The sequence below is a fragment of the Balaenoptera physalus genome, assembly GCF_965194825.1.
Source record: "Balaenoptera physalus genome assembly, chromosome: 21".
Classification (NCBI taxonomy): Eukaryota; Metazoa; Chordata; class Mammalia; order Artiodactyla; family Balaenopteridae; genus Balaenoptera; species Balaenoptera physalus.
In genome coordinates this window covers 40,878,264-42,016,051 of record NC_138902.1, presented here as the reverse complement: position 1 = coordinate 42,016,051, position 1,137,788 = coordinate 40,878,264, and the positions used below count along the sequence as shown (strand labels likewise).

The 1,137,788-nt window shown below is 35.5% G+C and overlaps 1 protein-coding gene and 3 long non-coding RNA genes across 6 annotated transcripts; 2 read left to right on the top strand and 2 right to left on the bottom strand.

Annotated features, from left to right (window-relative positions):
- The first annotated feature begins 280,603 nt into the window (after nt 1-280,603).
- On the top strand, nt 280,604-1,077,612 carry LOC309651390 (uncharacterized protein). 3 transcript variants are annotated; one of them, XM_082444127.1, is made up of 17 exons: nt 280,604-284,185; nt 521,552-521,675; nt 553,338-553,455; nt 588,510-588,621; nt 670,207-670,292; nt 679,050-679,146; nt 783,699-783,926; nt 791,584-791,705; nt 811,202-811,304; nt 811,514-811,629; nt 835,000-859,234; nt 867,636-867,787; nt 887,030-887,137; nt 1,031,285-1,031,435; nt 1,032,277-1,035,203; nt 1,046,562-1,047,287; nt 1,076,244-1,077,612. In XM_082444127.1, the coding sequence occupies exons 1-2, from the start codon at nt 283,879-283,881 to the stop codon at nt 521,620-521,622; spliced, it is 378 nt and encodes a 125-aa protein (XP_082300253.1). In that variant the 5' UTR covers nt 280,604-283,878; the 3' UTR covers nt 521,623-521,675; nt 553,338-553,455; nt 588,510-588,621; nt 670,207-670,292; nt 679,050-679,146; nt 783,699-783,926; nt 791,584-791,705; nt 811,202-811,304; nt 811,514-811,629; nt 835,000-859,234; nt 867,636-867,787; nt 887,030-887,137; nt 1,031,285-1,031,435; nt 1,032,277-1,035,203; nt 1,046,562-1,047,287; nt 1,076,244-1,077,612. The 3 variants fall into 3 exon arrangements, with proteins under 3 accessions (XP_082300253.1, XP_082300255.1, XP_082300254.1); XM_082444129.1 differs by lacking the exons at nt 670,207-670,292; nt 679,050-679,146; nt 783,699-783,926; ... (8 more) ...; nt 1,046,562-1,047,287; nt 1,076,244-1,077,612 and adding an exon at nt 615,131-617,041; XM_082444128.1 differs by lacking the exons at nt 670,207-670,292; nt 679,050-679,146; nt 783,699-783,926; ... (8 more) ...; nt 1,046,562-1,047,287; nt 1,076,244-1,077,612 and adding an exon at nt 600,774-617,041.
- Nucleotides 306,424-366,081, bottom strand: LOC309651422. Its single transcript, XR_014258117.1, has 2 exons — nt 340,276-366,081; nt 306,424-307,067 (listed from the first exon to the last, which is right to left on the bottom strand). It is a non-coding gene; the product is annotated as an uncharacterized lncRNA (long non-coding RNA).
- LOC309651410 lies at nt 717,188-725,321 on the top strand. Its single transcript, XR_014258105.1, has 2 exons — nt 717,188-723,194; nt 723,520-725,321. It is a non-coding gene; the product is annotated as an uncharacterized lncRNA (long non-coding RNA).
- LOC309651406 lies at nt 1,058,416-1,070,059 on the bottom strand. The gene is made up of 3 exons (XR_014258101.1): nt 1,064,009-1,070,059; nt 1,060,413-1,063,712; nt 1,058,416-1,060,377 (listed from the first exon to the last, which is right to left on the bottom strand). It is a non-coding gene; the product is annotated as an uncharacterized lncRNA (long non-coding RNA).
- Nucleotides 1,077,613-1,137,788: the final 60,176 nt, after the last annotated feature.

Below are 1,137,788 nucleotides of genomic sequence, written 5' to 3'. Positions count from 1 at the left end.
ATGTTATTTGGTATTTATCTGTCTGTGGGTCAGGAAGCTGTAAAATTTTCATATTAGTCCAGTCCACTCACTATAGGGACATCAAATCGTTGGACATATTTTTTTAGTCTGAGGTTTCTGAATGTTTATGATATGCTAAATCTTGATTAGGGCTCTCCAATATTGTTTGCATTAAGTAATTTCATTTCATCGCAGATCTTCATGGTTTTGGAGTATTTATTGACAGCTGCCAAAGTTATATTTATATATTTATTTAAGAAATGCTGATGCAGACCTTTTCTATACATAAGAATTTCCCAAAATTTTGCACAGCAGCATTCCAGTAGAACTTACCACAGAAGAGTTCATTGTCAAGTGTGTGTATATAACATATCTTCCTATAGAGATTCACGATGTACACCAGTATACTGAAGGCTAGAGGATGTCTTCCAGTAAAGAGACCTGTTTAATTTTGCTTAATCATTTACTGCTTCTCTGGCCAAGGATTTCTCCATTTATTTTGAGTAACTCTTTTAAAATATTATGTGGGAAATACTGTTATCTTTAAAATGTACTCAACGCACATGAGACTGGCTTACTTTAACTGTAGCTTCATCTATGAACGGATTTCCTTCTGCTCTTTTCCCAGTTTCATTAAAATATTATTTATTCAGAAATCTCAGATCATGTAACCATCCATGAGGAAATTACATGTAGTGAAAGTATGCATCACTTTTGTACTGCTAAGGGCCTATTTTAAGAGAGATTATTAACACACCATGCAGCCAAGACATGGAATATTAAAAATGCTGGTTTCCAGGTACGTACATACATAGTACAAGATGGTTGTTGATATTTTTGATGTATTTTATTATGCTTTACCTTTTCAACAGGAATAATGAGTCTTGTTGGAAGATACTTCCTTTTTACAGATTTTAGTTACTTTCTTTTGAGAAGATATTCTAAAACTTAGGGTAATATTATATAAAGACTATGAGAAGCCTTAAAAGATTTTGTTCTCAGTCTGGCATAAGTTAACTCTTAAATTCTTCAGTATGAAATAATCTCTAAATCTGGCACAGTAATTGCTTTTAGTGCTTAGATAAAATGGTGACTGATGAAAGTGTTCCCCACAGATAAATAATGCTGGAGGTACTGGTTCTGTATGCCACCTGAGGGGCTTGGTCCGAACAGCTGTGTGGAGACAGAACTTCCAGTTAGGGAAAAGCTACGTATGAGTAACTACACATCACATGTGCTGTTTCACCAGCATGAGTGCAGAACACGGCGAGCTTTCCCAGGTTGCTTCCTTATGCAGCTTTCCTTTCAAATGCTATTTTCCTTGACCTTGATCATCATTGCGGATGTCTACCACAATGTCGACAATCTTCATATTTTATTAGTAGCAAAATGTTGCTTATTAAAGTAGCTAAATAAACTCTTATTATATTTAAACCAATTTGTATCAGTGCCAGATCCACCCACTGGTCATAGAGTGAGAATACTTGGAGAGCTGCCCGGCTGTAAAGCAAACTTACGTGTATCATTGGTTCTCAGATGGACTGAAAATGTGCAGAATTTGCTTAGAACCAAGGGTTTGTCAAGAGAAATGGTGTCTTTGAGGAAAAGACTGCACAAATAGCCTCTTAGCAGCCAGAAGTATTACATACCCAGAGGAAACTGTAAGCTTTTTGTGCAGATGCTACATAAGCTTGCCAAGGAAACATATGCTGCCGCTGGAAGAATGTTTTCGCAATTTGGCATCTGGATTGTGGAATTACCATTCAATAGGGAAAATGAGAAGCATATGAAGAGGAGGAATAAGATAGTGTCCGCACTGCAGGAAAGTCCAGGTTGTGCAAAGGTGAATCTCAAATGTCATTTTAATGGAGATGAAATTTAATTAATTTCTATGACTATGGCTTACAAGTTTTAAGTGGTTACAGATATTCTGCCCTGTGGAAAAGAAGGAAGTACATTAGAGGTATTCATGTTATTAATAAACTTTTTTTTACTTAGGGGATTTTTGAATCTGAGAGAGCAAAGACTGCAAGACAGAGGAATTTAGTACAGTAGAGGATTTTTTTCCCTATTGACCTTACTGCTTTCCTTTAATTATTTCTGTACTCCATCCTATTATTTTAATACAAAATAAACCTAATGAAAAAACTAATTTTTCACTTGTTTTTTGTATCCAGGTTAACTGATATGAAATGTGGCCTATCAGGTCACTGTACTGACAAACTCTGATACCCATTTTAAAATGGCATTCAAGTAAATGTGAATCAAAAGGAATTGATTTGGACTGATAACGCTGGGCAGCAAAATGACATGTAAAGACTCCATCAGGATTTGAATGCGAGATCAATAGACACATTCAAACTGGCAGCAAAGAAACAACACATAAAAAATTGCACTGTGGATTTAATTTAGTCACATTATATTGGTATAAGTGGGTCCATTTGAAAGAGAATGCTTAAGTTTATGCGCTTTTGTAAGAGGAATCTGCAGATACTCTAGAATTTATTCCAATTTTCACCTTTTGACTATTGTACTCTGGTGGGTAATTAATAGCACTTAGAATTTTCTGTCATAGTTGTATTAGCTAGTCAGTCATAGTTCAGTGTATCTGCTGGAAACAGCTGAAAAATTTTCACGTTGAGAAATCTTGGGATAATGCATGGAGAGGGTCAGACATTTATTTGCCCTTTGCCTGACCTCTACTTTAGAAATAGATCCCATGTTTTTTAATTATGACAGAGGTTGTCACTACAATAATGAGTTCTCCATCTGCATTTGGTTTCAAATTCAGGTAGATAATGGAGGTTAGAGAAGGTTAAATTTTTCTCTGGCTGTGTTTACATGTTGCCAAAACACTCATCTTTTCAGTGAATTTATGGGTAAAAAATCAGCTAGGTAATTTATTTGTTGTTGGGTAGCAGCCAGTTGACAAATTTTCCACCTCTCATCGGTTTAATATTGTGAAAAACAAAATTACATTAGGTGGATTATTTCAGTTTACTCTCTCCCTTTCTTTCCATTGCTATTCTTCATCTGTGTTGTTCATATCTGCTTCTAAAAGCAGCTAATTAATTACAAAACACTCTGTAATTTTCATTTTGCCTTCACATATATCTTATCACGATGACTTTGTGTGGCAAGTCAGATCTTGGTGTCCCCATTTTTCAGATTAAAAATATTGACCCAGAGGGAAGGTAAATGACTTACACAAAATCATTTAACTAGAAGCAGAACATGGGTCATCTGATTTTTAGTCCAACACACACACACACACACACACACACACACACACACACTCTGCCTTACACACACTTTATCCTTTAAGTAATTTTATACAACTATTTCCATAGTGGAAAATTCAATCAGATTATCAGTTCACGTAAATGGTACTGAACACACATCTTGTTGATGTAGTCTTTTAAATTTAATTGACCAGTTTTTAAATTATATTAACCTAATATGCCTACTTGAAAAAGCCGTTGCTGTGTTAAGTGTGTGAAAATGCAGAATTTTTCCTGATAAAATACTTTTATAGAGTAGGTATTTTACAGTTCTGTGATGTTATTAGTTATGGGTGTTAGATGCTACAATTAAAGAGGCTCTAAATAGCTCTACATCTAGTCATTATTAAGGTTAAATGATTATTAATAGTTAATAACATTAAAACTTTGTTTAGTACTTACGTGAAGAGTAGGAATATAAGGATAGAAGGTTTAAAGAAAATGAGTTAAAAAAAAAAAGGATAAACAAAATCTACAGAAAATAAACACATCTGATTTCACCAAGCTAACGATCTATTCTTCCCACAAAGTCTTTAACTACAAGAACGAGGCAGTTAAATAATTTTTCTGCTATAAGTCTCCCATCTGATTCACGTTCTGGTTTACAGAAGTCACGTAGGTAACAGCACAAATTGGTGAATATTGCTCAGCTTTGACGTCTGCATCAGAAAGTAGATACCTGAGGGTTTTTTGTTATTATTATTGTTATCAGTTTTGTTATTTGAGATTCTCTTCATTCCCCAAACCAACCCCTAAGTAGTCAGTGTTTAGGTATTTTTCTAGGGGCAGGGTAGAAAACGCTTGTGTCCAAGGTCAGGGATCAGCCCACTAGTGAAACAAAGTCTCCAAGTTTCACTTTGTTTCTCTCTCAGTATTTCCACTTTGCAGCATACAGCAACCATGCAGTGTATCTCTGTTCTGTGCAGCGATGTTTGTGTCTTGTGCTCGAGGTTCCTTGACTTCTGTCGCCAGGAGCAAGTGTAAAGTTGTGCTCAGGGGTCTTTTACTCTGTTTTCCCTTTGTAGGCCTTCGCTGCACAAACATGTATTATTATATGTAAAGGATATATGTTGTGAGCAATACATGTTTCACGTATGTTGCCAAAGACTATTGCCAAAGAAGAATGTTTACTTAAAGCTCTGTAAAAATGTGAATGTGTGGTATATTACTGTTATCTGCCTAATAACTTTCTTAATTTCCTAGCTTCAAGGAAGAAGTTTGGTCATTTACAATAATACAACACATCTTTATTGTCAAAATTCAATTTTGGAAATCCATATAGATAAAAAGCAACAAAATAGAAACTCCAATTTATCCCCAATACTCTTATTATTTTCTTATTACATTACAATTAAATTCCCTGAAGAAAGGACATGACTCTTCACCTTGTGACAGTGTACTTGCATCTTCTCATCTGAACTGTGTCACCTTCCTTTGTTGTAGGCATTTGAGATGTGAAGTTTGCTGGGAGATTTGCCTGGCAAAGGCAGGCAACTCATGGTCCCTCCCTATAGCTATCCTTGAAAACCATTTTTTAGAAAAACGTTAAATGCACTAACCTTGTTCTGATTTTGGACACATCGCTGAAAAGCCATTCTCAGGCAGGGATAATTGAAAGGTGTGAATTTTTATATAGATTTAGCTGGTAAAGTATTTTTCCAGAGGCGAAGCCAGAGGCTAAATCTGGGCTCCATGATCAGCTACCGGAACTGTGGGCTAGCTCCCCTGCCTCAGTACAGCAACCCAGTGATGAATGAAGGGCTCCTGACCTAGTTCTTGGTATAATTTATATGTCTTTTTCTCCCCTTCATTTTTACCTATTTTGCACATGTTCCTGGTTATGAAAGTTGGGACTGCCTCTAAACTTCAGTTTTAAGCCAGGAATAAATAGAAAATGTTGTGGACTTGATCTTTTTCAGAATATTTCCTTTTATATATCAACACTGCAGTTTTGGGTTACTGGTAATACACAACATGGCAAAATACTGTTCGTATAGAATTAAATTTTACTCCTAACAGGTACTGTCAAGGGAACAAACATAGAATGGGACAACTGCATGTACTTTTCTACTTTAAATGAAAATGTGTACTCAGCAGAAGGATCGCAAATATTCCAAGGCAATTTGTTTGTGGTTTGATTGACTGGAAATGCCAGTGGACTTTACCTAAGAAGGCTATTACAGCCAGTGCCTATTGTGTTTCACTCACACGTGCAGGGGATGGAATGCCAAGGCAGGCTCCGGAGAGAGGAAGCCGCCGGTGCCTCGTGACTCTCAAAAGGGCAATGCCATCGATGGAACCCACAAGAGGTGTTCCAGTCTTTAATGACGTTTTGGTTCAGGAACCATTAATAAAGTTTTACTGATCATAACAACATCCTCATCTGAAATTTGGCTCCTTGAAAGCTCAGTCTCATCATATAAGAGGTATTTTTTTCTGGGGTAGATAGAGCCACTGCATTTCCTCTTTAAAAAAATCAAAAACAAAAAACAAAACAAAACGCCATCTTCTTGCCCATATTCTTTCTTAATATCCTGTGTGCTTTGTCAAAGGGTACATTTTCAAGAATGAAAAACTGGCTTGTGTGTGCAGCAACTCTAATAGTTACACTATACTTTAAAAAATAAGGACATGTGTTTTAAATATTGTTTTGAATAATCGTTAGCTACATGGCATAGACAGATATATAATCATCACTTTAAAATTAAAGTGACAAGCTGCTAAATAACTTTTTTTAAAAAAATTAATTAATTAATTAATTAATTTTTGGCTGTGTTGGGTCTTTGTTTCTGTGCGAGGGCTTTCTCTAGTTGCGGCGAGCAGGGGCCACTCTTCATCGCGGTGCGCGGGCCTCTCACTGTCGCGGCCTCTCTTGTTGCGGAGCACAGACTCCAGACGCGCAGGCTCAGTAGTTGTGGCTCACGGGCCCAGTTGCTCCGCGGCATGTGGGATCCTCCCAGACCAGGGCTCGAACCCGTGTCCCCTGCACTGGCAGGCAGATTCTCAACCACTGTGCCACGAGGGAAGCCCTAAATAACTTTTAAGTTGAAAAAATGTTCTCTAAGATTTTAGTAGTGCTACTGAAAACAAATCCATTGAAAAGGCGCTGAATTGCGAATTAGTAATAACCACCTTTTCGTAATGAAACCTGTGTTTCTGTTGCTTGTACTGAAGGATAAATTTAGGGTTCAGGTTTGGCATAATTTGTGTTGAGTATTTCTTGATGGAAAATGGGCTCTTGGGCTGGCTAATGCTTTCACATTCTCAAAACATTTTAGGAGTTATGTAAAAAGAGTTCTCACAGAGTAAACTCTAAATGTATTTTGAGAAGAAAGCAGAAGTTGTTGCTGCAAGTCCAAATTTTATATTTGACTAATAAGATGCAAATACCTTTAAAACTGAGAAGGCATTGTATTTTAGTGCCATTTGTATTTTGATTTATTGAAAGAAATCAAGTTGTAAGAAGAATAAAAATGTTATTTTAGTAAAAATTCCCATGTTTGGCTTGTACCTGCCTTTCTACACCTGGACTTCTCCTCTCTATGTGTGTCTGAGACTTGACTTGGCCTTCTTGTAAGAACACCTTCTTGTAAGGACACCGGGTGTTGAATTTAGGGCCCACCCTATCGTGTAACATCATCTTAACTAATTACGTATGCAAAGACAATTTCCACAATATTGAGAATCCAGGTAGACATGAATTTTGGGGGGACAATATTCAACCCAATACAATGGTCTGTATCCAATTACAAAACCATGTTGTCTTAAAGAGAAAAAGGTTCGTAAAAGAAAGAGATCACTGGTTATATATTTTTCCTTCCTTGGCTGGAACTTCCATCGTAAGGAGAGAAACCAACCAATCTAGGGATTTAGATTGGAGGTTTCTGCAGGGCTGATCACAGATTCTTCTGAACTCAATCTATGTCCGTGAGTTAACAGGTGCAGTGATTTTCAGTGGTCCACAAGAACTCTGAGGAATAATCCCTGACAGCACCACGATGGGCAGAATTACACCCTAGATTTTCTGTATCAGAAGAATTTAGGCCAACAAGGTGATTGAAAGGAGCTTGAGTTGGATAAGAAGTGTTGGTGCTTCACGGGGACATGCGTGCAGTTTTCTCTTCTAACATATCATCTGTGGTCAGTAGAGGGAAGTATCCTCACTGGGCAATATATGCTCGTTAACTGGTGATAAGTATCCAGTGGATATTTAGGATCCATCCTGATGGCCTCCTTACTGTGACAGCTAGATCACTTGTGCTCTGTGTTCAGAATGTAAGGGTAATGAACTTTAAAAACAATAACAGCAAAACTTACAAGCCGATCTATAACTGAAGAGTAACCAGGCATTGAGAATTGAGTCTAACAATGGAGGAGAAATGTTTTCTAAGTTGGAGGACCACCTGAATTTACTTGAAGTTCTGATGAGTATACTTTGTCCAGGTACATCTGCATTTCCAGAGATATAGGTTTGCGGGGGGCCGGGGGGCGGGGGGAGGTAGGAGAATCACTTGGATTCTCTTATATCAGCAAAGTAGCTGTTGATCAGGCATGTACTGACTGGTTTTTTTTTTTTTTTTTTTTTTTTATAAATTTATTTATTTATTTATTCATTTCTGGCTGTGTTGGGTCTTCGTTTCTGTGCGAGGGCTTTCTCCAGTTCTGGCAAGCGGGGGCCACTCTTCATCGCGGTGCGCGGGCCTCTCACTATCGCGGCCTCTCTTGTTGCAGAGCACAGGCTCCAGATGCACAGGCTCAGTAGTTGTGGCTCACGGGCCCAGTTGCTCCACGGCATGTGGGATCCTCCCAGACCAGGGCTCGAGCCCGTCTCCCCTGCATTGGCAGGCAGGCTCTCAACCACTGCGCCACCAGGGAAGCCCCTGACTGGTTTTTTGAAATACAGACTTGGACTAAAAAACAGACCAACAAATCATTAAATATTCACCTTATAAAATTATAAAATAAGGCACTCAATACAGAATACTACCTTTACTCATTAATTAGTTCTACCCAATTCTAATGTTTTGTCTCAGGAATAGAGTGTGTTCCAGGTTGATTCTTGGTTATTTATTTTAATTTGCCACCAGTCATTTTGTATCAAATCCTGACCCGAACTGATGGGACATTCGTTGTATTTTATGTTTCCACTTTAGTGGGAATATTCACACATTTCTCTGCAGAATCCTCATGAGGTTGATCACATGCTATTACCCCGGTCCACCGCTGGTGACTGACATAATAAATGGCACACGTTCTAAATTATTTTTAAATCTTTTAAACGCCCAATTCCAAGGATTTTGAAAATAAAAAGGATTGTGGACCAGTACCTCCGTTTCAGAGGCAAACATTGGAAGTGTATTAGTTTGCTAGGGCTTCTGTACCAAAATACCACATACTGGGTAATTTAAACAACAGAATTCAATTTTCTTACCATTCTGGAATCTAGAACTCTGAGATCAAGATATCGGCAGGCTTGGTTTCTTCTGAGTCCTCCTTCCTTTGCTTGCAGGTGGCTGCCGTCTGTTATCTTCCCTGTGTGTGTGTGTGTGTGTGTGTGTGTGTGTGTGTGTGTGTGTGTGTGTGTCCTAATCTCCTCTTCTTATAAGGGTACCAATCATACTGGAGTAGGGCCCACTTCAGGGATCCCATTTTAACGTAATCGTCTCTTTAAAGGCTGTGTCTCCAAATATGGTTCCACTTTAAGGTCCTGGGAGTTAGGACTTCAACGCATGGACTTTGTGGGGCATGTGCCTTCATTTCCACTCGAATGTCTTTTGATTTGTCTATTAGGAGTATTTTCCATGTGCTCACCACGATGTAGGAAACTATAATGATATGTTTCAGAAATTGTTTTTTTTAAGGTACTTAAATAGCTCAGGCCAATATGAGAAAAAGAAAGAATACTCATTTTTATTCTGCTTTTATTTTGCCAATGCAGATATCGTACAGCAGGAGGAGATGGGAAAAAGTCAAGTATGGATTTTTCCAGACAGTTGCAGAAATAAGTTTTGATGTCACATCAGAGCTTTCCCCAGGTAGCTGAAGTCGTGCCCACAGACCTTGCCTGCCGTGGTCACCGTGACGGAGAGCCAGTCAACGCAATGGTGAGTAGTGCTTGGGGGGCCCGGTTGTTAAGAAACGGCCAAAATGCACTGTACCATTTGTAACTGAACTTCTGCCTGTGTTGCCATTGGTGTTAGATCCACTGGTGAAATCTTGGTATTACCCGCATCTACCCTACGTATGTCCTACCTCTTCCCTCAGTCAGCTTAGAGCATGAGTGGAGTCTGCCCAGGTTTCTTTTATTTACCACCCAGGCAGGATCTTGCTTCATGAAAGGAAAGCGTCATTCAAGTCTGCTCTTTATTCATTTCAGTTGGTTCTGGGTTAAACAGCAAGAAGACATTCCTCTAAGTTTTTAAAATGCAGGTGCCATGCTTTTCAACTTTTCTGGTGTTGAAGCAGATTTTACTAAACAGCCATACATTCATTCATTAACCTAAACAGCAAACGTATAACGAGTCTATTATGTGTGGGGCACTATTAAGCGTTGGGGAGCTTGCTGTGAAGCACAGGATCTTTATATTGACAATATGCCCCCTCTTACTGAGCCATATAATTGGGATCACTTTAGGAGAAATAGAGCTTTGCTGTCATAATTTGTCTTGGGAAAAATTAGGGGGGAGAAGCGGGTATTTAAGGCCCTTTCTCAATCATGATCGTTCTCTGTGACTTTTTTTGCTGTATAATTGGAGCCTAAGGGTTGAGGGGAGGAGTTTAGCTGTTGTTGTTACTATTATTATTTATGAATTGCAGGCATTTTGTTGAATAATGATCCAAGCTGAATAGTGGGTAGAGTCAATAAAAAGAATCAAAATAATAATAACAAATGGCTTAAAATGGAATTACTTAGAGATTTAGTGAATGTTTGAGGAGTTGGGTGCTGTGTTTGTGATGAGGGATGGCTTGATGATGGTCTTACACCACCAGAAGTGTATATTTGTTCTATTTATTTGCCAAAAGATATCAAACTTGTTGGGGAGTGGGATAGCCCTCCCAGAGCAGGTCCTGACAAAGCACAATTTCATCCAGCTTCTTGCAACTGAAGTATGCACTGTGTTGGGGGGATGGCATCTTACTCAGGCTGGTACCCTGGAGTCATCTGGGTTGTTTGATGAAACCCAGACACTAACACGGCTCTTAACCATCTACCCACAAGGGGAGATTGTGGCTTTGCTGTGTTTTAGGACGTGATAGAGCAACACTTGTAAATTTATCTGAAAATAAATTATGTAAGTTTTATCTTTAATATAAAAAAATATGTACTTGGAACGGCATCCTGAGGAACTCTGCAAGATCACTCCTCAGTGAAACAACCATAACTGGTGGAAATTATAAAAACAAAAACCATCTGAAGTGTCTGGAGATTGTCCTGAGGGCATCCAGCGAGTGCAGAAGCATTTTTTAAAGAAAATCTAATAAATCTCAATAAAAACAGTGTGATTCTGGCACTTGAGACACAACATGTTGCCTTGCCCACCAACCCCCAGCTCAGACTGGTGGAAACTCCACTCTGGACACATGTGGCCAAGAAGATGGGGCTCCCTCTCTCCCCAGCTCATAGTCAGCAGCTATAGTATACTCCCTCTAGGGGCACGTACCCAGTAGTATTTGCAAGGAGCGCCAGATTTAATCAGACTGTGGAGTAATTTATACCACAAGGCATTGTTGAAAACAATAGAGTCGGTATTATTTATGGACACCCCAGTTGAAGTAGGAGCTTGGCATCAGGCTTAATATCTTGATATGAATAAAAGCTGAATCAGTGCTACTGTAGTACAGTTGGCTCTCCATATCCACGGTTTCCAAGTTTGTGGATACGCAGGGCCCTCTGTAAGGGACTTGAGCATCCAGGAATTTTGGTATCCACGGGGGTCCTGAAACCAATCTCCTGCAGATACAGAGGGAGGACTGTAATCTGTTCAATATTAAACAGGCTGAGGTACCTCTGTGACAGTTTTTAGAAATAAACAGTTGACTCAACACGAAAGACATAGGTTCTCTTACAACTTCATTTACAATTTAAAAAGAATTAGAAAACATAAAATGATGAGTGTTTCTTTTAGCATTTTGTGAATCTTTTTTGTTAACTTTCAGTTCATCATTGACATCTTTTGTTATCACTGAAATCTAACTGAAAATGTTCACTGTTGAGGGAATTTTGAAAATGAGAGCACATTAAGAAGACCATAGTGGGAAAAAAGATTATTCTGTAAAAATAATTGAAATGACAGTAGTATTAGCATACTTTGTGGGATATAAATAAGAATAGTGTAGCTACACCCATGAAAAAAGTGGCATTAAAGAGAACAGGGGAGTGATTATATTTCCTTAATCTCTAAATTAAGAAAAGCAAAAAAGATAGATCAACTGACTATATTTGGGAAAATAAATAGTATTACTTTAATCATAACAGTCTGTGGATTCCAGAGTCACTTATCATGTGTATATATTTTGTGTTTTATACCTTGACCTTGGATAAATTGCCTAAGCTTTTTTATCATAATGTCATCTTTAATAAAATTGTAATAACTTTTACCTCACAGAATTGCACTGAAAATTTTCCTTTGAATGTAAGTCTTTCCAGTCTGTTTACAACTAATACCAAAATAACAGATTGATTGGTTTAGTCATTGCAATAAAACACCTGTCAGTTCAATAAAATGATAAAAATTGCTATGTTAGCTTGTCACTATTGAAAGCTCATTGCTTTTACTTTCACCCTAACAAACTGTAATGCTAGATAGCACTTGGAGTGTGTATTTAGCGCATCCATACTCGACACTATATGTGTATTAAGTTTCTGTGTCTTTAAGTTCTTTGAGATTGAAACTAACTGGTGATTTTTGGTTTCATTCACATTTCAGTTTCTGTCTCAATTAATTCCTTACTAAAGACATTGAATGTGTTTTCTTGCTTCGGAGACAGAAGTGTCACAGTAGAGGGGCCAGAGTCACCAAATCATGCAGGAACATCATTTTGGACTAGACATAAAAGAGAAGGAAATCTTAATCCTATTAAGATGAAGAATTTGGCGTTTATCTTAACCAGTACGCACAGCAAAAAATTAGTAGATTTATGAGAGTTAAATGTGTAAAACAAGAAGGCTGGACTCACAAAGAACAATTAAAATTTCAATATTGCTTATAATATAATACGCTTGGTAAAAATTATTATAGATCTCCTAAATCAGAATAAAATTGTGTAATTAATTTAATCCGTAAGAAATGAACTTTAACTTTTCAATTATACCTATACAGACATGATCAGGTTTTACTGAGACTTTGTAAATACCGGTGATTTTAAATTACCTTGAAAAAAAATGATCACTAAATTCATGTATATTTGAAATAACTTTTGTAGGCCCTAATATTTGACATACATGTTTTCCCACCTATTTACATTACTAATGTCACTTGTCCCTACAAATGTACACTGCTTTTCAAAAAAATCTATTGTATGTGACTTGAATGAATCTATCTTACTGAAATATTTTATTCATTTAAATTTAAATAATACAAAACCAAGCTCATAGACACAGAGGACAGTTTGGTAGTTGCAAGAGGCAGGGTATGAAGAGATGGGAGAAATGGGTGAACTGTCTTTTTGTTTATTTTTAAAAAATGAACAAAAAGTTAAAAAAAAAAAACCATAATACAGCACTAGCTTAAAAAATCAGAGTATAGAATGCCCCATTTGGATAATCTAGGATTATCTTGCTCTCTCAAGATATTTATTTAATGACATCACAAAGTCCTTTTTGCCACGTACATGTTCCAGGAATTAGGACACGGCCGTCTTGGGGGGGCGGGCACCGTTCTACCATCCATAAATTCCTGGCAGGTTTTCTCCTGTGTATTGGGTTTGATTCCCAAATGTTGCAAGCCTTTTGGCTTCTTTTTTCTCATGTCCTATTCATACTTTTACAAACTCCATTTTGGTTTTGTGCCCCCCTTTCCACGGACCTATTCATCCTAAAATCCCTCATGACTTTCTTTTACTAGCTATAATTTACTAAAAGTGTCAGTGGCCATCCTACTTGACCTCTTATTAATTTTTAGCACAGTCAGCTACTCCCATCTTTTAAAAAATTTCTTCCACTATTTCCATAACACTAAAGCTTTGACTAGGTAGACAGCTTTTCAGTTTCCATTGCTAGGTCTTCCTCCTCTCCCAACACCAAAATATCTGTTCTCCTCAGAACTTGTTCTTGGGCCCTTTTCAGTTGTTATCACATACATACTCCCTGAGGAAATATTCTCTGACCCCTATATTTAAATGTCATTCTAGAAGTTAGGTTGGTGGCATACCTCACTGTCATTTTCCTTTCTCTCACTGTAAGAACCCTTTTTAAAAATTTAAATTTTAACATCTTTCATGAATGGATGGCCTCTTTCCCAGCCACAAGGTGCGTGGATCCCTATTAGCATGAAACAAACATGACAATTCCAGTCCCCTTGGCACCGGTTGGCTTAGTTATGAACACATAACAATTCTGGGCAATGCAAGATGAAGGGAAGTTGGATTGAAATTGTCATGGTAAGATTTCTGCTTTAAGACAGGGCATATGGAAGGAGGCACCCCTTTTTCTATGTGAGGAAGAGATGGGTAGAGTAACAACAAACATCTCAAGAACTGCTTCCTTGTGGATGGCATAGTAGACAGATAAAAGAACTTTGATTGAGTCTCTGATTTACATGCTCATGCTGCCCTACTTCCAGATGTCACATATGTGAGATTATTTCCTTTCTTGTTTAAATTTGGTATGTGTACCCAGAAGGATTATACCAGGACAAAAAATGGTCTTAGAATCCATGATTTTGTGTTAATATCATCAGATGCACAATATCTTCATAATAGAAGTTATGACTATATTGGCATGGTCATTTAGTGTATGTGTGTGTTTCTCAAACAAGAGGAGGATTTTTTTTAATCCATAGAAAAAATATTTCTTGGGAAGAAATAACCTTGAGCAGTGTATCTCAAAATATCTGTGATGGAGTACCAGTTGTTTTTGTTTTTTTTTTTCCAATTCTTTACATCCTATAATTTTGGTGATACAAGAAACCACATGCTTGGGTGTCACTGCAAGGTCAGATTGCTTTAAAAGTTTTTAAATGATTACTCTCCATTTCCATCCATATTTTGTAGTAGACCAGTGATAATTTCTGGACTACATTCTAAGAAGAGCTGTTCTAGTGGGAGTTCCATGTTCGAAGCAATTATTGTATGCTCGGGATTTAAACTCTTTTAAAATTTCTTCTGTAGTTTTGGGGTTTTGTTTTGTTTTTGATTTGCCCAATAAATAAATCATTTTCTCTAGAAACATGAATTTTTGATGTGAACAAATTTACATGAGAAATACAAATATTTTATTTTTTAATCTCCTTGAAAGCTGATGCTGATACAAAGAAGTATTACTTTTTATGGTTCATATATACAGTTGTGTTTTATGATTATTTATTTTTTCAGAAACATTTTACTGGGAGAGAGGTGTACCTCATTTACTCTGATTCCCAGCGTGAAACGATGTCACGGTTCTTGGGAATAGCCCTGATTTATAGTTTATATCTCTAAAGAAGCCAGTTTAAAAATGTTTATGCCGTAAGTGCACTAAATGGTCCCCCGTGTATCTTTTACCTTGCTTTGATAGTGCAGGTTAAGTTTTGCAGTTGGTCTAAGGGTCAGTTCACCCTTAGACAACTTGAGACATCTCAGTAAATGACCTTTGTTTTAGCTCAGCAGCTCCAGGTTGAGGAAAGCACTTGAACCTTGACTGTGTTAATGCGGGGCAGTTGATAAGGGAGTATTTGTGTATTGGTGCCTGAATGTTCTGTGTTGTCTGTCCCTCTGTAGTCACGTTCTAAATTTGTAAAATTAAGTTCATAAAATTCTTCCTGGTTCAGATGAGAACTAGCAACCCATATCCGAATTAGACTAAGTGCATAACTTTTCCAGCCAGATACGTAACAGGATGGATTTTAGGGGGCCAGTGGAGCTTTCTGAAGATCTGATATGACTCTTACCCATTCAGACTTAATCATCTGAATCTGTTCATTCCTGTGTGCCATCCTGTCTCCCAGAAGATATAGTGGTCTCCCTGCTGAAGCACTGACATTCCTCTGTATCTTTATTTGATTTACATAGATGATATTTCTTTCTGGTCCTTTTGAGGGGCTTTGCAATGCATACTTACTTATATTTATTCACATTTGAAAAAGCATGTATTGTGCTAATTAGAAAGTCAGGAAGATAAGTTAACTATATTTCCCATGTGATTTCCGTACAACTGAAGGCACAGAATATCAAGGAAGGATTCACTTGAAGAGCAGTTTCACGCAAGGTAGACTTCTGTCGGTAAAATAAAATATGACATTAACTATCTTGCTCATTCGGTCAGCTATTTACCAGCTTTATGCTGGGCAATGACTGCTGTGCAGTGTGGAGTAGGGAGGTCTATAGGACACCCTAGAATTTGTTCACAGGTCTGGAGAAGGGTGAGGCATGATCTCAGATCCTTAGGATGCGTGATATAGAAAGCATTTTTTAATTAAAAAATGAATTAAGATGATTTAACTTTTTTTCTCAATACTGTAAATGTTTGTTTTAAGGTAAACTAAGCCAATTACTTTAAATTCTCGAAGTATATATAAAAAAATAGTTGATTGGGAATATGATTGCTCTTTTCATTGTTTCATTTATGCCTGTTTTTAAATTTTTTTGGTAGGGCAAGTATTATTAAATAATGGAATGAGTTAATGAGTGGGAATTTATAATCCTGTCTTCGATCCCACCTGCCTTGAATGATAACACCACCACCCAACAATTACTGTTGAGTAATTTTCAGTAAAATTTTTCCTACTAATCCTCCAGGCCTACCTTAAATCTTGCTCATTTCAATAAATTATTATGACCATGGATAATGCTTTTTCCTCACATAATCTTAATTTCCATGACATTTCTTTTTGTGACACACTTTATCAATTAACTTTAGCTGCTATTTAATACCATGTCTTTTTTTTCTCCAATGAGTTTATGGATTCCTTGTATCAAGGGCCTAGATTTTATATTTTCCTACATCCCGTGCTTGCCAGAAGATGGAACACATAGTAAATGCTCAAAGTGTAGTTTCTGAATGCACAGAAGTAAGATCCTCTTGGCCAACTTTGAGTAATATCATCAATGGTTGAAAGCTACATGCTCTCTTGAGTGGCAGTGGTAGGAAATGAGAGCAACTGGAGGTTGATGAATCCACGTATGTCTATTTAGTTACATTCATGTATGATCAATTATTATGTATACGTAGGCATTTGTTATTTTTAAGATCTCAGAATTCAAATCTTTCATTATTGGTAATATTCAAGAAGATATATGTATTTTTGATATATAAATAAGCACAATACTTTGAATTATTGTGGGCTCTCCTGCAAAAGCCTGGGTATATCTTTAATCCAACTGGTCAAAAAACCAAAGCAACATCAAAACGGAAGAGTCCCTATTAAATGCAATATGTTAGTACATTTCTATTGGCTGACATTCTTATCCCATATTATACAGACCCAAGTCAGTTTTAAGCAAAATATTGAAAGCGATTTGACTTGGAGGGTTTTTCCTCCGAGGTTAACTGTGCGGTACGGCATGGGGGTGAACTGTGTGCTGGGCTTTTATTCTGATTCTGTTGCAAAATATCCCTGGAAATTTGCCACAGTGCTGTTACTGGGTAGGAGCGAGTGATTTCACTGAAAACTGTATGCCCATTTCAATGCATGACGGGTTTAAGCTGTAAAAATTGTAATCGGTGATCTTTCAATTAGTAGGCTTTTAAGAAGTGAGATAACACAAATATGTACATTTTATGAATCCAATGCTTAAAAAATAAGTTCACCCCTGACCTGAATTTTACCAGAAACAATTTGGTTAACATGTTTTGCTTACACACTCTTTTGGTCATTAGAGCTGATCCTTTGCAGTTGTCTCGTGCTTTCAAGTACTGTGCTTCCCAGATGGGTTATGACCTTGCCCCTCGGAATGGGGGCGCTGTTATGATGAGAGCAGTGGGTGGTGTTTGCTCTGCCTCCCTCTTCAACTGCTGCTGGGAGCCGTCCATTTACTTCTAAAATGGCAAGCGGCGAATGCAGAGACTCTTGTGAAGATGGGGCTACAGCATCTAACATTGCCATGGCTTCTTTCTAACCCACTTAATTGGTGGTTTTACCACCCTTCCGCTTCATTTTACTTATGTCTTTGTCCTACTTAGAGAAATAAAGATAATTCCCTTGTGCCTGCACCCACTCTTTCACGTAGGATAGTTACTTCTTCTGGATGCACTGCAGAGTGTATCAGCCACAACAGAGTTTGAAGGAGTCTTACTTTTTAGTTAGAAGCATTTACATCACTCTTCTAAAAAAAAATCCCTATGAAAATCTATCCTGTAGGAGATTCAAAGGTCCCTCCAAGTTTTCTTTCAGACTGATTGGTAAAACATACGTAGGCCAAATATTATCTCCTCCTTCTTCCACAGTTTTTGAAACGAGATCACCTACTACTTTTTTATTGTAATTTAAGTATTTTTCGGATGTTTTATATGAAAGCAATGATTTTTTTGTCACTCTACTCAAATGGAGTAATCTCTGGTAGAAAGTAAACTATATAAGTAAGTTCCAAAATCTGTGCACTAAGATCATCATTATAATTCTGTGCTTAGGCAGCAGGAACACCCATAGTAATAATGTCCATGTTAATTTGTTTGGGGACATATAGTACACATCACACTCCGCTCGATATATGGTAATATCTTTAATCAATTAATTCCTTTCTGTGTTTATGCTACATTCGAACATTCTGCCCAAATTGAAAACATAGGACTTTGTTTCTCCTTCCACCCCTTAACAGCTCAATCATACTGACAATTGATCCCAAATATTTATTGAATGGCTATCCTGTGTTAAGAGCTGTTTTAGATGCAGCAGGGGTTCTCCTAGATCCCCTTTCTCCAGGTACCGTGAGCATTGGCTGGCTGAGGCTCACTGCCCACCTTTTCTGGAGTATGTGCTTATTTAGCCTGGGAGGGTACGGACCTTGCTCTCTCCACCCCTCCTCAGCTGGGGGGGTCAGCCTATGAGGTACTGATAGGAGGAGGTTAAAAAAAAACCAGCCTGCACCCCCTTGCCCTAGGTGTGTGGATGCGCTAGGGGTGAGCACGTCTCACCTCAGGGGATGGTTTCTGCTCTTGATCTGCCTGTAGTTCAGGCTAAAGCTGCGTGTCACCTGGGACCACACCTTGGCTCTGTGTCCTCACCCAGCCCCCCTTCCTCCCTGGCTCACAGGTTTTTCCTGGAGTGTCCCGTCAGTAACCCACGTGCCCCTGACTCTGCTCCTAGGTGCCCCACCTGAGGAAGACACTGGCATGCAGGAGCCGGACTGTGTCCCTAACAGTTAGGCGGAGTAGCTGTAATCTCGTTTTATAGATGAAGGTGACTGTATGTATAGTGAAGCCAAATCAGTGGGCAGAGACTGTGCTTGATTCTGGACTCTGCCACTTACTAGGTGTATGACCTCCACATGTAACTTAACTCCACATGCCTCAGTTTCCTCAATTGTAGAACGGAGGTAAAAATCTTTACATATGTTAATTTATGTTCGTATTTTCTTAGAGTAGTACCTGGAACATAGGAAATGCTGTTTATTGCTTAACATTAGGATTATAATAATGAAGATTCAGAGGAGTAAAACAAATTGCCTCCAGTTATACAGATAGTAGCACGATTTTCTCCCAAATGATGGCATGCTTCTTTCCAGACTGTTCCCTTTTCATTCTTCACTATGTTTGTGAATTGAAGCTTCTGCAGATTTGCTCCTTTCTGTCTGTCTTGCTCATTCAAGTCTGCCTTCAGATCTCTTGAGTTAGTATCACACATGCCCCTGGAAGGAAACTCTTGCTAGTAAAGCTGTAGCTGAACTCCTGCTCGCTCCAGGCCTGACCTGATGGCAGCTGTAACAGACTTCATGAACTTACAAAGCTCAAGTTTCACAGTGTCTTGCAAGAGCCCTTCCTGGGATGGCCATGGACTTTCCTCTATTCATAATTTTTTACTATGATTCTTAAAGAATCTACTCCCCAATTTTATAAGCTTCAGGAGTCACAAGACCTAGATGCACACCTGAGTACTACTAAAGAACATTTTAGAGACCGGTTATTGTGATGTCTTCATTGACTTACTACTACTGACTACCTTCAACTCCTTGCAGGAAGGCCACCCAGTGTTTTGCCAGGTCTCCTCTGGTGGAGCTCTGCTGTCTTTGTTTGTCCTTCACTGATTTTTGAAAGCTCAAACCATTTAGTGGTGCCTTACTATGTAAGTGTCAAAGTGTGCTGGACATGAGGCGACACAAAAATGACAGTAAGTCATCTGGGAGTGTAGTGGAACACAAAGGACAGATGACAACGGTAAGATGTGTTCAATAATGAGGTTACTTTCAGGGAACAGTGAAAATGGGGGGAAGTGTGCTTAAAGGATCTTGGTGGGTACAGGAAAGGGTATGCTGAAGTAGGGGGAGCGCTGGAAAGAAGCTTGAGTTAGTGGAAAAATGGAATATTTTGTTCAAAGGAGAGAGCAGGTATAAATCATGAAGAGAGAGGGGGAAAATAAGGTGCAGCATTCCTGGCCTCTTTCACTTCGGTGTTCCTGGGACACGGAGCCAGGGTCCCTGTGTCCTATTGCCCAGGTAACTCTGCAGCGGCTGGAGAAAATGAGCATGTGTTTGGTGTAAACGCAGCCTGTTTCTGTCTGGGTGGGTGTGAAGGCCTGTAGAGGACGGGGGCCATGGGCTCCTGGCTGGAGAAAGGAGAGTAGGGCAGATGGGTCCCACCAACTGGAGTTCGTAACACTCTTTTGTTCTGACATATAAACTTCCATCTCCTGTTCAGAGGTGCCTTTATTGTGAAAATAACTGAAGTGAGGACCAGAAATGCCCTGTCAAATTTTTAAGCTTTTTTTTTTCTTAACTTATTTATCGACTATATTAAATTCTATTTTGAATTACTTTGATATATTATAATATGAATTCCTTCAGTAAAGAACTATCTACCGTTCTAATATTCTGTTAGAGGAGGTGAGTGCCTTCTTTTATTTTATCAACAGCGTAGGTAATGATAATCTGCCCAGCCTGGAACCTTTCACAAAGATAAAACCCACAATTAATTTTCCTTCTCAGCATTACTTTATAACACACTTAGCAAATAAGCACTAAGTTGCTCTAATAATTTAGCAAGCATCTGAGCTTACTCTAAAAGTAAAATATGATCATGTATGTGTACGTGTGTGTGTCTGTGTGGAGGGTGTGTGTGTGCATGTGTATTATGTATACACAGTTCTCTGCAGTAAAGGAAACTTCTGAGACTTGCTTGCTGAACATCTTCACAAGAAGATGTGCATCTTCGTCGTGGGTGGTACGGGAGACGTCATGTATGGACCTGAGGTGCGTGTTTCTCTTATTTGGAGAATAGAAACCTGTCTGACTCCCGGGGAAATGAGCAGCCCACACAGCCTTTTATCAGAGATTTGAACAGAATTAGTAGATTATGAAATGATCCCCAAAAACTGTTTAAAAAAAGTTTGACTGCGTGTATATGTGAATATGATATGTGTGTATATACCTCTATCATTTATCTATCCACATCTACCTGTCTAGACACGTTACATAATAACTAGGAGTCAGTCATTTTTCTCTCTTCCAAACTGCATATATTCGTTTTATCTTTTCATGAAATGCACAAAATGAGAGGATACTGTCACTTTCTATTTAAAAAGATCATAATTTTTCTTTGTATTTTACTCTGTTCTCTATTATTTTTGATATTTTACACCATGCTGTTAGTAACGTCTGTCTTTCTCCATGGCTTCACCAGTTGCAAATTCTTACATTATAGGTTACAAGACACATGCAATAGGAGGATAAATTAATGGAATTAAATGCCAAACAGTAGGAAATGTGTAGTCACATATATATTTTCTTCTACCACTACACGTTACCTGTATTTATGCTTATCATTGTGCTTCATCTGAGAATGCACTGAAGACTTTTTTTCCTTCCACTGAGGAATTAGAGTGAATTACATGAAAGCAAAGAACTGCATTTTGACCTATGAGAAGGCTTCAGGGAATGTGGAGAATTATGTCTTGGAGTTAGTTTAACAATACCCTTTTTGGTACCTAATCATACTTCATTCTTTCATATGTACATCACTTCACTGTGTAGAAGTAAAAATAAATAGATAAATAGAATACTCAGATTAAGGGTCATTGACCTTGAAAGGAGAAAGCTGAAGGAACGAAGCTGGGGAATTTATCATAAATTAAGCTTTGGTCCTCACATGGCTCCAGAAGGAAATACACTGTGCTCATTTGAAGTAAAGAAGAAGTATCAGGCTGATTGTTTCCATTGTTATAGTATTTATGTCCTGGGTAATCTCAGGCAATGGAAGAGTTTACAAAACGTAAGTGCAAGACAGAGTGATTAAATTCCCTCTTTATCCTTCTTTTGTTGTTCATGGGATGTTAACTGTAACTTCCTGAATGTGACATAAGCTGAGTAGGGAACTTCTCCTATATATCTGTGCTACGACACTTCACTAATTTTGACAAGTCAGTTTTTTAAAGGAGTTAAAAATATGTTTATAATAGACATCATATCTACTGAGTGAAACATTACCAAAACGAATCCTCTTTTAATATTATGCTTGGGATTACATTGTTTCCTTTGTATAAATCTGACATCCGAAAGAGGGAGTTGTACATCTGTTTTATTCCCCGTAATAAAGGTGATTTCTGGAAATTGTTTGCTGACTATCTCTATAAGAAGATGTATATCTCTTTTATGGATGATATGGGAGATGTCATGTATGGAGCTTAGGTACATCATTTTCTTATTTGGAAAATGTAAACCTGTTAGACTCCAGGAAAAAGAAAACAGACTTTCATCAGAGACTTAAATAGAATAGGTAGAAGATTATGAAATGATTCAAAAAACTATTTTTTAACAAAGGGTTGATTGTATCTGTACAAAGATAAACATTTAGGTCTTCTCAGCACAGAGACTAACTCCATTCGCTCTAATTAAGACACCAGAGCCCGAGTACCATTTGGTTAATGAACTCTTAAGACAAAAAAAAAAAAAAAAAGATTTGTCTACAAGTACCTCACTTGTTTTGTGGCCCATGCATTTTTTTTTTAACCTCCAGGACAAATTAGTAATCGAATGTATAATATAATCATATTGTACAGCTGTAGAACCTAAGAGTTAATGTTTAAAAATATTACATTTCATCAGGTTGCTACATGTCAAATTATGCAATTAGTTTAATTCATATTAACAAACTTGTTTTGAGTTCATATCTAAGTATAAGCATCATTTCCACAGTGTCCCATAAATTTAACTTTCACATAACAGATACTGAGTTCCTAGTTTTGAAGAACTTACATTAATATAAATTAACATGTGCTTGTATGCATTTGTTAACACTGTAAATTATACCATTAAGATATAAAGCACCCATCAATTAAAATCTGTTCCTACCTCCATGAACTTATTTAATGGTAGCAAATCCATATATATGAACCAAGAGAATGTCACATGATTTTTAAAAATTTACAATTTCTGACACCTATGTGGTACCAGGAGTACTGGCTATAAATAATTAGTTTAAAACACTATGCTTTAGGGCTAAATTACTATAGATGTTTAAAATGTCAATTATTAGAGGCGATAATAACTGCCGTATAAATGTAACCTTGTCAAGTGGGCCAGCTGAGAAAAAACTGTTAATTTGCTTCTGGCAAATGTATCAATAACCTTCATTTTAAAAATGCCAGGAGACTTTTAGTGTGTTCTCCCTCCCTGCTCCCTTCTCTCTCGTCCCTCTTTCATGAACATTCACAGGCACACACGTGTGTGAGAACACTTGCTTGTGCACGTAGATGTATGCACACAACTGTACCCAGAACAAAGCTCGAGGAATGGCTTTCAACAAATACTGCTGGAGCAATATGAAGACATTTGTCCAGAGAAATGTTCCCTCAATGCAGCTGATAGGTCCAGATGTTGTTTTTTCTTTACAGTTGCTCAGAGTTCACTGTTTTAAAGGACATGGAGATTAAATTATATATAAATTATAAATTATATATAAATTATATATTAAATTATATAAGAGATACCTGATTCACAGAGTCAATAAATTTTGGCTTTTCCCTGTACGTCAAGCCTTATGTTCACCAATTTAAAATTCTAGTGCTTTAGATTGTATTTGTGATAACAAAATGTAATTTCTTCATTTAATAAAATATTAAATTTAGAGATATAGTATTAAAAAGTTCAGTACAGCTAGGTATCAAAGCAATAGAAAACTTCCCACCATTTTCCAAATATTCCTAATAATATGGCCTATTTGTTCTTACATAATAATTGTCATTTGAGAAGAAAATTATCATATAATTTAATACATTATTTGATGAAACCAGATCCAGAAAAAACAAGTTAATGCATAACCTAATATTACAATAAAAGTGCCATGGCTAATGTTCTGTATTTTAAGAGAGTTTAACACTGTTATAAAATTTGGATGGAAGTGCCCATTTTAAATTAAATTTTGTAACCAAGATTCACAAAGGACCTCATAAATAATTCTTAGTAGCAAAGGTGCTATTGACACATTTGGGAACAGGTGTTTTATTTGATTACACACATTAGGTCAAAAATATTTCAAGTTTCTTTAGTAGTTTTGAGAGTTCACAATGTGCTAGATGCCAAAAAACTAAATCTGACTTTGAAGCCTCTGATCTGGGATAACTCTATATCCCAGGTCGAAGGCTCTCCTGCTCCCTCAGGTTCTGTTTAGAGTCTGTCTGTTTCTCCTCACCTCATCCAGTATCCGTCTGGGACATTCCTTGTCTTCTACAAGCTATAGCGGATGGTACTTTTTCCAACCTGTATGTTCTGTGTTATTAACCTAACATTGAAAAATTCAAGTGAATTTGATTGTCATAGTTAAACATTTTAGCAATGTGTAAAACATATGAAGTATTTGTGATATGGAATGGATGTTATTAAATAATTGTGTTAAAAAGTTATTTACTACTTTTAATGATGACACTGTATCATTAAGTATGACAGAATCTGGGCTTATTTTAAATCATGGTTTCTGACCGTAATAAAAATTTGATGTGTTCTTTTTCACTAGAGAATTTTAATTCAGCTTTCTATTTGTAGCTGGTTTTACTTTTAATGTGTCTTTCATCTACTTTCTACAATAATTTAAAATGCAGTTTTACTGGGCTTATGTCTCTGGAGGATGGTTGTCATCCGGCAGAAGAGCAGGGAACTAACATTTGTTGAAAGCCTATTATGTGCTAGGCATTTTGGTACACGATTTCATCATTAATGTCACTTTCAAAGACAAGTATCCCTATTACTCTTTACACATGAAAAAAATTGCAGCTCAACAATGTTGAGTAAATTAATCCATGTCATCAGTCATTCAAGAGATGAGGGTCATGGTTAGGGAAGGTAGGTGAATGATTTAAGAAAGTTACCACTAAAAAATGCATACCTAATTCATGGAAAGTCACAATTTATTTATTTGGATGGCTTTGCTGTTGTGATTCTAGAGCTAGAAAAAATGTAATTAAAAGCTTAGTTTCTTGAAAAATGCAGGATATGGTTTTTTTTAATAAATTGATTTATTTTTGGCTGCGTTGGGTCTCCGTTGATGCGTGTGGGCTTTCTCTAGTTGCAGCGAGCTGGGGCTACTCCTCGTTGTGGTGCGCGGGCTTCTCATTGCGGTGGCCTCTCTTGTTGCAGAGCACGGGCTCTAGGCACGCGGCCTTCAGTAGTTGTGGCTCGTGGGCTCTAGAGCGCAGGCTCAGTAGTTGTGGTGCATGGGCTTAGTTGCTCCGCGGCATGTGGGATCTTCCCGGACCAGGGCTCGAACCCGTGTCCCCTGCATTGGCAGGAGGATTCTTAACCACTGCGCCACCAGGGAAGTCCCCAGGATATGTTTTTTTATAAAAACTTGAGAAAATGAAAAATATTTGACAGAAAAAAGACTTTATGCCATAGACCTTTATAGCAAGCAAATAGAAAAATCTACCTAAGTCTCAAATCCCTCATGTATAAAATAAGCAGTCAAGTAAGCTATCAGTTTAAAAATAATGTCTGCATAGTACTTACTATGTGCCTATCAGTGTTCTAAATCCAATACAAACGATAACTCATGTAATCCTCAATAACTCCATTTTATGGATGACAAAACTGAAGTTAGGTCAGTAAGTTCACTAAAATCCCAGTATTCTGAACAACTGTTGAGATTTGACTAAGAAACTCTCACCACACAAACTCACCTCCATCTGGTTAGCACCAGAGCTAGGATTTGAACCCAAAAACTCAAGCCCAGGAGTCCAAGGCTTTAACAGGCACGTGGAGCTGCCACTCCTGGATCTGTGTGAACACCTGAGAGCATATGTCAGAGTTCCACACACTTAGTTTCTTCTCTGATCCTCCTGCAAAGAGTATTCAGGCTATGAATTTTGTTCACAGTATTACTTTATTTCTCTACTGATAGGCTGTAACTCATTTAAATGCAGTCTTCCTGTTTAATTGCTCATATGTAAATATAATTAATAGTGTTCATATTTAAATTCAAAAATAAGTTTGTGTCTTATATTCAAATACTCTCTGTGGTACACATTATTCAATAAGTACATAAAGTTTGAAGAAGATTCATAGAGCATTGATCCTAAATATATAAAGCAGAGTGTGATTTAAATTTTTCTATTGTAATAATACTGTATGATAAATTTTCTGAAAGCACTTATACCACAATATTGATTGTAGATACATCTGCCTTATGAGGTTTTGAGCAATTTTTATTGCTTTTCACATTTTCCTTTCTATCATACCGATTTTCAAAAATAAACATGCTATTTTTATAATGATATAAAAAGGTATAAAAATGCATTGTATTTGCAATTTTTCTTCGTTGTTTTTACACTAGAATATTCCAGGAAAAGAATGAATGTTGAAGAATTCATACAAAGACATTGCTCAAAATACGGGTACACTGCTGCAAATCTTGTTATAAATAATTTCAGACGTAGTATTCATCCAAAGAACACTGTCTTTCATTACCGATTAAATATTTAGAGGGGAACATAATAATGTAACCGAAAAATACCTTGATCTGGTACACTGAATTATTTTATATTTTGTATTTACTATTATCTACTGATTATTTTGCTTTCACTTATTTAAAGAAATATTAATTACTTCTTATAAATATTGAACTTTGTTTTCCTCCTAATGAACATATTTTGTCATATACTGTTCTTTTCTTACCTTCTCAAATCACAGTCTACACATATTTTAAACTTTTTGGAACCTTTTTGCAGTCTTTTTTTTAAAAGGCAAATACTTATAAACTATCATAACTCCTACCCCCCCACTCCTCCCCTAAGCACTCCCCCAGAAGTTTTAACAGGTGGTTAAGAGCACAGAGTACATTGGAGTAAGAATTACAACTTAAAAAATGACTCTATTCTTAAATCATGTTATTTTGCACAGAATATGCAGTTGCATTAATTTTTTTCAATCAATTATGGACTTTATAAAGATAAAGAAAAAGAATAATTCAGCTTTGACTGGTCCATAAAGCTCAGTAGTTTATGACCTTACATCTCTGCATCATTTTCCAGAAAGTGCTCCTAGAACACTTCAGTGGTGTTTCACTATCCAACTTCCCATTCTCAAATGAGACAAACATTTTCAGGTAATGGAGGTATCATCTCCTGGAAGGATAAAAACTAGTGTCTTAACATCATTTTTAAATGCAACTGTATCCTTTACTCTCAACTGCCATGAGTCTGAGATGAAGGATCTTGCAGACCATTAAGTTCCATGTATTTTCTCTGAATCAGCACAAACCCTTAAGCACAGGTGTTTCTGTAATTATGATACATTGGGAAAATTCTCTGTGTTCAATGGCCCTCAGACTCACACTTCCACCTCATCAGTCACATGTCAGTCTAACTCCACCCTGTGCCCTGAATCTCTGGTGTCATTAAGAAGCTGAAAACTTCAGAGAGCAGATTTGCAGCTGTGATGTATAATATAGAAAATTTCATGAAAAATGTATGAGTATGAGTTTTTTTCTAATATTTCCTCTGTAGCGATCTGCCAGAACCATGACCATCTAGACATGTTTATTATACAGATTTTTTTTTAAAGAGGCTTTCATTGCTCTTTGCGATGTGATGTTCCCTTGTTATTTCATAAACACTCTATTGATATTCTTTCTACAACAAAGTGCTCTAACCTCAGGAACACAGCTGCTGCTTCTTTCCAATGAAATCTGTGTTTTCAATCATAGAGAAGTCTTCACCTTGACATAACTGTAGTCTTTAGTACAGTATCTGACGTGCTAACCAAATTCCAGAAGCTTATATATATTTTAAGAGGACATTGATATCCTTTAGCAAATACTTGATGCTTGGACAATCAGACATGTTTTGAAAATTATATTAGTGAAGAATGCGGTAGTATTTTGAGTCACAGGACTCCATAATAAAATAAGAAATATATATGAAATATTCAGCATTCTTGGCTATTTTCTCTGAACTCCAATAGTATTTATAGCCTTTTCAGCTTTTGATGCTTGACTTATCTTGTTTAATATTTATTATTTCACACATACTTACAAACTTACTACTTGTATTCTCATCTCTTTGGGGGCACCAAATATGTCATTTACACTTCTTTTGTTTTGCAAATATTATAGTATATACTCAAATCTTCCTTCCTTCCTTCCTCCCTCCCTCCCTCCCTCCCTTCCTTCCTTCCCTCCCTCCCTCCCTCCCTCCCTTTCTCTTCTTTCCTTTTTTCCTTCTTTTCTTTCTCTTCTCTTTCATACATTTATTCATTAACTACTTCTTGACAACTGTAATGACCTGGGCACTTTGCACAGTTATTATACTAATAATATAGTTGTTGACAGAATTTTGGTACTTTTGTATTCATCATTGGCATTTGAGATTACAAGAGAGATCCAAACGCTTTGACAACCCCTGACAAGAGAAAAAAAGTGTACCTTGCAGAAAACTGGAATATAATAGTATCTCACCACTGATAACTGCTATCAAAGACTTATCCATTCAAGTGAAAAATTTGTATTCAATGAGAATTAAAAATTTCAAGATTTATACAATTAGCAATTATTTCCATGATAAATAGTAATACGCAAGGTTTATTTTTTGTTTGTTTCTTTATATTTGGCTTTTCATTTTTTTGCAAAGGAAACACAAAATCTAAGAGTAGCTTTGATAGTGAGAATCAGCAGTAAACAACACACAGAAAAATACAGATGCTATCTTTTAAGGCATATCCCAACCTGTTCTAATTCCCTTCCTGCAGCACACAGCGACATAATGTTCACCACAATTTTAAGAACTATCTCACTAGTTCTAAAGGGCAATCCTTAAGTGGTAAATGGAGCCATATTGCCATTGAATAGGAGCAAAATAAACAATTATTTCCAAGGAAAAGTAATATCTAGTGCTTTTTTTTGAAATACTGATTTTTTAGGTAAAAATATTGATGGAATTAGCAAAGAAATGTGACATTTCAGCATATGTAATGGAAATGCTAAAAGAAGTTTTAGGCACTGATTACGGCACATTGATTGATCAAGAAAGGGTCTTAAGGAGGACTACCTTTATAGGTACATTGCTTTATTACATTCAACCTTTGGATTGGAAAGTGCTAACACAGTGGTCTCTAGGTACTTAAATTCAATCAATATTGATTCATAGAAGAAAATCTTTTGCTGAATTTTACCATCAATTTAAATAACAATATAATATAAAAACAGTTGAGAATGCTGGAGTGTTTATTTTGATTTATGATCTTGTAACTACTTTTTCTTGGGCTCTTACTATGAACCAAGTCTTATGCTTAGTACTTTACATGCCTCACTGTGTTGGATCCTCTAAAGAAACCTGTGAGATGGAGTTTTTAATCCCAATTTTAAATATAACCAAACTGAAATTTAGAGCTGCTTATTGTACAATGCAATTCTTTATTGGCACACTTGTGAGAAATTATTGAATGGCTATAATATCAAGAATAGGTATATTTCTCCCAGGAATTCAGTATATTTTTTAGGAATTCAATAATGTATTTTACTTATTAGATTATTTGCATAGGAGGTTCAGTTTTCTTTTATATAGAGTTGCTAAAATAAATGAAGCCAGTGTTGTGGCTTATCTGGAAAACATATACGTATTATTTCAGAATATATATTTAGTTTCATCTCAGTGTCCATTTCAGCAGTTTCCCAAACTTAGTTGTCGCCATTATTTTTAATTTAAGCTACCTTAAAGTATAGCACTTAATGTAAACAAATAAATATTATTAAATTTCATAAGTAATTGTATGAATAGATTGACCTCAGTGGGCTTTTCTGCTGTCTGAGATTATCTTTCATTTTAAATCATCAACTAAGTATTGCAGTTTAAATTAGCAACCTAAATGTCCATCAACAGAAGGATCGATAAAGAAGATGTGGTGCATATATACAACGGAATATTACTCAGCCATAAAAAGGGACAAAATAGTGCCATTTGCAGAGACATGGATAGACCTAGAGACTGTCATACAGAGTGAAGTAAGTCAGAAAGAGAAAAATAAATATCATATAATATTGCTTATATGTGGAAATCTAGAAAAATGGTACTGATGAACTTATTTGCAAAGCAGAAATAGAGACATAGATGTAGAGACCAAACTTATGGATACCAAAGGGGGACTGGGGTGGGATGAATTGGGTGATTGGGATTGATATATATACACTACTATGTATAAAATAGATAACTAATGAGAACCTACTGTATAGCACAGGGAACTCTACTCAGTGCTCTGTGGTGACCTAAATGGGAAGGAAATCCAAAAAAGAGGGAATATATGTATACGTATAACTGATTCACTGTTCTGGACAACAGAAACTGACACAGTAGTGTAAAGCCATTTTACTCCAATGAAAATTTAAAATAAACAAACAAATAAATTAGCTTCATTTGATCTGGAGTGGGCTGAGCCAGTTTCTTCACTTCTTCAGAGGAGTTTGATCCCTCCCTGGATGGAGTGAGAGAAGCAAGTGTCTGGAAGACCTAGGAGTGTGGCAAACTATGACGTTTTGTGAACTAGCTACTTTTTATCTTGAATAGCTCCGAAGGTATTCACCAAAGACTTTACTTCCTATGCTGATAGAGTGCTTGCCATCAAAGATAAGACATGGTCTTTTTGCCCTCATGGCCCACATGAGATGAAAACCAGGCTTATGAAAAGTATGAGGTGGTGTACGTTTATCTTGGTCAACACCTTATTGCTACTCAACTTGAGGCGTTTTTAATTTTGACTCTGCTGCTTCTTAGTGTGACCGTGGCCAAGTTACGTAGCCCTCCTGTGCCTCAGACTTCTCATTGACCAGTGGGGATAATAGTAGCTAATCACAGAGTTACTGCGAGGATTAACGTGAGGTATCCCATAGAAAATACCTGGCAAGTAGAAAAGACTCACTACAAAGAAGTTTTTGTGCTTGTCATTAGTATTACTATGCTATAATTATTGAGTTTAGAGTCGTATTGTATTCTTAAAGGCATAGTGGTAAGTTTGTTCTCTTCTGGAGGGACATTAATTCTTCAGGAAGTGTGGGAGAGACACCAAGTATTACTAATCAAGGTTCTCTGAGGGTACTATTTTGTTTTTAAATATGAGTTATCATAAAATGCGATTTATAAGAGTGTTTGTGAAAGTTATGGAATCCGATATTCAGTAGGTACTGTTTGGCTGACTGCCTTGAATCTATTAGAATTCCACTAATTAATCCTTTCAACATGAAAATAAAATTGATGTAAAATGAGTATACACTTATTCAACAAATTATTTTTGAATTATTTGAATTCAAAATAATATATTATTAATAACACAAATCTGGGTTGATTGTTGATTTCCAGCTAAAGTTTTGCTATCTCAATATATGGAGTTATTGGTTTGTTTTAGTGACATTTTTCTTTGAGTGTAGATTTGGGGTAAGATTCTAATATGGCTCACTTGGCCTGCAGCACCTTATGTATTTGTCATTACTTTTTTTCCTTTCAGCTATAATCAACCATGTATACGTCTGAGTTCATTTTTATTTCTTTATTTTTGCCTTTAAATATGCAAAACTACACAAATTGTTGCAGTACTGAACGCTTCGTATGAATTGTGTTTTTATTTACATAATTTGATATTTTAAATTCAGTTTTGAAAGAAATGAACTTCTTACTTAAAAGAATAATTTTACAAAATAATTTTATAATACAGATATTCTACCACTAATTTATTACTTCATAAGTTTGAATTTTCACACATCCAGTTTTTTAATGTTAAATATTTCTGAACTGTAAGGTCTGTTATTTGAAAGAGAACTAAGAAAAAGAGGGCTCCAAGAAACAATACTAACACTGCAGAAATTTCATATTTAACATAATTGTTTTAAAGGCAATATATAGCAAATGAATAATTTTCTTCATTCATGAAGAATTGATTTTTTTAAAAGAAAGTTGATCTAGAGAATTTTACCAGGAAGAAATAGCATAACTTGCTTTTCTTGTTACTGGAAGTGTTACTTACGGAGTGAAATTAGTCATTTGCTATATAAAAGGTAAGCAGATCACACAACTTCTGTCATTTATATGTTCTGGTTGGGAAGTAAAGTTAGGCGTATTTAAAGGAACAAATTCAATAATACTTTATAAGAGAAACTTGCTAACTTTCCTAGAATACCAGAACTGATACAAGAGCTTTGATGTTCAAAAGACTATTAATAAGATCATGAGTTTAAAAAAACGTTATTATTATTATTATTTTTTAAAACGTTATTTATATGATACTATATATGCTTATTTTTTAAACTTAGCAGAGCAACTTTATTTATTGGTAAATGTCTAGTGAATATGTCCCACCATAACTTATTCATTATTGAACTGTTAGCAAGATGTTACAGGAGAAAATAAGGAAATAATTGTCAAGCTACCAAGTATTGCTTAATCTCAGGTATAAACTATTATTTGTGTTTTTGCTTACTACGTCAGTGGGAAGTGGAAACTACTTGAAATTATGTGACATAGAAATCCTAAGAAGTCAATCCTCGTAGGAACATTACATTTGTAGTATCAGTAGTATTGCTACTGTATTCAGCAATGACGTAAACAAAGTTGAGTAGATATCACTTATTATTACTGACTTTTAAAGTAAATTATTAAATTTACCTCAAGTCCATTGGCAGAGATATTATTTTACCAATATCATGGGTAGAAAAATTAAGTTTCAGGAAGATTGAGTAATTTGCCAAAGTAATAGAAATAAACACCTTTCAAAGCTGAGATTTGAACTCAGTTCATTCTGGCTTTGAAGTCTAGATATGTAATCAGTACAAACATTTCCTTTCATCGCTCTGCAAATCAGGTGTTTTAAAGGAAGCATTGCTATAGTATTAGTACACTGTAGAAGAAATGGAGAATATGGGAGTAGATTCATTAAATATAGCAAAGTCTCATAATATATGGGCTTGGTAATAAAATAAACCTTATTAAGGTGAATGAAATAATGGTTCATATAATATATTTTTGTTGTTTCTAAAGGGAAAATGGAAATTTCCTTAAATATTACAGAACCAAATTAGTATTGAGTGCCATTTTAAAAGTCAGTATTTTGTTTGTAAATTTAATGTTATACTAATCATGTCCTGCAGTTCAGTACATGTGGTTGATCACTGCCAGGTTCTTTTTAACGTATCTGTGAGTTTTTATAGCTTAAATTACCTGTTTTGAGTGAGCTCCAGGTGGGTCAAAATTAAAATTTTAATAAAAGTTATGTTCTTTATTTCAACTTTTATTTTGAATATGTTTTTAATCCATTCAGTATTCTTGAGGATAATAATAATTAGTACTATAATTAGGAAAAAATTGATTCACCACATAACTATGAAATTGTATTTCTAGGCATGTAGGTTTAGTGACATACCTTTGCACCTAAGATGCAATGACGATCTTCCAGGTTGAAGATTCGTATTTATAAACTAATATTTGACTGGCCTGGGGCAGCCATCTAACCTGAAACCTGAAAACATGATAAGGCGATTGCTCCTTACTCTTCTCTCACTCCAGTAGGTACGAGGTCACCTGCGGGGACTTGGTTTGACGTTATTAATTGTTCGTTATACCATAAATACTTATTAATTAAAATGGATGTCTCCTGTAAACACTAGCAATATGTAACATATCCTGTAACAAATTCTATAAACTTTAGAAAAACATAATATAGATAATTATATAAAAACAAACTACTAATAAATAAATAAATTTAAAAAATATATTAAAAAAACAAAACTACTTTAAATTTTTTTTTTTTTTAAACTTTGGGTTTATTTATTTATTTATGGCTGTGTTGGGCTTCATTTCTGTGCGAGGGCTTTCTCTAGTTGCGGCAAGTGGGGTCCATTCTTCATCGCGGTGCGCAGGCCTCTCATTATCGCGGCCTCTCTTGTTGCGGAGCACAGGCTCCAGACACGCAGGCTCAGTAATTGTGGCTCACGGGCCTAGTTGCTCCGCAGCATGTGGAATCTTCCCAGACCAGGGCTCGAACCCGTGTCCCCTGCATTGGCAGGCAGATTCTCAAGCACTGCGCCACCAGGGAAGCCCCAAACTACTTTAAAGAAAAAAATATTTGAATTCATGGTCTATTGCTGTTTGGAACAATGCTGACCTAAAGTACTGTGCTAGGAAGGCATAGGAGAACTTTCTTTTGTCACTACTGGAAGGACTCGTTATGTAACGGGCTCAGTCATTTGCTACCTACAGTCTTTCTATATGAGATACAGAGAGGTGCTGAACATGTGAACATTTCATAGTGCAAAAGCCCATTTGTCAGTTAGTTAATAATTCAGAATTTTTTTTTCCATTGAATTGAATTGTTTCGGCTCCTAGGACATTCCACAAAAGCCTATTGTGACAATGTAGCTGAAATGTTGTATTATGTACTGTGTTTTACATAGGCCAATGTTTGAGGTCAAGAAATGCTTGGTTCTAGTCTGGTACCAATCAAGCCAACAAGAGAAGAATCCCCTTAGTAGTTAATTATCATGAACAAAACAGGCATTTATCATTCACATGAGCGGGCAGAAGCGCAGCAGCTCTAACAAATACAGGCAGTTCACGCTCTACATGGATACTGCAAGAGCTCTAAAAACAACTGTGCAAAATAGAAACCACAGAAAGTGATCCTAGTCATGGGAAAATTTACATTCATTATTGACCTTTAAATGTTTTTGTCAAGGCATTAAAAACTCCCTTTTTCCAGATTACAAATGCATTGGAAAATGAAAAAAAAAAGTAAAACAAATATATAGCTCACTAATTTATAGCATTAGAAGCATTGAGAACTAAAGTTTTTTTCTTTGTAGAAATCTTATCAAGAGTAATTTGAATAATACTTGCCTTTTTCTTCTTGTTATAGAACTCAAAATGTGAGTGTGAATCATTTCTACACTTGACAAATTGTCATACCCCTTTCTAAGTATGGATCAGCTCAGAACATTTTATCCTTTGCAGTTTTCAGTGTTATGAAATATTTCTGAGAATTCCTTTAATGTGGAGGCTTTTGCCAGCGTCACTTCCTCTGGGACATCTTCATCCTTTCTGTTATACCACTTTTCTCATTTATGTTGATCTTTGCCTTGCTGAGTTCCTCTGGCTGCAAATCCACTGTCCCTTGAATGGCAGTGGCGCCAATATTCCAGGGTCAGCAATTTCTTTTATAACTCCATTTAAGTCCAATTAGAATTTTACTTCCAGCATTATTACTTGTCATTTCTTTGCTGCACTTTCAGCTTTGTGGGTCAAATTCCCTCTTTCGATTATCCGTTTCTGGAAAATATATGTGGGAGACAAGGAGACAATACAGTTACAATCTTTGCTGTTTGTGCGATTGAATGACAAATGCAAGGTGACTAATTACAGACGTATTTGGAAAGATGTGATGTCACTCTTCATTTATCGTGGTGCATATCTGTTGTGTATATAGTGATCTGAGGACTGAAGAGCTAGCAGTGATGTTTGCACTTTATGCAATTCTAATAGTTCATATATCATGGTAACTGGAATTTGAACCATGTTGCTGGGGGCACTAGTTTTACCTAACTAGACCGTGACAACTGAAATCCATGCGTATTGAAACTATTCAAAGCAAGGACTGTCTGTAATTATTGTGTGAATATATGGAAGCTACTGATTTTGTATGTCAGTTCTATATCCTGTTCCTTTATTGTTTGTTTAGTATAAGATTTCCTCCTAGGTAGCCTTGGGTTTCCCAGATAACTATTATATTATCTGCATATAGAGATGTTACTGATGTTAAGCATTTCAAAATGTTCTATTGTTCAACTATGCTGATTAAGTCCTTCAATAGAATATTAAACAGTGACAAAGAGTGGACATCTTGTGCTCATTTTTTCACCCTAGCAAGGATGCAAAGTTTTTTCCTCATTAAAAAAAGATGTTGGCATAGCATCTGCTAAGGAAGAATCCATCAGTTTAAGTATTATTATTGTTTTATTGGGAATGAGTGATGAATTTGTTAAGTACCATACCTTCAGTAACTAAGATGATCATATGGCTTCTGTCCTTAGATATTTTCACGATGTAAGTTATGGTAAAGCCTATTATCATATCAAACTATCCTTGTATTCCAGGAAAAAAAGAGCATTTGGTTGTGATACATTATTTTTTTCACATGCTATAAATTCTTTTTGCTAATATTTATTTCAAATTTTTATTTCAGTGTTTCTAAGAGGAAATATTCTATAGCTTACTTTCTGTGTATGTGTAGTATTATCAGATTTAGATGTCAATGTCATACTCATATCGTAAAATTTTTGGAAGATGTTTTTCTCTATGCTGTGCAAAGTTTAGTTAGCATTGGAATTATCTGTGCCTTAAAAAGTAGAATAATTCCCATTTGAAGGGAATTTCTGGGTCTAGGATAACTTTGCAAAGATTCTTTGACATTTTGGTCTATATTTTTTCGTCATTGGTTTGTTTAGACTTCCCATTACTCATAGGGTCATGTTTGGGGCATTATAATTTTTGAGACGGTTACACATGGCAACTATGGTTTCAGATTTATTTGCTTTGTAAAAAATAGGGTCATAAGCTTTGTCATATTTCATTTTCATTTTCTGTACTTCAGTAGTTTTCTCCCTTACTGTTTTTCATATCTTATTGGGTTTATCTGTCTTTTTGGTGCTTCACTTTTACTCTTTTTTTTTTTTTTTCACCTTTTGGTACTATTCTAATATGAAAGCCTATCCAAGTTACCTTTTTTCCCCATTTTTTTTAATTGTGGTAAAATACAGATAACGTAAAATTTTCTATCCTTACCATTTTTAGGTAGACAGTTCAGTGGTATTAAGTACAGTCACATCGTTGTGCAACTGTCACCACCACTCATCTTCAGAACTCTTTTTATATTGCAAAGCTGAAACTCTATACCCATTAAACAATAACTCCCCATTCCCTCATGCTCCCAGCCCCTGACAAGGACCATTCTACTTTCTGTCTCTATGATTTTGACTAATCTAAGTACTTTATATAAGTGGAATCATACCGTATTTCTCTTTTGTGATTGGCTTGTTTCACTTAGCATAATGTCCTCTAGGTTCATCCAACGTTGTAGCATATGTCAGAATTTCCTTGCTTTTTAAAAGCTGAGTAATATCCAACTGCATGTATGTTACATTTTCCAAAAATTCTGCTCCGTTAGAAGCCCCATCCCCATTCCTATCATTTGTTGATGTGAGAAGATTACACGTGTTTTTGTGTGTCCAAAAACATAAACTAGGGACTTCCCTGGTGGTCCCTGGTGCGGGTATGATTCTGCACTCCCAATGCAGGGGGCCTGGGTTCGATCCCTGGTCAGGGAACTAGATCCCGCACGCATGCCACAACTAAGAGTTCGCATGCCGCAACTAAGAAGTTTGTATGCCGCAACTAAGAAGCCCGCATGCTGCAACTAAAAAATGTTCCTGTATGCGGCAACTAAAGATCCCATGTGCTACAACTAAGACCTGGTGCAGCCTAAATAAATAAATAAATAAATAAAACAAAAACATAAACTAATAAAATTTTTAGTGCATTATTCTCTTAAATCTTGTAGCAAACAAAAAGTGGAGTCACATACCATTGTTATAATAACACTAGCTTTTATAATTGCCCATGTATTTAGTTTTACTGAGATCTTTATTTTTTCATATGGCTTTGAGTCACTGTCTAAGGTCTTTTCATTTCAACCTGCCAGACTGACTTTAGTATTTATTGCAGGATAGGTCTAGTTGTAGCAAATGCTCTAAGCTTGTGTTTATCTGAAAATGTCTTAATTTCTTCCTCACTTCTGAAGGACTGTTTGGCCAGATATAGCATTCTTGGTTGGCATATTCTTTCTTTTTAGTACTTTGAATATATCAGCCCACTGCCTTCTGACCTCTGAAATTTCTGAAGAGAAATCTGTCAGTAATTTTACTGAGGATCCCTTGTGTGTGAGGAGTAGCTTCTCTCTTGCTACTTTCAGAATTCTCTTTGTCTTTGTCTTTTGACAGTTAATTATAATGTGTATCACTGTGGGTCTCAGAGTTCATCCTATGTGGAGTGTGTTGAGCTTCCTGGATGATTATATTTATTACTTTCATCAAATTTATGGAGTCTCTGGTCATTATTTCTCTACGTATTCTCTGTGCCCCTTTCTTTTTCTCGTGTCCTTCTGGAACTCCCGCAGTCCTATGTTGGTCCGCTTGATAGTGTTCTCCGTATCTTTTAGGTTCTGTTTGCTTTTCTTCAATATTATTTTCCTCTTCCTCAGTTTAGATAATTTCCATTGGCCTATCTTCAAGTTTATGGATTCTTTTTTCTATCTGCTTCCATCTGCCTTTGAATCCCTCTAGTGAAATTTCATTTCAGGTTTTGTAATTTTCAGCTCCAGAATTCTCTTTTTTAAAATTTTCTATCTCCTTATTGATATTTCAGTAAATGACTCTTTCCATGTCTTCCTTTAGTTCTTCAAGTACCTTTAAGACATTGTTTTAAAGTCTTTGTTTAGTAGATCTGCCATCAGGTCTTTTTCAGAGACAGTTGTAGTTTATTTATTTTTTTCCTTTGAATGGGCTTTACTTTCCTGTTTCTCTGTATGCCTTGTAATTTTTTTTATTGAAAACTGGACGTTTGAATCTAATAGTGTGGTGACTCTGGGAAATCAGATTCTCCCCTTCCACAGAGTTTGTTGTTTCTTGTTTTTGTTCTTTTGATGGTTGTAGGTTGTCTCTGTGATGAGGATCAGACTGATGTGTAAACTTAAAGTCTTGTCAGGTCTTTTCTGAGCCTCTGCTCCTTCCTCTTGGCATGTGCAATGACTTGCTAATTTTTCTGGTGTACATAGTTGCCTTTCAGCGTCCTAGTCTTCCATGTCTGGCTCCCAGAAGGAGAAAAACAGAATAACGAAGGAGGGAGGGAATGGTTCTGGTCTTTTCAGTACCTTGGAGGTCACTTTGACCAAAGGAGGGGGGACTTGCAGCAATGGGGCGAAGTGCAATAACAATGGCCTTCTCTGATTAGAAGCAATACTCTTCTGTGTTGCTCTGTGACGAGAGCACAGATCCCTAGTATTTGGAGGACAGGGTCCTTTTTGCCCACCCTGGTGCTGTAAGCTGTGTGTAAACTGCTCCAGGAACAGTACACAGCTGTCTGACTGAGGGGTGGAGGACAACGCAGATCTGTGCAAGAGCTGCAGCTGACCAGACTTCATAGTAATTTACTCTCAGAGGCTTCTCCTGGAGGTTACAGGCCTTCAGGAGACTCCAGAGTTCCAAACTAGTTGCTTCAGACAGATTCTGTCCGCACAATTGCTGGTAGGTGCTTCCTACTCTGCCATCTGCCCAGAATCCTCTATCCAAAGTTATCTGTTAAATACAATGCAAAATATCAACTAGTATGTGTGTTTAATCGCATTCTTTGTATTATGAAACTTGGTAAAATGTCATGATGTTGAGAAATATTGTAGGTAGTTGACGCTTGGTTGTAAATGGGTTATTTGCACCTTTTTGAACAGTTATGTTATTATATAGTGTTAGGTTGGCATACTGTTGTCCTAGATAGTTCCAAATAAAATGTTGTGGGTGAGAATTGTTTTATTCCCTAATATCATTCTATGTTATCAACCAGGTGGGTTCTCCTGGGTTGTTTGGAGACTATTTTAAAAAGTAATTCTGTGTTGCTATTCATCCTGGGACCCTATAAAGAATTGTGTGTATTATAATTGCACAACATTGCAGATAAACACCTGCAGCTACTCAAAAGGAGGTGCCCCTGAGAATCCCCTGAAGTGAATTTCTTTAATGCTGTATACCTCATATATTAAATTAACTCAACCCAAACACATCCTTTAAATTTGGCAAAAATAAGCTAAGTTTTCATTTTATGTAGATAAAGTATTCCTGCCAGTATAGAAAGTATACTTACTGCAATGTGGAACTAAGGTGGCTCAGTATGTATGTAAAATATAAAAAAGAGTCATAGTCAATTATATGATTTTGTAAAGACATGAAATGAGGTTAATAGAACTTAGAGAAAGTTGATGTTAAAAACAGCATTGTATGCTCTAAAATTCTGTGTAAAATATTTGAAAACACCATCAACTGCCCGTTTATTGGATAGGCAACGATTACACATAAGATGGTTTCTTCTCTTGGGGGAAAAACATTTTCAGTAATTTGCCTAGCTTTTCTTTACTTCTTACTCTTTCCAGGTGTTATATATGTTAGGTGCTATGTAGGGTAATAAAATTACAATAGCATTCTACTATCTTACAAAATAATTTTTGCACGTATTTTATATGCTTATCCAAATAATTATTTCATAGATGATGATAATGATGATGATTAATTTTACAAATGAGGGAACTGTTGCTTGGCTGGCTTGTCGACTGTCTCAAGGTCATCCTTAATATATAAACATCACCAACCTGATTACGTAAACACTACTTTCTGTCCTCGGTAAAATTACAAACCTAGTACTTAGGGCATGAAGAGAAAATGTACAATTCTGAAGAACTAATGAGTCTATTAAAATTTAGTTTTGCCTGTGAGACAGAAGGCCAAACTTATGTGTCAGCAGTCTCTGCCACAATTCCTAAATGAATAGCAGCCATCAGCAACGTCGTCTTCGGGTGCAGATAACCACGCGGTGTGTTGGTGTTGTCAGATATTGCCCGAGTCACGGTCTGACCTCCCTGTGGATGTGTAAATATGTAGAAGTGTGAAGACAAACATCTCTCCCTGTGGGACTGACACATTTTGCAGATAACCAAGGCAGTTGTGCCCGGTGCTGTTAGGGTTTTTCCCCCTGTGAAATTCTGTCACTTTGCTTCAGTCTCCTATGGCTTTTTCTTAAGCTCACGTATCTCTGCTGCAAGTCAGCATAGCTTGTCCAGCAGCTGTCACTTTGCGGCAATCAGTGCCCATGTTTTATTGCTTTAGGTTGTATTTCCTTGCAACCATTATCTCTCAATTCAACCTTCAGAAGAATCTTTTAGGTCTCTTGACAGAACATTATCTTGTTGAAATTAACTGAGGAATAGCAAAATAAAATCCAAACCTGTCCATCTCAGGGCAATGTATGATTATATGGCAAAAGTGAATTAAAAGAGTCAATGAATAGATAAAGGAGGCAAGAATATACAGTGGAGAAAAGACAGCCTCTTCAATAAGTGGTGCTGGGAAAATTGGACAGGTACATGTAAAAGTATGAAATTAGAACACTCCCTGACACCATGCACAAAAATAAACTCAAAATGGATTAAAGACCTAAGTGTAAGGGCAGACACTATCAAACTCTTAGAGGAAAACATAGGCAGAACACTCTATGACATACGTCACAGCAAGATTCTTTTTGACCCAGCTCCCAGAGAAACGGAAATAAGAACACAAATAAACAAATGGGACCTAATGAAACTTAAAAGCTTTTGCACAGCAAAGGAAACCATAAACAAGACCAAAAGACAACCATCAGAATGGGAGAAAATATTTGCAAATGAAGCAACTGACAAAGGATTAATCTCCAAGATTTACAAGCAGCTCATGCAGCTCAATAACAAAAAAACGAACAACCCAATCCAAAAATGGGCAGAAGACCTAAATAGACATTTCTCCAAAGAAGATATACAGATGGCCTACAGACACATGAAAGAATGCTCAACATCATTAATCATTAGAGAAATGCAAATCAAAACTACAATGAGATATCATCTCACACCGGTCAGAATGGCCATCATCAAAAAATCTAGAAACAATAAATGCTGGAGAGGATGTGGAGGAAAGGGAACACTCTTGCACTGTTGGTGGGAATGTAAATTGATACAGCCACTATGGAGAACAGTATGGAGGTTCCTTAAAAAACTACAAATAGAACTACCATATGACCCAGCAATCCCAATACTGGGCATATACCCTGAGAAAACCATAGGTCAAAAAGAGTCATGTACCAAAATGTTCATTGCAGCTCTATTTACAATAGCCAGGACATGGAAGCAACCTAAATGTCCATCGACAGATGAATGGATAAAGAAGATGTGGCACATATATACAATGGAATATTACTCAGCCATAAAAAGAAATGAAATGGAGGTATTTGTAATGAGGTGGATGGAGTTAGAGTCTGTCATACAGAGTGAAGTAAGTCAGAAAGAGAAAAACAAATACAGTATGCTAACACATATATACGGAATCTAAGGGAAAAAAAAAAAAAGGCCATGAAGAACCTAGTGGCAAGACGGAATAAAGACACAGACCTACTAGAGAATGGACTTGAGGATATGGGGAGCGGGTGGGGTGAGATGTGACAGGGTAAGAGAGTGTCATGGACATATATACACTACCGAATGTAAAATAGATAACTGGTGGGGGGCAGCCACATAGCACAGGGAGATCAGCTCGGTGCTTTGTGACCACCTAGGGGGCTGGGATGGGGAGGGTGGGAGGGAGGGAGATGCAAGAGGGAAGAGAAATGGGAACATATTGTATATGTATAACTGATTCACTTTGTTATAAAGCAGAAGCTAACACACCATTGTAGGGCAATTATACTTCAATAAAGATGTTTAAAAAAAAAAAAAAGAGTCAATGAATAGCATTGGTAGATAAAAGACATATGGTATAATACACAGGGTTCATTTTGTCAATCAATTCATGAGAGCATACCGATTATGTAATATTTTTATCAAAATAATGTTCAATAGCAATTGGGGGCAGTCATTAAAATTATGGCTGATTATGTTCAACTGATTTGTTTTCTAAATAGCTTAATGCAAATAATATGCCAGAATTATATGGTTTTTAAACTTCTTTTGATGTTTATTTTTATTTTTTAATTAAAAAAGGATAGGCCAGTCATTTCTTAGAGGTGTTGGTTCCTCAAGTTGGAACTGCCAGGTATCTGCACTGTTGGTGAGTTCACTTGATGCGCCCAACTGTCAGGGTTCCAAGATCAAAAATTCAGTTTCATCTGTGACCTCGGAGTTAGTAAAGTGCTTAGGCACTAACAAAAGTCTGCACATATATCTGTATCTCTAGCTACATCCTCTCTACATCTCCATCTCTTTCTGTCTATATCATAACATCAAATTTAAATTTACAGCAGATGTCTAAATTTCATGGACCAAGGATGCCCACACCAACATATCAGCGGTCCTCCTACCCGGTAGCCGAGTGCCTGAATGGCCGAATCAGAAATCAGAAGACTATTTAGTAGGTATGGGGACAGTAATAGGAGTAACATAGGTTTCATAAACAATTGAGGCCATGAGAAGTGGAATAAATCATTCTGTCTGCTGAGTATGAAACCCCCTTCTGTTCTTCAGAGTATTCACACTTCCCTTATACAGTGCTATGTAAACACAGTAGGCAACAGACCCCACTTCCTAGATTCACAAAGAAATCCTGCTTTATAAACATTTTTTTTCTGCAGTCATTTTAATGTTAATGAATCGGCTATAGGTGTGGCTTTTTTTCACATAAATCAGCTATCAGATATGCCTCTCTAAGATGTGTATTCCATTCACATGTTTCTTAATTTCTTCCTGATTTCCTCTACTGCATGGCTTGATGTGTTCTAGTTCTGTATTCTAGGGTCTCTTTGTCTTTTCAGTTCCATGTTTCTAGTTAAGAAGTGTAAATTATACTAGATTAACCAGGCCGTATTTGGAATTCAGATGGCTTTAGAGATACCACGTTTGTGTTTATCAGGGTTTTACATGTTAGCTCTGGAATGAAAAGAGAAATAACGTAGGGTAAATTTAATTACAGTATGTTAGAAAGCCGTATCCATGACATATTTTCACAGATAGGTGAGGTGTTGGACTATGTGATGAAAGGTTTACAAAAATGGAGATTTTCCTCCATACGCCCTTTTGTAATATGTCCCCGGAGCTCTTCCTACAGTAGATGAAAACTATTTCCCACGCTCTTGACTTGGGCTCACCGAGTGACTTTCTTTGGCCAATTGTGCAAATTCTGAGCCTAGGCCTCCAAAAGCCTTTCACAATTTTGCTCTCCCTTTTGAAAACTTGCCCAGTCACCATGTAAAAAATTCTGGGCTAGTCTGTTGGATTATGAAAGATTTGCGGCCCAATTGTTCTCATTTTTCTAGCTGACAACCAGCCAGACCCCAAAGCAGAGCTGCATAGCTGACGGGCTGCTGGGTAGATGCATGAATGAGCTCATCTGAGGATGAAAGAACTGTCCAGCTGATCCCAGCCAATATTGCTGATTCGCAGAACCATGAGCCAGATCAACAGTTGCTGTTTTAAGCCACCAAGGTTTGCATGGTTTGTTATTGTCATGGGTTGAATTGTGGCCCCTTAAACCAATACATATGTTGAAGTCCTAACTCCTAGTGACTCAGTATGTGACCTTATTTAGATACAGAGTCATTGCTGATATAATTTGTTAAGGTTGGATGAGGTCATGCTAGAGTAGGATGGGCCCCAATCCAATAATCCAGTATGACTTGTGTCCTTACAAAAAGGGAAAATGTGGACACTGACATGTACATAGGGACAACACCACGTGAAGATTAAGGCAAAGATGGGGGTGATGCTTCTACAAGCCAAGGAGTGCCAAATGTTGGCAGCACATCACCAGAAGCCAGGGGAGAGGCACGGAACGTCTCTCTGGGAGTCCTCAGAAAGAATCAGACCTGCCAATACTTTCATCGTGAGCTTCTAGCTTTCAGAACTGAGGCATTTAACTTCTGTTGTTTAAGCCACTCAGCTACTGTTTTTTGTTTTGGCATCCTTAGCAAACTAATAGTTATGTAGCCAAGGATAACTAATCCAAGCCATGTACTTGTCTGTTAGGAAACATAGGATAAGGCCTTTGTTCTCAAGGCGATTGCATATATTTTGACATCAGATTCTATTCAGAAAATTAAAAATATCTTGAGCTATCTTGTATTGCTGGTGACGAATGAATGATAAGGGCCATGCATTTGCCATTATTTAGAGGAGGGGAGGATTGACTGGATGTGTCATGCAGGTCTTCATGGGAGGAAGATGCTTGCATGCTGGTACCTTAAGGAACAGACAGATCATGAAAAATGGACGGGGGTGGAAGCAATGGTAGAAATAGAGTCAGGAGCTCGAATGAAGGGATGTTGATGGAAAAAAATACAAAAGCCAAATCAGCTGAGTTTAGAAGTGGATCATTTTATGAATTTGTAAAAAATGAACATGCAGTGTGTAGGTAGACTAGAAAGGGTCAAGTTCCCATAAAGCCTAGTCACACCATTTGGACATAATTTATGAATACTCAACATTTATAAAACTTTTATGCATGGCAACTTCATACCAGAAATTTCAAGTTGTGGGTAAATGCATAGGAGTGGTAGAGATTAGAGGAAGAAAGACCACTTGGAAGCTTCTCACCATATTCTTGCTGATGAAATCCTGAGCAAAATGTCAGTAACTTACAAAAAGGAAAGGCTGACATAAATATTCATCGAGGGAAATTGTCACAAGGCTTAATATACTAAATGTGTTTTAATCCTGGACATGTGGTTGAATTTTACCAACATTGATTTTTTTTTTTTTTAAATGGGGCCATTTGGAGGGAGTTCTGGTTTTCTTGAAAGATTTTAAGTTTGGATTTTAATTATGCTGAAGTTAAAGTGTTTACAGAACATGTGAATGAAAATATTCAGCCTTTAGTAACATAGGCTAAAGAATGAAGTCATAATTGATTATGCATCTCTTATATCTTTAAATTTAACTATTTCTGTTTCCCCCAGGCAAAGTTTAGGTGGTTAAAGATAAAAATGCTACAGAAGAGTTCATATAGAAATTGGCCCTAGAATTTAGGTCGCCTCTGCTCACATGTGCATGTCCAAGCAAGATGGTACCCTGAGCAGCCAGGCATGTTCTCCTGTGTTATAAACTAGTGGACCCACTAGCATTGTTCATGAGAATTCTAAATATCTTAAAATAAATAGGTATTTATTGTCATAACCTGGAGAATGATGGATATAGTTGCCAATCAGAAAAGCAGGTTTATCATAAATCAGCATTTACCTTTTGTAATGCAGAAACTAGTGGAAACAGCCATTTATTTTGCATGTCTCTCGAAGTTGGAAGTCACTTGTATTTTCTATTTTACCTTGATTTTATCTACTCTGAAGTATGCCTTCCTTTTTAAAAAAAATACCTTCTGCGGCTTTCCAATGTTAATTTGAATATAGGATAAGTAATACGATCCTAAAGAATTCTTCCAAATTTAATTTCAAAAATCAGATAGTATATTCATATCATACAGTAACAAACATTCTGGCAGAGTCTTAATTTTACATCATCAGTGTAGTTCAAAAATGGTTTGGATTTTGCTGTACCTCCTTTCCTCAATAGTAATGAATGATGAACAAAAAGATACACAGCACAGCTGGAGAAACCAGTCATCTTGTTCAAATAAACTGACTTAAAAAAAAAAAGCATGAATATTATATAAAACTATATTCTGAGAATTCCAACTGGTGTAATTCTCTCAGAAATAAAAGCTGAAGTGCTAAGAAAGTAGAGATTTCCAGAGAAAGAGGAGAGAGCAGAAAACAGTACTGCAGGTAAATATAGGGTCAGAAAGGAGAAGTGTTAGCAAAGGAAAACATAAAATGATGTTTTAGAAACAAAATATGCTTCTAAATGTTATGGAAGGCAAATATGTAATTATTCATACTCTATAAATTTTAAGACAAAGAGGCTTATGTTATTAAAGTTTTCTAGATTCTAAATTCTCATACATTAGAACTTAGAAGAATACAGGTACATGCATCAATGTTCTGTCAAAAATGAATTTGTAGGAAATATATATATATATACACACACACACACACACATATATATATATATATACACACATATACACACAATAAAATAAAGCCATATCAGATATACATGTGATAATGTTAATCTTTTAGGATTCTTTTTTTAATTGAAAGCCCAAAAAGCAAACCTTTGAATTGAATCAGAAAATAAAGAACACATGTGTGTTTGTTATACATAATGGATGCTTTCTGTTTTTAACATTTGATATATAAAGATAAGTGTTAAAATGCTCCAGAATATTATCAACCCATGTCATTTGTTATCAATAGTGCTGAATTCTTTCTCATGATTCACACACACTGCGTGCTCTCAAAGAAAGGCATTTTACAGCGACCCATTTATCCTCTATTTTTGTGTATACCAGTCTCTAATGGAAGGCTAAATTTATGCTTAATAAGCTATGCATAAAGATTTTTAATTGTAACCATTACTATTCTGAATAAGGAGGAAATAAAAATTGAACTGTAGAAATCAAAACAACTATAGATTTTAGTTTAAATAGGATATATTCATCATAGTACCCTAAATAACACGAAAAATATTCTGATGGATATTCATGAACATGCTTTTAAAACAAGTGATTTTCTGTAGAATTTATGGGAGTTTATGGAAATACAATCAAATGTTTCATCTCTTTGTTGAAAGGCATGTGATCCTTACAGGTTTCTTTCACTGGCTTATAAAAACAAGAGTCTAAATGCAGCCTGTCTCTCATGATAAGTTAGGCAAGGATTGTGCCAATAGGGTACCAAAAAAGAAAAAAAAAAAAGTAAGTTGATGAGCAAGCGAACCTTGTAATGTTCGTATCAGGATCTAATTATGAGTATCTTTTACCTGTCATATTCCATCTCTGACATGTTTATTAGAAATTAAGAAATTATATCTGAATGCATAAAAATACAACAGAACTTGTGGTGTTACGTTTTTATTGATATGAAATAAAGAAAATTATGGTAATTATGTCTTGGAAGGATTCCTATGCCTATCCATAAGTTTAAATACCTAAGAAGTTTAATACTATAAGAGGGTCTGGAAAATAAGCAGTTCAATTTTAATTGAGTCAAGCCACTAATTATCAATCAGTTTTTTCTTTTTAATGAGTTTAATATCTGTTTCCACCTCCCCCCCCCCAAAAAAAAAAACAGGTTTTACAAATGTAGATGCAGATCAAGGCAGCAAGAACCTGCTGTTTAATAGTCATGTTATTTTTACATGATTGTTTTGTATCAACATCTCATTGCCAAAGTCATGCTGAGCACTACGGTCATTAAGCTTACAATTTACAAAATTAAAAAAAAAATCTGGAAAATAGCTTCAGTTTCCATGTGGCTTTGGCAAAAGAAACCTGGATAATTTGTGGTATTTTGTGCCAGTAACATTTTAGAGCTGGATTCACATCAAGACCATTAAACATCTTTCATAAAAATGAAGAAAAACTGATCCTGTACCCTTTCTTTCTCTACTGTAGCTTTCAGAGCTTGATGTTCAGAGGTGCCAACTTGGATGTCAGACATTCAGTTGAATGTTCCTCTGTTACAGGAGTCTCCAACATGTGTTGAAATTTGGCTGTATTAGAAGTATGCCTACAGTTAAACATCTTGAGTCCTTTTCATACCGAGTTCCTGGCATTTAATTGTGATTGCTCAGTCACATGCCAGTCTCTAGCCATGACTATAGGAATTTTCATTTGTCAATATTTTGTGGTTTGATTTTGTACACATTTTTATTCATTAGCTTACTGGTTGTTTCATCCTTTTCTCTAAGCCTGTAAATGCCAGAAAGACATATGGATAGTTCTGTGGGAAACAATCACCTTTTCTCTTATGACTAGATATGTTTGTTTTAGAATAGAAACAAACCCTAGCTGCTGGTTTGTAACTCATAATTATTATTTGTCCTTAGGGGTAACTTGCTGTGAAACACTATCATTTTGCCAAGGTTCAAACTTTAAAGTGAATCTTCTCCTATCCAATTACTATTCTTTTGCAAAAGGAGCGTCCTCAAGATGATAGTAACGGTTAAATTACCATAACATTTAAAATTCCAATAAAAACATTTATTAATGGAATTTAAACAGTTCATTCAGGAAAAATAAGGTAATTTAACAATTCATTTTGCCTTAAGTAACATTATATTATGTCATCTAATTTTTTCATATGTGTATGTCATCAGCTTTATTGTAAGTTCCCTGAGGACAATTATGAAATTTTAAAAAGTGTCAGATTCAACCTAGGAATCAGAAAAACTTGAGTTTAAATTATTACTTTTTTCCTATAGGAACTTTATAACTTGTTAAATAATTTACTATAATAAGTTACTCAAAAGTCTTTAAGCTTCTTTCATGCCTCTTATTCATTTTAAGGTATATAATTTAGAGATGTGAGTGATATAATAATTGGCAAAATGTACTTTGGGGGTCAATAAGGGTTTGTTCCCTTCCTTGAGTTAATCAGAGATCTATAAGAAATAGTTTGAAAAGCACAATAGCTCACTTTGTATTAAAAGATTATTTGAGGTGGGAGGAACCAAGATGGTGGAGTAGAAGGATGTGCTTTCACTCCCTTTTGCGAGAACACCAGAATCACAACTAGCTGCTGGACAGTCATCGACAGGAAGACACTGGAACTCACCAAAAAAGATACCCCACATCCAAAGACAAAGGAGAAGCCACAGTGAGATGGTAGGAGGGGCACAATCACAGTAAAATCAAATCCCATAACTGCTGGGTGGGTGACTCACAGACTGGAGAACACTTATACCACAGAAGTCCACCCACTGGAGTGAAGGTTCTGAGCCCTACATCAGGCTTCCAAAGCTGGGGGTTCAGCAACGGGAGGAGGAATTCCTAGAGAATCAGACTTTGAAGGCTAGAGGGATTTGATTGCAGGACTTTGACAGGACTGGGGGAAACAGAGACTCCACTCTTAGAGGGCACACACAAAGTGGTGTGCACATTGGGACCCAGGGGAACGAGCAGTGACCCCAAGGGAGACTGAACCAGACCTACCTGCTAGTGTTGGAGGGTCTCCTGCAGAGTGGGGGGGTGGCTGTGGCTCACCATGGGGACAAGGACACTGGCAGCAGAAGTTCTGGAAACTACTCCTTGGCGTGTGCCCTCCCAGAGTCTGCCATTAGCCCCACCAAAGGGCCTGTAGGCTCCAGTGTTGGGTCGCCTCAGGCTAAACAACCAACAGGGAGGGAACCCAGCCCCACCCATCAGCAGTCAAGTGGATTAAAGTTTTACAGAGCTCTGCCCACCAGAGCGACAGTCAGCTCTACCCACCACCAGTCCCTCCCATCAGGAAGCTTGCACAAGCCTCTTAGATAGCCTCATCCACCAGAGGGCAGACAGCAGAAGCAAGAAGGACTACAATCCTGCCACCTGTGGAACAAAAACCACATTCACAGAAAGACAAGATGAAAAGGCAGAGGGCTATGTACCAGATGAAGGAACAAGATAAAACCCCAGAAAAACAACTAAATGAAGTGGAGATAGGCAACCTTCCAGAAAAAGAATTCAGAATAATGATAGTGAAGATGATCCAGGACCTCGGAAAAAGAATGGAGGCAAAGATCGAGAAGATGCAAGAAATGTTTAACAAAGACCGAGAAGAATTAAAGAACAAACAAAGAGACATGAACAATACAATAACTGAAATGAAAACTACACTAGAAGGAATCAATAGGAGAATAACTGAGGCAGAAGAACGGATAAGTGACCTGGAAGAGAGAATGGTGGAATTCACTGCTGTGGAACAGAATAAAGAAAAAAGAATGAAAAGAAATGAAGACAGCCTAAGAGACCTCTGGGACAACATAAAACGCAACAACATTCGCATTATAGGGGTCCCAGAAGGAGAAGAGAGAGAGAGAAAGGACCAGAGGAAATTTTTGAAGAGATTATAGTCGAAAACGTCCCTAATATGGGAGAGGTAATAGCCACCCAAGTCGAGGAAGCGCAGGGAGTGCCATACAGGATAAACCCAAGGAGAAACACGACGAGACACAGAGTAATCAAATTGGAAAAGATCAAAGAGAAAGAAAAATTATTGAAAGCAGCAAGGGAAAAACGACAAATAACATACTAGGGAACTCCCATAAGGTTAACAGCTGATTTCTCAGCAGAAACTCTACAAGCCAGAAGGGAGTGACATGATATACTTAAAGTGATGAAAGGGAAGAACCTACATCCAAGGATATTCTACCCGGCAAGGATCTCATTCAGATTCAATGGAGAAATCAAAAGCTTTACAGACAAGCAAAAGCTAAGAGAATTCAGCACCACCAAACCAGCTCTACAACAAATGCTAAAGGAACTTCTCTAAGTGGGAAACACAAGAGAAGAAAAGGATCTACAAAAACAAACCCAAAACAATTAAGAAAATGGTCATAGGAATATACATATCGATAATTACCTTAAACGTGAATGGATTAAATGCTCCAACCAAAAGGCACAGGCTTGCTGAATGGATACAAAACAAGACCCATATATATGCTGTCTACAAGAGACCCACTTCAGATCAAGGGACACATACAGACTGAAAGGGAAGGGATGGAAAAAGATATTCCTTGCAAATGGAAATCAAAAGAAAGCTGGAGTAGCTATACTCATATCAGATAAAATAGACTTTAAAATAAAAAATGTTACAAGAGACAAGGGAGGACACTGCATAATGATCAAGGGATCAATCCAAGAAGAAGATCTAACAATTATAAATATATATGCACCCAACATAGGAGCACCTCAATATATAAGGCAACAACTAACAGCTATAAAACAAGAAATCGACAGTAACACAATCATAGTGGGGGACTTTAACACCTCACTTACACCAATGGACAGATCATCCAAAATGAAATTAAATAAGGAAACAGAAGCTTTAAATGACACAATAGACCAGACAGATTTAATTGATATTTATAGGACATTCCATCCAAAAACAGCAGATTACACTTCCTTCCCAAGTGTGCACGGAACATTCTCCAGGAGAGATCACATCTTGGATCACAAATCAAGCCTCAGTAAATTTAAGAAATTTGAAATCATATCAAGCATCTTTTCTGGTCACAACGCCATGAGATTAGAAATGACTTACAGGGAAAAAAAACGTAAAAAACACAAACATATGGAGGCTAAACAATACGTTACTAAACAACCAAGAGATCACTGAAGAAATCAAAGAGGAAATCAAAAGATACCTAGAGACAAATGGCAATGAAAACATGACAATCCAAAACCTATGGGATCAGCAAAAGCAGTTCTAAGAGGGAAGTTTATAGCTATACAAGCCTACCTCAAGAAACAAGAAAAATCTTAAGTAAACAATCTAACCTTACACCTAAAGGAACTAGAGAAAGAAGAACAAACAAAACCCAAGGTTACCAGAAGGAAAGAAATCATAAAGATCAGAGCAGAAATAAATGAAATAGAAACAAAGAAAAAAAGAGCAAAGATCAGTAAAACTAAAAGCTGATTCTTTGAGAAGATAAACAAAATTGATAAACCAGTAGCCAGACTCATCAAGAAAAAAAGGGAGAGTACTCAAATCAATAAAATTAGAAATGAAAAAGTAGAAGTTACAACAGACACTGCAGAAATACAAAGCATCCTAAGAGACTACTACAAGCAACTCTATGCCAATAAAATGGACAACCTGGAAGAAATGGACAAATTCTTAGAAAGGTATAAACTTTCAAGACTGAACCAGGAAGAAACAGAAAATATGAACAGACCAATCACAAGTAATGAAACTGAAACTGTGATTAAAAATCTTCCAACAAACAAAAGTCCAGGACCAGATGGCTTCACAGGTGAATTCTATCAAACATTTACAGAAGAGCTAACACCCATTCTTCTCAAACTCTTCCAAAAAATTGCAGAGGAAGGAACACTTCCAAACTCATTCTATGAGGCCACCATCACCCTGATACCAAAACCAGACAGAGATACTACAAGAAAAGAAAATTACAGACCAATATCAGTGATGAATATAGATGCAAAAATCCTCAACAAAATACTAGCAAACAGAATCCAACAAAACATTAAAAGGATCATACAGCAAAATCAAGTGGGATTTATCCCAGGGATGCAAGGATTCTTCAATATATGCAAATCAATCAATGTGATACACCATATTAACAAATTGAAGAATAAAAACCATGTGATCATCTCAATAGATGCAGAAAAAGCTTTTGACAAAATTCACCACCCATTTATGATAAAAACTCTCCAGAAAGTGGGCATAGAGGGAACCTACCTCAACATAATAAAGGCCATATATGACAAACCCACAGCAAACATCATTCTTAATGGTGAAAAACTGAAAGCATTTCCTCTAAGATCAGGAATGAGACAAGGATGTCCACTCTCACCACTATTATTCAACATAGTTTCGGAAGTCCTAGCCACGGCAGTCAGAGAAGAAAAAGAAATAAAAGGAATACAAATTGGAAAAGAAGAAGTAAAACTGTCACTGTTTGCAGATGACATGATACTATACATAGAGAATCTTAAAAATGCCACCAGAAAACTACTAGAGCAAATCAATGAATTTGGTAAAGTTGCAAGATACAAAATTAATGCACAGAAATCTCTTGCATTCCTATACACTAATGATGAAAAATCTGAAAGAGAAATTATGGAAACACTCCCATTTACCATTGCAACAAAAAGAATAAAATACCTAGGAATAAACCTACCTAGGGAGACAAAAGACCTGTATGCAGTAAACTATAAGACACTGATGAAAGAAATTAAAGATGATACCAACAGATGGAAAGATATACCATGTTCTTGGATTGGAAGAATCATTAATGTGAAAATGACTATACTACCCAAAGCAATCTACAGATTCAGTGCAATCCCTATCAAATTACCAATGGCATTTTTTACGGAGCTAGAACAAATCATCTTAAAATTTGTATGGAGACACAAAAGACCCCGAATAGCCAAAGCAGTCTTGAGGGAAAAAAACGGAGCTGGAGGAATCAGACTCCCTGACTTCAGACTATACTACAAAGCTACAGTCATCAAGACAATATGGTACTGGCACAAAAACAGAAACATAGATCAATGGAACAAGATAGAAAGCCCAGAGATAAACCCACGCACCTATGGTCAACTAATCTGTGACAAAGGAGACAAGGATATACAATGGAGAAAAGACAGTCTCTTCAATAAGTGGTGCTGGGAAAACTGGACAGCTACATGTAAAAGAATGAAATGAGAACACTCGCTAACACCATACACAAAAATAAACTCAAAATGGATTCGAGACCTAAATGTAAGACCGGACACTATAAAACTCTTAGAGGAAAACATAGGAAGAACACTCTTTGACCTAAATCACAGCAAGATCTTTTTTGATCCCCCTCCTAGAGTAATGGAAATAAAAACAAAAATAAAGAAATGGGACCTAATGAAACTTCACAGCTTTTGCACAGCAAAGGAAACCATAAACAAGACAAAAAGACTACCCTCAGAATGGGAGAAAATATTTGCAAACGAATCAATGGACAAAGGATTAATCTCCAAAATATATAAACAGCTCATGCAGCTCAATATTAAAGAAACAAACAACCCAATCCAAAAATGGGCAGAAGACCTAAATAGACATTTCTCCAAAGAAGACATACAGATGGCCAAGAAGCACATGAAAAGCTGCTCAACATCACTAATTATTACAGAAATGCAAATCAAAACTACAGTGAGGTATCACCTCACACCAGTTAGAATGGGCATCATCAGAAAATCTACAAACAACAAATGCTGGAGAGGGTGTGGAGAAAAGGGAACCTTCTTGCACTGTTGGTGGGAATGTAAATTGATACAACCACTATGGAGAACAGTATGGAGGTTCCTTAAGAAACTAAAAATAGAACTACCATAAGATCCAGCAATCCCACTACTGGGCATATACCCTGAGAAAACCATAATTCAAAAAGACACATGCGCCTCAATGTTCATTGCAGCGCTATTTACAATAGCCAGGTCATGGAAGCAACCTAAATGCCCATCGACAGACGAATGGATAAAGAAGATGTGGCACATATATACAATGGAATATTAGCCATAAAAAGGAATGAAATTGAGTCATTTGTTGAGATGTGGATGGACCTAGAGACTGTCATACAGAGTGAAGTAAGTCAGAAAGAGAAAAACAAATACTGTATATTAACGCATGTATGTGGAACCTAGAAAAATGGCACAGATGAACCGGTTTGCAGGGCAGAAGTTGAGACACAGATGTAGAGAACAAATGTATGGACACAAAGGGGGGAAAACCGCGGTGGGGTGGGGATGGTGGTGTGCTGAATTGGGCGATTGGGATTGACATGTATACACTGATGTGTATAAAATGGATGACTAATAAGAACCTGCAGTATAAGTAAACAAACAAAACAATTAATACTAAAGTTTCTTTGGGTTATTTGTATGGAAATATGTTAATATAAATGTTTCACACATTACATGAAATTTCTAAAAATCTTATATGTTCTGGTATAATGTTATAAGTCATAATTCTAGTTATTACTTTAAATTGTATATCTCAGAAATAACTAAATTTCCTTGTCAATTACATTATTATAAACTTTCATCAAATCTCTAACCGTGCTCATTTTTAAGTGTTTTGTCATTTACAGACAGTTCTGGGTTTACTCTGATGCTTTTGCAAAGATGTTCCTATAAAAGGGTTTCATCTTCAAGGAATTCATGGAAAAGACTCTGACAAGTACAGGTTTCTGGTAACTGACTGTACTGCTGAACTGAATGAATAAGCATCTTCAGAACTCTAATGGAAAACTGATGAATTCATAAAAGTGCTAACAAAAGATAAAGATGAAAAAAAATTAATTACAGGGGACTGAGTGAACTGATGAGGATGATTATAATTTTTGTGACTTTTTGTTTGAATAAAAAAAAAATCCCACAAGGACTCAGAGGCAAGGAGCTGTTACAGTGGAGGATTACTGGACTGAATGTCAATATTATGACATACTATGAGTGTGTTTCATGTTTGGTAATTGCAATCATTGTTGCTTTTGTTGTGGTCATCCATGTACAATGCTTGGTGTCAGTTTATTTATCTCTTGTAAAAATAAAATACAGTGTATGTGTGAGAAAAAATAAATAAATTTAAAAAATAAAATAAAATGGCCCCAAAAAGATAGTGCTGGGGAAAAAAAAAAAGAACAGAGCAGACATATGTCTGGAGAATTACGGTTACTCTTTTCCTGCTGACTTCTCCTTTAAAGTGCTCCCAAGAACAGAAATACCAACAACCAGCTAGAGGAGAAAATATGGTGTTAACTAAAGCACTTAGTATTAAGTAAGTATAGCACAGGGAACTATATTCAGTATCTTGTAATAACTTATAATGGAAAAGAATCTGAAAAATAATATATATGTGTGTGTGTGTGTGTATAGATATATATATGTGTGTGTGTGTATAATTGAGTCACTTTGCTGTACACCTGAAACATTTGTAAATCAACTATACTTCAATTAAAAAATAACAATTAAAAAAAAAGATTATTTGAAACAATACTATTATATTTGAGGCAGTAAAATATTATTGACATACTCACTTTATTTAAATGCCACACAGGAAATTCTTGGTAGCTAAGAATAATCAGTACTGACAAAAATGACTGCTTAAATAGTTCAACTTAAAACAAGGACCAAAGTTTTATAGGAGATGATATACAAGTGGCTTGTATGTTTTTCTCTAGAAGTAAAACTAAAAAGTATAAAGAAAAACTTTAATCTTTATTAACAATTATTTGTTTACACTGAAATGCTAACAACAAAAATCATTCAAGTGGAGATGATTCACATAATTTCAAGATGAAATTAAGATACAATTATTAATGGCATATTTTAATTCACGTTTTACTTTGAGTGTGATCATAAAGGTTGCCATTTTTGAAAAAAGATTTTGGAAGGTTTTATCAATTTTTCCAAGTTTAACTTAACTTTGATATGCATGTCATTGTTTTTTTATAGGCTTCATCTTTTTTTTTTCTGTCTAATTGTTAACTGGTCTCACTCTGCCAGATAGATATTCATTGTCAATGGCATTAAATGTAATCTATCAGTTCTTTAACATCTTCTTTGCCTTCAGGGTCCTAGATTAAAAAAAAAAAAATCAAATTCAAAATTTGTATTTTGTATTTGCAATATACTAATTATATTTTCCATTGCCATGACAGCATGGTAACTACATTAGTATCAAATGGTGTATGATTGGGGGGACCTACAAGATGGCAGAGGAGTAAGACGTGGAGATCACCTTCCTCCCCACAAATACATCAAAAATACATCTACATGTGGAACAACTCCTACAGAACACCCACTGAACTCTGGCAGAAGACCTCAGACTTCCCAAAGGCAAGAAACTCCCCATGTACCGGGTAGGGCAAAAGAAAAAAGAAAAGACAGAGACAAAGAATACGGACAGGGCCTGCCCCTCTGGGAGGGAGCTGTGAAGGAGGAAAGGTGTCCACACACTAGGAAGCCGCTTCGTGGGCGGAGACTGCGGGTGGCGGAGGGGGCAAGCTTCAGAGCCACGGAGGAGAGCGCAGCCACAAGGGTGCGGAGGGCAAAGTGGAGAGATTCCTGCACAGAGGATCGGTGCCGACCAGCACTCACCAGCCCGAGAGGCTTGTCTGCTCCCCCGCCGGGGCAGGCGGGGGCTGGGAGCTGAGGCTCGGGCTTCGGTCGGATCGCAGGGAGAGGACGGGGGTTGGCTGCGTGAACACAGCCTGAAGGGGCTAGTGCGCCACGTCTAGCTGGGAGGGAGTCAGGGAAAAATTCTGGACCTGCTCAAGAGGCAAGAGACCATTGTTTTGGGGTGCACGAGGCGAGGGCATTCAGAGCGCCACTTAAACGAGCTCCAGAGATGGGCGTGAGCCATGGCTATCAGCGCGGATCCCAGAGACGGGCATGAGACTCTAAGGCTGCTGGTGCCGCCACCAAGAAGCCTGTGTGCGAGCACAGGTCACTATCCACACCGCCCCTCCCGGGAACCTGTGCAGCCCGCCATCGCCAGGGTCCCGTGATCCGGGGACAACTTCCCCAGGAGAACACACAGAACACCTCAGGCTGTTGCAATGCCATGCTGGCCTCTGCCACCCCAGGCTTGCTCCGCATTTCAGTTATAACTTCTGTACCGCTCCCTCCCCCTGGCCTGAATGAGCAAGAGCCCCCTAATCAGCCACAGCTTTAACCCCGTCCTGTGTGAGCGAAGAACAGACGCCAGAGGGCGACCTACATGCAGAGGTGGGTCCAAATCCAAAGCTGAACCCCAGGAGCTGTGCGAACAGAGAAGAGAAAGGGGAATGTCTCCCAGCAGCCTCGGGAGCAGCGGATTAAATCTCCACCATCAACTTGATGTACCTGTATCTGTGGAATAACTGAATAGACAATGAATCCTCCCCAAATTGAGGCAGTGGACTTTGGGAGCAACTGTAGACTTGGGGTTTGCTGTTTGCGACTGATTTGTTTCTGATTTTTATGTTTATCTTAGTTTAGTGTTTAGCATTTATCATTGGTGGATTTGTTTATTTGTTTGGTTGCTCTCTTCCTTTTTTATTATTATTATTATTTTAATATTGTTTTTTTAAATTTTAATTTATTATTATTATTTTTCCTTTCTTTTTTTTCCCCCTTTTCTTCTGAGTTGTGTGGCTGACAGGGTCTTGGTGCTCCGGCCAGGTGTCAGGCCTGAGTCTCTGAGGTGGGAGAGCCAAGTTCAGGACATTGGACCACCAGAGACCTCCCAGCCCCACGTAATATCAATTGGCAATTGCTCCCCCAGAGATCTCCGTCTCAACGCTAAGGCCCAGCTCCACCCAACAGCCAACAAACTCCAGAGCTGGAGGCCCCATGCCAAACAACTAGCAAGACAGGAACACAACACCACCCATTAGCAGAGAGGCTGCCTAAAATCATACTAAGTTCGCAGACACCCAAAAACACACCACTAGATGCGACCCTGCCCACCAGAAAGACAAGACCCAGCCTCATCCACCAGGACACAGGCACCAGTCCCCTCCACCAGGGAGCCTACACAAGCCACTGAACCAAACTTACCCACTGGGGGCAGACCCCAAAAACAATGGGAACTACGAACCTGCAGCCTGTGAAAAGGAGACCCCAAACACAGTAAGTTAAGCAAAATGAGAAGACAAGAGAAATATGCAGCAGACGAAGGAGCAAGGTAAAAACCCACCAGACCAAACAAATGAAGAGGAAATAGGCAGTCTACCTGAAAAAGAATTCAGAGTAACGATAGTAAAGATGATCCAAAATCTTGGAAATAGAATGGAGAAAGTACAAGAAACGTTTAACAAAGACCTAGAAGAACTAAAGAGAAAACAAATAATGATGAACAACACAATAAATGAAATTAAAAATTCTCTAGAAGGAATCAATAGCAGCCTAACTGAGGACGGACAAGTGACCTGGAAGATAAAATAGTGGAAATAACTACCACAGAGCAGAATAAAGAAAAAAGAATGAAAAGAATTGAGGACAGTCTCAGAGACCTCTGGAACAACATTAAATGCACCAACATTTGAATTATAGGGGTCCCAGAAGAAGAAGAGAAAAAGAAAGGTTCTGAGGAAATATTTGAAGAGATTATAGTTGAAAACTTCCCTAACATGGGAAAGGAAATAGTCAAGTCCAGGAATTGCAGAGAGTCCCATAAATAAAACTCTTAGAGGAAAACATAGGCAGAACACTCTGTGACATAAGTCACATCAAGATCCTTTTTGACCCAGCTCCTAGAGAAATGGAAATAAAAACAAAAATAAACAAATGGGACCTCATGAAACTTAAAAGCTTTTGCACAGCAAAGGAAACCATAAACAAGACAAAAAGACAACTCTCAGAATAGGAGAAAATATTTGCAAATGAAGCAACTGACAAAGGATTAATCTCGAAAATATACAAGTAGCTCGTGTAGCTCAATGTCAAAAAAACAAACAACCCAAAAACAACCCAATCCAAAAATGGGCAGAAGACCTAAATAGACATTTCTCCAAAGAAGATATACAGATTGCCAACAAACACATGAAAGAATGCTCAACATCACTAATCATTAGAGAAATGCAAATCAAAACTGCAATGAGGTATCACCTCACGCTGGTCAGAATGGCCATCATCAAAAAATCTACAAACAATAAATGCTGGAGAGGGTGTGGAGAAAAGGGAACCCTCTTGCACTGTTGGTGGGAATGTAAATTGATACAGCCACTATGGAGAACAGTATGGAAGTTCCTTAAAAAAATAAAAATAGAACTACCATATGACCCAGCAATTCCACTACTGGGCAAATATCCTGAGAAAACCATACTTCAAAAAGAGTCATTCACCACAATGTTCATTGCAGCTCTATTTACAATAGCCTGGACATGGAAGCAACCTAAGTGTCCATAGACAGATGAATAGATAAAGAAGATGTGGCACATATATGCAGTGGAATATTACTCAGCCATAAAAAGAAATGAAATTGAGTTATTTGTAGTGAGGTGGATAGACCTAGAGTCTGTCATACAGAGTGAAGTAAGTCAGAAAGAGAAAAACGAATACCGTATGCTAACACATATATGTGGAACCTAAAAAAAAAAATTAAAATCGTTCTGATGAACCTAGGGGCAGGACAGGAATAAAGATGCAGACATAGAGAATGGACTTGAGGACACGGGGAGGGGGAAGGGTAAGCTGGGACGAAGTGAGAGAGTGGCATGGACATATATACACTACCAAATGTAAAATAGGTAGCTAGTGAGAAGCAGCTACATAGCACAAGGAGATCAGCTTGGTGCTTTGTTACCACCTAGAGGGATGGGATAGGGAGGGTGGGAGGGAGGTGCAAGAGGGAGGGGATATGGGGATATATGTATACATATTGCTGGTTCACTTTGTTATACAGCAAAAACTAACACAACATTGTAAAGCAGTTATACTCCAATAAAGATGTTAAAAAAAAATGCTGTATGATTATATTAGTCAGAATTCTCCAGGGAAACAGAACCAATAGAATTTCTTTCTTTCTTTCTATCTATCTATCTATCTATCCACCTATCTATCTATCTATCCAACTATCTAACTCTCTGGGGAGATTTATTGTACGAATTGCCTCACACAGTAATGGACGCCGAGAAGTCACACAATCTGCTGTCTTGAAGACGGAGAACAATAAAAGCCAGTGGTAATTCAGTCTGAGTCTAAAGGCCTGAGAACCAAGGGAGGCCAGTGGTTTTAAGTCTTGATATGAGTCTGAAGGGCAGGAAACCGGGAATGCTGATGTCAGAGGGCAGGGTACGATGGATGTCCTAGTTGAGAGAGAGCATATTCACCCTTCCTCTGCCTTTTTGTTCTATCCAGGCTCTCTACAGATGGGGTGATGTCCACTCACATTGGGGAGGGTCATTTGCCGTGCTCAGTCAGCAGTTTAAATGCTGATCTCCTCTGGAAACACCCTTGCAGACACACCCAGAGATAATGTTGTACCAGCTACCTGGGCAGCCTTCAAGTTGACACATGAAATTAGCCATCACAGTGATGTTTGAATAGTGACTAATTTTACTAACTTATGAGTGGAAATGATCTGGTTAAGGTAATTTTTCTTAATTGCATAAATTTTATAACTGGGGAGACTCAAATATTGTTTAACAAGGAACCTTCATACTATTCAGTTATAGCCAAGCCCTGAGTCATAACTACAGACGTGGAAGCACTGAGGAGTTTCAGCTTGATGTAACTGCTCTGGGAGCGCTGGAGAGCCGGAATTCACGAAATAATGATAAAAGTTCGGTCCTTGCCGACATGCACGTAATTTCACAATGGGATGCACATCTGTGGACTGAAATCTTAAACCTTACCATGTGTTGAACACAACAACAATATATTTTGCTTATTAAATAACTTTCAGCTCATTTAAAATTTTATTTTTACTTAAAGAAAATAAATAGGTGGCACTCTGATCGGTCAACAATAAATGTTTTCACAAAACAAGGATGGACATTGCTCTCACGGGTCATACAGAATCAGGAATGGAGAGCCTCCATTCCAGTGCCAGTTTGATGTCAGTTACTGCCTCTGCCCTAATCTTTTTATGGTTTCCCATCTGCCTACCAAGATGTGCCCCATCCCTACCCACACCCCACTGCTGTCTAAACTCCTGTCCGGTTATTTCCTCTCTGTTTTAGGACCCCCAGTTCATGGAGTTTTCTTGTTATTCCCAAATACACAGCCGTGCTCCTCCTGCAGGGATGGGATTCTAGCAGCTTCCTCTGCCTAAAATATTCTTCCCATACAATATGCAGATGTCTCACTCAGTCACCTTCAATTTCTACTAAAATAACACCTCACTGAGTGCTTGCCTGACCACCTTATTTAATATTGCAAAAACTACCCTTTTCCTTAATCCTTGTTTTATTTTTCTCCACAGCGCATATAACTTTTAACATGCTTTATGTTATACATCTCCTTTTTTCAGTAGTCTGTTTTCTCCAACTATATTACAAGCCCTATTAAGGCAACAATTTCAACTCTTTGTCAACTAATGCATCCACAGCACCTAGAATGGTACCTGGCACTTAATAGGTGCTCAGCAAAGAAAAGTAGACAGACTGACTGAATGAATCAAATACCCATTGTCAGAATCACTTTAATTTTGAGTGTTTAAATTAATAGACATCATCAGGAGTTTACAGAAATGAGAAAAATTGTGAGTTTTTTCTTATGTATTTGAAGTAAAAGAGAACTATAGATTTCATCTTAAATGAAGAAAATGGTTATTGTTCTGCTCTTTCAGGAGATAGCACCAGAGATTTGGTAACTGATGCCTAAAGGATCCTATCACATCAGAAGGGTGTGTTGTGAGCATACAGAAGAGAACATGATTAGAGAACACTTCCCCACATCAGACTTACTCCTCCATCTCCTTGTGATTTGCTGTTTCAGGTCCCGTTTCCCTCTCATGAACCAACCCAGGAAGCAGTGTTTATGTGCTCTGTGAACGTGCAGAGGTTTGTGTATATCAAATTAGTTGTTATTTGATTTAGAGGATGCTGTGGCTCAATACAGTGGCAGAGGCAGCCGGTAGCTGTTGTCTAGAGCACAGGGGAGCACAGGGACCATCAATACAGACTGAAGAAGCAGCATAGATCTGTTGCTTCCTGAAAAAGACAAGAGTAGACATAGATGTCTGGTATTGGCCCTAGGTATTTCTCTTTTTAAGGAATGTTTATCCCTAGTAATAGACGTGGGTTGAATACACACACACACACACACACACACACACATGCCCCTTTAGAATATTATGTGCATATACATATTATACACTATATAGGAAAATAAAACATGCATATAAAATAAATGAAAGTGAAAATACAAAATTATATGTGCTATAGAAGCATGGCCAAAGAGCAATGCCTTTGCCTACCCACTTAAACCTGATTACTGAATATTAGAAGAGACGAATGCCCATTATAATTAAGTGAATTAAAAAGCAATTTGCAAATGAGGGAAAACCTAAACAAGATATTTGCATAATTCTTTAAGGCTGATTGTACACAAAGTGGGCAGGAGAAATACTGGAAGGATACATTGAAATGTAATTTAAAGCGTGCAATTATAGCATAATTATCTGGGAAGCAGCAATAGCAGAGTGACAGCTTGTTTGAAAAATCTGAAGGGGGCACGTGGGGAAGACTGTTTGCCTCTGATCCAGGACACTCAGTTTATCTCCCTGGCTGTGCTGCCCATTAGCTGGGTTCCTCCTTCGATAGAGAATTTTAGTGTTACCTCTGTTGGTTTAGTAGCACAATCTATAAAATAAGAATAATTAAACCCATTGTCTATCTTAAAACTAAAGCAGCTCAAAGTATAATGTGCATATATTACTGCCCTGACTCTGGAATATCCTGGGTTTCAGTCCTTTCATTTATCACATGTGTGAGGTTAAACTGGATTGAAATCTGTATCCTAAAAATGCTACAGATAACTCATAAGGTTTAGTGAGAACTGAGGAAGATAAAAATCTTACTTATACACTTAAATATTTAGAAAGTACTTGGCACATTCTAAGTATTCAAATATGTTAAGTATTTTTTGAGTCTGCTGTATTTGAGCATTTATAGTTACATTTTATAGTCTCTTACCTATTCTGTTTCTTACACATGCATATACTGTATATGCTAATTTTATTGCATAGTAATGGACATATAACAATATTTTATTACTATTAACAATTTGATTTATAAAGATATTGATAGAGTAAATCCAGATGAGAGGATCTGTGCTAGTTTTCCTTCATTTGCTTCACCAGATCTCTTCTCCACCTTCGTTTGCTCTACTCTGTCCTCAGTTGGCCTCTGGGTGATTTGGTAATGGGAGAAATAGCAGACAATCAGAGGGTAGGAGCTTGTATTTATTCTACACTAGCTGAATATCTCTAAGACAGCACTGACTCTGGTTAGAGCCTCCTCAGGTTCTCATGTCTCACTGGGTTCTGGCAACACTAGTTCTTCCTTTTATCTCCTTATTCCTGGAGGTGCTAACGGCTTCATACAGTTGACAGTCATCTCTCGGAGCCACGCCTCAGCAACTCTTGTTCGATCCATTAATTCTTCCCAGAATTGTGTGTGCAGTCCCCTCGTTAATTTATCTTTATTTGACCCATATGGGGTCAATTCCGTTTCCTGGGGAACCCTGACGGACAATGCTCTGTTCTAGAACTCCCCTTCAAGGTCGCGTTTAGAGCTGGGTTGGGGAATACATAGATGGCACTGACTCCTTGGTAGGCTTTATTACCATAATTATTCAAGTTATCCTCATCATGAGGTAGAAGAGAAGGATTTTGGAGATTAAATGCCTGTTGTCCTGGATTGTAATTGAGATTATAAATACTGTGAGTTAGACTAGCTGCCTCTGACTGCCCTGGAGAGTTTTTCACACAATAACAGCAACAACAACAAAATGGCCCTTAAATTCCCAACTAAAGCGCTAAGTGGAACAGAAAACTTCTATAGTGATCTTGAAAATAATTCTTATTGTTTCTTATATGTTCAGGACAGACATTACTGAAGATCAGGTCTAAGATATAATTTGGTGATTGCAACATCACACGGCCAACTAGATACAGGACTTCACAAGTCTTATGTTAAAGTTAAGCCACTGGTGGGGAGAAAATGTAGCCTTGAGATTTGTAATAGGAATATTTGGATATTACAGACAAGACAAAGAATCTCAAATAACCTAATATCCCTGAACCTTCCTTGCCAAACATAGCTACCTATTCTTTCCTGTCTGATGATTGCATTAAGATCTTCAGTAAACCGCACAGGGGGCACGTACCACCCCCACTTCATGTACCAGATTTTCCCAGTCAAGGTTCATCAAGAGAATTAAACTTTACAGAAAGTTATTTTGGTAACTATTTTATAAGTTTCCCTAAGAATTGTACCTAGCTAGTGCCATTCTAGATGGATGGACAATTAGTTAAATCATTATGTACAACAAATTGCGTTGGTTATTGGAGCTTAGTTTTCTCATGGAGACCCCAGATGTGAAGGACTGGCTTTTGATCCTAATGAGTGTTAATGATAGCCCAGAGGAGAAAGGCAAGGTCTTTTCTGGTGGGAAATAGTGTGCACGCCAAAGGAATTGCAAGGCCGTACTTCTTTGTATCAGCAAGAACTGGAAGAACTGAGGAGCATTTGTAGCAATGAATTCAAAGTGTAGTAAACAAAAAGTTGCAACATAAGGTTGGATTGAACCAAATTTACTGATATGGTGCATTCACTCTGGATTTTCAGTGTAATTTTTCAGCTCTAACTTAGATATCTAACATTTGTTTTGAGATTTCCTTGAAGCTTAGACTTCACAGTCTACTTTCAGTAAGATCCAGATGCTAGAATTCTTTTGGAATAATGTAGAGTAAGGAATAAAAAGTTTAAGGAAATTGTAATGTTGGGATAAATTTAATGTGCAACTTTTTCACCCTTCCTACAAGATGCGATGTTTAAGAATAGCACTGAATGCTCTATTTATCATAGTATTCAATGTATCAATAGCCTTGAAAACTTTGATTTCAATGACTTAATAATCAAAGACCTGGTGGGTACAATTATTGCCATAGAGCACATGGATAGTGTAACAGTGAGAATGTTTTAACCCACGGGGACCTGTGGAGGTGGCAAACTGATCATGGCTTCTCTAGGAAAGAAATATATTAGCAGCCTACCATGGTACTCTCATCTACATAATTCTGTTTCATGGAAACCTACACCTGGTTCACGCTGGTGTAGTGGAATTTTTAGACTTCTATACATTTTATATACTTAAACCAGTTCTTAGACTTGAGTCCCCTTAGTGGGTCAGTTGGAGAAGAATCATACAAAGTGGACACAAGCATATACTGTGAACTTTGCTTTATGCCTTCACCAGAGGGAGCTATGCCTATTTTTAGACTTCTATACATTTTATATACTTTTGTATACTTAAACCAGTTCTTAGACTTGAGTCCCCTTAGCTGGGTCAGTTGGAGAAGAATCATACAAAGTGGACACAAGCATATACTGTGAACTTTGCTTTATGCCTTCACCAGAGGGAGCTATGCCTATTTTTCATGGTGACTCTGCACTTGGAAAAGATAATACTGAGATCTTTGAGGGACTATTAGATATTGCTACCGTGTTCCACTGGTCAGAATGGAGGTTTATGGAGGACAGGTGATAAATGAAAACCTAGCTTAAATTCCTCAGGGATCCCGGTATACCTCAAGCACAATTTATGGTTGTGTTCCTAGTTCTTGAATGTGTATTTGTAGTAGACACCCTTAGCAACTTGCAGAATATGCACTTTGGATTCTTTATGTGCTGAGTGAGGGCTGCTATAATAGCAAATGCTAAGTGGAATCCCATGGAATGGCCCCTCCCCCAACACACACACACACACACACACACACACACACACACACACACAGCACCAAATAGTGAACCATAGCAATATTGCACCACTGGAAAAATTGCAAAGATCAGTCCATTACCAAATCTTGAAAGATGAAGAAATGGTGATCCCTTTTGCATTCCCATTCTGCCTGGTAGTTTGTCCAGTGTAAAAGGACATGAATGGGGTGATAATACCAAAAGTGGCTGCCATTTCAGATGTAATGGAAGAGAAAGAAAGCAACACAGCCTCTGGTGCCTGGTATGCAACTCTTAAGTAGGCAAATGTGTCTTTCTAAATTCTAGTTTGTAAGAACAAAAAGAAGCCATTCACTGTAGCCTGGCAGGGAAATGGATATAGCTTCATTGCCTTGGCTCTGGACTATGTCAAGATCCCATGCTGATGGGATCTAGTGAGTAGGGCATATAAAGTACCCTAAATAGTTTATTAAAATATCTGTGTGTAGAGAGTGGAGAAAAGTTCCATTAAAAATAACCAGGTGCCTGCCATATTGTTTCTAGAGAACTAGCATTCTATGTCCTAATATGTTATCGGCTCTGAAGTTACAGGCAAAGGGTTGCACCTCACACTGCCCGCCACAATGAACAAGACCTTTTTGGTGGGTGTTTTGAGTGTGCCAAACTAACCCATCTGCTAGGTACTTGGAAGGCTCACAGTTCTGAGTAGAGTCCAGGGGAAGGGGAGAAATCTGCAGCAGACCTGGGGCCAATTACTCTGTTTTTTGACCCTGAAAATCCAATGGTAACTGAGGCCTGGTCATTTCTCCCTTACTTTCTCACTGAACTGTTATGGTTATGGCCGGCGCTGGGAACATCCAAGACTATAGTGGCTGAGGGGAAGTCCCTACGTGTGATGGTTAATTTCATGTGTCAATTTGGCTGGACCATGGTGCCCAGATATTTGGTCACACATTATTCTAGCTGTTTCTATGAGGTGTCTTTGGATGAGATTTACATTTAAATTGGTGAACTTTAAAGTAGATTACCCTCCATAATGCGGGTGAGATTCATCCAATTAGTTGAAGGCCTGGATAGAACAAAAAGCTAACCTCCCACAAGCAAGAGGCAATTCTGCCAGCAGAAAGCCTTTGGACGTGAACTGCAACTTTATCCTGAGTTTCTAGCCTGCCAAAATACCCCGTTAGGTTTCGGGCTCACCAGCCATCCGCAATCACATGGACTAACTCCTTAAAATAAATCATATATACATACGTATACATATATAATTATATTAAAATATATAGAATTGTATTAAATATATATAATATACATTATATGCATTATATTAATATAATTAATTATATTAAACACATTATATACATTATATTAATATAATTAATTATATGATATATTAAATGTGTGTGTGTGTGTGTATATATACACCCTACTGGTTTTGTTTTCTGACCCAAATACACTCCTCTGTTGTTCCTGTTCTCATTGGGTTCAGTCACACCATTTCCTTCTCTTGTCCCTTAAGCTACATAGTCATAATAGCTTCCTGCTCTGTGTGGTCTGGATGTCTCACTATTCCTTACTTGTTCCTTTAACCTTGCCCCAATATGTAAGCTGTCCCTTCACTAGCATCTCTTTTGAACTATCTGGGGCGAATTCATGTACACATGGAGACTCTGACTTACAAATACCTCATTTTTCTATTATTATTTTTTTTTAAGTTTCAAAGTGTTCTGTGTTGGGTTCCTAACACAATGATGCTTTGGGTCTTTTATAAATTTTTGGTGTAAAGAGTCATATCTTAAAATTAATCTCTTTGCAGAGATATAAAAATTCCTTTGTGAGCCAATTAAAATTCCTCTAGGTATCATGTGCCAACCATTATGTTCACTATCATAAAACTTGTGCAGTAAGAGCTGAATTAAGTTAATTTGTTAATTTTCCATTTGCAAATTGGACAATTGATTTGGCAGTTTCAGGTAGATGAGTAATAAATTCAGCAGTTAAAATTCATAATGCCATTTACAAATAATTAAAATGTTAAACTAAGCATGCTTAGGATATGAAATATGTGTATATATTTTGTTATAAACCTTTATTCTCCTCATTGAATAATAATTTTATTTAGAGAAAAAGAAACACATGACTTCAAATAGTGCTACTTGAAACTGTAAGATGACAAGAATACATAAAAACACACTGCAGAAGCATACCTTTTTAATTGCCGTATGTTTTAAAATAATTACAAGAACATAAAATACATCTGGGAACTTGTCTCAACTTGACGTCTTGCTCCTCAGGGAAAAATGATAATTTAGAAAGCAGGAGTTTCTTATAAACTGAAAAGATTTACATGATTTATTAATGTCCGTTACTTCACGAGTAAAGAAAATAGATCTTTAGGATCTCTAATTGAATGGGGACTGATAGATTTCCAGGACAAAAACAATAATCTTTTTAAAGAATTATGATCATGATCAGCTTTTAGTGATAAAATTTGATGATTAACTCTACCTGTAACATACCAAGAGTATACTGGAGTCTGGAATGTCCTTTTATCTCTGCTAAATCTGTGTGCCTTCCAGGTCAATCTTCAAATATCAAAAACAAATGTAATTTTTCTCTGTATGTACATACATATGTACGTACAAACTTGGCTTTATAACGCAAAGTAAGGATAGTCAATGTGATTGTTTATCATTTAGCGTAAAACATTAATCCAGTGTGCAAAATGGCCCTATAATTTTTATTTCTATAGGCCAAAATTATCTCTCCTTGAAGAGGTAAGAATTATTGGACAAGATAAAAGGTATCTAATGGCAACACTGAGTACTCCTGGCTCTCAGCCTTAGAGTCCAGCAATATTAAATGCAAAAAGGAGAAAAAAAAAAAAAGGAGTATCTTACAAACAACTTTAAGAACTCTTGTTTCCATCTAGTTTCCCAGATAGAAAACCACAAGTATACTTTCGATGTGGATGATTCTGAGCCATTTTGCTCACACACCCAGGTCCTGTGCGTTCTGTCTCCATCTGTCTTTATTACTCTTCGTTCTCATCATCTCTGAGTCCAGGCACCATCATTTCTGATTTGAACCATTTCAGTAATCTCATAACTGATATCTTTTGTCAAGTAAAGCTTCCATATAATCTACTTTCTGCTCTAGCAGAATATCTTTTCCAAAATTGTGAATAGTTCTGACTTTAAAAACTCTTTAATTCCCTCCTAGTATCCCTATGATTAAGAGTAAAATCTTCATAGACCCAAAATGCCCTATCCATTCAAACACTTTAACCTTTCCCGCACCAGTTACCCTTACTCTTCACCCTCAAGCACATGCACTTGTACCTCGCTTTAGAGTCTTTACACAAATTGTCCCCTTAGTCTGGAGAACTCTAACTTATTTTTCAGTCTTAGCTTAAGTGTCATTTCCTCTAGCAAGTTTCCCTGACCTTCAGCCTAGGATAAAATGTCTTGATATGCACTTATATAGCATCCCGAAAATTTTAAATGTCACTTTCTGGGTGCTTGTTTGATGTGAGTCTTCCTTCCTGCACTGTTCTGTGAGTACCAGGGCCCTTTGAGATTTCTCTATTACTGCATCCCTTGCCTCAGTTCCTTGCATGACGTATAGTAGGTATTAAATTTCTTTTTTAATCAACAAAGCTTTCACCAGTTCCTCTTAGAGCTGCATCACAGAACTCAGATATAATGAGTACTGAGCTTTTGATGAAAATTAATGTAAGAAATAAGCTTTTGAGGAATACCTTTTTACATCTGTGAAAGACTGATTTTGTATAAAATACCCAGTGAGGTTTTCCATGCCCTTCATATAAGATCTTCAAAATATTTAAAATATTGTATTATTTATTGTATGTCTAGGTTATTTTGCTCTCTTTGCTAGTCAGCTCAGATATGCTTATCATTCAGAAAAAATGGCTCTTCTTAGTCAAGATTTTTTAGCACAAATGTATTTCTCCTTTTTCTTTCCCTCTACCCATTTAATTATTACTCACTTATTTTAATGGGCCTTTGAATTTGTGTCTTGTACTAGCCTCAGCTCCTTTTTGGAATTAAGCACAATATAAATAATAAATTAAGAACAGTTGAAAACCTATTTCAGTATAAAACAATTCCTCCAGCAATCATCTCTCATATTTTATAGTCTTCTTTGGATGATCCTTTAACCTAACAATTGAAATAAAAGAATTTCTCAGGTTTTTCAATGTTATCAAAATTTACAAAAAATAATGGATTCAGGTATGTCTGCTCACCCCTATAAGATTTCTGTAAAATGGTACATACTACAGAGTTACACACTAACAATTCAAGGCTTAAGGCAAAGTAAAATAAAGTTAGAGCCTGTGTAACCAGACAATGAACAGAGACGATAGCATTGCTAACGGTAATGCTGGTGCTCTTCAGATGACAGGTAAAGTTCTGATAAATAAATGACTTCAACGATCATTACATGATTTAACTTTAGAAATCATATGAAAGTAATTTGATGAAAGAGGGGATAAGGAAGGGTTGAAGATACTGATTCTGAAAAAAAAGGAAAATTTACAAAGATCAGGGAGAACTCTCCAGTAAATTTTTCCCAAGACAAATCACTGGGCTTCACTGAGACAAAGGGAAAATTCAGAGTGAAATGGCATTCTATAGCACTCGGTCCCCATGCAGCTTGCTGAGTTTAGTACTCTTAGGATACATGGTGCTACTCTGCTGTACCAGTAACAAACGAGCAACTATGTGACAAAAATGTTAATGTTAAGGGGCTGGGAAAAATTGTGTTATTCAGCCAACTCCCATGTTAAACAGATATCATTTCCTTATTTACCAAACTCTCATTTTCATGAGTTTGAAGCCTTTATTTTCATTACCAAGCCATGTTTTGAGAGGCAGTACAGACTACGTTTGATCTTTAAAGGAAGTGATGAATATGAAAGTAGTTACAAGCAGTGCTTCTCAAACTATGACATTCATATGAATCACCTGGAGATCTTGTTAAAAAGCAAATTCAGATTCAAATTCAGTTTATCTGGGAAGGACTTAAGATTAGGCATCAAGATGATGAATATGCTATTAGTCCACAGAACAGAACTTGACTAGCAAGGGTCTAGAGCAGCCCTGCCCAATAGAAATGGGAGCCATGTATGTAATCTTCAACTTCTCAGTAGCCACATTAAAAATAAAAATAAGTAGGTAAAATTGGTTTTAGTAATATATTTTATTTAACCTAATATATCCAAAATAGTATGATTTCACCATGGAATCAATAGAAAAATTTTAATGAGGTATTTTGCATTCTCTTTTCATACATCTCTGTTTGAATGTTGCATTTTCATCAGAAATACCTGATGTTATTTAGACTTCATAAAATTTACATTTGAAATAGTAGATGCACATCTCCAGTTGTTCCAAACATACTTAAAACATTTCCAACTGACTTCGAGTATCAGATTTTAAAATTAAATTTAAATTAATTAAAATTAAAGTAAAGTAAAAATTTGGCATCTAAATTGTCACATTTCCATGCTAAGCTGCCACACATAGCTAGTGCCTACCACGGGGGGCAGCACAGATATATAGAATATTTTAACAGAACAGTTTATGGCAATTTTCAGAAAACAGCATGCAATTTCTCCTTCAGTAAATACTGCTTGGAGTTTTAATATGTGCCAAATATTTTGCTGAGTGTTTTAGCTAGATAAAGTAAAGGGAAACAACTTAATTTTAAGGATATAAAATGCCTTATAAAATACAAGAGCAGGAATTCACCTGGGTGTCCATGGTTGGAACTTGGAACTGTAAAACCAAGAAGAAATACATTTGCATTTGCTCTGTATCCCTTTGGAAAGAGCACATTTCTTCTCATTCCCCGCAGGACAACATCTGTCTCTTCTCTTCATCCATATACTGTGTGAAGGATGTTTACCCCCAAACTCCTCAGGTTACGTCCTGTGCTGGTTATTTACTTGCTGTTCTTCAGTGCCAAGCCTACCCTCTTTCTATTCTCTATGATACTGGAGCTGGGGCCTGTTACAGTCTGGGGCATGTTACAGTCATCAGACTCACCTGCTGGTGGCACTAGGTTTTGGTCTAGAATCTGGAGGGAGAGCGAAAGGCAGGCAGCTGGCGAAGGGGATTTTTATTGCCATATCCTGTCACTTCCACTTTGATAACAGAAGATAACTATGGCTCTGTCTATCCCGGGAATGTGTTAGCATCCTCAGCACCAGGTATGCTCTGAATAGATGCTAGTACCAGCTAGATGCTCCCTTCCTCCTTTGAGAATCGGAGATGTGGTGCCCTCCTCAAAGGTCTGAGGTTCTTTGAGCTCTTGGATTCTGGTAGCATTATCTCTTCACTTTGGTCTGTGGGTGGTGGCTTCAGGGTTAACTCAGTCCTACTGGTGGTGGTTCCTTCCTGGTTAGTAATATAAGAGCTAGCTCAGCTCCATGGGAGGTATGTTTTATTCAGTGGATAATATCTAAGTTACCTCAGGGTTTTGTTTTTTGCTCTTTTATTCTTTTAATATCTGAATAATCAATCTGTTCTATTAAATTTCCTCTTTTCAAAAAGCATTGCATGGTTTCTATTTTCCTGTCTCACACTGATAACACTTGGTACAGAGAGAAACTCACTGCAATCCTTCAATTTCAATTCCAAATGGTCTATATTGTATCTGGGGGGTGGGGGGAAGGGAGTTCATCCTTGATCTAATCAACTACAGAAAAGGGAACAGTTTCATGTATTTAAAAAAAAAAGTGGCTGCTGGAATCCTCCTGCATGATGTTGTGGCTTGAGAGAAATTGTTCCCAGAGAAAAGAAATAGCGAGATGTGCAGATATCTCAAAATATTTCTACCTAAAAGATAATCATAAAGTTAAAGCTCAATATACATGGCTGTATTAATTTGATAGCCTTGATTCACTTGACCATCCTTCCAATTAATTAAGTAAGTTTAGCAACTCTTACCTGTTGAAGTACTTTGCTCCAGAAGTTATTCCACTTTTCCCATGCATCATCGTCAATTAAAAAATCTCTACTGGATATTTTCTGAGAGCATAAAATCATGTTATTTTTATGTGAATAAAATACTATTTAGTTCACTTCCCTCTTCAGCTAATATTCCTTTTCTTTTTGTCTTTTTTTAAAGTCTTTACTGAATTTGTTACAATATTGCTTCTGTTTTATGATTTGTTTTTTTTGGCCGCAAGGCATGTGGGATCTTAGCTCCTCGCCCAGGAATCGAACCCTCACCCCCTGCATTGGAAGGCGAAGTCTTAACCACTGCACCGCCAGGGAAGCCCCTCTTTTTGTCTTTACATAAATATTCCTCAAAGGAGTTTCCAGTATGCATGATTTCTTACCCCTTTCTTTACATTTGCTATGGAAATCACTACTTTTAGGAATTCATCCCCATATTTATGCAGAAATTGCTCACGTCAAAGTCTAACAATGATGCGTCTGTTGTTAAACCCACAGCCCTGTCTCATCTTGTCTATCAGCAGCATGTACCCTTGATCACAACTTCCTATTGAATTACTCTCTTCACTTGACATATAGGCCATCACATTCTTCTGCTTTTTCCTTTCCCTTTGGGTACCCTCTTTGTCTCCCTGACATCTAAATACTGGAGTGTCCCAGAATTTAGTCCTTGGACTGTTTTTCTCCCTGCAGTCACTCGGTAACTTCATCAATTCTCTTGGCTTTAGATAAGCTGACAAGTCCAAAGTCTGTACCTTGGCTCTGAACTCTTCCCTGATTTCCAGACTCATATATCTAACCAGTCTTTGACACCTCCACTTGAATGTCTAACAGGAATCTCAAACTTTAAAAGTTGGAGAAAAAAATCTTGTAGAAAAGTTCAAACAGGCTTAAAAAATATCTCTCCTCCTCAATCCCAAACATGACCCTTCACCTCATTGCCTTCCCCGTTTTAAAATATGCCAACTTCTATTTCCAAATGCTTACCCTAAAACCTGTCATTCGACCTTCCCTCTTATTTGTCTTTCACACTTCACGTCTAAGCGAAAGGAATTCTTTTGGCTCTACCATCAAAATATATGCAGAAACGGATCACTTCTTTTCACCCCTTGTAGTTCTGTTGCCCTAGTTAAAAGCCAACATGATGACTCTAAAATAGCGTATTTTAGTAGCTTCCTCATCGATGTTTTGGGCTGATCCTTTGACCTTCACTTCCATTTTCAACACAGGAGACATATTGACTATTTTTTTAACACACAGTTGATACTCCTAACCCTGTGCTTTATAAAAATTAAATAATACTTATCATTATCATACTTCTATGAAGTAGATACAACTATCATCCCCAGTATACCCATGAGAAAGATGAGCCACAGTGAGGCTAAGCAAATCGACCAAAACCCCATAGTTGGTTAATGTCAGAGATAGTTCCCTAGGCTATTGGGTACCAGAATCCATTCTCTTAATCTCTGTGCCCTACTACAATTCGTACTTCAGCAAAAATCACATCATGTCACTCATCTACTCAAAACATTCAAATGAATTTGCACCTTTACTCAGATTACACGTCCAAGCTTTGAACATTGCTGAAAAGGCCTCGTGTAAGTTGGCCTCTGGTCACCTCTGATCTCACTTCCTGTCACTTCCTAACTCCAGGTACCTGACCTCCTTGAAGATCTTGGGACACATAAAACACACTTATGTTTCAGGGCCTTTGAACTTGCTACTCTCTCTGCCTGGATTCTTTCCCAAATGTCCATATGGCCTGTCTACTCACTTCTATCAGATCTGTATTTGAGTATCATTTTCTCTGTGGGTCCTTATTTATCAGCATATCTAAAATCTCCTATCCTCAACTCTGTCCTGCTTCACTTGTTTATTTTTATTTTGGGCACTTTTCTAAAACATCATATGTTTTAGTTATTTATTTTATTCTTTGTCTTTCCCCACTCCCTACTCATCAGAATGCATGTTTCATGAAGGAGAGAGTTTGCTCAGTTTTGTTAATTGTTATGTTCCCAGAGCCTGGCAAATAATTGCTCAATTTGCTGAATAAATAAGTGAACTTTTAAAAAGAAATTGGGATTTATTTAACTGGCAACTGTCATTTGAACATATCAAATCCAGGTTTGCATTTGGGTGTGACTTCTATCATTATGTTTTATGCTTTGACTTCTGATTAATTTATTGAAGAGAGGGCTTTGTAAGCACAAAAAGAGTTGTGCATTTGGACACAAAATACTGTTCAAAACAGTGGGGATGTAGGGAGGAAATAAGTGGGAGTGGAAGGGTTGGTTATATAGGCAGAGGCTAATATGCATATGGGCTAGTCTGGATTCCACACGAGATTGACTTAAATTGTCAAAGCAGTACATGGATAGGGGGTTATTATTACTACTGTAGTTTATTATTTTCCTTAAATGAGGAGATTCTGATAGGGGGACTATGTGTCTCCAGCAAGTATTTTAAAGCAAATATATAAAGGCTTGGATGATCCAAACATGGTCACGTCTCTATTACTAAATCTCTGTGGCTCTATACTATTACTCTGTGTCACTATTACTCTACCATGTAAGTAGTGGGTGATAAATCAATATTTTAAAATTCAATAACCAACAAAAAGGGGGGAAAAAACAAGAAAAAGAGGTAAGAAAACAGGGAAAGATAGAGAGAGGATGAGAAGAAAAGAGGACTCTATTTCTCTATTTGTGGAGTCCTGGAAAGAGACATCTTGGGGATTCGTGGGAGTTTATATAAACAAAAACAAGTAAACATAAATCTTTTTATTTTAATGATTAACTCAGTGGTTTTCCAGGTGAAAAAATTGCAGTGGAATTTGACTAAGTCCAAAATCCCCTATTTGTTTTCTAGTTCTAGAAAGTAATTTTGAGTACTTTTTACACAGCAAGTAAGTAGGACAAAAAATAATCTGAGCTATTCAGCTAAATGGAGTGCCCTTGCGATTAGGTCCCAGGCTTGTGCTGGCTTTCCTGGAGCAAGTTCTCCCATGGGTCTGTGTTCCCTTACGTGAAGAAAAAGGAATTTTAACTCATTTAGTACTTACAATGATCCCAGAATATATGTTTTTATTTTGTGGAAGCTAAAAAATTAAATATAAACACATTTAGAAAAAGAAAATTAAAACCATAATACACAGGAGTAATTACGACAGGAGAACACCATTATATTTCATTAACATATGGCAGTAGGTAATTAGTTAATAAGTGCATTTTCTGAATGTTGGCTAGTGTCCACATGTGGATGAAAATACATCAGACATCATAATATTTTTTTAAAAGTCACTTTGCTCCTCTGTCATTTCCTATTTAATAAGCCAATATAATTAAACTAGCTGGGATAAGTAAATTTGGTCGATGTTTTTGGAAGTTTACAGCAACAATTTAAAGGCCGGAATAACAGCACATTTATGGTTTCCTTTACAGATAACAGATGTGCAATCACGCCAGAGTTGTATATTTTTACTTTAAATAGTAGTAAATTTAATTCTTTCTCTTCCTTAAAACACAAAACAAAATACAGTCCTATACCAAATTCTCTGGCCGTTTCAAGAGTAATGTGCTGTATCTCCCATCAGTGTGTGTTTGCTGTCACTGTGGAGGAACTCAGAATAAAACAAAGGTGTGTAAATAGCTAGACAGATGTATATTTGACGCTTCTGAAAGCAAACAGGATTTGTTTGGCACACAGTTTCTATTTTCTCTAGGGATTTGAGAACAGTGGAAAAATTTAATTTTGTAGGCCAGAGTAAAAGTTTCTAAAATATGTTTTATACAATATATATAAGACAGTCATTGATTCACTGAAATAAGAAAACGGGATTCACAACCAAATTACCTATGAGGTGGTTGTCCATTTTCAGGCAGACTCTTAAGGCATCAAAGAATGTAAAAATACAACAATCTTCTATAAACTAACTGAGGACATTCTTCATTCTGTTGGGATGACATTTTTGACAGTTGTTGGAGCTACAAGATCTATGAAAGTATTGTCCACAAGTTCAAGAGCATAAAAAAATTGTACAGCAAAGAAGCTGCAAGAGAAAAATGCAATTCTTAACTTCAAGTGAAATAAAAAAGCCACTTTCTTCTGAACCGTGCCTTTTTAACTAAATTTTTAGTGAAAACTATGCGTGCCTAAATGTAGGAAAACCTTATGGCATATCAAAAGATTCATCATTTAAAAGTGATACTTGAAAGTTTAGTTGTTAAAGAAAGTAAACAATATTTTGGTGGAAATTTTTGTAATATTTCCTAACTACTTATACAGCATCATTATCTAATATTTTTTAAAGTTTATTTATTTAATTTTGGCTGCGTTGGGTCTTCATTGCTGCGCGCGGGCTTTCTCTAGTTGCGGCGAGTGGGGGCTACTCTTCGTTGTGGTGTGTGGACTTCTCATTGCGGTGGCTTCTCTTGTTGCGGAGCATGGGCGCTAGTTGCGTGGGCTCAGTAGCTGTGGCTCGCGGGCTCTAGAGCACAGGCTCAGTAATTGTGGTGCACGGGCTTAGCTGCTCCGTGGCATGTGGGGTCTTTCCGGACCAGGGCTCGAACCCGCGTCCCCTGCATAGGCAGGCGGATTCTTTTTTTTTTTTTTTTTTTTAATTGAAATTTATTTATTTATTTATTTATTTTTGGCTGTGTTGGGTTTTCATTTCTGTGCGAGGGCTTTCCCTAGTTGCAGCAAGCGGGGGCCACTCTTCATCGCGGTGCGCGGGCCTCTCACTATCGTGGCCTCTCTTGTTGCGGAGCACAGGCTCCAGACGCGCAGGCTCAGTAGTTGTGGCTCACGGGCCCAGTTGCTCCGCGGCATGTGGGATCTTCCCAGACCAGGGTTCGAACCCGTGTCCCCTGCATTGGCAGGCAGATTCTCAACCACTGCACCACCAGGGAAGCCCGGCAGGCGGATTCTTAATCACTGCGCCAACCGGGGAGGCCCTCATTATCTAATGTTGCTAATAGATTCTATTTTCCAGACACAGCTATTTATTTAGAAATCTTAAGCAAAACACTTCCAGCATTTCAAGAGTTGACAGATAACGGGCAAGGATCAGATGACAACATTTTCAAACTTTAAAATTCAGCTTTTAAAATGATATAATAAGTAATACCTAAAGGGGTGTCTCATATCTATCACATAGAGTTGGAAAACACTTTATATCAGATTCAATAATTCGGACAGTTGGTTTTTCATAAGGTAGGTTTTGCTTTAATACTTGGTAGTACCTCTGTGGCTATATAGGATTTTCTTCCCATTCCCTATTCCAACTGATGAAAGAAAGAGAGGGGGTTTGGGGTTAGGGAGAGGGAAAGAGGCTTTTACTAAAAATATCACTTGGACTTGCTCTGAATAGTGGTCACAACTGGAAAGATGATTTTTTTATAGATAAAGAGTCTGTAAAACTTTTAAGTATTTCTTTAATGCAGAGTAAGTACCTGCACCATCCTGCAAGATGATTTTATTTTTGGTAGCTGATTGTGGGCATAATTAGGGTTTCACTATATTTCAGCCTAGTAATTACCCTCTCATATGTAATGTTGAGGAGCAATATCCACTCTCAAATTCTTGCAATTGGCAATTAAACACTTTTTTTTGGTATAATTTGTCATAAGAAACAAGTGTTTCAGTCACCAAATACCTATGGATTTTAAGTAAGATGTCATGGTAAGATGTGTATTTTAAAGAACAGTTTTGACTCATAAGCAGGAAAACAAACTTGAAAATAATTTTTAAATAATTTTAAAAAGGCAAACTTGAAAACCTTTAGGAAAAGACAATAATATTGTCCTAATTTTGTTTATCTACTACATTACGTATATCATTTTTCTGTAAGCAAAACAAAGAAGACGTTTTAGGAATTGAATATATTATAGAATAATGTTTTACATAATGCATAAAGTATCTATATGCTTTAAAAATAAACAAAAAAACCCACTTAGCACTTCTGTTGTTTCTCTATTATGCTTGATAACCAAATATGTATATCATTTGGTTGAGAGAATTGTGTATTGTTTTTGTGTGTGTCTAATATAGGGCAAATGCATCACTAATAATGACAATAGGCCAAGAGAATTTCACTTTCAAAAAGGCAAAACCATTGACTTCACACACAAACAAGTCCATATATCTATGTCTGTCTGTTTTAGTGTTTATCTCTTCTCCAGAAGGATAGGAATGTCTAGAGAAAATCTATTTTGGTAAACCAAAGAGTAAAAATATATAAACCTAAATAATTAAACACTTAAAGTTGAAAATAATGTGGCTTCAACAAGGAGAGATACTCAACTTACAATATTGTGAGATCTACCTCACTTAGTACAAAAGACATATTAGTAATTTTAGTAATGGACTGGAAACAAGCGCCTCTAAATGTACCCAATTTTTACAAAACAGATTATCACCTTAAAATGTATAATTTTGAAAATATCCCAGAATTAAAATATTCTTTAAAACAGCAGTCCCCAACCTTTTTGGCACCAGGGACCGGTTTTGTGAAAGACAATTTTTCCATGGACCAGGGGGCGGGGGATGGTTTCAGGATGATTCAAGCTCATCACATTTATTGTGCACTTTATTTCTATTATTATTACATTGTATATATAATGAAATAATTATACAACTCACCATAATGCAGAATCAGTGGGAGCCCTGAGCTTGTTTTCCTGCAACTAGATGGTCCCATCTGGGGGTGATGGGAGACAGGGACACCTGAAGTGTGTTGCTTATGTCCATTTTACTCCATAAGATGCAGCTTAATTGTCACTTGCCACTCACTGATAGGGTTTTGATATGAGTCTGCAAGCAATTGATTTATTATGGTCTCTGTGCAGTCAAACCCTCTGCTGTTGATAATCTGTATTTGCAGCCACTCCACCTCAGCTCCACCTGAGATCATCAGGCATTAGATTCTCATAAGAAGCGTGCAACCTAGATCCCTTGCATGCGCAGTTCACAGTAGGGTTCGCCCTCTTATGAGAATCTGATGCCTCCACTGATCTGACAGGTGGTGGAGCTCAGGCAGTAATGTGAATGATGGGGAGCGGCTGTAAACACAGATGAAGCTTCGCTTGCTCGCCCACCGCTCGCCTCCTGCTGCGTGGCCCAGTTCCTAACAGTCCATGGACCAGTACTGGTCCGTGGCCCAGGGGTTGGGGACCGCTGCTTTAGAAGACCCACTGTGATAATATGATTATGTTTAGACAGTAGTTGTTTTTCATTTTTAATAGTTTTGACCCCACCTCAGAGTGTCCCAAAGATTATTATGTTATTAAAAGGAGACTTACTTTAACCATTATGGATTTCATTTCAAGGTTAGTATCTCATAATTAAAAGTGAAACAACTTGCTGACTTCAGTATATTTTTTCTTTGGAACATTTTGTTCATTTTGTCCATCAAGTAAAAATTATTAATGGTAGGACTCTAGAAATTGATTACAGGAAAACTGGAAAATACACAAATATGTGGAGATTAAAAAACATGTTCCTGAATAACCAGTGGGTCAAAGAAATCAAAAAAATATCTTGAGTCAAATGAAAATAGAAATACAACATACCAAAACTTATGCGATGCAGCAAAAGCATTTCTAATAAGTTTATGCTGATAAATACCTACATTAAGGAAAAAGAAAGATCTCAAATAAACAACCTAATATTACACCTCAAGGAACTAGAAAAAGAAGAACAAACTAAGTCTAAAATTAGTAAAAAGAAAACAATAATAAGGATCAGAGAAAAAAAATAAGAATGATCTTCCAAAAAAGGAGAAGAGGAAGGAACATATTTAAATTCATTTTATGAAGGTCAGGATTACCATGATACCAAAGCCAGACAAGGACACTAGAAAAAAAAAAAGTTACACACCAATATCCCTGATGAGCATAGATGCAAAAATCCTCTACAAAATATTAACAAACCAACAATACATTAAAAGGATCATACACCATGATCAAGTGGGATTTATTCCAGGGATGCAAAAATGCTTCAACACCCACAAACCAATCAGCATGATACACCACATTAGCAAAATGAAGTATAAAAATCATATGATCATCTCATTAGATGCAGAAGAAGCATTTGACAAAATTCAACATCTTTTCATAATAAAAATTCTCAACAAGCTCGTTACAGAGGGAAGGTACCTCAACATAATAAAGGCCATATATGACAAGCCCTCAGCTAAAATCATACTCAGTGGTGAAATGCTGAAGCTTTTCCCTCTAAGGTGAGGAATGAAACAAGGGTGTCCACTTTCACCACTTCTATTAAACATAGTAGTGGAAGTCTTAGCCAGAGCAATTATGCAGGAAAAAGAAATAAAAGACATCCAAATTGGAAAGGAAGAAGTAAAACTGTCTCTATTCTCAGATGGAATTATATTATATGTAGAAACTCTAAAGACTCCACCAAAAAACTCTCAGAACTAATAAACAAATTCAGTAGTGTTACAGGATACAAAATCAATATACAAAAATAAGTTGTGTTTCCATACACCAACAAACCATCAGAAAGAAAAATTAAGATAACAATTCCATTTATAATAGCATCAAAAACAATAAAATATTTAGAAATAAATTTAACCAAAGAGATAAAAGATCTCTACACTAAAAACTATATGAACCTGATGAAAGAAATTGAAGAAGACACAAATAAATGGAAAGATATTCCATGTTCCTAGATCAGAAGAATAATATTGTTAAAATAGCCATACTATCCAAACCCATTTACAGATGCAATGAAATCCCTATCAAAATTCCAATGGTATTTTTTACAGAAATAAAACAATCTTAAAATGTGTCTGGAACCACAAAACACCCCAAATAGCCAAAACAATCTCAAGAAAGAAGAACAAAGATGGATGTATAAAACTTCCTGATTTCAAACTATATTACAAAGCTATAGTAAACAGGAAAGTTTGGTATTCACAAAACCAACCAACAAACAAAAAAACAAAAAAACAGACGTAGATGAATGGTACGGAATAAAGAGCCCAGAACTAAACCTACACAGACATGGTCAATTTTGGCAAAGGAGCCAAGAATATATAATGGGGAAAGGACAATATCTTCAATAAGTGATGTTGAGAAACCTGGACAACTACATGGAACACAATGAAACCGGACCTCTGTCTTTTACCCTCCACAAAAATCAACTGAAAATGGATTAAAGATTTGAATATAAGATCTGAAACCATAAAACTCCTAGAGGAAAACATAGGGAGTAAGCTCCTTGACATTAGTCCTGGCAATGATTTTTTGGAGTTGACTCCAAAATCAAGGGCAACAAAAGCAAATTAAATGAGTAGGACTAAATCAAACTAAAATGTATCTGCTTAGTAAAGGAAAACATCAACAAAATGAAAAGACAACCTCTGGAATGGGAGAAAATATTTACAAACCACATGTTCAATATGGGTTAATATCTAAAGTGTACAAGGAACTCACACAACTCCATAGCAAAATAAATAAATAAATATATCCAATTAAAAAATGGTCAAAGCACCTGAATAGATATTTTTCCAAAGAACATATACAAATGGCCAACAGGTACATGAGAAAGTACTCAACATCACACATCATCAGGAAAATACAAATCAAAACCACAATGAGATCATCTCATACCTGTTAGGATGACTATTACCAAAAAGACAGGAGAAAACAAATGCTGGCCAGGATGTAGAGAAAAGAGAACTCTTGTGTGCTGCTCTTGGATATGTAAACTGTTCCAGTCACTATGGAAAACAGTATATAGGTTTCTCAAAAAATTAAAAATAGAACTACCATATGATCCAGCAACCCCTCCTTCTGGATATATACCCACAAGTATGAAAAAACCTAAGTGTCTATCAAGAAACATTTTACATAAATATGTAAAATATATATTATTACATATATAATTATATATATATAATTATATGTATACATAATTCAACCTTAAAAAAGGAAGGAAATCCTGCTGGAGGACGTTATACTAAGTGACATAAGCCAGACAGACAAATAATGCATGATATCACTTATATGTGGAATCTAAGAACAACAGAAAGTTGAACTCATACACATAGAGAGTAGAAAAGTGGTTGTAGATCTGGGGAATGGAGGTAGAAGGGTATGGGCTTTCAGTTATAGAATGGATGAATAAGGTTTGAGGATCTAATGTATAACATGGTGAATACAGTTGATAACACTGTATTGTATAATAAAATTGCTAAGAGAAGAGATCTCAAATGTTCCCCCAAAAAAGAAAAAAAAAGGAAATATGGCAAATATATAAGGTGATGGATGTATTAATTAAGGAGACGGGGGAATCCTTTCACTATATATACGTATATCAAATCATCATGTTGTACACTTTAAATATCTTACAATTTTATTTGTCAATTATACCTCAGTAAAACTGAAAAAAAGGTATTTTGAAGCTATCTTTGTGGTCACTAAAAATATATATATATTGTCAGTACATGGACAATAGTAAAACTATTACCCAGTAAGAATCAGCATAAATTACTTCCTTTAAAATTAGAGTCAAGAAATCCACTGATACAGCTTAGGGATATTGCATATAGGATTTTGGCTGCTAAGAACTATTTTGATGTTTTTATTAAAATATGGTATAAAATGTACACAAATATATGCCATTCCCCCAAGCCATTATTTTATAAAAATGCATTTTATACTTAGACCTCATTTATAAACCTATGGGAGTTAATATGTACAAATAATGCAAAATGAGTAAATTGCTTCACTTCCTGAATGTTTTTATTCATAGAAACTGTTGTCTATATGAAATAGGTATTTTGTTTGTATCACAAGGTGATATCGGGCCTCATTTACACATGATATTTTGTGAAAAAATTCTGTTACCTTATAGCAAATTGTTTTGATAAATAAAAGTGAAACTTCAAGGGTCATAACAAGTCTAATCTCACACTGTGCAACCCTCAAAACTTAAATTTGTATAATTGTCTGTATGATTACATATAGACATTATATTACCCATTTTCCGCAAAAATGGGTCTAAATCTCCTTAACCCACATGCTTAATGTGATGATTTACTGAGTAAGGTTTTTGAAAATTCTTAGTACTGTTACATCCACATACATAAATTTCAATACCTAGTTCTTTATTTTATCCCTTTTTTTCTAGCCATGTAAATTGAAAGAGGAATGATAGCATATATGGGTAAGTCAAGGAAAAATTTAAATGCCTTTATTCTATTGCTGACTCTATTTTGACCTAAGAACATGAATTAATTAATCTGTTATCAAGGGAAAAGAGACTTTTAAAAAATTATGACATTGTACATATCCAGTGGATCAAAAATAAATTAATGCCTAATCAACTTTTTCCTGATTTCTTGAAGACAGGGATTTAATAGGGTTCTGCAAACCAAGAATATACTTTCAATATCAAATTTATGTTGTCTTTACAGATATTTCAAAATTTACAGAGAAATAGAACATTTAGTGTTCTATTTTTTCATTCCATAATTGCTAAGGAGTATATGAAATCTGGCCTGTCACCGTGACTTTCTCTGCATGAGAGAAAAAGCCATACGTGCCACTGCAGAGGTACAGAGGTTGAGCGGTGTCTGCTTGCTCAGAGGAAGCAGTACTACCCTCTAAGTTGAATAATCATGGACAGCCTACTTTTCTATTTCCAGATATGGCATTTGAACTGAACCTTAGTGGATGTATTGCATAGACATGTGGAGGTGGGTTTTGAAGCACAGAAATTTAGATGTAAAAAGCAAAAACATAGGCAAAGGTAGATGCTAGCTTTGGACCAGCAAGTGGTACTGATGGTGAGCATAAAGTACATGGTGAGAAGCCCTGGAAAGTAAGGGTGGGAAGACTGGGTCAAAGAGGGAAAGGCCATGACTGCAATCTGAGAATTGTAGAAAATGGACAAGATGTGAGCTTATGAACGTATCATTAGTGTTAACGTTACAATATCTATATATCAGCACTGTGGGTGATGGTTCAGAGGAGAGAGAAGACTGGCCAGGAGAACCAGTTACGAGAGCATTGTTATTCAGACGGCCTAACTAGGCAAGTGGGTACAGTGAGACTGGGGAAGAACAGTTTGGAAGAGGGATTGCTTTTGAAGAACACTCATTAAAGTGAGAAGTCTAGATTTGGAGGGAAAGTGGTATGAGAGAAAACAAAGAATTTTCTGAGATTTTCAGCTTGTTTGGGTGAAATCCCATTAGTAGACAGAGGGCTTCCTAAGAGATCACAAAATGAGGTTAAGTTCTGTCACTATTCATCGTGAGGAACCAGCGGCAGAACATTTCAGAATTGATGCCCTTGTGGCTACTGAAAATGTATGGTTAGTCTCTCTCGTGAGAGAGGGAGAGTTTAAGATGAAAAGCCAGGATTAATCTTCAGGGAGTAAATCTAGGACGTGGCTTAGGTGTAGAAGATTTAGAGCGGCCAGGAAGTACCTAACGTATAGAAGTTAAAGAAGTAATTATATTTAGGGAACCACAAGAGAAAGGGATTCCAGTGAAAGAATGTTCGCGACATGTAATAAAGTAAGAAGATGTCAGAAGGAGAAAAAAGCCATGTTTATGATAAAAAGGGAGAGAAGAGGTTCAGGCAGAGGGCAGCAGTGCCTTAAAGAGAACAAGTTGAAAGAGGCATAGAAAAGCTACTGAGTTTACTGATTTGAAAGAGATCGGCTGGGGAGAGCAGCTCCAATGTACTGGGAAGGGTGGAGACAAGCCTGGAAAGGATGAAGTGTTGGCAACTGAGAAAGATACTGGCAACACTGAGAGTTTCTATTCTGCTTACGATTTTGCACCCTTGCAAATTTTTTCTAAGGGAAAAGCCTCCATTTTTTGAGTTATGCTTTGTTACAATAATTAATATTCACTGACTAATTTACAAAGTTGGATATTTTACAAAACAGAAGAAGCAAAAAAAATTTTAACAGAATCCCTTCTGTCCTTTTTACCTGCTGCAACTTCTGCGATTGTTCTTCTGATAAACCTTTTTACTGAAGCAAATCACCCTTAATCAGCTTCGTGATACCCTATCACATGATTAACTCCAGGTGGCTTTCTCTGGATTAGAATGCATTTAGGGAAATCTCTTACTATCAGATACTTTGAACTGTAAATTCTGGATTGTAGTTTCTGGTGGCAGATTTTTACAGACAATTCAGAAATAAGCACATCTGCAGGAATTAAAGGAAGTCTTTTTTGCTTCTTCAGATAGGAAGAAATGCCTCATCTTTAAAATAAAATTTATGATGTGGGAGGTTGAGAAACATGGCATCAGCGAAGTATCACGTGGTTAGGCTACTGCACTGGGCTTTTGTAAATAGAGGAATAATATCACCTGTCCCTGGATTCTTTGTGAGGAACCGCACCTAGGAGCAGCACATTAAATAATGCTTGTTAGAACAGTGGTTATATCTAACTTCCTATTTCCAGAGATTTTTATTGTTTACTGCGTTGTTTCTCTCATATCTCTGTGGTTGAACCACACAACTTCTCATGATCTGACTCTTTCTTATCTTTCGCACCTTTCCTCTCTTGCAATTTGCACTCTATCAAATCACATGTTCCATTTGTTTAGAAAACGTCTTCTGGCCCAGTCTGACATACTTCGATTAATCCCTCAAAACTCAGATCCAATAAAACTGTTATCATTAAGTTTGTCTCCTGAACCTGCCTCAGATACAATCAGTCGTTTCTGTATGCTGACTTTCTCTCTTGTGCAAATGTTTACCGTTTAGTGGTATTTTTTATATCTGTCTTCTCAAATAGACTGGAAGCATCTTGAGAAAAAGGCCCGTGATTTGTCATTTGTCTGTCTTCAATCCTAACCTGGCACCTGAAACAGAATAGGAGTTCAAGTATTTTGTTTTTCATTGATTGGAATCGAGTCAAATATTTGGCTCTAAAATAATATGAAAGGAAGTGTAATATACTACTATCTTTTCTGTCTGTGAAAACTTTCAATTTCCTCCTAATTGCTAATGTTCCATTAAAAAAATTGGTGCTATATCCTGGGGCTGGAAGACATGCTTATTTATTGTCAATGTATCAGAACAGCATTTAGCTTGTTGAAATAATTTGCATGCCTTTCCCATTTTAAAAGACATCACAGAAAGAAGATAATCTGCCGTAGTGGGTCAACTCTTTATGAATCTAATGATCCTGAAGTCAGAAGTTCCTTTTTTATGCTTGAATAAATGCCTTTTCATTTTAATGTGTGTAGGTGATGGGAAGCATTTTTAAAGCAGTCAATAACATATATTGAGTACTTACTTTACACAAAGAATTATTCAAATTAAACTGAACTAAGAAACTTTTTTGGCTAGCTGTTTACTTAAAATGTGAATAAACAAAAAGTGAAAACAATAATTTGCAAACATATTTTGAAACCAATTAACATAAAAATAAGCATCTTCATGATGCTTAAGCATTTTTTTCTTGAAAATGCATTGTGTTAAATCCTGTGGAAATGGAAGGAAGGAATGAAAGGGCTGATGGGAAAAAAATGAGATCTAGAACCAAAAATGACTAGATCCAAGAAAAACTACTGAAAGAAACAGAGTAGAAGTGAGGTGAGGGACAGAGATGATCACAGCAAGTTTGGTTAAGAATACACATAAAAATCTGACCTAGAGTGATTTACAAAGCCATGAGTTCTACAAGTTACAGGGAAAATCTGTGCTTTTAGAGACAAGGATACGTAACTAGTGTCGTGCTCTATGCTGTTTCTTCTTTCCTACTTTTACAACAATTATTATGGAAATAACCATTTATTGCTTACTTAGCGTGTGCCAAAAGGTATGTTATCACTTTACATGCATAATTATATTTAATATTCACAAAACTCTGACATGACTATAATCCCCACATTCTAGATAGGCAGTTTGAATCCTAGGTAAATAATTTGTCCAAGAGCACAGAGCTGGTAAGTGGTAGAGGCAAGATTCATATTCAGACAGCCTGATTCCTGAAAGCATAGATTTAAGCAAATTTTATATTATAATTTCAGATTAGTTATTTATTTATCCTTTTATTCAGGAAACGTTCACTAAATATCTATCTGTAGAAGGCATTAGAAAAAAGGGATAAAGAAATAGCTCTGTGAACAGCTCAGGAGTATTAGTCACTCAAATAAGATGTGACACCTACAAGTGCCAGTTGCTAAAGCAAGACCGAGCATCAAATCCAGAGAATGTGGGAAAGGGGGAGACACATGAGGAAACAAGATAGCATCAAGAAGTTCCGGAACTATCAAGGAATGCGTACAAAAGTCATTGTGCAAATACAATATTTAGACAGAATGTTTTGTCAACATAAGCCTTGGTATTATATGTTTTTTTAATCCTGCTCCAAATAAAACTTTTTATGTAAATAGTGCTTAACAGCACTTTCCAAGTTCTTTTTGATGTACTGAGTCCTCTCATTTACCTGTAAAGTTTGTGGTATGTCCCCCATTTTACAGAAGTGGAAATGTAAGTTTTAAGAGTTTAGGTGACATAGCTAGTAAATATCAAAGACAGAATTTGTTCTCAGTTCTTCCAGCACTAACTTTATTATTCTTCCAACTAAATCACTGCTTCTCTAACATTTCCTCTGAAGCTCTCCTTAAAGCAGGGGACACTGTATGTGCGTGTCCCTGGCAAGTCAGGGCGGAGAGCATGAAGCAGCCCTGAAAACACAAAATTCCTTTGAAGTCTTCTGTTTTATATAAAACATGAAACAGAATGATTCTGCTGTTTTTATATGCACACAAGTGGAAAAACTTTTAAAAGCGCACACATTGAAAACTTTTTCACCTTTAGTTAAATGTGGTTCTCAAGGCAGTATCGCTGAATTTCCCCTCTTTTGACTGGCCACCAGTAACTCACATATGGGATAGAAAAATTGCAGAATTATACTATGATAGAAATTTTTAATTTGCTGCTGGTGAATTATGCGGTTTATTACAATAATAGCTATTCTACTTTTTTTTTTTATATATAGCAGTTTAGAGTTTTGGATCTTTGTATCTCATTTATTTGAAAGATTTAGGGCTGGTATTGGAGTGGGCTTGGTGTTAGGGTTCACTGTGAGTTTATTTTCTTAAAAATATGCGGGGGAGCACTTTATTAGTCACTCCCAAATCTAAGCCATGAACGGGTCTCATTGGTTACAGATTGAGGACATTTCCAGTGAGAGGCCTCTGTGATTCTAGTGACTTCCCTATGATCAGTGCCTTGTATTCAGCACAGTTTTACTTTCTAGCTGAGGTTGGGATGCACCAAGCCTTAAGTGGAATGATCCTTAAATAGCAAGAGGGATGGGAAGCCAACAGGAACATGCAACAGACCCAAGGGCAGAGAAACAGCCACAAGTAGGAAGTCGCAAATAATTCATGAAAGAAAACATTGGAATGGTAAATAGAGTACAGTACAAGAAAGGATTGCATGCAACAGGGAGCCTTTTTGAAGGATACCTAGGCATGGTGTACAGCACTGTGATCCTCTAAACATCACAGAACGAGATGGCAAAGAGGGGAAAGACAGCTCAGCCTGGAAGCAGGACCGGCAGGAAGAAGCTCGGGGAGCAGATGAAACCAGCAGCGCTGGGCTCAACCAGGTGCTTGGGGGGCTGCTGCGTCCTCAGTGTGATTCAGGTGGCCAGCGTGTCACCGCAGCACTGGAAGACTATTTCTAGCGTAGCTTTAGAGCAGGACAAAATTAACTTGCGAAGTACTGTGTTGCTATCATTTCTGGTTCTAGGAGAAAAAAAAATTACCTGAATAATAACCTGATTGCGAATGTTTAGGGTAAGAAATGGACCATAATCACAGAGCTAGGAGGGACATAAAAATTCATGTAACACATGATACAGCTGAGTCACTGAAAGATCAAATGATCTGTCCAATAAAGTACAGAATCGTAGTGCTAGAACCAGGAAAAGAACGCAGCTTTTCTGGGTTCTTTGGGGCAAAGTTCCACGTGGAGAAAACATGAAAACTACTATAATATTTTAATTTAATATCAGATTGCATAGCATGTTCTATTTTTGGCTTTTCTCATTTTTAAAAATTATTTTTTGTTATTGTTCAAAGTAATTTAGGGTCTATGAGCACATAGAATATTGGATATACTATAGCCAGGAACATTGGCAGTGTTTTGTGAATTGCAGATTAAAGTTGGTAAGAAACCGAAATTGGTCATTGGAAATAAATACACAGGATTCCTTATTAGAATAATGAGGATGAAAATACTATTTTTCTGCAATTTAATAATTTAATTTGCTACTTTCTGCAACCTTTCCATTTTCATTGCAATCCCACTTACCTATTCTGAACTCAAGCACTTAACTATATACCTCCACTAATCCCCTCAATTTTTTTGGTTGCCAATGATTAGAATAAACTCTAAACCACTAATCTATGAAAATTTATTTCCTGACATAAAACATCATTCTGCACATTTTAAGTAATCAGTTTGTTAGAGTTATTCCTTTCTTCCAAGCCATTTTCTTTAGCATCTTCACTTTTATGAACTTTTTTTCAAAATATGTAAGGCTTGACAACTGAAGATAAATTATCAAACTCAGAAATCTAGAAAGAAGAAAGTAAAGTATACATCATAGCACCATCAAAGGATGGTAAAGTTTAACATCTCAACATAATTTATGCTTAACATATAACAAATACAGTAATATTGTATATAATTTTAAAATTTTTTACTTAACATTCATAATTTTTTCTTTCATCATTACAAATTCTTAATGAGCATTGTAAATATGTGCCTTCATTTTCTTTGACAGTCATTTACTTGACATTTAGATATGCTTAATTTTGTCTATTATAAACAGTGTTGTGATAAATATCTTTTGGCTTAAATATTTGCCATATGACATTTTCTGGAGATAGAGTTTCATACACCAAAAGCTTTAGAAAATGTAGCCTCTACTTATTTGTGTGTTAGAGACAAACAATTCTTCCACCACTGCCAATCTCCACTCACCCACACTTAATGCTAAGAGCTGGGCCTAGGGTAGAATTCCTTATAGTTGAGGCATTTTCCCACCATAGTTGATGTAAATTCCAGAGGAGTCTGTGATAAAGCTTACCTTAGTCCTTAACTGTGCAGCTCCCCCATCCCTGTTATCTGCTAAATACACGAATTTGCACCGGACAATCAAAGCAAACCTATTCTGAGCCCAAATATTTGAATTTTTCTAGCTCCACGACCTCTACCTTCACCCCTCAGATCTTGTCAGTTAAGAACATGGAGTTGTTTCTTTCCAGCAAATCTGTTGTTTCAGATGGGTATCACTGTTGTATTTCTTTCTAAGACCAGTTTGAAAAATGGGTGTCTATTTGTGTATTGTTTAACTGTCTAGGAATATGACATAAATAAATTTTTAAAAATCCAAAACAAATTAAAATTTTTTTCTTTTGTGTAGATCTCATTGGGTACCACAAAACTATTTTTACTTTGGGGGGGCTAGTTTTAAAAAAGGATACTACATTTTAGCTACTCAACATAGTAAATACAATATTTTATATAGGAAAATTTGCATAAAGAATCTAAAACCTGACTTGAGTCTTTCTGCTTCATCACCAAGTAAGATAAACAAGAATAAAAATTTTAAAATGACCCTAAATAAATGTTAGTATTTTTGCTCATTTTAATATTCCTAAGATAGTATATTAAAATGCAGTTTTTATTAGGCATTTTTAATTACCATTTTCTGATTACTGTACACTTATACTAACATTTTCATACATGTAGAATGTATGAGCATATATATAGTGTGTGTGTGTATAGTAGAGCATTTGTAAATAGAGAAAAGCATAAGAAACAAAAGCAAAATCACCCCAGAATAAGCAACTGGTAATACTTATGCACATATCCAATTTATTATTATGTTAAATATGTATACAGGTTTTAACTTTTCTTTAGTATGTATATATGTAGATATATTTAGTCTTCTTTTAGAATAGTTTTGATAATACACTGCAACACTGTTTTGGCATCTGCTTTTTTCTACATTGTTGTTAAAAATATTTTCTATTGTTTAATTGTTCTGTCAAAACATCATATTTCATGGTTACATAATATTTATTCAAAAGGGTATACCATGTTTTTAATTAATTCATTTTTCTTGAGTATTTAGGTTGATTTTAGTAGTTTACCACTCCCAATATTATATCCAAGATCAACATTGATCTTAGATCTCGTGGGATATTTCTGGTTATTTTATTAAAATAAAAGCCTAGAAGTGGAATTTCTATATATATAAACACGTTTCTTTCCAGAACATCCTCCAAGAACGGCTATGCCAATATATACTGATTTCAGCAATACTTATGGTGTGTGTTCTGCACTTCACAAGGCTGAGTGTTAGTACTAAATGATGAACATATAAAGTGCCATTTTGGTATGGAAAAAATGGTTTCTTAACCAAGATTCAAAGTTCATTTTTGAGATTATTAGTGATATTAAATGTTTGCCTATTTTATTGAACATTTGCAGTTTTAATAGTGAATAATTATTTGATTGTACCCTTTACACATTTTTTTTTTCCGATTGGTAAAAACTCTTTAAATCTCATGGTATATACTCTCTCATATGTGTTACACACATTTTTCCTGTATTTTAGTTTGTTGTTTAACTTTTGCTTTCAAAATAAATTTAGTAATTTCCTTTTTTCTTATCTTAAAGATAGGAATAGTTAATTTTAAAACTATGTGGATTTACTTAGATTTTGGATCTCAGGTACATAGGATTGCACTAATCATAGAACTATTATTGATTGATGGAAGGATTGATTTCTTTTTATCTTTATTCTCCAATCTTATTTCTCTCCGTACTCATTATGCAACTACTCTATTGTATTTTATATTTATTATATATATATATACATATATATCCTATTTCTTCTTCCATTTTTTGTTGTATTCACTTGAATTTGCATGCATTGTTTAGATTGTAAATTTCAGTCTGTTCCGTATATTTTTCACTCAGGGGTTTTAAGATCTAGCCATTGTTGCTGTGGTTATGTCCAAACATTGCACTGTCCAGTATTCTATAATGCGAATCCGTCCACTCTGTCAGTGATGAACACCAAGACTGCATCTATCTCTTCAACACAATTGCAGTATGCATCCTATTGGACAGCACCGATTCTGGATCTGTATGAGACGGTGGTGTGTGTGTGTTTGTGTACCTAAGCGAGGAATTCCTAGGTCATATGGTACTTACATTTAATTGAACAAATTACTGCCAGACTGCTCTCCAGAATGGGTGGAGTCTATGCTGTCAGCAGCCGAGCATAATGATTTCTGTGTTACCTACTCTCTTTATACATCTGTCTTTATAAACTTTAATGGTCTATGCAGTAAAATATATATTTGTTGTTTTAATTTTTATTATCCTGATCACTACTGAATTTGAATATCTTCCATTTGCTTTTTATTAATCTTTCTTAAATTGCTCGTTGATATTCTTCACCAATTTTTATTAGACTGTCTATTTTTGCTGATTTGCAGTAATTCCTACATATTTATCCATTCATTAATTTATATAACATATGCTCATAGGTTGCTTATTTTGTGCAAGGCATTGTTCTAGGCTCTAGGGATACAGTTGTGACCAAGAAAACCAATCAATCAATAAAATCATATTCTCCTGAAAGTTCCCATCTTGATTAGAAATATAGATATATCTTCCTACTCCTATCTTGATTAGGAATGTAATAAGTAAGATCTGTAAATCAAAAAACATAATGTTGCAGAGTAATATTATGAATATTAAGGAGAAAAATCTAATAAGGGTAGAAGAGAATGTTGAAATTTCAGCTGGAGGGAGCAGTAGTGCCACTGAAATTTTGCATAAAAAGGCCAGAGAAGGCATCCCACTGAAAAAGATGACTTTTTAATGAAAACATGAAATATGTGTATTCTGATATTACTTGGTTTGGGTATAGTTAACGTATTTTCCAATGTGTCAAGCTGTTACAGTACATGAAATCTTTTGTTAAACAAAATTTCTTAATTTGGATGTTACATGTTATTCAGTTTTTTGGCTTTTGGTTGGCGGTTGAAGGGTTTGGTTTAGAAAATGTTTACCTAGTCCAAGTCACAAATGTGTTCTCCATTTTTGTTGCTTACAAAGGTAACATGAATTCCAAGTGGGCCTTCTCACAAACTACTGCTTCCTCTTTCCACATCACTACCTCAAAACAAGAGGAGGTTCTAACGATATATAACCTCTGTGGCTCCCATAACGTTACACTTCTTTTTCAAAAGTAGAGTTGTAGAAATCCATTCTTTGGCGTCTTATTATTTTTTTCCCAATGCATTCATTATACATGGTAGAAATTCCTGAATGATTGCAGTACATCACCATTTTGGCATTATTAGAAAATAATTAAGGGAGAGACAAGTCAACTCATATATCCTAGACAACTTTATGTGGCAAACCAGAGCTACGTGCTTGCAATGACTCTGTTTCATTTAAGCCTTCCGGCACCATTTTGATACAGATATTATTATTCCAATTTTACCATTGGTTCTGACAGAAATTTTGAGCATGCCTAGTGTCATACAATCACTTTTGATATAGATTGATTCAAACTCAACTTCCTGACTCTAAAGTCTATCTTCTTTCCACTATCATAATCTTAAAGATAACACCTAATAGTTATTAAGTGATAAGTGCACTAAACATTTGCGTATTCTTAAATTGAATCTTCAAAGCAAAATGTAGAATTGAGGAAATTAAGGCATAACGAGGATAAGTAAGTTGCCAAAATCAAATACCTGTACTCCGTTGAGGATTTCAAATTTAGGCAGTCCCTTTTCAGGATTTATCGTCGTAATCTTTATAATCCCTCTTGCACTCTGGTGCTCCCTCTCCTCTCTATTCTTTTTGGAAATAAGATTTCTTGTTTTATTTAGTAACTTCCTCTACTATTTCAATTTTCCAAGACTGTATGTATAATAACTTTTCTGAGGATTCTTGTTTGATCCCTGGAAACAGTACGTTATTTATTCCTTCTAAGAAGCATCCCCAGATCCACTTTGTTAGAACTCCCTTTTCTATTGGGTAGCCTTTCCAGAAATCATATGTTAATTGATAAATTTCTGTTGTATTTTTTTTTCTACAGTGTCATTCTAGTGTTTAAAACTTGGTGCTTTCTTTTTAACCCCTTTTATTCAGGTGAAGATCTTTCCACTTATAGACCCTTGCTGGAATTGAAAGGCAGCCTTGTTCTACCTTTCTGAGAATTCCACTGTATTTGTTGGGAAGTGAAGAATGAGAGGAGTAAAGGACAGACATCTCCTAAACTAACTGGACACCATTCAAGTCCTCTCCCTAGTTAACTGCATAACGTTCATTTGAAATCCAATATCAACAATTCCCTGAAGCCAGTTTTCAGGACTCCAGCTTCTTTGTCCCTTAGGAAAATGAGATTTTGGAGGAAGGAGGGAAGGAATGTATATCCTTCTCTCCCTCTGTCCCTGAACCTGAACCCTTTTCCCCTTCAGTAAAAAGGCGAGTGTGAACTACACAAATAAATGTTCAAAGGATGTAGTAAATGCCAATTGTTGCTTTCTTATATGCTTTCCCCTTGCTTAAGTTTCTTTCTTTTGTTTTAAATTAAGTTTTTATTGGCGTATAGTTGATTTACAATGTTGTGTTAGTTTCTGCTGTACAGCAAAGTGAATTAGTTATACATATACATGTATCCACTCTTTTTTAGATTCTATTCCCATATAGATCTTTCTTAAAAGAAAGGAAAACATGTCTCCATGCATCACCAAGTTGGCCTCACTTTTTAAACATTGTGCTTCGTCAAGCAGACTTGCATTTATTTTCCTAATCTTCGTATATTGCCTGGATGATGAACATATGTGGATGGTAAACAGATTCACCTCTAACATTTGAAGGACAGGGCAAGAGGAGAAATGGTGGCCAACTTACTGTAGATCTTCATAGTTAAAAGTTATAAATCATGCAACAACAGTTAAATAATGTTTCCAACTTTGACCAATGCGCATTCTTAATGAAACGAAAAGTGAGGTTTGAAGGTAGAGCTCTCAGACTTCCTCAGTATTCCTCGGTAGAACTTGGTTCCCTGGAGAGTTGTCCCTGACAAGTCATTGGGCCTGACCTCCAGCACTCATTCTCTCCATTCTTTCCCCGCCCCATTTGTAGTTATAAGGTCAGTCCAGCCTGCATGTCTAAGCTTGGTTCAGCCTCCTTCTCCTTGGCCACTCTTCAGATATGCATACCAGCCACTCAGTCAACCTCAGGGAGATCAAACAGGAAAAGAGACATGTACAGGCCCAGAAAGCAGGCTTCAGGCCACTTGGTCAAGGAATTCTGGAGTCCAGGGAAACAGGAGAATAATCTAGAAAGGAGGAGGGAAGATGTTGTCTCAAACCCAAGGCTCTTTGTTCCATGGGGAAGTAGAGAGGATGGACAGTTCAGGGCCTGCTGAGGTGCAGGCCGATGGGCTGGCAGAGCTGGTTCTTTAGTAGGTAATTGTCAAGACTTGATCTTCTCAAAAGGAGAGGGAGAAGCAGGAGATGGTTGGCCCCAACTATATCTACTTCTCAAAACTTAACAGTGTGAGATACTGGACCTCCTTTTTCCTCAGTTGTAAGCTTGAGCTGTATTTTCAAGGAAAGCCAAGACAGTCTTAAAGAAATCCTGAAGTATAGATTTGTTTTTCCTTTTTAAGATGTCAAAAACTAGAAGTAATGGCCCATTTTGTCTTTCTTGTTGTTTTTTCTCTGTAGCTTTCTGTATTACATAATTATCTAGTAAAATTATACTAATGTAAATACATATTGAAAGCTAAGATATCTGATTCCTGGTTCCCCAAATTAGGTTTTTCATGTTCTCCTTCAGGAAATTGATTCAGTTGCTGTGATGTGAGCCTCCATTCACACAGTTATTTTGAAACTAGTGGCCCACTGACCACAAAAAGAAATAAAACCTAGACACACATACCACTTAGTTACTTTTAATACCTATCTTTCTGATTCTAATTCAACAATATTGGCCTCAAGCATTGTGGCACAACAGGAGATAAATATTTGGTCTTTGTCCCAGGCTCCTGGCACAGACCTCCTAAACCCTTGGACTCTCCATTGATAAGAGTGTCTTTTGTATACTAATGAAATGGCTGGTGACTAGGGTCGCCTAGAAGCTTCAGGATGGGGACTGGTCACCAGAGACACCAGGGCATGATTAGAAGTTTGGAACATCTGCGGGAGGGAAGAGTGGCTGGAGATCAAGTTAATCATTAATGGCCAATGATTTAACCAATAATTCCTACCTAATGAAATCTCCCTAAAACCCACTAAACACTGGGGCTTTGGAGAGCCTCAAGTTGGTGAACAGAGTGAGGTGCTGGGAGGGTGGTGCACCTGGAGAGAGCATGGAAGCTCTACTTCCCTTCCTCCGTAGCCTGCCCTGTGCATTTCTTTTATTTGACTGTTCCTGATTTGTATCTTATAATAAATTTGTAATAGTAAATAAAGTACTTTCCTGAGCTCTGCGAGTCATTCTAGCAAATTATCAAAACCCAAGGAGGGGTTTATGGGAGCCCTTTGAATTTGTAGCTGGAAGGCCAGAAGTACAGGTGACAGCCTGGGGCTGGTGACAGGCATCTTAAGTGAGGGAAGTCTTACGGGACTGTTCCCTTAACTTGTGGGATCTGATGCTAACTCCAGGTAGACCATGCCAGAATTGAATTGAGTTGTAGGATACCCAGCTGGTGGTGGAGAGTTGGAGAAGTCGTGTTGTAGAAGACACTACTCATCAGAAGTGCTGTGAGTAAAACCAGTTCCTTAGCAGCGTTTCATTTTTGAAAATGAAAGAAAAAAAATGGTGCATACATATACTTGCTATTGATGGTAAAATTATCCTTATATATTTTGAATACCTGTTCTATAGCTACATTATAGGTCTTGCCATTTATTATCACTGAAAAATTAAAACTTAAATTTTCAATTAAATTTTGAAAATTTTAAAGACGCTTCATCTGTGTCAAAGCACATTGCCATTTTTACAAAAGTGCCTGTATAAATTTTCTTCTTCCAGATTTTCCTTGGTATCAGTTAATTGGGTATTTTTTTTTTTTTTTTTTTACTCTGCATTTCTGCCTTCACCATGGCAGTCAGTACATAATTCAGTCTGTGTGCTGGCCTGTCTTGTCTGAATTACAATAAGATGTACAACAGCCAGAAAAAGAAATCTGAAAACCTTTTGTTCCTAAATCTCAAAAATATTGAATTCATAATTTGGTGGTTTCCATAAGGAGTAACGGAATTTCAGGGCTTGCCTTTCTCTTCTGCTTCATTCACTGGCTTTTTGCCAGACAACCAGCTAAGAGTGTTCATGCAGAGAAATGGAATGCTGAGAAAGATTTATTATTATTTTGGTATTTCACATAAAAACAACTTTGATTTACTGAACTTTGAAAAAAAGAAATGTCAAAACTGACATATTTAAGACAGAAAGCTTTCTTCATTAAAATTACATTTTAGTTCTTAACCAAATGCAGCAAGCAACAGCAACAAGAAGGTAAACACGTTGCTTAAGGAATAATGTGTCATCTTTCAGAATGGAAAGTGTGTTAAGTGTTTCCCTGTAAAGTACTTCTATTGATTTATCAAATACACAGAAGGATCCTAAATCCATTAAAAAGAACTGGGATGTCAGTGCTAAGTAATAGTGAGAAAAGTATGAATAATAAAAATAAGTGCTGTTTAAGGGAGAACTATGCTCTTGTGGCTTGGTTGTTACTACCACCTCTAAGTAATACTGCGGCTATTTCACAATGCAGTTATGTAAATAAGCAAAAAAAAAAAAAAAGCTTCACTTGCCTTTCCTTTTTGCTTATCTGCCGCATCATCCACAATGGACTCATTTTAAAACTAACAAATCTGGAAACAATATTCCTTACATTTCTTGGCATAAGTAGCTTTTGTTAGAAGGCAGCTAACATTAGGCCATTACCTGAGGCAAGGAAATTGTGTTTATTGGTGTTCATCTGGTATCTACATATTCAATCATATTATTTCATAAATATAATTAACCAAATATTAACTATCATTGTAATAGAAAAGACCAAATGAAAAGTCCATTCCAAGTGATGACATTACTTAGCCTACAATTCTGATTTTTTTTAAATGCCTTCTCATTAATGATAAATATTTGTTAGAATAGGTGAAATCTATCTATAGTGATTTCAGGGTCAGTACCTGAGAATGTTATTTGAGGTAGTAACTGAAACAAGACTTTTGCACTTAAAATATAAAATAAAATACATTTTATATTCTTTTGTTCATTGTTGATCATTATTTAAATACAATTAAAACAATTCAGTTAAAGCAAAACATTTATGCTTGCCAAATGAAATATGATTTGTGACTAAGGATGAAAGATGTTTTGCAGGACTGGTTTGTGACATGTCCATTTGTTTTTTACTGGTCTGGCATCTTTTTCCACCTTTTTCTGATTACATCACCCTGATTTTTCTCCCTCACTCTCCAACCATGCCTATTCTGCATCTAGTTCAGGGCCATGTGACCCAGGCTTGTCCAATCAGTGCTTCACTTGCTGCAAACTACCGTGATTGGTAGAAAAAAGATTACACGATCCAATCAGAGTTTATTCCAATATTTTTGCTAAAACATAGAGATGAAAAAGTATAAGCTGGAAGCCACTAGGGACCACCATGAAGGGAGAGCCTTCCTGTGAATGAAACAAATGGAGATGAAAGTAAAACTGAAAGATCAAGAGGGGTAATTTGATTCTGACGTTGTTTGAGCTTCTGGATCCAAGCATGCCTGAAATTAATGATACCCTCTGGACTTTCCCGTTACTTAAGACAATATATTCTCTCTCTTTTTTAAAACCTTTTTTTCTATAGTTTGTGACAAAAAGAATTGTAACTAATACCATTTACTCACATAATAGCCGTGGATAAATTTGAAAAATCTAATTCATTAACCTCTTAAGTGGTTTTCCCTGATGAAAACATGTGCTAATGCCAGGCAACTGTGCAACGAATTACTACAGAGATCATTACTTTCAAGGAGTTAAGTGCATTTTTAAAAAGTAAACCAGATAATTAAAACACCGTATAAATTTGGCTTTACCTTTAATTTTTAGCATCATTATATAGTTTTGTGATCTAGATATTTGAATATTAGCCATACTTAGAAGAACTTAGGTTACCTCTGAGAAGTTCAGTTTTCTTTTGCTTTCTGACATAGACTACACTGGCCATTGAAAACCGTACAAATGATTGCACTTAGAAAATAATTGAGAGTTGTTTCCTTTTACTTTATATGCCAACATTTAATACAAATTGATGTTCTCTAAGGAAGTGGCTACCTGGTAAGATTGTGTATGTGTGGGTGTCTCTCTTGATGTTTCTTTAATTGTACTTCTTTCTGGAATTTGACTGTGTTTGCTTCCACTCCTTGGAAGCTTTTCTCCAAATCTGTTTAATCCAAGAGGATGATTTTCACCATCCTACTAGTGGAAATCATATATTTTCTTGTTTGAAGTAGCAATCAGTTAGCCAAATATATCCCTTGGCCTTTTAAATGGAGCTGATTTATCCAAGCAACAATGACTAGAATCTTATAAAAGCCCAGTAATGGGAAATAGCTGTCTAGCTGCCTATTTCTAATGCTTATTCTCACTCACTCAAAACCCAATCTTTCATTGCAACCTGCAATTTTGCCTTTTTATTTTCTTTATTTTTCCTTTCTTTCCATCTCTTTCTTTTCTTTTTCTTTTTTCTTTCCTCTCTCTTTCTCTCTCTCTCTTTTTTTTTTTTTTAGCTACCATTCCTCCCTGATCTCTAACTCTGCAGCACTCAGGTTCTAGATGTGTAGTCAGGAGGAATTTTCCCTGATAATCAAAGGATTATTAGTGCCTAACTCTGTACTTTTTTCCTTGTTTCTATTTAGCATTCTGGGAACTTTGCAGTGACACTCCTTGTTTGAGCTCTGTCCTCATGGGAACCACACAGTTTGGGCCAATAATCCTCTGTTGATTCTTATGTGAAATTAGACATCGTTGATACCCTTTCTCAGTAACTATAGTTAAAGCTGGGATTGTATAGGAAAAATGGTTCCATCTGCTATCATTTGTGTCCAAGCGGACTCTAAACTGTTTCAAGATTAGGGAAGGTAAAAAGTGTCCTGTTTCTCCAGAGATATATTTTCTTGGCTGGCAATCAGAATAAAGCTTCTTCTCAATTTTTTTTTTTTCTTCTTTTGCTGAGAGCTCAGAGTTTAAACTATTACACAGCTGCCAAGGAATGAGTGTTTACTAGCTTTCTCCATGTGAATGTGAAAAGAAAAGCCTATCATTTAAGGAACATGTGTATGGGGGCATTGCAAGATGTTAGAAGTATGGAACTAAAGAATATTATTATTTATTCTTAGCTTGGAAAAGTAGTTCAGTCTAGACATTAGTGCCCACATAGTGAATAAACCTCATCTCTTTCTTCTCAAAACCATTGCCCAAGGCTCAACGTACTCTACCGTGACAATCTTTAAACATTAAGTGAAGACAGATTCTTCTCATTTCTTAGTTCGCTATATCCTGGCATTCTTAGAATCTGAGCCTCAAATAAAATATTTCATTTCTACTAGTTGTTCTACTGAAATAGTCTTCTTAAAAGTAATGATTTATATACAACTGTGTTTTGATTTACATGCTTAACCTTCCTTAGTGTTCTCAGTATCTGAATGATTTATTGATTAATAGTTTAAATCTCGCTATACAAAGTAGGTAATTTCCCCATAAATATTCAGTTGTTTAGATAATCCTGTTTCCTGTCAAAGTGTTTCTGATGTTTTATAAAAGCACAGAATTCTTTTCTCCCCATTTTCTATTTGGGTAATTTAAAATGCAACATTTATTGAAAAATTGGCTCATGCAGGCTTCCCTGATCTAATTGATCAGGTCAGATACAAATGAAAAATATATTTACCTGAGCCTTTCATCATTAAGATTCATATGTTATCTTCACAAGCATTTGCGAAGAACTGCTCATATGCAATCACTCATATTCACTTTTGACCAAACCATCTGGCTGAAGTACATTTATTATCTAATATTCATATTTGGAGTCAGTTATTTTCATGCAGTATCTCTGCTCTCACTTCAATAATGCTTTGCTTCTCTCAATTTAAAGTACAAATAGCAGTGTAGCTAGAGATTTATAATCCCAAGAAATTTAAAAAAATTTTTGATGGGTTAGGTAGGTATACAAAACTACAAAACTAATGATGTTAATACTGAAATTTTAAAGTTACTAATTTTTGAAGATTTTTCTAATTTCTCTTACCCCTAAGAATTTGGGAGACCTTAATATAACTTCAATATTGATGTCCTAAAAAATATATACATTACTCATCCATGATACTATTCAACTCAGCCTCCCTGCATTTGAATCCTGGCGCCGTGCTCTTCCCTGCATAAACTTGAGCTCTTTGTTTGCCCTGTATAAGTAGTAACTGAATCAATGATAAAATGTGGAAAGTCCTTCCCATGTCATAAATTTGTTTTCATGAATAAACAATGAAGTGAGTAAAAAAGTGCTTAGAATATTATCCTCCATGCTATAAGTATTCAATAACTTCAACTAATAGTTTCAACAGTTATAAGTTAGTAAGCGCTATTGTAGATGTGCCCCAAGTGCTGTGTTAGCGCAGAGGATGACTCTGACGGCACATAGGTTGACTATAGGCACAGAGAAGCTTCTCGTGAGACATGATGCTCGACTGAACATTAAAGGATTGGAGCTCCTTAGAGAAAAACAAATTGCACATTTTTGAGTATTCCCTTAGGGCCTATGTGAAAAATCATGGATTCAAAAGATATTGATCATACTTGAGGTTTTCCATGTGTTGCTAAATTTCCCTCCTGCCAGTTTTAATCAATATGCTCTCACATATAGTAAATTAGAAAAATTAAGTTTTTTTAATGTGTAAAGAAATATTATCATGTGTTGGTAGAAATGGACTTATTACAATTTGGGAGAAATTATTTTTATAATATACATCAAAAGCCATAAATATGTTAATACTTTTATTTGGTTTATTCTGCTTATGGGACTAAATCCTAAAATCAGAAAAATCAGAGTGGACAGGATGAATGCAGGATGAAGCTTCTTCAGTGAGTAAGAACACATAGAATCCGAGTTACAAATGGTGAGACTGCCCTAGATAAGAGCAAAGATACATTTTCCATTATATTTTAAAGTAAAGCAATAGATGGGTATAAATGCCAATAGGACGGTTGCTTTGGTAATAGGAATTTCTCTTCAGATTTAACCTAATTTTAATGTAAAGGATTAAAGAGAAATTATTAGGCAAGGATAGAGATCGTGTCTTCAGAAGGGAAAAGAGTTGTGCAATATTTATCTTAGTTGGGGGTGGAGAATGTATTAGACAAGTACAGAAGGGTGTTCTGACAGTGTGTAAAATCCATTTAAGATTCGTGGCCATATGTTTAGTGTGAGATCAGTCAAACCAGCTGTGCCATTTTCTTTAGCAAAATTGAGCTATTTGAGTACAGGAATGAGTGGATATTTAGCTTTACTAGAATTGCACTTTTGCCTACCCCAAAACAATGAGAGAAACTAGGACAAAAGAGTCTAGGGAGGTTGAAATACGGTGATTATAATATAGGAATGTGTGTCTAAGATGAATAAGGGAAGAAGCGAGGACATGACGGGGATGACAGAAAATGAAAAGGAGGTAGCACCACTGGATGGGAAGTTACTGTGAGGTTGAAGATGTGGAGTCGAATATGGGATTCAAACCCTGGCAAAACAGGAAATCTTGACGGGGATCAAGATTTCGGAAGGTTTGCCATTATTAGTGAGAGTGAGTCTGCTTGTATAGACTACAAGTACTTATTTACTTCTTACTATTTGTCAGACACTCTCCTAAGTCACTGAATACATCAGTAAATAAAAGTGCTTACACTATAAAGAAGGGAAATGTAGTTATTATAATAAATCTAGTACTAATATAAGTTAGTAAATTTTATGTTATGTTAGAAAGCTATACATACTCTAAGAAAAATAAAACAGAGAGATTTCCACTTGCAACCAAGATGGAATAGTGGGGACCAGATTTATCCTCCCAACTTAAATGGCCAATATAAACAGACAGTAAATGAAAGCAATGGTTTTCAGGACACTGGACCTCAAAAAAAATGAAGGAAAGTAATCCCCAAGATAGGAGAAATGAAGAGATGAGTACTAAAATCGCCCCCATTTACTTCTTTGAGAGAGTTTCCAGGTCACATGCAAGGGGAAGAAACATGAATGGAGTCCACCAGTTTCAGTGAGTTGATGACACAGACCTGAGAGTTTGGAGAGAACAAAGTGGCTAGAGTGCAGAGGACGGAGTATCAGAGAGGAAAGAGCTGCATGGAGCGAGACGTCCCAGGCTCTGTAGAGGATCCCCTCAAGTTTTCAGCTGAGTAGTGATCAGCACAGGCATGTCAGGAAATGAGATTGAAGAAGGAAATCTCCAAAAGGTTAGAGTTAGCAGTGCCTCTGAGACTGCCTGGGAACAGTGCCTATTCCCGGAAGCCAGACTGGAAAACTCTCAAGCTTCATGGAGCATTGGGTAGAGTACACAGAAAGGTCTTGCCTCAGCAGTGGAGAATAATTAACTCCAGACTGAACACTGCTCAGTTCCTACCTAACAAATTTTACAAGTAATATCTAAAGGATAAAACTATTTCCAGGTAAATTAACTGTGTCTCAGGAAAAAACTCAAGAATACTTATAGGAGTACAAAAATATCCAGCACCCAACAAGGTAAATTCACAATGTTGGGCAACCAATAAAAAATTTGCAGGCATGCAAAGAAGCAAGAAAATATGACCCAGAATGAGATTAATCAAAAAATTAGTGGAAACCAAACCAGAACTGACACAGATGTTTGAATTCTCAGATTGTGACAATAAAAGTTATTAAAATTATATTCTATACATTTTTTTAAAATTCAAAATTAAGAATAGACATTGAAATTATATAAAAGACTTAAAATCAAACTTCCAAAAATGAAAACTGGAATATATTTATTTCTCCTCTTTTTCTTCTCTTTCTCATTGATTATTGTATGATTTGGGAGATGTGTTTCCTTTTTTGGCTTATTTTAACTTTGTTTTATGATATTGCTGGTTATTTTAAGGTATGTGGTTTGTTAGCTACACCCCATTGCATTATATCAATATTCCATATTGGTTATTGTAATAATTAGAGTACATTTCCTCAAATTCTTTCTTAGTCTGTTAGATTGAATAGATACAGTAACACTGTGCAAAATATGAGGCTTACAATAGGTTTAGTGCTCTGCCTCCATGCTATTTATATCCCCTCTATATATGTGCATAATAAGTTACATAAATTATAAACCCACAATACAGTCTTGTAATTTTTGTTTTAAACAGTTATATGAATTTTAAAGATTATATCTTAGGAATAAGTATATATGTTCTAAAACTCATCTATCTAGTATTTTTTCCCTACAGTTTGATGAACTTCCTCCAGTTTCTCTTATATAGCTCAGTGGCTTTATCCACAAATTCTTTGTTTTCATTTGTCTGAAAATTTTACTTTGCCTTCCTTCTTAAATGATGTTTTCCTTTAATGTAGAATTTAGTTAACTTTTTTTTTTTTTTTTCCTTTTTGCACTTTAACAGTTCTGTCCCTCTGTCATCTGGCCTCCATTCATCCTAAGGAGAAGTCAGCTGCCATTCTGAATGTAATATGTCATATTCCTCTGGATGTTTTTAAGATTTTCCGTTATTGTTGTTTTCCAACATTTTAACTATACTTTACCTAATTGTGCTTTTCTTTGTATTTATCATTCGTGGGTTTTGATGAGCTTCTTGAGTTTATAAATTTATGTCTTTCAAAAATTTAAGAAATTTTCAGCCATTATTTATTTAAATATTTTTCCACCCCATCTCTCACTCCTCTTCTTCTGGGCCTATAATTACACATATGCTAGAACTTTGAATATTACCCCACAGTTTATAGTGGCCTTGTTAATTTCCTTCCTATGTTTTTTCTCTTTTCTTCATTTTGGATAATTTCTATTTCTTTATTTCGAGTTCACTGGCTGAATATTTTATAACAGATTTTCTATTATATATAATATGGAATTTCTAAGATTTTCTATCTGTTCATTCATAATAAGCATATTGAATTTACGTAGCTGATATAGTTAAAATAGCTGCTTTGTAATACTTAACCACTATGCTCAATCAGCATCCAGGCAATTTTGGTGTTGGTCTACATTGATTGTATTTTCTCTTAAGTGTTGATCATACCTTTGTGTTTCCTGTATCTACAATTTTGGATTCTGTCCTGGTTATTGTGTCACTGTGAATAATATTTTTCAGAGATACAACTTTGTTTTAATTATCTGAAGAATGATATTGGTTTGTTTGTTTTTGAGAAATTTTGCTTAATTCAAACTACAAAGACTATCTCCTCTCTTGTGGGAAGCAACTGAAATATCTTTTCAGTTTTTTAATATTTGGCTGTGTTAGTTAGAGTATACCTTGAGTATGTGTAGTTCAGGGGTCATCCAGAAATTTGAGCAAAATTTTGAATTCCCCTTCTGTGACTTTCTCCATTCTGAAACTTATCCTATCCCTTTCTAGCTGCTCTGGTAGCAACTAACCCTAGCTTCTGCTTCTTAAAACCAGGAAGACTGTGGTTTTCTATATAAATATTAGCTGTCTCTGCTAGAACTGGCTAGCTCATGCCTTCAGGCAAAAAGCTATAAAAATGGGAAAATCATCCAGTGCGTTTTCCTTTTTCCCGGGCATCTAATTTCTACCTGATTTTAATTGCTTTCAGAGGTCTACATGTAGTTTTACTGTGGTTGTTATTATTTCATTTTATTTTTCTGTTCAGAGTTCATGTGTTATCAGTGGGAAGGTCTGTCTGATATGAGTTATTCTATGAGTACTGAAAATAAGAACACAATTTTTGTACTTTGACATTTTTAATTCTAATGCTTAATATATAGATTTCTTAGGAATTTCTAAGTAAACAATTATTAATTTTCAATTCTTTCTTTCTTTCTTTAGTCTTTCAATTCTTTTTCTAGTTTTGTTTTATTTACTAGGCCCTTTAGAATAGGGGTTGACAAACTGTGACCCATAGGTCAAACGTGGCCTGCCATCTGTCTTTATAAACAAAGTTTTATTAGGACATATAAATACTGATTCATTTATGTATTGACTCTGTTTTGCACTACTAAAGGCCAAATTGAGTAGTGTGACAAAGACCCTATGCCCTACAATTGTTTACTATTTGACCTTTTCTACAAAAATTTGCTAACCTCTGTTTTAGTACCATGTGGAATACAGTTTGTATTAGTGGGCAACTATATCTAGATATCAGAGGTAAAACTTTAAAAAAGAAAAACCTCTTCTTATACGACTTTCCCTTAGTTTTCTGTATATACTTTAGACATACCCCTCTATTTCTTGTTTCCTAGGAGATAATATCAAAGAATGTGTGTTGAATTTGTTTCAACTGCACTTAAGAATCTGTTGAGAATATAATATATTTCTCCTTGTATTTGTTAATGTAATGTCACAAGACAGCTCCCATAGGATACCTATTCTGAGATATAGATTTGCCATTCAGAGTATTTGTAAAGAAGTGTTCTTAGGATCAAAACTGTAGACAAGTAAAGAAAGCAGGGATTGGGCTGTGGGGCAATTTGAGCTGCAATACAGTGAAAACAAAGGTTTTAGACATCCCATAGGAAGATGTGGAGCTGTAATGACCGTATAGAATTTTCCTGAATTGAGGCAAAAGTGACATAGGCTTTAAGAGGCTTCTAAAAGGGGTTTTGAATAAGGTGACTCTCTACATCCAAAGGCAGTTTCCATAGAGGAAGACAGCTAAGATCTGTCAGCCGTCAGTACCGCCAGCAGCTGGCTAAATGAGTGCTTTAGTTCGGTGGACAGATATACTTAGAGGACTCACTACAGTACACATTCTTATACTGACTGGTTTACAAATATTTAACCAACCTCACATAATGATATTAAAACTCGAAATGAATATGATATATTATTCTTTTTATACATAATTGGAATTATATTTTCTAATATTGTGGGTAGCATTATTGCCTCTGTATTTATGAAAGTAATTAGTATATAGTTTTCCTTTTTTGTTGTTGTTCACATTTTCATATCAAACATATATTTCCTCATAAAAAGAGTTGGAAAATGTGTTTTCTATTTTTGCTCTCCAAGAGGGCTTGTATATAATAGCATTGGTTTTATTTCTTCCTTAGAAAAGTTTGAGAGGAATATACTTATGAAACTCTCTGGGTCTGGAGTTTTCATAATGGGAATATTTTTTTAAGTTCAATAAAAATAAACTAGTTTAAGTTAACATAACAAATTAGTTAATTTACATATGTGTAAGCATAAGCATACTAATTCCTGGAGACCCAAGACATCATTGTCGACCAGTCAGAGTAGGGACTTACGAGGATCAGTTGATCAAGGAATTTTAGTTCAGATCAGTCTCGTATTGGACCCGGTTGGCTCCCAAACTCATCCTGTGATTACTTGCCCAGTTCCAGAATGCACATTTGGAGTAGACATATAAGCAACTGGCGGACTCCCCACACTGTTTTAATCACTTGTGCATTAAGGACTTATTATGATAGGAAAGGCCAATTAGAAATTAATACAGCTTCCTTTACCTACCAAAAAAAAAAAAAAAATAGTAAATCAGAAGCCATGGCACATTCCTGGAGAGGTTGCAGGGATGAGAAGCACCATGAAGAAACTGAAGGATGTGGGGTGGTGATTCTCAACATATTCCCATCTCAGTGATCTGTTTGGCCTGTGCGGAAAACAGGTAGACGTTGGAGAATGATAGTGGACTATTGTAAACTTTGTCAAGGGGTGTCTCCACTGTAGCTGCAATTCCAGATGTGGCTTTATTGCTTTAGCAAATTGACACATCCTCTGCTACCTGGCATGCAGCTAGTCATTTACCAGATCTTTTTTTTTTTTCTCTCTAGACCTTTAACTAAAGACTATCAGAGGCAGTTTGTTTTCAACTAACAAGGCCAGTAATACACCTTCATCAACCTGACGTGGGGTTATATCACCTCTTCTGCCCTTTTTATCATAAGTTAGTTCACAGGGACCTTGATTGACCTTCCCTTCCATGAGATGCCATGGTAGTCCATTACACGGATGATATTTTGCTGATTGGACCTGGAGGCAAGAAGTAGCAACTACTGTAGACGTGTCAGAGACAGGGAATAAAACCCAGAAGGCTCTGGGACGCTCCACATCAGTGAAAAGTCTAGGGATCCAGCGGTGTGAGGGCATGTTGACATTTACCTTTTAAGGTGAAGAATAAGTTATTGCATCTGCCTCCCAAGAAAGAGGCACAGCCCTTTTGGATTTTGGAAGCAGCATATTCCTCATTTTTTTGTGCTACTCCGCTCCATTTACCCAGTGACCCCCAAAGCCGCTAACTTTGATTGAGTCCCAGAACAGCAGAAGATGTGGCAACAGGTCCAAACTGCTGAATAAGATTCTCTGCCATGTGAGGCAGAAAATACAGCAGAACCAGTGGTACTTGAAGTGTCAGTGGCAGATAATGCTGTTTGCATCCTTAGTAGGTTCCTATAAGTGAATCACAGGGCACACAGTTAGGATTTTAGAGCAACACCCTACCATCCTCTACGATTATTATTCTCTTTTTGAGAAACAGCTCTTGGCCTGCTACTTGGCCTTTGTAGAGACTGAATGCTTAACCATAGGCCACCAAGTTATCATGAGATGTGAGCTGCCCATCATGAACAGGCTGTGGTCTGATACACCAACGCATAACGTTGGCACACACAGAACTCCGTTATCAAATGGCAGTTTTTTGTTTTTTTATTTTAAATTTAACCCTATTATTATTATTTTTTTAACATCTTTATTGGAGTATAATTGCTTTACATGGTGCGTTAGTTTCTGCTTTATAACATAGTGAATCAGCTATACATATACATATATCTCCATATCTCCTCCCTCTTGCGTCTCCCTCCCACCCTCCCTATCCCACCCCTCTAGGTGGTCACAAAGCACCGAGCTGATCTCCTTGTGCTATGCTTCCCACTAGCTATCTGTTTTACATTTGGTAGTATATATATGTCCATGCCACTCTCTCACTTCGTCCCAGCTTACCCTTCCCCCTCCCCGTGTCCTCAAGTCCATTCCGTATGTCTGGCAGTGGTTTTTATGATATTGGGTCTGAGCACGTCCTAAAGGCATAAGTAAGTTACATGAGGAAGTGGCCGAAATGCCCATGTCCCCACCATGGTTGTGGCGTATTTTCATAATACAGTGGTGGAATAGTGTAGGCATAGAGTAGTCAAGAAGTGAAAATTAAGCAGGTATGGTTTTACCAAGTACATGCCATCTCTCATATGATGGCATGAGAGAGAATGATAATAGAGAAAAAGAGAAACAGACAGACACACATAGAGAGACAAAGAGATAGAGACGGGGAGAGAGACAGGAGAGAGAAAGAGACAGAGAGAGATTGGAAGCAAAGTAATGATTAAAATAGTGGTTGGCAGAAGTATGGTTGAGAAAGATGTTTCTGTTTGGAATAAGAATGTCAATGAAGTGAGAGTCCGGGCATGTTAAGTTCATTAACGATCTTGAAAATAACAGTGGTGGAGAGCGTAAGTCACTTGTCAAAGCCATGAGTGAATGACGGATAGTAACCAGGAGATCTGTTGATACCCACAAGAATAAATTGTCATTGGTAAAGGCTGATGGTCCTTGTTTCAATGTAGTTGGGTTTTTGAAGGAGGAAGATGAAGATGTGTTTTGGAAATGGAAGGAAGATATCAACCGTACTCAAGCCTTTGAGAGGACTATGGCAATATGGGAAAACTTTTAATAATCCCTCTGTGATTTGGAAAATTTAGGTAAACGTCTTCTGAGATTAGCATGTGCATTGTGAATGAACTATTTGTATCTCTAGTTTAGGTAAACGTCTTCTGAGATTAGCCTGTGCATTGTGAATGAACTATTTGTATCTCTCCAAAATCAGCACTCTCCGTATGGACTTATGTTGGTTATCAAGCGTTTCCATTTGATTCTTCAGCTTCAGTTCTTTTATGAAGTTCAAGTATCTTATCTTTCTCTGCATTTCTTATTATGCCACTCAAATTTTTAATTTTCCTGTGGCACAGTACCTTGTAAATCTCATTGCATGATAAAATTATTATATTATTTACTTTTCATATTTTATTCATTCATTTAATATTTATTGAATGCTTACTCTGTGACAAGGATTAAAGTAGTCAGCGGAGTAATAAATACACACCCCTTCCCCTTACCTATATTGGTGTTAATCCAAATTATTAGTTGCAAGCAACAGAAACTACTGTGGTTGGTCTAAACTGAAAATAATTTATTAAAATTGTGTGGAATCACAAGTTTTATTGAGGCGTGGGTGCTACAGAGCTTGAAACAGCACCCACCTTCATGACAGACATCTACTACTATGAGACCATTAGTAGAAACTGCAGTTTGATCATCCATACTGGATCCCACTGGATGTTGTAGCAATCCATGCCGCTGCCGGAGATGACTCGCCGTTGTTCCTGTATTTTTACACACCAGGAGCGCATCTGAGTGGCAAAGCCTGTCGCCTAGCTGTCAGGGAGTCTGGGAATGTGAGCAGAGGAAACTGAAAGCTTCTTTAGTGGGAGGGGTCTCTTTCCCCAAATAAAGGCATACATTTTATAAGAAAAGCTATGTAAATAACTAATGGTCACGCAAATGCCAGATAATGTGTGACAGTGTTTATTCTTTTTTTTGACTAGGTTTTCTTCCCTTTCTGTTCTGACGATCTTAGCTTATTTTTTCCAACATGAACTCTTTTTTCAAAATAAATTATATTAATGGAGAATATGGAATTCATGGTTTTAGCAGTGAAGTACATACTATCCCATCATTTTTGCTGCATCCACTCACCACTTACATGTTGCTTAATTAATGTTTTATTTTAAAGTAACATATGTTTATTACTTATAAAGACATATAAGTAATATGTCTTTAAAATGGTTAAAGAAAACTGTGAATTGCTACTATAAATAAAAAACTAACGTATTGTGCTGTAAAGTTAACTCTGAAAACAAAACATTATCACATTTATTTCAACTAGCATTGCCCATGGAATGCTCTTGTCCAGTGGCTGTCTCTCTCCCTTTTCATATTCCTTAGTAGAATATTAATTATTTATTCCCTGTTCATTTCTGCCCCCTCCCCAAATATTATTGTAAAAGGCATTGTTTTACTTCAAGATGTATCCTCAGAACCTATATTAATGCCTGACAAGTAGCAGGTCCTCTATCAGTATTTGTTGATTAAGGTAATTCAAAAAATGGAAAATAATGTAAAAGGGAGGAACTTCCTCAGTGTGTAATTCACTTCTTTAGTGTTGGGGGTTTGGCACTATGTACTGTTATTGTCTACACATATTTTGAGAAAAACATATTCAAATTGTAGGAAACACTGTGAAGTATTTGGCATAATATGTACTTACTTAGTACCTTGTGCTAAGTGAAATATGAATTTCCACAGAAATCTTGATATTTAGGTTAAGTTCATATTTCTTTGACATTACAAGAATATAAAATCTGTTCATCTACTCCTTAATTTCCTAAGTAATTATGAAATACCTAATTAATTATGGATTATTTATGTATGACAATATTATGCATCCATATGAATATCTTACAACTTCAACTTATCATTCCATTATTTCTTCTTATAAGAAGAATAAAAATTAGTGGGTGTTGAAACCATGAACCAGATAAATACAAATGCAAGGCAACACTTGGATAAGGGCTGAAATATGTTGCCTTTCCTAGGGCAAGCATTAAATAAATATTTGCCAAATAAAAATAAAAATATGTTTTTCTAAAGGTAACAACTTTGAAAGGCAATGTTCATTGAATGTTTAGGTTTATGTTATTAAATTGCTGATCTTGACACCTTAAAGCATCATTTTACATGTTTTTTTGAGGTGTATTATGCTAGATTAACACTTTGCCTCTAAGTACTACTTATACTTACTACATTAGAACAAGTGAATTTGTTAGGATATCAGGAACAATTAGGACATTGAGTGTAAATTGTGTTTATAAAAGTCATTATATTTGTTCAGATTTAGAATATATATTGATGAGGTTTAACTGAGCTGAAACATTTACGTTAGGAAACACTAAGGATAGTATTTGCTTTATGAATTTAGAGCAAGTTGTCTATATATATAGAATTCCAGGATCATTTTTTCAGGGTACTTTAAGGAAAAAAAAGACTACAAGTTATGAATTTTTTCCCTCTGAATTGCTCTGCCAATCTCTTTAATCCTAGTGTATCTGAGACAATATAATAACTCCCACATAAAGAGTTGTTTGGATAACTTACTTGCGATGTGACAGGTCCCAATTAAATAACAGAAGGAAACCCGTGACAGCAGATGCCAGAGAGCATTCTTCATAATAAATGTCATGATTTCATAGAAGATGTATCATGGAGGCAAAGCACCTTTACATATTAGTGTGTTATAGTGCTTTAGTGAGATTGTCACCTGATTAAGTGACCTTGTCTACCTTCAGCAGATCTTTAAGTGAATTGCCTTTTTATCCTCAGATGTCTTTTCCTATTACCCTCTTACCCATTAGGCAGAATATTGAGATGGAAGTGGAGACGACTTGAAATTTGAGCTCAGCCACTTACTTATGGAATTACTTAGCCTCCCTTAGATTAGTATCCTAATCTGAGACTCGAAGGTAAAATTTGAACTTGTGAAATTATTTCATTTCTCATAGTCTCAGTTTCCGAGATTAAAAAAAATAGTTTCTTTATTGACGTATGGCAGATTTATAACACAAGTAAAATCTACAAAACCCCCAAACAAATGAGTGAATGTAACAAAACAGAAACAGACTCACAGATACAGAGAACAAACTAGTGGTTACCAGTGGGGAGAGGGAAGTGGGGAGGGGAGAGATAGGGGAAGGGGATTAAGAGGTACAAACTACTGGGAATACAATAAATAAGATACAGGGATGGAATGTACAGCCCAGGGAATATAACTGACATTTTATAATAACTTTCAGTGGAGTATAATCTATAGGGATAACAAACATTATTGATAGGTTTGTTCTGAGGATTAAATGAGATACAGCTTGAAAAGCATCTCCTCTGTGCCTGGCACATTATAATTTGACAAATCAGTATGGGCTACCAGCCTTTTATTTCTTAAGTCATAAGGAGAGACTGTTCTAGGTTAACCAACCAACCGACATATCCAACCAGGATAACTATAAGTGATATGGTTATTTACAACCGTGCATGTGCATCAAAATTACTTAGAGAGCTTTCAAAAAATTCAGAGGTCTAGATGTCACATCAAATCAACAGAGTTCTTGAGAAAATAGTAGCCACCAAACAAACAATGAAAACTTGCCTGTTGGTTTAATGTAGAGTTTACAACAACTATTATTTTTTTATTATTTACTATGTGCTGAGCACTACATTTGAACTATCTCAATGTATCTTCCCCCAAATTAAGAGGAAGGTGCTGCAGTTATTCCCATTTTTCACATAAGGAAACAGCATCTCAGAGAGGTTAAATGTCTTCCCCACATTCACACAGCTAGAAAGTAGTTGAGGCAAGCTGGGCTCCAGAGACTATAAGTTCTCCATTCTCAGAAATATGAAGAATTTGTCATGAATATGGGCCCAAAGGAACAGAACTGCCTAGCTGGACATTAGGTTCCTATTTTTCCTCAGCGGGAACTCTGTTAGCTAATATCACCGTTTTCTCCCTATTCATTCCCAAAGCACACACAAGCTATAAAAACTGCAGCAGCTTTGTCACGTTGGAGCATGTAACGGTTCCTTCTCTTCCTTCTGTCTTGTTTTACTCATATTGTATTCCAGCCCTCCATCTTCTATTTGCATATCTGATTTTTTTCCTCTTCACATAATTAGCCCCTTCAGACTGTCAGTGACTTTGGACAACTTGACTGAATTACTGACTTATTGTAGCCCCTATTTTCTGTCTTAAAGTCTCTTATTACCTCCATTCTTTATGGCTCAAAGACAGTAGGTCCGTAATTATTTGCAAAGTTATTACATCAGATTTCTAAATCCAATGAATTACTTTAAGTCTCATTTTACTTGGTTTTTCTGTGACACTGCTTGATGTTATTTTCTTTAAGCACTATCCTACACAGATTTCTTAAATACTTCTCCCTGCCACCTAAATCAGTATCTGAGGTTTTCAGACATCTGCAAACGATAGCCTACTGAATGCATCCTAGATGGCCTCCTAGGTCACTTCATGTCCAGTTTCATTATTATTCATCTTTACTCTATACTGTTCAACACATTGGCTGCCCATGCAGATGCTCAATTTACAAACCTTGAAGTCCTCCTCATCTCTCACGTACTAAACCCACCTCTGACTCTGGTTCCGTTTATCACACTTTTAATACCACTTTTTCTGATCCTCTTATTTTCAACTTTACCGATAGTGACTGGTTCTTGACACAGTTGCTTAGTATGTATTTATTTGAAAAATGACTAAGTAAATGAATAAATAATATATTACTGAGAGAATACTATTGCCTCGAATTTGGGTTTTAAAAAAAAAGTGTTATTGTTGCAAAGGAAGGAAAGTTAAGTAGGGACAATAGAATTTCTTAAATTCTCAGTAGTGGAAGTACAATAAGAGGGTGGATGAAACCTGTTATCTATATTATCACGGACAAACATAGTTTTAAGGAACATGATACTGAGTTTATTACTTAATGTATTGTTTCCAAATATTTGCCAAAATATTTACTTTTTCTGCCTATGCATCTGCTGAGCTTCTTGTGTGGCTGTAAGGTTTATTTACTAATGTTTGCTGCCAGCTTCCACTTAATATTTATTGAATCAGATACTTCTCAGTGCCTGTGTTCCCCCTGGAAATATAATAGGTCATTAATGAATTTTTCCTTATTAAAGGTATAAGTTAGTTCAATTCCACACAAATATATACCAGTAGTGACCTCCTCCTTTTTTTTTAATCTTCTCTCTTGCTTTCGCTCTCCCTCTCTCTTTCTCCCCGCACCCCTTCTTTCTCTCTATTTAATAACACATACATCATCTGATAGAAGAGAGTTTATTAAATATTTGATACTTGCTTGGAAATCCCTAACACAGATCTATTAATTTTTTAACATTCATTCTTCTAACACATGCTTGTGAATTCTTGATCATATAGAGAATTTTAAGAGTCTTTGAATATTACCTTTCTTCTTTCTTCAAATGATACAAATCAGTATTTTAGTCTCTTTTAAGCTCCAAGACAGTTTCTCATTTGAGAGACTCAAGATATAGATATCTCTGAACAACTGGGGTAAAAAGAAGATCTGATATATTATTTTTACATTATTAGAAAACCTTGTAAAAACCTTCCAGTCTAACTTGGATTGTTAGACTTCTTGTATGAATATGAGAAAATACATAAATAACTTCAAAAGGATCCTGCTTTTATATTTCAGGCACTCTTGATCATTTAATAGTACTTGCAAACTCTTTACTCTGAGCAAGTCACTGTGTTTATGGCTGGTACTCCATGGGGACCAATAAATGATATAATTCTTACCTACATGGAGCAAATTGTCTATTGGGGAAAGATGGGCATTGATTAGAGAATCATATGAGTAACTGTGGAATTAGAATTAAGATGAATGCAGTGCAGGAGAGGTGCGCAGTTTTGCGAGAGCGTAATCATTCATGAAGCATTTATTGTGTGTCTTGCGTGTGTCAGGCTCATCTGAACCCTGTGGCTACAGAAATGAACCCCAGATTACCCTCCCTTCTCAGATAGATCAGAAAAGGCCCTACTTGGGAAGGAGTAAGTGAGCTAAGATCTGAAAGAAGTGTCGGATATAACTAGGTGAAAGGGGTGGAGCTAGGAGAGAAAGTGTTATAAACAAAGATAATAATGCTTGAAAAATGGCACAGTGGAAGAAAGAAACCAAGTGCCTGGAGTGTAAAGGATAGTCAAAGTGCAGATGGAGAAATAGGTAAAGGGTAGACTATGCAGGGTCTTAAATAGCTCATTAAGGAGATCTGTCTCCATCCTGAAAGCATTGGGCAGCCAAGCCATTTTAAACATGATGAAAGTTGTTTTTCTTTTTAACTTATGACTGCCTTACAACGTAGCAAACAGACTCGAGAAGGATACAAGTGGCAGTGAAGAAACCCTCCCACATAATACAGTACTTGGTCAAGTGAGAAATGACAGTGGTTTGGACAAGGATGTTGGTATTGGAGTTGAGTGAGCTAAAGAGATTTTAATATATTTAGAAGATAATGACAGGATCTGGAATATACTGGATGTAGAGAAGAAAGAGATGGTGTCAAGAACAATTCTTAAGTTTCAGACTTGCCCTGCTAGATTAATGGGACTAAGGCTTCACTAAGAGATGGAACAGCAGAAAAGGACTGAATTTGGTGGGTGAGGGCAAGGAATTCGAATGTTATTTTTTGAGCAAGTTAAGTCTGAGAGTTCTTTTGCGTATTTAATTCAAGTTGTTATATAGATAGTTGGTTATCCAGGCTTGTGATTTGGAGCAGCTGTGTAAGCTAAAGATATAGGGAGCCAACCATGTACATGTGGCAATTGAAACCATAGGAGTAAATTAATGGAAGTGATTATCTAATAAGGGGAGAAGATAGATGATGATGCCTAACTGCAAAAATCCCACATGCAATGGCTAAACAGAAGAAGACAAGATGGCAAAGCACGAACCAAAGATAGAGGAGCAAAACAACAATAGTGTGAGCCATCTGAAACAAAGACATGGGAGCCATGATAACCAAGGGAATAGTGTTTAGAGGAAATGGGACTAGTTACGAGTGTTGAATGCTGTTGCATGATCAATAAAAACAGAGGGCTGAAGAATGTTGATGGGTTTGGAATGGAAGTCTATGGTTGAGCTAAGTCCTAAATAATGAAAAGAAGCTTTCAGGAGGAGGGCAGAGAGTGAACATGTCACAGAAGAAACACTATGTAATAAAATACAGGGATGAAAAATCTCATGGCATGTTGGTGAGTTACATGTGTGTTTAAGTGAGTGAAGCTCAGAATTATGGTATTTGACTGCAGAAAATGAAGAGGGGGGGACAAGCAAGTGACAGACTATAAAAACATTGAAAGACATGCTAAATACCTTCATGTATATAAACCAGTGTGTGTGTGCATGTGTGTGTGTATGTATGTATACATATATATATATATACATATACACATATTCATTTATATATTCATTATGTACTAGCTTGTTCTAAACAGAAATTAAGTGATAGATCATACTGAGAGATAGATATTATTAAAATAACATTAAAAGTTTGAGAAAACCAGGACAATAGCAAAAAATTAATTCATAAAGATACAAAGGAATAGTGATATCTGAACAACAAAAATGAAAATTCTCTCTAGGATGGCACACTTACTTGCCAGATGGTGACTAAAATGTTTGTTCAAGTGTTCTGGCAATCAGTATTAAAATAGATACACATCTATGTATGTGATTGAAGAGCATTTATAAGCTGTAAACAAGCTTTATTTTAGTTGTGGCATTGTAATCAACCTTAGGGGGACGGTTGGTGTTACCCTGTCATAGTCTCTGACTTTTCTTTCCTTTCACCCCTCATATCCCTTCCATCCAATAAATTCTGTCACATCTACCTCCAAAATATATCATAAAAACCACCAACTTCTCTCCATATCCTCTGCCACTATTTTAGTTGACAGTACAAACTCTGTAAGAGTTGTGGTAGACACAATTCTAAGATGGTTACCCAATGTTCCCAACACTTTGCATATAAGCCCTAGATGATGATATAGATGATAATATTGTAATTGAAATAACAGTATAAGATATTTTGTAGCTTGTAACATCCTTCCCTTGAGTGTGGACACAACACTTATATATGATGGCTCATCTTTACTATGATTAGGTTACATTATATAGCAAAGCTAAAAGAATTTTAAAGATATAATTAAAGACCCTGATCAGTTGATTATAATATAATCAAAAGAATGAAGATTACCCTGGGTGGGTCTGCCCTAATCAGATGATTCCTGTAAAAGGGTAACGAGGTAAGAAACAAGAACCAGTAAAGAAGCTTTCCGGACTTCCATGGTGGCACAGTGTTTAAGGATCTGCCTGCCAATGCAGGGGACACGGGTTCGAGCCCTGGTCTGGGAAGATCCCACATGCCGCGGAGCAAGTAAGCCCGTGCACCACAACTACTGAGCCTGCGCTCTAGAGCCCTCGAGCCACAACTACTGAAGCCCATGCACCTAGAGCCCGTGCTCCGCAACAAGAGAAGCCACCGCAGTGAGAAGCCCACGCACCACAACGAAGAGTAGCCCCTGCTCATCGCAACTGGAGAAAAGCCCGTGCGCAGCAACGACAATGCAGTGCAGCCAAAAATAAATAAATTAATTAAAAAAAAAAAAAAAGCAGCTCTCCTATTGGCCTTGAAGAAGCAAACTGCCATGCTGTGAAGAAGGCCATGTGGCAGAGATTGAAGGGCATCCTCTGGGGGCTGAGGGCCTCCGTCAGTCCTACAACCATAAGGATTTCTGCCACCAACCAGTGAGCTTGGGAGGGGACTCAAGTCCCAAGTGACATCACAGCCCTAGCTAACACCTTGACTACATTTTTATGACCATGAACAGAGAATACACTTAAGCGTTACCAGTGTCCTAACCCATGGATACTGTGATATAGTATATGTATATTGTTTTAGGCTTTCGAATCTGTGCCATTGTTTTACTCAGATTTTGGTACTTGGAAGTGGAGGCAACTGTAACAAATATCTAAAACGTTGGTGCAGTTGTGGAACTGGACAGCAGGTAGAGACAGGAAAAATCTTGAGGAGTGTGATACACAGAGTCTAAATCACTTTAGAGAAGGCCTATATCATCTTCATCAGACCTGTAGCCATAATCTGGACCTTTAAGGATGCTGCCAGTACAGGCTCAGAAGGAAGTGAGGAACATCTTCTGTTACTGGAAACCAGAAGAAGGGGGGTACTTGTTACATGGTGGCAGAAAGCTTAGAGAAATTGTGTCATGCAGTTATGTAGAAAGTAAAATTTGTAATACATCTGGATATATAGCTAAGGAGATTATCAAGTAAAACGTTAAAGGTACTGTTTCTTTTCTTTTTTTTGCTGTTTATAGTAAAATATGAGAGGAAAGAGACAAAGTCAAGGAAGAACTGTTAAACAAAAAGGAACCAGACTGGATAATTTTAAAACTTCTCTGCCTCTCCAGATGACAAAGATGCTAAACATCAGAGATGTCTGCACAAATTGTAATATAGACGGAAAAAAAGAGCAAGTGTAGTATAGAGAAAAGCCTACAAACTTTTGTTAAAACGTCAGATTGATCAAAAGATCAGAGTAGTCAGTCGCAGAGAGGATCTTTTCAAGAGATTAAGGACATGGCTTGTACCTTCTTACCCAAACCAGAGGGCCTCTCGAAGCTTAAGGGCATTGTCCTTCAGCCATTTTAGCAGAAGCCTAAGATAGAATCAGGATTATCTCAAAAAACATCTGTGAATATGACTTTTACCTAATGCAGTGAAACCCAGTGGAATATATTGATACACAAGACCCACAAGGATTTTGAGAAATTTTATTTCTGCAGAAACACTGCCAGCTTACACAAAAATAGATTGAGGGAGCACAAAATGAAAGAAGGTTTTTGGACCCACAAGAATTCTACTGGCAGGAAACAGGCTGTGAAAATTACTCACCTGCAAACATATTCTTCCTTTCATGAAAAAGAGAGGATGATTCAGAGTTCAGGACGATTGAGCCCAGCTGAGAGCCTAGAGGATTATACCCAAGCATTGAAACCTAATGGAGAGAAATACGACCCTTATCCACTGGATTTCAGAACTATTATGGATCAGTGACTCCTTCTTACTCTTTATTTACTCCCCTTTTGAAGTGGAATATGCACAACTGCTATCCAAGTCTTTCCCTTGGGAGTGTTAAGGGCATGTAAATTGACTTTTTAGTCTCATAGATGTACAGATAGAGAGGAGTCCTGCCCTAGGATCTGAACCTATACATTATCCTTATGAGCCTCATCCACACCTGATTTAGATGATGAGATTTTGGACGTTGAGTTGGTAAGATTTAGGTGAGATTTGGGACATTGACCTAGCTGATGCTATAACAGTATACAAGGCTCGGAATCTTGGGAGGGAGTGAACATACTTTGCATGTGGGAGAGAAGTGAGTTGTTGGGTGCCATAGGGTGGACTTTAGTTGCAAAATTCTCAGATGGCCCCCAGGTTTGAGCTCCCACGTGTACATGCCTTGTATAATCTCCTCCTCCTGGGTATGGAAGGAACCTGTGAATATGATAAGAAATCATTCTCATGATTAGGTTTTGTCCTGTGGAAAAGGCAAAGGGATTGTGCAAATTCAATAAATGTCCTTGTCAGTTGATTTTGAGTCAATCAAAAGGTGGTTATTTTGGGTAGACCTGACCTAATCAGTTGGGCCCTTAAAAAAGGGTCGAAAAGAGACTCTCATGCTGTCTTTGTAAAAGCAGACTGCTGTAACTTCTACAACTTCATGGAAATTAGTTCTGCTAATGAACATATGAAATTGGAAGAACACCCCAAGCCTCCGATGAAGTCCACCTTTATTTCTGCCTTGTTGAAACGGAGCAGGACCCTGTGGTCCTTGCCACCCAGGCCCTCAGCCTGCCTTTTTGTCTGTGGAAGAACTTTAGCCAAAGAATAAGTTTAATCAGAGAAGTGAGAAAATGTAGAAACAAAGGAAAATAGTCCAACAAGGCTAAATAATAATATTTAGCCATTAAGCATAGTCAAGGACCTTTAGTTCCTGTTTGAGGGCTGTACATCTATATCCCATCTATATTCTGAGCCGTGTCCTGTGAGCTCTTATAGGTACTAAACCCCACCAGATGGAAGAAGTTAACTACACGATGACCAGGCTGTAGCCATGACGTAAGCTGCCACAATTCCAAGAACTGGCCTCAAAGAAACGGGAACAAACCGACCCTGGAACTGAAGATGAACTGTACTTGAAACAATCAAGATGCTGCTGATTAAGACCACCGATGACCAATGTCAAGATGACGTCAGAGCTGACTGCTGTTTCTGCAGGTAGCCCCTCCCTCCGCCTATAAAAGCTCTTGCCCCCTGACTGTCAGTGGGGGGGAGTCAGCTTTTGGACAGGGGTCCGCCCTCCCCACCAAGGCTGCGGGCATCCAAAATAGAGCAAACTTTCCTTTCCACCAGCCTGGCCTCCGTATTGGCTTTGGAGCTGCGAGCAGCCGGACCCCGCTTTCCGTTACATTGTGAGACTCCGCCGAGGACCCGCTAAGGCACGCCCTGACTCAAGGGAACAGTGAGATCATGGTGTAATCTTCTTAATCTGTGGTCATCTGTTCTATGGCAAGAAAATAACAAGTAAACGGTGGACTATTATAATAACTTATTTACTGGTTTTCCCATGGCCAGTATCTATTTTTATCCAATCTATTCCTTATAGGGCAACGTATTTATGCTGTGAAAATAAAATGAACGTCATGTCACTTCCTGCTTAAAAGTCTTCAATGGCTTTACATTGAACTGCAAGTAAATCTTATCCATGAGAAAAACCGCAAAGGTCTAGCTTTCCAGCTTCTGCTGACCTGCCCAAATTTATATACAACTACTATTCTCTTCCTTCAATGCGTCAAATGCAGGTAACTTACATTCAGTTACCTGATGACAGTGAACTCTTTTCCAAAGAAGGACTTTCACACAAGTATACCCTTTGTCAGGAATGCATTTCTTAATTATTTGTTGAGATATTTCTGTTAACCTTCTAATACCTTTTCTCTGCTAAGTGTTACCTTTTGGAGAGCCTTCCCTATCTCCTGTATGTAACTAGATATGCACCAACAATCAAAGTCAGAAACTTCTCCTCTATCTTGTTCATTTCCTTCGAATCACAATCTAACAATGTGTTGTTATTAGTTGTTTCATTTACTTGCATATTGTCTGTCCCTCTACTACATTGTAATCATACACCCTGTCCTTTTTATTGGTAACTATATAGTAAAAAAATGTATTTCAATTGAATGAAATCAATTTTTCAAAACAAAAATTACTGAAACCAGAGAGAAATTTTGTCTGTGAACCTTAATAGAATGGAGAGTGTGCTGCAACGGACCATGTCCTCAAAAATATTCTTAGAGTGACTATAAAGTCACATGTTTCTTGTAATGTCATTTAACATAGGTTTATGTTATCATGGCAAATTTCAGTTCTGTAAAAGTGATTCCCTCACACCCTGAGGTGATAATTAATATGATTCTATGTAAGTGTCAAGCTTACTTATACTTAATCAAAGAGTGATTCCTGGTGAATCTCATTGAGCTGACAGAGTATATAGCCTTCATAAAATCTTTAATATTTTTCTTCTCATCTGAGATTTCGTAAGCATTGTGTGCCAGAGAAAAATAAAGTTCTTTTATATTGTTAGTTAAACGTAGAACACCTGATTTGTAAATTAATGATACTGTTGACATTTTTTTAAACATCTTTATTGGAGTATAATTGCTTTACAATGGTGTGTTAGTTTCTGCTTTATAACAAAGTGAATCAGCTATACGTGTACATATATCCCCATATCCCCTCCCTCTTGCGTCTCCCTCCCACCCTCCCTATCCCACCCCTCTAGGTGGTCACAAAGCACCGAGCTGATCTCCCTGTGCTATGTGGCTGCTTCCCACTAGCTGTCTGTTTTACATTTGGTAGTGTATATATGTCCATGCCACTCTCTCACTTCGTCCCAGCTTACCCTTCACCCCTCCCCATGTCCTCAAGTCCATTCTCTATGTCTGCGTTGACATTATTAAATTAAAATTTAAAAGAACTCATGCTTGATTCAGTTTCTGTAAGTGGGTCACAAGGTATTTATAATCAAAGTCAAAATTGTCTTAAAAAAGTAAAAGTTCGTTTAATCTAAGAAATCAAAGGAAGAGGGTTTCAGTGCCACAACATTAAAGCAGTGCTCTGCAAATATTTCTGAATAAGTACTAATATTAGTAAAACTTTGACCACAGACTCCCAATACAACTATATTATTTTTATTTTTAGATTAAATGTATCTATGGCTCTGCTAATATAAATTGAAGATGGTATGTATTTCATGAAGGATTAAAATCTTTAAATAATGTCATAAATATAAAATGAGACATTTAAATAAATGTTTAAATTAATTTAATTAATTTATTTACAAAACCCTTTCACTCTATTTTGTATTTGTGTTTTGGATACTTGGTTTTTAATGGGCATGCCTCATCATGATACCTCTGTCAACTTATGTATGTCAAGGAATGTTATGGGCCTTGACCAGGTTCATCTCTAACAATAAAATATTTAAATCTACATTTCAAATAGACTTTTAGAAATGTTTACCATATTGGCAGACTTCCTTTTCAGATCTAATTTTATTGTCATTATTTTTATTTTATAATATGGCAAGAAAAGAGATAATTTTAGGAAGAGAATAATTTTCATCTAACTGCACTCACATCATTAATATTATATTTTCAATTTGCCTTTTTTTGGTAAGATTATTAAGTCATTTGGCTACTTTGTTATGGGTAGTTTAGCTAAACTAGAAAATGCAGTCCACGCAGCCACTTCAACCTTGATAAATTAAAATATGCTAAAAAAAAATTACAGTCAGAGTGCCACTGTCACGTACTGTCCATGGCACATGGCCATCTGAAGTAGGCCAAGTGTACATCTCTGTTTTGATTACTGTTTTAAACATCAATAGATATTTTTATTGTCATTCTCTTTTAGGTAAAATATCAATATAGATTAAGCTTCTAATACTTTGTGTTTCCTACAAGGGAATGAAATAGAGTGTGAGAATCTGCAGGGCGTTCCACACTGTGGGGCTGCTCCCCTTAAGTGGGGTGCCAGTAACATTCCCTAGATACCAGTCTCTCGTGTGCAAACTTTCAAGTCAAAATTCAAGAGATCCCTCCCACGTTCTTCAATGGGGCCCTACTCTCTGCGTTGTTAGCATATGCTCTGGGTAATTATGATGGAATATCTCTCTCAACCACAATTTGAGAAGTATTGCTACAGTACCGTTGAGATAAGAAAAAAATGTCGATAAGAAGAATATTATCAGTTCTTATGCAGAGAATGGTTTGAAGGAGAGCACCATGGAAGCTTGAAACATCAATTAGGAGGTTATAATAACAGAATAGGATATGAGAAAGGATGAATCCCTGGACTAAGGAAGTTACTTTTGTGTGGCAAGAAGTATATCTGCAACATTTAGGAGGTAAAATAAACATGAACATAGGATTGATTAATTTTGAATGTCAGGGGAAAAAATGGTCAAGAATATCTCCCAGGTTTCAAGCTTGAGTTGAGGCACACCACACTGTCAAAACTGGAGATGAGGGAACTTGCCTATGTTAGGGAAAAAGAATGAGATTACAAAAGAAGAACGTGCAAAAGAGGAAAAGATCAAAACTGTAATCTTAAATTGCTCCAGTATTCCATTGGATGGGATGGAGGAAGATAGTGGGTAAGAGTGTGAGAAATAATTTTCAGGGTTCTGTGCAAAAACCACTAAATTTTAGATTTTAAAACAGTAAACATTATATCTTGGATGCCCACTAATTAGACTAAGAAATAGTGTTGTTGAGAGTTACACATTTAAGAATGGGATGCCATTAATATGATGGGATTGAAAGCTAGATTACTTTTGGTTGAGGGAAAGGGAAGTTGTGTAACGGAGGAGTCAACTTGCTGAATATAACCTCACCCTTTCAAGAATATTGACCGGAAGAAAAGATAGGAAACGAGATTTTGCTAAAGGGAACGATGCAGGTTATGAAGTAGTGGAGAGCATAGAGCATGTGTGCAGACTGAGAGGGGGGCAGTGGAGTGGAGAAGAGGTGGTTGGAAATATAAATGTATGACAGACATAAATTTGCTTAGGACTCCAAATTAGACCCGTTTCCTAGAGCTCTGAAGTTACTGCTTCTTCAGATTCTGAGAAATGACTGTAAGGAAGAAGGAGAATTGGTAGATAAGGCTGGGCTGTTTGGACACTTAGGTTGCTTCCATATCTTTGCTGTTGTAAATAATGCTGCTATGAGCACTGGGTTGCAAATATCGTTTTGAATTAGTGTTTTTGTTTCGTTCAAATAAATATCCAGGAGTGGAATTGATAGATCATAAGCTAGTTCTATTGTTTTCTTATCTCCTGTTACTATTGACAAGTTATATAACCTTCAGGAATTACTCTTTTATTGCCCATTGCTCTGCCCATTGCTTTATTGCTTTGGTTCAAAGTCAGATTTAAACAATATCCGTAACAGTACGTAAAACAATAATAAACTTTTCCTTTCTTTTTCTTTTCCCTTTTCCTACATTTTCCTTCCTTCTTGCCATCTTTTTCTTTCTGAATGAAAAGTTGTGTGATAAAGATGTCCAATGCAATTGAACTAAATTTCAATCCCTGCGGAATAGCAAAGATGACAAGTGATAGTGAAATGTTTTTTTCTGAGGCCTTGCTAAACCAGGTGTTAGAAGATTCTTTTTTTAAATGTTAAGAAAAAAACTTATTTCTTTATCTTGCAAACTTTTGTACAGTATAATCTAGATAAATACTTTATATTTATAAATACTGAGGTATTTGAAAGAAAAAACATTTTCATGGGTTAGGCAGCTGGAGTCAAGAGCCATAGTTTTTTTTTTAAATAAAAAAGCTAAAATTGTTATGGTGTTATAGCAGTATACAAGGTGATATTTTCAAAGATCGGGCTATTGACAGTTGTAGAAGCATCAGCCACAGACGGGATTTTCGACATTACTTCAAACTCGACATTTGATAAACTGTTAGGCACTGCTATGGTGAGGAAGTGCTGTCAGATGCCATGTGTTAAACATAAATAAACTGATTTTCATGGTGCCGTAGTGAAGTATGTCAGGCATAAAGGTGGAGAGATAATTGTGCACCAAAGTGGTTTAAGAGTCTTGCCCAACCAAGAGATTATAGGCTGCTGATGAGATCTTATCAGGTCACAGGTAATGTGAGCTGAACTTCACAGGAAACAAATACGTTAGAGGCAAGTTAAACCGTTTTCAGCCACGTGATGTGGCAGTGATTTGTAACCCATTAGTAGACAATGCAAATTAGAGTCTTTAGTCAGGGTAAAAATAAGTCTTCTTCAGAAGATCTGTATTTCTTGTCTCAAGGAATAAAAATGACAATGATTCTCTGTTGTGTTAGAGTATTTCATTCATTTCTCTGAGAAATATTTTGTAGATGTATCAAATGACATATGTGCAATACAATATGTTCATATTTCAACACCTGTTCTAGAGGAAAAGAAATAGCAATTTAATGAGAATTTCATCAACAAAGTGAAATAATATAGGTGGTGTGCATATATGAGGACATCAATTGACTTGCAGTCATCAAACTACTGACATAAAATGATTCTTTGTCCATAAAGCTCTACGTTCAAAGATATTTTTCTCTAAAGATAAATTACTGATTCTGGGATGCATTTTAGAGTATTGCAATAAGCCACCATTGTAATTTGAGGAGGGAAAAAAATCTAAATAGACTGTCTTATTAAACTTAAAAATAAATAGGTAAAGGGAAGATAAATTCAATCTTATCATGATAGGTATTTTTGAGTTCCATCTTAAATTGCAGAAAATCATCTTATCTAGTTTCTAGTATGTACATAAAATGAAAAAAATCTCCTGACAATTATTTAGTGCCATGAGGCTTTCTCTGTATATGAACTTGAATTCAGCTGCTCACAAATCACTAGTTAAACAAATAATCTAGTCTCTAAATCAAAACCACCTACAGATTTAAGAAATGTGGATGATATAATGACTGTCATATTTTGAAACAGTATTTTGACAAACAAGGATCACAACTGCTAGTATTTCAAATGAGCGTGAACTGGCATTACTGGAAGTTCAGCTTCTAGTGAGCAGTGTGAGGGGCTGTAAATTCTGGAGAGGAGTAAAAGGCTGTCGTAAAGGGTCATCCAGAGAAGTCAACCTTTAGAAGTAAAATATAAAAAATTTGCAAAAACTATCGAATATGATGTAGGTTTTCCAACATGTTTCTTTAGAAACACACACACATTATTTTCAAAATTGGATAATGGCGTACATGAGTCAAAGTCTTTAATATTAGAGTGTAAGATCAAAACAAATTCATAATAAACATGGTTCAGTTGGAAAATTTAAACATAAACAAAGCAATAAAGAGAAATTCAAGAATCATCAGTGAAAACAATAATGACAGCAAATAGCACTTAATTTCATAGACTGTGAATTTTATATGTGTGTTGAAGAGTTCACAGTTATTAATCTCGGTACAATATTCATCATGTTGTGATGAGTCACATTTTTTTCTTATTCTGATAAGAGAAATAGTACCATGCTTATTTTGTTTCAGTAAGATACTGGTCTGAATTCAACATTAAGGCATACTTGATGGTGACGTTAGTATTGTTCTATGACAAGCTTTCATGCTTTTTTTTAGATAGTTGCTACTTGTTTTGGAAGCAAAACTGAACCTTTAATGATTATAAGGAAAGCAATCTAAAACAGTATTATCAACCTTTGTTTTCGCTCTACACATTTTTATTGACTATTATATGCAGATTTGCTTATCACTATGGTGATCTTTCTAGTGCTATAATATAAACTATTAGACTCATTTCTCTTTATCTAACTACCCCATGTATATTTCATAGACGGCATTTGTACAATTATACAAGAATAAATCCTTTGTTGTTTATAGGATATTAAGTTTGGGTTGGGGAAAAGTTATTTAATATAACATAACTAAAAATTTTAAAAGACCAATGAGTTAGAAGAATCCAAGATATATGCCACTGATTTCAATAGCCACAGAATGTAGACAGGTTAAGTATTGCCAGAGAGACTCTCTGGGAAGCAGACACTGAGTTGGAGTTAAGAGTACAGAAGGTTTGTTGGGAGGACTACTTGGTGTTCAAAGTGTCAGGTAAAAGCCATAGGTTGTTCAGTTGGACCAGCGCTGTGCCCTTCAGGGGAGAGTGTCTTCTGTGTGGACCACATGCTCTGTGCTTGAATCACTTATAACTGTAGGCGTGGGGATTGCAAATTCGGTCACTGAGAGTGATAATAAGCGGGGCCACTCCTCCTTAACCCCATGTCCTCAAACCCATGCATTCTTCCTCTGACAAGACGATTCCGTACAAAGTCTCTGATTCAATATGCATACCATTTCCTAGAGGATAGCGACTCGTTCTCTCATGGCATTGCCTCTGAGCTTGCCTTCAGTCAGGCCTTTCCCACGCTTTATCCAGCTGGCAGCTTCTGGGTAGTGTGGTATGTGATAAGCATAGTAGATCCCAAGGTCATGGGCTAATACCCACAATCACATCAGGATAAAGCGCATTCCTACTCACAGCCTGGTATAAGTTATTTTTTGAGGGGGGGCTAAGTAAAGCATCTTTGCATCTGCCTCATTAAATAATCTGCTTATGATTTCTCTCCTTTCCAAAAGGGATCTGAGCCCAGTCATGACATATGAAAAAAAAAAAAAAAATTGGGATGCGAATTTAAAAATGACTTGGAAGGAAAGAAATAAGAAGTCATTTTGTTCACCATAAGGGCAAACATGTTGCTGTAATTGAGGATTAAATATGGCCCTGAGCTTCCTGACAGCCATATCAAAATTAGTGATGGCACACATTCCACAACTCTCCTTCAGAAAGAGGGCAAGCAGTCTCTCAAGGGTGATGGCATTTTGTTACACCACTGCATTTTAAAATTTATTTCTTATACGGTACCATTTAAAGAGGATATCTATTAATAGAAGGAAGAATATTCTTTCCTGTAAATATTTGACAATAAAAATGGCTGTAGTAAGAAAATTTTCACAGCCTCTGTTAAAAACTAGAAACAGAGTTGTTCTAAAACTACTAAGGAAAATGAATTAATAATTTTAAAACTTCTCTAGAAATAAATCTCCAATCCAAGTGTTTTCACTGGAGAATTCTACCAAATGTTTACAGAAGAATTAACATGCACTCCACTTAATCTCTTACAGAAGATAGAAGAGGAGTGGAAGTTTCCTAATTAATGAATGAAGCTAGTATTCCACTAATATCAAAACTAGATAATGACTACAAATACAAACTAACAGAACACTATTCCTGATGAACATAGACTTAAAATTCCTTAAGCAAATATTAGCAAAAAGAATTCATAAGCATAAAACTATAAAACTTTTAGGAATAAAGAAACACAGAAAATCTTTGGAATCTAGGGTTAGGTAAACAGATCTTAGACTGGACACTAAAATCACAAACCATGAAAGGAAAAATTGATAAATTAGACTTCATCAAAGTTTAAAACTTTATTCAGTGAAAGATCCAATTAAAAGGATGAGAACAAAAGCTACAGAGTAGGGGAAAATATGTTTAAACCGTATATCTACTGAAGGACTAGTGTCTAGAATGTATAAAGAACCATCAAAACTCAACAGTAAAATCAAGCCATTCAATTCAAAAAAGAGCAAAAGACATGAACAGACATTTACTGAACAGAATATACAGATGGCAAATAAGCACATGAAAAGATGTTCAATATCATTAGACACTAGGAAAATGCAAATTAAAACCACAACAAGGTTCCACGCCACAGATCAGAATGGCTAAACTAAAAATAGTGACAACGCTAAGTGCTGACAAGGATGCAGAGAACGTGGATCCCTCATATGTTGCTGGTGGGGATTCAAAATTGTGCGTCCACTCCAGAAAGATTTTGACAGCTTCTAAAAAATAAAATAAACATATAGCTACCATATGACAAGTATACAATCTTGAGAATTTACTCCAGAGAACCTAATACTTAAGATTATTAAAAAGCTTGTATACGAATGTTTATAGCAGCTTTATATATATTTTCAAAAGGAGGTAACAACCTAGAGGTCTTCAACTAGTGATTGGTTAAACCGCAGTGCATCCGCACTGTGGGCATTACACAGCAGCAGCACACAGGAACCCCTGTGAACCTGCTGAGAACACTGCTCATTGGAAAATCCTAAAGGTTATATACTGTACAATCCCAGATATATAACAGTTTCAAAATGACAACATTATGGAGACGGAGAACAGATTAATGGTTGCCAGGGTGAGGAGGAACGAGGGCAGGTGTGAAGAGGGGCTGTAAGAGGACAACAGGATATAAAAGGCTAATAGGCCTTGTGGTGATGGAAATGTTCTGTCTTGACTATATCAATTCCAATATGTCATATGTGCTATTGTACCTTAGTTTTGCAAGATGATACCACTGAGCAAAATTAGATAAAGAATATTACATACTTCAACTGCATATGAATCTACGATTACCTCAAAATAATGAAGTTTCATTTAAAAATATTTTTCTCAATATATCCTTTAAATTCTGGTGGTATTAAACCCAAAATACCGCATTAAAATATCTTGCAGTTTTCACACGTAATTTACTCTCTCTCTCTCTATATATATATATTCATACATATATGAATATATATTCATTTAAAGATAAAGTTATTTGTTTTGTGTAATTATTGAATAATTTCACATTCAGGTCCAAAATGTACCAAAGCTTGTTATGTCTTGGTTTATTTTAAGAGATGACAGTAAAACTTAGCTTTATTTATTTATCAGAAGTTTTTGGGTTTTTTTTTTTGATTTGTTCTAATATAAGACAATTATGTAATTGCTTCTTGTTACAATTTTTGCACTGTTGCCTGGGATATTAGGAAAATGGCAAACTACATGTAACTTTTTAATGGAAGGTACTCATCCATATAGATCAAGATTTTTATGAGATTTTTGAGCTTCTAAAGAAAACATAGTTCACAGTAATGACTTCCAAATAGAAAGCCTTCTTTGAAATATGTATATGAATAAAATGATTGGAAATGGTGAACCAGGTGGCCAAGATGAAGCTCTGCAAATAGCAGCAATTTTACCTGCAGGAAAAAGTAAGTTCAGATGCGCTCTTTATATAACCAGTTCTGTCACAATGCTAAATAAGACATCAAGATCAAAAGTCGTTACAGTTATGGAGCTGAGGAATGTATATTTATAAAAGTCATCTCTACACAGGCATTTCTGGGATTGGATTGCTATTATTTTCATTTCATATAATGCAAGTACAGTACGATTAATGTTTATTTAGGGATTTTTCTTGAAGTCTATTATTTGACTTTGCATTTCTGTGATGTGGCAGTATTATCAAGTATCTTATTACAGCATATGAAATATGCTCGTAGTCACATTGGAAAATGCATCTAATATGCTTTTAGAAATAATATATCATGCCCCAGCACAAAGAGTGGCCTCTTGTGATATTTTGTGCTAATCAGAAACCCTAAAACCTAGTCACCTGGAAGAATCCTAATCACTTCAGGTCACTAGGTGTTTGGTAATGGTTCATTCAGAATTGATACTCGGGTTATTGATTTTTTTATTGAGACCTTAAGTTCTATGAGATTATACACAATCTGTAGCTTGTCTTTTGTATTATCTGCTGCAAAGCACTTTTCTTCAGGCCATATGTGCCAGTGTAAATACTGGTTATCCCTTTTAAACTTCTCTATTCCTTCTTGGTATGTCTTACTCTCCAGATCTAAAAATGATTATTTCTCATTTACTCTTTTTATTGTTTTTAGATACAGAGATCTAGATAACTACAGTCATCTTGATTAAGATTAAACCAAGGCTAACCTTATCTTAGGCAGTCATTGTCTATATTTTATTGCTTGTTTCTCTTTTCATATCACCACACATCTTATTTACCTGAGTGTTGGTATCATTTATCTCTCTAAAATTTATTTGCATTTAACCATCATAGAAAGTCTCAGCTAGGACATTTTTTTGCTCCTCTATTCCATTTCTCCCCACAGTACACAAATAGATGATTGGATTGGGTTTGGACACATTTTCTTAGATCTGGAAATATATGTGATTTGTGACGTGGCTTATAAAAAATTCTGACCAGTCAAAATCTGAAATAGGAGCTGCAGAACTTCTGCAGTTGTGGCAACAAAAGCTAGGCTGGGGGTATAGTTTAGATTTTGAGGCCGGGGTGGCCATTCTGAGTCATGTGCAAGATAAATGACTAAAAACAACAACCGGAAACCAACGCTGCAGGGTAGAGAGAAAAGTTAGCAGGGTGAGTAGGAGGAGAAGGGCTTCACTGGAGTGAAGAAAGGAAGCTACAAATGTGAGCGTGCCCTGGGGCTGGCAGTTCCTGGCCTTTTTCTCACCTTTGCTTATGCAGTTTTGCCTGGATTCTCATGAGGCTGGTATCCTACAAAATGCCCCTTTAAAATTGAATGATTTGAGAGGATTTCCTTTCCAGGAATCCCCAACAGTCTGATTATAATCAGTATGGAATCTAAATAAAATGTGTGTAGAACAGTAATATCTTTGGTAATTTTTAAAAGGCAACAATGCCAACTGAATTGGAACAAGGACACAGGTGCAAAGCTAGAGTAGCGACTACTTGCTTTAACCAGCAACTCCTACTTCTGCCGTTTCCCATATAGCCTGTCCTACGTGTCCAGACATTCCAGGGGCTTTTACCTTCCCTGAAACATTAGTGAAGGCTGAACGAGACAGAGCTGAGTGGTGCATCCTTCTGTGTAAAAAACAACAGGGAAAGAACGGTTACTTATGGTGATAGGAGAAAAGAAAAAAGAAGTTTCCTTAAACACAAAAAAGTATCTTTATGTCCATAATTGTAGCGTATAATAAGGACAAGAGAGGAATGGAAAATCCAAAAACATGGCAACAAGATGTGGGTATTTAGAAGACTGTCTGATACAAACAAAAGAGCCAAAAAAATATTGCTATAACTATTACGTGAGTCTGAGTGGTATTAATATGGAAACTGTTACTTAATTTTCACTAACACTAAGTTATTGAGACATAGTGCCTAACTGTAAAATATCTATTTCACAAGAGATAAAAAGGACCTGGAAAAAAAATTCCAGAGACAATATATTTAAATGGCTAATGACATGGTAACCAGGAATTGGACATATAGTATAAAAAGAGATATAGTTGGTACCTGGGGCTGGGGATGGTAGATGGGGGTATTTATTTCCTAGACTTACCCTTAAAGTACATGAAGAGTTATTATGGGATATTGCTGTTCTATATTTCTTTTGACAATATTACAGGAGGAAATGGGATTAAACCCATGTGATTGATGTTAGGTGTCAGAAAAACAGAAGAGACGAGGAAAGGTAGTTAGATCATTTCCATTATTGGCAATCGTGGGCTGAGTACATTCTCTGTAATTATTATACATATGACAACATTCAGTGACAGGAGTCTGCATAAATGAAATTTCAGGTCCCCTTTTGTGGCTCTATAACCTAATTGTCGTGAGGGTGTCTCCTTATCAAATGTGTCTACTAAATTAGGTCATGTATAGTGAACTATCCTTCATGGTTCTAAACAGAAATTTCTGAATGAATCAAATATGTGGTGCCTCTTTTAAAGTCAGCCTATTTAGAGATGATAAATTGCATCTAAACCTGTTCCTGGATTAATCATTTCTAGTACCAACACTATCTCTTGTAGCCCTCCTGAAAAAAATAACTTTGGTTCAGATGTCAACACACATCATATCAAGAGGGTATGAAAAAGTGATTCACCTAAGGAGGTGGAGAATAGCATAGCAGGATTCCCCAGCTATTCTGAACACGGCTTCAGAGAGCCGGGAGACTGAATTTTGGGGGATTTTTTTCTGTGGAGCAGGGCTTTAGGGTATGAGATAGGGCTAGGATTCCCACTCCTGGGTAGGCAGGGGTATGCAGTGTTTGTTAGGAATGTCCCTCTCCAGGGTCCCCTGTAACTAGACCTGCCTTGTGCAATGCTGGGCTTGCACTTTTCTCAGAATACCCAGCCTGCTTATCCTTGCTCTTTCTTACGAGCGGTCATACAGTTCACTAAATATTTCCAAAGGTGTGCTTTCCACACTTAAAAGATCCTGTGAGAAACTACTGAGGAACCAACATTTTCATTTTTATTTAATTTTCAGTAATTTTTAAACTTGAATTTAAACAGCCAGATGTGGCTGGTGGCTATCTTACTGGAGATTGCAGCTCTAGGCTTCAGATGTTCCACCAATTCTGCGATGCCTGACAAGTGACTGCCTGCATGTTTGTAACCGCAGCACAGAGGTGCCTTGCTACAGGAAGTCTGAGTAAAGTAACTTACATTTGATACTAGGTATTGTTGCCAGAAGAAATATTGTCAAAGCCTTCCAGAAGCCCGCTATTCATTGGATTCTGTGTCAGCTTTGGAAATATCTGAATCCAAAATGTCTTAGTGGGATATTTTATGATGGTTGCATCCTAACTCATCATGAAAATATTGACTGAGATTTGTATGTTCAATTTCCTCTCAGATGCCTGGCTAATGAACCTTTTTTTTTTTTTTTGTCTGAAAATTGCCACTACTGGCTCTAGGAAATTGTAACGATGTTGATTCTTCACACTTTATTGACAAGCTGATATTGAAACTACTCATCTCAGATGTTTCTTGTAATGAATGTTGACTAGTCTCTTCCCATTGCTAGCTTATTTGAAAGAATTAGTGGCAAATTTACAGATATTGTACTTTGCTTATCACATTTAAGGAGAAGCAGATGGAGAAGAGGATAGTATTTGCATGTATCTTAATTACGGTGTAGGGAAATTGACTAGATATAGTTGTTTATTGCTGGCAAGTAATGCATTATGAGAAATAAATAAAATCTTTCCATTATCTAATGTGCTCTTTTTGATTTATCTAATACTGTATTTCTTTCCTTTTATGTTTCTTGTCACATGTAATTGAGTCATGATAGATTACATTTGACATTTTGCTTCTGCTTGCCATGTTTTGCTGCTTTGGGTATAGAATAAAAAGTAGCCACTAGTACTTTGTTGCATGAAACTGTGTAAAACACCATTCTACTGACAAGCTCATTAGTCACTGTGTGAGGGAAAAGCTATATTTCCATATTTGACATGCACAAGTAAATCAACGCTTTCCTAAGTGCCAGCCATGTTCCAGCTGTAAAAAGTAAGATACTGAAATCCATGCTGGAGACATTAGAATGTTCACAGATGTGTACATAGTCACACAGAAAGACACACACACACACACACACACCATTACACAAAAGCGCTAAGCTGGGAAAAAATGATCATTTGCTACTTAGTGTCTAAAACTTGTTTGAACTGTGAAAATATTGACACAATTTTTAGGATTGTTCTACTAATTTTGTTAATAAAACTCAGGAATCCTAGGTAAAAATATTTTATGTTGAAGTTTCCTAAATAATCAATGAAACAAACCCAATAAACCAGAAAAAAATGTCTGACGTATATTTCAAGTTTAAAGAATCTTTACCTGTTCATCTGTATTGTAATCATCAGATGGCATGCACGGTATTTCTAGGTACTGCTTGTTAAATTGAGGAAATGAGCCCTCTGTTTAGGTCTGAAAATCTGTCTGCGAGGATTCTGTGAGTGGCATGGAGCTCTTTCAACCCCCTCCAGTGTGGGGGGGAAGGCAAGAGACGCAGGCTGCAGGAGCACATTATTTTCTCAGTTGAAACAGTTCATGCAAATAATTTGCTTCTTTCGTCTATTTCTGGAACATCCTTTAGAAACGTACCTCATGGAGCGAAATATCCTTTTCCCCAAATCAAGGCAAGATCCAAACAAAACAAAACTATTTAAGGTTAAAGAACATAATAAGCTTGGTAACATGTCTGTCCCAGAATAATGACTCAATGAGATGTCGCAGTAGCCCAGACGGTAGCCTGTAGAAATAAGGATGGACCCCGATGGTAGTAAAGAATTCAAGATTCATCTCCCTGTATGAGATTTTTGGAAAGGAGAGTATTTTGTTTATGACTTATACATTCAAACAATTGCATGTTTTAGACATGTATATGTATATAATTAAAACGTCTATATATTTTAGGTTCTAGAATTGTCTATTATCAAAATTATTACAATTTTCTTTTTTTAAAGAGACTGTTCTGTCAGTGGTAATTAAATGTATACATAATGTACATTACATAAGGTATTGATTGTTTTAAAAGAAGGTAGATTTATTCCTTTTCGTCTGTCCTCTCATATCACACAAATACAAATTTGTTCCTTAAAATGTGTCTGAAATGATAGGTTATATTTTTATGGATTTAAAATATATTTACAATCATTACAAGTACATTAAATTTGAAATTTTAGTACTGCATAAAGTAGCTGCCTGGTGTATATCTTCCAAGGAGTGTAGGAGTTGGAGACTTGTTTTATGCTCCCGAAAAATGAACAAGGTTTTTGAAATCAGATAAAAATTTGAACATTATACCCTTCTTTAATTTGGTTTGTAAACTTCCTGAAGTAACCAAATCTCTCTGAAACTCAGCAGATTTATTCTTCAGATGGGGCTAATTATACCATCTCTCAAATGCTTTATGAAGATTAAATGACAACAAAATCCCTGACTCAAACTTGGTATGTTAATGCCAATTGCTTCATCCCCCCCCCCCAAATATTACAGATATAAAAGAAAAAACTGAATTAATTGATAATCATGCTCAACCATGCTTTCTTTCTTTCATCTTTTATTTTTATATCTTATTTATCTCCTTAATTCTTGTATTTCATCATTGCTGACTTAAATCATATGGAAACACTTTTAGACTGGTTAGAATATGAATGTACCCACGAAAGGACTCTATTGGTACAAACCAGGATAGACGAATAATACCATCTTGGGGGATGAGAGTGGGTGATGAGCAGAAATAGAGAAGAGAAGGTGGCCACACAAACTTCCATAAAGCAATGTGAGTTGCCAGCTACCTACTATATGTGCAAAAAGTAATAAATAATTAGGTATACAAGCATACCTTGTTTTATTGTGCTTTGCTTTACTGCACTTCACAGATACTGCATTTTTTACAAACTGAAGGTTTTTGGCAACCATGGGTTGAGCAGGTCTATTGGTGCCATTTTTCCAACAGCATTCGCTCACTTTGTGTCTCTGTGTCACATTTTGGTAATTCTTACAATATTTCAAATTTTTTCATTATTATTATATTTGTTATGGTGATCTGTGTTCAGTGATCTTTAATGTTACTGCTGTGACTCACCGAAGGCTCAGATGATGGTTAGCATGTTTGAGAAACAAAGTATTTTTTAATTAAGACATGTACATTGTTTTTTTTAGACATAATCCTGTTGCATACTTAATAGACTACCATATAGTGTAAACATAATTTTATATTCACTGGAAACCAAAAAAATTCATGTGACTTGCCTTATTGTGTTATTCACTTTATTGTGGTGATCTGGAATTGAACCCACAATATATCCAAGTCATTCCTGTAAATGACTGAATACCATATGCCATTAATGCGATTGCTGGCTCTTGATTCTGTGAGTAGAGACCTGCCTTTTTCAATAAAGGTGTTGCATTAAATGGTTATTAACTTGAAAACATCTCCTATGTAGGTAGACAAATTATATGGCTGCATGGTGCATCTGACTTTATAAAAAATATAGTTATCATGATGATAATATTAAAAGAAAGTCATTCCATTTGAATTTCAGTGATAAATGCTTAGCTTTGTGTTAATCTCTATTTCATAGATTATTTGTTTAGGTCTTATGAGATTAACTTTTGTTAATGTAGTGTAATGTCTCTGAGTCATCCAAACTCTTGGTATCATCTCTTCCTTAACGCCTTGGTTCCCATTTCACATAAACCCAACACCTTCTTAGAGATACCTGCCAGTACTCTTCTGGAGCTGCGAGTCCTTGTATTTTTCTAGGAGGCTCCGATAAAGTCTTGCTCTGAACCCAAACCCTAAGGATTCTTTTAATCATTATGGAATCCCATTATCATCAGTCCTTGATATTCACACTGCTTGTGATAATTCTGTCCCAAAACGTAAACATAATCCTTTCACCACGTAATTTAACAAAGAACCAATAATGAATGCAAAGCTATTGTATGTCACAGATATTTCCTAAATATTTGAGATTAATGGATGTTAATTATACCCTAAGAAAGAAAATAAATTTAAACCCTGATGGCAGTCATCACTGGTCCTAAGATCATTAGAATTTACCTATCATAGAGAATTTCTTACTGGCCATCTGTTTCCTTAAAATCCAGCCCACCACCATACACCCTCTCCTTTTAGAATTTTTTTTTTTTTTCATTTATTTTCCTTCAACTCAGAGGCCCAATTTCCTTCTCTAAAAATTCCTATTACTTTATCGGCAAAGAAATTTAGTTCTCTCTTATGTCAGTTTCTCCATTCAGTCTAAGTTGGGAAGGCATGCTTTTTTAAACAAAAAAAAGTCAATAAAGTTGTGTTCTTAAACAAATATGTAAATTTTCCACGAAGATAAGTTATAAAAATCCCAAATACTCACAAATGGAAAGTTTCCTTCTTGCTATCTGATCATTTTTTAAAGTTATCTAACATGTGAAAATTTTTATACTGACAGAGGGTTTTCATAAACATCAATCCAAATCCATGTGATCCTCATGGTAACCAAATGAGTCAGGCAGTGCATACATCGTGAACTCCTGTTTACAGAGGGAGAAACCGAGGATTCAGGAGGCTTAAGCAACTTTCCCCAAGCTACGCAATGCCAACTGGCTTCCTTCATTCCTCTCTAAGTCTTTTTTTTTTTTTTTTAACATCTTTATTGGAGTATAATTGCTTTACAATGGTGTGTTAGTTTCTGCTTTATAACAAAGTGAATCAGCTATACATATACATATATGTTTATGTCATTCCTGTCCAAGTCTTTTTATATTGCATCACTTAAGCACAAAAACGTTCATTCTTCTGATGGAATCTGTTAGGATTAGAGTCTGAGCTGCTTTTGGTTATGCCCCTTTTTATCTCATTAGAGATAACAGAGTGAACACATAAAGGTCAAGTTAAGGGGTGGTTTCGGTTGGAAAACCACCAATCTTAAATCCAGATTAGCTCTTGCCTTTCTCAAGTTTGGGAAAGTGAAACAAAGCTTCCTCCATTTTCGGCAAAGTTAATGTCATGTTAACCATGGATGCCTAAGAAATATGTGAGGATTTATTGTGGCAGTGCATTTTTGAAAGTGTCTAGCAATACCTGGCATATTGTTAACATTCAATGAATTACGTCTCTTCCTTTTTGAGATCATGTGGATTTTGTCTTTTATTCTGTTAATATAATGTATTATACTGATTGCTTTTTTTTTTTTTTTTTTTAATTAATTAATTAATTATTATGGCTGTGTTGGGTCTTCGTTTCTGTGCGAGGGCTTTCTGCAGTTGCGGCGAGCGGGGGCCACTCTTCATCGCGGTGCGCGGGCCTCTCACTATCGCGGCCTCTCTTGTTGCGGAGCACAGGCTCCAGACACGCAGGCTCAGTAGTTGTGGCTCACGGGCCCAGCCGCTCCGCGGCATGTGGGATCCTCCCAGGCCAGGGCTCGAACCCGTGTCCCCTGCATTGGCAAGCAGATTCTCAACCACTGCGCCACCAGGGAAGCCCCTGATTGCTTTTTGAGTGATCAACTATCCTTGAATTCTTTGGGTCAATCTCATTTTATCATGTATATAATACTTTTTATATATTGCTGGATATGGTTTGCTTATATTTTGGTGAAGATTTTTGTGTCTATCTTCACAGAGATATTCGTCCAGAGTTTTCTTGTGATGTGTTTGTCTGGTTTTGGAATCAGAGTAATACTGGCCTCATAGAATGAGTTGAGAAGTATTCCCTCTCTGCTATATTTTAGAAGAATTTGTGAATAGTTGTATTAATTTTTCTTTAACCATTTGGTGGAATATACCAGTAAAGCTACATAGGCCTAGGCTTTTCTTTTTGGTAGCTTTTTTGATTATTAATAAAAAAATTAATTTTTAAAAGTCTATTCAGATTTTCTATTTCTTCTTGAGTCAGTTTCTGTAGCTTATGTTTTTCTGAGAATTTATTCGTTAGTGATCTAATATGTGATCTAATATGTTCGAATACAATTGTTCATAGTATACTCGTAATGATTTTTATTTCTGTGAGGTTCATAGTAGTGTCCCCTCTTTCAGTCTTGATTTTAGTAATTTGAGTCTTCTCCCTTTTTTTCTTGGTCAGTATAGCTAAAGCTTTGTCAATTTTGCAGGTCTTTTCAAAGAAAACTTTTTGTTGTTGTTGATTTCTCTATTATTTTTCCATTCTCTATTTCATCTCCTTCCTCCAGCCTTTTTATTCTTTCCCTCTGTTAACTTTAGGTTTAGTTTGTCCTTGGAAGCTTACGTTACTGATTTGAGACCTTTCTTCTTTTTTAATATAGATGTTTATAGCTATAACATTTCCTCTAATTACTACTTCAGCTACATTCCATAAGTTTGGTATGTTGTCTTTTTGTTTTCATTCATCTCAGAGTATTTTCTCTTTCTCTTCTCATTTCCCTTTTACTCCCACTAGGATGAGAACTCTTAATTATAATGAAATGGAATAGTAGTAGTAGTAGTAGTAGTAGTAATTGTGGAAATAATATTGTCATTTATTAAGTGCCATATTTTGATTACTGTACTTTGTTCAAGATATAATGGATAAAAATATATAAGATAAACTTCAAATTCCATAGGCTAAATGTTCTGTTATGTACCTAATCTCATTGCCTCCGAAGCCCCAACTTCTGCCCTTACAATATCAAATTCCTTTAACCTCTCAGTATTTGTTCCTTTGTGTGTATCTTGTACACTGTGTGGAAAGCCTCCACTTAACAACCTATCCCCTGATTAATTTTTATTTTATTCTGTGTATCTTAATCACTACCTCCCAGAAGCAGTTCTTATATGGTTCCATGAAAAAAAAATATTTTTCTTATTTACTTAATTATTAGTAATACTTTTATTTGTTATAATTTTATAATGTATTAATTCATTATATATTTTATGTATCTACACACATACACATTTATAACTAATAATATATCAAAACACATACACAACCCTGCACAATAAAATTTTTGTACATTTTCGTATATCTTATCATACTGACTTAATATTGACTCTATCTTTCCCTAGATTTCATGTTTCCCTTTATCCCCAGTATAGTCCCTGGCCCTTAGAAGTCATTCAGTTAATGTCATGTATGAATGGATTAATGATAGAATAGCATCAATGAATGTTTAAATATTTCAACATTCTAGTAGATATGGATTAATTCTTTGATTCTTTGAAATGGAGGACTAGTATTAACTCTTCTTCAACTTCGCTGCCAGATAAAACTTTCCAAAGTAAAAATTCATGACCTCGTTATTTCTTTCCTACTCTCTGTGATTTTTATTCTTCACAATGATTTCTCTCAGGACTAGAAAGATTTAAACTGGATATGAATAACCAATCTCATTTCCTTATTGGGACCAGTGTTTGGGTTTTAACATTGCTATAGGATTGTGGAAGCGGAGAAGCGGGATTGAATTTTAAATCAGCTCACCTGTAAATTCAGTAGAACTTGCTGTTTCAGGGTCTTCCCTGTGTTATGCTCTTTCTTTGTCTCTTAAAAAACTTCTTACATTCAAACAAGCAAACATTACACTTGTTTTGTAATTGCAGATATTCTAAATAGTTTTATTTAGGTATGTTTAAAATTAGTTCTAAATGAATGGTGTGCTGTTTGTTTTTATAATGAAAATATATCATCCAGACTTTATCTGGCTTAGCCTTTTCCCTTCTTGAAAGTACTTTGTTATGAATGGATGCCTTTTGGATTAAGTTCAGGACTGAGCTCTTTTCAGAAAATTACCTCCATTTTGGCTGACATCCAGGGGTATTGTCATACTGTAATGACATTGTTGTACATGGGCTATTCATATTTTTTCATGATCAACAATTCTGGCATCAATTTAAATGTCTTCAACAACATCCTGTTACCCTTATCTTACAGAAAGAGCATTTTTAGAGTATCCAAAACTTACTGTGCTTCTTCCTGTGTTCTCCCACTGAAGATTTAATAGTCTTATATATAAACCATATTTTTTCTATTATCAACTCAAGGTAGTAGGTTTTTTTCCTATTTTGTTTTTCATGTTTACATAATTTGTTCTTTGTGGCTGTAGTTTTAATGGCGGACCTTATCTATCACTCTCCGCATATGTGCATGGTACTCGAAGCCTGAAGCCACAGTTGCCACTAGCAACCCCAGCCTCTTTTTAATACTTTCACTGAGGAACCCATAAAGCGCTCAGTGCCTTGATACCAATCATGTCCCCTATATTACACGATTCCATAAAGGACCCCTTCTCTAGTAGTTTACTGAAAATAGTTAGAAGAAAGAGAATATCACAGAAGGTCAAAGGCTTCCCAAATTTTAATTTACATAAAGGTTACCTGAGTGATTTTCTGGAAAAGTAGACACTGGGGGTCTGTCCCCAGAGATGTTTTTTTCTGAAATTCTGAGATGAGGAACAGTCATTTACATTTAAGTAGCTCACCAGATATTTCTGATAATGAGACGTGAGTTATTCCACTGTCTTATTCCAGTGACTTAAATTGCATTACATTTGTTGGCTCTCTGGTCTTGCCAGGGATCTTTCTTCCTGAACTCTCTGGTATCTTGCTTTTAAATCTGTATATACTCACCCATATAATTTGTTTTACGTTTTACTCATGAGCCAGTGTCACAGAACTATTTCAAAATTAGCTTTAAACCTTCCTTTTGTCACTTTTCTCCTGTCTGCTTGACTAACTGATGTCAAAGTTTATAGAGCTAGATTTGCCTACAACTCTAATGGGAGGGAAAATGGTTATAAATTGCAACAGCCAAGCCAGTCCCTGAAAAATGGCTATAAATTGCACCAGCCAGAGACAGTCCCTGAATATCATGTTGTGACTGCCATTCTTGAGCAACTCATTTCCATCACTGGAAGTTTAGCAGACATGTAGGATACAGCTTTGGTGCTTAAATCAATTTTTGCATATAAAAATAAAGTCTGCTACGGACATAAGACTGTTCTGGGTTAAAGTTGATAGGAGTGCCTTTCATCCTCAAAGAAAGTCTGAATGTTGAAATTTTCCCTATCCTTGTTCAGGTAGATGGCTCTCTACACTCAGATACTTAGGAAAGGCTCCCATTAAGAAATCCCACTGTGTAGTCATGCTCTCATTTCAGCTGAGAAAAAAAAAGGGGGAGTGGTCCTCCAACCTTCCTTCTTTGGTGGACGGATATGGATATAAACTAATTTTTATCTTGGAAAGCATAGAAGACGCTAAGAAAACAGAATGCAAAACAGAAGATAATAGCAAAGAAAGCAAGCTAGAGTCAAGCCAATAACAATGTAGCTGAGTGGAGTAGCGGTGAGAATATAAGCCAAAATGGTACAGGTCAGGCAGCCTGATATCCTGAAAAATGAGGGGCACAGTGTGTGTACTAATACCTGGGGAGCAGGTTCAGGATTGCATGGAATGTGCCTTCATCCCCAGGAGTGAGGTATGAAAGTTTTTCCAAAAGGTCAGGCAATGATTTTTGATCTACAGAGCACCACCTTCTCTCTCTCTGTTATTCGTGTCTTTAACTCTACCATTCTCCTTTTACCATATTTCAAATCAGTTAAAGCTCCTTCAATCTGAGGTAAACCTCACTTTCTTGGTCCTTAACTCTGTGTTGGTAGCAGTTAAAAGTGGAAATTCTTTCTTAAAAGCATTTAAGATAAAATGGCTAAAGATGGTAAAATTCTGAGGTCTATCAATTTCACTCCTGTCTCAATCCTGAATATAAGAATCCAATTAAAAATGAATTGTGGAAAAATTACTCAAGTGTAGATTAGAAAGAATAATTAATTTCTACTCACTATATGCTACTCAGAATACACCATATATTCACAATATAGGTGGTAATAAGCAGAAACTTTGTAAATTTAGTAACTATTCTGTAGTGTATAAAGAAAGATATATGAAAAAGACATTTACTTTAACCAAATGTATTAGCATGCAAACTCTACACTCTCTTTCATGGAATTTATTAATCAAACAATGTGATACACCATATTAACAAACTGAAGGAGAAAAACCATATGATCATCTCAAAAGATGCAGAAAAACCTTTTGACAAAATTCAACACCCATTTATGAAAAAAAGTCTCCAGAAGGTGGGCAGAGAGAGAACCTACTTCAACATAATCAAGGCCATATACGACAGACCCACAGCAAACATCATTCTCAATGGTGAAAAACTGAAAGCATTTCCTCTGAGATCAGGAAAAACACAAGGATGTCCACTCTCACCACTATTATTCAACATAGTTTTGGAAGTCCTAGCCATGCAATCAGAGAAGAAAAAGAAATAAAAGGAATACAAATTGGAAAAGAAGAAGTAAAACTGTCACTGTTTGCAGGCGACATGATACTATACATAGAGAATCCTAAAGATGCTACCAGAAAACTACTAGAGCTAATCAATGAATTTGGTAAAGTTGCAGGTTACAAAATTAATGCACAGAAATCTCTTGTATTCCTATACACTAATGATGAAAAATCTGGAAGAGAAATTAAGAAAACACTCCCATTTACCATTGCAACAAGAAGAATAAAATACCTAGGAATAAACCTACCTAGGGAGACAAAAGACCTGTATGCAGAAAACTATAAGACACTGTTGAAAGAAATTAAAGATGATACCAACAGATGGAGAGATATACCATGTTCTTGGATTAGAAGTATCAATATTGTGAAAATGACTATACTACCCAAAGCAATCCACAGATTCAATGCAATCCCTATCAAATTACCAATGGCGTTTTTTACGGAACTAGAACAAAAACTCTTAAAATTTGTATGGGGACACAAAAGACCCCGAATAGCCAAAGCAGTCTTGAGGGAAAAAAGTGGAGCTGGAGGAATCAGACTCCCTGACTTCAGACTATACTACAAAGCTACAGTAATCAAGACAATATGGTACTGGCACAAAAACAGAAACATAGATCAATGGAACAAGATAGAAAGCCCAGAGATAAACCCATGCACCTATGGTCAAGTAATCTATGACAAAGGAGGCAAGGATATACAATGGAGAAAAGACAGTCTCTTCAATAAGTGGTGCTGGGAAAACTGGGCAGCTACATGTAAAAGAATGAAATTAGAACACTCCCTAACACTATACACAAAAATAAGCTCAAGATGGATTAGAGATCTAAATATAAGACCGGACACTATAAAACTCTTAGTGGAAAACATAGGAAGAACACTATTTGACCTAAATCACAGCAACATCTTTTTTGATCCACCTCCTAGAGTAATGGAAATAAAAACAAAAATAAAGAAATGGGACCTAATGAAACTTCACAGCTTTTGCACAGCAAAGAAAACCATAAACAAGACGAAAAGACAATGCTCAGAATGGGGGAAAATATTTGCAAACAAATCAACGGACAAAGTATTAAAAAAAAACAAACCACCCAATCCAAAAATGGGCAGAAGACCTAAATAGACATTTCTCCAAGGAAGACATACAGATGGCCAAGAAGCACGTGAAAAGCTGCTCAACATCACTAATTATTAGAGAAATGCAAATGAAAACTACAATGAGGTATCACCTCACACCAGTTAGAATGAGCATCATCAGAAAATCTACAAACAACAAATGCTGGAGAGGGTGTGGAGAAAAGGGAACCCTCTTGCACTGTTGGTGGGAATGTAAATTGATACAGCCACTATGGAGAACGGTATGGAGGTTCCTTAAAAAACTAAAAATAGAATTACCATATGATCCAGCAATCCCACTGCTGGGCATATACCCAGAGAAAACCATAATTCAAAAAGACACATGCACCCCAATGTTCATTGCAGCTCTATTTACAATAGCCAGGTCATGGAAGCAACCTAAATGCCCATCGACAGACGAATGGATAAAGAAGTTGTGGTACATATATACAATGGGATATTACTCAGCCATGAAAAGGAACGAAATCGGGTGATTTGTAGAGATGTGGATGGATCTAGAGTCTGTCATACAGAGTGAAGTAAGTCAGAAGGAGAAAAACAAATATCGAATATTAACGCAGACATGTGGAACCTAGAAAAATGGTATAGATGAACCGGTTTGCAGGGCAGAAATTGAGACACAGATGTAGAGAACAAACGTATGGACACCAAGGGGGGAAAGCCGTGGGGTGGAGGTGGTGGTGGTGTGATGAATTGGGCGATTGGGATTGACATGTATACACTGATGTGTATGAGATTGATGACTAATGAGAACCTGCTGTATAAAAAAATTAATAAAATTCAAAAAAAACCCCTTAATTTAATGATTACCTATATAATTATTTTTTTAATCCCATCCCCTTCCCCCCAAATTCTTAGATACCTTAGAATCATGGTGGGGGCGTACGTGTGTGTATTTTGTTATGCTATTACTTTATTCCCAGCAACCAACTAGAAACTAACACATGAGTTCCTCAATGAATAGCTCTTAATTGAATGACTCACTGAATGAATAAAGAACATTTCTTATCTAATTTGTTATGGTATTTCCCATCTGAGTTAATGCATATGCTTGTACAGGACATTTCATTTAAAGCCATTAGTATTTCCACCTAGGACAATTTTAATCCTGCCACTTATCTTAAACTTCATCTTTTTAGGAAAAAATAAATAAACTTTATAAAGTTGAGACAAATTGAGTAAGTAAAGTTGAAGCTTGTAAAGGTATAAAATGGCGAGCCTGAGTGTTCTTTTACACAGGACTTTAAGTAGTATGACAAATCATGTTTAATTTCTTAGTGAATACGTTTAGCAAAGTAAGAAACAAATTTCATCTTGTAATCCAGAAGCTCAGTGTCCAAATGCTGCGGCTGCTAGAAATAAGAGGATCTAGGAGTGGAACAGAAACAAGATTTGAAATGTGTTGAGTCAGAAAGTAGTTTACAGAAAAATTTTCCAACTATTAGACATGGAAATTGTCAGCAGAGTTCATTCTCATTAAGTCCTAATAAAAATGGAGCTGATTCCAATCAGATAAGAAAAAACATAAAACTCAGGGAGAGGGTCTCCTACACTCGTCTCTGACAAACCGATTAATGAATATCACCTATTCAAACAGTAAGGAAGGTTAGACCCTATACAAGAAAACTTGAAATATCAGAAATCCTAACATAATTATGAAAAATTAAGGTTTTCTCTAATTTGAAAAATTCCAAACAATTATCTGAAACTTTTCCAGAAGGTTTTAAAAATATAAATTAACAGAAAGAAAAATTAAATTTATACAAACAATGCAAGAGGAGAAAATGAATTTCTTTTTCTCCTTACCAAAAATATTTTATGATGTTGTCATATGAAAGACTGGTAGAAAATTATGCAACCAAAAATAAAAGGGAAAAAGTGTTATAGAGTTGCATCATTCAGTTAACTAATGAAAATATATACTATTTTTTGGGATATTGTGGTATTTTGGAATTTGTCAGTTTTGTAAAATTTTTAATCTGTTGTAATTTTTCCTCATTCCAAAGAAATAGAATTTCATTAGAAATTTCCACACCTACTTTTTCCATATGTAATTTGAGTTATTATTCTTAAAGATTGCCTCTAAATTTTGTGAGCTTCAGGTCCCAAAATACCTATAGACATCTCAGGCTAGCAGGATTATAGACTTTCAATTGCACATACATGGAGATTAGTCACTAGCAGCTGAACATGTAGAATTTTAGTAGTCCCGTCAGACTAATACAGTTGGAACCATATCAGAAGAATAGTTGAAAAGTCAAAGAAAAAATTTTAGAGGACTGAATGTTTATATTCCCCCCAAATTTATATGTTGAAATTCTGACCCCAAAGGTGATAGAATTAGGAGGTGGGATCTTTGCAGGGTGATTAGGTCAGGAGAGTGGAGCTCTCATGAATGGGATTAATGACTTTATAAAAGAGACCCCAGAGTGTACCCTCACCCCTACTATGACGTGAGGTTTCAAAGAAAGCCATTTTGAGGAAGCTGGCCCTCCCCAAACGTCGAATCTGCTGGCACCTAATCTTGGGAGCGCCAGCCTTCTTTGTTGGTCGCTGTCCTGGTTTTCCTCCTGTGTAGACGTGTGTGTAGGTTCAACCTCCTCTAAACAGACACTACATGTTGGAGTTTCTGGAGGCTCTGAACCAGACCCTCCTGGCATGACTGTATCTCTCTGCCCATTCTCACAGCTGTGATTACCACCCAAGCGTGAAGGACTCCAATATTCATGTCTCTTGGAAAGAACTTTTCACTGTGCTGCACTTGCCTGCTTGACATTTTTTACAAAGTCAAACTCAGCTCCTAATCTTTACTAATATCTACCCAAATATAGCTTGTTCATTTCTAAGAATGTAATTAGCTTCAATCCAGAAAATTAACCGGTGAAATCTTTGTAAGTCAGAAATTCAAGTGTCTCTTTTGATGCCTCTCCTTTATAGTCTCATACCCAATCCATGAACAGGTTTTAGCCATACTTTTTCCTAAATATACCCTAATCCTGTCTATTTCTTTCCATATGTATTGTTACTTTTCAAGTCTAATCTTCAATCATCTCCATATTCACTACCCACCACCCTAACTTTTTTTTCTACGTTAGAGCTGGGGTGGGTATTTTGAAATATAAATCTAATTGAATTGCTTCTTTTTAACATTTTAAAGTTTTCCATTGCTCTTAGAATGAAAACCAAAATACTCAACCTATCCAGAAATGTCATGTAAAGTCTAATTTGTGCTTAAATCTGCAGTTAGCTCTTGTACCATACCCATCCCTAAATTGTGTGTTGAAGCCACACGACTTACATTCAGTGTCTCAGAATTACTTTGCTCCTGTCATGAGGCCTTACACATTGTTACTTCAGTCCAGAATGTTCTTCCTTCTTTGTTTAGTGAACTCCTACCGATGTGTCAGCTTTCAGCTCAAGCCTGATTTCATTAGTGACATCTTATTATATGATTATGATTTTATAGGTAAAGATATAGGTACATAGATATATAATTATCTAGTTGTTTATATGCATACAGTTTTATATCTTTATAGGAATAGATCACATTTAAATATAGACTTAGATTTATAGAAAAATAGAAATAGATTGATGGATACATGTATAGATATATTGTTTTATACCTTTACAAGAATAGGTAGGACTAAAATTATGATCACCGTCCTTAAGAAATCACCCATTCCAAAAATACAAAGTATTGAAACAGAGAATGAGCAGAATCTTCACATCATTTTTAGACAGATATAATAGCCTCTCCTCTGGCTGGGATGCTCAGCTCATGTGCCCTCCAGAGATTAAGTTGTCCAGTTATCACTGAGCAGGGGCCCAGGACCATTCAGTTGCTGAACTGTTTCAAGTAGATATTGTTTGGACATTGCATTTGATAGGGGATAATGCAATGCCTCTCATTTTTCTTTCTTTCTTTGTGGTGTCCTTAAAACTCGTGATACACTGTAATTGAAAGACCCCAAACTGGAAAAGTTGGAAGTTTATTCTCAAGTTTTCAGACCTACTAAAACAATTCAGACTATAATAATATTTATATTAAAAAATAGTGTGATCCAGCGTTAACAACACCAGTACGCTTGGCAACACATTCCCCACAAGCAGAATTTATTGGTTGAGACTATGGTTGTCTTTTCAGTCTTCCATGTAAATTGCAAAATTGCTTTCCAGAAAGGGTGTAGTAATGCACATTTATACCAGAAGTGAGTAGTAGTGTTGCTTCCAATACCCTTGCCAACGTCACTTATTATTCTTACCAATTGAAATTTGACATTTGGATTATTATGAATGTTATTATCAATTCCTTTGATCAATACTAAGTTAAATATTTTTTGCACCTGCTTATAAGCTATTTGTGTTAGTTCTATTTGTGAACTCCCTATTTAGGCTTTTTATCTATTGTTTTCTGTTGCTTACACACCTGGGTTCATTTTGTTAGAGAGAATGTGTTTATGTAATTGTCAAAGAGTCACATCTGTGCGAACCCTAGTAAGGACACCACCTTGACATGCACCTTGAAAGGAACACCTTAACCTGTCTCTTCCCTTTTTTTTCTGAACTCACATTTTGCCACTATCAACCTCAACCACTTTTCGCCAAGATACCAGCCTCATTTCCATTCCTCTTTCCGTTGATATTTATATAGGTGTGTTCTCACTGTCATTCGTATCACAACTTGCATAGCTCCTCCGTACAGATGTTTTTCCAAACCACCCAACTTAAAATAGCCACCCAGTCACACCTTGTCACATCACTTCCATCACTTCCTTAGCCTCTAATTTTTAAATGTGTTTTTCAGCATATTATCTGTTTCCTGCATTAATTTGTAAACCCCAAAATTCATAGGGCTTTTCTATCCTGACTGTGTACCCAATCTCTAGAGCACATGTGCTTAACAATACTTGCTTTATAAATGCATTAATAAATGTTCACAAGTTTTAGACCATCAGTGAAAAAGCAGGGTTTTTTTTTTTCCCCCATATATTTAAAGTCTTTTTGGAATGCCTACTGACTACATGGGTCTAGGTTTATTCACATAAAGTGAGCACATTTATGTTTATTTTTATTTCCTAAATTTTTATTGCTTTTCTGAATGTAATTTGTTTCATTTTGGGGGAAGGGGATGAGTATTTAATATGAGGATAGGGCAAAACTAGCCATTTGATCTTGAGTAAATGGTTTAATCATCTTAACCCTCAGTTTCCTCTCAACTTAGGAGTTTAATAATAATCCCCACCTCATGTTTTGTGCATGTATGAGAATTAGATAATATACATAATGTTCTTTGTCTGTTGTTGACTTTCTTTTCTATACATTCTATCCCTTTTGAGTGGATGAGACATATTTTGGGTGCAGCAGGAGATCAGCAGAATTTACCAAGCTTCTAGCAATCCAAGTCAAATCCCGTTAAGTCACTGCACCAAGAGAAGGACATCTGCTGTCTGCAAGTCCTCAATTTCTCTTCCGTAAAGCAACAGCCCCCCCACCACCACCCATGAAATAGGGAAGCCTGTGTGGATTTACATAAGATTAATTTATTTACACTGTTTCTTACCAACTTAAAGATGAACACAGTAATTCTGCAGCACCAGAGAATTTTCCAAGTTCTTTTTCACATTTACATTGCAGAGCTTCTGCTTATTTATGTTTTTCCTCACTGCACAAACCCCTCTTTAATTTCACCAGAGGGTTTAGCCATTCTTCTGGAAGGCACATATGGCATGCAAAACCTACACAAAAATCTCCATTATGGGGTAAAACTCAAAACACATCATCTATTAGTACTTGATAGCATTAGAAATATCAAGCCACTTCTATTTATTGCATATAAATAGAATCTAACATACTATGCACATCCTTGTATACACTTCTAAGACCTTCAGGCAACGTGAAATTTGATTTAATAGACTAAAAGGCAGAATAGGTCAGCAGAACTAGCCTGACCAATGAGAATACCAATTTTGTTAAACTATTCAAGAAACAGCTAAGTAAAGTAATATTTCATGGAAGGGGGCAGTTATACACATAAGCAGCATGAACAAGATGTTAGCATGTTGTTTTCAAATTTTCTAAATTTGACAAATGCTTCTTATAGTGAATTCATCATAAATCTATTCTTGTAAATTTAGCAGTTTATAAAAAGAATTTTTAATAAGCAAGAAATACCTTTAAGCTGTTGTTTATACTAATTGAGAAAATTGGCTGCAAGGCCACACATAAGACCTGTTTTTCATGTGATGCATGAAAAGATTTTACCTACATAGTTCATCTTTTTTTTTTGAATTTTTGAATTTTATTTTATTTATTTTTTATACAGTACATAGTTCATCTTTGAAAAATGAGTTTAGACATCTTCCTCTTCCCCCACAATTAGCATATTTAAAAATACAGACAAAATCTATTCCATGTATGACTAGTGCATTTCACAACCTAGCCATTCTGTTCCTTTGAACTTTGATTTACTGAATTAAGAATATATTTTTTTCTAAATATTTTTAGTTATTCATTTGATATCACGGAGAGTGGGTCAACTGATAGTCTTCCACGGGGTTTGCTTGTTGAAGCCAATGTAAACCTGTTCTGAGAGGAAAACTAATGGATAATATAACATTTAATTCAGAAGATTCCCTGACACTATGACATATTGATTTTTTTGTTCTAAAGTGTATTTAAATGCAACCAGAATTAGAATTATGTTCATTTTGGACTTCCCTGGCGGTCCAGTGGTTAAGAATCCACCTGCCAATGTAGGGGACACGGGTTCGAGCCCTGGTCCGGGAAGATCCCACATGCCGCGGAGCACCTAAGCCCATGTGCCACAACTACTGGGCCTGTGCTCTAGAGCCCTTGAGCCACAACTACTGAGCCCACGTGCCACAACTACTGAGCCCGCACGCCTAGAGCCCATGCTCTGCAACAAGAGAAACCACCGCAATGAGAAGCCCACGCGCAGCAACGCAGAGGAGCCCCTGCTCGCCGCAAGTAGAGAAAGCCCGCGCGCAGCAACGAAGACCCAATGCAGCCAAAAATAAATTAATTAAATAAAAAAAAAAGAATTATGTTCAGTTTGAAACGTGTACCTGATAAGCTTTGACAGAACTATATCAGTTTGCACCAACATTATTTTCTACATGAAAAAAAAGGGGAAATAAATATACTCCAAGATCGTTATTCTCTTTCTCCTATAACTTCATGCTATGAATGACTTCAATCTTACTCTGCTTCTCCGTATTTGCTCACTAGCAGTTAGGGATTCTTTGATCTTCAAGGCTGCTATTGTGTAATTGATCAAAGGTTTTGAACCTGAAGGTAGATAATAAGAGATTGGTTTCTGAAATATCAGTTCATCCACTCTAACTTTGACCAAATAAATTTCTGGGCAGATTATTAAGTTCATAAAAAAAAAAAAAAAACCCTTTTTTCTCAATTAAATATGTTTTGAAAACAAAAACGCAGTTTAATTGCCAATTACAAATGACAGGCACATATACTTGGATTTCTTAAAATGCATTATTTAATGGACTTTTCTGGCAATATTCAAATAATTAATTATGTTTCTTTTATTATTAAAATTAATAACAATGCCAAAAATGTCATAGTAACTCTCATCTACTGGTCTGAAAATTAAATCGTGCTTGTTGAATTTTAAAGAGTTTGGGCGTTATGAATAATGCATAATATTTCTTGCCAGAACAGTTCTAACACAGGTCATTCCAAAACCTTGGAAATTTAATGTTAGCCTTCACTCTGTGCAAGCAGACAGTGTAGCTATGAAAAAAAAAAGTGAACTTGCAAAGCAAATGTCATTCTAACCTCAAAATACTCTTAGTGTGTTTGAAGATCCAGCAGTGTAACTGACCAGTGGTAGAAATGATACATTGCTCATGCCACTACCAAGGAAACATTGATTTCATTGCCTCAACCAAGCTGAACTAAGCTGTAGTGAAAGCTGTTACTGAAGCCACTATACTGAAGTCTTAAAAACCTCATTGTCCTGGAGTTCGGTCTAATGGTAGCATTAAGGACAGAAACAGAATTTCCTTATGTTTCCCCTAATTCCTTCTGTTTCTCATTCATTTCCTTACATATCATACTTCCAACTGCTCTCTTACTTTTTCAGTACAATTTTGAAGATGAATTCAGTGTTGCTGAAGTGTGAAAACCTATCCATAAGCTTCAGCAGCATTTAGTACATTGGAGAAAGTCTCTCTGATTTTTCTATTTGTAGAGATATCAAAGTAACATGGAGTAAGTGCTACTATATTATGGGAAATACGTTGGTATAGAAACCACAAGAATTCTTCTCTAAAATAAAATTGAATTTTCTCAAAGTGTTATTGTTCCCAGTGAAGCTTCTCAAGATATTTTTTCTGTACATGTTCTAATAAACCAGTTTATTTTTAGAGTCACAGTGATCAAGACGAGAATAAACACCAAGTATGTTATGTTATCTTTCGAATGCAAAATGATAAAAGCTCATATTCCATCGAGGCTTTTAAAGCATAAATAAGTAGTAGAATGTAAGGTGGGGAGATCTTCGGCTCCATTTACTAGCAAAATTTTTGAATACACATTATTGAGCTCCTGTTTCCTCTGTGGTTCTCCCTCTGTTTTTTAAAGCAATTCATTCCATTATTTTCACTTTTCCATAACTTGTTTATTTTCCCGTGATAATAGATTTTAGTAATTTTACATAGCATGTCTTTTACCATAAAGAATGTATCTATGCAAGGTTAGAAGTATTGTCACAGTCCTAATAAAAAACTGAGTTATTATCTTGAATGCCATTTGATCCATTTGCAGGCGTTCAGAACAATTTAGACTTCACTCATTTAGTCTTCTCATGCAGGGCTGACACCATATTATTATCCAACATAGAGATCTTTTACAAATCCAAAAATAAGTCCTGACTTGGTGTATAACTGACTTGCACCACATATTTTCAAAAACTGTACAGTAATTACACTCAGATGGCTGACACACACTACGTAGTAGCTCTCTGAAAATGAATACCAGTTTAATGGACATTTTATTTATATGTTTTCAATTTTATTCTATTTCTTGCTATTAGTTCAGCATGGCTATAGTGCTAGAAAGAAAATCTCTTTCTCTTTCTCTTCTCTAAGTTTGGAAGGAAAATTAACCTTTCCAGTAGTGTATTTTCTAACTTTCTATAACTTCCCAACTTTAACAACAATTAATATAAATATTTATATTATAATGGTAACATTTTAATTTTGTTGTAATTTGCCTTTAGACAAAATGTGAACAGAATACAGAAGCCACAAAATACTGCTGAGGTAATAATACACATAAATGTACGCCCTCCCCCCAATACACATACACTGGCATAATATTACATGCCATGAAGTAAGAAAAATAGTATCTGAAAATGTTAAATATAGGGCTGAGTTTTATTGTACAGGTGGCATTCCTGATTTTTTTCAAAAGACATTTAAAAGCCATTCTTTAAAGATAAATACATCTTAATTATAAATTATAATATTTTTATCATAACCATGTGAAAGACTATTTATTTAAGGTTTTTTATTCTTATAACATCCATATGTCATTTAGAAATCCATTGATTAAAAAATAAGCACATATTACTTTTAAAATGGGAAAATTAATAGACATTTTTAAACAAGACAATAAATGAATGGATTCATCCTTCACAGGTTACGTATATCAACTGACAAAACTCTTAGAGCGCCATTATTCTTGATATGTGAGGTTGGTGCAGATTTGAGGTAAAGCACCACTCCTTCATCCTTTCTATTCAGCGCTTCTCTCCTTGGGAGTTTGGGAGAAGAAAGGGTCCGTTCTGGTCTGTTGTCTTTCACGTTTCAGTCTTACTTGAGGGAATGGTGTGTGTATATCTCTAATTTGCCTGCACAACACACTCTTACGTTAAATGCCTTGGATCTCTGTGTTCCCACAATCTCAGGACCATACCCTTTGTTTGTTTGTTTGTTTGTTTCAATGTGTGATGCTCAGACTAATCTCACACATGGGGCTGCACATTGAAAGGTGACTAAATTGTTCTGTTAAAGTCCTATTTCCCGAATATAAATTTTCATCCTTTTGGCCTATACTATCTGAGCATCCATTACTCATTCATTCACACAACAAACATTCTTTTTTTTTTTAAGTTTTTTTATTGTGGTAAAAGCCATGTAATATAAAATATACTATTTTAACTGTATTTAACTGTACGAAAAGACAACCCTCAGAATTCGAGAAAATATTTTCCAACGAAGCAATTGACAAGGGATTAGTCTCCAAAATATACAAATAGCTCATGCAGCTCAATATCAAAAAAACAAACAACCCAATCAAAAAAAAATGGGCGGAAGACCTAAATAGACTTTTCTCCAAAGAAGACATACAGGTGGCCAAGAGACACATGAAAAGATGCTCAACATGACTACATTAGAGAAACGCAAATCAAAACTACAGTGAGGTACCACCTCACACTGGTCAGAATGGCCATCATCAAAAAATCTACAAACAAGAAATGCTGGAGAGGGTGTGGAGAAAAGGGAACCCTCTTGCACTGTTGGTGGGAATGTAAATTGATACAGCCACTATGGAGAACAGTATGGAGGTTCCTTACAAAACTAAAAATAGAATTACCATATGACCCAGCAATCCCACTCCTGGGCATATAACTGGAGAAAACCATAATTCCAAAAGATATGTGCCACAATGTTCATTGCAACACTATTTACAATAGCCAGGTCATGGAAGCAACCTAAATGCTCATCAACAGAGGAATGGATAAAGAAGATGTGGCACATATATACAATGGAATATTACAACAAACATTCTTGAGCACAGTATGTGCCAGGCACGGAGGATACAAAGTCAAATAGAACATCGGACCTACCCTGGGAACTCACAGACTAATGTGAAATAAAAATAATAAATCAGTGGTTGCATTTCTGTGTGATAGGTGTTAGGCCATTATACTTGTGGTAACTGAGAGAAGGGGCATCTGGCTTCTTTTCCTTTTTGACATAGTTATTAAAGCTCCTTTGTAAAAATATCAAAGAACCCCGAGTACAGGTAGCATATTAAACTCCTGTCAACTCATAACAGTTATTCTCAAGTTTGTTTAACAGGTCCTCTGGGGACACCAGACAGAGGAGCGTTGATAGAGAACAGGAAGGTGAAAATGTTACGGGCCCTGGGTAAGGGGGCTGGGGAAGAATTGTCCAGGGAAAGGGTATATCAAAGATATCCTGAAAGATATCCTGAGCATAGGAAGACTGCAAAAGCATACTGGAAATATTTGGAAGTCCACTTGGTTACTTTGGCTCTTGCTCTCATGTAAAGCTTGCATGGGAGCGTTTACTATTGAAGAGCAAGGAGTACAAACCTTGCCTGTGCCCACAGCAGAAGCGCTGCTTACACACTGCAGTCAGATTTCTTGTCCGTGACCTTTCCTAGAAGTTTTATCAGGGACTTCTTTAGATCAGCGTGCAGCTAGTGGCTCATCAGTCTGTGGGGTGGGCTAAGGTGATATTAAAGCAGGTAGGTCACCTGCCATGTTCTATCAAAAGAAAGGAGCCCGTTGCATCATCAATATTTCTCATGCAATAAAGCAATTCTTGTAGCTGGTACCACTAGAGAGTCTAAAGCATCTAAAGAACCTGGATGCAGAAGCTGGGAGAAGGCTTTAAATATCTAAGCCTAGTGATATTAACAAAGAAAAGGGTTGATGCAAACATTGCATTGAGAATTCTCTTCAGTCCATAGTTGGAAGCACATAAATTACACGGCCTTCTGATGTGTGAATGGTAAATTCAGAGTGGGCACATTTCGTGATGTGCAACAACTGTAACTTTCAAGGCCATAAAGGAACCCTATGAACAGAATCTTGACAATTTTCTAGCACAGAGAAAGGACACATAAACAGCCACCAATAAAAGAAAACTGAAACTCTTTATTTAATAAGTAAATATACAACAGCCCTTCTGGTTTACCTTTAAAAGATAGACTTGGTTGGTTAATCAGGCCAAATATATTTTCTGAATGCGGCTAAAATGAGCTTTGGCAAAGCTCCAAAGAGACTTTATTTTCTATGGAAGTGGTGCCCAAAAAAGAAAGCTTTAGAAGCTAATTAAAGAGCCAAAAGGAGAGTCCTTCACATCGTCCACTCTGCAGATTCTCAGAAATTCTAATCCTTCAAGCAGGCCATGACCAGCATGGTCTCAGGCCATGAACAGCTTTAAGCACCAGAACAAAAAATGGACACAGAAGCACAATGGACCAGAAGTGTGTACCAAGGAGGAATTAGTGGTCGGTGTTTTTGGCAAAGACCTTCATCTACAAGTGTGCATTCCTTTCCTTGAGACTCATGTTTTTTCAGTAGTTTTTAAATCTAAATTTAAATGGTGCAGAAAAACAACCATGTAAAAGAAATGCATGGAAACTAATCCTAGTGTCTAAAGCTATTGCCAGCTTTTTGTTTGTTTGGTTGGTTGGCTGAACATTGATCTGATATATTTGACATTTGATTTTACTCAAAAATTCATTTGCACGTGAATTTTGCATGGTAGCCATAGTGATGATCAAGTCCGCTATTTATTGCTTGCCAAGCACGCACACAGCACTGTACAAAACATGTGATTACATTTCATTCTTCACAACATCCTACAAAGTGTTATTATCCTCATTTAACATTAGAGAAAACTGAGGTTATAGGAAGTTTTAAAATATACTACAGTTAGACTGCTGGCAAGGACAGAATCGCAAACAAGTCTGTCAAATTCTGAAGTCTAGACTCTTCAGACTGTATCATCCTGTCTTTGTGGCAGAGAATGTGCTTAATGTTTTTAATGCATGCAGTTGCCTTGAGTACTTGATAAACTCTGTGAAGTAGACACTAATATGTCCATGAAACAGAGGTAAATAGAAGTTTTGTAAAAGGCCACAACACACCCTGCTACTTAACAGCACAAATTGTATTGGAAGTCAAGTTGGTGTCATTCCAAAGTCCATACTCAATTTAATACCCTGTGTATCTCTCAAAAATAAATATTAAACTGAGATAAGCTATTCTTGTGAGTTTTTCAGACATGACAAACTTGAATTGAAGAATAATACATTATCTGGTTAGGTGTTCCTTTTCCTTTTTTTTTTTTACCTCTGGAAGACTTATCTGTGTATATTTCTGAAGAGAGAGAACAAGTATTTTATTCTGCCCATATTCCCCATCCCTGGTTTACTTGTACTTTGCATTTGGAAGTCTTCTCTCTGTGTAACAGCCGTATCATGTCACAATCCTGTCCCTCCAATTAGAGCACAGTGACTGATACTTCTGTAGACACCAGTCAGCCTCTTTCTCGAGCCACTTCTGTTATCACCCAATGGGCTCTTGAATAAAGTGGCCGTGGGAGCAGTGATTCACGTCACGCATGAGCTCAGCAACATGAGCTTCCACTCACCAAGGCTGACCTGACTAAGGCTGCTGGCTGCTGAGTGACAAATCTGCCAGCAGCAGAAGTCAACATTGAGTCCTTGATATGGCACCATTCCTTGTGGGCAATCACCAGCTTGCTGGTGGCAGGTTGATTACATTGGACCACTTCCGTTATGGGAGGGGCAGTGTTTTTGTTCTCTTTGAAATAAACACTTACTCTGGATATAGATTTGACTACCCTGTGCACAGTGCTTCTGCCAAACTAGCATCCATGGATTTAGAATGCCTTCTCCGTCACTGTGGTATTCACACAGCACTGACCCTGCTCAGGGAATTCACTTCACAGCAGATGAAGTGCAGCACTGGGCCGTGCTTATGGGATTTACTGGTCTTACCAGGTTCCTGGCCATCCTGAAGCAACTCCTTTGACGGAACAGTGGAATAGCCCTGTAAAGACCCAGCTATAGTGCCAGCTAGGTGGCAGTACCTTGCCGGGCTGGGCAAGGTTCTCCAGAAGACTGTGCACGTTCTAAATTAGCATCTAATATTTGGTACTCTCCCTCTCATAACCAGGATTCATGGAGCTGCGAATCAAGGAGTGGAAATGGGAGTGACACCACTTACTATGACTCTCTAGAGGTCATAGTTCCAACAAGAGGAATGGGTTCACCAGGAAAAAGGTAGAATATTTACAGGTGGATGGTAGCAGCTGTGCTTGCTAGTGAGGGGGGAAATATGTTTGTTTTGTTGATCCTTGAAATACAAATACTCTTTTCATAGGCAAATTAAGAAACTGAAGGCCAATATACCACCCGATACGCATCGTTTGCTTTGAATTTTCAACAAGAGATAATGAATTTGTATTAGTCAGAATTCTCCAGAAAAATTGAAATAGAATGTACTCATATATATGTGTGTGTGTGTGTGTGTGTGTGTGTGTGTATACACACATATACACCTACTATAACATCTATATAACATATATAACAGTTATATAATATATATAAAACACATGTACAATAAAAAGATATATAACATCTATATTTTTTATACACACACACACGCAGAGACAGAGAGACAGAGAGAGACCGAGATTAAAGAATTGGCTCACGTGATTATGTGGGCTGGCAAGTCTGAAATTTGCAGGGCAGGCTAACAGGCTAAAATTCCAGAAGGAGTGTTACAGTCTTGAGTCTGAAGGCAGTCTGGAGGCAGAGTTCTTTCCTCTTTGGGAAACTTCGGTCTTTGTTCTTTGGACTTTCAACTAACTGGATGAGACCTCCCCATATTATGGAAAATAATGTGCTTTACTCAAATTCTGTTGATTTAAATGTTAATCACAGCAACTTCTAGACTGGCATTTGACCAAAGAACTGGACACCAAAGCCCAACCAAGTTGACACATATCATTAACCATCACAGCACAATGTATTTTATATCCCTTTAAAAGATGTGAACACTGAGACTCAAATCAGTCAAATAGCTGTTCCAAAATCATATGATTTATAAATGAATCAGGATTCAAATCGCTTTCTGTCTGATTAAAATCCTATAATTCCACCCCAAATGGGCTATAGTTTCTTTATGTTGACTGCTCTTATATAAATATCTTAAATGATAAATTTGTCAACATTTTAATAACTATGGAGCACTTAACTCTGCTTTGTGTCATCACAGTATCAGGATCCTTACCTCCCTAGCAGACACCATTCATGTCTCACTGATGAAGGCTGATATTAATATCAAATGTCATAATGTATAGATGGATAATGAACGCGAACATACTTGATAAAGGGTTAATATCCAAAATATATAATGAGCTTCTACAACTCAAAAGCAAAAAATAACCGGGTTAAAAAATGGACAAAGGAACTGAATAGATATTTCTCCAAAGAAGAAATTGTTGGGAATGTAAACTACTTCAACCACTGTGGAAAACAGTTGGGTGGTTCCTCAAGAAATTAAAAATACAACTACCATATGATTCAGGATTCCTACTTTTGGGCACATATCTAAAAGAATTCCTATCACGATCGCAGAGAGATATCTGTACTCCCATGTTTATTGTTTGTTGTAGCATTATTCACAATAGCCAAAGTATGAAAAAAAAAAACTTTCTTTGTCAATGGATGAATGGATGAAGAAAATGTCGTGTGTGTGTGTGTATATATACATATAAAATGAACGCATCATATATGTACAGCTATCTGGATGTCATTCATACCTCAATAAAGTGGTTTACAAACAAACAAACAAAAATAGCTGTGGGTTGGGAGGTAGAGAGTGGATAAGTGAATGAGCTGTATGGGCCATAGTAGACTCAAGGAAGTTGGAAAATAAAAAGCGGTAGTGCTTTGGTTTAACATTTTTGAAAGGAAAATGTTCCTTTTATTCCCTGTGTCATTTTTTTTTCTATTTCAGCAGCACAAGATATTATACATGAAAATATTAAGAATTAGATGTTCAAAGATACGTTTAGTTATTTTTTAGAATCGTGCTACCACTTCAGAAAATATTTATATGTACACATATATCTTTCAAAACTTTTAAACTAGCTTATGGTTTTTCACAGTATCATACTTTTAGTATATTTATAACCTAGCTATTTTCTTAAAGGCAGTTTTTATTTTTCATGTAAATGTAAACTTTGTTTTGTTTGTTTATCTTCACACTTTGATATGTTGTCTGAGTTCCATGTGCTCTAAGACAACATTTATATATATATTGGATTGCACCCTTGGCTTTACTTTTGACTTATAAATTATTCACCAAAATTTCTTTTCTAGGTTGGTCTTTGAAGGTGCTATCCTGTGAATAAGTAAGTTGAAATTCTGTGGTAGAAGGAATGATTTTCTTTCTCAGGCATTTGATATAGAAAACTTTAAAGGTGCGGTTTTATCCTTTCAGAATGTGCTCTGACCCCATGATATGTGGCATAGAATTATGAAGGCACAAATGTTATGCTAACATCTCTCCTTAAAAGTTGCTCTACTTTGTTTTACTTTTTCACATTATATAGAATAAAAAGTCAGTAGTCTTTCAGATAAAATTAAAGTTTTGTAATCAAAAGAACAAATAGTTATTAGTTTTCAAATATCCTATTTACATATTTTTAGTCAACTTTCTTTTGAGTACAATTAATAAAAAATCAATCAATGCATATGTATGTGTGTGTGCACATGTGCAAAAAAGAATCACTATAAAGTTTAAGAATTAGGAGTATCACTAGCAAGCTAGATTTTCACATTGAATCTTTCTATTTTATTAATTTCTTCTTGCGATTATTTGTGGACTACCCATTATAGCTTCTGTGGCCCTAGGTTTCGTTTTTAAACTTGAGATATGCTCACATTGCCTGAGTACCACTAAAAAGTGCTTTAGACAGTATTTATTGAGTATGTAGTAGCTTATGAAAATACCTTTATGTTAAATATAGGCAGCATTAAAATATGAGTTATTAATGGGATAGAGATAGTACATAGTTCTTTCAAATTTACCTTTCTTCAGATAAATAGCAGGCTAGTTTAAATTCCTTATTTTAACAGGTTCGTGGGTTTCAGTGTACTTAATTACGTGGCAACAAATCATAATCATAACAAAAATCATAACAAAAATCACCTCTAAGCTTGTGTATATATACATCGTAAAATAGACTAGATTGGTTAACGGACTGTTTGCAGCAATGCTTTTGAGGATATGAATGAAATAATGTAGCTTTTGTTAAAGGGGTCAAAGCTTGACATCCGTTAGGCACAAATTATTGATAACTAGCAGGAGTGAATGAGTTATCAGAGGTGTACATCAGGAGATTATAGTGGTCAGCCAATCTTAAAATCAGTAGCACCCTTGAGATCCTGATTCCCCAGCACACAGGCATGACTATCTGTTAGTGTGACTTGACAGAACACAAAGATTCCAGAAAGAGTCACAAAGGACTTGAGTTTAACTTGAAGAAGTATGGACACCAAGGGAACTATTTCAGGAACCTGCAGGGTGTATGCTAAGTTTGTCTTTTGCCTCAGGTAGTCACCAATTATGTATGCTATAAATGCAAGCTCGTCTCTCTGCTAGGGGATGAGGTTAAAGCACTCCAGGAACATCTCTCTATGCACTGAGGTTTTTAAAAGGCTAAAAACCGAAACGGTATCAAGAAAGACTAAGAGAAATCATGCAAGAATAAAACCAGAAAGAAAAAAATGCCAAGAAATAGATAGTACCAATAAAAATAGTATGTGACAGAATGAAAATTTCACGAAAGAAAATAGGAAAAGAAAGTATGCATCTCTATTTACAAGCCATAAATAGTGAAATGTGAATATTATTATTATTATTAGAATTCCATGTTTCATATGCTAATAAGGATACTGGTGAAGACAAATGCACAGAATCTTTTTTGCTAACTAATATGTTCACCCATTCGTTCATTCAACCACTCATTTATTCTATTAATTCAAGTATCACCAAGTTTTATTGGTACCTCCTTGCTGAGGAACATGGAGCTTGATTTGTAGATATGACAAGATAAATGGCATGTTTTTTAATTGTAGAGAATACCTGAAACGTGAGAGAGACAGCCAGGACTCACTGAACTGCGGACTTTTAACACTTTCTCCTGATCCGAAGCATTTCTCTAGTGATTTTTATGATCCTGTGCAGCAAAATGCTGGAAGTCAGATACATTAAGTGCTTTACTCTCTTATTTTTAGTCTAAGTAATGATTTTAGAAGAGAAATAGGCTAGAGGAATTGAATATTTGTGGGGTTAAAAATGTTTGTACCATGAATTTTACTTAAAGAAAATTACTCTTGATAAAAAAAAGAAGAAAAGAAGAAAAGAAAAAGAAAGAAGCTTACTCTTGATAAGAAAAAAAAGAGAGAGAGAGAAAACGAGGTGGGCAGAAGAATCAAATGATAAACCATCATTTTAAGAAAAATTGGAAAGGAGGAAGAAATATATGAAAATACATTTCTGAAATTAGATATTATAGATGAAATCAGGTATACCAAATGGAATAGAAGAGATTCTGGTTTTATACAATGATTTTTGAAAAGTGTAATAGGAATAGTGCTAATAATAGTACTTGTGAACTTATGAATAGTTTGTACATGTACACATGTGATATTAATTTAAATAAGAAATGTGATGCATTCTCATATAACAAAGTGAAAATAATTTTATAGGTATAGGTCTGAAGATTAGTATAGAGCAATGGGGGGAAATAACTTGTTTAAAAGAATCTCATAGGGAAAAATATCCAAGGAGGTAGCAATTTATGTGTAGGGATTGTTGAACAAGGGATTAAAATCAAGTAGCTATTAGTTGCTTTAGTCAAAGTAAACAAGTAATTTTGTTATGGAAACAAAATCTTAGAGACCATTCAATTAAAAAAAATAGTTTTCTAACTTTGATTATAAAATGTGTGAATGTTATATTTGAAACACTTGTCTCCAGGCGCCTACAAAATGTCTCACCCCAATGAATGTTAGCATACAATAACTCATATAATTATATTTCTATGTGTATTGATGAAGCAATGCATAGAATTTAATCTGAATCACAAAGTTGGTGATTTGGACATAACGAGTAACTTGAGTTTCTGAGAGATCTCAGTACTGTTGGCCTTTTTTCACATACTGAATATTATACATAACAATATATGTTCCAAGAAGTATCATATTTGTTGGGAAATGATGGTTGAAAATATATGAGTAGTCTCTGGCAGCATGGAGTTGCAAACCAAGGAACTGCTAGGATAATCTCTATGACATGGAAAGAGTGAATTGTTATGTGAGCGCACGGCAGCTACAGCTTCCTAGGCAAACGGGGATCATAGAAGGTGTGGGGCGTGCAGGCTCTGGTCCAGCCGAGGGGTGGAACTGGGGCTGGAGCCTAGCTGCTGCTCCCTGGCTAACCCACTCGCCTTAGAAGGGGCAGTATCAGCTCAGAAGACGGGGTAGCTCTTGTCATTTCCTGCCCAAAGGGTGTGTTCTTCTGTTTTCAATCATACAAAAGCACTATGAATGCTAGATTTGGCCCCAAAATTATATATCTAAAATTTTTCTTTACCTACATCCGTAACTCTCCATTTTATAAAAATAAAAAAGATTGGCTTGCTTAAAGAAATTGTTAAAAATTTTCATGAGTATAAAAAATTGTATAAAGAAGGCAAAGTCCCAAGTGTGCTACACCTATTGAAAAACGCTAAGGCACTAAACACAAAAAGTACGTTCTCAAATATGCAATACTAAGCAGAAAAGGGAAACATGATATTTCGTGGTGTAGGAATAATATTTTTATGTTAACAGATGATAAAAAAGTAGAAATTCTCAACATCTCAATTTCTCCTTTTTTTATAGTAGTAGGCTTTGGAAACTACAGACTAACAGATTTAATGTTGATTCCAAGGAAAACCATAGAAATATGTGTAGCATTGGGCTAGAGAGTGGGACTCTGTAGTTAGACACATGTGGATTTGATCTCTGGCTTCATGATTTAATAGTTAATGTGTCTTTGTGAAAATTATCTATGTTTGCTAACCTTTGTTTACCTCATATGCAAAATGGGTAAAATAATCGTTTCTACCTAATGAGGTTGTTCAGAAGACAAAAAGAACTACTACCAGGATATTGCTTAAAATATAATTAGCACTCAAAATATGACTTTGTTAATAATAATATTAACACATAAAATATTTACAAATATATAGGGGAAAAAGGGAATCAGAAATTCCTAACAGTTAGTATGAGGTCACTAAAAATAAGTCATTCTAAATTGAACTTATTTTCTATCTTTGATAGGGTTGCTAAATTGATAGATTAAAATGAGGCCATACACATGGTACATCTTGGTTTCACAAAGACATTCGACAGGGCCTTGTATAGCACAGAAATTTAGGGAAAATAAAAGTGTGTTATTTATGTGGAAGTTAAGAGTATTTGTAGATGACAAAACAAAGTACAGTAAAGTTACTTTGATGACCAAAGTTAGCACAGAATAATTTTTTTTCTGTGCTGTGTTGAAAAGTACTTTCATCGTGTTCTAGGTAGTATTTTAAATGACCAACTTGAACTTAGAAAGAAATGCCATGCTAATCAAAACATAAAATGATTAAAGGTTAGAAACTATGGCTAATGCAACAGGAAAGAAATGAGATTTTAATGTAACTCAGAAATGAAAATAGAGCAAAACAAAATACAACTTGTTGTAGCTGTAAGTATGAAATTACTGTATTTAGATGAAAAAAAGAAACCGATTATACCAAAGTCCCTTTAAGAATGGCAATTTATACGGACAGAAAGTACTCTGGAGTTTTTGGTTTACTACACATTCAGTATGATTTAACAGTATGATGTGATTCTAAAATAACTTGTGTAATCAGAGATAACATGAATGAAATCATAACATTTTACAATATTTTATTATGTAAGACTCTATCCCAGTAACCCCCTTTGTTAACTGATAAAGCAAGTGGAACACTTGGTACAATGTCTGACATAGAGTAGGCACTTGATAAACATTAATTTCCTTCAATTAGTTTGTAGTTTGACAATGTAAAATGTCAAATGTTTGACAATGTAAAATGATCTCTAACTGTGATTCTTAAGGGAAGATGATTCAGTATTTCCCAGGGCATTTCAGCATTTTTGGAAGGGTGGGGAAATTGGAAAGGAGATTAGATCTCCCATGTTTGTATAATTATCAGGAGAAGATATGGATTAAAAATGTAAAGAATTGTGTTTTTAAGGAGCAGTACTGGGATCCTTTGCTAGCATTTGGAGGGGAGCACATTTTAATAATACACATGCATTTTTAACATGCCCTACTGTTAATGTATAATATGGTGCCATAAAAATAGGGAGTATCACGTACTTGAACATGCCCAGCTTCAAGGCTGGTTGGCCGGTTGTTGTGGTTTTCATGATAGAAATGATGTAATTAGTGGGCATGAGGTTGTCAAATTGTCATAAATGGCCTCCAATGGCCTTCCCATTTCAAACATATCTGGAGAAAAAAACCTTGCTAAAACAAATAGGTATTTGGAAGCCCTTTGTGTGTGATTTGTGAGTACAGTAATAATTATACCTAACCCCATACTCTACAAAAAATAAAAGGACTAATAGATGAGGATTATTGCACTCTATATTCAAATAAGGAATCTAAAGCACCATGAGAATGCTACCTACTGTAGCTAATACACCCAGAAATGAGGAAGCTGAGATAGTAGATCACTATGACTCAAAGCCTCTGAGATTTCCAGAGATCAGACAAATTCTCCCACCAACGTATCTATCATCGTTGTTAGCAGAACATAAGCTTTTTATTATAGTGCTTATAATTGATGCACCATTAGCCATGGACATCATTAAAAGCACTTATTTTTGTTCTCTCAACAGCAGAGTCCCAAAGGGTGCTGGAGAGTTCCCTTCATCCTCCCCTGCCTCTTAGGGACCTTAGGGTCATATTTGCAGTGCCTTTCTAGAAACTGAAAAAAACACATTTCATATTCTAAGTAAATTACCTGTTGTAGAACTTAATGTTTTTTATATTTAAATACTTCCCAAGGCAAAATAATTTCATGCTGTAAAGCCATTTAAAAGCTTAATTATAAGGATAGTTATGCTTTATTTTCCTGAAATTTCTTTTATTAAAATATATATATAATACTTCTTGCTAAGTGAGAATTACCAGTTATAAATATTCAAATTGGTCACAACTGAATAATGAAAATTAGAAAAAATTTACATAAGTAGAAAATGAGGCAGGAGTTGTAAATATATTAATTTACTATTGTCCTTATAGTGTTGTAAACAAAACATCATTGAAAAAATTAGAAAGACAGTGACTTTTGTTTCCTTCCACATGTGATATTAAGCCAGCATGAACTGTGCTCCTGCCCAAACAAACAGGAATGTGAGGTGAAAGTTGTATAATAAAAAATAAAATGATATTGGACCGCCTCAATAACTGTTGATTTTTATTGTCTTTTCTTTTCTTTTATGATTTTTTTTCTTTGTGATCTAACTTCCAGGAGGTATCCTCAACTTTATTTTCTAACTCTTAAAAAAAATATGATATGAATTATATAATATAAACATTAAATATAATAAGTATGATTAACAATATAAAATATATAATATAATAGCTGGGCTCAAACAAAAGGAATTAAATAGGTGGTGAGATAAACTACAAACTCCCTCTTTCATAATGCCAGGTCCCTAAAAGAGCTGCTTCTCAGGAAAAGAATTACTAACAGTAAATTTATCTACTGACTTACAGGGGTTACAAGTAAGCTCATTTCTCTACCTGGAACTCTCAGTTGAGAAAAGAAAATGTTATTTGTGAGAAAGAAAAACCCCAAGACTTTATATCACACGGATATGGAGTCCAGTTTATAATATCCAAGTGAGGCATGAGTCTTCAAGTTCACAAATTAATGTAAATTTTTCCCCCAAAATAGAAAAAGAGCTATATGGGGAAGGAAAAATACACTTGCTGTGTGGGACTATGTCTACAGCTCAGTAAGCAAAGTTATCCTAAGAAAAGAGGCACTGAGATATTAAGTAGAATGCATTTCAAAGTAATAAAGATGTCAACATGTAAGAAAAAGAACAAGAAACAATAGAATAAGAATATTTTCTGAATTTCAGAAGGGGAGAATAAAAGAATGAAAGAATGAAAGAATAAAGAAAAGAATAAAAGAATTTTATTTTGATATTCAAAATAATGTGGTTGATAATTTTCCAGGATAGATAAAAATTTGAACCCTCTGAATAGATAAACTCAACAAGCTAAAGACTATGAAATTATATCTTCAAAATACTGAGAAAGTATAACTGAGATCCTAGAATACTATACCCAGCTAAATCATCATTCAAGAGGGAGACTGGAAAATAATACTGTGTATGTGAAGGTCGAGGGACAAAGACTGAGGATGTACATTTTATTGAAGCCCATTTGAAGGAAACAAACAACAATTATATACTCTCAGTCTTTGCTTTTGTTTTTCCCATAATATATCTTGAGTAAGAAGGAAACTGGAAACCTGAATTCAAAAGGAAACATTGAGATTTAAGAAGCAATTTTGAGCAAATGCTGGTATGCATGTTGATTAAGCTAAATAAACATTGACTGAGAATTAATGACTAATAGAATGTCTAAATTGGAGAAGAGGATAAAAATACAGTAAAACTAGAACATTGGGTAGTAAAATCATAAACCATAAATCGTACAGAAATATATAGTTATAGTAATACCTAATTTTTTGTACACTTCTTAAGGAGGGCAATTTTTAAAAATTAAACTTAAAATTTGTTAACTTGATGTATGTTTTACAATTTAAAATTAACTTAAAATATCTACAAGAAATTAAACTTAGCAGAAGAAGAAATACAATTTTAAAATATATGCTAGAAAAAAAAGACAGAATAAAAGCAAGGGCAATATGAAAATTAAGAAAACACAAAACTGCATCAGTAATCATAAGAGATACAAATTGGTTTACTTACTTTGAAAGACTGAGATTTTAGTAGTATAAAATTAAAAACAAAATCTACTTATATATTCTTTTTTTTTTTAAACATCTTTATTGGAGTATAATTGCTTTACAATGGTGTGTTAGTTTCTGCTGTATAACAAAGTGAATCAGCTATACGTATACATATATTCCCATTTCTCTGCCCTCTTGCGTCTCCCTCCCACCCTCCCTATCCCACCCCTCTAGGTGGTCACAAAGCACCAAGCTGATCTCCCTGTGCTATGCGGCTGCTTCCCACTACCTAGCTATTTTACATGTGGTGCTGTATATATGTCCATGCCACTATCTCACTTCGTCCCAGCTTACCCTTCCCCTTCCCCGCGTCCTCAAGTCCATTCTCTACTTCTGCGTCTTTATTCCTGTCCTGCCCCTAGGTTCTTCAGAACCTTTTTTTTTTTTTTTTTTTTAGATTCCATATATATGTGTTAGCATACGGTGTTTGTTTTTCTCTTTCTGACTTACTTCACTCTGTATGACAGACTCTAGGTCCATCCACCTCACTACAAATAACTCAGTTTCATTTCTTTTTATGGCTGAGTAATATTCCATTGTATATATGTGCCACATCTTTTTATCCATTCATCTGTTGATGGACACTTAGGTTGCTTCCATGTCCTGGCTATTGTAAATAGTGCTGCAGTGAACACTGTGGTACATGACTCTTTTTGAATTATGGTTTTCTCAGGGTATATGCCCAGTAGTTGGATTGCTGGGTCATATGGTAGTTCTATTTTTAGTTAAGGAACCTCCATACTGTTCTCCATAGTGGCTGCATCAATTTACATTCCCACCAACAGTGCAAGAGGGTTCCCTTTTCTTTTATAGCAAATATACATTTATCGTTGTAACTCAGAAAAGCTGAACTTAAAAGGACAGAAAAATTAGTCCGTGAAAACACTATTCTAAGTAAAAATACTATATTAATATCAGAGAAGAGAAAATTTAATGCAAAACATATTATTATAGAGTTATATTCTCCAATTATAAAAGCAAACATTGGCAGAATTTTTTAAATGGACAGATCCCTCCAGTGGGATAGTTTAACACAAATAGATCAAATAGAACAAGCATAATTTAAAATTTGAAAATACAGCAAATAAGCTTTATTTGGTAAACTTATATAAATCCCTATAGCTCAAAAGAGACAATAAGCCTTCATTCTAAGTATCCATGAGAAGTGAAATCGAATTGGTCCTGTATATGTCACAAAGCCAAACCTGAAAAAATGCGAATGAATCAATACCTTACTGACCAGATATTGAGCCCAAACAAGTATAATTAGTACTCAATAACAAAAACAAGCTTCATTTAAAAATACAAACCTTAGAAACTTAAAAATACAGTTGACCTTTATTATTCCTAGAGTCCATGTTTGCAAATTAGCCTGCCTGCTGAAATGTATTTGCAACCACCAAATCAATACTTGCCATGCTGCCTACCTGGTGTGTGTGTTGCTATCTGAGATCAAGCAAGGTTAACGCCGCTTTCCTGTTTTAGCTCTTAAATTGGCAAGAAGTGTCCTTTTCATGGTCTATTTAGTGCCACATTTTTTTGCATTGTTTTTTTTGTTGTTGGTGGTGGTGGTCTCACTGATTAAAATGCTCCCCAAGCATGGTTCTCACGTGCTATCTAACATTCCTATGCACAAGACAGCTGTGATGTGCCTTATAGAGGAAATATGTGTGTTAGGTAAACTTCTTTCAGGCATGATTAAGAGTGGTGTTAGCTACGAGTTCGACATTAATGAGTTAATATATACACATATGTATGTATGTAATATGTGTGTGTGTGTCTATATGTGAATAATAAGGTGTCTTTAAATAAAACACACGTAAAACAAGGTTATGATGATCAGGTCATAAAAATGTGAACAGAGGCTCATAGGAATCCAATTTTGTATTTCCCCTAAGGGCAATAATTTAGTATTTCCTAATTCAGTGTTCATAGCAAAGTTATAGAACATAACTTTTGCAAATAAAGAGAATCAACTGTACGTTTTCAAATAATTAGAAGCCCAAAGAAATAATTTTATTTGGAATCATAGAATATTTTAGACTGTTTGGAAACAATGAAAACATCGAGAGCCATGCTTTTATTTCTATACACAGTCATATTTTTCCTGAAGTAATTTAGTCTTGTAACTCAGTGGACTTAATTGTTTTCCTAAAATAAAAGTATGTCCTCGCTATTACACAGTTCATAAAATCATTAATTTGGTTAACGTCTTCCCAACACCAGAAATTTAGGATGCAAATTTATTTTTGCATTACTTTCGTCACAATTCCTCTTGAATTTTCCTGGTAGTTGTCCTATTAGACAGTTTCCGTTTAAGCACTAAAAATAGATTATATTAAAAGCTAAGTAAGAGTGATAACAGTGAAAATTTAGTAGATCTGTTTCCCATTGATAGTCAGAATCGATCACTCCAACCATCACAAGAACTCCCTTCCTTGCCGATTGAGTCAGAGGCATGAGGAATCCAAAGTGGCCAGGCAACAGCCTTAACTTCCACTTCAGTGGAATTATTGTTACGACTCCTGGTAGAAGCATTCCTTCCTTTGGACCTAAGACCTTAAGGCCAGCAAAGCATAATAAGGTCATGGGAACAGGGAGTAAAAATTTTACTAGTGGGTCACTAGGGGTAATAGTGAGTAGCGTCACTCCCATTTCAATGGCTGGATTCCTAGACCCATGAATCCTGGCTATGGGAACAAGAGCATCATATGTGGGAGGCTGATTCCAAGCATATGCAGCCTTCTGTAAAATCTTGCCCCGGTCCTGCACGGTGTTGCCACCCAGCTGGCACTGTCACCGAGTCTTCAAAAGGCCGTTCCAACCTTCTGTCAAGTCAGCTGCTTCAGGATGCTGGGGAACATGGTAAGACCAGTGAATTCCACTAGCACAGGCCCACTGATACACTTCTTTTGCTGTGAGGCGAGCTCCTTGATCAGAAGCAATGCTGTGTGGGATGGCGTGATGGTTAGAAAGGCAGTCTGTAAGTTCACAGGTGGTAGTTGTGGCAGAAGCGTTGCCTTCAGGGAAGGCAAATTTGTAATTCAATGATGTCTATTCCATTAAGAACAAAACACTGCCTCTTCCACAATGGAAGTGGTCCAGAGTAGTCAGCTTACTACCAGAGAGCTGGCTGATCACCTTGGGGAATGGTGCCGTATTAAGGACTCCCTGTTCTTCCCACTGGGAAGATTTCTCGTCACCACAGTCCTTCAGGGTTGTGGTAGAAAGGATCTGTAGTGCTGAAGCTGCACTTTCAGGTGGCACCTGTCTATTACTCAGAACCATGTGTAAATCAAAGCTAAATCATCTCATCCTCTGTCAGCTGATTATAGTGAACTCCCCATGAGGTCATAGGTACAGACTGGGAGAGAGAAGGAAGTGGGGCAGGTAGGACAGTGAAATTGTATTGCTGGTCTTGCCAGCTGAAAGTAAACTGCTTCTGGGGGTCTTTACTAATAGGTATCGAGAAAAAATATATTTGCCAGATCAGTAGCTTCATATCAGGTACCAGAGAACGTTTGAATTTTCTCAAGCAATGGAACGACATTTGATGCAGCTGCCACAACTGGGGTCACCATCTGGTTAAGATTATGATAATCCCATGTCATTCTCCAAGATCCATCTGGTTTCTGAGTAGTCCCAATAAGAAAGTTAAATGGGGATGTGGTGGCAATCACCACACCTGCATCCTTCAAGGCCTTGCTGGTGGCACTAATTTCTGCAATCCCTTCAGGAATGCACTGTTTCTTTTTGTTCACTATTTCCTAGGTGGTGACAGTTCTAATAAATTCCACTTGGACTTTCCTTCCCACCATAATAGCCCCCGTTCTACAAGTCAGGGAATTAATGTAGGATTCTGTCAGGTGCAGAGTATATTCATTCTAATTATGCATTTCAGACCTGGGAAAATAACCACAGGATGGGTTCATGGAGCAGCTGATTCCACTGTGAGATGGATTGAGCTAAACCTCCATCCGTCACTTGACCTCCATAAGCCCCTGCTCTGATGGAGCACAGTGTGGTCTGAGTCTCTTGGAATCAGTATCCATTCAGAGCCAGTGTCCGGCAGTCCCCACGTGGTCTGGTTACTTCTTTTTCCTCAGTGCACAGTTACTCTGGTAAAAGGTCATGGGTCCCTTTGGGGAAGGCTGATAGATGAACAGTGTACACTTTGGGCAGTGTGCAGGAGTCTTCTCCTAAAGGTACCCGGCCTTCCCTTCATCCGAGGGCTCTGGGTCTATAAACCGGCTCAGTTCTGGATACGGATTGAGGGGCTGTGGCCCACTGCTTTTATGATTCAAATTCGACTTTTTTGTTCACGTGATTTCGAACTTTTTTTCTAAATTCTTTTAAGAGTTTAGTAGGCTTCTTATCATTTCACCTCTAGGAACACTGTAATCAACTAGCCAATGCCAGAGGTCTGCGTGAGTCAGACCATTCTGATGGCTGCTTTGACTCTGCTGTCCATTATGGTAACCACGCCCACCTTGCCTTTGGCTGTTGTGTGCTGCCACTTGACTCCTGCCACCCCAGGTTCCAATTTCTCCTGTTGCATTTAGGTTTCCCAATTCAGTGACTGCAGTTCCCACTCTAAGGTCTGAATTACAGAGAAGAGCAATCACAGCACTCTTCAAGGATCCTGGGGTTCCCATCACAAATTCATTTCTCACAATACTGGTGAGAGGTATGTCTTCTGCATCTCCCTGATGTATATGTGAGTGTATCTTAAGTGACAAATACACGCTAAAATTTTCTAAAATCCCTAAGCCTTTGAATCTCTTCCTCTACATTAAACCAAGGCAGGTCCAACATTTCCAGCACATTCACTGTGGGCCACTTATTGGTCCATGTTTCAGCCAACCAAACCGTTAGAGCCCTCTGTAACTCCCCAAGCTATGATATGAAATGCAGAATCTCTGCTTAGCAAGACCATATCAGAAGCTGCAGCATGATCCAACTTTACGTCCCTTGGACCATTAACCTCTACCCTAAGTATCCATTTCCACATATATTCCTCAGATTTCTGTCTGTATAAATTAGAAAAATCAAATAGTTTTCTGGAGTGTAGTGTACTCCCGCCCCCAGTGAGTCACCTGGTACCTCCCCTTCAGGGGCTTGCTAGAATTTGAGTCTAGTTATAGGTCTACAGGCAAAGAGAGGTAGTGAGGATGGGTCCTGAAGGCAACCAGCCTTGTCTTGCATGACAGCTGCCTCAGGGGAGGCCTTCTTCATCTCCGCAGGCCATGCAAGGCAGTCCTCTCAGACGGGTGGAGAGGCTTCTGCTACTGAGGGTGAGGAGGGCACTTCTTCCAGGGCTGCAGAGGCTGCTTGCACTGGGCGTGGGGAGGCCTCTTTCACCGGCAAATATGACGCATTAGAATCTAGGGTCTCCATATTCCCAGCTTCACCACATCCCTATTCCAACTTACAGGATCCTGCTCTTTCCCAATCAGTGCCCTCACTTTAACAGCCATCATCCTACAAGGCTGAGAGTTCAACCTGCATTGTAATTCAGCCAGGATAAAATTCTGAATTTGATTTTCAGCAGTCTCAGCCCTGAGGCTACAGGAGATCAAGGTCTCCTGCAGCACAAACACAGAAGCTTTCAGCACTTGCGCTGGGAATTTGAATCCCTGAGCTCATCCTTCTCTGTTACCATTTTGTCCAGCAACAGTAGTAGCAACCAGACAACCTGATGATATTCATTACATTTCCAAAAATGTTCCAAAGTATATAGACAGTCACCCAGCTCCAATGGGCAGGCGTAGTTTTGTTGGCACAGAGCATTAACATACACCTTATTAACAGGGAGGTTATAACTGTAAATAAAGTCTATCTATCTATCTATCTATCTATCTATCTATCTATCTATCTATCTATCTATATGTATATAAGTAGTTGATTAGGGGTATGCCATGGGGGTGTTGTACATATCTCTACTGCAGGGTCATGTACTATCAGTGCTCTCTTTACCACTGGAAATAGAGTCATTAGCATCTTTAAATCTAATCAGATTAGAGAGACAACTCAGAAAACTCACCCCTAAAATTCTGTTTCTCCAGAACTATTTGTGGTACCAAAATTTATCTGTATTAGTCTGGGTTTTCCAGAGAACAGAACCAGAAAGAAAGAGAGACAGAGAGAGAGAGAGACAGAGAGAGAGAGAGATTTACTGTAAAGAATTGGCACATGCAACCATGGAGTCTGATAAGTCTAAGATCTGTAGTTAGTTAGCAAGCAGGAGACCCAGGAGAGACTATTGTGTAGTTCCACTGAGTCCAAAGGTCTGAGAACCAGGAAAGCCTGTGATGTAAGTTCCAGGCAGAGTCTAAGTCAGAAGACAGGAGAAGACCAATGCCCCAACTTGAAGACAGTCAGATGGATGTTAGCATCCCAACTTGAATAAGACAGTCTTTCTTATTCAGCCTTTTATTCTATTCAGGCCTAAAACAGATTGGATGAAGCCCACCTACGTTGGGGAGGACAACATGCTTTGCTCAGTCTACTGATAAAATGTTAATCTCATACAGAAAACCTCACACAGACACATCCAGAAATAGTGTTTAGCCAAACATGTGGCATCCTGTGGTCCAGTCATGTTGACACATAAAATTAACCTTCATGACATGCAGTAATCAAATTATCAAAAGCCAAAGCCAAAGAGAAATTTTCAAAAGCAGCAAGAGTACAGTGATTCATAACTTACATCTTTAGAGTCCAGGGAGGCCAGAGTCAGAGACATATCATAAGCAATGTATGAAAGAAATTAAAAGTCATCCAAGAATTCTATACCTGGCAAAACTACCACATTCCTGAATGAAGAAGAACCGAGAGAATTCATTGCAAGCAGAGCTGCTCCACAAGAAGCTCTGAAGGGAGTACTACTGGAGAAGGACCCTGGCTGGTAACTCAGATCTTCGTGGAAAAAAAGGAGCACTAATTAAAACAACTACATAGGGCTTCCCTGGTGGCGCGGTGGTTGAGAGTCTGCCTGCCAATGCAGGGGACGCGGGTTCGAGCGCTGGTCTGGGAAGATCCCACATGCCGCGGAGCGACTGGGCCCGTGAACCACAACTACTGAGCCTGCGCGTCTGGAGCCTGTGCTCCGCAACAAGAGAGGCCGCAATAGTGAGAGGCCTGCGCACCGCGATGAAGAGTGTCCCCCGCTCGCCACAACTAGAGAAAGCCCTCGCACAGAAACGAAGACCTAACACAGCAAAAAAATAAATTAATTAATTAATTTAAAAAAACAAAAACAAAAAAAAACTACATAGGTAAATATAAGACACTATAAATGATTTGGTAAATCTCTTTTAAACTCGTGATTTAAAAGACAAATTCATAAAGCAACACTTATATATCTGTATTGGTGGGCATATAATGTATAAAGATCTAATTTGTGTGGGGAAAAAAAAACAACATACAAAAAACCGCAATGGAGAGGGAATAGAACCAAGATACATAGAAACAAATTTTCTTGTATACCATTGAAATTAAGTTGGTATTAACTGAAGTGTTGATAGATTGCTATAAGTTAAGATGTTAATTTTGATCTCCAGGGCAACCACAGGTAATATTTATTTTCCTTCTTTCATGAGTTATTCCTTTCATATACAATAATAATAAAAGAAAGCACACACACACACACACACACACACACACACACATAGAGAATGTAAAAATGTGCCAAATAAGCTTTATATTTATATATTTGCTGTATACTATTTTTATATGTGTTAATCTAAAATTAGTTGTAGAGTAACTGAAGAATTTAAAGAGTCCAGGATTGCATAAGCATACAGGTACTACTGAAATATTCGGATTTTCATGCAGAAATGACTGAATTACACTTTTATGTTACATATCTAAAATTAATTTATCTCACTTTAAGTACTTTAAGTGAATTTTCTCATGCCTCATTATTTTACTGATTTTAGTAAAAATCCATTATGGTTGAATATAGGAGGGTGATTATAATTTTAGTAAAATAAATCGTGGGATGTAGTAGAGGTTTCTCAATATGAAGACACATGGAACATTGTCCTTTCCTCTGAATGTTTACATAGTTGTATGCATAACATTGTCCTCTGAAATTTCATTGTGACTATATATTGAGGAAAATAGCATACAAAATACACAAACAATCCTAATCCCCAATCCTACTACTATCTGTGGTCATAAAAAAACAGTCTATTCAGTAAGCCTAGTTAGGTGTGTGGGATTGTGCGTATAACCTTGAGGTCTTCATACTCACTTATTTTCCTTGCTCTTCTCAGCATCTGAAACAGAAGATAACAAAATAAGCTCAGTAGTCAATAATTATTCATTTAATAAATTAAGGTGATCAAAATGTGTATTTAACATTTCATAAATGTACTCAATTTTATTTTCAATATTTTGAAATTATATTCTCTTAAAATATTTTAAATATCATTTTCTTAAAATAGTACATAAACTTTTTTTAGTGAATACTTAGCCAAAAGCTATAAAGGACAAGTACGGTCATCTGTCTTACATTTTTAAGGTTGATTTTATTTCTTTATTTGTTCATTTTCATTTTTAGTGAATTGAGCATGGGAAAGAAAGAACATACTCCTAAATCTCCTGAGATATATTTTGAATATATTCTGGAAGGACCATGGTATCTTTTTATTAATAGAAAATATTCCATCTTCAAATCTATTCAGTATGCTTCTTAAGAAATAGAAAAAAAAATACAAATGATTAAATGTGAGCCAAAATAGAATAAACATTAAAAATTGTTTGTCTTAATCTGATATTAATTAAAATTTTGTGTCCACAAATCTGTTATATTACATATTGTTGTAATTTTGTTAGTCATTTTAACAATTTTCCTTGTATGCTGTATTTTTTTCTAACATTTTTTTTGTTTGTGTAGTATTAATTTTAGTCAAAATTAAACTTTAAGTTTTCATTATCTTTTTGATAGAGAATTCATAATACAAGGTTTGAAATACAGACAGGACTGATGCAAATACTTTGGCTCGTCACAGTAAACTTAGATGAATGTTAAGCAGCTCGTCCATACATACATGAGGGAGATTTAGCACAATGCTGAAAGGCAAGGTCTTTGACAATTTGCAGTCGCCTGGTTGATACCAGTCATATGCCACAAATCAAGATCCAAAAAGGAAAATGGATGTTAAGGGATCAACTCAGGGATTATTAGTCTTCTGAATCATTTTTTGGGAGCTTGGAGGGATTTAGTTAGTAAAAAGCAATCAACTCTCTCTGAGGCACATCATGGAATGACTTTTTTTGGAGTACCTCCTTTTTTTAATTATTTTTTTCTGTGATCACAGTTTATTTAAATGAGTTCTCTCTTCCTACAATGCTGATAAAAGATTGCTCATGTACTTCGACAGAGCATTAAAAAAAAATCCACCTATGTATTTAGTTAAATAAGATCTATCACGTACCTACAGAGAGAAGGAGAAAGAAGCCTGGATTCTTGAGTAACACACATTTTTCAGTGCACACAGTATCATCATAATTAGCAATAAGAAAATTGCAGTTTAAGAGAATGATTTGTGATTATAGTTTGTAGCATTTGTATTAGAATTTAATGAATAAAATTTTTATAGGGTATTGTAAAAGTGAAGACATTTATAACCAAGAAGCTACACGAGAAGATGTACGGAAGTAGGATATTTTAAAGGATGTGTAAGAAAAAAGTGCAGATTATTCTGACTATAACATAGGGCAGAAGTAGATTGGAGTGAGCTACAGAGAGCTTTGACTGTCTGCCTATGGAAACTCACAGGAGATGCAGACTTCCTGAAATAGACAGGAAAGTATCCCAGGGACACTCATAAATTGAATGTTTAAAAAAATAGCTTAGCATAAAAAATATGCTAAGTAAGTAGCATAAGTTTTTAAATAGGTACGTTTTAGGTGATGACGATCAATGTCCTAGAGAATATAGGAAACAAGACCGGGGCCAACACTTTCTTATGGAATGAGGGGAAAGATGCTAGGAAGGTGGTGGTAATAATGTTTAGGTGAGGAAATTAAATGAGCATTTCAAGGACAGAGTTTGAGGATCACACACATAGTGAGTGGAAGACCAGAAGCTCATCCCATATGTCTCTGCTTCCAGCAATAAGGCTCCTTTCCTTGGTGACAGAGAAAAGGAACTTGTGGGTGACCCAGCCTGAGTGGGTTCTGAATGTGAAAGTGATTATTTTCTATGTTGAACCAGTAATACACATTTTATAATACATTTAAAAAATTTTATGTAACTATTTGAAGTGGATCACCGAGGTTAAGACTATGTAGTTACTGGACAAATAGATTTGTAATGTATTTTTCTTGTGTCTTTTGAGAGAAAAAAAAATTTCTGAAGATGGTAGTAATGCCCCCCCATGTTTTTTTCTTTGTTGTTATTCATAACAATATTATAATTATCTCTTTATACTTCACCCCTTCTTCCTTTCCATAATGATATTAGTGACCCAATCGATATTAATACTACATTCAATTCATTAGTATTCAGCTTCATATTTCAGTAATTATTGTAAAAAGTAATTTCTAGAAATTTGCCAGCTACTCGATAATCATGATTAAGCCACTTTTCAAAACTTATTTTCAGGTACTTCCCTGGTGGTCCAGTGGTTAAGACTCCGTGCTTCCACTGCAGGGGCACGATTTCTAGCCCTGGTCAGGGAACTAAGATCTCGCATGCTGCATGGCCAAAAAAAAGCAAAAAAAAAAATTGTTTTCAGTGTTAAAATAAATGTAGTATTCATAATGCCTCATTAAAAACGACTCCTAGGAAAGTGGTTTTTATGCTATAGTTGGAAGCAGCATCACCTGGAAGGAATGCTAGGTGTGCCCTCTAGGGTTTTTTGATTCAGTCTTGCCTGGTTAGGGCTCAAGAATTTGCATTTCTAACAAGTTTTCAAGTTAATGCTAATATTGAAGATCCACATTGAAGATTACTGTCTTAAAGGACCACTGTTCATATATTTGGAGTCAGTACATTCAAAAACCAATTTAAGAACTTATCCTTTTTAACCTGGGGTCCATTTTCAGCTTCTCGACTGGGACTCAATAAACAGTGTTGGTGCTTACACGAGGTCTTTCAGCTGTTAACAGAACCACTGTAATGTATTTGGATGGCTTTGTGACAGCTAACAATTTGATTGAACTGTTTGAGTAGACCTTTGGGTTAAGTGGACAGCCTGCTTAACAGATCAAGGGCACAACCTTTTCTGGTGAGAGCCTCCTTTCCAACAAGATTCAAATACAACCAGCAGCCAAAATTCTCATTTCTTTGTAAAACTTCACTAGGCAATCTTTATTGCAGGGAAAAGCTTTTAGTTCCAAATTGCAATTTTCAAGCTGTCAAAGGAGAAGTAAACTTTACTGGCATTTGGGGATTGTAGTAAAATAGACTGTGCTGTTTGCTGCTTGTTTGCTGCATTAACAACACCCTGGTTTTTGTGTTTGTAAAATGGTGGTATAAATAACTGGCCCAAGGGGGAAAAAACAGTCAAAACACATTTCACATCTACTAAAGGTCAGGATATATGAGAGCCACTGGGGGTACATGATATGATCAGGATCTTCTCAGAGTTTATCACTTACGCCATAGCGTTACCTCTTTAATTTATATTCAAGATTACCATCTATGCTGATAGCACAGCTTGGACATAACAGTTTTCATTCTCTTTTGGGAATACATATCAAAATTCCAGAAACCTTAAAATCTGATGGACTTACAACCTCAAAACCTCAAATGTTTAATCCTACAAGACTCTGTCATTCTTTGTTTTCATTGATATCATATTAAAAGGTAAGCAGAAAGAAAAAAAAAACAAAACATTTTTTAGTGCTGCAACTATTTAATATAGTCCCTATACTGGTTTTATCTGACTTGAAGATGGAGTAAATAGCTTCATTTAAGCTTAAAGAAGGCATTTAGCTTGGTTTCATAAATTTGGAGTTCATAACAACAGGTTCAGTTAGAGGTCTGTAAGTCTTCCATGACGAATGACCATTGCATGTATGAATAAACTAAGACACAACACTGCAGCGAGCCTGTCTGGTGTTTTACTACACCATCACTCCCCTGATTGGTTGTTAGTTTTAGGACAGTAAGGTCAACTAGGTGAATAGTAGAGTTGTCCTGATATTGGCTGTGTCTCAAGATCTGGTTTTCCTTGGATGAGCTCTCCTTTCAAAAGGCTTCCTCAAGCTTTCTGGATGCTTGCTCAAGAACAAAAGAGTTGCTGCTTTCCTGGATCCGGGGATCATGAAGAATAACAGCTGGAAACTTTCCTGCTCAGTGTTTACACAAGCCTAGAGGTAGCAGCGCAAGAGGCTTAGGAGGGAGCCTGCACAGTCATGGCACCCCTGCCAGGCCTTCTGCTGCATAATTAGGAGTGAAGAACACTCCCACCCCTGCACCGCCAACATGTATGCCCTCCCACTATCCTTCTAGAATCCTCTCTGTGTAATTTTTTCCAGTTTATCTCAAGCACAACAGGTACCCCACACTCTCAGGTCACCCCTCATGACCTGGCAACCACAGAAAGAGAACAGTGACCAATTAAAAATTTTAAAAGGCAATAAAACTAATAGGTTTTAGGAGAAAGATGGGAAGGTCACTTTTGGACCTGTTATTAAGGATCAGAGTGGAGATTTACAGGAAGCAGTTGTGTACATGTGATTGGAATGTGAGAGAGAAGTCCCAGGTGGAAATAAGAATTTGGAAATTGACAATATATAGATGGTATTTTATGCCGTGGGATAGGATGAAGGCACTAAGTGGGTGAGAGTAGAAGGAGAAGGGAAGAGCAAAGTTTGAGCCCAGGACACTTCAATATTAAGAAATCAGGAAGAAGAGAAGGAACCAGCAAGAGAACTTGAGAGGGAGGCTAGAAGGCTAGGATACAGGTGTCTCTGTATCTGCACTTGACTGTTACAGTCTATTCTCAACAGAATCACAGGGATCCTTGTAAAAGGTAGCCCCGATCCAGGTCCTTCTGTGCTCCCACACAAATAATTCTAGCCATGTGGGAACCCTTTCTTTAATCCTCTTTCCTTGACTAATTTTGTAGAAATATCACATTTCGTAAACACATGTTGACTCCTTCTTCAATTCAATATGGTAGATCCACTATGTTCCCTATTGACAACTCTCTGATGTCTAGTGTAACAACTGTCAAAAAAATAAATAAGATTTGTGGGTCTGATCTTGCTCGGAGCAAACCTTTACTGGTTTCTCTGGCTCTCTGCTTTATTTTCATGATATTCAAAAGAAATATCCTTTCTTTCTAATTTATGCAAGATTGCAAAGGCATTTTGTTTAACATTTTGTAAATTTCATCTTCTTCCCCTTTTAGAAAACCAAAACTCTATCGATGCTTTAAAATGCAATGTAAAACATTTCCTAACCCATATACCTGTGTAGTGTCACCTGGGTGCATAAACTGAAAAGGCATTAAGCTGTAAACTTGTGACTAGTTTACTATTAGGTATGTATGGTATACTTCAACAGTTAACTATTCTTAATATTAATCAAAAAGTCCCATTAATAATGAATGTTTCAAGTGACTAATTGTTTATTATTTATTTAAAAGGTGCTAATTTCCTGATAGCAGTGTTGCAAATCTGAAATAGTTTGTCAGGCTTACATCATAGCTGAAAGCCTCTTCTGTTATTTAAAAAGGGAGGTAGCTATTAATGCTTCTCTTAAAGACAGTTTAGTCTTAAATTATGGCATATATTAGTACCATTCTCCATTTACAATTTAACATCAAACCTAAAATTACGTAAATAATAGTTCTGATAGAGCATTTAAAGTACAGTAGACAGTAGGCATGTATGTATATATTTATGCATATAAAACAGCAAGTTACTTGCTGCTTTGACATTAGAAATATTGTTAGGCAGACATCAGTTAAAAATGAAACAAAATAAAACTCATTTGCTAGTTGCCTTCACATGGGTTGCAACATGCTGAAAATGTACTGACTTCATTCTGTGTACATTCTTTGTCTATGCTTTTTATTTCCAATTTTCTTACTCCTCTTGACCTAGTTGACAAATACCTTCTTTTCACTTCAGAATAAGCTATTAGCTGATTTAAAAAAAATAACTTTTCTGTATTACAGGGTTAGGCAAAATTTTATGCAAGATTAATTATAGTTATTATCATCAAATATCGCATCTAACAAGTCCCAGAGCTGGCTCTCTGAATTTCCTGAGAAGAGGGTTTCAGCCTTTTATTGTGATTCATCATGTATTCCATTTCTTTTTAAAAATATGATACCATCCTTATTGTTTTACTGTGTCTGGGTTTGGTAGGGTGGAGAATTTATTTTTGAAGTTAAAAGTTGTAATGATAGAAATCGAGAATGTTTTCTACCTAAAACGAACGTCTCCAAAGGTAACTACGATATAACTGTGTATATGCGATATAATGTTCTGTCCCAAACGAGCAACGTGAAGGCACTTCTCTACAGGAGGCATTTTTCTAGGCAGAACCTTGCATGTCAGTGGAAATCAGGTCAAGTTCCCACCACAGTAGCAATTAACCTGCAGGAACCTCGCAGGCGCAAGGACGTTGCAGGCCAGTCCAGCGTGTGCGCATGTGTGCGCTGCCTTTCTGTATATTACCTCAAGTGGAGGGAAAACTGTTTCCTCTTCCACACCTCTGTAAGTCCGTGAATCAGCTGGGTTCTAGCAGCAATGACGAAAACATTTTTTGTTTTTTCTTCAGAGTGAACGTAAGTCTTTTTTTAAAATATTTTCTTGAGGTAATTGTAAGTAATATCCTGGAAGATTCATTATAAGTCTACTTTCAACACATACTGTTCTGTCATTTTTTCTTTAGAATTTTTCTTAGACAACACTGTAAATATTCATGTCATAAATACATAGCAGTACAGTACAAAGACTGTAGTTACAGGGTTTTCTATGTTTGTAGAAGGAGAGATTATTATTAGAGGATGGGTCATGGGAAAAATGAGGGTAAAACAAACAAAAGTCCCCTATTGGATGTTTGTTGGGTCATTCATCGCCTTAGCACAAGGACACACAAATGTGCTTAGTGCATCTGGATAAGTCAAAACATGTTTATTAATTTTCTATTGCTGCTGTAACATATTACCCCAAACTTAGTGACTTAGCACAGCTTTATCATCTTACATTTCGGGAGGTCAGCAATGCAAAGTGGGTTTCACTGGGCTAAAATCAAGATGTCAGCTGGGCTGCGTTCCATCTGGAGGCTCTAGAGAAGAATTTATTTCCTTGCCTTTTCCAGATTCTAGAGGCTGGCCTCATTCCTTGCCTTGTGGATCCTTTCCATCTTCAAAGGAAGCAATGGCCAGTCATCTCTTTCTCACACCACAGTACTCTTAATCTCACTCTTCCTCCTCCAACTTCCACATTTAAAGGGACCTTATGATTACATTAGGTCCACTCAGATGATCCAGAGTAATTTCCACCTCTTAAGGTCAACTTATTCATAAATTTATTCCATCTGCAAACTTAATCCCCCTTTGCCACATAAAAGAACGTATTCACAGGTTGCTGGAATTAGGACATGGACATCTTTCGGGAGCCATTATTCTACCTATTCTATCATTTCAGTAAAATTAGTGTCCTCTAGAATAGTCCTATCTATATATTAATTTCTGTGGTACCCATTTTAAATTTAATAGTGTCAAGATTTTGGCTTAGACTGAGCCAGGCTGTGTGTGGATACATGTTTCATCGTCTTATCCTCCAGAACCAAAAATTCTCTTTGTGCTTTGGGAAAACAAAACTCCTCTAAGTAAACACTGGAAACTCACCAACAGACAACAAATGCTTGGGAGACTCTTCAATGTTCTAGTTACATTTTCCGAGAAGCCATCAGGAGTCTCACGTCAATGAGCTTGGACATTAATCCCCTTTCTCCAGCTTGTGTTTCATCACGCCTTCCCATTGAAATCACCATTATTAAATGTCAGTTTGATCAAGCTATGTCTCATCCTAGTGTTTACCCTAGAATTTGCATAGATAACACAACTTTCAAACTTTCTGCCACACCCCTAAATTCCAGTCTACTATGCTATCTGTATTTCTTGAACATGTCATGTTTTTTGAAGTTTTCTTTGATTTTGCAATTTTTAGGCCTGTTTCAGAGCTTATTGTTTTCCTATGAAGCACACTGGTGGTGCTTAATAAAAGAATAAAATTTTGAAAGAACCACTTTACTCATTTATTTTTATAAAAGAGGAAGTCAAATCTTTATGACTTTTACAAGTGTATTTAAACCCACTTTAATAATCAATAAAAACATGAAAATATGAGCATCTTGGATGATATTGGTCATTAACATGGTCAGAGAGCAAATCTTTGAAAAAAAGGTAACCCAAAATGTGCCTGCTACATGCTTCTTCCAGAATAAATATGATTTTCACTAGATTTTTACATTTACAGGTATGCAGATATACTATATACTACTGTATTTCACACTAAAATTCTTATTAAAGGCTATAGACCCCTAAAAAATGTTTTCAAATGAAAACCCTTCTTGGTTGTATTTCCCCTCTTTATCCTATAATGGCAGTGGTCAATCACCATTCTGAGATAGCATTGTTCAGATTGCTACTTAATAGAGAGCACTGAAATACATGATTGCAGAAATTATTCTTTACATAATTTCACTGGGTCTTTTTTCTGAACAGTCTTTTGATTTAGAACTTTTACTCTTACAATGATTCTGTGTATTTGCCTCAAGTTGTATTAAAAAAGTAGTCACATCAGACCATTTGGAGAGCTTAAATAATATATATATATATATAGTCTCTTCTAACTTATGCTTTAAGTTTGACTTTTATGAACAACAGAACTTAACAATTTACTTGTTTTGCCATAAAAGAAAAAAAAAGGCAACTGGAAAACAAACTTACCCATACATTGGCTGAAATCATTATATCCTCTGAATCATTACTAAGCACCAATGGAATGGTGAAAGAGTCACAATTTGTTTATTGGGTTAAATGTTTGGCTTCATTTAATATATTTGATATTGACACTCTTGGTATTAGTGTCAATTTGGGGTCTATGTAGCTTAATTTTTATGTTTCTTATTAAGGGATCTCCTACGAATTGTGTATTTGGGACCAAATCTTTTTACTGACTAACAGAAGGATACCAAGGCATGATTAGTGATACATACCTTCTCCAGAGATTTTCTCTAGATCACAGCTCCTTTGGCCAGTTGTGTTTGATTTCCTGCCCAAAGTTGGATTGTGGAATTAGCATTTTGAAAACAAACTTGTCTTTCTCAGGTAGGGTACTAACAAAATTGCCGGATGTGAGGTAGCCTTATTGATATCTGTCCACACCAAGTGCTATATTGGGACTGTTTATTTCCTTCCTTCGGCTCTGAGTGAGAGTTGAGGTTACAGAAGAAATGCACACTCATGATCACCATGTAAAAAAGGAATTTTCCCCCAGAAGCTGTTAAGAATCTGCTTTTCAGTTTATATGTGTCATCATGACAATTACAATGTAAACCGTTTCCTTTCCTGGCTGCAGGACTCAAGGGATAGACATGTCAGAAATCAATATAGAATGGAGAGTTATTGTCATCAATAATCCCCGTGGAGAAATATCTTTAAGAGCCACACCAGCCTGGCTCCCTCTTTGCGCAGAGCGTCCCCTGTGTGCCTGTGACTTTTCCTTCTAGGATTTTATTACTGCTTTCGTCTTTCTCACAATATTACTCACAAATCTTTATTCCTCTAACCTGAAGCTCTTCTCCTTTATACAATTTACACCAGTAGAGTGGTTTTATAATCATTTTTAGAACAATTTGTGTTATTAATTTCATTAGGAGATATAAAGATGATACTTAAATTAACAACCAACTCTTGATTTTAGTAGTTTTTAAAGCAAAAGTGAAAAATTTCTTGAAAATTCAGTTATTGTGTGTGACAAAGCAAATGAATATTTGGCATTAATTTTCATAGGGTATAGATAGGTTCAAACATTCAAAAACTTATTTTATGAAAATATATTCAAATTAAACTGGAATAGTATCACACGTAACTGGATATCATAAAATTGTGAGATAAACTAGGAAAATGTACTCTTGTAGGTAGTTGGGGTGGAGAGATATACTAATACTACACCATACTCCTTCAGTATGTTCTTTTTCTGTTTTTTGAAAGTTAAAATAAAACTATATTTAGAAAGGCTGAAATGATCGTATGCTAATTTGAACAGGTAAGTTTTCCAAGTAATGACTTGAAAATTCTCTTTTTGACATCGTCTAAGAGTTGGATTCCATTATATGTGCCTTGTTCTTTCTCCAGACCTGGACAAGAATACATAACTGATTTTTCACAAAGTGATTATTTCTTCCTTTCCTGTGTTTGGAGGTCCTTGCGCTCTCTCAGACAGTTCCTCTGAAACAAACTTGCCTCCCCTCCTCCAGCCAGCCCCAGTGGGTTCACCCAGGCTCTGGGACTAGGATGGGAGGTAAGATGTGTGACTGTTTCTTCACTGGGTTTTAAAATACGTTCTTAACATTTAGTTATAAGCTAGTATATGTTACTATGCACATGCGTATATATGTACACACATACATGTATATGCACATTAAAGTCATTTTAATAAAGAGTTAATTTTCAGTAAAAAAATAAGTTAATTGAATTGTTACTATACTTCACATTTGTCACTGATGTAACCCACATGGTTTCTTCATCAAGAATCTGAAACAGCACAGTATAATATCTGGTGATAGCTACTGGGATTTCAACCATAAGCCTTGGAAGAAACTAATTCCATTACAATCCAGTCTTATGTGAACTCCGGCAAATATAACAGAAGCCTATAATAATCACAACTGATTTACCCAATTGCAAAAATAAAATCTCTACCAATATACTATGTACAGAACATGATTTCACATCTTTATCTTCACATTAAATGTATCCACAAAGACTTGAAGCATGTGGAGCTATATTTGAGTTGGAGCATTTACTTTTGTTTTTCTCTTGATAAATAATGTATATTTTAATTAATGCCTCTCAATATTCCTTATTTTCAAAAACCTAAACGTTTTTATAACTCTTTCTCAGGTTTCCCCAACTAAACAGACTAGATGTTTCTCACCCACATATTTATAACAACATACACACCCACATACACACATATACACTCACAATTCAAAATACTGGAGGTGTGGAGTATAGCACATATTTGTATTTTCTGGATTCTCTATATTTATTTCCTCCTGTTAATTCAGCATTAAAACTTAATCATCATTTCAATGTAAATACTTGTTTATGAAAGTGAATCCTCATATAAGATTGTTAGAAGTATATCACATTTATTTACTCCCTACTCTAAGGAGAAAACTCAACTCATTTACTCATACTTGACTGAATTGATTTGATCTCTAGTGAAATCATTTCACTTGACCACCATGAAGCATTATGACATCAAAATAAAGCATGTCATATGCATGACTCCTAACTGCTCTCTTAAAATGGTGATCCACTAGGCATACATATCAAGTGTTCTTCAAATGTTCCATTAAAATATATACAAAGATGCACAATATTGCATAACTAGTGTCAGCTAATAATAGCTAAGATTAATTGACTGTTAAGTACTCTACTAAGTACTTACATGATTTTCTAGTATAAAAATTCATAGTTCAATGAGAGTGACAGTGAATAAACTAAAGATCATCAAGGTCAGATATTGACCCAAATTCATATAGAAAATATATTCAGAACCAAGTCTAGACTCCAAGTCTCCTTGATTCTAAATTTTGTGTCCTTTCCTATACCACAGTGCCTTTCTGAAGAGGTTAGCAAAGCCTATAGATTATATTTCTTTTGAATTGATAAAAAGGGAGTGAGGCGCACATTCTTGAATTAAACACCCATGTTCCTAAATTTTCTGCTTTATTAATTCCCATCTTCTAAACTTAATTTTAAGAAAAATTCACTTTATTGACAAGAAAAATCCTACTATCATCCACATATAATGCTGAGTGAACAAAGTCTTAATTGTAGATAAGAAACATAGAAAAAAATATTTCTGTTTCTTTCAACGCCTGAAATTTTATTTTCAGTGCCTGAAATTCAAGCAAGGGAACAGCACACAAGAAACGTAGTTGGGAAATAAGTATTTTGGGATGTGTGTGTGGTTTTTAACACTGATGTGTAATGTATTGAAAGAAAAACTCTTAACTCCCTAGTTAAGTAAAATAAGCCGACAGAGCAGGAAAATACAAAAATTCATCCAGAGCACCTATGTAACACAGAAGTCTGTTTGTTAAGTGTCAGATTTAAAGTAAGGTGTAGTCCCATCCAAATGACTTTGAGGTTTTGTTCTAAGAAGGAGGAAGTAGCTGGCTTCGCAACAAGGGCTTTCAGCCACCTTAAATATGCACCAAATGCTGGTACTGGATAGAGTCAAAAAGCAGAACTTTTAAAATGACCTTCTAATAGAATCAGAAAAACATACAATAATATCTGCCTGGTTTCTTAAGAAAAAGATGCAAATAGGAGTGGTTTCTATGAAATAATAGCTGAGAGCCAAAATAAAAGGGTGACATAGAGGCAAATATTAACTTAGAGATGACAGGAAACATAAACTGAATTAGAAAAAATTGCATTTACTTAGGGGTCATAGAGAACTATTATTGGATGGAGAAAAACAAATTTTTCTTTGGTTTCTTATAAAGAACCAATATCAGAAATTCAAAATATGGAGGAAATACATAGAGAAATCAGAGAGAGGAAGGATAGAGGTGATGGGGATGGGATAAAGGACAGAAAAGAGAGAGAGAAGAAAGAGAGGTAAGAAAGAAAATGGAGAACAAAGATGTAGTTAATCAAAAGTGTTCACCAAATTTTAGGCAGAATTAATGAAAAACACCATAATTATATATAGCAGACTATATGTAATGACCAAGGTTCAAAAAGTAAGTTGGTAGCCTATAATTATTCTGTCATTACTAAAATAATTTTCACTCCTATTATGTTTTCTGGGGTGGAAAAGAATAGAAAGCATAGTTAGTTCTTTGGTTTTTTTCTGTAGGGGATTTTATCAATGAGACAGGTTTTAGCAATGGGACAAACATTAGTCTTTAAGAAATTAATCAATACCCAGGACTCAAGAAGGGAATTTCATAGTAATAAAGGAGCAAAGTATAATGCCTGATGTGATTATGATTTAAAAATAAAATACAGAAGGTAAACTATCATTTTGGGAAAGTGAGTAATATTAAATTTTTAAATATTAAATTAATTCCATAAAACTGGATTACATTTATAAGAGTATAATGGGGAAGGCTGAAGATTATTGATGGGCTAAGATTGAACACTTTTCTTGCTTCAAATAAAGGATAAAAGTAATCAGAACTTGTTTATTCCTTGGCACTGTTAGACTTTATTTAAGTAAGAATTTTATTGAACTAAAGCGAGAATGAATAGCATACAAGAACCCCAAACAGCCACAATAGAGAAAAAAGACATAGAACATTAAAGAAATAAACAATAGAAAATGATAGCAAGGAAGTTAAAATATCAATTATAATAGTGAATTTAAATGGGCTAACTTCTCCAGTTAGAAGACACAGATTCTAAAACTAGGTAAGGAAATCTAGCTGTCAGTGAGAAACAGAACAACAACAAAAAAACAGTAAATGACATTAGAATTTGTGTGGTGAAACAGCCAATAAATAAAATAATAAAGAGAGCAGATACAGATATATTTTTAGATTAAATAGAATTCAACTTGAAAGCATTTAATAGAGGAAAGGATTATACAGGCAAACTTATTTGACAAAGATAATAAAATGATTTCTTTATCTAAGTACACAGGCATGTATAATTTACAATAATCTCTTAGGTAGTCAAAGAAAATGTTAAGAAATAAATTCCACTAGGAGATTTTCATATGTGAGGCTATATTTTTTATAACCTGTAATTATCAATTTATATATAGAAAAGATTAAAGTGGATACACAGATCAATCAAAATCAAACTGCTGTGAAAATTTGTAAGACATTAAAATCATTAATCATCTTTCAAAAACTCATAGGACACTAAAGAGTAAAATATAAAATAAAGCCTTATTTCCTCTGTCTACCATCCCTTAAACCAAAAATACCCACTACACATAGTAAATATATGCAGCTCATTCTATTCATATTAAAATTCTATCATTTATTTATGTATGTGTGGATTTATTTATTTATGTTAACCTATTTTGTTTAATTATTTTTAACATCTTTAGTTGAGAATAATTGCTTTACAATTTTCTGTTAGTTTCTGCTGTATAACAGAGTGAAACAGCTATATGTATACATATATCCCCATATCCCCTCCCTCCTGCGTCTCCCACCCACCTCCCTATCCCACCCCTCTAGGTGGTCACAAAGCACCGAGCTGATCTCCCTGTGCTATGCGGCTGCTTCCCACTAGCTATCTGTTTTACATTTGGTAGTGTATATATGTCAATGCCACTCTCTCACTTCGTCCCAACTTATGCTTTCCCCTCCCCATGTCCTCAAGTCCATTCTCTATGTCTGCATCATTATTCCTGTCCTGCCCCAAGATTCTTCAGAACCATTTTTTCTTTTTTTAGATTCCACATATATGCGTTAGCATATGGTATTTGTTTTTCTCTTTCTGACTTACTTCACTCTGTATGACAGATTCTAGGTTCATCCACCTCACTACGAATAACTCAATTTCGTTTCTTTTGTTGGCTGAGTAATATTCCATTGCATATATGTGCCACAACTTCTTTATCCATTCATCTGTTAATGGACACTTAGGTTGCTTCCATGTCCTGGCTATTGTAAGTAGTGCTGCAATGAACATTGTGGTACATGACTTTTTGGGTTATGGTTTTCTCAGGGTATTTGCCCAGTAATGGGATTGCTGGGTCGTATGGTAGTTCTATTTTTAGTTTCTTAAGGAACCTCCATACTGTTCTCCATAGTGGCTGTATCAATTTACATTCCCACCAACAGTGCAAGAGGGTTCCCTTTTCTCCACACCCTGTCCAGCATTTATTGTTTGTAGATTTTTGATGATGGCCATTCTGACTGGTGATACCTCATTGTAGTCTTGATTTGCACTTCTCTAATGATTAGTGATGTTGAGCATCCTTTCATCATTGTGTTTGTTGGCAATCTGTATATGTTCTTTGGAGAAATGTCTATTTAGGTCTTCTGCCCATTTTTGGATTGGGTTGTTTGTTTTTTTGATATTGAGCTGCATGAGCTGCTTGTAAATTTTGGAGATGAATCCTTTGTCAGTTGTTTCGTTTGCAAATATTTTCTCCCATTCTGAGGGTTGTTTTTTTGTCTAGTTTAGTTTTCCTTTGCTGTGCAAAACATTTTAAGTTTCATTAGGTCTCATTTGTTTTTTAGAATTAATTTCCATTTCTCTAGGAGGTGGGTCAAAAAGTATCTTGCTGTGATTTATGTCATAGAGAGTTCTGCCTATGTTTTCCTCTAAGAGTTTTAGAGTGTCTGGCCTTACATTTAGGTCGTTAATCCATTTTGAGTTTATTTTTGTGCATGGTGTTAGGGAGTGTTCTAATTTCATTCTTTTACATGTACCTGTCCAGTTTTCCCAGCACCACTTATCGAAGAGGCTGTCTTTTCACCATTGTATATTCTTGCCTCCTTTATCAAAGATAAGGTGACCGTAAGTGCATGGGTTTATCTCTGGACTTTCTATCCTGTTCCATTGATCTATATTTCTGTTTTTCTGCCAGTACCATAGTGTCTTGTTTACTGTAGCTTTGTAGTATGGTCTGAAGTCTGGGAGCCTGATTCCTCCAGCTCCATTTTTCTTTCTCAAGATTGCTTTGGCTATTCGGGGTCTTTTGTGTTTCCATATAAATTGTGAAATTTTTTGTTCTAGTTCTGTGAAAAATGCCATTGGTAGTTTGATAGAGATTGCATTGAATTTCTAGATTGCTTTGGGTAGTATAGTCATTTTCACAATATTGATTCGTCCAATCCAAAAACATGGTATATCTCTCCATCTGTTTGTACCATCTTTAATTTCTTTCATCAGTGTCATACTTTTCTGCATACAGGTCTTTTGTCTCCTTAGGTAGGTTTATTCTTAGGTATTTTATTCTTTTTGTTGCAGTGGTATATGGAAGTGTTTCCTTAATTTCTCTTTCAGATCTTTCATCGTTAGTGTATAGGAATGCAAGGCATTTCTGTGCATTAATTTTGTATTCTGCTACTTTACCAAATTTATTGATTAGCTCTAGTAATTTTCTGGTAGCATCTTTAGGATTCTCTATGTAGAGTATCATGTCATCTGCAAACAGTGACAGCTTTACTTCTTCTTTTCCAATTTGGATTCCTTTTATTTCTCTTTCTTCTCTGATTGCTGTGGCTTAAACTACCAAAACTATGTTGAATAATAGTGATGAGAGTGGGCAACCTTGTCTTGTTCCTGATCTTAGTGGAAATGGTTTCAGTTTTTCACCATTGAGAATGATTTTGGCTGTGGGTTTGTCACATATGGCCTTTATTATGTTGAGGTAAGTTCCCTCTATGCCTACTTTCAGGAGAGTTTTTATCATAAATGGGTGTTGAATTTTGTCAAAAGCTTTTTCTGCATCTATTGAGATTGTCATATGGTTTTTATCCTTCAGTTTGTTAATATGGTGTATCATATTGATTGATTTGCGTAAATTGAAGAATCCTTGCATTCCTGGGATAAACTGCACTTGATCATGGTGTATGAACCTTTTAATGTGCTGTTGGATTCTGTTTGCAAGTATTTTGTGGATGATTTTTGCATCTATGTTCATCAGTGATATTGGCCTGTAGTTTTCTTTCTTTGTGACATCTTTGTCTGCTTTTGGTATCAGGGTGATGGTGGCCTCGTAGAATGAGTTTGGGAGTGTTCCTCCCTCTGCAATATTTTGGAAGAGTTTGAGAAGGATAGGTGTTAGCTCTTCTTTAAATGTTTGATAGAATTCGCCTGTGAAACCATCTGGTCCTGGGCTTTTGTTTGTTTGTTGGAAGATTTTATTTATTTTTTTAATTTTTGGTTGCGTTGAGTCTTTGTTTCTGTGTGAGGGCTTTCTCTAGTTGCGGCAAGTGGGGGCCACTCTTCATCGCGGTGTGCGGGCCTCTCGCTATCGCGGCCTCTCTTGTTGCGGAGCACAGGCTCCAGACACGCAGGCTCAGTAATTGTGGCTCACGGGCCTAGTTGCTCCGCGGCATGTGGGATCTTCCCAAACCAGGGCTTGAACCCATGTCCCCTGCGTTGGCAGGCAGATTCTCAACCACTGCGCCACCAGAGAAGCCCTGTTGGAAGATTTTGAATCACAGTTTCAATTTCAGTGCTTGTGATTTGTCTGTTTATATTTTCTATTTCTTCCTATTTCAGTCTCAGAAGGTTGTGCTTTTCTAAGAATTTGTCCATTTCTTCCAGGTTGTCCATTTTATTGGCATATAGTTGCTTGTAGTAATCTCTCATAATCCTTTGTATTTCTGTAGTGTCAATTGTTACTTCTCCTTTTTCATTTCTAATTCTACTGATTTGAGTCTTCTCCCTTTTTTTCTCAATGAGTCTGGCTAATGGTTTATCAATTTTGTTTATTTTCTCAAAGAACCAGCTTTAAGTTTTATTGATCTTTGCTATCGTTTCCTTCATTCCTGTTTCATTTATTTTGGATCTGATCTTTATGATTTCTTTCCGTCTGCTAACTTTGCAGTTTTTTGTTCTTCTTTCTCTAATTGCTTTAGGTGTAAGGTTAGGTTGTTTTTGTGAGGTCTTTCTTGTTTCTTGAGGTAGGATTGTATTGCTGTAAACTTCCCTCTTAGAACTGCTTTTGCTGCAACCGATAGGTTTTGGGTCATCGTGTTTTCATTGTCATTTGTTTCCAGGTATTTTTTGATTTCCTCTTTGATTTCTGCGGGGGTCTCTTGGTTATTTAGTACTGTATTGTTTAACCTCCATGTGTTTATATTTTTTACAGTTTTTTTTCCTGTAATTGATATCTAGTCTCATAGTGCTGTGGTCGGAAAAGATATTTGATATGATTTCAATTTTCTTAAATTTACCAAGGCTTGATTTGTGACCCAAGATATGATCTATCCTGGATAATGTTTCATGAACACTTGAGAAGAAAGTGTTGTCTGTTGTTTTTGGAAGGAATGACCTATAATTATCAATTAAATCCATCTTGTTTAATGTGTCATTTAACGCTTGTGTTTCCTTATTTATTTTCAGTTTGGTTGATCTGTCCATTGGTGAAAGTTGGGTGTTAAAGTCCCCTCCTATGATTGTGTTACTGTCAATTTCCCCTTCTATGGCTGTTAGCATTTGCCTTATGTATTGAGGTGTTCCTATGTTGGGTGCATAAATATTTACAACTGTTATATCTTCTTCGTGGCTTGATCCCTTGATCATTACTTAGTGTCCTTCTTTGTGTCTTCTAGTAGTCTTTATTTTAAAGTCTATTTTGTCTGATATGAGAATTGCTACTCCAGCTTTCTTTTGATTTCTGTTTGCATGGAATATCTTTTTCCATCCCCTCGCTTTCAGTCTGTATGTGTCCCTAGGTCTGAAGTGGGTCTCTTGTAGACAACATATATATGGGTCTTGTTTTTGTATCCATTCAGCCAGTCTGTGTCTTTTGGTTGGAGCATTTAAACCATTTACATTTAAGGTAATTATCTATATGTATGTTCCTATTACCATATTCTTAATTGTTTTGGGTTTGTTTTTGTAGGTCTTTTCCTTCTCTTGTGTTTCCTGCCTAGAGAATTTCCTTTAGCATTTGTTGTAAAGCCGGTTTGGTGGTGTTGAATTCTCTTAGCTTTTGCTTGTCCGTAAAGGTTTTAATTTCTTTGTCGAATCTGAATGAGATCCTTGCTGGGTAGAGTAATCTTGGTTGTAGGTTTTTCCCTTTCATCACTTTAAATATATCCTACTACTCCCTTCTGGCTTGCAGAGTTTCTGCTGAAAGATCAGCTGTTAACCTTATGGGGATTCCCTTGTATGTTATTGGTTGCTTTTCCCTTGCTGCTTTTAGTATTTTTTCTTTGTATTTAATTTTTGATAGTTTGATTAATATGTGTCTCAGCATGTTTCTCCTTGGATTTATCCTGTATGGGACTTTCTCTGCTTCTTAGACTTGATTGACTATTTCCTTTCCCATGTTAGGGAAGTTTTCAACTCTAATCTCTTCAAATATTTTATAAGTCACTTTCTTTTCCTCTTCTTCTTCTGGGACCCCTATAATTCAAATGTTGGTGCATTTCATGTTGTCCCAGAGGTCTCTGAGACTGTCCTCAAATCTTTTCATTCTTTTTTCTTTACTCTGCTCTGCAGTAGTTATTTCCACTATTTTATCTTCCAGGTCTCTTGTCCGTTCTTCTGCCTCAGTTATTCTGCTATTGATTACTTCTAGAGAATTTTTAATTTCATTTATTGTGTTGTTCATCATTGTTTGTTTGCTCTTTAGTTCTTCTAGATGCTTGTTAAACTTTTCTTGTATTTTCTCCATTCTATTTCCAAGATTTTGGAGTATCTTTACTATCATTATTCTGAATTCTTTTTCAGGTAGACTGCCTATTTCCTCTTCATTTGTTTGTTCTGTTGGGTTTTTACCCTGCTCCTTCATCTGCTGCATATTTCTCTGTCTTCTCATTTTGCTTAACTTACCTTGTTTGGGGTCTCCTTTTCACAGGCTGCAGGTTTGTAGTTCCCATTGTTTTTGGTGTCTGCCCCCTGTGGGTAAGGTTGGTTCAGTGGTTTGTGTAGGCTTCCTGGTGGAGGGGACTGGTGCCTGTGTTCTGGTGGATGAGGTTGGATCTTGTCTTTCTGGTGGGCAGGACTGCGTCTGGTGGTGTGTTTTGGGCTGTGTGTGAAGTTAGTATGATTTTAGGCAGCCTCTCTGCTAATGGGTGGAGTTGTTTTCCCATCTTGCTAGTTGTTTGGCGTGGGGTGTCCAGCACTGCAGCCTGCTGGTCCTTGAGGGGAGCTGGGTCTTAGCGTTGAGACGGAGATCTCTGGGAGAGCTTTCGTCGATTGGTTTTACGTGGGGATGGGAGGTCTCTGGTGGTCCAATGTCCTGAACTCGGCTCTCCCACCTCAGAGGCTCAGGCCTGACAGCCGGCTGGAGCACCAAGACCCTGTCAGCTACATGGCTCAGACAAAAAAGGAGAACAAAAAAAGAAAGAAAAAATAAAATAAAGTTATTAAAATAAAAAACTAAAAAATATTATTTAAAAAAAGTAATAGAAAAAGAGAAGAGAGCAACTAAACCAATAAACAAATCCACAAATAATAACAAGCACTAAAAACTAAACTATGATAAACATAAAAATTAGAAGCTTGTCAGTCGCATACAGCAAACCCCAAGTCTACAGTTGCTCCCAAAGTCCCCCTCCTCAATTTGGGATGATCCATTGTCTATCAGGTATTCCACAGATGCAGGTACATCAGGTTGACTGTGGAGATTTAATCCGCTGCTCCTGAGGCTGCTGGGAGAGATTTCCCTTTCTCTTCTTTGTTCACACAGCTCCCGGGGTTCATCTTTGGATTTGGACCCGCCTCTGCGTGTAGGTCGCCTGAGGTCGTCTGTTCTTCGCTCACACAGGACGGGGTTAAAGGAGCAGCTGCTTCGGGGGCTCTGGCTCACTCAGGACGGTGGGAGGGAGTGGTACAGAGGAGGCGGGGCGAGCCTGCGGCGGCAGAGGCGTCGTGACGTTGCACCAGCCCGAGGTGCGCCGTGCATTCTCCCGGGGAAGTTGTCCCCGGATCACAGGACCCTGGCAGTGGCGGGCTGCACCGGCTCCCGGGAGGGCGGTGTGGAGAGTGACCTGTGCTGAGCGCACACAGGCTTCTTGGTGGCGGCAGCAGCAGCCTTAGCGTCTCATGCCCGTCTCTGGGGTCCGCGCTGATCGCCGCGGCTCGCACCCGTCTCTGGAGCTCGTTTAGGCAGTGCTCTGAATCCCCTCTCCTTGCGCGCCACGAATCAAAGAGGTAAGAAAAAGTCTCTTGCCTCTTCGGCAGCTGCAGACCTTTTCCCGGACTCCCTCCTGGCCAGCTGTGGCACACTAGCCCCTTCAGGCTGTGTTCACGCTGCCAACCCCAGTCCTCTCCCTGCGATCCGACCGAAGCCCGAGCCTCAGCTCCCAGCCCCGCCCGCCCCGGCGGGGGAGCAGACGAGCCTCTCGGGCTGGTGAGTGCTGGTCGGCGCCGAGCCTCTGTGCGGGAATCTCTCCGCTTTGCCCTCCGCACCCCTGTGGCTGCGCTCTCCTCCATGGCTCCAAAGCTTCCCCCCTCTGCTACCCACAGTCTCCACCCATGAAGGTGCTCCTAGTGTGTGGACACCTTTCCTCTTTCACGGCTCCCTCCCCCTGGTGCAGGTCCCGTCCCTATTCGTCTCTGTTTTTTCTTTTTTCTTTTACCCTACCCAGGTACGTGGGGAGTTTCTTGCCTTTTGGGAGGTCTGAGGTCTTCTGCCAGAGTTCACTGGGTGTTTTGAAGGCGTTGTTCCACATGTAGATGTATTTTTAATGTATTTGTGGGGAGGAAGGTGATCTCTGCGTCTAACTCCTCTGCCATCTTGAAGATCCTCTCTAACCTTTTTAAATGGTAGATTTCATAAGAGCAGGGTATTATCTTAAAATGTTGTTTTTCCAGGTCTATTAATTAAATTTTTATAATTAAACCTTTTAAATAACTAGATTATAATTTTTAAAATTAGGTAAATACTGTAAAATGTCCATCCTTCCTAGAAGGCTCATTCTCAGTTCTCTCTCTTTAGTTATTTTTATTCTCACCAAGTAGCACAACTTCCTTCCACAGGTTCATGATGGGACTTTTAAAAGTTTATTTACTTATTTTATTTATGGCTGTGTTGGGTCTTCGTTTCTGTGCCAGGGCTTTCTCCAGCTGTGGAAAGCGGGGGCCACTCTTCATCGCGGTGCTCGGGCCTCTCACTATCGCGGCCTCTCTCGTTGCGGAGCACAGGCTCCAGACACGCAGGCTCAGTAATTGTGGCTCACGGGCCCAGTTGCTCCGCGGCATGTGGGATCTTCCCAGACCAGGGCTCGAACCCGTGTCCCCTGCATTGGCAGGCAGATTCTCAACCACTGCGCCACCAGGGAAGCCCGATGAAGGGACTTTTAAATCTCCTCTTGGATCCATGTTTCCTACTCTGCAGGAATGATCCCTGTGTGTCCTTGATTGCAGAGAACACCTGGCTCTGTTTTGTATTCATTTGTTTTACACTAAATATGTTTTGTTCTTCCAACCTCATCATTTCCAGAGGGAAGCAAAAAGTTCAGTTCGGGAAATCCTATGGCATGTGTCATTATGTCAGTCTAAAGATTATGCTGCAAACAAGCAAACACACTAACAGGAAGACTTAGTACGCAACAGGACATTGAAATTCTCCTTCACAGCACAGCAGCCAGTGATACAAATTGAGTTTCACCCCATGGAACTGAAAAGTAGCTACTCGCAGAAAGTTGAATTTCAGCATTAAAAGATAGGGGTTGTCATGGTAGTTACAATAGGGGACCCTCTTAGCACTTTGCTCTTGTATCATGAGGCTTTGAGACTTCATTCGTCTGGATTCTATTTCAAATACTTTAAGAAGTCACATAATTATATGCAGCTAAATATACATCTGAGATTTATTGAAAGTACAAGAGAAGATGATAGTTAGTTCTCTAGGAAACATTAAGCTCTCCGAAGAAATCTTTGTAATTAGAGATGGATCTGATAATATGATGATTTTTTAATTTCATTGACAGGGTATATTACTCTAGTTTCTTTGCTCTGTCACAGACTTGGTTAGTTTATTTCTCTAGTGCTGAATATGAAAATATATCCTGAAAGAAATATTTTCTCTTTGGAAGAATAGCTATTAATTCAAATCAAAACATCTGGATAAATGTAGAATAGCAAAAATACAAGATAAACAAAAAATGTGAAAAGGGAAGATTAGCCTAAGACAATAGTGGAAGCCATTGGAGGAGGGATTTTAATAAATACCTTGCACAAGCAAAATGTTGAAAAATGATTTCTGATCTCTTACCCTTTGTTGACAGAAAATAAACAGACTATAGAGAACCAATTAATTTCTTTTTATGTTTTCCCTAATAAGACAGACCTGCTTGGAAAATAGAGCATGATGATTGGGAAAGCATGTGAAAATTCTTGTTACCTTTAAATGAATTCTAACTGTACACATGCCAGATTCTGGTTTAGCAATCTAAAAACAGATTAGCCCTATAATGTCCATTAAAGGTAAAATTCCAATATAATGAAAACAGGGCATGTCTAAAACAGAGGTACTCATATTTCCTTGGTCCATGGTGCCCTCTTAATGTTTTAGTAATTTTTCAAAGCATCCCTAAGCCAAAATAAATGCTTAACAATTCTCATTACTAGGTACTTAAGTACAAAAACTTAGCAGTAGTTGTTTGTGGGTATCCAAAGATGTCATCATTTCCCTCAACAATTAAAAATAATGCATAGTTTTCCTTGAATACAGTGTAGCACACCAGGGTCCCAGTATGAGAATCATTAAAGTAATTTTGTTCATGAATCTTTATTTAAAATGTGTTTGAAAATAAATTAGATTTTAAAATTTGTTATATCAACTTTATAATTATATTTGTAGAGTAGTTCTTAAAAGTCAGTTTTCTTTACTTCTCAGCAGCAGGGCCAAAAGATAGAGGTAATTTTCACCTCCCTTCACTTCTTTCAGGTATTACCATTCATTTAAATGTACGTTATCTAGTAATTCATGCACGCCTCAAATAATAATATTCCATTCCCACAGAGCATAGCCTTAGTTGGTGCCTTAGTTGCTAAGCACGTAATCTAACAACATATACTTTACCTTTAACCTCAGCACAACTTCACCACCAATATTTCATTCGTTTTAAAAATTCGGATGTAGCTGAGATCTATGCCAATGTCAACATCATAAACTGCAGCCTGTGGAGGTAGATTGTACAATAACTAATGTCATCACTGCCAAAGTAGTATTAATGTTTGTGTCCTTACATCCTGCATGTATTTACCACGATATTCAAATGTGAAAATGCTGGAGAGGATTGTGGATAAATACAGATATGCTCACATAGTGCCAAGGATATTGTTGACAGTTACTGAACTTTCATTGTTTAAAATAAGACATGAGTGAAATGTTGGTAGAGATACTGAGATAAATTAGACAACTAGACAAATATATATATATAGATAAATAGATTGTGGTAGAGCATATTATACTTTTCATAGCAAAATATATGAAGAAATGTATAGGTAATGACATATGAGAGTGATTTGTCAAATCCTAACCCTGCCTGTTACTAGCTAGGTGATTTTGAGCAACTTAACCTACCTGCTTCAATATATCCTTCTGTGTAAAGTGGAGCTAGTAATATACTTAACTTTTAAGATTATTACAAAGATTAAATCAGTAAATACACATAAATAATGTAACTTAGTGCCTGGCAGCTAGTAAGTGATATAGAAGAATTAGTTATCACCATCATTATTTTAACTGTTTTTTAAAAATTATTTAAAAATGTAAATTATCATGTACAGATACCAAAAATGTATAATAGAAGAAGTGCACTTAACCCTAATTTTAGAAAATAAATCAAATAATAGGTGTAATCATTTATATTTAGTGTATATAAAATTTTAAAGATGTCTCATATTTTATTTTGCATCTTGACAGTTTGAGTAAGATTTGTGTACCATTGAGTGATGTTTGACTACAGTGATGGTTTTGCCCTAAATAGGCAAATGTTCAGTGACAGACCTTAGCATTTAATTCATTCAAAATCTGTTGTAAATTTAGTTCATTCGAAATCTATTGTAAATTAGACTTAAATCCCATTCCCAAAAATGTGTACCTGCTTTTCAAAATAACAACTGTAAGAGATGATGGAAGATTAGCAGAATATGAATAAATGTTTTAACTAATTATATAAGCAACAAAATTTCATAAACCCAATAATCAAAAAATAAATATTCTAGAATTAGTGATATTTACTGACCTTTCTGAGCATCTACTTTGTGTCAGAAACTCTTTTAAGTTATGTGTATCAACTTAGTCTTCAGAAAAACCACCTAAGTACTGTCATTGCACCAATTACAGGTAAGGAAACAGATATTTAGATTTAGTGGCAGGTCTGAGATTTGTATCAGGACTGTCCAGAGATTTTTTTTTTTTCCCCTTAATACGAAGGTGAACAACAAGAAGCCTCTCTCTTTCCTGCAGTGTATATGATATATTGAACCTGACTTTGTCCTAGTAATGGCTAAGAATTTGCACCGAAAAGTTTGCTTTCTTTTCATTTATGTTTTTAAAAATAAATGTAGAAAAAACATGGTTATCTTTTCTGTATTCTAACAAAGGTAATTGAATGTGTGAATTTTAGAATATTCTTCACTTTGTTCTGTTTTTGATATGTATTACAATAATTTTGAAGCGTATAAAAAGTTTTAAAAACAGTTTATTTAGAAACAGTTGGCTTACAACATACTGCGCATATTTCAGGTCACAAATTTGATGTTTTGGCAAATGTATATATCCTTGAAACCATCACACCAATCAGGATAATGAAAATATGCATCACTTCCTCCCCAACTCTCCTGTTCTTATACAAACATTAATATGCTTTCTCTGACTAAAAATTAGATGGCATTTTCTAGACTTTATGGCTAAGACTGTGGTCTGTCTTAGTATATTGTTCCATGTGAGCTTGAGAAGAATGTGTGTTCTGCTTCTGTTGGATGAAATCTGTAGACATTGATTATATCCGGTTGATGGATGAGTTTTTGAAATCGATTATGTCCTTACTGATTTTCTGCTGGCTGGATCTGTTCATTTCTGATAGGGTGTTGTTGAAGTTTCCAACACTGATAGTGAATTCATCTATTTCTCCTTGCAGTTGTATTAGTTTTGCTTCATGAAGTTTGATGCTCTGTTGTTAAGCACATACGTGTTAAGCATTGCTTTGTCTTTTGGAGAATTGAATCCTTTATCATGATATAATTTCCTTCTTTATCCCTGATAACTTTCCTTTCTTTGAAGTCTGTGCTGCCTGAAATTAACATGGCCACTCTTACTTTCTTTTGATTAGTGTTGAGATGGTGTATTTTTCTCCTTCCACTTACTGTTAATCTATATGTGTCTTTATATTTAAGAAGGGTTTCTTGTAGACCTCATACAGTTGGGTCATGGTTTTTTATCCATTCTGACAATCTGTCTTTTAATTGGAGCATTTAGACCATTGATGTTCAAAGGGATTATTTATGTAGTTGGTCTAATATCTACCATATACACCACTGCTTTCTATATGTCGCCCTTGTTCTTTGTGCTCATCTTTGTCTTCCTCTCTTTCTGTCTTTCGTGCTTTCAGTTGAGCATTTTATAGGATTAAATTTTCCATCCTTTCTTAGCATATTGATTATACTTCTTTCTTAAACTTAGCTTAGGGTTGCCCTAGAGTTTGCAGTATACAGTTGACTCTTAAACAACACAGATTTGAACTGCATGGATCCACTATATGTGGATTTTTTTCAGTGAATACTCACTACAGTACTACACCATCCATGGTTGTTTGAATTCACCAGCGAGAAGCCCTGAATATAGAGAGCCAATTGTAAAGTTATGTGGGGGTTTTTGAGTACATGGAGAGTTGGTGCACCTAACTCCCAAGTTGTTTAAAGATCAACTGTGTATTTGAAACTAATCCAAGTCGACTTTCAAATAACACTATACCACTTCTCAGGTTGTGTATCTTACAATAACAAAATAATCCTGATTCCTCCCTCCTAGTCAATATATCATTGCTGTCATTCATTTCACTTCAGTATAAGTATAGATGGTCATATATGCATATACATAAGATATATGCATATATACATATGTATAAATATGTATACATATACAAATACATGGTTAGCATTATTATTTTGAACAAATTGATGTCTGTTAAATCAATTAAGAATAAGAAAACTAAAAGTTCTTACTTTACTTTTGTTTATCCCTTCTTTGAGGCTCTTCCTTTCTTTATGTAGGGCTGAGATTCTGACTTGTATCATTTTCCTTATCACTTAACTTTTAACACTTCTTGCAAAGAAATTTAGCTGGCAACAAATTCCCTCAATTTTCATGTATATAACAGTCTTTATTTCTCCTTAACTTTTAAAAGATAGTTTTGCAGAGTATAGAATTCTAGTAGGGCTTCTTTTTTTTTTTTTCTTCTTCTTCTTAATACTTTAAATATTTCACTCCACTCTCTTCTTGCTTACATGGTTTCTGAGGAGAAGTCAGATTTAATTCTTATCTTTGTTCCTCTGTAGATAAGGTATTTTTTCTCCTCTGGCTTCTTTCAGGATTTATTCTTTATCTTTGATTTTGTGCAATTTGAAAATCACATGGCTAGGTGTGGTTTTCCTTGGCATTTATCCTGCTTGGTGTTTGCTGAGCTTCCTGGATCTTTGGTTTGGTGTCTGATATTAATTTGGGGGAAATTTTCAGTCATTTTTTTCAAATATTTCTTCCATTACTTTTTCTCTTTCTTCTCCTTCTGATATTCTCATTACTTGTATGTTACACCTTTTATAGTTGTCCCAGAGTATTGGATATTCTGTTTTGGGTTTTTTTGTTTTTTTGTTTGTTTTTGTTTTTTTAGTCTTTGTTCCCATGCTTTTCAGTTTTCCAAGTTTCTATTAATATATCCTCAAGCTCAGAGATTCTTTCCTCATCTGTGTCCATCTACTAGTAAGCCTTCAAAGACGGTCTTATTTCTTTTGCAGTGTTTTTGATTTTTAGCATTTGTTTTTGATTCTTTCTTAAGATTTCCAGCTCTCTGCTTACGTTGCCCATATATTCTTCCATGTTGTCTACTTTATCCAATAGAGCCCATACCATATTAATGACAGTTGTTTTAAATTCTCAGTCTGATCATTGCAACATGTTTCTGATGCTTGCTCTCTCTCTTCATATTGTTTTGTTTGTTTTGCCTTTTAGTATGCCTTGCAATGTTTTCTTGATAGCTGGACATGATTTACTGGATAAAGGGAACAGCTGTAAATAGGCCTTTAGTAATATGGTGGTGAGGCGTGGGAGGAGGGGAAGCATTCTTATAGTGCTGTGATTAGGTCCCAATCACTTACTGAGCCTATGTCTCTGGACTGTGAACTTCACAAGAGCATCTAAGTTTTTTCTACCTCCTTAATTGTGACAGGATGCTCCAGGGTGGGCTGGAGTTGCTTATTTCCCTTCTCCCATGTGGAAGGCTGAAACTGACTTGGGTTGGATATCTCCCTTTCTTCAGGTCACTTAGGCTCTGATAATACCCCAGCAGGTTAGGCTCTGGTTAAACAGTTTGTCCTCAGGGCACGTCTTGTTAAGAAAAGAGTGCTCTGGTGTACTTCAAAATGACTCCTTTCCCCCTTCCCCTGCCAGAAGCATGAGGGGATTTTTTTTTTTCCTCTGACATTTACTGTGGAAACTTGGTTGAACTCCTGGAGATTAAATTCACCATATTGTGGGCCCTACCATGAATGCATTCCACTTGAACTTTTAACTCTTATATTTGTCCATACTGAGCCTCCAGCAATTTGCCATTTACAGTTCAGATTTTTCTAGCCTGGCCCTAGTTGCTATGGTGGTTTCCACTCATGAGTCTCTGTTCTGGTAAGCCTTGACACCCTACATCTGCTTGTCTCTCCAGCCATGGGGGCATTGGTTTGTCCTGTGTCCTCCCATCTCTCATCAATCCAAGAAGAGTTGATTTTTCAGTCTGTTCAGCTTTTTACCTGTTGTTAGGACAGAATGACAACTTCCAAGCTCCTTACACGTGGAACTAGAAGTCAGAAGTCACTTTCTCTGAATTTATATAAATGAAATCGTACATTATGTGTTCTTGGTTGTATTCTTTCACTGCAGCATAGCTATTTTGATATTCATTCATGTTGTTGGTATATGATTCCTTTGTTTTATTTCTGAATAGTATCCCATTGTATAGATACACGACTTTTGTTTATGAATTCTCCTGTTTGGCATTTGCTGTTTCCAGGTTATGAATATTCACAGAAAGCACTTTGTATACATGTCCTTTCATTTATTTGGGGAAAATACCTGAAATGTTAATGACTGCATCTCATGGGAAGTGTATTTTTAACCTTTTTATAAACTACCAAACTGTTTTCCAAAGTACTTTTACCATTTTACATATGTCCGAATTCTATGAAAGTTCCAATTCCTCCATATCCTCCCCAATAGTTATTATTACTAATCTGTTTAATTTTAGTAATTCAAATAAGTAGGTAGTGATTCCTCATTTTTTTAAATTAGTATTTCTCTTATGAGTAATGATGTCGAACATCATTTTATGTACTTATCTGTCATATGTATATATTCTTTGTGGAAGGGTCTTTTCAAATCTTTTGTCCATTTTTTTTTTCAATTCATTGGTCCAAATTTTTATTGGGATGCTTCTTTTCAGTTTTGAGACGTCATTTACAGATTATGTCTTCAAGTCTTTTATTAGACACCACTTTTGCAAATACTTCTCCCAAGTATGTGGCTAATCTTTTCTTTCTCTTAACAATGGTTTTGCAAAGAACAAAAGTTTTTAATTTTGATGAAATTTAATTTATTAATTTGCTTTTTCCTGAATCATGATTTTGGTGTTATATATAGGAAATATTTATAAAACCAAGATTACAAAGGCTTTATCTTATGTTTTGTCATAGAATTTCAGAATTTTAGGCCTTAACTTTTGTTCTGCCATACATTTTTGGCCTTATCTTTTGTTCTACAATACAATATAACATGAGGCATGGATCAACATGATTTTATCTTTTTGCCTATGAATATTCAATTGTTCCAGTAACATTTGTTGAAAACAATGTCCTGTCTTTACTGAAGTGTCTTTTCACTTTTGTCAAAAACTTCTATCTATATACTATCTATTCTCCTCCATTAACATGTTTGTATATATTTTTGCCAATAACTCAGTATTTTGCTCACTATAGATTTAGCCCTACAACGTTTTTTTTCAAAATTATTTTGGCTATTCTAGGAAATTTCCATTTCCATATGAATTTTAGAAGCAACTTGTCAATTTCTAAAAAAATAAACTATTGGTATTTTGACTGAGATTTTGTTGAATCTGTACATCAACTTGAGGATAACTTTGCATCTATATTCATGAGGAATGTTGGTCTGTAGTTTCCTTTTATGTTTTCACTTACTTTTGCTCCATGGTATCCCTGACCGCAAAGAATGAATTGAAAAGTATTCCCTCCTCTTCACTTTACGGGAAAGTTTGAGAAGTTATTTTTTTCTTAAATATTTGGAAGAATTCACCTTTTTTTTTCTTTATCCATTTTATACACATCAGTGTATACATGTCAATCCCAATCTCCCAATTCATCCCAGCACCCTGCCGCCGCTCTCCCCCTTGGTGTCCACACGTTTGTTCTCTACATTTCTGTCTCTGTTTCTGCCCTGCAAACCAGTTCATCTGTACCATTTTTCTAGGTTCCACATATATGCGCTAATATACGATATTTGTTTTTCTCTTTCTGACTTACTTCACTCTGTATGACAGTCTCTAGATCCATCCACGTCTCTACAAATGACCCAATTTCATTCCTATTTATGGCTGAGTAATATTCCATTGTATATATGCACCACATCTTCTTTATCCATTCGTCTGGCTGTGGGCATTTAGGTTGCTTTGATGACCTGGCTATTGTAAATAGAGCTGCAGTGAACATTGGGGTGCATGTGTCTTTTTGAATTATGGTTTTCTCTGGGTATATGCCCAGTAGTGGAATTGCTGGGTTATATGGTAGTTCTATTTCTAGTACTTTAAGGAACCTCCATACTGTTCTCCATAGTGGCTGTATCAAATTACATTACCACCAACAGTGCAAGAGGGTTCCCTTTTCTCCATGCCCTCTCCAGCATTTGTTGTTCGTAGATTTTCTGATGATGCCCATTCTAACTGGTGTGAGGTGATACCTAATTGTAGTTTTGATTTGCATTTCTCTAATGATTAGTGATGATGAGCAGCTTTTCATGTGCTTCTTGGCCATCTGTATGTCTTCTTTGGAGAAATGTCTATTTAGGTCTTCTGCCCATTTTTGGATTGGGGTGTTTGTTTCTTTAATATTGAGCTGCATGACCTGTTTATATATTTTGGAGATTAATCCTTTGTCTGATGATTCATTTGCAAATATTTTCTCCCATTCTGAGAGTTGTCTTTTCGTCTTGTTTATGGTTTCCTAAGCTGTGCAAAAGCTTTTAAGTTTCATTAGGTCCCATTTGTTTGTTTTTGTTTTTATTTCCATTACTCTAGGAGGTGGATCAGAAAAGATCTTGCTGTGATTTATGTCAAAGAGTGTTCTTCCTATGTTTTCCTCTAAGAGTTTTATAGTGTCTGGTCTTACATTTAGGTCTCTAATCCATTTTGAGATTATTTTTGTGTTAGGGAGTGCTCTAATTTCATTCTTTTACATGTAGCTGTCCAGGTTTCCCAGCACCACTTATTGAAGAGACTGTCTCTTCTCCATTGTATACCCTTGCCTCCTTTGTCATAGATTAGTTGACCATAGGTGCGTGGGTTTGTCTCTGGGCTTTCTATCCTGTTCCATTGATGTGTATTTCTGTTTTTGTGACAGTACCGTATTGTCTTGATGACTGTAGCTTTGTAGTATAGTCTGAAGTCAGGGAGTCTGATTCCTCCAGCTCCATTTTTTTTCCCTCAAGACTGCTTTGGCTATTCAGGGTCTTTTGTGTCGCCATACAAATTTTAAGACTTTTTGTTCTAGTTCTGTAAAAAATGCCATTGGTAATTTGATAGGGATTGCATTGACTCTATAAATTGCTTTGGATGATCTGTCCATTGGTGTAAGTGAGGTGTTCAAGTCCCCCACTATTATTGTGTTACTGTCAATTTCCTCTTTTATAGCTGTTAGCAGTTGCCTTATGTATTGAGGTGCTCCTATGTTGGGTGCATATATATTTATAATTGTTAGATCTTCTTCTTGGATTGATCCCTTGATCATTATGTAGTGTCCTTCCTTGTCTCTTGTAACATTCTTTATTTTAAAGTCTATTTTATCTGATATGAGTATAGCTACTCCAGCTTTCTTTTGATTTCCATTTGCTTGGAATATCTTTTTCCATCCCCTCACTTTCAGTCTGTATGTGTCCCTAGGTCTAAAATGGGTCTCTTGTAGACAGCATATATATGGGTCTTGTTTTTGTATCCATTCAGGCAGTCTATGTCTTTTGGTTGGGGCATTTAATCCATTCACGTTTAAGGTAATTATCGATATGTATGTTCCTATGACCATTTTCTTAATTGTTTTGGGTTTGTTTTTGTAGGTCCTTTTCTTCTCTTGTGTTTCCCACTTAGAGAAGTTCCTTTAGCATTTGTTGTAGAGCTGGTTTGGTGGTGCTGAATTCTCTTAGCTTTTGCTTGTCTGTAAAGCTTTTGATTTCTGAATGAAATCCTTGCCGGGTAGAGTAATCTTGGTTGTAGGTTCTTCCCTTTCATCACTTTAAGTATATCATGCCACTCCCTTCTGGCTTGTAGAGTTTCTGCTGAGAAATCAGCTGTTAACCTTATGGGAGTTCCCTTGTATGTTATTTGTCATTTTTCCCTTGCTGCTTTCAATAATTTTTCTTTGTCTTTGATTTTTGCCAATTTGATTACTATGTGTCTCGGCGTGTTTCTCCTTGGGTTTATCGTGTATGGGACTCTCTCTGCTTCCTGGACTTGGGTGGCTATTTCCTTTCCCATGTTAGGGAAATTTTCATCTATATTGTCTTCAAATATTTTTTCGGGTCCTTTCTCTCTCTCTTCTCTTTCTGGGACCCCTGTAATGCGAATGTTGTTGCTTTTAATGTTGTCCCAGCAGTCTCTTAGGCTGTCTTCATTTCTTTTCATTCTTTTTTCTTTATTCTGTTTGCAGCAGTGAATTCCACCATTCTGTCTTCCAGGTCACTTATCTGTTCTTCTGCCTCAGTTATTCTCCTATTGATTCCTTCTAGTGTAGTTTTCATTTCAGTTATTGTATTGTTCATCTCTGTTTGTTTATTCTTTAATTCTTCTAGATCTTTGTTAAACATTTCTTGCATCTTCTCGATCTTTGACTGCATTCATTTTCCGAGGTCCTGGATCATCTTCACCATCATTATTCTGAATTCTTTTTCTGGAAGGTTGCCTATCTCCATTTCATTTAGTTGTTTTTCTGGGGTTTTATCTTGTTCCTTCATCTGGTACATAGCTCTCTGAGTGTTCATGTTGTCTGTCTTTTTGTGAATGTGGTTTTTGTTCCACAGGCTGCAGGATTTTAGTTCTTCTTGCTTCTGCTGTCTGCCCTCTGGTGGATGAGGCTATCTAAGAGGCTTGTGGAAGTTTCCTGATGGGAGGGACTGGTGGTGGGTAGAGCTGACTGTTGCTCTGTGACAGGGCTCATTAAAACTTTAATCTGCTTGTGCTGATGGGTGGGGCTGGGTTCCCTCCCTCTTCGTTGTTTGGCCTGAGGCGACCCAATACTGGAGCCTACCTGTGCTCTTTGGTGGGGCTAATTGCAGACTCTGGGAGGACCAACGCCAAGGAGTACTTCCCAGAACTTCTGCTGCCAGTGTCCTTGTCCCTAGGTGAGCCACAGCTGTCCCCCGCCTCTGCAGGAGACCCTCCAACACTAGCAGGTAGTTCTGGTTTAGTCTCCTTTGGGGTCACTGCTCCTTCCCCTGGGTTCCGACATGCACAGTACTTTGTGTGTGCCCTCCAAGAGTGGAGTCTCTGCTTTCCCCAGTCCTGCTGAAGTCCTGCAAGCAAATCCCATTAGCCTTGATAGTCTTATTCTCTAGGAATTCCTCCTCCCTTTGCCAGACCCCCAGGTTGAGAAGCCTGACGTGTGACTCAGTACCTTCACTCCAGTGGGTGGACTTCTGTGGTATAAGTGTTTTCCAGTTTGTGAGTCACCCACCAGCAGTTATGGGATTTGATTTTATTGTGATAGCACCCCTCCTACCATCTCATTGTGGCTTCTCCTTTGTCTTTGCATGTGGGGTATCTTTTTTGGTGAGTTCCAGTGACTTCCTGTCGATGATTGTTCAGCAGTTAGTTGTGATTCCTGTGTTCTCGAAAGAGGGAGTGAGAGCATGTCCTTCTACTCCGCCATCTTGAACCAATCCTCCAGAATTCACCTTGGAAACCATCTGCCACTGGAATTTTCTTTGTGAAGAGGTTTCTAACTATAGATTCAATACCTTTAATAGACAGAGGGCTATTCGGGTTATCTATTCTTTTAAGTGGAATTTGGTGTATTTGTCTTTTCAGTGAATTTGTTTATATCTTTGAAGTTGTCAAATTTAAATGAGTAAGTTATCTATACTACTATTTTATCATCCTTTTTAATATCTGTATTGTTGTGCTTTGTATCTCATTTCTGATATTGGTGATTTCTGACTATTCTAATTTTTCACTATCAGCGTAGAGTTTTATTCATTTTATTGATTTTCCTTAAAAGCATGTAAATTGAGATCATTGACTGTGCCCCTTTCTTTCTATTCTTTCTATTATAGATGGTTAGTACCATAATTTTTTTCAGTACTGCTTTAGTTGCATCCCACAATTTCCAACATTTTGGTTTTCATTTTCATTAAATTCTGACTTTCTAATTTCCCTGTTTACTTCTTTTCCTATTTATATCTATTTAGTTTCCATGCATTTGGGAGTTTTCCAGATCTCTTTCTGTTAATTGATTTTCAATTTAATCCCATGAGGTCAAAGAACATACTTTGCATGACAAATCAATGTAAATATATAGAAATTTAGTTTGTCACCCACAGTATGGTTTCTCTTGGTAATAGCTCTGTGTGCACTTGTAAAGAACCTGTAATCTACTCTTGTTAATTTGAGTGTTCTACAACTGTTAATTAGGTCAAATTAAGTAGTGCTGTTCGAGTCTGTCATAACAGTGATGATCTTCTATTTGCTCCACCAATTTTATAGAAAGTTAAGTTAAAATCTCCAACTGTAATTGTGAATTTATCTTTTCCCCCTTGCAATTTTAGCAGATTTTGCTTCCTGTGTTTTGATGCTCTGTTATTAGGTGCATAGATGTTTAGCACAGTCATGTCCTCTTGAAGAATTGACCAGTTTATCATTATAGAATGAGATTCTATATTCCTGTTAATATTCTTGGTCCTGAAACGTATATGTCTGTATTGATAAATCAGTATTATTGCAATAAGAGACAAAGCAGAATATTCCTCCACTTCTGTAACAACCTTTTTTTTTTTTTATTCTTTTCTTTCTCACAAACAAAGTTTGGAGGCATTAGGACATTGGAAAAAAAGACTAATTGCAACCCTCACAGATGTAATAAGAAATTGTATGAGATTTTTTGCCATGTGTGAGGCTGAGACATGGAATTAGACCTTGTGATGACTAGAGGGCTGAAATGAAAGTCACTGCAACACTGGAATTAGTTATAATACAAAAATGTGGATGCAGTAAAATATTCAACAACAACAACAAAATCCTCTCTGCATGTTTCATTAATGTAAAAAAGAAATTAAATACTTGCTGCTCACATATTCCATATTCATGTGCATATATGTATTTATTTAAAAATTAACCTTAGATTTTCCAAAGGTTGTTTTTTAAAAACGTCTTTTGCTTTACCATGATAGAGTCAATGCAAGTAAGGACATCTATTTTTCTTATTTCCTTGAAATCTGAAAACTATTTGATTCTGTGTTTAATGACAATACCTGCCTAATGTTAGCTTTAATATGAGGAAGAACCCTGGTCTGGGGATCAGAATACTTTCATTGTAATTTTGGTTACACTGTTAACTAGACCCCTACTGTGTGATTGTGAAAGGTCACTCAACCCCTCCAGGTATGATTTTTCTATAGATAAAATTAAGTTATGAGCTAGGTGATTTTTAGGGTCTCTTCTCATTTAAGCTTTTTATAATTACCTGGTTGTTTGACCCAAAGCATCATTTTTTTTTTTTTTTTTTTTTTTTACTTAATGGTGTGTCTCTAAAAATTGAGGAATGTACTAAATGCAAGGTAGAATTGAAATGTTTGATTTATTTATGACTCTACAAGGAAAAATATACTACCATGTAAAAGACATTCTCTTCATATAAAAAGCTAAGTTTAATCAATGCTTGACAATATACTTCAGTGTCTATAACTGGATTGTTGACTGAATATAACTAATTTTTCTCTATTCAATCTATACTCCAGGATGAAGGGAAGTAAGTGTAGGTATAATATTGATGGGTAATGTAAAATTTTTTATCTGGAAAATTCTCCCTCAGATGTTTCACTGTATCAATATCTGAAGCAGGAAGACTTGGAATGCTTAACCATGGAAACCTCATGTGTAAATGTCTAAATCACTAGTCCACAAAAATGTACAATGTGTGTGTCCTATTTACATTTATAACAAATTTGTATGTTAGCATATAAACTTAGGACATGATGCTCTTACTAATATTCTTAAAGTAAAATAGCAACATGGTTTGTTTGTTTGGGGGGAAAGTGTTTATTTTTCTTTTATTATAGTGGTTTAAAAAAGCATATCATTAAATTTACCATCTTAATCATTTTTAAGTATACAATTCAGTGGTGTTAAGTATATTCACATGGTTGTGCAACAGATTTATTGAACTTCAACATGGTTCTTTTATCAACAAATAGATAACTAATTGTACGCTTTTTTTAAAAAAGCAAAACTTTCCAGACAGATTACATATATAGTCCCCGTATAATATTTCATGTTAGAACACATAAATACATTTCAAAATCAACTTTGTAGAGCTTAGCTCATGTGTCTGTGTAGTTTCATTCTATCTATTTCAGGCAGATAGAGAAAATGTTATTAGGGCAGATACTACAGCCACATGTGCTGAAGTGGGTGGAGGTCACAGCCAAAGGTGTGGAAGGAGCAGGTCTGCTTCAGAAACATTGTAGGTAGAAAGGGTTGGCCAAAGACTCTTTAGAAATGTAGTAAATAGAAGGAGGAGCAAGATATGTGTGTGTGTGTGTTATGTATATATATATATATATATATATATACATATATATATATATATATATTTTTTTTTCCTTTGTGTTGAATGAAAGATTTTTTTTCTGGTAGTCAAATTAACGGAGTCATTCCTACCTACAAATGAAACATTCTGACCTTAGGGAGCATCATCTATTTCCTACTTGATGCTGCAAAAGTAAAAGTGAATTAGAGTCAGGTGACCTGCTAGTGAATAATAAGTTTACCACTATCTCTGTGATTCTTGATAATTCACTTAATCATAATTTGCTTCAGTTTCTTTAATGGAAAAAAAAAATTAGTTCCTTTTAAGAGATTTGTAGTTATATTAAACGAATTGAAGCATAAGTACTATATACTAATATACACCTGTTTCCTCTTGCTTTCTGTCTTCTTACTTGTCTCTGAGCATTCAGTATCTGTCTGTGATCTATACCCTTACATTTGACTGAATCTTACTGGGAATATGTGCTCACTCTGAATAAAGTGTGATGAAGTCAGGAGGAAGAAGAAGAACCCAAATCTCATGGGAGATGACACATCCCGCCTTAGGGTTAGTGTCATTCTCTGTGACACCTTCCATCTTTGTGTTGGGCTAAAAATTCACAACACTGGGATACTGACATTTTATCTTATTTAAAATGCATAGAGACATTCAGAAAGTTTCAGTTCTGAAAATTTATTCCTATACAAGTCCTTTCCTAAAACACTAAATCTTTTGCCAAGTGCATGACACTTCAACCAAGAAAAAAATTCTCTACATAAAAGTCTTTTCTTTTGAGATTGATTTTGAAATTCATAACGAGTGAACATTCATAGTTCAGTTTTGAAATAATATTTTATAGTTATAAATGACACAACTCTTTTCCCCTAGGACTTCAAAACCTGTTTTTAAGAGTTGCCCGTGAATCTTTGGAAAAATTTTGTCTTGTAAGAAGCAAATATTATTATATTTATTTTCTCCCTGTGTAGAAGCAAAGGTTAAAGAGGATTGTCTGAGGGCATTTCATAGACGATAGAAATTGGGAATAAAATTCTTGACTTCTGATGTACTGTTCCAATGTACTATGCCATCTTTACGAATGACCCACAAGTTTAATACCACTAAAAAATATTTCAAAACTTTGTGAAACTTTAGATTCATTGTCTTATTAATTGTTCTTTAGACAAATTTCCCTGCTGTTTATAAAGCTTTTGGGAACACATTTTTAAAATCATTTCAGAAATACACATAAACATTGTACCTTCTTTCAGGGGATTCTTGAATAGAGTGATGAATTTGCACTGAGGACACAAAACGATTTCTTTATGTTAGCTTAATGATTTTCTATTTTTGCTGAAGTTGTTAGCTTCACATTTTTTTTTACACTCACTCGAAGTAGATAAAAAAGGTTAACTATATTTTTTATCTCTTAGTAATGAAATGTAATCATGTTTATAATGTGCTAAATTTAAAAAATGCCTATTGAGCATTTTCCCATCAACCTGCAGAATACTAATTACTGAATAAACTTCGTTATTTATTACTGCTTAATTCTGAATTTACCCTTTAAAACTAATTTTGTTTTATTTTGAAAACTTTTAAAGAAATGATTAGATACCTATGGATAAAATTGTTTTATATTAATTTCCAGTTTTATATATGAAGTATATTTTTATGTTTGTTTCATTGCCTACTATCATGTAAATTGTCTCTTTCAAATAATTTGTTATGCTATGTATGAACTTTGTTCAGTGAACAAATAACCGCTTGAAATAGGAATTTTAACAGAATATCATAGATTTGCCGTGAGACAGTCAGTAATATATTAGATCTCAGTGACCACTTAAGATATTTTATTTAATGGTTATAAATGCTAAAGGTATTAAAACATGCAGTCATTTTCATTTTTTAAGTACATCGTATTTCTGTCATGCATTTCTGTGTTACTTCTGTACACCAATTAAGAAGATACTACAGATCTTTTCATATCAGAGTTCAAAGGGCATCAAAATGCAGTCAGTTGCAGCTTTGAATTAATTATTGCTATTTTTGTAATGCATAAAAAACCTGTGTCAAATTCTGTAACCTTGATCTTAGAATCAGTGCCATATCATCTTGCATTAAAGTACCAGATGTTGTCAATTTGCAGTTTACACATTTAAATAATATACTAATCTAAAATAGGCCTTCATTAGAATTATAAAGAAAATGTGATTTCTTAGCTTACCACTACTGAATGATAAAAAGGGACAAGGGATGGACAAGTTATCACAAATGTTATTATAGCATTTTTAAAATAAATTGGTTATTAACATATTCCTAGATTTCATGGCTAAAATATTTGAGGACCATCATTTAAATTTATACTAATTTTCCTATAAGAGAGCTCCCCAAATACGGAAATGACAAAAATGAAGCTTCTTATAAGAAAAATAAAATATTTCCCAAGTTGTCAAACTAAAAGCAAAGGGACAACACCTTGCATACTCAGTAACATCCTAACAACATTTTAACGTCTGCCCAAGTGCGTTCTTCCTGTGATAGATCTCTCTGTGTTCACTAAGACCAAAATGAAGAGCAAACCGGTAAGCAACCTACATTTGCAATCAAAAGGTAGAAGTAAGGTACCTTGGGGAAAGAATTGGGTTTATTGAACTTAAAAAATGCCCTTCTGAGCCAGGATGTGTCACTTTCAAATTTCAGCATGGATTTTAATTATTAATATTGGTAACCTTTATTTTCATGTTAATTTCAGGCTGAGTCATTTTTGAAAATAAAATACAGGAAGTCCACCATGTCTGTTTCCATGCCAGTCTTTCCCAACCATGCACACGCAATTATGGTTCTCCCAAACCCAACACACACACACACACACACACAGAGTCATGTGTATATACCTATACCTATACTTCTCCCTATACCTTTGTCTATATCTATATCATCTATATCTATATCTGTCTGTGTATATAAATTTCTATGCCAGCACACAGACTACTATTTGGCTATTCAAATCTCAAAAGGAGTGGAGCTTATTTGACACATTTTGTTGACCTGCTATCTTTTCCTGTGTCAAAGCAACACAAGTCTCAATGGTGTGAGGCCAAGTGGTTTGCAGAAGAAATTTGGTATTCTTTAGTTCACGGGAATTATATTGTACAAATTTCTGTTATTGGATTGGTTTTCTGCGGAGGGCTGGGGCCCTGTGGTTGTCATAAACTTCTTGGGCTGTGGCATCTAACCAGAAGGAGACCTGCTTTGGAAACAGCTTCTTTTAGTTGGCTGCACTGCAGAACTGTGTCAACTTGCCAACCATTCCTCTGCAGATTGCCCAAGCACCTTACACTGGCCTGAAAGGTATTTATTGTCCATACCTTGAAAGCGTGGTGAGTGAGAAATCTGGAGTAGCTGCATGTCATTGCTAACAAAGAGTAAAGTTTCCAATGATAGCAGAAGGATTTCAGTGACCTTCTTAGCACTGTTTCCTATTTTGTTGTGAGGACACTGTACAGTGTAAAGTCCTGTTAGGATGGATGCAATGGTCTGACAGTGTTCCATTTCCCCAAGAATTTAGGCCCATAAAGTTCAAGTGAGTGACAAACCTACTCAGTTTTATTAAACAGTAATTTCACAAAATGTACCCCCTGCCTTTCTTTTGAAGAGACCCAGGATTCAAGCCCTATTCTTTTTTTATTTTCATTCTAAAATGGTCCTAGGTATGAAATTCTAAAATGCCATCCACTTTTTAGTGTCTGGATTTGCTAATCTGTAGAAGGAAGTAACTAATATGCTGCTAGGTTGTCTGCAGAGTTTCTTCCTAAATATTTGGAGCCCTAAATGATTGCTTTGGGGAGATTCAGGAATGTCAGGGTTATTACCATCTAGAAAAGAAAAAAAATGCTGACTGGCTATGATACTGAATAACTGGATTGCTGGAAAGCTGGTGTTACTTTACCTGTAACAACTGGAGAAAAGAGTTCATCTGTCTGAGAAAAATAGTTGTGCAGGTTATGGAATAAAGAGGTATCTTTTCAAACTTTAATTTTGAAATTTGGAATTCAAATTAATTATTTTTTAATGTATGGCAATTTCAATCCTTTTCTTCCGTAACTCTCTAAAAATATTCTGGCTTTACTGTGTTATTGCTCTAACTTTGTTTTTACCTATTTGTTTAGAAATCTGGTTTGCTTATTAATTTGTAAAAAAAAAAAAAACAAACCTATTGCTCTGAATTAAATGGAAATCTGTTCATTCAAGAGGTATAGAATAACATGTACACAGCTATTGGAAAATACATTTAAGAGTAAGTATTACTGTACATAAAGAGCCTTTTTTCTAAAATAAGAAAAATGAGGCTAAATCCAAAGACTAAAAACAATAAGATATGCTGAGCATTTTCTTTGAATATGATCCTAAAAGAACGCTCTTAATATGAGTACAGAAAAGTATACACAAATTAAATCTGTGACAAATCTCAAACTAAGCTTACTAATTAAAGTAGACCTGATCTCATAAAAATATTTTCAAAAATTTGGATCAAAAATAGAGAAAATAGGAAGGATAAAGTAATAATGAAAAAGTACAGAGCTGGCCAAGATGTGAAGCTGAAATTTACAGTAATTTTCTTTGTTTATTTGGTTATTACTGTTCTGTCTCTATTTAAGCTGCCTCCTTCTCACATTTTTAGAATGAACATTCATTTCTAATGGATCTACATCTACTGCTAGATTCAAATCCAACTGTTAAGGCTCAGTGCTTCTGAGACTTCATATTTTTATTGATACCTAATTAATTCACATTTATCAGCACTAACACAGCTTTGCAATGCAGTTGTTTTATTGCTTGCTTGCATGAGAGAAAGAAAGAGCAATGGTTCAGAGCATATAGGCCTTGGAGTCCTTCCCCTCTAGACTACTACCAAAATATATTCATATCCTGTTGACTTGGTATTTAAAATTCCACTTCTTTCCCTTTTAATTAACTCTTAGTGTTTATTAAGCATATAATATGTGTAAGTACTTTTCCACAGCACAGATTAGCACATTTTGCAGGAAATAAATTCCTTCCTCCATTAGAAGAGCTAGAGCTGACAGTGCTATTTTTGGTGGGAAGAGAGAAGAACTAGGCTTGAGGAGTTAACTCTTACTTGTCATATATTATGCTGGTGTCCTGGGTGACTGACACATACCATGGTATTGTATAATCATGTACAAATAAAAAGTGATCAATTGTATTGGTCAAATTAGATATGGATTTTTCCACCCAAAGAACATTACATACTTGAGGCTTAAGTAGCATCTCCTCATGCACCAAAACACACACAGAGGCACAGCACAAAAAATGGTGAGTAACGTTTTTCTTTGCCTTGAGTACATCGATAATTCATAAGATTTACAGGCTTCATTAAACTCTTTTAGCACTTTAGGAAAGTACTTGTACTCTTTTGGATGGTGATAAAAGAAATTTGCATAGGTGAAACAAACAAGCAAACAAACAAAAAAACCTAAGGTATTATTACAACCTAAGTGTAATCTCATCCCCTTCTCTGCTTTGTATTGCTTCAGTGACTCTATGTCCAGCTGACATACTATATAGTTTATTTTTGCTTTTTTGTTTGTTTGTTTTTGTCTCTCTTTTCAAAGTAGAATGTGAGCTCCAAGAAGGCAGGGGATTCTTTCTGTTTTGTTCATTACAATATCTCCAGTGCCTATGACAGTTACTAGCACAGAATAGAGGCTTAATACAAACTTATTGGGTGTATGAATAAGCAAATGCTTCCTGTACAGTTTTTACTTGTATTTGGATACTGTAGGTAATGCCATGAACTACTATCAATTAATGATATATGGTAGTTAGTGCCATCAGAATTTAATTGTGTAAAACCATCAGCTGTTGTTTGTGATGTAAAGATATGTAAACAGAAGTCCCTTTCACAAGGAACTATCACAGCTTATCAAGATAACACAATTATATGACAGGAAATGACTTTGGTGAAATATGGATTGTAAAGAATAAATGAGAAATTAGAATTCAGAAGGGATGGGCAGGCTTGTAAGATCTAGAACACCAATTCTAATTCCTACTAACTTGTTTCTTTTTCTTTTTTGAGATTTTATTTTTATTATTTTTTGTCTTCAAATGAATATTGCTTGTTTGTTTATAGGACTTTACATTACCCATGGGAGGATATTTAACACAGAAGCAAATCCCATATGTTTCTTCTACTGATTCATTCTTTTTTTTTTTTTTTTTTAATAAAGTCTCTTTATTTTTTTTTTTAATTAATTAATTAATTAATTTATGGTTGTGTTGGGTCTTCGTTTCTCTGCGAGGGCTTCCTCTAGTTGTGGCAAGTGGGGTCCACTCTTCATCGCGGTGCACGGGCCTCTCACTATCGCGGCCTCTCTTGTTGGGGAGCACAGGCTCCAGACGCGCAGGCTCAGCAATTGTGGCTCATGGGCCTAGTCGCTCCACGGCATGTGGGATCTTCCCAGACCAGGGCTCGAACCCGTGTCCCCTGCATTGGCAGGCAGATTCTCAACCACTGCGCCACCAGGGAAGCCCTCTACTGATTCATTCTTGCAAGAAATGATGCTGTGAGAACATCATTTCTAGCTCAGTCAACCCTCTTTCACGCTCCCTCTTGCTTTGTGAACCATAGCTTCCTGTCCCAATCCCCTGCTACTTTTGCACCAAGTAATAGTGGATTTGTGTATGATTCCTATATTGTTTTTTGGAAACAGTCTGCATGTACAAATTGCTAGAAAATCTCCATTTCCTTTTGGGGAATTTGCTTCTAACTTGGAATCCTTTCATTGTATTTAGCTGCTGGTGGATGAAGCAATAGATAAAATTAAGAGGTGATCACAGCATTATCAAGATGTAATTAAAAATGGGACACATGCGATCCCAGCTTTGGGGTCTGATGGTGAGGCATTGTAGTGTGTTGGGAACACTAAAAATGGGATAACCTAATAGAATTGGAGTTACACTGGGCATCAGGTCTCAGTAAGCTAATAGACAATTCCATCTTGTCAGCATTGTTCTTTGTTTCCATTTGTTAATATCTTACAAGGGTTAGGAGTAGCTGGGTGCTATTACGCATTTTCTTTGTTCTTAGAAATTTTTAAAATGTATATAATGTGGAAAAGTGCTGAGTTTCAAGTTTTAGTTTAAATACTACCCAATTTTTTTTCCTCCTTACTAACTAAATCAACTCATTCAAACAATTTTCAAGCAACTACAGCAGGCCAGGCACTAATTAGGTACTAAATTCTATCTAGATGGCATGAAATAGAGAAAATAAAATAAAATATAGTATATGTGCTCATATGAAAATGACACAGGATGATGCTAGCAGAATTCCTGCGGTACTACTCTAGGTTTGGAGATCGTGTAAGAAAAAGCCCTTTTGCGGGTAGGAGGGGGGCATATATGGCAAGACCTGGATGACAAGGATGAGCCAGATTTCTGAAGCCTTCTAGACAGAGTATCCTAAGGAAGGAATGCGCTCATACACATTGGACAATGGAAGGAAAGCAGATACGGTTATAGAATGGTGAGGATGGCGGTCAGAAGTGAGAGCAGAAGATTGTTTGGAGGGAGAAGCAAGGTCTGGGTTGTATAGAGCCTTGTGGTCTCTTTTTTTTTAAGTTCAAGCCTGGAGAATTTTACAGCCCCTTCTTGCTATAAGTCTAAGACGGCATGACCACAGTCGAAATCCTTAGGATTTATCTAGTCTTAATGTGCTCTATTTTAGTTAAGGGAATTGTTCTAAATAATTTTCTCTGATAGCAAGATCCATAGTGACCCCAAATCAGAAAGAGACTTTAAATTTCTGACATATGAGTGCTCATGAGATCACAGAATCAAGCACCAAAAACAAAAACAAAAACCCTCCTCCTAGAGAATTAAGGAAACTATCACAAATTCAGGTAGGTTCCACTGGTCTTGTCTGATAATACTCCAAAAGATATTTTGCAATGAGGAGAGAAGCTTAGGGGAGAGATAGGTGATAGATAGATAGATAGATAGATAGTAGATACACAGGTGGATGTATTTGATACATTAGTTGAGTTCTTTGAGCTGGGAATTGAGACATAAGATATATACAAGACTGGTCTCTCTCTTGGCTGTATTACCTTGGATATTCTAGGAAGGCCAAAACTATTGGAGGGCTTAGAGAATTTTATGCTCATTAGGCCAATGTACCTGATCTCTAAAATAATGGGTGAGATAGATATATCAGTCTTAATTGAATATATTGCCTAGTTGAATTAAAAGAAAAAAAAGACGCTTCTATATAATAGAATGCAGTCATTTCCCTACAACTGAATCAGAGGTTTCATAACCTGGATGTGTAACTTTTCAATTCTGTAACTTTTCAATTCTTTCTTAAAATGTTAATTTCTCGTTTTGTACATTGTCCTGACTGAAAGTCTTTCACTGTGCTCCTAACACGTCAGTTGGTTTCTGAAAATTCTCCTAAAATTCTCAGTGTTCTGATAGTAATAATCTACATCCAATCTACCATTTTGAAAACAAACAAAATGTTAAATAAAATAAATCTGAAAAGTTTCAGGACACTTCAGCTCAACAAGGTAAAAGAACAATAGGAGTAGGTAAAGAAAGATGGATGACAAATGAAGTCTGCCATATTGATCCAGATAGTTCACTTTCGACTCAACGCCGAATTTTAGATGGGAATAAAATTAAATGATCCCTGTAAAAAATACTAGCATGGCAACGAGCGTATAGTAAGGTATCCAAAACTGATATTTATTGGGTTTTCAGCATTCAGACCTTTATCATGCCTTGAGTGTAACATGTATAAACATTGTAATGTGAACTTCACTTAATAAATTATGTAAAAGGAGATTACAAAATATTTATGCTTAACCATTTCCACACTGTTCGCTGTTATCTAGAACACATTGTTACAAGAATCTAAAGTCCTATTTCAAGTATTTTGGGGTTTTTTTGAGATATAGATATCATTCTGTATAAATTTATATTTTAAGTTCATATTAAGCCTTTCCTGTTTTTGTTTACAAATGTATGTTACTTTAGGTGTACATTTACATATAAATAGAAACAAAAATAAAACTACTCTGAAAGAGACATCTCCAGCTATAATTTAATGTTTATCTCCTTGTATTGTATTTAAGCCTAGACAAATTGAAATGGACAATTCTTTCTTAATAGGATGTTATAAAACCTCTTAAAAGGATTCATGACAAAAGCTTAGCTAATTCATTTGTATTTGACCAAATGAAACATACTTGGAATATATTTCTGCTCTGTTCTTTTTAAATTATGAGTTTCAACCTCGTAGTATAAAGTGTATTTTAAGATATATATTATATTTTGTGATATACATATGGTGATTTTAGCTATCCTTTAAACACAACATCTAGAAAAACAGAATAATTTATGTGGGAGAGGAACTTCAAGGTGGCAGAAGAGTAAGACGCGGAGATCACCTTCCTCCCCACAAATACATCAGAAATACATCTACATGTGGAACAACTCCTACAGAACACCTACTGAACGCTGGCAGAAGACCTCAGACCTCCCAAAAGGCAAGAAAGTCCCCACATACCTGGGGAGGGCACAAGAAAAAAGAAACAACAGAGACAAAAGAATAGGGACGGGACCCGCGCCAGTGGGAGGGAGCCGTGAAGGAGGAAAGGTGTCCACACACTAGGAGCCCCTTCACGGGCGGAGACGGCGGGTGGCGGAGGGGGGAAGCTTCGGAGCCACGGAGGAGAGCGCAGCCACAGGGGTGCGGAGGGCAAAGCGGAGAGATTCCCGCACGGAGGCTCGGCGCCGACCAGCACTCACCAGCCCGAGAGGCTTGTCTGCTCCCCCGCCGGGGCGGGCGGGGCTGGGAGCTGAGGCTCGGGCTGCGGTCGGATCGCAGGGAGAGGACTGAGGCTGGCAGCGTGAACACAGCCTGAAGGGATTAGTGCGCCACGGCGAGCCGGGAGGGAGTCCGGGAAAAGGTCTGCAGCTGCCGAAGAGGCAAGAGACGTTTTCTTGCCTCTTTGTTTCCTGGTGCGCGAGGAGAGGGGATTCAGAACGCCGCCTAAACGAGCTCCAGAGACGGGCGCGAGCCTCGGGCTGGTGCAGTGTCACAACACCTCTGCCGCCGCAGGCTCGCCCCGCCTCCTCCGTACCGCTCCCTCCCCGCGGCCTGAGTGAGCCAGAGCCCCCGAAGCAGCTGCTCCTTTAACCCCGTCCTGTGTGAGCGAAGAACAGACGACCTCAGGCGACATACCCGCAGAGGTGGGGCCACATCCAAAGCTGAACCCCTGGAGCTGTGCGAACAAAGAAGAGAAAGGGAAATCTCTCCCAGCAGCCTCAGGAGCAGCGGATTAAATCTCCACAAACAACTTGATGTACCTGCATCTGTGGAATACCTGATAGACAACGAATCATCCCAAATTGAGGAGGGGGACTTTGGGAGCAACGATATATATATTGTTTTCCCTTTTTCTCTTTTTGTGAGTGTGTATATGTATGCTTTTGTGTGTGGCTTTGTCTGTATAGCTTTGCTTTTAATATTTGTCCTAGGGTTCTGTCTGTCTGGGTTGTTTTGTTTTTGTTTTCTTTATTACTTTTTAAAAATTTGTTCTTAATAATTATTTTTTATTTTGAATAACTTTTTATTTTATTTTATTTTATTTTATCTTCTTTCTTTCTTTCTATTTTTTCTCCCTTTTATTCTGAGCCATGTGGATGAAAGGCTCTTGGTGCTCCAGCCAGGCATCAGGGCTGTGCCTCTGAGGTGGGAGAGCCAAGTTCAGGACACTGGTCCACAAGAGACCTCCCAGCTCCACATAATATCAAACAGTGAAAATCTCCCAGAGATCTCCATCTCACCACCAAGACCCAGCTTCACTCAACGACCAGCAAGCTGCAATGCTGGACACCCTATGCCAAGCAACTAGCAAGACAGGAACACAACCCCATGCATTAGCAGAGAGGCTGCCTAAGATCATAATAAGGCCACAGACACCACAAAACACACCACCAGACGTGGACCTGCCCACCAGAAAGACAAGATCCAGCCTCAACCACCAGAACACAGGCACTAGTCCCCTCCACCAGGAAGCCTACACAGCCCACTGAACCAAACTTAGCCACTGGGGGCAGACACCAAAAACAACGGGAACTACGAACCTGCAGCCTGTGAAAAGGCGACCCCAAACGCAGTAAGTTAAGCAAAATGAGAAGAAAGAGAAACACACAGCAGATGAAGGAGCAAGGTAAAAACCCACCAGACCTAACAAATGAGGAGGAAATAGGCAGTCTACCTGAAAAAGAATTCAGAGTAATGATAGTAAAGATGATCCAAAATCTTGGCAATAGAATGGGGAAAATACAAGAAACTTTTAAAAAGGACCTAGAAGATCTAAAGAGCTAACAAACAGTGATGAACAACACAATAAATGAAATTAAAAATTCTCTAGAAGGGATCAATAGCAGAATAACTGAGGCAGGAGAACGGATAAGTGACCTGGAAGATAAAATAGTGGAAATAACTACTGCAGAGCAGAGTAAAGAAAAAAGAATGAAAAGAATTGAGGACAGTCTCAGAGACCTCTGGGACAACATTAAATGCACCAACATTCGAATTATAGGGGTCCCAGAAGAAGAAGAGGAAAAGAAAGGGACTGAGAAAATATTTGAAGAGATTATAGTTGAAAACTTCCCTAATACGCGAAATGAAATAGTTAATCAAGTCCAGGAAGCACAGAGAGTCACATACAGGATAAATCCAAGGAGAAACACACCAAGACACATACTAATCAAATTATCAAAAATTAAATACAAAGAAAAAATTTTAAAAGCAACAAGGGAAAAACAAGAAAAAACATACAAGGGAATCCCCATAAGGTTAACAGCTGATCTTTCAGCAGAAACTCTGCAAGCCAGAAGGGTTTGGCAGGACATATTTAAAGTGATGAAGGAGAAAAACCTACAACCAAGATTACTCTACCCAGTAAGGATCTCATTGAGATTTGATGGAGAAATTAAAACCTTTACAGACAAGGAAAAGCTAAGAGAATTGACCACCACCAAACCAGCTTTACAACAAATGCTAAAGGAACTTCTCTGGGCAGGAAACACAAGAAAAGGAAAAGTCCTACAATAACAAACCCAAAACAATTAAGAAAATGGTAATAGGAACATACATATTGATAATTACCTTAAATGTAAATGGATTAAATGCTCCCACCAAAAGACACAGACTGGCTGAATGGATACAAAAACAAGACCCATATATATATGCTGTCTGCAAGAGACTCACTTCAGACCTAGGGACACATACAGACTGAAAGTGAGGGGATGGAAAAAGATATTCCATGCAAATGGAAATCAAAACAAAGCTGGAGTAACAATTCTCATATCAGACAAAATAGACTTTAAAACAAAGACTATTAGAAGACACAAAGAAGGACACTAAGTAATGATCAAGGGATCAAGCCACGAAGAAGATATAACAGTTGTAAATATTTATGCACCCAACATAGGAGCACCTCAATACATAAGGCAAATACTAACAGCCATAAAAGGGGAAATCGACAGTAACACAATCATAGGAGGGGACTTGAACACCCCACTTTCACCAATGGACAGATCATCCAAAATGAAAATAAATAAGGAAACACAAGCTTTAAATGATACATTTAACAAGATGAACTTAATTGATATTTATAGGACATTCCATCCAAAAACAACAGAATACACATTATTCTCAAGTGCTCATGGAACATTCTCCAGGATAGATCATATCTTGGGTCACAAATCCAGCCTTGGTAAATTTAAGAAAATTGAAATGGTATCAAGTATCTTTTCCAACCACAACGCTATGAGACTAGATATCAATTACAGGAAAAAACCTGTAAGAAGTACAAACACATGGAGGCTAAACAATACACTACTTAATAACCAACAGATCACTGAAGAAATCAAAGAGGAAATCAAAAATTACCTAAAAAAAAATGACAATGAAAACACGACGACCCAAAACCTATGGGATGGAGCAAACACAATTCTAAGAGGGAAGCTAATAGCAATACAATCCTACCTTAAAAAAGAAGAAACATCTCAAATAAACAACCTAACCTTACACCTAAAGCAATTAGAGAAAGAAGAACAAAAAAACCCCAAAGTTAGCAGAAGGAAAGAAATCATAAAGATAAGGTCCGAAATAAATGAAAAAGAAATAAAGGAAATGATAGCAAAGATCAATAAATCTAAAAGCTGGTTCTTTGTGGAGATAAACAAAATTGATAAACCATTAGCCAGACTCATCAAGAAAAAAAGGGAGAAGACTCGAATCAATAGAATTCAAAATGAAAAAGGGGAAGTAACAACTGACACTGCAGAAATACAAAGGATCATGAGAGATTACTACAAGCAACTATATGCAAATAAAATGGACAACCTGCAAGAAATGGACAAATTCTTAGAAATGCACAACCTTCCGAGACTGAACCTGGAAGAAATAGAAAATGTGAACAGACCAATCACAAGCACTGAAATTGAAACTGTGATTAAAAACCTTCCAACAAACAAAAGCCCAGGACCAGATGGCTTCACAGGTGAATTCTATCAAACATTTAGAGAAGAGCTAACACCTATCCTTCTCAAACTCTTCCAAAATATTGCAGAGGGAGGATCACTCCCAAACTCATTCTATGAGGCCACCATCACCCTGATACCAAAACCAGACAAGATGTCACAAAGAAAGAAAACTACAGGCCAATATCACTGATGAACATAGATGCAAAATTCCTCAACAAAATGCTTGCAATCAGAATCCAACAGCACATTTAAAGGATCATACACCATGATCAAGTGGGGTTTATCCCAGGAATGCAAGGATTCTTCAATATATGCAAATCAATCAATGTGATACACCATATTAACTAACTGAAGGAGAAAAACCATATGATCATCTCAATAGATGCAGAGAAAGCTTTCATCAAAATTCAACACCAATTTATGATAAAAACCCTCCAGAAAGTAGGCATAGAGGGAACTTTCCTCAACATAATAAAGGCCATATATGACAAACCCACAGCCAACATCGTCCTCAATGGTCAAAAACTGAAACCATTTCCACTAAGATCAGGAACAAGACAAGGTTGCCCACTCTCACCACTATTATTCAACATAGTGTTGGAAGTTTTAGCCACAGCAATCAGAGAAGAAAAAGAAATATGAGGAATCGAAATTGGAAAAGAAGAAGTAAAGCTGTCACTGTTTGCAGATGACATGATACTATACATAGAGAATCCTAAAGATGCTACCAGAACACTACTAGAGCTAATCGATGAATTTGGTAAAGTTGCAGGATACAAAATTAATGCACAGAAATTTCTAGGATTACTATACACTAATGATGAAAAATCTGAAAGTGAAATTAAGAAAACACTCCCATTTACCACTGCAACAAAAAGAATAAAATATCTAGGAATAAACCTACCTAAGGAGACAAAAGACCTGTATGCAGAAAATTATAAGACACTGATGAAAGAAATTAAAGATGACACAAATAGATGGAGAGCTATACCATGTTCTTGGATTGGAAGAATCAACATTGTGAAAGTGACTCTACTACCCAAAGCAATCTATAGATTCAATGCAATCCCCATCAAACTACCACTGGCATTTTTCACAGAACTAGAACAAAAAATTTCACAATTTGTATGGAAACACAAAAGATCCCGAATAGCCAAAGCAATCTTGAAAATGAAAAATGGAGCTGGAGGAATCAGGCTCCCTGACTTCAGACTATACTACAAAGCTACAGTAATCAATACAGTATGGTACTGGCACAGAAACAGAAATATAGATCAGTGGAACAGGATAGAAAGCCCAGGATAAACCCATGCCCATATAGTCACCTTATCTTTGATAAAGGAGGCAAGAATATACAGTGGAGAAAAGACAGTCTCTTCAATAAGTGGTGCTGGGAAAGCTGGACAGGTACATGTAAAAGTATGAAATTAGAACACTCCCTAACACCATACACAAAAATAAACTCTAAACGGATTAAAGACCTAAATATAAGGCCAGACACTCTCAAACTCTTAGAGGAAAACATAGGCAGAACACTCTATGATATAAATCATAGCAAGATCCTTTTTGATCCACCTCCTAGAGAAATGGAAATAAAAACAAAAATAAACGGGACCTAATGAAACTTAAAAGCTTTTTCACAGCAAAGGAAACCATAAAGATGATGAAAAGACAACCCTCAGAATGGAAGAAAATATTTGCAAATGAAGCAACTGACAAAGGATTAATCTCCAAAATTTACAAGCAGCTCATGCAGCTCCATGTCAAAAAAAACAAACAACCCAATCCAAAAATGGGCAGAAGACCTAAGTAGACATTTCTCCAAAGAAGATATACAGATTGCCAACAAACACATGAAAGAATGCTCAACATCATTAATCATTAGAGAATTGCAAATCAAAACTACAATGAGATATCATCTCACACCAGTCAGAATGGCCATCATCAAAAAATCTAGAAACAGGGCTTCCCTGGTGGTGCAGTGGTTGAGAATCCGCCTGCCAATGCAGAGGACACAGGTTCGAGCCCTGGTCTGGGAAGATCCCACATGCCACGGAGCAACTGGGCCCGTGAGCCACAACTACTGAGCCTGCGCGTCTGGAGCCTGTGCTCCGCAACAAGAGAGGCCGCGATAGTGAGAGGCCCGCGCACCGCGATGAAGAGTGGCCCCCACTTGCCGCAACTAGAGAAAGCCCTCGCACAGAAACGAAGACCCAACACAGCCATAAATAAATAAATTAAAAAAAAAATCTAGAAACAATAAATGCTGGAGAGGGTGTGGAGAAAAGGGAACCGTCTTGCACTGTTGGTGGGAATGTAAATTGATACAGCCACTGTGGAGAATAGTATGGAGGTTACTTTAAAAACTAAAAATAGAACTACCATATGACCCAGCAATCCCACTACTGGGCCTATACCCTTTGAAAACCATAATTCAAAATGAGTCATGTACCAAAATATTCATTGCAGCTCTATTTACAATAGCCAGGACATGGAAACAACCTAAGTGTCCATCAACAGATGAATGGACAAAGAAGATGTGGCACATATATACAATGGAATATTACTCAGCCATAAAAAGAAACGAAATTGAGTTATTTGTAGTGAGGTGAATGGACCTAGAGTCTGTCATACAGAGTGAAGCAAGTCAGAAAGAGAAAAACAAATACTGTTAGCTAACACATATATATGGAATCTAAGGGGAAAAAAAAATGGTCATGAAGAACCTCAGGGCAAGTTGGGAATAAAGACACAGACCTACTATAGAGTGGACTTGAGGATATGGGGAGGGAGAAGGGTAAGCTGTGGCAAAGTGAGAGAGTGGCATGGACATACATACACTACCAAATGTAAAATAGATAGCTAGTGGGAAGCAACCGCATAGCACAGGGAGACCAGCTCTGTGCTTTGTGACCACCTAGAGGGGTGGGATGGGGAGGGTGGGAGGGAGGGAGACGCAAGAAGGAAGAGATATGGGAACATATGTATATGTATAACTGATGCACTTTGTTATAAAGCAGAAACTAACACACCATTGTAAAGCAATTATACTCCAATAAAGATGTTAAAAAAAATAATTTATGTGGATTATTGTTCTTATGTTAATAAAAAGTCTTATATGCCAGTATAGGTATATTTAATTTTTTATAATTATTCTCTTGTATAAGTGAAGACATTTTCACTATAGGAGACAAATATATTTCAAACTGAAAAGCATACAAGCCCAGGCCTCTTTTTTGCCGTATTGGTATAATAATTTAACAGAAACTGGGAAAAGAAAAGAAAACTAGTAGGAGAGATGAGAATAAGGATCCCTGAGATATTCCTGCATGCTTTTACACCGAGATTCCTTCTGCACCAATAAATAGTAACTAAGATTCCACTTTTGTTATGTCATATCCTTCTGCCTATGTTAGATGTGTTCCAGCCCCAATTAACAATGCTTCAGTTTCTACCTCTAGGTATAGTTGAAAGAAAAACATTTGGTTGCCAGAATGAACTGGGTGTAGTTTCTGACGTTTGAACCTTTGACTCGTGTGATTTGGTCTAAATCACGTATTCCTTTTCAGCCTACTTTCCTTATGAGTAAATTTATAGGTGATAAGATTGCCACATAGATGAGAAACTGAAGGACTGTCTGGCACATGTCCATGTGCAATCAATCTTGCATTCTTTTTGGTCCTTTTTCTTCCTTCTCTACTTAGTTATTCCCAAGGCTATTTTCTACCCTTGGAGCCCAACACTGGAATAACAATGCACCCACACATTAATGTTTTCCTTCTCATGCCTGATCATATTCTCATATTCCCAGTTTTGAAATGTAGCACCACCATCCAGCCAGCCTAAGTAAGGACTAAGAGTCCTCCTTGATGCGATTTGACTCCACCCACAGCTCTCCATTTTTCATGAGGTCACTACATTCTGTCAATTCGACATTTTGAATATCTTTCAAATCTCTCTTACCATCTAGACCACCCCCAGACAGGTTTAGAATCTCAGTATTTTTTTGTCTTACTTCAACATATTTGGCCTCCATGCACTCTACTGGACCATCTCACTTTGAATTGCTCTTCTGTCAGCAAAGTTATTTTTTAAAGTACAATGTTGACTATCAAGTTAAAATTATCAGTTTCCCTCATGCTACATTTAAAAATCCAAGCTACTTAGCATGATATGAAAAGCCCTTTTTTTGCATTAAGCATAACATCATATCCATATTACCTCATACTATTTATTCATTTTTAAATGATTAAAAGCAGTTCCCCAGTGTCACAATAATCTCTCCCATATCTGCTACCTTTAGGGACATGATGCTCTATTTCACCTGAGATGCAACTCCTTGACGTGCTGCAACCCTGCCAACTGCTCCTTCTGGCTCAGTTGCTTCAGTCCCATGAGATTTATTTCAGGTAACAGTCATCCCAGGACTTGACTGAATCCCTCCCCTTCCCTTCAGCCATCTACCTCTGGATGAGATGCCATTTGCATGTGTGTATCATTGCAATGATAGACTTTGCTGTACTTGTTTGTAAACCAGCCTATTTTCATATCAATATACTTTTTGATAATAAGTATGTTGAATTCATTTTTGTATTATTAGAGCCTGTAAGATTTTAAAAATAGTGATTCTCAGTAGGTCTCAAGTTCTTAGTTTGGGATGAGTGGTGATATGCTGTTACTGATGTTGGCAGTTTTATACTCATGCCACCATTTACACTAAGACTCTTAATAGTGTTTGGTTAGATGGCAGGAAATTAAAGATGCATGTTTGCTATAGAAATAACACTGCAGTTGTCACCCTACTTTTGTTGAATGATAGTAGAATTGGCCAATCCTGCTCTAACTTGCAAATAGCCTTTGTGCTATATCACTCCTGAGAATGTGCTCAAAAAAAGGTTTGGGGCATCCCTTATAAGACATGGTAGTTAAGCTAGACATGAAGAAAACCTCCAGTTAGTATGACGTGTCAAACACAGGAGCCAACTGTAAAGTAGGATCACATTTTGTGATTTGGAGGAGATCTTAGCGATTATCCACTTCAATACCCATGTTTTGTGGATTAGAACCTTGAAGTTCAGAGAAGACAAGGTCTCTGTTTTAGGAGACATAGAGTTTCAGCCACAGCCTACACAAAGACACAGTCTTTGGCTCCTTGTCGTTGCTGCTTTCCTGTTGATAGTTTCCATATACAGGGATAAGAAATAATATTAGAACAAAAGTTTTTTATAGAAAAAAATCTCAACTGATAGCTATTTTTCAATGAATAGAAGATGAAATGCTGGAAAATTTTCGTAACTCCCCTAAATATTACCATGGCCACTTCTATTCTTACAGAACAGCTGAAGAGGAAGTAGACAGAGAATACCTGTATTAAAAGAGGAAGTTATGTAGAAAAATTGGAAACAGGATTTTTTCTTCTAAGAAAGATTGTAGCAATATTTCTTCTTCTCCTCTATGTTCTAAGTAAAAGCAAGGACTGATTACTATTCAAAGAGAGGTAAATCTGCAGATAATGTTTATTTTAGCTTAAACACTCTTTGAGAACATCAAAGACATATCTAACGCCCCTAGAATTTATCTAACTATAAATTAGAGCAAAAAAAAAATAGTTGAGATCATGTTTTCTCACGCTTTTATGGGGAAAAGTTTTACTGGTTGTTTTTATTATTATCTTAATTGAATGATTCTCGAGGATTCCTTCATATCCCAATAAAGGAAATAATCACTGAAATTAATCTATTTTTCGTCTAGAAAAATATATCAAATGGAAGAAAAGCCATAGGTATTGCTATTTGGAGGGTTCATAGATTCAGGCAGTTTGTTACTTCTAGCACAATGATAACAAAATAACATTAATTTCTTGAACTCACTCTCTTCATATACCTCTCCTTGTGTCAGGTATAGAGGAGAAAAAAGTGCTACTTAATTAATAAAGACCTCATGAATGGTTCTTTTCAGTATTGTGTCTTCTCATAATTACAAATCTTAAATATTTATCTCATATTTATTCGTGTGCACACAGAATATTGTAAAACTAATAACATTTAATATTTGAAAAGATAAATAATGTAAAATTTATTTTATTCAGTTTACATTAATTATGACATGTTCTTAATGCAGTAATTATATGTAAACTTATTTTGGCCTGTTGGGCTAAAGCACAAAGTAATATATTTATTCTCAGAAGAATAAAGTGAAGAATTATCAAAATACATAGGCAGAAATTGCAAAAATAACATTTGTGCCACAAGAATACTAATCTGACCTTTCTGTTGAATAAAGACTAGCAGAAGATGGATGAAAGAAAGAGAAAAAGACAGAGACAGAGAGACCAAAAAAATAAATTAAAATGTCTTTATTTTTAGGCAATTTGTGTTACAAGCTATTGGAGTTACTAAAAGTAGTAGTAAGCAGGTAGTTGAAAATGGGTATGTGGAGATAGAACCACTAGTTGGGTGTTAGGAATACAGAGTTAAGAGCCACATAGCCATCTGCAGGAGAGAAATAGAGAAATAATGAGGAAGAAAATAATCACAGCAGTTTAATATTTGGAGGGAGAAAAGAACAAGAATAAAATGTTAAGACATTATAATGGAAGGGAAAAGGGAAGGAAGAAATGCCACCAAAGGAGATGAGAGCAGAGCAATCAGGGACTAAAAAGAGTCTGAGGACAGTACAATAATATGAAGATCAAAGGAGTCAGAGTTCATCAGTCTTCATATCTTGTTAAAGGATGTGCATATTCAATAAAAGTTTCCAGATTATTTTTTTTACATACATGTGTTACTTTGATCTCTTTAAATTATTTACAATTCCAAAAGGTACTGGAGGACTATAAGCAAATTTGAGATTTTAACTGTTTACCAGGATGGTTTTCAAGTCATGTAAAGTTGCAAATACTAGAAACAAAATCAAACTAGTTTATATTGTAAGTACTAAAATCCAAATCAACTTGTCAAATCATATCACATTTAAATCAATGGTGGGTGCCCTTAGGTCAGCAAGGTTTCTGTAATGTTCACATAATCTCCTTTTAACAACTCCAGCATAAAGACATCTTCTTGCTTTTAACATTCACATATGAAATCTACTGTAACAACTACCGCAAACATTGTAACTCTAAAGAAGATATTTATTTTATCTTACAATTTGTAGGGCATACATTTTGGCAAGGATTGCCTGGGCAAATCGTCTATTCCAACGGGTTTTAACAGAGGTTGTTTGATAGCATTCAGCAGACTGCTCACCTAGTCTGGATAATCCAGAATGGCTTCTGCTCTTTGTGGGGTTGGGTAGAAGGCTTGGCTTAGGTGGGGCGCTGTCAGCTGGGGTGCTTACATGTGGACAAGCTATGTATTTGGGGTTTCCTCACAGAAAGGTGGCCTTAGGGTATTTAACTTTCTTATATTTTCACTCACAGCTTCTGAAGGGAAATGAATAAGCTGTTAGTCCTCTTAAAACCTAGACCTGAAATTGGCCAAGCATCACCTCTGCCATTTTCTATTGGTCAAGCAAGTCATTAAGGCTAGAATTGAATAGAAGAAAAATTAAATTCTACTTCTCAGTGGGGGAGTGGCAAAGTATTTGCAACTTCTTTAATCTACTATACTTGGAAAACATCCTGATTGACTCTGTTTCTGCTTCTGTTATAGCCTCACATATATAGGAAACAGATGATTCACCAACAGGTCTAAAAGAAAGGGGAAGGAAAAAAATGCCATGTAGAAAAAATAATAATTAATAAGCATCCTCCAAAAATAGACAGCCTAAGATCACTACCTAACAATCAATCCTCTCCCTAAAGAAATTAGTAAATACATAGTAAGTTATTTGTTTATGGACTTTCTGAAAATATTAATATAGTAACTTCTTTTGCTTTTCTACTTCTACATATAATTATATGGTCTAAAATTGAACAAAAAAAATGAAATAAAGATTTTCACATCTACTTTAACTGAAAAGACCAATGTGATTAATTTTAGGTATGCATTTGTCTGTTGTTTTGAGAAAGAAACAAAATGTTCACTGACTTTTTGCAATAATGCTTTTAAATTAAAGGCAATAGCGACATATTTGATTAGAAGTTCGTGGATATACATGACTGACCAACCAATGAAAACTATTTCATAAGGACTAAGAATTAATGAGAAAGAAATGGAAATACAATAGTTATGAAGAAAGTGGCACTGTGGATTTGACATTTATAATGGATTAGCTGTTAATTTTTCCTCTTCTATATGTTGCTCTAATAAGATTTGTCAGACTACTGTACAATCTATCTTTCTGCACATTTCTCTTACAAATGATGGATCACTGCATATTATAAGCCAAATTTTCAAATAAAATGAAGAAGAGACTTGCTCCCAGCAATAGATGCATATGAAATAATGGCATTTGTATGATTATAACCATGACACCTATGCCCTACTTTTCCTTTTTTCAAAAATATTTATATAATCATGGATAGATTACCAGTTAAATTATATTAGATTTTTTTTTTCTGGTAGTTCATGTGTAAAGCAGATACTGTTTCTACTTCTTTCTCTAATTTTCTCACCTTCTCTTTTCTCTGCTTTTCTGCGTCTTTATCACTCACTGACATGCCTCTCTCTTCCTCTCCCTCCCCTCATTCTTTCTTTCTGCCTCACCTATGTCTCTGTGCCCCTTTCCTTCTCTCTTTCTGTATCACCCTCTCTGACTCTGTTTCTCTGTTTCTCCCATTTACGTTGACAAAAGAGATCCTAACACATTTTATAAATAGAAGATACTCAGTCGATTCAATAGATTTTTATTGTCAATGTCCATGTAGAATACAGTCCAAGAAGGACAAGCTTCGGTGGGTCTGCAATTTATGAAGCTAAAGTCAAGTGGACCAGAGATACTGTAGGCTTTAACTTTCAGTACTTCAAGACCAATATATCTTTGGGAAGAGGTATCAATCCCCTATTATCTCATTCTTTCTTTACCTCCCCAAATAAACATGCAATCCTGACTACGTATTACAAAACATCACAATCTCTCTACTCACGAAATAACCCTTGTCTACTACTTTGTAACAAACATATGGGCAAAAAGGTAAATTTTTCAACTAGTGTAAACACATTAAGTCTAAGTTTCTATAAAAACTACTTGGACTTTAAATATTAACTCAAACTTGCTTTTTAGATCTGGACCTGGAACCCCAAAAGAACTGTTTGTGCTTTGCTGTGGAAATTCACCAGGAAAAGTCCTAAATTATAAAAACAAATATAAAAAATTTAATGTTATTGACTATGTATCTAAGATGTTAACACAGTGCACTTTAAATAATATATGTATATAAAATATTATCCATTTTCTTATCATATACATAATATTTAAGGACACATATGAATAATATAAGATGCATTTGTATGGATTCACATAAATTAAAATGAAAAAGAAGTTTTATATCAACCTTTAAATTTAGTCCTACTATAAACTGAAATTATGGTTCTGTTTTACAAAATTAAAATCAGTTCTCATGATTTATAAAGTTTATCATTGATAAATATGGCTACACATTAAATGACTCACTTAGAATAATCTTTTCTTAAAAAAGCTCATACTCACCAAATATATAACATTTAAAGAACTAAAGAAATAAAGAACATTTACAGAACACAGAAAGAACAGAAAAGTTTTGAGGTGCATTACCCTGAGATAAAATAAAATGGACAATGCATAGGTGATGACGTCAAGAAGAAGGACAAAGGAGTATAGGACTAAGTAAAGTTTTTCCAACATATTTATTTGCTATTTGTGGATTTTGCAAAAGGAAAAAAAAAATTTCTTCACAGTGTTCATGTGGAAAACACACCTAAAGTTTAAAAGAAAGTTATCTATTCTTGGTCCTAAAACCAAAAATTGCATTGAGGTATTTTCAAAAAACACCATTAACTTTTTAAGGAGATTAAGTTCATGGTGCTACTTATTACACGATCCCTGATATAGACGTCAATAAAATCAGCATTTAGAAGACACAATTCACACAGCACATCGATTTTGTACATTCACAATTTGTGGCGCTCTCTTTGTCTGACTCTACGTGTAGCGATAGTGAATTTAGAGTATTTTCTTTACATTTTGAAAGACAAAACTTTATCTTTTTCCCAGGAAAATGCACAAACGTCAACCTCAAGATATTTTGCAAACACGTTTAGGATGTTTTGGTTCCCTGAAGCCCAGTTTGAACACTCACGGTTAAGAGCAGTGGGTACCCAATGAGTTTGATTACGAAAATCTACTGGGAGCATTTTTTAAAATACAGATTCATTGTCTGTCATCCAAGAAATACAAAATCAGAATTGGGGAGGTTGGGGGTGAAGAGGGAGGCTGATAATTTCTATTTTTAGAAAGTGCCCGGGTAAATATCATGGTCAGTGAGAATCTGGAACTACCAAGGAAGAAAGAGACGGCATTCTCTATGCTATCTTCCATATATAAAATAGATTAGACCTAGACCAAAAGATTAAAAACTAGAAAACAAAAGGTAATGCATGGAATCATTAATAAAGAAAATAGCAGATCACTTTTATTTGTTTGTCTCTTAATATGTGCTGCATAATATGTCAATAATTTCTCAACTAGATGTATAGGACAGGTACTATTATTGCCATCATCCCCCAACGATTACATATGGGAGAACGACAGTTTAAAGGCACTTGCTCAAGATCTCAGGGCAAGTAAGGCACAGAGTGTGATTCAACCCCAGGTAGTCTGACTCTAGAGCCTCCATGCTTAACCACTGAGCTGGACAATGATATCCATGAAAGATTTCATTACAATTTGGAAGTAAATTACATTTTTGCGGTGGACCACACTTCTTTGGAATGAGGATCATTATTGGAGCAAGGGTGCCCTTGCTATACTAAGATGAACCTGCATGTATTAGGTGATGGCAAGATTACTGGTAAAGCCAATTACATCGAAAAGTAAGTTTGAAGGTATTTTGGGGGGGAAACAGATAGACAGCTGGTTATCTTTGGATCTGTATGTGCATTTATTAGCCTGATTTCCAGAATCCTTCCAAACGAAGCCTGTGATATGCCCAGTTCTTTGCAAAAGCTCACTTAGCGTGTAAGACTTCTTTTATTAGAAAATGAAAACTATGATTATATTTTATCAACAGTCAACTATGCTGTCAGGTTTTTTTTTAATCTTGATTCTCTACCAGATAAAGAAATTTACATCTACATTTATAGTGTTCTTAAGGTCACCAGACAGAAGAAGATCAGCAGAAAATGAAGTGACAAAGATATCTTTACGTATGTTTTTACAAAGGTCGCTTAAAACAGAAATTTGTCAATTAATTTTCTTCAGGTACTCCATTTCTATTTCTTCCTGAAAAATAGTTAATATAGAATTTACATCCCCAATCATAGTGGGTAATATTGTCACACGGCAGCTTTTTGGAACCAGCAAACTACTCTGATTGTCAGGGTAATGGAGAAGGTCTATACATAAATTATTCAAAGGCTTGTATAATCAGTACAGCATTCAATTTAAACCCCAGAATGTGCAAATTAGGCAATTATTCATAAAAAATTATTAACATTTTAATTTTTCAGAGCTCAGTGTGACATTTTGCATAGCTTTGCTTAAATATAGCATGGAACACTGTAATTAGAGCCATAGTTCCAGTTCCATACTTAAGCATTATATATTTGGATGAATATTTATAAGTCTATAAGTAATATTATGGAAATAAAAAATAGTAATAAAGTTATTGATGATTCTGCAAATGTGAACATGTGTCTGATTAGTTGAACTTATCAGTTATAATCAAAGAGATTCTTGACACCTGAACTTAATCACCTGTGAGGTTGTCCATTATGGGCTCAATTTTTTTCCCGTGGAGGGTAGCGTCCACAACAAGATATTATCCTACCTGCCACACACACTATAGACATACATCCTTGTATACAGTATATGCAGACATTCAGTTCTAAAAAGAATAACTTTATTCACTTTAAAACATCAATATATACTATTTTTCAGTAGTTTAGCAGAGAAATAATGAGGGGCTGAATTAGGTCAGTAATAGTGAAAATGGTGAGGTGGAGTTGTATTCGGGTGCTAGAAATAATTGATCGACTGATTTTTCTGCGAGAAGGATATATTAAGCATAGTAGCAGATTGTCTGCCTTATTGAACTAGGTAGAGTATAATACAACTGAACAACTTCTTAGGGAATTTAAGAAATGAGTGATTTGGGTTGTGAAAGTGTGATTCTTGCAGGAGATCAATGAACTTGATTTTGGACAAAGTACGTTCAAGGTATCTATGGGAATTTCCTGTAGACACTATTCCCTGCAGGCTGTTGGCACTGCCTTTGGAGTGCTATTGCATTAGTAGGCACAGGCATCCAGTAATTTTAGCAGAGTGCTTGTGTGGCAGTGGATGGGATAGCGCATATAGAAAGTAGCACAATAAGAAAACAAGTCATTACGGAAATCCTCACAGAGACTCTGTGAATAAGGGTGAACACAGAAGAGCCTGTGTTGTAGAAGAAAGGCAGTTTTTGAAGCAGGGAGAGAACCAGGAACAGGTATTATTATAAGGGAAGAATGTGTGTATTAGTTTTCTGTTTTTTTTCTGTAACAAATTACCACAAACTTGGTGGCTCCAAACAACACAAATTTATTACCTTACAATTCCATAGGTTAGAATTCCAAAATATGTCTCAAGGGCTAAAATCAAAGTGTCAGCAGGGCTGTATTCCTTCCCAAAAGCTCTGGGGGAAGATCTGTGCCCTTGCCTCTTCCAGCTTCTAGAAGCCACCTTCATTCCTTGGCTTGTGCCTCCCTTCCAGCCCGGCAATGTTTCATCTCTCTAACCATTCTCCTCTAGTCTCATCTCCCTTGATCCACAATTTGGAAGGATTCCTGACTTTTGAAGCCCTTGTGATTAGATTGGGTCCGCCCAGATAATCCAGGATGATCTCCTTATCTCAAGGTTTTTAACTTAACCACTTCTGCAAAGAACCTTTTTGCCACAAAAGTGCATTCACAGGCTCTGGGTATTAGGATGTCTTTGGGAGGATGCTATTCTGTCTACTACAAGCTTCAAGAAGTGGGTTCGGATGTGCAAGTTTAAGAGAGAGAGGTATTATGGGCAAGAGTAACAAATGTTGTGGAGAAGTCAAATATTGGAACTTTTCTGCTATTTTCCCATGTTTCACAGATGCCATATTAATCCATTCTCCATCTCTTCCAACTATGAAGACAATTTAGTTAAGTACAGGGTTCAGGATATGTGAGTGAAGACAGGGGGCCATGAGCATAGGAAGAGATAAAAACTAGAAGAGGGGCTTCCCTGGTGGCGCAGTGGTTGAGAATCTGCCTGCCAATGCAGAGGACATGGGTTCGAGCCCTGGTCTGGGAAAATCCCACATGCTGCGGAGCAACTAGGCCCGTGAGCCACAACTACTGAGCCTGCACGTCTGGAGCCTGTGCTCCGCAACAAGAGAGGCCGCGATAGTGAGAGGCCCGCGCACCGCGATGAAGAGTGGCCCCCACTTGCTGCAACTAGAGAAAGCCCTCGCACAGAAACGAAGACCCAACACAGCCATAAATAAATAAATTAAAAATTAAAAATTAAAAAAAAAAAAAAAAAAACTAGAAGAGGTTTCCCCCAAAATAGACGCTGCCAAGGTTTTTAAGGATATCTTTAAACACCAATCATAGCAAAACAAAACAAAACAAATGTTTAAAAAGTTTAAAAATTAAGCGATGTTTTAAATTCATTCTGAAGTTCTAGAATCTGACCAGCTACTGGTCAGGCTGCCCTTAAATATCTGTGGGAACTCAGCTCAGTTGCTGTTTCAGCAGTAGAGCTTTGCCTGGGGAAACGGGCACAGCCTTTATTGATGAAATGGGCTAAACATTCTTGAGGATTGGTGTTCCCAAATCCCAACAAGTTGCTCATAATGCAAACTCTAATACTGAACGACATATGCACAGACACAATTTGATGGAAAGAGAATAATTATTCTTTCAAGAATTGACATGATAAATAGGTAAAGTTAAATGTTGAGTAACCAAACCCTGAAAATAATCTTCTTCAATCATGCTTTGAAAACTGTACATTATATTAACCATTCATTATTCTTTCACAGTTTATTTTTATTTCTTTTAATAAATACTACTGGGAGGAAAAACATATGAGATCCTTTAAGCTTAAAGTAAGTACATTTCTTTCTTAAACCCAGTTCTGACTAAAGAGACCATGAAAAATGCACTAAAAAAGATGGAAAATGCCACAATTTTGGAAATAAAGTTCAACTTTGACAATTTCCTGATTTTTCCTGGAATCATAAGATCGAGGAAGATGGTTAACTTCTGAGACAAACGAGCCCAGAAATGAATCTCTGATCACCTATGATTGTGCTGTTTGATCTTAGCTAAGATAGTTACTACATTTTAGTCTCTATTATTCGTATATAAATGGCTATAATAATATCAGTTTTGAAATAGTGATAAGAAATTAGAGAAAATACATGAAAGCACGCATGACCGTGTCTGCTGCAGAGTAGGCATTCAGAGACAGGAAGCAGTAATAGCAAGTACTTACCTCCCAGAGTCTGCAAGGTACCCTTGGGCTTATACTTAATTACTGGTTGATGAAATATGTTCATTTTTATGTATATTATTTCTTTTTCACCTAAACATTGAAACAAAATGAAAAGGCAAGCTATGGGAGAAATGGGAGAATATATCATCAAACCACATATCTGACAAAGAGTTAATATCCAAACTATATAAGGAACTCATACAATTCAATAGCCAAAACCAAACCAAACCAAAACAAACAAACAAAAAAATCAGATGATCCAGTTGAAAAATGGGCAAAGGACCTGAACAGACATTTCTCCAAGGAAGACATACAAATGGACCACTGGTACATAAAAAGGTGCTCCACATCATTCATCGTCAGGGGAGTTCAAATCAAATCCATGATGAGCTACCATGTGACACCTGTTAGAATGGCTGTTACAGAAAAGATGAGATGAGATAACAAGTCTGGAGAGCATGCGGAGAAAAGGAAACCCTTGCGCACTGTTGGTGGGAACGTGAACTGGTACCGCTATTATGGAAAACAGTATGGAGGTTACTCAAAAAATTGAAAATAGAACTACCATATGATCCATTGATACTACTACTGGATATATAACTGAAGGAAATGAAATCACTGTCTTGAAGAGAGCTGCATTTTTATGTTCACTGCAGCATTATTTACAATAGCCAAGATACAGAAACAACCTAAGTGTCTGTCAATGGATGAATGGATAAAGAAAATGTGGCATAAATATACAATGGAATAATAGTCAGTCATTAAAAAAAAAAAAGAAGAAGGAAATCCTGCCATTTGTGACAACATGGGTAGACCTTGAGGGCATTATGCTAAGTGAGCTGAGCTAGACAAGAGAAAGACAAACGCTGTATTATCTCCCTTATATGTGTAATCTAAAAAGCTGGACTCATAGAAACAGAGATTAGAATGGTGGCTGCCAGGGTTGGGGGCTTGAGTGTGGGGGGAATGGGGGAAGGTGGTCAAGGGGTACAACCTTCCAGCTCTAGGATGAGTAAGTTCTAGGGATATGGTGTCTAGCATGGTGGCTCTGTTAAAAACAGCATCAACTGTGTAATTGGAAGTCACTAAAAGAGGAGATTTTAAAAGTTCTCACCACAAACACAAAAAAAGAAATTGAATTTCTTCTGTATGAGGTGGGAAACTTGAATCAAGGTGGGAGTAAAATAAAACCCTTTTAGTTTATAAATCTCATATATTAATTTACACATTTTTTCTGGGATACCTACCATATATAAGCATACAACATGTTTCAGTTGTACCTGTATACTCCCAGGAAAATGTTTAAAACAATCTTTTATCTCAAATTAAGACATTGAATGGGTTAACTTCTTGAAAGAATTTACATTGTAAGTGTTGATGATATCATTAATTTTCATGTAATATAAAAAGATAATTATATTTCATTTACTTCTGAAGATTTATCTTGTCAGTGGAGAAGATTTCCACGCTGAAGTGTGAAATTAAAATAATTAAAACAGCCCATAAAACCTAACGATTTTTAAAAGGTCTATTTTTAAAAGTATCTCATTTAATCTAAAATTTTCTTTTAAAAGTCATTGCCATCATATCTAATTTGAATTGTCTGTTAACATCTAACAGTGGGCAGGGCCTGCTTCAGAAAAGCAAAAAATGTAAGTAAAACAAAATTACATTTCAAATGCAACTAAAATATGCAGTATCCATAAATGACTACACGTTTTTTAATTTGTTGATGTGTAAATAAATATGCCCTCTACTGCAATTCTCTCCTACCCAGAAGGTTCATATTACAATCTGAAAACAGCTTAACACATACAAGATGTGATGCCAAAGAAATGCTGAATGTTTTATAATTGAGAAGACAGATTTAAATATAACCTCTTTTTTTTTTAATTAATTAATTGATTTATTTATTTTTTGGCTGTGTTGGGTCTTCGTTTCTGTGTGAGGACTTTCTCTAGTTGCGGCAAGCGGGGGCCACTCTTCATCGCGGTGCGCGGGCCTCTCACTGTCGAGGCCTCTCTTGTTGCGGAGCACAGGCTCCAGACGCGCAGGCTCAGTAGTTGTGGCTCACGGGCCCAGCTGCTCCGCGGCATGTGGGATCTTCCCAGACCGGGGCTCGAACCGGTGTCCCCTGCATTGGCAGGCAGATGCTCAACCACGGCGCCACGAGGGAAGCCCCTAACCTCTTTTTTTAAACATCTTTATTGGAGTATAATTGCTTTACAGTGGTGTGTTAGTTTCTGCTTTAAAGCAAAGTGAATCAGCTATACATATACATATATCCCCGTTTGAGCAGCATAGTGTAGAAGAAATGGCTGGGCTTGGAATGGAAAGCAATGAAGAGCAGTCATCAGCAGATCCTCACTTCTGCGAGACCTAGAGAAAGGTAGTTTGTCTCAATTTCCTCATCAGTAAAATTGATACCACAAAAACACCTAACATTTCTGTGAGCTAATTTTGTGAAAGTAATTTTTAGATATTGTCGTTGTACAAATGCAAGATATCATATAATTTCTGATTATTCCTTTATTGTTATGTTCAAGGGAGAAGGAAAGAAACATTGCATGAATTTTTTTTAGAACAATGCAACCAGACAGTCCTGATGTTCATCTATGATGTGCCACTTACTACACGAGAGACCTTGAGTAAGTCTTGTAAATTCTTAGAATCTTACTTGTTTCTCGTAGGATGAGTGTAATCCTATGTGCTTCAAAAGGTTTTGTGAGAAGTTAATGAAATACTTTTACATGAGTTAGGAAATATAACGCCTTATATGGTATAGGCACCTCACAAATCTTAGGTTCAGTCCCTCACTCTATCCAGTTTATGAAAGTAATGAAGAAGATGGGAATGGTGCCCGAGGGAAGATTCTTATTTCCTTTTGTTTTTTTCCAGAAGTAATCCAATGTGAAGTACAGGGAGAAAAGAGAAGTTATGTTGTTTAATAAAGGCAGTTTTAACTATTTTAATGATTTGAATTAATGGCTGTTCATGTACACAATTCCTTTGGAATAATGTGCCACCCAATAGAAAACCCCTTTCAAAGTCAAATACAACTCAAACACAGAAATATACACACAGTATCAGTATGCAACCAGTTAAATATAGACTTCATAATAATCCACAGTAACATCATGTCTTCTAAATAAATAACTTTGCTAAATTCTCTCTGACCAGCTTAAGAGTCTCTTGTTCTTTGTTAAGGAGAAGACTATCAAGTTCTCTTCATTTATTTATTATTTACTTGGATTCCATATATATGTGTTAGCATACTGTATTTGCTTTTCTCTTTCTGACTTAATTCACTCTGTATGACAGACTCAAGGTCCATCCACCTCACTGCAAATAACTCAATTTCGTTTCTTTTTATTCCATTGTATACATGTGCCACATCTTCTTTATCCATTCATCTGTTGATGGACACTTAGGTTGCTTCCATGATGAGGTCATGGGGAGGGGGAAGGGTAAGCTGGGACGAAGTGAGAGAGTGGCATGGACATATATACACTACCAAATGTAAAATAGATAGCTAGTGGGAAGCAGCCGCATAGCACAGGGAGATCAGCTTGGTGCTTTGTGACCACCTAGAGGGGTGGGATAGGGAGGGTGGGAGGGAGACAGAAGAGGGAAGAGATATGGGGATATATGTTTATGTATAGCTGATTCACTTTGTTATAAAGCAGAAACTAACAAAAAAAGACTTCTCTTTATTTTAATATAATGAGTGCTGCTAATCCCAGCCTACTTCTAACTACCCAGCCAGATCATGAGACGCTTTCTTGTCAATAAACAGGTTAAAAATGCTTAATATAGAACGGTAAATAACACACTTAAGTGTACTTTAAAAAATTCTGTATTCATAGTGAAACATGGCCCAGATATAAGTGTATAAAAAAAGAACTCCTAACGGACCATTTATAAAATTTCATGAAGCAAGTTTGATGAAATAACTCAATATTTCATATTAATCACAAGTTAACTTGTGACAGAAAACCATCTGAAAGCCTGCTCAATCAGTGCACTTGGGTGCCCTAAGAATAGCTTGTCTTCTCTGAAGGTGTGATAAACTAGGTCAGTTGGGAGGGGTCACTTACAGAGACACTTGAGGACACCACTGAGTTAGGTTTGCTGTCAGGCAGTGACATCTGTGGCTCTCTCTGAAAGCACTAGGAGAGGCAGTACAGTTTTCTTACAAAACAGTAAAATGAGAAGTCACTGCAACTCTAGGACGATGTCTTATTTTATAAAGACAGAAGCCCCAACTCCCCTAACGTTTTGATCACATCTGAAGTTTGAGTCATTCACATTTGCCTAGAGAAATTGACAAAAAAGTTGTATACCTGAAACTAATATAGTATTGTAAATCAACTATACATCAATTTTTTTGATAAGTTGGGTACATTTATTTATTTTTAATTTTTTATGTCGGAGTATAGTTGATTAACATGTTGTGTTAGTTTCAGGTGTACAGCAAAGTGATTCAGTTATACATATACATGTATGTATTCTTTTTCAAATTCTTTTCCCATTTAGGTTATTATGGAATATTGAGCAGAGTTCCCTGTGCCATACAGTAGGTCCTTGTTGTTTATTTATTTTAAATATAGTAGTAGTACATGTCAATCCCCAAATAAATAAATAAAAGAATGCTCAAGAAATGAAAAATAAAAAGGAGGAAAGAGAACAATTCTGGGTAATTTTTAAAGATCTAGATAGGCCTAAGGTATCCTGGGTATTAATAATAAAAAGGTCATATATGATTTTCCTGGGAGGAATTTTTAATAGGGTGTTAAATGTTGAAAAGACCTTGCGGAAAGTTAGAGTGAGTTTGAGCTGAAAAAGTAGAGATGATAAAAACAAACATCTTAAAGAATGTGACTATGAGGTGTGTGTTCCAGGTGGGATTCCCCAGGAAGCATTCATTGAGGAAGAGCTTATCAGGAATTTCATTAGGGAGTGTCCTTGGTATTAACACCTGTGGTAAGAAGGGTGAGGGAAGCAGAAGTAGGAGAAGTGGAGCTATGATGCAGTACTGACTACATTTTCAGCCAAATCCAGGAAGTTCTGGAGCTAAAATGGCCCATCGTCGGGCTAACATGGCTGGATTTTTATAATCATCCTTCGTCGAGTCATTAGTGGTAGGCTGTCTCAGAAAAAGGGTAAACTTTGGAACAGGTGTCTAGCGAACATCTGACAATAGGCCCCTGACCTCCTTTACTTAGAGCTTTTACTGGAAAGTTCTGAAAAATGTGCATCTTTTCTCTGCCCTGTCTCTACCAGAACCCAATACAATTTCAGGGGATATTTTCAAAAGGTATGTAATTCTCCCTTGCAGATGACATAAACTTGCTCCAGATCACTAGGGGGGGGGTGGGTCTGTGTTCCCTCTTGGGACTTGCCATAAATTCCACACTCGATCTTTTCCCACCTCTGCTCCTTTTAATTGCGAAGTGCCTGCTGGGCCAAAAGGCACAAGCGTTAGGTCAGCTTGCACTTCAGCCTGGGTCCTCAGGAACTTGTGACGGGCCCCACCGCAAAAGTTGGTCACCTTCTGTGTCTGGTACAGGGATCGAATAGAGTACTGCTAGGTGTGGGATATAGGGACTCCATAGCCTGATGAAACATACCAGGTATTATACTTCCTTCTTTATGTTAAGAAACACAAGATGCGATACAGCCCTTGTCCTTTACTTTGAGTGGCATGTTCCTTTTCCCGACCGCTGGACTCCTGAAATACCTGCTGGCGTGAAGGCCTCTGAAACTCCTGAAATACCTGCTGGCGTGAAGGCCTCTGAAACTCTTGAAGTACCTGCTGGCGTGAAGGCCTCTGAAACTCCTGAAGTACCTGCTGGCGTGAAGGCCTCTGAAACTCCTGAAGTACCTGCTGGCGTGAAGGCCTCTGAAACTCCTGAAGTACCTGCTGGCGTGAAGGCCTCTGAAACTCCTGAAGTACCTGCTGGCGTGAAGGCCTCTGAAACTCCTGAAGTACCTGCTGGTGTGAAGGCCTCTGAAACTCCTGAAGTACCTGCTGGCGTGAAGGCTTCTGAAACCTCTTGAGGCTCATCTTCCAGCCTCTGGAGTGCGTGTTCTCAGCGGTTCATTAAATGTGATAGATACTTCTTGATCATCTGATCCAGTTAGCGTGATGTCTTTGATGTCTACCGTGCATTAATGTCATGTTGTTCAGGATGTCCAGATGGTCCATATCGCTTTGGACTATATTATGACAGAGAACAAGAGAATTAACACATCCTGAGCCAAGAACTATACATGTGTACGGTTATTCATGCTTGGTGAATGTGAACTCTTTCTGATTCTCTTTCCTGGTCAGAATATAAAAGAACACATTTTGCTAAAGATGTAATACTTTACCATGTACCTGAGTCTGGTGTAATTAGCTCTAACAAAGTACCACATCTGACAAGGCAGCTGCAGTGGTCGGCTATCATACTTGGGGGTCTATGTAATTTCTCAAGATGCCATTCAATGAATTAAATATAGATTTGATGGGACCACAGTCTTTTTCATTTTTAGAACTTAACTGTGGCACTAATCTGTTCCCCATCCCAGAATGGAATATTTCTACTGGTTTAGCATCCTGTCTGGTGGAGGGGTGTAGCTTCAGAGGCTTCCGCTTGGTCGTCCTCACTATGATATACCTTGCTCTTGAGGCTGAGGACCCCATTTAGGGGTTGCACCAGATACCAAGTATGTCTATGCCAATTATATATCCAAGGACCAGCAGACTGTAGAGATGGAGGGGCTAGAGAAACTAAAGAGAGGAGATAGTTCAGACAAAGACGATACTTGAAGGACAGGGAGAATATTTAGAGTAGAAGAAGGTGGCATGAAAGGCAGTATTTCCTTTGTAAAAGATCCATGTGTGTAGTAATCATACTTTTGGAAATCCATGGAGCTCTCAACTGATGACGCCTTTGCTCTAAGAAGAGGAGGCAGGATTGCCATTAAAGAGGGAGGATTCAGAGTTTAGAGGAGAGTGGGGGATGATTTGGAACAGACCCTGGGGAGACGTGGAAACTAAAAGTAGAAGAAACAACATCAAGGGCTCAGTTGAGGCTGGCAAACATAAATTCACAGTGGTACCAATTGCCTGGTGTGTAATTATTTCCAACAGCGCTTGCATCTGGGAATAAGCATTGAGAATTCTGGTGAGATTGAGAGTACACTGAGGTAAGACAGCTGAGGATACTGCTAGGGGAATAATTAACTACTTAATAGTGAATAGGTATATGTAATAATTATTTGAATTATTGGAATTTAAAATGGTTAGATTTACTTTACATTTTTAAAGAAAAGTCTCAGATCATCTAAGGTATGAAATCTGCATTATTTTAGAACTAATTTCGGTTTACATAATTCAAGGTAAAATAGGTATGGTAATAGTACTGAAGTGAGGCAGATGTCCTGTTTTTATTCGTATGAACTGCCAAAAGCCTGATTACTGTTTGTTCCTGCATGCAGCAATGTAAATGTTGAAAGGAAAATCAGTGAACACTTACTGAGTGTCTTTAGTATGTGGAGTGTGCATTACTTTTATATATTGGACAAAGTTAAATTTTTCTTCTAATTTTTTATGCTTATTATGAAATGGTAGTCTAATGATTATAGAATATAGAATAAATAAAAACTATCTAGCCCATCCCACATTATAGTTAGTTACATAGTTAAATCACTAGATGGTTTGTTTGTTTTCTTTTTTTTTTGGCTGAGTTGGGTCCTCGTTGCTGTGCGCAGGCTTTCTCTAGTTGCCCCGAGCTGGGGCTGCTCTTCGTTGCATTGTGCGGGCTTCTCACTGTGGTGGCTTCTCTTGTTGCGGAGCACGGGCTCTAGGCGCGTGGGCTTCAGTAGTTGCAGCACGTGGGCTCAGTAGTTGTGGCTTGCGGGCTCTAGAGTGCAGGCTCAGTAGTTGTGGCGCACGGGCTTAGTTGCTCCGTGGCAAGTGGGAACTTCCCGGACCAGGGATCGAACCGGTGTCCCCTGCAGTGGCAGGCAGATTCTTTAACCACTGCGCCACCCAGGGAAGTCCTGGTTGGTTTGTTTTCTTTTTGGCTACTTTCAGATTTACTGATAGGGATAAAAGTCAATTCAAAACCTCTTGATTAGTTCTTAAAACTTGAAAAATCTGCCTTTTCAAAGTAAATTTTCCTTCACTTTTAGGTAATGAAAACTATATATACATTGTGTTGGCAAGAGAAGCACATTTTAGGATAGATTTTTGCCTAAGTGGAGATGAAATCAAATTTATATTGAAAAAGTAAATACAGTAAGTGGCTGACATCACTAAATATGGACAAATCTGTTGATATTTTTATTTATTTATAAACCATAATCACGAGAAATAAGTTTGAAATTTAAAGTATGTGTCTTATAACTGTGTAACTGAAATTAAAATAAAAACATTGTTACAATTATTTTTTATTAAATTCAAATAATTCTGTGCAATAAAAATTAAATTTGAAATGACAGTAAGCCAGGAGATGCAACATAAATCTGTTGGTGATGTGCTTAGGTAATGGTTTGCAAAAACGTCATTAAGAAGCATATCATTATTGGAAAAGATGAATTATTATAAATATTATAAATATTTTAAATGCATATGAAAATGTAGACCCAGGTTTTTTCATTTTTAAGTTTTGATTTACATTATTTTTTGTTTGCTTGTTTTCTTCTATTTCTTTTATTTTCTACCTATATGAGATGCTGGGTTGATGGATGTTCCTATCTGCTCGTTTTTAACTTTGTTTTTTCATATTTTAAATACCTGCCTTGTAACTTCTAGTTTCATTGCCTCTAATAGAAGAAATATATTATTCATCAACTAAAAATGATATAACACAAACTCCCCGTTTTTGCAAAGCAATCACTACCTGGTTAAAAAATATGCAGTTGGTGTCAGCTGCTTATTTAGGCCATTTGAGTAGTAAAATAATTCTACATAGAAAAAAAATAGCTTTATTTGAAACAATCTCCATTATACTGTTGAATAAAGGAAACAAGAGTGGTGTTCTGAAATTACTAAATTGTCTTCTCAGAGCTACTACTGGTGCTTTGGGTGACACTGGCATGTACTTTCACCTCTTTCCCTGACTGGATTATAAATTCTATGAGAGCAGGATAAGTATCTGGTTATTCTTCCTAATGCATCATCCGTGTCTAGTAATATACACAACACATAGTTGGTGCCTAATCGTTTTTGAATGAAATAATAAACGGACAGAAAGTTACACTGTTGGGAGTAATAGAAAGGAAGCAAGGGCTTGCCTGGTGGTGCAGTGGTTAGGAATCCGCCTGCCAGTGCAGGGGACACGGGTTTGAGCCCTGCTCCGGGAAGATCCCACATGCCGTGGAGCAGCTGAGCCTGCGAGCCACAACTACTGAGCCCGCGCACTGCAACCACTGAAGCCCGCGCGCCTAGAGCCCGTGCTCCGCAACAAGAGAAGCCACCGCAGTGAGAAGCCCGCGCACCACAACGAAGAGTAGCCCCGCTCACCGCAACTAGAGAAAGCCCGTGCGCAGCAACGAAGACCCAACACAGCCAAAAATAAACAAATAAAATAAATAAATTCATATATATATTAAAAAAACCCAAGCTCAATTGCTTTAAAAAAAAAAAAAAGGAAGCAAGACTTGCAGCAGGAAGGTTTGCTTGGAAGTAAGATGCTTGAGATGTGTATTGAGACGATAAAGGACTATCTTGACAAGAAGCTAATGGATTCTATTAAAGGAAAAATGGGCAATTAACTTCATTCATTCATTTAGCCTTGGAAGACTTTGAAGTTTAGAGAAATTAAACATTTTGCCTAAGGTCAAACAATGACTAAGTGGCAAGGATTATCAGAGCTGTCAGACAAAAGATTCTCAGTTCTTAACTAAATGGGCCAGTTGAGAGATCACTAAGATGCCAATCAGGAAACCTGGTGGCTCTGCCCAGTTCTTTCACTAATTATCTGTGGCCTCGGGCAGAGTGGTCCTTACATTTTGCCTCTGCTTCCTCATCTCTCACATGAAGTTAAAAGAGTACTACCCTGCGTCTCTCTCAGGAGTAGATGAGACCCAAGAATCACCAAAAAAGTTAGAAGGACTATATTACACATGTTGATATCAGGGTTATCACTGCTAGTCTTAGTGAGGAAACCATTCCCTAACTATAGATAACTGGGATCTTAAGTACCTTGAGAGTATTAGGACTCCTCAAGACCTACTTAATTCCATCTGGAGAACAAATAAAGGCACATATATTTTAATATTTAAAAGTAACATGGACAAAAATCAACTCACCAGATTTGCAGGCTACCTGCATTCCTTTCTAGCTGGAACCCTACCCTTAAATTTGACCACTGAGGGGCAGATTGTGAGCCTAGATCATCAGTCCTGTCTTCCTCCACCTTTACATTAAATTCTGTTTTGTAGCAAATTAGCATACCTTCTTATGAGTTGGGCAATTTTAATCCATCTAGAAGATTATAATGCAGTTAAATTTTCAAATGGAAAATTTTTTTTTTCTTTTCTTCCCAAAAGACCCCTTGTCCCATATGTAAGTTTATCCATCCGTTCCCCAGGAAAAGACTATCATTCCAAGCAATGTAAAGAACCGTATTCAGGGATTCTCTTGTGGTCCAATGGTAGAGAATCTGCCTTACAATGCAGGGGATGTGGGTTCGATCCCTGGTCAGGGAACTAATACCCCACGTGCCACGGGGCAACTAAGCCTGCGCGCCACAACTACTGAGCTCACGTGCCCCAACAAGAGAGCCTGTGTGCTGCAAGCTACAGAGCTCACGCGCCACACGCCACAACTAGAGAGAAGCCCATGCGCCACAAGGAAGAGTCCGTGCGCCACAACGAAAGACCCACACACCTCAGTGAAGATCCTGCGTGCTGCACCTAAGACCCGACACAGCCAAAAATAAATAAATCTTAAAAAAAAAAAAGAACCACATTCATTCTTAAGGCACAACCTCTCCCATGTACAATTTACTGTCAATGATCGTCTACTAGTTACTCAAGGTAAATAGTTGTTAGTTACCTAGAACACATAGGAGGGAATTCCAAAGTGATTTTCTATTTCGCCTACCCAGAAAAGATGCTGACATATTTAAATGTGAGTTTTTCTCACTAATGACACATCATAACACATTTAGGTACTACAATAATGGAAATATTTCATTTCTGATTTGAATTGCTTCCTTTCCCAGTATCCAACCCTCTTTTTTTCTGGTTCTGACACCCCAATTTTCCTATGAAGAAAAGCATTCTTGTATCATTTAGTGTTCTATGCAAGAGAATGAAACCCCTGGAGTTATTTTAATGAGAAGGGTGGTTTATATAGGAAAATAGTGCTTGTAAAATCGCTGGAAGAGCTAGAGGAGCTGGAGTCTGGAGAACCCTACTAAGACAACTGCATACATACCAAGCATACGCACCACGGTTGTGAGCCAGGGAGCAGGATGTCACATCAACCACAGTCTCTGTCAACTTCAACAAAGCTGGTGACTAAACCATGAGTGTTTAATAAAACCACCACAGTTGCCTTTTGAGGTTGAGGATTTCATGCCCTCTCTTTCAGAAAGCAAAACAAAACAAAAACAAAGCAAAAATATGTCGTCCACTTCACATTCATTCTCCAAAACTCACTCTAGTGCATTGCATATAAGTGGCAGAATCTTATTTGCACTTTGAAATCTAGCTACAAGGGAGTCTAGTAATATAGTTTTTAGCTTTTCTGACACTTCTGAACCCAAAAGTTCAATTAAGGATGTGAAATGAATGCAAACTCCCCATCAAATTTATCTACACTATTCTCTGGGGGCTCTTGGTAATTCAACATCCACACACACATCCATTCATCTACACATTTAAATAATAAAAAAACATAAAATGAAAACAACAGCAGAATATATTTCTACCTTATACAACTTTGTGCCCGAAAGAGGAGCCTCAAAAATAACCATTATTGTATACATCTTTGGGTAATATTTCTTCTTTTTCTCTTATAGTCTAAATCTCAGGTCAATTTGCTGTAATCCAAAGATTAAATTATAGGGACAATTATGACCAACATGCCTTATATAGAATATAAGGAAGAAAAGAAATAAAAATACCTACAAGCATCACAAAGCTCGAAAGAAAATTTGGATAGCAACCCTTTCTTTGTGTGTATGTCTGAACTAGACACTAGACCGTGGTTAGTGGTCATAGATTTCTTCCTCCACTGTCTATTCCATTTTTCCTTTTGATCTTAGCCAGTAACTGAATTGCTTGGGAGTCTGAAACTGGTGCAGTGACCCAAACTTTCATTCCTGCTGACTCTTAAACCATAGCTGAGCTTTCCCATACAGGACTTCAGGTTGGTCTATTTTACTCCTCTCTGTATCCATTTTGCAGAAATAACCCAATTCCCCTTGATAATAAAGGTCAGCAACTACAAAAGTACCTATCGTTTGGAGTGTCACTTCAGGAGCATGAAGAGTATAAAATAATCAAGTGGCATTTTTAACTTCCAGTTCAGTTGAACCATTATTACATCTCCTGTTGGAAGCATTTATTCCTTGGATACTAAGAACTCCCAACTAGTAAAATCCCAAGTTATAGGGGATGGCAGACAATAATTTTGTGAGAGTGTAATTAGCTGTACTAGAGAGACGTGGCCCTCACACTTCCAAACCTTGGTTACCAGTAAAATGGAGCCATGAGAGACACAGAAATATATTTGGTTCAGAGTATAATCTGCACCCTGTGAAACAGGACCCAAGGACTGCAAGGTGGTATCTTCCAAGAGATGCCACAATTGTGCCTTCAATAGTCTGTTCCATTATTCTTTTAGACCAGTTATTTCAGGGTGATGGGTTATAATGAGACACTAGTTGGCCACTGCCTCAGTCCTTTTAACATAGCATGGCCCCCTTACTCATAAATAATAGTACGTGGGATATTGTAGAAGTGCATGCACAATTTTATTAGTCCTTGGATTATATTTCTGGAAAGAGCATGTACACAAGAGAGGCAAATCTGTATCCAGAACAAATGACTATTTTAGGACAAATCGCTGTCCCCTACATAATGAAAGTGGTTTAATGTAATAAAACTGGCAATAGATCATTGATAAATATCCCTATAAAAAATGGTGTTGTGTTGGGAATCAGCCTCAGCTCTGTTGTTGACAGATTGGGTATAGAATTGAAAGAGATTAGATAAACCTTGGATTGGAAAGTCCAAATTTTTGCATAATGTCTAACCTTCATCCCTTTCACAGTGCCTACTTAGTTTATGAACTTACTGACCAGAACCAGGGTGACTGAGGGAGCATGACTGACACTCACAAAACAGGTCATTTTTATCAGCTTGATTATTGAGTCCTCTCTATAATAGGTGCTGTTGGTTCAGAATTCACATGTAACATAAATATTCTCAGACTCTGGCCCATTTGAAAAGTAAATCCACACATAGTTTACCCATGCCTCCTGTTACCATCCCTTTATGATCATTTCATCAAACTGTTAGTTATTACCAATGAATCAGTGTACTTCCATAGCTCTGAAAATTTCTGTGTGCAGGTAAAGTGAGCCACAAAATATTCTGTCACTTGGGAAGATTTTTCTTCCAGACAGAATCTATCCCATTTGGAGTTGTAATGTTAGCCATTAGATTTCCTCTGTTGTCTCTCTATTTCTTGAAATCACTTGTAAATCAGGTTCACATTCTAGCTTCCTTATTCTTTTCCACATGGAGAACTCCCCATGAGGTTACTGGTTTGGCTTTAAGGAGTTTAAAGAGACAAGTGAGTGCATCAGGAAAGTGCTTTGGGAGTGTAAGGCATGTACCTATGTAACTCACTTATGCCTTTAGGGGTATCTCAAACTCAGTCTTACATATCCCACTTCTACTTCATCATGTAGTGCTTCAGTGCACAGCAATTTTATGGCTTTCTGTGTCAGTTGTCACCTATACAATGATGGGCAAAATCATTCGGTGTCCCACTCCAACATTCAGTTTCTTCCAGGATCTAGTAGGAAGGAAAAAACTGTTTCTCATGAAGAAAATAGTTATTTGTCAAAGATGGCGTGACTTTGCTCTAAATCTCTGGGGATCTGTGTTCTGATCATCTTATAAGACCTTAATACATTTGCAGCATGGATTCTACCTCTGTTGCATCTGTCAGGAAATAAGAAACATAGGTGTGAACTAAGAATGCAGAGGAACCTCCTCTTGCTTTGAGCTCCACTAAAATTCTGGAAGACATGTCGCACTTGGTAATGGGACTGAGAAGAACAATTACATGCAGAATATCTTGCCTCTAAAATCAAAAGAGTTTTCCCTTCTGGAGTTAGGCTTTGTACTTGTCTTACTGAAGTATGCTGGGATCTCACCTCTGTCCTAGTGGTAGAATGTCGAAGGTGCATCACTTAGATTTTCAATTTGGTGGGGAAATCATACACACAACTTGACCCCCCAGATTTCACCAAAATTGCAAGACCTTGTAATGTTATGATATATCTCCTACCTTCTAGAATATATTTCTCTCAGCACGTATCTTAGATCCATTTTGTTTCCTTGCCTGTAACGACTAATTCTTGGTTGCAAAATACATCAGCATGCTGGAATCTATGAAGTAGCCCAATATGAGGTCAGGATCCCAGCAGAAGAAATTATTTCAAGAGCTAGAGAGTTCACAGAGTCCAGAAATAAAAGACACTGAACGTGTCCTGCTTTCCCTGCCAAGAAAAGCTGTTTTTATCGGTGTGTGTGTGTGTGTGTGTGTGTGTGTGTGAGAGAGAGAGAGAGAGAGAGAGAGAGAGAAATAAAAGCTCCCCCCCAAAGCAATTGCTTTATATCAAGTGCAAGAATTTATGTTAAACTGCTCCAGGATTTGGAAATCCAATTGCATTTTGAGTCATAGTTTTTAAAAGTATTTATCAAGTTTGGCATGATGTGCCATCTTCTACTAAGTCCTAAATGATCTTTGCATAGGCCAATCAGTTCTGAAAATGGGAATGAGATAAAAATTACCACCCCTGCGTCTTTTTATTGTTTAGGATCTCCTCTATAATTCTTTCAGGGATCTAGTGTTGCTTTTGGTCTACTGATTTGGTAAGAGTTTCATTCGCCGAGGTTTACGCTTGATTCTTGACACTATAATAGACGAAGAAAAATCAGTAAACGTATGGACTGTGCAAGTTGCCAAGAACGTTTAACATAAATATGTATATTCAAGAATTGGGGAAATGCCCACAAAGTGTATTCTTACCACAACTTCTGGGAGACAAAATTATTTCAGAACACAACTTATCACCTGTGATTTCATATTCTCGACATTGAATACAGTCACGTTTTGGGTCCCATGGTTAATATTAGTTCATAGATTAATTACATGTCCAGTAATCTCTGAAATGTCTGCTTATCTTTTATCCTCGGAATATAGTTTCTGTGATAAATTGCTGCAGATCCGTTTATTGAAAGTCAGGAGGAAAATTTATAGTAATTCTACTTGTGGCAACATCTAAGGGCATTCCTCATTTGTTTACAGACTTCCTTTATTGAAATGTCCTAGATGTGTAAATTTGCAAAGTTGACAACTGAGTAAAAAAGTGACTCTCCATCTCTCCATTATAGTGACTAAAGTCAGATTTCTCTTCTTCAGACCTAGACCCTTTTTTTTAACTTCTTTTATTTCCATTTTATATGTATTACAGGCTTCTGAGGATGCACATCAAACAATCACTGCCTAAGGCCTCTGTGAATCAGAGCACAGTGGTTAGAATTCTGGCCCAAATTGTCCTGGGTAGGTAGGTACCAACATCTGACCGTTACCACTTCGGGATCGCATTTCAATGAAAATATATGTAATATGAAATATATATACATAATATAAGAGTTAATATGGATATAAATAAAATTATTTCTTTTTTCATTTTTCCTTCTCTGTTTATTAGTCAGGCTTTTATCAATCGTGTCCTCGACTCAAGCAGTAAGCTCACATTGTCCCATTTTTGCCCTCCCCACCTTTTGTTGTTGTTTTCAGGATAAAGAGCAATTTCCAGAGCAGAACAGTATTTTTTAAAAAATGAAGGCATGAGCAACTATCACCCTCATATTCTTAATTTATCTAAAAGATATGTTTGTTTAACATAATAATATTGACAATTTATGTGATGTTTATAACATATGGATAAATGAAATAAATGACAGCTTCGTCAAAAGGGCCTAGAGTAGAAACTGGAATTACTCTGTTTTAAGGCTCCTGCACAGCACATCCTATGTTGCAAATTATAAGAGAGCCATTACAAAATTTAAAGAATTATAATTAATGTGCTGAGAGGAGTTAGAATGGAATCAGGTAAAATGTTCAGTTAAAAGAGGTCAGTAAAAAGAGGAAAAAAGCAAACAAGTCCAATGAATACAAACACAGTTAAAAACACTGTGTATATTAATCCCACTATATAAATAATTATTTTAAATGTGAATGCTACAAGTTTAACACCTCAATTTTTTATTAAAAATTTGATTTTTCTGGAACTTGTGGACACGTGGGTACAGACACTAGCATAACAGTGTCTGGCATCTGTAGCAGTTGTATCATAGGATAGGCAGACTTTCTTCCAACTACATATTTAACAGAGTAGTGTAGACCTGGTGGTACTAATTCTGATTAGGGGGTACATTTCATTCTACAGACAATTTATTCTCATCTGTGATTCTAATATATAAAATAGAAATATTTGGGAGATTTGGAAATCATTATATAACTTCAGTAGCTAATTATTTCCTATTGGTTAAACACAATTTTCAGGATAATTCAATATACAACCAGTTGTGGCATCAGAAGAGAATATATTTTATGCTTGCATAACAAAAATGTGACCCCATTATTAGGGCTTCAGTAGACTGTGTGAAACAATAACCTGAAGTGTTTTTATTTAATGATAATGAAAGTGAGTGAAATGTGGAGAAAAAAAGTCCAACTTTATTTCGGACCGGAATTAAGTTCTAGAAGCAAGTAGAATATAGAAAGAATTTACAAATAAAAACAATGCCATAGTTCAAATGTCCAATAATTCTTTAACTGAGAAATAATTATGTATGTAACTACATTAGGAAAAAAATGTGGAGGGATAGGACTCTTTCCAGGTATTTGATAACTGCTGAAAAAATTAGCTACGGATCAATAACAGTAATAATTATTATTAGTTAATGGTCTAGTCAGGATAAATGAATCGCATGTTAACTCATTTTTGATGGAATGTAGCTATTGTAAGATAACTAATTGGTAGAGAAAAGTAGAAAAAAATATATGAGACACTTTAATCAAAACAGTACTTATCCCAGTTAGTCTTTTATCAGATTTCTCACTATCCCATTTAAATAACCTAAAACATCTGTAGATTCATAATAAATCTATTCCACTGAATGATACTAATAAGCACTTACTCCAAAAGAGATAGATAACAAACAAGTTTTACATGTATGAGGAAATGTAAATAGTATTCAACTAATAAAATACTGTTTTCTTTCTGTTCACAAAATCATTGCATTCAGTTCTTAAATTCCAGGCTGTCTTCCTTTGTGGCTTTTTCCCCAAAGCCAAATCCATTATTTTAGGGACAAGCTATAATAATTCTTCCTCCTATTATACAAAGAGAAAGGGAGTTCTGCCACTTTAGTGTAACACCTGAAGTGCTGATTATGACAGCGAGACTCCACAGATGAAGAAATAGATGACCTACCGGAGGAAACCTCTGCAGTTAGCAAATCTGCTGAGATCAATTAAGGCCTGATTATAAATGGAAAAAGATACTCTCTTTTTCCTGCCCAGAATTGAACTTTGGAGAGATTAGGTAGGAACCAATGACAGTAAAAATGTGCCTGAGGCTAAAACTGCCTTGACTGGTCACCATCATCTTCTGAGCAGTAACCTCTCTTAGGTTTAGACGTCTCCACCTACACTCCCCGCGCTGAGAACCATACTGGCCGCACACCTGAGACATTGTAGGAAAATGATTCAGTAAATTAAAAGTTAAACTAGTGACTTCACAGAAAGGAAGGGAGGGAGGGAGGAAGGAAGGAAGGAAGGAAGGAAGGAAGGAAGGAAGGAAGGAAGGAAGGAAGGAAGGAAGGAAGGAAGGAAGGAAAGAAAGAACTTAGGGCACATATAGAAAAAGAATTGACATAATGGTGTTTTAACTTTGTTAATGTACAGGAAATGGGTTGGATCATTCTAAATTAATATAGTAATTTCTCAAAGCTACAGAACTTCTCCCTCTCCCCCTTTTTTTCCTTTTATTTAAAAAAGTAAGATGTATTAAAGACAGTCTACCTGCTAACATTTAAAAATCATTGGTTAGGGGCTTCCTTGGTGGTCCAGTGGTTGGGCCTTTACCTTCCAATGCAGGGGGTGCGGGTTTGATCCCTGGTCGGGGAGCTGGGATCCCACATGCCTCGCGGCCAAAAAACCCAAAAAACCATGTTGTAGCAAATTCAATAAAGACTTTTAAAAAATGGTCGACATAAAAAAAAATCTTTAAAAAAATAAATAAATAAAAATCATTGGTTAGTGTATCAGGTTAGAACATAGCTCTGTAACTGCTGAACAATGAATGCTGTAACCCTATGTGAATTATTTACATACAGAAAATATCAAGTCCTGGGAGAATTTAATTCGTAATTATGGAAAGTTCTTTCACAAAGCCTGTTGTATCATTTTATTGTTTTCTTTTCCCTTCCTGTTTATTCCAAATTTACATCATTTTAGTATATTTTTCTTGCCTGACAAATAAAGAAGTTCAATGGGATCTTGAATATCTTTCCTAAAAAAGGAATGTTCTGGCTCTTGTATTTTTCAGATAATAACATTTCTTCAGATATATTATTTTCTAGAACCATATAAAATGATAAACTACGCCCCGTTTATAATTTTACTGTAAATGTTTATTTTAAGAGAGCTGTTTTTTTCTACAATTCCAAAAAATATGTGCGATTTTTTTCTATACATAGTAACTGACAGAGATTTCCATGATTTCAGAAATAGTAGGGTAGAAACTGTCCTGCTCCACAGTTAAAAAGGAAGACACTTTTCGTGAACTGTGCTTTGTAAACTCACTTCATTCATATGTATACGAAGAAGCAGATTCCCCTATATTTGAAGCACAGTGGTGATAATTCAGTTAATAGATTACTTTACCTTAGAGCATCAGAATATGCAAATTTCTGTTGGATCGTCCATGCAATGTTTGCATTATCCATTCACCTTAAAACTTTGCCTGGGTTGACTTAAATTCTCCTCTGCTGTATAGATTTGTAACTTCCAATGTGTCTAAATAATACTTTATTATTTTTGAAAAAAGAAAACAGCAGCAATATTTTTCTATAGCAACTATATATCCTTAGGGTTTCAGCTTATCATGTAAACCAAATTATCTCGCTAGCAAGAGAGGTAAATAGATATAGTGCCGCACACTACATCAACTGAAAGTGAGCAACTGACCCTCCGGGTACAAACCAAAGTAGACTCTAGTCACTTCTGGGATTTAATAAAATATCTTTTCCCTTATGATGGCTCAAACAACTGATAAATACACTGTAATATCTTTAAACGTGTGTGAGCATATCTTAAATGCCGTCATATATCTCTTTAGTCTTGTCTCTCTCTCCCCGATTAATGGTATTTACTAGTATAAACACCATTAGCTGCTACAAATACCATCATTTTTTTGACACAATAAATTTTAAAATAAATCTCAGTTTATAATTTTATGCTTTTTTAGTAGCTCTGATATTTATATATCATGGCTATATATATATATATATATAGCCAGCATTTGAAGTAAGAAAGGAAACAAAACAAAATTATTAGCTATATTTATTTTGTGCTTATTTTTTCAGAAGTTTTCTTAAATGAACTGTATTTGTTTTCCCTGATTTGTGAAATCAAATTTCCCTGAATTTTGAAATGTAAAATGTAAGATGAAATGATATTTAAACTTTTTCTTAAGAAAACAAAATGGTCCACTTAGTATGCTTTATATGGCCAATGATCATGAAAGACACATTCGAATGAGGTGGAAAAGCAAACACAGAAGGCAAAAGACCAAACGTATTTTATATCAACAGTAGTGGTCTTTAAAGAGCCCTACTCGATCAGATCTAGAATCACTCTCTTTATTTCTCTATCTATCACTGTCTGTGATATGTTTGCAGTGATGAACATTTTTGGCACACATTTTGGCAGTTTATTGTTTGGAAGAAGAAAGTTGAAGAACTAGTTTCACCCTAGGGAAGGAAATAGCCATTTATTGAGTACCTACTATATACCAGCACTGTATACATTTTATATGTGATATTTGATATGATCTTATTAAGAGGACATTTAGTGCACCATATTTCAGGGAAGAGAACAATTACACAAGTTAATTCACGTAAGTGCTTACAGCTAGTCAGTGCAAACTAAGGTCTATCTGACGCCAAATAAGTTTTACGGAGTGCTTCCTGTGGTCTAGGCACTGTTCTTGTGCTTTTATATGCATTGGTTTATTTAATCTGCACAAAAAAGTTATGAAATAATTCACTGAAGCTACATTTTCATATGACAATATGCTGTCCTCAGAGCAGAATTCCTAGATATTACTGAGCTGTGCCGGGTCTGTGCTGGACGCCTGCTATACCAGAGCCGTGGCATCCCCCAGAATATGATGCTTGTGGAAGAGATAATGTTTCAACTAGCTGTCCTCCTCCACCAGCCACATGGTAGCTGGTATCCCAAACGTGTATAGAAGTAGGTAAGCACTGGAAGTAGAGGCAGAAATCCCTTAAGCAAAGGGATAGACCCTGGGCAAAGGGGGCAGCTAGTGAATTGGGGTGAAGATGTGTGATTGGCTCCAATGCAGCAGTCAGAAAGACTATACATATTATAATTAAAAACAAATGTTGACTACAAAAGGAAAAAATGTAAGGTGGTATTAACACACATTATGTTTATATATACATATAAATATTTTATGCTGAGTAACTCACTTCACTTGGATAAAAAAATTCATAAGGAAATAGGATTTTTGATATATGTTACTGGAAAGAGAATTAGTGATATGGAAGATAGGCCAGAGGAAAATATCCAGAAAGAAATACAGAATGGATAATAATCCAGAAAGAAGATCTCATGCACATACACACAAAATATATACGACATGGTGAGAGGGTCTGAGATTCAATAAGAAAAAGAAAAAAATGGGGCAGAAGCCATATTTGAAGAGTTAATGGTGAGAATTTTGATTTTTCTACTAGGAGGGACCATTGTTGAAAGACACAGGCTCATGGTGTGCTCTCTCTTCTCTCTTCTATTAAGTTCTTGAGTACATTACCTAGTATCTAACTCTTGGAACAGGAGCAAATCTTGTGTCTCTCCTTGTCTTTTCTTAATTATGCTTATAACCTAAGCACTGGTTATTGTACTAAATTCCTAAACAGAGCAGAGGTGATAAGCATTTACATTTGGAGGAAGAAGGAAGTCCCATTTATGTCTTAAATGTTAAATTGATTTCCTACAGCTTTATCATCACTGTTTCCCTTAAGGTACTTATCACTCATATTACTACTAATAAAGTGTTAGCTTTTTCCCAATAGTAAAGCCCTGTAAGGAGGAAGATGGGGACTAGGCAATATTCAGGCATTCCTGAATATATAAGCATAATATCATTAAATACACTAAATCCCCACTTTAACTCTGTCTAGGCAAGGGAGTCATTAAAATGATGCATCTGAGAATATAGTGAATAATAAAGGAAATTTGAGGTCTGGAAGGGTTGGAAAAGAGGGAAGACATTTTACAGCCAAATGTAAATTAACATGAGGTTGGAAAGAATAAATCATGTAAGCTCATGAGATATTTGGAAGCATAGGATGTTATTGTATATTACTAGACATTTTTAGCGCTGGATTTTAACAGTACATAGTGTGGCCAATGGGTGGATGGCTGAAATATAGTAGGTATCAGATCTAGAATTGATCAGATCAGGAAACTATAATATTAAGGATCATCTATAAAAATACTGAAGTTCCTCAGTTTAAAACCTGAAATCGGGATGGAGTGAAAAAGGTGTCAGATTCACAAGTGTCTGGTGGGCTTTTAATTAATAAAATATGAAAATAGATGACAAACCTTTTGATAGTGGCTCTGTGGATTTAGTAGAGAGCACAGCTGGTGGTATATAGAGTATGACAGAAGGAGTGGTCTTCATTCAAGAAGCTTGCAGAGGTAGTAAGATTCCTGGAGAGAATGGTTTCAGAAAAGTTAAAGATTTGGAATGTGGGTTCTGCAAAGGGATTGATAGTGTATGGTAATGTGTTTTCAAAGGATAATCGGTTCTTTTTTAAAAAATCAATTAATAATTTATTTTTGGCTTTGTCAGGTCTCCATTGCTGCGCACGGGCTTCTCTAGTTGCGGCGAGCGGGGGCCCCTCTTTGTTGCGGAGCGCGGGCTTCTCATTGCGGTGGCTTCTCTTGTTGTGGAGCACGGGCTGTAGGCACGCGGGCTCAGTAGTTGTGGCACGTGGGCTCAGTAGTTGTGGCTCGTAGGCTCAGTAGTTGTGGTTCATGGGCTCTAGAGCGCAGGCTCAGTAGTTGTGGCACGCAGGCTTAGTTGCTCCGTGGCATGTGGGATCTTCCCCGACCAGGGCTCGAACCCGTGTATCCTGCATTGTCAGGCAGATTCTTAACCACTGTGCCACCAGGGAAGTCCAGGATAATTGGTTCTCAAGGGCCTAAGTGTGAAGGGTGGTAAGTAACTTGATGATGAAAAATAAATTAAGAATTTAATTTGAATGACTTCCTGCAGAGTTAAGTTAGCTAGTTAAAATGTAAAAATTATCTTCAGTGATGACCTACTAAACATAAATTTCATATAATTCATTTGAAATCACATCTTAGAATCTTATCCAGCATACCTAGCAAGCACCGAAATCTATATTTTACATTAATTTCTTCTATTTTTTTAGAAAGCCAATTTATATGTTTATATGTAATCTTTTGGAGCTAGTTCTGTTCTCCACTATTCATCAACATTCCCTGATAGAGCTCATCAATAGCATTTGCAAGTTCCCTTATTACCCTGTGATGTTCTCATTTAATGAGGGAATTTGAACTCATTAAGAGCATCTGGTGTTCTTTCATAATCTCTTTACTTATCTTAGGCTTCAATTATCTCTTATACAGGTTTATTCTCATCTTTCTCGTTCACCGATCAGTCTTGTTAAGGATGGAAAGCAAATTAAGTGTTGGTTGCTCATTTCTCTGTGCATTGTGCATTATAACCCAAGCAGATTTTAAAAAAGATTTTTATTGAAATTTTGAAAAATCTCTGACCCTTTTCTGGGTCTGTTACAATAGTATTAAGCTATGCATGTTCTATTATGTTCATCCTTGATTATACTTCAGTACGTTTGCCTTCTCTGGAATTTTCTGGAGCCTTAAAATTTTGGGTTGGTCAAGGTTTCCTATACTACATTTCCTCCTACTTTTTAGCTTATTTGCTAGTCAGGATCATTTATAAATACAGCATAAGACCTAGTTATTGCAAAAGATTCAGACAATAGACTTATGTCTCTTTGTATCTCTGTTTCCTAAAATTTGAAATCTTCTTTCCTAAAAGGTATGTTGATCAATACGTTGCTCTATACTAGGAGGCATTTTATGTGGTATTTAAGAGTGAAGATGTTGGGAGTCAGACAGGTCTGAAATTGAACTCTGGAGTTTTGTTTACTGAACATGAACTTAGTAATTCTCAGTAAGCTCCAGAAAATTTTCTTACTGATAAAATGTAGACAACAGTATATACCTCACTGGGTTGCTGGGACAATTTTATGAATTAAGGATACAGAACAATTAGCTGTATGTCTGTCACCTCACAAGCATTTAATGAATCTTTGTTGTTATTGCTATTATTAAATATATTTTTCTCTTTTTAAAAATTCACGTTCAATGTTTTCTTACTCTAATTACAATTTATTTGAGTTCAGGAATTTGTATTTTAAAAAATATCTCACAGCAATATATATGGAATTTTGAAACCTTATTTATTTTTTTAGAACCAACATATTAGAACTTGTTTGGAGTTGCTTTTCTCTTTATCTGTTTCTTAGTTTATTCTCTATTGTTTTTTATTTATTTATTTTTCTCTTTATCTCTGTTGATGTTCAGTGTTCTTATTTTTCTCATCACTTTGGCTTTTCTTTATTAGCATTAGGGTTGGCTTTTTTTTCACCTTTTCACATAATTCCACAAGAAGTTCCATTATATATCTTTTATTTTATTATCATTATCATTCATTTTTTCATTTTCATGACCATTCTATTGGTTTTGAGGTTTTATGACATGTGGGGAAAATCTCCTACATTATTATGCCTGGAGGACAAATTTCAATTGTATCATGTTAGTAATGTTTTAATTGCATTATACATGGCAGAGGTCAGGACCACATAGGCTCTTCACAGGACTGTCCAGGGATCCTCAGAGATCCCTTTGTGAAAAATGATTTTATAGTTAGTGTAGAGAAATGTCATTTGGGGGCTAAACTGTGTTTGTGCTATTTTTTCCAAGCATTTAAAAAAGTTCTTTATGCTGTTTTACTTCATTTATGCTGACTAAAATGTTAATAATTAGTATTTTGTAGAAATAAGTAACATTTTAATTTAAATAAACAAAATGTAACCCTTATTAAAATCAGAGAGAGTGAGAAATACAAATAATTCTAGGCTATGCTATTGTATAACAAACATTTCCGGAAATCTAGCAGACCGATTTCACTGTAGGTCTGCAGGGTCCTTCTCCATTTTGTGAGTTTTTGCCTCTTGTAGCAAAACTTCAGTGTTTGCTTCTATGAAGGGATGAGGCCTGGAGGATCACATTCCAATTGGTAAATGCTTGTGTTTACAGGCTTTTGGCCAGAAGTCGTCAAATGGCTCAGTCAACCTTACTCTAGGAGGCTGGGGAATGTGTGGGATCACGTGGATATCTAATGACTATGTACTATCTCAGCCACAGTGATCTTTATTAGATTTTTATAAAGCTTTCTTCTACTATAGGTTGGTATCGGATTTTTCAAGGTAGTTGCTCAATTGTATCATTTGCTTTCTCTGTATCTATTAAAATGTTCAAGTGAAATGTTTTCTCCTTTTTTTCTATTTGTGTAATGAATTAAATCAATTGATTTTATAGTGCTAAATCCTCCTTTTACTCCTTGACCATGTCATATTGTTATTTTAATGTATCAGTGGGTCGGGTTGCTAATATTTTGTTGAGAACTTTTCTATCTTTGTTCATAAGATAGGTTAATCTGTAATTTTATATCCATGTAATGCCCTGTCAAATTTTAATATCAAAATTATGTTGGCTCACTGTAAGAGCTGCAATGTTTCCTCTTTTTTATTCTCTGGAAGAGTTTATATAAGATTGGTGTGATGTCTTTTTTAAAATAAGAAATAAGGAAATAAGCCATCTGTGAACAGAGCTTCTTTGTTTACTGTAAAATTCAATTTTTAGAAATATATAACATTTCATTCACATGAAATGTCCAGAACAGGGAAATCTAGAGAGATGGAAAATAAATGAGTGGTTGCCTTGGGCTGAGGGGGAGGGGAGAAATGTAGGGAATGAAAGCAAAATTGTACTTACTTTTTTTTTAAGTGACAAAAATGTTCTAAAATTCACTGTGTTGATGGTTGCACATATCTGCGAATATACTAAGAAACAGTGAATTGTACACTTAAATGGGTGAATTGTGTGGTATGTGAACTATACCTCAGTAAAGCTGTTTAAAAAGCACATTATTTGACAACTGGGTTATATGTGAACATGTAGTCAAAATCAAAGTTGTAATGGAACAAAGACAGTAAGTTCTACAGTTTTACAGATGCTCAATATACAACTCATGCTCCATACACACGCTTTGTGTCACATGGCACATGGCAATTCATCTGAAATTCTTTGTAGGATATCCTGTTGATGGTGAAAACGGCAGCCGTGATTTATTCTGTTATTTATTCATTTCCTCAGGACTGTGAGGTTCCTGACACGTCCCCACAGATGTCAGTGGTGTGATATCTGGGGATCTGCATGGCCACTGTTCCAAAGGTAAGCCAGCATCTCAACAGAAAGTTCCCCTCAGTTCCCTTGAACACGGTCATTACATAAGTTCTGGACCGCACGATAGAAGAGGAGCCTTATCCTGCTAGACATTGATGTTTTCAAAGACTTCCTGAAGCTGTGGGGAAAACCCTCAGTGTATGCTGATTAATAACCCCGGTCATTATGTCCTTTACACCCATACGCACACGAACACACACACACACACAATGGCCCAAAGGTACTTAGGTACGATATAGCATAAAAGACATTAACTACTGGGAAATTTCTTACGTATTGAATCACCACATGTTGGTATTTAGTGTCCCATATATGGATGCAATGGAGATAAACATTTTTGGTTAAATGAATGTGGCCTTATCACTGAGTTTGAGACAACCCGCAAAATCAGCTTCATCTTCTACGTGAGTCTGAAAAAGGCAGCTGAAGTTCTATCACTTTACTTTATCTGCCTCAATCAGGGCCTGCAGAGGGCACAAGATTTTACCTTCCACTATTTATGGAGAATTTACCAGATCATGGGCTGAGGAACACAGAGGTCTGGTCAGCCTTCCGCGATGTTGGACTGGGCTGAGTGGTGATTCAGAATCATCAAAGACGATTCACAGCTTTTTAGGAATGTCAGATATAAGAGCAGTTACAAGTTGGTGCCTAATATGTGTTTACTAGTCACTGAGTAATTCATTTTTGAACATGTTCAATTCTTTTTGAATGATCTGGTATGTAATACACAAAAACTACAAGTGTTCACTAGTGATTGAGAGGGAATTTTACTAATTTTACTAATCACCAGAGCATCTAATTACACTGTGATATAGACACATACATGTGCCACACCACAATACAGTGTCAATTTATTAGGTGGCATGCCTTTTATAAACTTACCTTGGTTGATCCTCAGAACAATCCTGCAAGATAGGTATCAAGATCCCTATTTTACAGACAAGGAAACTGAGGCTCAGAGAACCAAGTCACTTGATCAAATTCTTGCAAAAGCCAGAACGTAGAACTGGGATTTCATCTCAATGGTTAAGTCCAGGACTCTAGGGTTAATGTTTGAAAGTATGCAACCAATATCATATTAATATTTGGTCTCTTCAGAGCTTTTCAACTAAAATGAGTCAAAATTTATATTGTTATTTTACTAGAAATGTTTGCTTTTTCTATATAATCAGAATAATTAACATAGTGCTGTATATGTATTTTCTTAATCTCCTACTTACCTAGGTTTATAGGTCTACATCCTTCCTCATTATTATAAAGCTTCGTTCAAATTTCTGTCTGTTTGTTTTCTCTTCTTTTTGGTAATTTAAGATTAATGGTTGGTAATTTTAGTTAGAAATATTTTAAAGAAAGATATTTAACAATTGATTTATTTATTATACTTTTTGTCTTATACATTATTAGTTTTCAGTTGTCTCTATCATAAAATGTTTTAAATAGTTATTTTTTCCTAAATTTTAGGGAAAGTTTACACAATTCATTTTCATTCTTTCTGGTTTAACAAGCTTTAGCAAAATTCCGTAAGTCAATGAATGTATAGTTTTATTTTTTTGCCGTTATTTTTCATTTAGAGGCAAAGTCAGTTCCCATCTGACAAATGTCAACAAACATGGTTGGTGATTACACTTGGTTATATGCTTTGTCTGACTGTTCAGTAGTTGAATCCTATTTTCAGACCTGAGCTAGAGAAGGGAATTTATTTCAACCTCCAGTTACCATTAAGATTATACAAATTATATTTCTTCTGTGGAAAGGTGGCATATTTTCTTCTTACTTCAAATTCTAATTTCTCTTTTATTCCTATGAAATGGGTAAATACCAAACCTTCTTGGATGGAATAATACTAGAGATCACCTGTCTCCATTTACATTTAAAGCATTTCATATATCCCACAATATACAATAAATTTATGAGTTCTATTTCCTCATTAATTATTTTCAGAAACTTAAACAAATTAAATTGCTGTATTAAAAAAAAACCTGTGGAAAAAGGCATATTGATGCAGTGCTGGAGATTGTGTTGTTGTCACAGTATCTTCAAAGATATTTGGCAGAAAGCAACAAGAACTATATGGAAAATTAGAGGCCATTTGAACTGATAAACTTCCATTTAGAAATATGGTCCAAAGAAATCATTAAAGATATTCAGAAAGCTATAAGACTGTACATGTACACTTAGCGTTATTCATTATCAGTAAGATATTAGATTGAAATTATGTATATAAAACAAAGACATTTTAAAATGACTATGGGACAGATGAAACAATTATGTTTGAGATTATAAGTAGTTCCTGAAAATCTTGTTATAAATGAGATTCTTTTACATGGAAAGATACTCAAAAGTTAATGTTAAATGAAATAAGAGGTTAAAAGATTAAAACACGGAATTGACATCTACATTACAAAAAAATAGGTAGAAGACAGGTAGCATTTTGAGGTAGAGTGATATTTTTCTCTTTATATTTTCAAGGTTTTCCATGATTTCTAATGCAGACTTTAAAAACTGTTGATAACATATCATAGTGGTGGCTTTTCATGTGTGTTTATATTATTTTAAAATAAAAGAGCTAACGAGGAATATTAAGTTTTAAAAAACTATTCATCGTTTACTGTAAAGTTATATTGTTATACAGATGTCATATTTATTTTTATTTTCTGTACTCTCACAGTGCAAAATAGCACATCTGCTATCTAAATATTTTCATTGAAGTGATGCAGAACTTGAAATCATTTTTACTCATGGACACTAAAACATCACCTGCTTCTGGTTAGTTAATTGAACTAGTGATTATTCTTGAACATGTGGGTTGGTTGTTTTCTGCCTGAAATAATTACCCAATGAAGCTTACGCTAGGGCTATCAGCAGCAAGCTAACAATCAGGGTGTTGGTGAGAAGAATGTACGTAACAATTCTGTGTCTGCTGCCAGATGGAGAAGCAGATGGGTGTGCAATACATGCAAAACTAACTACATGACCTAAAATCTTCTCAATATCCATTATCAACAAGGTCAAGTTTTTTGAAAACCAATTTTTTCAATCAATGGATCACTAAAAATGAGCGAATAATAGGTTTCTGTATATAAGACTATATTTTTACCTACAAATCATTTTTGAACCAAATAGTACATTTGTTGCCCACTACTAAAATAAGTGGTAATACTAATTTTTATTAATTTACATGACTAAGTAATCAGGTAGTTACTGAAAAAGACACTACTTCTTAGTGTCATTTTACATCTTTCTCAGACTAAAGATTTAAATCATTACTTTTAGTACAATTATTCCTCTAAACTGTGGTAAAAAGGGATTTTTAACTTGAAGACCATTTGTTCTGTGTGTGTGTCAATTTATCTATCTATATAAATATATGACTTATTACAATTATTGTCCTATGCTGCCCTAGACATAGAAGCTCAAATTTTCCCAACATGTTTAAATTACCTGTTGAGATTTTAATCTTTATTATAGGAATTTTCTATGAAATCATTCTTTAGTGCCAGTGTTAAAACAAGGTACACTTATTTCTGATCATTTCTAGTTATCCATCAGTTTTCCTCAGGTGTTTTGACATTACAATGGAAAATAAAAAATCTATAGGAGAATATGTTCATGTCAGTAATCTGAAAAGGGAAGTTAATCATAATACTCAGAATATACATTGACATCCACAGTATGCTAACATATTTTCCCACAATTGTTATGCTGTTGTTTACATTTGTTAAACATAACTGTTGCATTGTATTTTTTGTCTCAAACACATAAAGGATTTAATTGTTCAAAGCTTGATTTACTAAATTGGAAAATGATAGTAGTAATAACATACAACAATTGAGATTAAAGCCATACATTCATATAATGAACATGTATAAATAGTAGATGTATTTATACTTGCTAGAAAATTAATATGCAAAGTCCATTTTATGTAATTACACATAAAAATTTCAAATAGGTCAATAAGATCTTTAAAAATTAAGGGTTATTTAGCCCTAGTCCCTAAGAGAAAGCAATACTATAAAGAGGCTTGATAAATATCCACTGTTATTGACATATATAGTCAAAAAATTGGAAGTTTTCTGTCAGTATTTGTCAATCAAATCACACTGCTGCATAATGACACTAGATGTAAAACAACATTATTACTTGGCGATACAAGCGGATACTTTATTTTTCATGTGGACAAAAACTGACAGAAAATAATCAGCTTCTGGCATGTGTTGTGTATAGACAAGGGATACATGCTAATGGCTTTTTATTCTCTTTATCACTGAAAGTCCAAATCTCAGGACTTGATTTCAGTTCCGATGTGTAAAGAGCTTGGAAGTTGTCACACCCATCCTTGCGACAAGAAAAATCTGGACAAACTGAGTGTTAATGACTTTTCTTGGGCCCATTGGAGAAATGAGCTTACAGGGACAAGCACAACCTTGAGGTCTGAAGGGTTGCAGGAAAATCCAGAGAATTACAACCGAGATCTGCTTACTTGTAGTAGTGGTTGCTAGAGCCACAGTCTACTAGGAACAGTTAGATAGTAATTTGGCTAAGTGCTGAAGACCGTGTGTGATCTAACAAGAGTGAGCAATCGCGGGGGATGCAGTCCTGCACGTCCCCACATGTTCATGGGCTTTACCTTCAGGTGTCCCGCCAGTTTCTCATGGTGAAGATCTGAGCAAGATCTCCTCCTAGCTCTGCAGAATGAAAGGAGAGAGTAATTCTTGTGGATACTCCCAGAGCCTTCTCCATTACCGAAGACCTGCTCCCCAGGGGAAGAAACTTTACCAGGGTCTTGTATGAGCTGGGTGAAGGGTATTCCTCCAACTCCAGCCCCTTTAGTCTTCTTGTCTCATCTCAGGGGGAGATGATTCTTTTCTATGAGAAATATCTATTCAAATTATTTGCCCATTTTTAATTGGGTTATATTTATTTGTCTTTTTATTGAGTAGTACCTGTTCCTTATATGTTCTAGATATTAAGCAGTTATCAGATATACGATTTGCAAATATGTTCTCCTATTCTGTGAGCCATCTTTTCACGTTTACATGCTTTTCTATTAATTTTGGCTTAAAATACCTTTGATGTATTTCCATGCTAATTTATTTGTTTTCCTCATTCTTTTTAGTAATGGCATGTTTTCAATATTTTAAATTGTTTTGTCAAATTTATGGACAAAAATGCCTCTCATTGTATAATTTTGCATTTTTTTTAAAAGAGAGGTAATTTCTAAATTGTTATTGGTCTGCTGTTTCTTTCCACTGTATTAACCTGCTTATCCTTCCACATGGAATTTATCATCACCTGGCAAGCTGGCATGTTATATATTTATTGTTAATTGATTTTGTATTTTATTTTTTTGCCATTCACTAGAATGAGGGTATGCTATTTGTTTTGTTCATTTGCTCTAGCAGTGATTTTCTTGAATGACATAATATTTTTCCACTTGTTTATCTTAGAGCATTTGATTGTGGCATTGAACATTTTCTAATTGACATAGAGAAGTATAGCATAGCTTTGTTTTTCAAGCATGTACTGAGGAAGGTCCACGTTTTTACTGTTTTCTTAATTTAATTTACTAGAAGGAAAAAATACCATTAAACTTGGAAATCCTTATTAATGGCAAATACCATGGCCTATATCTTTTATATAATTCTAAGTCACTGTTAGATAGTATGTACTGGGAGCAGCTATCAGAGGTAATAGAACAAATCCTTATGGCAGATGGGAGAGGAATGATTTAACATAAATTGTGACTCTTTACTCTAAATGTCCTTAAAATTTCCATTCCCAATGGAAGAAAAGGAAGTATTAAGACGTAAGACCAGACATGTATTTCTGAATTAGAGAAGCCAAGGAGACATTTAGTCGTTCTATCTATATTCGGGCCAAATGTTTTTGGTTTAGATAGCTTAAGAGAACATTGTTGATATAAACTCAATTACTGTTTAACTTAATTTATGATATTGACTTTCTGTAACATTCTCTAGTTTGCAATATTTGTTAAACTAAAGAATGGGAGTTTAATAATTTATAAAATATCATGTCATATCTAATTTTTGAGTACTATTATTTCTGAATAACTCATACATCAAATAATTTAATAAGGCAATAGATATATGTGTGTTTATTTCCCAAGGTTTTAAACTAGATTTTATCTACTTGAAAAATGCTAAGATTTTCATTAAGACAACTTATGAAAATGATCTGGGAAATGTCATTAGTTAATAGTTGTTAAACAACACAGTATTCTATCAATTTATCAACTGCACGTGTTTTCACATAACTAACATCTGTGAAATTAAGTTGAGTCTTACAATGGCTAGTATGTCATAATCTAATTGGCAAGATTTTTCTTTCTTGGTGGTATATGTAAAATGATATGTACAAAAAAATGAAGGAAATAATAGCATTTTGATTATTAGATTTTGCTTTATACTTGTGTGTTAAAGTCTACTCATTTTTCCAATGTAGTTAAAGGAAAATATAAGCACAAATAATATTAAAATACAGTAATTAGTGCAGTCTGAGGTGTTCTATTTTTGACATCCTTAAAGAGGTTGTGCTTTTTTATGATATTTAGGTTTTTTTAAAAAACATGATATCCCCAGGGAAGAAACCTAGAATGATGCTTGGAAGTAAGTTGTTATCAAAATACACATTCTGAGTAACCTGAAAGTATCTTAAAAATATTTATGGAAATATTTGCATATATATTTGTTATTTAAACGGCATTTACTGGCACAAGGCACATAACACATCATTGTTGCCACTTCTACTTCCAAATGAATGCATAACCATAAAATCCAGTATTACGTAGATTCTACTTTCATCAGTCGTACTGCTGAGTCAGGTCTAAAAGAGAGGCACATGCAACAAAGAATGTAGACAAAAGCCAAGTAGCACCTTGTTGTTTTGTTTTGTTTTGTTTTTTACTGTGATATGAGCAGAGATTTTTAAGAAACAATTATGGTATGTGGGCTACATTTCTTAAATAGTCAGAACCAAAAAGCTTCAAACTAATACAGTCTGCAAGGCTTTTGTTTTCCATGAAATCCCTGGGATGTCTAAATGTGAGTCTCAGAATGTATCACACTGCAAGAGTAGTCCCACCCAATACATTCATGCCAGTACCATGAAATCTCGATAGAGAAGACACATTTGGTTCAAAGAAATGAGAGAGGGTAGATACATGTGTTAGCTGTTTCCAGAATCTGTAAAATAAATAAATTAATTAGTAATTAACTTATAAAATATGCCTATCTTAGAATTGTTAATCTCTTTCTAAATTACTCCCTTGAATATATTGCCCAGTCAAATAAATTTGATCTTTAAGACCAAGTAATATCTCCCCTCTGGAAATGAGATGAAAAAAGACTAGATCTTTGATCTCAATGGAGCGGTAATGGGCAAAGAGATGATTTTGCCATCCATTATTGATAGGCCAACATAAGTCTACATAAGGAAAACTTTTTATCCCAGTTATGTTTCTATTTTCCTTAAAAAATAAATGCACATAAAATTTAGAAAATTTAGAACATAGATAAAATCTAAAATATGATTAACCTTATATTGATAAGGCAGAGAAGAGTCTTATTAGGATTTTAAAAATAACTAAAATGTTTTATTAATTTGGAAGCTTTCACTGAGGCACTGAGATACAACAGGTAAGAAAGTCCAGACCAAGATGCAAATCTTCAAAGGACCTTTCTGCAAATCAATTTTACATCTCTAAATAACTGCTCATTTACACTGAGAATGAAAAAGGCCCTCATTATGGTGCATGCAATCAAATGTTCCCAGCCAAGAGAACACAAAGTCAGTGTAATTCTTGCTCTGTTTAACTCATCTCTTTTCAAGACTAAAGAGATGAAAAAATATGCTCACCAGAATGGGGAGGAGGAGAGAGGGAGAAAAAAGAAACCAACAATAAGAGAGGAAATATCTTACCTACCTTCCATCACTGACAATCCCTGCCTGGAGTAAACTCCATTGGCAGAAGGAAAGTCGAAGTTTTTAAGGAAGTTGGATATCGGAAGCTTAATTGTTAAACAATACCTGATTTTCAAAACACTGAATTAAAAATTTTTTGCAACTTAGTGATATTAGAATCTTTATATTTTTATCATATATTCTACACAATTTAAAAAATTAGCATTTCAGTGAGGATTTTTCCTATTTTCTATTGCTTCAAATATCACATATTTATAAAAGTAAATTGTATTTTGTATATATTTGAATATATGTTAAGTTATTAAATGAAAGTTTCTTATGGTGTTTTTTACCAAACATGTCTTTTGATATTGTATTTACTCTGAGATGCATGCAGAAATAGACGGCACCACTCTGCTTTCTCCCAGGAATAAGAAGTGGTTTTTCTAACGCTGAGCTTTGTTTCGAGGACCGGGATAGCTCTGTTTTACTAAATAGTAGATACTATAGTGGCACACGCTCTTCTCAGATTATTTGTGTATGTGCTGTGCTGCTCAGCTCTTTAGCAGCCTGCTTGTGTGGAGCGTGGGACTCGTGGTTCCCGCTCCTGTATGGCCATTTATTTCTGGACTGCATATGCTCTATAAAGGACCTAACATGATCCCATGCCTTTTAGACACCAGGCAGTGCTTTAAGCACGTAAAAGTTGTTTATTTAACCCTCTCAACAACTGTAAATGGAAAGTATTGTAGTTATACCCCTTTTAATTCTGAGGAGACCAATACCCAGAGAGGCTAAGGAACTTGTCCAAGGCCACATAGTTACTAAGCAGCAGAGCTGGAATTTGGCCTCAGGCCCTCTGGCTCTGGTGGCTGCCATGGTTCCCACTGAAAGGACTGAAGAGAAGTTGTTTCCGAAAACCAGAAGCAGGGAGTGTGCTTTGATCATTGTATGAAGCTCAGAAGGCAGCTGGTGGAGCATGAGTGGGAGGGTTTGTTGCCCATAGAAAGGAGAGCTGATGACGGGCGGGTATCCAGGCAGGAAGAAATGAAGAGCTCAGCGAAGACGGTGGCAGTGCCAGTGAGAGAAAGTGATGGAGACGGAAGGTAAGAGGTGACAGAACTTGGACGGAGGTGAGTGGGAGGAACAGGTCTGGAATTTCATCGGTTTTCTGGCTTTGAAAAAAAAATCTCTTTGTCTCTTGTTTACATCTAATTGATACTTTCCACTCTGTAGAGAGAATATTTTAGGAAGTTTATAAATTCTCCAATATATCAATATATTACTATATCAGTTTGGAATGATGATGTAAATATAGCTCCAAATCTGAAATTCAGGAAGAAAGAAGTGAGGAAACTTTTACGTGTTATAAAGCCTGTACCGAAACAGGTACTTTGTTCCCAAGGACACACATTTATAAGCTGGGATCTACAAACTTGGTTTGTGGATGGGCTCCAAGGGATGTGAGCAACTTGAAGTTGCAGGCAAATTGTGCTTGCCTTTGCATCTGTGCACTTCTCTGGGGAGGGGACCACAGCTTGCATTTGAGTCTCAGAGGGTTTTGTGACCAAACAAATCATATAAACCACAGTCCTAGACCCTCTGTATAAGTACCGTACTTACTCTTTCATGTACCACAGTGTGGTGCTTAGGGTTACGGTCTGCAGAATGACTACCTCAGTTTAAAGCACAGATCTGACATCTGCTTTTTTATGACCTTGAGCAAGTTTCTTACTATTTCGGTGCCTCAGTTTCCTCATCTGAGAAACAGGGAGTCGATTATAGTAGTTTTGAAGGTTAATTTAGTTAACACAGATAAACTCATTAGGGCAGTGCCTGGCACCCAAAATAAGCTCTGATAGCTATTATTATTGGTTTCCTTGAACCGAGTGAACCAACAATGTTTTTTCTCCACACAGGACCGTGTCTTGCAACCAAAACTACCGTAGAATTATACTGAGAGGTTACAGTAAGGTCACATCATGTAAAGTCGTTAACTTAGTAACTGTTGCACAGAACCAAGAAGCACCCTCAGATAGGGAGGGCCAAAGCTCATCATCAAATCTCAAACAAGAATAAAATGCACAAGAATCATCGAGTGCATACTTGACGTATCCTAACCTAGAAATAGTCTCATTACGTAGATCTGTGTTGAGGTCAAGATTTTGCATTTCTGATAAAGGGCCCCAGGTATGAATGATTCAGGTGGTCCACGGACCACCGTGAAGAGCCTTGCCTTCAATGCCATTACTTTCTGCCTTTTTTGTTGCTGCAGCCCTCCTAGTTATCTTTGTCAGTTGTGAGGTGATCTCTAAAACCAATGGATCATACACAAATCACCTAACTGCAGACAGAGGTAGACTAGATAAACAAATGCCCTTTTGTACAAGAAAACTAGCTTCTTTTCTCTCCCCTGAAAAAAAGTTACCCATCACTTTTCTACTCCCAAGCTAGCTCAGGTTATTTACGTTTTTTCTTGTTAAAACCACTTCTGTTACGATTAGGAGGTCCTCAGTTTTCCACCTAGCTATAGCTTCATCCTCTGCCATAGCAATGCCTTTGCCACACAACATCCAGGAGATAACTAGGTCAAAGTCATGTATTACAACATTTTTTGTTTTCCAAAAGCATGCCTAAGAAGCAAAAATTTAAAAAAACCCAACACACACACACACACACACACACACACACACACACACACACACTCTCTCTCTCTCTCTCTCTCTCTCTCTCATACAGGCCTTATAGTTTATAATCTGATTTTGCTACAATTATAATAAAACTTGTATCTTGCACCATGACACTGATGATATTCTGATTTTTCAATATAACGTAGATTCTTGAAAAATTAATTCCTCATCTTCTGTGTAGCTAAATATTTTGAAACTATGTAATTTTTCCATCACAAAAAAGGAATTTAAAACATATTTCTTGACATATCATTCCAATGGGAATTTCATGCAAAAGTAATATTTTAACAGCAGGCTGGAAGGAAGACTCATTGCCTTGTCAAGTGCCAGTTACAAAATTAGACACAGTCTTAAAGGGAATAAATGGGGGATTAAAATGTTTTTGAAGCCACTCATTTGTCTAAACTTTATTAAAATTTCCATGAAAGGGTAATGATATTGATTGATATATTGTCATATATACAGAACAAAAACAACGTGAACAGAAGAATGATTATTTCCTCTTAAAAATTAACATTACTGATGGCCAGTGCTATCTGAACAGTATTTAGATGAATTAAGCAGATGTTACACTTCTTTTTCTAAAGAAAGAAATTTAATTCAAACAAAAAAACATAGGAAGGCAAATCTCAGAAAAAAATGTGAAGGTTTAAAACAGTCCTAGCTCTGCCAGTTGAGATGTCATTAGCAAACTACTATTTCACCTGAAATAAAATTTATAGTATCATACTTGCTATCAATATACGATGTTTATATGAATTTACATAAGTGACTAATTTAGGTTATAAATCATGAATTATTATATCATTTTGCTTCTTTTAATATCTGTGTCCTTTCTGGTTTCAAAGTGATCCATTCTAGGTTCTTCTATAGTCCTTTGAGCTAGTATCTTTATACAGCCAGACTGATGGAGCTACCTTTGATGTAGGCTGGGACTTGGACCCGGGACCCTTTACTGAAGTGCTTGCACCTGGACAAAAGTCTCCTGGAGCAAGAGAATACAAAGGAACTGTTCAGGACTAAAAATAACTGCATGCATGTGCAGTTGGGGCAAATTACGAACAATACAGTACAAAAAGGCCAAAAACCAACTGCCACGTCTAGATGCCAGGAGCAAAAGCAGGGTCCTGTACTTGCTCCCTTCACCACGCACCACCAAGGGGGTGGGCAGACGACCTGAGCCACCCCTGTGGCCTGACCCACCCATCTGCCCCTAACCTTCACCCCAGTTAAGGAACTAGCCTGCCCTCCTCAGAGTGAGCACGGGCACCTGTGTCTTGTTTTTGCTCCCTCGTGTTGCCGCAGGAGTCCCAGTAAAGTCCTGCTTGAATTTCTTGTCTGACCTTTTACCAATTTCTACTGATTGAAGAATCCAAGGCCCCAGGTTGGTAACACCTTTACTCTCGATGGATTCCACTTTGCAAATAGATTGATGCCTACTTCTCATTTCTCTTTACAAATCATGTTTTCTACTCTGAATATTTTTTTTCCTGTGTGTGAATCTATCATTATTCCCAAGAGTAGATGACCGGATGGTGCATACAGCAGACGTGCTGTATGTAGCAGTATTTAGTTGAAAACCTCATGGACAGAAGAATAGTAGGTGGCTGTGCAGATTCTCAGGTGGCCTTTCATTTGGGGTCCCCGAAGCATTGTCTGGGGGGTCTTAAAGCAACATGCTGTTTGTTTGGGGTTTTTTTTTGTTTTTTTGTAAACTGAAAGGAAACTTTATTTAGTTTTCTTTTTAAAGCAGTATAGTTTAAAAACCAGTTGAGGTTAAGAGACAAGAATATGAAACCTAACAGAGGGAGTCAGACAGACAGACGGGAGGACTGGGCAGGGGCTTAAAGGTCAGATCTTCTCCATCTTGGAATCAAGCTCATTACAGATTCCGGTCAGTCCTTGTTTTCTTCAGTCCTCTGCAGAGGCTGGATGCATCTTCTCCTCGCTCAGGCTCACCTGGAGGGCCGGAGGCTTCCCTCCCTGCCTCCTGTTTCTCAAACCACTTGAAGGGGTCAGAGAGATTCTTCCCCGGAGTCCAGTTCTGCAGTAGTGCATCTTTTCCGCTCGGAACCTTCTGGAATTTGGCTCTGCCCAGCTCCTTCTCTTTCTGAGCCTCCTCTATCGCCTGGCACACTGTCCCCGCAAAGCCGCCCACGACCTTCCCCACCTTCAGGTGCTCCACGTGGAGCTTCTCACACCTGCCCTTGGGCAACAGGGCTTCCCTCTGCGTGGCTTCCGCCGATGCATCCAGGCCCCTCGGGCCGCTCTGCAGCTGGTCCGCCGCCGGCCGCCTGCACGCCCCGCCCCGCCGCCAGGGGGCGCCTGCGCACCACGGGCAGGACGGGTCTCGGGGCCCCGGGCGCCGGTCTCGGAGCGCCGTCGCTGAGGCGCGGGGCCGGCCTGCGGTGGAAGGGCCGCTCCCTCCGCGCCGGCTGCTTAAACGAGGAAGCCGCAGCGGCTCCGGGTCCCGTTGGGGCTGGTGCCAGAGCCTCGGGGGGCCGGGAAGCGCCCCGGAGGGTGACCTCCGCGCAGGAGCGGTACCTCCCAGGTGAGTCCTGCGCGGCCGCGACCCGCGGGCTGCCCCGGCGAGGCGGGTCCGAGGGCCGGGCCTCCCGCCGTCGCGTCCTCGGCTCGGCCTGCTCCGGCCTGGAGGGCCCCGCGGAGGAGGAGCGGGGCCTCGCCTCGGGTCTCGCGCTCCTCGAGGGGGGCCGGAGGCCTGGCCCAGCCCCCCGCGGGCCCTCGGCCTTCTCGCGCCGACGACTGGCGGGCGCTGTTCTCCGGGCCTCGGCCTCCTCGGGGCGGGCGCCGGCGGGGGGCGGCCGCGGGCCCGGGGCGCCGGGCTCTGTCTCGGGCGCCCGCGCGGGCCGGAGTCTCGGCCTCGCCCTCGCTAGGCGGAGCGCGGGGCGGCGCCGCTTCAGGGGCGGCGGGCTGGTGGCGAGGCCGCGCGCGTCCGCGTTCCCGGTCGCGGCCCCCGACGCCACCGGCCCTCGGTTGCGGCCGCGCCGCCCTTGCCGTCTCGGCCTTGGTCGGTTTTCGGGGGCTTTGCGGGGTGCAGGCTCCTTACCGAGAGACCGGCCCGCAGGGTCAGCCTTTGAGTAACGTGCGTCCCACCTGATGAAAAGGGTTTGCGGCGGCCTGTGAACAGCGGGCTGACCGGGGAGCCGCGGCGGCCCTGCCGTCTCGAAGTGCGTGCTGTTTCCAGCGCGGTGACTTGGCTGTAGTTTAATATGAGCAGCTGTGAAATTAAATGAAAATGTATCCTGCGTAAATGTTTGTTGTGCATATGAAAAGTAGAACAGAAAGCTCAGAAATTATTAAAAATATGACTGGCAGTGCAGTTTAATTATAAAAATCGGCGTGTCAACAAATAAACTTCCGCAATGAAAAACTGTCGGCAGAGCTGCACTCTGGCTTTCATGGAAGTGCTGTTAATACCGTGTTCCCGTGATAAAAGAGAAGGCTGTAACCATACAAAAAGAGATTACTATATAGATTGTAACGTGCTTCGTTCCTAATTGCCAAGCGACAGCCTGTTCTCTAGAACTCACCGCTCCATAAAATATACGGCTTTATTTAATTCGCTTATTATCCGCCTAATTACAACTGAAACGCAATATAGCAATTTGCGATTTCGTATCCTGCTCTCCATTCTCGGAGGCGGTAAACACAGGGATGCCGCCTCTGGAGGCAGGCGTCGGTCTTGGGAGAGACGCTTGAATTTCTGTGCCTGTATTCTTTAATTTTAAAGCAGAACAATAGCAGTATATCTCTCCTAAGTGTGTTGTGAAGATTCATGAAGTTAATATGCATAAAGTTCAGAACTGTGCATAATACAGATTCACATGACATTTTTGTTAGTCATGTGAGCAAACTGAGAGGTGTAAATCACATACCCAATTAACCGCCGTCTTGTATCTTCAACTTCCTTTCCCCAATTTGTGTGAACTTACGTAGTTCACGGTTGTTCTCTCAGTTAACCTTTACAGCTCAAAATAGGATATCAGTCTGTTTTTCGATCCATCCGATTTAGATGTGTTTATTGATTGCCCATATTCATTGCTTCCTTATTTTCACATGTAAGGAAAGTAGCAAAGCTGTGCTTCCCTTCCCGCTCTGATTCATTTCTGCTCTACCGTCGTTAAAGTTTCTCACAGTGGTAGTCTGTACTTTATCTATAATCGTGTACCTTGCTTTGTCTAAAGGTGAACTCTGTGTGTTGGAAAACATTGAACGGTAGCAGGAGCTAACAGTTACGGTTTGTTTTGTGCTGGGCACTGTGCTAAGTACTAAGTACAGGAGATAAATTATCTAAATTTATGATCAAACCGGTCCTGGGAGAATGGTCCTAATTTTAGAACCCTACTTTATAAATGGGGTTCTGTGCTTAACACTGTTTTATAAATGAGAGCCCTGATGTGTAGCGAGGTTTTAGAAAATTCCTAAGACTTAACACCTAATAAACGAAGGAAGTTCACGTGTAGCAGATCTGCTACCAGCGCTTTTCAAAAGATAGGTTATGATGCCCCTCAAATGTATTTACAAATCAGTATCATGGCTGTGTTAATATTATAAATGACATAAGTGCAGTGATGGACTCTTACGTAAGAAAATGTAAATCTTTTTGTCTAAGCTACTTGATGGAGAATGTTCAGACCATCAGGTTCAGTACGTTCTCTTTCTTACAGTCTTTATCGATTTCTCAAACCTATGTCATATGTTAGATTGCTTTACAACCCTACGGTAACTATTTGTCCAGTGTTGTGGTCTTCCTGGACTCTCTAGTTAATATTCTTTTGTATATAGACGAGTCATTGCAATTCCTGTAATAACATACATTTTGCTGACAGGGAACTACTTTTTTGTTGACCAAGACATCTTTATGTTCTAACTTTTAATAATTTAAATGTAATTAGATTATCTATTTTGCTAATGAGACATTCTTCATGGAGCCTCCTTGGGCTTCCGTATTTTTTTGATTCTTGTTTTCATTTTCCTGGAATCTGTTCTTTTGTTAGTTTGAATATTGGAGTTGACTGAATCGGAATGACTCTCAAATAATAGTGACTTAAAAAAAGATAGGTTACTCCTCACGGAAGTGTAAGGTGGTCCTTGACTGGGAAAGCAGCTGCATGTGTTTCAGACTTCTATGTCATTTCTCTGTCATCTTTATCACTTGACTTCATTCTCATGGTCCAATATGTCCACCTCAGGCTTCCTCTATCATATCACTATGCACGAGCAAGGAAGAAATGGGAAAGGCAGTGATGTAGGGGGAGGTTCTCTTTCTGTTAAGGGAAGAACCCAGAGGACTCTTAAACATTTACATCGCAATGGTCAGAACCTAGGCGGAGAGCCACACCTAGCAGCAGAAAGGTTGGGAAAGCTTTTCTTTAGCTGGGTGACCATTGCCGAACTGAACGCTCTTGCATTGTAAGAAGAGATATTCGAGGGTTGCCAACGTCTCTGTACCCTTTTTGAGATCTACAGAACATTCGCAGCTAAATTTTTGTTGATGCATTTTGGGATAGAAATGTCACAGGCTTCTGTAGGCTAAGGTGTAGTCTCTTTAACAATACGTTTTCAGAAAGGAAAAAAAAAAAATGTAGGTTTCCAGTGTTTCTGCTTTTTGTCAATTTCCTGTGCGAGTTACCCCAGACAGAGAGCCCATCTGGACATAGAGATTAAACCTGAACACTTTCACTTTCTTTGTACTGGTCTTTGTGGTTTGTCCTTCAAGATCTCTCTCTGACCACAGGAAACTAAAATTGGGCCAGTTGTTGAATATTTACCAGTTAGCACCGATTTTAGCAAGTTATATTGTCGAGTTTGATGGTGGTTTAATTTTTATTCCTCTGTGGATAACCTGTATTTTCATCATAGGAATCTTTTAAAATTATGTATTTTTCATTGGAATTTTCAACACTCTTGTCTCTCTGTTTAGGTCAGTGAACTCAATGTGTCTTTCAATTAAAAGATTGAATGGTATATTTGACAGTCATTTTATTAATTGCCTTCGATGTTTTCTGTCTTCCTGATCTTTGTCAATGTATCTATATTCCCATAACCAATGCTATCACAAGTGTGTTACGTTTTTTACATATTCATCATAATTTTGATTGGATTTTGAGGGGAAATGAAATTTAAAATGTGTTCTCAATCCACCCCCATTTAAAACCTCAGAAATGTACACAAATGTTAATAAAGACTAGGGCTTTAAAAATGAGAATATTTACCAGGATTATTTCCAGCTCACCAACTATTCAGGAAGACAGAGGTATTTTGATAATATAAATATACTTTCTTTTCATCTGTAATGAGAATAAAAGTAACTAAGTTATCAATTCATTAATTTTTCTTTTATTTTTGCCATTTTTCAAATGTTTAATAATAAAATAATCAATGTATTTTCTATTCTAAAGTTAGACAATGCTAGATTCTCTGAGTAGTTTGAAAAAAAGAGCAAAGTTAAAATGACTGACTATATCACAATCTTTTCCACGCCTGTAACAGTGTGAAAAGCAGGGTGTTTTTTACATGTAAATAAATGTGGTTTGGACCCATGTTTTTCATTCTCAAATAATACTAGAACCTGATTGATGGCTTTATGTTAATAAATCTCTGGACATTGAAAGACTACTTTTAGTTTGTTGGAAACCACAATGCACCTGAGCAGTGGAGCAGCTGAGAGGAGTGTATGTGTACGCTGTAAATGTGGTTATGTGTTTATATTTAAAATGTTATTTGTTGCACGTTTTTAATGCATTGACCACATATGAAACTTTACTGATCAGCGTTTAGAACTGTTTCTTGTATATCTCTGTATACACATACACATATGCATCATCTATCTGGGTATGATTTAATTAATTGATTCGTGTTACTGCTTAGCTGTTTTTCATAATGTGCCCACAATTTTTTCTCCAAAGACCCTAAGAAACAATGTACAATAAGTAAATAAATAACCAGAAGTTATTATTCTTTGTTGTGATATTTGACATAAATCAAATAATTTGTTTCCCTATAGTTCTAGCCATATGTGATGAATGAGGCAGATTATTCCAGTGTCAAAATTTCTTGCTTGTGTGTACTCGTCCGTCAGACTTTGAACCTACTTATTATATCATTACCAGTTCATCAGTTTTTTTAAAAGAAGGTGTTGTGAAATACTCCTTGGCTAACTTTGTGCTTGAGAATTATATTTTAGTGGATCTGTGGGAACAAGCCAAAATTTGAGTGAATTCAATAGAAACGAGAAGATATTTTGCAAAGGGGAGAAAATAACTTGTGTAGGGGCTGTTTGGGAGAAACGGTGTCCCGCAAGTTTGTGTCGTTGTTCATTTCACTTTGTTTTGTTTCTCAGTATGTAAAAAGAAACAGTGTATTTTTATGCTCCTGAGAAGAAAGCAGCACAAAATGTAATATCAGTAAGCGAGAACAGAAAACTGCTAGAGCAATATACGCAAGTGGCCAGATGATTGGGTCTAGAAAATAAAGGGAGGGATTGACTTGGCATGATGACTTTGGCAGTTTATTAAGATAACAGTTGGAAAGGCAGAGCACGGGGTGCAGATCCTGATAGGTGGGCACGTGGTAGTGGGAGTCTGCAGAGCGTCTTTTCTAATGTTGCAGTTACACCAGCAAAGGGTAAATCAGGACATTCCCTGAAACTAAGGAGAAGGGAGGAGAGTTGGAAATGTAAGAAGAGAAAAGATGTAAAGGAGCCGTGTAGGAGAGTGGTCGATGGAAGGCCTGGAGAAGTATGACTGTCGGAGAGCCTAAAGGTCACTTAAGGTTTGTGCCGTCATCATAAGGGAGGCTGATGAGACGCATGCATGCAGAAATAGAGGTGGACCGCTGGGTTTACCCCAAAAAGGTGCTTTTGCCAAGTGAGTTTAAACAGTGAGAAAAAAGACAGGAGGGTCAGGGAATTACGTGAAAGAATCATTATTCTGATTGACCATAGTATTTAAGCTGGCTGAGGACAAGAGGGCACCAAATGGGTGAGGGGCAGTGAAAATGCAATGCGATTTGAAGTTCCTATGGGTAGAAGGATTGTTGGGGCCTGGGTCTTGCAGGAAGTGATCTCAGATGCCAGTCGGCAGTGGTTACAGTGGGATGCGTGAAATTGAGATCATGAAGGGTATGCAGATTATTTGAAATGACAAAATCTGTGGTTAATTGCTTATGTAGGGTGAAGAATAAGAGCAATGAGGGAGGGGGCTCCAGGATGTGAGTAGTTAGGGTGTTGGAAGCATTATCTACAAACATACTGAAATCAAGACTCATTAGGACAGGTGACTTGTAAGGAGGATGACAGTGAATTAGGAACTGAAGTGATCAGTAAACAAGGGTGAATTACCCAGGTCTTGGTGAGTGACGTCAGTGAGTTTCAGAATTGGTAACATAAAGTAATGATAAGAGTTTTAAGGTTGGGCATTTTTAGGGAAGTGTGAGGGAAAATGGTTTCAAGGGTCTGATGAAGAGCAGGAAGGATACCTACCCTACATCCAGAGCCAGTGGTTCAGGACCTGTTCAGGGGTGTGGAGAGCAGTCGCCACTTGAGAAGACGGTGTGGAAACATCGACCTCTCTGGCAGAGTCCGGTTTAGTCACTGTTTTAACTTTTCTCTGTATATTTAAAAAATATGAGCGACACTTTCCTCCTTTTCAGCGTTCTTGCCCCTTCCTTCTGCTTCATGCCTTCTATACCCTTGTAGGCTTTTCTTCTATAACGATTAGCTCCTCTTTCGCAGTTTCTCTCTGTGTAACGATTGCCTTTTCCCCTGGGAAAATTATCCCATTTCATTTGCCTGCTCATTAAATGTCTCTTCTCATTCTTCTCTCTGCGGTTCAGCTCATTATTAAGGTTTTAAATTTTTTCCCCACAAAAAAAAATGTTCATTTAAAAAATCTCTGCTATATTGTCTTATGGATGAACTGCCCAATCATTTCCTGTTGGCTTGTTTTATGAGTACTATGTAAACTTCCCTGCCTGCGGTGATGATGTGTGATCAGTGACACATGTTGCCAGAGGGTATGACCATGATTCGTCTTCCGGACTTGGAAACTTTTCATTCATCTCAGTGTCTCCTGTATAAGGTTTATCCCTGTTTTCCGTCCAAAGGGCCCACATTCTCTGCTCTTCCTCTAGCCAGATGTTTCTCTTGCCTGCTGTTTGGTGGAAGTAAGTGAGGGGGTCAAGAATCTAACTAAGCCCGGCTGCCCTTCCAAACAAACCTCGCGGGGCTTTTCCCTTTTCCCAAGATTTGCCACATTTTAGTTCAGAGCAACTCTCACAGCAAACAGTGTTGCTACAAAAATCTAAGAGTATGTCCAGAGTTTAGTACCAGTCTTCTTGTTGAATATATGCCAAGCATTCTGCTAAGCAGTTTGTATGGAGTTAACCATTTCATCCCCACATCAGATCTTTGAAATAAATCCTGTTATTATTCCCAGTTTGTAGAAGAGGATAGTGTTGGAGTCCAAATAATTTTACCAAGGTCACAATATAAAATAACTGACCCAGTCCCAGACAGTTTGGCCATAGGGTCCATGCCTTATCCACCATGACTTACTACCAAGATTCAATGAGAGACTATTCTGTACTTCTCCTTTTCTGTAATCTGAGTTAGACGTTTGTCCCCTTTGGGTCTCCCATTTCAGAAATGATTCCTCTTTTCTCCACCTGTCTTTCCTTGGTGATTTTCTAGTGTCTTTGGCCTTTTCTGTGGGGTGATCTTCTTCTGTATTTTTAGAAGAGGGATAACTATTATGGGTAAAGTGTTTTTTAGCAGTTATCTACATTAATCATGCAAGTCTAGCTGCAACACTGATGTTAACGTTTTCAGCACTGCTAATTATGGCTGTTTCCATTGTTTTAATTTTTGTCCCTTCTGGTTGAATGTGAAAAGAATCCAGGGTAAATCTGAATTCTCTCAAATTATAAGCAACATTGTGTTTATGTCTACATTGGTATTTTAATTTTTTTCCCGTAGTAAAGCTCCAAAGATTTCATTAGACCTTAGACTTGTAAACCGCAAAAGACATTATATAGGGAAAACATGTCCCTACATACACATATAGTACCATACTTCATTTTGTAAACAAAATGGGAAACTGAAACTTGTATACAGACCTAGCTACATGAAATGAAAAATATTTTCCATTGGATTTACCATTGGGAATGAGAGTAAAAAGAGATCAGTAAAAGCAGAAAAATGCTAAATCCTAAATCTTGCAAATATATAGGAGAAAAACAATGAACATTTCTCATAAATATAATGTTATTTACAAACCACATAAAGCACATAAAATAGCTCTAATGGTAATAAATATGTATTATCATTCTAAATCAAGCCATAACTAATGGATACCCAGGAAAGGGTTTAGTTTATACTGAGGCTAGGTGTCTTGCAAATGAAAAGCTATTTAAGTGCTAAAATCAATTGACTATATCATACCATGTTTTCTAATGGGAATAGTGCACAAAAGATGCCTGGAAGTTGTTTGTTACAATGGCTAAATGAGATTGTACCTCTGGTTATTATCAACCCATACATTCATCATTATAAACCACTTCATTTTTATTTTATTATATTGATTTACCTTAGCACCCAAGACAGTCTGTACTCCTACAAAATTCAGAAAACATTGATTTACTTAAATTATTCAATACTTTACTCTACGGCTATTATGTCATTTAACATTTTAGACAAATCAATACAACATTTTTAATTGCCTGTCACATACCTAAGGTGTCACAAATGTGTTTTGCTGGAATCATTAATTTGCACTATGTTGATGACAGTTTTATAAATCAACTAGTTTAAAACAATAAAGTAGCATATGTGGGGAAAAAGTACTAGGATATGAAATGAATAATTTAAACTAGTTGGAATATATAACACTGCCGAATATTTTATTAAGGTTATAATAATTCCATTTCTCAAATAGCTGAAAGGTATACTGCTGTCTTCTGTGGACATTGTATATGAATTTTTTTTTTTCTTTAAAACACTGCATAAGTATAATGGATGAGATGGTAAGTAAATTCAATGCAGTGTTTTCTATTTTGAGAAATTTGCTGTAGAGAATTTTGCCTGCATGGCAGAGGAATCACTGTAATTGGCAAGAAAGATATACTTCAAATGATAGTTTGCTGTTTTTGTACATTAGAAGAGAGCAAAAAAGCTGATATTTAAAATGGTGAAATGAACTTACACAGCGAGATGATTATCTAAAAGTGTTATGTGGACCTGCCTGTCTTCTTTCTGATCACTTTGGAAAGAGTTATTGTGAGTGTCAGGCTCATTTTGCTACCTAGAAAATAAGCCATATATGGGCAAGGATATATGCCTGTTTTACTTATTTGCTATATCTGTAGTATAGAGTAATATACCTGTCACATTCCTGACATATAATAGGTAATCAGTAAATATTTGTTGAATAAGCAGTGGATCAAAAAGCATAACTTCCGTTCTGTCATTTATTTAATTGGCGTACTTGCACAAACCACTTGAGGAACCTATACTTGTATTTTCCTAATATCTTAAATAATACTGAGTTAAATGAAATATGTGCAACATAAAGATAAATGTCAAGTTTAAGTGGACACAGTGACCATATTACATTGAACTCAGAGTAACTATTGCTGAAATATCACCCCATGTATTATAGAATGAGAAATATATATATATATATATATATAGCAGAGCCCTAAGAAGGAAGTAAGTCACCCAAAGTCATAGCAACCAGAAGTTAACAAGGTAAACACCATTGGTATTTTGGAGAATCATTTTGCATATGCATGTGAGTTACTATGTTCCAGTGACTTTCCTGTCAGCTCTGTCTAATACTATCAAGTATTAGAATATGTTTATTATTACCTAGTTTAAGAACAGGAATATTGTACGCTTGAAGGGTTTATATTGTATGAATGAGTGTGCTGTTATAATTACCATAATTATTTACTTACTGATCTTTATACTGTGTATAAGGCATCTATCATGATCCAGAAACAGTTGTAGATAATTTCTTGAAATTGAAGAACTTCGCATCTGGGAAAGAAAATTACAAATGAACTTTAAAACAAAAGTGTGTTGAAAGTGATAAACTACAGGAAGAAAGTGGTGTAGGAATATAAACTGTGTTAATGCTTCTAAAACCATAATGTGGTAAAGGACTGTTTTCCCTCAATGTGTCATAAGCAAATACTTTTGGGGAAATCCAATAAAAAAGTGAAATTCTAGAAAAATGAAAATAAAACATATAAAATGTCACAAATTATAATGATTAGATTTAGCAGAGACAAAAGTGTATTTCAATAAATACATCAAAACAAGTGTGGCATAAAGGAGAAAATATTCACAAAATATGTACCTCTTGATGGTTGAAATAAGCATATTGAAGATAAGAGAATCACTATTGCATTTGTAACATTGTGTTATCACACAGCAAGGGTAATCAGAAATTTGTGAATGAAATAGCAATTCACTGTATAGAATATCTTTAGGCCCGTTTTAAACAGGTGTCTCATTATTTAAAGTCCTTAATGTGACAGTGTGCTTGCTGTTTAATGGTTAGTTTATCTAATCTAGAGTGGGTTTGCAACCTCACCACTTGCAAGAGGTAATACATATTTAAACTCTAAAACTCTTAAAGTCTTTGAAAAACACTCATGTTAGAGAAGGCAGTGGCAGAGATGCATGTTGACAAAAGTGGGCGAACAGGTTATAAAGCAAGTTCAGCATGTTCATTTATAATTTTTATCCAAATGTATTTAGAAAGTTATGCTCTATTTTTGAAATTAACTTACCTTAAATTTTACAGTGTAAATCTGTTAAATAAGATTTTTGATTAAATTTTTAAAAAATGGATTCAAATTTATGAATCTCTTATTGATGGATCTACTTAATAGAAAATAAAATTCAAAACTTTATATTAAGTTCATAACATGATTGGTGATGACTTTCAACTAAGATGATGACCTATTTCACTGATAATTGTCGTTAAATTATGAAATATGTCATAACAGTTCCTAGGAATGTTTTTCTTCCAAACTTCTAACTTTCCTTTGTCCTTGGATCTTATCTGCCATTGAAAAAAGCAAGTGCATTCCTTCTTTGTATGGAAGGATTAAAATCGTTAAACAATACCAAAGGTATGAGGCAGATTAGCAACTTTGACTGTCCAGTTCACATCTTTAAAGATTTGGGAACAAACTGGTCTTGCAGAAACACTAGGAGTTTGTTCTGTACTTCAAAATTCACAACTGAACTTTTGCCTTGAAAAACATCCTACTTTAGCATGAATTAACATTTGTTTATACTCAGTTTTTATATTATTACCTAGTAGAAGAAAAATTGAATTTAATACATGTGACTAAACATATTTAGTTTATGTGACTCATTTTTCTCATGCCGCCAAAGAAAGTAGTGTTTGATTTACATGTTGGTGTGACAGTCTTAATCTGGTACAAGCTACTGCCATTAAAACATATTCCTAACATGACTTAAAGTCCAGCTCACATCTTACATCTTAGTTATATAACTCACAGCTAGTTGTGTTTGTTGGCAATGGATTAAAAAAAAAGATTTCTTACTTCATATCACCATTACGTTAAAATAATGCTTACCAATACCTATATTCACAATATCAGTACGTTTAAGTTACAATTAAGATTTTTTGGCTTTATTTGCTCAAAGTTGGTCTTTCATATCTTTGGCCAACTCCTGACTGTGTCCAGGTGTAGTGCCATTGGAAAGCATCCTGTGACCTTCCTTCTTACAGCAGATTCACCTGACATTTATAATCATCATCTTCAGTAGTGTCTTTCACTAAATGTCGGGGCAAAGGTATATGTTTATATATTAGTTCGTTGGTCTTAGAAAATCAAAGTGCTGCTTTATAAGAAAAGCTGCAAAACACTAATATTTGTATGTGAAATTTATAACTGCTTCTGTCAGCTTTTTTATTCAAGTCTTTCAAATAATCCTCTTATTTTTAATTTATTTTGTTTAATAGTTTGGGTGTAAGTGCTGATTCAGTTTTGATGATCTCATTGCTTCACTAGCCAGTAAATCTCTGCAAATAAAACACTAGATTTCATGCTGCAACAAGTTTTAGGTACAAAACTGAACTCAGTACTAATGAAACCAGAACAGATAATTTGGGACTGTACTTTTTTCAGAGTCCTTTCCAACATTATTATTTGGTTTAATAATACTGTTATTTGGTTTAATAATATTTCACAGAAGAGTTATGTCTTTTTTTCAGGAAAAAAATTCTAGTGACGCTTGTTTCACCATCTCCAGATTGGGGTTAAAATACACATTTCAGTTTCCTAATTTAATAATGTTAAATAATAAATTTAAAAAATATATTTTATTAAAACTTTAACTTGTAAAACTAGTATTTCTTGCAAAACACGATTAGCAGAATATCATTATTCTTTTGTCTGTAATCTAGAAATATATCAGAAAGTGGAGAAATTTCAAGGTAAATCTACTCATCATATTGCATTTGAGTTGTGCTATAATTGTCATTCTGTGGGGAAAGCAAAGATGTATTTGCTAATGATATCTATTCAAAATATTGTCTTCCTGACTTTTAAGGTGTCCTGGCCAGAATGATATCCTGTAGGCATACTCCTTAGGTAATATTTTATACATTGTTTAATTAAATTGTTAAGATATTGGATATACACTAGAAATATTATTATATATTTACAATTTTGCCTAACACAGTTTTTTTCCATTACATGTCATATATTCTGTTACACTTGTTCCCACTGCACACCTTTTGTTCATGCTTCTACCCAGAGCTCTCCACAACTCTGCTGTGGTAATCACTGTTTATATTTTACATATTAGGTTAAATATTTCCTTGGTGAGGCATAATTAAAATTAAGTGAATTCCATTTTCATTCCCCAGACACCCTATCCTGTATCTTTGTAGCACTTATTCCAATTTCAAATTATATACCTATTGTGTATTATTTATAGTCATCAGTAAAGTTAGGGATCATGTCTCATTCATCATTATGTATACGGTTTTTGACATGCTGGCTATACATTGGAGGTCTCTAATGATTACATGTTTAATGAGTAATTGGATATTATTACCAGTGATTACATAGGTCAAATATATAACTAAATGCTTTTTGGACTTTTCCATGGAGTCCACCCTTCTCAGACTCTCAACTGGATGATTTAAGTAGCTTTGTTACTGTGTTTCTGTTTGCGTTTGATCCACTAGAATCAATTTTATGTCCAATAAAGTTGTCTTTTTAAAAAGAAAGCCAAATTAAGTCGCTTTCCTCTGAGAATTTTCTTACTGAATGTAATTGAAATGATTGACAAGGCCATTCATAAGTTGATCACTGTCTAATTCTCAGAAATAATTTATTGCCACCTTTCTTCAGGCTCACTATTTCATGCACACTGGTTTTCTAATATTTTTTTATACACACTAATGGTTATTCCTCCATAGAACAAGTAACAGGTAGTTCAGGCCAAACTTACAGAATAAATAGAACAAAATATTCAGTGATTCACATCAAATAGAAATTAATTTCTCTCTCATGTAACACATTGGAGTAGGCAAAGGATCCTTCCAGCTTGCTGATCTGATAGCTTCCTGGAGACTTGTCTTTGTGTTGCTTAAGCCTGCCATCAGGACAATATACGAGTTCCAGCCCTCAGGAAGAAGAAAGCAGAAACCACATCCTTACAGGGCATGATCTGTCAGTTAAACATATTTTCACTCATAGCCCATTGGTTGCTCATTTCGCAGGGCCACCCCTAACAGTCTGGGGAATGTGGGTATGTGTCCTGCTTAAACTCGGAGGAAGAGGTTTTATTTATTAAAAGGAGAAAAAGAATACTAGGGAAAACTAGCTGTCTTGGTTACAAGGTCTTGGCATTTGTTACTTCCTTTGCCTGAAATGGTTGGACTGCAGATTTTAAAATGCTTAGTTCCTAGTTACCATTCAAGTTTCAAGTAAAATTAATCTCCTTAGGTAGGTTTAACAACCAATTGCACGTGGTCTCCATCATTACTGTTAATTAAATTTTTTTTTCATAGCACTCATCACTACCTGAAAATATCTTGTCCAATTATTGATTTACTTTTCTATTTGTATGTTTAAATGTCCTGTCCTCTTTCTGCTTCTCCATCAAAATGAATGCAAGTAAGCCCCTTGAGAACAGGAATTTTGTCTGCGTATTGCTCTATGTCTGTGCTTTCTGCATCTAGAAAAATACCTGTCGCATAACTCTCAAAAAATTATGGAATGAGTGAATAGAATGACAATTTTATGACATATGAAGAAAATATTCACTTTTCTCTTTCCTTTCAAGCTTGCATGAGACAGAGATGTGTGTAACAGTAGCTAAATATGTAAAATAGTATACTGATGTAACACAGAATCAGAAGCAATTCAGTCTATATTTTAAAGATATTTTTATTTTTATGTACATACAAGACGTAATCAGTTCTTTAGTAAAGAGCTATGATTCATAGCAATATATTCTCTTAACATTATATCTCAACTTATTTTTGTACAATGCGACTAATTATCTAAGGAACGTCTACCTAAATATTTCTCCCAGAAGGTCACATGCTTCCTGTATGACATGCATTTCCATTACCAATAGCACAGCTACTGTGATAAACAAATGCAGTCACATCTAGTGCCGTTAACATAGAGGGATTGATGGCTGTCATAAGAACAACTAAAACTAAGGCTAAGGATACTATATAGAAGGTGTGACCTTTTAGTAATTTTGAAGGAGAAACAAATTGTATGTACGAGAAGAGCACTTTAGGAAATAGAATAGTACTTGTAATTTCTAGAAGTAAGAATGACCTGCCTTATGTAGCCTGAGATGATCAAGGAGAATCAGTCATTGTTGGGCTTGAAAACATTTTTCTTTCAAATGCCTTTTTCAAAAGCACAGCTACTTTTGTTCTATTAACTTCCCAATTTGCAGAGTCTAGACTTTGATCCTAAAATATGATATTTCATCACTAGTATCGCTCTATGTTTCTGGTTAACTCTTTTAATTTTTTTTGTTTGTCAAGGGCAAGCTGAACATTAATTAATTTCATTTGCAGTTAACATTATCTCTAAATAATTGGATTTGGTGTGATCCCATTACCAGATTCCCTTACATAAGACAATCTCATTAACAGGGCCCCCCCTGCCCTGAGATGTCACTTTAGATCCATTTGGTAACAGAGATACAGACATAAACTCATTACATGATGCACTCTCCATTCTTAAACTGACGAGGTTTGCTTTTGTTGTTTGAAAGCAATATGCCTGAAATCTAGTATTTCTGCAGAGGATAAAGAAAATTATTTTCAAAGAGAAAAAGTTTATAAACTGAAGGAAAGAGAAAAGAAGGAAGGAAGAAAGCAAAAAAGAAAAAAGCAAAGGCATAAATTATTCCTAATCACATTACACAATACTATTTATTAAAAGTTATAGAAACATTTGTGCAGGCTTTGGTTAACCTCATAGAGCTATTTGTTATCATTCAAGGCAATTAAATTTTTTGAAAATAGAAAAATATAAATACTTTGTCATTTATTGTCATTTCTATTGAAACTAGTCTTATCCCTCCAAAAAATTAATATGAAATGTGCATCTCTTATTTGGATTTCTGGTAAGAAATTAGCAATACACTAAGTCTGCTGAATGTATTTGGTTAGTAAATCTAAGATGCTGCCTCACTCCAGTGTCCTCTTCGTACTGAGCTATAAGGATATAAGTGGTGATTGGGTAGGAGTCAATTGGGGGCGGCCAGTACTCGGGCAACCAGAGAACAAAGCTTCTTTATTTGCCCTGTACTAGCCTGGCATTGATCCAAACTGAAGTGCTGTGGGCCAGTTACAAGTGATATTACAGGCAGTTTTCCTGGCATGCTCTTCTGTTACCAAGCCCATAGAGAATCTGCATTTCTTTGCCTTGGGAACTTTTATGGGGGCAGAAGGCAAGAAGTGTAGGAAGATGAGGTTTTTTAATCCATTGTTTAGTATATAAGTTTTGTTTATAAAAGCAGTCGTATTGTACTGGAGAACAGCAGTTTCTGCCTCGTCCCTTCATATCTATGATTTTCACTCCCCAGAGGCAGTCCTATGCAACTCATTCATTGATTTCTTCTTGCATATTTCATTGTATTTCTGGATACTGTTATAGCTTATATTACCATTTCTAGATTTCTCCATTGATAAACCAATTGACTGCCAACCGTGAAAGATGAGAATATAATCTCCTTATTCAACGTCCTCTTACCCATTTCCCTTGCCATATACTCTTCCCAATACTCTTGTATCTCAATTTCTGGTTCAGTATTTAGTGATTACATTTTGTGGTTATAAATGGTTATAAATGTTATTTAAACTGACTCCTATCATTTCCTGTGGTTACATTTCCCATTTAGGACAACTTTATCAGGTAAACTACCAATTCCATTCTTCTTTTCTTGGACTCATTGTTCCTTAAAACACTCTTGTCTTCATCTTGCAGTTTGAATTGGTTGTTTTCTAGACCTGCAAAACAGCTGTTGTAATGGAACTTCTTTTTACTATACTCGTGGGAAGTCTTATACCTTTTTACTATATTCAGTACTTGTTTCCTGGTTCCCACATTTTTTCTTTTCATGGTTAACTTTTATAGTTTTTATGAAAGATACTCTCCAGTAGCTTCTTGAAAAAAACAACAGATAAAGGTAAACATTTTGAGGCCTTGCTGTCCTTAAATGGTCTTTATATTCTTTGCTATTTTGGTTAACATTGATATAGATATTTTGGTTAGAATATTGAATTCATTGATATTTTGGTCAAAACAGCAGTTATTTAGTATTAGCTTTGTGAACAGTCACTTCGACTTACTCCCAGTATTCATTTGCCTCATTTCCCCCTCGACCCTTTTTTTCCTTTGTGTTATCAGTGTGCTTATCAAACAAAAAAATCAATTACGTACCCATTATCAGATTTGGTTACTATAGAAAGACTTTGAATAACAGCGGCTTAAATCAAAGAGAAATATTTCTCTCTTCAGAAACTGTCTGAATATTGTCATTTGAGGGCTGACATGATAGCTCTACAGCATTAGGCGTTTAGTCTATCCACTCTTATTCCTCTAGCCTCTTCCTCACGTGGCTCCTATTTTATTATCTGTCATGGCTGGTGCAGCTACCTGGGCGCGTGCCACCCAGCCCGAAGAGGAGAAGGGGAAGCGGAGGATTCCTTCCCTTGAACAGCAGTCACAAGAAGTCACACATCCCAGTAACCTCATGGGCCAGAATATATGGTTCTTTTTGTTTTCTGAATGCCCCTTTTGCATAGCATCGTGGTATTTTTTTCAAGAATGCATTTTCCTTTACTATGTTTTAAGATTTACTTGAAATTTTCACCCAAAAGCTCTGCTAGTTTCTTCTGAGTTCTTTTTTGCTCTTGGTATGGGCACGTATATGGTGATCTCTGGATAACTATTTATAATTAAAAGTGAGGCACTCAGGTGGCAATTGGAGGCATTTTGTGGATGGGTCTCACTTATAAAGAGTTTTACCATAGGTTAATTAGTAAGAGAGTCTGTTACTCCACTGGGAAATCCTGAAGTGTCATTATTTTTTCACATTTGGTCTGTCCACTGCCCAGAAAAAATCCTGGTAAATACGTTGAGGAAGAGAGCAGAGGGGTATCACCATGCACTGTGCAGACAGGCATTAATCGTTGTTTTTTTTTTTTTTTAACATCTTTATTGGAGTATAATTGCTTTACAATGGTGTGTTAGTTTCTGCTCTATAACAAAATGAATCAGTTATACATATACATATGTTCCCATATCTCTTCCCTCTTGTGTCTCCCTCCCTCCCACCCTCCCTATCCCACCCCTCTAGGTGGTCACAAAGCACCGAGCTGATCTCCCTGTGCTATGCGGTTGCTTCCCACTAGCTGTCTATTTTACGTTTGGTAGTGTATGTATGTCCATGCGACTCTCTCACTTTGTCACAGCTTACCCTTCCCCCTCCCCATATCCTCAAGTCCGTTCTCTAGTAGGTCTGTGTCTTTATTCCCGTCTCATGCATTAATCTTTAGTTTCACCCCACTGCTATGTGTAGTTCTTTGAGTCCAGAGCTTTACTGATCCAGCCTTCTCAGAGAGTATATTTCCTCTATTCTGCTGGAGTGGGAAAGGTACGTTTTCTTGGCAGTAAAGCCTTGGGGGAAGAAAATCTGGGGGGCCCAATCATAGTGTTTTCAGTCTCAACCCTCATACTCCAGCCTTCAGAAGTAGTTGTTGCCTCCAGACTTCTAGGTCTTCTGGTTTTCTGTGGGATAAATCAGCTAGTTTATAATTGGCTCCATGCCCTTAAGGATTATCTTTCTCTCTCTGCTAAGTAAGTTGCCACTCATCTGTCCATTTTCTATATGTAAAGATTTGTTGACTTTTCTTATCTTGTACTTGTCGCCTTTTCAGTCCTTTCTGTCCCTGTTGGAATACAATTTAAAATTTTTTTTTCTTTATTGTTGTAATAGTGAAATTTGAGGAGGGACCAGAGAGAAAAATGTGATCATTGCTATATATGTGAATGGCAGTTCCCTAAGCTTACTTGTAGAGTACCTTTGAAGGTAATAAAGTAACAATTTCTACTGTAAATAACAAAAGAGAGGAGTAGAGATTTTTTGTTCCCAAAGAAGACTCATGCCCAACTCCTTGTCTGCTTTCCAGTGAGCGGGCACACTGTTGAGATGGCATCTATTTGAGATACGTGCCCAACTCCTTGTCTGCCTTCCAGTGAGCGGGCACACTGTTGAGATGGCATCTATTTGAGATGCCTTGAGGCTGAATCTTAGGTGCCTGAACTCACAGTCGCAGCAAGAGGGACAGAACACAAGGCAGGGAGGCCAGGAGAGACTGCAACAGTGAGGACCTGAGCAGCGACCACGATGGCCAGGTACACGAGGTCGTTCTCTACTTCAGCCGTCCAGGGAGAGGAAGGGTGCTTCTGAGACACACTGCCTCCGTCAGAGCTGTTAAGCTAGATGCCACCTAGAAACACAGATCTTTGATGAAGTACTGTCCTTTGTCATTACTGCTAAAGATCTTGGCCCTAATTTGTCACAGGACTCATAACACTTCCTTTTCTGTGTGTGTTTTGCCAAATTTCTCGTACTAAGACTTTACTTTCTACTTCACTAGAAGCAGGATTAATCTGAATTACTGATTATTTAGAAGTGTGATAGTGAATTCTGAGAATTTGGTCACTCTTTCTGAAATGCTTTAATAATATTTTTTTCTTAATTTACCTCAATTTAAAATGATAAGGTAACCAGTTCTTTTTTTATGATACAGCCATAATTATGGAAAAAAAGCACTAAACATATTGCCCTGAATGCGGCTGGTTACATTAGAATGTACTTGGTGTATTAGTTACTTATTTCTGCTGTAATAAATCACTACAAGTTAGTGGCTTAAAACAACAGAAATTTATTATGTTATTATTCTGCAGATCAGAAATCTAAAAGCAGTCTGCAGGGCTGCATTCCTTTTGAATGCCCTAGGTGGGAAGGGAGGGTAGAGGAACTTCATCTGTTCCTTTGCCTTTCCCAGCTTCCAGAGACCATCATCATTCCTTGCCTCAGGGTCCCATCCTTACATCATCCAGACCTCTGCTTCAGTCATCACATCTCCTTCTCTGACTCTGACTTCCTGACTTTTTTCTTCCATGAGAACTCTTTTGATTACATTGGGCTCACCCAGATAATCCAGGATAATCTTCTCATCTCCAGGGTTCTTAATTTAATAACTGCAAAGTCCATTTGCCATGTTAGGTAACATAATCACAGGACATTAACATCTTTGAAGGACCATTATTCTGTCTACCACACTTGGAATCATGAAATTACCTCAATTATTAGATCTAATTACAATACTTAGTGTATTCTAATACACACACCCACACACACACACAGCATTCCAAAGACTGAACTCTGTCCTATTTTCCAGTAGACATACATTTTTCTTTCAATCTATTGAAGTATTTCATCCCAGAGAACAATGACTATCATTTAAAAAAATTCATTCACAGAGGTGTTTTAAGGTGTGTGTGTGTGTGTGTATTAGTAGAAATGACAGATCTTGGAGAAATCTTGTATTTCCTTTTGGATACAATACCAAACATGCTGTTTCTTTTTTTTTTTTTTTTTTTTTTTGCAATTACCAAACATGAAACACACTCATACTATGTCATAATATTGACATTCAGTCCAGTAATCCTCCACTGTAACAGCTCCTTTACTTTGCAGTGAAAATTGATTTGTATATTCTTTGCCTCTGAGTCCTTGTGGGATTTTTTTTTTTTAATTCAGACAGAAAGTCACAAAAATTATACTCATCCTCATCAGTTCACTCAGTCCCATGTAATTAATTGTTTTTTTTTCATCTTGATCTTTTGTTAGCACTTTTATGAGTTCATCAGTTTTTCATCAGAGTTCTGAAAATGCTTATTCATTCAGTTCAGCAGTACAGTCAGTTACCAGAAACCTGTACTTGTCAGAGTCTTTTCCATGAATTTCTTGAAGATGAAACCCTTTTATAGGAACATATTTGCAAAATCATCAGAGTACACCCAGAACTGTCTGTAAATGACAAAAGACTTAAAAATGACCACGGTAAAAGATTTGATGAAAGTTCATAATAATGCAGTTGACAAGAAAATTAGTTATTTCTGAGATATACATTTTAAAGTAATAACTAGGATTATTACTTATAACATTATACCAGAACATATAAGATTTTTAGAAATTTCATGTAATGTCTGAAACATTTATATTAACATATTTCCATACATATTTCCATACAAATACAAATATAAGATTTTTAGAAATTTCATGTAATGTCTGAAACATTTATATTAACATATTTCCATACATATTTCCATACAAATACAAATATAAGATTTTTAGGAATTTCATGTAATGTCTGAAACATTTATATTAACATATTTCCATACAAATAACCCAATGAAAGTTTAGTATTAGTTGTTTTGTTTGTTTTTTTATACTGCAGGTTCTTATTAGGCATCAACTTTATACATATCAGTGTATACATGTCAATCCCAATCGCCCAATTCAGCACACCACCATCCCCACCTCACCGCAGTTTTCCCCCCTTGGTGTCCATATGTCCATTCTCTACATCTGTGTCTCAACTTCTGCCCTGCAAACTGGCTCATCTGTACCATTTTTCTAGGTTCCACATACATGCATTAATATATGATATTTGTTTTTCTCTTTCTGACCCACTTCACTCCGTATGACAGTCTCCAGATCCATCCACGTCTCAACAAATGACTCAATTTCGTTCCTTTTTATGGCTGAGTAATATTCCATTGTATATATGTACCACATCTTCTTTATCCATTCGTCTGTTGATGGGCATTTAGGTTGCTTCCATGACCTGGCTATTGTAAATAGTGCTGCAATGAACATTCGGGTGCATGTGTCTTTTTGAATTACGGTTTTCTCTGGGTATATGCCCAGTAGTGGGATTGCTGGGTCATATGGTAATTCTATTTTTAGTTTTTTAAGGAACCTCCATATTGTTCTCCAGAGTGGCTGTATCAATTTACATTCCCACCAACAGTGCAAGAGGGTTCCCTTTTCTCCACACCCTCTCCAGCATTTGTTGTTTGTAGATTTTCTGATGATCCCCATTCTAACAGGAGTGAGGTGATACCTCATTGTAGTTTTGATTTGCATTTCTCTAATAATTAGTGATGTTGAGCATCTTTTCATGTGCTTCGTGGCCGTCTGTATGTCTTCTTTGGAGAAATGTCTATTTAGGTCTTCTGCCCATTTTTGGATTGGGGTGTTTGTTTCTTTGATATTGAGCTGAATGAGCTGTTTATATATTTTGGAGATTAATCCTTTGTCCGTTGATTCATTTGCAAATATTTTCTCCCATTCTGAGGGTTGTCTTTTCGTCTTGTTTATGGTTTCCTTTGCTGTGCAAAAGCTTTGAAGTTTCATTAGGTCCCACTTGTTTATTTTTGTTTTTATTTCCATTACTCTAGGAGGTGGATCAAAAAAGATCTTGCTGTGATTTATGTCAAAGAGTGTTCTTCCTATGTTTTCCTCTAAGAGTTTTATAGTGTCCAGTCTTATATTTAGGTCTCTAATCCATTTTGAGTTTATTTTTGTGTATGGTGTTAGGGAGTATTCTAATTTCATTCTTTTACATGTAGCTGTCCAGTTTTCCCAGCACCACTTATTGAAGAGACTGTCTTTTCTCCATTGTATATCTTTGCCTCCTTTGTCATAGATTAGTTGACCATAGGTGCGTGGGTTAATCTCTGGGCTTTCTATCTTGTTCCATTGATCTATGTTTCTGTTTTTGTGCCAGTACCATATTGTCTTGATTACTGTAGCTTTGTAGTATAGTCTGAAGTCAGAGAGTCTGATTCCTCCAGCTCCATTTTTTTGCCTCAAGACTGCTTTGGCTATTCGGGGTCTTTTGTGTCTCCATACAAATTTTAAGATGATTTGTTCTAGCTCCGTAAAAAATGCCATTGGTAATTTGATAGGGATTGCATTGAATCTGTAGATTGCTTTGGGTAGTATACTCATTTTCACAATGTTGATTCTTCCAATCCAAGAACATGGTATATCTCTCCATCTGTTGGTATCATCTTTAATTTCTTTCATCAGTGTCTTATAGTTTTCTGCATACAGGTCTTTTGTCTCCCTAGGTAGGTTTATTCCTAGGTATTTTATTCTTTTTGTTGCAATGGTAAATGGGAGTGTTTCCATAATTTCTCTTTCAGATTTTTCATCATTAGTGTATAGGAATGCAAGAGATTTCTGTGCATTAATTTTGTATCCTGCAACTTTACCATATTCATTAATTAGCTCTAGCAGTTTTCTGGTGGCAGTTTTAGGATTCTCTATGTATAGTATCATGTCATCCGCAAACAGTGACAGTTTTACTTCTTCTTTTCCAATTTGTATTCCTTTTATTTCTTTTTCTTCTCTGATTGCCGTGGCTAGGACTTCCAGAACTATGTTGAATAATAGTGGTGAGAGTGGACATCCTTGTCTCGTTCCTGATCTTAGAGGAAATGCTTTCAGTTTTTCACCATTGAGAATGATGTTTGCTGTGGGTTTGTCATATATGGCCTTTATTATGTTGAGGTAGGTTCCCTCTATGCCCACTTTCTGGAGAGTTTTTATCATAAATGGGTGTTGAATTTTGTCAAAAGCTTTTTCTGCATCTATTGAGATGATCATATGGTTTTTCTTCTTCAATTTGTTAATATGGTGTATCACATTGATTGATTTGCGTATATTGAAGAATCCTTGCATCCCTGGGATAAATCCCACTTGATCGTGGTGTATGATCCTTTTAATGTGTTGTTGGATTCTGTTTGCTAGTATTTTGTTGAGGATTTTTGCATCTATATTCATCAGTGATATTGGTCTGTAATTTTCTTTTTTTGTAGTGTCTTTGTCTGGTTTTGGTATCAGGGTGATGGTGGCCTCATAGAATGAGTTTGGAAGTGTTCCTTCCTCTGCAATTTTTTGGAAGAGTTTGAGAAGAATGGGTGTTAGCTCTTCTCTAAATGTTTGATAGAATTCACCTGTGAAGCCATCTGGTCCTGGACTTTTGTTTGTTGGAAGATTTTTAATCACATTTTCAATTTCATTACTTGTGATTGGTCTGTTCATATTTTCTGTTTCTTCCTGATTCAGTCTTGGAAGGTTATACCTTTCTAAGAATTTGTCCATTTCTTCCAGGTTGTCCATTTTATTGGCATAAAGTTGCTTATAGTAGTCTCTTAGGATGTTTTGTATTTCTGCAGTGTCTGTTGTAACTTCTCCTTTTTCATTTCTGATTTTATTGATTTGAGTCCTCTCCCTCTTTTTCTTGATGAGTCTGGCTAATGGCTTATCAATTTTGTTTATCTTCTCAAAGAACCAACTTTTAGTTTTATTGATCTTTGCTATTGTTTTCTTTGTTTCTATCTCATTTATTTCTGCTCTGATCTTTATGATTTCTTTCCTTCTGCTAACTTTGGGTTTTGTTTGTTCTTCTTTCTCTAGTTTCTTTAGGTGTAAGGTTAGATTGTTTACTTGAGATTTTTCTTGTTTCTTTAGGTAGGCTTGTATAGCTATAAACTTCCCTCTTAGAACCGCTTTTGCTGCATCCCATAGGTTTTGGGTCGTCGTGTTTTCATTGTCATTTGTCTCTAGGTATTTTTTTATTTCCTCTTTGATTTCTTCAGTGATCTTTTGGTTATTTAGTAACGTATTGTTTAGCTTCCATGTGTTTGTCTTTTTTACGTTTTTTTCCCTGTAATTCATTTCTCATCTCATAGCGTTGTGGTCAGAAAAGATGCTTGGTATGATTTCAATTTTCTTAAATTTACTGAGGCTTGATTTGTGACCCAAGATGTGATCTATCCTGGAGAATGTTCCGTGCGCACTTGAGAAGAACGTGTAATCTGCTGTTTTTGGATGGAATGTCCTATATATATCAATTAAATCTATCTGGTCTATTGTGTCATTTAAAGCTTCTGTTTCCTTATTTATTTTCATTTTGGATGATCTGTCCATTGGTGTAAGTGAAGTGTTAAAGTCCCCCACTATTATTGTGTTACTGTCGATTTCCTCTTTTATAGCTGTTAGCAGTTGCCTTATGTATTGAGGTGCTCCTATGTTGGGTGCATATATATTTATAATTGTTATATCTTCTTCTTGGATTGATCCCTGGATCATTATGTAGTGTCCTTCCTTGTCTCTTGTAACATTCTTTATTTTAAAGTCTATTTTATCTGATATGAGTATAGCTACTCCAGCTTTCTTTTGATTTCCATTTGCATGGAATATCTTTTTCCATCCCCTAACTTTCAGTCTGTATGTGTCCCTAGGTCTAAAGTGGGTCTCTTGTAGACAGCATATATATGGGTCCTGTTTTTGTATCCATTCAGCCAGTCTATGTCTTTTGGTTGGGGCGTTTAATCCATTCACGTTTAAGGTAATTATCGATATGTATGTTCCTATGACCATTTTCTTAATTGTTTTGGGTTTGTTTTTGTAGGTCCTTTTCTTCTCTTGTGTTTCCCACTTAGAGAAGTTCCTTTAGCATTTGTTGTAGAGCTGGTTTGGTGGTGCTGAATTCTCTTAGCTTTTGCTTGTCTGTAAAGCTTTTGATTTCTCCATCAAATCTAAATGAGATCCTTGCCGGGTAGAGTAATCTTGGTTGTAGGTTCTTCCCTTTCATCACTTTAAGTATATCATGCCACTCCCTTCTGGCTTGCAGAGTTTCTGCTGAGAAATCAGCTGTTAACCTTATGGGAATTCCCTTGTATGTTATTTGTCGTTTTTCCCTTGCTGCTTTCAATAATTTTTCTTTGTCTTTAATTTTTGCCACTTTGATTACTATGTGTCTCGGCGTATTTCTCCTTGGGTTTATTCTGTATGGGACTCTCTGCGCTTCCTGGACTTGGGTGGCTATCTCCTTTCCCATGTTAGGGAAGTTTTCGACTATAATCTCTTCAAATATTTTCTCTGGTCCTTTCTCTCTCTCTTCTCCTTCTGGGACCCCTATAATGCGAATGTTGTTGCGTTTAATGTTGTCCCAGAGGTCTCTTAGGCTGTCTTCATTTCTTTTCATTCTTTTTTCTTTAGTCTGGTCCGCAGCAGTGAATTCCACCATTCTGTCTTCCAGGTCACTTATCCGTTCTTCTGCCTCAGTTATTCTGCTATTGATTCCTTCTAGTGTAGTTTTCATTTCAGTTATTGTATTGGTCATCTCTGTTTGTTTGTTCTTTAATTCTTCTAGGTCTTTGTTAATCATTTCTTGCATCTTCTCAATCTTTGCCTCCATTCTTATTCCGAGGTCCTGGATCATCTTCACTATCATTATTCTGAATTCTTTCTCTGGAAGGTTGCCTATCTCCACTTCATTTAGTTGTTTTTCTGGGTTTTTTTCTTGTTCCTTCATCTGGTATATAGCCCTCTGCCTTTTCATCTTCTCTATCTTTCTGTAACTGTGGTTTTTGGTCCGCAGGCTGCAGGATTGTAGTTTTTCTTGCTTCTGCTCCAAACATGCTGTTTCTATACTCTGTCTTAAAATCTTTTATGAGTTGATAATTAATTGGCATGTTAAGTGTATCTTTTCTACTAAGAAACTTGTTTGGGTTTATTCAGCTGATTTTTTGAGTCTTTTGCCAATCAATTACAAATAAATTTAACATATAGTTATTTGGTTAAAATGACTATTGAAAAATTAGATATTTGTGCAATTTCAGCTGCTAAGATGACAGAAAAATGATAGTAAATTGAACGTGTATCTGTTAATTATACTAAGTCTGACAGTTTAAATTCTAAACTCAGTGAGCTTTCTATGTTAATTGAATATGCCAGCGAGGTATTTAGCCCTTCTTGGAGTGTTGTAATTTCAGATATTTGGTCACCTTTTCAGACCATTTCGTTTTGGAACATACATCCAGAATGCAGTTAAGACGTACTTTGAGGGACTGTTAGGCATATACCACGAGAAATTTTAGAACATACAGAAAATTCCAGAGCCACTTACTTTTGTGTTCTTAAACAAGCAAGGACTTATGTTGTATAAGAAAAAAAAAAATCCACATAGGCCTTTGTGAACCCTCAGCTCAAGTGCTTTGTTAGTTTTTAAAAACTTTTTGAAAATGGGATTCCCAATTTACTTGATTCTTTTCTCTGGCATTCTTTAAACTCATCCTCTCTCCTGGATCACCTCAAAACAAACACCTGCATCCTTCTTGTCCTTGGCCTTCTTAGTTTCTGTCCCATTTCTGCCTCATCTCTGCCCGATTTCTTGAAAGAGCAATCTGCTGTTGAAATATCAATTCATACACTAGTCTACTGTCTTCAGATTTCTAACTCTACTTTTCCTATGAATTTTCTGTCCAAAGTGAATTCGTTTTTCCAAACAAATAAGCATTTTAAGTCCCTATATTGACCACCAATTGTTTTCTTAAGATACCTGTGTTATCTTTTTTTCTTTTTCTTCTGTACTTCTTTTTCTTTTACTTATTTCAAGATCTTAGGTTCCACCTCATGGTATGCAGAATTCCAAGATAGCCTCCCAAAGCTGTGTCACCCTAAACCTGGGAATAAGATTTGATATCACTCCTGTGATATCATATCATGTTATATGGCGCAGTTGACCTTAAGGTAGGGAAATTATCTGGGGGGACCTAAATTAATCCCATGAACCACTTCAAAGGCAGAGTTTTTCCTCTCACTTTGGTAGAGGGAAAGATTTGAAGCAGAAGAATTTGGTGCACTGTGTTTGGCTTGAAGTTAGAGGGGATTATTTGGCATGGAATGTAGGTGGCCTCTAGAAGCTGAGAACAGCTCCCAATTACCAGCCATTGACAAAATGCAGACTTCAGTCCTGCAACTTTTTGGAACTAAATTTTTCCAAGAACCCAAGTGAACTTGTAAGAGAACCCTGACTTCCAGATGAGAACAAAGCTGGTCGACATTTTGATTTCAACCTGAGCAGAGAATCCAGCCAACCATGCTGCACTTCTGACCTACAGAACTGTGAGGTAATAAGCAGGTGTTGTTTCAAGTCACTTGGTTTGTGGTAACTTATTACACGGTAATAGAAAACTACCTAATACATACCCCTTAAAACTAGATGTTCCTTTGACTATTGATATTTTTTTGTATACAGTGCATTTCATGGACAATGTCATCCTTTCTTATTGTTTAAAAACCACTTTAATATTCATAATCACCAAATATATATCTTGTAGATTCTGAACTTTAGATTTTATATTGATTGCATGTTATATGTCTATACTTGGTTATTGTAGAGATGACTCATACTCAGTTGTTCTCAAACTGACTGTGTAAACTCAGCACCTTCAACAACTACTTTAACTTTTTATATTTAAACAAGAGTTTTTAAGGAGCCATTTTACAAGTAGTCAAAGCTTTAAACATGAATTTTAGCCCTGAAATTTCTGTTGATTTTTAGCAAAATTGCATAGATAATGCACTCATCCTTTCTTTCACACTTGTTAATCTGTATCTCTGAAGGACTGCTTTCAACTTAGCTGTAGAAACAAAAATTATTAAAGCTCACTAGACTAAAATAATACTTCCTAAGATAAATTTTATTTTTGTCTTTTTATATCACAAAAGAACATGTGAATAGTGTTACCCAAGGGTTCTGGTTTGAGTTCACTGATAATACCTCTTTATAACACAGTGCCAACAAATAAACATAAAAAAAAAACAAAGGAAAGTAATATGAAAGCCACAATAAAAAATTCACCAACCAAAAATTCTTTATGTTTATATATTGAGGTTTTCACCACACAATCAGGGTGTCAAAAGGAAATTTCTTTCTTAGTTTAAATTATTGAAACAATAGGATGCCAGAATAGTTTAAATAAATCAAATACAAAACTGTAAGAGTGCATCGAAAAATTTAATATTTTACTGACTGCTCAGTCATAGGTAAGCAGCTAAGTTTTCTCTATACTTTTATTTGTACTAAATTTATTGAGCCAAAAACAAAAAAAGAAAAAAAAAAAAGAGGAAAGGAAGGAAAAAAGGAAATCAATATCCTGAGCTATATATGATGCAAGTTTGAGATATTGAGTTCATGGCTTATCAATTCCTGACTAGTAGAAGTTTCTTACTTCATTTTTTGTCAATGGTTTTATAACTAAATGTGAACATAGATGAACCTAGCATCCCAACAGGTTAATTGCTCAGCAGAATTAAAGCATTCAGACATTTATGACTGCAACTAAATTACTTGACTTTGAAAAAGATAAAATTCAGTTAGATTTGGGTAAAGATTAAAGCATATGTGGTTCCCTTGCCTTTCTTTTTCATCCTCTAGGAGAGCTCAACCTGGGTTGATGGGCTTGGAGATACTCTAGTCAGAAATTTCTGGGTCTTCCCATTCTTAGGTTTTTATTTCCTAGCAACCCAAGAAGCGACATCATTAACTTTCTAGCTCCAAAATAAGGTTTATTCAGGAGGCAGACCAAACTGTGGCCTGCCATTGTAAATGTGGCTTGCCAAAATGCACACTCATTTCAGTCTCCCTCTGTCAAACTTTTTCATATATGAATAATTAGGTGGAAATAAATGTTAAGTGGTATAATTTTTTCTCCATGCCCATATGGCATTAAAAAAAAAAAACTTTGGACTGACTTCATTAAGATAACCGAATCTGAGGAGAACAAATTAAAAAAATGAAAAAAGAGTAAAGAAAGCCTATGTGAACTATGGGATAACATTAAGAGAAGCAGTCTGTGAATTATTGGAGTCCCAGAAGGAGAAGAAAGGGAGAAGGGAGCAGGAAGTTTATTTAAGCAATAATGACTGAGAACTTCCCAAATCTGTGAAGAGATTTGGCTATCCAAATTCATGAAGCTTATAGAACTTCAGACAAATACCACTTAAAAAGATCGTTTCTCAGACACATTGTAACAAAACTGTCAAAAATCAAAGACAAAGAGAATTTCTTAAAAGCAACAAGAGAAATGAAGCTCATAACGTACAGGGGAAATCCCCCTTATAAGACTATCAGTTGATTTCTCAACAGAAATCTTACAGGACAGTAAAGGATGGGATAATACATTCAGAATGCTCAAAAAAAAATTTTTTTCAACCAAGAATTCTTTACCCAGAAAAGTTATCCTTCAGAAATTAAGGAAATAAAAAGACATTCCCAGACACACAAAAGATGAAGGAGTTCATCACCACTAAACTTATGTGACAGGAAATGCTGAAAGGACTTTTTTCAAGCTGAAATAAAAGGATGCTAATGAGTAACACGAAAATATGCGACATGTTGGCAAAGATAAGTATGTAGTCAAATTCAGAATACTATAATACTGTAATACGGTAGTGTGTTAACAACTTAACTCTACAAAAAGGTTAAAAGACAAAAGTATTAAAAATAACTAGAGCTATACTAGTTGGTTAATGAACGTAAAATATAAAAATATAAATTATGACATTACAAGTATAAAAGGGAGAGTAAAAGGGTAGAGTTTTTGTATGCGATCCAAGTTAAATTGCAATTGGTGTAAAACAGACTGCTGTATCTGTAGTACATTCTGTAAAGCCTCATGGTAGCCGCAAAACAATACATACAGTAGATACACAAAATGTAAAGAGAAGGGAATCAAAGCATACCACTAGGGAAAATCATTAACTCACAAAGGAAGGCAGCAGGAGAAGAAGAAAGAAACAACAGAAATACAAAACAGCCAGAAAACAATAAGATAGCATGAGTAAGTCTTACCTCTCAGTAATGAATCTCAAAGTAATTGGATTAAACTAGCCAATCAGAAGGCATAGGATGTCTGAAAGGATAAAAATAAGACCCAACTATATGTTGTCTACAAGAGATTCAGTCAGTTTGAAGGACACAACAAAAAGGCTCAAAATGAAGGGATGGAAAAAAATATTCTATACAAGTTGAACCCGAAAGAGACCAGGACTCTCTGTACTTCTTTCAGACAAGACAGACTTTGAACCAAAGACAGTAACACGAACACCTACATTAAGAAAAAATATATCTCAAACAAACAACTAGTTTTACACTTTGAAGAATGAGAAAGAGAAGAAGAAACTGAGCAGAAGGTTAGCAGAATTAGGGAAATAGCAAGGATCAGAGCGGAAATAAATGCAATAGAGACCAGAAAATCAGTAGGAACAAAATCAGTGAAACCAAGAGCTCATTTTTTGAAAAGATAAAAAAATATGGACAAACTCTAGCTAGGTTAGAAAAAAAAGAAGACTCAAATGAGAAGCGAAAGAGGAGGCATTACAACAAATATCACACAAATACATAGGATCCTAACAGAGTACTATGAAAAATTATATGCCAACAAATTGGATATCCTAGAAGAAATGGACAAATGTGTATAAAGATACAAAGTACCTACACTCAATTAGGAAGAAATAGAAAATCTGAACATATCAATAATTACTAAGGAGATTGAATCAGTAATCAGAAAGCTCCCAACAAAAGCCCAGGACTGAATATTTCTCTGGTGAATTCTATCAAACATTAAAAGAAGAATTAATACTAATTTAATCTTAAACTCTTCCAAAAATGTAAAGAAGAGGGAACTCTCCCAAACTCATTTTACAAGGCCAGCATTACTCTGCTATAGGATAAGGACACTATGAGAAAAGGGAAATAAAGGCTAATAAAGGCTGATGAATACAGATGCAAAAATTCTCAAAAAAATAAACTGAAATCAACATGACATTTAAAGTTCATACACCATGATCAAGTGGGATTTATCCCTAGCATGCAAGAATAGTTCATCATACTTAATTCAACTGATATACCGCATGAATAGAATGAAGGATAAAAATCATATGATCATTTCAGTAGATGCATAAAAAGCATTTGACAAAATTCAACATCCATTCATACTAAAAACTCTCAATAAATTGAGTGTAGAAAGGACATGCTTCAACATAATGAAGGCCATATATGACAAGCCCACAGCTAACATTGTGCACAATGGTGACAGGATGAAAGTTTTTTTTTGCTAAGATCGGTAACAAGACAAGAATGCCCACTCTCATAACTCTTTGTTAACATAGTTCTGGACAGCCTAGACTGAGCAATTAGGCAAGAAAAAGAAATAAAAGGCACTCAATCAGTAAAGAAGTAAAATTTTCTCTATTTTCAGGTGATATGCTCTTATATATTTGGAAAATCCTAAAGATTCCATTAAAAAAATCTGTTCAAATTAATCAACATTCATTAAAGTTACAAGATACAAAATCAACATACAAAAATCAGTTGTGTTACTATACACTAACCACAAAATATCTGAAAAGGAAAGAAAGGAAATCTCATTTACCATAGTGTCCAAAATAATGAAAAAAAATTTAAAAAGAATGAAATACTTAGGAACAAATTTAATCAAAGAGATGAAACACCTGTACACTGAAAACTATAAGACTTTGATGAAAGAAATGGAGACACAAATAAATGGAAAGATATCCCATGTTCATGCATCTGAAGAATTAATATTAAAATATCCATACTACATAAAGCCATCTATAGATTCAATGCAGTACCTTTCAAAATTCCAATGACATTTTTCAGAGAAAAAAATTCCTAAAATTCATATAGAGCCACCTATGATCCTCAATAGCCAAAGTAATTTTGAGAAAGAAGAACAAAGCTGAAGGCATCATACATACTTCCTTATTTTAAACTATATTACAAGGCTGTAATAATCAAGAGTATGGTGCTGGCATAAAAGCAGACATTTGGGCCAGTGGAAAAGAATTGAGGGTCTAGAAGTAAGCCCTTGACAGTGGTGCCAAGAATACTCAGTGGGGAAAGAAAATTCTCTTCAGTAAATGGTGCTGGGAAAATTAGATAACTACATGCAGAAGAATTAAACTCCTATCTTATACTGCTCACAAAAACTAACTCAAAATGGATTAAAAAATTAAAATGTAAAACTCCCAGTAAAAAACATAGGGGGAATCTTCTTGACATTGGTCTTGGTGATGATTTTTTGATATGACACCAAAAGCACAAACAATTAAAGCAAAAATAAATAAGTGGGGGTGTATCAAGCTAAGAAGCTTTTGCTAAAGCAACAATAAACAAAATGAGAAGACAGCCTGTAGGTGGGAGAAAAATATGTGTAAACTATCTGAGTGAGGATTAATATTCAAAATATAAAGTATCTCAACATACAACTTAACAGCAAAACAAAAAAAATATTATTTAAGGAATGGACAGAATAGCTGAATAGACTTTTTTCCCCAAAGATGGCATATAAGTGGCCATCAGATACATGAAAAGATGTTCAATATTACTAATATTACTAATCATCGGGGAAATGCATCTGTTAGAATGGCTACCATCAAAAAGACAAGAGGTGAGTGCTGGCAAAGATATGGAGAAAAGGGAACCTGTGTGCACTGTTGATGGGAATGTAAATTGGTACAACCACTATAGAAGTTCCTCAAAACACTTAAAAATAGAACTGCCGTATGATCCAGCAATCCCACTTCTGGGCATATATCTAAAGGGAATGAAATAGAATCTCTAAGTGATATCTGCACCCCCATCTTCATTGTAGCATTATCCACAGTAGTCTAGCCTTGGAAGCAACCTAAATGTCCATCAGCAGGTGAATGGATAAAACAGTTGTGGTATATAAGTAAATGGAGTATTATTCAGTCATGAGAAAGAAGGAAATTCTGCCATTTGGAATAACATGGATGGACCTTGAGCACTCTCAAGGCAATCACTTATGGTAAGTGAAGTTAAGTCAGACAGAGAAAGGCAAATACTGTATGATATCATTTATGTGTGGAATCTAAAAATCTGAAATCATGGAATCAGAGTAGAATGGTGCTGGCCAAGGGCTGAAATGTGGAAATGGGAAGATGACAGTCAAATGCTACAAACTTCCATTTAGACGATGCAAAAGTTTTGGAGATATCGTGTAAGCATAATGACTGTAGTTAACAATGCTGTATGATATACATGAAAGTTTCTAAGAGAGTATATCTTAAATGTTCTCAACACACACACACACAAAAGGTAATTATGCGAGGTGAAGGCACTTTTAACTAACCCTATTGTGGTAATCATTTCACAATACAAAAATGTATCAAATCATGATCTGTACACCTTAAACTTCCACAATGTTGTATGTTAATTTATCTCAATAAAGTTGCAAAAAGTAAAATAACTTTATTTGTTACGACATTTTGAATTCCAAAAATATGGGGAAGATATGGATAGTACAGTTTCCACATACTTGAGACCCACTTTCCTCTATGGTTATCATCTTACATCTTAGTGTAGTATATTTACTATGATTAATGAACCAATATTGTCCATTATTACTAACCTAGATATCTTTAAGTTATTCTGCCTCAAGATCCCATACCATGTTACATTGGTTTTTACATCTTTAGGTTCCTCTTAACTGTCACAGTTTCTCAGACATTCCTTGTTTTTGATGACCTTACTGGTTTTTAAAACTTCTGGTCAGGTATCCTGTAGAATGTCTGTCTATTGGGATTTGTGTGATGTTTCCTCATGAGTAAACTGAGGTGATGGGTCTGGAGAGGGAGACCATAGAGGTAAAGTGTCATTCCTGTCACGTCATGTCAAGTGTACATACTATCAACATGACTTACCACTGTTGACATTGACCTTGATCACCGGGCAGAAGTGGTGTTTGTCAAATTTCTCCTCTATAAAGTTATTCTTTCTTCCTCATTTCCATATCGTACTTTGGAAAAAAGTCACTATCCACAGTGCAACAAAATAAAGTAGTATTGAATTATGACACAAAGTATTAAGTAAATAACCCACGAGTACATACTGATATAAATAAATGACCAAATGAATTAATAAACAGGGAAGACATAAATCTCTGATGCAGAAGAATTCCAAATAATTTATGCAGATATCCTCACTCAAGCAGGTGGAACATAACGTTTCACTCCTTCAGTGACTTTTCTTTTGACTTCTCTCAATGGAGGTATGTCTAAGCAGATTCCTAGGAGGTAACAGAATAGGGATAGACAAAATTAAGCATATGATGACTGATATTTTCCAAAATTAAATAAAGCCACGTAGGTTCCTAGTCCAGCAGTCTAATGAATCCTAAACACTACATGAACCTATGACATGCAGAGCAGTTAAAACAAAGAAAAACTTGAACATGTTTGGAGAAAAAAGATTATTTATAAAAGAATGACATGTATTTCCATAAGCATATGAAACTCTTAAGGACAGAAACAAAAAGATAGGAAACTTACAGAAACACTGAGTGCTAGAGTTGATGGCATATTTACTAAAGTTTTTGGAAAGAATTTCCAGGAGGGAGGAAAAAAAAGTCTCATTAGTGAAGTGATAGATTTGAAGCCTTCTAATAAGCAGCTCCTGGATTTATTCTGTATCTTGGCAAGAATATACTTCTAAATACACACACCTATACATACAGGCATACACACCATCCACAAATTTGAGTTTGTGAATGCTTCTGTCTCCGTGAGTGTATGTGTATATATGTGTGTGTATGTGAATGTCTGTTTATATCTAAGAATAGAGTCACTATCACCATATTTTTATAAGAGTCAAACAGTTTGCTAAGTTGCTTGATTTATTCCTTGGGAGCTTTTATATGCTGGAAAAAAGTGTCTTAAGTGGGAAATTACAAAATCTGTAATGCTTTAGAAGCTTATTAAATTACCCTATTTATATATAGTATTAACAATCATCTATTCTCTCATGCCTATATATTGATATATTTTCTTTAATTTATGTGAGTTAAGTAATATTCACCATGATTTAAATAAAAGATCTGGTAAAATTTGATCATTTTAGGAAAATAATTTATAATGTACACAGAATATCTTAGTGCCAACCAGTAGTTGAAATGGTTATATTTAAATTTAAGTATTTCTCTGATTATTTAGAAGAGCATGTTAATTTCATCTTACATTTAAAATTATGTAAAATGTAGTCAATTATTTATGAAATCTTAGTTTGGCAAATTTCAGCCATTTTGAATATCACTGAGGTGAAAATTGTTATAAAGATACAAATGTGCCTGTCACCTACATGTTTAACAGCAAACACAACTTTTAAAGTCACAAAGCTGCATTGTCAAAAACTAAAGATAAATTTTGACACTGGCGGAAATGTGGTTCACTTAAAGGAAATAAAAAAACACTCAGGCTTATGTGTAAATTACCTTCAGTTCTCTTCACTTGGCAGGGTATTGAGGGATAAAAAAAGTAGTGGTCTCCTAGGCACGTAATATTTATAAGTTCAGGATTTTGTGTACTCAGATTTTTTCCTAAATGACATAACCTTGCTCAAGCATCACCCAGAAACCCATTCGCTCTCACAAGAGACTTTCTAAGTAACAGTCACATCTGTGCTATTACACTGTATTTTTGCAAAGCTAGCAACAACTGAAGCCATATTATTAAATTATGAAAAAAATGCATAAATCTCAATAGACTTGTTTGTTGTTTCAAGAGCCAGAAGTAGTGATCCCTATGCCTCTGGAGTGATCCCTATGCCTTGAATTGCTTAAATTTTTGTAATGATATTATTAAATATGTAATAGTATGATATTTTGAGTAATTTCAAATATAAATGATATTAAAAATTAACCTGTTTAAACTATGTAAGGTTACCTGAATAAATTTGATTAGAAATCTGTTTTAAATCTATTTAAAGTAGCAGTGATGCTAGAAGTTGCAATTTTCCAGGAAACCAATAAATCAGTAGTTTAATATGTAAATGAAATATGTACTAAATTAAATAATTAAAGTATAAAATCACTTTGTAGGGTTGGGGGCTGCTTAAAAACATTGAGGTAAATTGTTATTTCTGCATTATCCTCATATAACTTTTCTGTATACAAAATCTTTATTTAAAAAATAACCACTGGAAAAAATAAAATAAAATAACCACTGGCCTGATTATATGTAGCTTTAGTTAGTACTGTAAGATCATATGTCTGCTGTATCTTTCCTTATTCTTCAGTTTTCCCATTCATTCTTTTTATCTTATATTATTATCTAATCATTCACTGGAAATGTTGACAGGAAATTTTGCAAGGCATTTTTTTATCTTTAAATTAGAATTCACACTCCAGCTCATGAATTCATATCTGGTGTTTGATAATAAAATACTATTGAAATAAGAGAAACATAAAATCTGTATTCAGTAAATTATTCTGTTTTAAAATCTTTGTTAAGTTAATAGCTATATTCTGCATTTAAAAAGTATAGTATTTCAGAACTATAATGAGGTACATACTGAACATATTAATACTAGCTCTCATACAGAAAAACATAATTGTACACAGTGGAAAAGCACTTATTATATCAAATATTTCAGATCATTTCATGGAAAATTGTTGAAGGTTTACTTAACTTTGAATCATATGCGAATCCAAGAATTAATTACAATTGATTTTATGGAACAGTAAAGCAGGACTTTTAAAATTCTGTTGTTTTTCAGAAAGTTTTGAATAATACAATTTAATTTTCCTTGATATTACTGGAGGCCAGGGAAAGCTGATTTAATTTGTTAATGATAAGTCTTGCCTTCTTTTAAATGGAGTCTTTAAAACATGTCAGCTAACTCTGATTATTTAATGATTTATAGGGAAGATTCAGTACAGCATATAATAACATTGTTCCTTTCCAAAAAAAAAGGAAAAGGGACCATGGACTGTGGTTCTACAGTTTGGAAAGGCGAATATATGGAAGTTTGAAGTTTTTAATGAAAGGCATGATATTTATAATTGGTAATTGTTTAATGCAATAGATACAAAGAAATTTACATTTATAATAAGAGTATAAGTACATGAATTTAGATTGTGATTCCTTCTTTTCTTTTTTGTGAAATACTTCTTTTAAATTACCCTTTCTATTTATGCATTTATTATGTAAACCTACACAATGTTTTATTATGTCTAGACATAAATTTTCATTGGGGTGAATTATGCAACATCATGTCTCTCTTCTTGAAGAATTGCAAATGTTCATATACACCATGTAATTGAGATTGAGACTATTAAATACATCTCATCTTAAAATGAAACAGACATCAGAGTGACCCAAGGCAGAAAAAAATGGGATTGGCCTTAGATTTAACACAAACAAAAAAAGCAAAACACAAACAAGAAACAGAAAACAAAGTATGTACATCTTACCCTGAGGTAGAGAAATAAGACAAGTTGTTTTCAGATGCAGTTAATGTTACAGGTAGTTAAGTATCCCTGATGACTTGAGGAAGTATGAGAGACTGAGAAAAACAAAGCAAACAATAAATATTGTACAGAGCTGACTAGGAAACTGGAAAATTGCAGAAAGATCACCGATGTTAAGAGTCCCTGAATCTTTAGCAGTGCCCATTGGCAGAGCCATGTGATTTGCCAGGAGAGGGTTCGCATCCTGGGTTAAAGAAATGGGTGTGACTATTGAAGGATTAATACGCTGAGGGACAGTTTATCCTGGGGAAAAGGGAATTTTATAACCAAGAATGTGACCTGTATTGTTTAGATTGGCCAGGAAAAAAAAAAAGTCCAACAAGAAATGAGATTGTTAGATTAGGAGAAAATGGTTATTTCAAAGAGCTGGATATAATAATAGGGCTGATAAGCACAAGTGGTGGAAGGAAAAACCTGAGTGAAATAGTGTGATAAAAAGTGGAGAAGTGGAGAATAAGACTATGACATTAGAGAGTCAGGGACGATGAAGGCAGTGCGAGTTTACTTATATTTCTCATGGAGACAAACTCTCTAAACCTCATTTTTTCAGTATGACAGAAAGTAAAATAATGTGACTTATTGAAGTGTTGTGAGAAATAATAACAAGTGGTTGATCCAGCATTGGGCACATTGTTATGAAATATTTTCCATATATGAATGCAGTTTTAAAATTCATTTATTAATTCACTTTTTTCCTCTTCCCTCATTAACAAAGAGGACTCCCACATAATTAGTGATCATTTTAGTTTCATTTGCCAGATTTTTGTTTTTCAAATTAAATATTGTCTCTGTCTGGAAGCCACTTTCCCCTGGATTTCTACATGTCTTGCTGAATTAGTTTTGACCATCCTTTTACAAATGCAAATCAGTATCAAATCTGCCTTCCCTTTCATGTCAGTGCCTTGGCCACTAGCTAAGTCATAAAGTCTATTCGATTTTCTGAAAGTTGTTTTTTGGCCTCTGGGTATCTGGCCCACTGTGGTTTCTTTAATGATTTGGCATGTGAAGAACACCTTCTCTAGGCATTGCAGATTGCCTCTTTACATGCCCCACATTACTGATCTCACTTCTTGAGTTACTAGCAAGCCTGTAAGGAAATGCTTCTCTAAATTGCTCTGCAAACTATTCTGCCCTCATTGTGAGCTATCTATCACAAAAAGAAAGAGTAAAGTTAAAAGAGTTTCTCTTATCTGCATCAGTAGTTTCACATCTAACAGTGAAGTTTTTATTTTCATGTAGCTTGCTCAAGTGTTCCTTTTATTCCTATTACATTTTTCATTAAAACGATTTCTGTTTCTCAGTATGGAGTCAAACTAGAAGTAATTATTGACTGATTTCTCCACCATTAAGTTTGAGAGTCTCTTGCTTGTTGCTCAGTCATTTGGTTGTAGATTATATTAATTACAGAATCTGTTTCACATATGTTTTCTGGTATTTGTTTTAACATCTCTGTGTTTTCCTGAAAAACTTAGGACCTATATGTGGAAAAATTATCAGCCAGACATATAACACCCCTTCTGTGAAAGTAAGGCAGTATGGAAAATTCATGATTAAATTATGGATGTCCTTTGCTCTGTTCTTCTGTTTATCACTCCTGCTATAGGGCTTTTAATGTCAAACTCTGTTCTCAGTTTTGTTCCAAAACAGAGATTTTCAGGGCAGCATAAAGCTTCATTAACTCCTTCAGCTCACTGGGATTCCATTCAAGGTAGTGCTTTAATGTTTGAGAACTAAGGAATAAGAAATAGTATGCATTTTTGATGGCACTTTGATAGTAATCACATTTCTATTCCTGGGTGTGCTCAGTGTTGTAATTAAGTTGCTCTTAAGTGTGCTAAACAGTACCCTGTGGGTATAAAAGCGGTGTCTTCTGAAGGTGCCAGATTGGTGACCAGAGAGTAACTAGGACCCCGTGAAAATCAGATCATTATATTGACCCCTGCTTTACCAATTTTTTCTCTCACTGATCTTCTGTTATATAACTACACTTAGTATTAAACAGAGTATATAAATACATACTGGCTTTTTAATGCTGCTAGTTGAATAGTAATAAACATATTAGATCTTCCTGTGGTAATTTCTTTGGCTCAACAGGCAGCCAGTTAGCACTGTAGGACATAGAAATATAACATCACAAACAAGCTACTTGCGTGTTTCAGTATTAAATTAGTTTTCTTTTAATTCGATGAAAGTAATGCTAATGATAAGATCTAATGAGTGAACATGCATTCTCAAGCATTTTCTTTTATCTCTAATTCATTTTATTTTTTTTATCAGTTTGATTTAACATTGAAAGGGACTCATTAGGGAAAACACAAAGATATTAATGTAAAGATTTAAGTGATGTAAAGAGAGCTTTGTCCAAGGTGCAGGTGCATATCAAATCATTTTAATTAAAATAATGGAACTAGGGAGGGGTTTTAGAAGATGGTAATCTCTAACCTTGATAAACTGGAAGAACCGTCTGCATATAGCCAAGTATTATCTTTTCTCAGCACATATATGATGAAGAAAATGAAATATATTTAATTTACTATTGTACTAAGACATGTTTTTTGTCCAGCTAAATTTTTATTTTAACATTGAGATTGTTCTTTAAGTTACGCTTTTTAGTAATTCTTTCTAATGACACAAAACATTCATTCAGTTCCATTCACTAAGGCATTCCATTCCCTAAGGAATAGGTACTAATTCTGATTTATAGAAATACTGTTTCCCTTATTCAGATAAATGAATCAGCAGTTATGAAAGCAATTCCGTAATTTAAATTCAGTTAGTCGTGGGGCCATTTGGTGTGGTTGTTTGGTTGAACTCTCTAGATACCTAGGCGGAATGAAGGGTTACTACAGAGTCCCTGGAAAAGGTGCTTTCACAGGAATAGCTGAAGCACTGAGATCTTGCTCTGTAAATAGTGCAGTGCAATTTGTGAGTTAAAATATGTGATGGCCAGATGAAGGAACTATTGACACAATAAAAAGAGGGAAGGAATGAATGTAAAAGTATGACTCACAAGTTTATATGAGGAGTTTAAAATGCTACTGCCAGCATTTTATCAACAACTCGGTAACCATATAATATACTTCTTATAAGTCAGTTTGATTTTCAAGCATTCTACCTTACAGTGCAACCCTTTGACCTGGCCAAGAAGAGCTTAGTGCTTGGTGGGTTCTTCAAGTTCAGTGTTGTTAAGAACATCATAAATGAATGACCTTGTTTCATGACTTACGTGTGCATACGTGCAACACACCATTCACATTTTAAGATTTCTTAAATTAGAATGTGTTCTGCAATCATAGTTGATCTCTCTCCCCACGATCACTTTTCTTAATAGAGCTCCTAAAATTATTAGAGGCAAGGAAAAGTGTACAAATGATCAAATACAATTTTACTGCCGTATATGTGATTAACCAATTCACTAATGCATAGCTATGGAGAAACTGGATAGGAATGTTGATCTTGGGCCATAATAAGGTCCAGAAAGCACAACTTACCTATAAAGCTCCAAAGAACTCATGGATTTTTAACCATTTACTACTACTGCCCCAGCAGTTATTGCAGAATAAACAGTGTGATAGATTATATCACTCTGATTATTACATTCTCAATTACAGAGACTCTTAGAAAAAGGCAAAGGGACGTTGCAGTTTTTCCACGAGCCCATCATGAACTTTGCAAAGATATCTTCTAATACTTTCAACCTCACCCTTATCCTTCTCAAGACCAGATGATGACTTGGCTTCCTATAACACAGAGGTTTTCAGGCGTGTAGCCTCCTTGATTTACTGACTCGTATATCAATTTATCTCTTAGTGTGAGTACATCCTGATTGCTTCATTCTTCCTTTTCCAAAAAGATAAACTTCTTATGCAAAGCAAATTGATGTCTCTGTACCATGGAGATTTACTCTTCCTGTCATTTTTGCAAAAGAAGTGCATCAATTTTCTAGTTCTTCCACTGTGTATCTTTTCCTTTTCAGTTGGCTTCTCTCCCTGAGCACCTAAGTGTCTTTAAGTTTTTAACTCCTTAAAAAGAATCCTGCCATGATCCCATGACTTTTCTTTTTATAGCTAAGCTTTAAAAAGAGAAACGCTTCATCCCAGTCTACATTTTTACCTCCTATTCACTACTCATCCCATTTTAATCTGACTCCTGTACTCAACTTTCCACTGAAACTTTTCTCACTAAGATTATCAATGATTTTTATCACCAAGTCCATTGAGCACTCTTCAGTCCTTATTTAAACTGTTTTGTGTTACTTAACATTCTTGATGATTCTTTTTTCCTTGAAATTCTCCATGGTCTTTACTAAGATCTTTATGTTGGCTCAGGCCGGCATCAGTTTATACCTGCATTAAAAAATACTCAAGGTAAAACCAATTCAGCCCTGCTATATGAAACAGAACTTTGTGAGCTCATTCTCAAGTCAACTGTGCAGTAAAGTAAATTCAAAACCATTATCCGAGGTTAATTTTGACTGCCCTGCCTGAAAGTGTTCAAAAGGCTTATCTTTGAACATAGGTTGGATGTACTTCAATTCACATGCTTTCATTTTTGGGCTGTTCAGCTTTCATGGAAGGGTATTAATCCTCTTCCGCTGAATATGTGTTCAATGAGTGCCTCTCAATAGTTTTCAATCAAGTGTTTGCCAGGGAGTATATGTTTAACCGCTCTGAAGATTTATCAAAATCTCAGTTTGGAGAAATCATAATGAGGAAATATTAATTAAAAAATATTCAGACTATCCTGGCTTTTAGAAATGCTAAAGTACCACACACTAACTCTTCTGATACAAGAGACAACATGTGTATAACACATTATGTTGATCTCACATAAAATTGCTAATGTGGAGGAGGCAATATAATATAGTGATTAAGAACTTGTACTTTGGAGTGAGACAGCTCTGGGTTTGAATCCGGTTCAATAAATTCTCAATTAAGCAATCGTGTAAAGTGCCATTTCATTTCACCACACCTGAAAGAAATCATAATAAAATCCCCTGTATATGTTAGCCCTCAATTTCAGGAAACAACCACTCTAATAATATTCATTACACTGTCATTCTGCTCTGGCTAATAGTACTCCTAATATTACCACTAATATTAAAGTTCTCAGAAATCAGACGTTTCTTTCATACATTTACACACTTGGGAATCTATCATGAGACTACGAGACCTAGACTCTCTTTATCAATCAGCAAACTATGTGTACTACTTTCTTTCCTATCTCAGGACTCCTTTTTCTCTTTTTCTTCTGTGCAACAATCATAGTTTACATATTGTACATGGTTTATTTTAGTAGTAGTTCACTCCATGTTTTCTAAAAGGCTGTGTGTGTGTGTTTGTGTGCATGCATGCGTCTGCAGAGCATCTCTCTTCCTCACTGACTCAAGATGCAAAATTTTGAGGCGGTGTAAGTTTTCTTTTTTCTTTTTAAGTCTTGTGTTTTATTAAATTTTTAGATTTTTAGGAGCATTAGTTTATATAATAACTGGTCATTAGGAAAAATTGCAAAACCATTGTTGGTTGTATGTGTAAAATAAGTAAATGATGAAACACAGTATGTAATGGCTTTATTTGGAGTTCTGTCTTACTTCAGTTTTATCAAGATTTTTTCAATAATATGAATAAATCTATCGAAAAATATCAAATTTGCAGGTGACATTTACAGAAAAACACAACTATGATATCTAATACAAATTTACATTAAAATCTTTGGTTGGAATAATGAGCTGATTCTGAAAGGAGCAATTTCAATAAGGATATATGTGAATTTCTCAAATATGGTTCAAAACCTCACTGTACAAGTACAGAATGAAAAAACTATAGCTCAGTAGCAACACAAGTAAAAATGACTAGGTTTTTTTATGCTTAAACAGACTTTACAGGACTTCTACTTCCAGGAAGATGTGGTAGACATATTTTCCCTATTCCTCCTGCTAAATACAAATATCGATAAAAACCATTGAAATTATACATATAGCAATCATGAGGAGACTCTGAAAGTTGGGGAGAAGATGGAAGATCAGATAGGGACCTTGGGACCCAGGGAATCATATGGTAGTGATATCCCTGTTTTTGTTTTTGCTTTGACGCATATATCCCAGACTTAGAGCTGAATAAACAAGCACCTGGAAATATGAAAGTGTTTGGGTGAAAAAAAAAAACACGTTGAACTGAATGAAAAGGAAACCACATCATATTAAAATATGTTGGATACAGCTAAAGAAATGGAGAGAGCTAAATTTATAGTGTGAAATGCATATACAAGAACAGAGGGAATATCTCAAATCAGTAATCTAGGCTTCCACTTTGTATCAGTTAGTTCCAGCTACCATAACAGTATACCACAGGCTGGGTAGCTTAAAAAAAAACAAAATTTTTATGCTCACAGTTCTGGAGACTGGAAGTCCAGGACCAGGGTGCCAGCACGGTCAGTGATTGATGATAGCTCTCTCCTTGGGTTATAGATGGTTACCTTCTTGTGTCCTCACGTGATGGAGACAGAGGACAAGCTCTCTGGTGGCTCTTCTTAGAAGGACACAAATTCCACTTGATCTGGGCTCCACCCTTAGGACCTCACTTAACCTTAATTACTTTCTCATCTTCAGTTACATGGGGGTTTAGAGCTTTAACATAGGAAGTTTGGGGGGAAATAAACATTTAGTTCATAACATACCTCAAGAACCTTGAAAAGCAGAGCAAAATGAAGTCAAAGCGAGCAGAAGGAAGTTATGAAGATAAGAGCAAAATAAATACAATTATATACAAAAAAGCAATAGAGAAAATCAATGAAATAAAGAACTAATTCTTTGTAAAGATCAGTATATTTGACAGACTTCTTGCAAGGTTGACAATGAAGAGAGAAGACACAAATTACTAATATAAAAATGAAACAGGGACTATAAATACAGACCCTGCAAAAATCAAAAGGATAATAAGAGAATACTATGAACAACTCTGCATACATACATTTGACATGTTATATGAAATGGGTCAATCCCTTGAAAAGCACACACTACCATAAGCCATTCAGTATAAGATAGACTATTTGATTCATTATATAACTGTTAAGGAAATTGAACTTGTAATTAAAAGCAACCAAACAAGAAAACTCTATACGCAAATGGTTTTCTTGGATAGTGCTCCCAAATGTTTAAAGAAGAACCAATTCTACACAGTCTTTTCCAGGAACTAGAAGAGGAGGAAACACTTCCCAATTCTTTTTATAAAGTTGTAATTATCCTGATACCAAAACAAGAAAAAGGCAGTCAAAAAAAAAAAAAAAGGCAGACAGAAATACTAATATCTATCATAAATAAAGATGAAAAGTTCATAACAAGACAAACAAAATTTACCAAGATATAATAATAATTTATACAGCATGACCAAGTTGAGTTTATGTCAAATTTGAAGCTGGTTTGATACTAGAAATCATTCAACATAATCTACCATATTAGGAGGTTAAAGAAGAAAAATCACATGATCATATCAATTTATGCAAAAAAGTTATTTGACAAAATTTAACACCCATTCACTATAAAAACTCTCAGAAAAATAGGAACAGAGGGTCATTTTCTCATCTTGATAAATAGCTTCTGCAAAGGCCTTGAGCTAACATTATACTTAAAGTTGAACTACTAAATACTTTCTAAGATTCCTAATGAGACGACAGTGTCTGCTCTCACCATTATTATGTAACAGAGTACTGAAAGTTCTAGTTAGTACAGAAAGGCAAGGAAAGGAAATAACCTACAGATAAGAAGGGAAGAATTAAACTGTCTCTTTTTGTAGACAACATCATCATCTTTGTATAAAAGCCCTAGGAGTCTACAATTTTTTAACTAGTTAATTTTATTTTAAAATTTTAGAGAGATAATTGATATATAACATTAGTTTCAGGTGTATAAAGTAATGATTCAATATATTTATATATTGTAAAATGGTCACCACAATAAGTCTAGTTAACATCCGTCACCAAACATTGTTACATATTTTTTTCTTGTGATGACAACTTTTAAGATTGCTCTCTTACCAACTTTTAACTCTACAATACAGTTCTATTAACTACAGTCACCATGTTGTTTATTACATCTCTGTTCAGCCATTAAAAAAGTAAATAAAAGAAGGAAATCCTGCCATTTGTGATAGTATGAATAGGCCTTGAGTGTATTATGCTGAGTGAAATAGTGAGTCAGAGAAAAATGGTCTCACTTATACGTGGAATCTAAAAAAAAAAGTATGTATAGGTTTTTTATACTGAAAAAATTTAAAATAATCATGAAATTAATCAAAGCAGATCTAAATAATTAGAGACATATCTTTTTCATGGTATGGAAGATTCAGCGTAGTACGGTTGCCAATTCTCCCCAAATTGAAGAGGTTTAACATAATCTCTATCCAAATCCCAGCAAGGCGTTTTTGTAAATATAGACAAGATAATTCTAAAATGTATATGGAAAGGCAAAGGAAATAGAATAATTAAAACAGTTTTGGAAAGGAAGAAAGGAAGGAGGATGATTCTATCCAATTTCAGGACTTATTGTAGCCAAGACTCTATGGTACTGACATAGAGATAGACACATAGATCAGTGGAATAGAATAGGGAATTCAGAAATAGACCCACATGACTATGCCTAGACTATGATTTAATGCACAAAGTACAAATGCAATTCAGTGGCAGAAAGGTAGCCTTTGCAATAAGTGGTGCTGGAGCAATTGGAAATCTATGAGCAAAAATATTTCTTCAGGATCTAGGGCTAGACAAAGCATTCTTTGATTTTGATACGAAAAGCATGACCTATAAAAAGACAACTTGATCAATTGATTTCTTCAAAATTAAACACTTGCTGTGTAAGGCCATGTAAAGAGGATAAAAATTCAAGATATAGGCTAGGAGAAAATAATTGCAATTCACATATACAACAGAAAACTAGAATTTAGGCTATATTAAGGATTCATAAAACTCAACATTGGAAAAACAGTCCAGTTTAAAAAAAATATGCAAAAGATATGAACAGATATTTTATTGATGAGGATATAGAGGTGGCAAATAATTATGTTAAAGATGTTCAGTGTAATTAGATATTAGGGAACTCATTATTGAAACTACAAAGAGATATTACTACATGTTTCTTAAAATTGCTAAAAAAATAATTTAAAAAATGACACCAGGAAACACCGTCAAAGATGTGGAGTAACTGTATAACTCATATATTGGTGGTGGGAATGTAAAATGGTATAGCCATCCTATAAAACATTTGACAGTTTCTTAAAAAAAAATAAACATGTGACTGTTCTGTGAACCAATGTTTGGACTCCTGATTATTTATATTAGAGAAATAATTGCATGTTGACACAAAAACCTAAACATGATCGTTTATCCATATCATGGAGTACAACTCAGCAATAAAAGAAGAATGAGAAGGGAGAAAAAGCCAGTCCCCAAGGTTAGCATACAGTATGATTCCATCTATATAACGTTCTTGAAAGGATAAAATATTAGAAGTTGAAAACAGATTAGTGGTTGCCAGAGGTTAATGAGGGTGTGGGTTTGGGGGGGCGGGGGAAGTGGGTGTATTTATATAACACAAAATGAGGGCTCCTTGTGGTGATGGAAATGTTTTGTATCTGGATGGTATCAATGTCAATATCCTGGTTGTGATATTGTAGTATAGGTTTGCAAAGCATTGCCACTGGGGGTACCTTGATAACGGATCTATGAGATCTCTCTGTATTATTTTTGCAACTGTGTGTTAACTTCAGTTATCATGAAACAAAAAGTTCAACTGAAAAAAAAAGGTGTTACTTCGTGTGTCTGTTACAAAATTTATGTATGATCATAATACCCTTAATATCTAGAAAAATGGAAATGCTATTAACAATTTATATACATTGCCAAAAATCAAGCCAGGATGACTGGGTTTAAATCTTGGTAGATGCCTTGAGTGTTTTAGACTAATTGGGATTTATTCATAAATAAAAAACTAAGGTGAGGGATAACTTGAAACAGTATGGTATGCTAAGTTAGCAATTATCTTCAAATCTGTATAGATATATTCTCTTTTGTCCTTAGAGTAGAACTAGAAGTAATGATAGACGTTTCAGGGAAACGTTTCATTCTTGAATGAGGGAGTGTTATTTATAATATTTAACACTTATTGATTGATTTTTGCCTGGTGATATTGTAAACACTTAACATATATAATTCATTTAGTCCTGAAAACAGTATGATGTTGTCACTACTAATGCGATTCAAATTTTACAAATGAGGACTATAAAGGTTAAATATTTTCCTAAGTTTACCTACACACCAGGTAGCAGGGCCAGCTTTTAAAGCCTAACAGTTTGACTACAAAGCTTTTGCTGATAACCATTGTGCTGTAGTATTTTTAGTATATATGTTCTCCAACCACAATGTAATGAAACTAGAATGTATAACTGAAAGGAATTTGGGTATTCATAAATATGTAGGAATTAAACAACAGTCCTAAATTACCTGTGGCCCAAGGAAGAAATCAGAGTTTAAATTAGAAAATGATGAGTGAAAATATAAAAGGAACAAACCAAAAGTTCTGGAGAGGAAGCTAGTGTAGTACATAGAGGGAAATTTGTTGCTGTAAATGTCTATATTACAAAGAAGGAAAATCACAAATCAATAACCTAACTTTCCAATGTAAGTAACCAGAATAAAGATGAAACCAAACTCAAAGCAAGCAGGAGGAAGGAAATAATAAAGATTATAGTGAAATAAAATGAAATGGAGAGTAGAAAGATAGTAGAGAAAATCAATGAAATCAAGAGTTCTTTCTTTGAAAAGAACAACAATTTGACAAACCTTTCACTAGACTAATAAAAAAGGAAAAAGAAGACATTATTAAAAGGAAAGATTGAGGGAAAATTATTTCCTACTTTACCAAAATAAATGGATTTATAAGGGAATAATATTAACAGTTGTATGGCAAAAAATTAGATACCCTAGAATAAATGGATAAATTCCTGGAAAGACAAAACAACCCAAACTGTCTTAAGAAGAAATAGAAAATCTGAATAGACCTCTAACAATGAAGGATATTCATTTAGTAATCAGACATACTCCTATAATGCAGAGCCAAGCCCAGTCTCACTGTTAAATTGTACCAAACATTTAAAGAAGAATTAAAACGCCAATCCTTCACAAACTGCAAAAGAAAACGAAGAGGAGGGACCATTTTCCAACTCATTATATGAGGCCTTTATCATCCTGATAAAAAAAAACAAAGACAACACAAAGAGCACAAACTACAGACCAATATGTCTTATGAATATGAATGCAAAAATCCTTTAAAATACTAGCAAGCAGAATCTAGCAACATGTAAAAATAATGATTTGCTATGACCAGTTATCCCTTAATGAAAAGGTGGTTCTACATATGAATATCAATCAACGTAATACATCAGAGTAATAGAATAAATAAAAAAACCACAGGGTCATCTCAGTAGATATAGGGAAAGCACTTAACAAAATCCAAAACCATTTCATGATTTAAAAAAAAAACCAACACAACAAAGTTGGACAGAAGTTATTTAATCTAATAAATGTTATTTATGGGAAAAACAAAAAACAGAAACACAGGTAACATCATACTTATTGGTGAAATGACTAAACCTTCCCTCCTAAGATCAGGAACAAAACAAGTATCTCTCTCCTCTTGGCACTTCTATTCAGCATTGAACTGGAACTTCTTCTAGCCAGGGCAAGAAAGCAAGAAAAATTTTTAAATCATCCACATTGGAAACTAAGAAGTAAAACAATTTCTGTTTAACAATGACATGATATTATATAGAAGTCATAAATAATCCTCAAAAGGAATTTTAGACCTATTAAGTTCAGCAAAGTGTATAGTAAAGATCAATATAAAAATAGTTGTATTTCTATAAACTAACAATGACCAAGAAAAATGAAATTAAGAAAATAATTTCATTTATAATAGAATAAAAAAACAAAACAGGGATAAATTAAACACAAAAGTGCAACACCTACATGAAAAGAAAACTGCAAACCATTGTTGAAAAAAAGTAGACCTAATAGAGATATATTTCATGTTGATTTATTGGAAGACTTAATATTGTTAAGATGACAAAAGATACATGCACCCCAATGTTTATTTTATTTTGTTTTTCAAACAAGAAGTTTTAGAATCATTAAAGTTTGAGGTGCAAACGGAGGCATGCATTACAGATTAGACTAGAGAAATAAAGGTAAGTAGATCATAGATGCTCTACTTAAATGTTTCACAAAAGGAAAAACCTATGGTTTAATTGTGATTTGGCTTGATTACTCTCCCAGTAATCGATGTGAAAGAGGTGAAATACGTTGACCAGAGAGACTGCTTAAAAAGTATTTGCAGTAGTCTCTCGAGATTCAGGACAAGGACCTGCCTAAAGTAAGAAATCAACTGTAGGGATGGGTAGGTGAAAAGAAATTTGAGAGATATTCAAGATCTAACTTAATAGGATTCAGTTAAACTGTTGGCTAAGCTTATTGATAGCAAAAGTGGAGACCTGGACCATCCCTTAAATTTGAGTTTTCACGATTGGGTGGAAATTGGTGCCCTTAGGTGAAGTTAGCAAAAGCAGGGGTGAAGGTGTGAGCTAGGGAGTAGGTTAAGGATCAAGGAAGGAGAAATTAACTCACTTTTCTTCATGTTGAGTTTTTGCTATTAGCACATCCAACAGATGTGCCACAAATATTTTGTTCAGAAGCTCAAAACTAAAGATCTGAACGTGCGGTTAGCTGCATATCTATCGTCTCCACATGTTTCTAAGCTCGCTGAGGAAAACGAATATATCTTATTAACCTTTGAAACCCCAGATGACTGAAATATCACATTATAAATAGGTCCTCATGATTTCTTTCTTAATCAAATGAAGAAGTTACAGTGAACTCAGGTTTCCTGAACTTTTGCAGTATTCTTACATTTTTCATGTTGTAGAGTTTGGGAAAAATTAAATTTTTAAATTTGCACAGAATGTTTACATTTATGTTAATATCTTTGACTGAAGTATTCATGATTCTCCAGTTATAATAATAAAAGTAAACTCAATGGAAAGAATAAAAACACTCTGATTTTTAGTCCGTGGCAGCAGATTGATATGTTACTATTCAGTTGGATGGAGGAATTTCCCCATTTCTTCATAATTAAAACTAATGTACTACTTATATGATATGGTGGAAACTAAACTTTCAAGATTTTGATTCAAATTCAACTGGAAGAAGACATCAAATCAATATATTAAAATTATTGTAGCAACCATCTTTTCTGACTGGGATACATTGTTTTAGAAAAGGTTAGTTTCGTTTTTCATTCATTTTGATTAACTAACAATATTACCGGAAATGGAATGCCATGGCTAATGCATCACTATACTCAACTAAAATGTTCAATATAATTCTTAATATAAATAGGTTATAATATCTAATAAAATCACTTTTTTGACATGAACTAAAATATCTAATGAAGGGGTGACAAAAGCACTAAAATGAAAGCCATCATTATATTGAGTTAGAAAGAGATTTATTTAACTGGTTAGGTTTCTGACTGAAATAACTGCATTCAATTTGTTAATAGGTCTGTGAGGTTTTTTTTTTGTTTTTGTTTTTTATAGGCTGAAATTTTGTTAATTGTCCCACTGACAGTTCAGCATTCACAAGACTAGCTCTAGAAATGCCATCCAGTCACTACGTGAATTTCAGATTTACATTTGGCAAACAACAGGAGATTACTTTACCTACAGTGCTTATTCTGAAATATAATTTAGGATATGGTGTTTATTCTTCTGTTTTTTAATAGCATCTACTGAGAAATCACTTTTATTGGGAATCCAAACAACTGGAATTTATTTCATGCTTTATAATTTTATGAGAAGCAAGTGATAATAAACAGTCTGATACCATGACTATATTCATAAAACCAGCTTAGAGACTATGGTTAGTACAAATCCTATATTAGTAATCCTACTCTCCGCGATAAGATATTGGACGTATATGGAACAAAGCTATGCATATTAAAGATGACAATTATTGATTGAATTATCCGAAGAAGAAGAAAACTTATTTTCTGAGAATTCAGGCTCTGGAGTCTAGCTGTCTGGATTGAATCATTTTTTTTCACGATAATTGTAGTGTCAGATGCAGATTATGTTACTCTAGGTATAAAAAAATTGGAACCTTTGCATATGTATGTATTTTTGCCCAGTTAGTTAGAAATATTTATTCATTTTCATAACAAACTTACTAAAAAGCTGATAATGAGGAAACCGGCACAACCACAGTTGAGAAACATGCCCAGATTTACCAGCCAGTATGTGTAGAAAGCATGTTAGCAGACTAGCCAAACCATCATAGATGCCTAGGATATTTATATTCTATTATGAATGCTGTTCTAAATCTATCACTGTAGAATAGAAAAGAGGGTAATCTAGAGATCTCACAGGACTCACTAAAAGAAGTGTACAGTATCTAACTTTTAAGGTAACATAATCCTAGTTGAAAATTACAAATATCATTGCTTTGCTCAAAAGATACCACCAAAATAAAAATTAGGGTTTTAGTTGATTATAAATTGAATGCAGAGTTATTTTAGATGCTATGTACTAGAAAATATCATATAATCCTAGATGGTTATTGTCATTATTATTCTTTGGGTATACCTAACTCTGCTGTTTCAAAAAAAAGGTAATTTTACATTTTTTAACCTTTTCTTATTGGAATTAATAAATCACAGTTACAGCTTCACTGCATTTATGTAGTCCCTTCCCCTTACCATTTGTCAAAACTCTTATGTATATTTTACTATTTCCACATGCAAATGTAGATTTCAGTGGCCAGCAGACCCATGGAATATACATCCAGCCCATACTTTCTTGATAGTTGTTCAGAAAGTCTTAATACATCTGGTTTTGTTTACTCATTTGTTTGTTTTAATTCTCTACAGATGTTTTGAATAGTGTACTGATGTTTCATTCTCATATTGGGGAATAGAAATGTTATAGTAAGATATATATATATTTATTACTTTGCTATAATAGCAGTTCTAGACTTTCAGAAGTTGATTTTGTCAACTTTTCTTATTCTGGCTTAACCTCATTTCTGTATTCATTGTTCTTTGATATCTATTATCTATCATGGTGATGAGTGAATTCTTTAATTTACATAAAGAAGTGATATTTACATATATGCACATAGAAAATAAGGAAGCAAAGCACAGGATACCTCTCAGTATATTTAAAATCTTGAAGCTTCAGACTCAGGGCCAAGGAAAGTTTAACCAAAAACAGATGTAATAAAAATAGTATGCCGTAAGACTGTCAGTGGTGATGTTAGAACAGGCAGATAGGTATACATGAGCAGAGAAATGGGCACAGGCCAAATAGCAGGAAACCAAGCATCTTGTAAACAATATGGGGGTCCTTGGGCAGACAAAGAAAAGCAGGAACCTCCAGACTAACAGGAAACCACATATTTTGGGGTGTCAAGTGTCCTGGAGGCAGACAAAGAAGATGGAGAAAGACGGGAATCTCTGCTTCAAAGGCAACCTTTTGCTCATTATTCTCTCATTACAATAAAACTAGTCTCACAGATAAGAAGTTCCCGTCATGTACCAACGCCATGAGACTTCCCATCAAGACTAAATAAGGACGAGATCCCTCCTCCCCTTGGGAAGGTGGAACTGGGATGAAAATCAGGGAATACAGCCCTAATCCTCTGCCTCCCCAATGAATAGTCCACCTCTTCATTTCTACACCCCACATATCCAGCTTGCCAAAGAAACTCAGGGCAGCTACTCACCTGAGTCTGCCCGCTCTCCCCTTGAGAGCATACTATCACTTAATATATCCAGACTTTCCTTTCTTGACCTCTGCGTCTCATCTCTGAATTCTTTCTGCAATGAGACAAGAACCTACTCTCTGGTAACAGTGATATATTCAGGAATATTTACCAACGAATTTCTAAGTCCCAATGTGAATGCTTATAATCAAAGATGACTGAGACATCTATATTTGGAATACATGGAATTTAGATCAGTATTTGTAACCTTATTAAAGAGATGTTTTCATGATATGAAAGGTTTTCTCATGAAGAGGCAGGAATGAAGGCTATGAATCAACTCTGAAAACAAGAATGACTTAATCTAATAAATACAGGCTACTGCATTTGAACACTGCAGCAGAAGGTTGTTCATAAAGGCAGTGATGTGGGTGTGATGTGATGTGAAAGGAACTGGCAACATGCTTCAATGGAATTAAAATGTGCACCATCTTTACTGTTGTGGACTGCTGATTATTGAGCAATTATTGGGGATTGCTGACTCAGAGCTCAGGTTTTATTGTTGTTATTGTTCATTTGCTTGTTTTGCAGGATGGAATACTTTCATTTCCTAGTGCTTTGGCTCGGTAAATAATCCTTGATAGTGTGACACATTTTCCTTTATATTTGTAAACATTACATTGAAGTATCATAAACCATACAGAGAAGCACACAAATTATAAATGTACTTTTGAATGAATTTTCACCAAGTGAACATATCCATGTAACTAGTACTTAGGTTAAGAAACAAAACAGATTGAACCACAAAACCTTGTTTTGTCTCTTTGAGCCACTGAACTCTCCAAGGATAACCACTATTTTGACTTCTAGTACTATAGATAAATTTTGCCAGTTATTGGACTTTATAACTCTTTTGTTTCTGCTTCTTTTATTCAACATTGTAATTTTGAGATTCATCCAAATTATTTTATATATAGTTTTAAATCATTAATTCTCAGTGTTCACAGGGCTGTCCAATAGAACTTTCTGTAGTATGGGAACAGTTCCATATATGCACTATAATATGCTGTAAAGTAAAGTAGTCATCCATGATCCACATATAGTTACTGAGCACTTAGAGTATGACTGGTGTAACTGATAAATTAAATATTTTTAATTAAATAAAATTTAACCAGTTTCATGTGGCTAGTGGTTACCATATTGGACAACACATGCATTTGTGTGACTGTGCTACAATTTAATCATCCATTTTTCTGTAGAAAAACATTTGGGTAGTTACAGGTTCATACTATTATGAATGATGTTCTTATGCAATATCTTTTATATGTCTTTGAGGGAAAGAGCATATACATTTCCATTGAATACAGTCCCATTATGTAGGAGTTGTATTATAACTTTCAACTTTAATAGAAGATGTCAAATAATTTTGTAAATTGGTTGCACCATATTACCCTCTTATCAGCAATCTATGCATGTTCCATTTACTTCACAATCTCATCAATGATATTGTCTATCTCTTTTTTACCAATTTGATAGGTGTACAATATAGCAATTATGGTTTCAACTTCCATTTTTAAAAATTATTAAAGAAAGGGAGCATCGTTTCAAATATAATGACAATGACACTCTACCAATGTGGTCTTCCTTCCAAATACTCATAATCTCTGTATAACCATAAGGAAAATATCAGAAAAATCCCAATTGAAACATTCTACAAATACCTGAGCCAGTACTTCTCAAAACTGTGAAGGATATGAAAAGCAAAAAAAGTCTGTCACAGCCAAAGGCGCGTAAGCAACATGACCACTAAATGAAATGTGCTCTGCTGGATGGGATCTTAAAACAAAAAAAGTACATTAGGTAAAAACTAAGGAATTCTGAATGAAGCATGCATTTTAGTTAACATGGTAATTGGTTATTGGTTCATTAATTGTAACAAACAGACTACACTAATACAAGATGCCAATAATAGACGAATCTCTGTGTACAGTATATGGGATTCTCTGTAGTTTCTTCACAATTTTTTCTCTGTCATCAATTGTCCTAAAACAAAAAAGTTCATTCAATAAAAGAGTCCTAGAATACATTTTGTTTTTTACTTCATTTCCACTCTCCTGAGTCTCCCATTCTGAAACCTTTGAAAATATTAGAAATTCTTCTAATAAATATATTGATCTATCTGAGGTAAAGTATAAAGTGAAGTTTTTGTATCTAACCATGCTTAAGGAATAAAATAAAATTTTCCCAAAATGCAGTGTAAAAGGTCACTAAATACTCAAAGGTGCTATTTAGAGACTCTGAAAGAGAGATGAAAAGGAACATAGATTGGTAAACTGCCTCACTGCACTGATACTCCATGATTGACTTATTGTGACAAATAGCAAATAAGATTTTTTTCAAAGACCACAGTGCCACAATGACTAGTTTTTCTTCCCCAAACATTCACAGGTAACACAAGCCAAACTATGTCTTTTTTTTTTTTTTTGAGAAAGAAACATCACTTTTATTTTATTAAGACAAGAGATTAATTTCAGCACAGGGGATCTCCATGAATATATTTCCCTTCAAACATTGCCAGGGTCAATGGAATTTTGACTTGTCTGGTGCATTTGTACTGGATACACAGCTTAAGCCTTCCTAAAGCAAACATAATTTACAATCTATAGTTTGCTCTTTAAAGTCCAAGTTGAATATTTCTATTTCTTGTTTAGCCTTTACATGCTATATTTTTTTTCTCCTTGCCATATTCCTTGGTTTTTTTTTATGTACCTAAAACTTCAGATTATATCGATTAAGATTTTTTAGTAAGCATTAAAATGAGAAACAAAGATGACTGGATTAAGGCAGTAACTATGTCTGTGCACTGAGCTGCCAAGCATAAGCTCAGGTTGATGTTTATTTTAATTAGAGTTATACTGTAATGAAGAAAGTAGTTTTCTGTGTGTATGTGTGGAAAATGGGTAGTTTGGTGGCCTTTGTAGAATGTGTGATTTATGTGACTTATCTGTTTGTATTTTTTTTTTAACATCTTTATTGAAGTATAATTGCTTTACAATGGTGTGTTAGTTTCTGCTTTAAAACAAAGTGAATCAGTTATACATATACATATGTTCCCATATCTCTTCCCTCTTGCATCTCCCTCCCTCCCACCCTCCCTATCCCACCCCTCTAGGTGGTCACAAAGCACCGAGCTGATCTCCCTGTGCTATGCGGCTGCTTCCCACTAGCTTGTTCGTATTTTTAAATGGATAGCTTCAAGCAGTATAAAAAGTAGAAATGAAATATGATCATGTGCACAGCTGAAAAATAGAAATATTGAACTTATATATTTTACATTATTTGGCTTCAAACCAAATTTGTAAGCACTAGACATTTATCTTCACATACTCAATCCATTTGAATATACCTTTAAGTGATTTATGATTTGTCTCAATGAAGGGCTCCATTGAAGCTGTTGCTTGCTCCAAATTTCCTGATTCTCATACACCCAGCTAAATAAAAACAGTACTGCATTTTAACATGTAAGAGCCCTGTTGTGTATTTCAAGAGTAAAATAACATTGAGGCCATTTGTGCGGGTGTATGAGTAAACACATATTACTTTATTTTGAGTATTGCATTTATTTTTAAAATTCTCCTCTGCTTCAGTACAGAGACTTCTTTCTTGATGTACAATACAAACATTTCACAGTGTTTCTGTGGAGATGATGATCTGCAGTAACATAAATGTGAGATTTTAAAAATGGGAATTTAAGAGATTGAAGGAGAAAATAATGTTATAGAGGCTAATCACAGGGATAATTTGGCTATCTTATCGTTTCTTTCAACATGTGTTGCTCTTCTCCTTTACTTAGGTAACAGAATCCTTCAGTTACTTTGGGAAATTGCTCCTCCCTTACGTGATGTGGTCTACAAATGAGGCCTTCAACGTAAGAAACACAGTAGTAGAATTTTAAGGCAGGTCAGTGTGTACCGTTCCTTTGGGCATGAGTTTTAGTTGATAAAAGGACACTTTACCAAAACTGAGACAGTCAGATTTATTCTAATGAGTTGAAAGGGGTACAGAAAAAGGTGACATCTTCATTTATTTATTGATCGATTGATTTATTGGCCGCGCTGTGCATCATGCGGGATTTTAGTTCCCCGACCAGGGATCGAACCTGTGCCCTCTGCACTGGGAGCATGGAATCTTAACCGCTGGACCGCCAGGGAAGTCCCGACATCTTCTTTTAAAGATTATTGACAGTAAGATATCTTTAAGCCTAGATTTTCTGTTGTTCATTTGTGCCATCGTGTAGCGATGTCTCAAGAGAATGATTACATAGCCAAAAGACAGACAGAAATATTCCTGAAGAACATTGTTTTCTTCAGGAAATTTTTGGGTGTCTCTATCTAGCCTTGCCTGAAGCTGTTACAGCCTGCTCTTTGCGGTTAGGTTTTGATTTTGATTCCTGTCAGTTTCATTGAAAACTGACTCATGCCTGATAGCACGCATGCAGGTACTTCTTTGACCTGTAGTCCGTTTTTGTTTTTGACTAGCATCGCAAATAACAGCTTATGACAATTAGCATACATAAATTAGGAAAAAGGGCCTAAAATGCTTTTGAGTAAAATGACAATATATAAAACATCTCACTAAATAGACAACCCACCTTAACTTTTTTGTAAGTCACAGCTATTAGAATAGTCATTTCTAGGATATAGTTCAGTAAGATGATGCCACTTTGTAACAACAGAAACTTTGAAAAAGCAGAATAGTTTCAGGAAAAAGCACCCTCAAAAGTGTGCAGATGGTCTCCTTTCAATGCTTTTGTATTGGAAAAACACTAATGAGCCTTTGTGAGAATACAATTAAGGAATTAAAATGTATATATTCCAAATCAGTACACTCTAAATGGGTTGAAGGATTTTGCCATTATTCTGCATTTAACCCTCTGTCATTCAGTAGAATTATGACCCAGTTATTTTGATGTCAAGTTTTAATGTTGTATTTTTATGGCAGGGACTCTATTTCCTTTCACCTGGTACACCTCTGAGTTTCACAATTAGAGAAGAGTATTTACTAAGTTATGATCAAGTTTCCTTAATATGTACGAATTTTTTCCCTCTTATTAATGGAAGAAAACATTGGAATTAGTTTTAGCAGATAGCATGCCAATCTAATACAGAAATCAGACTCACAGTTTTGAAATTTTGGCAGATTTTGTTTTGTGGAATATTCCAGTGAGTCAAATAATTTCTTGTGGTATATAGACTTAATGGTGTTGGAAACTGCAATGCCCTGGTTTGTTTTAAATCAGAATTAAAGATGTGCCAACCTGTCACAACTCCTATGCACAAAGTACACTACAGTTCTTCACACCCCTTTGAATTCATATCAATCATTTGAAAATAACATTTTTCCCTCAGAATGAGCTGTCACTATCAATTTGAATAGTGGCTGTTGAACTGGAATTCATCCACATTTTCTGCAAGCCATTTGGTTCGTTATATCACAAACCAAATGACTTGCAAAACTATTTTTTTCACACTGTTTAAAGCAAATGCAATACTATCTCTTCAAAGATTGTAATAATAATTTGATATCTTTATTCAAATATCTATTTAGATTTCTCTTTTTTCCTGCTTTATTGGCATTTCTAATTCACGTCTCAATAATCAGCTCAAAGTCTTTTTTTCTTAGTATCTACTGTGTTTGATTCATTGGTACTTTAGCTCTGGTTATGTGTAACCACCAAATGACAAACAGATCTTTGTGCTGCCCTGTTTCTGTTCCTCTTATGAAAGTGTAAATCGCTAGATGCTGTACGATAATGATGGTGTTCAGAGTAAAATAGTATTTGTGAATACATTGGAATAAAAATGTTTTTTCTCATTTTAACACATCCACCATACCTGACATTTCATAAAATACCTATGATTTAGGATTGTTTATGTATTGTTTTCTGTCACTAAGTGACACAGTATGTTGCATGGGATTGAAAATTGTAAAATCAGCTGCAGTTTTCCTAGAGGAAAACATCTGTTGCTCCCTTCTGCTGGGATTTTGTTTCCATTTTATTCCAGAATTAATACATAAGTTTTTTTTTTTTAACATCATTATTGGAGTATAATTGCTTTACAATTGTGTGTTAGTTTCTGCTTTATAGCAAAGTGAATCAGTTATACATATACATATATCCCCATATCTCCTCCCTCTTGCATCTCCCTCCCTCCCACCCTCCCTATCCCACCTCTCTAGGTGGTCACAAAGCACCAAGCTGATCTCCCTGTGCTATGCGGCTGCTTCCCACTAGCTATTTTACATTTGATAGTGTATATATGTCCATGCCACTCTCTCACTTCGTCCCAGCTTACCCTTCCCCCTCCCTGTGTCCTCAAGTCCGTTCTCTACGTCTGCGTCTTTATTCCAGTCCTGCCCCTAGGTTCTTCAGACCCATTTTTTTTTTAATATTCCATATATATGTATTAGCATTCGGTATTTGTTTTTCTCTTTCTAACTTACTTCACTCTGAATGACAGTCTCTATGTCCATCCACCTCACTACAAATAACTCAATTTTGTTTCTGTTTATGGCTGAGTAATATTCCATTGTATATATGTGCCACATCTTCTTTATCCATTCATCTGTCAATGGACACTTAGGTTGCTTTCATATCCTCGCTATTGTAAATAGTGCTGGAATGAACATTGTGGTACATGTCTCTTTTTGAATTATGGTTCTTGCAGGGTATATGCCCAGGAGCGGGATTGCTGGGTCATATGGTAATTCTATTTTTAGTTTTTTAAGGAACGTCCATACTGTTCTCCATAGTGGCTGTATCAATTTACATTCCCACCAACAGTGCAAGAGGGTTCCCTTTTCTGCACACCCTCTCCAGCATTTGTTGTTCGTAGATTTTTTGATGATGACCATTGTGACCGGTGTGAGGTGATACCTCATGGTAGTTTTGATTTGCATTTCTCTAATGATTAGTGATGTTGATCATCCTTTCTTGTGTTTGTTGGCAATCTGTATATCTTATTTGGAGAAATGTCTATTTAGGTCTTCTGCCCATTTTTGGATTGGGTTGTTTGTTTTTTTTGATATGTAGCTGCATGAGCTGCTTGTAAATTTTGGAGATTAATCCAGTTGTCAGTTGCTTCGTATGCAAATATTTTCTCCCATTCTGAGGGTTGTCTTTTCATCTTGTTTATGGTTTCCTTTGTTGTGCAAAACCTTTTAAGTTTCATTAGGTCCCATTTGTTTATTTTTGTTTTTATTTCCATTTCTCTAGGAGGTGGATCAAAAAGGATCTTGCTGTGATTTATGTCATAGAGTGTTGTGCCTATGTTTTCCTCAAAGAGTTTTAGAGTGTCTGTTCTTACATTTAGGTCTTTAATCCATTTGGAGTTTATTTTTGTGTATGGTGTTAAGGAGTGTTCTAATTTCATTCTTTTACATGTAGCTATCCAGTTTTACCGGCACCACTTATTGAAGAGGCTATCTTTTCTCCATTGTATATTCTTGCCTCCATTATCAAAAATAAGGTGACCATATGTGCATGGGTTTATCTCTGGGCTTTCTATCCTGTTCCATTTATCTATCTTTCTGTTTTTGTGCCAGTACCATACTGTCTTGATTACTGTAGCTTTCTAGTATAGACTGAAATCAGGGAGCCTGATTCCTCCAGCTCCATTTTTCTTTCTTAAGATTCCTTTGGCTATTTGGGGTCTTTTGTGTTTCCATACAAATTGTGAAATTTTTTGTTCTAATTCTGTGAAAAATGTCATTGGTAGTTTGATAGGGATTGCATTGAATCAGTAGATTGCTTTAGGTAGTAGAGTCATTTTCACAATGTTGATTCTTCCAATCCACGAACATGGTATATCTCTCCATCTGTTTGTATCATCTTTAATTTCTTTCATCAGTGTCTTATAGTTTTCTGCATACAGGTCTTTTGTCTCCTTAGGTAGGTTTATTCCTAGGTATTTTATTCTTTTTGTTGCAGTGGTAATTGGGAGTGTTTCCTTAATTTCTCCTTCAGATTTTTCATCATTAGTGTATAGGAATGCAAGAGATTTCTGTGCATTAATTTGGTATCCTGCTGCTTTACCAAATGCATTGACTACCTCTGGTAGTTTCCTGGTTGCATCTTTAGGATTCTCTATGTATAGTATCATGTCATCTGCAAAAAGTAACAGTTTTACTTCTTCTTTTCCGATTTGGATTCCTTTTATTTCTTTTTCTTCTCTGACTGCTGTGGCTAAAACTTCAAAAACTGTGTTGAATACTAGTGGTGAGAGTGGGCAACCTTGTCTTGTTCCTGATCTTAGTGGAAATGGTTTCAGTTTTTCACCATTGAGAATGATGTTGCCTGTGGGTTTGTCATATATGGCCTTTATTATGTTGAGATAAGTTCCCTCTGTGCCTAGTTTCTGGAGAGTTTTTATCATAAATGGGTGTTAAATTTTGTCAAAAGCTTTTTCTGCATCTATTGAAATAATCATATGGTGTTTATCCTTCAACTTGCTAATATGGTGTATCACATTGATTGATTTGCATATACTGAAGAAGCCTTGCATTCCTGGGATAAGGCCCACTTGATCATGGTGTATGATCTGTTTAGTGTGCCATTGGATTCTGTTTGCAGTATTTTGTTGAGGATTTTTGCATCTGTGTTCATCACTGATATTGGTCTGTAGTTTTCTTTTTTTGTGACATCTTTGTCTGGTTGTGGTACCAGGGTGATGGTGGCCTCGTAGAATGAGTTTGGGAGTGTTCCTCCCTCTGCTATATTTTGGAAGAGTTTGTGAAGGATAGGTGTTAGCTGTTCTCTAAATGTTTGATAGAATTCGCCTCTGAAGCCATTTGGTCCTGGGCTTTTGTTTGTTGGAAGATTTTTAATCACAGTTTCAATTTCAGTGCTTGTGATTGGTCTGTTTATATCTTCTATTCCTTCCTGGTTCAGTCATGGAAGGTTGTGCTTTTCTAAGAATTTGTCCATTTCTTCCAGTTTGTCCATTTTATTGGCATATAGTTCCTTCTAGTAATCTCTCATGATCCTTTGTATTTCTGCAGTGTCAGTTGTGACTTCTCCTTTTTCACTTCTAATTCTGTTGATTTGAGTCTTCTCCCTTTTTTTCTTGATGAGTCTTTCTAATGGTTTATCAATTTTGTTTATCTTCTGAAAGAACCAGCTCTTAGTTTTATTGATCTTTGCTATCGTTTCCTTCATTTCTTTTTCATTTATTTCTGATCTGATCTTTATGATTTCTTTCCTTCTGCTAACTTTGGGGTTTTCTGTTCTTCTTTCTCTAATTGCTTTAGGTGTAAGGTTAGGTTGTTTATTTGAGATTTTTCTTGTTTCTTGAGGTAGGATTGTATTGCTATAATCTTCCCTCTTAGAACTGCTTTTGCTGCATCCCATAGGTTTTGGATCGACGTGTTTTCATTGACATTTGTTTCCAGGTATTTTTTGATTTCCTCTTTGATTTCTACAGGGATCTCTTGGTCATTTAGTAGTTTATTGTTTAACCTCCATGTGTTTATATGTTTTACAGTTTTTTTTTTCCTATAATTGATATCTAGTCTCATAGTGCTGTGGTCGGAAAAGATATTTGATACAATTTCAGTTTTCTTAAATTTACCAAGGCTTGATTTGTGGTCCAAGATATGATCTATCCTGGAGAATGTTCCATGAGCACTTGAGAAGAAAGTGTATTCTGTTTTTTTTGGATGGAATGTCCTATAAATATCAATTAAGTCCATCTTGTTTAATGTGTCATTTAAAGCTTGTGTTTCCTTATTTATTTTCATTTTGGATGATCTGTCCATTGGTGAAAGTAGATTGTTACAGTCCCCTCTTATGATCGTGTTACTGTCGATTTCCCCTTTTATGGCTTTTAGCATTTGCCTTATGTATTCAGGTGCTCCTACGTTGGGTGCATAAATACCTACAATTGTTATATCTTCTTCTTGGATTGATCCCTTCATCATTATGTAGTGTCCTTCTTTGTCTCTTCTTATAGTCTTTATTTTAAACTCTATTTTGTCTGATATGAGTGTTGCTACTCCAGCTTTGTTTTGATTTCCATTTGCATGAGTACCTTTTTCCATCCCCTCACTTTCAGTCTGTATGTATCCCTAGGTCTGATATGGGTCTCTTGTAGACTGTATATATACGGGTCTTGTTTTTGTATCCATTCAGCGAGCCTGTGTCTTTTGGTTGGAGCATTTAATCCAATTACATTTATGGTAATTATCGATATGTATGTTCCTATTACCAGTTTCTTAATTGTTTTGGGTTTATTACTGTAGGTCTTTTCCTTCTCTTGTGTTTCCTGCCTAGAGAAGTTCCTTTAGCATTTGTTGTAAAGCTGGTTGGGTGGTGCTGAATTCTCTTAGCTTTTGCTTGTCTGAAAAGGTTTTAATTTCTCCATCGAACCTGAATGAGATCCTTGCTGGGTAGAGTAATCTTGGGTGTAGGTTTTTCCCTTTCATCACTTTAAATATGTCCTGCCACTGCCTTCTGGCCTGTAGAGTTTGTGCTGAACGATCAGCTGTTAACCTTATGGGGATTCCCATGTATGTTATTGGTTGCTTTACTCTTGCTGTTTTTAATATTTTTTCTTTGTATTTAATTTTTGATGATTTGATTAATATTTGTCGTGGCGTGTTTCTCCTTGGATTTATCCTGTATGGGACTGTCTGCATTTCCTGGACTTGATTGATCATTATTTTCCCATATTAGGGAATTTTTCAACTATAATCTCTTCAGATATTTTCTCAGACCCTTTCTCTTTCTTTTCTGCTTTTGGGACCCCTATATTTCGAATGTTGGTGCATTTAATGTTGTCCCAGAGGTCTCTGAGACTGTCCTCAATTCTTTTCATTCTTTATTCTTCTCTGTGGTAGTTATTTCCACTATTTTATCTTCTAGGTCACTTTTCCTTTCTTCTGCCTCAGTTATTCTGCTATTAATTCCCTCTAGAGAATTTTTAATTGCATTTATTGTGTTGTTCATCATTGTTTCTTTGCTCTTTAGGTCTTCTAGCTCCTTCTTAAACATTTCTTGTATTTTCTTCATTGTATTTTCAAGATTTTGGATCATCTTTACTGTCATTACTCTGAATTCTTTTCAGGTAGACTGGCTATTTCCTCTTCATTTGTTTGGTCTGGTGGGTTTTTACCTTGCTCCTTCATCTGCTGTGTATTTATGTCTTCTCATTTTGTTTACTTACTGTGTTCATGGTCTCCTTTTCGCAGACTGCAGGTTCGTAGTTCCTGTTGTTTTTGGTGTCTGCCAGTGGGTAAGGTTGGTTCAGTGGTTTGTGTAGGCTTCCTGGTGCAGGGGACTGGTGCCTGTGTTCTGTGGGTGGGGCTGGATCTTGTCTTTCTTGTGGGCAGGGCTGTGTCTGGTGGTGTGTTTTGGGGTGTCTGTGAACTTATTATGATTTTAGGCAGCTTCTCTGCTAATGGGTGGGGTTGTGTTCCTCTCTTGCTAGTTGTTTGGCATGGGGTGTCCAACACTGCAGCTTGCTGGTCATTGAGTGTAACTGGGTCTTAGCGTTGAGACAGAGATCTCTGGGAGAGCTCTCTCCAACTAATATTACGTGGGGCTATGAGGTCTCTGGTGGTCCAGTGTCCTGAAGTCAGCTCTCCCACCTCAGAGTCTCAGGCCTGACACCAGGTCGGAGCACCAAGGCCCTGTCAGCCCCACGGCTCAGAAGAAAAGGGAGAAAAGGAAAGAAGGAAAAAATAGATAAATAAAGTTATTAAAATAAAAAATTAAAAGAATATTATTAAAATTAAAAAAATAAACCAAAAAAATTATAAAACAAAAAGAAGAGAGCAACCAAACCAATAAACAAATCCACCAATGATAACAAGCACTAAAAACTAAACTAAGGTAACCATATAAATCACAAACTAGTCAGTTGCATACAGCAAACCCCAAGTCTACAGTTGCTCCCAAAGTCTACCTCCTCAATTTTGGGATGATTCGTTGTCTATTCAGGTATTCCACAGATGCAGGTACATCAAGTTGACAGTGGAGATTTAATCTGCTGCTCCTAAGGCTGCTGGGAGAGATTTCCCTTCTGTTCTTTGTTCGCACAGCCCCTTGGGTTCAGCTTTGGATTTGGACCCGCCTCTGCATGTAGGTTGTCCTCTAGTGTCTTTTGGGAAGTCTGAGGTCTTCTGCCAGTGCTCAGTCGGTGTTCTGTAGGAGTTGTTCCACATTTAGATGTATTTTTGATGTATTTGTGGGGAGGAAGGTGATCTCCACATCTTACTCCTCTGCCATCCTGAAGGTCCATCCAATAGATAAGTTTTTATTTTTCAGGAGGAGAATAGTTTATTTTACCAACCACAGAGATTTCAATTTGTATAACCTATCAATTTCAATTAAGTTTTTTAAATAAAATTTAATTCAAATAAACTCTAATAACTCCTGTGTAAGGCATATTTGTAGAAGATTATTAGAAAAGAAATCAAAGAAACATGACAAAATACATTTCACAATTTGTGGTGAAGATTAATATCTAACACCTGGAACATATTGTTGATGTGGAATGTAGTCCTGATTGGGACATTCAATTTTACGTCCTAGATCTCAGTCTGAACACAAGTTATTATCTCTCTAGGCATCAGCTACTTTACCCAGCAAATGGGACTAAAACATCAAACTGCCTTTATCACTGGGATGCTCCAAAGGCAAAACAATAACAAATGCAAAAGAGTTTGAGGTATTAGAAGTGTCACAATTCAGGAAGAGTAGATAAATCACCTGTTATAGTGATGCTGGAAAATCCAGTTTAATTTTACCTACATTTTCTCATGTCTGAAATCATCTCAAGGTACACTTCCTTCTCTATTTTGACATAATCTGAAACTTAAATAATTCATGTTTCCCTAGCCCATCAATAAATTTTTTGTAGCATCTCTTCTACTTCTTCTATTTTGCCCCAGGAAATCTGCATTTTCACATGAACAAAATTTTCACACTCTTGAACATTTACAGTTATTTAATAGTTTCCCTGTTGTTCCTTGGTGATAACTTCCCTTTCAGTCAGGGACAGTGTACATCCCACTCCCATAACTAATTATAGAAATGGCGTTATGGGTTATCATATTACTACCACCTCACTTTTATTTGCAAATTATTTATCTGCCACTACCATTAAAGTTGCTAAATCGGAAGTTCATGCATGCCTCTGTAATCTCATTGCCATTACTTATTTATGCCCAGGAAGTCTTTAGCAGTTTGGGACCTTGCTCAGTTTCTTTGTATGTAGATATGTTTTGTCATATATCTTAGCAACTTCTGATTTCTTATTGATGACTTATTTCTCTTCTAAATTTTGCTAAATATATTTTGTAAATCTTCAAACTCCAGTGAATTTCATCTTTATTAGGTTTCAGTCACCTGCAAGAACAATTAAGACTTTGATCACATCACCTGGAGCTATGCTTTGATTCTAAGATTTTAAACTCTAACATTCACTGTCATACCAGACAGTCTGGTTATTGTAAGCTCCATATCCAAAATCTGCATAAAATGATCTTTCTCCTTCATTCTTAGCTTAAGTGTGTAAACCACCAACCTATTTTATCAAGTCTTATGTAGCATAATAGTTGTTTTATCCTTCTTTGACTCTATGGTAGACCATTTAAAAGTACACTATATTCTGGTTTTTAAATGTTTTATTCATTTTTTTAGTTTTATATTTTTACTTTTTATTTTAGCTTTGTTGAAGTATAATTGACATAAACAATTTCAAGATATTTAAAGTGTGTGTCATGATGATTTGATACACGTATACATTGTGAAAGGATTTCACCATAAAATTAACACATCTATCACCTCACATTGTATGTTTTCTTTTTTGGTGAGGACATTGCTTCTCTCTAATGTCTTAGCAATTTCAAGCACACAATACAGTGTTATAAACTATAGTCATCAGGTTTTACATTAGTTCGTCAAACTTACTCATCTGATAGCTGAAAGTTTGTACCCTTTTACCAACATCTCCTATTTCTCCCACCTTTCAATCCCAGGCCATCACTTTTCCATTCTCTGTTTCTATGAGTTTGAGTTCTGTTTTCTTTTGTTTTTTAGATTCCACATATAAGTGAATAGTACAATATTTGTCTTTCTCTGTCTCACTTATTTCACTCAGAATAATGCCCTCAAGTTTCAAACTTGTGCTTACCCAAGGGGAAAGGGAAGGGGGTTGGGACAGATTAGGGGGATGGGATTAAAAGATACAGACTATTATATTTAAAGTAGATAAGCAACAAGGATTTACTGTATAGAACACGGAATTATACCCATTATCTTGTAATAACCTGTAATGGAACAGAATCTGCAAAAATACTGAAGCACTACGGTATACACCTGAAACTAACACAATATTGTAAATCAGCTATACTGCAATAAAAAAAAAAACGCTATTTTACACATTGGCACATAGTAGGCACACAGTAAATATTTGTTAAATGTCTATTGCTGTGTAGCGCTCCACCAAGCAGAAACCATAAGGCCCAGTAGGTGAAATACATGCTCTGATGCAAACTATACTTGATTTTTAAAAATATGAATTAAAATTGGAAAGAACAGATTCCATTCAAATGATTTGGGAATCTGCAGTAATAATTACCAATTAAATGAGGGAGGCCAGCATATTCATTCATTTGTTCATTCAGTCAGTCAACAAATATTTGTTGAGAGCTTGCTCTTGCCACACATAGCACTTCCCCTGCTGCTTTATTATTTTTTAAAAAACATATTTAACTAGGAGGTTTAGCAGGATTTGAAACCCTTATATATCAAGAAATAGGTTTTCTGCAATTCGAGTTTCTTGAAACAACTTTGCATTAATCCATAAAACCAATCCATTATTTCAAGACTATTTTATTTGGATGCCAATAAGACATATCCCAGGTGAAGAATATTGGCCATGGGGGGTAAACTGTGAGGAATTAAAGTGATCATACAAATGTAGCCAAAGGACATGGCAAAAGGGTTATTTTAGTGCTTTAATTACCATTTAGATGACTCAACTCAAATTAGACTGGTCAGGATTGTTCAGAATCCACAGATGATTTCTAGCCAGTTCTTAGAGAATGCGGAATGTAGACCTAAGATAAATTAACTGGATTAATAAGCATTTCCTGGAGATGGGCTCACAGGTAAATCAGCAGAGGCCATTTAGTAGACTGTTACTGAGGTGCTGAGTTAAGAATGGGCTAGTAAAGAACATATCTATGTAAATATTTCACTTCATTTTGTAGTCATGGGATATATTTTATTATGAAAAATATCTAATATGTTGAAATGTGTTTGATATTCAATTTTAGTGTATTTCCAAAATTTAACATCTATTAATGTATGCAAAATTTTTTGTGAATGCACTATTTTTGTACTGTTGCTATTTGAACTCTAGTATTCTGGAGGTCTCATTTCATCTTATCAAGATGTTCCAATTGTGGAAATCTGAAGAATTAAGAATGATTTTTTGATTAGTTTGCTTGTTCTTTATATGTAATGTATTCCACTAAAACGTAATACTTGGGCTCGAAAATATCAATCAAATAAAATGTACAGTCAGACTATAGCAAGAATAATAAAAAGCAATACTTTTTAGCCAGTCTGTACTATCAGAAAAAGCAGAAAGTTAAAGCTAGAAAAATTCAGTGTGCATACAGCTGACCATACGCTGAACTGAGGAAGACCCACATGATCACGACCCTGTCAGGTAATCACCTCCGCCCGTGTCTCCCACCCCACATCCAAGCAGAAGATATGGGCTTTACTCTGAGAGATAAGGTCCAGTTAAAAATTCACGTTATACCCCAATGCCTGTTATTGTGAGACGGGATAGTACTATCATGGGGATTACTGTATTTTTAAGTTGTTTCTAACACCCATAAAGAGAAGTCTGATTTAATGTCACAGAAAAAAAGCGTTTGCTTTACCATTTCTTTGTTTATTTCTTTACTGTCAAATGCATATTTTATCAAGCATTTGGTTTCGACCTTTGATAACTTTTGGATTATAGTAGTGAATTTGTGTATTGTCTATTTAATTTTAGTTGAAAATTTAAAATTATATCAGTAATCATAGGCCCTGTATAGATTTAATATCTCTGCTTTGTACTTCATCTTGATAATTTATTTGTTATTTTAACTCAAAGAGATTAGGATAAATGCAGTGTGTTCGGTTGTTCTCACAGATTTTATTTTCTGAGGGGAAGAATTATGTAAACCTCAAAAGGTTCTTCTTGAACAGCAGAATCCTGTGGGTTTTGCAGGAGTGTCAAAGATGGGACCTGAAATGTATTTTCCAAAGTATTGTGGATTTACATTAAATATTTTAAATTACTCCATATAAAAATACACTTCTTTGTATTTCTGTCTTCCATAAGATGCATTTATTTATTGCTTTCAGAATGACTCTTTTGACTTCTCACATATTGCTATACTGCCAAATATATATATTACTTAATAAGGGAAGAAAATAAAAGTAAGATTTAAACTGCCCTGTGTTTTTCAAAGACTACATTTTTATGGCCATTTAGAGTTCTTTAACTTCTTGTTTTTTGCTGTCCTTGCCAAATTTTTTCCCAAGCCACAGATGTCAGTTCCTACTCATCTGCTGCTCTGTTTCTTCCTGACGCCCTGCAGATTACCTGGGTTGCTGTCCAGCTCAGATTGGATCATCTGAGTGAGAAAGGAACTTTAAAATCTGGTGCCATTTTCTTTAGCTTCTTTTTACCTCCTTCCCACACAATTTTATTCCTTAGTAAATAGTCATTTTTTTATTTCAAGTTTTAATGTTGGACTGTTCAAATATGTGTAGGCCTTGGTTTGGCTTTTGAAAATTCTCAAAAATACAAGCAATTCTATTTTCAACAATAATTTAAAATAGGGAATTGTACATGTCAAAGACTTAAAAATGCCAGTAAATTATGTAGATATTTAAAGCAATAGACACAATTTTATAAAAATAACAAAAGAGTAATTTATTAAAATGTATTTGAATAACATTTTGATTGTATTCATCAAATTAATATTAATTTTCAATTATTTAAGTATAGTTTAAGCTAAACACTGTATTTTTTGGTAAAGGAAAATCTAAAAAATATATTCTCAACATTTTTAGAGTACTTTAGACAGTTGATCTTTTGCAATTATGAATATTTAATTTTGACAAAAAGCTGATGATTTTGAAACCATCCTCATTCGGTCAATGACATCTCTCGGTGGCATTTTAAAGTATGCAAGAATCTATTACCACTTTCCCATGTCTTCTGAATACACTATCTTCCATCTTCAGTAGCATCATAGCTCAACAAGTTGAGGGATCCAGTATCTTCATGCTTACCCCAAGTCTTATTTTTAGAAAAATACATATAATTAATGAGAGCCAAGGTTTGAAATTTTACTGTATATATATGTCACTTCAGAGCTTGTTTAATATCCACTTTCAGTCTCTACCAGTAGAAATAAGACATATGTCTAGAAATGTTTAAATAATTAGCACACATGGAAATTCTTATTCTAGAAATCCTTTGACCACATTTTAGGAACTTTATACAAAAGAATAGGTGATTCATTACAGCATTAAGTATTTCTCCACCCATAAGCATTTTCATTTTGCTGTATTATGAGTAAAGGGAATTAGTCATTTATTAATGGATTGAGAATAAAAATAATGAGAAGGAGAAAAGGGATTATTTTTTTCTGGGAAATCCTTAAATTATATCATATTAATACTCTTACACTGTTGCTACATACTATGCTAGTGTTCTCTGAAAAAAAATTTAGATAAAAAAATAGTATCTTGGCTTACTGGTCTATGAAACAAAACAATGCAGAAGCAAGTTTGCAAAACAACATAATCATTATAGGCACAGGTTTTGGAGCCACTACCTAGGGTCAAGTCTCAGCTCTTCAGTGTACTCAGTGACTTAAGCTATCTGTGCCCTAGTTAACAAATCCATAAAATTCTTTTAAAAAAGTCAGTGCTTCATAAAGTTACTATGAAGATGAAATGGGTTAAACATCTAAAACATTCAGAAGAGTGCATCGTAGATCATGTTTGCTTATTAGATGACTTATTACCTGTTGTTTTGGTGATTAAGTCAGTTGTTACTTAGTATATTTTCTTTATTTTCACTAAGGTGGCAATGAAATATGTTGATATTATGTGCTATTTAACACAATAAAGGTTTATAGAAAAATTTCCTTCCTTTTAAGCATTTTAACAGAGATGTTCTTTGATGTTTGTAAGAAAATCCATCTATATTATTTTTGCAAATCCCAAGGTATATATAGAAATAGAACAATAATGTACTGTTGGAATATAAACAGTCTGAAAGTTCCCAACACACACCCAGGTACCCAACACTCACACAAAACTTCTAAGAAATTAATCACACAATAGATGTACACAAAATTAGATATCCCATTAAATTCCTGCTATGCTTTAATGGCTTTAAAAGTTTAAAGATGTTGTATGTAATTGGGGAATTATAATGTATTATGGCTTAATTCCATGCAATTATTTTACCTTAAAGCTTTGTCAAATCATATTATGTTCATTGTATATTTACCTATAATAATGACTTCTTAACTTGATTCATATAAAGCTTATAAATATGTATATATATATGTATATATATATATGTACCTATATGTATATATTATTTGAGCATCTGTCTTTAGCAATATCATTTAAATCTTGATATTCTATATTCTTTGGTTACAGATGGCTGAAAAGCTGAATTGTCCACATGGACCATTTCAGTTTCTTGGTCATTGTTCTATCATGTACCATCCTTGGGGCTCCTATGCCTCCTTTATTTTGTTTCTGACAGTCTTGTGTAAATTGGAGTGTTCCTATTCTCATCTGCTCATTCCTTTACTGTCATAACTGTCCCATTTTGTATTGGAAATTGGTCTTCTTTGAGGCTTAAATATTGTTTTATGTTGTTTATGGTTTCTATATTCTATATGAAAACTAAGATTTATGATGCCCTGTACAGACCACTTGGTTTCAGTCCTTCAAAGAAAAATGTTACATTAAAGTCAGTTTTGGTAACCCTGCAGTGTATCAGAACACTTTATGAAATATTAACTATGCCAGAAAGAGAGATAACAGCATGCTTAGTTATGGAGCTGAAAAGTATTGTATGTGATATTATGATTATTCACAACATTTCTTAATTTTTTTTTTCTAAGACACTGTTCAATGCTAGACCTTCCCTAGAACTAACTCCCTCCCTCACATCAGTTCTTGAAGTATTCTTGTGTATTAGTACATAGAAAGTGCTGAATTACCTCAAGGGAATTCATCTGTTGTCTTGTAGAAGAAGGATCTTTTAGGATAAATGTGAAGCATTAGTAAATTCCACAGGATGCTATATAAATTGCACTTCCATTCAAAGCAAAAATAACCATTATTTCTAAGGTTTCTCTTCAATGGATTATTTTTATGTTATTTTCCTGAACTCCAACTAGAGTAGCTCATGCAAAGCCCATACTAAGTTGATCTATTTAAGGTCAACATGTGAATGTTGTCATTTTAATCACTATATGTAATTCAATCTCCATTTCCTTTTTTTTTCTTCTTCTTTTAATACTTAAAACATGATGTTAAGGGCAAGCAGGATCAGCCTTGGACAATATCATTTTATAAGAAGTGTTGTTTTTGAGAATTATAACCGTTCTTTCCAAGCCTGCATGACCTCACTACTCCACGTGTATTTTTTTTGCAAAATTTGTTAATGATCTTCATGTTGATAATGCAATTTTTTCATTTCTCACTTTATCTCAGAACCATTGTATTTAGTTAATTGGATTCTCCCTCTTCAAACTGTTGCTTCCTTAACTTCTGTGACACCACTTTCCTGCTGTTGGTTGCCTATCAAAAGCAATATCTTTTTTTTTTCTTTTGGCTAGCAAAGCTTCAAATTTATGAAAATGATTACCATTCCCATTCTACTTACTTAGGGAAAATATTTGCCACCCTATGCCAACATAAAGACTTTTGGATCATCTAACAGACCACTGTGGTCTCATTCTCCTTGCTAACAGGATGTACGTGTGTGCCAGTTATGCCCTCTGGAACCTGAGAGAAGGTATGCTTATTGGCTTCTGGGAAAGGTTTTCCTTACCAATACAAATACTTGCTTGCTTAGAGGGAAACACCCCTTTTCTTTGCAGAGTGTCATTCTGTCTTCATGCAATGCTTAGAATTACTGAAGCCATCTCATGACCATGAGGGAAGGTAATAGCAATAACTGGAGATGCCAGAATAGAAGGAACCCAGTTCTTTTATGACACTGCTGAGTAACTGAATCAAGAAACCTTGAAATCTTCCTATTTGCTTATTTGCTCATTATTTAACCCACATATACTTCTGGTATTTCAGTGGAAAGCATTCTAAATCATACATCTGGGTTTGGGGTACATTTTTTATATGGACAATCAGAGAATGAATTACTTGGGGACATGAGATGTCTGGGCAGTTCTAAAGCCCCATTTGAGGTGTGACACTCTCATTGCCTGTCAACAGCTTAACAGCAGTCGCAGAGAACACCAACAGTTGGCTTCATCTAAGATTGTATATTTTTTTCCTGATATATGTTGTAAAGTATTTTATAAATGATTTGTAGTGTAATTTCAGAGCAGTGGAGATTCAAAACATAGAGAGTCAGCAGATTGCAAGTAACATTGCTGTCAAGTATGAGACCGTAGAAATAATTGAGGGTGAAAGATGAATAGGGCATTGTATTCAGCGTGCTGAATGGCTGACATTTTGGTGGTATCAATGTCCATAGCATGATGATGATATTGTATGACTGAAGTAGATTGGGAAAGAAAATTACTGAATAGTAGTTTGAGAAGCGGAGAGACGAACTTGCTGGATGGGTATTCTACAGTGATTTTTAAGCTATCAAAGTATATTACACGACATATTGTATAGAGAAAGTAAGTAAGCCAAGTGCCAAAGTCACAATTTCTAAAGAAAAGTATCCAGAAGTTTTTAAAAGTTCATTTATTTAAAAACTTTTATTGAGCATCTACTATGTGCTAAGTGCTGTTCTCGGTACTTGCACTAACAAAAAAGAAAAAAAAACATATGTACTCATGAGGTTCCTATTCTAACAAGAGGATACAGAGATTAATTGAAAAATTATACAGTACTGAGGTAAAGAAACACATTTTGGTAAAAGTATAAAATAAAAGAATACGAGATGATCACGGGGGTCAAGGAGATTTCTCTAAGGAAGAAATATTTGATCTGAGAACTGAAGATGAGGAATTAAATAAAAGATTTTAAAAAAGGCAAGAGTTGGAGTTTGGCAGGAGAGTCCTCAGCAGAAACAAAATCATCAAAAAAACATATGTGTAAGACTGTAATATGACATAATTCATGAACAAAGATAATAATGTTATATTTGAAACATAGAGAGGTGAAGGGAGAGCAAGAAAGAATGTACTAAACCTACAGAGTTGAAAAGCCAGGCAGTGTTTGCTCATACAGTATGAAGAAACTCATATAAAAGATATGACATCAATCATAATATTGCAAAAGAAAATGCAAGTTATTGAAATGCTTAAAAAAAGAAGTGACATAATAGTTTTAAAATATTAAATAATTACTACAGTAATAACTATTGTTGGAAGTTTTGTCTGAATAATATTAGTTTCAGTGTGGAAGAGGCATTTACAATGGAATTAACATTGGGAAGTATATCAATTGTTAGCATGTTCAGCTGGTAGTCATATAAAGAACACAATAAATATAGCTTGAAATGATAGAAGGTTATTTCTCTCTTATATAAACAGTAAGTTCAGGACGCCCGTTTTCAGGACTAAGTGCCTTTTATGTTACTGTCTAGACCTTTCATCATTCTGTATCATTCTCCAAATGGCTGCACCAGCACAAACGCCAACCAGCAGTCTAACCAGTTGGAAAGAGAGAAGGAAAGTAGGAGAATATGCCATTTTCTTTAACACCTTCTTAAAAGGTACACACACCCCTTCGTTTTGCATCTCATTGGCTGGAATTTAGTCACATAGCTAAAATTATATTCAAGGGAGCCTATAAATACAGACTTTATCTTTTGCCCAATAAACTGAGGAAAATGGGAAGAATGAATATTATGGTCAACTACCTGTTTTGACTTAGGATATGAGGTTGACATTAATCTAATTTCCAGCCCTGAGGTTCATTGACTGTGGGAAAATAAGCAGTCTTAACATATTTACAGGCTGTTATCACAGCTCTCCTGATGTTCAACACATATTATACTCTACTAACCAAAACAATAGTTGCATCATATCATTTTATAAGTGTAAATTGAATTTGACATAAGGAAGAAAATGAATATATCTTTATGTATCTGAAAGGATAATGTCTTGTCCTTAGTTTAGTGGCTGATTTAGTCAGGCATCTGCAGGAATCATGTAACTGTATGTATCCACAGTCATCTCTGTAAGATTACTTTTGAAAAATAAGGGCTGTGTTCAAGAATAATCCACTGGCTCAAGAAATAATGAGCTAGTCTTTGTGAATTAGACTGTCAATATTTGAGGTTATTAAATTATAGTTTTCTATGTTAGCAAGCATGATTTAGAAATGTGGTTTGGAACTCTCATATTTTTATTTTAAAAACTACAAAGAGATACATTCAAGCACACTATAATTAAATATATAAAGAATCAGAAAAATGCTTAAGTAACCCACATGAAGACAACTAGAAAGAAACGGACAACAAGCAGAGGAAACAAATTAAAAGAATAAAATGGCAGAGTTCTAACATCTCAATAATTAATGTAAGTGGTCTAGTTACAGTAGTCAAAAAATACAGACGGGTAGAGTGGATTAAAAAACATGACCCAACTATGTGTTGTTTATAAGAAACTTACATCAAATTCAGATTCATTGACATAGGTATAATATGTTGAAAGTAAAAAACAAACAAACCAAAAAACCCTGCTAGACAGAACATCAGCAAATATTTAGAAGATTTGGACAACACAATCACCCAATAGAATCTAAGTGACTTATCTACAGAGCGCTTCTCCAAACAAAAGGTAGACATTTTTTTACACACTATGGAATATTCATCAATATAGACTATAGCTTGGGCCATAAAATAAACTTCTACAAATGTCAAAGAATTGAAATCATATAGAGGATATTCTTTGACCTTAATGTAATCAAACTTGAAGTGAGTAACAAAAAACAGGAATATTTCTAAATAAGAGGAAATTAAAACAATACAAGCAATACACTTCTAAATTATCCATGGGTCTAAGAGGAGGTCTAAAGGTTAAAAAAAAAAAAAAAAATATATATATATATATATATATATATATACACACACACACACACACACACACACATACAATATATATGTATTTTGAATGCATATATTATATATATATAGTATGTTGAATGTATATATTGAATGTGTGTGTATGTATTTTATATATAATTCAACATATCATGAGGTAATTAAAGCAATATTTAGAGGGAAATTCATAGTCTTAAATGCTTACATAAGAAATGAAAAGGCTCAAATCAATAATTTAAACTCTCAGTTACTTTGGGAAAGAAGAGCACAATAAGCCCAAACCAAGCACAAAGAAGAAATAATGACAACTGGAGCAGCAGTCAATTAAATTGAAACAGGAAATGATAGAGAAAATGAAACAAAAATCTAGTTCTTCAAAAAAGTTGATAAAATTGATGAATCTCTAGGAAGACTGGCAAAGGTAAAAATAGAGAAGACACTAATTACTAATATCAGAAATGAAAAAGGGAATGTCTTTCATATCCTGCAGCTATTAAAACAACAATAAAGGAGTATTATTGCCATTTGAGTTCCCACTTTGGATAAATTTTAATTGAAGGCACAGTTTTAATGCACTCACACAAAGGAAGTAGAATCCCAAGGTTTATTACTTACAGATCCCAGAATTGGGGGGTGGGGGACACATGAGTCAGAGGAAAGGCAGTCCTGTTCCAGGTCACGAGTGAGCAGGAGATAGAGGGCAGGGTAGCAAGCACCTATTGTAAGGTGATTGGGGCAGAGGTCACTAACTTTTCTTGGGCTTAACTCTAAGTGGTTATTTTCAATGATGCCCTCTGCCGTCAGGAATTTATGGCCGGATGAAGTCCTTATTAAATGTCCAAACTCTGGGTGTAAGCAGGGTTATCACACTGTAGGATGTCTAGGCAGCAACTCAGAAAAATAAAAGTTGTCTTTCTCTTCACAATACAAAAACCTAAACACAAATGTACGTAGCTGCTTTAATCATAATAGCCCACACTGGAAACAAACCAGGTATCTTTTAATGGATAAATGTTTAATTGGTACATCTGTACTGTGGAATAACTACCCAGGTAAAATGGAATAAACTACTGACAGAGTCAACAACTTAGATTAATCTCAAAGAAAAAAAATTACAAAATTTTGGATATGGAGAACAGATTAGTGATTACCATGGGTTAGGGCATGGTGGTAGTGATGAGAATTTAAGAAGGTTGGGTGTGATTATAAAAGGGCAAAATGAGGAAGCCTTGTGGTGATGTAACAGTTCTGTATCTTGACTGATGAAATTCAGTGATAGGGAACTCTAAATCTGGAACTTAATGGCATCATTAAAAAATCTACCTTATTTTCTCTCCATTTACCACATTTGTTATATGAGTTTTTATGTCAGCCTAATTTCCCTGATGGTAACAAGAGATATGTAGCATTACAGTATATTACACCTAAAAACAAAAATGTCCAGAGGAGATAGAGATTATCATATTCTTGTAGATCTTTCTTTGGAGTGAGGACATTTTTCCTAGGAACTTACTTATGCCTACTTCTAGCCCACCCCATTATCAGCTGGCTTCCTTTAATTCTTCATTGTCATTTTTTTTTTTTTTAACTGCTCAAGTCTCAAACAATTACTGGTAATGGAAATTAAATCATCAGAATTGCTGAGATAAATTTAGACTAATCCCAAGCTCTTCTCTCTCCACGTTGTGAAGGCACTGGGGTCAAACTCCCTGAGGAGTAGGATGCACTTTTCTGAGTCTTCTAGGCTGCGTCCTGTGCATCAAGGCTAATGAGTACAGCATGTCATCACTGTAATGGACATGCATGCTGTCCAGGGGCAAGACAGAGTTTTACATAAAATTCCAGGTGTGGAAATATTTACCTGGACCATTTTATTTATGCATGTAGAAATACTTGATCCATCACCAAAGTTCCAAATGTTATGTTTTCCTTTTTTTTTTTAAAGAATGGTATACTTGGTTGGGTGACTCCAGACACTTTGTAGGTGTTCTTTCTTACTGGGGATGTGGGAAAGAGGCCTTTGCTTCCTCACTGCATGGATGTAAATGAACCATTTAAGCAAAATTTAGGCCACAGCAAAGCCTTGTCTCCAAGTAACTTGATTGCTTATTTGGTCGCTTACATTTTCAAGTTTCAGCATTTAAGACCCTGATTAACATTAAACATTTTGTTATTTTGAAACTTTTGAAGGCAAAAATCTCTATCTCTTTTCTATTCAGACAATCCAAATTAGGCATTCACTTTCAATTTAGAAAAATACTTCTAAAAGCTGGAATACTTTTGTTCAGATATTAAATAGACCCATGGACTGATGATTTCTAGTCTACATGACATTTCTCTTACTCTCCTGCTCTCTTCTCCGGTGGCTGCAGAGACTGTGGGTTACCTCTCAAAAGTCATTCCTTTGCCTTATTCCGTTAATAGAGACTGCGAGTTCTGTTGTCATCTCTCAGACTCCATTCCAGTTGAGATTGGTCATGTGACCAGGCTCTGCTAATAAGATGTAGACAGAAATTGTGACGCTCTCAGCCAAGCTGATGACAGGTACAGGCTTTGTGGGTTCATGAGCACCCTGACGGTCATCTGTATGTCTTCTTTAAACTGTCTATTCAGTTCCTCTGACCGTGTTTAAGCAGTTTGTATTTTTTTCCTATTTAGTTGTATGAGTTCTTTATATATTTTGGACACTAATCTCTTATCAGATATATGATTAGCAAATATTTTGTTCCATTCCATAAGCTGACTTTTCATTTTGTTGATGGTTTATTTTGCTGTGCAGTAACTTTTCAGTTTGATGTAGTTGTTTGCTTATTTTTGCTTTTGTTGCCTTTGCTTTTGGTGTCAGATCCGAAAATGAATTTCTTTTATTTTGACTAAGTTGTTTCCTATTACTTATTGTACTCTCTTGATAGTAATAAATTCCATAATACTTTCTACATTTCAAATCAGCTATTGCTGTATCTGGATGCAATACAGAATCAATTATGGATGATATGCCAGTTAGACAGAATAGCTAGAATGCTGTTTTGCTTCCAGGGGTCACATATAATAATTACTGTGATGTGTATTAGAAAGAATAACAAAATACTATAATTTCAGCAACAAATTTGCATGTATTTTTGAAAACATATGCATAAATGCAAAAAACTACAAACCTGCAAGAGTAGATAAGGAAAGATTGTTATACATATGAAGGGTTTGTTCTTTGAAAATCTGCTTAATTAAGATACTGCAGTATAGTCTCTATATTCCTCCCCCATGAGATTCTCTTTCATACATTACACTGGAGTGGATTATAATACTGACACAACGCTAAGAAACACAGTGTCTGTGTCTTTTACTACAGCAACAGTATTCTCCACTTGGCTTGGTTTTCATTTTGCTTTCCTGTTAATCTTTCCTTCTTTATTCGTTTTTAAAGACTTAGGAAGAGGGTACATTATCAATGTATACAATAAACATTACAATTTTGAAAAAATATACTGAATTAGAATTATAAACCCTGGGATGTCACATGAGAGCAATGTAACATACTGCTCTAGTTTATTATATTATGGGGTATAGCACTTAACTCTTATTTTATCACTGGGTGTCAAGTACTTACCTGAGTCTATTTGCGAGTTTTTAATTTAGGAACTCTTTAAAATATTGTTTATTTTAACAAAACTGCTATTTAAAACTGTGTTGGAGTTTTATTAATATTAGAATCACCTCAAAATTTGAATGTCTCAGATAATTATTGATTTTAATGACTTCATGAAAAGAGAATCTCTGAAATTATCTGACTAGTCATGGTCATACTTCATGCAGGTATTTGTCATGTTATAATATCTAGTATGTACATCTGTAGCTTTATAAGTCTCTCTCTGTATATATCTGTATACACATATATTGCTGTTATTGTTTTTTTTTTAAGTATATTAAACTTAAAATGAAAATTCACTTCAAATTTAACTTTTTAAAGGCTTGTTTGTATATATTATATTTTACCTGTGTCTCATGTCTCCAGAAAGTCATTCTATTGCTGCTTCTTTTAATGTATGAAAAATAGGGCCAGAGTAAAATTATGAGAAATAAGAGAAAAGAAGTGGAAGTACTTTCATATTATTTCACAAATATTTTTCCTTTAATTGCAGATCATCAGATAAGATTGTTGTCTTGATTTCTGGTCTTATGAAAGTTCACAAATCTCAGGTCATAATCTTTTACAGGTTAATTTATCATAGTTCCCAGACAAGCTGAAGATGAGAACAGAGCTGGCGTAAGTTAAATTTAGACCATTAACATGTTTTTACAGAATTTAAGTTAAACATTTAGTTGCTAAGAATAATGATATTTTAGGATTTCTATACGATAGAAAAGTAAGATACAGATAAAATAACATGTGAAGATTAATGTTAGGAATGAGATACACAGGGAAGCATAAGGAAGTAAGGGAGAGAAAATTTTGGAAAAGGTAAAGTTAAAATAGTGATAGACAGACCCTGATATAGTCTTTCTTAACAGGAGTCTGAATTTAATGCCGAGTGATTCTGAACTATTAAATTACTGAGATGGACTCCCTTAAACCCATATCACTCATCTTCTTAATATAGTAAATATAGTATGTAGTATAGGGATCTTAATATAGTATAGGGATCTTAATATAGTAAAGTGAATTAATACCACCTTATACATCATGCTTTGCTCATCTCAGCTAGCAGTAAAATTCTTCACCAAAAATGCTTCTATATACCTCTTACAAATATCACTGCTACTCTTACTTTCTTTTGCCTATCTTTGACAATGATACTTCTGATATACTTCGTTCCTGCCCTATACGTTTTGGAATAACAGTAGATGTAGAGTTTCTTTTAATGTCAGTTTTTGAAAAATGAGTACAGAGTATAAATTTTTCTTATTCTCACTATGGATTTTAAGACTTAAAAAAAATCATGCTTGTTCTAAGAATGAGAAAATTGAATAGGAAATGAGTAGTTTTTTCTTTTCTGTTTATTTCAATTCTAAACAATTGGTTATTCTAGCAATAATTTAATTTTTTCTACCATCCAGTCAACTTTTCCCTCCATCCATGGAGTCAAGACAGGGTTAGCACACTCACAGCTAGTTCACGACTCTCCCAGAGCCAAGAGTAAACCTGTTCTCAGGTGGAGACCACAATTCCTAGGATGTCTGCCTACATCAAAGGGGGTCAGGAAGAGACTCAAAAAAGGGAGTTAGACAGTATTTTTCTTACTCTCTTCTTTCCCTTCATTAAGGGGAAAAAAGTCTCAATATCAGAATAACATCGTGATTTCCTGGAGGTTCTCAATCTCATCAACCAGGGTGAAGAGGGAACTTATGAACTTGGAGAAAACTAGCCCCTCCCTAACAGAGTAGAAGAGTCAACACTCATCTTAGGTGGAAATGCTTGTCTCCTCTAGGCCATTTACCATCCTCATCATAGATCAAGGAATAAGAACCTGCATCCACAGGCCTACTTGTTTCTATGTACAGGGATCAGGAGAGACCCTAGTGCATATTGCTTACCAATGATCGTTATTTTAGGAAAATTTTAAAATGGATTGAACTTGAAAGGTTGCTTATATCTATATCCTGGTAGATGTCTGGCAATGTCAGGTGAAAAGGTGGAGGAAAAATATTTGAGTTGGCATTGTGTTTAACTGAGACTCTGTTGTTTGTGAAATTACTCATCTATGTTTTTATTAAGTTAATTTTTAAAAATAAAAATTCTAACCTAAGGAGATGCTATACAAATAAGAGTAGCAAATTCTGTAGGTTATTTCTCCACTTAGAAATTCCTTTATTAATATGCTATACATAGTGCTTTGTGGAACCTGGTTTGGGGAAGGGTGGCTTCACTGCTAAATATGAAAAACAACCAATAAGGAAAAATACTTAAATGCAAATGAATCTTTAACTAATTATAGAAAAATATGTATTGACCAACCATGTGAAAATGGCTAGAACAAAGGGAAGGGTTTTATGTGCAATGTTCTTATTTCTGAAAATAAATGCCTGCTAAAGGCTTTTTGTTCTTTGATTTATTTAGTCAGTATTATTAGCCAGAATAGGCTAGGCTTATGCAGTTATAAATAAATCTTGAGATCTTAGTGCTTAAGACAAGAAAAATTGTGAGTGTGTATTTCTTAGTTTGATGATTTGAAAACAAATTGTATGTGTAGATATTGAGAGATACAGCTAGTAGATAGAAGAGGGCTGAGTGACTCTCCTGTGTGGCGTGATGCTCCCTTAATTCAGGCTTCTTGCATGTTCTAACTCCGCCATCTCTTAGCTGTTCAGATAGGAGAATTTTGAAAAAGCATATATTTATCTATCAGTAAACCATATGTTTACTTTGGTTCAGAAGTAGCAAATATGTTGGCTAATTGGCATTAATTATATGACCGTGCCTAAATTGAATAGGGAAATGCATATAGATTTTTGGTAAGGCTAACACTCTCCTGCCTAAATACTATTTTCTTTCTATAAGTTTTGTAATAGTACTGGGGAAAGAATCTAATTAGATTACATGGTGGTTATGAAATCAATAAATCATTTCATCACAAGTTTGAACATTGAAAAGTACTTCCTCATCCTATAGTACTAAATTTTATTGATCAGATTTTCACATTTATAAAAGATTCTCTATAAGATATAAAAGAAATTGTAAAGGGAGAGTCAGGAGTGGATGAAAATGACAACTGACATGCAAAAATGCAAAGTACGGCATATTGAAATTCTGTAACTATAGATTGGAAAAATCTCATTATTTCCTGGAATATCTTTTAGGTTGCAAATACACACAGCATAATTTCATACTACATAATAGAATATAAAGAAAGTTTGAAACTTATTTGAGGTTGATAATGGCTACATCCTATTTATTTATATTATTGAAATTTAAATCTGCAAGTATTTTTTGAGCACCTGCTCTATTCAGAGCACTGTAGTAAGCATTAGGAATTTAAAACGTTAATCTGACATATTCTCCAAAAATAGAAATTCACATTCTACTGAGGGAAACAAACACATATGACCACTGCAAAACAAAGCAGACAAATGACTGTTGTAATAAATGTTTGTTTTTCAATGAGAAAATAGGAGATAGAGATTACTTCTGATTCAAGGAATTGAGAATTTGTTCTGGAAAGAGGTTCTCATTGAGTAATGTCAGAACATGGTTAAGCAGACAAGTAAATTAAGATGATATCTAGTAACAATATCCATGGGTAAAATATACAAGGAGAGGATTTTTCAGATGTTCTGGGAAAAACTGTATGCTTTATTCAGCTGGAGCATATGATAGGATAAAATAATAATGATAATGTCAATATTATTAGTAGTAGATAATCTATTTAATGCTTGCTCTGTGCCAAAACTATGAACATTTCCTATATACTAATTCTTACACAACTGTGTAAAATAGGTTATCTCATTCTTCTCCTTTTACGGAAGACAAAATTGAGAGCTTTAGTAACTTTAACAGGTTTATACATCTAATGAGTTATAGATCTGAGATTCAAACCGAATGGGGAGGAAAGTAACAATTGAGCAAGGTAAATAACACAATAAGACCCTGAGGGTATTCACTATTTGGGACAAACAAATTCATATTGATGTCTTTGGTTTGAGGGGTACAAAAATCAAAGCCCAGGCCAAGGCCACCCAGGGTGAGAAGCCTATTAGAACACCTGCCAGAAGGCTACACCCTCAGGGTGAGGATTGTGATCCATGACCCCACAGCCTAAGAAGGTTCTGGGAGGTTTTAGGACTTATAACTTCAGTCGTGGACTCAAGTAACCAGGCTATGCAGTAGGTTATGCAAATTCCAGTAAAGGAACTGAGATGGGAGAGTCTAGGGTAAACATGAGGAATGGAAAGCCGGCTAAATACAAAGTATGTAAACCAAAAGAAGTAAAATACGTTACTTTTTATACAATGGTTAAACACCCTTTAAAAAGTATGTTTATTAGAGGTTAATTTCATTTTCAGAATATTTTCATAGAGAGGCTTATTTTACAAAAGTTGATAACTAGATATGGCACAGTTCGATCTTATGCCCGACAGTATTTGAGCTGACAAAACTAGATAATATTTGAGCTGAAAGACAAAGCAATATATTTTTCTCCAAGTTCATCAATCCTTCAATGAAACATATAATCCTGGAAGAAAATAAATCTTCATTTGATTTGTAATAATTACCATGCTTATAATTGCTAAATCTCTCTTCTTCATATTCTCTCTCCCTATATATACATGCATATGTATGTGTATGTAGTATAAAATTATAAATTCATATATACTCTATTATATAATTATGTATAGTATATACTATATATAAATTGTTTTATATATAGTATACCTATTGTGTAATTTGTATATATAAAATTTCATATATATTTATGTAACTTATTATAGAATCTATAAAATTACAGTAAACTTAGGAGGGAGTTTTTGGTTTTGTCGGAATAGACATAAAATAAAGGCTAAGAAACCTTAACAGTTACTCTCACTGTTGTAGATTAGCAAGTTAATTCAAGCAACATAAGATAAATATTTAGCAAGAAAACAGATTGTTTGCTAAGGTAAAATACTCAACATATTGCATTGGAACCTAAAACAGAGTTCATGTAAGATGCACTATTCTTTCCCACCTGTTCAGTTCTTACTTTGAAATATCAATGGCTCTTACTCCTGGATATGAAAACTTAAAAGCTCTCTTGGTAGAAGCTGAGTCAACCATCAAGCTTGGGAATTCCCTGGCCTTCCAGTGGTTTGGACTCCGCGCTTCCACTGCAGGGGCATGGGTTCGATCCCTGGTTGGGGAACTAAGATCCTGCATGCTGCGTGGCTGGCCAAAAGAAAAAAAAAAATCAAACTTCTGTTTACGCTGCCATCCCTCTTATATAAGAGAAACCCAAAGTTATGACTAATGGGTGTGGTTGCATTATTTGTCAAAGTAAAATAGTTAGCTTACCTTGACCCTTAAAAAGATAGCAGGGATGAAAGCAAAATGACTTAGGGAAGTTTGGATTTGGGAATAATATTTTTCAAAAGATGGGAGCTGTGACACAGATTTGTGGCTTTTTAGGCAGAGCTTTAGTTAAAAATCCTACCTTACCTATTTTTTAAATAAGAAATTCCATCCTTATTAGTTTTCTCACTATTTCCGCCCTATGATTAGATATATAATAATCCATTTGGTGTGAATAATATCCATAATCAAAGTTTCCACATAATTTAAGTAATTCCTGTAACAAACTATTTGATAAGAAAAACATAATTGTTGAAGGCAAGTGTGTTGTTGATATTATCTTAGCTACATTAATTTAAATGTGCTCAATATTACATGGGAAAGAAAAAAGTTAGATATGTGTTACTATATTTTTATACTTTCCTTAAAATTTTTCTCTAAACGTAAAGCAGTTTTATCAGTCTTACATATAAAAATAGCATTAACTTTTGTAATAACGTCTTTAAATGTGAAGGGCAATGATGCGTTTTACATAAAAGCTTGTCATGGTTGTAACGTTTTAAAATGCAGAATGGAAACCGTTATGAGAAGATGAATTACTTTCCCAAATAGCCCAATAAATGGAATCCAAAAGTTGTTAAGAATGGCATTGGTAAAATAGTGTATTGGGGATTTTATTATACAATTTTAATTTTAAAAGAGTGGTACAATTTTGTCTGGTTTCAAATAAGACAATTCAACCGTGAAAATAAGTGCTGACATTGTATACAGAAACTAATTAGGGTGTGGCTAAAGGAAATAAGTCAGCAGTATTAATAAGAGTCATTCAGATAAAAATTTCAATGTGCTTTTGCTTATTCTTCTATTTTTAGGTTAGGTTTCATGACAATCACTGTAAGTCAGAAAAGCAGAACATAATTCATATAGGCATGTGTTACTATGTCATTCACAACTGCTACTTGTGTCAAATTAACACACTATGTCATGAATTGTAATTATTTCAGACCGAGTAACTTTCCTCCTCACTTCTACTGTGACCTTCACTCCAGTTCAAACCTGTCTGCAGTATTCTATATCGGTCTCTTCTCTACCTTCAGTTTACAATTTCCTTACTTGGTGTATTTTTCACATTTCTTTGCTTGAATCCATGCCTTTAGTCAAAAGCCAATTGCAATTTTTTGTTTGCTTGTTTATTTTCTGTAGAATATACAAAGGAGATCTAGGTAACTGGCCAGTTTCTTCCCTGCAGCTAACTGCCTAGCCGGAGCATGACAGAACAAGCAGAAAACAAGAGAAGGGAGATATGTAGGAAAATACAAAGGAAACTCGCTTTGAATATTTAGTGGGGAAGATGAACTGTAAGCTTCTGGACACAGAAAATAGGAGCAATTTCAAGTGAACAAGGAGGGTCTTCAAAAGAAGGAGGTGGGACAAAAGGAGACATATTTCACCTTGGCCAAAAAAAAAAAAAAAAAGAGAGAAATGAGAAGACTAAAGAGTAGGAGGAAACGTGTGCAAAAACTTAATGACAATCAGAGAGATCATTCTTCCACCTGTGAAACAAGCAATAAAGGCTAAACCGGTCTCAGACCAAGCGCTCTGGCTGTGGCTGATTGGCAAATGGTCAAGTCAGGGTTTAGGGCTGAAGGAGAAGAGAGACAATCACAGGGGGATTAGCATCTCAAAAAGAAGCCCAGAGGAAAAGGAAAAGCAAAGTCTGAAAGAGCGAGGAAGTTTAGAGAAGGATTATGCAAGGGAAAAAGAAAAAAAAATCCAGTAAGAAAGGAGGAAAAGAAAATACAATATAAATGAAACTAAATTAGATGGACATTGGGAACAAAAATGTGTAAGAGGCAAAAATGGTATTTTATGATTAATGACTATGAAAAATGCAGATAAGAAAGTTATGGGAAAAAATCAGCCACTATTAATATACATGAGATTAAAAAACAGATATTTCGTTATATAATTAGGTTTACAGAGGCACTGCCTATGTGAAAGTAAAAACTGTTCTGATAGCTACAGAAAGTTCCATTAACATCAATTTGCTGGGGCAGGAGGAAGGACCAAAACAGGTTACTGGTTGACAGTTGAGGTCATTTTCTGTCTGCTAGTAAGAGAAGTAAGTAATATGTGAATGATGCCATATACATACATAACAGAAAAAGCTAGTCAAGACAGTTGACATTATAAAACCAAAAATTTTTGGAAAGGCAATTGGTTTGTTCATGTCTTAAAACTAACGCCAACTCATAGTGAAAGGCGAAGCAAAAGACAGTGAAAAGACCTTGAGCCCTACATATGAAGACGCCAAATAAAAGAAAAACGTTTTAGAAACTTCAAAAACTTTTATTTCTTTTATTGAAGCTCATTCAAGATAGAGAAAACATGATAGGCAAGGATATGAATTGAAACTATGTGTACAAAAGTATCTGTCCATTTATGTGTGCTTGTGTATGTTTTAATCAAAATAAATGCAGACAAAAATAATCTATCAGAATATAGAAGGTGTAACATAGCACTTAAACTGTCCAGAAACTTGTGTGTTCATTAATTAAATTATGAGTATAAATAAATACAGAGAAAGCGTTGTACACATGAGCATACATACACTCATAATACACAGAGAAAGGAGAAATGACAAAGTCTGTGATATCTGAACCCACTATCTTTTATGTACTTAACATAAGAAGGGGCATATCAGAAATATGCCACTTTCTAAAGATATTGACTTCATGCTATTAAAATGATTGTTTTATTGCAAAGATTAATCAACATATATTTAAACTTGTCTGTTTGGTGAGTATAACTATGTCAGTCACCCAAACAGGTACCGATTTGGTAAAGGAAACATTTTGTAAAGGTTGTTAATGGCATTCTGATCCTTCTAGGAAGAGAATCGTCGATGTAACAGACTCAGTCTTTACATTAATGTGTCTTTACATTATTTAATCTTTATGTATAGACTCAGTACAAAATCAATCTGTAATAATTAACTTAACCTTAAGATAACATAAACATAGCAAAATAGATTTTTCAGTAAGTATACAATAAGAATCTTCTGTGTGCTAGATTCTACCATTGAAAATAGAGAACAAATTGAGGAAATGAAGAAAAGGTAAATCCATGCTCTTTAATGAGAACTAGATAAAATGTGATATGAGTTACCTTGAGCATAATTATTATACGAAGCACTATAAATGATTTCCGGTAAAGTTCTGAAGTTAATTTTAATTTTTTCCACATTAAAGATCTAGGGAAACTCTTGGTCCATTGTGGCTCAAATCATTTTCTCTGTTGTTTACATCTAGTTCTCTGTTTGTCCTTTGGTTGTTAAGGTTGAGTTAACTTTAAATGTTTTAAATTTATTTTTAAATTTACCTACAGCCAAATTCATTCTGTGTGGTATATAGTTCAATGAGTCGTGACAAATACATAGAGTCCTTTGTCCACCGTCACAATGTTGATATGGACTAGTTTCCACAATCAAAAATATTCTCTCCCGTGTAGCCCTAGTCCAGTATCTGGAATCCACTGATCTGTTTTTGTTTTTTGTTTTCTTGTCCCTGTATTAGTGTCCTTTTTAGAATGTCATATAAATGGACTCATACCTTATATAGCCTTTTGAGTTTTCCATCTCTCACTTAGCAAAATGAATTTGAGATATGTCTGTGTTATTGAGAGTATCGATAGTTTTTATTTTTATTGCTGAGTAGTATTCTCTTGTATGGATATAACACAGCTTGTTTATCTATTAACCAGTTGAAGGACAGTTGATAGTTTCCAATGTGGGTCTATTATGAATGAAGGCTATAAATATTCATGTGCAGGTTTTAGAATGAAGATAATTACTTAATTCCCTATAAGAAACACACTTCAAATGTAAACGTATAGTTAGGTTAAAAATAAAAGAATCAAGCAATTTGTACCATGGAAACATGAAAGCAAATAAACCTGGTATAGCCATAATGATTTTAGACAAAACAAATTCCAGAGCAGGGGTTCTTTTCAGGGATAAGAAGGAATGTAAATAATAAAAAAGAGGTCAGCTCTCCAAGTAGGCATATCAATATAAATGTGTATGAATCTACAAATAGGACTTCAGAAGTCCTTGGCAGTCTTCTCTCCTTCGGAGCTGTAAGCAACAAAAGGTTCTACCTTTAATCTATCAGAAGGTCATTGTGTCACGTTTTGTCATCAAAAGAATCTTTAAATCTTATAAAACACTTACTTCTAATGAAAAGAATATGGAAAGGAACTTTACATTGTCAAAAACTGGGAGACACTCAAGGACTGAGGTTAACATCTTGTTGATGTTAATAAACCACGTCAGTATTACGTGCCTCCTGATAAAATGCGATGAGAAGGATACTTCATCTTGTGATTTTTCCGCCCCAAATTCTAACTCTAGTCCAATTATGAGAAAATATCAGATAATTCAAAATAAGGGACATTCTAAAAAAATACTTGACCAGAACTATTCAAAGCTCTTAAGTTCATGAAAAATAAGGAAAGGCTGAAAAACTGTCATAGATTGGAAGAGACAGCAGAGTCATAACTAAATGCAACATGGTGTCTTGGCTTAGATCTTAGAACATTAAAAGAAAGTGAAAAAACTGATGAATTTAATTAATAATATTGTATCAATGCAATTTTTTGTTGTGATTAAGGTATCATATAATATAAGATGTTAATTTTAGGTGAACCTGGGAAACGTGTATCCAGGAACTCTCTGTCCTATCTCTGCAACACTTCTGTAAATATAAAATCATTTCAAAATAAAATATGAAATAAATATACAAAACACCAATTGACCATATCTTTACAGGTTTATTTCAGGACTATTTTGTTTCATTGATTAATATATATATATATTTTTGCTAATATTTATTGTCTTGATTACTCTAGCTTTATAATAAGTATTGAAACCAGGTTCTTTGGATTCTCTGACTTTGGTTCTTCTTTCCAGACTTGTTTTGCTATTCTTGTTCCTTTATTTTTCCATATTTCTGTCTGCCTCCTTTTGGATTAATTGAGAATTTTTTATAATTCCATTTTATTTCCTCTATTAATTTATTATTTATACTTCTTCTTACTTTTTAAAATAGTTTCCCTAGATTTTATGTCATTCACCATGAGTTAGAGTCTACTTTTAAGGACTATTACACTACTTTCACATGTAGCTTAAGGACTTTACAGCATGATAGTCCCAATTTCTCTCTGTAATTTTTTATGTTATTCTGATACATTTTAGTTTTACAAATGCTATTGAAACAATATAACATATGGAAATTATTTTTAGACAGATAATTATCTTTTATGACAATATATAAAATCAAAAATCAATTTTATTTTGTCTTCATTTATTTCATTTCTGGGTTTCTTTATTTCTTTTTATAGATTCGTGTTTCTGCTTGGGCCATATTTCTTTGGCTAGTGAAGTTTTAACATTTCTTGAAGTGTGGGGTCTGATGGTAATTAATTATATCATTAATTTTGTCTGCAAAAGTCTTATGTCTTCTTCATTTTTTAAAATTAATAAACTTTATTTTTAGAGCAGTTTTAGGTTCACAGCGAAACTGAGCAGAAAGCAGAGTTTCCATAAACCCCTGCCCCGTCCCCCCCGTCCCCTCACAACACACAGCCTCCTCTCTGTCAGCATCCTTCACCAGAGCGGTACACGTGTTACAATCTGTGAACCTCTACTGGCACGTCATTATCAGCCCAAATCCAAAGTTTACCTTAGGGTTCACTCTTTGTATTCTTTGTATTGTGCATCCTACTGGTTTCAACTAATGTATAATGACATGTACCTACCACTGTCGTATCATACAGAAAAATCTCGCTGCCCTAAAAGTTCTGTGTTCTATTCATTCCTCCTTCCCCTATAACCCTGGCCACAACTAATATTTTTTTACTGTCTCCATAGTTTGCCTTTTTCAGAATGTTATATAGTTGGAATCATACAGTATGTAACCTTTTCACGTTAGCGCCTTTCGCTTAATAATATGCATTTAAGTTTCCTCCATGTCTTTCCATGATTTGATAGCTCACTTCTTTCTGGTGCTGAATAATATTCACATTCTGAGTGTGCCACAGCTTATTTATCCTTTCCCCTATAGAGGGACATCTTGGTTGCCTCCAAGTTTTGGCAGTTATAAAAAAGCTGCAGTAAATATCTGTGTGCAGGTTTTGTGTGGACTTAAGTTTCAGTTCATTTGGGTAAATACCAGAGAGCTCAATTGCTGGATCATATGATATAAGTATGTTTAGTTTTGTAAGAAACTACCAAACCATCTTCTAAAATGGCTTACCATTTTGCATTCCCATCAGCAATGAATGAAAGGTCCTATTACTCCACAGACATGCTAGCATTTGGTGGTGTCAGTGTTCTTGTTTTTTAGCCATTCTGATTGGTGTGTAGTGGTATCTCATTTTACTTTGTAATTCCTTAATGACATAGGATATGGAGCATGTTTTCCTATGCTAACTTGCCACCTATATATATTCTCTAGTGAAGTGTCTGTTTAGAATTTTGCCCCATTTTTTCTTACTGTTGAGTTTTAAGAGTTCTTTGTATATTTTGGATAATAGTCCTTTATCAAATGTGTCTTTTGAAAATATTTTCTCCTATTCTGTGGCTTTCCTTCTGATTCTCTTGACAGTGTCTTTTGCAGAGCAGAAGTTTTTAATTTTAATGAAGTCCAGTTTATCAATTATTTATTTAATGGATTGTGCCTTCGGTGTATCTGAAGTCATTGCCATACCGACTGTCACCTAGATTTTCTCCTGTGTTATCTTCTAGGAGTTTTGTAGTTTTACATTTCACATTTAGATCTGCAGTTTGTTTGGAGTTAATTTTTGTAGGGGATCCAGATTCTTTTTTTTTTTTTTTTTTTTATGAGGATGTGTAGTTGTTCCCAAAACAACTATCTTTTGTGGAAGAAAACTATCTTGTCTCCATTGTATTACCTTTGCTCCTTTGTCAAATATCAGTCAAATAACTTCATGTGGATTGATCTCTGGGCTTTCTATTCTGTTCCATTGATCTATTTGTCTATTCTTTTACCAATATCACACTGACTTGAATTACTGTAACTTTATGTTAAGTTGTGAAGTCAAGTATTTTCAGTCCTCCAAATCATTCTTTCCTTCAATATTGAGTAGGCTATTCGGCATCTTTTGCCTCTACATATAAACTTTAGAATCATATGTTGATACCCCAAAATAACTTGCTGGGATGTTGATGAGATTGCATTGAATCATATCCCAGAAAATCTAGAGCTCGTTGAGAGTGTCAGAATAGGTCTTGTAGAAGAAATTATCATAAATTGAGACCTGAAGGAAGAGCAAGAGCTAGACGGGTGAAACAGGAGGGGCAGCATGTGTGTTTCAGGCTGAGTGTGCTGTGTGAGCCAGGCATTTTTGCATTATTATGGCAGATAAAGATCATTCTCACTTTTAATAAATTTATTCTGTACCATGTGAAATAAGATGTGAGAATATACAGAAAATAATATAGGGTAAAATATGTGAAAACAAAGCTCTACAGTCTAGGACAGTGATATCTAGGCTTACCTTGCTTTATTGTGCTTTGCTTTATTGCACTTTGCAGATAATTGTGTTTTTTATATTGAAGGTTTGTGGCAACCCTGTGTCAAGCAAGTCTGTGGGCAAAATTTTTCCAACAGCAGTGGCTCACTGCATACCTCTCTGTTACATTTTGGTAATTCTCACAATATTTGAAAGTTTTTATTATTATTGAATTTGTTATGGTGATCTGTGATCAGTGATGTTACTGTTGTAATTGATCTGGGGCACCACAAACCACACCCACATAAGGTGGAGAACTTAATAAACGTAGTGCATGTTCTGACTACTTCGACAACCTGCCTTTCTTGCGCCTCTCTCCCTCGCCTCGGGCCTCCCTATTCCCTGAGACACAACAATGTTAAAATTACACCAAATAATAATCATACAGTGGCCTTCTAAGTGTTCAAGTGAAAGGAAGACTCCCACATCTCTCACTTTAAATAAAAAAATAGTAATGATTAAGCCTAGTGAGGAAGGCATGTCAAAAGCTGAGACAGGCTGAAAGCTAGGCCTCTTGTGCCAGTTAGCCAAGTTATGAATACAAAGGAGAAGTTCTTGGAGGAAATCAAAAGTGCTCCTCCAGTGAACACGCATATAATAAGACAGAAAACAGCCTTATTGCTGATGCAGAGAAGGTTTTAGTGATGATCTGGATAGAAAATCAATCCAGCCACGAAACTCCCTCAAGCCAAAGCCTAACCCAGAGCAAGGCCCCAAGTCTCTTTAATTCCATGAGGCTGAGAGAGGTGCAGAAGAAGAGTCTGAAGCCAGCAGAGCTTGGTTCTCGAGGTTGGAAGAGAGAGGCTGTCTCTATAACATCAAAGTACAAGGTTCAGCACCAAGTGCTGATGTAGAAGCTGCAGCAAGTCATCCAGAAGATCTCACTAAGATAATTAACGAAGGTGGCTACATTAAATGACAGATTTTCAGTGTAGATGAAACAGCCTTCTATTGGAAGAAAATGCCATCTAGGACTTTAATAGCTAGAAAGGAAATGTCAGTGCTTGGCTTCAAAGCTTCAAAGGATAGGCTGACTCTCTTGCTAGGGGCTAATGTTGCTGGTGACTTTCAGTTGAAGCCAGTGCTTATTTGCCATTCTGAAAATCCTAAGGCCCTTAATAATTATGCTAAATCTACTCTGCCTTTGCTCTCTAAATGAAACAACAAAACCTGGATGGTAGCACATCTGTTTATAACATGGTTTACTGAATATTTTCGTCCACTGTTGAGACTTACTGCTCAAAAGAAAAGGTTCCTTTCAAAGTATTACTGCTCGGTGACAATGCAGCTAGTTACCCAAGAGCTCTGATGGCGGCGCACGATGAGATGAATGTTGTTGTCATGCCTGCTGACACAGCACCCATCCTGCAGCCCGTGGATCGAGGAGTGATTTCGACTTTCAAGTCTTCTTATTGAAGAAATACATTTCATAAGGCTATAGCTGCCATGGATAGTAATTCGTCTGATGGTTCTGGGCGAAGGAAATTGAAAACCTTCTGAAAAGGATTCATCATTCTAGATGCCATTCAAAATATTAGTGATTCATGGGAAGAGGACAAAATATTAACATTAACAGGAGTTTGGTGAAAGTTGATTTCAACCCTCATGGATGACTTTGAGGGGTTCAAGCCTTCAGTGGAGGAAGTAACTACAGATGTGGTGGAAATAGCAAGAGACCTAGAATTAGAAGTGGAGTCTGAAAATGTGACTGAATTGCTGCCATCTCAGGACAAAACTTGAATGGATGAGGAGTTGCATTTTATGGATGAGCAGAGAAAGTGGTTCATGAGATGGAATCTGCTCCTGGTGAAAATGCTGTGAAGATTATTGAAATGACAACAAAGGATTTAGAATATTCTATAAACTTAGTTGATAAAGGAGCTTAAGGGTTTGAAAGGCTTGACTCCAATTTTGACAGAAGTTCTACTTTGGGTAAAAAACTGTCAAATAGCATCGCAGGCTACAGAGAAATCATTCCTGAAAGGAAGAGTCAGTCAAAGTGGCAAACTTCATTGTTGTCTTATTTTAAGAAGTTGCCACAGCTACTCCAGCCTTCAGCAAACACCATCTGGTCAGTCAGCAGCCATCAACATCGAGGCAAGACCCTCCCCAAGGAAAAAGATTACAACTCCCTGAAGGTTAAAATGATGGTTAGCATTTTTTAGCAATAAAATATTTTAGAATTAAGGTATGTGCCTTTTTTCATAGACATAACGCTATTGCACAGTTAATAGAATACAGTATAGTGTAAACATAACTTTTATATGCACTGGGAAACAAAAATTCATGTGACTTGCCTTTGAGGTATTAATTTTATTGCTGTGGTCTGGAACTGAAAGTGTAATATCTCTGAGGTATGCCTGTAACAGTAATACTTCTAAGAAAATGCCTTAAGTCAGGGCATGGTGATTGGGAATAGTTGAGCTCTTTGGTTGGTCTCTGGCAGCCTAAATGTATACACAGATGATTATATCAAGACAAACAGTATATTGAGAATAAGCCTATTTCAAAAACAGTATAATGAGAATATTTGCAAGAATAAAAATTATATTTTTTAAATAGGATTTATTTTCTCAAACAGTGTACTAGCTCAGGACACATTTATCCAACTGCATTTAAGGTACGTAGTAAATAATTTCAATTACTGGAAATAATTAGTAATAAAGATAGGATAGAAATGAATAAACAAAAACCTGGATATGAGTAGAGGTGAAAAGTTTTGTGAAGAAAAAAATGTAACGCTTTAAAAAATTATTATTTAAACAAAAACTGACAACAAAAGAATTAATTTTTAAGATTCCTTTTCTATACCTGAAATTGATGGGAAAGATTAGAATCATTCCCAAGGTGAGGGATCAGAACATGGAAAGGGGGGAGGGACAGCAAAAAAAAAAAAAAAAAAAAGAGGAAAAGATGAATGTAAGATGAATGTTAGCTTTGATAGAGGTCTGAGGAAAACACTGTAATAGGAAACACATGTTGGAATATTCTGGAGGAAGTACTTCAAAAGCATGAAGAGAGTAAAAATGAAGTGCAAAGAATGGGCATATTTTAGACTGGTAGAGGAGAGAAGCACACTGTGTTTCAGGGTTACATTGATAAATATTTAGGCAAAGAGTGAAGAGGTTGAAGAGAAGAAAATTAAAAAAAAAACAAAACAAAGACATAGCATGAAAACAGTTACTTTTTTATTACTAACAGTTCTGCCATGGGATGTGTTTATATTTAAAAATATTGATTAAAAATTGGTCATTCTGTCCAATAATGTGGAAAAAAATGATTTTCAAAGGTAACAAAATTTATTGCTTTAAAACGAATTGAGAAAGGATATACAAAACCCTTTCAGTAAGAATGTTGTGAGAATAAATGAGATGTCACTCTAGCAGTTTTTTAATAGAAAAATCTGTGAGAATAAATGAGATTACATACTGAAAGTACTATGAGCATCTTACACAAAAAACACTATATAAATTCACTGTATTCCTTTTATTATAGGTTTTCCCTTACCATTAATTATTGAATCTTTAGTGTGCATAATATATATATATTTTTAAACATCTTTACTGAAGTATAACTGCTTCACAATGGTGTGCTAGTCTCCGCTCTACAACAAAGCGAATCAGCTACAGACATACACACGCCCCCACATCTCCTCCCTCCCGCATCTCCCTCCCTCCCACCCTCCCCATCCCACCCCCCCAGGCGGTCACAAAGCACCGTGCTGATCTCCCTGTGCTATGTGGCTGCTTCCCACTAGCTATCTATTTTACATTTGGTAGTGTATATATGTCCATGACACTCTCTCATCCTGTCACATCTCACCCCACCCCCTCCCCATATCCTCAAGTCCATTCTCTAGTAGGTCTGTGTCTTTATTCCCATCTTGCCACTAGGTTCTTCATGGCCTTTTTTTTTTTTTCCCTTCAATTCCATATATATGTGTTAGCATACTGTATTTGTTTTTCTCTTTCTGACTTACTTCACTCTGTATGACAGACTCTAACTCCATCCACCTCATTACAAATACCTCCATTTCATTTCTTTTTATGGCTGAGTAATATTCCATTGTACATATGTGCCACATCTTCTTTATCCATTCATCCGATGATGGACACTTAGGTTGCTTCCATGTCCTGGCTATTGTAAATAGAGCTGCAATGAATATTTTGGTACGTGACTCTTTTTGAATTATGGTTTTCTCAGGGTATATGCCCAGTAGTGGGATTGCTGGGTCATATGGTAGTTCTATTTTTAGTTTTTTAAGGAACCTCCATACTGTTCTCCATAGTGGCTGTATCAATTTACATTCCCACCAACAGTGCAAGAGTGTTCCCTTTTCTCCACACCCTCTCCAGCATTTATTGTTTGTAGATTTTTTGATGATGGCCATTCTGACCAGTGTGAGATGATACCTCATTGTAGTTTTGATTTGCATTTCTCTAATGATTAATGATGTTGAGCATTCTTTCATGTGTCTGTTGGCCATCTGTATATCTTCTTTGGAGAAATGTCTATTTAGGTCTTCTGCCCATTTTTGGATTGGGTTGTTTGTTTTTTTGTTATTGAGCTGCATGAGCTGCTTGTAAATCTTGGAGATTAATCCTTTGTCAGTTGCTTCATTTGCAAATATTTTCTCCCATTCTGAGGGTTGTCTTTTGGTCTTGTTTATGGTTTCCTTTGCTGTGCAAAAGCTTTTAAGTTTCATGAGGTCCCATTTGTTTATTTGTGTTCTTATTTCCATTTCTCTAGGAGCTGGGTCAAAAAGGATCTTGCTGTGATGTATGTCATAGAGTGTTCTGCCTATGTTTTCCTCTAAGAGTTTTATAGTGTCTGTTCTTACACTTAGGTCTTTAATCCATTTTGAGTTTATTTTTGTGTATGGTGTCAGGGAGTGTTCTAATTTCATACTTTTACATGTACCTGTCCAATTTTCCCAGCACCACTTATTAAAGAGGCTGTCTTTTCTCCACTGTATATGCTTGCCTCCTTTATCAAAGATAAGGTGACCATATGTGTGTGGGTTTATCTCTGGGCTTTCTATCCTGTTCCATTGATCTATATTTCTGTTTTTGTGCCACTACCAAACTGTCTTGATTACTGTAGCTTTGTAATATAGTCTGAAGTCAGGGAGCCTGATTCCTCCAGCTCCATTTTTCGTTCTCAAGATTGCTTTGGCTATTCAGGGTCTTTTGTGTTTCCATACAAATTCTGAAATTTTTTGTTCTAGTTCTATGAAAAATGCCATTGGTAGTTTGATAGGGATTCCATTGAATCTCTAGATTGCTTTGGGTAGTAGAGTCATTTTCACAATGTTGATTCTTCCAATCCAAGAACATGGTATATCTCTCCATCTATTTGTATCATCTTTAATTTCTTTCATCAGTGTCCTATAATTTTCTGCATACAGGTCTTTTGTCTCCTTAGGTAGGTTTATTCCTAGATATTTTATTCTTTTTGTTGCAATGGTAAACGGGAGTGTTCTTAATTTCTAGTGTGCATAATATTGAAAGAGAAGAAACCATTGTAGAAGATGGATGCAAAGTTTTTTTGTATAATAATATTTTAAAGTTATATATATGTATATTTAATATGAATTGTTTAACATAATATTACATTTTAATGTCTTTTAATTGTTTATCAGAAGTGAAACATGCTTTATTGGCTTAATGCTGAAATATTTTACAAAGTGCGTGCTACAAATTCACAATGGCAGGCCTACAAGCTATTATTAAGTATTCATACTCATCCAACGTTGAAAGCATGTTGCTATAGAGATAAATAAAGATCAAGATGGAATAGGTAGAGATAAAATTTGATGAAGTCATTTGCTCCTTTTATGAATGTAGACATAAAATGAAATGTGGTCAATAAATATCATTGTCAGTGCTATTTAAATTTGAGACAAAAATATTATCCTTGTTCAACAATCACAACACACACAAGGAAGCACTAATAATGTAAGAAACAAATTCATCAGTCCGAGTTGCTGTTATTTACTATATTTAATCAGAGTCACTTAATTTGACTTATCTCATTTTTTAAATGTAGAATTACAGATATCATGACATTTTTCATCGGTAATGAAGGTTATCTTCATTCTTGTAACTGTGACACATTTCTGGCAGTTAAGTCCCTAAACTGCAGTTTTGTTGCTGATTTGTGAATTGTCTTTGCCTTTACTAATGAAATGATTTACCAAAGGATTTAAAAAACAACACCAGCTTTTCAAATGTAGTTTCAGCTTCTTCTCATTGGAAGTAAATTAGATCCTCTTTGGACTGGAGCAGTATTGCAATAATTTGACAAATAGCACCTTTGTGACCTGATAGTGTTAAGTAAAGCTTTTAGCATTGCATTAAACCTAAATTTAAGTAGTATTTTATGCTGAATCCAATGGTCACTAACAACTATCTTGTGATAATTGCTAGAATGTAGCGGTGACATGTGTAAGAGACAATCCCAACATTCATTTTCCCTCTTTTCCCAAGAAAACATCTAATATTCCAGGTATGTTTACCTATCTGAGATGTGACAATAAAGAAACCTCCTATGACCTGTGTCTTGAGAAGCAGTGCAGCAGAGCAGGGTTGAGTGTGGGCTTGGGAACTTGACTACCTGCTGGGATTTGAACCCTAGCTACATGGCCCTAGGCAAGTTGCTTAAGGTCTTTGTGCTTTGATTTCATGATTCTGTATGTGGATAATCCTAGGGTTGTTGTGAGCAGCCGTAGGTAGGTTCTGGACTCCACGTCCTTCTGTCCTGCAAGAGCCAAGTTCGTTTCACTCTCTTAGAGGTACCAGCAGCCACTGAGCAGTGCTCCCTGCCCCGGAAGTCTGATTACTTTGAGGCTCCCGACAGAGCTCCTGCTTACCAGGCACCCAGAGGCAAGAAGCAGATGTGACTGGGGCCTAATGAGTAGTGGAAAGATCAGAACAGTCGACCCCTTCAGCTCAACTCAAAGCAACTTTAAAGATCTTCCTTGTTCCTGTCTGTCTTTCTCATGTTGTTATTGCCGTGTGAATGACCATTTTCCTTACTCTACACAAATCCATGTTCATAATTAGGTTAGAGATTTGCCTCCTTTAAGAAACGTATTTTGATGAGTTTGTTAATTGTATATATAATTATAACGTAGGTTCCTGTTAATATGCTAGCTGGTTCTCATTTACTATTACTTTTCTTAAATATATTGTTAAATAAAGAAGTTGGCTTCTTTAATAGGATTTTAAATCCTCTGAGGACAAAATCTGTGCTTTTTCTCTCCCTTTCTTTCCAAGCTTGGGATAGTATATTGTACAGAATGTGAAGAAAAAGTCAAGGGTTCATTAAATGATGCTATATAAATTTTACCATTAACTACTAAAAAGGAGATATTCTATTTTTATTCCATTACCCCTTCCTTGCTTGCATTCTTCCTAGGACTTTGCATTAATGTAGAGTTTCCCTAAGAGAATTTTGTCTGCGCGTTCTGAAGGCAGTGAACACCTGATTCCCTTCAACTGCTTATATTTCCTCAGGAAAATATAATTGGTACTGATACTGTATTAGCTTATTTTTAGCATGGGAAAGAATTATGCTGAAGAGCAGAACTTCAGCCTAAGATATTTTACCTGACATCAACATGTGTCTATGAAAGAAGGACTTTTAAAAATTAAGTATTATTCATCACGTTATTTATCCAAGGAATTTTACAGAAACATTTTCATAGTAAGACCTGACAATAGGTGGATTTCACTGATTCTTAATATAGACTATGTGAAATCTTTTGTCCATATACTCAGTTGTCAGTTCATGCAGCTATATTTAACTGAAAATTTGTGCTTGGAAGGAGGCTTAGTACCATCCAGAATTGTTGTTCTACAGCTGTTATAAGCCCTCAGCTGTTTGCACTTTCCAGTTTCTTTCTATCCAGAGAAAGAGAATGAGCCATTCTGGGGTCTGAGAGAGCGCATCTCTATTTTACACTTCATTATGTAGGCTATTTTTTAGCAGAGGAGTTAAATGCTAGCTGCCTGACTTTGCTGCACTGGACTGACCAAGATAATTATTGGTATTCTGCAGCTGTTTGAAGAACATTTTTGTAGGCAGAGTATGAAGAGCTGTATTTTTGTTATTTTGTCAACAATCCATGATCAAATAAGATCGTGTTCATAAGAATTTAAAACACAAGAAATGGAACCACAGAATTTTGTTTCCTAGCAGTATTGAAATATCAAGAATGAGAGGCAAAAAACATAGTTCCTTATTCATTGAGCATACCATGAATCTTTGGGCTGTTTTGCTGTAAATCTAATATTATAAAGGAGACATATCCTTATCTATCCTTTAACTGGTTGATTCTTCCAGTTTATTTAAAATATGACACAAAATTCTGAAGATCACCTTTCCTCATTAAAATAAATATATTTTAAAAAATACAAACTCTTGAAACTAAGAATATTCTTTTAAAAATAAGAATAATTTTTGAAATGTTCAAAGCATACTTAGCTTTTAGAAATATGTAAAAGTTCAGACTATCATAGTAGTGGGATCGAAGGTTAAAAAATAGTGCTGGGCCAGATTTTGAGGGTCCCCAAATGCAAGCTACCGTATTTGGACTTTAGAGTCTGTGATCTACAGGGATGCTTGGAAGGCTCTATTACAGAAGGGTAGCTGGGGGAATAAAAGGCAAAATGTTAGGAAAATCATTCTGAAAATGTGCAAGAGAATCAGAAGAATTGAAGAGAAATACTCAAGACTAAAAAGGTATTAGGAAATAAATGCAACAATTAACAAGTCACAATATTTCCTTTCAGAAATAGCTCTCCTCTCTTGGCTTTTATGACACTGAGATTTTCTGATTCCAAATCTGCCCTGTCTATGTTTTCTTCTCTGTGTGACTTTTTTCTCCTCTGCACGTGGAGGTTCCACATTGGTTATCTGCTCTTCTCCCCTCTCCTTTCCTCCCCTCCCTGCGTGTCTCCTCCCCTCTCTCCTCTCTTTGCTTCACCTCCTGTCCTCTCCCCTCCGCTTAACCTTCTCTCCCTTTTCCTTCCATTGCAGTTATTCTTTCTCTCTCCTTTCTTTCTATTCCCTCCTTCCCTCCCTCCCTCTCCTCTTTCTCCCATCCCATTTTCTCCTCTTTTAGTATATCTATATCCGTATCTCTACCTGTATCTATGTCTACATCTGTATTATCTATTTCCTTCAGAAATATTTATCTTTCAAGTATCATCTGTATGTGAATGATGACTCAGTATATAGCTCTAGGCCTTAGAAATGCAATCTTGTAGTCTCTCAAATTATACATTACAATTCCCCCCATCAAAATATAGAACTGCAGTGATAAATTAGTTCTCTTGCAAAGGTAGAAACTCCCAGTGATATTTGTCTGACTTTCTGTGTAACCTTAGGAAAGTTAATAGACCTCTATGAATCTTAGATCTCTCATCTATAAAATGAAGAGATAATAACGCCTATTTCTGAGGGTCTGTTATAATAATTGAATTAGATTATTAATATAAAGCGCATAGGCCTGTCTCTTGTATAAAGTAAACTCTCAATAAAAAGTTTGCTCTTTCATTATTTTATAGTTTTGCAGGTAAAATCGAGGACGATTTAGAGCTTCTTTGGTATTTACTCCCTGTCTTAAGGATTATGGCTGGTTCTCAGTGATCGGTTTTAATCACAAATTACAAGGATACTGTTACTTCCTAATTATAAATACTGTAGAATGAGGATGCAAATTAACACCAGGTAAGGCATTTACATGATTTGAGCCTACTGATATTTTTCCTCTAAAATGAAATGAGGAAGATAATTACTAGCTTCATTAAGCCTTGTTTTGAGTGTCAAAGAAATGGTATATTTGGAGACATATATATACTTAATTTCAACAAATTATAAGGTATTACTTAGACTAATGATATATAGAGGGATTGAGATAGACTACATTGTGACTTAAATAAATTTCCCCTGATCAAAATATTCTTGTGTTTAAAGTTTATTCCTAGATACCAACTTTGAAAGACATATAAACCAACAATATTTTTTCTGTTTTTCAATGTTGAGGGACTAGTATTTTAAAAACTCTTATTCTTTCATTGACTAATTATTAACTAAATTTTATCAGGTACTTATATTGAACCCAAAGGAATCATGAGTGATGTGGAATTTAAAAATTGCAAGCTTTAGTTCAGTACCAAATAAATATAAATAATTCACAAAAATTTTATATGTAACATGACTATGGTTAAGACCTCATGCTTTGTCTCAGTCTCAATGTTCGAGCTATACTGTATCTTAGAGATCAGTTAGTTCAACACTCTCACTTTACCCTCGGAGAAATAAAAACTAGAGATCCAAAAATGGTGAATATCTTGGCCTAAGGTATTTAGTGGCAGAAATCGGAAATGGACATCAGGTCTCTTTGCCTCAGTTTGAGGCATTTTTTGTAATAGAACTCCAGGAGAAGATTTATACATTTCAGAGGTGTCGTGGTGTCCCGATTTCCATGAGGAACTCCGGTCTGAAGCACTGGGTTTGAGGCTGCTGCACACAGCATCCTGTGAGCAAGTGAAACTAGACTAAGCACAAAGGGAAAAAAAAGTTGGGGAAGTCTGTGTCCTGGAATAGTGAAGTGATTTATCAGAGAGGAAGTAAGACTGTCTCCATGTGGTGTCAGTGGCTCCTGGAAGCTGCAGAATTAACTGGTCCTCAAATAATATGATCTCACAGAAAGAGAGAAAACCATCTCTTCTTCAGCAGCCTTACCCATCCCTGAGAAGGATTCGAATTGGCTTTGTTGAGGTAGACTGAAGCTCAAGGGCTCACCTCAAGCATCGGGTGCAAGTCTGCTCTGTGTATCTTCTCCTTCTCCTGGGAGGACCAGCTTCCCCAGAATAAGGAGAAGTAAATTGTAGATGCAGCAATAAGAAGACCATGGGCTCCAACTCTGTACCCTGAGATGGGGAAATAGAGGACATAATTTGCCCAGGTCCTCTCAAGTGGCAAAGCGGTAGAGACGGGTTTTGAACCCAAGTCTTTAGCCTCCAGAACCTGTGCTTCTAGCTACAGTGCAACTCTGCCTTAGGAAAAGCACATCAATCTTTGATTAGATAATAACAACCGTGTGGCTGACAGGGTCTTGGTGCTCCGGCCGGGTGTCAGGCCCGAGCCTCTGAGGTGGGAGAGCCGAGTTCAGGACATGAGTCCACCAAAGACATCCCGGCCCCATGTAATATCAATAGGCGAGAGCTCTCCCAGAGATCTCTGTCTCAACACTAAGACCCAGCTCCACCTGATGGCCAGCAAGCTCCAGTGCTGGACGCCCCATGCCAAACAACTAGCAAGACAGGAACACAGCCCCACCCATTAGCAGAGAGGCTGCAAAAAATCATACTAAGTTCACAGACACCCCAAAACACACCACCGGGTGCGGTCCTGCCCACAAGAAAGGCAAGATCCAGCCCCAGCCACCAGAACACAGGCACCAGTCCCGTCCACCAGGAAGCCTACACAACCCACTGAACCAACCTCACCCACTGGGAGGCAGACACCAAAAACAACAGGAACTACGAATCTGCAGCCTGCAAAAAGGAGACCTCAAGCACAGTAAGTCAAACAAAATGAGAATACAGGGAAATACGCAGCAGATGAAGGAGCAAGGTAAAAACCCAACAGAACAAACAAATGAAGAGGAAATAGGCAGCCTACCTGAAAAAGAATTCAGAGTAATGATAGTAAAGTAAAATCTTGGAAATAGAATGGAGAAAATACAAGAAACGTTTAACAAAGAACTAGAAGAACTAAAGAGCAAACAAACAATGATGAACAACACAATAAATAAAATTAAAAATTCTCTAGAAGGAATCAATAGCAGAATAACTGAGGCAGAAGACTGGATAAGTGACCTGGAAGATAAAATAGTGGAAATAACTGCCACAGGGCAGAATAAAGAAAAAAGAATGAAAAGACTTGAGGACAGTCTCAGAGACATCTGGGACAACATGATACACACCAACATTTGAATTATAGGGCTCTCAGAAGAAGAAGAGAAAAAGAAAGGGTCTGAGAAAATATTTGAAGAGATTATAGTTGAAAAATCCCCTAACATGGGAAAAGAAATAATCAAGTCCAGGAAGCACAGAGAGTCCCATACAGAATAAATCCAAGGAGAAACATGCCAAGACATATTAATCAAACTATCAAAAATTAAATACAAAGAGAAATATTAAAAGCAGCAAGGGAAAAGCAACCAGTAACATATAAGGGAATCCCCATAAGGTTAACAGCTGATCTTTCAGCAGAAACTCTGCAAGCCAGAAGGGAGTGGCAGGACATATTTAAAGTGATGAAAGGGAAAAACTGACAACCAAGATTACTATACCCAGCAAGGATCTCATTCAGATTCGACAGAGAAATTAAAACCTTTACAGACACGCAAAAGATAAGAGAATTCAGCACCACCAAACCAGCTTTACAACAAATGCTAAAGGAACTTCTGTAGGCATGAAACACAAGAAAAGGGAAAAGACCTACAAAAACAAACCCAAAACAATTAAGAAAATGGTAATAGGAACATACATATCGATAATTACTTTAAATGTAAATGGATTAAATGCTCCAACCAAAAGACATAGACTGGCTGAATGGATACAAAAACAAGACCCACATACATGCTGTCTACAAGAGACCCACTTCGGACCTAGGACACATACTGACTGAAAGTGAGGGGATGGAAAAAGATATTCCATGCAAATGGAAATCAAAAGAAAGCTGGAGTAGCAACACTCATATCAGACAAAATAGAGGTTAAAATAAAGACTATTAGAAGAGACAAAGAAGGACACTACATAACGATCAAGGGATCAAACCAAGAACAAGATATAACAATTGTAAATATTTATGCACCCAACGTAGAAGTACCTCAATACATAAAGCAAATGCTAACAGCCATAAAAGGGGAAATCGAGAGAAACACAACAATAGTAGGGGATTTTAACACCCCACTTTCACCAATGGACAGATCATCCAAAATGAAAATAAATAAGGAAACACAAGCTTTAACTGACACATTAAAAAAAATGGACAAAAATCATATCTATAGGACATTCCATTCAAAAACAGCAGAATACACTTTCTTCTAAAGTGCACCTGGAACATTCTCCAAGATAGATCATATCTTGGGTCACAAATCAAGCCTTGGTAAATTTAGGAAAATTAAAATCAAGTATCTTTTCTGACCACAATGCTATGAGACTAGATATCAATTACAGGAAAAACACTGGAAAAAATACAAACACATGGAGCCTAAGCAATACACTACTAAATAACCAAGAGATTACTGAAGAAATCAAAGGGGAAATCAAAAAATACCTAGAAACAAATGACAATGAAAACAGGATGACCCCAAACCTATGGGATGCAGCAAAAGCAGTTCTAAGGGGGAAGTTTATACCAATACAATCCTACCTCAGGAAACAAGAAAAGTCTGAAATAAGTAACCTAACCTTACACCTAAAGCAATTAGAGAAAGAAGAAGAACAACAAAAAAACCCCAAAGTTAGCAGAACAAAAGAAATCATAAAGATCAGATCACAAATAAATGAAAAAGAAATGAAGGAAACAATAGCAAAGATCAATAAAACCCAAAGCTGCTTCTTTGAGAAGATAAACAAAATTGATAAACCATTAGCCAGACTCATCAAGAAAAAAAGAGAGAAGACTCAAATCAACAGAATTAGAAATGCAAAAGGAGAAGTAACAATTGACACTGCAGAAATACAAAGGACCATGAGAGATTATTACAAGCAACTATATGCCAAAAAAATGGACAACCTGGAAGAAATGGACAAATTCTTAGAAAAGCACAACCTTCCAATACTGCAACAGGAAGAAATAGAGAATTTAACCAGACCAATCAGAAATACTGATATTGAAACTGTGATTAAAAATCTTCCAACAAACAAAAGCCCGGGACCAGATGGCCTCACAGGTGAGTTCTATCATTTAGAGGAGAGCTAACACCTATGCTTCTCTAACTCTTCCAAAATATAGCAGAGGGAGGAACACTCCCAAACTCATTCAGCGAGGCCACCATCACCCTGATACCAAAACCAGACAAAAATGTCATTAAAAAAAGAAAACTACAGGCCAATATTACTGATGAACAAAGATGCAAATATCCTCAACAAAATACTAGCAAACAGAATCCAGTGGCTCATTAAACGGATCATACACCATGATCAAGTGGGGCTTATCCCAGGAATGCAAGGATTCTTCAATATATGCAAATCAATCAATGTGATACACCATATTAACAAGTTGAAGGATAAAAACCATATGATCATCTCAGTAGATGCAGAAAAAGCTTCTGACAAAATTCAACACCCATTTATGATAAAAACTCTCCAGAAAGTAAGCATAGAGGGAACTTACCTCAACATAATAAAGGCCATATATGACAAACCTACAGCCAACATCATTCTTAATGGTGAAAAACTGAAAGCATTTCCTCTAAGATCAGGAACAAGAAAAGGTTACCCACTCTCACCACTGTTATTCAACATAGTTTTGTAAGTTTTAGCCACAGCAAACATAGAAGAAAAAGAAATGAAAGGTATCCAAATCAGAAAAGAAGAAGTAAAACTGTCAGTGTTTGCAGGTGACATGATACTATACGTAGAGAATACTAAAGATGCTACCAGAAAATGACCAGAGGTAATCAATGAATTTGGTAAAGTAGCAGGATACAAAATTAATGCACAGAAATCTCTTGCATTCCTATACATTAATGATGCAAAATCTTAAAGAGAAATTAAGGAAACACTCCCAATTACCACTGCAACAAAAAGAATAAAATACATAGGAATAAACCTACCTAAGGAGACAAAAGACCTGTATGCAAAAAACTATAAGACACTTATGAAAGTAATTAAAGATGATACAAACAGATGGAGAGATATATCATGTTCTTGGATTGGGAGAATCAACATTGTGAAAATGACTCTACTACCCAAAGCAATCTACAGATTCAATGCAATCCCTATCATACTACCAATGGCATTTTTCACAGAACTAGAGCAAAAAATTTCACAATTTGTATGGAAACACAAAAGACCCCAAGTAGCCAAAGGAATCTTAAGAAAGAAAAACGGAGCTGGAGGAATCAGGCTGACTTCAGACTATACTACAAAGATACAGTAATCAAGACAGTATGGTACTGGCACAAAAACAGCAAGATAGATAAATGGAACAGGATAGAAGGCCCAGAGATGAACCCATGCACATATGGTCACCTTATTTTTGATAAAGGAGGCAAGAATACACAATGGAGAAAAGACAGGCTCTTCAATAAGTGGTGCTGGGAAAACTGGACAGCTACATGTACAAGCATAAAATTAGAACATTCCCTAACACCATACACAGAAATAAACTCCAAATGGATTAAAGACCTAAATGTGAGGCCAGACACTCTAAAACTCTTAGAGGAAAACATAGGCAGAACACTCCCCTATGACATAAATCACAGCAAGATCCTTTTTGACCCACCTCCTAGAGAACTGGAAATAAAAACAAAAATAAACAAATGGGACCTAATGAAACTTAAAAGCTTTTGCACAACAAAGGAAACCATAAACAAGACGAAAAGACAACCCTCAGAATGGGAGAAAATATTTGCAAATGAAGCAACTGACAAAGGATTAATCTCAAAATTTACAAGCAACTCATACAACTCAATAGCAGAAAACCAAAAACCCAATCAAAAAATGGGCAGAAGACCTAAATAGACATTTCTCCAAAGAAGATATACAGATTGCAACGAAGACATGAAAGGATGTTCAACATCACTAATCATTAGAGAAATGCAAATCAAAACTACCATGAGGTATCACCTCACAGCAGTTAGAATGGCCATCACCAAAAAATTTACAAACAATAAATGCTGGAGAGGGTGTGGAGAAAAGGGAACCCTCTTGCACTGTTGGTGGGAATGTAAATTGATGCAGCCACATGGAGAACAGTATGGTGGTTCCTTAAAAAACTAAAAATAGTATTACCATATGACCCAGCAATCCCACTCCTGGGCATATACCCTGAACAAACCATAATTCAAAAAGAGTCATGTACCACAGTGTTCATTGTAGCACTATTTACTATAGACAGGACATGAAGGCAACCTAAGTCTCCATCAACAGATGAATGGTTAAAGAAGATGTGGCACATATATACAATGGAATATTACTCAGCCATGAAAATAAACAAAATTGAACTATTTGTAGTGAGGTGGATGGACCTAAAGTCTGTCATGCAGAGTGAATTAAGTCAGAAAGAGAAAAACAAATACCCTATGCTAACACGTATATATGGAATCTAAAAAAAAAAATGAAAAAAAAGGTTCTGATGAACCTAGGGGCAGGGCAGGAATAAAGATGCAGATGTAAAGAATGGACTTGAAGACATGGGGAGGGGGAAGGGTAAGCTGGGACGAAGTGAGAGAGTTGCATTGAGATATATACACTACCAAATGTAAAATAGATAGCTAATGGGAAGCAGCTGCATATCATAGGGAGATCAGCTCGGTGCTTTGTGACCACCTAGAGGGGTGGAATATGGAGCGCGGGAGGGAGACGCAAGAGGGAGGGGGTATGGGGATATATGTATACATATAGTTGATTCACTTTGTTATACAGTAGAAACTAACTCAACATTGTAAAGCAATTATACTCCACTAAAGATGTTAAAAAAAAAAAAGATATATAGTTTTCAAACATTAACTGAGTTATTTTTTTAAAGTTTTGTTGATCCCTGAAGTTAGATAAGTAAAGTATTCTTGAGAAATCCTCTTATGTTAATTGTTTAACCAAATCCTCATGTAGGCTTAGGCTGAGGCCTAGTCATGCGGTGTCCTAACAGAGCTTTATTCCTGATAGTTTCAATTTATTTATACTCTGACATGATTTAAATAATGTTATGAAAATTATTTAAGGGCATCGTCTCTTTATGTAATGCAAATATTAAACCACTTTCATAGTCACTGATTTATTACAATAATTTTTTATCCAGAAATTACTGTCACCCCTCCTGCCTTAAAATACTTACTGTTTTTAATAGTAAGTAGCTTAAACTTATGTCAATTTGTATATTTCTATTTGTATATACAATCTCTGAAATATGGGAACTCAAATATGGGATGTTGATATTTTAAGAGATCGTTATTAAAACTGCCTTATGAATTTAATTATATTGCTTAGATAAGAGCTTTCTTTTTTAGCATAGAAAATGTTTCATTTGAAATGCAAATCAAAACTACAATGAGGTATCACCTCACACTGGTTAGAATGGGCATCATCAGAAAATCTACAAACAACAAATTCTAGAGAGGGTGTGGAGAAAAGAGAACCCTCTTGCACTGTTGGTGGGAATGTAAATTGATACAGTCACTATAGAGATCAGTATGGAGGTTCCTTAAAAAACTAAAAATAGAATTACCATATGGCCCAGCAATCCCACTCCTGGGCATATACCCAGAGAAAACCACAATTCAAAAAGACACATGCACACCAGTGTTCATTGCAGCACTATTTACAATAACCAGGTCCTGGAAGCGACCTAAATGCCCGACAGACGAATGGAATAAGAAAATGTGGCACATATATACAATGGAATATTACTCAGCCATAAAAAGGAACGAAATTAGGTCATTTGTAGAGATGTGGATGGATCTAGAGACTGTCTTACAGAGTGAAGTAAGTCAGAAAGAGAAAAACAAATATCGTATATTACCGCATGTATGTGGAATCTAGAAAAATGGTACAGAAGAACCGGTTTGCAAGGCAGAAATAGAGACACAGATATGTAGAGAACAAACGTATGGACACCAAGTGGGGAAAGCCGCGGTGAGTTGGTGGTGGTGGGATGAACTGGGAGATTGGGATTGACATATATACACTAATATGTATAAAATCTATAACTAATAAGAACCTGCTGTATAAAAAATGAAATAAAATTCAAAAAAATGTCTCATTTGAATGAATGCTAAAATAAAGTATTTAAGAAAATCACATCAAAGTATTACCTAATTATTTTTTGTTTTTATTTTTCTTTTTGAGTTACTAAGTTTAATAACAGACTAATGAGAGCTAGTCTACTTACTACCTTACTCTCAAAGTAATCACTGTGATAGTTTTTCTTTGCTAAATTTTTTAGTGACAATACACCTCATTTGTTTGAAATCATCAAGGAGGAAGTTGTTAGGCAATGAAGTGTAGTTCCTTCAAATTTAAACATTAAATTATATCTGCTCGTGAAATTTAGTCTTGAAATTATTTTCCTCTTCCTTACCACAATGTTAAAAACATTGAGGATTATATACACATGTATATAATCTTAGAATTATCATTCATAACATGAAACATTACAGTATTACATTTGGGTTTTCATACACTGATATTTTAAGAGCTATTATGGTACAAAGTGTTGTTCAGCCCAAGGTTGTGTTATTTATTTGTATTTTAATTTGGGCTTGTAAATTTGATCCAGTGTTATTTTAGATGTCCAAAAGTTTGCTGTAATCTCTCTCATTTCATTTTCATATTGCTGCTCCCAATGTTAAAAGGTTTCAGAAATAAGCAGCTTATGAGGTTGTAAGTAAATTAAGAATTAATAAATTATTAACTCAGAGTAGTGGCTTTAGACACTAAACACTTTCCAAAGATTTAAAATGTACTAATTCGATTTTATGAATTTCTGGTTTCTTCTTTAGAATTATTTTACTTAATTTTAGAAAAATGCTTTCTTTAGAGTTACGATAGGTACTATCAGTTTTCTTGTTGAAAGCCAGGCAGCTCCTTCCTTCTTACGTGCAGTAGCTCTGGTTTGTCTGGTGATTTGCCATTTGCAGATCCGTGTCCCCAGGAAAATCTTCTCCCCCCAAGGGTGTGGTCATTAATGGTCAAGATCACATGCACATGTTACCCAAACATATTCAGTGGGAATCAGGAGAAGTCAGCTGGAGGGCATCTGGGAAAGGATTTGTCATCGATAAATAGGTACCCACGGAAGAAAATGTAGTTGTCTTTGTTGGACATTGCAGTTTTTGCCTGTGACACCTAGAATCGCATTAGCCATCTAGCAACGGAAAAACAAACAAAAAACAAACATAAAATGACCAGCACGCTGAGAATGGCAGGGCAGACGGTTGCAGATAAGCTCGATTTGTGATGTGGTGTCAGGATTGAGCTGAAGTTTGTGTATAGTTACCTGTAGCGGTGAACATCCTCTTCAATACTAAGGGCGAGATTGTATCTGAGACAGTTGCAACTACTACATAAGTGGATTCTTGACAAACCATGTGCTGCTGGATTTGGTACTAATATTCAAGGGTAAATAGAGAGGATGCATCCTTCAAATGCAATTCTTCATTCCCACATGCCGTTTTTCTCTTCTCTCTCCTGGCTACATTTCTAAGTATTGAGTAATGAGAAAAAATATATACAACATGCAACAGACTCATGGACTGCAGTGCTGGTGTGGAATGTTCTAATCCTTTAACTTTGTGACTCCTTTAGGAATGCTATGTCATTAGTATTTAAATCACTTCATAAATATTTCACTTTAAATACCATTGTAATATCTTGTGTATGCCTTAATTTGTGTCTAACATAATGGTTTTGTATAGTGAGACAATTTCATCAGGGCACTTATACTATTAAAAAGAGATTTAATGGAACACTTTATCGTTACTTTGAGTTGACCATGGAACAGAAAGCAAGAGACTATTTATTTCTTGCAGAAATAGCTTCTTATATTTAGATGCTTTGTTTTTTTAAAGAAAAATCAACATATACATGCCACCCAATACACATTCAGGAAAATTGTAGACACTACAGCTTTGGTGGAAGAGGTAAGCAGAGAGAAGCAGGGAATAAAACCCTCGAAGTCCTGAGATAACCTTGTATGAGGAGATTGAGGGACGGGGTAGCAAAAGAATGGGGGGGCACAGATGAAGGTTAAAATGGGGGGGATTTAATTAATTAATTTATCTATCTATTTATTTATTTATTTACATCTTTATTGGAGTATAATTGCTTTACAATGGTGTGTTAGTTCCTGCTGTATAACAAAGTGAATCAGCTATACGTATACATATATCCCCATATCTTCTCCCTCTTGCGTCTCCCTCCCACCCTCCCTATCCCACCCCTCTAGGTGGTCACAAAGCACCGAGCTGGTCTCCCTGTGCTATGCGGCTGCTTCCCACTAGCTATCCATTTTACATTTGGTAGTGTATGTATGTCCATGCCACTCTCTCACTTTGTCACAGCTTACCCTTCCCCCTCCCCATGTCCTCATGTCCATTCTCTATGTCTCCGTCTTTATTCCTGTCCTGCCCCTAGGTTCTACAGAACCATTTTTTAAAAATTTATTTGTTTTAATTTTTTGGCTTTGTTGGATCTTCCTTGCAGTGCATGGGCCTCCCACTGTGGAGCACAGGCTCCAGGTGCACAGGCTTCAGTAGTTGTGGCACGCGGGCTCAGTAGTTGTGGCTCGCAGGCTCTAGAGCGCAGGCTCAGTAGTTGTGGCACACGGGCTTAGTTGCTCCGCGGCATGTGGGATCTTCCTGGACCAGGGCTCGAACCTCGTCCCCTGCAGTGGCAGGCGGACTCTCAACCACTGTGCCACCAGGGAAGCCCCCAAATGTGGGGAATTACTTAAGCTTATGAAAGCTTTACTTTCCTTGACCTTCTTTTCATTGTTCTTCCATTAGAGTGTCATTATAGAATATTCAAGAAATTGAGGGCCATATGGACACATTCTACAGGAAAAACATGTGAAAGGATAATATCCCCAGCATTTCCCTATTCACATGATGGAAAAATTGAGGGTTTTTTTCTTCCTCCTCTCTTAAAGGTGTATCTGATGAAGACTCAAGAGGCACATTTCTTTCCCAGAGCATCCCATTCTTTATATAGTTAGTTCTTATTTTCATTGAAAGTCCTCTTGAACTCACTAAAGAGAGGATTATATCTTGTGCTTTGCATCTTCTGTAGTATCCAGGTAGCTAAGCAATAATTGCTGAATCATTAAAAATGTACTTTTGAAGATTTGTCTCATTATCATGACAGTGTGCTGTCATGTGTTCTTGCTTGTCCTCAATCATTATATTCTTAATCATGAAGTAAAGATTTTGAGGTATTTTAAAATTCCATTCATATTTGGGAAAAGAAAATTTGGAGGAAATATGACTCCAAATTACACACAAGAGCAAAAGTGACATTTAACTTGCAAAAATCCTTTAATAAAATTAAACCATTCAGGCTGTATGCTAGTGTCTATATATTGACCCTTTTAACTGTGTATTATAAGATGTTGACCCTGAAAACAAAGGGACACTATAATAGAGAGCTGAGTCATTGTTTTCAGGGAAAAGCATGCTGATGTCTTGTGAAGAAAGTTACAAAGTGCAGCGGCATTGAGGAGAATCGCAGCTCACTCTAAATTTTAAGGGTAATTAGTGCCAGTAAGTGTATATTAAAATAACGACTGACTTATCTCCAGAAAGCAGAAATAGGTTCTCCTTGAATGTTATCTATTTTTTCCTACAAACTGACTTCCCAGGGTTAGAGCCAATGGAAGAAAATAACACCAAGCTTGTATTTTTATAAACTTTGCTTAAAGGAAAATCCAAGGGATAGGAAATATGAAAGAAAATTTAGGGGACATGAAGGCTAAATTAGAATGTCCAAAGAATATTTAGAAAGTATCGCAGAAGGATAGAATAAGAGAGAATTAGGGGAGACAATATTGAAAGAAAACAGTGACTGAGAATTTTTCAGAGTTGATGAAACACATAAGCCTCATATTGTTGAAGCCTAAGAAGTCCTGAAGAGTATTTTTATTTTTAATCCATATCCCAGTAAAATGCAGAGAAGAAAGAAAAAGAGAAACTTACAAAAAGTGAGTTATCTTACAATGATCAGGCTTAATAGATTACCAGTAGATTTTTCAAAGGCAACAGTAGATGTCAGAAGATGAGGGAACACAACTGGGTCATATTTCACTTGTGTAAAGTTCAGCAAGTTCAAAACAACCACGTTCACCTGCAGGTGTAGACAGATCATGGCTTATTAAGTACCCCAGAACATACGCTAGTCTTCAAATGCTTTGCATTGTGAACTGAGTTGAATCTCCATAGCACTTTCAATACCAGAATAAAATCAAAGTTGTTACTTCTTTTAAAGCATAGCCATATACCATTTGAATGAACATCATATGAATTTTGACTACATTGTAGTCCAGGATATGTGTCTTCTCTGCCTCTGTGCTGTTAATTTGTCACTAAACACTTTCACACTTGATCTGGGATGAGTTAGAGCAAGCAGATAGAGGACTGATCTTATCTATACTGTTCTCTGATGTCAAGGAAGGCATGGCAAATAGAAAAATAATAACTGTGTCACTATTTGAGACAATTGAATACAATCAAGTTGGAGAAATCAGGTGGCTGTGAAGTAAACTTCATTCAAATTGGAACATGCTCAAAAACACATAAATATAGTGAAATAGAGGGATGTAACACACAGTATTGAGTATGCTTATATTAAATTTGCATATGGCACAAACACATTCTAACGTCTTCAAGTTTCTGGGAGTAGAAAAAATAGTATGAATAAGTCCATTGAAAGCATGACTTGACAAGAAAGGATGAAATTAAAAGTCACTTTAGAAAAAGATAAGGGAATTTACTTCTAATAGGACAAACTGGAAAATAGTAATAAAGGATTTGAAAAGAAAAGGATTTTTCCTAAAAGAAAATTTTGAGAAGAAATACTGATGATCAAATAAGTTGATACTGTGTGGCAGAAATAACAATAATGACTAATTTGACAAATGAAAAAATGAGGTGGAATTTAATGCTGAAAAATGCAGCATGTACCATGGGGGCTGGTAAACAGAATTAAGGGAGTCTAAGGTCCATTTTTTCAATGTCAATATTTTCCAGGAGAATCATGGTAAAATTAACTTTTTAAAGTTAAAGTTTAAAATTAACAATTTAAAGGTAGTCAATGAGGAATAGAAATATAACATCAAATGTCTAAATCAATAGTAGAAAGGTGAGGGGGGGCCTGAAAACTAATCAATTCTAAGGAAGGTCAAATTAATAAGAAAGAGGACAAATTAATAAGAGAATAAGCAGGGTTAAAGGAAAGAATGAAAAATGGATAGTAGCAAATACAAATATATCAATAATGATGACAAATCACCAGTTAAAAAGGAGATTGTAAGTTTTTTTTCCTTCAAATCCAGCTATATACCGCTTATAAGAAAACAGATTGAAACTTAAAAATTAGAGGATAAAGTTAGTGTTGGTGTATTGACACAGAAAATGAAAGTACTTCCCATCAAAAATCATTAATCGGGGCTTCCCTGGCGGCGCAGTGGTTGAGAATCTGCCTGCTAATGCAGGGGACACGGGTTCGAGCCCTGGTCTGGGAAGATCCCACATGCCGCGGAGCAACTAGGCCCGTGAGCCACAACTACTGAGCCTGCGCGTCTGGAGCCTGTGCTCCGCAACAAGAGAGGCCGTGACAGTGAGAGGCCCGCGCACCGCGATGAAGAGTGGCCCCTGCTCGCCGCAACTGGAGAAAGCCCTCACACAGAAACGAAGACCCAACACAGCCAAAAATAAATAAATAAATAAATAAATTAATTAAAAAAAAAACAATTAAACAAACAAAAAAAAAATCATTAATCGGCCTAATGATTAACGATGGTCACTGCAAGATGACAATGAAAAATTCTCCAAGAACCTTCTACACTTTAAAATTGGAGTATACATTACAACATATGGAATTTGGCAGAATCACAAGTAGAATCTGAAAAATTCAAATCAGAGGAGAAAACATTACAGTTTTACTATTTTCTGCATAATATAGGATAGCTTTATGGGGTAAAAATTCTTCATTGGACTTGAAGAAATATAGGGCCAAATAAAAGCTTTATCCTTAACTTTTGAACAATCCACTTGACATTTCTGAGCTTCAGGTGTCTCAATTGTAAAATGATTTACTTGCCGTACATGTTTTTATGAGTTCAAGCATTCTCATACAAATAATGCTATTTATGATAATACTTTTAAAACCATGTGCACAACTTCTTCCAGGAAGATGGAGTAGACATACTTTTCCCTGTTCCTTCAATTAAGTATAATTTAACCCCTGGGCATTATATATAAACCATTATATTTTAGCAGACTCTGAGGCAACCCAGAAATGCCCATGGGTGCAGACAGTATAGACCCCGACAAAAGCCTGCTGTCTCTAGCTAGATGACCAGGAGGGAGGGTGACAACCATACAGAAAACATTTGGCCAATACTGCTCTAGTCCAGCCACAAACCCCAGGAAAAAAACGTAGCCCCATCTATAGTCGCAAAAGCAAAGGTCCAGTGGGGAGCCTGGACTTCTGTACTTTCCAGGTTGTAAGGAGGTGACTGAGGTATTCCCATTGCCCTGCCGGAGTGGTATCAGAGAAGGCTGAGTAGGGAATCGGGATTTTCATTCCTTCCAGGAGTTAACTAGGAGCCTCTTTTCAACAGTGCCAATGGAGACCACGTGGAGGGTGTGATGATAAATCAGCCACTTTGAGTTGCTGCCTAGGCAACTTTACATTATAGCAACCCTGCTCACACCCAGGATCTGGACATTGAGGTAGGGAGTTTAGGATTCCCTCCTCAAGTTGCCGCCCTGCTTTTCCTGGGCACCTTTAAAATTGACCACTCAGACTTGAGCCCTTGAAAAATTAGTGACCTCTTCCCCAACCACCTTCTAAGTGATAGGTGCTTGCTACCCTGCTGTCTTTTCCGGTTCGCTTGTGACCTGCGTGGAAGGACTGGTCTTCTCCTGCCTCACTGTGCTCCCTTTCTGGGGTCTATAAGTGATAAAGCCCATGGCTCTGTTTCCTTTGTGTGAGTGTACTGAAACCGCACCTTCAGTCAGACTGCCGCAGGATGTTAACTTCCACGAAGCGGGAGCCCAGTGTCTAGGGAGCGACCTGATGACCCTGTGTGGGGGGCTCGTGCTCCTCAATCGGCAGGTCCTCTTCTGCATGTTCTTAAGACACAGGCTCTGGGTTTTCCAACAGTGAGGGCCAGGACTTCAACCCCCAACCTGGCAGAAATGGTGTGTCTCACACCTTCCCCAAGAGGGTGGTGACAAAGGAGGCCTGGTGGCGAGTAGGGACTTTGACCAGTGACCAGTGATAACAAGGCAGCCCCTGTCTCCCCCAGTGCCAGTGCAGGCCACGTGGAAAACTGTAGCAAGACCCCCCTGCCCTGGCCGGTAGCGTGGTGTTAGCAGAGGCCTAGGAGAAAACCAGCATTCCCACCCCTACCCAGCGGTAGCGAGGAGTCCCCGCTCCACCTTGTCTGTCAATGGCCTCTTCATTTTCGCAGCCCCCTCGCTCCTTTTGTCGGCTGAGCCTGATGACTGTAAATGAGAGTAGCAGCATCATACTTAATTAATTATTGTAAAGACGTTTTTAAGTTAAGGACTTTTCTTGGTCTGGGCCTCTTGTTCGATAGGCAATACGCTTTCCTTAAAACTGAGTTTGCTCTAATCTCGTAGAGGTTTTACTAACCAGTCTTAAAGTTTGTTCTTAGACCTTCAAATATCCTTGATCTCATTGCTTTCTTGCTCCAATGCCTCTGTCTTCAGACCATACCGTGGTAGGTCTTGATCACTGTGTTCAATGAGAAGTCTTAACTGTCCTGTGCTGTTCATAGGATTTTAAAATTTAATTTTCAACAGTTTGAGGTATTAGGTGCTTATGATTTTCTAACATTGAAAGGTCATGAATTTATAGAAACTTTATTCTTTCTTTTCTACTTATAAATCATACGATTCCCTTCCTGAACTCAGCTCTTTCTTGTCATGCTTTGCCAAAAATAGTTAATATCAACCAACACATACAACCATGACATTATTTTCCTGCCTTGCAGCAGAGAGGCATATAATCATGGTATTAAAGTTGAAAATTTTATAAAACATTTTGCTGATACAAAATATATATTTTCCAATAATCTGTATAAAAATTCCTTATCACTCACCATCTGAATACTGGGCCAGTGACACATAAAGATGTGTTGCCACAGCACCTCAATTCCACATACAAATTTCTGGGGTTTTTTTAGGGTAGGTTAAGCTATTCCATAGGAACAAAGAAACCTCAATACCTCAGTTATTTTAGTACAACAAAGTTTTATTTCCTGCTCAAACAAGTGGAGATGTTTTTGTTTGTATAGGTCTTCTGAATAATTCTCTGTTATGTAGTGGCTCAGAGACCAGACTCTTCCCATCAGTATTTTCACTTTTCCTCAGTCTTGGGGGCCCACCCCAGATTCTTGGTGTCTAATTGGGCGATGAGCAGAAGAGGGAGGGCATGTTCATGAGCATTTCCATGGCTGGGCCAGGAATTGATACATCTTCATCCCAGTGGCCCATCCCACCCAGCTGTAAGGGGGGCTTGCTAATACAGCTTTTATGTGTGCCCAGGAAGAAGAAGAAAACTGCGTATTGGTCAGCACAAAGGCCTCACTAACTTGGAGCCTGGAGAATTTGGTTGCTGGGTGGACAGCCCACTTAAAATATTCTTACAAAAAATCAGAAAAGTGGATTTTGTTGTCTAAGTAGCAATCTCCATCCCAAATATAAGCTTAAATTTCTAAGAAGTCTTAGGACATAGGGCAGTTAGGATCACTATAAATGAAAAATGTTTTTGAAATCCCCATTTTACTTAAAAGTTCAGATATTGCAATTTACTACATAATATATCAATGTTAATTTAACATAAAAAGAAAACTCTTTTGCAACTACACACATTTTGGTAAAATGGGTCCCCTTCCAAATATGAAATACTTCAATCTGTGCTTACCAAATATGTATTCAGTGCCTATTCAATGACAGACATCCAGTCGGGGAATGGGAGGTGGCAGTGAACGGTCTGGCATGGCTACGACCTTCATGGAGTTTGGAGTTGAACTGATGTGACATTTCTCTAGCCACGCCCCTAAGTGCCCCATTTGGTAAATGTGCCCCAACTTGAGAAATTGTCTTAAACACTGCTGAGAGGGATGCAGGTTTAATTATTTAAAGGATTCTCATATTTAAGCTGGTTTCAATGATTATTTCAGGTTTTATAGCTATTGAGTCATTCAAACAGGATCAAATCTCAGCTCTGGAATATTTTACCTCCCTATCAATGCTGATATGAAAAACAAGGGGATTCAGTAATATTACGCAGTGTCAGAAGTGAGATGAGATTTAGATAGAAATAATATCTGGAACTCTAGGGGTGTTTAAAATATTAGAAAGAGATCAAGTTGTTTTTGTTTATTTGTTTTGTGTTAGGTTAATGTGTGATCCAACATTTTTGATCAAGTATTTAAGGATTTTTTCATTAGATGATGATTAATCAAAACTATATTTTATAGTCTTTAATAAACAATTACATTATAAAATAAATTATTTCTCCAAAATGTGTTAAATAATATAGTAGTACACTTTCCCCAAACATGTAAAGATCCACTTAACAACATACAGGAATTTAGAGCATTTGCCACTATGTTAATTAAAGGTAAATAGACTGATCTGAATTACATTTGTACTGGTTAATATCTCAGAAGGCCGTCGAAAATTTCCCTTTTAGAGTTAATGACAGACACTGAAAAGTCCACTGGATTTAAAGGTGGTACTTTTCAAGAACTTCAAAGAGAGGAAATAATCAGTAGGTGCAGTGCCTATAATTATGATTGTCTCTTATTTTCATCAGAGACACTTTGGCATTCTTATCCTATGTCCCGAATGTCAAAAGCAAACCCATAATTATTCCAAAATCATTTGCCCTTATAAGGTTAGTAGTAGGACTTTACACACACAAGACATGCACTGAAATAATACCAGTGTTAAATACTAATTGTTTCATAATGTATCAAAAGAGTTTACACTTACTACTTTTTAAAGCCACATGTGGAAAAAAATGAAGGAAAAAAACGCTTTATATTTCATTCTAAAGATTCTTGTCCTGTTCTATCAAACAGTGTTGGTTTCTACCACCATTTTATGTACAAGGCAGCATGAGGTTTGTTAGCTTGACTTAACGTTTCAAAAGCAGGAATCTTTTCTGTTTAAGCTCAATGCCAGTTCTGTGCGGACTGCCTGCTGCTTCCCAACTATGTATCTAGAATTTTGTAGTTTAATTGCCACTTGCACAGTGGTATTGTACATAAACACAGCAGCTGCTACTGTATGTTGGAAGTGGCTCAGAAAAATCTATGGACACTGTTCAGCTTTGACTAAAAAGCCAAAAAATTTAGACGCAGCTGCATTACTCTAACAGCTTGGCAATATAACGCCTTAACGGAAAGAATGCAACTCATTGGAAGTCTACTTACAATATGTTTGCAACCACACTAGAGAAAATTGCATGGAGCCATGGGGTCTAGTGGTAAAACTTCCCAGAAATGAAGATCATCTTTCCCTTTTTTCTAGTCACACAGGTCCTTATCTTTTGTTCGTTAGTATTCTGTATTGCTAGGGATAGCCACTAGAGATACGAAAGCTAATATGAAACTTGGATATCTTCCTGTTACCAGGTAGAGATCATGTTCTTTTTTGGTTAAACCAATTAAAAGTGTGAAACCAAAGGAGAAATGCACAGAAACCTTGACAGAAGACCTCTGTTGCAACAGTTTGCTGACTTTAATGAACACTCTGTTATGTGGAAGAGGTTGACTGATGTCACATTTAAATGTAGTCATGAAAAAACACTTCTCAGTTTGTACTTGTGTCTCTACATATATATTTTTTTGAAGCAGAAAAATTAGAAAGCCTTTTCTTCTTTTTTTCACAGACAAAGAAAATGCAGGGCATTGCAGTAAAAGAAGAGATCAAGACAACTTCATTTGTTTTACTTCCTTGATGTTTATCACCCTGTCGCCTTATGCAGAGTTTTCCATATTTCAGTATTTAGCAGTCCAAGTAGCATTCTTAGAAGAATAAAACTTCCCCTTGGGATTAGAAGCTACACATTATAGGTTCACTATGGTATATTACTGTTACCTTACTGTTATTCTTTGTCTTTCTGATGAATTTTAGAATGTCCAAGTTTATCTAGCAAGATCTTAAGCTCAACTCCGTCCAAAATATTATTTTTTTTTAATCTTTGTGTGAACGGGGGTTATCTAAGTGCAGTTCCATATGCTAGTAATTGGTTCCATCGATTTTGGTGTTTTAAATATGTGAAAGAGAAAATATTAGGGTGTGTGAACTAAGGGATTCTTTTACAGTACAGTAAATCCAAATCCAGTGTCTAGTTCCTAGTATTTGAAAAATAGTTAGGACTATTTACTTTCTCAGCATTATAAATATTGAGACAGCTATGTCTACTATGAGCTAGGTCTACCCTTGTTCACAGTCACATTAAGGAATTCTTCTGAGGTAAATATTCTGCAATAACAACATAGCTGTAAAGGGTTTTCAAAGCTTTTATTAACTCAACAGAAGTATCTCTTAGTTTTTAACTAGTTAAATCAAATGACTCCAGTTCAAAATTATAAGAAATGGCTAAATAAGTTATCAACGTAGAAATTTGAAATGCAATAGAAGTATATTTAATATCATTAGGAAATCATTTCACTGCATATTTTTAAATGTATCATGTTGAATATTATCCCAGTTTTTTGGAGGAAGGGTTGATCTCAATATGTTCAGCAGACAGTGGAATTATAAGCACCTTTAAATTTTTTGTTTGCCTTATTTATCTTTTGCTCATTTTCTACAGTTACTCAGTAAATAAAATTTAAATTTTATACATGATTTTCTATTAAACTTTTGACTATGCCAAGATAGCAGTGTAGTACCCTGTAAACTCAAGGTTTCTTACTGACTTAATTTATGTAGTAAGAAAATTTGGTCACATTAATATCTAGGGTAAGGGATAAAGGGAGAAGAAATGAACACACGCAATATAAAAGATATATCTGAAACTTGATCACAGTGTAGATAATTGCTACAACAACAGCAGAGTACATTAATGAAACTAATGGAAAAGCAAAGATATAGAACTATACTCCAAGTCTATAAATTCTATACGTATATATGTGCTACATCTTCTTTATCCATTCATCTGTTGATGGACATTTAGGCTGCTTCCATGCTTGTAAACAGCACTGCAATGAACATGAGAGTATATGACTCTTTTCAAATTATGGTTTTCTCCAGATACATGCCCAGGAGTGGGATTGCAGGATCATATGGTAGCTCTATTTTTAGTTTTTTAAGGAACCTCCATACTCTCCAGAGTTGCTGTACCAATTTACATTCCCACCAACAGTGTAGGAGGGTTCCCTTTTCTCCACACCCTCTCCAGCATTTATTATTTGTAGACTTTTTGATGATGGCCGTTCTGACTGGTGTGAGGTGATACCTCGTTGAAGTTTTGATTTGCATTTCTCTGACAGTTAGTGATGCTGAGCCTCTTTTTATGTGCCTTTTGGCCGTCTGCGTGTCTTCTTTGGAGAAATGTCTAGTTAATTCTTCTGCCCATTTTTGATTGGGTTGTTTGTTGTTTAGATATTGAGTTATATGAGCTGTTCTTATATTTTGGAGATTAATCTCTTCTCAATCACATCATTTCCAAATATTTTCTCCCATTCTGTATGTTGTCTTTTTCAAATCTTAATTTCTACCAGGTAAAAAATAGTGATCTTTTAGTACATAATGCTATTTGACATTGAAAATAATAATAATCTACCAAAACAAATTCTGTGGATGGTTTCCATGAATTCACATTTATGGATTTGGTATTGAAGAATAAGATAATAATTGTGAAATATATTTTATTGTGATAAAGAAATCAAATGAAGCAAATATATAACTGCAAAGCAACTTTGCCTCTTATTCTTTTTTAGTAATGTTAGCAAATAACAATGGTTTTATACAACATTTATGTATACCTGCAGGCAATATTGAGACAGTTCTTCAATTAGCTTAATAGATGTATTCTAGAAAAGAAAAAGTGAGTTTTTTTTCTTTTTTAAAATTAAGCAGGTAGAAAAGCCACAGCAGAATTGGGAAAAGAAAAAATTGATGGTGGGCTACAGATGTTATTTCAAGGACAATCTTGGAGTGGTTATTTCAAAGGGCATCATCCTGTTAAGAGCTGAACTCTTGAGTTTTTCTACTTTTCTAAGATCACTTTAAAATGGAAATGATAAGAACCTTTAATGTCTTGCCCAAATAGTAAGGTGTGCAGAAATCAGATGGCAAGAGATAAGAGGCATTGCAAATAAAACTGGGATGAGCAAGTATAGCATGCATAGTCCCAGTAGAATAATGAGAAGATAGAATGGCCAGGGATTTCAAATGGAGATATCAAGGTAGTTAGAGATACCCTTCTTTATGTGTTATCTTCTAGTAGTGGCTGCATAAATTTTTATTCTATCTGGATCAAAATTTATATATACATTGCTATTTTGCTCTAGAAATATCCCCAAAGATTTTCTACTTGATATTGTTTCCTCTATTAACCAAAGTATAAATTATTTTAATATTATACAGCATTGGTTAAACTATATATTATAACAATTCCTGTATGAAAAAGTAAGGTGAAAACTGTTGAAGGCTACACTTAGATTTTATGTTAATTGTAAAGTACCAGAAAGAAAAAAGAAATAAAGGAAACAATATATTTAAAGGTATGCTCAGGAATATCGCACAGATAGAGCAAATTGAGGTATGGTATTGAGTATATCATCCTGAACTCATTCTGTACAAACACTGAAACTCCAGAAAGGCTTGATCTATTTTTTTTAGATTCTGTTTACCAGAGAGCTTGTACAGGGGACTTCCTACAATATTGATACTTATCTTTTTTTGTTATCTGGAGAGAGCAATTTAAAAAAGTAAATGGAGTAGCCACTGAGTATCGATGAGGAAACTGATAGCTCAACATTGGACAGCTGAGACTGACAGGGGGCTTCTGCTGAATACAGATTCATCAGTTTTCCTTTTTTCCAGAAGTACTCTACTCCATTTACTCTGTCAAAATTCTTGTTTCCAGGCCACGTAGCTGCATGCTGCGTGTGAAGAAAAGTCACACTGCTATTATATGCGTGTCTGTGATTGTTCCTTACTCAGACAAGAGTTTCAGAAGACAGATAATCTAGTCTTCACTTAGATTACAAAAATAAGTAAATAAACCGAAAAGCAAATAGAAAAATTAAGTTTATATAAGTTTGTAAAAATAAGTTACTTAATCTATATCAACTTTCTTCTATGTGTAAGCTTTTCCTCTCCAACATATAAGCACATATTTATTAACTGGCCATTTCTTGCAAAATGTAAACGATCTTTTAAAAAAAATTCCAACTGAGAGAATGCTGATTTTTTAATATCTGCCATTTAACAACATCTTTAAAATAATTAACTTATAACTCTGTTTTAACTTATTAAAAGCAGCTTATTGAAAGTAAGATGAGTTTGCAAACTGAAGCTTATTCGTTCATTTGTCAGGATTCTATTAGACTTTAAAAAAACACTACAATTTCTAGTTTTCAACAGTATAAACTTGAACATGAACAAAATGCCCATAATAAACTTATTTAAACTTCATATTAAAAAATAATTATGTTTATTACATAACTCTAATTCTATGTTGTATTATTTCTAAGTCATTGTGTTCATTCCAATTGGATTTTAGGGCACGTGATCAAAATATATATTTTAAAACTTCAGCTATAATTATTTCTCTCATATGTAAACTATCTTCAGATAATTAAATTTTAAAACATTTTGAATATAAATGATATCAGTTTTCTGAATCTTACCAATGATCAGATACAAGTCCTAAGAGCATAAAATTAAGAATGTTGGACTGATTGATAATGTAGGCACTTACTTAATGTGAATAGAATTTAATGTGAGGAAATGTGAAGCAAAGGTTTCAGAAAAGATCACAGATGAAGATAGCAATTAATTTGTTGCAAATACTGCTAGTTTTTTTTTTTTTTTAAATAACGTGGGCAATGGTTTTCCCTAACTTTACCAATTATTGTGACAAATAACCTTCTTTGTCATGATCTTACCCAATTCAACCTTGGTTTATAAATAAAACTATTTTTATCTCTGCATGGCAAAGCTCAATTAGACTGAAATTTCATCGGGGTGTAAAGCAGCATGTCATCTTTATTTAAATGACACCTTCTGGGTACATTTCTTTTAAAATGAAGCAGTGATATCGAGTTAAGAAATCATAAAATGTTTAGAAAGGCTTGATAAAATCGTTAGGTAGTTATCATATTGATATATCAGTAACTCACAAATTACAGATTTGTGATTATAAATAAGGAGGATCTGATACAAATGGTTAGAAATGGACCTTTGAAATCATGAAGAAAACTTATGATAGCTATATTTATATTTACACACCTTATACATTATCAATTTAGTATGATTGGTGGTTAAAAATCAAAACTCACTATTCTTCAGATCAATGAAACATGTAATTCAGTAGTCTACCTAGTAGGTAACAATATAAATGAAATAAATATTTACTATTTTATAGTAGCATACTTTGTTAATTATTTTTGGTATATGCCCATGAAAATAATTGTTTCCAGGCCTTCAAATCTATAGCACTCTGTACATTTTATCTAAATCTTTATTCCTCTAAAGTTGTATGTGAAGTATTTAGGAAATTTAGTTAAATCTTTTGGCTGTTTAGATATAGTAAGTTGAGTTATTACTACAAGAAAGATGTTGAGGACCTGGAAAATACAGTCTTTTTCAAAGACTCAGACTTGCAGGAAACTTTCTTACTGTTCATTGTGAGAAAGTGACAATTTATCCTGATAGTCGTTTTCTATTCTTAAGGAGGAAGGCCGTTTGATTAACATACATATGGCTGAATGGTTACAAGAACAAATTAAGTCACATTTTCCTTAGACAGCTTTGTAAATTATTCTGTACTATGAGGTAATAGGATCATAGTTTCTTGGGGATTTAATCTTGACAGAATAAAAGCAACTGCTCATTTTTATTAAAAATTCAAGGAACTGTGGCTACCCTTAGAAAATATCATTCAAATACTCCATTCACTTCCCTCCAACGTAACTCAGGTGTTCTTCTGCATCTTCTGTGGCAACTCTTCTCAAACTTTAACAAGAGAACACATCACCTGGGGGTTCTATTAAAACGCAAATCTGATTTGGTGGGATTAGGTTAGAAGCCCAGACTGCATTTCTAGCCAACTCCCAGGTAGCGCTTTATGAGGAAAGAGAGAGAGCGAGAGAGAGCGAGCACATATATGTGTTGGGAATAATAACAGAAAGTGTGGTGAGTTTGTGTGTGTGTGTGTGTGTGTGTGTGTGTATGTATGTGTAAAGTGTGGGTAAGACCAAGAAAGGTAGGGAGATAAAGAGACAAACAGAAGAGAGCAAAAAGAAGATAATCATCAGAATTATTCTGAATTATTCACTTAAGCAGCTAATGTCAGGAATTAGTATTCGCCCCGTCTTGTCCTCGGGGACCACAAACCATTGTGCCTCTGCTGCTTGCGTTTTCTAATTGGATGGAAACCTGATTTGCACTGCCTTTGCCTTTGCCCTAAATGACATGGAGCAACTGTGTAATAGTGGACTTTTATTTTTTCCCTGGAAGCCGGGGTGTGGGCCAAGGAGATGGTTTTGGTGTTGTCTTCATCAGTTTTGTCAGATTCCACCCAAGTCAAGTTCTTAGTGTCTATTATAGATTTTTTGTGTTTCTTTTTTAAAGAGAGTCATCAGCATTCCTGTTTAGATAAAAGAATACGTTTTAAAATTATCACATATTATTAGTATGATTCTCAGTTTTTTCCTATCAGACTCCCAGTATACAATGCCACAAAGCAAGATATACTACTACATGTTTTATTAATCCTGAGAAAATATGCATTACTTGATTCATGCCTGAAGTCTATTATTTCACTTGTTAAAATAATCAGCAATAGAGAATAATCCTCCAAACTAGCTTGATTTACAATGATATGGGGTGATTTTGTTGAAAGATGATTGGACTAGTTGTACCTACAAGATGATCTAAACCTGAGACTGTGTTTTTTGGGTTGGTTCCCAGACCATCTCTATGTGGCAAACAAAATTTTATCTAGGGTGTTGTTAATATATTTTCCACTTTAGTCATTTATAGAAAATTCTTCTTTGTAATTTTGGGATCTTTTCCTATGAATGATTTTTTTCATATAAGTGTATTCCGCTTAAGATCCAATTTTGTAACTCCCTTATTCAAGACCAATAGGAATGAAGATGGGAAGCCTTAGCTCTTGTCCTCATAACAACATCCCCTCCTGGTTTCCATGCTGCTATTAGGAAAGGGAGGAGTCACAGCATTCTCCCTGCTCCTGGAAATTTTCCTCTTTCGTATCAACATATTCTAATGCTAAAATTTTAACAAAATACTTTCAAGAGACCAGGACTAATCTCACCATCCTTTTTTGCATGTTTATATCAATAACCGCAAAAAAGCCCCAGACACCACGCTTTTTCTCAAATCGCAGCTTTTCATGTCCTTACAGATGCCATTCCCATATAGCACTAACACATACCCACATTCTATTAATATTTCACTCCCAGTATGGAAACCTTTCCACTGAACTTTCTGGAATTCACCATTAGTAAATCTCTTTTATTATTATTCCTTCCATGTTCTTGCCCTAACTGAAACTTGACTCTTACTTTCAGAATGTTGCTTCTGGACCTGTAGTTATCTCAAGTTGTAGTAGTTTCTCTCCTGTTCTCTACAAATCACTGAGTATGGAGATGGGTAGGTGTGTACTCCTTGTTCTTCATTACAAATTACACAGCATTTTCTCTCTGTCCTACTTAAAATCCTCCAGATTTCAAGCCCATGTTATCAGATGGTACAACCCACTTTAACTCCTCAGATCAAGAATCCATAGATCCTGGTGCCATGTCTTAATGTACCTTGAATATATTAGCTCTGGGTTATGGTCACTTTCTTTTACACTAGTCCTGTCTTGAAAGTTCTGGATTTCTGATGGTTCAAAATAATGTCATTGAAGAGAGGAAGAAAATGGCTTGTTTGTATCTAGGAAACTTAAAGATCTCCATCATGTCAATATGAAAAAGACAGATTAATGGAAACAGAAGGAATCTAAATGGTCAAGGAAAAAAATATGTATGCTGGTTCTCACTTCATTTAGTAATCAAGGGATTGCAAAAAGCCACAAAGACTACATACCCAAAATGCACAAACATTTTTGTCAAAAAGATGAACAAATCTAGTATGTTTGGTAATACCAAATGATGGTGAGAATGTAGAGCAAAGGGACCTTTAATATCCTGCTGGTGGCATTGTATTTCAAAAGCATTTGTATTTTCTAACAAATATGAACATCATGCAGCCTATTACTCATATATTGTGTTTCTTAGTATTTAACCTGCAGAAATATATAACCACTTTGCTTGTAATTGCAGTAACCAGGAAGTAAATGAAAGCTCATCACCATGTTATTGTGGCATATTTAGGCAGTGGAATCTCATTTCAATGAAGATTTATTGTTTTCTACATACAAGAACATAAGTATATTTTAACAGTTGTTAAGTGTAGTAAGTCAGACACCAAATATGTATTCTGATGCCTCCATTTATATAATGTTCAAACAGAGCAATCTAAACTATATTTTAAAGTATATATTTTTAGATCAGAAAGTGTAATGGAAAATACTGAATCAATTATTGTGAGCGTCAGAGTAGTGATTCCCTCTAAGAGAGAGTAATGGCATTTTGATTGGCAAGGAGTAAACAGAAGCTTTAAGGGACTGGGAATTTTTCATGTCTGAAACATGTGGTTCAAAATTACACAGACATTTGCTTTAAAATATTTTCTATTAAAGTGGCATGTATGTTACTAAATATGCAGTTCATTTCAAAATATAAAAGGTTTGTATAAAATTTCCTTGAACCCTGCAGTAGTTTTCCATTGCTGCTGTAACAAATTGCCGCAAATACAGAGGCTTAAAACAATACAAATTTATTATCTACCTATTATTTGTAGTTCTGAACATCAGAGGCCTGAAATCAGTTGAGCTTCCTGCATTCCTTTTTTTTTGTCTGCACCATGTGGCAGGCGGGATCTTAGTTCCCTGACTAGGGATCAAACCTGTATCTCTGCATTGGGAGCATGGAGTCTTAACAATTGGACCGCCAGAGAAGTCCCTGCATTCCCTATCTGACCCTGGTCTTCCTCCTGTAAGGACCTTGTGATTGCATTAGGCCCACCTGGATAATCCAGGGTAATCTCCCCTTGTCAATCTCCTTATTTTAATCGCACCTGCAAAGTCCCTTTGCCCTGTAAGGTAACATAATCTCCTAGGTTTTGGGGATTAGAATGCTCGTATCTTTTAGGGGCAGTTATTCAGCCTCTAACATCTCAAAATTTCCTTTTAGCTACTGACCCGTTTCTATTCTCACTGGTACAGCAAAACCTGTCAAAATATGTTAGGATCAAGATCTCCAAATCTCCTTTCCCATTTATTCCAATTCATTCGTGCTTTTCTTTCCAATATTCTACCAAAAAAAAAAAAAAAAAAAAAAAAACCACAAAAAACACCCAAAACAAAAAACCCTCTTGTTAATCATTTTGATACCCAATCCTTTGATTAGTTCCCTTTCTTCATTATAATCAGTAGCCGGACATGTTCAGCCTCTATATTTCTTGAAACACTGTTTTTGTTTGCTTATTTCTAATACGGTGCAGTCCTGCTTATCTTCCTACAATTGACTACTTCATTTCAGTCTCCTCTGATGATTCCTACTCTGTGTGTTACAGTGGTCTAGAGGCAAGTCCTCAGATGACTTCTCTTTGTTTTTTTTAGCATTTTTATTTGGGTATAATTGCTTTGTAATGGTGTGTTAGTTTCTGCTTTATAACAAAGTGAATCAGCTATACATATACATATGTATATGTCCCCATATCTCTTCCCTCTTGCGTCTCCCTCCCACCCTCCCTATCCCACCCTTCTAGCTGGTCACAGAGCACCAAGCTGATCTCCCTGTGCTATGCGGCTGCTTCCCACTAGCTATCTATTTTACGTTTGGTAGTGTGTATATGTCCATGCCACTCTCTCACTTCGTCCCAGCTTACCCTTCCCCCTCCCCGTGTCCTCAAGTCCATTCTCTATGTCTGCGTCTTTATCCTGTCCTGCCCCTAGGTTCTTCAGAACCATTTTTTTTTTTAGATTACATATATACACTACCACCCTCTCACTTTGTCCCAGCTTACTCTTCCCCCTCCCTGTGTCCTCAGGTCCATTCTCTAGTAGGTCTGCGTCTTTATTCCCAACTTGCCCCTAGGTTCTTCATGACCATTTTTTTTTCTTTTTTTAGATTCCATATATATGTGTTAGCATACGGTATTTGTTTTTCTTTTTCTGACTTACTTCAGTCTGTATGACAGTCTCTAGGTCCATCCACCTCACTGTAAATAACTAAATTTCGTTTCCTTTTATGGTGGAGTAATATTCCATTGTATATATGTGCCACATCTTCTTTATCCATTCATCTGTTTATGGACACTTACATTGCTTCCATGTCCTGGCTATTGTAAATAGAGCTGCATTGAACATTGTGGTACATGACTCTATTTGAATTAAGGTTTTCTCAGGGTATACTCCCAGTAGTGGGATTGCTGGGTCATATGGTAGTTCTATTTTTCGTTTATTAAAGAAGCTCCATGCTGTTCTCCATAGTGGCTGTATCAATTTACGTTCCCACCGACAGTGCAACAGAGTTCCCTTTTCTCCACACCCTCTCCAGCATTTATTGTTTGTAGATTTTTTGATGATGGCCGTTCTGACCAGTGTGAGATGATATCGCACTGTAGTTTTGATTTGCATTTCTCTAATGATTAATGATGTTGAGCATTCTTTCATGTGTTTGTTGGCAATCTGTATATCTTCTTTGGAGAACTGTCTATTTAGGTCTTCTGCCCATTTTTGGATTAGGTTGTTTGTTATTTTCATATTGAGCTGCATGAGGTGCTTGTAAATTTTGGAGACTAATCCTTTGTCAGTTGCTTCGTATGCAAATATTTTCTCCCATTCTGAGGGTTGTCTTTTCGTCTTGTTTATGGTTTCCTTTGCTGTGCAAAAGCTTTTAAGTTTCATTAGGTCCCATTTGTTTATTTTTGTTTTTATTACCATTTCTCTAGGAGCTGGGTCAAAAAGGATCTTGCTGTGATTTATGTCATAGAGTGTCCTGCCTATGTTTTCCTCTAAGAGTTTGATAGTGTCTGGCCTTACATTTAAGTCTTTAATCCATTTTGAGTTTATTTTTGTGTATGGTGTTAGGGAGTGTTCTAATTTCATTCTTTTACATGTAGCTGTCCAGTTTTCCCAGCACCACTTATTGAAGAGGCTGTCTTTTCTCCATTGTATATTCTTGCCTCCTTTATCAAAGATAAGGTGACCATATGTGCGTGGGTTTATCTCTGGGCTTTGTATCCTGTTCCATTGATCTATATTTCTGTTTTTGTGCCAGTACCATACTGTATTGATTACTGTAGCTTTGTAGTATAGTCTGAAGTCAGGGAGCCTGATTCCTCCAGCTCCATTTTTCATTTTCAAGATTGCTTTGGCTATTCGGGATCTTTTGTGTTTCCATACAAATTGTGAAATTTTTTGTTCTAGTTCTGTGAAAAATGCCAGTGGTAGTTTCATAGGGATTGCATTGAATCTGTAGATTGCTTTGGGTAGTAGAGTCATTTTCACAATGTTGATTCTTCCAATCCATGAACAGGGTATATCTCTCTGTCTGTTTGTATCATCTTTAATTTCTTTCATCAGTGTCTTCTAGTTTTCGGCATACAGGTCTTTTGTTTCCTTGGGTAGGTTTATTTCTAGATATTTTATTCTTTTTGTTGCAGTGGTAAATGGGAGTGTTTTCTTAATTGAACTTTCAGATTTTTCATCATTAGTGTATAGGAATGCAAGAGATTTCTTTGCATTAATTTTGTATGCTGCTACTTTACCAAATTCATTGATTAGCTCTAGTAGTTTTCTGGTAGCATCTTTAGGATTCTCTATGTATAGTATCATGTCATCTACAAACCGTGACAGCTTTACTTCTTCTTTTCCAATTTGGATTCCTTTGATTTTTTTCTCTTCTCTGATTGCTGTGGCTAAAACTTCCAAAACTATGTTGAATAATAGTGGTGAGAATGGGCAACCTTATCTTGTTCCTGATCTTAGTGGAAATGGTTTCAGTTTTTCACCATTGAGGATGAAGCCGGCTGTGGGTTTGTCATATATGGCCCTTATTATGTTGAGGAAAGTTCCCTCCATGCCTACTTTCTGGAGGGTTTTTATCATAAATGGGTGTTGAATTTTGTCGAAAGCTTTCTCTGCATCGATTGAGATGATCATACGGTTTTTCTCCTTCAATTTGTTAATATGGTTTATCACATTGATTGATTTGCGTATATTGAAGAATCCTTCCATTCCTGGGATAAACCCCATTTGATCATGGTGTATGATCCTTTTAATGTGCTGTTGGATTCTGTTTGCTAGTATTTTGTTGAGGAATTTTGTATCTATGTTCATCAGTGATATTGGCCTGTAGTTTTCTTTCTTTGTGACATCTTTGTCTGGTTTTGGTATCAGGGTGATGGTGGCCTCGTAGAATGAGTTGGGGAGTGTTCCTCCCTTTGCTATGTTTTGGAAGAGTTTGAGACGGATGGGTGTTAGCTCTTCTCTAAATGTTTGATAGAGTTCGCCTGTGAAGCCCTCTGGTCCTGGGCTCTTGTTTGTTGGAAGATTTTTAATCACAGTTTCAATTTCAGTGCTTGTGATTGGTCTGTTCATACTTTCTATTTCTTCCTGGTTCGGTCTCGGAAGGGTGTGTATTTCTAAGAATTTGTCCATTTCTTCCTGGTTGTCCATTTTATTGGCATAGAGTTACTTGTAGTAATCTCTCATGATCCTTTGTAGTTCTGCAGTGTCAGTTGTTACTCCTCCTTTTTCATTTCTAGTTCTATTGATTTGAGTCTTCTCCCTTTTTTTCTTGATGAGTCTGGCTAATGGTTTATCAATTATGTTTATCTGCTCAAAGAACCAGCTTTTAGTTTTATTGATCTTTGCTATCATTTCCTTCATTTCTCTTTCATTTATTTCTGATCTGATCTGATCTTTATGATTTCTTTCCTTCTGCTAACTTTGGGGTTTTTTGTTCTTCCTTCTCTAATTGCTTTAGGTGTAAGGTTAGGTTGTTTATTTGAGATGTTTCCTGTTTCTTAAGGTAGGATTGTATTGCTATAAACTTTGCTCTTAGAACTGCTTTTGCTGCATCCCATAGGTTTTGGGTCGTCGTGTTTTCATTGTCATTTGTTTCTAGGTATTTTTTGATTTCCTCTTTGATTTCTTCAGTGACCTCTTGGTTATTAAGAAGTGTATTGTTTAGCCTCCATGTGTTTGTATTTTTTACAGATTCTTTTTCCTGTAATTGATATCTAGTCTCATAGCGTTGTGGTCAGGAAAGATACTTGATATGATTTCAATTTTCTTAAATTTATCAAGGCTTGATTTGTGACCCAAGATGTGATCTATCCTGGAGAATGTTCCATGAGCACTTGAGAAGAAAGTGTATTCTGTTGTTTTTGGATGGAATGTCCTATAAATATCAATTAAGTCCTTCTTGTTTAATGTATCATTTAAAGCTTGTGTTTCCTTATTTATTTTCAGTTTGGATGATCTGTCCATTGGTTAAAGTGGGGTGTTAAAGTCCCCTACTATGATTGTGTTACTGTCGATTTCCCCTTTGATGGCGGTTAGTATTTGCCTTATGTATTGAGGTGCTCCTATGTTGGGTGCATAAATATTTACAATTGTTATATCTTGTTCTTGGGTTGATCCCTTGATCATTATGTAGTGTCCTTCTTTGTCTCTTGTAATAGTCTCTGTTTTAAACTCTATTTTGTTTGATATGAGAATTGCTACTCCAGCTTTGTTTTGATTTCCATTTGCATGGAATATCTTTTTCCATCCCCTCACTTTCAGTCTGTATGTGTCCGTAGTTCTGAAGTAGGTCTCTTGTAGACAGCATCTATGGGTCTTGTTTTTGTATCCATTCAGCCACTCTATGTCTTTTGGTTGGACCTTTTAATCCAATAATATTATTAAATAATTATTAAAAACAAATTTTTAAAGTAATTAAAAAGAAAGAACAAAAGAAAGAAGAGAAGCACCAAACCAAAAAACAAATGCACCAATGATAAGAAGCTCTGAAAACTATACTAAAAAAAAAAAACAAGAAAAATAAAAAGCGGACAGATAGAACCCTAGGACAAATGGTCAAAGCAAAGCTATACAGACAAAATCACACACAGAAGCCTACACATACACACTCAAAAAAAGAGAAAAAGGGGAAAAAATGTATATATCGTTGCTCCCAAATTCCCCCTCCTCAATTTGGGATGATTCGTTGTCTATTGAGGTATTCCACAGATGCAGGTACATCAGGTTGATTGTGGAGATTTAATCCGCTGCTCCTGAGGCTGCTGGGAGAGATTTCCCTTTCTCTTCTTTGTTCGTACAGCTCCCGGGGTTCAGCTTTGGATGTGGCCCAGTCTCTGCATGTAGGTCGCCTGAGGGCGTCTGTTCCCCACCCAGACAGGACGGGGTTAAAGGAGCAGCTGCTTCGGGGGCTCTGGCTCACTCAGGCCGGGGGGAGGGAGCGGTACGGAGGAGGCAGGGCGAGCCTGCGGCGGCGGAGGCGTCGTGACGTTGCAGCAGCCCGAGGTGCGCCGTGCGTTCTCCCAGGGAGTTTGTCCCCGGATCACGGGGCCCTGGCCATGGCGGGCTGCACAGGCTCCCAGGAGGGCCGGTGTGGAGAGTGACCTGGGCTCGCACACAGGCTTCTTGGTGGCGGCAGCAGCAGCCTTAGCGTCTCAGGCCCGTCTCTGGGGCCCACGCTGATAATCGCGGCTCGCGCCCATCTCTGGAGCTCGTTTGGGCGGCGCTCTGAATCCCCTCTCCTCACGCACCAGGAAGCAAAGAGGTAAGAAAAAGTCTCTTGCCTGTTCGGCAGCTGCAGACCTTTTCCCGGACTCCCTCCCGGCTAGCTGTGGCCCACTAGCCCCTTCAGGCTGTGTTCACGCCGCCAGCCCCAGTCCTCTCCCTGCGATCCGACTGCAGCCCGAGCCTCAGCTCCCAGCCCCAGCCTCAGCTCCCAGCCCCGCCCGCCCCGGCGTGGGAGCAGGCAAGCCTCTCAGGCTGGTGAGTGCTGGTCGGCACCGATCCTCCGTGCGGGAATCTCTCCGCTTTGCCCTCCGCACCCCTGTGGCTGTGCTCTCCTCCATGGCTCCGAAGCTTCCCCCCTCCGCCACCCGCAGTCTCCGCCCGCGAAGGGGCTCCTAGTGTGTGGACACCTTTCCTCCTTCACAGCTCCCTCCCACTGGTGCAGGTCCCGTCCCTATTCGTCTCTGTTTTTTCTTTTGTCCTACCCAGGTACGTGGGGAGTTTCTTGCCTTTTGGGAGGTCTGAGGTCTTCTGCCAGCATTCAGTAGGTTTTTCTGTAGGAGTTGTTCCACATGTAGACGTATTTCTGATGTATTTGTGGGGAGGAAGGTGATCTCCGCATCTTACTCCTCTGCCATCCTGAAGGTCCTCCTCTGACTTCTCTTTTCTATTTAAATGAAGTCCCTAGTTTATTTCTTCCAGTCTCATTTCTAGACTGATGATTCCAAACTGTTTATCTCCTTTCCAGATTTCTCCTCTAAACCTAGCTGATTCATATTCAGCTGCCTACTGGGTTTTTTCGTACAAAACAAAGAGGTATTTGAACTAGACCTAACATGTCCAAATTGAATTCTCAATTTTGCCTACCCTCTGCAAACTTGTTCTGAGCCATTCTTTAAATGACAACTCTATTCTTCAGTATTTCAACCCAGAAACCTTGTAATTACCTTTGACACCTCCTTTCACTCACACCTGACATCTATTCCTTATCAAATTTGTTTGCACTTCCTTTAATATATATCCAGCATCTGATTCGTTTTCAGTGCCTTAATTACTGATCCCCATTCACATTTCCAGGTTAGAGACTACTACATTCATTCAGGCAGGAAGTGAGTATGCTTTTTTTGTTTGTTTTCTCGTTTGCTTTTTCATTTACCTTCCTATGGTCTGTTGGGAACACAGTATCCAGAATCATCCTTTCAAAAGCTTGAGTCATATATTCTTACTCTTCCTTTCACAGCTGTCCAGTGCCTTTCTCTGGCTCTCCTGGTCACAGTCACACCCTTCATAACAGACAGCAACACCCTGCGTGGTCTGACCCTTTCTACCTCTTCAGTTTCCTTTCCTTCTACTTCCTCCACTTTCCTCCTTACATTACTATTCTCACACTGGCTGCCTTACTGCTGTTCACAGTCAAGCATGTTCCTCCCTCAAGATACTTGTTTGTAGTTTTCCCTATTGGAAAGCTCATTCCCCACCATCTGCAGGGTACTCCCCAGCTATTTTCTGATCTTTGCTTAAGTGCCACCCAATTAGTGAGGCATTCCTTGAATACTACTGCTACTACTGATGATGATAAATAGTTTACCTGCTCAGTCCCCATTAATTTTGTTTTCTTTTCAGAGCATTTTTATCATCTAACATGATATTTCTTTATTGACTTATTTAAATGTGTTATCTGTTTACGCTGATAAGGCTCTATTACTGATCAGTGCAGGACCTTTGTTTTGTTCACTGTTGTATCTCCAGTGCCTAAAACATTGTAGATGCTCAATAACTACTTGTGGAGTACACAAGTAATTGACTAAATAAACATTAACTCTATATACTTTATGCCAAATAGATTGTTTCCCCAAAATTATCAATGGTTAAGATAACAGAAGTACCTGGACTTGTCTAACACCATTTAGTGACCGCACCTGTTTCCTTGTATCACAAAAGACCAAGAGCATACTGGAAAATAAGATCTCTGGTAGTGGAGGTAAATATCGAAGTATCAACTGGTCTTTTACCACGTTCCGTGGCAGTGCGTTGCTGGTGTTTTTGGTGTGGGAGATTTTATGGTGATATTGTACTTGGAATACAAGGTGTTACTTAAACAGAAATCTAGAAAATATTGCAGTTGGAAGTAGAGATTCTGTGACTGTATATCATCAAATAACGTGCACCTCTAAGGCACCCTGAGGCATTTTGGTGGCCTGCAGCCACATTGCTGTTTGGATTTACAAGAAGAATTAAGGCACCAAAATTTACTACAAAGAGTGTTTACACATCCTTATTAATCCTATTCTCACATCAGTCAAAAAGGCCTTCTGACATATAAACAGTTAAAATGAACTCTGCCAACCTGGAAGTGACCCACAATATACAACCAATTTATATTTTCACATAAAATAAAGAGACTCTGTCTCCTACTACTGGCAGTGACCTTTGATGACTTGCTGGTTCAATGAGTAAAGTCCAGCATCCCCAGTGTCGGAATATATAAGGAATTAATCTTCTGCCTATTATCTAACTGTATGCTCCTCTTTCTTGCTTGATTCTCCTGGACCCATCGCCTTGCCTGCTTGACAAACACACTGTTCCTTGGCCTTATCCTGCACTGTGCAGTACTGTGAACTGGACCCTTAATTACTGACATTTGGTTAGGGCCAAATGTATCTTATTTAGCAAAAAAGTATATAGGCTTTAACCTTATGAAAACCATAGTTTTTTTATTTTTAAAAGTTTTCTCATTTGTCATCTAAACACATTTTACTAAAGTCAACATAGAAAAATAAGGAAATATATAAGTAATGTATAACTTACGGACAAGCTAATAATGCATCTGCAATCAATAACAAAAACATTCCAGAGGAGTTCTTGAAACTTACATATAGGTGTATCCCCTATCAATAACTGGGCATCCATAATAGAAGGTAGAATATTGAATATGTATATATTCATAGTTTATTGAGAGAAAGTAGATATTGATTCTAAAACACATATTCATGCTTGGCTTTTTTAAAAATTTAAAAAATAGAAATAAACATGTACAGATGCAGATCTAGTAAGCCAATTTATTTAGGCTTTGGTTCAGCTAAGAATGTATTCTTATTTGAGCAACAGGAAATCCAACTTGCAATAGCTTAAACACCAGTTATTGTTTTTTCTCGCATAACACAGAGTCTGGAAGTAAATGTAGTTTGCCTCAGTTCAGCAGGTCAAAGATGCCAGCCTTTGTCTCTCACTATATTCTCCCCCATACAAAGTGTGACGACTTTATTCCCCATGCCTGGTACATTTTGTTCACAAGATGACTGCTTCTGCTCCAGAAAAACGCATTCATTTTGAAGACAGAAAGGCAGAGAAAAGAGGGCAATACCATCTATGTCTGCCTTCTTTATGGGGAAAAATAAAAGGAAAAAAGAAGCACCTCCTAAAAAGCTTCCACTAAAAAGTATGTCTGTCTCAATGGTCAGAGTGAGTCACATGGCCACTGGACTCCTGAATACTGAAGTGGCCAGTGGCCACAATCATCACAGTAGAGATCAGTGTTCAGTGAAAATGTTGATTTCACTAACTTCAGTTTCTAAAACAAGTTTATTTCAGTGTAAAATACAGTGAAGCATAAAACAAAGAGCTCTAATTCAAAGAAATTACTTTTTGACATATTAAGCAATTTGCACTAATATGCAAATATCACTGGTGTTTAACCTTGAATGATAGAAATCAGACTGATTCTTAGTCCTGATATCTTGCCCAACACTTTCCTATAAGGAATATCTAGGTAATACCACATTGCTGGAAAAATAGCAGATGCTAGTCCACAAGGACAATCTTACTGAAAGACAAGAGGTGTTCAAATAAAGGTCTGACCTCTTTGGCAAAGGGGAAAAATTGAGAATCCATTTCTGGCATATTATTAGGTTCAAGGAGAAAATGGTATCATGGAACACCAAGTCCCCATGAGACAGAGAACCCATTAGTATATTAAGTTTAGAATGTGACTGAAGTTCACCAAAGCAGAGTGGCTGATAAGGTTGAATAAGAAACAACGAGAACGCGTTGGATATCTGTCTCTGAGTGTGTGAAATGAAAATTTTTTTGCCATTAAAAACAAAACAATGTTACAACAATATCATTAGTCATCCTATAACCTTATCTACACTAGTTATATATTATTTGCAAGACATTAAATCAATGTTTTCATGTAGCTAGGAAGTAAGTACAGCATTTCTACTTTAATTACGTTGAGAAAAAGTATATATGCAAAAGGGTAAATGCCATGAAATGAGATAACACTTTGAAAATATTTGGGAAAGATTTTTTTTTTCTTAAATATCCATTGACTGCAAACCCTTTTTTTTCCCCCCCAAAAAATTAAAATTTCAACCGGATTTCTTAAAGGAAGCATCATAATTCTGGCATAAATATTGGCCAGAAAAATAATTTTAAAATGAAAAAAGTATATATTGTTAAATTAACTTCAATACTTTCGGGAAAATTCTGCCATAGCATACAAACCTTCTACCCCCCCAAAAAGGCAAAAGTAAAAATCTGTGCATTTACAACAAAATACGTATTAAGTTTGGAAGTCCTATGGTTTTGATTCATCTCTTTAAAAAGTTAGGTGGGTAAAGACATGAGTTTTCCTAAAGTCTGTATGGAATTTTTATGTCAGCCATAGAAATATTTCTTATAAGTGGAATTTCTTAAGGTTTCCTTGAAACTCCCAGTTGTGAGTATGAGGGAATCAATTTCTACTTCAGTACATGCAGTATAATAACATTGAGTCTTAGAATAAAGGAAGAATGAAGATTTCAGTAAAGGAATAAAACAGGTGATGGATGAAAGAAAATGGCCTCTTGGTTTGCAATAGAAGAAAAAAAGTATTTTACAAGTGAGCTATGCTAAATCTTGTCTGAGATTGAGAATTATCCCCCAAAAATAGTAAAGAGAAAGGAATATTTTCCAATAAGATTGGTAACTAAACTATATAAAATTATTGGCAATTTAAGTATGCATTTTAATGTATGTCATACTTTATAAAGTTTCAGAAATTTCTCAGGAGATGTCTCAAGACATATTAGAGTCTTTTTGAAATCATTCTTTCTTGAATTATACTCCATTTGGAATTATCTGCAGATTTATTTGCATAGCATAAACAAATTATGAAAATTAATAAATCTAATCCTGGTGGTTATCTTAATTCCTTTCCTAAAGGACATTTAATAAGAATGCAAAGCTCTGTATATTCTGGACTCAAGCCCTTTGTCAGACATATGCTTTGCAAATATTTTCTCCCAATGGGAAGCTTGTCTCTTCATCTCTTAATACTGTCTTTCAGAGAACAAACTTTTTTTTCTTCTTATTATTTTGATGGAGTCAATTTATCTTTTGCTTTAAAAAAAAAATTGTTCTTTTGATGTCAAGTCTAAGAACTCTTCAACCTAATCTTAGTTTATAAATATTTTCTCTGATTTTGTTTTCCTCTAACAGTTTGATAATTTTACTTTCAACATTTATATCTTTATTTTGAGTTAATATATAGATACGGTATGATGCTTATGTTGATGTCCTTGTATCTGTGCGAGTGTGTGTGTGTGGCCAGTTGCTGCAATACCATTTCTGAAAAACACTATCCTTCCACCATTAAATTCCTTTGGTATTTTTATTAACCAAATGCCGTATTTATGTGGACCTTTTTATAGACTCTGTATTCTGTTCCATTGATTTTTGTGTCTTTTCCCCATTACCACAATGTCTTGATTGTTGTTGCTTTAAGTCTTAATATACAACTTCATTCTTTTTTCGCAAAATTGTTTTCACTGTCTACTCCTTGCACCTCCATATATGCTTTGCAATAAACTTATCTAAAAAACAAAAGAAAGTAAAAATGCTTGGCATGAATCCAAATTTTATATTGTCTTAAATTTTTTGATCCATTGGGAGAGAACTAACATCTCTACATTGATGTCTCCCAATGCAAGAAACATAGTATGTCTCTCAACTTATTTAGATCTTTTATTTCCTTTATCAGCATTTTGTAGTTTTCAGTATATAGATGTTACAATCATATGCTAGATTTATACTTAATTATTTAATTTTTGCTGGGTCGAATAAATGGTATTTTTTAAACTTTATATTCCCAATTGTACATTGCTAATGTATAGAAATAAAATTGATTTTTGTGTGTTGACTGTGTATCTTGAAACCTTGCTAAACTCGTTTATTAGTTCTGAGAACTTTTATGTGGATTCTTTAGGATTTTCTACATAGACAATCATATTGTCTATAATACAGGCTGTTTTATTTCTTTGTTCACCATCTGAATGCTTTTTATTTCTTTTTATTGCCTTATTGCATATGCTAGGATTTTCATCACTATGTTGAATAGGAGTGGTAAGAGAGGATATCCTTGTTGTTTTTTTGTTTTTAATGAAAAATTATTATCTCCCCATTAAATTTGATGTTAGATGTACATACAACTGTGCTTTTTTTTTCTCTTCTTTAATCCATTACTATGGTGGGTTACACTGATTAATTTTTCAAATATTGAGCAAGCTGTGTGTTCCTAAAATGTGTCCCACTTAGTTATGATATGCTGGTCCTTTTAGATATTTTTGAATTTAATTTTTTTAACATTTGTTGAGGATTTCTGTGTGTGTCTAAATTCATGAGGGACATTGGTATGTAGTTTTTATTTTTGTTCCACCTTTGAGTTTAGTATTAAATTAGTCAGGGGGTATTCTTTTCCCTTCTGCTTTCTAAGCAGAGATTGTGTAGAATTGGATTTATTTCTTCTTAAAACAGGTAATGAGTTTATAATCTAAATATTGTCCAGATATTTTTCTGCATATTTTTTACCTAGAAATTTGGTTTACCCAATAGTTGTATTCAGATTGTCTGTTTCATCTCTCGGGGTGAATTTTAATAGTACATATTTTTTATAGCAGTACATTTGCATTAGTGTCAAATAACTGCAGGGTCTCTAATGATAACATCTTTTTCATTCCTGATTATTGTAATTTGTGTCACTTTCTTCCTTTTTGCTTTATCAGTCTTGCTAACAAGTTTATAAATTTTTGATCTTTTCAAAGAAACATTTTGAGCTCATTGATTTTTTTGATTGTTTATTTTCAATTTCATTGATTTTCGCTTTATCTTTTTCTTTTACTTGAAGTGTGGTTGATTTACAACATCATATTAGTTTCAGTGTACAGTATTGTGACTCAACATTTTTATAGCTTATACTCCATGTAAAATCACCACAAAATAATGGCTATGTTTCCCTGTGCTGGACGGTACATCCCCATAGCCTATCTACTTTATACACAGTAGTTTGTACCTCTCAAACCCCTAACCCCATGCCACTTCTCCCCACCTCCTTCTCCCTCTGGTAACCACCAGTCTGTTCTCTATACCCGGTGAGTCTATTTCTCTTTTGCTATATTTATTCATTTATTTTATTTTTTAGATTCCACATGTAAGTGATAACAGACAGTATTTGTCTTTGTCTAACGTTTCAGTAAGCATAATACCCTCCAAGTCCATCCATGTTGTTGCAAATGGCAGAATTTCATTCTTTTCTGTGACTAATATTCCATTTATAAAACAAATCTTTATCCGTTCATTTGTTGATGGACACTTAGATTGTTTCTATATCTTAGCTATTGTAAATAATACTGCTATGAATGTTGGGGTGCATATATCTTTTCGAATTAATGTTTTCATTTTCTTTGGATATATGCCCCAGCATGGGATTGCTGGATCATATGGTATTTCTATTTTTAGGTTTTTTGAGGAACCTGCATACTTTTTTCCTCAGTGGCTACGCCAATTTCTGTTCCCATCAACAGTGGACTAGGACTCCCTTTTCTCCACACGCTTGCCGATATTTGTTACTTAGTCTTTTTGATTATTTTTTAAATTAAAGTATAGTTGGTTTACAGTGCTGTGTTAGTTTCAGTTGCACAACAAGTGATTCAGTTATATCTATATCTCTCTATATATACATATATATACACGCACATATATATATTCTTTTTCAGATTCTTTTCCATTATACGTTATCACAAGATATTGAATATCGGTCCCTGTGCTATACAGTAGGTCCTTGTTGTATATCCATTATATATATATTAGTGTGCATCCCAAACTCTTAAATTATCCCTCCCTCGCCCCACTTTCCTCTTTGGTAACCACTTGTTTGTTTTCTATGTCTGTGAGTCTATTTCTGTTTTGTAAATAAATTCATTTCTATCATTTTTTTAGAATCCACATACAAGTGATATCATATATTTGTCTTTTCCTCTCTGACTTACTTCACTTAGTGTGATAATATCTAGGTCCATCCATGTTGATGCAAATGGCATTATGTCAGTCCTTTTTATGGCTGATCAGTATTCCATTGTATATATGTCCCACATTTTCTTTATCCATTCATCTCTTTTTTTTTTTTTTTTTTAAATTTGTTATATATTTTATTTTATTTATTTATTTATGGCTGTGTTGGGTCTTCGTTGCTGTGCATGGGCTTTCTCTAGTTGCGGCAAGCGGGGGCCACTCCTCATCGCGGTGCGCGGGCCTCTCACTATCGCGGCCTCCCTTCTTGCGGAGCACAGGCTCCAGACGCGCAGGCTCAGTAGTTGTGGCTCACGGGCCTAATTACTCCGCGGCATGCGGGATCCTCCCAGACCAGGGCTCGAACCCGTGTGCCCTGCATTGGCAGGCAGATTCTCAACCACTGCGCCACCAGGGAAGCCCTATCCATTCATCTCTTGATGGACGTTTAGGTTGCTACTGTGCCTTGACTATTATAAATAGTGCTGCAGTGAACATTGGAGTGCATATATATCTTCTCAAATTGGAGTATTTGTTTTTTTCTGGATATATGCCCAGGAGTGGGATTGCTGATTCATATGGTAACTCTATTTTTAGTTTGTCTTTTTTTTAAGGAACACCCATACTGTTCTCCATAGTGGCTGCACCAATTTATATTCCCACCAACAGTGCAAGAGGGTTCCCTTTTCTCCACGCCCTCTCCAGCATTTATTCTTTGTGGACTTTTTGATGATGCCCATTCTGACTGGTGTGAGGTGATTGTAGTTTTTTTTTTTTTTTAACATCTTTATTGGAGTATAATTGCTTTATATTGTTGTGTTAGTTGCTGCTGTATAACAAAGTGAATCAGCTATACGTATACATATATCCCCATATCCCCTCCCTTTTGCGTCTCCCTCCCACCCTCCCTATCCCACCCCTCTAGGTGGACACAAAGCACTGAGCTGATCTCCCTGTGCTATGCGGCTGCTTCCCACTAGCTGTCTATTTTACATTTGGTAGTGTATATATGTCCATGCCACTCTCTCATTTCGACTCAGCTTACCCTTCCCCCTCCCCATGTCCTCAAGTCCGTTCTTTACGTCTGAGTCTTTATTCTTTTCCTTCCACTAGTTTCTTCAGAACCATTTTTTTTTATATTCCATATATATGTGTTAGCATATGGTATTTGTTTTCTCTTTCTGACTTACTTCACTCTGTATGACAGACTCTAGGTCCATCCACTTCACTACAAATAACTCAATTTTGTTTCTTTTTATGGCTGAGTAATATTCCATTGTATATATGTGCCATATCTTCTTTATCCACTCATCTGTCAATGGACACTTAGGTTGCTTCCATGTCCTGGCTATTGTAAATAGAGCTGCAATGAACATTGTGGTACCTGACTCTTTTTGAATTATGATTTTTCTCAGGGTATATGCCCAGTAGTGGGATTGCTGGGTCATGTGGTAGTTCTATATTTAGTTTTTTAAGGTAACTCCATACTGTTCTCCATAGTGACTGTATCAATTTACATTCCCACCAACAGTGAAAGAGGGTACGCTTTCCTCCACACCCTCTCCAGCATTTATTGTTTGTAGATTTTTTTGATGATGGCCATTCTGACCAGTGTGAGGTGATACCTCATTGTAATTTTGATTTGCATTTCTCTAATGAGTAGTGATGTTGATCATCCTTTCATGTGTTTGTTGGCAATCTGTATATCTTCTTTGGAGAAATGTCTGTTTCAGTCTTCTGCCCATTTTTGAATTGGATTGTTTGTTTTTTTGATATGGAGCTGCATGAGCTGCTTATATATTTTGGAGATTAATCCTTTGTCAGTTGCTTCGTTTGCAAATATTTTCTCCCATTCTGAGGGTTGTCTTTTCGTCTTGTTTCCGGTTTTCTTTGTTGTGCAAAAACTTTTAAGTTTCATTAGATCCCATTTTTTAATTTTTGTTTTTATTTCCATATCTCTAGGAGGTGGGTCAAAAAGGATCTTGCTGTGATTTATGTCATAGAGGAGTTCTGCCTGTGTTTTCCTCTAAGAGTTCTAGAGTGTCTGGCCTTACAATTAAGTCTTTAATGCATTTGGAGTTTATTTTTGTGTATGGTGTTAGGGAGTGTATTAATTACATTCTTTTACATGTAGCTGTCCAGTTTTCTCAGCACCATTTATTGAAGAGACTGCCTTTTCTCCATTGTATATTCTTGCCTCTTTTATCAAAGATAATGTGACCATATGTGTGTGGGATTATCTCTGGGCTTTCTATCCTGTTCCTTTGATCTATATTCCTGTTTTTGTGCCAGTACCAGACTCTCGTGATTACAGTCGCTTTGTAGTATAGTCTGAAGCAAGGGAGCCTGATTCCTCCAGCTCCGTTTTTGTTTCTTAAGATTGCTTTGGCTATTTGGGGTCTTTTGTGTTTCCATACAAATTGTGAAATTGTTTTTTCTAGTTCTGTGAAAAATTTCGTTAGTAGTTTTATAGGGATTCCATTGAATGTGTAGTTTGCTTCGGGTAGTATAGTCATTTTCACAATGTTGATTCTTCCAATCCAAGAACATGGTATATCTCTCCATCTGTTTGTATCATCTTTAATTACTTTCATCAGTGTCTTATAGTTTTCTGCATACAGGTTTTTTGTCTCCTTAGGTTTATTCCTAGGTATTTTATTCTTTTTGTTGTAATGGTAAATGGGAGTGTTTCCTTAAATTCTCTTTCCGATTTTTCATCATTAGTGTATTGGAATGCAAGAGGTTTCTGTGCATTAATTTTGTATCCTGCTACTCTACCAAATTCATTGATTAGCTCTAGTATTTTTCTGGTAGCATCTTTAGGATTCTCTGTGTATAGTCTCATGTCATCTGCAAACACTGATAGTTTTACTTCTTCTTTTCCAATCTGGATTCCTTTTATTTCTTTTTCTTCTCTGATTGCTGTGGCTAAAACTTCCAAAACTATGTTGAATAATAGGGGTGAGAGTGGGCAACCTTGTCTTGTTCCTGATCTTAGTGGAAATGGTTTCAGTTCTTCACCATTGAGAACGATGTTGGCTGTGGGTTTGTCATATATGGCCTTTAGTATGTTGAGGTAAGTTCCCTCTATACCTACTTTCTGGAGAGTTTTTATCATAAATGCATGTTGAATTTTGTCAAAAGCTTTTACTGCATCTATTGAGATTATCATTTGGTTTTAATCTTTCAATTTGTTAATATGCTGTATCACATTGTTTGATTTGCATATATTGAGGAATCCTTGCATTCCCGGGATAAACCCCACTTGATCATGGTGTATGATCCTTTTAATGTGCTGTTGGTTTCTGTTTGCTAGTATTTTGTTGAGGATTTTTGCATCTATGTTCATCAGTGATATTGGCCTGTAGTTTTTTTTTTCGTGACATCTTCGTCTGGTTTTGGTATCGGGGTGATGGTGGCCTCGTAGAATGAGTTGGGGACTGTTCCTCCCTCTGCTCTATTTTGGAAGAGTTTGAGAAGGATAGCTGTTAGCCCTTTTCTAAATGTTTGATAGAATTCGCCTGTGAAGCCCTCTGGTCCTGGGCTCTTGTTTGTTGGAAGATTTTTAATCACAGTTTCAATTTCAGTGCTTGTGATTCGTCTCTTTAAATTTTCTATTTCTTCCTGGTTCAGTCTTGGAAGGTTGTGCTCTTTTAAGAATTGTTCCATTTCTTCCAGGTTGTCCATTTTATTGGCATATAGCTGCTTGTAGTAATCTCTCATGATCCTTTGTATTTCTGCAGTGTCAGTTGTTACTTCTCCTTTTTCATTTCTAATTCTGTTGATTTGAGTCTTCTCCCTTTTTTTCTTTTTGAGTCTGGCTAATGGTTCATCAATTTTGTTTATCTTCTCAAAGAACCAGCTTTGGGTTTTATTGATCTTTGCAATTGTTCCCTTCATTTATTTTTCATTTATTTTTGATCTGATCTTTATGATTTCCCTCCTTCTGTTAACTTTGGGTTTTTTTTGTTGTTCTTCTTCTTTCTCTAATTGTTTTAAGTGTAGGTTTAAGTTATTTATTTCAGATTTTTCTTGTTTCTTGAGGTAGGATTTTATTGGTGTAAACTTCTCTCTTAGAACTGCTTTTGCTCCATCACATAGCTTTTGGGTCGTTGTGTTTTCATCGTCATTTGTTTCTAGGTATTTCTTGATTTCCTCTTTAATTTCTTAGTGATCTCTTGGTTATTTAGTAGTGTATTGTTTAGCCTCCATGTGTTTGTATTTTTTTACAGATTTTTTTTCCTGTAATTGATATCTAGTCTCATTGTGTTGTGGTCAGAAAGCATACTTAATATAATTTCAATTTTCTTAAATTTACCAAAGCTTGATTTGTGACCCAAGATATGATCTATCCTGGAGAATGTTTCATGAGCAATAATTCTGTTGTTTTTAGGTGGAATGTCCTATAAATTAAGTCCATCTTGTTTAATGTATCATTTAAAGCTTGTGTTTCCTTATTTATTTTCATTTTGGATGATCTGTCCATTGGTGAGAGTGGGGTGTTAAAGTCCCCTACTATGATTGTGTTACTGTCGATTTCCCCTTTTATGGTTGTTAACATTTGCCTTAGGTATCGAGGTGCTCCTATGTTGGGTGCATATATATTTACAATTGTTATATCTTCTTCTTGGATTGATCCCTTGATCCTTACATAGTGTCCTTCCTTATCTTTTCTAACAGTCTTTATTTTAAAGTCTATTTTACCTGATTTGAGTATTCTTAGTCGAATTTTCTTGTGATTTCCATTTGCATGGAGTATCTTTTTCCCATCCCCTCACTTTCAGTCTGTATGTGTCCCTAGGTCTGAAGTGGCTCTCTTGTAGACAGTATACATATGGGTCTTTTTTTTCTATCCATTCAGCCGGTCTATGTCTTTTGGTTGGAGCATTTAATCTATTTACATTTAAAGTAGTTATCCATATGTAACTTCTTATTACCATTTTATTAATTGTTTTGGGTTTATTAGTATAGGTCTTTTCCTTCTCTTGTATTTCCTGCCTAGAGAAGTTCCTTTAGTAGTTGCTGTAAAGCTAGTTTGGTGGTGCTGAATTCTCTTAAATTTTGCTTGTCTGTAAAGGTTTTAATTCTCTGTTGAATCTGAATGAGATCCTTGCTGGGTATAGTAATCTTGGTTGTCCGTTTTTCTCTTTCATCACTTTAAATATGTCCTGCCCCTCCCTTCTGGCTTGCAGAGTTTCTGCTGAAAGATCAGCTGTTAACCTTATGGGGATTCCCTTGTATGTTATTTGTCGCTTTTCCCTTGTTGCTTTTAATATATTTTCTTTGTATTTAATTTTTGATAGTTTGATTAGTATGTGTCTTGGCGTGTTTCTCCTTGGATTTATCCTGTATGGGACGCTCTGTGCTTCCTGGACTTGATTGATTATTTCCTTTCCAGTATTAGGGAAGTTTTCAACTATAATCGCTTCAAATATTTTCTCAGACCCTTTCTTTTTCTCTTCTTCTTCTGGGACCCCTACAATTTGAATGTTGGTGTGCCATGGTGTCCCAGATGTCTCTGAGACTGTCCTCAATTCGTTTCATTCTTTTTTCTTTATTCTGCTCTGCAGTAGTTATTTCTACTCTTTTATCTTCCAGGTCACTTATCTGTTCTTCTGCCTCAGTTATTCTGCTATTGATTCCTTTTAGAGAATTCTTAATTTCATTTATTGTGTTGTTCATCATTGTTTGCTCTTTAGTTCTCCTAAGTCCTCGTTAAATGTTTCTTGTATATTCTCCATTGTATTTCCAAGATTTTCAGTCATTTTTTCTCTCATACTCTGAATTCTTTTTTAAGTAGATTGCCTATTTCCTCTTCAATTGTTTGGTCTGGTGGGTTTTTCCTTGCTCCTTCATCTGCTATGTATTTCTCTGTGTTCTCATTTTGCTTAACTTACTTGTTTGGGGGTCTCCTTTTCGCAGGCTGCAGGTTTGTAATTCCCATTGTTTTTGGTTTCTGCCCCAGTGGGTAAGGTTGGTTCAGTGGGTTGTGTAGGCTTCCTGGTGGAGGGGACTGGTGCCTGTGTTCTGGTGGGTGAGGCTGGAGCTTGTCTTTCTGGTGGCCAGGGCCATGTCCTGTGGTGTTTTTTGGGGTGTCTGTGAACTTATGATTTTTTTCAGCCTCTCTGCTAATGGGTGGGGTTGTTTTCCTGTCTTGCTAGTTGTTTGGCATAGTGTGTCCAGCACTGTAGCTTGCTGGTCGTTGAATGAAGCTGGGTCTTAGTGTTGAGATGGAAATCTCTGGAAGAGCTTTCGCGTTTGATATTATGTAGGCTGGGAGGTCTCTGGTGGACCAGTGTGTTGAACTGTGCTCTCCCACCTCAGAGGTTCAGGCCTGACACCTGGCTGGATCACCAAGACCCTTTCAGCCATATGGCTTAGAAGAAAAGGGAGAAAACAAAGAAAGAGAGAGAGAGACAGCGAGAGAGAGAAAGAAAGGAAAGGAAGGAAGGAAATTGTTTTAAAATAAAAAATAATTATTAAAAATGAAAAAAATAATAAAAAAGAAAGAAAGAAAGAAGAGAGCAACCAAACCAAAAAACAAATGCACAAATGATAACAAATGCTAAAAACTATACTTAAAAAAATAAATAAATAAAAAAAGAAATGGACAGACAGAACTCTAGAGACAGAACCCCAGCACAAATGGTAAAAGCAAAGCTATACAGACAAAATCACACAAAGAAGCATACACATACACAGTTACTAAAAGAGTAAAAGAAAAAAAAAATGTATGTATATAAGAAAAAAAAAAAAAGAAGAGAGCAACCAAATCAATAAACAAATATACCAATGGGTAGAAGCTCTAAGTACTAAACTGAGATAAACATAAAAGTCGAAACAAATTAGATGCAGAAAGCAAACACCAAGTCTACAGTTGCTCCCAATGTCCACTGCCTCAATTTGGGAAGATTCGTTGTCTATTCAGGTATTCCACAGATGCAGGTACATCAAGTTGATTGTGGAGATTTAATCCGCTGCTCCTGAAACTGCTGGGAGAGATTTCCCTTTCTCTTCTTTGTTTGCACAGCTCCCGGGGTTCAGCTATGGATTTGGCTCCGACTCTGCATGTGGGTTTCCTGAGGGCGTCTGTTCCCCCCCAGACAGGCTAGGGTTAAAGTAGCAGCTGTTTCAGGGCGTCTGGCTCACTCAGGCCGGGCGGAGGGAGGGGTACGGAGGAGGCGGGGCAAGCCTGCGGCGGCAGAGGCGTCGTGACGTTGCACCAGCCCGAGGCGCGCTGTGCGTTCTCCCAGGGAAGTTGTCCCTGGATCACGGGACCCTGGCCGTGGCGGGCTGCACAGGCTCCCAGGAGGGGCGGTGTGGAGAGTGACCTGGGCTCGCACACAGGCTTCTTGGTGGCGGCGGCAGCAGCCTTAGCATCTCATGCCCATCTCTGGGGTCCGCGCTGATGGCTGCGGCTCGCGCCTGTCTCTGGAGCTCGTTTAGGCGGCGCTCTGAATCCCTCTCCTCGCGCACTGGGAAACAAAGAGGGAAGAAAAAGTCTCTTGTCTCTTTGGCAGCTGCAGACCTTTTCCCGGACTCCCTCCCGGCTAGCTGTGGTGCGCTAACCCCTTCAGACTGTGTTCACGCAGCCAACCCCAGTCCTCTCCCTGCGATCCAACCGAAGCCGAGCCTCAGCTCCCAGCCCCGCCCACCCCGGCGGCTGAGCAGAGGAGCCTGTCGGGCTGGTGAGTGCTGGTCGGCACCGATCCTCCGTGCGGGAATCTCTCCGCTTTGCCCTCAGCACCCCTGTGGCTGTGCTCTCCTCCATGGCTCCGAAGCTTCCACCTCTGCCACCCGCAGTCTCCGCCCGCGAAGGGGCTTCCTAGTGCGTGGAAACCTTTCCTCCTTCATGGCTCCCTCCCACTGGTGCAGGTCCCGTCCCTATTCTTTTGTCTCTGTTGTTTCTTTTTTCTTGTGCCCTACCCAGGTATGTGGGGAGTTTCTTGCCTTTTGGGAGGTCTGAGGTCTTCTGCCAGCATTCAGTGGGTGTTCTGTAGGAGTTGTTCCACATGTAGATGTACTTCTGATGTATTTGTGGGGAGGAAGGTGATCTCTGCATCTTACTCCTCTGCCGTCCTGAAGGTCTCGATCCCTCATTGTAGTTTTGATTTGCATTTCTCTGATGATTGCCTGTGTTGAGCATCTTTTCATGTGCCTATTGGCCATCTGTGTATCTTCTCTGGAAAAATGTCTATTTAGGTCTCCTGCCCATTTTTTGATTGGATTGTTTTTTTGGTATTGTATTGTATGAGTTTTGTATGTATTTTGATATTAACCCCTTATCAGTCATATAATTTGCAAATATTCATTGCCATTCAGTAGGTTGTCTTTTCCTTTTGTCAGTGGTTTCCTTTACTGTGTAAGAGCGTTCTAAGTTTAATTATGTCCCTTTGGTTTATTTTTGCTTTTCTTTCTTTTGCCTTAGGAGACAGATCCAAAAAAAATTGCTATGGTTTATGACAGTGTATGCCTACGTTTTCTTCTAGGAGATTTATGGTTTCAGGTTTAAATGATTTTACCTTTATTAAAGTATTTGGCAGTAATTGGGTTTGTCTTGCTCTTTTTTCTAGTTTATTAAGGGGGAAGTATATTATAATTTTGAGACCTTTATTTCTTTTTTCATAAGAGTATAAACTATGAATATCCTTCTAAAAACTCCACTTAGCTATATTCCACAATATTTATGTGCTATATTTTGATTGTTGTTCAATTCAAGGTATTTCTTAATTTCCTGTAGAATTTTTCTTTGACACACAGATTACTTAGAGGTATACTGTTTAATTTCATGTTTTTGGTAATTTTCCTCTTTTTTATTGATTTTTTTAGTTTATATATGGTCCGAAACATTTTGCATGGTTTTCACTTTACAAATTTATTTATGTTTTGATGTAAGACCTGGGATATGGTTATCTTAGTAACTATTCCATGTGCACTTGAAAAAATTACTTACTGTTAAATGGAGAATTTTATAAATGCCAGTTAGATCCACTTTGTTGATGGTACTCCATCCTTCTATATATTTGCTTCTTGTCTATCTACTAATCCTGTTACTGAGACACTGTTGAAATATCTATCAATAAATTTAGATTTTTGTGTATTTACTTTTAGTTCTAACAGTATTTTCTTCATGTATTTGAGGCTATGTAGTTTAGTGCCTCAAAATGTCTATGTCCCCTTGGTGAGTTGCTCACTTTATCAATATATAACGTTTATGCACCTGGTAATTTACTTTTCTCTGAAATCTGTTTTATCTGATATTGGCATAAATACTTCACCTCTCTCTTGATTGAAGTTTGCATGATAAAAAGTTCTCCTATTTTTACTTTTAAGTTCATGAGGGATATTTTTTCGTAGTTTTCTTTCTGTTTCATTTTACTTAACATGAATCTGTGTAGACAGCATATAATTGGGTCTTTTTTTAATGCATTCTGTCAGTTTCTGTCCTTTATATGGATGTGCTTAGACCATTACTATTTTAAAAAAATATATTATGAGATCTAATCTGTATGTTTAAATATTGTCATTCAATATCACTTTTTAAACTACAATATAATAAATTTCCTGATCCTATGTAATGAATCTTGACACTACTATACTCTTGTGAAAGAAAATATTTTATATGGCAAGTACAAAATAAACAAGAGTCTCGCTTTAGTCACAAACTTTACATTTCTCTCAGAAACTTTACAGTTCTTCTCAACTTTAGTTCCTCATTGCTATACTTCTTATTGCAGTAGATGAACTAAATAAATACGAGATAAAATTCCACTGACTCTAAATTCTTTTTGTTTTTTACCTTGCTCCTGAGGTATCTTTATTTTCTTCCACATGTTTATCCCTTCCAGAGAATATTTCTTACTATTTATCTTCCTAATCTTTTGATTCCTTCCTTAATGCTTTATCATTGGACTTCAAGTAATTTTTTCTTACCAGTCCAACACCTTCCTCATTACCCATATATGTTTAAGTTATCTATTACATCCATCTATTTATCTAGATCTAGATCTAGATCTACACAAAGACGTATCTTCCTTAATCTTTGTATCTCTGTTGTTTCAGTTGGATAATACTTTAGGCAGAAAATCCTTATGTAGCCTTCATTTATTCAACCATCTCAGCTGCCACCTGCCTGCCTAATCTTTATCTTCAGCCTTCAGTTTCTATGTAATTAACATCAAGTTTAATTTTAGCCTCTCTTCAGTTAAAGATTTTTGAATTTTATTGTTTTTCTTTTATTTGATTTTATGTTTTGTTGTATTCTTTTACTTCTTGAAGAGATCCTTCCCAAACCACAAGTTTTATATCAGTAATCTGACAAATTTAATTTTCAAAGGAAGACAGACTCTTCTCTCTTGGTGTTTAATTTAATATTATATATGTTTCATGTTATTGCTCTTTTACCACTTATGGGTAAATTTTTCTTAAAATATTAATCTTGTATCTTTACCAGTTTATCATCCATATTTTAAAACTTTCTATATGAACACAGTTATATAGAGAGCTGTGATAGAACACTTTTTCTAACTACAGAAGTAAAAGCAAGTATCCTCCTCTCATGAGTGTAAATTTTAAAGGAGATAATTTCTTCCCTTTCCTTAGTTCAAAAGAAATCTGTATTTTATAGCACACCTGAGTCCCTCTTATATTACTAATCATGCAGCGTAGCCTAGCTATATAGCTTATTGCTTTGTTATATAGATGAGGTTTCATTTAAAATATTCTTATAACATGTTGAATACATCACTACTTTACATTCTAATTTTTAACTGTATTTTTTATAACCAGTTATAATATTAGATTTTCTGTATCATACACAGAAAGTAGTTTAATGAGCAATAAGTGGTTAAGTTGTAACATGCATTGTTGAAAATTATATGCTCCTATTTTTAAGTTCAGTAGTATTTGTAAATAATGTGAACAAGAATGGTCTTATAAGTATATAAATACAAATGTATATATTCTTATGTCAAACATATTTGGAAAATGTGTATCTTCTTGAAGGAAATACAGAGTCTCTGACAAATGGTTTCTGTATATTTTGCTGTTGCAGATTTTTTTTATCAAGAATTATTTAAGCTTACTAATACTTTTATAAGAAAAAAAGTATTGCTCTTTTCTTGAAATTTATCTCTTTAAACTATATGAGATAAAAACTGCAGTATTTGCATTTTTGCAAATCTGGTTAGGATCAGCACATTAATTTTGCTAGTTTTTGCTTGCTGTGCATAATTTTTGCACTACTATTAATTTTTGTAGGTATATGCAATGAGATTGTTTTTTTCGTTCTTAGTTTTAAAAACTATGTTTATTCGATATATATTTTTAAAAGATGTGAGGTGAAAGATGATATACTTGAAGGGAAGCAAATATAAGTTAAAATTAAACTACTAGGAACTTATGTATGAAGACCTTAGCTTAATATTGAGACTATTAACAGTATTATAATACCAGACAATAAAGGTATGCACCAAAGAACTAAGTATTAAAAACTTCTTAGGAAAAATATAAATATAGAAAGGCTTATCTTGTTTATTTCTATAAGCTCTGTACCTAAGACAATATCTAGTACAGTGTAAGTAGTCAATAAATATTTGTTTAGTGAAAGAAGGAATAAGTGAATGTTGTTTATGAAAATAATATATTTCCTAAATGTAACAGTAAAAATAAAAGTTAGGGCCTAAAAGGTGTCAGGATATTCATACATACTTAGAAAATTAACACAGTGAATATTATTTAATCACAGAATAACTAAAAGTGAAAACGGTTTGAGTTTAGAATATCTTTCATAATTTAAAGTAAAACTATTTGCCTTTTTCAGTTCTAGAAATAATTCAATTTTAGCTTTCAGAACTTAGTCTTAGGAATTAAACATAGTAAAGTAAGTAACTACAGATCTCAGCCTTCATTACAGGTGAGTGCCCAGAATAATCAGTTCTGATGTTTGCAAAGATACATTGTGTTCGACAGACAAGAGCAGAAAATATTGAATCTTTAAATAGTAGACTTGGCTGGCAAGTGAAATCAGTTCTTCAGACTGTATTGAAATCAACATATTTAGGAATGTGTTCAGGAGAAATTGTAAAATATTTTAAAACTGTGCACAGTATAAACTATTTCTATATAATCTATGAACATAATTAATGTTAAAAATTAGTGAGCCACTGAAGACTCTAAAGAGTATTTACAGAATTGAAACAAGAAAAATAATTAAAATCTCAAAAGAGCAAGTGATTGGGAGAACACATAAATTTATTAATAAAGTTGAATTTATTGTTAGAGAAAGATGAGAGATTTGATTGACAAGACAGGAAGCAAAGCCCTATATTAATCCCTAGAATTCATAGAGTGATGGAGAGTCATCCACGTTGACTTGTCAAAATCAACACTGACAAGGGTAATAGTATTTCTTAGCTTTTTTCTACTACTGGTCCTTATAGAAATCACCTAAATAATGCAGGTTAACAGCACAATTATAATTTTTCATTCTCAGTACCTTGTAATATAAATAAGATGACAAACTTCTTAATATTTTGGATATATGGTTTAATGTCTTACTTGAAAATTACTTTTCTTCCTTTCATCTTAACAGATAGAAAAAATTTTTTAAACAGACATTACTTTTGTTCCTTCAGAGACTTATGAGCAGAATTTTTCAGTTTCTTTTCAAACAATTTCTGATTGCTTATTGCCTGATGAATTTTTGGAAGTAAATTGGCATTGTAAGACTTACACAACTTATGGCCATGTATATTATAAATAGTAGTTAGATATCTTATCATCATGATATATATAATCAATGGTTCAGTCTCAGTACATGGAAAACAAACCAAATAGAGTATTATATGTACCCGGAATTAAATTTGCTGATTTACTCAATACACTTTGGAATATAAATTGTGGCAGTATTTGAAGGGATGCCTGAACTAAATGGAATACCTTAACTCTCATATTTTACATTATGTTTAACGAAATTGTAATAAATCTTAAAAGTAATCTGTCTTTCAAATGCTATGCTCCTTGAAGTGTTCTTTTCCAAAATCTAAAAAATTCCTCATCAACATTTTCACTGATCACATTTTTAATCTAAACATAATTTTAGGTGTCTCACTACAGATTAAAAAGTATTATTATGGATTCATTTCCCTTCATAGTAAATCAGTGTTATCCTTTGTGTGTTTTCTTACTCTAATTCTCTCTCATTAGGTAATGTGCTAAAGCTGCACTATGGTAGCTCTACTTTCCATTGTTTTAAATGATAATTTAGTTAATAGATCAACTTACTAAACTTCATTTATCATCCAGCTAGAAAAGAAGTCCAGTTATACTCAGATGAAATTTGACCATTACTTCAATGTCTAGAATTATATATACATATATATTTTTTGACATAGGGTCTTTCTAAGTGGAATTCTAAATGGGTGAATAGCTATATGCTTATCAGTATATATTATTTACCAAAATAGTATGTCAGATCCTATCAATTATATACAAAGAATGATAGCAAATTCGTGCTCCCATACCTTTACTTTTTTTTTTAATTGAAGTATAGTTTTTTGCAATGTTGTGTTAGTTTCTATTGTACAGTGAAGTGGAGTTCCCTGTGCTCTACAGCAGGTTCTCATTCGTTACCTGTTTTATACAGATTAGTGTATATATGTCAATCCCAACCTCCCAGTTCATCCCACCGGCCCTGTCCTCCCTTGGTGTCCATACATTTATTCTCTATGTCTGTGTCTCTATTTCTGCCTTGCAAACCGGTTTATCTGTACCATTTTTCTAGATTCCACATATATGCCTTAATATACAATATTTGTTTTTCTCGTTCTGACTTACATCACTCTGTATGACAGTCTCTAGGTCCATCCATGTCTCTACAAATGACCCAATTTCATTCCTTTTTACCACTGAGTAATATTTCATTGTATATATTTACCACATCTTCTTTATCCATTCATCCATACCTTTACTTTTAGTTTTGCCCCAGAGGCTCATGATTAATTCTAAGCCTTTGCACAAAGCAGGAAAATCTACTTCTCATGTCCACTTAAACAATAGTGTAGACCACTTATTTCTCACTCAAGCAGCATTTTGTCTCATTGCACTATGTTATCTCTGTTTAAAATTTATTTAGTTCAGCTAACTGCATAATATCATTATAATATCTATCCTTAGCACAACTACATCTCCATATATATATATATCATATACATCCTCTTATATTTTCTTTGTACACAATATCACTATTACCCTGTGTGATCAGACAGCATGGTATAATGGTTCATTGAGGCCTTGAGCAGGTTACATAGTCATGATTATCAACTTCCTGGAATGGTAATACAAAACTCTCTGGATGATTTTAAATACTAGTTTGTATAATGAGAACAAATCATTCAGTATAGCACCCAGGATATAGTTATTCAACAAATGTCAACTTCATTCCTTTTCAGTGTAGTTAATGGGTGATCTATCCCTTATGAATTAAGGAGTGTAGAATAAATTCAGACAATTTTAACTGCCACTGTAATGAAAACTTAACAAAACTAAAGACTGACAGTATGCAGAAAAGAATATATGCATTTAATTTTCTACACATAATTTATTATCTTTTTTTTTCTGTCAACAGGCTTTAGCTGCAGTGAGTTATAAGCAAAATAATTAAATTACTGAGCTCTGTGTAAATCAAATGAGAAATAATTGAAAAGTTCTATGTACATGATGCATAGATTACTCATAGTCAAAGAATGGGAACTTAATAATGTATATTAAAACTGTTCTGATTATATTTTCTCTGTGTTTATAAATAAATATTAAGTTGTTATAGTACATCCTTATGATTGGTAGAACATTAAGTTTCAATTGAAAATATTGCAGTGCCGAAGTATTGGTAGATGAAAATATTTTAATAATATTTCAGGTAATCAATATTATTACTCAAGGAAGTTAAGATTGAAAATTAAAATGTATCTTAACATAAACTCTAAAACATGAATCTTTAAATATAAAATTGTCAAATAATATAATATGTCAAGTATAAAAATTATAAATTAAAAAATTGGAAACTATTATGTCATTGTATGTCATATTTAAATACATTATTTTTAAAAAACATAATTATGACCTGATTTCACCAGATATAGTTATCATAGAGAACATTTTGTTTCAGATATAATTTATTTTTAATTGTTATATAATGTAATATATCCAATAGTCAGAAAATGAGTATGTGCCAGTATATTCAACATAAAGAATTGGTGCTTAGTAGGCAGATAATATTTTAATTAAGATTTTGCATTTTTCTTGTGACATTCATGTGTAACTAGTATAATAATGGGAAATAATAAATGGAAAGAAACCTTTCCATTATCCATTTTCTTTATTCATTTAAAATGCCAAGCTTAGTATATTAAAATGAATTAGAAGTAGTATAATTTCTGCAAATATTTAAATGTTCTTTCTATTGTTTCTTACAAGTAGTCTTTATATTACAGTGTTAATCAGTGATGGATAATTCCCCATTTCATAGGTATTACAACTACCTGTCAATTTTAAGTTGTTACTTGAACAGCTATATCCTATAAAAGAATTTCCAGCATGATGATAAGAATTTAAAATAATAATTTTCGGGAATTCCCTGGTGGTCCAGTGGTTAGCACTTAATGCTGTCACTGCCAAAGGCCTGGGTTCAATCCCTGGTTGAGGAACTAAGATCCCACAAGCTGTGTGGCGCAGTCAAAAAAAAAATAATAATAATAAATAAAATAAATAAAATAAGTTTCTTAGTAGAACAAAAGCTGAAGTTCAACAAAATAAGTTGCTTTTGAAAATATGTATGAGAACCTATGTTGTCTTGAAAAATAATGAATTGGAATATTTTCTTATAGCAATATTAATGATGATTACGCCATTTAAAATAAAAATGAAATCCTGTAACTACAGGACTAAAAATCTAGAATATCAGATGGAGGATACAGGTGTCTTGATAGCTCTGAAAATTAATAAAACAAATTTCAAAAAGAAACAAGAAATTGGACGTTTATGGAAGATGGAAGAATAGGAAGACCCTGAGCTCACCTCCTCTCACAGGCACACTGAAATTACACAACCACTACTGATGAGAAAGTCCAGAATATACCAGAAAGGATCTTCTACAGCTAAAGATATAAAGAAGGTACCACATCGAGATGGATAGTAGGGGCAGAGTTGTGATTTAGTCAAGACCCATACTCCTAGATGGGTAACCCAACAATGGGAGAATAATTATAATTGCAGAGGTTCTCCCTAAGGACTGAGGAGTCTGAGCCCCACATTGGGCTCCCCAGCCTGGGGGTCTTGCACCAAGAAGAAGAGCCTCCAGCATATTTGGCTTTGAAGGCCAGCAGGGCTTACTTTCAGGAGACCCAGAGGGCTGTGGGAAATGGAGACTCCACCCTTCAGTGGTGCTCACGAAATCTACACCCTCTGGGACCCGGGGAAGAAGCAGTAAATTGAAAGGAGCCTGGGTCAGACCCACTTACTGATCTTGAAGAGTCTCCCAGAGAGGCAGGAAGCAACTGGAGCTCACGTTGGGGACATAGACACTGGCAGCAGCCATTTTGGGGAGTTACTTCTACCATCATGGACACAGTTGGCTTGCAAGCACCATTTTAGAATCCTCTTTCCAGCTTATTAGCTTCAGGACCCAGCCCTGCCCCTGCCCAGCAGCCTGTAGTCACCAGCACTGGGAGGCCTCAGGCCAAGCAGCTATCCACACGGGGGCACAGCCCCGCCCACCAGCAGGCAGGCTGCCTTAGGAGACCCCGAGCCCCAGCCGTCTCTGGACATGGCACCACAGACCAGTGCACAGGCACTAGACCTGAGGCCGGGCACGGTCCTGTAGCCAGAGACCCCGGGACCTGGCTCTGCCCACCAGTGGCTGGCTGCCAGCCACAGAACACCCTGGGCCTAGTCCCATCCACCAGTGAGCTGGCTCTAGCCTTGCGACAGGCCTCGCCCACAAGTGGGCAAGCACTAGCCCCATGACACCCTGGGCCCCGGCCCTACCCACTTAGTAGGCAGACCCCAGCCCCAGGACTGCTGCAGGCCTGCAACCTGCCATGGCAGGAACCAGCCTACCCACTAGCAGGCCAACATCAGCTCTGAGACACCCTCGGCTCCTCAGACAGCCGCCCTGGGATCCGGTCCCACTCACCAGTGGGCTGATACAAGCTCAGGACACCGTGGACCCTGCCGCCAGCTGTGTCAGCAACTGGCACCATCCATCAGCAGTTCAACACCAGCTCTGGGACCCCTAGTCCCTGCAGCCAGAAACCCCAGGAGCTGGCTCTGCTGCCTGTGGGTTGGCACTAGCCCGAGGACCTGGATTCACCCACTGGTAGCTGGGCACCAGCCGTGGGATCTCCTGGACCGTGACTTTACACACCAGTGGGCAGGCACTGGACCCAGGACCACCACAGCACCACAGCCTACCTTGTGAGGTCCTAGCCAACACATCAGCAGGCTGGCACCAGATCCGAGATGGCTTGGACTCCTCATCCAACAGCCCCAAGATCCAGCAGGCCATCATTGGCTTTGGGACAGCCTGGGACCTGTAGAGAATTTTGTCAAGAACACTCCCACCCACCAGCAGACCGACACTAAGATCTGGAAACCACAGCCCTGCAACCACCACCCCCTAACTCCAGTACATAGCTCTGTCTGCCAGTGAGCCAGACTAGCAACAGGGCCCCCCAAATGCTGCAGCCAGTTTCTTCACGACACAGCCCTGCCGACTAGCAGCCAGTAGCCTCACAAAGGCAGGGCGTGGTAACCAACCGGACGACGGGCCAGCCACACCTGCCAGACAGTCCATAGTAGTCAGCTCACCACAACAGAAGGACACAAGCAGCCCACAGAGGAGGCACCCCTAGAGTATATAGCTCTGGTGACCAGAGGTGAGTGCACTGCTGGGACTCATAGGACATCTCCTATAAAAGGCCACTTCTCCAAAGTCGGGAAATGTCGCCAACTTATCAGATACATGGAAGTAAAAAGGAACATACCAAATGATAGGACAAGGTAAACCACAGAAGAACTAAGTCAAGTGGAGGTAGGCAATCTACCCAATAAAGAGTTCAAGGAAGTGATCATAAAGATGATCAAAGAACTTTGGAAGAAGAGTGGATGAATGAAATGAGAATTTTAACAGAGTTATCAGACATAAAGAAGAACCAAACAGAATTTAAGACTACAGTAGCTGAAATAAAATTTACAATAGAAGGAATCAACAGTAGATTGGATGATACAGAGGAATGGATCAGTGAAGTGAAATAGTGGTAATCACTGAAGATGAACATAAAAAAAGAATAAAAAATAAGAAGAAAGGAGGTCAGTTTAAGAGATTTCTTGGAAAACATCAAGTGTACTGACATTTGCATTATAGGGATCTCAGAATGAGAAGAGAGAGAAAGAAAGGGGCAAAGAACATATTTGAATACACAATAGCTGAAAACTTCACTAACCTGGGAAAGGAAACACACATTCGTGTACAGGAAGCACAGAGAGTCCCAAATAGGATCGACCCAAAGAGGACCACACCAAGACACGTCATAATTAAAATGGCAAAAATTGAAGACAAGGAAACTTCTATAAGACTATCGGCTGACTTTTCAGCGGAAACTCTGCAGACCAGAAGGGAGTGGCATGATATATTTAAAGTGATGAAAGGAAAAAAACTACCACCAAGAATATTTAACCTGGCAAGGCTCTCATTCAGATTTGATGGAGAGATCAAAAGTTTTACAGACAAACAAAAGATAAGAGTTCAGCACCACCAAACCAGCTTTACAAGAAATATTAAAGGAACTTTGCTAAGCAAAAAAGAAAAGGCCACAACTAGAAACATGCAAATTATGAAAGGAAAAATCTCATTGGTAAAAGTAGTAAATCAATGACATACAAAGCTAGTAGGGAGGTTAAAAGATGAAAGTAGTAAAATCGTCTGTGCTCACAATAAGTAATTAATTCATACAGAAAACAAAAAGCTGTAAAATATGGCACAAACAGTAATTGTAGGAGGAGGGGAGTAAAATGGAGAATTGTTAAAATGCATTTGAAATTAAGAAATCAGCAATTTAAAATAATTCCATCTATTATGTCTATAGATATGTAGACTTATCTATATATCTGTAGGATAAGTATAGTTAGATTGCTATATATAAACCACATGGTAAACACAACCCAAAAAGTTGTGATAGATACACATGCAAAAAAGAGAAAGAAATCCATACATAACACTAAGGATGATTATCAAATCACAAGGGTAGAAAACAAAAGAAGAAGAAGAAAAAAAGAACTACAAAACAACTCCCAAACAATTAATAAAATGATAGTAAGTACATACCTATCAATAATTACTTTACATGGACTAAATGCTCTGATCAGAAGACATGGAGTGTTAGAATGGTTACAAAAACAAGACCAACATATGCTGCCTACAAGAGACTCACTTCAGATCTACAGACACACACAGACTGAATGTTAGGGGATGCAAAAAGGTATTTCATGCAACTGGAAATCAAATGAAAGCTGGGGTAGCAATACTTACATCAGACAAAATAGACTTTAAAGACTGTTATAGGAGACAAAGGACGTTACATAATGATGAAGGAATCAATTCAAGAATATATAATAATTGTAAATATATATGCAGCCAACATAGGAGCGCCTAAATACGTAAAGCAAATGTTAACTGACGTAAAAGGAGAAATTTACAGTAACATAATAATAGTAGGGGATTTTAATACCTCACTTACATCAATGGACAGATCATTCAGACAGAAAATCAATAAGGAAACACTGGCATTAAATGACACATTAGACCAAATGTGCTTTATAGAGATATAATGAGAGCATTCCATACAAAAGCAACAGAATACACATTCTTCTCAAGTGCACGTGGAACATTCTCCAGGATGTATCACATGCTGGACCACAAAACAAGTCTTGGTAATTTTAAGAAAACTGAAATCATAAGAAGCATTTTTTCCAACTGCAACACCATGAGACTAGAAATCAACTACAAGAAAATACTGCAAAAAACATGAAAATGAGGCTAAATAATATGCTACTGATGAATGGATCACTGAAGAAAATGAAGAAGAAATCAGAAAATACCTGGAGGTAAATGAAAATGAAAACATAATGATCCAAAATCTATGGGATGCAGCAAGAGCAGTTCTAAAAGGGATGTTTATAGTGATATAAGTCTACCTGAAGAAACAAGAAAAATCTCAAATAAACAACCTAATCTTACACCTAAAGGAACTAGGAAAAGAACAAACAAAGCCCAAAGTTAGTAGAATGAAAGAAATCATAAAGATCAAATCAGAAATAAATGAAATAGAGATGAAAGAAAACAATAGAAAAGATCAATGACACTAAGAGGTGGTTCTTTAAAAAGATAAACAAGCTTGATAAGTCTTTAGCCTGACTCGTCAAGAAAAAAAGAGAGTGGGCCCAAACGGATAAAATCAGAAATGAAAAAGAAGTTACAATCTACACCACAGAAATACAGTGGATTATAAAATATTACTAAGAGCAGCTATGTGCCAATAAAATGATCAATCTAGGAGAAAAGGACAAATTCCTAAAAATGTACACTCTCTCAAGACTGAACCAGGAAGAAATAGAAAATATGTACAGACCAATTACCAGTAATGAAATTGAATCAGTAATAAAACAAACAAACAAAAACTCCCAACAACAAAAGTCCAGGACCAGAAGTTTTCACAGGTGAATTCTATCAAATATTTAGATAACAGTTAACACCTATCCTTCTAAAACTATTCCAAAAAGAATTGCAGAGGAAGGAATGCTTCTGAACTCATTTTGTGAGGCCAGCCTCATGCTGATACCAAAACCAGGCAAAGATATTAAGAGAAAAAGAAAATTACAGGCCAGTATCACCGGTGAACATAGATGCGAAAATCCATAATAAAATATTAGCAAACCCAATCCAATGATACATTAAAAAGATTGTACATCATGATCAAGTGGGGTTTGTCCCACGGATGCAAGGATTTTCATATCTACAAATAAATCAATGTGATATATCACATTAACAAATTGATGAATAAAAATCATAAGATTATATGATAATCCCGCAGCTAACATCATACTTAATGGTGAAAAGCTGGAAGCATTTGCTCTAAGGTCAGGAGCAAGACAAGAATGCCCACTCTTGCCACTGTTATTCAAAATGGTATTGGATGTCCTAGACACAGCAGTCAGACAAGATAAAGAAATAAAAGGAATCCAAATTGGAAAGGGAGAAGTAAAACTGTTACTGTTTGCAGATGACTTGGTAGTATATATCGAAAAATCCTAAAGATGCACCAAAAAATGTCTAGAGCTCATCAGTGAATATGGTCAAGTTGCAGGGTACAAAATTGTTATAAAGAAATCTGTTGTATTCCTATATCCTAGCAATGAACTATCAGAAAAAGAAATTAATAAAATAATCCCATTTACAGTCACATGAAAAAGAATAAAATACCTAGAAATAAATCTAGCTAAGGACGTAAAAGACCTATACTTGGAAAACTATAAAACACTGATAGAAGAAATTGAAGGCTACACAAACAAATGGAAAACTATACTGTGTTCATGGATTGGAAGAATTAATATTGTTAAAATGATCATACTACTCAAGGGAGTCTAGAGATTCAATGAAATCCTATCAAAGTACCAATGGTATTTTTCACAGAACTACAACAAATAGTTTAAAAATTTGCATGGAAACACAAAATACCCCTAATAGCCAAAACAATCCTGAGAAAGAAGAACAGAGCTGAAAGTATCACACTTCCTGACTTCAGACTATGCTACAAAGGTACAGTAATCAAAAGAGTATGATAATGGTACAAAAATAGACTCATTGATCAATGGAAGGGAATAGAGAGCCCAGAAATAAACCCACATGCTTATGGTTAATTAATCTACAACAAATTAGGCATGGATATACAATTGGGAAAAGACAGTTTCTTCAATAAGTGGTGCTGAGAAAACTAGACAACCACATGTAAAAGAATGAAATTAGAACATTTTCTCACACCAGATAAAAAAATATAAACTCAAAATGGATAAAAGATCTAAATGAACGACTGGAAAACATAAATCTCCTAGGAGAAAACATAAGTAGAACACTCTTTGACATAAATAGTAGCAGTATATTTTTGGATCTGTCACCTAAGGCAAAGGAAGCAAAAGCAAAAATAAACCAATTGGACCTAATTAAACTTTAAAGCTTTTACACAGCAATGGAAACCACTGACTAAATGAAAAGACAACCTATTGAATCGGAGAAAATATTTGCAAATGATATGACTGATAAGGGGTTAATATCCAAAATATATAAAATCTTGTACTACTCAATATATTAAAAGAAAGAACAACTCAGTTGAAAAATGAGCAGAAGACCTGAATAGACATTTTTCCAAAGAAGTTATACAGATGACCAACAGGCACATGAAAAGATGGTCAACATAATTAATCATTAGAGAAATGCAAATCAAAACCACAGTGAGCTATCACCTCACACCTGTCAGAATGGCCACCACAAATAGCAATTGATGGTGAGGATGTGGAGAAAAGGGGACCTTCATACACTGTTGGTGGGAACGTAAATTGGTGTAACCACTGTGGAAAACAGTGTGGAGGTTCCTGAAAAACTAAAAATAGAACTGCCAAATGATCCAGTAATTCATTCCTGGGTATATATTCAAAGCAAATGAAAACACTATATTTGAAAATATACATGCACCCCAATGTTCATAGCAATATTATTTACAATAGCAAAGGTATGGAAATAATCTAAGTGTCCATCAACAGATGAGTGGATAAAGAAGATGTGGTATAAATATACAATGGAAAAGTATTCAACCGTAAAGAATAATGAAATTTGGCCATTTGTAGTAACATGGATGGACCTGGTGGGTAGTATGCTTAGTGAAATAAGTCAGACAGGGAAAGACAAACACTGTATGTTATCATTTATATGTGGAACCTAAAATATAAAAGAAAGAAATGAATATTACTAAACAAAAACAGACTCACAGATGTACAGAACAAACTAGTGATTCCCAGTGGGGAGAGGGAATGGGGGAGGAGCAGCCTAGGGGTAGGGGATTAGGAGGCACAAACTACCATGTACAAAGCTACGAGGATATATTGTACAGGACAGGGAGTGTAGTTTATATTTTATAATAATTTTAATTGAAATATGATGTATAAAAATTTTGAGTCACTCTGTTGTACACCTGAAACTAATGTAATATTATGTCACTATACCTCAACAATAACAAAAAAGCAATAAAACACTGGGAAGATTCTCACCAATCACACACACGCCCCCACACACACACACACATACACACACACACCAAGGTCTCTCATATGAGTGTGTCTGCACAATGGGTATCAACTTGAACCCTGTGCAGAAAAAAACTTAAAAATTCAAATTCCATGTGTGTAGGCTATACTCAGTAAACTAGTTAGTGTTGAGTTATCTAAGAATTATTAGTTTTTAAACTTCACACATATCAACTTCCATATGCTTTTACTTTAGATAAATTTTAATTTAGATAAATTTTTCATGAAAATACATTATTTTTAATGACTAGAAATATGTCCACAAAGTGTATCATAACTTTTTCATAACTTTTTATTATGAAGCATGAGGCTTTCTTTATTTTGTAGCACCATGTATTTATTTATATATTCATGTACATGTGCACTGTTCTGAGTGTATATTATACATATATATAAAGGTATTATATATAAAAAGCCTAAAGTATATGGAGTTTAAAGTCTGTCATTATTTAGGATTGTAGAACATATCAATAGATTTGACATAGTTGTGCACATTTTGATGATTTTGTTTATAGAATTGTGTGTAACTAGCGAGAAGACCCGTGTCTCTTTTTTTTTTTACATTAACTCTAGTGGTTAATATCATGTAACTATAAAAATTCCCCACATACTTCCTTTTAATACATCTTAGATTTTTTTTTTTAGCACAACTCATGTATCTTAAAGGCTATGATTAATCCGTGTACAATTTAGCAGTCTGCAAATCCTTCATAATTTAATACAGAGATCCTTTGATGTTAATCTAGTATATGTTTCTTTATTGTATTAGTAACATATTAGTTATTTGCAATTCAGACAAGTGGAAAATTGCTTTCCATAGTATCTTTTGTAAATATATTTTCAGCTTTCTTCTTACAGTTGCTAAGCTAGCAGTGAAACACATTTTCTTTTTGATGCAATGCACTAATTTTCATGTCGACATAATACACTTGTTCTAAAGTATAATTTCTTAAAATGATTGTGTTTTTTATTAAAAGTTAAGGTAAATGGTAATTTCTCATACTGCTTTATTTCCCAGGAGATGTAAATGTTTTGTGATTGTAGTTTCAATAAGAAGTGTTAAACTATGGCAGTTCCTTATACTTACAAATTCAAGAATAGAACAGAGACTCCAATTATCAGGTGTGGACTATAAGGTGACTGCTCTTACCTATTCTTGCCTAACGTGAAAGTCACAGTGCAGAATAAAGAAGAGTATGTTTACTGTTTCCGTTTGCTCTTCTTCGATAATGTACGATGTCTTATATAAACAGCATTCATACCAAATTATAAACAATAATTAAAGTTTTCCAAGTCAGGTGTTCTTCTTATGTTGATTAAAATATCAACAAAATTCTTCTCATACAGTTGAATTGACAGACTTCAGTTTTTAAAAGAAAGAAACCTAATCCAAAATGTATAGGTATATTTGGGCAATCCTAAACTAAATTGAGCTTCACTAAATGAAGTTCTGGAAATGATCAGTTCTTATGAGAAACAGAAAGGCCCCATATACAGAGAAAATCAATTTGCTGTGCGTATTACTTCATTCGAAGCCCATGATACTGCCTTTAAGTTTCCTAGAAAATTGATGGGGCCAAATGTTTTAGCAGTTTCGTTGATACTGCTGTTTTTTAGCTATCCCAAAGAATTTACTGATTGGCAAAGACATATGGAAATGTTGTATCAGTTGATATATCCCAGAATTAATTTTTATCATAGCTTTTCAGTTTTTCAAATATTAATTTTAAAGAATAATGGCTTGTTTAATTTTTCTAGAAACCCAAATGTCTATTTTTCACTTTAATGTGTTTATTGAAACTTTGGTGTTAAAAGAAAAAAGCATCTGAGGAGAATTAAGTCGGTATTGTTTTTGTGGGTGAATAGAAGAAAATTGTGTAAGATTTTATGTGGGCCAGTTAATGAAGGGCTGGGGTTCTTAGTTACAATTCTCAAATGACATAGGTGTGCCTATGCATAAAGTTTTGTAAAAATTTAACTTAGTAGCTTCTATTTGTGCAACATGATAGAAGTTCAGGAGATGGTTGGTGCCGACAGTTGCACTACAGTGGGCATATACTTAATGCAGTGAACTGGTGTGCTTAGAAATATCTAAAATAGGAATTTTAAGTTATGTATATATATTTTCACTGTTAAAAAATAAACCTTAGTATTTGAAAAGTAAGCTCTTATTGAATAGTGCTATTCACATGGCATATTGCAGATGCCTGTCTATGATAAATTTGCCTTGTTTATCATCTAGCATGTAAATACTTTATCACTTTATGTATATCATTCTAAAAAAGTTAAATTAGCTGGTAAAATTATTTCAAATTTTGTAAGGAAATAACTTATGAATCTATTTGTACTATTTAAATGTGTTTTCATTTGGATCTTCAAATATAACATCTCTCGTTATCATCTTTTGAAATTCCAGTTGCATCATTTTTCTTTTCCTTTGGCTTTCTTATTTTCTTTATTCACATCAGGTACTAATTTCTCTGTCTTTCCTATTCTCTCTATTCTACAGAGGCACTCAGCTCTTTCCTCTGTCCCCAGGCTTCTCTCTTCTTTTCTTTGCCTTATGTTCTGCCTGTTTATCTCCCAGGACACCATTTCCCTCTGGCAGTTAAGCACTTCAACTGTTAGAGTTTGGATTTTCCTTGTCCTAGTTTGCTTTAACTCTATCCATCCCATTCCTGCTAAAATGTGATATTGTTCTTGGTCATTGTTTTCATTGTTAGAAGTGATTTTCTTCTCTGATAGTCTTTGTTTTTTCATTTGATGGGAAAATCAGACCAGCTCAGAGTGTATTTTTGAACTCAAAGAAAGATAACAGGTAGTAAACTTCTTTTTGGACTCATCTCCCTACTTCTCTTTGATTTTATTGGATCTGTTGATTTTTTGGTGATGGCCCACCTTGATTGGCCTATACTGACTGTACCCTTGGGGGACACATTCCCTTCTCCCCTTTCCTCTCCTTTTAATACTTAATGAAGTCTTTTTTATCCCTCTTTAGCAGAAAAACCGTGTTAATTAAGATAGGCAACAGACTCAGTCCCCTTGGGGTCAAATTCTGGTTCTAATATATTCTGATTAAGTGAACTTGAAGAAATTCATCTCTCAGTGTCTCAGTTCTTAGTTCAATTCTCCATTAAATGGTCATAATAATGTTCAGATCAGTATTTTAAGGATTAAATCACATACTCAGCTAGAATCCTTAGAACTGGGCCTTGTTTTAGTCTGTTCTGGCTTCTGTAAAAATACCATAGACTGGGTGGCTTTAAAGAAGAGATACTTATTTCTCACAGTTATGGAGGCTGGAAGTCCAAGACTAAGCCACTGGTAGATTTGGAGTCTAGTGAGAGCTTACTTCCTGGCTTACGGTTGGTCATCTTCTTGTAGTGTATTCACACGGCAGAGGACCATGTGAGGGAGCTCTCTTGGGTCTCATTTATAAGGTCACCAATCCCATTCAAGTAGGCTTCCTCCTCACCATCTAATCACCTCTCAAAGGCCCCACCTCCAGATACCATCACACTGGAGTTTAGGTTTCAACATGGGAATTTTTGGAAGACACAAACATTCCATCTATAGCAGACCTGAAAGAATAAATAATCAATAAGCATTTATTTTTATCATTCTTATTGTTATTATTGGTTATTATTTTATGCTGAAGCAGAATTTCTAAAAAGGCAACTTACAATAAAAATATAGGTGATTCAAGCATTTTAAATAGGATATTTTATTTGTTACATTTGTTCATTGCATATAAGACCCCATAAGTTTTAAATAATCTAAATTTTTTTAAAGTATATATTTTAATTATATCCATAATTTTAAAACAAAGTTATATACTTTGGCCATGAAAAATATTTAAAATGTATCAAAAGCTAAAAATTACTTCAAAAATAGTTACAATATTTGTTTTTAGTAAAAGCTAAAATTTTAACTCCAGGTTCTAGAGTATTTGTCACTGTTTGCTAGAAATACAACTTTTTAGATGTAATAACATTGAGTATATGTAAAATAATTAACCAGTGTCTGTTGATGAACCGTTAAAGGTGTGAGCATCTTGTGTTTTTCAACCGCATGTTTACCGTTTATTCTTGATAACATTATTACCATCCCAAACATCTTTGGAGAACTGATTTACCATGCACCAGTTAGAATATTCTGTTTGTGCTCCTAATCATATTAACCCTGCATCTCTCACTGGGAAATTGGAATTGGAAATGGAATTGCTCCAAATTTGAGCAACTCATCAGATTCTCTTTCCTAGATTTTCAAACCTGAGCTGAAGCACACCTGAGATGCCACAGAGCTGGAGTTTAATGCAGTGAACATAATGAAAATTTATGAGCTCCATATGCTGATAAACATAGTTACCTTTTATTTTAAATAAACTTTTATTATGGGAAAGTACACAAATTATAATTTTGCAGATGTATGTATTTCATGATATGAACACACCTATGTCATTCACATCAAGAAATAAAACTTCTTACTGTGGGATCACCTACTCTTCCCAGTTTGCTCCAAACTGTCCTCCATGTTCCAATGAAGGTCCCACTGATAGATTAAATAATTTGCCCACATTCACTAAATCAGAGCATATTAGAATCAGGATTTGGCCCCAATGGGGCCTGACTCTGATGCTATTTCTGCTAAGTAATATGGGTGCTGCCTCACCATTAGTTAGTGAGAAAAACCAACAGTTTTTCAGTTAAATCTCTGACATTAAAATAAGATCTTTATTTCTGAATTTGTTTTATTTAGATTAAGGTGTTGATCATCTATGGCAAATGCTACAGATCTGTTTTTAAACACTTTAGTTAAGAATATTAGAACAGTATTTTAAAGGGAATAAGCGAGAGTTAAGTATAAATAGGAAAGGTATGAGAAGGAAGAACATGGTTCCAGTGGTACAGCCAGTGTGGGCAAGTCGAGGGAGGACATCACAGTGAAATAGGTCCAATAAAGCTCAGGATGTAATGGCAGAAGATGTGTATCTTCAGCTTCACTAAACACTGTCGAAGAGTTTTCCAAATTTACACTCCCATCAGCCGTGTCTAAGAATTTAAGTTACTTCATGTCCTCACCTAAAATTGGTGTTTCATGTCCTAAATTTTTTTTTAAATTTCCCCATTTAGGTATGTTTGTTAATTGTTTTCCTTCACATTTTACTGGTGACTAGGGTGTGCATCTTCATATGTCTTGGGATTTACAAAGTCTTTTATGTGAAGTACTTTTTCCAGTGTCTCCCCATACTTTTTGTACCACATTTGTCTACTTATTAGTTATTTGAGGTTTACATACTCTGGATACAAGTCTCTTGCTAGTTATATGTATTATAAAAAATTCTGTTTCTTTGTGGATTGTTTTTGATGAAAACAATTTTCTAATTTTAACATAGTTGAATTTATCAATCTTTTGTTTAGTGTCCTTCGTGTCCAGTTGTTTACCTTTGCAAAGGCATGAACAAATGTTTCTATATTTCAAAACCTTTATGTATATTTACCATTTACAGTGATATCTGTGATCAAAGTTATTTTGGGAAATACATGAACATAGGCTTCACATTTAGTTTCATTATGTTTTGTTTTCCCAATATGTCTGATCAGTTGACTCAGCAATAATTATTGAAACGTCTGATCTTTCCCATGTGTCCTGTGGTACTATCTTCATTATAAATCAATAATCCATGCATGTGTGGTTCTATTTGGGGGCTCTCTATTCAATTCCAGTGGTTTATTTGTTTACCCTTACACTATTGTCACACAATCATAATTAGTGATCTTTCTTATAAGTTTAGATTTCTGGAAGTCAGAGTTCTCCATATTGGTCTTTCAAGATACTTTTAGCTCTTCTTAACACTTTTCGTAAATAATCTTGTTATTTTCCATATAAACAAATGTGCTGAGATGTTCATCAGGATTTCATAGTATCCAAAGAACAACATGGATAAAATTGTGTCCTTTGCAATATTGGTTCTTTAAACAATGAACGTGGTATGGCCTTCCATTTACTTGAGTATTCTTTAATTTTATTCTGTTATTTTTATTATTTTCAGTATAGAGGTTTTGTAAGGCTTTTATCTGAGTTATTCCTATTACGTGGTGGTTTTTATGCTATTAAAAATACTAGTTATATTTTTCTTTATTAACTTGTTGGTATTTAGAAATAAAATTGATTTTTGTACATTTACTTGTATCCAGTAAGTTAGCTAAATTTATTTATAAATTCTAATAGTTTACCTGTATGTTAAAAAAAAATCTGTATTTTACATTTATATCTGTTATAAAGAATACCATTTTATTTATTTCTATTTAATATTTATTTTTACTTATTACACTGGCTGAGGCCTTCATTATAATGTTAAATATAAGAATACACACGGTAATAGTAGACATAAATGTGTCATTTCTGATTTCAGAAAGAAAGTTTTCAAATTTTGTCATTTAATCTGATGTTTATTCTAGGATTTTTGGTGTTCCCTTTAATAGAGAAGTTTTCTTTTGTTGGGTGGGTAAGAAATTTTATGAAATAACATGTTGGATTTTATGAAATGGGTTTTTTATGCCTCTATTTTTATACTCATTTTCTCTGTTGGTCTTTGCTTCTATTTTGCTGTTTTTTTACTTCTGTTAATATGGCATATTACAAATTGGTGTATGACTATGAATCCATTATGAATTTTTGGAGTAATCCCATCTTGGTTATGATATCATTGTTTTTGTCACTGCTTTGATGTTTTATATTGGGAGTCATCCTATTATTTGTTTAGAATTTTTTTACGTCTCTCCCATTTCAGCCATTTTTCGGTATACACGTATTCATATCATTCTCATCCTTTTGAAGACTATAAATTTACAGTAATGCTCTGTTTTTTCAATCCTGGCATTGGTAAATTATTTGTTCTGTACTTCTTTCTTTGGGAGAAGATGTGGTGTTTGTTTGTTTTGGATTTTATTGATCTGTACTTTCAGTGTTTTATGCTTATTAGTCTTTTCAAAAGCTAACTTTTGATTTAGTTATTATCTCTAGTATATACTTTTCTATTATTTATCTATTATTTTCTTTAAAATTATCTCTTTTATTTTAACTTTGAGCAAAACACTTAGATCATTTTCAGCCATTCATCTTTTTAATATAAACACTAATGTCTATAAATTTTCTTCTACACAAAGCTTTAAGTGAATTTCACGACTTTATACTTTTTATGTTTCAGTTCAATACATGTCATAACTTCCTTGTGATTTCTTCTTTGAGACATGTATTATGTTTAAATTAATTGCTAATTATCAAATGTTTAGGGGATTTTTTTAGTTATTTTTTTTGTACTTAATTTCTGGCTTAATTTTACAATGGTAAAATAACATTTATTATTATTTCAATTCAGTGTTATCAAAACTTGCTTTATGTCCTGCTGTACAGCATAAAATTCTGTTTTTATAGAATTAACTGGTACTAGTGCTTTTATTTATATTTATATGGATTTTGTTTGTTTTCAGATGAGCACTGGCAATTTTTTTTCATTTTTTATTCAAATCTGTCTGTTTAGATCATTCTTCTCTTCTGGGACAAATTTGGTTTCTTCGTTTCCAAATATTTTGCAAATATATTTGTAAGACTTTTCTTATATTTGTTATAACCTACTGATATATTCTATCCAGTATGTATTAATTATCCATTTACTTATCATTTTTCCCCAAAAACAAAACTTTGGTTTTATTTTATAGTTTGATATTTTTCTGTATTCTTATTAATATATTCTTTTTTTTCATTTTCCTTATATCTTATTTCAGTTTTTCTTTTTCTCACATTATCTTGAGTCAGATACATGCATAATCTTTTATTATGCTTCACTTTATTACACTCCGCAGGTATTGTATATTTTACAAATTAAACGTTTGTGGCAACTCTGCATTGAGAAATCTATCAGCACCATTTTTCCAATTGCATTTGCTCATTTGTCTCTCTATTTCACATTTTAGTAATTCTCACAATATTTCAAACTTTTTTATTATTGTTGTATTTGTTATGGTGATCTGGGCTCAGTGATTTTTGATGTTACTATTGTAATTGTTTTGGGGTGCCACTAACCATGCCCATGTAAGATTGCAAACTTAACTGATAAAAGTTGTGAGTGTCCCACTGCTCCACCGACTGGCCATTCCTCCATCTGTCGCCATTTTCTCAGCCCTCCCTATTTCCTGAGATACAACAATATTGAAATCAGGCAAAAAAGAATCCTACAATGGCCTCTAAGTTGAGGCCTTTGCTCATTTGTCATTTTGAGAATTCTAGGGCCCTTAAGAATTATGCTAAATCTACTCTGCCTGTGCTCTAGAAATGGAACCACAAATCCTGGATAACAGCATATCTGCTTACAACATAGCTTACTGAATATTTTAAACCCATTGTTGAGACCTGCTGCTCAGAAAAACTAGATTCCTTTAAAAGTACCAGTGCCCATTGACAATGCACCTTGTCACCTAAGAGCTCTGATGGAGCTGTACAATGAGCTGAATGTTGTCATGCCTGCTGACATAGCACCCATTCTGCAGCTCATGGATCAAGGAGTCATTTTGACTTTCACGTCTTATTATTTAAGAAATACATTTCCTAAAGCTATAGCTGACATAGGTTCCTCTGAGGGAATCTGGGCAGTCACTTGAAAACCTTTTGGAAATGATGGACCATTCTAGATGCCATTAAAATCAATTGTGATTCATGGGAAGAGGTCAAAATATCTACATTAACAGGAGTTTGGAAGAAGTTGATTCCAATCCTCATGAAGGAGTTTGAGGGGTTCAAGCCTTCAGTGGAGAAGTAACTGTAGATGTGGTGGAAATAGAAAGAGAACTAGAATTAGAATAGAATATTTTAATATTCACTGCCTCTTCTTTTAGTGGAAGAGAATTTAGAACATCTATCTTCACTGAATATCTTCTATTAGCATTCTATTTTGTTATAGCAATAAATGGGCTTGGGAATATATATCACAGAAAAAGAATATTTCTCTTGTTTATTCAATACATTCTAATAAAATCATTATATTAAAATGTTTTTGAAAACAAGATTAAACAGGCAAGTAGAAATTTGTAGGTTCTAAGAATGTTTTCATTAATCTTGACTTTTTATCCGAGGTGTTGAGTGTTAAACTTCAAAATAAATTCTAATAAGTATGAAAAGATTTGAGGTTGAGAAATCCCCCTCCACCACAAACTTATAATTCTTCATATCTTTCCTTTAATTTTCATTTAAAATTGCACAGTTCAAGTGAATAGAATTTACAGGTGTAAATAGCAAAAGAAAAAAAAGCTCTCAGAACTTTGAACAAAAGGAAAAAATTGTGTCTTTGTTGAGAAAAAAATCAATAGAACTATGATGAGGAATAAAGCAGTTCTTTCACTAAAATGACAAATTGTTAAACCATTCATATTTAAGTTTTTCAAATGAAACACAATAACATCCGTTAAAAATTACACCTTTGAAGATTTTTTTAAGCTGCTGTTTTTTTTTTAATTCCCTTAAGTGATTGATTAATTATTAATCCTCTTAATAATTACAAATTGAATTTTCTTTTTCATTTACATAATAGTCCAAAGGACTTAGAAATTATCCTGAGTGGAAAGGAAATGCCCGTTTTTCTCTTTTGTTTTTGCATAAAGAACTAAGTGGAAGTCACATTTTTATTTTCTTTCATCACAGTCCACTGTTAGATATTTGACCTTTATAAAGCTTACTTGAAAAGTCCTTTAGCAATAACTGCCCCAAGCATTTTCTCCTGCTGCAGACACCGGCCGTTGTCCAGCTTCCTTACCTCTCCGTTTCAGGATTGGCTCTGATACATTTACATGTTTCACTTAGCAATCTTAAAGCATAATTGAGTATCACTTAAGTATACATGTAAGTGATTATTGCTTGTTATTACCCTTCTTCATATCTGGTACTGCATTAATTGAAGTCAAAACCTTAGGTGGGGAAAGGGGGAGAAAGCCCTAATATTAGCCTTTCTGATACAACCTTAGGAAAAAATTAGGAAAAAATTCCTTTAGGGGGATTAGTCCTCCTCAGTGCCCCTAATATAAGCTTCTCCACATAGCCACAGTCTACTTATTTTGGTAAAATAGAAATCATATTAGAATATGAAGTTAAATTACTTACTTTAACTATTACGTGTTTCAGATGGACATCAAAGGCAGAAATTATATTTATTGTCTGCACTGTCGAATTCCCATAGCCATAGGTCTGATACATAGAAGGCACTCAATAGTAATTTATTAAATGAATGAATAAATATAAACCCCTGTTTCTTTAAAAGCTATTGTAATTTTCAATTGTGTAGAGGATAAAAATCAAATACCATGATATGCTGGGGATCTGGAGTTCTCCAGTACCATCCTTAGGCTCAGCGAGGACTCAGAAAAGCTATTTACCCATAATTATGATTTATTACAGTGAAAGGACACAGATTAAGATCAGCAAAGGGGGAAGGTAAAGGGGGCGAAGTCCAAAATAAACCATAGGGACATACTTAATTTTCCCAGCTATCATGTGTGACGACACATGAGAAACATTGCCAGCCGGGGAAGTTCACCAGAGCCTTGTTCTCCTGAGTTTTATTGGCATCAGTGACATAAGTATGAAGGGGACTCAGCTACTCAGATAACCCGTCACCTCCCAGCAAAAGTAAGCATTCACCTTAAATCACAGAGTTAAGATGCATTTATCTGATCAACCTGGTAGATCCCTGTATCCCAAGGCCTCAGAATCAAAAATACAGAATAAAAAATCACACAGAATATTCCAAATTCCCAGAGATCATCTGACAGGAGCTGGCCAGGGAAAAAAATTTGTCCTTTCACTTCAAGTGTAGAACTTTAGAGTTTAGCATCCCAGGGCTGCTGAGTTAACCTCTCCCTGCTCACAGGGCATGGCATATAGATCCTTTTCATAATATTTTACTAAATTCCTTTTCTAGAACCTTCATCTACCACTTCTGCTACTCCATCTCATATCTTCCCATAATCTGACTATATTGAATTACTTTTTTTCCCAGGACACACATGTTATTTGATGTTTCCATGTTCTCAACCCTCTGTCAGATTAAGCATCATGACCCTTTATGACCCACTTTATTCAAATGTTTCAGTGACTGCTAGGTGAATTGTCTGAGATGACATTCTCTAAGTGGCTGCATGGCATATAAAGAAACAATCAAGACTTAAAGCTGGGAGTCCTGGATTCAAGTTTATTTTTCACCATTTAGTAACTAGGTAATTTTAAGTTTGTCAGGTAATTAAGGTTACGAAGGGATGATTTTAATGCTTATCTAATGGGATATTATGAGACTAAACTGATTTACTGACACTGAAAAACATAAGTAAAGATTTGATGGATGGGTTATTTATGCATTTGTGTGTATTTTCTGATATATTGTCAACAAATTAGTTTGACATAGGATTTTAATATATACAGATATATTAAATCCTTGATTTTAATATATAACACCTTAAATATAAAAATATTATATATGTATATTAAAACCCTTTGTTTAAATCTAATTATCTGTTCATGTAAACTGCCACAATAGAAGAATTGGCTCTTATTATTTTTAATTGTATATTATGATTAGGAACAATCTGTCTCTGAATCTTTTTACAGTGCTTTTATGATAAGGCAAAGGGTCACTAGGTCGTGGTATTCATATATATGGCTCTTATTGTATTAAGACCACATAACTTTGAAATGAAACTAAATTGAGAACCATAGTGTGTCTGTAATAGTTTTCCTTTCTTCATCTCTGTGATTGATGCCAAAGCTGAAAACAAAACAAAAATCCTGTTATCTTCCCCTGTTAAGCTGTCTACAGGACACAAGCTTAGTTTGCCCTAGTTCCCTTTATTTTTCTGTCCCTGTCCATCAGTCTCTTGAATGAGAGGAAGAATGACATCAAGTGATGGGTGCTTATGAAGGTGGCAAAGCTTTTTGGCCACACTTATAATCACTTAATAGAATCACTATAGTTAAGCATTTCATTGCCCATGCTGTAGCAACAGGTTTCAAAATAGGGATAGGCTATTTCTAAGAGACATTACTTTGCTTGACATAAAATTTATGTTTCATAGCTCAAGATAGTTACATATCTATCAAAACAAGAGTAATAATGGAAAGTTAACAGAATGATAGCAGTCATCAGCTTTCTATGTTTAAAGCTACTGTCAGTGCATTTTATCACAGAAAGTGTCTTCCAACAAGACCTAGTTATAGCTTTGTTTGCTGCATGGCCACTCCCTTCTTTACTAAGGTGATGTATATTTATAGCCTTTTATAAGTATTTTGGGCAGAAAAATAAATCACTTGGTGACAGAGATAGAATGCATGGTATATTCCCTCAACCTGTCTTTCACCTGAAGCTTATCTTTTATAAAATTATTAAAAACATTATTACCATTGACCCCTTTAGTGTCCAAAGTGAGTTTTGTGTAAAACTTTCTTTCAGGTTTCTCTTTCATTGCTTCACATAGTTGAAGAAAATATTGAGATTTAGGTCTGTAAATGCTGCTCCCTCTTTAGCTTCTATCATAAATATCAAATTGTACATTTGGCTTTACACTTAGTGACACAAAACAGTATTCATTCTGTGTCTTGTGACTTCCACTTGTCCACTCCCTATTTCATATTCTCTTTCACATATGAGATGTTTTGAACTCTGCCCACTGTGCTTCAGGTTTCTTGATAGATAGATGGTATTTTAATGAGGATGAACACCGAAGATGACATTGCTATATTCTCATTAGTTCAAGACCTATATTATACTTTGTTCAAAATATCTAGCATATCGTGTGTCGCATAAATGTTGGTCTAACTCTTGAGAGAATGTAAGAAGCTGAATTATTTTCATTTCATGGTAAAGTGTTTTTATTTTATTATGCTCATAATTTTGGAAGAAGATATTTCCTCGCTCCAGGGAAGAATTTAAATATTTTCAGCTCAATTAATGTGAGTGCCCATTTCAGAGAACAATAGGTTCATTAAGGGAAAGTTCTCAGGTTGTTTTTAAAAAAGGTATTGTTAAAATACCTTCAGAATAATATGAACTGAACAAAACTGCTATATCCTAAGAGGTTTGGGACTCTGGGTGCTGTCATTTTTTATTGAAGCAAATAGCATTCAATTTTTTATTTATTAATTAATTTATTTACTTACTCTTACACCGACATTGCTGTCCTTACTAGTTGCCATATTTAATCCCTGGGGATAAAAACGTTATTAACGTAATAGAAATGCAACCAACAAAATGGTCTGTTTCACTCAGAGTGTAATGCTCATTTCCTAAATATGCCTCAAAAGGGAAACAACAATAAACGGAAATTTTAACTTGCCACATTGCTAGATGGATGGACACATTCTGTCATGGGATTTCTGAAGCTTTCAATAGTGAAATGTTTATAATAAACCCAAATTCATTTAATTGGTTAAATTACTGGCAAAATATCAGGTAGTATAATTCTTCAGGCACATTAAAATATATCTTGGGGATTAGACTCATATTTACTATTAATGCAAGATTTGGGGAATAAAAAGAAAAGCCCAGTTTAAAATATAAAGAAGTGCTGCCTTCAGACTATATCTATATGTACATATGTACACACATGTATTATCACATATATATTTTGGCATACACTTGTATACATATTTTAAGAAAATAATTAGCAAGCAGAAAATTGTTTGTAATATATACATCTACAATGTTTATAATTCTAAATTTGAATTCTGAATTAGATGATTTTGATATGAAAAAATTGTATCTGGAATTTTGTTGCTTAGTATTTACACATAGTTACGTCTTTTAATGTTCAAATGATCAGTATAATTTCGTTTTAACACAGTCACAATATAGTTTTCTGAAATCTCCCCGTGAATATTATAAATAAACTTTTATATATTTGTGTTACAGATATAATATCAAAATTATTTTTGAAAACAGGATCACAAAACAGCAGGCTATTCATCTTAAAATTACTGAAGTGCAGATATATGTTTCATGAGGAAAGGGGTGATCATTCCAAAGTTTTAAATGAATTATGATTGTTTATTAAAACAATATATATTTCAGAATTTAAGCTTTATCATACCAAAGTTAGATACTTTTAAATAAGTTCATCAAAGGAAGTCATAAATTTAATTTTATTACATGATTTGACAGTTTATCAATGAAAGGTTAGTGAACATACTCAATATGGAATAACAAAGAACAAATTTATTCTCTTACATGAAACAACCAAAAGCTGGAAAAAAATATATAAAACAGTGTTTTCTTTCAAGACACTGGACATCTGTAAATGAAGGACAGTGGTTCCTGAGAGACAACAACAACAACAAAAATAAAGTGACATCCTGTGTTTGCCCAGCTTATTGCCTTGAGAGAGTTTTCAGGTGAGGAAGGGGAACCCTGCTGGAGCCCGATGGGTAGCTCCCTGCTGGAGTAGAGTAGCTAGAGTTGAGAGAGTCCAGGGAGATCACGAAGGCTTGAGTTTCTAAGACAGAGCACCAGGGGGCTGAGAACTACACAGAATGGGAACATCATAGTTCTGCAGGGGGTCTCCATTAAGAATTGAGCCGTTGAGTGATCAGGATATGCCTGTGAGGAGACTATCCAAAGGGGTAAAAATACATTTAAATTGGATCAGAGGTAACAGTGCCTACAAACTATGTTTGGAATAGTTTCCTTTTCCCCCAACCAGACTGGAAAACATCATGATGCACAGAACATTGGCTCAATAATGGGGAATAATTAGCTCTAGACTAAATGGTGTTCTATTAACCTATAACAAATTTAAAAAGTACTAGGGAAAGGATCAAGTGGTCTTGAACTAAATGAATCCAACATAAAGTGCAAGAGAAACTGTAGGAATACAAAACCAACCAGTGCCCCAAAAGATAAAATGATAATCCCTAAAATTCAATTAAAAAATTATCAGGCATGGCAAGAAACAGCAAAAATTGTCCCAAGATAAGGAGAAAATTCAATCAATCAAAATAAAGCCAGCCAATATTGAAACAGATGTTAGAATTAGAAGAAAAAGATGTTAAAACAATTATTTTTACTGCATTGTATATTGCATCAAATATTGTATATTTAAAAAATTGAAACTAGAAAGTGAAAACTATGAAATGTTGAGTGAAGACATGGAAGATATAGAGAAGATCCAAATTAAAATTCTAAAAATGAAGACTACAAAGTGAGGTGTAACATTCACTGAATGCAGTTAATTATCCATTAGACTTTGCAAAAAATATCATAGTGAAATTAAAAACGCAATAATAGAAAATATTCAAAGTAATAGAAACTATTCAAAAAGAGAAAATATAAAGATATGAAAAGAGTATATATGCAAGCTGTGAGACAACCTCAAACAAAATGTACATGTAATTGTAGTTCCCAAAGGAGAGGAGCATAGACAGGAAAAATATATATATTTGTAAGAAATAATGAGGGAGAGTTTCTTAATTCGATGAGTTCTACTTGGAAAGAAAATGGTCATAGACATTACTTTTCCATGTAGTTCTAATTTTGTTTTTAAGACTTGTATTTTCAAGGATACCATTAATTAGGTCCCCCTTTATAACTCTTAGGTTATTTTGGGTCCAACACATCCCTAGCCCCTTTTATCGGACTAAATTAAGCAATTCCAATTATGTCAATTTAACCTCATCCTCCAAGGAGCAACTGAAATCTGCTTTCAGATAACATCGAAGTTAGTTAAATAATTAAATATTATTTAAATTTACCATTAAATTATCATAAAATTGATCATTTGACTTGGAGCTGTGAATTTTTTAATCAAGGCACACATATACATATGTCAATATTTTAGTTTAACCAATATTTATTGAAAGAATGGTATGAAAGACTTTCAAGGAAAAATTTTTCTTAAATAGGTTAAAGAATTTGGGTGAAATTGATGAGGGGTTGGGTGGATATCCCATCTTTGATAATAATAATGTTTCTGTAATTGTGTTAGTTGCTGATGTAGTGTATGATTGTCTTCTGCCATTCACCACATACGCAGCATTTCATTTAATCCTTCTATTAGAGGAGTGGCAGTGTGGAGATTTAATCCAGGCCTATATTTTTCTGTAGATAAGTTCTGAACAATGTCACCATTTTACTTTGCTTTAGTAAAAGTATCAGTAAAATCTCAGTAGCATTTTGACAGATAAAGAGTTTACCATTGCTTTTAAACCTTTCTCTTATTTTCTGTTTTCTTGCAGTCTCTTAGCCTACGTTCTCTAAGAAAAATCACACTAATTCTTTAAATTATAAAGAAATATAATTGTTAATGCATATTATGGTTCATTATAAATAATTTTCAGAATATATGTTAACAGCCTTCTTTAATAAGACTCTATGAAGGTTTATTAGATAGAAACCACTGAGATGTACGAAGTCACCTTCTGATTGATAATAATGTGAGTGTAGCTTCTTGTAACTTATGAATTCCTTTTCCTTAGTAACGTTTTTTCAGCAGCATGTAACATCATGTGACTCTACTTATTTTCATTTTCTAAATCATGCAAATGTAGTTCCTCTACATGTTGAACATAAAACACAATGTCTGTGTGAAATCTATCATACCTAGGACTTATTTTTACCATATTCTTCTTCAAAGTATTTTTATGCTATTAGAATTTCTAAATAATCATAAACTAATACACTTGCCAGTGTTTGGAGGAAAGCAATTTTACGACGTGACAGGTTCAGCCTCTTGTTTGAATTGTTACAGCTATTTTTCTTTAATAACTCTAATTAAGTTGACAAAATCAACTGTAAAAAAAAAAGAATGACGATACTTCAATGAAGAAGGTGGTGGTCATATTTAGTTCATTTTTATTGGATAAATTCATAGAACTTACAACATTAATGTCTATCAAGGGTATCAATTCTTAACTGCAGCGTTATTGGTTTGTCTGTTTAATGAGAAAAGTTTCAAGTAATCTGTTACTTACATAGAAAAGTACATTCACTATATTTCCCATAATAATTTATTATTATTGAATAATATTTTATTATTATTACTCATAAATATGGCAGTAGGTTTCCATTCATGAGAGTAGGAGTGAGATTACAAAATATAAATAATAAACTTTTAAATTTGTTGGTTAGTGATGATTAAAGTTATATTTATGCCTTAAACGTAACTGTCTTTGTACCTGTGAGTTAGTCATTCTCATTTTTGTAACTCACAGTTGTGATTGTGCATTACTAAGTAAGAAAACGATAGCTGAAGAAAACAGCAAAAATATACATGTATGGCAAATTAGCAGGAGGCATGTATATGTATTTTTTTTAATAACATTAAAAAGCCACTATAAACAAATTAAATGCAAACCATATTGCATGTGAAAATTCCCCAAATAGGATATATGTCACAGTCTATGAATCTTTTAGTAATATTTACTATAGTATTATACGTTATTTGCCTGTGTGGTTATTCTTTAATAATCAACTTACTTCATTGGGCAACATAAATATAACCTTTGGAGTAGTTCTAGAAAGCATACATGAAAATTAGTGTATGTGTTTTGTTTTTTTTTCTTATACACTGGTACTGTTAAGAATTTAAGGAGATTTACTAAAGTTACAGTGAAATCTGTATAACACTCTCCATCTGTTAAGAAAAGTTGACTGTGATGATTTTAACCTTCTTTCTTCATATGTTTTGTTGGGGCTTCTTGTCAGATGTGTGTATGTCTTTGGAAGTTTCTTGCGATTGGGATTATCTTTGAAAGGCATCCTTACCAGTAGAGGATAGGAGCCAGAGGCTATAAGGCACAGATAGATGAGTGAAAACAGAAGCAGTTGAATTATAAGCAGTAGGTAAGATTCAATCAATGATGCCTATTTATACAATGTCACTGCAAAATCACAGTGCTCCTCTGGTATATTTATATCAATGTAAATACCTATTACACCATAGGAATTTTGATTTTTCTATGCTTTGCTTTTCTCAGCCAACAAGTGGGGATGATAATTGTACCTATCCAGTAAGATTGTTGAGGGGATTAAGTGGGTTAGGCAATGTAAAGCAGCTAGAACAGTGCCTGACTCATGATAGGCATCCAGTAATTGTTCGCTTTCATAGAACTTATTTCCATTGCAGTTAATAATATTTTCCAAAGCAGTTTACCTTACATTATTTAACATAATAACTTTGACATAGGTACAGATATTATTATGTAACATTTTGACAAATATGCTAGTACAGTTTTATTGAGTGTAAAATACCATACTAATACTAGTGTCTCCTAAAAAATTGGTAATCCAGAAGAGAAGGCAATGTGAAGCCCAGGAATCTTATGCAGAGGAGAAAGGAATACATGGTATATTGGAGGTAAAAATCAAACTCTCATAGGGAGCAGAGAAGAGAGTTGTTAATCCTTATATGGCTTGCAAAAAGTACAAATTGTGCTTTTGGAATGGATTATCAAATTATTTTTTCTACTGTTTTAGAAGAAGCCTCTTGAAAGAACAATTTATAAGGGCCTCCAGTAGTTCTGTTACAAGCCTAGACAATCTCAAGGGGTACTTAATTACAGGTATATATTTTGTATCTCTCCCAGCCTAAAAAGAAAATATCCACTACCCCTACCCTTCTAATCAGTGGGCTTTCATGTTTCACAGTGACACTGCTGGTAGCTTCTCCAAATCAGACTTCTGACCCTGCACCTCCAATTTCTGGCTGCTGAATTCCTTTTTCTCAGGAAGAGAATTTTCCATCCGCTCAGTTACTTTTTTCCTCTGGTACAAATCTAGAACTTCATCTTGTCAATTTTTTAAACTTTTTATCTTTCCTTACTGTCTGTCTCAGAATTTCATATTCTGCCTCTGATACTTGCAACGCCCTGCTTTTGAAGACTTCAGACTGGCTTCTTCCTGGATCTCAGGGTTTCCCTGAAATTGCCTAGAATTGCCGACCTGGAAATGTGTGGTGTTTGACTCTTCTCTTAGGCTCCTGCTTCCATCTAAATTCTTTTTTTTCTCTTTGACTGGTCCTTCTTTTCAACTTGTGCTGCCACATCTCTCTCTCCATTTTTCACTTCAGAAGCCAAGTAACAGATTATGCTAAATCTCATTTGAAAATCCACATTAAGATTGCAAACTTGAAGACATATTCAGTTCTCAGTTGCAGTAGCTGTGTAACCTTTGAGGGGCCAGTTGACTTCTCTAAATGTCAAGCATTATTTGAATGCTTTATGTCATCCTTTTCGGGTCTAGAGTATAATGACTTTATAAATCTAACTCAATTATTTGAAATAATGTATAGACTTAACATCCAAGTGTACAAGTGCATTACTGTTATATTTTGCTGCCATATAATTTTATAATGATATATATAGTTTTTAAGCTGTACCTTTGGAAATGATTTTAATACATGGAATATCCTTTGCTTAAAGGAGTGAACCAGGATTAGGAAGGAGACCAGTCAGATATGTTTCAATGCTATGCTTTTGTGAAATATTATGCCAAATTATGTGAAATATTTAATGATTTCTGGTCTATAAAATGGCTATTTTACATAACTCAACCTAATAAAATTTGAATATAAAATTTCCCTTTTTGAAATATAGAAAACTTTGAATTATAGTAGTACACATATTACACAAGAGATCATCTTGCTCCGTCCTCATATAAATATTAGGAGGTATTTATCTTTGATCTATTTTTAAGATCATATAAAGTCCCATATTAATTTTTATACAGATTTTACTTTATTTTGATAATTTATCACATTTTAATAACTTATATTTATCTTTTATGAACTTTGAACTGCTCATTATTTCCATTTTATTGTAATTATAAATATTTAAATATTTAAAATTTTATTGCCATAGCATATATTAAATTCATATTTGTATAGAAAGTTCTCAAGGGAAATATAAAACACTCATAGAAAATAGTTATTTAGTATAATATAAATTAAATGGCTATTTCATGTAATGCAAATGACACTATATTACTTACAAAATTTTTATTGTTTGGGATTTATTAATATTTAAGATCAGTGACATGAGAATGAATATACTTGATACATTACTTTAGAGCACAAAGGATTGCAACCAAAAATGGTACACAGAGCAAAGCCACTACTTGTATGTTCTCTAAACGTTTTCTATTTTGAGACTCAGACCTATGGAAGAAAAAGGAAAGTAAATTTTATACCCATTTGAGAAAAATACTTTTTCTAGAATACAAATAGAATTAAAAACTAAGAGAATGAAAAACAAACACAACCCGAGTAATAATTTCTAAGACATATTTTTCCCCTGTCTTAGGGTGGAAGGAAAATTCACTGAGCTAAGCTTAGTATTTATGACAAGTTTTCACATTGTCATTTTACTAATCCATGAATATAAGGATTAATCACTTCTTCCTGTGGCACAATATGTTCCTGTCAAGTCGAATTCTTTTTAAAAGAAAATCCACTAGCCTGAACATTTCAGATAACAAAAATCAACCTAAATTTATTAAACTTTCCAATGCTTACAAGGAAATATGTCTTATTTATACATGTTTAAAAATGATATAATCCTGATGAAAAAAACTGAATCACATTGTAACCCAAAATGGCATGTGGCCTATAATATTAATAACTAACTTTCAATATTTTCTAATCTATTTGAGCCCTTTAAATGAGTGTATTACCATTATGTGCTACAGGTGCTACAAATTTACATAGTATGTTACTATGAATGACACCATAATTAAATGCACTAGACTGATGATGCAGAAAATATTTTATCTTTCAATACATGATTATAAAATACCCACCATGAAAAATACTCTTCATATCAAAAGCTTGCCCACTCCCACCTGCCAGTGATGGAAAATAAATTTATTACTAGTAGTTAAGCAGAGATTATTAATTCTCAAATCACATTTCCAATATTTGTAGGTAAAGTAAGTCAAATAAAAATGATTTGCCCCGTGTTGACAAGAATTATATAATTATGAGCACTGTGCCCTATGGGACTGGCCTACTTCAACTTTACTAATTTCAGTTTAAAGTGAAATAAGTGCATATTGAATATTTCTTATTTTTTTAATTTTTATTTTATTGCAAACAATAGACTAAATGTCAGAGAAATAAGGTGTCACTGTATTTTACCAGTATAAGTTAGGTTAGTTCAATTCAACAACCACTTTTTGAGCATAAACTAGGTGCTGGTCACTCACTGTCCCCGGGGGCACAAAATAAACTAGATGTGGGAGCAGTCTTTGAAAAAATTACAATCATGTAAATTCCCAGACAGCCATGATCCACTGGAAAAATCCAGTGGCAGAATCAGGCAATGATAATTATGAGAAAAAAGCTAATATTGTGCAGATGTTTTTCTTTACTTGTGCTTTTTTGCCAGCAATGTGTATGTAAAACTTCTGAATTATGTTTACTCAAGTATTAACGAATTGGATTAAATCCTTATCTATTAAGCAGAGTCAAAACCTTGTATTTGCCTTGTCAAATACATTATATTCCACTCAGGAAAACTATCAGACAATCTTTTTTTGAACCTGGATGGGTCATATTATACAAGTGAACTATTAATTATTTCTCAGAAGAAATAAAACTTTCAAGCATTTGTTAACTTATTGGAACTTGTAAATGTGTCACAGGAAACGAAAGATTTGTAGACTCATTTTCTACTTTGGGGTATCGATGTGATTTCTTGGACTATAGGAATATAAAATGAAAAGTGAGATAGACCGTTCCTTTCCACTGCACATTATTATTTCTCTATTTAAAAGTAGCATGAATAGGAAGAAAGGGGGTAAAAAAGAAAAAGAAAGGTAATTTTTTTTTGCTTCCCTTTAAAAATATCTTTTAACAAGACCACTGTAATCAAAATATGGTTTTGTCTACCAAGTTTTAGGTTAGATATAGTCCCTTTAATGCAATAAAGCACAATAAGTGTAATTTTTTCCCTTGCAGTGAATATTTCCTGTTTTCATGTTCCTATTTAATGTCTTTTACATTGAAGTCTTAGAGCCTGTAAATCACATATTCAGAATTCTTCTTAACCTATGACAGTGACATATTTAACATTTAGAGTTATCTTTTATAGTATAATTTATTTTCCTTTTCAATGCAGTGTTCAGTATTTAATAATAATTAGTTGGAAATTTTATTTGTAAGTACAATTAAAATATTTGAAATTAGTTTGGCATGAGGGAAAATATAATATGAACTGAGTTAATTCATAAATTAAAAGTGTATGTGTTTGCTGTAATGTAAGTTTATCACTGCATGCATATGGTAAAGCTATATGAACTGTATGTCTTCATTTTCAGGATAACATATGGCAAGTGTTTAAAATAAGTACATTGTAAAAATAGGACAGGTTTGTTAAAGGGTACTTTTCTAGTAAATAAACAATACTCCATGGGAGTGAAACATGAACAATGGATAATAATACATTTCAGCTAGAAATCTTAGGTCATGCAAACTGACAGTTCAAGTACTTAAAGAGGATTACTGCACTAAGGTCATCATTATTGTTTGTTAACATAACCTTTATTGTGTAAGTGTATGTGTGCACGTGTGTGTGTGTTTGCATGTGACATGGTGAGACAGTTATGATGATTCTAATCACATTAAGCAATGGTAAAAAACCCCTTCTAATAATAATTGAATAGTGCTCATACCTCTTCACGAGTTGGAATATCAAAGGGACTGTCAACATGGTTTCCAAAAATATACTTACATATCTAAATTGTAACATTTCAGTAAAGGTATCAAGGAATATCAAGATCTAGATTTGTTTATATTCAAAGATGCAAACAGCACAATAATGGTCACATTCTTTTTTTTAAACTTAATTTTACTTCTTTATTTCTTTATTGCATGAAAAATTATTTAAATCTGTAGTGCTTTACAATTTTCAAAAGTTCCATACAGATTATTTCATATAATCCCTAAATAACCCTTTTTCCCCACCCCTATAATACCCCCCCTTCCCTCTCCCCACTGGTAACCACTAGGTTGTTCTCTGTATCTGTGAGTGTACTTTTTTTGTTTGTTTTATTAACTAGTTTGTTGTATTTTTTAGATTCTACAGATAAGTGATATCATACAGTATTTGTCTTTCTCTTTCTGACTTATTTCACTTAGCATAATGCCCTCTAAGTCCATCCAAGTGGCTGCAAATGGCAAAATTTCATTCTTTTTTATGGATGAGTAGAATTTCATTGTGTATATATATATATATACACAATGTGTGTGTGTGTGTGTGTGTGTGTATATATCTCACATCTTTATCCATTTATCTGTTGATGGACACTTAGGTTGCTTCCATACCTTGGCAATTGTAAATAATGCTACTGTGAACATTGTGGTGCATATATCTTTTTGAATTAGTGTTTTAGGTTTTTTTTCGGATACATACCCAGGAGTGGAATTGCTGGGTCATAATTATAGACCAATTTCACTGATTACCATAGATGCAAAAATCCTCAGCAAAATATTAGGAAACCAAATCCAACAATACATTAAAAGGATCATACACCCCAGGCTTCCCTGGTGGTGCAGTGGTTAAGAATCCACCTGCCAATGCAGGGGACACGGGTTCAAGCCCTGGTCTGGGAAGATCCCACATGCCGCAGAGCAACTAAGCCCATGCACCGCAACTACTGAGCCTGCGCTCTAGAGCCTGCGAGCCACAACTACTGAGCCCACATGCTATAACTACTGAAGCCCACGTGCCTAGAGCCCGTGCTCTGCAACAAGAGAAGCCATCGCAATGAGAAGCCCTCACTCGTCACAACTAGAGAAAGCCCACGCACCACAGTGAAGACCCAACACAGCCAAAAATAAATAAATAAAATGAATTTATTAAAAAAAAAACAAAAAATGGATCATACACCTCCATCAAGTGGGATTTATCCGAGGGATGCAAGGATTTGTCAATATCTGCAAATCAATCAATGTGATACACCGCATTAAAAAATTGAATGTAAATTGATACAGCCACTATGGAGAACAGTATGGAGGTTCCTCAAAAAACTAAAAATAGAACTACCATACGACCCAGAAATCCCACTACTGGGCATGTACCCTGAGAAAACCATAATTCAAAAAGAGTCATGTACCACAATGTTCATTGCAGCTCTATTTACAATAGCCAGGACATGGAAGCAACCTAAGTGTCCATCAACAGATGAATGGATTAAGAAGATGTGGCACATATATACAATGGAATATTACTCAGCCATTAAAAAGAAATGAAATTGAGTTACTTGTAGTGAGGTGGATGGACCTAGAGACTGTCATACAGAGTGAAGTCAGAAAGAGAAAAACAAATACCGTATGCTAACACATATATATGGAATCTAAAAAAAAAAAAAGCTTCTGAAGAACCTAGGGGCAGGACAGGAATAAAGATGCAGATGTAGAGAATGGACTTGAGGACATGGGGAGGGGGAAGGGTAAACTGCTACGAAGTGAGAGAGTGGCATGGACATATATACACTACCAAATGTAAAATAGATAGGTAGGGAGATCAGCTTGGTGCTTTGTGTCCACCTAGAGGGGTGGTTTAGGGAGGGTGGGAGGGAGATGCAAGTGGGAGGAGATATGGGGATGTATGTATATGTATAGCTGATTCACTTTGTTATACAGCAGAAACCAACACACCATTGTAAAACAATTATACTCCAATAAAGTTTTTTTTTAATGTATATTGCAAAGAAACAGAAAAAAAAATGGAAGAATCAAAATCATATGATCATCTCAATAGATGCAGAAAAAGCTTTTGATAAAGTTCAACATCCATTTATGATAGAAACTCTCCAGAAAGTGGGCATAGAGGGAACATATCTCAATATAATAAAACCTATATATGACAGATCAACAGCTAACATCATAGTCATTGGTGGAAAGCTGAAAGCATTTCCTTTAAGATGAAGAATAAAACAAGGATGCCCACTCTTGCTACTTTTATTCAACATAGTTTTGGGAGTCCTAGCCACAGCAATCAGAGAAGAAAATGAAATACAAGGAATCCAAATTGGAAAGGAAGAAATAAAACTGTCACTATTTGCAGATGACATGATACTAGGCATAGAAAATTCTAAAGAAAATCCTAAAGGGTCTCCCTGGTGGTGCAGTCGTTAAGAAACTGCTTGCCAATGCAGGGGACACAGGTTTGATCCCTGGTCCGGGAAGATCCCACAGGCCGTGGAGCAACTAAGCCCATGCGCCACAACTACTGAGCCTGCGCTCTAGAGCCCGTGAGCCGCAACTACTGAAGCGCGTGTGCCTAGAGCCCGTGCTCCACAACAAGAGAAGCCACCGCAGTGAGAAGTCCACACACCGCATCAAAGAGTAGCCCCCGCTCACTGCAACTAGAGAAAGCCGACGCACAGCAACAAAGACCCAATGCAGCCATTAATTAATTAATTAATTAATTTTAAAAAAGAGAACATCCTAAAGACACCACCAGAAAACTACTAGAGCTCATCAATGAATTCGGTAAAGTTATAGGATACAAAATTAATGTTCATAAAACTGTTGCAGTTCTATACACTAACAGCAAACCATCAAAAAGAGAAATTAAGGAAACAATCCCACTTACCATCATATCACAAAGAATAAAATACCTAGGAATAAACCTACCTAAGGAGGTAAAAGACCTGTACTCAGAAAAGTATAAGACACTAATGAAAGAAATTGAATACAACAGAAACAGATGGTAAGGTATACCGTGTTCTTGGATTGAAATAATTAATATTGTTAAAATGGCCACGCGGCCCAAAGCAATCTACACACTCAGTGAAATCCCTATCAAAATACCAATGGCATTTTTCAAAGGACTAGAACAAATAATTTCAAAATTTGTATGGAAACAAAAAAGTATAGTTCAAGTTCACTGTTTCCTTATTGATATTCTGTCTGAATGATCTATTCATTGTTGAAAGGGGTGTTGAAGTCCCCTATTATGATTGTATAATCAATCATTTGTATTGTATTGAACTATTATTTACATATCACTCTGACGGAACTGTAGAATTTTATTCACTAAGGTTTAACTTAAAATTTTTCGTTCTTTTTTGTAGGTGCGATTCTCTGATTATATTATATTTTAGTAGAATTTTATGGAAGTATATCATCGATATAGACAAGGACACAAATTGAAGTTGCAATAACTGAAATGAATTATCACACAGTTAACATGTGCATATTGTGACCCCTCAGATCAAGACTTAGAAATTTACTGGAACTCCAGAAGCACCCCACAAAGCCCCTCTCTCTGTGTCCCTCTCCAAAGATACGTATAATCTGACTTTAGATAACAACAATTATATTTACCTGTTTTTGAAATTTACACACATGGGGTCACAAAGTGTTACTGTTAGTACTGCTATTTTAATGATGTTTCATCATTAATATTACAACATAATTTTGGAGCTTGAGGATGTTCTCGTAGTCAAACGCAATTTTCCATTTATAACCTCTTTCAAATTAGAAGAGTCAGTTTATATTCATTATATCAAAATATTTTCTCATATTCTCCATACTTAATTTAGTTTTACTTAATTTGGCATAGGCTGACAAAGGATAGCTAAAGATTCTCATTTCTGATGTGTTTTCATTAACTCTTTTGTCCTTTCTCTCCCATGCATGCATTATGAGTTAAACGCTGTGCTCTTTGGTTAATAAATATTTATATTGCTTTCTCATTGTGGATTGCAAATGTCATCTTACTAAAATTACCTTTGTTACCTCTTTAATGCCATTTGTCTAATTTTGGAAACAATATTGATATTTAATTTTCTTTGTACTTTTTTATTTTCAAAATATTCTCATTATTATAATTAAAATCAATTTTTTATAATAAAAAATCAGTCATTTTCTCTTATATTAGCCACTTACTGTTTAGGATATGGGGATAATTTCAGTACACATACATCTGTATTGTAAATGATGGACCAAAGTAGTTAGATGAACTGGATAACTTGCCAGGTGTTTCCTTTCTTTACAGCTTTCTCAAGGATGATTGTATTATATATTTGGAAGCCCTTCTGTTTTATCAAAAGTATATAAGGTACTAATACTTTTCTACTAAAAGTACCAGTTAAATTTTGATGACGTCTTTGTAGTAGTAAGTAGCAAGTCTTTGGTAGACCCTGTATAAAAATATGAAATGTAAAATAATTGTCTTAGCAGGTACAATTTGTCAACTTCAAAACTGTATTTCATTAGCACACATAAAATTGTAAAGTCTGAAATCCACAAATAAAATTACTTATGCAAAAGTTATTTGTACATTCGAACACTTTGGAAAATTAACATCAAAGTCACCTTTCCTAAATAAAAATGACCTATATAATTTTTGTATTATTTTAAAATTAGTATAAAATATTTTGGTATGGCTCTGGAAATATTTTATTAAATACTATGTAAATATAAAACAAGCTTTTAAATTTTGTCACACAAAAACCTATTTTTTCTCAACTTGCTCATAATTTGCTTACACTTTCATAAAGGTGCTTAAAATAAATAATTAGAAACACATAAGTGACTTGGGGAGAGCTTGATTATCTAAATGCTGTTATGTATTTGTTCAAATGTTATATTTTAAAATATAATGACACAAATCATCACAACGCTTGATGACTTCATTATAGGACAGCTGCAAATTTATTATTATAAATATTCTCCTCAAGATACAGTAAGATTCATGAAATAAACATTAAATTGCCATTTAAAAAAAAAAATGGGGCCGTAGTTTTATGTGTACCATTTATGACTTAAGTAGCTAACTCAAATTTAGTTTCCTGTTCTGTGAAATAAGATTAATAATCTTTGCCCGATATCCTTGTGGATTTCTCAGGAAAATAAAGTTGAAAAAAATATTTGAAATTATAAAGCACCACTCAAATATTAGGTGGCATTATATAGGCTTAGTGACAAAACTCCAATTGAATTCATTTAATTACTATGATCTGTATATTTAATCTATATTTTAAAAAAAGTATTGTTTCAATTTTCATAAAATTACATATGTTAAAATTGACTATACATTTCTATTCAATCATATTTCTGGCTACTATGCAAGAAATGAGAGAAATTATATTAAAACAAAATTTTATAGCTTATTTTTCTAGATTGTACTTCATTTAAATTGAGTTGCTCCTTTCTTATGTTAATTTAAAACACTATTATTATTATCTTATTCAATATATCAGAAAGTCTGTTGAACATTATCAAAATAAATGATCACATTTTATTCTGTCATGTCAATACTTATAATAAATAATATAAAAAATGAAATTCCTGTTTAGATATTAATATTTAAATATAGATGTTATTTGTATATGCACACGTGGTTTTAAAATGCTTATTAATCAGAAGATTAAAAATGTATAGCATCAGGATTTCAATAAATATTTTTCTTTAGTAGCAACCTTAATCCTAATTCCAAAAACATTTGTTTGGTACATATTGATAGAAATTAGCTTGACATTTAGACATTTCCCATTAGCTTTAGTAGAATCTGATGAAATCGTTATTTCTGTGTACTGTTGTAGGCAAGTTGGGAATGAATCTTTACTCATCCTCGATGTATATTTTCAGTTGTAAGGTCTATTTACATTTTGGTTTAGTGATAATCACAGGCTCATGGCTGTAGTTGCAATAGGAAATCTGGAAGAATTTTAATAGATTAGAAAAAAGTAGAAAGAAGATTGTTGAGTTTCCCTCTAGAAATTTGTGACATCTACAAACTAAAAAGACTGGTTCTTTTATAACATATGGATAAAATTGTTCTGTTATACACATTAGTCAACCGTTGTATTGTATTCTGAGAAACCAAGATAATGGCTTTTGGGGAGCTTCACAAGAAAGAAAATTCTCACCATGAGTACAAAGACAACAAACCATTTAACATTATATTAAGGCACATTTCTTTTTAGTGAAAATAACTTATTTTTACTTTTCAAAAAGATAAACAAATGGAGGTACATTAAAATTTTGAAGCATTTGAGCAAAACATTGATTTTAATTGGAGAGTGCCAAACCAAAAATGGTTGGGAGCTCTCCATCATTGGTGCTAGGGAAAGGTTTTTATAGAAAAGATGTGGAAGCAAAGCAAAAAAAATTATTTGATTGACTGTAGCTTAAGTGGTTGCTTTATTCGGGAAAGAGTAGTTGACTTTTTATTATTAGCTCTTTTTAAGTTTTGTATACTTGGATTTGGGTGCATTGTCTCTGATTTAGGTTTCAGTTTGCTTACATAGGCCACCAAAGCATTAGAGCCACCTCAGGCTAATGGCCTTCATGTTTAACACTTGCCCTCTTTTGGTCATCCTCTCCTACATGAGATAGTGAGCAAAATTTGGTATTAGCACCACTCTCAATGACCATCAAGGTTCAGTTGTTCTTGTCTAAGTGTGAAGCTCATAGGTGTGATTTCAAGTCTGTGGAAGAATTGGTTTTGCTGTTCATCTCATTGTTCAACTTGTTTCTGTTGCTCCAAGTTCAGTGAGACCATTTCTTGTAATGCTGATGCTGCTAACATATATTTAAGATCATGGAGAGAAGACAATGTACCTGGGAGTCTACAGTGCTGATTTCAGGAGGGTAATGCCAAGAGACTGGCATCTGCTCCTTAGCGAGTATCCCCATGAACCTAACAAATTGGTATCAAATAAATCAAAGAATGTATCTGAATAGGCATCAATCTCATTTAGCCAAAAAACTTGTTAATGTGTTGTTTCTGAGTTTCTATAATACCAGATGTGTTGATCCAGGTACAGTAGGAGACATTTGCTTTGGTACAGGTTCCTCTTTCTTTAGCCAATGAGTAATCTAAAGCAATGCTCTTACCTAAAACTACCTTATCAACTCAAAATAATCCTATGTGAAAGAGTCATATTTTGCAGTGGCTACTATTCATTCCCTGCCTTTGAAAATTCCCCAAGAAGTTTCACAGTTTAGAAGTTCAGTTGGTAGATTGTTCCGTCTCATTTAACCAGTCTCTTCGTCCTGTGAATAGGTCAATTCAGTTAAACAATTACTTCATTTCAAGAGGTAATATTGCAGGTGGGCTCCCAAAGTTAGGTCTGTGTGTTGAAAGCAATCAGGAATTTAATAAGAGGCACTTTTCTGGAGACAAAAGAAAAACAAAGGCTAATTTATGGAGCAGATTATAAATCAGTTTCTGAGTCCAGAGGGCAGCCAGTTGATATTCCCAGGTGGCAGGTTCCTAGACATTGGGCTCAAAGCATCTTCTGTAGTCTGAATGTCTCTGGCGATGTCATCAGATGTTCTAGTGAACTTTTTGAGTGACCCACACAACAACAGATGAAAAGGTTGTCCATACATGAGCTGTTGTCTTGATTTCTCTGAAATTTATATCAAGTCATCTAGCTTCAGTTTATAGGGCTTCAAGAAAAGGGAAGTTTTCATATTTATAATTCCAAGTCAGAAAGATGGAAGAAAATTGGAAAGGCTAGTTTGGAGAGTTGTAGCCAGATATTGGAGGAAACTAGAAAAATTCAGGATCCAGTCCAAGAATAGTGACTTATGTATATTCTAAAATATTATGATTCCAGGTACAGCTTTGATGATATCTAATGGCCTTTAAGTTCTGAAACCAGAATTTTTAAAAGATAAACTGAGGTACATTAAGAGTTTATTTGAGCAAACATTGATTCTAAACCGGCAGCTGCCAAACTGAAAATGGTTAAGAGCACTCCATTGACAGGAGCTAAGGAGAGGCTTTTATAGAAAAGGTGGGAAGCAAAGCAAACAAATTAGATTTGATTGGCTATAGCTTAATGGATCACCTTGTGTGGGGAAGGCTGATTAACTGTTTGTGATTAGGTGTTCTTAAATTTAATTTTCTCAGATTTGAGTACATTAACTCTGGCTCAGGTTTCAGTTTGCTTGCACAGTCCACTGAGGCATTACAGCTTCCTTAGTCTAATGACCTCCTGTTTAATTACTTTAACAAATGTATTATTTTCAAGTACAGTGATACTTTCAAGTTATTAGTCACTCTGAATTACATTAAATTGGCTGTTACTACTATATGCAAGAGCAGTTAGAATGATACATAATGCTGGAAAATTTGGGAGAAATCATGAATATATTTAACTGAATCCTCAAAATAAAATTTCATTAAAATGTTAGTTTTTGTTTGAATCCATAGCAACATATTCTTCTAGTTTGTCCATCTGACAAAGGCATGACGATAAATTTGAACAATATTTAGTACTTAGAAATTTGTTTTTTAATAACCTGAACTTTGAAAATTAACACGTATGTCCATTACCTTCTGGGCATTTGCCCTTTGATCTTGCTTTCTGCTTTAACATTATATGACATTATATAACATTTCACAGTTTCTTTAAAAGCAGCTGTGAAATAAGTTTGGTCTAGTTTTATCATACTTGACCTCAAGAAGCTATTAGAAGAAATAACTTGTAAAAGGATAATTACTTTATAATTTTAGTGCTGTAAAATATGGTGTGCAAGGTACAGTAGGAGAACAGAGAACACGTGCATCCAAACACAGATGTTGGGTTAGGGAAGGTTTCCTGGAGGTGATGCATTATATAGTAGTTAATTAGGTGTAAATTGGGGAAAGGACAGGAGGAATGGTTTTAATTACTTTAAAGAAAGACAAGGAAACAAACCTATTACCTCAAATATGGCCCTCCAAGCCAAGCTCTTCTCCATGTCCTCAGTTAAATAGTCAGTGATTGTGCCGTCAGAAGTCATAGTTCTCCCTCCCCAGGGTTTCAAACTAGCATTACTAATTTGTTGTTAAAGGCTGTTATTTAACTTTCAGAAAATTGTCATAACGTATCTAGTGGCCAAGAATTCTGTGACCTATTAGGAGAAATAACTTATGGATAAAGTCTCTCTATATATCTAATGATGAAACTGCAATTTTGATGTCCTCTTCATGATAAAATTCAGTAAATGAGCATAATATTCTAGAATATGTTTATCCAAGTTCTTTTCTCAGGAACTAACAAAAATAGTCAATCCTTTTCTACACTAACTTTAAGGAATTGTATCTTTCTATAGTGTCTACATACTCCTTTTTTGTTCTATTCTTTCTTGACAAAAGGTTATCAAAATTCTACACAATATAAAACATTGTATTTGATCCCTTTTCTACTCTCTTCTTCTCTATACCTCCTTCTCCCCACCATCAAATTCTTTATTTGATTAATTCCTACTAAACATTAAGTTTCTACTTTAATGAACTATCATTAGAAGAGATATCAATGAGCCATAAATCTAATTCAGGCTCCACATATTTTATAATCTCAACTATCTTTTACTTTCATTCATAAAATGTTTTTCTTTTATATGTTTTTCTTTTATATTTGCTTAAGGTATTTTTCTCCTGTGACTAGATCATAAGCTCTCAGAGGGTAGCAATCTTGCTTCTCTTAAATCACTTTCGTTTCTCTCTATCTAGCACTTAAGAAAGCCTCAAAACATATTTGTGAACAGAATGAATTGCTGGGCAAATGGATGAGAGATCAAACACTGTATATTTTAATATTATAATTCTGTAAGTCAAGAAGAAATTATTTTTGGCTGCCTAATCATTTTATATAGACTTGCACAGAACTGAAAGCCAGATTTTAAAAGTTTATTATTAAACTCAATGGCTCCATCTCATACTTAATGCTGAATTTTTTGCGACTGTCAAACTATACTGGTTCCCATTGACTCCAACCTTAGTAGAGCCTAGAGTATAGGTTCTGGCTTCAAATTAGTCTTCATTTTAATTTTTGTTTCAGTCTTACTATGTTGTAACCTAGAGCACATTACTTAACATAAGTTGCAGTTTCCTCATCTATAAAATTAGTAACATAAAACCTACCATATTAGAACCAATAGAAAGGGTATTTGTATATAGACAGAGATTTATTGTAAGGAATTGGCTCGTAATTATGGAGATTGGCAAGTCCAAAATCTGAAGCATCGGCCAGCAGGCCGTAGACCTAGGAGAGCTGATGTTGCAGATGAAGTCTGAAGGACATCTTCTGGAGAATTTTTCTCTTGCTCAGGGAAAGCTGGTCTTTTGTTCTATTCAGGTTCAATTGGTTGGATGAGGCCCATTCACATTATGGAGGACAATCTGATATACACAATAATCACTGACTTAAATGTTAATTTCATCTACAAAGCCTCACAGAAACACCCAGAAGAATGTTTGATTATCCATCTTGGGCACCCCGTGGCACAGCCAAGTTGGCACAAAATGAACTATCACACATACCAAAAAGGGCCTGTATAAGACATCAAGAAATCATGCATAATAGACTGTCTGATGCATATTAACTTCTTAGAAGATGTTATCATGTTTGTTATTGTGTAAAAAAGTAGTAATGATTATCAGTCTTTTTATGTCTAATTATTTTGTGTGATTTATTATCTATGTATGCCATCAATTCCAGTATGCCTCATAGTCAGGACATCAACATCCTTTCTTACACCTGTATTCTGCCAGTTTTGAAACTCTCCTGTTAGTTTCCTTAAGTGTGTTTCTACAAAAATAGGTATAGATTGATAGGTAAGTAAATAGGTAGGTAGATAGATAGATAGATAGATAGATAGATAGATAGATAGATAGATAGATAGGCAGGCAGGTAGATAGATAGGTAGATAGATAGATAGATAGATAGATAGATAGATAGATAGATAGATAGATAGATAGATAATCTTAAGATCAAACTGGTAGATTTTTCTGTGTGTCCTTCACTGAGACTGGCACCATTTTCTGCAGATGATTGTTGAATCTGATCTTCTGTGATGTTATTATCTTTATCATCTGACACAAAAGAGGTTCTAATTTATAGTTCTTAATTGAAAACATAAAATATTAAATGGAAGTGCTATGTATTAATGGGGCAAGTGTCTGACCTTACTTTAATGCTATAAATTTATTTTAAACTTAAAATTTAAGTGATATTGAAATAAAGGAATCTAAAAAAAATGAATATCTTATATTACATATAATCATATACATTTGTATATAATAACTGTTAGTATTGCACTATTGCATTTAGAAATGTCTTTATCCCGTTTCAGTTCTTACATCTATCTCTTCTTTCCTCTCATCCTCCCTTTTATATCTCAATTCTGCTTTTCACATTCAAAACCATTTCTCTATTATTTGCATGCTGTTTTTTGCAATATTTGTAGTTCAGAGTTAATTTTGATGAATGTAATATTTGCATTGATGTCCTCCAACTATAACATCCTATGAGATTTCCCTCTTGCTATGGAATATTCTCTATTTATTCTAGACAGCAATTCACCCCTAAAAATGGAGATGAAATTTGCTTTAATCAATAGATTTCTTGCCAGGTACATATGCAAAGCTTCTTTTATCTCAAGTTCAAATGTTTGTTTTCTTCTAGCAATTGCTTGTGCTTTGCTGGTATTTATTCAGTGGCCCACAGCTTATATTATTTATAGTAAGAAGAAAAATTTCTGTGATTTCAATTTAACTTTGTTTTAGTCTCAAATATTCATTTATTTTGTGAAATGTGAGCACATAAAGTTTCTTATATCACACAACTGCAAATTTTTAATATAAGTAACTTTGAACATCATACTTGATAATTGATTACATTTCTAATAGCCAAAATAGGCATATTAACTTTCTAGTAGTCATTGAAATTATTTTACTTCAATCTAATGTTAATAATATCCTTTATCATTCTCTACTTATGGAAAATCAAAGTTTAATGGAGTAGAGTGGCCTTGGTTAGCCACTACTCTGGAGATTTGGATAACTGCCTGGGAGTTCTAGATGTGTATGAATTAATATAGGCTATACTTTGCAATTTAAGTATTTAAAAAATTGTGTCATTACCCCTCACAATAATGTTGTTTGCTTATTTCTATAGCTTTTATCAATACAAAATTTAAAATTAATATTTTATAGTTAACCTTGTGAAATAAGATCTATTGATACATTTGCCCCCTAAAATGTAAACAATATAAGTGATAATTGGCAATTCAATAAACTTCTTGATATTTACCCAAAGGTTTTGAAAACTTATGTCCATACAACAACCTACACATGAATATTTATAACACCTTTATTTATAATTGCTAAAACTTGGAAGCAACCAAAAGGATCCTCAGTAGGTGAATGGAATAATAAACTGTCATACCTCTAGACAGTGGAGTATTATTCAGCACTGAAACTGAATGAGTTATTAATCCATGAAAAAACATGGAGGAAACTTAATTGCATATAACTAAGTAAAAGAAGCTAATTTGAGAAGGCTACATACTGTACGATTCCAACTATATGATATTATGGAAAAGACAAAACTATGCAGACAGTAAAAAGATCAGTGGTTGCCAGTGGTAAGGAGGGAGCAAGAGATGAACAGGAAGGGCACAGAGATTTTTCAGGGAAGTGAAACTATTCTTTATGATAATACAATGGTGAGTTGGTGTCATTATACATTTATTAAAACACACGGAATGTAAAACACCAAAAATTAACCCTAATGTAAACTGTGGACTTTGGGTGATAAGGATATGTCAGTGTAGGTTCATCGGTTGTAATAAATGTACCACTCTGGTGCAGGATGTTGATAGTGGGTGAGGGTGTTCATGTGTGGTGACAGGAGATACAGGATGAATCTCTGTACTTTCTGATCAGTTTTGCTGTGAACCTAAAACTGCCCTAAAATATGAAGTCCATTTTTAAAAAAGTAGCACTTAGTGGAAAAAATCAGAAATACGTATCTTATAAAGACTTTATCCTTGGGAATTCTCTGGCAGTACAGTTGTTAGGACTCTACACTTTCACTGCCAAGGGTGTGGGTTCGATCCCTGGTCAGGGAACTAAGATCTCGCAAACTGCACAGCATGGCCAAAAACTAAAAAAAAAAAAAGAATTTATCCTTTCTGAAACTTATAGTTTAATTCAGGTTGTACAATTAGACCATAGAATATTCACCCTACTCCTTTATTAACCAGTATTAGAAATATTTATAAGAAAAAATATGTTGGACCTGGAAGATGTCGTGATGAATGAGGAATATTTTCTGCCCTTAAGAAGTCTACCACCAAATATTATCTGGGGAAAATCACATTTTAAGTTATTAAAAACTGAAGGGAAAATATAATATTAGATATACAAAAAGTACTTTGGAACCAAGAAGAGAAAGAACAATCTCTGTTGTTGTACGTTGGGGAATTTGAACCTATAGATATTTTAATTGAGTGGAAATAATTGCATGGCCAGTTAATCTTTTGTAAGGACTTCATGCATGTCTTTATTTTCACAGAAAGATCTCTTATGTAGACCATGGTATTTTCAATTATGAGTGACCCTTTACCATGTACCACAGGGAAGACAGTCAAGGGTTTATTAGGAAATTTCCTTAAAAATGGGATAGGTTGATAGTAGAGGGAAATTAGACAACAAGAAAGCAATAACTAATTCTTACTATTCATGTTCAAGAATATTCACGTTCTTCTTTAAATATCTTTCAATTTTTTTTTTCCATTTGTAGGCATGGAAGCAGTATTTAAAACTTATGACTGTCATGGACAATAAATATCTCCTTTCTGATTAGTTCATATTTTCAAACTTTTCTAGAGTAATGAATAAAGACCAGTATCAATCTCTAGCAAGAGTTCTTGATGCAATTTTGTCCTGAGTCTAGAGGCTTTAGAACCAGTGATACATATAATAAATTTTTTATATTAAGTTGATGAGTCCAAAAAGGTATGTCCTTTTAAATGCAGGTTCCCATAAAGTCTTTAGTTAAACAATGAGTGGTAATAGGTTAAAATTGATGATAAAATGCATATGGTTATTTTCACGCTTATTATAGCCTTCACTTGTAATTAAATATATATTGTGTTCAGTGTTAAACACTAATGCTAACCACTTAAGTTATATTTTCATAAAAGTTATCAGACAAGTCTTTTTCTTCAATTAATCATGATGCATTCACTAAGATATCAGTGTTCACCTTGCAAAACTATGCCATAATTGCAGAAACTTTATCTAGATAGAAATTTACCATAGCTTGGCACAGAGGAAGCACAAAATAAATGCAATCTATTTTGTTTTGTTTTGAAAAACATAATGCATGTTCTTCCCGTTTTCCACTGGAGCTGTTACAATGTTAATTATAGTTATTTAAGCTCCCCTGCTTGTTGATATCAACACTTACGTCATCTATATATTTTTTTCTCGGTAGGTTCTTCTAAGGATCGATCATGCCTTTGGTATAATATCTAAGTAATTTTTGCCGAACCCCATGTCTCAAATACTTTCTATTTTATTGTAAAAGTTTCATAGTTTTCAGTCATATATTCAGGTGTTTTGCCTATCTTGAGTTAAATTTTATATATGTTGTAGAAATATGTAGAAAGTCTACTTTTTTTGCATATGAATATCCAATTTTTCTAGCACTATTTCTTGAAATTAATATTCTTTCTCCACTGAGTTGTGTTTCCACCTTTGTCAAAAGTCAGTTGACTTTGTGAGTCTGTTTCTGGTGTCTCTAATCTGTTCAGTGATCTATATTCCTAGCATATAACAAATACATTTTACATTGCCACCAGCAATGATTGAGAGATTCTTTTGCTTCAGATCCTCATCAGTGTTTGGAGTTTAGACATTCCAATAGGTGTGTGTTGTTTTCACATTGCTGTTTTATCTTTAAATTCTTAGTGACATATGATGTTGAGAACCGTTACATATGCTTATTTGCCATAAGTGTATCTTCTTTGGTGAGATATTTGGTAAGAACTTTGGTCATTTTTAAATTGGGTTGTTTATTTTCTTATTATTTGTATATTTTGGGTACCAATCATTTATCAGATATGTCAAAAATATATCACCTCTGTTGAAAGTCAGATGATTATATTCATGAGTATTTCTGGGCACTCTGTTCTGCTCCATTGTGTTTGTTAGTCTCTTTCTGGGTTCTCTATTCTATTCTCTAATTTTTTTTGGCAGTATTACCCTGTCTTGATTAATGTAACTTTATAGTAAATCTTAAATTCAGATAGTGTCAGACCTCAACTTTGTTCTTCTTTTAAATATTGTGTTGGCTATTCTGGGTTTTGCATTGTTGCATAAACTTCACAGTTAGTTTATTGATATCCAGAAAGTAACTTGCTGGGATTTTGACTGGGATCACACTGAATCCATACATCAGTTTGGGAAAAATGGCATCTTAACAATATGGAATATTCCTATCCATGAATATGGAATATGTCTCCATTTATTTAGATCTTTTTAAATTTTTCTTTTATCAGAGTTTTGTAGTTTTTCTCATGTTGATATTGTACATACTTTGTTGAATTTATACCTAAGTATTTCTCTGTTTTTTTTTTGTTTTTTTTTTTAATGGCTGTGTTGGGTCTTCGTTTTTTTTTTTTTTGTGCGAGGGCTTTCTCTAGTTGTGGCAAGCAGGGGCCACTCTTCATCGCGGTGCGTGGGCCTCTCACTATTGCGGCCTCTCTTGTTGCGGAGCACAGGCTCCAGATGCTCAGGCTCAGTAGTTGTGGCTCACGGGCCCAGTTGCTCCGCGGCATGTGGGATCTTCCCAGACCAGGGCTCGAACCCGTGTCCCCTGCATTGGCAGGCAGATTCTCAACCACTGTGCCACCAGGGAAGCCCTATTTCTCTGTTGTTGATGCTAATGTAAATGGTATTGTGTTTTAAATTTCAAGTACCAATTTTTTTTGCTGGTGTATAGGAAAGCAATGCTTTGTGTACATTAATCTTGTATCCTGCAAATGTGCTATGTATACCTGTTAGTTCTATGAGTTTTTTGTTGACTCTTTGGTATTTTCTACATAGGTAAATCATGTCATCTGTAAAAAAGAGAGTTTTATTTCTTCCTTTCCAATCTGTATACTGTTTATTTTATTTTCTTGCCTTATTGCATTAAGAAGGACTTGTAGTACTATGTTAAATAAGATTGGTAAGAGTGGACATCTTGCCTTGTTCCTGATCTTAGCAGGAAAACATCTAATTTCTCACCACCTAAGTGTGATGTTAGCTGTAGGGTTTTTTGGTAGATGTTCTTTATCAAATTGAGGAAGTATTGCTCTTTGTTGAAATTTTTTATTGTGAATTGATATCGGGTTTTCTCAAATGCTTTACCTGTATCTATGGATATGATCATATGATTTTTTTGTTTCCTTTGACCAGTTGATGTGATGGATTATATTAATTGATTTTCAAAAGTTGAACCAGACTTGCATATGTGGAATAAATTCCATGTAGTCATGGTAGACAATTATTTTTACATGTTCTTGAATTTGATTTGCTAATTTTTTGTTGAGGACTTTTGCATTTATGTTCATAGGATATATCAATGTGTGTATTTTTAATTTCTTCTAATATATTTGGTTTTAGGGTAATGCCAGCCTCATAGAATGAGTTAGGAAATACTTCCTCTGCTTATCTATTCTGGAAGAGATTGTAGAGAATTGGTGTTTTTACTTCCTTAAATACTTGGTAGAATTCACCAGTGAAACATTCTTGGTGTAGTGAACATTTTGGTGTAGTGCTTTCTGTTGTGGAAAGTTATGAACTATTGATTCAATTTCTTTAATAGCTATAGATATATTCAGATTATATATTTTTCTTATGTGAGTTTTGGTAGATTATTTCTCTCAAGGAATTTTTAAATTTCTTCTAAGTTATCCAATATGTAGGCATAGAGTTGTTCATAACATTTCTTTATTATCCACTTAATGTCCATGGGATCAGTAGTGATGACTCCTCTTTCATTTCTTATATTAATAATTTGTGTCTTCTGTCTTTTTTTCTTGGTTAGCCAGGCTACATATTTAGCAATTTTATTCATCTTTGCAAAGAACCAGCTATGGTTTCATTGATTTTCTTTATTGATGTCCTATTTTCAATTACATTGATTTCTGCTCTAGTTTTTATTATTTCTTTTAATCTGTTTATTTATATTTAACTTTCTCTTCTTATTCTAGTTTCCTAAGTTGGAAATTTATAGTACTGATTTTAGGTCTTTCTTCTTGTCTAATATATGCATTCAGTGCCATAAAATTCCCTCTAAGTAATGTTCAGTGCATCTCACAAATTTTCATAAGTTGCAATTTCATTTTCATTTTTAAATAGATTTTTAAAATTTCAGATAGATTGGAAGTCAACCAAGCACTTGATACTAGATTAACAAGTTATCTCTTGCTTCATAACAAGTCACCTAGAATTTAGCAGATTAAATATTAACGTTAATTACCATACAGTTTTTCAGGGTCAGGAATCTGAGAGCAGCTCAGCTGCATAATTCTGTCTCAGGATCTCTCAAAATATTTCAGTCTGGCTGTTAGTCTGAGATGCATTCATCTCAAGGCTCAATTTAAGTTAGAGAGTCTTCTTCCAAGTTTACTCATATGGTTAAGTAAGCTTTAGTTTCTTAATGGACGTTGGTCTAAGGCTTAAGTTCCTTGCTATGTGAACATCTCCATAAGTATTCTCACAAAGTGACAGATTGATTTCCTCCTAGCAAATCAAAAAATAGAGTTAATGAGCTAAGGAGCGAACTCCGGGGATGGAAACCTCAGTTTCTTATACCTTAATCTCTGAAGCAACATACCATTATATTTATTTGTCATTTGCTGTTAGTCGCAGAGACCAGTCCTGGTATCACGTGAAAGGGTGTGGATACTAGATGTGGAGATCACTGAGGGCCATCTTGGAGACTGGCTAGCTTTGGTATCTTGGTTGTTTGTGGCCACTTTGGCGAAAATGAAAATATCTGATAAGGAATTAGAGGCTACCAGGTCTGCCAAACTGTGGCAGATGATGATGTCTATAAAAAGGAAGTGATGCTAAAAGTGAATTGAGTGGGTATTTCCTTCAATGGGAAAACAACCCCATCTGCCTGATAACACAGTAGAGACCATGCAATTCGTAAAGGAAAGGACCAAGTGATAGTCAAAAGACAGGGATAATGAGTCAAAGAGTTAAGTCATTTTGTGGACTGACATTAACACCTACCTGGTGAGCCACTGCTGAAATGTATTTTATACATTTATGCAAAAGTATTTATATATTGGTGACTACAGTGAACTGAATGTTTGCTTCCCCAAAGTTCATACTTTGAAATCTATGATGGCATAGGGAGGTGAAGACTTTGGGAGATAATTGGTTCATGAAGGTGGAGCCTTCAAGAATGGGAGTAGGGCCTTATAAAAGGGACCCCAGAGCACTTTCTCTCACCCTTTTTCCACCATGTGAGGATACAATGAGAAGTCAGATGTCTGCAGCCTGGAAGAGGGCTTTCACTACAACCCAACCATGCTGGCACCCTGCTGTCAGATTTCCAGCCTCCAGAACTATGGGAAATCAATTTCTATAGTTTATAACCCACCCAATTTATGGTACTTTGTTATAGCAGCCTGAATTGACTAAGATGCCAAGAAGTAGGGGTGCTGCTGTAACAAATACCTAAAAATACGTAAGAGGCATTAGAAGTGGGTAATGGGGAGAGGGCGAAAGAATTTTGAGGTGCATGTTATTAAAGGCCTAGATTGCTCTGAATTTTATTTATTTATTTATTTATTTATATATTTTTAATTTTTATTTAAAAAAATCTTTGTTGCTGCATGCGGGCTTTCTCTAGTTGAGGCGAGCGGGGGCTACTCTTCGTTGTAGTGCACAGGCTTCTCACTGCGATGGCTTCTCTTGTTGTGGAGCACAGGCTCTAGGTGTGTGGGCTTCAGTAGTTGTGGCTCACGGGCTCAGTAGTTGTGGCTCGCGGGCTCTAGAACGCAGGCTCAGTAGTTGTGGCGCACAGGCTTAGCTGCTCCGTGGCACGTGGGATATTCCTGGACCAGGGCTCGAACCCCTGTCCCCTGCATTGGCAGGCGGATTCTTATCCACTGAGCCACCGGGTAAGTTCCTGCTCTGAATTTTTAAGGCAATTCTGGTGAGGGCTCAGAAAGAAAAGAAAAGAAGAGAGCTGTAGAGAAAGCTTACATTTTCTTAGAGAATATCTAAGTAATCATGAACAGAATGTTGGTGGAAATATGGACAATAAGGCCATTCTGGTGAGATTCCAGAAGGAAATGAGGAACATGTTATTGGACGATTGAGAAAAGGTGATCCTTGTTATAAAGTAGCAAAGAACTTGGTTGAATTGAGCTCATGTTCTAGTGTTCAGTAGAAGATTGAACTTGTGAATGATGAAGTTGGATATTTAGCTGAGAAGATTTCTAAGCAAAGTGTTGGAAGAGCGCCTTGTTTCTCCTGAGTGTTTATTAAAAAAAATGTGAGAAGAGAGAAATGACTTGAAGACAGAATTATTAAGGAAAAAGAAACTGGAACTGAAAGATTTGGAAAATTCTTAGCCTTCTTGTATTGCAAAAAATGAGAAAGTGTGTTTGGTAGAGAACATTAAGGATGTGTTCAGTGAGTCTTTGATAAAGAGATTGGTATGTTTATGAATCACGGACTTAAAGGCTATCTCAGCAGAAGCCAAGAGCTATTCTTTAACACACAAAGCTTGGGAATAAGGACCACACAGAAGGCTATTCAGAGCTGTCAGGGCTGCCACTCCCACCACAGGCCCAGTGTCCAAAGCCCAGGGGGTGGAGCAGTTTCAAAGGGTGAGGCTACCTCACTAGTGCGGGCAGGCCAGGATGCTTCCTCCCAGTGCCTCAGGTGTGGAGCTCCCCCAGAGAGCTGGAGCACGGGCTGTTTCCAGTGGAGCCTAAGAGCAGGGCCACCAGGATCACAGCCTAAGTCTGGGAGAGCCATGGAGGGGAGATGGTGTCCCTGTGGTTTTGGAGGGTGGAGTGTTGAGCTGAAGAGGATTAGTCTCCGGGCTTAAGGTTTACTGTGTACCCTGTTAGGCTTTGGACTTACTTGAGAGTCATTATCCCTCTCTTCTTGTCTGTTTTCCCCTTTTGGATGGAAATGCCCATCCTCTGCCTGTCCCACCACTGTATTTTGGAAGCACACAACTTGTTTGGTTTCACAGATTCACAGTTGGAGAGGAATTTTGCCTCAGGATGAACTGTACCTTGAGTCCACCCTTATCTGATTTAGATGATATTTAGATGAGAGTTTGTTTTGGACTTCTGCTTTGGAGTTGATGCTGGAATGAGTTAAGACTTTTGGGGCTGTTGAGGTGGAATCAATGTGTTTTGCATATGAGAAGGACATGAATTTTGTGGCTCCAGGGGCCAAAAGCAATGGCCTGAATATTTGTGCCCTGCCCAAATTCATATTTAAATCCTAACCCCTAAAATTTATTAAGAAGGGGGGCCTTTGGTAAGTAATTAGTTCATGAGGTTAGGGCTCTCAAGAACGGGATTTGTGCCCTTATAAAAGGGTCATTAGAGAGCTCTCTTGCTTTCTTTATGCCGTGTGAGAATATAAGAAGAAGTCTGCAGTCTGCAGCCTGAAAGAGGGTCCTCACCAAAATCTGACCATGGTAGTACCTTGATCTCAGACTTCCAGCCCTCATAACTGTGAGAATACATTTCTATTATTTATAAGGCATCTAGCCTATTTAAAGAAATCTTTGAAAATGCAGGAGAGGAATCTATAGATCCTCTGTAAGTACCAGTTAATATCACATGAAGTAGAAGGTGAATTATGATTCTGAGTAAGAGACTCTAAGAAAGGGACTTGAGACTCTTAGTGCTAATGGGTAAAATGCCCTTAGTGTGGTGAAGGAATTTTATTGGGATTATTGGACACTGGTACACAATGTAGTACCATACACAAACCTGTTGACTGAAAGGTAAAGACAGCATAATTAAGTTAGGAGGGTATGGTGATGTAACTAGAAGACATAAAAGTAAAAAGATGGCTCAGAGTAGGAGTTGAGTGAAATTATAATGGGTTTTTATATAACCCATGCATGAATGTATTACTACAATAAATGCAATGTCTGAATGTGGTATGATAGGAATGGGTTTGCATGAAAGTCTGCTGTTTGTCACATTTTAATTGGGCATTCTTGGTGGAATCTTTAGAATTACCCTAAAATATTTCTTTGTTTATTTTAAAACAATGTAAAATACCTAGAGGTCATCAAGAACTTTTGCCTTAAATTTAAAATCATGTTAAATGAAATTATATTAATATCCACAAATCCCTTTTTTGGTGGCCTGTAAGAAAATATGGGCTGTGAGAAATCATATGGATCTTGAGGTTTAGTTAGAGCCTACAGAGGATTAAATACATTTGTACCTCCAGATGTATCAGATGTGTTCAATATGGTATTAACAATTCAAGTTGGGCAATAAGTTAAGGGACATTGGTATTCTGTGATTGATTGGACTAACACTTTCTTAATTTCTGTCTTGCAAGAAAATCAAAACCAGTTTGAATTCATGTGTGATGGACTCCAATACTTGTTTACCGCACTTTCTCAGGGATATTTAAGTTTACCTGCTTATGTCCACAGCCTGGTGAGATGAGACTTAGATTTGGTTCAATTGAAAAATAAAGTTATTGTTGTATTTATTATATACTGCTGATATTGCAACCGGAATATTAAGCTAAAACTGAATTTTGAATAGTAGTTAAAGGTACAACCACAAGGGAGTGGATATTGAGCTAAGATACAGGTCCCAAAATAAATGTTAAAATTATGAGGAATAACATAGGCCAGAGCATTAGAGATACTCTTCAAACAATCAAAAATAGGTTATTACCTCAGCCAGTTCTGAAATCAAAACAAGAGGCATAAGATTTGAATGAGTTGTTTGATTTGTGGAGACGTCATCTGTCACATCTGGAAACTTTAATAGCCCCTATTCACAAATATGATGAAAAACTAGTAGACATATGTGGTGCTCTACACAACTGCATGCTCTCTTGGAGCTTCAAAGAGCTATTACCCAGTTGATTCCTTCGGGTTCACACTACTCCAGCGTTCAAGTGACATTGAAAGTGTCAGCAATTTACACACAGACGGGAGCCTTTGGCAAAAGCTCGTGATTGCCAGCCAGTGGTGACTGAGGATTTTGGATTAGACAACTCCCTGAGCTGGCCTCAGGATACAGTCCCTTTGAGAGGCAATTGCTAGTCTATTATTGAACTTCAATTGAAATTGTTTCTGTTACAGACGGAATTCAAAATATTTTAAGACCTGAAAACCGGATCATGTCTTGGGTTATGTAAGAGCAACATTCTAAAAGTGAGGGGGATGCATTCTCTAAATAGAAGGGGTTTATTCAGTAATACATATAACGGCATCACTGGGGGTACCCATCATAATTAAATAGGAAGCTCTTATGACTTCAAGCCTTACGTTAGACCCCTCTGGTAACTTAATTGATTCACAGCTAAATGAATAATTTTCTGTTTTTACCAGAAGAGAGTAAACAAGTGATATGGTTTACAGATAGTAGGTAGCTCAAGGGTAGAGGGCTAAAATTCTAACTAGAAGGCAACTGTATTGCAATGTATTGTAACGCGGCTGTACATTGATTGAAGAAGGAAAAGAAAATCTTCTCACTGGGTAGGATAAAAATTGGTAATCCTCACAGCATTTTGGGAAATGGACAATGGCAATCACTACATTAGGAGATGTCAGTAGGGCAAAGCCTGCAGAAGTCATCCTCCATTGTTTGTAGCTGAAGGTCCAGATGGGTCTGGGCAGATTTAAGGAGTATTCAATTTAGAGTAATCTATGTCTGTGATGTATCTTGATGCAGCTGCATGAACATTTGCAATAATTCTAAGGTTTTAACTGTCTTTTGGTTTCCATTTGACAGATTTATCTATTACAGAGGGCACATTCTTAGGTAATAATGAGAACTGCTGCCTCCTAAATACACACAAAGGACTTTGTCAACAACAGAGATATGGAAATGTGTAACTTCTAAACTAATGATCTTTTAAGAAAGATATCCACATATAATAGTTATAAGTATCTCCTGCTTTCCCAACTTGTTATAATATCATGTGACCTAATGCTTATAGGTTATGTTTTGTAGATGGAGGGCAATGATCAAGGCAAAGCATATGCGGTAAACTGAAAGCAGTGTCATTTGGAGATGATTTGGAGCCCTGTGAGTCCTTTCCACTATCCAACACTGTGTGATTGCTGCAAATACCATCTCTCTAGCGGTCCCCAGCTTCAAATTGCATCAAGTCTCTTCCTGAAGTATGTGAACTCATATTAATACGTATCTCTACAGGGGAAGGCAATCTATAGACATTTTTGTTTTAGTTTTTTAAATTGAGGTGAAATTCATATAACATAGTATTAACCATTTTACAGTAAACCATCCATCGCCATTCAATACATTTACCATGGTGTGCAGCCACTACCACTGTTTAATTCCAAAGCACTTGCATCAACCCACAGAAAAAACCCACACCATTAGGCGATTACTCTCTATTGCCTCCTCTACCGCCACCCCAGCTCCTGGCAACCACCAATATGTTTTCTGTCCCTACTGATTTACCTGTTGGATATTTCATATAAATGTAATCATGCAGCGTGTGACCTTTTGTGTCTAGCTTCTTTTACTTACTATAATGTTTCTGAGGTTCATCTACTGCTTGGTCTAGCACTATATTTGATGCTTGGAAAAAGCACTGAATAGAGAAGATAAAAATTCATGCTCTCAGGAGTTTGCAGTTTAGTAGCTAGAGAAGGTTAAGAACAATATCTACAACATACAAAAATTTATATGAAATGTATAGGGTGGTAGAAGTTGATAATTGATATGTGAAAAAAGAAAATATAAAGCCAGCTAAGAAGTATTTGAGAGATGGAGTTATTAGTTGCAGTAGGCGTGGTTGTAGTAATAAGTAACAGGCCGAGCCAGGACTTTCATTTTTTTATTTTTTATTTATTTAAATTTTATTTAATTAATTTTTTTATACAGCAGGTTCTTATTAGTCATCCATTTTATACACATCAGTGTATACATGTCAATCCCAATCGCCCAATTCATCCCACCCCCACCCCCCGCCGCTTTCCCCCCTTGGTGTCCATACGTTTGTTCTCTACATCTGCGTCTCAACTTCTGCCCTGCAAACCGGTTCATCTGTAACATTTTTCTAGGTTCCACATACATGCGTTAATATACGATATTTGTTTTTCTCTTTCTGACTTAACTTCACTCTGTATGACAGTCTCTAGATCCATCCATGTCTCTACAAATGACCCAATTTCGTTCCTTTTTATGGCTAAGTAATATTCCATTACTGTGGTAAATATGTACCACATCTTCTTTATCCATTTGTCTGTCGATGGGCATTTAGGTTGCTTCGAAGACCTGGCTATTGTAAATAGTGCTGCAATGAACGTTGGGGTGCATGTGTATTTTTGAATTATGGTTTTCTCAGGGTATATGCCCAGGAGTGGGATTGCTGGGTCATATGGTAGTTCTATTTTTCGTTTTTTAAGGAACTTCCATACTGTTCTCCATAGTGGCTGTATCAGTTGACATTCCCACCAACAGTGCAAGAGGGTTCCGTTTTCTCCATACCCTCTCCAGCATTTGTTGTTTGTAGATTTTCTGATGATGCCCATTCTAACTGGTGTGAGGTGATACCTCACTGTAGTTTTGATTTGCATTTCTCTAATAATTAGTGACGTTGAACAGCTTTTCACGTGCTTCTTGGCCATCTGTATGTCTTCTTTGGAGAAATGTCTATTTAGGTCTTCTGCCCATTTTTGGATCGGGTTGTTTCTTTTTGTAATATTGAGCTGCTTGAGCTGTTTATATATTTTGGAGATTAATCCTTTGTCCGTTAATTCATTTGCAACTATTTTCTCCCATTCTGAGGGCTGTCTTTTCGTCTTGTTTATGGTTTCCTTTGCTGTGCAAAAGCTTTTAAGTTTCATGAGGTCCCATTTGTTTATTTGTGTTTTTATTTCCATTACTCTAGGAGGTGGATCAAAAAAGATGTTGCTGTGATTTAGGTCAAAGAGTGTTCTTCCTATGTTTTCCACTAAGAGTTTTATAGTGTCTGGTCTTACATTTAGGTCTCTAATCCATTTTGAGTTTCTTTTTGTGTATGGTGTTAGCGAGTGTTCTAATTTAATTCTTTTACATGTAGCTGTCCAGTTTTCCCAGCACCACTTATTGAAGAGACTGTCTTTTCTCCATTGTATATCCTTGCCTCCTTTGTTGTAGATTAGTTGACCATAGGTGTGTGGGTTTACCTCTGGGCTTTCTATCTTGTTGCATTGATCTATGTTTCTGTTTTTGTGCCTGTACCATATTGTCTTGATTACTGTAGCTTTGTAGTATAGTCTGAAGTCAGGGAATCTGATTCCTCCAGCTCCGTTTCTTTCCCTCAAGACTGCTTTGGCAATTCGGGATCTTTTGTGTCTCCATACAAATTCTCAGATGATTTGTTTTAGTTCTGTAAAAAATGCCATTGGTAATTTGATAGGGATTGCATTGAATCTGTAGATTGCTTTGAGTAGTGTAGTCGTTTTCACAATATTGATTCTTCCAATTCAAGAATATGGTATATCTCTCCATCTGTTAGTATCATCCTTAATTTCTTTCATCAGTGTCTGTAGTTTTCTGCATACAGGTCTTTTGTCTCCCTAGGTAGGTTTGTCCCTAGGTATTTTATTCTTTTTGTTGCAATGGTAAATGGGAGTGTTTCCTTCATTTCTCTTTCAGATTTTTCATCATTAGTGTATAGGAATGCAAGAGGCTTCTGTGCATTAATTTTGTATCCTGCAACTTTACCAAATTCATTGATTAGCTCTAGTAGTTTTCTGCTGGCATCTTTAGGATTCTCTATGTATAGTATCATGTCATCTGCAAACAGTGACACTTTTACTTCTTCTTTTCCAATTTGTATTCCTTTTATTTCTTTTTCTTCTCTGATTGCCATAGCTAGGACTTCCAGAACTATGTTGAATAATGGTGGTGAGAGTGGACATCCTTGTCTCGTTCCTGATCTTAGAGGAAATGCTTTCAGTTTTTCATCATTGAGAATAACGTTTGCTCTGGGTTTGTCGTATATGGCCTTTATTATGTTGAGGTAGGTTCCCTCTATGTCCACTTTCTGGAGAGTTTTTATCATAAATGGGTGTTGAATTTTGTCAAAAGCTTTTTCTGCATCTATTGAGATGATCATATGGTTTTTATTCTTCAGTTTGTTAATATGGTGTATCACATTGATTGATTTGCATATAGTGAAGAATCCCTGCATCCCTGGGATAAATCCCACTTGATCATGGTGTATGATCCTTTTAATGTGTTGTTGGATTCTGTTTGCTAGTATTTTGTTGGGTATTTTTGCATCTATATTCATCAGTGATATTGGTCTGTAATTTTCTTTTTTTGTAGTATCTTTGTCTGGTTTTGGTATCAGGGTGATGGTGGCCTCATAGAATGAGTTTGGGAGTGTTCCTTCCTCAGCAATTTTTTGGAAGAGTTTGAGAAGGATGGTTGTTAGCTCTTCTCTAAATGTTTGATAGAATTCACCTGTGAAGCCATCTGGTCCTGGACTTTTGTTTGTTGGAAGACTTTTAATCAGTTTCAATTTCATTACTTGTGATTGGTTTGTTCATATTTTCTATTTCTTCCTGGTTCAGTCTTGCAAGGTTATACGTTTCTAAGAATTTGTCCATTTCTTCCAGGTTGTCCATTTTATTGGCATAGAGTTGCTTGTAGTGCTCTCTTAGGATGCTTTGTATTTCTGCGGTGTCTGTTGTAACTTCTCCTTTTTCATTTCTAATTTTATTGATTTGAGTCCTCTCCCTCTTTTTCTTGATGAGTCTGGCTAATGGTTTACCAATTTTGTTTATCTTCTCAAGGAACCAGCCTTTAGTTTTATTGATCTTTGCTATTGTTTTCTTTGTTTTTCTTTCATTTATTTCTGCTCTGATCTTTATGATTTCTTTCCTTCTGCTTACTTGGGTTTTGTTTGTTCTTCTTTCTGTAGTTCCTTTAGGTGTAAGGTTAGATTGTTTATTTGAGATTTTTCTTGTTTCTTGCGTTAGGCTTGTATAGCTATAAACTTCCCTCTTAGAACTGCTTTTGCTGCATCCCATAGGTTGCGGATCGTCGTGTTTTCACTGTCATTTGTCCCTGGGTATTTTTGATTTCCTCTTTGATTTCCTCAGTGATCTCTTGGTTATTTAGTAATGTATTGTTTAGCCTCCATGTGTTTGTGTTTTTTACATTTTATTCCCTGTAATTCATTTCTAATCTCATGGCGTTGTGGTCAGAAAAGATGCTTGATATGATTTCAATTTTCTTAAATTTACTGAGGCTTGATTTGTGACCCAAGATGTGATCTATCCTGGAGAATGTTCCGTGCACACTGGAGAAGAAAGTGTAATCTGCTGTTTTTGGATGGAATGTCCTATAAATATCAATTAAATCTATCTGGTCTATTGTGTGATTTAAAGCTTCTGTTTCCTTATTTATTTTCATTTTGGATAATATGTCCATTGGTGTAAGTAAGGTGTTGAAGTCCCCCACTATTACTGTGTTACTGTCGATTTCCCCTTTTATAGCTGTTAGCAGTTGCCTTATGTATTGAGGTGCTCCTATGTTGGGTGCATATATATTTATAATTGTTATATCTTCTTCTTGGATTGATCCCTTGATCATTATGTAGTGTCCTTCCTTGTCTCTTGAAACATTCTTTATTTTAAAGTCTATTTTATCTGATATGAGTATATCTACTCCAGCTTTCTTTTGATTTCCATTTGCATGGAATATCTTTTTCCATCCCCTCACTTTCAGTCTGTATGTGTCTCTAGGTCTGAAGTGGGTCTCTTGAAGACAGCATATATATGGGTCTTGTTTTTGTATCCATTTAGCAAGCCTGTGTCTATTGGTTGGAGCATTTAATCCACTCATTTGTAAGGTAATTTTCTATATTTATGTTCCTATGACCATTTTCTTAATTGTTTTGGGTTTCTTTTTGTAATTCCTTTTCTTTTGTGTTTCCCACTTAGAGAAGTTCCTTTAGCATTTGTTGTGGAGTTGGTTTGGTGGTGCTGAATTCTCTTAGCTTTTGCTTGTCTGTAAAGCTTTTGATTTCTCCATCGAATCTGAATGAGATCCTTGCCGGGTATAGTAATCTTGGTTGTAGGTTCTTCCCTTTTATCACTTTAAGTATATCTTGCCACTCCCTTCTGGCTTGTAGAGTTTCTGCTGAGAAATTAGCTGTTAACCTTATGGGAGTTCCCTTGTATGTTATTTGTTGTTTTCCCTTGCTGATGTCAATAATTTTTCCTTGTCTTTAATTTTTGCCAATTTGATTACTATATGTCTCGGCATGTTTCTCCTTGGGTTTATCCTGTATGGGACTCTCTGTGCTTCCTGGTCTTGGGTGGCTATTTCCTTTCCCATGTTAGGGAAGTTTTCGAATATAATCTCTTCAAATATTTTCTCTGGTCCTTTCTGTCTCTTTTCTCCTTCTGCGATCCCTATAACGCGAATGTTATTGCGTTTAATATTGACCCAGAGGTCTCTTAGGCTGTCTTCATTTATTTTCATTCTTTTTTCTTTATTCTGTTCCGCAGCACTGAATTCCACCATTCTGTCTTCCAGGTCACTTATCCGTTCTTCTGCCTCAGTTATTCTGCTATTGATTCCTTCTAGTGTAGTTTTCATTTCAGTTATTGTATTGTTTATCTCTGTTTGTTTGTTCTTTAATACTTCTAGGTCTTTGTTAAACATTTCTTGCATCTTCTCGATCTTTGCCTCCATTCTTTTTCCGAGGTCCTGGATCATCTTCACTATCATTATTCTGAATTCTTTTTCTGGAAGGTTGCCTATCTCTGCTTCATTTAGTTATTTTTCTGGGGTTTTATCTTGTTCCTTCATCTGGTACATAGCCCTCTGCCTTTTCATCTTGTCTAACTTTCTGTGAGTGAGGTTTTTGTTCCACAGGCTGCAGGATTGTAGTTCTTCTTGCTTCTGCTGTGTGCCCTCTGGTGGATGAGGCTATCTAAGAGGCTTGTGGAAGTTTCCTGATGGGAGTGACTGGTGGTGGGTAGAGTTGACTGTTCCTCTGGTGGGCAGAGCTCAGTAAAACTTTAATCCACTTGACTGCTGATGGGTGGGGCTTGGTTCCCTCCCTGTTGGTTGTTTGGCATGAGGTAACCCAACACTGGAGCCTACCTGGGCTCTTTGGTGGGGCTAATGACAGACTCTGGGAGGGCTCACACCAAGGAGTACTTCCCAGAACTTCTGCCCCCAGTGTCCTTGTCCTCATGGTGAGCCACAGCCCCCCACCCCCACCTCTGCAGGAGACCCTCCAACAGTAGCAGGTAGGTCTGGTTCAGTCTCCCCTGGGGTCACTGCTCCTTCCCCTGGGTCCTGATGTGCACACTACTTTGTGTGTGCCCTCCAAGAGTGGAGTCTCTGTTTCCCCCAGTCCTGTCAAAGTCCTGTTGTCAATTCCCACTAGGCTTCAAAGTCTGATTCTCTAGGAATTTCTCCTCCCATTGCTGGACCCCCAGGTTGGGAAGCCTGACGTGGGGCTCAGAACCTTCACTCCAGTGGGTGGACTTCTGTGGTATAAGTGTTCTGCAGTCTGAGAGTCACCCACCCAGCAGTTATGGAATTTGATTTTCCTGTGATTGCGCCCCTCCTACCGTCTCATTGTGGCTTCTCCTTTGTCTTTGGATGTGGGGTATCTTTTTTGGTGAGTTCCAGTGTCTTCCTGTCGATGATTGTCCAGCAGCTAGTTGTGATTCTGGTGTTCTTGCAAGAGGGAGTGAGAGCACGTCCTTCTACTCCGCCATCTTGGCTCAGGGCCAGGGGCTTTTAGAATGTAGAATTATACCAAAAAAGAGAAGGAGGTAAGGCCACTGCTTAATTTTTCCTCCAGAATAATGAAGTCTAGGAAATGATGTGATGTTGACGTGTGCCTAGTGTGGTCAAGAAATAGCAAGGAGGCCACTGTGGCTGGACCCCAGAGAGCAGGTGAGAATGGTAGAGGGTTAGAGGCCTCAGTTTGAGGATGTAGCACAGATCATGTGTACAGGCATCATGGTTTTCATTGTAAGGGCCTTGGTTTTTACTTTCGGTGAAATGGGAACTCATGGGAGGATTTTGATGTGATCAAACTTATGCTTTACTTATCTAATTGCTTTATTAAAAACAGATTGGAATTATATAGTAGATTTAATAATCCAGAGAAGAGATAATGATGTCTAAACTATGAGGTAGCATGGTGATGCTGAAGAACACATTTATTTTCAAGTATAGTTAACATAGTTTCCTGATTAATTGGTTGTAGTGAAGAAGAGCAAAAAATCAGTCTGGTATTTTTGGCCAGAGCAACTGAGAAATGAAATTTTATGAGGAATATTTAGATATCCAATCACTGGAGGTAGAATTTGGGATGAGTGGTCTAATCTCTTGGAAGATTTGTGGTGGGAAAGCTTAGATTTTGCTCTAAACTATGAAAAATCAGAAGTCTCCAAGCAGGAAACTTAGCCAGGGGATCGGATAATGAGATGTGAGGTCATGATATACATCAGCCTGGCTTTACACTGAAAATGCCCAGTGTCAGTGTCCAAGATACTAGCACAGCACATGGAGGAGGTGTGGAATCTTGTAGATTTGAAATTTCATTCTCTTCCTGGGGCAGATTAGTCCCTCAGGGTCCCAACAGAGGAGAGATTTTGGAGAGTGTGGGAAGAGGAAGCCAGGCAGGCATAGGCAGGTCTTGCCACTCCTTGTCTTAGAATAAGAGTTGGTAAATTGTCTTCAGGCAAAATTCAGCATTTCTTATGTGTTTGTAATAAAACTTTACTGTAACATAGTCACATGCATTTGTTTATAATTTGTCTGTGGCTGCTTTATTGTTGCAAAGGCAGAGTTGAGTAGCTGCAAGAGAGACCATATGGTATACAAAGCCTAAAATATTTATTATTTGTTTTTTTACAGAAAATGTTTGCCGAGCACAGCCCTCAACTATGTTTGAGGGATAAAAAAATCAGTTCATCCTTCCAACTAGATGCTATAGTATAGTGTACCTAGTATAAATATTTCCATTTTCATGTTTTTTTCCGTTATTTTTAGACTTACGAGCACTTAGCCAAACAAACCCAAGGTAAAATTGCAGTTTATGTCAGAAACTAGTGCCAATAATATCAATACTTTTACAAATAGTGGCTGTAACCAAGCTTGTAGATTCTGAGGCTCTATTAATAACTGATAATTGTTGTTGAAAGAAATAATCTATGTCAAGATATTCCAGGCTCATGGCTTAATTAGATAAGACCCCCAAACAAAGCTACTTTGCAAATGAAGTCAGTGTACATATGAAGTAATACTTTTTGGTAATTTATTTCACATCCCTTTGTTTTCAGATGTGAAAAAGAAATTTAAATATGAGCATCTACTTGGATAGCTCATACCTCTGATAGCAATGTTTAAACAAACAAGAGGATGATATTTTAGAGTTATATACAGCAATCTCTTTATTACTCTTAGCTGCTGAGGCAATATCTCATATAGGAAAATGTGAGCTTTACAAAAAAGAATTATTCCAGAACTCTGGAAGCATGTAGGAGTCCTTAAAAACATATTAAAGTCTCAAATAAATTGTAGAAAACGTTAGTCAAAGGCAAAGAAGTATTTTAATTACTGTATTCTAGAATTTCAAATGCCTTTACACAGAAGATATTGACCAGCTGTTCTTCATCTCCATAGAGAGGAGAGCAAAAGAAGCAGGTTTAATTAGAAGCAGTAAAGTTAGCAATAAGGAGAGTCTACTAAAAGCAAGAGTGAAAATGTTACAGGGTGTATTAAGAAATCTTCCCTGGAGATCTTTTAGACATGGGTGGATTCTCATTTGTCTGGAATGGTGAGCATGTGGCCCAGGAAAAAGGGAGAGGACTAGATGTACTTTCCCGTCCTGAAAGTTCTGTAGGTGACGTTAAAATTCAGGCTATATTTCTCAACACTTGGAACATATGGGAGCTAATTCATGTAAGACATTTCATAAATCACAAGTTTTAGTGTAGGATCAAAAGGTACTTTCTGCTCTTGCATAATGACTAGAAAATTGAAAATATTTTAAAGACAATTTAGCAGATAGCTCCAAAAATTATTTTCATATGTTTTCTATCAAAGAATTTAAAAAATAGTGGTGAATAGGTGTTGAAACTAGCTTTAATGTTCACAGTCATTTGAGAAAATGGGATCAAATGTTTTTAGGTGCCATTTTGATTTTTTTTTAACATCTTTATTGGAGTGTAATTGCTTTACAATGGTGTGTTAGTTTCTGCTGTATAACAAAGTGAATCAGCTGTATGTATACATATATCCCCATATCATCTCCCTCTTGTGTCTCCCTCCCACCCTCCCTATCCCACCCCCCTAGGTGGTCACAAAGTACCGAGCTGATCTCCCTGTGCTATGCGGCTGCTTCCCACTAGCTATGTATTTTACATTTGGTAGTGTATATATGTCCATGCCACTCTGTCACTTTGTTCCAGCTACCCTTCCCCCTCCCCGTGTCCTCAGGTCCATTCTCTCCGTCTGTGCCTTTCTTCCTGTCCTGCCCCTAGGTTCTTCAGAACCATTTTTGGTTTTTTTATATTCCATATATATGTGTTAGCATATGGTATTTGTTTTTCTCTTTCTGACTTACTTCACTCTGTATGACAGTCTCTAGGTCCATCTAACTCACCACAAATAACTCAATTTCGTTTCTTTTTATGGCTGAGTAATATTCCATTGTATATATGTGCCACATCTTCTTTTTCCATTCATTGGTCATTGGACACTTAGGTTGCTTCCATGTCCTGGCTATGGTAAATACAGCTGCAGTGAACATTGTGGTACATGTCTCTTTTTGAATTATGGTTTTCTCAGGGTATTTGCCCAGTAGTGGGATTGCTGGGTCATATGGTAGTTCTATTTTTAGTTTTTTAAGCAATCTCCATACTGTTCTCCATAGTGGCTGTATCAATTTACATTCCCACCAACAGTGTAAGAGGGTTCCCTTTTCTCCACACCCTCTCCAGCATTTGTTGTTTGTAGATTTTTTGATGATGGCCATTCTGACCGGTGTGAGGTGATACCTCATTGTAGTTTTGATTTGCATTTCTCTAATGATTGGATGTTGAGCGTCCTTTCATGTGTTTGTTGACAATCTGTATATCTTCTTTGGAGAAATGTCTCTTTAGGTCTTCTGCCCATTTTTGGGTTGGGTTGTTTGGTTTTTTGATATTGAGCTACATGAGCTGCTTGTATATTTTGGAGATTAATCCTTTGTCAGTTGCTTCGTTTGCAAATATTTTCTCCCATTCTGAGGGTTGTCTTTTCATCTTGTTTATGGTTTCCTTTGCTGTGCAAAAGCTTTTAAGTTTCATTAGGTCCCATTTGTTTATTTTTGTTTTTTATTTCCCTTTCTTTAGGAGGTGGGTCAAAAGGATCTTGCTGTGATTTATGTCAGAGTGTTCTGCCTATGTTTTCCTTTAAGAGTTTTATAGTGTCTGGCCTTACATTTAGGTCTTTAATCCATTTAGCGTGTATTTTTGTGTATGGTGTTAGGGAGTGTTCTAATTTCATTCTTTTACATGTAGCTGTCCAGTTTTCCCAGCACCACTTATTGAAGAGGCTGTCTTTTCTCCACTGTATATTCTTGCCTCCTTTACCAAAGAAAAGGTGACCATATGTGTGTGGGTTTATCTCTGGGGTTTCTATCCTGTTCCATTGATCTGTCTTTCTGTTTTTATGACAGTACCGTACTGTCTTGATTACTGTAATTTTGTAGTATAGTCTGAAGTCCAGGAGCCTGATTCCTCCAGCTCCATTTTTCTTTCTTAAGATTGCTTTGACTATTCGGGGTCTTTTGTGTTTCCATACAAATTGTGAAATTTTTTGTTCTAGTTCTATGAAAAATGCCATTGGTAGTTTGATAGGGATTCCACTGAATCTCTAGATTGCTTTGGGTAGTATAGTCATTTTCACAATATTGATTCTTCCAATCCGAGAACATGGTATATCTCTCCATCTATTTGTATCATCTTTAATTTCTTTCATCAGTGTCTTATAGTTTTCTGCATACAGGTCTTTTGTTTCCTTAGGTACGTTTATTCCTAGGTATCTTATTCTTTTTTTTGCAATGTTAAATGGGAGTGTTTCCTTAATTTCTCCTTCCGATTTTTCATCATTAGTGTATAGGAATGCAAGAGGTTTCTGTGCATTAATTTTGTATGCTGCTACTTTACCAAATTCATTGAAAGCTTTTTCTGCATCTATTGAGATGATCATATGGTTTTTCTCCTTCAATTTGTTAATATGGTTTATCGCATTGATTGATTTGTGTATATTGCAGAATCCTTGCATTCCTGGGATAAACCCCACTTGATCATGGTGTATGATCCTTTTAATGTGCTGTTGGATTCTGTTTGCTAGTGTTTTGTTGAAGATATTTGCATCTGTGTTCATCAGTGATATTGGCCTGTAGTTTTCTTTTTTTAATGACATCTTTGTCTGGTTGTGGTACCAGGGTGATGGTGGCCTCATAGAATGAGTTTGGCAGTGTTCCTCCCTCTGCTATATTTTGGAAGAGTTTGAGAAGGATAGTGTTAGCTCTTCTCTAAATGTTTGATAGAATGCGCCTGTGAAGCCATCTGGTCCTGGGCTTTTGTTTGTTGGAAGTTTTTTAATCACAGTTTCAATATCAGTGCTTGTGATTGGTTTGTTTATATTTTCTGTTTCTTCCTGGTTCAGTCTCGGAAGGTTGTGCATTTCTAAGAATTTGTCCATTTCTTCCGGGTTGACCATTTTATTGGCATATAGTTGCTTGTAATAATCTCTCGATGCTTTGTATTTCTGCAGTGTCAGTAGTTACTTCTCCTTTTTCATTTCTAATTCTGTTGATTTGGGTCTTCTCCCTTTTTTTCTTGATGAGTCTTGCTAATGGTTTTTCAATTTTGTTTATCTTCTCAAAGAATCAGCTTTTAGTTTTATTGATCTTTGCTATCATTTCCTTCATTTCTTTTTCATTTATTTGTGATCTGATCTTTATAATTTCTTTCATTCTGCTAACTTTGGAGTTTTTTGTTCTTCTTTCTCTAATTGCTTTAGGTGTAAGGTTAGATTGTTTATTTGAATTTGAAGAGAATTTTCTCACTTGCATCATGACATGAAACAGTTAATTTTCTTTTTGTAAAGATTCTAGGGCCTAACTATGACTGTCTCATCCTTGTACATTCTGCATCTTTCCTTTTTGAAATAAAAGGAGGCAGTCTCAGAGAAGACTTCAGTCTGAAATAGTACTTGATTTTTGCATATTTTGAAAAAGCACATAGATGTAAGCATCAGTATATATGCTATTCTTAAATTGGGAAAACACTGAGTTCTGCAATTGCCATTACACTGGTCTACTTATTACAGTTTAACAATGGAAATAAATAATTTTGTTCCATCTATATATTACTGTATAGTATTGTGTTTACAGATATGGTTATATGGGATTTTTATGATTCTGCACTGACTTGAAAATATTTCATCCTTCTCTGAGTTGTTGCCGGACAGCTGCAAGCTGCCACGTTGGGGTGAGGGCATTGCCAGACATGCAGGTGTTTGTGGAAGTCCCTTAACCCACAGAACTGTAAAGCCTCGGTGAGATGGATCGAAACCTCAGCTTGCCCTGCCTGCAGCAACTTCTCTGGCCATTTTAGACCTGGCATTGATGGGTTTCTGAGGGAGTGACATTCATATGCCCTTGGGCAAAAACGCATCATCCATTATGAGGATGTAAAGGCTGAATGCTTTAAAGGTGAAATGTAAGATCTTTTTAAAAGTAGCAATTTTAAAGTTTTCTTCTTCCCCCAACCATTAATATGAAAATTCAGACAACTTTCCTTTAATCTGTACTTCATGTATCAACATGAAAGTCATTTTTAATCTTGACTTTATTCATTCTCTAGATATAAGCATCTGATGTAAAAGTGTACTTTATAAAGGCTTAATACAGAATACATTACTCAGTACTGCTTTTCCCCTCACATTGACTCCCACTTAACAACAACCATAAAAAACAAGTCAGTGAAAGTACTATATCGCCTGCTTCCCAAACTCAATATTCCCTCCTCGGACGTGCTCTTGGGATCCTGTGATGCAATGCAAATTTCTACAGAAGTTTTCCTTAACCTGTGTGACACTCGTTGAATATATTGGTTTAATCTTCAATACTTCCAGGAAATTTTGCTTATGAAAAGTAGCCTTTCTGTTTCGTAAAAGAGGAAATACAGATAGTTAAATATAGCTCAACCTCATGATATATAATTGGTAGCATATAATAAATTAAAGTTAAACAGAAGTTGGTATTGGTAATTTTCCATTTTTGGAAATTTATCTAGAAAAGAAATAAAAAGATGTATAGTATTCAATTCTGGCCAGATTAGGCATTCTCATTTATTATTCGTGGGAGTATAATCCATGACAATCTCTCTACAGACCATTGAGGAATAGCAGTCAAAACTACAAAATGCATTAAAGACCAGCAGTTCTCCTGCAAGGGAATAATTACACTAACTTGTGCATAGTGTTCAGTAAAGCCTTGCTTCTCATAAAAATTTTTGAAAAGATTAAATCATCATGTGTAGAGGATTGGATAAATTATGCTACTTCTATGCAATAAATTACTGAGCATATATTAGAAAGACATGCTCTCTGTATACTCTAATTACAAAAATTACCAAAAAACTTACACAGTATTATTATATTATAATTATGATTATTATGTATATTACACACACACTTTTGTGGAAAATTATATCCCCAAATATGCACAGTGAATACATTGAGGTGGAGGTAAAAAAAACTTTCACTTTCAAACTTTTTCTATTAAAAAGTATATATCAGTGTACTAATTGTAGAAATATATATGTTAAAAAAGAAAGCAACAAGGATATGTCAGCATATTGCATTTTGAAATTTTTAGAATACTGAATCTTGAGTAAACCATGTAAAAGATACAGATTTTCAATTACCCATAAGACTGCCCACATATTATTTCAGTCTACGATTTCCTAGTAACAAGAAACATTATGAGTCAAGTTCTGTCCTAAAAGGTTTCTTGCATTATCTAGGTCATTCCTCAAAACAAGCTGAGGCTCAAGAACGGTTAATACCAAAACCAAAACAAAACATCCATGTTGACATGATTTGGCTATATTTGAATCTTGGTTTTCTGAATGCCGTCAATTTCTTCTCACTGTAACTTAATATTAGACATGTATCTCTTTAAGGGTAGGGGAGAAGAAAATTATTTTGTATTTTAATCTTACAGTCTTGTGAAAGAGTTAATGGAAGTAAGGCAGTAGCACTTTGTAGTCCTTTACAAAGATATTCTCGTATTGTTATGCTACCTATAATGGTCCAGAAAGGGAAGGTTGAGGAGGGTCTAAGGAGCTCTATAATGGCTAAAATGCAAGTGTGAGGAAAGATAATATACCTACTGGAGGTTTTCAGCACCACCACCCCCAATTTTTTTTCTTTTGTAAAAAATAATTTTGGATATATTTCCTTTATGCAGTTACATACAGCCCATTTGTAAGTGAATTGAACATATATTAAACTTAATCTGAGAGGGCTATTTGTTTTTTCATCCTTAATATTTACATGAAGACAATGTGACAACTTAAGCCACTAACCTCTTGTCTGTCAGAACTGGGAATTAATTATTTTATCTGCTGTTTCTATCTGAAATGTAATATGGTGATAGTTCCTTAAAAATTTTGGCGAAGTGAAGTAAAATACAATACTATTAAATCACAGTTTTCTGTTTTTAACAATAAGGCTAAGGAGTTTATGTGACAGTGTTTCTACTTACATAATAGTTTTCTAAAGTGTATAGATATACCCGAACATTCCTAAAATCTTTATAACTTATATTGAGTTAAACATGTTCTTTTATGAATGAATGATATATCTTTTATTTTATAATTATCTCACTTCCATGCTAACTATCTACAGGTTTAAGGAGTTTTAAGAATCTTGAAGTAATATTCTTCAAGAATCATATGGTAGTCTTGTTTATTTCTGATCTGTATATCCTTTGTGACTGTAAAAATTTCTTTTATTCCCCAGTAAGCGTTTCTTTCTAGCCTGAAAAAATTTAATATTTCCTTTTCATCATATAGTCTCATAATAAAGTCAGTCTTAGAATCTTAGTTACCTTTATTTGAAGTTATTTTACGCCTGTAACATTTCTTCTTATTCAAAAGAAAAAGAAAAAAAAAACCTGAAGGGATTCTCAGTATGATGGTTAAGCACAACCTCTCACGCTTTTACAGAATGGTTTATAACCCCAGCAATATTTTTGATGTTGTGTAGTTACAACCTAAATATGCCTACGTAAATAAGATTGGGCAGGTAGTTTCTTAGAGATGATATAGAAAAAGAGGAAATGCCAATAAACCTAAAAGTGAAGTACTTAAAGTTATACATTATATGCATTGATGGGAAGGAAGCCTAGATAATTATAAAAATAAATAAAAGCATATTGAAGTTTTTCCTCAAGGGGCAAAAAAAAAAAAAAAAAAGCAACCATTTGGCTGTCCTAACTCTGTTTTGTGACCCTAAGAGAAGAGCAGTATTTACAGGGAAGCAAAATCAAAATACTGAAGATATTTAAATTAAATATTAAATTATCTAGAATTATGTAGAATTCTTTTATTGTTTTCTACTGGTATAAATCAAAGTAAAAATGTGAAAATATTTGTTAAAAAGGTTATTCCTTTTGCAGTATGCATTTAATTGATACCACTTAAGATCATCTCTTCATTTATTCAAATAAAACCAATTCTAATACTGCATTTCCTGCTTTTAAAAAAATTATTGAACATTTACATTTTCAATGCATTGTATTTGAAGCCAAGGGATGGCCAAAGTAGCATATGACATTTTCTCAGATATCCAGAGTTTAAAATCTAGGTAGGGTAAGAGCACATTTTTCAAAGGATATTATGCATAAATGGAGGGAAGGATCTCTGTGAAAAATCTAGTCAGCAGTTGGATATGAGTGCCTGGTGCTTAGGTGATAGACAGCTATAAAAGGCATTAGCAATAAAATAAAATGTGGAACCATGCGAGTGGAAAGCATCTCTTGAGTGAAAAGAACATATACCAAAAAGCAGAAGATAGATCAGTGGAGCACACCAGTACTTACTAGATTAAGTAGTTGATAAGAAACTTATCAAGTAGCTGATAACAGGTACTAAACTCAAGAAAAAGAGAAATTAAGAAGGAAAAAAAATAGAGAGAGAAAAAAGGGTGTCTTAGTTGCCAGAAAAAAAGTAGTCAACAATGCCAAGTTCTGATGAAAGGTCATGTAAAATGAGTAAGAATAGGCTATTCAGAGATCATTCCTAAGGCTCTCAGCCATGGAATTAGCACACTATTGTTCTGAGTAACTTTGGCATAAAAGGCCAAATGAGAGTGACAAGTAAGAAAGGAACTTGGAATTAAAGCAGTAACTTTTACAAATGGAATATACACATGACAATTTAAAGCATTAGGAAATGGCATGATTTTAAAATATGGAAGCAAGAGGATCATTATATCTACCTAGTAAGGATCTAAGATACATCCAAATATACCCATACCTGGAGAAGTGTTCTTTTAGCTCACTGCAGATGACAGATTTATCTAGCAGATATTTTTCTTTCATCCATCAGATATTTCTTATTGTGAAGATTTTAGTTTTTGCCTTTAAAAGATTGATTGCTGCAAATAATTTGGAAGACAGAATATAAAGCCTAGGATATGCCCATGTACAGCTGGTACCACACAAAGCTGGTACCACAAAGAGCTAAAATAAATTAAAAGAGTAAATAAAAAATACTTGGAACAATAAGTGAGATTTCTATCTTGAATTTGGCACTGGATGGAGGAGAATATATTTACTCTGAGAATTTGTAACCATACGTTAGTCCTCATGAAATTTTTGGTGCAAATTCATATGACTAGTATGGCCCATTAAACCTCAATAAAGGGTTTAATGCCATATTTTTCCCAAGTTGGGAATATTCCTGTGGAGAAATGCAATTCTACTCTTTCCTCAAAGATTAAAATTGTGGAAAGAAGGCACCATGACTATGAAAAAACAAACTCAGAAAATAATACCTGCATCAAATATTTTTTAAATATTAAAAAGTAGGAAGAAATTATAAAAGTATAAATAAAGCTAGTTATATTTGGGAAAAAAACCCTGAAATATATGTTCTAGAAATGAAAATTTTTCCATTGACATTGAAAAGACAATGACACTTCAAACTGCTGATTAGATAGTGTGGAAAATAAAATTTATGGACTAGAAAACGAATCCCAACAAATTACAGGAATACTGCATTATATTACACTTTGCTTTATTGTGCTTCAAAGATGTTGCATGTTTCACAAGTTGAGAGTCTGTGGCAACCCTGCATCAGGGAACCCTGTTGTTTCCATTTTCTCTAACAACAGTTGCTCACTTCCTATCTCTATCACACTTCGGTAGTTCTTGCAATATTTCAAATGTCTTCATTATTATTATATTAAATAACATGGTGATCTGTGATCAGGGAACTTGTTTTGAGGTGCCACGAACTACGTCCACATACAATGGCAAAGTTTATCAATAAATGTGTGGTCTGATTTTTCCACCGATGAGCCATTTCCCGTCTCTTTTCTTATCCTTGGGCTTCCGTATTCCATGAGACACAAAAATATTGAAATTAGGCCAATTAATAACCCTACAGTGGCCTCTAACTCTATGTGTTCAAGTGAAAGGATGTCTTTCACTTTAAATTAAAAGCTTGAATTGATTAAGCCTAGTGAGGAAAGCATGTCAAAAACCAGGATAGGCCAAAAGCTAGGGTTTTTGTGCCAAACAGCCAAATTGTGAATGTAAAGGGAAAGTCAAGGACATTAAAAGTACTACTCCAGTGAACACATGGATAATAAGACAGCAAAACAGCATTATTGCTGACACAGAAGAAGTTTTAGTGGTATGGGTAGAAGATCAAGTCAATAACAACATTCCCTTAAACGAAAGCCTAATAGAGAGCAAGGCCCTAACTCTCTTCAGTTCTATGAAAGCTGAAGTTTGAAGGTAGCAGAGCTTGGTTCATGAGGTTGAAAGAAAGAAGGCAACTTCATAACATCGAAGTGCCAGGTGAAGCAGCAAGTGGTGCAGAAGCTGCAGCAAGTTATCCAGAAGATCTAGCTAAGATAATTAATGAAGATGACTAAACAACAGATTTTCAATATAGGTGAAACATTCTATTATTGGAAGAAGATGCCATCTAGAACTTTTGTAGCTAGAGAGGAGAAGTCAGTGTCTGGTTTCAAAGCTTCAATGGACAGGCTGACTCTTGTTAGGGGCTAATGCAGCTGGTGACTTTCAGTTGAAGCCAGTACTCATTTACCATTCTGATAATCCTGGGGCCCTTAAGAGTTATTCTAAATCTACTCAGCCTGTGCTGCAGAAAAGGAACCACAAAACCTGGGTGACAGCACATCTGTCTACAGCACGGTTTACTGAATATTTTAAGTCCATTGGTGAGACCTACTTCTCAGAAAAAAAGATTCCGCTTCACAATATTACTGCTCATTGACAATGCGCCTGGTCACCCAAGAGCTCTGATGGCAGCGCACGATGAGATGAATGCTGTTGTCATGCCTGCTGACACAGCACCCATCCTGCAGCCCATGGATCGAGGAGTCATTTCAAATTTCAAGTCTTCTTATTTAAGGAATACATTTCATAAGGCTACAGCTGTCATAGACAGTGATTCCTCTGAGGGATCTGGGCAAACTCAATTAAAAACCTTCTGGAAATGATTCACCATTCTAGATGCCATTAAGAACATTTGTGATTCATGGGTAGAGGTCAAGGTATTAACATTCACAGGAGATTGGAAGAAGTTGATTTCAACCCTCATGGATGACTTTGAGTGGTCCAAGACTTCAGAAGAGGAAGTAACTGCAGATGTGGTCGAAATAGCAAGAGAGTTAGAAGTGGGACCTGAAGATGTGACCGAATTGCTGCAATCTTATGATAAAACTTTCAGATGAAGAGTTGCTTCTTATGGATGAGCAAAGAAAGGGTGTCTTGAGATGGAATCTACTTTTGGTGGAGATTCTGTGAAGATTGTTGAAATGACAACAAAGGATTTAGAATATTCCATCGACTTAGTTGATAAAGCAGCAGCAATGGTTAAGAGCATTGACTCCAATTTTGACAGAAGTTCTATTGTGGGTAAAATGCTTTCAAACAGCATTGCATGCTATGAAGAAATCGTTCATGATAGGAAGAGTCAATCAATGGGGCAAATTCATTGTTATCTTATTTTAGGAAATTGTGGAAGCCAGCCCACCCTTCAGCAACCACCACCCTGTTCAATCAGCAGCCATCAACATTGAGGCAAGGCCCTCCACCAGCAAAAAGTTATGTCTGACTGAAGGTGCACATGATTGTTAGCAATTTGTAGCAATAAAGTATTTTTAAATTAAGGTAAGTTCATTGTTTTTTACACGTGCTATTGCACACTTAATAGATTACAGTATAGTGTAAACATAACTTATATACACTGGAAAACCAAAAAATTTGTGTGACTCACTTTACTAGGTATTTGCTTTATTGAGGTGGTCTGAAACCGAACCACAATACCTCCAAAGGTATGGCTGGATCAGTATAGATTACAAGTTGGCAAACATTTTCTGTAGTCAATTGGTACATATTTCAGGATCTGTGGGCTAGGTATTGTCTATTTTCCTCCTTTTCTCCTCTACCTCTTACTTCTCTTTCCTTCCTCCCTCCTTCCCTCCTTTCCTCTTTTTTCCCTTTTTTCTCTCCCCTTCCTCCTCCCTCTCCCCCCTCCTCTTCCTCCTCCCCCACTCCTTCTCCCCTCACCCTCCTCTTCCTTTCTTCCCCCTTTGAAAAAGCTTTCTTGTCTAGTGAGCCACACAAAAGCAGGCTGCCGTTTGCTGATTTCTTGCACACGATGTAAAAATAAAATGCAAAAGGTATTTATTTATTCACAGTTCTACAAAAAATAATATAGGGAATAAGGCAAAGCCATTATTTGAAGAGATAGACCTGAAAATATTTTGAATTAGTAATAGGTACCAATCCTCAGACTAAGGAAGTATAACACATCACAAAAAAATCATACAAGTAAATTTAAAGCTAAGTATATCATAATAAACCTAGAAAACTTAAAAGATGGAAATAAGATGTTAAAAACAAGTAGAAAAAAGGACACTTTACCTGCAAAGACTGGCAATTAGACTAACAATTTAAAGTAGAAACAATAAAAGCCAGGTACGGTAAAAGAGAACCTTTAATGTATGTCATGAAAACGTCTTTTATACCCGATTTCAATGAGCATTGAAAAATGCAATAAATAATGTGAGATAAAATAATTTTTAGACAAAGCAGAGAGGGTTTATGAATGAAGGAAATTCTAAAGGATATAATGCAGAAAGGAAACTTGTCCTAGATGGAAAGTTTGAGAAGTGAAATAGAATGGAGAGCAAATAAAGAAGTAAATATGTAGATAAATCCAAATGAACATTGACACTTAAAAACAATAATAATGTTCAACAAGTACATATGATAATACACAACACAAATACTACATATGATAATACACAATTATGTAAGGCTGATGAATTTTTTATTTTTGGCTGTGTCCCGTAGCCTGTGGGATCTTAGTTCCCAGACCAGGGATCAAACGCGGACCCCTGGCAGTGAGAGCATGAAGTCCTAAACACTAGACTGCCAGGGAATTCCCTGAATATTTTAAAAATATTCCAAAGTACATTTTATTGTTTGAGAGCTGATGACATGATTTTCTATATATAGAGATCAATCTATCAAACATTCTTGAAATGAAATAGTTTAGCAATATAGCTGTATTTAGGATTGTTATATACAAGTCAACTGTATTTTTAAGATACTCTTTGTAATAGTACAAAAAGATGTAATATAATATATAAACCAGTCTTTATGAAAAAGATGATATAATAGCATGCATACTTATATCTCAAGACTTAGATATTCAAAAAAATGTATATGTAATCTATGTTCTAAATATTTAAATTCTATTAAGCTTGACTTTAGCAATTAAATTAATTGCTAAAGGTTTATCTTTTTAAGACCTGGAGAAATATCTTTTAATGTTTTATAGGAAAAACAAAGGTCCAATAACAACAACAACAACAACAAAACCCACTTTTAAGACCAAGAATGATGTAGTGGAAATTCTACAGATATAGAGCAGATATAAAGTTATTTTTAAAATGTGTAGTAGTTAAGCATATTTATAAACAAAGTAAATATACAGATCACCTAATGAATACCATTTAAACTCTAGAAATAACTCCACATATACATGAGACACTTGTTATATGGGAGAGATGGCATTGCATGTGAATGGGGAAAGGATGGACTACGAAATGAATGTTTTTAGGAAAATTTGTCATCTGTGAGGAAAGATAGTTAAAGTGAATCAATTCTTACCTCATCACATCATGCACACGTCAGTGTATGGTGTATTAGACACTTAAATGTAGATACTGAGTGTTAAAGTTTTTGAAGAGATAATAGGAGATACTAAACAAGTTTATAAACTGGATGCAAATAAGTGATTAATATATATTACCACATCAAACATTAGAAATTCTGTTCATCAAAAGATTCTATAAATTGATTAAAAGTACACAATGCTAAGTAGGAGAAAACGACACCATAAGGCATTTGGGGGAGAGCAAGGCAGGCTTTCCAAGCTGGTTTGAAAATGACTTAAGGGAGCAGGGAAAAAGACTCACTTGGGATTTTGGGGTGTTTAGGAGATGGAGTCAAGGTGAGGGTTTGAAGTTGCCACTAGCACCAAAGAAGAAACCTCTCTGGATATTTCCATTCAAAACTACGTTACCGGGGCTTCCCTGGTGGCGCAGTGGTTGAGAATCTGCCTGCCAATGCAGGGGACACGGGTTCGAGCCCTGGTCTGGGAAGATCCCACATGCCGCGGAGCAACTGGGCCCGTGAGCCACAACTACTGAGCCTGAGCGTCTGGAGCCTCTGCTCCGCAACAAGAGAGGCCGCGATAGTGAGAGGCCCGCGCACCGCGATGAAGAGTGGCCCCCGCTCGCCACAACTGGAGAAAGCCCTCACACAGAAACGAAGACCCAACACAGCCAAAAATAAACATAATAAAATAAATAATAAATAAAAAAAAAATATTTAAAAAAAAAAAAAAACTAAGTTACCTCCTGTGTGCTTCTACCAACAGTGTGATTACATTCGGCCCTCCATATCCTCGGGTTCCGCATCCACAGGTTCAACCAAGGGCAGATCAAAAATTTCCAGAGAGTTTCATAAAGCAAAACTTGAATTTACGTGCACTGGCAACTGTTTACATAGCACTTATATCGCATTTACAATATGTTACATAGAATTTACCTTGTATTATGTATTAGAAGTAGCCTACAGATGATTTGAAGTATAGGGAATGATACGCATAGGTTATATGCAAATACTATGCCATTTTATATAGGGAACCTGAGCATCCAAGGATTTTGGTATCCACAGGGGTGCCGGAACCAATCCCCTGCAGGTACTGAGGGAGGACTGTATGTCTCTTTCAGCATTTACATTGTGTCTTACATTATTGAATGTGTATTATCCCCTCTCGAATAAAATCCTTGGGAAAAGGGACCACATTTTACTCATTTTTATAACCTCATTATACCTGCTGTGCCTTGTAAATTTTTAATACATTCCAGCATAAATTTTTACTGATGGAACACCACAAACTCCTTATCTAATAAATAATCGTAGACACTAAAAAATGCATTGTTCTGTTTGGCATAGGGCATTTGTTATCTTGGCCTTCTAGTTTTATGATTTGGATTTTACATAAAAGAAAACAGAGTCATTACTTCATTCAGTGTAGCACAGTATTTACAAAGAAGAACGCTAGTTTGTTTCTGTCCTTGATCCTCTGTTTTTGATGACTGCATGCCAGCAGATGAGTCTGTAATTGACTAAATAGGAGAAGACATGGTCTCTAGTCTTAAATTATCTTGTCTGTTTTGAACCTGATAACATAAATAGTGTTCATAGTATTTCCATTTGCATTATTAAAGGATCAAAATACATCATGCATTTTCATAGTTCACTCACCCTTCTGCTAATAAAAAGAGCCGTAAAACTTGAGAAAGTTTATTGGCTGGCTGCAGGGTGGTTCAGTTAACGGAGTTTATAGCAAGAAATTGGAAGACTGGAGGTGGAAGAGGTCAGGGCTATCTTTCCTGCTCCTTCCCTTCTCCACGACCTTGGGTCTGGTGGTAGCATCACACCAAGATTAGGGTTCCACGCGGTGGCCCCTTTTCTGTGTGTACCACTGCATTATTTCCATATTTACCACCTTAGCGCTACAGGTGGGAACAGCTTCTTGTTGTTACTAGATTCTGTATGCCATAACCTCCCTTACATCCTTAATCCTGCCCACAACCTATGAATTCAAGAGTGTCCATATGTCATTTTTACATATTTTTGTATTATCATCTGTCTAGGATTGATTGACACGAAGGACCCCGTATCATCTGAGACTCAGCTGATTTCAAATTATATGTCTGAAGGCTGAGATATTATCCTCATGGAACCAGAATTGAAAAGTTGCTATATTAATGCTGCAAGGTATGTTTAAATTTGTGTCAACTCAAAAGAATTATTTAGAGAAACTCTACATCTGGCGGATTATTATAGTGGTGGACACTTTGATATTGAGGCTCCTACTGAAAAGTGCTATTTTAAGAATGACATTTTGCTTTTTAAATATATTCTACAGTCATTATGATAAAATAGGGGGAAAAAAAGTGTGAACATAGAGTTCATTCTTATTGAAAGGACAGAAACCCTCAGGGTGAATATCAGCCTTGGTGCTCTCTTACCTCCCAGGGCTGTGTTATTTTCTCTTTGCTTTAGTCCTTACGGTTTATTTACATTTTGTTGGCAAAGGTATGGGTTTACAAAGGGTTTTTTTTGGCTTCATTTTATCCATCATTTAATAATTTTATTTGGGAATGTCTTTTAATGTATGTTAGCTGCCATGCTTCTAGAGATAGAAAGTATGACTATTAGATTCTTGCCTTCATGTTTCCCAGGGAAAGCACATAATAAACATTCAAAAGATAGGTTATATGAATGCCTGTATAGGAATGTGCATGTAGCTAATCTCATAACCCATAGTACATCTTAAGTCCTCTGATGAATATCTGCCTCTTTGCCTAAATGTGCTACCCAAACACTATAAGATAAATACTACTGATATTTCTGAACCTTTGTCCATTCTCTCTGGTAAATTCTGTAATCCCAATAAGAATTGAATAACTTGTAGAACTCTAAACAACCTTTGTAGCTATCATATTAAGGTAAGAAAAAAGATACTTTGGGTTTCTTAAGCCAATACTTTTTATTAGGAGCTTCTCATTATGCAAGAAAAGAATTAGGATTTCTAGACTTCACTTAGACATGCTTCAGAGAGGTAGGGGGCCAGAATTACTTCCACAAGTGCTCACCCTGAAGCCAGTTTCTAGGCCTGGCTTCTCACAGCAACTACTAAGTCATGGACAGAAGTACAAAAACAATGAATTATGTCAAAGGGTGATCTTTCTCCCTCACCTTAAGTAAATATGAGTGCCTGATTAGCTCCTTAAGATTTCTAATGCAAATTCACAGCATGTTTTTTCTCTGTATTTTGAGTAATTGAGATATTTCCAAGTTGATTGTAAATCACATCTCTGATATCAATATTATGCTTATTATTGTGAAGACTTTATTATCCATATTGAATGTTTTATATTTTAATTTTCAATTTTAATAGAATAGTTTTATTCAGAATATTTGGTAAAGGAAACAAGTGTACCTTTGCCATCCATGATAACTTTTAAAAAGTTAGATAAAATTAAGCTTTTGGCCTGAGGCTCAATAATAGCGAATTTCCAGATGAAGGGCAAAGTATTCTTCATTCTGAGAACATGGAAATAGAGATATAAAAGAAGATTCTTTTGCAGCTGTAACTATACCTGTCACTGCACATGACAGATGTAATGAGTGCGGCTCTTTTGGGTTCCAGGGAAAAAGAAATAGGAACCTCAGGAGATCTTATCATTTACAAGAAACTTAAAAGGCTGACAGGTGTTTTTATCGCATGTGTGTAATTTTTGTGTTGCTCCTCTATGATTTTCCATTCAGCACTGTTATCATTACTAATGCCGCTTACTGTATTGTAAGCAATGCTTCAGAGCAGTGTGTCCATTAGAAGCATAATATGAACAACACGTATGAGCTAATATACGTCATTTAAAATTTTCTAGTAGCCACACTAAAAAAAATTACAAAGAAACAGAGAAAATTAATTTTACTTATGTAGAATTTAATTTTACATACGATGTTAATTATTTGGCTGATATCAGTACAGATTTTTTTTTGCCATTTTTTGAGAGAGGGATTATTAAGAAAATAGAATCCTGAATATTAACAACAGGTGGAGAATGAACCTACTTTAAGAAAATGAAAAATAATCCTTATTATGTCACACTCATAGTTGTTTCATTACCTATGGAAATATTAGTATATACACTAGATAAATAAATGAGCATGTACCTAGAAGTATAATATCTTTGTGAAGATGCCCATTTAATTATCTTCAGTAATTTGGTTATTATTTCCATAGAAAATCATGTCATGTATCCATTCGTCAGCTCAGTTGGCTAAAAAGAGGCTCTGTAACCCATAGCGTCCATTTTCTCAAGATGCGAGTTGTGTTCCAAGCATTTTCAAGGAGAGCGGTTTGAGGAAATCTAGGGATAATATCGATTCTATTTGTTTTACTTTCCTGCTTTACTGGGCTATAAACTATAATTTCAATTTCACTGTAATTTAAGGGTTTAAGAATTCAGGACATCCCAGGTTGGTTTTATGAGGAACATAAAATATTGCTGTATTTGTTTAAATATGGATTTTGGTGTGTATGACTGAGAGATTTCCCCAATTTACTGCCCATTGTCTAAATAACCTTGTAAAGGGAAGAAATCACATCTTACTGAACACAAAATAAAATTAACCAAAATTTCATACACACCCAGTTTTGTGTCCATCTCTTTTGCAAAATTAGACATTGGCAGAGAAGAGTTAAACACACTCTTACTAGACAGGTGTGATAGAAACCACTTACAAGAGCCCTGAGTGACAAGCAAGAAGTCAGTAAACCTTCACTCATTGTAACCTTAACCGTTATTGATCATAAACCTGCCTTTAAATTAAGTCATTCGAGACTGTGTCAAAACAGACTATTCAAGTAACAAAAGGAAGTTTACCAATTTGAACAGGAAGCCTATGCAATCATTTATACATTTAAAATTTTAAAATGTACTGCAAAGTTCCAATGTTTTGATAAACACAGTGGAAACTGATTGTTCTTGCCCTCTTTAAAAGTATTCCAAATCAAGACAAGATGTGCCTTGGAAAACTATCCATTATTTGGGATGGATGGATGGATGGATGGATGGATGGATGGATGGATGGATGGATGGATTTATTTATTTATTTATTTATTGCTGTGTTGGGTCTTCGTTTCTGTGCGAGGACTTTCTCTAGTTGTGTTAAGCGGGGACCACTCCTCATCGCGGTGCGTGGGCCGCGATACCCTGCTGCGGAGCACAGGCTCCAGACGCGCAGGCTCAGTAATTGTGGCTCACGGGCCCAGCCGCTCCGCGGCATGTGGGATCTTCCCAGTCTGGGGCTCAAACCCGTGTCCCCTGCATTGGCAGGCAGATTCTCAACCACTGCACCACCAGGGAAGCCCTGGGTTTTTATTTATTTTCCCTTTTGGGAAGCTGTAGGGTATTCAGTAAAGCATAGAAAGAAAGATGGAGGTTTTCAGGGAGATATATAAAGGTATGGTTTTGATTGAGTATATATTAAAATACTTAGAAAACATAGTACATTTATAATTTTAGAAGTGATTTTTAAAATTAATATATCTGAATAAATTCATCTTATAACAATTAACATAGGAAGAATACTTTTTTAAATGTCAAATAAACTAGAGAAAGTCCAAAAATCTGATGATATATTTCAAATAAATGTTTCCAGGGAAGTAATGTTTTAGAAGTGTTGAAAAAGTGTACTTATTAAACTAGGAAGCATATAGTTAGGTAAAGTAAAAATGGAGTACTTTTTTAGGCCACAAACAAGCATATTCTTGAGTTTAAAAATATAGTAATCTCAGTAGATTCAGCTTTCTTTCAAGAACTTATAAAAAGATTAATTAGTCCTGAACTTTCCAGTAAGTGTAATTTATATTGACTGAATAAAATAGTATTTGGAAAAACTATCTGCTTAAATGGTATTTGTCTGTCTGAATTGATTTGATTCAAATATATTAGTGCTTACTTCTGCCTTTCAGAATTTATAGTGAGAATTAAAATATATGATCATCATCCTAAAAATAGTTTGATTTTTATGAATTATGTTATGAAGTATTAAAGAACTTTAAAAAATACTTTATTCCTTTTATATATTTAAGGAAAAGAACTGTTACTGTTTTTAGCTCATATGGTGAGATGGCATATATAAGATACAGTACATTGCATAATTAGATTTAATTAATTTTATAAATATGTTTATGTGTAATAATGACTGTATTTGAACCAAACTGTGATTATTTTTGTTTGTTAATTTATTTCTCAGAAATATTTCTTTTAAGTTTAAAAATCTACTGTTTTCTTCTATGGATTCATGTAAACACAGAAACTTAAAGTTATGAAACAGATGTTCAACGTCATAAAAATATATCAAAAATTCATAGTCTTAGGAGTTATTCTTCTGGGAAACAGCTCAAATTTCTTGGTTGGTAGGCACCATACTCTTGCAAAACATACGCACTTTGACCAAACTTGATAGAGACAGGCAGTTAACTGACTGATCAGTTACACATATTGAGTAGTTATCACTTCAGACTAGTGCTTTAAGTGCTATGAAGGCTTACAAATGAAGTTAAAGATTTTCACCCTTTCTCAAGTAATTTAAAAAGAAACAAGAGTGGTAAAACTAATACGATTGAAAATAGAATGGAATATAATAACCAAATTTGTAAGTTTATAAGACTTATACACATCTGTTGCTATACTTCATAGAAATTTATGTATTTATGCTTAAGATGTGGTGTATAATTGATTTCAGTAAACATGTATTATGTACTAACTACAAGACCTGGGAAAGGGGTTGAAAACGCATAAGAATTAATTCAGTGCAATTCTTACCTAAGCTAGTGAAGAAGACAGGCATGTAAATATCTAATTGTAATTATTTTTCACCATCAGTTGTTTTTTTTTTTTTAATCTACCGTGTACAGGGCACTGTGTTAGTATACATTAGGGATTTTAAAAGGTATGAGATGGTTTTTATTTCCAGTGGACTTGTATTCTAATTACAGAAACAGAACATACACTTGCAGTACATGAGGACATGCTAAGGGATACACTGATTATATAAGCAGAAAGTATTTGTAAGCGATGAAGTCAACATCGAAGCTAAAGTAGGTTAACGCCCTACTTCTTTCCCACGCGCTTCGTGTGGATTGAAGGCATTGCTATCTTGGTTACAGTGATGCACGTAGATGGTAGCACTTAATAAATACAGAGAATACGCCCACCTGCAGGTGGGGCAGCAGCATGAGGGGTCCGGAACCACTGGTGGACTGAGTGAGAGTTGAGACAAAAACTCATGTTTACAAGGAATTTGCAAAATTAAGGAGGGGGCGGGGGGGAGTTTTATCACGATTGCATTGGAAATATGTGGGTGTCTTAGTGGTACCAGCAAGTGATTGATAAGCAAGCAGGGCCAGATCTAAACATTTGGCCGTCCTTCTGAATTATGTCAGTGAGGTCTGGCCAGTCCAGGTAGTTTGTCATCCCATGTAGGCTGTCACTCTAGTCAGCTAATCGCATTAACTAGAATATCATACTCCTTCAAACTGATATTCTTTATTTATTGAAGAGAGATAATTGATACCCTATCATTATAAAATTAGTATTTCATGTTTAAGTGATATTTGTTACTGGCATTTATTGGGTTGGCCAAAAACTGCCTTTGGTTTTTAAGTAAAAATAAAAGAGACATTTTTCATTTTCACCAAGAACTTTGTTGAAAAATGTATTCACCCGTTTGTTCCAGTACCTTCTGCCGTTTTTCAGGCAACTTCACAATTCCATCTTCCCAAACTTTTTTAATCTTTTTGAGCAAAAAACTATTCCAGGTGCCTTTTACAGTCTTCAGGGAATTGAAATTTTTTTCCATTAAGCGAGTTTTGTAAAGAGCAAAATAAATGGATTCTGAAGGTGCACTCTGGTGAATACGGCGGATGAATCAGAAATTCTCAGCCAGACTGTAACCGTTTTTGCCTGGTCATCAAAGAAATATGCAGTTTTGCGTTATCCTGATACAAGATTATGCATTTTCTGTTGACTAATTCTGGATGTTTTTCGTCGAGTGCTGCTTTCAGTTGGTCCAATTGGGAGCAGTACCTGTTGGAATTAATCATTTGGTTTTCCGGAAGGAGCTCATAATAGAGGATCCAATCCCACCATATACACAACATCACCTTCTTTGGATGAAGACCGGCCTTTGGTGTGGTTGGTGGTGGTTCATTTCGCTTGCACCACCATCTCTTCCATTCCACATTATTGTACAGTATCCACTTTTCATCTCCCGTCACAATTTGTTTTAAAAACGGGACGTTTTCATTAAGTTTAAATAGAGGATTGCTTGTGGAAATACGGTCAAGAAGGTTGTTTTCGCTAAACTTGTGTGGAGCCCAAACATCAAAGCAGTTAACATAACCAAGCTGGTGCAAATGATTTTCAGCGCTTGACTTGGATATTTCGAGTATGTCGGCTGTCTCCCACGTGGTATAATGTTGATTGTTGTCAGTTAATGTCTCGATTTGATCGCTGTCAACTTCAACTGGTCTACCCGGCTGTGGAGCATCGTCCAGCGAGCAAACTCCAGCACGAAACTTCGCAGACCACTTTTCACACATTCAATCAGTCACAGCATCTTCTCCATACACTGCACAAATCTTTTTTTGCATTTCAGTTGCGTTTTTACCTTTCTTGAAATAATAAAGCATAGTATGCTGAAAATGTTGCTTTTTTCTTCCATCTTCAATATTAAAATAACAACAAAAAATTCACCAATTTTGATGAGTCTTTTTTTAAATGCGTGCTTGGTATGACAGCTGTCACGTACATGAAGTTAAAGACAACTAAGTGCTACTAGAGCCATCTTATGAAAAAACTGAATGAACCTTTTGGCCAACCCAATATTATATTCTGTTTTTCAAACAAAATATGAGTATGAAGCATACCAAAAAATCATTTTAAATTAATTAAACAAATCTCTCATTCCCACTTAATTATGTCACACACTGTTGGCTTCTGTATTTTAACCAACTCCAGACTGATAGATGAGTTGACAGAAAAGGGGTTGTTCATCAGCCACTAGCACCTTCTACTTCATAATCAAGAAAGAAAGGGAAAAAAAAAATCAAAAGCTATAGGTCTATACTTGGAAGTAGGGGTTCTTTTACTTTCTTTCTTTTAAAATTTTTTTTCATTTGAGAGATTTATCTACTTTGATGGAAAGGAACAATGTATGTTTTGAGGAATTTCTTGTGGAAACCTGAATTGATCTGCAACCATATTTCAGAGTTGCAGTGGTGTTTGAATATTCTCTACAGAATGCTGCTCCAGTCAGCTGCCCGTCTGCCCCAGGCCTTCCTGTAGAGTCTAAGTGGGGGAGTGTCAAGTAGACTCCTCCGGCAGAATGTGCAGTATTTATAGAAAAAATGAGGCATAAGCCTGGACTTAACTGTTGAGTGGGTGTAAGAAAAGAGATGGCTTAAGAGCGTTCCATTCAGGGCCTCTGCAGAGACTAGAGTATCCATGATAATTCCAGAAATTCTCAATCTGTCTAGGAGAAAAATAGTTTAATGGAGGGGCTTCCCTGGTGGCACAGTGGTGCAGAATCTAGTGATGATAATTTGACTATAATATGTAGGATGGTGTGTGAGAATATTTAATGAGATATTAGGTACAAAGTTCTTTTCACATGTTCTATGCTAAGTGTCTAGTATTTAGTTCAGACTTACTGACTGTAGGCTGTTAGTGTTATGATGAAGATGGTTATGATCATGAAGAAGGAGGAGAAGAGAAAAGGAGAAGAGGGTGTAGAGAAAGAAACTAGTTCATGACGTGCTAAGACCTCAGTAGCTTGCTAACAATGAAAGAGAAAGGAAGCAACAAAGCTGAGATGTGCAAACGAGATAGAGTGTATGGTGGGGCATGAAAATATATTCTAATGAAAAAGCTAGGTTTGACTCCCACATTTAATACCTACATTTTTATGTGACCTTAGACAATTTACTTAAATTTTCTGAGTCACAGCTTCCTCATCTGTGGAAAGGGGATGTGCTCTAATTATCTATTGCTATATAACAAATCACCCCCAAAGTTTAGAAACAAAGTCACAATTTATTATAATCCCTTACAGTTTTGGGATTTGGACTCAGGCAGATGGTTCTCACCTGGGATCCGTCCTGAGGTGACAGTAGGATAATGGTTGGGAATGGAATCATCTAAAGGCTTTTTATTCATATCTCTGACATTTGAGCTGGGATGGCTGGACAAATTAATATCTAGCCAGGCATCTCTCTTTCAACATGGCTTTTTCACTGCGTGTTGGTCTCAGGGATTTGGACTTCTTTCATGGCAGCTGGCTTCACTCATAGCAAGCTTTCCAAGAGGCCCAGGTGGATGGTGCTGCCTTGAAAATCTCAGAGCAGCAATTTGCCAGTAGTGGGCCTCAAAATAGTATTTTAAAAATCTGTTAATTTTATGAGAACCTCAATGAGATTATTGCCATCAATATTATATATCTCTTACGGTAAACCAAAAAAGTTCTTTATTTCTCAATTATCAATTTCACAAAGAGCAATATTATAACTTATTCTATTTTTCAGGAAAGGCATAATTTGGGAGTTTCTGATTTCTCTTTCTGTTTTCATTTATCCAGGCAATAAATAGGTCAATCATTTGCTTTAGTCAGTTTTCTCTCTCTGTTCTCTCTTCAGGGTAAGGTTAATAAATATAGAGTCAGAAGTGAAAATGGTTTTACAGTGAGAAACAGAGATGAGACATTTGAGTAAGGTGTGAGTTTAAGGGAAGTCATGAGGAGTAATTACAACTATGTACACAAAATCTTAACTATTTCCCAGTAAGTGGAATAAGGGGTGATGTGAAATTTCACACGGCATTTTTGATGTCAGTGACAACACCTCCACAGTTTCCCAAACTCTCTTTCTTAACTCTTGTCAACCAAAATTAATGTGTCTACAGAACTTAATTGTTCGTATGGTCCAAGGACAGACTTTTATTTAACAACTTTAGTGTGTGTTTTTCTGTAAGCTTAATTTTTTGAACCAGGATCTGCAAATGGAAAATTCTCAAAATATTTAGTGCTGTGTTATGTAAGGGAGGAATCGTAGGCTGAATAATGTCTGCTCAAAGATTGCAGGTCCTAATGGCTGGAACCTTTAAATGTTACCTTGTGCAGAAAAAGGTCTTTGCAACGTGATTCAGTTATGGATCTTGACATGTGGGGAGTATTTTGTATTACCCAGGTGGCCCCTAAAGCCATCACAAGTGTCCTTATAGGAGAAAAGCAAACGAGCTTTGACACACAACACACGGCAGTGAAGGCTGCGTGAAGATGGAGGCAGAGATTGGAGTGATGCAGGCAGAAGCCAGGGGATGCTGGCAGCCGCTGAAGCTAGAGGGGCAAGGAGCAGTCTTCCCCCAGAGGTACATTGATCTCAGGCTTCTGCCCTCCAGAACTGTGAGGGAATAAATTGCGGTTGTTTTATACCATCAAGTTTATGATTATTTGGTACAGCAGCCTCAGAAATCTAATATAGGAGGAAAATAAGCTAACATGTGGAAATTAAAATAGAAAATAGAGGAAATCTTTAAGATGCCTGGATTTGAAAAAGTATTATGAGATGCTCCATCCTATCGACCCTTGCTAAAGTTCTCAGTCATATTTTCTTATTTCCTTTTGATCTATCCGTTCGTTCTCCTAAAATGGCCATTTATTTATGCAACAAATATTTAACAAGAGAAGACACAGGACTAGATTCTGAGGAATACAAAGTAGCCATGGAGTTGGCATTCCCCTAGAGCACACGGACTTTTAGGTCACAATTTATGACTTAATTATTGATTAAATGGAATTGTTTTAAGTACTGTGAAGAAATACAGGATAGTATGAAAGTGAACTGTGTGATTTTAAGCAACTCACTTAAAATCACCAAGAACCTTTGTTCTGTTTTGTTCTATTTTGTTTCACCTTGCTTGGCAAGGCTTGTAAGACATTTAAATGAGATTATGTGTCTGGCACATATGTAGTTTATTAAAACAAAATCCCTTTGCATTATTTTTCTGTCCTGTCTAGACTTTTATTACCCTAATAAGACTGAGACTATAGCCATGGTGTTAGAATTCTTACTCTCTTCACAAGTCTTCTTGTTTTTAAATCATCCTTAATTCATAATCTTACCAAATGAATGTAATTATAGTTCATAATATATTTTTCTATGTCACATCCCTAGTGTCAGTTCTTCCAGTACTGTAAATTGTGTAACATTACATTGTGGACCCTCTATAAACCGTCAGTAAAACTTGTCTGTAGGGTGTAGCTGCTTACCAGATTTTCTTGGTCATGAATAATATCCGAAAATAAGGTGTCATTTTTGACTTTCATATATATTTAAAGCTTTCAGCAAACCCTAAATTTGCCTTTAAAATATGCTTTTTTTTAATGCTAATGCTGTCAGGTATTAGGAGTAAACCTCAATTGAACAATTTATATGCCATAAAATCCAAAAAAGAAAAATATATTTCTTAACCTGAATATTTACCAATGAGGAAGCATTTTAAAAGTGGCTGTCTGAGACAAATCAGCACTGTAGAGAACTCAGTAATGATTAAAATATTGGTTTGAATTAAGATCCAACTTACATTCTACTTCAAGTTAAATTAAACGTGTAAAATGAACATTTTGTCATAGTTTCACATCAATCTATGTGAGTCTAAGCCAGTCCAACTGGGTCGAAATCATCAGGTAATCTATCTTTGAAAAAAATATAGCAAACTTTTGATTAAGGTACTCTGTTTTAACTATTTTTTTCTTATTGGACCACTATGTTAGTTTATGTAGATAAAACGGATTTAGTATATCCATATTTATATTAGAAAACCACCTGCTTTTATATCTGGGACTATCATAGCATTAGCTCAGAGTACTTATATGCTTCTTCTCCCCGGCTCACTCACACTATTTCTAGGACTGCTCTAGGTGATAAAATAGTCAATTGTGGCACCCAATCTAATTAAATGAATATCTGCCAATACAGAATTAGATCAAATCCATTTCCTGGAAGAACTTAGATAAGTAAAAATTGAAATTTCTTATTTGAGAGTTAATAAAGTAGACTTAGCTTAAATGTTTACCTATGGCCATTGAGTTGAAAATGACGGTTATAGTTTGCAAAAATCTCTATGTGTAAAAAGAAATACAGATTAAGATCGTAATTTTTTTTTTTGCCTTTGATTAGGGAATTGAAAGAATGAAAAGTAGAAACATCTCAAATAGAGAGAAAAGCCTCAATGTGACTGTTAGCCAAATGACCACAGATTTCTGTTATTCTTCCTGCAGTAGAACACAATTATATACCCTGGCTGAGAAGGCCAGGGGCTGGTGCCAGCCTACTAGTGGGCAAGGCCGTGTCCCGGCATGACTGCTTGTGCAACCTGGGGGTCCCAGGACTGGTGCTGGCCCGCTGGTGGGTGGGTAAGCCCCTATCAATAAGAGGCAGAGAGAAGATTCCGAGACGGTGCGTGCCAGCCCCAGTGTCCTCATGGTAGAACGAGCCCCTCAGAATGGCTGCCGCTAACATTTGTGTCCCCAGGGAGGGTCTCCGTTGACCCCCCACCTCTCCAGGAGGCTCTCCAGGATCGCGAGTGGGTCTGACCCAGGCTTCTTTCCAGTGATTGCCTCTGCGCTGGGACCCGGGCTGTGTGAGATTTTGCTTGCACCCTTTCATTGCGGAGTCTCTTTCAGCCCTCCAGCTCTCTTGTACCCAAGCCCCACTGCTTGTCAAAGACAGACTTTCTGTGGGTTTGTCTTCTGGGTGCAGGACCCCTGGTCTGGGAGCTTAATGTGGGGTCAGACCCCTTGCTTCCTGGGGAGAACCTCAGCAGCTGTGATTATTCTCCTGCTTGTGGGTCAGACTTACCTGGGGCGAGTCCTGCCCACGCTGCGTCTCCACTCCTCCCACCCATCTCATTGCGGCTCCTTTTCTTGTACCTTTAGTTGTGGAAACTCTTTTCTGCCGGTCTTCAGCTCATTCTCATAAAGAGGTGCTCCTCAGATAGCTGTAATTCTGCTCTGCCTGTGGGAAAGGTGAGCTCAGGGTTCTCCTGCTCTGCCGTCTTTGCCACATTCCCTTTTCTTTTTTTAAAATGAAATGTACAGTTTCCTGACCATGCTATACTTAAATGTATGGTTTTTAGAGGGAAAATGGGAGGAATTTCTGGAGGATATATTTTAGTAAATTCTTTGAAAATGGGGGCAGTTGCATTTCAGTTTGAAAGAGTGTTTCCTTTACTAACGTAAACAAATATTTTTCTATTGATTTTTGAGTAGTTTATAATCTAGTAGAGGGGAGGCTGATTATAGAAGATAAATTATAGCATAGGATATTGTGTGTTTCATGCAAAATAGCGATAATTCAGACATCAGATGACATAACCATGAGCTGTTGTAGTTAAGAAAGGATCTAACAAGGGTGGGCATAGCGGATTATTAGGGTGTTACAGGATTTAGAAAGGGGATCAATACATTTTACCTTTACATTTAAAACTACACATTCTAGTCTGTCTACAACAGATCCGTAGGGAAAAAGAAGAGATCATGGTCATTGTATTAGTCAGATAAATTAGCTTACATGATTATGGAGGTTGGCAATTTCAGAATGGGTAAGGTGGGCTGACAGACTGGAGAGCCAGGAGAGCTGGTGATGTGGTTCAAGTCCAAAGGACGTCCGCTCGGGGAAATCCCCTCTTTCTTGGGAGAGGTCAGGCTTTCGTTCTATTCAGACCTTCCACTGATGGAATGAGGCCCACCCATATCTTGGAGGGCAACCTGCTTTACTCAAAATCCACTGATTTAAATGTTAATCATATCCAAAAAACCTTGAGAGAGACATCCAGAATAATGTTTGAGTACACGTCTTGGCACCAAGGCCCAGCCAAATCGATGCATAAAATTACCATCATAGCCATCATTTCAGTGATATAGTATAATACCTTTAAAATGGGATATGCATATACTTAGGATGTAAAAGGGGATGGGAATTTTTATGGGAATAACTTTCCAGATCCTGAACTTCCTCATTTACTCTTTCTTCAAAGTGATCTGTCTGAGAATAAATCTGCGATCTACCCCTTCTTCTTTTTACCTTTCTTTTATTTAATAATAGTCTCTACTCCACTTGGAAGACCAAGTTTAGCAAAAATATAGAGAATAGATATATCCAATATTTAATATGCTAGAAATTACATCATTTATAACTACTACTAATATTAAATTTCTCTCCCAATGTAAGCATTGATGTCAACGTTTTTTAGATGTCAAATTTCGCGGTTTATGTGAGTCAAAAATATAGATATATATTTTGATATATAGATATATAGCTATTGATAGCTTTGATAATGTGAGTTTTTACTGTGATATTGCCATTATTGCTTTAAAAATATCTATCACTCTTTTTACTGCTGATAACAACCATATGTATGCTCGGTATTCTAGAGAAAATATAATGTATAAAAGCTGAACTATTGTTAAAATTTGCAAAAATGAAGAAAATAATGGCTCTGGTTTTTAACCAAGGGTGATTTGTTTCCCAGCAAGGGACATTTGGTAACGTCTAGAGAATTTTTGGTTTTCACGTTCGGGGAGAGTGTGCTACTGGCATCTAGTGCGTAGGAGTCATGGACGCTGCCAGACATGCTACAATATGTAGGAAAACCTTAAACACAAAGAACTACTTGGCACAGAATCTCAAGAGTGTCCCTATTGAAAATAACTGAGGAAATCTGAAATATGGAACATTTTCATAAAAGCTTTACAGAAGAAATATATGCATTGCATAATATCAGTCATCAGGAAGATGCAAATTAAAATCATGAGATGCCATTCCTCATCTGTTAGAATGGATAGAACGAAAGACAGAAAATACCCAATGTATTGGGTATAGATGAGGATGTAGAGCACCTGGTCTCATACATCACTGATTAAAAAATAAAATGGTATGACTACTTTGAAGAACTCTTTTTGTGATTTCTTAGAAACCTAAATAAAATCTATCCCATGACTCAGTAACACACCTATGTGTTTAAAATGAAAATGTCCCAACAACAAGAAATGTAAACAATGTGCACAGTAGTTTTATTGAAGATAGTCAGGACCTGAAAACAGCCCAATGTGCACTAACTGAGAACAGCTGAGCACACTGTGTTCTATCCACACAAATGGTGCTCAGAGGGAGAGTGCACCCTGCTCACATACTCTTTCCTGGTAGTCACGTCTTTTGTTCAGACATAATTCATTTGCCCGTGCAATGACATTGACAAATATAAAATTTAAAAAAAATACTATGTTGAGAAAAAAGAAAAAAAGACACCAAAATACCTTTCGTATAACTCCACTTACATGAATTTTTTGAGAAGGTAAATCTAATCAATGATTATAGAAATCAGAAAGTGGTTGCCATTGAAATGGAGAGGGAGATTGAAAAGAAGCTCAAGGGAATTTTTTAGGATGACAGAAATATCTTTTAGCTTGTTTTGGGTGGTTCTTACATGAGTGTCTATGATTGTGAATATTGTACACTTAAAAATGAAAATAGTATAATAATTACTAAAAACTTAAGGTCCATACATTTAATTTTATGTAAATTTTATTTTCATTGAAATATATAACACATCACTCACACTCTCCTGCTATGCAAAAATTTCCCTACACCTTTCAGTAGTCCTGGAACCTTCTGAAGATGAGTCAGAGATCCCTAGTAAGAAGTTCTTTGTAATTAATGCATGGATTAACAATTTAAAGCAAGGCTTGGTGTTAAAACAACAAAGGAAAAGATATACATAAATACTATAATAAAGTAATTTTTTTTTCTAATAGAGAGTGTGGAGGAATGTTAGGAAATGAGCATTGCCAAAATTCCTAGGTTTCATTTGATGAGTCAAATATTAAAACTAGGAAAAACAGCACTTCTGGAAACTAGGAAGTTACATTTTATCCATATGCACAAACTCTCAAGAAAATCATCAGAAGAATACAGATGGAACTAAGCTGCAAGAAAGAAGTATCTTCAGAAATAGATATATTTTCCAATGTAAAGCGAGAAGACTTCAATCTTTTAGATAAGAGTTGATATTAAGGGCAGGAAAGAAGGATTAGATGTCACAACTTACTTCATGTTAGGTAGTTACAGAAGTTAATTCCAGAAACCGAGGGAACACTCAGTATTAGTCCAACCAATACAGCAGAAATCAGCAGGGTTTTGGATGAAATTCACTGTAAGTTGTTAAAAAAGGAGACCTTGAGTGACTCTTCTAGCACCATTGAAAGACAGGATCAAGAACAGGGAGAAGTGACCATGAAGCAGTGTTTAACATGCATTGGAAATATTTGAAATGAGATCATTAAAAAACAGTCTAGGGGACATGTGATAACTATACCAAACGAACAATCAAAAAAAAAAATCAGAAATGTAATCAAACGCAATAGGAAGCAACACCCCAAAGGACATTGAGGGTAGCTATGGCTTGTATCTTGCCTGAAAGCCTGTTAAAAAGTTGGCCTCTGGAAATAAATCACTCAAAGAAAGAGAAGAAATGAGAAACAGATAAGAAAACCAAAATGAGTGACAGAAACTTTTTAGTAGAATACTATTCTGGATTTCTGGTTCTTGTTGATGACTTTAAAAAAACACCTATTAGTCCTTCTTATGTTCCAAATATCTATTAGAATGATTAAGAAATGCAAAAAAAACAAGAAAAAAAATCCAGTGCCAGAAACTATGGAAGCATTATATTTACATGACAGACTCTAGTATATATATATGTAAAGCTGTAATGAGACTAACTAGATAAATACGTTTATATTTATCTCATTAGAAGATAAAGCAATTCTGGAAAGTAATTTGAAGAGATTCTTTGTGAACCCATGAATCCAATTCAGTGCAGAGTAGCAGAGTAGCATATCCTTTCATTATTTCTTATAAAGGAGTCATAGAGTACCTGCCATGAACTGGTCACTTACAGGCTCATGCAAATAAAAATACATCCATCCATACTTGTTTCCAGTCTTTTACAAACTGAATAACTAAATATTTTAAAGCACTAACTCATATCAGTCCTATCATAGGCTTCCTTTCCTTCAACCACTTAACCATCTCCTACATGACCTATTTCAGGTGATTCAGTATTCTGCAAAAGACATCAGAGAAATATTGACCTTGGACATCACCACAAAAAAAAAAAAACAAACAAAAAAAACCCTTATCAGATATTCTTTTTTTAAAATTTACTTTATTGAAGTATAGTTGATTTACAATGTTGTGTTAATTTCTGCTGTATAGCAAAGTGATTCAGTTATACATGTATATATACATTCTTTTTCATAGTCTTTTCCAGTATGGTTTCTCACAGGATGTTGAATATAGTTCCCTCTGCTATACAGTAGGACCCTGTTGTTTACCCATTCTATATATAATCATTTGCATCTACTCACCCCAAACTCCTGATCCATCCCTCCCCTACCCCCCAGCCCCCTTGGCAACCACAAGTCTGTTCTTTATGTTCCTTATCAGATATTCTTGACTACTTTTCAAGCAATTAAAGCACAAGGAACTTATCTTTGAGTGTATACTAACCAATTAAGACAACTTCACCCAGTATCAAAGTAGAAGATTATACCCATAATCTTCTGTCTTAAACAGAGGGTCTCCAGAAGACTTCTAGAAATAGTCTACAGAAGCAAACTACAGACCGAATCTTTGGAATATGCATGAGGTAACCAGTATTTGCTAAATGCCATTGGGACAAGAGATTCTTAGATGTCTAGAACCATGTTTGTAATACCCTCTTTACATACATTTCCACTTTATCCCATCAGCTCTATTTTTCCTCTGCCCACCTTTAAGGCTACATCTAAGATGCCCCCTTACTACTACTACTAACTTGCCTAGATCTAGGTTTTACCAGGGACAATCTACAAATGCTTTCCCTAACTAATTTTAGTATATTCAATTTATGTAATTTTGCATATGCTAATGCCTACAAAATACAAATGAACTAACAAATTCAGGTTGAATCTGTTCTAACTGTTCAAGCATAGGAAAACAATGAAAATAATATAAAGGGTATATCAGACCACCTTAGCTATACTGATACTCTTTTGAACATAAAGGAAATTATCCTTGGGATGAAATAGGTAAATAAATGTTCTAGGGGTGTAGCAGTGATTGTTTTTTTTCAAGAAAACTGCCAGAGACAGTATACTTAGAACTCCACTAAAATTGGTTACATCTCTTGCACATTCCCTAATTTCTTTTTTTATGTGGGAATCATTCCTTTTTTTTTTTTTTTTTTTCTTTTTCTTAATACCAATCTAGGAACAAGGCATATTTTTCTGTGGGATAAAGAGTTAGACAATTACAATTATATGACTCTCCAACTTTCTCAGAGGACAGTCTTCTTGAAGAGATGGGAGGGACAAAATTCTTTTCTGGTAATATAACTAATACTTTTTAGAACAGACTCCTAAGGATGGTTATCCTACCCATTGGAATAAACCGTACAAGGTGGTAATCAAAAAATGTGTTCCTCACTTTACCTGATAAATAAAATAGCGTATTTCCTGGTGGCATAGCCTACCAATTTAATTCCTTAGCTTAAGTAATTACAGATGAAAGAATAGCCTATGATTTTCTTTTGGCCAAGCAGCAGGAAGTCTGCACTATTGTTAGACTTCATGTACCTAAATAAATACCACAATTAATATGGAAAGTCTATATCAGTACTAATGAAGAGGCAGCCCTGCTAAACTTCATCTAATTTAAAGAAAGGAATGTATGTAATTAAAAGAAAATATAGACTTAGGGAGTCATTGATACTTGTTTTCTTGATCAAGCCTGAAAAATCTTATAATAATTTGTTATACTTGCATGTTTCATGTCCCTTTGATATGTTATCCAGAGCCTTGATGCTTTTGTGCGGCCACTGTCCCTACATGATTCAATAAGTCATTCAAAGAAAAAAACAGTGTGCAATCATGCTGATCGGGCTCAAGTTGATCATCAGACTTTTACAAACCTTTATCTTCCGGTAGCATCAGCAGCACTGACGAGCTTCTAGGCACTTCCTGGTAATATAGCTCCTGCACTTCTGGCTTAGAAGGACAAAAGCGGGGGCCTGAGGATAAAAAGCTTCTGACTGAGGAGGGAAGGACCCATCTTTCTCAGAAACTAATAACATCTAACCACTAGAGCTGTGTGAAAGTAGTTCTAAATGGTCCATGACAATTCGGCGTCAGTAGGCGCGCTTCTGAGAGCCAGCCAATAACAACCTTACGCTTTCAGGATAAGAACCTTTCAGGCTTCTGAAAGTCAGCCAATCCATAAAGCATCACTCCAGTTTACATACTTTTGAAATCTTTGAAGTTCATACTTCCAAACGCCTGTATACAATCATTTGTCCACTTTGTTCAAACACTGCCTGTGTGTCTTACAGCTTTCCCTTCATTATTGATTAATATTGTAAATTCAGCTTTCTTTTTTCTCTTCCTTCCCCTCCTTCCTCCCTCCCCCCCCATCCTTCCTTCCTTTTTCTCCTTCATAATGAAGTTTGACCTCTCTATTTATCATCCATATTTAACTGTGCAACTTAGTTCATATCAATTTGTAGCCCCAAAATACAAAGGTGAAAATATGTTACCTATTCCTGTATTTTATATACCCTATATTTTTACATAAGTGCTAAACAAATGTAGTAGTTACACAGTATAATGCATACATGATATTTTGTTTTACTTTCATAAATCAAAGAAATGTACATCTTGATTCTGTTTTAAAAAAGAGCTATAAGTCAGCAGTCTTGTGACTGTCAAAGAGAGTCAGCAGTGCAGACAATACAAAAGTAAGGCTGTGTTTCATTTTGTCAACATTGGCTATTAGAAATTTAGAGAAAATATTGAGAAAGAAAGGAAAAATTCATCATGGCATTGACCTATTTTAACATCTGATTGATATCTCATTAATAGCTATTTCTTCCATTTCCAGATTTTCTCAGAGAATGTATCTTTTTTCCTTAAATGATAGTATTCACCACAAAAATGAAGAGCTATGTATGAAATGTTTGAAAGCAGAGAAATGCTTTAGGGGGTTGGGAGAAAAAAGAATATCTGGCAAGGACTTTGTTCATGCAATGTGTTTGCAAGTCGAAGTATATCAAAGGAAATAGAATCTCATGATCTTACTCTAGAGAGATGCCAGCTACTAGGGAAGAAAACACTTATGGGCTTTAGCAAAACTCACAGTATAGGTCAGTTAAATGCAAATTGTAAAACACAAAGGTTGATTTTAATCCAGTTTGCTTGCTTGGAAGAAAGCTTTAAGCCTTTCAAAATTCAGAGAGGCTCATAAATTGAGAGCTAGCTAAAATCCTATTAAACCAAAGAGGGATTATGTAGATTAATAAAAGGGTTTTTTTGTTTGTTTTAGTATAATATTCTCTGAACCAGTCTTGATTATTGGTGTCTTCCCATTGAGTCCTTTTTTGAAATTAGTATTCATACAGTCCTTATAAATGAGGGAGATTGCTAGTTAATACTTTTTAGTGACAAATTTTACCAGGAATGAGGTCATTAAAAATATTTTGCTTATAGCAGTACGTGATAGAAGAACATATTAAGATTAAAAATTAAGTGTGCAAAAATAGCTGCATAAGCTAGATCCACCAGAGCGTTGCATTTGCATGCAGGATGGGAAATTTTGCCAGGTTTATTTAAATTTCTTGATTTTGTTGCTGTAGTTCCCCGCCCTTCCCCCTACCCCCCATCAAATTGGTCAAAAGATGGATAGATAGACAGACAGACATAGATGTATGTATATAGATATCTATCTCTGTCCATCTGTATACTTGATATCTTATTTGTTTGAGTAAACTTGAAAACTTTTATTAATGATACATTGACAGTTCTTAAAGAGATTTTTAGTTCTTCAGAAACTTATATGACTTGCGCTTTAGAACAGGATAAGGGCTAATGAATGCAGGGTATGTATATACAGTTAGCCCTTGACCAATGTGAGGGTTAGGGGCACCGAGCTCTGTGCAGTTGAAAATCCACTTGGAACTTTCCAGTCCATTTTCCAGATCCAGGGTTCCATATCCCCAGATTCAACTAACCGTTGATCGTATAGTTCTGTAGTATTTACTATTGAAAAACATCTGCACTTAAGTGGACTCGGGCAATTTGAACCCAGGTTGTTCAAGGGTCACCTGTGTATAGTTTTTTCGCCTAATATTTCTTTAAATCTAAGATAGCTACTTAAAATGGAAAATTAGTGTTTTGATTCTTATTAGGATACATAATTAGACGGTGTTGTCTATTTATTTAATTACTACTTATGAGTCCCTGAGATGTTTCAGGGATGGTGCTATGCACTGTGAATGAAGAAGGACTCTGCCCTTGGGCCATCCACTGAGGGAAGTTGGTCACTGATTTCTTTATGTATGTCCAGACCCTTATTTATGTAATGAATAAAGATACAGAAATCTAGCAGGCAGAAGTTAAGTATCCATACAGACATAGACACAGTGTAGAAAATAATTAGAAAAGTATGAATGTATAGATAAAGGCATAAAATGTAGCTACAATTAAATATTTTAAATTAAGTCAGTATTTAAAAGTGAGTAAGGCTCTTCTCTTAATTCCATTCCTGGGTTGTATTATTCCTAAAAAGGAACATGATTAAAGGCTTGTTTTAAAATATCTCCAAAAAAGACAGGGTTATTTAAAAAAATTGGCTGGGTAGTCCAAATGGGGAAAAATGGTAGAAAGAAATACCTTAGAGGACAGTTTTGTTGTACAACATTTGGCCTTAAATAAATGCATGGACCTGATACTGAAAATGTATTACATATGTCAAAGGAACAGTAATTAAACTGCTCCCTCTAAGCTTTTCTGATAGGCCATTTTCAGAATGAATGGCTGAGGCTGAGAAAGGGCACTTGGCATTTAAGACCCCTACCTTTAGGGTATTATTCTCCCTGATTTTTCCATTCAACATGATTTCTTTTTTCCCTTTCATGACAACTTAGAAGAAAGTTTTCTGCTATTTAGCAAAAGATGACTTTAGAGTCACATAGAAATTGTAAATTGTTCTTATAGTATATGTAATTAATTTGGTCATTAAAGAGAAATGATTAATGATGATATATATATATACTAAAGAAGGATGACAGATTTAACAGGTTGTCATGGTAAAAATGGCAAATTTTACAGTTTGACATTGACTAATGGAAATTAATATATATACCACAGTGATTGTCACAAAATAGTTGAAAATTATCATCTATTTAAAGTTGTTTTTTGTGTATGTATGATATATATAAATATAGTTTGTGACCATGACCTGCAATTTCTTTTTGAGAACAAGTTATTCATGAAGTAAATCCTTACTAATATTTAAAAGAAACTGGTAAAAGTTGAACTGTTCTTTATTAAAAGTAATTATTAATCACTTTCAAAACTCTTGCTTATAAAAATTAAATTTAATTGATATTTTCCACATACTCTCATGAGTTTCTCTTCATTGTGTCTCAACACACATCATACAAGTGTATAGCACACATACTAGCTGCACTAAAAGTAACGTTTTTGTTTAACATTTGTGCTGGTACCTCTTTCTTATTCCCAAATCTACTAGCAATAACTGGAAAAGGAAAGGAAGCAGACTAATTCAGAATGAAGTACTAAACCTCATCATTTCAACCTGTGTATACTCCTGCCACATTTTATTTTTTAAAATCCTGTCACTGTCTTTTCATTCCTATCTTAACATGCTTTGTATTTTATTTCAATTTTTGGAACTATTGTCAGTCTACTTGTATCTTTTTTCTTCCTATGTGTTTACAAGTTGTAAACCAAACTTAAAAAATTAGTCATAAGAATATAGTTCACACTGGCCAGAGTCTTAACAATTAATCACACAAGCCTTCCTTCTATATTTTTAACATTCTCTGATTCTTATATTCATTTATTCACTTTTAAATTTTACAAATATTTATTAAGAACTTATTGTGTGCTAATCACCTTTCTTCTCATTAGGAAAACAAAGATAGTTAATAGCCTCTGTCCTCGAAGCACTAAAAATATGAGAAATAGAGAAACAAGATAACAATTACAAGGTGAGAAATCAATGATGGCAATAATGAAGCAATGGAAAAGGACTCCTAAATAAGTTAATAATAAGGAAAGGGTGTGAATGTCTGGAAAAGACTTAGAGAAGCTTACATTCAGTCTGAAGCTTAATAGATGCTTGGTGAGTATAAATATGTAAGGGAAAGGGTAAGAACCATCATTTCCCAAAAGAGAAGGAATGAGTAAAAGAAAGGAGGCCCCAAATGTATATACCATTCCATGAATATTTTAGGGGAGGATGAATTAATAATGAGAAATAAACCTCTTGGTAATTGACAAATATCTATATGTGTGCTGCTTCCTGAAATTCCAATAAAACCACTAGTTGTTTAATTAGTGGATGTGAAACCAAACAAATATAATAGACTTAATTTTGACAGTTCTCAGTTTCTGTATTCTAAATGTCTTCATCCAAGGAATTCTCCTGCCATATCATATCATAAAATATATAATATTCTAAAAGATAGAGTAGATGAAGTTATAGGTGATATTAACTGTATGTAAAGGTATAGAATTATCAGAAATGACCTCAAAATCATCACCCTGATTTGTAATATGGAAAAGCTTGATTTAACAAACATTAATAAAATCATTATTTTAACGTAAGATTTTTCAAAAGACATACCTACTTATTATGGATAAACACATGGAGGGGCCATTTGGTTGTTGCAGAGTATCTAGATGACTATTTATAGATGACTATTATATCTTAAGAACCAAGTTATTAAGAAGTTATGAATTAGTAGAGCCAAGACTTAAGACAGCCTCGTTCCAAAACCCATGTGATCTTTTGTTACTCAAATTGCATACGTTAAGCCAGAAGAGTAGTTTTTTCAGTATGTTCGTACGTAAGTGAGTTGGGGTTGGTAGGAAGAGGAGGTTCTTACCATGAAATAATACGCAGCGTCTCGATATATAAAACAGGCAAAATGGGTACTCCTACCCTTGAAACAAGATTGTAAACTGCTTTCCATGAATCATGATATAACCTTTATTGTCCATGATGAAGAATCTGAAACTCACAAACAGGTATTGTCATCATCATTTTAAATTTTTTAAAACATATTACCACAGAAAATGTGACATTGTAAGTTACCATTTTTTAATAATTTGCTCCTTGATATAGCAAATAAATAAAAGGAAACAACATACACACAATGATAATTTAAAAAATACTTTGTTAAATAATAGTGACTCAAATTTTATGTTTCAGTAATTATCAGCTACAACTGATTTAATGAAAAAATTATCAATTATTAATACTTCATATTATAAACTCTCAAATCATTTATAGTATGCATGCTGTTTCTTTGCTCATGTAGGGCAATAATTCTGTTTCTTTATTTGTCAAAAGCTCACAACACATCGTAATTTGGCTCATTATTTTTTAGGGAATGTTTCCTAAATGTTTATAGTGTTTAATTATCAACTGATTCTTGCATGCAAGGACAAAATTCCATTATTTAATCTTAGAGTTAAACACTTAAACATGAGAATATGTAGCTAAAATTCCCCCAATAAGCTGAAATAATTCAACAGTGGTTACTGATTTTAATATAATTACTTTAATGTGTAGTCATAGTTTTTTAATATACAGTACTAGCCAGTTATCCTGATAACTTTATGTAGCAGGTAGTTGTTGAAAGAAATTTCAAAAAGGAGAGAACTGAAGTTATAATTATTGACTTCTAATGATTTATAATGTAATCGAAGATACTGCAAATGGAGTTTATTTGGAAATCACTGTATATATTAATCTACATTGTAGATTTTTCTTTAATAGGACACTTAAAGTGTTGTTCCCTTTGTTAGTAAACAAGAGAGATGCTAACAGAAAAATAGTCTTGCCTTAAATATTTGTCTGTAATCTGACGTGAATGGTATCAATTAAGGTTCATACCATAAGCGTGATTTTTCTATTTTATGTAATTTTAAAGAAATAAGTCATTGAATAGTTAAACATGATTTTAATTATATAAAATCACATATTTAAGAAAAGACATTTAAGTGGCAGTTTTAAAACTGATGAACCCGTACAGAGAATATATTCTTCATTTATTGAGCCTTAATAAAAGTAATACTTGTCCCGGCATCTTATTCACATGCTTTAATTAGAATATCACTTTGTGATTTATATCACAGAGTAAATATTTGGTTATAATAAAAAATCCAACTCAACTTTAGGCAGGGAAGGAGAATTTATTAACCAGACACTGATATCTCATGATACCCAAGGACAGAAATGTATCTATATCTTAAAAACCACTGGAACTAGGAACAAGAATGTCAGGATGACTTGGCCTCTCGGTCTCTTTTTCTTTTCTTTTGTTTTCATTCTCTTCTTTTTCTGTTTTAGTTTTTGCTTTCTTTCATGGGTTAGTAAGGATGGTTTTATCCACATAACAAGAATCATACCCATGGATATATTTCAAATAAAATAATAATCTATCCCTTAATAGTATCTAAAAATCCCAAGCATTTTTTGAACTTAATATAAATGTGGAATGGCAAATCAATAGGGACATGTAGATTAATTAATACATATTTGCAGATAGAACATTTGTTCAAAAGTACAGATGGATTCATATCTACCATATTACATTCAAATACAACTAATTCCATTTGTGATTTATTTTAATGGACAGTATGAAGCACAAAAATGTTTTAACATTTTCTAAAGTGTTACCCAGTAAGTAATTTATTGGATAATGGTACTTTCTCTAAACATGCCAACTCCATGAATACAAACCTAGGGTCTGTTTCTATTTTTTTCTTGTGTTAATATGACATTCTTTTACCAGGAGTTAGGAAATTCTTCAGAATCAGATAAAGTATTAAAATAACTATTTTTAAATATGTTATAGCTGTTCACATAAAACAGTTTTTCGAATAGCTCAGCAATGTATTATTAAATTACAAATGAACAAAATACCTTTATAAATTTTACTTCAAAAGATAAAATTATAAATTCGTGAATTTCAATAAGAGAGGACTATCATAATCAAATATGGTGCTTTTAAAATTACCAATTCATCTGTTAGAAGATATGTAATATATTGCACTATTAGTTTGTTTTGGCTTTACCTGTTCATCTTATTTTCAGGAAGGATGTTTGCCTTTAGGCAATACCAGTTTCCTTTTTCATGATGTTCATTAAGTTATTCAAAGTTCCCAATGTTTACTGGACAGGGATTTCTCCAAGGCACAGCATCCATTTAACACTAGTTCCTAACACAGTGTTGGGAACATAGAAGATATAAAATGACCCTGTGGTTCTCAAAGGATAGCATGTTTTATCTCTCTCAGTTAAAGACTCTAAGCTCTTAGGAAGTGGCGAGTAATGTGAATAGTGGATTAGAATCATTCAGTCATACTTCCCTCCTTTTTAGCCAAATGACACTCAGATGTTCTACCTTCAGTTTGCATCAGAGCTTTAATGGGTTGAAAATCATGGCACATACCGAATGTGGTCAATGTACATTTGTTTTTGCTTCAAAATAGAGGACATTTAGAAAAAATGTATTTCTTCTGTTTATTTTAAAATTTATTTTTAATTTCATTTTTCAACTTTACCTTCTAGTCAGAGAATGATGTCAGAGTATCTTTTTTTTTAATTAGGCTTAATTTATTGCCTATTTGGTAACATTAGTAATGTTATTTGTTATTAAATAATATTCTATTACTGCCTCACAAAAGCTGTGTATCTCTGCAGTTAATATTGGCTATTTAATGGGACACTACTATATTCTGATTCTTATTTAATTATATTACAAAATGACTATATTTTGTTTCTTTTTTCTTATTTGATCTACAAATATCAAGAATACCAGTTTAACATTTCCATCTGAATTCATGTTCTTGCCAACTTATCCTTATATCTCTAGCAGTTCTATTTTGATGCTAAATTACTTAGTGGATAAAAGTTCAAAAACATTGAAGTTTCATATGGCTTCATTTTGTCTTGCAATTTTACCAACGTTCTTTTGTTTGGTGTTTGCCTTTTGTACTATTTCCTAAATCTTAACAACTTATTAGAATCAACTAGGAATTGGAAATAAGAAAAACTTGGAAGCCTAGGTTGTGTCACAGACTAAGGCCAATTAAATTAGTGTTTCTGGGAAAGGGGTCAGGGATTACCTTGTTTTCAGAGGTCCACAGATAAATCTAATATTTAGTATTGTGAGCTTCGCTGTCCTGACATATGCTTGCTCTTCCTCTTCTTGTAGCACATTTTGCTTAATTGTGTCTCATGAGAGGAACATAAGTGTTCTCAGAACTTATTTTAAGATATTTTCTATTTTATTGAGGAGGCAAATTTATTAGTTAAGTTTGGACCTGCTAATTACATCTGAGTTTTAAAAAAAAACAACATTGTTTTGGATCTCTTTTTTTTTTTCTCTTTTATTTTTATCCTTTCATACTTTCACGAGTGAAAAGCAATTCTAGAAGTGAGTAGGCACAATCATCGTTTGGTGATCCGGTTAAGTTCCTTGTATTGGACCCCAGTGTCCGAGAGTCTGCTTCAGTAGGTCTAAGACGGGGCCCAGACCTGTAACTTATCAAACAACTGTGGTGACCCTGATAAAGATGCTGGTCTAAAATGACCAGCATTAGTGAAAGGGATACGATATCTCCTCTCACCCCGTTTAATCAGAACTCCAAACTTCCAGCAGTTAGCTCTGAAAGAGAAACCTCAAAGGGAAGGAACTGCGCCCAGAAAGTTGCTCTCTCCGCCTTTGGCCAGTCTCAGTTCTGGCTCAGTTACTTCCACTCCATGAAGATTGCTCAGTAACACTCTGGATGCAGTTGTTTTCCCTTAGAGAAGATTAGAACATTTGGAGCAATCAACCTCATTTATTAAACATTAAAAAAAGAACCCTAGTGATATGCATACAGGCTGTATAAAACCGTAAGAGCAATGGTAATATGCTTCTTATCCCATACTTTGCCGTTTGCTCTCTTGGATCCAGCGCACGTTGACTATAAGCGCTCTATCTTGTATGTATTTAGGCCAGATCCATTCCCAGACTCTTCTAAGTATCTTTGTTTTTGGAGGTAAGATTGCTAGCACAGTGACCTGCATGGTATATGAGTGTAAGAAAATGTGCTATGTGAGGAGTGGACTTCCCCAGAGCAATTCCTCTGTCAACAACACTTCCTTCCCGAATCTTATTATTTTCAAAATAGAACTCACTGTTTATATTATATATAGTTCCAGAATTACGTTTTCAACATTTTCTAGTCAAAACGGTATTACATTTGTGTTTTATAGAACTAAAATGCTTCTATTTTAACTGAAACTCATATGTGGTCTTCAGTTACTGTGTTACAAAATAGGAAATAAATTTCCTTCACCTTTTCTCTAGTCTATTAAACATTATCAATGGATACAGAGAGACTGATACCTTAGTTCTACTACTGAGAAACTGATTAGGGAGGTGCTGGGTATATAGTTGTGAAAATAATGCAATTTTGCCTTTGATGTATTTAAAATCCAAATAAACCAGTTACTATGAACCTACAAATTATGTTCTTATGTAAGCCTACAGTACAGGGTTTTAGAAGAGAAATAAATTTTATATTTGGTTAGGGACAGCATAGAGAAAGCCTGGCTGAGGAAGTGTTATTTAAAATTTATGAGTGTTACATCTGAAACTAATATAATATGGTAAATCAACTCTACTTAATTAATTGCAAACAATGTATCAGAGTGATGATCAGTAGGAATTAGCCTGTGAACCCATGCTGGGTAATAGAGGGGTTGAGGGAGAAGGAAAAGGACTTTCTCCATAGAAGGAGCAGCCCATAATGACATACTGATTAGACTGTTGATTATCAGGAGATGCTACGTGGGGGAGGAAGATTTCTGTGTGATGCGTTGCTCCAGGGTTGCTTTTCTGACAGGCAAGGCCGCTCACTGGGGTTCACGTTACTTTAGAACAGCAAAGGTGATGAGTCCTCTTGCCTCACAATCCACTCAGAGTCTGCACTTACATTCACACACTCATAAACAGTGATGATCAGAGTTGCTACAATCCCTCTCTCCCCTCAAGCACAGAAGGAGTGTACAATTTATCCCAGACATCCCAAGTGTACCTGGAGGCAGCCCCTCCTCCTCATCTACTCCTTAGACCCAGTCATTCCACCCAGCTGCAGCCCAGGCTTTCCAGGAAGCTAGTCAGGGAGGTTCCAGGCCTGCACCCAGGAGCTTCTGCTGCCTGCTCGTAATCTCCTGGGGTTTGGTGGCAATCTGGGACAGTATAGTTCAGGCAGTCCCCACCCTCTCCCTACTGGCTTCCTTAGTGTCCTCTCAGGTGAAATATCCTTCCCTTCCGGGAAGTGGCCACGGAAGCATTTGCTCACTGCTAAATAGCCAAACTCAAGGGGAGGCTTAGAGAGGGCTTCATGCCCACCATTATGTCCACATCCCCCATTAGCACAGAGTATAAATGAAAGCAGTGTGCCTGCTCCCTAAACATAGTGTCAAGACAGGCCCCCCACACCTCCCAATCGCTGTGCCACAATCAGCGCTTCTCCATTGTCGGTGCTCTTGATGCTTCAGTAACGGGCCACCTCTGGAATGTAGGGCCCACCAAGGGTAGAGAAAGCACTTTATCCCTAAAAAAAAAAAAAAACCTGATTTTTTTATATTATTAATAAAAATACACACATTTCTGATTTTGGGGGCGTTAACTTATATATTTATAATTCTGAGATACTTGTGTTGGCACTACTTAATCAAAATGTGATTTTTTTATCTAATTAAAAATTCTTGTAAAATAATAATGACAGAATGACTTTGGAGATTAGAAGAAGTATTTACACTGCTGTTAATTTTCGAAAGAGAATTTAGTAAATAGTGTCCTTGATGTAAGTGCGTGCCAGAGGGATATTGCTTTTTTTCTGTTAATTATGTCTACTACAAGCACAGAGTATTCAAGACTCTTTCTCTTCATTCTTTGAAATATGTGTGTGTGTATATATGTGTGTGTGTCTATATATATATGTATATACTGTGCCATCTCAAAAAAATGGAGAAACTATCACTTGTCATAACTAGTGTTGAAATTAATCTCTGCTGTGATTCTTAATTTGTAGGATTTATAGGGGTCAGTGCTGGTATTATAACTTAAGAGGGTTCCCTTTTACCTCTCTTTCAAGAAATAGGTTGGAAAAATTGCAGTCTTCTCAATTGTTATGAAAATTATTTAAAAAACTGATTAAAATCAAATTCCCCCAAAATTAGAAAACCCAATAAATGAATCCCTTCATTCTTCATGACAAATTATACTTTTTTATAATGACATAGTATTTTTTGCCTGAAAACAGAATTTGTAATTATGTATATTAGATAAAGAGAGCCTTAGTATATTCTACACGGTGGTCATCATCCTTGTTCTAGAAAACATGTTTATTAGTGAGTTGACCTAATGATAAAATGTGCAACGATATTGTGTTGGGGAGTGAATAAAATATGTTGTATCAAATGATTCAAGAAAGATGGGATAAATCTAATAATATCAAATTTAATGGAAATGAGGTCAAATTATCCATCTTATTTCCAAGAAAACCAAATGATATTAGGAAAGTCAGAAGAGAGAATACATAACTTAGCATGAAAATCAGGAAGAAACAATTATAAAATAAGTAAATATTATGTTCGAAATTAGTAAGAAAAATGGCAATAATACCAGAAAGATCATTTAATTTAAACTGTACTAATAGGAGTAAATTCAAGTCAAGAATGAGATGATGGTCCTCAGGATGATAATGGAATATGATCTGTAACTCTATCGCTAGACCCCATGTTAGGATGGCCTGCTGAATTCTTCTGGTCCCCTAGGGCAGTATCTAATTGAGGTTGTTAAGAGATAACATTTCACCTGCAAGTTTAACATGAGGACACGAGGCTTATCACATCACGTGTTTTATTTTTCCTGTGCCCTGTGTACTGTGTACAGCCTATTAAAAAGCAGGCGCCTTATAGTAGTTCATGACATCTAACACACATTTCCCTGCAGTATGGCCTTGGTGTTTCCCACCTTTTCATCTTTAATCAGGGATTTAAAAGCAAGATTAACGAGACACTGTCTTATCTCCCACTTGTAAAATTTTTAAAAAGTGAGACCATCCGGGTTAAACATTTCTCCCAGTGTCTGATCCTTCCGGTCTGTGCAGTGGTCATCGTCCTGATAGTGACAGCTAGAGTGAAAAATAGAAGGGGTGATTACAGTTGTCACACCGTCCTATGGCTACTCCTTCCTTTTGGTGTTTGCCATTTCTTATTTCACAGGGATCTGAATGCTTTGACTGTCCACTGCTTCCTGCTAAAATTTGACCATTATTACATGCATGATGTAACACCAGATTTTGAGATCTTGACTTTCAGAATTAGCATCTGAAGCTAGAATTTAAATAATATAATTCATCACAATGTGCTCCATATATAAAATTTGTAATTCTAGCAATATGGCTGGATCCATCTGTAATATGGTAATTCCATGCACTTGTCTGTTGTTGTTGTTTTTTTTTCCTGTCCCCTGTCCTGCTGAGATTTAAATGACTAGAAGCAGAGGCTTCCCTCGCTTGGTGCTCTTGTGAACAGTGGCATTAATCCCTTGGGCACCATCCACATGCTGACTTTCCCACACAGGTGTTGGCCCATCAGTTCCCACACCTGCAGAGGTACTCCAAGCCTTGGTGTGATCAGCTGCAGTTTACCCTCATGCTGTGTCATGCACAGCAGCCCCTGAGTCAGGCGCTACAGCTTGGCCTTCACCACCTATATAATCTGAAGGAGCCTCCAAAAATTCTGCATCATCAGTTGCTTCATGAAACACCAAAAGAGTGGCGAGGACACTGGGGTCACACTACCTGGCCTATTAACAAAGTGCACAAACAGTCCCATCCCAAAAATTCTGCAGTTTGTTTGTCAGCATCTCGAGTGAGGCATTTAGCTACCTCCACCCCAGGTTACTTGTCCCAGAGGTCAGGGTCACACAGGGTGGCCATAGGTGCAAACTCTTCATAGCAGAACAGTGAATCTTCTCTTCTAGGCCTGATGCATGTCTGCCTCTCTATTTCCCAGCCCTGGGTTTCTCCTCTCCTTTCCCCTGAATGGAAGCTAGCTAGATAGGTTTCTTTTCCTGCATTTCCTCAAAATGCCCCTTGCTAGCTCTCCCGATGGCTGGCTCCCTTACTTCTTTCAGCATTTTGCAACAATCCTGGCTTCCTGGTGAGATCTGCCATGAGCATCACATACACGATGGTAGTCGACTGCCCACCTTATCCCCTATCTCAGTAACACTTTTCCACATCACACTTACAACCTATTATATAACCTACTTGTTTATTTTGCTTGTTACTTGTATCTCCACACTGGGATATAAACTCTAAAAGGATAGATAATATTATTTTGTTGTGTTTTGTTTTGTTTAGCGCCAATTCCCCACTATTTAGTAAAGAGCTCAATAATTACTGAATAAATGAATTCAAAGTAACAGCCCCACATGTAGACCACAAGATTTTTCTTATCAATCAGCAAACTATAGTAAACATTCTAGGGCAGAATAGATATGGGTTCCATAATGTCATTGTTCATTATGGCACTTTTATTATTATGACACTTAAATTGTTTCTAAGTTGTTAGTAATTATTTCATTATTGTTTTATCATTGAATATAGGATACGTATCCCAGTATCACTTATGAGCATATCTGGAGTTCAATAGTCAAAGTGATCAGTGGGAGGGAATGGCCAGAAAAGTTGCTACTTTTTATACCAGGCAATGGCTGCGTTCAAGGTAACTTGCTACTAAATTTCACTATGGCACTGTATCTCAATATTTAAGGTATGTTTGCGTATCTCAATATTTAAGGTATGTTTGTATCACTGGACCAATTGCAAGGTAGGTTATGGCCTACTACAGTTTACTTTTAGGGAAACTATAGACTATCCACATGTTCTATACATTTACTATAATATGATACATAGCAAATACAGATTAGTATAATATGAACATGAAGTTGATAATGCTAAATACTATTTACTATTAGTAAATTTACTAAAACATTTTTTAAAAGTAACAGTAGTAGCAGTTGGATACATTTTATCCCTGGAATAGTTGATAATTTAAAGCTGGTAAAATAAACAGCAACCATAAATTAAACAATTTTTGCAATCTCAAAAGATATCAAAAAACCAAATAAAATAATCACCTTACTTACACCACAAGCACCTTAAATCCAATCAGAAACTAAACTAAGATTAAAATGTTATTTTTTGTCCAGTGGAATTAATTTATTATATTACAAGGTGGAAAGACTATTTATTCTACAAATTTTATTTCTTCCAATGTTAAATATAGGTAATTGGTAACTGCAATGAAAAATAATTGTATTGTAATATTTTTTAAATGGCAAATTTTTTTAATCATCCATTAACATATCAATAAGCAATATCAGTATATTAATAAGCAAAAATGTACACATTTTTACAAAATAAAAAGTAAGAAAGTACAATTTTATGTGTGTTATTAAGGCGTATTAAAAGCTAAATGACTGAAAACAAATCATACAGACAGATTTTTCAGTAAAATAAGCATAACTTTTACACAGAACCTTGTATATATTACTTGACAGTATAATAATTGTCATGTAAAAGTCAGAGGTACAAAGCAGGCCTATTTGTATAATTTGTCAGGCAGGTAGTTAGCTAATTGAAAAACTATCAATTTACTTTTTTAGTTCAAGTCATACACTTAAATAAATACAAGATGAAAACTGTTAAATGAAAACAACACACAAATAAACAAAGATAGTTTTAGAAATTGAAATGTCAACATTTGAGTGTGAATGATGCTAACAGAATGGGTGGGTCACCCTATATTGGTATTTCTCTTGAGGCATTTAATCATTTGCTAGAAGAATGAGATCAAGAATCCAAGCAAAAATTGGCTGATTCACTGTGTCAAAGAACTGAAAGGTTAGAATTCATGGTTACAAAGTCAGTGAGGGATTGAGAGACTAAAAACCTATAGGAGACACTACTTGAGTTCAAGACATAGTGTGAAGCTACAATAATCAAGACAGTGTGGTATGGCAACAACAACAACAAGGGAATAAAAGATAAATAGATCAGTGGAACAGAAGAGAGAAGTCAGAATAACCCCCAATACAGTCAACTATCTCTGACAAAGGAGCAAAGGCAATACAATGGAGCAGAGATAGACTTTTAACAAATGGAACAACTGTGCATCCACATACAAAAGAATGAATCGAGATACAGACCTTACACCCTTCACAGAAATAAACTCAAAATGGATCATAGACCTAAACGTAAAACATGAAACTAAAGACTTCTGGATGATAACATAAGAGAAGGCCTTGGGTATAGTGATGCATTTTTAGATACAATACCAAAGACATGATTCTAGAAATAAATAATTGATAAGCTGGATTTCATTAAAATTTTTAAAAGTCTGCTTTGCAAAAGACAATGTCAAGAGAATCAGAAGGCAATTCACAGACTGGGAGAAAATATCTGCAAAGACACATCTAATAAAAGATCGTTATCCAGAATATACAAAGAACTCTTAAAACTCAATAATAAGGAAACAGAAAGAACCTGTTAAAAAAATTGACCAAAGACCTTTACAGGCACCTCATCAAAGAAGACATACAGATGGCAAAAAAGCATATGAAAAGATGCTCCTCATCTTATGTCATCAGGGGAATACATATTAAAACAACAATAAAATACCACCACACACGTATTAGAATGGCCAGCTTGCACAACGGACAACACCAAATGCTGGTGAAGACGTGGGGCAACAGGAATTCTCATTTATTGCTGGTGGAAATGCAAAATGACATAGCCATTTTGGAAGACTGGCAGTTTCTCACAAAACCAAACATACTTTTACCCCCACGATTCAGTAATTGTGCTGAAGGAGTTTAAGTCTTATGTCCACACAGAACCCGCACATGGATGTTTATAGCAACCTTCTTCATAATTGCCAAAAATTGGAAGCAACCAAGATGTCCTTTGGTAGGTAAATGAATAAATAAACTGTGGTACATTCAGACAATGTAGTATTATTTAAAACTAAAATAATGAACTCTAAAGCCATGAAAAACATGGGGGAACCTAAAATGCCTATTACTAAGTGAAATAAGTCAATCTGAGAAGGCTACAAACTGTATGATTCCAACTGTATGACTTTCTGGAAAAGGTGAAATTATGGAGACAATAAAAAGATCAGTGGTTTCCTGGGGTGGGAGGAGAGAGGAAGATGAATAGGCAGAGCACAGAGGTTTCTTTAGGGCAGTGAAATTACTCTGTATGATATCATAATAATGGAAATATGTCATTATACATTTGTATAAACCCATAGACTATACAACGGCAAGAATGAACCCTAAGATAAGCTGTCGACTTTGGATAATTATGATGTGTCGATGTAGGTTCATCCTTGGTAAAAAACAAACAGAACTTTCTGATGAGTGATGTTGATAGTGGGAGCATATGTGGGGCAGAGGGTATGTGGGAAATCTTTGTACCTTCCTCAATTTTGTTGTAAACCTAAAATCGCTATTAAAATGAAGCCTTTATGAAAAAGTCCTACAGGAAAATGTACTGCAGGATGGCAAGCCCAATTTTTTCTGCCACTTTTACTCTTGAGGCATTTACCAATTTCTAAGCTGTGCTTCACAAGAGACCAGCCAACTGGTCAGTTCAGACAGTGGTCTTAAGTGAGGAGATTGGGAAACTAAGCAGTCTCAAAGGAGTAAGGAGAAAGGTAGAGAGTTCAGGAACTGCCAAAAAGGAGGTTTTCTCAAAAAAGGTTTTTGTTTGAAATCCCAGAATAGCTCCACACTCTCAGCAAAGGCAAATAAAAATAATATAGATCTTAGAATGATTGAACCAAGCATTAAATTAACTCCATGAAAGACTGGATGAAGTGACATTTTTCTTCTCAGATTGGCTGACTGGAGATATATATCTAGATCAAGATAATTTTATCCAAAGTCTCTTAATTATTTTCATACTTAATGCCCAGCCTTAAAACAAAATTACTAGACATGTTTGGAGATAAGATCAAATAATAGAAAACTAGTGGAAAAGATACGAAAAAGATACTAGAAACAGGCACGAGGATGCATATATTGTAGTTATCAGACACAGTGTTAAAATCACTAATATGTTTAAACTTGTAGATGAGAGATGGAGGAATTCCATGCAGAAGTGAAATCTCCATATGTAATATAACCAAATAAATTTTTATAAATCAGAAACTGCTTGATATGTCAGATAACTCTGATGAAAGTATGTTAAAGGCAAACATTTTAATGTTAAAAATCCATAATTTGTTTGTGAGCAGGTAATATGCAAGCAAAAAGAGAAAAAAATATAGTGAAATTAAATGTAAAAATTAATCCAAAAGAAGTTAAGTAAGGAAGAAAAATAAAATACAAAAGTAAAGAATGGGTAGTGGTGCCAGATACAGTCCCATAATATATTGTTAGATTTAAGTCTATAAATACCAGTGATCATAAAAGTAAGTGGGCTGAATTGTCTAGTTATGATGTAAAAAGTATCACACGAGATGCTTTTTGCATGAGAAACATCTAAAGAATAAGGACCCAGAATGAATGGAAGAATATATATTAGGTAATGTTCAATTTTTAAAAAATCCTTGTATAGTGTTAGGCACATCAGACAATACAAATTGGACAGCAAAAATCATAACATGGGATAAAGTTTTCACTATAAAATTCAAGGTATTTTACTTATCAAGATGATATGTAATTCTAAACTCGTACAAAACACAAAATCGAGAATATGCTTAGACTGACACAAGCAGGGAAACTGGCCTCAGGCCTGCACTTTTGAGGACCCTTCTCTGGCCTTTCTCGAGTGATGTCCTTTTCCCAAATGGGTGAAGAGTCCACTGGGCATAAAGGAAAGTTTTCCTTTATTGAACCTCATTAAATTGAATAATACTATTGGTATTAAAAACACACAACACAACATGTATTTTTAAAAATGTTATGTAATTAGGATAAAGCTATAAAGCAAAGCAATGAATCGCAAAATTCAGAATCACTCTGGGGTGAGAGAGGGAATTATGATCAAGGCACACAGCGGACCGCAGACCCCGTTTTGTGTTTTCTCTCAGGTTCGTCAGTGTGTGCACAGGTATTCATTTTATGGCTCTTCTTCAAAGGGTGTGTGTAGTTTATACCATCTTTTGTATGTATGATTACTTCACAAAAAGACAATATTAAAAAAAGAAATTTGAAAATAAATATGTAGATTACACAGAATAACTGACAAAAACTGTGAAAATAACTGAGTTCAGAAGAAATATTCTGAAGTAAAATACACTGCAATTCTGAGTAAGTAAAATGTAAGGTGATTTTCACATAAACAACAAAATAAGGAATGTTGGATTGCTCATGTTGTTCGGGCTTCTTACATTGAGGAGCATAATCAAGAGTCTGCTATGTACACTTCCTTAGGTTATAAAACATTACTTAGGTGTTTAATTTCTTCGATTTGCCCAAGTGTATTGCTTATAAGATAGTTTGCCAAAATTTTAATGATAGCAGTATCTGTGCCAGTAGTGTTTATACCAGCTGTACTGGACTAATTATTTGGTTTCCTCAAATGTCTACTTTTGAAATAATTATGGCTTTTGAACACATAATAGGCAATATGCTTGGGGTATACAAGAATTTTGCCTAAATCAGTTCTTTAAAAACCAGGCAAATCATTTCCGTATTCTATTTTACAAGGCCATTGGCACCCAGACCCCAACAATCTTGCCCTTGTCATTATATACGCAAATTTTATCTTTAGGTATATATACCCTTAAGTTTACTTAAGGTATGATTTACATAAGGCCAGAATATGTTTTGTCCTGCAAGTATTTAAAATATTATATAGTATCTCCCTTGATTTTTTGGAAAAAAAACACGTAACATTTCTAAGAGTAAATTGGAGATGCCAACCCAGAATTGCGCTATGTGATGGATTAGTGTACCTTATCACTATCAATTATCATAGTTATTATTTTAGTGTGAACTAAATTTGACAAGCTAAGTAGAATGGAATGCTGGTAGCATAGGTAGCTTGTATCGATAGTTGTCCAAACACACACACACACACACACACACACACACACACACACACACACACACACACTCTGCAGTGATCATAACACTAGGCAATTGGACAGTTGTGAAAACATAATGGTTTCATATCATTTAAAGTCCTAATGTTTCATAACCTCAAGAATATTGAATATGATGAAAACAATATCATATAAACAAGTTAACAATGTTTTATTTTTCTCCCTTTCTGGACAACTTAAAAAGATTTATGTGTAACTTCAGTGCAGAATGCATTTTAAAATATATTGTATCACATGACTAGTCATACACAATATTTTGAAATTTTGCCACTCAAAAGCTATTAAAAGTTTTCAAGCTTGATAGCAAATGAAATCATACAAATCATTTCAACCATGAACAGATGAAGAAACTGCATTCAGTGCCTAAGGCATCATTCAATTATTTCTTTCCCTTTATAATTTTCAATATGACTGACAATTACATTTACGTTTTTCTCAAAAAAAATCTAGCCTTCTTATTTTCTCATTTTAATTGAAAACTATAGAGAAAATGTCAAGAATTTTATTCTGCATTTTAACTTTCTGTGTTTACTGATTAAATGAATTTATTAACAGGATAATTTATTTTAAAATATATTAATATGTAAAAATATATTTTCATTTCCATTACCCTTTACCTTTATATTTTAGGTTCTTCTATTAGTATTTTTCTCCATACAAAATATAATGTATTTTTAAAAAGTAATGGTTTCTTTTAAATTTCAATTGCTACTTTATTTTCTTTCTAGAAATAGAACATAGAACATTTTCTAGTTCTATAAATTTCTATCAAATTAATAGCTTTTTTCCATAATCTTTATAACACATTGTCCAGTTATTGACCATTCTGCTTATTTAATTATGATTTACAAAAAAACTCTTTCCAGACTTTGCTCTATTTGTGTATCAGATTTTTTCCAGACTCTTGTGGAAGTTTTTACCTTCTACAGAGCATTCCACAAGTAGTACTCAATACATATGGAAATGTTTTGTGCTTACTTCCAAGTTTATAAGCTCAATTATGGTACATTTATTAATTACCAGTTGGTGGAAAAATTTCTGTGTAAATTGTTAAGGAAGTAGTGTTTTAAGTTGATTCAAATAGTGAAGGAACTCTTATATCAAGTTGGACAGAACTCTCTCTCTCTCTCTCCTGAAAAAATCCACTGAAAATATTCTAAAATACACAATATCTACAAAAAAGCCTTCTCTAAAGGTGTTTCCTTTTTAGTCTGACCGCATATATTCTCAGTCCTTGACAGTCTTTGAAGTTGAGCAGCCTTTGAGCTTAAGTAGGTATTTAGATGTATAAGTTTTTATTTACGTGGTAACATATGAACAGGTTTTTTCCTGAATTAAATATGGTCACATGCATAAAAATGTTATCTGGTATTTAATCAATTTACCTTTGCTTTAATATTTGTCACACCCTTATGCAATAACGCATCATTTTAAAAATAGTTCACCACAGTCCTTTAATTCACTTAAACTAAAATGTATCTTCTGAGCATTTCATTTACCATCCCGTGAGTCATATGTTTTGTTATAACACTACTAGTCTAACACTACCACTGAGCCTTTTTAGCCCAGGGTGGTCTACTACTTCTATTAAGAGGCTGATTTTCTGCCTTAGCCCAGGGTTCTAGAAAACAGAGCCTGCGAGATGTGTATTAAGGTTTTATTGGGCAGTGTAATCTCAGGACGGTAACAGTGAGGGGAAAAGGAAACTGAAGTAGGAAAGAGAGAAAACATACACGAAGTGAGGTGATGTCTTACTGAGCTGGCCACAGATTTTAAGAAAGTGCCAGTGTCCTTGGTCCTGCGGGTGACTTTCAGAAAGACCTTGCGGAACCAGCAGCCTCAGCATAGTCCTTTGAGGGAGGGTGGGAGAGGACTTGCTCCAAGTTGTGTTTCCGTCTCTGTCTCTTAATTATCAAGGCTCGTTCCAGGAGATACTAACTGCCTCATTTTGTATTATTCTGTCTCTTGGCTGCTGTCAGGGAAGCAAGGTTCCATAGCTGGTGGTGTGGTACTTCCTCTGAATTCAGAAGTGATGGAGTAAGTCATAGCTTCCGTGAGTTAAGAAATGTTGAAAAATATGTAAACATACTCTAATTTCTTATTTGGACACTGGGTTTAGAGGTGATCTCAACTAATACTTTGAAAAACTATTTTACTGTGTCAGAAGTTTTCAGTTTCTTTAAACCCTACAGTTTCTTGTTACGGATTACAGTTTTTTTTTTTTTAATTCTCCAATAAAAAAGAAATGTGAACAACATAGTCTTATATTCGTAGGTACTATTATAATATATGTTCATTTTATTGGGTTTATACTCACAAAAATATAACTATAGGAAAATAATATAAGTGAGATGACAGCTGATGAATATTTGGCTACTGGCCTATCATATCCTGCCTGAGGTCTCTGGGTGTTGGTATGCAGGATGGGCAATGAACAAGGGCAAGAAGCCTTGGACCCTGCGTGGAACTGAAGGAAGGAGCCCTGTTGTAAGGATGTGGAGTACCTTCAAAATTCATGTGCCTGCCCAGTTGTGATATGTTTTTCTAATCGAAATACAGGAAGTGTATAGACTATTGGCATCCCTGAATGTGAATTCAAGCAGAATTATAAGTGGGGCTGGAGCAATTATAATGGTTCTTGATCGTGTTAATCAAATATTAACCATTTTCACTTTATTTTATGCCATGTAGAAAGCAATCTTGTGAAAATATTTTGAATCGTTCCATGTGTTTGGTGATCTATATTATCTCCTCTAATATACTCAAAGGAAATGCCAGTAAAACACAGTTTATCCACATGCTGTAAAGCAAAGGTAAAACAAATAAACCAAAGCAATCCAGAAAACTTGCGTCATTTACATTTACATTTTTTATATTTAAATACCAGACGTTAGATGCTAGACTGTTTGTTATAAAAGGTTGTAGGTGAAATCCTCTAATCCAATTACAAAGAAAGTCTTCCCACCTACTTCAGATCCCTGGAATTCATTCAACTTAGGGGAGACAAAATGCACATTGCTTTTTGAGATAATATTTCAGTGTAATCAAGTCTTAAGTTTATTTGTCAATGGTCAGTCCCATAAGTTAATGCAAATAAGATATCACTTATCAAAAACTTTCCCATTTTTATAGGAAGAGTGGTGATGACACACATGGTAATTGTAATAGGAAAGCATTCAGGGAGTTGAGGATGTATCGAGCTGGTTAAAAATGCAAAGAAATTTGCCTAGTTAAGGACCAATTTATTTTTTATTAACCAGAAAGAATATTTCACTTGAGTTTTTTTTTTTTTTTTACCATATAGAAGCACAAAATTTAGCCATTTAAAAAATTTACACAATTAGAAAAATTACTCAAGGCATGGTTTCTTGAGTGGATGTACAGAGAGAGATAAATAGATATAAAGAAACAAAACTGCCAGTCTATTATTTACCTCTATTTTCTCAGCATTGATTCAGCACAGAAGAGATTTTATTTTTTTAATTTCTTAGTTATCATTAATGTTTTATGAGTATCCTATTATCATAATTTTTAAGTACTTGGAATCATTTTATCAATGTCTTTTACTACAGACACATCCTTGAATGAGTCTCACTCTTTTAATAGTGGCCACCTTACTCCCTTTTCTCTCTGCCATGTCCAGCCAGTATTATTAAATGGATTTGTATGTGTCCTACTCTTTATCTCTTCTTATCTATTCATGTGTATTCTCATATATACATATATGTGGCTTCAATTATCACCTTGTTTTTATACAAATATAATGATATCACATACATTCAATTTTTCTCATTTAGTAGTACAATCAGAATATTCTTCAAAGATTCATATCTCATTCTTTATATGCATATATAATTATGAAAGTATGTGAAATATATAGATTTGAATGTTCAAATATGTCTTTCTTTTTTACATACTTATTTTACTACTTTTTGCTTCTACTTCTTTTTACTATTTTTTCTCAGTATGCTACACTCTTCCTTTCCTGAACTTACCTTGCTCACTTTAGCAGCAGTGTCCTTTGACCTTTTCAAAAACCATTTCAAATATCATCTCTTATTTATAAATATGTCTCAGTATGCTCATATAGCAAAACCGATAGCTTATAAGTTATGCATGTTTCTATCAAATGGTATTAAACCACATATTACATTTGATATAGAATTACTCGATTGCGTGCTTTTCTTGTAAACTAGAAGTTTTCTTTATGATAAAAATTCTATTCTTATTTTATCTCTACTGTCTTGCATATTTAATTTTTTAGTTCATGGTAAATAGTATCACTTACATGTTGGGTATTTAAATTTAATGACATTTAGATTTGGCACCATGGCATGGAAGAAGGGGAAAATAAGAATTAAATTAAGAATTTCACCAAATTGAAAAATCATGAGGATGAAAATTATAGATTAAGGGAATACTTTATAATAAATGAGCTAGACATACTATATGCATTAAATAAATGATTGAACTAGCTTAATAACAGACTTTTTAATTTTTATTGCAAAATATTTTAGTAATGATATTAGTGTTGTATAATCTCATTTGTGAAAATGGTTGTTTAGCTTAAAGGGTATTTTATATATTTGTATAAGCAATTCCCTTACCCCCCGCCCCAAAAGATTTGAATATCACCCAAAAATACATACCAGATTGCTATTCTTGGACATAAACCAATTTTATTCCCAGACGAAACCTGATGGTAAAATCCAGAGCATGGAAATACAGGAGTCTAATGTAGAGAAAAAAAATAAAGGAGAGAATAAAGGCTGTTTAATCATGTTATGGATTTTCCCGTCTTTATCCAACCTAATTCAAATAACTGGCAAGAATCTGGTAATACTTATGACTCAGCTGGGACACAAATACCATTAATTTTGCCCGGTAATCCTGTCTTGTGTCCTTTCCCAGCGCATATTTATCACAGAAGCAGTCTTACAGTGTCAGCCATGAGCTTTTCAAGTTAAAGGTCCTGTGTTTTATATACTGTTATTACTGGCAAAATCAGGTAAAGGAATTGAGCTGTTCTGAGTATTCAGTTGACATATTTTTCTGTGATTATTTTCCATATACTGTACTTGGGGGTCAGCAAAAGTCATACACGCTAATAGTTCCACTCCATTAATAATAGAATGGCCTTTCATGTAAAATTATTTTTTGTTTAAAAAATCGGCAAGAAGAAACCAGTTACCAAATGACAGTTGTCTAGACTTCCCATCTTTTAGGCAAGATTTATTAAGATACCAAATCAAACACTGTCTCTGCTTCTTGACAGCATCGAGTTCAGAGTAAAGTCCCATGTCCTCAAATTATTTGTAAAATCACCTAATACAAGCTCAATTTCTAAAGCAAGTTCTTCCTAACACAGTTTTACCAAGACACCAAATGGCTTCCTATGGTGTGTAGTCTCCCTCACAAAAAGGAGCAATAAACCCAACTGTTCAGCTACAGGTGCGTTCCAGCTCTTCTTTGGCTTACCTGGATGACATTGATAAATTTGTTGAATGTGATTTTGGACACTAGACACTGGCACATATATACTGATGCCACCACATCCTTTGCATTTTGGTCCCTCACTCACTTTTTCTCTTTCCATCTCCCTTTTCCTTTCACCTTCCCTCCCTGTTTTTCTCTCAGTCAGTCTCACTCATCCACACACTCATATAAAAAAAAAACAGTACAACCAGCGTAAAAATTTGCATAAAACTAGACTCCATAAAATGCCTACAACTCTTCCCACTGTACTGTAGAGCTACTACTTTTAAGTACAACTACTTGCTTTAAGAGAAAGGTAAATATTACTAGCGGTGGGTAACTTGAAAACAGTGATAAGAGCTATTGACTACAATGAATGTTTACAGTTTGAGTATTGCCAACTGCAACTCATTTGTAAAAAATAAATGTAATTTATGGATTATCTGGCTCCAAAATTCAGTTACAGAAAGAGTCATGAACATGTACATGAGGTTATTCAGGAAGCGCACTTCACAATGTGAAACACTTCTGACGTTCTTGGTTTAAAAACCATAAGCAACACAAAAGAAAAACCACACCCTGTGTCCTGAGGGAAAAAATGAGAACCCAAGAAGAGTTAACACTTTCAATCAAGACCCCGCTCTTCTACTTTTAGTGAAAAATCTTACTGCTGATGTGTGGCGATATGCCCCAGGGATCATTGCCATTTGAAAGACAATTTTTAGAGCTGGCTCCTGTGTGTCCTCTCTCTCTCTCTCTCTCACTCCCACACACGCATACTTCAAAGCACTCCCCAGTCCTACTTTTTTTTTTTTTAACATCTTTATTGGAGTATAATTGCTTTACAATGGTGTATTAGTTTCTGCTGTATAACAAAGTGAATCAGCTATACATAAACATATATCCCCATATCTCTTCCCTCTTCTGTCTCCCTCCCAGCCTCCCTATCCCACCCCTCTAGGTGGTCACAAAGCACCAAGCTGATCTCCCTGTGCTATGCGGCTGCTTCCCACTAGCTATCTATTTTACATTTGGTAGTGTATATATGTCCATGCCACTCTCTCACTTCGTCCCAGCTTACCCTTCCCCCTCCCCGTGGCCTCAAGTCCATTCTCTACGTCTGTGTCTTTATTCCTGTCCTGCCCCTAGGTTCTTCATGTCCCAGTCCTACTTTTTACTTGTCTCCTGTGTAATTTGGTGTATATAGCAGAAGTTGACAGTTAACAAATTGAAGCATCTATGGAAGGATTTTGACGCTTTTGAGAAAACATGAGAAATGCTTCCGACTAAATCACTTCACAGTATAACACAAAATAAATGATTAAATTTGTCACCCAAATATATTTCATAAACAAGAAAGTTGTTTTTAATTGCTTCTACCCCAAATTCTGTTAATTGGGTAATGAATCAAATTTACCACTTTTGAATAATAGAACAGTTTTACTAATGTTAATTTGAAAAGGAAAAACAGTATTTGGTGATAAATCATTCATTACTTATGAAGAGTGCTGGCTTATGTGGAATCCTCCTTCTGTTTAGTTTAAATAATAGACAGTCATTTTGGTGTACGTTTTTACCCGATGGCTTACTTAAAGTTATTTATCAATATTATTTGCACAGTTGAGAAAGTAACTGTGTAAAGACCCAGGGTAAAATATGCCACAATAGAAAAGAATCTCTTTTATGTATGTATTTTTCTTAAAGACCCATGTCTGTCTGAAATTCTTATGGAAGAATGGGCTATTTCTTCCAGCGATTTCTATTTATCATTGAGCTGTGGGACACCATTGGCAATTTAGAGAAGACTAATGCCCTACAGGTTAGAGACCAACAGCAGGAGTTTCTCCTATAAAGACAGATGTTCTAAAGATTTATCTGTTTACCTACATAATTTTTTCCTCTTTAAGATACCTAGGGATTTTTGTGCATCATTTGGCACTGATTTGTAGGGTACTGTTGTCATGAGAGAAAAAAAAAAGAATGTTATATTTCTCTCATTGAAAATACCTCATTTTCTAGCATTTAAAGAGTAGCAGAACCTATTTAAAAAAAAGTTTGTGAATTCCAAAATGATGCTACTAATTGCCTTTGAAAATCTAAATACATTAATGGCATTTTGAATTTTCCATATGTGAAAACATCATGCTTAGTATAATTTTAGTGCTATTCAAAAACTTTAAAAAAGCTTACTCTTTACATTTACGGTCTCTAACCTGTTTTGAAGAACGTAACATATAAAATTAATTTTTAAATACCCTAGAACTATTAAAGAAAAACATGTTACAAATAATTGGCACTAAGTCATAAATATGTGAAGCAACTGTTTTCAAAGGAATTACATAATTATCAAAAAATTTAAATAATTTCTGTCAGGTACAAGCAATAAGTCACACTGTAACATAATACTTGCATTATAATAAAATTACAATTATGAATAATGGCATTGATATTAGTTGAATTTAATACTTAGATATCATTATGAGCCTAGGAATGGTGATCAGTGGCTCATTTTATCCTCATAGAAGTGATGTGAAAGGCATCTTTTCCTACCCTAATGCCACCATAAGGAAATTAGACACTGAAAATGTGTGTTTATAGTTAACGCAGTTGTTTACAAATAATGTTATAAAAGCCTACCACTCCATGGCACCCCCTTCTGAAAAAAATAGAAGAGATTAAAACTTTTATCTCAATTTAGAGCGGTCTTTGCCAATCCCATATGCATATCTAATTTTTAGCCAATTAAGTATAGCTCTATAGTAAAAAGTGATCTATTTGATCATTCTTAGATGGAAGATACAACAGAGAATAAAGAGAAAAGTTCTCATGCAGAAATTATTTTTCTCTCTCTACTCTCTTTACTCTCATCCTCTGAGGATTTTATTATGAAAAAAGATGGTCTCTCCACAGTGGAGTAGCGTCCTCACCTAGTGGAAAGTTGTTTACATGTCCACATTCCTAGCTTTGATAGCATATGTGAGGCATTTTATGCTCCATGGAAGAAAGGCCTGCCGTGCTCTGAAGGGAGCATTACAGTTATTACACCCAGGACCCTTGTTTAAGGATCTATCTTTAAACGACAACTACAAGGCCCATTTAAAATTCACTTCAGCTTCAAACATACTGATAATTTAACTTGAGAATACCCAAATCACCAGTGTACTATTTGTAGGATGTAGTTCTGATTCAATCTACATAGATCATTACTGACACCTAAAAGCAGTTCAAAGATTTGTAAAACTGGGTCTGTTGAAGGTTAAGTGAATCAAAAGAGACTATCATCAAATAAAGAGTCCAACAGTGTGATTCGGTAAAGTCCTTAAAAATAAGGAAATATATCAGTCAAACTATTTGCCTTTGTATACTGCAACTACAACAATTTAAAATAGTATGAAAATATTTCCTTTCAGTCTTAAATTAGGCACTTAAGTTGGAACCTGTCAGTAACAATCAGAAAGTTTATGAACTCTCCGAAGTAGCAAAATTTAATGGATATACATCTGTAGGGGGCTTGTTTTTGTTTTTGCTTTTTGTTTTTTGTTTTTTGGGGGGTTTTTTTTTGGTATGTTTGCTTTATCTTCCCTTAGAGGATCTACAGCCTTAATAAAATTCTCAAAGGTCTGACATGTTTATATTCATGGATTTAAATGGACGAATTTCCTCATGGAAATCATTGCTGTTTACTAGAATAGTAGCTGGAAATTAAATCCCAGGAAGTAGCTAATCTGAAAATATTTTTCACTTCTCTAGATTGCTAAAACATTTACCCCATGTTTCTCTAACCTCAACTCACTTATGTTAAAGCACAACTAGAAAGGGGAGCACATATGAATATTTAACATTTTTTTCATGTGTTCTTTCACAGCTCAACTTGTGACCTACTTGACTGCATGATTTTAAAATTTTTTGGCTACCTGTGGCTTTTTATGTCTCTGCTTAGAACACTCTGTACAACAAATGTATATTACCTATTATGTGCCAGGTATCAAGGACACAGTTACAAACTAGAAAGATGGTCCCTGTTAACATTGAGCATGTATAGCCTAACAGGCAAGACAAATATTAAACAAACACTTGCACAAATAATGTTAAATACAGTTGTAACAAGTGATATAAAGAAATATGGAATTTTGTGTAAGTACATAATAGATCCCAAGTAACCAAAGAGCAAAATGATCTCAGAATATGAGAATAACTTCAGATGAGAAAAAGCTTGGCTTAATGGATACTATGTTTAAACTAAAATAGCTTGAAAAATTGCTCAAGTTCTCACTTCCTAATGTAAAATCTTTATAGTCATACAATCATTGTTTCCATTATCAACCAATATCACATTGTTTGGTGGTTCTTTTCCATGATATATTCTTTAGACAGTGTATTTGTTATTTTTTATTTCTAGAACATTGGAACTTATGATTACTAGTCTTTGATGACCTTCTGTCTCTTCCAATATTAGTCTAAATATACTTGTCATTTTTATTATTCCTTTTTAATATAATTGGCATTGTATGCAATCACTGAGACTCTAATCAGAGCATATCGATAATACTTTTTATGTGACTGAAGTCTCAAACACTTAGACCTGCTGCCCCCAAATGCAAAGTTAAGCAATACTATCAGAAATGTGAAGTCTGCCATTCCATATTGTAGAATATTTAGATTTATTTTTTTCTGTTACTGTTCATTGTTGAGAAGTTAGTGGAGATTGTACTGTCTTTATGAGTGAACTTTATTGCAACAAAAGGCCACAAAATGATATTATTTATCCCCAAAGCACTTTCCTTCTGGTTGCATTTAAAAGGAATGTGTTGACACTAACAAATTCTCTAAAGTCTAGAGCATGTGGTGCAATATACCTTGGTATTGTCTGTCTGTTATGACTTTGATATTTCTGCATGATGCAGACACTAAGACAGTTTTTATGTTTCTAAGATACAATTTAACAACTAAGTAATTTAGGTTGAGCATTTAAAAGGAACTGTGTCATGCAAAAGACTTAGGAATGGGACAAAAGCAAATGCTTCAATGCGTAATTTCAAAAGAAAATTTGAAATTATTAACAAAATGAAATCTTCTTAAAGAAGAAAAGTATTTTTCTTTTTCATTTTTTTAACTATTGCATCTCATAGCTACTCAGACTACCAGGATCTTTTTCTGCAAAATGGGGCTAAATAATTGTGCTTATTTCATAAAATGGTATCAGGGTTACATGAAAGCAGCACGACTGACATAGATATAGTACGTCAGCTATTCTTTTACATATTATTTTTGGTCAAGCTCACTTTCTTTAACATTTGACACTATTCTGCCTTGAGCTTCATTTAACTTAGTTTATATAAAGTCAGTTAAATCTCATTTTAAACTATTATGTGTGTTAAAGGTAAATTAAGCATTTTAGATATATTATGCAACTATCAAATATATTGTACATAACTGTAGCAAAATTATCATGAGAAAATAGTCTTGATTTACCAAATGAAAAATATTCATTAAGCATCTGGTATGAAAACACACTAAGATTAATGTTAGGAAAACTGTAGTGAAAATTACATACTTCCTTTTATCAGCCAATGACTCTCACACAAGCCTTTGTGTTCCCTTCTCAGCCAGGCTGTCAGGAAATATCTGCTGATATTTTTAACTCTTACTCTTCTATAAATTTATAGATCCTAGTTTTTATTTCATTTCATTATTTAGATATATTTTAATGATTTGAGATACTTCAAATTCATTCCTCATTTATGTAATGCATTAATTTTGAATGATTGATTTTTTTACCGAAGAGGAGTTACATGTGCATATATATGTATGCACATGGATTAATACAAATTGTCAGTTGTATAGAATAATAGGTAAATTTTGCTTTGCAAAGGAATGTTAACTTATGAAAACCACCCCCCCTGTTGGCAAAACATTAGATTGAAGAAACAAAAACATGCTGTATTCATCTCAGGATAACTGGTACTTACCCCACAGAGCATGAGACATTGGGTACAACAGTTATTTGGAAAAATTAAATGAATGAATCCCTACTCTTCACACTATTGTCTGCCTTCATCATAGCAAAAATCCTAATATTCTCTTGCTTCTTCCTCTCTGTCGTCTCGTATTGTTTTCTTCTGCCAGCGTGACGTTTGTGTTACTACTTAGATAGAATTCTAAAACACTATTCTGTGTATAGCACTCCATTAATTAAAAATCCTTCATGATTCAATAAAATTTCTCAGTATGGTGTTATAGATCATTTGTGAAATAGTCCTAATCTGTAATTCTTTTCTACTTACTCTCCCTCTTATAATTCCTACTTTCCATTCTCTCAAAACTCTTTTGATCCTGTTCCTTCCCAGGCCTTCCCCATTAAAAAAGCACAAAATCTGTTGTCTAGTTGTTCACATAAAATTTAGAATCAACTTTGATTCTTCTTTCCTTACACTTGAAATATCAATCTGTCACACATAAGTGATATCATACAGTATTTGTCTTTCTCTCACTTAGTTACTGGGTTGGTCAAAAAGTTTGTTCAGGTTCTTCCATAAGATGTTACAGAGCAATAACTAAGCATAATCTCTAGGTCTAGCCACATGGCTGCAGATGCTACAAATGGCAACATTTCATTCTTTTTTATACTCCATTTTGTGTGTGTGTGTGTGTGTGTGTGTGTGTAATACTGAATAATACACCATTGTGTGTGTGTGTAGGTATGTCCCCTTCCTGAGCCTATTGTATTTTAAAATGTGGTCATTTATTTTTATAATTATAGAAAGTGTTTTTCTATTTATAAATCAATAAAAGGCATTATAGAATCTTTGGAAAACTTAGATGACTAATAAAATCAGTTAAATTCAGTAGCCAAGAGGTAATGTCATTTACCAACTGTGTATGTGTGTGCATCTGTGTGCTTGAGAGTGTGTATATGTATAAAATGTATTACTTTGAAACTGTTTCAGTTAAGAATTAAGAGTATACATTTGACTTTTGTTGGTATAGGTGCTTTTTAATGTCATTAGTTTTAATTACTCCCTAATGTTGAATCAGATGGATCTGTCAAAATGTGGAACCAGGTTCAACATTTTGATTTTGGGGGGTTATTTCATAAATAATTTTTATTAATATAATCAGAATTCATTTAAATTATCTGTCATTTGCATGTACTATCAATATAGTTTACTAAAATAGAATATTGGCTCCTGGGTCAATCATAATAACACCTGTTGTTCATTAAGATTTACTATTTATGAGCAGCATGTTCAGAATTTTTACAAGTTATTAACTCACTGAATAGGGAGCAACCACTTCAGATAGGTACTATTATTACTGACAATTTTGGCAAGAAAAAAAAACAAAAGTTAATAGTTATAAAGTGTTTTACACAGTTATTAGCTAATGTTAGTTTTAGTAAGTTTTGTAAAATTGATGTGAATTTGTATATGTAACTATGGTGATATAATGAGTTAAAGGCCTTATTTTGTAATGGTAGGGGCCACCTGCTGCGACAGAAACTGCTTAAAAATATATAATTTTTGAATTTCTCTGCAGAGCTCTAATATAATGCCAATTTTTGCCCTCTACCCCTATCACAATAGTGAAGTAAATAAAATTCAGAATTAAAATTTTGAATCCTCTATTTCCTAGAATGTTAGATTCTGCCGCCACCCCCCAAGCAGAAACTGTTTTTTCTAAACAATGAGAATGACATAAACAACCTAGAGTTTTTACTTTAAGTATAGCCATGAAGGATAAAACAGTCCAAAATTATGTACTGAGGTGCAGTTCGTATCCACCCAGAATGTTAAAAAATAGTTTATATTGTGCTATACATATTGTCTAAACATCAGTAGGTGCTGTCCACCATTGGTCTCCAAAGCATTGAGGTTTATAATATAAAATATTGGTTTCTCCACAATTCTTGACAAATGGTAACACTTCTTAGTCTAGTTGAAGCCCATGTGCTCATGGGTTTTAGAAGCAGTTGATAATCTACATTTCTTTGTCAGACTGAACACTAGGTTGTATCCTGTTGTCTCCTTATGTAGCTAATGGCAGAATGGAATAAACTATGCAGCCAGGTCACTTAGCTCCTCTTTCTTGTTGGGGGAATGATAAATTTTGGGACTTGAATCATTGTTTAATGTCCTTTTACTTATTTTGAAATATACCATTACATTGTATTGTTTTGAAAGATTTCCAGAAGACAATTAGTGATATTACAAACACTACTGATGATATACCATGATCTTAAAAAAAAAGAAAGAAAAAGAAAAGGTGACTTAAAGTCACAGAACAGTAAATAACATGGTCTTACCAGAAAAGCCATCCATCCATCCACTTTCTCATTTGTAAATTGCTCAGTGCCACTGTATTATACTACTGTAATAAAATGCCATATCAGACTTCTTAAAGCATGTGGGTCCAGGATTTTTACCTAGGGACTTCAGTAATGCAAGAATGTTTTGCATTTGAGAGCAGGAACACCAGTATAGCCAGCAGGTATATATTGAGCATCAACTAATTGCCAGAGACTATAAACTGTAACTATACTAAAAGGTATTACAACACAGGCTTTGGAACTCACTGCCCAGTGATAGTGACGCATACGCAAATAAATTATGCAAACAGCAATGTAAATAAGAGGCTTGAGGAAGCATTTTGAGAGTTTCAAGGCTAAGATATAAAAGAAATGCCTAGAACAGAGGATCCTTTATCCAAGGTTTTTTCAAAGAGTCAAGATCTATTTCAGTTCTCTCATATTCAATGTGATTGACAAGTGAGATAGATGTTAAATTTTAAAATATATGAAATTTAATTATGGTATGTTTGACTGCACTTCTATCCCAGGATACATAGGTCTCTGTCAACAAAACTGAAAAATAAAAAATAAAATATTCATCAAGTAGGCAATATTTATATGTTGCACTTACGTAAGTAGGCAGTATTTACATATATCTGCCTACTTCCCCTTTCAATACCTTTTGCCTTTTCAGTTCCCATCCATAGAAACAGACAAAAGAAAGAAAATAACTGAAATGGAATTTTAAAAGAAGCAAATATGAAAAGGATGATGATGTATGTATTTATCATCACAGCCTACTAATATTAGCTTCAGTTTCCTATCTGCCAGTAAAAAATACGTGCTTTCCATGATCAAATTGAAAAAAATGTACTATCACCTTTTTGTTAAATAGGTTTTTATTTTACTTAGGTATCATACATAAAGAAAAGTACACAAATATTGTTTACTTTTTAATCAGATGTACACACATGTGTAACCAGCTGAAATCAGGTACCCAAAAGTCCCCATCATATACCCTGTCTGTCACTAATCTCTCTTTTACATTTTTGGAATTGTATGATGAATACCTTGTGTCTACCTCCTTTCACTCAGTGTTGTGTTTGTAAGATTCATCCATTTCATGGTGTGTAATTTTATTTAATTTTTATTGCTATGTAGTGTTTCATTGAGCATATGACTTTTTCCAAGCACAAATTTGTCTTTATTTTCAAATCATTAATGTGAATCAGATGGATCATGTAGACAGGAAAGGCAGTGTAGCATAAAAATGAAGGGCACAGATACTAGAAAGTGGATTTGCTCTGCTTAATGTCTGTGTAGTCTTGAGCAAGTTAATTAACCTTTTTTCTTTGGTTAAGATTTTTGTCTTCCTTACCACATTGGTTTTGGGATAACTAACTGACCAAGAAACACATTTTATTTTTTGTTTGTTTGTTTGTTTTGTTTTCCTATACAAAGTCAAAACAATCTGCCAAATATGAGCAGCGTTATGAAGGAAAGGATGAACTCCATTAATAGTATGTGGGAGTTAGGTGTGACTTCAGCATAAACTTAATGCAGAACTTAGTTCTAAGTGAAGTGAAATGTAGGTTATTAAGAACAGAAATAATTTCCTTCATTTCGAATTCTTTGATATTCTCCTAAATTAAAATAAATCAAAATGCTTAATCCTGTTTTCTAAAAAAATCATATGGAGAATTTGAAAATATTTATAAACATATTGTTGTGTTATCGTAGTTCTCCTACTTTATAATATTAGTATATGTGCCAATAATATTGAATTTTTTTGCCATCACCTTTTTATTATCAAAAGGTTTTAACATGCTATGCCTAGTTTTCCTCTGTTTCCACCCAGATCATCTCATCAAGCCTTTTTTGATTATTCTTACAGACCTTTATTATATTCATATATGTGTATAATACATCATTTATTAATAAATGTATTTCTGTTCTTTGCATTTTTTTTTCTTTTTAGTACATTATCTGACTTGGAGAGATATATTTGTGTCTTTGATTTTGATTTAAGAATGTTTACTATAAGACCAAAAACTTGTTCATGGTAGAAAATTTGTAGACTACACTGAAAAAAATAAGAATAATAAACAGTAATTATTATAATTTCAAATTAGGAAAAAGAGTGATAAAGAGAAAAGAGGGAGAAAGAGGAGGAACAATTTAAGGAGAGAAGAAGAGAGAGGGGGGAGGGAGAGGAAGGAAGGGAGGGAGGGAGGAAGGAAGGAAGGAAGGAAGGAGAGAAGATAAGATCAAAATGTGCTAAGCAGAAATCTTAAGATGGGCCCCAAGAATCCTGGTCTCTCGTGCATACATACCTCCTGGTGATTTAATCAAACAGTAACTAGTTTATTCTGTGCTCTGTGAAAGATTTTGCAAACATAATTAAATTTGTGGTAATTTGTTATGCGGAAATAGAAAACTAATACAATTTCTGTCCAAGTACTCCTTTTTATATTAAAAGTTAAAAAAATTAAAGGTTATTTAAATGAAAAATTAAAGCGCTTCTCAACATGGATGTCTCTCCCCACATAATGACTGATTCCTAGACTATGTCTAAACAAAACAATGTACACACTTTAGCGATTATGATTTAAATAAAAGATACTCTATAGGAAATATTTTACAGCTTGTTTCTTTTTAACCTATAACTATATCTGGGCTATAGCTGCATAGCAGAAATAGAGATGAACCTCATACTTTTTAATATATGCATCATATAGCATGTTATGTGTTTTTGTGTTTCATTTAACCAGTTCTCTATTGTGGACACTATATTTGCTTCCAAACACTCACTAGTGCAAAAATATGCAAAAATAAATTGTCTTCTCTTGCAAAAATTTGTGATTGAGGTTATCGTTCTGTTCAGAGTTACTGAGAATTTGAAAATATCTTGCTATAAAATTTTTCATATTCTTTGTGTATTTTTTCTATTGATGGTTTATCATTTTCTATTCAATTTATCATTGATTTAACATTTAAAGAGTAGTTTATTAAGATACATTAATTTTTCATGAAGTATGTCCATTTTAGACTTTTATAAATATTTAATAAATTGCCTTCCACAAAATATCCACAACTAATGCTTCCTCCAGCATTACATGAGAACATGTTTTTCCCTCATCTATATCAATGCTAGATATGTGAATGATGGGTTTCTTGTTATTTTCTTCTCAAATGGTGATTCATTTTTGTTACCTTTCTGAATGGACCCTTTTTTCATTCAGTTTTTAAGTTACTGCCATGCGTATACAAGAAATTCTTGACTTTTATCACCTGATTATCTGAAGAGGTGGTAAATTAAGTATCAATTTATTACTTTTGGTACATTTCAGTTGATTTTTGGGGGGCTTTTCTAAGTATTTAACATATCATCTTAGATGATTACCTTCCAATATTTATAAGTAAAAAAAATTCCTGTCTTGTTTCATTGAGTGTTAATTGCTAATATTAGCAGTAATAGTAGACTTTTTTCCTTAAAATTTTTAAGTGAGAAGACTTTGTCCTTTTAATGTTGTGCAATGCATTCTGAAAGTTCCTGATACATATATATAGTTGAAAAGGTTGAGGTTTATTTATTTAATTTAAAATTTAGCAATATGTGCTGAATTTCCTCAAATATTTTTGAGATATTCTCATTTTTTGTTAATTTTTTAATTTAACTAATTTATAGAGTGGATTGAATAAAAAGAGTCCATTACGTTGAATGGTATTAAGTGCATTTATCTATATGCCATTGATCGGAATTATTCATTCATTTATGGCTTGATTACATATGCTAAAATTTATCTTAAAATGTCAACTGATATTCATGAATAAGATTGCTTTCCAATTGTTGTTGTTATTTTTTATTATTTTATTATTTTGGAATATGTGTTGGAGTAGTTTCATTGAATGAGTTTGGAGTCTTTTATGTAACAACTCCATGGATTAAACATTTTTAATAGAAGTCACTTCAAATATCATCACATGATTAATTTTTAAGCGGTGTACATTGACCACATTTTGCAACTATTTAATGTACATATTTGTAATTTTGTGATTTTTAATTTTAAAAATTGATATTCATCTCAAGAAACATGCACTTGATTTTTTATATATTTTGCCATAAATTTCCAGATACATAGTAGTGTATTTTTTTTAATGTTTTTTGTGTGTAAAACAAACATTTTTGTTTGTTTGTAGTTAGCTCCAATTTGGACTTAATGTTTCTTAAACTAGAAGAGTTATGAATTCTTGGGGATTATATAGTTATTGTGCTGTTTTACAGAAGAGCAAATCTAGGAACAAATAGTGGCATAGTGTACTTTTTTCTTTTTAATGATATGTTATTACAAGATATTGAATACGGTTCCCTGTGCTGTACAGTAGGACCTTTTTGATTATCTATTTTATAAATAGTAGTTTGTATCTGCTAATCCCAAACTCCTAATTTATCCAAATACCTAATTTATTATGTTGAAATATGTTCCCTCTGTACTCACTTTGGTAAGAGTTTTTATCATGAATGAATGTTGAATTTTATCAAATGTTCTGCATCTGTTGAGATGATCATGTGATTTTTGTCCTTTCTTTTGTTGATGTGGTGTAGCAAATTGATTGATTTGCCTCTGTTGAACCATTCTTCTGACCCCGGGATGAATCCAACTTGATCATCGTGTATGATCTTTTTTTATGTGTTGTCGGATTTGGTTTGCTAATATTTTGTTGAGAATTTTTGCATCTATATTCATCTATATTCATCAAAGTTATTGGCCTGTAATTTTCTCTTTTGGTATTGTCTTTGTCTGGTTTTGGTATCAGGGTGATGGTGGCTTCATAGAATGACTTTGGGAGTGTTCCCTCCTCTTCAATCTTTTGCAAGAGATGAGAATGATCAGTATAAGTTCCTCTTTGTATGTTTGGTAGAAATGCCCAGTGAAGCCATCTGGTCCTGTACTGTTTTTGCAGTGATTTTTTTTTTATTACACATTCTATTTCACTTCTAATGACTGGTCTATTCAAATTATCTACTTCTTCTTGATTCAGTTTTGGTGGGCTGCATGTATCTAGAAACTTGTCCATTTCTTCTAGGTTGTCCAATTTGTTGGCATAAAATTGTTCATACTATTCTCTTACGGTTGTTTGGTATTTCTGCTGTATCCATTGTTATTTCTCTTCTTTCATTTCTTATTTTGTTTATTGTATCCTTTCTCTTTTCTTCTTAGTTAGCCTGGCCAGAGGTTTGTTGATGTTGTTTACCCTTTCAGAAAAACAGCTCTTGGTTTTATACATTTGTTTATTGTTCTTTAATTTCTGTTTTATTTATTTCCTCTCTGATCTTTATTATTTCCTTCCTTCTGCTGACTTTAGGTTTTGTTTGCTCTTCTTTTAATTCTTTAAGGTGGTAGATTAGGTGGTTTATATGAGAGTTTTCATGTTTTTTGAGGAAGGCCTGTACTGCAATAACTTTCCTCCTAGGACTGCTTTTGCTGCATCCCATAGATTTTGTATGGTTGTGTTTTCATTGTCATTTGTCTCAAGGTATTTTTTAATTTCCTCTTTGATTTCATTGTTGATCCATCAGTTTTTTAGTAGCATGTAGTTTAGTCTCCATGCAATCATTTTTTTCTCATTTCTCTTTCTGTGGTTGATTTCTAGATTCATGCCATTGTGGTCAGAAAAGATGCTTAAAATAATTTCTATCCTCTTAAATTTGTTAAGGCTTGTTTTGTGGCCTAGTATGTGGTCTATCCTAGGAAATGTTCAATGTGCACTTGAAAGGAATGTATATTCTGTTTCTTTTTTTTTTCTTTTCTTTTTAATGTAATATCCTGAAAATATCAATCAAGTCTAATTGCTCTATTGTATCATTTAGGGTCTCTGTTGCCTTATTGATTTTCTGTCTGGAACATCTGTCCATTGATATTAGTGGTATGTTAAAGTCTCCTGCTATTATTGTATTCCCATCAATTTCTCCCTTTATGTCTGTTAGTATTTGTTTTATGTATTTAGGTGCTCCTATATTGGGTGCATACTTGCTAACAAGTGTAATATCCTCTTCTTGTATTGATCTTTTTATCATTATATAGTATCCTTCTTTATCTTTCTTTCTGGCCTTTCTTTTAAAGCCTATTTTGCCTGATATGAGTATTGCTACCCCACTTTCTGGTCATTTCCATTTGTATAAAATATCTTTTGCCATCTTCTCACTTTCAATCTATGTGTGTCCTTCACCCTAAAGTATGTCTCTTGTAGGCAGCATATTGTAGACTCTTGTTTTATTATCCAGTCTGCCACTCTGTGTCTTTTGATTGGAGCATTTAGTCCATTGACATTTAAGGTTATTATTGATAGATATGTATTTATTGCCATTTTAAACCTTGTTTTCCATTTGATTTTGTATTTCTTCTTTGTCCCTTTTTTCTTTTTTACTTTGTGGTTTTATGATTTTATTTTGTATTTTGCTTGAGTTTTCTTTTTTCTTTTTTTGGTTTTCATGAATCTACTGTATGTATTTGATTTGTGGTTACCCTCTTTTTCAAGTATGTTAACCCATTACTATATCTAATTACTTTATACTGGTAGTCATGTAGGCTCAAACACATTCCAAAAAAAAAAAAGAAAATGTACATTTTCTTACACCCCTCTCCCACTTTTTGTTATTTTGATGTCCTCTTTTACATCTTCATGTCTGTCCTGACATAGTGTACTTTTGATATAGTTATGTCTCATTTATTTCTAACATTGCTTATAGAGCTAGAAGACTGATTATTTAGTCACTATGTTATCCTGATACATAATTGAGGAAACCTGGTAACAGATGCATAGTGAAAGCTTTTATAGTTGTGTTCTCTTTCCCCTAATCTTATTTATAAAGCTAGTAGAGGTGTTAGGCACTGTGGTTAGTAGCTGATATTTTTAAAGCATCGCTTCTGTTTCAATTATGTAGATATTAAAATATATTAGTCTAATCAAATACTTTGGTTTAAATTTAAAATTCAAGTTAAATTTTAACATCAAATAATTTAATCAGTAGTAATAAGCTAACAGATTAGTGTTAGTTTTTATAAAAGTATTCAATTTGTACATCACCACTTATATTTTAATGTCTCTAATAAAGCAAGAGAATTTTAAGAGTTTATTTAGTTAACACACACTGTTCCATTATTATGCAGAAGAGGCAGTGAATGAAAAGGGTGATGAAAGTGTGAACTTTTTAAGAATCAGTGATCAAACCTCATATCCTTATTCCCAGAGCTTGACTCTACTATTTATATGGAGATACTATAAAATCATATCAATGCTTTTATCTCTGACCCCAAAATGTGTTAAATAAGGTTGACTGGTAGGCATATTTGCTTTTTGATGTGACATATTTTTGAAGGCCTGCAAAGATTCAAACAGGTTACAAACGAATTTTCTAAAAAAATCCCTCTGAAGTTTTGACAAAAGTGGGATATGTCTCAGTAGTTTTCTATTTTCTGTTATTTGTTACTTTCTGAGTCCAGTGGCCCATATGGCAGAAGAGCTCTAAGAAATTATTTAGCTCCGCTGAGATGTATAAGGGCAGAACCACATGCCCTTCATTATTTGTATGTACAACATACATTTTCTTCCTTCTAATACCTGGTTTAAACTTGAAATCACTGACTCTTCCTTTGAAGAAAAGCATCCATCCTTGTTGTTAGGAAGAAAGCTGTACACTAACACTCTATTTTTTCTTCAGGTGAAGCTAGGCGAGGATGATGTCTCCTTTACTTCTTTCTAAGGCATGAAGGCACAGGCTCAACATTTTTTCTATCAATTCCTTGGCGGTTCTGTTTGACAAAGTCGGAGGAAGAATTTACCTCCTCCCTCAGGCTTACAGGTTGTAAGATTCTCAGAGATTTCCACTGCATAGCTTTCAACAAATTCTTGTTTTGAGGAAAAAAAATCAAAAGTAAGCCATGTAAAGTGTTAGCAACAAATCTGTCTCTATAAATGACATAATCTGTCCCGACAAGTTACAGTCTGTTATGTGCTAATGTTTAACCCGATTTTCATCTCTTAATATCACAATGGCTCAAAATATTTGGTGAATTTGTATTTTTGATTATGTTATCCACCATTATTTGTGTTTAAGTGGGTGGCTTTCATATCATCTCATTCTACCATGTAGGATAGAATTATTTTCAAAAATGTGAAACTTAGCCAGGTTGTCTCTGGGAGTAAAATGAGAGATTCAGAAAACGGAGGTCAGAGGGTATATGAATAGGGAAGAAAATGATTTTTTCTTCTATCTATGGTATCAAATGAATAGACCAGTATATTCTACATCCATTTCATCTTTCACCAGTTAGCTTTCATATCTCATAATTAAGCATATTTCTATCTTTAGTCTCCCTTTTTCAAAAAATTTGCATTCTCTATTATGTATATGTAACTCATGTTTATGATTATTGACCTTCCTAGGTGGCAGTGGCCTGAAATTTAACTGGAATTTGGAGTAATAACCCCTAGTAATATTTGTGAACCTCAGCTCCACTGGTTAGGAATATGGGTTTCAGAATATAGATGTGAATGCAATGGTCTCCGTGTTCTTACCCAGATTGCCGTATTTCTCTCATTTCCCCTCTCAACCCCTAACTTTTTCCTTTGGTTTTTATTAATATAATCATCACATAGTGTGTTGGGCTTGAGATTGAGTTTATTTACTCTAGAAGGAAGGGAAAGCACAGGGAAAACATACAGGTATCGTTAGTCATTCTGATAATTTATGAGCTTCCATAGTCCTGCAGGCACAGAGTCTTGTAAACATCATAGTTTACCTTTCTTGCACACAACTGTAATTTATTTCTCGTATAGCCCAAAAGTCAGTTGTAATTTACAATCACTAATCTACTCAACATCCTGGAATCACTATTCTACCCTCTTAGACACCAAATTTTCTATATATTTATATCCTAACGATTTCCCATGTAACTAAAATTGTGTTTTTTTCATTCTTTAAGCTTACCTTTGAATTCAGCATGTTTAGCATACAGTGCTCGGTGCTGGAGTAACATTTTACAAAAAGCACATTCATTTCATTTTATGTATTCAACAAATTTATGTTTAAGAGGGGAAATATTTTTGAAATACTTCCCTAGGTATCTTTTCCCCAATAGTCCACATACTTTTTTTTCCTTCACATTTGTAACCTCATTGTGGCTGAAGCAAAGATTTATCACCCCGGGAAGGGAAATGTGGGTACTGCCAAGAATGGTGATTTGCAATCCTAGATGCCCTTTAGAACCAACCACCTGGGAAGCGTTTAAAAATTGCCAGTGCCTGGGATCCAATCCAGACTAATTAAATCAGAATTTGGGGGGATGGGTCCTGAATGATTATAAAAGTACTCCAGGCATAATACTTTTCTGTTATGCAGCCAGAGTTGAGAATGATGGATCTAGTAAGAAATGGATGACTTGTCAACTTAATGAGATTTCTATTTCTTAAAATCCGGATTATCTTAATCCAAACTTTTGAAATTCATGGGAAATTATCTACTTACCTATAGTTGGAAGAGATGGAAGTTAGTTTTATTATTGATGATATGCTTTTATACTTTAATCTATTAAATACTTAATGAGCACCTACTATATATATGCAAGGAAAGTGTGATCAAAAACCACTCCTGGGAACTGTTGGTTTGTTTGTTTACTTTGGGTCATAAATGAGTCCAGGATGGATGTATGAGTCTCTTTCACAGTGGAAAAGAGATGGTAGTAGAGTGAAACTAGTATCTGAGTAGGATTTAATAAAGGGGCTGTTTATCATGATGTGGGCAAAGTTTAGGGAAATCAACAAGGAAAGGGGCAGGATCCTAGAGCTGGCTAGTAACGGTGAGAGCCATCAGCATTCCTAAGCCTGAAGGTGCCAGTCAGCCTAGCTGTATTGGGAAGCCTTCCTGACAGAAGCAGTGAACCTCTCGACGGTGATGCAGCCAGTCCCACAAGGACCTTGGGTAATTCTAAGTTAATTCTAGTTGAGTTCCTGCCTCAAAAAGCCCAAATAAACCCAATAAAGACAAGCAACTTACTGTGGAATAACAGTGCTAAGTAAGAATTTGGCTTTGACTTTAACTAACCATATAGCATCTTAATGTTATTTTGTAATTTCTGTTTTCAGTTTCCTATAGAGATGTGATTTGGGCACTGTTGAGGGAAAGATGCAAAAAAGTGCAAAACCAAACCAAAACACACATAATGTCTGTGCCCTTATGGTTATTGTAGACTGAAGCCCTGGAGTCTTAGGATGAAAATGTGTCCCCAAGGTATATTTTGATTGACTTTCAAAGGGTCTCCACGCCCCTGGGGGAAGGATCTGAATGTTTTTTGACAGAGTATTGTGCACTTCCCACTTAGTTATTATTCTGTCTACTACCTCTATCCTACAGACCATCCAATTCAGTGATTTTCTGCATGAACTCTCTGGGGCTTCAGTTATTTGATGTTATGATCTATGATCTCTTAGATGATGAAAAATTCAAATAGGAAATAAGTTAATGGGAAAGTCCGACTATTAGGAGAATCTCAAAGGAAAGTACATGGTACTATGAAGATGATACCAGATGTGTTAGAGAAAATTTCTCATAGCAAGAGATTTTGTAAGTTTGTATTTGAAAATGTGTATGAGATTTCCTAGGTGGATTGGGGGTTTGAAGTAGAGCAATAGAAACAGAGCAAACGTGAAAATTCTTCTAATGCAGATTTTCTTAAAGTGTGACCTGTGGACCCCTAAAGGGTCCCTGAGATCCTTCTGGTCCGTCTGTGAGATCAAAACTGTGATGTTCCACTGTGTTGAGATTTGCACTGATCATGCAAAAAACAATGGTGGGAAATACTACTGGACCTCAGCACAAATCAAGACAGGGCACCAAGGTTTTAATTTCTTACCATCACTCACTTGCAGAATGTAAACATGCCTGTGTCACATAAGAATGTCCTTGGTAAAGAATTAAAGATTTAAAATTTTATTATATAGTGATGCTTCAGTACCTATCTTTTTGATATTCTGTTGAACAGTTGAAACCACTGATAAAGCACTTCTTTTGTAAGTTCCTGTGTTGACAAAGAGCATTTACATGATCTTTTCTGTTGAGAGTGGAACTAGCTACATTTTTTTAATGGGAAACCATTTCTACTTACAAATAATGGTGTGGTGAAAGTAAGTCAGAATTGGTTGCTGAGGGACAATTCACAGAGGGCCTTTTAGGCGTTAAAGATGATGCTCTTTCACATAGGAACAAACAGAAGCCATTTAAGGAAGTGAACATATGTGGAGATAATTACAAAAATTAATTGACCAATTTCTCTTTAAATGAATTATTTCAAGTTTAAAATTAGGCCTCAAAAACACCCCTGCAAACTACCATGTTTCTGTATCAAATTTACTTCCCCACTCCATCAGCTAAAATTTACTATATTATTTTATGTTCTATTTCTCATGTGTTTCCCATATCCCTTTCTCTATTCAAAGTTTAAGTTGGTAATCTCACTTGTTCCTCACTCAGTGAAAAAGAATTTACCAGATGACAAGTCCTTCATCATATTAAGAATATAATATCCAGTCTTTAGAAACTATCTCTATAATTCTTTACAGAGGAGGAAACTACAGGCCTAATTGCCTACATATTTTAGTTACAGATTTAAAAGCTAGATCTACTGTCTGCCAGCCTGGCAAGATTTGTGCCTAATATATTTATAAAATACTATTTATTTATTCTGATAATATGTTAACCTATAAGTAACAATATTTAGGGCAAAGCATTGGAAACTAGGAAGTCATATATTATCACTATGTTTTCACAATCAATCCTGAAGCTAAAGTGTTTTTCTCTCTTGGAACAATTTTACCTTCCATGTGGTCCCTAGCCTAGCGCTTTTAGAGCTCTTAGAGACAGGTGATACCAGACCAGGCCACTTACCAAAAACAAAACAACAACAAAAAAACGGAGACTCCGGTAATAGGGACTTTTTCCACATCAAAATTATAGAAGGTCAATTATTATTATTTTTTAGGCAATTTCAGTCAACAACTAGAGGAAACAATCTTCAGTTCTTCAGGCAAGTCAATATAAAATTCTTCATTTTTGTCGTCAGTCATTATTGTTGACCATTATCCCTAACTTCCTGTTGAAATTTCTTAAAGGTTTTATTTTCCTCATCTAATAATTTTCCTTTAATAAAGTGAATTAGCTGACCCTGAAAATATTCCTCTAACATGTTACTTGTAGAAGCTATGTACAGTCTTCAAATAAATGCCCATTTTTATCATTTATCTTTGTCTAGATAAATGATAAAATCACAAATGGATGGATATAGCATTTATCACAGAGAGACTAAGAGGAACATTTATAAGGAACTTAGAGCTCAGACTTTGGATTAAACATCTCCATTACCCTGTTTCCATTCAGAAGGATAAAAACGATGGAAAAATAGCTCTTTATCTTGCAACTTTCCCCTTGAAACATAAATGATCACACTGTGTGTGGCATGAATTCATAATTTTACACATCCTAATACCATAGCTAGAGTAATGCATATATGCTGTATTATATACTTTTTTGTGTTAAAGTTGTTTATTTGGTATATATAAACATTTAAAATACCTAGCCTTTGGTGTTGCCCTTTTTTCAATTCTTTGTTTTCTAATACACTTGAAGCCCCTATACACAGAGGTAATTCCAAATCTCTAAATGTCTGAGAATTCCAGGTTGATAAAAACAAGGAAAAATTTTCCTCCCATTTATACCATTAAGTATCTGTCAGACCAATAAGAAATAAATGTATTTAGGGAAGTTATAGCAGCATAAAATCAGTAAGTAAATTTTGGGTTTAAAATATAGTTTAATGTATTGTTATTAATTGTTTAGTTTATTTTACATAATGCAATGTTATTTATTCAAGAGTAATTGATAGATGAAAACTATATATCAAGCTAAAATTCACTTCAGTAATAGATTTCCACTTTTGGAGAGAAAAGTAAAGGAAAAATAAAAGATAATATGCATTAAGCAGATTCTGAAAAGGAAAAGATGTGGTGGGAAGTAAAGGAAAGCTCAGTTAGAGTAAAAACGTTAAACCTTAAGGTGAGTTGATAAAATACTAACTAAACAACCAGCCACACCTACTGGCATTTTAAAGTAGCATTCCCAGTGAGGAGTGCAATTGTGTGTGTGTGTGAGTGTGTGTGTGTGTACCCGTTTCAATGTTGAATAGATTGGAACAGATTTAAAGTTATAGCCACAATAGTTGCTTAACTGCAAAGAAATCTAAGTACAAAGCCATTGTTTTCCAGTTAAAATTATTGTTATTTCATAAATACAGACTAACTCTTCCCAAATTTTTATTCTCCCGTATGTTCTGTTTATCAGAACTATTTCTTTTTCTTTTTTTAATAGAAAATTCTTTTGTTTCCAGAAATAGTAAGTTGCAAAAATGGGCATCTGTTTTACTTCCTTCTTATGTATAGCCTTTACAGTGTGACTTTGCAGTTACTCCCATTGAGACATGAAATCTAGTTCTCTTCCCCTTGAATTTGGTGTGTTGTTGTGATTTTCTTTGTCTAATAGACTGTAGCAGAAATAATGGTGTTCTAGTTCACAGTCTTGTTTGCTTCCACTCTGCATTTTTGGATTACTGGCTCCCATGTGGGATGCCTGGGCTAGCCTGCTGTAGAATGAGAGATTATGTAGACCAGAACCATGCCATTTCAGATGATGCAGCCAAAGCTCCAGACGTTTAAGAGAAATGAATCCAGATCAGTAAAGCTAACACACAGCTTACATGCATCTGACAACAGATGAATGAGAGAATCCAGCTTCAACCAGAAAAACCACTAAGCTGAACCCAGCTGAAATTGGCAATCCACAGAATCATAAACTAAATAAATCCTTAGCCACTAAATATGGAGATGCTGTGTTACGCAGTATTGACTAACTTACACCAAAACCCATATTGAAGTGTGTTGACTCAAATGCAAGCATGTCCTGCTGTAAAACAATTTTTAATTAGTAAAACTGGTTATCTTTTCATTTCACTTCAAGGCAGTTAGATAAAATATATACAATTGGAAAATACACAAATTATCTGACTTCTATTATTATTATCTTTAGAATTTTTATTTTTACATGATGTTTAAATTTACAAAAATATTCTTACTATATGGTTAAGCAGGAAATTATTCTATTACTTTAGATATAAACCATTGTTTATTTTATACAAATTATTAAGTGAACAAAATATTATTTCCTGTGAATATTGAAGTTTGTATATATTTTGCATATTTATCATAAAACTGTTCCATTAGTCATATATTTTAACCTTTGCTTAGCTGCAAATGGAAATTACGAATAAATGGTATAGATTTAGTAAATCTACATTGAAAACACAGCTGTTGTAAATTGACATATAAATTGTACAGTTATTAAATAATTAAGTTCTATAATACTGAATTGTCTGCTCTAAGAATGAAATACAGTAAAATATAGTTAAATAAAATATCATTTTAGGTATTAACTATTACTCCATTAATATGTGCTACCTTGGAAAAACTAAAATCTGACAAAATAAACTTCCACAACTGAATGAAGTGGTTCTTGTTCTGAAAACTTGAATTTTCTCTCAGAACTTATTTCATTTCCATGGCTCTTGTGTAGAACTCATATCCTATGTCACATAAAAATATTACATTTTAAATTTTTACGAGAAATCCTTACTGTAGTGTATAGACACATAAGGATTGGGTAGCATGCATACTTATGTAAATGTACAGAGAGATGTTCTATGCAATTTTTAAAAAGAATGTGATGTATGATACTTACATTCTGTTTAAAATTGCATAGAAACACTGAACTTTATACAGTTCCTATAAAAATAATTTAATTTTGCATTATGTTCATAAATCATCTCTGGTCTTGAGTATATATATAAAAAACGTAATGGATTCAAATAACATAGAGATATGTATGTTTCAACTTATGATGAAAATACCGGATCATAGATCCTCTTAGAGTAGAGAGATTTCATGGTATATACTCTTTGTGTTAACTCCTGGTTTATAAAAAGTTTCCTGATTTATAATGTTCATTTCAGTTTGTGAAATATTTAATGTCACAAGATGGCACTTGATTTAGCATGAAAGGGAATCTATAGCATGGACTTGAAATCCATGGATCCTTCCGTTTCAGTCCCTACTTTTAAAACGTTGTGTCAGTTTTAACAATCAACATTAATTCACTTTGCTATGAGACATGTAATTTATAATTTACCTTGTTTTATGAACAACGTAGTAACTTTTAAATTTCTATGTGTAATTTTTTGAAAATTGTTATTTTTATTGTATTATACAAATAAATGAAGATATAAAGGTGAGTGCTAGGGAGATAACAATGGAGAAATATCACAAAGATTTATTTTAATCTGAATGAAACCAGAAAATTGTTATCAGTAAACATCATTGATAAGAGTTTTTAATTTATTGAGAACAATGACTACTATATTTCCCATTTTGGTTATATGGCATATATTTGTGGATTTCCTTCTGCTTTGGCTGAATAATATTCATATGTATATTCTGTGAATGTATATATCACAACTTCTTTATCCATTCATATCTACAAATGTTACATCCTCTTGTTGGATTGACCCCTTTATCATTATATAATTATATATATATTATATAATGAGTTTATTACAGTCTTTGTAGTAAAGATGCTGACATTCTTAATGATTGCAATAATTAAAATTAATTAGGTTTAATTAATACAAAATAATTAACAGACTTCACTTGGAAAGAACATTGTCTGATGTATCAAAAACATTTTTTCTAGTTCCAGAATTTATTATTCCAAATTATTTTAATGTCACCTATATTCCAGGCACATATTTGTTGATCCCCAATCTTGGGAATTCTTCAGGTGAAATTCAAAACTGGCTCTACAGACAGAGGGAAGGGAGAGACCAAAGGAAGAGGCTGACCATTTCAGATTGGTAAGTGGCAGTTTTGATAAGCAAAGGAACTTTTATATGAGGCTTGTCTTGGGCAAAAGGTGTAGATCTCTGCAGCTGCTTGCCAGAATTTTAAAGTTTATACAGAGGACTAATGGGGGTTCAGTCACTTATTCAGTCCAGATTGTCTCAATAGCACATTACTCTCTCAAGTCTGTGTCCCTGAAATGGCTGCCAATATGGGAATAGTAGGCAGAATGTATGGCCCAAGGACAGAGAGAGGGTAACAAGCTTCCAGTTGTCTGGTCCACCTTGTGGGTCAACTGGTGGTCAAGTCCTTCTGATGACCTCATCCAACAACATTAGGAAGAAAAAATGTATATATATATATAAAGAGAGAGAGAGAGAGAGAGAGAGGGAAAGATAGAGAGGGGCAGAGAGACTATTTAAAATTTAAATTATAAAATTTAGTCACTTTGAAATAGTAGAACATTAAATACATATGCTTTTTTTCTTTAAAGCATTTTTTCTAAGGATTAGATTTAAATTGATAGCTAAAAGATACCCTAGTAATTATCTAGTTAAACTATGTAATTTCACAGAAAAATTAAGGTAATCTACTGGGACAATAGAATCATTATCTAAGATTCTATGTTGAGACTCTGGATACAGGTACAAATGTTTGTTTTAGGAAAATTTTGCTCGTTGATTATTTTATTTATATTTTCTTAATTAACCGCAAGAATGTTTTCACATTTAAGTTTTAATGTTATGTTTAATCGTGTATGCTTTGCTAATTTTTAACCTTTAGATGCAAGTATAATTAATACATGTGTAACCTAATAATTAAAACATTGAGTATGAAACAAGGCATGTGTTCTATGAAACCAAAAGTCACTCCTCTACGTCTATCATCTACAAAGCGATCATGCAAAGTTAAACATTCCAAAGGATTGCAGGCAAGTGAGGGGAACAATGTTAGTAGGTAAGGTAACAACAAAGAAGCAAAGTCAATGAATATGATTTATTATGCTGTTGATACAATGCTAAAAATAAATAAGTCACTAACATATAGACAGTTTTAAGTAAACAAGCTGACTTAAGTAACTTTAGAAAACAGTGTTTTGACTAGAAACCCTAAGGCTAATGATTAAAAAATTATAATAAAAACAAAAGCTGTATTAAGTTCTTCTGCCCATTTTTTTATTGAGTTGTTTGTTTTTCTGATGTTGAGTTGAATGAGCTGTTTATATATGTTGGATATTAACTCCTTATTGGTCACATCATTTGCAAATACTTTCCCCTATTCAGTAGGTTGTCTTTTCATTTTGTCGATGGCTTGCTTTTCTGTGCAAAAGCTTTTAAGTTTAATTAGGTCCTATTTGTTTATTTTTGCTTTTATTTCCTTTGCTTTAGGAGGCAGTTCAAAAAAAAATATTGCTACGATTTATGTCAAAGGGTGTTCTGCCTGTGTTTTCCTCAAGGAATTTTATAGTATCCAGTCTTATGTTTAGGTTTTAATCCATTTTGAGTTTATTTTTGTATATGGTATTAGATGTTCTAATTTTATTCTTTTCTATGTAGCTGTCCAGTATTCCCAGCACCACTTATTGAAGTGACTGTCTTTTCTCTGTTGGATATTCTTGTCTCCTTTGTCATAGACTAATTGACCATAGGTGTGTAGGTTTATTTCTGGGCTCTCTATTCTGTTTTGTTGATCCATGTGTCTGTTTTTGTGCCATTACCATACTGTTTTGATTACTGTAGCTTTCTAATATAGTGTGAAGTCAGGGAACATGATTCCTCCAGCTCTATTCTTCTTTGTCAAGATTGTTTTGGCTATTTGGGGTCTTTTGTGTTTCCATACAAATTTTTTAATTATTTGTTCTAGTTCTGTGAAAAATGCCATTGGTATTGGTATTTTGATAGGGATTGCATTGAATCTGTAGACTGCCTTGAGTAGGATGCTTATTTTAACAATATTTTTCCAAAGAGGAAATGCAGAGGCCAACAGGCACATGAAAAGATGCTCAACATCACTAATCATCAGGGAAATGCAAATCAAAACCACAACATCACCTCACACCTGTCAGAATGGCTATCATCAAAAAGAACACAAAAAATGTTGGTGAGGGTGTGGAGAAAAGGGAACCCTCATACACTGTTGGTGGGAATGTAAATTGGTACAGCCACTGTGGAGAACAGTATGGAGGTTTCTCAAAAAACTTAAATTAGAACTACCATATGACAGCATGTCCACTCCTGGGTATATATCCAAAAAAACAAAAACACTAATTTGAAAAGATACATGCATCCCAGTGTTCATAGCAACATTATTTACAGTTGCCACGATATGGAAGTAACCTAAGTGTCCATCAGCAGATGAATGGATAAAGACGGTGTGGTATATATATACAATGGAATATTACTCAGCCATAAAAAAGAATGAAATTTTGCCCTTTGCAGCAACATGAATGGACTTGGAGGGCATTATAAGTCAGACAAAGACAAATACTGTGTGATAACACTTACATGTGGAATCTTAAAAATACAACAAATTAGTGAGTATAACAGAAAAGAAGCAGACTCACAGATATCAGAGAACAAACAAGTGGTTACCAGTGGGGAGATGGGGACAGATAGGGTTAGAAAGCTTCTTTATAGAATAATCCCAAATGATATATTGATACGGGTTTCTTCCCTTTCTGAGATGGAGCTTATTCATCCCTCCCCCAAAATGGGCTGGAATTAGTGATTGCTTCCAAATAATAGAATATGGAAATGAGAAAATAGTAACTTACAATAGAGAAATTCAGCAAACACCACCCTAACCAACCTTAACTAAGTGATCAAGGTTAACTTCATCAGCAGTAGGGCATTTTGGTATCAACCTTTTGATACCTGACACAGTGTGGAGAAGAGCACTTCACCTCCATCTGTTTGTCCTCAAAATCCATAACCCAGTGCAACAGTGGGACAAAGAAAATAGCCACACCCCAATTGGGGGACTTTGTACAACTCTTCAAAACTGTCAAAGTCATGGGAAAACAAACAAAAAACAAGGAGAGTCTGAAAAACTGTCACAGAATAATAGAGACTTAGGACACATGATAACTAAATGCAAATTGACCATCTGTGATTGGATTCTGGAACAGAAAAAAAGGCATTAATAGAAAAACTAGTGAGATTCATATAAAACCTCAAGTTTAGTTAATACTAATGCGTTAACATTAATTTTTAGTTTTGACAAATGTGCCATGGTATGTAAGATGTTAGCGTTAGGGGAAAATGAGTAAAATATATGTTGGAGCACTCTGTACTATTTTTAAATCCTTTCTGTAAAGATAAAATTACCCCCAAATTAACATTTATCTTACTTATTAAAAAAAAATAAGAGAGAGAGAAAACATTAGGAACAGAGCATAAAGGATTCAAAACTTGAGGAAATGAAAATTTTCATGATTGCACGGGAAGGAACTTCATCTCACCAACATGCCGGCAGATATAGCGGGAGGAAAATGAAATGAATGCTATAGGAAGGAAGTTAGGATTAACATCTTAAGTCTCACGACAGTTTAAGAAGCATTACTCTAGCAGCTACGTTTTATGTGAATTAAATTTTCTTTTTATAGCCTCCCCCCACCACATAATTTATTTGAAGCTTGCCTTATTTTCAGGTGGGAATATAAGTGAATTAAATTTATCCTTAATTATACAGTGTCTGATACAAAATTTGTGGCTTCCCTGAGTTGGGATAACAGGGTTTCATTCAGATAAACTATGTGTGGAAAAGAGGTTGCTGTGTTAAATGGAGTTGTCCTTTCACGTCTCTTCTCTACACTTCCCACACGAGGAGCTTGATAATGGACTGTTTTGAACAGACTCTTATCACTTTTTCTGTTTGACTTCAGTTAGGAAATAAGAGGGCAGGAGGAGGGTAGAATTGTAATGGATAATAGCTGTATACTCCACAGAAGGCTCCTGTTGGGGGATTTCTCCTGCAGGTTCAGCTTTCTATAGCTTCTAGCAAAGGGTCCCTACTTTGGGCTGAATTGTGTCTCCCCAAAATTCATGTCAAGGTCGTAAACCCCAGTACTTCAGAATGTGACTGTATTTGGAGTTAGGTCTTTAAAGCAGGTAATTAAGATTAAATGAAGTCATTAGGGTGGGCCCTAATCCAGTATGATTGGTGTCTTTATAAGAAGAGGAGATTAGAAAACACTCATGCACAGGCAAAGGACCATCAATAAGCCGAGGAGAAAAGCCACAAATCAAATTAACCCTGCTGACACCCTGATCTCAGACTTCTGTGCTCCAGAATCATTAGAAAATAAATGTCTGTTGTTTCAGCCACCCACTCTGATCATTTGTTATGGCAGCCCTTGCAAATGAATACACTCCCACACCTGTCTCTTAGCACAGCGTCCTCTTACTACTGTTGCTAGTTCTGAGATGATTCACCATCTCTTGTTGGTTTCCCTTATCCCTGAAAAATTTTGTCAGTTATTTTTAATCAATCACCGAGATTTTAGTATATTATGTTATCTGCCAGGACCCTGTTGGATGTATTACTCATCACAAAATAAACAAAGTGAACAATCCTTTTCTCTAGATATTCTAAATAAAATATATGTCAGTTTTCTGGATTATGAATCACAAACTGGATTTTAAACAAATGTTCTCAATGAGACATAGCTGGAGTTTGGGGGTAAGTATTCCACTAATGATCATTCTCATGTAGCTTAGCATCTTTGAGTTTTTATTAATACGATTAATTTATACCTATACCAAAGTATATGTTTAAGTAGCCGACCTCTTTAAATTATGAGACTCTTAAAAGAGTAAGTCAACATTTCTTTGCCAAATGTGTCACCTTCATTTTGAAACTCATTTAGAATCACCATTTCTTGTCACACATAAGATAATTAATCCTATTGCTTTGCATTACATCTTGCTTTTGAGAAAATTGGTATAATTCATTTGGATTACTCTTTCTATCTAAAAAATAAATCCTGTCTTCCAGTGATGATGAAGATTTGTCATCACAGGGTACTAAAGATCTTCCAGGAATGTTTAAATGTAAATTTATTATTATTTTTTTAAATTAATTAATTAATTAATTTACTTATTTTTCTCTGCGTTGGGTCTTCGCTGCTGCACGCGGGCTTTCTCTAGTTGTGGCGAGCGGGGACTGCTCTTTGTTGTGGTGCGCAGGCTTCTCATTGCGGTGGCTTCTCTTGTTGTGGAGCATGGGCTCTAGGTGCGTGGGCTTCAATAGTTGTGGCTCGTGGGCTCAGTAGTTGTGGCTCGCGGGCTCTAGAGCGCAGGCTCAGTAGTTGTGGCACACGGGCTTAATTGCTCCGCGGCATGTGGGATCTTCCTAGACCAGGGCTCGAACCCGTGTCCCCTGCATTGGCAGGCGGATTCTTAACCACTGCACCACCAGGGAAGTCCCAAATGTAAATTTAAAAGAAGTGTGTCAAAACTGGCTATATTAATAAAAGTGATTTTGGATTAAGTATATTGTACAGCTTGGTGACTATTCCAAAGTACTACTTATTGAAATAAGTATGTTAAAAGTTAATTTCTGCTTATTTTTGTTTGTTGGTTTTTAGTACCTTCAAAATATATTATTCTCTGTGATATATTTACTTTAAGGAAACATGGATTATTAAGTACTGATAAAGTCTGAGCAGAAAAAAAAATCTTTATACTAAAGAAAAGAGAGAAAAAAACATAATTAATCTTAAATAAATTTCAAATTTTGAGGCTCATAGTATTGGCTTTTTTAGGCAATGCATTTCTTATTTATTTACATATACCATTTCTTTTATTTTAGATATTAGAAAATTTCAAAGAAATCACTACTTTCTTTTTTACTTGGCTCTTGCTAAACATTATGGTTGTATGGACAAGGCTTTGTAAAATGAAATGATTTAAGGTGATTTATATGTGTAGAATATATATTTTTCCCATGACTCCAAATTTAGGTGAGACTATAAACCCCTTGGATGGTGCATAAATGTTCACTAGGCATTGCTGCTTAAAATTTTTAGAAAGATAAAAATTATTTACAGTCTTTTATGAAAGCATTGTCCATCAGGTTGCATTTAGAATGGTACAGAAAATTCATGAGAGTAACAATTCATGTGTCTGTCAGACTAAAATGGATACATTAGATTTCATAGAGAATCAAAACGAAACAGTTGCCCTGCTGATTGTAGGACAAATCAGTGAAGCCTCTTACAACATCTGCTGGAAGTTGTTAAGTGTTTGCTGATATGGAGCCTGCCTTCTATTCCTTGCCACCACTCAGAGAAGTCCTGACCAGTTTAAAAATCAGTGTTCACAGATGCACATAAATCACCAGAGATTAGTGTTATATTTTCAAAAAGCTGACTTTTCCTCTTGTACCTCTGAAAGTTTAGCAAATAATTTAATATTCATTTTCAGATTCAGAAGTTGATTAAATTATTCTGAAGATCTTAAGATAATCAACCAGAATTTTTCTCCCAACTTAATATGTAAAGGTAATAGTGATATTTACATTTTCTTAGCAATCAGTGGTTTTCTTGATTCCTCGCTTTACATTGTAAAATTGAAACACTACTGGAATATAAGGAGAAAAGAGTGAGACGCAGGGTGTCATCTTTATTGAAGATTCCCATGTGGTTGGCTTTGGCAAAAGGGTTAAGAATGACCAGTAGGATTTCAGCCCTTCTAACTTCACTTTCTATCCTCTCTGGTCTTTAAATTTATCTCTATTTCATTTCTATAGTCGTGCTTATTCCATCAGCTAGCAGAAACAGACATTTTTAAGAAGGTTATAAAAGTTCTCTTTTAGATTTACATGTCCTAATAAACATATGTTAACAATAATATCTACCTTAGAATGTAGGACTAATTTAGTCATCTATAAAATATACTGAGAACAGTGTCGAGACATATTAAGAAATACATAAATATTTTCTATCATCATCATTACCCTCATTATAAGAAGAGTTATTTGATTCACAAAAGTGTATTATAGACATCTACTTTGCTTCAGGAATTTAAAAAAAGACTGAAATATATTCAAAATAATGCAATAGCTTATTACCCAGTAGTATAACCTAAAACGTGATTCCTGAGTGTTCTGAGCCCTTGGGGTTTGACTCTTTTCCTCAGTGGAATCATCAGAGGATGCCCTTAAAAATTCTCTAGATTACAGCTACCTTTTCCTTTGGACCTAAATTATCAGTATCCCTATTAATGATAGTTAAGATTAATCCCCTTACTCATCAAGGTAACTCTTGCTGTTGCCTGCTAGTTCAGTAAAAACCTTATCTTCCTATTGAAGCAATCAATATGTGTGCACCGGTGAAATATTTCTCACTGGGAAAGCAAAAATTCTAAGCCAGATAATCCCAGTAGGCCAGGTAAGGGAGAGAAGGAAAAGCAGAGTTTTATGTTTTTGTTTTTTCAGTTGAATCATCACATGTAATAGTGAAAGATATGACTGCTTTTTCCGTCTATTTTTGTTCTTTTTGTTTTTGTTTTTATTTTTTAAAACTCTACATTCTGACTAAAGGGGAGGAAACTCCACCATGCATTGTTAGTATATTCCTAGAGCTACTCAACTAACCTGTACATATATGATCAGCTGACAGGCTTCATTACTAAATTTTCAATATGTCACTTCATATTGCAAGGACTGTTGTTCTAATGTGAGGGGCAGTATGATAAGTCCAATGAAGGAGGTGGGTTTTGTAAAAATGTATTTATCATATAAATAAAAACACTTTTGAAGAGTCTAGGAGAGAAATGAGGATAATATTAATAGGTTTACCACAAAAATTGGTCTAATCCAGGACCGTTTCAGACAATCCTGGATTTAGAGTCTTCCCACCAATGAATGCCATGGACCTCAACCTATCATATTAAATATATGTTTGTGCATTGAATTATTTGCATAAAATCATTGCCATTACTAGGTTTCTCATGATGTGATATAAGGCATTAAGTAAGTCCAAGTATGCTTGGACTAACAGTAAGTAGAAGAAAGAAATCCATATCCCAAATAACCATCTTTTCAAGAGTACACCTTGCTTCTAAAAATGTAATCAAGCTTCCATGATGTGTCTGCTTTGCTGTGAGGCAGCACAGCAGTGTGGAGATCTAGACATCCTTTCAGCTTTATTTCCATTCAGTGGAAAATGGTCAAATCAGCACAACAAGTGTGTTTTTTGTGGCTTAAAGATTAATTTAAAGAGCCATGTCTCTTCATTCATTTTGGAAACAGTTATTTTACATACCCTAGAACACTAGATCAACAGAAATTTTACTGAAATGACAAATACCTAATTTTATGGAATTAATCTCCTACTTTATGCCCCAAATAATTCTTAACAGTATATATTATACCTGATATCCTGTGTTCTCTAAGTACTATCAGTAGGGAGATGTAAGGAATTTATGCTGTAATGTCCCGTGTGGTGTTGGACATTTAAGGCCCTTTTATTCTCATTTGTGTCTTAGAGCCAAAGGGTGACTAAAACCCAATGTGATAGAATGAACATATACTGTTATCTCTGCCTTCAGCTTCTGGTATTCTCTAATTATTGGAGTGAGAGGGGAAAAACCCCACATTTGACAGTGTAGGTGGTATTTATCAAATCCTAGGGCTCTATTGATTTGCTCAAGTGAGGAGTACACGTCAGGTAAAATCTCTGAATTTGAAATTTCCAATTAATGAAACATGTTAAACCACTATCTTTCTCCCAAAACCATGTGACTTCTTTTGAGAACAATCAGGAAATCTTATTTTATGTCTTTGTGGTGACACTAATCTCTGTGATTCCCCAAGTGAAATAGTATTGCCTTTGGTTTAGTATTTTGGGAGAAAGATGTTTCAATTTGGTCCCTCATGCTCAAATGATCATATAAGGATTAGAGCAAATATGAGAATTCTGCTGAATGCTATTACAAATATATGTTTAAAAACCAGAAAAATAATTTTAGGTAGGATTAAAAGACTCACTAAGAGAAATATTTATCACTTCACAAAGAAAGCTCCACTCTCAGCAGTGGACCCCAGAGGTGTTCAGTTTGCCCAGAATTCATGAAGAGCTCAGAGCCAGTTTTGAATATTTTCTGTAATGTTATTTTCAAGATTTTTTTAGTGTCCTAGTACATACTTACTCTGTAAAAAATAGCAGCAATTATATTTGGGGAATTGTAGGAACCAGAATTATGGAACATACCTGTGATGTTTTATGAAATACTTTCTGAGACTTTGCTGTCCTGGGAGTCCTGAGGTTCCAGTTGAAATCAGAAGCCCGTTTAACTGAAGCATCTCCCTACAGTGAACAATGAATCTACAACGACTAGGTTCATTATGGCGGATCCATTATGGTGCTCATAGTCAAGACCACTGTGGACTCTGTTCCGTAGATTTCTTAATGACTTGGTGAATGAATTGACCTCTCTGTCCATTCAGAGGGCCTTGTTTGGGGGCAGTGAGTGTCTTACACCTGATAAATGTACTCAAAAATTTTATTTCTCTGTGTTCTTAAAGTCTATTCACTACATTTTAATCAGAGTTTTCTGGGATTTCAAATTTAGTTTTCATGGCCCACTACTGAATCCAAATTTGTCATCTAATCAAGAAGAGTGATTATAAACACTCCCATCTGCTTGACCTAGCACACCGAGTACAGAATATCTGGCAAATGCACTCATATTCATAAATTCAAGCCAACCAAAATTACGTTCAACCTTAATTTTATACAGCCTTCAGAAGCCATTCACAGATCTTCTCCTGATGTTATTCTAAATAATGAAATTTAGAACAACTTTAGAGTCCTTAAGTCCTTACATGTAAGTCTTCTGCTCCCAGGTTTGACTTGGTAATTCATCCACAGAGCATGATCTAATCTGGTACAGACTGGAGAAAAGGGGGAGACTTGCATAATATTTCTTTCTTCTTGCAAGATTTTTCTTTCAGGAGAGGTTGCTAATGGATCTTCAGAAAGGAGAGGAAGAAATGATCCTACTAGCAAGGGAGACTCTTCATTATAAGATAGTGTTCATGACAGAGTGATATTGGTTCTTTTTCAGCATCTAGAACAGGATGTAGAATGTAATAAACTCTCAAAAGAGATTTGTTGAATGAATGAATGAATGAATGAATTCAAACCTTCAAATTTGACCCCCATTCTCTTTTTCAATCAATTCCCAAATGTTACATAGAAAGTCTAAAAGGTTATGAGTTCAAGTGTTATTGAAATTTGGCAATAGAGGATTTGAAATTTGATTTTTTTCATCAGTTTTCTTAGCTGTGTGGCTGAAAAAGATAAGAATGTACTTTAGCATAATTATAGAATTATGGAATTTAGCCCAATCAGAGAACATAGAAATGTGAAGTTTACATCCTTTTTATTTAAGCAGAGTATTTGAAAGAATCATCCTTCCTCTATAGTATTTGAAATAATAAAGTAGAAATACTTAATTTTCTACTGTGGCAGTGGCAGTTTATTCCTGTGGTCTTTAACTCATTTATCCGTTCAGTACAAAGTGATTGGTGAGAATCCATCACAGCAGTGACACAGCGGTGAATAAAGAGATATCTTTATCCTGTGGAACTAACAGTTTAATAAAATGAGACAAGCAATAAACAAATTGAGTGAATATATGGCACATCTAATGAAGACAGATGCTATGGGAAGGAAAAAAATAGTTTATAGGAGGATAGGGGGTGCTGGGAAAGGACATGGGTTGCTACTTTATATTTTCTGACCTTTCCTACGTGGTGTTCATTTTTCCAGGTGATGAAAGGGGATCATTTGATGAATTGTTTTATAACTGCACTCCTTGAACTTACACAAAGCCATCCCTTATCCTTAACGGGATCTTCACTGCTCTTAGTCCCACCAGCCCAGATGGCTTCTCCCACATGTACCCAGATAGCCTACTCTTTGTGTATAATCGGTATATGCACCAGTTGCTCTGTCATTCAGGTTTTGGTGTTGAGTGTGAAGGCAAAAAACAAAACAAAACAAAATGCAACAATAAATGAACTGCAAAATTCAAGCAGAAAAATAAAATTATTAGGAACTGGTGTTAAGATCAATGGAAGCTCAAGATTGTTAGAGAAATAAAAATGTGATTACACAGTCACAGGGATGATACACTAAATAGTAACATGGAATCAGTCCTCTCACGGCACAGATACACTGCAGTTTCTACCAAAATTCCGCAGTTGTTGGATACTGGATGCTGCTACCCAAACTGTTACCACATCTACCTTTATAAATTATTGCCACTCCCACAGCGCTTGCCAAAACTTATATCATCGGATTTTGTTTAAATGATGGGGATGTGTTTATCTCATTTATTGAGATTATGATGCAATTATGACCTAGCCTCAAGGAAGATAAAAATTGCTGACTCTCTTGGTAGGTTTTGATCAGAGGATAGATCTAACCTAGATATTTCTATCAGAACGTTATAAATACAGAGGATTGGAGGCTTACCACAGTGTTTGAGTGGAGAATGAATGCCTGGAAAGCTGCCACTAGAAATGCAGGAATCGTAGGAAACCAACACTAATGATCACAGCTCCCTGATGCAATGAAATGACTCATTCACTAACGAAGAGCCATATGCTTCTAGAAAAATATCTCATTGACTATCTGATGAAGGTCACAAATTTTCTTTTTATTTTTTAGCAACTTTATTAAGGTATAATTGATATATAAACAACTGCACCTATTTAACGTCTATAATTTGACGAGTTTGAAACATATGCTCATACGATACCATCACCACAATCAAGGTAATAGACATATTCAACATATCGCAGTTTCCTTGTGTCTCTTTGTGGATTTTTTTGTTTGTTTGTTTGTTTTTGTGGTAATAATGCTTAACATGAGATCTGCCCTCTTAACAAATTCTGAAGTGCGCAATACCGTATTTTAACCATAGGCACCATGTTGTACAGCAGCTCTCTAGAACTCACTTATCTGGCATGACTGCAACTTTGAGGTCAGGCCTTATTAGTACTTGGATGGGAGGCCACGAGCTTTCCGTCACTGCCAAAGCAGTAACAGCTTCTGCCTCTATTTTGGTTTATAAATTTCAAGCAAGTGATTCTCATTGGTAAACTCTAACTCAGAGGTTTGCTGTAAGTGAACTTAGAGAATATTGTTCTAAAGTTTCCAGACATTTTGATGAGGAGAGAACATAGAAAGGGGCTGGGGCTGGAACACAGATGGCAAGACTCTATCCCGTGCATTCACTTCATCAGCCTTCCTGAAGCTAATCACAGGCACATGTACTTGTGCAACATTTTTTAAGGTAATAAAAAACAAAGCAAAAGTAATTATGTAATCACTGTTATGAATAAGCATAAAGAGGAACTCTAAGAATTTAGAGAAATATTATTAGAAAATGAGAAATGAAAAGTAAACTGGTAGATCTCAGAAAAGAAATGAAAGAAAATAAAGAACGATTATAGTATTTATGTGAATATGAAAGCAGTACAAAAGGACATAGCACTGTTAACATAATAAATTAAGAAACGTAAAAGGCATGATCAAAAATAGTGAGAGAAAGGAGATGAAAATTATCAAAGTGTTAAATAAATTCTGAGTGAAATAATTGAAATGGAAGGCAGGAAAGCAAATCTAACTTCTGCCTAATTGGTGTCCTTGAGGAAAGAATTAAAACAATAGATTTAGAAAAGAGAGAATATTGAATACAGAAAAAAATTCCAGAAATTAAAAATAATTTTTACACATACGAATTAAAAGGGCATATGTTTTCCAAGGAGATTTGGCATACAATAATCAACACAAAGATACAGCTGGTAAAGGTACTAAAATTTTCTAATATAAATAAACAGGTCTTAAAGCAGAGAGGCAAACAATTATAGTAATTTCTAATGGAAATTTTATATCCTACTTATCCCTTACTACATCCATTGGCAGAAAATAGTGACACAATGAGATGTTTCTCCAAGACATTTTGTAGTAAACAAACTATCGTTCCAAAACAAAAAGAAAAGGTAGCTGAAAACTGTTGGATCAAGTAAGAATTAGTTCCCATAAGCCCTTCTTTTAGAAAGTACTAAATACTGATATTCAAGCAAGCAAGAAATTAGTCAAGCGATTTTGCCAAAATCTTGGAGGCGACCAGTGACCATTGGCTATTACAAAATAATAAAAGTAGTACCAAAATAAATACGGTCACAAGCAAGGGTATTAATGATATAAAACCGGCATATGTAGAAATGATGTAAAAATATGTGAATAAAGAAAGTATATGCAGAAAACTACAAAACAGTGATGAAAAGTGTTAGTGACAATCTAAATAAATGAAGAAGTAAATCATGTATATGAATTGGAAGACTTGATATTCTTAAGATGTTGATTCTTCCAAGTTGTATCCATAGAATCAACATAACACACATCAAAATCTCAGCAAGCTATCTTGTGGATATCAATAAACTGATTCTAAATTTTATATGAAAAGTATAAAAACCTAGAATATCCAACACAGTTCTGAAAAAGAAGAGGAATATTGGTGAACTCACATTATCTGATTTCAAAACTTACCGTAGGCCACGTTAATTAAGATAACATGACATTGGCAAAAGAAAAGATATGTAGATCATTGGAACCAACTAGGGAGCCCAGAAATAGATCTACACTAATGTAGTCAACTGATGCTTGACAAAAACCAAATTTCCAAAAAAGGAAATTAAGGAAGCGATTTCATTTTTAATAGCATTCAAAGTCCTAAATTAACTTACAGAAATCAGTGGCCTTTTCATATAAAAGCCACAGATAGAAAATATATCAAAAAAGTTCCATTTACAATGGCCAAAACTGTGTTAAAGCCTCTAGATATAAACATAACACAAAATGAGCTTGATCTATGTGAAGAAATATTTAAAATATTACTCCAAGACCCAAAGATGGCATAAATAAATATAATGTATATCAGGTTCTACATAGTAATATTCAAAATGATAAGAATGCCATTTCTCTATATGTTCTTCCATAAGCATAATGAAATCCCCCCAAAAATAAAAATAATATTTTGTGGGAAGGAGATGAAACAATGAATCTGGTTTTAAAGGTCACATGAAAAAATAAACCAGGATGATCAGCTCAGAGCTTTCTAAAAAAATAGAGTATAGTGGAAGGGCAGAGGGAGTTAACACTATCAGGTATTAAAGCACAATGTAGAAATGCATAGATCAAAGTCAGAATTCTAGAAATAGCCTGCACACAATTCTGGAATCTAGTATATGAATTATGGTACATTTAAAAACCAGTGGGAAGAAAAGATGGATGATTACATAAACTGGTGGGGAAACTGGAATGTCAGATGGTTGGGGGGAGGCATATATTTTTTACTAGAGGCAATATTTAGCTTCTTGGAAAAAATCTCTACCATGTATAATCTATCTAGGTAAAACTTGTATGTGTTATACTTACATATGTTATATTTTATGTACTTACATATGTTATATTTTATATTTTATGTAAGTTCAAAGCATTTGAACCATACAATATTACATTTGCCCTGAGAACTAGAACTATTTTAACGTTTGGACAAAAATGTAACCCTATATTGCAGCATCAGATATAGAGCAAACTTCTTGCGTGATCTGATGTTTGGATAGTTTTTCTTTTTTCTTTCATTTTCTACTCTATAAATTTATCAGTCAGGTTGTTTGTATAATTTCTGTTTTGGTTGTAAATAATGCAGTAGAAGAAGGGATATATGACTTCTATTTGCAAGGTCTTTTTCAGAAGTAGAATTTGATGATGTGCAGAACTTACTTGTAATAAATAATCTTATTGAATATATTAGTCACTATATTTTCTCTCCCTTATATTGATTTGCAAAGTTTGGAACATTGAATGTGCTACATAAATATATTGATTGGGCAAATGAGATTTATATACCCCTGAATCTTAAAACAATCTATGAAATAATTATAGTGGTTTTCCTCATTAAACTGTACTTCAACATAGTGTCAATTATTTATTTCTGTACATTATACATTAAATTTGGACTTGATTAAATAATATAAACAATAAAAGCTAATTACAACAGTTTAATAATTAAAACTGCATGATAAAATTAAACAAAAAAAATGTGTTTCACACATTGAATTCAGTAAGTGGTTGTTTCAAAAATGCGTAGAAATCAATGATCTTCTCACACAGAAGCAAACACCAGTAGCCTCTCAGGCCCAGATACATCAATGAATTGAATCAAGAGCAAACTCATCTGCTTCTAACTAATCTTTACATGGGATTCCTCAGTACATGCTCAGAGGTTCTTAAATGGTTTGGCTGTAAAAGAAGATTTGCAAATTATCATATTGCTAAGGAAATAGAAATGTGAAATCTAAGCCATTTTTCCTTTAATAAAAGAACCCCTTGCAACATCTTCATGAAACCTTTAAGGATTCACAAGCTGAAGGTTGGCGAATGCTGCACTAAACTAAACAACTACCGGTGTTTTGTTCATCATTGTGTTTCTAGAGCTTAGCCTAGAGGATTGAATAAACGCATAAAGAATACATGATTACTGAAGTAGGAAATAAGGGAAAGAAGCTTCGCCAGCATGACTTGACACACAATAAGCTCCAATTACTTTCAAATTAAATGGCCTAATAAACATTAAGTTGTCCTAAGTAGAATTTTACTATCAGTTATATAATCTTAAATATTAACATGTTCCTAATGACTCTCTTTATAGGTTCTAAATTCTCAGTGTAGTAATGAAGCAAATGATGCACTAAACTTTGAAGAAATTTGCTGAATGGCACGAAGCTTGTGTGTGACAGTAGCAGAACTGGGACCCAAGTTTTCATAATGTATTTTAATCATTTTTATAAATTTTAATGACAGTTATTAAACAAATATTTTTAAAAATAAATACATTTTATATAGACACAGCTTACACTATCTCAAAGTTTCAATTCGTATCTACTTTTATTATTGTCCTTCTCATTATCTGTTCTTTTCTGCTTCCTTTTCTCAAGCTATATATCAAAACAATTAAAGTTAAAATGCATACCAATATAGTAGCACATTTCTCCCAAACATTGATTCATAATATTGATTATGTTTCAAAGTCTTCATACATTAAGGAATTAAAAAGTAGAAAAGGAGTTTTGGTTTTTTTTCTGTATCCCCAGTTGTGTTGCATGATGGATATAGTGTCATACTTTATTGATTGATGAAGGCCTTAACAAGAATTTATATTATGCTTTGATAACATGTATTTTAAATAATGAACCTGAAATTATGTGTTACATGTCTTTAAGTTATTTACTGAACATTGTTTATGTTTGAGTAAAGTGTGCTTTCTATACTTTATAACACAGAGACTATTCCAAAGAGAAAGAAGTGGGATATCGATACCTCTGTTAAAAAGCTAATTTTCAGAAGTAGCGTGAACTAATGCCTGAAATACTTTCAAATAGGATTCTGTATTTTTCTACTGGGATTTTCTTAATACATGTGGTATGATCTTTATAAACAACAAAAATATCAGAAAGAAATTTCCAGAACTTGAGCATGAGAGAATGAGTCAATTAATGACAAGTAAAGGAAATAAAAGGTTATAAAACAACTTCCAAATTGTTCATAAAATTCCTTCACTTTTCTTTTTTATAATTAGAAAACTGGATATTGTACCTAATAGAATTACAAGTCCAAAATCAAAGGAAATATTGATACATCCCTTAATTAGGCCAACTGAAATAGTAATTTCAGCTGTAAGCCTTATTGATGGCCCTTAATTTTTCAAATACATATTGCTTTAAAATATATTAAATTGTACAAGTTTATCAGTGTTAGAAAAACAGTTGCCCGTGTAAGATTAGACTATGGCCCACAAGCAAATCTATTATAATTGACAGTTAAAAATGCACTAATTTTCTTTAATCTTTGCATAACGTTTCTATTCTTCAATACTGAAGGAACTAATTCTGTTTATTTCATAAAAGTAACTATAATTTGCACATGGTTTTCATGAGGAAACAGTAATATACTGTATTTTTTAAACTGTGCCAACCACATATTATTTGGTGAATTCATTCTCCTTTATGTTTAAGAAGGATTGTCTCAAAGCTTCAAATTCCATTCAGTATGAAGTTCCACATCCATCCTCAAGATTTCTGCAGAGAGTCCGAGATATTTATTGGTTCTCTTGCTTACCTTTGCCACTGGATTTCTTCTTCAATGAATGGTCTCTCTGTTTCATGTATTATTAGCATGATCCATAATTCAACTTTATCATTAATTTTGTTACATGCTCTGGTCATGCACATATTCATCCATTTAGTAGACTATATTAAAGATATGACTATTTTAAGTGTTCACATATTTTAAATGTGAATAGGTAACCACAACATTTCAAATCAGTAAGGAATTCATATCTAAAATATGCAAGAAATTCTTCCAAATAACATGAAAAATATAATTATCCATAATCAGATGAATGCAAGTTTTAAAGTGTGTTTTCATCAGCAGTGTATTAGTCGTCTGTTTTCTCTGCATCCTCACCAGCATTTCATGGTGTTACTATTTATTTTTCAGCTGTTCTAATAGTTATGTAGTGATACTCATAGTAGTCTCAATTAGCATTTTCCTTAAACTAATGATGTTTAACATCTTTTCATGTATTTGTTTGCTATCCATATAGCTGCTTAGGTAAAATATCTCTTCCTCAGTAGTGTTTTGTTGTATCCAGTATATAAATCTTGTATACAGTTTGTGAAATTTGCATTTAAGTGTTTTTATTTTTAAGAAATTACAGAGGAAATTATATTTTTCATTTCAGTTTCCACATGTTGATTGCTAGTATATAGAAATGTACTTATGTTTTGTATGTTGATCTTATAGTCTATGAACTTGCTGAACTCACTTATTAATCCTAAGAGAGCTTCTTAGAGATCCCTAGGGTTTTTCTAAGCAGAAAATACTGTTATCTGAAAATAGGAACAGTTTATTTCTTCCTTCCTAGTATACATGTCTTTTGTTTCCTTTTTTCCCCTTACTGCACTGACTAGACTTTGAGTATTATGTTGAGTAGCAGACATGAGAGTGGAAAATTATGCCTTGTTTCTGATTTTATAAGGAAAGCATTCAGTCTTTCACCAAGCATAATGGGAATTCTGGGGTTTTGTACATTTTCTTTACAAGTTGGGGAAATTCCCCTCTTCCTAGGTTCTGAAAAGTTATGAATGGGTATTGGATTTTGTTGAACATACATTTCTGTATAAATTAATATGATCATATATTTTTCTTCTTAATTCTGTTATTATGGTAGATTGTGATGACTAATTTTCGAATATTGAATCAGCCTTGTATACATTTGATCATGATATATAATTATTTTCAAATATTTTGAATTCGACTTAATATTTTGCTTGAAAAAGTTTATACTATATTAATGAAGGATATTGGCCTATAATTTGCTTCCTTCCTTTCCTCGTGCCTTCCTCTCTCCCTCCCTCCCTCCCTCCCTCCCTCCCTCCATCCATCCCTCTCTCTCTCTCTTAAATTATTTTCTTTTTGGTACTGCTTTGTCTGGCTTTTGTGTCACTGTGATGCGAGCTTCAAAGAATGAGTTGAATGGTGTTCCCTTCACTTCATTTTTTCTCGAAGAGAATCTGTAGAATTGATGTTAATTCTTCTTTAAATATTTGATAGAATTCTCCAATGAAAGCATCAAGACCTGACAATTTATTTTTCCAGAGGTGTCAAAGTATGAGTTCAATTTCTTTAGTAGTTAAGGGGTTATTGAAATTATTTATTTCATATTTAATGTCTGTTGAAGTAGTTCTTACTTTTTGATTAAATCAAAGTGTGAAATTTATGTGTGTAGCACTGTTTATAGTATTACCTTATTATCCTTCTGATGTCTGCAGAGTCTGTAATGATATCTCGTTTCATTCCTAATATTAATAGCATGTCTTCTCTTTTTTTCCCCCTTAGGTGTCTTGCTAGAATTTTGAAAATTTTATTAATCTTTTCAAAGAACCAGCTCTTGTTCTATTAATTTCCTTCTTAGTTTTTCTTTTCAGGTTTCATTGCAGTCTCTGCTCTTATTTTTTCCTTATACTTCATTTTGATTTTTGTTCTACTTCCTCTAGTTTCTTCTGATAGAAATTTAAATTATTTATTTGAGACCTTCCCTCTTTGCTAATATAAACATTTAGAGCCATGCATTTCCAATTCAATACTGATTTAGTTGTGTTCCACATATTTTGATATATTGAAATTTTCATTTTCATTCAGTTTAATTATCTTAAAAATTTCTCTCAATGCTTTTCTTTAACCAAGGGATTATTTAGATGTGTGTAATTTAGTTTCCAATTATTTGAAAAGTTTCCTGTTTTCCTTCTGTTATTAATTTCTAGTTTGATTCACTGTGGTCAGAGGATGCACTCTGTAGGATTTTAATCTTTTAACATTGTTGAGGTTTGTTTTACAACCCAGGATATGGCCTATCTTGGTATAACTTTTGTGGTCACTTGAAAAGAATGCCCATTTGGTTGTTGTTGGATGGAACGTTCTATAAATCTTGATTAGGTACTGTTGGTTGATGGGGGGATTGATATCTTTGCTGATTTTCTGTCTAGTTGTTCTTTCAGTTGTTGAAAGAAGGCTGTTGAAGTCTCCAACAATTAGAAGTTTGGATTTTTTATGTATTCTTGCAGTTCTGTCAATTTTTGCTTCACATGATTTGTAGCTGTTTTATTATTCTAGATGCATAACATTTAGAATTGCTATGTCTTCTTGATTGGTTGAATCGCTATGTCTCTAGTAATTTTCTTTGCTCTGAAGTCTAATTTATCAGATATTAATATAACTACTCCTGCTTTCTTTTGACAATATTTCCATGGTATGTATGTGTGTGTGTGTTCTTTTATTTTCATACTACCTATGTTGTTATATTTGAAGTGGGCTTCTTGTATACAGCACCTAGTTGGTTTATTTTATTAATATACTCTGCTATACTCTCCTTCTTTTAATTGATATGTGTAGACCTTTTACTTCTCATCCAATTATTAATATGTTAAAGTTTAAATCTGAACTTTTTTCCCCAGTCAATTCTCTCTCTGTATTTTGTTTCTTCTTTCTTTTCCCTTCTTTCCTGTGGGTTACTTGAATATTTTTTAGAATTCCATTTTTATTTATCTGTAGTGTTTTTGAGTATCTCTTTTAATACATTTTTTTTTGGTGGTTGAGATCTATCTGTCTTTCTCTACACACACACACACACACACACACACACACACACACACATACATAGTCTTAATATTTTAATAAGAAGTTTAAGAATCTAAATGTTAGAATGTCAAGTGCAATGACATTTGTGTGAAGCAAGAATCATTTCAATTCCATGGAATTATAGTAATTTCAAAACTAGTAATTTCTGGAAATAATTAGTATCGTAAGCATCCGCGTGTAACAACTCTAAACACAAATCTGCTTAGAGTACCTGTACTTCAGTTTCCCATTTCTGTGATGCTCAGGGGTTAAAATGAACTTTGATCCGCAGTGGCTTAGAGAGTCTTTGGCTTGAGATTGTCTTTAAGATTGAAAGTGTTAACAAAAGAAATATTCCACAAGAGTGATCTATAAATCTGTAAACCCTCCCATGGCTACAGAGTCTCATCTAAGTGGCACCCCTTGACTACCAAACAATCTAAAATACTAGTTCCTGTTGCTGCTGTTCTTGCCACGTATCTGTTCTAAAACATGCAGACTGGCTGCTTCCATTGTGCCATCCAATTGCGTGCGCATGTCTGAGGTTGATATACCAGATTGAATTGCCCACGTTTATCACAGCTTGGTTTTCCAGCCTTAGTCCCCTTCACTCGCTATCACTCTGTGGCAGAAAGTACTTCCATTAGCTCAGCTTTGGGAACGTGTCCCTGCCCTACCAAAGCCCACATCAGTCATGTGCCACTTTGGTGATTCTTTTATTCCAACTCCCTAGCTACAATCAAAAAGAAAATTAAGTTAATTCTCTGCTTTCTTTGCCATAAATGTTTCATCAAATCACAGAGCTTGAGGGGTTGATATATGTAAACTAATAGAACTGGTACCACTTCTCGTGAGCCCTTATACTTCTAAGAACCATCTTTCTCCCTAGCACTCCCAGCTCTTTCCTTCCTCTGAGTTTGGTTTGCACATTTAACTTCAATCTTTCTGCTTTTTCTTAAAGCTTTACCTCTTTATACTTATACTCTATACTTTTATTCAATAAATAATTCATATTACTACATTCATCTATTCATTCACTCATTGTAAAAATAATTCCTTCAATGAAAGCATTATGTAGTACTGAAGATAGAATAGGAACACTGGTTTTAAGATTTTTATTTTTTATTAATAATGAAAAAGAAGGAGATAGCAATTTGCACATTTGTAGGCACTTGGTATATCAGGTAGATTTTGCCTGGAATAGTACACCTTAAAATAGTACTTCTCAAACTTTACTGTCAGGGATGTTGTTAAATGCAAATTCACATTCATTAGGAATGACATAGGGTATGAGACTTTCCATCTCTAGAAAGCCAGGCAGAGTGCTACAATTGGAGTGGGACGGTCTTAGGTAGTTTCAGTTGAATATATCATCTTTGGGCAATCTGTGTTAGTGGCCTTTTTTTACATTAATAACAACACTTGAAAATAATATAAACCAAGTTAAAAAACAAACCTGGAAGAAGAGTACACTGTGCATAAAAATGGATAAATCTTTATTTTGTTTTTAATTGTATCACCACCATTATTTCTTTTCTTTTACTTTCTAATTAGTTCCACACAACTTGAATTGAGAATTCATAGCTTTGCCTACTCCAGATTCATTTGTCAGAAAATGACTAATATGACACAATTTAAGTAATAGTCATTCTCTTGAAGTTTTTCTCTAAGATATTTCACTTAAAATTTTAAAAAAGATATGGATATATTCTGATTTACCTTAAGTACTTTATGTGCATTAACTTTTTAAAAAGGGACTTCAAATTATTTTGTGTAAAGATAAGATGTTGAAGTTCAATTTTTTAGACCATTCAAGTATTCATATTCTTACTTGTCTAATGACCTATTACTTTTTAGATCATTTATCATTATTTTAATAATTTCTATAATTTTCTTCATAATATTTGATTGCATAGCAAAACTATAACTCATTATCTGTTTAAGGTTTATAAAAAAAAGAAAACTTCAGATTTCCTAATGGCACTACACCCTTAATTACACTTCAAAAATGACTAGCCCACTTAGAAATACTAATAAAACATATTGAATATGCCTTTGCAATCTATTGATCTAAAGGAGAAAATTGCTCTTTATATTAAATAGCTCTGCAGCTTGCTGTAAATGGAATTAGATATGGACTTATTTTTAAAAAAACAAAATATTTAAAGTTATTTGCAAGATTCAAATAGCATAAGAATTTAGTTTCATAGAAGAAACTAAAATTACCACCACGCCCTCACACTTCAAAATCTTGCATGACACCTAATTTTCAGATAGATTATGCCCTTCATAAGTTGAATTTTTATTGCTATTATTCTGGCTACTTTCAATATCAACCAGGCAGCAAAGGTTTACTAATTTTTTACCACTAGTAATTCTACTCCTAATACTACCCTAGGTGGTGGATTTATGAAGTGCAGTTACAGAATAGTAAATTTTTAAATACAGGCACTTACTTAAGTAGTCCACTTTGGGATGCTATCCATTGATTCCATAAAGCTTTGTAATCCACTTTTTTAAAAATTTCTTTTAGATGCCACAAGGGTACAAGATATAGCTTTGGTGTAAATACAATTATCTTAGTTCATTCAGATCTTCAAGTATAGTTACCTTCTTACAAAATTGTTTTATTATAATGTAAATAGTTAAGTATAACCCCTCAGTTTTCTAGATGTTATTATATAATGGTGTCTTGATGGGCTTTAGAATTTTGTTGCAGTTTCAAATAATAAAGAAATGAGCAGTTTCTTATTAAAGAAATTTCATTTTTCACAGTATTTCTGAAACTTTTCTTTAAGAAATAATCTCAAGGCCATCGAGCAGCAACATAATAAAGTCGGTCTCATTAATTTATAGTTTCATCTTATCTCTGACCTCAGATATTTCGACTCAGCTTACTTGTCATATTAACTCCCATTTTCTAAGAGAAATTATGACATGAGTGCCATATTCTCTAGACCTATATACATAGACATGAAACTAAAAGTATCAACTTATGAGTCTAAGAGGTTAGATGAAACTCAAAATCCAGAGGCACATCTCAAGAGTTCATGTAAGTCAGAGTTTAGGAAGATTTAATGGGTAAGAAACAATCTAAACAAGGAGAATTTGCCAGTGGAGATAATAAAGATGACCAGAGTTTGGGAAAAAAGGATTGGTTTACCCTGAATGTAGCTCGTGTTTTTTGCTAGCCATGCTGTTTTTCATATTTTGTGGAGTCCATTTATTTGAACTGCTTTCCATCTTTGCTTATACAAATGTTTTATCTTATCCATGAGTGATTGAAGTGCCATTACTTCCTCCAGGGACCCTAATTGATTCTTTTAAGACACTTATTCTCTCTTTGATTAAATGTTACAAACAGCATACCATCATATAATAAATACTACTAAAATTTACCATGTGTGTACTTATTTTCACAGTTGGATTTTGTATTGATTTGTTTTTCAAAACCTCATAACACAGAGCTCAGGAGTAGGCACATGGTAGATATTAATTAAAATAATAATTGATACAATATATAAAGAAGTAGTTGAGAGCAATGACTGTAGCAAAATTGCCTGGGTTTGAGTTACAATTTTATCATGTTTTAGATGTTACTTAACCTCTCTGTGGTTAGTTCTTTTACCAGTAGAAATGAAAGTAATGTTATCTTTTAGGTTTGTTGTGTTGATTAGTGAGCAAATATATTCAAGAACTTATTCCAGTTCTGGGAGAATAATGAGTACTCAATAAATGGTGGCTACTGTTATTCAGCAATAACTTTTGTGTTGATGATCTTTTCATCCTGTCACGGCTTACTGCTTACTTCATATAAGAATACACTTAATGACTAGGTAATTTATCTGTAAGATTCTGAGATGTTAATTGCAACTATGAATAATAATTTTCCTATAAATAGTAAATATAGCATATTCAAATAATGCTCTGACATTTTGGTTCAGATACACTTCATTTCAACATTACCTAAGTTAATTTTCTCAGTAAGTCCTCTTTATTTAAACAATATTAGTTTTATATGAGTTCTGTGAGCCTCTTCTCTGTCATCCGTATACCGTGGTTAGGACTAGCTTTTTGCCCTTGAGTATCAATGGTCTGCTGCCAGATTGCCCTGCTCGAGCACAGAATAGAACAAATGGTCATATTAAATGAGTCAGCGAATCAGCAGCACTCTTGGGAAGAGGATGATTATTGATATATACTTTCATCAGGCATGGAATAATTAGAGGCAAGTTGAGCATGGTCTCAGATGTGTTACCAGGGCACTCACGTCTGATCTCACATAGGGATGCTCTTGTACTTTTGACTAGATTTGTATACCCAGCCACAGAGAAGCCACTGCCAAGTATAACAGTTGATGGTATGGAAATGTACAATGTCTTTGTGCCTTAGATACATGAGCAGGGTAAGAAGATTATAAATCTAAGATCAGATTATTTGAAGGAAACTGTAGTTGGTTGAGTATTATTAATACATGCAGAGTTTCAGGAGTCACAGAATACTTTAATCCAGTGTGTGTCTATGTGTGTGTGTGTGTGTGTGTGTGTTTGCTTGTTAGTTTTTTCAACTAGAATTCTCTTAACTGAAGGAAGAGGGAAAAACACTTTTTTTTTCAAATAACTGTCTATGAATCAGCTATATATAATCAGGAAAACAAACAGTGATGCAAAATTGGGAACAGATGCTAGTCAATACATAAGGGATGTACTGTGCAGTGTGATTGCTTGAGCAACCCAAGTAATTGATAGAAATACATTAAAACACTGCTTTGTGTTTGGCAGAAACCAAAATAAATCAAAAGAAGAGAAAAAGGCATTTTTGATTGAGGGATAATAATTTTCCCAGATTATGTAGAAAATTGTATAATTTTACATAATATACAGTGGCCTTTGTCTAAATTTAGAATGCACTATTTTGATAAAATTGGAATGTATGACTGTTAGCCATTCTGAAGTAGCTGAATCATTCTTCATTTAGTTAAGCCTTTTAAAGAAATCTGTATATAATGTATGTATATTTTTAATGATTAAATAGCTAGAAATAATATTTAATAATGACACTATTCCCTGGCAACATTATGCTATATAAATTATGAATTAATTGTTTATAGTTGTAAGTCTAACTGTGTATTTTAGCTTAATATTTTACATATCAGCATTCTGTGTAAATATCTTTCGATAATCAAAACTTAGCTTAATGAAGTATCTGGTTGAAGAACGGGGCAGCACATAGCTCTGCATGAGAAATCAAACCACGTTTTTAGTTTCCTCAAGCTGGGTTCAAATTCTGGGTATTATCAACACTAGTTTATTAATCAAAACTTCATAAACATAGTATCTTCTCTAAACCAGAGAAGTTCCTTTGTCCATTAAAAAAAAGGGACTAATAATAAGGTGAACAATCTGAAATTACCATTTTGTACTTCAAAATGATCAAACAGCAGCAAATTCATGTGTTTTAAATCTTTAACTTTCCAGTTTTATTGAGAATATAAACTTGATACATTAGTAATGCTTTCAAATGTTAGTTTTATTCATTTCAGCATTGCTTTAATAGTAAAAGACTATAAACACTCAATATCTATCAGAGAAAATTGTCCAATTAAATTATGATATCTAAACTAAGCCTCAAACCAGTAATAATAGTAATAAAATAAACCTAAAATATAGAGTTAAGTTAAAAGAGAAAGTTAAGCTTAGTTTTTTTTTTACATTTTGTATTATAATGAAGTAAAAATAAAAATATATACTCATATTTTTACTTATATTGATATAAAATAATCTCTGGAAGCATAAACAGCAATAGTGGAGCTTCTGTTATATAGAGGATTGGTAACTTGTTCCACGGTGGCAAGAAAGAAGTCTTTTTTTTTTCTTGCTGTATAATGTTTCAGTTTTAATAATTTTGAAGCACTTGGATGCATTCAGAAATTAAAAATAAAAACCATCAATAAAGTTCATTGTCTTTCTTTTCCTCATGGTCACTTCCCTTTTACCCAATCTTTTACATCACTCTAGTTGCACTAACAGTAATACAACTTTTCCTGATATAGGTTTCAAGTACTTTAGACTTTCCTTTAATCGTGAGGCTTCTTCTAATATTTAGATTTCCAAAATTGCAATATATGTAAGAACTCGTGGAAAACTCCATCAATGGCTCATCCCATTCCAAGACACAACAGAACAAGTAGCCCAGTTTACTTGTTAATCTTTCATCCATTTAAATTCATTCAGATTTCTCCCTTTTGCTTTTTCTCCTTTGTATAGCAATATCAAACTTTTCAAGAGAGAAACACCCAGTGGGAGTGTCTCATCAACAGTTTAATGAAGCATCCACAATGAGAGGTATCAGACCACATCCACATGTGTAGGTCCTTTTTCATGCCTAGTCTACAGGTTGTTGTTTTGGCTCAGACATCAATCCATAGAACAGTAAATTGTGGCCCCAATAATATGGTGGCATTGCATCAGACACGGCACAATTACAGAAAAAATTCTCCTGTGAATATTTTTCCAGATTGGAGCTCTGGGCATAGCAAAATTTTAGTGTGTCTGTGAATATCAATTACACAAACATCAAACTTACCTTGTACGGTCTATGTGAATTTTCCCACAGCTTGAGTGGCTACATCACGTGGACCTTCAAGACAATGCTAAACCATTTATTGATGAGATATTGAAGGGTTTGAACAGCATAATGGTATAATGTGGTTTACATTTTCTAAATGAACCTCTGGCTCTCCACGGAGAACAAAATTTGGCGGGGGAAGAATGGAATTGAGAAGACTGCTGATAAAGTTCTTCCCAAGGGACAACAATGGGGAGGAGACCAGCCTAAATTGTTTACTTACTGACTAGGTTGATAATTGTTCTTAAAATTGAGGTTTGAAACATAAAAGTAGGAGCAGTTTTGATAGAGTTTATGGGATAAATTTGGACTGTGTTTTTTGCTTATGTACATCCAAGTTGTATTATAGTAATAATATTTTGTTACACGAGAGAGAAAATTCATATGAAGATGTAAATTTATGTATCACCACAGTTAAAAAGAATGTATAAAGAATATAAGTACTCTTTTAAAAATACGTATTTAATCCTAATATAACATCAAACTTAAATTATTACTTTAAATACTATTTTTTAAAACAAACGGAAAACTTCTTTTACTTTATTCCCCAATTCAAAGCCAAAGTGCAATCAGACTGTGCCCTCGCAATTGTAGAAATACTCGTATGGTAATATTGATGAATTGCAGGAGGTCGAGTGTGGACGAGCGTTAGAGTCATAATCTTCTAGGGCATGGGATGACTGCTGCTGGGAACGGGGTTTCTTACACAATCCTGTGAATAGCTCATACACATTGAATTGTACAGTTTAAATGGGTGATTTGTGTAATATGTTAATTACATCCCAATAAGCTGTTAAAAAATCGAACACAGCGGGTACTCTACAGTCAGACTAGAGTGGCCAAATCATTATACATCTCCGTAAATCTTTAGCTTCGTCTCTAAAATTGGAACAATATTCTTCAAATTAACTATACAAATAATACATGATAAAGATAATTATAGAGCACTGAGAGAAGAGCCTGGCATGTGACACTCAATCATTATTAATTATTATAGATATCTGTTAACCTTTGGATATGAGGTTCCATATTTGAAAGTTTCTATGAAAAGAGAAAGAAAACCTCTCTAAGAGAAATATCAGACTCATATTTGTATGAGTTGTTGGTAGAGTGTAACACAAAGTGGCAAAAGCGAGGTTATTAGGGTCTATACTTACAGTTCCATTGCGTTATGCATCTATTTGTTCATTTAAGTAAAAAAGGAAAACAAAGACTGAAGAACATCAGTATGGATGAAACACATACACACCGAAAAGGTCAGTAAGAAAGTGCGTTGGAATGACACTGGGTGGAAGTGCAGGGGCCAGAGGCAGCCACATCCAAGGCTTTACATTTTATCCTAAGTACAAAAGTCGTCTGAGAAGGAATAGATTTCAGAGAATACTCTGTGGCCAAGATCTGCTGTAAACACTATTTGATTAATCAAATAAGGTATAGAAAATGGGGTCATTGACAAAATGATATAAATAAATCTGAGTTGATATGAGGCTATAGAAAATGTTTTATAAGAGGAGGAAGCCTGTTCAGAGGTTTAGTAAAGGTTGAGTGTTAAGCAAATGCATATGTGTGTATTGTATGTTTATTTCTGGAAAGTAAACATATTCAAATTGATTTAGGTACATTACATGTTTTAAAGGATCTGTAAAATATACCTAAGAATTAGATGATGTTTAAATTTGCGATGATAATTTAAATCAGTGCTGTGCAACGCAGGCTAAACAGTAAATTGCTTGCAAGACTTTCAAAACCAAATAACCACGCCAAGTCTATTAAATCAAAATTTCTGGGCTTTAGTAATGGATACAGGTATTTAAATTTTTTTTTTAATTTTAAATTTTAAAAGTTTTTATTTTTAGGTTCTCCAAATGATTCTTAAATTAGCCAGGTTTGAGAACCATTGATTCAAGTAATCCAAATGGTAAAGGGCTTATACATAAAGGAATTTTTTTAATATAATATTTTTAAATTAATTAATTTATTTCTGGCTGCGTTGGGTCTTCGTTGCTGCGCGCAGGCTTTCTCTAGTTGCGGTGAGCGGGGGCTACTCTTCGTTGTGGTGCGCGGGCTTCTCATTGCGGTGGCTTCTCTTGTTGCGGAGCACGAGCTCTTAACACCCACATCATTGTGATATTAGTAATCAAGTCAAAAATCGGCAAAGTTTAATAAGGTTGCTGATCATGGGGAGATGTATAGCATTGATAAAATGCATTGAGGGAAATGGTGAATGTTAATATACTGGTCTGTGTTCCACAGTATGAAATATATGCAGATTTAATAGCCACTGTTTTCTGCATATTATTAAAGATTATTTTACTGGCAAGTGATGGAAACTCAACTCAAACAGCTTCAGCAAAAAGGAACTTTATGTTAAGTACTGAGTACGCACATGGTTCACAGGATCAAAGAAATAACTCAGGTTTGATCTGTTGGTTGTTTTGGCTTTATTTTTCCAACAAATTCTCTCTCTAAATGGTTCAAAGTGTAGTTTTACATCAGCAGAAAGAGAAAAATTTCCCAATGTTTATATAGTAGTTCTGGATTTTTTTTTAACTGCTACTACTTGGTCATTTGTCCATCCCTCAGGAAGACAGCCTTGATATATAGATCAGCCTGAGCCAAATGTCTATTGCTGTGTGTTTTCTGTAACTAGAATAAAGAAGTTGGGAAATTTTATATGCAGAGGAAAAATAAGCTACCACAGTTCACCCTACAATGATTAAGAAAATAGTATAAGTATTGAGGTAACCATCTCTTCATTTTATGAATAACCTATCTTGAAAAATCAATGCCCATTTCTTTCTTTTTAAGTTATGTTACTATAAACAGTAAATCTGTATTTCCCCTAAAGGCCCACCAATGTTTAGTGCTACACAATGTTAAATTTATTTTGTATTGTGCGGTACCAAATTGAAACTACTGATGAGTTAGTTAGATAATAGTAATTCTTCCATTCCCTTAAGTGAGTAGTTTTCAAACTTGCTTCTAACAAGTTCCCAGGTGTTGATGAGGGTGCTGGTCTGGAGGTCACATTTTAAGAACTACTATCCCTACAATCTATAAATTACATAAGTATAAAAAGAAATGTTTCTGTTCAAAATTTTATTTCAACCTTATGAACATCATGGTTATTAGGAAATATATAAAATACTTTATGATGAACAAATCTTGATAATATCTTATAGAAGATAACATAGCATTTATGAAATACTGAGAGTTATGGCAAGATGTGGTAAGTAATATAAAATCCAACTCAAACTGGCCTTGACAAAAACTGACTCTATTGATTCAAGTAATGAAAAATCCAAGGATGGTGCTGGCTTCAGTCAAGACTAAATCTAATGACTCAAATAATGTCAGCAAGGTCACAGTTCTTTCTTTTTCTGTACCTTTGCTCTATGGGCTTCATTCTCAGGTGATGATGAGAGCCTTTTACTTACCCAGCCAACACGGACTCCGCCATTGGTCCAGAAGAGTGGTGGAAGCCACAGCTTCTCATTTTGGACCATGGCAGGCGAGAGAGTAGAGCATTTATTTTATTTTCCCACTGGCTATAGCAATATCTGCTCACGCCTCACTGGCTCTGCTTGACACTCATGCCTAACCACCTAGCCTAAGAGGATGGAATACACAGATTCCCTTAAGGACATCAAAGGCCCATTCTGTAGCCAAGATTGGGGACAGTTCTCCTTAAACATAATGAGTCCAGAGAAAGAGAATTGCTTCCTCTAGAAGAAAATTAAGATACTAGTTTATTAAAAGAAGTGTGACTAGTGTGACTAAAGATTGAGGAGGAAAGGAATTCAGGTCTACTGTACTAGTTAATCAATATCAGATATATAATCTTTATGAATAGATTTTTCTAATTTTATACATTAACAAATACATTCTAACATGTTCTTATACATGAAAAAGAGGAAAACAAAATAAGTTTATAAGTTTGTAAATTCACTTTGCAATTATATTCCATTTTAATTAATTATTATTGGAGGAGTGATTCTCAAATTTTAGTGAATTTTATGAATAACCTCAGAATTTTATAAAAATGCAGGTTTTTGGTTTCTACACACAAAGATTCTTATTTACAAAGAATATGGTGGTTCTTTATTCTTGACTTTTAACAAATTTCACAAGTGAGTCTCCCATTCAATTGATTCCCCTAAAATACTGTGAAATTTTTAAAATTCAATATTTATCTTCAAGTTCAGAATTTTAAGTGCAAAGTGCAGATAGAAAAACATGTGGTATATATGTTATACTGTTTTTATTTCAAGGGAGAGAACGCAAACTCAAATTCACAGGAACAGGAAAAAGGACATTTTAGGCTTAAGAGAAGAGGATTAAAATAATCTCTGTAGGATTAATGTCTTCTCAGGCTCTTTGTGGTCTCCCACTGCTTTAGACTCTCCACTTATGGACATAAGTTGGCTACAGCCTCAGAATTTACCATCTCACCCCACCAAATCCATGAAAGAGAGAAAAATGCAATGTAGCAGAAACTCTAACAGAGGTGTCCAGTATTTCCTTCATAGGCCATGTGTTTATTCCTGAACCAAACATATTTGCTAGAAGAATGAAATATATAGAATGGCCAATCAGAGCTAATGATGGTGTCAATTTACCCCCAACCACACAGGTTGGATGGAGGAGTTGTGATTTTTCAAGTGAAAATCAGAAAGCTGTGCTTGGAAGAATGGGGAGATGCATGTTGTGAACAAAGTTAACTTGATAGAGGGTAACATGGTATATTTATTTTCTATTGCTGACATTAAAAATTACCACAAACTTTGTGGCTTAAGTCAACACAACTTCATTATATCACAGTTCTGTAGATCAGAAGACTGAAATAGTTCTCACTTAGCTAAAATCAGGGCGTTGATTGGGCTGCTGCATTCCTTTCTGAAAGCTTTGGGGAAAGGGACTTTGTTTCCTTGCTCATTCAGTGGTGGGCAGAATTCAGTTTCTTGCTGCTGTAAGACTGAGGTCCCCATATTCTTTCTGACTTTCAGCATAGGGCCATTCCCAACTTCTGGGGACTGCCATCATTTCTTGACTCAAGATTCCGTTTCTTCATCTTCCAAGCCAACAACAGATATTTGAATTTGTCTCATGCTTTGCATCTGTTCTGCATTTTCCTCTGTCTTTTCTCTCCCTAACTTTATCTGGGAATGATTCTTTGCCTTTAAGGATTCATGAGATAAGCCAGGTAAAGTCTCCTCATCTCACCATGTCTACTTTAATCACAGCTGCAAAGTCCTTTTTCCCTGTAATGTAGCATATTTACAGGTTTTGTAAGTTAGAGAATAGACTTTTCTGGGAGGGGGGAGTCATCATTCAATCTCCCAAACATTGAATATTGTTGTAAACCGAACCTCTATGCTTTGCTTTTCAACGTTGTTTCACTAACTTTACAAATGTAAATTTGAGGTTTATTGTTAAGTCCGAAACTGAAAATCTTACTACTTGCAAGGTAACAAGTACCCTGTTACAGCATGAAATATATGTATATAGTGCTGTAACGCTACAAATATATTTGTGTGGGTTACAGAAAGACACAAACTTTAAAACAAAGGAATAGGCCTTCTATTATTCACAGCAGAAACAGCAGCCAGAGCCACATCTTGCTGGGACGACGGCTGGACGTTACCTGTGTGCACAGTGGAAGAACCCCCGAATTAGGAGATGCTGAGCTTTTATGGGGCTGCTGGCATAGCTTCCCATTCTTTCCTCCAGAGAGAGAGATTACACAGTACCCTTAAGTATAAGTAAGTCTTCTCTGGGAGAAAAGAGGGAAGATATCTTAGGTTTATTACTATGGAATGTAAGCAAATGTGTCTGAAGAGTGGAAAGATAGGACTTGAGCTTTAACACCATGGTATGCCCCCCCCGGGAGTATCTCTAATTCTCTCTGGGGCATGTACTAACTGTAGCTTCCAGGACATGTGTGCTATTCAAACATGTCCTTTGTTCAGAAGCCCAAATCATGCAAAAAACCCATAAATCTATAGAGAATTTGTCTCCCAACACTGATATTCTCATTTTAATAATTCTGTTTTTGAATCAAAACCAGATTATTCAAATCTTTAAATATAAGTAAAACTTATAGTGGAGGAAGTGTTTTATCTTTTATAAAATATAGATAAGCTTATAGGTGGACATATGTTATTTCTTTGAACATCATAATTAATAACTGAGTATGTATATTAGGTATTATAAATCAGACTCTCTCTAGCTACATTCTTTATAACAAAGTTAAGAATAGGTCAAATGTTACAGTTTTTAGGATGTGGCAGTGAAAAGAATGGTGTAAGTTAGTGATAACCAAAACTGTTACATCTTCCAAACCTCAGTTAACACAACTTGTTTTCTGTGATTTAGTTATGAAGCATCAAGTAAAAAAATATTTAAAGAAGTGTATTTTTAATCTATATATATATCAAAATTTATTTTTAAAAATTATCCAGAAAGATACTCATGCCTATTTTTAGATAGTGTCTCATCTCTTTTGAGATGTGGAGTCAAAAGTGAGTAATTTTTCATCTGTATAAGCTAAGAATAAAGGAAATTTTCAATCCATTGTAAAATGGCTTCTTACATCTTTTTTTATATTGCAGTGTAAAGATTTTAACATTGAATTTACCCTCAATAATATCTCAGCTGTTTTCCCTTTGTGATCACTAAACTGTTGCTTTATCTTAAGATTTTATCATTATCTACAAAAAATTCCTACTTTTTATGAAGTCTAGAAAATATTGTTTCTTTTATTTTAATTGAGCATATTTAAATTATTATTATTTTTGATGCATTGGTTTCTCTCCTTTAAAAAAGGAGATATAGTGGTTGCTACTGCAAAAAACTGTGGCCAAATGAACAATAAACTGTGTTAAAATAACAGAAGGAACCAGCAGCTTTTCACATTTAAATATACTCTTTATTCCACACATTGAAATGGCATCTCATTTTTCAGTGAGTCCCAGAACAGCAGGCATATACAACTCCATCAAAGCACATGAATCAATAGACTAAACAAGTTACACTGCAGCAGTTTATACATCAAAACCACTTGTCTGTTTCTTTGAGCAATATCGTCAAAATCAATATATCCCCCAGTCTACAGCTATTCCCCAAACTACCCTTTCATATTACATATTCTAACAGCTGTAAACAAATTAATAAATTGCTGTGGACTTTTGTTTTCTCTCCTCCTGAATTTTAATTGATTCATATCACGAGGAAATCCATGCAGGCTTGTTATCTTGGCTTTTTCCCCTTTTCTGGCATGAAGATGAATACAGTGAATAAGAGTTTCTACCTCACACTTCACTAACCACTTGTGGTTTTGTTGTTAAACTCAAACACAGTTCTTCTGTTAAACATTTAGCATGCAATTTTCTTCTATCATTGAAACACAAAGCAAAGAGTTTTCTTATCCAGACCATAGTGATGAGTCCTATAATGCCAGTGAAGCACAAAATGTACAGATGTCATTAGAAGGCATCCAATCTATGCCAGCTAATAAAGCAGTGATTAGATAACTGACATCTGCATAAGCTAGAACACTCAGGAGGAGTTTATTACTAAATATCTTACTTGCATGTTATATTAAGGAAATTATCCTATTGAATTCCTTCTTCCTTTTTATTGGCTTTTTTTCTGTATTTATGTGTGTTTTGTGCTCTTATGGTGAAATGTTATTACTTAAATTTGAAATATTATACCTAGAGAACAAACTTCAACCAACCCAACAGTTTAACTGTATTTAATTTTTTGTTGCTGTTAAAAATCATTAAGTTGATTTCAGATGAAGCTTGTATTTGATACAATCCTAGATACAAAATTATAGATATTGTGTAGTGGTAAACAAGAAAGCATAAAATGTATAGGATTTGGAATTTTGAGGCAACATAGCTATTAACTTGGCCACGTGGTGTGACTGATGTTAGCCACAGGTTGTTCAGCTGTTGAGTGATGATAATGATACACAGCTCTTCTGGTTATTTTCAAGGTTAAAGATGAAGTATTATAAAGTATTTAGCATACTATTCAATAACATTTATTTTCTGTATATCCTCAGTTCACCACATTTATTTGCTCAGTAATCAAAAGAGTTGCAGATTTTGTGTGACAAGCATCGAGTGGACAGGACTCTCAAGAAACTTGACATGGTCACACAATGTCCAACCAAAAAAACTCAAGTCACTTTTCTATTTGTGTTAGGTTATTTAGGGTTAGTTCATCAAGAGGATAAAACAATTATAAATGCACACATTGAGATACCTAAATATATAAAGCAGATATTAACAGACCTGAAGGGAGAAATAAACAGCAATAATAGTAGGAGACTCTCAACAATTGACAGATCATGCAGACAGAAAATGAAATAGTGGATTTGACAGCATTATAGAATCAAAGGGACCTAACATGTACAGAATATTCCATCCAACACAGCAAAATGCATATTTCTTTCAAGGGCACACAAACATTCTGCAGGGTAGATCATATGTTAGGCCAAAAAACAAATCTTAACAAATTTGAGAAGACTGAAATTATATCAAATATCTTTTCCAACTACAATGGCATGAAACTAGAGATCAGTAACAGGAGAAAACTTTGGAAATTCACAAATATGGGAAATTAAACAACACGTTCTTGAACAACAAATGTGTCAAAGAAGAAATCAAAGGGAAAACAAAATATATCTTGAGAGAAATGAAACTAGAAACACAACATACCAAAACTTACAGACACAACAAAACAATTCTAAGAAGGAAGTTTATTGAGATAAACACCTACAGTAAGAAAAAAGAAAGAATCTCACATAAAAACCTAATTTTATACTTCTAGGAACTAGAAAAAGAAGAAAAAACTAAACTCAAAATTAACAGAAGGAAGGAAATAATAAATATTAAAACAGAACTAAATGGAATTAAGGCTATGAAAATAATAGAAAAAAAATCAACAAAACTAGGAGTTGGTTTTTTTGAAAAGATAAATAAAATCTACAGATCCTTAGCTAGCCTAAGAAAAAGTGAGAAAATTGAAACAAAATTAGAAAAGAAAAGGAGAGATGTCACAAAAACAAAAAGGTTTGTAAGAGACTACTGTGTATACTTATATGCCATCAAATTGAATATCCTAGAAGAAATAGATGCATTCCTAGAAATATACAACCTACCAACACTGAATCTTGAAGAAATAAGAAGTCTAAACAGATCAATAATAAAGAAGGGCATTGAAGCAGTAGTCAACAATTTCCCAAAAGAAAAGCCTGGGACCAGATGGCTTCACTGGTGAATTATACCACTCATTTAGAGAATTAGCACTGATCTTCTCAAACTCTTCCTAAAAGCTGAAGAGTAGGGAACACTTCCAAACTCATTTTATGATGCCAGCATTAACCTCAAACAAAACCAGACATGGGTACTAGAAGAAAATACAATTAATGGCCAATATCCCTGATGAACATAGGTGCAAAAGTCCTCAACAAAATATTAGCAAACCTAATTCAACAGCACATTAAAAGGATCATACAACATGATCAAGTGGGATTTCTTCTAGGGATGCAAGGATTGTTTAATTTCCACAAATCAATCAATATGATACACCACTTTAACAAAATGAAGAATAAAAATCATATGATCATTTCAATAGTTGTAGAAAAAGCATTTGCCAAAATTCAACATCCTTTTGTAATAAAAGTTCTCAACAAATTAGATATAGAAAGAATGTACCTCAACATAGTAAAAGACATGTATGACAAGCCACAGCAAACATTATGCTCTATGGTGAAAAGCTAAAAGCTTTACTTCTAAGATCAGGAAAAATGCATGGGTGCCCACTCTCACCACTTTTATAGAGTGCTGGACGTACTAGCCAGACCAATTATGCAAGAAAAAAAGGCATCCAGATCAGAAAGGAAGAAGTAAAACTGTCTGTTTGCAGATGACATGATATCATATATAGAAAACCCTAAAAACACAATCAAAAATCTGTTAGAACTAATAAATTAAGTAAAGTTGAAGAATCTGAAATCAACATACAAAAATCAGTAGTGTTTCTATACATTAAATGAACTATCTAAAAAAGAAAGTAAGGAAACAATCTCATTTACTGTAGCATCAAGAAAAAAAACCACTTAGGAATAAATTTAAACAAGGAGGTGAAAGATCTATACACTGAAAACTATAAAACATTGATGAAAATATTGAAGAAGACACAGATAGGTGGAAAAATATCTTGTGTTCAAGGACTGAAAGAATTAATGTTAAAATGTCCATACTACCCAAAGCAATCTACAGATTCAAGATAATCTCCGTAAAAAATCCAATTGCATTTTTTACAGAAATAGGAAAAGTTCTAAAATTCATGTGAAACCACGAAGGACCACAAATACCTAAAGCAATCTTGAGCAAAAAGAGTGACACTGAGGACAGTGCACTACCTAATTTCAAAATATACTACAGAACTATAGTAATCAAATCAGCATGGTACTGGCATAAAAGCAGACATATAGACGAATGGAACAGAACATAGACCCCAGAAGTAAATACATGCATTTACTATCAATTGATCTTTGACAAAGGTGCCATGAACACACTGTGGAGAAAAGACAGTCTCTTCAATAAATTTTACTGGGAAAGCTGGATATCCACATGCAGAAAATGAAATTGGACCCATACCTCACACATCTACAAAAATCAACTCAAAATGATTAAAAATTTAAATATAAGATCAGAAACTGTAAAATTACTAGAAGAAAATACAGAGGGAAAGCTTCTTGACATATTCTGAGCGGTGTTTTTTTTGGATCTGATTCCCCAACAGCACAGGCCACAAAAAGCAAATATTGACAAATGGGACTTCATTAGCCTAAAAGCTGCTGCACAGCAAAGGAAACAATCAGAAGAGTGAGGATACAACCTCCATAATGGGAGAAAATGTTTGCAAACCATCCATCTGATAAGGGTATCCAAAAATTACAAGGAACTCAAACAGTTCAATAGGAATAAAGCAAAAACAAGATTAAAAAATGGGCAAAGGACTTGAATAGACATTTCTCAAAAGCAGACACACAAATGGCCAACAGGCATCTGAAAAACATGATAATATTAATCATTAGGGAAATGCAATTCAAAGAAAGCCCCAATGTGATATTGCCTCACACCTGTTAGAATGGCTGTTATGAAAAGACAAAAGATAACAAGTGTTGGTGAGGATGTGGATAAAATGAAACCCTCCTGTACTGTTGGTGAAAATGTAAATCAGTACATCGTGGAAAACAGCATGAGGTTCCTCAAAAAACTAAAAGTAGAACTGCCATATGATCCAACAAAATCACTTCTGGGTATATATTCAAAGGAAATGAAAACAGAATCTTGAAAAGATATCAGCACTCCCATGTTCATTGCAGCATTATTCACAATAGCCAAGATATAGAATCAGACTAAGTGTCTATTGATGGATGAATGGATAAAGAAAATATGGCATATATATGTATTTATATGTGCATTTACATATATTTTTACATATATATATATGGACACATGGAATATTATTTAGCTTTAAAAAAGAAAGAAATCCTGCCATTTGTGACAACATGGATGAACCTGGAGGACATTATACCAAGTGAGATAAGTTAGGCCAAGAAAAAAAACAATTACTGCATGGTGTCACTTATATGTGGAAGGTGAAAAAGTTGAACTCATAGAATCAGAGAGTAGAATAGTGGTTGCCAGGGGCTCTGGGAGGCGAGCGAATGGATAGATGTTGGTCAACGTACATGAAGTTTCAGTTATGTAGGATGAATGATTTCTGGAGGTCTAATGTACAGCATGTTGACTATGGTTAATAATACTGTATTATATACTTGAAATTTGCTAGGAGTATACATCTTAAATCTTCTCACCACACACATAAAAAATACCATGTGAAGTGATAGATATAGTAATTAAATTGATTGTGGTAATCATTTCACAATTTTCAAAACATCTTATTGTACACTATAAATATACATGATTTTTATTTGTCAATTATACCTCAATAAATCTTGAGAAAAAAGAAAAAAAATTAGATCTTTGTATTTTGAAAGTTTCTCCTAGACTAGTTTTCTAGACAAGCTTGCATCATGTAAAATATTCTCATCAGTCCAATACCAGGTATCAATTAAAATAAGTCTTTTAAGGGCTTCCCTGGTGGCACAGTGGTTGGGAATCTGCCTGCCAATGCAGGGGACACGGGTTCAAGCCCTGGTCTGGGACGATCCCACATGCCGCGGAGCAACTAAGCCCGTGTGCCACAACTACTGAGCCTGTGCGTCTGGAGCCTGTGCTCCGCAACAGAGAGGCCGCGATAGTGAGAGGCCTGCACACCGCGATGAAGAGTGGCCCCCGCTCGCCACAACTAGAGAAAGCCCTCGCACAGAAACGAAGACCCACCACAGCCAAAAATAAATAAATAAAAATAAAATAAAATAAAAATAAAATAAAATAAGTCTTTTAAGCAGATATTTAAACATAGGGAAGTGGAATCTCATATATTTTAAAGTGCAAAGAGAAGGCACGGGTGCCAACTATCTACTAATATTTCTTTTCACCCATGGTTTCTGAATAATAGATTTTATAGACTAGGTATTCTTTCCTGTAGGATGGATTTGGCTTCTGTGTGTGCCGAGGAAGTCAGTCTATGATATGTCATAGATACAAATTCCTTTAAAATCCCTCCAAGAAGACATAAAGGAGTAGTGTTTGATCTCAATTTGGCAAGGTTGGATGTTCAGTACAGCCCATGGCAAGAGTTAAGAGCTTTTACAGAAGTTCCCCCCCATCCCAATTTTGCAAATCCACCAGCACTTCTCTGACAGAATAAGGATAGTTCTGTAACTGGTCCTTTTTCCCTCAGCTTGTTACATCACTAGAAGCTTTTCTCTAATTGACCGTTTCTTCCCCCTTAAACACAGTCTTAGGCTTGAGAATTAAAATTACTTTTGGTTTAAACATTTTATCTTACTTACGGAGACAGGTATAATAAATCAAACATTCTTCTAAGTTATGATAATCAGTATAAAATTACCTGGGCTTCATAATGTGTTTTACGCTGAAACTCACTCCCTATCTCAACTGTAAACATAGCAAATTCTTTTTGTTTTGCTTTTCAAAACACAGAACTTAAAATACTATATGTATAAAATCATTTTCATAAGATACATATTTTCTTTAACTCTCTGGCCTGCCTGTTGAGTTCATCACGAACAAAAGGTTTTAAAAATACCTAAAAAGAATTTGCATTGAGATATTCAGCCTGGACACTAGAGAGAGGGAAAAGAGTTTCATTCAATGAATATTTAACTTTGATCAGCTTCTTCCTCATTTGAATCTCAAAGCAGTGTGTGAAGTAGGTGTAATTATTTCTTTTTGCAGATTAGAAAATTGAAGGACTGTGTGACTCATTTGAGTCACTTATTTGAGGTATTACATCTGTTGAGTGATGGGACAAAGTTTCCATCCAATCCTGTTAACCTCCAAAGCCACAGTATAACTATGGAATGACATATGAAACAATACAACATACTGATAATGAATTCTAATTCTGGGCTCAGAATACTTTAATTTATACCCTGGTACTACCACATAATTAAAAATATCCTGGGAAAGCTACTTAATAATCTTATACATCAGTTTCTATGAAATGTGGATAATAGCAATGCCTATCTCAAATAGCTGTGAAGACTAAAAGAGATAATACAGGTAGAATGCTTAGCACACAGCCTGCCTCAAATTTATTAATTTAATATACATTCAATTTTCAAGTCCCATTTATTAAAACCATGCAGATTCAACTTATGTGTTTCTACAACTAAAATTCCCTTTCTAGTGGATGGCAGAGAGGAAACACCAACATTTTGATGATTCAATATTTTTAGAAGGTTTGTAATATATCTGGAAATTTGAAATCAGATTTGAGATTTCAGGCCATTTCAAGCCAATTATGTTTTCTTAAAAAAAAAAAAAAACAGGGAAATTAATTTGAAGAAGTCATACTAATAATCTCTATTCAAATCCAACTCCCAAATCTTTTCTCTTCACTTCATCAAGAGTTACCAAAGTTTCCTAGTTTTTGTCCTAGAAACCTGAGACTCCATCTTGATTTTTCTTCATTTTGCATTTTCCACAGCCATCAGTGTATTTCACTGATTCTGCCTTCAAAGTACCTCTTAGAGCTATTCACTTTTTCCCACCTCATTATTGTTCAAGTGGACAATTTAAAAAGCTTTTTAACCTTTCTTCTTACTAAATGCTTACCTGACCCTCTGCATTTCTACAAGACTATCAATTGCAAATATAAGTCTGATCATATCACGACGCTTTAAATATTATTCAAGGGGCTTCCCTGGTGGCGCAGTGGTTAAGAATCCGCCTGCCAATGCAGGGGACACGGGTTCGAGCCCTGGTCCGGGAAGATCCCACATGCCGCGGAGCAACTAAGCCCGTGCGCCACAGCTACTGAGCCTGCGCTCTAGAGCCCGCGAGCCACAACTACTGAAGCCTGCGCGCCTAGAGCCCGTGCTCCGCAACAAGAGAAGCCACCGCACCACAACGAAGAGTAGCCCCCGCTCGCCTCAACTAGAGAAAGCCCGCACGCAGCAGCGAAGACCCACCGCTTCCAAAAATAAAAAGAAATAAAAATTTAAAAAAATATATTATTCAATATATTACCATTAGGTTGAGCATAAATCCCAAATTTTTTATCATGGTGTATTATTAGATACAAACCTGTGTGCTTTCTAGGAGTCCTTCAATATTGCTTCCCTCTCTCTTTCTGTTCCGCTGTCTTCTATTAATCATTACCCTTTATTTTTCATATCATCCCTTCACTTGTGTGCTTGATGAAGCCGCAAACTATGGGGTTTCAGAGCATGATGACAAAACCTGAAAGTGGAGGGATGTGAGTGAGATCTTTGGCTAATGGAAAACAAGAAATGGAAGGGATTTGCACAGATTAACTCTCCCCCAGACCTTTTTTCTTTTCACAAAACTATCCAAGTTTAGTTTCCTTCTTAAATCCTCTGGAGGAAGCCTCACTTTCTGAGAAAACATATTTACTGAGAGTCCAGCTGTGTCTCTTCTCAGCATTTTATAAAAAATGGGCCAACAATGTAAATTATTGCATGTAATTTCTTTGCATTTTTCTTTTCTGTTTGCTTCTGTTTATTTTTCAGCCTCCCACTGGGAGTGCAACTCACAAGTAAGCTCTCAGAATTTTAATCCTTACTTCGGAGTCTATGACTGTGGACAAGGGCTCCGGCATATATTCCATAAATGCCTGAAAGATAGATTCCCAGCCTGACACTACCACATTGTCCCCTGACCTGGACCTTGAAGACTAGGTGCAGGCACTCTTGTTTCTCATTGGTATATGAAAATATAACACGTTTTTTCTTGTCTCAGCCCATAGCAAAAGTCAATCCTTTTCCTAAGATGCTCTTCCTTCACATACCTTGATTCTTGTCTTTCTTCCTTTTTCAGAAAAGCTTTGGCACACTATACAAATCAGATCTGGTACACCTTTAATCTTTCTAACAGCATTCTGTTATTTATGTATCTTTTCACATTTGAAATTATAAGTTCATTTGCTTTGAAATTATTTTTAATTTTCACCAAACTGTAAGATCTATTAGAGTAGGAACTGTGTTCTTTTCTCTATGCAGAGTCTGATCCTAACTGTGGTATTCATTAAGTTTAACTGTTTTCTAATTAAAAGGATAAATTCCTATAATTACTGGCTTGGTCTCTAATCTACCATGTATAGAGAGACAGAATATATCATTCCACATATTGAGGCAAATCACAAATAATGCTGAGCAGAGATTTTATAAATCCACTAGTTTCAAAGTATTTTAGAAGATGCAAATGCCATAATGAGTATTGACTTCTTCCATTTGTTTCATGAATAAAAATATTGAATGGGAATAATGCTTTAAGAGTCATATGCTCAATGGCACATGCTTAATAAAAGTATTTTTTCTAAAAATCTAAAAACCTTTGTCAAATATTTATTGTTATGACAATGTCATTTTATGGATATTCATAACTGGACTTTCCCTTACATCTAATTAAAACCGACTATTATTGATTACTTAAAATCATCAAACTTTTAGGTAAATATATAAGCAAGATTTAATGTGATTCTTTCTCCCTTAACTCACCTCATCTCCTCAGTTATACTTTTCCTGTGTCTTACCATTTGCATAACTGAAAAATTAAATGTGATGGATAAGGAAATAAGATGATATATCTAGCTTATCTATACAGTGACAAGTAAACTTGGAAAATTTTGAATTGAAGAGATAAAGAAATATTCCTAAAGGCTTATTAATCCAAAAAATGCATTATCTACAAGGTAGATAAGTCAGCTTGGCCTCAGATTTAACTGCAAAATGAAATTTTAGCAGAAAATGAATTATTCTCTACTGAATACTGAAGAGAAAATACTATAAAAAAAAAAAGAATAAAAACCCATCAGTTGTCATTCAGTTAGGACATTTTCAACATGTTAAGCCCTGAAAAAACAACACTAAGACAACCTTGCAGGAAAAAAGCATACGCATGCATATATAAACATATATGTGTGTGTATGTCTATACCAAATAAGTTCTCAAAAAAATGAGAACCGAATAATGGGAAGTCATGGAATTAAAGAACTTATGTTTAGCATGGAAATTACTTAACAATATTTTCCTGTTGCATTTTTCATGGCTACCTTGATAACCTAAGTGACAAAAACTTAACTGAAGCTAACCAAAGCAAAACAAAACAAAAAATGGCAAAGGGGATTGACAGATGTAACTGAGATGTTTAGAAAAGTCTTGAGGTATAAATGAAATTTAGATATATCTAAATTTCACATAAGTTTCCCTTTCCCACTCTCAGCACACAATTTATATTATTTTCAAATATACATGAGATACTTAGCAAAACTGATCACGTATTGGACCATAAAAAAGCTTCAGTAAAATTTCACAGGTGAAATCATTAAGAATTTATTACCTCAACACCGTGGAATTATACCAAAAATCAGTAACAAAAGTTAAGGTGTGATTTCAACAAGGAGGCAGGATAAACAAGTCTTATTCAAGCTGTTCAAAATCATTACTGATTGGATAAAATGTGGATAGAATATGTAGTACAATAAAGCAAGAAGTTTTGCTAATGAAGATTAAACAAACTTTAAACAACACTTTTAGAGCAAGATTCCTCAGAATATTTGATAGGCAAATATAAATTGTTAATTTTCAAGTGTGAATAATACACAAATTTAATTATTTGGCCCCAGAGCAGAGCACTTCTTTCCAGGAATAATTATTATCACTCTACACGTTGGTGTCAATGGAATACAACCTGGGCCATTTTGTTCTACTAAAGTTATTATTCCCAAATGTTTTCTTTGTATTTTTGCAGTGTTGTCATAGGATCTGCACATGATTGGAAGAGAGAGAATAATAGGGAGGGGGCTTCTTAGGTGTCCCAAACCCCATGATTCTTTTGTGTTTAATATAGACAATGTGGAAATATATTTTTTAAAGTCTCATGATAAACTTATTGATCATACTTAATTTGTTGTGGAACCCTAAGCTACGAATAATTTGTTGTGGAACCCTAAGCTACGAAGTAATGTGATTTTAGATATTGATAATTTTTATCATCTACTCGGAGTAAACAGATTGACTTGCTCCAAAATAAGTTTTAAATATTTTTGCAATTTAGTATATTGGCATGTGTTAAAATATATAGTATCAATATTTACTATATGCGTGAGACACAAAGAAATGAAAAATGAATATGGAATAACCATTTTCAAAACTTACATTTCATCAATGTAAATAAAAGTATAATAAAGAGGAATAATTGATACAATTCAAACACAATTGTGAACTACTTACTGATCTCCTTATTGCAATAAAATAACCCTATGATCTCATTCTGAAAGTAACCATATGGAACTGACAAGTCAGCTGACTCTTAACATATTTTGAAATTTCCTGGAAGCTTAGTTAATCAGAGTCATGATTTCCAAATTGCTCCTACAAGCTGTCTGCTCAGACTTCATGAGGTTGAAAGGACATTTTGGCAACAGTTTGCTTTCAGGTAAATGAAACTGTATTACTTAAATCTCTGTACGGAACGTGAAATGTTAAAATGAATTAAGTATTACCCAGTTACTCAAATGTCCTAATTATTTAAACAACATTTTTGGTTAGTTTAACTCTAGACGTATGCCACAGTTTTCTTCCAGTGGAAAAATTCGGTGGGAATTTACCATAAAATATTGTTTCCTCCACGTTCAGTTCAAATGTCACCTCCTCTATCATTCTACTCTTGTAGGCATGGACTTTTCTTCCTGTTGATATATAGACTGCAAAATAACTTTCCAAAAAAAATTCCCTTTCTGTTTAGGTTAACCCTAAACGCATAGTAGAAGTAAAGATGTGTGTGTGTGTGTGTGTGTGTGTGTGTGTGTGTGTGTGTGTGTGTGTGTGTGTGGTGTACGGTGTGTCTTTGTGTGTATTCCTGGTAAAGATGTGCCCATCAGTTCCTGTTCTACGAGTTTGGTTTAACCAGAATATGCGTGCATATTAAACGTATCTTCCTTGTAATTCTATAACAGAGACCTCTTTCTCCTGTTGAATGGTATTTTAATATGCTGCTGTGTTCTTTTTCTAATAATTTCTTTATCATATTTGCATTATTTTTATGAGTGACAGTTGACTGTAGTCATCTATAAGTATTTTAGAAAGTAAAACAAGAGACAATTGCATTTTTGTATTATACAAAGTTTATTTTGCAGTGCTTTGACAGTCATACAATATTTAGATTATGATTATTAGTCTGTCATTAGGGATTAGATATTTGAAGTATACACAAACTTGAACAAAAATTTTAAGATGTCTTTTTTTTCCCTAAAAAATGTTATTTATTTCTGTGTTATGTACGTCTTATCTATTTTATGTAGCTCTTAGTGGTTTTATGTAGTGTCGTTCTCATATATTTTCTTTGGGTTTCAAGACAATTTTCCAGGACTAATCAATAAAGTAAAGAAGCAAGCTACTGAAATAATACAAAGTACAATAACATTTTTTTTCTGATTAAAATAGCACACAAGCACACACACACATTTGGAGGAACATCTTGAAAAATAATTTCCCATCTTTAGCATTATTTTTGGACAGTAAAGATGGTCACTGAGTATGTTTAGTGTTTATCTATTATAAAATTACTCTTAGTTTTGAAATGTGAAAATAAGTAAGGTATAATAATGACACGAAAAATGACATCATTATTGTGTGTGTTTATTAAGATTTAAATCCTACAGTGAGGTTAAAACATTGGAAGGTACTAAAACAAAATTGAAACAGATATTGTACTAGATTAGAGGAATTGTGGAACTTATTCTTTGTCCAGAGGTTTTTAATTAGTTCTTGTATTTAAATGTAAACATATTATCGAAAGACTTTTTGTCATGTGTTGAGCAAATTTTGAATCAAAATGTTTTTATAGAGAGTGATTTAACATGATCAGCATGTCATTGATATCGTTAAGGGACTGTTCACTTCCTTTGAGTGAGCATGTTATTTTTCTAGGAGTATTTACTAAATATCACTTGTAAAGAGGTTGGATAGACATAAAATTACTCAATATGCTCATTCAAACATATTGGATAGCAATTAATTCAATATTTTGTAGCATTTTTGACACAAGTCCAAATATTACTATTTCAATTTGCAAATATTGATAATAAATGTGCAAAAAAAATTTAAATGTGTATTTAAAACATATTTGGCCAGATCTTATCAGAACAAGAAATATATTCAGTGAAAATTTTAACCAGTCTTCTGTATATTATCATATCATTTTACCAATGATATGCAGTTATATAATTCAACTCTTTACGTAAGAATGAACTGCAAATCTCCATGTTATTTGTTGTAGTTACTACATTGAATTTTAATTATTTAAATTCTGTCTTGGAGGAGTGTCAGCATAGTAACTTGCAAAAGGATGAACATAGCTGGTTATCATTTTTTTATGTGTAGAATATGGACCCATATGATAGATTTTTAAGGTATTGATGACTACTCATGAGAAACAAATTATAAAACTTAGTCCACATTTGCAAATAGGGACAGATCTTCAGATATAACTCTGAAAAATGTATGTATTGTCAACATTTTAAATTTTTTTCAAAAGTGAGTGGTAAGCATTTAATTTTTTCTTGTTTATGTACTTCTCATTCCAACAATGAACTCTCAGCTAATGCTGATGGAATAAAGTCCTAGATGAGACTCCATAATAAAAAGTTTTCAAGCTCTTTTTGCTTTGCCTCGTTTTCCCTTATTTTTTAAATAGTTATGTCATCTATACATGGAAAGGAAGATGAATAGTAATGATTTTCTTGCTAGATCTTCTAATTTTAATTAAAATAGCCTTGAAATATTCTGAGAAGCATCATTTGGTGTTCAGTTTGCTCAGCATTTTGGAAGCATTATATGGCATGTAACATAGTTTCTTTGTATTTGATACAGAAACTGCAGAATTTGTCTCTTCTTTCCTAGGCATTCTGAACTATACTATCCAGAGAGGAGGTGGTTTTTTTTTGTTTTTTTGTTTTTCCCATTTAAGAAAACCAAAGTGAAAGAGATTCCCTAATAAATCTTGAAAAATTATGGCAATTGAAGAAATCACATGGTCCCAAATTTGATCATTGAACCTTAAGTTCTCAATTATAGTTTTTCCCTTCAAGTACTGATTAAAATGTCTAAACTATATGGCCTGCTAACCATCACTTTGCTGAAGAAAAATCCACTTTATTGAGAAGTATTGTGTGAATAGAGCCTCAAATGTGATATTTCTTGGAAAGGCAGTGTCAAGTAATACTGACACAGTTGGCTGGTAAAGAAAAACAAACTCGTTTTAAATTCAGACAATTTATTACTTACATAGACAGTGAAAGCAAGAAGAGCACAGGTGTCAACTCCTAAAGTCTCTTGTTCCATGGGACGACACTGAAACAAGGGTCCATAAGACTGAGACTAGAATGGCAGGCCACCCTATTGCTGAGGAGCTGATTTCATGCTGCATCTCTGCAGTTTGAAAGCCTGAAGTTATGTACTTTAAGGAAGTGAAGGAGAAAGCCTCCAAGCTCATCAGAACCCAGAGGCGATAAGAAACTGTCTCATGACCAGTCTCCATGATAAATAGGGAGGTGAATGAGAAACGGCCTAGTAGCACCTCATTATAAAACCTCCCGTGTTCTTGCAGTCCAGAACGATCACAGGACATTCTGCCACAACTTAGATCAACTGTCATTAAGCCTTCCTAGGTGGCCTATGTAGATACGGGCAAGGTCATCAGGGGACCATGGCAGAGCTGTTGCCCTACAGGAAGACTAGTATTAATGATTTAGACCATGTTATTAAGTTATCTCTAAGTTGTATGAGTGTGGACACACACATACACACACACACACTAGTGAGAATAACATTCAACATCATATTCTGAGGTAAACGTTGAAGGTAAATAGTGATTAGTTAAGAGGTTCTGTGGATTCACCTCTTTTTTGGAAAATAAAAGGAAAGAAACCATTGTTTAAATGTCCCTTTCATATTGAAAAAATAATAGTGCAAAATATCTACCTGTTTTTTTAACAGCTGGGCTCACTACAAACTTTGAAAGACTACAGAGAAACAGATTGAGACCTCGCGAAGCTGTAGAACTTCTTACTCATGTATTACACATGGTCTAGTGGTAAGGGACTCAGACATTTTTAACCTAGGTATTTAAGAGGACTAAATTATATATAAACTTACTCCAGATTAAATTTTGAGGTTAAACTAAAACCAAAGCCCACCTGATCAAATATCCTGGTTCAGAGGATATAAAGACTTTGATAATTCAATGAAAATTTACCCCAGAATTCAAGTGCTACTGGATTTCATTCTGTGAGTTGGTCTCTATGTTTTCATATCAGTTAGTTCTTAGTAGATTGATACATATAATGTTATTGAGAGATATTCTCCATCTTTTGACACCTTTTTGTTGACTTTCTTATTTACCTTAATGTTCTAGTATTTGAACTTCCCAAGGGCATGCTTTGCAACTTTTTTGTGGGCATGCTTTGCAACTTTTTTGTATCTCCTTTTCTACATTATTTTTAATGTCTTGTGTATTATGGTTATATGTTTACTTTGCCAAAAAACTGTTATTTCCACTTTGGAAAATGTGTTAAAACTTCTAGCTATTAGAAAGTTTTGTATTTGTGCGTGTGCACATGTGTGTGTTTTCCCAATCTCTCCTCAAATCAATCTCTTGTTCCTATTTTTCTCTATATCTAATTTATTCAGATTCTGGCAGGCTATGATGATCTGTTCTATTTCTGGTTTATGGCTGTTTTCAATACAGTAAGCTGGTAGCTTTGGATTTCTTAGAAATTAAATTGAAAACTTGGTTTCCATTGGGTTTCAACTTATTGACAAGCATATCATTAGTTTTGCTGTGAATTGCTGAAAACTTACAATAGTTTTTAAATTAACAGAACAATTTTCCAGTCAATAATATAGTCTGGAACAATAAGGGGTGTTGCTGGTATTGAAGTGGTTTAATGGTTGGTTGATGATATAAGATGGGACATTAAAAGAAAATTTTTCCTTGTGTAACTCATTTTATTAGAGTATCAATATTTTTCTTTCATGTGTGCTGTATTTCTCCTAATGGAAACAGGGAATTCCAATGGAAAGCACATCAGACAAAGGATGGAGTGAAGTATATTCTGTATCAGTTCTGTCACTGACTGGCTATGTTTAAATATGCTTGCTATTTTGCCAATTTAAATCTTATTAAGATGAAATACTAAAAAGCATAGAGAGTTCTGAGATGATTGGGAGGAATAAAGAAAAACATTTTTTTTTCTTATAATTGAGTATCATCTGTGAAAGGCTGCCCATCATGATAATATTAAATTTATTTATGTGATTATTTTATCTTAAAACTATTCATAACAATCATACGAGTCTTAAATGATTTATTTCATAATAAATAATATCTGTTTTCTATGTTATACTTTTATAACATCCTTAAACTCTTTTCTATCTTTAAAATATTAACCAATTAGGGACTTCCCTGGTGGTCCAGTGGTTAAGACTTCACCTTCCAATGCAAGGGGTACAGGTTCGATCTCTGGCTGGGGAGCTGAGATCCCACCTGCCTCGCGGCCAAAAAACCAAAACATAAAACAGGAGCAATATTGTAACAAATTCAATAAGGACTTTAAAAATGGTCCACATCAAAACAAATATGTTTTAAAATAAATAAAATGTTAACCAGTTAATGAGATATAAGCCACAAATTTGTAGCATGAAATATTAAATTCACTTTCTTTTTAATTCTCTTGGCTTATAACTATCCTTTCAAAGAGTAAGGTTGAAATAAAACTCCAGAATTATTTAAGGACGTGATCATCCTGGTTTTCTTTACATAAAAAATGCGAGAATAGAGATCGATGATTACAGTGATTGATTTTCATAAACAACTACTTTTTTATTATAGTAATGAATATGTACCTATTCTTATATTTTTATTAATATTTGTCTTTTTTAAAGGAAGAAGTGTTTTTTTAAATTGTAGAGTAAGAGAATTTTTCTTATATTCTAATGAGTTATGCAATATAATTGTATTTTGAATTATTAACTTTTTCTTATATTAATCAGTGTTTTCCTGTGGTCAGAGCAATATACTTGAAATTTGTATAGTGACTGTACTTAAATACAGAATGTTTATACTATCTGTGTGGAAAGCAGAAGGTATAATTATTAGATAACAATACCTCTGGGTGCTTGAAGGCACATGGCTGCATCTGGCACAGATATTCTCTTTAGGGATGATATTAGGTCATGATAACTATTATACCCCCATGGCCTGTTATTATTTAAGCTTATTCTTAACCCCTAAAGTCTATTACTGAAAAATCTATGCTATCACAAGCTATAATACCACTGATTTAATGACGTATTTTTTTCTTTTCTTGTTTAATTATATCAAAAGCTATCTAAAGTTGTTTTGGGAGAGTTTGTTACTAGTAAGTAAACTTGAAAATGGAATGATTAAATCTCCCGCTCTGTAGTGGACTTTTCTGTTAACTCCTTTTAGTTCTTCCAGTTTTCGTTTATGGTATATTGATGTTAGGTTCTGGTAGCTTACACATTTAGTATTGATATAGCTTCCTATAGAACTGTCTCAATTATTTTTTGAAATGTTCATTATTTGTATAATTAATTTAGTCTAAAAGTTTACTTTGGTAGTGATATAGCTTATATCAGCCTTATTTTGGTTAGTATTTGCACATTATACCTTTATCAGTATTTTTACCTTGAAATTTTCAGTATTTTACATTTGTTATGCCTTCTTGAAGGATTATTTATTTTTCCTCATTTGACAATCTTAGAAATGAAATATTTAGTTTATTTACAATTAGAAAAATTATTGTTGTCTCTAGATGTATATCTGTCACCTCACATTTTGTTTGATAATCTGTTTTATTTTTACTTTCTTTTAATATTAAATACATATTGTGATTATTATATTACTCTATTAATCTCTTAGCAAACATTTTAGTGTTGCACTGATTATTCCTCAATAATTCTACAGTTTTAGAACACATTAATTCTAGTAAAATCTAGACCATGGGTATGGTGAAACGTTTTTATTAGATACAACCCCTAAGCTATGATCCATGAAAGAAAGAATTGATCAGCTAGGCTTCCTCAAAATTAAAAAAAAATTGCCTATGTAAAAGACAATGTCAAGAGAATTATAAAGAGAATTTTTCTTCCAAAGACTGGAAGAAAATATTTGCAAAAGTCTCGTGTAATAACAGACTGTTATCTAAAGGTACATAGAACTCTTAAACTAACAATTAGAAAATTAAAAATCCTATTAAAAAATGGACCAAATACCTTAAAAGACACCTTATCAAAGAAGATATATGAATGGAAAATAAGCATATGAAAAGATGCTCCACATCATATGTCATCAGGGAAACATAATAAATTAAAATACCTATGAGATATCACCACACAACTATTAAAATGGCCAAAATCCAGAACACTGACAACACCAAATGTTGACAAGGATGTGGAGCAATAGGAACTGTCATTCATTGCTGGCAGGAATGCAAAATGATACAGCCACCTTGAAAGATAGTTTTGTAGGTTCTTACAAAATTAAATGTACTCTTACCATAGGATCCAACAGTCATGCTTTCTGGTATTTACCAAAACTTAGGTGCACACAAAAACTTGTACACAGATGTCTCTTGCAGCTTTATTAATAATTGTCAAAAGTTGGAAACAACCAAGATGTTCGCCAGTTAAATGATAAAAAATAAAACTGTGGTTTCTCCAGACAATAGTATATCAGTTAGTGCCAAGAAAAAAATTAGCTGTCAAGCCATGAAAAGACATGGGGGATACTTAAATGTATATTACTAAGTTAAAGAAATCAGTCAGAAAATTCTGCGTACTGTATAATTCCAACTATAGGACATTGTGGAAAAAACAAAATGTGGAGAAAATAAAAAGATCTGTGGTTGCCAGGGCTTAGGGAAGAGGGAGGGATGAATCGGTGGAATACAGAGGGTTTTTAGGACAATGAAACTAATATGCATGAAACTAGAATGATGGGTACATGTCATTATATATTAGTCTAAACACTTAGGATGTGTAACACCAAGAGTGAACCCTCATGTAAACTGTGCACTTGAGTGATAAAATATTATATCAACTTTCTTTTACATTTTTTATTGAAGTATAGTTAATTTACAGTGTTGTATTATTTTCAAGTGTATAGCAAAGTGATTCAGATTCTTTTCCATTACAGATTATTAACAGATATTGAGTATAGATCCCTGTGCTATATAGTACATCCTTGTTGTTTACCTATTTTATATATAGTAGTGTGCATATGTTAATCCCAAACTCCTAATTTATCCCTCCACCCTCACCCCGCTACCCCCTTTGGTAACCATAAATTTGTTTTCTATGTATATGAGTCTATTTCTGTTTTGTAAATAAGTTGATTTGTATCATTTTTTTAGAGTCCACATATAACTGATATCATATGATATTTGTCTTTCTCTGTCTGACTTACTTCACTTACTATGATAATCTCTCCTAAGTCCATCCATGTTGTTGCAGGTAGCATTATTTCATTCTTTTTTATGACTGAGTAATATTCATTGTTTATATGTACCATATCTTCTTTATCCATTCATCTGTTGATGGACATTTAGGTTGCTTCTATGTCTTGACTGTTGTACACAGTGCTGCTGTGAACATTGGGGTGCATATATCTTTTCAAATTAGAGTTTTTTTCTGGATATATGCCCAGGAGTGGGATTGCTAGATCATATGGTAACTCTATTTTTAGTTTTTTAAGGAACCTCCATACTATTCTCCATAGTGGCTGTATCAATTTACATTCCCATCAATAGTGCAAGAGGGTTCCCTTTTCTCCACACCCTCTCCAGCATTTATTGTTTGTAGATTTTTTGATGATAGCATTCTGACTGGTGTGAGGTGATACTTCATTGTGGTTTTGATTCGCATTTCTCTAATGATTAGTGATGTTAAGCATCCTTTCATGTGTTTGTTGGCAATCTGTATATCTTTTTTGGAGAAATGTTTATTTACATGTTCCACCCATTTTTGGATTAAGTTATTTGTTTTTTTAATATTGAGCTGCATGAGCTGCTTGTATATTTTGGAGATTACTCCTTTGTCAGTTGGTTTGTTTGCAAATATTTTCTCCCATTCTGAGGGTTATCTTTTCGTCTTGTTTATGGTTTCCTTTGCTGTGCAAAAGCTTTTAAGTTTCATTAGGTCCCATTTGTTTAGTTTTGTTTCTATTTCCATTTCTCTAGGAGGTGGGTCAAAAAGGATCTTGCTGTGATTTATGTCATAGAGTGTTCTGCCTATGTTTTCCTCTAAGAGTTTGATAGTGTCTGGCCTTACATTTAGGTCTTTAATCCATTTTGAGTTTATTTTTGTGTATGGTGTTAGGAAGTGTTCTAATTTCACTCTTTTACATGTAGCTGTCCAGTTTTCCCGGCGCCACTTATTGAAGAAGCTGTCTTTTCTCCATTGTATATTCTTGCCTCCTTCATCAAAGATAAGGAGACCATATGTTTATGGGTTTATCTCTGGGCTTTCTATCCTGTTCCATTGATCTGTGTTTCTGTTTTTGTGCCAGTGCCATACTGTCTTGATACTGTAGCTTTGTAGTATAGTCTGAAGTCAGGGAGACTGATTCCTCCAGCTCCGTTTTTCTTTCTCAAGATTGCTTTGGCTCTTTGCAGTCTTTTGTGTTTCTATACACGTTGTAAAATTTTTTGTTCTAGTTCTGTGAAAAATGCCACTGGTAATTTGATAGGGATTGCACTGAATCTCTAGATTGCCTTTGGTAGCATGGTCATTTTAACAATATTGATCATTCTGATATATCAATTTAACAAATGTATCACTCTGGAGGGGAATGTTGATAATGGAAGAGTCTATGTCTGTGAGTGTGTGTTTGTGTGGAGGGGGGCTTATAGAAAATCTCTATACATTTCACTCAATCTTGTGGAGAATGTGAAAGTGATATAAAACTTTCAGTCTATTAAGAAAAAAGAGAAAAATCCACACAATCATCCCAATACGTGCACACAAAGCATTCAAAAAATATTCAACAAACTTTCATGATAATTGCTGTTAACAGACTAGTTATAGAAGAAAATTACCTCAAAATAAGAAACACTGCATATGAAAAGCCCACAGCTAACATCATATCCCATGATGGAAAAAATGAAAGTTTTTTCTTAATATCAGGAACAATATATTTGCTTCAGTGCAAGCCTTTCCTGGTGAATATTAATTGAACTGACTCCAGTGTGTGTGCTGTTAACCCTAAACTATATACTGCTTGAAATTTTGCTCATAAATTTTGTCATTATAGATTAATATTAACTTTTTTTGGATGTTAATTGACATATGTTTCCTCAAATACAATTTTCTTACTGATGCAAATGTCACTTTTAAAATTAATTCTGCCAAGGAAAAGCTTTTGGCAGCTCTTTAGAAGCATCTTCTCTTCTGCCAAAAAATTGCTTGTAGTTTATAAAAGGAAATAGACAAGGAAAATTAATATTTAAAATGTCATTTTTAGCAGGGCATGTGGGCAAAATTTCTGAGAGAATACTATTAGGCAAATATACATAAGTTCTGCATGTCTAGTAGTTCAATGGGAATGTCCTTGTATCTTTCATATAATATCATGACAAGAACAATCCTATTAAACTGTCCTGCTGTATTCAAATTTATAACATGATATTGAATATAATCTATCTGAGTGTGCTATAAATTTAATAAAACAAGTTTTATTCATTAATAATAAAATCAATTTTATATTGAGGGAGAAGGAATAAAAATACTTATTTTTCTAACCCATGAGACATTTTCAAAGATGATATGATGCTCTAAAACAAATTAGATTATTCTAATGCATACTGCTATTAAATACCTTCTATTTTTAAAAATTTCTAGTTTTCCTACTTCCTCCTCCTCAAAAACACTATTTTAAAATCCCAGTGATTTTCTACAGAATATTTGAAAAGTGTTACTGAATCTATCTTCTTATCCAAATACTTAGCAAAGATAAATGCTTTTAATAGTTAATTTTACAGAATTTATTATTATCATAATCATCATTATTATTAACTTCTAAAAATGAAGGTTTCATTGGAAATAATTCTAGAAATTTTCAAATATTTTATTGTCAGCATTAATTTTGAAATTATAAAACCATCCCAAAATCATATAAGGAAATGATTTATATCTCCAAGGAATAGAATTTAATATTTTCAGATTTCTTCAATGCAAATGTAAATGTCAGCATCTTTTCATACTTTTCCCTTAATCATTTCACATATAATCAAGATGTTTAAAAAAATGTCTAAAATAGTATTTAGACTGACATGTAATGAAATATTCTTAGATTCTTGGATATGAATTCAATAGCAATTAAGGGATAGGAAGAGAATTGGAACCAACATACTATGAGGATAGTAGCCTTATATGAACTTATAGAATAAGAGTTGAAAAATTGTAAAAATGTAAAAAAATAATATAATAATATAAAAAATATTCTCCAACCAACTTAATGAATATCTGTCTATCTATGTGTCTATCTATCTATCCCCATGAACTTCTGTTTGAGAAATATAAATTTGATAAATATTTGCTTGCTAGCATGAAATGTGGCTAAGATTATTTGGATGTCAACCATCACTCTGACTGAAAAGATTTAGAATGGAATATGATAGAGACCAAAATCTATAGACACACACAGCTAATTGAGAAATAATAACTAGTTAAATTCTCAAATATGTCAAGGATGAATATAACAAAACGGCTGTGCAACAAAAGGGGACCATTAGAAGTATGTGGGAAATAAAGAAGAAAATAATTGCCCTCAGAATGCTGTGAATAATGGCCACTGGTGCAAAATATTTACAATAGGAAATATTAAAATAATTTTCTTAATTAAAAGCAAAATCTAAATATGTCAATTGAAAGGGTTCATTTTTATTTTCTTCAACTTCCTGATCCTTCTAAAGTCAGTTGTAATATGTGGTTTGGTATATTAATGCTATTCTCTTTATAAAACCTAAGACTTTTAAAATAATCTATTACTTGTTAATCAATTTGCAGCATCTAATTTATCATATGTAAAGTATTATATACAATAAAGTTTGCTAGAAATTTTTAATATTTTTCTTGTTTATCCATATGTCAATATCATCTCTGTATAACATTGTTTTAGGAGATATAAAATTTTATAGGATAAAGAACTTGAAAAAGTAATCCATAGTAGAAATATATTTTAAGAAGGTTCATCATTACATCCTTTAAATTAAATTAATTAAAAATGATCTGCTTTAAACTAAAACATTGTCCATAAGCAAAATAAAACTATAATATTCAGTGAGGCTCAGATAGGGGTCCAGTGAATCCAGGAGTTGGAAAATTTCAAACACTGCAGTCATATTTTATTTACATTGTTGACCAATAATGATCTATCCAGAATTAACAGTTTTCATAGCTTTGCCCCTCTCTCATTTTATTACAAAAAGCTAGGTCTATGGAGTTAATTGGTGTTATAGACTAAGGTCTATTTTTCTGGGTACAGTAACTGTGTCAGTTAGGGTTTGACCAGGAGAGCAGGGCTCCCATGAGTGGAGTGGCCACAGAGATTTATCATGGAATTTCACCTTGCCCAGCTACGGGAGTTGGTGAACAATCTATGGAAAGATGTTGCCTTTCATCTGGGGGCGCATCTAGAGTTACCAGTGTCATCAGGATCTGCTGTTAGTAAGAAAACTGAACCTGAAATCATGGGGTAGCCAGAACACACTGGGAAACATAAGGAGAACCAGAACCCATGAGGTTAGCCTCAGAGGTGACATGTCATCACATGCAACCTTAATCTATGGAGTCATCTGCTTGACTGCTTCACCATGGGGTGAAAAGCGTAGCTCGTCCAGGATGTAGAGTGGTTGAGAGAGAACATTCAGTGGGAGAAGAAGGAACTTTGGGCCTAGGGCACTGCCCCACACCACACACACACACACACACACACACACACACACACACACACACACACACACACACACACACCCCAGTAGCTAAGGCAGCAGATCATTGACAACATGAGCAACATGAGGGGCCCTTCTTCAACCTTCAGAACCTAGTGGGCGTCACTTTCCTCTGCTGTGCCGTCTTACACCCATTTCTCTTGTGGCTGATTCTACTCCAGAACTTTACAGGGAAAGGAATTGTGGGCATGTAGTAAAAGCTTATTACTTAAGTTGACAAAGGTCAAAACCACCACAGGGAAAGTAATTGCTTAACTTGTTTTCAAAGGCTGTTTTAAGTAATAAAATTTTTTTTACCATATACTTGTCAAGAAAAAAAGAGGATTGTATAGTTGAAAATGCAATATAATGACAATAATTAATTGAACAAAAGACAAAATACTCTCATGATAAAAGCGGGTATAAGACACTGTGGGATGGGGAATGATTTTTATTTTCCTTTCAATATTTTTGTTTTATATCCTCAAATAAGCATATTGAAAATGTATTATGTAGAAAAAGTTAAAAGTGAAATAATGATATTTCGCACTTAAGCAAAAAATGTTACTCAGGCCTCTAGTGCAGAAAATAAAAATAATTTTGCATAAGGATATTTCTTTACTGGTATAAATGATACCATATGTGTGACCTGGTGATTATTCTTAAATTGTTCAGCTTTTTCTTTGACTGTTCTCATGTTTCTCTTTTATTATCAGTTTTTGCATTCATTCAAACATCTCTTTCCAGGAAGTATGTCTGACATTGCAAGGAAAGACCTGGCCTAATTCCTATTCTCACTCTGAAGTTTTTTTGCACTAATGCTTTTAAAACTATGGCGGCATTCATCAATGAAAGGCTTTTCATTCTCAAAACTTCAGTTTGACTTGAGTTTGACTTCATCTCAACCTCAGAGTTATTATCTACTAATAGTGCCCCTTCCTTTAGTGCAGTCCATGGAGGTTTAGTGAAGAGACTGTCCAGTGAACACCTCCTGGGGAACATATTCAGGTGGTGACTACTCAGCACTCCATTCTGGGCTTGTTACCTCTCCGAGTCTTCAGATCCCTACCTTGACCTGGTGGATTGTGTTCGCCAAAGCTCTAGCATCCACACCACATTTAATGCAGACTATTTCTTTTTGTCCCTGGTCTTAAGAAACCACAACAGCAAAATATTATGACCAGCCGCTCATTTCCAGAGTTCCCTGCCCGACCATGGAATCCCATGCTATAAGCTACAGCCCCACTACCAAGGCATTTTCCCTTATTCCGTCATATTTTTGTCTCCACCACTTAACACTGCCCCAAATACTTCCCCACTTACTTCAATTATTTTCATCTTTGAACCATTTCTTTCCAGAGCTGAGTTCATACTTCCAGGCTCTGGCTGTGCCAAGAACTGACCCTGTCATTTTCCTGAAGGCAAAGAGAGGGAGTGAGTGTGGATGTTGAGGTGAAAAAGTAAAACCTTAAACAAATGCTCCATTTGTGATTGTCACAGGGTCTTCAGACAATTCTATTCTGCTTGGCCCAGTGGGATTGGGATCCTTCTGCCAGCCAGGGAGTTTCAGGGAATTTTGGTTGTTAAAGATTGCCATACCCAGAGCATAGCATTTTCTTTTTGTTTTTACGAGACCTGCAAAGTCATAAAAATAGTCACCCACATCATAATCCTTCATAAGTGTCATAACCCTTAAATCAGCAAGTGCAACAACTGCTTGATCTTCTGATGCCTTGACTTCTATCTATGCCCCATACCAGTTCAAAAAGTTGAAAGCTTTAATAGCGGGTTATTTTATGGCATGCCATAACTGCACCACTTAAAAAAAGGTGAAGGGGTCTTGTTGCTTCCAGATAGGTGAGATATCCAATCCAAACGCCCGTTATGAGTGGTTCCCTTTCAGGACCATTCCTGGTACTGTCTTACTCTGGGTTCCCTAGTAAACAGAGCAAAAGAAAAATCTGTATTTGATGTCTGAATACAATCCCAGGTCAACAAAGACAGGAGAGGGAAAGAGAGTGTGTCAGGGAAAGAGGGAAAGTAAATTCAAGGAGGTGTCTTACTAAACTGCTCATAGACTTTCAAAATATTACTAGTTATTCGGATACATAGAGGGGTTTTATGGCTACTGCACCTTATAATCAGCTGTCAGGGAGAAGAAGTGTATGAATTTAACTTCTCAATTTCGATTGTCTCCTTTCTTTCACTAACAAAGTTCACTTCATCATGCATTATTTTTCCTTCTCTTCTATGTTGAGTTATAAGGTCCTTCTGTGCAGATTCTGGGGAAAATGAGGGACTCTGTGTTCTGAGAATTTTTGTGTTATTGGACCCAGGTGTTGGTACTACCTGGGCTCTGACCAAAGTGGGCACAAAAAAGGCTGAGCCAAAGCCACCCTTATCCCGTGGAGGAGACTCAAATAGCCAGCAGTATTAAATAGGGAACGATACAATCAACCTTCCAAGTGCAGGCACTTCTGAGATGGAAAGGGGTTATTATTAATGACACTAAGTATAATAATTATACTAATGACATAGGCATAAACTGGGTTGGGCACACACTATGAGGCACTTACTATTATTATCCACTTCTATAGGTGAGGAAATTGAGTTACAGTATCCTGTTGTATGGGGTGGAATTTGTTGGAAGTACAATAAATATAACCCTCCTTCTCTATCCTATTTAAAAATTGATAGTAAAAGAATAAGTAGATGAAGAATAAGAATGTAACTAATATTGGTAAAAGTGATACTCAAGAATTTGGCTTAGACTTGGAATACTCTTGTATTTTAAATAATCGGTGTAAAAATAGTATTCAACTGATTAGATACAAGTCCCGTAGGGGTAGAGCCTTTATGGCTAACTGGTAGCATGTTAGAGAGTAGTTAAAAGTGTTTTGTTTTTCTTAGTGGTGATCCTGAAGGAGAGTGGTAGATCAATAAGTTGACAAATCTTGCCAACTTCTTCATCCTAAAGCCACCAGTTGGATGAAAGAGGAGTACATGAGTAGACTGGTAGAATCCAAGAGTCTTAGCTTGAAGCTCCCTCTACATGGAGGGACATATTAGGAAAGAGATCCTCCGAGAAGAGATGTTCAAATTAACAAAATTATCACATCACAAAAAAGATGCTATAATAGGTTTCCAGTTGTTAATTTTTTTTGCATATAACAGAAAGTGATATAGTCCTATCAGTGGAATTGTTGGACCAAAGTGCGTGCATCCTTTTCAAATCTGGGTTCATAATACCAAGTGTGCTGTAAAAAGGGTGTGCCCATTTATACTCCTGTTCACACAAGGTAGATATTAAATATATTTTACAGTTACTAGAACACAGACACTGACCACTTAGAACAGATGCTGGTAACAGTTGGAACATATGGTCACACTGGTGCATCCTACCTCAGTATCACCCCGGCACAAACAGTACATGAAAATGACAAATTCCCCCATTCACTTGTCAAGATGGGACAGTATCTAACTTTGATTTGTTGCCTATTCAATACAGGAAAAATGGTGTATCACTGTTATTTGATTTGCATGTCTTTAATTAGGAATAAGTATGAGAATATTTTAAAATTTCACTCACTATGTACTTTTAAATCTACCATATTTGCTTCATTTGTCCATTTTTCCTCTCGTATGTTTCATATATTTAAAATTAATTTATGAGTTTCTGGCAAACTAAAGAACTTAGACTGATGTCTTTCATATATGTTACAAATTCTCTTCATACAAATATACTAGTTTTCATGATATTTTTGCTAAACCGGATTTTCAAAAAAAAATTTTATTTTACTTAGTCATATATTTAGTGCATTCTTTATTGCTTCTTGGTTTTCTTTTTTTTTTTTGAAATCTCTTTTCAACCTGATGATTAAAAACCCAAATAGCTTTCTTAGTACTTATATAAAAACATTAGCTAATCCATATAGAATTCATTTTGGTGTAAAGATTAAATTAGTGATCCAACACGTTCTGAAAAGAGCATGTAAGCTACATGTCCCATTACCAGTTATTGAATAATTCATCTCTTTTATCACTAATTTAAAGTAGGTCTTTATCATTTACTAAAGACAAATAGCTCTCAGTATGGACTCATACTTTATTTCTACTCTAACAAATCCCTACAGCCATAATCATGGTTCCCAACAATGTCAATGCATTTACTCATTTGATCTATACTACAGAAACGAAAGTGGTTTAATTTCTATACCAATACAACTACTCACAACAAATATACTAAGTAAACTTCAAGATTCCTTTGTAGTTATTTTGTCCTAATAATAAATATTCCATTGAGAGTGAACAGTCATAGTGTTGTGTTTTAAAGTTAACTAAATTAGTTCTTCATATGTGTGGTTATATTTTGAATTTGATATAGGTTTTCTTCTTTTGCTGTCTTAAAGGTTCATTATGAAGTTTTTACCCTGATTTTAAATTTATTTTACATTTCAGAAAATGTATCTTTTGAACATGGACATCATTAACATGTTAGGTCAAAATTATCTTCTATCCAATTTTACCCACCTTCTTAATAAGCATTTTTACTGATTTCTGATTTATAAATGCTTTCTGTGTCTCTTGTATTTTTTTGCAAAAGTAAACAAATACATTTCAATATGTTTAATTGCTTTTAGTATTCTGCACATTGCTGTTTTTCACTCTCCCTTAGCTGATTCTGCTGATGTAGATCCTTCTTATTATTTCTACTGCTGCACAGAACCTCATTGTATGGATGTGAACCAAGTCTTCTATACATGGGTGTCTGGGTATTTTCCAATATGTTGCCGTTACAGATTCTGGTACAAAATTTTTTTTCAAAAATTTCAAGGTATAGCCTTGGATTTATGCCTAGAAGTGGGATATCTGGGTCCAAGAGTCGGTGTGTGTGTAGCTTCATTGGATGTGCTAAATTTCCCTCCCTAGGCGGTCCATGTTGCATTCCTGCAAGCAGCGCGTGGGCGAGCCTCATTTCCCCACAGCTGTGCCTCCTTAGTTTGCTCTGAAGCCTTAAGCATTTCTATAATTGACTAGGAGAACAATTTTTATCCTTGGGTACTAGTTTTATCTTGCATTTTTATTATGTGTGAAAGGCCATTTGTGTGAAGTGACTGTTCATGTTCTTTACCGATTTTCTGTATTTTTCTTCTTGATTCTGAAAACATATTTTATATGTTAGGATGTTTGGTTTGGTTTCTGACTTCTTATATCCGGTGCTGCTGTTGAGCAGTCTGATGATGATTGGAATCAAGTAGCTTTTTAGATGGCTGTTTTTTTCTCTGGAAGCTTTACAAATGTGTTAATGTTCTTAAATTTAACTAAAATTTGTCTGCTTCTGTAATTGTCCTTATCTCTTCTTTGGCATTTTTTGAGCCTTTTAAATGGAAATTTAATCTTTATTTAATTCTGGAAAATTTATCACCATGTTTCTTCAAGTACCTTTCTATCTACATTTGTGATGTTTTTCCTTCAAAACTCTTACTCTCTGGTTGCATTTATTTTATATTATGTTTTTCTTTATCTTCTCAAACTGCCTTCAAAAGTATTCCTCTCTCTCATCTTTCTGTTTACTAATTTCTTTGCTGCAAAATTCATTCCAGTGTTTTCTCAACTATTTTGTCCTTTACTTCAACAAATACATTTTCTTGTTAATATTTCCATAAGTCTTTTTTATTTTCTTGTGTTTTGGTCATATTGCTAATAAATCTCCTTATTTTCTAGGTATTTTTTTTCTGCCTATTTTAAATTTTTGGTGTACATGTTTCACTAATTCTGCTTTCAGTGGTGTTCCAGGTTCCATCCTGCTTTCTGTCTTTTGAGGGACTGTACTTTTCAGGCAGGCGTCTGCTTATAGCCCATAAGCTCTTGATCTCCTAGACACGGCAGCTCTCTTTTGTGAGAATGTGCCTGGGAAGATTTGAAACCAGAGCTACCATTTATATTGAGTTTAAAGATAAGGGTGTGTTGAAGAAGAAAGATGAGAAGAAACCCCACAGAACAATTTCCCATGCCCCTGAGACGATTGCTAATCTCTCCCTTTTACAGCCATCCCATTTGCTTCCTCTGTCCCAAGGTTTACCTCAGGGAGAGCAGCTGTCTCAGAAAGGGTAGGGGGTGCCTGTCCCAGTGCATCTCCTCAGCCCCTCCCTGTTTCCCTCAACTCCTGGCCCTGACGTGGGTTGTATTACACCGCTGTCTCTGGAACATTAGCACCATTACCTGACCTGAACTGGCCACATATTTCTGCCACAATGAGAAAGACCAAGAGCGGAACTTAGACAAATTTCTCTTGTGTGTCTTCCCACCACTTCCTCGAGCACGTGCTGCCCACTCCACACACTGCCCCCAAGGCGATACGGCTTTCAGTGTCCCTGGGTGTTTCTCATTTCTTGGTTTGCTTTCGGAATTCTAGTCTCCCTTGTGTTTTGTCACTTCTTCAGACTGACTTTGGAGCAAAAGGACAGTAGCTCATACTGGTTTATCTTCTTAAAGAAATAGAAGCCACTTCTTATCCTTTTGTTTGCTGACTAGTTCACCATACTTCTGATAGGCACCTAAACCCTATCTGCTTACTGATGCACTTAGGGATGCAGCCCCTCAGATACTAGCCCCGGAAGCATTCAGTCAGAAGCTCTGGGGCTGTGGTTCAGAGCCTGTGTATTCAAAACTCCCCAGCTGCTCCTGACGATCAGCTCCACTAGGTAACCAGCTGTCTAAACCGTATAAGTGAGCAGTTAATTTATTACTCTTCATAAATACATATCTTTTCTTCTTATTGTAAACTACGTTATCAATTTGATGGAAAGGACTGTGAGACACACAAACACAGACACAACACACACACACAACATGGATAATTAACACTAATGTGCTGAAAATTAATAATGTCATAGGTCAAGTCTAATACAGAATTCTCTGCTTTGTTCCCCTTTTTTTCAACCCTAAACATTCGGTTTTGGGTTTTGTTGATACATGACTATAGTCGGAATTCCACACTCTTCATTTCTTTCATTTAGTCTTCAAATATTTACCACTTACTATATGCCAGACATTGTTTTAGGTGCTAGGATACAGTAGTGAACAAGATAAAGGCATTACTCTCATGGCACATTCCGCAAGGAAAGGGAGATATGCAGTAAACAAACAAACAGACTTAGACTACATCAGGTAGTGGTAAGAGCTATGAAGGAACAAAATAGCTAGAGAGTATGAGGTGTGCTATTTTAGACAGGAATGTTAAGGGCGGCCATCATAAGGAAGTGATGTTTTCTGGAGAACCTAGAAGAAGTGAGGGCTCCACTCACGCATGCAGGTGGGGAGAGCAGCAACAGTGAACGGCCCACGGCTTCTCTTCTCTGCTCCCGACTCCTTTCACGTAAGGAGCCCCGTGGGGAAGCTGGTGCACCAGGGTAACAGGAGAGGGCTGCTCGCGGCCCAGCTGTCCCGGGGTCCGTCCTGACCTTCGAGAACCGTGCGGGGAGGGTCAATATCTGAGTATTTGTTAGAGCAGTTCCTGGCGCCAGGCTGGGAAGCTCTGTTCTGGGTCCTTGTAGCCATGTAAAGGTACAGGAGTTTGCTCTGAACAGGGGGAAAAATACTGGATGCCTTTGTGTTTAGAACTTTAGCTGAAAATTTCTCACCAAGATTACCAAGAATCTCACGGAGGCAGAGTGTTTTCTCAGATCCTGTCTTTTTTCACTTCTCCACGTTTCATACTCCTCTTGTCCAACTTTTTTTTTTGAAAGCTTTGTTCTCCTGTGGAACTACCCTCTCTTGTTCCTCCTCTCTGTGCCCATGACTTTTGACCACTGTCTGTTACTAACTTTTTTTGCTACCCCTTTATTTTTGATGCTCCCCCGGGCTCTGTCTTTAGACTTCGCTTCTCTTAATACATCATATCCAAATATATGAGTTCGAATACATAGATATGCTAAGGACTTTCTGATTTTTGTCTCTAATTCAGATCTCTCTCCTGAGTTAAAAGAATTCTGCATCGGCACTTAAAAATAACATATTCACCTTAAGATCATTAGGTTCAGGCTAAAATTAACAATTCCTTGAAGCAAGGAAAGTGCTCCTCTCTGTGTGTTTCTGTCTTTTGGAATAGGACCTTTGACTCAGCACTTTCCCAGGTCACAAACATGTATGACTGTCACCTCTCGTATGCTTCGTACGAATCAGTGACTGTGCTTTATTGTCTATTCGATCTCTGAAATATTCCTCGTGAACCTCCTCCATTTTCTCCATTGTTACATCCATAGTGGAGTCATGATGCTTTCCCTAAAACTCTTTAAAAACAATGGATTCATATACGATGAACATTAAGCGTATTAAACTTCACATGTGAAAAGAGGAGGGATTGACGGGGAGGACGGCAAAGGGAAGGAGTGAAATACATGGCGGTCATGCCTCCATTTCAGTGGTGAGCATGAAACAGGATTTGGGGTCTGTTTTTTTCAATCTTAGGTCCCAAATTCCTCCCATTATGTGTGTATTTTTCATACGGTAGGGACCCGAACCGTAAGCTAGTGACTTACATCTGGCACTAAGCAAAACAACAACAACAGCAAAATAAAACGAATAAAACCCCTCTCTCTACTAGCACAGGAAGACAACTTAGCTATTGTTAACTAATTCAACTCTTCAACCGATATTTACTAAGTATGTGATAGTGCCAGACATCATTACAGGCTCTAGAAATGTGGTAGTGAACAGCATAGGTGAAATCCCAACTAGCAAAAGCTTTATTTTGCATTTACAGAGAGATGATACTTTGGATTTGAGTATGTCATATGTCTAACTCAATTTTCTGGGAAATATTGACTGTGTGTTATTCCTACCTTAGGCTGTAAATTTAGAATCAAACCCTTTTGTGTAAATGGACTCCATTGTAACCTACTTATGATTCTCCCCGCCTCAGCTTCTAATTGGCTTCACTCTTTCAATCTATTAATGTTTCAAATAAATGTCAGTGAGCTATCTTTAACAAATCAAATATTGCCTTCCTCATTTTCCCGGGACTCCTCATTTATTCTAAAAAGAAAATTCATACTCCTTATTGCTTTCAGCCTTGCTTATGTTCCCAACCTTATTTCTCAATTATCTCCCTTTTGAAGTTCAAGCTCTAGAGTCACTGATGTGCCCTTAGCCCCTAACCTCAGGTGATCTTTCAGGATCTGGTATGTTCACATCCTTGCCTGTGATACTCTACACTGAGACTCTTCCTGACAAAATACTACTCAGATTTTCACTCAAATATCTTCTTCTTTTCTCTGCTGCCTACTTGTACCCTCCTCCTCTAGGAAGATGGAGGGGCTCCTTCTCTTGTATTCCCAAACTGTTAGTACACCCCTCTACTATAATATATAGTTTATACTGTAATTTTTGGAATGTTTTTCTCCTCTGTAGTCTATTAGTTTTCCTTTAAAAAAAGACTTTATTTTTTTCTAGCAATTTTAAGTTCTCAGGAAAACGGAAGGGCAGGTACAGAGATTTCCCCTGCCTCCACACATGGGTAGCCTCCTGCCTTATCAATATCCTCTACCAGAGTGGTGCATTTGTTACAAACTAATGAAACTACATTGACACATTATTACCACCCAGAGTCCATAGGTTCCCTAGGGTTCACTCTTGGTGATGTACATTCTGTAAATTGGGACGAATGTGTAATGACATGTACCCACCATTGTTCACTGCTCTAAAAATCCTCTGTGCTCTACCTATTCAGCCTTCCTCCCTCAACCCCTGGCAACCACGGGTCTTTCCAGTCTATATAGTTTTGTGTTGGTTTTATTTTGATGACAAATACTTATCTTTTCATATCCTTGTATTTCTGTCATCAAGCTCAATGCCTGGCACATATATATATAGATAGATAGATAGATCTATCCACAGATATTGATATTCGGGAAAGAACACAGTTTCTCCTGTGATAAGTTGAGTACAAAATTTGCACCTAACCTATGCTTGAATGTATGATTGGTCGAACAGCTCATAAGAAAGCAGGTACAAGAAAAGAATATGTTTTTAAAGGAACTGTGAAGGGAGTAGAAACGGGATACAGAGAGAAAAAAGATAGGAGCAGAGTTAGAAGGAAAGAGAAAGAGAGAATACAAACAGAGAGAAAATAGCTTACGTTGGTTAAGGATAAAGCTGGATAATTTTACATCTCAACAACCATACCACCACCACTTCCCCAAAAGAGTATGCCTCTGCCTTCTGAAAGCTTTATAAACTGATAGATTCCCATTGTAATAGATTTATTTTACAGGCGTGGTGAATAACAAAAATATAGAATGCATTTATTTCTTCATGAGGACATTAAATATTTTAATACTCTGTAAGCAAATAATATTTTGATTTGTGATATTATTTAGGGGAATTATGCATACTTCAGCTCATATTGATATAAACAATAATAATCGTTAATTATAATGTATTAGAATATTTATAATATTTATAATATTTATAAGGTATTATATAGTATATATATGTTATATAGTATAAAAAACACTTCAGTATACACTCCGTACATTAGTCCTAGTAAGATCGTTAAGAGTCTGTCTTTTCCAGACAAAGAAGTGGGCACAGGAGAAGCTGATTGATTGATCAGCAGAAGCGCCACACCTAGATCAGGTCAACACTTCCCAGGTCAATTCCATGGCATCACCTCTTGCCGTAAAATCATCTCACTCAAACATCTTCACCAGCTGGTTCAAATAAAGTTGGCATATATGTAACTCATTTCTTATTCAGAATTCCCCAACACTTGTAACCTGAGAGTGGATTCTCAGAAGAAGTCATTGCATGAATTTGTTGCGTAAAAGCTGACACTTTAAATTGAGAGTATATGTGTTGCCACTTTTAATTGACAAATTGAGCACCTCCAAGAAGATTGCATTCAAGTTCATAGTGTCAGTTATTATCTCTGTGAGAACAAACACTTAAAGCCAGTGAAAATTTTCAATTTTTGATATTTATAATTTATTTTCATGGGATTCAGTGTTATTTTGAAATACCAGTTTGCCTGAAACAATTTTATGAAAGATAGGAATGCTTTTCTGAAATAATACTTTGATAAACTTTTGCTACAGAAAGTTAATTTTTCTAAAGTTCTAAATTTTAACACATATATGTTAGTTTAAATTAAATGTGAAAGTAAACACTTATAATTGGCTAACTTCACTGACTTTGTAAGGAACGTTTAGCGAAATATATTTTGTATTATTTTCAGTTGTTTAGTAGCAGCATGAGGTCACTGCACTTATAGTAGGTACTGATAGAAGGTTCAAAAACATATGATCCAAATATCACATTTTCCATTTTAATTAAATTATACTTGCAGACATGGCAGGTATAGGTACCCAAGTTAAGTTAAATTGTCCTATAATTTTGTAATCATCTTGGCTCTAATCCTTCATGGCAAAAAAAATCAAAAACAAAAACATTGTCTACAATAGTATTTTTGTATGTATATAAATATATTTACTTTCTCTTTTGTGCCCTCTCTACTGCAAACAAAATATTCCAAACGAGGAAAGTAGAAGGTGCTAAAATGTATGGCATTATCTGAACTCAAAATCTCTCCTTAGTGTGTCCCAGAGTACAGCACTGGGGTCATTTGCATCAAAACCATGTGGGGAATTTGTTATAATTTCAGACTTCTTGACCCTACCACAAATTTGAATCATAATCTCTAGGTATGGAATCCAAGTATTTATATTTTTAGCAAAATGCTATGTAAAACTTGGCAACCAACTCTATAGCCTATTAATTTAATATCAAGCAATTTATCTCCAATACTTTCTATCTCACCTAGAAAAGGTACAGTAGCTATAAACGTAGCTGGACAGCTGGAGAGGTAAATAGGGATAAATTGATACTCTTTTACTTAGCAGAGCAAGACATGGAAGATTGGGAATTTCTGGTTTCTATTTATACAAAACGCATGTTGAAATTGCTTAAGTAAGTAATGCTTATGTGAGAAGGACACTGTTAGGAGAACTCAGACCGCTAGAAAAGGGTGGGTTTTGTGAAACCAAAATAGAACATTAGGGAAGCAAGTAGCTTCTTCACCACTCTGAGCTTGTTCCATCATCTTTAAAAGAGCGGCAGGGGTGGTGTCTCAGGGCTCCACAGACTTGAGAAGTGAGACGACGTGACTGGGAGTGCCCGATATAGAGTATATAGTCCCTCTCTCTCTCTGTCTCTTTCTCTCGCTCTCTCTCTCGCTCCTTCGCTGTCTCTGTCACTCCTCTCCCACCCCCAGCATGAGTGTATGTGTTCTATAATATGGTGCATGTACATTAACATTTTGTAACAGTAATTTCAGTAGGTGTAAAACAATAGTGCCCATACTTTTTGGGGGTGTAAAAGATAAGCATTTCTACGTCAGTTTATTAAAGAAAGAAATCTATTTTTTCTTTAACACAATGTAATATTTAACACTAAGCATTATTCTATCGTTTCCTTAATTATTTATATACAATCATTTGTCTTAAATTTAAGAAAATAAATTACTAGCATGCACAACAGTATCTGATTTTGCTGTTAAACGTTTGAATATTAAAACTTTCGATGAAAGTTTATTTTGGCTTCTTATTTCACTGACATTTTAAGCTTATTCATTATTAAATGTGTTTTGTCACATTACATCTCTTAACATGGTTTTTCTTCCAGCAAGATGTTTCAAAATTAAAATGAGTCAGAGAACATCACTGTGACCCAAGAAATATCTCTCAGCCAACTTCAATTGGAAACCATGTTTTGCGCCATGGCATTGTTGTCTCTTGGTTTCAGATACATGAGGAATTATGTGTGAAGAAGAACCTACTGTTCCCCCCTCCTCACTGATATTTCCTTTTTCTCTTTCTCAGCTGAGACAAGTGACATAGGCAAATACCTGCCAGAATAGTCATCTACTGCTTTCCCCCCACCTGGCTGATATGGCTATTAGGATGCCAGATCACACAGTTAATATCAGATGGTGCAAAGAACAGAGCACCTTCACTGAATCTGGCATCTAAAGTGAGAAATGAAGTCTTGGATTACCCAAGGAAGCTGAACGTTGCCATTAGATGCTGGAAGAATTCAATTCTCCTTCTTACAGACTCTTTACTTTTCTAGTCTCTCTCTGTTCTCTTCAGTTAAACCTGATGAATGTCAGACCTTTATGGTCCATTACCTGTATGTAGTAGAAATCAAAGAAGTTGAATATAGGCACCCTAATTTGCTTTTTATTGAATGTTTAATTAAACAGGATTGCTTGGTTGGAGAGAGAAAGGAGCATTGTTTGACCTCATTAAATGAAAACTTCAGAAATCTTTATGCGTTGTTACCGTCCCCCAAAGTCCCACCTCATCTTCATGATTTCATAACTAGTGACTGCTTCTCTTCCATCATTGTTGTTTCTTTCTCATCCTGCATCAAAAAAGACTGCTAAGAAAGAAAGGCCACTTCAGATTCAGAGCCTTCCTCGTCATAAAAGATCACCATAAAACTGAAATATGGGGGAAAAAGACTACTCATTAGCCTCAAAAAAAGGACAGAGAAAGAGGATAAACTCATCTGTTATAGCTTTCATTCTCTTAGCATCACCCTTAGAGAATAATGTCTTGCTTTTTGCATCTCAGTGGTTTTTTTTTTTTCATTTTCATCTATTCCTGTATCTGTGTCTTTGTCTGTGTCTATGCCTCTGTCTATCTATCTATCCATCCATCCATCTATCCATCCATCCATCCATCCATCCGTCTTGGAGAGAGTTCTTCAGGAACCTCTGGGCTAAATTGTTTTCATCCACAGACTCCAAAGAATATCTGAATTTATTTTATTTTACTTTTATTTATTCCTATTTTATTGTTTTTGATGCTACTGTAAATTGGATTGGTTTTTTTTTCAGATAGGCTAGATTGTATTTTTTAAATTAAAAGGAATGTATACAATTTTTAAAGGTTACTTTCCATTTACAGTTATTACAAAGTATTGGCTATATTCCCTGTGTGGTACAATACATCCTTGAGCCGATCTTACACCCAATAGTTTGTGCCTTCCTCCCCTGCCCCTTGTTCCAGGTGCCCCACTTTTAAGATCTGTGAAACTCTGTTCGGCCCTTCAGCCATCTCCTCCAGAACCAGCGAACCACCCTAAGTAAAAGTCTGTCCCTAAATTAAGCTTGTATCCCAGGTCATCACTCTATTTTAACTTAGTAATTTCTAACTATTTTCTAGCTCTTTCATGCAGATGGATTTTATACTTGTCCAGATTTTTTGCTTTCTTTCAGCTGGAGGGTAGGTCTGGATAATTTAGTTAACAATAAGCAGAGGTTTCAAAATGGTCTTTTTTCTCTCAACTTCTTTGCAGAAGTAATTTTTTTTATTGGATTCATGATGCTTCCTTCTTACTCATGCTAATTATGGGTGGTACTACTAAATGCATCTAAATTTTCAAACCTGATAGAGTGAATTACCCCTGACTCCTTCTGTAGGTAAAGTTCACATTTTAGTCCAATAAAAGTATAAAAATTCTGTCTCCCCCCTGGCACTATCATGGTTAGGAAAATTCTCCCTAAAATGGAAGAAAATGTATCTGTCTCCAAATTTGTATGCTTTTAACCTTTGTGCTAATGCTTTTACCAAAACACAAGGGCTAATGACTGATTAACAGCTTGTAGTAAATTGGAATCTTTAAAAGAAAGAAGTGCACAAACTTATTTTAGAGGATAGGATACATTTTCCTAGTTAGAAATGTCCTAGTTTTATTCGAAGGGAAACAAATTTTTTTTTAATAGCAGGTACATTTATAGTGTTGGACTAACCACTGAACACAATTAAAATGCCACCATCTCTTGTGATGAGACGAGAGCTTTTGTTAAATTACGGAGCCCTGTGGGTGTGTTGTCATCAGCAGTGTACAGGTGAGTGTATCATTTCAAAAAGAGAGTTTTGGACCAGAATTTTTTTTTAGAAACAAGTGTTATTTTGTAGATACGTTGTGTGTATGTAAAAATAGATGTACATGATTATTTTATACTATTTTTATATAATATGTTAGATTAAAATTGGCATTTATGTTTAAAGGTAGTTAAATCATAAACATGAAAGATGGCATTAGAGGGAACCAATGAATAATTATGCTCTGTTCTGTGCTCAGGTATAGGCAGGATGGAGAGAGGACACAGGAGTCAGGCGGATGTAAACTCATCCTTGTTTTATGGCTGGCTACAGTCTAAACTTGTCCACTTACTTTACCATGGTATACCTTGAATTTAACTTATACACCCCTCATGGTCACAGACAGTACGAAGATAGTGAATAACTACAGCCCTCCACTGTAGAGCCTGCCCACGTATACGTACTGCAGAGAGCAGCGTGCTGTTTCAGGTAGAAGATCCTCATAAAGGGAGAGAATGGGGCCTAATCAACCATGCTCGGTGCTTCTGCCACACTCACCAGCCGTATATGTCACTGCCTGCACCAGGGGGAGAATTAGGAGGCTGAGGCAACAGAGAAGATTATTGTACTAGGGGACCTCCCTATAATTTTTATTATATTTTATCATAGTTATTATGCACAATTAATTGTTATAATTACCTTCTATTATCCTTGTACATAAGGCAACATGTAACTAGTGAAAAGATGCTCCCAACCAGGAACGTTCTTCCCTTTCCACTAATCCTCCTGCACTTCATCCCACGTCCAACAGCTTTTGCCTAAAAAGTTCCACTGAACTTTCTCTTCCAAATCATACCAATTCCTTCTTGAAAAGCTTTTAAGACGAAATACCCTTGTGATTACTTCATAGCCACCAGTATCCGTTCCCTCTCAAACTCTACTTTATTCTCTTTCCTTGTCTGCATGTTGTTTTCTTTGGCTACATTTCATTATCCTGCACTCCCTAAGGATATAGACTGAATCTTCTGTGTCTTCTGTTCTTCCTAATTGTGCTGAGTACAAGAGTGGATATTCAATATTTTTTAAGTTAAGGTGAAATATAAGGAATGTCTCCTAGTAAATATTCTGGAGCATATAGGTAATTTTAAGAGAGTAAGAGCCTATCTCTCCACTGTTATTCCTCAGAAATTATGTAATTGTTGTCCGGTAAGAGTAACCATGTAATACTTTTTTATTATTACTGGTGAGTCTCCTGGCCTCTGCAAAGAGGTGCAGATCGATTTTCAGCTTATTTTAATCAATACCATGAACCTTATGAAGAAAGCTTCTCATTGTTACCACGAGCAAACAGAACCCAAAGGGTGTTCAACAGGCTGTCAGGGTCAAATGAAACTAAGCCACAGTCACAAATTACACAGAAACATGCTCTTTGTAAAGGAGTATGATTGTACATGCAGGTGTGGGTGTCTGCATGTATATATTCAAACAAATTTTGATAAGCTTTGGACTGTGTACTGAATTCTTATTTGACTCTAACATGGCTCAGCAAAAATATTTATTGATATTTCAGAAAAATACATTTAAAACACTTTGTAAAAAAGTTATCCTGGGAGAAAATTATACTCAAATCGAATGATAATAATTTAGTGTTTTGGCCTTGGAAGGGTAATATTTGTGATAGGTAAATAGGGAATTTATTATTTTTCCAAAGTTGAACTATATTTTAAGAAATGTAATTACTCCATACATAAGAATTCAGAATACAACATCAACAGAGGGAAAAAAAGAAGAAGAAAAATGTACTTATTCTACACTATAGCAAGCTTACCGAGGCTTTAAATGAATATATATTTATAAAATTGCCTCTGACAATTCACATGATCTGATTATGTGGCAGGATGCTCTGACGAAGGACTTGATTACATGGTGCATTGAGCTGTGGCTGGTAAATAATAACCTTCCCTGTTCATGCTTCTACTTGTTATTGTTGGGAAAGAGGCAGAATATTGAGAATTAGTTATATCATAAACAAATCAATTACTGATTCAAGACCTAGGATGGCATGACATTTATGTTATGCCACTGAATTTTATGAATGGATAATACATTTTTCTAAAGAGGATGTTAATTTTGATTAGGTCAACTGTGCTTATAGTAACTGGTCCATGTCAAAGATTTCTTCCATCTGTGCTGAACGATTACATAGGCCTGTAAAGACGTTTCTTAAGTAGAGGTGAAAAAGTCATTAATCATGCTTTTCTGGGGCAAGAATTGCCTAAGACTCTGTATTCAAGTTCTGTGTAAGAGTTAAAATAAGTGATAATTTACATATTAGGGGATAATTTAAATATTAGGGGAAGAGTTTGAATTTGGGAGAGAAGAATTTCAGGAAAGCGTACGGTTTAAGCTATAAAACTCATAATTAATTTTAATGTAATTATTAAACAACTAGTTTTCTTTATATTGCATTTCCTGTTAAGTAAATGTGCTTGGCACAAAAAGAGATGCCGTGGCAAACCCCACTGAACTCAATTATAGAATTTATATTATAAATAAGTGTGTACCAATATGTGTGTGTGTTTGTGTATATTTACAAATGATATGAGGAAAACTTATATATATTCCAAAGAATCAAAAATATTGCTGTAGCAAGTAATTAATCTCAGAAATGCAAAGTACTCACAATGGGAGTCGTGATATTAGTAAATGTGCATTATGCATGCAAATTGTGAAGGTTGTATGCATTATAAAACAGATTGGGTAAAGTTTAAATTTGCTTGGCTTTATTCAGTTTATTTTTTGACTCGAAGTTTGTGATGTGTAGATATTTTATTTACATATGGCATAGTGTCTTACACCAGTAAAGGTGTTCAATAAATATTATTTGATTTTAACTATGAAATTTATAAATAATTCCACATCTTCTGACACAGATAAAAACTAATGATTTATGTGACTTTTAATAATGAAGATTTATATGATTTCTAACAGTATCTTTATTGTATGATTTTTACTGTTCTTATTGCATAGACGGATCGTGGTGGAAATGTTGGATAAGCCAGTTGATCCAGTCTCATTCCAGTCTATCATCTGGAACTGCAGGGAAGATATAGACAACATTTCCTAGACCATCTTTAAGCTAGGAGTCCTGATACAGTGGCTGAATCACTGTTCCCATGTGGCAGCTGCAGCGTGGCTCTGGATGGAGACAAGTGGTCTGGAGCACACTTCCTGGTTCCCAAATTGAAGCCAAGTTATCGTGTTCCTGAAGCCAGCATTTTAAAAAGTTATTTTTTATCCCCAGAGTGTGGATAAAAAGTAGTCTTGTGTCCAGCAGCTGACACAATGGCTTTCTGACCACTGTAGTCCCTTCTTATCTGAGTTTCAGTGACCTGTGGTCAACTGCAGTCTGAAAATATTAAATGGAAAATTCCAAGAATACACCACTCGTAAGTTTTAAACTGTGCCCCATTCTGAGTAGCGTGATGAAATCTCGTGCCATCCCGCTTAGTCCTGCCTGGGAACTGAATCACCCCTTTGCTCAGCGTATCCCACTCATTAGTCACTTAATAGCCATCTCGGTTATGAGATGACTGTGGAAGTATAGCAGTGCGTGTGTTCCAGTGGCCCTTATTCTAATAATCTCCCCAAAGCGCAAGAGTAGTGATGCTGGCAATTCGGATATGCCAAAGAGGAGCCATAAAATGCTTCTTTTAAGTGAAAAGTTAAAAGTTCTCCACTTGATAAGGAAAGAAAAAAGTTGTGTGCTGAGGTTGCTAAGATCTACAGTAAGAACAAATCTTCTATCGGTGAAATTGTGAAGGAGAAAGGAAATTCGTGCTAGTTTTGGTGTCACTCTTCAAAATACAAAAGTTATGGCCAGTGCGTGAGAAGTGCTGGGTGAAGATGGAAAAGGCATGGTTTGCACAATAAGATATTTTGAGAGAGAGAGAGAGAGAGAGACCACATTCACATAACTTTAACTATAATATATTGTAATTGTTCTATATTATTAGTAGTAGTTGTTGTTAATCTCTTACTGTGCCTGATTTATAAATGAAGCTTCATCATAGGTATTTATGTATAGGAAAAACAGTATATGTAGGGTTTGGTACTGTCGATGGTTTCGGGCATCCCCTGGGGGTCTGGGAATGTGTCCACGGCAGCTAAGTGGAGACCACACTGCAGCAGAGGCAGCAGGTCTCCTGATGGGCAGGCTGTATGGTGATGCGTGGGAAGGCGTTTACCAAGCCAAAACTAGCGCCCGCGTCTACAGCCCTCTCAACAATCTTGTAAGCACCTAAATTCCTAAATTTAATCGGTTAATGCTTGTAATACCTAAAATTATTTCTATCAATATTACCTACATACAAATCTTAATTGTTACACAGATTAAGTTACTGATAAAACCTTGTGTCATTTCCTTAATTTTATTATATATTATGTTGCTTAAGTTGAGCAGACTGGGATTTTGGAATAGTTATTAAAAATTTAAATGCTAGGATACCTATTTTGGAGGTTTTGATGAAATAACAAGAAGAATATATTTTATCTTCAACCAATATATATTTATTCAGTGTGGGTCACATGACACACACGGGGATAGATGCTGGGGCTTTAACTGTAAACTAAACAGAGTTCCTGCTCTCTAAAATAGCAGTGTATATTACGTGGAAAAGATAGATAAATTAATATACAGTTTAGTAATGCAACAGCGAAAATCATGCGTGAAGTTAAAAAAAAGAGTGTTTTTTCTGACATATCAGGCAAACTTCTTTAAAATAGACACTTGGCAAGAGCTAGCCGGTCAAGTCCTATGGGGAGTGGAAGAAGGGCTCCAGCAGCACTCCTGGCTCTAAGAATCATTAAGCTGTTTTCCTGCAACAATAAACCATTTAGTGTTGCTCGACCATAAAATACAAAGGGATGAGAGGTTAAGTAGAGACTTAGCAGTCAAGCAGACCCCATCATGAGTGACATTTTGTGGCTTTATAGCAATTTTCAACAAGACCCAGGAGAAAGGGTAAACACTGGCATGATTCAAACCAGGAAAAGCATGACCTTAGGTTAATGTGGATAATATTTTTTTCAGCATTTGTGAGGAAGCTAGGTCAGGATGTGAGATAACAACTAAATAGTTGTCGAAATAGAGTAGGCCAAAAAATTGAGAGGTGTTTGAAGGTAATTTCCAACTCCATGTTGACTGGAACAGGAGCTAAAAGCAAAGAAGGCGTCTAAGATGGTTATCAAGTTCTGGCCCGAGTGAATAGGTATATGTTGACAATACTAAGATTAAAAACAAAATAAAGAAAATATAGGTAAAAAGTAGATTGGGATTGCGTATGATTGATGTTTCCTATTTTATATGTTTGTATATTAACTTAGGTTATAGCCAAGTTTTGCCTGATACTCATCTTTTCTCTTCATTATGTTATTTTACACATCTTTCAACGGGTATTTTGTTGTTGTTGATCTTATACCTCTGAGGAGGAAACCGTTAATTCCCATGTAGATCACTAGAATGTGGATATGTAGGGTTATTGATTCTTTCCTTTCTTGTAAACCTAAAATTCTTTTCTGTAAAGGCATAGTATATTATACATTTCCATTCTTTTTGCTGACCTTTATGTTGCTGGAATGATTGTTTAAAAAAAGAAAACCTAAAGTTGCTGGCATATCAATACTCTTTATCATTAAATATGTTTATATTTATTTTCCAAAAACGATCCCATTTTGGAGATATTTGAGATTAAAAATGTTATAATCACACAGTGTGTGTGTGTGTGTGTGTGTGTGTGTGTCTCGTAGGTATCTCAAACTTTTCAAAGAGTTCTGTATTCTGACACACACACATATGCAAGCCAAACCATGTCCACACATGTCCACACGCACACACATTTGTAGGCTCTGTATACTTTCAACTTCAATGCAAATTTGACTAGATTGCTAAATGGAACTTTTAGAGAAGGCTAAGGAATGAGAACTATGAAATTTTCTTTGTAGTAGCCTTTTACACTTTAAAATATTCATAATTATTGAGACAGTACCACTTCACAAGATTTATTATATGGAAACTATTATAAGTTGAAAAATATTGCTGTGTTATGTGGTTTTTATATCACCATAATATGAAAAGTAGAAGCTACATTTAGGTTCATCAAAGGGAAATGGTTAAAAAAAAAAAGTAAACTTTCATATACTAGAATATTACACAGTTCCTAAAAATAAGATTGTCAAGTAACTAATAATATATGTATGATATGAATAATATGACATAGTAAAAATAAGTATTATAGAAAAATCACCTTTATAATACATTAACTTTTAAATTTCTTATTAGTGAAGTTATAGTTATATGCAGTTTTACTTCTGTATATTTTCAAAATAAAAATGAAATAATTTTATAAAAGCAAAGTGGAATTCTAGAACTTGTTCTTGAATTCACTAACTTTTGTATAAGCCTCATCTCTTTCATTGTATTTTATTATTATAATTAAACACAAACAAGCAAATAAATAATACTGGCAAAATTCCCTTGCTCCACCTTTTACTTGATGTTTCAAATCAAAATATATACTGAAAAAGCCTTTTGAAATGTAGCACATTATTATTAGTTGGCAGAATTAGAAGCATCGGTGTCATTTGTATATCACTGCTACAGTGAACCATATCATAGAAAGAACATATAAATTCTTCATATAAATTTTTCATGTAAAGAATCCTGAACTAGTGGTAGATAAACTTGGTTTCAACACAATATCACTTTGTTCATAAGAACTGTAGCCTTGAAACTTTAAAATATGACAGACTAATGTTTTTATGAGTAAATTTAATGTACTGAAAATAAAAATTAAGAAAAAAAAAAGAATTACAGCCTTGAGCCAAGAAATTCATGTTGGTGGGAATACATCAGTTTCCATATGTATAAATTGAAGAAAAAAAAGTTAGTGCTTATTAATAAAGAAATATAAGTGTTCCTTAGAGGGAATCTCTGAAAGTTGGATAATATCTGATCCTATACGTTTTGCCTTGGGAAATAGTCTTCTCATTCGCGGTGAAAGATGAAAGAGTCCTATCAAACATTTAGTGTTAGCTGAAGAGACCAATCATTTTTTCTAAGTGATTTCTTCATCAAATTGGAAAATAAAGAACAAATAATAATTTTTGAGATAATAGAAGTATAGCTGTATTTAATAATATATATTTTATCTCCTAGTATGTTTATGCAAACCATGATATAATGACATAAAATAAAATTAGAGTTATTCCAAATTGTTAATTAATTATAGAAAAATACTTCTCTCTTTGGAATGGGTGACCAGGGCTGCCATTCATGGTGATGCAGGATGGTCAGTGCATAGCCAGCCCTGCTCTAGGCAGAGGAAATGGAGATATAGAATAACAAGGGCAAATTTAAAAATCACCCGGATAATTTTGGCAATAAAACAAAATACGTACTTTTTTTTTGCTTAATCATCTCAGATAAAATCTGTGGCTATGCTACTTCTTGATTGTTTTAATAATCCATTTCACTTTTGACTGCTCTATGTAACTTGTAAATTTAATTCTTGAAAACAGACGTGAAGTATGGAACAAAAATTATAATGGTTTGCTTTTGGAGATTATCAGTCTTGCTCCTGGATGCACATGTGAAATAATTCTCATGATATCCTGGCTAGTAGTTTTTGCTACACTAAATTTTCTCTCTCATTAAGTTTTTATATATACTTATATGTACATTTTAATACTATATATTTATATCTCACTAAGTTTTAAAATAGATAACAAGTCGTGTGTGTGTGTGTGTGTGTGTGTGTGTACCATCTAAAACCTTAACTGTTAAGACAAAAAATGGGCGTTTTGAAATAAGGTATATTGGGTGTTATATAAAAAAAAATGTACGGAACACAAAAATAATATAAGACCTAAAGCAGGTTAGTGGGAAAAAGTTTAAGAATCAGCTAGACCAGTGTCCTTTTCTCAGGAGGGTTCTGCTAATGAGATTGCTCTAGTATGATCTTATGTTTCCCTGGTAGGATATGTTATCACTTAACAACCAGTTGAGAATCCTGGTACTAAGGTATTGTAGATGGACTCAGATAAGGGAGTGTTTTTCCTTCTGCCATGTTACTGTATTAATTTCTTAAGCTCAGTTGTTCTTTCTGTAACTTGTCTTTGGTCTCTTGTGTGCCACTGCTTCTTACTTTAAGTATATAACAGGTATCATGTTGACACCTATAAACAAATGTCTTATATATTGTATAACTTAAAAACCAAAGGAAGTCACAGATATTACAATATACTTTAATATTTTATCAAGTAACCTTTGTGATTCCTTCTACTGGATACATATAAAATAAGTGCTTCTTCATCACATTCCTAAGTAAAAAGAAAAAATTAAATAACTGTTCAGAAATGTTACTTCTAGATATTATTAGTTATATGGAAGATATAGATTACTAGTCTCATTATCTTTTGGAATTTATTATTATAATCATTATTATTATTTAGAATGGAGAAATACTATATACTGATTACACAGCATGACAGATAAAAATGTATTTATATATTACATGACTACCATTCCTAACAAGAAGACTCTCCAACAGATGTATAAAATTTTCAGATTTGATCTCTATTTTATGAAAATTATTCAGTGGAAATTATATTAAGGAGGAAATAATAATTATTTTGAAGGAAATGTTTCATACAAATAATTATCTTAAAATTACAAATGTGCAAATATTTGCAGAAAAATTAATTTACATGTTTTCTAGCTAAAATTCACAGAACAGATTACTCTATTCTAGTACATTTATAAATAACAAAATCAGAAACTAAATAATATCCAAATGCTATAGGAATGAATTATTATTGAATGCAAAGAGTATTTTATATTTGTTTTCTTTTTTGGTAAATAGATTATGTAATATTCTTCATAAACAAAATTAGATTTATTTAGGATAAGAGTTCCATATGGGAGGAAAAAACACTATTTTCAAATTTGATTTTGGCTTTTATCCCAAAACAAGAATCAGGATTCATTCCATTGAAGACTACAAAAAAAAAAAAAAAAAAAAAATCACTGAATGGTTGGTTTTCCTATATTCCAGGTTTTTGACGCATCTTCTGTGCACAATTTGGTTCCTCTCAGTAGTAGTGATCAAGTAACAAGGAGCTAGCCATAAGCAGCTTAGAGGTAAGTGGAGGAAATGCAAATGTAAAGCAAACAAAAGAACATAATAAAATATCATAATGGTTGCAACAGAATAAATCCTGAGTGTTACTCTAAACAAGAGATCTGAGAAAATGAGCAGATAATGCCAAAGGACAGAAGCTCTGTTGGAGAATTTAAACAGGGTTATCTCAGAACGAACTTTGCAGGAAGAGACAAAGCACATGAACAAAGGCCTGGAAGAGTGTGAGAAGGTGACATTGCATGAACCTGCACATGTTTTAGTACGTTACCCTGTAACCGGGAGGAAGCAATAATGAGTGATAATGGAAAAGGAAACATGGGTCAGATCATGAAGATGTGCACCACACTGAAGCATTTTGTCTTTTGCTGAGAGAAATTGGGTTCCTTTGAATAGTTTTAAGCAAGGGAATGCGTGTTTCAAGTTTAGAACAGAGGTTGGTCAATTTTTTAAAAAGGACCAGATGGTAAAAAAATTTGTCTTTGCTTTGCAATACTGTTTCTGTTAGAAACTACTCAGTTCTAACACTGTAGCTCAAATGGAGCTGTGAACAAAATATGATATGTGAGGGCATGTAATTTACAGACCAGCAGTGTTGGATGTGACTCATGGGCTGTGGTTTGCCAACCCCTAAGTTAGAAAGATCAGTCTGGCCTCAGTGAGGATAGTGGCTGCTCCTGGGGACACAAACCAAGTAACTGTAGGCCACAGAACGAAGCCTTTGGGAATGAAGAATTACAGAGTTATTTAGGTTATAAAATACAAAGAATGCAGCACCAAATTAGATGTGAGGGTTATGGGAGAGACTAAATGTGGGATGGCTCCCAAATTGCTGGCACTGACGAGCAGCTGCATGGTGGCAATTCTGTTGGGCGGGAGCAGGGTAGATAGAAGTTAAATTTGTGTGCGTTGGGTCTTGGATGCCACTAGATATCCAGGGAGAACTTTCAAGTAAGCAGTGAAATGTGCGTCTATCTAGAGAGAAAGATCTAATCTGGGCTTTAGCATGTAGGGGCTACCTGATGACACAGAAGCAAATAAAACTACTCAGTGATAATATGTAGTGTGGGATGAGCTTAGGGCTTAGGAAAATATCTTAGAAATGCTCACATTAATGTTATTAGCCAAGAAAACTGAATATGCAAGGGAAATGTAGGAGAAATAGCCAGAGGAATATGGCAGGTAAACAATTGTGTATTGAAAGTTAGAGATATTCCAGCTCCCAGGATGTAGAGAGCTCAAAGGGGCCTCATTCCTACTCCAACAACAACAAAAAAGCTTACCAAACTTCTAGATCATGTATTTATTCAGATATAGAGAAATCCAAAGGTTTAAATTCTAAAGCAATACAGGGCACGTGGTGCCTTCAGGTAGAGAGGACAGGGGAGCAGACACTCATCTGAAATTGATGCAACTGGATATGGATAAAAAGAGTTCTTCCTGAGAAATTGACAAGTGAATACTGAGTGCTGACTGGAAAGACAGTGTGAAAACCATGGGAACTGCAGGACTGGGGGAACCTTGCAGGTCTTCATGAATCCCACTGGGCACTCCCAGAAAATAATGGAAGAAGTACTAAGAAGTGCCCACTGGGGATGCTGCTGGAAAGGAGAACAGCAGCTTGTGAGAAAGACGTGAGCCTCTGCCTAGGTCCTTCCCTCCTTTTCCTACTATGGGGGAAAAGCCTTGATCTGTGAAGGAGAGGGCAACAAACACTGTTGTTTTTATTACAGTGGTAGAAACATAAGGCAGCTGCGGGAAGAGCACAGGGAAGAAAAATATTTCTCTGAGCTCACAGCCACATGGAGGGGGGAAGGGGTCAGGAAATCCAGGAGGCCAGACCCCCAAGACCTAGGAACATTATACCTGTCTGAGACTAAGGTGGCTTTTCAAAACAAAGAGACATACACCGCACAACCCCTCATCAACAAGCCAGTAAGATGGAACAATAAGACAGCAGACAGTTCGCTGGGAAGGGACAGAGGAGGAGAAAGAGGACACGAAGATATCCTCTTTGATGCATAGCACAAAAATCTCAAAGTCAAAATTGAGCGGACAGGCTCTGGGAAATCAACTCTCATCCGAATTTCAAGGTGTCTCTATAAGAATTTAAGTCTGAAGGACAAATATGTATAAAGACAGCAATCATATATCTTGGCCCCAGCCCAAATCTGTATAGATTAGCTCAACCCCCGACACTGAAGGTCTAGCAGGAAAATAAGGTGTGATCACTTCCTGATACAAATATTTATCCCAGATACAAATATTTATGTACATATGAATATTTATATACAAGATATATATTGTAAAACTTATTTAGATAAACCACTATTTTTAAAAGAAGGTATAACTAATACATCAATAGAGGAGATAAAATGGAATCAGATAGAAGACAGCTAGTGAGTTGGTAAATTATAATCTAGCGTATCACCTTCAATGTGAATAATTTTACACACCAGTTAAAGGAGATTGCCAGATTGAATAAAATAGTAAATCCAAACATATGTTGCCTACAAGAAAATCACTTTAAATATAAAGAAAATATTATCCAATCACATTTATGACATATGACTTGAATTCAGATTTTATAAAGAACTTTTAAAACAATAAAGAAACAAATAAAAAAAAGTGACCAAAAATGAAAAGCAATTGGAACTCTCCTATAGCACTGATAAGAATAAGAGCAGTTTTGGAAATCAGTTGACAAATTTCTTATCTATTCATTCATGCTCCTAATATATGGCCAAGCAATCTATCTGCTCTCCTACTGCTAGGTATCAATGCAAGAGGTAAGAAAACTTTATAGTTACACAGAATCTTAATGTGAATGTTTTATTCTATTCATAATTAAAAAATAATGTGCATATGTCCTTCAATTGGAATATTAATAAGCAACTATGATATACCAGTAAAAAGGAATGTTAGTACTTAGTGACTGAAAGGAATAAACTGTTGATTCTTGCAAAAACATTAGTGAAACTTAAGTACAGTTTTCTAAGGGAAAGAATCCAGTACCCAAAGGTTACATATTGCATGATTCCATTTATGTTATCATCTGCAAAGAAATTAGATCAGTGGCTGCTAAAGGGGTGGGGTGCATTTATTTATACAGGTGTAGCCTGAGGGTGTATTTGTGCTGATGAAACCGTTCTGTATGAACTTGTGATGGTGGACACATGACTCCACATATTCAAAAAACTGCACACAAGAAAGTAAATGTTATAACCACCTTCCGAGCTCACCCAAAATTTGGTGTAGGTGTGAAGACAGATGACACCACGTGTACATACCAAGAGGGCTTGGAAAGGTTTATTACTTACATACTCGAAGTCTCTAGGGAGAGCAGGGAAGTCCTCTCAAGGAGCTTTGAAATGCCTTGAGACAGCAAGGAAAACAATCAAGCCTGGGATTTTATTGGAGACGGCTCCTTCTCCTCACCAAGGGGTAATTAGAAAAAGAATAAACTGCTCATTCGTTATTTTAAAAAAGGAAAATGAACCCTTGCAATCGGGGAGTCAGAGGTTTTTGCAGTAGAGCATTTGGGAATATAAAGGAGGAAACATCTAAGAAACCTTCAGCACAGCCAAGCGTTCCCCTATCCAGATGACACATCTAGTGAGCAACTGAGTTGAGCTATATGTAGAATAAAAATTTCTGGTCATATGTCATCATGGGTAGACTGATAATGTAGCCCTAGTATTTGGGCTGGTTAAAGGAAAACATTTTTTTCACCAGCAAAATTACTCTGAATCTCTGGGACCATAGCTAGAAGCAGGATTCTGGAAGAGATACTCAGTGGCTTCCAGACAGGTAATTAAAAAGAAAAAAAGGAATAGTACACTTTTCAAAGGAAAATTAGAATGCCTTTTGTATGCATTTTATCTGGAACAAATTTAAATGAACTTAACATTATCTCCTTGAGAATAAATAGGAGTTACAAAGTGTTTTCAGTTAAATCTAGGAAAGTGATTGACAGGTGGATTCAGCAGCCATTCATACAGATTTAACCAGCACAAGTTGCCACTGTATTGTAAGATGCTTCTGAGCTGCTCTTAAGAACGTGTGCCCACTACAGTTCTCCCTGGTCCATCTTCATGAGTCAAGTGAAGTGTGTACTGTTTTACACCAGGGACTAACAAGGGAAAGATAGTAGCTGCTGAGTACATGGACACATTGGGAAAGATAAGCTTGGAGCCAAGCCTGCCTACCTCCAGGACAGAATAATTTGCCCCATACATTCATGTTTCTCATTAAGAGAGAGGTGGCTTTGAGATAAAAGAACATTAGCAGCTCTATGTTTTAGTAGATAAAATTAGTAGTTCTGTTGAACCTTGGTTCAGCTATATGAGTCACTCCTTGCTTCTCCAGTTCTAAAGAGGCCTAGCAGAGAAGATCGGATCCTATGGTATTGTCCTAACAGGATGGAAGTAACTCCAACTGAGATAGCTTCATTCTGTGATCAGAGATGACGCACTTCATAGTGCCATCCCCACCGCATGTACACACATGAGTTCACGCCTGCACACTGGAGAAAATTCAGTTTCGATTCAGCTTCTTCCTCGTCTCTGTAGGAGGAGATGGCATCTGAGAAGGGCAGCGGGGGTGGGAAGTCTGCCACTCTGTAGGTGGCCTCTGAAAAATACAGGCACAGGAGAGGGGAATCTAACTTTCCCTGGAGTAGTAATTTATCTTATTTAGGGACCCAGTCTTAATAAATCATGTTACACGGCTGGGCCATGTTACCAAACCAAACGGTTTCTTTGATTCAGACTATGTTTTAATGTTTACGCATTATTTAAACTAAACATTATCTGTGGCATGGATTTTCTCTTTTTCAAAGGGCAAAAAATGATCTGCAGGAAAAGATTCTAACAAACAGCCTAAACGTGTTTTAATTTTTAATCCAAAAGCCCAAGGTAGCTAATCACCAAAATAGCTTGGAGATGTTTCTCTATAAAAACATATTTGATATTTATTTCAGTGTATCTAAAAATCATTATAAAGGCTCTCAAGGATCCTTATCAAACCTAACCTTCCTCCCCGCACCCGCTCCCCAAAACCTAACTGTCTGTACTTAGGGAAAGAGTAATGTGAAGTCTTTATTGTAGAAAGATTATGGGAAAGATTCATTATCTAAATATTATATCATACAAGCATGCTCTGAAAATACAAGATGACAAGAAGTTCAGATTTATCCTCAATATAAGAGAATTACCTATGTAATTCTGGCAGAAAAATAATTTCTGAACTATTATATCTAAAACAGCAATGTACGAGTACATGAGGGATCTCCTCACACCTAATTTCCTCTGGAGCCGCATTGCTGCTCATAGACTAGTGTGTGACTTTCAGAATTAAGGAAAAACAGAGTCTCACTCTGTTTGCAAACACTGTTTATTTATTCACATAACAGAACTGGTGCCTGCCAGCTTGAAACTGTGCGATCTTTTTTTAGTTGGATCAACTGATTCACTCTAACTGAAGGTCGTTTCCCCCTGATGCTGAGTAAATTGTTCTTGGTTTCACTGGGGTCTGTATTGCGGCTACTGCACATCGACAGCTTTATCCACGGCCATTTTTTTAAAAACCGTAGCCATGGCTTCTTGGGCTCAAGGGAGAGACCTCACGACTGGAAGAAACTTAGGATATTTCATGGATCGCAAGTCATTCGGCATTCTCTGTGCCATGCTCAGTTTATATCCTGGCTCAAAGAAGGAGAATGTCATATAAAATTTATAGGCTCCAGCATTACAGTATTTCCTACTTGTTCTCCAGTTACAACGGAGGCACCAGGAGAGTTTTCTGCTGCGATTTTATCCGTGGGATTTGTTCTCATCTTTTCATATCCTAAGACTTACAACGCTATCAATATACTCAGCATTAACTATCCAGATATCCTCACTGACATTTTATGTGTCAGTGAGGATTCAGAGTTCCCATAAGAGGAATTTGAAAATAAAGTTTTCTAAATTAGTGAATTGTGTTAAAAACAAACACACACAACCTAAGACTAAGAACAATTGAAAAATCTTTAGGCAAAATCATCTCCATTCAAGGGTGTTCTGTTTTGAGGAGATATCAGATTCCTAGCAGAGAATGAGGGAAGTAGAGGATTATAATTTTATTTGAATTACAAGCCCCTCTATGATTAATATTAATGCCAATAACCTCTGCAACTAAAACATATAAATACCCCTAAACGCCTACAGGGTGGCAAAGTTAGGCAGGGACTATAAGGCACTCTTCCTTCTCTGCCTTCTCTTCTGTTAAAACATTTTAATGCATTGCCCAGTGCCTTTCCGTTTGAAATGTTTCCTCTGGCACTCCACCCAGATGCCCTGCCTTGGCTGACCCAACGGGCTCATGTTTTGGTTGTGATTCTCAGAACACCAGGCCCTACTGAAATATCTCACTTTAGATCTGCCCTCCTTCATTCTAACTGTGCTGGATTCTTCAATTCTATGGTCCCTATACTTCTATTATTCATCTTCAGTCTTAAAGAAAATTTTGTATTTCATTTTCTCAGAATCTTCTAATCCCAAATTTCTTTTTCAGTTGTGAGTGGAGTCTATCCCAGGATATTCTCCCTAGGTTCTCTGAAAACGCTAAGGAGGCATGGGAAGGGAGAACTCCTAGAAAAAGAGAGAGGTTTTATGGAAATGCCTAAGTGACAGTTCTCTTTACTTTACCTAGCAAATAAAAGATACACATACATACCTTTGATTACCTAATAACGGAAACCTTTGTATAATTAGAAGTTTCCTAGGAAGCCAACCAACAAAAGCAATTTATTCCACAATAACTAAATTTTATTTGCATATATTGACATGTTGGTTCAAAATACCAAAAGTGATATTTCCTTGTTACCTTTAACAAAAGAGAGAAAAGGAGCACAGAGAGGCTTACACAATAAAACAAACTGCAAATAACACATTCAAGGGAGATTATTTTATAGGTTTGTTACTGTAGTCAGTATATATGATGGTACCTTGTATATTTTAATTTAAATGTAACTTTATGATATCACAATTACTGTTAGAGTCACCTTGTTTCTGTAATTTCAGTAATTCATTTTATATTAATTTCAGTGAGGAATACATTTCCAATATTCATCAGATTTCTGTTTGCATTATTCATTAAATAATAAAATGACAACCTTTATAGATGCAAACTCGCCTTCATCCAGTGGGTGCTGAGAGAGCAAAAGGAAAATGAAAGAGCTCCAGAAATGGTGCAGATGTTGGCTTGACTAGAATGTTAATACGTTAGTGCTTCCAAATGCTACTTTGTCTGAAAGAAGAAAATGGTGCTTGTGTTTCAAGAGGCTGAAACATAATATGCCATATACAGCTGGCTGAAGGGAGAAAGGGAGTGAAAAATTATGATTAGGAGAGTTTAGATAGGAATACAAATTGCCTACTATGGAGAGAGATTGCAGTTCTTGTGGTATTTGATTTTCAGTTGGGATACTTTGGGAATGAATACTAAAGATCATTGTGGATAGTCTTCAGAATATCCCCACAGTAACAAAACCAGGTAACATTTATCATCGACTGCTATCATCTGTTAGCAATAGAGAACTACACATCACTCTTTATTTCTGACTGACATATTAGAAACACAGCTAAGCACAGAACAGTTTAATCCAGATGAAGAAGACCGTGGAAGGTTTCACCATGTCCAATTGAGTTGAGTTCATCGTTCTTCCAGTGTGTCCTCTGTAGCTGTGATCCTCGGAATAGACTCCAAAATTATGTATGCCAGAAGAAATCCTGAATTTTCCACTCAATAAATAAATGATATTTATTGATTTAACAAATTCTATTTAGTCTTTCTTCTAAATAATTATAATGTAACCTTTCCTGTTTTTATTCTCAATCTTCATTCAGTTCCATTTCCTGTAGTCTCCTGTCCCGTCTCACTTAATCACCCCTCCCCATTCATATCAGTCTGTTCTGTTTCTTATAATTTCCCTTCATATCGTGTTGTTGTTTCAGAGTCTCTGTCTCCATCTGTCTGTCTGTCTGTCTGTCTCTTTCTCTCTCACACACATAGAGTATCAAAATTTGAATAAACAACAAGGATCCAGGTTTTGTTTACAAGATACAAACCACTTCCTCATACCTTTCTAAATATTTAACTTTTACTTTAATTCCTTTTTAAAATTCAGATTTACTTTCATACTATAAAATCCATATTTCAGTTTACAGTTTAAGGGGGCTTTGGAGACGCATACAGTGATTTAATCACCACCACAATCAAGATACAGAGTTTTTGCATCTGAAGGATTTTAGCAATATTTTGAAAGAGCCTCTTCAAAGTTATATGATTAAACCAAGTTTAATCACAAGTGACATGTCCCAGGCCATTTCTGAACTCCTGTAGCTTGTGACGCTGGATGTTTTCCTAGCCTTCTTTATGTTTCATAATTATCTGTTGAAATAGTTGCATCTACTTCACTAGAAATGTGTTAGTATATGTACAAAGTTTAGACATTGACTGGCACAATTAATGCTAAATGAATAAAAGTAATTATTATCAATATCGTTACCACCATTATGACAGCCTTTACTCCAGAAAGTCCTCACTTAAGGACAGACTGATTGCTTTTGTGGGGGGAATGGAGAGTAGTGGTAATGACCAGTGACGGTGCTTGAATGCAGAAATATCTGCTCTGATACCGAGCTGCTGCCTATTTTCTGCTCTCCCTTTGAAGCAACACGGGTATCATTCTGCTTTGCTTTCTGTTCTGTTCGAAGGTGTTTTCCTACCACTGGGATTGTTGTGGAGCCCTCATGACAAGCAAATAAAGCTCAGTTCCAGTAATGATTTTGTGGATAACTGCACCAAGCATGGGTGAGTAACAAAAGTAAGACATCTTCAAAAGTTTTTGATGTTAGTATATAACTTCAGCATAGCTATTAAAATAATAAGTAGCAAATGCTGGAAATTTCAGTAATTCACGTATATTCCTGATGCTGATATTCACCATACTCCCTGCATTACCCTCAAGATTGCCCTTTGTGTAGACAAATGTCACATTCTTCTTAGATACCTTGTGATTCTAACTCCTGTCTTTATTCAAATCAAATGGATAAAATATTGTGTCCTTTGCCCAAATAAGCTAATCTATGTTTATGAAATACTACAGACTAGTGATACCATAGTCTGGGTATTTAATGGAAATTGTTTCTTGTAATTGACCAGTTCCTTTCAGTGAGTCTTACATATGGGATTGTCACACTATTTTGGCATCAACAGGTCACAGAAGGTCAGAAGGCGTCTTCTAAAAATCATGGGAATAGGAGACATTCTGGGGAGAAGAGGCGGGATTTCTGACTTTGGCATGCACCTAGTTGATATTTTCAATCTAAGTTTTTGTCCAACTGTTAGAGGACAATATTCATTCCATCTTATGTGAAATGCCTAATAGAATACTCATTTTATGGAAAAGGAAATCAATTAAAGTGTTATCGCCTTGCTCTTATCTAGATCATTCTATGAACAGCTTTGAAACTCATTTATGTTCCTAAAGGCCTTAGGCATTTTCTGTGGCAATCATTGATGGATTTTCAATCAGAGGAAAATAAGAGGCAAATAAGTTTACACATGTATTTTTTTCATTGAATTTTCACGTGTTGTACCAAAAGATGTGTATGGAGGAGAGAAGAAATAGGAACAGGTAAATAAACGTCAGAAAAATTCGGCATAAAACAAATGAGAAGCAACGTATGGAGAAAGATTAGTAATTGTAGTTTTGACTTTACAAGGGCATTTTTACCCAGAAAATCATATATGTGTGTATATCCATATACGTGGTATAATTTACATATGTGAAATATAATTTCATGGGTCAATATATTTTTTTATATTTTCCTTAAAGTACTCAGTGCTAAATTTTATCATTCACATCTTTGCATCTACATAGCAAAGTAGGGAGCCAATAACGCAGTTTTCCTTTTGTCCTGTATTACAGGCAAACATGCTTTTAGGGTTACTTGTTTCCTTTTCTTTCAAGTTCTGTAGAAACTTTTACAGAAAAAAAAAAAAGGACCTTAGTTACCAGTGAGCCTCACCCCCGCCTGCATTACATTCAGTGTCTTCTCCACTCTGTAGAGCAGTAACTCACAAGTAAAAAAACAAAAAAAAAGTTTTTTAGCCTGTTACCAATTATTAGTTAGAAATGTTTACTTCATATCTACCTATTCATAAAGTACTTTGAAAGAGGATGCTTTGTGTCTTAAAACAGAAGTGCTGAATAATAATTTGTGACATCAAATACATCTTTGAATGATCATCCCTTTTATAGCCCAAGAGCACCTGAAAACTATTACATTGGTTATTGTGGTTCAGCCACTATTCTACTTAATGTTAAGTGAGAGCTGAACTTCAATTTCTTTCCTGCAGCCTCTTATAATTTTACCAGTAATTTGAGCTCTTTAAAAACAAGAAAGGTTAAAAGAGTTAGTCCTGATGGAAAAAAGAATGCAGTTAATATTTTCAGCATATTTATAGGTAGCATATAATGTCAACTTGAAGCTGACATTAAAATTCTACATTAAGGCCTTCATAAAAGTCTTTCAGTATATATTTAATGATGAGTCTACAATGTGGGTTTAAAAGTATTTATCCACAAGAAAATCTTTTAGTAAAAGTACCTGCATTTAGCGTAATAAGGCACTTAGTCTCTCCTCTACTGTTACTCTTACCTTGTCACTCCAGTGCCCTCACAGTGCATTTTTCCTACTTTTCTTCTAAGAATTATTTTAAGGTATGCAAATCATATAATTCAGAGTACAGTTAGACATTAGGACCAAAGAGAGGTATAAGTATGGTGACAACACTTTCTGTTTATTTATTTAGAATAATGTAAAATTAATACATTTTATCTACACAAATTTTTTGAATATTAAAATTATTCTAAAATATGGAATATAAAAATATACATGGAAAATGTATAGATCTTATTCATGTTGACTTCAGGGAATGTACATAGATCTTATTGTCATGAGAAAAAATAAATAAAAACAACTATTATTTGTGTATACACACAGGAAAAGCACCCGTTTTTAACTCTAGTGAAAGTAATACTTAGCACAGATCACGCAATGTAGCAATTGAATACATAATAGAAATTAACATTGATTCAGCATCCATAAAAACAACAGCTCCTTAAATTTTCTAAAAATTAGAGCAAAATAGTGTGTTAAAATCTTACTTGTAAAGAGTCTATAAATTTCCTGATCAAATGTCCAGTAAATGCATATAATATAAAATGTGCAAAAATTGTAAAATAATGTGATTTAAAGTTTTCAGAATTCTATGTCATACCCATTTCTAAAGGAGGCACTTTATTTTTGACAAAATTATATCATGAAAAGAAGAAAGTGTTCCTGTATCATTTAAGTGCATTTTATAAGTGGTTAACAAAGAGTACCAGGAATGTTAAAATGTGCTAATCAAATATGGTCATCTTTTTTTGTGATGTTAAACTATATCTAAAATATGGATGACACTTCCTCTATCTTTTTCTCTCTCCCTCTAAATATATGTATATATGTGTGTATATATATATATATATATATATATATGTTTGTGTATATATATATATATATATAATACAGGCACACACATATATGCATTCTGATTTTGTGGAAAAATAACCTTAAAATGCTTAGAAAAGTTTCATATCTGTTGGACAGTTAATTAATGTAAAGAAAGTATTAGAATGTAGGTTTCCATACCTGTGATATTGTGATTTATAATAAGAGATATGTATTTGGTCTTTGTCCTCATTTCTGACACAGAGTTCCTAAAACCCTTGAATTTCCTAAGTGTTGAGAGCAACAAAGGTGTCTTTTGTTATGTTAATGAGTCGACCTTTGGAACTCACCTAAGTAGACTGCAGGTTGCCGGTGGAGCCAACCACAGGTAATTAGAGGGTTGGAACTTTCAGTCCCGCCCCTCAGATCTCTGGGGAGAGGGGGGAGAGGGACTGGAGATTGAGTTCAATCACCAATGGCCAATGATTTAGTCAGTCATGCCTATCTAATAAGGCCTCCATAAAACCCCAAAAGAACAGGATTCTGAGAGCTTCCGGGTTGAGGAACAAGAACGTTTCCACCCATGTACAATGGTGCCAGACCCCGAACTCCACAAGAATTGAAGCTCCTTTGTTCAAGACCTCACCCTAAGTATCTCTTCATCTGGCTCTTGATTCCTGTCCTTTAAGATATTTGGTAATAAGATCTAGTGAGTAAACAGCTTTTTGAGTTCTGTGAGCTGTTGTAGCAAATTAATTGAACCCAAGGAGTGGGTCATGGAAATCTCTGATTTATAGACAATCAATCAGATGTATAGGTAACAACCTGGACTTGTGATTGGTGTCTGAAGTGGGGTGGATGAGGAACAGTCTTGTATCCTTAGTCTGTGGGATCGGACATTATCTCTGGGTAGATAGGGTCAGAATTGAGTGGAATTGTAGGACACCCAGCTGGCATCTGAGAATTGCTTGTTGGTGGATGGGAACACCCCTCCACATGATGAAATTGGGTCCAGGAACCCAAAAGAATACCTCTCCTGGCAAAGAAGGTCATCAATTGAACTAAAGCTGAACTATAAATGTAGAGTTTCAAGGAAGGATTTTGTTTGATTGTTTTAAGATGGGAGAATTATAAACATATATAGAATCTTACTGGAAAGATCCAAGATTGAAATAAAGATTAAATACAAATCAGAGAACAGGTATAAAAAACTCTCAGGAAGTAGAAGGTGATGGAATTCATCATACCGAGTGATTACCTTAAATGAGACTAGGGACACACACACATACATTCACATGCACAGAGGGGGAAAAAAAAAATGTGTCGATAAATGTTGTTCTGTAGATTTTATGATAGGAAATACGTGGAGTAAGGAAAAAAAAAATACCTGAGGCCTAAGGTTATATGTTGTCACCTAGGATCTTCTCCCATATGACCTATACCTCCCCTCATCCCATCCACAACGCCACCCTCTCCAACTTCCCAAATTATCTACCATTTGGTCTGGAACCCATGGTCTAATATCAGAAAATCACCATCACATTTTGCTTTGAAGAGTCCCTTTGCTTTTTTCGTTTAACAGAATCTGGTTTTCTATAGCTTTCATTACTTATTTTGTTGCCCTTCCAGGAAAAGGTTTTTGTTGGTTAGGTTTGGTTTGACTTTTTTCACCTAAGTATGCCCTAAACAGCACAGATTTGCTGGTGGGATGGATATTATCCTACTTGCTCTTTGCTGCTACTTCCAAATTATCACTCTTCATTCAAAACCTCTTTGCTAGGAATCTTAAGGTCAATTCTACCCAGTCAGAAGTTTTCAACCTCTTTCCCAGCATCGCCTTTAGTGGCAGGTTGAACACCATGGAGGCAATCCACCTAACACCCTTGCCTCTCAGTTATTTCACATCTGCACTTCCAAATCTTTTCCTCTAGGCCCCCAGAACCCTTAACATATAAAATCATATTCTAGAACTTGATGCCATCCATCATTTCACTACCCCCAACAGTTCAATTTCAAACATCCAATCCCCACATATTTTTCTATTGTTCCAGCTTACTTACCCTATTTAGGAAATAAGACTGTTTTAATAATTGTGTGACTCATTGGAGCCCTTTGTCGACACAAAACAGTTGTTTCTAACCATCCCAAAATCTTTGTAGATTTAGCAATTCTTCCTTTCCTAACTACTTTCTCTAATATATTGCCTTTCCTATAGTCATTCTCACTATCGAGTACAAGTTATGTTTTGCTATGTTATTTACAATAATCTTTACTAGTTGAAAATATGTCATATCTTTGCTTATTCAGAGCTGACTCAGTTACTAGAATGCAAGCTCTCTGAACACAGAGAATTTTTCTCTCATTTCCTACTCCAACCCCAGGTTTGGCAAAGAGTAGGCAGTAGTAAATATCTGTCTAAAAAATAAGTGGATGAATGAACTGATTGTCATTTCCACTCTACTGAATATATTTAAATATGCATGGTAGCCTACATTGATACCTCAGTTATACTTAGAGTCAAATCATGCATTACCATTTCAATTGTGGGTTAGATCATTACAAATACATAATTATTTTGGAAGAATAGAGAAAACTATATAATTTATTTTGTTCTTAAAGTTGCTATTTTGTAATAATGGTTTTCTTAATTAGTATTTACCAAAAACTACTCATGTAAGCTTAAAGATATTAGAAGCAGAGAAGCCAGTGTTTAAACACTATTCTTTGAAATTGTGTCATATTCTCTTTAAATTGTAAAAGCGCAAATTATGCACTTTGAAAAAATTGTTTAAATTAATTTTGTCAGGCAAGGTGAAAGACTAATATATGTAGTCTGTAGCATCCATTTTCATGATCTCACTGCTTATCATGCTGTATACATTTATATATACATTTCTTTACCGGGTTATACATGCAGAACTATGTAGGGTGAACTTAATGGGTGATTCAGGTGATTCTTCATTTTTTTGTTGTTTTTTACTGTAAGTGAATTTCACTTAATGCATAGGTTTCCTGTAAAATCTAACTTCTACATAGGTACAATTCTGTTTTTCCTGAATTATGACAATCATAAGGCTAAAAATTTGGCAAAGCTTAAAGAAAGATTGCTATATATTGGCCTTAAAAATGCAGATTTCCTTGAAACAAAATGTACTTGTTTTAGATGAAAAATAAAGACACAGAATGTATGATATATTTGGAATAGATAATGCTGTACAAATGGAAAATATTATTAAGTAGTAACACTTCGAGTTACATATGTATTAATGTTATACCTGAGTAAAACTATTTTAGCAAGGTTCCTTATGTAGAGTGTTATTCCATTTCAGATTCTTCTTATATTGTACAATAGGCAGTGAATATAATTATATAGATGACACCGTCCACTGAAATATTATTCTTAGTTCTCGTCATTTTCTTTGGCTCACTCTATTTATCATATTTTTTGTCCTCTAATCCTTTCTGCACCCTTTAATTCCTGCAACCTGAAAACAATTCAAACTCATCTACTTTCATAGTAAGAACAAATTCATTGTCTTTTTTCTCTATTCCTCCAATTCAAGCCCATCTCCTATGGAATACCATATTTCATAACCAAATACTTAAGGAAATTAATATAATCAAGAAAAAATTTTAATTTCTAAATGAATTCAACCAACCTCCTCAGTAATCTTCTTCCATTATTCAAAAACTATAGTAATACGCTGCAGTAATAAATAGTAAAGTAGAAAATGTAACATCAGTAGCAATAATTATAGTAAAATTCATTCAAATTTCTTGTATTGCTGCATTCGTCCCAGGTATGCTGTTTCTATTAACTTACTTAATCCTCACACTTATTATTGGTTAAAATGTAATTCCAACTCTGTAGAAAGTACATTCACAGGGGGAGTCTAGCTCCATACGTCTTCTCTTAGTGCTGTGCTACACTGCCTCTTCCATGTAGTGTACCTGGTCTTGTTTTAGTGGTGCATGGGCATCAAGAGTTAGGGGATGATGCAATATGATTGTGTCTGTAATGGGAGGAGAAATGAGAAAAGAGTAAGGCTAAGAAATAAGGCACAGAATGCAAATAGGGAATTCAGTAGGCAGTATTTAGATATGAAATTATCTGGGCTTAATGTTTCCCTTTTAATATTTGACTTAAACATATGTTAACTATTTGTAAACTATTTGGAGAGGTAAGTATACCTTTTATAATTCATATAGCATCAATCTTTTAAAATCATAGCATATATTATTAAATAAAATATACATCTAATAGAGTGACATTGGTCCATAAATAACGTTCGTTATAGGAATTATAGTATGAAAAAATGCTCTATCAGAAATGAATTAGTTTCCTCCGCAAGTACTTTATTTTCAATCAGGAGCCCAAAGCATAAACTTTCATTCTGCACTAGTGCTCTTTTCTACCATATTTGTTCCTTCCCTACAGGCAGGGCATCCATCTTTCCTTACTGCAGATTCACACACACACACACACACACACACACACACACACAGAGAACCCAAAGTGCAGTTTATTAGGGATTGTTCACTTCTCTCTCTGTCCTGAAATAATTCTAGCCACACTAAAGCTTTTAGTTCTAGGCATACCTTGAAGATGTCGTGCATTTGGTTCCAGACCACTACAGTAGAGCAAATATAACAATAAACTGAATCACATGAGAATTTTTATTTCCTAGTGCATATAAAAGTTATGTGTACACTATACTGTAGCCTATTAAGTGTGCAAAAGCATCATGCCTAAAAATGTACATACCGTAACTAAAAAATATTTTATTACTAAAAAATATTTTATTGCTGAAAAATGCTAACTAACCATCATCTGACAATGCAGGTTTGCCACAAATCTTCAATTTGTAAAAAACACAGTTTATGCAAGGTGCAATAAAGTGAACAATAAAATTTGTCTTTATACTATATGGAATACCTATAGGGAATAGTGTAGCTTTTGGGCTGAAAAAATCTAATTCTTATAGCTGTCTTGTCATAAATCTTCTATACCCTTGTCACAATGTTTGTAATAGGCCTGTTGACATGTAAGTCTCCCACACTTGATTGATTAAAAGAGAGGAATGATAAAATAAAACTTACAAATAGTCAAATTAATGTTACATATAGAATGAAAATAGTGCATTTTACTTTCTTCTGTAATTTATTACCTCATCTAATTTTAACTTTATGTAGTTTCCTGAGTTAAGAACCAACCATCCTAGTTATAGCCAATATACCGTATTCCAGTGTTTTAGCTAAAAACTCTCGCTAGAATATGACCTTAGTTGAGAGCTCAGGTGGGAGATATGCCAGTCCTCAAGAATCCTGTTCTGTGAATCTCTTGAGACGTAAAGACTTCATAATGAATTTTCCAGAGATGCTCACAGACACCTTCTCAGAGAGCCCTGGTGTCTGTTGTTTCTGGTCAGGACCCTCAGGGAGGCCTGACAAACACAGACCCTCAAAGGGCTCTTCTCTCACTCGTTGCAGCCTGGCACGTGGCGCTGCACGAGGAAGGGACACCAGCCGTCTTAATCATGACACGTGTCTCGTTCAGTAAGCACAGGTCAAGTGTCTGGGATTGTGATAGTTTGCCCCCCTCACACACACACATGCACACACACACACACACAATGTTACATGTCATCTCACAGCTTGTGAAATAAAATTGCAGTGAGCCACAGTTCTCTTGTTCAGTGTCTGCTGGTCTTACATTCGTTGTTTTGAGGTTAAGCACAACTAGAGACTAGATAGCTTTCTTTAGGAGAAGGTGACTGAGGTATTATAATTTTTAAATATATAAATAAAATGACTTCTCACAGGTTGCAGATTTTCACAAAATAATATTTTACACGGAAGTGCACAGTTGAGGCTTTTTGCTCACAAAGGATCAAAAATCCAAATTTGTTTTCATTATCAACCCTCAAAAGAAATAAATTAGTCATAAATGTAATTAATATTAAAAGTTATCCTATCCTGATTTTTAAATGAAATCAGAACATATGTGAAATCTAACCCCCCATTTTCCTACTGTATATTTAAAATGTGTGTATATTAAAATAATTATCTATGAAATGTTTTAATCAATGTCACTACATCATATTTATTTAAAATAATAGTTGTTGGAGGAAAGCAGTTAAAGTTAATGGGCATTAAGAGAATCTAGAGTTTCAAGTCTTAATTTTGAAAATCTCACACATGATAAATAATAGTTTATAGACATGTTGAGAGACATTAAAAGTTAAGGAATTAAAACATAAATGGGAAAAATGATAGAGACTCAAAATATTAATTTCTGTGTAAATACATTAAAATTAAAAGACATAAATATAATGAAATATTTATTTTAAGTGACATATTATTTTATTTTCACAAAATATGATTGCCCTCTATTGAAATGCTATCGATTATAGATTTTCATAATTTGGCCATATTATGTATTTAGTATGCATAGTTCCACAATTCAGGGTGCTTTTTAAAATTATTTTTTCTCACTTTCTCTTGCAAAACCATAAGAAATATATATGAAAAACAATTCAATGCTAATGTAACAACAAGGTTACAAATCTAAACATATAGGTCAGAACAGAAAAGTTACAGTTCTCATGGTAACATTATATTATCAACATTATACAGCCTGCACCCTAAAATATGTATTTAGAAACCTAACTGGTAATTTAAAGTAGCACATGTTATACATATTAAATGAGGATAAGTTAACATCCCTAGGAGAACCTTAACTTATCTAGTTTTGTATTACTATGTCTTAAATTAATAACATTTTACTATTAGAAGGTTCCAGTGTACAGCTGTAGTCACCCTGTGCTTGAATTCTTTTGCCCTTTCTCTTCGTGCATGGATTTATTATAAAACTGAGTACAAAGGGTTGGAAATGTGTTGAGATGGTATGTTTTATACATTACATTATGAGCCTCAGCATTTTTTTCTAGGATAATGCTCTGCTATTACCATATTTTATGATAATATGATAACCCTACATCTGATAGAAAAACAAATTAGATGGAAGCCATACCATTAGAGTGTCCAGATGCAAAGCTTCCATTCTTGAATTCTGAGTAAAATATTTATGATCTTATTTAAATAATAATGAGATAGAATACACACAGTGCCATTGTTTAAGAATTATGTCACGTATGTAATACTAGAGGGACTTCTCATCATAGGAAACCTAGGTTTCAAGCTAAGAACGAGATTCTAAGTCACACAGTTCCAACCTGGTTATTCAACTGCAGGAACACATTGAAATAGACCCTGATAACTTCTGATCTGTAAAAGTATTTATTACACAAAACCTTTTCATGTGGCACCTTACATGAAAATGTGTATATAAATATATACATATATATCATTAACATTTCAATACTTTGGTGAGTCTCATAATTCCAGTCATATTAAAATTAATTTATAATGCCATTTCTAACATACAGAGTATATGTTTATAAGCTCTCTCCCACATAAACCTGAAAATGTAAACTAAATTTTTTTTTTGATGTGGACCAATTTTAAAGTCTTCATTGAATTTGTTACAGTATTGCTTCTGTTTTATGTTTTTGGGTTTTTTCTTTGGCCCCGAGGCATGTGGGATTTTAGCTCCCTGACCAGGGATCGAACCCGCACCCCCTGCGTTGGAAGGCAAAGTTTTAACCACTGGACTGCCAGGGAAGTCCCAAAATGTAAACTAAATTAAGTTTATAGAGAAATATGTATCTTTGGACAACTTTTTTTTTTTTTTTGGACAACTTTTAATTAGACAATGGTTTGATTTTTAGGTCCTAAAGGTATTTTGAGAGCTCAGTGAGGTGCATGAAGTTGAAAGATAATAAAAGTCACGTTTTATTTTTCAGTGGAATTAGGATTGAAGCACTTACATGTTTTATTTTCTGGCCAACTCCAGTTGAATTGGACATAAATATGCCTGCCATTTTGTGTTCTTTTTTTTTTCTTCTTCTCCACACTAAATCATCAGGGTCATAAAAGTTTTTATGTATTCACTTTTTCAATAGAGTGCATAACCATTTGATTGAAGAAAGCCAAAAGGTACGATACTCTCTTTCATATGTCTCAGTTGCATTTACTGGAAATACCCGAGTATTCAAAAGCATTAATTAAATAGTATTGCTGTTTTTGCACATCGTTCATGATTCTGAGTGCGGTTAGAAACAATCAATCCAATCCTTAATTTATATTTTACTTGAAAATTAAATGGTATAATTTACTGATAGAAACTTGAGTACATAAGCAAAAAGCAAACTGGCTCCTTCTTCATAAAAAGAGAAAAACAAATCAGAAGAATAAACATCCCAGTATCCGCGAGGTCTTGGTTTAGAGTTGTTCCCAGTGAAATGTTACTGTCTTGTCGCAGAAGGAATTCAGAGACAAGACAGGAGGGTTAAGAAAGCAAAGTGAGTTTTTATTTAAGCAACAGTTGGCTCTCGAGATGAGAGGGGCAGTGTCAGGTGATTAGCTGCCCGGAGTTTCTTTGTCAAGCCAGTTCAGTGGGGCGTACAAATGAAGGGGTGGAATATTCATTGGGGAGGGAGGGGTTTGGGAGCTGTATTCCCTGATTTTCATCCCAGCGCTACCTTCCCGAGGGGAGGAGGGATTTTTGTCCGTATTTAGCTTTGATCGGAAGTGTCAAGGTGTAAGTGCATGATGGGAGCTTCTTGTCTGCAAGGCTAATTTTACTGTAATGAGGGTATAATGAGCAACAGGTTACATTCTGACGCTGGAGATTCCCGCCTTTTCCCACCTTCTTTGTCTGCCTCCAGGACATATATCACCCCAAAATGTGTGGTTTCCTGTCAGTCTGGAGGTTCCTGCCTTTCTTTGTCTGCCCATGGACCCCCGCTGTTTATAAGATGCGAGGTTTCCTGCCCACTTTTTCTGCTCATGTCAAGCTATCTGCCTGCTATAACAGAGTCAGGAGCTTGTAAGTTGCTTAAAAGGTGATTTGTGTCTTGTTTAAAATAATACTTTGCAGTAGTGAAGTACCTCGTCGGTGCTCAGTAAATGCTGTTATATGGAAATATGTGCCATAAAGGTAATCAAATATTTTTATAATATGTTGTAAACTGCCATATAAATGCATGGATTATTGTTATATAAAATATCCTAGAAAATGCTCTTCAAAAATCTAGTAAAGAAATTTAACTAGATTCTGTATATATCATTGAATTTCTTAGTTATTAAACACTCATGCCACCATCACAAATATCATGGCAACTTCTAAGACTGCTCTCATTTTAGATTGTGTATTAGTTTTTTAATGCTGCTATTACAAATTACCACAACCATGATGGCTTAAAACAATGGAAATGTATTGTCTTATAGTTCAGGGTGTTGAAATTCTAGAATGGGTGGGCAGGACCGTGTTCCTTCTGGAGGCTCTATGGAATAACCTGTACTATTGCCTTTTCCGCTTCTCGAGGCTGCCTGCGTTCCCTGCCTGACAGTCCCTTCTGTTTTCACAGCCAGCAGTGTAGCACCACCAGTGTCTCTCTCTCTCTCTCTCTCTTTCTGAGCTCTGCTTCTGTCTGCACGTCTCCTCCTCTCCATCTGCTTCCATACTCACATTGCTTCTTCTGACTCTGGCCCTCCTACCTCCCTCTTTTAAGAATACTTGTGATTACAGGGGCCTCTGTAATATAAGCCCTGACAGTTGCTTTTTTTTGTTTTTGTTTTTTGTAATGGAAGTGCCTGGCTTAAGCTTTGATTGCCAAGGCATCCCCTTCAGACATGGCTCTCCTGAATGAACACAGTGGCGGCCACAGGACTAGATAAAGAGCCAGACTACAACCTCTCCCCCGCCCCAGACTCCGTTGTTTTAGAGATTGTGGTTGATTCCCATAATTGCCCTTTGGGCCTCAAGCCAGCAGTGGAGAATTTCTGGAGCGTCACATCTCCCAGGGCCTAATCTCTTTCAGCAGAAAGAACCCAGGTCCTTCTAAGGGCTGAACTGATTCAGTCTGTCCATTTAGGGTAATCTCCCTTTTGCAAAGTCAACTGTGCCATAACATAACCATTATCACCCTTGCTGTTCAAGATACTTTTGTACAATGAGCCTTTTCCAAATGGTGGAGGAAATTTTGCTGACCATCAAAGAAAAATATACCACTTTAGAAATAGTGATCAGAAGAATAACATCTTCATTTATATCAAATTTCAGAAATCTCAATTTGAGTACATTGAATTTTTTGACAGAATTTCTACATGGTTCATAATACCTTATCACTTAAAGATTTTTGTAATTATACCATCTTATCTTTTTCAAGTGTGTGTGTCTAATCCAAGCACATCCTCTTACTTATTTTTTTTGCCAGCTTCCTCATGTATAAACAAGAATGCTGAACTGTGCATCATAAATACATATGCATGCTGATAACCAAATAAGATAATGTTCATGCACAAAACATGAGTCTTGTATTGCTCTTCAAACACTTGTGAATGCCTTATTGTGAAATGATACAATACATATCTTCTCTGAATATAAGCTGCTACATTTCTTCACCCCCCTTTATCTATCATCAAGGGCATAATTTTTTGGTTACAATTAAAATGTAAATGTCGTTGGCAACAAAATGGAGAATATCCAATTCACTCTGTGTAATGTATCACCGATTGAAAAACTGTGTCAAGCAGTATAATTTCCAAACCATGATTGCAAAATTATATTATTGAAGTCTAGGAACAAGTGGAATCTAGTTTCTTTAAGATGTATGGGAATTATAATTATAAATGTTAATATATCCTCAAAGTGATTTGCGAACCTGTAAGTGAAACACAGGGCTGTTTAGGGAAATCGACAGTGTAATGTTTTCATTTACATATTTTTTGTTGTTAACATTAAAAATATAGATATCTTGACAGGCCTGATAAGCTATAATGTAAGACAGGGAGTCTGATGGAAGTGGGAGGGAATGGTCTGTCTTCTATGCTTTCATTGGAATGTTGTTTAAAATCATATCTATTTTGGCAACTGCCAGTTCTGTGTCTCTAATACTTAGAAAAGCCACATTATATTAAATATCAGCCATCTTATGTGATTGTAGTCTTTAAATGCTTCCTTTTCTTGGGTCGCATAGGCACTTTTGGTTAACATTTTATATTTCAATATAGCTTTATTTTGGCATTTAGCTTGGTTCAAAAATTGTGCAGGTGTCAAAACAATGAATTTCTGGAGGCTATTTTTTTCCTTTTCTCTTAAGAGCTTGGGTATTGTTAATATCAACAGGAAAAAGAATTACAGTGAAACATAAAGTAGAAGTGCAGTTTTTGTTCTTTATAGGTAGCTGGCAGTGGTTCTCTTAATTTACCATTGTAATAAAACAGAAATGACAATGCTTTTTTTAAAAGGGGAAAACATATTTTCTAATATGTGGAGAGACCAAAGCAGTAATATTTTTAATCACAAATCCCACTTAAACAGCATGATCCCAGATAAGTGTATCAGAGTAGGTTACTATGTGAGTTATTGTCTAAGCTCTCAGCAGCCTACTGTAGTGAGAGCAGGTGGTTTGCATTCATATCTTTTGTGCTTCTCAGTTATTGATGTGGATTATATGAGAAGATAATTGGCAGGGTTTTGTACATAATTGATATAAAATGCTGTTTAGGATCTTCTCTGATTTGTCAAGTTTCTGGGACATCTGGGACAACCATCTCCTGGATTACATATGAAAAAGATATCACTTTCAGTCATCTGTATGCTAGCAGCAAACTGCTCTAATGCTTTATAATTTTTCTGTGCATTTGAAAAAATTAGAATAGGTTTACTCTTAGGAAAATTGCTTGATTCAGAACTGAGAAACCACTAATTTAAAAAATATGTCTTTTTCCTTTATTTTTCCCTACACAGGAGGGTAGGAAAATAGGTAAAAAGACAAACCCAATTTAAAAGGAAGAAAAGGGGAGTAGAATATATTAAAGCTATGTTTGTGGCACTCTGCTATTTCTCCTTAAATACTTTTCTTCAGCACAAGATATTATAATGGTTTTACATGTATCATCATCTGTCTGGAGGCTTGAAAAACACTGGGAGAAATTTGAATAATGATAATGTTTATAACAACAATCAGATTGCCTAGCAGCACCTATTTAAGTAGGTGGAATTTGTATCTGGTATCTCCTCTTTTCTGGAATGCCCACTATTCCCCTCAATTAATCAACCCAAGTGTTTTCCACAAGTAACACATTATTATACTATCTTACAAATCCCAGAATTCTGTCTGACTAGCAACTGGAAATTTTGCCTCTCTTATTTTTCTTCCTATTTTCAAATACCATGTTAAATTTAGTAATAGCAAATAAATAGGATGTTGACCACAGACAGATTTTTGACAGATTTTAAATGTGCAGATTTCAGGAAATTCAAACACACACACACACACACACACACACGGATAGATAAATAGGTTAATGGATGGATATCTTGATTTCAATAACAATATTTCTTAAAAGAAATATATTTGTTTGAGAGGCTGGAAATAAATTCAGAAAAAATAATGAGTCAATAATTATGTTCACTAAACTAGTCATGCCAGACTGACAACTTTTAGGTACTATGATTACTGTGATACTGTAGGTCAGTTTTAGTCAAATTGTTAAAATGCTCTATAATGTCATTATAGGTAATATTGGAAACATACGATGCATATATGCTCTAGCCCGGTATACTTACAATTTTACATCAACCACACTCAAAATGTGGTGATTATCAGTGTGTCATTTGGGGAAAACCACATAGTTCTGCCCTTGAAGCTGTGCAACCAAAATGTAGATTACTTACTTGTATTCTTGTTGCAGATATTTTTCTGGCTTTCCCCAAAGCATAATTATTCTCCACTTTCCTCTACTTTCAATGTCTGTTTCCTCTAGATTTTTCCTCTAGTCAAGCCTTGTTTAAACTAAATAAGTAATTACATTTCAAAAATCGTACTATCTTCAGGTAGCATGCTATATCTCCTCAATCCATTAAGTTTTAAAGTTTTCTTAAGAATATTGTACATGTTCTCTGTCCAATTATTGTTTTACAGTTCAAAGCTCTTCAACCCTTTGCAGTCTGCCTTCAGCCAGACTCTATATGATGTGATATTCCTAATACCTACGATTCAATCAATAGCCAATAGACATACAAATAAATGGTAAAATATGATCCAAAGACGAGAAAAAATGTTGTCAGTAGAAGAAAAAGACTGAACGACTCTGATGACAGTTTTAGCAGAAAAGAACTTTCTCCCATGCATAGGCCTAATAAAATAATAACGCAACATAAATGTACATTTCTCACTCTTGTGGGTGCTCGTGATTAGACAGCTCTACTGAGCAGCTCTCCTCAAGGAGGATATTCAGTGATCCAAGGCCCTTCCACTTCTTTGCTATGGCATCTTCCCAGAAATGAGAAAAGTGGAGGTGTGGGGACCATATATGAAAGTCATCTACTGACTTCTTTCACTTCCATAAAACTCCATTGCCCAGAAACCAGTAACATGACCAACTATAACTACGGAGAGTTTGGAAAATGTATTTTAGTAGAGTGTCCGGGAAGAATTAGTTAAGCTTGCTGAGAATCTCGCTAATTCCTCCCACACTCTCCACCTTCTCCCTTGGCTCCTTTCCCTTTCATTAAACATAAAGTAAACATTTTTCCTTAACTCATATTCTAAGACTTCTTTTCTTCTCCCTTTACACTCTTTCTCAGAAAGATCATCCCAATCTATGTCTCTAAATGACATGTATATTTTAAAAATATATATGCTGGATAATTTTGAACAGACCCAGGAGAATGGAGAGTAGTATAATACACATTTAAGTAGGACAAAATAAATTAACAATTCACTTTGTGCAGACAACTTAAAATTTGTATGCATGGATGGGCAAAATTTCTCCCAAATCTGAGATTTCATTATTCTCTTATGTCTACTTTTGAGTTTCTGTCTTATCTTTTTTCCATTTTCTGTCTGATATTTTCTTTAATTGTTTGTTCCACCTCCTCACCTGGAAATCTCTCTTTCAACTCATGCTCAGTGTGTTCAGAACTAAACTCAACTCTCCCACAAATCTGTTCTTTGCCCTTTGCACCATAAATAAGATAATGTCAGATTTCTCTAATTCAAACTCAAAAATATAGACTTAAATGCATTCTCCTTTTTGTCTCCATTATTAGGCTAAAATTAGAGTCACTATAATGCCAAATTTAAAATGATATTTTATGGTTTCATCATAATTCAAACTTATGCATACTTCAGAGCATTGATGCTTATAAATTACTTACAAAAATTTAGAATCTGGATTTCTTTTTGAAATCCTCATTGCTTAAATATACTTTGGAAACAATAAGTTAACTGTAATTTATATAATACACTTTGATATGGAGATTTTAGTCGATCACAAATTAGTTTTAATTGAAGGAGGCTGTATGATTGCTAATTCCAAGTATAGTGTCATTCTCAAATAAGGTAATAGTCACATTGAACTTTGTACTTCCTAAATGTTATAAAAAGGGAAGTTGACAGTCTGAAGTAGGGCCATAAAAGCGTTCCCAGGAGACTGAAGAGCTGGAAAATGAAGTCACATATGGAGCACCAGAAGTAGCCCATGTTATTTAATATGGCTCGTAGAAGACGTAGGCATTTGTGATAGTTCTCTTCAAATATCTGAAAACTAGGCTCTGCCAAAGAGAATACATCTTTTATTTGTGCTGGAAAGCAGAACTGGAATACACAGGTATGAAATACCAAGAAATTATTTCTTTTTAGTCAGCTCTAAGAAAGAATTTTCCAAAAGAGTCCTTCATAAATGGAATGGCAGTTTTATAGATATTCTTCATCCACCATTGAAATTATTCCTGGTATGGGGAATGAATTAGAATATTTCATTTAAAAAGTCCCCTCTAAACTAAAGTTTTATCGTTGTATGCATGTGTATCAATTTAGTAATGGATAAAATGTATAAAGAAATGTGTTAAAATAAAGGAAAATACCATTTTGCATCCTAAGAACTCACATTTTTAAGTGCTTAGAATGCAACTCTATCCCCAGTGGAGGGAGGATAGAGCAATTAGTATGTATCAGAGAGATCCAGAACATTGACCTATGTGTTCTAACTCTCAGTAGGAGACACTGAAGTAATATGGGCAACTAATGTATAGGCTCTTAAGAAAAGAATTCAAATTGTGGTTCAAATCTAGTGCTGATTAAAGGCAATCAGGTCTGTAAAAGGACAACATTTACCCTCTTTGAAAATATAGTCAAGTGATCTTTACAGGGAAAGATGTTTTAATGGAGTAGGCCTTTATTTGAAATACGTGTTATTCTCTATATGTTTTGTAAATGAGACTTTACATGAGGAAGTCATACTATTTCACATTTTTACCATGTGTAAGAGCGTAGCTTTGGCCATCTTTAGCTACAGACTTAAATGCATTCTGCATAAGACTCATTTTAAAGGATGTCTGCTGATGAAAATATTAATACGGTCATTTTAAGTAACTTCTTCCAGATAATTGTTACATTAATTGCATAAAATTATCCTAGCACATAGTCTATACTGGCTGAACCAGGTAAACTAAAACCTAACGTATATTTTTGAATGTTTTTAATGTAATGCTCTAAAGATTTGAGGAATATATCCAAATAGATATAAACCTAATGTTAGATATAAATAAATTACTATGACTGCTGTAAATTTATTTTTATGAATAGTAAATTTATTATGTCTTTATATATAAATTCACTACTATTTATATACAATTTGGAGATATACTACCTTACGTATTAGTCAATCATAGATGACAATGTCTTACAAAATTCATCTTCAGTATCTCAGATACAGATACTCTTGGATGAGTACAAGGTACCTTAACCAGAGATTAAATGAGTGATATAATTGATATTCCCAGAATACTGCTTGAATAGTTCCTGAAAAGAGAAAATGAGTTACCCAAATAACTTCAATTGAAAATTTTCTTTTTTGTGAGGTACGGTTGATTTACAATATTATATTAGTTTCAGGTGTACACCATAGTGATTCAGTATTAATTATTGATTATCACATTATCAATGAGTCATATATATTACATTCATATTCATACATTTTACATTCAAAAAAATTTGTTATTCTAGATTTTCTTAAAATATCTTATATTTTATCAGTTTTTTATTGTTTGTATATCTTTAAAAATCATACCACAAACTGTATATAAACACAGTTCATGTGAATACATATAAGTATGTATTATATATACATATGCATACACACTCACATAAAACAGATTTAAAGATAGCTACTTAAATGAGGGAAAAATCCATAGCCAGGTAGCTTTAATGTTAATACTAGCATTTTCCCCCAGGATATTGTCATCTCCTCAGGGCTCCAGAGTTACTTAAGAGCTTAAGACGTTCAAAAGTATATCAGTTCATCTCAGTCAGTGTAGAAAATGACATAGCGAAGCCTGACTTCTGTACTCTGTTTCCTACACTGACAGACTTACTATTAAAAGTTAAACAAAACATTGTATACTTTATCTTTCCTCTCTGATAATGTACATTTTCAAAATCCTTATTGTTCTCATAATAAATATTTTTTCCAGTCTTCTTCTATCCAGTATTCCTATTCAGCTATCCCACACTATTAGCTATTACAGTAAATTGAACTTTGGGATATTTATACCAACACCACCCTCGAACGCAGCACACCCTTCTGCACTGAGTCCTACGGTAAGTTTGTCAAAAGACTGCTACCATCTCCTGTAACTTTCTCGGCTGCAACTTAAATCCAGACTCTTCCACTCCCCAGAGTCCTGGCTGTCTACATTGTGTCTTTCAGGCTTCCCCTGGCTCACAGTTACTTTTCAGCTCCTTACAGAGGACAAGAGTAGCTGCTGGCATTGTCACAGGGTTACGAGGAATGGCTGAGGGAGCATCTCTCAGACATAAAACTGAAAGTAGCGCTGGAATCATAGTAATGCACAGAGCCAAGAGTTCAGGAAGGTGATCGAGTTTGTAAACTAGAGAATGAGGTACAACCTGGCCTTTCCCTGCAGCCTCTCATCTCTTTGAGAAAGGCAATACTTTCATCGAGGTACAGCTTAAATGTTGTATCTGTACAGCCAGAGGACTCTCCCAACGGCCCGCGCCAGGTTTGCTTTCCCTTTTACATGCTGCAGTAGAGCACTGCCTTGTTCATAATATAAGGCTGTCTGTATGCACTTGGTTTTGGTTACTCACATGGTAGGTTATGAGCTCCATTTGAATAGGAACCCTGTCTCTTATGTACAGCTATGTCACCAGTCCTTAATGTAATGGCTGGCGAATAGCAAAAGTTCAGTGAATATTTGTTGAACAAATACATAAATAAATAAATGCATAAAGAACAGGACCTCGAGTATATATAAAGAGCTGACATACTGTACAAAGAAAGTAAAAGCCAGGGAGGTAAAATCGTAAAGCGTAAATGGAATTTGTAGGTTGAAGTGGGTTCTGGGTGAATACCTCTGGGTGGCACTGTTGTTCCAGATTGGCTTTTATACCCCGTGTATAGCATGACTTGTAGAAAAGCTATGTTCGTAAGTCAAAACATGGTACATCCATTCAAAGAATATTCATTGAGTATGTATTATGTGGCAAGATACTGTGTGCAAGGAACAGCATGGAACAAGATACAGATATCTTGGAAAGGAGACAGTCAATAGTCAAGAAATAAAAACCGTAACTTGAAATTGTGATAAAATCAAACAGAATTATAATATTCCTGAACCTAGACTGTTTAAAACAGTGCCTAGAACAGATTAGGGCCTCAATAATTATGTATTCAATGACAAAATAATAAGGTAAAAGGGACATTGTACTACTCCAAAGGAGTAGCATTTAAGCTTAGATCTAAATGGAAGGGGAAAAAAATAGAAAAGGGAAACGTTGGAGAAATCAAGCTCAAAGACACTGACATTAAGAAATAGCTCAATAATCTTAACTCCAGAAAGCAGGCCATGAATACATCCCCAAAAGACAGAACACTGATGGACATTAAGCAAGGTGGAAAATAATTTATTTGCATTTTCAAAAAGGTGTTTGTAGCTGTTTTGAATAAAGGATTGTAGAGCAGGTAAGATTGAAAAGTATAAAACCCAGATCGGAAGCCACTGGCAGTTTTAAGAAATGAAACCATCATGATTTGCTCATGGGATAGAGATGAAGGTGAGAAAAAGAAAGACATAAAAAAAACATGACTCCTACGTATCATTGGCTGAGCAACTGTGAGGCTTAGGTTAGTGGAGAAACACACTTTATTGGGTGTGTGTGTGTGTGTTAGGATATGGAATTGTTTGAAAAGCCTGTGATACTTATGTAATATCCAAGAAGAACTAGCATTATAGGAATTATTTCAATTAGTAGTTTGTGGTTTTCAATGCTTAGCACCAACTTCTTATATGAAAGTTTGTCCATTCTTAAACTCTTAATTTTGAACTCTAAAATTTACTTTTAGATTACTCAGATTATAATTTCCAGTAATATTTTTCAAGGGTAATACATGGCAGATATAATTCTGGAGGGCTTGGATATCTGAAAATTTCTTTCTGCATATTTCAGACGTGTGAGATGACTTAGATAGAAACAGTATTATTGAGAAATATCATTCTCCCCTCAAAACTCAGTTCCATTGTGCTCTTTATATTTTGAAATATATTTTATTTGAGTATATGTTTAAATGACAAAAGTAATATGCACTTATTTTAACAAATTCAAATGGACAAGAAATGAAAAGAAAAATGACTGTACTCCTTCCTCCCACTTCCCTCTCTCCAGAGGTATCCACTGTTAAGTCTTTTTCTATCCAATATTATATATACTATAAACTACACTTTTGATTAATTTAATCAAAATTTAATCTCACACTAAAGGTGAGATTTTTTTTGTGGAAAACCCTCCACTGAGAAAAAGAAGGTCAGATAAGAGAGTCACAAAAGTAGGCCACTGTATTACTTGTTTATTTGGAAGCTCCCTAAAATGACACTTGTGGTGCTTGAGCTCTTGTACCTGCTCTGTCACTAACTGTGTGTGAGAATCTTGACAAGTCACCTCACAGCTCTGGGTCTGTCTTCCTAGCGTGAAATTCTTATTGTATTTATGCAACTAGCCGTGAGCCTATTTGAAATACATACGAATATCTGAAATTCATTTTTGAATATTTTGAAATAATATTTGAAACCATATCAGTCTCAGCTCTCTGATCTTGGATCATATCTGTTAAGTGACTGGACTACAGGCTCTAAGCTCCTTTCTGTATCAGGAGGTCTGAGCTTGCCCTTCCTTCCTTCCCTCCCTCCCTCCTTCCTTCCTTCCTTCTCTCTCTCTTTCTCTCCCCCTCCCTCCTCCCTCTCTCTCTCTCTTTCTTTCTTTCAACAGCTTTATTAAGATACAATTCATATACCATACAACTCACACATTTACAGTGTATAACACAATGGTTTTTAGTATATCGACATGTATGTGGAACCATTACGTCAATTTTAGAACATTTTCATCTTGAAAAGAAGTCCATACCCTTTAGCTATCACCCAACTACTTCCCTATCCCATCCAGCCCGAAGCAACCACTAATCTAATTTTTGTTTCTCTAAATTCGCCTATTCTGAACATTTTATATAAATGGAATAATATGGTGTCTTTTGACTGGCTTCTTTACCTTATGTACACATCTCATTTTGATATAGAAGTCAAAGGCAGCCCTTTCCAACAGGTACACAACCATTTGGAGTCAGTAGACATAGTCTGAGAAATGCAAGGATTAATATTCTACTTTTTTTTTCCACTTTGGAAATCTTCTATTTCATGAGAGGAAACCTGACAGAAACTCCAGATAGGTTACTCTTAATTTTATTTGATGGGAAGTTAGCAGAGGTTTCCATGGGGTCTTAGGTAATTTGTTTCTCCAAAGGTCATAGAGTTTAGCTATTTAAAGATTGTCAACATATTTCGTTATTTTCATTTTATAATTATTATACTTGGAAATTTGAGAAAGTTATATCAGACAGTGCTAGCCAGATGCCACAAGAGGCCTAAACAAACATTTTTTGATAACTGCAATCAATGCACATTCTCATCTTCTGCGTTTATACCACATTTGCAGTTAAAAAGTAAAAACCTAATGAGCCAAAAGCAGACAGTTTCAACCAGGCCTGTTGCTATTAGGAGACATTTGAAAGAATCACAAAGGAAGTAATTGTAGTTTAAAGGTCATTGCAAGATTTGAAGAGACACTTTCTGTAGAACTCTGATCAGAAGTTTTTCTTTTCCTTCAAATGTCAGAAAAATTGATTAAACTCCTCCCAGCGCAGCAATTCAGAGGGAGAGAAGGGCCTTTTCAAAGCAGTCGCTTTGCCTATTAGAGAACAACTTCATATCTTCATGTTCCTTCATTCCCAGGGATCCATGCGCCAATAAATAAAAACAGAAACAATGCACACTGAAGCAATTCAACTGATGTTCTCTGTTCTTTAAAAGTCTCAACTTAAAAAAAAAAAAGAGCAGGCTAAGACAGATGCTTCTCTGCAATTAGTATCAATCAGTCCTGACACAGAAAGTGACCCATCCAACGTAGAAGTGGTTTGGCTCGATCAGCACGTGTTTTACTGAGGTGGGACACAGAAAAAGAACAGAACTCTAATAGAAAAATACTGCGTGAAAAGAGGATTCTGAAAAGGCCAGGACAAAAGTGTTTCTCGTGACTACATTTAGTTAAACATCTTCATTCTTTCTTTGGAAAGAAAATCTGATAACACATAAAGTATGCTATAAGCTTATAGTTTGATCTGGGTGCACAAAAGTTAAGTAATTTTTATCTGTATATACTTGATTCCCCAGTTTGGGTTCAGTCCCCTTTAAACATTGGTGTAATTGTTGTTGTTGTAAAAGAATCTTTTCTGTTACTAATGGGACAAACTGAAGTGCGTGATCTTAACTGACAATAACCTGGAAATCTTAATTATTACAATATGTAGGAAGGAAATCCTTACCGTGTGGTGCTTACATAAGGTTAATGTCTGTTTCAGAATGTATAGCATTCCATACTTGAATATTATTTTAGCATTATATTTTCAATATGTTGGTCTGTTTACCAAGAATGCTCACACATTCATTTCATTGAGATAATAGATGGAATATGCCCTGATTTCTGAATGAGTTGTGTCCAAAATAGTACTGCTTTGAAAGACTATTAGCAAACTTTATTTTTCACTGAAAAAGAAAAATAAACACATTAACGATGAAAATCATACTTACAACAGCTAGCAATAGATAGCTTCTCTAAAGACTCTTGTGTTTTATCTTCTAATTTTTGTCCTTTATACTTATTTACAAAATCGTAATTATATATAAATAAACGTCCTTTTCTCACTTCTTATTCCATCATGAATTGCATATCATGAAATGCATTTAATACATGACTTCAGGCCTCCATCTTATCATACATAATGGATATACCAAAATTATATAACCATTTTTCATATTTTGAAACAGCAGACATGTTCTGTATTTTTAAGGTATAAGTAATATATTTGAATATAAGTTATAACCTCATAGCTAATTGCTTCCTCAGTATATATTTCTAGAGCTTAAATATATGAACATTTCAAAATACTTTCTTAGTTATATCCAAATTGCCTTCAGAAAAGGATATTCAATTTGCATATTCAGTTTGTTAGAGTAATATCTCACTCCACCCTCAACAGTATTTGTTATTATAATAATAAAGTGCTTTGTAATTTGATAGAAGCATATGGAATCCTTTTTTTTCTTTAATTTGACTACCTTTTATTTCTGTCTAGGTTAAACATTTTTTTTCAATTTATCTGTTAACCAGTTGCTTATATGGTGAATAATCTGTGACTGCTTTTGTTCATTATTATATTAGAGTATTATTTATTACATGATTTATTTACAGGGGCTATTTTGATTTAAATGATTGAACTTTAGTTTATCATCTTTGCAAATCAGTCATTATCCTATTTTTCTGAATATACAGACTTATACTTCTGCTATACAGAAGTTGTATCAGTGTCTATTTCCTTTCCTTTGTTTTCCTTTCCCTAATTTTTGGGTCTTCTGCTTAAAACATTTCCAGCAGTTGAGAACAAGTCATTATTGACCTATGTTTTTATTTTGGCTTTTTAATGATAATATTATTCACATTTAATTATTTAATGTGTCTGGGAATTAGTTTGGTTTAGGCTTTGAGGAATATTGCTTATTTTAGTTCTCCCCTTACCTTCTGGTTTGTGATTTAACTGCTCTATAGGACACAGATTTGAAATTCTCACATTTATACTTTATTCCTTCAATCTGCATATGCATGCAGCCACCATATTTTACTTATTTTATAATTATATATGATTATGTATTATGTATATATTATATATAATTATATGTAAGCTATAATATATAATATACTTTTCATTATGGAAAATTTCAAATATATATAAAAAAAAGAGAACAATGTAATAAACACCAGTTGCACATCAGACTGCTCTGACAATTGTCAGCGTTCTGTTGTCTTTTCACCTATTTCCCTCAAATTTTTTGTTTGCATTTTAGACAAATGGAGTATTTTCCCACTAACAAAAAAAGAAAAATTTAAACATACAGAAAAATGGAGAAGCACCTCTATATCCTCCGTGTACATTCAACACTTAATATATGTTGCTGTAATATTTGAAAATAAGTTGCATGAAACTTGTAGAAAGCATGATATTTCATCTAATATAGAGTCTATAACATCTTTCCCAAATGCACTTATCATGTCTTTTTTAAGTGTAATATCAATTCACATATGTGTTGACTTCATTATAACTTTGGCATCATAAAATATTTCTGTTTTTTATAACTTTTATTTTTGAAGAATCTATACCATTTGTCTAAAAAAGTCACAAAAAAATCTCAATTTGATTATATCATGTGAATAGATTCAGAGAAAACATATTTGGCAAGACAACTATAGAAGTGATGTTATATACGTTCTGTTGCATCATGTCATAAGGATATATATCAGTTTGTTTTATTGGTGGAACTATGAGTGTCTGCCTTAGTTAAGTTGCTGTTCACCAGCTTTTTCTGGAAGTACATTATATTACATTTCCCTTTGGAAATTATACTTAATCTGTGTGAGGTTTTGTGAATATCTTATTTGTCAATAGTTGTTGAAGTTATTAATTGCCTGAATTAATTCAGGTATTCATTGTCTGAATCAATTAACATGCTATTGGTTACAAAATGGTGATTTTTTTTTCTCTCATCCCTTCTATATTATCTGCCATTTTTCAGTATATGCAAGCTTTCTCCACTTCCTTCAATTTTCCCTCATAGTTTTTTTTTAATATGATATGCTTATGGATTAATTCTCTAGTCAAAGTATTATTAAAATATAATTTTCATTATTCTTTTTGGTGGTACAGTTTTCCCAAATTTGGCCAGTGGAAACCCTTCAGGTTGGCTTTAGGGTCTTTTGATACATTTCTTTTTTGGTACTATCTTAATTTCAGTCCCTAGAAGGTACTGCAGCCTCATTTCTAAAAAAATATTTTTACAGCCTCAGGTTCTGTATTCAATACTTTCTTCAAGGAGCTCTGGTTCCTTTTATTGGGGATGATATTTAGACCCCAAGATCTAGGCAATATGTATGCTTACTGCTACTGGTGTGTCATTTCTTCCAGGCTCTTTCAGTGGACAAAAGTAAGGAACATATTTTGTAAAAGGTCATGGCTTCATACCAATTTCTCCAATTCCAGCTTAACATCACAGGATTCTTTCTCTTCTTCTGTCATTTCAAATGTTTACTTTCCTACTGCCACAGAGAATATGCTGGTTCCTTATACTATCTTCTATTTAATCATTTGTTCTATCTTATAATGTACACATAATATGTCTAGAGTCATTATACTGATAACACTACCCCCCCCCCAAAAAAAACCCTACTCTCCAAAAAAACTTAACTAAAAAAGTTTACAATAGACTGGAAGATTATTTGTCTAATTAAGGGTATACATATGATTGCTGTGCTCAAAGGTTACTTAAGTTAATTGATTTTTGCTTGTAAGATGTGTGTGCATGTGACTTTGCTATAATTCAATATATGTTTAGGTAAATCTTGAGCTTTCTTTCCATTCAATTTTTTGTTTGGCTTTTGTTATCCTTTCAAGTTCTATATTATATGCATAGAATCATGTATCTAACATGCAAGATCCGTATAGAATAAACTTGGCTGTATAAAAATACTTTTAAAAAGAAAGAAAAACAAAGGTTAAAAGTGATCGCAGGAAGGAATGCAGACAATGACAAACAAACGTAACTGTATCACAAATGCATGACACAACTTAAAGCAGAGGGTGAGAAAACAGAAACTGACTTAAGTAACTTTGGAAACTCAAATTTTATTGGACACTATAAAGCCAAAGGAATTGAGCCCAAATACTGTTCTCTAGATGATAAATGGGTTTCTCACAGGGTAAACCCATGAGTTAGCAATTCTGAAACTCCTTTTTTATATATCCTAGGGTTGACCAAATAAGTAAATACAGTGAAGATAATGGAAGCCAGGTTTCTCAGGTTCTTTGTAACTTCAGAAGAAGAAGTTACAAATAAACAAGAGGGAGGCTAGAGTGACCCACTCCACGGTGAATTAGAGTTGGAGACACCAGCAGCATTCGTGTTCAGCAGAACCAATTATAGATGCGTGTGTGTATATGCATTAGCACACTGACGTAGAGTTCCTAGCTCTGTCTGCTGGGAGGGCCCTCCAGCAGCTGCGTACAAATGCCCATTACCTATGTCTTGGTTCCTAAATACCATTCCCCAGTAAAAGGAACCAGGGCTCCTTGGAGAGATGGCTGATTCTAAGACTGGGTGAGGGAATATACAATAGGATCCTGGAACACACACACAGGAAAGCTACTGAGCTCCACCTTCTGGTGCAGAATAGTCAGGAGTTGTGGTGGAAATTAGCTACATAAATTATTTGGATTTGTCTTTTTCTTTCTTTCTTTCTTTCCTTCTTTCTTTCTTTTTTTCTTTCTTTCCTTCTTTCCATTTGTTTATATCATATAGAGTTAAATAAAAAGAATTTATTTTATTCTTTGAGCTGTAATACTATCATTGTTTATTTTGATGCTCCAGTTATTTCAGATTTGGATATTTGGAGCCCCTTCATATGGGCTTCTATGACCTTTGCCATGCCCCTCTCCTGGGCAGGAACAAGAGAACAGCTGGGTCTTGGGCCAAGAGTGTTCCTCTGGTGGAATCCTCTCTACAGGGAAGTGTGAAACCAGGGTACAGGTGATTCCCCTTCTAGTAGAAAATTATTTCAGGGTACAGGTGATTCCCCTTCTAGTAGAAAATTATTTCAGGAATACCATTTCATGAAAAAAAAAAAAACACCTTTCCAAATTATTTTGAATCTAAATCAATTCTAGTTGGTTTCCTTTTTTAATTGGTAAAAATTAGACCAAATATGTCTGACATTTTACTGTAGCATTTGTTGTTGTAGTTTTATTGAAGTAAAAAATTAAATAAATAAAACTAATAAAATCTGTCGATAATGGAAATTTTACCAGGATGAATATGATGAATAACTGCTCTGATATAAAAAACTTTCATCTAATCAAAATAAATTTACTTCTTAAATAATTCATGGAAAGATAGAAGATTAGATAGAATAAGTGTCTATAAGAATAGAAGAAGATAGAATAAGTATTCATTGGTAAAACTCCAAATTTCATAAAAACCAGTTTATTTCTTTTTAAACAAAGTGGTTTCTTTGTTTCATTAAACAAAGTTTTAGATTTAACAATGCCTAGAAAAGGGTGCTGCTGGTGATGATACTACATATATCCATGAAGCAAAATTGCCAATAAAAATTGTATTCCTGTCCTTATTATTGGAATTTGTAATATATTTAGTAACAATAATTACAATGTGTAGTGCTTTTACTAAAGCATGGGCCATTGACAAACATTCCCAATTATTCTCCTATACCTGTTCAATTTGCTCTCTAAAAATAGATAATATGTTATTTAAACTTGTGTTTCAAAGTACAGTCCTCTCCTAGTATTCATGAAAGATTGGTTCCAGGACCAACCCTGCCCCAGAAAATAGCAAAACCCCAAGATGCTCAAGTCCCTTTTATTAATATAATAGCTTGGTATTTGCATATAAATTTAGCACATCCTCCCATATACTTGAAGTTGTCTCTAGATTACTTATAATACCTAATACAGTGTATATGGTATGTTAATAATTGCCTGTGTATGGCAAATTCAAGTTTTGCTTTTTGGAACTTCTCGAATTTTTTTCCAAATATTTTTGACTTGCAGTTAGTTGAATCTGCTGATGCAGAATTCGTGGATATGGAAGGCCAACATTATGCATGTGATTATTTGACTTTCAATTTTTTAAGTGCGGAATATAATATATGTGGTGCAGTCCACTTACTGTAAATAAACAGTGTAATAAATTGAAAACCGAACATCCTTGAAACCATCATTATAGTCAAGAAATAACACATTGTCAATATGCCAGAAGCCCTTAGAACAACCCTTCCCAATTACCTACACCCCTTTGACCCACAGGCAACCGCCATCATGTTGTTTATGGTAATCACACCCTGTTTTTTGAGAATGGTACCTCCTAACTATATGTACTTTATACAACGGAGAATAGATTTACTGTTATTTTACTGTATGTACATGAAATCATCAAATGGGATTTTTTCATGATTGCTTTCACTCAGCACCATGTTGTTTCAATTGATTTATGTTCTCGTGCGTAACTGTAGATTTTTTCCATTGCTATATAATATTCATTTGTGCATAAATATAGAGCAGAATAGGATGGACTAGGATAGAGTAGAATAGAAAGGACAAGAAAAGAAATGGATTGAGTTATTGAGGAATTTCTTGTTTATGGCTAGTGAGAACAATGGTGAGGACATTTTCACTCTAGTTTGATGCTCACAGTCAAGACACTACTCCTGAGTATATTTCTAGGAGTGGAAATATTGCATCAGTAGGAATATAAATCTTAAACTCTGTAGTAATGCTATACTGTTTCTACTGTAGTTGTTTCAATGTACATTCTTATCAGCAGTTGAAAGTTCAAACTGTTCTATATTTCTGCCAATAGTTGATGCTGTCAGATGTTCTCACCTTATGTTGTTTCTTTATAATGAAAATGTTATTGTGTGACTAATTCTAGTGAATTATTAAAACTAAGATGGTCATGGGAATCCCAGATTTATAGCCAATTGGTCAGAAATGCCAATGGCCTGGGTACCCCCAAAGTACAACTGGGGTCTGAAATAAGGGCATTCTTGTTGGAGACTGTGCCCTTTATCTTGTGGGGTCTGCAGGTGGTCACTGGCAGAACTGGATTGCATTACACCCCAATTTGGCTTTTAAGAGAATAATGGGCCCTAATGATTGGCCAATATTCTCAGGATCTGAAAAGCCACAGCATGTGGTAACTAAGAGCTACTGCACCTGAATGTAATATAACAGCAATGGTGGTAGTAAATTAATTTTTTAAAATCAGTTGCACAAGTTCAAGATAAGAAGGAGGTGATTTTGAAGGCTTCTGTCTTATATCCCTGATGGGCTTTGCTTATTTCAGGGGTTCCTTTCACATATTTTTTGGAAGAGTTCTCTAGCTGCCCTTCATGTCTCACTCCTTTACAAGATTCTCCAGGGGGAGCCTGTCCTGACCCCAGTTCAGTGTGCATTGATATCTGATTGGTTTCCCCATGCCAGGCTAGCTAACAAGCCATCAGACTGGTTTTTGTTTTTGTTTTTGGTTTTTTTTGCCACGCCATGTGGCTTGTGGGACCTTAGTTTCCCCACCAGAGATGGAACCCGTACCGCCTGCAGTGGAAGAGCGGAATCCTAACCACTGGACCACCAGGGAATTCCCCAGACTGGTTCTTACTATTAAAACTTTCCAGGAGCTCCCCTGACTTTAGGAGACATTTGAATTGCTGTCATAGGACAAAGATCCTTCATAATTTGGATCCTGCTTATTTTTCCAGAGTTACCTTTCTATTCTCACTCAAACTGCAGTGTTCCTATACTGAATTTAAGTTTTTCAAATGACCCATCCTTTTGTCAAAATAAGTGGTTTTATCTGCACAAAATGTTCTTCACTCACTTATTTCCCTAGATACGAATATACAAAGTAGCTGGTAAATACTCTAATTTTAAGTTAGAGGTAGGTAAATAGGTGACTTTACTTAGTAATTGCTGAGGGTTATGAGTTTTAAATAACCTATACAATTATGGACTTTCTATAAGTTTCAATTTTCTGTGATTATTTTAAAAATACATTGATTTAGTGAATAAATACCTAAAATTTGAAAAACTATAAGGTAAATCCCAAAGTTCTCTGAAATATATCATAGCTAGAATTTGAGTTACACTTTCCAACAAGACAAAAAATATTTCCAAGTTATTACTCAGTCAATACTGCTTATAGGTTGTTATCCAGGTGTGTGTGTGTGTGTGTGTGTGTGTGTGTGTGTGTAGAGTCTAGTAAATGTCCTCGAGATGATATGATGGGTAGAGGGATTTGCTCTCTTTTTTTCTAACATTAAAGCCCTGGGTATCCCCATGGCTATGCATGAGGAAGGCATCCCTGTGGCTATGTGTGAAGTTTAAAAGCTTTATTCTTGTTTTGTAAGTTTCTTTAAGCATAGCAACATTCAGAGATGAACCTAAAAGCAAAATAACTTTTAAGCTTGGAGTTCTGCTATGAAGATTACTTTCTTTGGTAAAGAGAATACACAATAGCATCTGAAAACAGGTCTCCACAGGCACATTTTAGGATTTGAAAGACTTTCTTTTTTTTTCTTATTCTCAGAAAGGCTGTTTAGAAGCCTAAATAACTAACTTTAGTGAAAGAGAAAAAGAGCTCACCAACTTTGGAAAGTAGGAAAAGTACCTTACATTTCCTGTCTTCCATCCACGACTCAGCTGACAGAATGAATGATAGCCATACCACCTAGGATCAAAATCGCTAATTTTCTAAATACCAATTTCTAGGTATTTAGACAACAACAAACATTTTCAACACATCAGTTTGTCATATTAATTTAACACATTTTGTGGCTTTCTCATCCATATTCATTCTGAATGTATTTTTCTCCTTTACTAAATTTGACACCTCCTATGTACCCCTTCAGATCCTTTGGTCGTTCTCACCTGACTCTTACTTCAGCTATTGTGTGTGTGGGCTCCAGTCACTTTTTGACAGCATCTTTCCCTGTTTCCATACTGCAGCACATCTTACATTCTACCCCCAACCCATCTCGGTTGATGTGAAAATTTATAGAAGCCTTCTCTGTTCTCATGCATGCACAGCCCAGAGATGGAGGTGAGTTAATATTACACAGGGTATTTAACATTGATCAGTAGAGAATGTGGCCTAATAAAGAAATGATCACCTCTTTCTCCACCCTCTATGAAGGACAATTTTAAGGTGTATTACACATTGCTTCTCTGATGGTCCTAAAAGAACAAGCAACTAGTTTCCGACAGGAAAGGCCAACTCACTGAGACAACATTGTCGTGGCTCTCCTGTTCCCCTTTCTCTTCTTAATTCCCTTTTCCCAGGATGATATTCCCCCCATTTTCCCCTTACATATACATTTATTTCAGGCTCTTATTTCTAGGAGACCAAACTAAAATATTCATCATTGCATCTGATAAATCATTATGTATTTTAAGTTTTACTTATTAAAAAAATTGCAAACCTGTCTTCCTCGTCTATTCCCAGGAACACTGCTTGTATCAGAGCTTTGGTTCAGAGCCTCCTTATTTCTGACAGTAGCCTCCTGGTTTCCCTTTAACACACTCCCCAGATTCTTTTCATTACCATCAACGTTATCTTTCAAAAACTGCAAACCCTGCCCACACCTCACTGCATCTACTGTACTCTGATTAACATTGTAGACATTTAGCATGGTAAACCAGTCAATGGCTGCTTCTCTAGCCTCATGCCCTGTTCTCAGGCATGTAGATATTATGTTTGCAGGTAACAAACACTTATAGAAAGATAAGATGGGGTTATTTCATAAATAGTCCTCTTTGCTATGGTAGGTAACTGTTAATCAGGAGACATACGTATACACTTGGCAACATTTGTGTGCACCTCTGTGCACATGGCCGTAGGAGTATCACCCCCTGTCTGGTATACTCGTCAGCCTCAAAACATAGTCAGATATTACTTGCTCTGAAAAATTGGCCCTGATCACCTCACTTGACGTAGATTTAAGCACTCCTTTTTCTGTACTGTTCTGTACCTGCTCTTCCATCTGTTATATCACAAATCCTTTTTTATCTTCTTCCAGATATTTGTTGAGTTGAATTGTGTGTGTTCACCATCAAACTGTTTAAAAAATATTTTTCTTTGTTAGTACATTGCTATGCCAGTAGTTTACGCATATTTTATAAGCACAGGTTAACTCTACATCTGTCTGGCGTACTTCCTAAGAAATTACTTTCTACGTGTGGTAGGTGCTTGCATAAAATGACATGTATTAAACCTCTTGTTGTCCATTGTGCTAAAAATTGAAAAGAAGTGACAAGTAAGGGAGAGCCCTATACAGTCAATTATATCTAACATTGCCCTTTAGAGTTTCTCTATAAGCAATGGCGAGAGGCCAAGCATACATGACACACTGAGAAAGTGTCGTGGCGTTATCACAAAACCGGTAATATAAGTAGTATGAGCAGTAAACAATCCAGAGAAAGATTTAAATAATTCAGAGGAAGGAGGTATTGATTTTTACTGGGGTGTTTTGAAAGGTTTATAATTGAGGGGTAACACAGGCTATTTTATTGATGTTGCAGAATTAATTCAAAAATCCAAAAGCAGTATCCAACACGTGACAGAACTGTTAATACTTAGTACACATTGGTACATAAAAGATATATACCATGATAGAAGGGTCAGAGGAATTCAAATAGAGTAGATCAATAAATCGGTATTGAGTAGAATTCAGTGGATCCTTAATAAGTACTTAAAAGTACTGAACTACGATAAATCTATTAAATAACAAGGTGAAATAACATTTTAAATGGTGAAACACTTATTTTATCAGTTATTTAAAGAATTTGATGCTTGCCTACTATTATATTATTATTCAATTTTTTGAGGTTCTGGAAAGTTAAATACACAAAAAAACTATTTAAAAACTTATTGAAACTTCATAAAAGAAAAATTAAACTATCTCTTTTTTTACTGATAACTTGATTACATTTAAAAATAAAACCCAAAGGATATATATAATAAAATTAAGTCGAATTAAGATAGAATGATAAAATATCTTTATATAAGCTGAAAATAAATCATTGCATGTTCTATTTAAAAAATAAGTACCTAGAAACCAAAATTTGAAAATAAAATAAAATCTTGATGAAAGGCATGGAACAAGGTTTGAACAAATGTGAAGAAATTATGTGCAGTTGGATAAAGACATAGTATAAATATACAAATTAAATAAAGTTACAATAAAAGTGTTAAATTTTTAAAGTAGATGATTTTGAAAGTTTATGTAAAAATAAATATATAAGAATTGCCAAGACAGTTATTAAAAAATAATATATGGAAAAAGGTAAACATACTGTGACAGACACTGATAGGTGGCTTCAGAACAACTGATTCCAAATTTCTTTTCCATTAATTGACTTCCACTCTCCTGATTAAACAAATAAGGACTTTTCTAGCCATCACATTCTTAAGTGTATGCATGGTAACTACATCTGCCCAATGAGACAGATCTAAGAAGTAATATTGAGGGGTTTTAGCAAGACATTTCTCTTTGATTAAAGATATGTCCGCAAGTAATATTTAAAATTCTTACCTAATAAACAATTTAGGACAATCAAAAAAATTAAATTAAAAGGTATGCCCAATAATTAAGATCTCCCTTATTTCTTTTTTCTCCACAGTCTATTTTCCCTTTAGATGAGGTAAAGGGAGCACCAAAGTGCTGTCTGCAGATCGCTTTCTGACCTCATGAACTGTGGTTAAAAAATAAAGTTCCACGTGTTTTTATCCCCTGTTATTTGAGGTTTTGTTACTCCATTTATTGTTAATTCAAGAAATATTTATGGAGTTTTAATTAAATGGTAGAAGTATATGAAACTGAAATACTAGTTAGCAAAGCAGAAAAAAAAAAATTTCTGCCTTCACGGAACTTAACCTCTTGCATGAAGAAAAACCATATCTGGCAATTGATGGAGACTCTGTCATCAAAATAATATAGGATAAGGACCTATTTTCAGCCAAGACGGAATAACTGAAATCGAATTCGTCGTTCTGCCTTAAACAGTTAAAAAAGAGTGCAAAGTATGTGAACCAACAGTTTTCAGAATTTGGACAGGGCATGTCAGTGATCCCTGAGAAACAGGAACAAATAAGAGAAATGAAAACATATGATCATGCTACAATCTGTATATTAATGTTCATAGACGCTTTATGGTAAAAACCAAAAACTGGAAAGGAAAAAAAAAATTTCTCCATCAGGTGAATAGATAAACAATTTGTGGTATATCCATAGTACAGGATGCTAGTTAGCAATAAAAAAAAGAATTAACTATTGATACACTCAGTAGCCTAGATGAATCTCAAAATAATTACACTGAGTTAAAGTAGCCACACCAAAAAAGTATGTACTGACATACTGTATGATCCCATTCACATACATTTCTAGAAAATGCAAACTAATCAACAGTAATAGAAAGCATCTAATGGTGCCTTGAGAGTAGGGGAAGTAGAGGGAGAGAGAGGGATAACAGAAGGACATGAGGGAAATTTTGGTAGTGATGGATATATTTGTTATCTCAATTGTGATAGTATCATAAATATATCATTAATGAGGGGGAGGCATAGGTATTCGTTTTCTGGGAAGAGGCAGGGTTCTCCCTGGACCTGGGGTGCCACCTCGTTTTCTTCCTTCTGTGGTCTTGTGTTTCCTGTCATAGCCGCCGGTGGGTGTCATTTGCAGGTTAATGTATTAAAATGAGCATATAGTGAGGCTCAGGTTACTAGAGGTCAAGATGGCGACTCAACCAAATTACAGCTGGATTTTGTTTTTCTCTGTGGTTTCTTCCTTTTGAGGTTTGGTTCTGCAGATGAAGGGAGCACAGTCAGTTCCCATTCGAAGGAGGGGCCGGGGTACAGGGCAGCAACCTCAGCGACAGGTAGTGAAAGCGTACCGTTAATGTCGTTATTAAAATATTAATATATTCTTAACAATGTAGACTTGTAACCCTCAAGTTAATATAGTTCTTTTCACCATGAATTTCTCAGTTTAAATATATAGAAAGTAGCGTAGAATATTACGTTACCCAAATTGTCAAATTGATGATGGCAGAGTGAAATACTAATGAAAAACATTTCAGAATCACCCGGTTGGTTGTGTTTGGCATACGTATTATCTCACTCAGTTTTTAAAAAATTTATTAGTTGGTAATATAACAATCAGAAGTTTTAAAATAAACATCTACACTTTGGATTTAATTAAAACTTTAAATGATCTGGGATCCCTCAGCCCACATTCTAGCATGAAAATTTAAAGGACCCGAAGAGCGATACATTCTTAGACTGAAATTTCAGAATTCTATCCTGACACTAAAACAGTATATTTCTCCTTAAACCTGGCCTACAGGCCTCATTTTTAATTCCTGTCTGGTAATTGCAGGCATGGTATTTCAACTATTAAATGTAGGTGTCATTGATCTTTTATTGGAAGGTTTATAGGTACTGAATTAGTAAACTAGCTCTTGGGAAAATTAATCAGTAATTTATAGCAATTCGAACATCATGTAATCATCCCCTCATTATTTGAAATTGTGCAGTGAGAAACATAATCAAAATATACTTTTTGGTATTTTATTTATTTTTATATTTTATAACATTTTTATAATTTACATCAATAATTTATTTTCATTCCTCCAGATATTTTTGAGATTTGAGTTTCATCACATTCATATTTCATAACCAACACTTTGTTCCAAATGGTATTAAGGGACACATAATAGCAGCTCATGAAAAGAAAGAAAAAAGATGAACCAGTTTGCAGGGCAGAAGTTGAGACACAGATGTAGAGAACAAACGTATGGACACCAAGGGGGGAAAACCGCGGGGGCGGGTGGGATGAATTGGGCGATTGGGATTGACATGTAGTGACTGATGTGTATAAAATGGATGACTAAGAAGGACCTGCTGTATAAAAAATAATAATAATAATAAATAAAAAGGAAAGAAAAAGACTTGCGTAACTCATTAAGAGAAGTTAGGACTGTGAGAAGTCCTTCTACATACAGACTTGATATCGTTCTCAAACCGGAAGCACAGCACCATAGAGAGCGTTTCTGGGTGTCAGGATGCTGAGAGGTGGGTGTTACTGGCCGGCTGGCCTTCTGTGAACAATCAGGGTGGCCAGATCTCTTACAAAGCCATGTCCATTATAACAAAGAATTACCTCTGTTCAGCAGAGCTTGTGAATGCCCTGAATATCTTAAGACGGTGCTTTTCAGTCATTACTATGTTTAATGCATCATCTGCAGATCTTGTTAGATTATCATTTCTAACCAGCTCTCAGGTGAGACCTATGTTGTTAATCCTTAGACTGCACTTTGAGTCACCAGTCAGGGGTCATTAACGTATGTGAAAACCTACTTATAAATTTTAGAGGTAAGAAACTAGTTCTGTTTTGCATATAAATGCAAACTCTTTTTGACAGGGTTCTTATGTACTCTGAATTTCCCAGGAATGCGAATACCTGACAAATGGAAGAAAGATTGTACTTTGTTCAGACTTTACCAAAGATTGTGTCATTTCAGAAAAATTACATCGTCAACAACAGCAATGCTGCCGCTTCTGTTTGTAATAAAACACACTGTGTGGGTCTGGACAGGAGCTGCCACAACACTAGTCATTCTTCCTGCGAGTGAGAGCATGTGACTATTTCATTAGGTCTGATAGGCAGTTGTGCCTACAGACTTGCATATTAAAATTCTCGTTGTATGATAAATTCCTTTTATTTTTCTTTATATTATAATTACATGGATTTTTTAAAAACTATGTGTATATATACATTTTTCTATAAATTTTATTTCTTAATAGGAAATGGAGTATAAAAAAGTATTTTTGCATAAAAGTGGGGCATTGAGTTTCAGAGAGCCAAAACCCACTGTCTAATGCAGAGGATTTTTGTTGTTCTGCTCTGTTTTGTCTTTCTAATTCTTTAAATAATTGGATTTAAAATATAATAAACCTACCGATTAAGGTTTTGTCTTATCAGGGTACCTCTCTAAATTCCCCAGCAATTAGTACAGAGGTGTTTTCCCCTAGGCTCTTTTATTGAATGTGTTACCAAGCAAGGGTTCACTGCCAGACATGCATAGCAGCCAAGGCCATGGCAGCAACTTCTGAGAAAAGAGCTTTATTCTGAGGTCGACAACCAAGGAGACAGAAGACAAGGCTCTCAAATCTATCTCCTCTATTCAGGGTTGGGGCTAAATTTAAGGGTTTAGGGGAATTTCACACTTGGAAGCTGATGGGCTAGTCTTGAATCAGTTCATCTGGCTTCTGCTGGAAGCCAGATTTTCCTTATTGAAGGACTTGTTGCTTCCTAAAGGGCTCAGGTGGCAACATTTCTATTCTTTAAGTTCCGTAGACTGAAGATTCTTGGTTTGGTGGGTCATCCAGGAGACGTGGGTTCCCCTCTTACACATGAGCAGGGCTGTCTCTGCAAAATAATGCAAGGCTTTGATTAATCAACAACCTGTTTAAGGGGACAAAACCAAGTTTAAGCTTGTCAGTGTTTTAAGTGCTATTTCAAAAGGACCAGAAGTATTGGCGTCACCTGGGAGTTTTTTCTTTTAGAAAAGCAGAATCTCAGGCTCCACCCACATCTCCTGAGTCCTAATCTACATTTTACCAAGATGTCCAGGCAGTTTGTATGCACAGTAACATTTGAGATACACCGCCCTACCCTAAATACTGGTACCAGCAGCAGTCCTGGCCCCCTCTCTCCATTTTGTGCACCGGAATCTGCAAAGCTTATGTAGTTCAGCCTGCATCTTCTGCATCTTGGCGTGTTACTGTATCCCATCATTCCCTGAATGTGAAGGAAGTCTGCAGCATGGGTTATCTTCTCTTTTATTTTGGGCAAGTTGGAGATCGTTGTTTCCGTAGGGAGGAAACTGGGAGATGGTAGGGGCAGTAACAGGGTGGCAGGGAGGGGCTGTCAGGTGGGCCTAACATGTCCCGTAAGAACACAGTGATGGAGCCGGGCTGCACCCCTGCCTCAGGGAGGCTCTCGCCTCCGCCAGCAGCCCTGGCCCTGTTGATTACTATCGCTTCTCCAAGCAACAGCAGGACACAGAAGTGGACAGTTTACCCAGGTTCATGTTTCCTTTCTTGTAGGAGATTTTCTCTTATAAAGAAATAGTTTTTTTGGTCCCCTTTAAAAATTTGACATACAGGGTTTGAGTAAATCTTTCCTCCCCCATTTCCCCTCTCCAACTCGCTAAGGATGAGTGCTAAACCTGTATCACCACATCTAAGCAGACTTCACTGCAATAATCCTCAGTCACATAGGGCCTTTAATTGAACTAGGAATTCCTCCCTTAGGCTGTACTTGCCCTCAAAGGAAACCAATCTTCCTTAATACCCAAGACACAGAAATTTCTCATGACACTAAATAACGGGAGACTTTACCTCACCCACAATAAAACAAAACAAACAAAAAAGCACTAACTTTAGTGATTCTAAAGTACTTTCCTCTGTCCACTTTATCATAACGGGGGAATACATGGGAAGAGGCTGTCCTCAAGGCGAGTTTAAGGTAATTTTCTGGAGCGATCTCTGTGAAGAACAAGGGGAAAGCTGTCTCTACCTGGTACGGTCCGCTAAAGAGTTAAATACAGGAGAATGTCAAGGACAAAGGGGATGGGTGCTACCTGCAAAGTTTGAGGTTATCGTCTAATTTGAGACTGGATCAGAAATAAGGATTCCTGACTCTCCATCAAATTCTTCCTGGAATTTAGGTTTAATGTCCTTTATATCAACTTTTATATCAACTTGAAATCTCTTGATTATCCTCAATAGTGACTAGATAGGAATGAGGAAAAGCTAATGGACAGGAAAATATTATTTGTCAATTTCCATTTCCTGAATTCTTTTGAGGAAAACTTTCCATTATTTCTAAGTTTTTTGCATGTTTGTTTTTGTTTTGTTTTTATTCCTGTTTTTGTTTTATTTTGCTTCCCTAAATCTCTCCTATTTAAAACCTGAGAAATAAAGAGGTTTTAGCCATACTTCTAAGTAATCATTTAACTCAAATTTCACTCAAAATATGTATGCATTTGTGGTTCACAGCTGTTAGTCAAGCAAGGCTCACGCAGGCTGCTGCTGACTGTAATACACACATTGTGGTTGTGATTACACATCTGGCAGTACAGTTTGTTCAGACTGAGCCAACTGACATGTTTTGGTCATCTAGAATCATGCTATCTAATAGCTAAAACATAGGTGATTAAATTGCCCTACAATAACTGTCAAAGAAGTTCTGGAATCATTGATTATGAACAATAATAAAAGGAAAAATACATAGCCTCTTAGTTGTAGCTTCCTACTGCTGTAAATGTGAAGAGGCATTTTATATCCTCAGAGAAAACGTATAGGTGTCAGATTTTTTGGTTGTTGTTTTGCATGCCCCCTACGCATTTCTGAGCCTACCTGAATGTGACACCCTCAAGCTGACTCTTACACCTCCAGTGAAGAGATCCACTGAAATATTGCTCCCTTACAGATATATATAGATATATAGATTTAGAATCTGCTCTATTCTACTGAGTCAATTCCTGTTTATGTCTAGCTAATGTCATGTGTGTCACGAACACTCTAAGACACAGTAGGAAATCCAGCTGTGTTTAAAGGTATGTATGTAGCTATGTATGACCTTCAGGGAGCATGTAAATACCTTGTCAGAGCAATCAGATCCTCCCATTCATACAGCAGGTTCTTGCCTGCGTGCATTAGCCTGTTTGTCCTTGGAATACCTTTTTATCCCTTTTGTAGACGAGACCAGTAATTCATGAGAGAGCTGGGAGTAGAAAACAGTCCTCCCTTTTCCCAGCAGACTATTCTTGCCACTAGGTTATAATGACGCCTTGTACACATAGCCATTTCACTTGCACACTGAAACAGATCAGTATTTTTGATTGAGTTTGACATTTTGAAATGTAACTACAATAGCTTACCCTATAAACAGGAAGTGACTGTAAAACAGATGTTCTTATTTAGGGAGCATGTTACCAAAAGAGCAAAACACTAAATTTGTCCTTGCTGTAATTGTGTCATTTAAACCAAGAGGAAAAAGTCAGAGTCCTAAGACTGAAGAAACCCTGATAGGAAAATTATACCATCATTCAATGTTATAAGGTGTCACCTGAGGGAAGAATGTGATTTAAGCTTCAACACTGCTCCCATGTGATATGAATACCAATCTCCAAATTCTGGTATACAATTACTGAGTTTTGAAATCTTCCGGTATGTATGGAAGTAAAGATTTGTGGGTGGTTTTTAATGAATTAGGGAAAAGACTCATCCTTAAACTCTGGAAGCTAATGACTATGTTTTTAAGTTTTGTTAAAATTAATCCTGTGCATTCATTAATCATGAACTTTTGTCTGTGAAAGTCATGCAAATGATTTTTCATTTGTTTAAAAAGACAAATTTAGCATGAAGGCAGTCAATTCTGAAAGCAAAATTTATCAATTTACCATGAATGTACATGTTGAATGGATTAACTATTGAAAATTGTTTAAATCGTTTTTAGAATGATAAAGCGAGTATTTTCAAGTACTTTATCTTGTGATAATAATTATGACTATCCTGTGATGCCTCCCAAGGTAATCTACACTCAATCACAGCCCCTCAGAAAGGGTGGATACGGGGACCATAGGTGCGCCTAATGGATTAATTTACATGGTCACAGCCGATGGAGTCACGGTGGATGACTGACCCACGTTGGGGCAAAGTATTTGGAATGAGCACGTTGACAGATTTGATCGGTTACGTATCAGAAGCCAAATAGTGTATGTGATTTTTTTAAGGTTATAAGTAACAGTGCCTTTTGGAGAAGCCATAATGACACATGACCAACTGGAGTTGAGATCAGATAGCGCCCATTTGTTTAGAGAGGAAAATGAATCAAACACAGAAGGAAATGCTGTATTGAGAGACTCCATAGCTCTGTTGGAGATAATATAGACTTGGTTCTTACCGCTCAAGAATAAGTCCCAGTGTGATCTGTCTGTACTTAATTTCCAGTTCCTAAATGATGTGGCATCTACTAATTCTTCCTTGTGAAAAAAAGTAAAAAATAAAAATTTACTCCATTACTTAACTTGACTGGGATAGTATTCTATATGTAATGACTATAATATTCCAAATGTTCTTGAGTCAAACACATTCAGATATGTATTTTCAAAACTGTATTTCTAGAACTGACTTTAATTTTTAACTTTGATTTTGCCTAATGGCAGATAATTTAATCTAGACACTTGAGCTTTCAATTAAATAGTCTTCTCAGGATATATAAATTAATGATAGTCAATTTAGGAACTTCGTTTTAGTATTACCTGCTATTCTTGTCATTAATGTCCTGCAGAGAAGCATGGACCTACCAAAGTAGCCTCCACAAGAATGTACTTAGGGAATTGGGCACATGCCAGCGGTGGGCATTAGAATGCACCAGAGATTCATCATATTTCTGAATAAGGGGGTTCTGGGCTGGCATCAGCCACTGATTTTCTCATCACTTTGGAAGGAAGATGTATCATACTGGCCCATACAAGTGAGTCATTCTAATTTGCTGGGTGCAAACTCTGATTTCCCTGGCGTATTTGGCTACATATTTTATCTACTCTGAGGTAGTGACATTATGGTGCATTTCTCTAATGTGCTACTCCTTGATTCAGGGGATGATGAGACACATTTCAATTACTACTAGCTTCTAAGTTCATCAGGAAAAGTTAGACTTCTTTTTCAGGTACTTAAAAAGCACAGAAATCATAAGGAAAGGGATTATCAAGGGCCACCTCTCATATGTAGTTGCAACATAACCTTCTTGGGTATTCTCATCAGACAGTGAAATGGAATTTTTCTATTATAGTTCCTCACTTAAAATTCTCTTTTCTCAGATAATCCCTAAAATTCGGAGATCTTTCTTATCTCACAAGATTTTATTGGTTACACTTGCAGTATCGGAATGGAGTCTTTGATCCCAAGGAACTTGTTATTTTATTCTTCCCGTATTTCCTGTATTTATTTATAAAGTATCAGAAAACCATTAAGCATCAATTAATTGAAAAGCTAAAAGACATTATAAAACCACTAATGAGCTGTATTCAGGAGTATAAAATTGTAACAAAACGATGTGTATGTTCTGACTTTTGTAGAGGTATGTATAAGCAACCACCCCATCAATGGCAATAACCAAAAGAGGGGAGGATTTAAAAAAAAACGTATTGAATATAAGGGAAAGATTAAGAATAATGAGAGGAAATGAGAAACAGCAGCTGTTGCCATTTATGTTGGGATAATCTTTATAAGAATAAAAGGTGGACAGAAGTTTTGATTGTCCTTCAAACTTCTTATCTATTGCCATAGATTTCAGCAATAATCATCCCATGACCACAGTGGGTAGTGATAGCCATTTAGTGAAATAAATCAGAGCAGTACATAAGCATCTTACTTGCTTTTGTGTTCTAGTCTCAGGAAGCAAATTGCCTGAACATCTCACGTTATTTTTCACTCCACCTTACTTGTTCACCTCTCCACCCTCTGCAGACATTCTGGGTTCTGAGGCTATTAGAGGAAGCCTAAGGCCAATAGTTCAAAACAAGTAATTTTCATCTATTAAGAAGGGGAAATGGATGAAATATAAACATTTGTTTTGCACCTTTTATTCTTTTCTCTGACTGATTCTTTGTGATAACTATGTACCCTAAACACAGTCATAGACTTAAAAGGGATCACAAGACACTCTATACCTATAATTCATCTCATTAAAGATGCATGATTTATATATTGCCTGTATCTAAAAGCATTCAAGAAATTTAATGCAGCTCAACTGTAAGAAGCATAAACATTATTAAAATTAGGTGATGTAACTAGTAATGGTAAACCAATAATTAATTGGTATGATTATTCTTTCTCACAAGTAGATTTCTATATTCAGGGTTAAAGAGGTTATATCTCTAAAATGCTACAGAAATACCCAATAGAAAAGGAAGGCATCGGGGCTTCCCTGGTGGTGCAGTGGTTGAGAATCTTCCTGCTAATGCAGGGGACACGGGTTCGAGCCCTGGTCTGGGAAGATCCCACATGCCGCGGAGCAACTAGGCCCGTGAGCCACAACTACTGAGCCTGCGCGTCTGGAGCCTGTGCTCCGCAACAAGAGGGGCCGCGATAGTGAGAGGCCCGCGCACCGCGATGAAGAGTGGCCCCCGCTTGCCACAACTAGAGAAAGCCTTCACACAGAAACGAAGACCCAACACAGCCAAAAATAAATTAATTAATTAATCAATTAAAAAAAAAAAAAAAAAAAAGAAAAGGAAGGCATCAAGGGATGTTACAAAAAACCGTAGTTCAGTTATCTGAACTACAATGTAATAGAAATATGTTTTATTAGTATTCTAATAATATGATAAAATATAGGATTTTACATGTTAATTTATAGAATATTTTAACTTTAAAGAACCTTTACCCTCAAAATCTTCTCATTGAAATTACTTTATTAAAAACCAGAAGAATAAAATTTGCTATAAAATTAATTAAAATAGTCAAGAGAGTTTGTGGGAACAGAGACATGTCATTATAAATTATACATAGCCACCTTTAAACTCTTGAAAAATCATGTTTTAAGAGATGACTTCCCGATAATATGACTCAAGATTGATCATCATTCTCTTTTTCAAAAGAAATTATGAACGTTCTAGAGCATGTTGAGAGAATTTTAACAAGGTTTCAGTATGTAGTGCTAATTCAGACAATGTTGAATCAGTTGCAAATGTGGTGAATTTCTGTTGCTGTTTTTGTAGGGTCAGAGAAAAGAAACTGAATGACTTCAGGAATCAAATAGCCTGAACCTGTTATCGTTCACATTAAATTCCTTTTTGTGCATCACTCAGAGCTGATATAATTCTTCTACTATTATACACAGGTTGGGAAAGAAAATGCTGCTTCCTGGTAGCTCCAGGCAAGGTCCGGAATCTGGTCAAGGTAAAGTGGGCTTAATAAATTGCAGTCCACTTACAAGTTTCCCATCTTTAAAATTCTTCATGAACTTACTTCCATATCTTACCTGGCCTCCCTTTATTTACTTTGTAAGAAGGAGTAGATAATATACCAACTTCTTTCCCTGTTTTCTTCTCTGGCCTCTTTGCATTTGGTACGTTCCCCAGAGGCCTCCTGGAAAGACGCTGGCAGTCATTTACATACATCCTCTCTCTGTAGAGGCTGATCTTGGGAAAGACTAATTCTTTTGTCTCTACAGTACTTCCTTCATGGAAAATTCTTTCAAACTTCTTTCTTTCGTCTTCCAGCTTGGTCTTTTTGAACTTTTCTTATTTTTTGTTCCATAAATCCTATCAAAGAGCAGCCAGTCCCAAAGTTAGTTCCATATTATGGAGACTTGCTCAAAATACATGTATCTTGCTTGATGCCTTGATGTTCATAATTCCAAAAGCAACTATACTGTATTTCCAAAGGTGAACTAGGATTCATATGATAGTTGGTGACATTTATCCAGCAGACACAAAAAATAGTACAAGTTTTCTTATAAGCTTTGGGTTAAATGTTCAGTTCAGCCAACACATCAAAAATTTTAAAATGCACATCAGCCCCAAGACTTGTCGCTGAGGAAACAAACCACCAAACCAACTAACCACCACCACCAAAATGCTAGCATGTGGAAAAAGTTGCATAGAGAGAGAGACAGATAGACAGATAGAGATCTATCTAACATACTTATGCATATACACACTTCCCCTTTTTTTTTGTATTAAGTACTTCTCCAAAAAAATGTAAGAAATTTAAAGATTAGTGTTTTCCCTCCATTTCAGTTTTAGAGCTGGTTTGATAAGGAAACTCGTCATCCTCTATAATTATAACAAGGCCAACATATTTGCCGTCCTACAAAGTGCTTCAGCTTCAATGGCTCTATTAAAAATATTATTCAGCCATAAAAAGAAATGAAATGGAGGTATTTGTAATGAGATGGATGGAGTTAGAGTCTGTCATACAGAGTGAAGTAAGTCAGAAAGAGAAAAACAAATACAGTGTGCTAACACATATATATGGAATCTAAGGAAAAAAAAAAAAAAAGGCCATGAAGAACCTAGTGGCAAGACGGGAATAAAGACACAGACCTACTAGAGAATGGACTTGAGGATATGGGGAGGGGGAGGGGTGAGATGTGACAGGGTGAGAGAGTGTCATGGACATATATACACTACCAAATGTAAAATAGATAGCTAGTGGGAAGCAGCCGCATAGCACAGGGAGATCAGCTCCGTGCTTTGTGACCACCTAGAGGGGTGGGATGGGGAGGGTGGGAGGGAGGGAGATGCAAGAGGGAAGAGATATGGGAACATACATATATGTATAACTGATTCACTTTGTTATAAAGCAGAAACTAACACACCATTGTAAAGCAATTATACTTCAATAAAAATGTTTAAAAATAAAAAAAATAAAAAAATAAATAACATGGTGTACTACTATAGGTAATATAGATATTAGTATAATAATGAAAAACTTAAAGATTCTTATGGAATTCAAAAGAGATAGGGACTTTTTTCTCACAAAAGGAATGCCTTGCCATTAAACTCTATCCTAAATCAAACCAAATACCTCCTGTAATATTTGCATAGTCAAATTGAACTTATTTTCCAGGCTTCATGACTATTCAGTAGAAGTATCTAGACTCCATCTCTCAGTTTTACCTCTAAAACCTTTCCTTTCAAAATGCCACATGCGAGATTCTCATTTTGTTAAATGAAAGGATTATAGACCTATGACAGCCCTAATCTACCCTGAGCACTTCTATTGATTTCAACCTCTATTTTTTTCTTTAGCTCTCCATTTTCAGTTTTGCAATCAACTGTGAACTATAGTTGAGGAAAATGAAGACTGGAGTAAGGTATTTTAACATAACCACCTGAGAATCAGGCAGAGCCTGTGATGTCTCAGCCATTGTAATCATGGGCAAATCATGGGCATGTAATTGTGGACAAATGTCATTTTTTTAAACTTACTCTTTCTCTATCACATAAAACCTGGATTTGTTGAAAATTATGAGATTATTCAATGTGTACAGGATTGAGTTATAAGTGCCAAGAAGACTGTAAGTCTCTGGAATGGTCTTGAAACTTCACAAAATCTTCTCCTATAGAACTGAGGACTTCCAATATACATCCCTAATATATACCCCTGGGACTTTATAAGCCTAGTTGTTCTTTGTTTTAGCACACAACTCAAATTTTAACCCAGACCACCTTTGCTGAGTGGGGCATCTTGGTAGACACTAAATAAATAAATATACAAATAAATAAATAAATGCATTTACATAAATAACATTTACACGTATATGTATAAAAAACTTATTTATTTACATTATGTGGATATATATATTTTTATTATGTCACCCCATTAAAGCCCTTGTATTACTTGATCCCAGCTTCTCTCTAACATCATCACTCAGTATATTTCCTCATGCACCCTATATTCCAGGCTATTGGCCTACAGTTTATGTTTTCAAAGAAACATTATATATACTGTCTTGAGTCTTTGCATATTATACTCCCTTTGCCTGAAATATTTGTCCTTCTTTTGCCTGGTTCTTTCCAACTTTCCTTCAAGACTTACCCCGAACTCACCACCAGAATTTGTCTTACTCTGCTTCTTCTGTCCCCATCATCCTGCCCACAAATAAAAAGTTCGCCTGGTTAACGAATAGTATTTTTTATAGTTTTATTTATCTTAAAATAGAGATTCTTCAGTCTTCAAGGTCAAGTAGTCATGTTGCCTAGACAGTAATAACTACTCAAAATGTTAAATGATCAAGTAGTTGAATCAATGAATGTTCTGAAGTCAGTAGAATTTGTTGAAAAAGTAACACCTCAGTTCCTGGCAGACACTGGGAAGTTGTTCAGAAAGCCCATTTTTTATTTTCTGTTGAACATAGTCCTAGCCTATCCTGGCCCAAATTGCTGTATCAGCCCATGTGATTTATTTTAATCAGAGTTGTAGGAGTTATGTATAACACCTCTAGTCATGGCCAACTAAATATTTCCTATATGATCCTCTTCTCTCTTTCTCTTTATTCATCTGCTAGGATTTGATTCATCTCAAATCCCAGGGTAAGTTTGAGATTTTTGAAGTTTATATCTCCTTCTTCTCCTTCCTCTTCTTCTTCTTCTTCTTCTTCTCCTCCTTCTAATACAACAGCCTATTCTAGAATATGTGGAGCCCGTTGCCTCTCCATTCTTGTCACATTTTACTTGGGCAAGATATAAACTTTTCTTGTTACGACAGCTGGCATTATTTAGTTAATACAAACGTTATTATAGAAGCGGGATACTAAATTAAAATTCCTTAAACATGTCTCATTGTTGGTCAGGCAGTGAACTCCTAGGATATTGATAAAAAGATTGGAAAAAGGGAGATCTTTATTATGTAGTGAGGAAACAAATGTTCAAAATGGCATCTGTGATAACTTATGAGGCAGACTACATGCCTACTAAGCCTCCACCTCTAGCAGAAGCGATTGGAAAACAGAACTTAGTAATGTATGTTGGTCGCTACTAACTGCATTTAGCAAAGTATTAAAAGAATGAAATGGCCTCAAGTTATAACTGCCTTATTTGCAAGCAGAAATGAAAGTGAATAGAGAAGGTGCAAACATTTGAGTCCACAGTAGATTAGCTTCTAGATTCCCAAATACTAAGAATAAAATTTTAAAATATTTTGGACATCGAAATCTTTTTGACCCAGTTTTGAAAAAAATCTAAGACTAATGCCATCAGCTTCAAGGTCACCTCTGTTAAACTGAGCAAGAATGGAGACAAGGAAACCATTAAGTAAGAAAACAAGAGACTATGGGAGGCATCTGGAACTGACTAAACAAATATTGCATTTTTGAGGGGATGTTGTTGTCAAAGAAGCTGCAATTCTAAACTAAAAAAGAAAACCTTTGACAATTAGACTATTCTGGTCCAAAAAGGTTAGCAATAGGCAGTTGGCTGCAAAAATGATAGCCTCCAAGGAGGCGTCCTTCTCAACCTCACCTTTGTCGTGGCCACCGAAGTTGATGAATAAGTAAAATCCTTCCAGCTGGTGGAGCCAGGACAAGGAGGTCACTGAAAGCAGATCCATGGTCTAGTCAAGGCCTTGCCATTGTGATGCTGCAGGCTGCCCCCTGCCTGACCTGTGCCGTTAAGAGCTGTGTCTCTCCCATTTGTTTCTTTTGTGCATTAGAGTTGTCGTTGTGGTTGTGATGCATCTTCTCTATTATATATCTGTTTTTAGATAAATTGTCTTTTTAATTTACAGATCCCCTTAGCTCAAAGAGCAACATGTAGATTTGAGCCAGTGGCTAAATGGGGTTTGGGAGAGGGGGTGAGTGCGATATGTGTTAGCGCAAAAAAAAAAGATAAACAGCTACTTGGTGAGCAGAAGGGCAGAGTATGACAGAAAATGGCTGGAAGTTTTCATGTCCTTATTTTTTGGACACACAACTACATCTTATTTTTCATTCTTTTTTTCATATGTCCTTATGTCTAAATTCTGGCAAATAAATTATGAGTAGGTGGCATATTCCACTTTTAGCTAAAACACCTTCTCCCACACATGCATACAAAATAAAATATAATAAAGTAAAATAAAATAAAATAGTAAGATAAAAATTTTCCGTGCAGTCGTCTACTTATTTTTTCCTGTAACTTGACTGGCGCTAACACTCAGAGTCACGTGGAAACCACTGATATGTGAAGATGGCAGCTCCGTGTCAGCTTGGGTCTCCGAGTGGACAGGCTTGAAGAAATGCCTCCTTCACATGTCCCAGTGACCTCACCCAGCACATGCTGGATAGGACCTTACCTGAGCAAGAGAGAGACTTTTATTATGTTAATCACTGAGGTCTGGGGGTGATCTGTTTCAACAAATAGCATTATTTTAATTAACAGAGTAACTTTCAATTAAATCCCAAATTTAACATGTTACTTTGATGGAATAACTCAGTAAAAATATATAATCTCTCAAATACCATTTAGTGTCCTTCTAAAGATGATTTTATTTTCATGCATTTCAGTCCTCTTTATACTTAAAATGCATATACATTTCTCAACTACAAAATGTGCCCGTCTTTCCTGCTGATCTGACCTGGGGATCACACTTCTGCTAGTCTCTCCTCCTAGCTGCTACATCAGTGTATTTACCCTAGGGCGGCTTTCCTATAACGCTTTTTGGGTCTAAAAGAAGAATTTCTGTTTTTCCTGTTTTGAAAATGATAACCCTGATTAATTCATTTCAGTTTCTCATATTCCCTGTGAATCATCAAGGAGGTGGCTAAAAATAATCTATATATCTAAATAAACTACATTAACATTTTCAAAATATTTTCATATAGAATATTTTATTTGATATGCACATGAAATCCTGTGTCAGAGGCGAGGCCACTGCTATTAGTCTCATTTTACTAATAAAGTGAAAGCCTGGGAGTTGTTGAGTTGTAGGTCATCCAGCTGGTGTCTGGCTGACTCTGGTCTTCAGATTCCTAGTTCGGGGCACTTTTAACCTCAGCAAAGTGCCATCAGTTTGTAATCTACCACAGCAATCACTGCCGGTTTCTTTTCTTGTTCTCTTTTTTAAATTCATTCCTGAGGTCAGAGAAAGTATACTATATCCGTGTACTTTTTAGCACCCATCATAGTTTGTCAAACATCACAGACCCCGCTTTTAAAAAGAGTTGATTGGATAATTATTTCTAAGCTTCATCTCAGTTATTTATTTATTCATTCATTCTTTCTTTCATTTTTCTGTGAGGAGTTACTCTTGACCTTCCTGACCATTCACAGCTATCTTCTCTCTGGGGAGTTTATTTCCACATACAATGCTTTATAAATGAAAATTTTTATCAGTTTATTATTCCTATCTGTTATTATTACCAAATACTTGGAAACAGCATTAAAGGGGAGGAAGTTACACTTCAATATGATTTGTATAATTGTGTATCCGTAGCCTTTGAATAAAACTTGGAAGAATAATGTGGAAATTTTTCCTACACTTGATGACTTAATGCAAATACCTAGAAAAGTAAGCAAGCTAATATCAGCCTTTATAACTATTATGGAAAGACATGTATATTATTAGATAATTTGTTATTTCTTATCATTCTATTGCTTACTAATTAGTTGTTGATCATATCTTGTAAAAATGTAAACATGTCTTGTCTGTGTATCATGTGTCTGGGTTTATGTGTTTAGGGGGAGGAGGGGGTCATACTGCCACCCTCACGGGATTGATTGACAGATGAAATGAGAACCACGTGAGAAAAGGATGTTACAAACAATACAGTGATCTCATGTTGTCACTGAATAGTTTTCAGATACACAAAGAAAAGTGTTTTAGTTAAATTTTCAGAATCATTAGAAGGGGAAGAGAAAACAATAAAAAATAATGATATCATAGAAGATTGGATTAGGGGAGTCACATTGGAGGAGAGAAGGTGGGAGCAGGGGTCCCCAACCTCAGGCAGCTGAAGGATGCCGGTCTGCGGCCGTTAGGGACCGGGCCGCACAGCGGGAGGTGAGCGGCGGGAGAGCGAGTGAAGCTTCGTCTGCCTCTCCCCATCGCTCCCCATCGCTGGCGTCACGGCCTGAGCCATCCCCCCCCAGTCCATGGAAGAACTGCCTTCCCCGAAACCGGCCCCTGGTGCCAGAATGGTTGGGGACCGCTGGGTTAGTGGGAGACTTCTCTGCTCACCGCCACCAAGGCTTTCTTTGAACAACTTGGTGCTGTGGACGCTTGTGTTATTGGGTCATGCCGCAAGCTTTAGGCCAAATGGGATATGAGCTGCTCTTTTTAATGGGCTCTTAAGACTTGTGAGGATCTCGTGAAAGTCAGGCCACATCATTTTCCCCAGGGAAGCCAGACAGGAAAACTGTTAGTCCATCTGAAATAAGTGGTTCCAGTGTAACCTTGTAGCCAGGGAGCTACCTCTAGGCCAGAGAAAGTCCCAGAACGGAGCAAAGTGTTCTCAGGCAGAATAAATGCTGCCAGTGGGGTAGCGGACCCACTCCCTTCTCTTCAGTCACTCCTAACCCATGCGCCTGAGAGAGAACTGCTGTCTGCAGATTCCCCTAGCTCATCCCTTAGTCTCATAACCCCGAGTGATCTGGAATTGCCTCCTTCACTTCTCACCACAGCCCTGTGATTCCTGTACTGGTAGCCTCCTCCTTCAGGCAGGCAAGTTGAGTTTAAAGTCGTAGCTGCTTTCAAGAAAAGGTAACAGCAAAGCTAATAATGGGAGGAGGTGAATTTGAATAGAGTTCTGTGTGGCCCCCTGAGTTACTCTGTTCTTCACTGCATGCTTTTCCCTAACGACATCGCATATAAACGCTTTTCAGAGAAGGAAACTGAAACTTGGAGGGATTAACTTCTGAGCACTGTCATGGCCTATACCTGGCTTCCCAGGTCGTGGACCTTTCTCTTCAGTTTCTAAACCCGACGTTCTTTCCACTGTACCACTCTCTGCTTTAAATTGACATTTTAATAAGAAAAAAGGGTAATTATGTGGAGCGACAGAGGTTAACTAAACTTATTGTGGTGATCATTTGGCAGTATATACATATACCAAATCATCGTGTTGTACACCTTAAATTAATACAACGTTATATGTCAATTATAACTCAATAAAACTGGAAACAAATTTTAAATAAAAAATTCAGTAATTGTCATTTTACATCAAGTTGACATGAGAATTGGTAATGTTCCCAGTGTTATTTTGCTTGTGTATTATTGTAGACACTAGAAATTCTGGATCTAAGCCTTAGTTATAATATAAGCCTTTAAAAATATTTTAACTTCTATGACTAGGATTTTGGGTTTGATGTTTAAAAAAATCTGCAGTGTTATCCGTATAATTTTTTATCCAAAACATAGGAAACCTCATCAGTTTGATCCTTTTAACTCTGTTTTTAAGTCAAAGTGTCAGTTAGTGGAAGTACATATAATAGAGTTCTCCTGTCATATTTTTCTAATGATTTTTCATGTCAACAAACCATGTATTAATTCTTTGTGCTGTTTAAAATAGTAGCATGAAAATATTTCTAGCTTTATCTTATGGCAAAGTGCCATAACATGGGCTTATTCCTGAGTAGCCATATGGCAATGGTGCTGCCATCTGCTTCTCCTGATACTCCTTTTCCTGGCAAACCTCGGACGCATATGGCTGCTTTGTGTCTCTCTGTGTACATCACCAGGAGACGCAAAATCAATACCTACACTTTTCCCTGCAAACAACTTTTTGTAATTACTCAGAACATGAAGACAATTTTCTTTTCTGTTGACCATCTTCTTCCTCTAGTTTTCACACACCTGCCTTGTAATAGAAGCAGAAACAATTTGATTTCAGGAATATGTGGAAGCTGTCAGGGCAAGCTGTCGGGTGTGAGGCATCACGATCTCCTCAAAGGACTGATGGCCTGTGCTTTGTGGAGTTGAAACTTCATCGCTCAGGAGATAAAATGATCCATCCTTTTACTTGTTGACAGGATGGCAATTTGGTGTCAATTTGGAGAGTCACATATTCAGACAGTAAGGCATATACAGTCTATGAACAGGCCTCGTATTTCCAGTGACAGGCATTTTCAGTAATGCCTAGAATATTTGATAAGGGCTGTTTAGAATAATTTTAAGCAACTATGTCAATTTTTTGGGTGACACATTCTTACGCTTTAGTGGAAATATGGTAATGGCCCATTTGCCATTCTTTAATGTTTGCCTTCAAACGAAATAATTTTATTTATATTATTAAAATATTTAAATGCATCTATGTATGTCTTTTTTTTAACTGTAGTATATTTCAATTCAATTTGAAATCTGTTTTGGGGTAAGTGAACTTTTTTTAAAACTTAAAAAGATCTCTTTCATATGAAACAATAAATATGAAAAAAATCACAGCCATATTGGGAATAATTAAGTGAATGGCTGTAACTCATACAGGAAACTCAATGTTTACAAAAGAACTGACCCACAGGCTTGCTTTGTGAAGATCTGTATTAGGCCAAATTAATGTTTTAGCAAACACAATTATGAGCGACATGATATTCACAAAGGAAGTTTTTCCAGAATACAAAGCCCATCTTTTGGCTTCTGCACCTGTCCCTGAGGCTGGTGTAAGCTGTCATGGTACTTGAGAAGTCAGCACAGGTTCCTTGGCAAGAGCCTCTACCAAAGCTTCTACCTATTGTTTTGTTACCGCTGCCCCAACTACAGGAGCTTCAAAAAACTGAACAGCCGTAAAACGAGCAAATTTCTAAAGAAGACAGACTCTAAATTTGAGAGAACAATAATTTGCAATCAGCAAGATTTAAGATAATATACCTACATATTTTAAAGTATGACTAATCTGAAAGATGACCATTTTGAAGAAAGTGAGTGGGTGGTGATAGAAATCAGAAGTTACAAGGACAAAGGCCAAAATTTGCATTTTATGTTCTTCCAAGGAAGTGAAATCTGTGTCTAAGAATTTAAAAGAGGAGTAGAAATGCTTAGTGTGCTTTCAGACAACTAAAAATATTAGTCTATCCTGTTTAGCTTGCCTAGAAACAACAGTGGAAAGCACCTAATAAATGTGTATTTTACTATTTTATTTGATTTTATTCTGGACTTTTCTAAATTAAGGCTTCCTACATGCTACCAGGTGAGAAAATTGTACTAGTAATACTGTGTTACAGAAAGCACTATGGTGATACGAGAAGTGAGTCTCTAAATTCAGTTTCACTGAGGAACTTTGATGTTTAGTTTTTATAGATGGATAGATTCTAAATTTCTGTTTAAGAAATTTACTGAAAGTTTTTCAGTAAAAACAAGTTCCATAGTAACCTATTTTCTAATGAAATTTTTGAAAAAAAAGAGGCAAACATGTTCCTTTGTAAAGAACACAGGCTAGAATACAGGTGACGTAATAGCAGGCTGGAGAGTATAAGGAGGTAGAAGGCACGGAAAGTCATTTCAGCTGCCACAGCCTCAGATCCTGTGAAACCTGACCACCAGCCAGGATGCAGCAAAGATCCAGAGGTCACAGGAGTCCACGATTTTACTAGATGGTTGCAGAAGGGCACAGTTTCCTGTGGTCCTCCCGTAGCTCCAAGGAAGGATTCAACATGAACTAGGCCAGGGGAACAGAACACAGAGACATGTCTGTGCTTCAGCAAAGAATAAGCTCATAAGGTATTTTGACTTGAGAGTCCTAAATGTTGACCACCAGAAGCTTGAAGTCGTAAAGGCCACAGCTCCGAGGCCTCGCTTCGTTCCTCCTCCACTGAGGCTCTGAACCCTGGTGCACCTCTGTGAGAAAACAAGACGCAGAGGAACTGCAGGGCTCTCCCATTAGCCCTCTCATCTAATGGACCCTTTGCTCCGCTCATTTGTTCCATAGTTATGCGAAGAGAAAGCAACCTTGAATTTTGTTGAAATGAAATTCTGGCTCATCTTGGAGTATTGACTAGCCCTTCGTGTTCTGGCCCTGATAAGCGATCCAAGAAGATTTAAAGTACCTACCCATCACTGCTCCTTACTGAGAAAAGTGGCTGAAGTAGCTTTATACACACAACCACCATGCGTTTATCAACCTAGTCACAATCAATGGATCACATGGTTTAAGGAATGCAGATTTTGGCATAAAAATCATGCAGCCACTTTTCTCAGAAGGGAACCATGACCAGCAGGCATTTTAGGAGGTTTATAGCTGCCTTATAAACCTGGGCTGCCTAAAAAAGGTGCTCTTACATATCACAATTTAATATTAAAATCTGTTTCTTCATATAAAAAAGGCCGTAGTTTTCTAGGCGCAGTCAGCTGGAGGGCCATCCTTAAGAAACTGTGGAATCAAAAGTCTGGTTAAGAATTGTCTATAAAATGAAAATAGTCTCATTTATCTTCATTACCTTATCTTTCATTCTGTTCATCAGAAGCAATCCTTCTCTTTAGTGTGTCTTTCCTTCCTGTACTAGGATATCAGAAGTGAGGGCTTTCTCTCCATTTATTTCTTCCTAAATTATGCTCAGAGGATTGAGGATATACTTACTGCATGCATATTTGGGAAGTTAATTTAAATAAATGAAAACTTCTTTCAGATGAGTATCAGTGACCAGGGCAACTCACTTGATATTTTTAATAAAATATACTTAAAGTTTAGATTTAAACATACACATAAGGAGTAGGGCAAAAACATTTTTCTTTATCCAAGTAAAGCAAACAAATCATTATCCCATGGAAATTTTCCTCACGTATCTATACTTGTTTTCCTGATCCATCATCACCTCTCACCCACCTCTCCCAGTAGACACAGGTATGTGCTCACTCAGAGGTTTTCTCCTTCTTTGGTGTCTAGTTCATACTGAGTCCTTCACGGGAACTACAGGAGCACCACAGGTAGCAATGCCCCGCTTTAACCATCTACTAATAGCATGCACTACCGTGACCACTGGATTTGTGTTGCATCCTGAACAAATCACACTCTCAGGTAAAACCTGAACTAATATGAAAATCATGAATTTTTAGTACAGTCAATATTCCAGTAGAAGCAATCTGCCTTGGTTTACCCGTCAAATTGCTGGTAACCGTATTGCTCACACTACTCTTCCTGACAGAACTACAAGAGGGAGAATGATGATTTCCCTCTGTAGAATTCAGCCCATTTGTAGGTGGACAACTGTCGTTTTTGATTGCCCATTGTCCATTCCTTTTTCTCTTTGAACAGCTCCTTGATTTTCCAGTGATTCAGTGCAGACCGTTTCCATTTAGTGGCTCCAGGTATGTCAAGTAACTCAGGTCTATTTGATGAGATACTACATCATTCTGATCAAAATTCCTAATTAAGGGTCAAGTCAGGCCAATCAGAGCCATTAAACATCTCTTGTCACTGTTGGTCAAGGATAATTTTTTTTTTTCCGCTGCTGTGGTTGTAAAGCTGAAAGAAAATTACCTAGAGTTACTGGCATTTTCTTTGCCATTGACTGCAAAGAGTTTGAAATCCAGAGAAAGTGTAACAGAGAAACATTGTTTGAACACTTGAATCTGACCATATCTTAAGTCAACTCTACCTGTGGGTTTATATTATATATACCAATAGAGTCTCTTTTTAATTTAAGTCAGCTGAGTTGAATGTTTAGCTAATACCATTCTTACTATCAGCAACTAAATATCAATACAATTCACAAGCCTGAGTATCACTATGAATTTATACAGTTTCATCACCTGTTAGGTTTGAATGACCTTAACTGTATATGTGCTGTCCTCAGTATAAAGTAGAGATTTCCAAGTGGACATTTCTGGAGAGGGCAAAAGGATGACCAAGATGACACTGCCTACCTCCTATATCCCCTACTGGTGAATGATGAAATAAATAAATAGTTTTGGATATTGTCTATCTAACAAGTATAGGAGATTATAAGAGATATAAGGGTCAATATGAAACATCAACTTAAATCAACTTAAACATCAACTTAAATAGCTTAAATTGTTTTGGATTGACAACCTTAATACATTGTTTCAGAGAGTATAATGATGCACTACATGGGGATTTTCAGTAAGTATATACATGTTGAAATCATATTAAGATTGACATTTTTTGAGGGCCCAAATATGAAAATTTTAATAAAATATTTCTACCTCATTTGCACTTACATAAGCTTGGTGTTTTTTACCACAAAAAATTATTTCTGACACCTGTTGATGCTGTGGTATATCAATAGTCCATTACTTATATTGCTCAGTAGCATTCCACTATATGGATATACCATAATTCTTTTAATCTATTCACCTGTTGAGGGATCTTCGAGTCACTTCCAGTTTTTTGTCTGTTAAAAATTAAGCTGATATGTGCAATTTTGTGTAAGTTTTTGTATGGACATACACTTTCTTTTTTTTTTCCTGAGTAAATACCAAGGAGTGAAATTGCTGGATCCTACAGGAGATAAATATTTAACTTTTTCAAATAAACTGCAAAATTGTTCTTCAAAATGGGGGTACCATGTTATACTCTCAACAGGAGAAGATGATAGTTCCAGTTCTTCCACATCCTCCCTGACTCGTGGTGTGTCCAGTGGTTTGAACGTTAGCCGTTCTGAGATGCGTGTGGTGATTGTGGCTGGGGCATAATTTATGTTTCCCTAGTGGTTCGTGATGGTGAACATCCATAACACAGTTTGCTGCCATGTTATTTTCCTCGTTGAAGTTGCTGTTCAGATAATGTGCTCCTTCTAAAAATTGGATTGTTCGTTTTCTTATTGACTTTTGAGAGTTCTTTATATATTTTGGATGCAGGCTTTTTAATAAGGTATATGATTTATTAATGCTTTCTCCCAGTCCGTGGCTTGTCTTTTCTTTCTCTTGATGTTTTTCTGAAGAACAGAAATTTTTAATGATGATGAAGTCCAGCTTATCACTTTGTTCATTTTATGGATCATACTTTGGTATCCTCTCTCAAAATAATCATGCTGATAGAAGTCAAACAAAAAAGAGTATATACTATATATATACATTATAATTACATATATATTATATCATATATATTTATATATACATAATATAATATTTTATATATTTTTTAAAAACTCTAGAATATTTAAATTTATCTGTAATGACAGAAAGTGGATCAGTGGTTGCCTGGGGGATAGAATTACAAAAGGGATGTGAGGAAACGTTGAGAGCGTTGGACATGCTCAATATCTTGATTGTGGTAGTGATCTTTAGTGTATATTTATGACACAACTTACGAGGTTGTAAGTTTAAGTATGGGTACTAGATTGTATGTCAGTTATATCTCAGTAAAGCTGATAAAAACATATATATTGGATGGAAACATAAGTGAATGCTAGGAGCTCAAATCAAATTGAATAAAACACGATTTATTTTTGTTATCACTGTGGCTTGAATAGCTTTTGAACTGTTCTGGGAACTGATTCTTAAATATGGAAAAAAATCGGGCACTCATTCGTCATCACAGAAGGATTCAAAGAGTAATGAGATATATGGATATGTCAGTTTGCACTTTCCAGTATATGGTAAAGTCCAGCTTTTATTTTCTGTGTTAACTACAGAGACAGCCCTGACCCTGTCTGGTAATAATCATAGTTACAATATTCCGTTACTGAATCCTCTAATTTTCCCCCAGGTGACTTATTATTACACTGAATTACTGTTAAATTCTGTTTCTGCAGCTTACACTCCAGGTAGAATGCAGATTGTTTATTTTCCACAAACCTAGCCTTGGAATAACTCCTGGTCATAGTGTTCTGACAGCCTATTTAGGGAAAGAAAAAAGGTAGAAAAAAAATCTGTAAGTAGTGAAGGTCAGAATGTATGGCAATGAAAACTGTAATTAATTTTCTTTTATTTAGAAAAAGAAATAGTGATAATACAATCAAAATGTGCTTAGTTCCAGGATAATTAGGCTTAGAAAAGATTATCACTTCTTTAACAACAAATGCAGTTGCCTTGGGCATATCAGTGGAAAAAAACATGGGCAGTAAAGGCATATAAATCCCAGCTCCATTGCTTACTAGCTGAGAGACTTCACACAAGGCATTTAACCGTGGGTAGCAGATTCCTAACCTAATTTATTTGTTTAAAAAATAGGGAGAAAACATTGATTCTTCTCTTCTTCTACCAGCATTAAAGCTATCAATTGTTTACTCACTGTGAAATGAAATTTTAAAAAAATTACAAGCCATTTAAAAACAATGCTTAACAGTAGAAGTGTACTATTTAGGAGTAAGACAAAATTTTGGTTAAGACTTGAAACAAAATTTGCAACAGTGACGAGCACACATATTCACTGAAATTTGCTAGGAATAAGGGGAGAAGACTCCTCTAGGTTTTACTAGGACAAGCACCGATCCTGTCCTTCGCAATACAACAAGGATCACAAAAGAATTAGTTTTTCTGCAAATTTCCTCTGTGCTCTTTTACCCAAAAAAACCCTTTTCAGGAAGCAAATACATCTATCCCAGGCAGATAACATCTTAAAAGTCTTACTGCGCCCTTCAGTTTTCACATTTAAACACTGTCCTTCTATTCTTTCCTGAAACTGTTCTTCACCAAGAAAACAGCTTTTCTCAGGGCTGGGGTCAACTTCCTGTAGGTGTGATATCAAATACACTAAAGATAAATTTATACACATGTAATCCCTCCATGCAAATGTGTTGCTTTTTAATTGCAATTAAAAAACAAACAAGCAAAAAAAACAGGTAACATAAAATTTACCACCTTAACCGTTTTTAAGTGTTCGGTTCGGTAGCATAAAGTGTATTTGCATTCTTGCACAACAATTCTCTAGAACCTTTTTTGCAAAATTGGAACTCTATACCCATTAAACAACAACTTCTCATTTCCCCCTTCCCCAAGTGCCTTGCAGCCTCCATTCGACTTTCTGTTTCTAGGAGTTTGACTACTTTAGATATCTCACATGAGTGGAATCATATGTTATTGACTTTTTGTTACTAGCATATTTTATTTAACGTAACATCCTTAAGGTACATCCACATTGTAGCATATGACAGAATTTCCTTCTTTACTACAGCTGAATAATATTTCATTGTATGTATATACCACATTTTATTATGCCCATTCATCTGTCTATAAACATTTTGTGTTGCTTCGTGGGATAATGCTTCAGTGAGCATGAGTATGCCAATGTCTCTTCAAGGTCCTGCTTTCAGTTTTTTTGGACATGACCCAGAAGTTAGGTTGCTGGATGATAGAATAATTCTATTTTTAACTTTTTGAGGAACCACCATACTGTTTTCCATAGCAGCTGCACCATTTTACATCCCCACCAGTACTGTGTAAGAATTCCAGTTTCTCAGCATCCTTGTTAATACTTGCTATTGTCTGGTTTTCAATTTTGTGTTTGTTTTTTGTTTTTTAATAGTGGCCACCCTAGCCCCAATAGTGTGAAGTGATAGTGTGGTTTTGATTTGTATTTTTTTTAATGATTAGTGATGTTGAGATTCATTTAGTTTGCTTGTTAACTCTTTGTATATCGTTTTGGAAAAATGTCTATTCAAGTCCTTTGCCCATCTTTAATTGGGTTATTTGTTTTTTCTTTGTTGAGTTGTATGAGTTCTTTATATATTTGGGATACTAATTCCTTACCAGATATATGATTTGCAAATATCTCCCTCCATTGCCTTTTCACTCTGTTGGTTGTCTTTTTTGATGCACAGAAGTTTTGGAGTCTTTTGGTAGTCCTATTTGTGTATTTTTGCTTTTGTTGCCTGTTCTTTTGGTGTCATAGCCAAGAAGTCATTATCAACTCATATGTCCTGAAGCTATATCCCTTTGTTTTCTTCTAGGAGCTTTATAGTTTTAGGCCTTATGTTTAAGTCTTTAATCCATTTTGAGTTAATTTTTGTTTGTGGTGTAAGGTAAGTGTCCAACTCATGCTTTTCAATGGGTATATCCAGTTTTCCCAACATCATTTGTTAAAGAGACTCTCCTTCCCCCATTGTGTGATTGATATTGGCACCTTTGTCAAAGATCATTTGACCACATATGTAGTGTTTATTTCTAGGCTCTCTATTCTTTTCCATTAGTCTATAAGTCTTTCTTTATACAACTGTCACACTGTTTTAATCACCATAGCTTTGTAATATGTTTTGAAATCAAGAAGTATGAGGCCTCTAACTTTGTTCTTCCTTTTAAGGACTATTTTGGCTATTCAGGTTCTTTTGAAATTCCATAAGAATTTTAGAATTTTTTTCCTATTTCTGCAAAAAATGTCATTGAGATTTAGATAGGTTTGCATTGAATCTGTAGATTGCTTTGGGTGTTGCAGACATTTTCATAATGGTAAGTCTTCCAATTCTTGAACATGTAATGTTTTACCATTTATTTGTGTCTTTAATTTCTCTTAGGATTATTTTATAGTTTTCAGTATACATGTCTTTTTGCCTTCTTGCTTATATTTATTCCAGAATATTTTACTCTTTTTGATACTGTTGTAAAGTTTACACCTATAAGCTTCCATCTTATTACTGCCTTTGCTGCATCACATAAATTTGGTGCATTATATTTTCATTGGTTTTTGTGTATTTTCTAAATAACCTTGTCATTTCTTCTTTGATCATTGATTGTTTGAGTATATTGTTTAATTTCAACACATTTGTGAATTTTTCAGCTTCACTTCTCCTAGATTTCTAGTTTATTTCCATTGTGGTTGGAAAAGATACTTTGTGTGAGTTTAATCTTCTCATATTTGTTAAGAATTTTTTTGTAGCCTATCATGTGGTCTATCCTGGAGAATGTTCTGTGTGTGCTTGAGGCGAACTTGTATTCTGTTTTTGTTTTGTGGAGTATCCTGTATATGTCTGTTAGATCACTTGGTCTATAGTGTTGTTCAAGTCCTCTGTGTCTTTATTGATTTTTCTGTCTTATTGGTCTATCCATTATTGAAATTGGGATATTGAAGTATTCTACTATTATTATGTTGCTGTTTATTTCTTCATTCAGATCTGTCAGTGTTTGCTTAATATATTTGGGAGTTCTAATATTAGATACATATATATTTATAATTTTCATATACCCCTGCATAACCAATACAGTATTGAAGGAGAAGAACAAAGTTGGAGGGCTGAGACTAACTGACTCCAAGACTTACTGTAAAGATACAGTAATCAAGATGGTGTAGACAAATAAGTCAAAGATACAAATAGAGAGCCCAGGAACAGACCCATGTAAATGTAGACAACTGATCCCTGACAAAGGAACAAAGGCAATACAATGGAGCAAAAATAGTCTTTGAAACAAATGTTGCTAGAACAACTGGACAGCCACGTGACAAAAAATGAATCTAGAGTCAGACTTCATATGCTTCATAAAAATTAACACAAACTGGTTTATAGACCTAAATGTAAAATGCAAAGCTATAAAACTCCTGGAAAATAATGGAGGAAACCTAGATGACCTTGAGTATGGTGAAGACATTTCAGATACAACACCACAGTCATGATCCATGAAAAAAATTGATGAGCTTGACTTTATTAAAATTAAAAATTTCTGCTCTCCAAAAGGCAATGTCAAGAGCTAGAGAGGATAAGCCACCGACTGGGAGAAAAAAATTGCAGAAGAAACACTACCTAAAATATACAAAGAACATTTAAAACTCAAGAAGAAGAAAACAAACAACCCAGTTAAAAATGGGCCAGTCTTTAACAGACACCATACTGAAGAAGATATACAGATGGTAAAGAAACATATGAAAAGATGTTCCGTGTCTTATATCATTGGAGAGATGCACATCAAAGCAACAATAAGATACCAGTCCACACCTATTAGAATGGGCAACACTGACAACACCAAATGCCAGTGGGGATGTGGCACAACAAGAACTCTCGTTCGTTGCTGGTGGGAACGCAAAATGGTGCAGCCCTTTCGAAGACAGCTTGACTGTTTCTTACAAAACTAAACACACTCTTACCATTCAATCTAGTAATCACACTTTTCTGTATGTACCCAGATAAATTGATAAATCACATCCACACAAAAACCTACACACAGATGTTTATAGCAGCTTTATTCACAATTGCCAAAACCTGGAATGTCCTTCCGTATGTGAAGGGATAAATAAACTCTGGTAAATCCAGATGATGGAATATTAATCATCACTAAAAAGAAATAAACTCTGAAGCCATGAAAGGACGTGGAAGAACCTTAAATGTGTATTACTAAGTGAAAGCAGCCAATCAGAAAAAGCTACATACTGTATGATATTAAAAATTGAGAAGTTTCCAGGCATTTGGTGGGGAAGGGGATCAGGAAGGATAAATAGGCAGAACATAGAGGATTTTTAGGCCAGTGCAAATACTCTGTATGAAACCGTGTTGATGGATATATGTCATTATACATTTTTCCAAACCCATAGAATATATAACACCGAGAGCAAACCCTAGTGTAAACGATGAAGGCTAGGTGATAATGATGTGTCAGTGTAGATTTGTCATTGTAACGAATGTGTAACACCTTGGTGATAATGGGGAGGAGCTATACATGTGTGGGGTTAAGGGTATATGGGAGCTCTCTGTACCTTCCCCTCTGTTCTATTCTAAACCCCAAACTGCTTTTAAAATAGTCTTAAGAAACAAGCCACCCTTTCCTGTCTCTATAGACTGACTTTGTAGAGGTAAAGACTTTCAACAATCAGTCCAGGTAGAGATTCTGGGGACCTCTGAAATCTACTGGGGATGTATTGTCTCTGGGTCCATCTATAACTGCCCAGTTAAAAAGGGTTTGCCTGTTTCTTCTCTGAGGTCCATAATTTCTTCCTCCTTCTGGTGTCTGTCTGCAGTGCTACAGTCTCTTCTACGTTGTAGCTTGTGGTGGTACTTACCTTACTCCAAGTCGGATGAGATGGAAACCAGCCTCTGGGGTAGCTCTGCCACAAAGTCCTGAACGTTAGATACATAGTACCTTCTTCTCTTTTTCTCCTCAGAAAGAAGCTGTGAGTTTTCTCCTGATCACAGTGTGTGATGCTGGGGATGGGGGCTGGCGTGAGTAAAACGCTGTGAATCTTCCCACCTGCTTTAATGTACCTCTCCTTGCCTCGCGCTCACCTGCTAAGAGGCTCTGCAACCTCTTCAGTGCATTCTGGAGTTCTCACAATGATAACGTTGTCTGTATATTGTTGTTAAATTGGCGACTCCTTGGAATCAGGAATGAGCGCCTGGAGCTTCCTTCCTATTCTGCCGTCTTGTTAAGATCACTCAAATGTGTTTTAAAAATAATGACTTTATTCATACATTTTACTACTTTTTGTATTCTTTTCTGTAAAACCTGCTGAGCCTTTTGTCATTTAGGATGCTGTAAAGAAATCAGAACTCATTCTATATATTCCAGCAGAAAATGATTTAATCCAGGAATTAGATGATTATAAATTATGGGGTTTTAAAACCACCTTTCTGAACGATCTGGAGTCAGGTGGCCACGGCTAGATTGCTGAGTTCCAAATGACATCTTCATAGCAGAGATGACAAATATTTTTCCACCTCCACTATCACTAAAACTGCTTTTCCATACCCAAAAAACCTGGTGACTCAGCACTGCAACACTGAAACTGGCCAGTTTCTCATCTCCCATGTCTCCAAAAATAAGAAAATATTTCCACTCACTTGTACTTCCCAAATGTCATTAAGTGTTTTCAGTTGAAATAATTCACTCACAGAATCTTAGCTACAAGAAACTCCTGAAATTTTCATTTGTACCTTTTCACCTTCACTGTTCACAAATGGACACCAAATCAAGTGAAAATAGAGACTGAGTTCCAACTGGCCACAAATGCCACAGCCCACCCTTTGGGGTACTTAATATTGAAATACGTCCTTGCACTCATAAAGACAAAAATAATGTGCTTATAACAAAATAATGAAAACTTCCTCTTACATGCACGAATTCACTCCTCTCCCCAAAAGGAAGCATTTGATGACCAACAGTCATTCTCTTCTTCCCTAGATGTTTTTTCTCCACTAGTTTAGTCATAATCCAATCTTGAACTACATCTCAAGTAATAAATAGAAAGTTAACTAGCAAAAAAGTCAGCTTAAAGTAACAGAGACTGTTCAGTGTTCTGCTTATGCCTAAGATGTACAAAACTGTAAAGAGAGTCGCTTCAATTTAACAAGAAGAAAAAGCTGGTAAACTTAAAAAAAACAAAAACAAAAACAAAACAAAAACAACTTTTTTGAACTCGTCAGAAAGTTGAAGTCACAGGACAACCAGATAGCATAAAAGGTGATAGAGCGAGGCAACTCAAAATGATGGGATAAGGACATGGGAGCACCTGTGCCAGGGAATATGCAGCAATGCTGGGGGATTATCAACTGCTAAGAAGAATTCACTGAAACTTTTTAGTGTTTTGCTAAAAATTTAGTGTGGGCTAACAGGCAGTTCACAGCCCCTGCAGCCACAGATATGAGGAGAGTTTTTACCAACTCCCAAAACTGTTCTTCATAGATCTCCACTGGATTTCATGACAATAAGATAGGTATGAAGATACAGAAAAGTCAAATTGATTACCTTTTTCTCATTCAGTCACCCAACAGGTGTTTATTTGTTACAGGCACTGTTGTAAATGGTGATGATCCAGCAGGTCATGAAACAGACACAGCCCTACTTTTCTTAACTTACATAATAATAATAACAAACGATAACATTAAAATTAAGGCAGCTTTAAATTGATGTTATTTATCCTGTGGTCATGAGAAAGCTATTGAAATAAGGTATGGATGTTTAAAATGTAATTTGAATGCCAAACAAGGATATAATAAATTTCTTACATTTTATGACTTAACCAAAATTAAGGTGTGATTTATAAAATTTCATAAAATATGTTTTATATATATAATTTCAAATAGATGTAATTCCATATAAAATAGTTATATTATTCCTTTTTAAAAAAGTAACATTAAGGTAGAATTATTTAGGTAGATACATGATCCAAAATACATTTTTTTCTTTCTCTTTCTTGATTACACACACATACACACACACACACACACACACACACTTTCATTTCAATCCCTACCTCTTTCCCTTTCCTTTATATATTAATTACATTTTATTATCAAGGAGCTTTAGCATACTTTGACATTCATATAATCTTATGGAAACTGTTACCTGAAATGTAGACTTAATAATTTATAATTCATTTCATTTCTAAGAAAAATTCATTTGTTCTCCGTGCCAAATATATAATTAAGAAATGTTTACTGTGAACACAAGTACAATTTTAGGAGGCCTATTGTTTGCTGAGTGGTGGAGTTATTAACTCTGCAAATCATGTTCCATCCCAGGCGTTCCAAAACTGACAAGTGCAATCTATATGTATAAATGTAAAACGGGTAGACCATATCGAATTTAATTACACTCTATTTTACCATTTGAATAGAGTTACAAAGGAAACAACATAAATTATTGTTATAGTTACTTATTTATTTGCCTTGAAATATTTTGACCAGCATCAAACATCTTTAGGTAATCAATTTATCAAGGGTTCTATATGAAAAAGAGAATTTAAGATAATTTAATGAGTTAAATATACAATTAACCTCAGAAGCATTACCTAATCTTTCTAATCTCCAGAATATATTCAAAACATTTTACTTCACTATTTTATGTTTAACATATCTTTCAGATTAGAGATCAAAATTTAGCATTTAGGCCTGTAATCTTCATATATTTCAGGTCCGTATTTGATACTACTGATGAATGATATTAATTCAAAAGTGGCTTAAAAGATCAAAACGTGTAAAACCCCACTTGAGTTTAGTTATATGACGTATAGCTTTTCTGGGAACAGGGATGTTGTATTAAAAGGAGAAGAAATCCAACCATGTCAATTATAAAGATAAAAGTATACATGAAGAAGTTTTCAGAGTGTTTTATATATAATCTCCATGACAGTGAGCCCTAGTAGGCTTTGTTCATCATTGCATCCCCAACTGTTTGTGTGAAATTTGCCCAATAATTATTTTGTAATGAAATGGTAATGAAGAAAAAATATAAATATTTATAGCCATGTCAAAAATGTTTTCTGCCTCAAGAGTTATGCCATTTCTGTTTTGAGAGGAAAGGACAGGAAATGGGGAAAACAAATAATGAAGTCCCCGTATGTCCTTCGCAAATATTTTTCTCATTCAGTATTCACATCAACATTGTGTGGAAGTTGTTGCCTTTATTTTCCGAGAAAATGAGGCAAACAGTATTGAAACAATGTAACCAAGATTGTAGTTAAGAAAAACAATTAGTTTGAACATATTTGCCAGGGGAATTTGTTCCATTCTCTCTTAGAACTTAAGCCAAGGCTGTATTCCCAGAACTAGCAAAGAGGGCGTAGTCAACTTGGTCATGCTAGCCATCCCGGTCATCCACAGCTGCCATTGAATTAAGTGTACAGTCATCTGTTAATGAGAAAATTACTTAAAACTTTAATCATATGTATTTAATTATATATATATATATATATATATATATATATATAGTACTAATCTTGAAGAGTTAAGTTTATTTGCAGAGACTATGGTCTTTGTTCCTGACTGGCTAGGATTCATAGGTTCTTGCAAGAGTCACCCAACACAATTTTCTAGCCAATTCCATTCTCTTAATTCCCAGCAAAGACTTCTAATGTGATTTTTTTCCTGTCTTTGTACCTAAATAAGAGAGATAAAAACAGTGTATCATGAAAACTGAAGATTAACTGGTAACCTGGTCTCTCCCTCTTTTTCCCATCCGGATCCTGATATGATCCTTCAAAATACTTGAGGGTAAAACAAGCCTCCCAGTTAGAAGAAAACAGCACCGCCTCAAACTTTCTCCCTTCGAATTCCTTTAGTCTTTTTCTGGAAAGTACCACTCTGTAGTACAGAGAAGATATATTGTTCATCTCATGACCAACAGTGCAGGAGAATGCACAGTTCTCTTGTCAGTTTTTACTCTTCCATCCCATTCTAGGTAGGAGACTGGGCTACAGACTGAAAACATAGGGTCATTTTATAATCCTTATGTGGTGCAGTTCAAATGATGTGTGTGTAATCTTCCATGAAGATTAGATCTTCTTTGATTATAATCAAGTCACGGAAACCAGTCAATGCTCTGAATCCTTCTATCCAATCCTAATAATCCAGGAAGTAAATGCTATATGTATAGGTAATTTTATCTTGATATTACAGATGTAAATCTGAGACACTCCTATTTCAATATATAATGCTGGGAATTCCATTTCATCAAAAAGGGACATCACCAGCATGATGAAAAATAAATGTGTTCTCTCCTTAGGTAACACTTTAGGAATAACTGATGACCTTAATGACATATCTAGGAAAGTGATGTAGCAAGATTACTATATTGGCCCATTTCAAAGCTAAAATAACTGCTGCCCTGGCCCATTTTATGCTTAGATTTGCTTGGTTTTGAGAATGTCATTTTAAAAATCATTATATTAATAATAACTCTCAAATACTAAGGACTTACACTGTGTAAGACTCTGGGCATAGAGCTTCAAGTTTATTCTTACATTTAATCCTTAGAACAATCACTTTTATTTTGTATTATAGTTTCCATTTCATAGCCAAAGAAACCGAAGAACAACAACAAAACCATGTCACATAACTTGCTTAATACAACCTATTTAGTAAACGGTAGTTAGAAATTGATTCATTTTCTTGATTGACTCACTATTAACAGCCCTTGTACATGTGCTACAGTTGAAATTATTTTCAGTGTGTTGATGATATATATACTACTAGAATAAAATTATTTTAAATTTCTAAATCCTAAATTTAAGAAATATTCTATTGAAAATATTTGTTTAATGAAATATATTGTTAAAATTTATATTGATTTTAAATTTCAAAGCCCTCTATTGTAAGTGATGATCAAAGTGATCAAATTTTTTAAATGTAGATAACAAATTGATATACAAATATATTTTCACATCACACCTATCATTATAATTATTTTAATTGGTAAGTTCTATCATCCTAGTATATATTGCTTTCTTCTGTAAAAAAAAAATTGCATAAGTCTGTTTTTTGTGTCTGCTTAACAGTATTTTAAATAATATCACTGTTCACTTAATGGAAGATGTTTAGACAAATTTGATTTAGCTTAGGTAATACAATTATCTAATATTTTCTCTACTAAATATTTTATATTAGTAAACTAAAATGAATCAGTGTTTCATCCATCTATTTAAATTTATTGAAAACTATAAATCTATTTATATTATAAATATATATGTAGAAATAAGAAATAAATATATGAATGTGTATTATATATAAATATAAATACACAGTAGTCTCCCCTCATCTGCAGTTTCGTTTTCCACAGATTTAGTTACTGTGGTTGGAAAACATTAAACGGATAATTCCAGAAATAAACAATTCATAAATTTTAAATTGTACACCCTTCTAAGTAGCATGATGAAATCTCACGACGTAAACTCCATCCTGCCCTGGACTTGAGTCCTCCTTGTCCAGAGTAGCCCAGCTGTAGGGCTCCCCCCTCCCTTTCCCCCTTGGTATCCATATGTTTGTTCTCTATATCTGTGCGTCTATTTCTGCTTTGCAAATACGGTCATCTATTCCATTTTTCTAGATTCCACATATATGCGTTAATATATGTTATTTATTTTTCTCTTTCTGACTTACTTCACTCTGTATGACAGTCTCTAGGTCCATCCACGTCTCTACAAATGACCCAGTTTCATTCCTTTTTATGGCTGAGTAATATTTCATTGTATATATGTACCACATCTTCTTTATCCATTCCTCTGTTGATGGGCATTTAGGTTGCTTCCATGACCTGGATATTGTAAATAGTGCTGCTAGGAACATTGGGGTGTCTTTTTGAATTATAGTTTTCTCTGGGTACATGCCCAGTCCTATAATACTCTTTATAGCAAAACAAATCTAACATCATGCATTACATTTATTTATCATGCCTCATATGTCTCTTTAATCTGGCAAATTTGCTGAGTAATTCTTTGTATTTCATGGCTATGTTTCCTAGGAGTGCAGGCCAGCTGTTTTGTAGATCACATTCAATTTGTGTAATACTGCCGCATGATTGCATTCAGGTTGTGCGCTTTTGGCAGGAATACCTCAGAAGTGATGCTGCATCTTCAGTGATTTATAACTGGATACGGATGTTACTGATTAGTCCTGTTACTATTCCTGTTAACTTTGATCACTTGGTTCAGATGGTGTCTATCAGATTTCTGCACAGTGCTTTACTATTTTACCATTTTCTAGTTAATGGTTATTGTGAGGAGATATGTTGAGACAAAGTAACTATTGTTACTCTTCAAATGTCTGCCTACTATTTCAGCATCCATTGTTGTTTCTTGCCTAAATCTGTTATCGTGATGTAAAATTCCATGTGTACTTGGAAATTCTGGACTTTCTATTTTATTGCAAAGGTCTAGCTATGTATTCATGTGTCAGTACCACACTTTTTAATTATAGAGGCTTCATAGTATGTTTTGTTATCTGATATTTGGAGCCACCTCGCATGGATTTTTTTTATTTGTGTGTGTGTGTGTGTGTGTGTGTGTGTGGTGTGTGTGGTGTGGTGTAGTGTGTTTTCTTGGCTATTCTTGAATGTTTAGATATCCATATGAAGGTTTACATCAAATTTTCTAGTGCCATTAAAAGGTATGTTAACATTTATATTGGGATTACATTTAATTTATGAATTAATTTAGGGGAACCGAGTCCTCTATTATATTGAATTATCATATCTAAGAATAATAAATGTCTTCCTACTGGTTCAAGTCTACTTTAATGTCATTCAGAAGTGTTTTAAAATTTTACTCATACAGTAAAATTTTGCATATTTTCTGTTAAATTTACTCTTAGTTCTTTTTCTTCCTTTCTGATATTTAAATTTTTTTCTCTCATTATATCTACTATTATTTATGTATATGGAAACTATTGATTTCCTATTAACTACTGAGAAAGCTTATAAAACCCCTGAATTAAAAATTGCAATCTTGAATATTTAAAGTTTGTCCATTGAATTTTTTAGTTTTTTTCATTATTGTTTGAGCATTTACAGCTAACTTTAACATATAAACAGATTTAGTTTTCACAAACTTTCTATCTGTGCGAAGAACATTTGTAGACATGACTATGTCAGACTATTTTCTAAAGATGTATGTATTTTGTCCTGATTTTCCCTCATAAATTGCAAGAAGGTAGAGTGAATGCAGCACATTGCACTTTTGTGTTCTTACCACTGAACTGGGGTGGCCCCGTGGCTCAGTCCTGCGTGAATGTCCTCTTATTTGAGCTTCCTCTGTATTGAAGTATTTGGGTTGGGAATTCACTTGGGAAATTGACTTCCACATTTTGCCCTCTTTACTTACTTCATTGAGTCCTTTTATTGTTTGAGTTAATTTTATCATTGTGTATCTGGGATTTTCCAGATGCCTAAATGGATCATCTACACATAGAGATCATTTTATTTCTTGTCATCTAGTTCATATTCTAATTAGTTTTCCTACTTAATGTAGTAAAAGTGGAGATAATGGACACCGTGCCTTGTTTCTGATGTTAGTGGAAATGCCCGTGGTTTCTCCCCAAAAGTAAGTTAGTGTATTTAGGATTAAGATACACTGCATATAATCATTGTAGGAAAGAATTATTTCTCATTCTCTTGTGCTTTTTTTTAAAATTAGAAGTGAGTATTGAAGTTCATCAAAAGCTTTTTCAGAATCTATGGAGATATTTATATGATTTTTCCTTAAGTATTAATATAGTATATTGCATTAATACAGTTATATAAATAGATTTGCTAACACTGAAACAACGTTGAATTCCTAGAATAAATTTTGTTTGGTCTTAATGTATCATTTTCTTACTGTGGTACTAGTTTCTATTTATTTTTGTACAGTGTATGTATATGTACTTTTTGTTACAGTATATATGTAATTTTTGTTTCAGTATTTGTAAGTGATATTAGTATAAATTTTTTCCTTTTTTTTGTACAGTCTTTTTCAGGTTTCCAAGTTATATTTAGGAATAATTTATGATACTTTGAGACAATTTGGCCCTTTGAGATTTGGTAGATTCCTGTGTGATACCACCTTTCCCTTTCACTCTTTCCTGGGGTACTTTCTTAATAACATCATTAATATCTCCAAGGAAAATTTATGAGTTGAAGCTCTCTGTTTTTAATGTGGTTATTTTGGAAAATTGAATTTCCCTAGGAAATTCTCCTATTTGCAAAAAAGAGATCATAGTTTTTGCAAATTAATTTTGTTTCAAAGGTCCTTTTCCCTTTAGAATCTTTTATTATGTTTTTGTGTATTTTCTTTTTTTTCCTTAATTACATTTTTAAGCAATATGTCTATTTGTTAATCAGGACGAGGCACACACCTGATAGAAAGGACCCATAATCATCCAAATTTCTTGAACTTTAAGTTGAATGAAGTAAATAGCTGGGAATTTGAGAATGATTCCCTTGGAGAAGGGGGGAGTGTTTTATATGTCTGGGAAAGGGCATATGCAGATGTTTGGTGGCCAAAATGATGCACTGTGTTAGGAATTGATTACTGTGTTAAAATATCCATTTATTGTCTCTGTCTGTCTTCAGTCTTCTATGGAAATGGAAGTGTCACGGGTTTAGTCAGCATGTCACCACATAAAAGAAAAACTACATTACTAAGCTCCCTTGCAACAAAATTTAGCTAAAGATTAATGGTGAGTTTATGTGCAAATTCTAGGAGGGGCCCACAAAGAAGGGAAGAGGTTTCTATATCTTTTCTCCTTTACTTTCTATCTTCATATTGACTAGGCTTTGGATATTGTGTCTGGAGCAGCCGTTTTCTGCTCTGAAGATGATCTTGTGAATGGAGCTTATGCACAAGGGAAAACTAAAGATAACAATGCCTGGTTCTCTGATGCAATATATACCACAGCATTTGTGGAGAAATGAATGCATGTCATCCTTTTGTTTTGGGCTATTTTGAACTTTAAAAAATGAAATTGTAGAGTGGATATTGTTTTGAATCTAGTTTCCTTTGCTCAAAAATCTGCATACATTTGTGTAATATAACAATACTTTTCTCATTTTTAATATTTATAACCTAGTCCATTATATGAATTCACCATAACTTATTTAGATATACTGTTGATGAGTATTTGCTCTGTCTACTTTGCAGTTAGTGCTATGAAGATATTCTTATATTTCTCTTTTGGTAACTGTGTGTCTGTCTGTGTCTGTGTGCACTCAACTGAGTTAGATATATTTATATATAATATTAATATGATTTCTAATTTACTGCTAAAATTCATCAAATTATTATTTCTTGAAATATTAAATTAATTTTAAATTTCAAGTCTAAAAATTCCAATATCTAGAACTTCTATGTATCTTCCTCTGCCTTGCTCTTCTTTCCTCCTAACTTCCACTTATAATATTCCCACAGTCATTTTGTATTACTTTATTTTTTAATGACAGTCCTTATATATGAACAATTCTAAATAATTCAGAGCTTTGGTGATGTCATTTTCTATCTGAAAGGATTAACTTTTGCCTCTGGTTAACAGTTTGCAAGGAAGAGTTATCTTAATCCAGTCAGAAATTGAATTTATTTGAAGCTCGGTTTCATTTATTTTAAAGCCTTATTTATTTATATCTTGCTGTTATTCTTATGCCAGAACCTTTGAATCTTCAAAGGAAAGCCTGGAGTGTTTACAGTGTCTCCTTTCTGTAGTGGCCCCTTAAACCAAGTTTGGTTGTTTTTTCTTTTTTCCTTCCAGCACTTTGAATCTCCTAAGTGTTCTGTTCTCATAGCAATTGCTTCCAAGTCAATAAAAGTCGTGCCATACGTTGAACTCTTATTTCTTGGCTTTCATTCTCATTAGCATCCTCTGCCACTACAGTCCACGAGAGTTCTCCAATGCTTCCAAACAAATTGAATTTATTTTTTATTCCCACTTTTAAAGTTTTTCTTATAAGGAAGACTGATCTGAAACAAGCTAGCCCACCATTTCTGAAAGTGAAATCTGCATCCACAGTCACCTGTAAGCCAGTGTTATTTGGGTTTTCTTCATTTGAAGATGAACATAATTCCAGATAGTGCCAGCCTGATAATAGATAAAGTTTTAGAACAAATTATTTGGCAAATAACTGTTCTTATATTAAGAAACGATACTGATTTGCCTACATCTTAGAGGCTGAAATTCTCATCTCTGGGCACCATCTACACAGTGACCTGACATCCATATGAAAACTGGGTGTTATATCCAGAAGCACTTCATTATCACTTGGAATTAGACTGAAGCAGTCCCTGAAAACACACTTCCTATGGATCTTAATATTCTCATATGAAGAGTTACATATAACTATTAAATTTATAAATAATTGTTTAAAATGAGTCTGTATTACAGAAAGTTTTGTACCACACGTCAACACACTGATTTTTACAGTATTACAGCCGAGCCCAAGGGCATCCTTGAAGCTCAGTAATGCATGAATGTCCTCTCATTGGTCAGAACTTCAGGTAGTGTATTTCATTGGCCAGTTTTCTTGAATTGGCTCTGAACAGCATGAATAAAAGAGGCTTTGAGGGATATCAAATTTTACTTACGTATGAGAAAGGGGAAGCACCCTAATGTTAGTTTTACTATGATTCTTGTTAAGTGTTTGCTGCTATTGACTGTGTGAAATCACCTACTGTCTTTTAGTGATTTTTAAAAATTAAGTAGCCAGATGGATTCTGTTATTTGTAAGAACCCCTAGTAACATTGGATTAATGGTCAGTTTCTTCTTGAAGTATTTCTCTCTCCTATATTGCTTGAATGCAGACATGGTGATAATTGAGAAAAGTTTTCATACAACAAAGGTTTGTGAATAATACTTTTTCTGAGTCTTTAAAAAAATGACTTAACATATAAATAAGCATATACCAATATAACTATCACATATGTTTATATATGTGATTTCACATATATACTATGTTTATATATTTTTTTATTTATTTAATCAATTTAAAAGAAAGGAAGGAGTAGAACATAGTTTCTAATCACTCCATCTAGAAATGAATCATAGTGGGAGAGCTTTTTTCAGAAGTATAAAATTTAATTTTATGCATAATGTAAATCTTATTCTCACTCATTGTTCTTTTTTTCTATATGTGATTTTATGTTACTGTTATAGCATAACTCACTGTTTATACCTTTGTTAATTCTTTTTTAGGGGAGATGTTGGTTAGAGTGAAGAAAGAAAGCATAATTTTAAAAGTTACTGTCATTTTTTAATAGAAATGAAATGTTAAAGTTGGGTATTATTTTTATTTTCATTCAAATTTCCTAAATACTAGAAGAATGTCAAAACTGTTTTCTGGGTTTTAAGTATTATTTCTTTTAAATTGTTTTTCTCCTTTGTTTATAGCAAGTTCATATAACTGTGCCCTTTCTTATATCATATAAGCGTTGGCTAATTGTCTCAACATAAAAAAAAAAAACTCTTGAAATTAATAATTATTTTTCTTTATGTAGAAAATTCTTTCCTATGTTTTTGTAATATAATAGTCCCACCATAATTAAAATAATAATATGGAATATATTAATTGCTTAATGTTTAAAATTGGAGCAATGTAGTCTTTATTTTATATATGATTTTGCCTTCCACTTATGTTAATTTTTCTATATTGCAACCGAACGTCCTTTCTTAAATGTGTTATGGGATACAACAAAAAGTAAAAATATGTCATTCTCATATCTACCCTCAACTTACAGATATATTTACATAATGAATAAAATAGTGTTAACCCATGGTCAGCATGTAGTTAATGATGTATGCCATTAAGAACCTTGTTCTTAACCATTCTTTCTTTGTCTGTGTTTCATATTCTTTATAGTTTTCCTCTATAAACATTGTGTTAATTTATACTTTTTTTCTTTTAGATTTTTTTAAGTTTTCAATTTTTAAAAAGCATTTTGATTTTTTTATCTCAAAATCTAACCTTCTTAAAACTGTGAATACCTTTCCTTTAGATTACCATTTTCTTGTATCTTTGATAAGTTAATGTTTGTTAATGAATTAATGTATCTGAATAATTTTCAACAACATTGTTAGTAAATATTGTGGTATGTTGTGAGTGTATCAGAATATCTCTATTTCTTAATAGAAATTCCCAGAGCACAAGGACATGAGTGTAAGTTCCATATGATCAGGATTTATATAAATCTTGTTAATTTCTCTTTTTCTTACACAATGCCCAGCCACAATACTTGTCACATAAATTAGTTGACCAATAATTGTTTAATTACTAATTAATTGTGAAAATACATTGAAATTTTCAAACAATGGTATTTCAATCTCTTCGATAAATGTCTCTCAAATATTTCCAATGGATTGCCTTTAACAGCAAAAGATAAAACAATATTTCTTGTGTCCAGTTCAGTTCTATTCCATTTGGAAAATTCACATGAACACTCAATCTATTTTTTTTTTTGCAAATAACGTGTTTTTCTCTTTTTTTAAAAAAAAATTAATTAATTAATTAATTTATGGCTGTGTTGTGTCTTCGTCTCTGTGCGAGGGCTTTCTCTAGTTGCGGCAAGTGGAGGCCACTCTTCATCGCGGTGCACGGGCCTCTCACTATCGCGGCCTCTCTTGTTGCGGAGCACAGGCTCCAGACGCGCAGGCTCAGTAGTTGTGGCTCACGGGCCTAGTTGCTCCGTGGCATGTGGGATCTTCCCAGACCAGGGCTCGAACCCGTGTCCCCTGCATTGGCAGGCAGATTCTCAACCACGGCGCCACCAGGGAAGCCCCTCAATCTATTTTTAAAATGTGTAGATTCTGATTTCTATTTCATAATATATCTGTGTTTTATTACTGTGAAAAAATCCTGTTTTCCTAGTTTATGAAATAAAAAATAAAATGGAAGTTTCTAGTATGTCAGCACACCATCACTGAGCCAGCTCCATCATGGTGCTTGTCCATGTAGACCCCTGACTCCCCTCCCCACGCCATTACCTACACTCAAAGAGGTAGAAAAGAAACTATTTCTTTCCTTTAGGATATTTCCAGAGTACTTTTGTGCAGGCTGTCTTGGTGTTTGGCACTACTTTTTTTTAACATGAATAAATGTGTTTATCCAATTTGCCATGTACTATGTATAACCTAAATTTGCAGGTATGAATCGGAGTATGATTATAATAAGTGCCTGTCTGCATTTTTTATGTAAATTAGAATGCTATTCATTTACAATCCTGTTAATCTTTTATAATTATACTTTTTAAAAAAATTCATTCCAAGTAACTTAAAATATTTACTTAAATTTTGGTTTAAATTAGTTGACCAGTAACTTGTGTTATTGTTCATTAAACAAGATATATTTTGTTATTATTAGGTGTGTTTCTTCATATCTTTAAGTGTTGTGAAGATCTTAACTTTTTCTTAAATGGAAGAGTGGGTGATACTTGTTGTAAGAGAAGGAAAGAGAGAGAGAGAATACTTTATTTTCCAAAGTTGAATCATGTCATCTTAACACTCATTTGTCATCCCAACAGCACAAAATTCTTCAAAATGTGATTCCGGCAATAAATATATTTTGTTTTTAAAGTTTTATGTCTCTAGATTGGAAGTTCACTTAAGTAAATACATTTCTCTGTATTCATAAACTAATCGAGGAAAGGAGTGAGGCTAGAGTCTGACACAGTATCAGACATCTTGTAGTCATATGATAAAAGATTTCTTTTTAATAAACTGAAGAAATTAATTTATTTCCATAGAGGTACAAGGCCATTCATGTGATAATTTGTCTTTGCAGAGAAAATTTAGCTGTATTATGGCTTTAACTTATCTAATCTTCCCGATGTTTCGTTCATTTGGTCACTTGAAAATATTTATATATTGAGTGCTACAGTATGCCAGACATTTCTATTCTACAGCAGAGAAAGGTAATAAACAGAATAAATCATAGAGAACTGTATTTTAGACTGAAATAAATACTAAAGACAAAATAAATTTGGAGAAAGTAAGTGATAAAGAAGGGGCTCTTGAAACATGGGTAATGAGTCAAATCCATTTCACCTACCTTCACAAAATAGGGTCATTTTTAAGAGTTGCATGTCCTCCAAGTGGCACATGGCCTAAACAGTAAGATGTTTGTCCGAGTTGTTTTCCAGAAACTTAGAGTCAGCTGTGTCTAGTTGGAGCCGAGCTGGTTAAAACTGGCTAGGACCACTGACCCTCCATGCGCATGTGCGAGTGTCCCCTGGGTGACCTTTTGAACGTGCAGAGGCCTGTAGCTTAGTTATGCCTGCGCAGAACTATGATAACCACACCTTTTTCCAATCACTTTTCCCCACCCTCCCCATGCTCCCTGCACCTTGGACCCCTGCTTCTTCATTCCTCATCCCGTCAATACCCCGAACCCCTTGCCTTCAGGGAGGCGGATTTGAGATGTGTTCTGTCTCCTTGCTTGGCTGCTGTGTGAATAAGCCGTCTCTGCTGAAGGTCTTGGCATCTCAGGGTTTGGCTGCTGCCTGTTGGGCAAGAAGAACCTGGTTGGTAACAATCTTTACTTAGAGTGTCCGGGGAAAAAAGCTCACTGTTACTTAAATTACAATGAAAGGAATTGACTGAATCAACCATGTGTCTATTGGGAGTAGAGAATTATAGGCAGACTAAGGTCAAGAACAGAGACCCTGTGAAGGAAGTATGTTTAGCAAGTTCAAGAAAAACTGATGAAACTGGAGGCAATGTAGGGAATAGGAATAAAGTCAAATAAGTCAGGACTTCCATATCTCGTGAGGCCTTTTAGCTCATCGTGAGGAATTTGGTATTTACTCTGAATGATACGACAAGCTGCTAGAGGGTTTTGAACAGGAAAGTGGCCTAATCTGAATTAGACTAATTTTTCTAGCTTTATTGAGGTATAATTGACAAAAATTATATACATTTAAGATGTACACATGATATTCTGATATACATAATACACTGTGAAAAGATCAACACCATCCAGTTAATTAACCTATCCATCACCTCACGTAGTTTGCGTGTGGTGAGAACACTTAAGGTCAACCCTCTTGGCAAATTTTGAGTATACAATATAGTTACCGTGGTGTATGTTAGATTTTCAGAACTTATTCATCCTGCATAACTGATGCTTTGTACCACTGGATCCACATCTCATTTCCCTACCCCAAGCCCTTGACAGCCACCTTTCTACTTCTGCTTTTATGAGTTCGACTTCTTTAGATTCCACATATAAGTGAGATCATGCAGTATTTGTCTTTTCCTATCTGGCTTCCGATTTTAAATTTAACAGTATTACTCTAACTTCTGTGTTGGAAATACATTGAAAGGAGGCAAACGGTGGAAACAAGAACAGTTAAGCTGCTAGGGCGGTACTCCAGGTGACAGATGTGTAGAGGCAGAGGGAGGGGCTCGTGAGAAGGAGTCAGATCCACTGTGTCCTTTGCTCCAGTTTACACACATTTTTCATATTCCCTAATTATACCAACCCTCCACCCACCTTGCTTATAGCACGTCATTGCCTTTCTCCTATTCTTCACACAAGAAATGTTCAGCTGCTTTTCTAACAAAAGCTATCAATCAACACCCTTCTGAAAAATAAAATTTCTCCACAAAAGTTTTCTTGATTCCTCCCAAACCTATGGCCCTCCAAGGTTCAATTTGTTCTGTCCAGTATTGACTTCCCCTGGCTAACCTACAAGTTTCCCGGGAGTATTAAATTATTTCCGATCTTTATGAAAGCCCTCCAAAGAAGAGTTGCTCCGTCTCCCCCATGCATAATGAAATCTAAGACACAGAGAGTTTAAATGATGTTTCAGAAACTGCCCAATTGACAAAGTACAGTGCTGGATCTTAAAGCCCGTTCAGTTTTACTTCAAAGCCCCGAAATTTTTCACCCTACCACATAGCCGCCTCGTGTGTAATTTATATCATCATAGGTAACAGCAGCATTTCCACTGAATAAATCCTATGCCACTTAATGCAGGAGCTCTTTGTGACTCAGCCTGGAATTTCTTCCAATTGACCACTCTACAAATTGAACTTTTCTATTATATTAAATTTCTCCTTTTGGAAGGGAGGTAACATTGGTGTGTATTTTGGTAACATCCGAGTAGTTTATTCTCCTCCGAAAGAACCTAAGCTGTTCTGTTTGATTCCAGTATTGCAACTATGTGTTTACTCTAGTTAGGCTTTTTAGTCTTATAATCTTAATTTAGATGTTTTAATAATATCAAGTAATTCAAAATGTCTGAGAAGTTGATTTAACTTATAATAAGTTAAATAATTAAAAATTACTAAATTAGCCCACTGTGTAATTTAAGCCCTTTCTCCGCTGCTTAAATTAGGATTTAAATTAGGTTTTACGATTAGGATTAGATTTTAGGATTTGATTTAAAAATAACATAAATTTATATCACTTGTATATTGCATTGTGAAAGCTTTATGGTTAGCACCTAAATCACTATTATGATATTATTATCATATAATGGTGATTATTATTATTGTGAGATTATTTTTAAATTAAAGATTCTAGGGATTCTAATTATAAGATACAAATTTCTTCACATTTTTCACCATTTAACTAATTGAGATATATGTGAGATTGGGTGAAATATAATTAGTCAGATATTATTAGAATTGAACTTTTCAAAAGGAGTAAAGATAAGAATGTTTTTCTGGAAGAATCCATACTAAAGACACTTCCTGTGCTAGAAAAGTATTAAACAGTTTTGGGGAAATGCTAGAAGCCACCCAGGTTTTACTATAGTTACTGAGCTTTAAAATATTGTGTTCCAAAGAACATTTTTGATTTTGAATATTTTTTACCTTCAAGTATATGGTAACAGAGAATATTTTAAAAATGTTTAATAAAACAGAAATATCTTTGAGATGCGTATTAATATTTTATTTCTAATTTTATCAAATAATTACATTTAAAATGAATGTCTCCTTAAGATCATCAGATTTATGAAACATACATATAATTCAGTGCTGAAGGAATTTATCATTAAAAGGGCAGTTTTGGTTGGTCATGCCATTTCTTTAATCTGTCTGTCCAAAATTTCATTAACTCTCATGGCTTTGAGGAAACCTTATACAAAGTTCTAAAGAACTGAGAAAAGTTTATACTTCTTATATGTGTATAAAATTTTAAATGAGGAAGCCATAAAAAGGGTATTATTAGGTTTTTTTCTCTAATTTTGTCTGAAATTTCAGTCAGCTTAAGTTTGAAATATTTGAATCATTATTATTGCAGATGTCTTATAGTGATAATTATTAAAACAATATTAACCTTACTATCTAAATTACAGACAAACTCATTTTTCCTTTAGAAGTGTGACACTTCTAGTGTTTGGAAGTGTTTGAGACCTAACAATTAACAGTCAAAAGGCCAACTGTCATCATTTTTATAACATTATTTGCTATAGTAAACTTTGGTGTCTAGAAAATACAGTACCTCCGTTTAAACATGTTTCTCTGACCAATCAGCGCCTTTATTGTAATCCTCACAAACAATCAATGTGATATTTATTTGTTCTCTATGTCCTATGTGCAAGGCACTATAGAGAGTATGAGGGTAAATGGAAAAATACTGGACAGTTTATTCCACATTCTTTTTTGAAATGAATTGAGCAAGAGGGTGGAGGTTAGGCCAAAGAAAAATGAGTACACATTTACAAAGTATACTTTAAATAAAAAGAAAATGTGTTTTAAAAGACCACATAACAAAAAAGTCATAGTCGAACAGTAAAATAAAAACAAAGGAAATTTTAGTGCAAAGAAATGCATGTAACACATACTACAAATGTCCTAAATCTGTGATGCATGATCATCAATGCAAAACAGCTAAACATGATCAGTTGTAGAATTCATTGTTTAATACATGGCGGTATCCCAGTAAATCAAAAGAAAAGAAATGTTTCCTCTGATGCTTATACATATTTTTAAAAACCTTGTAGTTAGGCCCTCATGAAGGGGCAACTTGGTGATTTAGGGAATATGGCCTCTGACATAAACAAATAAAATCACAGAGATTTTCATATGGCTATCTGTTAAAGTATGTCTGCTTTTTATTTGGCTCTTTTAAGAGTTATCTTGTAAAAATTACTCCTCCTTCTCTCCACCCCCGGACTACGCTGATAATTACTACTCTACTTACTGTCTCTATGAATTGGATTTTTCTGAGTACCTCATATAAGTGGATTATACAATATTTATCCTTTTGGGTTTGGTTTATTTCCCTTAGCATACTGTTTTCAATATTTATCCATGCTATAGCATGTATCAAAATTTTGTTCTTTTTAAGGCTGAATAATATTCCATCTTATGTATATACTACATTTTGTTTATCTGTTCACCCACTTTTGGACATTTGGGTGTTTCTACCCTTGGGCTAATGTGAGTAATGCTGCTATGAACATTGTTGTACAAATATGTGTTCAAGTCCCCGCTTTCAATTCTTTGGGAATTCAAATTCCTACAAGTGAAATTTATGGATCATATGGTAATTTTATGTTTAATTTTTTGAGGAACTGCCATATGTTTTACAAAGAGGCTGCACTGTTTCACATTCCCACTAGCAGTGCACAAGCATTCCAATTTTTCTACAGCATCACTAACACTTATAATTTTTTATTACTTTTTTCTTAACAGTTCTCATCCTAATGGGTATAGAGTAGAATCTTACTGTGGTTTTGATTTGTATTTCTCTAATGATTAGTGATGTTGAACATCTGTTCTTGAGCCATTTGTATATCTTTTTGGAAGAAATGTCTATTTAAGTCCTTGGACCATTTGTTTTTCTTGTAAAGACTTTTTTTTAGAGCAGTTATAGGTTACAACAAAATTGAGTGGAAAGCACAGACATTTCCCATACACCTCCTTCCCTCATTATTTATTTTTTTAATTGAAGTATAGCTGATTTACAATGTTGTGTTAATTTCTTCTGTTCAACAAAGTGACTCAGTTATACACACACATACACACACACACATATATGTATGTATTCTCTTTCATATGATTTTCCATTATGATTTGTACAGGATATCAAATATAGTTCTCTGTGCTATACAGTAGGACCTTGTTTTTTACCCATCCTATATATAATAGTTTGCCTCTGCTAATCCCAAACCCCCAACCCATCCCTCCCTTACCCCCCTTCTCCCTTGGCAACCACAAATCTGTTCTCTGTATCTGTGAGTCTGTTTTTGTTTCATAGATATGTTGATTTGTATGTTATTTTAGATTCCACATAAAAGTGATATCATGTATTTGTCTTTCTCTTTCTGACTTACTTCACTTAGTATGATAGTCTCTACGTCCATGCATGCTGCTTCAAATGGCATTATTTCATTCTTTTTGATGGCTGAATAATAGTCCATTGTGTGTGTGTGTGTGTGTGTGTGTGTGTGTGTGTATCTCACATCTTTATCTATTCATCTGACCATGGACATTTAGGTTGTTTCCATGTCTTGCCTATTGTAAATAGTGCTGCTATGAGCATAGGGGTGCATGTATCTTTTCAAATTATAGTTTTGTCTGTGTATATATGCCCAGGAGTGGGATTGCTGGATCACAGGCAACTCTATTTTTAGTTTTTTAAGGAAGCTCCATACTGTTTTCCCTAGTGGCTACACTAATTTACATTCCCACCAACAGTGTAAAAGGGTTCCCCTTTCTCCACACCCTCTCCAGCATTTGTTATTTGTAGAGTTTTTCATGATGGCCATTCTGACCAGTGTGAGATGGTACCTCACTGTAGTTTTGATTTGCATTTCTCTAATAATTAGCAATGTTGAGCCTCTTTTAATGTGCCTATCGGCCATCTGTATGTCTTCTTTGGAGAAATGTATATTTAGGTCTTCTCCCAACTTTTTTGATTGGGTTTTTTTGTTGTTGTTGAGTTGTATGAGCTGTTTGTATATTTTGGAAATTAAGCCCTTGTCGTTTGCATCATTTGCAAATATTTTCTCCCATTCCATTGATTGTCTTTTCATTTTGTTTATGGTTTCCTTTGCTGTGCAAAAGCTTGTAAGTTTGATTAGGTCTCATTTTTTTTTGTTTGTTTTCATTTCTATTGCCTTGGGAGACTGACCTAAGAAAACATTGGTAGATTTATGTCAGAGAATGTTTTGCCTATGCTCTCTTCTAAGAGTTTTATGGTGTCATATCTTGTGTTTAAGTCTTTAAAGCCATTCTGAGTTTTTCTGTGTGCATGGTGTGAGGTTCTAAGTTTATTGATTTACATGCAGCTGTCCAACTTTCCCAGTAGCACTTGCTGAAAAGACTGTTATTTTCCCATTTTATATTCTTGCCTCCTTTATTGAAGATTAATTGCCCATAGGTGTGGGGTTCTTTTTCTGGACTCACTATTCTGTTTCATTGATCTGTATGTCTTTTTTTTTTTTTTTTTTTTTTTGCCAATACCACACTGTTTTGATTACTGTAGCTTTGTAGTATTGTCTGAAATTTGGGAGGATTATGCCTCCTGCTTTGTGTTTTTCCTCAGGATTGCTTTCTCCTGCCCCCATTATTAACATCTGCCACCAGAGTGGTACATTTGTTATAATTGTTGAGCCCACATTGACGCAGTGTCCAGAGTTGTGTTCACTCTTGGTGTTGTACATTCTTTGGGTTTGGACAAATGTATAATGCTATATATCCATCATTATATTATCATACACAGTATTTTCACTGCCCTAAAAATCCTCTGTGTTCATTCATCTCTCTCCCCACTTATCCCAATCCCTGGCAACCATTGATTTTTTTTACTGTCTCCATAGTTTTGCCTTTTCCAGAATGTCATATAGTTGGAATCATTTAGAATATAGCTTTTTCTGATTTGCTTCTTCCACTTAATAATATGGATTTAAGTTTCCTCCATGTCTTTTTATGACTTGATAGCTTCTTTTTTGTGCTGAATAATATTCCATTGTGTGGATATACCAAAGTTTATTTACCCATTCACTGACTGGAGGACATCTTGGTTGCTTCCAAGTTTTGTCAATTAGGAATAAATCTGCTATAAACATCTTTGTGTAGGTTTATGTGTGGACATAAGTTCTCAACTCCTTTGGGTAAATGCCAAGGAGTGTAATTGCTGGATCACATGGCAAGTGTGCTTAGTTTTGTAAGAAACTGCTGAATAGTCTTCCAAAGTGACTATACCATGTGCATTCTCATCAGTATTGAATGAGAGTTCCTATTACTCTACATCCGTGCCAGCAGTTGGTGTTGTTAGTGTTCTGAATTTTGGCCATTTTAATATGTACGTAGTGGTATCTCATTGTTGTTTTAATTTTAGCATTACTCTGATGACACAAGATGTGGAGTGTCTTTTCATACGCTTATTTGCCATCTGTGTATCTTCTGTGGTAGGGTGTCTGTTGAGGTTTTGACCCTTTTTAAAATCAGGTTTTTTACTTATTGTTGAGTTTTAAGAGTTCTTGTATATTTTTGATAACAGTCCTTTATCAGATACTTATTTTGCAAGTATTTTCTCCCAGTCTGTGGCTTTTCTTGTAATTCTCTTGATACTGTTTTTAACAGCAGAAGTTTTTTTTATTTTAATGACGTCCAGCTTATCAGTTATTTATTTCATGGATTGTGTCTTTGACATTGTATATAAAAAGGCATACCATACCCAAGGTCATCTAGGTTTTCTCCTGTGTTATCTTCTAGTAGTTTTATTGTTTTACATTTATAGTTTTGCATTTTACCTTTAGATCTGTGATCTGTTTTGAGTTAATTTTTGTGAAGAGGTAATACTTCTGTCTAGATTCTTTATTATTTTTCTTTTGCAAGTGGATTTCCAGTTATTCTGGCACCATTTATTGAAGAGATTATCCTTGACCTATTATTTTAAATCAAGTTGTAAGTTTTGTGGTTGTTGAATTGTTGAATCTTTATATATTCTGGATGTTAACTCCTTACTAGATATATGATTTGCAAATATTTTCTCTCATTCTGTAGGTTACTTTTCACTTTTTTGATAGTGTCCTTAGCACAAAAGTTTCCCATTTTAATGAATTTCAATTTATTTCAATTTCTATTTCTATTTTTCTAATTTCAATTTCTATTTTTTATTTTGTTCTCTGTGCCTTCGGTGACATATCCAAGAAATCATTGACAAATGCAATGATATGAAGCTTTCCCCTGTGTTTTCTTCTTAGCTCTTATGTTTAAGTTTTGATCTATTTTCATTTAAGTTTTGTGTATAGTGTAAGGTAAAAGTTCAGTTTTATTCTTTTGCATGTAGATAGCACTTTCCCAACACCGTTTATTGAAAACACTATTATTTCCCCATTGAATAAGCTTGGCACCCTTGTCAAACATCATTTGACCATATATGTGAGGGTTATATCTGGGCTGTCTATTGTCTTTGACTGGTCTCTATGTCTCTCTTTTTGCCAACACCATATTGTTTTGATTACTGTAGCTTTGTAGTAAGTCTTGAAATCAGGAAATGTGAGACCAACAACTTCATTTTTCTTTTCCAAGATTATTTTATCTATATGGAGTTTCATGAAATTATATATGAATTTTATAATAAAATTCTCAATTTATCAACTTGTACATTTAAAAATCATATAATTTATTGAGAATGGTTTATTGTATGGTCTTTCTGGGAGACTGTGGCATGTGCATCTGAAAAGAATGTGTAGTCCACCAGAGGGGTATTCTATAGATGTCTGCTAAGTATAGCTTGTTCAGAGTGTCGTTCAAATCTTCTATTTTCTTATTAATGTTCTATCAAATGGTAAATGTACTCTGTTTATGCCTCTTATTGTTGAATTATCTATCTCCCCTTTTAAAACTTCCAGTTTTACTTCATGTATTTTGGTACTCTATTTTATGTGCCTATATTTTTAAAATTGCTAAATTTTGATGGTAAATTGACCCATTTATCATTATGAAATAACATTTTGTTTCATTTATGGTTTATTTTGTGTGAAAAAATAGCCACTGCAGTTCTTTTTTGACTGCACGGTGCATTAGTTACATTTCTTCCATTCTTTACTTTTTCCTTGTTTCTCCTATACACCAGGGGTCCCCAAACCCTGGGCCATGGACTGGTTCTGGTCTGTGGCCTGTTAGGAACCAGGCTGCACAGCAGGAGGTGAGCAGTGGGCGAATGAGCAAAGCTTCATCTGTATTTACAGCCACTCCCCATCACTCGCATTACCACCTGAGCTCCACCTCCTGTCAGAGGAGCAGCGGCATTAGATTCTCATAGGACCGTGAACCCTACTGTGAACTGCGTATGCAAGGGATCTAGGTTGCGTGATCCTTATGAGAATCTAATGCCTGATGATCTGAGGTGGAGCTGAGGCAGTGATGTTAGCGCTGGGGAGCGGCTGCAAATACAGATTATCATTAGCAGGGAGGTTTGACTGAACAGAGACCATAATAAATCAATTGCTTGCAGACTCATATCAAAACCCTATCAGTGAGTGGCAAGTGAAAACAAGCTCAGGGCTCCCACTGATTCTGCATTATTGTGAGTTGTATAATGATTTCATTATATATTGCAATGTAATAATAATAGGAATAAAGTGCACAATAAATGTAATGCACCTGAATCATCCCGAAACCATCGCCCTGCCCTGGTCTGTGGAAAAATCATCTTCCATGAAACCAGTTCTTGGTACTAAAAAGTTTGGGGACCACTGCTATAGACAGTACAGATTTGGATGTGAATTTTCCAATAGATAAACTTTTCTTTTTGTTTAGATTGTTCAATCCATTTGATTTTAATATTATTATTGATATTGTTGATTTAACATCTGCTGTTTTGCTTTTTGTTTACTACACATGGTGCCTTTTTGTTTCTCCATTCCTCCTTTAGTGCCTTATTTTTATTAAGTGGGTGTTTTCTAGTGTAACATTTTAATTCCTTTAAGAGTTTAACAATTTTTTTGAAAATTTTCAGCTTTTTAAAAAATTTTACAAGTTGAGTTTTGAGAACCAGCACTTCAATAGCAGGTTTTTAGATTATACCACTGAATATTAACCTATTGTTCAGACACAAAATCCCAATGATGTAGCATAGAAATATTTCTAGTCATGTGTTACTCATATCTGATATCTTCTCTTTATATATATTAATACATATTATTAATGTTTAACCTTAGATTGTTTAAAGTTATAAATAAGTGGGCTATGTCTTTTATTAATGTCTTATCTTGCTAGTTCCTATATATCCTAGAAGAAAAACAATACATTACAAATTGACTTTTTTCTTTCACCTTAGTGGCATTTTCTAGAACAAAGCATAAATCTCACTTTAAACCATGAGCATGACCACAGTGGAAAGGATGTGGTCAATGCCTGTTTGTTACCACACTTAAAAAGATCAAATTAATGAATAAAATTATTATCAAATTAATAAATAAATTCATAAGGAATTGCTATCATAAAATTTTATATTATATGGAATTATGTAATTTGTTTACCTTTGTAAACAAAAATAACTGTCACAAAAATAACTTCTTAAAGAGCTCTAGGAACTTTACTATGTAAAAGTAGTATGCTCCCATTTCTGTAGATACCACTCTACATCTTCTTAGATTTTTCCTTCTTGAATTATTGAAAGGTAATTCCATGCACTCAGAACACCTTTATTTTCTTTATGAGATCATGATGTCTCCTAATCATGTAGCTTCCAGAAGCATCTATTGCTAGCTACTCTTTTATTTCAAGATTTAGTAGTTTATTTTTCTGTTATATAAGTGACCTTTCCACCTATTGATTTCCAGGACAAGAATATGTATAATTATGGCTACCTGGTCTGCTAAAATGCCATTTTGACCAACTGTGAATTAATTTTATCGGTATCCTTCGGGAAAATGAAACTCAGCTTGTTTTGGATTATCCACATTAACATGAAATACCCAAATATGTGTCAAAAGAATAAAATTAATCCACAGATGATTGTTAAGTCAAACCCAATATATAACATCTGTCATCATCACTGATATTTATAGTAATTGCTTCCAGACTTCAAGGTTTGTGCTGCAGTGTTAAAGGAAATTTTATTTGAGCAACTGAGTTACTAAACTATCTTATGATTATAAGTAATAAAAATCCACAGAGGCTAGTTTAAGCAACAGAAGGTTGGGGGGGGACATTTACTATATCTCAAATACTTTATAAGCAAAAAATATACAAACACTAGCTTAAATGAAGAGAAATGGTTATTATAAGGTTATAGAAGTGGTTCATGGAATGCAAAGGCAGGGATGGATCTAGAACTCAGATTAGACTAAAATTAAGTACTGGTGTGCTTCAGAGTAGTGCTTTTCAAACGTTAATGTGCATACACAGTGCCAGGAAGATATAAACTCATATGTCAAGACTTGAATGCTCATAATCACTGCAGGTTTATTTGTGATAGCCAAAAACTAGAAAAAATGCAAATGCTCATCAACAGAGGAAGGGATAATCAATATTACTCAGCCATTAAAATGAATGAGACAAAATGAGACAAAAATGCTAGATAAAATGAGTACATTCTCCATGATTCCATTTATATAAAATTCTAGAAAATGCAAACTGACTATAGAAAGCAAATCAGTGACTTTCCAGGCCTGTGAGGGGGCAGGGAGATAGGAGCTAGGGAAACTTTGACGGTGATGTAAATGTTCATTACTCATATTGTGTTAATAGTTTCACAGGTATAGGCATTTGTTAAAACATATCAAAGTTTCATTTATTACATGTCAATTATATCACAATTAAGTATTTTAAAAAATAAAAGAATATTCACAGTAGGCACAACATGGTGAAACTAAAAAACCCTGCCCATGAGTAGGAGAGAAAAATCTTCAGATCAGTCAGGGGAGAAAGATTATATTTAGAAGAGCAGTAGTTAGGCTGGTAGCTGATTTTGAAATGTCAGCATTGAAAGGAAGAAGATAAAGGGGTAATATCTCCTATTGTCTGGCAGAGGGTAAGGGAGAAGTGGGAGACTTGCCGAGGTAGAATTCTATAAACAGCATTTTTTTAAACAAGAAAATAAACAAATGGAAAGAGCAGAATGAACTTAAGGCGGAAGGAAAGTGCTCTTCTATAGGAAGTCTCATATGCAGGACAGAACAAAGTTGGAGAAATATAATCTAAATATATGTCTACTATATTAAACAATAGAATACTAATGTATCACAAGTATTAAAGGAATATAAAATACATTATACAAATTTGGGAAGAGATAAATGACATCACAGTGTTCTAAGGTCCAGTGTGAGAGTGAAAATATAAAAAGTGGGTGGGAGGTTCTAATAGAGAAAATTGGCAAACATTGCAAGTAATTATCATTAAAAGAATGGATCAGAAAACCTCAGTAAATCCAAAACTATATAGCAATTAAAATAAAATAGATCATATAGGCTAGCATATGTAACTGAAGTAAATGAAGTCAGACAAAAAGTTACAAAGGCTTTTTTTATATGAGTCACATATAAATAGTAAGATTATAAAGGCTCCATAAAAAAGGACAGCAAGCTTAATTATATAATTCAGGAAGGGAAATAGAAGAAGGGAGAAAACAATTTTTGGTTTTTTGTTCAACATTTCATTTTTTGTAAACACAAGACTGAGATAAGTTTGGCTGAAAATTAATATGGTGAATATTTACTCTCTCATATTCTCTACTTTTAAACTTGAAATGACAACCTAACAATGTTTACAAAAAATAATTGTTCTTCCATTGATAGTGTTAGACTTACTATTTTTAGAATTGAAAGATTTAATCGAGGTAATTGATCTTGGAGAAGAAAAATATTTTGGTGGCAGGCATGTTGAAGTATATCACCATGTAGATTCAACAATTAAAATGCAACAATAGGCTTCAAACAATTGATAACGATAATTTAATAAAACTTTGTAATTATACTTTACTAAAATCATGAAGAGGAATAGTTCTAGGATATTTGTTTGTAGAAAAAGCTTAGGAGTAGGAGGAGAAAGTCACTGAAACAGGTTTTTAAAAAAATGTTTAAACAATAGTCATCGCATTGAGCAGTATTCCTAAAGCATTTGATGTAAAACACCATTTCAAAGAGTTTTAAGAACAGGTTACATGATCAAACTAATGTAAAGAATGGATATGCTGTATTTTTCCTCTTGAAGTTGGCAAGGTGCATTACTAACATGAAAGATTCTGAGAAATCTCAGGAGAAAGAACTGTTTAATTTTGTTCATCCCACCCCATGCTAATTTGATCACCAGAGATTTTTTTTTTTTTTTAACTAAGCATCTCATAAAACACTCTAGTTACCTTGGAAAATTCATTTGTAAAATGAACACTGCAAGAGAGTGTCAAATTATACAGAGATGTCAATGAATATGGATTAAGAGAAACCATCACATATGGTGAATGGGCATTCACTGGTGTTTTGCAAGACAGAAGCTTTAGGAAAAAGTGAGTTACAAAGGAGAAAGTAGGAAATGTAACAGTAGGTGTAAAAAACTCAGTTAAAAGGAGAAGGAATGTTTATAATATGAACGCAAGAAGGGGGAAAGTGCAAGTTTTGTCAATCTTGATTTAATATCTGTAGTTTCAATTATGCTATGGATATGGATCTGAAGTTGGATATAGTCTTAAGCACAAATTTAAATTTCTTAGTCACCATATCTTAAGGAAGATGGAATGGAGAAAAAGAAAAAGAGCTCTTAAAGCAACGTCTCTCAAAATGTGACTTTAGAACCACTAGCCTCAAAATTACCCCAGGACATGGGCCCAAGTAAATGGCATTTCAGAGAAGTACTCTAGGTGAGAAAAATCTGTTCTTTTTCTGATTTCATTTAATATGGTAGAAAAAACTTAAGTGCCCCTTAACAGTGACTTTTTTCAGAGAAGCTAGATAACAGTTAATATGATATGGAATTGTCACAATTAAAAACAGTGTAATCAGGATTTTTTAAAGTATAAACTTATCAATTCATTAAAGATAGGTATCAGCGCTTTAAAATTACTGCATTGCGCTCAGAGGCCACAGAGACAATGTGGATGAAGTCACCCCTCTGGTCACTTTTGGTCATGCTGCTTTTGAAGGTCACCAGCTCTGACTGTGCACTTGGAGAAGTTCTCCAGAAGAGAGACAGGTTAGCTGTGTGTACAGAAACGTCTCCATTCCTGCACTTCAAAGGAGGCTTCAGTTAGTTAGTCCACTCAACGAAGGTCTGAGGCAGGTTACATTACATGCTGCTTTAATTTGATGATTTTAATTCTTCATAGAAAATGTTCCTTCCCTTTCAGAAGCTTTTATACTTTTGTTTAAATTAGAGAGAATATCATTTTTTGTTCTGTTGATTTCTTACAGTATAATTTAATCAATTGTGCTTCTTACATTTTAAATTACCTTAACTATGATTCTTATATTAATCATGTGATCTTAATTTTGAGTATGCATAGGAAATGTGTGTGATGTTTCTAAAATACTAACTCCTGAATTATTGAAAATGAAGACAATGCTGTTCCCTTTGTATCAATATCAAAATATATATTCATTTCAAGCTGCATTCAAAACTTTATATTCTTACATACGTCTTTCTGAATGTAAATATGCTCTTATTTGTGACAGTATATCAACAGAAGAGAAGAAATAAGAGCAATAAATCAATAAATCAGTTTTATTTTTGGCAGTATAGAAAGTAGCTTTCTTTTGGTTTCTGCAAAAAGTGAATATACTTTAAAATGATCAACTCTATGACCATATGAAGTTCTGTGATATTTGAAGAAATTATTTCAGATAAATTTTGAAAATAAAATATTCTATGATGTTATATACAGTGAGCAAAAAAAACAATATTTGGAGAAAGTGAAATTAGGAAAAGTCATTACCACTTTTTAAAATTATAGTAATCTTAAATATATGCATGTATAAGCACACATACATATTGCACACACATTTTCACACAAATCTGTTGCTAACAAATTTTATCAGCTCTATTTTTTTGACATTCGTTTCCTATTATTATTTTAATTTTAAGAGACTATTACCTAAATATATATAGATTATAGATGGAGTTAAAAGAGACATGAAATGTTTCTGTGCTTCTGTTTCATTGGTCAGAAAATACATGTGGGCTATTTTAAGATCTGCAGTGAGAAAATCAACTAAACCTAGTTTTGCCCTTCACTATCTATGACAGATCTGCAAATAATGGACAAATAAACCCAGGGGGTTACATGGACTGTGAATGGCTCTATGTTCAGTGTTAGTTTTATTGTTTTATACTTTGTTAGAAGATAGACTGGGGGGGACCTTCAGGATGGCGGAGGAGTAAGATGCGGAGATCACCTTCCTCCCCACAAATACATCAGAAATACATCTACATGTGGAACAACTCCTACAGAACACCTACTGAATACTGGCAGAAGACCTCAGACCTCCCAAAAGGCAAGAAACTCCCCACGTACCTGGGTAGGGTAAAAGAAAAAAGAAAAAACAGAGACAAAGAATAGGGATGGGACCTGCACCAGTGGGAGGGAGCCGTGAAGGAGGAAAGGTGTCCACACACCAGGAGCCCCTTCGCAGGCGGAGACTGCAGGTGGCGGAGGGGGTAAGCTTCGGAGCCGCGGAGGAGAGCGCAGCCACAGGGGTGCGGAGGGCAAAGCGGAGAGATTCCCGCACGGAGGATCGGCGCCGAGCAGCACTCACCAGCCCGAGAGGCTTCTCTGCTCACCCGCCGGGGCGGCCGGGGGCTGGGAGCTGAGGCTCGGGCTTCAGTCGGATCGCAGGGAGAGGACTGGGGTTGGCGGCGTGAACACAGCCTGAAGGGGCTAGTGCGCCACAGCTGGCCGGGAGGGAGTCTGGGAAAAAGTCTGCAGCTGCCAAACAGGCAAGAGACTTTTTCTTGCCTCTTTGTTTCCTGGTGTGCGAGGAGAGGGGATTCAGAGCACGGCCTAAACGAGCTCCAGAGATGGGTGCGAGCTGCAGCGATCAGCGCGGACACCAGAGACGGGCATGGGACGCTAAGGCTGCTGCTGCCGCCACCAAGAAGCCTGTGTGCGAGCACAGGTCACTCTCCACACCGCCCCTCCTGGGAGCCTGTGCAGCCCGCCACTGCCAGGGTCCCGTGATCTGGGGACAACTTCCCCCGGAGAACGCACGGCGCGCCTCGGGCTGCTGCAACGTCATGACGCCTCTGACGCCGCAGGCTCGCTCCGCATCCGTACCGCTCCCTCCCCCCGGCCTGAGTGAGCCAGAGCCCCCGAAGCAGCTGCTCCTTTAACCCCGTCCTGTGTGAGCGAAGGACAGACGCCCTCAGGTGACCTACACGCAGAGGCGGGACCACATCCAAAGCTGAACCCCAGGAGCTGTGCGAACAAAGAAGAGAAGGGAAATCTCTCCCAGCAGCCTTGGGAGCAGCGGATTAAATCTCCACAATCAACTTGATGTACCCTGCCTCTGTGGAATACCTGAATAGACAACGAATCATCCCAAAATTGAGGCGGTGGACTTTGGGAGCAACTTTAGACTTGGGATTTGCTTTCTGCTTCTAATTTGTTTCTGGTTTTATGTTTATCTTAGTTTAGTATTTAGAGCTTATTATCATCGGTAGATTTGTTTATTGATTTGGTTGGTCTCTTCCTTTTATATATATATATATATATATATATATATATATATATATATATATATTTTTTTGTCCTTCTTCTCTTTTTGTGAGTGTGTATGTATAGGCTTCTTTGTGTGATTTTTGTCTGTATAGCTTTGCTTTTACCATTTGTCCTAAGGTTTTCTCTGTCCTTTTTCTTTCTTTCTTTCTTTTTTTTTTTAGTATAGCTTTTAGCACTTGCTTTCATTGGTGGATTTGTTTTTTGGTTTGGTTGTTCTTGTCCTTTTTTTTTATTTTTTATTTTTAGTAATATTTTCTTTTTTTTTTTTTTCTTTTCTCCCTTTTCTTCTGAGCCATGTGGCTGACAGGGTCTTGGTGCTCTGGCCGGGTGTCAGGCCTGAGACTCTGAGGTGGGAGTGCCAAGTTCAGGACATTGCTCCACAAGAGACCTCCCGGCTCCACTAATCAATGAATTTGGTAAAGTAGGATGCAAAATTAATGCACAGAAATATCTTGCATTCCTATACATTAATGATGAAAAATCTGAAAGAGAAATTAAGGAAACACTCCCATTTACCATTGCAACAAAGAGAATAAAAAACCTAGGAATAAACCTATAAGACACTGATGAAAGAAATTAAAAATGATACAAACAGATGGAGATATATACCATGTTCTTGGATTGGAAGAATCAACATTGTGAAAGTGACTATACTACCCAAAGCAATCTACAGATTCAGTACCATCCCTATCAAACTACCAGTGGCATTTTTCACAGAACTAGAACAAAAAATTGCACAATTTGTATGGAAACACAAAAGACCCCAAATAGCCAAAGAAATCTTGAGAAAGAAGAGCGGAGCTGGAGGAATCAGGTTCCTGGACTTAAGAGTATACTACAAAGCTACAGTAATCAAGACAGTACAGTACTGGCATAAAAACAGAAACATAGATCAATGGAACAGGATAGAAAGCCCAGAGATAAACCGTCACACATATGATCACCTTATCTTTGATAAAGGTGGCAAGAATATACAATGGAGAAAAGACAGCCTCTTCAAGTGGTGCTGGGAAAACTGGAGAGCTACATGTAAAAGAATGAAATTAGAACACTCCCTAACACCATACACAAAAATAAACTCAAAATGGATTAAAGACCTAAATGTAAGGTGAGACACTGTAAAACTCTTAGAGGAAAACATAGGCAGAACACTCTATGACATACATCACAGCAAAATCCTTTTTGACCCACCTCCTAGAGAAATGGAAATAAAAACAAAAATGAACAAATGGGACCTAATGAAACTTAAAAACTTTTGCACAGCAAAGGAAACCATAAACAAGACGAAAAGACAACCTTCAGAATGGGAGAAAATATTTGCAAATGAAGCAACAGACAAAAGATTAATCTCAAAAATATACAAGCAGCTCATGCAGCTCAATATCAAAAAACCGAACAACCCAATCCAAAAATGGGCAGAAGACCTAAATAGACATTTCTCCAAAGAAGATATACAGATTGCCAACAAACACATGAAAGGATGCTCAATATCACTGATCATTAGAGAAATGCAAATCAGAACTACAATGTGGTATCACCTCACACCGGTCAGAATGGCCATCATCAAAATATCTACAAACAGTAAATGCTGGATAGGGTGTTGAGAAAAGGGAACCCTCTTGCACTGTTGGTGGGAATGTAAATTGATACAGTCACTATGGAGAACAGTATGTGGGTTCCTTAAAAAACTAAAAATAGAACTACCATATGACCCAGCAATCCCACTACTGGGCATATACCCTGAGAAAGTCATCATTCAAAAAGAGTCATGTACCACAATGTTCATTGCAGCTGTATTTACAATAGCCAGGACATGGAAGCAACCTAAGTGTCCATCAACAGATGAATGGATAAAGAAGATGTGGCACATGTATACAATGGAATATTACTCAGCCATAAAAGGAAACGAAATTGAGTTATTTGTAGTGAGGTGGATGGACCTAGAGTCTGTCATACAGAGTGAAGTAAGTCAAAAAGTAAGCATACAGATACCATATGCTAACACATATATATGGAATAAAAACAAATATATTTCTGAAGAACCTAGGGGCAGGACAGGAGTAAAGATGCAGACGTAGAGAATGGACTTGAGGACACGGGGATGAGGAAGGGTAAGCTGGGATGAAGTGAGAGAGTGACATGGACATATATACACTACCAAATGTAAAATAGATGGCTAGTGGGAAGCAGCTGCATAACACAGGGAGATCAGTTCGGTGCTTTATGTCCACCCAGAGGGGTGGGATAGGCAGGGTAGGAGGGAGACGCAAGAGGGAAGAGATATGGGGATGTATGTATATGTATAGCTGATACACTTTGTTATAAAGCAGAAACTAACACACCATTGTAAAGCAATTATAATCCAATAAAGATGTTAAAAAAAAAGATAGTTTAAAGCAATAGCCAGTAATTTTCCAATGCTATCTTTTAATAATCAAACACATTTTTAATAACTCAAAGTTTAATTCATTTAATGAAATGGAGAACGTTTATCCTTAATTCTTGGACAAATGAGATTTTTCATCACTGATGGCAATGTTGTAGTTTGGATGAAATATCAAAATCAGTCTTATGATGCAGGCTAATTTTTTCTGCAACACCAAATGCCTTACACTTGCTTGAACATTTATGACACCTATTGTCTTAGTCAGTTTGGACTGCTATAACAGAACACTATACACTGGATGGTTTAAGCAACAGACATTTATCTTTCACAGTTCTGGAGGTTTAGAGGTCTAAGATTAAGATGCAGGCAGATTTGGTGTCTGATGAGGCCTTGGCCTGCAGATGGCCATTTCCTGCTGTGTCCCCACATGGCAGAAAGAGGGGGAGCAAGCTCTCTAGTCTCTGCTTGTAAGGGCACTAATCTCATCAGGAGGACCCCACTCACATGACCTCATCTAAACTCTCCTGAAGGCCCCATTTCCCAATACTATCACATTGGGATTTAGAGCTGTAACATATGAACTGGGAAGGAATGCAAACATTCAGTCCTTAACACCTGTCTTGCTCCATCTTTGCTCTGTGCACTTTAAGAACGTGGACAGAGATATCTATAGAGTCTATGTTAGTAAACTTGTTGAATTAGAATATTGGTTCATTCTAGCAACCATTCTAAATTCATCATAAAGTTGATTTTGTATCTTTTTATGTTTTAAATATGAATAGTGTCATATATTCTTGGAAAGCAGTATTTCTTTATAAAATAAGCACAATATTTACACTTTCTTCTGACATACTTCTGATGTGTGTTCACATTTACCCTTTTCATTGAATATGCAGTTATTCTGCATTTTAAACTTCAACACATGTTATACAAGAAAAAAAAGAAGAATGTGTATATTTTCCATCCCAAGAAGCCTTATACAATTAATCTTTAATTTTAAAGTAAATATTAATTTTTATTCTGTTCTTTCTCTCATTTTTATTATTTTTCTGCCATTTAAATTCTCAGGAAATTTGAGAATTAGGGGAATATAAATTTTAAAAAAATTATATTGTTTAAATAAGATCAACACCTTTTAACTACAAGTCCTTTATAATAAAAAATATATATATATAATTATAAGATATATAATTACAAAGCTTTCATTAATATTTCTTTTCCATAATTATTCTTTTGTAATGTATTTAGAGTTTATTCTCATACCTCATAACTGGATGGCTTTCACTATCTCCTGGTCATCAGTGTAGAACAAATTATTCATGTTTCAGTACTTCGGTAATGAGATGTCAGCCCATAATCCTTGCTGTTGAAGGGATTGTCAGAAATGATTGAATCCTTGGTGATGTGACCTCAATGCCATTTAAAGCTTGCCCTCGTAAGAGAGTACATGCTCTCTGAGAAGCCCCTTTTCTTCTTAGCATTTTTATGTTGTTTTGCATAATATTATACATGTATGTGCATAATTCAAACTGAAAATCAATTCAGCAATAACTATATACCTGTGGAACATTTATTAACCACTATTTATTTTGAACACTCACTGTGAAGATGTATGGACATCATGTTAATTTTCATTTCATAAAATCCAGCATGGATCGTTGGGGCTGCTAAGTTTCAGTTGCTCCGTGGTAGGTGTGTTTGCCTGCTATTAGGACGTTTGTTTGCTTAGTTATTTAAGTATTATGCCTTTGATAATTATTAAAGTGAGTAAAAAATCCACCAAAATGATTTTATATCCATGAGAGTTTCCGTTGTCGTAAGTTTGCAAACCAGAGACGTTACGTATCAGGGTCCCACCAGCAAAACAGAACCAATACAGTACATATATTACAAGACTTACTGTAAGGAATTGCATTACAGAATGGTGTGGGCTGGCTAAGCAGTTCTGAAATTTACAGGGCAGGCCTTCAGGAAGAGCAGCCTGGAACTCTCAGGCAAGAGCTGAAGCTGCAGTCCCTAGGCAAGTTCTTTTTCAGGGAAACCTCAATTCTACTCTTAAAACCTTTAAAATGATTGAATCAGGTTCACCCAGATCATCTAGGATAATCTCCTTTACTTAATGTCAACTCATTATGGACCTTAATCACATCTACAGAGTATCTTCAAAGCAATACCATGAAAAATAGTGTTTGATTGAGTAATTGGGTACTGTAGTCTAGAAAGTTGACACGGAAAACTAAACATTACAGGTTATTTCCTATTTTTACAGGATTAGTATTCGCCTGATTCATGAATGATGAAACTATGAGTGCTTAACTCAAGTCTCAGTGAGCTTATTTCATATCACTGGGAGGGGGGAGGTACTGTAATATCTTGAAAAGTTTAGTTTTACATATTCAATTTCAGTACTACTTATAAATTTTGAGATCTTAGGGCTGGTAGATGCTTAAAGTTTCAACAGATTTTATACATCATACTTGGACCAAGATCTAGTTGCAATTATGTAAGAAGACTTAATTGTGCTTATAACCATATATTTAAAAATTCAAATCAACTTATGGACAGTACTCCAAATTTAGCTCATTCATTCTGTATTAGTCATGCATATAGATTAAATATATAAATAATAAATAACAGAGGTAGGTCAGTGAATATAAGAACATTTTAGCCTAAATGACACAGAATAGATATTCAAAATTAATCTTTCACTTAAAAACTTTATGATTTAGGAGGTTAACAGACAATGACAAAGGTATGGTACTTCTAGCTTGGGAACTTCATTTCAAATGGTAAGAAACCTCACACCAGATACCATATGCTTCAAATTTTCTTTCTGTTTTTTACTTAAAAGTACCTTTTCATTTTACAAATCTAATATATCTCTAAATCCCTCTACTCCTTTTCTTTATAGTATGGATTAGTTTTCTATTGCTTCATAACAAATTGCTACAAATTTTGTTGCTTGAAACAAAAGTTTACTATCTCACAATTTCTGTGGGATTATGAGGTAACTCGCTTCGTTACTGAGGGTCTCACTAGGCTGAAATCAAGGTGTCAGCCAGGGTTGCTGTCTCATCTGAGGCTCAAGAGTTTTCATCCAACTGGTTGTCGTCAGAATTCAGCTCCCTGCACTTGTAGAAATGGAAGTTCCATCTTCTTGCTGAATATTGGCAAGGGGCTGCTCTCAGCACCTAGGGGCCACCTGTAGGTCCTTGCCACATGGTGCCCTCCATAGACAGTTCACAACACATGTATTTGTTTGTCAGAGGCTGGGAGGAGTACCTCTTTTGCTTTGAATGTGTCTGCTGCTTTGAGTCTCTTTAAAAGATTCACCTGATTAGGTCAGTCCTACCCATGGTAATCTCTCTTTTGGTTAAAACAAAGTCAACTGATTAGGGACTTTAATTATATCTGCAAAAAGGAATCACATATGCCAACATTTGAAATATCTAATCAACTGTTAAGATTCTTTTTTTTATTTTCCATTATCTTCAACTCTGAGGGAATATATAGGCTTCCACAAGACACTAAAAACCAAAAAAAGAACAAAACAGAACAACACAGGCAGAGCCAGTTTCACTGCGAGAGAAGGTTTACATCTGTCCATTAAAAAAAAAAGTATATTTTACACATACACACATATACGTGTGTATATATTTAAATACTCACATTTAATTAATAAATAAAACATACTATTACCAAGGGCTGTTCTCCAATTGCAGTTGAATAGATGAAAGGATATGATTTTCAAGTAGGTTTTAAATTTGCAAAGCATCTATTAATAATGTATAGAAAGGAAAATTATGAATAGTATAACTTATTATTACCCTCCAAAATTTAAACTTTAAAAATAAATCATAAGTACTCCTTTGTAGATTTGAAGTCCTTTGAGGAAGTGTTATGCTTCATTTATACATTATACCATTTTACTGTTGCTGTTCAATAATTACATATTGTTGACATTTTTTATGTAGTTATGCTTTCTTTTATGGTTCTAAGATGTAGCTTATTGTTACATGGAATAAATATATTTCAGTTTCATGTTACTTGGAAAAGTAATGGATGAATCAAATTGTACTTCATGGATACTCATGCCCTCTGAGGCATTCAGTTGTTATTGAACACTGCGATACTAACTGCTTTGATGCACTCGATATTGCCCTGAGCCAAAAAAACTTATTCCTCAGAACACTTACAGTAACACAGAGGAGTAATGTTTCCTAGTAGAAACAAGCAATATACATTAAGAAATATTTTGAAAGGAAATTAGAATCTGTCACTACTTAATCTATGAACTCACATTTTTATGAGAAAAGGATTTAAAATTGTTACAGAATAGTGAGTGGTACATTAACCACAAATGTAATAATTATTAGTAACTTTTTGGCTGTATAAAATTAAGAGCATACTTGAGCAACTTACTGCAAAAAATAGGTGGAAAATTAAACTATAGGTTTTTAAAATGTAGTTATCCAGCAATAATGGAAAGCAAATTGTTTGCTTATAATAATTACTATTTAAAAATACTTGGCTGAATTAAAAATAATTTAGTAGCTGCAGCTATGATTAGATAAGTAGAAAGATGTCAAGGTAATAATACAATATGTAAAGTTATAATATGAAGTACAAAGATATAAAGGTAGCAAAATAAACATTACCAGACATAAGTAAGAATTAATGAAATGAATATTGGCAACAATATAATTAGATGTCCTAAAAATGTAAAGGTGAGATTTTTGTAAAGCATATTAATGAGTTATCATTACTCACTAGCCTGGGTTAAAGCCTAGAGTTGAATATCACATCATAAAAACTGCTTTGCAGAATAATACAACTTTGAAACACTGTATGAGCCTGAAAAGGAAACCTTTGGGAAATGATTAATGGTAGCAATTGTATAACACATATTAGGATAAAAGTTCAACCATATAAATATTTATGTCAATTATCTAAGAATTAGATGCAAGGTTAAAACTGTATGTGCCATATGAGAACTAAATACTTCAAAAGAAATATTGTTTGGAAATACAGTGGGAGACCATTCTACAAATTGGTGTGTTATCATAAGTGCATTATTATATAAGGGCTTTGATTTGATAGTGTAAGAGTAGATTATACAGTTCATTAGAATAAGGAATGATGCTCTTTTCTATGGGGAATTCATAAATAACCTGAACAAAGACAAATCTATAAAGCAGAAGCTTCTAGTGGTATTGCTTCCAGAACTAAGGTTTAATTTAGGAACATAAATATACAATTTTTAAAATTATTTTATCAAAAAATTTAGAACAATCTTCATACATTATATTATGAGTTAAACTATGTAATGCTATTTAGTATGAAAATGCAAAGGAGCAATATCGTTATATTTTAATTGTGTAGATTCAACCAAAAGCACACCTCAATTTTTAAAACCATGTTTTTATTTTAAAGTTGTGCAAAGTAACCCAACTTAACAGAATCATCAATAAATTTATTTCCACTTTCATTAAAGTAAAAACCTTATATTCACGTGATTATAAATACCACAAAGATATGTTTGGCATATGTCTAATTGAACCACTTGATTTTATTTATAATCTTTATTTTTTATTAATAAAAAGTCACCATGGAAAAAATGTAGGAGAAAATATTTGAGGGAAGTATAAGTTCATGACATCTTAGGGAAACAATAGTCTATATGACACAGTATATTCTCCTAATATCTTTTTCTGAATTCAATACTATATCAATAAAATATCCTTCAAAAATATGCATGTTATTAAATGTATTTATTCAATGTTAATACAAATGAACAATAATTTATTTCCAAAACATGGTGTGAAAAAACAAAAAAGGGAAAATATTAAGAATGGGCAGTAATTCAGAATAGTCATGGGGGGAAAATACACCTTCGAAAATGCAAAATGTAATATGAATGGAGTGAATAGTAATGGGAAGGAGAGAAAATATTTAAGAGATCTGTTTAAACTCAGTTTTTCTTCCATTGTAATTTGCATCAGTTTATTTGCTTTCAAATTATTATATTGAATAGTTTGCAAACTCTGTATTAAAGACTAAAACACAGCTAAACATCACTGACAACAAAAGGAGTGGGGATAGTAATGCTAATATAATGCTGTTGAGGAAACGGATTTGACACTTTTAAATGGGATAAAATGCAAAATTCCTTCATCATCCTCTCTGAATTTAGGCTTATTTGAGCTTAAGGGAGGCTTGACATAGTTCAGGGAATAAAAGGGGAGGGGGCGGATTTAGTACTAGGTTCATATATTTTGTAAAAAGAAAAATAAAGTAATACAAAAAATGAAGACGTAAATACCATTCTTTGTAATGCACCAGTGATTATTTCCTAAATTGGATAAATAACTTTACACTGAATCCACTACAAGATGCTTTTTGACATAGTGTCAATTTTCAGTTTGTTTTCAAGTCTTAGATTCTTACTTTTCTATGCAATTTCTGTTAGAACAATTGAGACGTTTCTAGGCTCTAACATGCTTGTTACTAGAGTGCAATTAAATCTATTGTTTATCTTTTGTTTTACTTGCAACAGTGCTTTTACATCAAGTGATACCGTATCAGTATGTGATCACCAATGATTTTCATTTCTGCAGTTATTAACTAATATTCTGGGAAATTTTCCGTGTACATGGTTGTTTCATTCTATTTTATATTTTTGCTATATGAGGAGGATTTTTAAAAGTGCTTTCCACTCAGTAGCTGAAAATATTAGATAGAGAAAGGATGAAGGAACTACTAATTGTGCTGGGAGGAGAGAGATGTGTGGGATACTGAAATGATGGAGAGCATGGTGATGACACCAGTTTTCTGTCCTTTAGGGCAGGATGAATGTTGAATCCGTTTTCTAACTAGGGCTCATCAGAGAGAAGACTTTTTGGAGGAAGCTCATGCGATCCGTGTTTTATCCATTTTGTGCTTGATTTCCTGTAGAGACACCCAACAGCAACATCAAAGAGGCAGTTTTTTTTGCACAAATACAGTACAGAGCTATTTGAACTTGAAGATCACTGGCATATATGTGGTGATCGGATTGTGGATGAAGTTGCCTAGACAGAGGACATACGGAAGATGAGGATCTAGAAGGAAGCTGCAAGAAGCCCCGCATTTCACGGCCAATTGGAAGAGAAGAACTTGCAGAGCGGATAGAAAAGAAGCAGGGTAAGTCACACCTGGGGAAACTGGAGAGACTGTGATGTCATAGAAACAAGAAAGGAGTGCCTCCTCCCATATTGTGAATCTTCCTATAAATAAGGAGTGGGCTTGGGAGCATACAAAGGATTGTGCACTGGGCCAGTTGTCTGATTTCAGCTTTCTCACAATTGAGGGTTTGCTAGCTTCATACTAATTTTAACAGCTCTATGGAAAACCAGTACATCACTGTCACTTTCTTGCATTTTATTCATCCTAATGCATCAATGGTTTTAGTCTCCAGCTATAAAGAGCCAGGACCCTATTTTAAAATACAATTTCCTTATATTCTATAAAAGAAATAATTACAGAGCAATCACCAGCAGGAATGGTTGAGTCCTTTCTAGTAAAGAATTACAAAGGAACTACAAAACGAAAAACTTTTACTGTTAATGTATCATTAATCTCATTTCTATTTCCTTCTCCAAGGGGAGGCTTATTAGGGGGAGGGTTAATGACACTGACCTCGAACACCTGCAGTTGTGTTCGTTCTGTCTATATCACTTGACCGGTAAAGAGTGTGAGTAATAATATCATGCCTTCATGGATTCTAGGCTTATTGGACCTTCAGTGCTATTTGGGCCTCATAAATGTTCTGTTACTAATATCTGCTAAGTGTTACGGATTTTATTCAGAGTCAGTGATGACATCTGAGAAACTGCTCACCACATGTGAATTCTCAGAACTCAGGTGACTATATCATGTTGGGAGATTGTTTCAGATATTGCATCAGGTAACAGAAAGAATAAAAGCATGCTTTTTAAAAGCCATCTGGTGTATTATTTCGAATTGTATTGTGAAGCCACTTGTATTGGAAAGTGTTGCCTTGAACTTCCCTTTTAAATGATACTACATTGAAATTACTCTTCATTATTCACTCCCATCAGTTGCCATCCTCAGAGAATTGATTAACCATAAAATCTGAATCTAATTCTTTCTTAACACTCTCTAAGCAAATGTTTAAATTCTATCAATGTTTAAATTTTTTTTTGAATTTTATTTACTTTTTTATATAGCAGGTTCTTATCCATTTTATGCATATTAGTGTATATATGTCCATCCCAATCTACCAGTTCATCCCACCTCCACCACACCCCGCCCCACCCTGAGCTTTCCCCCCTTGGTGTCCAAACGTTTGGTCTCTACATCTGTCTCTATTTCTGCCCTGCAAACGGGTTCATCTGTACCATTTTTCTAGATTCCACATATATGCAATAATATGCGATATTTGTTTTTCTCTTTCTGACTTACTTCACTCTGTATGACAGTCTCTAGGTCCATCCACGTCTCTACAAATGACCCAATTTCATTCCTTTTTATGGCTGAGTAATATTCCATTGTATATATTATATACCACATCTTCTTTATCCATTCATCTGTCGATGGGCATTTAGGTTGCTTCCATGACCTGGCTACTGTAAATAGTGCTGCAATGAACATTGGGGTGCATGTGTCCTTTTGAATTATGGTTTTCTCAGGGTATATGCCCAGTAGTGGAATTGCAGGATCATATGGTAGCTCTATTTTTAGTTTTTTAAGGAACCTCCCTACTGTTCTCCATAGTGGCTGTATCAATTTACATTCCCACCAACAGTGCAAGAGGATTCCCTTTTCTCCACACCCTCTCCAGCATTTGTTGTTTGTAGATTTTCTGATGAATCCCATTATGACAGGTGTGAGGTGATACCTCATTGTAGTTTTGATTTTCATTTCTCTAATAATTAGTGATGTTGAGCAGCTTTTCATGTGCCTCTGGGCCATCTGTAGGTCTCCTTAGGAGAAATGTCTGTTTAGGTCTTCTGCCCATTTTTGGATTGGGTTGTTTGTTTTTTTATATTGAGCTGCATGAACTGTTTATATATTTTGGAGATTAATCCTTTGTCCGTTGATTCGTTTGCAAATATTTTCTCCCATTCTGAGGATTGTCTTTTCGTCTTGTTTGTAGTTTCCTTTCATGTGCAAAAACTTTTAAGTTTCATTTGGTCCCATTTATTTATTTTTGTTTTTATTTCCATTTCTCTAGGAGGTGGATAAAAATAGATCTTGCTGTGATTTATGTCAAAGAATGTTCTGCCTAAGTTTTCCTCTAGGACTTTTATAGTGTCCGGTCTTACATTTAGGTCTTTAATCCATTTTGAGTTTATTTTTGTATATGGTGTTAATTTCATTCTTTTACATGTAGCTGTGCAGTTTTCCCAGCACCACTTATTGAAGAGACTGTCTTTCTCCATTGTATATCCTTGCCTCCTTTATCATAGATTAGGTGACCATAGGTGCATAGGTTTATCTCTGGGTTTTCTATCCTTTTCCATTGATCTATATTTCTATTTTTGTGTCAGTACCATATTGTCTTGATTACAGTAGCTTTGTAGGATAGCCTGAAGTCAAGGAATCTGATTGCTCCAGCTTGGTCTGTTTCCCTCAAGATTGCTTTGGCTATTTGGGGTCTTTTGTGTCTCCATACAAATTTTAAGATGTTTTGTTGTAGTTCTGTAAGAAATGCCATTGGTTAATTTGATAGGGATTGCATTGAATTGGTAGATTGCTTTGGGTAGTAGAGTCATTTTCACAATATTGATACCTCCAATCCAAGAACATGGTATATCTCTCCATCTGTTTGTGTCATCTTTGATTTCTTTCATCAGTGTCTTATAGTTACCTGAGTACAGGTCTTTTACCTCCTTAGGAAGGCTTATTCCTAGGTATTTTATTTTTTTGTTGCAATGGTGAATGGGATTTCCTTCATTTCTCTTTTTGATCTTTCATTGTTAGTGTATAGGAATGCAAGAGATTTCTGTGCATTAATTTTGTATCCTGCCTTTACCAAACTCATTGTTTAGCTCTAGTAGTTTTCTGGTAGCATCGTTAGGATTCTCTATGTATAGTATCATGTCATCTGCAAACAGTGACAGTTTTACTTCTTCTTTTCCAATTTGTATTCCTTTTATTTCTTTTTCTTCTCTGATTGCCGTGGCTAGGACTTCCAAAACTATGTTGAATAATAGTGGTGAGAGTGGACATCCTTGTCTCATTCCTGATCTTAGAGGAAATGCTTTCAGTTTTTCACCATTGAGAATGATGTTTGCTGTGGGTTTGTCGTATATGGCCTTTATTATGTTGAGGTAAGTTCCCTCTATGCTCACTTTCTGGAGAGTTTTTATCATAAATGTGTGTTGAATTTTGTCAAAAGCTTTTTCTGTATCTATTGAGATGATCATATGGTTCTTCTTCTTCAATTTGATAATATGGTGTATCACATTGCTTGATTTGCATATATTGAAGCATCCTTGCATCCCTGGGATAAATCCCACTTGATCATGGTGTATGATCCTTTTAATGTGTTGTTGGATTCTGTTTGCTGGTATTTTGTTGAGGATTTTTGCATCTATATTCACCAGTGATATCTGTCTGTAATTTTCTTTTTTTGTAGTATCTTTGTCTGGTTTTGGTATCAGGGTGATGGTAGCCTCATAGAATGAATTTGGGAGTGTTCCTTCCTCTGCAGTTTTTTGGAAGAGTCTGAGGAGGATGGGTGTTAACTCTTCTCTAAATGTTTGATAGATTTCACCTCCATGTGTTTCTGCTTTTCACGTTTTATTCCCATGTCATTTATTGCTAATCTCATAGTGCTGTGGTTGGAAAAGATGCTTGATATGATTTTAGTTTTCTTAAATTTACCAAGGCTTGGTTTGTGACCCAAGATGTGATCTTTCCTAGAGAATGTTCCGTGTGCACTTGAGAATAAAATGTAATCTGCTGTTTTTGGATGGAATGTCCTATAAATATCAATTAAATCTATCTGATCTATTGTGTCAGTTAAAGCCTGTGTTTCCTAATTAATTTTCTGTCTGCATGATCTGTCCATTGGTGTAAGTGAGGTGTTAAAGTGCCCCACTATTATTGTGTTATGTTGATTTCCTCTTTTAGAGCTGTTAGCAGTTGCCTTATATATTGAGGTGCTCCTATGTTGGGTGCATGTATATTTATAATTGTTATATCTTGTTCTTGGATTGGTCCCTTGATCATGACGTAGTGTCCTTTTTTGTCTCTAGTAACATTCTTTATTTTAAAGTCTATTTTATCTGATATGAGTATTGCTACTCCAGCTTTCTTTGGATTTCCATTTGCATGGAATATCTTTTTCCGTCCCCTCCCTTTCAGTCTGTATGTGTCCCTAGGTCTGAAGTGGGTCTCTTGAAGACAGCATATATATGGGTCTTGTTGTTGTATTCATTCAGTGAGCCTGTGTCTCTTGGTTGGAGCATTTAATCCATTCACATTTAAGGTAACTATCGATATGTATGTTCCGATTACCATTTTCTTAGTTGTTATGGATTTGTTTTTGTAGGTCCTTTTCTTCTCTTGTGTTTCCCACTTAGAGAAGTTCCTTTAGCGTTTGTTGAGGAGCAGGTTTGGTGTTGCTGAATTCTGTTAGCTTTTGCTTGTCTGTAAAGCTTTTGATTTCCCCGTCAAATCTGAATGAGATCCTTGCTGGGTAGAGTAATCTTGGTTGTACGTTCTCCCTCTCATCACTTTAAATATATTGTGCCATTCCCTTCTTGCTTGTAGAGTTTCTGCTGAGAAATCAGCTGTTAACCTTACGGGAGTTCCCTTTTATGTTATTTGTCATTTTTCCCTTGTTGCTTTTAATAATTTTTCTTTGTCTTTAATTTTTGTCAATTTGATTACTATGTGTCTCGGTGTATTTCTCCTTAGGTTTATCTTGCCTGGGACTCTCTGCACTTCCTGGACTTGGGTGGCTATTCCTTTTCCCATTTTAGGGAAGCTTTTGACTATAATCTCTTCAGATACTTTCTCGGGACCTTTCTCTCTCTCTTCTCCTTCTGGGAACCCTATAATGCAAATGCTCGTGTGTTTAATGTTGTCCCAGAGGTCTCTTAGGCTGTCTTCATTTCTTTTCATTCTTTTTTTCTTTATTCTTTTCCACGGCAATGAATTCCACCATTCTGTCTTCCAGGTCCCTTATCTGAATAGTTAGTTAGAATAAATAGTTATTCTGCTATTGATTCCTTCGAGTGTATTTTTCATTTCAGTTATTGTATTGTTCATGTCTGTTTGTTTGTTCTTTAATTCTTCTAGGTCTTTTTTCTTTAATTCTTCTAGGTCTTTGTGAAACATTTCTTGCATCTTCTCAATCTTTGCCTCCATTCTTTTTCCGAGGTCCTGGATCATCTTCACCATCATTATTCTGAATTCTTTTTCTGGAAGGTTGCCTATCTCCACTTCATTTAGTTGTTTCTCTGGGGTTTCATCTTGTTCCTTCATCCAGTACATAGTCCTCTGCCTTTTCATTTTGTCTGTCTTTCTGTGAATGTGGTTTTCGTTCCAGAGGCTGCAGGATTGTAGTTCTTCTTGCTTCTGCTGTCTGCCCTCTGGTGGATGAGGCTATCTAAGACGCTTGCGCAAGCTTCCTGATGGGAGGGACTGGTGGTGGGTAGAGCTGGGTGTTGCTCTGTGGGCAGAGCTCAGTAAAATTTTAATCTGCTTGTCTGCTGATGGGTGGGGCTGAGTTCCCTCCCTGTTGGTTGTTTGGCCTGAGGCAACCCAGCACTGGAGCCTACAGGCCCTTTTGTGGGGCTAATGGTGGACTCTGGGAGGACTCACACCAAAGAGTACTTCCCAGAACTTCTGCTGCCAGTGTCCTTATCCCCATGGTGAGCCACAGCCACCCGCTGCCTCTGCAGGAGACCCTCCAACACTAGCAGGTAGGTCTGGCCCAGTCTCCTATGGGGTCTCTGCTCTGTCCCCTGGGTCCTGATGTGCACATTACTTTGTGTGTGCCCTCCAAGGGTGGAGTCTCTGTTTCCTCCAGACCTGTCGAATACCTGCAGTCAAATCCCGCTAGCCTTCAAAGTCTGATTCTCCGGAATTCCTCCTCCTGTTGCTGGACCCCCCAGATTGGGAAGCCTGATGTGGGGCTCAGAACCTTCCCTCCAGTGGGTGGACTTCTGTGGTATAAGTGTTCTCCAGTTTGTGAGTCAGCCAGCCAGCGGTTATGGGATTTGATTTTATTGTGATTGGGCCCCTCTTACTGTCTCATTTCAGCTTCTCCTTTGTCTTTGGATGTGGGGTATCTTTTTTGGTGAGCTCCAGTGTCTTCCTTTCAATGGTTGTTCAGCAGGTAGTTGTGATTCCAGTGCTCTCGCAAGAGGGAGTGAGCAAGCTGACATTCTGACAAGGTCATATTCCAATTCAAAATAGTTTCCCATTAATCAGGATGAATCTAAATGCCTGTGCATAACATACAGACTCTCCTTGAGATCATTTTATGCCCATTGGCCTAGCTTGGTATCCAATGTATTTCTCTCCATTCCAGCTACACTGACGTTTGCTGTTCTCTGAACCTGCCATATTAGTTTATGCTTCTATTCCTTTGGATTCGCCCCATTACGTAATTGGAGTACTGCTTCCTCCTTCTGTGTATGTCAAGTTCCCACAAATACTCTAACCCTCTCTCAAGTCCTACTGACTCCTATCATCCTTCCTCCAAGTTCCCACTTCACTCTAACTGAGATTTTCTTTCTCTACTTCACTGTAAGAAACTTAGAAAGTGGTCAGTTTTTATTGTTTTTACATTAAATGGTAATAATCAAAACAGTATCAAATATGGGTTACATATTTTGTTATAATGTGAAGGTAGTGAGCAAGTAGAAATTGATGTAGAGAGTATGAATTTTTCTGACAGAAATAAAATGGCAATAAGTAAATATGCAGGAAATAATATACTCAGAGTGGGCAGTAAAGTTTTCAGCATTCATAAAAGTTATGAGTTCAGAAAGAGTAAAGTTGGCAGGTAGTGAACTGAAATTTAAAGATGAGATGTTTTAAAATTACCCAGTGGTCTACTAAAGAAAGTGTTTTAATAGAAATTTGAAATTCAGAGTTATGTTTGAGAAGAAGACATACATGTTCTGTTTTTAAATGTAAGTGATGTATGGTTTTCATGGTCATATGCAGCTATTCTAAAACAGAAATTCATATTTTCAAAATTAAAATTGGCAATCATTTAAATATGAAGAAACAGAAGAGTAAACAAAATAATACAAAAATGTTATGATTTCTTATTTTCAGTCTCCAAATTATCCACTAGATTTTAATCCATATAAATTAAGTAGAAAATATGTTACAATATTTTTATGTAGCATTTCCAATACTTTTAATGTTGTCTCATTATAAAGAAATATTTCTAAAGTCTTATTTGAAATCTTAATAGTGATTTTAAATGATGAAAAATTTTCAAATAATGGAGTATTTAGTTGGCACTATAGTGACACCAAAGACAAAGTGTGAGGCAATTAAAATACATGACTACATCCAAAATTTAGTTATCTATCATCTTCAGGAAATAAAACCAAACAGTTTTGGAAGACACTGTGGAAGACTTTCATAAAGCAATTATACAAACATCTTTAATTACATACTAGTAAAGGAATTAAGTGAAATGAACTATGTAAGAACTTTCCAGGAAAAGGCCAATCACAATCTGTATGTAACAGTAGCTAAACAAGAAATTTGCCACCTGCAAGATAACAAAATCTGTGTGAGGAGGTGTGGCCTATGCATTCTAGTGGGTACCTAGCTAACTCATTTGTATTTAACTTCTCAGGGACATTTGGCACTTTCTGCTTTGTAACTCAGCAGATTTGGAGGATTTTCTTATTTACCTTAGAGCTTGAAGAGCAACTTAAGATTCGTCCTGTTTTTACTGCTTGAACAGTTAGTTACCAGGTAAGACTGACACATAATTTTCACAACTTTCTCTCTCTTTTTACATTTCTAATCCAACTTTAATTCAATAACATCTAGCATTGTGGAATTCTCAGTGAATTTGTAAAGTCTCGTACATGTGGAAATTTAGTTTTGCCTCTCAACGTGTTCCAAAAAACCCTCAGAGACACATAATTTTATATTTATTTAAAACCCCTTTCAGAACGTTCTGTTGAAAAATAAAGTTAAAAAGCAACTGACAGATCACTCAGTAAGTTACTGGAATATCACTGGTTAAAAAGTTTAACTGCATAAATAACAATATTAATTTTAGTAAAAGAATTACTGCAGTACACACTCTACCCTTCAACTGTGCTGGGTAAAGGTTTTTGTTTTATTGATAACTGTAGGGTTCTGCTAACTTTCCAACTAGGAGAAAAGATTTAGAAACCCAAATGTCAAAATACAGTTTGAAATAAGAAAAGTTTCACTGCCTAATTAGTAGATTTTGGAGACAAAGTTAGCAGGTAATTGATATTTCTTAATGCCTGTTTTGAGCCAGCCTCTATGTTGGCTGCCTTTTTGTCTCCTCGTATCCTTCTCACAAATCTGAGGAGCTCTTCTGTTCTCCATACTATATGTTGGTAAACTGATGGGCACAAAGGTGAAATCATTTGCACGTGGTGCTAAAAATCATGTGGCACAGAAAGTCTCAAATACTGTTCTAGATGATCCTAACATCCACAGATCTTTCACATTGTTACAAAATATAATTTTGATGATTAAGTACTTAATCCAAAACATTTTCCCATTAAACTAATTTTTCCCAGAGCAACAGATGTAAAATCAATCAGAATAACTTAAATAATGTGAAACGCTTCATATAAACTAGTTGTGAAGTTGCGATACTGTTATTTTTTTTAAATAGATTTTATTTTTTAGAGAAGTTTTAAGTTCACAGCAAAATTGAGCAGGAATTATGCAGATTTCTCATATACCTCCTGCCCCCGCACGTGTATAACCTTTGCCAGTATCAACATCCCCCACCAGCATGGCACATGTATTACAGGTGGTGAACCTACATTGACACATCATAATCACCCAAGCCCATAGATTACATTACACTTCACTCTTGATGTTGAACATTCTCTGGGTTTGGAAAAACATACAATGACATGGACCCATCCTTTTAGTAGTATAATGATTAGTTTCGTTGTGCTCCATCTATTCATTCCTCCCGCCTCTCCCTGGCAACCACTGATCTTTTTATTGTCTCCATGGTTTTATGTTTTCCAGAATGCCATATAGAAATAATTATACTATATATAGCCTTTTTCAGATTGGCTTCTTTCACTTAGCAATATGCATTTAAGTTTCCTCTATGTCTTTACCTGGCTTGATAGCTCATTTCTCTTTAGTGCTGAATGATATCCTATTATCTAGATATAGTACAGTTTATTTATCCAGTCACAAACTGGAGGACATTTTGGTTGCTTCTAAGATTTGGCAATTATGAATAAAGCTGCTATAAACATCTGTGTGCAGGTTTTTGTGTGGATATATTTTCAACTCCTTTGGTAAATACGAAGGAGATGTTTATGGATATTATGCTGTGGATATGTGTCGTTTTGTAAAAAACTTGACAAACTGTCTTCCAACATGGCTATACAATTTTGCATTCCAAACAGCAATGAATAAGGATTCCTGTTGCTCCATATCAATACCAGCAATCGCTGTTGTCAGTATTCTGGAATCTGGCCTTTCTGATAGATGTCTAGCAGTATTTCACTGTTCTAGTTTGCAGTTCCTTAATGACATGTGATGTGGAGCATCCTTTCATATGCTTATTTGCCATCTGTGTATCTTCAGTAAGTTGTCAGTTAAGGTCTTTTGCTCATTTTTTAATTGGATTGTTTTCTTAATGGTTGAATTTTAAGAGTTCCTTGTACAATATATATTTGGGTAAAAGTACTTTATCAAAGGTATCTTTTGCAAATATTTCCTCTCTGTCTGTGCCTTGGTTGTTCATTTTCTTGATAATGAGTGACATATGAGAATGTAGTCCTTTCCTTTCCCCACCTCAGTCCCTGTCTCAGTATAGATGACTTTTCTGTTTAATTAGAGGTCGATATTTTAGCATGATATTGGAATATAATCCAAGGAGATAAAAATAATCCTATTCACAGTTGAGTCCCAGTACATCCTGTCAATTCTTCTGGCTTCTCAGTACATCAAATATTGTGCTACCAAACATTCTGCCGTTTCATATTGTATCATTGGGGTATTGAGTTCCCAAATAACTTTACACTATATAAAATAAATAACATGAAATAAATTGAGCTGCCTCTAAGATGAAAAAAGAAGATGGAAAGAAAAAGAGGTGTCAAGAAAGACAGTCAAAGAAGAAGAAAAAAATATGCCATTTTATTATGCAGTAACAACAGAAAACACTAATTTCCTTCCTATCAAAATTAAAGTCTTTGTTATCTAAGTTTCTTTCAGGGCTTGCGGGTGGTATGGGTGATTGCTTATACAGGCACCCCTCAGACATATTATGGGTTTGGTTCCAGACCACTGCAATAAAGCAAATATCACAATAAAGAGAGTCACAGTTTTTTTTGGTTTGCCAGTGCATATAAAAGTTATATTTACACTATAGTGTAGTCTAATTAAGTGTGCCATAGCATTAGGTCTAAATAAACATACCTTAATTTAAAAATACTTTATAGCTAAAAAATGCTAACCATCATCTAAGCCTTCAGAGAGTCTTAATTTTTTGTTGGTGGAGGGTCTTTCCATGATGTAGATGGCTGCTGACTGATCAGGGTAATGGTTGCTGAAGGGTGAGGCATTTGTGGCAATTTCCTAAAAAAACACAACGATGAATTTGCAACATCTATTGACTCTTCCTTTCACAAAAGATTTCTCAGTAGCAGGCAATGCTGTTTGACAGCATTTTACCCACAGTAGAACTTCTTTCAAAATTGCAGTCAGTCCTCTCAAAACCTTCTGACACTTTCTCAACTAAGTTTATGGAAAATTCTAAATCCTTTGTTGTTATTTCAGTAATCTTCACCGCATCTTCAGGAGTAAATTTCATCTCAGGAAACCACTTTCTTTGCTCATCCATAAGTAGCAACTCCTCATCTGTTCAAGTTTTACCATGATATTGCAGCAATTCAGTCACCTCTTCAGGGTCTATTTCTAATTCTAGTTCTCTCGCTATTTCCACCACATCTGCAGTTACTTCCTCCACTCAAGGCTTGAACCCCTCAAGAACTGAACCCCTCAATCTGTGAGGCTTGGAATCAACTTCTTCGAAACTCCTGTGTATGTTAATATTTTGACCTCTTCCCGTGAATCACAGATGTTCTTTTTTTTTTTTTTAATTTATTTATTTATTTTTGGCTGTGTTGGGTCTTTGTTTCTGTGTGAGGGCTTTCTCTAGTTGCGGCGAGCGGGGGCCACTCTTCATCGCGGTGTGCGGGCCTCTCACTATCGCGGCCTCTCTTGTTGCGGAGCACAGGCTCCAGACGCGCAGGCTCAGTAGTTGTGGCTCATGGGCCTAGTTGCTCCGCAGCATGTGGGATCTTCCCAGACCAGGGCTCGAACCCGTGTCCCCTGCATTGGCAGGCAAATTATCAACCACTGCGCCACCAGGGAAACCCCCACAGATGTTCTTAATGCGCATCTAGAATGGTGAATCCTTTCCAGGTTTTCCATTGAATTTGCCCAAATCCATCAGAATAATCACTATCTTTGGCAGGTATAGCCTTAGAAAATGCATTTCTTCAATAATAAGACTTGAAAGTCGAAATGACTCCTTGATCCACAGGCTGCAGGATGGGTGCTGTGTCAGCAGGCACGACAACAACTTTCATCTCATCGTGTGTCTCCATCAGAGCTCTTGGGTGTCCAAGTGCATTGTCACCGAGCAGTAATATTTTGAAAGGAAACTTTTGGTCTGAGCAGTAGGTCTAAACAGTGGGCCTAAGATATTCACTAAACCATATTGTAAAAAGATGTGATGTCATCCATGCCTTATTGTTCCATTTCTAGAGCACAGGCAGGGTTGATTTAGCATAATTCTTAAGGGCTCTAGGATTTTCAAATGGGCATTGGCTTCAACTTTTAGTCACCAGCTGCATTAGCCCCTAACAAGAGAGTCAGCCTGTCCTTTGAAACTTTGAAGCTTGCTGTTTACTTGCACTCTCTAGCTATGAAAGGCCGAGATGTCATCTTCTTCCAATAGGAGGCTGTTTTATTTAAATTGAAAATCTGTGATTTAGTGTGGCCGCCTTCATTATTTATCTGAGTTAGATCTTCTGGGTAACTTGGTGAAGCTTCTGCATCACCACTTGCTGCTTCGCCTTGTATAATACTTTGATTTTACAAATTTGGCTTCTTTCCTTCAACCTCATGAACCAACCTCTGCTGGCTTCACACTTTTTTTCTGCAGCTTCCTCACCTCTCTCAGCCTTCATAAAACTGAGGAGACTTAGTGCCTTGCCCTGGATTAGGCTTTGGCTTAAGGGAATGTTGTGTTTGGTCTGATCTATCCAGACCACTCGAACTTTCTCCACATCAGCTATAAGGCTGTTTCGCTTTCTAATGGTGCATGTGTTCACTGGAGCAGCAGTTTTGATTTTCTTCAAGAACGTTTCCTTTGCTTTCACAACTTGGCTAACTGTTTGGCATGAGAGGCTTAGCTTTCTCCTGCCTTGGTTTTTGACACGCCTTCCTCTCTAAGCTTAACCATTTCTAGCTTTTGATTTAAAGCGAGGGACATGCAACACTTCCTCTTACTTGAACACTTCGAGGCCATTGTACGTTTGCTAATTGGCCTGAGTTCAAATTGGTGTGTCTCAGGGAATAGGGAGGTCTGAGGAAAAGGAGAGAGACAGGGGAAAAGGTCGGTTGGTGGAACAGTCTGAACACATACAACATTTACCGATTAAGTTTGCCATCTACGTTGGGCACAGTTCATCATGCCCCCAATTACAATAGTAACATCAAAAATCACTGATCACGTATCACCATGGCAACTACAATAATAATGAAGAAGTTTGAAATATTTCAAGAATTAACAAAATGTGACACATAGAGATGAAGTGAGTAAATACTGTTGGAAAAATAGTGCAGTACACTTGTTGAGGCAGGGTTGCCACAAACCTTCAATTTAAAAAAACAAAAAGCAAAAAACAACAACAAAAAAATCCCACCACAATACTGATGAAGTGAAATAAAGGGAAGCACAATAAAATAAGGTAGACCTGTATGATCTGAGTATGTTCATCCTGTCAGCTAACATGATGCCAATAAGGAACATGTCAGGGACTGCTCCAAAGTTGGTCCATTGCTACTTAACCAGGTATATAGACTTACCCCCAAATGAGGTTTCCTAATTCATGGTGAAATATCACTTTCATGAAAAATAATTTTTCAAAAGGAAACACTCTTGCATAATAATAAAAAAAAACAGCTAAATGTTTTCTATAGGAGTAGGATAACAATCTCTATTGGAACATGCCTGTCAGTGGTAGATCTTAATAATGCTCTTATAGAAATCTCAGCATCTATTTCTTTCTAATTGGGCATTTAAAAGAGCTAAGATTACAACCAAATTGAATGGAACAAAATACAAAACTTATTTAAAAAAAAAAAAAGGTATCCAAAATCACATAGTATTAATTTAATTCAAATGATGCATACGTCTAATGTTGAGCCCCTCTGATATTTTGCTTTTATCTGCAATAAATATATTAGTAGATTTAACAAATTTCCTTAGTTTTCCATTGAGCCTATCATATATCATAATGCAAAGTAACAAATTAAAGTCAAATAATATCAAGCCTAATGCAGAATATTTAAAATTTGTAACTTATATAATGAGAAGCATCAGAAATATAGTCAGTAAGTATAGTAGTAATATTTTAATTGTAAGAAAATATATATAACATAAAATTTGCCATTTTAACCATTTTTAAGTGTACAGATCAGTGGCATTAAGTACATTCACACTGTTGTACAACCTTCACCAGCATTCAGGGCTAATATTTATACTCATGTAACAGAAAAACCCTGGTAAGAATTTTGGTAGTATCATGAAATTTGGCTCGATGCAAAATAATCTTATTTCTCTTATAAAATAACTCATATTAGGACTATATATACTACTATGGGACTGTTTAAGTACATTAATTGTCTTTATTACATGTGTGGAAAGAACATTGGTCTTACAATTAGCAAAGTTAGTACATAGACATAATTCTACCATGTATGAGGAGGTGCTTAATCTTGGGCATATTGAGAACAGATTAAGAAAAATGAGGGACCCAAATGTGTCTCATTACTAACCACCATCAACTCAATCTCACATCTGCAGCTAATCCACACTGTCCTATCGCTCACATTCGAATGCACCCTCCTTTGCTTAGCATTTACATTTAGACAAAAACCTGAGGCAAGCTAAGCAATTAAGCAAAAACCAAAACAAATATAAAAAAAAAATTGTGCCTATTCTACTGTCATAATTATGCACCATGATTAATTTTGTGTTACTTAAATAAAACATGTTAGACAGGAAATAGTTTATTTATACTAAATCCTACGGTACTAAGTTGTATTGTAGAAATGAATACCCTCACCTCATTTTAGAATATTTGTCTTTAAATCAAGCAAATGTGAAACCCCTAGGAATCATCCAGAGAACAAGCTAATTTAACTATAAATTGGTTCAACTTAGATTGGAAATATTAATCAAACTCTCCAAATACTATAAAATTAAGATGCAATTAGATGCCTTTCTGGTTTAGCATGTGAATGCTGTTGAATATATTTATTTCAGTGTTTTGTGAAGGATGATAATGACATATCTTTAAGCTTCTATGAAATTAATTGAAGAGAATATATAAAGGAATGATGTTATTTTTCTTTATAAATCCTATTTCTTTATTAATCAAGCTTCATTCCTTTTATCACTAGCATTTGTCACTTTCCTAAGGCTTTCAAAATAACTTAATAAACTAAAATTTATATTCCATATTTACTGTATAAATATTCTATCACTTACTTATATATTCAAATTAGATTCTCCTCTACATTTATAAATATTTAGTGTTAATTGTAATAGGTAATTTTTTTATTATGAAAAAAATACATATTCCCTCAACTGTAGGCATATTTACTGAATGTCTTTTATTTATTACAAAGCCATGGGTTAATTTCCGGGTTTAATAGTGCATAACAATAGTGGTATTAGAATTCTGAATATGAAATCTTTTAAATATATATTCTTTATGCAGAAATTTGTTATAAAAAGAATATTAAAATGTTCCTTCCTAAAATTTATATTGTACAGTATGATCTCTGAATTTTACAATAAGCAAGTAGATCAGTTTATTGTACTTCCTTATATCTCATAATTACCAATTACATTTATTGACAAAATATTATCTATATGCACTTTAATAATTTTACTGTATAAGTTACTTAATTTCTTCCTCACAAATTCCTTTGGAGGTAGACATTTATAACCATCTCCATTTTACAGATGAGGAAATTTAGACACAGAGAACTTAAGTAATTGAGCTTAAATCCCAAAGAGAATGAGCACTGCAGATTAAATTTAGATCTAACCTGACTGATAAACCTATGAGTGTGGTAAACTGGTGTGAATAGATGAGAAATATCTGTCCTCAATGAGTTTGTAATCTTGTTGAAGAGCTAAAGAATATACAAGAACAGCAAAAGAAACATAGATATATAGCAGTCAACTCAGGTTCTGAAAGCATTAATGTTATTGGCTCCGCTAGTTGAAGAGGCCATGGAAAAGCTGGAAATCAGCCCATCCTTGATAACTGTCTATGATTTGGACAGAAGATAGCATAATCAAAGTATTTAAAGTTGGAGGAAAGTAGCTAAAAATACGCATTAAAAAAATCCAAATGAGCATTCACTCATTAGACTGTGAAGACACAAACCTCATGAGAAGGGTCTTCATTCATCGAGCACTGGAAGGACAAGGACTGAACTTTCCCGTAGATTTTCCAAGTTGACTGGTTCCATTTGAAAATTGTTGGTAGAGGATTCAGTTAAGATGGCAGAGAAGAAGGATGTGTGCTCAATCCCTCTTGCGAGAGCACCAGAATCACAACTAACTGCTGAACAACAATTGAAAGGAAGACAGTGGAACTCACGAAAAAAGTACCCGACATCCAAAGACAAAGGAGACACTGCAATGAGACAGTAAGAGGGGCCCAATCACAATAAAATCAAATCACATAACCACTGGATGGGTAACTCACAAACTGGAGAACACTTATACCACAGAAGTCCACCCACTGGAGGGAAGGTTCTGAGCCCCACGTCAGGCTTCCCAACCTGTGGGGTCCGGCAACAGGAGGAGGAATTCCCAGAGAATCAGACTTTGAAGGCTAGCAGGATTTGACTGCAGGTCTTTGACAGGTCTGGAGGAAACAGAGACTCCACTCTTGGAGGGCACACACAAAGTAGTGTGCACAGGAGGACCCATGGGGAAAGAGCAGTGACCCCATAGGAGACTGAATCAGACCTACCTGCTAGTGTTGGAGGCACTCCTGCAGAGGCTGGGGGTGGCTCTGTCTCACCGTGAGGACAAGGACACTGGCAGCAGAAGTTCTGGGAATTACTCCTTGGCGTGAGGCCTCCCAGAGTCTGCCATTAGCCCCACCAAAGGACCTGTAACTCCAGTGCTGGGTAGCCTCAGGCCAAACAACCAACAAGGAGGGCACCCAGCCCCACCCATCACCAAACAAGTGGATTAAAGTTTTACTGAGCTCTGCCCACCAGAGCAACACCCAATTCTACCCACCACCAGTACCCCTCACAAGGAAGCTTGCGCAAGCCTCTTAGATAGCCTCATCCACCAGAGAGAAGACAGCAGAAGCAAGAAGAACTACAATCCTGCAGCCCGTGGAATGAAAACCACATTCACAGAAAGATAGGCAAAATGAAAAGGCAGAGGACTATGTACTGGATGAAGGAACAAGATGAAACCCCAGAGAAACAACTAAATGAAGTGGAGATAGGCAACCTTCCAGAAAAAGAATTCAGAATAATGCTAGTGAAGATGATCCAGGAACTCGGAAAAAGAATGGAGGCAAAGATCGAGAAGATGCAAGAAATGTTTAACAAACACCTAGAAGAATTAAAGAACAAACACCTAGAAGAACTAAAGAACAAACAAACAGACATGAACAATACAATAACTGAAATGAAAAGTACACTCGAAGGAATCAATAGCAGAATAACTGAGGCAGAGGAACAGATAAGGGACCTGGAATACAAAATGGTGGAATTCACTGGCATGGAACAGAATAAAGAAAAAAAAGAATGAAAAGAAATGAAGACAGCCTAAGAGACCTCTGGGACAACATTAAACACACCAGCATTCGCATTATAGGGTTCCCAGAAGGAGAAGAGAGAGAGAAAGGCCCCAAGAAAATATTTGAAGAGATAATACTCAAAAATTTCCCTAAAATGGGAAAAGGAATAGCCACCCAAGTCCAGGAAGCACAGAGAGTCCCATACAGGAAAAACCCAAGGAGAAACACACCAGGACACTTAGTAATCAAATTGGCAAAAATTAAAGACAAAGAAAAATTATTAAAAGCAACAAGGGAAAAACAACAAATAACATACAAGCGAACTCCCATAAGGTTAACAGCTGATTTCTCAGCAGAAACTCTACAAGCAAGAAAGGAGTGGCACGATATATTTAAAGTGATGAAAGGGAAGAACCTACAGCCAAGATTATTCTACCCAGCAAGGATCTCATTCTGATTTGACAGAGAAGTCAAAAGCTTTACAGACACGCAAAAGCTAAAAGAATTCAGCACCAACAAACCTGCTCCTCAACAAATACTAAAGGAACTTCTCTAAGTGGGAAACACAAGAGAAGAAAAGGACCTACAAAAACAAACCCAAAACAATTAAGGAAATGGTAATAGGAACATACATATCGATAGTTACCTTAAATGTGAATGGATTAAATGCTCAAACCAAAAGACACAGGCTCGCTGAATGAATACAACAACAAGACGCATATATATGCTCTCTTCAAGAGACCCACTTCAGACCTAGGGACACATACAGAATGAAAGTGAGGGGATGGAAAAAGATATTCCATGCAAATGGAAATCCAAAGAAAGCTGGAGTAGCGATACTCATATCAGATAAAATAGACTTTAAAATAAAGAATGTTACAAGAAACACAAAGGACACTACATAATGATCAAGGGATCAATCCAAGAAGAAGATATAACAATTATAAATATATATGCACCCAACATAGGAGCAGCCCAATACATAAGGCAACTGCTAACAGCTGTAAAAGAGGAAATCAACAGTAACACAATAATAGTGGGGCACTTTAACACCTCACTTACACCAATGTGCAGATCATCCAGACAAAAAATTAATTAGGAAACACAAGCTTTAACTGACACAATAGACCAGATAGATTTAATTGATACTTACAGGACATTCCATCCGAAAACAGCAGATTACACTTTCTTCTCAAGTGCACACGGAACATTCTCTAGGAAAGATCACATCTTGGGTCACAAATCAAGCCTTGGTAAATTTAAGAAAATTGAAATCATATCAAACATCGTTTCTGACCACAGCACTATGAGATTAGCAATAAATGACAGGGGGAAAAACGTGAAAAACACAAACACATGGAGGCTAAACAATACGTTAGTAAACAACCAAGAGATCACTGAAGAAATCAAAGAGGAAATCAGAAAATGCCTAGAGACAAATGACAACTAAAACACAACGATCCAAAACCTATGGGATGCAGCAAATGCAGTTCTAAGAGAGAAGTTTATAGCAATATAATCCTACCTCAAGAAACAAGAAAAATCTCAAATACACAATCTAACCTTACACCTAAAGGAACTAGAGAAAGAAGAACAAACAAAACCCAAAGTTACCAGAAGGAAAGAAATCTTAAAGATCAGACCAGATATAAATGAAATAGAAGTAAAGAAAAAAAGAGCCAATATCAATAAAACCAAAAGCTGCTTCTTTAAGAAGACAAAATTGATAAACCTTTAGCCAGACCAATCAAGAAAAAGAGGGAGAGGACCAAATCAATAAAATTAGAAATGAAAAAGGAGAAGTTACAATGGACACTGCAGAAATACAAAGCATCATAAGAGACTACTATAAGCAACTCTATGCCAATAAAATGAACAACCTGGAAGAAATGGACAAATTCTTAGAACAGTATAACCTTCCAAAACTGAACCAGTAAGAAATAGAAAATATGAATAGACCAATCACAAGTAATGAAATTGAAACTGTGATTAAACATCTTCCAAGAAACAAAACTCCAGGACCAGATGGCTTCACAGGTGAATTCTATCAAACATTTAGAGAAGAGTTAACACCCATCCTTCTCAAACTCTTCCAAAAAATTGCAGAGGAAGGAACACTCCCAAACTCATTCTATGAGGCCACCATCACCCTGATACCAAAACCAGAAAAAGATACTACAAAAAAAGAAAATTACAGACCAATATCACTGATGAATATAGATGCAAAAATCCTCAACAAAATACTAGCAAACAGAATCCAACAACACATTAAAAGGATCATACACCATGATCAAGTGGGATTTATCCCAGGGATGCAAGGATGCTTCAGTATATGCAAATCAAGTAATGTGATACACCATGTTAACAAATTGAAGAAGAAAAACCATATGATCATCTCAATAGATACAGAAAAAGCTTTTGACAAAGTTCAACACCCATTTATGATAAAAACTCTCCAGAAAGTGAGCATGGGAGGAACCTACCTCAACATGATAAAGGCCATATACAACAAACCCACAGCAAACATCATTCTAAATGGTGAAAAACTGAAAGCATTTCCTCTAAGATCAGGAACTAGAGAAGGATGTCCACTCTCACCACAATTATTCAGCATAGTTTTGGAAGTCCTAGACACAGCAATCAGAGAAGAAAAAGAAATGAAAGGAATACAAATTGGAAAAGAAGAAGCAAAACTGTCACTGTTTGCAGATGACATGATACTATACATAGAGAATCCTAAAGATGCCACCAGAAAACTACTAGAGCTAATCAATGAATTTGGTAAAGTTGCAGGATACAAAATTAATGCACAGAAATCTCTTGCATTCCTATACACTAACAATGAAAGATCAGAAAGAGATATTAAGGAAACAATCCCATTCACCATTGCAACAAAAAAATAAAATACCTAGGAATAAACCTACCTAAGGAGGAAAAAGACCTGTACTCAGGAAACTATAAGACACTGATGAAAGAAATCAAAGATGACACAAACAGATGGAGAGATATACCATATTCTTGGATTGGAAGAATGAATATTGTGAAAATGACTGTACTACCCAAAGCAATCTACCAATTCAATGCAATCTCTATCAAATTACCAATGACATTTTTTACAGAAGTTGAACAAAAAATGTTAAAATTTGTATGGAGACACAAAAGACCCCGAATAGCCAAAGCAATCTTGAGGGAAAAACACGAAGCTGGAGGAATCAGACTCCCTGACTTCAGACTATCCTACAAAGCTACTGTAATCAAGACAATATGGTACTGACCAAAAACAGAAATATAGAACAATGGAACAGGATAGAAATCCCACAGATAAATCCATGCACCTATGGTCACCTAATCTATGGCAAAGGAGGCAAGGATATACAGTGGAGAAAAGACAGTCTCTTCAGTAAGTGGTACTGGGAAAACTGGACATCTATATGTAAAAGAATGAAATTAGAACACTCCGTAACACTGTACACAAAAATAAACTCAAAATGGATTAAAGACCTGAATGTAAGACCAGACACTATAAAACTCTTAGAGGAAAACATAGGCAGAACGCTCTTTGACATAAATCACAGCAAGATCTTTTTTGACCCACCTCCTAGAGTAATGGAGATAAAAACAAAAATAAACAAATGGGACCTAATGATACTTAAAAGCTTTTGCACAGCAAAGGAACTTTGCTGTTCCTTTAAACAAGATGAAAAGACAACCCTCAGAATGGGAGAAAATATTTGCAAACAAATCAACAGACAGAGGGTTAATCTCCAAAATATATAAATAGCTCGTGCAGCTCAATATAAAAAAAACAAACAACTCAATCCAAAAATGGGCAGAAGACCTAAACAGACATTTCTCCAAAGAAGATATACAGATTGCTAACAAACACATGAAAGGATGCTCAACATAACTAATTACTAGAGAAATGCAAATCAAAACTACAATGAGGTATCACCTCACACCGGTTAGAATGGGCATCATCAGAAAATCTACAAACAATAAATGCTGGAGAGGGTGTGGAGAAAAGGGAACCCTCTTGCACTGTTGGTGGGAATGTAAATTGATACAGCCACTACAGAGAACAGTATGGAGGTTCCTTAAAAAACTAAAAATAGAACTACCATATGACCCAGTAATCCCACTACTGGGCAGATACCCAGAGAAAACCATAATTCAAAAGGACACATGCACCCCAATGTTCATTGCAGCACTATTTACAATAGCCAGGTCATGGAAGCAACCTAAATGCCCATCAACAGAAGAATGGATAAAGAAGATGTGGTACATATATACAATGGAATATTACTCAACCATAAAAAGGAATGAAATTGGGTCATTTGTAGAGAAGTGGTTGGACCTAGAGACTGTCATACAGAGTGAAGTAAGACAGAAGGAGAGAAACAAATATATTATCGCGTATATGTGGAACCTAGAAAAATGGTACAGATGAAACAGTTTGTAGGGCAGAAATAGAGACACAGATGTAGAGAACAAACATATGGACACCAAGGGGGGAAAGTGAGGTGGTGGTGGTGGGATGAACTGGGAGATTGGGATTGACATGTATACACTGTTGTGTATGAGATTGATGACTAATGAGAACCTGCTGTATAAAATAATAAATAAAATAAAATTCAAAAAAAAAAAAAGAATGTCATTTTGCAAAGTTCACACCTGGGGGTGACACCAAAACTTCAAAGCTGGGTGTAGGGGCAGGTCAGAAATAGGAATCAGATTATGAGGCTAATGTAGAAGCACAGACCAAAAAAGTACATCTGATACATGCAAGAGAAAGATAAAATGTAAATTGTAGTTAAGATGAAGATCGAGAAATGTTGATGATTAAATGCATGGTGATTCAGAATGGGATGCGAGAAAAATCTTGGAATCCAGATTTACAGACTTGAGCAGCTCTGTCCATATTAACTGAGACAGGGAATGTGGCAAAGAAGAACTTTGGTGGTAAATTGATGAGTGTTACTGATTTGGACATATTCTAGAAGTTCCTGGAAGAAGTCCAAAAGGAGATATCCAAAGGTTTTGGACTGAGACGTGGATGTAGAAATGGTCACTGTCTATCTTGTAACTAGATTTTTGGGTGTTCATGGGCTAATTTAAATGAAATCTGAAGTATCAGAAGTGAAAAGACCAAGAATGTAGCATCAGGGAAGTTGAGGGCAGAGTACCTCCTATTGACGTTTAAAGGATAAGTGGAAAAAGAATAGCCCATGAAAGAAATTAAAAACGGATATCCAGGGAGTTATGAAAGAACCATAATAGAATGGTGTCAATTTGTCATGTTTCTTAACCTTTATTACAATTACATTGTTCTTGATGACTAAGATCATTAGTGTAATAACTATAATTAGTTGTAATTGTGCAAAACGGGAATGTAAGTTAATGTGTTCTCTATTTACTGTTCTCAATAGGTCTCATTAATACTGTTTATGAACAAAGTGTTTATCTCCATATTAGAGCATCTCTAAGGTCCTTCCAGCTATAAACATAGGCTGCATATGAGCTCATGCTATGTTTAGAATCAGACTAATTCCTAGAGGTGCAAGTGGCTTGCACAGAATTTTGCACATAATAGTTGCTGAAAAAATCCAAGTGACTTTTTTTCAGTCTAACTCATTTTATATATAAGGGAATCAAGGCCAAAAAATGGTAATTCAAGAAGTTCAAAAGGATATCTAATATCATAACTAGGAGGAAACAGGCCTTTATTTCCTAGTTTCATCATCATTACTTTTTTCTCACAATATGATACCACCTTTTCTTAGGCAATTAGGAATATTTACAAATTAATACATCTTAAGTGATGCCAACAAAAATATTAAATGAAACCTATCTTTTAATTATAACATAAGTTTACATTAAGCCAAGCACTCAACTTATTATTTTTTCATTCACTTTATTTTTTCATTCATTTTAGCATGACCTGACCTTCTCAGATAGCATGCCAGTCTCCTTAGCCGTCAATAAATTACAGGCTGAGCGCTTCCTTAAGCACTCTTTTAAGTGCTTAAATGATAAGACACTGCTCTTGCAAAATACATGGAAGTTATTTCTCCTATTTATACTCTGTATGTATCTGTAATTATACTGGCAAAATCAACTTTAGAATCATGCAGGGATGAGGGAGTGGGAGACCCAGGGCATGAAAAATTTACTAAGCGAGAACCACCTAGGACCACTTGCTGATCTGCCACCTGTTTCTTCGCGTTAGTACCTTCGTTAACTTGCAGACTCATTGTGCATTTCCCATTTTTAATATTATTTTCCAAGTGTATTTAATTTTATATTTTGGTTTTATGGCTTTTATAAGTTAGAGAGTATAATGTCTGTGAATACTAGGGATTGCTAAAAGCCAGAAGCACCTATTACAATTCTGCAAATAGTTGTTTCCTTCCCTTCCTTTTGAGTTATGACTTCTCTGACACAAGATGATAAGGGTTGTATCAGCCCCAAAAGATAATGTTTCTTTAAAAATGATATTTGTGGTTTATCTTTATTATATAGTAATTATCTTAACTTATATATTATTAACTACATTTTATATATTTATAACATTACTATGTGATTAATCATATTATAATATAGAAATTATTTAAAATACTTGTAGTGTAAACTACTCTTCAAAAATATTAAGAAGTTGAGAACATGTATTTTGCTGCACTTTAAAATCTCTTGGTAGGGACTTCCCTGGTGGTGCAGTGGTTAAGAATCCGCCTACGAATGCAGGGGACACGGGTTTGAGCCCTGGTCTGGGAAGATCCCACATGCCGCGGAGCAACTAAGCCCGTGCGCCACAACTACTGAGCCTGCGCTCCAGAGCCCGCAAGCCACAACTACTGAGCTCGCGTGCCGCAACTACTGAAGCCCATGTGCACCTAGAGCCCGTGCTCCGCAACAAGAGAAGCCACCGCGATGAGAAGCCCCTGCACCACAATGAAGAGTAGCCCCCGCTCACCGCAACTAGAGAAAGCCCACGCAGCAATGAAGACCCGACGCGGCCAAAAATAAATAAATAAATAAATATATTAAAAAATAAAATCTCTTGATACTTAAAACATCATTTTTTAACCAATAATTATTGATAGAGGAAAATGAACATAAATATATAAGTACAAATCATGTTAGCAGTTTTAAATAATATGATCAGAAACAAACTTTTCACTCAACTGTTTTTATAAATCATCTAATAAGAGAAAAGTTTTGGTACAAATACATTTGTGAGATACTCTAACTTTATTTTATTAAAATCTTTTCTAAAGGTACATTTCGGATTTGAAAAAAACTAAAGTGAATACAGGCATGGAGATTTATAAAGTCGTAAAATTGGACAGATCAATCTGCTTGAACATTTCTTTGTTATACATAAAAATACAAAATTCAGAATGTATTCAAGTCTTTTTACTTATAAAAAATCAAAAGAAGAGGCATGATTTTTACACTTAAGCTGAAAGCATTTTTATAAACTGCATTTTCTATGTCTATTAGGAGGAGGTTTGCAAATGTCCAAACACTTAAATGTATTTTCTAGTAAAAAATACATGATATAAGAGTATTGAGTAGGAGTACCCTGAAGTCTGTTGCTTTAAACATAAGATATATAATACCGTAAATCTGTGTGATACAAGCCAACTTAATAATCAAAGGGAAAGATTGTTATTCTTCAAGTGCTTCTGTGCTGCAAAGTTTCTAAGAAGCTTTTGAGTTTTCATGATTTTTTTAACGTGATCTTTTAGATGGTAAAAGAAAGTAAATGCAAATGTTGAAAAGTAATACAGTATCCTATTTTCTGTTGATTCTAATAATTGCTAAAATGAGACAGCTAATAAATTCTGGAATATTTTAGGTTGTAAATCAAGTTTATTTTCCACTGTGTTCATGTAACACGTTTGAGAGGTAGCTGTCAAAAAAAAAATTTGAGGACAAATGTTACAAATTGATATTGAAAATAGTGCAACTCAAAAAAAGTATTGTATAAGGACTATAGGTTCAAACACCATTGATATCGTATCTTTTCATCTTTATTATCCTTTTAAATCCGGATCACGGATAATAACCTGTGAAAAATTTGCTGAATCAACTATGAATGTTTTTCTAATGACTGAGTATTCATGCTCGTAAGTTTGCTATATTTATCAACATGGAAGGACTCTTTATGATACTCTCACAAAATAAAATTATCCCAAAGACTCAGGCCTTCTAAATTTTTCAATTTCTTTTAATTTAGTTATGCTTATAAAAAATTCATCTGTTGTCCACATGTAGCATATGCTTTCAAAGGTCATAATTTTTGTCTGAAAAAATTCTCTAAGTACCAGAAAAATACTTACTGCCATTTAAACAGGAAGGTTATTTTGTAATGAAACATTTCTCTCTGTGTCGGAAAATATATTTCAAAATAAATATTTTACAGATTTGATGCACTCCCCATATTCAAAAGCTAAATCACCAGATCAGACTTACTGATTTACTTTTCATTGTGCTCACTTGACAGTATTTAGAGAGTTTCTGTGACCTCATGTGTCATAGCTCATGCCAGAGGACAGGAAATTTGAATTTTGGGTGTGTTTTTGCATTTCTCTCTTCAATGTTAAAATTAAATCTCTTGTATTATACGGTAATCACATTTTAACTGAATGAAGAACAATCTGAAAACCACCTTGAGAACTTCAGAGTGGGAGATGTTTGTATGGAAGGATTTCCAAGCTATCAGGGTGTCAGCCACCTAATTAAGGAAGAGCTGCGAAAGGGGTTCCTTGGCCTCAAAGTAATGTGACAAGTACTTACTGAGCATATAACTTTAGACTAGAGCTTAATTCCTTTTGGGGAGGTCCAGAAGAATGCTTAAACCAGTCACTTTCTGGGCTCGTAAGTCACAACAAGATCTACGTGATGTGGCATCTTTCTAAACAGTGTTCCTAAATTATCTTTTGAAGTGGTGGAAAATGGAAGATCTCTCTATGTGCAGATGTTCTACTAACAGAGGAAACGATTAGATTAACTGTTGAGTTTATATGAGCGTTCCTTCAACGTTGTTTATTTTGAACCTATATCAGGGAAGTGACCCCCTCCAAGAGTAGTGCTGACACATTTTCTTATAATCCAAGATTAACTATTATCATGGAAAAGAAAGTCTACTGATTTCTAATAAATATGGGACAAAGTGACTCTGTGTTTAGACTTTTCCTTGCCTTCTGAACTCCACAAAATTTTTGGATTGTGACTACAATAACTTTATACATTGATCATAAAATGAGACATTCTGCAACCACACAGGAAAGTGTACTGTTATATTAGAATTATAAATCACAAAAAAGAAGAAAAGAAATAAATGAAAGGGAGGAAGAAAGGAAAGAATGGAGGTGGGAAAGAAGGAAATTATTAGCAGAAATAATTTAGGACATCTCAAAAAGAAGTAGAAAAAGGAATTCACTGTTATGATTTCATGGCCAAGGCCATCTGGATTTATTTTGGCTACATAACATAACAAAATTGGAGCATCACAGCGATGTGAAATCCAGAGCCATAAAAGAAATATTCTAAATTTTGCTACATAAAATTAAGTAAGAATTTATATGGCAAACAAGCAAACACACAAAGATGTCAAAGGCAAATTACATATGGGAACATTTTTGGTCGCATCCTTAAAATATAAAAGCCTTTAAAAAGTTCAAAAAAGTCCAAGAATCTGATTGAAAAAATAGCAAAAGTTATTAACAGCTCATAGAAAAAGAGAGGCCCTTATAAATATGTGCATGTGATACGCTAAACATTAACTATAAAGCAAACGAAGAAATGTGATGATAAAATTGGCAGTTGGAATGGATTAAGGACTTACTAAGTGCCAGAAAATTTAGCAACTCGTAGGAATTATCTTCTTCATGCCTCAACCTCATCAGGTCAGTATAGTTGACACCCCTATTTTACAAAAGAGAAAAGTATGGTTTAGAGAGTGTTAAAGACAGAATGTTTGTGTCCCTCCAAAATTCATAGGTTGAAACCCTATCCACCATGTGAAGGTATTAAGAGGTGGGGACTTTGGGACATAATAAGGGTCATGAGGGTGGATCCCCTATGATGTGGCTGGTGCCCCATAAGAGTCACGAGAGAACCCACTTCCCTTCTCTGATCTTTTCCAAGTGAGGCTACAAGGAGAAGTCATCCATTTGCAACCTGGAAGAGAGCTCGCACCAGAACCAGACCATGCTGGCACCCTGATCTTGAAATTCCAGCCTCCAGAACCGTAAGAAATAAATTTCTGTTGTTTATAAGCCACGCAGTGTATGGTATTTTTGTTGTAGCAACCCAAACAGACTAGGAGAGATTTTCTTGTGAACGTTATTAGATGGACAAAATTTAGAATACAGGGAGTCCCCCTTATATTTGAGTTGTTCAAAAAGCCTTTTTGTGGGAAAGAAAGGTTAGACATATTTTTCCCTATTCCTCCCCCAGTACAGCTGAAATACCTGGATGTTATGTAGAAACAAAACACAAGCAGACTCTGAAAGGAGAGAAGAAGATGAACTGACTAGGTACCTAGGGACCCAAGGAACAGGAACGGCATGGTGGTGAGTTCCTTGGTTTTTCTCTTTACCTCATTTATCACAGACTCTGTGTTTGGTGGAGAAATCAGCCAACCAGTAAACACAATGTGTGAAGGAAAAAAAAAACCAAGTACACAAACCTACCTTCTTTAGCCAAAGGACCAGTCCTGAAGGACAAAAAATATTTATGCAATAACAGTAACTCTATTCCAGCCACACACTACACACGCAGAGTCTAAACACTCTTCCCCTCCCTCTGCAGGCACAGGCGTAGATTCCCACCTTGGTCCTGAAGTAACGAGGGTAACGAGATGCTCCTGTCCTCCGCATCCCACACCCTCCCCCATGTGGTGTCAGAGAAGGTGGAGGGGGGAGTGAAACTTCTGTCTCCACCAGGTTTATGAGCCCCACCTTCCTTGCCTCAGTGTGTTATTACCATAGGGTAGAAGTCAAAGCTTTGTTAATGGTCAACCATTAATGTTAGAAAAGTATCCAATTAATACTAGTTTCAAGTGCTTATAAATGTCTTTCGATGAAATGTATTCAAATATAGAAGTCAGAAAAACCAATATTTCTTCCTAAGGGTTCTACATTATAGTACACAAATCTTTTAACATCTCATTTTAAAAATCAATACATTACATACATTCAGTGGTTATACTGTGGAGAATATATATACCCATACACACACATATATATCTCTATGTACAGACATATGTATAAAAAACTAATAAATGTAACTATATGAAAGATATGTGATCAAGTACTCGTGGCTTTGGATAAATTTTCAAATAATAGCATAATGTATGGATTTAAAAACCATTGTGTATCAAATATTTCTAACAGAGGAAAACATGTATTAGTAAAACTATTGGGTTGGCCAAAAAGTTTGTTCGGGTTTTTCCATACGATCTTTCGGAAAGTCCCGAACGAACTTTTTGGCCAGCACAATATTTTGATTATTGAAAAGTGGTTCATGCAATGATGAAGAAACTAATGGGAAAGATGAATGTTGAGAAAATTAGTAGGAGTGTTGTTCATAATTTGTGGCAGTGGTTAAAAGTTGTATGACAAACAATATATTATACCTGCTATTATATGGTAATTTTAGCTAGGTTTTTTTTTTCCCTAAGATACATTTTCCCATACTAGGAAGTAATCTATTCCCCCAATTATACCTTATTCATTTTTCCATTTCTAATGTATATAGTAAGAGCCTAATAAATGTGTTTTTAGTGAGTAAACTAATATATTTTTTATTTTAAAAAGTGCCATATGATACATTTTTTATAAACATGGAAGGTTTTATTCTCTACTAATATAAAAATGAGTATATAGATACTATGCGTATCAGCATTTTTAACAATTCTGTTAAATACACAAAGGTGGCATCTCTCTGGTCACATATTGCAAAAATATAGTTCTTGACTTCTTCATGTCCTTATGTTAACTCGTGAAGCAATTAAGAAGACAGTACTCTTCCTGTTATCATAAAAGGGCCATCTGATCTTCATGAGAAAAAACACAGCAAGTCTTTTTCACCCCCAAGGGCAGCACGGAAGCCAGGAGCACTGGCTCTCGCCGTGGCGCCCTGAGTACAGCGCCTGCACCGAGAGGCAGCACATGCTGAGCGCGTAGCTCCTGGCGCTGCTGTCTGCCGTGATCCTCCCTAAGGGGCGGCCTCCTCCAAGGGATAGAAATCTACCCCAAAGAGCAATCACCCAGGGCGTTGCAGCCGACATCAGAGTGGGGAAAGGAGGGGCAGAAGGGCTCAGAGGACCACACTGACCCTCATCTCAGCTCTGTCAGAGGAGAGTGATGGTACTAAGTACACAGTGTGGGATGGAGGTCTCTGGGATAGACTGAAGGAAACCCTGATTCCGGTAGGACCTCTGACCACCGGGTCTCGGCTTCCTCATCTACACAAAGAACTGAGTCAGGTGATCTCAGAGGTTCCTTCTAGCTCTGGGTTTCTGTGGAATTGTGATTAGTGACACTCACCACCATTTGTTAGGTCCTCACTGTGTGTCAGGCATGATGCCAAGTCCTTTTATGTGTCATATTTAAGCCTCACAACCACCGTATGGGGTGGAACCATTATTGTCACCCCATCTTCTAGGAATGAACAAGGTCACACAGCTAGCAAGGGGTACAGCCAGGACTCAGACCCCATCTGTCTGAATCTAAGACCCAGGCTTTTTTATTCTGAATTTTGGTTACTGTATTTACATATTTATTTAAAATAGTTTATTGAGGTGAAAGTCACGAAACATAAAAGTAACCATTTTCAGTGGCATTGATGACATTCACAATTTTGCACAGCCACCATTTTCATCTACTTACAAAACGTTTCTTTCCGTCCAAGCAAAACCCCATTTAGCCCTACGCCTCCTCCTCTCTTCCTGTGGCAGCCGCCAATCTGCGTCTCTCCTAAGCAATCAACTATTCTGAATATCCAGATTTCATATAAACGGAATTATACAATATGTGTGTTTTTTTAAATTAAGCGAACAAAGCCAGGTTTGTGGAATTTTTTAAACCTTATCCTTAAATACTTTTAACACAATCTGCCTAAGGACAGAGCCAAAGACCTCTGGGAATATGTGGAATTCCTCAAATCTCTACTAAGCAAAGCAAAGCAAAGCAATTTTCTTCAGATGTGTTAATTCTGTTTTATTGGAAAGGGGCATCTAGAATTCTTATTTTGTATTCCTGGTCTAAGATCTTCACATTTCTCTTCAGTTATGTTGTTTTGTCCTTGTCTTTTGAATATGCTTTTTGGAAGAGTTTCTCAAATTTATCTTCCACATTACTGATACGGTTTTCTACAAAATAAACTCTGCTCTTCTCTGACTCCAATAAAAATGTTAATTTTGTTACTGCACTTTAAGGTTCTAAGCAGTGAGTCTTACTGTCCTTTATATTGGCACATTTACCTTTCTGCTACCGTTTCATGAAAATCATAATGCTTTGCCGCTATCAGATGTTAAATAATTTTCTAAGATGATTTTCATTTTTTTGTATTTGCAAAGATCCAGTTAATTCAAAGACAATACATTTTTTGCTACAATAATCTAAAGGCAAGGGATAAAAGGATAGAAATCAGTTTTACCAGAATTTACTTGCACGCTTATAACTGATATCTCTTGTATAACTTATTTAAGAATATAAAATTCTTAATATTCTCATATTCTTAGAAATATTAGTTTTATCCTACTTGATGTGAACATCTCTGTGATCAGGTGGGGATGTTGAAGACACTGTATCGTCAGCGTGCAAGTATATTTGAAGTGCAAACATGGCTTTTAATAACAGATTTTATAAGTGTTTCAACATAATGATTATCCATCTTCTTAACTTATTACAAAGTTACTCTATAACATCTGCCCAATATCAAAGTAAATAAACCTGTCAGACTCAATGACCTCTATATTCTTAACAAATGTATTGATTCAAATTTTAACTTAATGATTTAACCTACTTTAGTCCACTGAAAAAAATGCACAACCTAAAAGTTAAGAGTTACGTTATATTCGGTGGACATTCTTAGGACTTCAAGCCCGGGAGCTAGCCTCTCAGGTAGCGCTAAGAAAACTGCTCTGAGGAGGCCAGGCATTGTTTTTCTGCAACAAAGGGCAGGTAGTCGGAACACCAAAAGATTCTTGTTAATTAAAGAAAACCAGATATCTCCAGTTAGGGAATTCAGCACTTTTCTATGTATGGGAAGATGCAAGAGTCTGGGCTCACTGGAATCTTTCCTTTGCTTTGCACCTCAGCTACCTGGGGCCAGTGTCCTGTGTTTTCTCATCCTCAGTTTCCTCAAGCTGCACCCTCAGGGCTGGCTGCAGTCTGGTGGCTGCTGGATGGCAGGCATTCCTTGTTTCTTTCCTGACTTCCCTCAGGGCTCACCATCAGGAGTTGTTGCAATCGCTGATGGCTGTGACATCCATCCTGTTTATTGATACGGCAGGCAGCATTCTTAGTCCACGCTGTATACAAGTTATCTTTTCAACTTTTGTGTTTATCATCACTGCACGTTTTACTTGGATCTTGAAATGAATGAATAACCAATTAAATGAAAAAAATTATCTTTATGTTGGTGAAGAAAAGTTAAAATCATAATTTATTTAGCAGGAAATTTAGGTTGACCTGAACTGAATTGAATTTTCTAGAGTATGGTAAAATAAATAAACATAAAATTTCATAATTGCTCAAATTATCGATATTTTCAGAACATCGAGTTATCTGTTCCTACAATAAATGGGATTTCTGACTGTTATTATAAATATAGCCCTTCTCACTATCGTGTACTGTTTAAGATACAAAGATATAGCAGAACTGAGATGCACAAATTTGTGATGAATACCATACTAAGAACTAAGTAGATAATTCAGCTTAATTAAAAAATCACTTTGACGGTTCCCATCAATTCGAATTAATCAGATAGTTACACAGCTCTGGCTTCACAATGGGTATCTGCTGAAATAGAGATATTGAAAAAAAAGATGTCTGATACTTCTCTTTTAATCTTGACCATTTTGTGTAGGGAAAACAATTATGCAGGATTTCACTTTCACATGCCTGCAAGGGCTGATGGGGAATAGAATTCTGTTAAAAACAGGGGGAGGCAGGGGAGTGATGGTGAAATGGAGATCGCTCTGACAATTGCATTCGATTAATTAAAAACAACACATACAAAAACACCAAGCAAACACAAATCAGTCTGAAGGCCAGATCCCAGTAGCTTTCCGTTCCTATATGTGACTAATGGGTAAAAACATGACTTGTCACCAGAAAATAAATGACCAGCAATTAAGTTAATCTAATTGATTTTGGTGTCACTTAGAAACATTTGGTTACTATATTAAAAAACATTTTACTTAAATGATCATTAAGGGAATATCATTCTTTAATGATTCTAGAGTCACTGACCATATATTTTAGTAAATACAGAGTATCAGCATTAAAAGTAGAAAGAAAATTGGAAGCATTGTGGAGAATCTTCATGCCACGGCTGACTAGAGTACAGAATTTCATATGACAAGGCTCTGCCTTGCACCATTTGCGAGTGAAATAATTTATTAAGGGGAAGACATTATAGCTAAAATAAGCCCCACTGATATTATTAATGTAGAAATACTTAAATATCAAGAGAATAAAGAAGTCTCAATCCTCCTCTGATTTGTGTGGTTCCAATAAAACAAATTGTAAAGACACTTTTACTCCTCACAAATTCTAAGTGTTTGATATAGAATAATGAGATTATAACAAAAATGAATTTGATGGTCTAGAATCAGCTTACAGGCATCATTTAATCAACATTTTGTTGGCAGCCTCTGTGGAAGAAGTCATTAGTAGGGAGATGAGCAAACAACAAAGAAAGATGGAACCATCTGAAGCGTCAGAGTGAGGCTATTGCTTCTTTTATGAAAGGGCAGTCTGCCATTTTAAAATTCAAATGAATGACCTTTTCCAACATATTGGAAATAGAAATACATAAATAAATAAAACTGGGATGAGTTTTATGATTCTAATTGTTGGAGGGGGGCTGTATATGGGCCATAAAGTACGTTTAAAAATTTTATAAGAATTGAAATCTTACAAGGAATGGTCTTTGAAAAGAGTGTAATGAATGTGAAAACTAACAAAAAATGATATCTGGAAAATCTCCGGTAGCCTAGAAATTAAACCATAGACTTCCAAATAACCCAGGAGTCAGGAAGAAATGACAATGCATATTACAAATGTTTTAAAGAAAATAATGAAGGGAGGATCTGTTAAAATTGGGTAATACAGCTAACACGGTGTTTCTAAGATATTTCCTGAGCTTACATGCATATATTAGCAATGAAAGAAGGCTGAAAATCTAAAAGCAGACCTCCCATCTCAAGAATCTAGTAAAACAACAGAAAAGGAAGAAGGAAGGAAGGGAAGGAGGGAGGGAGGGAGGAAGGAAGGAAGGGGAAAATAATAAAGGAAAACCTGAAATTAATGAAATAGAAAAGAAAGTACAATAGAACGAATCAATAGAGTGTTGGTTCTTTGAGAAGATAATAAGATTGGTATTCCTTCAGTGACAAAATTAATAAGATTGATAAATTCTCAAAAAGATGTAAATATGTAAACATACGATATCATTAACAAAAAACTGAAGTGAAATGAGACAAACAATTAAAATGATGGTTTGCAACATATTGTATAGGCATGAAAATATAATATAGGGATATGAAGAGCCACTTTAAGTCATTAATTTTTAATTTTGAATACAATGGAGAAAATTTTTTAAATACAGCTTACCAATATTGATGGACACACAAAATATGAAATCTGAAGGGTTGGCTATGTATTAAAGAAATTGAAGCTGTTAATAACTAATAAATTTCCCACAAAAATTTGAAAATGAAAAGTACTAGTCTTAAAAAAATCTTCAGAGGAAAGCAGAATGTACTAGCACAAATATTTTGTAAGGTTGTCTTTAGCATGATATATAATCCAGTAACAGGGGCATTATAAGAAATGAAAATTACCAACCAATCTCTCTTGTGAATACGAATGTACATGCCTTAAACAAAATATGATTTATTTTATCAGTTTCGGGGTTTATTCCAGAAACACAACACTGATTTAATATTTGAAAAGTTATCAGTATAACGCACCCACCATATTCATGGAAAAGTGAGACGTATGATTATTTCAACAGAGATGGAAAAAACCGTAAAAACCTAATACCCATTCATGATAAAGATTATTCGCAGACCAAGAATACAATAAAACCTTCTTAATATTATAAATGCTTGGTACAAAAACCTATAGTAAGCATCATTTTATTGATTGAATATTAAAATATTTCTTCCTCAGATCAGAAAATAATCAAGGGCATCCATTATCACTATTGCATTCAGCTCTATACTGGACATCCAAGATAGTGCACTAAGGTAAAAAAAAAAAAAAAGAATTGTTTTAATTTATGAAAACTTGAAAGAAAAAACTAAAACTGCCATTATTTACAGAGGGCAGAATCGTATAATTAGAAAATCTAAAAAACCTTCAGCCAAACTATTAAACGTCAATAATTAATTTGGCAATATTTTTGGAAAAAAAAGTTAATATTTGAATCAATTTTATTTCTATTTCTCAACTATAACTATAAAATTAATTTGTCAAATAGACATCGTTTTCAATATCTTTAACACATAAAATACCTAGGTACATCTCATAAAGACTATGCAGGAACCTGAAACCCACAAGACAATTTTGAGAGAAATTTTAAAAGACCTCTGTTTTAAATAGAGGATTATACTATGCTTATATAAATTTTAAAGCTATAAAAATATCATACCTTTCCAAGTGAATTTGTATTTTCAATGAAATTCCAATTTAAATTTCATCCACTTTTAGAGAGGAGCTGATGATTGACAATCAGTTTATAAAATCTGCATGAAATAGCAAATGGTCAGCAACAGTTATAGCTTTCATAAAGAAGAAGAACAAAACTGGGTGGTTTACATTACCAGACATCAAGAGAAAATAGGAAGTCCAAAAACAAACTCAGCAATGTGGAGCCACCTGATATATGAAAAAGGCTGTACTAGAATGCTGCTGGGAAAATAGAAACTTTTCAGTAAATGTATCTAGTTTAACTGGATATCATTCATAAACAGAAAATGCATTTTGATCCGACACCATACCCCAAAATATATTTCAGATAGATCACAGACCTAAATATGAAACACAAAACTATGAAGCTGTAGAAGGAAACATAGACGAACATATTCCTAAGTTTGGCATAAGAAGAGTTTGTCAAAGAGGCTACAGAAAGGACTAATTTTAAGTCAAAAAATAATGAATTGGGTATATTAAGATTAGAAATAGGTATTCATCAAAATACATCATTAAATGTATGAAAAGGCAATCTACAATATGGGAGGAAACATTTATAATACGTATACTATAAGAAGGACTTAAATGCAGAATATAAAAAAGGGCTCTTAATGTCACTTAAAATGACAAATTGCCCCAAAGGAATAAAAGAGGGGGGAATTGCAAAAAAAATTCACAAAAGAGGTTATTCAGATGGCAAATAAATGTACAAAAATATGCCCAACTCCGTTAGTAATAAGGCAAATATAAATGAGATACAAGATAATACTATATTCCCAACAGAATCACTAAAATGATAAAGAGAAAGATACAGTAAAGACAAAATGTGGAACAAATGGAACTCTCATATACAGCTGGTGAATGAACTGGTACAATCACTCTGAAAAGCTATTTGGTACTATTTACCAAAGCTGAACACAGGCATAACTAGGGTAAAACATACACCCAAAACCCATGTGTTCCCCCAAAAATATGTACTAGAAAGTCCATGGTAGCATTATTCATGATAGCTTAAAATTGGAAGCATCCAAATGCCCATGAACTGTGTAGAATGAGTATTTACCTAAAGAAATACCACATAGAAACGAGAATGAGTTATAACGCAGATGAGTTTGAAAATAATGCAGAGCAAAGGAAGCCATACGTACATACATACATACATACAGTATGATTCTATTTAAATAAAACTCTAAATCAGGCAAAGCATATCCATAATTTTAAAATAAAGATGGTGGTATGGTAATTACCCAGCATGGCAAGGGGCAAGGGATTATAATTGAAAAAAGAGCAAAATGGGGCTTAGGGAATGTTAGAAATGTTCAATTTCTTGATCTGAGTTCTAGTTACACAGATGTTTCCTTTGTAAAATTCATTGATATGTACACTTGTCTGTAGGTAGGCTATCTTAATAAATATTTAAAATATTTTGCATTGGAAGACAGGAATATCTCTTCAGGGTTTTTTTTTTGCCCTCCTACTTAACACTAGCAGCATGTTAACGTATCAATTAGGGCTCTTTTGGTTAAATATGATTAATTTAGGCCTGGGTCGTATGCTTCATCCCCTGGGGCAGAGTGAATGGTCATATATGAAAACCTGAGAATTGAGAGTAGCCAAATCTAGATTCTCAAACAAAATTTATGATGGCAATAGAGAAAAGGGTACAGGATATATAAAGGAGAAGTTGCAAAGATTTACAGTACATAAAACTCTCTCCTTGAATGTAGAAAAAGGAAACAGATAAATTACAAAAAGAAATAAAAAGCATAAAATAACTATTCACAGTATTAACCAATGGCATAATATTTTGTATTACACATCAAAAATCCATAGTAATTGCAAATACAGACTGTTTCAAGAAGCCAGAATCTCAGATATCTTGTTGTGCAACGAAAAGAAAGTACGATGCATCATTTCTCATAATTTGTACTCACATATTAACATGTTTGCTATCTTTATGCTGTATGACAAAAGGAATTGTGGCAAACAATTTTTGTTTCAAAATTTAAGGATTTTTAAAATTACCTTTCCCCGAGGAGGTCAATAAATACTATTCCAGTAATAATGACGTTTCTGTTAAAGTAGGGCTAATTTTGGACGGTGTAGGCTCACAGCCCAGACCATGCATTTGAGTCAACAGAGAAGCTTTCTAAAAATAATGCCCATACTCCCACTGGGCAGAGATTGACTTAATGGGTTTAGGCTCAGGTCCAAACAAAATGACAATACTCATCAGTCGGTAATGAGAATGCTTCAATAAATAACTCCTTTAAAATATTCTAACATATACAAAGTAGAAATTATAGTATAATAAACTCTATCAGTTAAATTAATCAGTTCATGGCCAATTATCCAATTTTGTGACTCTGGTACTCTCATCCACTTCTCCACCTTGATTATTTTGAAGCAAACAAGATACTGTATGTTTTATTATGTAAATAATTCTATATCTGCTATCTTAAAGAGAAATTTAAAAAAATTATAACCATAACAATGTTGTCATACCTTAAATGATTAACAGTAATTCTTTAAATATCCAGCCAGTGATTATATTTGCCCTGTTGTCTCTCTTTTTAAAAATTTTAAAATCCAGACAAATGAGCTCCAGAGATTCACTTGGTTGTTGTGTTTTTTAAAAAGAGGGTCATAAGTCTTAGATGCCTGGGTGCCGTCCCTGCCTACTCCCATTGTCCATGCATAACTTGTTATCACAGTCACATTCTTCTCTCAATGTCTCTTATTTGCATGACCAATTATACACTTATCCTTCTCTTGAGTATCTTTTAATCTGTAGATTCTGCTCTTTCTTTTTATTTTCCCCTTAGAATGTATTTTGTTGAAGAAAGCAAGTTGACTCTCCTATAGATTTTTTGGTAACCTGTATTTTGCCAATTGCATCCTTGTTTGGTGTTGAACATGTTATTTTGTCCTCTGCATTTCCTGTAAATTTATTGTCAGATGTAGAAGCACTGTTAGATTCAAGTTTGATTTTGGGGGAAGGAATATTTCCTGGGTGGTATTCCATAGTTCCAACAAGTGGTTATCTCTTGTGACGTTTGCAGGTATTAATGATCATTCTCTAGACTCATTATTTCATACAAATGGTGAACTTCTGTCATACCTTCATAATTTTTGGTGGAATATTTCTTCAAAAGGAAATGTCCCCAGTAAACAATTAGATTCTCTGAGGTATAGTTTGTATAGGAAATGCAGTATAGTTGCCTGATGTTTCCCTTTATTTGCTGATTCTCAAAATGTTGAGTTGTTTCTTTAGTAACAACAAAAGGGACAATTAGGAACTCATGGATTTAAAATATTGAATGTGATTCGATTCATTTTGGTTATTATTCTTTCCGAAGCTCATATTTTTCCATCTGTTGCCAATGGTTGATTCCTCTTGCTGTCTCCTCTGTACTTTCAACAGGAACACCATACTTTTTGATAGCTTGCTTGAATTCCAGTTTGGCTAGATATTCCATGCTCATTTTAGACCTGTCCTACCCCAGACATGATATCAGCCAATTAATTTCTCTCTAGAGCCCATATTCCCTTTTCTTTTGGGAGGCGGGGTACAGAAGGAGGCAATGGCATATAGAGAATACAGTCTAGGCATTAGTGATGTTCATTGCTATGGAGTGGTCTTTCCAGGAGACAGGAACAGGAAATATGTTTGTTTTATGAAAGATTATATACAATATATACTTATTCTGGTACATTCAGGAATGTAGGTTTTTAGTTGCCCTCATTAATCTTACTTCTGTAACTTCTTTGTACACAGAAAATCCAAACTGGCTGTGACATCAACATAGCCATTTACATTAATTCACAATAATCTCAAGACAGTCTCAGCATAATGATAGCTACACTGTCACCAAGAATTATCAAATAGTTTCAGATATTTTTGTCAATTCCCCCTTTAAGATATATTGTACAAGGGAGTTATATTCAAATTACGGTATTTTAACTTCTCTTTAAAAAAACCTTCTTAACATGTGTTATGTAAGCATTCATTATACTAATATTAATTGGTTTCAATTTTTTAATGTTTTTTAAGGATTACATTTTAAACTAATATTTGCTTTTTTATATAAAATATTTACATGGTTCAAATCAAATGTACTGAAGAAAATAAACATAAAGCTCAGTTTCTTTCCTGGTAACTTCCAAACTGTGCACTTGAATTCCCTCCTTTATGTGTAACCATTTTTAAAAAATAGTTTGGTTCATCTTTCAATTTATATATCAATTCAATATAGACATATATATAAATGTAATATACATAAATATATAAATTCTATATGCATATATAAATTCTATATGCATATAAATTTATGTCTGTATATGAATTTCTTAAATATATGGGAAGTGGTAGCATATTTTACACACTTTATATGCCTTTTTAATTATAAGTATCTTGAAGATAACTTCATACATTGTATATAAAAATGCACATCCTTCCTTTTCAGATTTGCCTGGTATCCATTAAATGATTGCATCGTGGCTTGTTCAACATTCTCTGATTGATGAATATTTGTAGTTTTCATGGTCTTCTGTTGAAGTACCAAAAAGGATAACTTTATGTATATTAATGATTCTACTGGAAAGGCAATTCAAAACTACTTTGAGCAAAAAAGATGACAATACTTACGCAGAGAGTTTTGTACTAATTCTATGGTCTCTCAAAATTAAGGATTTTTTTTCCTCTGTTGAGAGGCTATATTCTGATTATTTTTACTGCACTGACTAGGAAACTCTTGACATGCTGAGTCAGAGACCACTTGAGTTACTTTACATATTAAATGCTTTGTCAAATACTGTCTAGCTATTACTCACACTGTGTCCAGTCCTCTGAATGAAGGAAGGGGCAGCTGACCACTGTAACGATACTTAACCCTGGATTTTTGTTGTTGAATACCGGATGTCTGGTGGGTTGTGTCCCAAAGCCAGTACCCCACTGGGAGTACCACGTGGTATTTATAATCCCTTTAATTACTTTCTTCAAAATAGAAACTGTGGGCTAATTATGAAATTTAGTCACAAATTTCTCTCACATTCTTTAGAAACAAAGGAAAAATGTCATTTTTGGTTTGTTCCTAATTTGTAAGTGAAGAAAACATATACAAATTGTGAGAAATTGAATCCTTTTCAAACAAAGGGACTTTAAGCAGGGATTTGCAGATATTTCTTTTTTGTCCTCAAAAAAGGTAGGTAGATCTTGGCTATGTTCTATAATGGGACACCAGTATGTAGCAGATCTTACAAACAATGGTTCCGGTCTAATGGTCACATTTCTTTTTGCAAAGAGAAACAATTTCACATGGTCTAGTCAAGTTCTCAGGCCAGATTTGAAGACTTTTTTTCAGTCTTAACATAATAAAAAGAAAAATATAGTTGTTTTGAGTTCAAACTGAGGCTGGATTTACATGTCTAAAATATAGTTGAAAAAGTATACATTTGTTTATTATTTTCATCTCATTTACTTGGATCACAATGAATATTTATTGTATGAAATTAATTTTTAGTAATAGTATTCCAATATAGATCATTTATTATAAAGGAAATAAAATTTTAATTCCAATTACTATGCTAGTTTTTTGACCATTTTCTAGAATATAATCTAAAAATAATCTGGAAATTATCCTCTAGCAATGGTCCTATGAACACATATTTTATTTTCTTTAATATTATTAAGAATATTGTTTATTTCATCAAAAATATCTTTTGGTGGAGGAAAGTTGAGAATAAATTATTTTTCCTTTTTCTATGAGATATATTCTTCTTTTATATTATGCATGTAGTACTTTGTATTACTAGAAGGATTTCTCCTTTAAGTTTTGATTGTTAAAACTGTGGAACAATTCTAGTCATGCATGTATAATTCACATTTCTAAACATTTTTATGTGCTCATCATTGTTTTACTTTTATCTTTCTCATAAGATATAATTTATATTATCTGATTAACTGATATATCAACATACATTTTATTACTGAAGGAGATATTACCATCATGTCATTATTATTAATAATGGGAAGAATAATAACTATACTTGTTTCCAAGATCACTCTTTATCTACAATGTCAAAAAACGATCAACTTATTTTTAAATATTGATATATTAAAATATAGTCTATTTGTCTTGTCACCAGCTTGTAAACTTAATCAAAGATTCTTCTTCATTAGAAGTTTACAAATAAGCAAAAACACACTTTTTCTCTTTTATTTATTGAAGTTTTTCGGCATATGTAATCAAAGGGTTGTTTTTTCTTTGTTTTTTTTTTTTTTTTGGAGGTTGTCAGCAGGAAAATATAATTTAGTGGGTAGATGATGACTTCATAACCTGCAATTATACACATAAATAAATTAGAACAAAATTAAGTAGTATCAATCTTAATGTATATTGTAAAATTGAAACATTAGTAGAATAAGTCAATTAGTTGGTTGAAAACCAGTGATGTTAGATTTACTAAGATGTGCTTTGGAAATCGTGACCATAGAATGATATGCTAAATGCCACCTCCTATCCCTACAAGTATATCTCACACTTTATTTGACCACAAAACAGTTGAAAGAACCTTTGGATCCAACCAGTAGTTGCAATCAGAGGCAATTAATGATCCATAAAAAGGGATCAATCTTCATGTGTAGCTTACCTTACTGATTGTTTCAGAACAGTAGCCCAGATTGAACAAATTAAAATAGTACAAAGTACTACATGAAAATGTTTCATATATACAGATTTAAAAACCTTACAGAAACAAGAAAAGCAATCTCATATTAAGAAGGTCTTCCAACTCCAGAAAAAGAGTGCAGTCCTCTTTCTTGATTCCCCTAAAATACTAAAGTTATAATACATGATTCTCAGCAAGTTATCTATTTGGTTGTAAACTAACATGAAATTTGTAGAGTAACTTGCTAATCCTTGTAAATTGTCTCACATATTCTTATTCACCTTTATACTAAATTTTTTTATATATAGTAATATAACATACTTCTGAATTTCATATTTTACTTACATACAATGAATACTTAATAATAAACACGGACCTAATTGTCCCATATGAGACTTAAGACTACTATTAGTTGTGTATTTGGGTCCTTTGTTTATCATATTTTACTATCAAATTGTTGTAACAAATACCTATTTTAGAAATCCTGATTTTTAGATCCCCCAAAATTAGTAGAATGTACATATGATAATTTTAAACCTTTCTGGAATTTCTAACTTGATCATGAGGGTAAACAACCAATATAATTATGACAGTTCTGTAACCATACAACCATTCTGTTTTTCACTTTCAGTATAGTATTCAATAAATTACATGAGAATTCAATATTTTATTATAAAATAGGCTTTGTGTTAGATGATTTTGCCCAACTGTAGGCTAATTTAAGGATTCTGAGCATGTTTAAGGTCGACTAGGCTAAGCTATGATGTTCAGTAGGTTAGGTATATTAAATGCATTTTCAACTTACGACTTTTCAGTCCACAATGGATTTATTGGATGTAACCCTATTGTAAGTGGAGGAAGATCAGTATATATTTACTAGTTCATTAATTTAGCTGTAACATCTTCTATTATTTACAGTTTTTTCAACAAAATATTGTAGACACCTTTGCAACAATTTTGTTTTCTGAACCTGTGTTTTGCTCAGTCCACGAAATAGCATTAGTGTAACTATTTACAGCTATTCTTCAAACATGTTTCAAGTTGTCTATTGTAGGAATCAACGTTGCCATTTTCAATTGCTGTTGGTAAGAAAAATGTCATTTTATTTCCAAATCTATAAATTCTACTTCTGAAAGTCACTACAAAAACTAATGGTGGGAATGTAAATTGATACAACCACTATGGAGAACAGTATGGAGGTTCCTTAAAAAACTAAAAATAGAACTACTGTACGACCCAGCAATCCCACTACTGGGCATATACCCTGAGAAAACCATAATTCAAAAAGAGACATGTACCACAGTGTTCATTGCAGCACTATTTACAGTAGCCAGGTCATGGAAGCAACCTAAGTGTCCATCGACAGATGAATGAAAAAAGAAGATGTGGCACATATATACAATGGAATATTACTCAGCCATAAATGGAGATGAAATTGAGTTATTTGTAGTGAGGTGGATGGGCCTAGAGTGTGTCATACCGAGTGAAGTAAGTCAGAAAGAGAAAAACAAATACCGTATGCTAACGCATATATATGGAATCTTAAAAAAAAAAAAATGGTTCTGAAGAACCTAGGTGCAGGACAGGAATAAAGATGCAGACATAGAGAATGGACTTGAGGACACGGGGAGGGGGAAGGGTAAGCTGGGACGAAGTGAGAGAGTGGCGTGGACATATATACACTACAAAACGTAAAATAGATAGCTAGTGGGAAGCAGCTGCATAGCACAGGGAGATCAGCTCAGTGCTTTGTGACCACCTAGAGGGGTGGAATAGGGAGGTTTGGAGGGAGGCTCAAGAGGGAGGGGATATGGGGATATATGTATACGTATAGCTGATTCGCTTTGTTGTACAACAGAAACTAACACAGCATTGTGAAGCAATTATACTCCAATAAAGATGTATTAAAAAAATGTACTGTTTTCCACAAATCTTGTTTCTGAATATAGATTTTATATAAGCAGACTTTGGAGCTCTCTATTTTACAATGATTATTATGAGTGTGATAATTTTTTTGATCTAGGAGGTGTTTAGGCATTCTGAATGTCCAGTTTCTTTCTAGTCAAGGAAATAAATCAAAAGGTTATAACACAAAAAATTGTTCTAGACTTATAGTAATGTGAAAAAAATTAAACACTTGTGGATTCTTTCTGCGTGAACTCTGCTGTTCATGGTTCAGTCTATTTTTTTAAACACCTCCTTTCACAGAGGATGCATCCTCTAAATGTATTTGCTTTATGATTTGCCCATTGAAAATCCAATAAAGTTTAAGGATTATATAGTTTTCTTTACTCTCTTTACTTTGTTTTGACTATCTCTTTCCTTGCAGTGTCTCTCTTCATACTTGTCATATAGCATTCCCAAACTCTAATGAACTTACTTGCTTGTGTATGTTGCTCACTATTAGAGAACATATCAAAGAGATCTGTGCATCTTATTTATTACTTTGTTCCAATTATCTTGCATATTATCTGACACAGTATAGTCAGCTAAGAAATGTTAAAATAAGGACTTCACTACAGAAATATCTGGTGGAAAAGCTGACTTCAGGCACTGATATATCCAGATGTGCACAAAGTTTGGTCCTCTGTAAACATCTCTGGCATTTGCTTTCTCCTGTGTTAGTAGCTTTACCCTGAGTCTGGTCCCACTCTTTGTTTTGGCAGAACTACCACCAGCAGCTTCAGGTCCGATTCCTACTAGCTCAGCATCTTCAGCAGGAAGACAGATTTCATCTCCCAGAACTTTCCACTAAAGCCTTGGCATGTCCCTGAAGAGCCTTGTTTTAGTTACATGCCCATATCTGTAGTAAATTAGGTGGAGTTAGCAGAAAGGGAAATATACAGCCTGGCCAAGCCAGCATCAGTGTGTGCCTCTAGCACTGCATGGTAGGGTAGGGGAAAGGCCAGCCCACCTCAAATGCCAAATTGGAAAGAGTGGAGGGTTTAATTTCCCAAAGGGAAAAGGGGATACTTCACCGACCAAAACAACAGATGATCGCTACAGGATCCTAAGGCATTAGAAAATAGCCTGTAATAATCAGCATGAAAAACTCATATTTCTCTATAGTCCAACTACAATTAACTTATATAATACTAACATTAACTTAATAAGTTGTATCATGTTAAGTGACAACCATTTGCCATTTGTTTTTATTCTTTGAAAATTTGTAGTGTCCCTCAAAATACCTGTTGCTGTGTATATTTCATTGAATTTTTTTTTTTTTTTCATTTTAACAAGTGAGTTATAAAAAGGTGTTTATACTTTGGACATATGGTAAAGAGTTAAAAATATATTTGTGGTAATATAGTAAAAATATATGCACAAGAGTTCCATTAAGAAAAATGAAATGTAGCAAAGGAATTTTTCCTTCTCTTTGATATAAATACATACACATCTATACATAGAAAGAGAGAGAAAAGGAGAAGACATTGAGAGAGTAAAAGATACACGTGCACATGCACATGCACACACACACACACACACACAATATACCCATGAAAATGTCTTGCTTTATTTCTGACTGGGTATATAAAAATTCAAAATAAGAAAAGTATCATAGAATTCCTAGGCTATAATATATGTAAGAATACATATTACAATCACAAGTTATTCTAAAACAGACAAAATTGTTACAAGTCAATTGTAAAAACGCTGAGACAAAGGAAATACATATGGAGGGATTTTAATTTAAGAAAGAGTGTCATTCTTTGCAGCTAAGAGGCTATTTTAAAGAAGTATCGAACCAAAATAAGAAAGTAGAAAATAATAAAGGCAACAGTTGATTTATTTAAAACCATGAAAATAGTAGAACTGACTTTTTCAAGACCTGAATTGTTTTTCCCTTTAGGCCATATAGACTACCTTAGAATTCACACAAGTAAGTTAATTTAACAAATGTTTTCAAATTATCTAGATCTCTACTTGCAATATTGACCACTATTCTATCTCCATTGAAAACTTTTCTGACCTGACATCCACAAATGCCCTTTCCCCCAAAATGTTTAATTTAGAATGACTTTACATTTCTCCTTACTTAAAGACACATATTCACATTTCTTTCTTTTAAAACTCACCATCTTGTGACTTTTTTCTATTAACAGATAACAAACCCTTCCTTCTACCACTACACCATCTGGATACGTGTCCACTGTAGCACTCATTACTTTATTTACAAAGATTGTTTCCATGTCTCTCTTCTCTTTGTTCTATAAACTCTTCAAAGCTCAAGTTGTTTTTCACTATTTTGTGCCTGTGTGTTGCCTAGAATATAGGAAGTGCTTAATTTGTGTTTGCTGAATAAATGATGAGAGAGAGTTTTGTGAAAGAGAGGAGGGAGTGGAAGGGAAGAGAGAAAGGTCTTGCACAGATGTACTTGCACATCGGTGAGTGTGTCTAACTATATAATTTAGCAGATGGGGAAAATGGTCTGTTTATTCAGGATAATACCCTTAAATCCAAGATGTATTTTTCTTCTTTGGGTATTTTAGGACTCTGTTGGAACCTTAATAAATCCTCAAAAACTCCTTAAGCCCCATCTAAATTGTGATTATTTTCCTTTCTAAGGAGTTTTTAAAAACAATACCTTAACTGTGCAGTGTTCTGTTTGATTTGTATCTTCAATATTAACTGTTAATAAGCAATGAACCAAAGTCAGGAATTTTTGCTGATTAGCAATAAATGATTTTTACAAATGTTATCATAACTGGGCTTTGTTGAAGTTGCTACAATGAATTTAAATCAGGAACAAAGGATGTTTTAATTGATCAGTGTCTCCTTTCCTGCTAAGCCAATCAATCATTTGTCTCTTGAAACCACAAAACATTCCAATAAATATTCAAGGAAGACCCCGTAGTAGGTTATTTCATAAACAGGAAGACATAGACAAGGCTTGATGTGTTCTACCCAACTTTGGCAGGAAGTTTAAAGTGCAGCTTGAAAGGTATGGAAAGACCTTGCCCAAGGCTACAGATACAAATGATTGCCTTTGTGGAGAAATTCTTTTTAATCAGTAGGTTATACAACAAGATGGTAAAATTCTTGATTGTTCAGCAGTTTGACAAAGCATTCCTGTAGCTTATTCTATTTGCAAATAGTAAAAATGTCTTTCTATCTTCCTCCTGGCACTTGCCTCATTTATTTAAGCCCTGTAATACTATGGGAAGTGCATCCTTCACTAAAATAGATTAAATTGCAAATCTCTTAAGTTTTTTTCCCCCCAATTGAGGATACTAATAAATAAGAAGACAGCAGAATTCTAATTTCAGTTATTATCAGTATATCCCACTTTTGAATGTTGGATTCCAAGGCATCAACTTCCCTTACAATTTTTTTGTGAAAATATTTGGGTAGAGTATAGACAGAAAAAAGGTTTTATAATAAAAACACAAACAGGGATATTGCATCTCTGAAAGATGCTGTTATGAATTGGTTTTGATATTGTCCTGTCAAGCTTCAGTGCGTTAGCTTCATTTAGCCAGGAAAGTATTTCTAAAATATACAGGAATTTTGTGATATAAGCACATATGATTTGTATACTTTGCACAAGATTAAGAAAAATAAAGGGTGAAACTAATGCCAATTTTAATAATCACATATTTTGTCAAACCAATCATTATCAAATGTTTCTTTTAGCAGATTTTATAAAGGAATCACTACATTTTTCAGTCAACTATGAAATTGAATCATGATCTTTCAATCATGTTACTGGATTTTTAGATAGCCTTCTCAATTTCACAAATAGTAAAACATAGGTGACATATTAATATCTGATATGATTTTCTGGGAGTGCTGATTTAACTTGGTATAGAAAGTGGAAACAAAATTATTTTCTGTGTAGCCCTTGTACTTCAGTTTCAACACACCCTTAATTTTATTAGCCCTGGGATTAAGAAAAATAAAATAAAACAAAGAAGTATAATCCCAGCAAATGCAACTCACAGAAGTATTTAAGTGAGAAAACATAGGAGCAAGAAGGAAAATTAAATGAAATAAACTTTTTGCCCAAAAGAGGAAACAGTTGATGACAGAAATATCTTTAAAAAAATATACATAAAAGGGGTTACAAAATTAAAATGAGGAAGTATATCAAAAACTCATTTTAATGTGATATGATTAAGCAGTAGAAATTATCCATAGCTAATGTCTTAGTTGCATTTATCTCTTTTATTCAAATCCACTTGTCCATTTTCTCAGTTTTGTATCCATTAAATCAGAATAGAAATTTTGGAATTCAGATATTTGAAATGTGTCTATATTAATCAGCATTTTTTTTGTATTTTGCATTTCAAATATCTGTACACATAAAATATTCTAATTAGCAGAAAAAACAACTTTGGCCAAAATTTTATACTTGTGCAATCAAAGCAGCCTTTGGCACACGTTGGCTAAGATGTCTCCAGCCTGTACACCTTACCATGCTCCCCATCTGTTTTTTTTTTTTTTGGAATAGGCTGTGTCCAGTTCTTTGAAGTTGAAAGGTAAGCAGTAGCTGGTTGTTTTATGTTCAGAACACCAAGCAACTATCAACCAACCTACACTTAAATCTTTTAGAACTCTATGGGCTCTCTGGAGTACTAGTGGATACCAGAGTTTTCAACATGACTGTGGGTATCAGGAGTGATGAGAGAAGTCTTGCCTTACAAAGTGCTCTTTCAATCAAAATCTAAAGAGTTAGTGGCACAAATCAGGGATGGCCAAGGAGCAGGGTTAGCTTTAGAGGAGGGAATGAGATGTTTCAAGGCTCTAGGGAGGAGCAAATCTGGGGCATTTAGAGGGTGAATAACAGCCCAGAGGGGCTGGGAGGGCTGGTTTGTAGAAATCCCAGAGAGCAGCCAGGGGTTAGGCTGGAGTGGTAAGCAAACAACCAATAGTGCAGGTCTTTGTAGACCTTCATCTTTTAAGCTATGGTAATTTACTAGAGAGATTTAAAGAGGACAGCAACAAGAAAACAGATGGCATATTTTAGGATACCGACTGCAGTATAGAAAATACATTGAGGTTGGGATAAAAAATGGAATAAGAGAGCCCAGATAGAAATCTATTATATGTGTTCAGATGAGAGATTGTGATACCTTAGAATAAGGCAGTAGCAGAAGACCGATTTGAGAAATGTTAAAGGGATAATATTCCTCTACAGCTCTACAGCTACAGTACCTGCGGATTGAGGCGTACTTGATAGTTCTAATTGCTTCATACCTTAAAGGCTTATTTTTATGTGCCCATATTAAAACTTAATAAAATAGAGACTTCCTCTTTAAGAATCAACACACATTCCTTAGTCTTTGGTTATGCAGGGAATCCCTACTTGTTCTGAACACTAAGACATTGCTTCTAGTTTTCAGATCTGAGTTTATGTTGAACCATTTTTTTCCCCCTTGCTTCAATTAGAAGGTTTAAACTGAGACTCAGTGCCTTCATTTGCCCCTCCTTTATGATACAGATGTCTGAATACCAAACCAGCAAAGTATGTTTATCTTTTCTGCCTGGTGTGTGCCAAATGAAACCAAGTGCTTTAATTGTTCATAAAGTGGGTTCAGAGCTAGACTTGTTCACTTGTGTTAAAGCAATAACTAGTAAAGAAGTTGTCTCACTACTGAGGAAGAATGTTGATAAAGTTATTGAGAGACCCTAGTTTTCTTCAAGATTGTAATGCACAGAATAGACATTACCAGATGTTTTAGTTTCTCCAGATAGACAACTTTGTTGCCAGGAAAGGAGTGCATTTTGAGAAAGAAGTAGCTACACACCATAAGGAATGTATATAATTTATAACTATTATTACATTCTAACTTCACTGCAAATCTATGAAGAGGTTTTGATATTTTACTCACATTTGAAACCTAAGAAAACTGAGTCGCAGGAAATTTAAATAATATATTTGATGGCATGGAGTTAATTTGGACAGTAAAAGGGGAAGAACTTTCCAGAAAGCTAGTTGGCATAATGTAATAAAGCCATTAAATTTTCATAAAGAGATCTCTCAACCTACCTCAAGAATTCAAATCAATGCTATAGAATGATCTTAGAGACATAATTTCCTTATGTTACTTTTCTTTATCAAAATGACATGCTCTTCTACTTTAAGACCAGCTTCAGTATCACTTCTCTAAACTTCTTATTTGCTGACATATAAAAATTATGTAATTCTCTTAAAATTTATGTATATATTGAGTGAACCATTTATGTTCATTGTAGAATAATCAAGAAATTCATATAGCAAAAAAGACAAAATGCACCCATAATGTCAGTACTCCAAAATAACCCTATGGAGTATATTTGTGTAGTATTTTTACACATATACATGTAAATGTTCAGTGTTTTTTGTTTTAGAAATGGGATTATGTAATAGATACCAGTTTATAACATAGTTTTTCCTCCAATATACAAAGAACTACAAATATTTAATGTGTACATTTTGACAAGTTTGGACATATGCAATAACCAGTGATACCATCACCAGGATCAAGGGAATAGACATATCCAACGCCTCTCAAAGTTTCCCCTGTATCTTTTTGGGTTTTTTTTATCTTGTTTTGTTTTCTGTTTTTTTACTATGGTGACTTTTAAAAGAGTAAAATACAGGTATGTTTTCAGCGTGATAAAATTTTTTTTCGTTAATAAATTTGAAATCTGAGTCATCTATATTTTCATACTTACTAGGAAGTTTTATTCCACCTTGAAAATCAGAATGAGACATAAGTGCAATCTTTTGAACTGTGTTATAATCTTATTTTCTTTTAAAAAATTCTCTAAAAATGTTTTCTCACAATTAACTTATTCAAGTTTGCTAATGAAGTTAAACATTGTTTTTATATTTATTAATCATTTGCATTTTACCAGGTTCTGTTTGGCTCCCGCTATTACTCCTAGAAGACTTAGGATGGGTGGAGGGAGAAGAGAGATGGAAAATAAAGTAAGATTTTGAAATGTGATAAGAGGAATAGAGTGGAGAGAACAGGAGGAGGGGCAGCAACTCTAATTGTCAGACCTTCCTTGGCTGACTTCCTTCCCCTCGACTAGATTCCATCACTACCCTCCATTTTAGAGCTTGACTCCTTTTAACTCTAAGTTGGTTTATTTTGACCAGGATCTCATTCCCTAGTAATCCTTCCTCGAGACTCCAGTGGACAACGGGTCATTCTGGACCACGGAGCTTTCTCATTTGATCTGGAATGTTGATGAAATAATAACCATATCTCACTTTTAAGTAAAATATCACTGTGAATACTATATTTAATCATTATTGGTAGCAACTCCTGTAAAATAGAGCATTGTATTTCACTTATATACTGCAATTACAAGCATACCTCATTTTATTGTGCTTCTCTTCATTGTGCTTCACAGATACTGTGTTTTTTGCAAGTTGAAAGTTTGTGGCAAAACTGCATCGAGCAAACCTATTGGTGCCATTTCCCAGCAGCATTATTTTTTAATTAAGGTATGTGCATTGTTTTTTTTAGATATAATACTATTGAATAGACTACAGTATAGTGTAACCATAACTTTTATAAGCACTGGGAACCCAAAAAATTTGTATTACTTGCTTTTTGTATTATGATATTCACTTTCCTGTGGTAGTCTGAAACTGAACCCACAATATCTTTTAGGTATGCCTGTACTACTTCATTACTTGCAAAATATCTTTAATTCTTGGTGATAGACATTCAAAAACTACATTTCATCCACAAATGTTAAGTATTCAGAATTGTCTATGAGTGAGACAATATTTCTGGGCTTCTAAGAATATTCAGATCCCTAGAAAGTGATACACCAGAGTATTAATTCTCTAGGTTCTCCTATAGTGCCCAGAAAATGCAAGTCTACTTTGGAGAAACGTGCTCACCAACTTTCTAAGTATGAACTTGGTTTTCCTAAGAGGGGTGTACTGACTCTGGGACATGTGCATCTCAGTATAAATTAGTGACGTTATATCCTTCCACTTTGTGAAGAAGACATTATTTGCATTTCAGCAGTTAAAGACTACCCTCTAAATGCAAGGCGAAAATCCTATTAATCTAGTGTGCAATTTGTACGTAGTAGTTACACAAATTATTCTGAATGGTTAAGACTGGTTTCCTAAATCAAATTATCTGTGGACTCTCTGCCCATACCCACATTCATTACTATAAATAAATTAAATTTTGTTGTTAAAAATCTTAATTGGGGGTTAGAAGGAAATATTGATGCATTGTTTCCTCTCTGATTATACCTGATGGTTTCTATTTGAAATACAGTTGACCCTTGAACAACAAAGGTGTTAGGGGTGCTGACCCTCAGCACAGTTGAAATCCAGGTATAACTTTATAGTCAGCCCTGGGTATCTGGTTCCTCTGTATCTTTGGTTGCACATCTAAAGATCGTGTAGTACTGTGGCATTTACTGTTAAAAAAAAAAAAAACACGTATAAGTGGACCTGTGTATTTCAAACCTGTGTTGTTCAAGGGTCAGCTCTGTAACATGTTATCTGAAAATTTGTGAGAGGGGAATTCCAATCATAAAACATGCCATTTTTATAATCTAAAGATTTTACCAGAAAAAAAGAAATTTCAATTGATATTTGAATTTTCTGCTGACTTCTTTTCTTAGATGTTTATATTTTACACTTGAAGAATAATCTTCAAAATATTGATTGTTGGAATACAACTATTCAAAGGCATTATATAAAAATGCCTGTTGGTGGAAGCCATGCTTTCAGTCTGTTCTTAACACCCTCCAACTTCAGTAGCTGTCTTCTGGCTACACATTCTGAGACTGAAAAGCTACAGTTATTTCATTTTCTTTTGTGTAATATAGTCTCTCAACCTTCCATTTCCAGTGCCTCTTTGCATATGATATATGTATTTTTCACATCTTTATTGGAGTATAATTCCTTTACAATGGTGTGTTAGTTTCTGCTTTATAACAAAGTGAATCAGCTATACATATTCATATATCCCCATATCCCCTCCCTCTTGCATCTCCTTCACTCCCACCCTCCTTACCTCACCCATGCTGGGTGGTCAAAAAGCACCGAGCTGATCTCCCTGTGCTATGTGGCTGCTTCCCACTAGCTATCTATTTTACATTTGATAGTGTATATATGTCCATGCCGCTCTCTCACTTCGTCCCAGCTTACCCTTCCCCCTCCCTGTGTCCTCAAGTCCATTCTCTACATCTGCATCTTTATTCCTATGCTGCCACTAGGTTCTTCAGCACCTTTTTTTTTTTTTAGATTCCATATATATGTGTTAACATGCAGTATTTCTTATTCTCTTTCTGACTTACTTCACCCTGTATGACAGTCTCTAGGTCCATCCATCTCACTACAAATAACTCAATTTCATTTCTTTTTATGGCTGAGTAATATTCCATTGTATATATGCGCCAGATCTTCTTTATACGTTCATCTGTCGATGGACACTTAGGTTGCTTCCATGTCCTGGCTATTGTAAATAGTGCTGCAATGAACATTGTGGTACATGACTCTTTTTAAATTATGGTTTTCTCAGGGTATATGTCCAGTAGTGGGATTGCTGGGTCATATGGTAGTTCTATTTTTAGTTTTTAAAGGAACCTCCATAGTGTTCTCCATAATGGCTGTATCAATTTACATTCCCACCAACAGTGCAAGAGGGTTCCCTTTTCTCCACACCCTCTCCAGCCTTTTTTGTTTGTAGATTTTTTGATGATGGCCATTCTGACTGGTGTGAGGTGATACCTCACTGTAGTTTTGATTTGCATTTCTCTAATGATTAGTGATGTTGAGCATCCTTTCATGTGTTTGTTGGCAATCTGTATATCTTCTTTGGAGATATGGCTATGTAGCTCTTCTGCCCATTTTTGGATTGGGTTGTTTGTTTTTTGATATTGAGCCGCATGAGCTGCTTGTAAATTTTGGAGATTAATCCTTTGTCAGTTGCTTCATTTGCAGATATTTTCTCCATTCTGAGGGTTGTCTTTTTGTCTGCTTTATGGTTTCCTTTGCTGTGCAAAAGCTTTTAAGTTTCATTAGGTCCCATCTGTTTATTTTTGTTTTTATTTCCATTTCTCTAAGAGGTGCATCAAAAAGCATCTTGCTGTGATTTATGTCATACACTGTTCTGCCTATGTTTTCCTCCAAGAGTTTGATAGTGTCTGGCCTTACATTTAGGTCTTTAATCCATTTTGAATTTATTTTTTTTGTACGGTGTTAGGGAGTGTTCTAATTTCATTCGTTTACATGTAGCTGTCCAGTTTTCCCAGCACCACTTATTGAAGAGGCTCTCTTTTCTCCACTGTATATTCTTGCCTCCTTTATGAAAGATAAGGTGACCATATGTGTATGGGTTTATCTCTGGGCTTTCTATCCTGTTCCATTGACCTATATTTCTATTTTTGTGCCAGTACCATAGTGTCTTGATTACTGTAGCTTTGTAGTATAGTCTGAAGTCCAAGAGCCTGATTCCTCTGGCTCCATTTTTCTTTCTCAAGATTGCTTTGGCTATTCGGGGTCTTTTTTGTTTCCATACAAATTGTGAAATTTTTTTGTTCTAGTTCTGTGAAAAATGCCATTGGTAGTTTGATAGGGATTGCATTGAATCTTTGGTTGCTTTGAGTAGTATAGTCATTTTTACAATATTGATTCTTCCAATCCAAGAACATGGTATATCTCTCCATCTGTTTATATCATATTTAATTTCTTTCATCAGTGTCTTCTAGCTTTCTGCATACAGGACTTTTGTCTCCTTAAGTAGGCTTATTCCTAGGTATTTTATTCTTTTTGTTGCAGTGGTAAATGGGAGTGTTTCCTTGATTTCTCTTTCAGATTTTTCATCATTAGTGTATAGGAATGTGAGAGATTTCTGTGCATTAACTTTGTATCCTGCTACTTTACCAAGTTCATTGATTAGGTCTGTTAGTTTTCTGGTAGCATCTTTAGGATTCTCTGTATAGTATCATGTCATCTGCAAACAGTGACAGCTTTACTTCTTCTTTTCTGATTTGGATTCCTTTTATTTCATTTTCTTCTCTGATTGCTGTGGCTAACACTTCCAAAACTATGTTGAATAATAGTGGTAAGAGTGGGCAACCTTGTCTTGTTCCTGATCTTAGAGGAAATGGTTTCAGTTTTTCACCATTGAGAACGATGTTGGCTGTGGGTTTGTCATATATGGCCTTTATTATGTTGAGTTAAGTTCCCTCTATGTCTACTTTCTGGAGGGTTTTTATCATAAGTGGGTGTTGAATTTTGATGAAAGCTTTTTCAGCATCTATTGAGATGATCATATGGTTTTTCTCCTTCAATTTGTTAATATGGTTTATCACATTGCTTGATTTGCATATATTGAAGAGTCCTTGCATTCCTGGGATAAACCCCACTTGATCATGGTGTATGATCCTTTTAATGTGCTGTTGGATTCTGTTTGATAGGATTTTGTTGAGGATTTTTGTATCTATGTTCATCAGTGATATTGGCCTGTAGTTTTCTTTCTTTGTGACATCTTTGTCTGGTTTTGGTATCGGGAGATTGTGGCATTGTAGAGTGAGTTTGGGAGTGTTCCTCCCTCTGCTATATTTTGGAGGAGTTTGAGAAGGATAGGTGTTAGCTCTTCTTTAAATGTTTGATAGAATTCGCCTGTGAAGCTACCTGGTGCTCGGCTTTTGTTTGTTGGAAAATTTTTAATCACACTTTCAATTTCAGTGCTTGTGATTGGTCTATTTATATTTTCTATTTCTTCCTCATTCAGACATGGAAGGTTTTGCGTTTCTAGAATTTGTCCATTTCTTCCAGGTTGCCCATTTTATTGGCATATAGTTGCTTGTAGTAATCTCTCATGATCCTTTGTATTTCTGCAGTGTCAGTTGTTACTTCTCCTTTTTCATTTCTAATTCTATTGATTTGAGTCTTCTCTCTTTTTTTCTTGATGAATCTGGCTAATGGTTTATCAATTTTGTTTATCTTCTAAAAGAACCAACTTTTAGTTTTATTGATCTTTGCTATTGTTTTCTTCATTTCTTTTTCATTTATTTCTCTTCTAATCTTTATGATTTCTTTCCTTCTGCTAACTTTGGGGTTTTTTTCTTCTTCATTCTCTAATTACTTTATGTGTAAGGTTACGTTGTTTATTTGAGACGTTTCTTGTTTCTTGAGGTAGAATTGTATTGCTATAAGCTTCCCTCTTAGAACTGCTTTTGCTGCATCCCATAGGTTTTGGGTGGTCCTGTTTTTATTATCATTTGTTTCTAGGTATTTTTTGATTTCCTCTTTGATTTCTTCAGTGATCTCTTGGTTATTTAGTAGTGTATTGTTTAGCCTCCATGTGTTTGTATTTTTTACAGATTCTTTTTCCTGTAATTGATATCTAGTCTCATAACGTTGTGGTCAGAAAAGATACTTCGTATGATTTCAATTTTCTTAAATTTAGCAAGGCTTGATTTGTGACCCAAGATATGATCTACCCTGGAGAATGTTCCATGAGCACTTGAGAAGAAAGTGTATTGTGTTGTTTTTGGATTGAATGTCCTATAAATATGAATTAAGTCCATCTTGTTTAATGTATCATTTAAAGCTTGTGTTTCCTTATTTATTTTCATTTTGGATGATCTGTCCATTGGTGAAAGTGGGGTGTTAAAGTCCCCTACTATTATTATGTTCCTGTCTATTTCCCCCTTTTATGGCTGTTAGCATTTGCTTTATGTGTTGAGCTGCTCCTATTTTGGGTGCATAAACATTTACAATAGTTGTATCTTCTTCTTGGGTTGATCCCTTTATCATTATGTAGTGTCCTTCTTTGTCTCTTGTAATAGTCTTTAAGTCTATCTTGTCTGATATGAGAATTGCTACTCCAGCTTTGTTTTGATTTCCATTTGCATGGAATATCTTTTTCCATCCCCTCACTTTCAGTATGTATGTGTCACTACGTCTGTAGTGGGTCTCTTTTACACAGCATATATACGGCTCTTGTTCTTGTATCCATTCACGAGTCTATGTCTTTTGGTTAGAGCATTTAATCCATTTACAATTAAGGTAGTTATCGATTTGTATGTTCATATTACCAGTTTCTTAATTGTTTTGGGTTTGTTATTGTAGTTCTGTTCATTCTCTTGTGTTTCCTACCTAGAGAAGTTCCTTTAGCATTTATTTTAGAGCTGGTTTTGTGGTGCTGAATTCTCTTAGCTTTTGCTTGTCTGAAAAAGATTTAATTTCACCGTCAAATCTGAATGAGATCCTTGCTGGGTAGAGTAATCTTGGTTGTAAGTTTTTCTCTTTCATCACTTTAAATATGTCCTGCCACTCCCTTCTGGCTTGCAGAGTTTCTGCTGAATGATCAGCTGTTAACCTTATGGGGATTCCTTTGTATGTTATTTGTTGTCTTTCCCTTGCTGCTTTTAATATTTCTTCTTTGTATTTCATTTTTGTTAGTTTGATTAGTATGTGTCTTGGCGTGTTTCTCCTTGGATTTATCCTGTATCGGACTCTCTGCGCTTCCTGGACTTGATTATTTCCTTTCCCATATTAGGGAAGTTTTCAACTATAATCTCTTCAAATATTTTCTCACTCCCTTTCTTTTGCTCTTCTTCTTCTGGGACCCCTGTAATTCGAATGTTGGTTTGTTTAATGTTGTCCAACAGGTCTCTGAGACTGTACTCAATTCTCTTCATTCTTTTTTCTTTATTCTGCTCTGCAGTAGCTATTTCCACTATTTTATCTTCCAGGTCACTTATCCCTTCTTCTGCCTCAGTTATTCTGCTATTGATTCCTTCTAGAGAGTTTTTAATTTCATTTATTGTGTTGTTCATCATTGTTTGTTTGCTCTTTAGTTCTTCTAGGTCCTTGTTAAACGTTTCTTGTATTTTCCCCATTCTACTGCCAAGATTTTGGATCATCTTTCCTATCATTACTCTGAATTCTTTTTCAGGTAGACTGCCTATTTCCTCTTCATTTGTTTGGTCTGGTGGGTTTTTACCTTGCTCCTACATCTGCTGTGTGTTTCTCTGTCTTCTCATTTTGCTTAACTTACTGCGTTTGGGGTCTCCTTTTTGCAGGCTGCAGGTTCGTAGTTTCCGTTGTTTTTGGGGTCTCTCCCCAGTGGCTAAGGTTGGTTCAGTGGGTTGTGTAGGCTTCCTGGTGGAGGCGACTAGTGCCTGTGTTCTGGTGGATGGCGCTGGATATTGTTTTTCTGTTGAGCAGGTCTGTGTCCAGTGGTGTCTGTGACCTTATTATGATTTTAGGCAGCCTTTCTGCTACTGGGTCGGGTTGTGTTCCTGTCTTGATAGTGGTTGGCATAGGGTGTCCAGCCCCGTAGCTTGCTGGTCATTGAGTGGAGCTGGGTCTTGGCATTGACATGGAGATCTCTGGGAGATTGTTGCCTTTTGATATTACGTGGAGCTGGGAGGTCTCTGGTGGACCAATATCCTGGACTTGGCTCTCCCACATCAGAGGCACTGGTCTGACACCCTGCCAGAGCACCAAGATCCTGTCATCCACACTGCTCAGAATAAAAGGGAGAATAAAAGAAAGAAAATAAAATAAAATAAAATAAAGTTATTAAAATAAAAATTATTATTAAAAATTTAAAAAATAATAAGTACTAAAAGAAAAGAAAGAAAGAGAGCAACCAAACCAAAAAACAAATCCACCAATGATAAGAAGCACTAAAAACTATACTAAAAAAAAAAAAAAAATACGGGCAGACACAACCCTAGGACAAATGTAAAGGCAAAGCTATAGAGACAAAATTACACAAAAAAACATACAGATACACAGTCAGAAAAAGAGAAAAAGGAAAAATATATATATCGATATATTAAAAAAAAAGAGAGCAACCAAATCAATAATCTACCAATGATAGTAAACTCTAAATACTAAAGTAAGATAACCATAAAACCAGAAAGAAATTAGATGCAGAAAGCAAACCCCAAGTCTACAGTTGCTCCGAAAGTCCACCGCCTCAATTTTGGGATGATTCATTGTCTGGTTTCGTGGTGCTGAATTGAAGGTGATCTCCACGTCTTACTCCTCTGCCATCTTGAAGGTCTTAACCTGTATATGATATTTTTATATGTTTTGGTTAATGAAGTTTTTTTACAAGCTGTATTTTGCATTTTATTTTAATGACCTAAAAAACTCTCAAACTTTGTTTTTAATTTGCTCTCAAAAATATTCAAATTAGAATTTGCATTTACCAGTTCACTGTGTTGGTAATAATCAGCAGAATGAAATGGTTAGTACAAGGAAATACATCTTTTATGGTTGGACAAACCCATCAATAGGAACAAAAAAAGGTTGCCTCTCTCTTTTTTTTAAAATAAGTTTGAGAAAGCATCTGTCTTACTGTAAACAATATACTTCACCAACCATGTAAGAATTTATTTCCATTGTCCTGATTTACTTAGTTGAAAAATGGCCTTACCAGCTTGCAAGTTACTTATTGTTCTTATTAAAGGAAGTTTTTTCTTTATGGAAGGCAATGGCCTACAGTAGATAGTAATTTTATACAATAGAGATTCTAAAACTAGTGCTTTCTTAACTATTTCTTCAGTGTTTAAATATCATCAACATAAAGGGAGTTAAGAGAACTGATGACATAAAAATCCTCTAAATATATGCAGCGTGGAAAAAGACTGAGAATTTGAAATCCCAAATCATGACTCTTTTATCAATGTCAAAGTTGAATCAAAAGTGAAGCTAATTGCATGATGAGAGAAAGAACCTTATTCAGCACATAGCAAAAAGGTAATTTAAGAGAATGTAGTTATGTTACAAGAAGAATGTAGCAGATTTAGCTCAAAAGAATTCCTTTAACCCCCTATTCAAGAGTAGATATTTTACTGACACTAGTTCAAATGTTATAAATTCAACAAACAGGATATTTGTATTTCTCATATGGTTATATATTTTACCAGACAGGCAAAAGTGATTATCAACATGTTAGATCTGTTTCAGTGAATGGGTGGGTTATGAAGTCAGAGAAGATTTGTAGATGATGTGACATTTAACTACATTTGAAGAATAGTCTTTGGAAGGATTGCTTGAAGTATTAAATAACTATTACATTTTAAAGGGCTACTGATAGGAACAAAGAAAGGTACAGTTCAAGGAAGTAGTAAATAAATGTGCTATAGCTGTGGCTCTACTGGTTGCTCTAAGGGCCTAAGCTCAGTCTGTTTGTTTCTGCTTCTTGGGCTGTCATTCCCCTGGGTGTTCAGCTGCTATTGTCACAAGGCAGCACTGCATTCCATGAGGGCAGTGAACTGGTGGCGGCTCTGAAACCCAGTCAGGCACCTGTTGCCAGATCCCCCTACTTTAAAGAGAGGAAATGTGCCTTGATGAGGGTGAAGTTCTTATACTCAGATATGGTTCTCTAATCCATGGTTTTCCTGACATCGACTGAGCACTGGATGGTTACTTCTTCTTATGACTCTCTTCAGAACACAGATAAGTAAGGGAAGAATCTATCTTCTAAAATCAAGGTAGTTGAATAAACATAATAAGTGTATCGTGGTAGGATAACACAGATAAATGGGCACAGAATTGGTAAAATTATATTACATATTTAGAAAATGTTAAGTAGCTTATTATGGGTAAAATACAAATTTTATTGGCACCATGATATATCTGAATGTGAAAAACTTACACATTCTAAATTGAGAAGGCCATTTTGTACAATTCAAAATTGTTAGAATATTCTTAAAGGCAAAAAAATGAGATCCATAAAACTTAAAGTTTCAAAGTGTGTGTGTGTGTGTGTGTGTGTGTGTGTGTGTGTGTGTGTTTCAGGCTGAGAAAGAGATGCATAAACAGGACCACATACATCCATAAGTAGGGTACCTTAGCTAGAAGGCTGGCAAACTTTATATATTCCATGATGGAAAAAAGGGAATTCAGTACCCAGCAACTAGTAATTCTGCTAGATACTATATATGTGACTTCATTATGCCTTACAGCACCCTATATTACCACAGTTTTTAAAGAATGGTCATTTATTTTCAAGATGAGGAAGCAGAAAATGAACGATTGACATTAGCTTGTTTAGTTCAGTCAGTGTCAGAGCTGAAATTAGAATCTAGGTGTGTTCAATTAAATAGCCCGTGTGATATCCAATAAACCAAGTTGGCACAGTTTCCTGATTCAGGTCCATGGACACTCTGTTAAGTTTATGAATTGTAATAATGGGAAAAAGATATTTGGATGTTTGTAACTATAGTCTCTGCATTAAGTATTTAGTAAGAGTTGTAAGAATTAGGTGTTGAGAAGTAGAGAGGAAAAAATCTACTGAAATACATGCTACTAAGAGTGAAGATTAGCTCCCAGATTGAGTTCCCTAAAATAAATGAGCATAAACACTTGAAATAAATCTTGGATGACTTTTGAATTATTTATTTTATCTAAATACATTGTAAGGTGTTTGCAAACAGATTCTTTCCCTGCTCTCACTTGGCCCATCCCATCCTAACTCCTCAAGGTTTCACAATAAACTTCATCCAGTAGCAAACAAAAAACAAACAAAACAAAACAAAAAAACAGTTTTTATTATAGTACCTAACTTCTGATGGGAAGGTAAACATTAAATGTTGTTTTATTGATGAATTGAAATGGTCAAATACACAAAAAAGCTCTGTACGATATCCAGAGAAAAACAGCAGGCAACTTATTGGGAAAAATCCAGTTTGAATGACAGTAAACTTCTTATCAGAAATCATGGAAGTCAGAAAGAAGTAGTACAATATTTTTCAAGTGCTGAAAGAAAAATTAACGTAAATTCAGAAACTTAAAGTCAGTCAAAATATTAATTAAGTGTGACAGGTCACTGAAGACATTCTCAGATAAAGAAAAACGAAGACAGTTTGTCACAGGCATACCTAGTCTAAAGAATGGCTAAAGGAAATTCTCTAAACAGAAAAGAAATAATTTAAAAAACAAACTTTGATACTTCAAAAAGAAAGACAGAACACAGTAAGCAAAAATATGGGAATATACGTTTGGCTTTTATTCTCCACTTGAGCATTTAAATTCTGTTTGACAATTGAAGTGAAAATAGTGAAAATGTCTGATATGTTTTTAAATGTATACAGAGGAAAGTTTTAAAGCAATTATATTATAAATGAAAGAAAGTAAAGAAATTTAAGAGGACGAAAAATGTCTCTATTTCATTCAAACTAGTGAAATGAGGACACCAGTGTACTGGGATAAGTTATGTGGATATAATACACTGCTTAGAGCAAACAATTAAAAAGCTTTGCAAAGAATTACAATCAAACACCCTACAGATAAATGAAAATAAGATTTTTAAATGTTCGAGTAACACAAAGAGGCAAGAAAAAGAAAGAAATGAAAGAGAAGAACAAGAGAAAAATTAAAATGTCAGACTTAAGCTCTAACAAATCAATAATTACATAATTTCTAAGTCAGTGGTTAGCAGAGTGGATTAGTAAACATGCTTCCACTATACTCTGTGTACAAGAAATTCACTTCAAGTATAATGATATAGAAATGTAGAAGGATGGAAAAAAGATACATCATAAAAATTTTAATAAAAGAACAACAGGCATGGCTATGTTAATATTAAAAAAGCTACAATTTAATAAATATTACATAGACTTCCCAGCAAAGGAATTTACCAGAGTAAGCAAGGGTCATTTTATTATGATAAGGGTTGATACAATAAAAAGACATATTTCTTTAAAATATTTATAGGAACATTTTCATATCCAAAGATACTAAAGTTTAAAGAGCTATGTAACATGAAGACAAACATTTTCAACCCCTATCCGCAAAAAGGATTAACTTTTGATAATAAAAAACCATTACAGATTGGGAGGGGGGACCTTCAAGATGACGGAGGAATAGGACGTGGAGGTCACCTTCCTCCCCACAAATACATCAGAAATACATCTACATGTGGAACAACTCCTACAGAACACCTACTAAACACTGGCAGAAGACCTCAGACTTCCCAAAAGGCAAGAAACTCCCCACATACCTGGGTAGGGCAAAAGAAAAAAGAAAAAACAGACAAAAGAATAGGTACTGTATCTGCCCCTCTGAGAGGGAGCTGTGAAGGAGGAAAGCTTTCCACACACTAGGAAGCCCCTTCACTGGTGGAGACAGGGGATGGTAGAGGGGAAGCTTCGGAGCCATGGAGGAGAACGCAGCAACAGGTGTGCAGAGGGCAAAGCGGAGAGATTCCCACATGGAGGATCGGTGCCAACCAGCACTCACCAGCCCGAGAGGCTTGTCTGCTCACCCGCCGGGGCGGGCGGGGGGCTGGGAGCTGAGGCTCGGGCTTTGGAGGTCAGATCCCAGGGAGAGGACTGTGGTTGGTGGCGTGAACACAGCCTGAAGGGGCTAGTGCGCCACAGCTAGCCGGGAGGGAGTCAGGGAAAAAGTCTGGAGCTGCCGAACAGGCAAGAGACCATTGTTTCACGGTGCATGAGGAGAGGGGATTCAGAACACTGCCTAAATGAGCTCCAGAGATGGGCGCGAGCCGCAGCTATCAGCGTGGACCCCAGAGACGGGCATGAAACGCTAAGGCTGCTGCTGCCGCCACCAAGAAGCCTGTGTGCGAGCACAGGTCACTCTCCACACCGCCCCTCCCGGGAGCCTGTGCAGCCCGCCACTGCCAGGGTCCAGTGACCCAGGGACAACTTCCCCGGGAGAACGCACGGCGCGCCTCAGGCTGGTGCAACGTCACGCCGGCCTCTGCCACCGCAGGCTCGCCCCGCATCCATACCCCTCCCTCCCCGCGGCCTGAGTGAGCCAGAGCCCCCGAATCAACTGCTGCTTTAACCCCGTCCTGTTGGAGCGAAGAACAGAGGCCCTCAGGCGACCTACACGCAGAGGCGGGGCCAAATCCAAAGCTGGACCCCAGGAGCTGTGCGAACAAAGAAGAGAAACGGAAATCTCTCCCAGCAGCCTCAGGGGCAGCGGATTAAAACTCCACAAACAACTTGATGTACCTGCATCTGTGGAATACCTGAATAGACAACGAATCATCCCAAATTGAGGAGGGGTACTTTGGGAACAACTGTAGACTTGGGGTTTGCTTTCTGCATCTAATTAGTTTCTGGTTTTATGTTTATCTTAGTTTAGTATTTAGAGCTTATTATCATTGGTAGATTTGTTTATTGATTTGGTTGCTCTCTTCCTTTTTTTACATACATATATTTTTTATTTTCCTTTTTCTCTTTTTGTGAATGTGTATGTGTATGCTGTTTGTGTGTTTTTTTCTGTATAGCTTTGCTTTTAACATTTGTCCTAGAGTTCTGTCTGTATTTTTTTTTCTTCAAGTATAGTTTTTAGTGCTTCTTATCATTGGTGGATTTTTTTTTGGTTTGGTTGTTCTCCTCTTTCTTTCTTTCTGACTTTTTGAAAGTTACGTTTTCATTTTTAAAAATTAAAAAAATTTTTTCATTTTAATTACTTTATTTTATTTTACTATTTTCATTCTTTCTTTTTTTTTTCTCCCTTTTCTTCTGAGCCGTGTGGCTAACAGGGTCTTGGTGCTCTTTCCGGAAGTCAGGCCTGAGCCTCTGAGGTGGGAGAGCCGAGTTCAGGACATTGGTCCATCAGAGACCTCCCAGCTGCACGTAACTTCAAATGGCAAAAGCTCTCCCACAGATCTCCATCTCAATGCTAAGACACAGCTACATTCAATGACCAGCAAACTACAGTACTGGACAACCCATGCCAAACCACTAGCAAGACAGGAACACACACCCACCCATTAGCAGAGAGGCTGCCTAAAATAATAAAAAGTTCACAGACACCACTGAACGCAGTCATGCCCACCAGAACAAAGGCACCAGTCCCCTCCACCAGGAAGCCTACACAACCCACTAAACCAACCTTAGCCACTGGGGGCAGACCCCCAAAACAATGGAAACTATGAACCTGCAGCCTGCGAAAAGGAGACCCCAAATGCAGTAACTTAAGCAAAATGAGAAGACAGAGAAACACACAGCAGATGAAGGAGCAAGGTAAAAACCCACCAGTGCAAACAAATGAAGAGGAAATAGGCAGTCTACCTGAAAAAGAATTCAGAGTAATGATAGTAAAGATGATCCAAAATCGTGAAAAAAGAATGGAGAAAATACAAGAAACGTTTAACAAGGACCTAGAAGAACTAAAGAGCAAACAAACGAACAACACAATAAATGAAATTAAAAGTTTTCTAGAAGGAATCAATAGCAGAAAAACTGAGGCAGAAGAATGGATAAGGACCTGGAAGACCAAATAGTGGAAATAACTACTGCAGAGCAGAATAAAGAAGAAAGAATGAAGAGAATTGAGGATAGTCTCAGAGACCTCTGGGACAACATTAAACGCACCAACATTCAAAGTATAGGGGTCCCAGAAGAAGAAGAGCAAAAGAAAGGGAGTGAGAAAATATTTGAAGAGATAATAGTTGAAAAATTCCCTAATATGGGAAACGAAATCAAGTCCAGGAAGCACAGAGAGTCCCATACAGGATAAATCCAAGGAGAAACACGCCAAGACACATATTAATCAAAATATCAAAAATTAAATACAAAGAAAAAATATTAAAAGCAGCAAGGGAAAAGCAAGAAATAACATATGAGGAATCCCCATAAGGTTAACAGCTGATCATTCAGCAGTAACTCTGCAAGCCAAAAGGGAATGGCGGGACATATTTAAAGTGAGGAAAGGGTAAAACCTACAATTAAGATTACTCTACCCAGCAAGGATCTCATTCAGGTTCGATGGAGAAATTAAAACCTTTATAGACAAGCAAAAGCTAAGAGAATTCAGCACCACCAAATCAGCTTTACAACAAATGCTAAAGGAACTTCTCTAGGCAGGAAACACAAGAGAAGGAAAAGTCCTACAATAACAAACCCAAAACAATTAAGAAACTGGTAATAGGAACAGACATATCAATAACTACCTTAAATGTGAATGGATTAAATGCTCCAAACAAAAGACATAGCCTGGCTGATGGATGCAAAAATAAGACCCGTATATATGCTGTCTACAAGAGACCCACTTCAGACCTAGGGACACATACAGACTGAAAGTGAGGGGATGGAAATAGATATTCCACACACATGGAAATCAAAAGAAATCTGGAGTAGCAATTCTCATATCAGACAAGACAGACTTTAAAATAAAGACTATTACAAGAGACAAAAAAGGACACCACATAATGATCCAGGGATCAACTCAGAAGAAGATATAACAAATGTAAATCTTTATGCACCCAACATAGGAGCACATCAATACATAAAGCAAATGCTAACAGCCATAAAAGGGAAAATCGACAGTAACACAATCATAGTAGGGGACTTTAACACCCCACTTTCACCAATGGACCCATCATCCAAAATGAAAATAGATAAGGAAACACAGCTTTAAATGACACATTAGACATGATGGACTTAATTGATATTTATAAGACAGTCCATCCAAAAGCAACAGAATACACTTTCTTTTCAAGTGCTCATGGAACATTCTCCAGGATAGATCATATCTTGGGTCACAAATCAAGCCTTGGTAAATTTTAGAAAATTGAAATCATATCAAGTATCTTTTCTGACCACAATGGTATGAGACTAGATATCAATTACAGGAAAAAAAATCTGTAAAAAATAGAAACACATGGAGGCTAACCAAACACTACTAAATAACGAAGAGATCACTGAAGAAATCAAAGAGGAAATCAAAAGATACCCAGAAACAAATGACAATGAAAAGAGGATGACCCAAAATCTATGGGATACAGCAAAAGCAGTTCTAAGAGGGAAGTTTATAGCAATACAATCCTACCTCAAGAAACATCTCAAATAAACAACGTAACCTTACTCCTAAAGCAATTAGAGAAAGTAGAACAAAAATACCCCAAAGTTAGCAGAAGGAAAGAAATCATAAAGATCAGATCAGAAATAAATGAAAAAGAAATGAAGGAAATGATAGCAAAGATCAATAAAACTAAAAGCTGGTTCTTTGAGAAGATAAATAAAATTAATAAACTATTAGCCAGACTCATCAAGAAAAAAAGAGAGAAGACTCAAATCAATAGAATTAGAAATGAATAAGGAGAAGTAACAACTGTCACTTCAGAAATCCAAAGACCATGAGAGATTACTACAAGCAACTGTATGCCAATAAAATGGACAACCTGGAAGAAATGGACAAATTCTTACAAAAGCACAAGCTTCCATTACTGAACCAGGAAGAAACAGAAAATATAAACACCAATCACAAGCACTGAAATTGAAAGTGTGATTAAAAATCTTCCAACAAACAAAAGCCCAGGACCAGATGGCTTCACAGGCGAATTCTATCAAACATTTAGAAGAGAGCTAACACCTATCCTTCTCAAACTCTTCCAAAATATAGCAGAGGGAGGAACACTCCCAAACTCATTCTTCGAGGCCAACATCACCCTGATACCAAAACCAGAGAAAGATATCACGAAAAAAGAAAACTACAGGCCTATATCACTGATGAACATAGATACAAAAATCCTCAACAAAATCCTAGCAAACAGAATCCAACAGCACGTTAAAAGGATCAGACACCATGATCAAGTGGGGTTTACCCCAGGAATGCAAGGATTCTTCAATATATGCAAATCAGTCACTGTGATACACCATATTAACAAATTGAAGGAGAAAAACCATATGATCATCTCAATAGATGCAGAAGAAGCTTTCATCAAAATTCAACACCCATTTATGATAAAAACCCTCCAGAAAGTAGGCATAGAGGAAACTTACCTCAACCTAATAAAGGCCATATATGGCAAACCCACAGCCAACATCATTCTCAGAGGTGAAAAACTGAAACCATTTCCTCTAAGATCAGGAACAAGACTAGGTTGTCTACCCTCACCACTATTATTCAACATAGTTTTGGAAGTTTTAGCCACAGCAGTCAGAGAAGAAAAAGAAATAAAAGGAATCCAAATCAGAAGAGAAGAATTAAAGCTGTCACTTTGCAGATGACATGTTACTATACATAGAGAATCCTAAAGATGCTACCAGAAAACTGCTAGAGCTAATCAATGAATTTGGTAAAGTAGCAGGATGCATAATTAATGCACAGAAATCTCTTGCATTCCTATACACTAATGATGAATAATCTGAAAGAGAAATTATGGAAACACTCCCATTTACCATTGCAAAAAAAGAATGAAATACCTGGGAATAAGCCTACCTAAGGAGACAAAAGACCTGTATGCAGAAAACTAGAAGACACTGATGAAGGAAATTAAAGGTGTTTCAAACAGATGGAGAAATATACCATGTTCTTGGATTGGAAGAATCAACATTGTGAAAATGACTATACTACCCAAAGCAACCAAAGATTCAGTGCAATCCCTATCAAACTGCCAATGGCATTTTTCACAGGACTAAAACAAAAAATTTCACAATTTGTATGGAAACACAAAAGACCCCGAAGAGCCAAAGCAATCTCGAGAAAGAAAAATGGAGCAGGAGGAATCAGTCTCTTGGACTTCAGACTATACTACAAAGCTACAGTAATCAAGACACTATGATACTGGCACAAAAACAGTAATATAGATCAATGGATCAGGATAGAAAGCCCAGAGATAAACCCACGCACATATGGTCACTTTATCTTTGATACAGGAGGCAAGAATATACAATGGAGAAAAGACAGCGTCTTCAATAAGTGGTGCTGGGAAAACTGGACAGCTGCATGTAAAAGAATGAAATTAGAACACTCCCTAACACTGTACAAAAAAAGTAAAGTCAAAATGGATTAAAGACCTAAATGTAAGGCCAGACACTATCAAACTCTTGGAGGAAAACATAGGCAGAACAGTGTATGACATAAATCACAGCAAGATCCTTTTTGACCCACCTCCCATAGAAATGGAAATAAAAACAGAAATAAACAGATGGGACCTAATGAAACTTAAAAGCTTTTCCACAGCAAAGGAAACCATAAAGCAGACAAAAAGACAACCCTCAGAATGGAGAAAATATTTGCAAATGAAGCAACTGAAAAAGGATTAATCTCCAAAATATACAAGTAGCACATGCAGCTCAATATCAAAAAAACAAACAACCCAATCCAAAAATGGGCAGAAGATCTAAATAGACATTTCCCCAGAGAAGATATACAGATTGCCAACAAACACACAAAAGGATGTTCAACATCCCTAATCATTAGAGAAATGCAAATCAAAACTACGATGAGGTATCACCTCACACCAGTCAGAATAGCCATCATCAAAAAATCTACAAACAATAAATGCTGGAGAGGGTGTGGAGAAAATGGAACCCTCTTGCACTGTTGGTGGGAATGTAAACTGATACAGCCACTATGGAGAACAGTATGAAGGTTTCTTAAATAATTAAAAATAGAACTACCATACAACCCAGCAATTCCACTACTGAGCATATACCCTGAGAAAACCATAATTCAAAAAGAGTCATGCACCACAATGTTCGATGCAGCTCTATTTACAATAGCCTGGACATGGAAGCAACCTAAGTGTCCATCGACAGATGAATGGATAAAGATGTGGCACATACATACAATGGAATATTACTCAGCCATAAAAAGAAACGAAATTGAGTTATTTGTAGTGAGATGGATGGACCTAGAGACTGTCATATAGAGTGAAGTAACTCAGAAAGAGAAAAACAAATACCGCATGCTAATGCATATATATGGAATCTAAAAAAAAAAAAAAAAAAGGTTCTGAAGAACCTAGGTGCAGGACAGGAATAAAGACCCAGAAGTAGAGAATGGACTTGAGGACACGGGGAGGGGAAAGGGTAAGCTGGGATGAAGTGAGAGAGTGGCATGAACATATATACACTACCAAATGTAAAATAGATAGCTAGTGGGAAGCAGCCGCATAGCACAGGGAGATCAGCTCGGTGCTTTGTGACCACCTAGAGGGGTGGGATAGGGAGGGTGGGTGGGAGACGCAAGAGGGAGGGGATATGGGGATATATGTCCACGTATAGCTGATTCACTTTGTTATACAGCAAAAACTAACACACCATTGTAAAGCAATTATACTCCAATAAAGGTGTTTAAAAAAAAAAGCCATTACCAATTGGTGAGAGAAAAACTGAAACCGTGAATAGATACATGGGCGTAGGTTACAAGCAGATAATTTTCTCTAGATCATTATCTAATGACCAGTATAAATACTGAAAAATATTCAACCTCACAAAAGTAATTAAATAAATGCAAATTAGGAGAAAATGTAATTTGTTAAGCTAATGAAATAAAGGAAGATTAGAAAGTTGATTTGAAAATCCACCGGCAAGTTGCAGAAACATCTTTATTTTTGTCATTTATCTGATGAAATCGACATACAAATGCTTGTGAAAAATTTTAACAACCTCATTTTTAAAATGAATTTGACAACCTTTATAAAAAGCCCACAAATACCTATACCTTTTAACATAGTATGTGTTCTTCCAGGAATCTTTATGAGATAACCTGTGACAGAGATTTACATGTAAACATATTAATCGCAGCGCTATTTGTAATAATAATAAAAGCTAATATATACTGAGTGTTTAATATGGGCAAGATCCTATTATAAAACCTTTAAAACCTTTATATATTTGTGGTAAAGACAGTTAGTGTTCATCAAATATTTCAGGGGTTTCTCCATGTTTTCCAGCCTTTACACCACTTCAGTTGAGCCCAAGTGGCTGTTCTGGTCAATAGACTGCCCGGACCTGAAGTGTGTTGCTTCTGGGCTGAGGCAGTTACAAGCCAGTGTACTTTGTCCACCCTTCTCATCCTCTGCTAAGAGGACATTCGAAGCCCTGTGAACATACGCTTGTGATGACAAAGAAGCATTACAAGAGGAAGATAGTCTTGTTTCTTAAGTTAACAAGTAGAAGAGATTTCCAGTAATGCATGTCAGACTTGATGTGAGCAAGAAATATGTTTTCCTGCCAAGTCACTGGGATTTCGGTTGGTATGTTATTCCAGCATAACCTTGACTGACTAATAAAGTACATTAACACACACAATCCATTGGAAATCCCTAACAGGTAGGAACAATCATTTCTTCATGTTACATTTGAGGAAATGAAGATATAGTGTGGTTAAGAAAAAAATTATCACTGTGAAACATGCTGTGAGTGCTGCGTGGTCTGGTCTTGCTGTTTATTATGAGGGCTGATTCTTGCTCATGGGAGTTCATTCCAGCCTGTGGTTTGTAATTTTATAATGTGTAGCTTAAAATTTGCATAATATACAGCTATTGTTATAGTTTTTATCTGTGAGAATCGCTCCGCTCCTGTTCTGTGGAGAAACTGTATCCAAGGATTGGCTTTAAAAGCAATCTTCCTATCTATTATAATAACTATTGTTACTGAAATCAGTTAAAGTAAAGCTCCAGGTCTTGTAAAAAAAATATATACTAATGTAAATTGAAATTCCTCTTACTACAGAGGAAAAGAAGTGTGATATGTAGTAAACATTGTTTTAAATGCATAGCTGAGCTTACAAGAAAGGAACATCATCAAATACTAGAAATAAAGAAGAAACCCTTAATAAACAAACTGAGGCCATAAGCAGGTGTGGTCACTGCCGTGTAGATGTGATGGGTCACCAGGGGTCTTTGGGGTTGGTGCCCACACAGGAGGAGTGGTGAGGACCTGAGTCTCCACGTGACAGGGTGTGAACTGAGAGATACCTCCAGAGCCAGAATCTTAAAGGAGTAAATCTCACTGGACCAGGGGAAAAAAATCAGCTTTTGGCACAGGAAGAATAAATGTCTTTCTCTGCCTAAAATCTGACCAACCAAAAAGTTTCTCATAAATATATGAAAGCTTAAACTTGCACTTCATATGGAAATTAGAAATTTATACCATATTTGTGTGCTGAAATATCTCAAGGTGCAAAAGTTACCCAAATTAAAACAAGTTGATGGAGCTTCTGCAGCTACAAAGAAACAAAGGCAAATGGCTTGGGTGGGATACTCTCACCAAGCAGGAGAGGAGGGATTCTCATGGGGAAAAACTATAACAATTACTGTGCATTAGCTCAATATCAAAAAAACAACCCAATCCAAAAATGGGCAGAAGACCTAAACAGACATTTCTCCAAAGAAGATATACAGATTGCCAACAAACACATGAAAGGATGCTCAACATCACTAATCATTAGAGAAATGCAAATCAAAACTGCAATGAGGTATCACCTCACACCAGTCAGAATGGCCATCATCAAAAAGTCTACAAACAGTAAATGCTGGAGAGGGTGTGGAGACAAGGGAACCCTCTTGCCCTGTTGGTGGGAATGTAAATTGATACAGCCACTATGGAGAACAGTATGGAGGTTCCTTAAAACACTAAAGATAGAACTACCATATGACCCAGCAATCCCACTACTGGGCATATACCCTGAGAAAACCATAATTCAAAAAGAGTCATGTACCACAATGTTCATCGCAGCTCTATTTACAATAGCCAGGACATGGAAGCAACCTAAGTGTCCATCGACAGATGAACGTATGAAGAAGATCTGGCACATATATACAATGGAATATTACTCAGCCATAAAAGGAAATGAAATTGAGTTATTTGTAGTGAGGTGGATGGACCTAGAGTCCCTCATACAGAGTGAAGTAAGTCAGAAAGAGAAAAAGAAATACCGTATGCTAACACATACATATGGAATCTAAAAAAAAAAAAAAGGTTCTGAAGAACCTAGGGGCAGGACAGGAATAAAGACACAGACGTAGGGAATGGACTTGAGGATATGGGGAGGGGTAGTGTATACTGGGATGAAGTGAAAGAGTAGCATTGACATATATACACTACCAAATGTAAAATAGATAGCTAATGGGAAGCAGCTGCATAGCACAGGGAGATCAGCTTGGTGCTTTGTGACCACCTAGAGGGGTGGGATAGGGAGGGTGGGTGGGAGACGCAAGAGGAAGGGGATATGGGGATATATGTATACATATAGCTGATTCACTTTGTTATATAGCAGAAACTAACACACCATTGTAAAGCAATTGTACTCCAATAAAGATGTTAAAGAAATAGATTGACATATATACACTAATATGTATAAAATGGATAACTAATAAGAACCTGCTGTATAAAAAAAAATTTTTTAAAGATGTTAAAAAAATAATAAAATTATAAACTTTAAAAAATAATAATTAGTGTGCATTATGCAGATTTCAGGCTACACATAAAAAAATTACAAATCATATGCAAGAATGAATTTCCACAAGCAAGAATCATCAGGCGTTATAAGCAGCACAATTAGATCATTATAAGCAGCACAATTAGACCAAGAATCATCAGGCATTATAAGCAGCACAATTATGATCATAGTATCGTTTACATTTTTGTGAAATTTAAGGTCAAGACACTAGGCAAAAAGAACAGGCAGCTTTGAAAAATGGAATAAGTTTCACAAATAGAATAAAATAGCCACCGAAGCAGAAAGAAAAATAAATTAGCTAAGTAGCCGATGAGACACATTTAATGAGCGAATTAGTGAATTCGGAATTTGTAGACAGAGAGAGGAAATAGCTAAGAATGTTGCATAATGATTGAGATGTGTAAGAAAAGAAGATAATTCAATACAGTAGTCTCCCCTTGTCCATAGTATCCCTTGTCTACAGTTTCACTTTCTGCAGTTTCAGATATCTGTGGTCAATTGCAGTCTGAAAATGTTAAATGGAAAATTATGAAAATAAGCAATTCGTAAGCTGTACCCTTTTTGCATAGCATAATGAAATTTTGTGCATTCCACTCAGTCCTGCCAGGGATGTGAATTATCCCTTTGCCCAGCATATCATGTCCATTAGTCACTTAGTAGCCACTGGGTTATCCGATTTCCTGTCAATATCACAGTGCTCGTGTTCAAGTGACCCTTGTTTTACTTAATAGTGGCCCCAAAGCACAAGAGGAGTGATGCTGGCCATTTGGATCTGCCAAAGAGAAGCCATGAAGTGCTTCCTTTACGTGAAAAGGTGAAAGTTCTCGACTTAATGAGGAAAGAAAAGAACTCGTATGCTGAGGTTGCTGAGATCTACAGTAAGGATGTATCTTTTATCCATGAAATTGTGAAGAAGGATAAAGAAATTTGTGCTGGTTTTGCTGTTGTTTGTTGCACCACAGTGTTGTGTGATAAGTGCTTAGTTAAGATGGAAAAGGCATTAAATTTGTACAATAAGGTATTTTGAGAAAGAGAGACCACGTTCACGAAACTTTTATTTCAGTATATTGTTATAATTGCTCTATTTTATTATTATTGTTAATCTATTACTGTGCCTAATTTATGAACTTTATCATAGGTATGTATGTATAGGAAAAACATTACATATATATACACACACACACATATATATATAATACATACATACATATATATCCACAGCTTCAGGCATTCATGGTTTGGTATATCCATGGCTTCCAGCATCCACTGGGAGTCTTGGAAAGTATCCCCCGTGGATAAGAGGGAACTACTGTACGTCTTACTGGATTTCCAGACATATAGACAAAAGAGCTGGACAAAAATATCTCATGTAGTGGCTGATTTTTGTCTGGTATGTTGAAATAAATAATTTCTCAGATTCAAATTAGCTCAATGTATCCTTAGCAAAAAAAAAAAAAAGGAAGAAGTATAAGCATCTAGGCAAAAACATAACAGCATTGTAAAATAACACAGAAAAAATAAGTTTATGAGTAGTATAATTGCACTGACAGCAGACTTCTTCCTTAATAAGGCATGCTGAGGAAATTCTGAGGCAAAACATCACTTAACATAGAATTCTATAAACCCATATAAACTAAAATTCAAGTGAAAGGATTAAAAAAAGGAAAAAGAAAAGACTTAAAGAATTTGCTATTAACAGAGCCTCATCAAAGAACTATTAATTAAAATATATTTTAGAAACAGGGAAACTGAACCCAGAAAAAAAAGATTGAATTCAAGAAGCAATTGTGAGTAAAAAAAGTGATACATTTGTGGGCAGATCTAACAAGAAAAGGCTATATAAACACCACCTCTATATTAATAGTGACTCATTTAGGGGGGCATAAAAACAAGATGATTAAAAAGTACTATAGAAGAGTAACATGCCAGAAATGGGGACAGGGTAATAGATGTCAGAGCCTACACAAGCCTTTGCAGTATCTTAAGGAGGATAGAGATAGTATCAGCAGTGAATTTTGTTATTAAGCCAGTTATCTTTTAAGGACAGGATATTGAATGGGACAGTACAGTGCGGAGACTGCCCTTGAGGCATTTGTCACGGCTAGCAGCCGCGTTCCCTGGGGGTAAATGCAGTGGGCTTACTCATGGCTTCCCCACAGGAAGGTGCCGAGGCAGGAGCTGTTTCACACACACCCCCTCCGCCAACACAGGAAGAGCTCTTGCTTGCACATGATGTCAGAGAGAGCACTGCTTATGGCAGAGGAAAGGTCCTGCAACCTACCCATAAAACTGCCGTGATAGAGGCACTTCCAGTCAAAGAAGAAGTGCAGATCCTCTGGATAAGTCCTTACCTCTCATGCCATCTTTGTGTGCCTTGATTTGAAGGAGTCAGGAGACAGAGGAGAAGGAGGAAGTCAAGAAAGGGACGCTGAATATATTAAATCTCCCTCCCATCACAGGCGTCTGGGGCAGGTGAGTGGAGAATGATTGGGTTTGATGTGGGATCCAAGTTTTAATTTAGAGCGGCTGAAATTGTAACACGAGTAGATGCAAATAATCAATAAACAATCTATAATAGAAATAGAAGAGTTTCATTTGAGCCAAACTGAGGACTAGGAGACACCGATTCAAGAAACACTTTGTGTCCTGCAGGACTACAAAATAGGGAAAGCTTCCATAGGCAAAAACAGCAAAGGTACAAAAATCATTTGTCAAACAAAAATCAGGATTGGGACTGGCAAGAAGTAAGGGTGTTTGTTAAGCAAGAATTGGTTGGGGTCTGAAATGGTTGCATAGTTACAAGGGGAGACCTTGTGACCATAGGGTTGCAGCTGGCACCTGCTAGTAGATATTGTTTTGAAAATGGCTGAGGGTATCCTTTAGTTTGATACAGTTCAGAAAATTCAAGTTCCCAGGGATGCGGGAATGTGTCTGAAACCACCTCCGCAATGGCCACCGGGCTCCATTTTGAATCCCTGAATCACAGTTACTCCATTTGATTTTTAAATGTATTCTTTTCTTTAATGGTTAAAGCTGTTGAACAGTGTGTCATAAACAGGCCAGGAGACAGGGCATTCTCATTAACATGAAGTTCAAGCCAGAATGACTTCTGTATACCTCAATATGTGAAAATTTCTTCTATCACACTTGAAAGTGAATAGTAACTCTCTAAAAGACAGAACTGAAATTAATAAAAAATTGTGGGTTCTGCCCAAGATGACATCTAAATTGAAGAAGGGCATTGCTACATGGCGTGTTAGAAGCATCAGTGGGAGAAACGTTCATTCATGTGTACAAGGAGACATGTTCAGGGGTCTGGATTCTCCATGAAATTGAATACTTTGAGTTAAAAGTGTATGCAAATTAAAGAATAATGTTTCATATTGTAAATATAAAAAATAACATTTAGGAAATTAAGCAAGTTGCCAAAGGATGCATGCAGAATGATATCATTAATATAAAAGCCTAAACACAAAAAAGTATAATAAGCATTTTGTGTTTATATACATTTTTGTGTTATATATATTTTGTATAAATATATGTGTAAAGCCTTAAGTAATTCTTGGTTATGTGGACAAATATATTACTATGTCTAACGTAGAATCAATTCCAAACTTTAACTATTTATACTATTTTTTCAGCATTTTGTTAATATTCACAAAAATAAGTAATGATTTCTATGTTTTTACACTATTAAGTGTGTTGAAATTCTTGATATTGGCTTAAGTACAGTTCTGTTTAATGATATTAGAAAATTTCTTAATTCTGCCTACAACATGACATGGGTTTTGCAGTCTAATGCTTTTTTTTTTTTTTTGTCTGCATTGGGTCTTCGTTGCTGCGCGAGGGCTTTCTCTAGTTGCAGTGGGCGGGGGCTGCTCTTCTTTGCGCTGCTCAGGCTTCTCATTGTAGTGGCTTCTCTTGCTGCAGAGCACGGGTTCTAGGCGTGTGGGCTTCAGTAGTTGCGGCACGCGGGCTCAGTAGTTGTGGTGCATGGGCTTAGTTGCCCCGCGGCATGTGGGATCTTCCTGGACCAGGGATCAAACCCGTGTCCCCTGCATTGGCAGGCGGATTCTTAACCACTGCGCCACCAGGGAAGTCCTAATGCATTTTTAATAACACAGCAGTGCATCCATCTATGGCCCATTCCTTTATACATAAAAGGAGATGGCAGTCGTCATATGCCATTAAGTGTTTATCAATGGAGTGAATGTAATTTCCCTAAAGCATTACTTATTTACACTAACATTGTTAAAAACAGTGTCATACACACACACACATATGTGTATATATATAAATATATATATATTTATAATCATTTTATCCAGTGGAACTTGATGATAATAAAACCCACTCATACAAATAACATAAGATCCAAAAAAGGTATTTTAAGATACTATATTTTTGAGTTAACTTATCAAGCTTGATACGTTTGTAAGTTTAATACATTCTGAAGTTTAAATTATCAAAGTTTTGCGATGATAATTTATTTTACTTCAAAATCATAGAGATTGATTTTTAATCTTACTTACAAGTTTAACATGACCTTCCATAGTTGAGGTAGCTTAATACATGGAGTAGTGTCCTTTGTATTTTAATAGTGACATAGGATCATAAATACTTAAAATATAAATGGAATGAAAAATGTAATCCACTTATCTTCTTACAGTTGAATTGATCCAAGAAAGGAAGTTGATAAAATTACCATAGAAAATTAACAAATGTTTTCCTCATAAATGGCAGTCCTTATTTCTTGCATGGATGATCTGTTTGTAGGAAGATTCTGGAAGCCTACATAAAGAATATAATTTTTATGATAGGGCGCAGTGACTGCCTTTATCCAAGGTCAAGTTTCCCTGAAAATTTGAAGACCTAAAATTCTGAAGTTTATAAGTTTCAAGATTTATTTACTCTTGACAATATGCCACCTCTTAGTTCAAAGGAAAATAATACATATACATTTAAGAGCTAAGAAATAAAGCTTAGTAGAGTATTTAACTTTATATAGCTCTTTAAAATGAAAATTTTTTATGACTTGAGTGCAAGATAGTAAAAAAAATCATAGATTAATTTTTCTTCACCATGGATTTGGAGCTTTAAATGAAAGTTGAAAGTGACCATAAAATGTTCTATTGGTTTCATACTTTCCAAAGGAAAAAAAATATTGGTGGTAATGTATGAATCCAACTATGTACTTTACTTGGCTGACTGGGGAGGAAACAATATATGAATATTAAGACAGTGTCTATAAGACAGCAGTAAATCCTTTGAAAAAAATGTAATTTGGGAAATCAGACACTTTTTTTATTTTTATTAAAATTATAAATTTGATTAATGTTTTCACTGAATTGACAGATTATCTACATTGTTTTGTCTGTTTATGCTGATCAATTTCCACCTACTAATTATATTATGAAAGATCCTACCTGCAGATTTTGGGAAGGAGTAGATTGATTACAAGTGGTCTTATGAGAATATGTGTGAAAAAAGCTCAGGTTTTTCTACATGGAATTAATCATAACAATGTGAATTAACTTTATCCCTGTGAATTGAACGCTTGGTAAAATTGGCCTAATGTATTATTTTAGTATTAATTCCAGTCACACAGTTTGGTCTCATGTAAATTTAAGAAATGTAATCTTTTCTTTCCTCTCTCCTTTTTACATCCTTCTGTCATTCCCTTAGCCTAATGCTTCTTCCTCAAAAAACAAAATCATGAGATGACCAGTATAGTGAAAATTATCAATCTCATAAATTTTGAGTTCAAATGCCCTAAAATTTTGAGTCTCTTTTGACTCCAAAATTTTACTTCAATAAAGTTAGAATAAGAACACAATTATGGAGAGAGCTAAATTTTGTTTCAAAGTTCTTTATTACCATCATCATCATTATTATCATTGTTATTATTATTATTATTTTTAATCTAGGGAATTGTCAATAATCAATAAGGAATTATGTAAACAAATTGTTGTATATCCAGAGAATGGACTTCAATGTGCTTGCAACCATTAAAAATATCATAGAAGAATACCAGCCTACATGGAAAGATATTACTGATATTTCTTAAACTGATAATAATTAAAAGTATTACATACAACAAAGATGCCCTTCAATAGGTGAATGAATGGACAAACATCAAGACAATGGAATAATGATCAGAAATAAAAAGAACTATTGATTCCTACAACAACACGACTGAATCTTAAATATACCTTGATCAGTGAATAATGCCCGAACCGAAAGGTTGTGGATTGTATGATCCCATTTATAGGACAATATGGAAAAGGCATTGCATGAAGGCAGGAAATAATGCTTGTGTGGTGGTGGCTGTTCTCCGGTGTACCTCCCTCGAGTCATGCAAAGAATATGTCCAGTCACAGTTGTAGGAGGACGTGGCCGTAGGAAGAAGACCTTTTCCCTGTTTAGTGGGATCCAAAATCTGCTTCATCCAGTCCTCATTTGAACCCCAACTACCCACAAGTGTAAAACTGAGAAAAAAATGCTCATGTGACATTGATAAGACATGCATGACGTTAAGATCTATGGCTGTTCGTTATAGAGCATTATTGTGGCAATATCAAAATGACAAAATCTGACTACATAAAACATACGGTTAAACGTACACTTAACCATATTATAAAGAATTAAGAAATGAGAATTTATTTGTAGCAAATATAATATATGATGGAGTTTTATCTGTAACACACAGAGAGCCCTTACTGTGGAATATAATCATTAAAATGGACAAAGAATATAGACAGTTCATAAATAAGATACAAAATATGAGTATATTACAGTATTTTTAGCACTTCAAAGGTAAATTCAGACAATAAGGAGAACCATTTCCCGCATTTAATGACTTTTATTCTATTTGTAGAAGGAGGCTGTTAGGACTATGAATGAGTGTAATAGTCTCTAATAATGTTTGATGACATGGAGCATATTTTAGACCCAGTAAGTACTTTTCAAGCAATGAATCTAAGGGGCGTGTTCATCTTTAAAAATCCATTTGTACATACAGTACAAATAGTCTAAATGTATACAAACTTATACAAAATTTGTATGGATACACATATTTTTACATGAGTAAAAACACTACGGGTAGATGTTTAACTTTCTTATAGCAACAACAACTAACTCCTCTACATCAAAATAAGGTGACTGGTTATTAGTAGATGCTACATCTATACGTCTATTAAATAATTAACGAAAATTTTATATATAAGTACATATATATAGTTCTAAGATGTATATATATAATATAAATTTGGTTGGAAAAGACAGGTTGCAAATACATGTACGTATATTCAAACATATATTGACACATAATATATGGTATATATATTTCAAATGACATTTTTTTTAAATGTCAACTATTTTTAAATGACATCTATGCACAGAAAAAAAAAAAAGACTAAAATGGATTGTGTCCGAATGTAAGAAATTTTTAGTCATTGGTTATCAAACTTTGCATTGTATGCTCTTAAAAAGTATTGAGGATCCCGGAGAGATTTTATTTATGTTGAACATAACTGCTCATGTTTATTGTATTATAAATTTAAACTGATAACTTTTTCAACAAAAACAAAGACACACAGAGTAATGACATCCATGTAACGCAGCCTCTGCAACAGAGTACCCGTGAAAGGATGAGTGTGAACAAGGCAAATGTAGGTTTACTATTATTATGAAAACAGTTTCAACCTAACTGACCCCAGAAAGGATCTTGGGAGCTCCTAGGCATTCTTGAACCACACTTTGTGTATTGATGGTTTGGGTAGTGTCATTAGTATGAATTTAATTTTTTACCCCTATTTTCTATTTTAAGAATAATTTTACATCTTAATCATGTATGCATAATCAGAAAAAAATCAAATTTATTATTGTAATAACAAAAAGGTCACTAGAAAAGCATCTCCAGTCTGATCTTTCTCATATTCTGCATGTGACACTAGAATACTTTTTCCTATGTCTCTATTCCTTCTCCTCCCTTTTGTCCTTCCTTTCTTTCCCTGCCCTTTGACCTTCCAACCATTTCTTTGTTTCTTTTCTTTCTCTTTTTTTCATACAAATCAAACTGAGTACCACACACATATTTATCACTGGATATTTAGAAGAAAGTGACCAATGCCCTGTTTTAGAAGCTCATAATTAAATGAAAAATAACATGTAAGTCCTTGATTGTCTTGCACTCAACTCCCATACTAGATAACCCAGATTTGGGATTTTTTCCCATACATTCTCTAGATTGCCTAGAGCCTCATCTTTCCAAATATTTTCTCAGTGTTGAAGGTCAAGTTCAGGCCCCCCACCATGAAGAATTCTCTGAGATTTCTAGAACACAAAGCTTTGCCCTTTCTTTATAAGTCATTGTGAGATCTTCAGTTATCTCTGTTTCTCTGCTCTTCCCAAATACATTTAAAGGAATTTAAGGCAGCAGATGTGTGTTATAGTTGATTATATTCCCCAGAGTATCACACATCTTTTCAGTATTTACTTGATGCTCTCTGAAGAACTGTTGGCTTATCAATTGCTTTTGTATCTGAAAATTTAGGGAAAAAAAAAGACTGTCATACATTGAGATAAACGATAGTGTTAGACACTCATACTCACTGGCAGGAAATAAAAACTTTATTGTCTTTAAAATGGAAATGACAAAGTATCTTGAATAAAATTATTATTAGGATATAAAGTGCAAATTGGTATTAGTATAGATGAAATCTCAAAGGTATGCAAATATTATATTAGGAGGTGTGTTTAGAAATTATATAAGAAAGTATATAGAGAATTTTAGAAATTGAACTTAGAAATGTCTTTAACCGTTACCTTTTCTTCTTTGTCAAGTGCAGGAGTCCTTCTTATTGTTTTAAAACAAAATCTTTTAGCATTAATTCATAATAGTGGTAGTTTTATCCACTGATTTCTTTCAGAAATATGTTATTAATATACTTTCACAGACCAATTAACAGACCAATGTTGCTATAAGGGCCAGAATAAATTCTTATATAAACAATTTAGAATATTGTCATTTTCTTATAAGAACCATATATTTTAATTGCATTATTTTAAAATTATAGTGAACCATTTAAATTTAAGAATAAATCATAAGACCCAATCATATGTTTTATGGGCATTACTACTGTTGAAATTTTATTACATTTCATTCATATTTATCTATATATCTCTATGTTTACCTGCTCTATCAATATATAACTACACATATATGCATATATAGAGAGAATTGTAGATATAACTTGAATGTTTTGACATGTCTGCAGCATAACATGACAAACTTGTTACAACTTAACAAACAAAATTATGTATTATTCTTATGATACTTTGATTTCCTTTTTAAAATTCTACATGTGCATTTCCAATATTTTATTTGGTCATTAGTAATTTTTTCTTTGTTCCTTTGTGAAGTTTTTGGCCATGGCTTTGTCATTTGATTGATTAGAGCATTTAATGGAATTTTTATTGACTGGTATGGACTATATTTTGCACCAGCACCAGTGGTCATGAGTTTGAATTGACAAACAGCTCACATCTACACTATGTCCTTTTATGTCTGTGCAAGAATTTCTGTGAAATATAAACCCAGGAACAGAATCACTGGATTGAAAGATGTACGTGTGTGTGTGTGTGTGTGTGTGTATGTATGTATATGTGTGTGTGTATATATGTGTGTGTGTTAAATTGGATTAAGTAATGCCAAATGCATTCATATTTGTAAGACTTCTCTAGTGTATATGTATGTGGGTAGAAGTAAAAATATGTGTGTAAGTGTGCAATCCTTGTGAATTTCAACATTACTTTCTGATGAAATTTTATCCTTTATCGTGTTCTGGATTAGTTAATATAACAGAAAAGAAACCTCAGGTAAAATCATCTGCTCTAAATTTAAGAATGCAATTGACTATTTTTACAAAATCTTTAGCCTCTTAGAGATTATTTTTATTCATTTTTATGAGTTTTAATTAATTAAAAATTTCCAATGTCTTTGTATTTAAGAATTATTTTCTTTTTTATTTATTTCCAATATTGTCTATTTTGTTTATTTATTTGTTTTATTTCTGTTTTCATTTTGATCACTTTCTTTTGCCTTCCTGTCTTGTTTAATATGTTTGATTAACAACTTAAGACATACTTTAGCTCATTTATTTTCATAACTTTGCGTTAAAGACCATTATTTTACATTAAAGACCATCATTTATTACATATATTTACAAGATTAAAAAGTTCAAACTTATATTATTCCATGTTTATTAATTGCATGAATGGCTTTTTTGTTATAGTAATTTTTTCTGTCAGAGAAATGTTAAATTATTCACCATAATTATGTACAGGTTTACCCAGAAGAGTCCTGATTTATTGCTGTTTTCTCCAGTATAATTATAAATAATGATACTTTCATCCTCAGAATATCAATTTGTATTACAAATTATGTGTTCATTCTAACAAAATTATTTCTATTGATCTGTTATGTTTAAGATTTGCTTTATATATTTTGATGCTAATTATGAAAACATTATAATAAAAATAAAACTAGTTATATTTTATCTGAGAACTAATTATGTGCTAGGCATTCTTCCATACACCGCCCATGTGTGAAATAATTTAATACTCAAGCCACCCTGTGAGGGGGCATTAGTCTCATTATACAGATAACAAAAGTGAGACATAGAGAATTAAATGTTTCCTTAGGTTTCCTTAGTTTAACAAAAATAAAAATAAGCATGATTTCTTATTTAATTATGTATTTTATAATCATTACATAGTTAATTTTACCTCAATCTGAGGGATTCTTGCTTTATAACAGATTAGGATAAATCATCTAAATAAATGATTTAAAATAGGTTTACTTTTGTTCCAGAAAATGACAGAATAGGAAGCTCCAAGCTCTTGTTCCCCCAGGGAGACATCAAACAACTAAAAACTGGGGTAAATTAACCTTACAAGAACTCTGGATAGAAGGCCTACACCAACCAAGTGAACATCCAGTCAAGAAAAAGCCACATCATAAAGGTATGAGATTTGGGGCCATTTTCACTCGTGCTTGCCTCATCCCCTCACCAGCTCAACCGGGTATTTGTCTGTAGAAGGTGGCAGCCCGGTCCCCAGTTCTCTCCCTTGAAGTGGAGGAAGCAGAGAAGACTTGCTTGAAACATTCCAACCTGACTGGGGGCTTCCTGAAGGACCAGTGTTTGTTTCACCTAACTTAGATCTCAGGCAGGGAAAGCAGTGGACGCCTCTTGGGAAAGCTGTAGGGAGACTGCCCCGGCAGACACCTGGAGCGAGAGAGTACAGGTGAGGCAAACAGTAGACCATCAAAGGCCCGGGGAAGCTAGGGTGATACTCTTGAAAATTAAGACATTTAAAAAGCAGTGCACGTGGAAGGGAGAATCAAAACAGCCACCCTCAGACCCAGGCAAGACACATGCTCAGGAAAGACCTGAGAAAACCTTATTATTAACTACAATCACCATGCTGTACATTAAATCCTTAGAACTTATTCATCTTATAACTGGAAGTTTGTGCTCTTTGACCAGCATCTCCCCATTCTCTCCCACCCCCCTCCCCAGCCCCTGGTAACCACTGTTCTACTCTGATTCTATGAGTTTTGCTTTTTCATATTCTAAATACAAGTGTACTATATGTTATTTGTCTTCCTCTGTCTAACTTATTCCACTTAGCATAATGCCCTCAAGTTCAATCCACATTGTTGCAAATGGCAGGATTTCCTTCTTTCTCATGGCTGAATTTCATTCCACTGCATATACATGCTGCGTCTTTTTTATCTGTTCATCCGTCAGCAGACTCTCAGGTTGTTTCCATAACTTGGCTATTGTGAATAATGCTGCAACAAACATGGGGTGCAGATCCTAGTTTCATTCCCTTTGGTAATATACACAGGAGTGGAATTGCTGGATCACATGGTACTTCTAGTTTTTAATTTTTTGAGAAATCTTCATACTGTTTACCATAGTGGTTGCATCAATTGACATTCCCACGAACAGTGCACAAAGGATTCCTTTTCCTCTACATCTTCAGTAACACTTGTTATCTCATATATTTGATGTTAGCCATTCTAAGAGGCGTGAGGTGGTATCTCATTGTGATATTGATTTGCACTTCTCTGATGATTAGTTAGGTTGAGCATCTTTTCATGTACCTCTTGGTCATTTGCATGTTTTCTTTGGAAAAATGTCTATTCAGATCCTCTGTCCGTTTTTAAATTGAATTGTTTTGCTATTGAGTTGTATGAGTTCTTTATATATTTTGTGTATTAACCCCTTATCAGATGTGTGATTTGCAAATATTTTCTCCCATTCCATGGGTTGCCTTTCATTTTGTTGATTCTTTTGCTTTGCAGAAGCTTTTTATTTTGATGTCAAATTCAGTGAGCTCATGCGTTACATTGGCATAAATAAGAGGAAACTATATAATCCAAAACAGAGTTGAAAATTAAACATAATAATCTTTAAAGTTTTTTTATTATTGTTTATTCTCAGATCATATATTTCTGCATTATACATCATTATCTCTTGCAAACTCAAAATCCTCAATTTATAATTTTGATTGGATTTTTCTTTAAAAACATTATATATCCCATACAAACCTTATCTTCTAAAATACTTTTTAAAATCTTAACAGAAAAAAGATTACTTTTGTTTGATTACTCTTATATAATAATATATATTCTGTACATATAATACGTTCAAGAAGATTAGACATTTAAGGATTTCAATTAAAATAAATTATGAAATATATACTTATGTAAATTTAATAGAACTGATATTCACTTCTTATTTTGAGGTTACCCGGAAAATGTATATGCATAGTACTAAATAATAACTTACTCAATTATTCCATATTAAACACTGTGAGAAATAAGAAAATATTTACTACATTGTTTCTGATCTCATGTAGGGTACTGGGAAATATGTCAAACGGTACTAAAATTCTTGAAAACAAAGCAAAAAAGAATTACTTGTAAAGTTTGCCAACATGACACACACTCTTTCATGGACTGCCTCCTTAGGTAATAGTTAACAGGAAGACACTGTTTGGTTTTCCATCAAAATTATAAAAATTATATTATAAAATATAGTAATTGATATTTATGTAATCCTTTCTATCTTCTAAACACTAGCTTTGGGCACTTTCAAACCAGTTCATACTCTTATTGAGTCCATTTTTCCGGGGTATTCAGGCTCAGAGTGCTTAAATAAGTTACCTATATTCTTTAACTCCATGGTCCAAGCTCTTTTCACTGTACCTGGGTAAGGACATTAAAGAAGCACAAAATATTAGTAGGAAATAAAGTGGGGGGAAATACATACATAAACACACACAAACACACACACACACACACATATTGACTTTGAAATAGTTTCGAGTTATAAAACTATAAAATAACACTACAAAAATAACACCAGAGAAAGAAAGAATTAAGGAGCGATATGGTCACAAAAAACTTCCATTTATGAATGTCCTATCCATCTATGGTTTGTGAAAATACAAAATTCCTCAAGTTCAGCAATACAATTTGTTTCTAATCTAAAGGAACTGCCTTCCCAGATTGCTCTTGCAGACATCTTCTTATAGTCTTAAGATTTGTAATATAGGCAGAGACTGTAAAACTCTATTTACTTTGAAAAGTAAAATATTTCAATCCAGCCATTCGCATAACTCTGGCTTCAACTTCAACCTAAGTCAACTCAGTGGGAATTGGCAGACAAAACAATGTTAATATTCTCAGTTGTTGCCATACTGTGTCTGCTTTCTCATTCTTATAGAATTCATCCATCTCACTGTATTGAAATGGGTTTATGGCTTCCATAATTCATGTATGGATTAACATAATTTTCAGTGGTAATATTTGTTGAGTTTTAACATAGTTAAAAAAACAAGAAAATAAGCAAATGATATTTATTCATATTCAGATGTTGAAGAATAGCAGGGTTCTAGTATTGAGGACTGAAAAAAGACCAATGACTGTAATAGACAGAGACACAAAGTCTCACCTCTCCTTTCTATTTTGCTGCAAAAACACAGTATGCTTTACTGAATGACAGTGGCAATTGCTATGATATCAGCACTTTTCGTACTGTGGCTTTCAAAGACCTCAGTGATTATATTAAAGACAATTGCATGTCATCATTTCAAGAATTCTCTTTTAAAGATTCTGGGAATAATTGTGTTACATTTCAAGAAAATGTGTAGATAATAAGGAGTGCAGATTTTATACTGAAAGTGCACTTTCACATGTATATCAAAACATCCCAAAGAACATACCAAAATTTTTTTTCATACTTCTGCTAGTAATTATTTAGGATGTTTTTCAACAGCCATTGCTGTTTACCCAGAGATCATCCTGCCAAGCATACAACTGCCACAGAATCTACTCTAAGCACATTCTTTCTTCTAGAAATGGAAAACTTAATATAGATACTAATGTCAATAAACACTTTAAAGGAAATTTAAACAGTAAAATTAAACATTCAATTAATACACAGAAAGCTTGGTGGAGATAGATTTAAATGCAGAATTTGAGTGTGGACCAAAAAATGACATGGTAGAATAGAGGAAATTTAGGTGCAATAATGAATTTATTGCACTTCTGTGTGTCTAAGAAACATCTTAATGATATATGGACATGCTCATAGTAGATGATTACATGCTAAGTTATTACATATATATTATAATTTCAAATATGTAAATTTTTGAAATAAAGATTAGCATGCAAAGTTTTAAAATATAAATTGCTTTTATCTACACAGCACGGGCATGCATGGTTGCTCTTTATTCATACATCCTTAAGTTTTTCAAATTTTATCATTGATAATTCTTTTATTTTATAAAAATAAGTTGATTTATGCGTTAGAAATGAATTCTATTTTCAATATTTACTCTATAAGCTTTGAAATATGCTAACAGAAAACTAAAGGAAAACAACGTCTATCATGAAAATAGAATTCTTGTACTTCTATGATTTCTTTCAGTTGTGGTGTTTTTCTACACTGTGTATAACCACTGGAAATGCATTATTCTACTTTTTATTTCATATATATACATATATATGATGTCAGGTATATATATCTCTGTGTATATACACATACATGCATACACATACATGTGTATGTTTTCTGAACATGTGATCAAATGTGAATAATGACAATTCAAATTTTTTTAACATTCATTCTTGAGAAAAATTTGTGTGTTCTCTATTTTTAAAGACAATGAGTTATAAAACTAACTTCAAGATTGTCATTGAAACTTAAATAAAAATAGTATCTTAAAATCAGAATGTTTACACTATTGGCAAATGCAAGTTATTTTCTCATTTCTTTAGTATTAATTATGTCCCTGATTACGTTAGAATTTTCTTCTGGGCTGACTCTTAAAACCTGAATCAGTCATGACTAACTGGCCAAAGTGACTTCCATTTTTCCCTTAATTTTATATTGATAACTATGTAGACATATGAATGACTAGCTGAAGGCTGATTAATATTCAAAAATCACTGGTGGTTCCAAGAAAAATGGTAATGTGATATTTAAATACATCGTTCACTAATGATTACGTGGAAAGTTTTAAAAAAGGGGGAAAAAAACCCACTGGACATCTGAGGTTAATAGAAAGTGTGAGATGACAAGTAAACTAAAAGACCTACAGTGACCAGGCTGGTGATATTGAAGTCAAAGTTTGCTTCCTTCATATTTTAATCTAGATGAACTTCATATATGCACTGAAGGATAAAATACTAACCTGTAATTGTGTGAGATAAACTGTATGATTTTTAAAATTCCTCATGGATAATCCTTTGTGAATCACTTGTTTCTCAAGAGAAACTGTTTTTCCCTCGAAGGTGTAATGTGGGCTTATATGTTACACTCAGAGACAATTTATGCTCTAGTTAAATAACATGGAAGTCCAGAAATCAAGCTTAGAATAATTACGTTTTAATTCATGAGACTACTGATGGTATCTGAACTGTAAAATTTCCATTTGATAACATATGAGTGTGTGAACGTACATGTACATGTACAGAGAATTGGAATTTATTGTGTGTATGATTTTTATAGACAATAATAATGTTAATTAAATGTCTACTAAGATTCAGAGAGACGCAAATTATCTTAGAAAGATAAAAATCTGAAATACTTGCTATCATGACTCAATGGGCTAAGTATTTTTGCCAAAGAAGAGGATCTTAAATTGGCCTCTGTTTTTATTTGTATTTATAAAATAATAGCTTGAATCTATCATATTGACAAATACCTTCAGATTGTCTTCAAGCAAGAACTTTTCAAAGCCGGAGATGCCACTTTACATTTTATTCATTTCACACCAACTGAATCTGATATCTCTTATTACTTAACACTCCCAAGAGGGTGGAATTCAAATGTACATTCCTGACTTCAGACACATATTTACATACAATTCCTATTATTTGAATTCAACCAAATTTTCCTGTATTAGATACATGCAAAGTAAAGGTGTTTCCCAGCTTTTTTCCCCACATATTTATTTATAGATTTTTTTGAGCCACATCTATTAGGCTTTGTTCATAAGAGTGACTCATTGAATGCTATAGAAAAGATCTGAGTTGCCGAACACAAAAGGTAAGAATATACAACCATTAAATATCTGTCATCCAATTATATTGGATAAACTGATTTATTTTTCAGGTTAATAAAATTGCATTTTATTTTTTGCTTTTTCTTTTATTACCTACAGATTTAAATTACTCTTGTTGCTTCATGCCAGTGTCATTTTCTTACAAACAAAATATGAAAAATAATTGATAACTCAAAACTATTTTAAAAATCTAGTAGCAAACTCCATATCTAGTGAAATGGCAAATAAGGTATCCTGAAAGATGCTATAAAGGACACAACTAAAATATTTTACATAGTTAAATAAGTATCTTTTAAAATTGTATTTGAAGTGTCAAGAAAGCTATAGTCAATTTAGCTGAAGCATGACTCCAGAGATTTAGTAAAACGCTGACACCAATGCTACCCTCAGAACAAAGACTGAACATTGAAACTTTAATATTCACAGCCTCATAAAGGAGAGGAGATAAAGCCTAGAAATTATTCATGGTCACTAACTTAATAGTATGTCTTCGCCAGATATCTGGCACTAAAATAGCATTATTTTCAGTAAGAATGAAGTGGAAATAAACCAAAGTGAAAATAAGGAAAATAGACTGTCTCCAGTTTTGGAACAAGGTGGGAAAAAAAAGTCATCTCTAAAAATTTGCAATCATAAGCTTGCCCTAACAAAGATTTTCATTCTAAACAGCACTACCTAAGTATTATAAAAACTTCAGATAAGGTAGAGAATCATCTTCAAAAGAGGCCTCAAAATATTCTTTGAATTTTATTTGATATGTGTGCAGTCAAAATTCTCAACAAGGCAACTAAACCATGAGCAAGAGAAAACAAGAACAACTGTCAGCAAAATCATATCAGCAAAGACTTTAGATACTAGAGTTGTTCGTAGAATATGAAAGAGTTATGCTTAATATTTTAAATATATTCTTAACTTTTTATTTTGAAATATGCTTAGACTCATAGGAATCAGCAAACGTAATGAAGAGGATACCCGTATGACTTTCACCCAATGATAACATTTTGAATAACCATAGTACATTACCAAAAAAGAGGAAACTGACATTGGTACTATACTATTAATTCAGTTATAGACCTTATTTAGATTTATCATTTTTTGCATGCACTACTCATTTTTGGTGTATACTTCTATAAAATTTTATCACATGCATAGTTATGTGTAACCACCACCACAATCAGGATACAGTATTATTCTCTCTCCCCAAAGAAACTTCTTCATGATACCCCTTTACAGGCTCACCCACCCCCAACTCTAAACCCTGACCCCCCACTGATCTGTTCTTAAGCACTGTAATTTTTGTCATTCTAAGAATGTTATATAAATGGAATCATAAATATGTAACCTTTTGAGATTAGCATTTTTCACTCAATATAATGCTATTGAGATACATGTAATTTGAGTGTATCAATAGTGTGTTCCTTTTTAATGTTGTGTATCCTTCATGGTGTAAATGACCCACAGATTATTTATCCTTTCACTCACTGAAGGACGTCTAAGTTGTTTTCATTTTTTGGCTTCTAAAGTTAAAACTTCTATGAGCGTTTGTGTATAGGTTTCTGTGTAAACACATGTTTTCACTTCTTTAGAAGTCTAATTGTTGATTGTATTGGAAGTATACAGTTTTTACGAAACTGTCAAACTATTTTGCAGAGTTGCTGTACCATTTACATTCCCAACAACAATGTATGAAAGATTCAGTTGTCCCTTATCCTCACTAGCACTTAGTATTGTCGATGTTATTACAGCTGTTCTGAAAGGTGAGTGTAAAATCTCATCATAACTCTAAGTCTTATATCCCTAATGGCTAATGATAATGAGCATCTCTTTCATGTTCATAGATGACACAGATGTTTGTTCAAGTCTTTTGCACAGTTCCTCATTTGATTGGTTGTTTTCTTGCTGTTTCATTCCAAGAGCTCTTTAAATATTCTGGATACAATCTGTTTGTCAGATGTATAACTTGCAGATATTCTATCCCATCTCATCTGACTGAATCTCCATTTTTAAATATCTTTGAGTAAAAGAATAGCAAGTAAAATTAAGTCATTGAGAAGGTCTGGGTAAAATCAATTTGCATATGCTTTTCAATACCCAAATTGAGTAGAAATTTGGTTTAGAAAGAATGATTACATGACTAACAGGTGAATAATTTTACAAATTATTTGAATTCTAATTTGTTGCTTTTAACAAATTTGTAGAAAGATTTGATCATCTAGATATATAATGTATCACCAAGATAATTCTACTTTTTGATAGACAACACTTGTGAATTTTATCTCATAACTTAGAAACACTTTAAAAGTTAGGTAACGTTGCTGTACAAAACACCTTCCATTTCCATTGACTTACTTTCAGATACACTGTTTTCTCACTGGTTTCATTTCTAAAAATATACTGTAGAATAAAATTGATGCTGAACTCACTCTAATTCTTGCACCCAGTAATACTCATTCATAAATATATGAACTATTTAATAAAATATTACATGTAAGTAGATATAATATTAAGAGCCTTTTTAAAATTTTATTTTTATTGGAGTATAGTTGCTTTACAATGTTGTGTTAGTTTATACTGTATAGCAAAATGAATCAGCTATATGTATACATATATCCCCTCTTTTTTGGATTTCCTTCCCATTTAGGTCACCACAGAGCATTGAGTAGAGTTCCCTGAGCTATACAGTAGGTTCTCATTAGTTATCTATTTTAGACATAGTATCAATAGGGTATATATGTCAATCCCAGTCTCCCAGTTCATTCCGCCCCCTCCTTCCCCCCTTGGTGTCCATACGTTTGTTCTCTACGTCTGTGTGTCTGTTTCTGCTTTGCAAATAAGATCATCTATACCATTTTTCTAGATTCCACATATATGTGTTAATATACGATATTTGTTTTTCTCTTTCTGACTTACTTTACTTTGTATGACAGTCTCTAGGTCCATCCACATCTCTACAAATGACCCAATTTTGTTCCTTTTTACAGCTGAGTAATATTCCATTGTATATATGTACCACATCTTCTTTATCCATTAATCTGTCGATGGGCCTTTAGGTTGCTTCCATGTCCTGGCTATTGTATATAGTGCAGCAATGAACATTGGGGTGCATGTGTCTTTTTGAATTATGGTTTTCTCTGGGTATATGCCCAGTAGTGGGATTGCTGGGTCATATGGTAGTTCTACTTTTGTTTTTTTAAGGAACCTCCATACTGTTTTCCATAGTGGCTGTATCAATTTACATTCCCACCAACAGGGCAGGAGGGTTCCCTTTTCTCCACACTCTCTCCAGGATTTGTTGTTTGTAGATTTTCTGATGATGCCCATTCTAACTGATGTGAGGTGATACCTCACTGTAGTTTTGATTTGCATTTCTCTAATAATTAATGATGTTGAGCATCTTTTCATGTGTTTGTTGTGCATCTGTATGTATTCTTTGGGGAAATGTCTATTTAGTTCTTCTGCCCATTTTTTTTTTTTTTTTTTAACATCTTTATTGAAGTATAATTGCCTTACAATGGTGTGTTAGCTTCCGCTTTACAACAAAGTGAATCAGTTATACATATACAATATGTTCCCATTTCTCTTCCCTCTTGCATCTCCCTCCCTCCCACCCTCCCCATCCCATCCCTCTAGGTGGTCACAAAGCACCGAGCTGATCTCCCTGTGCTATGCGGCTGCTTCCCACTAGTTATCTATTTTACATTTGGTAGTGTATATATGTCCATGACACTCTCTTACCCTGTCACATCTCACCCCACCCCCTCCCCATATCCTCAAGTCCATTCTCTAGTAGGTCTGTGTCTTTATTCCCGTCTTGCCACTAGGTTCTTCATGGCCTTTTTTTTTTTTTTTTTCCCTTAGATTCCGTATATATGTGTTAGCATACTGTATTTGTTTTTCTCTTTCTGACTTACTTCACTCTGTATGACAGACTCTAACTCCATCCACCTCATTACAAATACCTCCATTTCATTTCTTTTTATGGCTGAGTAATATTCCATTGTATATATGTGCCACATCTTGTTTATCCATTCATCTGTCGATGGACATTTAGATTGCTTCCATGTCCTGGCTATTGTAAATAGAGCTGCAATGAACATTTTGGTACATGACTCTTTTTGACCTATGGTTTTCTCAGGGTATATGCCCAGTAGTGGGATTGCTGGGTCGTATGGTAGTTCTATTTGTAGTTTTTTAAGGAACCTCCATACTGTTCTCCATAGTGGCTGTATCAATTTACATTCCCACCAACAGTGCAAGAGTGTTCCCTTTCCTCCACACCCTCTCCAGCATTTCTTGTTTCTAGATTTTTTGATGATGGCCATTCTGACCGGTGTGAGATGATATCTCATTGTAGTTTTGATTTGCATTTCTCTAATGATTAATGATGTTGAGCATTCTTTCATGTGTCTGTAGGCCATCTGTATATCTTCTTTGGAGAAATGTCTATTTAGGTCTTCGGCCCATTTTTGGATTGGGTTGTTCGTTTTTTTGTTATTGAGCTGCATGAGCTGCTTGTAAATCTTGGAGATTAATCCTTTGTCAGTTGCTTCATTTGCAAATATTTTCTCCCATTCTGATGGTTGTCTTTTGGTCTTGTTTATGGTTTCCTTTGCTGTGCAAAAGCTTTTAAGTTTCATTAGGTCCCATTTGTTTATTTGTGTTCTTATTTCCATTTCTCTGGGAGCTGGGTCAAAAAGAATCTTGCTGTGATGTATGTCATAGAGTGTTCTGCCTATGTTTTCCTCTAAGAGTTTGATAGTGTCTGCCCTTACACTTAGGTCTTTAATCCATTCTGAGTTTATTTTTGTGCATGGTGTCAGGGAGTGTTCTATTTTCATACTTTTACATGTACCTGTCCAATCTTCCCAGCACCACTTATTGAAGAGGCTGTCTTTTCTCCACTGTATATGCTTGCCTCCTTTATCAAAAATAAGGTGCCCATATGTGTGTGGGTTTATCTCTGGGCTTTCTATCCTGTTCCATTGATCTATATTTCTGTTTTTGTGCCAGTACCAAACTGTCTTGATTACTGAAGCTTTGTAATATAGTCTGAAGTCAGGGAGCCTGATTCCCCCAGCTCCATTTTTCGTTCTCAAGATTGCTTTGGCTATTCGGGGTCTTTTGTGTTTCCATACAAATTGTGAAATTTTTTGTTCTAGTTCTGTGAAAAATGCCAGTGGTAGTTTGATAGGGATTGCATTGAATCTGTAGATTGCTTTGGGTAGTAGAGTCATTTTCACAATGTTGATTCTTCCAATCCAGGAACATGGTATATCTCTCCATCTATTTGTATCATCTTTAACTTCTTTCATCAGTGTCTTATAATTTTCTGCATACAGGTCTTTTGTCTCCTTAGGTAGGTTTATTCCTAGATATTTTATTCTTTTTGTTGCAATGGTAAATGGGAGTGTTTTCTTAATTTCACTTTCAGATTTTTCGTCATTAGTGTATAGAAATGCAAGAGATTTCTGTGCATTAATCTTGTATCCTGCTACTTTACCAAATTCATTGATTAGCTCTAGGAGTTTTCTGGTAGCATCTTTAGGATTCTCTATGTATAGTATCATGTCATCTGCAAATAGTGACAGCTTTACTTCTTCTTTTCCGATTTGGATTCCTTTTATTTCTTTGTCTTCTCTGATTGCTGTGGCTAACACTTCCAAAACTATGTTGAATAATAGTGGTGAGAGTGGGCAACCTTGTCTTGTTCCTGATCTTAGTGGAAATGGTTTCAGTTTTTCACCATTGAGGACAATGTTGGCTGTGGGTTTGTCATATATGGCCTTTATTATGTTGAGGAAAGTTCCCTCTATGCCTACTTTCTGCAGGGCTTTTATCATAAATGGGTGTTGAATTTTGTCGAAAGCTTTCTCTGCATCTATTGAGATGATCATATGGTTTTTCTCCTTCAGTTTGTTAATATGATGTATCACATTGATTGATTTGCGTATATTGAAGAATCCTTGCATTCCTGGGATAAACCCCACTTGATCATGGTGTATGATCCTTTTAATGTGCTGTTGGATTCTGTTTGCTAGTATTTTGTTGAGGATTTTTGCATCTATGTTCATCAGTGATATTGGCCTGTAGTTTTCTTTCTTTGTGACATCTTTGTCTGGTTTTGGTATCAGGGTGATGGTGGCCTCGTAGAATGAGTTTGGGAGTGTTCCTCCCTCTGCAATATTTTGGAAGAGTTTGAGAAGGATAGGTGTTAGCTCTTCTCTAAATGTTTGATAGAATTCACCTGTGAAGCCATCTGGTCCTGGGCTTTTGTTTGTTGGAAGGTTTTTAATCACAGTTTCAATTTCAGTGCTTGTGATTGGTCTGTTCATATTTTCTATTTCTTCCTGGTTCAGTCTCGGCAGTTTGTGCATTTCTAAGAATCTGTCCATTTCTTCCAGGTTGTCCATTTTATTGGCATAGAGTTGCTTGTAGTAATCTCTCATGATCTTTTGTATTTCTGCAGTGTCAGTGGTTACTTCTCCTTTTTCATTTCTAATTCTATTGATCTGAGTCTTCTCCCTTTTTCTCTTGATGAGTCTGGCTAATGGTTTATCAATTTTGTTTATCTTCTCAAAGAACCAGCTTTTAGTTTCATTGATTTTTGCTATTGTTTCCTTCATTTCTTTTTCATTTATTTCTGACCTGATCTTTATAATTTCTTTCCTTCTGCTGGCTTTGGGGTTTTTTTGTTCTTCTTTCTCTAATTGCTTTAGGTGCAAGGTTAGGTTGTTTATTCGAGATGTTTCCTGTTTCTTGAGGTAGGCTTGTATTGCTATAAACTTCCCTCTTAGCACTGCTTTTGCTGCGTCCCATAGGTTTTGGGTCGTCGTATCTCCATTGTCATTTGTTTCTAGGTATTTTTTGATTTCCCCTTTGATTTCTTCAGTGATCACTTCGTTATTAAGTAATGTATTGTGTAGCCTCCATGTGTTTGTATTTTTTACAGATCTTTTCCTGTAATTGATATCTAGTCTCATAGCGTTGTGGTCGGAAAAGATACTTGATACGATTTCAATTTTCTTAAATTTACCAAGGCTTGATTTGTGACCCAAGATATGATCTATCCTGGAGAATGTTCCATGAGCACTTGAGAAAAATGTGTATTCTGTTGTTTTTGGGTGGAATGTCCTATAAATATCAATTAAGTCCATCTTGTTTAATGTATCATTTAAAGCTTGTGTTTCCTTATTTATTTTCATTTTGGATGATCTGTCCATTGGTGAGAGTGGGGTGTTAAAGTCCCCTACTATGATTGTGTTGCTGTCGATTTCCCCTTTTATGGCTGTTAGTATTTGCCTTATGTATTGAGGTGCTCCTATGTTGGGTGCATAAATATTTACAATTGTTATACCTTCCTCTTGTATCGATCCCTTGATCATTATATAGTGTCCTTCTTTGTCTCTTGTAATAGTCTTTATTTTAAAGTCTATTTTGTCTGATATGAGAATTGCTACTCCAGCTTTCTTTTGATTTCCATTTGCATGGAATATCTTTTTCCATCCCCTCACTTTCAGTCTATATGTGTCTCTAGGTCTGAAGTGGGTCTCTTGTAGACAGCATATATATGGGTCTTGTTTTTGTATCCATTCAGCCAGCCTGTGTCTTTTGGTGGGAGCATTTAATCCATTTACATTCAAGGTAATTATCGATATGTATGTTCCTATTCCCATTTTCTTAAATGTTTTGGGTTTGTTATTGTAGGTGTTTTCCTTCTCTTGTGTTTCTTGCCTAGAGAAGTTCCTTTAGCATTTGTTGTAAAGCTGGTTTGGTGGTGGTGAACTCTCTCAGCTTTTGCTTGTCTGTAAAGGTTTTAATTTCTCCATCGAATCTGAATGAGATCCTGCTGGGTAGTGTAATCTTGGTTGCAGGTTTTTCTCCTTCATCACTTTAAGTATATCCTGCCACTCCCTTCTGGCTTGCAGAGTTTCTGCTGAAAGATCAGATGTTAACCTTATGGGGATTCCCTTGTGTGTTATTTGTTTTTTTTCCCTTGCTGCCTTTAATATGTTTTCCTTATATTTAATTTTTGACAGTTTGATTAGTATGTGTCTTGGTGTGTTTCTCCTTGGGTTTATCCTGTATGGGACTCTCTGTGCTTCCAGGACTTGTTTAACTATTTCCTTTCCCATATTAGGGAAGTTTTCAACTATAATCTCTTCAAATATCTTCTCAGTCCCTTTCTTTTTCTCTTCTTCTTCTGGGACCCCTATAATTCGAATGTTGGCGCGTTTAATGTTGTCCCAGAGGTCTCTGAGACTGTCCTCAGTTCTTTTCATTCTTTTTTCTTTATCCTGCTCTGCAGTAGTTATTTCCACCATTTTATCTTCCAGGTCACTTATCCTTTCTTCTGCCTCAGTTATTCTGCTATTGATCCCATCTAGAGTATTTTTAATTTCATTTATTGTGGTTTTCATCATTGCTTGGTTCCTCTTTAGTTCTTCTACGTCCTTGTTAAATGTTTCTTGCATTTTGTCTATTCTATTTCCAAGATTTTGGATCATCCTTACTATCATTATTCTGAATTCTTTTTCAGGTGGACTTCCTATTTCCTCTTCATTTGTTAAGTCTGGTATGTTCTGACCCTGCTCCTTCATCTGCTGTGTGTTTTTCTGTCGTCTCATTTTGCTTATCTTACTGTGTTTGGGGTCTCCTTTTCACAGGCTGCAGGTTCGTAGTTCCTGTTGTTTTTGGTATCTGTCCCCAGTGGCTAAGGTTGGTTCAGTGGGTTGTGTAGGCTTCCTGGTGGAGGGAACTAGTGCCTGAGCTCTGGTGGATGAGGTTGGATCTTGTCTTTCTGGTGGGCACGTCCACGTCTGGTGGTGTATTTTGGGGTGTCTGTGGCCTTATTATGATTTTAGGCAGCCTCTCTGCTAATGGATGGGGCTGTTTTCCTGTCTTGCTAGTTGTTTGGCATAGGGTGTCCAGCACTGTAGCTTGCTGGTCGTTGAGTGAAGCTGGGTCTTGATGTTGAGATGGAGATCTCTGAGAGATTTTTGCTGTTTGGTATTACGTGGAGCTGGGAGGTCTCTTGTGGACCAGTGTCCTGAAGTTGGCTCTCCCACCTCAGAGGCACGGCCCTGATGCCTGGCTGGAGCACCAAGAGCCTTTCGTCCACACGGCTCAGAGTAAAAGGGAGAAAAAATAGAAAGAAAGAAAGAAAGAAAGAAAGAAAGAAAGGAAGGAAGGAAGGAAGGAAGGAAGGAAGGAAGGAAGGAAGGAAGGAAGGAAGGAAGGAAGGAAGAAAGAGGCTATAATATAGTGAAGTAAAATAAAGCTATTGTAAAGCAAAGCTATACAGACAAAATCGCACCCAGAAGCATGTACATATACACTCACAAATAAAAGGAAAAGGGGAAAAATTAATATATCCTGCTCCCAAAGTCCACCTCCTGAATTTGGGATGATTCGTTGTCTATTCAGGTATTCACCAGATGCAGGCACGTCAAGTTGTTTGTGGAGTTTTAATCTGCTGCTTCTAAGGCTGCTGGGAGAGATTTCCCCTTATCTTCCCTGTTCGCACAGCTCCTGGGGTTCAGCTTTGGATTTGGACCCGCCTCTGTGTGTAGGTCGCCTGAGGGCGTCTATTCCCCGCACAGACAGGACGGGGTTAAAGGAGCAGCTGCTTCGGGGGCTCTGGCTCACTCAGGCCGGGGGGAGGGAGGGGTACGGAGGAGGCGGGGCGAGCCTGCGGCGGCCGAGGCCGGCGTGACATTGCACCAGCCTGAGGTGGGCAGTGCGTTCTCCCGGGGAACTTGTCCCCGGATCGCGGGAGCCTGGCGGTGGCGGGCTGCACCGGCTCCCAGGAGGGGCGGTGTGGAGAGTGACCTGTGCTCACACACAGGCTTTTTGGAGGCGGCAGCAGCAGCCCCAGCGTCTCACGCCCGTCTCTGGGGTCCGTGCTGATCGCCGCGGCTCGCGCCTTTCTCTGGAGTTCGTTTAGGCGGCGCTCTGAATCCCCTCTCCTTGCGCTCAGCGAAATAAAGAGGCAAGAAAAAGTCTCTTGCCTCTTAGGCAGCTTCAGACCTTTTCCCGGTCTCCCTCCCAGCCAGCTGTGGTGCGCTAACCCCTTCAGGCTGTGTTCACGCCGCCAGCCCCAGTCCTCTCCCTGCGATCCAACCGAAGCCCCAGCCTCAGCTCCCAGCCCCGCCCGCCGAGCAGCCAAGCCTCTCGGGCTGGTGAGCGCTGCTTGGCGCCGAGCCTCTGTGCGGGAATCTCTCCGTTTTTTTCCTCTGCGCCCCTGTTGCTGTGGGGTCTGCGGTGATCGCCGCGGCTCGCGCCCTTCTCTGGAGTTCGTTTAGGCGGCGCTCTGAATCCCCTCTCCTTGCGCGCCGCGAAACAAAGAGGCAAGAAAAAGTCTCTTGCCTCTTCGTTCTGCCCATTTTTTGATTGTGTTCTTTTTTTTTTTTTTTTTGAGCTGCATGAGCTGTTTGTATATTAAGAGACATTTTCAATATAACTTTCATTTTATGCCTTTTTTAAAAATTTGCCATACATTTTTATTGTTTTGACCAGGTATATGCTAAAATAATTGAAGTCTTAACTCAGTCCTGAAAAAATCTTTTAAAATGTACAGGCTTATGGCCTAAAGAATTAAACATAGAGTTCAATACATGTATGTGATTTTATAGATAAAAATTATTACATGATGATTAATAGAAGACTTTCCAATTTAAAATTTATAATATATAAGGGTAATAGTCTATGAGAAATGTGTAATGAAAATATGACTTAAGAGGAAAAGGTGACATAGTCAAAAATTTGACTGTTAAAGATGGATTTATTTATGTGTTTTTTTCTTCATAGATAAATGTGAGTTATCAAATTGCTTTGGTATTTAAATTCCAATGGGTCATTTCAAAGAGAAATATACAATTTTATTTTAAATATAAATATTTACAACAATATAATTGAGATTACATTTGTCATTTATTATAAAACTATTAAGAAGCCTATTATCTAAAATGTAGATATCATCATAAAATATGTGATTATTTATCAAGGGCAGGACTGTTGTCTTTTTTTCTTGTCCAGCACAAACAAAATCTCAAGTACGAAGACATCGCAATATGCCACAATTGATTAAATTAATATTAGTAATTAAATAACTAGGTTAACCAGTTAGGATTTGTTGTCTCACCATGTTTCTGAATTTCCCCTTGAAATAATGTCCTTGCCTTTGGGATAACATATTAATAATACTAACATAATCTGTGAATTAAATCCAGAAAAATAGAAACAGGCACAGTTTCTACAAAAGGATATGTGATGCTGTTGAGAAAAATTTAAGATGTATGAGATTATAGAGAGGACATATAAAATAAATTTTAAAATAAAGTACATATGCAAAATAACAACCTCATAATATGTTCTTCAGTTTCTTTCAGTGTTATTTGAAGCAAATATTTCAATTCATGTGAATAGTATGCTTAGACACCTCTTTCTGGTTCTAAGTGCCTACTTGAACTTCCCTCCTTAAAACTTCTCATATATATTCTACTGACTCATACAAAAGTAGTTGATGTCTGTGTATTGTTACTGGTAAAATAAAGAAATTCTTTGAATATTTCTGATATCTTACAATTATATCTAAAGGAAAAATCTGCTTCTATCCATATATTTCAAAGAATTTTACATAATTTCATACTTATATACTAAAATTTAGTCTTGTGTTTAATGGATACTGTATTTATGCCATATAATTTGGAAAAAAATTGCAGATATCTATTATTCATATTTTTTGCTATTTAATGCCATTGATTACTTCAACTTCTACTTTCTAGAAGTACAAATAAGACTAAATTAATTTTATTCTCTCAGAAAATGCATCATATATTTTATAAAATTACTTTCATTTTAGTTAAATTACTTCAGTTTTGCTAGACTACATTATCTCCTATGCACCTTCATGGAAAAAGTGATTTGAATACTTTTATATAATAAAGATTTATATAGATCGTATCATAAGAGATAAAACATAGATCATGAAACATTTCAAGATGTATAGAAACCACAAAAATCATATACTTTCAAAGGAAATGACAACTTAAATTAAAATTGAAGAAAACTGTAGTCTGTTAATTTGCAGTTATTTAAAGAAACACAAGCTTAGAAATGTCAGATTCTTGGTATATTAATACCCATTTTATTTTACCCCTTCAGAGAAAATTAACTGCTCTGAATGAACACACAGAACAACCAAGGGCACACAATATATTGCTTTGTACACTAGCAATTTTATTCTTAATTTTCCAAAATATTTCTCCCATCAATACTTTGATTGTCCTAGAGAATATTAAGCTACAGCCCATCCAGTGCTCTTAAAAAGAAAAAAATTAATGAAACAAAAAACAAACAAATACCAGAGAAACTGCACTCTCGAATGAGAAGAACAAGGGTTGTGTTTATTCATTTCACTCTCCTATTCTAGAGGAGACAAGTGGTTTGTTTCTGTCCCCAGAGAAAGCTCTTGGTATGAGCTTTGAAATGTCAAGTATAATTAAGACAAAGTATTCTTTTTTAGCCCAACAAAAGAAATACATCTTTCAAAATAACTGTCTCTTGAAGTTAGAGAACACAAACTGTCAGTCTCAGTTGAAACATCTCACTGTGCTAAATCAGTTGTCAACTTCAGCGCGGCTCCAAGTTGGCATAGCATCTAGCTGGTGCCCCATCACTGCCCAGCATGGCTGGTCTGACCCATGGTACAATCACAGCACATTTATAAAGTTCTGACTATTCAGTCCAAGAGAACCAAGATGCCAACTGCCATAAAATGTAAACAATATGAGTTTGTTTGTGACAGAATCAACTTAAGTTGAAATAGTACATTCGGGAGTAGTTGGAATGAAACGTGTAAGAAAAAAGGAAGACTTAAATACAGTTTAGCATTTCACTGAAATTTCTGATTTAGCTGTCATGGTACATGCTGTATTTTATTGGGTTTTTTTTATTTTTTATTTTTGGCTGTGTTGGGTCTTCACCGCTGCACACAGGCTTTCTCCAGTTGTGGCGAGCCGGGTCTACTCTTCGTTGTGGTGCACAGGCTTCTCATTGCGGTGGCTTCTCCTGTTGTGGAGCATGGGCTCTAGGTGCTCAGGCTTCATTAGTTGTGGCACACGGGCTCAGCAGCTGTGGCTCGCGGGCTCCAGAGCGCAGCCTCAGCAGTCGTGGCGCACTGGCTTAGTTGCTCCGTGACATGTGGGATCTTCCTGGACCAGGGCTCGAACCCGTGTCCCCTGCATTGGCAGGCGGATCCCCAACCACTGTGCCACCAGGGAAGTCCCATGCTATATTTTAGACATGTGAGAGTTCATTTCTTCAGAGAGCAGCCATACCGCACACTTCTATAGAAAATATACAATCCTTCGTGATTTCATGGATGGTTTCTCCTAACAGAATGTATATTAATGTAACACAAAAATATGTGTAAACCTTATTGTAGGAGATTTTTTCAAGGAATACACTTATACTCAATGCCTGGCTGGATACAAATATGTTATCAGAAAAAAATTTTTTTAATTTATTAAAATTTTCTATCCATATTTTTTCAAATGGGAAAGAAACCGGTGTGATTTTTATGAATAAATAGTTTTTATTTTCATTATTTTTTCTTGTGAACAGCTAAGAAGAAGCTCCAACATGCAATTGACAGACCATGCTCTTAGATTAAGGGATACTTTAGTTCCCAGACAGATATGCCACTAACAGACTGTATGAGCTCAGCAAATGGTAAGTGACCTCATCATCATAATTATTACTTTATTAGGTGCTGTGGGCTTTATGATTAAAGCCAGTTTTCACTCAGTGTATAATAGTTCCTATCTATACTTCTGTCAAATGGGCGTTCTTGAAGTTTCATACCTGGAAGATATTTTTGAAACTTGGAAGGACATTTTGTTGGAGGGATGCATATAGCTGGCCTGATTTCAGCTTCATTTTGCAGTTTTGAGAACTCCATGTCTTTTCTCGTACTCTTGCTTCTGCTCTACACGGCTTTCTCTAATTTTCTCTTCCTGGACATGTTTATCTGTTCTTCAAGACAAGTCAGTTGTGACCTCATAAGTAGAGCGTTCCCTAATACTTGAAGGCACTTTAATAACCCCTTTTACTTTGTTTTCAAGACATACTACTGTTGTATTTGTTCTAGTCCTTATTCCACTGATTATGGTAGGTTAAATACGTACCTATACTCTGAGCTAATTATCAGTTTTTCAAGGGCAGAGGATATATCTTACTAATTTTTAAATCATTAGTTCCTGATAACAAGTAAGAATTGATAAAGTATCTGACATGAATTTAATTCAGTTTAAATACCATGCTCACCATTTTAATAAGTCCATATTAACATAAGTGTAAAAGTTGAAGAAGATCATCCATATTGTGTTAATGACCCTGTTTATATGTCTTCAAGACTCATGTCCACATCTCATGGGGAAACAATGTGAGCAGGACAGATTAGATGATAGGTGCAGAAATAATGCCAAGAATACGAATGATTTGGGAGAACTGTATTTTACCAAAAATACACTATATTCTAAATTTGAGCCCCTTCTTGACAGAGCAATGCATAGAAAGACTTCTCCTTAGACCCCCCCCCCCAAAATTCACCAGGCTTCTTGTAATAATTTTGAGCTTTTTTTTTTTTTTTTTTTTTAAATCTTACATTTATTCTTATTCTCTTTTTCCAGATTGGTGCAGAATTTTTTTTTTTTAATATTTATTTATTTATTTATTTTGGCTGTGTTGGGTCTTCGTTTCTGTGCGAGGGCTTTCTCTAGTTGAGGCAAGCGGGGGCCACTCTTCATCGCAGTGCGCGGGCCTCTCACTATCGCGGCCTCTCTTATTGCGGAGCACAGGCTCCAGACGCGCAGGCTCAGTAGTTGTGGCTCACGGGCCCAGTTGCTCCGCGGCATGTGGGATCTTCCCAGACCAGGGCTCGAACCCGTATCCCCTGCATTGGCAGGCAGATTCTCAACCACTGCGCCACCAGGGAAGCCCCTAATTTTGAGCTTTTTAGACAACTAGAAGGCATGAAAATAAGCCCAAAAATCAGTCAAGAGAAAGGGACGTCTTCATTTTTTTAACAGAAAAACTGAACCTCAAGGAGGTCTCACATCCCCTTTTACCCATCACTCATCTTCTCAAGTCTGTATCTGTACACATAGTGTTAAATCACTTAAGAACCACGAATGGATAGTACACATTCTAACTGAACCAACTGTTAATCATTTATTGGGCCATATATATGCCAAAGAGTATGTTATTTGTATGTTTTGCTTTATTTCATCTTCATAACAATTTTAGGAAATGTATTTACGGATGGTAAAATTGAGGCTTATCGAATTTTCTCAAGTCTATACAATTTGAAAGCCTGTGTTCTAAAAACTCCTCTGTACTCCTTTCTTAAAGGAAAGCTCTTGATGACTATTCCTCATTAATGATTGTTGTGCTAAAAATGTGTTTTTTGCCAGTGTGTTAAAAAATTTCCATCTGCTTTCAAAACATATTTATAGATTATTAAAAAGTGGCTAAATTTTGCAATGGAAGTAGCATGTTGATCTGTAATATCAGGAAGAGAGACTCAGCTAAAATGAATAATGCCAGAATATTTCAAAAATAAGATAACTCATGCACATTAAAATATGCTCAGTGAAAGTATAATCTGATCAGGTGTGTCTTCTTCCCCTTGGCCTTGCATATGACCATAATTGCATATGTTAAGGACCATGTTAGGAGGCTGGCTCCCGGCTCAACCCCATTACGTAATTCTTCCTGCTGACCATTGGCCATTACAGAGGCTTTATCTGACAGGCCTCGGGGGTCACGGTGCTCTTCCCACACCAGACGCCCTGCACAGCCTTTGCAACGCAGTCTCTGAAGGGAGCTGCCATCAAGGACCCGGGCCCTCCTGGTGGTGACCCTCTCTCAGGTATTTACATTCCTAGCCCTGATGCCTTCATTCCTGGTCATTCGTCTGAGGCCTGGGGCAGAGGTCTTCTTCTTTAGGCGTGCTGACAGCCCCTCGTGGGAAGCAGGAGAAATCCTCACAGACACTTTTCCCCACTCTGACTCTGTACCCTCCACCTCTCCACTGCTAGCCCTTCCCCCCTCATGCTCTCCTCCACCCCAGGCTTGTTCAGCTGCGGAGCCTTTGGGTCAGGGCTCCCTCAGCAGTGAGATGACCCCGACATCTGCACACCTGCCTGACCCTCCAAGAGTAAGCCTTCCCGTGAGGAAAATATGACAGGGGACCGGATTCCGTATTAGCCTCCTGCTTCTCCCGCTGCAGCGACTAAAGGCTTGGCTCCTTCATTGTTGGCTTGTTGCTTCAATGGGCACCTCTGATGCCTGACAGCCCGGCTCCTGCTCTCCCTGCTCAGCTGAGCTCCTAACGCCACATAGTAAGGAGTCTGAGGTTATTTTTTGATGTCTCACCGCTGAAAGGTTTTCAGCATCACTCCTCTCCATCCTCTGCCTCACACCTTATCCAGCTTATGAGAGACCCAGACGGTGACTCCTTCGGTGCCAACGAGAGATTCAGCGCGCTCAGACCTTACTCTGTGTGCGACAGCCTTCATCCCAGCCCCGCCTGCTAACCACAGTTAAACCCCTTTCCTTGCTTTTTCCATCTTAGGACTTTTTTAGAGAGGTTGCCCTGCACTCTCCAGAAAGTCTCGTTATATAAATGATAACATTTTTCACAGTCTTTTATGTATGTATGATTATCGGTCTTACTATCTAAACCAAATTTTGGGTAGGGGTGCATCCTCTTTTTGAAGAGTGGCTGCCACAGACTATACTAGGAAGAATAAGTGATGAAGCCAGTTAACATCACTAGGTTCAGTCTAGAGATTCAGGGCCTTGTTTCCAGAGACGGTTGCCCCGTAGGTGAGACGCGAAGAATGGAGTGGGATTACCCAGGTCATGAGGCCAGAATGTTCTTGGTGAAATAAGTATATTGGAAAAAGCACAAAGACAAGAGCATTCATGATCCAGAGACATTTGAAACAGGCTCTGAAAGTAAAACAAAGGGAATTGTTGAATTTTGTGAAGTGTGTGAGTTTGTTGAGGATAAAAAGACGAAACCCAGAGTCCTGGCTTGGATAACTTGCTGATAACTTCGTTCGTGTGTATGAGATGTGAAATACTTCGGATTATTTGATGTAAGATATTTGTGGGGCATAGAGTTAGATTGTCTAATATGCAGATGAGTGAATCTGACACTCCGGGGAGAGGGCTGGGCTAGAGACTCTAGGGTGTGTGAAATATAAGTAGTAATTTATGTCATAAGAAGGAAAGGGTATTCAGAGATTGCACTAACAATAAATACACTGAAGGGTCAGAATGGTTAGAAGAGATTAAGTAATTCGACTTCAGGTAAGCTGAGAGGTGTGGTTATGGACAGAACTGTGTTCCCACCAAATTCATGTGTTGAAGCCCTTACCCGCAGTGTGACTGTGTATAGAGACAGGGCCTTCGGGGAGGTCATTAAGGTTAAATGAAGTCCTAAGGGTGGAACCCTAATGCCGTGGGACTGATGTCCTTATAAGGAGACAAGGCACCCAGCGCTGTCTGTGCCGGCCCCGGGGAAGGGCCATGCTAGGACTGGACAGGAAGGCAGCCATGTGCGAGCTAGAGAGACGCCCTCAGAAACCGAGCTCCTGGCACCTCAGTCTCCACCTTCCTGCTTCCAGAACTCAGAGAAAAGAAATGTCTGTTGTTTACGCCACCAAGCCCGTGATGCTCTATTATGATAGCCCAAGCAGACTAATTCAGATGCGCTCAGTTCTAGAAGGGAGGGTGGGGAGGAGCTTGAGAAGAAGAACCGCGTACCATAGACAAGTCAGGTAAACTAAGAATCAAAATATCCATTTGCTTCAGAAAGAAGTCTTTCTATTTACTCTGTAACCTAGGTTGAAGCAGTTGTAGGGCTTGGGGTGGAAGTGGAAGTCAGATTACAAAGGGAAGAAGAGTGAACAGGGTGTTTGTTGTGACAAAAAGGGAAGGCGCTATGGGACAGAGATAGAAATGAGGCTTGAGGCGATGGGAGAGAAAGTTGATGGAAGGCTTCTGTTGACTGTGATTGACTGGAGTGTATTTAAATGCTAATGAGAACGAGCCCCACAGAAAGGAAAATGCTGACAATATGTGGGAGAAAATGCCTCATCAACAAAAGAGCCTCCGATGAGGAAACATCTGCGTTGGTTTTATACGGCTCTGGAGATGGACCCAGCTTCCGCTCCTATGATGTCAGAAAGCTGACCCTGAGAGTCTGGGTTCCAGCGTGAGATGCGAGTGATTTGCAGGGATGATCCGAAAACAGCGCCATTTAGCCTTTACTCTTTCGTCTGGTACCTGAAAGTACATAGTAAAGTATTCCATAGTGCCACTTAAACGTTATCGTTATTTCCTCATAACTTAAAACTGTTCCAGATAAGAAGAGATCTAAATGCAAGTTCCACATCTCGGGAGCAGAGATTGTCTATTTGTGAGTACATTGAAAATAGATGCGTCTCAGAGCCTTCAGGTCAGATAGCTATTGCTTTATTATAGATTGCCCCCAAATTTGTTACTTCCCCCTACAACCATCATTTATTCTGTACAAAATCTGCAATTTGGGCAGAGCTTGGTGGGGACAGCTACCTCCTCCCCAAGTGGCACCGGCTAGCCTGGCTCAACTCTGAACTGGAAACTCCACTCTTAAGAGAGCTAGTTCACATGACGGACAGGTTGGTGATGACAGGTGGCAGCTCTGGGAGGCAGGGAGGCAACGTCCCTGGAGTCCCTCCACCCTCCACACGGGCATCTGCATGACCCGCTTGAGCTCCCTTAAGAATGGTGCCTAGGATTCAAGAATGAACGGCTCACAAATGACTTCACTGGAATCTGCCAGTTTATTAAGGGTCGATCCTGTACACCGTAAAGTGTAATTTCCACTGTGTTCTGTTGGTCAAAGAGTCAGAGTTCATATCCAAGGCGAGCTGACATAGACTTCACCTTTCAACGAGAGGAGCGTCAAAGAATTTTCCAGACATGTTTCACAATGGCCACAAACCACAAAAGCTTAAATCGCTTGCCATTTTAACCCTTTGTTATTGAAAAGATAACATTAGAAAAAACAATACTTTCAAAACAGCAGTTAGAGTAAATGTTAACCAGAAGGGAGAAATATATATTTACTATTAAAATATAAGCATCCATGTGTATTTGTGAGTAAATATCAGTTATTTGCAGCTGAGCAAATATTTCGTAATAGTCTTGACATCTAAGAACACCTTCTATAATTCAATTGCTACATTTGTTAATTATTTTCACTAGAAATTCATAGAACTTCATACTACCCTCTTTGAAGGACTTTAGCACCATTGTTAAGAGATTAGTTTCTGAAGCCAAAAGGCTGAATTTACCACTCCTTTTTCCTAACTTACTACTAATTTTCTAACTCCTCTATTTTTCAGCTTACCTATAGGGAAAAAGAGGTTAGGAAGACCACCTACCCAAAAAAGACTCTTTTGAAAAGGTAATGAGAAAATGCTTCTAAAGCATTTACTTTGGTGATTAGCACGTAGTGAGCACTCCACAGGTCTTAGTATTTTTACTGGGAGGGTCTGGTTTGAAATGGTTTAAGTTCAGATGTCCTTGATGCAGCATTGTCATTTAGATAATCTGAAAGATGATCAAAAGAGATAAAAACTCATGAACTATTAAAAAGTTTCACTGGAAACCTATATAATGTCAGATTTTTTAGAGAGTGCTTTCACAATATAATACAGATGAATTTAATTTATACTATAGGTTATGAAAAATAATTTTCCCTCTACTCTTCTAGGGCTCGGCTGAGACACCGCCCCTCCCCATTGTAATAAAAGATTAACAGGAGAAAAACAAACAGAAGTTTAATAACATGTATACCTCCTGTGTACATGGGAGAGACCCAGGAAGGTGAGTAACTCCCCAAAATGGCCCAAGCCACCACCTTAAATACTGTGTCCAGTTAAACAAAAGAAAGTGTTGGGGCATGGGGAAGCCAGCTCTGGGCAGCTGTCAGGAAAAGCACAGTAAATAAGGGTAAGGTTATTACGCAGATTTAGGGCATTGTCTTCTCCATTGATAAGAGTTTCTGGAGATTTGGTCATCCTTCTCTTCCTCATAACAAAAAGGGAGACACCCTTTCGAATGGAGATTTCCCATATAAATGTAAATGTCTCTTACAAAAGGGTAACTTCTACTCAGTTTTCAGAGCTTTTCCTAGGTCTGCTGCTTCTTAAAAGTAATCAGTCTATAATAATAATCCTTATGCCAAAGAGGTATATTTTGGGGTGGCAAATTCTGCCGTCCTTCAGTACACACACACTGTTTAGTCAATGGCTCATGTAGGCTTTATTTCTTACAAAAGACACTTCCTGAAAAGAGGTTAACGGTTCTTTGTACCTACTTTAGTAGTTTCCAATCCTCGATTTAGAGACCCATGGTTGGTATCAGTCAGAAACCAAAGCCCTGGTCTTTGTTATAACTAGAGCACTGCCCCAAACTCTCCACTTTTCTGCATTCCCTCAGATAGTGGACATCCCATAAATTAAAAATCGACTGGATGGGAAATGAGAATGTGGAGGTAGAGAAGGAAATGGCAAGGATTGTGAGGACTTAATAGCATTCTGGGAAGTGCAGAACTGATTCCAAGTAAAAGAGAGAAGGTTGGAGTGGAGGTGGCTACCATAATTACAGTTCATACGGGAATTAATATTTAACTATTTATATATTTAAAATATGGGAAAACTAGGCCATGAAGGAAAGACTACATCTCTTAAGCTGGAGTTACAGTAGCACACATAGTTCTCTAAGTAGGTGAGAACTTGAGAGAAGCTGTGTACTTTATACAACTGAGAATTTACCAAACTGAGGAAGGATTTGGGCCACCCCCCCCCCCCAAGTATACTGTGTAGACAAGGCTATGAGATAATAAATCTTTGGGAGGAATCTTAGCTGGTCAAGGTAAAAATTTAAAGAAAAAATAAAATAATAGTGTTATTGGTAGATACAAGACAGAACCAGATAAAGAAGTATTATTTGAATCCTCAGAAGCAAAATCTATTCCTAGAAATTATCTGTCTCAGAGTCCAGGAGACAATTTCAACGTGTTTGTCATTTTTAATGTTATGCTGGATGACATAGCCTCTACTATAAGAGCCCCAAGATCCTCCGGAGAAAATCAAGTGGAGTTGAAAATTCCGCAGGATCCAATTAAAATTTAACAGAACATGAAGAAAAAATAATTTCTTTAAATTAAGAGAAATAAATGATCTATGGCAGGACTTCAAAAGCATTTAAGTCTAATGTCAGAATACATTTCTATAGTAGAAGCAGTAAAAGGCAGACTTTATACTGTGGAAATCAAATTTCAAAGCTCAGTCTTGATGACAGCCTGAGCTGACACGTGCCGTCCCCCTCTCAGTACACAGTGACACACGTACATGGTCAGGCTTCAAAAGGAATGGGAAATTCTATCTCGGAACAGAAACAAAGAGAGAAATCAAAGCCATTAAGTGTGAACTGATGCCACATCAGTTAGTGACGGGGCTTGTATGTGCTTTGGGGCTGGTAACTGGAGGAATGCACCCTGGCCCCAGAAAAGACTCGAGACATAGCAGAAACTGTAGGAGCTGGACGTGAACCCGCCGCAGGGCTCCTGGAGCCTTGAAGTACCACCAGGTATGTGAACCAGGGCCGGATTTGGCTATTCTTCCCAGAATGGCAGATTAGGTGATTTGGTCCCATCTTTCTGCTGATGTCATTTAGAAGAGTTGAAAAATATTATAAAACATTTTTTTGAAGGGACTCAAGAGCTAACCAGGAATTGAAGAATTGTGATCTCAAGGTCCAGAGGAGGTTAACCCACAGGTATGACATGGTATTTGTGACCATTTCTTCCCTAGGCACATCTGTTGATTTCAACAAGTAGCTTAGAGGAAGTAATAGTAAATCTGAGAAGAATAGTGGATTTTTCTTTAAGAAAAAAGAAGAGGAAGTTTAAACGTGGATTGGGCTATTATATGCATAGGGGGTTCAGAGAATAGATAATGCAATTGATTTGTAACAAGTTGAGTTTGATGTGTATTATGCGTAGAGTTTGAGTTGTATTTTCAAATTATCCAGGCTATCTGTTAGGTGTTATTTATCCATTTGGTTAATTTGTCAGTGAATAAATGAAGAAAAAATGGAAAATGAATGGGGAAAAAAAAAAAAAAGAAATAGACATATACCCAAATCAGAAGAATGGCTTTTGAAAACCTAATACATATGAAAGAGCTCACTTGCCAGTATTTTTCAGCTCTTCATAGATTAATGGGCATTATGTTAAAATAGTTTTTGTATGCTGATTTAGCTTAGTATTATAAAACAGAGGACCTGTTAAAAACTAATGACTTTTATATTTGGTTTACCTTCTGAAATCTATTAATTTACTCCCTTAATGTTTTATCTATTGAAAAATACAGAAATGTGTTCTGTATAACACCGATACTTATTTTCCTAGAGAAATTGATATGCAACACGGTGTGAGCACATCTCTTTCTCTTTTTCTTCCTCTACACGTGCATGCACACGTGCACACACACAACACAATCAGGATTATAGACTTACTGAGCAGATGGCCTTTGGCTTGGAGAAAATTGGATCCTGGGATAACTTTCTGAATTTATCTTCGATTCAAACAGTCTTTAGTATGCACAAGTCATTAAAGCACTAGTCTGGGTCTGAAGAGGTTTTCCTTCAATATTTTATAGGTAGGATTTTGATCTATGATTTATCAGTCAACGGACAGCACTAAGGGCAGAGAGGATTTTTTTTTTCCATTAGGAATCAATTCTTCTGGTAGATAGATTTTTATTTCCATCCTCATTTCGCTCATTGAAAAAAATCTGCATTGGGATATGTCTGTCAATTTGAGTGACCAGGCACATAAGTGGTATAAAACACGGGAATTTTTAAGCTGTGAGAAGGACTGCAGTGTTGCAAAATACATAAAAAATGAATAAATAAAAACTACCAAGCATCTTTTATGATTTGTAGGTTCTTTTCAATGCAGGAAACATTAAAGAGGAATGCATTTTATTTATGTAAAGGTCACCATTAGGTTTTCTTTTTACATATATCTTCCCAGTCATGTATAGAATAAAAACCTTTGTGGACAAATGTGATTATATATTTCAGGGAGATTCGTAGTTCATCTTCACAGTATTTTGTTTAGTTTCATCTATTTTGTTATAGTTTGTGATTTATTGCATGTCATGCCAGTCAGTATATTTTCCATTCCTCAGAAATATGTGACTGAATTGCAGGTAAATTTTTCAGTCAGTTACATTGGCTTGAAAAGTAAATATTATGGAAAAGAAACTATCAAATTTTATAAGGAGATATATCTTGCTACTATTTATTTCTGCATGCAAGGCTGACTGCAAAAAGCTGTCAGGCACAGAGAGCTGGGTGGCAGCTGCTAGGCTTCAGGTGAATATCAAATAATTTGGAAATGGTTTTCTTAGAGTGATGTTCTCTTCTCCTAAGAAATCATGGGTTGGGACTTCCCTGGTGCGCAGTGGTTAAGAATCCACCTGCCAATGCAGGGGACACGGGTTCGAACCCTGGTCTGGGAAGATCCCACATGCCACGGAGCAACTAAGCCCACGTGCCACAACTACTGAGCCTGCACTCTAGAGCCCGCGAGCCACAACTACTGAGCCCGCAAGCCACAACTACTGACCCCGTGCACCTAGAGCCCGTGCTCCACAGCAAGAGAAGCCACCGCAATGAGAAGCCCACGCACCACAACGAAGAGTAGCCTCTGCTCGCCGCAACTGGAGAAAGCCCGCGCGCAGCAACGAAGACCCGACGTGGCCAAAAATAAATAAATAAAGTTATAAAAAGAAGAAAAAGAAATCATGAGTTTTAGGAGATCTTTAGTCTTTCAAACTGCTTCCCTGAAAAGTTGCTAGGTTTTCATGAAGTTTCTATTATGACGATGAATTACAGTTAAAACAGAGCTCTACCACCGGTGTGAGGAAATTAACTGCAAATAGTAGACTTTTATCAGGTTCTTCCTATTGATTAAATAAAGCATTTCACGGTCTTTATTCATGTGATGCATGAATATGCTGCTACTAAAACTATAACAAATATAGCGCTCATTTATATTTATCAGAATTACGGAGATGCCTCTACATAGTTCATGCAGAGGAAATATTTTTAAAAATATGTTTCATTGTGGCCCTAGGACTTTAGCCCCCTGCGCCGCGTCATGATCTTCTTAAAACAGAGGTTTTTGCTTCTATCCTATACTACACTCTTCATATGATTGTTTCTTTTGGAATCTAAGCTACTTGGAAGTATACATTTCATCATTCATTATTAGGATCACTAATTTGCATATACCCACATATTTGCTGAATATCTTTAACCAAAACTCCACTATAGTTTTCAGAATGCTTTTACCAGGTGCAGAGCATAGCACATTATCGCTCTACTTTCCTCCCTAGGGTACCAAAGTAGAATAGTGAAATGGCATATTGTTTCCCCTCTCTTTAAACTGCCACTCTGTGGCAAATACCCGTGTCCGGGTTTACATGTGGTACACATGGCTGTGTGTGTTTGTATTAGAGTGAGAAATACGAATATTTAATGTGTGTGAATGGATGGCTGTTTTCCCCAGGAAATACTAGTTGGCTCCAAGTTGAAGAAACAATGCTCATCACATCCTAAGACAGAGGCAGAATAAAAGTGTTAGGCAAAGGAGATACTACTTAAAAATTTAGGATATTATTTTGGTTTCTTGAGGGATACTATTCTCAAGTAACCATGGGGGTTTGGCTCAGCTGGGGTTATCTATTTTGAAAAAAATGATGATGGGTAGGAAAACAACTAGGAAAATAGGAGAATAAACTGTGGATAAAATATAAGATGAAATGATGACATTCAGCCTGTTGGAAGTCATTAAAAGTATCTTTTAAGATTGACTCGTCATTTACTGTAGATATTTTTAATTTATTACTGGTGAACAATCTGTAGTGTGAAATATGTCTATTATGAATTAACAAAATCTTGTATTGAGGATACACACCCACACACAACTGGGTTATGAACTGGTTGTATTGGAAGACAGGGGGTCACTTCAGGTGAAGGAGACTATATTTCTGAGATAGAAACTATATAAGAGTTACACTCCTTCCAAAAATGGCACATGTCATTAATCTTTCAGTCATGTAATCATTTAAATGTTCCCCATTGCCGTCAAAACAAAATCTAAATGTCGTAATCTGATCCCATCTACATTTACATTCTAACCTCTCACCATGCCTATTTTTCCAATGTAATTTAGGTCATACACCTGCTTGCAAAACACAGTACGTGCACATCTTTTGGATTTCTTATCTTTTCACCTGCTGCCCTTTTGACTTGCACTGCATTTACTCTTGCCCCATTTCTTTTACAATCCTATTAAATTATGGTTTATTTAGCAACCATCCTGGTGCCTAGGCCATAGTGGAAGCTAATCCCTTGATGAAAGGAGGAAAGGAAGGAGAGAGGGAGGGAAAAAAAGAGGGAGAGGTAGGAAGGAAGTAATGAAAATAATGACATATAGTAAGGGCAAAACAATAGCTTTCTTCCAAGAAGAAACTTAACTTTAGTATGGGAAAAGAATACTAATATTAAAGGAAAAACGCTGGTCTTGAAGTCTGGATATGGGTAAGTGTCTTCATTTCCAACTCTTTTTCGTCATGGGAGCTTAGGCAAGTACTGTAATCTTAATGAGCCTCAGGTTCTCATTCTGGAAAGCTGAAATAACAACGTGCGTTCATCCTTCTACTCCAGGGTGCAACAGATGTCGCATTTAATGATGTTTGTTTTAGTGCTTCATAATTTTAAAGTACAGAACAACTACAGGGTCTTATTATTTCAAAACATATCAAAGATTTTAAAATGACTAGATAAATATAAAAATTTAACTTATACATAGCATATCTGTAACATTTTTAAAGAACGAGTGATTTTCTAATTAAAAGCAGTCTTAAATGGAAGTCATAAGTATTCTGTAATTAAATATGCTTTTTTTTGTGTTCTTAAGCAAGTACTTTGGGCAATTACAGAACATTTTCCAGGAAGAGTGCTTTAGTACCTAGTTGCTTTTGCTTATACCTACCGTATCCCTCCATTTCTTCTCTATTCAGCATTGTTAGTTTATTATCTGGGCTTCCAAACAATTGTTTCAGAAATGTATTCATTAATTATAAGATGAAAGCCTTGGCCAGTAGTTTTACCTATAGAGCATTAGCAGGCTTATTTTTCATGTGCAGTTTTTGTATCACAAATCTAGGATAACTTGAGGCTTTATTTGTGTGGAATATTCTATTCGTTCAAACTCACCATCTCAAATACTTTCTTTTTTTTATTTCTGGGGCTATCTGGAAGCCTATAAATTCAAAATAAAAAACTAATGTGTGAATTCCCTTAGTACTTCAAGGAAAATTCTTTTACACCTCATTTAATCAACAATGTTCTCAAAAGCTAACAATGTATCTTATTATACTGTTTTATTTGTCATCTTTGCTGCAGTAACAAATGACCAGAATATCTCCAAAGGTTTATTTCTTGCTGTCATTACATATGAGTTTTGAGTCAGTGGTAGTTCCACATTTCTCTTTCATTTCATGGTCTAGACTGGAGAAGCTGCCCCCCATATGGGGTATGGTCTTCTGCTGGAAGAGGAAAAGAAAGCAAGAGATCCTGAAGCCAATACATCATGACTCTTAGAGCTGAAGCTGCCTTGAAGAACTGGTCTATTGGTCCTTCTGCCCACACGTTTATGAGCCAAATAAGCCAAGTGGCCAAGTTCATGTTCATGGGTGGAGAAGTATATTCCTTCCCCCAGAAGGCATGGCGGTTGTGGAACAACACAGTGATGCATTATCTGCTTAAAAGGAAGAGGAAAACGAAGAAAACAATAGTGCAAAGAACAGCGTCTATCGTCTTAGTCACAAACATTTGCTTCTCTTTTTTCCAGGTGCTAAATATTGCCAACCCCTCCCCAAGGAAGGTGTGACAAAATCCAATCCACTCATGACAATCAGATTCAAATTTCAAAATGTGTTGATAATCTCTATTGCAGGTCCAAATCTGGCTTTTTAAATTTTGGTGGTACGTGAACACACACACACACACACACACACACACACACACACATACTCACTCTGCATTCTGATTTCTATATACTCAATGATAATAGAGGAATAAGGGTCAGATATCCACGATTAACAGTGTTACTCAGAAATGGGACAAATGAGTGGCATATGGTGATCAGCAGCCCATAGTAATTCTGGAATTCTGTTGGCCAGGTTTTTCAAGGAACATAAAATATTTCTTGATTATGACCTAATCTTGCTTCCTGGAAGCTCTCCAATCTGTTCTTCTCAGTGGCTCTCAGCTCTACTTCCTGGACAATTTTTATTATACAATTAAAATTGGTTATCTCTGAAGAGGGCATTGAAGAACACACCTTCGTTTGTGCTTGAACAGCTTGCTTACTACTTTCGGACGCTATACATCTCTACAAAGCTGTTATACATCTCAAATGGTCACAGCCTCGACTAATCATGTTGGTGGTTCTTTTGACAGTGCATCCCTCTTTATAACTTTACTTTTCATCTGTTTGATTCCAGTCATTTCCATGTAACCGGCACACAGTGCCTTCTTTTTTTTTTAATTTAATTTTTATTTTATATTGGAGTATAGTTGATTTACAGTGTTGTGTTAGTTTCAGGTGTTGAGCAAAATGATTCAGTTATACATATACAAATATCCATTCTTTTTCCGATCATTTTCCTGTATAGGTTCACAGCGTTTTCTGAGGCAGCCCCTGGCCCTCTTCTTCTGCCTTGTCTTTATTTAAAGCCACGTTGAGTTTATCAGACTTCACTCTGAAGCCACCCTTGGTATGTTTTCTGTGACATACTTTGTTAAACTGAAATGATTTATCTGTAGCTACCATAATCTATTCAGACTTTTTAAACAAGAGCAAGATGACAATTATAGGTGTTCCCTGCTTTTGGAAAGTTTGCTGTAGGCCACTTCGCTTTTACGAAAGACCTGTTTTTTGTATTGGTACCTGTTTTCACTAACAGAAAAATCTGAAGAGGATTTTAGCTTTTACAAAAAAAGGTGAAAAGGGAAAATAGCTTTTCACCTGTGTTTTGCAGTGAGCTGTGGCAGAGACAGCACACACCCAGGGCAGCCAGCACGGCCCCGGCGAGCTTCCTCCCAGGGAACCACACTTAGCCTCTCAGCATTAAGCTGCCAGAGCCTTGAACTGTCCACGAGCATCTGTGCATCCATTAGCAACATGTGTTCTAAGGTAATTGCTTCTTCACTTTATACTATTTTGGCTTATGAAAATTTTCATAGGAACTCTCTACTTTCCCATAGGAAGGTGAATCTGTATCTTAATTTGGTCTCTGCTCTGGGTTAATTAGTCTTAGCTGGTTAGAGTACTTCCAAGTTTTATCACTTATTGGTAGCCTATCAGAAACAGTTGAGTTTTTCAACCCTGCAAGTCCTTAGTTGTCTACATTGTCTTATTCCTCTTTTACTCCTTGCTAACTAGTGAGTTCTCTTCTGTTTTCATCTTTGTTTTCTTAAATCCAGCCAATAACAAAAGCACACTTGATAAAGTTCTGTGTCTTATCCCTTTTGCCAAAAGTCACAAGTTAATTACGTACCTTAAATGGCTTAAACGTTATTGTAGAAAACCCTGTTACCAATTTCATTAATACATAAAATTTCATCAATGCACAAAATGAGTTGCCATTTTCCATCCTTCAATTATAGTTTACTTCATGCCCATAGCACAGCCCTGGAGCCAACAGCACGTACGTTGTTTTTTCTGTGTGGCAGTGCTTCACTTCTTGTACAATTTCTGAACTACTCAGCCTTGCTGTGTTGGTAAACCACCCCAAGGTATCAGTGACTTACACCAGCACATATTTATTCCTCTAACGTTGGCTGAAGTTGTTGACAGATCTACTCATGCTCCACTTTTTTCTTCATTTCAGGATGAAAAGCAATCACTCCATATTGTGACATGCTGCCTTGTGGCAGATTAAAAACAAACAACAAAACAACAGAGTTGGATAAAACCTACAATGGCTCTCAATGCTTTTGTTTGGAATTGACATCCTGTCACATCACTCACCAAGAGAAAGCACATGGCCAAGTCCATGGCTTAAGTAAATGCACTCTTCCCTCTCCCTGCTGGAAGGCATTGCTGATCCAAGCCAAGCAACTGATAAATAATCCTCTTCCGGGAATGGGGTAGTAAATAGCTGGGAATAATTATAATCATGATGTCACAAATGGTCTGATACCTATTTATCCCTCAATGCACTCTGTAAAAAGCTCATTAATTTCTTACAGTTTTCTGTGCCCAAACTCTATCACACAGTTTAGATAGTTAGCTTTGTGTTTGTCCTTGACTTCTTCACTTCCTCCCAATTGTGTGTCCTTCCAGCTTTCTATGGGCTCAGCTTTGCCTAATTACTTTAGCCTGGCAACACACCAGGAACCAAATTTACAAAAGTAAATTTCATCTGAAATTGGCTCTCTGCCCTAGGTCTCATATATATAGTATAAGTGAATTGCAGTCCTTTTGGTGAAAAGGAAGCCTGCTCTTGAAATCCAGGAGGTTTAGTTAAGGTTCTGATTTCCTGGCTGGCAATTGCCATCTCTCTCCCTGGAGGGTTGGTCCTATTCTTTTCCCTTGTGGGTGTCTTAGTTTCCTGCATCAACACTGCACAAATATATACCGAGATCTCCGTAAAGTCCTTTCCTGAGCCCCCTCCAGCTTATCCTCATCTGAATATTTTAGAGAACAGAGACTAAATTAAGACTAGGTTTTCTATTCCAGTTGAACATTGCAATTTAAACTAGGATCCGCCCAATAAAGGCAAGCTTCACTTTAGAACAGCATATTCCCCCTTTACTCTGATCTTGCTGTTCTCTCATTTAGCATTTGCTTTAGCTAAAGCTATATAGGTTTTAAACTTTGGGATAAAACGTACATGTATTTGATTTGAATCTGACCACCTACTATTGGTGGAATACTTGATAAGATATTTAGTTCTCAATAAATGACTACAAAAAAATAGCTATCTACATGATATAAACACAGTTTTTCTTTTTACTACCATCATTTTAAAGAACTAAAGTTATCACAGTTCTGAAAAATTCATAAGGGGACCCCATAGTGGATGAAATACAAAATTGTGGGTATCAATTAGACCCCTAGTTTTGTTCTTTTTCCTAAATTAATTAATTTATTTATTAATTTATTTATTTTGGCTGCGTTGAGTCTTCATTGCGGTGCACGGGCTTCTCATTGCGGTGGCTTCTCTTGTTGCGGAACATGGGCTCTAGGCGCATGGGCTTCAGCAGTTGTGGCTCGTGGGCTTCAGTAGTTGTGGCTCGAGGGCTCTGGAGCGCAGGCTCAGTAGTTGTGGCGCATGGGCTTAGTTGCTCCGCGGCATGTGGGATCTTCCCGGACCAGGGCTGGAACCCGTGTCCCCTGCATTGGCAGGCGGATTCTTAACCACTGCGCCACCAGGGAAACACCCGCCCCCGTCCAAGTGGTTTTAATAATTATTTGACAACTAACAAGGTATAATTTTGTCAAAGCACAAATTGTATGTTTGTAAATTATAGAGCTGGTGGGAGTGTAATAATCATTCTTGATATTACGTAATTGATGATTTGGCATCTTAAAAATCATAGGCCAAACTAAAGGCCAGAATTGCTTACTTATATCCATATGATCCCTGTGTTTTCATAGGCATGAGAAAATCATATTATCAAACCTCCAGGGCTCTCTAGTCACCATAAATACTTCTTATGAATTGGTTGAAAATTTAGTTTTCAGGTAAACATGGACATCAAAGAGACATGGGGTTTTTTTTGTGTGTTTTTTTTTTTTTTGGCCGCGCTGCCTGGCTTGTGGGATTTTAGTTCCCGACCAGGGATCAAACCTGGGCCCTCAGCAAGCAGTGAGAGCGCAGAGTTCTAACCACTAGACCACCTGGGAATTCCCCGACATGGTTGTGTATAAAGATGTACAGAGGAAACACACGGATCTCAATAGGGGTATTATTTAGAAATAAAATAAGTAAAATAAAATAGCCTGTACAACTATTTCCACACTTAAAATTTGGAGAACTGCAAATATTTGAAGTGTACATTCCTCACAAAATCTTAGCGTCTTTTGAATGTTAATTGAATCAGTTCTCACCACAGTACTAGAAATTTAAAAGACTCTGGTCAACAAAGGAACACACAACGGCAATAAAAAACAGTCTCTAAAGGTAGCTATGAGGCAATTTGCATGGCATTATTCAGAAGATTTGTGTATGTTTAGTTTTCTATCAAAAGTCTTAAAGCCAAATATACATATTTGTAATATTCAAAAATGCAAAGGATTTGGCCTGAATGCTTTACTCTTGTTATATTTCCAACATTCAGATTGTGTTTATATGTATATATACACACACAGAGACATATATATACACATATATATGTCTGTGTATATATAAAGAGAAAGTTAAAAATACAATCTATCATTTAGCAAATTTTTAGTTCCTCCAACATGTATTTTATGTGTTCTGGTGGCTCAGGAGCCTGCCTTTTTCTCAAACTGGAAAGTCTTAGGAGTCTTTGCACCTGGGAAGGTTGGTGATGAAGGTTGGTGCGTCTCTTTGTTTTTCTGTGACTTCCGTGCTGCTGGACAGATGAAAGGGTCATTGTTTAGATTAGAACCATTTAACCTTGGTGTTGGTAGTTCATGTCTTTTCTCTCCCTCACCTGGGATTTCTTACAGATGAGTCCTTCTTAGTTGCCCTCACTTAACTGATCGAGCTCTCCTACAGGACTGGCATAGACTTACGTAATGAAAAGCATAATACTCCACACTTCACCATCAGTGAAGTAAGGTGCTAAAAAGAAATCATAGGTTAACATTTTATCATCTCTGAATATATTTGTTTTAACTTACAGTTGTCACGTTCATCTTACAAAAGGCTGTCATAATTGTCACGTAAAGTACAACTTGAGGTGACAGTCCCTGCACAAAAATATTGTCACAGGTGGATCCACCAAGTCCCGAAGGCGTAGAATCGTTGGCCTCACCCAGCCACGCAGCGCTCTCTTCCTCAAGCTCTCTCTGTCTTCTTCTGTTATTTCCCCACCAAGCGGCTTGAAAGAGGCTATGTTTCCACTTCCTCAGCCCCCACCCATATTTTAAATTGTTAATCCCCAGTTTCACACACTGCTCTTGCGACTCTCGTCAGTGGTCGTCTAGGATCTGGTTGATAAGTTGAAAGGCGCAGTTCATTGTATCCGACATCTCCTTCTTGGCTTTATCTGAAATGACCCTCGCATCTATGCCAGCACCTCAGCTATTTACACACATCTGGACCCGGTTCGCACCTCTCTGCACAGGTCCATCTTCTGTCCAGCCAGCTCCTAGAGCTCCACCAATGAAAGCACCAAATATTACTGTTCCCTCACAGACCTCCTCTGCCCTCCTGTATTTTCTAAATGGCATGACCATCTACCTACTCTTTAAAACTAGCCATTCTAGGCCGAATGTCACTCTTTCTCATTCCCTGCCAACGTTAGCCGTCAGTTCAGGTTCAGTTCATGTGAGCGTCTCTCCCCAGTGGCGTCTCCTCACCCCTGCTACTGCCTGCGTCCTGCACCATCGTCTCATTCAGATTATTACAATAGCCTCCTTGACATTAGGATCTTCCCGCACCTAGCCATCAAATTTACTATTTTAAGAAGCGAAACTGCTTCCGTTTTTAAAAGCTCAAATCCTCTTTCCCCCAGGATAAAATCCAAACTCCTCAGCCTTTCACAGTTTGACTCCCATTTCCACTTAAATATCCAGCCACTAACCTTGTAACCCTTCTCCGTTTCTGCCCCATTGAATTGCTTTGAAACTCTCTCCCTTTGCACATTTTCTTCTTTTGCACTTTGCTTTTAATGACACTGAACGCTCTTCTTTTATCAGACTTATCTGTCACCCAATTTAGATATCTGTTCATCAGGCAATATCTTCCATAATCCCCCTGAAAATTCAATTACCTGACATCCCATCCTCCCATAGTACATCGTTCATGGACATTTCTGCCCTCAGCCAGGATGTGTTGGATTTGATCTGCGGCAGAGAGTTCCCCCGGCTCACTGAAGCTCTGAGTTCTTTGAGGACATAGGAACTGTTGATTCACATTTGCTTCTTCAGCTCTGAGGACTTCAAATGAGCTGATTAACATCTTCACTGACTGCACTGCCTTCCAAGCAGCGCCTGAACCCACGTTCTCAGACCTCTGTGGCATAGTCCCCAGTGCATACTTCCCACTCGTATCAGCTCAAAATACCTCCTTATTCCTGCCTCTGAGTTTTTGCTTATGTTCAAGTTGCTCCTAATCTGTAGACCCTCTTCATTATACAGCATAATCTCCTCCTCTGAACACTCTTATCCAGAGCCGGTAGTTGGCTGGTTATACAGCAGGGGTTTTACATGAATGTAGGCTGGTACCAAACACACACCAGTTAAATATCCTGATTGGCAATCCTATCCGTATCACATTAGATGTAACTTTCTTAGAACATCTGTGTCTGGCGTTATAGTTATTATTTATCATACATGAGTCCTGGAGGCATGTTGGAGCGAGTTCCTAATGGCTCATGGGAGCCCATTGTTAAATCTTCAGGAATTTGTGTGAAAAAGGTGTTAAATACTGACATTACTTGAAAATTAAATTATATAAAATTACAATTATTATCTTAAAAATAGAAGTAATAAATACTCAAAACTCATTATTTCATAATCAGTTTGCTAGTATATGTTATGAGGTTATTTATGTCTAGTGTGGGAATACTGTGTAATATTGTGCTAGCGTGCATCTCTTCTAAACATCGCCTTCAATAATGCTGCACAGCTTGAAATCAGATAATGGAAATATTTATATCACAGCAGTCAGAAAGCTTTACAGATCAGGCCTTGAGTTATTGTTTCAACCAAACAAAACAAATTGTCTAAACTTCAGAAAGTGATGTAGAAAATATTAATAATGCAATTTAGGTGTAAAAGTGTATTGCGTCTGTAGCCATTGCATGGAGAACAGTTTAAACATTTGAAGAAATATTCTTTCATTTTCTGAAAACTTTTTTTCCGAATCAGAAAAGAAGCTATTCATTTCATTGTTGAGTTTGTATTTTCAACATCTTCATCGTTTCTTTTTTCTCACTCATTAATTTAAATGAAAGTATCAAATAACTTTCATTTTGGAATGACAGTTTTTCATCAATTGCAGCTATAGGTGGTGGGCTGCTGATGGAGAAGTTCAGCAAAATCAACAAGAGCATTCTGTGAGAATCAGCTGGCCATATGAAAGTGGCAGTAAAGACTATTGCATATTATATTATATGAATTATTTATTAAAAAGCTTTATATTAATACAACTTACACTAAAAATATGTATGTATATGCTCACATTTTTTTAGAGAGAACCAGTTCTTGTACGTTTACTGGTTCACCACCAATAAGACTACATAGGTATCAACTGAAAAAAAATTACATGATTGAGAGCACTTGCCTGTAAGTCATAGAAAAATATAATTGAAGAATATTCACAAGAGTTTACATTTTCTAAATCAGTATTCTGTTAATAAAGTAAAATTTTCTAAATAGTTTTCTGTAAAACTTGGAGTTAAACCCAGATTTCCTGATACTCACTACCATTTCATGTTTAATTTCAGTTATTTTTGCCACCCATCCGTATGATCTGGTACAATGTTTTAAACATTTTTTGGTTTTTATATTCATCTGTAAAATTAAGTTATTAGAATAGATGCATTTCTAATATTATGTAACATATTCATTTTCTTATCAACTACAACACTATCTCAATTACAATGAATTTGTAAGATATATGCCAAAATCAAATGTTTGCTGAATCTATGGTAGGAGGATGATTAAACTGAGTGAAGAAAAGTCTTAATCAATAATCTTTGGTTTCAAGGAAAAGAAGCCACTTGAACAAGTTTAAATTGGGGGGGAAAAAAGTATACTTCTTAGGAATATTTAAAGGTATCATAAAATTTAAGTCTAAATGAACCACACCTGGGACTGTCGCAGTCTGTCTGGGACCTCAACTCTCTTACTTCAGGAATCTTCAGGAGTCTTCCCCTCTTTCTCTGCAGTTCCTCTGCTTTGGTTATTCATGAATAATCACAGCTGCTCCTACAGGACTCCCATTGCCTCAAGTCAACACCCCATAATCTAATATTTGCCAAAAACTGACCCCATTAAAAAATTCCATTGAAAAAGTCATCCACTGGCCCCATTTGGATAAGCAGCGCCTTCCTGCTTCAGTCAGTGATGGTCATGAGGCCTGTTATTGCAGTCAGCACGGGCTGCAGGTCCCACTCAGGCAGTCCTTGGAAAAGAAATAAGGGCTGAGTGTCACCTCGAGATTTCTCTAAGCAACTTTCTACTTAATCTTAAGCAGCTTCATTATTTGGCTTACTATGTGTCTCCATCTTATTTGATTAGAAGGATAGCCTTAATAAAATCATGTGTTTGAAGAATATTCTTTTTCTGGAGAGTTTTTAGCAAATCTGTATTTTTATACCACTTATTTTTCTCTTCTAAATTATCCGTCCTTTAATCTTAAAATATTTAACTTTATCCATTTCTGAAAGCAAGACCATTACAGAATCTGTACTTCCACTGCATATTATATATAAACCAAATAAGATATAAAATTTAAAACCATTATTTGTTATAATAATTTTTCTATAGTTTAAGGCAAAATGTAAATGGAAATTCCACAAAGAAATAATAAACTAACAGTACCTTAAGTGATTTCATTAAAATGTTTTTGATTAATTAATTTGCATATTAATATGACAAAAATTATTGAAATCATTATTTCTTTAAATAAGCACCAGAAATGATGTTTTAATGTCCTGGAGGTCATCAAGGCATGAGAACTTCAAAACAAATATAACCACCAAGCCCAAATGATGATTTCTTGGCGTGAGTATATACCAATTAACACTTTTTATAACCCTAATTATATTTGGAACCAAGATATACTATTGATACTGATATAAAACAAAATGCACCATTTTCAAAATATTGGTATACAAAAAATACAATATTATTTTCAGGGGGAAGGTCAGGGATGGTTGATTTAATAATTCTCATTATGCTATGTATGGTGATACAAAGACACTTTTAATGTCTCTGCCACTTTTAAAATGAATTTTAAACAAACTGAAATGCTATAGATTTGTCCTAACAGAGTAAAGCATGTAGATCTGGTGCCTAGTTTTCTAATAAATACTTATATGCTGTCAGATGTGCTTGTCAAGATGCCACACTTTTAAGTAAAAAGCCATATCCTTCGAAGAAATAGTTGGTATCTATAATGAATACTCAGGGGCAGCAATAGTTACTGTCTACTAAAATTATAACCCAACTGTTATTTTATAATTTCAGGAAGAGCCATAACTCATAATGGCAGTAATTTACGTGCAAACAGACACAACTGTGTTATTTTACTACCAATTATAGTCTTAGGTGTATTTCCGTGTCACTGTCTACATCTTAAAATGCACTTAATTTGGAGGCTTAAAGAATACAAACTAGTTCACCACAAGAAAACATACTAACAAATGCTAGATTTCTAAAACAAGGAATTACTGAATACTTATTAAATTCATATTGGTTATGAATAAAACTACAATCAGGTGTGGAGAGGCTATAGCTTGCCTTTCCAGTATCTGGCATCACTAACAAAAGAATATGTCTTAAGATAAATGAAAGGAAACTCTCAACTTCATATAACATATATTGTAGCTCTTTGGCTTTTGAAAATCTCAATTTCACATTTCCTAGCTTTTATGGGAAAAACATATATTCAATAAACATTTAACGTGCAATATGGTTTAGGTGATACCTAGATGAGTGATTCACAGTTCTCCTCTCAATGAGTTTGCAGTCAGCCACTGAGAAAAGATAGATGTACACATACACACATCAAAAGAAAAAATAGTATAAACACTGAATATGATAAACTTTCTTGAGAGAAATATAATAACAATAATGTGAATCTCTTGAAATTGGTTTTGTGATCATGTTCTCGTTACTTTTCACTAACTATACAACATAATCACAAGAACAACTTTAAAAGATTCTGTGTATATTCTGTAAAGATTCTGTATATATACTCCTCAGGTATCTGAGGAGTGGTGTTTGGTGTGGTTATTTCCAATTGTCCCTATAGACACCTTGTCCCATGGGGAGGGACATGACCAGAGGAAGCTCAGAATGGGTATGGGGTTGGGAGGAACAGCTAATTTACAGGGTGAACTTAAAGGTGGAATATCTGGCATTTTATGAATGCTACTTAAATTCAGTTAAAAATTAAATAATGATGATAAAACTGTTTATTTTGAGGTGATAACACAAAGACAATTTTCCAGGATACATATAGCATTATAGCAAAAAAGATTCTCACTTAATTATTAAAATCTTATTATTAAAAATCTTCATTAAGCAAAAAAGTCAAATTAAAAGACTGGAAAAGACGAGATTTAAAAACCCTGTTCTCAGACATAATTATCGACATATAGAACTGCACACAATCTGTTAAGAAGCTACTACAACAAATAAATGAGTTTAACAAGACCTCCAGAACACAAGTTAAATATACAAAAGCAATACTATTTCTATATTTTAGAAATGAAAACTTGGAAGTTGAATTTTAATAGTGCCATTCACAACTACACCACAAAAATTAAATACATAGGTGTAAATCCTACAAAATACATGCAAGATCTCTCTGCTGCAAAGTACAAGGATACTCACATATACACGGTTAATTGATTTTCTGCAAAGGTGCACAGGAAAAAAACCTATAAATGAAATGTACTTGGAATTGATTCTGTTGCAGACATAATTCTCAAATACTTCCAAATAAACTATACTATTTAGTCAATTGAATCAGAAGCCAGTTTTCAAAATGTATAAATATATTCTCTATATAGTTTACTGTAACTAATGTTAGTAAGGAAGATGCTACTGAAGACAAAAAGATACTTCAGCATGTATTTTATTCTGTCCTGCGTATTATCAGTTGGAATTTTAAAACATAAGAATTTATAAATCAATCTAAGTGTCTTACAAATGTTTTGATTTTTATTTTAATGAGTTCTCTGATTTTGTTTGTCTTTTTTGCTTATAACTTTTGTAAACTCTTTAAATTAATTAGTTAATAATGATACCTCCAAAATTTTTCAGTTTTTAAGATTGCATTGAAATACAATTATTGAAATAAAAGATTTGGAATAGAAAAAATAACATTAAAATGTATCACTTTACTGTCAAGGACACAAGTAAAAATATTAAATGGTGGGTTTTAAATTGTGTACCAGAATCAAATTTTAAATGTTATAATTAGGGATTTTTTTTTTCAAAGGAGCTCCTACTTGTAACTGAATAAAATTACATTTCCTAGCATAAAGGAATTACATTGAGTCCTAAACATTTTGTAGCATCTAAATTTGGCAAAGCATATAAAGAGTCATCCAATTTAGCAAGTTTCTTTCATTTAAATACTATTTGTAAAAAAATGTAACCTAATGAAGGCAAAACAGATTATACTTGTGAAAATATTTAGGATAACATGTACACATTTCAAAAACAAATACATATAATTAAGAATTCCCTCTGACTTTACCAGGTAAGCTGTAGAGAAAGTGTTTCCTAAATTTAAAAAATTATGGTCTACAACAAAGAATAAACAAAGGCGTAAGATATTTAAAATTTGTTAATCATAAAATGCAACTTTGAAGACTATTGTAGGCAACTTTATAAGAAAAGAATAATAAGATGATTTAGAAACAAACTTTTCAGAAAATGCTAGTTACACAATATTAAATATTAGGTCAGATAATATTATAAATTTTAAGATATAGAAATATAATACAGAGTAATAATTTTATGTATGCTGTTTTTAAAGCTCATATAATCAATAAAATGTTCATGCAATTTCAGTTTAATAAATGTAGATAGATGTCAATTTACAGGAGGAATTTATTTTCAGTGATATTTTGAATATAAATATTTTTAAAATAAATGGTATAATAAACCCAACACTCGGTTCAATAAATATTTCATAAAAGTATATAGAATAGAGTTAATTAGTTTTTGAACTCCCATCAACTCTTAGAAGTGTCCAGTTTGGGATTGACACTTTTTTTAAACATTCCCTTCTCAACTCTAATTCTGTACTTAGGTCTAGCACAGATTTTTAGGTTAAATGTTTTCAGTATTTTGTTTTTCACTCTTGGTTCCCTGCTAGTAAATATATTATCTTACTTTTGAATGAAACTGATAAATATAACTAAGGGATGATTATTTTCATCATCCATTAAAGAACCATTTGAGAACTTTATTATAAAGCTGACAATATTCCAGGAGGTGAGGGTGAATTAGTAGACCAACAAACATTCAAGTCCCTGTTTCTTTTCGTTTATTGTCTATAAGGGAGACATACTTTAAATATCCCCCCCCCTTTCTCTCTCTCTCTCTCACACACACACACACACACACACACGAACCACCACCATGACAACATGACAGGGGTTCTGAAATAAGGCTAGTGCTATCTGCAACACTTTTAATAGAGATGTGATCTATTCATGGGATTTACTCTTTAGAAGAATCTTTAGTTGAGTTGATAATCTTTAGTTAGTTGAAAGGATAAATAATCCCAATTTGTTGAGAGTTTTTATGATGAAAGGATGTTGCCTTTTGTGTTTTTTCTGCATCTATTGAAATGATCATGTTATTTTTATCTTTTTTTCTATTAATGTGATGTATCATATATACTGATTTGCATATGTTCAATCATCCTTGCATCTCATGTACAAATTCCACTTGATTATGGTGTATGATTCTTTTATTGTTCTGTTGAATTCTGTTTGTTAGTATTTTGTTGAGAAGTCTTGCATCTGTGTTATCAGGGATGTTGACCTTTAGTTTTCTATTCTTTAGTGTTCTCACCTAGCTTTGGTATCAGGGTTATGGTGGCCTCGTAGAATAAATGTGGGAATGTTCTCTCCTCTTCAGTTTTTTGGAAGAGTTAGGAAGGATTGGCATTAATTCTTTAAATGTTTGGTGGAATTCACTCCTGAAACTCAGTGAGTTTTTGCCCCTATTTTAAACTCCTACACTTGTTAGATTAATTCTTCATGCATCTTTGTGTGTGGTTTACACGGTAAGGTGAAAAATCCCCTTTGTTTTGAGAGTTCATTGTGTCACATTCAGTTTCCCAAACTGCTTTCTTTCTTGGAGTGAACCTAAAAATGAGGACCATTTAAAATAAGGCGATCTCTGAACTCTCCTATCATTTGAAGATCAGATCACAAACCTGCACCTCTCTGTCCCTTCATAATGTCACTGTAAATGTTGGTATAAGTCAGGCGTGAATTGTGTATCCCTCTGCATTTATAGTATTTATTATGGTTCAAATTCTCATTCTGTGTTTTACTGTGTAATTGAAACAGTTGAGGTATAACTCTGAATTTTGTGATTTGTTGAAATTATTAATTTTGGCATATTATAATGTGTAGCACAAACAGAAAATAGCTTATTCAAACCAGCATTCACTAACTAGAACTGCACAGTCCATACTGAGATAAAAATTCCTTTCCTTAAGTAATTATTTTTTGATAATACATATTAATTGAAAATGTTGGAAAACTTTTCAGGGAGAAAAACAACCATGATTTCATGATTCCCGCACCCAGAATTAACCATTGTTAACATACCATGAATAACCATCAAATATGTATTTTTACATCTAAATTAGAATCATAAAGACAATGTACACTGTAATGGTATATTACATTTTGTAACCTGCCTGTTATACTTAACAGCAAATAGTTTTTCCATATTCCTAAGTATTCTTGCATATGTTGCATTGCTAATTTAACCCATAATGATCAGAAAAGCACATAAGTAAAATTCTTAACTAGAAATGACCTGTTGTCCTACAGAGCTGACCAGGAGTGTATCTGAAGTCCAGGTGGTAGAGTCATTTTGTCTTTATCATTGTCCTCAGGTCCCTTTAAAGCAGTGACAGAGTGAACCCATATCAACATGTAGAAGACTCCTCCTCCGGTGTCCTTCCTTCTTACCGTTTCTGCTTCTTTTCCACAGGTAACGACTCTGCTACACCCTGCTCTTCCTTTAATCCACATACTGCTATCCATATTTGCAATTGTTCAGAAAGGAGGATCTAAGAGAAAAAAATTTACACACACACACATATATATGTATGATTTGTTTTTGATATTTAAATTCTGATACCTTTAAAAGGTCATTTCCTACTTCCAGTGTCAGCCATGCTTGATACGGATGTGAAAATCCTAGTCTCATGATAGCAAATAACTAAACTTGATCGCAAATATCCTAACCTTCTAAATTGGGTTCAGGAAGGTGTTCCTGACTCCGTGGTTGCTGGGCTCAGTCATGAATGATCCGACTTGCCTGTAGCGCTGTGGTTAGTACTTGTCAAAAGACAAGACCCCGAGTCATGAGCAAAACCATACATCCGCCAAGCCGGTGCCCACGTGCTTGCCCCCAGTGGTCGCCACCAAATCAGGATGACCTCTTTTTTGTTCTGCCTTCCAAATCGTACACGGTGCCTCTCCGTGGAAGAATACAACTGAACCCTGTTGTGAAAAGAATCCAAGAAATTCAGTGAGCACTTAGAAGAGTGAGAAGATTTCTGAAAATCAACAAACTGTATCTAGTGCATCAACCCCCTTGGACAATTAGTTTTATGTACATCTTCTACTCTTATTTAAACTTCTGCACTCATTGGTGGTAACATCATATTTTGCCAAACAAAAATGGTGCTAGGAAGCTGTATCCATTATGAACCCTAAAATGAGAGACCAAACCTTCTTAAAAGTCTGTGTTTTTCTGTGATGTATTTTCATCTGCTAGCCCAATCACCATCCCCTTTAGATCTCATATAACTTAATGACCACCATCACCAACTCATCTTATATACAATATTAGTATATGGGGATGAGATTCTGCAAAAGTTTCTGCTAATTGTTACAAGGCTGTAGTTGATATTTATAATTTCTTTTTTCTAATACCAATTTCTTCTCTTTGCCCTCAGCTAGAGCCTTATCCAATCATGGTTCTTAATTTCATAGAATGAACCAAATCATTATGAAAAATTCTGAGTCATTAGTGATCTTACTTATTTGGCGGTGTTGTGGTCTTTCTTGTAGTACTGGACAGACAGATCACTAAACGGCACTACCAGAGAACTACCTGAATTCCAGACATTCTTCTTGAGCCAGTTTTAGAGTAGCAATTCCATTTCCCCCTTGATAAACAGGATCAGTCAACTGTGATCCCATTTGTTGCTGGTTGATGAGCCGTAAGTGACAATGTGTCAGCCTCAACTTGTGATTCAGAGCGACCATTGTTGTGATTCCTGGTGGAAACATATCTTCTTTGGGATCTAAGACGTATACATTAGCAGTGTCTTTGCTGAAATGCTAATGCTTTCCTTTTATCTCCATAGTAAGCATAGTTATTTTATAACCTATATCTATTGATTCTACTATCAGGAGTGACAACCAATTTTTGCTTAATATTTTGTGTGTATTGGTCTCCATTTAGATGGCATGTTTTCTCATGTCCCTAGACATCATTGATTGTGTGCTAAACATTTTAGTTGAAATATTATTTTTTTTTTAATCTATTTATTTATTTATTTATTTATGGCTGTGTTGGGTCTTCGTTTCTGTGCGAGGGCTTCCCCCAGCTGCGGCAAGCGGGGGCCACTCTTCATCGCGGTGCGCGAGCCTCTCACTGTCGCGGCCTCTCCCGTTGCGAAGCACAGGCTCCAGATGCGCAGGCTCAGCAGTTGTGGCTCACGGGCCTAATCGCTCCGCGGCATGTGAGATCCTCCCAGACCAGGGCTCGAACCCGTGTCCCCTGCACTGGCAGGCAGACTCTCAACCACTGCGCCACCGGGGAAGCCCGAAATATTATTTTTAAAAAATAATTGTCAGAGTATTGGATGAGGTCCTATTCTTCCAGAGAGAATTTGTTAACCTCTTTCAGGTACCTGAGGACATTAGAAATACCTGATTAACCCAGCCCAATACCAGGGTATGAGGTTTTTTTTTTTGATCACTGATATAACACATAGGAGTGCTATAGTGTATGTAAGGGCTTGTTTGCTTCCATTTCTATTTACCCTTAGGATACAGCACATTAAATCCTCAAATTTAAATAAAGGTGGTTTACAGTGCTGCAGCGTGAGCATGCTCTGTTTTCCAGCTCTTCTCCTGCTGGTTCCACGAGGATGAAGCTTTCCTGCTCATTCTCTCAGCTGTGTGTCTTGTTTTAAATACTGGGCAGAATGATCCCAAATGCTGGGCCCTTCTCACGGACATCCAATGTATTCCACACCTTAGCCTTGTAATTTCTTATTACACTATTACCTAGTTGATTCTTTCAGGAACCAATTTTATTTATTTATTTTTATTTAATTTTTAAAAATGTTTATTATTTATTTATTTTTCTTATTAGTCATCAATCTTATACACATCAGTGTATACATGTCAATCCCAATCGCCCAGTTCATCACACCACCATCCCCAACCCCGCACGGCTTTCCCCCATTGGTGTCCATACGTTTGTTCTCTACATCTTTGTCTCAATTTCTGCCCTGCAAACCCGTTCATCTGTACCATTTTTCTAGGTTCCACATGTATTCGTTAATATGTAATATTTGTTTTTCTCTTTCTGACTTACTTCACTCTATATGACAGACTCTAGATCCATCCATGTCTCTACAAATGACCCAGTTTCATTCCTTTTTATGGCTCAGTAATATTCCACTGTATATATGTACCATATCTTCTTTATCCATTCGTCTGTCGATGGGCATTTAGGTTGCTTCCATGACCTGGCTATTGTAAATAGTGCTGCAATGAACACTGGGGTGCATGTGTCTTTTTGAATTATGGTTTTCTCTGGGTATATGCCCAGTAGTGGGATTGCTGGGTCATATGGTAATACTATTTTTAGTTTTTTAAGGAACATCCATACTGCTCTCCATAGTGGCTGTATCAATTTACATTCCCACCAACAGTGCAAGAGGGTTCCCTTTTCTCCACACCCTTCCCACCATTTGTTGTTTGTAGATTTTCTGATGATGCCCATTCTAACTGGTGTGAGGTGATACCTCGTTGTACTTTTGATTTGCATTTCTCTAATAATTAGTGATGTTGAGCAACTTTTCATGTGCTTCTTGGCCATCTGTATGTCTTCGTTGGAGAAATGTCTATTTAGGTCTTCTGCCCATTTTTGGATTGGGTTGTTTGTTTTTTTTAATATTGAGCTGCATGATTTCTGACCCAAGATGTGATCTGTCCTAGAGAATGTTCCATGCACACGTGAGAAGAAAGTGTAATCTGCTGTTTTTGGATGGAATATCCTATAAATATCAATTAAATCTATCTGGTCTATTGTGTCATTTAAAGCTTGTGTTTCCTTATTAATTTTCTGTTTGGATGATCTGTCCATTGGTGTAAGTGAGGTGTTAAAGTCCCCCACTGTTATTGTGTTACTGTCGATTTCCTCTTTTAGAGCTGTTAACATTTGCCTTATGTATTGAGGTGCTCCTATGTTGGGTGCATATGCATTTATAATTGTTATATCTTCTTCTTGGATTGATCCCTTGATCATTACGTAGTGTCCTTTCTTGTCTCTTGTAACATTCTTTATTTTAAAGTCTATTTTATCTGTTATGAGTATTGCTACTCCAGCTTTCTTTTGATTTCCATTTGCGTGGAATATCTTTTTCCATCCCCTTACTTTCAGTCTGTATGTGTCCCTATATCTGAAGTGGGTCTCTTGTAGACAGCATATATATAGGTTTTGTTTTTGTATCCATTCAGTGAGCCTGTGTCTTTTGGTTGGAGCATTTAATCCATTCACGTTTAAGGTAATTATTGATATGCATGTTCCTATTACCATTTTCTTAATTGTTATGGGTTTGTTTTTGTAGGTCCTTTTCTTATCTTGTATTTCCCACTTAGAGAAGTTCCTTTAGCATTTATTGTAGAGCTGGTTTGGTGCTGCTGAATTCTCTTAGCTTTTGCTTGTCTGTAAATCTTTTGACTTCTCCATCGAATCTGAATGAGATCCTTGCCAGGTAGAGTACTCTTGGTTGTAGGTTCTTCCCTTTCATCACTTTAACTATATCATGCCACTCCCTTCTGGCTTGTAGAGTTTCTGCTCAGAAATCAGCTGTTAACTTTATGGGAGTTCCCTTGTATGTTATTTGTCATTTTTCCCTTGCTGCTTTCAATAATTTTTCTTTGTCTTTAATTTTTGCCAATTTGATTACTATGTGTCTCGGTGTGTTTCTCCTTGGATTTATCCTGTTTGGGACTCTCTGTGCTTCCTGGACTTGGGTGGCTATTTCCTTTCCCATGTTAGGGAAGTTTTCGACTATAATCTCTTCAAAAATTTCTCGGGTCCTTCCTCTCTCTCTTCTCCTTCTGGGACCCCTATAATGCGTATGTCGTTGCATTTAATGTTGTCCCAGAGGTCTCTTAGCCTGCTTTCATTTCTTTTCATTCTTTTTTCTTTATTGTGTTCCGCAGCAGTGAATTCCACCATTCTGTCTTCCAGGTCCCTTATCCGTTCTTCTGCCTCAGTTATTCTGCTATTGATTGCTTCTAGTGTATTTTTCATTTCAGTTATTGTATTTTTCATCTCTGTTTGTTTGTTCTTTAATTCTTCTAGATCTTTGTTAAACATTTCTTGCATTCTTGATCTTTGCCTCCATTCTTTTTCTGAGGTCCTGGATCATCTTTACTATCATTATTCTGAATTCTTTTTCTGGAAGATTGCCTATCTCCATTTCATTTAGTTGTTTTTCTGGGGTTTAATCTTGTTCCTTCATCTGGTACATAGCCCTCTGCCTTTTCATCTTGTCTTTCTGTGAATGTGGTTTGTGTTCCCCAGGCTGCAGGATTGTAGTTCTTCTTGCTTCTGCTGTGTGCCCTCTGGTGGATGAGGCTATCTAAGAGGCTTGTGGAAGTTTCCTGATGGGAGGGACTGGTGGTGGGTAGAGCTGGCTGTTGCTCTGGTGGGCAGAGCTCAGTAAAACTTTAATCTGCTTGTCTGCTGATGGGTGGGGCTGGGTTCCCTCCCTGTTGGTTGTTTTGCCTGAGGCAACCCAACACTGGAGCCTACCTGGGCTCTTTGGTGGGGCTAATGGTGGACTCTGGGATGGCTCACACCAAGGAGTAGTTCCCAGAACTTCTGCTGCCAGTGTCCTTGTCCCTTGGTGAGCCACAGCTGCCCCCTGCCTCTGCAGGAGACCCTCCAACACTAGCAGGTAGGTCTGGTTCAGTCTTCTATGGGGTCACTGCTCCTTCTCCTGGGTCCCGATGCGCACACTACTTTGTGTGTGCCCTCCTAGAGTGGAGCGTCTGTTTTCCCCAGTCCTGCTGAAGTCCTGCAATCAAATACTGCTAGCCTTCAAAGTCTGATTCTCTAGGAATTCCTCCTCCCGTTGCCAGACCCACAGGTTGGGAAGCCTGACCTGTGGCTCAGAACCTTCCCTCCAGTCGGTGGACTTCTGTGGTATAAGTGTTCTCCAGTTTGTGAGTCACCCACCCAGCAGTTATGGGATTTGATTTTATTTTGATAGTGCCCCTCCTACAGTCTCATTGTGGCTTCTCCTTTGTCTTCGGATGTGGGGTATCTTTTTTGGTGAGTTCCAGTGTCTTCCTCTCGATGATTGTTCAGCAGTTAGTTGTGATTCTGGTGTTCTTGAAAGAGGGAGTGAGAGCATGTCCTTCTACTCGGCCATTTGAACCAATCTCCTGGACCTTTTTAGGAACCTATTTTAGTTACTGCATTCAAATTTCTTTTTTTGTTTTGAATATAGATTTATTTATTTATTCAGTTTTGAATATTTATTTCTTTTTCTGTTTTGAATAAACATTTATTTCTAATTCATTATTACTATAATCAGAGGTCTCCCATTCCACTGTCTTATTCGGGACATTTCTTTTCTGTTAGAGAAAACTGTTAAAACTTTGAATCTCATGTACTTAAGGCTATTTCCACAATTATTTTATGAAAAAAGTTCTTAAGTTACCCACACGGAATAAAATAATAAAAAATAAATTCCCTGATCATAGGCAATGGTGACTAAAGTTTCAGGATGATGAATAAGTTATTTAATAAATATCTCAGTGGTGGTGTTGGCAGAATTAATACAGGTAGAGAACGTAGTTACATATTAAGTATGTGTCTATCTTGCTATGGAGAAATTACTGCTCCAGCCGTGATGGAAGAATTCCAATGTAATCAATCTTAACTTGTTACCCGTTGGCTGTTCTTTCCCTCCAGAGGATGATGCCATATCAAGAAATCAGCAGTAGTCTCCACTGTTGACATATTGCATATGCAGTAATAATGTTAGCCAAATCAACCTTGGTAAGACAAAGACTGTGCAATCATTTTACCTCTGCTGCCATGGCTATGTTTTTCCTGTGTCCCTTTAGCGAGAACCTGGTCAGCTGGAAAAGGAGGTAGACAAACCTTCACTGAATAGATCATTTTCGTCTACCTGACCACTAAGAGCTTGATCTGTAGAGGATGCACTTTGATGATCCATTTCATGGCAATTAAAGGTTCTTATGCTCAGTTCATATACCTTGTACTCATTCCTCTAATGATATTCCTTCCAAGTCTGTTACCATCAGCTGAGCCATTAGCCACTGTCCGTATATTAATGTAGCCCCAAAACGTTAGTTATCTCTTCTTGTAGGCAAACTAGACAGATTTATTGCCCAAGTATCACTACTGGGAGTTTTATCCGTACCCACTGTCATTCAGGAATATCCCTTTGAGGGGCTATGTGACCAACCAGTGTTATTTTAGGCTGTGTCAGCATATTATGTGGAATGATCACAGATAAAACTCCAGTTTTCTGTTTCTAATTTAACTGGTCATAGGGAATTCCGCATAAAGCCGCAGGTTTGGGTTGAGGTAGATGTGGTCATCGAAAAATAGCAGATACTACAGGAGTCTGAGCCATTGCTTACGAGACTTTATTTGCCTTCTGAAACAGTTTAGATCTGATATTTTATATTGCACTTATACTCGGTAATGGAGTACTTAACCTTAACCTCATGCCTTCATGGATCAGGTTATACATAGTTGTGATAGGGAGGGCAGACCACAAGGTTGCTTAGTGACCTGAGGTCAAGCGTTCTGCCTCTGCCAGTGCCCACCCCTAAGCCAGAAGCTGTTGTCAAAGGAGAATATCTATTGGAAGATGAGAGCGTGTTTTCCCCAACTTATCAAGTCTTTGCCAGAGGTTCCACCTACCAACCATGTCTGCCACAGACACATGTAATGATCTGGTTTACAAAACTCAAGAGGCTTGGTGGTTTGCAGCAGCCTTACACTTTATTTGGTAAATAAGTCAAATTAGTACACTCTACTATGTTACATGTTTCACAATCCAGAGAATTGTGTCTCTTTCATAGAGTTAAAAGTTGAAAATTGCAAAACACTTTTTAAATTGTTTGTTTTTATCTTTAGAGAGACAATTTTAACATACTCCAGATAACTAGATCCATAGGACCTTCCATAAGCAGATTGGCCCTTGGCCTTCATTTGATTTTTCATTCTGTGATGAGACCATTTCTTACTAAATAGAATAAAATTGTCATTACTTCCAGATTAATAAGTCTAATCATCATGTGACCAATACAGCAAAATAGTGTCACATCCAAACTGATATCAAGTGATCAAGGTACTTTCAGACTAGACTTCGACAGTGATGGGGTTGACACAACCCTGAGGTAAGACTGAGAAATTACACTTATATTGCTACCAAAGGAAGGAAAACCACATCTAGCATCTCTGTTGCTTGGTATAGATAACGAAGCATTTTTCAAATAGATAGTTTTATTGCAGGTGCCAGAGGTGGTGTTAATTTGCACCTGCAAAGATGAGACATGGGTGCAATTGGACTGCTCCCTGGTTACATAATGGCATTGCACTGCTGTTCTTTAAGATACATTTGCCTTATGCAAAGGCTAATAGGAAAACTAAGTAGAGGCATCATAGAAATCATCACTGTTTTTTTCGTGTCTTTGAACATTGCTTTAAATTTGAAATTCCCTGAGAAACGTGGTATTGAATTTAGTTGACTTTTGATAGAGACGGGAAGTTCCACTGGGTCTACCTGAACCTTTAAATCACAACCATAAGTTCTGCGGGTTAGGAAGCCTATATTGGGGTTCTGCCAGTCATATAAGACATGGGCTTGGGGACCGGCTTCATGCCTCTCCTCAGGGGCAGCTGATTGCGTCGTTCTCTCCTCATCACCAAGGGGGCTGTCTCCAGTCCTCTGTCCTGTCCCCAGTCTCTTAAGTCAACAAATAATGTGGAACCGTGAGGAATCCTTCTTTCATGTAGGACTCCCACTTATTTTCTAAACTAATGAGCTAACGACACTCAGCCTTAAAATTTTGACTGATTTCTTCTTACCTGCTTCCCTGGCAGCCACCTCTTCCTCTCCTGCTCGGAGAGGCAGGTAGGAAACTGTTTTTCAGCCTCTCCTCTAGAGACATGTCCCTCCTTGGTATTCAGTTTTCTTGGTCGCATTATGACCTTCGGCTCTCTGATGAGTTAAAGGAACACTAAGCTTTTGCAGATTATCTTTTTTTTCCCCCTTTAGGTGTTAAGATGGCATGACTTTGCTGTTTTCTACTACCAGTAATACTTTTAATACATGAAATGAGAGGCTAACAAAATCATTGGCAAGTGTGAGAAGTGAAAAAATATGGAAGCTCAGGGATTGTAGGGAAGCTACTCCCAATAGCCTTAACCGTGATTGTACTAAAGTAGATGATTCTCAATAGGGCGTCCCAAACCCACAGGCAGCATCCCAAGTCAGCAAGTGGCAGACACCCATGCATCTAATTGCAGTTGCCAGTTGAGAATAATCTCTTTCACCTTCCTAAAGCCACGGACTTGGCAGTGTCTGTCTATAACCTCCCTGGTAAAACATACTTGCAAGCGAAGTGTTCAGGATTGATGACTGCATACAGCAGAGAGTTTAGAATGGTGTGAAATATGCTGAGTATTCACAAGGAGTATCTGGCACATCTCAACCCATTAAATTGTAATTTCCGGTATAAGCAAATGATTAAATCTCTGAATATGCATTTCTGTAACTGATCTTTTGAATAAATGTTACATGTTTTATAATCCCTAAATTATATTTAGAGTATGCTGTAATGGCACTGCAAATATCACACGATAAACCATTTTTATTTTAATAATACCAAATGCAAAGGAAACTTGTGCTAAGCAATGGTTGAAAGTAGCCTTTGCATGACAGGAATCATACTAGTATATAGAATTCTGTAACTTATTACCTGTCACTGACTATGCATTTTTAATGAAATAATTAAAGGGATTATAAAATGCTTTATTGTAAACATGGCAATTATTTTGCTAGATTCTGTGGGTAAAATATTGTACTTTTATAGCAAGTTTTTTTTTCTCTTCAGAGTCAGTGCTGTGAAGTCCAATACACCCTTCACATCACTATGCTCTAAGTTCTTAGAGATACAGCTCTGCGTGAATGACACTTAGGGATACAAATGAATTAGTTACTGATGTGCAACAACAGGGATCTCAACGAACATCACACTGAGTGAAAGAAGCCAGGCATAGAGAGTATTATTGTGTGATTCTATTCACATTAAGCTCCAGGAAAGACCAGTATAATCTGCTGTGACAGAAGCCAGATCAGTGGCTGCCTAGGACTAGAGCCGAAGAGAGGACTGAGTGAGAAGGTGCAGGAAAGATTTGAAGTGATGGAAACATCCTGTATCTTGATTTGGGAGGTGGTGACATGGGTGTGTACATTTATCAAGGCTCATTGAAATGCGCATCTCAATGGGTACACTGTATATAAATTATACTTCAACGAAGTATGTTAAAATAAACAAAAAAAGCCAACAAACAACAGAAAGAACCGTCAGATTGGCCTGAGGAAGCAGAAGTCAGCTTCCTGGAGAAAGAGGTGTGAAGATAACCGCAAGGGCAAAGTCGTCAGGGGTGGGAGGCAAGATTACGCAGTTCCTCAGGGAGACCCTCTCTCAGGAGATGTTCCTGAGGGTGAGAAGTTGACCTGGAAGATTGTTACCCTCAGGTCTTCTGGAAGAAGCAACTAAGGTTCTCATTTGAGACTCAGAGAAATAAAGAAGGAAGAGACAGGTGGAACGAGGTCTTTCCTTTTGCAAATGACCTCGTTTCCCCACAGCCTGCAGGGCAGCTGAACTTGAGCAGGAAGCAGCTTCTGAGTCCTGCTGCGGGGCTGCTGCCACCGTCCCTCGTGCCTCCTGCACCATCGGCGGTCAAAGCATCTCGTGCAGCAGGAACACCCGCGGGCTTTGGTGCCCAGAGACAAGGATGAGAGTCCTCGTCTTGCCACCTACGAGCTGTGTGACTTCGGCCAAATTACTTAAATTCTACTTGGTTCAGTTTATTCATTGGTGAATGAGAAATATCCATGCAGCACTAAATGGGGTCGCACATACCAAGTACCAACTGCAGCGGCTGGCACATAGGAAGCTTGATGTTTTAATAGTAGCTCTTACTAAGCTGCAGTAATAGAAACCAAGCTTCACGGTTCCCTTCTGCTTAATGACTGTTCTCTCTCATTTATGTTTTGTGAGAAAACTTACAATTCAAATAGGCTCTTCCGCTCCTCTCATCTTAGCTGGTGTTATGAGTTACCCAAAGGTCTTCATGCCACATCTTTCTTGTATGATCCCTAAATTGTTGTCAGGAGAAAAATCACACGTGAAGTGTATCCTCATGATGGGAATCCTGGTGCGCTGACAATTCCCCCCTCAGAGATGTGCACACCTTAATTCCTGGCACCTGTGAATACACTCCCTTGCATGGTGGGATTAGTTAAGGGTTTTCAGATGGGAGACTAGATTATCCAGGTGGAGTCAATGTGACCCTGACCTTATAGAAGGGAGGCGTGCAGCTCACAGCCATAGTTGGAGGTGTGCTGCCGGAAGCGAGATGGTGGGTGATGTGAAGAAGGGGTCGTGAGCCAAGGAACACAGGCCCCTGGAGACGCGGAAAGAGATGAGGAATTCTTCCCTAGAGCCTCCGGGAGGAATGCAGCCCTGCCGGACACCTTGATTTTACACGTCTGAAGGTAAGAACTTGCTTTTGTTGTGTTAAGGCGCTCTGTTTGCAGCAGTTGTTGCAGCAGCAATGGGAAACTCATGCAGGCATGTTGGGTAACCCATGAGAAGCTCCACACATGCTCTCTGCAGACGCCCCTGGGCTCAGGTCACCTCCAATCTGAGACCGCGTTCCTGGTGCAACTCCCCTGAGGCTGCTCACTGTTACGGCCCCCTGTTCCTAGGTTTCTCTGAGAGTCAAGGCCCATACATCCCACCACCTTCCCACCCCATAGCTTCGGAGGGGGGAGGGGGAGAGAGTCTCTCTTCTCTGCTGTTGAACTGGCAAATAACCACGTTGTCTCTGGCTATTCATTTGTGAAATATGTGCTATTGGTTACAAGGCTTTTGCTGAGCTGGCCAAGGAATAACCCAGGGCAAACTCATCACTGCTAATGGGATAACCAGAAAGTTCTGTATGTTTAACCGCAGCTAGAAATAGAGAGCAAGGGAAAATGCATCTCTTTTCTCCAATCTCATGAGCACATTTATACATACAGGTCACTTCGGACTTCAGGAGGAGAAGGTAGGATGGTTTCTGTTTAGAAAAGTGAGATTTAAGATGAAAACATTCCACGTCATTCTTGCAAGTGAAAGATATTTACAGTAGCAACTACCTTTTTGGAAGAACTGTCCAGTGGATTGTGTGTGTATATGTGTGTGTGTGTGTGTATTTTGCTGCCTTGCAAAGTACCTGGGAGAGAGCTGTTTTCTTCAGGCTGATGATTGTGCGGAGAGCACTGCAGGTTGAATCACTTTAGAGATAATGAAACATTCAATTAAAATAAAAATGCTTGTGTAATGGCTATAATTACAAAGGAATGTTTTACAGAGAAAAAACGCTATGTTTGAAAAATCTATTTTGAGTTTCTTGTGATTCTAAGTGTAAGAAGTGTAGAGGAAGCAATCACTCTAAACATCCCTTTGTTTTCAAGTGAATGTAGATGGAAATTCTTAAATACTTGTTTCAGGGTACTCTGAATTTGGTAACTTTCTCTGGAAGAAGATTCAATGGTGGTAAATACCAGTGGGGAGGTGTAAGGAATTGGAAACTTGTAAAATAGGGTAAAATCAAATGGAAAGGACTACTCTCTGGATGGACAAAACCACGAAGCTTTAAGTCACTGCCTCAGAAGCTCTGTGATAGTTTCTCAACTCTGGCTGAGGGTTCAGAGGAATCACCTGGGGGGCTTTCAATATCTGACACCTGATCCCGACACCAGAGACAAGGGCTTAATTGGTTTGGGGTGTGGCCTCATGAGTTATTAAAGCCTTTCTCCCTGGGTGGTTGTAGTATTCAGCCAGGCCTGCCACCCCGCCTGCATTTCTTCCTGAGATCTGTGACACTGCTGGGAACCAACCTCACCCTATGGATATGTCCCCTCTTAGTTTAAAAAAAAAAAAAGAAAGAAAAAAAAACACAACTTTTGTTTGGCTGACCCTTAGAAGGTTTCAACATGGCCTTATTTCCTCCATGAAAGATAAGTAATGACTCAGCCTGATGATTTTATAAACTGAATATTGTCAAATATTGTCAAATATTGTCAAAACATCTAAGACTCCTGCCACCCATTTTATCTTCCCATTAAAAAAAAAATGCAACTAGAATCCATTAGTGAGTGGGTGGGAGAGTGCAAGGTGAGCAGCTCTTCCTGGGAGGGGCATCTTAGTTCTGTGAATCCCGTCCTTCATCCCGAGAAATCCTCCTTCCTTACATGTCTCTTATTTTTACTGGTCTCCAACATTTTATATTTTAAAATACAAAAATATTCTAACAGGCCTTTAAAATATTTTAAATTATTTTAACTCAGCTGAGAAGGAAAGGTAATGGGAAATACATTTTGCAGATGTGTGGCCATTAAAGGTTTTCCTGCTTTAATTGAAAGTACCTTTTCCCTTTTAAATTTTACAGCCTTATTTATTAACAGGCTTTTTTTATTAACAGGCTTTTTGTTTCTCTATTAACATAAGTATCATTGTTCAATGTAATGAATTATTAATGCCAGTAATCCGTTTACTAGTGTGTGGCTTGGGCTTTACTAACCTAAAAGTTCAGTGATATAAAGGGATGTGCATGGAAAGCTTTGTTATCTTATCCTGGGTCAGGCTCATTTCTTAGTGGCTGAATAGTGTGTGTGATGCCTGAAGAGTTTTGAAGGTAAAATGTTCAACTGTTGAGGCTCTTTGTTGCTGCCAGGATGTTCTGGAATTGTCAGAGCTGGGACAAAGTGGTTGTAAGCATGAGTCCTTTCTCCTACCTCAAACGATATAAACTATGTAACGATAGAAAACACATAAATACAGTGTGATCAAAAAGAAGAAAAGGATTTCTCAGAGGAGCAGGAATTGTGAGAAACTCTTAAGAAAGTAGGGAATATGCTACTGAAGAGTGAAATGGCTGCACATGTGAACACGGAGCACCTGCGGGGGAGAGGCTCGCAGTGATGGGGGCACATCAAGGGTGGTGCATGCCTGGAGGGGGTGGACCCCGGCAGCCCCCGGCAGGGAGATGCATTCAGGTGCTGCGGAGGAACCGGTCAGGCTGCTCGATCCTTTTGTGTTCCCTTCTTCCCTGTGAGCCAGGGCGTCTAACAAAAGTGAGAGCAGTCCTGAACACAGAGGCAGGACGTGCTGGCAGGCTTTTCCAAGCTCAGCAGATAGGGGACTGAGGCTTCCTGCTGGGGCGCTTCCCATTCTAGCCCAAGACGGGGTATAAGAAATATAAGAACGTGTCAAAGAGGTGGGTAAAGGATCTGAATAGGAATTCACTGAGAAGAAAATAAAAATGGCCAATTCATATGTGGTTGAGGATTGTTTCATATCTAGAAACTGAAATTCAAAAAAAAGCAACACAGTAAAAATATAGTGTACTGGCAAAATTCCAAGTCTGACAGTAACAGCAGTAGTAAGGATAGAGGGAGAAAATGTACCGTCCTGTTACTGGTGGAGGTGAAAATTATCATGGCTGCTTTAGAGGAAGCTGGCAATATCTAGTAAAAAACACGTAACACATGATTCAGCTACTTCATTTCTGTACATAAAACTTGTCAATAAAAAGATGTAGAAAGATGTTCATTGCAAGTGTATGTAATGAATAAGTGGAAAACTGTTAAATGATTATGAAAAATACAATAGGTATGCCATACAGTCATAAGATAAAATACTCTTCAGTTAAAAGAATTCATTAAATCTACTTTTATCAAAGTAGAACAAAATATACTGAGTAAAAGCAAGATGCAGTTTATGGTAGTATAATTATGTAAATAAAACAACATATCAACAAAGTTATATATTAAGGGGAATGTAGTCAATGTTTAAGTATTAACTTTCTGTTTCCCTTAGTAACAAAACTTGAACAAGTTGTTTGTACTTAATATGTTTATTTTCTTATCGTGTAAGGCCTTGTTTCTACCTGTTAAAATCACTCTGCCAATGTCTGTGACCTTGATCTTGTGTCATAGCCCATGAATTTCCTGATTTTTTTTCACCAGCATTTAACCCAGCTGACCGCTGCCTCCGTTTTGAAATTACACTACTTATTTTCCAAGGTACCATACTTTTTTTCAGAAGCCTCAGTTCTCTTTCCAGTTGTACCTCTTCTTGAACTGAAACTTTTGCCTTACTCGAAAGGCTTTCCCCATGCTTGTCTTGACCTTTATCTAGACTCTTCTAGGTGGTCTTATCATTCTCATTTTCTGTACTACATACAGACTAAACTGATGACCCTAAATATTTAACTCCAGGACAAACTCTTGCCCTGAAATCCAGACTCTTAATGTTAAATCACTTTTCATCACATCGGCTTCTACCTTATTACAACGTACTATAATTTCTTACTTGGAAATTGCAACCATTTTCTAAAATGTGTGAACTTTCTCAGAGCACAGGAGGAGACAGAAAATAGTAGAATAATTAATGGCTAAAAATCTGCAAAATATGAGGATTATCTATAAATCCACAGACCCCAATACTGAATCAATACCAAATAATAAAGAGAACCTCTCCAAGGCAAAGAAAGTGATAAAGATACGTTCTTTAAAGCAAGTAGAAAAATGTACATTACTGTATATACAGAGGAGCAAAAATGAGTGACAGCAGACTACTTGTCAGAAACTATATAAGGAAAAGCACAAGGTAATGACATTAATTTACTGAAAACATGCCAGTGTAGAATTTTATACCAAGCAAAAATATAACTCAAATAAAATGATTAAATTAAACTTAAAAGCTTTTGCACAGCAAAAGAAACCATAAACAAAACAAATACAACCTATAGAATGGGAGAAAATATTTGCAAATGTTGCAACTGATGACGGATTAATCTCCAAAATATACAAACAGCTCATGCAGCTCAATATCAAAAAACAACCCAATCAAAAAACGGGCAGAATCTCTAAAGAGACGTTTCTTTGAAGACCTACAGCTGGCCAATAGGCACATGAATAGATGCTCAACATCACTATTAGAAAAATGCAAATCAAAACTTAAATGAGGTATCACCTCACACCTTTCAGAATGACCATCATCAAAAAGTCTACAAATAATAAATGCTGGAGAGAGTGTGCAGAAAAAGGAATGCCCCTATACTGTCAGTGGGAATGTCAGTTGGTGCAGCACTATGGAGTACAGTATGGAGGTTCCTTAAAAAAACTAAAAATAGAGCTACTGTATGATCCTGTAATTTTACTCCTGACCGTATATCTGGATAAAATCATAATTTGAAAAGATACATGCACCCCAATGTTCAGAGCAGCACGATTTACAGTAGCCAAAACATGGAAGCAACCTAAGTATCCATGGACAGATGAATGGATAAAGACAATGTAATATATATATACACAATGGAATATTACTCAGCCATAAAAAAGAGAAATAATGTCATTTGAAGTAATGCCAACACAGATGGACATAGGGATCATTATACTAAGTGAAGCAAGCCAGACAAAGACAAACATTATATGATAGTGTTTATTTGTGGAATCTATAAAAATGATACAAATGAACTTATTTACAAAACAGAAATAGACTCACAGACAATAAACTTACTGTTACTAAAAGGGAAAAGGAGAGGGAGGGATAAATCAGGAGTTTGGGAGTAAAATATACACACTACTATATATCAAATAGATAACCAACAAGGACCTAATGTATAGCACAGGGAACTATAGTCAATATCCTGTAGGAACCTATGATGGAAGAAAATGTGAAAAAAGAATACATATATATTTTTATATATGTGTAACTGAATCACTTTGCTGTACATCTGAAACTAACAACATTGTAAATCAACTATATTTCAATTTAAAAAAGTCTTAGGAAATCTGGAAAGTGTGCTGTGGTATAGAATTTGGATTTAATTTGCCTAATGACTAATTATGTTGAGTATCTTGTGTCTTTTTGCCATCCATATTTTTTTTTGGTGAAATGTCTTTCACATATTTTGTCTACCTTTCTATTAGGTTTTTTTATTACTGAGTTTTGAGCATTCTTTATATATTCTAGAATCAATTTCTTTATCAGATAAGTAACTTACAAAAATTTTGTCAGACTGTGGTTTACCTTTACATTTTATTTAACTGCATATTGTGAAGATAAAAATACTTGAAATTTTGGTAAAGCTCATACTACCAATTTCTTGGATATTTTTAAGTATCACATTTAAGAAATCTTTGCAAGCCCAGTTTCATAGACCTTTTATGTTTAACTTTGAAAGTTTTTATAGTTCTAGGTTTTACATTTACGTATATGATCCGTTTTGATTTAATTTCTGTATATTGTACAAGATAGGAAACAAAGTTCACATTTTCTGCACAACGACATACTTTTCTAGCAATATTTGTGGAAAGCACTATCCTTTCATCACTGAATTGCCTTTGAACTTTTGTCAAAAATCAGTTGTGCATATGTGTGGGTCCACTTCTAGGTTTCCTATTCTGTTTCATTGATCTACTTGTCTATGTTGAGGCCAGTAACACATTGTCTTTTACATTACTGTGATTTTTTAAATCTTGTAGTCAGTGTTCTCCCATTTTTGTTCTTTCAGAATTGTTTTGCCTATTCTAATTTCTTATGCTTTTTCATGTATATTATAGAATTTCATTGAAGTTATTGAATGTATTGACACAAAATTGTTCACAATACTCTTGAAATCCTCTTAATGTTCACAGAATATGACAGATACGTATTCTTTTAATTTTAATACAGTTAGAGTTTTATCCCCCCTTTTTTTCGTGGCCAGTCTGACTAGACTCTTGCCAGATTAATTTATTTTCTCCTCTAAGAGCTAGTTTGGGGGTACATGGATTTTTCTGTATTTTACTTCTTATATCTGCTCTGATTATCAGTTCCTTTCTTCTCATTTGGGTCTAATTTCCTCTTTTTGTAGCTGCTTAAAATAGAACATCAGGTCATTAATTTGAGTTCTCTTTTTTCTAATTTTATGGTCTAAATTTCTGTCTGAAATTTGGTAAATTGTATGGTAAAGTGTATTTACTGGCCATACACTTCTTATATTTTGTGCTTTGATTTATATTGGGGTCAAAATATTTCTAACTTCCTTTTTGATTTTTTGCATTGACATGTATTATTTAGAAGTGTTATTTAATTTCTAGCTACTTAAGGATTTTCCAGAAATCTTTGTTAATCATTCGTAATTCTATTGTGGTCAGAGAATATACTTTGTATAAATTGAATCCTCTTAAGTTTTAGACTTCTGTTATATGGTCCTGGGTATGGTCTATCACAGTAAGTGTTCTATGTACACTTGAGATGACTGTATATTCTGATGCTGAGATTATTTTAAAGTTGTCAATTGGCTTGATTTGGTTGATAGTGTTATTGAAGTCTTCCATACACTTATGTATTTTCTGTCTATCAACTATTGAGAGAGCAGTTTTAATCTTCAGATATAGCCTTGGAAGTGTCTATTTCCTCTTGCAGTTCTACCAGATTTTGCTTTGTATTTTGAAGATGATACGTACGTAAAGCTGAGGATTTTTGTCTTTATAAATTGACCTCTATGAAAAGACCTTCATTCTTCTGTAAACTACTTTGCTTACTACCATAGTTAGAGCAGATTTATTGTGATCAGTTTAGAATGGGCTATCACTTTCATCCTTTTACTTTTTACCTACTTAGATATTAATATTCAAAGTGCATTTCTTTTAAGAAGCATAAAATTGAGACTTGCTTTTATCTAAGCTGACAGTCTCTGCCTTTTAATTGTGATGTTGTTGCTTACATTTAATGTGATTGATATGGTTGGGATTAAGTCAAACTTAAGTTAACAGAGGAATTTGTCTGTCTGTCTTCAACTTCAGCATGGACTAAGGCATATTCATATTCCCAAATTTTGTTAAAAATTGAAGATGAGAATTTGACAGTCTGTCACAAAACTGACCATAAAAATAAACGTTTACCTACCTTTCTATATTTGCCTTTCTAAAATGCTAACTTCTAAGTAATGGCAGTATTTAGCAAAAGAGACTATAAATTCTGTCTTCTGCTGTAGAGGTGAGGCTTAGTTTAAACAAGAAATATCGAAAGGAAATTTTTCAACTGAGTTCTATAGGCAGTTCTATATGGTGCACCTAAAGCTAGTTCAATAAATATTAAACTGCACTGCTTGTATATTGTTGGATATCCAGTCCAATATTTATTGGCCCACGCCCTAATTCTGATTTTCTAGATTCCTAAAGATTACATTGAGGCTTCCTCTCCATGCTAAAGTTTTAGGCTGACAGTACAATAGAAGTGGCCAGATAGGTCACCTGTAGATACGGGAAGAGTTCGGTCCCACTGGTTACGTTCTCAGAGTTGTCCAGTCATATATGCTGTATTTTATTTTTTTTTTATTTTTTATTTTTTTTTTAAAGTTTCATTTTATTTATTTTATTTATGGCTGTGTTGGGTCTTCGTTTCTGTGCGAGGGCTTTCTCGAGTTGTGGAAAGCGGGGGCCACTCTTCATCGCGGTGCACGGGCCTCTCACTATCGCGGCCTCTCTTGCCGCGGAGCACAGGCTCCAGACGCGCAGGCTCAGCAATTGTGGCTCACGGGCCTAGCTGCTCCGCGGCATGTGGGATCTTCCCAGACCAGGGCCCAAACCCGTGTCCCCTGCTCTGGCAGGCAGATTCTCAACCACTGCAGGCAGATTCTCAACCACTGCGCCACCAGGGAAGCCCTATGCTGTATTTTATAATGTGGCCTGTACTCTGGAATTGAAGGAATATGATTTTCTCACTCCTTCACTGACTCCACACATGAGGGACCTCTTTACACATCAAAGGAAGGTAACAAGCTTGATAAAGGTGGAGGTTAAATTCTAATAAAACACCTAAAACTGATTTATGAATCCGGTGAGAAATTCAATATTTTACCTTTATATTCTCTGTGATATATATTTTACACCTAAGTGATTAATGCATATTATACATATGGTATTTAAGAAAAATGGAACTATTAACAAAGTTTCCAATACACATACAATATTAAATGTAACGCTTGTGGTTTTGATATACTTAGCTATTACTAGAGGGTATGAATATTATAACTCAAATTAGGGGTCAAATTGAATAGTTGTCTGTGTTGTGAAGATAAGCTTCTGACAGGATATCTTTTGGTTCAACTGATAGTTATAATAATTTTGGACCACCTATGTATACTTCCATAAATAATGACTGATTTTTAAAGACAAAATATTGGGTAACTTAGTTATATCTAGAGGCCTATTAAATTGTTAACAAAATTGGGTCATAGAATATTTTCAGAGAAAACTATGATACTAGCTGTGAAAGCCTTGTTCCGGAGCCATATAATTATGTTTCTGACAAAAAGGTGTGGCTTTTTAATAATTGTGCCAGCAGACAGAACTGAGGAGTATTTAGCTAGGAATATACAAGTACTGATTTGCTTGTGATGTGCTAACGACAGTCTGAGGACGATCATTATAAACATGACTCCAGATAGAGTTTCATACTCAATTTTCACTAGTCTAGAGAATGATTGCTTGAGACAAGAGGGCAGTTTATAGAAGCCGTGGTGACCACATCATATTCCAGTAGTTAGTCCTGAAACTCTCAGCTCTTCTAACAGCTTCTCATTTTTTTTAAAACTGATTATATGCTGAGAAAGAGTGCCCCTGGTGATTGCCACAAGTTCATATCACATTAAGCCTTCATCCACAACTGAATGAATCTGCTGGGGGCAGAGGGGGAGGGCGGAAGGGGGGTGGCACTTGAGGAATAAGAGCAAATAGGTAGTGCTCACCTAGGATTGTGTGCAAGTAGAAGTTCAGCTGTGCTCCTGACCTGACAGACTGGAAAGCTGGAGGGTTTTTGATAGAAACAATATTATAAATGGCAGGTGGTTCCAAGCAATCTCAGAAAAGGTAGTAGTATTTATGCATCTTAGTATTTATGCATTTTAGACAACATACTGGATAAGAGGATAATGGTGTTGAAGTTAATGTTACTAATTTAATTTCCCAATCATTTGGAAAAACTTTCAAATTCAGAATGCCATCAGCACAATATCTTGTTTCCTCTAGTACTTCTTGTGGAAGATTGTGTGTATGGCCACCTTTGGAAAATAGACACATGTATATCATAAATATCATCTATATACTCTACTTACAATGTAATGTTGATGTGCCTCCACTGAGAAGTGTGGTCTGTGTTCCCTCTTCTCAAACCTGGGTGGGCTTCTGTGACTAATTTGGCCAATAGAATGTAGCAGTGATGTTGCACTTCTGAGGCCTAGCCAGAAGGGGCAGTGCAGCTTCTACTGACTATCGTTTTCCTGGAACACTTGCCCCTGGAATGGACAGACCACTTGTAGGTTATTCTGGCTGATAGTCCCAGCTAGTCCCCCCACTGACCATCAGCATCTCTGATCAAACGTGAGCAAATGAGCTCCCAAATGTTTCCAGGCCTGGATTTGAGTCTTCCAGACACTGTGGAACAGGAATTAAAACCATCCGCATGTGTCCTCCAAATTCATGACCAATAGAAACAGATAATAATTATTTAGAGCCTCTAAGTTTGGGTTGATTTGTTACACAGCCTTAGGTAACTGATACGTCTCTGTAGCTCTGGTACTGAGTTCTTAAGATTGTGCCTGTGCTCTTCATGCCACCCCACACTTGTCCCCCAGCCCACAAATATTCAGGCTTAACACCTTTTTGCTACAGTGGCAAGATTTACGAGCTCTGATGTCAGTGCGAGCCACAGTGTGAGGAGGAAGAATGAGTTGGACAAGGACAAAATGTTCCGGGAGGAATGATTATTCCTGGAGCAATGACTACAAGTAGGATGAATCCAGTGTAGAAGGAGAAATATTAGATCCAGCAGCACTTTGGGTCCAAATTATATGTAATTTCATAACAAAATTATCTTTCTTTTTACTTAGACTGTCCATGATTAAAATAAACTTTATTTTCTTCCAGTTTTATTGAGAAATAGTTGACATACATCACTGTATAAGTTTAAGGCATACAGCATGATGGTTTGTTTTACATATATTATGAAATGTTGGCTGAACCTATTGTGGTAATCCATCCATTCTCTCATACAGATACAATAGAAAGAACAGGAGAAAGCAGTTCTCATCACAAGAATTTTTTTCCTTTATTGTTACAATTTACTCTCAAAAACTTTCCTGCATATCATATAGCTATAATGTTAGCCACAGTCATCATGTTGTACATTACATCCCTAATACTTATTTATTATATAATTGGAAGTTTGTACCTTTTGATCACCATTTTCCAGTTTCCCGTACCCCACTCTCCAACAAATGGCAGTTGGGAAATAGGATAAAGACATCTCCATGTTTTCTGCATGTTCGAATTGGATGGTTATTGGTACCATTTATTGAGCTAAAATATGAACAGGAATTCATATAAGATGATGATGAGCTCAGGTGCCTCTGAGAAACAGTCAAGAACAGATATCGAGTAGAGAGTGAAATAATGGGTCTGGAGCTTGAAGAAGAGATTTAATGTAAATAAATAAATCGCTTAAGTCCTCTGCTTAGATGTAGAAATGCAAACTGTAGATGTGAATGAGACCTTATTAGAAGAGATGTTAGAGGAAAATTGCTCAAAAATGGTACTACTGACATTTTGGGTAGGACAGTGTCTTTTTATACGGGGCCGTCAAGTGAATTGTAGGACGTTTAGCAACATCCCTGACCTCTACCCACGAGATGCCAGTAACACCCCTAATTGTGACAGCAAAAATGTCTCCAGTTATTGCCAAATGTCCCTTGGGGCAAAATCACCTCCAGTTGAGACCACTAGGTTAGAATAAGAAGAGGAGAAAATACCTTTTAATCTCATATTTACTATATTTCTGTATTGGTAAAATAAAATGGAGACCAGGATTGAAGATTCCCCAAGCAGACAGAACAGCTAAGGACAAGTAAGCAAAACTTTATCTAGCTCATTTCATAAACTTAAGCACAAATTGATGTAGGTTATTTTTTTGTAAATGCCTGTGATAATCATAAACAAAACTTAAAGTCATCTACCTAAAATGGTATAAGATAGTCAATTTTAACCAATCCCCTGCTGTCTGGAAAGTCCACTGTAATAAGCAGTCATTGTAAAGGTTAAACAACTTCATTGTAAAGGTTAAACAACTTCATTATTTTCTCTTTCTAAGTCATCTTGCAGCATCATGCCTCTAAGGAATACCATTTTCAGGTTTGAAGTCTCCCTATTTAGTACATTTCTCACTCAAAATACATGAAGTAAAGCTCTCTGAATTTTTATTCACAGTATGATTTTTAAAGTGTTTCTGTAAAAGTTCAATTCTTCCTAACATCTTTTCAAAAATCTATTCCCCAGAGTATATTTGTCTTTCTAAATCACCTTTAATTTAGTAGAACTTTTGTACATACTCTATTATCTTCATATTTTATGGCAAAACAACTATTTCATTTTTTTTAACATCTTTATTGGAGTATAATTGCTTTACAATGGTGTGTTAGTTTCTGCTGTATAACATACTATTTCATCTTGATGTCTTAATTCTGTTCATATTCTCTAAGAATAATGTATGATTGATATTCTTCAGAATAATTAGAACATTCTTGGAGAATGTCCATTTTATATAAAACAAATATTTCAAGGACGTTTTCTATGTTGCTTTGGTTTAAACTCTCTGAAAATCAAACAAATCTCTTTAGAAATACCTGAACAACCTCCTATAGTTAAATATCTGGCATACTTCTTAATATGTTGTTAGATTTATGAATGATGTAATAATTTCAAACAGGCAAAATTCAAAACTGATTCATGTAACAGCCCTCAATTATAATGTTAAGTGTCTAGAAATATACTAATCAGTTCATGATAAAATTAGTGCTGCAGAAGAGAAAGGTAAAATATTACATTGACTTATAAAACACAGTGATAAACAGTTTGGCAGTATTTAGTTTTCTGGTAAGAAGCCTAATACCTTGAGATTATTTCAAGATTTCTTCTCACTTTAACTTTTGTGTGTGCCATATCATTAATGTAAATCTTCCTAACCACTGAATAGACTTCTTTAATATTTACACTATTCTGTCTTTATCTTGGGTCAGTATTTTGTACTTCTTCATCTTCACATCTAATTGTTAGCATAGTCTGAGATTTGGTCCTGGATTCTCGTCTACTTTAACTCTCACAAGGAACACCTCATTCAGCTGCATGCTTTAAACACCATAATCATGGACCCAGGTATTTATTGAGTCCTCCTGCTTCCTTTAGCTCTGTATTTATGTCTGGCCTCACCAATCACAGAGGACAAGGCAAAACCTTATGTGTTAATAAAATGGCCCTTAATCATCGCCCTGAAAACAACCATCAGCAGTGTAGAGTGAGTCCTAATACCTTAGTGCTTCTGAAAAGTTCCCCAACACCCCTTTCTGTAGACGCTTACATCCTCACTATATGTATTTGCTCTAGGAAAATCAAGACTCAATGTATAACACTATTTTCCCCAGTTTATTCCAGTCATCACAAGAAGCCCAGGACATCTCAATTAACATCATTCAGTCCCAGGATTTAAACAGCTCTGAAAACGTTTCTAACCATTTTTCCCATCTGTCCCAACTCCTGGAATATTTTCAATCTACCGTTTTTAACTTAGTATTCTGAAAAATCTCTTTATCCTTGAACTCTTTTCTTCACCGCTTGCTCTAAACATTTGCTGTCTTCTGATTACACAGTTGCTCTTTCAACCCTCTCACATGGTGAGGTTTTCTCTCCCTCATCCCTCCTAGATTAGGCTGGGAGATGGAGTAAGTTTTCTCCTACTGTATACTGCTGCTTCCAGAACTTTCTCCAGCACTTCATCACCTCTCACCTGTCCCTTCGTTTTATCAATTGGGATCACCCCACATTCCACCCTACTTGCTGCCACCTAAGGACAACGTGGCTCCCTCTCATTTCTTGGAAAAGATTAGCTTCTATTTCATTGCCACTCAATCTAAAACTACTCATGCAATATTTTGGTTATTTCTTTGTCCTCTAAGTCACTGACCTCCCAGCTCCTTGACAATCTAAACTCTGAAGTTCTCCATTCTGTTTTAGCCACTTACTCTCATGGTCTTATTACTATGACATTATTACCAATAACTGAAAAATCAATACCTAGCTTCAGTATCCCACTTTTTAATTATTTTTAAAGTTTGTAATTGTTTGAGATTTATAATAGTTTAAGATATAGTACAGAGCTGCTATATATCCTAAACCCTGTTCATATATGATTAACATCTCACATTTGTATAGCATGTTTATTACAGTTAATAAGCTGGTATTGATAAATTCTTAAAGTCTATACATTATCCATATTTCTTTAGTTTTCATGTAATACCTGTCTTTTTTTCTTCCTGAACCCCTCCAGGATATGACATTACATTTAGTATTATGTCTCCTTCTTAACTATCCTACTCTTTATCACTTTCTATCTTATTAATGTCATTATATTTACAGAAATAAACCACAACTTTAACGAGACCTAAATTCCAATGATCATATCAGTATTTCTCTATTCCAACCACCTTCTCATCTTTACTTCTTAGCTGGATTAAATTTGATGGTAAGTAACTATAATTACATTCTTTCTTATACCTTTGGTTTCCTTGCCCCCTTTATCCTTTGTTTACCAAACCATCACCCCAGTCATGTTTTCCTCCCTTACCACCCTACTGAAACTGATTCTTGCCAAAATTTACCAATATGGCAGTCCCTGGAAAATGACTTCCATGTTACTAAATCCAATGGTGAGTTTCTCATCACTCGTCTTATCTGGCATACAAGATATTTGATTCAGTTGATTACCTTCTTTCCTTTACAACATTCTCTCCAATTATTGTCTGTTGCACATTAGTATCTTTATTTTCCTCCTATATCACTATGCTTGATTTCAAACTACTTTGCATTTTTCTTGTCATATCTTATTTGGCCTTGGAATGCCTCAGCGTTCAGTCCTTCTCAACCACATCAATTCTTTATCTACTGATCATATGCTGTCTTATGGTTTCAAATAGTATCTGAAGACAAATAACTCCCAAACATATACTTACATCTAGTTATCTCCCCTAGATTCCAAACTGATATGCCAAATAGCCTCCTTAATATCTCGCATGGGTATCTAACCAGCAACTCAAACTGGCTGTGTACAAAAGCAAATTTCTGAAACCATCCCTGTCCCACAAAAATAAACGTGTACATAAACACACATACAAAGTAAAACTCCTCCTGCAGTCTTTCCTTTCAAGACTAGTTTCCATTTGGTTTTGATCCTATCACTTACGTCGGGGCCTGGGTACTTGATGTTTCTTATGCCTGGAATCCTGTTCTCAGATATTTTCATGACATAGTCCCACTACTCTAATGTGGTTTAAAATGGTTATATTTTAGCTGCATTACAATCAATCTCAGTATCTTTATGAAATTCTCAGTGATCTTTCCCAAGTCCAGAAGTGAATCCTCTTGAGCCAGAAACATAGGAAATCAAACACTAGTTCTAAGTTCTCTCCCCAAAGCCAACATATGATAGTGAAACAGAGATGGGATAACTGCATAAATACTCCCATTCAGCAATGCAAAAAAGGGCAGGCACTTAGAAGCCACTAGTTCACGGTGATTCTGAAATCCCACTGGACCAATTTTGTGATATCCTCTTATATTGGGCCCAAAGTCTTTGAGATCTCTCTATCCTTGATTAAATCTGTGTTTTGCTCCCTGAATGTATTTTCCCAGTCTGTTCATTTATTTGGCACTTTCTCTATCTTTTGGCTGCCCTTCATTTTTTCATCATCCTCCTTGGCCATCTCTGAAGAGAGTAGTGCAAGTCTTTCAATGTCTTGAATAGTGTCAGTGTCCTTTAATACAGGCCGATATAGCTTAAAAACTTTAAGTTATGTCCTATTTCAGGATATAAATAAGATAGGATAGAGGATAGAGGATAAGAATAGGATAGAGGTATCCTATTCATTTGATTCTATTTCATTTTATGTGCCAAAAGTTATACCCACGATTTATTATTCTCTCTCTAGATTTAAGTAAAAATTTGATGGTATAAAGGGCTTCATGGGACAATGTCTGTAGTCTTCTAGGACCCATTAGGTCAAATTGAAAGGGTATCTATCAGTCTTAATGACAATGACCTTGATATGATTTCTGTCTTAAGACTATGATGTAAGGGCAGACATCTGAATTGGGTCTTCTCCTTGAGTTCAAGATTTAATGGGTATAGTTTCTCTTGATGAGAGTTCATTTTCTAACTCAAAGTCCTAGAATTTCTGGGATCTACTTATTCACCTACAGTATTCTTCAAGTACCAGTTCTTCTCTGAGTCCATTTTTTTTTTCTATTACCTTTGTAAGTACAGCTATCAAGCAGACAACAACTGCTTTTAACATTTTGCCTCAAACCTGCCTTGTGCCACAAGTGCATGTTATCACTGCTAGGCTACCACAGGTGTGAATAACACCACCACCCTGTGTGTGGCTATTTTATATCCTCTTATAAGGATTACCTCACTTCTCAGTGCCCTGTCCCAAAGCTAATGGCACATATTTTGTGGTAGAACAGCCCACACCCTAGTTCCAGTACCAGTGTCTCTCTTAATCTTATTTTTTTGGATAAAAACATCAAATCACTATATTGCACATCTGAAACTAATAGAATATTGTAAGTCAACTATACTTTAATTGAAAATGACCTTAATTTCCTCAGATTTATAAAGCAAACATTTGTGTTGATAAGTATGTGATCTGGGAGTTTAGAGCTTGCATAATATTGATGACATTCGGCTAAGTGTAGATCCAGGCTGCGAGTTGGGTCAGGTCTGTTCCACTTCTATCTGTTGTTACAACACAAGCAGCTACCTAAGGCATGTTCTTCTCAGGACAGATATCAGGAAGATAAACTAAACCATGTAACCACATTTATATCTTAGTGAAATTGCATAAAACTATATGATACAGTAACCAAAACAAATCACATGGCAGTGCCAGCAGCAATGTGGCAGGAAAATTTACTTTCTCCACAGTAGAAAGCACTCAGACATTGCAAGGCAGAAGCATGAATGTATAATTCTATTACAGAGGAGTAAAGTATTGAGTCTACCAAAACATCATTTCAGTGAAATCACCCTGACTACCATATTTAAATATAATCCTCTCACAATTTTTCCTGGCTGCTGAAAGAATATATCTACATATCTTTTTACTTAGATATCTAATACACCTGTCAACACAGCATAATAGTTGACCATTTAATAGAATGGCATAGTCGACCACTTCTCCCACACACTCTACCCCACGCTTACCCATATCTATATTTGGAGTCAGCAGTTTGATTAAAACAACAACAAAGGGAAAACCTAACTGTATATGATTTTATTTCACTCTTTACTTTTCCTCCAACATGTAATCCATCAAGTCCTGTCTACATCTGAAATCTATTCCATATTGTTCCCTTTTTCATCTTTCTATGAAAAAGAACATCACCATGATTCTGGAACATCACCATGATTTCGTGTCTGGCCTGCAAGAGTGTGTTTCAGGAACTTAGGGCAGCCTTGTTTTCTGGATCCAACTTAATTTTCACAAGTCACATCTCAGTTTAACTGTTGCTCCTTTGAAGCTAATATGTATTTTCTTGGTTTCTCTTTGAGCTCATCTCTTGTCTTTGGTTTTCAACAGTCTCGCTATGATTTTTTTTTCTTTGCATTCTGCCTGGGATGCTCATACATCTTTGAATTTGGGGGTTTGTTTCTTTTATCAGTTTCGGAAGTGTTTTGGTCATTATCTCCTACCATAGTGGTTCTTTTTTCCTTCCCTTAGGGCCTCTATTAATTTACATGCATGAAAGATTGTTTCATTGTGGCCCACGTGGTTCTAATTTTTTCTCAATCTCTAGTTTTAAAATTTTGGGCTGCTTATGTTTAGATATTCCCAAATAACTTTCTTTCCAGTTCAGTAATCCTGTCTTCTGCATTTTTTACGTGTTATTAAACTCAATGAAAGTGTGCATAATTTCAGATGGTATATTTTTCCATTCTAGAATTTTCATGTTGGTCTCTGTTGTAGATTACCATTCTCTGGTCAATGTTTGGTGCATATGATAAAATGGACATATTTTAAGTAGTGATAGAGTAAATTTGAAGCAAAGTTATTTACTATTGGGTATAATAATTACACATACTCTGAATGTAAATAAGCTTAAATAAAACCATACCTGATCAAATCGTCAGTTTAATACGTAACACATATATTGGGATTCAAGAACAAAACTTATGTCTTTGAATTTATAGGACAGGGTATATTCATATACATGAAAAATTGGGAACAGCATTTTAAAAAGCATAAGAAAGTACAAAAGTATTTGGTGATACAATGAAAACTAGGGGGATTCCAAGATGAAATGTATAAGTTACAGGGATGATAAGATTCCTGGAAGAGGCCTGAGAGATTTCATAAAATTAGAATATACAAAGAAAACAGTCATTGCAGATGTGGTAACATGTCCACTCTTAATAAACTAAGTGAAATTTAAAAGATATAAAGATCCAAAGGGAAAAAAAAGCTTATGAATTTAATTCATATAATATTTAAAGACTAAAACTGTTTGTAAAATTTTATATCATCTTTACTGATGGTGCTGAAATAACCATTTAAACTATTTCATGCTTCGCAGTATTTAAAAATGTACATTAGATATTTTTAGTGTCTTGTTTTTACAGATGCTAACTGCAAAACTGTCTACTTTCACAAATCTCTTATACATAGTGGGCAATGTAAACACATGAGATTTTAAATTGAAATGGATAACCTAGCCCATTCACATTTTAGTCACAGGAAAATGCTTACGTGCTTGAAGATACAAATTTGCTTTGGGAAAGAGTAATAAATTTGAAAAAAGCAGTGCATGGGAATAATTAATTCTAAAGCTATATTTTATTAGTTGTGATACAATATTCACCAAATAAGAAAATTGTATATAGTTTAAACATCCATACTTTCCCCATCTCTTCTGTTAATTTCTATTCCATTTTATTAAAGACACCAAATGTTAAAACACATGCAACATATCAGTGGAGGCCACATTCAACCAGGGACAGTGTTTAAATAGAAAAGTAAAATTCATCTGTTTGCCAGCTATCTATGTATTTACATCTCTTTATCCATCTGTGTTCCATAAAATCTGGGTCAGAAATGTTTCTTGTTTTATAAAACTTACAATAAGTGTGATACACTGTTTGCTTAAATATGAAAATCCTTATGTCATATTCAACCATGAAATAATTCCAGGAACTGACTAAATTAGCACTAAATATCACCCTTTTTCTGCAAAATTACAACTCACTCCAAAAGTGAATAGTAGTATTACATAGCACCTGTAAATTATTATTTTCATTTGAGTTCTAATCTTGCAAATAATTAGACACACATATTGAGTCTGGAAACATAATTTGTAGCAAAATGTGTTTGCTAGGGTCAAATCTTTCACCAAGTATTTTAGGAATATGTTGTATAATATAATCAGTATATACAAAAGCAAGTCATTTAAAGCTATAAATATTCTGAAATGAACTCAAGTCATTACTTGGAATGCAGATTTGTAAAATTTGTCAAGGCATATTTAAAATATGTATATTTTTCAAGTTATTAAATACAATAGTGTCAGATTAATCTTAAAGTATTCTGATAGATATTTAGCAAATATTAAATGATAATGTGGTGCAAGACATAATTTTTGGAAGAATTAAAAAATTGGTGCAAATATTTTGGAAACAATTTTGAGATTTCCATATTATATTTGGTTTCATGACTTACAAATTATTAGATATGTATTTTCTTTCCCAGGTGGTTATAACTAGAACATAATTTTTAAGTCTTAATATATAACATTTTTTTATTTAAAAGGGTAAATGGGAACAATAACAGTAACAATTTAGCAGGGATAATTTGAAGTTTGAATTTCAGTTTCCTCATTTGCAAATGGGTGGGACAATATTTACCTGGAAGGGATGCTTGAAATCAACACACAGTAGGCATTAATATCTATACAATTGTTATCATTATTTTTTCCTTCACATTTTGTCTCAGCATAACTAGACATTAGCCCTTATTATGCCATTAGTTCTGTAACAATAATATTAAGCTACTGATCACAGGATAATAATGATACATAATCACCAAGTTATACACACACATATATCTCTAAAGGCATGTAAAATCAATGATGTATTTAACCTCAAGAGGGACCCATGTGGAATTCAAGTATGGAATGAATAGGTTATACTAAGGGTCCTAGGTATTCCAATGAGCCAATAAAAGTAACGTGTGAAAACTTAAAGTGGGGAATATAACTTTTTCTGTTTTAAATTAGGACAGCTTTTTTTTTTTTCATGAGCTAATCTTTTTTTTTTTATTTTAACATCTTTATTGGAGTATAATTGCTTTACAGTGGTGTGTTAGTTTCTGTTTTATAACAAAGTGAATCAGTTATACATATACATATATCCCCATATCTTTTCCCTCTTGCGTCTCCCTCCCTCCCACCCTCCCTATCCCACCCCTCTAGGTGGTCACAAAGCACCGAGCGGATCTCCCTGTGCTATGCGGCTGCTTCCCACAGCTATCTATTTTACGTTTGGTAGTGTATATATGAAGGACAACTTTTTAGAGCAGTTTAAGCTTCACAGCAAATTGAGAAGATAGAGATTTCCCATATACCCCGTGCCTCACACAAGCAGAGCCTTTCCCATTATTAACATCCCCCCACCAGAAGGCTATATTTATCACAATTGATGAAAGTACATTTATGTATAATAAACATCAAAACTATAGCTAACATTACAGTTCACTGTTTGCTATACACTCTATGGATTTGGACAAATGTATAATGACATGTATCCATCATTATGGTAACATGCAGAGTATTTTTACTGTTCTAACTGTGCTCTCCCTTTTTCATCCCATCCTGCCCCCCTACAATGCCAATCTTGTTAGTGTCTCCATAGTTTCACCTTTTCTAGAATGCCATATAGTTGGAAGCAGTGTGTAGTCTTTGCAGGTTGGCTTCTTTCAGTTAGTAAGTTGCATTTAATTTTCCTCCATCTCTTTCCATGGCTTGATAGCTCATTTCTTTTTAGTGATGAACAATATTCCACTGTTTGGATGTACATTGTCTTTCACCATTAAACATTGTTACCTGTAAGTTTTCAGTAGATCCTTTTTATTAGTTTGAGGAAGATACCTCTTTTCCTAGTTGGTTGAGTTTTTTTTTTTTTTTTTTTTTTTTTAGAAATTTCATGTAATGTCTGAAACATTTATATTAACATATTTCCATACAAATAACCCAATGAAAGTTTAGTATTAGTTGTTTTGTTTGTTTTTTTTATACTGCAGGTTCTTATTAGGCATCAATTTTATACACATCAGTGTATACATGTCAATCCCAATCGCCCAATTCAGCACACCACCATCCCCACCTCACCGCAGTTTTCCCCCCTTGGTGTCCATATGTCCATTCTCTACATCTGTGTCTCAACTTCTGCCCTGCAGACTGGCTCATCTGTACCATTTTTCTAGGTTCCACATACATGCATTAATATACAATATTTGTTTTTCTCTTTCTCACTTCACTCTGTATGACAGTCTGTAGATCCATCCACGTCTCAACAAATGACTCAATTTCGTTCCTTTTTATGGCTGAGTAATATTCCATTGTATATATGTACCACATCTTCTTTATCCATTCGTCTGTTGATGGGCATTTAGGTTGCTTCCATGACCTGGCTATTGTAAATAGTGCTGCAATGAACATTCGGGTGCATGTGTCTTTTTGAATTACGGTTTTCTCTGGGTATATGCCCAGTAGTGGGATTGCTGGGTCATATGGTAATTCTATTTTTAGTTTTTTAAGGAACCTCCATATTGTTCTCCATAGTGGCTGTATCAATTTACATTCCCACCACCAGTGCAAGAGGTTTCCCTTTTCTCCACACCCTCTCCAGCATTTGTTGTTTGTAGATTTTCTGATGATGCCCATTCTAACAGGAGTGAGGTGATACCTCATTGTAGTTTTGATTTGCATTTCTCTAATAATTAGTGATGTTGAGCATCTTTTCATGTGCTTCGTGGCCGTCTGTATGTCTTCTTTGGAGAAATGTCTATTTAGGTCTTCTGCCCATTTTTGGATTGGGGTGTTTGTTTCTTTAATATTGAGCTGAATGAGCTGTTTATATATTTTGGAGATTAATCCTTTGTCCGTTGATTCATTTGCAAATATTTTCTCCCATTCTGAGGGCTGTCTTTTTGTCTTGTTTATGGTTTCCTTTGCTGTGCAAAAGCTTTGAAGTTTCATTAGGTCCCACTTGTTTATTTTTGTTTTTATTTCCATTACTCTAGGAGGTGGATCAAAAAAGATCTTGCTGTGATTTATGTCAAAGAGTGTTCTTCCTATGTTTTCTTCTAAGAGTTTTATAGTGTCCAGTCTTATATTTAGTTCTCTAATCCATTTTGAGTTTATTTTTGTGTATGGTGTTAGGGAGTATTCTAATTTCATTCTTTTACATGTAGCTGTCCAGTTTTCCCAGCACCACTTATTGAAGAGACTGTCTTTTCTCCATTGTATATCTTTGCCTCCTTTGTCATAGATTAGTTGACCATAGGTGCGTGGGTTAATCTCTGGGCTTTCTATCTTGTTCCATTGATCTATGTTTCTGTTTTTGTGCCAGTACCATATTGTCTTGATTACTGTAGCTTTGTAGTATAGTCTGAAGTCAGGGAGTCTGATTCCTCCAGCTCCATTTTTTTCCCTCAAGACTGCTTTGGCTATTCGGGGTCTTTTGTGTCTCCATACAAATTTTAAGATGATTTGTTCTAGCTCCGTAAAAAATGCCATTGGTAATTTGATAGGGATTGCATTGAATCTGTAGATTGCTTTGGGTAGTATACTCATTTTCACAATGTTGATTCTTCCAATCCAAGAACATGGTATATCTCTCCATCTGTTGGTATCATCTTTAATTTCTTTCATCAGTGTCTTATAGTTTTCTGCATACAGGTCTTTTGTCTCCCTAGGTAGGTTTATTCCTAGGTATTTTATTCTTTTTGTTGCAATGGTAAATGGGAGTGTTTCCATAATTTCTCTTTCAGATTTTTCATCATTAGTGTATAGGAATGCAAGAGATTTCTGTGCATTAATTTTGTATCCTGCAACTTTACCATATTCATTAATTAGCTCTAGCAGTTTTCTGGTGGCAGTTTTAGGATTCTCTATGAATAGTATCATGTCATCCGCAAACAGTGACAGTTTTACTTCTTCTTTTCCAATTTGTATTCCTTTTATTTCTTTTTCTTCTCTGATTGTGGTTGAGTTTTTAATCATGAAAATGTATTAGATTTTGTCAGAGGCTTTTCCTGCATTTGAGATGATCATGTTGTTTTGTCCTTAGATGTATTACATTTATTGATCATTGAATGTTAGGACAATCTTAAATTCGTGGTATGAATCCAACTTGGTTATAGTGGATATGCATTATAGTGTTTTGAGTATTTTTGTGTCTTATTTTAAAATGTACTGGTCTGTAGTTTTCCTTTGATGCCTTGATATCCTTTTGGTATCAGGGTATTACAGGCCTCAGAATAAATTTAAAAGTGCTCCTCTTCTATTTTTATAGCAGCTTATGAAGCATTGGTATTAATTTTTCTTTAAGTAATTGATAGAATTCACCAGTGAAGGCTTGGGTTTTCTTTATGGGAAGTTTTAAAATTAATCCAGTATATTTACTTTTTATAGGTCTATTTTATTTTCTACTTCTTCCTAAGTCAGTTTTTTTTTTAATTTATTTATTTTTGGCTGTGTTGGGTCTTCATTTCTGTGTGAGGGCTTTCTCTAGTTGCAGCAAACGGGGGCCACTCTTCATCGCGGTGCGCGGGCCTCTCACTATCGCGGCCTCTCTTGTTGTGGAGCACAGGCTCCAGACGTGCAGGCTCAGTAATTGTGGCTCACGGGCCCAGTTGCTCCGCTGCATGTGGGATCTTCCCAGACCAGGGCTCGAACCCGTGTCCCCTGCATTGGCAGGCGGATTCTCAACCGCTGCACCACCAGGGAAGCCCCCTAAGTCAGTTTTTATAGTTTGAATCCTTCTAGGAATTTGTCCAGTTTATGTCAGTTATATAAACTTGTTGGCATAAATATGTTGATAGCATTTTCTTAAAATCACTTTTTATGGTTATTACTGATGTATACATTTTCACTAACTTCCATTAATTTTTAAATATTAACTATAATCCAAAGGATATATAATTATAAGTAATAGAAGTGATTAGAAAGATTGCTGAAATCAATATACATAAAAAGTGACATTTGCAAGCACAATGGCAAATCCTTAGAAAATATAATAAAATATAATTTATGATCGAATTTTATAAAGTATCTAGGAATATAGCTTACAAAGTGTATGCAAAAACCTTTTGGAGAGAATTAAAAACTACATTGAGAAACATTAACTACTACTTACATATGGTGGAAATAGCACTTTTACTTTGTGGAAGATTCAATATAGAAAACATTTAATTTCCCCCAATTAATTTAAATATTCAGTGCAACCACAATAGGTATTTTTGGCATTGTTTTTTGTTTGGTTTGGTTTCTTTTGTAAGAAAAGTATTTGAAGATATTTCTAAAACTAAATTTATACATGTCCAAGAATACCTAAAGCACTGTTTCTTATCTGGTGTCCAGATTTATCATACAACTATATAAGGATATTGAGGAACAAACAGAAAAATCAATCAATGGAACAGAATGAAGAGCTCAGAGTCACACATATGGATAGTTGATATGTGATAGAGGTAATGCTGCAGAAAAGAGTATTTATAATTTTCACCATATTACAGTATAGTAGAATGCCACTGTGAGCATGGGGTAGGAAACACTGTTTGAACAACGTGCAAATAATGTAAATCACAAGGCGAGGTTCTGACAAATTCTACAGTTAAACTGAGAGCTTCTATCCTTCAAAATAAATACTGTCAAAATAAAAGCCTATAAAATAGGAGAGAATATGTTCAACACACAAAACCTCTATGTGTAGTTTTAAAGAAATTCTCCAGAACAATAAGAAAATTAGATAGTAAACTAATGAGAAAAAAATGGAATTTTACAGAATGGAAGTACAAAAGATCAGTAAACACGATTAGATATTCAACCTCTTTAATCATGAAAAAGTAAATGAAAATCTCATTCTACATTCAAATGATTATCAGAAATTAAAGTTTGATATCAACTATTAGAAGATGGGGCTTGTTGGGAGTACAGATTGCCCGTAATTAAGTCAAAATAGCTTCAAGAACTTTGGAAAGGTGCATGTAACACTGCTTAGTGAAACTGAGTATGTGTGAATTTTATTATGTAGCAATTCTACTATTAGGCATATACAACCAGTTTATACTTTTACATAACAAATAGTAAAGCAGCAGGTTAATAAGGAAAAAAAGAAAAAAGAACTATCTAATGTAACATTAGAATGGATAAATAACTGGTACTAAATATGTACCAAGGAATATTATTTGATGGTAAATATTAATTTGCAACAAATATCAGCACATGTGAGACTAGGAAAGTGTTAATAGAATTTAGTCAGAAAAACGGAACATAGAATCTACAGTCCTGCTTCATAAAGAGAATAGAAATTTCCTTACGGCCAATTTTGTTTTAGTGTGAATTTCCTTTAGGCAAGGTACTTAGAGGTAATTTTGTCACAATCATTTGAAGAGCTTTCTCAAACTATATAACTTCTCCCCAAGTCCACAAAATTCTTCATGAGCCAGACCAGGCTGTGGGTACAGCTACACACACTTTCTCTGGCCACTTTTTCTGTCCCTTCTACTGTATACATTTCGTCAACTAGTGGTTTCAATGTAACTTTGTGGCTTGTGATACATGTTTTTATGACCTAATTTAGTATGTGATTACTGGAACCAAACTTAATCCTCCAGTAGGAATGGCACTGAGGATGTGGTCTTTCAATCAGTATGAGACCTTCTAGCCGTACTCCACCCAACCGTATAGATGCATTTCAAAAGTGAATCAACTGAATTATCTAAGTGTTTGTTATTAGACAGTTGTTAAGTAAAAACATAAAATTATTTACTCAAGTCTTCATTGTCTATGAAGTGTCACTTTTTAGGTGCTATGGATGTAATTGTGAATAGCACTAACTTCCTGGCTTCATGATGCTTACGTTATTTGACAAGATGGCCATCTGACTTTTAACAATACACACATGAATGGAGAATATTGTCCGAAAACATCCAACATCACATTCCAGTCTGTGGTCCATAAGTAGCTATTGTCAAAGAGTTATAGGCAAATCCACTGAAAAATCAGTTTATACAGTATGTGTTTTTTTAATATAACGATATTTTAAATTATAAATATTATTTATTGTAATTATTCTGATTAAATCCCTAAAATATTTATATACCATTTATTCAAAACTAATAATAAATATAATTATATTAAAGTTAAAGAAAGGGAAATAGTGTACAAAAAGTCTCAGCTTTAGCTAAGAGGAACATGTATTTAGCTCTTGTTTTTCTACCATCTATCACAAACAGTAAAATTCAATCAGTCACTTCAAACATCAATGCAGAATAGAAGTATTTTTGATAGAATAACAGAAGACAGGAAACACTTTTCTGACTTTTTCTGAAGACAGATTTCAAGAGCATCTTCATTAGATGCGTTGCTTTAACTCTGATGAAGACAGGGAATTACTGTCAAAATGAACTTACAGAGCCTGGGAATCCTCCCAGGGCTTGAATCTATCTCTAGAATCCCCTGAGGAAGTGGAATACATGAGTTGAGTCAGATCACAGGATCCTGAGCTTCTCTGAGAGGGTAGACGGCTTCAGATTTTTTTCCTGCTTCACTCATTGTGAGGTGGTGATTGAGCAAGCCTGGCCATCACTCACGCAGTCATATACTTGCAGCCCTGTCCCGTGCTGCAGGCGTGGACCAACGAACAGACTGTTCACTACTATAAGCAATGGTGTTGTCAAATCCAGAATTTTTATATATTCATTTACTCATATGTAGCATATGTAGTAAGCGTATTTTCAAGGCAACAAGTTTAGATGGTATAGCTTACCACCTTTCCCCCACCCCCCCAAAAAAGATGTTAGATCTCCTTTATAGGAACTTAAATCAATGGGAGAAACAAGACATATAAGACATAACAACGTATTGTTTTGTCTTTATACTTGTAAAATATGTTCTAAAACAACAGACTCGCTAAAATTCATTGTTATCAGAGATATATTTCCAAAGCATACCAAAAGCAATATCTCAAAAAAATGACTAATACACTATTATTATTTTAAATATAAATTCTTTAAAGATGGCACATATTTTTTTAACTGAAAGCAATTACTGATGAACCTAATGTAACAAACTTAGTTTTGGGCAAAATGCAGATATGAATTATTTGAGTATATTTTCTAAGGAAACTTAACTGTGAGATATGTTGTTAAAGCACTATGGCATTAAACTTTGATATAAAATATATTAATCATCAATTTACATAGACCTTATGTACTTGCACAGAGATATTTATTACTATAAGTAACTTTTTAAATAGGCAACCTGTAATATAAAAATGGTTACTTTATTAAACATTTCTATAGACTATTTTCTTCCCTCAAATATTTATGTCTGACAGTTCAGGAAGAAATAATGAATACATGCAGCATCTTCATCTCTATGCAGATGAAGAGGAAACTCTCATCCTTGATTTAACGTTCATAGAAAATCAACTAACTTAAAGAGTAATATGAAAAATATTTGTGTCAGCATTTTTAGTGTCATCATGTATTTCAGTACAGCAGTGTACAATTTAATGAGAATCCCTTCAAAATAAATCATAGCACTAGTGTACCTTTGGAAAGTACAGCCCATCATTGAAAAGTTCCAAAGAGGGAAAGTCATTTCCGATAAACAATATACATAGACCTTCACAAACTAATGAAATGAGAACATGGGAGCTTGTGTGAATGTCCCCTAATGCACTTCCAATTATCCACATTACCAAGTTAATATAGGCTGCTTTAAACACAAGATTAAGACCAAAAATCTATTGCCACAGACATGTAGCACCCTTTGATCCACTACTTCGTTCAAAGATATTGCTATAAACCATCTTCAGTGTTTCCAAGGATATTTATGTATATGTAGATTTTTTTTGCCTGAACATAATTTTATATTTATGAAGCAAGTCAATTCTCTGTAAATAAATATGAATGGAAAACAAATATTGCAAGCATCAAGGGTGAGAATTGTTTTGATCACCTAAATTCTTTCTTAGCTTTATTTGCCTTTCAAGGACTACTGCTTCCTTTTTAAATTATTATCCGTGCAACACTTGGTGAAATTTGCTTTCTTTCCTGTATCAAAGAAAATTGTTTAGAAGTATGCAGACATCCAAACTTCTGCAAGCTTAATTTTGACAGTTCTTAACATTACTATGACTTATCAGTGATTTCCAGGATTCCACTTAAATGATGTAAGATGTATTTTAAATAGTTGATCAATACATCTATGAAGTTGAGCTTCAATTTTTAACAAAATTTGCCAAAGGCATCCATTAAAAGCATGTAATAGATCCAGATACTAAGGGAACACCATTAAATCTTTAAACATTTTGGTTAGTAGCACTTTATCCTTGTTTCACACAAAGAAGGCAAAACAAGGTGCACGAGGTTTACAAGGATCTTCTTATTTTTCTAACTTTTCCCAATCCTTGTGTTTCCAACGTTGAGAAAAGCTCAGTTACACTCACAGTTCTAAAACACTTTGCTATATTGAAGATTTCAGACCCTATATTGAAAATTTTATAATTGCTCTCTAAATAGGCATCAAATTTGCATGGAAATATTCTGCCATACATACTAAAATATTTATGCATATATGGTAATGAAGAGAGGATGTCCTAGATACTCATAGGTAAAAAATAGGAGAGGCAAATAGAATATATATCGTAGCAGCATGCACAATAAACTAATAAGGTGTTACCTACTAATGCCATGCTTGGATGATCTGAATCTTAACTGAGAATTTTTAGTGTCCAGCTTAAATATTATCTTTTAATGAGACTTTTAAGAACTGATTTGCATAATCCTCAAGCAAAACATGTTGGATAGTCAAAAGAGCCATCAGTATTCTTTCTCAATGCTCATATAAATGTAACTTCAAAAAGACTGATTTTGACAACCAGACAAGAAAATAGAAATACAATTGTTGATCATTGTATAATTACAAAATGTCCCTCATAATTGTAGCAATGTTTTACTCCAAACTTATATTGCCTTGAAGGTGTCTTCTGTAATCACTTTTCTCTCTCTAACACCTATAAATATAAAACATCAAGGTAGCCTAAAATGCAAGTAAATCTTGGCATTTTCTTCTTTCTTTCTTGGCAACTGACCTGTTTTCTAGTGAAAATAAAAAATGAAGTAGGTCCTATCATATGTTAATAACTCTTAACTATGTATCAGTTAGGTGAAAATACTTACAGGTTGTACTTCCAAATCTCAATTTTTTAAGCTTAGCGTAATCTACCTTCAGTATTAATTTTTTCATGATTCTTTGCTTAACTTATAAGTGAAATAGATGAAAATAAATAAATCAGTGAAAAAGATTTGTTAAATGTGATAAATATATTAGATATTTTGGCAATCCAAATTAGAAAAGATGTGATCACACTTTATTTCAATCATTTTATACTTAAATGCTGTAATAGTCAAAATCAGTTTGCATTTTTCTTTTTAATTCAGTATTGCACTTCACAAATATTTTTGCTGGTTCCACTTCCATAGAGGTCTATTATAGGATTAGCGAAATATTTGTATTAATCCCATTGAAAACTAAAATATGAAGGAACAAAATCAAGTCAATGTGTCTGTTTAAACCTGTACATTACCTGTGTGTAGATAACCAGTTTCATAAATCCTCAGGTTAGGTATGAACAAAGTAACAATACAGGGTTTAGAGACACCAAGTGGGTACACTATGTATTTGAAAATGTGGACCTAACCTTCATGTATCTTTTATGGAAAGTACAGGTTAAATTTCTTAAGCTTTGAAGATTAAGAAAACAATGTGACTCAAAATTCATCACTTGATGGTTGGGCAACATTGGGCAAATTAAGTTTTTTTTAAGTGTCAATTTTTCCTAATGTGAAATGGGAATAGTATTGCTTCCAAACTGAAATAGACAATACGGGAATTTAGTAAAATTTCTAAATCAGAGCACCCTGCCCATAAAACACCCTGAAAAATTGTTGACTTACGAATTTGTTATAGCAATATGTCAAATTATTAAACTAATTATAAATATAAATATCTTTGCATTTTTATAAAATGAAACTAGCTGTGGTCTATAGCTCTCACTTACTTGCAATGTGACCTTTCAAAATTAACCAAACCTGGCTGAACCCTGGTTTTTCAGCTATAAAATAATTCTATAATAAATTTTACACGTATGAGGTTATTTGGCATGAATCATTTGTGAAGTGCACATTGGTATGAAATAAACTTTGCAAAGTATATGTCAGTATATCTTAGCTATCATTAGCATTTGTCTTAGTAAAGAAAAACATTAATTTTCCAAATTTTCCACACTGATAAAATTCATGGCTGCTTTCTTGGTTTCCTCAAACATCTTGATACTGAGTGGGAGAGCAGCTAAGAGAGAGTGAAGGAAAACACATAGTCTAGTATCAATACTTCCGCAATAATTAGTGTTCCCCTCTGTAAATGTTCAGACAGGTATTTTCTCATCCCTTTTTATCCATTCATATCTATCACCTTTCCCATCCATCCTTCTTTTGTACATGCTTCTTTATTCCTCGCTCACTCCCTTACCCTCCCATTTCTTTAAAAATTGGGTTAAAGATGCAGAGGAGAATTAATTGTATTTATGACTTTATAAGACCTGATTCTTGAGATATACAAGGCATTGTTCTTGTTTTACCTTGGTATAGTTTAGTTTTGTTCTCTTCATTCAATATGGAGTAGTTTAACCTGTGTTAGTATTTTCTAAATTTTGAGACGTGGTAGATGTGAAGTCAAGTAAGTATGATACAAAATTCTAAAATTGATTTTACAAGGAGATTGGCAAATAAACCTATGTAACACAAATGGCTTCCAAAGTCTCTGGCTTTACTCATCCAGAGACAGTGCAATTATTTGTAAGAAATATATGTTAATTAAGGTATCTTCAATTAGGAACACATATAAAATAAGGTTTTTATAGATGAGTTGATGAAAATGTTGTAGCCAGAGATTCACGAGTACCTGATCTTTATTTCTCCTAAGAGCAATGGTTTCGTATTTGCTAATTGAGTGTTCTCAGCAACTTTATAGAATGTAACTATGATGAAAAATGATAATCTATCGAGTCATGTATATGTAGTCACATATATATAGTGGTATTAAAGGAAAAGTGAATACTCATAACTTAATCTTTGTCCCAGAAGTTGAATTACTTTAATGAATAGTTTAAGTCAGTTGTAAGTGAAATTGCTTCCATTTGTTTGCAATTAAGAAAGTTGAAGGAGGGTAAAATCAGGTTGGAGGCTCATTAAAAATATTTTAAATAACAGATCATACTTGAGGGTTAACACGCAACTTCCAAGTTAAAATAATTGTCATTCTCATAAAAGTACTGTTACTAAAGAAAAGCTTTCTTTGTGTTTTTCTTAATTGCATAAAAGTGGATATAAAACAATGTTACATGCTAATGGACACATTTAGAAAAAGTGATACAACAGTGTTAGTTTAAAAAGAAATGTTTATAATCCCTGAGAAATTACATCTTCAAGTATGTAAAGTTAATATAAAAACATTTACATAAACAAAATGTATAGTTGAGATTTCTATTTTTTTCTAATTTATGTAGGCACAAGAACAAGACAATTTGAAGTGATAAGAGAAGTTTAATTCCATATACTGAGCCAATTTTCCCCACACTATTCCACAATCCCCTTGTTTTTCTTCATTGCTTATCTAACAACTTTATAACTTAATGCTATAAATTATAAAATTTATAATTGAATATAAAAATACATATGTCCATTTCAAACTGCTGTTTTATTTTTTCTTTAACAGTATTTTGAAACCATTATGGCCCTGTACATCGCACTTACATGTGATAGGATGAAACGTCTCACTTTTGTTTTCTTTTATGAAGTTGACTTAGTTACTTGCAACATTTTTCTATTAAAAAAAACCACTTAGAATAAATTGTCCAAATCACTCAGGATATCAAGCTCGGTGTTTAACTGGGATTTAAATAAATAGTTATCAACATAGCAAATCTGTTTATTCAAAACTTATTTAATATCTTAAGTCATTTAAAAATTGTTTTCTCTGTCAAGTTAACACATGTTTTATATGGTTGGTTCCTAGACTCTTTAGAGTGGTTGATAAGAATACGAATGATTTTTAAAAACATTTTCTAGTATAGTTTCCTAATAAGGTTCTGTGGTATAAAGGAATAATACGATCAATCAGTAGATAATCTTACTGCAGTCTTACTGTAATGCCTAATCTGCTTGGCCAGAATCGGTAGTTTTTGTTTTAAATTGAAAATCAAACTCACAAAACACAAATGGCCAGTAGCAAGCCTACTCTGAAGAAGGAAATGAGGTGTAGGCAGCATAGCGTGTATAGTCAAGTTCTGGAGGGCTGGTGACTCCCAGACACATTAATCAGAATCCCCACCCTGCGTGCAAGAAATAGGGCTCTGGGGGTTCAAACGACCTTAATTAAAGCAAACCATTCCACCTGGGAAAGCTTCAGCTGCATCTCATTAATTTCAGGTTACCTGTAAGTGAAGGATTAATCAATGAATCTCAACAGTGAGTTACAGCTGTTCAGTTTGTTAACAGTAAATTTGGCCGGAGCCTCATGTAAGTGGATCCAGTACAGACTCACTGAGTTAGTACGGTGAGGAATATCTGACTAGGGGCCAAGTTTTCAGGCATCCTTAGGGCTAGTGCATGCTACAGACAAGCTGATCATGCATCCCACCAATTTCCAGCTCTATTTGGCGTATATTTAGTCCAATATGTTTGATGAAATCATTAAAATTCATGACACTTGGTCATGGCACACTACCATTTTCATATCACTGGAGTTGATTTCCTAATAGTTAAGAATACTTATGACTATGTTCATGATGAATGTTAATTTTATATATATTATTTGTGTAATCTCTTTGGTTTTGATATCGGGGTAAGTCTCTCCTCACAAAATAGAAAGTACTTCCTCCTCTATTTTTTTTTTTAATTGTGAAAGATTGACACAATTCTTAAATACTTAAGTGAATTTACCAGTGAAATCATTTGGCTTTATAATTTTATTTGATGAAAGGTTTCAATAATTTTTTAGCAGATATATGGCTAACTGTAATTTTCTCCAAATACTCTAAGATGTTGATTAAACTCAGCATCACTGGTAATGGGTCTGAGTTGCATAATCTCTGTGCCTGTAAGGATCAGGTTTTGTCCTACCTTTGAAACGTAGATCTAATAGCCTCTGGGTTTCTCTGTCCAAATCAGTTGGTTGGAATTCCATTCTAATTTCCGTCATTTCTTGTCTAGTATAGGTTCTCTGTTCAGTCACTCTGGTTCCATATTATCATTTGTTGTAGTTTTATCTATTCTTGGGGACTTAGCTTCTAGTAGGTTAAAGTTACTAGGGACAAAAGATTATAATAATCATCATCTTCAGGGTGCGAATTGGTGCCTTTAGGAGCAAAAGGGCCTGGGTTTCTTCCTACTCTGGAAATTACCTTTGGGGCCTTTCCTTTCTGTCTGTCTGCCTGCATCTGTGTCACTAATGGCTCCTAATAAGACCTCTGGAATTTGTTATTTGCTCTTCACAATATAGGCTATAACTGACTGGGTTGGGTGATCAGGCCAACATCTGGAGTATCTTAAGTTTTGTTGAGACTAAGTCTTCAGTAGGTCTGCAGGGGTCCTCAGAAGTTAATACATAATCCAATCTATCCCTAAAGCCCCTCTTAAGTGATTTTGGCAGGGTTAATTAGAGAAGCAAATTAATTATTATCCTCCTGTCTTTCACAACAGCGTTTAAAGTGTTCTATCATAGAGACCCTTAGTAGAGTGTTCCAAATCATTTGTAATATGGTAGAGCAGTATTAAGATGAGTATTGTGGCCGGCATTAGTATCCCAACTATAACAGCACAATTTGTCTATTCACAAGCTATTTAGAATTTCAGTAGGATGGCATAGATGGTAAATAGTTCATTAAGTTTAAAGTTTGTCAATCAGTAATGATGGGCTTCACCAGATTTTAGTTGATCATGAATTTAGTGTAATTTATTGAACTGCTTTTCAAATTTGACATGGAGTATGGTATATCCCACAGCACCAACCAATATTAATTATTATTACTTTGAGTTGGGTTGCCAACTACACCAATCATTTTGTTTTGGGACAAATTATGCACAGACTGAGACTGTCTTTTGCCAATATTATATTTCCCACAGGTTCATTGTGCAAATTATAGTTTATAATATTTCACAAGTCAGTAGCATACAGGATAATGTCTCTTAATAAGCCAATAAAGACATAACACTCCAAACCAATGATGGATTAATCACACTATTATTCCAGGTAAAGGGGAGATGAAAGGTACAAAGTCCAAATTTAGCTGAGGTGTATCTTTCTACGAGCTCATTCTCAGAAGAGATGGCTTAGCCATTCAGTAGCTGATGCCCAGCTGCCAGTACAAACAGAAAGCCCCTCATTGCTAGAGCATGATTCTAGTGGAACCAAGGCACTGGTGCAGGCAGGCAAGATGATCTTGTTCTTGGGACCAGTGCACAGTTTTCACCGCAGTTGGCAAAGAGTAGCCTTGCCAAGGCAGGAGCTAATGTCTCAAGGTCTTTTGGAGAGTTATTTAGGTCAGCAAAGAGTAGCCTTGCCCAGTCCAAACACCATCATTAAGTCCTCATAAAAACCTTGGTATTTAAAGTTTACATGTCCATTACATCAGTAGTCATTCCTCCATATGTTCATATCAGTAAGCACTCAGCACAAGTTTTGCTGAAGTCATCCTGACTCAGCCTCCCGAATGTAAACATACTCACACTTAGATCCAACAACTTCACTTAATCCATAAACAAGAGGACTTGAAATCATAACAAACCAATCACAACAGATATGCAAATCTTTAGTTTTAGGCCTTCTAGTAGATACGTTGTGACATCTTATTGTAGTTTTAGTTTACATTTCCCTCATGACTTTATGCTGAGCAATTTTTCGTGTGTGTTTCCCCTTATCTTGGGTGCATCTGTCAATTTTTATTTCTAATAGGTTATTTTTCTTATTACCTAAATATATATATATATATTTAATATATATATATCCTGAATACAATTCCTTTATCAAGTAAAAGTCTTTCAAATATTTTCTACTGGTCTGTAGCTTTACTTTGTATTTTGCTAAGAATGTCTTTTCGAGTAGGGAAAAAGTCTAATTCATCAATTTCTTTCATAGTTTATGATTTTGGTATCCTATCTAAGGAATCTTTTACCTATCCCAAGGTAAATAAGAAATTTTCCTGTAATTTCTTCTAGAAGATTTTACAGGTTAAGCTCTTAGATTTAGATTGATCCATTTCAATGTAATTTTTTGTCATTTTGGCATATAGTGTTGAAACTGTGCACCTCAGATTGGGACTTGAACCCCCGTCCTGGGACTTGAACCCAGCCAAAACCCAGTCTTCCAACTGAGATCACACATCTGGTTTCAGGATTTAATGAAGCTCAGGTTCTTGATGTCTCATTGCAGAAAGAATTCAGTGAGAGACAAAGTGATAGGTAAGAAGTGGATTTATTTAGGGAGAAACACACCCCACAGACAGAGTGTGGGCCATCTCAGAAGGTGAGAAAGGCACCAGGGTATGGGGTTGTCAGTTTTTATAGGGGTGGGGAATTTCATAGGCTAATGAGTGGGAGGAGTATTCCAGCTATTTTGGGAAGGGGCAGGGATTTCCAGATTTGGGCCACCACCCACTTTTTGATACTTATGGTCCGTCTTGGAACTGTCATGGCACCTGTGGGTGTGTCATTTAGCTTGCTGGTGTGTTACAGTGAGCGTATACTGAGGCTCAAGGTCTAGTGGAAATTGACTTGTCCACCATCTTGGACCCATTTGGCTCTACTCAGTTTGTCATGTCCTTGGGTGACGTCATTACGTCATTCTTTCAAAGGTTGTGCCCTGCCCCCTTCCCTCCTGTTTCAGTGTTAGTAAGGAGATATATATATACTATGTAAATAATGTAATGATTATCAAATTCTTCCAGCACAGTTTGTTTATTATTAACCCATTGAAGTGCTTTGACACTTTTGTTGAAAATTAATGACCATATATATGTAGATCTATTTCTTGACTCTTCTATTTCATTAATTTATAGTCTACTGACTTTAATTACATATATATTCTAATTATTTTTGGTATTTTTTTAGAGTTTACATTAGCCATCTTCAAAATTTCAACATTTAGACTTAATATTCTGCTTTCCACGTCACCCTTGATGATTCTAAAATCCCATTTCCTTTTTTGTTCTTATTTTATACTTTATATTTTGCACCCTCTTTACTTTGTTCTGTTTTCCTATATTTTTCTTCTACATATTTTCAGTGCTCTTCTTAAATAGTCATTTGCCTTCAAGAAACAAATAGAAAAATATTGTGTATTTTCCCACTTGTTTGCCATTTCTGATACTGAGTTTTTATCTGATGTCATTATCTTTCTGCCTAAAGAGCATTCTTTAGCATTTCTTCCAGTACAGGTTTGTGGCTACAATCCTCAGCTTTTAACTGTAAAAGTATTTCCTCTTCACTGTTTAAAAAAAAAAAAAATTTTCCTGGATTTTGTGTTGAAACATTTCTTTTGGCACTTTAGTGGTATCATTGCTTTACCTGTGGCTTTAGTGATATCTGAGATGTCAGCTGTCATTCATTTTAGTGTTGCTCTGTGTATAATAATTCTTTTGTTCTCTGGCTGTTTTCAATTTTTCCCTGTATTTTTCAGCAGTTTTACTATGATGTGATTTTCTTGATATTTATCCTGGTTAGTGTCTGCTGAAATGTGTGGATATCTAAGTGTATGTTTGTAATCAAATTGGAAAAAAATAATCATTGTCATTCAAATACCTTATTCTGCCCCAATCTGTCTTCTCTTTCTGTGACTCCAACTCTAGTTATGTTAGACTCTTGTTGGTAATCTTTCTTCAATCTTTTTTCTCTATACCTTGAGACCAAAGCATTTTCACTGATAGACCTTCAACTTGACTGATCATTTCTTCTATCCTACCCAACCCACTACTAACAACAAATGGTGAATTTCTCATTTTGATTATTGTCCTTTTCTCTTCTAAAATCTGTATTATTTTTAAATCATTTCCATTTATTGCAATTCCCAACTGTTTACTAAGGTCATATTCCTTTAATCCATCATAATATTCATAATAGCTGCTTAAATCTTCAAAATTCCTGTCCTTCAACTCAATATATGAATCATCTTCATACCTTCTGCTATTGTCTTCTATTTTTTTCTTGACCCATTAGTATATTTTTGCTTGGTATAGAAATCCTGTTTGAAATATTTTTCTTTTAGAATTATAAAGATATTATTCTCCACTTTCTGTGACTTGTGTAGTTTCTGAAAATAAATTTGTTTAAATTCTTGTATCCTCTATATGAACTGTTATTTATCTTTTGCCATCAAGATGTTATTTACATTTGTTTATCAGCAAATTGACTTTAATTTTTTTCTTAGTTTTTCTTTCATTTTGTATTTATCTTGTTGCACTTACCTAAACTTCTTTGCGTGTTTTGTATTCCTTTATTTTGGAATTTGGGGGCCATTTTCTCTTCAAATAACTCCTTGGCCATTCTCTCTGTTCTCCTTCTATAAATAAAATACTGTATGTTAAGTTTTTTATTCTATCCCACAGGTCTTAGATGCTCTATTGTATTTGATTTTTTAAAACTTTCTCTTTGCATTTCATTTTGAATGCTCAACTGACATATTTTCCAGTCCAATAGAATCATTCCTTACCCGTAACTAGTTTATTGGAGAGAGTGTTAAAGGAATTTTTCATCTCGGATATAATAAATAAAATTTCCAGACATAAAATTAAGAACAAATGAGACTGAGATACATATTATTTATGACCAGAAATGGGTATACCTGCCTCTCTGTCAGGCCGTTATTGTGGAGAGTTAGGTTAATATGCTGGGTGGTTGAGATAGACTTGTGTTTTGCTGTTATCATTGTCTTCCGATCTCACAGACTTCACATTCGTTCAGCAACAAACCGTCATTGTGTGTGCTTCCTGTTAGTCCTGAGGTTCTGAGAACTTAGTGTTTCCGTCCATGTTTCCCTCATGTTTCACTTTGGTCCTGTGTTCTTGAATCACAGAGTGGTCCGTCTCTCTGCTCTTGTCTCTTCCCCAGAGGTAGATGCTGCAGCTGTGTACTTGGTATTATTGATGCTATTGCTTTTGCTTACATTCGATGTAGGGAGTTTTGGGCTCTCCTGCTCTGTCACTGGTCTTTGAATGGCAGGTGTGTTCGGCCTCGGGGGATGGGCCTTCTCAGTGTTCCTGCCTCTGCCCCACCCATGGCAGCTGCCCTCGACCTTGTATCTAATGTGGGTCTTGTGCAGGAGAAAGTTATCTCCTCTTTTCTCAGTGATAGCCGAGCACTGTCTTGTTTTGGCGAGGCATTCAGGGACTGTTTTTCTTGCCTCTCCTGCAAGGGCAGAGAATTTTGCATCTGTACTTCCCCAGAAGCCTTGGGATGCCAAGGATCTTTGTCTTGCCCTTGGGAGCATAAAGGTGGTTTTTCCCAACCCTTCCCGAGATGCAGATGGGTTCTTCTGTAAACGTATCCCTGCAGGCCTATGTCTGAGAAAATCAGTTGCTGCTCCATCGTGAGGGTTAGAAAAGCTGTCTACATGGCTTTCCTGTTCTCCAGTGGCATTGGATCATCCCCTGTGGCGTTCTGGCAGCATAAGGAGACTTCAGTCTTCTCCTCTGCCCCCAGTCTTTCTACTAAAAATCTAGAAGAGGCCCATGTAGAAGAGTCTGTGAAATAATACACACTCCCTTTTTGTGTAGGGCTTGCTGCTATGGGAACTGGTGTCCAGCCCTACCCTACACTTTTCCTTTAGAATATTTTTTGTTTTGGTGTTTACTATTATTTCTGTCTGAGCCCTGCCTACAGTTCCTATGCCTCTTCTCTCCAGAAGAGCTTGTCACTCCTCGAAATTCAGAGGAATGACAAGAGCCTTGTAACTTCAGCTCTTTGACCAATTCTCCAAAATTATATTTTTGTATTTTATCTGGTTGTTGCTCACTTGTAGTTTGAGAGTGATATTCTCTTGCAGTTTTCTGTATTCAGAGTGGAAGTCGCACTCCTTTATTATGTACTTTAATAAAATTTTAAATACAACAAGACATTGCTGTGCACAGCCAATATTTCTTTATATTTTCTCACTTAAATATGCATTTTTCAGTTAATCTTATCTTGTTTTTCTTTTGCCTGATTTTACCCCTTAGTCCTCCCTTCATCATAGGTTTCTTGCTGATGAATTACCTGTATTTGGCGTTGCTGAAAATGCCTTTGAGTTTTTGTTTGGATTTTCAGCAGTTCTACCATGATGTGCTTAAGGATTGATTTTCTTCGTAGCACTTCTTGAATCTATGTTTTTTTGAATTTCCCTAATTTTGGAATATTCTTAGCCTTTGTCTTACTAACATGTACACTAGACTAGGTTCTAACTATAGGTTTGAACCATAGGTTCCTGTAGATTTCTTTTTTTATTGATTTTAGGTTTATTATTTTTTTCATGCTTAGTTTTTTCCAGACTTACAGAGGTATTATTGACAAATAAAGGTTGTATACATTGAGGTTGTACAACATGATTTTTGAAAGTGTACAATGTGATAACTTAATATACATTGTGAAATGATTACCACAAGTTAATTAACTTATCACCTCACAGAGTTAGCATTTTTGTGTGTTTGGTAAAAACACTTCAGATCTACCCTCTTAGCAAGTTTCAAGTGTACAATACAGTAGATATTAATAACTATAATCGCCATGTTGTACATTCATTTTTAATTATAATCAGCTTGATAGATTCCCCAGAACTTATTCATCTTATAACTGAAAGTTTGTGCCTTTGACCAACACTCCCCATTCCCTTCATTCCCACCCATGGCCCCTGGCAACCACCATTCTACTCTCTGCTTCTGTGAGTTGGACTTTCTTACACTTCACATATAAGCAAGATAATGCAGTATTTGTCTTTCTATGTCTGGCTTTTTTTTACTTAGTATAATGCTCTCCAGTTTCATCCATGTTGTTGTAAATGGCAGGATTTCCTCTATATGGCTGAATAATATTTCATTATATATATCCATTATATATAATATTTCATTATGATATATATATTACATTTTCATAATCTATTCATCCGTAGATTTATTAAGCCCTCTTTTAGTTTTCCTATTCATTATGCACTATTCATAATGCATAGTTATGCATAGTTCATCCCCCCTGGGTGTTTTCTCCTGATACATCATCAATTCCTTAATCCTCTTTGCCTATAACCAACATGCTGCTAGACTGGCCTGTTGAATTCTTAAACTTAATTAATGCAATTTTCACTCCTAGAATTAACATTTGATTCTTTTTCATAGATTTCAGTTCTCTGCTAAATAACTTTATCTCTATGAACATTTAAGCATTTTTATTTTGTCTTATATGATCATTGTCAACATCCTCTGTGGTTGTGTTTCTGTTACCTAATTTTCTTCTGGCTTTCAGTCCTATCACATTGTTTCCTCAAGTGCTTGGTAATTTTGATTGAATGATAGACATTTATACAAAAAAAAAAAAGAAATAATGAGACTATGTATAATTTTAAGTCCTTCCAAGAATATTTACCTTTGCTTATGGAATGAAAATAGGTACACTATCATCCCTGGATTAGTATAATGAAGTTAATGTGTTTAAAATAACATGACTTTGGACTTCAGTGTATGTGAAGGCTAATATGTTTCTAGTTTTTTCATTCTTGCTTATAATAGTTTAGCCCTTCAGGGAGCCAAATCAAACAATTGGAGGTTTAACAAGCCACCCCTTCCTTGGTGGACCCTGGACTCCAAAACCTGTCTCTCTGTCTCCAAGAGGCTGATAGAATCCATGCATATCTTCTCATTCTTTTAGCTACCTTTTCCAAAATAGACAGTCTTAGGTAAAAAGTTGCCCTAAATGATGGGTCACAAAATATTCGTTTCCTTTTTCTGATTTTAGCCTTGTCTTTCTCTACTGATACATATAAACTTAAATGGTTCTCAGTTAAGAGTTGGTCCACATTAGCTAGTATGTCATACTGTGAGTGAAAGTATATTCCATCTCTTTCTTCCATTTTTATTCAACCCATATGCAAAGTAATTTTTATATGGTAGGTATTACTGAAGTGATTAGAATAATCTACAGAATAATCTATAAATTGTAAAGCAATTGACAATTTAAAAATAATTTAAACTATTCCTTGAATCACAGTTTCATTACAGGAGGATATGCTGTGTGGTCCTTTGACTTTATTTTACACATAAAAAAACAGATTCTATATGAAGTGATTTTCCTAAATACTACAATGATGGTAATTACAGAGGAATCCTTATCTGATTTCCAAACAAAACTTTAACCTCAATGACAGTTCATTCCAGTGTCTTATGTCCAAACTCAGTTCATTCTAATACACATCTATCATCATTGCCAAGATAGATGGGGAGGGAGGAAGGGGAGATGGTGGGGACGGAGGAGAGGGGAGGCATACCTATGTTTTAGTAAGCCTGTGGAAATTTTGAGCTTTAAAGAATAGTGTGTGAGAAGTATTTTCCATATATATTCAATGATTACATCATCTATCTAATTTAAGATTCTATGAGTAGATTCTCTATATATCAAATCTACTCAGTGAAAGCTTCACAGTTAAGAAACAAGCTTTTGAAAAAATCTATTACCTTTGATTAAAATGATTCTACTTCATTGGCACCTTTTATTTTAACAATTTGAATTTCTAAAGCCTCTCACATTTCTGTATTAACAGAGAAATATAAATAATGATACCAAACTCAAAAGTAATTGTCTACTGTTCTGGAAAAGTGTACACTACCTGTAATTCAGGATTTAACATTTAGTTTACATCTCTGTACTTCTGTTATTCATAGTTTAGTTGTATATTAAAGTCATCTCTTTTTACTTCATTTTGTTTTCTTCCATTTGTTTGGATCTTTGAACACACAATCTTGAACTAGATTGGATCAATAAATTTCTATAGGAAATAAACCTTGATAGTAAAACAAAAAAATGAAAGCTTCAGTCTTCTAAGATAAAGAATTCTGTAATGAAAAGTTAGTTATTAGTAAAAAGAATAATTTCACATAATCTATTGAACTATAGAAGTAATTTCAGATTTAGTAACAAGATCTTGACAGAATTTCTGGCAAAACAAGTACAGGCTATAACTCTAGTATATGCTGTCCTTTTTCTCTTGTAAATCATAATTAAACATCAAACAATCTGTCAAAAGCAATATAAAATTCAGCCATTTTCCCTGTAAGCATTAGCCACTCTTTTACAAAAACTTCATTCACAAGCGTAATTATGCATATTTACCAATATTTAAGGAAAAGAGAACTAACTCCAATTATTTTTATTCTTTATATTTCTCCTGACAGCGATCAGCCCATATGTTGATAATATTGTCAATGTTTAGTGTTAATTAAACTCTACAAATGGATTGAGTAAATGAGAGTAGGTAATGTCTTTTACATATATATTATAAAGGAATTTATTCCTAGAAAATTTTATTATTGTCATTATGTATATTTTTAGAAAGTCATAATCATTTATTGCCCTTTGGTATATTGTACTAAGCATTATATTATAGCTTATGTTACATTCATCACCATGCAATACTGTATTATGACATCATTATTTTTTTAGTTGTAATAATGTGGTCTAAGAATTCTGAAGATTGACACTTGTAACTCCATGCTTTTCATTTGGAACCATTTCCACCATTGGTGGTGCTCTTTCCTTAAAAGCAGTAGCATCTTTAGGGCACCATTTACCATGAAGGTCTGCTAACTCACAAGCATGAGGATAATTTATTCCTTGTTAAAATCTCACCTTGAATTGAAAATACATTTGATGATTTGCAGTTTCCTTATTATCTTTTGGTAGAATAGTTCTCCTATAAAAATATCTGGTACTTGCCTTACGGATGTGTTTTTATTTTCCTGATTGTAAATTCTTCTTTTTACGTATAACACAGGCTATGAAATAACAAATGAGTTCAGTTACAATGATAAAATCTGGATACAAGCAAATAGGTTAAATTCTCCCAATATTCCCGATGACCTTCTAAATCAACTTAGTGTCCCAATATGTCTCTGTGTAAAGTCAATTTTCAAACTGATAGACTTAGTATAATGTTTAGATTTAGTGCCACAATTTAAAACTCAGTATAGATTCGACATGTTGAGGTTTACTAAAAAATTGTTCGTTATGACTTATTTTATAAATGACTTTGAAGCAAACTTAAATATTTTGCTATATCAATAAAGTAATTCCGAATTGCCATTGTGAATGTTAACCATTGTAGTATTTCATGTAAGACACTTATAAATCATGTAGTTATGCCAGCAGGTTTTTCACATACAACCTAAGTGACTCAAGTGAAGCAATTGTAATTTTAATTGAAGTAGCTAAGAAATAAATGGCCTGAAATGGCATGTGTTTCTCCTACATGTATTTAAAGAATAAAGAAAGTAAGGCAGGTAATACATTGAGGAATTCCAACTACTTTTAGAATTAGATAGAATTCTGAAAAAAAAAATTCATCTGATTTGTTATAAGGAGTAAGACATTACATATAAGAGTATTTAATGTTGTATAGGGATATATAACTTTCTCATGGAATCAAAATACAAATATCAATTAGGTTAAAATTATTGATGCGACTCATCCTTCTAAATGAGTATACACATACACATGCACAGTTTGAATAATTTAATATGATTTATGGAGTTCAGAGCTTGCACTTCTTGCACTTTTGGTATTACTAATGATGTTACAGATAATTGTTCATAGCTGTGCTAATACTGTAAAAGTTTTATGAGTATATCTTCTAGAAAATTCAACTTCTGGCCTAACACTGTTAAAGTAAACTTGAATCTTATTTTTGCTGACATAGTGATATAAGAACTGTGTTCTCTCAGGGCATTCTGCAGTGTCATTTATATATGAGCATATTGGCTTTTTGGAAGATAAAAAGTATATGATTTATTTAACTTGGGTGATGTCTGTACTGTTCATGAACACATTTTATGAAAAATAAACAGGAGTTGGTGCTTAATTTATTAATAAATAGAACACAATGGGCTACAAATATGCCACCTATATTATATAATCTTAATGCATTGGATGTACATGTTATTTTGAAACAGATTTAATGCTTTGATATAAGTAACATTCAAATTTAAAACCAATTAATCTTTATAGATAAAATAAAACATATGAAATATTTATAAGCAGACACTTGTATATAGATACAGGATCTGTGACAAGTATAATAAGATGAAATTTGATTTTTTAATTGTCCCAAACAATCTGAAGTTCTAGTTGATGTTATTTCAACCACATACATTGATTTCTGTATCCTATTATATACTTTTAACTCTTAGGCTTTTAAAAATATCATCATCATACTTTTTAAAAAAATCGGTTATTCCTTACTATCAAATATCTAATAGGTATTCAATTGTCTACTAATCTTAGACGTCATAACCTTTTCCCCTTCTATTTATGTGATAAAATAAGGATCTCTTTTTCTTTAACTTGAAGTATAGTTACTTTACAGTGTTGTGATAATTTCTGCTGTACAGCAAAGTGACTCAATTCTATACATTCCTTTTTATATTATTTTCCATTATGGTTTATTGCAGGGTATTGGATATAGTTCCCTGTGCTATACAGTAGGACTTTGTTGCTTATCCATTCTAAATATAATAGTTTGCATCTACTAACCCCAAACTCCCAGTCCATCCCTCTCCCTCCCCGCTCCCACTTGGCAACCACGAGTCCGTTTTCTGTGTCTGTTTCTGCTTTGTAGATACGTTCATTTGTGCCATATTTTAGATTCCACATATAAGTGATATCACATGGTACTTATCTTTCTGTCTCACTTATTTCACTTAGTATGATAATCTCTAGTTGCATCCATGTTGCTGCAAATGGCATTATTTCATTCTTTTTTTATGGCTGAGTAGTATTCTGTTGTATATAGGTACCACATTGTCTTTATTGATTCATCTGTCGATGAACATTTAGGTTGCTTCCATGTCTTGGCTATTGTGAATAGTGCTGCTATGAAAATAGGGGTGCATGTATCTTTTTGAATTATAGTTTTGTTTGGGTATATTCCCAGGAGTGAGATTGCTGGATCATATGGTAGTTCTATTTTTAGTTTTCTGACGAACCTCCATACTATTTTCCATAGTGGCTGCACCAACTTACATTCCCACCAACAGTGTAGGAGGATTCCCTTTTCTCCACACCCTTTACAGCATTTCTTATTTGTAGACTCTTTCATGATGGCCATTCTGACCAGTGTGAGGTGGTACCTCAGGGTAGTTTTGATTTCCATTTCTCTAATAATTTGTGATGTTGAGCATCTTTTCACTTGCCTACTGGCCATCTGTATGTCTTCTTTGGAGAAATGTCTATTTAGGTCTTCTTCCCATTTTTGGATTGGGTTGTTTGTTTTGACATTGTTTAGAATTGCCAACAAATGCTGTTATTAAAAAGCAGAACACCTTTAATGATTTTAATATTGGTTCTAGATTTTAATATTTGTTTGAAATTTAAGATAACATAACCCTTATCGTTTGTACTCTGAGCAAGCAATTTCAATCTTATCAACCTTGATATCCCCCACTCCCTGACCAAACTTTATCCATTACCAGGAACTTTTAATGTTTCTAGTAAATTCTTATTCAACCAGCACTAATTTATTAGCTAATCAGCTAATATGAATCCTTTGAGAGAACTGATTTTTACATTTAGTTTTAATAATAAGGCAAATCTAGTAAAATAAAACCAAATGTAAAATACATATTCCATTTAAAGAATAGTAAGAATATAGTATTGTTTTGCAATTAATTTTAAGGTTGACATTAGTTGAGGATTTCCGTGCATCAGAATTTTACATAAGGGATTCTTTATGTCAATGAAAGAAAAAAAATTTTTAATTTAAAAAAGCATAATAATTCAAATAAATGGAAAGATATCCCATGTCTTGGCTTGGAAGAGTTAATACTGTTAAAATGGCAATACTACACAAAGCAATCTACAGATTTAATGTGATCCCTATCAAATTACCCATGACATTTTTGTATGGAACCATAAAAGACCCAGAATTGCCAAAGCAATCCTGAGGAAAAAAACAAAGGAGTAGGCATAATTCTCCCATACTTCAGACAATACTAGAAAGCTACAGTAATCAAAACAGTGTGGTATTGGTACAAAAACAGACATACAGATCAATGGAACAGAATAGAGAGCCCAGAAATAAACCCACACACCTATGCTTAATTAATCTTCGACAAAGGAGGCAATAATATAAAATGGGAAAAAGACAGTCTTCAGCAAGTGGTGCTGGGAAAGTTGGACAGCTGCAAGTAACTCAATGAAGTTAGAACACAAAATGACTGAAAGATAAACACAGGACATGACACCATAAAACTCTGAGAAGAGAACATAGGCAAAACATTCTCTGACATAAATCTACCAATGTTTTCTTAGGTCTGTCTCCTGAGGCAACAGAAATAAAAACAAAAATAAACAAGTGGGGCCTAATCAAACTGAAAAGCTTTTGCACAGCAAAGGAAACCATTAAAAAAAAAAGATAAGACAACCTATGGAATGGGAGAAAGTATTTGCAAATTATATGACAGACAAGGGATTAATCACCAAAATATACAAACAGCCCATACAACTCAACAGCAAAAAAACAACCCAATCGAAAAATGAGCAGAATATCTAAATAGACATTTATCCAAAGAAGACATACATTTCACCTCACACTGGTCAAAATGGCCATATCAAAAAATCTACAAACAATAAATGCTGGAGAGGGTGTGGAGAAAAGGGAAACCCTCCTGCACTGTTGGTGGGAATGTCAATTGATACAGCCACTATGGAGAATGGTATGGAGGTTCCTTAAAAAACTAAAAATAGAACTACCATATGACCCAGCAATCCCACTACTGGGCATATACCCTGAGAAAACCATAATTCAAAAAGAACCATGTGCCCCAGTGTTCACTGCAGCACTATTTACAATAGCCAGGGTATGGAAGCAACCTAAATGTCCTTCAACAGATGAATGGATAAAGAAGATGTGGTACATGTATACAATGGAGTATTACTCTGCCATAAAAAGGAATAAAATCGAGTCATTTGTAGTGATGTGGATGGACCTAGAGTCTGTCATACAGAGTGAAGTAAGTCAGAAAGAGAAAAACAAATACTGTATATTAATGCATGTATATGGAATATAGAAAAATGGTACTGATGAACCTAGTGGCAGGGTAGGAATAGAGACAGAGATATAGAGAGTAGACTTGTGGAAACAGGGTGGGAAGGGGATGGTGGGATGTATTGAGAGTAGCATTGATGTATATACACTACCAAATGTAAAATAGATAGCTACTGGGAAGCTGCTGTATACCACAGGGAGATCAGCTCAGTGCTTCGTGACCACCTAGAGGGGTGGGACGGGGAGGGTGAGAGGGAGGGAGGCTCAAGAGGGAGGGTATATAAGTTTACATATAGCTGACTCATTTGTTGTACAGCAGAAACTAACACAACATTGTAAAGCAATTATAATCCAATAAAGATGTAAAAATAAATAAAAATAAAATACTTGAAAAAATACTGTGGTTCTAGGTTCTAAATAATTGTGGCAGTTACCTGTGGACTTTAATGGTATATATTAAATACACTTTTGAATATACATATATATTCACACTAGAACATATTTTAAATTTATCCTTTAATAAATATTGATTGTATTCTCCAAAGAATTTAATTCGGAAAACCCCCATTATATAATACACCTCTTATATATGGACATATGATTACGTTGAATCTTGGTTTGTAATAGCTCAGAACCACTAAAATTTACTTTGGACAAAATTTGTGTCCCCAACCCTGTGTTACTAGATAGGTATTCCTGACTACAAAAAGCAGATTGAAAGTAAATGATGAGACTTTTTTTTATTATATAGACAAGAGCAAGATTTGTTTCAATTCTGTCATTTCTTGGAAGGCCAGGAGAAACGAGCCCAGTTTAGCAAAGTTGCATGATACAAAGCAATAAACAAAACTCATTTTCATTTCTTGTTACAACTGAATTGAGTAATTGCATATGGCAATTAAAATAAAACCAATGTTTTCAATAATATCAATGAAATGATTTTAGAAAAATTGAAATACGTCCCGGGTTTATATGCCTAAAGGTATAACTTCGATGCAAGAGACTAAAAACTAAATAGAGAACTACACTTTATTCACAAATTGAACCGTTTAATACTGTTAGGATGTCAATTCTCCCAAAATTTATTAAAACATTCATTATAATCCCAGTAAAACTCCAGCAGGACTTTCATAGATTTTGTCAACTAATTTAAAATGTACGCAGAAGAACAAAGGACCTAAGTTTTGATGAAAAATTACTAAAGGGTTCACAGTAATGAGGTGAAATTTACCCTTCAGGTATGATAATCAATAGAGTGGGATGTTATAATAAACATATGGTAAGTTACAGAGAAATAGGTACTACAAATATGTGATACATTTTTGACAAAGGTGCCAAAGTTACTCAGTGGCAAAAGGTAGTATTTTCAGCAAATTGTGCTGGAAGAAAATCCACAGGTACCATATAGAAAACCACTGAAAAAGGAATAATAGGCCTAAATTTGAAGCCATATGTGTATACATTTTGAAAGGAAACATTGGAAAAATATAACATGTGATAGGGAAAGGATTCTTAAGCCACAAAACACATAAAACCCAAGATTTTTAAAAAATGAGATATTGCACTTTAAACGAAAAATATTTGGCTCTTCAATAAGTATTATTAAGATAACACACTATATCTTCAAAACAAATCTGATATGGGAGCATATTGCTATATACATGGGATATATATGTGCAAATGCATATCTATAAAGGACTTATATTCAGAGTTCATGAAGTACTCTTATGCTCAACAGTCATAATAAAATAGCCAACTAAAAAATTGCAAAAGATTTGAACAAATGCTTCACTAAGGATGAGATAAAAATGGAAAATAAACACATGAAGGATATTCATTAGCATTATTCATTAGAAGAATGTAGATTAAAAATAGAGATACCACTACACATTTGCTAGGATGGCTAAAGACAAAAAAAAAAAAATCCAAAACAAAATTGGAAGTGTTTGGAAGAATGAAGGATGAGCATTTGACACTCATATATTTCTGATTAGAACACAGGATAATACAGAGACTTCGGAAAATCTTTGGTAATTTCTTAAAAAGCTAAACATACACTTGCCATACAACCCACCATTCTCATTCCTAGGTAGTTCCCAAAGGCAGAAGAATGCATGTGGTCACTTAGAGACCGATACACGTTATGTTCTTAGCAGCCTTCTTTATAATTACGTAAAACTGGAATCACCTGAAAACATGTCACATGGTAAATGGATAAACAAATTAGTTTATTCATAACGTATTACTATCATCATAAAAAGAATTAGATGGATGAATCCAAAAGTGTAAAGCTAAATAAAATAAGCCAGATATAAAAGGCTGCATGTTTTATAATTAGTTATATTTTATAAAACTATATATTTACACAGAAACAGGTTGTTGCCAGGTACTGGGAGCACAGAGAAAGGAATATCTAAAGGAAACTGAGGGAAATTTTTGCAGTAATAGAAACATTGCCTATTTCAGTTATGGTGAAGTTTCCATGGCTCTACTTAGTTCTCAAAATAATTGAATTGTACACCTAAGCAGGGTGAATTTTACTACAAGTAAATTATATTCAGTAAACCTGAAGTTGAAAAATACATAAAAATTGTTAGGGTTCAAAGAGGTTTTAACTTCTTGGAGAACATTGTCCTGGAAGAGACGATTTTCATATATTATACTTTGATAATCAAATATTTGTATTATCATCTCATGTAGGACTAGGAAGGGATAGTATTTTTTTAAATGTATAACCAAAGGAAAAATAGGATCATAAGATAAAATTGATAGAACAAATAGAAAGCAAAGTATAAGATCTTAGATTAAAGCTAAGGTATGTCAGAAACTGCATTTAAAAAGACAAATGACTCCAACCAGAGAAAGCAAAATATCTTTCAGAGTAATTTTTAAACTTTAGTATTTTTACACACAAGAGCTCTAAAGCATAAATTATTTTGAAGTTAAAAGTTACAAGAAGAAGGAAGAGAAGGAGAAGAAATTGGAGAGGAAGATGGTTTCCAATTGAGCTTGTAAGAAGCTTGGAAGTCACCACTTTGTCCTCACAGAAAATAGCTGAACAGATTGAAAAATCAGTGACTCTTCTCAGATTCCTAATAAAGAAGAGGACACAGGGTAAACCACTCTCCCCAACTGGGGAGACAGAAGGGGTATATGGCAGCCATGGCTTACAGAAGCAGAGACTCCAAAGTGTAAACTACTGAGTGAACCGGTTCTAGGGAAGGAACCCTGAAACAATGCATGAATTGCTGGAGCTCAGTCTGGATGACCCAGAGTTAGAAGCTCCAGGGAGACCCCGTCGTCGGGGGGTCACCACGATTTTGTGAGATTGACTTTCAGGAGCTCGACCAAGTTCTCACAGTAAATATGGGAGAAAAATTCCTCTGTGACTCAGCAGAAGGAGGGGAGAACGCTTTAATTTTTTTAATTGAATTTAGTTGACTTACAACGTTGTTAGTTTGAAGTGTACCACACAGTGATTCAGTTACATATGTGTATAAATATATTTTTTCTTCCAGAATCTTTACCATTATAGGTTATTACAAAATATTGAATAGAGTTCCCTGTGCTATACAGTAGGTCCTTGTTGATTATTTTATACACAGTAGTATGTATATGTTAATCCCAAACTTCTAATTTATCCCCCCCTTCCCATTTGGTAGCAGTAAGTGTGTTTTCTATGTCTGTGGGTCTATTTCTGCTTTGTATGTAAGTTTATTTGTATCATTTTTTTTTTAGATTCACACACATGTAAGCGGTATCATATGATATTTGTCTTTCTCTGCCTTACTTCATTTAGTATGATAATCTCTAGGTCCCTCCATGTTGCTGCAAATGACATCATTTAATTCTTTTTTATGGCTGAGTAATATTCCTTTGTATATATACAGCACATCTTCATTATCTGTCACTGGTCATTTGGCTTAGAACACGTTTTGAAATAAGCTAGTACTCTCCATGATTCTCACAAGGCCTGCGCTCAAGAGAAACTAGTTGACCAGAACCTAGCTGGCTAGGGTACTATCAGAACCTAAATGACCTGGAAGAAGAGAAATACCTAATCCCAGCTCCCCCTAGACTTCCACTTGGGAAAAGAGAAATACCCAACCACAGCCTACTAGAGCCATCCTGCCCCATGTAAGGGGGGGAGAACACAACTGAGAAACATTTGTGAAGTTCACGGTTGGGAGGCATAGGCTCCCTAGGAGCCTGGACCTAATCACGCACTACAGCACACTTGCCCTCCCTCCTCACCTCACAACCACGTTACTTACTGTCTATGACAGCAGTTCCTTTTACTCAGTATATCGTGTCTGGTCATCGAGAGAAAATTACAAAGCATAGCAAGAGGCAAAGACCTCCACAGCTAGAAGAAAGAGAGCAAACATCAGAATAAGACATGGTGTGGAGTATTACTCAGTAATGTATTTTTTAAAAAATGAAATAATGCCATTTGCAGCAACATGGATGGACCTAGAGATGATCATACTAAGTGAAGTAAGCCACGCAAAGACAAATGTATGGTATCGCTTACTGTGGAATCTAAACAAACAAGATACAAATGAACTTCTTTACAAAACAGAAATAGACTCACATCGTAGAAAACAAACTTATGGCTACCAAAGGGAAGGGGGGAGGGATAAATTAGGAGTTAGGGATTAACACGTACACACTACTATATATAAAATAGATAGCCATCAAGGACCTACTGTATAGCACAGGGAACCATATTCAATATCTTGTAACAACCTATAATGGAATAGAATGTTAAAAAAAAATATATATATATATATATATACATATTCTCCCTTCTAGGTTCATTTGGCTGGCCTAGTAATTAAATTGACATAAGACAGAGTAACAAGAGAAAAACAAATTTAATTTTGTATATTTGGGAGCTCATAAAAATATGGGGCTCAAGGAAGTGACCAAAGCAGGCAATTATTTAGACAATTATTTGTGAGGATTTGAAAAAAAAAAAAAACGGTTTGGGCTTGGGGTAGCAAATCAATGAAGTAACAAGGTTTGTTTACATAGCCTTCTCAGCCTTGAATTCCCTGTCTCTGGTGATAGGATGCCTTCTACCCTCCTAGTACAGGGAGGGTACCATCATATGAAAGATTTATTTCCTGCTTTTAGGGAGACAAAGGAGGGTCAGAGTATCCGTCTGGCACTGGCTGTTTCTTAAGTAACTTTAAGTCAAAATAATCAACATGGCACAGTGGCATATTTTGCTTCCCCTCACTGTATTTCAAATGACTTACCATAAAATCAAAGAGAGAAAACAAACACACGCAATTTTGAAAACATATTATGACTGTATATTCTTAGGTTGTTTGTATGTTTGTTTTTAATCTTAGGTTGTTTGTTTTTAATCTATCAACTGATCTTGGCTTTTACCAGTGTGATGTGTGTACATACATACATATAATGGTATAATGGTAGCTCTTCTGAAAATATTTTTTTTTAGGTCATTGAAAAATACATGAATATATTGAAGGTTGATTTGGGGAGGCAAAGTTTACACAGTAAATGAAGAGAGGTACTGATATGAAATGAGGAAGCCAAGGAGCAGTCCTGTAATGTTGGGTTGGAATTAGAGCTATCACTGTGAAATTATGAGTTTATATTTTTAAATTTTAGATATTGAAGTTATATCATAATATATAAATGTCATAAATAATTTAAGTTTAATATAATTATTTTACTATAACTTTCATATATTTGTAATTGGTGTGTTTGTTAGGTGAATGATGAAATATTTTTTCCTAGTTCTTTCTACTAAAATGGCCCAGAAGTGGATACTCCAGTAGCAAAGGGTAGTGCACTTAGGTCAGAAATCTTGGTTGCTTAATACCATTTCCCAATAAGAAGTAGACTCTGGGGAAATGACTGATTCCAGTGCTGAAATACGATAAGTACAAGATGAGTTTGGACATGCCAGAAAGTAAGAAAGTCCTTAAAAAAATGGGTCATGTCAAAAGTAACAAAAAGCCATTTTGAATAGCCTCCCCTGTCCAAATATCATACAATTCAAACATCAAAGTAAAATGACGGTAATTAACAATAGTCCATTGAATAATATCAAAATGTTTGCCTATAAACACAAAAAAACAATCAAAGGAGGAAAGGAAATTTGTTCCTTACAGTAGAATGCCAACTAATAAACATAGGAACAATAAAATTAGAAAATCATCACCATGAAACTTTCAAAAGAATTGATACAAAAAGGAATTATTCAAGATTGCTAAATCTATTGGGTGGAAGGTTGAAAGAGTACAGAATATTACATAACAAATCTCCAATTATTTCCCTGATTACTTATCAGTTACACAATTAGTAACTTTTACAGTGAAAAAACTTGGTGGAAAGTACTTAAATTACTAGTGTTAACCTCACCACTAATAGGGCATACAGACAGACTGTTCCTTATGTGATGAACTCTGTGTGTGTGTGTGTATACATATATATACACACACATATATATATAATCACTGCTTTACATTCCTGTTAGCCAAATTACGTAGTTTTGCCACTGGAGGTACTTGATCAGTATGATGTTCCAGGTTTAATAAAGGCTGAAAGTAAATACTTCTGAGGGTCAAAAATCAGGCAATTAAATGCTGTTGCTTTTGCATTGCTTGTGGTGAAAGTAGTCATTTTCTATCTTACTGCATACATTTTGAAAATGTATCAAGTTAGGCAAAAGTCAAGGGACACTGAGAGCATGGGAACACACCGCTATATCTGTATCTATCACATTTTTATTATGCCATTGTTTTGCTTTTCTTTCATTTGTAATATCTTTTTAAGATATTAAATACATAAAAACCACTGAAATTCCATTGATTTCTTACTTTTTAAGATTCTTTCATTCATTCCATGTGCTTGGCTATTAATTTTCTTCATTTTTTATTAAGACTTTTTTTGTTTACATGTTTCAATTTTTCACCCCAAAATTGAGGGGAAGGTGGAGATTTTCTGCACACTCTGCCCCATACCTGCACGGCCGACCCATTATCCACATCCCCAGTGGAGTGATAATTTATTATAACTTACGAACATTATTATCACCCAATATCCATAGTTTAATCTTAGGGCTCACTTTTGGTGTCATACATTCTGTGGGTTTGAACATTTGTTCATTTGTATAAGGACACGTATCCACCATTATGGTATAATGCAGAGTACTTTACTGCCCTAAAAATCCTCTGTGCTCTGCCTATTCATCTCTCTGCCACCCTACCCCATGCCCCTGGCCATCGTTGATCTTTTTACCATCTCCATAGTTCTGCCTTTTCCAAAATATCATATAGTTGGAATCATGTGGTATGTAGCCTTTTTTGATTGGCCTCTTTGACCTGGTAATATATGCATTTAAGTTTCTTCCATGTCTTTCCTCATTTCTTTTTAGCACTGAGTAATACTTCATTGTCCAAATGTAAGAAACCACCAAACTGTCTTCCAAAGTGGCTGTTCCACTTTGTGTTTCCACCAACAATGTATGAGAGTTCCTGTTGCTTCACATTCTCGTGAGCCCTTGCTATTCTCAGCGTTTTGGATTTCAGCCATTCTTATAGATATGTAGTGGTATTTCATTGTTCTAATTTGCATTTCCCTGATGACATAGGATGTGGAGTCTTTTCATGTCTTATTTGTCATCTTTATGTCGCCTTAGGTGTGACACCTTGTAAGGTCTTTGGAACATTTTTTAATCAGGTTGGTTTTCTATTTCTAGCTTTCAGAGTTCTTTGTATGTTTTGAATGACAGTCATTTATCAGATGTGTCTTTTGTAAATATTTTCTCCCAGTCTGTGGCTTGCCTTCTCATTCTATTCACATTTTCTTTCACAGATCAGAAGTTTTTAATTTTAATGAAGGCCAGCTTATCCATTATTTCTTTCATTGATCATGCCTGTAGTGTTGTATCTAAAAAGTCATTGCCATATCCAAGATCATCTAGGTTTCTCCTATGTTACCTTCTAGGAGTTTTATAGCTTTGTGGTTTTTTTTTTAACCTCCTTAGCTAAATGATTAACTCATTTATTTTAGTCTCTCTAGTATAATAATGAACGTTTTAAGGCTATAAATTTTCCTTTATATTCAGCATTGTCAATATCAAATATGTTCTATACACTGTGATCACTTTATTTGATCTTTTCAAAAATGACTAATTTGAACTTGGATAACATAGACATGGGAGCTATCTAGGAGAATGTTTTAAACATTTAATTTCAAATTGTTTGATTTACTTATATGGCCTTTTCTTAATCATTTCAAATTTTATAGTATTGTGAGATTTTATATATGGTCAAGTAGATCCTCTTTACTTTATTATCTCATAGCCAGAGGACAAAATAGATGTATCAACTTTGCATTGTATTAAAGCTTTGTAAATGTGAGTGTGCACATGCATATATACATATGTACACTTTATATTAACTTTATGAAATATATTATTTAGATGTTCTGTATCTTTTTATTATTTGGATCCTTATTTAAATGAGTGAGAATGTTGTCAAAGTCTCTCAATATCTCTGCATTTTATTTATTTTTCCTTATTTTTTAAATAACTGATATGATTCATACACTTGATGTAAAATTATTAGATATATGAGGTGTAATAGCAGTTATAACTTTTTCATCTGTATATATGTATCAAAATATTTTTATTAGTAGAAATATTTTTTGTTTGTTTTGTTTGCTTACATGTGCTAACAATTTCTTTCTTCCTTGTTGAGAGAGACTATACCTATCATTAGACATTCAAAGGCAATTTATCTTCCTTGGATAACCAAGGTGATTTTCTGCTGCCTCCTGTTAGAGCAAGGAGATAGGGGAAAAAAGTGAACTAAAATATTAATCTTCAACTAGAGTATCTGTCTTCTAATGTCAACTTACTTCACACGTTGTCATTTCCCATGTATGAACAAATTCTAACATCAAAAATATGAAGAAAGAGAAATCAAGAAGGTTCGGAAGCTGTTAATGTACTTCTCTAATCTGGTCTTTTAGATAAAGCAGTGATATACAGGCTATGCACAAAATATTTCTAGTTTTACAGTAATACCCATATGATATAATTTTAAAAGTACTTTAAATGTAGATCAAAGAGAATGAATATCTTTACTACTCTGAGGGACACTGAAATACAGAACTCCCAAAGAAACTGAAAATTTACATTTCAAATAACAGTGTATAGTAGCTAATTGATTTTGATACTTGAAACAGTATTAAAATAGAATTAAAGCAAAAGTATGTCCAGAACACTTCAAATACATTTTTTGTCTTAAACTTGTTGCATTAAATGACATAACCTAGCTTTTTACATTTCCTCCACAGATACAGAATAATTTCTTCATACTGCAGTGTCCACATATATGATATTTCTAAGTGTCCCAATGCATTTTATGTTCAGTAATTTATTCTAACAGAGAATGAAGTTTAATCTATTTTGACTTTCATTATCAATCATTGGATTTCATTAATCCTAAACCTATAAATTGTGCTTGTGGAGAAAAACTCTGTTATATATATCTTTCATTCCATGCATAATCTAAAATCATATTCTCTGGTAGACTGATCTCTAAAGAATTATTTATCCTACAAAGAAACCTGTGGATAATCATGGTTCCTTGTTAAGTGAAATGGGCATTTATTCAAACCATTATCATCAACATTATTATCAGTATTTTTATTTTACCGTATCCATGTGCTTCAGTAAGGAGCAGTGAAGGATACCATGGCTACAAGTACAGTTTGGTGCCATTACCTTGGATTATGCTAAGGTAAAAGCAGCAAATGTCAACACAGAAAAAAAGGCAGGTGATATCACCATATTATTATGAAATAGTAGTAGTGTTGTCCTACTTTTTAGATGAGGATACTAAGCTACGGAAACATTAAGTAAATGTTCTAAGGACAAAAAGCTGGAAAGCAGTAGAGTTAGAATTTGAAACCAATGCATCCAAATTCAAAGCCAGATCCCTTAAAGCCTAGGATTTTAGGGAGAAGGTGTTGGTGACCCTGATAAAATAGTTCCACGAACCTGTCTCCGCATCTTTCCTAGTGCACTACATTTTAACCTTCAGCCAGTTTTTCCAATTTTTTTTCCTTCTCTGAATTATTTCCTTAAATTATATTCACAAGCAAGTGTTATATTGAACCCATAGATTGAAAAAACCATATGGAATAGTCATCTGAGTAATTTTTTGCTAATGTAAAAAACAAAAAATGTTAGACCTAGCCTTCATTTGTTTGTGTGAATTTGAGCAAATTACTCAACTTCTGTGAATCTGAGGCTTCTTATACTAAATACTGATATTAAAGAGTTGTAAAGTTTAGCCAAGATATTATATAGAGTTTACCTATGACAGTAATAAACAGTAGTAATAAATAGTCTTTTAATATTCTAAAGATATACTCATGCTTTTTCTTGCCATGGTTTTTTATTCATCTTCCTCTGCAGTGAATTTCAATAGCTGTTATATTGTATTTTTTAATTTGTTTAAAAGTTCATTGTTAATCTATGGTATTTCGAACTAAATTTACTAGACTTGTTCATTTGTACTTCCTAGAATCCTTTTCTTTTAAAATTTCATGACTCTTTAATGGATACCATTCCACTATGACACTTAAGCATATTCTATTGTTCGGCTAAGTATCTAACACTAGGATTAATTGTAATTATTGTAAAGACTCCTGTCAAGTTTATGACTGGACAAGAGCTTTAAAAGGAACATCAAGTAAAGCAAGATTTGTAGAAATACAAGAATTTCATTTGAATGTCTATTTGCGTATGTGTGTTTTGTGTACAGATATTGGTAAAGCTAACTTTGTAAAAATCAGAATGATGCTAAAGTAATTTCTTCATACATTACAATGTGAAAAGGAAAAAACCAGGGGTGCAATCACTGATAGTGATATTTGTGTATCTGTTTCTATGAGAGTGTGTATACAAATTCTTGAGTGAAATATTCTGAATAAAATATTCTTTTTAGAACCTACTCTAATTAAAAATTTTACCCATAACTCTATGCTTCCATGAGGTGAAAAAATCTTAAATTTACTTCAAATCTTGCATCCCTTTTTTCTTCTGTTTCCTTCCATTAAGAATTCTACTATAAGACGCTTAAGAAAAGCGTATCCTTGTGCAACTGTGTGTCTGTGTAATTAACAATGTAATATCACCGTCATATAGGTATAGAAATGGATGTTTCATGAATGGTGATTGTCATAATAGATGAGTTCCTTTTTAAAAGAAAGGCTTCTCCTTCCCAAATGGTATTTTCAGTCCACCAAGTTGCAATTAACACAGCAGCAGGACAAAGTTAGCTGCAGGCTCTGTCCATCCAGATGCTTATAACTCCAAAGTGAGCTGTAACTCTGACTTCTTCATTTTGTAGGTGCAGCCTGGGTTAATTGCTTTTCATTAGTTGCCTAATTACCCTAACTAGGACCGTATTTCTCTAAGTCTTGCTGTACCGGGGACCTGAACTATGGAGGCAAAATTTATTTTAGCACCTTATTTCTCTCTGCAGCTCTTGAGCCTTTTATTCTCCTAATTAGCTGTCCAGCTCTGCCCTCAGCAGCCTCTCTAGGACCGAAGGGCCCAGAGACCCCTTTCCAATGTGACATCTGCTGCCTTCCCTTCACATCAGAAGATCTTTGTTCTTCATGCATGTGGCCCCTGCCAGGGAAGTTATCCCCCCTGACGGTATCTGCTTGTTACCTCTTCTCATGAGGCTCTGTCTGGTCACTCTCTTTAACGTTGACTCGCCCACCAACCTGCTTCCTCTCATTCTGTTTTCAAATTTTACACAGCACTCACCGTCCTCTGCTAAGCCTTATTTTTATCTATTATTTATTTTTCATTGTCTGTCTTTCCTCACTGTATTTCACCCGAAGTCAAGGTTTTGTTTTGTTTTTTCTTTATTCACTATTACATGCTAAGATCCTAGGAAAATCTCTGCCATATGTAGGGACTTAATAAAATATAAGTGGATGATTGAATGAATCTCATATTTTTGTTTAAAACCACAGTGCCATTATTTTACATTATCAATTTGTGGGTATGTGAAAAGATCCCTGACTGCAGAGGAACTTTGTGAGGAGATGGGAAGGTTGTGTTGCAGCTTGCACCTTACAGGCCTTAGGGATACAGCCTGGTACCAATCATCACCAGTAGAGAAAACTTTAAAAACTGGGTAAAGCTTTGTATTACTAATGTCACTACTACTGTGCCTTTCAAATTACAGAAAACACCAGAACTGGGACCAGCTGGGGGTGGAGGCAGAAGAGGGAAGGTACCTCATCTCCTGTGTCAGATACCTATCCACTCTGTGGATCTCCTTGGAAACACACTTTCAAGGTATCCTCACATCCCCAACTCCCTTCCGTTTTCCCTTAAACAGACTCTAACTGGGTATCCTCATTGTCTTCGTCTTCCTCCTCCTGCTCTGGTCTTTCCTTCTCAGTTTCTTTGCTGATTCCTGACCTTTCCCCAGGCTCAGAGTGTCACAGTATCAGCCCTTGCACCTCTTCTATTCTGTCTTTATTCATACCCTCAGTAGTAGCCTCCTGCCTCATGGTTTTAAATTCCTTCTATACTAATTACTCACAACTCCGCCATCTAGCAGCTTACTGGGCTTCATCTCAAACTGAGCATGCTCAGAACCCAATTCCTGATAACCCCCCAATGTCTGCTCCACCAGCAGACTTCTTTATCTAGTGAATTCTGTATTTCCAGATGCTTAGCCACAGCTGTGGTTTCCTCCTTGATTTCTTTCCTTCCCACCCCATACGCATAGTGGGAAAAGGTTCTTTAGAATCTACTTCGAAAAATACTTCAAATGTAACAACTTCTTACTTGCTTCATTCCTCCAATCCTAGTCTGAGACAAGATAATTTCTCATCTGTGACCCTGCATGTAGCATCTCTGTTTCATCACAGATCTGTGGGAATAATCGTTTTATAGTGGAAGTTACATCACTTCACTCTTCTCAGAAACCTCCAGTGCTTCATGCTGCTGTAGGTACAATTCAAAGTCCTTAAAATGGCCTCATCACGTTCCTGACTTCATGCCCTACAACTGTACCCCTTCCTTGACTGGTCTTTTTTTTTTTTTCCTGCTCTCAATGATGCTAGATAAACTCTCATATTAGAGCCTTTTTACAGGCTGTTTTGCTCTGTCTGGAATGTTCTGTCCTCCAGATATGCACAGAGATCGCTTTCCCACTCCTTCAAGCTATTGCTCAAGTATCATTTTCTCAATGAAGCTTTCCAGAACCATCATATATAAAACTGAAAACCCTCAGTACCTACCCTTCAAACCGTTCCTTCACTTTGTGCCCTGGTGGCATGGATCATATTAAAAGAGACAGTATAGTGTATTTCACTAAGATGTGCACGGTTTTATTTCTTCCACTGCTAGAATGTAAACTCAGGAAGGAAAGAATGCTTGTCTGCTTTATTTTTTTTCATCAGGTCCAGGTGCCAAAGGTAAAGTGACCCTTTAGTAAATATTGGTTGAATTAATCAATCAGTATCTAGCAACATATACTATTATGAGAAACTTACGGAACACTTACAAAAAGTGATCATCTGTTAAGATCATAGAGAAAATTGTAATGGATTTTTAAAGATTGAAATTACAAGTACCATGTTACAGGTACCATATTCTCTGATCATGATATTAAAATGATTTTTTAAAATAGGTAAAGTAACTCCACACAGCAGGGAATCTAGAAGTTTCTCCTGAACAAGTATTTGTGAGGATAATATTAAAATGGAAATAATGACAATAAAAAAATCCTTCACTTCAGATTATTTCTTAAGTGTTAAATTCAGTAAGTTAAAAAGGGATGAACAGAGTTTAATAAGTATGAAAGCAGGAATGTTAATTTATGGAGAAATTAGATTTGATAAGTCAAAGAATTGGCTTTTTGAAAAATATAATTAAAAGATAAGCAATGAGCTGCCATAAGCAATAAAAACACAGGGAGGAAAATACACAAAATCAGAAATTGTGTATGGAAATAGAACAAATAGGAAATTGTAAATGTCTAAAAGAATATTTTAATCAAATTTGAAAACCTCTATGGCATTGATGGATTTTAGAAAAATTAAATGGCTGTTACTAACTCTCAAAGATATATGTAAAATCTCAGTAGGCCAATTATTACAAAATAATTGTAAAAGTTATCAAAATCTAAGTACCTAATAAAGATAATGCCCAGAAATTTTCAGTTTAATTACCTAATCTAAAAAGAACAAATTCTAATACTATTTAAACTTTTCAGAGAAAAAAGAAAGTTTCTAAAACTATTTTATAAAACCACTGTAACGCTAATCTATATTTTGGGACAGGGCAGAATTTAAAGAAATACTGTATACATTTTCTGTAAGATATGGTCTTGTTGAACATGAATAAATGTGATTAAAGAACATTCATACATTCAACTTGCATAAAACGTTTTTCAAGGCCAAAATACCACCATCCATATAAAAATATAAATGACTGGGGAAAAAATGCAATGAAATGCAACAGACTATTAATAGAAGAACACTTGCAGAAAAGATATAGAATCCAATTTATTGGTAAAATCAGGTAATTGAAATTATATAGGCAATGTGTAGCTGAAGACATCCATAAGAATATTCATAGCACAATTTATAACAGCTAGTAACTGAATACTGCAAATATCCATCAATAATGGAATAAACAGTAGTGGTATATTTTTATAATTAACACTATACAAAAATGAAAAATTACTGCTAGTTCTAATAGCATGCATAAACTTCGCAAGTATAAGATCGAGAATGATTCTATCTATATAAAGTTAAAAATCAGGCAATAACACTTTATTATTAGAAGTCAGGATAAGGTTAACCATGGGATGAACGGAGGAAGTGGTGATTGGTTGGTGCCTAAGGAGATTTCTGGATTACTGGGTATTTTTAATCTTTTGATTTCTTTGGTTGCACAAATATGTCCATTTCTAGATAATTTACATTGAGTACTTGTGATATATTTACTTTTGTAAACATGCATATGTGGTTTTATATTAAAAAAAATTCTGAACGTACACACGGGGTAAATAGATCTATCGCCTCCAAGTTGCAGACATTAGCCGAATTTTCTTACTTTCTATGCCTTATTTTCCTCACCTGTAAAAATGGGAAAAATGAAATATCTACTCCATAGGGCTGTTATGATATTTAAGTGAGTGAATGTTTGTAAAGAGCTTAAAATAGTACCTGGTACATTGTTAAGATATATAATAAAAGCCTATTATTGTAATCATTTCCAGACAAATATCCATAAAAATTTGACCCCTTTCATCTCACCATATGCATTTTGCAAAACATTAACTCTGAATGAATCTAACTCGCCCCCTCTTCAGCGACCACACCAGTGCAGCTGAGGGTGTTGAGGGGAAAAAAAAAAAAAAAAGTACTGCGTAGTCTCACTTTGGATTCCGGAGTAGTCAGTTCACTGGGCTTTTGGTTTTTATTTTATTTCACATCTTCATTGGAGTATAAATGCTTTACAGTGTTGTGTTACTTTCTGCTGTACAACAAAGTGAATCAGCTATACGTATACATATATCCCCATATCCCCTCCCTCTTGCGTCTCCCTCCCCCCTTCCCTATCCCACCCCTCTAGGTGGTCACAAAGCACCGAGCTGATCTCCCTGTGCTATGCAGCTGCTTCCCACTAGCTATCTATTTTACATTTGGTAGTGTATATATGTCCATGTTACTCTCTCACTTCGTCCCAGCTTCCCATTCCCTCCCACCCACCCATGCCCTCAAGAACATTCTCTACGTCTGGGTCTTTATTCCTGCCCTGCCACTAGATTCATCAGTACTGCCTTTTAAAATTCCATATATATGTGTTAGCATACGGTATTTGTTTTTCTGACTTATTTCACTCTGTATGACAGACTCTAGGTCCATCCACCTCACTACAAATAACTCAATTTCGCTTCTTTAAATGGCTGAGTAATATTCCATTGTATATATGTGCCACATCTTCTTTATCCATTCATCTGTTGATGGACACTTAGGTTGCTTCCATGTCCCGGCTATTGTAAATAGAGCTGCAATGAACATTGTGGTACATGACTCTTTTTGAATTATGGTTTTCTCAGGGTATATGCCCAGTAGTGGGATTGCTGGGTCGTATGGTAGTTCTATTTTTAGTTTTTTAAGGAACCTCCATACTGTTCTCCATAGTGGCTGTATCAATTTACATTCCGACCAACAGTGCAAGAGGGTTCCCTTTTCTCCACACCCTCTCCAGCATTTATTGTTTGTAGATTTTTTGATGATGGCCATTCTGACTAGTGTGAGGTGATACCTCATTGTGGTTTTGATTTGCATTTCTCTAATGATTAGTGATGTTGAGCATCTTTTCATGCATTTGTTGGCCATCTGTGTGTCTTCTTTGGAGAAATGTCTATTTAGGTACTTCCGTCCATTTTTGGATTGGGTTGTTTGTTTTTGTGATATTGAGCTGTATGAGCTGCTTGTATATTTTGGAGATTAATCACTGTCAGTTGCTTCATTTGCAAATATTTTCTCCTATTCTGAGTATTGTTTTTTCATCTTGTTTATGGTTTCCTTTGCTGTGCAAAAGCTTTCAAGTTTCATTAGGTTCCATTTGTTTATTTTTGTTTTTATTTCCATTTCTCTAGGAGGTGGGTCAAAAAGGATCTTGCACTGATTGATGTCATAGGGTGTTCTTCCTCTGTTTTCCTCTAAGAGTTTTATAGTGTCTGGCCTTACATTTAGGTCTTTAATCCATTTTGAGTTTATTTTTGTGTATGGTGTTAGAGAGTGTTCTAATTTCATTCTTTTACGTGTAGCTGTCCAGTTTTCCCAGCACCATTTATCAAAGAGGCTGTCTTTTCTCCATTGTATATTATTGCCTCCTTTATCAAAAATAAGGTGACCATAGGTGCATTGGTTTAGCTCTGGGCTTTCTATCTTGTTCCATTGATCTATATTTCTGTTTTTGTGCCAGTACCGTACTGTCTTGATTACTGTAGCTTTGTAGTATAGTCTGAAGTCAGGAAGCCTGATTCCTCCATCTCCATTTTTCTTCTCAAGATTGCTTTGGCTATTCAGGGTCTTTGTATCTCCATACAAATTGTGAAATTTTTTGTTCTAGTTCTGGGAAAAATGTCATTGGTAATTTGATAAGGATTACGTTGAACCTGTAGATTGCTTTGGGTAGTATAGTCATTTTCACAATACTGATTCTTCCAATCCAGGAGCATGGTATATCTCTCCATCTGTTTATGTTATCTTTGATTTCTTTCATCAGTGTTTTTTTTACTCAGTTTTCTGAGTACATGTCTTTTGCCTTCTTAGGTACGTTTATTCCTAGGTATTTTATTCTTTTTGTTGTGATGCTAAATGAGATTGTTTCCTTAATTTCTCTTTCTGATCTTTTGTTGTTAGTGTATAGGAATGCAAGAGATTTCTGTGCATTAATTTTGTATCCTGCAACCTTACCAAATTCATTGATTAGTTCTAGTAGTTTTCTGGTGGCATCTTTAGGATTTTCCACGTATAGTATCATGTCATCTGCAAATAGTGACAGTTTTACTTCTACTCTTCCAATTTGTATTTCCTTTATTTCTTTTTCTGCTCTGATTGCCGTGGCTAGGACTTCAAAAACTATGTTGAATAATAGTGGCAAGAGTGGACATCCTTGTCTTGTTCCTGATCTTAGAGGAAATGCTTTCAGTTTTTCACCATTGAGAATGATGTTTGCTGTGGGTTTGTCATATATGGCTTTTATCATGTTGAGGCAGGTTCCCTCTATGCTCACTTTCTGGAGAGTTATTATCATAAATAGGTGTTGAATTTTGTCAAAAGTTTTTTCTGCATCTACTGAGATAATCATATGGTTTTTATTCTTCAATTTGTTAACATGGTGTATCACATTGATTGTTTTGCATATATTGAAGAATCCTTGCATCCTTGGGATAAATCCCACTTGATCATAGTGAATGATCCTTTTAATGTGTTGTTGGATTATGTTTGCTAGTATTTTGTTGAGGATTTTGCGTCTATGTTCATCAGTGATATTGGTCCATAATTTTTGTGTGTGTGTGATATCTTTGTCTGGTTTTGGTATCAGTGTGATGGTGACCTTGTAGATAAAGTTTGGGAGTGTTCCTCCCGATGCAATTTTTGGAAGCATTTCAGAAGGATACTGGTTCAATCTTGGAAGGTTGTACATTTCGAAGAATTTGTCCGTTTCTTCCAGGTTGTCCATTTTTTTGGCATAGAGTTGCTTGTATTAGTCTCTTATGATCTTTTGTATTTCTGTGGTGTCAGTTGTAATCTCTCCTTTTTCATTTCTAATTTTATTGACTTGAGTTCTCTCCCTTTTTTTCTTGATGAGTCTGGCTAAAGGTTTATCAATTTTGTTTATCTTCTCAAAGAACCAGCTTTTACTTTTATTGATCTTTGCTTTGTTTCTATTTCATTTAGTTCTTCTCTGACCTTTATGATTGCTTTCCTTCTACTAGTTTTGGGTTTTCTTTGTTCTTCTTTTCCTAGTTGCTTTAGGTGTAAGGTTAGATTGTTTATTTGAGGTTTTTCTTGTTTATTGAGGTGAGCTTGAATTGCTATGAACTTCCCTCTTAGAACTGCTTTTGCTGTGTCCCATAGGTTTTGGATCATCGTGTTCTGATTCTCATTTGTTTATAGGTTTTTTTTTTATTTCTTCTTTGATTTCTTCAGTGGTCTCTGGGTTATTTAGCAGTGCACTGTTTAGCCTCCATGTATTTTTTTTTTTTTTTTTACTGTTTTTTCCTTTAATTGATTTCTAATCTCATAGCATTGTGGTCAGAAAAGATGCTTCATACGATTTCAATTTTCTTAAAATTACCAAGGCTTGATTTGTGACCCAAGATATGATCTATCCTGGAGAATGTTCCATGAGCACTTGAGAAGAAAATGTATTCTCTTGTTTTTGGATGGAATGTCCTATAAATATCAATTAAGTCCATCTTGTTTAATATGTCATTTAAAGCTTGTGTTTCCTTATTTATTTTCATTTTGGATGATCTGTCCATTGGTGAAAGTGGGGTGTTAAAGTCCCCCACTGTTATTCTGTTACTGTCAATTTCCCCTGTTATGGCTGTTAGCATTTGCCTTATGTATTGAGGTGCTCCTATGTTGGGTGCATAAATATTTACAATTGTTATATCTTCGTCTTGGTCCCTTGATCATTATATAGTGTACTTCTTTCTCTTATAATAGTCTTTATTTTAAAATCTATTTTGTGTGATATGAGAATTGCTACTCCAGCTTTCTTTTGATTTCCATTTTCATGGAATATCTTTTTCCATCCCCTCACTTTCAGGCTGTATGTGTTTGTAGGTCTGAAGTGGATCTCTTGTAGACAGCATATATATGGATCTTGTTTTTGTGTCCATTAAGCCAGTCTATGTCTTTTGGTTGGAGCATTTAATCCATTTACATTTAAGGTAATTATGGATATGTATGTTCCTATTACCATTTTCTTAATTGTTTTGGGTTTGTTATGGCAGGTCTTTTCCTTCTCTTGTGTTTCCTGCCTAGAGAAGTTCCTTTAGCATTTGTTGTAAAGCTGGTTTGGTGGTGCTGAATTCTCTTAGCTTTTGCTTGTCTGTAAAGGTTTTAATTTCTCCATCAAATCTGAATGAGATCCTTGCTGGGCAGAGTAATCTTGGTTGTAGGTTTTACCCTTTCCTCACTTTAAATATGTCCCGCCATTCCCTTCTGGCTTGCAGAGTTTCTGCTGAACGATCAGCTGTTAACCTTATGGGGATTCCCTTGTATGTTATTTGTTGCTTTTCCCTTGCTGCTTTTAATATTTTTTCTTTGTATTTAATTTTTGATAGTTTGATTAATATGTATGGCATGTTTCTCTTTGGGTTTATCCTGTATGGGACTCTCTGTGCTTCCTAGACTTGATTGACCATTTCCTTTCCCATGTTAGAGAATTTTTTGACCATACTCTCTTCAAATATTTTCTCAGACCTTTTCTTTTTCTCTTCTTCTTCTGGGACCCATATAATTCGAATGTTGGTACGTTTAATGTTGTCCCAGAGGTCTCTGAGACTGTCCTCAATTCTTTTCATTCCTTTTTCTTTATTCTGCTCCCTGGCAGTTATTTCCACCATTTTATCTTCCAGCTCACTTATCCGTTCTTCTGCCTCAGTTATTCTGCTATTGGTTCCTTCTAGAGTGTTTTTAATTTCAGTTATTGTGTTGTTCATCACTGTTTGCTCTTTAGTTCTTCTAGATCCTTGTTAAATGTTTCTTGTATTTTCTCCATTCTGTTTCCGAGATTTTTGGATCATCTTTACTATCATTACTCGGAATTCTTTTTCAAATAGGTTGCCTATTTCATCCTCATTTATTTGGTCTTGTAGGTTTTTACCTTGCTCCTTCCTCTGTAACATTTTTTTGTTGTTTCACTTTTTTTCTTTTTTGATGGGTGGGGCTGTATTCCTGTCTTACTGGTTGTTTTGCCTGAGGCATCCAGCACAGGAGTTTGCTCACAGTTGGATAGGGCCTGGTGTTGGTGCTGAGATGATGACCTCCAGGAGGCCTCACTCCAATTAATATTCCCTGGGGCGTGTGGTTCTCTGTTAGTCCAGCAGTTTGCACTTGGCACTTCCACCACAGGAGCTTGGGCCCAACCCTCGGCCTGGAAACCAAGATCCTGCAAGCTGCATGATGCAGCCAAAAAAAAAAAGAGAAGAAAAGGAGCAGTACAATAACAAAGAGTAAAAAGCAAAATAAAATTAGAAGAATAAAAAATATATTAGGAAAAATATAAATATAATTGAAACAACTGTAACAAGGTAAAATAAAACCACAACAGAATAAAGAAAAAAATAAAAGGGGGAACAAGCCAAAAGAAGAGAACAATAACAAGGTATAAAGAATAAAATAAAATTAGAAAAATAAAAGATTTATTAGAAAAAATAAAAATATAAATGAAACAACAAGGTAAAACAGAACTGCAATCTGAAAGAGGAAAAAAGAAAAAATTAAAAAAAAGCCTTGGCTATGGGCATGGAGTTTAGGCGGGGTGGAACTTAGGCAGGGGTGGGGTTTAGGGTGGGGCAGGACCTAGGTGGGTTGGGGGGTGACTTTAAGCATGGGGCGGGGCCTCTGCTTAGGATCTGCTCAGAAGGGGAGGAGCAGCATGTGGAAAGGAGGGCCTCCCTAGTGTGGAGTTCTGGAGTTTGGAGGTAAGGCCCTGAGTGAGGGTGTGTGAGTGGGGTTTAGGGGGTCTCAGAGGGGGTCTCCGAGTGTAGAGGTGGGGCCCTGGGTTGGGGGGTAGGGGCGAGGCTTGGGCCCTGCGAGGCAGGAGGGAGGCTCCAAGGGCAGAGGATTAGGCCCGGGAGCCCAACAGGCTCCCCGGTGCCTAAGTGGACAGGGAAAGCACTGGCCCCTTTCTCTCCCATTCCTCCGCACACCCCAGTCTCCCCCAGGGTCTCCCCCCATCTTCGCTGCTGGAGCCCGAACCGTGGGTGGGTCCTGCTGAGTGTAGGAGCTCCTTCCCTCCCCCAGCCGCCCTTCAGGGGTGCCGGTCCTGTAGATCCAGCCTTTACTTTTGCTCCCCCTTCTCTCCCTCCCTCTCCCTCAGGACCCATGTGGCTGGAGGGGGCCTTGGTGGGCAGAGGATCGGGCCCAGGATCTGCGTAGGCTTCCCGGGGCCCAAGTGGGCAGGGGACACATGGCCGTGCTCCCTTTTGATCCTCTGTCCTCCCAGTGGTCCCCCAATTTCCCCCTTCGGGTGTGGGATCCCTTCCCCTCCCCCAGCTGCCCTTCAGGGGCACCAGTCCCGTCCTGCCTCCACTTCTCCTCTCCCTTCACTCCCCCCAGGCCCCACGTCCTACCTGGTCACTAGGGGCTCCTCCAATCCTCTTAGGTGTCCATGGTCCGCCACCAATGCCTGATTGGTGCCCTAGTTGGGTGGAGATGCGAATTCCATGTCTTCCTAGTCCGCTGTCTTGACTCTGCCACTCCTGGGCTTTTGGTTTTTAGACAATCATGCATTTCTTCTCCATTCCCTCTCCCCATCTCTCACACATCAGGCTCCTGCATTATCCTTTTTCTTCAAAACCTCTAGTATCTAATTTTCTTCTCTCATGCTCAGCTACTGACCTATTTTTTTCTTTTCACTGAGAAAACAGTAAACTATGAGAACTTCTGCCAGTTCCCAACTCCCATGTATATGCATTTCTACCCATATCATCTGCTTCTCTCCTACAGTGGCTGAACTGACCTTGTTCTTAGCTAAGGCCAACCCTTTCTTTTATGTGTTTAGTGCTACCCTCTTGTCTCATTATTTTCTATCCTGTACCATTTATTCACTGTTCAAATACACTTTTGTTACTTCTATTTTAAATGCTATGCATAACAAAACCACTCCCCTCCCCAGAAAACAGCCCTTCTAGCTCTTTGAAAACTTTCTACCTGCAGTTCTCTTAAATTCATCCAGATTTTCACCCCTCAACGCTTACCAAGATTCCCAATATCTTCTATATTAATACTTAGAATAATTAATTCCCAGACGGGATTTTATTCAGCCTACTAACAACGTTTGACATTTTTTGGTGGTTATGCTGCTAACAACATTTGACGTGATTGGTCATTATATCCTTCTTGAAAGACTCAGTTCATTTGTTCATGGCACATTATCTCTTGATCCTCCTACCCACTGGCTGCTATTTCTAAGGTTTTTTTGTGGGTTTCTTTTTGTTCCCCGCCCCCATCTCATCAAGCCAGCATCGAAATGTTGAACTGGCTCAGAGCCCAGTCCTGTTACCGTTTCTCTCATATATTTGTACAAAAGCTCTAGCTAATCTTATCTGGTCTCACAGCTTCAAATTGTAATACGGTGCTAACTCCCAAATGGATGTATCCAGACTCATCTTCTCCTCTGAAATGAGATCCATATTTTTAATCCCCTACTCAAATTTTTCTTTGATATATAGTATACATATCAAACATAACATATCCAAAACTGATCTCTCAACATATCTCCTTAATCAGCTCCTACAGAAAGCTTTCTCATCTTAGTAAAAGTCAACTAAAACTTTTCAGTTGCTCTAACCACAAAAATCTTGATGTTAACCTATTATAAACTATAAATTATTTTTTCTCTATCTTCATCTGCATTCTATTTTTTTCAAAATCCACAAGTGTCCCGAAATAAATTGACTTTCTACGTCCTCAGCACTGTCCCCTGTCAAAGTTCTGAACATCTCTTTCCTGCATTATTGCTTTTTCCTCCCAACTGGTCTTACCATTACAGCTCTTTCTCCACATCACTCTCAGCTTCATCATAGCAGGAGTGATTCTATTAAAATGTAAGACACATCATTTCACTCCTTGCTAAAATACCTGCATTCACCATTTATTTCACCCAGATTGAATGGTGAATTCTTGACAAGATCTTACAGAATTCTCCGTGAGCTGACTGACCATTTCTGTGGCTGCATCTGGTTGTTCCCCCGCTTGCTCACTCCCCTCCAGTCACTGTGGACCCTTCATGATTGTTCACACATATTAGGCACATTTTCATCCAGGGTTTTTGCTCTTAGTGACCTCTGTCTAGGTGGAATGCTTCTTTTTCCCTTACCCCCTGCCCAGAAAGTCAGACAACCCCTCAATTCCTCCAGGTTACTCAGGGAAATCTTTTCAAGAATATTCCCTTGGCCTATCTCAATGCCCAGAAAATTCACTCCTTTTTTTCTTCATTGTTCCTCTCATAAATCCATAAATTTTCTTCGTTTATATTTGTGTTGTTAGACTTCCTCACTAGAATGAACTAAACGTGTGATGGAATGGCGACAACTATAGTAATATTAATACCTACCATGTAGGGACTTCCCTGGTGGCTCAGTGGTTAAGAATCCATCTACCAGTGCAGGGGACACAGGTTCTAGCCCTAGCCCGGGAAGATCCCACATGCTGCAGAACAACTAAGCCTGTGAGCCACAACTACTGAGCCTGCACTCTAGAACCCATAAGCCACAACTACTGAGCCTGCGCACCACAACTACTGAAGCCCACATGCCTAGAGCCCATGCTCCACAACAAGAGAAGCCACTGCAATGAGAAGCCCACACACTGCAACAAAGAGCAGCCCCCACTCCCCGCAACTAGAGAAAGCCCGTGCACAGCAGTGAAGACCCAATGCAGCCAAAAGTAAATAAAATTAAAAAAAAAACCCTGCCATGTAGTAAATGCCTGTATCACGGCTGGCAGGAAATAGAAGGCACACTGGAATTGGGTTAATTTCAGTGAATTATCCACTGAAGGGTCAAATGGAGAGAGAACAAGAATGCTGTAGAGAATGTCATCCCATTGGAGTTATGGCTTAGGTATTGGACTATAGCCAGCCCACGAGGGGAGATTCTGCAAGGAGGGAGCTGGGAGGATGTATTATTTGATTGCACTCGCCCTTCTCTCTCTACTAACATACAGGGCTTTCCATCGCCCATGTTCAACAAGAAGCTAGATGGCAAATGAGCTATTTGATACAGTGGGGGTGATTTAGAGAGTAAATTGAAGATATGTAGCATAGCATTCCATAAATAATGATGAGTGAATACTTCATTGGATATCTGGATAAATGCCTTTGGCACACAGTTCTGTTTCCTAGAAGTATAATTACTACCCAAGGAAATGATATATTAATATGGATACTTGCAATGTGGCATTCTAAAAACAAAAACAGAACCCTTACTATCATCCCACCAACAATGTATAGGCTACCAATTTCCTACCATTCATATCATCAGACATATAATTTGATGTATTAGTTTCTTACTGTTGCTGTAACAACTTATCCATAAAAAAGGACTTTGTGAAACAGCTCTCAAACAATGATGAATGGGAATTGGTATATAAACGTTCCAGTTTCCTTGCCCCTCAAGTGAGCTACTCTTAGGTTTGATCTAAACCGTTTCCAAGAAGTCCCCACCGGGTCTGAGACCCAGGTGGCCACAATGGAAACGTGGCTATGAATGCAAGCTGTGAGGGTTTCATGTTCTTCCATGTCTCACTTGCTTTTTTCCCCTATAGGTGCTTTATCAGATTCCTCCAAAATTGTCCTCAAGTCTTTTGTCTCAAGATGTGCTTTTGTGGAAATCCAACATTAGACATCCTTGTAATAACCCCCCAAAAAACACATGCTGTGGAACGTTGACCAGTGCAGGTTAACAGCCAAATGTATGCTTCTTCAAGCACATTCTGTTTCAGTTTTATGTCATGATAGTTTGTGTATTGGGCAGGTGGGGGATTTCAGAACTACTTACATAATAAGTTTGTATTTGTTTATACTTGTATGGATAGTAGCATTGAACAGTAAATGTAGACATTTGCTGCTGCTAGCTCAGTGCCATAGAGTGAGATGTGGGCTGACAATACTAGATCCTGCTTTCTCATCTTCTTTCTAACATGGCTTTACTTTTAGATTAAGAGAATCTATATTAGTTCAAAGTTTCTCAAAGAAGACAGGCATATGTCCCTTCTAAATTAAACTTTTTTATTGAGGTATAATAGACATTCTGGTTTCAAATGTATAGACAATGATTTGATATCTGCACGCATTGCAAAATGATACCCACAGTCTAGTTACCATCCATTGTCATACGAAGTTAGCTTTTAGGATTTATTCTCTTTGCAGCTCTCAAGTAGGCACTACAGTATTAGTAACTATTGTCACCATGCTGTGCATTACCTCTCCATGACTTATTTTATAACCGCTAGTTTGTTCCTCTTGACCCCCTTCACCCACTTTTCTCACTCTACAATCCCTCTCCCCTCTGGCTTGTTATATATGGTCTTTATTATGTTGAATTATGTTTCCTCTATACTCATTTTGTTTAGAGTTTTTTCCATAAATGGATGTTGAATTTTGTCAAATGCTTTTTTGCGTCTACTGAGATAATCATATGATTTACATCCTTCATTTTGTTAATTGAGTGTATCATGTTGATAGATTTGTGAATATTGAACTATCCTTGCATCCTTGGAATAAATCTCACTTGATCATAGTGTATGAACAGATTTTAACAGATTGTGATTTGGTTTGCTAATATTTTGTTGAGGATTGTTGTATCTGTGTTCATCAGGGATACTGGCCTATAAGCTTTTTTTTTTTTCGGTGATGTCTTTGTCTGGTTTCGGTATCAGGGTAATGCTGATCATAAAATGAGTGTGGAAGTGTTCTCTCTTCAATTTTTTTGGAAGAGTTTGAGAAGACTAGGTATTAAATCTTTGAATATTTGATAGAAATCACCAGTGAATCTGTCTGGTCCTGGCCTTTTATTTGTTTGGAGGCTTTTGATTACCGATTCAATCTCCTTACAAGTAATCAGTTTATTTAGATTTTCTATTTCCTCCGGATTCAGTCTTGGGAGATTGTATGATTCTAAGAGTTTATTTATTATAAGTTGTCCAATTTGTTGGTATGTAATTGTTCATAGTAGTCTCTTACGATTCTTTGTATTTCTGTGTTGTCAGCTGTAACTTCTTTCATTTCTGATTTTATTTGAGGCTACACTTTTTTCTTGGTAAGTCTAGCTAAAGTTTCATGTTTTCAAAGAACCAGTTCTTAGTTCAAGTTTTTTAGTCTTTATTTCTACTCTAATCTTTTCTTTTTCTAGTTCCTTTAAGTATAAAGTTAAATTGTTTACTTCAGATTTTTTTTGTTTCTTGACATAGGCCTGTATTACTACAAGGTTCCCTCTTAGAACTGCTTTTGCTGCATCCCACAGATTTTAGTATGTTGTATTTCCATTTTTATTTGTCTCAAGATATTTTCTTATTTCTCCTTTGGTTTCTTTGTGGACCCAATGACTGTTCAGTAGCGTGTTGTTTAACTTCCACATATTTGTGATTTTTTTTCATTTTTTCTTAGTGACTGATTCCTAGTTTCATACCATTGTGGTTGGAAAAGATACTTAATATAATTTAAATCCATTAAAATTCTAAAATTTACTGAGATTTGTTTTGTAGCCTAACATGATTTATCCTAGAGAATATCCCAGGTGCACTTGAGAAAAATGTGTATTCTGCTTTTGGATGAAATGTTCTGTATATATTCATTCTCTAACTGGTCTAATGTGTTGTTTAAGTCCAATGTTTCCTTAATGATTTTCTCTCTGGATGATGTATTCATTGATGTAAGTAGGCTGTTAAAGTCCCCTACAATTACTGTATTGCTGTCAATCTCTCCCTTTAGGTCTGTTAATATCTGCTTTGTATATTTTGGTGCTTCTATGTTGGGTGCATATATATTTCCAAATGCTATATTTTCTTGTTGGATTGACTTCTTTATCATTATGTAATACCCTTTTTTTGTCTTTTACTACAATATTTGTCTACTTTGTCTAATATGATTGTAGCTACACCACCTCTTTTCATTTCAATTTTAATGAAATATATTTTCCATCTCTTCACTTTGTCTGTGTGTGCCCTTTCTTCTGAAGTGAGTCTCTTGTAGGCACTATATAGATTACTGTTTTTTTAATCTATTCAGTCACTCTGTCTTTTGATTGGTGCATATAGTCTATTTACATTTAAAGTAATTATCAATAGGTATTTACTTATTGTCACTTTAATTGTTTTCTGGCTGGTTATGTAGCTTCTGTCTGTTTCTTTCTTCTCTTCTCTTATGGTTTGATGACTTTCCTTGGTATTATACTTAGGTTCCTTTCTCATTTTAATTTTTGTATCTACTATAGGTTTTTGCTTTGTGGTTACTGTGTGATTTACATATAACATCCTATGCATATAACAGTCTTTTAAGTTATTAGCAACATAATTTTTAACTCATTCCAAAACTCTACATCTTTATCCCCCTCCATGTTTTGTTTTTAATGTCATATTTTACATCTTTTTATTTTGTGTATTACTTAATCATTGTAGTTTTAGTTAATTTTTACTAATTTTGTATATTAACTTTCATACTAGCTGTGTAAGTGATTAATCCATGACTTTTACTATATATTTGCCTTTTTATTTTCCTATGTGAGATTTTTATTTTCCTATGTTTTCTTGTCATTAATTAGTGCCATTTCTTTTCAGCTTACAGAACTGCCTTTAACATTTTGCTTGTCTGGAAAATTCTTTAGTCTCCTTCCATTCTGAATGATAACCTTGCCAGATAAAGTATTCGCAGTTGGAAGTTATTTTCCTTTCAGCACTTGGAATACATCATGCCACTACCTTCTTTTTTTTTTATATAAATTTATTTAGTTATTTATTTTTGGCTGCATTGGGTCTTCATTGCTGTGCATGGGCTTTCTCTAGTTGCGGTGAGCGGGGGCTGCTATTCGTTGCGGTGCACGGGCTTCTCACTCTGGTGGCTTCTCTTGTTGCGGAGCATGGGCTCTAGGCGCACGGGCTTCAGCAGTTGTGACACACGGGCTCAGTAGTTGTGGCTCGTGGGCTCTAGAGCGCAGGCTCAGTAGCTGTGGTGCACGGGCTTAGTTGCTCCACGGCATGTGGGATCTTCCCAGGCCAGGGCTCAAACCCGTGTCCCCTGCATTCGCAGGCAGATTCTTAACCACTGCGCCACCAGGGAAGTCCCATGCCACTCCCTTCTGATCTGCAAAGTTTCTGCTGAAAAATCTGCTCGTATTCTTATGGGTTTTCCTTTTACATAGCAAGTTGCTTTTCTCTTATTGCTTTTTAGATTCTCTTTAACTTCTGCTGCTGATTATAATGTATCTTGGTGTGGATCTCTTTTGGTTCATCTTATTCGAAACACTCTGGCTTCCTGGACCTAGATGTCTGTTTGCTTCCCCAGGTTAAGGAAGTGTTTAGCCATTGTTTTTTCAAATAAGTTTCCCTCCCCTTTCTCTCTTCTGAGACCCCCACCACCACCAATAATGTGAATGATACTCTGGTTGATGTGGTCTGAGAGGTTCCTTAAGCTATCTTTTATTTTTTTTTCTGCTGTGTTTGGGTGAGTTCTGTTTTCCTGTCTTCTAGATTACTGATCCAGTATTCTGCTTCATCTATTCTGCTGTTGAACCCCTCTAGTGTATGTTTTAGTTCATTTATTGTATTCTTCAGTTCTGTAGTTTCTGTTTGGTACTTATAATTTTTATCTCTTTGAAGTTCTCACTGTGTTCACCCACTCTTCTCAGTTCAGTGAGCATTTTTATGACCATTGCATTGAATTCTTTAACAGGTAGATTTTATCTTCATTTCACTAATGTGTTTTTTTCCTGGGGTTTTGTCTTATTCTTTCACTTGGAACATATTCCTCTGTTTCCTTATTTTCTTGACTCTGTGTTTGTTTCTTTGTATTAAGTGGAACAGCTACATGTCCCAGTCTTGAAGGAATGGCCTCGTGTAGAAAATGAAAGTCATTGCTCAGCCTCGCTCTAGCTCTTGGTTGTCTCTCAAACTTTCATGGTTGTCTAAGCAGCCTGATTTGTTCTCAGTAGGTCCCCGTTGTTGAGAGTGTGCCAAGACCTGTCAGTGTTCCAAGAGAGAGGATCTCATTTAGCACCTAGTTTCATGCTGATGGGAAGCTAGACTTCAGGGAGCAGCTTTTAAAGTAGGCAAGTATATACAGTTCTGTGGGGCTGCAATCGCAAACGCTGCTGGCCTCCAGACCAGGACATCTGAAGGTGTTCCCCGGGTAACAGTTGGAAAAACTTGGGCCCCAGATGATTTTTGTATGAGCTCCTTTCTGGGACGTACTGTTAGGAGGCTATAGTAAAGTCAAGGAACTGTGCAAGGAAAGCATCTCCCCACTTACAGTCCCTGAGAGTGCCTTCATAGCCTCTAGGTGTGCAGCACACCTCAAGCCTGTCCCTCAGGCTGAAGCTTCAAGTAAATGGGCCTTTTTCACAGGAAGCCTGGGGCTGTGTTTCAGTCTGCTGTCTGTGCAGTGCCCTGGGGGTGGTAGCCTACCAGTAACTTGTCTTTTCAATCGTTAAAACCCTGCATTCCTGGAGCCCAGGAAAGCAGGTCCCCTTGGCCATCAGGCCAGGCGATCAAGTGGCCTCCCTTGTGGGGATTGTGTGCACCTGCTCCTGCTGGCATTAGTGAGGCAGCTGGAGGGTGTGCAGGACGGGGCGCGCTCACTAGCTTCAGCGAGGTAGTGGGGAAATGCCTTGACTGCATGCACACGCCGGCCTCAGAGATGCAGAGGGTAGATGACTTGTCTGTGTGTGCCCACTGGCTTCAGCCAGGGAGTAGGGGCAGCCAGTGATTGCTCCTGCTTCCCAGCCCCAACCGGGGAGCAGGGGAGTACTGCAGCCACCCATGCTCACCAGCTTCAGCAAGGTAGGGGGATAGTGCCACAGCCAGCTGCCCCCAGGGGCCTCAGCAAGGCAGCAGGAGGTTGCCATGTCTGTGTGTGCCTGCCTACGCCAGCAGGGTCGCGGGAAGTGTAAAAATCTTGTCTGTCATCACGTCTATCTCTGGAGATAGTCCTAACTTCCCACTTCCCCGCTAGCGATGCTTTAAGGTTAGCAAATGAATCTTCACATACAGTGTATGTGCTTTTCAAACTGCTACTTTTGCGCTGGGTCGCCGGGCAAGGGAATTGCACGTGAGCCCTTTAAAGGAAGATCTGTTACCCACAGCCCTTTGGGTCCCTTGGATGTGAGCCCATTTGTTTTCTAAGTCAGATTTTTTTGGGGGCTCGTGTCTCTGGTGCAGGTCCCGAGGGTTGTGTTGCCTGCTATGGGGCGCAAATCTCCACTCCTCTGGGAGAAGCTCCAGAACTTATATGAGATCCCTCCCTACCGTGGATTGTTGCACTGGGGCTGGGGGTTTTGGTGAGACCCCCCTCTGCCTCTCCTGCCCATCCCACCGCGGTCCTGTGATCCTTTGTTGCGGAGGAGCAGGTTATCTGGTTCTCGGTTCTTTTTCAGCGGGAACTGTTCCCTATGTGGCTGTAGATTTGGTGTGTCCCTCGGAGGAGTTGAGTTCAAGATCGCCCACTTGGGCCACCCTCTAAACTTAAATTTCCGATGCCTGTCTTTTCAGATTACGTAAAACTGAGAGGAGAATAAGTATTAGCTTTAAAGCATATCGAAGTAATAGAAATGTGGTATGGAAACACAGACTTGATTCTGAAACCCTTGCAAATCGGTCAGTCACATGATATCTAGCTTTTTTTCTTAGTTAAGATCCACACTCATGTTTAAAATTATTCTGTTATATCCTTTTCTCTATGACTGCTATAAATATATAAAGATAAAACATAGCAAAATATGTCTTTCTGTATAATATGCCATCTATATAGATAGATATAAGTATTATTGCATAGAGTGCTGCAAATTTAAACAGATAGCTTAATATCTTAAAATTAAGTGTATTAATTGAAAATCATTACATTAAATATGATTTAAAACACAACTGTCCAATTATACCAATATAGCCATGTTTCCTCTCTTAAATTATATCTTCCCTTTTTAATTATTCTTATGCATTTTGATTCACTATTACAATCATTACTAAATGTATTAGGATTTAAAATTGCATTTCTGAATACAACCCAACTTGAATTGTTTTATTAAAATCAAAATAAAATGTTAAAATAGTGTAAATCCTAATATACTCTGTAGAACTTCTCTAGCCTAACGTGTAATTTTATTCAATGTATTTTTTGGCAGTTAAAATTGGAATCTATCACTAATTAAATTGGATTTTTAATCTCTGAAATGATAGAAGATTGAGAAACTACCTTTAATCAACTGACCAAAAGCAGGGTTTATTTTTTTTTTCAAAACCATTGTTCATCAGATCAAACAGACTTGATATATCTTTGATTAAAGACAGAATAGTTCTTACCAGATAACTAGTTTACCTTTTGAAGATTTTTTTTTACTCATAAGTTAATAATTAAAGAAGTCTGGATGACAAGTATCAATTCTTCATTAAAAAAAAGATACTTAAAATATGAACAGCATTAAAAATATATAAGTACAGTAGTATAATGTTTAGCTTTCTTAAATTGAGCTTGGATTTTATTTGTGTGTAATACAATGAAGTAAGTTAACTAGACTCTAAAATATATTCAGGAGGCAAGCAAAAGAAATTTTATTCACATAAAACTTTATCTTTCCTAATTTTTGGTAGATATTTTCTTCACTTTAATAGTTTCTTCCTCCTAGTTTTTTGAAAATTAATAGGTGGAATGAGCAGTGTTAAAATTATATTTAGGGACATATATGTGTTTAATGCATTTAGTACAAACATGTATAGATACACTGATCTATCTATACAATGCATTCTTCCCATTCTCATCCTTAAGTGAACCATGAGTCAAGCATTTTTTTAAAAAGACACTTAATTTCTAATAGAAAGAGAGTGAAATTTCTGCCTATGATTCAGTTAATTGCTTTTGATATACCCATGATTTGATCTGGGTTACCAACCAATGTTTGGTATTATGTAAACAGTAATATGTTATAACACATTTCTATCCAAATATATCCAAAATATCCAAAGCAGTTATTTGTACTTCATGAATTGATTACATTATTCTTCAATAGAAAGTACCATTTTTAGAATAAAAACGATTTTTGTATTTTTGTAGAGAAAATATGTCACTTCATTTTATTCCTGAATACCTAGTTAAGTAAGTTTCCTTTGAAGACTTAGTGTCTGTGAAGAATAGTCTTGTTTGAATAAGTAAATAACACTTTAGAACACCTGCTCTCTTAAAACTATACTTTTACATTGTAAAAGCTTAAATTAATTGAATAGTAGTAATTTAGCTTTCAAAATATGGAGTAAAATCAGATAATTAACAGATAACAAAGTTGTAGACGAGAGAATCATTTAAATTGAGGATTTATGATTCCATTGGAATAAAAGCTACTAGTTAATTTCCTATTTTGTAGACTAGACTCTGGGCCTAATTTTAAGCCATTTAAATACTTAGGAGAGCAATAAGGAAAAGTAATATCTAGGTACAGTATGTAATCTGCTTTGGAAAGACAAACAGAAAATTGTGTCAGCATGCTATGCTATTTGATAGTATACATATTCTAGAAAGGCATATACTGTGGGTTATTTGAAAAGTAGCAGAAGAATAGAAATAAAAAATGATGGCTTTACCAAACTTATAACTACCAATGAATGGGTTAAACAGCCTACATGAAACAAATTATCATTGTTTTATGCTTAGAAAAGTAATACATATTCATGCTGTAAATTTTTTTTTTTTTTTTTTTTTTGGTGTCGTGATATGCATACCCTGGTAGCAGTGGGGACTGAAGCCCACGATGATCTGATATGAGCTACAAAAGCCAGGCCCTTTGCATTGAGGCATGACAATTGTGGAGTGCCATTGAAACTCTAGGGGTGCCTGTGAAATCAGCCTGAGCCATACTGTTTAGCTTTTTCTATACTTTGTTTTCTTTTTAAATTAATTTTTATTGGAGTACAGTTGATTTACAATGTTGTGTTAGTTTCTGCTGTACAGTAAAGTGAATCAGTTATACATATACATATATCCACTCTTCTTTAGATTCTTTTCCCATATAGGCCATTACAGAGTACTGAGTAGAGTTCCCTGTGCTATACAGTAGGTCCTTATTAGTTATCTATTTTATATATAGTGGTGTGTATATGTCAATCCCGATCTCCCGATTTGTCCCCCTGCCTTTCCCCCTTGGTAACTGTAAGTTTGTTTTCTACATTTGTGACTCTATTTCTCTTTTGTAAATAAGTTCATTATACCATTTTTTCAGATTCCACATGTAAGCAATATCATATGATATTCTGTCTCTCTCTGTCTGACTTACTTCACTCAGTATGACAATCTCTAGGTCCATCCATGTCGCTGTCTGTCCTGTTTTGCTTCCGTCACTCCCTTGCCCATTTTACTGGAGAACACTCTTGCAGTAAATCATTTACATAAAAACTCCCCTTTTAGGCCTGAGTCTAAGGAATGAGACCTAAAAAAAAAATCTATGAGATGATATTAACATTAGAAATATACATATTATGGAAAGGCCTCCAAAGTCAATCATAATTAGTGATTTGATATTCTTTATTTTTTGCTTTTCTATGTATGAACAAATACTTGGAAATTATTTCTTTCAAAATAGATTGTTGTACTTTTACTGCTTAACGTGATTTTAATGTACTTTTTTTGAGAAAGAAATGTATATTTTATTTTTGTCAAATACTTATATACTATCTGCCAAGCATGGATTTAAGTACTTTATAAATGTTAACTCACGTAATCATCATAAGTGACCCATGAGGCACAGAAAGGTTAAGTAATTTGCTCAAGTTCACGTAGTTAGTAAACTATGGAGCCAGGATACAAATCCAGGCAGTGTGGCTTCAAATGGCCCATAGACATATTAGACATATAGAATGCCTTTGCATTCATTCTAAAGAATTGCATAATTAAAACAGTGAGATATCACTTTTGCCTATTATACTGGAAAAGATGAAATATTGATAGTTTGATTATAACCTATGCTGTAAGCATGTGAATAAACAAGCATTCTCACATATTGAAGGTGGAACTGTAATTTAATGGCACCTTTCTGAAGGACAATTTGATAAACTTTAGGAAAATTATAAATGAATAAACATATTAACCAACAATTTTTCTTACAACTCTCCTTATGAAAGGACAGGGGGTTATACACAAGGAGATTTACTCTAGTATTGATTGTAATGAATGTAGTTACTTTTTAAATTTTAAAATAGTCTTAGATTTACAGAACAATAATGAAATAGTACAGAATTCCTTATATATCCCACATTCAATTTCCCATAAGTAAAATGTTAATTCTGATGTTTCTCTAGCTGCTCCAGCTTTTTAATTTTTTAAATTTTCGATTAGAATTTGCATGGCATATCTTTCTAGAGTCCTTTACTTTTAACCTGTATCTTTATATTTTCTATAAGAAATCTACTTTAAATATATACTTGCTTCATATTTTTTATCCGCTCTGACAATCTCTGCCTTTTAAGTGGTGTATTTATACCATTCACATTTATAATGTTCATAACTAATACCTATTTATTGCATTTGCTCTTTTTGTTCTCTTTTGCTGTCTAGTTTTCATTGAGCATTTATATGATTCCATACTAATTTCTCTCTTAGCATATCAATTATACTTACTTTTATTTTTATTTTTCAGTTGTTGCCCTAGAGTTTACGATATATATTTTAATTTTAAATTCACCTTTGAGTAATACTAATATATCACTTCACCTGTAGTACAAGTACCTTGTGACAATATTCCTAATTTCTCCCTTCTGTTTTTTTCTACAATTACCATCATCCATTTCACTTATCCATATGCTATCATTACTCAGTACATTCTTACTAGTGCTTTAAGCAGTTATATTTTATATTAAGAATAAGAAAAATTAAGGATTTTATTTTAATTCCATTTCATTATTTTCCAATAATCTTCCTTTTTTCATTTAACTGAGTTTCTGAACTACTTTTCCTTCTGTCTGAAAAAACTTAACATTACTTTCAAAGAAGGTTTACTGGTGTGAATTTTCTTATTATTGTTTATGAAAATATTTATCCTTCCTTATTTGAAGGTTGATTTCACTGTATTTAGAGTCATATGCTTTTTTTTTTTAACACTTTAAATAACTCCTCTAATTGCTTGCATAGTTTATGTCAAGAAATCAATTGTAATTCTTTTCCTATTCTATAATTATGTGCCCCTCCCCCCTGCTTCTTTCAAAAACTTCCCTTGTGTCTGGTTTTCTACCTTTTGAGAAAAGTGAGCCTAAATGTAGGGCTTTTTGTTTGTTTCTTGTATTTATCCTGTTTGGTATTCTCTGAACTTACTGAATGTGTGGTTCAGTGTTTGTCTTTAATTTTAGAAAGCCCTCAGCTATTTTTACTTAAAATATTTTATCTGTTATGTTTTCTCTTTCTGTTTTCTAGTTGTGCATATATTACACCTTTTTGTCTTGGGTATTCTGTTCTGGCTTTTTTTTTTTTTTTTTTTTTTCCTTTTCTCCCTGCTTTGCATTTCAGTTTGGGAAGTTTCTATTCACTTATCTTCAAGTTGCTTGATTCTATCCTCAGCTTGTTTACTAACCATCAGAGGTATTCATCGTTTCTATTACAGTGTTTTTGATTTCCAGCATTTCCCTTTGCCTCTTCCTTAGAACTTTCACCTACTTTCATTACCCTTGTGTTCATGCATGTTAGACTACTCTTTCCATTAGAGCACCTGACATATTATTCATAGTGATTTCAAATTTTTTATTAACAATTCCAACTTTTGTGTCATATCTGCCTCTGGTCTGATGATTGCTTTGTCACTTCAGACCGTTTTATCTTGCCTTTAGTCATGTCTTGCAACCTTGTAATTTTGTAGAATGTCAGATATTATGTATCAGTTATGGCTACTGAGGCAGATAGACCTTTCTATTGTGAGGTTTTGTTACTCTGGCTAAGAGTTGGGCCCTGTTTAATATTTGCTTTGGCTATAGGTGCCAGAAGTTTTGCATTTCACATTCCCCTGGTACCCTTGTTTTGTCTTATCTCTTGACTTTAGGCTTCCCTAGGTAATCTTCCTCAAAGAAAGTCTGTATCTTGCTGCTTTTCAACTACCAGTGGTACTACACCAGTGCCCTATTGCTGTGGTAGTAAGGTGTGGGGTAGTGGAGGTGTTCTACAATCTTCTGATCATATCTCAGTCATTTAATGGGCTCATCTTTTGGAACTGTGACCTTCATAAATCTTTCTCCTCAGTGGAATAGCTTTTTTCCCCCTCTAACCCCAACTTCCTTCTCTGGCTGCAGCATCCCCTGTCTATTACCTTGAAGCCTTGAGCTTTATTCATTGTAGGTTTTTGTTTTCTTTTGCCCTTCATGAGTCAGGAAGGATAAAAGGGGCTGGAGTCGGAGGAATGGTCTTTCCCCAGTAGAGAAAAGTCTCTGGCAAAGTTGTCCCTATGGAGAGTTATGGAGAAGTCTATGTGCAATATACCAAGGAGACTTTATTTATGGCTCACAATGAGTATTCTTCCCCTCCTTCCTGGAGCCGTGTGGGGAACATTCTGAGAGCCTCATCTTGAGAACCTAGTAGTTTTCCTACAGGTAAAGCCCACGAGAGTGTAGGACACTTCTAAGACTGCTGTCCCCAGCAGTTTTTCCTTCCAACACAAGTCTACATTCATTCCCAAGCAGTTCATCAAAATTGTCATTCAAATGTTCCTAACAATTATGGTTCCAGCAGTTTCTGCTCCAGGTAAAGAGATTCTGGCTGGTTCTTGTTAGATGAGCCTGTGCCTCCAGATTTCAGGGGGCAGATTACCCTGCAGTCTCTGTCCTCTTGTGGGTCCAGGGAGAGGGGCTTCTTTTCAGTTTGTCCAGTTTCCTGTGGTAAGGACAGGAGGGGTGACTTTTTTACATGTTGGAGCTGAAACCAGAACTGATATTGTTATATTTTAGGTAGGGCTCTTCTTTCCATGGTATGAAATATGGCCATATTTGTAAATATCTTATTTTTTCTCAATTTCATAGCATTATGTTACATCATCTATGAATTTCATGATTTCATAATTAAGGTCAACTATTCCTATTTTTCAGAACTGTTACAGATTATATTCTTAATATTTTGTTTATTTCAATGGTAGTTGGGAAAGGACTAGAGACAAATAGTTTAATATATATTGTTACCTTGAAACACAAAGTCAGCAATTTTGGGCTATAAAAAAATTATCTACTGTGAAAAAAAGATTAATGGATTCTGCAGTAATCTTCATAGAGCAAGTTTTGTATGAAACCCTTCAGAAAGTCAACTAAATTGTGACTAGTTCTGGAATCTTAAAATTAGGTAGAAATACTGGAAGTCAATCATAAAAATGTGATTATTAATGTGGAGGAATAGTTTTATAGATATATATGTAAATTTGAAAATTGTTGCCTAGTTAAGCAGCAGCAAAAGGCTAAGTGTTCACAAACACTTCTATGATGTAAAACAAATAGTTTAGCAGAATAAAGATTATGCTGATCATCTGAATGAGTATCAAGACAGAAAGGTTAAAATTAAATTAAAATTGAAATAAATTAAGGAAATGCATTAGAATGTGGAATCTATTTAAAGGTAGATGTTTGAATATGTTCAACACACTTAGTAAGATGATATAAAAATGAAGAAAATAATGAAAAAAAACTATTGAATTCTAAAACTCTGAAATAAATTGATAGTGGGTTTTCCCCCCAAATTTCTTTTTCTTCTTTATAGGTGTTGACTATTTCAAAAACCAAAAACAGCTTTAAAAAAAAAAAAAAGTGACGCTAGCCCTTAAGGAATATCCAATTGTGAAAACAAAATAAAGCTCTATAAATATAATACACACATACATAAAACATAAGTGTGACCATAAATATAGTTGTCTGAATTTATGTGGATACCTGTGGGAAAACAAAGTGTGCGCATGTGGATTTGACTGTGTTACAGACTGAATTTAAATGTAATGACTTTTACTAATTTGCAGTCTATCTAAATTTCCATTCAGTAGGAGGCTGTAATCTAATTTATAGTTGTATTCGAAATAAATTAGAATGGTCTGAGGTTGGAATGTAAAATATTTTTGGCATAAACATTTAAAAATGGCCACACTTGTGTGTGTGTTTTTTTTGTTTGTTTTTTGGGTTTTTTTGGCCCCCTCCTTTTTTTTTTAAACTGATGCTTTAAAAAATGGTAATTAAAAACAACAAACAAACAAAACAACTAATACTAAACTTTCACTGGGTTATTTGTATGGAAATATGTTAATATAAAAAAAAATGGTAATTAAGCACATATATATTTGGGATTCTAATCTGCACTGAACGATATGGTTTAGTATCAAGAAGTAAATGACATAAACTAAGTATAACTCAAGTGACGCTACCTTACCTGAGGAACTAAAACGTTCATAAAACAACAATGAGTAGCACAGTCAGCTTAAAATTAAGACCTAGTTTTTGGACTGCTTTTCCAGTGCTGGAGAAGCACTGGTCTGGAGAGCAGTGGTCTTCAAAATGGGGTCCACATATTTCTGAGGGTATGCCAAAATTTCCTGAGTATATACATACAGATAATTTAAAAGACATTAACACATCACATCTTCAACCTCTGTACATACTTTTCTTAAAATTAATCAGCCAGGTTATACCAGCATTTACCCATTTTCTAAAGAAAGGCATTTCTTCTTTCTTAGTCTAGGCATTGCCCTGAGTGTAAAATATCCTGGAGCAATGTATAAAGAAGATGCACTGCATATTGGTGTTTGTATTGAGAAAATGTGAGACTAGTGACTAGGAAACACATTTATTTCAAGTCAAGTGGTCTTCAACTCTTGGCTCAGGGCAAAAATTGAGTAAAACCAGAACCAAGCTATTAACCAATGAAACATAGGGTTTATTTTTGATGGTAGAGTACTGTGTGATTTTTGAGTTTTAAATCAGTAGGGGTTTAAATAATTGTGACACTGCTATATCACAGCACGTTTCTTTCTGTTTTACTTGTTTATGTGAAGAAGTTTTCTCAGTGGTTATGGTAACAAAGTTGAAAAAGAAAAGTAGAGTTGATGCAGAACACTGCCATATTCAACCAATAAATAATATTGACTTAGAGATCCATAAACTAAATTCAAAGGCTTATTAATTTATTTAAGATGTATTTTGAAAAAATGTTCATTTCATTTGTATTTAATATTTATGCATGACATAGGCATTTATTTAAACCAATTATATATATAAGTAATAATTATTACTACTTAATCCCGAGAAAATTTATTTAAATATTTGACCCTTATAATTACATGAAATAATGAGTGTACACATAGGTACACATACATAAATGCAGTTTAATATGTATATATATTTTGCTAGAGAAAATCAAAATATTTTAAGCATAAAATAGTTTAAATTTTTGGAATTATAAATATGCCTTCAAAGAAAAGCAAGAATGACCTTTTTTTGGTCTTACAGAGACTTTTGACATAGTTTTTAAATTAATGAAATATGGTACCAAATAGCTATGATACATAAACTTGATTACATTTTAAATAATATAATAATTTTTCTTTAGAATAACCATATATACAATATATTGGAAATTATTTACTTATAACTGCTGAATTTTGTGAAGAAAAATTTGACAAATTATATGTGCAAGGGATTGGACAGTTTGTAAAGTTCTTCAAGGGGTAGTTATATAAAATATTCAAAGCTACTGCTGCATATAATATAAGAGCAAGGATCTAGATCTGGTGAGAAGAGATCAGTGAGATGGGGGACATAAGGTGAGAACTGAGGGAGAGGTGGCATCAGTCTTAGAGACAAGCAAGTGATGGGGGTAACTATCTGGATAGACAGGAGTGTAGAGATTATAAGGAGATCCAGCCATAAAATAGTGTGTCAGAACTATGTGACGGGATTGAAATGTTGGTGTCCTGCAAAATTATGGAAATTCTTAAAAATTAAACAATTTTGGGTTTGATTTATGAGCAAGTTAATATCTGTTGAAAGTATTTGAGCTTGAGAGTTCAAGCATTATATTAACAATTGTATTTATATATAATTTTACTTACATATTGATTTATAAATGATTTATATAGTATACATATAATTATAATAACCACTATATTGTCACGATTTCTCTTCATAATTATAATAAGTATTATATTATTTTTAGCTATGACATAAATTTCTATCCAATCATTTAAGGAAAATAAAAACCACTGTGTCACACAGTATTGCTGAGAGTATCAGGAAGATTCAGGTAAAAGAGTAGAACAAGGCTGAAAGCTGTCTCAGAGGAGAACTGTTAAGGGACATTTATATAATCTCAGGGATATTTAGAAAATATGGTATCACTTATGTTGCTTTCAACAATATAACATGGGGCTTCCCTGGTGGCACAGTGTTAAGAATCCTCCTGCCAATGCAGAGGACACGGGTTCAAGCCCTGGTCCGGGAAGATCCCACATGCCGCGGAGCAACTAGGCCCATGAGCCACAACTACTGAGCCTGTGCTCTAGAGCCCGTGAGCCACAACTACTGAGCCCACGTGCCACAATTACTGAAGCCTGCGTGCCTAGAGCCCGTGCTCCGCAACATGAGAGGCCACCGCAGTGAGAAGCCTGCGCACTGCAACGAAGAGTGGCCCTGCTCACCACAACTAGAGAAAGCCCACGAGCAGCAACAAAAGACCCAACACAGCCAAAAATAAAATAAATTTTAAAATAAACAACAGTATAACATTCCTTTCCAAGAAGTTAGATATCTTCACCCAGGTAGCCAAAAACTTTGCATTTCTCTTTTTATGGTCTTTCTCACATTCAGGTTAGCACATGACATACAATCCTGCTCAGTAATCTAGGTATACTGTTAGGGAATTGTTAAGTAAAAACTGATTCAGTACAGATAGTGGTTATCCTTAGTTAGTACAATATAGGCTGTGGTTATTGCTTGCAAAATTAATTTTCACTTATATCAAAATCCCTGCACTTAAACCCAGCACCATAAAACAAATGAAAGGAGGGCCAGAGGGGAAACAAAGATTTTGAAGACATTACTTCAGGACTGAAAATAGGGAAAAAAACAAGACTACAAGTGATCTCTTAGGACACAGTGCATAAAAAAACGGAAGACAAAGGCCAACCCTTGGAAAATTCCCAGGGGTAAGACAGAGCAAAACTAGCCAAGGGATAAAACAAATTAATCATTAGTTATGTTGAAAGGCATTCAGAGTAATGTATTGATAGTACAGGCAGGGCAAAAAAAAAAAAAACAAAAAACAAAAAAAACAACTACATTTAAGGAAGACCATCATTAGCAGTGACAAAAGAGAAAAACACAGAGCAATGGTTTTGAGTACTCATTTGAGGATTCTGGGGTGAAAAAAGAAAAAGGTCCATATCAAACTTTATTGACCCAAATCCATAACTGCACTATAATTAATCGTGTGGCTTTCCAAATAAGAAGGGCCATCTAAGCACTGAGATAAAGGAGTTCCACTTAGAGTGCAGCCTGTGCTTCTCAACACCAGGGAATATATAATCTGGAATTTCACACTGAGAGTGCCGAAAATATTGAGGCATACCTGTCTTTGAAAAAACTTGCCTTCAACTTTTTAAAAAAATAGGTTGACATTAACCTGGTGATGTGAGAATACTGACTTCAGGTGTAGATCAATGCATTCTTAAAATAGCTGTCTGATAATTTAGAATGGTTATTTAGCTGCCCTTTACATTGATTCCAGAAGAGCATATTTTACTAAAAAATATTTGATCCCAAAGATACAACCATAATGTAAGAAGAGAACTGGGTAGATACTGAAAAATTATGGGATATTTCGGTAAAAATCAACATCTTTTAGATAGAAAAGCAGCATTCAATTCCATTAAACATAATTGAAATATTCAAAACTCGTGTATCTATTTGAACAAGATAGTTTTTATTTAATCTGCCTCCCATCAGTAACTTATATGATGCTTAACATGGTATGAGAACTCTTCTAGATGCTTAAAGGAGTAAATAATATAATTACTATAATTGCCACATGAAATAGATGATAAAATTCCTAGCTGTTTGCTTTTTCTTTAAAAATTAGCATGTAAAATAAAGATAAAAATAGGATTGTAAGTATGTACAAAAACTGCAGTATATATCTGTTTTAAAGTCATTAGGAAAGAGTGATAAATAAGTCTGAGGTAAAAGCAAAATTTTTTTCACAAGGGAAATACTTCTACATCTCTATCTTACTAGTAGTAAAGCTGAGACAGATTTATTTTACATGTATAAAAAGAAAAGATTGCATTTTTGTTGTCAAGTGATAACAATTTCACTGTAACCTTCAAGACTATCTTGTGTTACTTTTAGGCAAGATGGATGTGTTACTAAAATAAAATGATGGATAAGCTGAGATACTGTGGAAATACAAATCATGGAAAAAGGGAAGTTCAAGGGAAGTGAAAGTATTAAAAGTGAGATTGATTGCTATGACAGTAAGTAATAGTGGATTTCAAACATTTTAAGTAGATCCTTAAGACTACCAACATTTACATATGGAAGTTCAGGATCACATATTGTTGAAACTTTGAAACTGCACATGTATCCAGTATCACATTCCTTATGGCATTTCCATCATGATGTTTATATGAAGTACGGTGGCTAAGAATGAACTTATTCAATCTAGCACTTAATAAAAGGCAAATTAACTTAACTATATTGTGACGTAAAAGATCGTATATTACTGTAGTTCATTGCGACGTCGTCTGCCCAAGAACCCACAAGCAGTAGGTCACTGAGATGGAAAATGAATTGCTGCGGTATGCTGTTTGAGGTGTGGAATAAGGGTGACGGTAGTCAAAGAGGCATTTCCATAATGATCCGTCTATAGAGTTACCTCTTACATCTTCAGTACAGATAACTTTTTACCATATAATTTTTTTGGACTAAACCCCTTTTCGGCATAAATGCTTTTTTAACCTTAAACATAATAGATTAATACCTTATAAAAAGTCATATGTTGACATTTGGTCTTAGGTGAAGACCGACTCATCAATTTACTTGACACGCCAGTGTTCTGTTGAGCAAAATACTTTAAGCACAGCTATAGAGTGAGGTTATCAAGGCAGTGGGGTAAGAAGCTTCAGGCTCTTGTTGCCCACAGAAACACTGAAAACGCAACTGGAGACTAGCTGAAACTCTGGAAAATGGTCAGTCAAGAAAATGACACATTCAAAATGGACGGCATTTTTACTAGCCCCTGCTCCGACCCCCCAAAGTGCAGCACGGTGGGGTGTATGAGACGACCCTCTGGCCCATTTCCCTCCTTTGAGTTGCAGGGAACAGAGTAAACCTTATTTGCCCTGTTCTAACCTGCTTGGGGGCTGCCTGAGGGATTGGTTTCTGTTCCACCTAACTGAAAACTCTGATGGGGAAATCTGCAGAGCTGGGACCTCAGGCTCTGAAAAGCTATGGGAAGCAGTGGGCACAGCTTGTGAAAGCCGAAAGGGGCTACAATCAGCGGGGACAAAAGATTATGGGTAGAGTAATAATAGAACATCTAAGGTACTGAGAAGAAGCTTGGGAGAGAGAAGTCATTTTAAAACATATTTGTATATGGGGAATGGGCAAAAGAACACACAGAAACGTGGAGTGAGGCATGGCCAGAAAAGATGTTAGAAGATTTTACACCTTGAAACCAGGTTGATCCCAAGGCTCACAACATGCCCTGCTAACTAATGAAATTCTTCCCTAGCCCAAAGCAAGTTTGTAAAGACTGGGAGAGGTGACTCTTTCTTTTTACCGAATGCCAATTTTCAACAAAAATCACAAGGCTTACAAAGAAATGGGAAAACATAACACATTCATAGGAAGAAATAAAGTGGTAGAAATTGTTCCTGAAGAAACACAGAGGGGGACATTACTAGTGATTTTAAAGAAAGAAAAAGAATTAAAAGAGTATTATGAATAATTGTACTTCAAATTTTTTTTTTTTAAGATTTTTTTTGATGTGGACCATTTAAAAATTTATTTATTTATTTATTTATTTATGGCTGTGTTGGGTCTTCGTTTCTGTGCGAGGGCTTTCTCTAGTTGTGGCAAGCGGGGGGCCACTCTTCATCGCGGTGCGCGGGCCTCTCACTATCGCGGCCTCTCTTGTTGCGGAGCACAGGCTCCAGACGCGCAGGCTCAGTAGTTGTGGCTCACGGGCCCAGTTGCTCCGTGGCATGTGGGATCTTCCCAGACCAGGGCTCGAACCCGTGTCCCCTGCATTGGCAGGCAGATTCTCAACCACTGCGCCACCAGGGAAGCCCTACTTCAACAAATCTGATAACCTAGATGAAATGAACAAATTCCTAAAAAAAAGCTTATAACATACCAAGACTGAATCTTAAAGAAATAGAAAATCTTAATAGACCTATAACTAGTAAAGACATTAAATCAGTAATTAAAAAAAAAAAATCCCAACAAAGAGATGTTCAGGACCAGATGGCTTCACTAAAGAATTGTACCAAACACCTTAAAAGTAAACACTAAAAACCTGTCAAAAATAATAGACAAACTCAGCACAGTGGCAGGATACAAATAAACATGCAAAAGTCACTTCCATTTCTATCCACTAACACTGAACAATCAGAAAAGGACTTTAAAACACTTTCATTTACAATAGCATCAAAAAATAAAATATTTAGGAATAAACTGAACCAAGGAGATGGAAGACTTGTACAATGAAAAGTTCAAAATGTTTCTGAAAGAAATTAAAGAAGACATAAGTAAATGGAAACACATCCCACGTCTATAGATTGGAATACTTAATATTGGTAGTATGTCAAAATGACCAAAAACGAGTTACAAATTCAATGCGGTCCGTTAAAATCCCAACGACATTCTTTTGAAGAAATGGAAGATCCTAAAATTCATTTGGAATCTCAAGGGACCTTATATAGTTAAAAACAATCTTAGAAATGAACAAAGTAGGAGTTCTTGTACTTCCTGATTTCAAAACATGTTACAAAGATACAGTAATCAAAACTGTGGTATTGGCATGAAGGCAGACATAAACCAATGGAATAGAGAGAGTGCAGAAATAAACTCACATATATGGTCAAATGATTTTCTAAAAGAGTTCTAAGGCTATTCAATATGGAAAGGACAGTTTTTTGTTTTTGTTTTTTTTTAACAGTGCTGGGAAGACTGGATATCCACATATGAAAAAATTAAGTTGGACTCTTATCGTACACCATATACATATATAATTACCTTAAAATGGATAGGAGAACTAAATGTTAGCACTAAAACTGTAAAACTCTTAGAAGATAATATGGGGGAAATGCTTTGTGACATTGGAATTGGCAGTTATTTCTTGGATAGAATAACAAAGGCACAGGCAACAAAAGTAAAATAGATAAATTGGTGTCATTAAAATCAAAAGTTTTATCCATCAAAGGACACTATCACTAGAGTGAAGAGTGAAGAGGCATCATACAGAGTGGAAGAAATATTTGCAAATCGTATCTGATGAGAGATTAACATCCAGAATATATAAAGAAAACCCAAGACTCAAATAAATGACAAATAAATGAACAATAACAAATAACAAATAAATGAACAATCTAATTCAAAATTGGGCAAAGGACTTGTAAAGAACTTCATCAGTGATGGAAGAACATTAAAGCATTGCTATAATCTCTCAAATATTTTTCTCCAAGTGTAACTCTTGGTATTCTGTCATTTGCCAAAATTTGAGCATTTCAACATAAATTTTTCAAATAAGAAATGATAGTAGTTAAGAGTTGCCATTGTTTAAGATACTCATGTAATTCAGTTACCAGACTGAAATCTTTGAATAAATTGACTTGCTCAAGGTAGAACCCCAATATGAGCCAGTCTTGTCATTTGCATTTTTGAGGTAAGAAAACTCTAATTTAGAAGTTTAAATAACTTGTTCAAACCACAGGACTAAATTGGTTAAGTGAAGACTTTAATTATTTACTTTTCTCACTTAACACTGGGTTAACTTCAGATACACTAGCAATAGCAATAACCAATATTAACAATAGCATTCTGCCATTAACAACAGGATGTCTATATATTGTGCTTCCGTTTTCCAAGTTTGTAATAGTCCTATCACATGACCTTTAAAGAAGCATTTATTTTTTAAAAGTAAATTAGATTTTCTGTTCAAACAAAAAATAGAAACTAAGACATTTTACTTAAGTTACTTCAAACATGAGACAATATTTATCATCACTTCCACAATTTATTAGCAATAGAATAAAATGTAGTAAGTTTAAGTTAATTATAGCTCATATTTTAGGATTTTTTATTGTCTGCTTCTTTTAGGCAAATGTGTGACCTTTCTCATGATTCTTAGTTTAGGCTATCATAAGACCAATACTATTAGCAGGAATAGTCATGTTGACTTAGTTTGCATTCTTCACAGAAATTTCAGTACACCAGAGGCTACAGAAGACATTATTTGCAGAGTAATTACATATTCTGTTTCCTGGGACAATGTCTTCTATATATAGAACTGAATATTGTTAGATGACTTGTGTCATTTTAGAAGACTTATAACACAGGCTTTTTTAAAAAAAATTTTTATTGGGGTATAGTTGATTTACAATGTTGTGTTAGTTTCAGGTGTACAGCAAAGTGAATCTGTTATACATATACATATATACATTCTTTTTTAGATTCTTTTCCCATATAGGCCATTACAGAGTATTGAGGAGAGTTCCCTGTGCTATATAGTAGGCCCTTATTATCTATTTTATATATAGTAGTGTGTATGTGTCAATCCCAATCTTCCAATTTATCCCTCCCCCCCTTACCCCCTGGTAACCATAAGTTTATTTTCTACATCTGTAACTCTTTCTGTTTTGTACAATAGATAAGTTCACTTGTAGCCTTTTTTTAGATTCCACATATAAGTGATATCATATGATGTTTGCTTTTCTCTGGCTGACTTCACTCAGTATGACAATCTCTAGGTCCATCCATGTTGCTGCAAATGGCATTATTTCATTCTTTTTTATGGCTGAGTAATATTCCATTGTATATATGTATGACATCTTCTTTATCCATTTCTCTGTTGATGGACATTTAGGTTGCTTCCATGTCTTGGCTATTGTAAATAGTGTTGCAATGAACACAGGGATGCATATATCATTTCGAATTATGGTTTTCTCCATATATATGCCCAGGAGTGGGATTGCTGGAGCATATGGTAGCTCTATTTTTAGTTTTTTAAGGAATCTCCATACTGTTCTCCATAGTGGCTGAACCAATTTACATTCCCACCAACAATGTAGGAGGGTTCCCCTTTCTCCACACCCTCTTCAGCGTTTATTGTTTGTAGGTTTTTTGATGATGGCCATCCTGACTAGTGTGATGTGATAACCTCATTGTAGTTTTGATTTGCATTTCTTTAATAAGTAGTAATGTTGAACATCTTTTCATGTGTTTGTTGGCCATCTGTATTTCTTCTTTGGAGAAATGTCTATTTAGGTCTTCCGTCCATTTTTTGATTGGGTTGTTTGTTTTTTTGATATTGAGCTGCATGAGCTGTTTGTATATTTTGGAGATTAATCCCTTGTCAGTTGCTTCATTTGCAAATATTTTCTAACATTCTGAGGGTTGTTTTTTCTTCTTGTTTATGGTTTCCTTTGCTGTGCAAAAGATTTTAAGTTTAATTAGGTCCCATTTGTTTATGCTCGTTTTTATTTTCATTACTCAAAGAGGTAGATCGAAAAAGATCTTGCTGTGGCTGATGTCATAGAGTGTTCTGCCTATGTTTTCCTCTAAGAGTTTTATAGTATCTGGCCTTACATTTAGGTCTTCAATCCATTTTGAGTTTATTTTTGTGTATGGTGTTTCTCTTTCTGATCTTTCGTTGTCAGTGTATAGAAATGCAAGAGATTACTGTGCATTAATTTTGTATCCTGCAACTTTACCAAATTCATTGATGAGCTCTAATAGTTTTCTGGTAGAATCTTTTTTTTTCTTTTAACATCTTTATTGGAGTATAATTACTTTACATTGTTGTGTTAGTTTCTGCTGTATAACAAAGTGAATCAGCTATACATATACATACATCCCCATATCCCCTCCCTCTTGCGTCTCCCTCCCACCTTCCCTATCCCACCCCTCTAGGTGGTCACAAAGCACTGAGCCGATCTCCCTGTGCTATGTGGCTGCTTCCCACTAGCTATCTATTTTACATTTGGTAGTGTATATATGTCCATGCCACTCTCTCACTTCATCCCAGCTTACCCTTCCCCATCTCCATGTCCTCAAGTCCATTCTCTACGTCTGCATCTTTATTCCTGGCCAGCCCCATAGGTTCTTCAGAACCTTTTTTTTTTTTTTTTAGATTCCATATATATGTATTAGCATATGGTATTTGTTTTTCTCTTTCTCATTTACTTCACTCTGTATGACAGACTCTAGGTCCGTCCACCTCACTACAAATAACTCAATTTCGTTTCTTTTCATGGCTGAGTAATATTCCATTGTATAAATGTGCCACATCTTCTTTATCCATTCATCTGTCGATGGACACTTAGGTTGCTTCCATGACCTGGCTATTGTAAATAGTGCTGCAATGAACATTGTGGTACATGACTCTTTTTTGAGTTATGGTTTTCTCAGGGTATATGCCTAGTAGTGGGATTGCTGGGTCATATGGTAGTTCTATTTTTAGTTTTTTAAGGAACCTCCATACTGTTCTCCATAGTGGCTGTATCAATTTACATTCCCACTAACAGTGCAAGAGGGTTCCCTTATTCTCCACACTCTCTCCAGCATTTATTGTTTGTAGATTTTTTGATGATGGCCATTCTGACTGGTGTGAGGTGATACCTCATTGTGGTTTTGATTTGCATTTCTCTAATGATTAGTGATGTTGAGCATCCTTTTGTGTGTTTGTCGGCACTCTGTATATCTTCTTCGGAGAAATGTCTATTTAGATCTTCTGCCCATTTTTGGATTGGGTTGTTTGTTTCTTTGATATTGAGCTGCATGAGCTGCTTGTATATTTTGGAGATTAATCATTTGTCAGTTGCTTCATTTGCAAATATTTTCTCCCATACTGAGGGTTGTCTTTTTGTCTTGTTTATGGTTTCCTTTGCTGTGCAAAAGCTTTTAAGTTTCATTAGGTCCCATTTGTTTATTTTTGTTTTTGTTTCCATTTCTCTAGGAGGTGGGTCAAAAAGGATCTTGCTCTGGTAGAATCTTTAGGGTTTTCTATGTATAGTATGTCATCTGCAAACAGTGACAGTTTTACTTCCTTTCCAATCTGGATTCCTTTTATTTCTGTTTCTTCTCTGATTGCCGTGGCTAGAACTTCCAAAACTATGTTGAATAATAGTGGTGAGAGTGGACATCCTTGTCTTGTTCCTGATCTTAGAGGAAATACTTCCAGTTTTTCACCTTTGAGAATGATGTTTGCTGTGGGTTTGTTGTATATGGCCGTTATTATGTTCTTGTGGTTTGTCATATATGGCCTTTATTATGTTGATATAGGTCCCCTCTATTCCCACTTTCTAGAGAGTTTTTATCGTAAATGGGTGTGGAATTTTGACAAAAGCTTTTTCTGAATATACTGAAATGATCATACAGTTTTTATTCTCCAATTTGTTGATGTGGTGTATCACACTGATTGATTTGTGAATATTGAAAAATCCTTGCATCCCTGGGATAAATCCCACTTGATCATGGTGATCCTTTTACTGTGTTGTTGGATTCGGTTTGCTACTATTTTGTTGAGAATTTTTGTGTCTGTGTTCATCTGTGATATTGGCCTGTAATTTCCTTTTTTTGTGATATCTTTGTCTGGTTTTGGTATCAGGCCTGATAGTGGCCTTGTAGAATGAGCTTTGGAGTATTCCTTCCTCTGAAATTTTTTGGAGGAGTTTCAGAAGGGTAGGATGTTTGATAGAATCCACCTAACACAGGCTTATTTTTAACAAACTGACAATTTTAGGGAAAACAAAATCTAGTAATGCTTTGTTAGTCTGAGACCCTTGAAATAGTTACATTGCTTTGCATGTGAATAAATATAGGGATAAAGTAAGGAATATAAATGAGAATACAGATGTAGACATTGCTGTAGTTGTAGATACAGACATAAATAGTGATAGAGAAAGGGGACACTAGAAGTGAATTTTGGATTTTAAAATCCTTATAATTAAGCAGGTTTAGACTTTCAATAGAGTCTAAACATAATTCAAAAATAAAAGATACTTCATTCAAACCTTATTTCTTTACGATTAATATTCAGCTTTTGCCTTAGTTTCACTTTAACCTTGGTGAGATTCTGTATAGGCTACCTGAAATCAGGGAAATTATAAATAGATGACATGTTGAGAATATTATCAGAATTAATGTTATATTTATTTTTACATAATTATGGTGTTGAACTAAACATCTAGAAAGTAATTTTGTTTTCCTCTTTCATTGTTTTTTCCAGAGTTATCTACGTTGAGTACACTTTAAGCTGCAGCTGCTGCTAGAAATTCAGGTGAAGGCCATGTCAGAGGGCATGTGTTTAAACATCTATCTTTAGTACAGAAATAATGCCCTCTTCACAGGGCTTTACCCTCACCATTTTTACTTTTCATTTATTTGCAGTGGCCTTGTTAATAAGAACCCTAAAAGAAATCTCTGGCCTCAACTTTGATTCATGTTATTACATTTCAAAAGTTACTAAACTTAGATTTATATTTCTTATATTAAAGATAAACATGCTGTCCATCAAGTTATGTTTCTTGTAGGAAGCCAAAACGTTCAGTTAATTCAATTCAAACTGCAGTTTTAATGCGATCAGTATCTAAAAATTCACTGAACATCAGGGTGATTTTATACATGTGGGTAGGACTGTAGAAATACTTCTGGCTTTGTAACACTTTGTATAAGAGAAACACTATTTTGAAAACCGTGGAGTTCTTTAAATAGGGATGCTCTGGTTCATTTTATTTAAAACACTTCAATGTGTCTACTTCGGAAAAGACCTGTGTTTTAGTCCCTCTCCCAGATGCTAAAATATGTTAGGGCTACTCAGTGTTCCGAAAAGAAACGTTTATTTCTTTACTGCATCAAAAGTATTTTCTTTCTCTGTGTATTTTTAACAATTTGAACATGTAAATCATATCCTTGGTATTTATATGTCCTGATGTATTTACATCTAAACGACATTCAGTGAAAATGAAACACGGCTGAGGATGACTTGCAACCATGGAATATCAAGTGCTAATGATCTTTCTTTTTTTAATAATATGAACAAGATGACAGAATTATCTGTAGGTTTTCATGCTTTTAAATTTTTTTTTTCCTTTCCTTCCTGCTGTAAGCCCCATCTGTGGATACAGGCTTTTGCCTAATAAATAGGGGAAAGGGGCAGGTGTGAATTCGTAGACTGGAAACTCGGGAGGAAAAGATTGATGTGCTGATTTGTTTTTGTATACCTGCCCAAAAGCTGAGGGATGAGTGTAAGCTAATGATCATAAATAATAGACACCCTCATCAGCTGGGGTGGGAAAGGAAATGGCGGCAGTCTCCATCAGAGGCAGGGGGACCAGCTGTTGCTGCTACCAATGAACAGAAGTAGAGGAAAGCTTTCCCCAAAACAGCCAAAAGGAGCTGGGAAGGACAGTGCGGACCTGCCTCTTCAGTCAAACAAAAATGTTTGTCCTTCAACAATGTAGAAATTTGAGAGTTCATTTATTGTTCAATGAAAAATTGGATGCAGAGACATTCATCCGTACTTCTCCCACTCTTTTAAGAGGTTTAGTGATCCTGTTATGTTTTCCCCTTTTCCAGTGGGAAAAGATGCTGAAACCAAGCTTCCTTCTTTTCCAGGACAAATTATTTAGTGGCAAATTATTTAGTCATGAAAAGTTATTAAGTGAATAATGATGAGACTCTCTTTTAATTACTTGGTTATTGTTACCAATGTCATCATGCTATCAAATAATAAAAATACCTCCAGAATTATGAAAATGATATATTCAAGGGGTGTTTTTTAAAGCTCTAAAAATGACTTCCATATATATTTTCCATTTCTTCATTACAAAAATATTGGAAGGAGGTAAGGCATGTATTATAACCAGTTAATATCTAATCAAGAGAAAATAGTGGTCATACAGGTAGTTAGTGAGAGAGTCTGAGCTGCATGTAATTTATTCCTCTGGAGTCCTTCACTCTTTCCATATCCTATTTCACTGTTTAATAACATATTGTTAAAATACATCCTTAGCATTCCTTCTTTTTATTACAGGCTGTCATTTTTCCTTACAAATGACAATGTCTCATGCTTCTTTCAGGTAATTAAATATCTCTCAGAAAAGATGGTCATACTATGATTTAGCCTCACATTTCCATATTCATAAACTCTTCATTTAGAAGAGGTAACTTCTTTCTGCTTGCAGATAAAATTCAATTTCCATATTGACTGCACGTGAACACTTGAAATACATTACCATTAACAATATGTTAACTTGTATTGGAATGCATATTTACATATATCTCAGAGTAGCCACTGAAATTGGCCACTTTGGGATGGAAAGGAAGAAAACTCTGTTCCACTCCAAAAGTCCTTGTTCTAAAACTTCACCAAGTGAACTCATCATGTTAAGGTAATGTCATTAGCTATGAGGCTGGGCTTCAACTCAGTAGCAAAATGTCAAGAGTTTGAAGGGAAAAAGATAATCTAATATATATATTCGGATCAAAAGGAAACTATAACTTTGAAAGTCATACGTCAAAAGGAAATTTGGTTCTATCTCTATGGTCTGTCTTGCTGTTTAAGTAAATGATATTCTTGAAAGTCAGAAATCATTTACAAATTAATAGAATGGCCAGGAATTATTTATTAGGGAGAACAGAAATTTCCTGTCTTCCTTTCTAAACATCTCAAGCATGGCAGTATACATCAGTCGTTCAAAGATTCAAGTTGTGTGTTATAACTGATGGTTTTTCATTTATTTTTGATCCCAGAGCATATTCTTACTGTGTAGTACTTTGATTTCATGAAACTTACAGAGAAACCACTCAAAATCATTTTTTTAAAAAAATTTTTATTTATTTATTTAAATAAATAAATTGGCTGTGTTGGGTCTTCGTTTCTGTGCGAGGGCTTTCTCTAGTTGCGGCAAGTGGGGGCCACTCTTCATCGCGGTGCGCGGGCCTCTCATTATCGCGGCCTCTCTTGTTGCGGAGCACAGGCTCCAGACACGCAGGCTCAGTAGTTGTGGCTCACAGGCCCAGTTGCTCCCCGGCATGTGGGATCTTCCCAGACCAGGGCTCGAACCCGTGTCCCCTGCATTGGCAGGCAGATTCTCAACCACTGTGCCACCAGGAAGCCCCTCAAAATCATTTTATAAGTAATATTTTCTGTTACTAATACATGTTTTGATTTGGTGTGTTTGCAAAACACAACTATTTTAAAATTCAAGTAGAATGCAACAACACTTTCTTTAGATCTAAACTAAGTTTTAGTTTCAAATAGGTTAACTAAGTTCGCATGTTATAAATACATTTTAAATTGTTAGGAATTTATTGAATAGATAATATTTGCAAAGGTCAAATAAAATTCAAACAGTGAAGGCATATATATATATATATATATATATATCTGTATATGTATATATGTCTATACATATATATGTGTATATAGACGTATGTGTGTATGTGTATAAAACAAAATGAAAGTTAATCTTCCAGTGACATTTTGTCCTCTCGGACTCAGATTTCCACAAATGCCACCATAGAAGCAGCAGCTGTCAAGTGTTGCTTGTGTAGTAATCCAGTAATTGTCATTCACCTTTTCCATTACTTCTTCCATCCTAGATGCTACACACCATAGACACTGCTCTACAAACTCTTTCCATATATCATTTTGCTCTGGGGGTGGGGTTCATATCAGTGATGGCTGTGACACATTGTTTTTGTTTGTTTTTTCGGTTTCATAGTACTTCATTGCAAGGGGATATTATACTTCGTTAGTTTTGTGTTGTTGGACACTAAATTGGTTTGTATATTTTGTTATTACAAACATACCCCAATGAATAGCATTGTATTGTACATACCTATCTTTACATATATACCCATGGGCTCATAGTTGGATGTAAAATCTTAAACATTGAGTTGCTAAATCAAAGTATGTGACATGTGATAATTCTGATAGATATTAGCTAATTAACTGGACCAGAACTGGGAGTGGTTCTTGTTATGGGAATGTTCCTCGCTCCACACTCTGAGCAGCAAGTTATTATCACACTATTTTTCTTAATTTGTAGTAAAAAAAAAAAATATATATATATATATATATCATGATTTTAATTTGCAAATTATTATTTACAGAGAGAATATTTGTGTAAATGTTATTTGTAGTTATATTTCAGTATTGTTTTTTCCTAATGACCTGTCAGTTAAATCCCTGTTTGTCTTGTATCTATATCAACTGGTGTTAAGGAAACATGCCCTATTCCTGTGTATAGGTTGCAAGTATTTTCTCAGTTTGAATTTTTTATGCTTTAAGTTTTTTACATTAGCATTTTTCATTCAAAAATTGTACTTTGACGTATAGCAGAAATATGACTTCAAGATTATATTTTTAATATGCTGATTTCAAAAATATAATTGCTTAATATCCCATGATTTCTTCAAATAATTTTGTGGTGCATCTTTAGTATTTAAATCTAGTATTGATGATTAATTTGCAGTTAAATTGTTATAAAGAGTGAAGGAGGGAAGGAACTGGATTTTGTTTAGATGACTATCCAGCAATCCCAACGTCATTTACTTAATACTCTATTGATTCTCCACTTATTTTGAATGCCACTTTTATCATATGTTAAAACATATTTCTATTTCTTGTCTTTATTGTGTTGAGCTGTGTGTGCAGTTACTATGATACCATAAATTCTGTAGCTCTGCAATATGTTTCAGTATCCAATAGGACAAGCCTCCTCAATATTTCTAAATTTTAGAATATTTCTGCCCGATTTTCATTTCACTTTTTCATATTTAAAGTTTATGTAGTTGACAAAGCTGTTAGTATTTTTATGGAGATTGTATTTGTTCAGGAAGGGTTGACATATTTATAATACATGGTTTCTTTATCCAACCTTAGTGTTTACCAGTGCAGTTTATATTATTTTGATCAGCAATGATATAGAGATACAGACAGAGAAGGTGAGAGGGAGAGATCTGAAGAATTTATGATGATGTCTAGCTCTGTGAATTTTTGTTGTTATTGAGACATTGGTCGTTTCCATAGGTATTCACTGTCTAATAATTCTTAATATTACCACTGTGTGTATTGCTCCTTTGAAGTGTTAACTAGCTTACCTTAGGATTTCTATCTATAAAATTGTAAAATGTGCACACAATCACTTTGCTACTGCTGTTTATTTCTTACCAATTTTATACTTTTTTCTTTCTCTTGTTTTTACATCATCTACTCAAAGAGAACAATGTTAATGATAATAGTAAGCAACCTTGATTTTTTTCTGATATCAGAGAAGACTATCTTGGATTTTGGCTTTAAATATGACTCCAGCTTAGCGTGCATGCATCAACTTGCATACTGAACACCAGGAGGGACAGCATAATGTGGAAATTCTGGGCACTGGATCCAGAGCCCTTTTCAGCTCAGCCCCCTTCTTTCATGTCCTTGAATGTTACAAATTTCTAATGTTGGAAAAAGGATCTGACATTCTTCAAAAAACAGTATCAATGAGGAATTATTAAAAGTGGCTTAAATATTACCCTGTAAATGGGAACAGGCTCATAACTGTACAAAAATCTTTTTAAAACAATACTTCAAATAATAATTTCCTTGTTATATAAACCCTTACAGAGTATACAAAATTTAAAAATATCATCAGTGCATTTTGAGAGGCTTGGATAATTTTCACACCAAAAAATAATGATGGATCAACATCAAAGTACAAACACTTCACAGGTTTGAAAAAAAAAGTGCTCTTATGAACAAGTGAAAATGCCAAGGACTGGGGCTTCCCTGGTGGTGCAGTGGTTGAGAGTCTGTCTGCCAATGCAGGGGACACGGGTTCGAGCCCTGGTCTGGGAGGATCCCACATGCCGCGGAGCAACTGGGCCCGTGAGCCACAACTACTGAGCCTGCGCGTCTGGAGCCTGTGCTCCGCAACAAGAGAGGCCGCGATAGTGAGAGGCCCGCGCACCGCGATGAAGAGTGGCCCCCGCTTGCCGCAACTAGAGAAAGCCCTCGCACAGAACCGAAGACCCAACACAGCCAAAAATAAATAAATAAATAATTTAGGGAAAAAAAAAAGGAAAGAAATGCCAAGGACTACATTTCAAAAGTTACTAATTATGAAATTTTTGTCATTTATCATAATGACCTTTAAAGCAGATTATATAACCCATTGTTCTATTTTATATCACAATACTGTTATATGTATGACTGCTTTAATGATTAAATATTGAATTTATAGTAAAAGTAAAGTCTCCATTTTCAACATTATTCACATACTTACTTTCAAGCTGTATGTTAAGCACCTTAACTTTCAATTCAATTCAATTCGTAATAAAACTAACTTAATACCATGTCAAATGAAACACCTGATATTCTGCATCATTCTAAGAGCAGCCTCTCTTGTGGTGAATTTAGACTTCTGCATTTGAGTGTTAAAAGCAGGACAAGAAAAGAAGGGAAGAAAGAAAAGAAAGAAAAAATAGCAGTATGAATGTTTGTATTCTTATCACAGAAATTCTATTTTTGTTTGATTCCACCCATTTAAGTTTTATTATATGATTTGGTCATTGTACAAAAGAATAATGATGAACACTTTTTACTACAGATGACTACAAATCACACAAAATCTGGAAAACTCTATGAGGGAAGTTTCCCTTGTTATAGCAATTATTCATAGGTTGGCATCTGTTGACATGATTTCTGAACAAACTTTTTTTTTTTCATTATTTATGGAAAAGAATTTGCAGACAGTTGTTGTTTGCTGGGGAAGAGTTGGCCTTATATTATCTTTTACAAATAGCTACAGTGGTCATACCAACTTCTCTTGCTCTAAAAAATAAAGTTGCCTGAATATTAGTAAAATTTGTTGAGTTGTTTTATGGCGACAACTCCTAAAGTGAGTATTAGAGGAAAGTAATCTCTATAAAAGTTACAATTGTATTAAAATTTCAATGGAAATGTTATTTCCCAAATCTTCTTCAAATCCTAAACCAATGGACAAAAATGATATTAAAATCTGTATACTAGTTATTAAATTTTTAATCTCAGGCTGAACTGACATGTTCTTTATGAATAAAATTCTCAAGATACTTTCTGTGCTACTGTCCAAATAACATGGAGAAAAAGCTCAAGGATGACATTACTTTTTATGAATATTAATGTAAAATTCGAGTTCTTATTACTCATTTGATACCACACCAAAGGTTTCTTATTAGAGGAAAAGCATTGTGGATGGCATTAATTCAATATGCTAATATTTTACTCAACAAAACTCATCAAAATAAATCAAAAAGGTCTATACCTTCTTAAAGATACATTTATAAAATATAAAAATAGGTGGAACAATTGAAGGAAAATTGAGTGGCTAAATAATGGTGATAATAGATCAACCACTTTACTCCAATTATGTTATTAATATAAATGATTATTTTACAGAATTAGCTTGATGGCTGAGAGGTGAAAACAATCCAGTCTTGCTGACAGGAACCCAGTCAGCGGGGATTCTGAGGCTGACTTTCACTGTGGAGCTCCATTCTACTCTGGAATCGCTGCTGTTTTGTTGGGACCCCAGTGTCTTCCTTGCTAAGTATGTTACCAAAGATTTCTCCACTTAATCCTTGTAACACTCTGTGTGAATCAACCTGAGTGGGATACTTCCCCAAGGTTAAACCTAACAAATAACAAACCTTGAATGAATCCAAACTTAGTTCACTCTTGATTTTAGTTTCTTATTTTTCCTTACTTAAAAAAAAAGCTTTGCTAGGTTGTCTGACACTAGTTAGTAGCAGAAGCAAATGAGAGTAAACCGTTTTCTGTCATGCTAAATTGGTCTGCTGCAGAAAACACCGAGCTGTAATTTCTCCTGTTGAAATTCAGGCAGTAGAACCAGAGGTGATGAATAAGTCAAATCTGTGTCACAGACCAAAGGAAGCAAATAGATTCCTTTGCAAGTTGCCACTGTCCTTCCTATGTTCAGTCCCCTTCTACTGGGGCCAAATGTGAATAAATAATTTTGGATTGTGAAGAGGTTGGATATAAAAACTAGATAGCCCATATATTCTTGACTTGAATTTAGGTTCAATTTGGATTTTAGTTGGAATCAGGTAAAAAGAAAAAGAACAATTCTGTTGCTTTTCAGTATCTACACTTGGTGAGATTGAGCATGATTACAATCACTTGGCAAGGAGATAGAGGACGAAGGTGATCAGGGAAAGAGGGAGGGTGAGAATAAATGTTTTATTAACTGGGTGATAGATCAGGATAAATTAATGGAGACAATCGATGTGTTCAGACAGTAGAACTGAAAATAAGTTTTTGTTTTTAATTTCTAAGTCCTTTAGTCTTCCTGAAAGTAGATAGGAAACTATGCTTTATTACAGATGTATAGCTTGTTTTCTAAATGGCTCGGATTTTATTTTTTTCTGCAGCTCCAGCTGAGAAATCCCGATTTCTCACTTTTCTGGGCTAACACCAAGGTTGAAAAACAGAAACTTGATCAGTATGGTAAGTCAGAACTCTGACAGACCTCAGATGCCTCCATTCATTTATGTGCCCAAGCTGGTGTCGATCTAAATAATATTTCCAGAGTACCTGTTGTAAACAGGCAGTAAATATAAAGCAGTGACAAAAAAACCAAAGTACTCTTTCACAGAACCTACAGCCTTGAATAATAAAAAATACACTTAAAGTTTAATGCATATAGTCATGTCTTAGAGGAAAAGAAACAAGATTTTAAAATGTAGAATGGGAAAGTAAAAGTCTATTTTAGAATTTTGTATCGGCCAGCCTGAATTTTATAGTATAGACCTAGAACCTAAATGCAGGGAGGGAGGGGAGTATGTGAAGACTGTAGGAAAAGTGTCCAGAGCAGAAAGAACTACAGCCTTGAAGACAGTGCACTGGGCAGGTGGACCACTGCTAACTCCGCGGGGCATCACCTGAGGCGAGCCATGAAATGTGAGTACAAGCTCCTTAGACATGAGAAAAATGCTCTGAATTGTCATTTTGTTACAACTACTATATATACACTACAATAATATATACTGCATTTCGACTGAAAGGCTCTTCGTTGAAATCTGACACATTCTAACAATAATCAGAGGTAACTGTTGTACTCTTATGAAGAACAAATTTAGCTCAAATAGGTAAAATGACAAATTATACCAATTTCACCTTTTTAAAAGGATATTAAATCCAATAAGTTTGTGTATACGTGAATTGAATATGGCTGGATTTTTAGCAATTCGTATGTAGACCAGTGCTTTCCTTTTTACACTATTTTTAGAATTCTGAAAGAGTAGATCATAACCTTAATTGTAGATTTGACTCTGAATTTCAGCTTCACAAAAATAAAAGGTATTAAATTTTTGCAGGAATTCATATTGTAGTATCTTATGAAATGTTATGTCAATATTTTAAGATTCAGCTTCTTAGAAACCTGGTACTTCAATGTTGTTTAAATCAACTATATTGAGATATAATTTACACTCAATAAAAAGTGCCAATGTTAGGTGTAAAACTTGATGAATTTTGACGAATGTGTGTAACCACCAATAAAATGTCCATCCCTTAAAAAGTTCTTAAAAATCTTTACAGTCAATCTTGATATGCTTTCCATCACTGAAACACTTAGTTCTGCCTGTTCTAGAATTTACTAGAAATGGAATCATTCATGTAAATTTTTGACTGGATTATTTCACGCCCTATAACTTACAACGTATATCAGTGTTGTTGCATGCAGGATTCATTGCTGAATAGTATATGGCTGACCCTTGAACAACACAGGGACTAGGGGTACTGACCTTCCACGTAGTCAAAAATCCTCATAAAACTTATAGTTGGCCTTCTGTAACCGTGGTTCCACATCCATGGATTCAACAAACTGTGGATTGTGTAATACTATAGTTTGCATGTAGGGAAAAAAATCTGGACCCACACAATTCAAAGCGTGTTTTTCAAGGGTCAACTATACGTCATGTAAGCATGTGACCCAACTTGTTTATCCATTCACCAATGATAAATATTTGAGTTGTTTTCAGGTTTGAGATTTAATTAATCAATAAAACAGCTACAAACACATATGAACAACTCATGTGTTCTAATCCCTCTTGGATATAAATATGGAGGAGTGGAAGAGCTGCATCATACGATACGTACATATTTCACGTTATAAGAAAATGTTCCCTATTAGAAATGTATTCGAGTTCCAGTGGCTCCAAATCCTTGCCAACAATTAGTAGTAAGTCTTCTTAACTTGATCTATTATGACAGATATGTAGCAGCATCTCATTATATATGTTTATCAGTGGAAATTTAATACATCTTGACATGTTCACCCCCATGAAACCATCATTGCAATAAGATACTACACATATCCATCACTTTCATAGTTTCCTGTGTAATCCCTTTCTCCCATACCTCTCCACCCATCTTGTCTGTCCCCTGGTAAAAAACAATTTTCTGTCCATTTATTTTACATTTCCTTTAACTTTTAATAAATGGAATCATACAGCACATATACTTTTTTTCTTTTGGTATGGTATATTCTGTTCAACATTACTTTGGGGATATAACAACAGTTCATTCCTTTTTATTGTTTAGCATTATTCTACTGTATGTATATATCACAATCTGTTTATCCATTTACCTATTGATAGACATTTAGACTATTGTAATAAAGTTGCTTTGAACATTTCTGTAGAAGCTTTATGCTTATACATGCTTTTGTTTCTCTTAGGCAAATACCTAGAAATTTTGGCTAGTAATATTGTAGCCATTATTACTAAACATTATAATGTGTAACAGTAACAGTGGCTGAGTCATAAGTTAGGTGTATGTTTAATGTTTTAAGAAGCTGCTAAAATGTTTTTGCAAATGGTTGTATCATTTTACACTCCCACTACAGTGTATGAGAGTTCTACTTGTTTTCCATCCTCTCCAAAACTTGGTATGATTCACCTTTTTAATTTTTGCCATTATAATGTGTACAGAGTAGTAGTGCATGGGAGTTGTGATTTGCATTCTCATAGAGTCAAATGCTATCAAGTACTACTTAATATGCTTCTTTCCCAACAGAGATCTTTTTTGAAGTATCCAAATATTTTGCCCATTTTTAATTGGACAAAATATTTGAGTTGTCTTTTTATTATTGAGATATATATATAAACACATACATACAGTTGATCCTTGAACAACACAGGTTTGACCTGCATGAGTCCACTTATACATGTTTTCTTTTTCAGTAGTAAAACTATGGTACTACATGATCCTCAGTTGGTTGAATGTGGGAATAGAAAGGAACCTCGGATATGGAGGGCCAACTATAAGTCATACAAAATTTTCGACAGCATAGAGGGTGGGTACCTCTAACCCCCATATTGTTCAAAGGTAAACAGTATACCTTTTCTAATGCAAGTTCTTGTTGGGATGTATGTTTTGCAAATATTTTCTGCTAGCCTTTTAGGATTTAAGTGTCTTTGGAAAAGCAAAAGTGTTGACTTTTTATTGTCTATTACTATTTTTCTTTTACAGTTCATAATTTCTGTGTCAAATTTAAGAAATCTTTGCCTGACATAAGTTCACTAAATTCTGTTTTCTAGAAGCTTTATAGTTTTTGTTCTTACATTTATTTAGGTCTCTGATCCACTTTAACTTTTATGATGTGAGGTTCATTTTTTTCATGGGGTATCCATTTGTTGAAAAAAAAAAAAACCCTTTTACCATTAAATAACCTTTGCAATAATGTCGCCTGAAAATATCTTGGTATCAGGCAGTGATAAGTATTTCTACTTAATTCTTTGGACTCTCTTCTTGGATCTAAGGATTTATACTATTAATCAAATTAGGAAAAAAATTTTGACCATTATTTCTGAACCTCCTTCCTGCATTAGGAGACTCCAATTACAAGAACATTAACCTACTTGAAGTTGTCTTACAGTTCACTGATGCTTGGTAATCCTCTTGCTGCTCCTCTGCCTTCTCCTTTGACATTTTCTCTCTTTTATTTGGGACATTTTTTGTTGCTACGTCGTCAAGTTCACAAATACTTTGTTCTGTCATCTGCTGTTAATCCTATCTGATGAATTTGTTGTTTCAGACATTATAGTTTACATCTCTAAAAGTTCAATCTGTGTGTTTGTATATATTTCAGTAGATGTAAAACATGTCATTCCTCTGTCATCTTGAGTATATCAGAAATAGTTATAACACCTATTGTAAGGTTTTTAAATACTAGTATCTATGTCAATGTAGTCTGTTTCTCTTGATTGATTTTTCTCTTCATTATGGGTAGCATTTCCCTGCTTCTTTGTGTGTCTGATAATTTGTTTCATGTCAGACCTTATAAATTTTACTGGTGCTGGATGTGTTTGCCATTTCTGTAGATATTCTTCACCTATGTACTGTGACACAGTTAAGTAACTTGAAAACAGATCTCCTAAGATATTTAATTTATTGGCATAAACTATTTTATTACCTCTAAGGTGATTATTGGTATCCTTTTGTATTTTGAGAATTTTCTATTTTTCTCTTGATCTGTTGTTTTAGCAATGTAATCATTGGTTTACGTGTGTGTGTGTGTGTGTGTGTGTGTGTAAGTGGCACTTAACCATGATTCCTTGAGTGTCCCCTATACTCTCATATGTTCCCACAAATTCCTCTCCCTCTAGGGAACAAGAGAAACTCTTACTGTTGGAGAAACACAGATGTGAACCATGAACTCTTATTTAGACTTTCTCATTCTTACTTTACATATGATCTACCATGTTTTTCTCTTCATTTGGGCAAGATTTGCATTTGTAAACATTTTTAATTGAAATATAGTTGATGTAAAATATTACATAACTTTCAGGTGTTCTATATAATGATTTGACATTTGCATAGATTATGAAATGATAACCACAATACAGATAGTAGCTATCTGTCCCCATACAAAGCTATTAAAATATTATTTACCATATTACTTATGCTGTATATTACATCACTGTTATTTATGATATAACTAGAGGTTTATATCACTTAATCCCCTTCACCTATTTCACCCACCTCCCAACCCTCTCCCTTCTGGCAAATATTCATTTGTTCTCCGCATTTGTCTTGTTTTGTTTCATTTTTCAGACTCCACAACTAAATGAGATCATGTAGTACTTGTTTGTCTTTCTATTTGACTTATTTCACTTAGAATGATACCCTCTAGATCCATCCATGTTGTCACAAATGGCAAGATTTCATTTTTAATGACTGAGTAATATTCCATTGTATATGTATACCACATCTTCTTTCTTTATTCGTCTATCAATGGACACACTGTTTGCTTCAATATCTTGGCTATTACAAATAATGCTGCAAAGAATATTAGTATGAATATATCTTTTCGAATTAGTGTTTGTTTTCTTTGGGTAATACCCAGAAGTGAAATTGCTGGTTCATATGGTAGTTCTATTTTTAATATCCTGAGGAACCTGTATACTAGTTTCCATAGTGACCACATCAATTAAAAATCCAACCAACAGTGCATGAGTGTGCCCTTTTCTCCACGTCCTTGCCAATATTTTTTATTTGTGGTCTTCTTGATAATAGCCATTCTGACAGGTGTGAAGTGATACCTACTTGGGGTTTTGATTTGCATTTCCCTCATAATTATTGATGTTGAGCATCTTTTCACGTATCTAGTGGCCATCTGTATGTCTTAGGAGAAATGTCTATTCAGGTCTTCTGCACAGTTTTTAATCAGATTTTTAAAAACATGTTGTGTTGTATGCATTCTTTGTATTGATATATTTTGGCTATTAACCTCTTATTGGATATATAGTTTGCAAATATCTTCTCCCATTCAGTAGGCTGCCTTTTTGTTTTGATGATAGTTTCCTTTGTTGTGTGAAAGCTTTTTAGTTTACTGTAGCCCCAATATTTAATTTTGCTTTTGTTTTCTTGCTTAAGGACACATATCCAAAAAAAATACTGCTGATGTCAAGGAGCTTACTGCCTATGTTTTCTTCTTGGAGTTTTATGGTTCCAGGTCTTACATTCAAATCTTTAATCAATTTTGAGTTTATTTTTGTATATGATAAAAAAGTAGTCCCAAGTTATTATTATCCATGTAGCTGTCCAGTTTTCCCAACACTATTTGTTGAAGAGACTGTCTTTTCCCCATTGTATGTTCTTGCCTTCTTTGCTGCAGATTAATTGCCCATATAAGTGTAGAATCATTTCAGGATGCTCCTGTTCCACTGATTTATGCATCTGTCTCTGTGCTGCTACCATATGGTTTGATGACTGTATCTTTGTAGGATAGTTTGAAATCAGGGAGCATGATACCCCAGCTCTGCTCATCTTTTTCAAGATTGTCTTGGCTATTGGAAGTATTTTTTGCTTCCATACAAGTTTTAGGATTATTTGTTCTAGTTCTGTGAAAAATGCCATGGGTATTTTGATAAGGATTGCATTGAATCTGTAAGTGCCTTGGGTAGTCATTTTAACAATACTAGCTCTTCCAATGCATGAGTATAGTATATCTTTTCCATTTGTTTGTGGCATCTTCAATTTCTTTCATCAGTGGCTTATACTTTTCTGTGTAAGGGTCATTTATACCCTTGGTTAGATTTGTTCCTAGGTATTTTATTCTTTTTGATGCAATTATACATTATTTAAAAAATTTTTCTCTTATAGTTCATTGTTGGTATACAGAAATGCAGTAGACTTCTGTATATTAATTTTGCATCCTGGAACTTTACTGAATTCATTTGTTCTGATAGTTGTTTTATGGCATCTTTAGGATTTTCTATATATAGTATTATGTCATCTGCAAATAGTGACAGTTTTACTTCTTCCCTTCCAATCTGGATGCCTTTTATTTCTATTTCTTGTCTGATTGCTGTGGCTAGGACTTCCAATGGCACGTTGAATAAAAGTAGTAAGAGTTGGTATCCTTGTCTTGAGTCTGATCTTAGAGAAAATACTTCCTGCTTTTCACTGGTGAGTAGGATGATGAAAATGGGTGTGTCATAAATGGCCTTTGTTATGTTGAGATATGTTCCCTCTATACCCAAATTGTTTATAGAGTTTTTCTCATGAATGGGTGTTGAATTTTGTCAAAAGTTTTTTCTACATCTATTGAGTTGATTATATAATTTTCATTTTTCAATGTGTTAATATAGTGTATCATACATTAATTGTTTTGTGGATATTGAACAATTCTTGCATCCATAGGATAAATCCCACTTGCTCTTGGTGTATGAGCCTTTTAATGCATTACTGAATTTGGCTTGTAATATTGTGTTGAGGATTTTTGCATCTATGTTCACCAGTAATACTGGCCTATAGTTTTCTTTTTTTGTCATGTCTTTGCTTTGTTATGGTATCATGGTGACACTGGCCTTGTAGTATGAATTCGAAAGCATTCCTTCCTCTGCAATTTTTTGGAATGGTTTGAGAAGGATAGTTGTTAACTCGTCTCTAAATGTTTGGTTGAATTCTCCAGTGAGGACTCTGGTCCTGGACTTTTGTTTGTTGGAGTTTTTTGATTACCAATTCAGTTTCACTCCTGGTAATTTGTATGTACATATATCTTTTATTCTTCCTGATTCAGTTTCAGAAGATGGTACATTTCTAGGAATTTATCCATTTTTTCTAGGTTGTCCATTTTATTGGCATATAATTGTTCATAGTAATCTCTAATAATCCTTTGTATTTCTGTGGTGTTGGTTGTAACTTCTCTCATTTCTCATTTTATATATTGGCCCTCTGTTGTTCTTGATGACTCTGGCTAAAGGTTTATCAATTTTGTTTATCTTTTTAAAGAAACAGATCTTAGTTCCATTGATCTTTAGTCTCTATTTCTTTATGATTTCTTTTCTTCTACTAACTTTGGGATTTGTTTATTCTTCTTTTTCTAGCTCCCTTAGTTGTAAGGTTTTTCTTGTTTCCTAAGGTAGGCTTGCATTGTGATAAACTTCCCTCTTAGAACTGCATTTGCTGTGTCCCATAGATTTTAGATTGTTTTCATTATTGCAGTATTCTTTTATTTTTTTCTGGTCTCAAACCATTGTGGTCAGAAAAGATGCTTGATATGATTTCAAACTTCTTAAATTGACTGAGACTTGTTTTGTGTCCTAGCATGTGATCTATCCTGGCAAATAATCCATGCGCACTTAAAAAGAATGTGTATTCTGCTGTTTTGGAGTGAAATGTTCTCTATATATTTATTAAGTCACTCTGATGTAATGTGTTGTTTGAGGTTAAATTTTTCTTATTGATTTTCTGATTTATCCATTGATATAAGTGGGGTATTAACATACCCTTCTATTACTGTATTACCCTTGTATTACTGGCACTATCTCCCTCCATGTCTGTTATATTTGCTGTATATATTCAGGTGATCCTATGTTGGGTGTAAAAATATTAACAAGGTTATATCTTGTTGGATTGATCTTTTGATTATTATGTAATGTCCTTCTTTGTCTCTTGTTGCAGTCTTTGTTTTAAAGTTTCTTTTATTTTATGTAAGTATTGCTACCCCAGCTTTCTTTTTTGTTTGCATTCTTTCACTTTGTCTGTGTGTGCTTTAGATCCGAAGTGAGTGTCTTATAGGTAGTGTGTGTGTATATATATATCTTTTCTTATCTATTCAGCCACCCTATTTTTTCTGATTGGAGCATTTAGTCCATTTACATTTAAAGTAATTACTGATAGGTAGTTCTTTTTTTGTTCCTTCTTTTGCTCTCTTAACTTATGGTTTGAAAACTAACTTTGTTTTTTTGTTTGGATCCCTTTATAATTTTTGGTTGTGGTTACCATGAGAATCATATGCATACACATTCATATATATATATGTCATTATTTTAGGTGATCTCTGAAGTTTAAACATGTCCTAACAACTCTGCATTCTTATTCTCTCCCCACATTTAATATCTTTAACATTATATTTTACATATTTTTGTTTTGTGTGTTCCTTAACTACTTATTGTGGTTATAGATCATTTTACTACTTTTCTGTTTTAACCTTCCTACTAGGCTTTATAAATTGTGAATCCACTAACTTTACTAAATGTTTGCCCTTACCAATAAGATTTTTTATATTTGTAATTGTAGTCTTTTCTCCTTAGAGAAATGCCTTTAACATTTTTTTTTTTTTGTAAAGCCAGCCTTGTGTTTCAGAACTCCCTTAGCTTTTTGCTTGTCTATAAAATTGTTTATCTCTTCTTCAAATATGAATGATAACCTTGACAGGTAGAGTATTCTTGGTTTCAGTTTTTTTTTTTTTTCTTTCACCACTTTGAATACATCTTGCCACTCTCTTATGTCCTACAAAGTTTCTGGTAAAAAGTCAGTTCACTGTCTTATGGGAGTTCTCTTGTACATAGTTGTTTTTCTCTTGATGCTTTTAATATACTTTCTTTACCTTTAATTTTTGCTATTTTTTAAATTTAATTTTTATTTTCTATTATAGCTGATGTACAATGTGTTAGTTTCAGGTGTACAGCAAAGTGATTCAGTTATACATATATTCATTCTTTTTCAGATCCTTTTCCCATATAGGTTGTTACAGAATATTGAGTAGCATTCTCTATGCTATATAGTAGGTCCTTGTTGATTATCTATTTTATACATAGTAGTGTTTATATGTTAATCCCAAACTCCTAATTTTTCCCTCCTTCCACATTTCCCCTTTGAAAACAAACTTACGGTTACCAAAGTCTGTGAATCTGTTTCTGTTAGGTAAATAAGTTAATTTGTACCATTTTTTTAAGATTCCATAAATAAGTGATATCATATTTGTCTTTCTCTTTCTGACTTACTTCACTTAGTATGATAATCTTCCCCAGGTCCATCCATGTTGCTGCAAATCACATTATTTCATTCTTTTTAAAGGCTGATTAGTATTCCATTGTATATATGTACCACATCTTCTTTATCCATTCCTCTGTCGTTGGACATTTAGGTTGCATTCTTGTCCTGGCTATTGTAAATAGTGCTGCAATGAACACTGGGGTGCATGCATCTTTTCAAATTATGGTTTTCTCTGGATATATGCCTAGTTGTGGAGATTGCTGGATCCTATGGTAATTCTATTTTTAGTTTTTTAAGGAACCTCCATACTGTTCTCCATAATGTTTGTACCAATTTACATTCCCAGCACCAATGTAGGAGGGTTCCCTTTTCTCCATGCCTCTCCAGCATTTATTGTTTATAGGCATTTTAATGATGGCCATTCTGACTGGTGTGAGGTGATACCTCATGGTAGTTTTGATTTGCATTTCTCTAATAATAAGTGATGTTGAGCATCATTTCATGTGCTTCTTGGCCCTCAGACATTTCTCCAAAGAAGACATACAATTTAGACCTTCTGCCCATTTTTTGATTGGGCTGTTTGTTGTTGTTGTTTGATAATGAGCTGCATGAGTTATTTGTATATTTTGGAGATTAATCCCTTGTTGGTCACTTTGTTTGCAAATATCTTCTCCCATTCTGTGGATGGTCTTTTCATTTTGTTTATGGTTTCCTTTGTTGTGCAAAAGCTTTCAAGTTTCATTAGGTCCCATTTGTTTTTATTTTCATTACTGTAGGAGGTGGATCAAAAATATATTGCTGTGATTTATGTCAAAGAGTGTTCTGTGTTTTCCTCTAAGAGTTTTATAGTATCTGGTCTTACAAGTTAGGTCTTTAATCCATTTTGAGTTTATGTGTGTGTCGTGTTAGAGTGTTCTAGCTTCCTTCTTTTACATGTAGCTATCCAGTTTTCCTAGCATGACTTATTGAAGAGACTGTCTTTTCTCCATTGTATATTCTTGCCTCTTTTGTTGTAGATTAATTGACCACAGTTGTGTGGGTTTATTTCTGGGCTTTCTGTCCTGTTCCACTGATCTATATTTCTGTTTTTGTGCCAGTACCATACTGTTGTGATGAATGTAGCTTTGTAGTATAGTCTGAAATCAGGGAGACTGATTCCTCCAGCTCTGTTTTTCTTTCTCAAGATTGCTTTGGCTATTCAGGGTCTTGTGTGTTTACATACAAATTTAAAAATTTTTTGCTCTAGATCTGTGAAAAATGCCATTGGTAGTTTGATAGGGATTGCATTGAATCTGTAGATTGCTTTGGGTAGTAGAGTCATTTTCACAATATTGCTTCTTCCAATCCAAGAGCATGGTATATCTCTCCATCTGTGTCATCTTCAATTTCTTTCATCAGTGTCTAGAGGTTTCAGAGTACAGGTCATTTGTATCCTTAGGTACATTTATACCTAGGTATTTTATCCTTTTTGATGCAGTGGTAAATGGGGTTGGTTCCTTAATTTCTCTTTCTTATCTTTTCTTGTTAGTGTATAGGAATGCAAGAGATTTCTGTATATTAATTCTGTATCCTGAAACTTTACAGAATTCACTGATGAGCTCTAGTAATTTTCTGGTAGCATCTTTAGGATTTTCTGTGTATAGTATCATGTCATCTGCCAACCGTGACAGTTTTACTTCTTCTTTTCCAATTTGGATTCTTTTATTTCCTTTTCCTCTCTGATTGTCGTGACTAGAACTTCCAAATCTACATTGAATAAAAGTGGCAAGAATGGACATCCTAGTCTCATTCCTGATTTTCGAGGAAGTGCTTTCAGCTTTTCACTGTTGCATATGATGTTACCTGTGGGTTGTCATATATGGCATGGCCTTTATTATCTTGAGGTAGGTTCTCTCTGTGCCCACTTTCTGGAGCGTTTTTATCATAAATGGGTGTGGAACTTTGTCAAAAGCTTTTTCTGCATCTATTGAGATGATCCTATAGTATTCATTCTTCAATTTGTTAATGTGTATCACACTGACTGATTAGCAGATATTGAAGAATCCTTGCATTCCCACTTGGTCATGGTGTATGATCCTTTTAATGTGTTGTTGGATTCAGTTTGCTAGGATTTTGTTCAATATTTTTGCATCTATGCTCATCTGTAATATTGGCCTGTAATTTTTGTGGTATCTTTGTCTGGTTCTGGTATCAGGGTTGATATTGGCCTCATAGAATGAGCTTGGGAGTGTTGTTCCTTCCTCTGCAATTTGTTTGGAATAGTTTCAGAAGGGTAGGTGTTAACTCTTCACTAAATGTTTGATAGAATTAGCCTGTGAAGCCATCTGGTCCTAGACTTTTGTTTCTTGGAAGATTTTTAATCACAGTTTCAATTTCAGTACTTGTGATTGGTCTGTTCATGTTTTCTATTTCTTCCTGGTTCAGTCTTGGAAGGTTATACCTTTCTAAGAATTTGTCCATTTCTTCCAGGTTGTCCATTTCATTGGCATAGAGTTTGCTTGTAGTAGTCTCTTAGGATGCTTTGTATCTCTGCAGTGTCAGTTGTAACTTCTTCATTTTCATTTCCAATTTTATTGATTGGAGTCCTCTCCCTTTTTTCCTTAATGAGTCTGGCTAAAGGTTTGTCAATTTTGTTTATCTTCTCAAAGAACCAGCTTTTAGTGCCATTGACTTTTGTGTGTTCCCTGGGGTGTCCGCCACCAGTGTCCTTGCCCCCACAGTCAGCCACAGCTGACCTCTCCCTCCCCAGGAGACCCTCCAAGACCTGCAGGTAGGTCTCACCCAGGCTCTTCCTGAGTCACTGCTTTGCCCTGGGTCCCAGTCCATGTAAAACCTTGTGTGTGTCCTCAAAGTCTGGAGTCTCTGTTTGCCCCAGTACTGTGGAGCTCCTGTACTCAAGACCTGCTGGCCTTCAAAGCCACATGCTCTGGGGGCTCCTCTGAATGCCAGACTCCCAGGCTGGGGAGCCTCACGTGGGGCAGAACTCTCACTCCTGTGGGTGAACTCTGTAATATAATTATTTTCTTGTTTGTGGGTCATCCAACTTGGTGGGTATGAGATTTGATGATATCATGAAAGTGCCCCTCCTGTGGCTGCTGCTTCGTCTTTGGGTATAGGATATCTTTTATTTAGTAGGTCTGAGTCTTTTCTGTTGATGGTTGTTTAGCAGTTAGTTGTGATTTTGGTGCTTTTGTGAGAGGAGGTGAAGTTCAAGTCCTTCTACTCCACCGTCTCATCTCTCTCCATTCGAATTTTTGCTCTTTTAACTACAGTGTGTCTTGGTGTGGCTCTCCTTGGGTTCACCTTGTTTGGAATCCTCTGTCCTTCCTGGACCTGGATTTTTGTTTCTTTTCCAATGTTAAGGAAGTTTATTTCTTCAATTAAGTCATATGCCTCTTTTTCTCTTCTCCTTCTAGGACCCATATAATGTGAATGTTAGTACACTTGATGTTGTTCCAGAGGTCACTTAAATTGTCCTAATTAAAACTTTTTTTCAGTTCATCTTGGTTGACTTCTACTATTTTGTCTTCCAGTTCTCTGATGATCCATTCCTCTAATCTACTATAGATTCCTTCTAGTGCATTTTTTATTTTATCAGTTTTTGTATCCTTTAGCTGTGTTACATTTGTCTTCATTCTTTCTGCTCCAGAGTTTGTTGAGCATATTTATGATCATTACCTTAAACTTTTATTGGGTAGATTAGTTATCTCCACTTTGCTCCATTCTTCTGGGGTTTTGTCTTATTCTTTCATTTGGAAAATACTCCTCTAATTCTTTGTATTTATTTCTATGTTTTCGGTAACTCACTGTATTTCTCAATCTGGCCTTATGTAGGAGGTCCCTGGAGCCCAGCAGCACATTCTCCTCTGGTCACCAGAGCTATATTCTCTAGGGGTGGCTGCATGTTTCCTTCTACTTGGGCAGGTTTGACTACTGTGGGTTCACTGGGAGGTGAGGCTGTACCCTGACCCAGCTGGCTGCCAGGCCCTGTCTTGTGATATGGCTGGTGCCACAGGGCCAGGTCCTGGGGCAGCTGACTTTTCCATCTGGGGTCCTGGGCTGGTAGCAATTTTATACTTGTATTAAACTTTTCAAAGAAGTAATTTTTGTATTTGCCTATATTTCTAATGTTCATAATTTTCAATCATTCCTGCTCTCTAATTTCCTTTATTCTGAACTTAAATACTGTTTATGTTTGTTTTGTTTTTGAATCTTATACTGGTGGAAAAGTTAACTGTTGGCAATTTAGGACATTGTTTATCATCATCTTTTTGCTTTTACGTAGACTTAGCCTTATGGTACTTGTACTGTTTCAGTGAAATGGAAAAGCTTTAATGATCATCACAATTCTTTTCTTTATAAATGCAAATATTCACTTGGTAATAAAGTTAAAACAACTTACAAAGGATAAGATGCTATGACTGATTTGCTTGTATTGTTAAATGCCTAAGAAGTTTAGAGAAGCATAACATTGTAGGAGACCATTTAAAACATGCTAAACAAAAAATTTTGTAAATATTGACATACATCCATCAACTAGTATTTGACTGACTATGTTTATCTACAGTTTTAATATACAGTTCTGTCAAGAAGTGATGTATGTACTACACATTAGGTATGTGGACAAGTGAATTACTTGTTTATTTCCTTGTTTTCCTCATTTGCTAAATGGAATTCCTTGAAGTGTTCTGAAAATTGGCACAGTAGATGTGAAATTATGAGCCAAAATCGTTTATGGGTCACACTGAGTAAATAGTCACACTTTCCTTTATAACTACTTTGAAATGAACTGATAGACAGTCTATAAATCCAGCTTAAAATGTTATCTATTTAACTTTCTTCAAAGATTTCAAGAAAAGCTTATATTTTAAGGGTGATGTTACAGAGACCAGAAAAGTGATCTATAACGACAATTGTTTAATAGCAGGACCATGCTGGGCTGACCTGCTCTCACACACAAACACATCAAAACTACAACTCGACTCTTGCTGAAATCAACCTGGAGACTAGCAGGATGGCTCTTCTACCACCAAGCCTGTGAAAAAAGGTCCACACTGAGTCTGGTAGGAAGGGAGGAGGCGTGATCTGGTTGGGACCTGCACCCCTCGTGGGGTCCACAGAAGTGCAGGGGGATGTCACAGCCTCAGGATCCTCCCCGGGATGTGAGGCTTTTGAGCCACACATTGGGCAACCCAGCCCTGGGATCTGCTTAGCTGGTTTGAAAACCAGTGGGGCTTACCTGACCAGAGGTCTGTAAGAAACCTAGCTAGACACTGCTCTTGAAGAGTACACACACTTGCTTACCTACAATCACAACACAGACACGTGCGTGAATGAATCTAACTCCAGGGCAGGGATTGCCATCACAGGAACTCTCGTCCCTGTGCACGCTGGGCGAGGGAGTGAAGCCAGCTCAGCAATATAGCACTGATCCCACCTCTAACCAAGGTAAACACACCAGGGAAAAAGTAAAACCACCGAAGTGCAGCCCCATGCCCTCAGCCCCTGCCATGCCCCAAAGCAAGGCAAAGACTGCAAGCACACTCTGGAGGAAGACACAGCCCCTGTTCACTTCAGATCCAGCTCTTGCATCAAAGCCACTGGTCTCACACGCTGCCTGCAGAGAGAAGTTCCCACACCAGGACCAGAATAGGTAACTGTTTCACTTAATTTCATAGAGGTAGAGAAAGTTAAACAAATTGAGAACACTGAAGAATTTGTTTCAAATGGAAGAACCCCTAATGGAACAGAGATAAACATTCAAAGCAATAGTAATAAGAGTGCTAACTGAACTGGGGAAAAGGATAGATGAACACAGTGAGGATTTTAACAAAGAACTAGAAAATGTAAGAACCAGTCAGAGTTGAGAATACAATAACTGAGGTGAAAAATACTCTAGAGGGAATTAACAGCAGATTAGGTGATACAGAAGAACGTGTAAATGATCTGGAAGATAAATGATGGAAATCACTCAAAGATAATAGTTTGAGACCTCTGGGACAGCATCAAACATTTGCATTATAGGGGTCCCAGAAGGAGAAGAACAAGTGTTGAAAATGTATTTGATGAAATTATGGGTGAAAGCTTCCCAAACCTGAGGGAAACAAATACCCAGGTCTAGGAAGAATAGAAAGAAAGAGGTAAATAAAGACCAAAAAGCAATAGAAAAAAATAAATCCAAGAGCAGGTTTTTTGGAAAAGATAAAATTGATAAGCCTTTAGCCAGACTCAGTAAGGAAAAAAGCGGGAGGACCAGGTAAATAAACTAAGAAATGAAAGAGGAGAAATTACAACTGTTATCACAGAAATACAAATGATAATGAGAGAACAATATGAACAGTTATATCCCAACAGCTTGGACAACCTAGGAAAAAATGGATAAATTCCAGGAAATATACAATCTTCCAAGAGTACTTCAGGAAGAAATAATTTGAAGTGACCAATTACTCATACAGAAATTGAATCAGTAATCAAAAACCTTCCTGTAAACAAAAGTCCAGTACCAGGTGGCTTCACAGGGGAATGTTACCAAACATTTAAAGAAAAGTTAGTGTCTATCTTTCTCAAACTAGTCCTAGAAATTGAACAGTCTGAAATGCATTCTACAAGGCCATTACCCTGACGAAAACCAGACAAACTACAAAAAAAATTACAGGCCGATATCTCTGGTGAACATAGATGTAAAACTCCTCAACAAAATATTAGCAAACTGAATTCAACAATATTTAGAAAGGATGATACACCATGATCAAGGGGGATTTATTTCAGGGATGCAAGGATGATCTGCAAATCAATCAATCAATGTGATATATACCACGTTAAACAAAAGGAAGGATAAAAATTACATGATCATCTCAATAGATGCTAGAAAAGCATTTGACAAAATTAAACACCAATTCATGATTTTAAAAAACCTCTCAAAACAAAAGCCAAAATATACAAATTGGACCTAATTAAATGTCAAGGCTTGTGCACAGTAAAGGAAACCATCAACAACACGAAAAGACAACCTAATGAATGGGAGAAGGTATTTGCAAATAATATGATCAATGAGGGGTTAATACCCAAAATAAAGAGCTCATACAACTCCATATCAAAAAACAACCTGATATATACACTAACAAACGTAAAATAGCTAGCTAGTGGGAAGCAACCGCATAGCACAGAGAGATCAGCTCGGTGCTTTGTGACCACCTAGAGGGGTGGGATAGGGAGGGTGGGAGGGAGGGAGATGCAAGAGGGAAGAGATATGGGAACATATGTATATGTATAACTGATTCACTTTGTTATAAAGCAGAAACTAACACACCATTGTAAAGCAATTATACTCCAATGAAGATGTTTAAAAAAAAAAATGAGAAGACCTTAATAGACACTTTTCCAAAGAAAACATACAGACGGCCAACAGGTACATGAAAAGATGCTCAACATCACTAACCATCAGGGAAAAGCAAATCAAAACCACAATGAGATATCACCTCACACCTGTCAGAATTGCTGTTGTTAAAACAGCAACAAATAATCAGTGCTGGCAAGATGTGGAGAAAAAGGAACTCTAGTCCACTGTTGGTGGGAATGTAAATTGGTGCAACCACTACAGAAAATAGTAAGGAGGTTCCTCAAAAAATTAAAACATACCATATGATTCAGCAATTCCACTTCCGGGTATATATCCGAAGAAAATGCTAACTTGAAAAGATACATGCCCCCCAGTGATCATAGAAGCATTATTTATTTACAATAGCCAAGATTGGAAGCAACCTCAGTGTCCATCAACAGATGAGTAGATAAAGAAAGAAGATGTGAAAGATGTACACAATGGACTATTACTCAGCCATAAAAAAAACAATGAAATTTTGTCATTTGCAGCATCAATGCACAGGAGGGTGGTATTATGCTTGGTGAAGTAAGTTAGACAGAGAAAGACAAACACTGTATGTTAGCACTTATCTGTGGAAGCTAAAAGATAAACAAAAGAATATAACATAACTAACAGACTCATAGGTACAGAGAACAAACTAGTGGTTACCAGTGAGAGAGAGGTAGGGATAGGGGCAAGACAGAGGAAGGGGATTAAGGTCTACAAACTGCTAGTGTAACACACGTAACATACAAGGATGTAATAATGTGCAGCATAGGGAATATAGCCAATAATTTATAACAATTTTAAGTGGAGTATAATCTATAAAAATTATTGAATCACTGCGTTGTACACCTAAAACTAAAATAACATCGTAAATCAACTATACTGCAATAGAAAAAAAACAATTATGTCTTAAATTTTATTAGTAGAGCCTCTAAAATGAGAGAATCCAGGCCTCTAAAGAGGATTTCGTTAACTCCTAAGCTAAGTTTTCTTGTTTACCTCTCTACATAATTAAGTGAATCACCTAATTTTAAGAAGTTCTTCACTTTTTAAAACCTTTGTTCTATGGCTAAAGAATTTTGTGTACATTTTACATGAGTTAAAACATTAAATTGAGAAAATTAAGGCCACAGCATTTTAAGACTAATATGTTTGGAAAGCATAAGCATTTAATAAAATAGATTCGAGTATTGCATTTCTTTGAAGTAACAGAAATGACCTAAAAAGAAACAAGGGAAAACTTCAGCACTACTCTTTTAGAAATAGCTTATTTTCCTTATTATTAGATGCAACCCTAGTGCATGTTCTATAAAACCAAATAATAACAAATGAATCAGTAACATTAAAAACAAACTTCAAGTGTTATTATTATAAAGGCCACTTTAAAGTATGAGTGAGGTTACCTAGATATTAAAAACTACTTGCATGTTTCATTGTTTATCTTTGCTTATTTGCACAGATCATTTGGTTGTAAGTTTATACATCAATCAGTTTTGACCATTAGAATTTCTGACTAAAAAAAATCAATTCATATCATTATTTTGAAATATGCTTGTGTAATAAAATAGGCTAAATAGGAAATACCATAAAACACAATGAAATAAGTTGTTTGGGGTTGCACATATTTTATCTGAAATACTTAATGGGTTATTACCAGTGTTATGTAGCATTCTTCCTGCAGTGATGAAATCAATTGATCTTTGATTACTTGCACAGCTGCAGTCATTTTTGAAAGTATTTTTCCCTCACCATCACATTACTAGATTGTAAACATACATTGAACATTCTCAAAATAATTTTATTAAGACGCATTTAATGCTAAACTGAGCAAAACTAGAGGAAATAGTCAATAGGAACTCAGATTCTGAACTTTGATGCCAACAGGCTTCTCTTTGAACTCCAGCTCTAACAATACCCAACTTGAGTCAGTTACTTTGTATTTCAATTTCCTTATTTGTAAATGCGGATAAGAAGAATACCTGCCTCGTAGAGTTATTATGAGAATTAAATGAAATAAAGTTTTTGTTACAATATTTGGTATATTACAGATGTTCGATAGGCGTCAGAAAATATTGTTAAGTAATTATTAATAGAAAATAAATCAAGTCAAGAGCTTCACAATGATGGAAGAAGGTTGGGATGATTTTGGAATGCTATCAGAGAATCATCTGCGATCTTTAATCACCCTCAGTCACGATTCTGATACACACCCTCACCGGTGGGGCGGCCTCCCTCTTCCAAACGATATTGAAAATCACCAAAGAAATGAATGACTGATCCCTCAGAGGTGTTGAAGAAAATAGTCTAACGAACTCTGCTAGTAAATCCCAGTGTCAGCAATGGACACAAAACATTTCAAAAAGAAGTTTCAAATGCTTCAAATATGGATCTCCACTCACTGATAGTGTGCTGCTCTAGCCCGTTACCGCAAGCTTAAAATTGAGCCATTATCATCTGCAAACGTTATCTTCAAAATTAAAGTTGAAGTAGACTAGAATGGATCATGCATATGGTGAAAAATATGCATAAAATATAGTATTAATTGTATTAACAGGAAAAATCGAATGTCAAAATTACAGGAGTGTCGCTGAATTAAGTATATCAGAGAAATTCAATGTATAATAGCATTATGTAAAGTATTTCAACTGAAATTAAAATCCTCATTGCCTTGTTTTGTGATTACCTGAGAAAAGATAAAAAGCATTTACTCTGTTGTATAAATAATATGTATGATACATGCAGTGACCCAAAAGCCTAGATTTAAAATCACTTTTACATAGCTTTCATCCTAGCAATGTTTCATTTTACTCATTTCTAAAAAACCACTTTGGCTTTCCAGTGTCCTCCGAAAAGCAGAAAGAATAAAACCCCTTATATTTACTGAGTAAAGGTTTTGAGAAGTAACAAGGCTCTCCAATATAGGTTTCCACGTTTAGGCACTGAAACTAATTTTAGTTTTGAATATATTGTCCCATAAGGAGGCTTGCCATATAAATCAGTGGAAACATCAAACAATGATTCTTCATACCATCCAGTTAACTTGAATTGACTACAAATATTCAACAGCACACTACAAACAAGTTGATAGCTGGTTGTCTTCTTTATAATCAGTACTAAGTTATACGCATTTTAGTAAAGAGCCACTAAATAACATTTTTTGCTAAGACTAGAGACACTTTCTATCAGTTTTATGATAGCACACAAGCAAGAGATAGCAGACATTTATGTAGCGGGTATTTATTGTTAACATAACACAGCTGTAGCCATCCTGATCAGCTGGATTAATGCAGGAACATTCCTATAGAATATATTACCAATATTTTTGAAATGTGTCTACTCAGCTCAGAAGCGATTTCTTTTTTGATGTGTTCACTTTATTCTTTAAACTATTGGAGCCCATTACAATTTTGATCTCACTGTAAAATAGGAAACAACATCACTTTGGTACTTGGTGGATAGGACCAAAAAAGAAAGTTTATAAACGATGATAGACTGTTTGAAACTTCAATAAAAGCTTTTGAAAGTCATATTTTAAAGATAGAAACATCCTTCAAGATAACTTGAAATACTCTTAAACAGAGGAGGATTTTTCTCTACATATAGGTGGAGAATCAGAGAGAATGGTAACAGAGTGATGGCTACCTATTCTAGCCCCGGGGTGGGGAAGTGCTCTCTTGATTCAGGGAGAGAGGAATTATAACAGGAAAGTATTGCAATATTTTGATGCTATAGTAGGACCATCTATATAGAAAGTATTTAGATTTGCAATGAAAAACAAAATGTATATTTTTAAACACAGCTGACTTGGAGTATGGATACTCTTAATCTGTTAAGTATCTTGATGAATTTGGATGTGCAAATGTAAAATGGGTACTGAAAAAAAAAGTGGTGACTTCATCTACCTAACAATAAGGAAAATAGTTTTAAGGGCAATCAAGGATGGATTAAGGTGAGAGATGAGTATGAAAGGGAATGGAATTAGTGACGTGGGAAATGGCTGAGAAGCTCATGAAGTGCAGGAATAGTGGGAACGTTTTAGGGAGTGAGGTGGGTGAGGTTATCATCATTAAATGTAAGCTGTTCCCCTCAATTTTTTTTCATTATACTATAACAACTAGTACTCTCATAAATGCTTTGTGCAAGAAGTTTTATTTTTAATAACTATTTCCACTTTTGGAAGAGAAATTTTGAATGAAACGGAATTTTGTTTGGGGCTTACAAATGTGAAATAAATTCAGTAATTATAGAAGGTATAACCAAAGTCCAGGGAAGACCATGATATTATTGTTCCCAAACGGACTATTAGGTATTTAACTAGGACTTCATGTTTCCACAAGTGTATAATAGGCTTGAAGCAAGCAGACCTAGATTTCAAGGGACCAAGATATGGCCCTTGCTAATGAGTTTCATAATAAGTGGTTTTCTTTGGTTGTTGTTATTTTGAAACATAGCATTCAGGGATCAAGTAACAATGTGGAATAATAAAATATGGTAGATGTCATGTGGAAGTATCTATATGAAACCATGGATATTAGAAAAAGAGAAAATTACAGAAAGTCTATTAACGTAATGTAGAAAATGGCATAAATCCTGAATGATGATCTGGTATAATTAGATCAGCCTCTCAGTTGGGGAAGAGAAAACTGAATAGGGTGATGCACAGTTGGGTCAAAAGGGAGTGACTTAAACATCAAAGAAGCCATTAGGAATAGTTGATAAAATATCCAAATACTATTTCATTAAGGTGCAAAGAATCAACTAAGTTAAAGAACATAGTATTTTTTAAATCTAAGACTGAGATATACTTGACATATAGAATATACTATTGATTAATTCATACTGTATCTGCTCTGGGATAATTTTCAAGAATACAGATCTTTCATGATCTCTGAAATTCTGTAGTATTTACCTAAATATCAAACTGGGATTTGAATACAGGTATACAGTCTTCTGAGTTGCTGCTCTTATGTGGTTACTAATTCTATCCCATACTAGATAGGAAGTACCCCCTATATTTCAAAAAGTACCATATCCTGGCAAATGAAATAACTATAAATACAATTACATATAATATTAGAATTTCCATAACAAATATTCAAGTTCTGGTTGTTTCATATATTTTTACCTGTCTTCAATTTTTTGAGCTGGGTCATCGGTTTTATATGCCCGGCTTTATCTTCTAAAATATTGCTTTTGGTTTCATCTCTAGCCAAGAATATGAATGGTTTGTTACCATGGGAAACTTATACTTTTTTCACCCTAGATGCCTACCATTTTATTCCATTACACAAATGGTTCCTTCTGGTTTGGGCTACTATTGTGCTCTGCATCTGAATCTCATTTGCTCGAAACATCTCTGTATGTGTCTGTAAGAGACCACAAAACTGGAAGGAACCTAGGACTCAAATAGTGCTATTTATTTGTATTATAAATGAGGAATGTGAACCAGTGGTATTAAATGTTTATCCAAGATCAAACTACATGTGTTTGCCTAAGTCTGATCCTAGGTTCCATGTTTCTGCCTATTAGTTATGTGCTCTCTCCATCTAAATAAACTCAAATTTGTCTACTTCAAACAACGAGTGGATTACCAAACATTTATACACATGCCTAACAAACATTATCTAATAAGAAAAATAATTAAGGTAATGAATATCAAATTTAAATGGCACCAATAAATTTATGTCCATCTGACCTTTCCCAAATACCACTTTCTTCTAGTAACTTTTTCAGAGGCTATTAAAATTACCAGGAAAGGCTCCTTTCAAATTAGTTACTCATTCTTCAAGTTTCAAAAATCTCGGCCCTCAATTTGAGTCCCAGCACTTACTTACAAAACCAATGCCATCATTTGAAGGAATTAAATTTGAAGGAATGTTTCCTGGTATCATTCTTAGGACCAAGTTTTATATTTTTCTGACTCGGTCAGAGGATCAAAAGCCATAAGAAGTATTTCAAACACAGAGGACTTAATTGGGTTGCATAGTGCTGGAAAGCTGACAGAGGGCAGATGGGATGCTGAGATGACACACCGATTACTGTCTGCAAGAAGCAGCTAATCTCGGTCTGTCAGGGCAGAGGAAAGAGGTGGGGTTGAGGAGATGAGGGAGTACAGAGGAGGGGGCTGTGATGCTGGGGCTTAAAGTGTGGGAGCTGGTGATTCTTTCTTAAAGGATGAGTTGCTTTATGTGGGTGCTGGGAATACCACCAGCAGCAGCTGGAGTGAGTAAACGATCTGTTGCTACTGACTGATTCCGACAGGAATAAAAGACATCCTACCCCTCTTCCTCCAACTTGCCATTCCCCTCCAGAATCTTCAGCAAGTTGGACATGATCGGAAAACCCTGCTGGCAAGGGAGTCAGAGCCTTAGCCTGAGCATCACAGAGGAGGGGAGGGAGGAGGGGAAGATAGATGGGCATGAAAGTGAGAGAGAAAAGATTTATAACTGCAGACCAGTTTACTAACGTGGGAGTCTTTGGTGACTCTCGAGATAGTGCAGAGTAGTGGTGGATGCAGAAGCCTCACTGGTGAAGATGTCAGAACGGGAGGAGAGAAAGTAGAAGCAGTGCATGTGGGCAACTCTTATTGAAGCGTTTAGGGACATGATTTACCAAGAAATAGAGCAGTAGCTGGAAGAAGATGATGTGTTTTAAATCATCTTTATCGAAGTGTAATTTACTAGGATAAAATTCACCTAATCAAGATATAGACCATTTTCCACCTCAAATTCTTCTCAAGCTCCTCTTCAGTCAACGCTCCCCAGCCCTACCCCAAGCTCCGCAGCTGTCCCCCGTCAACCAGCCTAACCTGATTCATATTTATGGAACACCATACCCAATGGCAGCAGAATACATACTCTTTTCAAGTGCTCACGAACAGTCACATAGACCATATTCTGTGCCATAATACCGAAGCGAATAATCGTAAAAGGAATGAAATCATACCCAGTGTGTTTTCTGACCACAAGGGAAGTGAATTTGAAATCAATTATAGAAAGTAATCCAGGAAATGCCCACATGTGGGGAAAAATTAAACAACACGGTTCAGATGGAATATGTGTCAAAGAATAAACAACAAGAGAAATCAGAAAACATTTCAAGTGAACAAATAAAAAATCTCTGGGACACAGCTAAAGTAGAGTTTAGAAGGAAATTTAAAACTTTGAATACACACACACACACACACACACACACACACACACACACACACACACACAGAGTAAAGAACTCAAATCAATGACTTGAACTTCCACCTTAAGTTGTTGACTTCAGAAGTTGTTGGGGCTTCCCTGGTGGCGCAGTGGTTGAGAATCTGTCTGCCAATGCAGGGGACACGGGTTCAAGCCCTGGTCTGGGAAGATCCCACATGCCGCGGAGCAACTAGGCCCGTGAGCCACAACTACTGAGCCTGCGTGTCTGGAGCCTGTGCTCCGCAACAAGAGAGGCCGCGATAATGAGAGGCCCGCGCACGGCGATAAAGAGTGGACCCCGTTCGCCGCAACTAGAGAAAGCCCTCGCACAGAAACAAAGACCCAACACAGCCAAAAATAAATTAATTAAAAAAAAAAGAAGTTGTTGAAGTTTGAAAATACAAAATGAAGTTTTAAAAACAATATTACCAATTAGCAATAAATACAATACCAGTAACTTCTTGGTGTGAACCTAATTTTAAGCAGAATAATATTTTTTAAAATAGTCTTATATGAATTTTTAATATAAAAAGACAAAAACAAGGCAGTAGTAAGGCAGTTAGCTAAAATCAGCCTGTTTTCCTGTGTAACCTTCTACATTTATAAGGAAAATATGCTTACAACCGAGGTTTAGAATATGACTGTGAAAAAAAAAAAATGACTGTGAGGCATTACAACATCCAGAAATGTATGAAATACCAAAAAAGGACTATGGACCGTTCGTGGGAAACTCGTTATTTATGTACAGCATATTACAGTACTTCATTACATTGATACCATTCCCAAATAATGCAAAGTAATGGAATTGACTATTGGTGATTAATTTATAGATCTGTAGGATAGTTCTGAATTCATACACTGAAGTCTTGTAATATTTCTGGCCAGTAATGACAAATAGCAAATAGTGAATTTATTATACAACTTTTACTTAGTTTCATTAGTTCTAAAAGTCACCCTATTTCGATTGGGTCGAAATCGGGTACTTTTCACTTTCTTCATTCATGAATGCTCCTTGGCCACATTCTTTGATTCAATATACACACAAATGCATATCTACACATACACATGCAGAAGCCTACGTACTTGTGTAGAGTTCAGCAATTGGGTATCTATTAGACCTACTTGTTTTGAGTGAAATTAATGATAATAATCAGCAAGGGATCTAAAAAAAAACCCACCTTCCTGTATGTTCTTCCCCTCTATAAAGGAAAGGGAATGAAAACAGAGATATCAGAAACCTAACCTCATATAAATAGAATGATGTAGCGATAATACTGTTTCTGAGTGAAAACTGAAATGGTGTCCCTAAGGAGGACACAGGAGAAGGACATCCAGGCTGACTTCACTGCACTGAGGGACACAGATGCCCTGCTCCTTGGGTGACAGCCAGTGTGCCTCTCTCACCCTGTCATTACAGACACTGGCTTATCTGTCAGTCTTGGCTCTTTCTAGATCCCCTCCTACACCTATCTCACAAACTTCTTTGAGAACTTTCACTGTATCAAGCATAGTGCTAAAGACCATAACCACATTAATGAATAAGACACAGTCTCTGTTTTCAAAGAGAAGTAGACAGCAGACAGTGGAGTCCATGATAGAATGAGAAAAAGGGTGAGAAGTGCAACAATCAAAGTGTGTAGAGGGTTCAATTATAGCACAGATGAGACTGAAGCGATCTGAGTGAGGTGGGAAGGGTTATGTTTGAACTGTTGGTTTCTCTTCTCCTTTCTCTAAGAACAGTGACCCTCAGTTGTGAGCTACACGCACACTCTAAAGAGGTTCTTAGGAAAGCCACCATTGAGCAGGTGCATTCCTCTTAGGAATCAAATTGTTCTTGATGATTCAGTTGTGGAAAAACACCAGAGAGCAACTCAGCCAACATAGTTTCAAGAAGAGTACTGTAGCATGGTTTAGGGGAAAGGTGCATCCCGTGATAGCCTCATGGGATGAGGCTATACCAGAAAAAGAGTCCAACTTAAACACATCCCAGTATAATCCGCCATCACAGGGTTCCCAATTCCTACAGAGAGGAAATAATTTGTCCTTTGGTCTCTACTTCAACATTTATGCCAATGCTAGATTCTCAGTAAGGATTCAGTATTTTCCTGTTGATAAAATTTACTTTTCAATTATTTTTGTTGTAATTAATATTTTGTTTTTACAGCCAGTATAAGAACCTCTAACTATTAATTTTCACATAAGTCACTTAAATCACTCACTTGCCCATCAGTAAGACTAATTTGACAACATTTCTGAAAATCCCCACCACACTTCTCTGTGATAGCGGCCACCCTCTTCAGGCCTTCAGAGTTCTAAGGAGGCTGAGGCCATTCTTAACTTTGAAGCCTCAACAATAATAAAAACGAATGTGTAAATATATATATGAAAACAGGGTTACAAAATGCTTTCCATTTTTTTTTCCTCTGTAATTTTCTCATTTGAGAAAAAAAAAGTCTATCCAAAATCAATACTCACAGCACTTTTGTGGTTATTTGTGGACGTGTACTGAGTGGTAAAACATTTGGGTCACCCAATGAGCCTGCTCCCAAGTAAGATCAGGCAAGGGGACACTCAGCCTTCTCATTTCAGAGCTCGCACTATAAACAAGTGTCCTTTTTGTAGTACAGGTAGGGCCATGTTTTTCAAATTTTTGTGCCTTTTATTGGGATTTTATATTTAACATGGCCCCCAGGTGTAGTACTAAGGTGCTGTCTAGTGTTTGTAAAGATAAGAAGACTGTGATGTGCCTTATGGAGAGAGTGCATGGGCTAGACAGGCTTCCTCTAGGTATGAATTAACAAATCGACAATACGTTTTATAAAACAAGGCCATGTCTGGATAGGTTGATGAAAATGTAACCCGAGTCTCACAGGAACGTAACTCTGCATCCCCCCCAGGAGCAATGGTTCAGTATTCGCTCGTTCAGTGTCCACAGCCACTTTGCAGAACTACGTTGAATAACAAGAGCTGACTGTCTATATTCAAGAAAAGACTTTTTAATGCTTTGTGAAATTACTCACAATTAAAGAGGTAAAATGAGAATCCACATTTTGTAAATACCTAATAGTCACTAAGCTCTGTCCAAAGTATAAAGCAAAGACAAATTCACTTGATCTTCACAACATGATTATGTAAACAAATGATCAGAAACATCAGATAACTTTCAAAGACCATATAGCTTGTAGGTGACACAGCAGGGATTGGAAGTTATCTTTGTCTTCAGAGTTTATATACTTTTTATTACAGCACTCCGCCTAACAAACCAATTTCTGAATTTAGATACTTTTACATTCCTAAATGTGTGAAACATTTTGAGTCTGAACTTCAAACTCAATGTTCTTCCTACCTCTCCCCTAATTGGCCCTGTACATTTCTCCATAATAATTTTTTAAAATGTATATCTGGCTGTGTTTCTTATTATCTTTGGATTGAAATCCCAGTTAAATCCTCTTCTTCTCATTCTATATTCTGTTCTGTTCTCTAACTTCTCAATTCTTAATACCAGTCTTTAAGTTATTTTTTCTATTTTTTTTTTTGTTCAAAAATCAAATTCTGCAGCTGCTTATAATTCCTCTGCAGGTGCCACTGATAGATAATTATTCCCTATGGGTTTCTAGTACAATTCCACCAGGCTCATTTATCACATACAATTACATCTATTCTACTTTTAAAATGCTTTTTGTTTTGTTTCTGGTAGACTTACAAGAAACATCATTATATCAATTTTCAACTAACATCTGTGGATAAAAAGCATTATAATACAAAAGAAGTGTCTTCAGGGTGTAGCTCAACATTATGTTTCTTTCTTCACTGCCTAAATAGCACTACACTCATTTTATTGTCTTGAAATTTTGGAGGAAAAAAAGAAACAAAGCTTATTTTACCACGATAAAACTTGATAGAGTAAGGTTTGCTATTAAGGACTTAAGGTTGGCAAGAGAGGAAAAAGAACAGTGATTTCTTGTATAAAGTTCTCACAATAAAAAGCAGCTATAGCCTTAGCTCCTTTTTAAATATAAAAATAAGCAGTAGAAGAAACACCCCCATGAACTCACTTCCAGTAACTCCCAGGCATGCTACATTTATGTACTCCGAGGGTACATATATAAGAGTGATGGATAATGACCTGTTGGAACAGATCATGTTTTTTTTTTCTTCAGGTATTTATGTCAGTCCTAATGTTAAGCCTTTTTTTTTTTTTTTTTTTTTTTTTATGTTAAGCCTTTAAGGAGGAAGTGGAAAGCATTTCAGACTAATATGTGAATATGAAATCTTTCTTTAAAAATTGGTTGACAAGCATGGTGTGCTTTTTTCCCTTTAGGATCACAAGCTAGCTTATACTATTTTAAATTGTTCAAAGCAGAATGTTGCTCGAGAATGGAAATGATTATAAGAGCTCTTTCTGATCACAAAGTAACCGTGTAGTTTTATGGACTGCTTAGCTGAATCAGCAAGAGAAATTTTCCAACAAAATAACTTGAGAGTCAAGGTTAGAAACAGAACTCCCTTGTAAAAATTGGGAGATATTGCCATAAAAGCATAATCAAATTGGTCTGAACGTGTAAATTTGGAATAAAAGAGAGAACATGAGAAGTTCTGTTGTGGTGTTGGGAGGAATATTTTTAGAGAAATTCCAAGAATCCACAAGGAAAACTGGGTTTGGGACTTTCAAGACTGAGGAAGTTCTATCATTCCAGGTTATTCTAGAGAGACTTTTAGCTGATCCACGTATTTCTAATTAACTGAAGTTGGAGGGATTGAAGAATCAAGTTGTATCAGTTGGTTTTTAACAGACTTGTTGAGTTTTGGCTGGAAGAAATGAGAGAATCTTTGAGAAGATTCTGGAGGTGAAGGGCAGAGAGAGAAAAAGACTAGTGAACAACACGTGATCTTCCCCATACCCAACACGATGCTTTAGAGTTTGAGAGGCTATAGAGAGAAGTGGAATAAATCCTTAACATGAAGTTCTCTGGAAGGGGACAAAATGTAAATCAAAGGCATTCTTTCTAATTATGGACAAGTTGGAGGATGGATTTATCACCCGAAATGTTGGGAGAACATGGAGATGCCATCCTTGTGAAATAATTCGTATTCTCATCTTAATCACTCTGTCAGTAAGAGAGATGAGACCCCCTGGAGCATCAGTGAGGGTGACAAGTAGGAAGGAAAAGATGCTGGTTGACACTCCGTTTCAGGAGCTCAGGGAAACAGCTCTCGTGGACAGTCCAAGCTTGGCTGGCGAGGTCTGGGTAAGAAAGCTGACATTTAGGAGGCTTCCTTCTCTAGGCAGTTGCCCAGTATTTGAGGAATTATTGAAGCCTCTCTCAGAGAGGACTATAATAAGAGTAACTGATCAGACACCAGTTCTTGGGAACTTAATGGGAGATTAAGCAAAAACCCTGTGGCTGGGAGGGACAATTTAAAAAAATCACCTGTCTTCACAGGAAACATCTGAAGCTCCAGGAATTAAAACAATTTCCTGATTATGATGTATTCTAAATGCATAACTTCTGCCACTCTAATTACAAGTAAAAACCTTGCTGACACAGTGAAACACTAGACAGCCCAGAGTTCAACTTACTTGCCATATTACAAAATGAGTATAGCAGCTCATTTTATATTGTTTGTGATTTAACTTTGTGTCTATCTGATTTACTTTTCTCTGAATTCCCCTCTAATTATTTCTATCATCTTAATCATCCACATGTATTTTTCTGTCTCCTTAAATAATTTTATCACACAGGATAATATATAAATATATTTTAATTCTTGCTTCTTTTGCATTTTCAAGTTCACACTCCTCTAATAGAAGGCAATTTACTAATAATGCTTGGTTACTTTTATCAAGGCATATATTGTCTTGGAGCCCTGATGATTTTCTACACCATGACATTGAAGGGCTATAATTAGGTACTATGGAGATTTACATGTTAGCATTGCCACCTGGTAGCATCTTCCATAGATCTAAGTCCATGTCCATAAGCTGATTTATATATTCATTATTAATAAGGTGTGCAAAATTTACACCCACTATTTTGCACACTGTAGCTATTTTGATATGTAAATGGAATACACAAAGCAAAATGGGCTAAACACCAAAAAAGGTGACATTAAATTTATCAAATTTAACAGTAAACAGTGTCATTTTGGAAATAAAAGCAGTGAACCATTGCTGTATTTCCAGCTACTAATGTACACAGAATAGAATATGAAGGAGAATTAGACCTATTTTTAATTTTAATAGCAATTACATTTTTTTTTCAAAACTGCTCTGATAAGTCAACAAAGACAAAATGAAAATTTTACCAAAGGGCATTTTTGCTTTCAGTTAAAATGTAGACACTCCCAATAGAACATAATTTCCAAACTAACCATAAGAATATTTGGGAAAAGCTGTAAGATCAGAGTTTTAAAAACCATCAGAGATTTTGGATGTCAAGAAATTGAAATGCAGAAATAAACAAGACACAAGGCTGGCCTCAGTCCTTGAGGAATGGTGGGAGAAAGAACAAATCTGACAGATTTTGGGGTAAGGAGAAGCCAGACACACTTTTAATGACCTTTTAATGGCTGCATGTGGTTTGTATGATGAATTCGAACTCAAAATAGAAACAGAGAGAGTCTGTCCCTAGCCACCAATTCTTTCCCACAGAACCTTCACTGTAGGCATGGGGTAAGGTGAGGGTAGGGAAGAACTGAAGGCGATTACTGTAACCCCTCCCCAAAGGCACAAAGGGTCTTCCTGAACGCACATCAACAGCCTACTAACCGTGATGGGAGAGCATCAAAGCTGAGCCACATCACCTACAGGTGGACGAGGCGTCCATCTTGCATGGAGGTAGAATAAGGGCTTCCACCATGTGCACTGCAATTTCTAATGCCTGGGGGTAGAGCAGAGATTCAGGTTAAAGAGCAAAGAGAAATACCTAGTGATCCGAAACCTAGCAACCGCTCTGTAGAGCAGAGAGAAATCAACCTGGTTTGGAAAACTTGTGACTGGCCTCTAAAGCATAGACATCTAGAGTTGTGCCAATAACTCAGATCCCAAGCCCTGCTGAAGAAAAAGTCCAAATCCTGCCCTGAAAATCGTGAAATCCAGCGGCAAACTGAGCCTAACTAAAGCTCTGACAAAGTCCAGAAATACTTCAGCTACCGACTGGACTGCCTGAGCTGCTATACTAGCAATCTGTGTGGTGTAGAAAACACCTGTGGTGTAGATGAGGCATGCCCTCTTTTCCTGGGTGAATATTATTTCCTTTTGTTCTTACTGTTATTTTACATATACAGTGGCAGGAATGCAATTGGTAATTTTGAGACAAGAAGCAGAAAAATGATTCATAATCAAGGGGGGAGATAACAATGGGAGCAGACCCACAGATGCCCCAGAAGTAGGAACTAGCCAATAAGGACTCTAAGAGAATTAGAATAACTATGTTAGAGGAGCTAGGAAAAAAGCCAGGGAACATCAACAGAAAATTTCTATATAAAATTATATATAAAAAAAGAAAAATGTGGGGCTTCCCTGGTGGCGTAGTGGTTGAGAATCTGCCTGCCAATGCAGGGGACACGGGTTCGAGCCCTGGTCTGGGAAGATCCCACATGCCGCAGAGCAAATGGGCCCGTGAGCCACAACTACTGAGCCTGCACGTCTGGAGCCTGTGCTCCGCAACAAGAGAGGCCGCGATAGTGAGAGGCCCGCGCACCGCGATGAAGAGTGGCCCCCACTTGCCGCAACTAGAGAAAGCCCTCGCACAGAAATGAAGACCCAACACAGCCAAAAATAAATAAATAAAATTAAAAAAAAAATGCAAATAATACAAATAAAGATTTCATTAGGTTTCATCATAATCTCACAGAATGTCAGCAAAAAATACATAAACTGAAAGCACACACATACAAACAGGTTAAATGAGCAGAGCTTCAAAGATTTGTGGAATTAACGTGTATAATTGGAGAACCAGATGAAAGAGGAGAGAGAACATGGAGAACATTTTTGAAGAGCTAATGTCGGAAATATCTAAAACTGATGAAAAGCATCAAGCCACAAATCTAAACGGTCATGGAAGCCCCAAAATTGTAAAAAGGCAAAAGAAAATCATACTTAGGTGCCACTTAATTGAAATTTCCAAAAAACTAATTTTTAAAACATTAATAGTAAAGAATAGAGACACTGCATATAGGGGATAGGTGATATAAATGATAGACGATCTCCTTCAGTAACAATGGTGGCCAGAAGATGGAAGAATGTCATTTTTAAGTGATGCAAGAAAGAACAAATAAACTAGCAAGCACTTGTCAATTTAGAATTCTATATCCAATAAAAATATCCTTCAAAAATAAATGTAAAATAAATGTATCTTCATACCCTCAAAAATCTGAGTCATATTCCAGGAGACTAGCAATATGAGCAATGTTCAAAGACCTCTCAGTACTAAAGGACAGTGGTACTAGATGGAAGCCCTGATCTACGTGAAGGAATAAAAAGCAGCTTAAATTATAAATGATTATTTAAATAAAACAGAAAACATATTTTCTTATTTTAATATATATTATGGTAGGCAGAGTAATGGCTTCCTAAAGATATCTAAGTTCTAATCCCCCAAATTTGTGAATATGTTTAATTATACGGCAAGTTAGAATTAAGGCAGTAGATGAACGTCCATCTGCTAAATCAGCTGACCTTTAAATAGGTCACCTGGATTATCCAGGTGAAGCAACGTCATCACAACAGTTCTTAAACGTATACGAGGCAGACAGAAGAGTCAGTATCAAAGCGATGGGATGTGAGAGAGTTTAAGAAATGTTTTTACAATTATTACTGAGTATAGTTGTTAAATGACTTAAAAAATGAAGGTGGAAACTTATGTGAAAATAAATGAATACTCAGTGTTCTAATCTAACAATATTGAATAACTCCTCTTTGGTGGACATTTTTTTGTACTTAAGATCAATTAGCCTAAGAATAATTGTGGTTCTTGGGGTAATTGTGATGCCCCAAGGTCTGGGTGTCACGGGTGACAATGAAACATCTGACTACTTTTGTTTGGAATTGGTATCACAAAAATCTTCTGTATGATAAGAAAACTGTCCTTTTTCAATGTGTGATTCTTATAGCATTATTCATTTTTCAACGAACTGTCCTGGCTTATAACCACTGCTTTCATTCATGTGGCACTGTGCTAGGCTGGGGATACAACAATGAATAAATACAGGTCACGCTTCCTCTCCTTTTCACTTTCACCTAATTATCTGTACTGAGATGCTGTAGTTCTATAGTTTAGCATTAAGATTCTTGTTTTATGTGCAACTGTCTTTTCATTATTGAAGCATATTTAAAATTTCAGAACACAAGAAATAGGTAAAACTCATTAGCATATATCACAAAATGATTACAATCTAAATCTGCAATGTGTTGAGTACAATTGTACATTTATATTCTGCTAAGTGGAACTAACGGCATATTTACATAGCTTTTGTCATCAGGCTGCACTAGTCAATAGATATCAAAATCTGCCACTCACACAGGTTTGGGTTCTTGTATCTCCCCTGTCATATTTCAATACATCCGTAGGATGACATCACAGTATTCTTGGTGAATTCAACCAGTATTTCAGGGTATGCTTATCTCATTTTCTTCTTTGAATACTAGGCTGTGTGATAATACTTGTCTTGGATGACTTTTTTTTTTTTTTTTTTTTAATGGCAATGTAGCATGCTGGTTGAGAACATTCCTATATATTCAGACTGCCTGGGTTTGAATCCATTTACCAATTAGATAACCTTACATAAATAATCTTTCAATGCCTCAGTTTACTTATGGAGAAGATAATGGCATCTGTTTCAGAGAGTTGTTGAGAATTAAATCAATAGATGCAAAGTACTTAGAGTCAAGGCTGGCACTTAGGTTTTATATAAGTAGGCAAAATATATGTAAGCCTGAAAATCAAAGCAATAAATGTATGTTTCTGGCCCCTTTGAATTTCTTAGCTTCCAGCTAGTGGTGGAACCCCCTGAGAGCCATTACCTAGGCGCTTGCCAGTCATCACAGAAAAGTTTGGGATCTGGAAAGACAAAGATTCTACTGAAAGACAAAAACAAAGGTTCTACTGACTTTTGCCCTAGAGGCTCTAGGGACCTCTCAGGACAGTACTAGGTGTACATGGTTATATTTCCCTTCTTAAAAACAAGCAAAAGAAAAAAACCCCAAACTTCCACATAGAATCATTTGGGAGAGACTACTGTAGCTACGCATTTTACTTTAGTGTCCATATTTATATCACTTTACGTATTGATGAAACTATGACATATGCTAAGCGGGGAACAAGACAGTCAACTTATCAAGTCTGCCCTGCATCTCAAAAGAGAGAGAGTAACAATAATGTTTTCTGTTGTGTTCATCTGTTTAAGCCAATTATTGTAGTACTTTGGAATATCAAAGTCACAAATACTTCAGACAAGGGTCAAACTGATGACTTTGATGGGTAAGATTATCAGAGACACGATGAATATTTGTTACCATACTCCTGCCAATTTAATAAATAAGGACTGATAGAAGAGCTTATATCAAATCTAGAATGAATGAACCATGAAAGTAATAATAAAATGTTCATTTCATTGGTCTAGTAAAGCCAACTGACAAGATTGTATGCCGGTAAGATATTCACTGGATGGAGTTAAAGCAAGAAGAGACAGAAGACTTGCAAAATAGCTCCAAATCTGTTACAAGCCCACTGGGGTAGGAGTACGTTTAAAACTTTTAAGATCAGTATCAGAATAAACTAGATCATGCTGTAAGTAAAAAATAATCCCCAAATCTCAGGGGCTTAAAACCACAGGTTTATCTTTATTCATGCAGAAGTTGACTCTATATTTGTGTTTGTACAATTGCAGAGGCAGAAAGAAGGCATTATGGGGAACCATGCACTGAATGTTAAGGTTCCACGCAAATTTAATATGTCACTTCCACTCATGTCATTCACCAAAATAAGGAGCAAATTCACAGTTAATTCAGTGACTGTAGGGAAGTCCACTGTTACCGTTTGCACCAAAATATTTGATGAACGCCATTAATGACTCCTCATGACTCTCATTCCCAAATTTTGAAAATATATCTTTAGTTTTCATTGGAAAAACAAGAATAACCATCATACCTCTACTAAAGCAAAGCTGATATATCAAGATTAACTTTCTAAGATGTTTCATCTATATCTCGCTTACATTGTTTTAATTGTTGTAGAGCACTTAATGTGAGATCTGCCCTCTCAACAAAACTTAGGTGTACAATACAGTATAGGCACAGTGTTGTATAGCAGATTTCTAGACTTTTTTCTTCTTGCAGAACTGAAATTTTACACCCATTAAACAGCAACTCCCCATAAGGAGTTGCTCATCTGTATCTCTGATTCTTTTAATGGATGGATGCAATTTCAGTGTATGAACTAAGCAAATTTTTCTTCACATGATGGATATTTAAGTTTGTTCTGCATTTGTGCTATTAAAGATAATATTGCATGTACATTTTTACCTAACTATCATTTCTATAGAGATTCCTAGAAATCAAATTGCTAAATCATAGTGGTTGTTCATTTTTATTTTAAATAGGCACAGAAAATTGCCTTCCAAAAGCTTGTCAAATTTGCTTGCCCATAAACAGTAAAATAGCCACATATTTCTATGTGTTTAAATTATTAAAATTTTATGCGGTTGTCATTTACTTTGGTACTTTGAAAATTTGAAATTTGAAACAATGGTCTTAGTTGTGTTAAGGTTAAAAACCAGCTTTTTACCCTTTTTTGCTCTGCTAGAAAACCCAGGGTAAATAATAAATTCCATAAACAAAACAACTAAGTGAAATGTATCTTTAGGTAACACTGAAATCTGCAAATTTGAGACCTGGAAAAAACTAGATCTGGCCCAACTGATAAAATTAATGCCCAAAAAGAAGGGGCTGAAAATACACACATTAAAATTTGTATTGACTAAAAATTAATGAAAGGATTTAACCCAGATGTAACTTGGATTGTGAAATTTTAACCCACAGAAACTCTACATGGTTGAAATAATGGCACCAAGGAAACTTTCAATGGTAAGAGTAATAGTTTGTAAACATTGATATACCCTGAAGAAACAATCAGCAAATCAAATATTTGAAATTTCCAGAAAAGCAATTATCCTGATGAAAATTATTTTAATGACATCAATATGGAATAAACTAGAAACATATAAATGCTGCTATTAAAAAAACATAAAACAAAAGTGAAATTGGCTTAATTTCATTGGGGGAATATGTGTTTTCAGTGAAAATGTAGTACATAAATTCTGGTATAAATCTGATTGAAATGGTTGTATCCATAATCAACACTGCCCAGTTGTTTGGAATCAAAATGGAAAGGCAAATAGATATGAGGTATTTAAAATTTCTGACTCAAAACTTGGGAAAAGAAAACAGTGCTTACTGAGCTCCCTTACTAAAATTATGCTCTACTCCCTGCAGCCTTCTGTGCCACGAAGTGAGGGTCTCAGAGCTGGACAACGTAGAGTGGACACAAAACTCAAGACATCAAAATTGGATTGCATTTATTCTATTTTCCCTCATCTTACTATTTGTTATGGACTGAATTATGTCCCTCCAAAATTCACATGTTGAGACACTTACCCGCAATGTGACTGTATTTGGAGTCAAGGGCTTTTAGGGAGGTAATAAAAGGGTAGGGCCCTAATCCGATAGGAGTGGTGTTATTATAAATGAGAGAGACACCAGAAATTGATCTCTTTCTTGTTCTCTGCCTCATTCTTTGCACATGCCCAGTGAAAAAGCCATATGAGGATACCACAAGAACTCTGCCATCTACAAGGCAGGAAGAGAAGCCTCACTAGAAGCCAACCCTGATAGTACCTTGATCTTACACTTCCAGCCTCTAGAACAGTGAGGAAATAAATTTATGTGTTTAAGGCACCCTCTCTGTGATATTTTGTATGGCAGCTCTAGCAGACTAATACACCATCCTAAGATCTCTTTTCTTCCTTGCTAAAACTTACAGACATTTGCATTCTCTCTTCATAAATGGAACATTCGTCTATGTAATTGCTTCCTCTTTGATTTTAGTGCCATAGTTCATAGAACAAGCTCCGACTCCCAAATATTCTTGCTTAGCATTTTTCTATAATCTACAGTCCAAAAGTAAGCCTTTCCAAAGCCTCTAGAAGAGTTAGGCATATTGAGATGTTACCACAAATCTGAACTACAAACACCCAATTACTCCAAGTTTCATAGGCAAATGAAAAAATTAGAACTGCATGGCAAAGGTGAAAGCACAAACATGGGTGTAGTCTAAAAAGAAATGTAATGGAAACAAAAAATATGTATGGTAGTCTTGTATGTAGGTATATTTAGGCAATATAAAAATCTATGATATTGAAAAACTTGCACAAGCCTCTTAGATAGTCTCATCCACCAGAGGGCAGACAGCAGAAGCAAGAAGAACTACAATCCTGCAGCCTGTGGAACAAAAACCACATTCACAGAAAGACAGACAAGATGAAAAGGCAGAGGGTTATGTACCAGATGAAGGAACAAGATAAAACCCCCCAAAACAACTAAATAAAGTGGAGATAGGCAACCTTCCAGAAAAAGAATTCAGGATAATGATAGTGAAGATGATCCAGGACGTTGGAAAAAGAATGGAGGCAAAGGTTGAGAAGATGCAAGAAATGTTTAACAAAGACCTAGAAGAATTAAAGAACAAACAATCAGAGATGAACAATACAATAATTGAAATGAAAAATATACTAGAAGGAATCAAGAGCAGAATAACTGAGACAGAAGAACAGATAAGTGACCTGGAAGACAGAATGGTGGAATTCACTGCTGCAGAACAGAATAAAGAAAAAAGAATGAAAATAGCCTAAGAGACCTCTGGGACAACATTAAATGCAACAACATTTGCATTATAGGGGTCCCAGAAGGAGAAGAGAGAGAGAAAGGACCAGAGAAAATATTTGAAGAGATTATAGTCGAAAACTTCTCTAACATGGGAAAGGAAATATCCACCCAAGTCCAGGAAGCACAGAGAGTCCCATACAGTATAAACCCAAGGAGAAACACGCTGAGACACATAGTAATCAAACTGGCAAAAATTAAAAAAGAAAAATTATTGAAAGCAGCAAGGGAAAAGCAACAAATAACATACAAGGGAACTCCCATAAGGTTAACAGCTGATTTCTCAGCAGAAACTCTACAAGCCAGAAGGGAGTGGCATGATATACTTAAAGTGATGAAAGGGAAGAACCTATAACCAAGATTACTCTACCCAGCAAGGATCCCATTCAGATTCAATGGAGAAATCAAAAGCTTTACAGACACACAAAAGCTAAGAAAATTCAGCACCACCAAACCAGCTCTACAACAAATGCTAAAGGAACTTCTCTAAGTGGAAAACACAAGAGAAGAAAAGGACCTACAAAAACAAACCCAAAACGACTAAGAAAATGGTAATGGGAACATACATATCGATAATTACCTTAAACGTGAATGGATTAAATGCTCCAACCAAAAGACACAGGCTTGCTGAATGGATACAAAAACAAGACCCATATATATGCTGTCTACAAGAGACCCACTTCAGACCTAGGGACACATACAGACTGAAAGTGAGGGGATGGAAAAAGATATTCCATGCAAATGGAAATCAAAAGAAAGCTGGAGTAGCAATGCTCATATCAGATAAAATAGACTTTAAAATAAAGAATGTTACAAGAGACAAGGAAGGACACTACGTAATGATCAAGGGATCAATCCAAGAAGAAGATATAACAATTATAGATATATATGCACCCAACATAGGAGCACCTCAATACATAAGGCAACTGCTAACAGCTATAAAAGAGGAAATCGACAGTGACACAATAATAGTGGGGGACTTTAACGCCTCACATATACCAATGGACAGATCATCCAAAATGAAAATAAATAAGGAAACAGAAGCTTTAAATGACACAGTAGACCAGATAGATTTAATTGATATTTATAGGACATTCCATCCAAAAACAGCAGATTACACTTTCTTCTCAAGTGCGCATGGAACATTCTCCAGGATAGATTACATCTTGGGTTACAAATCAAGCCTCAGTAAATTTAAGGAAATTGAAATCATATCAAGCATCTTTTCTGACCACAACGCTATGAGATTAGAAATCAATTACAGGGAAAACAACGTAAAAAACACAAACACACGGAGGCTAAACAATATGTTACTAAATAATCAAGTGATCACTGAAAAAATCAAAGAGGAAATCAAAAAATACCTAGAGACAAATGATAATGAAAACACGACAATCCAAAACCTATGGGATGCAGCAAAAGCAGTTCTAAGAGGGAAGTTTATAGCTGTACAAGCCTACCTCAAGAAACAAGAAAAATCTCAAACAATCTAACGTTACACCTAAAGGAACTAGAGAAAGAAGAATAAACAAAACCCAAAGTTAGCAGAAGGAAAGAAATCATAAAGATCAGAGCAGAAATAAATGAAAAAAAAATCTATGATATCATTTAGAACTTTTAAAAAAGATATTGTATCTCCTTTTATTATAGAAAAACTGATGAAAGCAAAGCATGATCCTAATGGAAAGATATCTGTTGTAATCAAGAAACAATTAAAATCAAAATTTTCCCAATATCAAGATTCTGAGTGGGAATGATTTCAATATATTTACAAATTGAGCCATTTCTTTCTAGAAGGATGAAGTAGAAACAAGTGAACTAAAAATATAAGTATGTTCACTTCTAAGCAAATATACGATTATTGAATTTTTGATGATTTACTCATCTATTATTTAGAACCCACATACTTTCAAAAAATTTCAAACTTTTTGTTATAAAGAAAACTTATACCTTAGAATGATTTTTAAAGTTGGAATAATGAGAACTATATAAAATAAGTGTGTATGGGTTTGGGGCTTTTTGCTAAGTGTAACATTAAACGTGGTTATTACCTTTGCTCACAAATTCTAACTCTGAGAATTCAGGCAAAAACAAATTGAGTTACATACTTCCCATCCTCTGATCAAAATATCAAACCTGCTTTGTAAGAGAATCAAAGTTTTCCAGCTCTAAATTGTAGGAGTAATGTGTTCCCTGGGTACTCATATGGATGACAAAGAACAGAACAGACAAGGTCTTCAACAGCAGCTTATCAGCAAAGCTTAGAAGCACTCTTCGTCTGTCCACTTATTGAATCTATCCTTAATAAAGCCAAGGGCTTAACATTAAAAATAGTGCAATGAAGGCATTTCTGCAGAAGTTTGAGCCAGTCAGGTAAGCATTTTGACAACCAACCTAATAAAAATGATAAAGTTTATACTAATTTGAGGTGTGATGGATAGTAGAAAGATAACTTGGGTTATCTTTCTTGAGTATGAGTCTTATCCTTTGCATGAAGAAAAACAACTTCAACTTTAAACTCCTTGTTATGAGCCAAGAACAGGAGAATTCTGGATTCCTGAAATAGCAGTGCAAATATTTTACAATAGAGATTGAGAAGTCTAATCCGTATTCTGCACAGTGTAAGTGCTACAGAGAAGAGAACCAGAATTTTCTGAATCAATTTAAGGTCATTTTAAAGTGTGCCCAACTGAGATCACATATTGTAGACAAATATCTCAATCATACACAAACTTCAGCGAGGCTCCCACAAAGGTTTTCTTCTACCTATAAAACTGCACATTTTTTCTCCAAGTTCTATATATCATTTGCTGGAACCATTATCCAATTAGATCCTTAAGATAGAAACATGATAAATATAACAATTTTCTAAATCCCTTCCCCCTGCATTCTCTAATTCTAATCAATATCCAAGCTCCACCAATTTTATCTCTTAAGAATATATTTATGATAGTTCTTCCTTTTTCCCCCCACTCATACAGTCCTCCTTGGACCTTCAGTTATAGTTACTGTAGACCAACCATCCTGGCTTTTCACCTCACTTCTTTTCAAGCTATGCTTCCAACTTGCCATTAGAGATCTTTTTACGGCATAACTGTGGATCAACACTCATGGAAAACCTTTTGATTATCTTCCCCAGCCATCAGGCAAATGTCTAAGGTCTTTAGCCTGGCATAGGAGACACTCAATGACATCTGATATCTCCAGTCTCAAACCCTAACCCCACCTACTCATAATTTAAATACCTACAATATAGAACAGCTATTGTGTCAGCTTTTACATACTCCCTGTATTCATATGCATATTCTTCTTCATCTTTGTAGAAAACTCCTATATATTATTAAGGACAATGCTCAAATGTGTGTGTGTGTGTGTGTGTGAGAGAGAGACACACATTTTCTGAACATCTCACACACAGTCATTGCTGTGTGGTTAGAGTACCACTCAAGTTGAGATAAATGAAACATAGCTAGTTTGATGACTGCTTTGGTACAAAAGATTAGGAACTTTCAATAGCTGATCAGGTGAGGAAGGAGAAACTCAAGACTGAAGGAGGGCAATATGATGGGGAAAGTGGGGTTGGACTTCGGCATGGTAACAGAGACAAGATTTGGGAACAAAAGCCATTGTCGGTAATATTTATCAGTAATGTAAAGGGAACTAAACAGATTCTGCAAATGGGGAAGAATTTTCAATATGATAGACTCTGGATCTTGAGGAAGATTCTAAATAAAGCTGATGCTGTATCAGCTCTAGTGCCAAGGCTCCATCCAAAGCCCTAGTTTTTTATTTGCAGTTTTGTGCTTTTTCTACTTAAAAACAGCTCATAAAATTACACAAGCTTCTGGCCCTGAAAAACCTTGATTAAAAATAGCATTAAACCAAGCAGGAAAATATTGAGGCCCTCATTTCCATATGTTTGCCAGTTTCCAAGTTTCCATGGAGTGGCTGTAATTTGACCATCATAGTTTTCTGTTCATGTCTCGAGGTGAATAGTACAGGGAAAATTCCTGATTTACTGTTTTATGATCTAAAAATTTCTTTGAGGACAGCTGGAGAAAAACATAATAGGGAGAATCTGAACATCTGTAGTCTATGGGCTTCTGTGCAACTATATAGAATGTCATATATATATATATATGTTTCTACATGTATTCCTAGATATGTATATATATTTATTAAAAATCTCTTAAAAATTATTCAACCTCTTGTCAATTTCCACTTAAATTCTATAAAAAGTGGAGTGAGGAAATCCTCCTCCCAGAGACTTCTTAATTAGAAAGTAAATAACAATAACTATAATAACCTGTCAATAACTATCAATTATTGAACACCTATTCTGTGATTTTCTTTATAAATGTGAAAGATAAATATTACTTTATCTTATAAATGTCTAAATCCATCAAAGGAATTAATCTGCCACAGGCCAGTAAGAGCCTGTGCAGGTTAAAACCCATTTTGCATTGATTGTAAAACCTAATCTCTTTTTACTAATCCACTGGACCACTCAGTTTGAAAACAAGTCAATTGCAGCATACTGGCCACAAAGGAATCCAGGATCCTGATTTTGGGTACTCTGTTGTTTACTTTCCAAGGAGGAATTGGCAGATGAGAACTATGTCACCTACAAAAGTTGGACGCCATCATTTACAATGAAGTTTTCCTCCCTGAAAGGGACTTCCTTCCCATTTCTTTATTTTGTGTTTTTATGGCCTGATCATGACAAAAGTAGATGTTGTGTGTTTTCATAATGAGACTGGACTGTTCGTGGGTAAGGAGATAACAGTTTTCCAGTGGCTAAAACCTGGACAGTTGATGTCAGATAAGAGTTGGATTTTAATACTGGTATCATTGTTTGCTAACACTATAACTCTGGGCAATTTCTAAGCCTCATTTTTACCATCTGTTAAGTGAGAATAATCACATTATACACGCATAATATTGTTATAACAATCAGGTGTGATCATGCATACCAAATGCTTAGAATTTCCTTTTCTCCCTTATCTTCTCCTTGCTGACTTTCAGGGGAGATTTTTCAGTCACAGGGCACTATAATGAGTAACAGATTCCTAATGTATCACTGAGGCTGATTTAAATTTGAAAAATTCCCCTAGGGTGACAGAAGGAGAGGTAGGTGCTTCTTAAAGGGCCAAGTGATTCCGCTGATCTCCAGTCATTCTGAGAAGTACTAATTTTTCAATATTTATAAATGAGATCAAATAATAAAGTACATTAGCTAAATAGACAAATGGAAAATGGATAAAGTGGGAAGATTTCAAAGGCAAACAACATACACCCAAGGGCTAAACTCTACACAGAGGAGCAAACCGTGCCCTCAGAGTTACAGGTACCATAACCAACTCAGGTATTTTCTGAAGCTGCGTCCTCAGCCTGGGGGGGCACCGCATGAGGTCTCTCTTTGAAGATCCTGAAGAAACACCAGGTAGAGAGCCAGAGTCCAAAACAACCCAAAGGTTCAAGCCTTTTAGTGTAGCAGTAAAGTCTCTACTGGAAGGTAGTGCATTCCTAACCAACTTAAGAAGACTCAGCTGAGCTCTCTGCTGGGGCATATCTTGAATAGTCCAAGAAACAGCTTCAGCATTTAGCCATATAACTTTCCTGACTCTTGGAGGCATATCCAAACAGTCCTTACTGCTCTATTTTAATCCTCCAAAGAATTGTACCTGGACCAACATCAAAGAGTCACATAATAAGCTTCAACGTATTTTTCTCTTAAAATTTGAACTGAAAAAAAGTGAGGATGCAGAACTACGTGGAAAGTAGGATTTACTTGTATTATGTAGGATGTAATATTATACATGTACACAATTGAATATCTCTCTGAATACCACTGTGGGTGGATTTTATTTTCTAATCTATTAAAAATATTTAACACAAGGGATTTATGGTCATTATAATCAGAAAATAATAGCATTATTCTATCACTGCTATTATATACACATGTAGAGTGTTGACATTTATCCAAATAATTTTCTTGGCTTTTTTCAACTTGCATCACTATGTGAAACAAAGGGCACTTAAAATTCCATTTTAAAACTCAAATTAATAATGTGTGATGTTTTATTGATATTACTTACTTTTAAAAATTTACAGTAGACCTCGGACTTCCCTGGTGGCACAGTGGTTAGGAGTCCCCCTGCCAATGCAGGGGACACAGGTTCAAGCCCTGGTCCAGGAGGATCACACATGCCATGGAGCAACTAAGCCCGTGCGCCTCAGCTACTGAGCCTGCGCTCTAGAGCCTGCGAGCCACAACTACTGAGCACACGTGCCACAACTACTGAGCACACGTGCCACAACTACTGAAGCCCGCATGCCTAGAGCCCGTGCTCCGCAACAAGAGATGCCACCACAACGTGAAGCCTGCGTGCAGCAATGAAGACCGAACACAGCCAAAACTAAATTAATTAATTAATTTAAAAAAATTTACAGTAGACCTATAAAGCACACATATGCCTTAATAGACATCTATTATTTCTTCTGGTATGAAATAGCACTTTAATCAGAAATGTCTTCTCTTTAAATTAAGGGTATAAATCTTGCCAGAATTTTTTCCTGTTGTCATATAAAGCCATCAAATGCAATGTTTGATGAATACTAATAGCAATATACTAGTTGGAATTGATAAAAATGTGAAACTTATTTCATAAAGATGAGCTAAATAGTACTAATGCATTCTCCAACATGTTTTCACTCTATGACTTTTGAGATATTTGATGGCCAGGTAACAGAAAAAGTGGTCTTAATGCTAAATAGTAACTGCCCAGTTGAAGACATAAAAATTCATCCAGAGGATAAAGAACAATGAATTTACAAACCCCTTCTTCTTATTTCAGATGCATATACATATTTTTTATTGTGGGTAGTGGAACAAGATTAATTTAACTTAATATAGAATTCTACTGTCTTAATAAAAGGAAGTTTCTATGTTAATTTTTTCCCCCAAGACAGTGTGAAAATTATGCCTTCTCGTGAACCTAAGAAGAAGCATGTACTGAATTCACCCAAACTCCCTAGAGTACATCCTCATATTTTTGAGTTATAAACAAAATACAGCAGATCCTTCGTGGACTGAGGTATCTAAGATTATAATGAGGAAAGCACTATGGTACCTGCCATAGCAGGACAGGGCCCTTTCTCAACTCCAGGTTACCTAGTATGAACAGCCAATTGAACTGGGGTAAAAAAAAAACACAACTTGAAACCATTTGCCTAAGTTGAATTTAGTTCTCTGGTTTTCATATAATCAATCTCATATCAGAAGAAGGGGTTAATGACCATCTATGTCTGCTACCGACCTTAAGAATTTCTTATATTTAAGCTAACAAACACTGTATAATTGATTTTGCCAATGTGTACAGAACAAAAATATATTCCTCCCTTTCAGAATAAAGTGAAAAACATATGTAACCATTTTTGTTAATTTAAGGATTTTCTAGTACTTTTATCAGACCATGTAGTAACGTTGAACAGTAAATGAATAATTTATATGCCAATGTGGTATTTTGTATTGAAATTCTTTAATTTGACATCTTCATGACTATAAAAATAGTTTTATAATATTTCTATACATGTAGTTTTATGGGTTTTCTGTAAATTTTCCTCTAACTGATTAATGGAAACTCAAGGTCAATCTACTCATACATAATAACGAGTGCTGGTTTCATTCATGGTTAAATGTTCATGTTTGATATTTCAGATCTCAGGACAGAAAGATCTCAAGACCTATATTTCCTTTTAGTGTTAGCACCATCTACGGTTGTTAGGAGAGCTGTCAATCTCTTCTTAATACGTTCAAGTCCTTTGGAGGAAAGCCCACGCCAAAGGGGAAAACCACAGGGGAAAATTTCTGGAGCTGATTATAGAGAAGGCTGCATAGTAGTCAAAGGTAAATTTCCAAAGGGATCTGATTAACATTGCTCTATCAGATAAGAACAGGAGAATAAGCCATTAATTTTATGACATTTTTTTCTTCTATCTGGGTTTTCATAAGTTGGACTTCCTTCCAGGCTAATTAACCACTAAACATTTTACAAGCAATCCGTGTGCAGAAGCAGTAAAATATGAATTGCACTTATGAAGTAATTGACAAAGAGTATATTGGGCACTTTAAGTAATGATGGCGTGCATCCTAATACCAGAAGAAAGGCTTATGTACTGCCATTTGACAGGTCATTAGTTAATCTCAGACCTCAGCATCAGATAATAAAGACTCGAGGCTAAAATGATCTCGCACATACTAGCTGAGGGCATCCAAATGCAAAGAGCTTCTGAGAAAACACTTAGTTTTCTTGCCTTAGCATTATCAAGATATCCCTGGTGTTATCTCAGATGAATTCCCTAGTTATTTTATGTTCTTCTGACAGTGAAGTCAAAGCCGACAAACCAAGGCAGTTCTCAAAGAAATTCAATTACTGAAATGTCTGACAGCTTGCTTTGCTTCTTACTAAAGTTTCCAAAGTTCCTTGCAGCCTGGATAATATAGTTTGCTTTGCAAGACATGCATTATATTTTATAAATAAAATTTAAAATACTATCAAAAGAAAGATAAAATTTTCAGAAACAAAAATCTTGGCTAAAAAACGGCAAGGTAATGATAATAGAGTTGGAAGTAGTCACTTTTTTTTTTTTTTTTTTTTGAGTGCCTACTAGGTTTTTAGTATTTATTGTTCACGGCAGTTGGTAGATAGATAGAATATGGAATTTTGTCTTTAAGACTGAAACCTATCAAACATTTATGGCTATGAAATCTGAAGTCACTAAAATAGTTTGAATTCAACTGGTGCATTTCTAAATTTTAAAATGTTTTATTTCTGAATAACAATATCCCCGTGTGTTGAATAACTGCAGTGAATGACCATCGGAGTGAGTTTAATTCACAAAGAAATATTAGGGAGAAGGAACAACATTATATCTCTATTCCAGGGCCATCCCACCCAGGCCTAACTTCAGGGGAATGGGCAATAGAGAATTCTGTTAAGGATTAGTGTTCTTTCTGTAGCCTGCCTTCAAGTATAAGAGAACAATTTGCACTGACTGCCAAGTTAGTCATTTCCCTTTTCTGCTCTCTCCCAGGCTTTCAACATTTTTAGGAAAAAAAAAATTGAATTATGTGTACAGGACAATTTTTTTTCTGAGTTGTTAGCACTTAAAGATTTTTATCCTCCCACCCCAAAGATGGGCCTTTCTAAAACTAGATGCTGGCAGAAATTTGACCTGTCTGGCAATTAATGATCATCTGGTCCCAATGTCTTCATTGACAATATGAGGAATTCAAAGTTAAATAAATTCCTTAGGTCAAGTTTTTGTTTGTTAGAAAAAAATGCATTTGGGTTCTACACTTAATTCATACCCTCAAACACCAGATGTAGTTTTGATCATATATATAAAACCTACTCCCATACATCAGTTTTCAAATACCTACTGTTCTTTGAACAAATTTTAAAATCAAAATTAGATAATGTGTTTCTTCATTTTATTTGATGCATATTTTCTAGAGAATATGTTATGCAACGTACTTTCAGTTATATTGCATAACAAAAAAAATCTAATTTTTCCTGGTAATATTATACCAACATGCATTCTTTCATCAATTTCTAGTGCTTGGTTCCAAGCAGAGTTAACAATAATAGATAAATAGTTACTTGAAATACTGTAACGCCCTTTCAACAAAGTGAGTTAGAAACCATTGAATGTGACAGAAGATTCTGACTTCCCATGACTTCTGCCCAATTCACCCCTTTTATCACTGTTCTCCCTGAAGAAAACCTTATCGGTGTTTAAAAATCCCAGCTATCTGCTTATACAGTGATGGACACTGTGTGGGGGTAACACAGCTTAGCACATGCGAAGACAGCCTGGAAGTGAGCATTACAAATGCTTTATAGAGCGATGCGTTTTCTTAGTAAACTGTCTTCCACTTTTGTAGATGACCGTGTCCTACCTTCTCTTTTCTCCTCCAACTGCCTAAACATTGTCACCCCTTCTCATTCTCAGATGATGACCTTGACCCTTTCACTAAGAAAAAAGTAACGATAAGAACAGAGACATCTATATCCTCCCAGGACACGCAGATACTAACCTCCATCCAACTGGACGTTGATGCTTTGCTTTGTTCTTCTGTCACATAAGTGACACAGAGCTGACACCATCTCCTTTCCCCTCTGCAAAGTCCTGTCTCTGTTGTTCTCTATGCCTCCTGCAACGTAAGCTTTCCACTGCCCTGTGACTAATTCCCATACCATTCGTAAATACAGTGTATACCTATGGGGGGAGGTGTGTGGTATCTGCCATCTTTAAAATAAGAACTGAAGCCTTCTATCTCAGATTTGCATGCTGGCCAGACACTGCCCTATTCTGCTTTTCCTCATCAGAGTTAAGTCTTCTCAAGAGTCTCTGAACTCACCGGCTCTACTTTCTCTCCTCCAATTCTCCCTTAAAGTTACTCCCACCAGTTTTATCCTCAGCATTTCTTGGAGTCATTCTTAAATGCTACCACTGACATATAATTTTCCCAAATCAATGGTCATCTCTCTCTTCACGTTACTCAACTCTTAGCGTTAGTTGATACAACTGATCACTTCCTGCCTCTTGAAACACATTTCTCACCCATATTCCAGGATTTGACTCACCCTCCCTTTTCCCCTTGGTTCTCCTTCCTTTCCACTGGAAGCTTCATACCCGTTTCCTTTGTGGGTTCTCTTAATCTTCCTGACTTTCCTTAAGTTCTGTTTTCCCTCACCCCACACTTAGCCGACGGGTACGTTCATCCCACTCTGTGACTTTAAATATAATTTGTAGGTGGTTGATGGATTCTGTCTTAGTCCATTCAGGCTACTATACAAACCACGGCACACCAGGTAGCTTATAAACAACCAACATTTACTTCCCACAGTTTGGGGGGCTGGAAGACTGAGATTGGGGTGTATGGTTGGGTGAGGGCCCTCTTCAGGGTTCACAATTGGTGCCTTTTTGCTGTGTCCTTACATGGGGCAAGGGATGGAAGAGCTCTGTGGAGTCTCTTTTATAAGAGGATTAATCCCATTCGTGAGAGCTCTACCCTTATGACCCAAGTACTTCCTTATTGGCCCACCATCACCTTTGGGGGTTTCAACATATGAATTTGAAGGAGGGCACACACACATTCAGACCATAGCATTCTCTAAATAGTATTTCTGGCTGAAACATTTCCTGAATTCAGATTTATATATCCAGCTGTCTATTCAAAATGTCCCCTTGTATGTAATAACAACTCTTACAGAATTTTCATTACGTACCAGGCCCTCTAAAAAGTATTTTCTGTGTTTTTATGCACATAGACTCCCAGTAACGATGTTGGGTAGGTGCTATGATTTTTACCTTTCTAAATATGAGGAAACTAAAGCAAGAAAGAGTAAGAAACTTTCCCAAAGCATCCCCCGGCAAATGGCAGAGCTTGAATTTTAATCTAGATATTCTGGCTAGACAGCCCTGGTCTTCATCATGATGCTTTACTCACATTTCATATATCCAGAATGGAACCCGCATAATCACCTCTCTAAATATGCTCCTACTCCAGTTCCCCCAACTCAGTAAATTTTATCTATATTCTTTCAATAGCTTTGGAAAAAAATACGAGGAATAATTTCAATCCTGAAGTTCATTAAACCAGAAAATCCTGGCATGTGTACCTTCAAGTACATCCAGCACTGGCCATTCCTCAGATCTCCACTACTAGCATACTAGTCCAAATCACCATCTTCTCTGACTGAATTATTATTATACTCTCATCCTAAGATGTTTTTCTGAGTCAGCATTTTCCTTCATGAAGTCTGTTCTAAACAATGTAGAGTGAAGCTAAATCTAATCTAGTAAGGTTGAATACTGCTTCTCTACTGCTAACATCCCCAAAGACTTCCTCTTACTCAATGAAGTGTAAAGTCCTCACTAGAGGTTATGGTGTCTAAAGGACCTGACCCCTAATACCTCTCTGACCTCATCTCCTTCCACTCACCTCTTTGTTTATTGTCTTCTGTCTCTTTGATTCCCTAAGATGCTATGGTTTCAGGACCTTGAACTTGTCACTTCTGCCTGAAAATCTCTCTCCATAGATAGCCTCATTAACTCGCTTTCTTGCCTCAGGCATTAGAGGCTTGAATTGCACCCTTTCAGAGAGCACATCCTAAAAGAGCACGCCCCATCGTTCTCCTTGTCTGATTTATAGTACTTTTAAACATTTATCACCATCATGTGGACATTATATTGGCTTGTTTGTATGTTTTTGGTCCTCACCTCCCCAATTAAACTAGAAGCTCATTAGAGAAGAGCTTTGCTCACTGTTGTATCCCCAGCATCGAACACAATGCCTGCCACATGGTAGATGCTCAATTAATATACGGTAGATGAATAAATGTGAACCGCAACAAACCTAATTAAAGATTCAAAAATCTAAAGTTTGAGAGAAGAAAAAAGGTTACCATTTGGCTTTGAATTTTACATGGATCTGCTTTTCCAACCCGGAAAAGGAGGCGTATCTTATTCACCATATATTTCAGTTTCTCATTTACCAGAAACCAATTTTGAGCCCTTTGGTTGCAAAATATAAGGGAAAAAATCTATTAAATGATGAGACATAAACATAAAATTATATAAATCTACAGAAAGACTAAAGTAAGTTGTACAGTTTTATCTCTGTACAAATAAAACAGTAAGATGAAAGGAAAGGAATGATCCTGGGTCCTCAATATTTATAACAAAGGAAGTAATTTTTTTCTGTAACCCTGCATAACTTGAAATTTAAAACCTGAACAATAAATTAAGTGAAGGGACATTGGGAATACTTCCTCATACAGGAATCTTACTTCTGGCAGGTGGTCATCCAATTTCTATGAGAAATGTTTTAGAAGTGGAGTAATCACTACATTAAAGATGAAACCAACCCCACTCTTGGACAGTTATAGTTATCAGAAATATTTTTCTTTTATCAAAATTAAATCTGCCTCGTGGTCACTTTCTTCCCTTGGTCTTAATTTTACTGCACTAAGTCTAATTAAAAAAAACAAAAAAATGTTTCAGATATATAAATATATTTAATATTTTCTTTTTAGCTCTTTTGAGCAGAACTAAATCCTTCCATTTGTTTTCTCCACATTAGGTATGGGTTTACATTCTTTTTAACTGTCTAAGTTACCCTCTTTGGAATCTACTAGAATTTGTTAACATCTGTCTTATACCAGGTTTCCCAGCATTCACTGCAATACATCTTAGCAATAAGCATCTAAATTCACAAATCCAAACTGACACTGAAATGACCACACAACTATAAAAATAGCAAACAGCTGTACTAGCACTGGAAATTAAAGTAGTGTGTCATACACTCTTCAGAAGCTTGAATAAATTTCTTCTGAATTTAAAATAGGTGACACCAGATAGAAAGATGTTTTCACTCCCTGACTTGGAAATTCTACTTACTGAAAAAGACTGCACAGTGTCAGGGAAACAGGTCCTGTCAGAATCACATCCTTCTGTAGGAGTGGAGCTGAGATAAATGCAAGACACAAAAAAGTTGGAGAGGTCTTTATTCATGACTCTGACTGCTAATTTGATTAAACACCATTGGAGCTGATATGCCAGAAGACTTCACATACACATGATTGCAGATGTTTGGAAGGGATACAACAATGCAGGAGAGAAACTTTCTAAGGATCAACTGGGTTGTCAGGCCAAACTGGACTCACTTCTTCATCAATACAGAGAAGAAATCATGTTGAGCAAATGCTCACTTCTATAGACTAACCGTAATCCATTGTGTTCCACAGCCTTATGTCAGGCTATTCACTCATTAAACTTATGTCATAAACTTATACCTACTATCCTTCCGGCTTAAGGTCTTAAGTTCTTTAGTAAGACAGATAAGCAAATAAAAAAGTGAAGGGATTCAAAATAATCATCCGTCTTTACTACTGGGACAATGGTTGAAAAATGATGACAGAAACAAAAGAGCCAATCTAAGAAACCCTTATAAATATTTGGGGAACAGTTGCTCAACAGTTATGTATAATAATTATACTGGTTTTATAGATGAAATGTATCAATAGGTCAAAAGACCCCTGATTCCCTAGCTATTTAAACCATTTTAAAAGAATCATTGTCATAAAATAGTCCTAATAATTTGACCCATTTGAAATAACTATATCCTCAAATCCTTCAAAGATAGCTCTCAAAAAGAAAATTAAAAATTAACCTTATTTGTGCATATATGTGAAAAATCGTAAATTGAACATTAGAAAAATCAAACCAGTCAAGGTACTAAAAAAGAGACCATGAACAAGTTGGGATTTTTCCAGAGGTCTAAAGATCATTCAACATTAAGAAATCAATTTATTTAAGTCCATTAACATGGCAAAGAAGAATAAACTTAGTCCTCATGACTCTAAGTATTGAAGATGGCACTTAAAATTTTTAATACCCATTAGTATTTAAAAATTTTAACTATGATGGGAAGAAAGACAATTCCTTAACTTTATAAGGATATTTATATGAAACATAAAGCCAAAATACCACTTAAGAAGGTAACACTAAATACATTCATATTAAAGTCAGGAAAATATATATGGTTATAATTCACTATTTCAGTTTGTAATGTTTTGCATAATTGTTCCCAAAAGTAATAAAATGATATAATAACTGAGAGGAAGAAACAAAATATTATTTTCAGATGACATTATTGTTTACCTGGAAAACATGAACAAATCATCTATTAATTTTTAAAAATTATTCAGACTACTTAGTAAGAGTTCTGCATATATATGTAGGCAGCAATCAATAATTTGCAGTTAGAAAGTATAGTTTAAAAAAAGAATCCATTAACATTGGCAAAGATCAATATAATATGAAAAATCAAGTGAAATATTCCAGAACAGTATTTTTCAAAAAAGACTACAGATATTTACTAAGTCAATGAAAATTTGGGATGAATAAATTCAGTATTATGCAAATATCAATTCTCTCCAAACTGAATTATTAACATGATGTGTTTTCAATGAAACTAGCTGTGATTTTTGGATAGAATTCTATTAAAAAATACAGATATATGGTTGATTAAGTTTTTTTTTTTTTTTTGATATTGAGCTGCATGAGCTATTTGTACATTTTGGAGATTAATCCCTTGTTGGTTGCTTCATTTGCAAATATTTTCTCCCATTCTGTGGCTTGTCTTTTCATTTTGCTTATGGTTTCCTTTGCCATGCAAAAGCTTTTAAGTTTAATTAGGTCCCATTTAGTTTTGTTTTTAGTTTCATTACTCTAGGAGGTGGATCAAAAAAACAAACAACCCAATCAAAAAATGGGAGGAAGATCTAAATAGACATTTCTCCAAAGAAGACATACAGATGGCCAAGAGGCACATGAAAAGATGCTCAACATCACTAATTATTAGAGAAATGCAATCAAAACTACAATGAGGCATCACCTCACATCAGTCAGAATGGCCATCATCAAAATCTACAAACAATAAATGCTGGAGAGAGTATGGAGAAAAGGGAGCCCTCCTACACTGTTGGTGGGACTGTAAATTGGTGCAGCCACTATGGAGAACATATGGAGATTCCTTAAAAAACTAAAAATAGAACTACCATATGATCCAGCAATCCCACTCCTGGGCATATATCTGGAGAAAACCATAATTTGAAAAGATACATGTACCCCGATGTTCATTGCAGCACTATTTACAATAGCCAGGACATGGAAGCAACCTAAATGTCCATCGACAGAGGAATGGATAAAGAAGATGTGGTACATATATATACAACGGAGTATTACTCAGCCATAAAAAAGAATGAAATAATGCTATTTGCAGTGACACGGGTGGACCTAGAGACTGTCATACTGAGTGAAGTCTGACAAAGACAAATACCATATGATATCGCTTATATGTGGAATCTAAAAAAATGGTATGAATGAACCTATTTACAAAACAGAAATAGAGTCACAGATGTAGAAAACAAACTTATGGTTACCAAGGGGGAAAGTGGGTGTGGGGAGGGATAAATTGGAAGAGTACAACTGACACATACACACTCCTATATATAAAATAGATAACTAATAACAACCCACTGTATAGCACAGGAAACTCTACTCAATGGTCTGTAATGACCTATATGGGAATAGACTCTAAAAAAGAGTGGATATATATATATGTACAACTGATTCATTTTGCTGTACAGCAGAAACTAACACAACATTGTAAATCAACTATACTCCAATAAAGATTAATTAAAAAATACAGATATATAGTCAATATACTCTTTTAGCTAAGCAAACTGAGATAATATAATTGAAAGAGGGATCGCCTCCCAAATTATTAAGAATTACATAGATAGATCACTGAAAATTAAATATCAACACATTTCAAGAATTTTAAATTGTGATGAATATAGCATCATAATAAAAAAAGAAAGTAAGAATTACTGAATGAGTAGTATTGAATTACATGTCAACCATCAAGGAAAAAACTGTTTATGATGGGTAAAGTGTCATATAACACACATTTCAAAAGTACCAAGAAAAAAAAGAACAATGAAATAATTAGAAGAAAATTGAAAGTGTTAATATAGTTTATGATGATGAATGATATTCATTCAGGTATGAAAACAAAGGCAAATGTAAACACTAAACTAAAAACTCATAGAATTTTCTAACATTAAATCTGTATAAGAAAATAATTACAAAATATTAAATACAAATGTCAAATTAAGAAAAATATTTTCAGCCTATTTGGCCACCACATGTTCTGTTATACCTGTGTAAAAAGTTAAATTGTTACTTTAAAAAAATGAACAAGGGACATGAAGAGGAAATTCACCAAAAATGTAAAAAGGAATGTATAATATATATATGAAATATTTAAGTTCAGTTGCAAAGTAATGCAAAATAATCCAAGTTGACTAAAATTTTAAGAAAATTATTAAAAACAAAATAAAAGTAGCCAGTGATAATGACAGTAAGTGGAAATTGATATTTGCATTTATGGTGGTGTGGTTGTACGTATACAATCTGTAAGATAATATGGTCAGATTTGCAATAATCTGAGTAATATGCAGTTAGATTTGGCAGACATAATATTTAAAAAATTGAATACTGATGTGAAGATATATTTTTATAGCATATTTAGAGCAGTAAAATTTTAGAAAGTCATAATAACACTTGATTTGCTTTTTAAAATGGAGTATATATTATGGAATGCATTGATTCAGGACATTTTGAAGAGATGATATTAATGGGTAAAGATAGGGTGAAACTGTGTTATTCAACCTCCTTCTTTCAATATCTTACAAAATAGCGAAAAAGTAACAACCATATGCACAAACACACAGAGGCAGCAGAAATCAAACAGTAAAAATCCCACAATTTCATTTGATAACCATTGTAAAGTGGTGACCAAGAAAAAAAATATCCTAACTCTGTACCACTCTCCACAAGCAGTTTGGGAGAATAAAGATAATTGAATATTATAATTATTTACAAACAGATATGGTCTCTAACATTTCATGGCTGGTGTGAAAACCTCCCTAACTTGTGTTCTTGTCCTACTGCAGAAGGGAATATTCGAGATCATGGACGGTCCACTAGAGTGGACCCATGAATCATTATAATAAGCAAATTACTCCCTCCTGATTCTTGATAGATGTACAGTAGAAACAAGACACATATTGTTGGTCCTCACTTTAAGCCATTGTTATTTTGGTGTTGTTTATTACAACTTGATATCCCAGCTTCTTCTTTTTGGTACATGGATGATTCAGGAAGCCAATGATATCATTATCTCCAAGACCACCTCACATCTGCTGATAACTATACATCTGTATCAACAATATAGATCTCTTATGCATTGTACATACACATTCAGAAAAATCCAGAGAGCAGGCACTGGGAGGGGGTCCATCGTATCTGGCCATGTTTTTCAACTGTGGCCAGAGAATCAGTAGAAACATTACTAGTAAACAAGGTAGTGTCCTGTGCCCCTAGAATTAACATGACTTCAGAGCCTTGGTTCACTCGTCCACAAAAGATGTAGACTTTTCTTTTCCTAGGGCACAATAGTTTTAACAAATGGCCCTAGATCACTTTGAAGAAGGCTGGGAAGAATTTACACAGTATTCACTTGCGGTGGAAAGGAACTTTAGCAGGCTACTTTATTTGAGAGGTGTGTGTTTTGTTAAAGGCTCTGGTCTGGAAATGAGGGGAACAGCTATGATTATCTTGATGACTCAAGATAGACCTCTGTGCCCCAACCTTGACCTTCATTACTTAGATCAAGAAGGGCCTTAGTTAGCTACCTATTTCTTTCAGGGGGTCAACATACTTGTTTTTCACTCCAGTCTTGCTGCCGTTATGGCAATAATACCTATCTTGTCTATGTCAGATAAATTTTGTAATTGCTTCTATCACCCAAGATTTTATCATTTACTTTGAAGTCAGGTACCCCGTTTCAAGGCAGACTTTTCTAGTTAACGCCTAGGCTACTGAGGACAGCCACTAGGAAGTCTGTGAGGATTTTCCCCACTCCATCATCAATCAGTTTCTCAATACTATGATAAAGGACAGTCCTCTTCAAGGGACACAGAACGTAGGTGAGCCAGTAGCACATTTTTCATCCAGTGTCACTCCAACATTTCTATCTCCCTCTATCTTTGGATTCGTTCTTTTATATCATGCCAAGGGATTTCTTAAACTCAGCTTCATTTAGGTTACAGTTCTGTTCAGATGTTAGTCAACCAACCCTGCCACCTGTTTGAATGGCTGCCAGCTGCTTGAGCCAACACTTTGAATCTAGAATCTCTGGTCATTCTACTCGTGTCATCGCGAACTGTGTTCCTTTCTCTCTGCACTACCATATTTAATTTCTTCCCAAAACACATTCTCCACATTTTTGCTGATACTCATTAGTAAAAAACTTGCAGTTCTACTGGTATGTCAGCATTCTCATCTGGGTCTGACCCCCTCTTGGCTAACTTATTCTCCCCTTCCGATCTCTAGTTCCAGTTTTCCATAATAATGTAGTTTCACTGAGCACGTAGCTGCCCAATGAGGCAATGTATCTCACAGCGTCTCTTGGAGCTGGCTGTGCCATGTGCCTAACTTAACAACTGAAATGGTCAGAAACAATGTGTGCAAATTTTGTGTTGTTTGCTTTAAAAATTCTTTTCCTTCCAGTTCTACTTCTTTGAAGCAGGGTCCAAAATACAGAACTGACTTAGATGCTACCACATGGAAGATATGTCTCATGAGTTTATAGAGAAATAAGATAAGAAAGATCTGAGGATCTCCCTTTAAAAACATGTTGGAGCAGAATCACCCTGCTGGCAAGTATCACACGTTTTGACCTTATCTGAGAAAGAAGTACACTCTAATTTGATTTCTGTGTCTCTTTATTGCAGCAGCAAAGCTTATATCCTGAATATTGCAACCCTCTATGGCTTGTAGGGATTAGCGACAACTTAGTAGGAGTAGGTCATGAGGAGATTTGTTATCAGAGAGGAGGGTGCCTACCTCAGGCGTGGTTATTACAGAGCCGTTCAACAAGGCAAGAATCAGTATCAAGAGACAATTTCTCTTGCTCTTATGTTCCTTTCCAAAACTCCCACATGGATATTTTTGTTGAGTGGCAGATAGGGATTTTAAAGAATGCAATGTTTAGCTGTCTAGCTTTTAGAATGTAGTAAGACATCTTTCAAGGGAGTGAAAATGAAGTAGACTCCGCCCACATACACTTCTGGCTCCCCTACCAAACTCTGAGAAAGATGAAGGTGTCTTTAGTCACCCTTGCAGGAGAAAATGTGACATGGAAGGGGAAAATTAAGAATGACCTAATACTTCTCCAGAGAAACATTAAACGACAAGAAATATTTTAAAATGTGTAGAATGTTCTGAGAGAAAAATGGAGCCCAAGGATATTACACTCAGAAAAGATGATCAAATATCAAGAAGGCAAGAAGTGACAAATGTGTGAATTTCAAGAAACGCAATAAAATGAGCCTACAAAGAGGTGACTCAACATAATTCAGGAATGGAAGCTGTGTTAAAGGAATTGGTGGTAAACACTGAATACGATTAAGTACAAAACTAAAACTAACATTTGTGGGATTTATGGATTAGTGTAGGGAAGGGTTTTAACTCTAATGATGATTATTTAATATTTGTGGAGGTTTCTAGTGTTTTCCCTTCTTTGTAGTATTGTTTGATTAGTTAAAATAACAATGATTCTTTTTAATAAATATAATGAAGTCAATATTCCAAGATTAAAGAAGAAATATAGTTATTTCATAAGAATTATTAATAGCAAAATAATCCTTTTTGGTTTTGAATAACTATGGACTCCCTATTAAAATACCAAGTCTCATGTCATCTATTTAAAAGTTTGATCAAACTGACAAATTGTCTAAACGGTTGCTTATAAATAAAATCAAACTCGACATTTTTCTGAACGTTTATCAAAATGGATTTTTCTCACCATTCTTGAAGTTTTATACCACTGTTTTGGATTTATGCTTGCTTAGTATGGTAATGGGGGGAAAAAGTTGCCATATACCTAGGAAAAGAGTAGTTGTTCTGTAGTGATAATAACAAGTAACCACCAAAAACTGTGAAAACCTTCAGTTGATCATCAACAACTTAATGAAAACCTTTCTGTAAACCAACCAGTGTCAGAACTTAGCTTCTGAGATCAGCAATAAAGAACAGGTTTGTCCACAAACACACTTTTGAGTGTCGTTCATCAACATCTCACCTGTGTAACCACACTTCTACAGAAAATGTCAACACACTTTACCTTCTGAAAGACCATCAACTCCTTTGTCCACGATTCCCAAAACTCCATGAGATTGCCAGCCTGCTCTGTGCAAAGAGACTGCGTCTAACTTTACTGAAATAAATCACTTCAGAATAATCTTTTAATTTCCGATATTGAGTGGTAGCCTCGTGAGCATTTCTGGAGGTTTGCTTTAAAGACACTGAGTTGACGGAATCCAGTAGGCTATCAGACTAACAGGTGTGCTCACTGGATTTCTTATGCCCACACGCCATTTTTCCTTTACATCTGCTGTCTGGTGAGACGGTCTCAACAGTGATCTAAGCTCTGAACGGTTTCATTGTGCAGTGTTGTTAAAAACTATTGTGTTATGCTAGAATTTGTAACCAAATAAGTTTTTGTGTAAGGTCGTTAAACCTAGATCTTTATGTAAGATGTTGACGCCTAGAATTGGAAGCTTACCATTGGAGGGTGTACTGTTGTTTGCGGTTAACATGCTTATTTTTCTGCTGCTTGCTGTGCCATGGATACAGACAGTGCCCCCAAAAGTGTCCAAGTCAATCCAAGTGGACTCTCAGTGCTAATAACTAGAAACCATCAGACCAGTAAATTGTCATAAAAAGGCATCGGGCAAACTTTATCCCAGGTCCCTTACAAAATCCTCAGAAGGGCAACCTCTGTCCTGCCAGTTTGTGGAAGACATACAATTGCCAGGTTGTTGATCACACAACCCCTTCCTAACAGCTGCTTGTTTGGGGAAACCGAGACAACATTCAAAGCATACACATCGACCAAATATAGTGATTCTGCTTTCTTATTTGCCATGAGTTTGTCTTTGTCAAAATCTCAACCTCTTTCTTAAAGCAAATCTGATTTCTATTTAAAGTCTCATTATAATCCCAACTCTGGCACGTTCCTTGATAAACAGCCAAAAACAAGTCAACATAGAATATCAGTAGCTCTTATGGGGGTACTTAGGACTTGTAAAAATTAATGAACTAATAGGCTTACGAGGAATTCTATAAAAAATAAGAGGACAAAATACGGAACGTTCAAAAGTCAGTGTTTAATTGGAGTACTGAGGCCTCAAAATAAAGTTCAAGAAGGCCTCTCTTAGAAATTTGTAACCTTTGAAATTTACCCTCCTTCTGTCTTTCACTGTCTTTACTCAGCTTTACCTGATGTTCTAAATGAACTCCCTTTTCTCTAGGTTTTCTTTGGGGAAAGAAATATCACATTGTAAAACTGCTAAATCACAGAGTATTGTGAGATTACTGGACCCTGGTCTACCACCAAGTTAAGAACTGTAATTAAGGATTTTCTCAAATTTTAATAATACTGGCAAAACATTTATTCCTGGATGACTGACCTGTAGCAATTAATTCTATTAATTATTAGCTGCACAGATGGGGGAAAATGTCTAATACAGAAGGAGAGAGAAGCATTAAATAAGCTCACTGAATAATTTTTTTAAAATTCCCTTGAGAAGGTAAGAAAAAACTATGTATTAAATAAGGCAATTCAAAATTTATAGGTAGGGTAGATTATAGAAAGATTCACAAGTACAAATTAAATTAAATCTCAATGGAGAAGCCACTGCAGAAAGACCTGGTGCAAGAGCAAGGTAATCAGGGCTGTGTGTACCTGCAAGACAGGTTCTTGCTGCTTCCAAATACCCGCTTTCTGTAAATCTACATTTAAGGCAGTGTCATGCACACTGCTTTCTGTGTTTATGTGTCTAAGAACCCCAGAAATGTTACCTGCCCATGACAGGTCTTCACGATATTTTTGGCTCAAAAATTCCCACACCAATTAGTATTAATTTGGGTTGCTAACGTATGATGGGGGGAAACTGAAGTTTTAATTTACAAGAGAAATCCTTTAAAAGGGAGCATCTTTGCTTTCTGCCTGAGCTCGGTGAAATTTCCCGGCCAGTAGTCTGAAGGGGAATGTAGCCCTTTGAAGGCTTTCACATCCTACAGGTGATCCCAGGGCTAGATTCCTGCCGTTTGTGGAGGAGCCCAACACCTGATTCTCTCCCTGTGTGGTACTGAACCCAAGTCCTTTGCAAAACCATAAACTATTCAGATATGTTCCCCCACCCTTCATTGTGTCAAATGCCCCTTAGGTACTCACCACCGTGTTCCAGGGAAAAATCAAGGGAAAGGAAGGCTTATCCTGCTGTTTCATCCACCAATAATCACTACAGATTCCACTTTGTCCTTTCCTTAAATTGATTTTTCCCTCCCATAAGAAAGATAAAAACTCACATCATAAATTTGCATCACAGTAACTTTTGTGGAGAAGAAAATTGTGGTAACTAAAAATTAGGTGACTGACTAAAAATTAAAACCATCGTCTACATACTTTGTAGAGCTGCTTGACCATTTGGACATAAAAAGCAAGATCATTAGAGTTTGAAGAGGTAAGAAACTCTGATACTGAGATACTGATCTCAGTTTCAGTCTGAGAAGGCAAACTTGGCAGAGATGCATATATAATAGTGCATTAGAGTATTTTAAGGTGAAACTAAAGATGTATCACAAAATGATAGCAGGGAATTTTTTTCCTTAAATTTTGAAACAGCTTGATGTTCTAAGGAAACATATTTCAAAGGAAGCCTTTACTGAATTATAATCATTGTTTTCTCTCAAACAACAGGGAGGAAAAAAGAGCCCAATCACCATGCCAGGGCCTATGACACTACACACTGTAGAAAATCATTAATATTTGAGGGATCAAAAGTAAAACTTAAAATTCTGTTCTTGCATGTATACTCTGTATCTATTCTTTTTTAAAATTGGGATTTGTCAATACATTAAAAAAAAAATTTTAACATCTTTATTGGAGTATAATTGCTTTACAAGGTTGTGTTAGTTTCTGCTATATAACAAAGTGAATCAGCTATATGCATACATATATCCCCATATCTTCTCCCTTTTGCATCTCCCTCCCACCCTCCCCATCCCACCCCTCTAGGAGGTCACAAAGCACCGAGCTGACCTCCCTGTGCTATGCAGCTGCTTCCCACTAGCTATCTATTTTACATTTGGTAGTGTATATATGTCCATGCCACTCTCTCACTTCATCCCTGCTTACCCTTCCCACTCCCCGTGTCCTCAAGTCCATTCTCTATTCTTTCAAAATTCTTTTATCATCAGTATTATTCTTTCCTTTACCTTATTATTTGTGAAGAAAACCCCACTGCAGAATGCTCTCCACCTGTCATTTGATTATATACTCTTCTTCATTACTTTCAATTTCTTGAGGAGAGATATATTAAAGCCACCTGAGCCTGAGTTTTTGATGGATAGTTTCTCACAGAATCTTAGAATTTGTCGATTTAAAAGAGGCCTCTGTCAGACCATCTAGTTTATTTCTCTTCACACAGCTATTTGTTTTATGATAGCTCTTAATCATTTCTAAAATTGGAATAGTCATAATTCTGCAATTTTCTTTTGCCACTGATTTCCTCTGCTTGTTCAAACATATACTTGGTGTTACTATGTTTTTACTTAATGTTAACATGCTTTTATTCTATGTTACTCACCAAGGCAAAAAGAATCCATTTTACCAGACCTCTAAAATTATTTGATTCTATCATTTGGTACTATTTGTTACCATAAATTTTATACTTTTTACCTAGATGATTTTTCTATATTTTTATTAACTATCACATTCATAACTTGCAACCTTATGACTGCATAGTACTGAAGGAAAAAATGTTAATATGCATGTGATATACAACTAAAATAAAATTTTCATGTAATATAATTAGAAGTAATTATTAGCAGTTAAAAAACAAATTATTGGGCTTCCTTGGTGGCACAGTGGTTAAGAATCTGCCTGCCAATGCAGGGCACACGGGTTCGAACCCTGGTCCAGGAAGATCCTAACTGCCACAGAGCAACTAAGCCCGTGCGCCACAACTACTGAGCCTGCGCTCTAGAGCCCATGTGCCACAACTACTGAAGCCCACACGCCTAGAGCCGATGCTCCGCAACAAGAGAAGCCACCGCAATGAGAAGCACACACACCGCAATGAAGAGTAGCCCCCACTCGCCACAACTAGAGAAAGCCCGCGCGCAGCAACGAAGACCCAGTGCAGCCAAAAATAAGTGAATAAATAAATTTAAAAAAAAAACAAATTATTAAAATACCCAGCAATTGAATATTTATTAGAATATAAATTATATTATAGTATTATATCTTACAATATTTTAAACTAGCTTCCAGATCCAAAGATACTGCTGTAAACATCAGAGAATTATATTTCAGAAATCATGAGAAGAAGCAGTATCATTTTTGAATAAGTAGGCTTAGAGGAAGTGAGAGTGTGTGGAAAGGACAAGATTGATAGAGTAAGAAAAATTTAGAAACACAAGTAGAGACAGGAGAAGATCGTAAGATAGAGAGGAGAGAAGATTAGTGGGTGATAACACCCCCAGTGAAAATTGATAGTGGGGGGAAAATAAGCAAGGAAAAAGGTGCAAGAAATAAGAAAACAGTTCCTCAAAAACGCTGATATCCTAATAGCCTATACAAATAATTTGTTCAATCTCACTCAAAATCAGCAAAACATAAGTTAAAACCAAAATGAAACACCAAGACACACAAACTCAAATAGCTAAAATTAAATGTATTGATAATACCAAGTTTTGTTGAGGATCTGCAGAAATCATACTTTAAACTGATAAAGTCTCTTTAGAAATATGGGTGCCATGATCTAGTAAGGTGATCTAAGCCCAGACCAGGACTCAGCAATTTCATATGTAAGAGAAATACACACATATGTGCATCAAAAGATATGGATGAAATATTCTCAGCAGCATTGTTCAAAACAGCCAAACTCGGAAAAAATCCAGATGTCCATTAACATTAAAATGGTAAAGAAAATCATGATGTTACAATAGAATAGTATACAGTAATAGGTAAACATGAAAAGACAAGAGCGATCTGCAGTTACACACGTAGCAGGAAGGAATTCTACCAACACTGTGTTGAGTGAAAGAAGCCAGACACAAAACCATATAAAAGAAAATATTGTATATTTTTATATGAAAGACTTTTTAAAAAGAGACCAAACTAACCTATGATGTTACATATTAGGATAGGGATAACCTTTGAAGAGGAAAGAGAGGTTAATATTTGGAAGGGGTAATTAGGGGAATTTGAGATTTGTTAATATTCTATATTTCTTAATCTGGGTAGAGGTCACATGATATGCTTACTTTATCATCATTCATTGAGCTGCATTTTATGTTTCTGCACTTTTCTGTGAGTATATTTAGCAAAATATTATGTAAAGTTAAACAAACAAAAATGTGTAAACACCAGGGAGCATATACACCTAAATACATAGACATCCAAGGAGAAACCACCTGATACAGAATAGATTTAAAGGACGATGAGATCAGGGAAGTTGAAGGATTTTGTTTAAAAAATGTTGAACATACTAGAAACACGTTTTTATAAAAATAAACACACACACAGGCCCACACACACACATAAAATAGGTGAAAACCAGGTAGATTTTTAAAAATAAATAATGGCTGTATGTTTTAGATAAGACTATTTCTGGTTTTATAAAATGTAGACTTAAAGGACACATTTTATTGATCTAATAAGGTAAGAACTGAAAGGGCTCCCAGGTAGTTCAAGTTAAATATGAAGAAAGTAGAAGTCTAAAATGAAGATGAGGTTACTGAATGATTCAATGTTAAAGAAAAAGGCAGAGTTACACAAAATGAGAAGTCAGACCATGTCTCCGAGGCATCTAACATAACTGGAGATGTGTTCTCAGTAGACAAAGTGGAGTGGGGACTGAAAAGTTGGGGGGATATCTTTTTTTAAGATAATGACAGAGGTGAAAGGATTACAGGGAGAGTTGCTCAATGAAGCAAGTGTATCCACGTAACAGTTCATGTTCTTTCTGTCCTACACTTTCCCCTCTCTGTGTGACAAAGGGGAAAACATGTTGAAGGATCAAGAGGTTTTGCACCTTGAAGACCTAAAAAATATGCTGTTTTTAGGATGTCTGCCTCCCCTGTCTGTGACCTTTCTTCCTCCTTTGAATTCAATCTTATTCAATCACTGAACGAAGGCTTTTTTCTTTTCTTTCTTTTTTCTTTCTTTTTCTTTAATCACAGCAAGGGGTTCTGACTGAATGTGTCACCACTTACTTGAGAGTTTGAATTTTTTAACATGACAGTAATTGTGGCAGGCTTGGGAGTTATCAAAATAAATAAGTCATACTCCCTATCCTTGAAAAGCTCATGACCTACTGAGTTTGGAAAACCAAGAGATACTTTTAAACTGTCTACACTAAGAAAGCATGATGTACTAAGGAATAGATTCTAAGACCAGAAAAAGATTTCTGAGCAGGACCATAAGCTCGAATAACAACACATTCTCTGCCAAAGTACAAGTTCATGCCTGGGAGAAACCATTACGTGAAATTTAGGGACCCTTGGATACCGTCTGCAAACCCTGGGAGGAGTTCATAGACAGGGACAATTAGAGAGAAATATTTCAGGGAGTGGTGGATGATTTACCTTGATGAAAGGGATATTTAAAGTGGTTCTTGCTTCCTGGTCTTCTTTGGCATCTTTCGTGGGAGCATCATTTACAAAATCTCTCCCCCTGCATTCTTTCCTTTCTTGGCAGTTGGTTCAGAAAACTGTGCTTGTAGTTGCCTCCTACTTGCTAAGAGGCCTCAGTTTACAAAAAGACTTCTCATCCACACATGTATACCTGTCTCTTCCATGAAGAGCAGCCCTCGAGGCTCACTTATACCTGAGCCCAGCTCTCCAGGGGTCTACACTCAGGCCTGGTGGTAGTGGCACAGATTGATTTTGTCCAATCTCTCTTCCCTATGGACCTCTAAGAGGTGGCTTGCAGGCCCTTCAGACAAGTGGTCAATAGTTCTCTGCTTCCTGAAAGCATGAACGACTAATCACAATGAACTTTAAAACTTCTTTAGGTAGGCCTGAATTGATTAAAAATTAAATGTGCTCATATATTCCAAAAAAAGCAGCTTCTCTCTTGGTAAAGGAGGCTAATGGGACTCAAAGTGACAGAAATGAGGTGAAATATACACAGAGGCATTTCTATCAATTGCAAAATACTAATTTTAGTCAAAAAGTTAGACAAGTATGTGCCTTTGGTAATTAACTGGGATTGAATTAAATTCAACAAACACTTATTCCCTTTCTATTTTGGTTTAATTAAATGCAAATCAAGGTTAATCTGTACCCCCAAAATACTCACTTATAGCCATAGCAAAGGCAAATATTACTTAAGAGAAACACTTACCTTTGATGGATAGCACATAATTCTGCTATCCTAAAATATCACATGCTAATGAAACTTTTCTCTATTTTACATTAGTGATATATTCAGATAGCATTGAAAAATCACATGCATACTGCTTAATTTACAGTAGCTTTTTCCCCCTAAACTCAAGTTTACAGAAGATAGAGTAAGATTAGCTAAATATAAAAAATAAAATAAAATAATATATTAATTAAATATATAAATTAAAGACATGAGAATGTATCTACAAATAGTTACATTGCCTTTTGTTAATGCTATGGAATAGAAAGTTTCAAATCTGAGTGTCATGACTAAATCCTATGTACAATGACATTCAGTTAAACTCCAATATTTGAATAAAGGAGAAACAAAACATATCTTAACTAATTAATACCTGGTTTATCATTAAAATCCCTAGCTACCATGACTGTTAGCATGAAGCAAATACCAACTTTCTCCCAGTTTTGCAGCTTGCAGTTTGCTTTGTATTACTACTGAAGAAACAAAAGAAAGTCTGATAGTCTCTTAAATCAGGATTTAAAATTGAGAATATTTAACAGAAATGTAAAAACCATAGCTTTCTAAATTTTACCTTTTGACTCCTGTTTGAGCTACCAAGAACTTAATTACCTTGCTTTCTTACCAGCACATTCAACAACCAAGTGTACATTTCTACCATATATCTGAAATCCTTGCTTTGCTGCCTTTCAAAGAATGAGAGTTATAATAGTAAAATGACACCAAAGGGTTACAATTTATAAATCCATTCCCTTATTGTTATCTTATTGGCAGAAATCCCATCTATGAATGTTTAACAATGACAGGATATCTCACCCCTAGAGAATCCAGTAATGTTCCAGAAGATTTCTAGAAAGATGGTGAGAAAGTGTTAACTACAGAAAAACTGAAAGATCCATTGTTAGGACAAATGCGAATTATTCTCAAGAAAAGGAACAAAACTATTAATAAAAGAAGCTAAAATAGAAATTTATTACAAAGGAAAATCATATGGTCAAAGCTTATTTTAAAAATAAGAGATTTTCTCCCAATCTCTAGTCAATCAATAACCTAGAAGAAAAATTTACAAATTGGCATGATATTCATGAAAATAATAGCAGTTTACAGAAACATAAAACTTTTGAACTGGAGTTCAAATATGACTTAAGTATACTTAATCCAACAACCCATTGCTACAGCAAGAATCTTTTATACAGACATCAAAGTGGTGATATCTATCCTCTATCTATCACCATGTTTTTGGGGAGTGAAGTCAGTTTCTCCCAAGAAGCAGATACCATGTTAAACAAGTCTCACTGTTACAAAGATCTTAGCAGTGCATTAAATGCTATATTAAGATAATTTTTTCCAACCAGCCTTCCCTTTGCCCTAAACAGTTCAAGTTCTCTTAAAAATGAATTATGATTTACTGTGCAATATATTCTCCGGAATTCTGTAATTTCCCAGTTTAAGACAAACCATCAGCTAAAAGCTTACTTATCAGTCAGTTATTTGTAACTGGGGATTTTGCCATAAAACAATGAAATATACCATGGCCACGTGCTCACTTTACTACATAAAGAAATGCACACTTACATACACACATACATGCATATATACATACATACATTAATGAATGAATAAATAAAACCATGCCCTGAGTTTCATTCTATAGAAACTAAACACTTATGTATTCATCCACCAAATATTTTCATGTTTTATAATGCAAGGCACAATGACAGAAGATAATATCAACAAAATTTATAAATTTCATATGTGGAAGAAAATGCATGTGAATATTCATTATATTATAGGTATTCTGTATTATATATGTGTTATTATATCATGTTATATGTATTATGTCAGTCTGGAAAAATGTACTCAACAATTAAATTCTGGATGCTAAAATAATCTACAGAAAAGTGACTGGAATCAAAATTAAATAAGGTGAAAGATTGGAGATTTCATCTTAAGATACAGGAGCAGTTGTACCAGGCAACTCCCAGAAGCAGTCACATTTTTATCTAGGTGAAGGGCACCCCTGGCAATTGTCAGTCAGTGTACCTCTGGTGTGGTCGTGGACAGTGGCCCTGAGACGTATACTGAAAGATCACTGAGAGAAGTGAGAATATCTAAGGATCACCTCCACCTGAGGAAGCAACGTAGGCTTTGGAAATAGACATGCCTTTGTTGGAATCTTGGCTACAGTGCTTATTGACTATATGAAACCAAACAAATTTTTGTTTGTTTGTTTAAGGTAAGTATACAATAACACGTCGCTAGAAGAGTGGGGTGAATTATTCATCTGCATGGCCCTAGTCCTCCTCTAATGCTGGTGGGTGTTGGAGGAGGTCATGGAGAGGATGTGGCCGTCGAGTGGCCCGCCAGCTGGACCTGGACAAGCAGAGGCTCCTCACCTTCTCCCCTGTCTTTGCAGTGCACATCCTGCCCAATGGTCCCCCACTAGGAGCCATTTCCAAGGTCACATCCTTGAGAGAGCAGTGTGTCCTTGAGACCATCTGGGTGGTAGACATGACTGAAACCAGTTACGACCTCTGCATGTGTAAACATTTCATATTCTGGTGGGTGAGTGTGGAGATCTCCTTGTCTTGGGGCGGCTCGTGTGTAAGTTCCCTTGCTTATTAAACCTGCCACCTACCTATCTAGAGTGGTCTGCCTCATTCTTGGATTTCTCCTCGCCCTCTGGGTATGGGGCCAGTTTGCAAACCAACAGTGGATGAGGAAGGTAGATGTCAGCTCTAAGAAGCAGACAGCTGGACATGCACATTCACAGCAGAAGGGCACCATCAATAAGTGGTGGAGAACTTCCCACACTGTTGGTGGGAATTAAAGTAGGTGCAGCCACTATGGAAAACAGTATGGAGGTTCCTCAGAAAACTAAAAATAGAATTACCATATGATCCAGCAATCCCACTCCTGGGCACATATCCAGACAAAATTATAATTCAGAAAGATACATGCACTCCTATGTTCATAGCAGCACTATTCACGATAGCCAAGACATGGAAACAACCTAAATGTCTATCGACAGATGAATGGATAAAGAGGATGTGGTACATATATACAACGGAATATTACTCAGCCAAAAAAAAGAATGAAATAATGCCACTTGCAGCAACATGGATGGAACTAGAGATTGTCATATTGAGTGAAGTAAGTCAGAAAGAGAAAGACAAATGCCATATGGTATCACTTACACATGGAATATAAAATATGACACAAGTGAACCTGTCTACCTACCTATGAAACAGAAACAGACTCACAGACATAGAGAACATACTTGTGGTTGCCAAGGGGGAGGGAGTTGGGGGAGAGATGGAGTGGGAGGCTGGGGTCAGCAGATGTAAGGTGTTACATATGGAATAGATAAAAAAACAAGGTCCTACTGTATAGCACAGAGAACTAAATTCAATATGCTGTGATAAACCATAATAGGAAAGAATATGAAAATGTATATATATGTATAACTGAATCACTTTGCTGTACAGCAGGAATTAACAGCATTGTAAATTAACTATACTTCAATTTAAAAAAGAAGTGGGGGACTGACCATGCTGGGCGAGTAGATGAATGTGTACGTCTAAACAATGAATGAGGTCGTGCTGGAAATTTCCTCAGAAGGGATCTTCCATGCTGACATGCAGTTCTATAAATGCAGTTTTCTCATTATCTTTTCTGTATAGTTTACAGAGGTATTAATATAATTTTAATAAGTAAATATTTTAGTTTACAAAACTGATTTCTCATCTTTATAGAATTAAAACACAAAATTCTGAATTTGAAGAAAACAATAAAAAGTTATGTATTGGGGAACTGTATAAAATTAACTATGCACATTCTAAGTAGAGTTGCTTAAGCCAACCTACAGGATCCGAAGGTGATGTTCATTTTGACCCTGTAATACTTCAAGAAAAGGAATCCACTGGTTATCAGAATTTTAGATGTTTTATTTTCATTAATATTCAATATCAAGGACTCACAAGATTTCCGTCATCTGTTTCTCTGCTCTCTAAACCTCTTCATAAATTATTTTTAAAATATTTTCCAAATCAGTTAAGTGTATTAATGTAATTCTTCTTTTTTAAGGATTAAGTAAAAAAAAAAAAAAAAAAAGTGTCATTTGTTAATTCAAGTCAGTGCATCTGAACTTGACCTTCTAGTAAATTTGGATTGTTTTATGGATTATTTTACGAAGGGTAGGCTTGTAATTAGTAACAGCTAGGAATCTCCATTTTATAATATGGGGAGGATAAGTTATCAAATTAATCACATTTGGACAAATCTCAAGTTTTTAAAAGAGGAGAGATTTGTGTAGACCTTTTGGGCAACACTTTGAAAATACTAAATTAAAAAGGTACAGATATTTTAGCTAACCTTGTTCTAAAGGCAAAATATGAATTATCTTTCCTCCCAACCCCAAGTTAATTAGGCCGTTCACCTCATTACGTCCTACAGAGATTCCTCATTCTCTGAACTCTTCTAAACATTCACTTTCTCACCTCTGTACGTCTTTAGATGCATACTCACTGTTCCAAGGGAAGCTCTAACTACATCACCCGTCATCTGCAGAGAGCTGGGATTTCAGATGAGCCCTGGAAAATCATGTCGCCATTAGGCTATAAGCAAATTTGAAAATGGAAAGTAGAGCGTACATACTACACCTGGCGAGTCTCTATTACAATGGTCTATATTCATCATTTATACACATTTGTCATTTTAATTAATTACTCAGGGCTCAATTCAATACCTTTGCTGCATTCTAAAATTCCTATTGATTTAAAATGGCACGATTGTTGCCATGGAGTAATAGACTTTTTGGAATCAGTGTTTTTTATACGATCAAGAACTATTCTAAATAGTTTGTCCTCTATGTGAAGTTCAGGTTCCTGCCACTTACCATCATTTTGCCTTTCTTTTTTCTATGACTATGAATACAAAGAATCTCTTTTGGGTGTTTTAGAAAGTCACTTAAAAAATTGTCTTCAGTCTTACAAGTCCCATGTTTAACATCATTATAAGTATTCATAAAGGTTATTATATTTTATGTTGTTAATAGTTGCTTTAAATAAATATTAAAGGCTTATTTGGTAGGTAACATGTTTGCCTGTGAACAAATTCAGTCATAGGAATCAAGATTAATGACCAAATGCAATACAAACATTCTTAATTATTTATATAATACCTTTCATTCTTGAACTTTTCAATTCTGTTATAAGTACATTCTTGGTTTTTAATGTATTCAGTAACTTTAGAGATTTAACCGGTGTCACAAAAAAAGTCATTCACAACCACACGACAGAATTCCTTAGGTTTTGAGTAATATAAAATTCAGGAGGGGGGCTTCCCTGGTGGCGCAGTGGTTGAGAATCTGCCTGCCAGTGCAGGGGACACGGGTTCGAGCCCTGGTCTGGGAAGATCCCACATGCCGCGGAGCAACTAGGCCCGTGAGCCACAACTACTGAGCCTGCGCGTCTGGAGCCTGTGCTCCGCAACAAGAGAGGCCACGATAGTGAGAGGCCCGCGCACCGCGATGAAGAGTGGCCCCCGCTTGCCGCAACTAGAGAAAGCCCTCGCACAGAAACGAAGACCCAACACAGCCATAAATAAAGAAAGAAGACACAGATCATTGAATTATGATCTTGCATCTTTCCTAATATAATCACTTAAAGTCATAAATTACCTTTAAGAACTGTGTTAGCTGCACCCAAATATTTTGATAAGTTGTATTTACATTTCCATTTAGTTCAAAATATGTTCTCATTTGCTGTGTTTTCTTTCTAGACCTATGGATTATTTGGATATTTCTGTTTAATTTCAAAGTACTTGGAAATTTTTTAAATGCTTGTTTTATTGTTTTTCAATGTACTTATGTTGCAGGAATTTCAACATATTTTAATTTATTGATGCTTAATTTATGTCCCAGCATGTGATCTGTCCTGGTGAATATATCATGTGCACTTGAAAAGAATGTGTTCCTATTGAGTAGTGTCTGTAAATATCAAGCAGGACAAAGTGATTGATAGTGTTGCTCAGCTTTCTATATTTTTACTGATTTTTTAAATCTAGTTATTATATTAGTTGCTGAAATAGCAATGTTAAACTGCTCTGGCTGTCATTGTGGACTCATGTAATTTGTCCTTTAATTATGTGAATGTTACTATATGTATTTTGAAGCTCTACTATTTGTCACATACACATTTACAATTGTTATGATTTCAAGGTGAGTTGACAATTTTATCATTAGGCAATGTCCCACTCTTCCTATGGTAATAATTTTTTAAATTTAAATCTATTTTATCCAGTACTAATAGATTAATAAAAGGCCTGCTACCCTGCTGTTTGCATAGTATATATTTTCCAGCCATTTGTTTTCAAACTATAGCTGTCATTGTACTTAAGACATGTCTTATTTTTCATGACAATTAATGCCTTTTCATTGGAGAGAGTCTATTACAGTTTAATGTAATTATTAATATTGTAGCATGTTAGTGTAATGCATTATTTGTTTTTCTTTGGCAACTCTGTATTATGACTCTGACATTTCCTAACTTTTTTATTGAAATATTTTCATATATACTTATTTTCATTATGTTTTTAGTAATTTTTCAAGGGATTCCATCATCTATTTCAAGTTTACATTATGCCACTTTACATAAAATGTAGAAAACGTTAGATCATAAAGGTTAACTTATCCTCATCCTCATCTTCTACACCACGGTAGAAATCTATAACTTTATATCTCTCTTATTTAAAAAAATAAGCCATTATTTTTTCAAATATTCTGTCTGCTTTCTTTCTGTATTAGTTTGCTGGACTGCCATAGCAAGGGACCACAAACTGAGGGGACATAAATAACAGAAATTTAGAGTCTCCTAGTTTTGGAAGCAAGAAATTTAAGATCATGGTATTAGCGGAGTTGGTTTCTTCTGAGGGCTGTGAGAATATGTTCCATGTTTCTCCCCTAGTTTTTGGTGGTTTGCTGATCATCTTTGATTCCTTAATGGGTAGAAATATCACCTTGAACTTAGCCTTTATCATTACATGTGTTCTCCCTGTATGCAGCTCAGTGACCAAATTTCTCCTTTGGATAAAGAAACCAGTCATACGGGGCAGGAGTTCACCTTACTCTAGTATGACCTCATTTTAACTTATTACATGCAATGACCCTATTTCCAAAAAAGAGTCATATTCTGAGGTACTTAGAGTTAGGACGTCAACGTATAAATTTTGGGGAGACAATTCAACCCGTAACACTTTCTCTCTGGGAATCAAATTATGTGTATGTTAAACTATTTGGTATGATCTAACAGCTACCTGAGACTCTGCTTTTTTTTCTTAATTAATTTTTATTGGAGTATAGTTGCTTTACAATGTTGTTAGTTTCTACAGTACAGCAGAGTGAATCAGCTATATATATACGTATATCTGCTTTTTTTTGGATTTCCTTCCCATTTAGGTCACCACAGAGCATTGAGTAGAGTTCCCTGTGCTATACAGTAGGTTCTCATTAGTTATCTATTTTATACATAGTATCAATAGTGTATATATGTCAATCCCAATCTCCCAATTCATCCCACCCAACGTTTCCCCCTTAGTAGCCATACATTTGATCTCTACGTCTGTGTCTCTATTTTTCCAATTTTTTTCTAAGACATAACTTTAATTGCTGCATCTCCAAGGTCACTGTCTTATTTCTCATGACCCTTCCCCTGGATACCAGCTATTTTTTCAAATTTCAGATATTGGATGTTTTCATATCTTTGATTTCCATGTGTTACTTTTATTGTTTTTATCCCCTCTAGTGATGTTTCCTATATTTTCAATGTTTGAAAGTATATATACCTACATAGTTTATAAGTATATTTTATAAGCATATATATATATTAGCAGTTTTAAAATTATTATCTGTGAATATCATTTGGTTTATCTTAGGTTTGTTCTCAATTGATTGTTTTTAAAAATGGGTACCTAATTATAGATTCTTTCCATCAGGTATTTTGGAACGTGTCCCAGACAAAATTCATGTTAAGCTGTGGGGACTCTGGATTTATTTGTTGTTCCTGAAAGTGTTTTGTTTTAGCCAACATTTGTTTTGTTTTAGCAAATATTAGTTTTAACAAAATATAATTTGTTTAGATGCAAACTGTGCACTCTGTTTTCTGGGGTAGCCACTCATGACCTTCATTTTGATCCTTTCTCTTTAGCTGAATGCTTCGAGTCTGGTCTATATATGCATGGTTCAGGGGTCAGCCAGATAAACAGAAAGACATGATTTGAGTACCCTCTTTCTGGCTCTTTCCTTTCCTGGATTCAGCCTTCTCTCTCCAGTGGTCATGGTTGCCTTCACTCAATTTCCTGGATTCTCAAGCCATAAAGTTTGAGTTTTCTACTGACAGCCTCATTGCTCTATGCTAACTGTGCCTGCCTCCAGTCTAAACTTAGCAAAAATGGGGAAACTACTCTGTTACTCCCTCCTCTGAGTATGATTATCCAACCAGAATCTACTCCTTCTGTTCACTCTTCAATGCCTTGAAGTATCAGCTTTATGTATTATTTTCAGAGCTTATTACATGAGCTGTACAAGGGTCAGGCAGGTAGACCCCTACTCTCCCATCACCCAAAGGGAAAGTCCTGTCTGATTGTTCTCACTGCACTGTACAACCATTTCTTTAAAACTAGTGACCCTCTGGCATGGGAAGCTCCCTAAAAGCTTACCATGTGGATTGTTTTATAGTAATAATTAGAGGAGGCAGTGAGAGATTTAATTGTAATGATAGTAGTGACAGCAGTAGTATCAGTATTAATAAAATAGAAATCAGTGAATACTTTGGAAGAGGCACTGTGCTATGTGTTTTTTATACATTCTTTCATTTAATCCTCACATAGTGTTGTAAGTTAAATAATAACATTATTATAATTTATCCAAAGTCGCATAGCTTCTAAGACAGATTTTTAAACCACATCAGTCCGACTTGAAAGCCTGTGCTCTCAACTTCTACATTCTGTAGTTGTTTTTCATGTATGTTTTATCAAGGCTAATTATATACATTTATAGTTACTACATAACAAATATTATTGCAACAACTTAAAAATGTTTAGGAAAGCAAGTGCTCACATCATATGTGTCTCATTTATAGTACAAAAAAACCACAGAATTTAAGATGTTGTACGAGAGAACTCTCAAGTGCTGACTCAAAGGAAAAAAGAAAAAAACACCAAGAATATTTCTCTAGGCAAGGAACACACAGTTTTTTAGGGCTGAGTCTGGGTTCTGATCTAAGACAGGATGAAAAGGAGGTCTCACTTTGGTGAGGCATTTAGAGGCAGGGCTTAGGGATTCAAGGGAGTAAATTTTAATTTCAGTAAGTATTTTCTCTTAACTTTTTCATATTTTTCTCATAATATATTCTCCAACATTCCAGAAAGCAGATACTGAAAATAAACTATTACAAAATATTTGTCAGCTAATTAACAATTATTCCAATATTCAGTGTAGGTATTAAATAAAAGTCGTGTTTCAAAATACCTCAGTAATCTGATCAAAACCCTAATTAAGGTCAGAAATTCAGAGTGTGCAAGAAATATTTGGTTAAAGAAGAACCGATCAGCTATTTCTATTTGACCTGGTCATGCAAGTAGATGAGACTTGGATGTAGTTTGGATATTTATTACCAATTTTATATAGGCAATTCGGTATTTACCCATACTAATCACATAAGGAAAGAAATATTCTTTTATCCTGTTTTAAATAAACATTAAGTGCATTATAAAAAATTAAAACCCAAATATGGACTGGGTAAAAGCTATCTCCTATTAATTTTTGTACACTGTACTCTGCTTTACTCTGTAAGTGTTCAGTAAGTATGTTCGCATTGGAAATTCAATATACAATGACTGGTGACCTCACTGATTTAAATGATTGATGTAAATGTTTTAATGATTATATTTATTTTGTTATTAGATATGAAAACAGATTATATATGAAAGTTTTAGAAATTCACCTTTCAGATATACTTCATGAGTTACTCAAAACAACACATTCCAGTAATTTTATACTTTTTAAACTTTCTAACATCATGAAGGAAACCAAATTCAAATTTCCTACTTTACAACCAGGTGAGAATGACTGCAAATGTGCCAAAGGAGTACGAGTCTGAATGTTCCACCCAGCTTCTTGTGATGAAGTGTAAATGTCCTTAGGGTTGAGAAGAATCAGCCACTGCAGTAAAAAGGAAGGGGAAAAAATGAGACAGCTGTCAAATGAAACACAAACCCCGAGGCTAAAAATATTTTAAATGGTGGATTGAAAGGTATTATAGCTATTGAATCCAAATATCCTCTCAGAATTAAGATTTCTTCTCTACAACTTCAACAAGTATTATAAATGCTGGTTATACCCAGCATTTGAGGACAAATGTGACCCTGTGTAAATCATCAGGCTTTAAAATAAACAGTATGTTTTCTTCTTCTTAGCAAAGAAACAAATATATAAATAGTAAACATTCAGGTTAACAACTGAAGTTACTTGGAGAAATAGAATTCTAAACTTTATTTGCTCTGAAACATTTACACACATGCACACACACTCGAAAAAACTTTAAATATATTTTTGTAAGAATTTGGTCATATATATAATTAAACTTCTTCAAGTTGATTTTTCTTTTTTCTTGATGACCTAAATTCATTTTTGAAACCATGTATTTAGACATGTCACATCAATGGTCGGGGTACCTTGGGAGACAATCTCTAATGTGGCCCCAGTGGTCCTACCATTTGTGTGTATGATGTTTAACCCCCACCCTTTGAGTATGGGAAAGATACAACTGGCTCTAACCAAGAAAATGTGGCAAAAGTCTTACAGAGCTAAGGATACAAAGTCCAATCAGGTTATCTAGCAAAAGTTCTTGAGGGACACATTCTGGAAACAGGAGGAAACCACAGATAAATTTAGACTTACAAACACTGAAACCCAGCCTTTACACAGCTCACTCCCAAGTTGCACTGTGGTGACACACCTCAGACTCTCTATGGCAATAGGAGAAACCATAGGAGAACATATAACCCTCGCCTGTGAAAGATAGCATAATCTTTGACACTTCTAAATTTCTTTTATACACAGAGTTCAGCATATATTAAAAACACAACTAAAAGAAGCAACACCTACATGATTAGTAAACAAAGGACACTCCAGACAATAGAAGTGAACAAACTGGTGACCCAGACAGGAAAAAAAGCATACAATAACTATGATGAATTTGTTACCAAGAAATTAAAAAAAAATGGCTGAAGTAAATTGGTGAAAGGATGGAAAACTTCCTATAGAATTTTAATTTATAGGAAAGAATTAAATGATTTTCTAGAGCAAATGTGTATTATAACTGAAATTAAGTACTCAAAGGATGGAATTAGCAACAGATTGGACAGCCAAACACAGATTATCAAATGGAAGCTATGTCAGGGAATAAGTCAATCTGAAGCACAGAGGGAAAATAAAGAGTAGAAATGTGGATACGAGCTTGGAAGATAAATGGAACACATAAAAATCTTAATGTAAACATATGTAATTTAAATAACAGAAGGAGAAGACAAAATGGGGGTCAAAATCAAACTTTGATGACATAATGCCCTCAAATGTTGCCAAATGAAAGATATCAATTCAAAAATTTAAGAATCTCAGCATACCTCAAAAAAGATAAAATGAAAATAACACTTAGATAACACCCCCACTGAAAGCCAAAAGAAATAGAACATCTTAAAAGCATTATATATATATTGTTATGGGCTGAATTGAGTCTTTCCAAAATTCATGTGCTGAAGCTCTAACCCCTAGTACCTCAGAATGTGACTATATTTGGAGACAGGGCCTTTAAAGCGGTGATTAAGTTAAATGATGTCATTAGGGTGGGACCTAACCTAATCTGGCTGATGTCCTTATAAGACGAGGAAATTTGGACACACGAGAGAGATACCAGAGATGTGTAACCACAGAGGGAAGACCATGTGTGGACACAGCAAGAAAGCCACCATCTGCAAGCCACTGAGAGAGGTCACAGAAGATATCGACCTTGCGAAAACCTTGATCTTGGATTTCTAATAGCAAGGAATTAAAATTCTGTTGTTTAAGCCACCCAGTCTTTGGTATTTTGTTATGGCAGCTCTAGCAAACGAATACACTTCCCTTCAAAGAAGCAACTCTAAGACTGACAGCTGACTTCTTAAAAGTTAAAAGCCAGAAGATAACATAGTAACATACATTTAACTATTGCTGAATAAGAAAGCAGTATCTAACCAAAACTCATTTAACTGAAGCACATGCCAAAATATTTATGAATTTCATAAATGTGTAATGTTGTGCAAAGAAAGCCAGATGTGGAGTAAATACTGCATACTTCCAGTTTTATAGAGCACAAAGACAGGCAAAAGTAGCGCACCATTAGAGCACTCACATCTGAGCTTATTTTCACTGGATGTTGGTTACACAGTAATGTCCCTTTGTTAGTTTACATATTTTTTAAATTGGAAACTATGTAAACTGAGGAGAACATGTAATTAAAGAGGAACTGAGGTACTGGATCATCTGGAGTAGTGAATTTAAAGAAGAAATTTATAAAGTTAATAAAGCAAAAGAAAACAATTGCAGAAAGAAATAGGAAATGCAAGAGAGAATGATGAATACTACAGAGGGAGTTAAGTTTGTAAATATATATGAATACCAACTCCACAAAACAGCAGCAGTAATGTCCTGTGGGCTTTAAAATATATTCAGAGGGGAAATGCATGACAGTAAGTATGTGGAGTGTAAAGCATCTGAAGGTAGATCCTGGGTTCTAATGTTCTAGAATTATTAGGTAAATATTTGCATTAAACTGAAAAATAGTCAAGGATATATGATACAATCCTTAGGAACATTAAATTATTAAAAATGAAAGAATGCCAAATTATTAAATGGAAATACGGAACAACTACAAATATTTATTCATTGAAAAGAGGAAAACATAGGAGGAAGATAGCATCTTATAAGGGAATTATATACAAAATATAATACTGTTATAGGTAAAAGCCCAGAGATATCAGTTATTACACTGAATGTGGGCTAAATTCTCTAAGTAAGACACTGATATTGTAAAACTAGATTTGATCCAAAACCTAAACCTATGCTACTTTCAAGAGATATACTGTAATGATAAAATACAGAAAAGTTGAAAGAGAAGGTTAGGGAAAGATGTGTCATGTAAAGAATAACTTTAAACATCTATTAATAGTAGATTTTAAGGCAAGAAACTATACTAGATGTGTAGACATTTCATAATGATGAATTATAAATATTTTAAAATCCCAAACTTCTACATACTAGTAGCATAGCTTAAAATCTATATAGCAAAACTCAAACGATCAGAAGAGAACAATTTACAATCTTAATGGGAAATATTAACAAACATAATCCAATAGTCGATAAAAGAAATTTAAAAATGATGAAGAAAATAAAATACTTTTTATAATGTAAAAAATTTAACTTCATTTTCATACATAAAACCTGGTGCCACAAAACAACAGAAATCACGTTTTTTTCCAGCTGCTGTGAAACATTTGCCAAATTTTATAGTTGGGTATAAAGAAATTTCAAAATATTTATAACATTGAAATATTGTGATTTCTCTGACCACAGTGTAACTAAGCTAGATATCTACTTTTAAAATAGTTAACTAGAACATCCCTCAAGTGCCTAGATACTGGACCACACACCTGATACATGCCATACTTCAAACACAAAATCCAATGAAAAGTTGAAAATATATACCTGAATAATATATGAATTTTTGCAGGACATAATTAAAACAGGGGTTAGTGAAATGCCTTAGAGGAATATATAAGAAGAAAATAAAGGTATTGACTACTTGAAATTTCTTCCAATTGAACTATGAAAAGAACAGTAAATCAAACTTAAAGTGTAGAAAGATGGAATAAAGAGTAGAAACCTAAAAAATAAAAAAAAACTAGAGAATTTAGACAAAGCGAAGAGTTGATTCTTTGAAAAAATTATTTGATAAATGCCTAGTGTGACTATTTAAACTAGAGAAAGCATGTTATTAGGTGCCAGAATTTAACATTGCAACATACACCACAGATAGTATAACAATAATAAAAGTATATTATAAAAATATGTTGATAAATATGACAATGGGGTAAAAATACTAACTCTAATAGAGTCCAAAATAGAAAATGTTCATATTTTGTTATTTGTTAAAGGAATTTAATCCATTACTAAACACCTTCATAGAAAGAAAAACTAGCTCATATGGCTTCATCTAGAAAATTTTCTAGACATTCAAGGCAGAAATATCAATTGTATATAAATTCTCATAGAGAAAGGCAAAAAAAAGAAAATAGAAGATTAGATCAAATACATGGCCCTCACAACTATAATAACAAAAGCCATACACATCATTTCATTAGCAGTATCAAATATACGATCTATGAATAATACAAGCCATATCCTAACGTTTCCAAAAATGTACTCTAGAGATTTTTATTCCCCAACCTACGGTTCAGTTAAGGACCATGAAACTATATTAGATTGTCTTCTGAATCTCTTTTAATTTCAAACCGTCTTCCAGGTTCTTAAAAAAATGTATGATGTTGCACTGTTATTATTACTTGGAAAATTCAAGTAGTTGAAAAATACACAGTTATACTGCAGCTTACTACAAAATCTGGATGCTTCTGAATATTTTCTTTCTTATAGTTAGATTCAGGTTAAACATTCTGAGCAAGAATGTTAGATAGTTGGGTGGTGTACTTCATATAACATCAAATTACTAATATATTTACTAATTTGTTTTATCTTACAATTGATACAAAATAGTTCCAAAATTACTACATGAATAACTCTAATCAAAAGGAAACATTGAACAAATCTAACATATACTATAGTTTTTTGCCTAAAGAGTATATTCCAGGAAAGGTCTTAATAGTACTGAGCATAAGAGTTTTATGAATTGATAATTTTTGTATAATAATGTTAAAAATTAGCATACAATTGAATTAACTTGTTTCTGATGTGTTCAGTTTTAAGTTGTTTATTATCATTGCTGGAACACTCATTTTTTTCTCTTGAGAACAAATATTTTCATGGTTTGAATGTTACCTCTACCTCTGATAGTATTCCTTTTTCTATAGTTGGCTTTGCCAGATGGTGATATATATGTCAGCTTTGTTATGATTAGCATTTCCATGGTAAATATTTTTTAATGATTTCCTTTTGATCTATGTCTTTATTCTTTAACTGCTATGAGCTATGTTGAATACATGACAGCAAAATACAGAAAACATGATTTCTCTGTAACCTTCTGTCAATCCAATAATTTATAAACATTTACATTTGGTATGTGGATCCAAAAACTGCATTCATGAAAAAGGAACCCTTGTACACTGTTGGTGGGAATGTAAATTGTTGCATATGGAAAACAGTATAGAGGTTTCTCAAAAAATTAAAGAGAACTACTGTATGATCCAGGAATTCCATTCCTGGGTATCTATGTGAAGAAAATGCAAACACTAATTAAAAGAGATACATGCACCCCTATGTTCATCACAGTGTTGTTATGTACAATAGCCAAGATACGGAAGCAACTTATAGATGGATGGATAAAGAAGATATGGTATGTTCATAGGATGGAATATTTCTTAGCTGTAAAAAGAATGAAATCTTGCCATTTGCAACAACATGAATGATCTAAGGGTAATTTTGCTAAGCAAAGTAAACGAGACAAAGAAAGACAAATACCACATGATTTCACTTATATGTGTAATCCCCAAAAAGAAAACAAACCAAAACAGACTCACAGATAAGAAAGCAAACTGGTGGTTGTAAGAAGGGGGAGGGGAATGGACAACACAGGTGAAAGGTAATAAGAAGCACAAACTTCCAGTCATACAATAAGTAAATCATGGAGATATAAGGGCAGCACAAGGAATATAGTCAATGATTTTGTAATAAATTTGTATGGTAACAGATGGATACAAGAATTATTGTGGATATCATTTCATAATGCACATAAATGTCAAACTACTAAGTTGTACACCTGAAACCAATATTATATGTTATCTATACTGCAATTTAAAAAAATGCATCCATATGCAATTCAAGAACTCAGTTTAACAAATAAAGACTTATCTCTGAGGGAATTATTTCCCTTTGTTTTAACATGGATCCTTCCCTCCATGCTCTGTCCCCACACTCCTGTTGAAATTTTACTTTCATCAAGATTTTATGAAAAGTGTTTCTGTAATAAACTGTTTTGAGTAATTTGTGATGGAATTTAAATTTCTACAAAACTGCACTTGAGAGATGTAAAATATCACCATGCTTCATTACTAGAGCATTGTCAGTCTCTAGTGAGACTGTAAACATAACACAACTTCTTTTTTTCAAAACATATGAATGCTTATAGCAGGAAAACAATTTTGTTTAAAACTGCATCAAAAAAAACAATTTTGTTAAAAACTGCCACTTCCCTGGTGGCGCAGTGGTTAAGAATCCGCCTGCCAGTGCAGGGGACGTGGGTTCGATCCCTAGTCCAGGAAGATCCCACATGCCGCGGAGCAACTAAGCTTGTGCGCCACGACTGCTGAACCTACGCTCTAGAGCCCACAAGCCACAACTACTGACCCCTCGTGCCACAACTACTGAAGCTATGCACCTAGAGCCCATACTCCACAACAAGGGAAGCCACTGCAATGAGGAGCACGCACACCATGATGAAGAGTAGCTCCCCCTGCTCACTGCAACTAGAGAAAGCCTGTGCACAGCAACAAAGACCGGACGCGGCCAGAAATAAATAAATAAAATAAATTAAAAAAAAAAAAAAGATACATGCACTCCAATGTTCACAGCATCAATATTTACAATAGCCAAAATATGGAAGCAACCTAAGTGTCCATCAACAGTTGAATGGATAAACAAGATTATACACACACATACTCAGGCACATGCACAAACACACACATATACAAACAATGGATACTACTCAGCTATAAAAATGAAATTCTGCCATTTTCAACAACGTGGCTAGACCTAGAGGGTGTTATGCTTAGTGGATTATGTCAGACAGAGAAAGACAAATACTCTGTATACAGAATCTAAAGAATAAAACAAATGAATATAACAAAACAGAAACAGACTCACAGATATAGAGAACAAACTAGTAGTTACCAGTGGGGAGAGGGAAGGAGAGACGGGAAAGATAGGGGTAGGGGATTAAGGGATACAAAGTAGTATGTATAAAATAAATAAACAATAAATAAACAACAAAGTACAGCACACATAAATATAGCCATTATTTTGTAATAACTTTAAATGGAGTATAATCTATGAAAATATTGATTCACCATTTTGTACACCTGAAACTAATGTAATATTGTAAATCAACTATACTTCAGTAAAAATACTAATGCTTATAGAAGAAAAAATATAGTATTTGAGATTATATGAAAATCTGCCCATTTGGATTCTATCATTAGTGTTGTTGAGTCTTTCCATTCACCCTGTCTCCAGTTAATCAAAATTTAAATATAACGTGCTACTTTCATTACACTGTACAAAATTTAGCAAAGCTTTAAGTCTTATGAGAAAACAGACATATATCTGATTACCTACCAAAAAATATATATATTTTACCATGCTGTACAGTAGACCTCCAGAACTTATTCATTTATATCTTTCAAACAACATCTCCACATTTATAATAAAATAAATTTTAAAAGACTTTTTTTTTTTTTTTTTTAGAAGTTTTAGGCTCAGAGCAAAATTGAGCAGAAAATACAGAGAATTCTCAATAACCTCTGCCTACACACACTCACAACCTCCTGCACTATCAACATCCCCACCACAGGGGAACATTTGTTACCATCCACGCACCTACACTGACACATCATTGTTACACCAAGTCCATAGTTTACATTAGTATTGACTTTTGGGGTGGTACCTTCTAAGGGTTTCGACCATTCTATAATGACCCATATCTACCACCACATTATCATACAGAATAATTTCTCTGCTCCATTCTCCACCTATTCACTCATCCTGCCCTCCTAACCCCTGGCAACCACTGTTTCTTTTACCATCTCCATAATTTTGCCTTTTGAAGAATGTAATCTCGTTGGGAGCCTATAGTGTGTAGTTTCATTCAGATTAACTTCTTTCACTTAGTGACATGCATTTAAGGTTCTTCCATGGCTTTTTATGGCTTGAAAGCTCACTTATTTTTATGCTGAATAATATTTAATAGTCTGGCTGTACCACAGTTTAATTATTCATTTGCTTACTGAAGGACATCTTGTTTGTGTCCAAGTTTTGACAATTATGGATAAAGCTCCTATAGACATCCACGTGCAGTTTTTTGTGTACACACACCTTTTTGACTCCTTCAGGCAAATAACAGGAGCACAGCTGCTACATCATATGGTTAAGGATATATTTACTTTCGTAAGAAACATCCAAATTGTCTTCCAAAGTGGCTGTACTGGCTGCTCCTCTTACTGCATTGGATCCCAACTCAGAAAAGCTCTAGAAAATGCATTAGAAGCCGTTAGGGCTAATTTGACTGTGATCTATTTCCCCTTTAAGTCAGTTAGGGAGGCTGGGAAGAGACTAGCAAAAACTGTGAAAGAAAAGTCTTAGTGCGAAGGGAAACGGATAAACAACCTCACCCCCAGCTCCTATCACAACTATACTTGCACCCCAGGGGTAAAGCACTTTTTACTTTATCCTACAGATAGTCCAAACGGTGCTAGGAGAAACACAGAAGGCAGTGGTGACGAGAAACAGAGAACTGGGGGAAGCAGACGAAAAACTCACTAACTGAAGCAATGCAAATTCAGCCGTGTAGCTGACAGGACCTTGGTGCTCCGGCCAGGTGTCAGGCCCGAGCCTCTGAGGTGGGAGAGCAAAGTTCAGGATATTGGCCCACCAGAGACCTCCTGGCCTCACGTAATATCAATCGGCGAGAACTCAACCAGAGATCTCCATCTCAACGCTAAGACCCATCTCCACTCAAAGACCGGCAAGCTCCAGTGCTAGACACCCCATGCCAAACAACTAGCAAGACAGGAACACATTAGCAGAGATGCTGCCTAAAATCATCATAAATTCAGACACCCCAAAACACACCATCAGATGTGCTACTGCCCACCAAAAAGACAAGATCCAGCCTCATCCACCAGAACACAGGCACCAGTCCCCTCCACCAGGAAACCTACACAATCCACTGAACCAACCTTACCCACTGGGGGCAGATACCGAAAACAAAGGGAACTACAAACCTGCAGCCTGCGAAAAGGAGACCCCAAACACAGTAAGTTAAACAAAATGAGAAAACAGAGAAATACACAGTGATAAAGGAGAAAAGTAAAAATCCACCAGACCAAACCAATGAAGAGGAAATAGGCAGTCTACCTGAAAAAGAATTCAGAGTAGTAATAATAAAGATGATCCCAAATCTTGGAAAAAGAATAGAGAAAATACAAGAAACGTTTGACAAGGACCTAGAAGAGATAAAGAGCAAACAAACAATGATGAACAACACAATAAGTGAAATTAAAAATACTCTAGAGTGAATCAAGAGCAGAATAACTGAGGCAGAAGAACGGATAAGTGACCTGGAAGATAAAATAGTGGAAATAACTACCACAGAGCAGAATAAAGAAAAAAGAATGAAAAGAATTGAGGACAGTCTCAGAGAACTCTGGGACAACGTTAAACGCACCAACATTCGAATTATAGGGGTCCCAGAGGAAGAGAAAAAGAAAGGTACTGAGAAAATATTTGAAGAGATTACAGTTGAAAACTTCCCTAAGTTGGGAAAGGAAACAGTCAATCAAGTCGAGGAAGTGCAGAGAGTCCCACACAGGATAAACCAAGGAGAAACATGCCAAGACACATATTAATCAAACTGTCAAAAATTAAATACAAAGAAAAAATATTAAAAGCAGCAAGGGAAAAGCAACAAATAACATGCAAGGGAATCCCCATAAGGTTAAAAACTGATCTTTCAGGAGAAACTCTACAAGCCAGAAGGGAGTGGCAGGGCATATGTAAAGTGATGAAAGGGAAAAACCTAAAACCAAGATTACCCTAACCAGCAAGGATCTCATTCAGATTCGACAGACAAATTAAAACCTTTACAGACAAGCAAAAGCTAAGAGAATTCAGCATCACCAACCCAGCTTTACAACAAATGCTAAAGGAACTTCTCTAGGTAGAAAACACAAGAGAAGGAAAACACCTACAATAACAAACCCAAAACAGTTAAGAAAAAGGTAATAGGAACATACATATTGATAATTACCTTAAATGTAAATGGATTAAATGCTCCCAAAAAAGACACAGACTGGCTGAATGGATACAAAAAAAAGACCTGTATATATGCTATCTAAAAGAGACCCACTTCAGACCTAGGGATACATACAGCCTGAAAGCGAGGGGATGGAAAAAGATATTCCATGCAAATGGAAATCAAAAGAAAGCTGGAGTAGCAATTCTCATTTCAGACAAAATAGACTTTAAAATAAAGACTATTATAAGAGACAAAGAAGGACACTACATAATGATCAAGGGATCAATCCAAGAAGAAGATATAACAATTGTAAATATTTATGCACCCAACACAGGAGCATTTCAATACATAAGGCAAATGCTAACAGCTGTAAAAGGGGAAATTGACAGTAACACAGTAATAGTAGGGGACTTTAACAACCCACTTTCACCAATGGACAGATCATCCAAAATGACAATAAATAAGGAAACACGAGCTTTAAATGACACATTAAACAAGAAGGACTTAATTGATATTTATAGGACATGCCATCCAAAAGCAGCAGAATACACTTTCTTCTCAAGTGCTCATGGGACATTCTCCAAGATAAATCATATCTTGGGTCACAAGTCAAGCCTTGGTAAATTTAAACAAACTGAAATCATGTCACGTATCCTTTCTGACCACAACGCTATGAGACTAGATATCAAGTACAGGAAAAAAACTGTAAAACATACAAACACATGGAGGGTAAACAATACACTACTAAATAACCAAGAGATCACTAAGGAAATCAAAGAGGAAATCAAAAAATACCTAGAAACAAATGACAATGAAAACAAGATGACCCAAAACCTATGGGATGCAGCAAAAGCAGTTCTAAGAGGGAAGTTTATAGCAATACAATCCTACCTCAAGAAACAAGAAAAATCTGAAATAAAAAAGCTAACCTTACACCTAAAGCAATTAGAGATAGAAGAACAAAAAAAACGCTAAAGTTAGCAGAAGGAAAGAAAGCATAAAGATCAGATCAGAAATAAATGAGAAAGAAATGAGGGAAACAATTGCAATGATCAGTAAGACTAAAAGCTGGTTCTTTGAGAAGATAAACAAAATCGATAAACCATTAGCCAGACTCATCAAGAAAAAGAGGGAGAGGACTCAGATCAATAAAATTAGAAATGAAAGAGGAGAACTTACAACAGACACTGCAGAAATACAAAGCATCCTAAGAGACTATTACAAGCAACTCTATGCCAATAAAATGGACAACCTGGAAGAAATGGACGAATTCTTAGAAAGGTATAACCTTCCAAGACTGAACCAGGAAGAAATAGAAAATATGAACAGACCAATCACAAGCACTGAAAATGAAACTGTGATTAAAAATCTTCCAACAAACAAAAGCCCAGGACCAGATGGCTTCACGGGCAAATTCTTTCAAACATTTAGAGAAGAGCTAACACCTATCCTTCTCAAACTCTTCCAAAATATAGCAGAGGGAGGAACACTCCCAAACTCATTCTACGAGGCCACCATCACCCTGATACCAAAACTAGACAAAGATGTCGCCAAAAAAACCCAAACAAACAAACAAAAAAACAGAAAAAAACCCTACAGGCCAATATCACTGATGAACATAGATGCAAAGATCCTCAACAAAATACTATAGCAATCAGAATCCAACAGCACATTAAAAGGATCATACACCATGATCAAGTAGGGTTTATCCCAGGAATGCAAGGATTCTTCAATATACGCAAATCAATCAATGTGATATACCATATTAACAAATTGAAGGATAAAAACTATATGATAATCTCAACAGTTGCAGAAAAACCTTTTGACAAAATTCAACACCCATTTATGATAAAAACCTTCCAGAAAGTAGGCATAGAGGGAACTTACCTCAACATAATAAATATATGACAAACCCACAGCCAACATCATTCTCAATGGTGGAAAAATGAAACCATCTCCAATAAGATCAGGAACAAGACAAGGTTGCCCTATCTCACCACTATTATTCATCATAGTTTTGGAAGTTTTAGCCACAGCAATCAGAGAAGAAAAAGAAATAAAAGGAATCCAAATTGGAAAAGAAGAAGTAAAACTGTCACTGTTTGCAGATGACATGATACTATACACAGAGAATGCTAAAGATGCTACCGGAAAACTACTAGAGCTAATCAATGAATTTGGTACAGTAGCAGGATACAAAATTAACGCACAGAAATCTCTTGCATTCCTATACACTAATGATGAAAAATCTGAAAGAGAAATTAAGGAAACACTCCCATTTACCACTGCAACAAAAAGAATAAAATATCTAGGAATAAACCTGCCCAAGGAAACAAAAGACCTGTATGCAGAAAACTAGAAGACACTGATGAAAGAAATTAAAGATGATACAAACAGACAGAGAGATACACCCTGTTCATGGATTGGAGGAATCAATATTGTGAAAATGACTATACTAAACAAAGCAATCTACAGACTCAGTGCAATCCATATCAAACTACCAATGGCATTTTTCACAGAACTAGAACAAAATATTGCACAACTTGTATGGAAACACAAAAGACCCCGAATAGCCAAAGCAATCTTGAGAAAGAAAAACAGAGCTGGAGGAATCAGGCTCCCTGACCACATTCTATACTACAAAGCTACAGTAATCAAGACAGTATGGTACTGGCACAAAAACAGAAATATAGATCAATGGAACAGGATAGAAAGCCCAGAGATAAACCCACGCACATATGGTCACCTTATCTTTAATAAAGGAGGCATGAATATACAATGGAGAAAAGACAGCCTCTTCAATAAGTGGTGCTGGGAAAAATGGACAGCTACATGTAAAAGAATGAAATCAGAACATACCCTAACACCATACACAAAAATAAACTCAAAATGTATTAAAGACCTAAATGTAAGGGCAGTGACTATAAAACTCTTAGAGGAAAACATTGGCAGAACACTCTATGACATAAATCACAGCAAGATCCTTTTTGACCCACCTCCTAGAGAAATGGAAATAAAAATAAAAATAAACAAATGGGACCTAATGAAACTTAAAAGCTTTTGCACAGCAATGGAAACCATAAACAAGATGAAAAGACAACACTCTGAATGGGAGAAAATATTTGCAAACAAAGCAATGGACAAAAGATTAATCTAATGGGCAGAAGACCTAAAGAGACATTTCTCCAAAAAAGATATACAGATTGCCAACAAACACATGAAAGGATGCTCAACATCACTAATCATTAGCAAAATGCAAATCAAAACTTCAATGAGGTATCACCTCACACCAGTCAGAATGGCCATCATCAAAAAGTCTACAAACAATAAATCCTGGAGAGGGTGTGGAGAAAAGGGAACCCTCTTGCACTGTTGGTGGGAATGTAAATTGATGCAGCCACTATGGAGAACAGTATGGAGGTTCCTTAAAAAACTAGAAGTAGAACTACCATACGACCCAGCAATCCCACTACTGGGCATATACCCAGAGAAACCCGTAATTCAAAAAGACACATGCACCTCAATGTTCACTGCAACACTGTTTACAATAGCCAGGACATGGAATCAACCTAAGTGTCAGATGAATGGATAAAGAAGATGTGGCACATACATACAATGGAATATTACTCAGCCATAAAAGGAAACGAAAATGAGTTATTCGTAGTGAGGTGTATGGACCTAGAGACTGTCATACAGAGTAAAGTATGTCAGAAAGAGAAAATTAAATGCCGTATGCTAACAGATATATATGGAATATATTTTTAAAAATGGGTCTGAAGAACCTAGGGGCAGGACAGGAATAAAGAGACAGATGTAGACAATGGACTTGAGGACACGGGGAGGGGGAAGGGTAAGGTGGGATGAAGTGAGAGAGTGGAAGGGATATATTTACTCTACCAAATGTAAAATAGATAGCAAGTGGGAAGCAGCCGCATAGCACAGGGAGATCAGCTTGGTGCTTTATGACCACCTAGAGGGGTGGGATTGGGGGGTGGGATAGGGAGGGTGGGAGGGAGCCACAAGAGGGAGGGGATTTGGGGATAAATGTATACGTATAGCTGATTTACTGTGTTATACAGCAGAAACTAACACACATTGTAAAGCAATTATAATCCAATAAAGATGTTAAAAAATAAATGGAAAGCATAGTACTGAGATCCAAATCTCATGTGGCTCACCTTATAAATTGTTGATAAAAAATTTAAGAACATATCTACATGGCATTTTTAAAAACCTATTGTCTTGTATAATGGTCTTAAGTAGCTTATTAAAGTTTTAGAAGATTCTCAATCATTAGAGAAAACAAAAACAAAAACAAAAACAAAGTGGCTGTACCACTTTGCATTCCCACCAGCAAGGAATGAGAGTTCCTGTTGCTCCACAAATCACTGGCATTCGGTGTTGTCTGTGTTCTGGATGTTTGGTACACTATCAGGTGTATAGTGATATCTCCTTGTTGTTGTTTGTTTTTTTTAACATCTTTATTGAAGTATAATTGCTTTACAATGGTGTGTTAGTTTCTGCTTTAAAACAAAGTGAATCAGTTATACATATACATATGTTCCCATATCTCTTCCCTCTTGCATCTCCCTCCCTCCCACCCTCCCTATCCCACCCCTCTAGGTGGTCACAATCCTTGTTGTTTTAATTTGAATTTCCTGGATAACATATGATGTGGAACATCCTTTCATGTACTTATTTATCATCTGTATATCTTGTTTGGTGAGGTGCCCATTTAAGGTTCTTGAAATTCTGATTAATTATTTGGCTCTTTGTGGAACGCAGATTAATCAACAGAAAGTGATTCATAGCAGGCATCCTTTTATTGATCACATAATTGCAATGGTCTGATTATTCAAATTGTTTTTATTTCTCCATTTTATTAGAATTTGGTAAAAGTGCCAAAATGCAAAGCAAGAGATGATTAAGCATACCGTGTTAGAAGGAGATAAGCACCCTGCACTTCGGGGAGACAGGCTCCTAATTATGCCTCCCAGGTCTTCCTTAAAGGTAGCAAAACAGATCTGTGATGCATGTTCCCAATCTCCCAATCAGCCTATATATTTTTTTAAAGGCTAGAAATCTTGAGTTTGTGCAGGTCAATACAGGATAAATGAGAACGGATTTGGATATAATAACGAGGTTTTAGCACAGAGCCACCGTGGAGAATTTGGGACGATTTATTTGGAGGGGATATCTCAGAGACATATGGTATTTCTACAAGGAGAGACTGACATACTACTCCTGGGCTGAATGTGAGCCAAGGTACATTGACTGTTAGATACGTCCTGATCCATCAATTAGGAATGCCTTGAGAGATTTTTCTGGGAGTTGAGCATTTGTTCTCAGAATGTTGACAGGGGCATACTGTCTTAGAAGTGGTGTAGACTTCTGAAGGCAAAAAGTAGCTAGGATAGGTAGAAGGCAGCAGTAAGATGGACTGAGTGCCCTTCTTTGGGCTTAGGAAGGATGTGTTAGGGGGGTCAGTGGATACCATGGCAGACAGACAGCCTGTCTTCAAAATAACTAGCCAAGAGCGCAGCCTTGTGGAGCACGAAAAACTCAGTAACTAGGTTCTGTAGGCAGATTTGCAGGGGCATTGCAAGAGTTCAATTAAAGAGCAAAGAAGTGAACCCTAGGGGAGGTACAGAACGTGAATGTCTGCTTCGAAGAAGTTAGTGATAGCAGAATCATTACAGCTTCCACGATAAAACATTCGGCCTCTTTCCTCTGTTCCAATGTACCCAATGTCCATCCTGGAGACTCCACCAGCATCACATGGAGGAGGTCGAAGAGTAAAGAAGCTACCACAACCCAGTTCCCTGCTGTTGCCCCTGAGCTGAGGGGAGAGGAAAATAGGATAATTTGATATGGTATTGATGTTTTAAATTGGACACTGAAATTATTTAATTCTGATACTTCGATTGTCTTAATTACCAAAGTGAGACATTTTTAATGGCTGAAAGTGACAGGAAGACTACAGGCTATCCTTGAGATCTCTAAAAAGGGCAGGGCAGGAACATGATAGTTGAAAAGATTGATCCATTTCCTCTTTGCGCTCAACAAATTCGAAAATTGTTATAGACTGGTTTACAAAGCAAATAAAAATATACACGCATGCTTTATTTTTTCTCAACTTTTTCTCCCTATATTTTAAATGAAATCTTTATCATAAAATAAATCTAAACAACAGTGTATTTTGTATAAACAAAGTGGGCTTTTCATTTTGTTTAATGATCTTCTAGTTTGATTTATTATAGCCAAACAACATAATTATATATGTACTACAGTATACAGAACATGTAACATTCTGTATAATATACTGTTTTTCATAAAAATATTTATATATTCCATATTTTATGTTTTATGTGATATAGCATGTCTTACCTATTATATAGTATAATTATAGGGCTTTATTATTGAAAATATAAAATGCATATAAAAATATTTTTGTATTTGTTATGGTTGGTAGCTAAGAAAAATTGGATACTGATGATATACATGTATTTGTATATATGCATGCACACATACATATAAACATATACATATCTTACACATATGAATCCAGATAACTATCACAACTATTTATAGATAAAAATGTTAAGCTGAGATCATATAAGGAACATCAATACATGATTTCCTAAAAGAATCACACAATACTATTTTTAAGGTAAGAGTTAATAGTAAGTGTATTAGTCGTAATTTTTAGTTTGCTAAGTCTTTTCCTTCTCTTCCTTGGGAATGTCTTTGTGTTGCTTTGTTGGTTTGCATAAGTAAATGTTTTATTATTGCCTGTGTATCTGTTACATGTTCAGAATACATTCACACACCTTATAAATTGTCCTGACCATCTGTAAATGCATTTAAAAATATCTAATGTTTGACATACTTCGGTAACACCTGTATCAAAAAGAGAGCCACGGTAACAAGACACTGAAAATCTGTTTTGATATTTAATCACAATTTTTACAAGTCTGAAGGATCAAGTAAAGCTTATAGTCTTTGAGTTTTTGTTGTTATGGTTGTTTTTTAATTAAGCAGGATCACCTTGAAAATAGCACACACGTGGAATATATTATTTTCTTGGACACATTAAAGAAGTTGGTTTTTACTTTCTTACCCATTTATATTGATCAACAACTGTATCTTGCCAAGCATAGGGACTTGAACTTGCTTTTTTTTCCTTTAATTATGGCTTATTTTATTCCTTTAAATAATTTTTTTTTTAACGAGAGTCACAGTCAGGGTCATTCTAATTTCATGTGTTGAAAACTAACACAGAAACTAGGTAAACATGAGTTTCCTTTCTTTAACTTGGGGGATAAGTGCTTCACAAATTTTATTTCATGAAGATGAATAATAACAGAATATAGTTGGACTAGAAACATTTTCTTAAAAATCATACCTTTTCCTCCTCTAAATTCATTTCCAGAACATACAGTGATACGGTTTCCAGTCATCAAAGAATATTGCAATACAATTTTCCTTTCTTAGTTTTTTTTTTTTTCTAAAAGTCAAATCTAAGATTGAATCAGTATTCTAGGCTTTGAATCCCAACGAAAGTCAGAGGATGAAAAGAAAAAAATAGCAAGGGCTAGCATAGCATGACTACATTAAGCCTGGGAATCTCATGAAATCCAGAGACTTGTTCTTTCCATTTGATACCATATGAGACTTTACAACCAACCACCAAGTCAGTGAGGGTACAGTCTGTCCTTAGAAGAAGAGTAAATAACTCCCCTTAGACAATCAGTTTAACTTTCTTTAGTCAGTGACACACCTGCATAGTATAACCAGTTACCAAGAGCACTGTTCCCACGTGGCAGTAATGTTAACGTAAATTATCTAAATTATTAAAGAATCAACGAATCCTTATTATATCTTAATATGAAGAACCATTTATTTCTAGCAATTTTTATAGGTTGTCAACATGTCACTTTGCAGTAAATTATGTGCCCTTAATCTTACTCTTACCATTTTAAGTTCATATTAAAACTGCACTTGTCCTAGTAATTATAAAGTATAATTCACACAAATTGTAATTAACTTTTACAATACTGGAAAGTTCTGACCACTCAAGGAGTATTTTTTCTATTTTCATGACCTCTATATTAAAGTATCAAATATTACTTCATTCTGTGGAGAGACAACACACAATCTTTTAAAGCACCATGAATTTCATGTTTATTTTATATTAGCTCATGAAATTTCAATCACATGGGTATCTGTTCTTATTTTAGAAAAAAAAAGAATAGAGAAGATAAATTGCTTAGAGTTTTGAGCCAGAGAAAGTCAGAGATATCTTCCTAAAGGTTGGGTCAGATCAAAACGTTTTAAGTGGATTACTTAAACTGTGCATGTGGAACTAGGTTCCAAATAGATTAACTGAGAATTCAAAGCTGGAGATAGTTTGCCTCGTTTCTAAGCTTTCTTTCTCACTGTTTCTCTTCCTAAACTCGGTTTCACCACCATCTCAAACTTAACCAGCATTGCCCCAATGCAGTGTGCATTTTCATAGCTATGATATTTAATGCATGCTACTGTTGCCCTTAAAAATGCCGTATCTCCTCCTCCACTTTCACAAGTCCTACTCACCCATCCCATTTCAGTGAAAATTACCATCTTCCCAACAACCCTTCCTTCTTGCCACGGTTACTGTATATTTAGACATTTTTTCTGTCACGCCTGCCTTGTTGGTATAACACTATAACATAGTATTCACTTCTTTCTCCTTTATTACACAGCAAGTAAAATCCACCACTCCTCTACATTTTTCATTAAGCGGAGAACACTTCTTCACCGGATTTGCAAAAAATAAGAACTCAGCAAATATTGATTCAAATCAAACCTTTTAATTTAGTAATCATAATTCCAAAGCTGGTATTGGACGTTGCCCTAACCAGTGAAAATTAAAAGAACATTTCTTCAGTGACTACTTTGTAAGGAGCACTGCACGGAGTTAAAGCGGACTCCACTTCACTGTTGCTTACGATTCCAGCACAGTCATACCAACCCCACGAGGTCCTGAATGTTGGGCTGGCAGTTACCCAAGGTAGTTTTTTAAAAAAAAAAATAATTAATTTATTTATTTTTGTCTGCATTGGGTCTTCGTTGTGGTATGCGGGCTTCTTTCTCATTGCTGTGGTTCCTCTTGTTGCGGAGCACGGGCTCTAGGCATGTGGGCTCAGTAGCTGTGGCTCGCAGACTCAGTAGTTGTGGCTCGTGGGCTCTAGAGCGCAGGCTCAGTAGTTGTGGTGCACGGGCTTAGTTGCTCCGTGGCATGTGGGATCTTCCCCGACCAGGGCTCGAACCCGTGTCCCCTGCATTGGCAGGTGGATTCTTAAGCACTGTGCCACCAGGGAAGTCCCTAGAACAGTTTTATGTTTACAGAAAAATTGAAAGAGTTCCCACAACCCTGCACCCAGTTTCTCCTGATCCTAATGTCTTACATTAGTAAGAATATTTGTTGCAAGTAGTGAATAAATATTGATACATATTTATTAACTAAAGTCCAGACTTTATTCAGATTTCATGAGCTTTTACTTAATGTCCTTTTTCTGTTAAGGGATCCCATCCAGGATACCACATTAAATTTAAATGTCATCTCTCCTGATATCACCTCTTGGCTATGACAATTTTTCAGACTTTCCTTGTTTCTGATGACCGTGACAGCTTTGAAGAGTAATGGTCAAGTATTTTGTCAGATGCCCCTCTATTGGAATTTGTTTTTGTCGTGACTGCAGTGAGGTTATGAGCTTAGCTTTGGGGAGGAAGATCGCAGAAATAAAATGCCATATTCATCACCTCATACCAAGGGTACAAACTAGCAACATGATTTATGACCGTTAATGTTGAGCTTTATCGCCTGGCTGAGGGAGTGTTTGTCATATTTCTTCACTGTAAAGTTGCTCTTTTTTTTTTTTTCAAATCTCGTTTCTGTGATGCCCTCCTTGGCAGGAAGTGACTTGGTGCAGCCCACTCTTAATGAGTGTGGAATTGTGCTTCTCCTCTTCGAGGGTGGATAATCGACATCCATTACGTAGCATTCTCCCGCATGAGCCATTTTCTCTGCTCCCCAATTTATTAATTTGTTCAATCGTTTATTTATAATCATATGGGCTCATGGACATTTGTTTTACATGTTGGGTTATAATCCAATACTATTTTATTTTACTCCTCAAAATGTTCTAGTATTGACCCTGACTGCCTCCTGTCTTTGACATATTCCAATCAGTGTGTGTATGTGTGTGTTTGTGTTTAGCACTTTCCTTAACTTCTAGAAATCCAAGATACTCCAGACAAATCCTGTATGTTTGCTGCTCCAGCCCTATAATCAGCCATTTGTCTTGGGCGCCACAGTTCATTCTATTGGAGAATTAGAAACCAAGATCTGGGTGCTAGGTGTGCCCATTGCTACTTGTGTGTCACTTCTTTCAGGCTCTCTCAACTCACAGGGCAAGGAAATCTCTGTGTGTGTGCTAACCTGTGCCTATAACACATATCTTTAAGTATTTCTATATGTAACCATCTGTACTAGGCTAAGCATGAGTTCTTACTTTGGCCTCAAAATCAGTTTCACTACCACCTGGCTCCTTCCAGCATCCTCTCCTTGTCTGTGAATTCACACTCCCAGCAGTGACGTCTCTGGCTCCCACCATCTGCCCTTCAGATCTTTCGAGCATTTTCATTTGGTTTGGTTACTTTCTTATTGTTGCACTCTAAGTGTTCATTGTATACAGTGTTTTGGGTATACAAAATACTTGCTTTTAAATTGTAGGAATAAAGCTGTCATACCCTTAAAATTTTAGTCCAGGGAGATGGCAATACTAGTTCAGAGTCTTGTGATAAACTAATGTCACCCCCTTCACCATTTGTATTAGTATCTTCAACTGTTTCTGTACAATCTGTGTCATTTTTTTAATACATTATCTTTTATTCCTTTTTTTTAAACAGAAGAACCAACTGAGAAGGTAATATTTCTTCTGTAGCTCTCTTTCCCAGGAATAAAAACATTGCAGTCTCCGCTGAGTTTCCTTTGCTATTTGTATTGCCCGCTTCATCTCCTGCTTTTACCTCTTTGGGGAATAGAATGTATCATATATCTTTCTGAGGCCTTTTAAAATTCTATACTATTTCTTCAAAATGTAAGAAGATATAGTGCTTCAAGGTTATTTATACATATCCATACAGACGTAAAAATTAAAATATTAGCATATAAAACAGATAAAAATTTTATTATAGCCTCAAAAAGCAAAATAATATATAGCTTTGAAAAATTCCAGAAACAAAAACTGTGAAATCATTCTTTTTTTATGATTTAATATTTACTTAGCCCTACATGCTAGGCATTCTTCTGATTATTACAGATAGGGCACATAAAAGGACAAAAAATGTCCAAAGTCTCATGGCAGCATTTTCTAAAAGGAGACAATGAGCAAATTAATGAGTAAGAAAATGTCAATTAGTGACAAGTAGTATCATAAAAATAAAGCAGAAAAGAGTAGTATCTTCTAGTCTGTATTTCCAAATAATACTAGCTTTAATTACTTTTATAACTAAAACAATTTATAGACTAAAAACAGTTCTGTTTTAATATTCTAGACTTTATCTTCTTTTAGCTATATTTGCTTATACTCAAACTTTAATATGCAGGATGTACCCAGCATATATTTGAACCTATTTCTTCTGTAAAAAGACATGGAATTCTCATGCAATGCTGTGTGTAAATATGAGTATTCTTGTTATTATAGTTACAATTTACATAGTTTTTCAGAGAGCATCAGAATTTTAGAAAGTAATATGTAAATATGCTGTGCCATATTTTATTATCTTGCAGTCAAAGCACAGAGAGAGAAATATTTCTGGGTGTGTATGGCATTGAAATCACACTTTCTGATCTGAGGGCTCTGCTCTTTATAGCCTTTGAAATAGGATGTAATGTCATACAATAATTATATGTATTTATACCTCCAAATATAATGATTTAGAGTGTCATCTATAGAGCTGTGTGGTGCAGCCCGTGGTCTCCATCAAGAATACACCTAAGGATTTAGAGCTGAGTGTGTGCTTGAATGCACTTATAACTGAATCATGTCCCTCGACAGAGCCAAATACATGTGTGCAGCCTGCCAAAGTGCTGCTTTATCACCAGTTACATGAATCAAATGAATGCCTGCCTGATATTTAAAAATGGGTGGTGGATATACATGGCAGGAAAAAGTAGCTACGCCTGGATATTTCTAAGGAATAAGTGAATCTATAAACAAACTGTGTGTGTGAGGGGGTGTATATGAATAACAAATTAATGTGTAAGGAAGTCACAACCTGGAGAAATACAGGCCAGTCACGAACAAGTGTCATCATGACATGATACAAAAATGTGCTCTATAAATTTGAAGGAATGGTATTACAACACCATAGGGACCTGGATAATGGGAAGGAGAAATATTCCTTCCATTGCATATTTCTTTCTAGACCTGATGGTAAAGGCCTGATATTTTCAGTAGAATCCATTAAAAAGTAGGACAGTTTTAACGGTTCTAAGGAGATACTCCTAGCATTGAAATTAGTAAATAATAGAAATCACATCAAAGGCCCTGAATCATGGCTAGAAAACATACCTTTATAAGTTGGAACTTAAAAATGCTTTGGTAGAAACTCAAGTTTCCTGGGTCATCTGCCACCATAATATGGAAATGTGATTGCAAAGTGGTGATAAATTTGTTTTTTTAGGGAATCTCAGTGATTTGGTTAGCTGACATCTTGGCTCCAAAATGCTTGAGCAGTGCTGTATCACTTGCCTAAAAGTAGATATTGGAAAAAATGGCTCTCCTGAGGATTTTATCAGGTTGGCCAAAAAGTTTGTTTGGGTTTTCCCATAAGATGTTACCCAATATATCCAGCTGCTTTAGATGTTTCCATCAGGGGCAGGAATCGGAAGCCCACAGACAGTGGGAAGGTAAATTAAGATTCCAGCGCCATATTTCTGCTGATGATTAATTATACTAGGTGATTTGATACTCTACAATGACTCCTTTTAAAAACCACATATTTATACGATCTTTTATATGTTATCTAGATACCTGCAGTTCTGTGCGTCAGGTAAGGAAATGATATTGCCTTCATTTTGCAAATGGAAGTAAACTGGTCTCAGAGAGGTTTAGTGCCTGCCTTCAAATCAACCCGCCAATAAATGATCGCCAGATACACAGATGGGCCACCTCTTCCCATTCCCCGTCCACACATTGCCTTGTTGTAAGAGGGACGATGAAGGTCCAGGCATTCTCTGCCCCTTGAATCTTTGTACATGAATCAGACAACATGTCTGTGATTTTAATTGAACTATATATGAATTAAGAGAGTGGGAAAGTCACTTTTTTCCTTCACTCTTGACATTTTAGGGATTTTCCTAAATATAATCTCCCTCTTAGACTCACTTTTACTTTTAAAAGTTACAACCTAGTGCAGCAGAAAGAATATTAGAATGGATCTCAAGACAACTCTAGCCGGGCCAATAATATGCTAGATTTCTTGGGACATGTCTCAACTCAGCTAAATAGGTTTAGAAAAAGATGAGCTCCCAGATATCTTTGAGCTATGAAGTGGTATGATTCAATAATAGAGTAATTACTCCCGTGGATAAATCTCCTAGAAATACAAACCCAACACATTAACACAAGTGCCATAAATCATTATTATTCTTTTTTTTAATTCAGAAAGATTTCATTATCCCAGTCTTCGGTATTCTCAAGGATGCTGCAGAGCTTGAACATGTCGCTTGACAGAAATACATCCACGATGCCTACGTGGAGGAGAAAACCGCTCTCAGTCTCTGGTCAGCACAGCGGCCAGAGCACCCTGGCCTGAGGGCACGTTCCCAGGCACCTCCATCCAAAGCCACGCTCTGCCCCCTTCCTTGGTACCATCATCTGACCGAGGAAAGAACACGAATCCTCTTGTGGCTTTAATGCCACAATTTCCAATAATGGCAACTCCCTCCCGCAGCCGAGGTGCAGAGATGGAGTCAAATTACAGAACTGTTGGCTCTTAGGACAATGGTTTAAAATTCTCTGGAGAACAAGAAATTGTTCATGAGAAATCAATGACCTTTTCTGATGGAGAGTATGGCTGTGGAGGGTGTGGGAGACACCAGAATCATAATACTGCCTACGGGGGGTCATGTATCCAGACCTGGAAAAAAAATCTGTAAATATCTGCATAACCCAAGGAATAGCAACCGCATACCGTTAAGTGGGGAAGGTGCTAATTAAATGCTTCCTCAGGTAAATATCCAGTTGAAAACTCCTACACGTTAACACCTTTTTATAAGAAAGAGCAAGACCTGAAAGTAACAAAAAGAATGTTGAAGACTGAATTTGTCAATGTATAAGCATGCCTCTTTTCTTTAGGACCTAAAGAATATCAATATCCTGTCTACTTGGTAGATCTTTTTCAGCACTGCCCTACCGAACAACGATTATTTGAAAAACCCTTTAGAAAATTAGGTCATTTTTTTTCTTTCACACCCTCATTCTGGGTCCCACAAGACAGGTTTTGTAGATAATAGGAAGAGTTCCAAAACTCACACTGACTTTTTATTTAATGAGAGATACATTTGATTTTCTCCTGCCACTTAAAGAGGAGATTTATTCCAACACTCTCTTTGAATCTGAACAAAAGTCAACCCAGGCTCATTTTTAGGGATAAAAAAATCATTGTAAAAGAGCAAACCATCAAATCAGTGAACTATCTAACCCACATGATCATGGTTTGGGTCACTGAGCTGCTTGCTTCCTTGGGAGTGTGAAGAGCTGTATTGTGCCCAGGAATTCTGGAAGGAAAACAAAAGGAAATTCCAGCAAATAGAAATGCAGGCGACTAGAATTTTCCATGTAATACAGATTTTACAAAAAAAAAAAAAATGTCCATTTTAGGAATTTCGTGTGTCTTATCTGCATATGAGACCTAATCTGACTTGAGACCTGGGGACAAAATAAATGTTTTAAAATATCATCTGTCCCTTAAGAAATAAAAAGTTTGTATTATTGGGACTGTTTTTTGTCTTAACAGATGGTGGATTTAATGATTTCTCAAGGTCCATATTTTAGTGATGTGCCAGAATGCTGTATCTATTAGAAACATATTCAGAGGCAATGCGTGTATCTTTATATAAGCTAATGACAAATATTATTTTATAATAAAAGCATCTCGTGATAAGTACAAATGATGAAAATTTGCAGTATCTATATGTATGCATATATATGTGTGTATATCATGTCAATTTTTATTTTGTTGGATGTTATTAATGGGAAAGAAAAATAAATATTACCTATTTGTGAAAGATAGGCCCACAAATTACTTGAAAAATTTAATTGTAAAACTCTCGGGTTCTTACAGTGGGGCAAGACAAAACATACTGGATCACATCTGGTTTAATGACATGGGAATATGGGGAGGAAAAGTCTCTCTCAAAAATTTACTCTTTCTCAGGCAATCAGTGTCAGCAAACAAGAATCAGATTTCATACAAAACCATGTTTTCAGTTCACTTCTATAACCCTCTTGTGTTGTTCTGTCTTTCAATAACACGTAATTGGAAAAGGCACTATGCATTTTACAAATGCTTTCCCTTGGATTTCTGAAAAGGTGACTCTTTCAAAAAATAAAAGCCAAAGCATTTCTAAGCCAGAAAAATCTCATATAATTAAAGCCTCCAGCTGCATGCATTTTTAATTCCACAGACAACATAGTAATTGACATATGTGATTCTGGATCACACTTCAGATTTTAAATTATTTTAATCTGCTGAAATGTGTTTAAGTGCACTAACCAGATATACTTTCAGTAATTCGGCTCTTAACGACTATCCTTCACTTCAGAGCTACCTTTGATGTTAAAATAGTCTAAGAAATAACATAATTTCCCCACATGCTGGTTGGGTTATAGTCAGATGTTTCTTAAATATTTCATGTAAGAACTCTCCCTGACCCCTACCACTGTGAAAATGTGAGGAGATTTTACTTAGAATAATTTTATATCTTGCAGTTCACTGAATTAACTAGTAATGATCAGGACCTCAACCAAATTGATTGCTGAACCAAAAATGAGATCAAAGCGATCAATCAGAAGGATATAACAGAGTAAAAATACAAATTACAAGAATAAGTTCAGAATAATTAATATCTGCAAAATTGCACTGCAAAACACCTTAGAAGGTATAAAGCTCATAGCACATTAAAATCTATAATTTTAAATAGGCCTCTGAAACTGAGAAAGACTACCAATTCCTACTTAGTTGCTGTAAAGCTAATAGACATGATACCATAGAGCTTTATTAACAACTACACTATCGACGTTCTATACTTACTTCCTCTAGTGCCTGAAACCTCTTGCTGCCAGACTATTCAGATATATGAGAGCATTCAAAAGATTTTTAATCACCTTTCACATATATCAGCCAAGATTATAGTTTTCTGTATTCTTCTCCTTAAATTGTGTATACAAAAAATATATATGAAGGAAAAGCATAGAGATAATTAAATTTAATAAGCATCCAATAACTCCCATTATTAAGGAAATATGATGTTGTTTGGGTATATGAAGAGATGAAATCAACACAATCATTGTGAGACATCAAGTGAATGGTTATCGGTGTTAATAGAAAAGTTCAGGAAAGAGGAGGGAGACTGAGATATTTGGATGTTTATGACCTCATAACATGATTGTAGCCTCTACATAAGAGAACCTTTATAGTGTTGTATTCCCAGGAAAAATTACCTCTTAGTTTTGAAAAATATTTGATGAAATAATTTGAATTTATTTTAGTTGGTTATTAAATATTCATATTAAAAATGGAAATTGGTATGCAGAAAGTTCATTGGGTTGTGGCCTCAGGATAATCTGTTGGGAATTCATATGGACTCTCAAAGGACTCTGAACAGCAGAAACAATCTTGAGAAAGAACAAATGTGAAGGACTCACACTTCCCGGTTTCAAAACTCGCTCCAAAGTTACCGTTATCAAGAGTGCGGTCTGATGTATTGACAGATGTATAGACCAATGAAACAGAAAAAGCAGCCCAGAAGTAAACTCTTGCATGCACAGTCAAATGATTTTTGACAAGAGTGCCAAGACAATTAAATTGGGCAAAGGACAATTATTTCAATAATGGTGCTGAGAAAACTGTATATCCATGTGCAAAAGAATGAAGTTGGACCCTTACCTTATACCATATACAAACATTAAATACGCAAACTGCAACAAAAACCTAAACGTAAAGACTAAAACCATAAACTCTTAGGGGAACAGTTCCATGACGTGGATTTTGACAATGATATATCGACTATGACAGCAAAAGCACAGGCAACAAAAGAAAAAATAAGCAAGTTGAATTACTTCAAAATTCAAAACTTTTGTGCATCAAAGGACACCATGAAGAGAGTGAAAAGGCAACCCAAGATAGGAGAAAATATTTGCAAATCACGTACTTGATAAGAGATTTATATCCAGAGTATGCAAACAACTGTTAGAACTCAACAGCAAAAAACCAAACAACTCAGTTTAAAAATGGGCAAAGGCTTGAATGTACATTTCTCCAAAAAAGGTACACAGATGGCCAATAAAGACATGAGATGATACTCAATATCACCCGTCATTAGGAAAATGCAAATTAAATAGGCAGTGAGATACCCCTTCACACCCATTAGGACAGCTATCACCAACAGAAAAATAAGTGTTAGGGTGTGGAGAAATTAGAACCATTACGCCTTGCTGGTAGGAATGTAAACTGGTACAGCCACTTCAGAAAATACTATGGCAGTTCCTCAAAATATTAAACATACAATTACCATATGATCTAACAATTCCACTTCTAGCTATATACCCCCAAATAATTAGAAACAGGAACATACCTTTGTACACCAGTGTTTATAGCGGCATTATTCACAATGGCCAAAAACCAACTCAAGTGCCCATCAACAGATGTGTGTTTACAAAATGTTGCATATACATATAATGGAATATTATGTAGCCTTAAAAAGGAAGGAAACTCTTGATTATACTGCAACATGATGAACCTTGAAAACATGATGCTAAGTGAAATATGCCCAACATAAAAAGACAAATACCATGTGATTCTGCATACACAAGTTATTAGTGTAGTCGAGTTTATTGGGACAGAAAGTAGAGTCATGTTCACTAGGGGCTGGGATGAGAGGGGGTTGGGTGGGTACTGTTTTATGGTACAGAGTTTCAGTTTAGGATGATGAAAACGTCCTGGAGATGGAGATGTTTGCATAATAATGTGAATGTGTTTAGTGCTACTGAACTGTATGTGTAAAAATGGTTAAAATGGAAAAATTTATGTTATGTATTTACCATAAAAAAAATCAAAAAGGGGAAAAAAATGTGTTGGGGAGTGAAAGAAGTAGGATTAGCAGAGGGGTGTTAACTGCAGTGAGGACACAAGAAAGGCCTCAGCAACTCCATAAGGGAACGCTGGACCCAGGCTGTCCCTTCAGAATTGACCCGTCTTGAGGACAAGGGCAGGGATCTTTATACCAATGGCGTCTAATAGACTTGGGTACAGCCTGCTTCCAGGGGTAGAATATGCTTGGTGTGGCTACTCTATTCTTCAAGATTCAAAGGAGGCACATACCTGAGTATCATCAGCCACCAACACTCTCAGCAGCTGGGGTGGGTGACTCACTCTTTGAGGAGAGATTTGGGCAACAAACCACACCACTCATTACAGTCCACACTTGTGGGTCCCTTATTTAACGCTCTACCCTAACAGTGACATTGCTCCTTCACTTACTGTTGGCTTTCTCTTTCCCAATCCTATAAGAGCCACAATAGATGCACGGTCATGGGTAAATCCTGTGTAAGAGGCGAGTGCTTCCCCATCAATAATATCAATACCTATTTCATATGCAACCTGATAGTTTTGCCCATCTTGACCCAGCACCCTCAGAATCCAATTATTTCCATATATTCTCCCAGTTCTTCTTCTTACATGTTGACTAAATCCTGCAGCTCCTTCAGTTCTAAAAAGTATTATTACTTCCTAGCATGCATTAATAACATTTGTAATACTTCTTATGACTTTTTAACCTATTTCTTAGTTCTCGTTCTAAAAAACACTCCTGATTACCTGATTAACCTCCACTAACTGAAGATTGCCTCCTCTGTG

Bases quoted from the DNA above. Each gene is read 5' to 3' on its own strand.
- LOC309651390 (XM_082444127.1), top strand. From the start codon at position 283,879: ATGCATCCAGGCCCCTCGGGCCGCTCTGCAGCTGGTCCGCCGCCGGCC. The intron at 284,186-521,551 runs GTGAGTCCTGCG...TCATCTGTCTAG, and splicing joins GCAGGAGCGGTACCTCCCAG to GATTGATTGACACGAAGGAC.